General features: G+C 33.0%; 24 protein-coding genes and 5 long non-coding RNA genes across 37 annotated transcripts; 12 read left to right on the top strand and 17 right to left on the bottom strand.

The window, feature by feature from the left end:
- Positions 1-46928: 46928 nt before the first annotated feature.
- On the top strand, positions 46929-86015 carry LOC149902721 (uncharacterized). The gene is made up of 9 exons (XM_090109650.1): positions 46929-47030; positions 57543-57825; positions 66140-66240; positions 73225-73430; positions 76817-76957; positions 78494-78696; positions 80520-80704; positions 84793-84916; positions 85864-86015. The coding sequence occupies exons 2-9, from the start codon at positions 57628-57630 to the stop codon at positions 85966-85968; spliced, it is 1263 nt and encodes a 420-aa protein (XP_089965776.1). The 5' UTR covers positions 46929-47030; positions 57543-57627; the 3' UTR covers positions 85969-86015.
- A 20910-nt stretch (positions 86016-106925) lies between these two features.
- Positions 106926-107775, bottom strand: LOC149902720 (uncharacterized). Its single transcript, XR_016457465.1, has 2 exons — positions 107644-107775; positions 106926-107063 (listed from the first exon to the last, which is right to left on the bottom strand). It is a non-coding gene; the product is annotated as an uncharacterized LOC149902720 (long non-coding RNA).
- An 88689-nt stretch (positions 107776-196464) lies between these two features.
- LOC149902719 (uncharacterized) lies at positions 196465-197696 on the top strand. Its single transcript, XR_016457456.1, has 2 exons — positions 196465-196741; positions 197344-197696. It is a non-coding gene; the product is annotated as an uncharacterized LOC149902719 (long non-coding RNA).
- A 90853-nt stretch (positions 197697-288549) lies between these two features.
- On the top strand, positions 288550-410829 carry rols (zinc-RING finger and ankyrin repeat domain-containing protein rolling pebbles). The gene is made up of 16 exons (XM_090109193.1): positions 288550-288758; positions 390228-390626; positions 391310-391423; positions 397476-397651; positions 398274-398418; positions 398767-398895; positions 399142-399273; positions 400967-401172; positions 401704-403150; positions 403674-403921; positions 404488-404773; positions 405699-405809; positions 407622-407779; positions 408128-408207; positions 408628-408859; positions 409267-410829. Exons 1-16 carry the CDS (start codon positions 288689-288691, stop codon positions 409549-409551), a joined length of 4218 nt encoding a protein of 1405 aa, XP_089965319.1. The 5' UTR covers positions 288550-288688; the 3' UTR covers positions 409552-410829.
- LOC149902718 (uncharacterized) lies at positions 342644-382996 on the bottom strand. The gene is made up of 4 exons (XM_090109394.1): positions 382993-382996; positions 343573-343795; positions 343385-343446; positions 342644-343310 (listed from the first exon to the last, which is right to left on the bottom strand). Exons 1-4 carry the CDS (start codon positions 382994-382996, stop codon positions 343270-343272), a joined length of 330 nt encoding a protein of 109 aa, XP_089965520.1. The 3' UTR covers positions 342644-343269.
- A 4112-nt stretch (positions 410830-414941) lies between the features above and the next one.
- LOC149902716 (uncharacterized) lies at positions 414942-422490 on the bottom strand. Its single transcript, XM_090109563.1, has 15 exons — positions 422406-422490; positions 421987-422019; positions 421755-421805; positions 421066-421284; positions 420342-420427; positions 419999-420062; positions 419672-419812; positions 419321-419362; positions 418781-418972; positions 417910-418140; positions 417325-417359; positions 416886-416943; positions 416375-416518; positions 415693-415914; positions 414942-415336 (listed from the first exon to the last, which is right to left on the bottom strand). The coding sequence occupies exons 1-15, from the start codon at positions 422451-422453 to the stop codon at positions 414971-414973; spliced, it is 1932 nt and encodes a 643-aa protein (XP_089965689.1). The 5' UTR covers positions 422454-422490; the 3' UTR covers positions 414942-414970.
- Positions 422491-423489: 999 nt separating this feature from the next.
- On the bottom strand, positions 423490-428190 carry LOC149902715 (activator of 90 kDa heat shock protein ATPase homolog 1). Its single transcript, XM_090109191.1, has 4 exons — positions 427574-428190; positions 426253-426789; positions 425357-425516; positions 423490-423915 (listed from the first exon to the last, which is right to left on the bottom strand). Exons 1-3 carry the CDS (start codon positions 427928-427930, stop codon positions 425385-425387), a joined length of 1026 nt encoding a protein of 341 aa, XP_089965317.1. The 5' UTR covers positions 427931-428190; the 3' UTR covers positions 423490-423915; positions 425357-425384.
- A 3401-nt stretch (positions 428191-431591) lies between these two features.
- Positions 431592-444497, top strand: LOC149902714 (short/branched chain specific acyl-CoA dehydrogenase, mitochondrial). The gene is made up of 9 exons (XM_090109376.1): positions 431592-431722; positions 431850-431967; positions 437460-437560; positions 437840-438046; positions 438728-438898; positions 442046-442209; positions 442926-443070; positions 443465-443600; positions 444239-444497. The coding sequence occupies exons 1-9, from the start codon at positions 431693-431695 to the stop codon at positions 444415-444417; spliced, it is 1251 nt and encodes a 416-aa protein (XP_089965502.1). The 5' UTR covers positions 431592-431692; the 3' UTR covers positions 444418-444497.
- A 138-nt stretch (positions 444498-444635) lies between these two features.
- On the bottom strand, positions 444636-445013 carry LOC149902713 (protein FMC1 homolog). The gene has a single exon (XM_090109374.1). The coding sequence runs from the start codon at positions 445011-445013 to the stop codon at positions 444690-444692; it is 324 nt and encodes a 107-aa protein (XP_089965500.1). The 3' UTR covers positions 444636-444689.
- Positions 445014-445015: 2 nt separating this feature from the next.
- LOC149902712 (SRR1-like protein) lies at positions 445016-445957 on the bottom strand. Its single transcript, XM_090109375.1, has 2 exons — positions 445784-445957; positions 445016-445712 (listed from the first exon to the last, which is right to left on the bottom strand). The coding sequence occupies exons 1-2, from the start codon at positions 445924-445926 to the stop codon at positions 445025-445027; spliced, it is 831 nt and encodes a 276-aa protein (XP_089965501.1). The 5' UTR covers positions 445927-445957; the 3' UTR covers positions 445016-445024.
- Positions 445958-448149: 2192 nt separating this feature from the next.
- LOC149902711 (uncharacterized) lies at positions 448150-525066 on the top strand. Of its 5 annotated transcripts, none has more exons than XM_090109564.1 (6): positions 448150-448359; positions 518000-520454; positions 521395-522008; positions 522398-522704; positions 523412-523736; positions 524080-525066. In XM_090109564.1, exons 1-6 carry the CDS (start codon positions 448222-448224, stop codon positions 524480-524482), a joined length of 4242 nt encoding a protein of 1413 aa, XP_089965690.1. In that variant the 5' UTR covers positions 448150-448221; the 3' UTR covers positions 524483-525066. The 5 variants fall into 5 exon arrangements, with proteins under 5 accessions (XP_089965690.1, XP_089965691.1, XP_089965695.1 ...); XM_090109565.1 differs by lacking the exon at positions 448150-448359 and adding an exon at positions 451641-452003; XM_090109569.1 differs by lacking the exon at positions 448150-448359 and adding an exon at positions 466687-466784.
- Positions 525067-528378: 3312 nt separating this feature from the next.
- Sfxn2 (sideroflexin 2) lies at positions 528379-536678 on the bottom strand. The gene is made up of 9 exons (XM_090109503.1): positions 536503-536678; positions 534740-534900; positions 533515-533685; positions 532233-532434; positions 531726-531804; positions 531229-531316; positions 530380-530505; positions 529630-529677; positions 528379-528606 (listed from the first exon to the last, which is right to left on the bottom strand). The coding sequence occupies exons 2-9, from the start codon at positions 534895-534897 to the stop codon at positions 528495-528497; spliced, it is 984 nt and encodes a 327-aa protein (XP_089965629.1). The 5' UTR covers positions 534898-534900; positions 536503-536678; the 3' UTR covers positions 528379-528494.
- A 1494-nt stretch (positions 536679-538172) lies between these two features.
- Positions 538173-540959, top strand: LOC149902709 (uncharacterized). 2 transcript variants are annotated; one of them, XM_090109537.1, is made up of 3 exons: positions 538173-538324; positions 538413-539536; positions 540610-540959. In XM_090109537.1, exons 1-3 carry the CDS (start codon positions 538173-538175, stop codon positions 540675-540677), a joined length of 1344 nt encoding a protein of 447 aa, XP_089965663.1. In that variant the 3' UTR covers positions 540678-540959. The 2 variants fall into 2 exon arrangements, with proteins under 2 accessions (XP_089965663.1, XP_089965662.1); XM_090109536.1 differs by having other exon boundaries at positions 538413-539727.
- Positions 540960-544493: 3534 nt separating this feature from the next.
- Haspin (haspin) lies at positions 544494-564007 on the top strand. Its single transcript, XM_090109261.1, has 12 exons — positions 544494-544879; positions 545135-545211; positions 545359-547053; positions 547259-547335; positions 547414-547471; positions 548445-548640; positions 550011-550187; positions 550631-550748; positions 559092-559304; positions 562056-562151; positions 562811-563016; positions 563454-564007. The coding sequence occupies exons 1-12, from the start codon at positions 544509-544511 to the stop codon at positions 563653-563655; spliced, it is 3486 nt and encodes a 1161-aa protein (XP_089965387.1). The 5' UTR covers positions 544494-544508; the 3' UTR covers positions 563656-564007.
- A 1656-nt stretch (positions 564008-565663) lies between these two features.
- Positions 565664-566733, bottom strand: LOC149902707 (uncharacterized). The gene is made up of 2 exons (XR_016457477.1): positions 566407-566733; positions 565664-565773 (listed from the first exon to the last, which is right to left on the bottom strand). It is a non-coding gene; the product is annotated as an uncharacterized LOC149902707 (long non-coding RNA).
- Positions 566734-566793: 60 nt separating this feature from the next.
- On the top strand, positions 566794-572860 carry LOC149902706 (uncharacterized). 2 transcript variants are annotated; one of them, XM_090109579.1, is made up of 6 exons: positions 566794-567282; positions 567357-567434; positions 567977-568085; positions 568565-568656; positions 571413-571560; positions 571912-572860. In XM_090109579.1, exons 1-6 carry the CDS (start codon positions 567178-567180, stop codon positions 572064-572066), a joined length of 687 nt encoding a protein of 228 aa, XP_089965705.1. In that variant the 5' UTR covers positions 566794-567177; the 3' UTR covers positions 572067-572860. The 2 variants fall into 2 exon arrangements, with proteins under 2 accessions (XP_089965705.1, XP_089965704.1); XM_090109578.1 differs by having other exon boundaries at positions 566795-567282; positions 567354-567434.
- Positions 572861-576568: 3708 nt separating this feature from the next.
- Positions 576569-841185, bottom strand: LOC149902704 (max dimerization protein 4-like). Of its 2 annotated transcripts, none has more exons than XM_090109614.1 (7): positions 840985-841185; positions 840764-840854; positions 840634-840663; positions 624761-624875; positions 602854-603085; positions 580198-580373; positions 576569-579877 (listed from the first exon to the last, which is right to left on the bottom strand). In XM_090109614.1, the coding sequence occupies exons 1-6, from the start codon at positions 841037-841039 to the stop codon at positions 580198-580200; spliced, it is 699 nt and encodes a 232-aa protein (XP_089965740.1). In that variant the 5' UTR covers positions 841040-841185; the 3' UTR covers positions 576569-579877. The 2 variants fall into 2 exon arrangements, with proteins under 2 accessions (XP_089965740.1, XP_089965739.1); XM_090109613.1 differs by having other exon boundaries at positions 840764-840869; positions 840985-841184.
- Positions 674727-675646, bottom strand: LOC149902705 (uncharacterized). Its single transcript, XR_016457471.1, has 2 exons — positions 675374-675646; positions 674727-674917 (listed from the first exon to the last, which is right to left on the bottom strand). It is a non-coding gene; the product is annotated as an uncharacterized LOC149902705 (long non-coding RNA).
- A 382-nt stretch (positions 841186-841567) lies between the features above and the next one.
- On the bottom strand, positions 841568-846742 carry LOC149902703 (DALR anticodon-binding domain-containing protein 3). The gene is given in 5 exon segments (XM_090109645.1): positions 841568-841705; positions 842044-842214; positions 842828-842961; positions 843273-843457; positions 845985-846742. Coding segments are annotated over 5 exon segments (1269 nt in total). The 5' UTR covers positions 846626-846742.
- A 6841-nt stretch (positions 846743-853583) lies between these two features.
- Positions 853584-854452, bottom strand: LOC149902702 (uncharacterized). The gene is made up of 2 exons (XR_016457462.1): positions 854078-854452; positions 853584-853824 (listed from the first exon to the last, which is right to left on the bottom strand). It is a non-coding gene; the product is annotated as an uncharacterized LOC149902702 (long non-coding RNA).
- A 3044-nt stretch (positions 854453-857496) lies between these two features.
- LOC149902701 (dnaJ homolog subfamily C member 25 homolog) lies at positions 857497-859525 on the top strand. Its single transcript, XM_090109658.1, has one exon. It carries the CDS (start codon positions 857611-857613, stop codon positions 858625-858627), a length of 1017 nt encoding a protein of 338 aa, XP_089965784.1. The 5' UTR covers positions 857497-857610; the 3' UTR covers positions 858628-859525.
- A 24-nt stretch (positions 859526-859549) lies between these two features.
- On the bottom strand, positions 859550-904803 carry bves (popeye domain cAMP effector bves). 2 transcript variants are annotated; one of them, XR_016457490.1, is made up of 7 exons: positions 903936-904802; positions 883118-883275; positions 867786-867888; positions 866200-866340; positions 864969-865104; positions 862837-864103; positions 859550-862468 (listed from the first exon to the last, which is right to left on the bottom strand). XR_016457490.1 is itself a non-coding variant. In XM_090109656.1 (6 exons), exons 1-6 carry the CDS (start codon positions 904416-904418, stop codon positions 862404-862406), a joined length of 1086 nt encoding a protein of 361 aa, XP_089965782.1. In that variant the 5' UTR covers positions 904419-904803; the 3' UTR covers positions 859550-862403. The 2 variants fall into 2 exon arrangements, 1 of the variants encoding a protein (XP_089965782.1); XM_090109656.1 differs by lacking the exon at positions 862837-864103 and having other exon boundaries at positions 903936-904803.
- Positions 904804-905110: 307 nt separating this feature from the next.
- Positions 905111-906871, top strand: LOC149902699 (tRNA-splicing ligase complex subunit ASW-like). Its single transcript, XM_090109581.1, has 3 exons — positions 905111-905272; positions 905350-905703; positions 906643-906871. Exons 1-3 carry the CDS (start codon positions 905198-905200, stop codon positions 906703-906705), a joined length of 492 nt encoding a protein of 163 aa, XP_089965707.1. The 5' UTR covers positions 905111-905197; the 3' UTR covers positions 906706-906871.
- Positions 906872-907484: 613 nt separating this feature from the next.
- On the top strand, positions 907485-919979 carry LOC149902698 (cAMP and cAMP-inhibited cGMP 3',5'-cyclic phosphodiesterase 10A-like). Its single transcript, XM_090109484.1, has 14 exons — positions 907485-907800; positions 908547-908749; positions 909171-909344; positions 909636-909784; positions 910242-910411; positions 911138-911271; positions 911743-911861; positions 912337-912574; positions 915254-915409; positions 915919-916020; positions 916276-916353; positions 917475-917573; positions 918266-918435; positions 919808-919979. The coding sequence occupies exons 1-14, from the start codon at positions 907485-907487 to the stop codon at positions 919932-919934; spliced, it is 2235 nt and encodes a 744-aa protein (XP_089965610.1). The 3' UTR covers positions 919935-919979.
- Positions 919980-924948: 4969 nt separating this feature from the next.
- Snx3 (sorting nexin 3) lies at positions 924949-929576 on the bottom strand. The gene is made up of 4 exons (XM_090109488.1): positions 929301-929576; positions 929044-929139; positions 928512-928614; positions 924949-926170 (listed from the first exon to the last, which is right to left on the bottom strand). The coding sequence occupies exons 1-4, from the start codon at positions 929469-929471 to the stop codon at positions 926043-926045; spliced, it is 498 nt and encodes a 165-aa protein (XP_089965614.1). The 5' UTR covers positions 929472-929576; the 3' UTR covers positions 924949-926042.
- A 3047-nt stretch (positions 929577-932623) lies between these two features.
- Slu7 (Pre-mRNA-splicing factor Slu7) lies at positions 932624-940523 on the bottom strand. Its single transcript, XM_090109494.1, has 12 exons — positions 940224-940523; positions 938663-938817; positions 937861-937953; positions 937303-937492; positions 936972-937054; positions 936347-936492; positions 935491-935674; positions 934842-934987; positions 934013-934118; positions 933715-933796; positions 933324-933493; positions 932624-932823 (listed from the first exon to the last, which is right to left on the bottom strand). Exons 1-12 carry the CDS (start codon positions 940390-940392, stop codon positions 932650-932652), a joined length of 1698 nt encoding a protein of 565 aa, XP_089965620.1. The 5' UTR covers positions 940393-940523; the 3' UTR covers positions 932624-932649.
- A 2346-nt stretch (positions 940524-942869) lies between these two features.
- Positions 942870-961041, bottom strand: LOC149902695 (uncharacterized). The gene is made up of 14 exons (XM_090109612.1): positions 960503-961041; positions 960145-960399; positions 957312-957440; positions 956892-957008; positions 951629-951779; positions 951063-951249; positions 948587-948735; positions 947973-948102; positions 947322-947466; positions 946623-946709; positions 946338-946373; positions 946175-946259; positions 943690-945760; positions 942870-943302 (listed from the first exon to the last, which is right to left on the bottom strand). Exons 1-14 carry the CDS (start codon positions 960854-960856, stop codon positions 943164-943166), a joined length of 4035 nt encoding a protein of 1344 aa, XP_089965738.1. The 5' UTR covers positions 960857-961041; the 3' UTR covers positions 942870-943163.
- Positions 961042-962446: 1405 nt separating this feature from the next.
- Positions 962447-976100, top strand: Remo (Remoulade). The gene is made up of 9 exons (XM_090109259.1): positions 962447-962676; positions 962791-962856; positions 963096-963311; positions 963569-964449; positions 965299-965447; positions 965781-965975; positions 971278-971506; positions 972458-972586; positions 973086-976100. The coding sequence occupies exons 1-9, from the start codon at positions 962468-962470 to the stop codon at positions 975890-975892; spliced, it is 4881 nt and encodes a 1626-aa protein (XP_089965385.1). The 5' UTR covers positions 962447-962467; the 3' UTR covers positions 975893-976100.
- Positions 976101-979725: 3625 nt separating this feature from the next.
- LOC149902693 (epoxide hydrolase 4-like) lies at positions 979726-989892 on the bottom strand. Its single transcript, XM_090109444.1, has 6 exons — positions 989596-989892; positions 988906-989216; positions 981469-981592; positions 981100-981205; positions 980662-980850; positions 979726-980370 (listed from the first exon to the last, which is right to left on the bottom strand). Exons 1-6 carry the CDS (start codon positions 989809-989811, stop codon positions 980255-980257), a joined length of 1062 nt encoding a protein of 353 aa, XP_089965570.1. The 5' UTR covers positions 989812-989892; the 3' UTR covers positions 979726-980254.
- Positions 989893-1136325: the final 146433 nt, after the last annotated feature.

Genomic DNA, 1136325 nt, shown 5'->3' with positions numbered 1-1136325 from the left:
ATTGAAGTATGTAATTTTTATACTATTCACTGTAAAGCCGATTCATTTGAGCACAATGGCTGCTGACGAAGCATTATCATATCGGAACTGTATTTCCTTTTAAACTCTTTCTTATTCAGTAAGTAGATTACAGTTCAAATATCTTTCGTTATAAATCATTTGTGATTGTTTATTCGTTTATATTGTTTTTGTTGAAGTAAGACTGTCATTGTAAAGTATATAGCTTTTATATACTCTAACTTCTAAGTTTATAGCTAACACTTTTTTCCCCTGATAAGAGCTAAAGTTTGAAAATCGTTTTTTTAAGTAGGGTTTTTAATACAAGAGGAGGCAACAGAAAAAAAACACTTCACCTAGGTATTTGTCTAAACAAATATGAGCTGAAACAAACACACTAGCCATTACAATAACTACAGAGACAGTTTTCCGGGCTGTCTATCGAGCACCTGATCGTATGCCAACTGTAGGCCATTGTTTGCGAGGGAAATCATCCAAGTTAGTATGATTGGTCCTATCAATATTCACGATGTACATCGAGGGATTAAAGGGTAGATTCGTTGTACAAGCCGATACACATGTAAGGATTTTACGAGCAATTTTATCATCCCGATGCTCTGTGAACGCGGAGTCTAATAAAATCAACAATAAACATCGGATAACAGCCGCCTACAAATTATGACAATTGGATTGGATTATGACAGGGACATTATTTCTTTTTATGTGTACGAAACGAGATGGCTTTGCAGAATTATTGAATGGGGCTTGCGATATGGAGATCGTTTGTAACCGTTTGTAATTTGGTGTTCATTGTTTTTGAATGTTTTACGAACCTGTCCTAAACATAGAGGTACTGTCAAATTTCGAGCGTGACGTTTGGAATTTGTTTTGAATAGTAATTTTTAACATTAATTTATAGCTTCATTGTACTTAATTATAATATTGATTATAATAAGATTAGTATGCATCATGTTGCGGCTTTTAAAACATAGCCAGAAAGGAAAGACTTCAGAACGCGATACTTTAAACCCATGCTTTAAACGCAAAAGGTTTATAGACACAGGATTGGAGGATTGGAGGTACTAAAAAACAACAGTGATAATTTTGAAAAAAATGACATTCAAGAAATTTTCAAAACAATATTAAATATTATCTCAGTACGATGCAACTTCATCAATAATAGGAAATAATCAAATAGCAGTGATTTATTAAAATCAACAAATCGTTTTATAACAAGGCGCTGGAATAAAGAAAAAGGGAATTAGCAGGAAGGTAAGTCCCTTTTTGATCTTTTCTGTGTAAACAGTGAATCTGTCATGGCGGACAGGCCTCTCTTTGCATTATAATTAAGCTCTCAAACGTCTATTGCAAATACAGCATTTTATTATTTTAAGGGCAGATGTTTATTTTACAAGAATATGGATGCGGATACTTTTTTTAAGTAAAAGAAAGAAGCATATTGTTGGAATGGTTAAAATATAATTTGTGTATATAAACATTATATAATGTACCTATACTAATTCTATAAATATTGAAATTCAAGATTTGAGAGAGCTACAATAAATATAAAGTATGCTTTGTCTACAATAAATAAAAAAAATGTGATGCCATAATTCATGTTTTTCTCTGCATTGTGTATGTGATGAAAAATCATAGACTAGAGAAAATATTTTAATTCGTTGAAATTAATTCATTACAGGTTATACATTAAGTATGTTGTTTCTTATAACTATTAATCTATGTAAGCATTAAAACATTTTCTTGATGTTCCCTTTTATGAGTTCCCTTTGTAAATGTCGACCCCATATTCAAAGTACACAATACTACATTCAATACAATTTAAAATTTCTAAGAACACCCGAGGCTTTTCACATGGCTGTATTAACAAGGAGGCGTGAAAATTAAACGATTTCACCATACGCTCGACTTAATTCTTTTAGGAATTTCCTAATTTGTTTGAACATCAGCTACTGGTATATTTAATTTAAGTGTTGTATCGCGTAAGGGACTTTTAATTGCGATGAGCTTTGCTTTGTTTATTTTTATTATAAAAGGAATAAAGAAAATACGATGTTTTACAGTTTTTTACATTATTAAGAATACATCCAGTAATTTATTTCGTGTATAACCATCTTTCGAAATGTATCAAGGCTAGTATGTTATCATCACCTCTTGGAAAATTAAACTAAGTACACTGTGTTTATAATAATGTTTATTTTGCTACCTGTATTATTTTTACGCACAGGAAAAAGTAAATCCTGAGACTTTGTAACAAATATTGATGAAAATAAAACATAATTTACACGTAAGATGTTATAATTAGTAATCAATTGTTAAAAAAAATAATTGAAATTCAATTCGAATTGGCTATTTATTAATTTACCAAGTATTCGAAAAACACACTACCATATCCATAATCATTCTATACTATCATTAATTAACTTCATATCAGAACTAACCAGCTCGGTGGAGGTGTTTGAACAAACTTGTAAACAAACTAACAAACTAACTCTGGACGGATGCTTGCCGCATTGTTATACTTTAATTTTTAAACTACTAATGAGCGATACGCTCAAAGGGTTCTTCATTACGTTATAAGTACGGGGAAATAATGAATGCTTTGCAAAGTTTAAAAAAATATATACCTACTATTAAAATTTACCTAATAGTGGAACTCGCTTATGTCGTTGCAAACAAATAATTTAAAACTAAAAAAATAGTATCGAATTGAATATTCCATATTCGACATTTGCATTACGATAACATTATTAAATTGTTAAATTTTATGTACCTGAAATCGATGGTACTCATTTCTTCATCAAAAACTGTCAAAAGAGCTAGTGATGTGCAAGTGCAATTCAAAGATAAATTCATATGATGATAAAATTATGGGTGGCCTTGATTAAGAATAATCTAATTCAGAAATTGAAATAAACTCTGTTATAAATGAAAAAAAGTTGATCGGCGTGATTTTTATTGATATATTTTCTGTTATCACGACACCTTTTAACCATTTAACATTCACCCTGATATGTATGTTTTTCTTTATTTGTTTTGTAATGGTGTTTTTAAAAACTTGAGACATAAACAAGGTGAATCACGTCTGATATAATGAATTTTATTATCATGCATTGATAACAATAATATTTCCTATGCTTGAACTTTTTAAATTAGGTTATTTGATATCAGGTTAAATCATTTTAATACAGACTAGATTTCCGCCCGCGGCTTCGCCCGCGTTTCAAAGAAAACCCCGTATAGTTCCCGTTCCCATAAGATTACCGGAATACAACCTATCCTATATGTTAATCCAAGTTACCCTCTATATGTATGCTAAATTTCATTGTAATCGGTTCAGTAGTATTTGCGTGAAAGAGTAACAAACACACACACATCATCACTTTCGCATTTATAATATTAGTAGGATACCTAAATAAAATATTCCACTGTGATAACGATAATTTATTGTTTTTGTTTCTTCAAACATATTCTCATTTAAAATATATAATAGAAAACAAATACAAGGTTTTGTTTACAACAATTTACTGCAAAAATAACCATTATCATAAAATATTTATATGCTTTTATATCTCAATGACCGCCTCCTCGGTACAGTGGTTGACGCGTGAGCGTAGAACCGAGGGGTCCTGGGTTCGATTCCCGGTGGAGACGGAAAAAAAATGTCTCGGTCTGGCAGGACACAGAAGGCTGATCACCTACTTGTCCCTAAAGAAAAATCGATCAGTGAAACAGATGTATGAATAATGCATCTGCCCCCTACCCCACTACGGGGACACGGGACTTCACTTTTTTTTTTATATCTCAATAAAACTAGGAATACCGGAGGATTTTCCAACCTTCCCAGTATTTTAGCATTACCCTTTTTTCTTTTTGCATCTAGTTTTTATGTTGGCATTATAGTGAGTTATTTTATACACCCTAACAATATCTATACTAATATTATAAAGCTGAAGAGTTTGTTTGTTTATTTGAACGCGCAAATCTCAGGAACTACTGGTCCGATTTGAAAAATTATTTCGGTGTTAGATAGCCCATTTATCAAGGAAGGCTATAGAGTATAGGCTATGTATCATTACGCTAAGACCAACAGGAGCGGAGGAATGCGGGTGAAACCTAGGAGCACTGCTAGTAAGCAATTATAGTTAAGAATTTTCATCTTTTATTTATAGTTTGAAAAGTAACTTTTCCTTTTTAAAGGAAAGCAAAATTAAGGATATTTGCAGTTTAACATTTTTAAGTCATGCTTTTTTTTCTCATCACATTGCAACTCTATATCTAATAATCAGTGATGTTTTTTTTCTAAAAAATCCAGTTATTTACGATGGCTTTATCGTGATATAAAACAACTATGATTGAAACGAGTGAAATCCCAACTTCAAATAATATGCTAACTGCTAGTTAAAAGTTTTGGATATGTTAATTTTAGTAGAGTAGGAAACTCTACCACTCACTCTCAACTTTTATTATTTTATATGTCTAGCTCTAAAGCCAAATTCTACCTAATGTTATAATATATGTTTGTTTGTACTTCTACTTCACAGCGGAGTGATTGTATTGTACCTATTATGGTTTACCATCTGGAGATAAAAAGATAAGGAGCTATATAGGCTACGTTTTACGGCCGCGGTGTATCTCATTTCCATGGGTATTCCTTAGACCACGTCAGCGAAGCACCGGGTAACATAGCTAGCTAAACATAATTAAAAATACTACCCAATATTATAGATAAAAATTCTAAATAATTTCAAGTACGTATTCCGTAACAGTCTCAGTGAGGCAATAAATCTCGTAGCATTGGCTTTATTTGACACGGGAGATATTTATAGGGTGCTAAATGTTGGGACCGTCCGGCATAAATTATTATTTGCGAAACAAGATACTTGGAATCATGTTCAAGCGATAACGATTTTACATAAATTGACGCCATTTGGAGTAGCTGATTGAGATTCGAATAAATTGTTTGTTTTGCCAAAATATTGACTCGTAATTTATGTATTGGTTAGTCTGCGTTGTGTTATCATTGTTTAAATTGTGAATGATATTATTTTAATATTATTGTATGAATGTTATTACGCTACTGCCAGTTATTACTTTAATTATTATCTACTTAATATATAAGTAATACATGTGAAGCTTTTTCCAGTATTTTTGTATTGCAGGGTGTCCATCTTTAAAATTTGAAAGGAATAATTATTTAATAGTACAATACATAATATCTACATGTATTTAAACCAATATTATAAGAAAACGCGTGAAAATAAACCTCTCTGCAACTGCAACGGCTTCACGCCTGAAGTCCTGAATGCATGGTTTTGACTTATACTTCACATTATTAAGTTTTGATAATTTCTTAGATATGAATAACTAACTCTTATTACCCTACAGTTCAATTATAATTTCAAATCAATACTACATAATATTATAGTACACCCGGTGATAACTATTATATTTGATTATTATGTGAGAAATGATTTAAACTGCTCATGAGTCACGACTTGGTGCCATTATACATTTCAATTAAAATGAAATAGTAGTAGTGCGAATCTTATTACGATCTTAAGGATCATGCAAACTTAAAATTACATTTAAGCTTTCATAAATTCAATGATAATGTTTCAAATATTATGTGGTTTTCAGGATTTCAAAAATTATAATGCGATGCTTTTCGATTCTGGACAGCATCATGACCTACTAGCTTCAGCTGACTTTCCCACACCTTTTTGTTCAGAGTATTTAATATATCATTAATATATGATATGCAAAACATCTCCTTACTTCAAACAATAACTTTAGATCCAAATAATAAATCATGTTTGTGTTCAAAGTAGGACATTACAATCACTAACATCAAACACACAAACGCTCTGATTGGATGGAACACGACAAGACTGTTATGTAAATTAGCTTTCTGTGGCCTGCGGTTTTCATCTCTTGTGGGTACAGTTTTGAAATACGAGGTGCATTAAAATTTGGAGCGTATTACATTGCGGCGAATTCGCTTTATTTCAGCTGAATGCGTTCGCATTGAGGAATTATAATGGCACTTATTGTTCAGAATATGTTCTGTGAAAGTTATCCACTTTATGCAATATTTATTTTTTATTTTTAGAGCATGGAAAACAACCCAAGGAATGTTTCACTGATAAGTATGTTCGAGAAAGTTTGAACTCATGTTAGCTAGAGCTACGTAGCTAGTTAGTTCTGGGTTTTATCAGCCGCCTATCACCTTTTTTACTCATATAAAAGAAAATCGATCAATGAACAATTAACGGAATTATTTCTCTCTTGAACAATGTACATCGTACTGTATACAATAAAATAAAGAGAGGACTATGTACTTATGTAGAGTACAATAGGTACTAATTTAGAAAATGATTGAATCTTTAACAAAGCAAATTCTTTTATACCATGTGGTTACCAATATATTCCAATACAAATTGATGAAACAGGACAGACTGTTTTATGAAATATCACATTGCCTATACATTTATGAAGTATGCTTAACCCGATCCTTATTGGATTCTTCGAGAAATTCCTAGTCTGCAATAAAGACATTCTTTGGCGCACACCATTCCGAAGTATCTGTACTGGTATTGAGAATTTGCTTTTTATTTTCTGAAAAACTGTGGAACATTCTCGAATAGTAGGTACTAAGTTTACAGTGGAGGATTAAAAGAAATTCGATTTTCATGTCGAGTGAAACGTGTTCGAGGTTTTATTGGTATTAATAATTGTTTCTCTTTGAATATATCAGATGGTGTAAGTTTGCAGTAAAGCTATAGCCTGTTATATTATGGTTCATATCGGCTACAGAACATTAGTTTATAAAATGAGATTCAAATATTAACTTATTAGAAAATAATGGGTAGGCATTATTTATGATTTTATGATTTTCGCATCTAATATGTTACGAAACGCGAATAGTTAGGGAAGTAAAGAGTGATATAAGCTTTTATAGCCATGAAATATGTCATCTCATGCTAATTTTCCTGGAGCGTAGGCGAAGCCGTGGGTGGAAAGCTAGTCTCTTCATAATTTTAGTTAATTATCCCCGCCATAGAACTTAATAGACGATGCTTAACGCCTGTTAAAACTTAATTAGCACGGCCATCAGTTTTCCAATCAATCTACGTTTAGGGCTGTAGTTAATTAAACCTTTGTGATACTCTGTAGTTGTACACTGTGTACTTGCAAGATAAACTTCCGCAACAAGAGATACATTTTGTAATGTTCTTCTGTTGTGTTTTTCGTCATTAGTACATTATTAACAATAACTCTACAATTATTGATAATAATATAAAAAACATTATTAAAGTAGGTATTTAACGTTAGATATTCCTTAATTCATTTATTAAAAACTCATTAAAAAAGGTCATGAGCATCAACGTTTTTTTTTTATTAATACAAATATAAAATCTTATTATTAGTTAGATAAATAATCGATTAATTTCGTATGAAAGACTGTTTGATGTCTGACAGATTTGGAGCACTATCACTATCACTGGTGTTTTTGTGTTGGAAAATAATTGATCACGATGTATAAGAAGATAGTCTCTAACTAGACGATGCTTAGCAAGAGACTCCTAGTAGTCATTAGTGAGTTCCTCAAGTTCTGTAATGAACTTGCTATGAAGGCGATTAAATAACTTTTATAAACTCTTTATTGTTTTCATGCTGAAGTTTTAAATTGCTAAAGTTTAACAAGTCTTAGTGACAGGCAACCGGGAAGTTTACGTAATTCCAATGCTGTTAGTGTTTACGCACCATCGATTTTAGGCGATTATAATGATTGTTTCCTTATAGAAGACGTATTTACAAGGATAGATTATATTATATTACTAGATTTCCGCCCGCGGCTTCGCACGCGTTTGCAAAGGAAAACCCGCTATGTGTTAATCCAAGTTACCCTCTATATGTGTGCTAAATTTCATTGTAATCGGTTCAGTAGTTTTTACGTGAAAGAGTAACAAACATCCATACATCCATACATCCATACAAACTTTCGCCTTTATAATAGTATTATATTATATTAGATGTACTCTAATGTCTTCCAATAAAATTGGATTTGAAAATATCTCATTCGTACTACATATTATCCTGAAATATCCTTCAATAGTTCTTTTGTTATACTTTTCCAGAACAGAAATGGAACGTATGAGAATTTTTAATCATACGATATGAAGATTTTTTGATTGTGTTCAAATACAGGAATGTAGATCGAATTGAGAATCTGGTATTTCCTAGAATTTTAATATAGATGATTCAAGGATTCAGCTATAGAGGTTTCTTAGTACTCATTTATAATTTAATAGCCTACATATCTCTAAACATTTATAATTGTATCAGAATTAGATAATGTGGATTTGTAATTTGAATTAGTAATGTGGATTTATCTGTTGTACAGTGCAGCACTTTCAACTTATATAATAGTAATAAATACTTACATTCAGACGGTAAATAAGCAAGATTTTATTACTCTGGCCAAGTGCGGGTCGGTTGATGTCGTAGAACTTTAAGTTCTAGGTTTCTCGTAACGCTAGTCTCAACCTACTGACTTTCCTGTCAATTGTCACCACTGAGCCAACACTGCTCTAGAGAAAGACATATTATAAATTGTAAATTCATTTTTGATATTTTTTAGAAGTACTAAAAGTAGCTTAACATTAATAGTTGTTGTTGTTAATTAAGATGCGGTCATTTCATTATTATTAGTAACTCGAGAGACTTCAAAGATGTTTCTCGAACTTAATTTGTAACTGTCGAAGTTCGATACTTGATAACAAGGAAACTTAAAGGTCAACAGTTTATTAAAAGACTTTGTAAATTTCTCCCTTTAACAAAGCTATAGACAACTCGCTGTTTGGATTGAATTGGGATGAAAAGGAATATAGCCTTTGGCTTTACTATCCATGAAGAAGGTAAAATAATTTAGCAAATTAATTTTCAAAATCAGGCCTGTATTTTTGAAGTTTATTTATTGCAATTTTGCAAAGAACCAAAAAAAATCAATTTGATTAATCAAAACAATGTATGTAATTTAATTTATTTTAACGCTTTGATTTAGTATTTGGAAAATGTGAGGGTGAGGGAAAAGGCGTAATTATAGACAAAACAGTTCATTAATTATGAAGTGAAGTTAACTACTGAACAATTTATCTGTGTAACATTCCTTAAGGTAGTGGATTAAGAGAATGAGTTAAGTGAACAATATAATTTTCTGAGTGCCACAGCCTGTTTTAGGATGATTATAGGTAGTTGTAGTTTTCTTATGCAATATTTCATTGGTATATAATTGATTAGGTACATTCGGAATATATAAATTCGTAAGAAAGGTTAGTTTATTCCCAATTTTTGTATAAAAGTATTTTTACTATAAAACATCCCCTTAGGATTTCAATTTCCACGGCAACTCACAATTTACGATGAAATACAAAATATTTTAATTTCCTAAAACATACAATCTCACTCGAATAAACAAAACGGAACGTGTGTTCAACTTTAAAATTTATACTCCACCTGTGTTCAAAGGAAACATGAGGAGGAAACATAAAGTTTATTACAACATCAAGATAAAAACCTTTTCATTTGTCTTCGTTAAAAACTTTGTGCGGAACTTCGAAAATCTACGTTACGAACTGCGTCAAATATAAACGCCTTTAATTTTCCTGTCTCGTTAGTGGCAGTGAGTTATTATTGTTATTTTCGTAGGTAGGTATTATAATAATATTTAATTGCAATATTTAATTAACTTCATACTTAGGATATTCTAGGTAGCAACTAATCATAAAATATATTGTATCTATATATGGTTCATGATTTGAAAAATACACTAAAATAGTATTAAATAAAAATAACTACGTTAAAAAACGGGCACCGACTTCAAACTTTTGTAGTAAATAGCACATCTATGTAATATGTAGTAATTAATACATAATATCTAATCTTTTTTATTGTTTACTTTTCCGTTATTGAAGTCGGGTTTTTTAACGTAGTTATTTTTATTATTAGCGATTTAACGCTATTAATTTCTCGATTACTAGTTAGTGTTAATTTCTTTTGAGCAAGCCATAATATGATATAATAATGTTTTTGCAGTGAAATAGAAGAAATTATGTATAAACTATATAGATCTTAATAATATGTTTTATGTAATAATTATTTCTAGAATATTCCAGGTTAAAAATAAACCAAATTAATTCATTACAACGTTTTTATTATATGATTTTACAATATCAAACGCTTAAAGTTTACACAACAAACCCCAAGCAAACACCAAACACCAAACAACAAACAACAACCAACGAACAACGAACAACGAACAACGAACAACGAACAACGAACAACGAACAACGAACAACGAACAACGAACAACGAACAACGAACAACGAACAACGAACAACGAACAACGAACAACGAACAACGAACAACGAACAACGAACAACGAACAACGAACAACGAACAACGAACAACGAACAACGAACAACGAACATCGAACATCGAACATCGAACATCGAACATCGAACATCGAACATCGAACATCGAACATCGAACAAATTGGAACAACGAACAACGAACAACGAACAACGAACAACGAACAACGAACAACGAACAACGAACAACGAACAACGAACAACGAACAACGAACAACGAACAACGAACAACGAACAACGAACAACGAACAACGAACAACGAACAACGAACAACGAACAACGAACAACGAACAACGAACAACAAACAACGAACACGAACACGAACAACGAACAACGAACAACGAACAACGAACAACGAACAACGAACAACGAACAACGAACAACGAACAACGAATAACGAACAACGAACAACGAACAACGAACAACGAACACGAACAACGAATAACGAACAACGAACAACGAACAACGAACAACGATTACGAACAACGAACAACGATCAACGAACAACGAACAACGAACAACGAACAACGAACAACGAACATCGAACATCGAACATCGAACATCGAACATCGAACATCGAACATCGAACATCGAACAAATTGGAACAACGAACAACGAAAAACGAACAACGAACAACGAACAACGAACAATGAACAACGAACACGAACACGAACAACGAACAACAAACACATGTATGTAATTTAATTTATTTTAACGCTTTGATTTAGTATTTGGAAAATGTGAGGGTGAGGGAAAAGGCGTAATTATAGACAAAACAGTTCATTAATTATGAAGTGAAGTTAACTACTGAACAATTTATCTGTGTAACATACCTTAAGGTAGTGGATTAAGAGAATGAGTTAAGTGAACAATATAATTTTCTGAGTGCCACAGCCTGTTTTAGGATGATTATAGGTAGTTGTAGTTTTCTTATGCAATATTTCATTGGTATATAATTGATTAGGTACATTTGGAATATATAAATTCGTAAGAAAGGTTAGTTTATTCCCAATTTTTGTATAAAAGTATTTATACTATAAAACATCCCCTTAGGATTTCAATTTCCACGGCAACTCACAATTTACGATGAAATACAAAATATTCTAATTTCCTTAAACATACAATCTCACTCGAATAAACAAAACGGAACGTGTGTTCAACTTTAAAATTTATACTCCACCTGTGTTCAAAGGAAACATGAGGAGGAAACATAAAGTTTATTACAACATCAAGATAAAAACCTTTTCATTTGTCTTCGTTAAATAAAAACTTTGTGCGGAACTTCGAAAATCTACGTTACGAACTGCGTCAAATATAAACGCCTTTAATTTTCCTGTCTCGTTAGTGGCAGTGAGTTATTATTGTTATTTTCGTAGGTAGGTATTATAATAATATTTAATTGCAATATTTAATTAACTTCATACTTAGGATATTCTAAACGTAGGTAGCAACTAATCATAAAATATATTGTATCTATATATGGTTCATGATTTGAAAAATACACTAAAATAGTATTAAATAAAAATAACTACGTTAAAAAACGGGCACCGACTTCAAACTTTTGTAGTAAATAGCACATCTAAGTAATATGTAGTAATTAATACATAATATCTAATCTTTTTTATTGTTTACTTTTCCGTTATTGAAGTCGGGTTTTTTAACGTAGTTATTTTTATTATTAGCGATTTAACGCTATTAATTTCTCGATTACTAGTTAGTGTTAATTTCTTTTGAGCAAGCCATAATATGATATAATAATGTTTTTGCAGTGAAATAGAAGAAATTATGTATAAACTATATAGATCTTAATAATATGTTTTATGTAATAATTATTTCTAGAATATTCCAGGTTAAAAATAAACCAAATTAATTCATTACAACGTTTTTATTATATGATTTTACAATATCAAACGCTTAAAGTTTACACAACAAACCCCAAGCAAACACCAAACACCAAACAACAAACAACAACCAACGAACAACGAACAACGAACAACGAACAACGAACAACGAACAACGAACAACGAACAACGAACAACGAACAACGAACAACGAACAACGAACAACGAACAACGAACAACGAACAACGAACAACGAACAACGAACAACGAACAACGAACAACGAACAACGAACAACGAACAACGAACAACGAACAACGAACAACGAACAACGAACAACGAACAACGAACAACGAACAACGAACAACGAACAACGAACAACGAACAACGAACAACGAACAACGAACAACGAACAACGAACAACGAACAACGAACAACGAACAACGAACAACGAACAACGAACAACGAACAACGAACAACGAACAACAAACATCGAACATCGAACATCGAACATCGAACATCGAACATCGAACATCGAACATCGAACATCGAACATCGAACAAATTGGAACAACGAACAACGAACAACGAACAACGAACAACGAACAACGAACAACGAACAACGAACAACGAACAACGAACAACGAACAACAAACAACGAACACGAACACGAACAACGAACAACGAACAACGAACAACGAACAACGAACAACGAACAACGAACAACGAACAACGAACAACGAACAACGAACAACGAACAACGAACAACGAACAACGAACAACGAACAACGAACAACGAATAACGAACAACGAACAACGAACAACGAACACGAACAACGAACAACGATCAACGAACAACGAACAACGAACAACGAACAACGAACAACGAACATCGAACATCGAACATCGAACATCGAACATCGAACATCGAACATCGAACATCGAATATCGAACATCGAACAAATTGGAACAACGAACAACGAACAACGAACAACGAACAACGAACAACGAACAATGAACAACGAACACGAACACGAACAACGAACAACAAACACATGTATGTAATTTAATTTATTTTAACGCTTTGATTTAGTATTTGGAAAATGTGAGGGTGAGGGAAAAGGCGTAATTATAGACAAAACAGTTCATTAATTATGAAGTGAAGTTAACTACTGAACAATTTATCTGTGTAACATACCTTAAGGTAGTGGATTAAGAGAATGAGTTAAGTGAACAATATAATTTTCTGAGTGCCACAGCCTGTTTTAGGATGATTATAGGTAGTTGTAGTTTTCTTATGCAATATTTCATTGGTATATAATTGATTAGGTACATTCGGAATATATAAATTCGTAAGAAAGGTTAGTTTATTCCCAATTTTTGTATAAAAGTATTTATACTATAAAACATCCCCTTAGGATTTCAATTTCCACGGCAACTCACAATTTACGATGAAATACAAAATATTCTAATTTCCTAACACATACAATCTCACTCGAATAAACAAAACGGAACGTGTGTTCAACTTTAAAATTTATACTCCACCTGTGTTCAAAGGAAACATGAGGAGGAAACATAAAGTTTATTACAACATCAAGATAAAAACCTTTTCATTTGTCTTCGTTAAAAACTTTGTGCGGAACTTCGAAAATCTACGTTACGAACTGCGTCAAATATAAACGCCTTTAATTTTCCTGTCTCGTTAGTGGCAGTGAGTTATTATTGTTTTCGTAGGTAGGTATTATAATAATACTAGCTATAAAACCCGGCTTCGCCCGGGAGTTGATATGAGATGACGTGGTAGAGTCGAAATAAAAAAATAAACTATGACGTAAAAAGTAAAAAAAAGTTTATTGAAAACGTTTTCTCATTATTTACAATACTTGTTTATAAACAACATTTTTCATTTTATTGTCCGGAGTATATATACATAAATTTTTCGGATTTCCTACTCTTGAGCAAGCTACATATAGCTGACCGTGAGAGAAGCAGGATTCTTTGAGGTTAATGCCACAATATTTTAAAGTTTGTCCTTGCGCTTTGTTAATTGTAAAACTAAAGGCTAATTTTATTGGAAACTGCAGTCTTTTAAATTGAAATGGCAATTCCGAAGAGATCAGAGGTATTCTAGGTATAAATACTGTCTGTCCTTTGGTCTTTCCAGAAATAAGTTCAGCTTCAATGATATTATTCGATAGCTGTTTTACGATCATTCTAGTTCCATTACATAATTTTGGGGAGTTGAGATTTCTGAGTAGTATGATTGGAGTTCCAATTTTCAGACGAAGGCAGTGTAATGGCATTCCTGGTACTTGTAAAGAGTTTAGAAATTCAGTGGGGAAGTTGACACTTTCTTCAATAGATACCATGGTGTCGATCGATTTATATATTTTCTCTTCACCAGGTATTTTCTTTAGAATATTAAAATTGATATCGTCAACAATATTATTTTTAGTGGCCAAAATTGCTCTTTGAAATAACCACTCCGCATTAGTATAGTTCTGAATAATATTTGGATAAATTTTGTCGATTAGTTCGTCTTCAGTAGTGGCTATATTACAGAAATCACTATTAAGTTCAATGAGGCCGGTCGTTTGGTCAGTAGGATATGTACCTTCGCCGATTTGTAAAAGTATTTTAGCAAATTGTGCTGTTGTTTCATCTCTTGATAATTCAACTCTCATGTTTTTTGTTAATTGCAGTATTTGTACTTGTGGCCAGAGATGTGATTTTTTCAAGCATGCATTGATCTCGTCTGCTGATGTTGACTTGGGAATAACTGGAAGTGTTTGTCGAAAATCTCCTGAGAGTATGAGTAGAGCTCCTCCCATTATTTCAGAGTTTTTTCGCAATTCTTGTAATGTTCTGTCCATGGCTTCTATAAATTTTTTATGGGCCATGGTGCATTCATCCCAGATGATAATTTTAGCTTGTTTTAGAATTTGACCACGTCCAGATTTTCCTGAAATTTTACATACCGGGAATTGTTGTTCGACTTTATTCAATGGTAGTTGTAAGGCAGAATGGGCAGTTCGTCCTCCTTCCATAAGTGTGGCTGCTATGCCAGATGATGCTAGTGCCAGTGCGATGAGTTTTTTAGCACGTATTTCCGCCAGTATTAGATTTATGAGAAACGTTTTACCAGTGCCTCCTGGTGCGTCCAAGTAAATAATTCCACCAATATTGTTATTTATCCGGCTCATTATAACGTCGTAAACTTTTTTTTGATTGTCATTGAGAAGTGGTTTGTTGTGAGCAATGTATTCAAGTAGTTCATTGATGTTGTAACTTTTTTCTTTCATAATTTCGTAGTTTAGCACACTAAAAGCATTTCTTTGTGGTGCTGGCATTCCAAGTTCTACTAAGGCCTGATTATTTATTGCTAAACATTTATCTTCTAAGCGAATGAGTGTTTCATTGAAGATTTCGTCATTGAATTCTATAGTCAGTTCAGGATTAGCTTGTCGGACTTGGTACAATATATCATCACTCATACTCCTTTTGAAAGAGTCCCATAGCTGTTTTGGGTTTGATGGGTTACATGTTGTTAATATTATAGCGAATAACTCTCGAATTTGTTCAGCTGAAGCTGTGAGTGTGGCTTCTTGTAGTGTTAATTCCCAGTGTTTGTCGTTTTCCAATAATCCTAAGCATTGACATGCTTCTCTGTAAGTCTGGCATAGGTAGCCATTAACGGTCCTGAGATCTGTAAAACTTGTTGGTCCCCGTATTTCGTGTAACAACATCCGGAGATAAAAACATTCGGCATTGTTTGGATGTACAGTGAATACTCGACCTATTGCGTTAGTTTTTATGATTTCTGGATGACCCTCCTCTGGCATTCCTTGTTTCCGACGTTGAAAAATTTTCCTTGTTTTGTCCCACGTATAATAAATAGGGACGTCGACATACAATAACTTTCTGGCGAATGGATCTGTTTGACACAGTTGGAAGAAAGCTGTTAATGTTGTGTTCTGAGGTGGTTCGCTTGCAATTTTTCTAGCCGAGTCTTTTGTGAAGTAAACTCTCTGTCCATTCTCCAAATGTACTGCTAGATGTTGCACAGCTGGTTCGCGTTCATGTATGGGAAAACTAAAAATCCTCCACGCTGCTTCGTTACTGTTGATGTATCTTCCCATTTGGTACATGAGGATCTCATCATTTCTGTTATTTTGTTCGCTATTTTGGACTATTTGAAATACTGCCATATCACTACCTTTGTTTACGTACTTACATATATATTTAATAGATTTCACTGAATTGCAGTATTCAACGTTTATATGTGCTTGGAACATTTTGGAAAGTAGTGGATTAAGTATACGGTACTACCCATTGATTATCTATTTCCAGTTCGTCTCTGCCTTGTATTCGTATTTTTGCTGTGAAGCCACTGTTTTTCGGTGATCGTCTTCTATATTTGGGATAGCCGTCATCTTCAGTTTTGGTATCGTCCAAGTACGGTTTTGGATATTTTTTCGTACATTTTCCATCACTCATGCATGGCGCATTGAAATTTAATGATCCACATGGTCCGTGAATCATGTTTTTCACTACTATGTTGTAAAGCTCCGGATCTTTTTGTGGATCAGGAAATTCAGCTCGGATGATTTTGTCGATATCCGTGGGATAAATTTTATCGTGTAGCCATATGAGATTGTGTGAGTGAGGTAATCCTCGTTTTTGCCACTCAATTGTATACATCCAGGAAATGACAGTTCCAAAGATGTGATATTTTGTGATGACTTCAATAAATCGTATTTGTTTTTGTCGAAAAACTCGGGCTATTATATCGTGTCGATCTATGGAGGTTTGTCCGTATTTTAGTTGTTCTTTGATCTCTGGCCATGATGAATTGCATGTAAATGTTATAAAGAGATCAGGTCGTCCATATTTTCTTACGTAGGTCATGGCATCTTGTGTATATTCGTGCATATGTCTTGGACTTCCTATGTATGATGAGGGTAAGATTACCATTGTTCCAATATCGTCAATATTGCCGTCATTCATGATCGCGTCTCGAAGGTGGATGTATTCTTCTGTGCGTAGTTTTTTCTGATTCAATCTTATGTAAAGCATCCGTTCTGCTTCTATTTTTGCGTACATATCTACCAAAAATTGTTGGAATAAACGGCGAGTGTTGAGTATGTGATTATATGTTTCATTGTCTCTGATCATTAAGCGGTAAGCATAGAACTCCTTAGAAGTGACTTTTTTGTTTGTTTCTATGCCTGTTTCAGGATGAATTTGTTTTATATTGAAATGGTATCCGTCCTCTCCGTGCAGAAATATTAACGGATATTGAAGAGCATCATATGAACGGTGTGTCTCTGCAATGCGTTGTAGTCCTTTTCTTCTTCGATGTACAATTATGTCACGGCTTGTATTTTCATTGTCCACAACTACAATGGCGACTTCATCTACCTGAGGTGCATTAAATCTGCGTTCGTGTTCTCCATGTGGTCTTTTATCGGCTCGAATTACAATTTTATAGTCATCAGAAATCATGCGGTCTAATGTTGTTTTAAATATATAAATCAGTTGATTATACTTGTGTAAGATCCTCTGTACATCTTGGATTATTTCGCGTCTCAGTCCATTAAAATTTGTGCATCGTTGATCAATTTCTTGTTCTTCATTTCCGATGAAATATACTTGTAGAAATTTATGGTCTTCGTTACGCATTGGCAGTAACGATCCTATTTTGTGATAAATTTGCCCTTGAATTGAAAATACATATTCAAATTCATTTCTATTAGTGTTAGTCGAAGTAGCACCGAAAGAAGTCATTTGAAAGCAGGAGTTATATGATCTTATATTTTGAAGAAAGTGTTTTGATTCTAGTGTTTCCCCGAGCATGTAATGCAGAAATTCCTGCGGAGGTGCTTCAATTGGTGGTAATCGAATTTTTCCATTCATGCAACAGAGACCTGGTGTTTCTTTACTGAATTTTTTTGCGTGGCAAAACTGGCAAACGTTATTCATTTTTCCAATAACAACGTATTTATGATTGTAATATTTTTTCGTCGGTTCGTAGTGGAATGCTTCCTTTGTTAGATTATCTTTTAAAATTATCGACTCTTCAGTACTTTTATTTGCTGTTCTTTCTTCGCTTCTTCTGCTTCTCAGGTTACTCATTCTGGTCCGTTGATTCTGTAAACGTGCTTCGTGCTCTTCTTCCGTTTCATTTCTTCGAGATTCTTTTTGTTTCCGCCGTTTCGCTGCAGCACTGGCCAAATCTCCTCCTCTCTTACGTCTGGGCATTGTATTCTATAAAATATAAATTAAATAAACATTTTATAGATAATTATTTTGTAACGGAAACGTGGGGTACGTTGAGACAAAAAAAATATATATTTAAACTTCAAGCGGTCGAGCGATATTTTGTTTACGGCCAAAAGTATATAGAAGGCATCAATTCGACGCCGCGCGACTTTTTGAAGGTTAAGAAAATTACAATTTAAAGAAAAAAACCATTAGAATTAATTAAACACTATTAAAAATACTCACATTTGAAATTTCACGATAAAAACCCACAAATAACTTTTTTTCTATTTCGTTTCAAATTCGAGAGTTAATTAAACACACTATTAAAAATACTCACACGTGATACTTCTAAATAAAGGCTCACAGATAACTTCTCTTCTTTTCGTTTTGAAATCGCTCGTTTCGCTGTTCAAATTAAACTAACTCTGGTGAGCGACACCGGGCTCTTATATATTCAGAGAGCTAGGCTCTAGAATATTCGAGAAAATTTGAAAATATTTTCTCTCTCACACACCTTCTAGAGTATTCTAATCGTTGTCCTGAATGAAGTTCAAATATTCGATAACAGATGGCGCCACTATACTTAAAGAAACACGCCCTTTAGATTAAAACGGGAACTTTCTAGCTTCTGTAGCGGTAGCGTATGTAGTAAAGGCGCGAAATTTATTTTGAGAACTAATTTGGACAACTAAAATTATGTCGCTTTAACTCCAAAATATACGTTAAATAATGACGTATAAATGCAAAAAAAATAAATTTAAGATTTTATTGAAATTGGAATTTTAAATTTCGCGCCACTATGTACTACACATGCTGTAATAGCTCACAACTATGGAGACTATACACTATGTCTTGAACGAAGTTCAAATATTCGATAACAGATGGCGCAACTGCACTATATTCAGAGAGCTAGGCTCTAGAATATTCGAGAAAATTTTAAAATATTTTCTCTCTCACACACCTTCTAGAGTATTCTAATCGTTGTCCTGAATGAAGTTCAAATATTCGATAACAGATGGCGCCACTATACTTAAAGAAACACGCCCTTTAGATTAAAACGGGAACTTTCTAGCTTCTGTAGCGGTAGCGTGTGTAGTAAAGGCGCGAAATTTATTTTGAGAACTAATTTGGATAACTAAAATTATGTCGCTTTAACTCCAAAATATACGTTAAAGCAAAAAAATTAAATTTTAGATTTTATTGAAATTGGAATTTTAAATTTCGCGCCACTATGTACTACACATGCTGCAATGGCTCTCAACTATGGAGACTATACACTATGTCTTGAACGAAGTTCAAATATTCGATAACAGATGGCGCCACTGCACTTAATTTCCAAGTTGAAGGGTCGGAAAGTCCCTTATATCTTTAAAAACATGGCCTTTAGATTAAAACGGGAACTTTCTTGTTCGAGGGGGGATAAAGGGCTATCACACCACATAAGTCCCTTTATCGTGTCGGGACTCCTTTTTAAGTTTTATCGGCACGCACATTTTATTGACTTAGTTTTATTATATATATAGATTTAATTGCAATATTTAATTAACTTCATACTTAGGATATTCTAAACGTAGGTAGCAACTAATCATAAAATATATTGTATCTATATGGTTCATGATTTGAAAAATACACTAAAATAGTATAAAAAAAAAATAACTACGTTAAAAAACGGGCACCGACTTCAAACTTTTTTAGTAAATAGCACATCTAAGTAATATGTAGTAATTAATACATAATATCAAATCTTTTTTATTGTTTACTTTTCCGTTATTGAAGTCGGGTTTTTTAACGTAGTTATTTTTATTATTAGTGATTTAACGCTATTAAATTCTCGATTACTAGTTAGTGTTAATTTCTTTTGAGCAAGCCATAATATGATATAATAATGTTTTTGCAGTGAAATAGAAGAAATTATGTATAAACTATATAGATCTTAATAATATGAATTATGTAATAATTATTTATAGAATATTCCAGGTTAAAAATAAACAAAATTAATTCATTACAACGTTTTTATTATATTATTTTACAATATCAAACGCTTAAAGTTTACACAACAAACCCCAAGCAAACACCAAACACCAAACAACAAACAACAACCAACGAACAACGAACAACGAACAACGAACAACGAACAACGAACAACGAACAACGAACAACGAACAACGAACAACGAACAACGAACAACGAACAACGAACAACGAACAACGAACAACGAACAACGAACAACGAACAACGAACAACGAACAACGAACAACGAACAACGAACAACGAACAACGAACAACGAACAACGAACAACGAACAACGAACAACGAACAACGAACAACGAACAACGAACAACGAACAACGAACAACGAACAACGAACAACGAACAACGAACAACGAACAACGAACAACGAACAACGAACAACAAACATCGAACATCGAACATCGAACATCGAACATCGAACATCGAACATCGAACATCGAACATCGAACATCGAACATCGAACAAATTGGAACAACGAACAACGAACAACGAACAACGAACAACGAACAACGAACAACGAACAACGAACAACGAACAACGAACAACGAACAACGAACAACGAACAACGAACAACGAACAACGAACAACGAACAACGAACAACGAACAACGAACAACGAACAACGAACAACGAACAACGAACAACGAACAACGAACAACGAACAACGAACAACGAACAGCGAACAGCGAACAGCGAACAGCGAACAGCGAACAGCGAACAGCGAACAGCGAACAGCGAACAGCGAACAGCGAACAGCGAACAGCGAACAGCGAACAGCGAACAGCGAACAGCGAACAGCGAACAGCGAACAGCGAACAGCGAACAGCGAACAGCGAACAGCGAACAGCGAACAGCGAACAGCGAACAGCGAACAGCGAACAGCGAACAGCGAACAGCGAACAGCGAACAGCGAACAGCGAACAGCGAACAGCGAACAGCGAACAGCGAACAGCGAACAGCGAACAGCGAACAGCGAACAGCGAACAGCGAACAGCGAACAGCGAACAGCGAACAGCGAACAGCGAACAGCGAACAGCGAACAGCGAACAGCGAACAGCGAACAGCGAACAGCGAACAACGAACATCGAACATCGAACAACGAACAACGAACAACGAACAACGAACAACGAACAACGAACAACGAACAACGAACAACGAACAACGAACAACGAACAACGAACATCGAACATCGAACATCGAACATCGAACATCGAACATCGAACATCGAACATCGAACATCGAACATCGAACAAATTGGAACAACGAACAACGAACAACGAACAACGAACAACGAACAACGAACAACGAACAACGAACAACGAACAACGAACAACGAACAACGAACAACGAACAACGAACAACGAACAACGAACAACGAACAACGAACAACGAACAGCGAACAGCGAACAGCGAACAGCGAACAGCGAACAGCGAACAGCGAACAGCGAACAGCGAACAGCGAACAGCGAACAGCGAACAGCGAACAGCGAACAGCGAACAGCGAACAGCGAACAGCGAACAGCGAACAGCGAACAGCGAACAGCGAACAGCGAACAGCGAACAGCGAACAGCGAACAGCGAACAGCGAACAGCGAACAGCGAACAGCGAACAGCGAACAGCGAACAGCGAACAGCGAACAGCGAACAGCGAACAGCGAACAGCGAACAGCGAACAGCGAACAGCGAACAGCGAACAGCGAACAGCGAACAGCGAACAGCGAACAGCGAACAGCGAACAGCGAACAGCGAACAGCGAACAGCGAACAGCGAACAGCGAACAGCGAACAGCGAACAGCGAACAGCGAACAGCGAACAGCGAACAGCGAACAGCGAACAGCGAACAGCGAACAGCGAACAGCGAACAGCGAACAGCGAACAGCGAACAGCGAACAGCGAACAGCGAACAACGAACATCGAACATCGAACAACGAACAACGAACAACGAACAACGAACAACGAACAACGAACAACGAACAACGAACAACGAACAACGAACAACGAACAACGAACATCGAACATCGAACATCGAACATCGAACATCGAACATCGAACATCGAACATCGAACATCGAACATCGAACAAATTGGAACAACGAACAACGAACAACGAACAACGAACAACGAACAACGAACAACGAACAACGAACAACGAACAACGAACAACGAACAACGAACAACGAACAACGAACAACGAACAACGAACAACGAACAACGAACAACGAACAACGAACAGCGAACAGCGAACAGCGAACAGCGAACAGCGAACAGCGAACAGCGAACAGCGAACAGCGAACAGCGAACAGCGAACAGCGAACAGCGAACAGCGAACAGCGAACAGCGAACAGCGAACAGCGAACAGCGAACAGCGAACAGCGAACAGCGAACAGCGAACAGCGAACAGCGAACAGCGAACAGCGAACAGCGAACAGCGAACAGCGAACAGCGAACAGCGAACAGCGAACAGCGAACAGCGAACAGCGAACAGCGAACAGCGAACAGCGAACAGCGAACAGCGAACAGCGAACAGCGAACAGCGAACAGCGAACAGCGAACAGCGAACAGCGAACAGCGAACAGCGAACAGCGAACAGCGAACAGCGAACAGCGAACAGCGAACAGCGAACAGCGAACAGCGAACAGCGAACAGCGAACAGCGAACAGCGAACAGCGAACAGCGAACAGCGAACAGCGAACAGCGAACAGCGAACAGCGAACAGCGAACAGCGAACAGCGAACATCGAACATCGAACATCGAACAGCGAACAGCGAACAGCGAACAGCGAACAGCGAACAGCGAACAGCGAACAGCGAACAGCGAACAGCGAACAGCGAACAGCGAACAGCGAACAGCGAACAGCGAACAGCGAACAGCGAACAGCGAACAGCGAACAGCGAACAGCGAACAGCGAACAGCGAACAGCGAACAGCGAACAGCGAACAGCGAACAGCGAACAGCGAACAGCGAACAGCGAACAGCGAACAGCGAACAGCGAACAGCGAACAGCGAACAGCGAACAGCGAACAGCGAACAGCGAACAGCGAACAGCGAACATCGAACATTGAACAAATTGGAACAACGAACAACGAACAACGAACAACGAACAAAGAACAACGAACAACGAACAACGAACAACGAACAACGAACAACGAACAACGAACAACGAACAACGAACAACGAACAACGAACCAACGAACAACGAACATCGAACAACGAACAACGAACAACGAACAACGAACAACAAACAACAAACAAAAACAATTGATAGATTTTATGGTTAAAGTTCGTACTTACCATCACGATTTTTAATATAGTATTTTGTTTTATTTGTTTTATTATTCAATTCTGGCATTCTTCATGAAAACCTATAAAAATAACATTTTATACAACAACACAGAACTAGTATCTACGTCCTACATATAATAGTTTTCAGTATAAATATACCTAGGTTGGCGAGACATGTTTCTCTCTTTTTAACCGACTTCAAAAAAAAGGAGGAGTTTATAAATTCAGCCCGTATATAATATACTAGCTTTCCACCCGCGGCTTCGCCCGCACAGTCAAAAAAAAACCCGCATAGTTCCCGTTCCCGAGGGATTTCCGGGATAAAACCTATCCTATGTCCCGGGGTAAAAAGTAGCCTATGTCCTATTTATTATATGTCCCATATAATTTCATGCAAATTGGTTCAGTAGTTAAGGCGTGATTGAGTAACAGACAGACAGACAGAGTTACTTTCGCATATGAACGGTTGGTCCCATAAAAATTTGATTCGGATAGGCCCAGTATATTTTATGAGCATAATTATGTCTGTTCTGGATGAATTAATTGAAATCTAGCAAGTAACTTTGATTCAATTCCCGGTTACCGATTGAGCTGAAATTTTGAAAATTGGATACCAATGAAAAAATTATCATGACATAGAGCTGATAATATTTTGATGATGACGTTACTGTACAAAACATTTTCTTATAACTTCCCTAGCATATTTCCCGTCTATTTCCCGTTATTCACGCGACGGTAATAAATTTGCTCCATCTCGCACCTCCGTCACGACATAGCACTCTTTCACATAATACCAGCCATTTTTGTTAAATCACAGATTATCTAAAGCTGAGATTATCGTCTTATAGGGTGAAGAATCATGTTCTAAGACGACCTTTTTACGTAGCTTTTTAAGAAGGCATTGTACGACGTATGTACCTATATATGTAAGAATCGTAGTAAACATTATCTTTTATAGGGTAATTGTTGAATTGCATTGTTTATTTTTTACATAATTTTAATAATATCTTTTATGGAGGAGTATGGTAGGAAAAGTTGGACAAAGATCTGGATCTAGTTTCAAACTACTCATATTTTAGTAAAGAATAGAGAATTTATGCCACATACTACAAATGTATCCATATAACTACATAGTCCAGTCCAGATCTCTATATACTCTCCACTCATACACAAATAAATTTAATCACACCACTATCACAATCATAAACAAAAGACGGCATAATTCACAGAGAATGGCCGATGAAACCGCACAGCACGTAGCAATGCAATTATCACAAGTCAAGACTTACTTGCGACATGCGTTATAGCAAAACCATTCACAATTTAGTGTCAAGACGCTCCGTAATTTGCTTCTGGCCAGTGACCGCAGCTGACGGGGACATCAATCATTTAGATTAAACACATCAGTGTTCTGTATAGGTATTCTGATACGATTTATAATGGGGGTGTTGAGATGGTTTAGGAATATTTGGTTGTGCATGATACGTTACGTGCTGACTTAGGTCGGCCAGAATGCCGATCTGAATTAAGAAAGCATATCTGAAATAAAGAAAGCATATCTTTCCATACGTTTCTATAGAGTGAAGACAAAAACCGTATTTTGTGAAAGTTACAAAATTGATTGATTTATTTAATGAGATTTTTTAAAATTCATGTTTCTCTATCTGATTTTGAAAGTTTAAGATATTATGTGTGAGGTGTCGGTAATCCGATTTTTAATTAACATTTGATTACCAACGGCAAAGTGGTATTTTATTTAAATTGAAAACAAGTAATGATTAGAGCAGTTATTTTTCTGAATTTTACCAATTTGCACAATTTTCTTTTATTTTAGAACCTTCTCGAAGTTTAGAAATAAATTTCGATAACACCATTGTCAAGATATTATGGCGTGACAGAAGCAAACAGGGATCATTTTAATACGTATAGATTAGCCGTGAGCCGAATAAATCACATCAGGAATAATACCAGCATCTGAATACACTTTAAGAATCTCGTTATATTTGATAATACAAAAAGTTGCGAATTCAAAATATATTAACCGCACGTATCCAAGTTTGAAACTGGTAACAATGTTTTGTAAATTGCGCACTCGAAGGCAACTCGCTGTGATTCCGAATCACAATCAGATATTAACATAATCCAGAATTTTGTTGGAATTATTCATACTGTTCCGTTGTTCGAAGCTTTATTTGGTGAATACAGACGAATGGACTGTTATGGAGACCGGCTTTACGAAGTTCATGTGCAAAAAATATATTAGGCAAAGATACAAATTAAAGAAAGGTTATGAAGTGATATTTAACATGAATATTTACTTCGGTAGGTACAATTTTCAATGTGTAAAAGCATGTAATATAATGTAAAATATAGTTTCAAGTGAGTAAAAAAATAACGACTTTGCCGATGATGATCACAAAGATAATAATCTTCAAGATTATTAAGTTTCTCACATAAGTACCCAATAATGTAATGTTTCGTTCTCGTGAAGTTTTCTTTAATAAATTTTAATAAAATAATAACATTCACAGTCATTTCATTTCTCACGTTTGACCATCAATTAAATCTATATGGTTAAGTAGATCTGCATCCATCCTTTTTTAAGATATTAATTCTAAATGAAACACAAAATCTCTCAATTTAAGCACTTACCAAATAAACTTTATAATGATACTAACTATCTATCAATAAACACTCATCAAATGCAAATCTCTCCTAACGTAAAATTTAAATTTCCACGTGTTTCATTGCTGCTGCATAAACATCTGCTATGCTAAACAAACAGAATAAGCTATGACATGCGGTTATTATGACGGTCTGTGGACAATGTTGCTAGTTTTAATATTACCACAGATTTTATAATACTATACTAATATTGCCCAGAATTGAGTAGTTTTTTTGCCGTAGAGGTATGCATAACAACAAAATAATATCATATAAAATCTGAATGTAAACTAATTTTGGAGTTAAGCTGCTCCGAGGCAAGCTACGAGGATAGGTATTGCCACCAACGATCACGTTTTAAAATACTATTTGTTTACAATGTTTACAATTCTAAATAACCGTTCTCTAAAACGACAGAGGTTCTCAATTAGTAGCGTACAATACTTTTTCCTACCCAAAGAAACAAAGCTAATTAAAAGAACATCTTTTTAACATTCTAACTCTACACGTTTGTACAATGCTTCAACACAATTTGAGGCTTTGCATTGCATCTAATTCTCGCCATTCTGCGAGGTGTTCACGCAATTAAAGTCATTTGTGCAACCATCGTTAACAAAACAAGAAACATCTTTAATCAGGACCTTACGAGTCTTCGCGGCAATGGCTGATTACGTATGAAATTTATTGCAATAGCGACTGACAACGGATTATAGCTAAATAGAAATTTATCAAGTGAAATTGTCGTGTTTAAAAACCAATCATGTGTTGTTATTATTTCATTTAAATGTAAATACATTTTGAAATTTTATCATATTCGATTTCTTAGATATCAATGCAGTATGGAACACATAGAAAATGAAAATAAGAAAGTCTAATTTGGAACTATTTTACACTAACAAACATTATAATAAGCTTAATAGAAATACATAATATTAGACGTATAATATTTTTTATTTAAATATTTCAATAAATTTGAGAAGTAAATAATTGCTTATACGTAAATGTAAGCTTTTTGTAGTCCATTGCTATGACACGTAATACAAGCCCGTAGTAGTGATTGTGACATTAAATTACTTGCTAACAGCGCACCACTAATTGGTACACTACAGAAGTGTGCAGATTATACTAGCGAAATCACATTTCTTTAGTTTCCTTGTATTTTTATACAAGAAATGACAATGATTAACGTTTGTATGCATTTTGTACGTGGTAAAGTTCTTGATTATACCTTAGCACGGGTAATAATATATTGTGTGTATGATAGAAAAACAGATTTATTGGTTTTTCATGTGTTTGCATTATGTTGTGTATATTATTATCTAAAGTTCTTTAACCGATGGTTTCTATAACAGTATCTATGTCGTGGCCATATCGTAGATTTGCTCATTTCATGAAATGGCCAATTTAGTTTGGCCAGATCGTTAAATCGTCAACGTTTCACGATTTGGTCATCCACATTTGGCCAGATCGTATAAAATATCTTAGAGAGTTTCATTTCACGAAATGCGACCATTTTTGTTTCTTTTTTAAAAAGCGATTCGCTTCTATCACTCGCCGGCCGCTGCCGCGGCACGCTCGCTCGGCTCGTGCGTTGTTTATTAAAGTCTAACCTAACCTAACCTAACTGTTTTCTATTGAAAAAACTATTCGCTTCTGGTATTCGCCGGCGCTACCGCGGCACTAACTTAAATGACAATAAACAAGTTCTTAAAATATTCTGAATTTTTTAATGTTTTATGGACTCTCTAAGATATTTTATACGATCTGGCCAAATGTCGATGACCAAATCGTGAAACGTTGACGATTTAACGATCTGATCAAACTATGTTGGCCATTTCATGAAATGAGCAAATCTACGATATGGCCACGACATCTATATGTATTGAAAATATAACTAAGATACTTGCAACTGATTTCTGATACACTTGTCAAAGTAGACAGATTATTAATAAACCACAAACAAACTTATTTTGATCAAATATTTTAATTAAAAAACTTTTATATTTAAACTATTCGTAATATTGTACGAAACAAATATATGTCTATTACTATTTACATTATCCAACATTTAATTAATATACACTAGATTTCCGCCCGCGGCTTCGCCCGCGTTTGCAAAGGAAAACCCGCATAGTTCCCGTTCCCGTAGGATTTCCGGGATAAAAACTATTCTATGTGTTAATCCAAGTTACCCTCTATATGTGTGCTAAATTTCATTGTAATCGGTTCAGTAGTTTTTGCGTGAAAGAGTAACAAACATCCATACATCCATACATCCTTACAAACTTTCGCCTTTATAATATATATTAGATATTAGATGTACATGAGCTGGATAATTAAATAGGCAAATTTTATTTATGAATAGTATGCACCAAACAAAACTGAAAATCAGCGTTGCAGACACTTCCTATGCGGCACATGCTGATGTGGACATAATTTTGTTTTTGTTTACTTTCCTTAAGTATTAATATTTTGCCTGTATCTTTTTTTTAAATAAAAGTATGCCTTATTTAAATGTTTTATTAAATATCTAACACTGCTAAAAGCGTCCCTATAGGAATATGAAAGAATGAACAGAATTAATTTAATATAAAACGACGAAATTGCTTCCAAGCTTCATGCCATTTATTTTTAGATTGAGGTCACTAATACATATGTTAATTGAATTTATCCTGCTAATATCAGTTCAATCTAGCTTAAAATTGGCACGAAAATTTAATTAAATTTCCAGCTACATTATGTGTATTGAACCAAGAATAAAAAGACAATTCGAAATAATTGCATTTATAAAAAAGAGCTTTTTAAAGTCCATATATTTTGTACTCCATTATTTTTTATTTATTGTTCTTTTTGTATTATCTTCTAATATTACTGAACTTTATTTTAAAAGTCATGTCTCACAACTTTTTCCCATTTAGTAAGAACGTCTTAATAAAAACAATTGCTTCTAATTTTGTAAGTTTACGTGATTAAGAAAGTAAATGTTGGCACAATTAGGCACGTTCGGATATTTGTCGGAGACAGTTTTAGGGCTCGGTGCTTCATATAGCGGAAAAATGCATGTATTTTTTTTCATACATAGCCTATCATGATACAAAGACTTGTACAAAAATAATTTTTAAGGAGTTATTAATTCGATAGAAATCTAATGTAATAAGTTAAAGCGCCTTGATGCTTTATCTTAAACCACTTGTGGTTTTGGTTATGACTAATTTTCTGCATTGTTTGTTTTGTTTTCACTTCTTACATTTTTTTAAATTTTAAATTTGTCTGTTAAAAATCTATCCTTTACGAGAGTAGGTGGGTCCACACAGAGCGAGCAGCCTTGCGAGACAATTGCTGCGCGAAGCAGCTTGGTCAGTGTGGACGTAGCTCGGCCGCGCATGTTGCCATTAACAAATATTTATTTATTTATTTATTTATTTATTCAAAAAACACACACTAACATTACAGTTTCCCAATACGATAGTGGTTTTACATTTAATTGGTTAGATTGAAATTATAAATATTTAAAATACAAATAAAGACATTATCACTTTTTATAGCATATTACAAATAAAGCTACTCGCGTGAATTCATCCCAAGTGCAACAAAATATATCCGTTTTGATTGCTATTTCATTGAGTGAACGAAGTGCACGCGTCATAGGTGCCTGACCTAGCAAGTTGGTGCGAGCGGACGGCACCAGCAGCAGCGGAGGCCGGCGCCGGCGCCCCACATATCCATCTGGTACATACAAATACATTTAACCCAGAATATCCGCGTATATTATTGTAAAAATTAAGGTGCCATTAATATTTCAGTATAAGTCATTTAGTCTTTATCTCCGCTTGCATTACCACCACCGCCGCCTTAATGGCTGTTTACATAGCACTGTACTATTCGATAAAGTGGATTATGTGTCTTACGTCCATAGTCTGTACGTTATCCTTGTTCCTTTTATTCTGTCTCTTTTCACACCGTTTTCCGAAAGGGAAGTAAATTCACTAGATTAATTTGTACTTAGACTACACTATAGAAGTGAACTAAAAATTACAATAGGTATATTTGAGTAGCTTTTTGACCGCGAATTTGCATGAAATATGAAAATTAAAAAATGCAGTTGCATTGGGACACAAATACAATACAATACAAATGCCGTTTCAAAACTGTAGAATTTCATGCGTAGATAAATAATGTAGATTTTAGAGCCATTATTGTCGCATATTGATCACTATTATAAATCGAAATCTATCTTTCATGCTTGTTCATGCGTATGCTTTCTCATATTATGATGACTTCAGATACCTGCAGGGGTTTCATAATAAATTATTATCTGATTGTCCTACTATCTACAAACCATAATTTTAATACCAAACAATGTTACCATATAGCTTTTAATTAATTAAAGATTGTACACTGACTTCATTAAATAATCTTTATAAATTTTAATTACATATTATACTATATGTTTATAATGAATGACCGCCTCCTCGGTATAGTGGTTAACGCGTGAGCGTAGCACCGAGGGGTCCTGGGTTCGATTCCCGGTGGAGACGAAGAAAAAAAAGTCTCGGTCGGGCAGGACCCTATGTCCCTAAAGAAAATCGATCAGTGAAACAGATGTATAATGCATCTGCCCCTTACTCCACTAGGGGACATGAGACTTCACTTTTTTATAATGAACTAGCGGTCCGCCCCGGCTTCGCCCGTGGTACATGTTTACGTTTTCTCTACATAAAAACCATCCTCGTACTTCAAGGAATATAATAAAAAAAGAATTATCGAAATCGGTTCAGCCGTTCTCGAGTTATGCGCTTACCAACACATTTTGCGATTCATTTTTATATATAAGAAGAAGATATTAATATCCTACGTAATCTTTATAGTAAATAATTAATAATATATCCACACCTTCTAACTAATCTAGGTAAGACAAGCAGCTGTTAAGCTAAGACACAATTACCTTGAACATAATATATACAGGTACATACCATTTATTATAATACCTTTTTGAGTTTAATGTATGAACCACTCACTAGAGAGCTTAGCTAAGACTACTAGAATATCTTAGCATAGTAATATCCGGTACGAAATGAGTTAGTATTCCCTAGGTTTACTGATTCCAGGTTACGAATATTTATTTGCGTAATATCTACATGGAATATTTTAACGGACTTTGAAGATTTTCGCAGAATGTGTGTAATGTTTGTATAGATCGTTCATCTTTTATATCTTGGAATGATACGTACTAAGAATTCGATTTTCCTAAGATTATAAATGAAAGGTGGATTGAATTATATTCTGTTTAAAAAGCAAAGTTACTTTTGATAAAAGAAAGTTACTAACACGATCTTTATCCCACCAACTTTTCCTTACATCTTTGTCATAAAAGATCACAAATTGCTAATCCAAAGCTTGTCTTCATGTTCTCTTTATTAGCATATCTGTTAGCGTAATTAAAATATCGCATTAATTCTATACAGGTTTGTGTTTAGCTCCACATGAACTTTAAAACTAACTCCACAGCATAAATCCATTCGAAGTTTGCGAACTAAACCTGCTAAGAAGTCGTGTCGTTCTTTTGTTCGAATTAAATTTCGAGCCAAACCCGTGCTCCAGCTTTTGATTAAAAAGGAGTCTTTGTTTGGCCCTAGGTTGTGACGAGAGATTTTTAATCTAGGACCTGAAGTACGCAGCACAAAGGGTCTAGGAGCCCTGGGGTTTATTTACCATGAACATACAGAACTATAGCTTTTGACTCGTCTGCTTTGACACTTTTCGTTTGTCACCGTGATTCTATTTTTGGGGTGTTAACTGCAATGCATGTAACATGAATGAAATATGAATAAAATTCAAACTAAATTGTATACTTAAACATTAAATTCCAACAGATTATAAAGAGTGTGTGTCTGTTTATAGTAACGAAAAACATCCAATACAATTTCTTGTCTGTAAATTTATTTTACTTGAAACAATAATTTTATAGTAGTGATGTCATAATACTGTGAAATCGTGTCTTTCCTCATTTGGCTCTCCTTTTTCTTATCTGGCAATGTATTTTGTAGTAATTAGTTGTCCTTAATTACTCTCTAACTAAGCGAAAACATGAGAAGTAGATCAGGTCAAATAAGATTATTATAGAATGGTAAAAAGTTGGGTTAATTATTATAAAAATTACAATTACAAATGTTATTTTTGATATAAAATCTAAGTTAGAAATAACATTATTTATATTATTATGTATATTATATTTACATACTTAATATCTATTATTTTCTATAGGAATTACTTTTAGTATTTATCAATAAAAATGTATTAACAAAAACAGAATGTAAAATTCAACCAAATGAAAATCTCGCCTTCATTATAGACCGGTCGAAATTATTTCCAAGACGAACAATTAAAATTCATCGTTAGATGTTTTAACATTCCATTAAAAATATCGTACTGCGATCTGTAACCGCCGTAAAAGAAATATAAAAATAAAGGAATCTAAGAGCCGTGACGAAATTCAACCCATAAAGTGAATAGACTTTTGACTTTACTGTCTCGTAAAGTGTCGGAGTTTGAAAGAGCCAAAGAGGCCAGTATTTTGTATGTTCACGGTTTGCATAATACGCTCCAAATAAAATTATTTGCACAGTATTTTAAGGAGTTGGAGTGAACGTATAAATGAATGTATTTTCAGATGAATTACGGATAGAAGTCTGGCCTGACAGAGGGTAGGCATTTGAAGAGGGAAAACGTATCGTTGGTCTGTTTACTGTTTAATATAACAGAAGCGTTTTATTATAATGGAATTAAATATATTATCTAAATGTATTTTATTAGTACTGTATTTTTATCGTAAATTTCGTATTCGTTGGAATTACGATAAATGTATAAGAACGTAATTCATTCATTGATATTTCTAACGAAATCAGTCTGATAAAGCACGTTCTAATATTAGCATTTGGTTTCCAATCTCTCAGTTTTGTCTGAAAATTTGCTCTACTTAGAGCTCAACAAGGTTAATGAAGGTTGAGTTAATAAATATACAAGTAATTTATGTTTTTGATTAAAATTAATATAAAACATAGTAATTTATGAACCGAAAGCAGTTTCTTAATTTTAATTCAGTTAGAGTATTACCCAAAACACTAAAATTAATAAAATTATAATGTGTAACCTTAAGTGAAAAATATGAAGGTTTTTTCATCTGAATTATAAACATTTAAGTATAGGTTTACTAGCTTTCCGCCCGCGGCTTCGCCCGCTTTGTCTAAAACCTAATAATTTATATACTGAAACCTTCCTCATGAATCACTCTATCTATTACAAAAAACCGCATCAAAATCCGTTGCGTAGTTCTAAAGATTTAAGCATACATAAGGATATAGGGACAAAAAAAGCGACTATGTAGTGATTTTCATTTTAAAATTCTTATTCCTACTATTACCAAACAAATCATAGATTCGTTTACAAACATAATGTCACAGATTCTACAGAATATAATCTGTAACATCACAAGTCAATTCAGCACGCGTCTTACCGCACCAAGCTTGCTTTAAAGCCATCGACTAAAAAGTAGACAGCGACCAAATCCTCTAAAGTTATTCAAATGAGCGGAGCCACAATACCGAATAAATGCATATTGAATTTGTTTACGTTTGCTGAAGTCGGAATAGAGATAGGCCAGTATATTCTCTATTTAAATCCGAATCTCCATATTATTGCCTTCGATTCTTGTTTGTTTAAGCGTCTGTATGAACTGCTTGTTTTATATTAAATCTTATTTGGAAAGATTGAAGGTTGCTAATATTATGTGAATTGTCTTTGTCAATCGTCGATGAGTTTAGGATTGGTATGGATTTTGGCGACGACTGACAATATTAAAGTTTTCCTATAAAATTGGATTTTCTCTAGGAAGTTATGTTATTACTATAAAATAGTCGATTGAAATAAAGTTTTGACTGGATTATTGCTTTAATCAGAATGTTTCTTATAATATTCTTCAAACATAAAAATAATATTACTATTATAACAAAGCTTATAGAATCTTATTATCTATCTAGGTACAAGTATACCTATAATATTTAAACCTTTACAATATTAATAACAATACATTAAATATAAATGCTTGAATAAACAGTGGCAACTATCTGTATCAATACAATATATTTGGTGCTCGAGGATACAATAAAATTATGATGTCTTGTTTTATGAGCTCCACAAAACTATCTGATAGTAGTAACTAGTCTGTTATCTCTATGGAAACTTTATTGCTGTTTTATGATATAGCCATTTTAAGGCGGAATATAAACCTACCTATTTTTCAGAATTTTCTTGAAAATGGTAGTCATAAGAAAGGAGATGTTTCTCACTTCTGTGAGCTGTTTGTGTAAATATTAAAAACGAACTTTAACTTGACTGACACAGAAAAAAAAATATTTTTAACAGAAATATAAAACTTGCTAAATATCGCTCTGGATTATAAGTATGAAATACTAAGTAAGGCAGTAAATTATAGTAATTCTATTACACCCACTGAAAAGTAAACCATTTATAAAATATAAAACGTCATCTTAGATGAATGAGATCTCGGGACCAGCATCTTGATAGGAGCGTAATGGCGTCTGAATCGATTCCATAAGTCTGCAGACATCAACTGCGATCCAATCATTTAATAGTTCCCTTTCATTAGCGAGGAAAAGTTTAAATTCAGTGGAACTGTGGAAATGCAGTGTTTAGTGAGTAATCATTCGTTTAAACTTTATTAAGGGCCGATTTTTCAATGCTTGGATAAAACTTATCCGTCCAATAAAGTATTACACGATAATATTAAAATTTCACGTAAACTGTCAAATACGGGCAATTAGAATACGTTTTTAAAATGGTAGTTTTATACATTATTCGATGAATAAGTTTTATCCAAGCATTGAAAAATCGGCCCTAAAGAGTATATACCATTTTTGTTTAAACAATATGTTTAGTGCTATAGTTGTGGGTTATATGTATGTTAGTTTGTAAGGTAGGTATATATTCTATGGGTTTGTAAAATTTATTGTGACTGATAAATAAAAAAGACGTGTGGCACTCGGGGACTGCCGCGGCAAAGCTATTGCATGCTATGCTTTCAAGCCACACAAGTTTTTTCGTTACGGAATTTCTGGATTCGGTCCCCGCGCTCAAGGCCCGCGATAGAAGCTATGCAATAGCTTAAAAATAATAATTTGACAACTTACTATTTTAATTTTGCGGAATGCTCATAAATAGATATAGAAAACCATTTTAGTTTGTTTGTCTGTTTGCATTTGATGAATTACCTTTAGTTTTCTAATACCCATCTGCGAAATTATTAGCTTTTTATTCGTTTACAGATATTATATGTATAATCATGAATTTTATGGACTTCTGAAAACAGGTCACTTTTATCATTTTATTTTTAGCAGTCTTGTTGTGAAAATGTTTCATTTATCGCGTAAATTGGTATTTACTGATTACTAAGTAAATCTTAATAACATTAGTATTTCAAAGAATAATAAGGATAACGAGAAATGCTTTTAAAATATTTGCTCAAAGGTCAAACACCTCAACGACCCGTGTAACAATGTCTTATTTAAGTACCAATTATTTTGCTTATTCAGCCTAATTAAGTAGACAAACAAATTGATTAGTGGAAATTCCTAACGATTCATTAAGTTCTAGGAATAAGAAGTTCATATTTTATTAATTAAGAAAATCGTTTTCTCTGTCTGCTATATTTTTACTTTAAAATTAGAATTTTTAATATTGATATTTGATACAGTGATAATCAGTAACTTGTGTAGGTTAATCTTTAATATCTTAATCATAGAGAGTGAAAAATTGCAGAAGGTAAATGTCATTTCGTGGCTTCCCATTTCTTTTTGTTTTTATTATGCCCATATCTCACAGCAATGCAAGTAACTGTTATTGTGTTATTTTATACTAGACGCCTGAAGATACATTTATTTCGAATACGGATTATAATCTTCTCAATATCTACGCTTACCGGCTTATCACTTTGAATTTCGCTTCGTTTACTATAATTAGCCTAATCTGTCTTAAGCTTTAACATGTATCCTCGAGATCAGCTATCACCCATTCCTAAAGAAGTAAGAGACCAGTCCAATATAAAATGAACTTTATTAGCGAATCTTTAAAATTCTATCTCATAGTTAATTCTAAAGTCGCTAACCGTAGTATCAACGGACATCATGCCCCAAGCTGCTCTATATGCATTGTTCCGTCAGCAGGGATAACATACGGCCGGTACCCACTACCTGTAGTAATGGCTTTTTCGATGGAAACGAGTTTTGCGATTTCGTTACAAATTTTAATAGTGTGTCGCGGCTTTATCTTGTTGTTCCTTTGTTTTATTTGGGGTTATAAGTTTAGGTATTCTATTCGACTGTATCTATCGATACTAATAATATTATTAAACAGAAAAAGTTTGTTTGTTTGAACGCGATAATCTGAGGAACGATTGGAAAATTTTTGTCAGTGTTAGATAGCCCATTTATCGAGGAAGGCTATGGGCTTATATGGATATATCATCACGCTAAGACCAACAGAAGCGGAGCAATACGAGTAAAACCGCGGGACACAGCTAATCACAAGATATTTTTTGTTGTATTCTTCAGAGTTACAAACGATAATAAATTTTAATATCTGTTTAATTAATGCAAATAAAAAGTTCAATCAATGAAAACTTCTTTTCATTTTCATTAATTTTAAGGATTAAGTTCAAGAGATATTAACTCAAATCAAAATTTTATACACCCGGGAAATCAAGAGCAACAATTTATTGACCCGGAATTTCTAGATTTCCCCTGCGAAGTACTATTTACAAGAGTAAACAGTCGTGAAAGGTTACAATATGGATCAAACTTATTGAAAATTTCTATTTGTGGAACATTTTTTTTTGCATTTGCTTCACATTTTATAGAATGCATACAACGTTGCATTAAATATTATGGTATATTAATATACTGTGACCTGTTTTTATTTGTATCAGTCTAAAACGTAATCAGTAAATGAAGTGGGAATAAACACACATGTGTGATATTTGACGTACGTAACAAAAGGCGATGAGGATTACCACGCCATGACTGTGCCATTTCCTTGCATGTCAAAGCAGAAAAGGTAAGTATACAAAACAATAAGGTGGCTATCTCATTGTTAAATTTATATATTTTTATAAGCCCATACGGGTCATTTAACTAAATAGAGTACATTAAAAGAAAAAAATATTTTAAAAAATCCAATAAAATTTATTTCCTAACCTTACCCGGTAATATTAACTGGTTCTTCTCGATCTCTAGTCAAAATGTAATAATAACATTTCCATACGAAATATCAAGGTCGCTTACAGATTCCATAATGTGTGCCAAGCAACTCTAAGCTTTTGTTTACGTCGTAGCCCGTAGACCATCAGAAATTGAACCTAAGACATACACTACACAGTACATAGAATGCAGTAGCAAAACCTACCACGAGGAAAACTATTGTTAAACACATCTGAGTTATTTTAAAGTACAATATTTCGGGAACCATATCACATAATTATTTCCTTGAAACGTTCCCGAAATAATTCTCGTATAACTCAACTCCAAACAGAACGAAATAAGCAGTACGTAAAGCTTTTTCAAACGAAATTGTTCACAATAAAACGACCCTTTCATGTAACACATTTAATAAATTGTCGGCAAAAATGTCATCTACATCTTCGAACAGAGCCGCTATTAAAAAGGTCTAATCTCGTGGAGGCTGCAAAAACCGGTCCCTTTTGTTTTTATAAGTGATTGATTGGTCTCACTCAGCCGACACAATTAAGATGACCCATTGGATTGGGCGATCTATCTCACATGTGACATGGATTTTACGAACACTAGGATTGGGATCAACTGCTCTTCATTTTAGGGCTTTGTGTTTATTAGCGCTGAAAGCCCTTTTCAGTGTTAGTGTAAGTTGAGTGTATTATTATTTTCTCTTCGTTTAAAGGCTATTAAATTGAATCAATGCCTTATATTGTTCAAATTCAAATTCAAATCGTTTATTTGCAATTAAACATGGTATACATAGGTGTTAAGATAATATTATGTTGTCGACTCGTGAACGTAACACACACCGCGAAGTATGAGATATTTGTAATGATATCTGATATTTGTAATCAATACTAACATTATAAAGAGGAAAGGTTTGTAATTATGTAATTATGTATGTATGTATGGTTTTCACGCATAAACTACTGGACCGATTTCAAAAATTCTTTCACCTTTCTTTCATTTTTCACTGTCATGATATTGCTATCTATGCGGGTGAAACCGCATGGCATTGCTAGTACGTACATTAATATATTTGATTTATCGTACCGACTCGCCATAAAATAATACTATATCGTACATACACTTAATAACAGTTAATTAGTTCATCTTTCTGTATCATTACTTAGGTCGAATTTCCTTAATAAAGATAAACTGGACCCTATACGAAAAATGGACACGTTTATGTGAACATAACACTGATTTATCTGTTTCACCTTCACCTATATATTACTCGCACTCTTGTTTCATAAATAATCGAAATAAAAATGTTCGTATTTCGAGTTAGGGAACGTCATGATAACTGATTTCATGTCGAGTTTTATTATCAGAGCTACATCCTAGTGTGGAGCGCGGAAAGAAGAGAACATTCTTAACTTAATAACGTGTTTTTTATCAGATTAAAATAAATAAATCATTTATTGAGTACCAATACAGTGACATAAAATAATACAAACTCGACGATCGCCTCAACTAGGTATAAACCTGTGCTAGAGACGACCGACGCCTTCCACATTAGACTTAGCCATAGCCAGTATTGTACTATAGTCTATACAAATTTAAATTTCACTACACTATAAATAAATAAAAAAATGCACAAAAACAAAAAATAATAAAGTACAAAGACCGGAATTAAAAACATTCAAATTTCAGGCATGCAATGTGTGTGTATGAGTATTTGAGTGTGAGTGCGAGTGCGAGTGTGTGCGTGTGTGTTTGTGTGTGTCTGTGTGTGTGTGTGTGTGTGTCTGTGTATGTGTGATTAATAAAATTATGATATGTGGTTCTTTTAAAGTGTTATACTTGCGCTTTCAGAAAATCTTCAGTTTCCCCGTAAGAGAGGGTAAGTAATAAGTTTGTTAGTTTGTTTTTCAGTTCAGTTAATGTCAAATTGCGAATGTTTAAGATTTTATTGATTTTGTTGTAAAGAAGTGGACCTAAGAAACCGTGGAAACGTTTAGCAGCTGCGGTGTGTACAAACCGCAAGTTAATAATTCTGTCCTTACGCCTCCTTACAATGCTTAATTCCTTCCAGTTCGTCTGCGTGTGAGTGGCAACAATACAGTTTAAGATGAAAAGCTTCCTAATGGAAAGAACTTTGCACTCGTTATAAAGAGTTGTAGTGGGATAATAGATAGGTTTTGACATCATTACTTTCAATACTGCTCTCTGTGCTCTTTCGACTTTCAGCATTTGTGTTTTAGATGCCCCACCCCACGATTGAATGCAATAAGAAAGTACCGATTGGCATATCGCAAAGTAATATATAAAATAATATTAATGTTCCAACTATCCTTCTTTAAAGACATATGAGCTTTTATTGTCTTAATGTCTTAAACTTGGATGCAATGAGAGGAATCGAGACAGGAAAACAATAGATAACGAGGTAGTATTTTAAAGAAAATTCTTGTTCAAGCTTTACATTATTTTCCTATAGCAGTCTGTATTTGTTAACCTTATATTTATGTTAAACTTACGATAAATACTTTACTTTTATTTATTGCCAATGAATCCAATACTGCTGAAGCGGTCTTGATGATATAGTATTGTGTGCAATTATAGTGATTGTAGAAAATGTTCTGTCTAATGTCAAGACGTAGCGTTTATCTTGATTCTCATGAAATGAAAAATATAAATATTTACGAAATTTGGCGTAAGCTATGAAACTTGACGCTATCAAGAGAGATGAATTAATTCGTTAATTTCTCATTTATTCGCATGCCTTTTTGTTATTTCGACCGCTTGTTTCGTGGCCCTTAGATTACGGATAGGATATCATTCAGAGCTACTTTGGATTTATACTTTTGATCATTTTCGTACTCGGTTATGACTAGGCACTAAAAATCCAATAAGAAAATTGCCTGAACATCAGGGGTTAAATAATGGAAATCCCGCAAGAGCTTTCGCTTAGAATAGAAACGCATTTTGTAATATTAGTCTATATTTTAAAACTATTTTTTGTAGGTTATTAAAAGTATATTTTTAAATATTTACTAGGTAAGACATTGTATTACTTTCTTAACTATGTACCTCATTATTATAACGCACTTATAGCGCAAAAAGAATTGTTCACCAATTAAGAATTTTTAACAAAAATTACAATATGCAAAAATAACCTACTTTGAAGTTAAACAACTTTTTAACTAAACCGCTAGGTAAAAACAAATAAAAATACATTTTTTGAAGCACCCGACCGTGCAACGTAAGCAAAGGCTAGGTGTTTGCTTTAAAATTCCATCAAAACGAAAATTGTTCTAGATGAGCTTTTTAATTATAACCTAAAAATACAACGCGAAATAGCGCCAACTTTGCTTGCTAAGTCACGCACACATAGACATGAGCGCACACATGCAATGCATGCAGAAAAGTAATTTGTGAGAATTTTGTTTGAAGAGGTCTTATTTGGTCTTATTGCACGCCTCTTAAGCGAAGCGTTGAGGTGGGTACTACTGTCACTTCGCGCAAAACATCTGATTTTTCAAACTTAAAATGTCTTTATGTATCATACATTGCACTTGTAAGATAATACATACACACACATATTAAGAAAAAACACTATTTTTAACGTTCATGATATTTTTGATGTCATTTTTGTTATTTAAACTAGTTAAAAAACAGTTTAAAAAAGTTCTGTCTTGGACGTCCGTGTGTCTGTATGTGCGGATCCTTTTTCTTGTTAACACGATAGCGACCGAAATACTTTACTAATCGAGTCTTTTTTTTTCTCTTACGCTTGAGTATGCTCAGGAATAGAACCCTTTCATTTTTCAGGGTCTGATTCGATGTGGTTTAATTGTTATTAAATAAACAAAAATAATAATTAATTAATATTTATTAAAAAAAAATTATGAGGCGTGCACTTTTGGATTTTCCAAATTATTTGAAAAATTCTTTCGATTTAAGATAGCCCATTTATCGAGAAAGGCTATGGGCTATATATCATCACCCTAAGACCAACAGGAGCGGGTAAAACCGCGGGGCACAGCTAGTATAATATGAAGTACCTAGGATTTCTTATAATGGAGAAGTTATTAGATTTCCATCTCTAAATTAATATATTTTGAATAGAAATCGATGAATCTATCTATTTATACATAACCGTAATATTATTAAAGTTACTGGTCAATTTTGCAGGTGTACTGTTCGCATAATATAACTATTTAATACAGGTATTAGTGTAACGTATACAGTTTCATAGTTTCTCGTTAGTAATGAATAACTTATGCAGAACTAACTTGTATAGTTGATCCACAAGATCTGTTTATATTTTAGTTCAAAATGTTACGTTTTTCTACATTAAATTGTATAATTACTTCTACATGAAGATATTATTTATATTCTGTCTTTATTCCTTGTATTCATTTATTTAATGAAACGTAGACTTTCTGTGTACCTATCCTATTCTATTCAAATAAGTAAAGTTCTTAAAGTGTGAAGAATTAAAACCAACAAAAAAGCATACACAAACTTTTTGACACGTTCACAAATAGTTTCTATAAGCTTACAAATAACCTGCTCAGAACATACTAATAAATTTAATAGATACTAATGTAAACGAATAAATATAGAATATAGAAATAGATGAGAATTTATAAGCCGCTATGTAAAGTGACATAAGCTTACCAACTAATAAACATGTTATTTGTAGAATGTTGTGTATAACAACCGTCTAGCATAGTTGTGTGCGTAGTAAAATTACAATCTAAATCCTAGCACACTGCTCTAACTTTATCATCCATCATATATATTGCCAGTTGAGATAAAAAAAAGGCTTTATCTGGCAGAGGACATAAGGCTGATCGGTCTGACCCGTAGAGCGAATCAATCAATATGAAAACATTTCTCCTACCCAATTAGGGGTACAACTTCAACGTAAGTACATTCATCATAATGAGAGTAAGCTTTAATAAAACCTCCTTTTACGGCTTATAATAAACTAGCTTTCCGCCCGCTTTGTATAACCTAATAAATTATATACTAAAACCTTCCTCGAGAATCACTCTATCTATTAAAAAACCGCATAAAAATCAGTTGCGTAGTTTAAAAGATTTAAGCATACATAGGGATATAGGGACAGGAAAAGCGACTTTTTATACTATGTAATGATTAAAAAGATTGTCGGCTTAAACAGCAATCGGCTTGCAACAAATAAGGCTTAATTGGCGCGAAAGTAATCTGATAAATTAACAAACGACTCCATTACTATTCAGCTCATTGAACGTTTAAACTCATCAAAGATAGTGACCCCAGGGAATTGATACGGTCTGACGTTTATCGGGAATTGTTTCATAATTAATGATGGTAATGTATTATTTATTTTGCTCGAAATCGGTTTTTGTCTTTGTATGGAAATCTTTTCTGTAAAGTGTGTGTATTACCGGTTAATTTGGGAGAAGTGATCGATTCAGCTTGATTGGGCAAAGCCATTTTTTATATGAGTAAAGTAAACTTGGTTTTTGTTTCGATTAAGAATCGATAATTGCTATAAAGCTACTATTTTCTACTAACTACTTTTAGGTATCGAATAATGAAATATAACTTTTCTAATTAGTAATATTTGATTACATAATACGCAGTTAATTCCTACAAGAAAAGAAATAAAAATAATTTCATTTAATGAATGAAAACATACTAGAATTATTCCTATTATTATCAGATTAGGCATAATATGGAACAAAGGGCGATATTAAAATACTTCGAGGGCCCGCTATGAAAGGGCGGAGCATTTTTCTCGTCGCAAGTAATATAATTTCCAAAAAACCCGATTTAATTTGATTTTTGCCAACAAACAATCCTGTAAACGATATTGAAATGCTTTATGGAGTTCCCTTTGTACGTTTCAGGACATTGAAATTAGGTAAATCTGAAAATGTTTATTAAAGATACCGGCCATTTAATTAAAAATATTCATTACGTGGCTTAGTATTAGATAGGAATATTTGGTATATAACTAATTAAACGTAAAAATTTTTGTAGCTAAAATTAAGTATATTCTACGTTTATTTTTATTCCTATTTTGACAAGACGCAATCGTGGCATCTTTTTAAATAGATTTGATTAGATCTCAGAATCGGCCAATATCTATTTTTCAATCCTCGTGATAAGAGTAAGCTAGAATAACGTTTGCCGGGACAGCTAGTTCTTATATAATTTTACCTATTGAAGTGTGATTTTTGAAAATACTTTTAAAACAAAGACAATATTCTGTAAGTGCCTAGTCTAAAAAGATTATTGCTTATTTAAATCGTGATGTCTAACTGAGATAGCCATCATATTAAAAGGAAATAAAAACTAAGATTAAGGGAAAATCTTCGTAAGAAATCCTTTTTGCGCTCGGATCGCTAAGAATTAGGTATTCAGAATGAGATAAACCGCTTGAATTAAATGTTAATTATAGAAGCGTACATTCAAAAGCGCATACAATAAAAGGAAGATAAAATTAAATAGCTTTTAGAAACGAAAACTTTACAATGGATTTAAAGCGCGATTTATTCATAATATTATTTTAACCGACGTTTAAAACATTTTATAGGCCTGTGGATCGAGATGTTTGACAGACGGCACAATAGTTTAAATATTTTAAAGTAACACACACTACCTTAATATAATGTGAAATAATGAGTAAACGTGAATGATTGTAAGATTGTAACATATAAGTTCGTAGCCCTCACGATAAGTGAACTTAACTCTCGAAAAATATTTGTAGGTAATATTTACCTAACTACTTGGTATTTCCCTATCGCTACTAGTACCTAAATATTATCTTTTTTTTTCTGACTGTTTTGTGTATGCATCTATCACGGTACCGATTGTAAAGTTATCTTTGTATATCAAATCATGTTGTTGTTATACAAAAACAAAATTAAAAGCTACATGTATTACCCATACATGTAGCGCGAGCGCAGCCGCAGGCAAGGCTATTGTACATTGTACATTAAAATAAATTGCTTGCCCAGAAAATATAAAGAAACACATAAATGCTATTTAATAAAAAGAAAACATACACCGCATGGCATGCAAAAAAGCTGAACACGTTTCCCGCCCAACCCTTCTATATTCCATAAAATCAACAAATTAAGGAGGGTGGAATAATAATTTATCATAACATACTCATAGGTATATTAAAGCTAATATATAAAATAACATCGACACCGTCTTATCGGAAAACATAACTAAACATCCAAATACTATTTTAAAAAACATATTAATTCATTTGGTGATGCTGAAAAACGGTTTTCGCCAAACCCTTCACATTCCATAGAATCGAAACATGAAGAATATACTAGAACAGACGTGAACATTCTAGAAGAGGCAAATAGACCTAATTAAACGCAACGAGCCACCAATTAAACGGGTATTAGCTTAAACGTGCAAGTGGTTCGCAGAAATAATTTCGCATTTCCATTTGTTGCAACGGAGAAGAGGAAAATTGAATTTTAATCGTTGTTCATAAATAAATTAAATTTATCTTCCTGATTGTTATTGCGTTTTAAAATATTCACATATTGTGAAATGGGCTGAATTTTTCGGTTGCGTCATTTTGTACTTATATTAATGTAAATAATATTAAAGACATTTATATACATTATACAATAATTATTTTGTACATGTAAAAAGGGAATCGAATCGGTATCAAAATGTGTAATTTTATTACAAGGATTGTTGAAAAAAAACCTATAACGATAGACATAAAATTGCTACCACTAATATGTAAATATAATAAAATTGCTTGAGAACTCTATAAATATTTAATGCTTAACGCTAATATTTATTTCATAACTAGATTTTCGCCCGCGGCTTCGCCCGCGTTTGCAAAGGAAAACCCGCATAGTTCCCGTTCCTGTGGGATTTCCGGGATAAAACCTATCCTATGTGTTAATCCAAGTTACCCTCTATATGTGTGCTAAATTTCATTGTAATCGCTTCAGTAGTTTTTACGTGAAAGAGTAACAAACATCCATACATCCATATATCCATACATCCATACATCCAAACAAACTTTCGCCTTTATAATAGTATTAAGATTAAGATTAAGATTCTAACATAGCATTACCTGTTTAAAATATCATTAAGCGCTCTATGTTTAGACTGTAGAGCGAAGATCAAACTTTTCACGTGTTTTCTCTACATAATATATTATATTATAGTAGCCCACAAGTACATAGAGTGTAATATTAAGTTTCTATATTAAGCAGCTCAGTTTACGAAATACAAGTTATTTGATAAACAAGTTATTTTTCAGAAATTATTTACATTTTTTTCACTAAAAATTCACCTTAAGTTCATCATTGAATAAAATAAAAAGTATTTGAAATTGACACGTGGGTGTTCTACTCTTGCATTTGAAATGCATCCCTTGATCGTTAAATATAAAAAACAGCATAGGGATTTTTTTATATAACGAAACATAGTGCGTGGATACAAACGTCGTCAAAACACTGCTAAAAGTTTTTATGAGTTGATTTTTAACAGAAATAAACTTTATGGACATTCATCTTTTTTCATTTCAAATTTAATTCCAATCAGTAATGTGTTTACGTTGTGAAGCGCATCAGACAGACATTCTTTTGCATTTACAGTATTAGAATAAAATATAGGCAATCTTTTATAAACTATTAAAAACTAACTTTAATTAATTACCTACCGCCACTACCGCTAAAGTAGAGACAATATAAAACAACAAATTTTAATTTTTCAAGCACTTTATTGAAAAGGCTATTGGATTATTAATTTAAGCCTTCATTAATAGACAGAAACGAAGATTTATTGAATATATTTTCCATTAACCTGCTTTTAATTATTAAGGCTCCAGTTTATTATAACTTCGCTTATATAATTACAATTTCGAACCTACATACTAATAAAGCAAATATACCGCAAAATAAACAAAAAGTTTATCAAACAATTATTTCAGTCCAGGAGGTATCACGGCTTCGTAGCACGTGTGAAACAGAGATAAACCTCTCATTAGCGCCGCGTTTTCTAAACCTTGTCATCAGTACATTAATTAGCACTTTATATTGTGCACATAAATTCAACCCTTAAAATATATACTGCTCCTGCTCCCGTACAATTTGGTTCAGTCTCTTTCCAAACGCTGTAGAGGGCGGACGTCTGTGTAGTAGATCGTAGCCAGGACATTTCTAACGTAGTGATTGTGTAGTGTGTGCGTAACTTCGGATTATATACTTTTATTTCTTGTAAGTATCATTACTGAACGAAATTAAAGTTAATTATATGGTAGTAATTTAATTTCTTGTTAGTTGTTGAAAGTTCGAGGTAATTAATGATAAAGTTTTTCAAATGTTATTAAACTATAATTTTTGTTGTGATTTAATTAGTTTTATTAGTAGCAGTTATAATTATTTGGGTTGTTTAAGTTAGTTGGTTGTACCTAGATAACTAATGAGATTTTATAATTATTTAAGTTTTATAATTTATATCTGTTACGCGTAAATTAAGGAGGTGCATCAATAAAATTATTGGTATAGCTTTACATTTAAATATATCAGCGAATATTTTATTCAAATCTGAAATTAGTAAGCTTCAACCACTACTAGTATAGTTAATATTAAATAAATACAGATACATTTACCGTACTGTAAACTTGTATTTAGGAATGTTTATGATTTATTGAACCGTGTAAATTATCGTAGGTTTATATTCACAGAGTAAATACGTTTTTATTATATTAGAGAACTCTATATTTATGTGAGCTCTATATTATGTAATAAATCAATATTCTTAACAAATTATTTCTACAGAATCTGAAATATTTTCTTCTTATAATATTAATAATAATAAGTTGCAAAGAGATAATATCCTTTCCTACTAATATTATAAATGCGAAAGTTTGTGAGGATGGATGTATGTGTATGTGCATGTATGTATGGTTGTTACTCTTTCACGCAAATACTACAGAACCGATTACAATGAAATTAAGCACACATATAGGTTTTATCCCGGAAATCTCATGGGAACGGGAACTATGCGGGTTTTTCTTTGAAAACGCGGGCAAAGCCGCGGGTCAAAAGCTAGTTATTACATATTAAATTGAAAAAATATTTTTCAATTATTTTCAAGGAAGAGGTGTACCATTGTGTATTTTTTTGCGATACGCCATGACTTTTAAAATGTAAACTTATTGTATTAGTTTTCATGTGCGACTTTGTAATATGTATTTGATATTCTTGTTTACATCGACTAGCTGCTTGTCCCGTTTTCACTCGCGATGATCTGGGAAAACAAAAACAAATCCTTATAGGTACTCTGTAAGGATGTTATTTTTGGTAACTTTTTTAAATAGGTGTTGTAGTTTTTCAGTTTAAAACCGTAACAAGGTAACAAAGAATACAATTTCCTCTTTGATTCTTGTGATTTCGAACATGACGATTGATTTAATAATCAATCGTCATGTAAAGAAACATGACAACTTACCTCTAATTAAGGATTTGTAATGGTAGTAGGTAGTATAGTATTACAGTACTACATCATCTAATACAGAATACCGTCAAGTTAGCTAACATTATAATGAAAATTAAATATAGCCTACTTATGCCTCGGGAATAATGTACCTACATTTTTTGGTGAAAGAAATTTTGGCAACTAGGCGGAAGAGGCTTTTGATTTTAAAATTAATATTTAAACTAAAGATGACATCTGAGGCTTAATAATATCATTTTCCTGATTATTTCTTAATACAGTGAAACTTGGTTAAGTGGGACCTAGATAAGTGAGAAACCTCCATAACTGGAACTCATGCTGAGGTCCCAACACTTTGGCACTGAATTACCTCTGTTAGTGGGACGAGGTAAACCTCTATATCTGGGATTGGTTCTTTCGATTTATCATCATAGTTACCTCTATAACTGAGACAGCAAGTAAATTTTATATGCATAAACCTCTGTAACTGAGATAACATTGTTTGTTTACTCATTCTTATTCAACCCACAAATTCCACACATAATTCCAAGTACGTAAGTACAAATTTTGAGCTTCAATTACCTTCAGTTTTAGTTTCGCTTTACTATCATACAGATGTTTATTTGAAAAATGAATGGAACCCTCTGTAAATGAGACATATATTTATTTATACCTGTATATCTGAGACACTGGGTAAGTGGAATACCTCTATAAGTGAAACGACATTGCAGGTCCCTTGATGTCTCACTTAACCAGGTTTCACTGTAATATAATAGAATGAGACTGAAATATAAAACATTTACTATCTTCTTATAGATTTATACCTACTTCACTTTTTTTTCACTTTTTTCTTTTAATCAATAACATATCCAAACTTACGGAAACAGACTTACAATAACAGAATACCTATAAAATAATCAACTGTATTTTTATTCAGTAGTAATTTAATATTTAGTAAACAGAATATTGTATTTCATGATGAATATATAAATTCGCAAAGTTTTCAGCACGTTTTAAGGTTTCCTGTTACGTTTGATGTTTGTATTTTATTTTTTATTTCGTATTATCCTGAATAAATATCAAAAGTTGTCTAGACAGTAATATTGACCTTAGCTAAGAAGGCCAGAGCTTTAAGGCTTAAAAACTTAATAAGTTTTAATTAATATTATTATGAAATGAATTAGCATTTAAAATATATATATGAAAATCCATATTCACAGTTTTTAAGTTATTATTTTTGAACTCATTAAAAATAATTAATCTTACAAATTTCGTTAAATATGCGTTCATTTCAAATATTTTTTTTAAGTTAAGTAATTATTTTGCAATAAATGATCCATGGTTTGTCCTTTTCAGAAAAATAAATTTTGTCTTTCTTTTGTGACCATTCACATTTAACTACCTGCCCAAATAACCACAACCCAAACTTGATAGTCGCTGGTCGTTCTTATCTGTATAGGAGACATATACAGAGAAACTTTCAACTTTTATAAAATAACGAAGGTCTGGCCGTCGTGGGCTCTTGCTCTAAAATGATGACAACGAACGAAATTTGACCTTTGACACCCAAATGCAAAATAGCTTTTACTTCCTTAAAGTCCTTCATATAAAATGAAAATGTTTATTTAAAGGAAAATTCCCAAAGTAGAGTCATTCCATGTACCCGGACAAAGCGGTTCGGATCGTCATTCTTTATTCGAACCGCTAGGGACTGGAACATGCTTCCTGAATCTGTGTTCCCCGATGAGTACAATATGGAGGTCTTCAAGAGGAGAGTGAACAGGTACATTCTAGGCAGCGCGCTCCATCTTAGGCCACATCTCAGCTTACCATCAGGCGAGATCGTGGCCAAGCGCTCCCCTATTGTACTGTAAAAAAAAAAATGTTTTAAGTCTTATTCTGATCTATGAGTATACCTCTAAGAGACTTTAAACATAAATTGAAATTGAAAAAAATGTTAAGAATTTAGTATTCACGGAAAACAATATTATGTTCCATAGAATTCATATAATATGTATATGAGAATAAAACATAGTTATAGCACTCATATTTTATATGTACGTCTTTCTTATACATTAGATTCCAAGAAAATTGATCAGGGCTGTCCCAAGCGTGAAAAAAGTTTATAAGAACGAATGTGATTCGGAAAATAGTGTGGAAATCCATTTTGTACGTCCCTTGAGGATATTTCACGTGCTGTTGGTTTCTTTTTATATCAAAACTTGTATATATCTGTCAAGTAATATCATTCAAATTCAGAATATAGGTATCGTATTGTATTAGCCTTTCGTGTACCAATGCTGAACAAAGGCCCTTTCAAGTCACTTCCATGAATCGCGGTCTTGGCCTAATGAAAACCAGTCACTTTTAAATGGGTCAAGTTAATCTCGCCATCTCTTCTTCGGCCTGCCGCGACGTCTTCTATCAGTTCCTGGGCTCCACAAAGTTGTTATCTTGGCCCACAGTTCGTCCGGCATGCGACTTATATGACTAATGTGCCCTGTAAAATACAATTATTATTTTCCTAAATGCATACAAGGCCTCGCTCATAAAAGGATTTAATACCAACTGTCTCTACGTCTATTAGTTTGATCTTGTATTTTAAACTTGTTGCTAATTGTTGCTACTCCTGGAATATATACGTTGACACAACGAATGACTGGATTGTGAGCTATCCTAATATATATAAATCTCGTGTCACAATGTTTGTCCTCAATGGACTCCTAAACCACATAACCGATTATAATAAAATTCGCACTCCATGTGCAGTTCGATCCAACTTGAGAGATATGATAGTTTAAACATGTAGGTACCACGGGCAAAGCCGGGGCGGACCGCTAGTTTAATATAAGAATAAGATAAAAATCATTTTATTAGGTTCACCACATAAAAAAGATTAATCAATACCTACAGAAGATAAACGACATAATAGACAGTCTCTACTCGATTTCGCTTTTATTTCTAAAATTAAAACAATTTAGTTTTGAACAACGCACTTGAAGACAATACCCATTTTACTTATTTTATTTCAAGAGCTCGGAAACCGGCTGTGAGAGATAGCTAGGTAAACAGAATTTTCGCAACTCTGAGCTCAGGACAAAGGATGTTGAATTTGCACTTTTTTATGTACAACAAATCCCTATTTTTTTCACTGTTTAAAAAAATATAAATATTTTTTGAATTCTAAAGCATACTTTAGGAATCGTTTAATATAAAGATTTTTTGTACCTGTGTTTGAAATTTAATTCAATGGAAATTAACACTATGTACTAAAATTGTGAGTGTTTAAAATGTCTGCATATCGCGCATGAAAAGATATCCGATGGACAGGTAGACAGCAAAGCCTTAGAAAAGGATTCCTTTGATCTTAACACAAACTTCGTCTGACTATTGATTTCAGGGTTTTAGAGATCTGAAATGTACCTAAGTATTTATTTTATGAACTATTACGCCTACTTGCTTGACTATAGATAAAAAACTAGATTTAATATAAACAACATCCAATTAAAATATGTATCTAAATAGAGGATAACGGAAATCTTGGCGCAGTTTTAGTTTTGTAATAATATTGTATTCTAACTAGAATGTATAAAAGATAATATATTGAGAAAGAAAGAAAACTTTTATTAAATGGTACATGGTACATACTAAATTTAAACCTATTGTTGAAAGTTAAACTTAATCCCATGTTAAAGTGTGGCGTTATCGTTAAAGAATAACACAGAAGTTGTAAATCAACTTCTGTGTTATTCTTTTTAGCATATTTTGTCGGTTAATACGAGAAATAATGAATGAAAAATGTGTCAAATACGCTAACAGGGAGATTATCAGCATATGGGAAAACTCTCCCTTATTGTTCTACAAAATAAATAAAATAATTAATTAATTCTACGAAATGCTAGCAAAGCCTTACTGAAAGGTTTCGCTAATACGCACGTTATTCGAATGAACCTTTGTTCCGAACCAAGCTCCGAATTACATTGAAATTAAACCGCGCTTCCAAATTTGCATTTTTATAATTAAATGCTAATTTTCTAGACATTTTGTACCTACTAAGTTTTGTCGGATATTCTTAAGTGAAGTTCAAATCGTGCATTTACACGCCTCATAACGTAAAGCTTTTATCGTGTAGGTATAGTAAAATTTCTGACCTTAATATCTATACTAATATTATAAAGCTGAAGAGTTTGTTCGTTTGTTTGAACGCGCTTATCTCAGGAACTACTGGTCCGATCCGATTTGAAAAATTATTTCAGTATTAGATAGCCCATTTATCGAAGAAGGCTTTAAGGCTTTTCTTGTCTTTTGACGATTTTTTCATTTATTCACTGTATAATGTTTTGTTGCCTACAGTTTGCATCACAAATTCAAATAAATAGGTAAGTAAATACAATATAATAGGCTCGTTTTCGAAGCGATTAGTAATTGCATATTGTCTAATCGATATCCAAACCTACTACTAGTCCTAGTTTATAGTCATGACCAGCTATAATTTATGCCTACCTCAGTAATTATTAACGTAGAATAATGATATATCTATATTGCTTTTAAACTTACATTTACTCTTCTTTTACTGACACTTTTCAATAGCGTGCGTTCAAAAATCCAAAAGTGAATTTCGAAGTAACAAATTTAGCGCGAACCTGAACGCCAATACACAATAATTCTAAACGGAAACGTGTAATCGTCAAAAACTCCACATTTCCAGCGAAAATTGGATTTCATTTAGCGCAGTCTTTTCGTAACGAATGTGCAATATTTTGGTTATGAAATGTTTTGGAAAATTCTGAAATGGCGGCTATAAAAGTTCACGAGTCATGCAGTGTTGGTAGTTTACTAGTTGTTACTAGTTCTGTATTATGTTTTGCAGCTTTGTTTTATGTTAAAAACGTTTATTTTATTGCGGTTGACTTTTAATTTTTTCCATTTTAATATTTTTAAATGAGCTTATATTATGACTCCGGCTACGCTTCTACCGCAGATTTATTATTTCAATTAATTGTGGTATTGTGGAAGTAATACCAACATATTTTGAGGCATAATGCAATTACTATATTAAATTTATTTCACACATAATTATATTTTGTGTTAACATTATTTATGAATGAAAATAACAACCATTAATCATTATTTTTTTTTGTTAAGCTGATAAATTAGGTTCTATCACTTTAGTAATTATCTTCTATACTTATTAAACTAACCAAACATTAATACACGTAGGTATCACATGCGCAAAATATACACACACGAGTCACGACTCATGACGCAGCGCGAACCAGAAATCCCTTCGCACTCCACAAACTCCTATTCGTGTGTCGAAAACAATAACTTACTGAAAACGTGGCCCGAAATTTGTATAACCGGTCCGTCTTCAATGTCGACTGGAGGCTGGAAACAATTGAACATCGCCGGCTTACGAACAATAATTATTCTGAGAAATGTTTGAAACGATTCCGAAAACAAAAGGGCTTCTTTCGACTGGAATTATAATTTTCATTGGCGATGTTAACAGGCTATTGTTGTGAATGATTTATGAATAGTTGAGGGGATGTTAGTTATCTACGCGTTTCTATGAGTATAGAATAATTGTAGTGTAGGCGTGTAGCTATGTTTCAGTAATCTGTAAATGTTAGCGTTCAGTTTATAGTGGAAATGTAATTTGTGAATGTGATAAAAAATAGTGTTTTAATTTACGTAAATACTTATATGGCTACATAACGATGAATAAAGCTAAATCTATAAGTGTGGTAATGTAGTTAAACGGCTTTTTAGAATACTGTGGAAAATATAATCAACATCCCATTGGCAGTTTTTTAATGTGTCATATTCAGACAAAAAGACAATTAAATAATATCTTATACTCTACCTAACGTAATTTCACCGAAATAATCCCAGAAAATTCTATGTTCCATTCTCGATCTTAAAATTTAGTTTCACCTCAAATTATTATTAATCATCATCATTTTAATGTGCTTTTCAGTGAGGATAATAATTATGAGAAAGTGCGCAATTTATAAGAATCATTAGAGCAGAATTGTAAGCGACTTTGCGGATTTCATCTATTACGGACGATTAAGGCCATTTATTTTATTGCAATACTAAATGTTTATTTATTTAAGAGAGACTCATAACGAGCATTTATTTCTCTCTAACGAATTAGAAGTGTCATTGGTTACAGAATTTAAACTTATCAGTATTTTTATTTTTATTGTGTAAAGTTACCTTGTTGTATAATGATTTTAATTTTACAAATTATAAGAAAAAAATACATATCACAAAAGCAGGAGAATTCAAATGTCGGTTACGCATATTTAAATTCAAACAAACTATCAATACGATCTAACCAAACCAATACAATCGGCCAATAAAGTTGTGTATAAATTAAAACCGCATTAACCGCTACCATAGCCACAGATAATTACCAAAATAATAACAAACTGATTGTGTTTACAATACAATATGATGGTTGTTTTAATCTGTCTAGTGCCTAAAAAAAATATTAAATTGATTACATAAAAAAAATTAAGTAAGAAAAAAAGCAAATTTCCTAAGTTTTGTTACTGGCCATTTAAATTAGCTCTAATAGAAAAAAAAATATTTTTTCAATCAATTGTGTTCCATTTTTAAATCCGCGGCGCGGCGGCGGGAAATGTATTTTTTATTACTTATCTCTTTCGTGTTGCTCTTTTTATGTGTCGTAAATTGTTTGTAAATATTAGTTTAATGTTTATAATTTGTTCAAAACTTTATCTTCTGCTTATTATTGTGTTGTGAGCATAGTTATTTATTGGAAATAAATAATTGCCTTGGAGATGTTCAATTGTTAAACCATTTATGTAGGTACGTAAGTAACTCGTTAATAATTATTCCAAGTAGGTAAATCATTCAAAGAATGCTTTCTTTAAAATTAAAAGAAAGCTTTTAAAAATGCAAAACCGAATAAGTACACGTCCCTTCAATTATTTTATTGTCCTAATATTATTTAGTTCCCATGATTTTATTTTTTTAATGAAATTGGGTTCAATTTTTAAATTTTGCATGCACTACAGATTAATTCCATATTAAATACAATATGGATATATTCCTGTTAGGCAATAGTATATCTTATATTTTCTTTTATACATAATATTCTGACGCGTTGAGAACAATGTTAGTCAGTAAAAGGCCAACAATTCCTTCCCATCCAATTAGTTTTAACACAATATACTGATAAAACTGGGCCTGTTTTTGACAATGTTATTTCTGTGAGACTATTCAGTATTTTATCAAAGTATTATATTATAGTATCTTATTTATCAGATTATTCTAACATTTTGTATAGAGCAATGTAATGACGTAACACGATTAAACTAAAAGTATTTTCTTGTAATGTAGGTAGACAATGTTTAGGTCCTAAAATAAGTACAAAATATTATAATAGTATTTTTATCTATACACATTCGTTAATTGTGGAACAGAAAATAATGATTTGCGTATATTTATCAAAATGTTTATTAAATAATGCGAAATAAATCGAATTCAATCAAAATTTTCAGGGTCAATCTAATTATATTTTTCCGTAAGACGGATCAGTATTTATTAAGTAATTCAATATAATCCCTTTCTTCACGGTAATATAAAGCTAGCGAGCGAAAATCGACGTTATTCATCAAACATCGTCCTTAATCCATCAACTTGAGCCTACTTAGCCCGTCTCGTGTTAGGTGAGCCCTTAAAGCCTTAAGTGTGTCTGCGAAGATACGGAGTTTATATACTTTTAAGATTGTCTTAGAAATGTTCTCGATTTTTCCTCGAGATAGTAAATTTTGTGTAAAGCGACTGGGGAAGGAAAACGTTAAAGTTACCTTTACGCGATGAAGATTTTTTTTGAGCGTGCTCTTTTTTGTAGTGACGAAAGTTTAATGTGCTTTTCGTTGTATTTTGTTTTAAAACATTGAAAATATTATTATAAATGTAATACGGAACCCAGTATATGAAAGTCATCTGTTATTTATTATTTAGATGGTTTATTATAATTTAATGGTCTGAAACATTATATTATTTTTGTTATACAAGAATTGTATAGAATGTGGGTCCATATTCACGCAGGAACGGATCGACATAAATTTTATCGAGATAGTTTATGAGCCGGGAGTGAAATGGGCTATTTTTATAGCAGCAAATTCCGTGATTCTAGTGGTATGGGTATAAAATAAATACAAATAATAATAAAATTGTTCTACCCATACTTTTTATAAGAGATGTTCTATTCACAAAGTATCTTGCTCTACCAATTTAGAAAAAATCTCTTCTATATATTATAGAAATTATAAAAGTGAAAGTAATTATCTTCGTCACGCCTAAACCGTTAGACAGGTTCGCATAAAATTTTAGACATAGGATAGGTTTTGTCCCGGAAATCTCACGGGAAGTAGACCAATTGGTTTGCTTTTAACTGCGTAACTGATTTAAAAACGATTTAGGTAAATATATTAGAGGATAATTAGCAGCCAATTCATTAAATAACACATCTCAAAAGATCGTATAAAACCTTTATTAAGCTACATAATATTTTGATCATTACGCATTCCAATTAGAACGCAATAATAATGGATTTCAGGATAGTTTACTTATGGGGTTAAACAAGCCGCGAGGGATTTGATTCGAGTGTCTGATCATACCAACATTGTAGTTTGCGTTAAATTGGGTATACCCGACTCGATAGAAATTGTTCAATAAGATTTAAACCATATGCTTGTTAGAATAATTACCTAAGTGCTGATTAGGTTTGTGTGTGAAACTAGAACCAATATTGTTTGAAGAAATAAAGTTTTAAAGTTGTGTCTTTCGTTAAGAGTATTTTAACTGGTATATTCATTTATATTTTAATCTTATTTGAGAAATTTCTTATTTTCTTCTTTCTTATTACACAATTAAGTTTATATGCCAAATGTCCTTTAATTTAAGAGACAAGGTTAAAAATTTAGTCACGTATTTACTCCTTAATTAGTTTACTAAGTAAAATAAGATTTCTAAGTATTCGTTAGCAAATAAATGGCTACTTTTTCAGATTTCCATTTAAATGCTGAAATTAGAGTTACCTAATAACTAGTCGTTCTGCCCTATTATAACCGACAACAACACAACATAATAGAGAAGAATTTTTAATAATGAAGAAATTTCTTAATTTATCAAGAATAAACAAATAATTTTTAACTTTCCTATTGACAGTTTTTCAAAAATCATCAATTTTGATTTATTTATTGCGTCTTGTAACAATAGACTTCTTATACTCATCTTTTTTGTTACAGATAATGCAAAGCAAGAAGCGCCAACGAAAACGTCGAACGAAACGCAGCGCAATAAAATGAACATTGGCAATGTAACATAACCGACATGAAGGCGAAAATGGAATCGCTCATACGCCCCCCGGGCAAAGTTTCCAATAGAGATTTGCTAGTTGTGCTTCTGTTCTTGTGCCAGACGATAGTTTGTGACAGCCAGTGTCCGAAGTTCGCTGAGAAGCCCCTGGAGACGAGGGTGCAAGACGCCTCCATCGTCTTTAGGGCGGTGGTGGTGGAAACGCACTATCAGGTATGGATTATTGGTAACTAATTCTATCATGTAAGGCTTAGATGGTAATTTAGATCAATTAGAAAAAGAGGTGGTTATGAAATTTGATAGAATTTAAATGTTTATAAGTGCAAGAAAACTGACTAAAACCTAACTAATACATCAATGCACTGTGCACATGCCAATTTATTAAGGTTAGAACCCTTTTTGTATGAAATTTATATTTTGTATTGAAAAGTGAGTTAACACGAATGAAGTCACGTGCAAAAAGCTAGCTATGTAATATGAGGTATGCGTAAAACAATATACAGAAAATTACAAGTCATATTGTCGGTTGAGCTCCGGCTCACCTTGACAAAAGCAATAAAGAATTTTCCTTGAGTTTCACTCTTACTTATTTGTTAAAGATTGTCGCAGTTGGAGTTGGAACAAAGCAGGGATTTTTCGAATATCCACTTTCGTAGCTTTATTATCTCGAGAATAAAACAATTTTGCCTTTTCACTTCTAAGCCGCTCGTTTTGCATTGATAGGTTTTCGCGTCCGTGACGAGTCATTTTTCAAAAGCAATTAACTGTAATCCGACTCTTTCCAATTAAAATAAACGATTGTTTATATAAACAACGAGGAAAATCTCTGAAACTGTCAATAAAGCTATTATTTTACATTAATCTCGTGGGCAATTCGATGCAAATGCAATCAGGCTGCGTTCAAATCTGCATAAAATTATTTGCATTATGTGGCTTATTGTTGAGAGCGGCACGGGGCACATAAACACGATAATATTCAGTGTTATTTCGCTAAATAAATTGTTTACTGAAATAAATTCAAATTGCGGCCGTTCTTGGAATTATTTGATGTGAATGTAATTTAATAGCATTGCAGCATTCATAAAACTCTTTTAGAGCGAAATCTTTGAACATTTACAAAGAGTGCTTATGAATGATCAATTTTTACTGGGTTTTTGCTTTTCGATTTAATGTTCTTTAAGAACCTTTACTTGTTATACTTTAAAAATAAAATGGTTCATTGCATTATTTGTATTGTTATTTGCTTACGTTGTTTACTTACGTTTAGTATAATATACAATATTGTAGATCTGCGTACGTATCTTTTGGAGAATACATAAAGAATATATACTCTTTTTCTATATTTCGTATCAAACTAATAAATATCGCACGCAATAAGAGCAGCATAAATAAATCATTCCGAACATTCACGTAGTCAAGTATTATTAACGTCGTATAAAATAAAAATGAAACGTGTTTGAAATTTATAACGCATTTTATTTCAAAATACACTAAAGTCCTTGTCTTGTTTCAGTTTGAATTCAGTGAAGAATAATATAATATTTAAAGGTCTATGAATGTCAAATCCATAACGATAACACGTTACAAAGCGTCCAACTTAATTTGAAAGTAAAGTGATAAATGGACAATCACTTTTTGCATTTCATTTCACCGGAGCATATCGGGGTAATTTATAGGAGGGTTCAACTTTAACTTGAGAGTTTGGTGACGTCATACATTTTTATTTGATAGTAGTCACTTGACTTTGCCCGTATTGAACAATCTCCTTTATTTGCTCTATCTCTCTTTAAACTTTGCTATTCCTGTTGCATAAAAACGTATTCGTGCGTGAATGGGGATTATATAATTGTTAATTTGATCAAATAATTACTGATGCTTATGCGTAATGTGTTAAATAATTTATTTTACATCGTGTCTACTGTCTAGTCGTAACCCATTTTGTAATAAAATACAAATAATAATAAGAAAGTAAAGCATTGATAACTCAGAGGTTTGTTTGCACATTTGATAAATAAAAGCCAGAGCAAAATAAAATCACAAATAGTCTCTATAAGCTCTCATACTTTGACTCAATAAATAAAATAGCACTATGAACTCGACCCGAGCGTAAGTTCGAAAAATCTGAAATTTCAGTCGCCCAGAGAGGCTTAGGCGTATTTTATATGACATCCATTTTACACCCTTCAGATTTCAAGAAATGTTCATTTATTTTTGCTTTATGTCCGACTTTTACCGAGAATTATATTTTGTGCTTTTACTTAGAGTCATATTTGTACGAATAAATATTAAGTTCGAAGAGAGTATTGAATATTACGATATGTTAAAAATTTGTTTGAGATTATTATTTGGCTGGCTTGTTGCTAGTTAAACTTCTTTTTACTACTATAAAATCGTGTCTAATATATACATAATGTGCAAAGATACGCAAAATTAAACGTACGTAAAATTCTGTATTTATTCAGTAATAAGGTATATAAGTTATTTAAATTTGTAATGTTAAATGGTGTGGTACAATAAATCGTTAAATAAATCTTATATATAAAAATGAATCGCAAAATGTGTTGGTAAGCGCATAACTCGAGAACGGCTGAACCGATTTCGATAATTCTTTTTTTATTATATTCCTTGAAGTACGAGGATGGTTTTTATGTAGAGAAAACGTAAATATGTACCACGGGCGAAGCCGGGGCGGACCGCTAATCTTATATATAAAAAATGAATCGCAAAATGTGTTGGTAAGCGCATAGCTCGAGAACGGCTGAACCGATTTCGATAATTCTTTTTTTATCATATTCCTTGAAGTACGAGGATGGTTCTTATGTAGAGAAAACGTAAACATGTACCACGGGCGAAGCCGGGGCGGACCGCTAATAAATAATAAATAAGATTTATTATACAGCCACGATACTACCATTCGCAGATTTACATAAAAAGGATTTCCGAAAAAGCTCAAGTATCTAACCAAACAAATTACCACGCATAGCTGTCCTAACCAAACAATCAGCACCTACATGTCTATTTCTATAAAATACTGTTTATATTATACCGTAATATATAACTAAAGTCGAGTAGTATGAAAGGTTCTGATCCCTTCTCATTTTTTATGCGAATTGTTTTGTATGTGTTCCTTACTTTCGTTTTGAAATATGGTTACTATTTGAAAAGGATTTCATTCTTGATAATTAATTAGGGATACGGAAACGGGTTGTAAAATTTGCGTTAGTTCTGAAAGTTTATCTGCCTATTTTTAGGAAGTTATACATTGGCTTTTTATCCTTTTAAACGCATTGTTTATAAAATAATTTTTAACCGTCTTCAAACAAACATTTGTCAAAATAGCTGCGTTATTCTTGAGCTACAAATATGATATTTTTAATTAGTTCTTTGCCTTGATTATCCCGGATTAACTAGAAGCAATAAATGAATATTGAATAATAATAACTCGTCTCTATGATAGAGAAAGAGAGCTTTAAATTTAAATCAAAAATGAAAGCTTTGTAATGCCCTGCACGTGCACCATTTCCATTTTGTATCCTAGTTGTACTTTTTTGTCCGATTGACGTAATTTTTCTGTGAAAAATTCTTGCATGACGTTTGCCATTTGGTTTGCAGTTAGCATAAATGTGTAGAAACGTACACAAACGTGTCTGTAAGGATATTATAAATCATGTTAGTTTATTATAGAGTATATTATTACACGAATATACTCGAAATATTTCTCATCAAATTCAATATTACGTAGCATGAACGTAGCAAAGCATCGCAGAGACCATTGATGTTTGAAAGGTAACTTCTGTTAGTTAAATTCACAGTTATATTATTCTCGACTTCCATCCCAGGTAACATAATACGTATAAAGTAATATTATAATATTATCACTGATATAATAAGACACTTTGTTAATGAAAACTTGTTGCGTCATTAAAAACGTTCATTATTAAGATTTCTCAGTAACATGTAAAATTGATGTATGTATATAATGTACGACATTATACACTTGCTGAAAGTTTAATATTACTAAAACGTGAAATTGAAAGCGATGAGTACGCACTTACATCACACTTTCAGATAAAATAATGAAAGGTAGCGAGTAACATTACTGTTCCTTTCCTGCTGGAAACTGTAGTTAGCAAAATTTATAATATAAAGCAAATAGCTGGTTCTTGCCAAGAACGCTCCTAATTTGTGGAATTGGCTGAACTGACAGTTGCTATCTAGGATAAGAGGTTAATTGTGTTAAGCCTTGAATAACCCGGGGCATAACGGGCTAAACGATCTTCGGCCATCGATGTTCGGCGTATTTTAAGTGAAGTGATTAAATCGTACGGTTATGTGAGAAACTGTGTGATGAAATATAAGCGCGCCGTGTGTTACATAATTGATACTCTGCAGTGTACAATGTGGGGAATAACTAGTTCACTTTCATGGCTCATTTCGTTCGTTAGCGTTTGACGTGTCTACGAGTATTGTTATTTGTTATATCGAGTGAGTAAATTTTTACGATTGCAATTTTAACTACTAGCATTTTCAATTTAACTAGATTAAACAAGATGTTACTATTTACTTGCGACTCGGTAAATAAAATTTTTCACGTTTCAATTTATTACTTTAGTAAAATAGCACTAGTACAAATATGTATTAAGATTTATAATACAAACGATAAGTATATTATACTTCCATTTAGTTACATTGTAACAATACATAATATCGATGTTGATATTGAAAATGTTCCTGCAAAATATAAAGACGTCAAGTGTCAAGTGTCGATGTCAAGTGTCAACACATTGTTTATTTAACACACACACCATGATTTTACTATTTCATTCGCATATGTCAGAATAATTAGGTATTCTTAATGAAGGTGTGGAATTGTGAACTTAATAGTAATTAATTAAGAGCTGATTTTTCAATCCTTGGTTAAAACTTATTCGTCGAATCCATAAATCCATATTAATATTATAAATGCGAAAGTAACTCTGTCTGTCTGTCTGTTACTCAATCACGCCTAAATATATGTTAATAATCACGCCTGTTGGCGAATCATATGCTACTCGTATTTTAAATAACTTACAAATAACTCAAGATACATTAGCGTCAAGTATTAAATCGAACAATATCCCAGATAAATCATTCTTTTTGAGTCCAACAGACACATTTGAAGTTGAAAACCTTATTTTACAATTACGCAATGAAAAATCACCTGGCATTGATGGCCTTAATAATTCAATAATTAAGCAGATTCGGGAAGAAATCTTATGTCCTTTAACGTCAATTTATAATCGAAGTCTATCACTCGGTATTTTCCCTAATAGCTGGAAGGTTGCTGCAGTTTGCCCAATTTATAAATCAGGAACTCGTGACAATCCCAATAACTATAGGCCGATATCACTGTTAGGCGTTTTTTCTAAAATTCTTGAGAAAATTGTTAACTCTCGACTTACCAAGTTTCTAGAGTCCAATAATCTTCTATCATCGCGTCAGTTCGGTTTCAGATGTCAAAAAAGTACGTCAGATGCTGTAAGCCTATTAACATCAATAGTATCTTCACATTTGGACAACAAAAACGCATGTCTCAGTGTTTTTCTAGACCTTGCGAAGGCCTTCGACACTATTTCTATCCCACTGCTGCTTAGAAAACTTCATGATAAGGGTGTTAGGGGTCATGCATTGCTATGGTTTGAAACTTATCTCAGAGGGAGACTTCAATGTGTAAAGATTGGAGAGAGTGTTAGTGCCACGAAAGAAGTTAATTACGGTGTTCCACAGGGCAGCATCCTGGGTCCGACTCTCTTCATTCTTTACATGGATGATATTCACAACCTCCCCCTTAGCGGTGCTGATATTCTTTGTTATGCGGATGATACTGCTATCACTCTTCACGGTGGCAGTTGGGATGAGGCAGTGTTAGCTGCAAGGCAGGGAATGATACAGGTAAATTCTTGGCTCGAACGTAACTTATTGACCCTGAATCTAGACAAGACGAATTTTATCTGCTTTCATAAGACTGCTGCGTCCGCCCCTTGCCTAATAGAATTAATTAATATATCTCCTGACGGCTGTGCACCTCAATATATTAAAAGAGTTGAAGTTACCAAGTATTTAGGAGTTTTGGTAGATCAAAATCTGAGTTTTAAGAATCACATAAATCTTCTGTCTGATCGCGTGCGTAAAATCATTTTTATTATGAAGCAACTCCGCCGATCTGCCGACGTCAAATTACTTAAAACTATATATTTCGCGCTATGTCAATCTCTAATTACTTACTGCATTGGTTCGTGGGGAGGTGCCGTTAAGTCAAACCTAATTCGTATTGAAAGGGCTCAACGAGCGGTACTTAAAACTATGCTGCAAAAACCTTTTAGATACCCTACCTTTAACCTTTATAAAGACGCTAGTGTTCTTACAGTCCGCCAACTTTTCATCCTTGATAAAATTATATCTACGCACAAATGGGTGATTACCTCTCCCAATTACAAGGATTATGTAAGAAAGCGTATTTACAGAATACCAAATGTTCGTGTTAATACTTCTTTTGCTAAGCGTTTCAATCCTTTTGCTGGTATATTTATTTATAATAAAATTTGCTCCAATTGTAACATTAAAAACTGTTCTCCGAAAAAAGCAAAGATCATCGTAACTAACTTCCTTAATTCTCTGAACTACGTATCAACAGAAAATCTTCTTGCATCTTTATTTTAATTCGTGTATAATCGGCACTTATATCATTTCATAATTATTATATTTATTGTTATATGTATATATATTTATTATGTATTATATTTATTTATTTATTATGTATATATATTTTATTTATTTCATAATATATTATATTAATTTTATTTTTTAGAAACTACCTTTAGTTTTTATTATCCTGTAGCATTAAAGTCATGGAATGCTTTTGTACGTGTTGTTATAGTTGATTATACCGAGGACACCTAATTTTTTGTATAATCGTCTCAGTGCCCACGATACAGGCTTGCCTAGTGTGGGTACTATTGGTAAACCTTTATTATAAACCTAGATAAAGCCAAATGTATGTAAAACGTGCAACATAAATACAATTGTAACTGTGTAAAACATATGTATGGTTTTTAAATAAATATATTTTTCATTTTTTTTTTTTTTTTTTTTTTTCACTACTGAACCAATTTTCATGAAATTTGGTATGGAGATATTTTGATACCCGAGAAAGGACATAGGCTACTTTTTATCCCGGGTAAATGACGCAATCCCGGAAATCCCACGGGAACGGGAACTATGCGGGTTTTTCTTTGACTGCGCGGGCGACGCCGCGGGCGGAAACCTAGTAATGTATAAAACTACCATTTTAAAAACGTATTTTAATTGCCCGTATTTGGCAGTTTACGTGACATTTTAATATTATCGTGTAACACTTTATAGGACGGATAAGTTTTATCCAAGCATTGAAAAATCGGCACGAAATGTAGTAAAAAAACAAATTTTCTGATAAAAACAGTGTTGAAGCAAACACTTATATCATATAGTATGCCCTAGTCAGACTTAATATAACAGAACTTATTTTGGGAATGAAATAAAGTTATTTTTATGAATGTCCTACAAAGTACGTAATAAACAACTTTCGCTATTTGCTAACAAATATACACAAAAAGTTTTCTTACACCCACAGTTAAATTACATATTTCTGACAAGACATATTCGATTCCATCAAGATATTGCATTGTCGTTTCCTTTCAATATTCTATATAAATAGTTAACGCTAAGAAAATTATATCCTCAAGGTTCAATATAAGAACTTGGGTTGCCGGAGGCAGCTTAATATTAAATGTGAGATGAGACCTTATATAAATATAACAACAGAACTGTCGCAACAAAACCTTACAACGCTATATAAAACTTATGGCGAGGATAAAAGGGCTATATTCCTGTGCACCTATATTACTTATTAATATTTTTTCCGCTTCTCTATTATATGAAGCATATGTATAGCCAGACTCTTAATAGAATAAAAGTTACTAAATGAACTTTGAATTAGCCGTACGTGAATGTCTTTGAGGCGAGATAGCGGAAAAAATTGTGATAAGTAAGTAAGATTAGTTTCTACTTCTCTTAGCTTGTACATTTTCGTTAGAGAAAATATCTGCTTCATTTGTAGCGGCGCAAATCTTATTATTTTCATTACCGATCTGGCCATTAAGATTGTGCTTTATATTCGTATTCTATCAAAAGAAAATAAACTTGCAATACCAATATTTTACGAATTAGGTACGACATTTTATACCATTATACGTTTTACAATAATTATGATTTTTACATTCTTAATGGGATAATAAATGGTAAAACCATACTTCAATAAAGGAAAGCATTTGATCTGACCTGTTTTCCTTTAAAATGATGACTTGAATTAATTTTGATTAAGGTTCATATCATGCAATACAGCTATCATAATTTTTAGGTGGTTTCACAATTTTTTACAATTATATTAAATAAACATATAATAATATAGCGTGAAATGAACAGAGTGTAACATAAATGTTGCTTGTTTCAGACTAAAACACTAGACTTAGCGCTGGTGTCAATTTATCGGGGCGGAATGGAGTTGGCGTCAGTCAGCCAATATTTTGGGTCCCCGTATAACACGACGGATAGGTAAGTACTACTACATAAACTAAATATAAATCTACGCAAAATTTTACAGATAATACGTTTTAGATAGGTAAATAGTCATATAAAACTTATAGAATTTTCTGAATGTTTCTATCATTAAGAGTACTTAAATGAATATTTTTACAAGATTTCTACCGATAAATTAGTATTTCTCGAAATATCTCGCCAATCTACCTATAAGGGAACCACATTTGAGCAAATAAATATATTTTTATTTATTTATTTACACTAGGAAACGCACCTAGCTACTAAAACAAGAGCGCAATATCCATCATTAACAAAATGTAATAAAAAGTTCAGTGTCAAACCACAAACGTAAAGTGTTCTTCACATGTTCTTCATATAACAGAGAATAAAAACTAAAACATTACATAGAGAACTTGGCTATCGCTTACCAACAAAACGCTTACAAGATGTAATAGCCACCTCAGAAGTTTTCAAAGTGAAGTTTGAGAGTAGTGTTAGGATCGCACGAACTTTGTTGCGTATAAGTGATGTGTGATAGCGGTTTAAATTATATTTGGATAATAATCCACATTCAATTTTGAGATAAATGATAAGGCATTTGTAGATTGACTGATTTTAACAGTTCGATTCAAACTTAATGGCGGTTCTGAAGTAAGCTGCGAATGCATGTGCACGCAGATTCGTACCTTAACGTCCTCCCCGCTGATATCTAATTTTTTTTCTGCGCATCAGATCGTTCGATGTTCCGAGCCGCCATTAAATTTGAATCGTACTGTATTGAATTAAAATAAACTACGAAGCAACAAAATGAGCTGTTCCTATAACGACACTATGGTAATTAACAGCAAAATATCTATGCATATAGTAGGTACTATCTGCATGATAAAGTAAAAAAATACACACACACAGACACATTATAATACATCCAAAGAATGCCGCCGAAGGGAACTCCACACAATCCCATTCTACCCCAAGTAAAGGTTAACAGCACGTTAACAGCATAAGCTTAGGAACTGTACTGACATACTACGACTCTATATAGCGATATTGTTTTATCAATAAGTGTTTTTCTTTTAAATTATCTTCTATAGAATAATGATAACAAATAAAATCTTTATACTATGCTAATGCCATAATATAGTGACATAAACACACGCAAGCTGTTATCTATTGCACGCCTCATAAGCGAAGCGTTGAGGTGGGTACTACTGTCACTTCGCGCAAAACATCTGATTTTTCAAACTTAAAATGTCTTTATGTATCATACATTGCACTTGTAAGATAATACATACACACACATATTAAGAAAAAACACTATTTTTAACGTTCATGATATTTTTGATGTCATTTTTGTTATTTAAACTAGTTAAAAAACAGTTTAAAAAAGTTCTGTCTTGGACGTCCGTGTGTCTGTATGTGCGGATCCTTTTTCTTGTTAACACGATAGCGACCGAAATACTTTACTAATCGAGTCTTTTTTTTTCTCTTACGCTTGAGTATGCTCAGGAATAGAACCCTTTCATTTTTCAGGGTCTGATTCGATGTGGTTTAATTGTTATTAAATAAACAAAAATAATAATTAATAAATATTTATTTAAAAAAAATTATGAGGCGTGCACTTTTGGATTTTCCAAATTATAATTATTAATAGTTCATGAATATGTCATGTTTATTAATAACTAGCGGTCCGCCCCGGCTTCACCCGTGGTACATATTTCGCAATAAATGGTAGCCTATGTTCTTTCTCAGGGTCTAAAGATTATCTGTGCCAAATTTCATCAAAATTGGTCCAGTAGTTTATGCGTGAAAATCATACATACATACATACAAACCTTTCCTCTTTATAATGTTAAGTATAGATTTAAGTTTATGTTTTTAAACAAATTGTTTCTTTAGCTTAGTCCATCCACCATTACAAATGTTATTTTGAGTGGATGCTCCGTTTTAAGAAATGAAAACTAAAGGATGTTCTTGGAATAAAGGCTTGATACTCTTAACTGAAAGGATAGTAAAGAGAAGTATAACGATGCTACGTGGCTGCTCTTATCTTAAACAATAATTTATATATTATTATTTATATAAAGGATTGAGTATTAGTCTATTTACAATACACAAAAAAATCTCCATACTAATACTATTATAAATGCGAAAGTAACTATGTCTGTCTGTCTGTTACTCAATCACGCCTACTGAACCAATTTGCATGAAATTTGGTATAGAGATATTTTGATACCCGAGAAAGGACATAGGATAGGTTTTATCCCGGAAATCCTACGGGAACGGGTTTTTCTTTGAAAACGCGGGCGAAGCCGCGGGCGGAAAGCTAGTAATTTATATATTTATATAAAGGATTGAGTTTATGAGTCTATTTACAAAACACAAAAAAAATGTCCATACTAATATTATAATTGCGAAAGTAACTCTGTCTGTCTGTCTGTTACTCAATCACGCCTTAACTACTGAACCAATTTGTATGAAATTTGGTATAGAGATATTTTGATACCCGAGAAAGGACATAGGCTACTTTTTACCCCGGGAAATAGGATAGGTTTTATCCCGGAAATCCCACGGGATCGGGAACTATGTGGGTTTTTCTTTGACTGCGCGGGCGAAGCTGCGGGTGGAAAGCTAGTATATTTATATAAACGATTGAGTTCTATGAGTCTATTTACAATACACAAAAAAATGAACGTATATTGTCTGTGTTTTTCGTATTGTGTCCTTGTTTTAGCTCAAATAAATTATTTTCATTCATTCATTCATAAAATAAGTAAATATACTCGTAATATATTACGCGATGTTTCACAGAGTTAGTAAGATAGGTATAATTTCATTCGAACCTCAAACAGAATTTTAAGAGAAAATCGTTTAAAACCACCTTATTCTCTTTGTTACACTTTGACATTTTTAAAAAACCACTTTAACCTAAAAACTCCCGTTGATTGTTTAATGGCAAAGTTCCCTGAAATTTACCCAAAGTAAATTATAGATTTTTTCTACCTCTCGAAGAGTATCAGCGATTCGAATTTCGAACACAGTGTTGCCATTAGCGGTTCCCAACTTCCACACCTATAACTTAGGTATCGTACTTCGCTAAGAGCGAGTTAAAGATTAGTATGGAACTCAATTAAACCAACAAAGTTCGCGGGCTCGCGATCCGTGTAATTAAATTTCTGCTACCTAAGTGCTGCGTGATACGAATCGCAATGGGTACCACGGTAAACAGATACGAACAGTAGGTTAACTCCCTACAAAACGTTCGAAACGGCTTACTCACACAGACATAAGTATCGTCGAGATTTCTAAAGAGTTCTAAATTTAAGTTTATTGTACTATGACCAAGTACAAGTATATCGGACAATGATGATTCGCAATTACATGAAACCAAAGAGTTAAAAGAAATAGACTATTATTAACAATGAGAATTACCATTCACACCGGTGGATTCGTCCATCCTTGTAGCATACTTCTAAGTGGATGCCTAATTAGGAGTCAATTCGAACGATTTGTAGGGATTTTCGCTACTGTTAGTATCTGTTTACTATATAGGTACTCAGATATCTCCAAATATATATTCGTCTTGAACTTTTTGGTTCGCTTGAATAAGTTCTAATGCGTACAAGCCATTGTAAAAGTTGTATTGCTGTTGGTGTTACTGCTTTTATGCGCTCGCTACGGGCTCGTACAAGATAAAATAAAAGTTTATGCTAGTAACAGAATTCTATCTTATCAACGTAGAGTGGAGACCAAACAGTACTTGTGGAACGCCGTTTCTCGTATCTACGAAGCGAAGAATATTGATAAAGGAAATTTATTTAAAAATAGTAAATGCACTCATTTTTGGGAGACTGAAATGGATGCGCAACTAAAATGGATGAATGAATAGAAATATTAAAATTATTAATTAATTTTCAATATTTTGTTAAGTGTCTCTACAAAATTAAAGTCAATAAAACTTTTGTTTTTCCTCTTGGTTGAATTCATGTCTGTTAGGTTTATTTTATCACGTAGGTAAATAATAAAATATAAACACTAATATCCCAGAATTCTCATTGCTTTCAATCTTTTCGCATGTAAATTATAGCAATGCAAAGACACAAAGAGCAGGAGCTAAGCTTTGACTTATGTCAGATACAACGTGCCTTGCGTGTAATCTCTCAAACGAAGTCCCGTATTCGCTCGTGAAAATAGCACACAAACATTCGTACATCTTAGTATTTCTTTGTTTGATTCTACTCGTGTAGAAATGATATTATACAAAAAAAATATGTGGTCACCGGTTTATGTAGATGATTACTAAAACAAAATGAACCATTGTGTCAATGAGTATAATGTTACTCCTATCATTTTTGAAAAGTAATAACTAGAATGTTTAAACCGCGTTTCATTTCTATTCGTATTTCTTTCAAAAGAATGTTCTAGTAAATGTTAATGCCGTCGTTACAAAATTTTATTTTTTAATTAATATTAGATCTTAATACTATTATAAAGGCGAAAGTTTGTATGGATGTATGGATGTATGGATGTATGGATGTATGGATGTATGGATGTTTGTTACTCTTTCACGTAAAAACTACTGAACCGATTACAATGAAATTTAGCACACATATAGAGGGTAACTTGGATTAACACATAGGATAGGTTTTATCCCGGAAATCCGACGGGAACGGGAACTATGCGGGTTTTCCTTTGAAAACGCGGGCGAAGCCGCGGGCGGAAATCTAGTCGATAATAATATATTGTACGCATGTTTTATAGCTTGATCAGTGTATATTATAGTAAGGTTACCTACCTATTTCAGTCGATAGTATCCTGATTGTTACCATAAAACAACAAATATTCATTGTACTAAATGCAAATAATCCAAATAAATAATGCACAAAAGACTTAGCAGGTAATTTATATTTATTATCTTACCATTTCTACTTTACATTCAACAAATTGTGCTAATTATTCTATAATTGCGCAATGAAAAATGATCACGAATACTCTCGCGTTATTTCTGTAGCGAGGTAATTTCAGTATAGACATAAGTTATAACTTTAACTTGAGTGTTTGAGTAATGCATTAGCGATGATACCGTATAACTTGATGTTGTTGGAAAGTTATGAGTTATATTACTGTTTAAATCCAATTACTGTATCCAATTTATGGTTTAATATTTCGTTTTATTCATTAATCTATATCTCAGGTATATACCTGAGATATAGATACATATGTATCATAATATCAGCATTATGCGTACTTGCATTATTTGTAGTGTGTAGCTAGTATCCACAATATAAGCAAATGTTAGAACAAGCTATATTGTGTAGGTAATTTAATTTATAAATCATCTCACTTTGACTACCCACCTACCTCTTAAACCTCTATTTATATTCAGCACGAATTTAATTTAATATTAGTTCTAAGAAACCTAGATTGAATTATTTCTACGCAGATTATTTGATTAAGGGATAAATATTAAAGTCTGGATTTCGCGAATTAAAATGTCAACAGAGTATGTAAATTGTGTGTCATTTGTTTGACCTGCTAGCAGCCCTAGAAAACTGGGTTAGGGAATCGATTGTAGCAAAGAAAGAAAAAGGTTCCCTCACAGTTGGCGGTTTAATTCCCGCCTCGAAGGTAATCCTTTAAGATGAAACTTTGTAAAATAACTTTTCTATGAAACTAGCTAGAACCACGAAATCGTGTTGAATAAAAAACGACTCTACATTTTTTAATGCGTCAATATTCTACCTTATTCGATGTCTAATAACTTTTATATTTGTGTAGTTTTCTTATTGATAGTTTCCTATAATTTCCATACAAAATAAAATTTGTCCCTGTGTAACATGCTTTTTTTAATATTTATTTACATAACGTTGCTGCGTTACTTGTTCAGAGTGAACCATCTATTCTATTTAAGATATTTAAAAAAATTATGGAATTATTTTTTACTTGATTAATAATAATATACTAAGGGCCGATTTTTCAATGCTTGGATAAAACTTATCCGTCCAATAAAGTATTAAAATGTCACGTAAACTGTCAAATACGGACAATTAGAATACGTTTTTAAAATAGTAGTTTTATACATTATTCGACGAATAAGTTTTATCCAAGCATTGAAAAATCGGCCCTTGTCATTTATCATAACACCTTCTTTATCTATCTCTTGGTCTAATAGAGATAGTTTTAAATTTGAATAGAGTGTTCTACAAACCTACTGAAGCAGTTTTGTAACAAAGGACAATCGAAATAAAATCTAAAAGTTTGAATATTCATCACTCGATCACGGTCGGCGAGATAGATTGCGTTAGTTTGGTACTTAAATAAACTTTTTTGAAATCCATTAAACTCATAAATATGGAAGAGCTCTGAAATCTAGAGCACATTTTTAAAATTACAATCGAGTGTGAAATTACATAGCTTTATTTATTTCACCTGGGACCGGTGTAATTGCTTGCCGAATAGTTCGGCTCACTTCAAATAGCAAAGTTTTAATAGATATTCCGCTTTTACGTACACAGCTATAGAATAGAATGAGGCAAGATTTATACCATTATACTGCTTCATTATGTACACTCTAGATTCTATCAAAAGTTTATTGTGTAAATTACTTGATTGATAGTTCATCGAATACATATTTTTTTTGTGTATTAAATCGTTAAATATAACCAGTTTTTAGATTCCTTCCCTATAGTTATAATAAAGAGTATAGATTTGACGATTTCAGTTCTACATAATTTTATTAAGATTCCTTACAAGAGCCTATTGTCCGATTATTCATTAAAGGATATTCATTGTCAAGGTCCATTGTTGTGTGAACAGAATGTTGTTAGTTATGTGTTTATTAATTATTACTTACAAAAAAGAAAGCGCATTTACTTTATAAACTGATAATCTTGTACTATTTAATCTAACAATTATATTATGCATCAGCCGTAAAAAGATATCCATAACAAATCCACAATTTACCTACTATCAAGGAGCATTAAAATCCCACATTCGTTACAGACAGGTGAACCTCAAGATCAGTTCACAACTGTTAACCTGCTTCAACTGGAGCATGTCACCACAGAGTGAGATGGTGGTCTTCGCGCGGGTCAGTGAACCCGCTGTAGACCTGGAGACCACGCCACCTGATGGTCCGTGGTTGGAGGCCACGTCCGCGGCTGTGCCGTGGAGCCTGGGTGTAGATATAGGCATTTGGAATGCTGTAGGTAAGTAGTATTGAAGTTTGAAGTTATAGTTCGTCTGTAGAAGCAATTGTGCTGATAATGATACCGTAAGGTGAATAGATATTGTTTTGTATTTATATTTCTCATAACTTCCATTTAAGTAGCATAATATCTATTTATTTATAATTCATTGATTGTAGGTACATTATATGTTAATTATGATATGCATTGAGCAAATTAATTATTATTTATGGTTTATTCCTCTGTTATGACACGCCACATAATATTATGTAATAATCTATTATAATTTAGAAAGTAAACAAGGAATATTAGTAATACATAATTATAAAAAAAAAAACAGAAGCATAGACTGTACATAACGCTGCTTTTCCAGTTTCTATAGTGATAATGGTTAATTGGGTAAGTACATGATTAACGTATTCTGTGAAATCTATTTGAAAACATAAAATTAAAAGATTTTAAAAAGCTCAAAAATAAGGAAAGTAGAAGACACAGATTGTGCACTACTACGAAATTATGGCCACGTCCAAAGTGATTATAAGTGTAAAAACTTATCTAACACAGATTGAGAATACATAATGTAAAACAGCTCAAAACGTCAAAGCCACATCACGACCACGAACTCGAAATAACTTTTAAACTCCTGCTTCGAAAACTTAATCCTGAATCGCAACTAAGATGAATCTCATAAGAATGCGGCTTCCAACTTTATAACTGATATTTATATTTGCCTTGAAATAACTTTTAGTTACCACAGGGGAATATCAATGTATTAATGCGAAATCAAAGCCTGTTTTAGTTCATTCGTGAATGGTTGTTTATAAATATTTAAGAAGAATTCCTTCCAAATCTCAAACTATACAAGTAGACACTGTTGCTAATCCATAAAGTATTCGAGGATTCTGGCGTTTTTCGGTTCTATATAAAATTGTATACAGATTGATAAATCGATACATGGAAAAACTATTTCTTGAGATCTAATCATAATAAAATAAAAATTACTATCGTATGATCAAATTAACTATAATAATTATCTATTTTTAACTCATCTCATTGCATTATTATAACGTTATTTTCACTACGATCTCAGCGAAGCTTTATTTGATTTAAACTTCATCGTTATAAATCGTCTCAGTTCATTTAGCATTCAAACGAAATTGAAACTATAAATAGCGTTATATCCTCGCTCTACACTAACACAATAACCATAAAGAAACGTTCATTTATCAATACTCGCATATCTTTAAGTGAATAAACCTCGCCACTGTTTTCAATTCAGGGTAGATTTCATTTAAAATATGGAAAGCTGTTCTGGAATCTATAATTAACTTAGTGAGACTAAAACGATTTTCGTGGTAAAATATGTACATATACATATATTATTTTCTTATTATAAGGTAGATTCTACATCGTGGTTATATTTTACTTGAACTTCTTCTATTTCAAACTTAGGTTTCACATCATGCTCAGCTTTCACGAGAATTATGGATATTTTGTCCACTTTAGCTTTAGCGAATAGATCCTATATTTTATACGTAACCAATAAATTAATTCGGATTCTGTATTAATTATTATGTATTTATTATATTATTTCTGACGAAATTCATTCATTTAGAATCGAGTAATGTTATCTCATAATCCAATGGGATAAGTCTTTAAATTATTTTATCCGGGCTCTACTAAAAACTTCTTTTTCGGCATCAGTTTTGTAGAAATTTTTCGATTGCAATCATTTGTATAGATTATACGGATAACTCCGATAAATGTTAAATTACAGTCGGATAAAGACAGTTTTCTACGTAGTATTCAACATAAATTATTTTACATAAACCCCGCCTCAGGCAGCTACAAAGCTTCGTCAAAACGCTCCACTCCCATAGTTTAAACATGAAAGGGAAACAAATTAGCGGAAGGATTTGCGTTATAATTGTATCCATTTTGAATTTGTTACATTCTGAAGTTATAAAGTGAATTATTAAATTTGCAAATACTTGATTTCTTAAATTTCTAGGAAATGAACTGGTACATAGATAAATCCATTGCACAATACATTTTTGATTATGGTTTACAACAACGTTTACTCTTTACACTGAACGACTTCAACGTTAATAAAACAACTTATTTTTTTCTGTCAAAATTGTTAGCCATTTTGGATTAGTCTGTCAGTTAAAATTATAGCAGTGAGTCTGGCAAATTCGCTGTCAGTTTGAGTAGATCGTGCTGCTGTCAAACTACGCCTCTGTTGATTTTATATGAATTCAAGAATGTTAAGTTTAAAACTATAGGTATAAAAAGTCTCATAATAGTAAGGGAGGCCAAGAGGGGATTTTGGGATTTACTCGAGCGCGTCAGATTACTATAAGGGACGGTACCTTAGCTATTCATTAGTACCTCTAGTCAATATGAGCAGTTATGGTTGGTGGGTGCGCTCAGGGGCCCCGCTGGAAAATTTGAATAATCCATAATTCCCTAAGGTTGAGCTCGAATCGTCAGATTAGCGAAATGGGGACTTCTTATATTGTAATTAACCCCCCCATATATTAATCTGACGCGCTCGAATAATATTACTTTAATTTTTTACCCTTTCTTCATAGCGATTAAATCGACACTTAAATCGTCAGATTAACGTATACTTTTTTTCAGTGACGTCCTGGAGCATGCAAAATATCAATATCTAACGCGCTTGAGTATTTCCAAGCCAATTTTTTTCTTTTTTAAATTAAAAAAAATCAAAAAACCCTTCCCCACCGCTAAAAGTGAAAACATTATAGGACCTTTTTTTCTCGCTATGGTCTAATCTACCAATTCTAATAGGTTCCCGTGACGCTCGAGTAAATCCACATTTAGCATCCTGGGCTCCCCTACTATAAATATAAGGGGAATGTTCCATATAGATAAATATCTTTAAAAATTTTAAAGAACCATTTTTATAGATATTTTAAAATTTATTTTACCTGTACTGAAATGAAAATGAATTACTTTCATATTTTGATCGTAAATGTAATCTCATACAAATTACCAACGAAGATAGCTATCTTCTACATCTATTAATTTGAATTCGAATAAAACTCGAATGTTATTAGATGCCTTCTTGGAGGTTATTCCAAGAAGGCATCTAATAACATTCGAGTTTGTATGTTAATACATCACATGAAAAGGATGAAAAACCATTTCACTTCTTTATTAATATTAAACTTATTTGGATTTAGATATATTATTTTAATTAATAGTAGATACTAGCGTACTAATTTAGTAACAATAATTTTAAATTATCTCGTTACATTGTACATATTATACTAAAGTTTACAAATTGAATAACTTTTAAATTACATACAGTCACTCTTTATTTCTATGAAGTAGTAATTAATTATTATTATTACTTTTTATAATTATATAAATGTTTAAAGGTTGGGCCGGGTGGGGAGAATGGGGGCCTTGTAGTAAAACATGCGGGGGAGGGAGACAGACGCGTCGGAGATACTGCTCTAAACCCACGTGTGAGGGATACGGGGAGCAGTGGACATCATGTAACTCCTTCGATTGTGAAGGTGAGTAAAAAGAGTGTTATGCGAAAAAAAAAGAATAAGTACAGTTTTTATAAACAGTTTCTAGAAGGTTTGGAACTATAGAAGCCTGCGAGGCAGTTCTCAAGGCATTAATTAGTTAGATTTCGTGTTGCTATATTTGTTTTTTTTTTATTTACCTTTGGGAAATAAACAAACTGATGTAGAAATAATACTACATACCTACTTACTTCTAGCAATATAGGTAAGCAATGTATTGTGAACATATGAATGAACTAAATAAAACAATACAAATAAGATTGTTTGTTATTGGTTTTTTCTCTTTAATATGACTGCAGTCTGCAACATATTATAACAAAAATCTCTGAAAAGAAAAATATATGTAGGAGTATTACTGGCTGGTAGAAGTATAACTGGCTGAATATGGCCATCCGCCCATATATATGTCCAGAAGTTTTATCGCCCAGTGAACCGTAAAAATGAAACAAGAATATATCAGCTGTAAACACTCGCAAATAATACACTTTGACAGGGCAGACAAAAAGTTTTATATGGGCCATCGAGATCAGACGATCTTTATAACAATTCATAATAGGCGTCGATGTTCCAGAATAAACACATACGAATATACTTATTTTTAGAATTTTTCTTTGAAGTACTCGACTTTGCACAGGGTTCTAAAAATATATTATACCAAACAAGCCAATATAATTTTATTATTTCTATAAACTATAACTAGATATTAACATGCTCACATTATTCTTTTTAAATACAAAGAACCTTAAAAACAATTAGAATTAAACAATTAGTGTCCGCGATAGAGAATACACAATAAACCCGCTCGCGCCAAGCTTGGCATTCGAAATACTAACGATTAATTTTATCTGGTTCTTTCTGTTATATTTATTAATATCTTAGAACTAACTTCTTCTAACTTAGAAATTGGTCTTTAATGTCAAAGACCAATTTCTAAGTTAGATTTATTAGTTTCTTTGCATACGGTCACATTTTTACTAAAAACTTGTTTATAACAAATTATTTGTCAAAAATAAAAGTATCTTTGGTAACTATACATCTCTTTAAAGGTACAATAAAACCGCTCGCGCCAAGCGCACGGCGTAATTTCCAACCCCGCTCAACTCCCGCGTGTCAGACCGTGTCACGCGTTCATTTTACGTTCAATTCTTATCTACACACTCTCTTTCTTTCTGTTACATGGCTACCCTAGTTAACATTATTAGTTACTTTTCTCACATTATTATAGAGAAAAAACACACCTATCGAATTACTAGTTTCTTTAAAATTACATAATCCTTTATACCAACACATCCAAACTTTTGATCAGGTACAATAAATCCGCTCGCGCCAAGCGCGCGGCGTAACTTTCACCCCACTCAAGCGCGCTGGGCCGCGTGTCAGACCGGCCTCACGCGTTAACTTGGCATTCAAAATACCAACCATTTTCTAAGTTGCATTTATTAGTTTCTTTGCATACTATAAACTATGGTTCTTTTCACGTATTTCTATTAGTATATTTGGTATCTATACATCTCTTTAAAGGTACAATAAACCCGCTCGCGCCAAGCGCGCGGCGTAACTTCCACCCCGCTCAAGCGCGCTGGGGCCGCGTGTCAGACCGGCCTCACGCGTTCACGCTACGCCCGAACTCCTACATTTGGATCGCTTCTTCCGAGCTTTTCGCTGCGGGGAAGGCGTTCCCGAGGGAGTTCACTTTGTTCCTGTCCTTGAGGTTGCGGCCTGAGGTAAGTGTTGACTTGTAAGGTTAATAAAGTGATTGTCAAATTAGGTGTTTTATTTATTTTGTTGTTTTTCCGGGCACGTATCCGTGAGCTTTATATAAGCGAACGAATATAGTGCGTTCTTATTATGTGAAACATAATATTATGTGTTACACTGTCCGTAAACTTTATATAAGTTATGATGAATTTAGTGCGTTCTCTTTATGTGCCACAAATTATAGATAACACAATATAAAGATATTGTATTTAAAACCTCTTACAAAACTCGATCGATAACACAGAAGACACTATTTTTTATTCTCAAAGTAAATTTAGCTTAGTGCTAGCTTTCTATGTTCATGTATAGTAGAGCAGCATGTAGAGACAACTAAATTATAGAGGAAAAAACTCTTAAATTTTAACGTAATTAATAATTAAAAATCCGAATTGTATAATACAAGTTCAAAGGAATATTACGAAAGGTTATTAATAGATTAATTAAATCCTGGTTTCATACAAAGCGATTAGAAATTATCTTCCAACAAATAAATTACTATTAAGGCAATATGTACCTTCAGGCAATTTCTAAATATTTGCATAATTTTATGAAATTCAAAAATTTTCTCTTACAATTCAAATTTAAATAAATTAATTATTTATAGTTGTTTTTTTTTTTTCATATTTTTTATCAGAATTTCAATAGCCTTATTAAGATTTCATCCAAGAAAGTTAATTTTGTTTTTAAAATTCCATTTTTAAAGCTTATTAACATTGGCACCAAGTTTCTCATGCCACTGAACTTTTGTCTTTGTCTAAAATAAACTACTAAAGCTGTACAAAGTTTGGTATAAAATATAACTTGAGATCATCAGATAAAGGTAGACGGAATGCTCAATATCTAGGCAGCTAAATTTGTATTAGAGCAAATTTTATAGAAAGCACATTCATAATTGCAGTCCAGAGCAACATGCTGGCGCGAAGATTTGCAAGGTGCACTATTGTCGTTAAAAAATTGCTATTTAAAACATATTCCATGTGCATGTATACGATTTCTTCATCAAGAGTGCAGTATAATAACGTCAACAGACTCTTCATGAAACTGCCCAGGTTCTGTAGTGCATCTGGCATGTTTTAGGAGACGAGGGTCTCGGATTTCAGAACCATAATGCGATCTCGAATCGCAAGTTTTTGGGATAGAAAGAGACGCTCCAGTAATAGTATTCTGGTGGTCTGTAACTCGTTTACTCGTTTACTTCCGTACTGGTGCAATGTTCATGCATCACATTATGTACCTATGAAGTCAAGGGAATATAAAATGATGCTCTAATTGTTTTTAATTTTAATTTTGTACAATTCTACTATACTGTATCTTCCATAATATGGGAACACATGTCCTGAAATAAAACAATTTTATTATTTTTATTTATTTATTTAGAACAAAAAGTACGTATAACGTACGAGTACGTTGTCCCACTAGAGCGGGGGGTACGGACGAGAGGGCGGGCCATCGCGCTCTATATACCTTGCCGTGCTCTTGTACGACTCTATCTAGCACTATATCTATCTTTATACATAATATGTAACGTACTGTATAAGCACACGGGTACATTACTCACTAGAGCGGGGGCTACGGGCAAGGCACGCTGTTCTCGCTGCGCTCGCGGCGGCGCTCCGGCTCGTTCCTGTCACTCGAGCTGGCGGGCGGCGGGCCCTCGCAGTCTATATACCTTGCCGTGCCCTTGTACGACTTTAGGTGGCATCATATCTATCGTTACACATAACATTATGTAACGTATTGTATACGCACATACTCATGTGCTTATAACGTACTCACGTTACCCTACTAGAGCGGGGGCTACGGGCAAGGTACGCTGTTCTCGCTGCGCTCGCGGCGGCGCTCCGGCTCGTTCCTGTCGCTCGAGCTGGCGGGGCGCGGCGCGGCGCGGCTCGTGCACGCGGGCGGCGGGCCCTCGCAGTCTATATACCTAGCTGTACCGTTGTACGACTTTAGGTGGCACCATATTGCTATCAGGTAAGTGATTGAGGCAAATTTGGTGTTTGTGTCTTGTATGTGTGAATTTAGAGTCAAAGGATGTTATAGCCGTATGTTTCTTCCAGTATTTTTGCTTTATAAAATAATTATATGCATGGAAATATTTCATTAGATATTCTCTTTGTACCAAAAAACAAATTTTAATAAAGTGTTTAATCATGCTGTATACGATATACCTATTTGTTTCCATTGAAAATATTATGCAACATAATCAATAAAGTTAGGAATTCAACTCCACTATAATTTTACAAACAATCGATATTCTAATTAAATTCCATTCCGCAATTTCTAGTGCACAATTTATCACAAAATAGCTAATATTAATTCCCACGTAATATGAGCACTTTATAGAACAATGTTTACGTTTAAAATGTTCCAACTTGTATATAAAATACCTCATCTCGATCGAGGGAATATAACCACTTCAGGTGTTTGCTTTAAACTTTTGGAAGTAAACAATTTGTTATTGAACTCTCTAACAAGCATCTTTGTAGTTAAGATAACATTTCTCGACTAAGTTCTATAAACTTTACAATAACTGACAGACAAGTCAATCTGTACTCTGATATGCTGCTAAAAAAATATAAGTATCTTAATTGCATATTTGGTCTGCCTTTGCTTTGCTTAAGTAGTAGGTTATTATATAATTATAATTTATAAGTTTTTGAATTAACAATTAGTAGCTTTATACAATAAAACATATAATATAGACTCTACAGGTATACCTATATTTTTAGTAGATATGTCTTTATGTATTTCTATGCATGCATATGCTATCGTACCACTGATACCTATTTTCCTTCTTGTTTTTTCTATCCGTATCACTGCATAAAGTAAAATTTATTTTTGAACTCATCTTTTTCTTTAACGTTATTCGCGTAGTGAAGTAAACTAAAAGGATTTCTAATTTACTTTTGTAACCATCTTTATTCTTCTGGTTTAATTAAAATATAACTAATGGATACAGCCTCAATTAGTATTTGAATAGCATCGGATTAAAAATATTTCAATCAAACCTTTGATCTCGTAAACGAGGTCGAACTCTTGATGAAAAGTTAAATATTAAATTTGTTTCTGTTCGACCGTTAGTGATCTTAAATTCCTTTAAAATTATACTAAAAATCATTGATCATATTCGATAGTAAACATTAACGTAAAACAGTTTAGAAATATTTTCAAAGCGAACCGAATGAAAAATGTATATTTGCAATCGAGCAGATATCGCATTCTGAAGTGAAACTCGAAACCCCAGGGAAATTTTATTCTGCCCATGATGTGGGTTTCAACCCAACTTTTGCAAGTTAAAAATAGTTAGGAAATGTGCTTCGCGAAAAATTGTTGCGTTATTTTGTTTGCTCAACGGGTTTAAGTATTGCAATGAAATCATTTCACGAGGTCAAAGGCTGTTGAAATTGTAATTTGCGTATCTGAGAGATACTTTAGTGCCTCTTAATCCAAGTATTAAATATTTTTAAATTATTAAATTACGAAAGAGATAACTTTTTTGATCTTCTCGTTAAATTATAAAATATTAAACCAACGAAATGTATCAAGTATTTGATTAAAAACGCGCTTTTATAATACCTATAAAATATTCTTTCATATATTTTATTTAGATTTATCACAAGCAAATATTTTAAATATTATATCTAATTTGCTGTTACTAAATAATTTGTAGTCATGTCGCCTCTTTCATTTTATTGTAAGACGATTTCTCAAGAGAGTAATATATTGAACTGAATTATGAATCCCAAGATATTAGATACAAATCTAAAAAGAGAGCCCGCTTGAAACCTGTAGTTTGATACGCCTTTATAGTAATCACAAATAGACCGGGAGATACTGACACAAAATTTCGAGTCATTTGTAACAGGATGGCGGTTCTACAGGGGTCTAAGTACGCAATGACAAAAAGAAAAACGATGGCGTGAACGCTGGTACCGGCGGCTTAGTCGCGTGGGCGTTAGTCGAACTCGTCGGAAAATAGCGAAAGTCAAACGATTTGTAACAGTATGGCACTTATTTTTCCTGTAAGTTTGAGGATCAACAAATATAAATACAAAATTTCAAAGATCTATGTGTTGGAAATCTTCACTTATATAAATTAATAATAAATTAAGTTTTCAAGTATGACAGCACTTTTTCCCCCTACTAGAAGTATGGCAAATATAATAATGGTCACATTTTATCAAATACTCTCCAAAAATCCAAATGCAATACTGGTACAAAAAGTTTGGCGAAATAAAAATTTTTTGCAGATTTTCGGCGGTATGGCGACCATTTGGAATCATCCGAAAAGTATGGCATGGCGATTTTCGTAAATGGCTGCACGACGATAGTTACCTGTGCAAAAGTTAGCCTGGTACAAATGGTTGAATGATTGTTTTATTTAAATCAACACATTCGCATCGGTATGGCGGGCTGTAAGTCACACCGGAAAAGTATGGCATGACACTACCGCCTACTACTTTTTTATGGGCTATCGGTAAATTCTAAAATTTTTGTGTTACAAATCGTTTGACTTTCGCTATTTTTCCGACGAGTTCGACAAACGCCCACGCGACTAAGCCACCGGTACCAGCGTTCACACCATCATTTTCCTTTTTGTCATTGCGTACTAAGACCCCTGTAGAACCGCCATCCTTGTTACAAATGACTCGAAATTTTGTGTCAGTATCTCCCGGTCTAAAACACGTTGGTATACAGTGCAAAACATTTTGTAGCTAGCCATGAATATTTGAATGCTGAACTGTGCCATAATCTATACTAATATTATAAAGCTGTAGAGTATTGTTGTTTCTTTCAACGCGCTTATCTCAGGAACTACTGGTCCAATTTGAAAAATTATTTCGGTTTAAGATAGTCCAATTAATAAAATAACTAATTAATAAGTGATTTTCTCCATAGTCTCATGTTGTTGAAAAAATGTAAATTATATTTTAATCTAGGTACGTCATTTTGCGACCACCGTTTGCCTCCGTGACGTTTTTACTGTTATGTTCCTCGCAAAATAGCTGTACCTTTGCGCCAATTTTTTCCCCTTTCGCGTAATGAGGTCATATATATTTCCCACCTCTATAATATGTAGCTTAACTACATACGCAATAACTCATGTCAAGCAATTGTAAGCGCAGAAAGGTGGCGTACCCTGGAGTACAATATTTAGCAGTGAATAATGAGGGACATGATAAAAGAAGTAAATGCAATTCACGACAAAGGACGTGAATTGTGTTCGCTTTAAAAGCATTGTGTGGGACACTTAAATCACCTCACATTATACAAAACGCCCGAGTTGTGTTAAGGTTAAATGGCTTTCTTTGAACTTGCAAACTAATTTATCTTACTATACTGTCTACTGATATACTATGACCATTAGGGGAGAAATTGATACCTATTATGATACTGGTAGAGCAAGGCTTACCAAACAATAGAGCTGTATTGTACAATTAATGTTGGATTAGTTTACTCATTATCTAGGCATGCTGAATAATTGGCCCGCAAATTGTATTTGAAATTAGTTTTCGATGTATTTCGTTAGCATATCAATATCGATGTTTTATGTTTATGCTTTCGCAGAAATGTATGTCGCAAACAGACGCGACCCGGTTTAGTTGAAGCTTTTTTGCGTAGTGCTTTTATTATTTTAACGTAAGCATATTTATGGATTAAAATATGAATAAAGGTGAAATAAATAATCAACTGAACATTGAAAAATGCATGGTTGGAGCTTTTCTATAGTAATTTGCATGAACTTTTCAATATTAGACTTTTTATTTAATCTAGAGCACAATACAGAGATTGTTGTTTGACTTATGAATGTTAATTTAATAATTTTTATTGTTTAACATACGGATGCAAGTATAAGCTGGTTATTGTAATCGGTTATTTAAAGTAAATTTAAAGCAATAAAAACAATCAATATTACATGCTATAGAAAGAGATATCTACAACTTTTATGTACTTGTTTTTTTTTTTTTTTTCATTAAACACTCACATAAAACTACCATCAATTAAAAGGAAAATAAGCTTACCTTTTAATATCTTTCATGTAAGTTATTTATTTCTAGCGTACACGACGACAACACGGTAAGGATATACGTGGACTGTCGATGGCTGCGAACGGACGTCCTCGAGAAGGACGCACTGGACACCCCCAGGGATGCAGATCTTATTATCGGCTATCTCTTCTCGGTATGTGCCTTTATTATTATGAGGGATAATTTATGAAGACCTTTTGCGTTGAATTTTTTTTTTTAATCAGTGTTGGGTGGGGAGGTTCATTGCTTATGTTTTGTAGTTTCTAAATTTATGATTCAATTAGTTATGTTTCAGTACATTTTTTTTTTAATTTAATTTAATAATAAATCTCCGTTGAATTTCAAGTTATTGAAGTTAGTAGGAATTAATATTTTATTTTTTTAGAATAAAGAGATATCTTGTCTATTAAGTTTCCTGGAAAATACCTATAAGGAAATCGAAATATTTCCACTCTCCAAATTGGCAAAGTTGCTACATTTTATTAATCTCCCATTTCGCTAAAAGCCCTGTAAGCAGAAACGTAAGAAAATTTACAATAAATCTTGTTTACGACGCGATTTGATGAAAATAAAAACCGGAAAATTAATTTCCCCGGATGACATAATTTTCCTGAATAGTATAATGTATCTTTTTTTCATTATGCTCACTTTTCGTAATGAAACCGTTAATCATTTTTATTGTCAAGTTATTTTCGTGCCTTATCGTAATTGTGTTTTGTTTTTTGTTAACTCGATGGACTTTATTATGATTTTTTGTTTCAATTACAGTTCATTTATATTATGTTATAATATTTAGATAGTGTTGTTTGTACGATGATTTGAATCTTAGTATTTATGATGTACTTTTCAGTTTTTATTAGCGCTCTTCTTAATGTTTCTTACGATGCATGGGGAAAATTTTCTATAAGTCATGATTGTTATATAATAAACTAGTTAATTTTCCATTTGAAAGAGTGTCATTTTCTATAAAGGATGTACTATATTTAATCATTAAATAATTGGCTTAATTTTTTTTATTCATAGTTTACAAATACATTTAAAACGATACACAAGCTACAGATAAAATTGGCAGTAACCAAACTAATACGGTTATACATACAGGGTGATTTGGAGCAATTAGTGCTGGTGCCAAAAGCGGGCCAGGCTCATAAGCAGTGTTCCAGCCAAGCCAGCGATATGCCTCCATATGTTACACTAAACACGTAACTGAGATACTTTTATATACATTGTGATAACGAATACTCAAACAATTTTAATGTGCATGATTGGGGTTAACAATAGTTTGATGTGTGAGATTGAAAGATATTATTATTCGACTTTAAACAACATAGTCGATGACTATGGGCTTATGTTTTGCCATATCAATGGTCATACAAACTGTATTTTTTATTAATTGTCGTTAAATAGCGTAAAATCAACATTAAAACTGAAATCTTTGATGGACCGAATTTACATACGTAAATAGATAACACAGCAACACTTTTATAATTCAAAACGTACTTCATAATATTTTAGCATTCCAAATACGTAATATATCTCTAATGCTAACACGTTCACCAAAATATGTATTTACTTAATTTTTGGCTACCATAAGGGTGCTTTTCCACTAATAATGTGCGAGTGTAGTGTTTGTAAATAACCAATAGTATAGCTTCAAACGCTAAACGCTTAAAACTTTAAACTGAATGAAGTGATATGATTGGTTCTTTACAAACATTCCTCGCTACACATCCTCGCACATTATTAATGGGAAAGCACCCTTATATGTGTATAACACAAATGTGGTTCCTTACACCTGAATGTAAAAATAATTGTTTGAGTATTCGAGCGGTCGATAAAGAATACATGTGACAATTAAATGTAAAACTGACTGAAGTAGAAACATTCACTGTGAATTTAACGTTTGAAAATGCATTTGCGACTGGTACAAAGAGACATTACCCCTTTGAGAATGTTCCACGAATAGTAATTTTTAATATGAGGTATCTCTATTTAAAATTACTTTTCATGATACATGACCTTAATTAAATTTTAAATTGTATGGATAAATTTATGATTATATGGGTTAAATTGGATTCGAGACTTGCGCATTTCGTAATATTTTTACAGTTTTTTGTTTCAAAATATTCATGGTGAGTTTTTTTACTTATTCCACTACTTAACTAGGTTAATTTTGTTTTCTTTATTATTGGATTAATGTATGTAATTATTAATTGTTACTATAGGTACTTATCTGTTGTATTATATGATTATAATTGTGTATAAATAAAATCTTTTCATACTTGTATTTTGTATTAAGCGCTGAAATTTGTTTTGCAAATATTGTGTTAAATATAAAGTCAAATAAACAACACCTCTTGTTTATTTCAATTTTTACGTGTAAATAATTCGATGCCCTAGAATTTACCAACACAAAACGAAGCAATTAAAATGTGTTTTCATAAAACGTAAAACAGATATATTGTGAGATACATACGAACAAAATATTAATTGAGATGAAATAGTAATATATTCATCAATTTTTCGTCGACCACCATCGACAAAATTATTTTCAATTGATTCTTAAATTGATGTGTAATTGTTAACATTTAATTGTAATCAAGTAAATGTTGCCCCTGTTAATCAATACATGAATGAATTATTCATTCACAAGGATCTTTACTCATACAGACAGACAGATTGACATTTGTATTAAGTATTATGACTATAAATTAATTAAACTAAAGTCAATCTGTCTGATTAAACATTTAAAATACCGAAACATACAACAAGTCTGAAGAGCGAAAGTCGAAGAAGCGGTGGTTACAATGGAAAATGCAAGTCAACCCGGACGTAAAGCTAGTTAAGAATAAGTCTTAATATGTATAATTCTTGCATCGTAACTAAGAACTGAACTAGTGACTCGTAATGTATAAAGTATTTTAACTTCCATAAGAAGTAGAGCATGACATAAGTGTGCATAGTGTTTTATAAAGTTTACTCTAATCGTGTTAACTAAACTATTAATGTAATTAGAACTTATTTAGTATTTGTGATATTGATAGGATAATTCATGCTAATGTTATTGTTTAGCTATTTTTTTTTTGTGTTAAACCTTTATTGTACAGCGTGGAAGTTTCTGGTAGGTACACCAAAGCTCAATCAGACAGAATTGTAGATCAATATGAAAAATATAATATTTACCTTTTTCCTCCTTATTTTTTAAAAGTAAGTCTACTTTTCTAATATTACCAAAAAAATTTACTTCATTTTGTTTCATAATTAGTTTTGAAAATTTGTCTAGAATTCTTTAGCAAATGAAAATTTTTCTTAAATTAATATACATAATACTAAAAATCTGATGCTCTAAAAGTCTACATGTATATAGTTAAGCTGCTCCACAAATTTTGACTCTGTATAAAATATTTTAAAGATTGTATAATGCGGGCTACTCACATACCAACATTAGAGGCAATATTGGAATTGCACCCTTAATTGGCTTCTTAATTGTGATGTGTATAGGCAAGCAGGGGCAATTTAGAGAACAACTGAAATCACTCTGACCGCCGAGAACCGAAATTGTTCCAATATTGCCCCTACGGCAGGTACGTGGTAGCCGGCTTAATTGTCATAGACTTCATAATACAACAAAAAAATGTGGCTACAACATTAGTCATTTAATATTTTTGTAGACATCAATTTAAATTGCGCTAACAATGTTCAAAATAAGCCTCAACATAAATAAGAAAAGATTATTTCGCATTATGTATGCCTTAAATGTTATTACGTTTATTATTTTTGTGTAAAATTAAAACTCGGTCTGTATTTTGTAATTATATTTAAGACTTGTATATATTTCTCTGGGTAAACAAATAAATGATTCGTATGCTATGACTTTGTTTTATTTTTATCCCACATTTTATTACTATTTGCTTAATTTTTACTAAATATAATATACTTACTTATCCAAAATACTTACACAAATGTTCAAATGCTTTTGAAAAAATCGCTTCAGTAAAAATACAGTGTCCTTTGTTATGCCTTTATATTTAAAGTAATATAAGAAACCGCAACCTGAAATATTTAAGTAGGTAGTAGAAGTAATTTTAATTTTTCATTAATGTTTAAAGACGAATTTAAGTCAAAAGTTGATTGAATTAAGATTGAAAATGAATGTTGCTTAATTCTGTTATCATCAAACGATTGTATTCTTAAGTAAAATATTTTTGGGACCTTTTTTAGAAAATTAAAATATTTTTTTGTTTCTTAAATAGCTTTTAATATTTCGTTTATTTGTAAGAGTCATTGACGTAACTATTGAATCGTTTAATTTTCTATGAATAATTACCTCTAGTATTCTCAATTTCTATTAAGTATATTATCTGAATGTTACTTCATTCATAATATTTTTTTAAATGTAAGATTGGAAAAACGGTAAATTACTACACTGACGAAATCCTTTAATACACCTACTTAATTGCACAGATAATAGACGGTGGTAAATTTATAATAAAACCACACTAAGTTTTGACGATTTAAAAGTTCCTCTACAAAATCCAACTGAATAAATATATCTTTGAGTTTGAGTTAGATCATATTTTAATAATTTATAGAAACTCTTGTAGAACTACTTTCGATATAAATGTCATAAAAATTGTTTTCAAGGGGAAAGTAGACAATTCGATTACCAGAGTGTTCTATAATAAAATGTACTGAAACTCTTAAAAGTAAATCTGAGTCACAAGCCATTTACACTTGTGGTTTCCTTTAACCGTCGAGGGTTGAGAGAAGGAAAAATGATATGGAAATCATTTTTCCTTCTCTCAACCCTCGACGGTTAAAGGAAACCACAAGTGTAAATAATAAATATCCGACTTATTTCCTCAAATTTTTGTTAAGCGTTCTTTTATGTAAGCCCATATTTTCCTGTTATGGAAAAATACGTCTATTGTTCACTTCCCATATTCAAAAACAGTATTTAGAGTGAAAACAAACACATAGCAGCCGCTCATACGAACTCATTATGAAGAACTTAAAATTCCAACAAGATACTTGACTTAGAATATTTGAAGTTATAATTGTTCAGACCCTTGAATATTCATTAGAATTTCTTCACCATCGCCAGTAGATAGCAAAAGTTTATACTCTATAAAACATTATGCATTATGAAGTTTGCGGCCTAAATTCCTGCAAGATTCATCTTGTGAATTTCAGAATTAAGTTTTCGTAGCGCGAGTTAAAAAGTTGCTTATTGTAGTTTGCGGGTTACGTACTACCAACTTGAGGATATTTTTATTTCAGTTCTATTTGATGTATTAGATCGTGTTTTTTTGAGCAAGCTTAGACTTCAAATGTATTATAATAGCAGTACAGAGAATTAATGCAAATGCAAATAATCAGTGTTTTGCATAATATAATATTATTTCTCAATTACTATAAATATAATTTGAAAGGGAAATACATAAATACATGACCTCTTTTGAATAACATTTCCCTGTTATAAACCATAATTCAACAATCACCACGACACACAAAACCTCAACCCCTCTTTCATCTTAATAGGTCACCAGCGAAATCGTACTCATTATTTTTAAATGGAAATTTCGCGATTTATTTGATGTCAATCTGCCTTTATAAGATCATTCCGTTTCATAGAGAATTCCAATTATACGAGGCACGTGACTCGACTGTGTGATGTCGGTCTTGTAAAGGAACAAATTCTGTAGAAATAGCTGGAAACATTATCATGCTTGGTTAAATTATTGAGTCCCGTTGTATTGTAGGAATTACAGCCCGGTCTGATTATGAAGTTTTCTATACCTCCTTATAAACTTTTGATGTAAGCTTTCTTTGTGTAATATATTATGAAATTTACCTCACATTGTTTACGCGTATTTTGTACAAGACAAAAGACCACAAAGATTAGGTTAAATCCTACATGTGTTAGGGATTATGAGCGCTCTGTATTGTATGAAGGAAATGTCTAGACAAAGTTTTCATTAGGCCTAATTGAAATTTATATTATACTATCTAAAATAAAGCGAACCTACAACATTATAACATACCGTACAGTACAAAATCTTGTGAAAATTCCATGAGATAATAGATAGAAACAAATGAATGAATTTTCTTTATTGTATCCATAGAAATTGGAACAGTACAAACAAACAAAAAAATACTTGTACTTTTCTCTGTGGTGCACACCACAGAGAAAAGTACAAGTAAGGACACAATACATTAGTTAATAAAAGAGCACAACTAATAACAGAGCACACAGTAATTAGATAATATTAAACCTTATACTATCTATCACAAGAGAAATGTACAAGGAAAGAATATTCAGTATTCACACACCATGGAGTGCTGCTATCCTTGATAAAACTGCCATATGATAAAAAAGTGGGTCATACACTAATCCAAAAAAAAGAATTAAGCGAACAATATTACACTCAGATCACATCTGTTTTCATCACTAGCGTGGCCTGCGATATTTATGATTGGATGTCTACAAATTCAACAGAGGCTCACTAAATCTGCTCTTTATTTATGTGCCGTGCGTGCCGATAGACGGCCGCGGCGAAGCGTGAATCGTAAGTGCATGCTCGTAAAATTTTTAGGACATATTGAGGGAATTGTTTAGGAATAAAATACACGGATTATATCTAGGACATTTTGTCGCATGTAAAGCTTGTAGGGAAAGAAATTTGTAATATTTTTATCTTATAAACACCTAAATCTATACTAATATTACCCATAAAGCTGAAGAGTTTGTTTGTTTGTTTGAACGTGCTAATCTCAAGAACTACTAGTCCGATTTGAAAAATTCTTTCGATGTTAGATAGCCCATTTATCGAGGAAGGCTATATTATATCATCACGCTAAGACAAACAGAAGTGGAGTCACGCGGGTGAAACCGCAGAGCACAGCTAGTAATAAAAAATATACTTACCTATGAGAATTTTTAAAAAATATACCTACTTATTTCTGAAAAATCTACCTTATAAGTAAAACCTTTTATCAAAGACAGACAGAAGAGCTGGCGTAAGCTGATACGTCAAATAAGTCTTGAGAAGTTCACAGGCGAAGTCTTTAGTAATTACAGCAATTATTTCACAGAAAGTGTTTTCTATTCCAGTCTACAAATCGTTACATCGGATTTAACATGAGGTCTTGGATTAATATTATGTAAGTATAATCTACCTTCGTTTAAGAGCCAAGAAGTTGAAACGTTTAGCATAATCGCACAATTTCAAATTCTGGAAACTAATCAGAAATTCCCTTGAGATCGAACCCAGAACTTCAGACTATTCACTACTTCAGGTATTCTAGATCTGTAAACAATAGCGGAACCAATAGCCACGATAATGTACTACTAACTTTTACCCAATAACCTGCCATAAGACTTTAATTTCCACCTCAAAAGACGTTCATTTCGACCTGAAAATGGTAAAATTTTCGAAGAAGCTAATTAATCTTCAGCGAAGATCGTCAAAATGAGAACAAATTTTTATCAGCAAAGTAATGAGTGCAACATTGATGGAAGTTATTTTAAAATAGAAACATTTTCCACTTGAAATAGTTTCGTTTTAAATGAAGCTGTAAGGTTGAGAATAAAGCCATTCATTAAAGTTTTTAAAACGATATTATACTGTACATGTTCTGCTCGTGTAGTTAAACTGTTTTAATTTAGATTTTGACTTTTACTAGAGAAATGATGAAAGAAAAATAACAGAGCTGCTCAACCGATTTTGAAAATTCTTTCTTCAACAAACGTTATCCCTGCGTCATATTTAGTTATTTTGTTTGAATAAAACGTTAAAATTTAGGCCGGGTCAAGGACCTAAAAACGAGCTAAAATTAATCTTCAACTTATCCTACCTATATGTATTATCAACATGAGTCAATATTTAAGATCCAATTAAAAAGATGCAATGCTTTCCTGAAAATGATAACTGTCAATGCGTACAGAAAATAAAGTAATACTAAAATCTTATTAAAAATATAGAAATGCAGAGCCTTTTTACTTAGGTATATGAAAGTTTTCTGATTTTTTTATTATTAAGGCTATTCGCGCAAGTACGCAAATCTTAACTACATTTAATATCGTATTTTTCGTTTAATAATTGTTCCTTCATTTCTCTATTAAATACTCAACTCTTTTTATCAAAACTACCTCTAAACTTTAATACAAAAATAAAAAATAACCGATGCAATCCCCTCTAACACACACAAAACCACCCTCTTTGGCATTGTTCTGAATGTGCCTTTTATTCGGCGTTTTCTATTACCGTTTTGAAAGCCTCAAATTTACTGAAACAGTCTAAGAGGAACAAAGTTGAGATATGTTCACAATAAGCTTTTGCCAATTCAGGAGTAAGACTGTATTGGATGTATGCCAGAATTATATGCCAAGTTATGTGGGATGCAAGACTCAATATATTATAATTTCGTGAATGGAAATTCTAAACTAAATTATTTATGCAGTGCTGGCCAAGTTTTTGTAGTAGTAAATCAGTTTATTGGTTTGCAGCTTGAGGTGAAATTATGGAATTTCCATATCTTTTAACAATAAATTATGATCAAATTTATATTTGAAGGCGTAAAAAAGCAAAAAAAAAATTTAGAGGCGGATTATTTAATTAATTATACATATTTATATATTTCAAACAACATTTCACCCAATTCTGCTGTATACAAAAATAACATCGAAAAGAACAAAATATAAATAAGTTGCTCTATCTCTAGCATATTATTACGAGAAAATTAATGCTATTTTATATCCCATTTATTGATACAATCGTACCAATATCAACATAACATATATTGTAATTTACATAGCATAATTAATAGCATTTTGATAGAAATAAATTCAACTCAGCATTTATATTACTTATTTGCTCTACATCAATGTTTGCTTGATAATAAGACTAATATTATAAAGTAAATTTGCTTATATTATAAACTAGCGGTCCGCCCCGGCTTCGCCCGTGGTATATAATATTTTCGTTTTCTCTACATAAGAACTATCCTCGTACTTCAAGGAATATAATAAAAAAAGAATTATCGAAATCGGTTCAGCCGTTCTCGAGTTATGCGCTTACCAACACATTTTACGATTCATTTTTATATATAAGATGGATGTTTTTACTCTTTCACAAAAATATATACGGATTTGGATGAAACTTAACAGTCAAACAGGTACATCTAAATTCTAAGAGAATAACAAATGATAAATTGTACTTGATTTTGTCTACAGGTAAAACCGTGCGACACAGCTAGTCGTCTAATATATATTATAAATCTCGTGTCACAATGTTTGTCCTCAATGGTCTCCTAAACAACTTAACCGATTATAATAAAATTCGCACACCATGTGCAGTTCGATCCAACTTGAGAGATAGGATAGTTTAAACATATAGGTACCATGGGCGAAGCCGGGGCGGACCGCTAGTAGACTATAAAATGTAATAAAATGTAATATATGCTTAGCAATAATCAGAATGTATTGCTAAGCATACACTAAAATTATAGTCGTTCAACAACTACATCAAACACCATGTAAAATACAATATTTCCTCCCTCCCGTTAACTTCGTTGCTTTACAATTTAGGTTATGCCAAGATAGATGGAAGCTTCGATGTTCACGTCAAAAAACGGCAACATGCAAACACTACGAAAAATGATTGACCCACGAAATATCGGGTAAATATTGAGCCATCGCGATACTAAATTGATGTTACGTAACTATTGAACATATATATGTTCGTCGTATGTCGCATACATAAATAAAAATTACGATATGCTGTATCGAATTGCTCGCAAACATTGTTATCAAATCGAATTGTTGCCAAACTCTGGTTGTATAAATTGTAAAACTATGTTCTTCTAACGCCATAACTGTATACACTTGAATTAATGTGTTGTTACGATTTAGTAGTTTCATTTTTAAAGTTAAATGCATAAGAAATAGTATTCATATTAAGATGGCAATAAGCAAACATTTTTATGCTCTGTTTTCATTCTACAATTTATTAAAATACGTGCTTGTTTAGCCACAAAACACAAATTTTCGTATTTATAACATTATATACTAGCGGTCCGGCCCGGCTTCGCCCGTGGTACACATTTCGCAATAAAAGGTAGCCTATGTTCTTTCTCAGGGTACCTTTTATTGCGAAAGGACAATTTAAAGGTTGTCTGTGCCAAATTTCATCAAAATCGGTTGAGAGGTTTAAGCGGGAAAGCGTAACAGACAGACAGACAGACAGAAAGAGTTACTTTCGCATTTATAATATTAGTAGGGAAGTAGGGATTATGGATACTTACATCAACAATATGATCACACCATTGCTTATAAGAAAAATGGTTTTGAGATTTAATCGCATTTTATTTTGTGTCAGGTTTGTAGAATAAAGGCGTCCGTCCGTCTTTCATTATTCTGAGAGTTATCGCACATGAAAATGTTAAGGAAAATATTATGTTGATACCTACACTGATTTATTTTTAAGTAATGACCTTTGATTTATATATCGCCTGACCTTGTACCATCTATCATTAGTACCTCGTATCTTCGACACATATTGAAATATGTACATTAAAACATATTTACGCGATTTAAGGCCGAAATGAAAGAAATACATATAAAATAAAAAAACACAGCGGATTAGTGATAATTATTGCAGCGTCATTTTGTTTGAAGTGTCTTAAAAAACGTTTCGAAAATTTAATACTGTTTTCTTGATTTATACTCAACATGATTTATATTTAATTATTTTTACATATCGTATAATTAAACAATTTAATTCATTTATTATTTGTCACTATTGATTTTAGACATATCAAGATAGTAAAACGAAGAGACAATTTAAATATGTATTTATAGCCAATTTACCGCAATACTACTGTTAATAAAAACTCTTTACATTTATACAATATTTGAAGTTTTTAGTAGGTTTGTTGCATAAAAAACTTTCTTTCAGATTTACAATGCTCAAATAAAATGGGTTGCATATTACTATATTATTTATATTATGGAATAGAATACACAGAAATACAGACTGTATTTTTTTGGATGGTCCATTTATCGAAAAAGTTATATCACATTACGACCACGGAGCGAAGGAGCAATAAAAAAAGTATTTTTGCAACTTTTTTAACTACATCCTTCAAAAGCAATGAAATTGTGTGGAACGATTAGTAGTTATACAAACAAAACACCAACCCACAACAATCTTTACTAAGACTTCACTGTGCCAAAGTCCGCAATCAATACCACATACAACCCTATATTATAGCATCGTGACCACGTAAACATAGTGATGTCCTTCTGTTATCGTTTCACACAGTTGCTCTAAGGTTATATTACCGCTGGCATCCCGCCAGTCATGTTTGTACCGGCTGACTAACGATTGCACTGTTATATCTTGCAACTGCAGTGACTTATTATAATGTCACTGCGGTAATGATGGTATTTCTGCTTTTGTGATTATATGAAGTTGTACTTTGATTGGGATTGCTGATACGTAAACTGTTTTCTTTGTATTGTTGTTCTTATGATTGTAAGGGGTCATTGTTTTTTATTTTCATTGAAAGAATGGTGGGGTATTCATTACGATTTTTTCTCTGTTACACATAGAAGGAGAGAATACACATTTCTTTTTTTTATATAACAGTTCCATATTGCATTTTTGTACGTAGCATACGTACAAAAATGCAACATATAACTATACAGTTACATTATGTAACAGTTCGTTGAGGTATGAGTCTATTATATAATGCTATTATTCTAAAACAACGGATTAAAAAGCTTTCCTCCACAAAGACTTGAAAGAACGACAATCTGTTTAAAAAGATAACTCCATTATTTCACAAGACGGAAACCTCAATAGTCAACATAGCGCAACAATCTTTTAAAGTTATGAAAACTACACTAAAGTGTAAAATAAACAGACTACAATCTCCGAGAGCTTATAAAAACACGATTGCTTTTACAGTGTCGAGCACGAGCAAGATTGTTGAATTTAAATTATATTTGAAGCATGCTTATACATAGTGTTACGGTTTTTATATAACCCGATTCATAAAGTAAACGAAACCAGACATAATGTAAAGAAATTATCTTGAGTTAATCGTTATATGAGTTTATGACCTCTTTTAATGAAATTGATGTGGTTTTGACATTTTCGTGTTCTAGCATAATTCATTTTCAATTACATATTTTTGGTACTTTTAAATAAAAATTCTAAATATGTTTACAAAGGCACGTGTAAAACAATTCTCATGACACAAACTTTACAAAAACGATTGCGTGAGATTTGCAGGACCATCAACTTTTGACGTATTTTCGCAGGCATTAAATTGTAGCGATATTAAAACAGCATTTTGCATACTACCGTATCATTTTTTAGAATTAATCACAACGTTTTATTTGTACTAAAAGGAAAGAAAACAATACAATAAGAAGGCGTGACGTGACAAAAAGCAATAACCAAATTAATTAAAAGTTAAACTTTTAATGTTACTATTATAATAGTAGTGTTTTATTAACTCAAAAGGTTGAAGAATTAAATAAAACAGAACAGAGCTCAGAAAGTATATAAAATAAAGGACTCAGTGAACCATACCGCCTGCGTCGCGTTTATATTATAAACCACTAGTGCTTCACGTTAACAAAAACGTACAATACAAAATACATAGTAATATGCAAAAAAATTACATAGAACTTCTCGTTCTTGACTGCGATTAGGGTAAGAGCGGAAAGCGATAGATTTATTGCAAATAGTTAGTTGAAAAACGTTGTTTAGATTAACTTTTCGGCGCGACTTCGCTCGCCTGCGTCGTCAAAGGAATTTATATAATATATAATAACATGTTTCTCCGCGGTAAATAGCCAATGCCTATTATAAAAATGATATATAGGTTTGTTTTCAATGACCAGCCAAAATTTAAAATTAAGATCTCTAGATATTAAACCAAAGGTACATTTGAAATATAATTGTCAAATAAAAAAAAAATAATAGCATTCATTTGAAAATGTCTTAAAAATTTCCTAAATCGTAAACACGCGATAATCAATGCATGCACCTGTGTGCGTTTGCGCAGCGCCAAATTTATGTGTGTGCTAACTTCTACCTATCTAAGTTGTTGAACTGAATTGTGCTTTTGTAATGTCCACACGTTCGCTTTTTAGTGGTGGACAGGAATCTATTTAAAAAAAAAACGTTTTTTGAAAATGTTATCGATTCTGAACCATTTCTGAAAATTTGGCCGGTCATTGAAAACTAACCCTGTATAGTATGACAATGATCTAATAGCCGATACCTATATGCGGTAAAATTCCCTAGAGCCAACGCACGCTTTCGCTTGAAGATTTCTACGATCATATGCTACGAAGCTACGATACGTAGAGCACGGAACGTAGAGCGAGTATTGAAGAGATTTGATTTGATATAATATCATTCAAATGCAAATAAATATTATTTAGGACGATACGTTCAATTTTTAAGATAATAAATGGTAAGCTGAAAAATCGGAACGATAAAAAAGTTTCACTTTATCAAATTCTCAGCCAATTACGCCTTTTGTAGCGCTATTAAAATGATCCATTATTATTTGTGAATACTTTTTCAATCACAATTTTAAAGAATATATCATTTTTATTGTGGATTATTGCACGCCTCATAAGCGAAGCGTTGAGGTGGGTACTACTGTCACTTCGCGCAAAACATCTGATTTTTCAAACTTAAAATGTCTTTATGTATCATACATTGCACTTGTAAGATAATACATACACACACATATTAAGAAAAAACACTATTTTTAACGTTCATGATATTTTTGATGTCATTTTTGTTATTTAAACTAGTTAAAAAACAGTTTAAAAAAGTTCTGTCTTGGACGTCCGTGTGTCTGTATGTGCGGATCCTTTTTCTTGTTAACACGATAGCGACCGAAATACTTTACTAATCGAGTCTTTTTTTTTCTCTTACGCTTGAGTATGCTCAGGAATAGAACCCTTTCATTTTTCAGGGTCTGATTCGATGTGGTTTAATTGTTATTAAATAAACAAAAATAATAATTAATAAATATTTATTAAAAAAAAATTATGAGGCGTGCACTTTTGGATTTTCCAAATTATTTTGTATTGCAACCAATTAAAAGTATGCATACAATTTCAAAGACTTAAACAAGTATTTTTTTAATTTTAATTAAAAACTCTGTTGGTGTGAACACACCCTTAAGATCACTGAACTAAAGCTCGACATGTGGCAATTAGACCGGACTCTCAGTGGAGTTTCGTTTGCAAAAATCGCGGCCCTAAATCTGACTTCTGATATATATTGTATAGATCCCAGACATCCTATAGACAGATGTTGCCAACCAGTTTTGTGGTCCCCCTGCCCGCACCCCGGTAATTAAATATGGCATACAAAGAAAAAAATAAAAATTTCCAAAACATGCCTTGTGGGGTATCAAATGAAAGAGCTTATTGAGTAGATCACGAATATATAGCATACTATATACATTTCTTACACTTTCTCTAAGATTTTTTAGAAAATTTACGAAAATGGTCCATTTTTGAGTTAACTTTAAACCACTATAGATTGAAAACTCATGAATATATTTTTTTAATTATTATTTTAAATAATTAACAATAGTCCATTGTTTACGATTCAATATTTCGTACAGTGAAATAGTTGCATGGGGGAGTGGTGGGAGCATTCAAAGATGGCGAGTATATTTTCAAGTTCATATAGTATATAGTTATTTTCATCAAATCCACCACATAGCTCACTTATATTATATTACGAACTATTGAATCATAAACAATGGACTATTGTTAATTATTTAAAATAATAATTTAAAAAATATATTCATGAGTTTTCAATCTATAGTGGTTTAAAGTCAACTCAAAAATGGACCATTTTCGTAAATTTTCTAAAAAATCTTAGAGAAAGTGTAAGAAATGTATATAGTATGCTATATATTCGTGATCTACTCAATAAGCTCTTTCATTTGATACCCCACACGGCATGTTTTGGAAATTTTTATTTTTTTCTTTGTATGCCATATTTAATTACCGGGGTGCGGGCAGGGGGACCACAAAACTGGTTGGCAACATCTGTCTATAGGATGTCTGGGATCTATACAATATATATCAGAAGTCAGATTTAGGTCCGCGATTTTTGCAAACGAACATCTCCTTGGAGCCTGCTCTAAATCGTACGAAGGCTTTTTATTTACGTTAAGATCGACCTGCGTAGTGCGTATATTTGAATTAGGAATGATTTTGCGGCGAGGCTTTTATAATATCTTAAATGTTTGTTTTAAGGGCCGATGTATTGTGAAAGTATTTACCACAATATTAACTTAAACAGTTATAAATATGGTTTTGTCTTAGAGTTGCAGAATTGTTAATCAATTAGAAGTTTTTTATTTGTACCTTTTGTACTATTTAAATATTGAAAAATTAAAAAAGCACATTCTTTTATTACAATACAAATGAATACGCTAATAAATTGATAAAATATGTGTGTTTTAAACTTTTAAAATAAACTAAACTAGAACTAAATAATTAAATCAAGAGCACTACATAAAATGTTCAATAAATAAAATAACATTTTTCTACCACTTTACGGGTGAGCGGATAAAAATTTCATAGGTATCGAATAACGAAATTATATGTGCCGACTCGGTTTTAAAATCTAAACTATATTTTTGGTACATTTAATGTAATTATGGCTCGATCGGCAAAATTTTCACGTTCAATCGGCCAGAGCCATCGCTGGAGCTTCGAAGCGGTGAACATGGTGGCTTAATGACGTCATATTTCACGATATCATTGCTATACTATTGTAGCTTTAGTGTAATAATCGGTCGATTTATCGAGTGCAATGATATGTTCTTCAGTTTGTATACAATGTATATTGTACACCAAATTCCGAAGGATATACTAATATTAATCTCAAGATGATTAACACAAAGTTTATAGATGAGACAAGACTGAAAACTGTATCTATGGTGAACAACAATGTTGTTATTAAATAGCCACAAGCAGAACAAATAATGAATGAAACATAATACAATTTCAACCGAATATTCTTTCATACTCTCTAACCTCATTTCTAACGACCCAGAAAGCCTATGCTAACACAAATCACAACAAAACAGATCTCAACAAACAGAAAGATAAACGTTATAATAAACAAGTTCCGAAAATCCATCTCGCAAAAGTCGTTATAAAAATAATTTTCTTAACATCACAAAACAGAATTATCCATCACGCTAATGTTATCCCGGGGCGTATGCCTAAGATTTACGAATCTAATGCTTACAAAAATGGTCCAGATCATATTTTGCGAAATACTTCCGGTTTGGAGGCTCGGGAAATATAATGGAATTCCATATCTGTATATCAATGTCAATTAGGTGAAAAATGAAAAGTTCCACAGGTAAATCTGGAAAGTATAAACTCTAGAATATGTTTATAATTAAATTGATAATAAACAGCCATGATGAATGTCGGAATTTTATATCAATTTAATATAACAATAGACAATTATTGCAGGCATCTATCACACCCAACTTATTCCAATTTACTAATAATTTTCACAAGCATCATACGCTTTCGCTTTTTCGTATGGTATTACACTGCTCCTTATGATTAATATACACAACGTAATGTCGCTCAGCACAAAATCCCAGAAAAAAAAAGTATTGGTCATTGAAACAGGAAAAAATTAAAAAGATTTCAGGGCGAACATCACACTTTAATATTATATAAAGGAAAAATGTAACACTAATAATTAAATTTGAGTTATAACTGCGTCATTTCAACCCTTCATTTAATATTTTAACGTCTACATTATATTTAAATTTCCATAGACGAAAAATATCCATTCATAGAGCAAACGAAAATTCCCAAATATGTAGATTTAAAAGAAAAACTCGCATGAAAACGGGTCTTAAATGTGCTCGTAGCTCAGAGCAGTCACTTGAAGTAAATGTTCAGACATATATCCTTGAAATTGTTTTGCATTTTTACTGAACTACTCTATTTCGAGGCAATCTTCGTATGTCTATAATGATGATAGATTTTATAGATTGATTGATACACATATTCGATGTTTAAGGTAAGGCTTTGGCTTTGGTTAGATGCATTAGAAGATTGCAATTGAAGCGATTTGACAGTTTCCTCAGTATTGAAGATCCTGTGATCAGTGATAGGGATGTAATAAGTTCTAGTTATATGTACTTTGATGAGGAATTGAAAGTTTAAATTATACATCGATGTTTATATAGCTTTTTTTAATGATAACTAGCTGTGCTCCGTGGTTTTACCCGCATTGCTCCGCACCTTTTGGTTTTAGCGTGATGATATATAGCCTATAGCCTGCCTCGATAAATGGGTTATCTGACACCGAAATAATTTTTCAAATCGGACCCGTAGTTTCTGAGATTAGCGCAAACAAACAAACAAACTCTTCGGCGTTATAATATAAGTATAGAGATAGCTTTCGGGGACATAGGATACAGTGCTAAGACAATCTTTTTAAATTTAAAAATCTTTCAAGTTTTTTCTTCTTTTTCCATTTTTTTGCCTTTTCAGTTTTACATACAGTGAAAAACATTGTGTTAATAAACATGTAGATAATATTACTGAATAGCTCAAAGAAAATGATTGATTAAATAATCCATATAACATTGTAAGTCTCAGATACAAGTGACTATCAGTACGAACTTATCAGCTTAACAGACAGCACTTCAATAAGAATATATAATGATTAAGAGGCTGAGAAGATGTATTCCCATTGAATAGGCTTGAGTTAGGCTTCTAATTACATTATTAAGTACGTATTAATGAGATCGTCGGATTTGAAACGGATCTTGTAAGATAAGTACGTGTAATCTTTCCTAAAATCAATAATTATGACTACAGACTCTATGTTTATTTTGATAAACTGAGCTAGTATGCGTCGTTGTTATATAAATTATGATAAATAAAAAAGACGTGTGGCACTCGGGGACTGCCGCGGCAAAGCTATTGCATGCTATGCCTTCAAGCCACACTTCCGCGACCGTCGGAGTGAGGAGCGTGAGGTTTTTCGTTACGCAATTTCTGGATTCGGTCCCTGCGCTCAAGGTCCGCGATAGAAGCTATGCAATAGCTTAATACTTTTCCTAATAATTATAATACAGCTTAGATTCTGGAAACAGTTCTAATGAGACTAAATAAGTCGAATAACTAAGACGACACGACGCTTCTATTTAACAGGAATAGCTTAAAATTATTTTGATTGAATTAAAAAAAGTAAATAAGTAATTCATTTGAATTAATATTTTACTACATATTTATTTTATAATGGTTGAGTTGAAATGATTGATAAATAAACCTACAACTTCAGATTTATAAGGCGGAGATGCTTAATTGGTTTAAAAATGTTCTATCCACTACAGAAAGTTTTTTTATTCCATGTTTTGAAAATATTTTGTTGAAAATGTAAGACCTGTATTTGTGTAATAATAAGGGCTTGAAAACCTAACTGTAGCAATTAAAAAATAGCTATAACTTATCCACAATCTATGATTAGCATATCAGAATTTTCTTTCACACTCATAATATTATAATGTTATCTAATCATCATTAATCATTTGAATTAAGTATTGTATTCTGTGTCAATTGTGTTTGTTATTAATTATTATTGTGGAGTCAAATAAATGATCTTTCTTTCTTTCTTTCTTTCTTTCTTTCTTTCTAATCATAATTCACAACCACACGTAGCATAACTATCATTTCAAGGTATTTACGAGATTTGGCGCGAATATCTCACACTTACGTGATACTGAAAGATGCTGGACCGCAGCTTCCAATGATTTATTCGAGAGGGTGGAAATAAATCTAACGGTATTAATACCTATCTTTACAGGTAAGCGTTTGATAGTTCTATATTTTCTAGCGTTTATTTTGCTATTTCTTCAAGGGATATAATTTATGTGATTAATGTTTACATTTTACAAGATGTTTTTGTGTGTTGTGGTAAATATGCTTTGTATTTGAGTGAAATGAAAACTAGGAATACAAATGAAATTATTCTCTATTGCTAAAAAATCGTAAAGAATCATAAAATGTTGTGAGCTTGTATTTATCTATACTTATATTATAAAGCTGAAGAGTTTGTTGGTTTGAACGCGCTAATCTCAAGAACTACTGGTCCGATTTGAAAAATTCTTTCGGTGTTCGATAGCCCATTCATCGAGGAAGACTATAGGCTATATCATCACGCTAAGACCAATAAGCGGAGCCACGGGGGTGAAACCGCGGAGCGCAGCTAGTATGTAATATGTTCACATATAAAATATTATTATTTTTCATAGAAATTACAACAAATACAATATAGACGTAATTTCTACGATCGAACCCATATTGTGTCTAAGTTATTCGCCTTCCGTTTTACTCTCAAGGGAATATTGGTAAAATAACAAGGAAAAGAGAAGACAGTGGATTAATTTACATACACTTTTCCTTTGAGAAATAAAAAATCCGTATTTTGCGTTATTTCTACCAATTTCATATGGAATTTTATATTTGACCATATTTTGTTGAAAATGTAAGGCTTGTATCTGTATAACTACTGGTTAATACTGGGAACTACTGGTCCGATTTGAAAAATTCTTTCAGTGTTAGATAGCCCATTTATCGAGGAAGGCTGTAAGGCTATATATCATCAGGATAAGATCAACAGAAGCGGAGCCATGTGTGTGAAATCGCGGAGCGCAGCTAGTACAAAATAATCCCCCTAACACATTATCAACCAAACAAGAAACTCATACAACAACCAATCCACCAGAAAATAATCCAAAACTCAGAAAATACACACAATATAGGTAATATAATACCTACTTGAAAGCAGTATAACCAAGTAAATGCTCAACGTATAATTGGCTGTATTATTGAAACCGCGAATTTATCGTCCAAGCTAAATCCTATCGGAATAATTTCCATTCGCATCACGTCGAAACAAAAAGGTCCCAAGGCCTTTAGAATCAGAAGAATTATTTAATTTACTATTTATCTAACTAAATTCGGCATGATTTTGAGATGAACTACGTACTATCCAAATTATTTTGAATTCATTTTATCTTTGCTCATAAATAATTGATAATTCAAGGGCCAAGGATATTTTTTCTACAGTATATAACGTATTTATCTTATATATAATATGATAAATACTAACGAACCAACCTTTATTTTATATGTAAAAAAGTTTAAAATACATAAAAAAAATTAAAATACAACGACGGAATTGTACAAAACTAGAGACAGAAATTTACTTTTCTAGTTATCAATATAACGGTATTATCATTGGTAATTAGACATTAACCTCCGTGTGAATTTCCAGACATTTATTCATGCGATATACCAACTTACATAACAAACTTCTAGCCTGCAAATGTCCATAGTTAGGAGCACTCCACTGAAGCTTTCATATTCAATTACCGATCTTATGTATTAATTCTCTATTAAATATATCCACATCACTGAATCGGTTGTTACAAATTGACCCTTATTGTGTGGGAATAAGGTCGAGGTTTATTTGAGATGGAGGTCAAGATATAATGGTTTCGTTCTTGAGGCTCCTGTGTCCGTACTAACTCCTTAATTGGGTCAATGTAAGAGGATCACTCAGATTTCGAAGGAAGTATTATATTTGCTTATTAGTCATTACGCTTGCTGGCTATTTGCGGCAATAGAAATATTCCTTTATCACAACAAAGCTCGTATTCTTTAGAAATAGGTTTTCTCTATGTTTGAGAGGTCTACTCTGGTCTGAAAAAATGCAGCTGCCTGTGTAAGTATATATTTGAAGAGGACGTGCGGGTATCGTTTTTGTCTTTGCAAAACGATACCTTCATTCCTTCAGGTCCAAAATACAAATACATGTAATAAACAATAATTAAGTAGTTGTTATATTTTTATATTTCTCATTTAAATTCGATTCATTTAAATAAACGAATCAACCCCAATCAATAATTACATACAATTAAAATCGATAAAAACATGTTAAAAATTATGCCTTTTATATTTATTTCCATTAGCAGCACCGCAACGTCAATTAACAAGAATTATTGCCTCTACAGTTTCAATCCTATCATTTTCCCGCTAATTTAGGAGCGGAGATCAAATAAAATAAATAAAATGAACATTATTTTAACTCTTGCTTTAGTTTGCTTTGTCTTTTCTTGTCGTTATAACAATGGTCGTTATTGCAATAACATCGAGATTGCATTGAATATTTTAAAGTGCACGATCGTATGGAAATATGTTTCTTTTAACGATTTAGGTACTTAAGAAGCAAATGCTAGCACATATACATTCAGCGCACGGCTAGGACCTATTAGGATATGACAATACTATATGAACCGTAAGAAGTATTATTACAAATGTCTTCATGGTTATAGTAATACTGATCAAACAACACAATTTTGTTTGCTTTTTATAGCGTTATCGTGTAAATAAAAAGTGAGTTTCCCAATAATTGGGAATACATATAATTAAAATGAATTATAATGCCCTTTTTTGTACAAGGAAGGAAGGTATATTGTTTAATTACTGTAATCGTCAAATTTTTTTAACACACTTATATTTAAAAAATAAATATAGTTTGAAAAACTAAAAAACACGCTTTCAAGATAGATACCACTAAAAAAAATGTGAGCCGTCATGGGACGCCTGGCAGATGTGAAACATCGTTCGGTTTACAAGTGAGCCTATAGATGTGTATAGCGTGGCGACCCGTCGCCATGGCAAGCGTCGCCACGTCAACAATTCGGTTTACAAGTGAGCCGATAGATGTTTCACATCAAAAGTAAAAAATAATTATTACTCTAGGAAATAATAACCAATAAATAGTATAATTCTGAAAACAGCGTGGGGCGCTTTACAAGAGCTGATTATACCTGGCATATTTATTTAGCAAGCTAGTAATATTATAAACATGAAAGTTTGTAAGAATATAATATAATGTTTGTTACTCTTTCACGAAAAACAGCTGATCGGATCTTTATAAAATTTGGAACAGGGAGAGAGAATTGTCTGGAATAGCACATGGGCTACTTTTTGTCCAGTACCACGCGAGTGAACCCGCAAGCTAAAGCTAGTTACTTATAAATTGAATAAAAACCAATAATTCTTTAATATATTTATTATTCTTCAAAGGAATAGGTACAATGTACTTTTGCTATCAAAAGTTGGGTCTATTTTAACTCAACTCTTCTGTTCTTGTTGGCAGCCTTTTCCAGCTTTTCGGAAAGTCTTCATGTATCTGAAAAGAAAACCAATGCTTTAAAATCATTCATAAAACTGTATTAGATATTATTACGAGCTGTGCCTCGCGGTTTTACCCGCAGTGCTCCTGTTGGTCTTAGCGTGATGATATACGTGATGATATACATCACGATCACGACGACCTTCCTCGATAAATGGGCTACCTAACACCGATAGAATGTTTCAAATTGGACCAGTAGTTCCCGAGTTCAGCGCGTTCAAAAAAACAAAACTCTGCTTGTGTATACGCCATTGTAATAGTGTAATATTACTTAAAATGTAAACAAATGTCACATTTTTCATTCGCTCGTAATACCTTAGTTATGGTCGTCTATATGCGGTTTTAGACTTACCTTTTATACCCACCTACATTACCTTCTAGCTCACTAGCTGTGCCCCGCAGTTTTATCCGCATTTTTCCGCTCCTGTTGGTCTTAGCGTGATGATATTATATAGCCTATAGCCTTTTTTTGTTCCAAATCGGACCAGTAGTTCCTGAGGTTAGCGCGTTCAAAAAACAAACAAACTCTTTAGCTTTATAATATTAGTAGGTATAGATAAAGAAAGATAAAACTTACCCTTCACAAGTGATGCAATGTCCCCACGGAGCTTTAACTTTCCCGGGTGGACATGATGGCGTGAAAAACTGCGAAAATTTTGGACTTTTTACACTTTTTCCTTTAAAAGTCATAAACTATGCGTTTCCAACAAGTAACATTCACCACATTAATAAAGCTAATTAAATTTGAAACAATTTAAGCCTAACCGCATCTCTCTAAACCTTATAACAACTAATCTGTGGCCCTTCAAAGATGGTTCGTTTTTCCCGAAAATTTGAAATTTTTAGTTTTGCTCGTGTTTGAAGCAAAATATTGGCAAAACCGCTCGTTCTATGAGAAGGTCTTAAAAGTTTATCACGTGATGCGCAGCGAGAACAACATTTCGAAGTTGCAAATTGGGATTTACATCACTCTAGCTGATCCAAACAACATACCAGACACCCTTTCCAGGTTCCTTGTAATCCCATATTATATTCTTCATATGCTTAGGATATGACAATACTATATGAACCATAAGAAGCATTATTACTAGACATCGGATTATATGCACTAACAAAATGCCAAAATATGCATGCAAATATGCACTAAAAAAGGCCGAAATATGCACTAAAAACGACTGATATGCCTAAAATATGCACAATACAAAATCAAAAAACCTTTATTATTTTTATATATTTAAATCAAAGATTGTACAAAAACAGTGAAATTTTCTTGAAATTAAGTATAGTTTTTGTGCCAATATACAATTAATAATTTTTACCAAATTTTCGAGCGCAAATTTGTGACGTTTATCACCCGCGAGCCCAGTGCTGCCACTTTAGACTTTTCCGGGCTAAATCTAGCAATTGTTTGGAATTCCACCCGTGTTTTAAGTTTTTAGCCCCAAAAGGGTAATCTAGCCCTATTTTGAATGGCTCATAATTTACTTAAAACGGAGCCCATTTTGTAATTTTTTGCCATTTTACCATGCCAAAATAGGGTTTTTTTACTCGCTGAGCGTTCTGATTGGCTAATAAAGGTTAGTCGACCAATCAAAACTCCCGCTACTTAACGAAATATGCACGATTGGGGAAAAAGGCTAAAATATGCACTAACGCCGTAATTGGAGAGTTTTATGCATTTGCATATGCAAATATGCAAATGCATATAATCCGATGTCTAATTATTACTAATCGCTTCATGGTTACAGTACGACTGACCAAACAACACCATTTTGTTATATTTTATTTGCCTTATAGAGCGTTATCGTGTTTATATTTGGGCTATAAATAAACCAGCGGCTCTAATAATTAATATGTTATTTATTCGCAAATTATATTCCTGTATAGTAATGGCCCTCTTTTTGTACAAGGAAGGAAGAAATATTCTTTAATTACACTGTCATCGTTAAAACATTTTAACACACTTATATTTAAAAAATAAATGAGATTAATTAATGCATAAAAACTGTTACTATGTTGTTCAATGTCGTGTTGTATATTATACAAAAAAAAAATTAATGTTAATGCCATATAATACTACGGTGCATATCTTTCATTTGGGTTTAAAAATGCTATAGTCGAGCCAATTTAATAGGCAACATTTGACGTCCATATCAATTTTATCTTCGAAGAGAGGTAACCTGCTTAAAAACATCGATTAAAGTAAATTAATCGATACGGACTTGAAACATTTGTCCATCGAACTTGAAACACATGTCAATTTAATGCCTTAATTGAGCTTACTGTGGGACTAGGTCGATTTGTGTAATAATGTCCTATAATTATATTATATTACTATAATTATATTAATTTTAAAATTCATCAGGCGAATCCCTGTCCCAGTAATATACTTTCTTTCGTAAATTTAGGGAGCAAAATAAGACAAGTATGATACATTATTAAAAACACAACGCATTTATTAAGTTATGGTGATTTTTATTCACAAGTAATCAATGCATTCAATTCTAGATGTCAGATTTCGATTTTTAGTATTTAAAAAGAAAAAAGGTTTATTGACACAAAATTGTAGCGACGTCAGTTCTTTAAAACAGAAATTGTTTATTATGTTGAGAATGGTTTATCAGTAAAATCAAATCTTAAAATTACTTGTATTTCAAACTCAAACTCAAACATTCATTTATTCAATTAGACTACTATTTAGTAGCACTTTCGAATCGTCATTACATAGTATTTTTAACATTTACCACCGATTCGGAAAGCAGTATCTATGGAGAAGAATCGGCAAGAAACTCCATAGTTGCTCTTTTAAATAATGTCAATAAATTTACATAATATGTAACTTATATCTACCTAACAACATAATATGCCAAAGAACTGTCCTGTGGTTTTTACGCGACAACCCTCCATGGGTCTTTATCGTCCATATATTCCTGAATACTGTAGTACGCTCTCTGAACTAGTACATTTTTTATGTAAGTTTTAAATTTAGAACTACTAAACTCTTTAATATCGGTCATTATTATTATAAATATGTAATCGTAATTGAAAAAAGTTAAGCTAATGTGCAGTTCTAACAAAACGAAATATCATGTTATTCTATGTCGTCGTTACTAGGTTACGTTGTTGAATTTTGTTGAACTGTCAAATGTTGCAATAAAATGGCTCTACCAAGGCTCTACTATAGATAAGTATTTTTTTATTCCAGAAAATATTTGTATGTGTTCGTAATTTGTCAATATATTATACAAAGAACGTAAACAATTATGACTTTATGTAATCGTCAAGTGAAAAAATTAAATGATAGGTATATATTACAACTGATAAAGGTGATAATATAGGAAAAGCCGTTTCTCATTTAATAAAACGAAACGTTATAACGTTACGTTACGTTAAAAATTGGATTTATTTCTACAATATGATTTCACGCGAATTTTGATTATATGAAGGTAATCGGGATGTAACCAATATCCTTCGGAAATATTAAATTGGCGTACGCAGAAAAAATGTTATTTTTATGTCTAAAATATTATATAAAACGATGGGAACAAATGCAAGTTGGAAATTCTGTACGAGAAATATTCTGCATTTTTTTTTGTTTATTCGTTTTGTTAGTAGGTATTTAACATAGTCAATATGATGTTTCCACTAAAAGACGATTATAAAATAAGGCTTTTACTATAAACTTGCTAGAGTAATATAAAAATATTATTTCACCTATTCTCGAAAAATGCTCTTAGGTATCCAGCCTCTGACGTGATCGAATAAACACTACAGCAATGTGTCTCGTTCCCACTCAAAATATTATATATTTTTGTCCTACTCATCAAAACTGCGTGGCCAGTAAAAAAATATTATATTTAGAGCCTTTTGGCTGTTGTTTAGATTCTCTCTGACAGCTGACTTGAAGCGTAAGTGACGGAGGGAAACAAAAATCCAGAATTTTCCTTTTAAAATACAAGACGATGTACATGTTAAGATAAACAGCTTGTAAGCTTTAATTTATGTTAGGGCTGTAATTAAAGACTTGCAGGGTTATTAGATAAAATAAATAGACTTCCTTAATCTCTCTCTTTAAAAAAGGGGCTAACAATATTGTTATGTATGCAATGTCATAAAATATCATGTATGTGTAGGTAGGCAGAAATCTTTATTAAAAAATAGTTTGCATTGATCTAGCGTGTTTCATTGACGTCCCTTTCATATTTAACATTGGCGACGAGGAATTTTTACCATCACGCGTTTAAACTATTCAGTAACAAAAATGCCTATCGGTCATATAGAACCCTATAATATTAACAGTAACAATTGGGACGCTTATGTTCGTCGTGTGAACCAATTTATAAGTTTAAATAGTATCGACGATTCTTTGAGAGTAGCCATGTTGGTTACCGTGGTCGGCGCCGAGTGTTACGAACTGATGTGTGATTTGTGTTCACCCGATACTCCCGAGTCGAAAGGTTACGACGATTTAATCAAGTTGGTGAAAGATCATCTCGAACCAGGGGCCTTAGACAAAGTAACAATTACAAAACGATAACGAAGTTAGAAATCGCAAAAATGTATGGGATTGACATTAGATAGACCACGTGATCTAACGCGGCGTATGTCAATCCCATACATTTTTGCGATTTCTAACTTCGTTATCGTTTTGTAGTTGTTACTTTGTCTACAGGCCCTGATCGCTCAGAAATAGCAGAAAGACACGTGTTCCGACAAAGAATTCAGCGTCAAGGGGAGAGTGTGCGAGAATATTTGCAAGCACTAAAACATCTTGCTAAAACGTGCAACTTTGGTTTATGTTTGGAGAATAATTTACGCGATCAGTTCGTTTCGGGTCTGTGCAATGAAGACATGAGATCAAGAATATTTGCGGAAAAGAGTATTAACTACAAGAGAGCGGTGGAGTTGGCTTTGGCTTTGGAGGCGGCGGAACGGCATGCGGCGACGGCGTGCGCTCCGGGCGCGCTGGCGGGCCGCTCCGCGCCGCTCGCGGACGACGGCTTGCATCGCATCGCAGGCGCGGGGCCGCGCGGCGCCGGCGCTGGGCCGAGCGGGGCCGCGCGCGCGCTCACCGGGCAGCGGATATGTGCGCGCTGTGGTAAATCGGGTCATGCAGAGGGCAAGTGTCGGTTTAAAAATTATAATTGTGACGTGTGCGGTCAAAGAGGTCATTTAAAAGCAGTGTGTAAAAAAAGTGAATCGATTTTAAACGGTAAGAGTAAATCTCAGTACTTTCTAAATGATTCTTCTTCGGACGAATGTAGTAATTTCTATAATATAGTAGTAAACTGTGACGGCGACGGGCCGTATTATGTTAATTTAAGGGTTAATAATGTTTCATGTAAGTTTGAAATCGATACTGGAAGTAAAATTTCTGTAATTTCAAAAATGTATTATGATGATAATTTTAGTCATATTCCGATTCAAAATAACTCGCTAATTTTAAAGTCGTATACTGGTGGTATTATTAAGACGATCGGTTATATTGTAGTAAATGTTTTTTGTGGAAAAATGATGGCCGAAAATGTTAAATTATATATAATCGAAAATGGTGGCCCCCCATTGATGGGCAGAATGTGGATAAAACATTTAAAATTAGGAATTAGCGAGTTATATAACATGTGTGATAGCGAATCCGTTGCAGTTTCTTTACGTAATGAATTTCCTGAAGTATTTGCAGACGGGTTAGGAACATTTAAATCAAAATTTAAATTGTATTTAAATGACAATACGCCTATATTTGTTAAATCGCGTCCATTACCTCTTGCGCTTCGTAAACCTGTCGAGCAAGAACTAGAAAAACTGCAACGGATGGGTGTCATTTATAAAGTTGAGAGATCAGACTATGGCACACCGATTGTACCTGTTGTTAAGCCGAACGGTACGATAAGATTGTGTGGTGATTATAAGGTAACTATAAATCCATTGTTAAAGGATTTTCATTACCCACTCCCTCGTATCGAAGATTTGTTTGCTGTATTGGGGGGAGGTGAACAATATACTAAATTAGATTTATCAAATGCATTTCAACAATGTATTTTACATGAGGATTCACAACCGATGACGGCAATCACGACTCACATTGGTACTTTTGTTTATAAGCGTGTTCCATTCGGTATAAAATGTATACCTGAAAATTTTCAAAAAATTATGGAAGAAACATTAAGTGGGTTGCCTTCTACGGCTGTGTTTGCAGATGACATTTGTGTCACTGGTAAGGACAAATTAACACATTTAAAAAATTTAAGGGCGGTCCTACAAAGATTGCAAGAAAACGGGTTAAGAATAAATTTTTCTAAATGTCGATTTTTTCAAGACAGTGTAACTTATTTAGGATATAAAATAAATAAATTCGGTCTACATACGGATAAGACGAAAATAGATGCAATTGTGGGAGCGCCCCGTCCTACTAATATAACGCAACTTAAAAGTTTTATGGGTCTAGTTAACTTTTATTCTAAATTTTGTATAAACATGAGCGATATACTTAAGCCACTGTATGATTTATTAAAAAAAAATGTTACATGGGAATGGACGGATATGTGTGATAGGGCATTTGCAAAAATTAAAAAGGTGCTGAGTAGTTCTCCTGTGCTCGCGCATTACGATCCTAAGCGTGCGTTGATCCTTTCAGTGGATAGCAGCGCGTACGGGGTGGGCGCGGTGTTGACGCAGCGCGACGCGGCCGGCGCGGAGCGGCTGCTGTGCGCGGCGAGTCGTACGTTAAATTCGGCAGAGGCTAATTATTCACAATTAGATAAAGAAGCTTTGGCGATCGTTTTTGGGGTCACGAAGCATCACCAATATTTATACGGGAGGAAATTCACTCTGCGAAGCGATCACCGTCCCTTAAGCTATATTTTTGGAAAGAATAAAGGAATTCCGATGACCGCGGCTAGTCGTTTGCAACGTTACGCCGTAAAGCTGGCAGCCTATGATTTCGATATAGAATTTGTGTCATCAAAAAATAATTGTTTTGCTGATACTCTTTCGCGTCTTCCTCTTAAATTTATAGATTGCAATTTAAGAAGTGAAGAATGTAGTTATCTTAATTTTGCACAAGATAATTTTCCGATTAATTTTAAAGATATTAAAATTGAGACGGCTAAAGATTCTTTGCTAAGCAAGATTTATGGGTTTATACTATACGGTTGGCCACCTAAAAGCGAATTAAATAAAATAGAATTATGTTATTCTAATCGTAAAGAAAGTCTGCATATAGACCAAGGCTGCATCGTTTGGGGTTATAGAATTATCGTTCCTAGGTCTTTAAGGGAAATCGTTTTAAAAGAAATTCATGAAGGACATCCGGGTATAATAAAAATGAAACAGATTGCTCGTAATTATGTGTGGTGGGATAACATAGATAGTGATATAGAATGCATAGCCCGTGAGTGTGCCGCGTGCCGCGAGACGCGGGCGGCGCCGCGTGCTGCGCCCGTGCACTCGTGGCCCTGGCCGAGCGAACCATGGTCGCGAGTACATATTGATTTTTTGGGTCCCTTTAATCATGATTACTATTTAATTTTGATTGACGCTCATTCAAAGTGGATAGAGGTAGAAAAGGTAAGCTCGACGTCCGCACGTTTAGTGATTAATTGTTTAAGACAATGGTTTGCACGTTTCGGGTTACCTAAAAGATTAATAAGTGATAACGGGCCTCCATTTTCGTCATCGGAATTTGCAAACTATTTACAACGAAATGGAATTAAACATACGTTAATCGCACCTTATCATCCCTCTAGTAACGGAGCCGCTGAAAATGCGGTGCGTTCTATAAAATCAGTACTTAAAAAAGCACAGGTAGATAGAACTGATGCTAGCGTTGCGCTTACTCGGTTTTTATTTTCGTACAGAAATACGGAACAATGCACGACAGGAGTCGAACCTGCAGTGTCTTTGTTAGGGAGACGTTTGCGTGGGCGTCTTGATTTGATGCGACCCGATACGGCTGAAAGAGTGCGCGCCGCTCAGATAGTGGAAGAGCAACGTCGACCAACGCCTTTGCGAATTGCTAAAGAAGGTGATCGAATATTCATGCGAGATTATTCAAAGAATAATAGTAAGTGGGTCGACGGGATTATCACTGATAGCCTTAGTCCCGTATCATATAAAGTTCAAACGAGCGACGGGCGGAAGCACAAGCGGCATATCGATCAATTACTTACTAGAAAATCGCGTTTTTCGTTAAGTCAGGCCGTGTCGTCACCATCGGATAGTGAGAGTTATGAGAGGAAAGAGGGAGGAGGTAATAGTGTTGAGGATGAAGCGTGTAGTTTGGGCTCGCAAGGGCAGGAAGGTGTGGATGATGTGGAGAGTGACGGGGAGCGGCGGGACCTGGCCGCTTCACCTAAATCACCAGTGCATGAGCGTATACGTAGGAAAGCTGCATTGCGCTGTATACGAAAACTTAAACGGATGTAAACTATATGTAATATTATATTGTCAGTTACGTGTAATTGTACTATTTTTAGTGTGGGGTGAATGTTTTTATACGTCATTACTATAAACAATATGACTAATAGAAAACTTTTTATGTTATAACAGTATAAAATGTTGTTTTGCTAACTTTAAGTGTGAATCAGACTTATTGAATATATAGTGTTTAATTAAGAAGGGAAAAGTGTTATGTATGCAATGTCATAAAATATCATGTATGTGTAGGTAGGCAGAAATCTTTATTAAAAAACAGTTTGCATTGATCTAGCGTGTTTCATTGACGTCCCTTTCATATTTAACAAATATAAGGTTAGGTGCAATAGGGTAACTCCAAATGACGGGGTAAATGCAATAATGTTAAATTAATACGATTGATTAAACAAAATAAATATAAATATAAATAAATACTAAATATTATTATAGGACATTATTACACAAATCGACCTAGTCCCACAGTAAGCTCAATTAAGGCTTGTGTTGTGGGTACTAGGCGACGATAAATATAATATTTAATAAATACATATATAGATAATAAATAACACCCAGACCCAAGAACAAATAATTGAGTTCATCACACAAATATTTGCCCTGACCGGGGATCGAACCCGGGACCGTCGGCTCAGTAGGCAGTTATTTTACCACTGCGCCAACCGCGTCGTCTATATGATTGAACCCATAGAAATCTAAATAACAATGATTGAACCCGTTTATTTTCATACCTTCACGATAGATACTTACAATATAACGATGCTCTAAAGAGGTATTCACATTTTTCTGAATTAGGTACCCCACATCAGGACTTCCCCGAATGCACTATATGCTGATTTAGGAAAAGTAACTTGTATTGGTTATTCTCAAGGTTATTCTATTATGCGTCCACAAAATGATGATATTAGTCAACTGTAATGCTGCCTCGCTAGATATTAGTAAAGTACCTAATGTAATAGCAAATTGTAACCACATATCTATAATTCTAGTACCGTATATTATGCAGGCTATAATGTTTTTCGCAAGAATAAGTTTTATTGCGCCATTACGGGTGTACGAATAACAACAAATCAACAACTTTTCTAACCCTCAAAACAAGTTGTTTCATATAATATCTACAAGGGCATTACTTGCGTGGTAGGTCGAAGAAAACGGAGTTTATAATAATATAATATCTTTTTAGGCCAAAATGTTTCGTATTTAAAATATTAAACGAATCAAATCATCTATACTATAGAAATTATGAGAATAGCAGGATTGTTTTCAATTTAATAACTTTGTTCTGTGGAAAAGTACCCATAGGTATACTACATAGTACATAGTAGGTATACTACATAGTATAAAACAAAGTCGCTTTCTCTGTCCCTATGACCCTTTGTATGCTCCGCAACGGATTTTTATGCGTTTTTTAATAGATAGTGATTCTCGACGAAGGTTTTAGTATGTAATTTATTAGATTTAAGACAAAGCGGACAAAGCCGTGGGCGGGCGGAAAGCTAGTAATTAATATATAAATAACAAATACTAGAAAATTGAAAATTACAAGTTATAATTCATAATAGATTTATGAATTATAACTTGTAATTTTGTTGTTTTTTTCGTTTGTGGTCAACCTGATTTTTTCTGGGCTTTTGCTTGATTAGACATAGTATTAATATTCATTATGTTTGAAATGTAAAGTTATAGAAAATACTTAATTTAATGTGTTTAAATAGGTAATTAATAATTTATAATTATTACTCCTTCATACCAATTATAACTTTAATACAAACCTATATAATATAATAAAGAGTACAAGCAAAGCTCATCGATAGAAGTATAAAAATTGTGGACACTTTCAGCTTCGCCAGCAAAAGTAAAGCTCTCAATTGGAAGCCGTTGCTGTACCGTCTATAGAGTGTAATTGAGGATTTTCACCAAAATCTGGATTATTTTCCACGAGTCAGCTACCGGCTTTAAAACGTTTAAACACTTATTAAAAAATGGATTGGATTTTGCTGACGCATGATTTTTTTAGGATTTTGGAAGTGAATATGAATTTTTTGGTGTTTATGTCGTGAATATTTGGAATAATCCGCGTAGTTTTATATTAACTAACTATTCGGCAAACAGTCCTCTTTCATACATTTCATTTTATTTCATGAAACCTATTCTTTTTTACTCTACTCCTATTTTAATACTACTTGAAACGGTTAACTGTCGAATTTTATCAAAATAATTGCAACAATTCAGTAGGTAAATGAAAGACTATGCTACAAGTTCGTCCCCACAACATAAAGACGTCCTATCCTATCCTATCCTACTAATATTATAAATGCGAAAGTTTGTGAGGATGGATGTGTATATTTGTGTTTGTTACTCTTTCACGCAAATACTACTGAACCGATTACAATGAATCTTAGCACAATAATTGTAGAGTGTAGCTTGGATAGGGCAGGTTTTATCCCGAAAATCCCACGGGAACGTGAACTATTCGGGTTTTTCTTTGAAATCGCGGGCGAAGCCGAATAGTCTGATAATTTTTGTGAATAATATTTTTTCACCTTGAATTACTTACAAAGAAATTAAATGAAATACATATAAATATTGACTCTATCTTTTCTCTTATTACGAATTCATAGGAATAATATATTACTTTAAATATATTTATATTAAATTGCATTCTAGGAATAATAAATCGCAATATTACTATCACTTTTACATTATTCAACTCAACATAAAACATTAAGCTGCCTTCACGTGAAAACCATTTTAAATATATTTTATTTAAATACTCGCTGCTCATGCTCCACTGCCATAACAATTAAAAAAGAGCCTACTGTTTATTGACTAGAAAAATCATTTTCATAATCGGTTGAGTAGATTCGGACTTTATTTTCAAAAAACAAACAATTTTTTTTCTTCTTCTAAATAACCAGATAGGATAATAATAATTTTATACTCTATTTATATATTTTTACTACAATACACATAGCACATGAAAATAAGTAAATTACAATCTAATAATAATTATCATAGATACATCGGTTTTCATGAAAATAATATAGTAACTACATATGCAGTAAGATTCGTAGGCAGATCGACATAGCCAGGTTTCATTTAAAAAATACGTGTCCTGTAGTTACTTGCAAACCTATACTATTGTATGTTTCAAATATTTTTTTGTTTAAATAATATTGCTTATAATTATTATCAGCATGGAGTAAAATATCATTTCACAAGTCGAAGGTTAACAGTGTGCATATCGCTTACGAATATATTTCTTTCTAATATAATATTTTAATACATTTTTAAGCAGTACACGTATATTTTTATTAATATCACATTACAGATTGTTAATATTTATAAACAAAGCTGATAAGTTCTCAAATTAAAAAGGTGATAAGTTACAGATTGACGTTTAAATTAAAATAAAACTAATTCAAGACCTTCACAAAATATAATTTGGAATGCCTCATAAATATTAAATACAAAATACTTTATGAAGCGATTCGAAATTATATTAGCTACATTATTACTTTATATATTTACAGGACCTTGATATCCGAGTAATATAACAATATCATATTTTAATATTTTGTTAGATATTATAATACCTAATTAATAAAGTAATAAATAAAACTAAAAACCACGCTAATACCAATTAAATTATTGTATTGTCACCGATCCTTGATAAGTGCATAAAGTTTGAATTTAATCTGTCCGTTTGAAATTGGTCAAAATCTAGAGTCAAAGGAGTCGGTAACATACAAACATTACGATCAATAATAACTAACGAAGGAAATCACGACCAATATTACTTCACATAGTTACGAAAAAATGTAAAAATTTCGAAATATTAGCCCGAATACGAAAATATAATTCCGGTTTCATCTGAATTTTGTTTCATACCGTTTAATTGTGTCCACTTGAACATGCTGCGTACTCAGCAAATATTATCTGACATACGGATATTGAAACTTGCCAACCGATTATTATTTTTACTTAAAGAAGGTATGAGTTATTAGGGGTAATTTTGGAATGACGAAGTTATAATTGTATCTTACGAAGTTGAATTTGAAACCAAAGTAAGCTTAGAAAACAATTTGTTACGGAAAATAAAAATGCAGAAGTATAATCTTTTTCATTTATGACCACTATAGCTTCAATAAAGCTTTCACAGAATCGACCTTAAAACTATCGGAAGTACCTATTTTGAAAAAGAAGAAGTATACCCACTACACAACCTAAAATATGAAATGAACCTAACCTGAAAAAGCAACATACCCCTCAAAGATGTAATTATAACTGGACCTAAATAAATTGAACTCAAATTCCTGAATTGATTCACAAAAACATCCGGAGCCCATAAATACTGGTCGATACCGCTTTAATGGGTAAACGCATTAGCACGGCAAATATTCCCATTGTAATTGGACCTTGCCCAAATGAGTACGATTCCGAGAGGGTCCAAATGAATAATTTTTGAGTATCATTAACGTTAGATGTAACTCGATAATAGCCGAATCATTTTGCGTGTAATTTGCGAGGCTTCGGTTGTTTTTGTTTTTGTGGGATAGTATTTTTTTTTGTATGAGGATTGAATACGGAATGGGATGTGATTAAGTTACGCTTATTGTTGTGTTCTTTTAAATATTTCATGATAGAATAAATCCGGAATTAAATTATTATCTTTTTATATTGTGTTGAAATTGAATGTCGAATTTCATTCAATTACAAACGAGGAAACTGTGATTTGCTTTTTTTTTAAATGCAAGTTAAGCGAATAAAAATCTGGAGAAAAATGATGATTTAAAAAAGAGTCATAATAAGTAACCACTACATTTTTCAACAACAGTTTTCCTATAAAATTTTTATTACTGTCTCGAGCGTTACTAAATTTTATTCAAATAAAATCTCTATGTATGTAGAAGACGACAATCCAAATATCAAAATAACTGTCACATAAATGGCATGCAAGTGGAGTACTTTAAGGCCGTGTACGCGGTCCGTGCGCTGTTTGGCTCAAATATGTGATTTTTCAAACCAGATTGTCCATCAACCACTTACCTTACAAACATATGAATTACTAATAATTTTAGGAAATTTTATTGTCTATGTAGTTAGTTAAGAGTTTTTTTCAATTAATACAGTATTTCTGAATACCATCAAGATAACTGAGCCGATGATTACTTGATTTCACTTTTAGTGTCAATTTCGAAGCTAAAAATATCTGAAATTGCTGACAGATCTAACACACAATTATTTTTAAGTAACTGCAAAAATCCTTATTAAAATAGTTAGTTAAAAGATTTTTTTATTTTGGACTCCTAACTTACGAAATTAAAATCCGAACAATGTGATTTTTTTTAGAAATTATAGTCGACAAAATGATTATTTTCACCAAGATATTTGACTTTATTGAATATAATTTATACATATTGCAATAAAAGAATGTCTTACTTATAAGATAAAATTTAAAAAATCAACTAAGGTACCTCTATTATTTTTCTACAATTTTTTTTAAAGTACTATAAAACACTGCGCGCGACCCGATTAAAATCAGTCGGCAGCGAGCCTTTCCAGAGAGAGGACATGTTGCTCGGCGCTCTCCTGTGGACCTATGCTCTTCACAGTAAAAGGATAGCGCAAGCCGCGATCTATCGTAATAGATCGCGGAGTTTTTGACTTGCGTTAAATAGAATATGCGCTCTTAAGCTAGCACAGATAAAATAAAACAAAAGAATATCTCACAGCGCGAGCGGAATTAAAGTTCTGTTTCAAAATTCATTTATTACAGAAAACTTTAGCGAATGTTCGCAGACTGCTATAACCGTGTGTCATATGCTAACAGCACAATGCATGCATATGCTCTGAATTGGCGACGTTTTTCTCAAGTGGCGATAAAAACCAATGGCTGTATTACTGCTGTACCACTTTAGACTATATGTTTAACGAAATATTGTGGGAAAATGGTAATGTAGTTAGATGAACAATCATAAACATGGAGTTTTGTAGTACAGTATTAGCATGTCGTATTAGTGGTTTGCAGCAAAGTAACAGAACAATTTAAATACCGTGGATTTGATATAAAATGGTGCCACTTTTTGTGCACTTCTGTTGCATGGTGCTCTATGAGTATTTAAGAAGTTTTTACAAAGCTTAGAAAGGCAATTTTGAAAAAGTTAGTTAAATTTTACGTGATTAACTGCTTCTTTATCTTGCGTAACTAAAGGAGAAGGAAAAGAGCTAGTTCAAAATTACTGATCTACGCTTTTCAGTAATGAATCGTAGTTGGTATATTCTTGTAATTATAAAATAAATTTGTATCATGCTAGATTATACTTTAACAAAAATATGCCCCAAGGTATAATAAGTCAAAAAAGTCGTTAAACCAAGTCCCTTTTATGGTTTCACAGAAAATTCACCGCCCGAGGGATTCTGGCAGATTTATGAAAAAAATACGCAAGAAGCCTGAACTTATTGAAAGTACTTGAGTTTAATTATTCATTGCTTATTTGTTGTTTAGGAATAATCTTCTTCGTATCTCGATACTCGGAGTATAACTTACTTCAAGTTAAAAGAAAATACGCTACGTGGAATCAATGTTATTTTATAAAATGTTTTTCATAATAAATTTAATGCATTGGACGTTTGATTTGTTAATTAATTAATATTAATTTGAAGGAATATAATATTGTCGTACAGTTTTTAGGAAATATACCTTGTAAAATAAACACATTATTAATTTACAATTTTCTTTATTTGGTCATCTGTCTCTAGATTAATTTTATTGATTAACGAATTTAACGGAACACAAATAGATTTAAGAATTTTAATTAGAATTTAAAGTACTTTATAAACAAATTGTATTTATTTATTTTCCAGCAAAAAATATCGTTCAAAGTGAATACATTCGCGTGTCTAAATAAAACATTTTATCAAAGCCACAGCTTAGTCTTTTAAAATGTTTTATTTTAAAACCGCAGTTTATTATTTACAGTAGTTTTAGGATTCCGTATCTATGATGAAGATAAAACGGGATCCTATTACTTAGACTTCGCTGTCTGTTTGTCTGTTCGTACGTCTGTTATTAGACTATATCTCATAAGCCGTGATAGTAAGATAGTAGAAATTTCCAGAGAATAATTGCTGTTGCCACTATAGCAAAACTAATAAAATAAAAAATTGAGGTAAAGCAACGATTGGTGTGGTCATACTGCATACATTGGATAGGTGACCATTTTTCATGTTGTTGCTCCTTCGCTTGAATGTACGGAACCCTTAGTATCGCGAGTCCGACTCGCACTTAACTCATTTTTTGTACAACTACGTCATATCGAAATGTCGATAGGAAATATATTGTATTTTCGCGACCGTACACTTTCGGACTACGATTGTCCATTGAGTCGATTGCTTGGAAAACTGGAAAATCCTTTTCGAAAACGTCAATCGGATTTTGTACGATATTTATTTTTATCCAACATATTTTGAAGTTATTTATGTTGCCTGTATTGTGTTAAAATATATAATGCTAGGTATACGAAGCTGTTCTTCAGAGCACTAGGCATAATTCTTATTGCCTGAATTGTATTAGGGCAATAGTAAAATAACGTATTCTTAGTTGATTAAGTTGTAACTAGACTAGTTTCGTTGATGGAAATTTGAAAAAACATTTTTTCATTATAACAAGTGACAAGTTTCATTATAACAAATGACTCTTGTAACTCCTTCTACAATAAAATGATTAGGTTCAGAACACGTATTATCTACCTATTAAATACATTTTCTATTTTGTTATAATATGTCCTCATTGTGGTTAAACATACTCATTTTTACTATACATCCTTTCGCCATTCACTGCCGGCGTTAGGGGGGGGGGGGGGGGGGGCGAGAGGGGGCGATGGCCCAGGGTGACAAATTCTGGTGGGCGCCAAGGTCTGAAGTTGGAGTCTCTTGCCTCTCCTGGTGCAAACCTTCAGAACACCTCAAGTGGGCGCCACAATATTTTCGCCCGGGGTATCAGTGGCCCTTACACCGGCACTGTCGCCATTAACAGTACCTTCAATACATCCTCATTATTCAAGAGCCGTAATGCCAATTGTACAATAAAACGTTTTTTCTAACTTTTTGTCATTGTTAAAAACACAAATAACCTTTTCGTGAGCGTCATATATCATCCCATGAGTGTCATTACATTAGCGACGCGATTGTTTGAATCTCATATAAGCGGGTTTTTTTCACATTGTTCGTGAAAATACGTGGAAATTATAAAAGGTTTTGAATTGTTATTTTAATGGTTTACTGGATATTTTTAGGAATGTAGATGTCGAATGGTTGTATAGAAAAAAATGGAAAATATCCCATAATAAAATATTATTTTAGTTTATTAAAACGCAATACTTATATTGTATTATTTAACTATTGACTGAATAATAGAGTAACATGTATAGAAAGATCAAATTGCTGGTAGCTCTTAGATGTCTATTATTCCCTTTTAATTTAGAATTGGTTATCGATATTAGTACCTACTATTTAGATATTTTTATTTGAGTACCTATCATACATTTTAATATAATCTTACTAGCGGCCCGCCCCGGCTTCGCCCGTGGTACATATGAAAAATAGATGTTGGCCGTTTCTCAGACTTACCCGATATGCACAGAAAATTTCATGAGAATCGGTCCACCCGTTTCGGAGGAGTATGCAGACTAACATTGTGACACGAGAATTTTATATATAAGATATATCACTACTCGATCATATAAAGTTCAGGCTATGCCATTATTGTACAATTTTTATGTTCATTTAGTTATTACAATATATTCCTCTTTATAGGCTCCATACAAACAAAAATGTACATAGAGTGACTACAAACACGCACTCTGTAACTAGAGTGGTTAATAAATTTGCACTGAAACTCGATACACGGTTTTAAAGGTTTTTAAAAATTGTATAAGCAATTTTTACTAGCTGGTTAGCGGGAAATCCATTATTCTCATGTCACATAGGTCTACGTGGAACCATATAAAAGATATTATTTATGAATAAATTCAGCACATACACAGCACACTACACAAAACACACAAATGTGAATGAATTTACAAGCACATTTTATAGTGTTTTGTTATAGATACGGACTAAATATAGTCATAAGTTATAAATTTTTGAAGTGTAACTTCTTTAGGCGCGTTGAAATTAGATATAATTTCAAGGTCGTGTCATAGCAATACCGTCACGTCATGGAGTAAGGCGACGATATTGGCTTTTTATAACTACCGAGTGATTTTATTAATTGAATTTCAAACAAATTAATATTTTCTTCAATTTAAACACAACATCATCAAAATATAGAAAACGTCCATAAAAAATGGACATAAAGCAAACGCAATCCAATCATTTCATTGATTCCATACTATATAATATCTCGAAGAACTTCAATCCCGTAAATCCAGATACTATTATAAATCAAAACCATCCCTTTGCAAGGATCTACGAGGAAAAAGATGAAATTATTCTCTTAAGGTTGAAGCTCCCTTATTCAATTACATTTATGGGTATATGTACAACACGTTTAAGTATATTTCTGGATAATGGAAAACTGATTTTAATGCTTTGGGTCTTTTGTGTTGATAACATTATGAATCAATACAACGGCTTGATTGAGATTTGATGACCATCCAAGTATGTAAAAAATCTGTCTTGAAATTTTTTCAGATATATAATTTTTGGAGGATTCTACAAAGAAGGAAGAATTAGAAGGAAAAATTACACCTCAACCTACCGAAGGATTTTAAAATCGTTTTAGTCAGGTGACATGTTCAGAAACTTGTGTCACACCAAAACCTCACGAGCGCGATCGCAGGTATAACGAGAGAGAGACGGACCGATCTCCCGTCTCATCTCGAGCGCAGCCACCAATAAGACGTTATCACGTAAACATCTCGATCGTAAACCTACTTTACAAACAACAATTTTTTTTCTCTAAAGGAAGTCAACGGTGCACGATATTTTGTAAAACCTGATGTTAGCCTTTATCATGGATTACATCGGAAATCAAGTATTTTCCCAGAAACTGATCAAATACCAGAAAAACGTGTTTCGCAGAAATGGCATCTTCACAACAACGGGATCTCGAGATATAGTTAAATAAATTTTCAAAGAAATAATGTGGAATATTTTTCGAAATTTATTTTTCAAAGCGTCGCTTTGGTTTGACATAAGGTTGTTTACTAAACTAGTTAGTCTAAAACCGCTATAGTCTTTGTTATAGTCTTTTAATGTAATAATGGGAATAATTTCGTTATGTTGATTGAAATTTTAACTGTATAAATTCATGTTAAGATAATTTTATTGTCAGTTAACATCGGTTGTTTTTAAAAATAATATTATATTTCAACTCTTAGTCTTTCCAATACAAAAATTACAACTATATCTACAGGGTGTTACATCTATTTTAATACTTTAAGATTCAAAGAACATAATATTATAGTCTTTCGGTCAGATAAATTACCCATACAAATTCATATTTATAAGGAAAGACATGAAAATAAAATGCACAACAGTTACCTGTAAAAATAATTAAATATGTAAATCCATTGTACGTTTCATATCCCCAGACACGATTCCTTAACCAAAATATTCGAAAAGCTTAAATAAATCGCTTCGGCAAACGCTTCCTAGAATTCGCGTCTCAGCATTATTTTACTGAATTTTATTTAGATACGTATTTACGGTACCAATACTTTCCCGGTAAAATCCTTAAGTGCTTCGGAAAAAATTTCTTGAGGAAATGATCATTTGAAATTCGCTCCGCATGTTGCTCTTGTGTCTTGAATCATTCTTTTATTCGGTTAACTTGAATGAATGAATGAAAGCTTTTATTGCAAGAAAATTTACAAGTAACAATAATTTTAGCTTAACTAGGTTTCTTCTGGGTATCTTGCTTGCCTTTCGACAAAAGCCTCCTCCAAACTCTTCCACGATTGCCTTTGAAGTGCTATTCTTCTCCAGGTCACTCCTCCTACGATATCCTTTAAATCATCCTCCCATCTCTTATCCCATCTAATTTTTAGTCTCCCTCTATTCCCTCTATTTGGTTAACTAAAATTGAATAAATAATCACACACATTATTTCAAAATATATACAGGAATAGAAAAATGGCGCTTATAAATTCAGTTAACTTTTTAAGTTTTGCTTTGAAGTATAATATAGAGACAATGTTAAATTAGTGAATCAAAATGTGAATGAATAATTAATTAATTCACTATTTAACGAAACATTATTTTTTAGTTACTTATGATTATTGAAATATATCATTGTACGAGCAAGCACGTACACAGTGCAATAAGTCGCTTTGCTTGCATATTGCGTAACCCAAATTGTACCTATCCAATATTTCACACTTTATATTATATTAAAATCGGTCATTAATAATATATTCCGTTAATTACAAGTTTCAATAGTTTAAATAATTCTTTTATTTCTTATTATATTCATTAATTATCCACACGTACTTACGGGATAACCCGTTCAATCATAATATAATAAGTAATAACCAAACAACATAAACAGGTGTTTACAATCCAAGCTTCACCTGAAAGAACCTTTTCACAAAATCATATTTAAAAAGCATCTTAAACCACAAAATTCCATTGGCCTTCATCAACTTTCATCCAGTTTTCGAAAAACGGAGTGTTATAAATTTACATAAAAAGGCCAAGTCAAGGTTTTCATAATGGAAACTGTGAAATATAAGATTTTCAAGTGCCAACGATGTTTTACGGATTTATTCCCAAGAAAATCCTATTTGAAAGCGGAAGACATGCCAAATGGCTTATGAAAGCCGAACGCTTAAGTGGAATAAGTGAGAATTATTACATCTCCGACATGATTTTATTATTAACTTTTGACCACTTTTGTATTTATTTCTAGGAGAAAATATTAGAAGGAAAGCTTGGTGAAATAAATGTTGAACTAGGATCTTAATAGGTTCAGATTAAATTGTCCCAAGCTCGGAATATTGGAAGTACATGAATCTTTATTCTTTAGTTGACTAGATTTATTTCAAAAGTGATATATAAACATCGTAATCTCTTTCTCTTCATCCTTCTGTTCGTCATAAACTCAATCACATGACCGATGTTTTAAAACAGACGTAAGTGGTTCAAAATAACGCGCCATTTTTGCTCTCAAAAAGTCGTAAGATCGAATTCGCAGCCAGAAAAAATAGGAAAACAATGTACACTAATATTGTGCTAATATTATACAGTCGGAAGATTTGACTGCATGTTTGTTTGATATAAATAAGGTCCTAAATAACTTATTTGAAAAATTCTTTCACCATCAGAAAGCTACATTATTCCTAAGTGACATAGGATATATTTTCTACCCGAGCGGAGACGGGTCGAGCGGCTAGTATTAGACATAACACACGATACAGTACAATGCGTGAAGTAGGGTTATGTTATTGACAGCTCTATAACGAAGGTATTATTGTTTCTGACACTTTGACTTACGAAACGGGTATTTTTTTCATAAATTATTATTGTTTAGGTGGAATATTTATTGCTCAAAATTGTTCACTCTTTATTTTTTGTTGCTTTAAAAGTAATCATAAGATCTTCATACGATATTCTTTTTTGAGAACAAAACTGGATGAAAAAGTAGATTAAAACTTAAAAATGTAGTTCTATTCATATTAAATTTTAAAATCTTATAAACTCATTAACTATGAAACTTTATTCAGTGCAAAAAAGTTTGTATCATAAAAAAGTAAATCGCCTTGCTTCAAACTACTTTAAATATTTTTTATACATTTATTCAAGATGGTGAAAATAAATATAGATTGCTTTTTCTTAAACAACTATCAAAATTTCCATTTCAAACTTACTGAAAAAAATTAATTCTCTACTATTGAAAATACAAAAAAACACTACAGATATTGAATTGTGAAACATTTTTGATCTCATGAATGATTCATGAATTTATTAAAGAACAAAAACAAAACTTAATTGGTTAACAATTAAAGAAATCACAAAGAAGTTACAAAAAATATATAAAGAGGATTTGAATGCAAAGATCTGTATGCAAAACTTTTATATACATATATTTCACTACAAGTGTTCACACCTTCAGTGGACAATACCTTGATTGATTGCTCTGATGGAATTTTAAGATAGATCGAAGGAGCCTATCGTCATGACCATGTCATGACATACAATAGCATTGAAATATGCTTCACGTCTCAAGGTAAATTACTGTTTGATCCCATTTCTAACAAAGCACGCTCGACTTTGAGTGTGTTGATAGAAGAGATGGCGTCTTGTATGACATGACATTTTTATTTTCTTAATGCATGTGCACTTACAATGTGATAGAGTCTTCTCTTCAAGAAGTCTCGGATTGGGGCGAACTTAATCTTGTCGAGTTCAATCCCCAAAAGACACAGGTTTGCGCGTTCACCGCTAAAAAGACCCCATTTGTCGTAGAACCTCGGTTTAAGAGTACTCCCCTTAGTATATCGCCGAAAATCGAAATCCTCGGAGTTGAAATCTCGAGTGACGTTCAATTCCGCAGTCATTTGGAAGCGAAGGCTAAATTAGCCTCGAAAAAGCTTGGTGTGCTCAGTAGATCGAGACAGTACTTCAAGCCGGCCCACCGACTTCAGCTGTACAAGGCTCAGGTGCGACCGCATATGGAGTACTGTTCTCATCTCTGGGCCGGAGCTCCACAGTACCAACTCCTTCCTCTTGACCGCATCCAACGTCGAGCAGCTCGAATTGTCGATGACCGTAGGCTTTCCGATAGGCTCGATCCTCTGTCAGTGCGAAGAGACGTTGCGTCTCTCTGTATACTGTACAGAATCTACTATGGGGAGTGCTCTGAGGAATTGTTCCCATCTACTACCAGCCGCACAGTTCCACCACCGGACCACACGCCGTAAAAATCTGTTCCATCCGCACCATCTGGATGGTTGGCGCTCCACCACTGTCCGCTTCACCCGCAACTTCCTTCCGCGTACGGTGAAACTGTGGAACAATTTGCCACCTGCGGTGTTTCCGAACAACTACGACATTGGGGCCTTCAAGAAAAGAGCTTATTTGTCCTTAAAAGGCCGGCAAAGCACCTGCAACACTTAGTGTTGCAAGTGTTTATGGGCGGTGGTGACCACTTACCATCAGGTGGCCCACCTGCCCCTTTGCTTGCTCTGACATAAAAAAAAAAAAAAAAAAAAACTTACATAGACTTAGTAATTTCTCGTAATGATGATAGAGCTACACAAACAGACGGAATATGTGTTGTTTATCAAAATAAATCTTTGTAAAAAGCGAAAATGTTATCGATTGCTGAAAATAAATATTTGAGTATTTAATGTTTTTTTGCCTAGTATCTTACCGCCCGCGGCTTCGCCCGCTTTGTCTAAAACCTAATAAATTATATACTAAAACCTTCCTATTGAATCATTTTATCTATTAACAAAAACCGCATCAAAATCCGTTGCGTAGTTTTAAAGATTTAAGCATACACAGGGACATAGGAACATAGGGACAGAGAAAGCGACTTTGTTTTATACTATGTAGTGATTTATGAGTGTTATAAAGGATTTCCTTGAAAAAAATTCGTCCTTTAGTCTAAAATTAAATACCAAACTATAGATTAGATCTAAGTGGCTTAACGAAAATGTATATCTCTTCAAAAATGTATAATAAACAGGTGCGAAATATAATGTATAATGGGACGCAGCTTCATTCCATAATAACTTATCACATCAATAATAGTTCTATGAATATATTTTCATCATATTAGAGCGTATAATATCCACACACACCTAATACCTACCCTCGATCCAATTAATCTGGCTATACCTCAATGAATTAAATCAATTGGAAAATAAATTGAATGCTAATACCTACCACTGGGCTAATAATTGTGCACCTGCCTTTCATAGCTCTATTATTGCATTAAAATACTTTTTATTAACCGTTTGCAAGTCTTATTGTAGTCACAAAACGTCGCATTTATATACTTACAAACACACAAAAATTGATGGTCTACTGTATTATTCAACCGACTTTAAAAAAAGAAGACGGTCTCAATTCGACGGGTTTGTTACCTCAGAACTTTTGACTGAAAGCTAGCCTTCCAGTTGGGCGGTTTAGTTTTTTGTTGAAAACAATTAAACTACGGAATATATTGTGTTATATTTTGGCAGCGGAAATACATGTACAGCTGTAAAAATAACACAAATATGCAAAGATATCATACTATTACATAATCATATAATGGTTTGTATTTATAATTCAATGGTGTGGTTTATATATTTTTAAGTTTTAACAATAAAACATACGTGCATGTTTGTTGAAAATTCCCAAAATATCTTAAATTCGGCAATTATTTCGCTCATTAAGTTTCGAATGATGTGTATGTACCTTTACAATTTGTATTATGTAGATTGTAGAGCACAAAACCTAGATATCTAGGGAAATAAAAATATAAATGAAAATCTGAAAAATACGAGAACACAAGTCTACTCAACTTAATTATTATCATAACGAGATTGAATGTAGGATTATAAAAACGGCACACATTTTAATCTCTGTGATGTGGCTTTGAAAGTGTTTTTATTTTTTATTAAATTGAAAGGTCAAAAAAAATAACGTGTCGCTTGATAGAAGCAATGTAATATGTTATGTGGGAGTAAACAATTGATTTCATGTATAGATGTTAATATTTAATCTGTGGCACACCCCGGACACTCCATACAAAATGATCGTTTTGACAGTCACACTGTAGAGACTGCAAATGTGTGTGTTAACGCTTTATGGTTGGCACATTTTTGAATAGCGTAAAAAAAATTCGCGTTTTTTCTGATGAAATACATCCGTAAACAGCACAATATCTAACCATTTTCTACGAAAAACGATAATCACAAATCCAAAATAATAAAATTACTTTAAGTCAATTTGATTAATGTTGTCAATCTTCGTTGCGTATCGTCCTTGCAGAAAAATATGGCCCATTTTATGTCTGAACGCGCGGGGGTGAGGTAAATTTAATTTTGGCGGGAGGCGGAGAGTGTCCGTTCTGTAGCGTTTAGCTACTATTATGTATTCTGTGTCTGTGGCCAACGTATTGTACTGTGTAAGTACATAATATTATAATTTTACGATTTGTCATTTCTTGCTATGACTTCATTTTTAATATTAATAAGCAAAATCGTTTAAAATCAAATAGTAATATAAATATGTCGTGCTTGTTATTAAAATTTTGTAAATAAAATTCGATTAAGTATATAAAATAAATAGTTTTAAATTACCTGTGTAAAAATGAAAATCTCCAACAATTATTCATGTCTTTAACATGATATTAATATAAAGCAGTATTTAAAAATAAAATAAAAGTTCTTTAGACACAGCCCTATTTAAAACTGCCAGAGTGTCAACCCTATTCAGTTGTAATTACTCCGCGTCACGCTCCAGGGAAATGTTTGATAAAGGGTGCATTACGAAGATTTGCTTTTCATGCCTGTGTAGTTTTTCACATTGAAGGTGACATAGTATGACGTTGTGAAAAGATATGTGACTTTATCACTTTTAAGATTTTCAAATTCTAATATACGTCTGCTCGTAATAAAGAAAATGTAGGTACTCTTATAAAATTATTGAAGTCACTTCTGTTGAAAAAAAGAATAAAACGACGATCTTTCGACCTATGAAAACTTCATGACGACGACTTGTAAAGCTTGCATCTTTGCTTGCACATTGGGTGGTTGTTATAGAAGTGAAATAATATTATAAGGTTATTTATAAAGATAATTTGAATGGAATGCTACTTATACATAAAATTACAAAACAATAATAGGTACATAAAAATAAAATTTATAGTGTTCGAATTTTCTGAGAAAAGAAAACACTACAGTATCTTGACAATACAATACATAAATAAAACGCTGCTTTCTATCGATTAATTACGAATTTGTACCGAATTCAATGCAACTTTAGAACAAGTTCAAAATTCGTTTCTTTTAAACTTTCAGCAATCGAATCGATACAATCCTTTCTCCTTCAAGTGGCTTATATTATAGGATAATAAGAGATAAGCCAGGTCGTCAAGTGCGATCGCTTCGTATTCGTAGGCGGGTCACGTGCCGATAACCGGTTACGACCGGACTGAACGTGACAACCCTGACTGCGATCTATGTCTATTGTGACAGCCCTGAATTTTTAAATCGTTACATTTTTCAACTGTTGTTATCACATAGGGTCACAACCCTATTTTCTATGTTTGTTTTACGTTATTTGATGGTGACGGCATACCTACTTGATTATTTATTAATAAATAGTATCAGGGTTGTCAGCTACGTGATATTGTAAGAGAATATATAATAGCTAAGCCATAAGCTTAATTAAACCGGTGGATACATGAAAACCATACGTAAATAATATATTATGTTATTAAATTTCACTATTATAATTGTGCACGAATAGGAAGATTATTGTGAGATGGTATCTATGATATAGATCTCGTCACCACTTTCCATCAGGTGGGACTGGGGTTAAACGTCCACCTATCTAAGTATAAAAAAAAAATCAAGAGATTATAATAAAATATAGATTCACAACAAAATATAGTCGATTATTTATAATTAAAAACAATGTCTGCTGGTGTCTGTGGTCTGCAAAGCTGGTAAAGTAAGATAAGAACACAATAAACTACTAAATTCACAGCTATTTCTCATCAAAATCCACTTGAAATTAAAGCTAAATACTCCTTAAATTTCAACGTTCAACGAATATTCTCTTTCTTTCAGCACAAGTCAGATTATATGGCTTTGCGAATTAACGCATGTGAGCTAAGCTCCAAATAGCTCTTTAGAAAAGCTTTTTAAAAGATCCCTTTCAATTTGTATTGAGGGGAAAATGCCCATTCAATGAGTCGTTAATTGGAAAACTCGTGATGACTATGAAATGATTTTTTTTTTAACTTTTTATTAACATGATAAGTTTTATTATTCTGGTATATTAAGGTGGTTAAACAGTCTTTACGCAAACGGCTAAATAAGCCGTATTGGTAGTAACCAATAACTTTTATTATTAACATTAAAATTACTGAACCAATTTTGAAAATTTTTCCACTAGAAGAAGGTACGCGTCAGGAGTCAGGGCCATTACCTAGCTGGGTATACAGTGTGGGAATTTTCGATGGGCCCTGGAGGGAAAGTACTTGAAATACTGAAGATGGCGAATTTCGCTGAAACGAAACATTCCTTTATTTTTAAAAAGGAAAAGAACAGCATTCAAAGATTTTCGAAAATTCACTTGCTTCGATCGGGAATCGCACTAACTAAAAATTACTTTACTTTCAGCAAAATTTACTACCTTCATTATTTCAAAGACTTTCCCTCCAGGGCCCATCGAAAATTTCCACACTGTATATTGACTCCAAAGCACCGTTACTTCAAGACAAAATTCAGCAGAGTACCTATAGAAGCGACGCAGTAGTTGAGAAAAATAGAATTAACAGAGTCACTATCGAGATTTACATCATAATACTGACTGTTACACCGTTATCGCCCAAAAGTTAATTTATGGGCAGTGTTACGAATTTTACACGCTTTATATTAGCTTCACCTGTATGTTTGTAACCGACCTGTATGTTTGTAACCGACTTGATTTTGACCCACTTTAAACGGCCAGATTTCGTTCAAACTTTGTAGATTTATTGAGAACCGGTGACAATACACTAATTTGATAAAATTTTCTATTTTTTAGTTCGGTTTTCTATAAAAAGCGTGTTTTTTAGTTTTTTAAACTATTATTATTTATTAATCACATGAATCACAACTGTATTGGCTACATAATACGCTACTTAATAGCCAAACTGATAAAAAAAATGTTCAAAATATTACCTTATTGAGTTGTATACCAATATACCTATCACGACATCAAAATTATATGAACATTGGAAATCAGTGGAAATCTAATTATGTTCAATATGTTCCCCAGCTTTTCGTTATGACGTTATTTTCAGTAATGTAGATTCAAAAATATTAAATAATTAGCTCTACGAGAGCGATTAAAAAGTACCTATATTTTGTTAGATTGATAATTTTTAACACCAAGAAGTCATACCCTTGTCTTGATCAACATCAATCATTATTAATATCTTTATAAATTCATCATTCAAGACAAATCCTCCATGCCATATTAATGCCATACTATGTATAATAACATACCATACTATACATTATAAGTTATAACAATAAACACCATGAACAAACAATCCCACGCCCAAAACCATCGGTGTAACAGCGACCCCACTAAATGCAACGGACAAAGTTGAATCCATTTTAAAGTTAGTTCAAGCAAAGCTTTTAGCGCAATAAATGCCTTCCTTCCTTTCTTAAAAGTTTCCTTTAAAACAAAAAGATTTGTTTCTTATCCGAACAAACGACTATCTCGTGTCTCTACTGTCCAGCTTTAGTGCCTAACTTTAGATATTAAATCAGCTGAAGCCGTAAGGAAATGTTCGAGATTTTATAGTTTTCTAAAACGTGCAACGAGTAAGTTTGCTTTTATTGTTTTTTTTTTTTTTGTTATAGAAAAGACACTTCGTACGATCTGTTAGAGCTATCCACTGAAATTTTTTAACGGATATTGCCATTTTTTTATCTATGCATTTTTTATAATATTTTAAAAATATTACTCACTAGATTTCTGCCCGCGGCTTCGCCCGCGTTTTCAAAGGAAAACCCGCATAGTTCCCGTTCCCGTGGGATTTCCGGGATAAAACCTATCCTATGTGTTAATCCAAGTTACCCTCTATATGTGTGCTAAATTTCATTGTAATCGGTTCAGTAGTTTTTACGTGAAAGAGTAACAAACATCCATACATCCATACATCCATACAAACTTTCGCCTTTATAATAGTATTAAGATTAAGATTAAGATTCCAGTATTTTACTCATTTTTTCAAGTTGAATTGAACGATGGGATTAGAGAGCAATGCATGTTTCATCAAAATTGGTTCTCTAGTTTCATAGATACATATGTATCATAAAAATTCTAATTATTTTGGCACAAGCATTGTCAAACTTCTTGGTTCGTTTGAGTAAAATGATCGGTAAAAGCAAAGTTAAATAAAACGTTCGTCAAAATACTGAGAAAAATAATATTCCAGCTATTTTTAGTATTCCGCTAAACTTTTCCAATTTCTCTTTTCCTAAAATGTTTTTTCAGACAAATATTTATTAAATAGCATAATATGAAAGTCCTCTTGTGTCATAGTTCAATGACCTTTGCACATAAATAAAGGATTTTTTTGTATCTTCATCATCACTACATAGTACTTATAAAACGAAGTCGCCTTCTCCGTCCCTATGTCCCTATGTATGCTTAAATCTTTAAAACTACCTACGCAACGCATTTTGATGGGCGTGTGTTTTTTTTAATAGATAGAGTCAAAGAACGATTCAAGAGGAAGATTTAATTATAATAGTTTTAAACAAAGCGGACGAAGCTGCGGGCGGAAAGATATTTTAAAATTTCAATGATTGAACAAATATTATGTTATTAATCTTTATTTTTGTTTAAAAGGTAAGTATTATGAAGGGTATGCAAAGTTAAACTAGTTATTTTCAAAAAGCATCCTCATACCTCACGGTACAACAAAACGACTGCAAACATTTATACTCTCTTATAAATTTCTCAAGACCAATTGATTAATGCCGTCCCCAAACTTATGAAACTTTCCACTTAGTTAGAGATCTCGTCTCAAGTAATTATCGACAGACATTATCTATATCAAATTAATGGATTTCAAGATTGTCGAGATTCGATTTATCTACGATAAATTTTAGACTCAAATATTATCGTGATAAAATTTCGCACGAACGTTCACTGCGATATTCATTTATCGAACGCTTGTAGAATATTGATTGTAATACCATTCTACTTCTTAATAAATGTATGCTGTGATTAAATTTAGAGATGTGCTTGATATCGTCTTCGACTCTATATTAGTTTTAAAATATATTTAAACGGAAAACGTATATAATATTTTGTTGATTTTACATACTGCATTAGATTTTATTGCTTTTGCTGAAATTGAAACAAAAATAAACAGAATTTTGTTTCCTCTATAAAAATTGTCTCGCCAATAGCGGTATTAATACCTACTGTTAGTTAGAGGTTTTCTTTTTACGAAAACGTCTTTTAAATATAAAATATTATTCGAAGAATTTAATCAGCGTGCGTTTTATACAATTTTAATTTATAAAGCCCTGTTATAAGTAATTAATTAGTTTAATTAAAATGTGTTTACGCTTTATTAAAACACGCTGAAGCGAATTTACTTATTACATATACCCCGTGACTCCGTAGTATAATTATAATTGGCAACATACAATTTAGAATCGCTCCCACACAAAGTAGATATAAAAATCTTGCATAAAAATCTTGCATAAAAATCTTGCATAAAAATCTTGCGTAAAAATCTTTAGTAAAAATTAAAATTTTTCCTTACAACCTTCGTTACAAATTTGCACTCCCTCTATCAATAGGTAAACCATAGTTTATAGTTTCTCGATCGAGCCATATATTTACAATTCCTAATATTTTCCTATCATCCCTATAATTCCTGAATTTGCGTGGATTTCCATAAATGTAAGCAGTATAATTTCGTTAGTTTCACTATACATATTTCAAAGATCGACTACATTATTTTAAGTTTGTATGATTTCCTTATTTGTAAGCTTCGATTGATATTACTAGTTCGTAAGAGCAAGTATTATAAACTTAATAAATTTGAATTTTTAGAAAAAAAAACCTAATAAGCTTCTATTCATTATGTAATATTAAGTACTAGCTGCGCTCCGCGGTTCCACCCGCGTAGCTCAGCTTCTGTTTGTCTTAGCGTGATAATATATAGCCTATAGCCTTCCTCGATAAATGGGCTCTCTAACACCGAAAGAATTTTTCAAATCGGACCAGTAGTTCTTGTGATTGGCGCGTTCAAACAAACAAACCCTTCAGCTTTATAATATTAAGTATAGAGACGTGATTAGCTGTATCGATGAAATAATTGAACGATAACCGAATATCCCTTTTAAATAATACATATACATCCGGTTATTAAAAATTCGAAGCAAATATTTGTAATGCTTTCAATCAAATATGTAAATATTGGGGCCAACACTTTAACGTATTTAATCAGACGTAATTATTGATTGTGCAGTTGCATAATTCATTGCGCTGTTTGCGAGCGCAAAAATGTTATTTTGATGTATGATATGGTACTGAATGGTAATTATTATAATTTGATGTATTATCGCAGGTGTATTATATACTAACTGATTAAATTTTTGTAAGGTATTTGTCTTAAGTAGAATGTTTGAAAGAAGAATCAAAACAGTGAAGGTAAATATCGTGAGGAAGCCGGCATGTCGAAGAATAAAAAGATCGATGATTAGCTGATAATCTATAATATTACCTACCTCTAACATTTTGCTAAATTTAAACACACACACACACACACACACACACACACACACACACACGACCTTCATGCACCGCATATGCATGCATATACATTACTTACAGTCATACGTAGTTGTTATATGTATATGTATATCCTACAACCATATAAAGACCAACAGATATCATATACATATATTCAAAAAACTAAAATTACCTATCAACTAAAAAAAACATAACAACTTTTTTGAAATATTGCTAGCAATCAAACATGCAGATTTTGTTGCCCCTCGCAGTTTATTTTCACAGCAAAAGATGAAAAACAGAGGATAAACAAACTACATTTATGTAGAATTTGGATTTTTGGATATTGCATACTAGCTGTGCCACGTGGTTTTACCCGCAGTGCTCCACTCCTTTTGGTCTTAGCGTGATGATATTATATAGCCTTCCTCGATAAATGGGCTATCTAACACCGAAAAAAATTTCAAATCGGACCAGTAGTTCCTGAGATTCCCAAACAAGCAAACTCTTCAGCGTTATAATATTAGTTTATATACGTCATAGATATACACGTAAATTGCAAAATTGATCAATCAATCATTCCATCAATTTTTCTTTAATCAGAAAATCGACGTCTCTAGTCACAAACAAATGAAAAAACTAGATTATCCAAGAACAAGGTAGGTATGTTTGATAACATACAACTTCTACTAACCCTCACTTGGCGGCATGCCAAATACATTTAATTAGTTATTAATCATAAAACCTATCTTTGAATGCAGCGCTTGTAAATTATAATGTTATCACTTTCAGCCCAATAGTTGATCTGCAACTTCATCATTCACAATTTTTCATTTGCACCTAGTTCCTAAAATAAATGAACAGATAAAGTAAATTTCGCATATTCTTTGCTACTTCAAATAGAATGCATTAGCATATCAAGTATTTTCAACAAACATGAAGCATAAGTGCGAAAATTCATAAATTATTTTCCAGAAGCTACACATAATGACGTCACATGTGATTCTATTAAGAGCGCGAAATGACGTCGTAAAGGTTTTATAGCGAAAATACACCGTAGCATGTCATTCAAATGTAATGTAAGCCGTAAAGTATACAAGAAGATAACGACACTTTAATGTGATTAAATTATTTGCATAAAGAAAGATGTTTACGTCATTAAGGTATTATACATAATTAATGATATCTCGCACTAATTAGCTTAAAGTAGGCGTGTTTGTATATTGTTTTAAAGCGCAATGGAATATTGGTGAAAGTATATTATGAGAAGGTTATCTCTCGAAAACTGAGAAGTTTCACTAATGAGATAGTACGATTTAACTATCGTTAGTGAAAAAGAGACAACTGAAGTAAAATGTTGCTAAATAGCCACATTTTGACGTGACACTCATGGAGCGCTAATAACCTTTACTATTTATAATATATACTAATATATATTATAAATCTCGTGTCACAATGTTTGTCCTCAGTGGACTCCTAAACCACTTAACCGATTATAATAAAATTCGCACACCATGTGCAGTTCCATCCAACTTGAGAGATATTTACTATTAAATACAAAAAAAACAAATTGTGTAGAATTTATCCTCCCAAATGTAAAAAAGGTGAAAAGGAATATTATTTTAAACGGGGAGGTATTATACCCTGTGGAATCGACTGTTTTTCTTGGTTTGACATTAGATGAGAAGCTTCAATGGGGGGCCCATGTTACCACCACCGCTGCTAAGCTCAGCTCAGCTGCATATGCAGTTAGAAGAATAAGGCATCTCACCGATGAAGAAACGGCTAGATTGGTTTACTTTAGCTACTTTCATAGCATAATGTCCTATGGAATCCTGCTATGGGGCAGGGCTGCAGATATAGAAACTATATTTATATTACAGAAAAGAGCCATACGCTCTGTATATAATTTGCGTGCTCGAGACTCACTAAGAGATCTCTTTAAGAATACTGGTATCCTTACTGTACCGTCGCAGTATATATTTAATAATATTTTATATGTACATAATAACGCTTACTTACACACAAAAGTAGGAGATAGACATTGTTATGACACAAGAAACAGAAATAAAATTGAAATGCCATTATTCCGGCTACCTAAAGTTAAAAATTCATTTATGGGCCAAGGTATACGCTTTTACAACAGAATTCCTCATAATATTAAAGAGTTTAGTAGTTCTACATTTAAATCTTATATAAAAAATGTACTTGTCAAGAGAGCCTATTACAGTATTAAGGAATACATGGAAGATAAAAACCCATGGAGGGTTGTCGCGTAAAAACCACAGGACAGTTCTTTGGTATATTATGATAATATATTATGATATTACATATTATGTAATTTGTAAAATTGTAAATCTGACATGATTAAAAAGAGCAACTATGGAGTTTCTTGCCGATTCTTCTCCGTAGATACTGCTTTCCGAATCGGTGGTAATGTTAAAAACATGTACTTAATGACGTTTCAAAAGTGCTTCTAGAAGAAGTCTAATTGAATAAATAAATGTTTGAGTTTGAGTTTGAGTTTGAGTTTGATAGGATAGGATTTATCCCGGAAATCCCACGGGAAAGGGAACTATGCGGGGTTTTCTCTGATAATGCGGGCGAAGCCGCGGGCGAAAAGCTAGTATACTAATAATTATTTGTATTTATAATCTATAGGTACTATTTTACTTATAATATTATCATTGAGGACACCGCGACCGGCATAACATAGAATATTTTTTTTCACATATTGGCACGCGTAGATCTGATATACTCTTAGCTTGTGTTTATCCAGGTATATCGCGTACGAGGTAGCAGGCTGAAGCTGGTCCTTACTTATAACTACATGTAGCTATAACAATATGTATTATAGGTACTTTCTATACTAATATTAGGTATAAAGCTGAAGAGTTTGTTTGTTTGAACGCGCTAATCTCAGGAACTACGGTCCGATTTGAAAAAATATTTCGGTATTACATACTATTAATGCAATTGAGTGTTTTTGTTTCTTTCAGATCGCAACGGAGCATTTTATTACGGTGTCCGAAGACGAGTATAAGAGGAGAGTATAAGTAGTAGAAGTATAAGAGAGGAGTATAAGTAGTACAAGTTTAAGAGAAGAGTATAAGTAGTTCCTTATACTGTGACAGGATGTTAGACAGTGATAGAGGCTACTTTTAACCGCTGTGAAACATTTCTATGAGAATATTCTATAACCACGGGCTATGCCGCGAAAACAACTAGGTAGTATAACATTATAATTGTGTACTAAACTTAGACATACAACTATGTACTAAGGTATTACTCATGAATACAGGAGTAAACACTGAATCGTGACCGTTGCTGCATTTAACAGCTATACTAAGCAATCAATGTTAAGAAATAAGTATTTGATGTTGTATATTATAAACTAACGATCCTCTTTTATTTTCCAGTCTTTCAATGTTTCAGTTAAGTCAGCACATCTATACTTCTCTCACTATCTAAATAGATTTTTTATTAATATGAATGCTTTAAAACGTAATATAAAATTCTCTATCTAATTGTAAAAAACTTAGACGATCGTGACTTCATGAATCATGAATATTATGTTGTTATTGACGTCATAATAATTATAATCATTAGTATAATTTTTGTATTGTATAGAAATGGATTATTTGTGACCTTTAAAAATTTATTGTAATTGTATACCTAAATAGTTGTGGATAAGATAAATTATAAATTATTGAACCTATGTTACATGTAGCAAATAAATCAAATTATTGTGAAATATAAATAAAATGTCAAGAGGCAATTCCGGTGGCAGTGCCGCTGGCAATTGCATCGCATTTGAATGGCATTTGCATGGCTGCTACATGGCATTTGAATGGCATCTGCATGGCATTTGAATGGCATTTGCATGGCATCTGCATGGAATTTGCATGGCATTTGCATGGCAAGTGCATGGCATTTGAATAGCATTTGCATAGCATTTCCATGGCATTTGCATGGCATCTGCATGGCATCTGCATGGCATCTGCATGGCATCTGAATGGCATCTGCATGGCATCTGAATGGCATCTGCATGGCCTTTGCAAGGCATTTGCATGACATTTTTTTTCTCGGAGCTCCTGTTGCACAACCACGCGCACCCAACTCTGCGCGCTGCACTGAGCGCATGCGGTAACTATTGAACTTAGAGTACATGAAGGATGAAATAACTGGAGCTATTAGATTTTTAGAAATTTGCAATTTTGTATCACGTGTACATGTAGACCACGCGACTACTGTAGGGTTAATAGTTTAAGACAACAGACTCATTATTTATAAAATCAATTCTATGAAAGGTCATTAACCCATTGACCACCGTAAGGCCCGATCGGGGCGCGACACAATAGATTTTCTATTGTGTCTGTGATTCCGAGGACTGATGGATTAAACAGTAAGCAGGATTAAGAATCTTCTTACAGAAAATGTAATACCTAACCTAATATTCAGCCCTTTCATTCATAGAATACGTAAATTTGACAGCTATCATGCTTTCAGATTTTATAGATCTCAGAATTATAATACCTATTACTAAAAACTTTGATACAGGTATTTAATAGAAAAGACTAACAAAAATGTTAATACTAGGTATTGTCACTCGAACTCAAAGATTTTTTACCGTAATTCCTTCATTTTCGCTCTAAAATAATATCGAGATTATACAAACATTCTCAGCATTTACATTTTCTAAAATTATATCGAGATAAAATATGTTTAACAGCATTTACATGACATGACATAAATGGAAAACGCAAAAAGTGCAGTTCAAAATTATGAAAGCTAATAGCTCTAAATTCGCTTCCGCGAGCGCATCAGGAAAAATGAATACTTAACTAGGTTATAAAAGTTGCTTAATAATACGCCATGTAGTTACGTGTTACATTTTAAAAGTGCCATCTGCGGCGGTTTTACTAATGGAATTTTAAAGCAGGCTACCAGCATAGTATAAAGAGAACAAGTAGGCTGTGTTCCGGCGTTTAGGAGCGTTCGGTAGGTACTTAAACTCGCTAGGCGGAGGGTTGTCACTTGTCACGTTGAGACCGTTCTCGTGAGCGGCCGCGGCGCGCCATTGCTGTGAGCGGTCGGTGTTTGCTAAGAAATAATTGTATTAGCAAACACCGACCGCTCACAGCAATGGCGCGCCGCTCACGAGAACGGTCCATGAGAAGGCACCGAGCGGCGTTGTGTGCGTGCATCAAGCTTGCGTAAGTACATGAACGGGCGGGCTCCGCGTACATACAAACGATGCGATGTACCTTTGTTCGAAGATAACTTACTCGTTCTCTTTATACTATGGTACCAGGCTTTTTAGTACTTTTTACTTAAAAACTAATCCGCCCCTTCACGGGCCATCGCTTTGATAGTGTGAAGATAAGTGAACTTTAAATGAAATTCAAATTCGATAAAGCTTTTAGCGTCCATGGAATAACTTCTTAGCGGTTATTTTCGATTCATTCCCGGAGAGTACAAAACGTCTGGGCGCTGATAGAGATTTGCTTGAAAAGAAAATAGATGAGTGGACAGACGTAAATGCAACTTTCCAACTTTCAAATAAGATAAGAAATTTCATGCTTTATTGGAAATAATAAACAAATAACAATGTTAATCTCACAGACAGTCTATTAAAACTCACTCGAATAAGTAGATTTCTAAAAATATCCTAGAATCCTTCTTAAAGCATAATAATGAAACTGTCGTGATTGATAGTTATATTAATTCAATAACTAAGGAAATTATAATGAATATAAATGTACAAAAGCGTAAGAAGTGATTACTACTAATTTATTCATAAAATATTTTAATAATGATCAATAATAACACAACAAATTGTTTCTAAATCCGTATAATCTAAAAGAGGAAATATTCTATATTTCCGTAAATAAATCAGGTGAATATCTCAAATGGGTCAAAGATTAACCGTAATCACGTCTCTAACTCAGATTCCACTAATGTTCAGCTGACCCGACCTTTGTAATCTGTCAGAGCGGAAGGAGCTAAATAAATTCCGTTAATACTGTAATCCGAAAATCAAACATTATTGTAATTAGGGTGCGACCACATTAGGGTATAATGTGATCACTAAAAGTAGGAGAGATAATTATTCTTAATATATAAATCCGCGCTTCGCATTTTACTTTTGATTTTATAACAACACAGGAAGAGTATAATCTATGTATATTGGAATTGCATTTGAAGGAAAGAAACTTCTAGATTTTATCATGATACTCTGTTTCAAATGTCCTCCATAAATAGAAAGACTGTCTCTTTTGGAGCGATGAAACAACACACACTAAAGCATTTGAAATCATTTCTCTCGGCTCTATTATATTCTTAAATATTTACCTAGTTCATGCTCGTAATAATACATTTTAAAAGCTCTGCACTATGTAACATATTATGTAAGTTGAACTCTTGTACTAACGACCAATTGAGTGAAGTTATAATATGAGATTCCCTACAGGAAATAAGTATACGTTATAACATTCTGTCCTTTCATCTCTATGTTCATTTTAATAAAAATTACAAAAAAGTAGTTTAAATTTCCCCCTTAGTAACTTGTACTTCCATTAGAAGATGACCTGAATTATATCTTCTGTATATAAACAATTCTCGTCTGTTAGTTACCATACTCCTCCAAAACGGCTGGACCGATTTTATAAAATTTTGTATACCTACCTGTTTGGTAGTTCTGACAATCGGCCAATACACATCTATTTTTCATACCCCATTTAAGTAATAAGAGTAAGCCAGAACGACGTTTTCGGGGACAGACAGTAGGTAAACAATTAAAAAAAATTATAATAAAAAACATTTATTGACCATAAACAAAAACACACTCATACATTCCACGTAATATATCGAACTTTTCATCTAGTTTAACTAACATAAGTCTCAAACAGCTAATTAACAAACTAATGCTCAAGTACCTACGATCACACCTTTAAAATTCTCTAGTATGGTATTATATTATCTGTACTACTTACACTTCTCAAAAGAAATATTTGCTTAGAACCAATAAAGTTTAAAAGTACTGATCTTGTTTTCTTGGTATTTTATAATTGATAAGAAAAACGGAGTTCATAGTATTTTCAAAGCATTTATTTTTTATAGAATGGGTAAATTTCCAAGATAACTTCTTACTGAGAATAACTATCGTATTCAATGTTTAAATATTTATTTAAAGTTAATTAATTGATTGTCCCCCATTGCCCTATTACCCTTGAAATTAATCTTCATTAATACCGTCGATACTGCAACCTTTTTGAAAGATTGATTAATTTTGGCCCGATTGATAGACTCATTCACCTCAATTTATGGTTTAAAATAAAAACAAATCGTAATAATATTTATTGATTAATTGAATATTTATTTATTTATTAATAATAAATAATAATAATTCATTTATTTATTCAAGTAACCAGGACTCATTTTGTTAGTAACAATTAATAACAATAGTACAATATTACTAGCTTTCGACCCACGGCTTCGCCCGCGTTTACAAGGATAAAACCCGCATATACATAGTTCCCGTTCCCGTGGAATTTTCGGGATAAAACCTATCCTAATGTGTTAATCCACATTAACCTGTATATGTCTATGCATATACTTACCTACATCCATCATCACAAACTTTCGCATTTATATTAGTAGAATATGATTGTGTAATTTAATGTTATTTATAATCTAATAATATTACTAACTGTAAATAATCTTTTAATATTTTAGCATAATTAAATGATATTGCATCCTGTATTGTGAAATAAATCAACGATAGTTTCACTTAGTTTATGATAATTTGTGAATAAATAATAATACAAAGCCTATAAACACTAAATTAAAACTAGAATCTAAAAATAATAAATAGAACTGTCTCTATACTTCTAATATAATAATCCTCAGTTCTTAGACAATTTAATACAACTTAGATTGTTTTCCGAAATAGGTTTATATTATTTTAGTTGTCGCAAAATATACTTGTCCAATAATAACTAGTTTCTAGTAAATGTATTTAGATAGGTCGATAGGTACTAGATTAATTGTATAGGGTAGGTACCTATTTGTATTATTTCATGGTGTGTATAAATAAAACTACGCATGTTTATGAATGTTACTGAATATTTTTGAGCTATTGCATAGCTTTTATCTCAGACTTTGAGCGAATGTAAAAATTCCGTAACGAACAAACCTAACACCCCTCACTCCAACCGGCACAGCGATGCGATTCTATGCAATACTTAGCTTTACCGTGGCAGTCCTCGAGTGCCACGCGTATTTTTTATTAAGTAATAGTAAACAATATTACGTTATTTTATCTTTTTATCTATTATTAAGGGGTGGCCCTTTGTATGTTTGCTCATAATATTATGGTATTCCATATATATAAGAACTATGTTAGAACGATAGCCAATCATCACTAAAAGTTAAAAAAATTATATCAATACCTCTCAAATTAATTCGTTAGTTTTAGCCAAAGAAAAACAAGGTTTTCCTTTATACCCTACATTTTATCACGAAAAATCTTTTCTCCGAACGCACTTACCAACATGCCAATTAGTTCAACTTTAACATATCTTTTTTCATGTCAAAAGTAAAAAAAATCAATATTTCCATATATTGAAAATCATTTAGCATACCGAACTTCAAACCTATCAAACTATTGATCAATACAGAATATCATAACAACAATTCAAAATGGTCAAATCGAGTATTAATTCTAAACGTGCAAGAGAATATCATTTCATGACCCACGTAACTCCGCGGTTGCAGCTGTCGGGAACGTAAATATGTCAACGGGTCATTTACAGTGTGTTTTATAGGTAATGATTAATTGGTTTCATTTATACCACTCGTGGTGAAATTATTCAGTTAGAAGAGGTAGATTTGGATGTATGTTAAAGCAGTAGTGATGATTAGAAATAAAACGAGTGACGATTTCAAATAAAAGGTTCATCCATCAGCAATGAGGTGAATAATGATGATGAATAGATGCTAGGGTTGTAAAAAGTAAGGCTTTCGTGGGTACACGAGTGCACAAAAGTTACATAGATATATTTTTCAATGATTACTGCGCATTTTACACATAACTCCTGCCTAGTGAAGAACCCATGAGTTTTCGTTCATGTACTGTACGTCGAAGATCAGAAACCGATCGTGGAAAAAGTGCTGGATGTCATTGAATATCTGTGTCCTTTCATAATATATCAAAATCCTCAACAAATACAGCAAAAACCACTGACTTCTTACACCGCTATTTATAAAATTACTGCCATCTAGTATTCCACCTACGCAAAACCTACACGCTTATTTAGGGCTCATTGTTGTCCATTTTTAGTTACACTGTCGACCATAGTAATGGCGCTTGAATAAATTATAATAATGAAAGCCTATCCTTGGAGAGTCGTACGCAATATTTGCCCGCTCATAATTCAACGTTAATAAGCTGTTACCCGGGACGTGTAATTTGAGCTCATCTTTGCTACCTATTTTTACCAAGAGATACAATTATATGAACTTGGGGTTCTTCAAGGTACGAAATAATTGTAATTTGTAAGCCAATCTTTACGTTCGCAGTGAATAAAAGTGACTTAATTCCAATTTATGTGAGAAATAATTTGATACTATTTATAAGCACAGATAATAATATACTTGTAGTATAAGATAACATTTATGACGTCAGTTATAAAAGAAAAGTCCTAACTTTTTCTCTGAAATATATAACAAAAAACCACCAAGCTAACAATGTAAATGAGATGAATGTGGTTTCGCAAAAACAAAGGAAATTTACATTAGAAGAAAATATAACACATATTAGGCGTAATATGCCCTACGCAATATTTTTTTAGGATCGTTTTTGTCTTTATAGATCCCACACAAACAAATATCTCTTCATAATTTGTGATAATATTGTCAGAAAAGATTAACATTTAACCCGACATTTTGACAGTTTAAAGGGTTCGTCTCGTGACTTATCAAGATTGCAAATTATGATGATTCAAATGTCTTGAATTTATTCAGAAAAGTTGATCTGCCGTGAGAAAATGACTAATTGCCTACCTACTGTTGAATTTAAGATAGATATTTTGTATTAAGTTCCGTATTAAAATTAAAATATTGAATTATTCTTGCTTTTTCGCCTTTTCTAAGTTATGAGAACTTAATGAAAATTAATATTGAAATACACATTTAATAGTTTAACGAAAGATGTGCAGAAATTTATGATTCACCATTAATTAATAACGAAGAATAAAAAGGTAAATGTGCTTTAGAACAACAATGAGACAATGAAAGACATGAAAATAAGTAGGGTCCAGAATACTTTATTCAATCTTGACTTATAAATTTTAAACGTAGAAATAGCTAGGTTTAGAGCTGAAACGACATCCATACAATAGAGGCTAAATAATAATAATTTTTAGTAATATACAATTGTGACAACTCAAAAAAAACAACATTCCCCGATTATCCTTTCCATACAAAACGAAACAATTGATTTTGTATCTTCACGGATAATATCACGAATTTCCTAAACATTTCACAGCCTACAATCTACCACTCAACCTAGTTTTACAAGTTTCACTCCTATATCCTGGTATTAAGGATCATAATGCTCTAACAAACGTTGTATATAGCTAACAAAATAGTGATTTAGGGAGGGCCCTTTGTTGAAACTGCGTTCCTCTAAAGGGGTAAAGGTACTTGCCTTTATGGAAGGTAAAAGTGACCGCAATTAGTAACTCGAATTTAAAGACGAAGGTACTATAGAAGTTTATGTTACAAATGGGCTTTCACCCTTATGCTTAATTAGTAGGAAGTAATGTGATAGTTTGATGAGCAAATTTCGGTATGGCTTCATTATCAGTGTAAATATCCTGTTTAATTAGCTATGGTGAAATTATGGTTTTAATGTTGTCATAAAATCTAAACAACGCTAGTAAGACAGTGTTGCTATTTATTTCAGTTATTTGTGCCTTCTGTTTTTATTACTATGTAAGAAAATACACGAAATTCGTCGAGAACGATAAATGTACAAGTCATGTTTCCTAACAGTATATAATACAATAAATATAAATACAATAAATCAACTTCCTTCTAGAAACGAAATAAATGATTCGAGAGCTCTTATGTCATAGTAGAAATTCAGACATTATGTTCATACTCAAATTTTATTTTGGTATCAGACAAAAATCATGGGTACCTAGTACCTACCTACCTCTTTGTTCTGAAATCTCACCAAGCATCATCTAATTAAAAAACGTTTCATCCCATTAATTAACGACACCTTAAAATGCCTTCAAAAATCTCTTTGAATCTTTCCACATTAAAGGAAGTAAAGATGGAGTAAGTATGAAAAAACTCGAGCCAAAAATTTTAATTGCTCTTTTGTTAAAGCCGTTTTAATTGGTCGAGCTATAAATCGTTTCATCAATTATTAAAACTACGTAGGTACTTTGTAAGAAATAAAGGTCTTCCTTGTTAATTAACTTCTTTTTGTTATGTTTATTTAAGTACAAAATGCCAGAACTTATATTATCTTCTTTTGTTCGTTGTTCCTTATTTTAATTAATTGATACAGTCGGAAATACCGTAGAACATAATATATAGCATATGTCTATATTATGCTATATATTTTTTATTTATATTTTATTTATTATATTTTATATTATTTTTTATATTTTAGCCTGGCTACGTTGCCACGGCATGTGTCGCCACGGCAGAAATTGATTGTGCGCCTATAAATGTCACATAAAAACCTAGCAATACTGCAATTTAAAGAATAATCACACAAAACTACGTCGACATGAGATTCGTTCTCAATTACAGCCCTATGGAGGCCACAAACGCAAACAACAGTCAAAAACAAAACTCCTCCTATAAGCGGTCATTTGTACTAGCAATTTATCTTTGTAAAGTATGGATGTGTAACTTCTGGATGTGAAAAGCGATGAATTACTTCTGATATATTCTGGACTAACATAACTCAAATCAACAATTATTTTTAACAAAAAAATATTTTTGGCGAACTAGGCGAACTTTTAATTGGTCTGGAATACGGGAGGCACCTTCTTTCATATAAAATTAAGAATAATCAAAATCGTTTGATCCAGTCAAAAGACACGAATAACGAGTCATAATAATATTATGTTGTTAAGGCTATCAAATAAAAATCGAATATAAAGCATTATAAGGCAGCGTATGTGTAACAATCAATATTTTGTAGTACCTACATAATATTTAAAAATGCTTATTAGCTTCAAAAACATGACTTTATCATTAACTTCACATTGATGATTTATCATATTTCCTTCTACTAGTTAGAGAGATAATCTGATCAAAGGGGTTTCAAGCTGTACGCAGGCAACCGGAGAATATTCGTAGAGGAAATCTTTGATATAATCCTTTGCTACCAAACGGACGTCTCAACGCTGAAGCAACGATTTCTGATAAACAATTGAATAAGGATTAAAGCTAATAGTGAATTAAATACTTAAAAACGGAGCTGGCGACCCTAACTAACATGCTCGATAAACAACCTTTTGTAGCGAGTTTTGCTTTCTTGTAAGATATTATAAAATAATTTTATTAATTTACTTATAAAGCGCTAAATAAAACAGGTATTTAGGAGAGTCCCCACAGAGCTAGAGCTTCGCGAATCAATTGCTACGTGAAGCAGCTCGGTCAGCAATTGCTTTTGTGAGGACCCGCCTATTGAGTTAGTTTGATATTTGATGTGAATAGCAGGAAAAACATTAAGCGATTATCTATACTAATATTATAAAGAGGAAAAGTTTGTAAGTATGTATGTAAGTATGTATGTATGTATGGTTTTCACGCAAAAACTACTGGACCGATTTCAAAAATTCTTTCACCATTAGAAAGCTGCATCTTTACTGAGCAACATAGGCTATATTGCATTTTCAAAAAAATTAGAGATCCTTACCAAAAATGCAATAATGTAACCCAAGGTGTAAAAAAATCCTCAATAAAACTTCTGTCATCGCGTGCGCTGCGGAATCTATTGAAGATAGAACAAAAAAATGTTCTACAGTATTATAAAATGGATCAATATCTACAAGAAAGTCCGCGATACCATATGTCCATCTTCAGTAGTTATGTTACTACAACAACTTTTTTACGTTTTCAAAGTAAATAGAAGTGCCGACAGTAATCAAACCATGTTATCCATACACATATATTAATCCTTATCCCATTAAATGATGTTTTATTATAGACTGTTTCAATACCAGCAAAATACTTTTTAAATGAAAAGAATTGGATATTCCATTCAAAAGATATAACGAATTTAAAAGTGTCAATCTACAGAAAATAGTAGGTATACTGTTCGAGCAGGCCGTAGTGCGGGGGTCACGGAGGAATTCTACCAATATGCGTCTTGACGGAACACAGTGGGGTTTTGGTCGGTAGGAATCCGATATAACCCACGGCCCCTCCCCTGGAGGCCGTGGGTATCTATGAAAGATTTCCCCACTAAAACAAAAAAAAAAAAAGGCCGTAGTGCGGGACGGGGTAAAGGTGATTTTCATGTCCGACCTATAGTAGACTTTTCACTGTAAAGATATCGCTATCTATGCGGGTGAAACCGCAGGGCATTGCTAGTTTATTTATATAGGGAGGGCATTGTTTTCTGACATAGGTTCAGAAGACAGAGAAAAATTATGACCTGAATATTATGTGTTTGCCATTAAAATATTAAAATATCAAATGGAATATCCAGTAGCACATATCTCTGTTGGCAAAGTTTCCATCTCGGCCTCGGTCACGTTATGCAATGGGTGACTTGTCATTGCATGTCACATTCTGTGGTCATTTGTCATTACTGTGTGCTGGATATTTTGTATTTTTGCGAGCGATGTTATTTGCAATGATGAATTTGTATGATTTGTTACATGAAACGATACGGCCTATTCAAGCAAACTTATAGGTTTCATGACCTTCGGGACCTTTATTCGTTGTTATTTCGACTTTATGTCCTAGATTTCGGGACATATACAGACTTTTTATTCGTATTATTTTGACTGTTGAGCTATCTCTACTGTCTGAAGTTGATAGCCAAGTATTCTATATAGATGATTTTGGGACACATAAAGACTTTTCATTCGTCGTATTTTGACTGTTGAGCTATCTTTATTATCTGAAGTTGATAGATGATGTAGAAATCTGAAATAAATATACGCACAACACGATTAAATAATTTGAAATTCATATAAAATTAGGTAACAATTAGTTATAGGTACTTAATATTGATTAATATACGAAGCTAGACATTCTCAGTATCCATCTTTGAAATAGATTAGGAGAAATGAAAAAATATTCAAAGAATTAGAAATGTAAATATTTCGTTCGTTCGTTTAGAAATCATTTCTCCTATATTTCAAACTTAACTTTCAAGAAGTATTATATTCATCGTGAATTTTCCGAAAACAAAAAAAAAACATATTCATAATTCTATTTACGAATTTTACAGTACCTTTACTTACGTATTTACTATTTAATAATCTGTACCTTTATTAAAATCTGAACGCATTACCTCAAACTAATGTTGGATCTACACGGAATAAAGCCTACCTGAGAAGCCTTGTTAATAGTGTTTGAATGTTAAATGATCGCTGCACCAATTTGCTAATACCACCTGATGCCCGTAGGCTTGTGCTGACCCGCAGCGCTCCAAATCCTCTCATTAGAACCGTGTGGACGGAGCATTAGGTTCTCTGAGGCTAAATTATTTTAGATGTTTTAAACACGCATTTGTCATTCGATGTGGTTAATAGTCTACGTCTGGCAAAAATGAGAGAAAATAATTTTATAGGTATTTTAAATATTGCTCAAAAGGAAACTACATAAGGGCGAGTTTTGTTTTTTTTTTTCAATTTCATCAATTTACACAAAACTCCTTCGTTACTGACTGACTGACGGACAACGCACAACCGAATTTCGGCTCAAAATTAACTATCGACCCAGTATTTATAGGTACAATAATTTGATACCATTGTACCAAGCAAATGTAATTTTTAATACACGTAAAAGGCATACACGGAAACAATGGCGAAATCACAGGAACATTAACGAACATCCCAATTTATTTCGCGGAATATTATATTCATTTCAAGTAATGTACATGAAGGATACATCATAGGTGAAACAATACGTCGGTTTTAATGAAACTGGTTATATTACGCGGTTTCCACGAAAAACCTCGCGATTTCATATCCTTCACGTATTAATATTTCCTTGAAAATGTTTGATGAAGAAGTAGATAAGATTGAAATATGTGTTTAAAATGATAGAGTAGGTAGCAGATATTTTGCTTAATAACTTTTGTAAAATATTATTAACATTTTTCTCTGTTGTCGTGTTTTTCTGGATTTAAATATCACCAATCATTTACAAAGCAATACAAATACAATTACAGTTATTAAAACACCCTACGATTTTCGTAATCTTTCTTCTTTTATATAAAATTCTCGTGTCACAATGTTAGTCTGCATACTCCTCCGAAACGGGTGGACCGATTCTCATGAAATTTTCTGTGCATATCGGGTAAGTCTGAGAATCGGCCAACATCTATTTTTCATATGTACCACGGGCGAAGCCGGGGCGGGCCGCTAGTTTTAATATACTTCTCACAATCCCATTCTATTTTTAAGCGAGGTTAATAATTAGAACGAATTTTATATCGATTCTCCATTTATGTCGCGTTTTCTAAGTTCTTCTTCTACTTCTTTTATGATTTAAGCTATTCTGTATTCTATATATTTATCTACCCTTCTTTTATAAAATTGTGGTCGAGTGGGACTCAAATTGAATACAGATTCTCGTTTATTTCTTCCCACACACATTTTAATAATAAAAATAACATTTTATTTCGTTATTTAAGCCTACGTTATAAAGGCGAAAGTTTGTAAGGATGTATGGATGTATGGATGTTTGTTACTCTTTCACGTAAAAACTACTGAACCGATTACAATGAAATTTAGCACACATATAGAGGGTAACTTGGATTAACACATAAGATAGGTTTTATCCCGGAAATCCCACGGGAACGGGAACTATGCGGGTTTTCCTTTGAAAACGCGGGCGAAGCCGCGGGCGGAAATCTAGTTTTAATAATAAAAATAACATTTTATTTCGTTATTTAAGCCTACGTTACCAAAGATTAATAATAATTAACGATGGAACTCTCTGAAAATTGTTAGCAGGAATTCTAAAAAATGTATCAGACTAATTGGCAGAGATTCTTTGAGATTGAGGACTTTTGCTCAACTAAAATATAGAACTTTCTCGTTATTTACATTATTATTAATTAAGATAAAAGGTCAAAATATAAACATATCCGAATAATTATGCAAACCAAAACAAATAATTATACACAGAGAAAACACACATTGCAGTTATGTGTAATTCAATGAGTAATGCTTAATTGCAGTTTCCATACGAATACAATCATTTGCTATCTGTATCAATTAAAGTTATTATCTGTGTTTTATTTATGCCCTTCCCTAAGCCTCAATAAATAATTTCTTTCTAAACAAATAGTTATCCGAAAGAACAGTGCCGGCGTTAGGAGGGGGGGGGGGGCGATGGCCCATGGCGACAAATTCTGGGGGGCGCCAAGGTCTGAAGTTGGATTCTCTTGCCTCTCCTTGTGCAAACCCTCAGAACTGTGTACGCTCTGTGCATATGTATATTTTTTATTGAGATTTTTTTAAGATGGATTTTTTGAGGGTTTGTGGTCTAGGAGCGACTCTAACGATATTGTAAGAGTCGCTCTTATATTAATATATAATTTTACTTGGGATCGGCAAAAAACTAACACTTGATATTGCTTCCCTCAAGTGGGCGCCACAATATTTTCGCCCGGAGTGTCAGTAGCCCTTACGCCGGCACTGCGAAAGAAATCACTTTACTTCACAGAATATTTCATTTATATTTTCAGTTAATAAGAAGGCATAAAGAAAACTTAACCTAAGTTATAAATAACTAGATTTCCGCCCGCGGCTTCGCCCGCGTTTGCAAAGGAAAACCCGCATAGTTTCCCGTTCCCGTGGGATTTCCGGGATAAAAACTATCCTATGTGTTAATCCAAGTTACCCTCTATATGTGTGCTAAATTTCATTGTAATCGGTTCAGTAGTTTTTACGTGAAAGAGTAACAAACATCCATACATCCTTACATCCATACATCCATACATCCTTACAAACTTTCGCCTTTATAATAGTATTAAGATTAAGATTAAGATAAGATTAAGATAATAAACGAATAATAAGTTAACAAAATATTTAAGTTACATTTTCATCATAATATAATAAGAAAGAAAATCAAATAATGTGTCGTGGATTAACCTCATCTTTCTATATTTCATTTCATAGGTTAATGGATTATCTCTGAAATTTTAATTTAATTTTGTCGCAAGTCAAACTTTTATTAGATTTCTGCTTTAACGTATATTGCACGCCTCATAAGCGAAGCGTTGAGGTGGGTACTACTGTCACTTCGCGCAAAACATCTGATTTTCAAACTTAAAATGTCTTTATGTATCATACATTGCACTTGTAAGATAATACATACACACACATATTAAGAAAAAACACTATTTTTAACATTCATGATATTTTTGATGTCATTTTTGTTATTTAAACTAGTTAAAAAACAGTTTAAAAAAGTTCTGTCTTGGACGTCCGTGTGTCTGTATGTGCGGAGGATTTTCTTGTTAACACGATAGCGACCGAAATACTTAATAATCGAGTCTTTTTTTTTCTCTTACGCTTGAGTATGCTCAGGAATAGAACCCTTTCATTTTTCAGGGTCTGATTCGATGTGGTTTAATTGTTATTAAATAAACAAAAATAATAATTAATAAATAATTATTGTTAAAAAAAATTATGAGGCGTGCACTTTTGGATTTTCCAAATTATTTTTAGATTAGTATTTCTTACTTTTAATATAAGATATATTTATTTAATCAGTATCAGTATGGCTTAATGTGATTTTAAAGTATACCTATTATATCTCCATTTTATTAATATCATCATCACATAAAAAACTTACTAAATATAATTATGTAAAAACTTTAATATTGTAAAACTTTAAATCTTTGCAGTAGTGAACACGAAACTATTACAATTAAGACCAACTAAAAAGATTTGGTCTTTGGTCTAACAAATTGAAACTTCAAAAGCTTATTTCTTTAATTATTTCAATACATCTTACTACAAATTATAACATAATAAACATTAAACCTCGTTTCTAACGTAGGTAACTCAACTTCCACACAAACTCTAACTCAGAACTCAGAAGTGAGATAAATACATTTAGGAAAGTTCAGTGAAACAATACTTCGGCTGACCGGCAACGAGCCATCTACATGCAATACTCGATGGGCCAAATACCGTTTACAACTGTACCGGGTACCCATATTATATTATCCTTGCTAGTGATGTGAAACACATCGACAACTCACTTTTGAGTTTATATGCTTATGAGTTAGTTTCATTACAATTGGCTGAGTCATATCGAAGAATTAAGATTTGAAAATGTACAGAGTACACGCTCTTAAGTAGAGTTATAGTTTTCTATATGAATTGAATGTGTATGTGTAATGTATGAAAAATATGTCAAAAAATTTTAATAGGTAGGTAGGTAATATAAAAAGTAACTATTTACTAATCTGTAGTAATATCATTAATATTTGGAATCGACGTGCTTATTTCTTTTAATTTCAAATTTCATGGAACATTTTACCATTAACAATTCATAAGAAATGTATACAGTATACTTGAATATAAAATAAATGTAATATGATTTCTATGTAAATGCTAATAACTCTCATATTCCGTAAAAATAACCTACAAAAATATGAAACGAAAGTAACGGCTCAGATATCTGTTCTCGTTTTAATAATTCATAATAATATGAATATCGTCTGTATCAAAATACAATTACTCATTCAACATTGAACATTTATGTCTAACAACACCAAATTCAAATTTAAATTAGAATCAATATCCTGTTTAACTATTATCAGCAAGTCTTCATAGTATCTACTAAATCCTGTGCAAGCGAAAACACTCCATAAAACAAATAGCACAGTACACATTATCGTGCCCAAGCAAAGGCGATCACATCACTAGCTAAGGAAACTATTCAACTATTTCAGCTGTCAAGTCGCGGTTCTCTCTTGACGTAACCATACATCTACTGAATATCCACTTCAATCTTATAACGTGTTTTGTTTCACTCACTTGAACGAGTTGAAAAGAGACCGATATAAAAGTTGGCGAGTTGACAGCTCGAAGTTGATTCTTTTCTATTCTTTTGCGTTGTATTTGGCGACAATGTGAACTACGGTTTTAAGGAAAATACGGTTATTTATCACGTTATGTAAATAAAAGGTGGGAGGTTTAAACTCTACAAAGGATGGATGCGAAAGTTTAGATGTTTGTTGTTCAATCATGCTGTAACTCCTGGATATATCTGGATGAAAACTGTCATGGAGATAAAGATTGATGTAAATTTATAATTAAATTAAATAAAAGAAGTCAAGCTAATGAACTTTAAAATATATAAATGTAGCTACTGCTATTCGAATTTTAATGCATCATAATATATTGAAATATCATATGGTACCTATTTAAAGAGGTCTGAAAAAGATGCATAAAAGAGGAAGCAATTTGAAGCAACCATTCCATTAAAAAACTAAACAAACAACACACGTATATATTTTCCCTCTTACTATCAATTCTCTTGTTTGCTTACAATTACTGTAGCAATTTACCAATCAAGCTGTCGCTCTAAAGAGTATTTGTCTATCCTTCGCTCACAGAAACCTTTCCGAGGAAACCTCCGTGCGTCATATTTCGAGGAACACGTTGTAACAACCATCTCCTATTGCTTTGTTTAAATGTTACTCAGATTCACGTCTTTATAACGCATCATGTATGTTACTAGCTATTCGCCCCGGCTCCACCTGGAATACAAAGAAATATTATAAAGCTCAGAAAAATGTAGGTTTCTAATGGGAAATAATTTTTAGTTTGGGACATACCTATTTGGTAAAAACATATAGATAAAAATCTTAATGCTATATTTTTATTAAATGTTTAAATTAAAAGTGATTATAATATATAGGACTTAACATTTCATATGTTAGTGAACTTAGCAGATCATTTTTAGCAGATCAAAAAAAAAAATGTGAGTTCTTATCGCGTGCAGTTGAGTTCTACAGTTCCTGATACTTTTTAGAAATAGTTCTGGCGTTTTTACCTTAAAAAACGACATTTGAAAAAATGATCTGCCAACTTCCCGTAGCAGATCATTTTTAGCAGATCAAAAAAAAACTTGAGTTCTTATCGCGTGCAGTTGAGTTCTACAGTTCCTGACACTTTTTAGAAATAGTTCTGGCGTTTTTACCTTAACAAACGACATTTGAAAAAACCCGACCTGGACCCGGCTTAACGTGATGCTAAGACGTAATGCTACGACGTGATGCTAAGACGTAATGCTACGACGTGATGCTACGATGTGATGCTACGACGTGATGCTACGGCGTGATGCTACGCTGTGATGCTACGGCGTGATGCTACGGCGTAATGCTACGGCATGTGTTACGGCGTGATGCTACGGCGTGATGCTACGGTGTGATGCTACGGCGTGATGCTACGGCATGATGCTACGGCATGATGCTACGGCGTGATGCTACGGCGTGATGCTACGGCGTGATGCTACGGCGTGATGCTACGGCGTAATGCTACGGCATGATGCTACGGCATGGTGCTACGGCGTGATGAAATATGACATAAATAAATTTTCTAGTGTTTCATTTTACGCGAGTATTTCTAAAAAGTATCAGGAACTGTAGAACTCAACTGCACGCGATAAGAACTCACATTTTTTTTTGATCTGCTAAAAATGATCTGCTAAGTTCACTAACATACACTTCATTACGCTTTTGAAAGTATTGACACGTGTCGAACTGATTACTTTTATAAAACGTAACGCCTCCTCACATTTCCTTCCCAATAAACCCCCTCAAATTATTCCTTCCAAAATAAGCTTAAATAATGATCAAGTAATTACATCGTCTCTCATATTAGGTTTATAAATTTAATCAGAAACTCCGGCAACCTCGAGGCAGATAATTCTTAACGTAGCGTATCTATAAAATTCAATTCCGCTGAAGAATAAGTACCAGAGATTACGGTGGATTCTGATTTAAAAATTTCTGTTAAAATTTTCCTCAGACATCGTATGCTCTGTGACAGCCGACATGCTTCGACTTACGTGGAGGCGTTCAAATATTTATGCTAGCTTCGAGTGTAATACGGCAGAATTAGATGGTGAACCAAATCTTATACGACTATAGAAAGTTTAAAATATACTTTTTAATGTCAGGTGGATTAACAAACAGGTAGGTAGGGTAAGTAGGAAAAGTATTTAATTCTTTTATTTATACTTGATATGGATGTGATATTGGATGCACATGCAGAGTTGTTGAGCTCAAATCATTACAGAACTTTATTTTACTGGAGCTAAATCCAAAAAAGTAAAATCTTTGAAATCTATTCAGGCGTAGTTATAAGCCTAACCAGCAAATCTTTCTTTTAAATATAGATAGAAGATTGCAGATCTCCAAAGCAGTGTGTCTCACGGTCACAGACACATTAGAAAGCCGCAATCTGCCACCGCGAAGGAGACGATCGTTCCCCAATACCTCGATATATCGAGACCGGATTAGTTATTTGAGATTTTCATTTTACCCCTCGATAATTTGATTGGCGCTTACTCATTGGTCGGATCGATTCTTTCACTGTTTAAACACAAAAATACGGTTGACGTGATGTTGAATTTTATGTTTACAGATCAATGGGTTTGTAAGCCTCATTAGTTCTTAATCGCTATGTTTGATTTTTGTTACGCTTTTCGAATATGGGGTTGTTTGTGAACTGATTATTACGTTATTAATGACATGGAAGTTCGCTTACGCTTGAAATTATAATTTTTTTAAGGTATAAAGGTATTTTTTATATTATACTCATATAAATGTCTCGTCACTTTACATTTTAACGCAGCTGAAATTCTTAAGAATAGGAAGGGCTGAAAATTTTGCCAGATTATTGTTATACACGTTTACATGTGCACTTACAAACTAATGATGGGTTCAGACGATTGCGTTGAAAGTGACATTCAACGAGCACAAGCACGGGCACAAGCATGTTGTTTGTGCGTGTTTATTTCTTTGTACCGTTAGCGCGCGGACTGCTTGCCGGGCTACTTACCGGGCTGCTTGCCAGGCTACTTGCCACGCGTCTAAACGTACCATTACAAGTCACGGGATTAAATCTAAGATGGTGAACATGTTGTTATTTACTGCAAACTATCCTACACACGTATTTATTATAACACAACCTGTAGTCCATCTTCCAAGGTAGTTAGGAATATCTTCCTACATTTAGGACATTTTTACTGCTGTATTTCAAGTTAAATTGTTCCCTTACACTGTCAAGTATGACATTACCCCTTCTATATAAAAAGTTCTCAATGACTAAATTTAAAGGAACATAAAGTTTACGATCCAAAGCAATAGTTTGAAGCCTGATTACGTGACGAAATCGTCGGCTATCAGCCAATCGGATCCCAATCTTGGAGTGAGAAGTTCAAATTAACTGCTTGAATGGTTTAACGAGCTTAAGTTAATTTTGCTTTTTATGAGTTTACGAACTAACTTTTTATGGTGCAACAACTGGGCTTTTTGTTCTTATTTTTGCGATTTTATATAGATCGCAACATTAGCTATAATAATTTTGTAGATAAACAATAATAACCCAGCTTACAGACGATTCAAAGCCATTAACATTTGCCGTAAATTTACATTCAAAGATAATTCAAATTTATGCAATGGGCGATTATTGTGTCGTATAATATTATTATTAAGCCGTAACGTCGAATATCTGCTGCGAAAACAATTTCGCTAAATCTTCAGCAGTTTTTGCGATCCGACATTAAGATAAAATGCTAATTTATTCATTGGCAAGAAAAAGACGCGAGAAGCCTACTAGGAATTCAATTTAATCCTACTTCGTAATTTACTTTTGATGCCTTTTGTCTGTAGGCTGATGAACGTAAGTTTTTGTGTTGTGATACTTTTGTTATCTTGAATCTTAGTTTTCTTTTTAATCCTTTTAATCCTGTCATTATAAGTTTGGTAAAGTTAGAACTGTTCTTTACTACTTTTATTTATTACTAGCGGTGCGCCCCGGCTTCGCCCATGGTACGTGTTTACGTTTTCTCTCCATGAGAACCATCCTCGTACTTCAAGGAATATAATAAAAAAGAATTATCGAAATCGGTTCAGCCGTTCTCGAGTTATGCGCTTACCAACACATTTTGCGATTCATTTTTATATATTGTATAGATTATACAAATGGCAGATAATATTATGTCGCAGCGAATTAGGAAAATTAGCTATTCAAAAGCCTATATTAAATCTTTATTAAATCGCAGTTCAAATGGCCTATGAAGTTTACTCAAAATGCAAAGCTAATTCTTCGCTGTAAACTTTCAAAGAAATAAGCATGTGTTTTTGCAAATTAAAATACTTCAATGAAACCTACTATTCGCTAACATAGACATAGTTACTAAGTCACGTACTAAATACTACCGCATTTAGGCAACATTCAAGCTTCACTCCACGAAAGATCGAAAGAAATAATATAAAAGGAAATCTTGAAATAAATATGGCGACAGAGGCGATGGATTCATAAAAATGGTAATACATTCAGCGATGCAAGACGGAGGCAATGGGCTGGGAATTGAATTTAAAACATATTTTAAATTTTAGATTCATTGATTATACGATTCTTCGGATAAATAAGTGAGTGCATTTAAGGACAATGAAAACTAATCAGTAAGGATTATTGTATTATCTTTTATTTATATTATGAATTTTTTTAGAAAGAAGAAAACTTACTAAAACTGTAAAATTTTTCAGTCTAAAAAGTCACTTTTTCGGTGAATCAAGTAGAGTTCAGACTTCAGCTGTTAATCTCCGAAAGGCCTGCGCCAATTTTGACGAGACTAACGATTATAATAAGAATTTACTTTTAATTCATTTTAGAATCAATATATTGCCTACCCTACACAAGACCATGTAACGAAGACAGTCACGGCCATATTATGCTAGTTCTACATATTACATATATACCTACCATTTAACAGTTAATATTTACTTTAGAAACTAAAGGTCATTAACACCACTTGGTACATAAAGCACGTTTTCATATTACTTCGGTCACTTTACTTGATTAAACTATTTATATTCACATTTCTATTTTCTTATCTCTTTCACGTCTCTGTAAAAATATGAATATATTTACAAAGTAAGTTTTACTTTCAAACGTATAATTGAATAAATTTACTTGTAGTTTTAATTTATCATTAACGTCTCTTACATTTTATCTTTGGGTAATAATATCATAAATATAATAATTACTAGCGATCCGCCCCGGCTTCGCCCGTGGTACATATGAAAAATAGATGTTGGCCGATTCTCAGACTTACCTGATATGCACAGAAAATTTCATGAGAATCGGTCCACCCGTTTCGGAGGAGTATGCAGACTAACATTGTGACACGAGAATTTTATATATAAGATGGTCTTATTCAAAACCTGACAAACTAAAACTTGACCTAACTAAACAACTTACCTTTGGAATAACTGTGCTCGGCCGAGTATTTCATTATTTATTTTCCTACTTATTAGCTTTAAGTTTTTAAATGAAAATAAATGATTATTTAAACCTAACCTGTATCAAAATCTCTGTCTGTTTTTCTGTCTATCACACTTTTACATCGTTTTTGAAGATCCTGTGTCAAATACAGGCTTTTAAATCAACCAATTACGGTTTGAAATCGGATTGAAAATACTGCCTGATTTTTTGACTGTGCATGAATCAGCCAGACAAAGCTAGTAATAAACAAATGGTAAATTTAGTACTCAATCAACAACAGAACAATTTCCTATAAGAATTGTATCCACATTAAGTTAAATTACTAACCAATACCGTTCTCGCAATGCAAGTAACGCTAAAATATTTCATTCATTCGGTAAATCCAACCTGAATGTTTGCTCCTGGAATGTTCTAAATTAGTTTCTTAGTTTTAATTATCCGCACTCACCTGAACCCGGGCTCTATTCATCTGGCTTATTTTAATGGCGTTAGTGCAGCCAACTTGCTGAATGGCGGATTGTAGGCAAGGAGATGTGCATTTTTATAGTTATGATTTTCTTTTAATAGTATTGATTATGGCTGGAAATAATATTATGTACAAAAACAAGACATCCAATTACTAAGATATGAGCGATTTCAGTTACATGGCAATTGAAGATATAAATTAGACAATGTGAAAATATTTTGAAAATCCTTTTCATGTGCAAAAAATAAACACGATAGATAATTTCGAAATCTGAAAATGTTAAAAGGAGTCACAATTAACTAGTTGTATCGGAAAAAGGAGTTATAATTGTAATGCACTTTTTATTAATATCAAAAAACGTAAACATTCAACTAAATATTCTTATCTCGAACAGTATATAAGTACTCTGCGACCTTTAATATGAGTTAGGGAACAGTTTGACTGTGCAAGCGTGCGCTTCAAGTAAACTGACAAACAACTCATGACAAAGTTTCTATATTTTGTGAGTTATCTATATATTTTAAGATACCTATAGTATCTTATTAACCCTATTCTGTAATTAAACAATAAATCTTATATTTGTAAGCAGAAATATTAAGTTTTGGTTAATTGATAAGTAAACGCAAAATATTTATATTTTACTAGGTTTCCGCCCGCGGCTTCGCCCGCGCAGTCAAAGAAAAACCCGCATAGTTCCCGTTCCCGTGGGATTTCCGGGATTGCGTCATTTTCCCGGGATAAAAAGTAGCCTATGTCCTTTCTCGGGTTTCAAAATATCTCCATACCAAATTTCATGAAAATTGGTTCAGTAGTTTAGGCGTGATTGAGTAACAGTCAGACAGACAGAGTTACTTTCGCATTTATAATATTAGTATGGATTATATTTTTTAAGTCAATGTTAATTTTAAAAGCAAACAGGATAGACACACACATTTTTCCGTATCTTTCACGTGAACTTAACAAATTATAAAACAAATCACCATAACCATAGCGTGGTTATCGTGAAATGACCATTGGTGAAAACAGAACTAAAATCAGTGCAGTAGTTTTTGGATTTATCGCGCTCAGACAGAAAGACACGCATTGGAAAAATTAATGTTATGCTATAATGTTAATAAAAATTACCAACTCTCAAACTACAAACAGTTATCCACAACTCCCTTAGTATTTCATTATCTTCATTGACGCTTCTTTTTAATACAGTAATTCATTGCGTAAAGTGTTGGAAGAATACTTTAGCGCATTTTCTTAAATGCATCTTTTATTTACAGTTTACTTCCATGCATTTTTCACTAGTGATACAAAAAAGCTATAGTATTGCTTATATAACACAAACTTTATTTAGCAAGTAAAAGTTATAGGAATCGATATTAATCACATTTTTACGAAAATTTTGTCCCAATTTAATAAACAAATGTTGATCCAAATTAAATACGTTTGGTTTCGAATTTTCATTAATAATCTTATTAAATTAAGAAGTAATTGTTATAAATATTATACTTGTAAAATCTATATTATAATATAAGTGTGTAGCTGATAAATTATAATAACAGACCTTATTAGTAAATACAATAGTTTTTAAGACCTTTCATGAAATTGTTGAACGTAATATTATGAATATAAGATATTAAATAAATGTATTTATATTACCGTTTTACATTATAAATTGATTAAACAAATTATTATTTATTTATATACAAGTTTAATGAACCTCTTTTTAAAGTCGATTAAAACCAACCAATGCTCTTAATGTATTAAAACGAACTTAATTATTTTTTAAACGACATGATATGCACGTAATTTTCATTTTATTGATGGCTAGCATTTATATTTTTATATAAACTTAAAAATAACGGAAGAAAATATAAAATGTATTTTAGAACATTCATGTTTCATTCACCGTAGCTACGTCGTAGGCAAACTAAATTACCTACGAACTTACGTAGTACGTATTTTTCACAACAAACCTATAACTTTCAAATTACATCAGTCCATATATTAATCCAGTATAGGCAGTATTTCCAAATAGGCCTAATGGGGCAAACCAATCAGGAATGTGAATAAAAAGGCCGAAGCACTTTGATGTATTTTGATCTTGATTCGATTGTTTGGCTCGCTGGAGCGGAGTATAGCGGATAAATAGATCATTTGATTTTTCGTTTGCGTTCTTATTGAAATGAGTTCTAGTTAAGGTTATAATGGTCTTTAGCTTTCTGTAACGAGCGGATATCTTTGATTTTTATTGTTGAAAATTGAAATTCAGATGTTATTGGCATTGTTAAATTTTGTAACACTTATTTTTTCATTATCACAACATATTTTATCATAGGTTTTTAGTAATTTGATGAAATATTAAATATCCCTAGACTTTGTTGATGTGTTTAAAGCATTGAAACAGTTTTCTAAATCTATTGTTTATACTCTACCAATTCTACCATAGTACAAAAAGTACCTACCTATCGACAATTCCTACAACCTATTCTGTTTGTAAGTTATGAAGCCCCTGAGATGTTCTTGTTATTTTTTACTCCTAAAACATACAATCAAAAACGTCGGCCCATTAATTATATTCCCGAAATGTTCAAAAGGCACCTAAAATACGGAATTTAGTAAACAAAGAGCTAAGCCGAATTCTCGTTAGGAACTTTATAAACCTTGGAACTTTGGAGGGTCAACAAGAAACGATAGAACGTGACTTGGGCTGTGTTTAGTTGTTAGATTGCTTGTGGATGAGGTAATACTATTAATTTTATTCTGTAGAATATATACATGTATTATTATGATTTATGTGTGTATTTATGATACTAAGATTACTCTTTTGTTAGGATTTGTTATCAAGAAGATAAAGGGAAATTATTATGTAGAAGTTAGTGTTTATTTTAAAGAAAAGTGAAGATTTTTTAACGCTGGTAGCCTAAAGCCATTAATAATATGATACAAGACCTTGTGAAATGATTTATCGTCTCCATCTTCGGTGTATCTTAGCGTTTACGGTGAGAAAACCTTCAAAAAGATATAAAAAAAGGTCTAAATTTAGATAATAAGGCTGAAAATAAGCAAACAAAACTCGAAATTTTTTTCCTCTCCAATTGTGTGCCTCCATACACGTAGAAATATAAATGAAAATATCAAATACAAAAATATACCGGCTGCATTGAGAACCTCCTCCTTTTTTTGAAGTCGATTAAAAAAGAATACGTAATTAATCAATAGTCTACCACAGTTCTATCTATAACTACTTGGAATGTCCCTTGCACCTTATAGTCTAATGAAATTCCTTCGATTTGATCTGCATTGGATGCGCTCAATTCTAATCGAGTCATTATACATTCCGAACTGCATTCGCCATACATTTTATTGTATTGCTGAGAAATTTTCAATTAACTCTGAATTATAGGAATACGTGTCTTGTGGTCATGTTGGAATTAGAGGCTTTTGTGTAGGTTAATTTAATTATTTATATCAGGTGAACTATTATAGAAAAATTTATTATAATTATGTTCATATTACGCAATTTGTGTACGCAATAGACTTGCAATAGACACAAAAGGACATAAAGTACAATATACATATAGAAAACAAAATATTTGATTCTTGGTCAATTGTGACAATGTCGTTAAAATGAAACTACAGCAAATGAATGAAGAAAGTTCATAAAAACTTTGTAGAGACTATTTTATTCTTGTATAAATTAAATTTGTACTTGACTCACATTTTAGTTTCCTGAAAACAATGTAAAACCTGCAATTTAAATATAAAAACTGGACAAAGCAATTTGAATATATTTTCTGTTGAAATTAGTCAGATAGGAAATGCAGTGAGCTATTAGGGTTTTATCAGGCTTCTATTTCAGACTAATATTTACTAAGATATGGTAATTTAGTTAAATATGCTTATCGTCAGAGAATTTTAGCAGTAAATCCACAAAATATTCAGTATGTTAAATCAGTATTGTTTGATACTATTCAAATAATATATATTCAAAGCTAAAACTATATTCATCCTATAGGTATAAATATATATATCTCCTCTCTCCTCTCTCTCTATACTAATAATACCTATTTCTAAAATTGGAGAATAGATACCTCACTTGGATATTGCTGATCCTAATTTTAGAAGACTAAAAGGCAAGTCATCGTTTTGTACCTACCTTACATTCCATGTAGATTCTTTCTTTCTTTCTTTCTTTATTAGATTACTTACGTCATTTATCTGGTTGATATATTTTCTAAAATAATTACTTGTTTATCTCTAAATATTTGTCTATAATACATAATATGACGTGTCCCAAATAAGGGTCGGAAATATTCCCACCCACGGGATTGAAGCTTATATTTAAGCCCATATTTATTCAAGACAAAAATAAATTCGGAGGAAAATGAAGAAACATTTTGTGTTAAGGCTTAAAATTTATAAAACACCAATTAAATATGCAGTGTAGGTACTAAAGTAAATACGTAAAATAAAACAGTCCTCTGAACACTTGGTGGACGGTTGACGACAAAGGCTCCACGTTTAGGCTCTGGTTGCAAACAAAATATTTACTCGGGAGTTAATCTTTTGTGACGGGACAATGACGTAGTGTGTTTATTTACTGGGATTTGTGGATTTTAAAAGTTCCAGTACTCAGTTACGGTTTTATATTCCTGTTTTCGTTTGGTTCACGATTGTTTTTTGTCGCTTTCAACGACGTATTTTTTGGCGAGTCTCAATTTATTGACATACATTTTTAGATGCAGTAAAAGAAATACAACCGCAGATTTTTTACTCTTTCTAAAACTAAGAAGAATATTGTAGAAAATAATGACAAAGATACTTATATCATAATGTATGCGATATACATAATGACTTACCTAATTTCTTAACCAAGATGACTAGAAATTCTTTTTAACACAATAGTTTAAAATTACAAATTATTTTAATTCACCGAGAACATCTAACAATTACACATATCGTTATATTTCATTGTTCACTGCAATATCTAGAACCATTTCAGTCCACATATGAAGTTAAGTCTTAAAATTCTACGATTTGTAAATCTCTAGAGTCATTCCAGAATTTCATTTGAGCTGACTGCATCGGTCAGGTAGATAAAGTGCGCAGTTTATATCTCCCGAATGAACTGTTACTTTTAGATACATTTTGGCCTTAAAAATATCTACATACATATGTGTAATGTGTATTATTAGGTTTTAGATGTTATGCAAGATTTTCCTACTAAAAAAAGGTTATAGTTGTTTCAAATTGTAATTAAAATACACCACTTCATAGTTCCGCTCACAGGTTCCGCTGATTTTATTTAAGCGTATTTTTAAATCTAGAATTAATCTATCGCTATCAATTCAAAAAGAATGATAGCTAATTAAAAATTGTCATGTGTCAATATGTTTATACATAAGAGAGCAAAAAGAAAAATAGCAAGCTAACAACCCGTGGCACTTAGAAAACTTTAGTTATAAAAGCCGTCTCGTTCATAAATGTTTTCATACATCACCCACTCGCCTGACTTTCCAAAGCCAGTATTAACTTAATAAAACCATTCGACCCTCAAAAGAACGTGAAACTCGTAACAAAACAATAAAACTTAGTATGGGCCCTTTTAACAATGGGCAGCGTTGGGCGAATAGAGGCAATCACGTAGTGTAGAGGGCTTAGGCCCTTTAGATGTCTATCATAGTAATCACATTTAGATGTCTATGACCAGCCATCATTGTAGATAATTCATCATCATCATCAGCCCATATACGTTCCCACTGCTGGGACACGGGTCTCCTATTAGGGTACAGGCCATAATCCACCACGCTGGCCAAGTGCGGGTTGGCGGATGACACATGCCGTCGAACTTTCGATTCTTCGACATGTCGGTTTCCTCACCATGTTTTCCTTCACCGTTCGAGCAGTGGCGATGTTTCATGCGCAGATAAATTGAAAAATCCTTAAATGAAACCTCGGACTTATCGATTCGAAGTCCGAGGCTTCACCACTGAGCCACCACGAGTAGGCATAGTCGATGTAATGGCGGCAAACATCGACGATCATTTGTTGGGCCAACGCTGCCCATTGTGAAGAGTGCCTATTAAAAGGACGTGAAACTCGACACAAAACAATAAAACTTAAACCTCTGTCGACCTGTCACTCCCGAGAGGCCAGTGAAAGCTGACAATTGGAAGTTTCGAGGAGTATTGACAACTGGCTGATTTTTTCTTTGGACTTCTAGTTTTTGGGTCGAATAACTTGGTTTGGAAAAAATTAGTTAATAGAAAGGTCGAGATTAGCTTCTTAATTCGTGTTCATTATACTTGCTGCCCGCGATAGTATTACTGACTAGGGTGGTCATTGCACCGAACAATTATTATGTTAATAATTGTTAATAATATATTAAGTTAGATAATATATTCTTCTTTATTAATATAACAATAATAACTCATAAAATTCAGGAATAGATTTTACCTTTGGATTTGAAATAATTTAAAATTTAATTCATAGTTGATGAATTATGGCTTATTAATTTAGTATGTTGCAATTTTGTAGACACATAAATATCTAAAAATTTTGAGTAAACCCATAAATTGTAAACATATTTAACGTGGTATTAACATTGTACTAAATTTAGTGTTAATAATACATCTGGAAAATAATAAAGACATTATTATTATTAACGATACAAATAGTTGGATCGTTAATCCATTACTTATGGTATAAATAACAAATAGTGCAAGAAGTACATTATTGGTTATTGCTAGCTTTTAATTGATATTTCTGTTGTTTATTTTAGTTACCTATTTATATGTGTGATTGAGAATAAGTTGCCATACAAGAAGACAGATTAAACAAATGTTAATATTTACCAAATACACGCACTTATTGATACAGTAAAAATCGGTTCAGTAGCTTTTTTGGTTTATATAGGAAGACAGAAGCTCCGTCATAAAATTATAAATAAATCTATCTGAAAATTATATTACTCCTTCATGACGCAGAGTTAGGCTGTGTCCGCACAGCGGTTTTGTACCGCGCGGATTTTTTTCCGCAATTCACAATGGACAAACGGAATGGAATGGAAACATGTAATCTTATGGAGATGTCTGTACTGAGGGTAAAAATATCGAGCGGCAAATAATTATGTGATTTAATGCAAAATAAAGTCTGCGTGGTGAAAGCCACTGTGCGGACACAGCCTAAATAATTCTCGGTAACATGATCAGTCTCATCACGCAGTTACTCTGAGAAGTTCGCGTTTAAAACTATTGTGATGAAAAAATTCATCTTTAGCCACTCATCTTATAATGTTTCATTTCATTACAGGAACATCCTTCAAGCGTCTTTGGTTATACCACGATGGATTGGATCTAGAAAAGAAGAAAGGAAATTTGTAGGAAAGGAAGTCTTATAATAAACCAAATATTTTTCAGCTAACAGCAATTTTAATTTTAATTATTTTTATTAAAGTATTTGTTAATGTATATAAAATACTTTTATTGTGATCAATTATTTGTACCATAAAAAATATTGGAAAATAAACTATGTACCTACAATAATTATGTGCATATTATTTTATATGAAACTAGCGGTCCGCCCCGGCTTCGCCCGTGGTACATATTTACGTTTTCTCTACATAAAAACCATCCTCGTACTTCAAGGAATATAATAAAAAAGAATTATTGAAATCGGTTCAGCCGTTCTCGAGTTATGCGCTTACCAACACATTTTGCGATTCATTTTTATATTATGATGAAATATGAAATATCTCTAACATGTCCTACATAGCAACCACGACATCGACATTATTGGAGTAGCTTAAAAGCTTCTAAGTTGTACCAAAGTAGGTTATAATAAACATTAAACATCGTAGGTTTTATTGAAAATAACTCAAGGAGACATGATGTTTTTTATTCATAATTGAGAGGAGTGAAATAACGACTGAACTCATTAGTTAGAAAATAAAATAAACATCTAAATATGTCTAAAAATAACTATAATTTCCATAAAATTCTTAAACTCCCGAAAATATTTTTAAGCTTCCACACATTTTAATGTCTTTATAGCTCCTAAATTAGCTTTCTACCATATAACGCAAATGTAATTAATACGATATACCGTTGGTATTTTGGTCGAATAAATTGAAATATTTCTGCCGTTAACTCTCACCCATGAAGCCTGTTACGACACGACCAGCCAGGCGGAAACATTGGAGGTTTCCCGTTTCAATATGAAATTCGGATACCGATATTTTCGTTACTCTGTATTTCGGTTTCGGTATCGTTATTTTATTGTAGCGTTTTGACAGCATAGCTAGAAATACCTTGTGATTGCTTGTGATAGTACCAACTAGTTTTTTGTTTATTTATTTCATTAGTTTTTTGTGTAATTGATGAGAAAAGAATAATATAAGACAACTCGTCACTTATTTATTGTAAATATCTGCACAGCTTTCCACCCACAGCTTCGCTCTACGAAATTCTGTGAATTTTGAAAAGACAGTATGACATTTTCTATGACTTAAGAGTTAAGATGCGTTTATTTCATCAACTTTTTTGTTTTACAGACAACTAGATAGAACGTTCACTATCTTCATGTTGTGGTTTGAAATGCTTGAAATACATGCGAATTGTGGTGCCTTCCAGGCACTCGAGCATAAGCTCATAACTGCCAAAGGTGTCAAGATTGGGTACTCTCTAGAGAATAGACTTGCAAACACTGATTAGGTTAGGTAATGGTGACCTGAATTTATAGTACAATTGATTTACTTGAATTTTTACTTGTATAATGTGTAAATAATTAAATAACATTTTCTTTTTCTTAACTAGACGTAATAAATGAATGTTCAAGTTCTGTTATTTGAACGCCTCCTTGGTACAGTGGTAAAGGCCTGAGCATATAACCGACGGGTTCGATTCCCGGTGGAGATGAAGAAACAAAATATCTCGGTCTGTTAGGAAACAGAGGACTGGTCACCTACTTGTAAAAGAAAATCGATCAGTGAAAAAATGTAAATAGAAAATTTATTATATAGGTATATTATAATATAGATATACTTAAACAATAACGATTACCAGTACATAATACCAGTTAAAACTGTATTCTAAATGAAATTTTATTAAGAAGAATACTATTCAACCAAACACCATAACCATTTGGACATTCCACATTCAATTCTATTTAAAATGAATTATCACCAGGCCGGGAAGAATGGAGTCACTTACCTGGCTAAATGTTGACGGAGCAAATTCAAAAATTTAAACACACGGTTCTTATCTGTGTGAAGCATTATCACAGATTAGAGAATAGTTACTTCGTAACAGATACATCACTCCCATACAAAAGCTAAAATACCTACGCTATATTTACCTACAAAATGCGCCGCAACTCGGCTGCAGTAAGAAATGTACTCTACGAACACGCACCGAGGAGCGAGTTTCCCGCGCACGCCGCGTGATTGCGTCATCAAACGAAAACTTTAGGGTTGTACCGAGCGCGTAAATTAAACACAGAGTTGCTGAAACACTTATTTTTTATTGTTAATTATATTTGTTACATTATACAATAAAAAAAAAGAAATCTTATTGATAGTAGTTGTTTCCTTCGGTTTCACCCGCGTGGACCCGCTATATGTGTCTCCTGGATAAAAAGTAGCCTGTTCCAGTTTAGGCAATTGAAAAAAAGACAATTCCTTGTTATTCACTCTTGAACTCCGACACCCGTCCACATCGCAATAACCGGGCATTTTGGGAGCGAGCGCGGGAAACGTGACGCGGGTGCGCAGTCTCGCGTGTGCCAACCAACTGCCGCTTGGGTCGGTACCGACCTACTGTGCGGTAGGCACTTATAGCGCGACCTTGAGCGAGTGACGGAGGCCTGGCATTATCCTGTGCTTTTAAGAAAGTTTTTTTATGTGGTTAAAAAAGTAGATTATTGGAAAATATTTTGATAAAATGCTCAATTGATTTATGTACTTACAGTCATTAACTCAATTTATTCAAACTCAAACTCAAACTCAAACATTTATTCAATTAGACTACTATTTAGTAGCACTTTCGAATCGTCATTACATAAGTATTTTTAACATTTACCACCGATTCGGAAAGCAGTATCTATGGAGAAGAATCGGCAAGAAACTCCATAGTTGCTCTTTAAAATCATGTCAATATTACATAATATGTAACTTATATCTAACTACATAATATATCATAATATTATGCCAAAGAACTGTCCTGTAGTTTTTACGCGACAACCCTCCATGGGTTTTTATCGTCCATATATTCCTGAATACTGTAGTACGCTCTCTGAACTAGTACATTTTTTATATAAGTTTTAAATATAGAACTACTAAACTCTTTAATATTGTGAGGAATTCTATTGTAAAAGCGTATACCTTGACTCAATAATGAATTTTTAACTTTAGCTAATCGGAAAAATGGCATTTCAATTCTATTTATGTATTGTATGTGATGGCGATTAAAAATTAAATGGCATACAAGTGCATATACATATACCTATTACAGTTTATCACAACAAATCAAAGAATGTATTTCAATAAGAACAATGACCACTAGATATAAATTGTATTATTTTTTTGTATTTATCCAAAGAATCTTTATTACTATACCCTACAATCAATAGGAAGAAAGTTACAGTTTCATGTTTTTGCCTTTTAAAAAAGATCCTATAAATAAAACAAATGTGTGTTTGTCTCAACCCAACTTTATGGTATGATTTTTGTAATCCTACTAATATTATAAATGCGAAAGTTTGTATGGATGTTTGTTACTCTTTCACGTAAAAACTACTGAACCGATTACAATGAAATTTAGCACACATATAGAGGGTAACTTGGAATAACACATAGGGTAGGTTTTATCCCGGAAATCCCACGGGAACGGGAACTGTGCGAGTTTTTCTTTGAAAACGCGGGCGAAGCCGCGGGCGGAAATCTAGTTTGAAATAGATAGGCGACTAGACAGTAACATAGGCTACTTTACGCGGTCATCCTATTCCCATAACAACTTCCTTCGACCATGCGAATCTACCTAGCAATAAATAATGCAAAAGCTCAATAAAATACTTCACCGTATATTCAACACCCACTTAAGGGCGCGTATAAAGTCAAATCACCAATCAACTTTTAGTTGATACGTGTAATATTCAAGACCAAATATAAAAAATAAAATATATGTAAAACTTGATGATATTTTCGATTATATTGTCAGATCAAAAACATAAAATATTGAAATTGACTCGATAGAAAAAATTCACGAAGTTACCTCTAAATTTCACACTTTTACGTTTTTTACTGGACATGGTAATACTTATTATGATTTTTTTTTCATAAACAATTATATTAAAACATTTGCAATATATTTGTCAGAGCATTTTGTGTAATTACTTTTAGTTTTGGTTTAATCACGATAAAACACTTTTGGCGCTTACTATATTTTTAATTACGCAAGAAATCATCTTCCATCGCACGTTCCGGGAGCTAAAAACATAATTCTATTTCATACATCAGACGCTATCGCTCCGTTGAGACGAGTAGACCACGCTAAAATTGCTGCGCCGTGTTTTATAATTACGCCGAATATTGATTTGTTGAAAATGGTAAACAACAAAATGAAAAGACTTAAGAAACGAGAACTAAAGAAGATTCAAATTGAAAAGATAACTAAATGTCGAAGGTAATAATGTATATAATGTATAATATAATAGTATTGTTATAATATTAATAAATAATAATTATAATATAAAAAGATAAGTCTTGATTTACCTATTTGAGAAAGTTTAGTTAGGTAAATAAAATTCATAGTGGTACCTAATTCTTACAGTCGCGGTGCAATCAATCAAGTCAAGAAAGATTTATATTATTATTATTACTATAGGCAGATCCTATGTTCGCTCCAGTAAATAATAATATCAATAATATGTAAACCGGTTGTGAATAGTACATATATATTATATTTACAATCTGTATTAGATAATCATACATAACATCTATACATAGGTATAACAAATTCGTACGAAAGTCAAAATTGTACTTAGGTACATTGAATAGGTATTTTTTTTATAATATACATATGTATATGTATATATATAATATATTCATAATCTGTATTACATAGTAATATGTAGTACATATCTATACATAAATATAGTTTTTAGAATTTTTGTATGTGTGTCTGTATGTAGGTATGTCTGGGCTCTAATTTTGGTGCAGATATAGCTTGAGACCTGAGAAAGGTCATAGGATGAGTTTTATCCCGTAAATAAAAAAAACTGTCTGTGTTTGTCTGTTTGTTTGTACACGCTAATCTCCGGAACTACTGGACGGATTTGAATGAAAGTTATTTTGTTGTGTAGGTACTATTATATTATCCGGGAAATATAAAATAATAATTTATTTTGAAAACTGAAACACCTGATGCAGAACCGCAACAGACCACCTAAACTATAGATTCATTTGAGAAAGTTTATCCAGGCGAGTTTGGATATTATTATTTGTGTAAATTCTGTAAATTCGTTTCCGCGAGTTGAGTATTCATGCGACGATATTTATAGATACCTACATTCATAGTGCAACACACTGCCTTGCCTACAATTTACAAAGACACTTTTTATACTTAGTTATGTAGGTACCTAATTCCTACGGTCGCCTTGCAAATGCAATCAATCAAATTGACCCTGTTTGAAAGTAATTTACTAATTTCACAGAACAATTTTAAATTTGGAAAATGTGGACCCTCACTCTCAACCTGTGTCTACTGACTATTGCCACGCAGAAAAAAATACTCCAGAAAGGTACCTGCTAAAGTTACCAGCTGTCGATAAAATAATACGTAAATTTCGAAGAACTTTGTAATATTTTATAAAGGATAATTTTTATTTTTATTTTTAGAATAATTGCTGAGTCGAAAAATGTCGTACAATCTAATAGTCCATTGAATAAAAAGTTCTAGAGTGCGTGAGTTAGTAACGTAAGATGTTTCTTCGGAAACATGTCAAGAGTCCCTAGGTAATAAACATACTAAAACCCCGGGCCACTAGGAGGAGCCCCGGAGTGGGGGGAGGGGGAAAATGGGTCCATTTTTTCATTTTTCGCTTAAATCTCAAAAACGGTACATGTTAGAGAAAAACTTTCAAGGAAAAGTTGAAAGGCCATAAAATTATCTACAAGTTGTACCTGAATCATTTTTTCCTATATCCTACCGTTTCTGAGTTATACGCAGTAAAACATGATTTTGGCTCAAACAATTTCCACATCAATCGATCAAAAAATATTTCTTTCTTCCAAAAAACTCAAAAGTGCTACTTGTGACCGGTACTGATAGATTGCTCTTAATTAGGTCTATAATTGGTAAAATAAACACATTCCTCCATGGAAGCCTTTAGGAGGAATCGATTGTCAAAATATTATATTATGGTAGTTTGAGTTACTGAACTTGATCTTTTTATTTTTTTCTTCCAAAAAACTCATAAGTGCAACTTGTGACCGGTACAGATAGATTGCTCATAATTGGGTCTATCATTGATAAAAATACCAGATTCCACCATGGAGGCCTTTAGGAGGTATTGAATTTTATTAGGGTAGTTACGATACATGAACTTTTTAACTAACTACCCTAATAAAATTCAATTCCCCGTAAACGCCTCCATGGTGGAATCTGGTATTTTTATCAATGATAGACCTAATTATGAGCAATCTATCTGTACCGGTCACAAGTTGCACTTTTGAGCTTTTTGGAAGAAAAAAAATAAAAAGTTCATGTATCGTAACTACCCTGATAAAATTCAATTCCCCGTAAACGCCTCCGTGGTGGAATCTGGTATTTTTAGCAATGATAGACCTAATTATGAGCAATCTATCTGTACCGGTCACAAGTTGCACTTTTGAGTTTTTTGGAAGAAAAAAATAAAAAGATCAAGTTCAGTAACTCAAACTGCCCTAATATAATATTTTGACAATCGATTCCTCCTAAAGGCTTCCATGGAGGAATGTGTTTATTTTACCAATTATAGACCTAATTAAGAGCAATCTATCAGTACTGGTCACAAGTTGCACATTTGAGTTTTTTGGAAGAAAGAAATATTTTTTGATCGATTGATGTTGAAATTGTTTGAGCCAAAATCATGTTTTACTGCGTATAACTCAGAAACGGTAGGATATAGGAAAAAATGATTCAGGTACAACTTGTAGATAATTTTATGGCCTTTCAATTTTTCCTTGAAAGTTTTTCTCTAACATGTACCGTTTTTGAGATTTAAGCGAAAAATGAAAAAAATGGACCCATTTCCCCCCTCCCCCCACTCCGGGGCTCCTCCTAGTGGCCCGGGGTTTTAGTATGTTTATTACCTAGGGACTCTTGACATGTTTCCGAAGAAACATCTTACGTTACTAACTCACGCACTCTAGACCCCCCTTGGAGGGACTCATTCAATGGACTATAACCAAATTAATCAAAATAAAGTTCTGGAGGAATGTGTGTCGTCGACTGCGTATGTTTATTTAAAAATAGTATCTATACTCGCTATTTCGACAGACTTTTTTTACGGATTCGTGCTCTATACTGTTTCCCTAATATTGTTTTTTTTTTATATATTACATACAGACAGTTTTTACTTTTTTTATTGTTTTATAATATGTATAGATTATCATTAATAATTATAAACAAATAATAATAAAAAGACATATTACATAATTTGTGATGATTTCAACTTCACTGTTTTATACAATTATTTTAGACAACATACCTACTAACTACCGAAAATACGCGTTGAACGAGCGAAGAATATTGTGTATAATTTAGCGTGCGATGAACTTTACGTACGTTGGATGAGCCGGGTGTATGAGGGTATTGTGAGGGCGCGCGGCATGGCGCGTAATGTGCGGGGCTTAATCGTAGAATTATCTGGCTTTATACGCCTTCTTAAAGCATAGCTGAGTCAGCAGTCAGATATCACGTGATCTATCAATGGAGAAGCCTCTTTGAGATCGCAGGTCGTAAAGTTACCTTCATTCACACCTGATAGTGAAGGGTCATTTTTCATCAACTGACGCTTTCTAAATTCCCGTTTAAAAGGTATATGCCTGTTCAAAAGGGCAATCGGAAATTATAAGTATGTGTTTTTTGTAAATAAAAATTATGTCTTACGAAAGGAAAATTTCCTTTAATTTTTTTATGTTAAGTATCCTTCTTTCAGCCAGTACATAAGGACTTGAATTATTTAATAGGCTTGAACAGTATGCTGAACTTGACAACGTAATATAGTAGGTAATCTAAAAAGTTAAACTATGGTATGGTAATTTTAATATATAAATGTATACAACATACATTAAATACCTAATTCTATACGACTATGACAGTACAGTTTATTAAATCAGATAATTCTTAACAAGTAACTAAGTAATTCCATAGTTTCCAATCAAAAAATTAAACAAGACAAGAAATACTTAACAAAGCATCTTAAAGATTATCCCATAATTCTCTATTTTCTCAAACCTTATCCCATATAGAATGAACGTGAAAGATAATAAATTGTATCGTGAAAAATAATACGCAATAATGTCCAAAAGTATTCCTGAATATAAGGGGAAAGCCGATACTTTAATATAATATCTCAAACGCTATTAATCAGGCTTTGTCGTCGGCCACACGATATCTTCAACTATTTATAACAACCCTGAGAGGCTACCTTGCTATAAATAATGGTAGAGAAGACTAATTATTTATTATGCCGAATATTTCATAACATTACGCACGATATTATGGTATTTTGGTGTCTTTTGGAAGAATGTTATTTGGGTAATAAATGTTGTATCGAAATGTCTAAGAAAAGAGGTCACATATTTAGATATTACATTAATGGATTTTATATTTAATTCTAGTACTTTCTCAATTTTTTCCTTGTTCAAAATTTGTTTAATTTTTTTTACACAAAAAAATATTTTCTAATAATAAAAATTTGCACATTGACTCTTGGAATTATCTAGTTTAAGAAATGTATTGTGTTGTTTCAAAAAAATTGTATTAAAAAATGTAAAATGTACATTGGTATTGATGAGACCCATGTCTTGCAAATTCCCATGGAAGCTAATTTACTTAAAAACGACAAAAGGGCAAGCAATTTAGAAGGGCAAGACGGGGAAGATAACAGGAAGACAGGAAAACTGAGATAGAAACTAAAGAATCCAGGTCATCGATGCCATACATCGTATAATAAAAACAACATATAAAGTAATCAAATTATCGCCGACCCTGCGTAGAAGATCTATTCCCCGATGCACATTTGGCCCAATTTAAGAACTATTTCTTCCAAATAATCTCTTATTTCCCGTCCTTTTGTTGTAACAATTCCCATCTATTTCATTAGTAATGAGCTAAATATAGCTGTAGAACCGATTCATCGCAACACAACACCTAAAAGACACCTAATTAATGTAAAGACGTTATAATTAGCAGTAAGCTGTAAATAATTTCCTTTGGATGTTGTCTTTTGATTCTGGAGTCATTTAACTTGATTAGAGCTTGAATAGCGAGTACTAGAGGTCCAGTGGTTTTGGTTTCAGTAATTGTAAATCTATACTAATATTATAATGCTGAAGAGTTTGTTTGTTTGAACGCGCTGATCTCAGGAACTACTGGTCCGATTTGAAAAATCCTTTCGGTGTTAGATTTCGAGATCATTTATCGAGGAAGGCTATGTATCATCACGCTAAGACCAACAGGAGCGGAGCACTGCGGGTGAAACCGCGGAGCACAGCTAGTTGTAAAATAAATTCCTGGATTTGAAAATAAGCAGTAGATTGTTGTGTGCATCATTATTTCCTAATTATTTACATCCAATTAAAGCAGTAGACCATGCCCAATATATATGGATAATGATTATAATAATCGAGGTCTACGAATAAAGTTCAATAGAATAGATTATGAATGTATGAGATTGACGTAAGCAATCGTCGTCGCCGTCGTAATCAAACGTCAATCTCATACATTCATAATCTATTCTATTGAACTTTACGCTAATAGAAAGCCACTTGTCTAGGGGGGCAGGAGGTAGTAATAGTTATAATTTCCGACATTGTAGGTAGGTATATAAACTTTTATGTTTATGTTATTTATAAAACTACGATGTATCTAAATACCAAGACTTAATTTAAATTTATTGAACCGGAAAACCTCCACTCACCAAGAAAATTTCACAATGATAGCGAAGTTGTTTATGCGAAGGGAAAAGCAATGAAAACAAATTGGTAGAAATGTAGTCTTTTAAAGAAACCGCTTAGAAGTTTAAACAAAAACGCACTTGAAGTCTTGGCAACAGCTGCTTTTATATAATATTACTGCCTTGTTGCGTCAATTTTTCCATCGCGCTCGTCGACAGAAATCAAAGAAATTTCTTAACCGCTAAAACTTTTATTCCTTTTTATTTACGACAAAATGTATAAATACTTACTTCCAATATTTTCTTAGCTGAAATGCAACTGAATATTTCAATTTTCAATCATTCAACCATCAGTTTAGGTTTTATATAGCAAGTAGAGAACTTGCTATAGCGAACTATATTATAAAATACCTATGTAGTAAGGAAACCGACATGTCGAAGATGATAATATGTCATGATATCGCACGCTGAGAACGAAAGTGACCTAACTCAAAATTTTGCAAAAATGAGTTATACTCATAAAACGACTCAGAATAAGGTATTCTATCATTTAATAAATCAAAAACTATCCTATGTCACCTAGAAACCGAAAAACACGTATGTTGCGTCTCTTTATAATTTGCGTATTTTAAACGTCCCTCCGCTAAAATAGTGACCGTTTTAGTATTATGTCGGCACGGTGATTACATTTCTTAGTTTTAAAGTGATTTAATCCTGATTGTGGCGTTTATTTACCGAAAGGTAAGTAAATATTTTGTCAATGTTCTAATCCAACAAGACCGTTATTCGTATTAGGTCACTTTTGTACTAAAATGCAGTTTTTGAATTGTGACTTAAATCATATTAAGTCATTTTTGTATTATCAACTATTCTAAAGGTAACGACATATTTCTCGTTATGCCTGTACTTTATTAAATGCTTTCTTGATTTAAGTGTATTATGTATAAATAGGCCGTTTTAATAATATTTTGATAAGTTAATTTTATGGCGTATTAAAGCTTATGTCGTTGTTTCAATAATAATTTGTTTAAATATTTATGTTTAGGTCATTATATGAAGAGATTAAAGATGATTTTATATTACAAATGGTTCAAGAAAATGAAAAAGAAAACGAAAAATTCATACCCAAAAAGTTATCATGAAATACAAGAGTTTCCTCGCTGAGTGATCATCATCATCTGAGGCTCTACAGCTGCTAGTGAGCCTTGGCCTGGTCCAGTATTTTCTTCCAGATCTCTCGGTCCTTTGTCTGAGTTTTCCAGATTTTCACAGCAATCATTAGATGCCATCCAACCATCTGGTTTTCCATAGAGAAGACGCAGAGGTACCTTCTTGTCGTCCATATGTGCCTCGTATCCGGCCCAGCGTAAACGGCCTAGTTTTATGGTCTATAAGACATTCGGCTCCTCGTACATTTCATAAAGCTCATGGTTATACCACGTTCTCCAATGTCTATTTTCCAGCACAGCACCGAAAATCCGTCTAAGGATTTTTCGCTCGAACACCAGCAGGCAATCCTCATTTTTTTGCTCAGGACCCAACTTTCGGACCCGTATGTTAGTACTGGTCTTAGTAGGGTCTTTTATAGCAGTACCTTTATGTTTCGGGATAGCAGTTTCGATCCAAAATATCTTAGAAGGCCGAATCAGCCATAATTCGTTTACATATTTCTGCAGATATTTCGTTCTGGTTTGTTATTAATTATGCCAGGTACACAAAATCACGACTCACGTACAGCCACGAACTTGACTTGTAGACCGAGCTTTTGGGCAGTTTGGTCTATAGCAAGATATGCGTTAACAGCAGTAGAGGATCACTGCTGGTAGCGTCCTCCCGATCCAGGTCTATATCATCCGCGTATCTCAGTATTTGTATCTATTCGAAAAATAAAGTGCCCGATGCCTCAATTTCTGGAATCTCGGATGCATTTTTCTAAGGCTATGTTAATCAGAAGGCTGGAGAGCGCATCACCCTGCCTAAGGCCTTCCATTGCCCTAAAAGGTTGCAAGATACTGAATGGATTCGAACGACGCTTTTTTATTTTTTTAACGTCAATGCTGTAAGTGACACCAATTGTGGTGGAATGCCGATCTCAGTCAACGCTTGGTACAGGAAATTTCGGTGAACATTGTCGTATGCAGCCTTAAAATTCACGAAAATAATATGGTGTGTTATGACATTGAACTCAAGTGTTTCAAAATCTGATCAGTAGTCGAACGGTTAGGGCCCCAAGCGTACTGGTAGTCGCCTAGTTTGTCTTCTGTGTATGGAGATATTCTATTGAAAAGGACATAGGCGAAGATTTTATATGCCGTGTTTAAAAGAGATATACCGTGATAATTCTGGCAATCAAATATGTCACCTTTCTTGTGCTGTACACACCGCTGTAATATATACCCTATGTTACTGCGATGTTCCACTCATCGGGCGTATTAGATTATATTAGAAAAACTTAACTATAATTTTTCATATGTCATTGTTGTGGCAACCCTGTACTTAGTCTGTGGTTCATGTACCTATGCAATGTGTAAGGCAATGTGCTTTTAGAAAGAATAAAGAAAAGTTAATAGGGCGTCGTTTCAGACTACCACACCTGGACTATCAGCCCATAAAATTTCTCCTTAAAACTAGTTTCAGCATATTTAAGCAATTCCACAGAGATGTAATCAGTTCCTGGTGGCTTATGATTTTTGAGTTTCCTAATGGCCAATCTAACTTCGTCTATTTGTAGGCAGCGAGATATCTGGGATGTTAGTATAATTTTGTATGGCAGAAGGTGTTTCAGCAGTTTCTGTGCTATTTAGCAGTTCTTGGAAGTACTAATTCCATCTTTTAATAATATCGTTCTTACTATTTAGTAGCTCACTATCTTTACTTTTACAAGCTGAGGTTCTAGGTTTGAAATCTTTCCTACCTCTACTCTATTAGTTTGGCTGTAAAAGTTTCACGAGTCCTTCGTTGAGAAACTTTTAGCAATCTCTTCAAGTTAGTTGACATCAATACATTTCTTCTTCTTTTTCTTGTGTAGTTATTTTTTTCCTTCGTCGTGCTTTATGCTCTCTCTCGTCTGCAAGTGTAGGTCTGCTGTAACGATAGGTATGCTTCATTCTTTTCGTTAGTAACCTTTTGGCATTCGGCCACTTGTTTCTGCATCGTATCTCATTACCTAGATTTTCACTCGCAGCTGTTAGTAGAATTTTACTTAGTACTTCCCAGGATCTTACTTGCGTTTTGTTCGCTATTTATTTATCTGCTCTGAGCCAAAATTTTTAGATAAACTTTCACTTTAAGAGGTGCGAAATAAATCTATACTACATAGTATAAAACAAAGTCGCTTTTTCTGTTCCTATGTCCCTTTGTATGCTTAAATCTTTAAAACTACGGAACGGATTTTGATGCGGTTTTTTTTAATACATAGAGTGATTAAATAGGAAGGTTTTAGTGTATAATTTATTAGGTTTGAAACAAAGTAGGCGAAGCCGCGGGCGGTAAGCTAGTAATATTATAAAGAGGAAAGGTTTGTATGTATGTATGGTTTTCACGCATAAACTACTGAACCGATTTTGATGAAATTTGGCACAGATAATCTTTAGACATTGAGAAAGAACATAGATTACCTTTTATTGCGAAATATGTACTACGGGCGGAGCCGGGGCGGACCGCTAGTTCCTAACTAAAACTGCACTTTTGTATTACTTTTTTTAATTAATTATACTGAAGTATAATTTTTTGTTGATTAATAATACCAATATTAGAGTTGATTGCCCATAGGTATTAAGTAAATAATAAAAATGAGTCTTGAAACAAACAATAAATATAATTTCTTAGTTAACATTTGGTTTCATTAGACTACTTCCCATTAATATTTTAATACTAAGTTGACATAATTCAGGTTACGTCCAAATGCATGCATAGAACAAAAATACTAAAGTGACTCATTCCCAAACTAGTCAAAGATGATTTACAAGTTTTCAGTACTAAAGTGACGCAATATCTAATGGTAATTTTTAAAAAAAGATAAAAAATATTTAAATTTAATTTAATTTATTTTTTATGGATTGTATGGGTGGACAATATCCTCTAAAATGATATCAGACTTTAATATCTTATATAACTTTGCATGCGAACAAATTATGACATGATTTGTAAATAGTTCTGTAAATTACGAACACTTTTTTGATGATTCCCAAAAAACACGAATTTCGTATTAGGTCACTTTCGTTCTCAGCGTGCGATATGTCACATCTGCCAACCCGCACTTGGCCAGCGTGGTGGATTATGGCCTATACCCTCATAGGAGTTCCGTGTCGTAATGATGATGATGATATAAATAAAATAAACAACGAATGCATTAAGAAACACCCAACATAAATTCTTATATAAATATCCTTGCGAAACGCGCCGTTAAATGGGAATTTTCAATCCAATATCGATTCCATGAAATTGACACATTCATCGCGAAAATTGGAGCCCGTTGCATGAGTGTAAACGGACACAAATTGGTACATGTGTATGTTGTCCCTGCATCATATATGTAGCTTTGGAGTGACGTCACGTAGTCATGTTGGAGAAATTATTCAACAAAAATATACTTATAACCGTAACATATAAATGCGAAAGTTTATGTATTTTGTGGAACTGATTTTTGATATGGATATAATTTGTAGATTAGATAATAGTTGAAATACTTCCTATTTTCCTTGAGTATAATTTTTTTAAAGAATAGAAAAAAAAATGATTACGAGGCGGGATTCGAACTTCTTTCTTTTCACTTGTTTAAGTTTTCATCTTTAATTATGATATACGATTGCAACCGACTTTCTGTTATATTCTAATCCTGTCGCTACACGATTTTGAAATAACTAAGGTATAAATAAAAAAAAACTTTATAGTGTATAACTAGATTCCCGTTTCTAACGAACACTTGTGAAAAACGTGCAGAAGATCGATTCTACCAGAGCCAGACATATTGGCAGTAAACTGCTTTCGCATTCATAATATTTGTATGTATAAAGCAGTACGTGGCAGTATATTTTGCTCTCATATATCTGAAATATAAATCCTGAAGCAAAGGCGCCACACGTACGAACCTTGCACACATCACTTTACAGACTTAAAAATTGTTCGAGGCGAAATAGAAAACGTGATCTGAGTTCCGAAATGATTTCATTATCTTCCGCTGGTTTATCTTTGTTTTTGATTAACTTCATCAACATGATAGATCGAGCTTTGAGTTCAAGCTTAATGTGTCTAATTGAAAATTCTCTGCTCGTTATACGATTTTGTGTCAGGGTAATGTAATTTTAATCCTTTATTGCGTAAATTAAAATATAGCGTTGTATGTTATTGTATTGTAATATTTTAAAGTTTTCTTATTTATAAAATTGTAATTCTGTTTTCGTATAGTCTTCAAATGATCAAATCAAAAGATAACACCAATTACGTACCTACGCATTTGTAGAATGAAGTTACATAACTTTAAGTCAAATGTAATATGATTGGTCTGGAATTTCAGGATCTGAAAGGTGAAAATCCAATTAATCCTTAATTTAAATACTCCAAAATTACAAGTATAAACTTACCTGCAATCTGAATAAACCCTTCATTGATCATAGCATTATATCCGTCCTTGATATAACGAAGCTAGAACTCAATACAGCTAACAATTCAACAACAATTAGAAACTGGAGTACTATAATTATCACGAAATACATTAAACGCGACCCTATTCACAGTTCATCTAACTTAAAGGCCTGTCAAAATTTAAACCTATTAATATTCGGGAAACGAAGCAATCGTCTGAGCCGTTTAATTGTGGTAAACTCGATTATTCGAGGCCAACGTTAGTTCGTATTGAGATCCCGTCTTTGTCTGGCTATTGGCTGAACATTTGGTCGGACGTCTTAATCGGACCGTTAAATATGATTCGATTGTGGGCAAATGTCAATGTTGTCCTTGAATTGCCCTTGGTCAATAGCTTTCATCGGTTTATGTAGAACTAGCTGACCCGCGCAATACTGTATGCTTCCAAATTAGATATGTTCGTATATTTGTAATGTTTGTTTGTTTATCTATTGACAGTTAACTGTTATATGTCCTTAGATTCTCAAACCACTGAGTGGATATTATCCATTTTGTGCCGTTGTTACTAGTTATAAGTTAATTTTATTTATTTTGTATGTATTAATGTGCATCGGTACAAATAAATGTATTTTCTTTCTTTCTTTTTCTTTCTTTCTTGTTGAGGTTGAACCATAAAATGCATTACATGCTAAACACCAGTAAGTAGAAAATCGCTAATTCTAAAAAAAGATTGAATGACTAACGTAATTAACGGAAGATTTAACACTTAATTCAATGAATAAATAATATGGGTGTTATAAGATCCTTTTTGAGATTTCCATCGTGTAAAATGTTCATATTTAGTTCACCTGGTTCACTCGCCATATTATATAACATACTAGTTAATTCAATCTGAGCATTTCAGTTACGTAAATGCATAAACTTTTAAGCCAAAGCATATGCTAGACTACGTTTGAATATTCCTTTAGAAGACTATCATATTTCAAACACATTATACTATCATATTTATAATTAATTCGATCACGAGGCGGGACTCGAACCCGCATCCTTTCGCGCCATTCCGGGGCGGATGCCTGACCAATTCAGCCACTCGTGATTACTACTTACTGATAAACTTTGGACTGGAACTTCGGATTTTGATGATTCTTCTTTTATTTCAAAGCTTTTTACTTGGTAGTTGGTACCATTTCCTAAAACCTCTGACCTTCTGACCTTTTAAAAGCGGTTGAGTTTATTCTTAAAAAAGAATTATTACCAAAAATATATGACCAACGAAATCCGTCTTCGCTACTCATAAATTATTTCTAGAGCACGTAAGAAAATTCAAGCGCAGCCGTATATTATTCATAACTAGCCGGAGAATGAAAAAGGTTTGGACTTTCATATCTTGACATTTAATTTACGCGGTTTCGTCGAAATAATTTATTATTTAAGGCGCCGTGTCTTAATCTTCTATGAGCTTGGAATTGATTGTTGTTTATTTGAATTCTTTATTTTCTGGTTTGTTTATGTTAAAAAGTTTTAAATTTGTAACACAAGTAAACTAAGTTACTGTTAAAACGTTATTCGGTTTTTGAAGAACATTTTTAAAACATAGAACAATATTACAATTAAAATATAATTATTATCTCGCGTGCTTATAGAAATTAACGACGATAGAAGATAAAAACCTATTCATATAAAAATTATACAAAAAGATATTCGATTTAAACAGCATTAATTTTTTCAAAAGCATTTCCAAATAATTGTACCCAACACAAAACAAAGGAATACGTAATAAAGGAAAACAAATCGACTCATAATGGATTCAGTTATTTCAATAGCATTGATAATAGCATTTAATAGCCCTTTGGTTAATTATCATCAGTTTCAAGAGTATAACCCCATGATATAGATACGATATTAGTCCATAGTGGGTCCCCAAGGAGCAGTGGTAATAATAATATCCATTAGTTCCTAATAATAAGTGGAGCTATGAACCAAGCGGGGTCATTTATAAACATTTCCTAATCTGGTATACCAATATACTAATTTTATTTTTATTTTATTTGCAACACAAACACATATACCAATAATACACATACATGCATGGGTATAATACTTATTAAAAACCTTAGTGACTTATTATTGTTATTGCAATAACATGTAATAATATATACCTAGTTACCCCATTATTTTATGAGACTTACATACACTCTTTGGCAAATCTTAAAAGATCATACAAGAAGTGCGAATCTTATATTCCTATCATTTTACAAATACCATGCTCCTCTTGGAATAAATAAAAAAAATAACACTATCGTGAGTTGGAAAGCGCGTCTGCTTCTTTACCCTAATTATGCTTCACACCGCTAGCTGCCCACGAACTCACCGATTAAGGAATTTATTCTACTCTTTCCGTTTCAAATTTTAATCAGAATGCCACTCGTGTAAAACTTGTATAAACATAAATTAGTGTTAGACTTTTTTTACATTGGAAAGATATAAAAACTTTAAATGTTTATTTAATAGCATTAAAATGCTTAACAAAAGAGAGATGTGATTGCTGACGTGGAATCATACCACGGTTACGTGAAAGACGTAGGCTAGAATCCCACCTCATTTTTTTCTTGTATATATTTTAAAAGTTCCAATTTTCAGAAGCATTTAATAAAAGCTCTTTCCAATGTACACTATGAATCAATGGCCTAAAACCTTTCATGACTCCCATATAACGGTCCAATCTACATTACACACACTGCAGATCAGCCGACACAGAACGCGCCTTTGATATTCCCTGAACAGCTTAATTGCCTCCGTGTTAATACTCCGTTAAATATATTATGTTGAATGCAAGATTGATCTTCCGATTAATAGAGGTGCTGGCTGCCTGTGGCTGCTAACAAGAGTTTAGTGCAGGCTAGTGTGATAATTATTGTTTTACTAGCTTTCCGTCCGCGGCTTCGCCCGCGTTTTCAAAGAAAACCCCGCATAGTTCCCGTTCCCGTGGGATTTCCGGGATAAAACCTATCCTATGTGTTAATCCAAGTTACCCTATATATGTGTGCTTAATTTCATTGTAATCGGTAAAGAGTAACAAACACACACATACACATCCTCACAAACTTTCGCATTTATAATATTATGTACTAGATTTCCGCCCGCAGCTTCGCCCGCGTTTTAAAAATTCGAGACTAGCCATTAGAGCTAAAATGTCAGGAGAAATTTATAGGTTTAGCTTGCCCATAATCGACTTTCGAACGTAATTTATAAGGCTTTTAAATCTTAAATCAAACCTTCGTACTTTTATGTAAGTCGGTACAAACGTGCCTTTTTTAAGTATAAACCTGAACACTTTTTTTCCATACCAAAAAGCATTGATAAAACTCCGTGTTCATTTGATATTATTAAAAAAAAGTTGCCACTGCAAAAAAAAGCAAGACTAAATGACCAAAGCCTCAAAGTTTAGTGTTAACAAGAAAATCATTTTAAGATTAGTTTCCAACAACAACTGCTATATTTCTTGATTATTACCGAAGTCTGCTTATAAATTAGGCTCTTAGGTATCGTTTGTGAAGACGGAAGACATTGCACCAATTAATATGCAAAGTTTGCTAATTGAAGTTGATAGCATGCACTTGTACGAACGCGAATATATAGTACTAGCTTTTAGCCTGTCTTCGCGTTTAGCTTCAAAACTGACGGAGTTTCATGGAATTTTAATTTTCCTTACTGCTTTACCATCATTATTTACGCATGCATTTAAGTGACAAAGTCATAACTTAATAATATTACAAAATTTATATATGCAAACATCAAGTTATTAAATAAACTTTACTGAATCACAAAATTCAGTACATCATCAATCACAAAATCTAATACATATTATAAAGGCGAAAGTTAGTAAGGATGTATGGATGTATGGATGTTTGTTACTCTTTCACGTAAAAACTACTGAACCGATTACAATGAAATTTAGCACACATATATGGGGTAACTTGGATTAACACATAGGATAGTTTTTATCCCGGAAATCCCACGGGAACGGGAACTATGCGGGTTTTCCTTTGCAAACGCGGGTGAAGCCGCGGGCGGAAATCTAGTTCAATATATCCTGAAACATCTAAATAGTTATTATTTCGACCGACATCAAAATTCTAAACAACCTGTTTAGTCAATGGTCATTATTGATCTAAAATACTTCTAATAGACTACAGGCCCGTGTTGAAAAAATTATGGGTCATTTGACCCACCAGGTGACCTATCTAGAACGATATAAGAGCATAAAATAATAAGATTCAGCACTATGACGTCACTTGTAAGCTGTCCACCTGAGTGCAGATGAGAATTCGAAGGTTCAGGTAGAGATTTTCTCCCCTTGTCTCCATGATTTTTGTACGGCGTTGCGGAATAATTGATTAAAAGTAGTATAGAAATAGTATGACACAGATGCCGTACAAAATCAAATGACCAAATTTACCCCGGCAACTGTCGAAAAATAAAAATAAATTCCGACTTTGTGGACCACCATTTTTGTACGGCATCTGTGTCATACTATTTCTATACTGCTTTTAAGCCATTATTCCGCAACGCCGTACAAAAATCATGGAGACAAGGGGAGAAAATCTCTACCTGAACTTTCGAATTCTCATCTGCACTCAGGTGGACGGCTTACGAGTGACGTCATAGTGCTGAATCTTATTATTTTATGCTCTTATATCATTCTAGATAGGTCAGGTGGTGGGTCAAATGACCCATAATTTTTTCAACATGGGCCTGTAGTCTATAACAAGGAGCTATAACAAGCTAATTATACATAAAATCATAAAATCACGTTCACAATACAATTAACAAACATGATTAACCTCGATTACCGCTCAAATACATCAGAACTCGGAATCAGATTTCATGCGCTTTGATTGGTCACCTGAAAACTTTAATCGTACCGCAAATTATTCCATTTCAGTTATTTCTCTGCCATTTGTAGTGTATCGGAAAAAGCTTTGTGCTTATAGTAGAAATTTGTAGACTATAATTAATGAACAAGTTCTAACTGTGCTTTTGAAACCGATGTATTCATACATTTTTTACTGTATGTAATTATACTTTTTTATATAAGCGCTAAATTAGATGAAATTGTTGATGTTCGTTCACGTGGAAAGTACTGAAGCTGTTAGTAAGCAGATAGATTATAATGAACTAGCTGTGCTCCGCGGTTTTACCCGCAGTGCTCCGCTCCGGTTGGTCTTAGCGAGATGATATATTATAGCCTATAGCCTTCCGCGATAAATGGATTATTATCTAACACCGAAATAATTTTTCAAATCGCACCAGTAGTTCCCGAGATTAGCGTATTCAAACAAACTCTTCAGCTTTATAATATTAGTATAGATAACCTGGTTATAACATATACCTTTAGATGTTTTTCTTTTATCTAGGAACCAGATTAGCATAGCAACTTCGACTGAGTTCTTCGTAAATTACTTCTAAAAGTAACATAAATATTTTCAGAAGCAAATATCTTTATGTTTGAGTTAGAACTGAGCAAAAGTGTCATTTCAAATTACGAAACACATATTTATAAACAGACAAACAAACTTTGAAGGTGCTACGAACATCAAAGGGTTGTTTATCTTAAATTAATTGGCAAGCGGATAAGCCTACAGAACTTTTGACTTAATAATACTCCTGTTTAAAACCAATTAGATTCCTTATCCTACACGCTTTTCCAGTAGGTACCTACCTTACAAAATTTTAATAAAGCACTATTTTAGAAATAAAAAAAATGTTGTGTGGTTTTATGAAACCATGGTAAAAGTGAAACTGTTCGAACGGTTCCGAACACTGCTTTGTGTAACGCATGTCGACAGACCAAAAAGTTTGAGACGATGTAATAAAAGTTTCACTTTAAAAGAAATATAAATTTAACATCGAAGAATATAAATGCTTTCAAAGATAATATGTATTCATTAATATGTATTTATTTATAATATGTATTTATTTAAGGCATATAAGTATTATTTCATATGAATGTATATAATTATATATTTAAACATTTAAGGCAAAAAAATTCAAGAAATTTCATGTTAAATGGTCTCCACATTTTACGCTAAAAATAGATTAACTTTACTCGCCACTTCAGTGTGGAAAGTCAACATTTTTTACTGAAAGGTTTTGTGTACATTTGACGAGAAGGGATCAAGCCGCAGGCCCTAACATTATTAGCAAAATAAACATAAGAATCTGTTATAAATTATAAAATGACTGGAGATTTATATTAAAAGGAAATTGAGCACCATCAAAACGACTAAGGAAATTGTTTTTTCACTTCAATGAAAATTTTAATTAAGTCCTCGCAAATATTGGCTTTCCGAATAAATATTAAGCGGTACAATTTTGTTTCAATTTCGCTAAACAAATAGACGCAATTCCTTGTTATGATATTGCATTTAACTATGCTTTGTCTCGCTGTTGATTCTACATTTTCTTTTATCAAAACGTTACAATATTGTTTCCACAATAGTCATTGCCATTTTGCCATGAGACATCTTAGTAACATTTGTTTTAAGATGTCTTCCGTTTTCTTAATTTTAATTTGCATGTGGTAATAGCACTTAAATTTACCAATTAATTAAAACTTTGAGTATTTTGCCATATACTCGATACTTTATTTAACAATATTTTTATTTCTTCTCATCTGACAATGTAGAGTGAAGATTAATTTATTAGAAAATTATAAATAATAATTTAATTAAAAAGGTTTCAGTTTTATTAAACTTCGGAAAACCTTTTTTACGTAATAGTGTACTTAAATGATACAATCGTTCAGAAGATACGCGCATACATACATTCAAGCTATTCAATTTCATTTATAATAGATATTAAATTTCAAGCAAAAATACGAAATTTTAATCAGCCACGAGTCACGCTTGAAATCTTTTTATTTCAATTATATACAAAACCGCAATGAAAAAAGATATAACGCTGTGATATTCCGCATTAAAATCGCTTTGAAGAATTAATATAATATTTAACTGAATTAATAAAACAAATATATACTTCATCTTATATATAAAAATGAATCGCAAAATGTGTTGGTAAGCGCATAACTCGAGAATGGCTGAACCGATTTCGATAATTCTTTTTTTATTATATTCCTTGAAGTACGAGGATGGTTTTTATGTAGAGAAAACGTAAATATGTACCACGGGCGAAGCCGGGGCGGACCGCTAGTATATTATAATACTTGAAGCATGATAGAGGGGACATATTGACGTAAACGTTTGGATTTAAATTTTTAAATAAATATATATCGTTTATGCACGGATACATTTTTGACGTTCAACAAGGCTTGAAAATTAAATGTAGATATATGACGGCGCCACCGTCGAAGCTTTAAAAAATAACGAACGACGAACCGATATAAAGCAGCGCGCGCGCACGACTCGGGTCATTCGTTCGCCGACCGTTGCCGAGTGCACATCTATTACGAGCTTACTATAGCTTATTTGTGATATTTATTTTATTAGTGGTCATAATTGTAATACCAAGTGATTGTATTAAGAAACGACTGTATTGTAAAACTGACATGATTTAAAAGAGCAACTATGGAGTTTCTTGCCGGTTCTTCTCTGTAGATACTGCTTTCCGAATCGGTGGTAAATAAAGAAATGTTTGAGTTAGAGGTGTTTCTTTGCTCGATTACCCAACGCAACGCCCACATTCTACACCTTTCGCCGATATCAGAATTGGGATCAAATCGAGCAAATGAGAAAGCATGTGGCGATAGCCTGGATATAATTAATACGTGCGCTGATTAAAAGACAAAATGCCGCAACCACGTGGCACTTCGATCCAGTTTCAACGGGAAGAGGCATCCTACAGATCTACGAGCATACGTGTCACTGAGCAGCCGGTGACAAAGGGAGAGCTCGTTATGTGCGGGCAGGGTGGCAACTTCGCCTCGCGCTGCGCGGATGCCACTGCCGCTCGCACCACCGCGTCGGACCCCGTATGATCGAGAGCAGCGCTTCATCATGACTTCACAAGTCTGGCATCGCAGCGTTATCGCAGTAGCAGTGGCGCGGGCGGTGCGCCTACAAGCCGTGTGGTTCATGGCAGAGGAGGGTTATTGTGTAACGAAACGACGCGTTGGCAGCTGCCACTCGGCACATGTATGAGGCTAAGTGCTGGTGAATCTGGTCAGTCGTACTATTTTTATTACTATGTTTCTGATGTTCTCTTGTAAGAAATCGGTCAGTAGATAACATTTCACTTTGAGTGTGCAATTAGATAAAGAAAGTAAGGTTTTTAAAATGTAGTAACTTATTTGAAAGAAAAAGAAATTTATTGCCAAAAACAAAATTTATCTTAAAATTAATTGAGGAAAATCGTCACAGCCTCAGCTAAATGCTGCATAAAAACAGCGCTGATTTACAGGCCGTACAGATTTTGTTAAAAGTTGTAACCTACAAGACCAGTGTATAGTTAAATCTTTTTGCATTTAACTCTACTTATTCACGCAGTGATGTTATTATTAGGTCGTGCGATATTGCTTTACGGTTTTGTAGTTAGTTAAATCTTATTCCATTACATTTAGCCCATCTTAGTTACGCAGTGATAAATTATTATCAGTACCTAGGTCGTGTGACTTGTATTTCACTTATTCAGGGACACGTTTACTTGAGTAGGTAATTCACGTTATTTAAAAAAAAACACTTCGCGGCGTAAGCACTGACTTCAAGATGAATTAAGTAACGACTTGCTTTAATGTTGGTTAGTTTGTGAGCTAACACTAAAGAAAGAAAGCGCAATAATTTGTACACTGCATCCAGATACTTCAATCGAACGTAAACAATAAACATTCACTTGTCAGTGTATCGGAACAAAAAACAGTATGCGAATTACTTTTAAATTAGTTTCTTAGCTACCCGCGTTAGTTTCTTGACTACCCGCATTCATTTCTTGAACTACCTGCGTTAGTTTTTATTTAGACTATACCCTTGACAAATAGCAATTAATTGCTACACAAAGACAGCCTTATTGCCATTCGATTAAAAAACGAAAAGCAATGCGTTAACTAGTGCTTAGAGGTTTAATAAACTTTTCGTAGGTTTTATTTAGGGTGATATTATTGAGGTCATTTCTTTATAAAAAAAAAATATTAAGTCGTGAACAATTCACAGTATACAGTTTTTACAATATGCAGTTTTATGAAATGTGGCAGATTTAGTTTGAACGGTAAATCGAGGCATTTAGTTTTGAATTTTTACTTAGATAATTTATTAAGTCCCTATTTAGGCAGTTCATAATACAATGTCACAGATAATTAGCGTGTGTTCAAATAAACATCTGGCGTAAGATTTTATGATTGGAGTACGGGTCTAGATTTGGTTTTAGTATGTAATTTGATTGCTTTAAAATAAAAAAAGAGAAAAAAAAACTCTTAACTATCCCATCAACGTAAGGGTCCGTTAAATATTACGATAGTTTAAAAAAAAGATAATAACCGAAAATAATCTCAAGGTTAATAGCGCATTTACAGTTTACATACTGTCGTCAGAATATAATGTCTGTTTAATTGAATAGAGAAAAGTAAAAAAATCCATCCAGGTTTTCTGAAGGTTATTTTGTAGCTTCAAAATATAAGAACGCAAATCCTAAACGTGGAGTATTCGATAGTATAATCGATTTACATTGTGTGCATTTAATGTAATTCCTTGATAATAGTTTTTGTGACTAGCTGCAGTTTGACATCAACTGAATACATCAATTAGGTAGTTGTACAGTAGTTGTTGAGCAGTACATTCTTATTTACGTTGAAACTAAAATTTAGCTCAGCCCTTTTACTGTTCGATATGAGATTCACAGATGAGTTTAAGCCTACACTTATCAATTGTTTTAAGTTGAGTTTTCAAAAGTTAACATACCGTTAAGGAATTTTAACCACATTTGAGAACAAGCTTTTGCCACTTTTTGAGTTAGTCGAAATTTTGTGTTTTTTTGCGGTTAAGTTACGAATTATTCGTTTTAAACTTTTTAGATATTGTAATTTTTGCGCTATAGTCAATGATCATAATTAACGACAGGTAATGTCAGATTGATTTTAATTAGCTAAATTACAGAGAGCGTTTTACGACACAGCGTTTAGAAGCGAGGCAGTTAACAGTACGGCGCAGCGGTTGCGTAGCATATGGAGCAACGTAGCATCATCAGCGGCCAATGGTACGGCTCGATGACGCGATGCCAGGATGACGCAGCACAAACGTTGAGGATACGGTCGCGTACCGTTTTACTGATTTGCTGCGGCAACACTCTGTTTTCAGTTTTCATAGTTGACCAGTAGCATACTGACATCTGTTTACTCGTACGCTGTACGAAGTAAATGGGTGTTGTGTCCACACAACACACATTTACGTAATATTCCAATATTACTACGGTAATGTCGTTTATTAGAAGAAAGTGATATGCTATCTGGCATGAGGTCCAGGATAGTACATGTGTGTTCTGACCGGTCAGTAGGATCGGGGCAGTGTGGAAACCCTGTAAGGTCAGTGTAGGCTGAGGCATGATGGATGTTATTTTGACAAAAAAAAATGAAAATGAATTATCGTAGTAATGTAGTGTGAGATATTATGGCGTACGAGGACGCAAGTATGACTGTATCGGAGATAACTTGTGTAAAGTAAAAGTTTGTAACGTGGATTATTGTAACGGTAATGATTTCATTGCAGGAATTGTGCGTGCTATCTGGTTTGCAGTCCACGGTAGTTGAGCCTTCATTTGTGGTGAGCGAGCGTCGTGTCTATGTTATGTGGATGTTGTTGGTGTTCTGTAAGGTCAGTATGGCCGAGCGGTGTAGTAGTCTAATCCCGGGATGAAATACCGTAGTGCTGTAAAACAAGAAGGGACGTACGAGGACGTACGATTGTCAGTATGGCCGAGGAGTGGAGAGAGTGGAGAGAGTCGTGAGTTTGGATTTAATATTGTTGTGTAAAAAAAAAAGAAAAGAAGGAAAAAAAATAATCCTTAAAAAAAATTATGCAAAAAAATTATGCAAAAAAAAATTATTATGATGCAAAAAGAATGATGCAAAAAGAATGATGCAAAAAAAATTATGCAAAAAAAATGATGCAAAAAGAATGATGCAAAAAAAAAGGAGAGCAAAAAGAATGGTGCAAAAAAAAGAGAGAGCGAGTTATTGAAGGGAGTCCGGTCCAATAACTCGGCTATAGGGATTGCAGATCCGGTCTAGCACGCTATAGGGAAATCTGGTCTAGCGCAGTAAGCTAAAGAGATTTCCGGACTGGCACGCTAGAGGGAAATCTGGAGAGATTTCCGGACTGGCACGCTAGAGGGAAATCTGGAGAGATTTCCGGACTAGCACGGTTGCTGAAGGGCTTGCCGGACCAGCACATTGTTTTAATTGTCTTGTTCCCAGGTGTTCAGAAGTCGCTCGAGGACGAGCGTATGTCAGAATGGCCGTGACGGCGCCACCGTCGAAGCTTTAAAAAATAACGAACGACGAACCGATATAAAGCAGCGCGCGCGCACGACTCGGGTCATTCGTTCGCCGACCGTTGCCGAGTGCACATCTATTACGAGCTTACTATAGCTTATTTGTGATATTTATTTTATTAGTGGTCATAATTGTAATACCAAGTGATTGTATTAAGAAACGACTGTATTGTAAAACTGACATGATTTAAAAGAGCAACTATGGAGTTTCTTGCCGGTTCTTCTCTGTAGATACTGCTTTCCGAATCGGTGGTAAATAAAGAAATGTTTGAGTTAGAGGTGTTTCTTTGCTCGATTACCCAACGCAACGCCCACATTCTACACCTTTCGCCGATATATACATTTTTAGAATTATTTGAAAATGTTTGCTTGGAAATTAAAACCATTTAATAACTTAGTTAAAAATACACAATTTGCTACTGTGAGTTCTTTCTATAAAAATATAGAAAGAACTCACAGTAGTAGTTCTATAATAAACTAACCTGTAAGAAAAGCAAATTCTATCCATTAAAATTAAACTCTGTTACATTTTTTAATCAATATTTTGATCTGATCGTTGTTTATTTCGATTTGATACAAATTATAATTAATAGCGATTTTAATCCATTATAATTTGTTATATCAATATTAATATTCTAACAAACATTGTATGAACTCCAACGCACAATTGCTATGAAGGTTCATATAAATAAACAATAAATAAATATCAGTGGGTGGCTAATCTTTGTTTGTATATATAATATCATTGGCTAATCTTCAATTAACTAAAGATGAAAGTTTTTATTGTCAGTTTACTACACACATACACAATATACTACATACATAATCAATTTTGCATTCTTTCCATAAAAGGTTTTTTTAGAGTTTCCAACCAAATCTAGACTACTCGTCGAAAAGCCTAAAACTGTTTCGAAAATAATAAGATATACCTTCCTCCATAAAACTGGATTAACGTACTCCAAAAACTACACGGAAGTACATCTTTAACATCAATGGACAGATGTCACTCAATGCAGCTCGTTTGTAAATAAAATCAATCAGCCACACTTGGTGACGTCACACAACAATCCATCTTGAGCTATCGGTGGAAACAAATTAAATACTTTAATACATCGGGCGTGACTAAAAAGATGGGTCGGAGTGGTCGTGTGGAAGTGTGCTTGGGAGTTAGGTGACTAGATGCGACATGTTTTTTTCCTATTGCAATAAAAATTATATGGCTGAGATGACAGTCGCATTTTACCATGAATTATAAACCTATATTTTGTACAGGATTTTATTTTAATGAAAACCTCGAATTTCAGCAAATTCCGTTCCGTTTCGTTACGTAAGACCGTAATCTCCAACTTACTCCGCCAGGTCTTCAAAATTTTACTCTTTAAATACTTTATATTAAAAGCAACAAAATTAAAATAAATTATTGCAAATAAAAACCAAAGGAGACTTTTGCTCGTATAGAGTGATTTGAATTTGAATACATTAGATTATTTATAAGAGTAACTAGATTTTCGGCGGACTATAAGAATCCAGCCACATACTGAAACAATGCATACAATTTCATATGAAATTTAGTTTTCACTCTATAGCACTAACTACCTGTAAGAAGACTAACTAACACCACAAATGTGGTATTTAACATAGTAAACAGTTATTTCGTTAAATACCACAAAATGAATATGTTGTCTATTCCAGCTCTCTACATCCACGTAGAGAAGTTGTAAAAAATGTCACTCCCTCTGAATATCCGTTTTTAAAAGCATAGCAACAGACACATTTATATCTCTCTATTTTTTCTCGTTTAAGAGGAATTGAGAAAGCAATATTTTTTCTATGTAACTGCTAGCTTCAAGTTTATTAAATTATAGTCTTCAATTAAGATTAATAAAATTATTATTATATTGATATAATTATTATCCTCATAAAAACTTTTATTTTGATTGTTCAAATGTTTTCATACTTATCTTTCATATTTTTATATCCGATTAAAATTAACGCTAGGCTAGCTTATAATTGCCAGTGTAAAAAATAAACGCCTATATTAATATAACGAATCTATAATCAAATAGTTGATGAATTCAATGTTTTTTTTAAAATGTGAATGTATTGAAAAATTTAAAATAATTTTTACAAAACTGGATAATCCTAGTACCAATAGGTAACAATAATTCATGATCCACGTATGAAATTATTATTTTTATCATAACTTTATGATATATTAATTTTATTCTCAATTAGGCAATTGAATTAATATAAATAAATATATTTGACCTATTTTTGGATGAATAATAATCCGTCTAAATAAAAAAGCGATCGCTTTAAAAATATAATATGTATCGGTGCATCTAAATCAAACGAACATAGAGCTAGAGCAATCTTTCGTGATCTTTTAGTGTAAACGAAAACTCGTATTCAGTGTTGTTCAGTATTAGTACATTGCATATTATAATCTTTTCGAACGCACTAAGAACAACGAAAAAATGCTTTACGCCTGTTTACATTAAAATAATTTGACATAGTGGGGTTAGAATGAGCTCGTTTGATGTAAATGCACCGTTTGAAAATATTTAATTTATAAAATACATACTAGCCGCTTGTCCCGGCTTTGTCAGACTAAAAAAAAATAATTGTGAAAATCATATTTTTTTTTACTATAGATAGGGAAGCGCTTGACCACAATCTCGCCTGATGGAAAGCTAAGATGCGGTCTGATGGTACGCGCTTCCCTAGTAGGTACCGGTTCACTCTTCGCTTGAAGACCCCCATATTGTACTCGTCGGGGAACATATTATGTAACAGTGGCTAGTTCTTAATAAATAAACATTCAAACCGCAGAATCTCTATTATGTATAGAGAACTAACGTAATCTAACAGCTTAAATATGAGCCATGTAGGTCCAAAGATAGCTAGTCTTAAATAGCTCTTTCAGTCTAGACACATCAGCTGGTTATGTGTGGAATGTCCTGTTCAATGTGTTTGGAATAACAGAATGTGTAAATGTGTGCTAAAAATGTATCTGAAACCACATGAAACTTAGTTCATAAAGCAGTATATGAATAATTTATGATTAAGAAAAGAAGCGTGATCTGGCTTAGATTGTATAATTAAACTATTTTAAGCAGGTAGTGGGTAATTTGTGTTTTTTTAGTTATGTTTTATGAATAGAAATACTATTAAAAAACTCTCCTTATATCATTACAAGTATTATATCTACATTCTTAACACATATTCCTTTAATTTCGTCTATATGTACGAATCCCTTGAGTTAAAATGTATTCAAATAATTTTCATAATAATAATAAAAACCTAACACATGAAATTATATTTAATGCTCTCGCATATTTGTATTCATAAATGTTTTAATTTAGTTTCAGTCTAAGCGACCTACTTTTTCTCGTCATAATAATTGCGACATATTTAACCAAACACGTTTAATTTCACGAAATCGGTCAAAAAAACAAATGAATCTTTTATCCTCGAATAATTCAGGATAATGTAAGGTCGTACAAATAAACGGTCCAAACAAAAAGTTCCCACCACTTCACATAACTAACTTTTTTAATTATCCCTGTTTGACAGACAACTCAAACATTTTACGCAAAAAATTTTACGATGTCCGCAGTTTTTGTAACACCGCCCTAAAACCGTCACGAAGCACCAAACAATTGCTCTATATTTCAGTAATACTGCAATGGATATTGATCCGTATCGCAATGGAAATAAGATCTAGATTACTTTCATATTGTATTTATTCCTCATAAATGCCGCTCGTGAGCGCCGGAAATTGAAATTCGCATTCTAGAGCAGGCTCCAAGGAGATGTTCGTTTACAAAAATAGCGGACCTAAATCTGACTTCTGATATATATTGTATAGGTCCCAGACATCCTATAGACAGATGTTGCCAACCAGTTTTGTGGTCCCCCTGCCCGCACCCCGGTAATTAAATATGGCATACAAAGAAAAAAATAAAAATTTCCAAAACATGCCGTGTGGGATATCAAACGAAAGAGCTTATTGAGTAGATCACGAATATATAGCATACTATATATATTTCTTACACTTTCTCTAAGATTTTTTAGAAAATTTACGAAAATGGTCCATTTTTGAGTTATATTTAAACCACTATAGATTGAAAACTCATGAATATATTTTTTTAATTATTATTTTAAATAATTAACAATAGTCCATTGTTTATGATTCAATAGTTCGTAATATAATATAAGTGAGCTATGTGGTGGATTTGATGAAAATAACTATATACTATATGAACTTGAAAATATACTTGCCATCTTTGAATGCTCCCCCCACTCCCCCATGCAACTATTTCACTGTACGAAATATTGAATCGTAAACAATGGACTATTGTTAATTATTTAAAATAATTATTAAAAAAATATATTCATGAGTTTTCAATCTATAGTGGTTTAAAGTTAACTCAAAAATGGACCATTTTCGTAAATTTTCTAAAAAATCTTAGAGAAAGTGTAAGAAATGTATATAGTATGCTATATATTCGTGATCTACTCAATAAGCTCTTTCATTTGATACCCCACACGGCATGTTTTGGAAATTTTTATTTTTTTCTTTGTATGCCATATTTAATTACCGGGGTGCGGGCAGGGGGACCACAAAACTGGTTGGCAACATCTGTCTATAGGATGTCTGGGATCTATACAATATATATCAGAAGTCAGATTTAGGTCCGCGATTTTTGCAAACGAAACTCCACTGAGAGTCCGGTCTATTCGCACAATATGAGTAATGTAAGGACCTTTGGTGTATTACGAATATTTGTATATTAATAATGTTCTTATATTTCAATATCGACTGTCATTATTTTTTCCAAATATAATAAGTTATAACGATGTTTATTTTGATGTATATTAATATTCGTCTCTCTTTAATGCTTTAAATATAAATAATTTATAGTGTATTTGAACAGTCTTTCGCATCGCTTGCAAATATTTTATGCTGTAAAAAGTATTTAATATTGAAATAAAATTTCGAGAACATTTAATCCTTAAATTAATATATTATTTAATGTTAACAATGCGTTTCAGTATTTTAGACACTTATTCTCACGTTTTTACAATATATTTATACGTAGGGCGGGGACTTCAAACACTGCCTCTTGAACAAGAGCTTTGTAGCACCGCCACTAAAGTTGTATTGAATCTTGAAAGAAATCGGAAACACGAATCGTTAATGAGAATAGGAACTAATGCCCATAAAAACGCACCGGACATCTATTTAAAGAATCCAAACTATGACTGAAATTGTATGACTTTCCTGAGTGAAGAATATATTTTTAGAAACGGGAGGGCGCCGAGCGGTAGATTCTTTTGTTTCTTATTTTAGTGGGAAATAGATGGAAGGGTGGCTGAGTCAGTGTGTGCCGGCGCGTGCGCAGACTCGCATGAAATTCAGTGTTGTGATCAATGTGATGTGTAGTGGTTTTTGTGTTTCGTTGTATTTATGGTAAGGGTTTTTTATGTAACTTATAAAGGTTGTATATTGATGTGGGTGTACCAATTTTGTCCATTTGTTAATGAATTCAATTGCGTCCGATTTTTCTATATACTTAGCAGAAAAGCTGTTAATTAGAAACTTATTAAATTTTAATACAATACACATTTATTACGTAAGGATTTTTTGTAATACATTTTCAGACGTTTAATTAATAATTTAATTGTATGAATAACTAAAAGTTCAAACACGTAGTAACAGGATTCATGGAAATCTATTCCTGTAACATTATTTGATTTATACTTTAAAATAATTATTATATAGAGCAAGACACAATTTTCATATAGAGCATAGCAAGAAATTTCTAAAAGTTATATATAAGTATTTATATAGCATATAAACTGTATTTAATAAACGACCGACGATGCGCGGTTAAAGACCCCGTCTACGTATTTAAAATAACACAGAGTAATAGGGAGATAGAGACTTTATTTTAATTTTAAAATATGTATCATAAATTTTCTTCAAAAATGGTTAAACGGTTTGCTCAATACATTATTTTAATGATTTTAATGTTTGTAATAAATTGTACTTATATACCTTATTTAAGAATAGTATAAAGTTTATACTTTCTTTAGGCAGGCGCTATAGTGTATTTAGAATAGATGTAGCAGGAATTTTGACTTGCATGAGGTTGCATAATTTGGCACGTGGTTCATGTCCGCGTGTTTGTGTCGTTGGCTTTTATGTCAGTTGGCTACTAATCACTCATTAAATTAACAATCAAGAATGGTCCAGAATTATGAAGAAGTGTGGTTATTTTAAAAAATATGCAGTTTATAGAAGAAACCATCTTTAGCGTGTCAATTTGTAATTTCCTTTTTATACACAAATGTACCTAATAGATATTTTAGGTCAAGTGTATTACGGCAATTATCAGAAAGATTTCAATTACTTAATTGTATTTTTGTCCGTCCATCATTCTACATTTCGACAGATCTTTTACATGAACCCTTGCAATTATCATTCTTTTAAAACTTTCGTATAAATGAAATACTTTATTACCATACATTTTGTTAACTTTTAATTGCAAAGCTAGGTCATGCATGAACATGACTAGATCGTAAATAACGCGAAATAGCCGTCAGGAACTATTTGGGCACCGTTGACCGGAATTATTAAACCCGGCCCAGTTTGATAATTCGGTATAGGAATACCGGTTAATTTTAGGGGTTCGCTTTGTGCTTTTAACTCGGTGATAAGGAGTGTTGAAAAAAGAATCGCAGATTTAGTTTTGTGTGAGTTTCATCGCCCCGGTTTAAATGTGTATGTGTGCGTTATGGATTGCATGTGTGTGTGCCGTATGTAGGCGTATTATGTACGTGTGTACGTATAAAGAAAATGGGAAATATTATTTAATCTTTTGTTTACAGATTATTTATTGAAATAGGAATACATTACCTACTGTGTTTCTGTTTATGGCTGAGTAGTAATAAAAATTGTCATATATTTTTGTCTTCCACACATTGCGTATGTATCAACTATTTACTGTGTATAGTTAGAAATATATATACAAAATAAAAATAGCCGATAACAATTAAAGACACATCTATCATCAGTCATGTTATATATAAAACATAACAGAAAACCTTCATTAGCCCAAATGGACTTTCAATGTAACCTATAAATAATGAAATCCGCAAATTGTCTCAAATATATACAATATCCAAAGAAAAGCGGTTGGATACAGCTTGACGGGGATACAGACCGACAAACTATATTTAAACGGTACACTTAAGACAGATTAGTCTTAACTAGTTCGCGCTGATAGAAATTACGTTGTAAAATATTTTTTTAAGTAAAACAATCGTCATGAAATGTAATAGGACATTATATAAATGTTAGGGGTCTTATATAAACATATATACATTTCAAGAGTCTAAAGCATGCCTAATTATTGTAAAATCGACTAGAATCGTTGATTAAGACTCTAAAATTACATTACCATGCATCAAAATAGGTATTTATTTATTTAATTTAAGGTACATATCAATTGCTTCTCTATTTGACGCTAAAGAGAAAACAGTATTTATTATTTAGTATTACTTTTCAATTTACATTATAAGATGTAGTTATGTTTTTTCCATAAAAACCCACCTCTACCTGTGCCTCTCCTCATCATAATTCATTAGGATTATGGAAAAAAGTTACATAGAGACATTGCACGAGTATAATCTATAGTCTATACTAATATTAGAAAGCTGAAGAGTTTGTTTGTTTGTTTGAACGCGCTAATCTCAGGAACTACTGGTCTGATTTGAAAAATTATGTCGGTGCTAAGCCCAATCTTGGAGGAAGGCTATAGGCTATAATATATTATCATCACGCTAAGACCAACAAGAGCGGAGCCACGTGGGTAAAACCGCGGAGCACAGCTAGTATTAGAATACAATATCTGTATTCTATACAAACCTGTTTATCATCTACAGTTTTCCCCAATGCCATTATAGCAGAATACAACTATGAGCAATTTTGCTGGAAATTTAGCTAAAACTCCATCGAGATACGTGTCAATATTTGCCTTAAAGTTTGCTTGGTCACATAGGCTGAGCGCATAATGACTGAAGTACGTAAAGATGTACTTATCCATTAAATATGATATAGCATAGTATAAGAACATAGGTACACTGAGTCATAGGTATTGACATAGATACCTACTATATTATTGGTTTTAAATATAATAAATTAATGCATATTTAGGGCCGATTTTTCAATGCTTGGATAAAACTTATCCGTCCAATAAGTAAAGTTTTACACGATAATATTAAAATGTCACGTAAACTTTCGAATACTTACGGACAATTAAAATACGTTTTTAAAGTGGTAGTTTTATACATTATTCGACGAATAAGTTTTAACCAAGGATTGAAAAATCATAATGTAATTTTTGGAAACTGACATATATGAACAATAACAAAATATAATTATATTATGTAATTAGATAAAGGCAGATATGCTTTTACGATATTACATATTATATAGATATCAAAATTTTATTGTAGGTTTTATATTCAATACTTATGTAACAAATTAAAATATTTGTAAAAGTGCATGTTGCAAGAAAAAATGTGTATTCTTAATTTTTGCCCTTAATTTGCCATTTCCCCAACATAATAACGGAATTTACGCAAGTTACACGAATTAAACAGTACAATAAACATACAAATGAATTAAAATTCGAGATAAAATGAAAATAATCGCCATTTTAAATACACTTAAAATAAAAATAAAATACATAACGTAGAAATGAAAACCGGGAGCTGTTGACAGCGACGCATAATCATGGGGAAGGTTCGAGAATTTATCCCGAAAACTGCCATTTCATACCCAACCTTGGGTTCTTCAAATAGAGTTCCAAATCGCTTGTGAAGTTGTCGAAAGCAATAATACGGAACGTAACTATTCGTTGGTATTTTGTATCGCATGTGTGACAATGTTATTGCATTATTAAAAGTTTAGGCTGTCGCGAAATTCAGGCTAATCGAAATGAATCTACATGATTAGACTATGTATGAGAATACTAAAGAGAATAATATCAAAATAATATTATTTGAATATGAAATTTCATTGGATATACTAACGGTTAAAGTCCATTCATATTTCATTCTTGAATATTTTCTCTGACAATTGTCTGAGTGAAGTCTAATTGCATATGATTACAAAATAACTTGTAAACAAAGGAAGAAGAAATTAACTTACAGTGAACATAGTCTATTTCTTTCAAAACTACCTCCCAAAAGCTTGAAAGTTTTTGTCATCAAGGCTGACTGCCATTAATGTTTTTGATTTTCAATATTTTCAGTTGAATACACGAAAATGTATTCCAATCCCATCAACTTCCGGTGCAATAATTTTTTACCGGAAATGACGTAATATTTCCTGCAATTGGAAAAGCTTGTTTCACTGCAATATTTCAACGTTCAAACCATAATGTGACTACGGCTTTAAATGTTGACAATTTTCAACTTTTTGCATTCATATTTATTACAGTGGAAGAGTTTTTATTTGCTGTCATTATTCGGACAAATCTCTGTCACATAGTGTCCAATGATTCCATAATTATTTGACCCAAAATACTAATTATAAAGCAATTTAGGAAAAGTGGATATCGTTTATCTTTAATTATTCGTCTTAGTTATCGGGCTTTGTGCCTTTTCAGGCCCATTATTTGTATACCACTTTAGAACTACTTAATACTTAGGCTAAGGGTGAAAGTATTAGGTACCTACCTTTAATTATAGATTTGTAAGTTATGTTGTCTCTTTGCTCTACTCTTTTGCTCTATAATAATTAGATAGCAAAAACTCTAGATAAATCTGGATAAATAAATTTATTTCATTTCATTTCATATATATTTAGATTACTTCTATATTTCTATTGACATAACTTTCTCCTAACCAAACATTAAAACAACAAACAAAAAACACTGCAAAACAATACTAATTTCCATATACGAAACTTGCAGTTAAATTTATCACTCATTGGCCTGTCCAATTACATTCGGAAGTAATTTTTCAACGGACGAACGAATTATTCGGTTAACATGTTGTTACATGACACATGTTCACGACCTCGACAATATTCAAACTATTGTAAAAACAAAGGGAATAGGCAAATTTTGAAAATGTTTTTTATTGAATTTGGTGTGGAATTCAATTTGTTGCATGTTGTTTCTGAAATGCATGTATTTTTATGTTACATTTTTAAGTTTAGAACTAAAAAGAATATGGAATGGAAAGAAATGACGGTTGAAAATCTTTTATTCTGCGATTCAAGAGTTGTGTCTGGCAATGAACTGGCACTGAACGGTTTATAGTTAAATTATTCACATATTTATCGACAATGATAATGGTTTAGAGTATTAAGATGGAATAATTTTTGTTTAGAGTCGAAAGTGAAATCTGCGTTTTAGACAGTTTTTTATCACGATGCTAAAAATAACGTATTAGAATGGCATAGATATTTTCTACCCATAACGTTCCTATGGATTTAATTATAGAATCAATACTTCCAAATCGATAAAACATCGATAAACAATGGCCTATATTTTATTAATAAATATATCTATTCTAAACTGAAATAGATTTGAATTAATTGAATACTAAATACCTATTAGATATGATTGATACAAAAGTGATGTTTACGAAAATAATGAACAAAGGTTCTATAAATACAGTAATTTTAACTGAAATTACATTAATAATTAATATGATATATGCACATAAATAATGTTAAAACAATGTGCAGTATGAATGAATACTTATTTAAAAAAAAAGTGTGGCACTCGGGGACTGCCGCGGTAAAGCTATTGCATAGCATGCCTTCAAGCCACACCTCCGAGTCCGTCGGAGCGTATTTACAAACTATACATAGCCAGAACGCAACCATAGGAAACTGCTCGTGTATACTTTGTAATGCTGTTTTTAAGTTTGTTATTACAAAATATACACGAAGTTTGCGTACTGATCGTGTATACCTTGTAACACGGATGCTTGCTTCTTCGTTCCAAACTATACACGATCAGTACGCAAAATATAACTAAATATACCTACTACACTACTTACGCTTGAGCGAAATAATAAATAGTCGTAGGCAATCAAAGACTTGTAAAGCTATATCTATCTACTTTTATTCTTCTTGATTGATTCAGTAAAATATAGAATAAAAATATTATTAGGTGAGCTTAGAAAAATAAATAGGTAACAGATAGGTATATAAGGGTTACCTATGGGTTAGGTTAGGTTCGTGTTTTTTTTAACTACACAAAAATTGCCGTCGCCTCGCAACCGTCTTCTTCTGGACTTATTAGATTCTTACATTTTAGCACTATTGTCAATTGTAAGTCGTGCAGTATAGTCGGGAACGAAGACACAAGCATCCTCGATACAAAAGAAAAATACGATCAGTACGCAACATTACATACACAATACACATGCATTTTAATAATAGATTTCAAAACAGCAATACAATAATATAAGCGCGAGCAATGGAAAGACGCCGCGCTTACTCCGAAACATACACGATTAGTCCGCATGCGTACTGGCGCTGTATATTTTGGAGCGCTATTCTTACTAACCTTACTACAAAGTATACGCGAGTACTTGCGTACTGCTGTTGTATAGATTGGAAGAACTTTGTGAAAAAGTTATTTCCAAACTATACGTGATTAGTTTCACACCGTTGCGTACTGGCCTTGTATAGTTTGGAAAGACGCTCCGTCGGAGTGGGGAGCGTGAGGTTTTCGTTACAGAATTTCTCGATTCGGTCCCCGTGCTTAGGCCCGCGATAGAAGCTATGCAATAGCTTAATTAAAGTTATTTCTAGTTTCTCAACTTCTGGATGTATTTGCTTATTTATATATTTATTATCAGTATGATGATATTTATCAATAAAATATCAAATAATGAGTGAAAATATAGTCAAAATGTTTCAATATGCTATCATGTACTCTGTATAAGCAAATGTATAAGCAAGTCGTGCTTTAATGTATGTTTTTAATAACATAATCTATTCAGTAGAGATTCAAAATTACTCTTTATCGTAGAAATCAATACATATAATAAAATTCTAGAAAAGTGGTGTCTGTACAATGAAAATATGTAAAAAAAAATTAGCAGGGGTTATTACTAAATCGATCCCAAACCCAAAACTGTCGTTAAAATTTTTTTTGTCTGTTTGTCTGTTTGTCCGTTTGTCCGTTTGTCCGTTTGTCTGTTTGTCTGTATGTTTGAACACGCTAATCTCAGAAACGGCTTATCCGATTTAAATGCGGTTTTCACTAATATATTGTGGTAATCTTCATTTAACATTTAGTGTTTATTTCATGTCAATCGGTTTATAAATAAAAAAATTATGACCATTTAAGTATTCACGGAGATCATTTGCTAAGGCATTCTATGGTACACTATTATACAGTGTACGATAAAACGTAAGTTATCTGTTATACGCTACAGTTATTTCTATAAAATGTCCAGGTGATCATATCGAAAGTCCCCAAGGGTGGGGTGGGGGTGGGGGGGTAAGCTGAGGTAGTAGGGGGGGAGGGGTCAAATTAAAATTATGCTTATTTTTAGGTAAATTTTATACATAAAATGTCCTTTAAATTATGTCGTATTATTTTTAAGCCCCGACGCAAAAAGATGAGTGATAAGTGTTTGACCGCTATGTGTGTAGGTATCTGTTTGTTCCACCGTAGCTCGCTAACAGGTAATCCGAATTAGATGCGGTTTTTTGTTAGGCAGCATATTTTCCGACGCTGGTTCTTAGATAAAGTGTATCAAAATCGGTTCATCCATTTATTTACTATACCTATATATAGTAAATGGATGGAAAAGGGGGAATGAAAAAAACGAATGTTGTCAAATATACTTAAGAGACTTATCTATATCAAATGAAAGTGCATAACGGGTGAAGTACAGTTAGATATATTTTTATCCATTTGTTAGACTACAGAGGTAAAAGTGGAAATGAACAATAATCGAATGTGGTCAAATAATATACTCAAGCGGCATATCAAAATATGAAAGGGCAACGTGTGAATTACAATTAGTTAGTAATGTTTTATAGAAATCGGTTCATCCGTTTATTACATATAGGGCACTTTAGGGTAGGACTGTTGATAAAATATCTATATATCGAAATATCGATATTATTATTTCGAAATATCGATATTTATTACTAATATTTTTTGGACGATATATCGATAGTTCGGTATTGAAATATCGATATCGATGGTCGATATTTTTTTTAATAATTTTTTTTCCGTAATTTATTTAATCTAAAAAATCATCGTAAACTTAATGTTGGCAGTCGCTTGACAATTTTTATCATCTGAACGAGTTGCTTCTTCAATCAATCTTTCAGTGCCTAACAATCTTAGTAGCCAAACAGCTGAACATATTTAAAACAAAGAGTATTTTTAAAAACACACATACAAGAAAAGAAGGTAAATAAATTTGCTCCCCTCGACCCTGGTGCCTAAAAAAATAATATGACATAATTTAAAAGAAATTTTACGTAAAAAATTAATTAGGCATTTCTTTTTTATTTTTTAGCTCAGTTTAGTCATAAGTTTTACTAACAGTTCTTTTAATTATTTATGGTAGTACGTGTTTACTCAATAAAAGTTAAGTAGTAACTACTATACAGTCACTATTCCACGCGGACGAAGTCGCGGGCACAGCTAGTACTTTAATAAAATTAAACATTATTTTTATTCAAGTTTGTAAATCTTCAATATTTTACTAAATAATTCCCAACACACTTGAAAAGGACTCGTCATTAATTTTACGACTTGTCCTTAATTATAAAAGCTACATAACATTATATCAAAGATTCAAAGCCGTCTAAATAATTACCGACCCTCGAAAGGGCTAAATCGTCGTTAGATCTTACGCGCCAGGAATTACAAAATTCTTAATACTTTAAGGGCAGATTTTTCAATCCTTGGTTAAAACTTATTCGTCGAATAATGTATAAAACTACCATTTTAAAAACGCATTCTAATTGCCCGTATTTGATAGTTTACGTGACATTTTAATATTATCGTGTAATACTTTATTGGACGGATAAGTTTTATCCAAGCATTGAAAAATTGGCCCTTAGATACATAGGTACTTATTTGGTACTGAAAAACTAAAGATGTTGACAAATTATGTAAAAATATTGTATCGTTTGTACTTTTCTATTTTGATTTTAAACTTACACGTGTATTTGTAATGTAGAAAGATTTTTTAAAATCTCTTTTTATCGTTAGCTCGTTTTATACTCTATCTTGTGTCTAATTTGAATTTACACTAATATGTATATTTGTTATGTATTATTGAAGCCTATATATTTATATTTAATTAAACTAATTGGAAAAAATATAATAAAATGTGTTTGAATCTAATAAAATTTTCGTGTGGTGTTTGAAGTAAAACTTCTTCGAAACCGCTTGACCGATTCTCATGAAATTTTTCATCCCCTAATTTTTTTTTATTGGTAATAGGGAAGCGCTTGACCACAATCTCGCCTGATGTTAAGCTGAGATGTGGTCTAAGATGGTTCCCTAGAACGCTTCCCTAGAAGGTATCTGTTCTCTCTGATGATAAGAGGGCAGACGACAGCTAGTAGTCTATAAATATACTTTTTACATAACATCCGCGCAAAGGGGTCTTTGTAATACTGTCATGAATACCATTAGGTCAAGTCATTCACCGCCATACTAAAAAATGCTCTTGCAACCTTATCTACGCTAGAAAATGACATGGGCAAGTTAACCTTAAGCTTTAAAAAAAGGTTTAATGAGAAAAAAATGTTTTTTACGTTGCTGCGTATCTTATTTGTAGTTATAAAAATAGAGCTTAATAAAAAAACGTTATTTTGTAAGGGTTCGAGCAGAATACAAATATTAATTAGGTAGAATGTAGATAAGTAAATATGTTAATAAAATACTTATACTTATACATATACTAAATGAAATAACTTTAATTTCTGTACTAAATATTATATCTGAAATTGATGTTTCAGATAAAGTTCAAAATTTGTTTATTGAAAAATAAGAAAACCCACTTTTGTGCAATTTATTACGATACTACCACATCAAGTGCACTAAAAACCATCGAAACGTATAAAATATCATAGATGCGGCATGCAATTAAATGCAGATGCGTCACAGCCAATTAATCATTGTTACAACGTATTCTGCCTACGTCAAAAGTCCTCCCAGACTAGAACTGTCTAGTAATTGGGTATTCGACCTTATACATTATTCATAGGAATTACGTTCGGGCACTGTGACGTTTCTACATCAGATTATTTGCTCTTTGACTTTCGAGCATCGTAATTTGTTTTGGAATGTGTCATCGTTTAAATTAAATCCATATACAAATAATAACATGTGTGTTTAGTGTAGAGATTTGCTGCTTTGCTTAAAACATGTAATTACATTGTTTCCAAAATACTATAGAGGGTACTCACCTTCTAGTATTTTGGAAACTCTTTTGTCTGGAGATAACTTCAGTAGAGAGAATTATCGGCCATGTTTTCATACCTAAAGATATTATTAAATACACACTACATGTAGCTATTCCTCTAGTAAAAGCAAGTGCAGATACACCAGACTACAACCTAGACTAGTACAGTAACTAGTTAAAAGTATAAAATGGAAGCACTTAAAGTAAACACCGATATAATAGCATGGAAATGAAGGCACAATAAACGCGTTCTGCCTTTGTTCTTGGATCGAGTTAACCGATAAGGGGATTCTGGGGCCCATACGGGACGATATATTAACGTACCTTTAAATTGATTCTGAATGTTAATAGTTTTTGTGTTTTGCTAGAAAGTTGAAAGCACTTTAGCCGCAATACTTTTACTACTGGTAGGTACTATAATATTATGACGAATATCAACCAACCCGCACTTGGCCAGCGTGGTGGATATAGCCTGTGCCCTCATAGGCGGCATGTGTCCCTGCAGTGGGATCGTATATGAGCTGCTAATGATCCGAAATACTTTCACTAGGTACTACATGACGCATATCAACCAACCCGCACTTATCTAGCGTGGTGGAACATGGCCTGTACCCTCATAGAAGACCTGTGTCCCTGCAGTGGCAACGTATATGAGCTGATGATGATGATGATGATGATGACGACAGCAGGAGTTTGGTTATTTGTTAATCATCAAAAGGGAATGAAAAATATTTTAAACAAGAAACTTAGCAGTTTTAAATTGTCAGAAGTAGACAAAAAATGGGACCAACAGTTTGCAAAAATAAAAGCTAAAAAATCAATATAATCAAAATATAAAGCGATCTTTGTTTATGATCCTTGAAAACATAACAACTAACTTCAACCTAGGAAACACGAAGTATTTTTTTACAAATATACACAGAATTCTGAAAACGGATAATAAGTTCATATTACGTTTAAACAGAACCGTAGAAAACGAATCACTATTTATTAACCTTTCAATACAATATTTGCAATATCGATTCAAAACAAATAATTATTACCGAGAAACAATATATACTACTCTGTAATCGTTAATAGAAATTGTATTTACATAGAACTGAACTGAACAATATTTGCAATACTTTTATAACTGCGCACTAACTGCATAGAATTTTCCATTTTTGTCTTTTGAATTATTTATTAAATGCATTTCACCCATTAAATTCTACAGAAAAAGCACTTCTTATGAAAACGTAAACGAACCACTTCAAATATTTTTTGTATTAGTGAAGTTTTATTAATATATTCCTAGAAAAATATAATCGATAATTATGTAGAGTCAGTTGTTGTTTTTAATTAATTTTAAATTTATTATTTCTAAATGAATTATTTCTCTGATTTAAATATCGGAAATAAACATTCCCATAGCAAGTATAAAGTAGGTATAAAACTATATCTCTTGAATATATTATTTACTAGCTGCGCTTCGCGATTTCACCCGCGTGGCTCCGCTCCTCTTAGCGAAATAATATATAGCCTATAGCCTTCCTCGATAAATGGGCTATCTAACACCGAAAGAATTTTTCCAATCGGACCAGTAGTTCCCGAGATTAGCGCGTTCAAACAAACAAACTCTTCAGCTTTATAATATTAGTATATTTATCAGACATACATATTATATCAATAATTCGCCAAAACTCCGCAAAAAGCCACCACTCAGTCTCTCTATATAAAACCTCATCAAACATAATATCACATAACGTATTATGTAGGTATAACCCAACCAATTCACGAAGTATATTAACATTTTCAATTGCGAGAAATGAATCGATGCAATTCTCTCTTGTCCGAGTTATAAATGACATTTTCCAACTGACGCGCTCCCGATAAGAGGAAATGACGTCGCAGTCGATACGTAAATTATTGCTCACATAATAATAGTTACATATCATATTATTACTGGCGAGTATTATAGTAGAGTTATATTATAGTTTAAACATATCTACCTACTAACTATTATTCAAGTTTTTATCCATTAATTTTCAACTAATTAGAGATTTTTTAGCTAGGTGAGAAAGATGAGATTTAACTTTTCTAAGCTTTTTTTTTATTTTACTGGTTTTTTTTTACTCTTTTGCACGAAGCAGTCTGCTGAGACATTTACAGTTTTATAAAGTACATAAAAAGTACCTCTAAAACCTTTATAAAACATTCTCTACATTACATGTCAAAAAAATATTACCCATATTTTATTATAAAATATATCAAAATATTTCTTATTCCAGATACGAATCCTCAGCAATGCCGTAGTCAGCCACTGTAAGTAATTCCAAGAGCGATATTTACGAACATTTTAGTATGAAATTAATTAATTTTTAAGCCATTCTCTGTGAGGTAGAAACAATTTTAGCAGTAAGTATTATCTGCGTTGCATATTGCAAAATATTCAAGTCATTGTGCATTTTTATGCATTCCATTTTAATTAAGGATTATATCAATATAAATACATTTCATCGTATTCAGTATTTTCTAACTTTACGTACGGCTTTTTAAAAGGTTTCAAGGCGATTTTTTACAGCGAGCTTAGCTACAGGGGGACTCCAATCAGCGTTCGTTTTTAAGTCTAAGGATAAAAAAGTATGTCCTATCCACATAAATTATAGAAATTTTATGCCTATTTTTGAAGTGAAACTTATTTATCGGGCGTGGACAAAAATTTAGTGTAACATTTTTGTGTTACGCCGTACGCGTGACATTTTCTCGTTACGCCGTACGCGTGACATTTTTGCGTTACGCCATACTCGTGACATTTTTAAGGTCATAAAGAAGTTTCACTTCTTATGTGTGTACTCTAGTACACGCATACATTACATGCATACATTACAATTCAGTCGGTATATTTTTTTACTGTTACTCAATAATTATCTATTATCATATATAAACTAATTGAATGCACTGAAAACAACTGAACACCCCTTCAAAAAACGTAAAGCTTTTTCTATCACGTTTGTCAATTGTTTGTACATTAACTTTTAATAACCCAGGCCCCGGAATCACAGACACAATAGAAAATCTATTGTGTCGTGGACCGATCGGGCCGTTCGGGGCTCAATGGGTTAAACCGCATATTAATAGCCACGGAAGCAATTCAATTAAGTCAACGACCTCTAAAATCAGCCAATTATTTAGGAGTATAGATTCAAAGTCCACTGGGAGGGACAAATTTACGTTATTGCTTCGACAGCGCCGCGAGAGACACATTTAGTTGTAGGATTAGCGCCGCCATGCTTAAATTAGCTGTGACGTCACAATTGTCTCCAGAGTGTTCGAGTTTGTATGTATCAGCGGAAAGAGTATGAAAGGGAATGCACATCAGTTAAGAAAAATATACTTTTAAAACGTTAAGTTATCCTTCTTTATAGATTTTTTTACGTCATAATAATTGTAACTATTAAAAAGAATAACATGTGTATGGCGACAACACTAAGAGACCATAATAACGCATGTACATTGTACAGTACTCCAAAAGTAATAATGCGCATTATAGAAATCTTCGTCACTGTTCGGCAACTGTCATATTCCCGGAGCTTCCGAAGACGATATGTATATAGAGTGGTTAAATGCATTTTCTTCATGCATAATTTAGTAAAATTATGTGTTTTGTGCTAAAAGAGATTAATATTGAACAATTTAATATTGACTTACAAAAGTAACGATTTTGTTTCGATAATATCTTGTATGTAAATAGCGAGGATAAACCTACGATTGCGAATATATCTTTGTTGGATTGATTTAATTGAAAAATTTTGTAGTACTTTTAAAGTGTCTTACTGAAGCTGGTGTAATGGAAGAAAATACGATTAAAATAACACAAGGTTTATATTGTATAAAATATGGTTTTCAAACACAGGTTTATATTTAAATCGTAGAAATCTAATCATTAAAATCAGTTTAAAAGTAATTACAGTACTGATCATTCCACAATATTATTACAATTACAAAAAAATAAAAATAAAACAAACAGAATAAGGGATTATATTTATTTCTGACATTGTAGATACATCGGAACTTTCATTATGCTCTTCTTCATTTTCCCTGCTGCTATCACCTGTGTAAATAACCATTTCATCGAAAAATTCACCTTTAAAAACAAAACCAAGAAGGGTATGTAATAGCTCTATATAATTCAACACAGAGAGAACACGTGCAGTCACCACCAATATGTATAAAGACGACTGACGGAATTTTGACTGACAGGCTACCGTCACCTACCGCCCGAATTGTTTTCGATTGTGTATGACCGTGAATTGACTTCTATTTCTTTTGAACAAGGTGTAAACTGCAAGTGCATTGTTTAGGGCTCTTACAATTCAATAATTCGGGTGTATACCTACGGAAATACAACAATTAGCGAAGATCTGCATGCGCATTATTAATTTTGGAGTACTGTATTATGATATAATTTTGATTTACTCCACAAATTTAGTAACTAATTAAACTCTACATCAAAACTATGATAGTAATAAAGCCAAAAAAATGCTTGTAAACAATGCATTTACATCAAACGAACGAACATTGCATAGAATATTTTCGAACGCACTAAGAACAACGAAAGAATGCTCTACGTCTGTTTACACTAAAAGAATTTGACATATTAGGGTTAGAATGAGCATTCGCTCGTTTGATGTAAATGCAGCGTAAGCCATACGATAAGATACTTTCATAATTTATAGAAAAATCATAAATATATCCAATTTTCTCCCATCTATTCGCATCTAATCTATATAAGTAGAAGCTACGGCACAGATGTCCCGATTGCTTCCCGATGAAGCCGCGACTTTATTAAATATTGAGTTCACGGGGAATAAAATTACCGCAATCTGCTGCTTGCTTTAACACTGAATCAAGGAATATCATATTTTTCCTATTATGAAAATTCCAGAGCAAATCTCATTAAACTTTTATTAGGAAAGAAAATATAATTAGAGGAAAATGCGACATATCAATTAATTACGTATTTGACACCATTTTTACTAGCTATAATATAAAATGATACTAGACACAAAGTCACTATTTCCTACCACCTCATCTACAAAGCGTTTTCCATCCTAACGCCTACATAATAAAGTCTATAATGCCATGAGTATTCTATAAGTTGCATCACTCGTAAAGATTTCCCGTCTCGATATTTACAACCTTTCTCCACTTCCAAACAATTCTTCCACAAAACACTGCAGTGTTTACGATATTTATAGATGGCGCCATTAAAACGTGGGTAGTTTGAAAACAAAGTGCTCGATACGATTTATCGTGAGGTGTTTTGGCAACTTGAGGTGTTTATCGTATCGTAAACTGTAAACAAGGAGAAATGTTATGGCATATCTAGGATAGTTTAATCCTGTTATAGTAACAATTTGTCAACGTGTAAAAAGTTAGTGATTGTGTGTTAACTGGTATCGATGTGGTTTTTTTGGATTTTTATTTACATTTTTGACGTGACAACGTCTTATAATTCGATAGAGCCGGCTGCACGCACGAAAAAACATGACTCATGCGGCGTTACCTCACTCTGAGGTGTTCCATGTTCCATGTAAGGCTTGAAGTGCAAGCGTGAGCGCAAAACGAGCGACAAAGAAGCACAATCGGACGTTGTCACGTTCAACTATCGTCAGTAAACCGACTTACAGACAACCAATTTTTTTTAACACTGCAATAATTTTCTTGTATAATTTATAGAGCTTACACCAAATGCATAAAGCTTATACATTTTTAACGAACGTAAACACATTTACGGGTTTTATTTTTAATGATTATTTTTAATTTTAAAATGTATCCATCAATAAAGCTCACATGTCTTTAAATACTTGCATACAAATGCGCTATATCTAACCTATGTTAATCTAAGTTTATACATACACATATAATATGTGTCTACTTCTGAAGTGACATTTACAAGGAAAAAAGACGTCATCAACAATCTTAATTGAAATTTGTAAGTGATTGCCAGAACCGATTCAAATAATTAATTACTTCAAATAAAACTTCGCCTTTTCTTTGTTTTTTGATCTTTCATTTTAACAGCCACTGAAATTAATGGACGCGAAGCGTTTTGTTTCTAACTTCCTAAATGCTTTAATAAAAGCTGTCATTCAAAGAATCTGACGTCGTTCGGTGACATCTCTATAATTTAACTTGCTAACCTTTTCCATCAGATTCTGTAATAAATTCAAAAAGACGAGTAAATAATAAATAAGAGAATAGTATAAATAATAAATAAATAAATATTTCAGGAGAGTTTTCACACACGGCACGATCTGATCCCATACTAAGCTTTCGCTTGTGTTATGGAAACCAGATGGATGATAAACATAAATCCATACTAATATTATAAATGCGAAAGTAACTCTGTCTGTCTGTCTGTTACTCAATCACGCCTAAACTTCTGAACCAATTTGCCTGAAATTTGGTATGTAGATATTTTGATACCTGAGAAAGGACATAGGCTACTTTTTATTGCGAAATATGTACCACGGGCGAAGCCGGGGCGGACCACTAGTAATATATAATTTGAAATAAATACTTATATAGATAATTTACACCCAGACACAGAACAAACATATATATATACATTTATGTATTTATCAGTTGTTTTAATTTAATAAAACGTACCTACGCACGCGAACATTAAAAAATAATTGAAATAATTAAAATTTAATCTGTGGTTCTGCTGGCCTGAAACAGTTTGTGTTAATAAAATTAAGAGAATATGGAATTTCGTATACATAAGTTATTGATATTTTAAACTCGAATAATTAATCGCATTATATCGCAGAGTAGAATATTTATAATTCATATATGTATATTTTTTTTTAATTGGGAATAGGGAAGCGCTTGACCACATTCTCGCCTGATGTTAAGCTGAGATGTGGTCTAAGTTGGAACGTGCTTCCCTAGAAGGTACCTGTTCACTCTACACTTGAAGACCCCCATATTGTATGTACTTATATTTAACGTACCAATATTTTATCACATAAAGCTAATAGAGAAGTTTTGATATTTTTCAATTAACACTTCTGAAGATCATAATAATCTAATTGATTATGCGAAAAAACCTATATAATTAATTAATTATTGCTTGCTTTTTGTCAAGACTTCGCCTGGGTTGACCTTAAATACAAAAATTAAAATATGGCATATTTATAACAAGCCGTTTGTCTCGTCCTACCCAGGGCAAAGGGGTTTTGACCAGGAATAAAAAATAGCCTATAAAGCTGTAGAGTCATGTAGCTTATTCGGTAGAATGTAGCGTTTTAATCGTAGTAGCAAAAAACAGTTACAAAACTGTTATATTGAGTGAAGATCTAACAAAGAAACACACCAAATAAAAAATCTTACTTGTTTATGAAATTGAAATAACTACATACAAATAACTACATCGAATGCCAAATACCATGTATACAAAATGTCATAAATAAATAAATTTATAATTTAGAATACTGTAGGATGTCTGTTTTTAATATGATCGTTTATTAAGTAAAATAATAATATATTAATTACAGTAATCACGAGCTACGCATTTAATTCACATCAAACACTATCTCAATAGTCTTAGTCTAGCACATTGTACTATTTCTTCTTACATTCAACCTTCACACGGATTGCGAAAAGTAGCACAGAACAATCTCACCTAATATTCTGGCCTACTTATGGTCCATGTTGGAGGCTGATTCATCTATTATTTTATAGATAAAATCTAGAACAAACTTCAAGAACGAACTGAAGTTCGTACAGTTGCAATTAGTAGAGATCACTTGTAAGTTATAGTTTTTTTTTGTATATTGGGGTTTTATTCTAAAAATATTACGTGATATTATGTGAAAATATCCAAACTATTTATTAAGAAATAATCATTTGACTGAAAAACGATTCATCTGATTTTAAACACTATTTTTACTTGCTTTATTTTCAAGAATATAGAGAATTTATAGTTTACATTTTTATTCTGAAACTTAGCTGTCTGCGACGTCTTTGAACATTTAAAAAAGATATTTTCCTTTTCAAGATAGGCATATTATAGGAAATTTAAAAAAAAATTCGAATATCGTATCATGCTTAAATATCAATATGACTATCGTTAATACTTCTTAATAGATAAAGATAATTTTACAGAGAAGCTGAACCGTATCAGATATTTTCCTATTTATATCATTCGAAGAGTAGGTATTTCATAAATAGGTACCAAATCAAACACAGTCACGTGGTCAGCAAATACAAAACGAAATAACAAAACTTTTCTAATTTATAGTTATCAAAATTAAGGATCCATTGCGCAAAACACGAAACATTGTGAACAGACCACAGCTCCGAAACATAATTAAACTTATCCTATTTAAAACGAGATCTCATTATATTCTCAATTTTCGTAATAGACACGAAGTAAAGTAAATACTAATTTTAATACGACGAGGTTATTGTTTATTAATTTTAATATGACGAGGTTCCTTCATAAAGTGAAAATATTTGAACCCCCACGTGTTTTATATCTCTTGGAAGATATATTTTTGAAAATGCGATAAAAACGGAGGTGGGATTCAAACCCACGCGATATTACCATAGCAATCGAATTTATTGTACTCTTTTTGCATTAGAATATCAGCTGTATATAGGATCATTACTCTCTCAATTTTATCATTCTTTCACTTAGAAATGTGCTTTAAAAATAAAACAATTAGAAGGTAACTGATTTGAATACAGTTATAGCACATAATCTAGAGTAAAGGCCTTTTCAATTTAACAGTAATAAGTAACTACGAAGTCACTCCAGTCTGTTATCACTTATCAGCCAAGATTGATTATCATAGCTCTAACTAAGCTAGAGTACGTGGCTGTACTCGTGTAGGTAAAATATAATGTATTAATGCAGGCCAGAAACTGTCTATGTACCAAATTTCATTGATATAGGTATATCTGATCGAATGTTTTTCATGAAAAAGGACTAACATTCGTCATCACAGGTGAACATACATACATACTAGCATACATCTTCACAGGCTAGCACCGTTATTACTAGCTGGAATCCGCGACTTCTTTCATTTGGTCACGTATAAAAAGTAAGGTACCGAAGTGCCAACACAATCTACTGTTTTTAGTGAAAGAATAAGACATACATTCATCCTCACATCTACATAATTACACGTTTATAATGTTCGTATTAAGTAGTATTATAAAGCAATATAAAACAATACTTAGTGAAGCTAAGCTGTTATAAATTATCCTAAAATATGTAATGCAATAAACGTTTCCAATGACATCTGGGATTTCATGTTTATTTATCTCTAAAATACGTGACATAAGGTGGATTATAATATGCAATAACAATCCCAATAGAGCTGCGATATTAAACGGCCCGTCTAATGCACATCATCAATAAAAGCTAATATCGATATATTAAATTAAATAAATTTAGCAAAGTATTAACTTACCGAGTTTTTGTACACTCAAGATTCAAAAGGATTAACGAAATAACTATTAGGGACATCATTTTAATCTGTTCTAATATATTGTCAGCTTTGCACCCATATTTCATGTAATCACACAACATTTTTGCAATAAAATAGATTTCTTTAATTCCACTCTATCGCCTATTTGTACACAAAATTTCCTCAAAATCGTTTTAGAGTTTTAGCCTTCAACACACAAGAGAGTTACTAAAGCATATTTTATGTTCATTCATGATTCAGCTTCTAACATAGTGCATACTAAAAACTTAAGTCCTAAGAAATTCTACAAGGGTTATCCCGCAGTACCTAGGAGCGTGCCTGACTAGCTGAATAGTCGGATTAATGTATATTATCCTAGAATACAGGGATAATGGCTTGTTACCTGCACGAAATGGGATAGTATTTCTTAATTCTGTCTGCGTTTTTAAAGGAATTGTTTAGCTTTTAGAGCTATTATCTAAGTACGCTGAAATTCTTTAGAAGATACGGTATTAAAGCTTATTTTTAAATTTAAATTAACTATATATCAAGCGTTATATAAACATATAATAAAATTGTAGAACTTATTTCCCGAATAATTCTTAAAATAAACATATTATTTATATGTACTTGAACAACGTCTACATTATTCATATCAATATTTTTAATATTATTCTAACAATTAAGTTAATTTCACTTCACATTATACATCCATTTTACCGCCCAAAAGCTCTATGTTTGGGACAAAACCTTACCCGCTCTTTCACAGCCGGTTAAAAAAAAGAAATGACGCGATCATATATGATATAATTATCGACCCGTGTCCTCTCACCTAGGACAAGTACCATACAAATAACAAGTCAATACAAGTTTGATTTTGTTCACGCTCTCTTGAATTATTATCTTCAGTTATAATATTATATACGTTTATAGTATACAGTGCTTTTCATTATTTATCCATTTGACATAAATGAAATATGTTGTACAAGCTTCTTGAACTGTAACATCGTTTGATTTAGTTTGGAGTTTTAGTAAGATTAATAATTTTCTATAATATTATATTAAATGTATTGTAATTTGTAATTAACTTTTGAACCGTATATTTTTATATTAAGAAATGAATAAATGTTAACTTACTTTACCTATTTATTTATAGTACTTTCTTTTAGATATTTACGAAATTATATTTAAAAAAAATATTTTACATATTATTCGCTAAAATACACGACTTCATCATCACGCTTCCACGAAAACTGAAACTAATTTCGAATTCCAATAATCTGTCATATATCGTATCTGTATCATATTCATCTCAATTCCAATAATTTGAAAGCGTAATTTACTTCTACAAAAAATTGAAGTGCAAAAAAAATCAAAACATTCGCAAATATAGTCCAGACGTAATTTCGGTGTTGGCAACAGATTACGTTTTTTTCTTACCAATTGACACACTTTTATGTAGATCACCAGACCACGTGGGTGTACCACAACAAACTGTTTATAACTAGCGGCTAGTATAGATGACCTCGAATAACATTAGGCTAGAATACACTTCTTGACTGTGTGTGGATTGCAGATTTTTGATTCAATAATTGAATGTGTTATGAAGCTTTACAATATATTATACAGGTGCATTTTTTAAATATGGGTACGTATTTGTGGTGTGTGTATGATTCAGAAATGAGACTATAAATAATATTAAAATTATTTTAACGAGAAACAATACTCCGGTAATGAAATAAAAACTCTAAAAATTTAATTTTATCAACTGCTTTAAAATAATAAGAATTGTGGGTCTATCTTATGACAGAACATGTTACTAATACCACAATTCTTACATAATCCAATATCTATTTATTTTATACTCCCGTCGCGTTACAATATCCAAGCGTTTCATCAAATAATAAAAACCCAAACTAAACTTCATTGAAGGCTGGTCGAAACTAGTTTTTTAAAAGAATTTTAAAAGTTCTTAGGATAAATTACGGATTAGTAAAAGTTGAAACTTATTCCTTGAGGGTACACTCAAGGAATATTTTACTTTTTCGGTTAATTTTTCCCGACGAAAAACACATTTTAAAACGCCTTTAACAACATTGATAATATAGTTTCGATAAAATAATATAGTTTCTCACTTGTAACTCTTTGACATAGCCTAAAAACGTACTTCTATTATAAACAAAAAGTTCGTGACGAAGGAGTGGATGTATGTTTCAAAAGCACACAAAAATGGCTGGTCAGATATTAATGAAATTTGGCATAGATAAAGATAATGTTATATCGTCTTATTATATATAGTGCAAACTATAGAAACCACGGGATAAGATCAGTTAAACCACGTTTAAACGTTATTAAATCAATCATGTGTACATTAAGGCGAAGCGCTTTCAACCACTTAACAATAACGGTCTAATGTATTCATAATCATAATCCAACTGATCATTTAAGGCCCATATCCACGGATGCATAAAATTAGTTTCCAAAAACTTATTTCCGTACCTTTTTCCACGCATTAGGGAACAAGAGCTGAATACATTATGAAAGTATCACAAGATGTACGATAAAGAAGCTGGAAGATTCTCGGTGACGTCACTTTAGTGTTTGATGGGACTGTACCACATTATTTTTTTGCAACGTACAACTATTATGAATAACTCGAGGTATATGAAAATAAATCGAGCAACCATTGTATCTTATTCTTTTTAGCTGAAAAATAAATAACATTAATTACAACCCACTAAAATTAATAAAGTAGAGCAATATTTGTTTAAGATAACAAGCATATAGGTACTAAATCTAAAAAAAAAATAATCATTGATTTTGTTAAAAATATATTCTGTGATCGAAATTTTATAACTTGGGCTGGCCATATATTTAAGGCTTCTTCTTTACAGAATAAGACGAGAAATATTAAGTTAACTCCATAGGTAAATGTTTTCCAGGTTTTATCTGAAATCTGAAGCTCCCGATGTATTGCCTCCTTTCTATCTTTCATCATTCTTTATTTTCATAATTTTGGCGCAATAAATTCAACCGAAGTTAAGAAGACAACTTCAATTAATAACAAATTTTATCCCACTTTTGCTTATAGTTTGGTGACCATCTAACTTCTACATCTAGGTTACAAATAGGGTCCAACGATTTCCCCTTGAATATAAACTGCTGGATTTCAGGGTAATGGGCTGGCAATCGAATGTGAATCTTTTTCTGTACTACATTAGGCTGGTTTGCGCTCTATTAAATTTTATATGCCATAACAAAAAGTTAGAATAACAACGCATATTTCAAAGGGCATCCATGTTGGCTTTTTTCATGGTAGTCCAGTTTTTATGACTTTTTAGATTATAAAAATAATATCATCATTTTTAGCCTTTAAGTATTATGTAGGTAATATCGCTGATTTCTAGAAAGTCGTGATAATTAAAGACTCTATCAATATTTGTTTTTAATTTTAATTGAGTTATCATAATTTCTCAGTAAGTATTAACAGTATGATTCAGAGAAACAATTTTCTTCTTCCAATAATTATTATGTTTGCACGGGTAAATCTAGTATATAATTTTCATGAAACAATTTTGTTAACATTAAATTTTATTACTTTTATTGGAAACGCTTATTCCTAATTATAAAATGTTGTAAAATAGATGTTTTATTATGACTACAATCTATTTTATGTAAATGTATTGTAATAAAAATGTATTCAATATAATAGAATAATTATTATTTTTATATGTACCTAGGCGAATGAGGATCGTTTTTATTTTATAAAAATTATATTAAATTATATAGAAACATACTTCGTCTTTTTTTCATTGTATTACTATTCTAAATATAACGATGAATATCATATATTTTAGTAAATTTTAATATAGTAATTAGAAAATGCAATTGAAAATAAAGTAAATAGAAAATTACACATTAGTGGATGTAATACGTGTGTATTTGATATTGTTACCAATTCTAAATAGCCACCTTAATAATAAATCAATAAATCTAACGAGGTTTTATATACAGGGTGTAATCGTTAAGTGTGCACAGGCGATTTTTCCGTAAGTATTACAGATAACAAAAAACTTTAAACTGATATCGAAAGTACTTAACCTAATGAGTAAAATGGCCGTAATAAATTTTTAAAAATAAATCGAGAAATATCAAAAAAATTATCTTTAAACCCTCCCATACATTAAGTATGAAATATGAATATCCCGTATACATTTAATATGAAAGATTTTAGCTTTTTCTTTTTTGGTTTTCTGCTTTAATTACTTCGCAAATTTGAAGTGGCATTTTCCACGCTTTTTCCGGACATTTTCACGCATTTTCCGGATATTTTCACGCATTTTCCGGATATTTTCCTGGCATTTTCCAGGGATTTTCCACGGGTTTTCCGGAAATTTCCACGCATTTTCCGAGCATTTCCCAGGCATTTTCCAGTTATTTTCCGGGAATTTCCCAGACATTTTCCGGGGAATTTCCAAGCATTTCCCGGGGATTTTCCAGACATTTACAGGCTATGTCAGGGAAATGTCCGTAAAATGCCTGGAAAATTCCCGGAAAATATCCGGAAAATGCCTGGAAAATCCCCGGAAAATGCCTGAGAAATGTCCGGAAAATGCCTGGGAAATGCGTGGAAAATTCCCGGAAAATGCCAGGGAAATGTCCGGAAAATGTCTGGGAAACATCCGGAAAATCCCCGGGAAATGCTCGCAAAATCCCCGGAAAATGCCTGGGAAATTCCCGGAAAATGTCTGGAAAATCCCGGAAAATGCCAGGGAAATGTCTGTAAAATATCCGGAAAATGCGTGGAAATGTCCGGAAAAAGCGTGGAAAATGCCTGGAAAATGCCCGGAAAATGCTCGGAAAATCCCCGGAAAATATCCCGAAAATGCGTGAAAATGTCCGGAAAAAGCGTGGAAAATGCCACTTCAAATTTGCGAAGTAATTAAAGCAGAAAACCAAAAAAGAGAAAGAAAGCTAAAATCTTTCATATTAAATGTATACGGGATATTAATATTTCATACTTAATGTATGGGAGGGTTTAAAGATAATTTTTTTGATATTTCTCGATTTATTTATAAAAATTTATTACGGCCATTTTACTCATTAGGTTAAGTACTTCGATATCAGTTTAAAGTTTTTTGTTATCTGTAATACTTACGGAAAAATCGCCTGTGCACACTTAACGATTACACCCTGTATAGTAATTCCAAAGTCAAGAAGTCAAATATCCCACGTATGTGGAAAACTTTGAGCGAGTTAAAAAGTTGCTCGTTTCAATATGTTGGTTTCCTTCACGGTGAAGTTATTTCAGTCATAAAATGTGACCGAATTTAACGTTCAACGGTTTCCAATTATATTTGATTTATATTTATAAACTAGCTTCCACCCGCGACTCCGTCCGCGCGGAAAAATTTAGATTTATTTATTTTCTACGTATTTTTCCAGGATAAAAAGTATCCTATTTTATCCCAGGATATTAAGGTATAATTATACCAAGTTTCATCGAAATCGAACTGTTAGTTTTTACGTGATGCCTGAACATACAGACAGACAGACAAAAAATTTTTTAATCACATATTTGGGTTTGGTATCGATCCAGTAACACCCCCTGCTATTTATTTTTTCAATATTTTCAATGTACAGAATTGACCCTTCTACAGATTTATTATATGTATAGATGCTGTAAAACTTGGATATTGATTATATTTAATTAGCATTTCCAACGGATTGTTCGTCAACTTTTTGATAAAAACTGAACATATTGTGTAATCTATACTAATAATATTATAAAACTGAAGTGTTTGTTTGTTTGAACGTGCTAATCTCAGGAACTACTCGTCCGATTTGAAAAGTTCTTTTGGTGTTAGATAGCCCATTTATCGAGGAAGGCTATATTATCATCTCGCTAAGACCAACAGGAGCGGAGCAATGCGGGTGAAACTGCGGGTCGCAGCTAGCTTATAGATGAAGCTTATTAATAATATTAAAATACCAGATTCATTTACTTTTAAACACGCATTATTTTATTTAACTATATTTATTTTATCTAATGCAAAACATAGTCCAAAGATATTTGCTTCAAAATTGTCATCATGTCTATGATGTAAAGTAAATTAATAATGTCTCAGTAGTACGAAAGATACATTTAAAACAAGAATTAAAAAAGAGATCAAAGTTTAAAGGTGTGTTTTAATCCATATAACGTACTCACTTGAGAATAATCTCATCAATTAGCCAGGCTCTGAGTGTATTCATATTTAATTCATATCAGGTAACCGACTTTGGACGCATATTGTTTTAATTTAAGAAAGTAATGTTTTCTGTGATTAAAAGATATTATTGTATCCTTGCTCTGTGGACAAAAACCTTTTATATAATTTATAGACGATCTAGGGATGCGCTTTATAAAATACCAACGAACTAAATCTACTTTTTTGTATTTTGTTAGTGAAACCATCAGATTACTTCCTTGAAATCGCCCAAAATAATACAAAGGTAGTTAAAATTTTGCTAAAATACAAAGCCTCTTAAAAGATTTCAAACGAAAAATCCTTAAAAGCTCAGTCACAAACATTTTATGCATTGTCAAAAACATTTTGCATTAACAAAACTAAAATGTTCATATTCCACATACAAATAACTGCAAAATAATAGACAAAGTCAATCTCGCATCCATTTTGTCGTTGCACACTTAATGAAGGAGTTAAAAGCAAATGGCGTTTACGTCACAGGTCTTAAATGTGATCTCTACACAGCTTGCATTGTTACAAAAAGTTACTTTGTATCGTAGGTATGTAAGGAAAATGTTCTGATCAAATGATTCCAAGTGGGTATAAATTTGACTGTATGTTCATTTGTATGTTTTGTAAATTATTTTGTTATGTTGAGGGATTTTATGGAAATACCTAATACCTTAGGATCAGGATTCAACGATATCATCAAACAAAATACTAAATAAATAAATAAATAAATATTACAGGACAATTTTCACACACGGCACGATCTGATCCCATACTAAGCTTTCGCTTGTGTTATGGAAACCAGATGGCTGATAAACATACATATATAATTTTAAATAAATACTTATACATATATAGATAATTAACACCCAGACACAGAGTTTGCTCTGCATCTATGTTCATCATACAAATATTTTCCCCGGGTGGGGATCGAACCCACGACCTCTGTCTTGGAAGGCAGGGCCACTACCAACCAAGCCAACCGGCCAGTCGAAATACTATCCGTGATTTGATCGTTATTTTATTTAAAAAAATTCTTAGCCAAAACATTTTGTTCATATACTACAAAGAGCAATTTAAAATTTGATCTCCGTCTAGTAAAGATTTAAGTGAAAATTTAAAAGCTCAAGAGACTTACATTTTTAGATTTTTATGATGGCATCTAAGCACCCCTTCAGCATATTGTACGCAAAATGACGCTATCAAGGAAAATAGAGTTTCTATGATATTAGGAATTATTGTGAGAGTAAATAATAATATCATAGCTATATAGTCCGGGATACATCGCCCATTTTTGCAAGTGATTACTATCAAGCTAATTTTTCGTGAGTAGCTTTATTTTGATGAGATGCCAAATAATTTCATGTACGAAACTCTCGATTGTGGTAGCTACCAGAGGAAACAAGGATAAAATATTTTGATTTGCTAGTTCTCAAATATTAATAGCTACTCACGAAAAATTAGCTTGATAGTAATCACTTGCAAAAATGGGCGATGTATCCCGGACTAATACCACTTCTACAATATTATATTGTATAGTTTCATATAAAAATATAAATACCTATACTAAATATATACAATGAATTGCCTGAAAGATTAATTCTGACTCTTAGGTCCTTACAGACAAAGTATTAAAACCATTGAAATATTAACAATTAAAGGTTCACAATTTAATCATTCGTACAAAAAATGAGCGCCCATTTATATCCTAAATTTACAAGATCAAAGGAAAATTACAATTTAGGAATGCCTGCTTTTGGAACGTCAAAACCACAGTAATCCTTTATATTGATTACGTCGTAATTACAGTATCTGGTTTATATGAACTTTAATACTTAATTGCTTACTTATATGAACTTTAATACTTAATTGCTTACTTACTTATGAACTCTAATACACGTTTAATTACATACGTAAAATACCTTGCTATACAGGGTGCTGTTTATTTCGAATTTTCATATATACCTTCGCTAATTGAAGTATACCTAGGCGAGTGGCCGTGGACCGTGAACGTGTAGGTATGTAAAAAATAAACGCCTCCTTGGTACAGTGGTTGACACGTGAGCGTAGAACCGAGAGGTCCTGGGTTCGATTCCCGGTGGAGACGAAAAAAAAATGTCTCGGTCTTGCAAGACACAGAAGGTTGATCACCTACTTGTCGCTTAAGAAAATCGATCAGTGAAACAGATGTATAATGCATCTGGCCTTTACCCCACTAGGGGACATGGGACTTCACTTTTCGCTAATTGAAGTGTAAGACGAGTGGCACTTGATATGACTCTTAACGTAGATTATAGAGTATAGGGTACTTAATAAGATTGAAGTATGAACTGTATGAAAAGGTTTCTTGTATTTTCTGATATTTACTAAGAAATATATTGAATAGCTCACAAAGTTCATACCAATTTAAGACACATTCCAATAGTACGAATCGATTGAAAATTACATTATGACCTTTTCAAAACCAATCTACAAATAATTAAAAAAAACACTAGTACATTTGAAATAGAACAGCCTGTATAAAGGATTACAAAACACAGCCATCGTATTACAATAGAGAATCAAAGAGGTAATTAATATTGAATAACAATGCTTAGGATCATACGTGTAAATCTATATCAAAGATAAGTACTTATTGTATAAACAATTACCATATCAATGATGTTACAATAAAAATGAATACCAGTAATATAAAAAACTAGCTGCTCGCCCCGGATCCGCCCACCTTGTCGTTCTTTGTAGTGTTACAAAAAATTATCTATCATGTACAAAAATAAAATGAATACTACAATATGACAAAGTGGTATAATTTTTATTTTCTCATGCTTTTCGTAGGAAGGGCCTTCGCCTATCAGACGATAGCGATTCTCTATAAAACGTATATATTTAAAAATTAATAAAAGCTATTATTATTGACTGACCGATTTCCTTGCTTTCCAAGCCAGAGGTCGTGAGTTCGATTCCCACCCGGGGCAAATATTTGTGTGATGAACATAGATGTTTGCTCTGTGTCTAGGTGTTGAATATCTATATAAGTATTTATTTAAAATTATATATGTATGTTTATCAGCCATCTGGTTTCCATAACACAAGCGAAAGCTTAGTATGCCGTAGTAGATCGTGCCGTGTGTGAAAATTTGTCCTGAAAAATATTTATATTTATTACATACATTGCAATAGCCATTAATTTACTGTACTTACGCGTCACTAAATCAAGGAATGTTTACACAAAGTAATGTTCAGTTAACAGTCAACCCACGTGCTTGTTACGTGGGAGTTAACATGTGGTAAAGTTCTTAATTAAGCTAGTATTAAATTGCTATATTTATTTGGAGCTAGATTAGAACCGATTTAGGATAGAGTTTAATCGTTATCTGATATTAATATATTATAAGTTAGATAGATATTTGAAGTTTAAATTAATCTCGATTCGTGAAATAGTTTTGTACTCTAAAAATAAACATTACAATATTTTATTAGTAAAAATTAACTAACCAACATTAAACAGGTTTTCTTATCTGACATAAAAAATCACAAAACAATCTTTAAATAACTGTAAGCAGGATACTTAAGAAAATACTTCCTTCGACGCTTTTTAAAGCATTCTATAGATTTAGAAATTAAAGATTTTAAGGGATCTTAAACGCGATATATTCATTATATTATTTTCCCGACGATTCGCACAATTGTGCATTTACGCGAGTAGCGTAAAATCAAACACTAGAAAATACCATTCTATACATAACAAATAAAAACTTCTATCATAGAATAAAAATCACAACCAAACTACCGCAAAATACCTAAACGTCAAACACAAATTATAACAACGTACAAACTGCTAATTAAAAATCCGCTAACTTTAACAAACTTTACGCGCCAACTTCACAAGGAAATAGCATACAGACATGAACTCTATAGGTATAATTTGGCCCCAAAACAATTGCGAACGGAATAAACAACACCACAGGTGTAGGAAATTAAATAACTGGTCCGTTGTATAATATCCAGTTAATTTAGAAGGTTTGTAAATTGTACGCATTTGTTATTGATAAGGGTTTACGTTTTTTACATGTTAAAATATAGCAGACATTTTGTGTGGTCTTTGGCAGAATCAGAAAATTGGTAGACTAAAATAGAAATGCTTTATATGATATATTATTTTGGAGTAAATTGTAATTAATTTTGTTTGGTTAACATTCATATTATAATAAGTATAAGTAATTTAATAATTATTGTTTTGTTTTTAAATATAATTACAGCAAATACCTTTGAGAAATAATCAATAAATAAAAAAAATAATGTAATAATAAAAAAAAAATATATATTTAATTCCCAACGTTCGACAACGACTATGTTTGTTTTTGTAGCTTTAATTTCACTGCTAACCTAAGTCTTCTCTTCCCTCTATACCTTTCCATACATATTTCACAACATACCAGCACTAACAAAACCAAAGCAAACTTTTCAAACTCACAAATCCGCACAAAGGCGAGAATATTTCGAAATTTAAATAACAAACGTAGGTAATTCGTATTTACCGCCTTTTTATACCGTTCACAATACAATGGCAGCAAACAGCGCTTCGTCGCCCTCAAACAATTAATTTACACGACTACTAGATACACACACATAGATGTAATGTATGATAAAGGCTTTGCATGTAGTGTGGCAAATAGGAATCCGTAAAAGACTTAGAAGAAGAAGCAAGAATAGGTCAGGAAAACAACATCTTACGGTGTTACATCTTACGGTGTACGTACATCAGACGAACATAGAGCTAGAGCTAGAGCAAGAGCATTATTTCGTGATCTTTTAGTGTAAACGAAAACTCGTATTCAGTATTGTTCAGTATTAGAACATTACGCATTATTTTCGAACGCACTAACAATGAAAGAATGCTCTACGCTTGTTTAAACTAAAAGAATTTGACATAGTATATATAATCATTACTGAATTGTGATTTCAAAGCTCCCGTAAAAGCTTCATTCAATATCAACTTAGCTTAATAAATTATAATGAAATTAGAATTAAACCAGCTTTAAGATTTCACATACCACATGATGCAAAAAGTTTAGCTTTTTGACGTGACAACGTCTTATAATTCGATAGAGCCGGCTGCACGCACGAAAAAACATGACTCATGCGGCGTTACCTCGCTCTGAGGCGTTCCATGTAAGGTTTGAAGTGCAAGCGAGAGCGCGGAACGAGCGACAAAGAAGCACAATCGGACGTTGTCACGTTCAACTATCGTCAGTACAGACCGACTTTACAGACAACCAATTTTTTGATAGTCGAATATTATGTAGATTTAATGCCATATTTTTATTGAAAATAATTAATAATTCAATTTAAATCAAAAGCTGTAATAATATTTCTCATGCAGCTAATTTTTCCGTTTTCCTCTCCTTTTTTATAACAAACAAGGCACATTTTCAATAGATTTTCAATCTTAACCTCATTGATCATTCCCATAAAAAGACCAGCACACGTCTGTCGCACACCTTTCTCATACTGAAGTTGTATTTAATAATGATTGAACGAGCACGTGCGATCCAAAAATAGTCACCCTAACTGAGAATTTAGTAAATTGTTTTAAGAGTACATTTTGCCGTTAAAAGCTGAATTAGGGAGGCATCCAATGGTTTGTTTTGTCAATGAACTTTCAATGGGAATTGTTAGTCGGTTATACACTTTTGTGTATAATTTTGTATACTTTTTAACTCAATGGATAGCAAAATATATAGGTTGGAGTAAATTGGTATTTGGTTATTTCTGTACCCAGTAAGTTCTGATGTAGGAATGGAATAAAGTATATAAGTACGTTTTCTTTCCTGTGATGAATCTAAAGCTTTTATTAATCGTAACGTAGGTTCGACGCATTTCAGAAATAATTGTCATGGATGTAAGTTTATGTACATAAAAGATTCATTATCAATTTATAATACAAATAGTAAAAATCTTCATTCGATTACTTACTTAAAATAAAGTTTCATTTATCAACTGAATGACCTGATGATAACTTGTAATATTAATACTAAAAATCTTAGCAGTATTCATATCACATTCATGATATTCCTTTTATATATTTACTATTTAGGTAGTAATAGTGATTAGCCTAACCAAACTCACAAATCCCTTTAGCCATATCCATAGCCTTAGGATTAAAAAAATACAAGCTGGTGATATTTCTATGGAGATATATTATGTACATAAACATGGACATGTATAAGCCGCTTTTAGCTATTTGTTATACTAAAAAAAACAAATGACGTGACAGCTTAAAAGAGCTAAAATATAACCTAAACCGTTTGTTTGTATTTGTCGACTGTTTATATTTTCTAGAAGATTTCTAAAATAATTTCATCAAAAATTATTTCGTTTCCAAAACTACAAATATAAAAAAAATCTTATCCTCTAAATTGGGTTTTCTTTCAATTATTTAACGCTTCGTTTTTATAAAGATTACATACCTGATACCTTACAGTAAATGGATCAAGAATCCTATATCTTATTATAACAGTTACAGAATATTTCATATCTCCAGCTACTTAAGAAACATTTCAATATTAAAATGATAACAAATTTGTTCAACTATTTTAATCGTAACCAAACAAACGGCTGTCTCTAGAAGCGTAAAGAATTCACAGAGTTTCGTAATACGCTTAGAAACTTTTCAGTTTGGAGTGCTTCTCTTTAAGTTTATTTACGTTTTTTATACAAGGAGATTGAATTTCTCGTAACAAGTAAGAATTTTTAAACAGCTCGCAGTCACGTCTGCTTCGCGTTTTTTGCTTATTATTACAACATATTTTTTTACATTTTCAGCGCTTTTAAAGGTAAAATCTTGCTATTTTGCTCTTTATTTAAGTACAAATTGTGTAATCTTTAAGTAAACTTTTTTGGGCTTGATACGGCCTACAATGGCATACAATGGTTCTAGAGTGATCGTAGAACCGAAGGTTTCTGGATTCGATTCTTGATGACGAATATGAAGAAAGATTATACAAAATCCAATAATTATTTTTATAAAATTTAATAATATAAGTACCGTATTTTTTCTAATTTATTCCAAACATAACTATTCTGTTATTAATAAAAGCTCACTAACAACATCATTTATAGATAAACCAAGAGCGACTTTTTTCTGTCTCGACCAAAAAAATCTAGAGCATGTGCATGATAATAATTAAAATGGCGTCATCTACGGAAAGCGCGAACTAAATTCATTATTGCGGGTTCCTCAATAAGTACCGGCAATATGCCCTAAGTCAATTAAACTTAGAGAGGTTCTATAGTAAGAACTTATAAGTTATAATATTTAAAATTTTACAGCCTTAGCTTACACGATCTTCTTGATATATATAAAAAAGATACTTATGTGAATATACCTGTACTTAGTTTTTCTAATTAGTATTTATTTTAAAACGTAACTCAACAGAATGTGTGAATGGGATTGACCATGGGATTAGAATGAAATTAGGTGGAAAATCTATGGGATAAAGGATTTGAAATGGGATTGATTAAACTGTAAAATGACATAGTAGCATGTTATAATTCCGACATTCTATCCTATGATTTATTTTCCTTAAAAAATAAGCACAAATATAAAAATATCAATTGGTTTCAAAGTTCAAACATTTCATAATTTTCTGGAAACCTAACACATTAATATGAAACGGATAGTCAAGACTAGCTGCGCCCGGCGGTTTCACTCGCGTGGCTCCGCTCCTTTTACTCTTAGCGTGATGATATATAGCTTATAGCCTTCCTCGATAAAGGGGCTACCTAACATCGAAAGAATTTTTCAAATCGGACTCGTAGTTCCTGAGATTAGCGCGTTCAAACAAACAAAGAAACAAACACTTTTCAGCTTTATGATGTTAGTATAAATTATATGACATACTTTGATATGCAGACAATTGACACATTTCATAACATATAATTAATGTAAATAGATATTACATACCAAGGTATTGTATAAATTGACATTCAATTCGATATTAATCAAGCAATGGATCAGCTCCACAGCAGTTTAATTGAAGAGTAATTAATAACATATAAGGTGCTATTACCGTGTACATATTAATTCGATACTAATAGCAGAATAATAAACGCATGAATATTAGAACTAGGAACTTAGTATTTGAAGTAGTTAGTTAGTAGTTTAGTGTAAAAGAAAATGTGTCTTTAATGTAATTCCGACATTCTATCCTATGATTTATTTTCCTTAAAAAATAAGCACAAATATAAAAATATCAATTGGTTTCAAAGTTCAAACATTTCATAATTTTCTGGAAACCTAACACATTAATATGAAACGGATAGTCAAGACTAGCTGCGCCCGGCGGTTTCACTCGCGTGGCTCCGCTCCTTTTACTCTTAGCGTGATGATATATAGCTTATAGCCTTCCTCGATAAAGGGGCTACCTAACATCGAAAGAATTTTTCAAATCGGACTCGTAGTTCCTGAGATTAGCGCGTTCAAACAAACAAAGAAACAAACACTTTTCAGCTTTATGATGTTAGTATAAATTATATGACATACTTTGATATGCAGACAATTGACACATTTCATAACATATAATTAATGTAAATAGATATTACATACCAAGGTGTTGTATAAATTGACATTCAATTCGATATTAATCAAGCAATGGATCAGCTCCACAGCAGTTTAATTGAAGAGTAATTAATAACATATAAGGTGCTATTACCGTGTACATATTAATTCGATACTAATAGCAGAATAATAAACGCATGAATATTAGAACTAGGAACTTAGTATTTGAAGTAGTTAGTTAGTAGTTTAGTGTAAAAGAAAATGTGTCTTTAATGTATAAAATAGCTATAACTGTAGTTTTTACTTTTTATATTATTCTTTAGACGTTGGGTTTAGCTCGTTAAGCATAAGGCTGGGTGAAATGTAATATTAAGAAAAAAGTTGAATTTTCCTTAATATCCATACCTTTTTTTTATAGTGGGGAAATCTTCCAAAGATACCCACTGCCCCCGGGGAAGGAGCCGTGGGTTATGTCGGATTCTTACCGACTAAAACCCCACTGTGTTCCGTCGAGCCGCTTTATTGGTCGCGGGTATTGGTTGGAATTCTTCCGCGACCTTTATATCCATACCTACATAATACGTATCAGTGTACACGCCATGTTTATCTTTTTAATATTACTGGTAATATGACGCTTGAGATTAATTTTATTAACGAAAGACAGACGCAGATAAAATAATTTGACGCAAAACTCTTAATTCAACTCAATAATGATTTCCAATAAAACAGACCAATAAAATTTATAAAATAAAATCCAAAGAATTCAGGAAGGGCTTAAAAGACAAAGGTTGTATTTATTCAGTTCTTAGGCCACAGAAAAAGAATAAATTCATGTAACTTAGGCACGTACCGAATTTACACTCGGAATGTTAATGAGATAAGGGAAGATTCTTGGATCATTCCACTGTTCGCTTTTCGTGAAAATATTTTCGAGGAAAAACGCAAATGTTGCATCTGTTTAGCAATTTTATTTATTTGCATATGATTGTATCATTTATCTTGACACATAGAACTTGATATAAAGTCTAGTAACTAGAGTTTAAATTCACTTTAAATTTTATTTCAATTCCTTCTGTTCGTGATTTTGAATAATAACCACACCACATATATGTACCACATATTTTCTTTATACAATATATACTAAATTGTACAATAAATTGTACAGCCGGTTTATAAAATGGTTTTAACCATACATCGCGTGTGCTTTGCTCGCAAAAGATAAAGAAATATGAAAAAGCACTGAAAATGTCACTAAATCCATTCACATCCAGAAAAACTATTACAAAAGCATGCAAATTTCAAACATTAAGTAGACAAACGCTATTTTACATGCACATTATTTTTACATGAGTACATTTAATAAAAGTCACAGCACAAAGCTGGGGCCATGTTTTTGCCATTACCCTGCGTCTAACGACCTAGGTCATATCAAAATGCAAACTAACTTCAACTAACTATAAAACGATATGGGGACTTTCAGAGCTTTAACTTTTATTTGATTCTAGGAACTAGTTTTAGTAGTAGATCAAGTATGAAATAATTAGGGAAGTAATTAATTATGTTTGTTATAGGATTGTTATTAGGGCATGCACCCGGGTTTACCCGGTTCCGAAAAACCCGGGTAAACCCGGGTTTTTTCATGATCTTGAGAACCGGGTCTGAATAGTATGAAACCCGGTTCTCCCGGTTCCGACCAAAATATTAAAATATAAAGTTTTATTTATATTTTGCTGCATTATTTTAACAAATTTATTCTATCTGGCAACGTCAGACTCACGTGCATCGCGAATTTTCGTGCCACGCCTCAAGCGTGGCTCTGATTGGTTGTCTTACCTTAGATGCTATAAGTTTCCTACGGTTGTATTACCAAAAAAAAATAATTAGGCTTCGAAAATGACAAAAATTAGGCTACTGAAATATTTTTATTAGATTTGTCGTGAATTTGAAAAGCTGTTGGCTGTTGATTTTACTGTTTCATATAATGATCCAGTCATGTTTTTGTTTTCGGTATCAAGCTGAAATTTATATCGAATACTCAAGTCTTCGGTCCCTTGATGCTGTAAAAAAGTCAAACTCACAAGCCAACGCATCAAAAGATACAGCCGTAAATGCTGAAAATTTTCGCAAATTTCGACATTCGCATGGGACTCAAAACCTACAGGAACACAGAGCCTTTAAATTTGGTAACAGTAACGTCTTATAACACAGATAAAGGAAAAATTGTTTGAAACATAAATTTTAAAGTTACAACATTATAAAAAATAGGTTTGTTCGGAGCCCTTGGAGCGCGAGTCCGACTCGCACTTGGCTGGTTTTTTGCTTTACAGTTTGCAGTTAAACCTTATTAGGTTTAAGTTTATATGTGATATTATGATAACAAGGTACTTTGTTAAATGAAGAAAAGTATTGAAATTTTGTTTCTTTGTTAATTTAATAAAATAAGACACAAGCCGCGTAAAATAAAAGGCCCATCAGGTACTTTAACAGTTACTTTTGTTTAATTTCGAATTTTTTCAGAGGTATTATAAAAGAACCGGGTAACCCGGTTCTACCCGGTTCTGAGGTCGATTTGGAACCGGGTTTCAGAAACTTGGAACCGGACTCGGTTCTGCATGCCCTAATTGTTATAGAGGAATAAAGTGAAATAAAACTATTTGTTTATTCAACAATAATTTATTCAATTTCCAATGCAAATTACAATTGCTTATTTTTTATGATTCTTTGTCAAGACTCAAAGATACCAAAATCGTCGCCTTTCCATGACGTGTCATGCGCGTCATGAAACTTGAAATTTTACTCTCAACGCGCCTAAAGAAGGTTCACTTCCAAAGTTACATGGTCGATTACGTTCTCTATCATTAAATAACCAATTAAAAACAGCTTAACTTACTATAATAAATAATAAAAAAAAGAACGTGTGTGCGGACTGCGGAGCACACGTATCAGAAGTGAAACTTCCTGACAAGATTCAAAAATACCAAATTGTCGCTTCTCCATGACAATATGACGGTATTGCAGTGACGCGTCCTTGAAATTTTACTCTCAACGTGCCTAAAGAAGTTTCACTTCAAAAAAAGAGTGTGAACATAATAAAAAAATAATCAAAAACCCATAGGACCAACCAGTAAACCAACCAGTAAACGCAACCGGAAGAGCTGCGCCTTGTAAGTCGGGCGGGCGGAAGCGGCGCCGCCATGCTTCCTTGCTTCATTTGCTCCCGCGCAAACTCAATCACTGTATTGGAATTGAAAACGAATTCAATATTACGATTGCGTTCGCAGCTATTTTAATGTTGAGATTTTGTAGCGATTTATAGGGCTTATAAGGTAGAGAAAGTATAATACTTTCGTCATTAGAGGTGTGTATTTAGACACATATTTGATATTATGTTTGTCTAAATGTGTCTGCACTGTGCAGCATGATATAATTTTTAACTTATTGAACTTAACTTGATTTCATAATTTCTGGCTATTATTAAACGTGTATTTTCCTTTTAACATGTTTTTATTAGGTAGAACTATACCTAACTTAATAATAAATCACATTATAAAATTATAGACGCTCAATTTAATCTATTATTATTTTATTGAATCACTAACATATTCCGTTATCACACTTCCGTTCCATCATTACATCAACGATTCATCACCATTCATCTATTAAAAACGGAAAAGTGCATAATTGTCAAATAGTTAAACGACCTTAGCGCAAGCGCAACGACCTCAGACCCCCAGCGGATGGCGCGCGTTTCCGTTACAAAAATAACTTCACAGAAATAGTGCAACCAAGGGTGATTAGATAACTGACTCATAGGGCGCTCGTTAATAAATCAACATAAATATTTGTATGAAAAATATACGAAAGGGAACGCTTATAAACATGATATCCATATGCTCATGTTTAAATATAGATATGTGACATTATGATTGATTTAAATCGGGATTTATTGCTTAATCCAATGTTTCAATTTCTCTGGAATAAATAATATTTTCCTTATTGCGCGTTCGTGTGAAGTTGATTTGATTTTGTAATGAATATATTTGTATATGTTTAATGTTTATGCTGATTACATTGTATATTTTATGGACTAAATTATTATATTTAGATACTTAATTAACCTAATTCAATTTTTTATGTACATCGCCTTAATCAATTTGATGAATATAAAACAGAAAGTGCCCAAAAAGACTAGTCTTAGATTAGCTTTTAATAACAAACTTACAAACTATTAAACTATTCTAATTTTCTCATCCAATACGAAAACAATGTACTCGTTACACTGACAATAGAACTCTTCATTCATTCATTCAAATGAAGAAGCAACCTCGATTTGATTTTAAAACGAAGAATTCACGAAAACAAGTCTCTTACGGCTTCTAGTGACATTTTCAGGGTAAGTCTCTGCTATTGGAAGTCATTACGTAACGTCATAGCGATAGAGTCTGCTTTTAATTATCTAGGTTAATTGCTATTTCTTATATATAAAAACCGGCCAAGTGCGAGTCGGGCTCGCGCACAAAGGGTTCCGTAGCAGCAAATATAATAAATTACAGTTAAATCAACCTATCTCAAAAACTATAAGAGATACTTTGATCAAACCAAAAATCGTTGAAAGAGTTAATTAGCATGCATCACCTCTATTTTTTTTAGAATTTTATACCCCGTAGTTATAAAAATAGAGGGGGGGGGACATACTTTTTACGACTTTGAGAGCTGATATCTCAAAAACCGTTCACTTTAAGAAAAATGTTTTTTAGAAAACTTTATATCATTTTAAAAGACCTTTCCATTGATACCCCACACGGGTATGTACATCGAAAAAAAAAATTTCATCCCTCAGTTACATGTATGGGGGGCCCCACCCCCAATTCTTTTTTTTACTATTTAGTGTCATATTTTTGTAGCGGTTCATACAACACATATTCCCATCAAATTTCATCACTGTAGTACTTATAGTTTCCGAGTAAATCGGCTGTGACAGACGGACAGACGGACAGACGGACAGACGGACATGACGAAACTATAAGGGTTCCGTTTTTGCCATTTTGGCTACGGAACCCTAAAAATGAATCGCAAAATGTGTTGGTAAGCGCATAACTCGAGAACGGCTGAACCGATTTCGATAATTCTTTTTTTATTATATTCCTTGAAGTACGAGGATGGTTCTTATGTAGAGAAAACGTTAATATGTACCACGGGCGAAGCCGGGGCGGACCGCTAGTTAGTTATAGTTTTATCCCTTAACTAGCTTTTCTTTTTAATAATTATGTGTTGGTAAGCGCATAACTCGAGAACGGCTGAACCGATTTCGATAATTCTTTTTTTATTATATTCCTTGAAGTACGAGGATGGTTCTTATGTAGAGAAAACGTTAATATGTACCATGGGCGAAGCCGGGGCGGACCGCTAGTTAGTTATAGTTTTATCCCTTAACTAGCTTTTCTTTTTATCGTATTCTTTTGCCTTCTCAATAATAATCTATATGTTTCGATGCTCTTTTTCAGTTATTTCAAGTATTATTTTCGTAAAAAATGTCAAATATTAAATGTCTCTACAACTATTATTCGTTCGTTTTTGCGAAACCACAAAATAGACTTTCGCATTTATAATGTAATTACTAATTTTACACATTACCTATCTGTTATATGTTTTTTTTAATGACTGGGGTTGCGGACCATTGTGATTTGCAGTATATAAAAAAAACATTATTAAACAGAAGGTTTTAAATACCTATAAAAGTATGATTATTAGCATAAAATTGTATGAAATATAGTTAATAGATTCAAGTTAAATATGCCTTAAACAATAATATAGAAGTAATCATAATACAACCTTTATAAATTATGACACGAACAAGTAAAGACTTTTAAAAGATTGAATATTGAAGAATTTTGATGTCGCTATGGCATCTTATTTTACTTAATACTGTAAGTGCCAAGAGATTATGCTGAAAGGTTTCCTTAATATTACATAAGACCTTCAGTATATTGAACCTTTTAATATATTTGAATATTATATTTTTAATGTAATCAAAAGAGTCATAAACTTGAAATAAATATTCAATGTTGGAAAAATGTAATTCAAGGATTGTACTTATGAAAATGTCTCGAACGACCCTACTTATAATATACGATGCATGTACAAAAATGAAGTTGGTAATTTATTATAATCAACATTTCTCTTATTTTGTGAATACAATAGTTTTTCTCTTAGCAATTAAAACATTATTATAACAAACATCTAAATCAATCAGATCATACATCAAAACCTTACAAATAATAGAATCGATATTAAATCGATTTAAAAAACACACAACCTATATCACATACTATATGCACGTACATACGTTATAACAGCATTTCCTTCAAAACTCAATAATCCTTTTAATACATGACAAATGGGAAGTGTTTATCTTAAAACCCTCATCTGAACCGTTGGATGCTGCTAGATATGACATCTGAGTACTTCGCGAACTCAAGTGACAACCTCACACTCTTATAAAAACACTTTGGCAGATCCTTATTTCGTTTAAAATGTTTTATGAGAAAATACTCGGAGTTTCATTTCGCTCCTTGGTTCTTTTGTTGGAGAAAATTTGGGAGGAATTGCAGTGAAATTCCGATTTATATTGCTATTAATTTAAAATTATTGTTAAATTTTAACTGAATACGTTTTACTTATGACTTTTTGTCCTTTGATTTGTGGAAGTCTTTGTTTTGAATGTGTTAAGAATTTTTAGTACTGCGCACGGGTACAACATACAATAAACAGCGTACTGTACTTTAAGCGTACTGTAATTTAAGCGTACTGTACTTTAAGCTCTCTGGATGAAATTGCAAAATTTGACTAACCTATTATGTATTTGATGACGACCTACGCATTTGAAAAAGCTTACAAAAATTCCTCCCTTAGTTATTCGACTAAGACCTTTGTTAGTATTTGAGAAAGCTTACAAATATTCCTTACCAAATAACAATTCTCAAACTGAAATCGTTACACAATCAACATGTATTTTTTCTGCTCGAGCTAAAGTTGATTTTTAATGTTATTTATTCGCGGTACAGCCGAGGAAATTATGCGAGGGAAGCGGTGGTCGTGACTGAGAGACTGTCAGAGGCATTACAACGACGAATCAATTTCAAAACCACTACCATTTGTTATAGGGTTCATTTTTGATTATAACTAATTACTTGGAGGTTTAAAAGAAATCTCGGGAACCCTTTTTGTCTGAAGAATTGGACCTCTTGTTTTTACTGTGGCTATTTTATTTTAAAATACATGATTTCGATTCAATCGTTAAAATAACAGTTGGTAATTATTAATTAAATTCATAATAGGTATTGTATTTTCATTGATGTTTTGGTCTAACCTAAAAGTTATCCTGTTAGAATATTTTCTATATATTGCGTAGTTCTTAATTGATATTTAGGATTCTTCGCGCTAATAATTTTATTAATCAGTTAAAAATTAACGTGTTGAATGCTATCTCGCATCGAGTTACACTAGTACTATCCCCATCGTCTTCGTCTCTGCGACGGGTTTTATCAGCACAAATAATTTCCCATTACAGCCACACACTAAGCTGCCTTTCCAATTTTCTAAAATAAACATCCCTTCAAGTGGAATCCGTACTGTAAGTGACGCTGATGTATTTGCAGTTTCCTTAACGTTTCTTTGAGAAATAGTGCGATTTACTTTGTAACATCTAGTTTGGAATCATCTTTAATTTATCAACATAAATTTCAAGCGTTCTTTCGACTTGCTCTTTAACTGAACTTAAAAGAGTTGCAAATCCATTTTACTGGCCATTGCCCGCGAATTTACACTAGAATATCCACTCTCTTAAAGTTTTATTTGTCACTTTCAACTCCAGTTTCTTTTTTGCTATAATATAATAATATATTTTCAGTCTATTAATATAAATGTCAAGTCTTGTTTCGCCTAAATGCCCAAAAAAACCGTTACGAAATAAAAATAGAGCCGTTTGCAAAAATTCTAAATTCAAACGTTCATGTAACCGAGGCGCAGTTAATAGAACGGTTAAAAATCAACCAATCAGATCATGACATTCGAATGGACTCGAAAGCAATGTATCCCATTGGTTTATTTTTAAACATCAAAGCTCTCATTCGAACAGCGGGCTTGAATTCATTATTTTGAAACGTATTTTGAAATACAATGCGGATTCAAATGGCTCTAAAAAGAAATTTAAAATTTTAATTACAAAATATGTGTCTCTATTATCGCTCCTGTAATATTGTAGTATATGAAGGTATTATCAAATTAAAAATCGACTGAAATACATAACTAAACTTGAATACTTACATTTTTTTTGTCAACTTCAGTCAACAACTGTGCAAGTTTCACCAAACCAACTTCTGTTATCTATATTCTATACTAATATTATAAAGCTGAGGAGATTGTTTGTTTGTTTGGACGCGCTAATCTCAGAAACTACTGGTCCAATTTGTGTTAGATAGCCCATTTATCGAGGAAGGCTATAGGCTATAATATCATCACGCTAAAACTAGCAGGAGCGGAGCAATGCGGGTGATACCGTGGGGCACAGCTAGTAGAGACGATATATGTACATAGCCTAATTCAATTTTAATAATAATTTTAAAGAGCCCTTCACTCTGTGTATCTATAATGGATTGGAATGACCCTGTTAACTCAATTAGCAAATTAAACACGATTGACCAAAACCTCTCTGTGGCATTTCCAAATGATTGATTAATTAACCTTGGACTTATACATAATATATGTAGATCATTCACAAGTATTATACATTTAGAAATTAAACATTTTAACGGTTTTTAAACGCGATTTATTCACAGTGTTCCCGTGATCTCGCTGTGTGCGAAACGTCGGGATAATAAAATCGCGTTTAAAATCCGTTAAAATCTTTAATTTCTATCATTCCCTAGTTTTCCGCCCCGTCGTTGCTGTCATAATTGTAATATTATCTTCATGTATTGTAATTTGTCCTTCCAATAACCTGTATAAATAAAATTCACATTAAGTATTTTTTAATTGTGACAAAATAAAGCGTGCAATTTGATTTTGCAAACAATTATTATATTTAAAATATGTACATGAATCATCATAAAGCCTCTCGTATCTATCTCTAAGACAAAAAGATACCAAAAAGAAGTTATGAATTATTCCAACAACACAGCATAGAAATTGCCTATCCCTTAACCGCTAAATTAACCGTGATTAACCCATATTTCCGATATACCCCATACCATTATCTGAAAACCATTCAACTCACAGTTTCATTCAAATTAAAGCTATTGTTACGTATACATTACCGAGGCAGTAGGTCGGAGGGAGTTTTTTATCCTGTATAAAAACGCGAACGACGAGAATAATTTGCGAATTATAAAGGCTCGTCTTTAATGGTGGATAAAGTTTGCGACTGTCTTTTGTTGTGCTTAGGTATTAGTTGATTGCATGATTTAAAGGAATTCTATATGAATATATAGACTAAAAAAGTTCTCAAATTAAATATTTTTTACTAAAACAAAACGTTTTTTGCGAAGGAAATAAAATTAATATCTGACATATTTTTAAACATCTTCGTCTTAATGATGTCTTCACGCGAATGAAGACATCATTAAGACGAAGATGTTTCGTAAATTTAAACTTAAATCAGAATCGAAAAATTATCTAAATACTACAATTTAAGCACTAAGGGCTAATTACTATTAGCTTTTAATTTTAGATTTACATGAAAAAAAGCCTTTATAATTTATAAAGATGTTTCAGCTTTCAGCTTTCTAACGCCAAAATTATTTTTAAAATCACTTAAGTAGTTGTCGATTTAAATCGCACTAAACAAGCTTTCCTCTATACAATACTAGTTTACATTTTCACACGATTTCAAACCCTATCACCCTCGATCTATGATACATCTTACGTCGCAAAATCGCACACAACTACACCAATATGGAAACGTCTTAACGGAAACAACTGACAGTGCTTGAATTATACGAATTTCATCCTCTTCCGTAACAATCCCATTCGAGATTGTTCCGTACTGAATAGACAATTTACTACACAATTACCGTGAACTATGATGAATGGTGATATTTTATACTGGCTCTTTAAAAATAACGTTTTAGAATTACGAAAAAATATATAATGGTGAACATGTCAGCGCAATATTAGAAAATGATAATTGTAATTATAATTGATTTATCGATGATGAAAATAATGATTATATTTTCAAAAATTAGGTAATTGATAAAGTTGTCTCTATGTATGCATAGATCTAGATATTCTCGGCGAAGGTCCAATTACAAACCTAATTTATAAGTTTTAAATAAAATACTAATTCTTATCTCTTTTTTAGAGTACTGTTCGAATACAGAAAATGTAATTCTGTGTTTAATAAAAAAAATAATGATTTTGATCGATAAAATATTTATCATAACATATACTTAAAAAACAAACCAATTTTCAGTCAAGATTCAGTTTACGGTTTACTTCCATCAATCTCACAAAATTATAGTAAGGAAAAGATATACCAGGAACTCCTATTTATACTTTTCTCCCGTTAAGTAAAGTGCTTGACCCAACACTTATAATATAAAAGATTTTATCCCCATTATGATTGCAAGCATAAAAATCAATTTTCGGAAATGAAATTCGACGAGTAAACTGAAATATTTTCTTTATAAATACATGACTTGATATAAAATGAATATTTACCTACTACTTAGTCTTAAATGCAGTCATCATTACCAATTAAACATGAAACAATATGGCTTTTATGAATCGATTTTCCGTCATTTTAAAAGTTACATATATATTTAAATTATCTTAATACATATTAATTAAATATATTCATCATCTTGTAAATTATTATATTATGCCTCATTCTTATCAATTAATTTTCATCCCATTGAGCCCCGAACGGCCCGATCGGTCCACGACACAATAGATTTTCTATTGTGTCTGTGATTCCGGGGCCTGAGATATTAAATATCATATTTACATTTCTTCATTCAAATTATCTTTTATTATAATGTACATTTGAAAATTGCGGTAATTTCATTTCATATAGCGATTATATTCTTTTGTAACGCATTACGCAATACAAAATAAAACCAAGAATACATTTTGTTGATAAATAACATAATTTTTCTCAAATTTAATATTGATATTGTTGTCCAAACTATTCCATATTAAATTCGTATACAAAAAAGAATATACATTTCTCATCTTCTTAATAATTGTACTTCTTGTTATTATGTCTTTCTTGATATTGGTTATAATTTATTCAAGTAAAGTAGGTACCTAAGTATTTGATAAAATTGTTTTGTTACCGAGGCATACGTGTACAAGGGAAGAAAGGAAAATCCATTCGTACAAAGTAATATACAAAGTAATAAGCCTGAAATAATTAATCAATTAAATAATGTTATACAAATACACTCGAGATGAATACTGGTATTGGTATATAATATTGGTCCATGGTACAAGTGACTCAAATGACTAGCAAGTTCGGACACAAATATTTTTGAAGTGAAAACTTCTTTAGCGGCGTTGGATATAAAATCTTAAACTCGCGTCAGGACACGTGACCTGCCCCCCTAGACAAGTGGCTTTCTATAGCGTAAAGTTCAATAGAATAGATTATGAATGTATGAGATTGACGTTTGATTACGACGACGACGACGATTGATTACGTCAATCTCATACATTCATAATCTATTCTATTGAACTTTACGCTAATAGAAAGCCACTTGTCTAGGGGGGCTGATCGAAAAAGCGTAAGACGGATGGATATCAAACATGCTCAACGTTAATAATCAAGTTTTCACTTCTGCCGGCACTCCCGGAGTGCAACCCGTCTTTTTTTGTCTTTAGATTCACTTCAAGGAGAAATCACTGCAGCAATCGTCTAAATCTATTCTACTTTTTGGCGGGAAATTTAAGATGACACATATATTTTTCAATCGTGACTCAGACAAAAATGTAAATTAGTCACGCAAAAATATTCCAATAGAGATTCCAGAGCATCGCATAGTTGCAAGCCCATTAACGGATTCACATTTTCACACTGAAGAAATCTAAATTGTAAACAAGCACGCATTCCGAGAGTTAAAGGGATCGAATAGGCTTAAGGAATTTGGTAGAAAATCTTGTGTTTACATAGGAATGTTCCTTACAGAGATAGTAGCACGTCGGCACTCCGACCACAGGGAAATATTTGCGTGCCGACATTGTTGAAAAGCTTAGGTTTTGGCTTTGCGAATGAGAGTAGCGTTTAATTAGGTAGGTACTAAACACTTGTACATTTTCTATAGGTATTATTTACGTGTATACTAGAACAACGCATAGGTGTATATTTAAATTATGTATGATTTAATATTATGTGTGTGAATTAATGTAATAATATATTTTCAAGTGATGATACAATCATATTTAAACATAGTTAAGTAAAAAAAATGTTTGAAAATCAATCGAATAATTATACTAAATTAAAAGCTTCAAATTTCAAATTCTTCTTTATCTAAAATACCCGAAGTGTGGTTTTATGATATGATAAAAGACTAAAAGATGCAATTTCATGCAAAAACAATAGAGAGCTAATTATCCATAGAATCCATCTTCGTATCTACTTTATACATACGAAAGAAAGTGTATTCATCTTCGTATGTAAAGACAAATTTATCGAAGAACACTAATTAGTCTATTTTAGAAAACATTAAATACGATATAAGGAGAAAGGTAATAAATAAGAAGATCGCTTACGCTTCTGCCGCAAGCTACCTTATATCAACTTGAAGTTGAAGCAATAAGCGCCTGTACTACAACCTTTGTCACGGCGCGGCCTAAAATTTCCTTCATCTTACACTAAGGTCTAAATTAATGTAGAATCCTCACGAAATTATTTTACCCTTACCTGAATTCACTTAGCAATTAAGGTGAGCGTTTTATGTTGATACTTATATAAATCGTGACTAACTTTGGGTCCAATGTTTGCTTGCTTTTAATGAAATATTTGTGTCTAGCGTCTACATGTGGTATTCAACGATTTTATGTATGTCCTTTCCTATCCTACTAATATTATAAAGGCAGAAGTTTGTGAGGATGGATTTGTTATAGGTGTTTATGTTTGTTACTCTTTCACGCAAATACTACTGAACCGATTACAGTGAAATTTAGCACACATATAGAGGGTAACTTGCATTAACACATAATATGCAGAGAACTATACGGGTTTTTCTTTGAAAACGCGGGCGAACACGCGGCCGGAAAGACTTACAAGTCTAGCCTACAGGCCTACAGGCTTATATAAAAAAATAGTCAAAATCAGGGAATATTCACATGTATATTTTTAAATTTAGGAAGATAACATCAATACAAAAAATAATAATTAATGTAATAAAAATGTGATATATTTACTGCGTATCCTGAATATAGGTACTCTATATTCATTAGGTAGTAATGTAATAATGCTTGTATTACAAAATGCATTAGATTTAACTGCTGTGTTCCTTAAAATTTCTCATATACCAGACTTATCATAAATCCAATTTTTATTAAGAAAAATACTCTGTGGGTTTTACTGGAACTGTATTTTAACTAAATCTTGATTTATTTCACTGAGCTAAAAGCTTGCGGTTACGAATAAATAATAAAACCTGTGACACACTTAGTATTCTTTGATCTCCACCTAGTATAAACGGGGGAGAAAAGAAAGAAAAATGGATTGTGTTACATATAATAGAGATCAACTACATTACAATATAAAAATTCACTCCTTTTTAATTTTTAATAGTTACGTCAGTGAACTGAAAAATGGTTTACGACAGATACATTTCACAAGCTCAAGCACAATACATTCATCACTGACATTTTCATTTCAACAAAAAATTGCACTTTGAATACGTATTTTTATAACATGTATTTCATCATATCACTAAATGATTCATTGTTATTATCACACAATTACAACCTGCATTAACAAACACTTAACCCGTTCACGCCGTGAAACCGTAACATGCTAATTATGCAAAATTATTGTACCCAGTGTGCCCCAAGCACTAATAAATCTTAATAAGAAGCAGCCTTGTTCGCACTATTAAGGGATTTTGGTTACCTTCATTGAATTAGGCAAATTCGATACTTACATACTCTATGTAAATTTACTTATACCTGGTGCGAATTTCTAATTTAGTTGTGTGGTTTATAATTTTGAACTCTGATACGTTTTTCAGTAAATTAAATGTTTCTTTGACTGACTGACTGTTTCTTTGGTTGGCTTGGTGGGTTAGTGGACCTGCCTTCGAAGCCAGAGGTCATGGGTTCGATTCCCACAAGGGGCAAATATTTGTGTGATAAACATAATAATTTGCTCTGTGTCTGGGTGTTAATTATCTATATAAGTATTTATTTAAAATTATATATGTATGTTTATCAGCCTTCTGGTTTCCATAACACAAGCGAAAGCTTAGTATGGGATCAGATCGTGCGGTGTGTGAAAATTTTCCTGAAATATTATTTAAATATGAAATAGGTGCCGTATTCAATATTATTAGTCTAAATTAAACACCATTTAACACTAGTACTTCATGACATAACCATTAGTAATTTCTATTCACACAATCGATTGTTCTAGAATGTTCTGGAATGTTCTAGCAAATATATCATTCGGCCGCAGTCGTTAGTTACGTCATATTTGTTAGTGAAGGCTGCAATTTGGCGACACATGCAATGATGATACATTTTGATATTTGCGGTTTGATGAAGCATTGTATTAAATAACTACATATAATATTTCCTTACTTTAATAACAAATTGAACTGTGATTGAATGTAATAGACTACAAGCCCGCATAGGACAAAAATATGGGTCAAATGAACCACCAGGGGACATATCTAGAACGATAGCAGAGCAAAAAATAATAAGATTCATCACTATGCCGTCACTTGTAAGCTGTCCAACTGAGTGCAGATGAGAATTGAAAAGTACAGGTAGACTCGGTAAATTTTGGTCATATATTTTTGTACGGCATTCTTAACCATCGATAGATCCATTAAAAATAATAAGAAACCGCTCAGTGCCGTACAAAAATGTGGGTCCACCAAGTCGGAATTTTTATTTAATTTCCGAGAGTTACCGGGGGTAAATTTGGTCATTTGACCATGTACGGCATCTGTGTCATACTATTGCTATACTGCTTTTAATCCATTATTCCGCAACGCCGTACAAAAATCATGGGGACAAGGGGAAAAAATCGAGAGATGCAATCCCCTCTCTTTCCCCACTCCAGGGGGTCATTTGACTAAGTACGGCTTCGGTTCCAAAACATTATCTAGCACTCAAAAGTACTATTAAAAGCAATGCCGTCAAAAAATAATTGTTCTTTTAAATGTATACCAATAATCATCTTAATTTCATCGAATTCTTGATATAAAGAGCTGTAAGGTCATTTGACCCTGTACGGGAACTTTTTTTTTAACATGATATTGTAAAATTCAATTGTTGTATAGTATTGCCGTTCAAAAGAAACCGTTCTAAAAAAAGTTATAGAGAAATGCAAAACCAGAAATTTTGTTAAAGTTTAAACATCGTAGATTAATGAAATATAATAGTTTTCTACACTTTATCCGTTGTTTTAAATAGTATTAACATAGATAAATTAGGAAAAAACGATGCCGTACATTTTTGTGCAGACCACATCTTTTAGGCTGATGAAAGCGACGAAAGCTACAATTTTAAGGGTGCTTTATGGCCATTTGATACAGTACGGCATTAACATATTTTTACCCAACTACGGCAAAGCAAAAGGAGGGTTATGGTTGTTTACAGGTCATGTATGTATGTTCATCTATTCCCTCGTAACTTCTAAACTACTTATCAGAATTCGACAAATGACATATCATTAGAGGCGTCTGAATTGTTCACTGGATAACCAACGACCAGCTAGCTAAAGGCTATATGGGGTTTCACAAAATCTAATGTGGCGCCCTCTAGCGGACAAAACATACAGAGTAAAAAAATAAAGTTAAGATAAATATGCAGTGTTTGGTATCATTTGAAAGCACTTTACTTGTACATTTTGAATATGTATATATTACTAGCATTTGCTTGTGACTTTACCTGTATTCATGGACTGATTGCATATAATTCACATCTTTTCGTTCATAGCTTTTTTATTAGTTCATCAATTTAACGGAGTCCATTCCACCTGACTCCGACTTTCCAAGGTGATAATTAACCACCTCGAGCTTCTTAATATTAATGTATATTTATATTTTATTATAAAAATATAAAGCAAATATTTCGTTATATGGATTTTTTTCTTTTTCAGATTTTTCCCCTTTGAACCAACGAAAATGTACGGCACATGAAAAAATATTATCTATGCATAAAATACTTTAAAAATAAATTTATTTCGTGTTGTGTCAAATGACCCCCTGGAGTGGGGAAAGAGAGGGGATTACAACTCTCGATTTTTTCCCCTTGTCCCCATGATTTTTGTACGGCGTTGCGGAATAATGGATTAAAAGCAGTATAGCAATAGTATGACACAGATGCCGTACATGGTCAAATGACCAAATTTACCCCCGGTAACTCTCGGAAATTAAATAAAAATTCCGACTTGGTGGACCCACATTTTTGTACGGCACTGAGCGGTTTCTTATTATTTTTAATGGATCTATCGATGGTTAAGAATGCCGTACAAAAATATATGACCAAAATTTACCGAGTCTACCTGTACTTTTCAATTCTCATCTGCACTCAGTTGGACAGCTTACAAGTGACGGCATAGTGATGAATCTTATTATTTTTTGCTCTGCTATCGTTCTAGATATGTCCCATGGTGGTTCATTTGACCCATATTTTTGTCCTATGCGGGCTTGTAGTCTATAAGGGCTGTTTTGTATAGACAGTTCTGTATAGATATGTAAGTGTATGTTTTATTACATTGGTCAGTATAAATTATTTGTGCCAAATTTAGCTCTACCATTAGATATATTATAGGAACGTCAAATTTTTCTACATGCATACATGCATTAGTTATTAGTATTATTATTTAATCAAATGCCTAATATTATGCATAAAAAAGTGTAAAATTCTTTCATATTTATTCAAATGAATTTAAAAACTAAACATATATAGATAATTTTAAGGTATTCAGCTGTAACAATTTCCTACCCTAATAGAATTTCTCAAACCAAAAAACTATCAGATGTAACGCGGGAGACCCATCAATATATTAAAAAGTTTATCCCAACCTATCGACCGAAAAGTCTAACATATATTTGTTTGACTAACTTCACTAGTGCTTATAGGAATTAGGGCTGTCCACACAGAGCGAGCTGCCTCGCGAAGCAATTACCACGCGAACAGCTCGGTCAGTGTGGTGGATCACCCTAGGAAAATTTATTTATTTCAGATTATATTGTTGTTAGTACTGACCTTAAAACTATGTTAGTATCAATAATTATACAATTAATAAACATTACAAAATCAATTCAATTACAAGTTTAATTTACAATATCGATTATTTTTATTTACAATCAGCTTGAGACATGGATTTTAACTCAATGTCTCGAGACATTGCTATCCTATTTGTCCACGAAGACAGCTAGGAATGCTAGGATGCTTCTACTGGGAGAAAACGACGTCACACACGCGTGTTGTCTGAGTCACGACCACACGGTCCCAGCTGCTTCGCGCAGCAATTGTTTCGCGAGGCTGCTCCGCGCAGCAATAGCTTCGCGAGGCTGCTCGCTCTGTGTGGACCCGCCGATAGGATATAATCTGCATTGATTGCTATACTCTGGAGGATCGACACGTGATGAATCAGCTTGTAGTACCCATTAATAAGTTTTAGTATAGCATAGTTGAATATAGTACGCCTAGATTATTTTGTGTAAGATATGCCTATTATAAGAGTGACCCGCCGTTTGTTGGAAAGATGGGCTCTGAAATATGTTTAATAATAATCTATATACTAAATATGATACTTTTATAGCTTTGATAATCATAATTTTAATACATTCTATCGTTGTAGAATAGTAGTGAGAATTGTATTCAGCCTCACGATAAATTTTCGCATTTTACTAAAAACTAAATAATTCAGTACTATATTTTAACACTAATGATATAAGTACATATACATAATACACCTATAATAACGTCCAACGGAATTAACAACAACATTCGCGAATTAAACAACCCAAAAAAACCATACCCTATACACCATCCATGCCACCATCATTACTTTATTTAATCAAACCTCAATCTCTCCGCAAAATTTCCTCGCCCTCAAAAATGGCGGCTCATTTTTTACAAATGTATACAATAACGAAAATGAATTCAATATTTAAGTACAGACGATGAATAATGAAGAAGCACTTAGCGCCAAGAAATGTGTCTCGTGAAAATTTTAATCAAATGTTTCTTTCGTATTGGGTAAATCTATACAGGTTGGGTTCATCTCTGGTTTGCGTGATCTTCGAATAAATAATAAATAATAAATAAATAATAAATATTATAGGACATTATTACACAAATCGACCTAGTCCCACAGTAAGCTCAATTAAGGCTTGTGTTGTGGGTACTAGGCGACGATAAATATAATATTTAATAAATACATGTATAGATAATAACACCCAGACCCAAGAACAAATAATTGAGCTCATCACACAAATATTTGCCCTGACCGGGGATCGAACCCGGGACCGTCGGCTCAGTAGGCAGTTACTTTACCACTGCGCCAACCGCGTCGTCATAATAAAAATAATGTATTGAAAATAAAATATTATCTTATAGTTTAAGTGATCACATAAAACATTTTATGTTGATATTATCTCTATAAATATAAATGACAAGAATTAATATCCTTTTAACAAATATGTGCTAATTTCATTTTGCCATACGATTATTTTCATTGAAATATTAGGTTGATATTTTATCGATTATTATTAGTATTATTACTAGGGATGTAACGATACCGATACCGATACCGATATATCGGCCGATATATCGGCAAGCCGATATATCGGTATCGCCGATAATAAATCAACCGATACCGATATTTTTTTATTAAATTCTTTCTTTTCTTTTATGTTTTTGCATTGTATTCATTCATTTTATTTTATTTCTGTTTCTGTAATAGTGTTAAGGAAGAGCGGAACCTCCTGACACAAGCATTTTATTTGCTTACTAGGAGTGTTCCAATCACAAATTTGTTTATGGAAAGGAAAGAAATAAATAATTTTGAATTTTTTTAATTTTTAACGTGATAACGTTTTTAAAATCGTTTTAGTCGGGTGACATGTTCATAAACTTGTGTCACACCAAAACCTCACGAGCGCGATCGCAGGTATAACGAGAGAGAGACGGACCGATCTCCCGTTTCATCTCGAGCGCTGCCACTGCATTATGTTATCACGTAAACATCTCGATCGTAAACCTACTTTACAAACAACCAATTTTTTTGATATCAAATAATTCAAAAACCCGCGCCCAATGAACGATGCGGGAGGCCGCCCGCGCGTGCGCACTTTGTTTTCTGAAAAAACTCTACCAATAGTAAACTTTTATTAGGTACTGATTAAATAAATAAATAAATAAATAACTTTATTGACATTAAAAAAATAGGTACAGCTTATACAGTGTGTCCGGACATGACATACCGATATTTGAAGGGGCTATTCTCCAGGTATTTTTATCGACAATTCAACCCCTCTACAGTCCCCTACCTGACCCCCCTCAAAATGGTTTTCGAATTTTTTAAAGTATGTTTCATCACTCTTATCAATTAAATTTGTTTAGTGGTCCCTAGAATAACTTGTTATTGTTCAAATAAAACCAAATTTAGTATTTTGCGACACTCACTTTCGAAGTTATTACAATTTTCATAAATTCACTATCCGAATTGATAGGTTTGCCATTTTGAGGGGGGTGAGGTAGGGGACTGTAGAGGGGTTGAATTGTCGATAAAAATACCTGGAGAATAGCCCCTTCAAATATCGGTATGTCATGTCCGGACACACTGTATATGAATCCATAGGCTCCTGAATTAGATTAGATTGTATGTGTATTACTTAAAGTTTAACTGACTTCGTAAAATAATAATACTAAAATAAATGGTTTTGTTGTTTTTTGATTTGGCATTTTTATTTAAAAGAATACGATTAACAGTTGTCTCTGTTAAATGTTGGTAACTTTTTATGCATAATTCACTATTTATTTTTCTACCAAGCCATCGATATCGGTATCGGTATCGGTATCGCCGATACATTACTACAAATATCGGTATCGGTATCGTATCGGCAAAATCATGTATCGTTACATCCCTAATTATTACAATTAAATTCATTCTATTCTCATGAAATAAATAGTTAACTACTTTACATATCCACATTATTCACAAAACAAATCCATACAATAATTTTGCTTTCAATGTCAGCGAAGCGAAGCGAAGGCGGGTCGAGTGAGACAAATAATGTTTCAGCTAAACAATAATAGAGACAACTATAAATTTGTCAAAACCAGGCGTATTTACATAATTTTCACATACACACAAAACATAAGTATGTAACAGAAGTTTGGTAAAAGCTTCTATACATAAATTATTATGTACTTACCTATATCTTATATATAAAATTCTCGTGTCACAATGTTAGTCTGCATACTCCTCCGAAACGGGTGGACCGATTCTCATGAAATTTTCTGTGCATATCGGGTAAGTCTGAGAATCGGCCAACATCTATTTTTCATATGTACCACGGGCGAAGCCGGGGCGGACCGCTAGTATTAATATATATTTTACTAAGTTAAAAAAGGGTATAAACAATAAACTGTATCTGTAATATGTGAGAACGATATATTATCATTAAGTAAAATAATGTATTTGTAATCTGAATAATAAAACTTATAAAGATGTCAAGTTTTTTTTAATAATAATAATCTTTGTATATCTACGCATTTTTCTAAACCACGTAATTGTAACTTTTAAATCAACAATAGTTTACCAACATTTGGTAAAAAATATGTAAAAAAAGACGTGTGGCACTCGGGGACTGCCGCGGTAAAGCTATTGCATAACATGCCTTCAAGCCACACCTCCGAGCCCGTCGGAGTGGGGAGCGTGAGGTTTTTTCGTTACGGAATTTCTCGATTCGGTCCCCGCGCTCAAGGCCAGCGATAGAAGCAATGCAATAGCTTAAAAATTATGTTATACCCTATATGTACTAAAGATCTTCCAGAAAGTTTTATCTGAAAGAAATAATTCCAACAAAATATATCCAAACAATTGTAAACACAAATAAGGAACACGGAGTTGGAAATCCGGCTTAAGGCTTACAATATGTAGCTTTCTATTGGTTCTGCTTATTTCCTATATTGCCTTGGGATACCTTTTTCTTGGATGTATTTTATATATTCAAATTATCAATTCTTTATTTCGGAGAAGTCTTTAACATTCATTTATGATTAGTATTGTTCAAAAAAAAAATCTTACCTGTTCATACAGTATACATTTCAACAGAACTTTATCAAAAAGATAGCTTATTAAATATTTGATAGCAAAACGTTAATACATAAGACAAAGAAAATCGTAAACTAGTTTAAATCCTACTAATAAAAAAAGTTTGTGCGGTTGAATGGATGGATGTTTGTTATTCTTTCACGTAAAAACTACTGAACCGATTACAATGAAATTTGGTATATAGGTAGATGAAGACCCAGAATAAGACACAGGCTACTTTTTATCCCGGAAATGTCACAGGAACGTGAACCATGCGGGTTTTTCTTTTAATCCATCAGGCCCCGGAATCACAGACACAATAGGAAATCTATTGTGTCGCGGTCGGATCTGGCCGTTCGGGGCTCAATGGGTTACAACTTACAGCGCGAGCGAAGCCGCGGGCGGGTAGTGTCTGATAAAATCCTACATACCTTCTAAACTATACACACGATTTAAAAATTGGACAGATTGCCCTAGTAATAGAGGAATGTATTTCTCAAATTCTACAAAATATAACACTCAAAAAGCCAGGCTGGCTCCAATTTGTCACCAGCTGCCGAAAGCTCACTATTTTCTTACCAAATCCCTCTTTGACTAAGCTTTATTTTGCGAATTCTCTCACATTTTAAGGTAAAACCTATAAATCTTTTCGACTGCGTTTTTACGAAAAATCAAAAAACATTCTATGCAATTCTTTGTTGGATATAAATCTGGCCAAGTGGCAGTTGGATGAGGTGATGACGTCATCCGCACCATATTTAACAACTCTTTTTTTTTATTTTACTAACTTATAAAACATTATAAATAATTACTTTATAGTAGAGATTACAAGATTAAAATATAATTATTTAAATTACTTTTGTCATGCTGTTACTTAGCATATTTAAAGTATTAGAAACAAAAACTAAATATACATGAGATAAAATAAATAAATAAATAAATATTTCAGGACAATTTTTCACACACGGCACGATCTGTTTCCATAACACAAGCGAAAGCTTGTGTTATGGAAACAGATGGCTGATAGACATACAATAAATACTTATATAGATAATTAACACCCAGACACAGAGCAAATAAATATGTTCATCACACAAATATTTGCCCCGGGTGGGAATCGAACCCACGAGATATTTTATTACGACAGATGTATCGAAATAAGCTGATCAAATCTGTATGAAATTTGGTATTGAGGTTGTTAAATAGATAGACACTTTGTCAATACAGAGACACATACTTTAATGTACGAATGAAGTCGCGGGCTCTAGTAATCTATATTAAAATTGTGCCTCTCTAGTGAAGTAAAGAGACCACAAAATCAACGGAAAGGTATACAAACATAGCCTAAATAAAGTCTAACGGATTGAAGAGTATCGAAAGGGCTCAATTACTTTTAGAACCGAAAATGGGTGAGGTTAGTAACATTACAGTCATTGAAACTTTAAAAATATTTGATATATTATTTGCCTTATTTGAATTTGCTTATAATAGTGTACACTGTATATTATTCAAGTAAACATTAAAATTCAATAACAAAATGGAATAATTTATTGAATAAACATTAACATAAAATTGAATATACAGTTTAAATATTTGCTGCATTTTTGAAACAACTTTAATATTTATTTTTCGTCTAGTTAATGCTAATAGACTTCAATAGAATTCCATCAAAAATTATATTATTATGCTCTATGTTATATTAATGTATAAAACTTACAAAAAATATATTATTGTAACGTTGTTTTATTATATAAATATACACGTCTCTATATTATGTTAGGGCTCTTACAAAAAATAAGGTTTTCTACATGGATAATCAAAATATCTTTGTAACGTATATTTTTAGTGTCCCTGTGCAAAGTGTGCGAAACGTCGGGATATTAATATAATGAATAAATCGCGTTTAAAATCCGTTAAAATCTCGTATATTTTATCTAATGAATTTCACTAAAAAATAGGTATTAATTCCACGATTTCAAACACAAATATAGATGGTTACAAACAAGTCAGATAACCGCAAGATTTATTGACAAAACTTGACGCAATTTATATTCTACAATAAGTCAGAGCCGGAAAGTTTTTGGTTCAACTTCATTATTTGGTTTGTTAAATTATTGGACTTTCAGTTCCACGCCTACCTTAAAGGGTTGATTTATAAGAAAATTCAGTTATTTTCGTACCTTCTATTGTTGTTCGGCAAAGGTCGCTAATGTCCTGATTCCCTTTGTTTATCGACTTTTTCAATTGTTTTTAGTAAACCGCTTACATAAAACATAATATTTTATACTAGTTTTATTCGAATGGACTTTGTCAGCCTGAAACCTTTAGGTAACTAGTAGGTTGTACTTTTTTGGAATTATTTACTGCTATTAGCTTTAGTATGTCTTTCGAGCAAAATATATACATAAATGCTATGTCTGTATTTTAGTAATTATGCCGAGATTAAGCCTTAGTCGAAATTAGATTAGGATCACTTTTACCCAATTTAACAGACAAACCAATACATATTATTTCCGCATTTAATGAGAAAATTGCTTATTTATTTACTCGTCAAACATGTAGCTTTCCAGTGATGAACAAATTTCTAAAAACGATCAAGGAGTTTTTTATTGAATTCTTTAAGCAAGAAAAACAACAAATTTTTCCTCTTTCTAATAATGGTATAGAAAAAGAGACACAAAGTGACAGAAAACGTAAGCTGCAATTACCAAAGGAGATTATTGCCATAATTAGCTTCGTTAACAAATAAAAAGTCACATTGAACCTTTTTGAGTTTTCCAAGTAATTAGGTTGCAATTGGACCCTAATTAATTCTAATTGTTGTGAGCTTAACGGACATATTGCGCCCTTTGTCATTATTGCCTAGCACTATCCGTCGGGGGCTTTGGAAATTCGCACATTGTTTTTTATTTGCAACATATTATATGAAAATGGACTTTTTGATATATTATGATCATTTTTGGGCAAATTTATTGATTTTTTTACTTATTTTTCAAATTCTTAGGTTCGGTAGAGCCTAGAGCGATCATATTTTCTGCGTTTTATTTGATTATTATTTCAAGTATACAACCTTCCATTTCTGTAAAACATACGAAAATTATCTATAGAATCATAATCATACCTAAATTAATCTACTGTATGACAATCATTCTCAAATCCTTATATGTACCTACATATTATTATTTTTGTTTACATTTATAAATTACGAAGAAACCCCCAATTGCAAGTCATAAGTATACATACAAGACTTACAATCTACAGAAATACATATTAGATACTAGGTTTCCGCCCGCGGCCCGCGCAGTCAAAGAAAAACCCGCATAGTTTCCGTTCCCGTGGGATTTCCGGGATTGCGTCATTTTCCCGGGATAAAAAGTAGCCTATGTCCTTTCTCGGGTATCAAAATATCTCCATACCAAATTTCATAAAAATTGGTTCAGTAGTTTAGGCGTGATTGAGTAACAGACAGACAGACAGAGTTACTTTCGCATTTATAATATTAGCGTATATATACGTAGTATATTATTATTAGTCTATGATATTAGTATGCATTCATCCCACTCTTAAATGCTGACTTCTCAACGTTTATCATTTACATTTCCCACATTCAAGATGTATTCATATTAATCTTAGATATTAATACATATTGTTTGCATAGCACTTGCACCGTTTGACCCATTGCTCTTTGACAAAGCTTCATAGATAATATAACACTATACAATGCTTCACGAACAGCTTGACATGGATTGACACAAGCTACGTATTGCTTGCTAATTGACGTTTACAATAGGTATTGTACGGGCAACTGGCCATTCTACAGTTGTAGTGTATTGGGGCTATTCAATTTTTGGGAATTTATGTGAAGTTAAAACTGAAATCGGTACTATTTTACATGCTTTTTTTATAAATCCTATCTTTCTATCTGTCTGTCTTTTACAATTTCGCAGCTGAATCACTACACCAGTTTTGGATGAAATTTGGAAATAAGTTGATGAAACCCAGAGTCAAACAGCCTTACTACATCGAAGTTCAGATATTTTTTATTAATTAAGTTTAGTTTTATCGAAAGATTTAAGAGAGTAGGTAGGTACCTAGATAGCTCAATTTATAACAATCGTTTTGTTATAAACTCAGTTTTAATCCTTCATGGATTAAAGTAAAGGCTACTCATTCTCACTTCTATATACTAAAAAGTTTATACCTAATACCTATCGATATAATAATCCAGAACGGTTATTACTCCGCTGCGAGCATGACCTAATTCCTCGCGAGGTATGTCGCTAATTAAGTCGATTTTAATGAACATAAACATACTATACGATAAAATAACTCTCGATTCGCAATGGAACCATCACAAAGGCAAAGTTAAATAGAACATAATCCTAAAGGACCACTGCTATTGCTTGCATCATTGCAACGAAGTTTGGTACCGTTCCCGCGGCACTCGTCGACAATTTTAACTTCGTACAAATTATGAGTTTTATTTAGATTGCGATTCGCAATTTAACATATGAGTGGAATCAGAAATTATTTTAAATTATTTTTTTTTTCACTAATATTTTACTGACTCTACAATGGTTAATTTCCAATTTTGACGTGTTTCGAACATAAACCTTAGGTTCGACTTTTCAAATTTTAATTTGTATAGGGCTTAACGATTTGATAGTTGTTGAATGTAGAATAAAAAAAACGTTATTAGCTGAACATAAATTATTATAAATGGAAAAGCATTGCTATGTAGGTAGGTACCTACCTATACATTAAATTAAAATTAACAAACATTTGTTTTACTTATATCTTAATAACGTATTCTTCTATACCTATTATTTTTCATATTCCCCATAAAAAACGCAAGTAAATATTAAATTCATTACTTTGTAAGGCCGTGTTCTAGACAACCATCTTGATGCCGTATTGCCAACGTTAAGCGCTATAAAATTTACAACAAAGTGTCATCTCGACAAAGTTATGAGTTAATAGTTCTTGTATTACAGCTGTAATTAAAGGACTTAGTGCTTTAATAGCCGCTCTTGCAGCATTAAATTGTGAATTGCCTCATCACGGCGAACATGAGAAGATTGTGACGTCATTGTTTTATGTATGGCATGCATTTGTCTGTTTCACGAGTTTAGATTTTTAAATAAGTTAGAGGAAATGTTAATAAATGTATTTAAAGGGTGTTTTTGTTTTAAATTAACACTAATTCAACGAAAATCCAACGAAATCTGTAAGCTTTCATCACATATTTACGCATATCATAAGTATACCTATGCTTGTATTATAATTTAGAAAAGACAAACATTTATCTCATACTTAATTCATTATACTCAGTATCTCAATGCTTTCTTCAATTACAATTTTAATATGAATAAAAGAAGTGAACTCAACACTTCTTGTACACACAAGTGCAACGTTTTCGTAGTTTCTGTCAAATAAAGGAAAATCGTGTTTCCAAACGAATACATAATAATCATTAATAACTACGTTAATATAGCTATACTAATCATCGATACCAAATCGAGTAACAACAATAGAAATGCAATAAGATGTATTAAAACTAAGTGGCCTGTGGCGATTTCATTTCCTACGTACCTATTTACCAACGTCGCAGACAATCTCTCTATAACCTTAATATTTTGTGCTCCTTTTATTGTCATTCTATTTATTTGTTTTGTTCGTAACTACATAGACGTGATTGGAGGTTTGATTGCTATCTAACCTAATAGACTAGCGGATTATTAAGTAGAATTGGAGAGGATCTGTATCGGTAGTTTTACCCTCGCTTTAATAATGGATGAGGTTAACTTCCTCAATGATTGAACACAAAATTGTGACAGAAAATAAGGTCACATTGTATACAAAATCAGAAAAATTCGTCGTAATCTATACGTTATAATAAAAAGCTAGTTAATAGTATGTATTACTATACTTAGACTAAACAACACGATTCGTTAATAGCTGTTTTACAATTATTTTTACAATCTTTAAAATAGTATTGTATTTTTATAAAATAGCGCCATCTCTTATCAATGAAGCGAAATTGGTAGTTTCGTAAGAATTGTCATGTCGAACTTTTTCTTTTCGTTTCGCTCACATGATAGCATTGCACTAGTTTGCATAGTTAAACATAGATGGCGCTATAACAAATTGTGTATATTTTATTTTTGTTTAATTTATTTTTATTTTTTCGATAACTATTTATAAAATATATTGCCTAGTTTAATTAATACTAGCCGTTTGCAAGTTGACCCATAAAATAAATTGACAATGTTTATATTAAAAATGTAAATCTCTTAAATGGAAAAAGGTTTTAAAATCGATCGAGAAGTTTTTGAGTAAAATCATAACAAACAAAATAATATTGCCTATTTATGTAATATCACAGTAACTAGATTGAATAAAATAGCAATTTATATAACATTTGTTTTTTCTTGTTTCAGATACCTCACCGTGGAAGCAACCGAACGAATAATTCCAAATGCCCAGTCATATTATAGTTCCTACTAGATAGCTTAATAAAATGTACAATTCAAACGAATTCCTGCACAGTGCTGGAGTAAGCCGGCACATGCAGGCCACAGGCGAGGCGCCGTCTCAAAAAACCAGCATGAAACGTCGCTCTTGTGAAGTACCTTTAGGGGATATATCGTCAAATAACTTTAAAGTCTCTCTAGGGGATATAACAAATGATGGTCCTAATTATGACTGCCGATCGCTCCGATCAATAAAGTCTGAGGATACACGATCTCTGCGATATTACAGGCCTATAGATAGTAGGAGCGTAAAGAATTTTCGCTCGTCTTTAGCTGATATTTCTACGCAGTCGCTTTCAAGGCCTCCTAGTTATGACCAGCTGTCTAGGCGATCTATATTGGATCCTACAGATGGTCAGGCGTTTACATCTAGCATAGAGGGAGTGCTGTGGTCTGATGAAGAGGAAACAGAATACTTCTACCACGAGAACATCACATCTGCTTGGAATCAAGGTATGTTGGAGGTCATTTGATTTAATTATTTGGAAATAATTTGAGGATATGTATATTGTACTATGTTCTTGCTAGAATATAATGTCACGTTATTAACAAGTTGGTAACAAACCTTACCTTATTTCGGTTATGCAGATTGCAGGCTATTCTCGACGCGACGGACAGGTCAACTATGTATTCACAAAACAAGCCTATTAGGATAAACATTAATGCAATCATAGCGAATTCCATCACACACATAATCATAAAATTATCATTAAACGATTTTACTGATCCCAATTCTGACTCGAAACTAAAACTTCTAATAGTTAAACCATAACTGTACTATCGGAAAGCCATAAATATTGTATTAAACATTTCAAATTCACATACTAGTTGTGAAAAGGATGTTTTAAATCCACTCCAAGATGTTTATCTACATCAAGTAGGTATCAGTTTCGCAAATTATATTTGCAAAATCGAAAATATACAATAAAAATAAAACCAAAAACAATATTATACTGTTGGAGATATGAGCTGTCGAGCTTATCTTTATAAAACTGAATTTTAAATGAGATATCCACGGTCGTTATCTTTAATCATCTGAAGAGTCACCACGCCTACTTGTGTCTTATTTAAACGCCAAACTAAGCGAAGTTTGAGGCTCCTTTTGAATGTATGGCCTTAAATCAAAGGTCTTGCAGTTTAAGGTGTAAATATAATCTTAAAAATTATTTTTCCATTTACGTTTTCTTGTCATACTGTTTAAATTCCTTACTAAAATGTTATGTCCAGATAATAGATACATACCTACCTATTTTTAGGTCTAGGTACCTATTTTTTTTTTAATTCCTATTAAATTATCTAATGGTTTATAAATTTTACTTGTTACATGCAGTGTCATGAATATTATTTGTAATTGAATACGAAAATTTTCTCACCCATATCACAGCTCATATGGCCAAATTTTCACCTGTATAGCCCCAGTAGGTTTGGTGCCCCAAAATCATTTTATACAAGTACTCTCCATTAAAATTAAATAGCATCAATAATATACGATTTTACTGATTAAGCCAAATGAATAATATCTCTCAGTACCGTTATAAGATTCGTCGATTACGCCTTTTAATACAAAACAAATATAATACTTTCGTTATTTTTCGCAAACCAAGGTCTTCATTAACATAAAATTAAAAACATAGATTTGGAACGGATACTTGTAGGTATACTAAAGTACCTATTTATTCTACGATTAGAATTTATACATAACTAGCGGTCCGCCCCGGCTTCGCCCGTGGTACATATTTACGTTTTCTCTACATAAAAACCATCCTCGTACTTCAAGGAATATAATAAAAAAAGAATTATCGAAATCGGTTCAGCTGTTCTCGAGTTATGGCGCTTACCATTTACCAACACATTTTGCGATTCATTTTTATATATAAGATGATGGATAGTGTGTCATAAGTTATGTTATAATAACTGCAATAAGGCATGCTTTTAAACCAATTTAGAAATTAAGACCGTTCATACAAATTCGATTGACCAAAAGTCCTTGCCCGGGTATATTGGAATTAACACTTAAATAGTCAATTACATAGATATTGCCACCATAAGTCAGGCCAATTATAACATGTCTATTAAACTGTACCAAGTTGATCGGGTGGTCCACTTGTGATTGCAGTAAGAAGCTGAATTATAAGTAATCAAAGGTAAAAAATCGTAGCGATTAAGTGTCACGATATACGAGATTTTAATGCTTTCAACGATCGCGAGTAGAAACAGTAATGAGGTCGTGGTGTTACTATTTGTTATGGGGTTTGATTCGAGTTGGAATCGAGTTTAAATCGAAAGGAAAGAGAATTATGCTGTATAATTCCTTTAATGAAATGGGATGGGAAAGTGTACATAAAGAACAAACGATGAAGAAGCTTATATAAAAAGTAATAGTCAATAAAATAATAAATGTTTGAGTCTGTTCTTTGTACAAACTTACAACACAAAAATATAAATCAATGCCTGTGGATAAGAATTGACTCGCCAGGTAAAATTCTAAGATTCGAGGACTACTTCTAAGCTATGCAAAATATTTTCAAATTAGTTATTAGATAATGAAAACTGCTTTAAAGCGGATAAGATTTCATTCGTTCATAGCACACAGTGAGAAACACAGCACAGAGCACTATTAAATGAACAGCGAGAACCGATAGTACTACTTTAAGCTAGAAATCTAATTGGCACAGGCAGTGGTGTTTCTTCTCACTTGACAGATAAATCAGCGCTAAGCATCGTTTAGATAATTGATAGGACACAAAGCGGACAAGGTCTACAATGTTATCATTTATCGTGATAACACGTACCAGAGGAAATGATGTAATGGCTAAAACACGATCATGGCTAGCCACCCTCTCTAGTGACTTTTTGTGACTAGAAGCTTCTAGAACATTCGAGATTGTTGACTTGAGAATTGTGATAGTAGCAATTAATTGGGGCTTTTCTTAATAGTGAGATATTTATTTAGATTCATAACTCACATGAAAGAAACATAATAGGACTGACAAACTGTTATAAAGTTTATTTATTACAAGACATTTACATTTTGTGCTTCAGTCGTAGTTTATTATAAGTTAGGTATCATGTACAATGTACATACCTTCTATGAGAGTATACTTAGAAACAATAGTTTTACACATCAAAGAGGTGTAATTGTTGCCTTGTTCCTATTCGACGGCTTTATTCATATATATACCTATCACTACCTACTGTTAATAGCTGTGAATGTTTTGTCATCTGTCGTAAACACTCCAGTGTTACTACTCTTTGGTACCTACATGCTACATGCGTGTAGGTACTGCAGCTTTAACAAAATCGGTCATCACTTTAGCGATCTGCGCGTCACTCCTTACCTCTCCTCCTTACTTTTAACTACATGTTTTTGTCTATATCTATAATTACCGGATTAATACCTATTATAAACGGAAACGAAATACATATCTTGTACCTTATTAAAAAAGGCTCTTTTGTAAGTCACAGATTGCAGACAATAATTTCAAAGAGTCCAAAAGCATTATAACCTCCGCCCGCGTACCATGGTGTTTAAAGCAGTATAAATTCCAATATGGATTTTTCCATATTGGAATTTATACTTTTGCCTAACTTTATAGTTCGACAAGAACTTTTCCACACTGAAATTAAAACTGCTTATAAACATCATGATAACCCTGACGGCGCAATAATTAAAAAGTCTACAATGCAATGACCACGTTATAAAGCTTTCTTGCGGCAGTATTGCCAGAAATTTCTTCATGTTTCTCTTTTAGTAGATATTAATCACAAAAGCTCCATATCGATTTCCGCAATATTTAAAGCCAATTCGTTAATTTAAAAGTGCTCTTATCTAAAGTGGATAATTACTTACCGATGATAACCTGGCTTGATTGATTTTTATTAAGTACCAGATTCGATGTCAAAAAAAGGAATTTGTTATCTGTGGTTGTAATCCAGACTAATAGCGTGTATGTGTGTGTAGTGCACACACGTATATTGGTAAAACACATTTAATAATAGCGGAAGCAAACGTGTTTAGATACATCTATTGAAAACATCGAAGAATTTATTGACTACAGAAAGATAACATTTTTTAATGTATTAGATCTAGATTCCAAACGGATACACTCACACAAAAACAATACCTATATAGGTAATAAATCCTAAAAATGTATGCTTGCGTTGCCACCATTCACATCTACATTTTTTATAATTTAGTTCCTACAATAACACCAATTTGTTTGCTATTAAACTTTCTCCATAAGTTCCAGTACCACCGAAGTTCACACCATCTAAAAATAAATTATTACTTAAGAATAAATATTTTTCTTATTTCATCAACCCTTTGCAGGTTCTAATGTTCTTACTTCTATGCAACTAATAAGCCATCAATTCTGTTTATGACTATGAATAATTTGCAAAGCGTAGTCGGGAGTAGATCGGTGATATGTCAAGAAGTAGGGCACTGTAGGTAGCGTGACGTCATCGGCGTCTAGACATCCACTTATTGAGAAACTCTGAAGGCTGGATTGAAGGTGGATATTTAATACTAGCTGTGCTCCGCGGTTTTACCCGCAATGCTCCGCTCCTGTTGGTCTTAGCGTATATATAGCCTTTAGTCTTCCTCGATAAATGGGCCATCTAACACTGAACGAATTTTTCAAATCGGACCAGTAGTTACCGAGATTAGCGCGCTCGAAGAAACCTTATCCTTTAAACCTTAGAATCATCAAAATTGGTTCAACCAGTCGTAAGTTCTGAAGTACAGTCAAATTGAGAACCTCCTCTTTTTTGAAGTGGGTTTTAAAATGTGCCTTGATTATACAGGGTGTCCCGCAATCGGTATACTAAGCGCGAAGGGGCTTGTAGTTTTGCATACACTGATCACGTAAAAAATACTTAAACAACAAAATCACGTCAAAAATTTTTTGCTAAATTTTTTCTTAAAATCCATGATTTCTTCTCTAGCATCGCGCAGTCGGCATATACCGCTTCGCTTATGTGAGCATTTTGTCTATAAAAACATAATCTTAAACGATAGGTCACGTGCTGGTATCAAAGTTGGGCGGGTTGCTTGTTAAGGGTGTACACATAGAGTTTTAAGAATTCATCTATTTGAAAAAAAACTGCGTCTGGAATTTTATAACTATTTTTTACGTACTCAGCGTATGCAAAACTATAACCTCCTTTGAGCTTAGTATACCAACAGTGGGACACCCTGTATAAGCTTTTATTGTTAAGATAATATGATATCCTAAACATACATAGTGAGGTAAATCATGAGGAAAGCAGCGTGTCCAAGAATTTAAACGTGCATGTAAATTTCAAAATTTCCTTTTCGCTGTGGTCGTAAATAGGTCTTCTGCTGATGGTGTATGTTTGAATATGCAATTTATCAGTATCACTATAACACTATATTATCATAAATAAAAATATACACTCCATTAGTTGATAAATAGCTATGTACCTAAGCTATGTACCATAATATAATAGTGAAAATAAGTCATATGTCCTGCATAGAATTTATCACTGTACAGACATGCATTGCAACACAAAATAAACACCCATAAATGTACTCTATGCACATATACCGAAGCGACAAGCTATTTTAAAGCATAATATAATAAATAATCTTTAGACAGAAACTTATATTAACCTATTCTAACCTCAAACTTGTACTTACAATAAAATAAACCCTTTCCGCACTTTATAATGCTATTAACTCGCATGTTTCAATATGTTATGTTTGCAGTGTCATAGTTACTTTCATCGGCCAGTCGGATCGTAATGTGTGATCAATTTGTTACAATGTTTACAAATCGCTTTGCCGCCATTTGCATAAAATTCCTGAAATCGGAATTCGGATACTCGTATTAGGTGTTTGCAATTATCGTGTGATAAGTGATTTTGATACAGAGAAATTGTTTTTTTTTTAAATTTGACAACGACTGCATATTATTAATTGGATAATTATTACTTATTTTTCATATTGTAATCTCAAGTCTGCATAATATATATTTGTACAGATCTATTGATCAAAGTTAGACTAAAGCCGTTAAATCTAACAGTAACTTTAGTATCCAAATTGCTATGTACACTATAATTATTATAGTTAAACCAGAGACGATTCTTTCATGTTTTGTGCAATCAAATGACTAGCCATAAATAATCGTACAAATTTCAGTAACGAGACTCCTCATAATTCATTGTAATTGACGGTAGTCACGAATCTTACATAAGAAGGGCCTGCAATGTATCATTTTCTGACATTCTGACCATTTATGAGCTGTTAAATATAATTTAAACAAGTTTCAGGCAATAAAGCAGCCTTACACTTACTGCGTGAAGGTCATTTGATATTGTTTTTACATTTTAATTTTAATAAATAAATATACGGTGTCACATCTGAGCAACGTCAAGTTTCACTTGATTGTTTTAAAAATGTTTTAGTGTTTTTTGTTGCCTAATTTATGCAATGTACGACCCATAATATGTAGTGTCGATTTGATCGATCGATGGTCGATTTTATCTTGAAGAATAATGGAATAACGAATCTAATAAATGCTTAGAAAAACAACCAAAATACACTACACTACAGTATGTTTATATTCTCTTTTTGACCAAATGCTTTGCTAAATATGATTTCTTTAATTCTAATTCAAGAAAACAAACAAATTAATTTGAACTAATAGCAAAAAATTACGGTATTTATAAAACTAGGCCTATTGAGCGACATTGACAGTTAACAGTCATTACAAGTATCCGATTGCCACTTAAGATGGCGTCAGGAGCTTTTCCAACCACTTTCCAACACTGCTATAAATAATAACGTTCGCACGGTGTACATGCATTAGAATAAATCTGTATCAACTTTCCAGTACATCGCAGGAATTATAGAAGACCCAAGAATGCCCTTGGTTCACTCTCTAGTGATTGCAGAGAAAATGTTGATAATTAGAGATGTAATTAAAGATTTAAAATTAGAAATAACATGTTTTTTGCAAGTTGATGTTCTAAGGAATTTAATCGAATATGAGAACAATGTATTGGAACAATTAAAAAGAAAACAATTTTTACCCTTTAATTTTAATAAAAAATACCTACATAAAATAGTAACAAAAATTAGCGTCATCGTGTAAGAGTGAAATGATAAAACTATACAATAAAAATAAAACAATACACATAACAACAGATTATTATAGTACGAAAACTTTGCCAGTAATTATTTGGAGGAAAAATCTTGGCACTTTCCCTGCATTTAATTGATAGAAAATGTAGCGTAGTGGCGCCCGCGCTTATTATAAGCATCGGGGTTAACGCCTTGTCGCCAGGGCAGGGCTTTGAAACCTAAGAAGTTTTATTACATTTAATATTATTGTATTAAAGTGATGCAGGTTAATATGTTTTATAAGTATGTAAATGTATAAATATACGAGTTTATATAATACTAGCTATCCGCCCGCGGCTTCACCCGCGTTTTTAAAGAAAAACCCGCATAGTTTCCGTTCTCGTGGGATTTCCGGGATAAAACCTATCCTATGTCCTTTCTCGGGTATCAAAATATCTCTATACCAAATTTCATGCAAATCGGTTCAGTAGTTAAGGCGTGATTGAGTAACAGACAGACAGACAGAGTTACTTTCGCATTTATAATATTAGTATGGATTTCTAGCATTCTTTAATAATTTCTATTGTTCTTGTTTTTAGAACGATATAATATTATAGTAGTGAGTACATAGATAATAATTATTTAAAAGCTGCATAGAAACCAAGGGTTTCATCCGATGATTTTATTTCAATGACTACCTACCACTTCGGCTCTACCCTTTGTAGGTACAGTGTATACCGTAATTTTGTTAATATTGATTTTGTTGATTTAATCATATAAGACATGAATTTTAATACCGGGTATTAAAGTTGCCACTCTTGTTCCTCAATTAGCCTACTAATACCTACGTTGAATTAGACAATCGGCAATAAAAACTTAGACAAATCTAAGACGTGAGAAAAAAAATATCACTTAATTAGCGAAATAAAAGTAAACCATTCAATTGCTTTATCACGCTTTACTTTCACAGTTCAATAGTCGATCAGTCTATCATCAAAATTGATTCAAACAAAACTAACCTTTCTCTTACACAGTACAAAGACGAAAGTCCCATGCTTGTTTATTGAATTATTGTGTTTGTGGATGTATGTATGTTAACTTTGATGACTTAATAATATTTTGAGTGCTTTATTATTTTAAGCGAAGTAGCGAAAGTATTTAATAGATTGTAATTTGGCCTCGATTTTTGACGGCTTTTAGATTCGGATAGCGCGAATAAGTTTTTGGAACGAATCATAGTTTGATTAGTTTAATTGTCTTAAAAAACGGTAAAAAATTAGCTGAATAGGAAACCGCAGATTGGCATGCCCGAGTTTTGTTTCTGCTATAAAAAGTATCGTTATTAGTCCTTCTTATTTCATGTTTAAAAATATGAGTAAATGTTACTTAGAAAATAAATTTTTTAGGCAATAAAAGCTCTTCAACGTACTTTTTTTAATTAATATAAGATAATATTTTAGGTGAAAGATTATAACAATTTCATCGGTAATTATATTAAGTAATCCGCTAAAACGACCACAGTATACAAGTACCAGTATAGAGATAATTTGTTTAAAGATTCATCTATTTGATATTATAAACATTAGGATATCAAAGGATCAAAAAGGATTCTTTTTAATGGTAAAAGTTATAAAATGCACCAGATGCGGGCAGAGGAAGGTATATTGTAAATATTTATTAGTTTTTACTGGCCTTCCGCGATTCCGGGACTGAAATAGGGATTCATTGAATTTGAAAGTTTTAAAGCCATATTCGTTTTATGGGAATAAATACTGTGTTTAGTAAATTATTAGGTGTGTATTTTCATTTAAAAAAACTTGAGGTTTTTGATTACGTTTTTAAGAATTTCAAATAGATACTTAAAACGTTTAATATCCTTACTTTAAAATTATAGGTAACTACCTAAATGCGATTTTTTTGTTGTTTATTTGGGCTTCTTTCTCATCGCAGCGAAGCGATTATAAGGTATGTACCTATGTTTTTTTAGGAGTCTAGAGCGTGACATAGGCTACCGCGGTGAAATATCTCATTCCCATGGGAATATTCTTTGAATACGCAGTAAAACCGCGAGCTAAAAGCTCCTATAATATGTATTATTTTCTTTAGTAAAATTTCTGATACTTTCGGCACATTACTTGTGGCGAAATGTTTTTGCTTCATATTTTATTCTGGCTTCTACACTAGCGAAAACATATACGCCACACTAGTGACACAAATAAGTTTGCAAAAATCATTCCCGACTCAAAGCGACTCCTGTTCCCGGGAACAATGGAACAGGTTGCGCCATTTATAGCTTACAATTTACTTATTAGATCTTGAGAAAAAACGTAAGAAGCGATAAAATGCTGCTTGTCTGTTGTCGTGGAACGCGTTTTTGTTGAAGATTACAAAGCCAATATGGTTAGGGAGCCAGGTGCAAATTTGGTTAACTATTTCCTCTCAAGAGATAATTCGTCAGACGCATGAGAGTATAGTATTATAAAGCCTCGTGAACGTCAGCTGGCGCTCGGTTGGGGGGGTGAGCGGTTGTAGTCTCCCACGCACATAGGAAAAAAAATACATTCATTCATTCATTTCCTCTCAGCTAAAAATTTGTCAAATTGTAGCTAACCCAATATCTCAACGAAAAAAAATAGTCAGCTGGTTACAACATGGTGTATTATACGTCAGCTGGTGTCTCGAACATGAAAGTTAAATTTAAAGAAAAATTTATTTTCCGTTATTTCCTCTCAAACAAAAATTTACCTGATGATAGCTTATATGTAACTGTGGATAAATATATATGTCAGCTGGCTGTATCTTGGTGGAAAAACCGTCAGCTGATACGGGAGGCTACAACCGCTCTTCCCCCCAACCGAGCTCCAGCTGACGTTCACGAGGCTTCATAATACTATACTTTGATGCATTTTACTAATTACCGCTTGAGAGGAACTTGGTCATAAAATCTGCTGCTGGCTCCCGGACCAATATTATCATAGTAGAGGATCCTGCTAAACTTTGCTGTATAATATATGTATTTACCGGAAGAAATTATATTTTATAAAAAAAAATATGTTTTTGACAATTGTATTAATGGGGATGATTCGCATTTTATTTAAGTCATGACAGTTTTAATGTTTTATATACAAATACATATCAAGTAAATACATTATTTCAAACTAACACATGTACAAACCTTTTTTAAATCACCAACATAATATCGAATTAAGTGACTTATCGCAAAATATGCACTTTACCAATAAACGTATTTTATTTTATTCAAAGAAAGCTCAGCGGCATTTTATCGCCGCTGTGTGAGTCATCGAGTCAACGATCTTGCACCTTTGACTGACTGCGACTTTTTGTCTACCTGCTATTATGGTTTATTTATACTCTGCCACGTTATAGTTCTGTAATTCCAGTTTCCATAAAAAATACCTTCGAAATAGTTTTTTCTTTATTGAAAACTAGAAAGATTATTTTATTATTCGGTAAATATTAGATGATTTCCGAATAGTGTGATTATCGTTTATAAATAAGCGTAAGTATTATTCATTATAAACAATTCTAACTGTATCATTTCACGACATTTAAAATACTAATTATTCGTTTCAATTTTTTCACCTACATTTATTAAAAAATCTTTAACTCTGTCTTTATTATATTTATTAATATTTACTAGTTTCTGAATACAGTTAATATGAATACAAGACAATTGTACACACAACTGTTGAAAATAAGTAAAAAGTTCTGAATTACGTAACAAGAAGCAATATGAAAGGCTTCGATGTAGGTCACTCGTAAACACCTGAGCTGAAATTAATGCGATTATCGTTTACTCCTTAATATTACTTATAATTACTTCTTGTGTAAGGCTTGAGCTTGCGTTTTTATGTTTGTTGTATTGTACATAATGTATTGTGTACAAATATAAATTATTGAGAAATTTCTGAATATTATGTGATATGTATAAGAACTATATTTATTATTAGCGGTCCGCCCCGGCTTCGCCCGTGGTACATATTTCGCAATAAAAAGTAGCCTATGTCCTTTCTCAGGTATCAAAATATATCCATACCAAATTTCATGTAAATTGGTTCAGTAGTTTAGGCGTGATTGAGTAACAGACAGACAGACAGAGTTACTTTCGCATTTATAATATTAGTATGGATGTAACTACCTATTCTTTAACTAAAAATGTTAAGCACACACATGACGCTAAAATTGTTAAACTAGCCTACGGCTGTGTTCACTACATATAAAGTTATCTCAAAAATTATGCTTATATTTTGCTAAGTATCTGTACACATACCAAAATAAAACATTGAATACCAACATCTTCACAAACAAGGTAATTTAATATTAGCTGTGCTTTTGATATCAGTTCTCAAACTGCAACTAGATAAGCACACAATATTGCTCAACTAGATTTCCGCCGCGGCTTCGCCCTCGTTTTCAGCGAAAAACCCGCATAGTTCCCGTTCCCGTTCGGGATAAAACCTATCCTATGTGTTAATCCAAGTTACCCTCTATATTTATGCTAAAAATTGTAATCGGTTCTGTAGTATTTTCGTGAAAGAGTAACAAACACATACATACACATCCTCACAAACTTTCGCATTTATAATATTAGTAGAATAACTATCCTACTAATATTATGAATGCGAAAGAAGCAAACGTAACTAAAAGTACCTAACAACGTCCTCTACGTTGTTACTTACCACGATACCAAGGACATAACATGAAATAACGAAATGTCCATCAAACAAAAAGTAATTTAATATTCAAATCACACAACAAGGTGTTAGTTTGATAGTATCTCCCAAGGAATCTCGTGGTGGTCACATGAGATGACATAAGATCCCTATCATTCACAGGAATTGATATTTTCTGTCCTTTCCTGCAGGATTTTATGACAATTACTCTAGATGAACACTGTGTTAAAATAAAGGTTTATATCACAGAGTTTTCGAATATTTTTTTTTTTTGTTTTTATTATATTATTTACGAAGTTATACCTTGTAAGTTGTAACTATAGACCGTAGTTATTTGATCAATCGATGTTGAGCTTAAACTTTCAAAAAAATAGATTAATTTTTTCATTATCACATAGGTTTTCTTTTCGAAGAATAATTATTAGAGCTATTTCGCTCTACTTATGTTGACTTAAAATGTATTTTCTAGTTCTATTCTAACGAAATTTTTCAAAATAAGTATAATATAATAAAATTAATTATAACACGCGTATCAATCTTAAATCAGTCTAATTTAAAAAATGATAATAATCTTACAACTGACTAAATAAACAATCGTATAAATAACAAATTCTAATCTAAACGCATATTTATTACGCATTTGTCACATAAATCCCTCGAAAAAATTTATGGCCTTTTTTTTTAAAACATTATGGGAAAAGTCCGATTTTGACCGTCAAAATATGTTCGGAGCGTAGGCCCGTACGCTGTAGGAATTTTAAAAAGGCTACCTAATAAGGTTGGATGAAGGTTGGATGGATGTTTTGTAAAAAGCGGTCGGGATACACATAGTTTCATGTTTGTCTGTGAATGTACACCAAAAAGCTGTATTGACATTGATCGGAATTTGCGGCATGAAAGGTCATGATTTGATCTTATCGCATAATGGACGCATTCTGCTTTTTAATCTTTCTCAATTTTTATGTATGTAGCGTTATAGGGTATACCTACTTACATATACATTTTTATTGCATTCCTAGATTCCAAGGGTGCATATGAAGAAGTAAAATAATTTGTTTGTTTATAATTTAGAGATATTTCAGCCTCCAATAATCGCAATGAGTAAGAAGTGATACTAAAAAATACGCATGGGCAATATTTTATTTGAGTGTTTATAATAAATGATAATTATTTATTAGAATGCAAAGCAGGTAACATTTAAACAATTACGTTTATATGCAAACATTTTGCGCAATGCATTCATAAATTAACAGAAATATAAAAATCAACCTAAAAACTAAAACACTTAATCACACATTTAACGATCGCAACTGTATCAAATACGATCCGCTCGTTTCGGGGCGATAAAAATATCATTGAAAATGGTACATGGGTTTTTATGTAATCACAAATTATTATTTTAGTGCATTATAAAATAATCAGAATGAATTAAAGCTTTTGAGCGAATTTTGTTCGACATTGTTTGATAAAATTTATATTTCCAATAAATTGACTGGTTTTTATCGAGTGTTTTTGTTTTAAATAATATATTTAATGGATACTCAAAATTTATAATAATAACTATAAAATACAGGGTTTGTTCCTTTTATCTCGGAAAAGAACAGGATTTTATAAAAGTCGTTTGAAAATGAGATTTTTAGGGCGCAAGATAGATAAAAGAAAAGGGTGTATTTCTAGGTTATTCATTCTGATTCAATAAAAAACACTTGAATACAGTTTTATTTATTTTATAGTAGTGAATTATCGCCGAAGCAATATAATGAATACCTACTTATGTTTTATATGTTACATTAGTAACTACTAGATTTCCGCCCGCGGCTTCGCCCGCGTTTGCAAAGGAAAACCCGCATAGTTCCCGTTCCCGTGGGATTTCCGGGATAAAAACTATCCTATGTGTTAATCCAAGTTACCCTCTATATGTGTGCTAAATTTCATTGTAATCGGTTCAGTAGTTTTTACGTGAAAGAGTAACAAACATCCATACATCCATACATCCATACATCCATACATCCTTACAAACTTTCGCCTTTATAATATTTATTAGATTATTAGATGTAGTATAGAAATGTTATTCGGGTAATGATAATGCTAGGTACTTCATGAAATACAAAATATGTATTCTTAAACGAAGAATACATAGCTAATAAAGTACTAACTATACAGCACTATGCAATTTGGCCTTTCATCAATACACGTGATTCGGTTTCAAAAAGCCCTTCGAATCAATGTCCCATGAATTCACTTTTAAAAACTGAAAATGAAAGAAAAAATGTACAAAAACGACAGTCACCGTATATTTATAAATTGTTCAAACTGAAATCACGCAATAAAACTTTCACTCAATAGGTCAGTTTAAATTGACTTTAAATTGATTTATAGTGCTCGTATGCTTTGTAATTATTGAGACCGCGAGTGGGTTTCCGTAATAAATATTTTTTCAAGTAAAATTCTGTTCCGAACCACTGTTTCTCAAAGTTTAATTTTCCATACTCATAAAATATTCGTTCGTATTCGTAAATATAGTTTAATCTGCTTTTTAAATTCTAAATATTCAGTTTATGATATAAATGCAATACATTTAAAATAATAGAACTTATAGCCCCAAAAAAAATCTGAATGTACCAAATCATTGCTGAAATATTCTAAAATGGTAATAGTTGTATTAGCTATTTACTATATTTTACTGATAATTAGACACTTGATTGTATTAATTAAGAAAATATCTCTTAGTCTAATCTACATTTTACTTAACTTTTTAAAACAACTTTTAATTATTTTTTAAAGTATATAGTATATAGTCCCTATAGCATTCAACAGGCGCTCACTGCGATGTTCCTATACACAAGATACATTTTATAATATTATCTGTGCTATACCCTCGAGCACTCAAACACTGCACTTTAAGAAGCACTGCTTCAAAAGAATGGCTCATTATGCAAATGACGCACCGCTGTACGTTTATGACCCGGAATCGAGATCTAGTTCTCAAAAATCGTAAATCTGATGTACCGTTGGGTAATGTCATGAGGATGGAAATTGTACCTATTTATTAAGCACATTATTGAACAAATTCACATGATGTGGTGATTAGACTTTATTCTACTAGCCCGCCTTGAAGTCCAAAAAAATATAAAATTAATTAATTTTGTTAAAAATGTCAAGCTCTCCAATTGTATCATAATTTTATAAATAATCGAATGGTATACCTACGCGAATCTTAAGATCATATAAGAAATTTAAAATGCTTTCCTTATAATATTAGCTACGATAAATATGAAACGGAATCAAGTGAAATGTTTCATACGTACAATGTCATTATATTATGTACCAACATGACAGACAACCATTATAAAAAGTAAAAACTAAAAACAGAAAAAATATATCCCTAATCCTTTTCGACGGTCGCATGTTTTTCATCACATGGAATTAACTAATTAGTCCACTCATGAACTCACTCATACATAGGCGTAGCTAGCCATGGGCACAGGGTGGGGCAAAAAAAAACCGGCCAAGTGCGAGTCGGAGCCGCGCACCGAGGGCTCCGAAAAAACCTACTTTTTATTATGTTGTAACTCTAAAATGTATGTTTTAGCAATTTTTCCTTTATCTGTGCTATAAGACATTGCTTTTAACCAAATTTCAAGACTCTGTGTTCACGGGAAGTACAATGTTGGTTTTGATTCCCTTGCGAATGTCGAAATTTGCGATAATTTGCAGCATAAAATGGCTGTATCTTTTGATTGCGTTGGCTTATAAGTTTGATTTTTTCACAGCTTTAAGAGACTGTAGACTTGAGTCTTCGATATAAATTTCAGCTTAATAACTTTACGCGTTCCTGAGAAAAAGTGTGTTGACAGACAAACCGACAGGCAGACTTTGTTGTGCGTCTGTCTGTCTAAAAATACCTTTTTTTCAAGAACACGTGGCGGTATCAAGCTGAAATAATAATGAATAAATCAAAACAAACAAAAGATACCTACAGCCATTTATGTTGCAAATTTCATCCCTATATTATATAGTTTATCCGTCTAATAGTTACAATAATATGATTCCTTTTTACCATAAAATATGTAAATAAAAAAATAAACCATTTTAAATAACTTAGTAAATAAAGCAAAACCTTGCACTTCCGATTTCATGTTTTTTTTAGGTTAATGGTCACTTATTGACCATGAAAACACAAAATGCAGACAGATCCAGGTGGAGCTTTGCTCGCAATGTTATAGTTTTTGACCGATAACTCGAAAACTATCCACTTTAGGGCAAAAGTTGCTTGGACTTTTTTTGCAGAAATTAAAATTTCGCATATTTTATATCATGTAAATTTTTTTGTAAAACTTACTATTTACGGTTTATGGCCTATTTGATGAACCGGTTGATCGTTAAAATATTGGATTAATGAATAAAATGCATGTATGTACATAGTTTTTAGGTCACTTTATTCTCTACAAGTTTTGTTTGAATTTTTTTTCTAGTGCCCATATTTTTTGAGTTTTTCCACATATAATGTAGAAATGCCGCCGCTCGGCGGCCGGCGGGTGACGTAGCAGGCAGAAATTTCAAATGCAAGTGGATTTTCACCGTTTCCGAAACGGCAAAATTTTGGATTTTTTTTTCTTATAGAAAATTTTTAATACACTTTTTTAAATAAATTCCTTTATTTTATTCTTGCATCCGAATATAAAATAACTACTCAATATTATTTAGTTGTACGAAATGTATGTACATATACGACACATACATAGGTACCTTGAAATTTACTATTTATCGCGAAACGTAAATAACTCAAAAAGCATTAGAAAAAAAAGTTTCAAATAAAGTAATCTTAATAAATGGATAATGCATATGTATAATATATTTTGTATTAATACCTATGCATTTCATTGATTAATCCAATATTTAAAGAGTTACTTGCCAAAGATGATTAACCGGCTCATTAAATAGGCCATAAATCGTAAACGGAAAGTTTCACAAAAAGTTTACAAGGTATAAAAGATGTAAAATTTTACTACCTACCAAAAATTCCCAATATTTTTTGCCTTAAAATGGATAGTATCCGAGATATCGGTCAAAAACTTTTAGGTAAGATTGCGAGCGTAGCTCCACCTGGATCTGTCAGCATTTTGTGCATTTATGGTCAGTAACTTACCCTAAAACAAAAGTGAAATTGGGTGGGAAATTTAGTGTGAATTGGGCTAAATAAAAACAGCTTTGAATGGGGTAGTACATACTACACTACTTTTTCTGGCACCAAAAGTGGTTTAAATCATGTAACATAGAAGCGCAAGCTTTTTGTTTAGATCGCATTTTTTTGTGTCGACTGACAACTTTCGAGTGAGAATTTTTTAACGGATATTAAGTTTTGTAGTCACTACCTAGATAATTACGTTTTTTAGATTTGGTTAGGTACCTTCCAGGTCAGAGCCAGGGTGGGGCAAGTGCCCCACCCTGCCCCACCGTGGCTACGCCCATGCACTCATAATAAAATTAACACCACTTAATTTAACATTCACCATTTGTCGTTTTTTTGAAATAAATAAAAAAAATCCTTGACTTGTTGAAGGAAATTTTATGCCCCTAGATTAGAGCATACATACCTTAATATATTTATGGTGTAGTACATATTTCTCTGTATCTAAATTTAACATTTATTCAAAGAAAAAAAAAAGATAAGATTTCAAAAAATAATCTGTTGAAAAGACTATTGATTCAGTTTTGTTTAAAATAAATACACTTGCTTTTCCATACAATATGATAAATATACTAACAAATAAAAAACATATAAATAAGCATTATATTATAAACTTGCAGAAATCGACAAATTAACATTTTCCCGAACCCATAACCGCGTAAAGCCCAATCATTATAGTAGTTAGGGAGCCAGCAGCAGATTTTATGACCAAGTTCCTCTCAAGCGGTAATTTGTAAAATGCATCAAAGTATAGTATTATGAAGCCTCGTGAACGTCAGCTGGAGCTCGGTTGGGGGGATGAGCGGCTGTAGCCTCCCACGCACGTAGGAAAAAAAAATATATTCAGTCATTTCCTCTCAGCTAAAAATTTGTCAAATTGTAGCTAACCCAATATCTCAACGAAAAAAAATAATCAGCTGGTTACAACGTGGTGTATTAAACGTCAGCTGGTGTCTCGAACATGAAAAAAGAACAATTATTTTCCGTGATTTCCTCTCAAACAAAAATTTACCTGATGATAGCTTATATGTAACTGTGGATAAATATATAAGTCAGCTGGCTGTATCTTGGTGGAAAAACCGTCAGCTGATACTTTGAAAGTTATTACATAGGAGTTAGACAGAAGCATCTATTGCCAATTTATATGCATCAGCTGACTAGGTTTTCCTCAACTTATTGCTAGCTGATTTTTTTTATTTATCGCATCAGTATATTAACAATCAGCTCACAAATTTTCATCTGAGAGGAAATGACGTATCTTTAATTATTCGACATTGCGCTTCAATATAAGAGTTAAGTTGAAATAAACATTCAGTATCAATATTTTTGAAACGAATAAGTATGAAATCAAATAATTTTATATATTTAAATAATTAAATAATCAATTAGCAATAAATGAACTAGTTACTCGATAAATAATATTTATTATATAAACTTGATAAAACATGATAATGAGAACAATATGATTTATTCGTTTTCGCTCTGGCTTGAGTCACTTTCCTCTCTTTCCGATTCATTATCAGAGTCGTTATATACCAGCGATGTAAGTTTTGCAGGACGTCAACATAAAGTCAGATTGAAATAATTTCTCGTAAATGTTAATAAATGTTAAATGAAGAGTTTGTTTGCCATATGTACGGATTTAATCGTCTAAAAAAGATCAATGATTAACGTAGTTATTTTTATTTAATACTTTTTAGTGTATTTTTCAACACGAATCCAACGAGCCCAAACTCGATACCTAAAGTTGAGTCAATATATTACCGAGTTCCTATGGCCACCTTCCGATTTTATCATCAAATCAGCTCTATATCATGATAATGTTTCATCGCTATCCAATTTACATACGTATACAAAATTTCAGCTCAATCGGTTACCAGGAAGTGAATCAACTTTACTTGCTTCATTTCAATTAAGTCATCGAGATTAGACAAAAATGTTCATAAAATAAAAACTACTGGGCCTATCCGAATAAATCCGAATCCGAATTTTTATGGGACCAATTCGACACCATTCCGCATCAAACAAAAAAAAAGAATCACGTCAATCGTTTCAGAAACCTCGGAGTAATCGGTGAACGGTTTGGACGAGAAACTACAGTGGGGAGCCCATGTCAACACCGCTGCAGGTAAGCTCAGTTCTGCTGCATATGCAGTCCGAAAAATAAGGCATCTCACCGATGAAGATACGGCTAGATTGGTTTATTTCAGCTACTTTCATAGCATTATGTCCTATGGAATTCTACTGTGGGGCAGGGCTGCAGATATAGAAACTATTTTTATCTTACAGAAAAGAGCCATTCGCTATAATTTACGTGCTCGGGACTCACTAAGAGATCATTTTAAGAATACTGGTATCCTTACTGTACCATCACAGTATATATTTAATAATATCTTGCATGTACACAAAAGCTCTGACTTAGACACGATTATGGCACAAGGAACAAGAATAGAATTGAAATGCCATTTTTCCGATTAGCTAAAGTTAAAAATTCATTTATGGGTCAAGGTATACGCTTATACAATAGAATTCCTCACAATATTAAAGTTCTAAATTTAAAACTTACATAAAAAATGTACTAGTTCAGAGAGCGTACTACAGTATTCAGGAATATATGGACGATAAAGACCCATGGAGGGTTGTCGCGTAAAAACCACAGGACAGTTCTTTGGCATATTATGTAGTTAGGTAGATATAAGTTACATATTATGTAAATTTATTGACATTATTTAAAAGAGCAACTATGGAGTTTCTTGCCGATTCTTCTCCATAGATACTGCTTTCCGAATCGGTGGTAAATGTTAAAAATACTATGTAATGACGATTCGAAAGTGCTACTAAATAGTAGTCTAATTGAATAAATGAATGTTTGAGTTTGAGTTTGTTTGTTTGAACATACATAAAAAAAACATACCGGCCGAATTGATAACCTCCTCCTTTTTTTTGAAGTCGGTTAAAAAATCAGCTAGCAATAAGTTGAGGAAAACCTAGTCAGCTGATGCATATAAATTGGCAATAGATGCTTCTGTCTAACTCCTATGTAATAACTTTCAAAGTATCAGCTGACGGTTTTTCCACCAAGATACAGCCAGCTGACTTATATATTTATCCACAGTTACATATAAGCTATCATCAGGTAAATTTTTGTTTGAGAGGAAATCACGGAAAATAATTGTTCTTTTTTCATGTTCGAGACACCAGCTGACGTTTAATACACCACGTTGTAACCAGCTGATTATTTTTTTTCGTTGAGATATTGGGTTAGCTACAATTTGACAAATTTTTAGCTGAGAGGAAATGAATGAATGTATTTTTTTTCCTACGTGCGTGGGAGGCTACAACCGCTCACCCCCCCAACCGAGCGCCAGCTGACGTTCACGAGGCTTTATAATACTATACTCTGATGCTTCTGACGAATTATCTCTTGAGAGGAAATAATGAACCCAATTTGCACCTGGCTCCCTAACCATAGCCAATTGAACTCACAAATATATTATTAATAGTACCTTTAACATATTGTTAACAATATCACGTAATAAACATCTCGATGTGACTTGCCTCGTAAAACCGAATATCGAAAGTATTTACATGTAATCTGATTGCCCATAAACATTTCATAAACCAAAGACTTTAATAATATTTATCGTTATTTTTTAATCACCTCTGCTGGTGCTTAATCGATTTTTCTCCATGAAAAATATCTTGATAGGCATGTTTAATTTCGACAGGAAAGACTGAAAACGTTTTGGTTTTGTTAATTTCAGAATCTTTAGCGACTTATAATAACACTAGCTGTGCCTCGCGGTTTTACCCGCGTGGCTCCGCTCCTGTTTGTCTTAGCATGATGATTTATAGCCTATAGCCTTCCTCGATAAATGGGCTATCTAACACCGAAATAATTTTTCAAATCGGACCAGTCATTCCTGAGATAAGCGCGTTTAAACAAACAAACTCTTCAGCTTTATAATATAAGTATAGATGAAATGAATAGGTTATAGGTACCTTAATATCTTTTATTATAACATAATTTACAAGTCTATATAAGTAAAAAAGGAAACGCAGGACCTATGCCAGTAGGTACTACTTAAAAATTCATGTCATAAAAATATACTCCAAACAAAAGCAAAGGTAAATTCCACGTTACAATCATTTTTATCAACCGAAATCACTAACACCGTCAGTCGAAACCTTTTCGTTCATAATGACCCCCAAATTATATAGACGCATGACGAAATTTTTCGTAGGGCAACCCGAAAGGTTCTGTGGGAACAATGTTTACTTTTTACTCCTTTTGCCTCTCGTATCATGTTAGGAAGCCCGCTTGACCGATCAAATTTTATGGCAACTCATAAAATATTTAACGTGATATCTTTCAAGTTCCAATTAATTATTTATATCAATTTTGAGGACCGCTTGCCGCGAGGTCGATTAATTTAAAATTAATATTTTTCATTTATCGTTATTTTATCAGTTTATGTTACTTGTATTAATAATATTTAAAATTACACCTTATAATTATTATAAGGTGTAATTTTATTGGATTAAACTAACCGTTAATTTAATGAGGATGTTGCTATTAATTTAATTTAAATTTCCTATAACTATCACACGCAACTTAGTAGCACTGTGATTATATACTAATTTACAATGTTATCAATTATCCATATTCTCTTTATGGCGAGATAGGTACCTAAATGGCGCTACGCATTGAAGTATGTAGGTTTATTTCATTGGTTTTATTAGTTTTATAACGGTCTTGGTAATTAAATTAATTAAACCGTAAACAAATAGCTTTTCATTAGACAAAGAATAATTTCCGCTTATAAAGACATGGCAATAAATAAATAAATAATAAATAAATAAAATCTTTATTTGAATTCATACATAAGTTTGACATATTGGATTGGGGTTCAGGCCCCCTTACTTCATGTTTTTCTAAATAAATAATCAAATACCTATCTAATCTAACATAAGTGGCATAATATTATAAAGTCCGTGAATAATAATTAACTCATTTACCTTTCTTATCTAGAACATTCCACTAAAATACACATCACTATTATAGTGAAACAACGTCAATAAACATATTTTGATTTTTGACATAAATGTATTGCCATCATTTCTTTTATAAGATATAGCTTTATAGCTATTATTCAAACTTTCAAAGAACATAAACTTCAATACTTACTACTAACTTTTTAATTTTATTATCTGTGACTTATTTATTCAGTTGCTAACAACTTTCACTGGGATCTAGACAGTTAAATAGCTAAACTATCCCCGTCTAGACTACACTGATTCAACTACATTAATACCGAGTTATATTTCCTGATAAATATAATTTAATGAACAGCCATGATTGAATTATATAAACTTATGATTACCGGCGTACTTAGCTAGATTCATTTTATCCAATGATAATTGTAGAGTTTATTTTATTATCTTTAAATTATATATTAAATTCAATTCAATTCCCGTTATATTAAAATATATATTCGTTTGAAAACTTTCACTTATATAATTTCTTGTTTTATAATATTTAAGTACCGGTACTCGGTAGGTATTAAATTTTCATCGATATGGTAGGTAGTTTAAATATTAAAAAAAAACTTACTTGAAAGAATAAATTGGTAATTGAACTTTGTAAATTAATACGTGTTCATAATCAATTGCCATTTAAAAAATAATAATTTCTGAATTAAAAAACCATTGACACCAAATATTCAAATTTAGAACGCAATATGTATTTTATCTGTGAAATTCATTGCGTGTGAAAGGCGGTAAAGTCTAAATTAAACGTAGACAGAGAAACCAAATTAAACATTATTCGAATTTCGAAGGGATGGTGCGCATGCCCAAACAATAGGGCTCCTTCGACCCTTTCCACTAATTTGCTCATTGTGTACTCGATCTGATATTTGCGTGAACGCAGAATGATGTACGATGTGGGAACTGGGAAGTGAAATACGAATAACAGTTTTTTTGTTTCTTTAAGCTTTTGATGTCAGTGTTCAGTATTTATTTTGAGCTTATTGAGACGTAAATGTATTTAGTTACTGGAGTGTTTTATAAAGAATCATTATTTATTCGAATAATAACAACAGTCAACAACAATTATTTTATTTATCAATAATAGTTACTTACGTTTAACTATGTTTTGACTTATCTTCTCACAGTTTCGAGTTTCACTGTGGTGTAGAACCCATAAACTGCAATTATTACGATGCAATCGGAACCGTGTGGATGCAATATTATTTCATTCACAGAATAGGAAATAGAACAATAGCAAAAGGGCAATAATAATAATCAGATTAGCCGTGCTGTGCATGTGTGCGTGGCGTCATCGGCGTCACTGATCACTCACTCATTGAGAATCATTCGCGTCGGTGATACGGCTCGCGTTGGTTGTGTAGCGCGGGCGCCGCCATTTTAACGTTACAAATTCAAATAAAAACAGTGCTGTGCAATAACTTGAATAACTGTGTATGTGTATGTGAAATGTGTGCATAAGTGGATTGAATATGAATTCTAAAAAGTTGGAGTACCTAAATGATGATGATTCTGAGGAGAAAATTAATCTCAGCTGTCTAGGTATGTTTTTTACTAAATCTCATTAGTGCATGATGGTGGTGATATTTCACTGTGCGTAATGCAAAATATGGAGTTTATTTATAAACGGTTGTAAAACTTGGAACTTGGACTACGCTAAAGATAAGGCCCGTATAAGGAAGAGCAATGAGACATGTTTTATCCAATATTAACTATTAATTGCCTGATAATTTTCTCTATGTTTACGTCTTTGTCGATAGCTCACAGATGCATGCATCAAATTGAACCATAATTGAAAATATTATTTTGTTTCATGTTGGCTGCTCGTTCATACGTTCTTGCATTTTTCTGTCTGACAAAAACTATGAAGGCTAGGCTCGTAATAATAATATGGTCGACGGACAGAATTCAAAACAAAGACCTTTTTTACCCACAAGTCATAAATGTTAGAAAATACCTTGTAATTTAAAGGTTATTGATTTTTTATTATAGCATTTTATAACCTAGGTGTAAAAATGTAAATGGCTAATTATTGAGAACAGTGACCGATAAAGACTACTAGGTAGGTATCTAGAATCTAGATAGATGTATCTAAATTCGTTAGCGATTTTATTGCTATGTATTGGCTTTAAATTTTCATAAAAAATACACTTCGCATTTTGTTGTTAATATGCATCCTATAACGGCTATATAACAGAACTTGTTTTATGTATTTTTATAAATTAGGTAGGTACCTACCTGTTAATAGATTAAAAAGTTAATTTAGCAAAATTTCCCCAAAATTTCACATAATTTGTTACAATCGCGTAAAGGGAATGATTACTCAGCTGTGATGAAACAAATTCTATATGCAGGTGACTCAGATGACTTCCTACATTCTAAAGATTAACCTCTTTCTTTAAACTTTCTGATAAACTTATCTCATATCTGTGATATTATTCCCATAAAACTGTTCAAATTTATTAATTAATAATAATTTAATAATGTAAAGGTCTACTTAAGTAACTTGTTACATTTGACACATTAATATAAACAAAATTAGTACGTGCATACATTACAGTATATTATCATATTATTTTATATTTATATCAAATCTCGAACACTTATTAGCATGTTCAAGTTTGAATTTAGTTTCAAAAGTTGAACAATTTAGTCGAACCTTATCCAGATTCCAGACCGCCTTTGCAATGTTATCTCTCCCGTTCTTTTTAAGGGCGTAGAGCGAGACGGCTATTGTAATTACCGTGTTTATGTGTGGGTGTGCCTCGAGGAATCACGGGACTATGGGATGGTAGAAAATGTGAGCAGGCGCATATTTTGCGGTTACCTTTAGACCTTACTTTTAACGCATTTTAAATGATAATGATGTTAGGACGCAAGATCTTTGTCACTTGCACTACCATCTCTGTAGATAGGTACCTTTCAATAATGTACAGAACATAACCTATGTTCTTATTTCTAGATAGGTACTTCACAGTTCATTAAAAATTAAAAAATGTAATGTAGCCTACATTACCTACCCATATCGACTTTAATAAAGCCTTTGATGTCTTCTGCCTTTTCATTAATTCATGATCTTCTATAATTATAATGTTTTATTAGGTAGGTACTCTATTACTATTAAATGAATACGCTCCATTATTCGATAGACAACAAAAACTATCCACACGCTGACTATTACGATCTTATTTCTTATCTCCTCACGAAACTAGTTCACCCATAAAAAGTGCGTAAGTAAAAACAAATCATTACGCTTCCATTACTATACAAATAACCTCGCAGAAACACAATAGATTTTAAAACAAACACTTCCGTAGATTGATGTTGGGTGTGTTAAGTTCGAGTCACGATAAGGCTTAGTTTAAATGCCTTGTTGTGGCCGTGACCTAAGAATTTATAAGCGCTAAATGTTAGGGTACTGTTTCTTTCTACCTTATGTTCTTTTGTTCTACAAACCATGCAAGGAATTTCTGCAGACTCCAAGTAAAATGTGGGGTTATGACATTGTGAAGTCCCGCCTACTTCTCCGATCCATTTTTGTGAGCCTATCGTTGTTTATTCTTACACCTCCACCTAGGCTTAAACAAACAATTTAAACAATTTATCTTACCACCAAAGAACCTTTTTATACGATTAACCTACAACAATAATATCATATTATCAGATTGATACTCATTCATGATCTGCTTAAAAGAACTGTTTTTCTTTGTAGGCACTAAGAATAAGAAAATACGCAAAGATAGTATTGAAATGCATGTACTGTGCATAAGTCAACGATGACTCCAAGAATATAGGCATAAGAGGGTAACAATTGGCTATTGTGCTCTCGTCTGAGGAAGCTGCCTTCGCAGGAATAGTGTTAAGTAGCATAATTGTACTATACATACACTATGTCCTATATGTAGACTGCAGAGTGTGAATGATCTATTTATCATTATGTTTATAGTTCTACCTCACTGAGAACTCTGGTAATATTCGATATTCTATAGCCATCGCGCCTGCGCATTGAAGATTCGCTAAATGATATTTAAAATAAATTTAATTCAAGAAACTTTTAGAAAATTTAGTGCTACAAATACAATAAATAATGTTTAATCTCAAATCTCAATAATCTATGAGATCGACGACCTAGACAAGGCCATTACTGGTTATAATATCCATTGATTTCAGTTCGATTGCCATACATAATTAATAATAATAAATAAGTTTATAATTCATTAGATACCGTTCTCGTCGGAGTTAATAAAAATTAATTAGATTCCTCATTAATTACATGAGATTTTATTAATGTTATTGTAAAGGTTTATGATAATCGCTAGATGTTTCGCATTAATTATTTTAATGAGATAGGTATTTAAACATTTTAATTGTACCAATAATAAAAATGTGAATGTACTATTGAGCCGACTTCTTGAGGGAACGATCTATTCGGGTAGTCATCGACGGCTGCTCGTCTAATCAATTGGCAATCAACGCCGGCGTACCTCAGGGGTCTGTTCTCTCCGCAACTCTCTTTCTGATACATATAAATGACCTTCTCCAATCAAACATCTTTGGTTATGCAGACGATTGTACGGTTGTGGAGAGATACCTGTCAAATGCTCGTGCAACTGCTGTTACCATCCAGAACGAGAGAGAAGCCATGGTGCAGCGAATAAACCAGACTCTACAAAAAGTATCTCAATGGGGAGATGCCAACTTAGTGAAGTTTAATGCTGCCAAAACACAGGCGTGTCTTTTTTCTGCCAAGAGGAGTCCCCTCACCTTAACTCCCTCTTTCCGTGGTGTGTCGATAGAACTAGCCGACAACTTAGAAATGCTTGGAGTTTCACTATCGCCAACCCTCAACTTTGGCCAGTTTATTACGTCCAAAGCTCAACTCGCAGCCAAAAAACTTGGCATACTAGCTAAGGTGCGGCAGTATTTCACATCTGAACAGCTTTTAACTCTTTATCAAGCTCAAGTTCGATCTTGTGTGGAATACTGCTGCCACCTCTGGGCAGGTACTGCCAAATGTCACCTCGATGTTCTGGAAGCTATGGAACGTCGCGCCAAGCGAATTATTGGAAACGACCAGCTATTCGAAAACCGGCTTCTGAGCCTTGGTCATCGCCGCAAAATCGCCAGTCTCTCAGTTTTCTATCGACTTCATTTCGGGGAATGTGCAACTGAATTACATGGCCTTATCCCAGCTTCCCCTTTTTTCCAAAGAACGTCCAGGCGCACGGCGGGATACCACCCTTATCTGGTAGAAATGCCGACTGCACGCACAGCACGCTTTGCGTCCTCCTTCTTAATGCGAGCTGCCAAAGAGTGGAATTCTCTGCCGGCGTCCGTCTTTCCAGAGAAGTACAACATGGGAATTTTCAAGAGACGAATTAACAGGCACTTTCTAGGCGGGCGTGACTTACCACCTTAGATCTCGTCACCACTTTCCATCAGGTGGGACTGGGGTCAAACGTCCACCTATCTACGTATAAAAAAAAAAAAAAAAAAACTATGTAATTTGACAGGGAAATAAATCCCGATATCGATTTTTAATACCTACTATCCAATGGATACTGACTTGTATGTTAATTTTGTATGAAATTGTATTCACGAAGTATCCGGCAACGAATACAGAATCTGATAAAATTGAAAAAATACCTCGTCCTCAATAACTGTTCGAATAGATGCATTTTAATGAATACCGTGGGCGTAAGTTATACCATAACCTCAAAAGTTACGTAAAATCGAATATTTAACGAGACACAATTTAATACCTTCATAAAAGCAATGTAAATATCGAATTATGTTCGATCAATTGCCAATGAATGAGCTTGAACTATACGAGGAATCTATTATTGAGCAATATGTTCAGATAATCTGTTTATAATACCATTGTTTGGACTTTCTGTCGTAAAATTGAGCTTACTGGCTTCCCAATATCAATTTCAAAGGAATTTTTATTCAGTTTTGAATGCGTGACGTTATTGGGGTATTAAATTTTCTCCGAAAGTAGATGATTAAGGCCATTTCACATAATTTTGGCCTTTTTAAAATTTGTTTCAATTTTGGTAGATATTTACTGACGATATTTATATATTTAATAGAATAACCAAAAATTTTACGATATCTTATTGTAATGGCAACATCAGACAGCGCGTTCGTAGCTAGCTTCACATTCGCACCTTTTACGTACGCCCTCTTGTCTTCGATGTTAGCATTGAATTTGATAAAACTGGTCCAGAACTGCATATTTTTGTTCCACGCTTGCAAATAAATTTCAACTTACACACTGTTGTTTTAAAACTGATTTTTAATGAATAGCGTTGAATGTGTGGAAGGCGGTCCTCCTTCAATCTTTGAATGCATGCCATTGGCAATTTTTATCTCTTTGGTCGATTTAAAAGAATACAGCAAACGCTTGTTTCGGACTTTTATATTAAATTTTATTCGTTTTCAAAATTAGGAGTACCAATATGTACATGCAAGATCATAAAACAAATGTACCATAGATTGTAAAACATATAGACTCTCAAATCAATTAATTTAAATAAATCAAAATGACCACAATCATAATACATCTTAGAGACATACGACGAACGCATTATATACAATACATTGCATTCGTATTTGAAGTCGGTTAAAATTAAAGTATGACCGTGACCAAGTTTATAGTGCATCTAATTACCATATGGTGTAAACCTTCTATTTCCTTCATATGTTCTTTAATTGCAACTGTAATCCCATTATTTTAGAGCACACATTTGATTAAAGATAATTTCGGTTTAAATCCTTGGGAAGTAACCAAATATCAAACAATTTTTCTTGTACAAACTTGTTAAAACTTGCTTACTATTTGCGGTAGTCCATTGAATGGACGCCCTTTATTACCTTAAAGCGTATATTTTAATATTTTATTTAATCCTTTTGTTACTTGTTATTCCATTGTTTCTACAAACTTAATCACAGCTGAGCTCACCATCTACCATATTACCCTACATACCTATTATTATTTAAGCTGAGTATTGATTTATGTTACAAGTGAATGGCATTCCCATTGGCAATCCTAAAAAGTTATTGATACCTAGAAATTATTATGAAATTAGCTACAACCTCCTTACATCGCGTACAAACCACCCCATTACAGACAAAAATGGGAAAAGTATTAAAAAGCTAACATGGCTTATCGCTGGATTAAATTGTGTATACTCTGCACATCAAATAATCTCTTTACATGAAGATTAACTCTTGTATCGTGTGTGGTCTATGGTTTCTCTAAGTACTAATAATGAAGGTCTTGGAATTGGTTGTAGAAAATGTATACTTGTTCTTCTCATGTTCTTGTTCTTTGAAGTGGGAGTCAAACATGCGACAAATTGTGAACCTGCTCCATGGAAGTTGCTATATATACAGTGATGACATGTTAACATGTTATTGTACCTACTATTCATATCATAGGAAAAGAGTTTATATGAGAGAGTTATGTAAGTAGGTATCCCCGCTGCGACTTTCCAAACTATACAAGGCCAGTACGCAACGGTGTGAAACTAATCACGTATAGTTTGGAAATAACTTTTTTACAAAGTTCTTCCAATCTATACAACAGCAGTACGCAAATACTCGCGTATACTTTGTAGTGAAATAAGTAAGAATAGCGCTCCAAAATATACAGCGCCAGTACGCATGCGGACTAATCTTGTATGTTTCGGAGTAATTGCGGCGTCTTTCCATTGCTCGCGTTTATATTATTTTATTGCTGTTTTGAAATCTATTATTAAAATGCATGTGTATTGTGTATATAATGTTGCGTACTGATCGTATATTTTGTATCGAGGATGCTTGTGTCTTCGTTCCCGACTATACTGCACGACTTACAATTGACAATAGTGCTAAAATGTAAGAATAGTAAGAATAATAAGTCCAGAAAAAGACGGTTGCGAGGCGACGGAGCCCCGCTTCGCGGGGCTCCTATTTTTGTGTAGTTAAAAAAAAACACGAACCTAACCTGGGTTAGGTTACCCTTATCTGTTACCTATTTATTTTTCTAAGCTTACCTAATAATATTTTTATTCGATATTTTACTGAAGATAGATATAGTTAGCTGTACAAGTACAAGTCTTTGATTGCCTATATATTTATTATTTCGCTCAAGCGTAAGTGGTGTAGTAGCTATATTTAGTTATACATATTTTGCGTACTGATCGTGTATAGTTTGGAACGAAGAAGCAAGCATCCGCGTTACAAATTATACACGATCAGTACGCAAAATCCGTGTATATATTGAAATAAGAAACTTAAAAACAGCATTACAAAGTATACACGAGCAGTTTCCTATGGTTGCGTTCTGGCTATGTATAGTTTGGAAATACGCATCCCCGCTCAGTCCGGGCGAATTTTCTATGCCTGTTTTATCTGGAATTACCAAGTTCCTGATATAAACAAATTAAATTTCGATGTTTCACCGATAGAGATACGTATACCAATAAAGATATCGTCATTATAATTTATAACCCCCATGTAGTTTTGCTTAGAAAGTTCACTCTAATCAAATTAATTTCACAGTAAATAAATAGCGGCCTGATGAAAGGGATACAATCAGATGGCCTCAATCGATAATCCGATCTTATCAATACTTAACTGAATAAAGATTTCAGATATCGAGATAAGAATGTCACTTTTATTGCTTTAGATGAACTTTGAAAAGACTGCGTCAGGTTGTAGCATGTGAAATGTATGTAAAAAGGGAAAAAACAATGCATACCCATTCTTGAAAGTTGGTCTTAATAGCTAACAATAGCTTCGAACAACAAGTCAACAACAGTGTCAAATTTTAATAGTAGGAACTATTTTATGACGAATGTGCACATAAATAATTCGTGTTGATAGATATTAGGATTATCGTATACAATATAAGTCATATTCCAAATCGGATAATGAATAATTCAAAGCAATGAAACAATAAACACCAATAAAATTTAGTGTGACTATTAATAGCCCTTGGAATACTTCATTTTATGACAGAAATAGATAAGCACTAAAGGATAGTATAACTTTCTATTTGTGAAAGTTTCTTCTGTATTGGATCAGTACTTAGAAATAACCTTACCTTCTTAATATATAAAACTTATTGATTCCTTGTATGTATGTTTTTCTACTTATTAATTATCAAGTACCTATCTTCCTAAGTTATTTAAAAATACTAAAATGAAATAACAAACTTCGAAACATATGCATATCTATGTATCTATCTAATCTTATATAAAAAAATCAAATAACACGTTTCCTTAAATGACATGACTTAAAATTACGTTATAGAAATTGATCCTCTACTCTAGAGAGGCGAATTGAAAATTGGTGGACCGTTACCAACGAGCGTTGGTATCAAATAGCTCTAACACCATTTATAACTTGGAAGTTCCATTGCACAAATATAAACAGAAGAGACAAAACATCTTAAACAATACAGCCTAAGTAAACTCAAACAGAAACCATTGAAAATGGGCCAGCTCCTCTAATTTGTAACCGTAATATTGACACAGCTTTCTGAACAAAAAGCCTTTTAAAACCTATGAAAGGTCAACAGGTTTGACAGGAAATAATATTTAGACGTGTTGGCAAGAATGTCAAGCGTATTTGAGGAGTACTTGGACATTTATTTTGGAATGAATGACCCAGAAGGATGGGAGATAGGAAAAGGTAAAAGGTAAATTGCTTTCCTTAAGAAATGTCTGGAATTATGGCAATAGCTCACCTGCTATTGATAACACAATACAAATATTTCAAATGCTTTGTGTATTATAATATGTGGATTTATATTGGATATATATTTATATTATATCCATACTAATATTATAAATGCGAAAGTAACTCTGTCTGTCTGTCTGTCTGTTACTCAATCACGCCTTAACTAATGAACCAATTTGCATGAAATTTGGTATAGAGATGTTTTGATACCCGAGAAAGGACATAGGATAGGTTTTATCCCGGAAATCCTATGGGAACAGGTTTTTCTTTGAAAACGCGGGCGAAGCCGCGGGCGGAAAGCTAGTCTGTTCTGTCGATGTCGTGGATAAGTTTCCTATAACGCCTTCTTTATAAAATGCGCATTAATTTTAAACTTGGATATGGTTCAATATAAATGTCACACCTGTCCTAGGCCTGCTGAAATAACATAGTTTCTTGAAGATTATTTCAAGTAATAATTATTTTATCCAAACTACTGTTTACGCTAAAGTGGTGACACAAGTTTGCAAATTCGCATTTAACCATTAGACTCGTTAAATTCTTTGCGTTAAAATATACGTAGAAATAATTAAGCGTGAAAATAATTACACCCACCTGTGATCATGGGCTTGCCAGTCAAATTAGCGGAAAGTTCAATGAACTATGAACTGCGGATTAGATAGAGGAAAAACTTAAACATTGTATGGAAAACATATGCCATATGAGTCAATATTGCTCATTCGAGAATTACATTTTTGCCATTGAACCGTTGTTTATTGGTGCTATGTCTGGAAAAAGTTTTATTTGCATAGTACTAATGCCGTGCGTGTCTAAGTCAAATAAAACTATCAATTTTCGATACCAAATGATATTTAAGTACTTTAACGTTTTTGCAGAATAGAAGACAACATGGCGTCCGATTACTGATATGCGTGTAAAAAATTTAGACAGATGTCGCAGCAAACATTGCTAACAAATGGTACAAATTACATTTACGGACCTTTACCGATAATTTATAAGTAGATTATACAAATATCAGGGTGGTATTTTCTCCAGTTATTCTATTTTGGCATTTGTACCTATTTAATAAAGTACAAATTAATTGCAATTATTACCGAATGATAAAGTTTTGCCCGCTAAGAGTTTTCAAAAATAAACGGAATGTGGTATATGGAAACACCTGTAGGCACGTTATTATTATCTTGTTTGAGATGTACATATTTTACAACAATTGCAATCCGTCACCTGTCGTACCTAAGCAAGTTTTTACGATAAACATTCGAGTAATATGAGATAAAATGCCGCTGACAATGGCTCAAGATCTCGACCAGTTGTTACATGAATCTTGAAAATAGTACTTCATTCTTTGTGTTTTTTTACTAGGTAATGTATTTATTTACATAATAACGACTTTCATAATAGGATCACATTGCGACATTGACTTACAATACAACACATAATTCTAATAACTGGTACTAATGCTGTAGATTAGATGTTTGAAGAATAAGCAGAATTTCTTATTAAAAGATGTAAATAATATACGATAGGTAAAAGCCAATTACATATCTTAGGATTCCTCTTGGTAGTTTATTTTAAACATCTGACTGGCTTCCTGGCTCCTAGGTCACACTCATAGGTCATAAGTTCGATCTTTGCTAGAGGCTAGAAACAAAATTGTATCTATCGACCTAGATAATGTTTAGATTATGCGGTAAATCTTATCATTTTTAGGGTTCCGTACCTCAAAAGGAAAAAACGGAACCCTTATAGGATCACTTTGTTGTCCGTCTGTCCGTCCGTCTGTCAAGACCCTTTTTCTCAGGAACGCGTGGAGGTATGAAGCTGAAATTTATATCAATTACTCAGGTATACTGTCCCTTGAAGCTGTGAAAAAATCAAACTTCTAAGCCAACGCAATCAAAAGATACAGCCGTTTATGCCGCAAATTTTCGACACTTGCAAGGGAATCAAAACCTACAGGGTGCTTTCCGTGAACTCAGAATCTTGAAATTTGGTACGAAGCAACGTCTTATAGCATAGATAAAGGAAAAATTACGAAAACCATAAATTTTTAGTTACATCACATAATATATTTTTTTTAATAATTTTAAACTTACTACCCATTTCCTCATAAACGTGTAGAGGTATTAAATTGAAATTCATACCAAATACTCAGGTCTATAATACCTTTAAGCTGTAACAAAATCAAACATCTATGTCAACGCAATCAAAAGAAACAAGGTTTGTACGGAACCCTCGGTGCGCGAGTCCGACTCGCACTTGGCCGGTTTTTTTTTAGTTACTCCACTAAGGTATGAAGTGTCTTTAACAAACTGAACATTTAAAAACTGCACATTTTTTTTAATTACCTGTAGCTTTATTTTGTAAAACATTCAATTACGTACCAAGTTTCTTTAACAAAACTGGCACAAAATGAACGTTTAAAAACTCCACAAAAATTGTTTTGAAATTACCTAAACTTATTTTCCTCGCAACCCGTATGTTCGGGACAGGTGCTCGCTACTCGTTTGGCTTCGTTTTTTGTGTATTTGTAAAAAAAAAAATGATAATTTCGTCCTTTTCGAGGGCCGGTTTTGTTGAAAGGGTCTCGGATATCGATAAAACGATATTCAATGTCCTTTTTAATTTGGTTCAGAATTCATTTTACGCTCGATTGATATTTTTATCGATTTTTCAATGAAAAAATAATGAGATTGGTTATGTGTAGAAATTAAAAACTTTTAAACTGATTCTTATAATGTAAAAAATTAAAGAAATCTCGTTAATGTTGGTATGCCTACTGCGATATGCATACGAAAGGATGTAAAACATCTTTTATTGTACATTGCAGTTTACGTTAATGGCAATCTACGCTCGCTTCAAATGAAACAAGCAATGTATAAATAGCACAGTTTTATACTGTTAGTTAACTGTAGCTTGCAATAAAAAGGATGCAGGGCACGTTCCCCTTGCATAGTATGCAGTATGCACCTGTCTTTACTCATGACTCACTTCTAACAAGGGGGACTTTGCATATAATTTATTTTTAATTTTATCGATGAAAAGAGCTTTATTTGAAAAGAATTATGTTGTAACAAAGTTAAATTATGTTTAAATAACAAAATTAAAGAGGTTATTTTGATGCTGTGGAAATTCTTTAAAAGTTAATACTTAACCTCAAAATTTCTTTTTTATTTTACTAGAATGTTCTTATTTTAACTGTACGAAATAACGAATTAAAAATGCAGTGCGAATAAAAAGTATTAAAATGCATGACCCACTTTCAACTGTAATTGAACGTTAAGCAGCCAACAGCGCGGTCAGTTTATGATGGGTCAACGCTCCATGTAACTACGATGTAGTTCACAGATGACAGAGCATATAACATGAACAATCTAAATTCTGACACATGTCGTTAAAATATTTCACAACCTAAGGGTGCTTATCCACCAAAAACGTGCGTGTATGTGTAGGGAGGAATGTGTTTGCAAATAACCAAATATCGCTTCAAACGCTAAACGGTTCAAAGTTCAAACTAAATGAAGTGATTTATGTGGTTCTTTAAAAACCTATCCCTCGCTAGTCGCTACGCATCCTCGCATCTCTGTTTCGGTTTTCAACCGATTAAAATTATTTCGAGATTCTTAACTAAAAATGTTTTTGTGCATGTATAATCAATTATGTTTAAGAAACAGATTGACACCTACTATTAAAAAACCCTATCCGTAAAAGAAATTATTTTAATCACGAGGCCATACAAAATTTTATAAATAATTTTCTACGTAAAAGGTGTTGTTGGTTTTCATAAATGCAAATTGGCAAGTAATTTATCATGCTAGGTGTTAAGAAATTTCCGATGTAAAAATTCTGTTTTTATTAATCCTGAAAGTTTTTATTTCATCTTTTTATCAGAGCAAGGTAAATTATTCGGAATTTTAATGAGCAAAATTGTTTGCGCTTCATAAAAGTTTGCACTCAAAATATTTGGATATTTCAAGGTATTTTTATAGGAGCATTTCAAAAATATTACCCAGCTTATTTTTTTAACTTTTTTTTAAATGTTGTCATATCTATCTTTCAAATTCATTATACCACTATTTAAATTTGTTTGAAAATTATAGTTTTTATTCATTTCAAGAAATGTGTCTCTATTTTAATTGAAATGAGTTCATTATACATCAGCGGGAGGTAATGGATTCCTGTAGGCGTCGGGAATTAATTCTTTCTCTTTCTCCACTATACTGTTAGAGCGGGACGTGGGATAAATCTGTCAATTATCGAAAATAGTAGGCGATAGTTATTTCTTTGTAATGAGCTTCTCAAAGTTTTGTTATTGTGTCGTCGACAAATTGTTACTTTTGTAGTTAAAAGACATGTGTGGGTTTTACAAATCAGTAATCAATTAATACGAACAGTTCTGTGTAGAAATTACGAAGTAGTATGAGGAAATTAAAGATTTTTTAACGGATTTTAAATGCGAAATCAAACACAAGAAAATACAAAGTTAACATTTTTCATAGGTAATTAATAAAAAATTTCGGTCTCTATTACAAAAATCGGAAGCAATATTTAAAATCATATGATTGATTATTATCTTAATAACATTTTTTGACGTAACAACGTCTTATAATTCGATACAGCTGCCTGCACGCACGAAAAAACATGACTCATGCGGCGTTACCTCGCTCTGAGGCGTTCCATGTACCTTGAAGTGCAAGCGAGAGCGCGGTACGAGCGACAAAGAAGCACAAAAGGAAGTTGTCACGTTCAACTATCGTCATTCGTCAGTAAACCGACTTTATTTCGATATTTTACAACTGCAACTATAGAGAAGCTCAAGATCAAATCTTACCAAGCTACTCTTAACAAATAAAAGTACTATCTTCGCCTTATCCATTAAGAATAGTTTAGAGTCGTCAGTTAGTTCAAAGTAAACTTCCACCGTACTTTTACTACCTGATAGATATAAAAAACGACCCTTTGTGTCCATCCAAAATATAGTTCAATTATATACAAATATAGTGCTTATAATTATAATAATAGAGTCCAAATTCGTGTATTGTTAACTTGTAAACTATATCTTACAGTTGTATTCATTAGACGCTAATTGAAACGGATTCTGTATCAGCGTCATTGGTTTTTAATTCGAAAGTGAATAGTGACTTGTAATCTGAACTGACTCTTATTCAATTATTTATTCGAATATTATTTTATACTAGATTTAAGAGCTTTGATTTGTTTGTACTTACTTCATATTTTAAGGGCTTTTTCATGATTAAACCTAGATTTGATATAAAGTGTTAATGTGTTGTGTTAAGTTGTTAATGTGTTTCCCTATAATCTCATCTATCATCCAGTATAACTCCTAATCAAATAGGTTAAGCCGTTTTCAAGAAGACCAGGCAGACAAAGGTTGTTTTGGCATTGCAATTGCTGTCATAAAAAAAACGACGTGTGGCACTCGGGGACTGCCGCGGTAAAGCTATTGCATGCTATGCCTTCAAGCCACACCTCCGCCCGTCGGAGTGGGGAGCGTGAGGTTTTTCGTTACGGAATTTCTCGATTCGGTCCCCGCGCTCAAGGCCCGCGATAGAAGCTATGCAATAGCTTAATAAACCCTTCTCTCAATTAATGCCTCCATCCAATAAGTAGGGATTCCGCAAATGCCCAGTAAAAAGCATTGTTTCAGCTCCACAATCGCCGATCCACAAGTCTAGAACAAAGTATCATAAGATATCATCGCAGTAATAAAATAACTCAATGCGATTCAACTCTTCCCAACGTTACATTACGTGAAAGCGGTGATTTATTTTCAAGATATACAATTTAATTTCTAATATAGGATTAAATTTCGTTTATAACCTAAGCTGTAATCTTAAAACCATCCGTTACGGGATATTCATGCTTATTACCTGTATTCAAGGGCTATTATTGTGTGGGGGTAAAATAATTCGTCCCGCCATAAAATTCTGTGGCTCAAAGATTTATGGATAAGACAATTAAGCATTGATTGGTGGTCGAAGCTCCGTTTTGCTGAGCCCAATGAAAGCTAATTTTCTTCTGTCTGATAGCTTTATTAATATACTAGATTTTGCTCGCGGCGTCTTCCGGACCCTTCGAAATTACGTCTTAACCTTATAGAGGTCAGTGAGATAATAATTAATGGTTCTTATTGTTATTGAAATAAAGTACCAATAGATAATGACAACTTACTGTGAGTTGTCATTTAAAACTAAATAATTTAAGTTTTACAAATTTTTATATTTTTTATAATTACTCCACCCTTATTAAATTCTTTACACTACAAATTACTTAATCACACACAATAATTATAAAGTATTTTTCATAAAAATAATCGCACTTAATTAAGACACCTTGCATAAAAGTTTTGTAACAAAAACAGTTTTCAAAGCGAAATGCTAAAGGTTGTTTTTGGACATGTTATGCAATTTGCCAACATTACGAGGTGAGAAAACTAAAAACACGTCTTGTTTTAATGGTTTTTACGACTTTAAGAACTTATCTTAAATCTGTAGTTAACGTCGCCTTAAACGGTGTCATTCGCCTTAACAATGTTGATAAGTTTCGTACAAATGTATGGGATTATATGGGATTACCTTGTTGGTTAACGCTATAACAATAAGGGCTTACAAGGTTTGATCTTTGCTGCAAATAAAAGGGTTCATACAGTGAGAACAGTGCACCTTATTTAGATGAGTCATGTGCAAAGTATTGACTAGTGAAATTAGAAAATATGTTAGTAATATCATATTTACAACATTCCTCAAAATCTTTACATGGCTTTTTATTTCTAATCTCTTAAATCAATGAACATCACAGGACACACGTGTGTCTATAGTACAACAAAAGGCTGACGAAAAAAATATCTGCAGAATAAATTTTATTGTAACCTATAATTTAGTAACAAGATCCTTTACTCCTCTAAATGCATATAATTTATTAATACCTCAATTGATTCATATACCCAATAAACTCTATTACAGTTACATCAAAGAAAGCATGCTCAAGATAATTATTATTATAAGCGATATTCCTTATCAAGTATATTGGATGCAATGTAACGCCGCCCACGCAAGATGGTACACGAAGGTCAATCGATGTATTTTCTTACACGGTTCGGAACAAAGTCAATTAATTAAAGTAATACATAATATAATGTACAGTTCTTATCTAAAAGCAGCTATAGTACCTACATTCTTTGTTTTTATGGGTTTCGAAATTAGCTTTGGTTTTCGCTTCGCTACGTTTTTCCTATTTGATCATATAATTTGGTAAATCTATTTGTTTCGTAGTATTTATGCATTAAAAAAGTGAATCTCAGTTATCATAAAGTTTCCTAGGTTTAAAATAATCATGAAGATTTTCCACATAGGTTTTCTCAAGTTCAACTCTCTAATAACTTTAGATATGTATTAGGAAAAGCAATAGAATTATCGAAAACATAGTGCTCAATTACCTTAAAGAATTCGTCAATAGCGAAGTCGGTTATTGCATTTATCTTCTGAAGACACAAAAATAGCCGTCCCATCTAACAATATACAGAACTATTGGTCACGCTTTCATCCTACCAAACAGTGTTTATAAATTTTACAAACACTTCAGAGTTTATTGGCCGTGGACCTCTTGACCTCACCATGTGTTAGGGACAAGTGTTTATGCCAATTTCGTTTGAGATGGCCAAAACTGACTGAATAATTTGTTTTGGTATATTTATTGTGACGCGTTTGACAATGATGTTTTCTGAATCGGTGGTAAATGGTTAAACTATGTCATGACGGTTCAAAAGTGCTTCTAGAAGAAATCTAATTTATACTAGGTTTATAATTTATAAAATGTATTAATATTGAAAAGCTGAAGAGTTTGTTTGTTTGAACGCGCTCATCTGAGGACCTTATACGAGTTCGATTTGAAACTCTTCTTCTTTCGGTGTAAGATAGCCCATTTATCGAGGAAGGCTATAAAGCTATAATATATCATTACGCTAATACCAACAGGAGCAGAGCAATGTGGGTAAAACCGCGAGGCAGAGCTAGTTGAATAAATCGATGTTTGAGTTTGAAAATGATTCGTATGCTATAGACGTTTCTCTATGTATGTTGTAATTGTTATGTAATCTTTTGAATGGTCTTCCTAAAGGGTTAACAAAAATCTTGATATACAGTAGAAAGCCATTAAGAGTAAGATTAAAATCCCACCCACACGTTTTAGATTCTTTTAACGTGACCGCCTTCTTTGTACTTAGTGTTTCGTGTTTTACAACCCGATAGGTACAGAGTTTGATCCGCGGTCCAGATGAGGAATAAAAATCTTAAAAAAAGTTGAAAAGATCACCTGAAATAAAGCAGATTACAAAGATATATTAGTGAAACAGGTTTAATAATAAAAAAAAAATAGGACAAAAACGATCCATATCTAAGGCTGCACTATTTTCAACAAATTTTCATAACATAGACATTTGTTATTCTTCTTTCATTCTTTAACCAATATTATTTTCTCCTGTACCATACACCTATAATTTAACCAACCTGAAGCACATAAAATAATACACCTATTTGCTAGTAAATACTTAGTTCCTCAGGTACAAGATATTAATTTGTACGGAATAACATATGAAAATGCATTCACTTAGCTCACGGCACTATCAAAGCCATTGTTGTACAATTTACACGTTGAGATAGCGTAGTAATAAATTGACTGCCAACATACCGTTAGTGCGTTTCAAATGGATTCAATCATGTTTTAGTTGAATAACTTTTAAGAAATGAAAATTAGGTATTTAAGACATCAATAATTTTCTAAACTTATATGATTGTTACTGTAAAAGTATTTAAAAATATCAAGCAATTTGTAAATTAATATTATTTCTAAACTTATATGTAAGGAATATTTTATGTTACATAATCATTTACCGCTATTGACATCCCTCGTTCATATGAGATGCTTTTTTACAAAGATAAGGGTTGTCACATCACAAACCCTACCATTCTAGATATGAAAGCTTTAGTTCTTTATTTATATATAGAATAGATATCCAGTTTTTTTCTAAAAGAATCATTTTTTTCTTATTATAATTGAACAAAAGATACATCCCACTTTTGAAGTACTAGCTATATAAACGAAGATTGGTATCCAGGACCCAGTTTGCCCATAACGATGAATTTCCACATAACTCAGAGCTTATAATAAGAAAAGCATCAAGCATTCCCTTTTCACTCGGCTTTCACTAAGTTATTGCATAAAGCGCTATCTTAACTGCTATCTAGGGTCGTAAAAACATAGAGCTCATTCTATTAATATTGTAGCCGGTCTATTTAGTTTATTATCTTGGGAAATAGCTTTAATTGCGGTTTTAGCGAACGTTTCTTTAAATTGAGGACCTTATTAATTTATGGAATGGAAATGCAGTGTCAATAGTAAACCTTCGTAATCGAGATGGTATCAAGTATCTAACTATATATTTACTATTTATTTAACTAATTATTGTACACACACTATTTAACATTACAGTACATAAACAATATTGTTTTACAGATGTGATGTAAAGTACAAAAGGTGACCTAATCGTTTATAAGCATTTCTTCCAGGCCACCTATTAAGTTTAGCCTCATTCAAAAGAAGAAAACAGGAAAAGGTAGGTATAAGTTTATTCCAATAGAACCTTACAGACACTTATATGCTAGATATCATGTTGTCCGTCTGTCTGCTTAAAAATACAGTTTAACCAATTGAAATAACGGACATGGACTTCCTATATTTTTTCAAGAATCGCGCAGTAGGTACATAGAAAACGGCGGCATAAAAATAAAACCTTTACAGATGATACTTTGTTAACAAAATTCAAATGTTTTATTCATATTGCATTTTAAGTTGTTTTGAATGGACGCCAAATACGAAAGTTCTTTTGTTTGTGGATTTTACCAAGTTGTGAAACGTGACCTTAGGCTGTGCAAATATTACCATGTTTTGTTTAAATACTTCAACACTTACTTGCTTTATGAGAAATTTTAGTGCTAGACGATGACATTTTCTAAAAAAAACAGACTTTTTTTTTCGTATAGTCGAGTATACAAAAAGTTGAATACTTTATTTTTATAAGGAACTAGCGGTCCGCCCCGGCTTCGCCCGTGGTACATATTTACGTTTTCTCTACGTAAGAACCATCCTCGTACTTCAAGGAATATAATAAAAAAAGAATTATCGGAATCGGTTCAGCCGTTCTCGAGTTATGCGCTTACCAACACATTTTGCGATTCATTTTTATATATAAGATAAGTAGGTATACCTATAATAGAAAGATATATAGGTCATAATATAAAAAAAAGCTAATACCTAGTCAAAGCCCTCTTTCCTATGAGACGCTCCTGGCCTTCGTGTCTAGAGTACCTAATTAAATTACTTTTTCATTTAAATAATTAATGCAACTTATTATAAAGTTTTCATTTATTTTTCGTTAGTCGTAAAGAATCTGTTTTGAAAGTTGTGATTAAAACATCACAACGATGTTATCAGTCTAAGATAAAGCGTTCCTATGAAATTAATTTATGCAGTTAAAAAAATAATCAAGTGATATAAATACACTGTGATGACAGTATGTATAAATATGAGTGTTTTGATAAAAGAACTACTTTTTTTAAATTAATTATCTGTACCTAACTATCTCAAAGTTTACTTTCACTGCATTTATTACTATCTTACGCCAATCTCTTACAGAATCTGTTTGATGCGTTATAATTTTTCAAACAGGCATCCCTAAATAGCTTGCATTAGAGCAGGTAATCTAATCTTTGATGTTTTATTTCCTGCCCCTAAATAGGGCGTTCAACGAACCTCGTTATGATCGAATGTGATGCAATGTGTTATCTGTATTTTGATACAGATAAACGTAAGTTCGTTTGAGGTAAATAAGCTTCAGTCAGATGTAAATAAATGATAGAATAAAGTACAAAGTTAGGATGTATTTTTTTTTCTTTTGCGCAAAATTTAATATGCACATATGAACTGATAATAAACTGTAATTTCAACAATAATGTGAAGGACAAGTTTATATTCTACTTCAAAATAACAAACAATTTTATTATGATTTTTAACTGCGTTACTCAACTAAAACAGAACATAACTAAGTTCTCATAAAATTGTTAAACATATTATAAATACAAATATTCCAAACGAACAGTACCTACACAATGAAACCAGTAGCATAAAGTATTACTTATAGCCCAGTCTTTCTTACTTACCTTTAGCGGCTAGCCGTAAATATTTCTTTTTATTACAGCCATAATTTCCAACTACCTTCAGTTAGTAATTAACATGCCATTTGCATTAAATTTAATACTGTAATCCTATTATCAATGTTATAACTAATAAGGTTGTGTCATACATTATTACATATTTTATATGTTTTCATTACTTATTATGCTACCTTCCTACTTTGTTAAAAGGGATAATGAATTGCGTCTAGTAAATTGTGGTTGTGTTTTTACTTGTTGTAATAACATTGAAGATATATGGATTCATTAAAATATCGCATCTCTTAAAACCACATAACATTATCTCAGCTGTCTATTCAATAACTAGTAAATATGTATCTAGTTAAATAATTAATTTCTAAAAACATATGGGTAACTCATTCCGCAGTATTATATAGGTTTTGATTCATTTATATCACTCCTAACATCTCTTAATTATGAACATTATTTTCCAATGTCTTTATTTACGTACCTTCACCAGTGGACTTTCCTCCAAAGCTACTTCAAAACCAGACACCATTATATGAAATCTTGGCAATTATATAGTGACTAGTTAGCCACAAAGCTTGTCGCTAATGGCTTTCGCCCCATGTTAGTTACTAATTAAATAATTGATACCTCAACCGCGGATTGGGGCTGTCACGAAAGATCATTAAACTGGCCATCAATTAGCGCATCTAACTTTCTATTTTCTAAATACCAGCCCTTTGGAACGGTATAAGCTATAAACTTTTCATTTTCTAGCAAGAGGTACTTTTGAATACTTTAAATTTTGACTCATAAGATGTGTTTTTGAAAGCAAAGGATACCTTGGCAATAATAGACTAATTCTAAAAGAAGTAATGTAGGGCTTAAATTCACAACCTACATGCTTTAGAATGGCGAAGAAGTCTTTTTTTTTATGTTATGGGAAGGCAAACGAGCGGACGCACTGCCTGGTGGTAAGCAGGTTGCGTCGCCCATAAACCATAACAGAGGTTATGGTCTGTCTACCAGGATTAAGGGATTTGGAAGGAATTATGGAGAAAGGGGCGAGGATGGGAGGGATTAAGGATAGGGGAGGAGAGGATGTGTAGGGGATAGGAAGGGATGTGGGCCTCCGGACCCCTCACTCACCGTACGGAACGCGACAGTAAACTGTCACTATGGCGAATTATGTGTTTCCTAAAGATTCCCACTACACTACGCTAAATCACAAAACATCAGTATGAACAGTGTAATATACATCAAAATTCTTTAAAACCTATAATGTACTTTTCCAGTAAAACCTCATTTGCCTAAAAGGTAACAGCAAGAACCGCGGTCATAAGCAATTACATGCTTTCTTTTCTAATACTCGTATTCCACTTTACTACTTAATGATCCTACGTGTCAAGAGCGGCAAATTATAGTTAGAAACTGTTGGAAACAAAAACATAATTACTTTGTAGACTTGCCTTTTGAGGACGAGATAAAAAATTATAAATGCACCAGTATTTTGCATCCGTATTCCAATTTTGTACTGATTGGATGGATTAACATTAATGGTGTATATGTTAACCGTTTACGTGTTTGCAAATATGTAGAAATGGTATCGATGTCAAGTTCTTTTTAATTGTTTATGTATGCTGCTTTTATATGCTTATAGGCTGGAAACTGGAAAGTTACTTAATGTTGATGGTCTTGAGCTATGCGAAGTATTCTATATTGTTATGTAGCATTACTAGTCAAACAAATGAGGAAGTCCAAATTGTATCCATCGAATCTGATAAAAAATATTTCAATTTTTCTTTTATTCAATCTTTATTGATCATGCGGTGATCTCGTTCCATTCAATGAATCTATTTCAAGGGGTTGTTTGGTATCATTATTGTTGCTTTTCGAGGGGCCAAAGTAACTAGCTAGTTAGGTAATAGTCCTACTTTATCGGTTACTTTTCGTTTCTTATCCGCAATCCCTCTCTTATCACACTATCAAAAGGACCCGTTTATAAATAGCCGTGGAATCAGAGGAGCTAAAGAAATTTCTGGATAATTCATGAGCCATTCAATTCCGAATATGGATGCTTGAAAGTGATTTCGAAAAAGCGGTGCGTGGTTCTCCCCAAAATGGTAGTGGGTTTAATCCAGTTCTAATAATGGTATTCATTTTGGAGATTATTTTGATAAGTAAAGTAAAAATTGGCTAAATGATTTTATCAGGTTAATTGCGACGAGTTTTCATGTTCTCAGAATGTTATTTCATCGTTGATTTTATCTGTTGCCTACAGTATAGTTTTTTACTAATGTTTCCAAGAATTATATTCAACGTTTTAACGTTTTCATTCACCAAGTTTCACTGTCAGTTATCAATTACTTACATAAAATCTAAAGACACCGCGACCGTTCAAACTACAATTCGGGTAACAGCTTACAGTAATTTTTACAATAAGAATTACTCAAACATTTTCTTCGATCAGATTAAATTCCTCGGTTTTATCATTTGCAGGAATAGATTAAATGCACTCAACATTTTATCTATTTTTAGAAAACGGAATTTTAGTCAGTTTTCGAATTGCGAAAGCTTTTTAGTTTTCCTGTTACATATTCCAACCCATTACACTTGATTATATTTAATTCTATTTTCCAGAAAAATGTTAATAAGCCACTTACTATAGAAAATTATTCTTAAGGCTTTTCATAATTAGCATTCGCAGTGTAAAAAGAATTATATAAAGCATTTGAATAATTCTTCCAACAATAACAAATGTCCGTGACGTTAATTCTAATCCAATTCAGTGACTTCTCTAATGGGATTAAAAATAAATCTTATGGTACGTAATCCAAAACACCACTATATAGAACTGAGAATTAAATAACGTTTAACTTAAAACTAATAGTTATCTATAATACAATTAGTATTCTAGACGACTTTATTTAAGTGGTCCATTTTAATTGACTTTCATTTATAAATGCAAATGGAAAATTAAATTTCATTAATATTCCAATTCCTGATAAAATCAACCATTTTCTCTCTCTGCATCCATTTAATTTGTTATTAAAAAGCTTGGTACATAAGGCATCCTATTATTTGTACGTTAACTTCTAAACCATAATGATTTTTCTACCTCTATCCAAAACTTCTAAGTTTTTACATTCTTATGAACTTATTGAAGTAGACACTATAGTATCTACTTCAATAAGTTCTCAAAATTGACGTTATAATATGCAGAAATAATTATACCACCAATTGTCCTAAAAGGAAGTCCCAATTTAGACCAAATCTTGCTCTAATTCCCAGCGCATCAAATCCTTAACAACACCGTCAACCCTATTTTCTGGTACCTATACAAGAGTAGTCGGAAGCAATTACCCGGTGGGGTTATCGAACATCGACACGAACTATTTTTGCTCAGACACTTAAGATACCATTGTATTGTCTTACTATTGCCACTCTCATTGCTCGCTTAATGATTTCTAATATCAGCTTATCGTGGTGATAAAACTTTGGAATGTTTTAGGATTCCTTTATTGTTATTCCGCTCGCCACTTTATGTGGGTAGACTTTGTTATTTTGCTTTGACAGATAATTTCCCGCGGATTCACTCGTCTAGCAACTGTCAATGATAATATAGGTATATTTCATTGAAAATTTTATACAGATCCTTTGTGATGTTTTTGCGTGCACGAATAAGAAACATCTTTCCATTTTCACAAACTTTCACGTTTAAAATAGTCGTAGGACTTCACTATAAATCGATTATTTTTAATAGAGCTACAGGCACAATTATTTATCTTAAGATATATCATCAATGCGAACAAGCCAGTTGAAATAAATTGTAAATTCAATCATGCTTTGTGAAGTATAAAAGCTAATACCAGTATATCTTAGTTAGCATTTATAAAATCTATTTGAGTTAAATGTCAATGGTATACGAGTACGACCTTTGTGATATGGTATGACATTTTTAGATATACTTAGGGTGGAACAAATGTTTTATAAGAAGCAAGGCAGCTCTCGGATTAATAAATATTATTGATAAGGACATTTCTATGGACTTAGACTAACTTTGTGCCTACATTTTTACTTTATGGTTTTACAAAGTATTGAAAACGTAATAATTTGCGGACAGTGTTCTCAAAATTAGTAGGTACAATATATGTAACTTGAGTTTAATAGTATCTATTGTTAACTTTTTAATTAATATGTACTAGGCAGCAGGCGCCTTATTGCCCATTTGTTCTAAATTTGATCACAGATAAAAAATTGAAGTCCAAAAAACTTAAAGACAGAACTAGTTAAACTTTGTAGTATGCATATTGCAGTTATTCGTGTATAACATGTTATTAATATCAATAAATTACAATTGTATTATCTATCCGTGGCTACAATAAATTTGCTCAATTATCACGAACGCCTAGATTTATGTGTTCCAATAATTCCAATTTGTTACTAGTAATTATGTGAAATGCCAGGAATGCCATACAAGGCATCGGTTGAGTTACAAATTTGTGACTGATTAAATTGTTTATTTTGACCATTTTTGGCTCAGTATTGTGATATGTTTTATTTCACGTACTATGTAAAACAGTAACAGTAAAGGTATATATGTATATATTATTCTCTATTATAAAAGTTTTTTTTTTTAATTATTGGAAACAGTATCTACCTACCTAATATGTGATATATGTATAAGGAAACGGTTTATATTATTAATATTTCATTTTGGGTATGCCAATAAAATCGTATTAGCTTAATCAAAAAAATCAATAATGTTTTCGATTTGTTGAATAATACAGGGTACATTTAAAACCGCCCCGAGCGTTTTTGCATTGAGTAAGACTTCAAATACACATATATTGGATAAAAGTTATGAATGAAATACATCAATGTGGGTCAGGGATTTAATACTAGAATAGTGATAACCTTTGGTTTTATTTAACACTATTTTTATAAGATATCTGTTTATGATTAGAGGTCGGCACGATCGTTACAATATTGGCTTAAATCTAATGTTATAATTTAATATTTTCTCATGACTCACAGGTGAATGATTATAGTATTATATTTAACAAGCTTTATGTTTTAATTCACGTTTTCGTGTTATAACCATTTGTTATACAAATCGCCATACCCTTCAAGTTTTGTTATTATGTAAATAGTCTGCTTATACCCGCCAATGTCTTTTTCTATATGTTTGAATCATCAAAATTTGTTCAACACTTTGAATTGGGGAACTGAAATGGTATTTCTTCTTTTCTAATAAAGTTCTTTACCACCAGGGCATGTGACCAGGGTCAACCTTTTTGTTGTACTTATTGTTTCATGCGATACGTGCAGAGACTTTCTGTTGATTTCTACTCAATCTCACTCACGAGAGCAATATTGAAATCTCTTGTGTACTTACTTCTCTCAACGTGACATATACCTACGGCCTATATCGTTTAACCACCATACGAATAACCAATCATATGTTTTATCTAAAGTCTAATAAGATACATACTCTTACCGCAATCAACTATCTACAACAACCTCCAAACGTTCGTGTTATTTTAATTACTACAAAGAACAGCATGTAGAATACATACCATACCAATGTATAGGTACATATATTATATACCAGTAACATTGATAGTCGAATGAGATTTAAACTATTTAGGGCATTAAGTACTTCCAACAATGGTGAATCTAACGGTTGAGAGACAGGCGTTTCGAATCGGCACTCAGACGAGCTATTTATATTATTCTTTATTAAGATAGATTATCGAGTGATGGCCAGAAAATATAGTTAATAGCATAAGTATGGGTATGATGTGTAGTGAGGTAATTTTGTACGTGTAGGTTGCAAGACTGTCTATATTGATTAAGGTATTAAGATGATTTACTGCAAGATCTGATTTCTTTGCAGAGGAAAGATTATATAAAATATTTGTGATCGAAAGTGTATTAACGTTTCCATTTTCCATCAATAAATTTCTTCTTTCTTTGCGTTATTTTACTAGAAAAGTTGCAGCTTGCAAAAGCTTATCTATAAGATATTTAAAGGTGATCAACCGATAGTGAGGTTTCATTCCTTATAAGATTTAATTTACTTTATATAACTTCACTGTAGTAGTGTTGCATTTTTCTAGAATTTGTAAATACGATTAACGTGTGATGTGCCTTTATAATTGGTTGTTTTCTTAACTCAAATACACATATTCTGTGTGTGTATATAAAAGGCCAGATATACATAAAATACAGTGTTTCCAAGTCAAAGTCGAATCAAAACATAGTTAAAGCTAACCTAGAACCGCCATAAACGTGTTACAAGTATGAGAGTACTGTTATACCTGAGCCGGCTTATAAAATTAACACCTTAGTTCATTATTTTGATGTTAACATACGCAAGGTAAAGAGAAGCTTTTCATACAGAACAAGTATACAAAAATGAAAAGACATCAAGAAACGAGTCGGGAAACGTTATATAAATAATAAATCTTAAGTATGGTATATTTTATAAAGCTACAATATCTTAGAGAATTGCTTTTATCTGAGTATGAAACAAAACAAACCCGCTGAATCGAAAAAGAACCTCATTATAATCGGCTCATCTGTTTTGGATACTACGTATAGACAGACAGAAATATTTAACCTAACACTACCAATTTTCAATTCTGATTTTTATTTGACCTTTATCTTAGCATATTATCTGTATTTGTTGACATTTTTGTTTAACATGATTAATTTCTGTTACAGGTAATTCAAAGCACATCTTAGTCGAATATGGCAATTTGGTAATCTATCTGGTAATGTATAAATAAAATCTAATATTTACACCCAAACTACTTATAGATAATATTATCTACACAAAAAAAAATTAAAGAACTCTGAAAATAAAACAACATTCTTAATGATATTATTATTATTCTTATTGTTCTTCCAATTTTATTGGATATGGCTTATTATATTGGTAGCAAAACAACTGAGGTATTTGAATATAAACTTAGTTATATGTTTGCATATGTATGAGATCAGATAGGGATCGGAGAGCTGTTTCAGATATTATATTTCTGTATCAAATTTCATCCAGAACTGATTGGCCGTTCTTGCATGATGGAGTAACAAACATTCATTTAACTTTGAGTGTGATTATTTAAAGATACTAATCATCAATTAAATTACCTATGACATAGTATAATTAAAACTTGTAAAAACGTTTATTTGCACGAATTAAATTTAAAAAATGTATTCTAACAACGACGAAAACATAATCGTCTTATTAAAATGTTAAAAAACTTTCGATAACATTATTTCACGTTGACATAGCTATTCATAATAACAATGATACAAGATAAACGAATAAACAGTAGTTGAGAAAGTGATGATCAACCAAACGTTTTGCACCCACGCATCTATAAGGCAATGTCGAATATTTATTTTTGCATTCATAAACTATTAAGTTATTTGTTTAAATACTTGTAATACGATATTATAAATATGAGCCATATTTGTGAACATAACAAGTCTATTTATGTAATATCATATTTTGGATTTTTTATATTAAGGAAACCGTTAGGATTGTCTTTGTTGGAGGATGACTCATAAATAAGCTATTCTTTAAAAGTCAATAATACATCTATATTTGGAGAATTTTATCATAATCCTTGACCCAAAAAAGATGTCGATATTTATATCTTAAATCACCAATATCTCCTTTTGGAAGATTCTTATGGTACTTTAGCTAGCGGAAACAAATCAACACATAAAATGGTTGTATCTATACTGTTGGTATATCACTACTTGCCCGAAGAGGATTTCCAACAAAACTCGTACACACACACACATAGACCTATGCAAGTAGCAGATAAGGAATCGTCCATTAACCCTATCACAATGTAAAGAGGTAGCAAGATCCTCTTTTCCACAAGAAATATTTCCGAAATATCATGTGTAAAAACTAACAACCAAACCAATGCAATATGTCAATTCGACTATAGTTAACCTATTAAAGTAGTAAATAAGGGATCATCCATGTGACAATGAAAGAAGGTAGGAAGCTCATCTTTTCCTTATAAACAGTGGCAAAATGTAGCTTGTCTTGTAATCAATGACCGCCAAATACAATATGACAATTCAACCATATTTAACCTGCTACACACACAAACACGTGTTCTAGAAAGGCCGTAGACAGGCGTGGGTGGACCGGCCAGTCCATTCATGAATTGGCCAACGTTGGGCAATTGACACCCACGGTCTAACGGACTTGTAGTAAATTCGTTAATTACTCGACAGGAAGTCTGTTTTGGTGAACTATGTAATGGCAATCGATTTGATCGTTGTTTTGCGTTTTAATATTGGTGGTTATTCCGATTACGTATTTAATATTAACTGTATTTGTTCCCTGTTTTGGTTTCATAAAGCTCGTTCTTCTCTTGAGCAATAGCAACAACAACTGGAATCTAGAAATCAAACGGTGAATTTTGACTCTTGCTTTCGGTAGTTTAAACAGACGGATAACCTTCGAATTAGTAATATACGTACATTGCAAATTATGTTAGATTTATTTCCTATAGTCCCGATTTATTTAGTTCCTATTTCCCAAATATATACATTTTGATTTAAACTATTTCGATCATCTCTTATATTATCTGAAGTCTATAAAGATTAAAATGTCGCAAGACAACCGCCTACTTAATCATTTTAATTGATTAGGCTATGATTCAGAAAAATGACACGTAACATATAAATAAAGTGACAGTTAACCATCACACTTCGAAACGATTCACGCGCGACGAGCTTGTCATGCAAGCTTGAGCAAGCAAAACTGATGACATATGAAAGTTGTTATAAATTATAGATATATATTGATTATTTAATTTTAAATATTAAGTTGCATAATAAATGTGTTATCCATTCATACTTATAACAATAAATTTCGTAAAATATCTATTAATACTCAGACATAATTTCTTAAATATTTACCTTAATAAATAAACAATGTCGCACGTCGCATTTATAGTTGATAATATTTGCAAATCTGATTTGAAAATCATCCTTTATTTGGACTATAAATATCAAATATGTATAAAAATGAAAATATAATATAATAAACTAGCTTTCCGCCCGCGGCTTCGCCCGCGTTTTCAAAGAAAAACCCGTTCCCGTAGGATTTCCGGGATAAAACCTATCCTATGTCCTTTCTCGGGTATCAAAATATCTCTATACCAAATTTCATGCAAATTGGTTCAGTAGTTAAGGCGTGATTGAGTAACAGACAGACAGACAGAGTTACTTTCGCATTTATAATATTAGTATGGATATATCAAATACGTGTAAATAGTTGACAAACATTCAAACAAAAACTGTATGTACAAAACATAACTTATGGTGAACAAAACTGGTTTACGATTAAATTTATTGTAATGTTATTAATTGCTCACTTGTTTTTTCATCATTGACTGATTTTAATTGATGTTTCATTGATTTAAAAACGAGTCGTATATTTTGTCAGTCTGTCCGGTAAAATGTAATTGATTTTAATGTGTTCGGATAGCACTATCCAATTAAATATAATGTACGAGTTTGTGTTAGTACAAATATGAAGACATTATTTATTAGTTTTATTTACGTGTGTTGTATGTGGATAAATATTCAGATTAAATAATTAGTAATCTTATCGAGTAATATATTAATATTCAGTAGGTATATTGACGAATTGTTGGCACAGCTTGTTTTTAAAAAAGGTAACTAGTTCTATAATTACATATTTCTTATTTTTAACGGTTATAATTAATGTTAAATTAGGAACAAATAAACTTATAAGTTAATATCAGAGGCGTCCAATTAATATGCATAAGCTATGCCTATTTGCCTAGTAACGATCGTCTGGTATATCTAGTTAGATACTTAGACGCTTTTTTTATCTGAGGACATCCGTATACAGGCATGATAACTATTTCCTTGTTTTCACTTTCATCTTTTAAACTTTGACAAGCACTCTGCTTCGTCGTTTTTTCTTTGATACATTCACCAAGTCTTGCCTTTTGCAATGTTCGCAAATATAATAATTGTTTTAAATCAATATTCGCGCTTCGGTATAAATTTTCAAAACAAACGTAAGTTAATTTGTGATTCTATATTATTATTTTCAAATAAATGTACAAATTGTTATTTCAGTTTTAGTGGCATGTTCTACATTAATGAATGGAATTAAATAATAAGGTTACTTACTACATTTTCTAATTCCCATCTATTTACCATTACTGAGGTCTTAACCAATTCAATATGAAGTCTACTTATGTTTTAGAAAACGCGTCAAAGCCCAACACTAGTAGTTACATTTTCTTTCACTTATTCCAAGAAGTTTCAGTTGACATTTAAACGAGTTTCGTAACAGCTTTCTTAACTCAGTTTTACGTAAAGCTTACAATCCTATCAATTAGTGATTAATCGTTTTCGATGTTGAGATAACAATTATGTCGTACTTTAATCAAGTGATTTTTAATTAGTACGCGATTGGTGACTGTCATGTTTCGAGTGTAAATTGTTGTTTTTTTTTTATAGGTATGACGTTGTATTTTTGTGAAATACTTTTTCGTAGTGTCGAAATTTTTTATACTACCTATGTAAGTTCTTACTAGGTAGGTAATGGATGGAAAGTGTTTTAGTTTTTAATGAACTTACAAGTTAGATTAGAGTAGGTATGATATATGATAGTTCTGCTGAAGGATTCATTGTCTACATCGATCAATTAGGAATTTCCTTAGACATTGAATCAAATAGTAATTGAAAGGAAATAAATAATTTTTATCACTTACGGTTACAAAAATTAAACGAAATTCAACAAAGCAAATACAATGAAACAAAACAATACTTGTACCGTTTTTCATTAACTCCATGAGAACATCTAGAACTTTCGACGTTTACGAGCTATAAATTACGAATAACCGCCAAAAGAATCGGTTCGTTTGACAGAAAACTGTGCAGCCGTGATTTATTGATGTTGTCCGTCAAAAGAATTAATATTTATCGCTATTAAAAGTAACATTTTAATCAAATTTTAATCAAAACAAAAACTAATAAACATCACAACATCACTACGCATTAGAACCAATTCTGACGTTCCATTTTCAAATCTATTCTTTTTAATATTTTGTATACAAGCCAGTTTTTTTAATAATTACATGTGTCACCATTATAATTATTTCTTCTCAATAAATATCATCTAGACATATACTGCGTTTTATTTCTTTTGATAAAAAATGTCTAGAAGCATGATGTCATTTTATTAAGTCTCACGAACAATCAGCATAATAATTAGAATATATTATTTACGGTAAAAGATAAGAATGTTGATGAAATATATTTAAATTGATTATAGTTAGTAATAGTCATAACATATTTATTTTGCAAGGCCACACGTGATATGTATTATGTACACAGGTACTTCAATATGATAAATACTTTTTCTGAATTTACTTACAAATTCACTGTTTAACTGGTATTATGTTATTGGTATTGTTATTTATTATCAAGTCTCTTATTTATTTTTATTATTTAATAACGCAAAATATTCTATAAATTAATTTATTACTATCTACTTAGGTACTGCTATATCTTTTCTAAAATATAAAAATACTTGCTTACTCAGTTAAATATTATACCAGCGAGACTTATAATTTAGAAGTGTTTTCCGCCAGGCAACAATATATAGTGATTATTTCCCATTTCACTTCAGTGGGTGCGTTTATTACTCAGATTTTATGAGCTATATTTTAAGAATAAAGAAGCGCTTGAACATTTATGACCGAGTCGTAAAACAATACATATTTGGCCACAAGTTAGCAAAATTCATTCATTTTACCATATTCATTCAATAACTAAGTTTTTGTTGTCTTTAGTTGTCTTTAGTTTTTTGTTTTTAATTTGAACTAGCTGTGCCACGCGGTTTCACCCGCATTGCTCCGCTCTTTTTGGTCTTTGTGTGATGATATACAGCCTATACCTCTACCTTTAGCCTTCCTTGATAAATGGACTATCTAACAGTGAAATAATTTTTCAAATTGGACCCGTAGTTCCTGAGATTAGCGCGTTCAAGCAAACAAATTTACTCTTCAGCTTTATAATATTAGTCTAGCTGATATCTTCTAAACTTTGTAAGTACTTAAGTAGGCATGTACCTACTCCATTCAAGCATCTTCAATATTAAAAATCTGTTTTCTATTTAAAAACATAACATCAAATTTTAAGTAAGAACATGTGCAAATGTCCGTTAATTTTAATATAAACACAAGCATTTGGTCCAACATCATCGGTCATCGACTCCAATGATTTGATATAAAGTTTGAAATTATTGACACACTTTATAATATTCGGTCGAATATAGTAAGTTAGATATATATATATTTTATTTTAAGAAAATAAAGAGCATGACATACGGCATTTTCAATGTTTTTCGTACTTTTTCAATAAATATTTACGACTTTGTTGTAATTTGATTTGACAATAAGTAGTCTAAACATTAATTTGCGAGTATATCGAGTTTTAAATCAGATGTAAATTATAAAACATGAAGACATTTCTAGTTTAATAGATTCATTCATTATAAAAAATAACACGATTCTTACTTGTTTTAATACTAAATATTAAAAAACTAGTTGTTATGTTTCACGGCGCCAACATTGACATTCTGTTCTAATGATCCATTGAAATTTTACATTTTTTAGGCCTGACCTTGAGTTTTTTAGAGGACGCAATTTTATTTTTTTGATGTGTAGGGGGGTCAGTGTGAAGCTAAAACCAAGTTTGTGGGGTCGCCACCCTTGTCCCATGGCCGCCATCTTGAAAATAGCGGTTGAAATGGTTTTAACGATATATCTCTTAAACTATTTATCTGATAATAAAACAATGTTGACATTATTTGTTGCAAATTAAATTCTCTACAACTTTGATTCAGTACTTCAGTACTTTTTGTCGTAGAACTATAAATAAAAAAGTTATAGTTAAGCGAAAATGTTCAGAAATTAGAGCTATTTATATTTTTCAATAAAACTTTTTTTTATCATTTTACGAAGAAATCATATAAGACTATTTTTATAGATTATTTTTCGAGGAACAACTTTTATATACAACATTTTTTCATTACGTCAATAGCTAAGGTTTTACAGCGCTCAGAAGTGAGTACTATTTTTCAGTAGTAACTATATATAATAAATTGGCTATTGGCTCTTTTCCCAGACTCCACAACAATGGAAGCACACTGCAGAACATTTCAGCCCTGCTTTTCGACGTAAAAAAAAACGCACTTCCAGACTTTCTACTCCTGGGTTGTGGGGAAAAGATTCAATAATTAATTATTAATAATATTGTAAAATTAATTATTAAAAATATTATTATAACAAAAATAAAATAATTACTGGTGACAAATTATTATTAGTACACACATAATATATCGTATTCTGTATAGAAAATATGTAAAGAGTACTTAAAATAGTACTCACTTCGGATGGCTGTAAAACCTTAGCTATTTACTTAATGAAAAAATGTTGTAAATAAAAGTTGTTCTACGAAAAACAATCTACAAAAATGGTCTGATATAATTTCTTCGTAAACTTATAAAAAAAAGTTTTATTGAAAAATATAAACATCTCTAATTTCTGAACATTTTCGCTTATAACTTTTTTGTTTATAGTTCTACGACAAAAAGTTACTGGACCTAAGTTGTAGAGAATTTAATTTGCAACGAATAATGTTAACATTGTTTTATTATCAGATAAATAGTTTAATAGATATATCGTAAAAACCATTTCAACCGCTATTTTCAAGATGGCGGCCGTGGGACAAGGGTGGCGACCCCACAAACTTGGTGATAGCTTCACACTGACCCCCCCTACACATCAAAAAATAAAATTGCGTCCTCTAAAAAATGCGACCCCAAATGTAACTTTTCAATGGACCATAAATCTAGAACATAGATAGGAAGATAGTCTGACTTTGATAATATTATTCATACTAAGATTCATACATTAAGCTTAGTAGTTATACGTAAATAAATCTTATTCATTTATATAAATTGTTATTAAATATAATTAAGTTGCTGATTAATTTATACTTTTATTTAGGTAGGTACCTAGCATTAGTTATAATTTATGCGAAAGTAACTCTGTCTGTCTGTCTGTTACTCAATCACGCCTGAACTACTAAACCAATTTGCATGAAATTTGGTAAAGATATATTTTGATACCCGAGAAAGGACATAGGATAGGTTTTATCCCGGAAATCCTACGGGAACGGGTTTTTTTCTGAAAACGCGGGCGAAGCCGCGGGTGGAAAGCTAGTTATTAATAATTAATAAATCGCTACAAATTATTAATGGATTAAAATTCATAAAATACTAAATATACCTACTAAAAAACCATCATAATTAGAAAAAAACAACGAATGCCAAAACATGTCCCCAAAATACAATAATATCTAGCACAGTTCCAAAAAATTAACAGTACTCCACAGGAAGCACATCCTCTGAGAAATTCGCAAAAACCATTATTTCCTACAAAGATAACCTAAAAAATAACACACGTGGTGGGAAGGAAATGGCCACTTATGACAATACTTTCGCCCGTTAGAAAGCGCGCATGTATATTCTTTAAACTTGAAGTTTTATCACGCTTAACCTATATTATAAAACTAGCTGAGCCCCGCGGTTTCACCCGCATTGCTACGCTCCTGTGGGTCTTATAGCGTGATGATATATAGCCTTATAGCCTTCCTCGATAAATGGGCTATCTGACACCGAAAGAATTCGGATCAGTAGTTCAAATCGCACCAGTAATTCCTGAGATTAGCGCGTTCAAACAAACAAACTATTCAGATTTATAATATTAGTAAAGATATTAAATAGTATGTTATTAAAAATATTCATAAGTTGATAGATATTATAAATAAGATGCAGAATTAACAGGTCTATTTTGTATTTATCTGCCATGAGTAGTTCATTCTATTATCTATATGTATATACATGGGCTTAAAATAACTTCTTCATATAATTTAACATTAAACGTTATTTCTGCAATATACATATCTTCTGATGTATGTACATATTATGATCATAAATTTTTAATTTATACTATATTTTAGCCCTATACATACTATATGTATGAACAATTTATTGTCCACGCATGTTCCTCGTTAGCTTGTTATCACTTCCCTGCATTAACCTTTATTTAGGTTCCATACGTGAGGTTCAGACGATAACAGGCAACTCAGCGTAACTAACTCTTGTAATAGGTTCTGCTAAACGAATGGTCAGATATATTGACTTGGTACTAACGTATACACGATTCCTTTAAATGTGTTATTATGTTTAGTAAAATAAATTATTATTTGAAGACTCAAGTAAAAACTGTAATACGAGTACATTAAGTATACGCTCAACGTTTCCTTTGAATGTTATAATGTATGGTAAACGAAAGGATTCGATTCGAAGCTTCGAGGCTGAAGTAAAAACTGTAGAGGTTCAAAGGTTTGTGTAGCTTTGATGCGTAAACAAGAGGAATATTTTACAAGAGGAAATTTTGTAAGTGTTGTAGTAACGAACTAAGCAGAGCTAGTACGGTTATCTATCTGATGCACTTTAGCTGCCTTGAACGAAATACTTTCCATAAAATTTTAACAGTTTTTAATCGTAAATCAATCTAAGATAAAGATTTACTCACGCAGATACGAATTAAGACCACTCCATCGCCAAATTACAATACAATGTACACACCTTTAGACAGATTCCAATAAATATATTATGTACTGAATAACCCCATGATCTCTGATGCTATCTGAACAGCTTAGCCCACTGTGGAAGCAAATGACCTTTGCCCGTGTATAGATGTTAGTAGATTAAATTAAGAGCCTGTCTGAGTGATAATTTTGTTACCTTTCGTACTTTGGCGCAACTTTCTAATGTGTTACGGAGATATATGGCGATGTCTTCTGGCTCCGTGCTTCATAAGGGTTATATAATGCAATGGGTACTCCTCGTCCTCATAATTAATTATAAATATATTGCTTTTATATTGCAATGTCTAATCTATTATATGAATCTTTCACAGTAAACACTGTCATTAAACATTAACAATGACTAACGCTTTGAAAGTATCGCCTCAAGAAATTTTGGTAAAAATCAATAAAATATACTCCTTAAAGCATTACTCATAATTCTTATTTGGTAATATTTGTCTTAAAAACATGCACTGACGCAAAACGATTAATTTTATCTGTCCCTTTACATTTTTGTATGTAAATCCAAAGCGTTGGCGGATACTGAAAAATTATTTCAATTACGTACTTTTTTCGATTTTAGGACAAGCAAGATAATTGAACAGTATTGAAAAAGGTACACGATTAAATACCTCGAAACATGTTATATAATGATCTATAGTATTTCTTTAAGTAAATTGTGTTTAATGTAAGCTTAATAATTTAAACAATATATTTAAGGAACTAGTACGTTTTCCATTCAACGATGTTTTCGTTATCAGTCAGAGGTCAGTAATTACAGACGTCATTATTAGACAAGCAATTGATAACTGTACGACGATATTCTAATTGAGAAATATCACTTTTCAATATCACATAAAAATTGAAATTTTGTTTCCGGAAATATTCAAGCACAAATTCAAGTTTCATATATGATCATCATCTCAGTCATATGAGAAAAATTGTTATAGTAGAACAAAATCTCCAACATTCCTTACACATTTCTTCTATAATATTTCCCGTGGTATAAATAAAAGTGCATTCTACACCTTTTTCAGTCCGGAAGAAGCAGCATTTTACAATACCCAGACTGTGAATCATCGAGCGACATTTTTGGGCATAATGGTGTATTTAATTTGGCCTTGTTTAACACAGGATGCTCTGAGTGGCAACTACCTCGTTATGCAGTAATTTTTGCATTGTTCCCTCGCAAATCTATTGAAAATTACCAGTGTGTAACCGTAGTCTAGACTGTCATGTAGATTAAATGTATTTTATTCGTTTAAGTACGCGTAAAGTTTGCGCTGAATGATACTGGTCAATGCACTTATTACAAATGGGTTAAGGTCTAATCAATAGTCATTTTTTCCAAGCCGTTATCAATAGAAAAATGCTTTCTAAACTTTTTCGTTAATATAGCTTATTCCTTATCCAATTGACGATGAATTCTGCCATTATCACATTGAGCTGGGTTACCTGAAAACAATGAAACACACAAGAGGATATGTATCACGATAAAAGTACATATATAAAGATAGTCAAAGTAGAGCATAGATTTTTACTACCATTATCCAACAATGACCTCTAAACAGAGGTATTGCATAATAAGCTGGATATATCCATTAGTATGCCCAGGATATCGATTCATGTCTTTAGCATTCGGATGGGGTTAGCTGGTAAATCAATTGCACGATATTGGCAAACCTTGTTAAGTAGACAGTATGAAGGTAATTGGCCGTATAATAAGGGCTACTTCTTTCTTTAATATCTTAACGTTTTGGGAAGCAAGGCTTCTCAACAAACTGCTCTGCATGTCAGTTCTAAGTCTGAGTTAAGGTTTTTCTCTTTTCTTGTTTCTGCATTGTTTAATTGCCATATTTTTAAGGCTATCTTAAAGTTTACTTAAAAGTATGTTATCATTAAATACACGATGATTTGTAGTATTTTTTCGATTTAGGATAATTAGAAGGCAAAGCATTCTTCTGACTGCTCTTTAAGCAATGACATCAAAGCGACCTTAGACCGCCAACCGCTCTACAACCTGGGGGGTTACCACGACAGCAGTATCGTTTCCAGTGTGTAAAAGAGACAGAGCTATACAGGTCGTATAGCGCCATCACTTTCCCACACTGGAAATAATACTGCTTTAAGTCTGATGTCATACAAACAATGGGCCTTAAGCTGATGACAACAGAACCATTGAATTAACATTCATAACTCGTTGTTATCGGATGCATCTCGCTTTAAATGCTTAACATGGCACATCTGTCACTATCGATAGTTTCTCTTTCGGTATTAATGGCGTAATAGTTCGATTATATTTCGGACTCCTGGAGGCTTTTAATAGGTGTTAAATGTTTGATGAATTTCGCTTTACTTCTTATGGTATGGGTTTGGGCATGTTTTCATGTCTTGGATTCGATAGAATATATATCACAGTTGCTAGTTATATTATCATCTTGTTCTGAATCAGATTTAATAGTATTTTGAAATGTAAATTTGCCAGTTATTTAATTCAATAGTTTTCAGTACAATATTTTCTTAAAAATGGACTTTAGCCACCCTTATATTGTCAATTATATATATCTTTTTAGATTTTTCTTCCAAGGATTCAAGTTAATTTGTATACCATAATATTAACAAACAAATGACGTCTATTTCAGTAATAATTAAATACCAACTTCATATATCATTGCTTCAACTAACATTCCCATAATATAATGTTAATATGTACTATCTAGAAATTTCTTCATCAATCCCTCATGTGTCTTATCTTACATCATTCCTATATTTTATTCCTTGTTTCTATCTATCGCCGCGGGACCTTTTTGATATAATCAGACACGCTATAGCCGTTTTTGCACTTCCGATGAAATCATGTTTACTTCATGTTGAAGATGTATGGGTAAATATATATTTTTAGAGTACCTTAAAGATACTTTTTAAGGATATAAATGGTAGGTAAATGTATACATTTAAAGCTTTTGGTAATTGTTTAATTTACGCGCTAAACAAAAAGCATTTTTATTGATTCTGTTTCGAACACGAGTTTTACTAATGCATATCTACTTACTATTCAAATAAGACTAGTTTTTCATTTCTTTGCCAGTCTTATTTTTTATTTCTTGACGCCTTCGTGACGTGTTTCTATATTTATTGTTTAGCAATCCTCCATTTGTTTTAACCAAGGGATCCTGCTATAAAAACATAGCGAATTATGAGCGTGCTAATCTCACCGTATCTCAGATTAAAGTACATTGCAGCATTTGAAACGGCCGTTAATATCCTGTTCGAAGATAAACGATAGTGGACACGAATTACGCGATATCATCGTACATACATATTGTTTATGTACAGGGAACAAGATGGGAAGATAGTTACTATGTTGCTGCGTCTTTCTGATTGTGTGAAGCGGATTTTTATCTTAGTTATTGCTAATGTGTAAGGAATATATGGTGATAGTTTATGACGAACTGTGTACTTAGGACTCCCACCTAGGTCTGATTTTTAATAATTGTTTAAAACTTGTCCGCTCAATAAATGGCACAATCATATTTAAACATAAAAAAACACGGCTAATTTCGAATCGATGTTCGTGTTTTACCTTGGGTAGGTATTGAAAAATCAGCCCTTAGTTGGTTGCTAAAATTTTAGCGCTAAAAGTTATAAATTGTGTGTCCTTTTCCTTCTTGTACCTCCCTATACAAATTCTATAATTGTACAGATATCAATTATCATATGCAAAATCTAATTAAATTATTTTAAAATTAATGGACATTGCTTGCAAAGTAAATTAATATAAAATGCTGATAACGAGTCTTTGAAGACGTGTGTTCAATCAGACGCAATTTATAACTGAAGAATAAGCTTACATCTGGACTGTGTTCGCGATTTTAAATAAAAATTAATCTGTTTGTAAGCGCAACACTTGAAAACAGCTAGACGGGTTTGGGTAATTTATGAAGTTCGTAATAGTAGAGACTGAAGTTAAGGTCAGTAAAATTAAGGTACCTCCTGCCTGTAATTAAAAGTTTTTAATTTAAAACCTAAATTTTAAAATTCAATTAATATTACAATTATAGATACGTTTATACATTGAAAACAACACACCATTTCTGGTAATACTAATAATATATTAGAAGTAAAAAAAAATAAAAATTTACGTAACTGTATAAATCCTCTTCTCTTTGCTAATGGCTCAAGAGTAAGAATCTTTACATAATGCAATTGTCACCTGACACGTATAACCTAATAGGTTTTAAAATACCCAGAACTAGGCTTATCAATCGAGGCCACGGCTATCAGTACAATATCTACAATATTATCAGCCGATTTGTAACTGTTAAGGTGCGTATAAATTAAGCGCGGCAGCCGCGCGAGCCAATGTTCGACCAGAGTTGACGTTCATTTGCTGCGCGAGCCAATATGTAGATATATTTTAAGTTGAACGTAGTTGCCGCGCGCGGCAGGCGATCCATCACGAACATCTCTTCTGTAGGACGCCAAAAGTGTAGTCATTTTCTTTTTCAAGTCAGGAATAGGTATATCCATTTTCTTACTGATTTCTACCCACACATCATACCTCAGCGATTTATTGTGGTATTGGGAGGATTTGCTGTTCCACAAAAATTCATTAGCGCCATAAATTGTATTAGTAAACGGCACTTTTCGTTGTCCATTTTTACGTAGACGCCGCGCGAGCCGAATCACCAAAACTACAAACCGTCCACACGGCGCGCGAGCGAACGCCTGAAGCTCCTTTGATGCGGTCTCAAAAACCGACAGTGAGCGGATCGCCCCGCGGCACGTTCGAGCGCGGCAATGTTCGCGTCGCCGCGCGCGGCGATCCCGTCTACATAGTGCGCGGCCGCCGCGCGCGCCTATGTTCGATGGTTTGCCGCGCTTAGTTTATACGCGGCTTTATGGTCTGGGGCAGATTACGAAATATAACTTCAAATTTTGCCGTGGTAAGTCTTCCTTAACTCACTTTTTAGGTAATTTGTTAGTATATGATGTCGTAAATGAATTAAAACAAAAATGCAACATATAAGAAATAACCTAATAGTTAGAATCATCATTCGGACCAGAAAAACTAAGAAATTAAGCCTAAAACCTCACAAATAAATGTATTTCTTTTTTAAAAACAATGGCATCTATTTTTAATGAAAAATATAAACACTTCTCAACACTATTAAAAAAGAGCAACACATGCGAAATGAAAACATAATTATTCTACGAAATATTCACCGTTGATTGTAAACAAATTGCACAGGAAACTGCGTTTGTGTGTGTGCGTGTTAATGATCATTGTAAAGACGTCTTCCCTTTATACTTGCACAGTTAAGTTACATTATACATAGCAATTAACATCAGATTGGATGCCACTTTTACTGTGTTTGTGATGAAACATTTGCAAGTGTGAATTGCTTACAAATACTATTTATTTTACACTATCTGACGACTGTAGTTTTTCTTTCTTCGTACCATTATAAGTAGCCTATACGTTACGATGGTTTATAATCTATCTGCTTATAAAAAAAACTTCAGCCAAATCGATTCAATATTTTTCGTGTGAGAGCGGAAAACTTTCATTTTTATTATGTTTACACTACAGCCACTACAGCTAAGGTATAGTAAACGTTATCTTCTGTGCTCTACATGTCTCTTTCTTGTGTGTTAAAGATCATGAGACGGCATTATATTTATCTTTTGGCCATTGAAAAATTCGTCAAATCTTCCTACCTCATATGCAATACCCATATGATATTGAATGCTCGACACTTATACATATTGTTGTAGGTATAATACAAGGTTTATATTGGTTATTTTGCACTTAATATTTCTACAAGTACATAATAAGAATGGCAACAAGTTCTTTTGAGACATATCAAACTTTCGTCATGCAACACTAAAAATTGTGAAACATCCGAAACCTGAAGACTCATAAACGGGCATTATCGTGTTATTGATAACAATAATATTAAACGATAACAATATCTTTATCAACACAATTGGCGGTCAACCGACTGTGTGGCGCCAGCGATTCCGTCTACTATATGTTTGTATCTTATCGAATCTTTATTTTAACATTTCAATGGTACATATTGATAAAATACTGACGAATTGAGACATTTGGCTCTTATGTCATTGTTTTAACGTTCTCGAATTTAAAACAAATCGAGTTTATTGCTTGTAATTGTAAACGTTTATATTATAACATGGTAGTGGTAATTTAGAATGAAGATTGATGTGTACACCTTTCGTCGCCTGCACTTAAATACTCAAAGTGACTGTATCTTAAAGTGTTGCTTTTTCAAAATCTTATACATACTAATTAATAACAATGTTCTCCAAAGCATTTAGGTTTATCTATACTAGCGTTATTGTAGACCCAGTACTTAAGATTCGCATTAAAAATTCCAATTGTAAAACAAAAAAAACCATTACGACTTCGGTATGAGGAATCACTATGTGCCAAGCTATCCAAATATGGACCTTAGTGAATCCGTGTAAAGTTCACATTCAATAGTTGATTAGCGGATATTCGTAATGTATGTTTTGTTAGTACATTCCTTGCCGTAAATAGTATGAGTGTAACGTATCGATGGCGCTTAACTACATAATGCATTCAGTGTTGCTAAATAATTATTTAAAAATACTTGACACTAACGTGAATGCTTCCTAGTTATGGACCAATATGTTATGTGCATTACAGGAAATGAGTTTAGAAAATCTAGTTACTTGTGTGTAATTATCATTTTCTTAAGTTGAAATGAGATGCTTACTTCCCGTCTACTAAATTACGTCGATTGGTGAACATCACTTTTGCATTTATGATATGAATTACAAGTACTTACATTTTGAATAATGATCACTGATTCTTTTGTTTTTAATACTAATCATTTAAACAGACAAATTCATCATTTGCATAGGTCTAGGCATATGGAATGAACTGTCAAATTGACATTGACACATGACATTTCACGCATAACGGCCATGTTTTTATTCTCTTTGTTCCCCATACAATTTACGCATATTTTATGAAGTATATTAGAGATAAATAAATTTTAGCAACAAAACGTAATGTGACCTTAATTCATATTCCTTATGAGAGAATGCTTGAAATATTTAAAAATTTAACGGTATCCTTTAGATAAGCAAATAATTTAAATACGAATCATGCATCGCTGAAATTATGTTATTTTAACGTAACTCGGTACCGTTATTGGCTTAGCCACCGTTTCGTTGTAACTGTTATTTCGTTATAACTACAGTTGTAAATATAATCTGTGCTCGGATAATTGTGGGATGTTTACGAGTCTGTGGTCCATTAGGCTTATCTTACGATTTTTACACTTTATATTTTAAACCAAAGATATGTAGTTTACGTGCGATCTATGCTCTTTGATTTTGTGTTGTTTATTTACCATTTAGTACCCATAAAGATGCTATATTTAGAAATTATTTGCATCCATTTTGCAAATAAAACTGTAGGTTATACCCGAGATATATGGAAAGAATGTCTTCTCATAAGTCATGTTGTCTGGGAATGCGTGATTGCATCCAATTTAAAACGCTCAGCCATTTTAACATGATTGATACACAATTTCTTTCATAGAAATACAATATTTTCATTTATAAAATACCTACCTGTAAATTTATAGAACTTTTAGTTGAATGAAATTTACCAAATACATGAAAATATATCACAGATAAATAAAAAGTGTATATCACTCTGCACTCACATGCCCAAATTACCTACATTACTTGCAAAAACAATTTCCGTTCAATTTTTTATAATTTATAAACAATGGCGTAGATAATGTATAAGTGACGTAAGGGTCTATGGTTCTAGCGCACAAACAAAAACAAATTTAAATAAAGCCTATGAACATTTGATCACAAAAAAGGTTCACATTTTTGTCACTTTGCTATCTGGGAGCTACCATATTTTATAAGCAGATTCTTTTTTGTTTAATTAATAAGTAGGTATTGACATAATATTTAATTCTCACCTTAAATTTCTTATTTTTCAGGTAAGCTTTCTAAAAGTTTAAACATGTAATTTTCAAGAACTCATATAATTGTGGTAAGTCGTTATAAACATTAACATGTAACATTTTTGAATATTATCTATATTTACAGACAACAAAGAGGTATCTACATTATCATTGCTTATCACAATGATTAAAAAAAAATCGTCACTTCAAGTACTTCCAAATTGTACCTTAAGTTCGGCTAGATAGAGCTTAAAATGCAATGTGTTCATGGAAAAAAATGAATTAAAAGTCATTAAAAGGGTCGTTAGGCCTGTGTTGATATCTTAATTTTGTTTATGAGTTCACGCCTTAGGGCTTAGAAGATTGTGGTTTGAACTCAGTTCAAGGTTTCGACACCTTAATGGGCTTGGAAGTGCTTTTGGAATAAATGTGTTATTTATTTGTGGAAACAGTGATGTTATTTTATTTGTATGGTCATATATAACTGACTTTATGGCTTAACCGCTGGAATATAATGAGCACTCAAGGTGCTTATTAAACTATCGAATTGGCAAAAAAAGTATTTTTGCACAATAACTTTTTGTACACTTTTAAGCTTAAATGTAGGTATGTTGTAAATATTTGAATGGATCTTTTATAGATAATGCATAGCTTTTGATTTTCATTTATCGATGTTTTCGTTCGTCATAGATCGCCAATATTATATTATTTTAAATACTTTTAATCACATAATTTAATTTATTTATAAAAATAAATAGTTAAATATAAGTTATGACTTTCATTTTCATCCTTTAAAACAATTAAAGCTTTTACCAATATTAAAGCGTCCATTAGTATGAAATAGTTTGTGAAAGTATCGAATCGTGATGTATCGATATTCATAATCGACTCAGACGCAATCCGAGTAGGTACTTACTTTCTTTTCGCGCGTTAATTATCACTGATTTGTATCGGATATTGTAATAAATGGTCCATGTACTGTGTATTCGATACATGCTATTATTTGTGTATCTGTGATCTTAACTCTACTATGGTACCATTAAACTTACTTGTGTGAGTGTGTATGTGTTCTTTGGTAGTAAAGCACTTCTTTCTTTAAATACTTTGTTTTGCTAAAAGCTTTTTGTTTTTGGGCTTTTTTTGGAGTAACGCTGTTGAAGTTTAAATTCTGTCATATATTAGTATTTCGAAATAACAAAATATTTCTTCATTAGTTTCATCAATTATGATTTAACTCGATAATTATCAGCTATTACCTCATATGCCTATATCATTTTAGACTATTACACATTATAAAAAAACGTCTTAATATAGAGTATAGACTATCAGCTTCGCTATCAGACTTAGCATCTATTTTGACAATATAGCGGACGATAAATCTCAATGGAGCGCTTTCTTTCAAGAACATTAATCAATTGAATGAAATTGAAAGCGACGACAGGCCATTATTTATTCAATATTGACCACGTGTTGTTTCTGCGGAGTTGACTTGATGTTAATGGACTGTTGACCGAATCATATGGGTCTATGATTTAGAGCAGATAGAACATCGATGTATCAGGTTACTCGAAGTATGAGATTGTATAATAGAGAAGTATTCGATTAGTCAATCGTAATCCACGCTTAATAAACAATTCTATTAACAAATATTGGAAGCAAATTTTAACATCTTATACGCAAATTATGCAGATTAATCAATTTTTTTAACATGCATTTTTATGTTTGTTTATAGCTTCAGATTAACTTGAACACTGCTTCTTCAGATTAACTTGAATAACAATCTGATAGCAAACACTAAAAGTGGTAATTACTAAGCATCTTAAGCAAGCACTTATCTTTTATTTTGACATTTAATTGTGAAGCTGAGCCTGGAATATGCCATCGGAATCTGATAGATAAATTGAAGTCTGGTGACGTTAAAATTCAAAACGATACCAGCACTATTTAAAGATGCAAAAAACTACCAGAATATAGCAAGTATCACCACATACCCCACAAAAAGATTCTAATACCAGGGGAGTATTCGAATGGGAAACGTGACCAATCCATTGCTTGTGAGATATCTCACTTGCATTGTAATCATCTTGTACATTTAACGATTTCACTAGACACGCCTCCGATTACTGATGACGTACCGATTTATAGAATAACCTGGTTTTGTTTACAGACCAGCTCTCTAGTAAATAGACTAATAAATAAAATGTTTGAGATATGATAGAGGAGACGGTTGAGTGATGATAGAAAATTGAATCATATATTTTCTTTGATGGAACTTATAATCGTAAGGGTAATGTTACAAGTGATGAAACAAGGTATATCTGACCGACTTTCAGGTCTGGATGGATCTGTGGTTGATGTTCTTCCACTACAATTAGAGATATGAACGATTAACGATAACCATAATACGGCTAGTATTGACTATTGACACGGGACAGGGGATTTTATTAATTTTGTTACAGATAATAAATTCTATGAGTAAAAAGGATCAAGCCGAATCCTTGTGAAATAAGCTTTTTGACTACCTAGATAAAATACAGGTATCTTGCTATCCCTAGAACTTTCTAGACCAAAGTATCAGATCGCAACGCAGATTGACAAGCAGACAGAAAAACATCGAGATGCCGTGTCGATCGCGATACAGTGAAAGTAAAGGCATACATAATAGAATTCCTGACATATTTCGGTTTGATAAGATTTATGTATGCTATTGTCTACGGAGAAAACGGTAACTGTGGTACCTACGGCGTTTCTCTTTGATTAGAATGTAAATTCATTAAGAGCTTTCATGTGAACTTGGGGCAGGAAGCAAATGTAGGTATACGCGCGAGTTGTTAACAAAATTTCATACTATGGGAAATTGAAAGTGTTAGCTAAAGATATGTAATATGCTGGCTGTAAATAAATTATCTAATATTGATTACAGATTTTCTGCAAAGATTCAGAAAGCAAGGGTCACGTAACACATAACAAAGATACTACAATTAAAAAAAGATACACAGAACTATCATTAGATCTCGACACAATTCAAAACTTAGATCAACCGACATCATTAGGTACACAATCGCCTATTCACGAACAGTAAAAACAACCCATTTAGTACCAATTATTAGCAGCTCCAAAACCTTGGTAAATAGATAGGCATTGTACTAGGTTCAACCATCACCTGTTATCTGTAGTCTAGACTAGTCTAGTCTAGTCTCTTTGTATCGGCTACTGTTTTAAAAGATCTAGGACAATGTATAGATAGCATCGTAATAGAACTTGTACTCGTAGGTACATGTCACTATAAAGAGCTTTTATGAGCGTTTTGGGCCCGCGGCTTCGCTTGCATCTCGGTAGTGATAAAACTACAAATCAAGCAGGCAAATAATAAATAAAAAAATAAATAAAAATATCTTTATTCCACAACCACAATTACAAAATATACAAAAACGTAAAATTTATCTAGAGTTTCCATTTAACAAGATACATTTTTATGACGGTAGGTGCTTGTTAAAAGGATACATCTAATGATACATTGATGTCTTTGGACAATTTAATATGCTACTGGAATATATATTTTAACTGTAAATAAGGAATGGTTCAATTCCTTTGAAACCAGGAACTTTCCTATTATCTAAATTTTCAGTACGTTTGCTGGTCTGTGATATTAAATTAGTATAAATAAAACTGTATTTAAATTGTTACTTATATAAATTTAAGCATAATAGTGCTTCAAAGGGGTCATCAATGTACTTGGCTAATTAATGTTCTGAAATGAAATGTTACGGCGCCCATTCTCATTATTTCTTATTTTTATATATTTCACTTACCTACTTACTTACTTACTTACTTTAACTAACTGTATAATATTTTATATGTTTTAGCATTAATTAACTTTTTAATTAAATTACGCTGTTAGACTTTTTCCCTGATAAGAAATAATTTTTTTAGAGACTATATTTAGTTTATGTTTTTACCTGCAGATGAAAAACAATTAAAAAATTAAATGGTATCACCTAAACTTAAGGAATTATCAATTAACCATTCGAATACAACTTGTAAATATCCTTTAAAAGGAAATAAACGAGCTGTTAGCAAGATTATTTTGATTTATATAATTGCATGATTCGCAGAGTTAAACTTATAATTACAGTAATTATTATGAATTTAACGACTTGCAAGGTTAGGAGCATAATTATGCAATGAGTTTTTTTGCATATAAATGTTTTAATTGAGTGCCCTCGAATTATGTATTTAAATAAAAACTTCATGTGAAAAGACATCAACTATCAACTTATTTCTTCGTCACATATAAATTTATAAAACTTTTCTGATTATTTGAAAGTTCTTAAAAAAGCGTTCTTAAAAAAGTTTCCCGCGCTATTTTGACATGCAATTTTTTTTCTATGACATAAAGTTGTCTATTCACAACCCGACTGTAATCTGTATGATCACTTTCATTTGCGTCTAGTAGATACAGTCACGACGTGGAAAAGTTGTTTCGGGGATTTATGGCGGACCGTGAGTGACAGTCGTGGCGTTGGTGGTCGAGATAAATATTTATTTTTATGACATAAGATATATGGTAACGTAATATATTATATTATAATGTATTGCCCTTAATGTGCTAAGTATCTACAGGTATAGAGTTGGTTATCATTTATCAATATTATTTGCGGAAAATTTGTTTTAGATTTTTAACCGATATAATACAGGAAGAATATTTATGAATAAAGAGGCCTTAACCTCCTGTTGTTGTTTGCTTCAATAATAAAAATCCAACAAAAAAAACGCAACATCTCTATATTCCAAACAATATACTTACGTGAGACTTTTTTTTATATTTTTTTATTTTGTGCCAGCTCTATTTCCGCGGCAGCCCTACAAAACAAGGAGCTACATCCCTTTCTGGAATGTTCTACATTCAGGAGTAACATTCCGTGTCCTAACGCTACTTAATGACGCAAAAACTAGACAGCTATATGTTACGCAAATGTACCGCTTTTAGAGGCTGAGCTTAAAATAGTAAGCATATTTGTAATGCAATTATAGTTATAAGTATACTTGCATTTAAAATGATGTGTGTCATGTGTTAAAAGATGTGATTTGAGTAAATAAAGTTCAAGCTGCTGCATTCTTACTGCAATTTGTATATTTATTTGTAAGAAATAAATATACAAATTGCAGTAAGAATAAGAGTTAAAAATCTAAAACAAATTTTCCGCAAATAATATTGATAAATGATAACCAACTCTATACCTGTAGATACTTAGCACATTAAGGGCAATAAATTATAATATAATATATTACGTTACCATATATCTTATGCCATAAAAATAAATATTTATCTCGACCACCAACGCCACGACTGTCATTTTTAACGAACCCTAAACTAAAATATTTTTGAAAAATTCTCTCTGCTGCAAATGCCTTCAAAACTAATCAAATCGCGTCTACATTCCTTGAAAATAGATAGATTTATTTTCCTGTAGGTACATGCCCATAGTACCTTCATAGGAAAATAAAACAGTTACTTACTCTAATTAGAACTAACCGTTGAATCCCAATAAGGCTCTTGTTCTTGCCATGGTAGCTTTTAACGACCATCCGTCATTATGTTTTAAGAAGTGAAAATAACAAACACTGTTTAAACAAACAATAAATTAATTAATTTCAATACACACATAGGTAAGTAACGACTAACGAATACTTAAAAATAGGCCATCATAATCATAACAACATAATACAATAAGGATATAATCCGAGAACTTCGAACATTTCCAATACAGAACTCATATATAACTAAAAATAATTTGTAATAAAAAATAAACGTGTACCTATCTATAAAACATTTGAAAACTATTATTTAATTTGTAACAACTATATCTAAATAGAGTAAACGCTAATTGTATGATTTATTTCATACCCAATTATAGTAGTTAGTAGTTACCTTAGTTACTAATTAATTTTTATATATAAAGACCGAGGACAAATTTTTTTCATTAACCTTGCTTTTTACGAAATAAAATGTTTAATTAACACTTTATATACAACTAGCTTTCCGCCTGCGGCTTCGCCCGCGTTTTCAAAGAAAAACCCGCATAGTTCCCGTTCCCGTGGGATTTCCGGGATAAAACCTAGTCCTAGCCTATGTTACTCGTGGATAATATTGTAGCTTTCGAATGGTGAAAGAATTTTTAAAATCGGTCCAGTAGTTTATGAGCCTATTCATTACAATCAAACAAACAAATAAAGTTTTCCTCTTTATAATATTAGTGTAGATGTATATATACCTTACGCAATTATTTTGCCTGTACATCGTTTAAATGTGTTTCTATATAGCCCAAGAAAACGTATTTTAGTCATAAGCAGTTCCTCTTGATGAACAGATTTAAATAAATTCGAAAATTTACATTTATAATAAGTAGAAACTTCAAGTAAAGTACTAACAACCTACATTGTACAAATATGTTAGGGATGTTTGCGTTTTCAACTTAACTCTGTTACCTTACAGCTTCCATTATACATACAAACAGTACTCCCACAAATATTCTAAACAGTCAATCAATAGAAAACCGATTTCCCAGCAATGTATTCCTCCACGATCTATTACTCGCTCCGACCGCTAGCAAAAATAATGGGTATTACATCCAATCACTTCCTGCGAAATAAATTAAAACATTGTACGTGTAATAAGTTACTCCAATGGTGCTGTTAATGTCTGCTCCATTATTTATTTACGATTTCCATTATATATAGATACAATGTATGAACGTACACCTGAAAAACAGCTGACGCTATCTATGTTCGTGGCTTGAACTGAATTTAACGTTGTAAAAATTTCCAGAAGATTCTCAAATCGTGGCATATGTTTTTTATAGTTTACTCAATTATAGATGTACCATTAAAATAAACAATAGTTAAATATCTAATAAGCGATATAATATACAAACGTTCTTTAACTTTAAAAAGTTCGAAACTATATTAGGTAATGCAATTTTTCTTAGCGAAATAAATGCAATCCGAAAAGTTTGCAGTTCTATTATATGGTATATAATTGAAAAGAATTGTAAACTTCACAAAGTTATATTTATATGAATTGTAACCTTAAGTTATTTAAAAGTAATTCTTTATCTATAATAATCGGAAGCGTATAATCCTAGTAATAAATTTTATCGACGGAGAGTAAAGGCGCCGCTTTTTGATAACAAAAGTAAACATTGTGAGGTTTAGTATCAGTATTCAAATATGGTTTTATTATTTCCGATATTCATATAAAATACTTCACAATGTATCATTTTATAATATCAGACGAAGTCAAACCATATCAATATACATTCCCTTTTAAAATAACTAAATTACAAAACTTTTTCACGCCTATATCGATGGAGTGATTTGAGAAAATTTCACACATAGTTTTCTTTATAACCGAGCCAACTTTTCATCACACGAGCAAAATTAGAAAATGTGAATTTTCGCGCGATAATACCAAGTAAAATGAAGTTCGTGTTAAAAATTAAATAGGAATTAGATTAGCTTTCTTTCACTTATTTCCTCTATAAATTTTTAGCTTATGAATCAATTATAATAGCATTTTTAAAGCTTAGGAGATTATTTCTAAGGTTCAAGATCATAAATTAAGGTGTTAACAAGTTATTCAGTTATCTTCTGATTTATAGAGAAAACTTCCTAACGCTGATCCGTGATATTGGAATTTATTGCTTTAATAAAGCAATTATTGGAATCATTATTATTTATAGGTAACTGTTGTACACTATTATATTCTTGAATTATTGTTGAAACTCGTAAAATCTGTTCTTAGGTTTTACAAATAAGTGGGAACAGAATAGTGCTCATAACTCGTGTTTACATCATTTATTCCATTTCCTAACTATAATAGAAAAAAACACAGGCAACTAGCAAACGCCATCAGCACATAGGTAAAATATTTTTACGAAAAATAAGTAGGAATTTAAGATTTTTTTTTATATGACTTATTAACAATCGTATTTTGTCGAAAAACTAATCAATCGTTTGCCATCTGTTTTGCCTGGTGCTGCCACATTTGAACAACAACTGACTTACACTGAATGCATAATTATATAAACTTATTATACACAAATTAACGTTTAAAATATAGCTGTTTTACTCAATTTTTAGCCGTCAAAACGCCAATTTAAAGCGGTCGATAATTAACTATGAAATTAATCTCACTGAGCTATCAATATTCGAAATTAACTTTTATTTCATATGTTACTGCTATGAAGTGCGAAGGATGTGCTTTATAAATGAAATATACATTAAAATTATAATATTAACGAGTTTTTTTTATTAATAGTTACTCAGACATTGAGGAATTTAATTTAAGACAAATTGGGAGGATTTGATTTATATTTTTCAAGTATGTTTATTACATTAGCCGGCGGCAATATCTTCATCCGCGTCAAAGATAATTTATTTATTACAACTATGTTTATCGAAGATTATCTGAAACATAAAAAAATATATTTATAGATAGGAAAAATAAATGTGTAATTGAAAAAAAATCATGTACATAGTAGGTAATTAGTATTAGGCCGGAATTTCCCAAATGCAAACTTTAATAGCGACAATTCTGATAATTAAATTTTTCTTACATATTTAAACAGATTTCCTAAAGAATCGACTACTAGTTCCAACTAACGGTTCAAAAGCGTCTGAGGTCTAGTGCAACAAATAACCAATGATTTTGTTAGAGATTTGTTTGATATGTATGATCTTTTAAATATACTATTCGTTGCTCAAATATCATCGCGTATAACAATCCAGTTGTACAAATTGCTTATGTAACCAATAAAATGAAATCATTGCATGTAAATAGGCCGCGAATCTATTGCAATCCATTTTGATCAACATAGTTATAGGCAGCAATTTGCGACGTCACATGCAAATCGCTATATTGTTTTGACCTTCCCGTGTGTAATTTATGAATATAATGATGGGTTATTTTTTATATTAAAGCGATCTTGTATCGTTGTTTGTGTGTCGTGATTTTCCACGATATATTTACTAGCCAACTTAGTCCATTTAAATTTGAATTATTTACTTATTTAACAGCTCCGTCCGTTACGAAATAAGAAAATTATAAGTAACCTTTTACTCCGGGTTGCACGTTAAATGTGGCTAATTAGCTTCATTTTACTCTAGTTGTCTCTTTTTCGATCACAGCAGTTGAATCATGTCATCTTACTTTGACTAATCGTGTGCGTTAGTGTGCCGTTTTTGAAGATCAAATTTGTTTCGTTTCCTTGACATCCAAATACGCAAATCGAAATCTGTAAAAAAAAGTATTTTTCCATTAAATACCTCACATAATATGATAAATAGAGTTATAAATCAGACAAATAAATCATTTGTAAAACAGCCTGCAGCGTAATTGGCAAGAATTGGTGCCATCATGGTCAATAAAACAACATTTCCAATCATTTTATATTCGTTGTATCTACTAGATCTTTATCTATATACCTCATACAATACCTACCACCTACGTATGGTAAAAACTTAAGCTTGGAACTGAAGAGTCTTGAATAAATTAGGCTTATTATTTAGGCTCAATTCACTAACTGCTTAAAATGATTGCAGACAGATTCGATTGTGCGTACTTGCACCATTGTGAGCAAGTACACACATCTTATATTAATAAAAATAAAATGACTAATTTATAAATGGTAAAATATTCAATAATGATAATATTTAAATTAATGTAAATGTAAACTGTATAAAAACAATGTAAACTAACATAGTAATTAAGAAATAATACTTACAAGTGGACCTCTGATGTTCTATTATTAAATAAATTACTATGCTCGTTTCATTCGCATATAACCCAGTAAACTAAAAAGTGGTCCTTTACCAAACAGGTTTCACAAATGCTTTCAAATTGTAAAAAAAATCCTTAATACTTGTGTAATCGTAGTAATTATTTTGACACTTTACGATGCGCGTGGGCAGAAATGTTCGAATTAAGACGATACACAAAAAAAAATCCACTGCTTGGCGGGCGGAGTCTAATAGCTCGCTATCGCGAACGCGGGTGTGCGCGAAGTCATTCTTGCACACTCGCCGCGCTGCCGCTGGCCGACTCGGGACAAACATGTATGGAGTCGTCATACAGTTATAATATTGTTATACATTTATTTAATTGTTGATTTATTGGTTTTATTTTCTTGCTTATAAACAAATAATCTTCTTTCCAACAACTACTTAGACATTATTAATAATTATTATTATTTCGTAATGTTTACTTTATTACAAAACAGGTTGTAAATAATCTTTAAAATAACAAAAAATATTGTTACTCTGAAAAAATGAAATGGTACTCAATAACGCGGACTACTGAATTGATTTAGATAGAATTTGATGCTGACGTAGATATTACATCATGCCCAGAAATGAAAGGTACTATTTCTGAAAGAAGTTATAAACCCTAATTCTTCTCAGTCAAAGTCAAGAGTGGAAGATATCACTAATACAGTAAAACTGATGCGAAACTTTGGATGTTAATTTGTATATTTTTTTGTTAGTTGTTACTTAATCACGTCAAGACTACATTACCAATTTTGATAAAATATAGCTAATTGCCTGGATTTACACATAGGATACTTTTTATCCGAACTGAACACTTCTGTGGGATAAAACAGGATTCAGGATATAACCTCATTCCACGCGGGCAAAGCCGCGGTCGGAATGATATTTTTTTAAATAAAAAAATTGTTTTAAAAAAAACACAAAATATATGGACGCATGTATTTATTTTTTGCACTCTATTATAATTGTAATTATTCATTACAAATAATCAAAATAAAATAGCCAGAACAAAGTTAGGCCCTGGTAGGGTAGGTAGGCAGGTACAGCAATGTGAGACGAACACTGGCTTATTTATACCAATAATAATGTATTATAAACATTAAATTAAGTTTACAACAAAAATACATAATATTAGCTAATGTGAAAACGAATCAACCAATCATCCCACAACAATGAAATGTGCACACAAATATTCATCCAAATCGGTTCATGTGATTAGGAGGAGTGCCTGCAGCGCCATCTTCCGGTCCCAATTGTGTTTCCAGATCACCCAGGAACTCAATTTAATATATGTACTTACACAAAATTTTTCGAAATGAAAACTCACATTACTATGTATATATGAATATAAACCTGTTTTATTACTAAGCAATTTCCCGCACAGGTGTAGTAAGTATAAATGAAATAAATATCAACATCAAATTCTTTATACAACATACTTATCTACCACCTACTAAGAAATGTAATTCTTGAAATTATTTCGTATTTTTTTTAAATATAATACTACTCCAATGAGCTCCTGTTCCATATTACCATATTACGTCCACCATACTTCCACTAAGTTCACCATGATTTTTTATTTCTTTGCACTTTGTTGCTTTTTGCTAAAAATGGAATCATGCGATAAAACCAGTAGAGCGTTGATAACATACATTTTTGACTGAATAAAGGTACTTACGAAGGAGTGGGTTCACATTGTGAACAATCAGTGGGTTTATTTTTCTTCTGGATTCCGGATTTCTGAAAAGATTATTTATGCTATAAATGAAAAAATCTTACACATTCGTTATGTACTTAAAACAGGGGTACATATCAAACATCGTCTATAATACAATTATCATCAAATTTAAAATAAAACCAACTTACTTCATTAATTTGTTCCAATTGTAAGCATTCTTTTTCCTCCAACCTTTATGTTTCTTCTTCTTATTTTCTTTATTGTCCCCATTTGTCTCATTTTGTATTATCGTGTTGTCACCCTTTTTTACGATTACGCAAGCGACACAAGTTCCCCGTGTGACGGCCGTAGCGGGAATGACTCGTGCAGCGATCGGGGTGAGAAGGTACAGGGCGGCTCTCGCTATATTGGCTGGTCGCGCGCTAATTTCAAGTATTTCTTGTTTATTTCAAAACCATCGCATATTTCAAAATTCTAACACGGTAGACGTATAGGTTGTATATTTTATAGTTAATATCCAAAAAGTCGTAACTTTACGTTTGTTATTTTGAAGATGCCAGAGATTAAAAAAAAATAACAATGAAAACTTTGTATTTTTTTTCTATCGAGAAAATATCATGGAATCATGTTTCTAAAACGGTAGACGTATTGTGTTACTATTGAACTTTCTTGTCAAGAATTTTCATCACGACAACTTTATTAATATAAAAATTACGAAGGTTTGAAAAGGGCCGTAAATGTTAGAAAAATTAATTCATCACCTTAAGGATGCTTTGAACGGGATATGTGACATGGAATTTGAAGCACTCTATTTGATGCTATTTACGATAAAGTGTAGATAATATGGGCCTTTATTCGAATTGACACAATTTTGTTAATTCTGTCAATTCATCTAGCGGTCCATTTACTTCAATCGAGCGAATGCTCATTCTAAACCGACATGTCAAATCATTATTTTGTAAACAGGCGTAAATCATTCTTTCGTTGTTGCGTTCGAGTTTTCGTTTAGCTACACTAAAAGATAACGAAAGAATGCTCTTGCTCTAGCTCTTATGTTCGTTTGATGTACCTGCACCTGAAATGCACCGTAATACATTGTTCTGGATTTATATGTATGTATCTTATTGAAACCATAGTCGCGGATAAAATTAATATCATAGACTTAGAATGGTATTTACTTTGACGTTATGTACATCGAGACAGTTCGAGGCTTATAAAGTGACAGTGTCAAGCCAAGCTGCAGCTTAAGTAAGCAAATAGATCAAAGTCAGACAACCAACAAATCCTGTATTGGAATGAGATCTAGATATTTGTATATAACTAAATGAAAGGTAAAGAAAAAGCATATTAAATGATGAATATTACTTAGTTATACTTCATCTTGCTACAATGTATGTTATATCTACATACTTAAATACAGAATACATAGTCAAATATGAGCGTACTATTCATGCCACTATCCATCGCCACATATTATAAAAAAAGTCTTCAGCTGTGTCTGTCTGTTCACTCTCAACTCACAATCTAGAGCACCGATTTTAATTCAGTTTTTTGTTCACTTATAAATAATATCTCTAATAAGATTTTAACATACAATTTGTAAAATTTAAGGCAGCGCGAGCGAAGCAGCGGGCAGACAGCTAATTTAATAATAATCTTCCACTAGTACCAAAATCTTGACTGTACTACAAATAACTACCTCAAACAAGCGAATTAAAATTACTTCATAGTATTGTTAAAAACAGTAAAAATGTCCATTCATCGTATATATTCCTTGAATTGCGAGTGTATCACCGTTCTATTGTTTGATATCGCAAATCTTGATATGGTACTCGGAACTCACACAATGTAAGTACGTGATTACTGGGAATTCTATTTAAACTGTATTATTGATTTTTGTTTGTTGTTTTTATGTTGGTTTATTGAATACTAGCTATCTAGTTTAAAACTTAATTGTAAAACGGGCCTAAAACCTTCCTGAAGAATCACACTAATAATATAAAAACCGCATCAAAATCCGTACCGTGATTTTAAAGAACTTCCCCACTGGGGAAGTGACTGACTATAATATTTAGTGATAATATGTTCCTCCTCAAAACTGCAAAAAAAAATGTTGTTATGTATGTGCTATGAAATATACTGTATCTTGCAGAAAATATGTGGCAATAACATGCCATCATAACATCAATTCAAATTGTTAATAAACAAAATTAAATCAACTCAATTATTTTCGCAAACGTCAAAATAATTAAGAAATGTCAAAGTACAGTTCCGCCATTTTGAATATGAGATTCATAGACTTCAAAATACAGTTAATCTTTATTTCAATTTAAATACAAATAAACCTAATCATGGCATCGAATTAGAGAAAGTGGGTTTTTTATAATGGCAACCTAATGAAATGGCAAAAGAATTGAGCGTGTATCGTATTTTCTGCATTCGTTTTTTGTTACGTTTTTTCGCCAATAAATTGACTATGATAGCGTTTTTTGCAATGGTCGCGTAAATTATATTTGATGTGGGATATAATGATTTTTTTTGGTTATTATTAAGTTATTGATGGACAGCTTTTAAATGGGATTCGACTGAAGTATAAGCTCTAGCTTCAAACCGGTGCAAGCGAATAATGTACATATTAAACAGTCAAATGCTTAGCCTGTACAACCTGCAAGGAAAAAAAATAAAAACATTTATTTGTCTCTGTACAACCTAGGAGAATGGTGCATTAAACATACATTTAGTTTTTTTATAATATTGAATTTATACGTAAAACTAATAATTACCAAAAACGTGGTGTTATGTATCTGTCGCCTTATAATCCTGTTTTTCAGCCACTAAAAAAAATATACTGTAGATAACATACTATACATTATAATATGTATCAAGTTAACCAATACAGTGTAACGTATCAGATTGAAAATCATTGAACCAAATAGAAAAAAGGAACACCTAAATCTGTCCATAATTTAGTGAGCCATTTAAGAATAAATTTCTTCTTGTTTTGAATATCTTAACGAAGGGTTCCGATATTAGTTTTGGTCATTAAACAATGATTTATGACTAGTGGTGTTCTACCAACAAATTACTCTGTAGAGTAATTTATTAGACGAATTCCTTGATAGCATGTTAATGTTTATGTTTCTTCCTAAATTACTGATACAATTTAAGAGCATGAATGTTGATGTATTGAGTTGTTAATGTCTTTTTTAGAGCTTTATGCATCTCCATAGGATGTTATGATGCTTAAGTATCTTTATAAATAAATTGAAGACATAAGCAATCACCATTAAATATTAGAATTAAGTTATTAATATCAAGTTTTAAAGTGTCATGATTAAGAAATCATTGACAAAGATCATTACGCTCATATTCATTAAATGATCATTATAATAGATTAAAAACGCTTTGAATTAAGCCTTCCGTACATTTTGGAATCTTCGGTTAAAGATGTAATGTAGGTAATGTATCTTGTTTATACTGAAATTATTTCCCATTTAATTTAAGAATCATATCGCAGTATTGCCTCAATCGTTCTTGCATAATTTGCATATCTATGGATTGTAATTTCATTCGACATCAATAACTGGATCGTATAGTACATCGGATTTCATTGAAGAATGCCAACACATCACAATATTGGCGCCTGTGATTCATATAGCCTTTATTAGCTTATATACAATGGACATTGCCCCATGACCGTGTGACGTAATGCTATATCCATCATATACGTTTATGGAATTTTCACCAAAATACATGGTAATAATTCACGATCATAGAGTATCAAACGTCCACGCAAAATATAATACACATGGTAATATTGCATGATCATAATGTGATACATCCACGTAAATTTATAGAATTCAGTGGCCTATGACCGCCTTCGCAATGACTTCAAAGTTGTTATAAAAAAAATGTGTGAAGATATGGTCCTTCATATTAAGGGTAGGTATACAACGGTAACAAAGACGAGGAATAGACTTATAGAGGGGGGAAAATAGCAGTTTTGGAGCTAACAATACTTTCTAGGCAATGGTGTGATATCATTTCTATATTATTGCAATAAAAACCACAATACTGTGCTGAATAAAAGCTCATGCTGCTTTTTTATTTACGTGTCGATTATTGCTAATGAAGTGCAACATAAAATGTTTATTTTATTACCCTTTTACTGGGATGTGAATTAAAAGCACTATAATTTTTACACAATATTGCATTGGGTGGTTTCTTTTCGCGTAATAACAAAAAAACTTTGGGTTTAATAGTGGTTACTATGTAAGTCTTTTATAAAAGTTTACTGTAAAGAAATAGCAAATCGTAAGTATATCTCATATTTCATATATCTGATCATTTTAAAAGATCTTGTTTTTATCGAATTTATATAAATGCATTGACTTACTTGACTCAGTGTCCTATGTCCCCTATGTGGGGCAGAGGGCGTCTACAGTGCGCCGCCATCGCGTTCTAATCTTAAATATAAATGCATTGATTTGTTTTAATATCTGTAGATAATGTACCTATCCTGTACACCAATAACTTTAATAAAAATTTAAAACATTACGTCTATTTCATATTCTTACATTCGCTTATTTATAATCCATACATTACTGTAACAAAACCTTTAGGCAAAATCGTATTAAAAAAATAAGGAAACAACACAATTGCCTAGCAATTTGTGTCCACCTTTGACAGTACAGATACAATTGAAAGAAAATGGTCTAGAATTAGACAAAACTAAAAAACAGGGTCAACAGACAGTAGTTAAGCCCCCGGGTGTGTTCCACTTGACGTACTGATTACATACCAGAACTTGTAAGTATGTATTGCCAAACGAATTGAATAGTCGGTTCCTGTGATTATATTGTGATAGAGAAAATAGTTAAAGTTTATGTAACTTCTCTAAAAGTGATATTTTTCCCATTTTTGCAATATTTTTCATTGATGGTCTATTCTAAATGGTCGTGGAGTGGTGTATAAGCTTTCCCCGGTAAATAGCATGACTAAAAAATCCTTCAGAATTAGGAGAAGTAACTGATAGTGGAATATATTCTGCATTTTTTTACATTAACTACTCGTAAGTGTGAGTAACAAGAATTACTGTTATTTTGCCTTAATTTTACTGGCATATAAAACAATAAATAGTTTTCTAAAGCCTTTAAAGACATAAATAAAGCCATAAAGCTTCAAGAACATTCCAGAATCATCGAGAATTTAAATTACTAAATTACACAAGTTATTCATTTAGTATTCTCTCATATGTTTGACCAGGTGAGGCGCTTACACCCTCCCTAATGCATTATCCTTGTAAAGGAAACTCGTATCACTAGCCTGAGTGATTAGGATTACAATCCTTTGTATAGTTTTTGTTTTGTATGTTATTTAGACAACAGGTTAACGGGAGACGAGACATGATCGCTTATCGAGTTTTGTTATTCATACTTTAGTCTGCTTTTACGTATATTTCTGTATGTTTTTGTTTTATTTGAATGTAACTGTTGTCTGAGATTTTAGCGTCTAAGTTTACATCTAAAAAAGAAAGTTGCAGTGTCGTGAATTACTTTCAAACTAGACAAAGTGTTAAAATGCCTTCATAATTAAAGAAATATTAATAAAGTTTACTTAATCGAGTGTAAGTAAGTAAATATTAATAGCCAAAACCATTTCTAAATTATTATACTAATATTATAAATGTGAAAGTAACTCTGTCTGTCTGTTACTCGATCACGCCTAAACTACTGAACCAATTTGCATGAAATTTGGTACGTAGATATTTTGATACCTGAGAAAGGACATAGGCTACCTTTTATTGCGAAATATGTACCACGGGCGAAGCCGGGGCGGACCACTAGTATTATTATATATTCTATATTATTATTAGTAGCTTCGTCGCTTAGCAACCACATGGCCCTATAAAAACAATACAAACTCTTGTACTATTTATACATTAAAACTAAAAATAACATACGAATAGTTCACCATATTTAGAGTAACGATTGAAGACAGGAATTTTGAACACCAGAAATAACTTCAAAGATCATAATTAAGTATGATTAATATCTCAGCATTAACAGTTATGCGTCGGTGATATTTCTTTAAGAAAATAAAAATTAGTTTGACAAAACGATCTCTAAATCACGATGTACAGTCGTTTACAAAAGTGTATTAAAAAAAATGTTGTGTGGTTTTATGAAACCACGGTAAAAGTGAAACTATTCGAATGGTTCCGAACACTGCTTTGTGTAGCGCATGTCGCGTGACGGTCGGCTGCCGAAATTAAGCCATTGCTCCAGTTACCATAATAATATGTGTATAATATAATAGATACAATCCGATAAATACCGTGCCTTATTATTTTACAAACTAACATTTCGTATGAATATTTCAGTATTGCATATTTAAAATGTGTTTTTTTTAGTCTTTTGTTTAATATTTTTTGGCATTTTACATGAAAAATTTAAAACCACACTATTAAAGACACTTCAAATATAATAAAATAACGTCAAAGTTCACAAACTGCACATACAAATCAGCTGTTTGTTGCACACGCCTGTACCTACTGTAACAGGTTCAAGTTATATATAGCCAGGTTTTGTACTTTTTACACCGTCTGCGGCTCACTTATTTCAGTCTGCAGATGCACTAGGTTATCATTTACATTCCACGTACTTTGAATATGCAAATTGAATAAATTAATTGATAGAAACGTTTGTGGATTTTTTATCGATACATACTTGAAATGTTTGATTAAAACAAATCTTGATATTTCATTTGTGTAATTATAATTAGTGAACTTGCGCGTTCAGTTTCTATTTAGTAATAGGATAAAATCATTATAGTATAGCCTCTAGTATGTATAACTTGTATCAAATGTTAATTAATTATTATTTATTTTGTTTCAGGTAACATACATTTGAAATATTCCTAAAGGCTTACCTTAAAAGAAAGACCAAACAGGTGAGACCGACAAGCATGTAACTAGTCGGTAAGCTTGTAAGCATGTTAGAGCAGTAACTCTGCCTTATGTGCATGCGTGTTTATTCCAAAATTTAGAACAAGGTGACAAAAATATACTCAAAAGAAATTGTATGAAATAAACATTAATTTTATAGGATTTTAAGCAGTTATCACATACGTATTATTCACTAAAGGCCTTTAATATATTATTGTAAAATCCATTACTTCTCGTATACCGAAGCTCATTGATTTTAATGGGAGTTTGACAGTCTCATCGACTCGAAAGCGGAATAAAATCTTAAATTGAATCTCCATAATTGCACGTGTCAGCGATTTTTTACACATTATACTGTTTTTTGGTGGAAAAAATAAATATTGTACATTATAATCGACGCGACACCTATATGGTAATTTGATAGTTTGTAAGCCTTTTATGCATTGTGCATATTTTTAAAATTTCACTCCTGTATGCTTAAGGTGGCATGTGCAGTATTTATTGCGATAAATATATGCTTCTTAAAGAAACCCAAAATATATACTTACTTGGATAGTTTTTGTATTATGTTCATTATCTTATATATAAAAATGAATCGCAAAATGTGTTGGTAAGCGCATAACTCGAGAACGGCTGAACCGATTTCGATAATTCTTTTTTTATTATATTCCTTGAAGTACGAGGATGGTTTTTATGTAGAGAAAATACCACGGGCGAAGCCGGGGCGGACCGCTAGTTTTATATAGAAATAACATACCTGCTAAAAATTGTCTAATGACGTTTTGTCTTTTACGATTTTTTATCTCTGACAATGCTATCTACTTATAATAAGAGAGCCTTACAAACCATGAAAAAGTGATCTAATAAACTAAATACAGAGCCTTACAAACCATAAATTTAACAACAAATCCTCATTCACAATATCCATATTTCATACCATTAGACGGATAAGTCAAGCAAAATATTACCAAAGCATTAACCAAAGATAACAAGTTGCAAGTATTTAGTTCAAGATATAATATTCTGCATATCTAATCTATATTCTATAGCTTCTGATAATATACCTAAGTTTCCTTCACCACCTGTGAATATCTATACTAATATTATAAGGCTGAAGCGTTTATTTGTTTGAACGCGCTAATCTCAGGAAATACTGGTCCGATTGCAAAAAATCTTTCAGTGTTAGATAGCCCATTTATCGAGGAAGATTATAGGCTATATTTCATCACGCTAAGACCAACAGGAGCAAGGAAAACCGGGTAAAACCGCGGGGCACAGTTATTTAATAATAATATTGTAAAAGCTTTGAATACAATGTAATATGCAAAATATAATTATTCTGTTTCCGATCCTACATCTGATTTTCCGTTCTATTTCGTAATAGAATTTATTATCTTAAAGGTTAGTTCTATAAAATACTAGTTGTTCTTCGTGGGTGTGCCTGTTAATTGTGAATCCAAACATTTATATAAATCTGTTAGTTCAAGTGACAAAAATATCAAAATAATATTAGGATATTTATTCGTATATATGTACATAAAATTTGGCTATTATATGCGTTAATCATCGTACAAATTTCCTCCCAACCTTTTCTTCAAGCATATATTTTAAGTATCAAGTAGATAATTATAGGAATTTACAATCTACATTCAGCTCTATATTCAACCATAAAATACGTTAATTAGTTTATTTACACGGATTTACGTTAAATTAACCAGACGATTTATAACATCCGATTTAAAGTAAGTGCAAAAACTTAAAATTGAGTGCAAACCGTTGCCATTCCAAGCTCTTAATTGCGTCTCATTATTGAGTTAATAATTACTAAAAACTGAACCAATTTATCCCGCAATTAAATATATATTTACACGTCATTAACATTGAATCACGTGGCAAAAAGATTAATTAGCAAGTATGTTTGGCTTTATTATCGCAGAAATGGAGTTTCTTGCCTCCATAGATACTGCTTTCCGAATCGGTGTAAATAGTAAAAGTATGTTATGACGATTCAAAAGTGCTTCTAGAAGAAGTCTTATTGGATAAATAAATTTTAAAAACAAGCAAATGATTATCCGTCACTTGATGATAAATGGTCTGGCAATTAACAGACAACGTAGTCTTAACACTAGTGTTGAAGATTCCACTACGTAATTAACAGTTATGTAGTATATGCGTGATGATAGCAGTTAACAGTCAAAATTTTAAAAGTCATAATTATTGTATTTGCACTATTTAACGAATAAATCTTATCTCAAATATCTACGAGGTGTTAAATATAAAGCAATATCGGAAAGGATTTTTTTATTTTGGATGCATGTAGAACTTATAATCCTTTTAAGCCATTTTTTCATTATGTTTATTTCTTTATTCATTTGTTATTCATAATTTTATATATTTTTTTTTAACCACAAAATCCTTAGGTAACGTATCTTACATAAGCTATAAGTACATTATTCCTGCTATAATTTCATTTCAAACCGCAGACAGACATTCAAAATGTCGGTTCGTAATCGCCGTGATATCGTACAAGATGACGACAAAATTATTGGTCTGTACTTTATGTAATATTTGTATACAATCTCTTGAGTTTATGTTGTCCTGGTACTTTATGAAACGGCATGGTTGTATAGAATTTTTAATTGGGGACTTTTCTTGTATCAAGAATTAACGAATGATGTTGGAAATATTTTCTGTTGTTCTGTGTTAACACTCAGTTGTTTTCTTGTCAAGGAAAATAATAAAATAACTTTTATAGTTTGTATTACGTATTTCGGTTTAAAAACAAGCCAAATTAATAGACACATATTAAGATAGTTTGATTAGCCTCTAAATCTAATATTGGACTAGTAGTCGAGATTTGAAAACTGATTCAATGGTACAATCGGCTTGATACTGCATTATATTGTACTAGCGACCCGCCCCGGCTTCGCACGGGTGCAATGCTGATACAAAATACACTACAGAAAAACTGTGAACGTTGTAAAATTAAAAAAAAAACATAGCGGCCCGCTCGACTCGCCCGATAGCCGGGCGGCCGGCCGGTACCGCCGCAAACGTCCCGCTATTTTTGAATCTGTAATATCTTCGAAAATATTCACTTAAATCATACGGTGTAAAGGGCCATATAAATCTATATTAAATGAACAATGTATTCAAGGTATTTAATTGGTTAAGGATTAATGCTGTATTGGTAAAAATCGCATCGAAAATTAGCCATTATTTGTCGTAAAAAGAAATGACAAAAAAAAGTTATTGTGGGTTATCCAAGAGATAGACATATACCATCGCGGACTTTTCTGTAGACCTTTTCAATGTGAAAATTCAACATCACATCAGAAACCTCAAAAATAACAGTACTTCTCCACTATTTAATGGATGTTATCTATACTTATAATAAATCTGTAGAGAGGCCAATTCTGTACATGAAATATATTTAAAAAAAACTATGAAGGGGTGATAAGGGATCGCTACTGATGCCAAAAATGCAATCAGTAAAATTTTTGTCTGTCTGTCTGTCTGTCTGTCTGTCTGTATATTCGTTATAGAAACAAAAACTACACGACGGATTTTAACGAAATTTGGCACAATTATTCTTCATACTCCTGGGCAGGTTATAGTAAAAGAATCATGTAAATCGGTGTAGAAACACCAAAGTTATACATGAAATACGCTATAAGTCATCGCGCGTGAATTACAGAATCATGCAGCCATAAGGATTATTTTTGTGTATCAGTTGCCGCGTTCGACGCGCTTCGCGCCGGGAGCTTTATAAAGGCGGCGGGTCCGCACCCCTTTCGCGTTGTCACGGCATCACGTGTGAACGGCTGAACCGATTTCGACAATTCTTTTCTATTATATTCCTTGAAGTACGAGGATGGTTCTTATGTAGAGAAAACGTAAATATGTAACACGGGCGAAGCCGGGGCGGACCGCTAGTTATACATATAAACCTTCCTCTTGAATCACTCTATCTATTAAAAAAAACCGCATCAAAATTCGTTGTGTAGTTTCAAAGATTTAAGCGTACAAAGGGACATAGGGACATAGGGACAGGGAAATCGACTTTGTTTTATACTATGTAGTGATACCTTATTAATATTTAAACTTTAAAGTTTAAACGTACTAGGATGAAATACTAGGTAATTACAAAGAATTTTAAATAATGTAGGCACTAGGCAATAAACCATTCATACATGATCATCACTCAAGGTTCTATTTCATTATCTTTTGATACGCAGTCATAACATTTTTTCAAACATTCATTCCTACGAGCCAATGAATTCCAATTCATTTAGACAAATGGTCACTTCAAAAGCTTTATTAAAATGCCATTCGTGACTATTATTTTCTTTTGCATTCCATCTATAGACCGGGAGATACTGACACAAAATTTCGAGTCATTTGTAACAGGATGGCGGTTCTACAGGGGTCTTAGTACGCAATGACAAAAAGAAAAACGATGGCGTGAACGCTGGTACCGGCGGCTTAGTCGCGTGGGCGTTAGTCGAACTCGTCGGAAAATAGCGAAAGTCAAACGATTTGTAACAGTATGGCACTTATTTTTCCTGTAAGTTTGAGGATCAACAAATATAAATACAAAATTTCAAAGATCTATGTGTTGGAAATCTTCACTTATATAAATTAATAATAAATTAAGTTTTCAAGTATGACAGCACTTTTTCCCCCTACTAGAAGTATGGCAAATATAATAATGGTCACATTTTATCAAATACTCTCCAAAAATCCAAATGCAATACTGGTACAAAAAGTTTGGCTAAATAAAAATTTTTTGCAGATTTTCGGCGGTATGGCGACCATTTGGAATCGTCCGAAAAGTATGGCATGGCGATTTTCGTAAATGGCTGCACGACGATAGTTACCTGTGCAAAAGTTAGCCTGGTACAAATGGTTGAATGATTGTTTTATTTAAATCAACACATTCGCGTCGGTATGGCGGGCTGTAAGTCACACCGGAAAAGTATGGCATGACACTACCGCCTACTACTTTTTTATGGGCTATCGGTAAATTCAAAAATTTTTGTGTTACAAATCGTTTGACTTTCGCTATTTTTCCGACGAGTTCGACAAACGCCCACGCGACTAAGCCACCGGTACCAGCGTTCACACCATCATTTTTCTTTTTGTCATTGCGTACTAAGACCCCTGTAGAACCGCCATCCTTGTTACAAATGACTCGAAATTTTGTGTCAGTATCTCCCGGTCTACTAGGATTGAGTATATTATTAGTCTAACTAATTATAAATAATGTTTCTTATTTGTATATTTTACGCATTTTAATTTATATTTTTATTAATCAACAAAAGAAAAGTTAAATTAAATCAGTTACTTAAACCATCCTCGTACTTCAAGGAATATTATAAAAAAATAATTGGCCAAATTAATCCAGGCGTTGTTAAGTTACGCGCTTGCCAACACATTCTGCGATTCATTTTGATATATAATAGATAATTGGCCTTTCTGTATTTACTCGAATTTTAGTTATAAAAGCACACCCAAATAAATTAGATTTACATATTTGAATTATGCAAATCAAAGCTGCCTAACCCCTTGTACTTATATACCTAATCGCAAACTCTGCAAAAGTTTTTTTGTAGGTACGTTGATAAAATTTAAAAGCGGTGACATTGGCTCGTTTGCACAGGCTTATAAATCGCTAAGCAACAAATATGTCCTTAAGCTTTTAATTAATTGCACCTTGAAATTGGTCTCGTTTAATTTTTTTCCGAACCTTTCCGATGACAGGTTATGCAAAGAGAGAAAAGAATTAGTTTATCTGTGATGTGGGTTCCGTCATCCGTGACAAAATCCTACTAAAATTATAAAAGTTTGTGTGAAGATGTTTGTTACTCGTTCACCCAAAAAGTAATGAATGCATTTTGATGATATTGGGTAGTGCTGTAGCTAATGTGACAGAATAACACATACGCTATAGAAATACTTGCTTTGCTCGCGGTTTCGTCCGCAGGAGAACGCACGGCTCCGCTGCTTTCACTTTTGTTGTATTTTATTAATTTGTGTTATTTAATCTTGCCTCATCAGCGAAAGAGTGTGTTAGTAGTTTTATGGTTATCGTGAGATAAACATGCACAGTGCACACATCTATGAGCTAGTGTCAGTTTCGCTCATCTATGATACAAAGTACGATATTTTTACACTGACAATTAGGGTGGTTGGTTCTTTACAATCACATTCCTCGCTAGGCATCCTTGCACATCTCTGGTGGAAAAGCACCCTTTAATATTACATCCTTATTTTTATTTTATTTAAATAAAATGTATAGACTAAACTACAATCAAGCGACACGCCACTGTTAAATACGGAATCCTAAAGTGTGATTGAAAAACTCTAATTTACCACACAGAGCGGCAAATATTTTCGCATAACAAATATTTTATCTGTCCGCATAAATCTCAAAAACCAGCTCCAATGTGTATTTAATTTATTTTTTCATTCTGAATATTTATGGTGTAAATGCACTTGTAAAATAACGTCATACTTTTATAACCTTTATAAGCTAGTGATTGTGTGTATAAATTGCATTTTTCAAAGATATCTGCACATTGTATGAGTGAATCCGCGAGTTGAAACTTGTAATGAAATAAGTTTTAACAGAAATTATATTCATATTCGTTCTCATTTAAATGTATTAATAAAATTTGATTACCCTCGTATATCTGAACACTTGTTAAAACCTCACTTCCTCTATACCTTGGTATAGAAAGAGGAAAATAAAAACCAGGATATTATTATCAGCACAGATAATTAATTAATTTGACGTTTGATTACTTTTTGTCTCGCCAATTAAGCGTGTCCGATAAGAATTAGAATAAATCTGATTTATTCTTATTTTGTATCGAACTCGATTTTGTTTAATTAATAATTTAACATTGCTGTTTACTACTAGAAAGAAGAAGAAAGAAAGAATAATATAATAGATTTATAAAAACAGACTATTTCTAGTCAGATTTTCAAGCTTTCTTTACACAAGATCTATATAACAAGTTTTATCTAAAAGCTGTATCAAAAGTCAAGTGTACAGTAATTTGCATGTCCTTTATTTTACCATATATGGGCATTACTAACAGTGAATCAAGTGTACAGGGGCTATAAAGAGCGCACAAAAACACTCGTTAGCGACTCACATTCTAAATACACACGGGGATAGTGTTTGATGAATATTAAAAGAAAAAAAGTTCAACGATGATTGTATTGTTTATTACGGAAAAGGGATAGGCTTCATTGTTAAAAATTACCTATATACCAAAGGGAAAAACACGGGCAATAAATTTCACTTTTCTTAGTTCAAAATATTGCAATTTTTAACAAGTTTATTTTTTTTAAATAAATTGTAAATCATTAATTATGAGTGGTCAAAGTTTATTTTCATTATTCGAATGTCATTTAGGTACGTTCCACTGCAAGTATAGGCTAAACTTCATTGCTCTACGAAAATTTGCTCTTTACTGCTATACTAAAACGCAATAATGATTACGATTTTAATAGATAAACACTCATTTCTAATCCCACAATGAATGAACCAACTACCTATAGAAACATTAAATCATTACTCTCATTCTTTTGTTTCGAAAAACATGAGACATTTTTTGCTCAATAACCTACTAGTTACAAAGTTCCTATATCGCTTCAAATTAAATTTCAAATTGTGACACACGGACTGAATAAAACACGCTCTGCCCAGCGTATAAGTGTTCCAAACATGATGTCCGTGTGTCGTGTATGTAGTTATGTTTTTATATAATGGCCGTTTTTCCTGTATCACATTACAGTTTCTATGTTATATGGGTAAATGTAGATTAAATTAATAACGAGATTTGCTGAAACAATGTTATGTTTGTGTGATTAAGAGGATTTTTGTGAAGATGAAAATATGATATAGATATGTCTGTATTGACTATTCATCCAAGTCCTTTCAGTTAATAAGGTGGTATGTACCTATTAATTTATTATTTACAAAAACATAAACAAAACCTTCAATGGATAGTTCTATTGAAAAAGCGTTGCATTCTTTAATAATTTCATTTAAACGTACAAATGAAGCGAAAAAACCTGCTAATTTATTAATCCTAACATTCTTAACTTTTTCAACGGAATAATTTACAATTAAAACTATCGACAATGCCACACGAAGTCACTAATTGACTCGCTTTAACAGAAAAAGTGCATTACACAGATGCGCAGTAACTATGATTATATTAATATTGTTCACACAAGCCGGAAACGTCGATCAAATAAAAAAAGAATTAATAGGAAAAGTTCTCATTACGAGTTACAAGTAACTGAAAGTCTACGCGATCGTCGTGGAGCGAATCGAGAGCAGGAAGACCTAATAATACCTGTCTGGCCGCTAGTGATGTGATACTTGAACGATAAATTCATATTTTTATTTTAAATACGATGAATGATTTCTTGTGGAGGAAAAAATAATGGGTTTGCGTTAACTTATGCTCGACATGTTTGTGATGTGTGTTTTATATAATTCCAATCAATTTTCTTAGACGTATTTGTGACTGAGATGCATCTTAATTTAGATTGGCTAACTCAAAACATTTAAAAACTGACCAAAATGCAATTAACTATAAAACAATCTATTGTTTTACAATATTATTGTACTGAATTAGGTCTATAAAATATATTAAGTTACAATATTATCTAAAAATAAAGTATCAAACCATCGATAACAGCACATCACTAAGTATCGTTAGGACCGGTAGAATCAGTGCCTTGTAAAGGCTTCTCAGATATATAGGGCGTATACACGTTAGCGTTTATGAGGATGACCAGAATCACTGTCTGTATTAGATTTACTCAAAGGAAAAAACATATTTTAAAGATATCCAGTCCATATAATATCATAAGATGTGTGTAAAACTCTCGTGTGTTTTACATACAATTTTCATCGAAGATTTTATTCGTATTTGTAACTTTTCGTTTAAATTGGAACCACTTGCATATATTTTCAATAAATAGTAAATGTGACCAACAATTCCAATAATAACCTGTATTTTCGTTTATACAACAATAATAATAACGCAACAAAGCGGTAATTTTGTAAAGAACACACTTTCACACACATTCGGTTTAAATTGGTTATTCAAAAGTCAGTCAATTTCAAATAAATAAGCCATCGAAATTGCGCAGATAAATCTCATTTCGCGCCAAAATTTGCCGTCAGCGAGGCGCCATGTTGCAAAACGCATGACATTTTTTAAACATTTACAAAGCCTTGGTTGTAAAATTTTATTAAATTGCTCTAGACTAAGTTTATTCTTTATAGTACTGTTATATCCTTGAGTTTATGTTTTATTACATTTTGGGTAATGTGCAATTTTAAACATAGATTTTTGTATTTATATTCAAATAGTGGGATTACCTATAGTTTGTTTCTATATTGGAATGAAAATAACAGATCAACCAATTTTGACTTCAGTGTGGAACCAATGTGACGTATGCATTCATTTCATTAATGTTGTTTTCCTCCACTGATTGATATGTAAAAATAACAGTATCATTATTGCTTCATTTTAAATTAAAATCAGAGGTCTTATCGGTATCTTAAAATTAAAATTGAATACTAATCCATAGTAGGTGACCTATTTTAGATATCTTATTTCTATTGTAAACTAATAAAATATATTAATGGCATCTGTAATCTCGAATTCGGGCACCGTAGTTTTCGTTTCTTATCACAAATTGTCGTACCCAAATAAACCTTTATTTTAAAACTTAAAAGTAATGGTAGATAATTACTAACGGATGATAAATGTCTCGCAGAAAATAATTTAAATATCCATGTCTTATCAAGCCAATAAATCTTTGATGTTATCAACAGATTTCATCTCGACGCTTTTACAAAATTGATATAGATAAACCCTCAAGCAAAAGTTTAATAGGTAACGTAAAAACTGTAATTTGCTCAGCAAATATTTCAATAAGAAATTATTTAATTAACCTCCTTTTAAATTGTTAAATATGCTAGCGGTATTAAAATTAATGCACCCGGTTTTTGGATACTTTTTGGTGATAAAAATATTTTGTTTAATAGACAGTATTTTTGTACTTTATAAACACGTATCTACTACTTGTGTTTATGTTTTCATAATTCGTATCGTATTTGGACATAATTAATCTTGAAAAAGGAGATAGCTTCACAGTATATAAGCAAAGTCTTTCGCTCTGTCCGTCCCTAAGTATGCTTAAATCTGTAAAACTACGCAACGGATTTTGATAAGATTTCTAATAGATAGAGCGGTTCTTGAGGGAGGGGTTTTGGTATACATATAATTTGTTAAGTTATAAAGTGGACGGAACCGTGCGAGGGAATCTACTACTTTATATTATAAAATCATGAAAGCTAAAAAGTGATCGAAATTACATGTGAAAGTACTATCAAATAAAGCCGCGGGCGAAAGCTATAGTTTATAGTTTCGTTTGAATTGCTATTGCAACATACATTACACAACAAATCACAAGAGAATACAAAAATAAATTAGTTTATTCAACAATTAAGATGGATGCCCTTCAAGGCTTTCAAAATACCCATAATGTATAGAAGACCATATTTCATTCACCTGTCAGTGATCTTATAGAATTTGATACGTAGACAGTAATCGTTACTGCCTTTTGTACGTTCGAACCTTGGTATTAACCATAAATATATAATAATAATCGGAATTATGGCTTCATATAATGGAAGTTCGGAAAAATTTGTTATTTTAATACTATGATAAACTATAATTCGAAGGATGTTTGTAACTCAATCATATCAAAATTGCTATTTGCATGAAATTTGGCTCAGAGATAAGTTAAATTCTGAAATTCAGCTGATTTTTCTTAATCGTGATGGTATTTTCAAAAAACCAAAATCAATTATGAAACATTTTTAATTTAAACAAAACAAATTACAAAGCCTGCTCTTAAAATGAATTCCTGCGTGACATTTATCCCAAAAAACAGACAGAGTCGGGCCAACAAACAAGTCCAAAACATAAACAATATCATGGCATAATTCAGTCATAACAAATTTGTACATTCCGACCATTACATAGTAGGTATTTTACATAAAGCTAATAGCTAAAAGCCAGTAGCAAAACTTGTTTGTTCGTATACGTTGACCTCCTAAACGGCGGTCATCTTGCTCTATAAAACGCACTACCTGGAATATTGCTGAGATAAGAACGTGTTGTTCTAGATAAGTTCAATTTCAAGTTGAGATAAGTTACATGTTATGCTTTGTCTGGTTGCTATAGTGATGTAACTTAGTGGTAAGTACAGGTTGAAATTTCGTCAGAGGTTTTGGGTTCGATAAAATTTTGTATTTTTAGTTTCTAGAAGATTGTATGGTATGGAACGAAATAAATACCTAATTGCGTATATCAATCGTATATTTTTCACAGTAGGTTCGCTTTTTTATTTGGTATCCAAAAATGTTGCCATCTACACAAAAAAAAATGAAAGTAGAACTTCTTATTTAGTTCAATATGTATATTCATTATCCAAGTCTCCTTTCTTTCCTTTAACACACATATTTGTTTATTATGTCAAAGTTTTAATTTTTTTTATTATAGTCAACTACCGTCAACTCTATAAATAATTTATCAAGCACTTAGCTGAAACTACACACGGTTCAAATAAAACCGTATCTCTACAGATATTTATTGACCATACATGTTTATTGGTCCATTAGACCGTTAATTTGTAATTTATGCTGTACTTTAGGGTAATTAAAATGTAAAATTGTATATGTACTGTTTGTTTCTAAGAATTTGTGTTTACAATTTTACTATCAAAACTGTCTTAAATATAAGGGAAGTTATACATTGTTTTTTTTTATATCGAAAACCACAGATATATGTAAACGAATTAAGTGTAGAGCCTCGAATATTTTACTTGTCTAATTGGTAATGTTTAAAACATTATCAGTTTAATTATGTACCTATTTTATAATTGAATGATTTAAATTAATAACCCTTTGTTTAACAAACTTTAAAGAATAGTTAAACGAGCCTAATTTTTTTTTTATTAAATTTAAGTTGATATTCTCTTCTATATCTTATCTTTTATAACATCGACATTAAAAAATTTAATAACAAAATACATTAGTAAGTAGGTACAGACAGCCAAACAGTTAAACAATCTAAACATCCAATACATGTCCATACAGCGCATGCGGCATGACATTTCTGAACACAAAACAGGGATCGCATTTTAATGAAGATAATTATTTTAACGATTTCAATCCGATACCTCTACAGGAATGCCTGTTCATAGTGTTTATATTTGGACAATGATATTTTGTTTTTGTGTTTGTACCTACTTTTGATTCTGTAAACTAAACATAGCTGACTCGGCAATCGGCATACCTACTGCATACTGCAGAGCCACAGCAGAGCTCTGTTTATTTTTTATTATTGCAATGTTTTAAAAATTGCACACAACTATGCAGTAAAAACTGCATTGTTGTGTGCAACCTTTGGTGTTTTAATAAGTTATAATTAGACTTTACTATTGCTATAGTTAATGCTTTTTATTAGTACTAGCTTTCCGCCCGCGGCTTCGCCCGCGTTTTCAAAGAAAAACCCACATTTTCTATTCTTTATAAATTTATATTTATAAATTTATATAAAACCCACATAGTTCCCGTTCCCGTGGGATTTCCGGGATAAAACCTATCCTATGTGTTAATATAAGTTACCTTCTATATGTGTGCTTAATTTCATTGTAACAAACAAACACACACACACATCCTCACAAACTTTCGCATTTATAATATTACTAGGATTATGTATGTTGTATTCGTCTAATCCTATACTTTTCTATGACTTAAACACATCTTATCTTATTTAATCTAGGAACTCAAACATCTTGCACCTACTACAACTAAAATCTAGCTCAGCCCAGGCGTTAGCCTTGTAAATATATTTTAATTTATCTCCACATATGGTGTAAATATCAGTTCTAGTATGTAAATGATTAAAGTGTATAATTTTTAACGTTTACACGATGCGTAGTTATATGTAAATAAGCTTTAAACATAAATGCTTGGAATTATCTAGTTTTATAAGTATGTTTGATGACAGCTTTAAAACTGCAAGACCCATTTTGATTACTTTAATAACTGTGTCTGTTCTCTTATAAAGGTTTGTACGATACTTTAGTACATTCTTATTAATCAGTTTGTTGTCTGTGTTTGAAAAACGTGTTATATTTCAGCATGTGTAAAATTCAGTGCCTGAATACTACCAACTACACCAGAACCAGGATTTGATCCCAAATTACTTTACTTATTTTAATAATTTTATTGTAAAAATAAAAAAAAACTAATTTAATTCTAAAAATTCATGATCCATGTAATAACTCATAATTAATTAAATATGACACATTCGTCAAACTATCTGCTGGTATACAAAATGCATACTTATACAAAGGTTACAATACTGCGCAGTAATTTATAACAACTCGTTTGCCTTGTAAAAGTATTCTTAATACCTAAATACTATAACTATGCAGCTTTTATATTTTGACAAAGACTTTAGCTAGCCGTATAACGCTGCTTCGTCCGTGTTTTCGCTGATAAACATTGGTTTTAGTTTCAGCTTTAAGTTTAGACGATTAGGACATAATAAAAAGAAAAATTAAAATCACATCTTAATCATTCGAGCAATCAAACAGACAGCCCGATTATTTTTTTATATTTTTTTGCTGCCATAAAAGTCATTAATATACGTTTATAATTTATATCATAAAGCAATTACAAACAAACACAAATTAATTTATTTCCCTATTTAATTATCAAATGATGTCACAAAGCACTAACTTGTGAGGTCCGATATTGAACTTGACGAATGCACAACATAAATCACTTTATATTGAAACACGAATAAATTAACATTTCTATATTATTATTCAAAGACACTCCCTCTTTCAACAACTACTGTCAAGTCACTTAAGGACTTTAAGCTTTACCGACTTAACAAAAGATGGTGCTGCTTTTATAAATTATATTTTGTAACGTATAAAACTTATTTTAATATAGACAAAGCAACGGTAATGCTGGCCTTGACCACGCTCTATTTAAGGCCAAAACATTACCTACAATAACATAATTTATGCATTTTAATTATTAACGTTAGTTCTTTTTTTTTAATTTTATTTCAGGTTTTAATATATTTAAACGTACCACCGTCGTTATATTTTCATAAACACATTGGCAAATTGAACAAGCAGCCCCTAAAAATGCTATTTATTACCTAATATTTTACATTTATAGAACTCAAAAAATACTAAATCCTCTCAATAACAACGTCAAAACGTGGCATAGACTATAAAACGGGGATCACAAATGACAAATGAGTAGACGACGTGACAATGAAAATTATAATTTCAATGCACCCCTACGCGATACGATGTTTACTAGTTTTTGACTAGTAAGATACTTGGATAATTTGTGTGTGTTTGTTTGTAGGCACTTCTGGAATTATTAAACAGGTTTTAAATCAATTAAGTGATTACTACATTATTCTAGAGTATGGCTGTGAGATTTTTAAGGGATAATACAAAATAAATAAATGCATAGAATATGGTAGTAATAAAAGATTCAGTTGTCTCTTCATAAACTCATATTACGAACACAATTATTACAGAAAAATTATAAACAACGATTTTCAACAGTTTATACATAAAAGCAACAAACCCAAGCCATTCTCATATTATGAAAGACAAGACGATTGTAAATAATTTTTATCTTATCAACCAAGCCTCTGTTTTTGTTTTTAACGATTCAACACGACATTAATGATTATGCAAGAGAAATAATGGCCCGATGATAAAAAATAATGATCGGAGTCGATATTAAAAATGCATTGGTTTCTTTTAAACTGAAATTAATGTGAAACAAAATCAAGTCCAGTTTTTTAGAGTATTTTTCATCGTTTCATTGTTATCCAGAAAATTCATAGACTAAAGAACCTTGGGTAGGTAGTGTGAGGTGATAATACCTAATCAACATTTAATAAAAAAATCAATACATGATCCTTTATGAACTCTTTCGATTCATGACAAATGCCTTTTTTTCTGCGTAAAATTACAAGATTTCTCTATTTACTTGCAAACATCTAGGTTTAATTTACTAAATTCGCAAAACAATCTTAGGGTCAAAATTCAACTAATGGATTACTAAATCCTAGATTATATCTAGATTTCGAGATACCTAAGTTATCGACTTAAATTGAATTGACCCGATAAGTATTGTCCAATATTTCAAGGAATTAAATGGAGTAATATTAATTGTACTTAAACATTAAGTGACATTTTAAGTGATACTTAAACTTAAACTGCTCTCGAACATTACAAAATTTCAACCTTTAACTTAAATCTAAATCTATAATATAAAAATGAATCCCAAAATGTGTTGGTAAGCGCATAACTTGAGAACGGCTGAACCGATTTCGTTAATTCTTTTTTTATTATATTCCTTGAAGTACGAGGATGGTTCTTACGTAGAGAAAACGTAAATATGTACCACGGGCGAAGCCGGGGCGGACCGCTAGTTTATGATAATTTTAAATAAACAGTAAAGTAAACAAGTGAATTTGAAAACTGAAAGTTCGATTCCCAGTGAAGACTAGTTAAAATCTTCAGACTGATTTGTTGAAAAATACTGCTTTATTCAAATAAAGGTTAATTAAATATTTAAAATATTGCTTTTTCGCTTTAAAACTACAAAATAAAAATTGATTCCGAATTGGTTATTTGTTCCCTGCATGGCTTACTTAGCTGCAGTAGTTGTTTTTTATATTAATAAATAAATAAAAAATCCACTGAGCCACTGCTTTCGAATAAAATCCATAAGATAGTATCTCCTTAAGTAATCATTAAACCAAATAATTGCGATATATTTCTTGCAACTTCGTTCAAACATTATGTAAATTTTTATACTTTAAGGTCATTATTGGTACAAGAATGCTCGTGAATACGCGAATTACATTCCCCGAAAGATATAAACAAAATATTGTTCCATATGGGATTGTTTCTAAAACCTTTTATTATATTTAACGGTATTGCTACAATTTAAAACAGTCAATGCGCTGTATGCTACTACAGCTAGAATGTATGACAAAAATATAATGTATTGTGACTTTAAGAACGCCGCGTTTATTAAAAATTATGTACTTAGGACCTTTGCAGGATATATTTTAAATAACGTATTAGACTCTTATGACTTAGACTTAGACTTAATATGTTTATGATGTGTTTTTTATTCATTTTGCTCATATTTCTGTGTTCACGTTAGTAATTTGAACAACGATACTTTTTAACAGGAGTTAGTTTGTCCGAATGAGATTTTCGAAATTACAGCTTAAATATACAAAAGCTTATATAGTAGCCAAAGCACTATTTACATGTAATGATTATTTAAGCTGGTATTAGCCAAGTTACAATTTTAATTAATATAATACTGAATGAATATAAGATAGGAATCGACACGCCGCCTACGCTCCGCTATTGACATGAACAGAACCGAGTTGTTCTGGACTATATAACTGGGCTTATATTTTATAACTATAATTATTAGTTAATGTTTGCGGATTAAATCAAGTTTTTTTTTTTTTTTTTTTATAGTGGGGAAATCTTCGAAAGATACCCACGGCCCCCGGGGATGGAGCCAAGGGTTATGTCGGATTCTTACCGACTAAAACCCCACTGTGTTCCGTCGAGCCGCGCAGTTAGCCGGGGCCGCGGGTACTCTTAGAAATCGTCCACGACCCTGGCAGCGGACGCCCGGTTACGGGCCCACCTCCGTTACCACCTACGGCTGCGCGCGTGCGCGCCTCCTCCTTCCTCTGCGAGGCGGCATGAGCGGAACACGTCTCATGTCACCTCACTGCCCCGGACGATGGAGCATGTCCCCGGTCCATCGTCCAGAGCCCTTCGCTAAGGAGGCAGGTCGCGATCGCTAGCGACCGCGACTCGGCGTCGGCGCCTAAAGGGTCGCCGGCGCCGCATCGGGTCCGCGAGAGGGTTCCCCTCACGAATTGCGGATTAAATCAAGTGGATTATCTCTAAAGAATTCATATAATAGCTTAAAAAAGCTTTTTAAACACTATGGACATTGACAATGACTCTAGGAATTAAATGTTGTTGCCTAAGAGATAATCTTATAGCGAGAGTGCGAAATTATTAATAAATATAGATTAAAAAATTTATGTTCAATGTTTTTTGCTCACAAATTCGATATAGTACCTACAAATTTCGTGTTATAGTATTTTATTATGTTACGTCACAAAGCTTTTGATCCCCCCCTGCCCCTTGTCACATTATGTCATATGTACGTGTATGTACTAAGATGATACCCTCCCCCCATTAACGTGTGACGTAATTTATGGATGGCCCCCAAGCTAAACAAGCGTTTAGGAACGATTGCCTTCTATACTTTCTCAAACGTACCTGATTATACTCCGTTAAAATCACTAAACAAACCAAGATGTTTAATACATATTGTATATTTTAAAACAAACATTGGAACCATAAAAATACATTCCCATATATGTATGTTCTTCGTAAATACATCTCCTTATATTCATATATTACGTACACGAGCGAAATTCTCCGAAAAACAATAAACTTTTATTAAACAAGATCACAGCTTTTCGACAATCATTGCTCACTTCATTGCATTTATAACGTTATTTCTTCATTAATTAACTTCATTATCAACTTTCCGATGAAAGCTATTTATCATTTAAATATGGTGAGATTTAATGAACACTGATTCCACGATTTGATATCAAATTTGCCATATGGAGTTTATGTTGATAGTTTCTTTGATTATAATGTGTATTTACTAATGAAAGAGAAAATAATATTCTCTGGATAGATAAATGATTTGTCTGTAATCCATACTAATATTATAAATGCGAAAGTAACTCTGTCTGTCTGTCTGTTACTCAATCACGCCTAAACTACTGAACCAATTTGCATGAAATTTGGCATAGAGATATTTTGATACCCGAGGAAGGACATAGGCTACCTTTTATTGCGAAATATGTACCACGGGCGAAGCCGGGGCGGACCTCTAGTTTAAATATAAAGACATGGTACGTAAAAACATTGTCATGAAAGTGATAAGCACGATGTCAATACATTTGTATTAATAATATGATAACTTTTATAAACCAAATGAGATTCACAAAAATAACCAATTTTAAAGTTTTTTCAATTATATATTCAGATTAAATCAATAAAAACATCCAGAAAGTGTTAAAACAATAATAATCCGAAACAACTGAATCGAAATAAACCGCGAAATGTTTCAATCGTGATTCACAAACAATAACAATAAATGTATTACGAAAAACCTTGCTCCTTGCCTTCTAAAATTACAAAATACGAGACTGTGGTTAAGCAAGTGTTGCCTTATAGGGTGTTTTTAGTATCGCATATTATTTTCAACAATTGGAATAAAAACACAATGAATATTGACGAGACAAACCGAATTTCCGAGAAATGTGCATAATATGTTACTGAAAATACTTCCTGTTTGCAGTTTATTTTGATGTACAAGTTTAAAGTATGCTGACTAGTGGTTCTTGTAATATCAATCGCAAAAGTTAAATTAATTATAAAAATCATTATTTTGTTATGCATCAACAAAATGATTATTCTGAAAATATATTCGACAACTGCGTAACACATCTTTTAATTTATTTTATTTTAATTAAATGTTATAAAATTAAATTAATAACACAAAATCATAATACTATTCCCTCTTCTAATTCACGTATCAAACTTATTATAATCAACTTATTATAATCATCTTTTTCATGTACATGCAGTACCCATCCATACATTGCTAATAATTCTACATAGGATGACTAACACTTCCTAACTTTCTAAATAAACCCTCAGACCTAGTTGCCTGATTTCACACCTAAGCGATTTCGTATTAAATGCACATTTACTAGTCGCATATATCTACAAATTACGGTTTGCTTTAAATTTATTGTACCATTCGTTCGCATTGTAACTGCCGATTCTAAGAAACTTTCTTATCGTATTTCATCTTTATATATGAATGCTATGGAAATAAGCTTCTTAGTGGTTAGTTTAAGAATTTACCAGATTGTTTGGCTAGTTATGTTTACCTCCTCTAAGAGAAAGCTAAGAATATATCAAAGATATGATAAATGATACCAAATATATAGATGGTGTTGAAATATCCTTTCCTCAAAAGAAGAGTGTTATTGGTCCTGCATCTAATCTATGGATAATTTTGATCTTCCGCCTCTAAAGACACTCGTAATTAAAAGCTCCTGTATCAAAATGCTAACTTTTAAGCTTACTGAAACTACTCCTCATTTTAAAATGCTCTTTTATATCAAACTATTTTCATTATTTATATCTTTCTTCACAATAATCGTTATTACATAATAAACGTCAAAAATAATCACGTATTACGACGCAGACTTCAAAAGTATTAATCATGCTCAGTGTCACATTAATTACGTTAATTTCTCGTAATTATTAACTCGTTTGATATTCACTCAATCCCTCGTCATGTTCTTTAATTTTTCTTTATAATAGAGCTGTTCAAATTAGCTTTCGTATAAAGAAAATGTTGTGTCATATTATGGTTATAAATTATAATGTTTTGAAAATATAATTACAAGTTGCTGTAGCAACTGTAGATTTATTTGTAAACAAACGCGACTACGTAACTACTAATGTTTTTTTCAATTTTGGAGGGTTGTATAGGTATCTAATAAGTAATATCTCATTCCTACAAACAGTTTTGAATTAAACAAATCATAAGCCACTGAATCAAGTTAATTTTATTTCAGAAAAACTATCAACCCAGAAAAACTATTAACCTATATTTCGCATTTTCCACAAAATAAAAGCTTTTTCGCATCGATACATAACTGTATTTCATTTCACCAATTCACGGAAACTACGCACCTATATAACAATGATCAGTTGTTATCAAAAACCTTAAAACTTAACACATTTAAAACATAAATTATACCATGAAATTGTCTGCATGCAAGCAGCGTGGCTACTGCATCATTAAGTGGCTATCAATTGGAGATCTATTGAAATTAGTCGGCGAACGTTCTCAATATATTATTGTAGAGGCGATACATCAAAAGCTTTCACGCCGAGGCGATGGTAAATGGGTAATTTTAATTATAGTTATGGTTAACAAAAATGTGCTTTGTAATAAATAAAAAATATCTTATCTTGCACTATTTTAGCATATTTGTATTATTTGCAATCGTCCTTTTGAAACAAGTATTATATAAACATTTCTATAAGAATAGGTTTGTGAGCTGATTGCAAGTTATTGAATACGAATTTATACTAATAAGATTTTTCCATTGTTTACAGGTAAATATCCATTGCCGATTGGTAATGATAAAATTGGAAGAATAACACCATCCTGACAAGTAATGTATGACGAACTAAGTATTCCTGTTCCTTGTGCTTATAGGAAATAGATACATGCCTATATTATCGTATAGCACTGGAGCAGAATGCCTTTCACATCTGTTACACGGAAAGATTTTCTTAACAAGCAAGTTAAAGCTTCTGAATCTTCCGAAGCCTATAATTAGCTTCATTGGTTTTGAACTAGAACATTTCTAGTTTACTAGGGGGACTTAAGTCCCCATTAAAAAAACTAGAATAGTATAATAATAAAAGAATAGACAGTAAAATAATAGAATTATTTCTACATTTTCTCTTATAATAATGACGTAATCTCCTGAATACTGAAACATGATCGATAAGGATCAGATCTTACTAGTTGTTTCTAAGTAACTTCCTTTTCATTGTATTTGCCTTAATTTATTAAAATAACCCGTAATATATTGAAACTAATTGCTACTGTTAATTAAATACTCTCTTCAATGAAAAGCCTTTCCCTTTGTCTGTAAAATGTAGATATTTAGTACGGTATATTTCGAAATCTATGTATTAAAACGTAATTTATATATTGTGTTTTTAATGTCTTTTTAGTTGGAATGTCATAGTTTCGGATTGCAGTTTCTTGTTTACATTAATATTTTATAGTTAAATACCGATTTCAATCGATTTTATCGCTAAGATTTATGTGTATTATAAAAGTCAATTGTTTTCAGAATATTTCGTATGCTAACTCTACCTGTAAAGCATAAAATTTATTATTTACACAACCTTTTTTTCCATATCTAAATTGTGTATTAACTTTTAGCCGTCTGAATCTCATGGGTTCATTCAGATAATAATTTTTAAATGCAACAAATATACAATCATGTTGAAGAAAGACGTCGCAAAAGCAGTACTATAATGAGCAGAAATATCTATACATAACAATACACAAAAAATATACAGAATATATATTCTGTGGCAAAAGTTTAACCTAAGTGGAGTGAAGTATTAGGTGCAATTTGTATGACACAATGTAATAACCTGAAAATAATTGCAAGTAGAGCGAAGCTAGTATACAAATATAATATCAACACACCATAAAATTCCATAACGCGTGGCATCCGCCATTAATCCCATCAAACAGCTATCATTGATTGATCCATGGGATTGATCTATAAACCGGTAATGTGTCAAAGTATTCCGCCATTTTCATTAAATCGATTTACGTAACTGGATCAGATTACGCGCTAAATATTTATGAAGGCTCTATCGATACAGCTTTGATTTACAGCCGACGTGAGCGCACCTGCCTGCTAGTGTTGGTTTACTTTTCATTCATTGCAAATATATAGAATTTTCATGTAAAAAGATATGTTTTTTTTTTCTGGTATTTTTTTATGAAATTTAAGGGGCTTGCTAGTCAGGTTTTGTTCATATTTGTACAAATTGTTGTAACACTTTACCTACCATAGATAATTAAATAGGTGTAATGTTAACATTACGAACATTTTAATAACATAAAAAATTCTAAATCTGAAAGATTTTTATTTTATTTTTATTTCCACCTTGTAATAAAATTTCATACACCTAGCAATTCAAAGGATAAAGTTAGCTTATGTTCATTTATGTTATTTTGTAACATACAAACTACAAAGATATCCTAACAATCGAATTCAAATTTATATTATTTCCTTTCGTTCTATCTAAATTTCTCAACAACATTAAACTATTTCCCAGCAATATCTATAAAAGCACGTTCATTTAACACGTCCGATCCCACAATCGTATCGTAACCGAAACTGTCGTTGCGATAAAATCGTCACGATGTGTCACCGTGAAGGGGTTTCACAACAGATCGTGCGGGTTCGCGGATCGTCGTCACGATCACGTCACGATATCAATCTGGTGACGGAGCTCTTCATTTTACCGTTTTGACAGTGTACTGTGTTATTCCAAAAATGTATAGATTTGCTACTGATATACCGAATAATTTATAACGTAGTTAGAGACTTTCAATTCCAATTTAATGCAATGGTGAGCGCGTGAGGGAGAGAGGAAAGAAGCTTGTTTCCTGTCTTTAGTTGAAAGAAATATAAAGAAAAAAGGTTTGATTTGAAAACATTTCTTAGTTATAAAAACCGAAACATTATGAAAACATGGTAAATTTCACAAAACTGTATTCAGAAACAATAAGCTTCAGTTTTTTATGATAAACATAAAATAAAAGTGTATTATTTCGTGTCTATCTATACCTTATTAACAGGGGCGTGCACAGAGTTTTTGGACAGGGTAGGCAGAAATATTGCAATGATAATAAGTCATAAAAACTAATATTTCATATTGCAGTACTTGATTATTATATTACAGTATTTGATTGGAGATACATAGTATTTCCGCAAAATAATGGAAAACATATCACGAACATAGGTCATATTATCTATAAAATAATTGTCAAAGTAGGTATGATATCCTAACTAGTATTCTATATTATGTAATTAATGATTAACTTTACCTTTGTGTATTACAAATTCCGGTATAGATCCATTTATAGATCGGCCTTTTTCCTATCACTCTCTGTTTGATAAAAGTTTATTCATAAAACAAAAATAAGAATTTTTCGTTAAATTAGGTATGCCTTATTATCTTACAAAATACACTGATGATATACATAATCTATTTAGTTACTCTCAAAACACTTCACTTGCAAATTGTCGTAGTAAACATTATTAATTTTCTGAAAAAACAAATTTAACCTCAAAGTAAACGTTTGTTATTTCCAAAACAAAACAAACGAATAATGATACTATTTGCAGAATATGGTCTTTACCGCTACAAAATTGTATACATTATCACACTACTTAAATTGGTCGCATATTCAACTTCAGTTTCGACTTTCGATGTAGTTCCGAATTCGGTTCGTACCTAATTCGTATATCTTCGTAAAAAGACACTGCCTACCTTGTGTGTTTGTGTGCGTGGTTTTAATACATCAGTGTGCCGTGTTTATAGGCACGCACACATATAAAATATGCGTAGACACGCAGAGCACACATATAAAAACTTAGACACGGATAGTTTGTGTCTTTGCCGTCCCGTGACGTACTGGGTCCTGTGGCGGCGCTAGTGCAGCGCATGAATAGTGACTTGAGCCGAGCCGGTGTTATAGAAATTAGATAATAATGCTACCAAAATACCGATAGATGGATCTAAAATATATTTGAAATATATTTTTATTTCATAACTACATTGCGCAATTAATAAAATTTAATGACGCTGTGAATTTCATTTATGCATTTTAAATATTGATCAGAGTTTGGTAAATGGTAGGGTAGGCAGTGTTTTTATGTCTTTATGGAATGCACGCCACTGCTTATTAAAGCATTCTCACCATAGAATATATACTTACAATATTGTGGCTCGTCTTCGTACATACATTGTGGCGTAACATAAACCGTTGATTTGTATTACAAAGCCAAATTGTCGATGTAAGTTTCATATAATACGTGCCGTGCAAGTGTATCAGTATAATGAGTCTAATTTCACCTTATTGCATTCACAGTTCATACTACTTAGAAGAAATAGGTCGTGTTTTTTCAGTATTGTCTAAAATTTCCTATTTCACAAAATATTTAAACTAATGGAACATCCTGACACAAGCATTTGCTTACTAGGAGTGTTCCAATCACAAATTAGTTTAAGAGTTAAGACCTAATACAGTAGCACCTCGTTAAGTCGAACCTCGATAAGTCAAAAACCTCCAAATCTCGAAAAAATGTCTTGTTCCCTTCCCTTCAAACCCGAAAACCTCTATTACTTGAAATTTTGTCCCTCTGTTAGTCGAAATAATCACCGAGTCCCTCCAAGCCATTTTGGTACATATTTTCACTCTATAACTCGAAAAATCAAATTTGACCTCTGTATCTCGAACATAGCAACGTTTTATTTTACAACCAGTACACTATTGTTTCTTAGAAAACATTTTAGGAGTACTTATACGATAATTAATTTATGACTCACGAAACACGTGTTTGCGTTAAGTATCTGATGACGAAATTATCGATTCAGTAGCTCAGAAAACCGATACTAATGATTAAGATGACATAGAAGACGTGAATAGTACATGCGCTCCATGGGTTTCCATCAAAGAGGCAAGAACCGTATTGAATACCTACCTTACGAAATTTTATAAAGCAAACCAGTATCTTTGAAAAAGAAGAATTTTCTGCTCTTTATAGATTATAAAATGCTAGAGAACAACCAAATTATCTAAAGCAAAAAAAAATACTGACTTTTTTAATGCCATATTTTTTATTTTAAAATGATTTGAAATAATGTTGATTTATAATAAATAAAAACATGTTTGTGACCTCTGCAAGTTGAATTTTAATTTATTTTACCTCTGTAACTCAAAATTGATAAGAATAAACCTCAAACTCTTTATGTCGAATCAAAATCCGCCTAAGTCGAAATCCTCCATAAGTTGAAAACTCTATAACTCGAATTTTTTGGCGTCTCCCTTGATATTCGACTTATAGAGGTGCTACTGTATAAAAGAAATAAATAAATAGTTTGGATTTGAATTTAAATTACCACTTTAATTTACCATGATGTCTTATAGCATTTTTATTTCCAGTGTAAGAAAGAGGTGGCGCTATACAATCTATTTTTCCAGACTGGTTATAATACTGCTTTAAAACATCGTGGTAGGGTATGTACGAGGGTATGTTCAGTACAATAGCTTAAAAGTGAAAAGCTTACCTATGCATTTATTTTCATAATACAATCGACATCAAACACCAACAATTGCAGCAAGAATAATTGGTTAAATACAATGTAAAAGTTATTACATGAATCCAAAGGTAGCCGTGCTCGGGTTGTAATAAATATAACAAAAGCAAAAGTCAATTTCTCGCCACGGGATCGTTAAAACGTGGTCACGACCAAAATCTTGAAGTCGGATTTACGATTGCTGCACCTACAGTTATTAGCAGCTATGTTTTATGCTTTAGAATTACGTTTGCTGTGGGAAAAATTTATTATTATAATTGACTAGCTGCGCTTCGCAGTTTCGTCCGCATTGCTTCGCTCCTGTTGGTCTTAGCGCTATAGGATATATATCATCAGATATATAGCCTATAGCCTTCCTCAATAAATGGGCTATCTAACACCGAAAGAATTTTTCAAATCGGATCCTTAGATTAGCGAGTTCAAACAAACAAACTTTAACTTTATAACATTATAGTATAGATGATCTAACTGGTGTAAAAACAGAGTCAAAACTTGATGATTGTTTAAATGCAGAGTTCCAATTACTGATGTGATATCACTTCGCCCTAGAGAGGTCTTGATAAATTGCTATCTTCTTATTATAACACTTGTATCAATTGAGGGACACATTCTCACACAGTAAACGATACTCATAGCGTTCATTCACAACTATTAAAATGAAAATCTTGACTTTATGTACTCACTACTCATCGCTCTCCGAACAAAAAAAAAATACAAATTAATTAACAACGAATAATCTTGAATTAGACCAAACATCCACTCTAAATTTCATTAACTAAATTATATCCCTCACAAGTACATTGCATATTCCTTACCGTACTATGTAAACACGAATAACCTTTATTATTAACTAGCGACCCGCCCCGGCTTCGCACGGGTGCAATGCTGATACTAAATACACTACAGAAAAACTGTGAACGTTGTATATAAAAACATAGCGACCCGCTCCGGCTTCGCACGGGTATAAAATAGATAGCCGGGCGGCCGGCCGGTACCGCCGCAAACGCTACGTCCCGCAATTTTTAAATCTGTAATATCTTCGAAAATATTCACTTAAATCATACGGTTTAAAGGGCCATATAGATCTATATTAAATGAACAATGTATTCAAGGTATTTAATTTGTTAAGGATTTAATTCTGTATTGGTTAAAATCGCATCGAAAATTTGCCATTATTTGTCGTAAAAAGTAAATGACAAAAAAAAGTTATTGTGGGTTATCCATAAGAGATAGACATATACCACCGCGGACTTTTCTGTAGATCTTTTCAATGTGTATAATAATTAGTACATTATTTTTATAAAACTCGTAGGGTTTAGCCTGCGTTTGCAATGTAAGCGGAGAAAATGTAATTTTTTACGACATCACTTTAGAAATCTCAAAAATAACAGTACTTCTCCACTATTTAATGGATGTTATTATACATATAAACCTTCCTCTTGAATCACTCTATCTATTAAAAAAAACCGCATCAAAATCCGTTGCGTAGTTTCAAAGATTTAAGCGTACAAAGGGACATAGGGACATAGGGACAGGGAAAGCGACTTTGTTTTATAGGTACTATGTAGTGATTCTGTAAATTAGCTTGCGAAACAAAGATAATAAGTATCTGTGGCGTTTATCTGGATCGTAGTAGAGTCTGGTGACAGAATACAAATGTCGCTTCATAATTCTAACAAATATCACGTAGCAAGTGAGGTAAACAATACAATTGTTTTATTCAATTACATGCTGTTTTATTATATCTAGCCTTCCGTATTTAAGCGAGTAATATTGCAATCATAATGGTTTAAAAACGTTATTTTTTTGCGAAAAGTTTTGGCACGGAATTGAATCCGTGCAGAAATTTTATGAAATTGAAAGATATTAGTATTCACGGTTACGAAAGATTAAAAAAAAGTATGATTTAGGTATCTGAACAAATTAATCGCCAATATTTTATAGATTTTAGGTAGATATATTAAGATAGAGAGAAGAGAAGTTCATTGTAATTTAAATTTCTATTGATAGTGGCTCAATGTAGTCTTTCGTTAAAATCCTAGTACTTACAAAATCGCTGGTAAATCTGCCACAATTAGAATATAATACGAAGACACAATGGCAATAGAATATAGATTGCCGTAAATAGCACTTGACACGGATCTGGCTTCGAAATCTCACGTAAGATCTGATAAGTTGGCCCTTTACTTGCTGACGTGATGTGCATTGTTATATACATACTGCAGTTAATCAGGCATGGGATAATGAATAAGATAGTTGAGTATTTTCTTGAAATATCAAATAATATGTGTTGTTATTAATAAGGTTTTAATAGAGTCCTTGAAGTTAGTAAAGGTTGCGTTAACAAGAGATAAGAAAAAAAGATTTTATAAGCGCCCTTCGTTTATAATCATTACTAATAATATTACATTTATTTGAACAGTAAGCAAGAATAGACTACGACGAACTACGAAGACAACTTTTTATTTACTTCATGGGGTACCTACTTTATGTAAGTAGTATCCAACACAAATTCATAGGCAATGTAGTATATAAAGCAGCAAAGGCCCTTTCATTGTAACCTTACTTCATAGAAAGTTGTAAAGAAAACCATATTATTTACGATGTTTTTTCCGTAGGTACCACTTTGTAGAAGACATGGAATATTCAAGGAATATTTTGTGAGTGATCGCTTAAATGAGAAAACAACACTAATCAAATTAATACTCTGGATCTGGAAGCTAATATAATTCATTTTACTAAACATAAAAACCAAAACGATAATTATTTAAAAACACACATGCTGACAATGCTGCTGCCGCTTTCAAGTAACTACTGACAACATAAACCAAACATTAAAAAAAATCTCAAAATTTTAAAAGATTGAGAATTGATTAGTATCTGAATATTTATCGATACTTCTCCGCTTGAATCCGACAAATTAAAGTTGCATTTAAACCCGAATAAAATTTAGCATTCTCCATCAAAAAACATAATTTAGCATACTATTTATAAACACAATTCCAATAGAATCAAAACATCTACAAAACAAAAAAGTCGCGAAAAAACATCGACAGAACGACAAAAAGCTACCGAAAACATACCAGTCCCAGCAAGCACATAAATTGTATATTAACCAAAAATATATACAGAATTATGACTTGAAGTTATATTAATTATTTAAATCGTCACTATCCAAATATAAGTACTTTATAAAGGCATTTGCTTCATCAAATAATGCTAACTGTTATATTATGGTTACCAAAAAATTGTTACAATGTCAAAAATCTTAAATAAACGTAGGATAATTCTAAATTACAGCTTCTAAAACAGCTTTCAAACTTATAGTAATACTATTATCTTATATTGGTAATTTTAATAACGTTACGCTCTAAATAAGCATAAATTAATTATTTTATAGTGCCTTTGAACGTATGTTGGTTTTTTTAAAGAATAAAAGCTTTATAATAGTCCATTATTGTGTTAATTTAATACTAATCCTATATTAACATTGAATTTATAACAATTAATGCTTTTGCTCCGTTTTCTTTCAAATCTATTCATCTCTACAGTATATAGCTATATATTGATCGAAATAAAAGTATTGTTAGAACTATGAGTAATAATAACATCGTAATTTGAATTTGGTTAATGGATAAAAAGACTTTCAATAAAACTATAAAACAGGCGGATTCAAATGAAAACTTAAAAAGGAGTATACTGATTTTATTAATAATTGTAGTAAACAAAAAAAGATTCTTCATCGGCATCTTCATATTATGTTGGGAAACGCTTTACTTTGCAGGGCATGTTGGTTCTGAAAAGAACAAGCAAGTTTGTTTTTTAAATGGCTTAATTAAAAATCTTGGCTTATTTATTTTATACCAAGTACCTAACTAATTACGGTTCCCTGATAAGCTCGATAAAAATCAGTCACTAATACGTATAATGAGTTTAAGCATCATAACATATTTCCGAAGTGCTGTTATATGGCTGAACATAATAAGTAGGGATGTAACGATACCGATACCGATACCGATATATCGGCCGATATATCGGCAAGCCGATATATCGGTATCGCCGATAATAAATCAACCGATACCGATATTTTTTTATTAAATTATTTCTTTTCTTTTATGTTTTTGCATTGTACCTATTCATTCATATTGTTTTATTTCTGTTTCTGTAATAGTGTTAAAGAAGAGCGGAACCTCCTGACACAAGCATTTTATTTGCTTACTAGGAGTGTTCCAATCACAAATAAATAATTTTGAATTTTTTTAATTTTTAACGTGATAACGTTTTTAAAATCGTTTTAGTCGGGTGACATGTTGATAAACTTGTGTCACACCAAAACCTCACGAGCGCGATCGCAGGTATAACGAGAGAGAGACGGACCGATCTCCCGTTTCATCTCGAGCGCTGCCACTGCATTATGTTATCACGTAAACATCTCGATCGTAAACCTACTTTACAAACAACCAATTTTTTTGATATCAAATAATTCAAAAATCCGCGCCCAATGAACGATGCGGGAGGCCGCCCGCGCGTGCGCACTTTGTTTTCTGAAAAAACTCTACCAATACTGCCGTCCTTTAACTAAAAAGCCGTTAACCCTCAAATGGTCAATTTTCAGTTTTAAATGTAGGGTGATAGAGTTCAGAATTCTCTATCTTTCTGTCTAAGAATCATTTCTCTAGCATTAATAGTTATAAATATATGAAAATATTTTAAGCCGTTAAGTAACACAATTTTCAGCGATTCCATAACTTGAAAGCGTCTAACCAACACTACTTCGCTAAATTTCCTTTAAAGTACCTTAACCGCCAGATTTAATAATTATTTTTTAGCTTTTTACTTGACTAAAAGTACGTTATCAGATTATACTTGACTATAGGGACGCAAAAGGACTAAAACTGCTTTATGATATGCTTTCATATAACGATTCCAATGGAAATCCTTACCTTATTTGCAGTTACTCGCCCTTAACGCTTTTTTAGTTAAGAAATTTTATTTAGGAAAAATTCTAATAACACTTTTTTGCTTAGCTACAAAGCAGCTAACCCTCATTTTTTAGCTAAAAGGCAGTTATCCGATTCTGGTGATGCATCAGTTTTGGGGATGAGAGTGATGATGAAATAATGTCGCTCCCAAGCAGAGTACCGATTGTTTTTGATTTTCTTTTACAAGACGTATTGTTTTTGATCAGGTTTACTAAGTTTTAAACAATCTAGCAGCTAAATTACGGAAAATATAACAAGTCAAAGTTACGAAAATTTGGTAGGTAATGGTTACGACACTGCAAACTTTCAATCGTACTTCTCTGTTTAGACTCTGATTTGTCTCTGCAACCGAGAAAGAGAAGAAAGACAGTCTGTACTATTTAATTTTTAAAACTATTTATTAATTATGTAATTTACCCCTTGGGTGGAATTAGTAATCGACTGTCAAGCAATGTACTAGAGATGGTATACAAAAATTGTTAGGAGTACACTACCTTTGACCCGCTGACGGGGAGTCCATTTTGCAACTATTGCTATTTTTTCTTATCTTTATATGTATTAGATTATTAAGATTTGTATTTTTTACATTGTAGCAAATAAAAAGTTTTCTACCTCCTGCTATTTTCCACATATTCTGGTATATTATATTTTCTGAATGTGGATGAAAGAGTCTTCTAATCATTTGATAAGCGGTTCTACATTATTTATTAAGAGCATCCCACATGTAAGAGCTTGAAGCCCTATTGAAACCAGGGTGTATTTTTTCAAAAACCTTGTGCACAAGGTCTTAATTTTTTTTTCAGGAAACGATTTATGTTTACATTGTTTGTGGTTCTATATGTACTCACATATCCGTGACTCGTATGATGGCTTCGCAGAAGAATATTTATAAAATAAAGTTAAAATTGCAATTCTAAATGAATATACGGTTCCAAAAAAGAAAAGCGAGAAGATTTATCTCAATCTTAACCCCTTAATGAGCCACTGTAATGAAATAAACGTGAACATGACGAGAAATAAAGGTTAATTTTATCGAAAACTTAAAAGAGTCATTTAGTAAAAGAGTTTAAAATACTTGTTACTCACAATAAGACGCTAAAACCATTAATTTAGATAGTGTTTAAATCCTTAATACTTAAACCTAAAAGCTTTTGATCCTTTTCCTCTCCATTGGTTGAACTAGAGGATGTTATTCCCGAGAGCAAAGCCTCAGACAGCAGCAAATTTTTAACATTAGTAAGATTAAAATTTAGTACAACTATATAGAATCATAGTACAAAAGCATCCAAAAACCCGCAAAGTTTTTGAAATTTAAATTAAAACGAAAGTCATAGCTTAAAAGTAGTTATATGTAGTAGCTTAACGACGTTTTAGGTAAGCATTTTATTACTAAATAAAAAAAAATCACAAAATGAAAATAAAAATAAATTACTTAGCTAAAAAGTCGCTATGGTATGTGAACGGCCGTCTTGTCCAGTAAATAGTTAAAATTTTCAGATTATATGCTGAACTAAACGAGAAAAAGTGAATTTAAAAATAAACTATAACAGTTTCTGGGTAAAAACTAATATTTATATATAATTAAATGTCGATCGATGTATCTCACAATAATTATTGTAAGTGTCATAATTTTTAAGAAATAACGATTTCCGTGTTTTTTGCCATTTACTCGAATCTCACTTCGTGGGCTTAACGGCTTTCTAGTTAAAGGACGGCAGAATAGTAAACTTTTATTAGGTACTAATTGTATGTGTAGCTATTACATAAAGTTTAACTGACTTCGTAAAATAATAATACTAAAATAAATGGTTTTGTTGTTTTTTGATTTGGCATTTTTATTTAAAAGAATACGATTAACAGTTGTCTCTGTTAAATGTTGGTAACTTTTTATGCATAATTCACTATTTATTTTTCTACCAAGCCATCGATATCGGTATCGGTATCGGTATCGCCGATACATTACTACAAATATCGGTATCGGTATCGTATCGGCAAAATCATGTATCGTTACATCCCTAATAATAAGTGTCTTGTATTACACTATATACGAGCTCTAATTTTTGTGACAAACCATATTAAAATTAACAGCACTATTATGCTATCGTGAAATGCCTAAAGCTTTAATTTCATTTGTCGCCATTTGCTTTCCTTTTCCTATCTTACAAAAATAATACAAGTTACTAAGATCTGACTAGAAAGGGAATGAAATCATTTGTATTTTGTACCAATATCTTTATAAGGTACTTTAATTGTTAAAACTATTACTATAATCTAAATTTTGTGATATTTGTTAAAAATAGGTTATGTTTTATAAAAAAAAAAATACTAATAAAGTATATTAGCGAGGGCGCGTGTATTCTTTCTCAATAACATGTATATTTCACCCGACAAACTGATGCGCGCAGCTAATTTCACTCAAAACATTCAGAAATACAGGCGGTACTTACCCATCATTCAATATTAATTTTCACATTTAAATATTTCAAGTCCACGTTGCACGATCAAAAACAGATCAATATATTTTTAAAATCAATAAGATTTTCTTTTTTACAAAGGAATTACAACAGTTAGCATTGTTATGAAATTTTAATAACAGATTGTAATTTTAAAAGCTATATAATGACTGTAATGAAGTCGGAAAAAATGTCATTTGTTTATTCATGTGCTCATAACTGACTTAATTAATGATTTAATACGATAATTATAATGCTATTAAATTGCCTTTATATAGCTCAACGCTGTCTAAAGGGGGGGCCCAAATTTTACTTATAAGAGTCGTATAAAAGAAATACAGCCGATATACGATTTGGTTATAATGCTTTGTACATGAACTCGTGCTATCATAAGTTTGTTATAATGGTGTTTTGTGCTTGCTGGGGTGTTATGACGTAATAATTAGGCCAAAAAAATTCTCAGGCCAATAGGCGGGTTCACACAGAGCGAGCAGCCTCGCGAAGCAATTGCTGCGCGAAGCAGCTTGTATTTTTCACACACGATACGACCTTATTATATTATTATCATTTTTAATGTATATACTTATATGTATAGATAATTAACACCCAGACACAGAGCAAAAATCGATATTCAACACACAAATTTATAATAGGTGGGAATCGAACCTACAACCTTTGGCTTCGAAGGCAGTGTCGCTACCAACTAAGTAACCGGTCAGTCAAATGTGACGTTATTTTCCTCGGCCGAGCCACGTCCACACTGACCGAGGCAATTGCTTCGCGAGGCTGCTCGCTCTGTGTGGACCAGCCTTATGACTAATATTGTAGCAAATTGTATACGCTAATTGACTAATTAAGTTCACACTCAACTATTAACAAGTTGGTACAAAGCTTATGTTATAAGCCAGTTAAATTTACAGCTATTTTTTGCATTAATTATTTTAATTGGCCGCTATGCTTTTGTTACTTTTGATGGCTTTCTGAAAATATTTATATTAAGATGTATAAATAAATAATTTCCAAATTGGTTTGAAAAATATGCGAATAAAACCGTTATTTGCCGGGTTTTTATAATGGTGAGAAAAAAGTATCTAATTGTATGATAAAACAGCATGTCTGATAAAAACTCCTCATCTAATGTTGTTGATAAAATTCTTATTTTATAATCTACTAGCTTTCCGCCCGCGGCTTCGCCCGCTTTGTCTAAAACATAATAAATTATATACTAAAAACTTCCTCTTGAATCACTCTATCAAAAAAAAACCGCATCAAAATCCGTTGCGTAGTTTTAAAGATTTAAGCATACATAGGGACATAAGGACAGAGAAAGCGACTTTGTTTTATACTATGTAGTGATGATATTCTTTTTATACTATTCTTTCTAAATCTCTGTTTAAACCGGAAAAGTGGTAGGTACAGCAAAAATATCGATAAATCATGAAAAGCTCCAAAAGCACATGCATTGTTTAAAATGAAGTTCGTAAGAGGTCCTCTATTACCTCTATTATATGAAACGATTAATAAATTATATTACTAGTGTAGTTTTAATTTTGGTTGAAAAAAATAATCGAAGTCAGATCTACGGTTACTAGGTGACCGTAACCATGGCCGTGACTCAGCGTCTGTCTCAGACATTTGGCTAACGGCAAACAATCACGCACTAGTTTTTATTTATTTACAAAAAAATATAATAACATACTAGAATAATTAAAATGTTGATACACCTGTTTTATTTGTTGTATTTTTATTCGATATATTTAACTTATATAAATCTTAATCAAAAAACTCGGTATATTATTTGTGTTTTCTACAAAATTTTCATAATTTTTATTAGTACAAATAAATCTATTAAAATTAAAAAGTAATATGTAACTATTATAATTCAAAGTTTCTTAAAAGTTGGTATATAAGTACCTAGCTATTTATTCAATAAATATTTTAATACATACATATTCACAAAAAGCACACTATTATAAGCTTAAATTACAATACAATAAAGATATAAACATGCTACATACAGAGTCCATTCCTTAAAAGTTCTGCCCCGTATCGATTTATAAACGACGTCATTTACGTATTATGTCTTCATTTATGCGAATGAATGCCCAAAATACCAAATTAACCTCCAATAAATACTAATGACCTGTAATAAAACGCCTTGAAACAAAATTGCTAAAGGGCTTCAATTACGAAAACTACTGAACCGATATTGATTAAACGCTTCGTGTTCACAGCTATCAAAGTATGGCGTTAACACCTCAAGATTTAAAGATATCTTAAAAAATGTGCCTTTTGACTTCTTTCAAATTGTTGCCTAAGTAATAGAGTACTAATAGACCGGGAGATACTGACACAAAATTTCGAGTCATTTGTAACAGGATGGCGGTTCTACAGGGTTCTTAGTACGGAATGACAAAAAGAAAAATGATGGTGTGAACGCTGGTACCGGCGGCTTAGTCGCGTGGGCGTTAGTCGAACTCGTCGGAAAATAGCGAAAGTCAAACGATTTGTAACAGTATGGCACTTATTTTTCCTGTAAGTTTGAGGATCAACGAATATAAATACAAAATTTCAAAGATCTAGGTGTTGGAAATCTTCACTTATATAAATTAATAATAAATTTATTTTTCAAGTATGACAGCACTTTTTCCCCCTACTAGAAGTATGGCAAATATAATAATGGTCACATTTTATCAAATACTCTCCAAAAAGCCAAATGCAATACTGGTACAAAAAGATAGGCGAAATAAAAAAATTTTGCAGATTTTCGGCGGTATGGCGACCATTTGGAATCGTCCGAAAAGTATGGCATGGCGATTTTCGTAAATGGCTGCACGACGACGGTTACCTGTGCAAAAGTTAGCTTGGTACAAATGGTTGAATAATTGTTTTTTTTAAATCAACACATTCGCGTCGGTATGGCGGGCTGTAAGTCATACCGGAAAAGTATTGCATGACACTACCGCCTACTTCTTTTTTATGGGCTATCGGTAAATTCTAAAATTTTTGTGTTACAAATCGTTTGACTTTCGCTATTTTTCCGACTAGTTCGACTAACGCCCACGCGACTAACCCACCGGTACCAGCGTTCATACCATCATTTTTCTTTTTGTCATTGCGTACTAAGACCCCTGTAGAACCGCCATCCTGTTACAAATGACTCGAAATTTTGTGTCAGTATCTCCCGGTCTATAAGGGGATGCTTCAAAGTATTTCATTAAGTATATTCAGTTTTGAAGTATCTTCTGAAGAAAAGTTTATCAAAATCGTTTTCACATCAGCTATAATAATTAATATAAGTATGTATGAATATAAAAAAATTACAGCCCATACTACTTTACGTAAATCACACATTTACATAATATCCATTCATCGTTTATAAAAACCGAACAATTTCACGAATCGAACTCAAATTAGCGGTTTATATAAAATATTAAAAGGTCACGAATGGAAAGCTTGACGTTATGTAAAACTTTGTTTACAAGTACACTGTAATGGTAATGATGGTAATAAATCATGCGACTGATTGAATATCTAGGTATAGGAATTAAAATATTTGTTCGTACACGGTTTTGCAACGGCTAGATCGATTTGGGTATTGTTTTTAAAGTTTATGACATTATTCATGAGGTTTTAGTAGTTTTTTTTTAACTGCTCCTTTCTTTGTGAAAAAGACCCACGTATTTCTTTTTTACTTGCAAACCTTACTCTATTAGAAATAATAATACAAAATAATCAATGAATTGAATGAATGTACACGAGGAAAATCGATCATATAAGATGGATGGCCTACAATCTAGAATTCAACTATGTGAAAAAACTAGCAGTTACCCTTGACTTGGACTTGGTTGAGAAATGGACTGACTATGGGACTGACCAATGTAACTAGGCGAAGTTTTATATGAATGCCTTTGTGACAATTTTTATGTATGTATAGGATTTATGAAAACTATCTGTAATATTCTGACAGCTTAAAAAGCAATAAAGAACTATTTTAATTAAAGAAAGTAGATTATGACGAGATATTCTAAGACTCCCAAAATGAAATCAATTGAGTTGTCGATGTAAAAAGCATTCAACGACATATTAAACAGAACATCATCAGTGTACCAAAAAACGTCTAAATTAATTTCCTTAAGAATTCCCATTCGTCTTCAGCCAGTAACTTTCCTTTACAAAAAGCTCAAGGCACAAACGTGTCGGCCAATTTCAAGTGTCTTTTATGAATCATGTACAATGAAAGACCATGTCCCAGCTCACGCAAATTCGTGTTTAATTACAGACACTTGATTTATGGCTCTTTTAATTTGAGACAGTTGATTTAAGATCCTCAAATACCTTTCAAGCTGGAAATTGTTTGTGAAAGGAGTTATGCTTATTAGCTGTAATGACAGCAAGAAATTTGACAGCTCTAAAACCAGATGACTTATTTAGTAAGAAGTTAATAAATGTTGAAGCTGAAATGTAACTATGTCAGATCCAATTTACCAGTGTAAAATTCTTGCATTTTGATTGCACTGCCTTCACTTGTAAATAATTAACTTCACAAATTTCAACGAGCACGAATACAATTAATACTTTTTCCGATTGTATAGGTTATCTCAAATTGATGTGGACCTACTACAGCACTTGTTTTAGCCTACTTAAAAAAAAAAAACCGGCCAAGTGCGAGTCGGGCTCGCGCACAAAGGGTTCCGTAGCAGCAAATATAATAAATTACAGTTAAATCAACCTATCTCAAAAACTATAAGAGATACTTTGATCAAACCAAAAATCGTTGAAAGAGTTAATTAGCATGCATCACCTCTATTTTTTTTAGAATTTTATACCCCGTAGTTATAAAAATAGAGGGGGGGGGACATACTTTTTACGACTTTGAGAGCTGATATCTCAAAAACCGTTCACTTTAAGAAAAATGTTTTTTAGAAAACTTTATATCATTTTAAAAGACCTTTCCATTGATACCCCACACGGGTATGTACATCGAAAAAAAAAATTTCATCCCTCAGTTACATGTATGGGGGGCCCCACCCCCAATTCTTTTTTTTACTATTTAGTGTCATATTTTTGTAGCGGTTCATACAACACATATTCCCATCAAATTTCATCACTGTAGTACTTATAGTTTCCGAGTAAATCGGCTGTGACAGACGGACAGACGGACAGACGGACAGACGGACATGACGAAACTATAAGGGTTCCGTTTTTGCCATTTTGGCTACGGAACCCTAAAAAATGTGTGCGTGTACTAGAGTACACACGTAAGAAGTGAAACTTCTTTATGTCCTTATTTTTCAAAAAATAATTTACTATATACAATATTAAAGAAATACGTTAGTCACACGATCGTCGCTACCTACTTAAATATTTACACCGGCCGCTGCTGCAACTCGCTCGCTTCGCTCGCTCGGCTCGTGCGGTAGTTCAAAAGTTAACCTAAGATGCTCGTCGCTTCGCTCCTCGCTACCTATTTGAATATTTACGCCGGCCACTGCCGCGACTCGCTCGCTTCGCTCGCTTGGCTCGTGCGGTAGTTCAAAAGTTAACCTAAGATGCTCGTCGCTTCGCTCCTCGCTACCTATTTAAATATTTACACCGGCCGCTGCTGCAACTCGCTCGCTTCGCTCGCTCGGCTCGTGCGGTAGTTCAAAAGTTAACCTAAGATGCTCGTCGCTTCGCTCCTCGCTACCTATTTGAATATTTACGCCGGCCACTGCCGTTTTCAGCTTATAAAGATTTCGACTTAGGCGGATTTTGATTGGACAGAGAGTTTGAGGTTTATTCTTATAAATTTTGAATTCATAAAATTATAATTGAACACCTGACACCAATCAAGCAAACACGTGTTTACGTGAGTCATAGATTTATTATAGTATACTCCTAAAATGTTTTCTAAGAAACAATTGTGTACTTACATTGTCGGCACGTTCTTAAAGTCGGTAACTTATTTTTGTTCGAACAATAGAGGTAATAAATTCCTAATGATCGAGTTGTAAAGGTTGTAAAATAAAAAATATTCTATATTAAAACGTATATAATATAATATGTGCGTCATTAATTTCTGACTGTTTCGAAATTTGGTGCAAAATAAAATAGTGTGTAAATAAAATTTGTAAAAAATCAATAAAATAAAACAATTGAGTAAAGATCTATAGGCATATTATGTATGTATTTATACAAGATATGTATATATATTTATACAGGGAACTTCTCAACGTGTTATCTATGAAATTATACTTTTACTCAATTGTTTAATTTTATTTACACACTGTTTTATTTTGCATAAAATCTCGAAACAGTCAGAAATTAATGACGCACATAGTACATAATATATACATATTAAGACAGAGGTTAAGCTTAAATAACTTGAAAAATAAATAACATGATCACGCCCACGTGTTGGTGTTTTAAAAAATTCAATCATAAACTGAGAATAACTGTAAATATTTTAGAATTAGAAAAATAAATATGTACCACAATAACATTCAAGTATTAGAAAAAATTTATACATAATTCCACCCACGTGCTAGTGTATCTATACATATTATCTATACATATTATAATAAAATTGAAAAAATTGAAAAATACAATCAAAAAGTGAGGTTAATTTTAAATAACTTAGAAAAATAAATACCATAATTACACCTAAGTATTAGAAAAAGATATGTAATTACTTACTTTTTTTTTAAATTCACTGGAATTAGAATAATTAAAATAAACACTTTGATTGTGCTGATCACTTTAATATAATATTATCACGTCACCATAGAGCGTTGGAAATAAATACGAGTGCAATAGAAAAACGGTCAAGTAAAGTGGTAGGACGTACCTACGTTAAAACGATACGATATCCCTACTCCGCTGGAGAAAGTATACGTCGAATCACGCGTGGTAGGGATAAGAAAAAAAATGTCACGAGTACGGCGTAACGCAAAAATGTAACGCGCGCGGCGTAACGCAAAAAATGTAACGCGCGCGGCGTAACGCAAAAAATGTCTCACAAAATTTTTGTCCACCCCCGATAAAGAAGTTTCACTTCAATTATATGCGTAAAGTTTTATGTTTGTGATATAAAGTACGACCTAACCAGTGTGGCCTCTTGTTTATTCATTAAAGTACACCACTACAAATTACGCAAATTAATCAGTATACATCGATACGGCTGCAAATTGTGTAACAATTGACAACTTGATTTTACCCATAATAAAATCGACATTTTATCCTTTCAGATCTCGCGGCGTTACGGCAACTGCTGGAGAGCGAAACCGGAGGCACTACTTGTCCGAGCTGTAACATGCCCTTTGATAAGGGCAAAAAGAGAAAGTTGATTGACACTTGCGGACATGAGCGGTGCTACGCTTGCATGTTTAGGAACGAATCTTGTCCTATATGCGCGAGGAAGAGTCAGCGGAAAGTGATGGAGAGATACACGCCGTCGCCGCAGAGGCTGGTAGAGCCGGAGTGGCAGTCGCCGCTGCGCCTCCCCAAGCCTCCTAAGCAGAGCCTGGCCCAGAGCTGCCCCACACCACCGCACACTAGAAGAAGATTCTTCCTAAGTCCAAAGTCCTTGCGCAGCCCATTCGGGCAACGCACGAGGCATTCACACGAAAATCACGTGCCTTTATCAGGTAAATATTGTCTTATATGAAAAGCTCTAACAGAGAATGGAATAGTTATAGATAAATAAATTGACCTATTTCTTAAGCTGAACAATCCGGTACAAAGCTTTCATCTCTCCGCCCATACTTATATCCGGTTAGGAAATGATATGTCCATTCTCTGTAAGGCACAATCGTTTAGATGTTCAAGTTTGTGCGTCAAGGATTCCACCGCATTGTAAATAATGGTGAGTGACAGCGCGACGCCCACGCGACGCCGCCGGATGTACGTAGGTTCGTAAAGGACCGGTTGCTAGTATTTATTAACAGGTCGAACTTTTGCAACACTGCCCGCGCAGACTGCTAGCCGACGAATAATCTCGGCATCTGTTACATTTTCTAATTCCATTAATTACATCATGAGCGAAATATATAGCGGCCAGATCGCAGCTGCGGGGCCTATTTGTTAGCGACACTTCGTTTGTATTTAATCAGCCGTTTACATTTCTATCTGTAAATGTTAGTAATGTCCCGTGAGATTTGCAGTTTTGAGTGATTGCAGTCATTTTCTATTGACACGGGCTCAAACGCTCTCGATAAGTCAAAAGATAATTTACGGTTGTGAAACCCTGGCGCGACAGCTGTTAACTATCTCGTTGCAATATATTTCGCACTGGAAGAATTGGGCACTGAGGAGTTTAACGTTTTAACAGGGCTGCCAGAGGAAGGTCCGAGGAGCGCGGCGTGGCCGAGCCTCGTGTTCAATAAAATAAGATCTCTGTGGTCCGCACACTCGTCCGTGCCGCAGGGACTGAATCAATTGACAGGCACGAAACGATTATTACGTCCGAAGAATGTCGATCGAATTGATAAACATGATTCATATCACCATAAAATAAAATTTGACCCGAATCTTTCAAAACTTATATTTTAACATCAATAACAGTTTTATTAACTCGTGATTCGGTCGGTTCGTTCTGTAGACGACTCGATTAAATGTTAAAATGGATTGGTTTCGTAAAATCGATTCTTTAAAGTTTCTGATAAACAAATAAGTGATTCGATCCACATTCCTAAGCCGAAGCGGCACAATTTTTGCACACCTTATTGCCTGTTCGGAGTCGCTCCATTTTATTTGATGCACAGCTTTTTATAGACCGGTTTATATTTCGGTTATTTTTGTTTTTGTGTTCCGCAGCTTGAGTTGATTCATTCGTCATTTGTTTGTAACAATAACATCACTGTATATATAATGGTAACTGTCATTTACATATCGAGCGAGAAATTAAGCAAATACTCGATATTCGACTAAGATCTTATCGTCTATCAAATATTTTTACGTGGGAGACTTCGATCTTAAGATAATTGAGTTTCAGATAAGGATCAATTAAGTTATTGCTTTGGTTGAAAACAAACTAGATATCTTAACTACTAAATCGAACTTATCTTTTAATTTTAATATCGTTTACAATTTTCAAGATCCGTTTTACGACTGTTAAATAAATTATTAAGACTTGAACTAAGAGATATTTTACTGAACGTTCCATAAAATTAGTTGAATAGAAAACGATTTTCTCTAAAGTTCTCTCTAATAAACAGGAACAGTACAGGAAAGGATGAACAAGATTTAGAATCAGTGTGTCGCTATTTAATTTTATATTATGACTTTGTATATTATATCTTAATATGTACAACTTTTGAACATATTAAGTCTATCATTTAAAATCCATATGTGTTGCATATAAATGGCATATTGATATTCAGAACCACGCATCTCTTTATATGCGCTGTTAGCGTGGAGGCGCTATGTTCCTATTATAACAAAGTATTTTGCATTATATGGAAATAGTGCTATAACTGTCACTAACATAAACATATATTAACCTGAACAAAGAGAATATAAGGAACCTTCTTAAAAGAACATTTAAATGTATAAAGGTTTGAAAAAGTTTTGTCAAAATTAGTTCAGTATTTTAGCCAAATAGTATTCTATAGATAATATAGAGATAGCAACATACACGTGTTAACAAAAAAAGCTAAGGTCAGACAGTTAAGCAGCTAATATTATCTTCCGGTTGTGACCTCATTCATACATAATAATTAGGAAGCGGGTTTTGTAACAAAACATCGTATAAAACATTTTATATCTATACATTTTAAAGTTTAATCTTGCAACGGTAAACATGTAGATATAAGCAGTTCTTTAACAATATTTGCTTCAAAAGGACTTTCACTTTAAAAACTTTTTAAGCTTATTATGATAAGCCCAACGGCCCTTTTGCTTTATACAAACAAATAAGGATTTAAAATTAAGAAATAAAGAGTACATATTGATTCGAAATCGTGTAATAACTACCTACAATATTTATTTAAAATGTTTATTATACTTCAAAAATTTACTGATTCCAAATACTCTATACTCAGCTTAAAATAATAATTATTATTAACAATTATCTGAACATAAGCGCCTACCAAAAAGTCATGAGTCAAGTTCAACATAGATTCAACATTAGTTAAGTTAAGTTAAGGATGTTCAGTTTCCTTTACTACTTACTTCTAATTATTGCGGAAGCTTATTACCTACGTATCCTGTCTTTCCTGTGCCATAATATATCGATAAAATAATAACAATGAAGGCCGCAATCTACATATTTATTGCGAATATAGTGGCCTGTAGGTGGACGCTTATTCACGGATTATGTCATCAAATATAGACCAAGGTTGACGCCCGCGCTGAAAGCCTTACGAAATTTCTCTTCCATTATCACCTGATTCATATAAACCTACACTTATATGGAATACAATAGGATGAATGGTGTTTGTGATAAATCTATACTAATATTATAAAGCTCAAGAGTTTGTTTGTTTGAACGCGCTAATCTCAGGAACTACTGGTCCGATTTGAAAAATTCTTTCGGTGTTAGATAGCCCATTTATCGAGGAAGGCTATGGGCTATATATCATCACGCTAAGACCAACATCAGTGGAGCACTGCGGGTGAAACCGCAGGGCACAGCTAGCTCTTAATAACTGTTCAAGTTTAAACCCGATTTTGAGTTGTAGTACATTTAACCATATTAAATAAATTATATTGATCTTTAGTTTATTAGTCGTTTATTGTTTATATATCTTACTAATACCGTGAAATGTAAGGTCTGTCCAGGTTATGCAATATTTCTTGTTGAGTAGATAACCATGGTCTTTAACTAGCATTAATATCGTCTGCTTCCTTTATTTCATAAGTTTCCTTTTTACATTTACAACATAATACTAATTATTTAGATTTTACTTTTAGTACTAGTAGAATGCATTAAAATAAACAATCATTTATATAATTATTCTAATAAATAATAATATCCTCTTTAAATAATAAAGTATCTTGAAATTTTATAACTTTTGAGTCCCTTTTTTTAACAATCAATCATCGACCGCCTCCTCGGTACAGTGGTTGACGCGTGAGCGTAACACCGAGGGGTTCTGGGTTCGATTCCCGGTGGAGACGAAGAAAAAAAAATGTCTCGGTCTGGTAGGACACAGAAGGCTGATCACCTACTTGTCCCTAAAGAAAATCGATCAGTGAAACAGATGTATAATGCATCTGCCCCTTACCCCACTTGGGGACATGGGACTTCACTTCAATCATGATCCCTTTAAAGTTTAAACTTACACAACCTACAATGCCTACTCATGCTTTGTCAGTAACTAGAGGTCCAAAAACTATTCAACCACGCCCCTAAGGTCAACGTGAGACCTTTGACACTTCCACGATTATAACTTCTATTTGACAAGAGACATGACACCGTTAGCACAGAATACATAATAGTAGCTAAACGCTACAGAACGGACACTCTCCGCCTCCCGCCAAAATTAAACTTACCTCACCCCCGCGCGATCAGACATAAAATGGGCCATATTTTTCTCCAAGGACGATACGCAACGAAGATTGACAACATTAATCAAATTGACTAAGTCAGACCTTTGACACTTCCACGATTATAACTTCTATTTGACAAGAGACATGACACCGTTAGCACAGAATACATAATAGTAGCTAAACGCTACAGAACGGACACTCTCCGCCTCCCGCCAAAATTAAACTTACCTCACCCCCGCGCGATCAGACATAAAATGGGCCATATTTTTCTCCAAGGACGATACGCAACGAAGATTGACAACATTAATCAAATTGACTTAAAGTCATTTTATTATTTTGGATTTGTGATTATCGTTTTTTGTAGAAAATGGTTAGATATTGTGCTGTTTACGGATGTATTTCATCAGAAAAACGCGAATTTTTTTTTACGCTAGTCACAAATGTGCCAACCATAAAGCCTTAGCATAAAGCGTTAACACACACATTTGCAGTCTCTACAGTGTGACTGTCAAAACGATCATTTTGTATGGAGTGTCCGGGGTGTGCCGTTAGCTTATAAAGATTATTTATACGTGTGTTTTATCTTCTATGTTCATCTTTATGTGTAACTGATGTTAAAGATTATAGGTCCATCTCTTACGCTAAATTTGCAAGATGAAAGATTCTAATTTATGGAAAATAGTGTGAATAATTCCAGAAAAATGCGTAAAGCCTATTATGCAGCTTGGTCAGCTATTAAATTGCAGAGAAAGCATAATTTTGCTCTATATTTACTTACGTATTCATATTATTGCAAAGAGCTAGTGCATTATACTCATTAATTTTTATAGACACTTGTCTCTTAAAGTGCTAAACCGATTTTTTAAATTCCTTTAAAAGCTAAGTTATGTCTGCGTATACACTATACAGCCTATATTGTTTACAAAATATTATGCAGAGTCCCTAAACATCTTGCTGATTTATCCCATGTCCCTCGTCTTATATTGTATTAATTTTCAAGGCACATGTATCCACGCATTATTCTACACTCGCATATACATGGGTTTATTCGTGAAACACTCAGATAAAAGTGCTTTCTTTGGTTGACAACTGACGGCGCAGTTCAATTGACAGAAATGACAATTCGCGATAAGAGGCGCACGAGTTTATGTTATTGCATTCGAAGTGTTTATAAAAAATTTAAAAAATGCGGTCAATGCATATTTGTATGTTTGTGCACATTTTTGGTTTGCAAAATTTGAAGGCAGTTGTAGAAATTTAAAAATAAATATTTTGTATGGACTTAAACAAAATAATAGAAATATATCACGTAGGTATATAATATCAAGATCACAAAAGGTCACCGATTTTTAGAAAGAATAAACTCAAAAATTCTACATTTTAAAAGATTTTCTAGAAAGGCACTTGCTTATTCAGAAAAGTAGTTGTCGCCTTTGGCTGTATTTTTAGTTTAATTTTAGCCCGACCGGGGTTATGCGGTTACGAGTTAATAAGTTTTAATCTTTTTTTATAATAAAAGGGACTTAGCAACAACCACATCGTACCATAACAAGAAAAAGACAAACATAAATGTATAATATAAAGAACAGTTTCTCATCAAACGCCGCGTAAACAATGTAACATGACATGTAGTCACTACAGACTGTGTATGGGATGTTATCAACTTATCACACTCCCACGTATTCAAGCCTTTATATATTCAATGTTAAACTTGAATATTATGTATTGAAAACTATATGAACACAATATTATAGGTAAAAATAAGGAAATACGGATGAGAATAAAAATTAGTTATAATTAGCGAAAAAACTGTCCAATTTTCTGATCTATATCTTTTATTTTATATTTTCTTGCTATAATGACGTGATATAATCTCTGTCTATTTGTCTGTTTGTGACGCTTTTTTAAACTGCTGAAATAATGAATATTTACGAAACATACGAATACTATATGCATAATTCATCTCCCTACAACATTAAGAAAGCAAACTCGCAAACACAGTTATATACTATTCACATAATACCAAAATCTCTACCCAAAGACGTACCTACATATATACCAATCCCATTGCGTCGATCCCATATATTTAAGTATCATGTCCGCCAAGCGATTCCCACGCAATGCGCAGGTGTCGGTGACGTCACAGACGACCAGCGTTTCCTTTTCAATCCTACTTTTTACTTCAATTTGCCTTTCGACTGCTTAAAAAGTAATTGGCAAGAACTTTGGACTCGGAAATGAGGTACATTTCGGTTTTTGGTAAATTTATGCAAAGTGAATTTAAATTATTCATGTTTTCGTTTTATATTATCTACATAGGGACTGAATATTTTTGGTAAATTTATAATTTGTATATTTTTTGTAATATTTGTACTAATAAAAATCACTTTAAACTTTCCTTGGGTTAGTTAGTTCGTATAACAACGTTTGTTATGACATTAGATTAAAACATTAATCGGTTGGATATAATTATTTTTTTTATACAGGAACTCCAATGAAAATGACCCCGATAAAAAGAGTTAATAACAAAAATACACATTAACAATTAATTAACCATCTCTCTGCGAAATATAAAACTTTTGCTTCCCATAATTATTAAACAAATACAGAAATTCCCTCACTTATTTACCAAGGAAAAAGCTTTTCTAAGCTTCACTTCCTGTTTATAATCCCACAGCTTAGCTGATTTAAAAATCAAATATGAGAAAGTATAAACCTTTAGAACATCAATCATTCCATATTTACGGCCGTTACGGTGGCTACACACGTAATTGGAAGCTTGACAAGCCTGGATGCACAAGCATGCTTGACATGCATCGCCTAACACGGGGCGTTCACGCTTACTTTTACGTGTTAAACTCATTCATTAGGTTTTTGTTTGCATGAATTTGACGGCATGATGTGTGGTGTGAGACGGATTATTTTGTACATATTTGCGTTGAAAGCATGATGTGTGATGCACGACACACTTGTTACATATAATTACAATATATATTTTGTTCTAGATGACGAAGGCGGTCACATAAAGCAAGGCTATGAGTCCAGACGACAGAATGACTTGTACATGCGGCTTGGCTTGTTGCTCGGCGAGCGAAGGGGGTCCAGGAACAAATCTAGGGACAGTTGTACGTCTCTTGCGTCCCTGGATGCTCATACCCTTGCCTCGCATAATACTAGTCCGGTTTGTATTCATGTTTATTATTTTGTAAAAAAAGTTCAGCCAAAAGAACAGCCTGCCTTCGGCGATATTCCCGAACGCCTATGACATCGAGGCATTTAAAAAGAGAATATACCTCCACCTTAAAAAGTCGGCAACACATCTTCGGACACGTCTGTAGATGCCTATGGGCTGTGGAATTGCTTACCATCAGGCGATCCACATGCTCGTTTGCCTTCTTTCATATTAAAAAAAAAAAAAAAAGTTAACATTCAGACAATAAGAAACACAAAGTTTTACAGCAAATTACTAATTAGTAGATTCGTCGTATTTTTAAGTATTTAATGCAAAATAGTGATCACTTATTATTTATACATATATAAAATTTGTGCTCTGCTGTACTCATATTCATGTAATACAATTAATGTGATTATACAAGAGAAGTCAGCATTTTCTTCAGATTTACTCAATATGAAACCTACAATCTTTTTCACTGTTTATCATAATGATTTACTCGACAACACAAATCCTTAGAACCATCAATACGGAACAAAACGTAAAAGAAACCTATAATTTTTTATTGTGGATACTTTCAAGTTTAACTTACCTAGTTTTTCCATTAATTTATAATGAACTTAACTTTCAGGTGTCAACCCTAACGGGGTCCTCAGAAGTGGACGCAGCCACCCCCCTCGGCAGGGACTCGCTAGGGTCTCTCGCATCTATGTCCCTATCAGCTGCCAGCAATTGCTCTTCCTCTAGTCCAGGCAGTAGACGACATTCCGTCACAAGTTAGTACCAAAATATTATATACATACTTACCTAGGATTGAATTTCTTAAAGAAAACTTTTAAGATGAAAATCACAGACAAAAAGAATCACAGAAGAAAGAAGTTTGCACAAAAGTTGTTTAAATGCAAATTTATCTACATCATAACTGAAAAATATTGCTTATTGATACCATTTTACATCCAAAAAGCTTTTGAGTGAGCCAAATCGAAATATAAGTAAAACAAAACAATTTAATTAAATTGTAGGCATATTTTCAAATTTATTGAAATGGTGACCTATTCAATAAATATTATCAATATCATAGTTATATTGTAAATTAATCGTGTATTATTGTTTATTTATTACAGCACTACAAAATGGTCGAGAGGAGCTAACCCGCATGTCGTCTGGTTTCTTTAAAACCAGGAAGACTGCAGCACGGCGCTCTGCCAGAGTTAGTAGTAAAGCATCTTCTTCCTCTTCTGAACTTAAAAAAGGTAAACTAGATCATGAAAAATATATTTTATAGGCCAGTTTTGAAAGAAATTAATCAAACTCTTTTTATAATGATAGTTCTATATTTCGATTGAATAATATTAAGCTCGATCCTTGAAGACGACAAAAAAGAAGTAACCAGATACGACATTAATAACTATAGGTAAACTGAACTAAGTAAAAATTATATTTCACCTATTTTAAATACTTTTTAGTATTCTTAATGTCATCAATTTGTTACCTTCCAGTTCACCCAACCCCACAGCTAACATTACGACCGTTGTTCTTCGAAGTGCCGTCTACAGATGACACGACAGCATTCTCTGGGAGACAGTGGCTCATGAGAGATATGGAGAAAGCCCTAGAATCCAGCGCTTCAGGTAATGGAGAATGTTCACTAATTTTGATTATTAGCAATCCATATTCTCTGTCAAAAATAAATAATACTAGTGAAAAAATTACTTCGATACGTCAATTAGTTTCCGATTTAGAAGTAAAACAAGTTGTAAACGCCCGGTGATGGTGTGACGTCACACCACAACACGCTCAATCTGGCTCACTCAGTCCGCTAGCGATCGCGCGCCCGTGCCGTCGAATTATACTTTTAAAAATGTCCAATCTAAATACCAGAAAATCATGTGTTGTTCCTAAATGTAAAAATACAACTACCAATTCGCCGGATAAGTTGTTTTTTATAGTTGCAAAGGACGTAAACACAAAATGGTCAGAGTGCTACATATTATAATATTTTGAGAACATTGCAGCTGTTTTGCGTTATCCTTTGTTTTCTATACAAGTTTTAATCTATACTAGATTGTGCTTCTGCTCTGCTCGTATGGGCTAGGTATAGGTAGATGGCTAGTAAGATTTTTTCTTGTTTTAAGTTGAGAATGATATGGAGAACTATACTAAAATATAAGTTGGTCGGGGGAAGAATTAAACAAAAACAGGGTTATAGTTCCACACAAATTCAAATGTCAACAGGAAAATGAAGATAAACCTGAGAGATCAGCAGTGCAAAAACGCAATCGTATAGAATATTTTGAGAAACTATTAAATAAAGATGAAACTTTGGCATGACTGTTATTTTATTAAACGAATAATAATTAGTAATTACTATTATTGGACTATTAACGAAATTCGCGGATGAAAACCTATCAAAATACTGCGCAAGCTATAACACCTACTACAGCGCTGCCGACTTGATACTAAGCGCGGGGGCGCGGCCGCGCGGCGCGTTGTGACGTGACGTCACAAGCGGTCACGTGATTATTAGCGGGACTCGATATTTTTCGAAACTTTGAATGTGTATAAAATCAAAACTACTTGGTATTTTTGACTACGACAAAAACTAGTGTATTTGTATACATACAGGCTTTACTGAGACACAATTTCAAGGGATTTGGCATACCTAGTAACATTCTTCATTATAATGTTCTTATTTTAATATTTATTACTTTTTATTACTATTTTAATAAAGTAAACAATGGTCAAATGTAAACCAAAGTCATTGACCAGTTCAGAGAATCCTCTGAAATATTTAATAGGAAATTAACAATGACATTGGTGTTCACAATTTTTTCTATCGTTAAAAAAGATTCCTTTATTAATTGTTGCGAATTATAATTTATACTTACATGGAATGGGGTGAAATCCTACCTGTAGTGTTAAGAAGAAATCTCCACAAAACGGGGTCACAGCGACTTTATAACTCAGAAAGCGTAACCAATCAAAAGACATACCTCTGAAATAAATACGGAAAAACATTAACAAGGATGATTTATTAATTTAGCAATTGATTATACAGTACCTTACGCCTTGTAATAAAAACTGCAATAACATTCGCAAATCGCTGGTTATAAGAATCATCAATTTAAATATTGTATTGCAAAAATCATAATTTTAAGAATGGAAATTAGATTAATTATTAATTATAATAATTGTCTCATAGAAACTATCACAATAATTAAATTTATAAACACCCTTCTGTTTATATGTATATCATCATAACCTCCTCCTTTTTTAAGTCGGTTAAAAACAAACTAACTCTATACATGGTATACTCTTTTCTAGGTATACTGATCTCAGGATGTCCAGGGACCGGTAAAACAGCATTAATACTACAACTAGTTGAATACTCCTGCTTTGGACGCAAGAGGAATTTCGAATACGAAGAATTAAGAGAACAGTCTGATATTAGAGAAATGCTGCCAGAAGAAATAGCCGCAGGGATGGTCACACAGCTAGCGTCGCAAGTTGTGGCTTATCATTTCTGTCAGGTGAGCTATTATGAATCTTATTTCAATATTAGGAAGGTGTATTATTTAAAATGAGTTTTGTAAATAACACTGAGATAATATTTCTGATAAAATAATACATATCTATACTAATACTAGCCGCTCCGCGCGGTTTCACCCCCGTGGCTCCTCTCCTGTTGCTCGTAGCGTGATGATATATAGCCTATAGCCTTCCTCGATAAATGAGCTATCTAACACCGAAAGAATTTTTCAAATCGGACCAGTAGTTCCCGAGATTAGCGCGTTCAAACAAACAAACAAACAAACAAACAAACAAACTCTTCAGCTTTATAATATTAGTATAGATTATAAAGCTGAAGAGTTTATTTGTTGCGCTAATCTCAGGAACTACTGGTCCTTCGGTGTTAGATAGCCCATTTATCGAGGAAGGCTATAGGATATATATCATCACGCTAAGACCAACAGGAGTAGAGCAATGCGGGTGAAACCGCGGAGCACAGCTAGTATGTATATTCTGAATAGATTTTCTTATGATAATTTTATTTGTTTCAGGCTGACAACAATAGTACATGTTTAGTAGGTGAATTTGTACATTCCTTAGCGGCTCAACTTTGTCAAGCGCCGAGACTACAAGCTTATAGAGAACACTTACTTAGTGAAGCGCATCTTTTGGCCTGTCTCTCGTTAAAAGAATGTATCGCAGATCCAGACTTAGCTTTTGTAAGAGGAATCATTGAACCTCTAACTTCTCTACGAAGAAATGGAAGCATAGATTCCACAAATAGCATCATCCTTGTCGATGGTTTATGTGAAGCAGAATACCATAGACCAGACCACGGCTACACGATTGCTTCTTTCCTATCTCGACACGTCCCTGAAATGCCTTCATGGCTCAAAATTGTGGCAACTATACGAACACAGTTTTTAGAGCTCACAAAACAATTACCGTATACCAGAATAAGTTTAGACGAATCGGATAACGTTAATAAGGATTTGCTTGAATATTTCAACGCAAGGGTTCAAGCTGCGCCAATTATAGAAACAAATGTGAAAAGCTCGACAGGAAAATCGGAAGGAGTTCATAACCCAGTAATGAAATTCGCTCAATACGTACTCCATTTGAGTCAAGGCTCCTTCTTATTCCTTAAACTCGTCCTAGATCTTTTAGAACAAAGCCATATTGTCATTAAATCGACAAATTATAAGGTCGTTCCAATATCGCTTGCGCAAATATTCCTATTGCAGTTCAATCTGCGATTCCCCACCGTCCAGTCATTTGAAAAAGTGACCCACATTTTAAGCGTTTGCCTCGCTGCATTATATCCCTTAACATTAGTAGAAATATACTATTCCGTAAATTCCTTGTTAGTCGACACGTTTTTACCCTGGGAAGAATTCTGCCACAGATTCGAAAGTCTATCAGATTTTCTTGTAAAACGCATCGACAATACCTACATGTTCTTTCATCCTTCCTTCAGGGAATGGCTTATCCGTCGAGATGATAATGAGAGCTCTAAATTCCTCTGCGACTTAAGAGCAGGACATTGCGGCATCGCTTTCCGCTTATCGCGAGTTCAAGCACCATTAGATCCAGAAAAATCTATGGAACTCGGTCACCATATATTGAAAGCTCATATGTACAGAAACCTTGGCCCAGCGCAGTTAGGATTATGTCCTAGAGATTTGCAAGCCACGATGGTTGCATCAAGCGCTGCTAATGTTGGTGAAGCGATAGCCAATTTGAGGAACATTTATACTCCGAATGTAAAAGTTTCTAGACTGATGCTATTGGCTGGGGGTTCGCCCAATCAAATAACAGCATGTTTAGGAAATGCTCCATTGTTGTGTATGTATGCGTATCAAGGGATAATAGCAATGGTAGGATTGCTGATTGAGTTCGGAGCAGATTTGGAAATGACTAACTCTCAAGGATGCACCGCGCTGTCTTTGGCGTGTCAACGAGGACACACTGATGTTGCAAGGATGCTTATTGCTTCAGGTAAATACACTTAGAAACTATACTAACTTATTAGACACATTTCTTGCCACATACTATAGAAGTTTGTCTTTCATTCTTTGTAAATTTAATGTTATTAATTTAATTTTCGATATGATATTGTTAGACTAACTTTTGATTTAATATTTTTGTGGATGAATAGTTGTCACTATTTCCTGTCAAAGCATAATTAGCGTACGAATCATGCCTGGGGGCTTGGAAGTTGTTTATACGACGTTCGACCCAACAACCCTTACTTTGCTAATAGTGCTGCGATTTGTTATCAACTACCTACATCAATTATGTAGCTGTTTAGAATCGCAGTACATTCTTATTACAATATTCAAACTAATATTTAACCCGGCCTCGCGTGTAATTTCTAATATGTAGTATATCAACCTTAGTATCTAGCAGTTAATCCCTAGTTAAATATCATTGTCTCAACTGATGTTAATCTAATAGTATTCTAAGCTAAAGACGTTATTTATTATCTCTTTCCCTCTATTTAAAACCTTTTATATTCCAGGTGCCTCCCTAAGCCATACAGATACAGCAGAACAAACACCCCTAGTGCATGCAGCGAAAAACGGTCATAGAGACACAGTGATCTATCTCCTGGGTTGCCAGACCGGCAAGGACGATAGGAATTCCATAGAAATAGATGATAGCAACATTGAACAATTAGTACCTGGTGCGAGGCACGCCTTAATAGCTGCCGCGCAAAACGGGCATTTGGATATCGTGGAGTATTTACTGGACACTGCTGAGTTGATTGTAAGTATTTGTAAATGAATTAAGAATACCGGAACGAAGCTATCAAATATTAATAAGGGATAACAAATGATCTTGTGTTGCGATCACAAAAATGACAAAAAAATAAAAATGTTGCATCGACCTTTTAGTGATACGTATATAAAAAAAGTACAATTTAATAACTCATTCTCAACTCAACTTAAAACTTTAAAAGTGTGTAAGCAAATTGTTTATAGAGTGAAGTTAAATATTATGAATGAAATGATAGCTTCATCCTTGCAAAGTACAGTAGGCTATATTTTTGACGTGACAACGTCTTATAATTCGATAAAGTCGGCTGCACGCACGAAAAAACATGACTCATGCGGCGTTACCTCGCTCTGAGGCGTTCCATGTAAGGCTTGAAGTGCGAGCGAGAGCGCGGAACGAGCGACAAAGAAGCACAATCGGACGTTGTCACGTTCAACTATCGTCAGTAAACCGACTTTACAGACAACCAATTTTTTTTTCTATGCATACTAAATCGGGATCGCTAACTTGATAAATAATATTGTATTTTTATAATACTTAATGAATGTTTCTTCCAGCCGGACGGTATCTGTCCAGTCACCGGTGAAACAGCTCTAACAGCGGCTTGTTCAACCGGCCATGCTGCTATCGCCGATGCTTTACTTATCCGAGGAGCTACACCATATTCTCTAAACGCTCGCCAGATGTCACCACTAGCGTTAGCGAGTAAAAACGGGAGGACAGCACTAGTGTTGAGATTATTGGACTCTGGGGCTGATGTATCGGGGTCAGGGGGGAAGAACCCGTTGATTTTGGCTGCTGCGGAGGGACATGCTGATGTTTTGGAAATGCTTTTGGCGCATTGTGAGTATTGAGTTTTAATACTGACTTTTGCGAAATAAGGTTTAGTAAAGGTCTTTTCAATTCTGTGCGTTCTGCATATATGTAATCGATTGCAATTATTAATTATATTAAGAAGATTGCTATGTTGGAGGAAATCTTATAATTGCTGCGAAATTAAAGTTACTCCTTATTTGTAAGAAATATTTTTTTTTTATTGTTGATAGGGAAGCGCTTGACCACAATCTCGCCTGATGTTAAGCTGAGATGTGGTCTAATATATTATCTATTACTTGCTTAAAATTATTTTTTCTCATTATTTTAATATTAATTAAACAATATGAAGATGGTAGCGACAATTCTTAATAGCATGCTTTTTGACCCATTGAGCCCCGAACGGCCCGATCGGTCCACGACACAATAGATTTTCTATTGTGTCTGTGATTCCGGGGTCTGAGTTATTAATCAAAATGTTTACTTATTGCTTGATAATTTTATTATGTTCGTGATGACAATTGTGTTGTAAGGCTTAAACTGGGCGATGGTAAATTTCGCAAGCTCTGCGAAGCCCCTCTTGGGAATTTTAATAAATTTAGTATTTAATAAGTTATAAAAAATTAATTGTCTTTAAAGTTGGTTTATTGACGATAGTTGAACGTGAGAACGTCTTAAGGCCGATTGTGCTTCTTTGTCGCTCGTTCCACGCTCTCGCTTGCACTTCAAGCCTTACATGGGACGCCTCAGATGAGTTAGAGCGAGATAGCGCCGCATAAGTCATGTTTTTTCGTGCGTGCAGCCGGTTTTATCGAATTATAAGACGTTGTCACGTCAAAAACTGCATCAAAATCCGTTGCGTAGTTTGAAAGATTGAAGCATACAAAGGGACATCGGTACAGAGAAAGCGACTTTGTTTTATACTATGTAGTGATAACTAATAATATTGTCCCAGGTGCTGACCCCGCGGCGTGCGATGCGGACGGCGTGTGCGCGCTGGGCTGGGCCGCACTGCGCGCGCGGCACGCCGCCGTCACCGTGCTGCTCGATAAGGGCGCTGCTGTCGGTCAGTATACTTACACTAAGCTTTTTAACGTGATAACGTTTTTAAAATCGTTTTACTCGGGTGACATATTCAGAAACTTGTGTCACACCAAAACCTCACGAGCGCGATCGCAGGTATAACGAGAGAGAGACGGACCAATCTCCCGTCTCATCTCGACCGCTGCCACCAATAACACGTTATCACGTAAACATCTCGATCGTAAACCTACTTTACAAACAACCAATTTTTTTTTGTTTAGCCATTTAAGTCAAAGTGCATCGTTAAAATTATACTCGAAAAACCTCGAGTTATTCGTTATAACAAATACATTCAACTACTATTACAAGCCCTTTTGAATCGTCAAAATACAAAATCTGTAAATCATAGCACAAAGAAATTTGCTACCAGCTACCACCGGTTTTTAAACCAGTTGTGATAAAGATTAAAAAATCTTTATGGATTTAGTTATTTTTTTCCACTCCTCCAGTTATCAGTGGCTCCTAAAAAAACTTACTAGACTATTATAATTACCGTACTGGTAGCTAAATACATACAATGTCAATAATCCAATAATAATAATGTAATCAAAATATGTTAGTAGTATTCGATACGTCTTTAGTATTCAGCAATATTTTACTTTCAAGTTTTTTTTTTGAAAATTTTCCAACCTTCTCACTTAACAACAAACACTCGTTAGTTGTTTAGATCTAATTGTTATAATTTTTAAGTGTACTCTGTTGGTATGTCTAAATAAATAAATAAACACTTCATATATCATATTTGACAGCGTCCAGAATGCCTGTGCACGATATTGCTGGAACGTTCCACCTAGAAGCCACATCAGTCCCTATCTTAAAGACGCCAATATTTTAAATATGGATGGACGTAGGAAATTGCATTTTGCTACTTTGGTATTTGGTTTAATGAACAAAAAAATACCATTATATCTATATAAAAAATTAGCCTGGTTAGGTCAACGAAGCGACCTAAAATACAAAACTAGATTTGCCAGCATAAAGCTATCAATACCCATGCACTACACTGCATCATTTAGAGGCGGTTTCACATACAGCGCCACTAAGTGCTGGAACAACCTTCCACCACCCCTGTCTGAAGTAAAAAGTATTACAAACTTCCGATTTAAATATAAAAAACATTTATTAAATACGCTGTACCAGCCTTAGTGCCGTTGGTGTGTCCCGCTGTATGTGTATGGGTATCTCTATTCTCTTCGTATATAATATCATACTTCTTAATGTAGTTATTTATTATTCTTAATTTATTATTTTTTTCTATACATATATTTTTATTACACATATATTTCTTATATTATATAAGTAGTAAGTACAAATATTTTATAAATATAATATATCACACTTATCACTATTTCATCATATATAGTTATATATTATCTATTAATATTATCTATTAAAAAAAAAAGCTGTAACTCCAACCGTCGCAACCGATAGGGGCTCCTGAAAATCAGTGCTGTTAGTGTTCCTATGGGGGCACTACAGCTTATAGCTGAGTAGTCCCTTTTGATGATGGACATTACCACACAGTTCTTTGTTGTTGTTTTTAGTTATATATTTTTTTAAGTTTAGTTATAAGGTTTTTTATATTATTTTATTTTATTTGTTATGTCTGTAAGTTTTATTAGTTGTAGTTTGTAGCTGTTTTAAGTCTGTAAGTTTTATTAGTTTTTAAGTTTTATTGGTTTTTTGCTTTCTTTTTTAAATATGTTTGTTTTTTGTATCTGTGTGGTGTGTTTTGTTGTCAATAAATGTTTTTATTATTATTATTATTATTATTTACTCCTTACTCCTATTTCAGACCAACCCGACGGTAATGGTCGTACCCCGCTCGGTCTAGCGTGCGGAGGACCGGCGGACCTGGTCGAAATGTTGTTAGAACGAGGTGCTTCGCTAGAGAAGGTTGACCATAGCGGTCTTAGGCCGTTGGACCGAGCGATCGGACAGAGGAATGTTGCTGTAAGTATATGGAAAAGTAACAAAAAAAGTATTTTAAAATCCAATAAAATTAATAAATAATAAGAAATATCGATCTTAATTATTTCATTGCTTCATAAAGTATTGTCTACATCCGATGTATAAAATGATATATTCTTTCCTAATAATATTAATATGATTTTCCAGAAGTTTTACAATTTATTTGAAGAAATTATTTATTTCTTTATTTATTTATTCTTCATTGTGTACACAGTAAGGAAATACAAAAATGAAAACAAAATAAAAGATATACAATGGGAAACTATTATTTTTATTCGTAGCCAAAAAATGTGAATATTAGTTAAATTAATTGTTGTTTGTTGATTGCAGGTGGTAAATTGTTTTTTGAGGAAAGGAGCGAAACTCGGACCCACGACATGGGTAATGGCGTCAGGCAAACCAGAATTTATGTAAGTATTTTAATACAAAACAACACAGCTACAAATTATTTAATGTCAAATATTATAAAAATCAAAACGAACACATAACCAAGACACATATATTTAAAGATACTACATATTCACTATTCATCTTATACAGAACTAAATAAACACAAAAAATTTACAGAAAATTATGATATTACTAGCGGTCCGCCCCGGCTTCGCCCGTGGCACATGTTTACGTTTTCTCTACATAAGAACCATCCTCGTACTTCAAGGAATATAATGAAAAAAGAATTATCGAAATCGGTTCAGCCGTTCTCGAGTTATGCGCTTACCAACACATTTTGTGATTCATTTTTATATATAAGAAGATAGATTATCTATCATTTCACTACTTTTTACTGTTTCTATCAATCTTACCTGAACACATTAACTTATAATCCACAGGCTAATCCTCCTAAACAAACTCCTAGAAGACGGCAATCTCCTCTACCGCAAAAATAGACCTTCTGAAGCTGCACATAGGTACCAATATGCGTTGAAAAAAATCAACCCTTTGATAAGTGACGAAGGACTTACAACCCCGGGCACTACCGTACCAAGTGAACACTTGGCTGCGTTTGTGCAACTTAAAACTAACTTGCTGCTTAACTTGTCGAGGTGTAAGCGGAAACTTAATGTAAGTATAATAATATTTTGATAAGATTTTTGTGTTTATTTGTAACGTTTAAACGTTAAAATTCTATGTAAAATTAGATTTTTTATGTTTGTTTGTTATGTTTAAACTCAATAACTGGGTATATCTATGAGGTGGATAAATGCTTATCCGCTTTGCACGCAAAAACTACTGAAACCATTGGTTGAAACATGTTACATATAGATTATATGCAAATCCAATTACCATGCTGTTAGCTCTATTATATCTTAAAAAATGTTTAATCAATAAAATTCTATTGAAATGTTAAATTGGTGTATATCTTTATTGAATTAAAAAGTAAAATAAACTACAATTTACTTGATACTTACACTTAACTACATAAAAACTCAATAGAATCTAACACAATAACCTATTCCTTTATTCCACAGGAACCCTCTGAAGCGTTAGACCTAGCAGCCCGGGCCTCAGTACTCCGCCCAAACGCGTTCGAATGCGCATACGCAATGTCTCGCGCCATACTTGCCCTTAACAAACCCGCAGACGCTTTACCACACGCCCGTAGAGCTCTCTTATTAGCCCCACCCACTGACCACTCTGCTGCTAGAACATTAAAAGCACTACAACAAGAAATACTGTCCAGAATGAACACGACTCATAACTTGGAAACGCGATCCATGAGAAACTATGATAGCATCAGTTTGAACATGCCTTAATACGTGTAATTCGGCCTTTACATTGCAGTTTAGTATAAAGAGATAGTCGGTTTGATTGGGCTTTAATCAGTTTGTAGTTGCCTTAATAAAGTTTGTATCGGTGTGAAGTGGCTTTAATGTTTTAAATTCGAATTTGAAATACTATTTTAATAAAATGTGTGGTTGATATTATGATAGTACAAAATGGCAGCTATATGAACAGAATATTTATAACTTTGAGCATCTGAATTATGCTGTGTCTATATCTATAGAAGATTTTAAAATCGAAACGAACGAAATGAAATAAATATAACGTATGCCAGGCATACGATTATTTAATGTAAAAAATCTTTTCATTATTCTGATTCACGCAAATTGTAATTTGCATTATTTTCTTAAGTATTACTTAAAATAGATGTAATAAAATAAACTTAAATATACTGTAATTTTAGCATTTGTACAATTTCAGTTATGTTTGTGGTAATCTTATTATCTTTAGTTTGTTGTCTATGTCCAATTTAATGTAATCCATATATTTAATCAAAAAATATAATTGGCAAATCATTTTACGAAATCAGTTTTCGTCTATATATTATAAAAATTGCGAATTGGTTTGAGTCATCGTATGTAATATTTTATAATTATTTTTTGGTTCTTAAGCCATTATATTTAGAGTACATTTTTGTATAAATGTATGTCTTATATTTATATTTTACAGAGTGCTGGCTCATACTTAGCATAGTTTGATAGTTTTTGTGTTTTGAATATTATTACTTAATCTTTTTAGTTTAGACTTGTATGTGATCAAATGACATTTATGTAAATAAGTATTTTTCCTATTAAAATTGTATTACATATAATGTACAGTTAAAAAATTTAGTTAATAAGTACTCGAATATATTTTCGCTTGCCATTTATTATTCGATGCTTTAAAATTTGATGCAATAAACAATTTTAGGTTTGGAAAATGACGGTATATTCAAATTTACTTATTTTTAAATGAATTGTTATTATTTAAATATACATTTGAGTAAAACTCGCGTGCCTATTGTCTTGCTATATTCTTTATTTATTTAAAAATACAGTTCATACCAAATTTTATGGACACTGACAGAAATCTTATTATTATGAAATTTAAATAAATGATTGGTAAAATTCTGAAAAAAACAGCGTTCATAAAGTTTGAAGACGAACAATTACTACTTAAGTTTGTAATAAATTGTACGCATGATGACAATTTTTGTAGTATTGTAACATATTTTGTTTGTAAAATGTTTGATATTTATATTCTAATGAATACATAAGAGAAGGCTATTTATCCTCTATATATTATTGAATGTCAAAATTAACTTCTCTTCATAATAAAATTCAAATTGGAAAATGTTTAAAAGACTGACAAATTTTGATGTAGAACCCATAATGAATTGTATTAAAACTTGTAAGATTGTAAGATTTTGTTAAGTACAATAGTTTCTGTTTTACAGAAATAATTATTATGAATATATTTTACACATTGCTTCGATTTTTGTTTTTTATTTTCCTCGTACCTATACCCTATTAGACTAGAGTAGATAATTTTTGAAACAAAAAAAAATCGCAGTCGGATGAAACCCATTAGAAAAGGAGGGGAATATGATAAAAATGTAAGGAAAAATAAATTACGGTCAATCCGAGTTCGGGAAGCGGGAGGGGGGAGCTTTCAAGAGAAAAAAATGGTTTCTCTCGATTTCCGACAAAACTACAAGTCCTATAGAAAAAAGTTCAATGGCAAAGTTGTAGGTAATTAAAAGTTCTACAACTTTTGTATTCACAATTTTTTCACATAACCTAAAAATTTAGGTGAAAAATTCAAAAAACCAAGTTTTTGGTCTTTTATTTCTATCTACTTCAAAATTTATTTTTTTTCTACGAAATTTGGTGGAAACTTACTTTATTATGTCCCAAATACACTGTAATTTATTTGATTGAAAATATTTATTTTTTCGCCTTATTTTGAATTAATACCAAAAAAACAACCTAATTTTCAATCGAAAAGTCACCCGTCAAAATATCATCTTTTTTCAAAAACTTGGGGTGCCTTTTATTCATTGAAATCTCTACTTTCATATGGTGTAAAAAAAATAAACACCACCATAGTAAATGTTCTCAGGAAATGCATACAAACAGTCTGAAAATTAGCTTTTACTAAATCAGGCACACTTCTCGAACTACCTGAAATGTTTTTATCGACATCATTTTGCTTTTGAATATGCTGTAAAATATTAAACTTAGAACAGATAATTATTTTTCTTTTGAAATATTACCGAAAAGCCGATACAAGAGAAGATATAGAGTTCGAGAAGTGTGCCTGATTTAGTAAAAGCTCATTATCACACTGTTTGTATGCATTTCCTGAGAACATTTACTATGGTGGTGTTTATTTTTTTTTACACCATATGAAAGTAGAGATTTCAATGAATAAAAGACACCCCAAGTTTTTGAAAAAAGCTGATATTTTGACGGGTGACTTTTCGATTGAAAATTAGGTTGTTTTTTTGGTATTAATTCAAAATAAGGCGAAAAAATAAATATTTTCAATCAAATAAATTACAGTGTATTTGGGACATAATAAAGTAAGTTTCCACCAAATTTCGTAGAAAAAAAATAAATTTTGAAGTAGATAGAAATAAAAGACCAAAAACTTGGTTTTTTGAATTTTTCACCTAAATTTTTAGGTTATGTGAAAAAATTGTGAATACAAAAGTTGTAAAACTTTTAATTACCTACAACTTTGCCATTGAACTTTTTTCTATAGGACTTGTAGTTTTGTCGGAAATCGAGAGAAACCATTTTTTTCTCTTAAAAGCTCCCCCCTCCCGCTTCCCGAACTCGGATTGACCGTAATTTATTTTTCCTTACATTTTTATCATATTCCCCTCCTTTTCTAATGGGTTTCATCCGACTGCGATTTTTTTTATCTTTTCATTATTTTCAAAGGCTTCTACCCCAGTCTATATACCCTAAATAATAAATAATAATAGTTAAAAAAAACTAAAAAACACGCTTTTTATAGAAAACCGAAATTGAAAAATGGAATAATTTTATCAAATTAGTGTATTGTCATCGATCCTCAATAAATCTACAAAGTTTGAACGAAATCTGGCCGTTTAAAGTGGGTCAAAATTGCGCCCAAAGAAGTCGGTTACAAACAAACATACAGGTAAATTAGCTTGGAGAAATTTTTGCATATGTAGTGGTGTGTATATTACTCAGATCTTAGAGCGCGTTTCCACTATATCGTTCTGGCCTATACAAAAATGTTTCGATATCCTAACATTACTATTTAATTTTATACTTATTCCTAGCAACACTTTTGTTTTCAATAAAAACAAGTTTTTATTTGAAAGAAAATGGTTTTGACTTTATAAAAAAAAAATATATCATTCAATTTTACGTCCTTGAGCAAACGACAAGGCGACTACCGTGAAACAATAAAATATCGTGTCCATAATAATTTGTTTCATAATTAATATTTGACCATAATAATTACGAAACAAAACAAATAAATAAATCGTCACTTGATAGTGGAAAGTGGAAACACGCACAAAACCAGAATAAACCAGTTTACGCTGCCCGCAGGTGCCACGTGCAGTCGTTTGGTACCGTTAGAACATAAAGCACATTTCATTCAAAAATTATAATTATTATGTACGTAGTTTAATTGATAAATTTTGTATTTGTTGATTGTTGTTATTATTTGTTATTATTGTTATAATATTTGTTGAAGTGAATTACATGTCCCGCAGCCGGAGGCCCCAAATGAAAACTCAGATCACAGATGTACTTAAAAACTACATTTAATAGCTAAAATGAGACTTTTACACCCATGTCTGCACGATGCAGACCGGAGTTAAAGAATGAATTTATACAGTTTAATAATTATAAAGACGTAAGCTTGGATGCTAACTAAGGGAAATCGCATCCACATTCTATTCCCGTGCGAACGGCGTATTCAGCAGTTTTGTATGAAGGCAGGGCCATAACTAGTGTTTAATTTGTGTGTAAGTGTTGTAACTTTATATTGTTAATTCAATATGGCTACAGTGTTAAAACATGGTCGAGGCAAGCCTTTGACTTCTCAAACTAAAGAATTAAACTTTAAATGTCGTTTCTTTTTCAGGTTAGTAAATTTTTCATTTTAGTAACATTGTTAATGTAAAAGTTATATGTATGTTAAATGTGCAAATATTAAAATAAAGTCTCATCTTTTTCAGAGGAGAAACACATATAGTTTAATTTAAAATCCCTTATATATACAGGGTTACTTGTAAAACACCGGCAACCTCGCAGGACAAGATAGCTAACATCATAAGTAACAACATTTCTACTTTTGATAATTTGTTAGATTTTATTTTCATACAAAAATAAATATTCATTTAATTTTCCGTCTGAATATTATAAACTCTACGCCTCCCAAAAATTACGTAAACAAAAAGCGAACGAGAGGGGGAAGGGGGCGTCGCGTCGTCCATCCGATAATTAATAGAACATAGACTTACAAATGTAAGGAGAGTACAATAAAAGTTTAAAAAATCATTTAAAAATAATTTATTGCGTTATGCCAAAAGTCGTAGAACAAATGTTGTTACTTATGATGTTAGCTATCTTGTCCTGCGAGGTTGCTGGTGTTTTACAAGTAACCCTGTATAAAATAAAAACTAAAAATAAAATGTTGTTTTATTTTATTTGCTGACCATACACTACTACAAACGCAAAAATTTCTCCAAGCTAATTTACCTGTACAGGTGAAGCTAATATAAAGCGTGTAAAAATAACATAAGATATACCTGAAATAATAGGTAATGGATTCAATTCAGAAAGAGATTTATTAACTGCCTCCTTGGTACAGTGATTAAAGTCTGAGACTAAAACCGAAAGGTCCCGGTTACGATTCCCGGTAAAGACCAACAAAAAATAACTCGGTGTGATGCGAACTAGTACATATTATAAGACATGACTTATTTGACTGTAAATCAGATCGATCAATGAAAAAGACTGAAATATAATGCCTCATTATACTATACCACATTTAATGGATTTTTCATTTTACTATAGTCAATTTACTCAGAAACGTGTTTAAGTGTAGGTAGTTGTGTAGTGTCGTGTAGTCACTAATAAGTTAATAACATATACTTTAAGAATAATGGGCATATTTCGAAACTTTTCCTCTAGAGAACTAAAATCGTCATCTTTATAAAAAAAATATTTGTTGGTACATATTATGTTAATGTGGAAATGAGGCCGAATGTGGCTGAGATTATTTCACTTTGAATTTACTAGCAAACAGATTTTACTTATTCACTGCCATCATATACCTAGGCTTTACCAAGAGTTAAAAAGAAAAGCAATCGATGTAAATAAAACATCAGTGTACTTAAAATATTTATTTCATAAACATAAATTAAGACCTATAAATGCCATCTTTTTGCAAAGAATTAATCGGAAATCCCGTAGTTGTGTTGGGCATACGTTGATACACTGGGAGGACAACCAAAGTCTTTGGTTTTGGCTTAACATCAATAACATTTACTGGAGGCGCATCTTTTGCACCGAAAATACCGAAATCGAATAGTTTATTAGTTTTATAATACGCCTTATTTTTCTGTACTTTAGGACTAGTGGGTTTTGTTGATATGGAATTATGGATGCTTCTAAATATCTGTGTAAGTTGATCCCTTGTCATTTCTTGGGGCACTGACGTGTTTAGTTCGTGGAACATTTTCCTGCATTTTGGTATGTTTTCTTTGCGCTTTGATGCTGGGCAGGTCTGGAAAACAGTTTTAGAGTTTAGAAAAAGATTCATATTACATAATATATTATTGAAGTTTGTGATTCTATAATAATAAAGAGATATCTGCTAATACAAAGTTCAAGAGTTTGTTTACTTAAACGCACTATTCTCAGGAACTACTAGTCCAATTTAAAAAAAAATAGTGTCTTACAGAGATAGATAGATATTTAAAGCTACAGGCTACCTATTATCATCACGCAAAAATCAATACGAGCGGAGTGAAGCGGGTAAAACCGTCTTTATACAGATAAGTACTATATTATAAATAATAACCACATAAATTGAGAATTTGGATAATTTATAAAGTTATATTAATCATTCAAAAAACTTACCATAAGCATAAAATCGATCAAATTCAACAATTTCTTCGGAGAACTACAGTATTCCTTATACATTGGAGTTGTTAGAAATACGCTAAAATACAACTCATACAATGGGGATGTACTATAGGAATGTATTAGATTCTTCATGCTGAAATAATCTACGAAACCGTATTTACTGAGAACTCCCATTTTGTTGAGGAGACAACTTGTAGGTGGAGTTAGTTCTTTACACTGAAAAAAAATTATTCATTAAATACATAAAAATACATAAAATACATTAATTACATAAAAGCATAAACACATATTGTGTCTTATGCTTTTATGTATTATCCGTTACCAAAACACTCTGTGGCGCATAAGCTCATTTTAAATTAAAGGTAAACTACGTTTACTGTTTGTAGTAAATTAATTTTAAATTTAATTGAGGTTTGACATTTGTACAACTCACGCATTTATGAAGTGAAACTTCTTTAGGCGCGGTGAGAATAAAATTTCAAGGTCGCGTCATAGCAATACCGTCACGTCATGATGCAAGGCGACGATTTTGGTATCTTTCAATCTTTCCAAAGAAGTTTCACTTCTGACACGTGTGCGTTCTTTTTTTTGTATGGAGATGCCCCGTTTACCATTACTATAGTGTATTATTTAGCTTAGGTTACAAAAAGCATAACTAAGCAAGCATTTCACTTACATGAACCTTATTTTCCCACCGATAAGGTTTAATTTTGTCATACTGCGGCACATATTGTAAAGTGGACAATGACGTCACACCGCACTCGGAAAGAATGTGTGGTGGCACCAAGTTGGGGATACCACAGAATTGACGACGGTACTTCTGGAATTTTAAATAAATAAATAAATAAAAATTCTTTATTGACAAAATATTTTACATTTTGAAATATTGAAGTCTCTGACTCGCAAACTAGGTCAAAACCTGTATTTCAGGAGTCAGCGCCCTCTTCCAAAGATTATTCAAGAAATGCCAATAAGAAGAAAAACTTCTGGAATATTCCAATTTCATTATTTAAATAATGAATATTTTCGTGGCTTAGGTACCTACTGATAAAATTACAGATACTTAGCTTTAGAATTTTAGACTTATATTTTCATAAATTCTAACTTAAATTAACTGACTGATTATTAATTTCGCCGCTACGTATCTACTATCTACATATTATGCTTATTAAAAAAAACATTCATACCGGTGTATATTTCCCTCCGCTTATCTGGCAGATATCCTTAGTGTTTGAGTTTTTCTGTCTGGAAAATAATTATTCGATGATAATATTTAATTTAATGTATTCATAATAACATATGTCGCCAGTAACAGATTGCCTGCACCTCTATTTTATTTATCTAATTAAGCTTACCGCCCGCGGCTTCGCCCGCTTTGATTAAAACCTAATAAATTATATACTAAAACCTTCCTCTTGAATCACTCTATGTATTAAAAAAACCGCATCAAAATCCGTTGCGTAGTTTGAAAGATTTAAGCATACAAAGGGATATGTCCCTGGGACTGAGAAAGTGACTTTGTTTTATACTATGTAGTCATAATAGTCCCGCTAATTTGCCAGTGAAAGTCAAGCAGATGTACATTTATATGTATAAAATGCTTTTAATTAGATAATATATACTTACTTGCACGGATCATCTTTTCGAGCTTGAGGACAGTTCTGCAATAGATAGTTAAAAATTATTAATGTTAGTATGTATGACAATAAATATTATACGGCTCAAAAAGAAAAGCGAACTGTGAAGTTCCTTGAAAACTCCATAAGATGGCGCTCTTTTTAATTCCATATTAGAACGACTGATAGATTTTGATCCTTTAAAAAATCAATAGTATTTGGCAATGATAAATAATTGCTAAAATCTTCACAATTAGAAACATTAATTTTATTTATATTTTTTTAGTCGCAACATACCGTTAACTATGTGTCTAGAGATAGCTTAAAGGCTACGTCTTATTCTGCGGTTGCTACCAATAGCTTATCTTAATCTTAATATATATAAATCTCGTGTCACAATGTTTGTCCTCAATGGACTCCTAAACCACTTAACCAATTATAATAAAATTCGCACACCATGTGCAGTTCGATCCAACTTGAGGGATAGAATAGTTTAAACATGTAGGTACCAGGGGCGAAGCCGAGGCGGACCGCTAGTTTATTATAATATTTTCAAGTAACTTATACTTAATAATTAATAAATAATTTTCCTTACCTCAGACAGCACATCAAATACACACTGAAGAACTTCATTCAAACTGCATTCAGCGTCATACATCCGATGCAGTTTATTCAAACACTGCGTCATCACCCTTGCTTTTGGTTTAGTCCATTCTGGATATGTATTTGTCATATTATCTAGGAGTTTTGTAAATGCCACTGTATCTAATATACCGGATTCATTAATGACGTTTAACTTTTTGAAAATGCAGGTTTCTTTTTCACACTGAAATGAAAATTTAGTCGTTAGGAAGATTGTAAAAAGAAATATGAAAAATATATGAATGTGTGGCAATGGCTAGAATACAGAAAAACTATTCGATCGATTTAAATAAAACTGATACAGATGTTGGCCAGAAAAATAAGTTTTTTTCTAATAATATAATAGGTAATCATTATCAATAAAAAACATATAAACAAAAAACAACTCGTTCGCGTAATTCGGGCAGGGGAGAATTTAACAGTGTTTGTGTATGTATTTTACTTATAAACAAAAATAAACGTATTATTTTTGTTTATGTATGTTTTCATTTTATAGTATTTAGTTTATTTATAATCTTTATTTAAAAATATATTTGTTATTTTTGTATGACATTATTATTTATTTATCTTTGCGTATACTTTCGACCTACCTACTATTTCTAGTTTATTATTTATCTTTCTATCAGTTGGTTGCCTGGAAGATATCACTCTTAAGTGCCGCCATCTGTGCTGTTTTTCTTTTAGAATAAGTTTTGTTTGTATTTTTGGTAGCACAATAAATAGTTTAAATGAATAAATACAAGCCATTACAACTTACAGACAATTTTACAATCAGGCAGTTAATATTTAAAGGCTTATGAGTAAATAACACATTTTTATCTTACCGAAAGCGGTACAACTTTAACATCATTAACTTTAGGGACTCTTTCTGTCGTAGTGGTGGAAGGTTCGTGTGAACTGACATCAATGAACCCGAGACGTTTGTTCATATCCCACGACATTTCGAAGTGACACTCACTGCGCCAAGAGTCTTCGATAAATCCACTTAGATTGCAACATTCGAGGGGATCCATTTCCTATGTTTAAAAATGTAAATAATATTTATTCTTTATTGTACAGTGAAATAAAAGTAGACAATAATTTGATACAATAACACACGGCACATACGTAATAAAAATTCTTAAATATGAAAAATAAAAGACTTGAGTTTATATGTATAATGAAAAATCGCCAATGCAGTTTACATTATATTCTATTGAAGCTATCGTATCACATCAATATTTATATACTGTTATTTACCTACTCATATTTAACTTAGTGTAGATAATAATGAATTAATTCAGCTGCTTCTATAAAAAATACTATTCTCTTAATCTTAAATTATTTATATGCAACAAAAACCTAAGAAACCTCATCTTACTTACCTCTGAAGAATCTTCAGTTACAATCTCCGTAGTTGTAGGAGCCTAAAAAAAATTATAACGTCACTAAATAAATTCGTAGTCACATTATTACATAATAACATTTTTGATTTAAGTAGATATGTATAACAACTAGTTTACCACCCGCGGCTTCGCCCGCTTTGTCTAAAACCCAATAAATTATGTACTAAAACCTTCCACTTGGATCACTCTATCTATTTAAAAAAACGCATCAAAATCCGTTGTGTAGTTATAAAGATTGAAGCATACATAGAGACATAGGGACAGAGAAAGCGACTTTGTTTTATACTATGTAGTGAGTATAGTGAATAACAAAACAATTGTTTGACTTACCAGATTTAGCAAGGAATATCTGAAAGGCCTGTCTGTTTGTGCAGTATGAATGTGGTATTCCATGAATTTCTTAAATCCACATTCTTTAACCATATCTTCTCCAAATAACGGTGGCAAATCGCAGCATTTTGTGTTGAAGTACTGTAATTTATAAAAAAAACTATTACTAGATGTTGTTTGAATTTAATATTGACGCAATCGACTCAAGTAGAGACACAATAAATGATATCCTAAAATCGTAGGAGTAGATACATACATTTTTATTAAACTCCTAAAGCTACATTGAGATTTCTCCAATTTTTATACATATTCCTAGAAAGACCTTACCTTTTGTAAAAACCAAGAAGGTCGTCGCTCATTTGGCAGATTATTTTCGAGGTTGTTATATCGACTGCAAAGAAAAAGCAAAGAATAATGAAACAATTAAAAATTCCTTCAGTATAAAAAATATTTTTTTTAAGTGAAACTTCTTTAGGCGCGTTGAGAGTAAAATTTCAAGGTCTCGTCCTGGCTATACCGTCGCATCATGGAGTAATGCGACGATTTAGGTATCTTTGAATCTAGTCAAAGAAGTTTCACTTCTGACACGCGTGCTCGGCACACACGCTCTTTTTTTTTAATTCTACTCTATTCTTCTCGTCTTATTGTCTCATACGTTTTTAGGATTTACCTTTGTGAGAACATGTAGTTGTAAGCAGCCAAAGATGAAACAGACGCACATCCATCTTCCTGTTTCCACCGCCCTGCAGGACAGTTCTTAAAAACGACATTAAAAATAAATAATTTGGAAAATCCAAAAGTGCACGCCTCATAATTTTTTTTTAATAAATATTTATTAATTATTATTTTTGTTTATTTAATAACAATTAAACCACATCGAATCAGACCCTGAAAAATGAAAGGGTTCTATTCCTGAGCATACTCAAGCGTAAGAGAAAAAAAAAAGACTCGATTAGTAAAGTATTTCGGTCGCTATCGTGTTAACAAGAAAAAGGATCCGCACATACAGACACACGGACGTCCAAGACAGAACTTTTTTAAACTGTTTTTTAACTAGTTTAAATAACAAAAATGACATCAAAAATATCATGAACGTTAAAAATAGTGTTTTTTCTTAATATGTGTGTGTATGTATTATCTTACAAGTGCAATGTATGATACATAAATGCATTTTAAGTTTGAAAAATCAGATGTTTTGCGCGAAGTGACAGTAGTACCCACCTCAACGCTTCGCTTATGAGGCGTGCAATAAATTGATTCATAATGAACACATCTTTTCTCATCGATTTTATATTGTTTTTAATCTAGATATTATAGAACTAGATGGCGTTGGCATCGACTGTTTTCAGTTCGTCTTAATGATCAAATACGTTGCAACATTTTTAACAACTTACATCAATCATTTGATCAACAACGCAATGCATTAAAGCTTGTCCGGGACAAGTGTTGGTATATTTTTTATTTCTCTCCCCATAGCACGCGTTCACAGCATTCTGCCCTATTGCCTGCCACTCTGGCTCCAAAAAATTTGACAAAATATTCCAGTATTTATCCTTTGGCGGTAATGCATCTGTCAGATTTAATTTTGTGTTTATGCAGTTCCATTGATGACACTGAAACAATTGATTTCGATTAATGAATTTATTAAGAACAATAGTATTATTGTCTCTTTGTCTCGGGCTAGTCATCGCTAAGGGGCAACAAACATGTTAAAAGTACCTACTCCTATAATAATAATCAATATCGTATTTTCTTTTATGCGATGGACTTCTTAATATTTTTTATGAACTGTTTCTATAATATAATATGTGTATTAGAATACTTACGCCATCTATTGAAAAATAAGTGTCAAAAAAGTTTTCGTTCTAATTCGAAAAGCCGGGGCTTCTAATTACAGTATTTGACAAACCTTAATGGTTTTGTGGTTTTGAATAAGAATAGAAACCAGAAAATTATTATTTACTTTAACTTCATACTTCATTAAGTATAACATTATGAGTATTTTGTTACAACTAGACTAATTTACAGTTTACTAACTAACTAAAATATAGAATTAAAACAATAATATTAAGAAGACACTTACCAAGCGTGAGTTTCCTAAATAAGAATGACCAAAACCAGGTTGTGCTTGTATCTATAAAAAACAGATAAAAGGTCATAACAAAAATAATGTTTATCTTAAATATAATGAATTCAAATAGCAACACACTAAAGAAACACGTAAGCATCTCAAATATTTTGAACTAAGTATATAAAATATAATTTTGAAACAATTTAAAAATAGAATTGCGTATAATTTTTTAAAATATACATACATTAAATAACGCTACAATGGCTTGAATAGACACCTATGTAAACAAAGAAATAATATTTAATTAGAATATAATATGTAATAAATTTTTAAAAATAATAAAGTTTTGGTAACCAACTACTAACTACCAATTTTCAATAAATAAATAATAATTTACTATTTATTTTTAATAATGAAATAGACTTATAGGTACTTATATAATATTATTGAACGGAATTATATAGGCAATGTATTTCAAGGATGACTATATATACTTATCAGACAATTTGAATGTTGAATTTGAAAAAATAATGAAACCAGTTCAATAGTTGAACGATGTCTATAATAATCGAACTTCACAATATGTTCATATATTACATTTCAAGACCTACCATTTAATACAGTGATAACTACAAAATTACAAAACATAAAAAAAACACTAACCACATGAAAAAGCAAAAATACTCCCACGAACCACATTCTCATGTACATTGCGGAATAACAACTGAACTGATAATGCGAATAGAACAAGGGGTCAAGTTTTCGATAACATACAACTTCTGGATAAAACCTACTAGTACATACGTGATGTAAACAAAACTTTGCTCTCTTACCTAACCCTACTTTTGTTTATTGCGAAGTTTCTGTACAAAATAAAAAATTAAATATTATTAATTGCAGTAAAATTGAATTGAAATCTTCAAATCAAATCTTTGAACTAACACAATTTAATTCTATATTATATTTAAGTAAGAGTTTGTACTTTGTATGTACCACACATATAAATCGTATAATATTAAAAAGCTTAAAAAAAATATCAAGATTAGCCCCGCGCAATATACCAACATTCATAAATCACAGATAATAATATAATAAATACTATACTATTTTAACGTAAGGTGGCGCTAATTAGTAAATTATAGCTAGAATACAAAAATAAAAAAGGTGGACACATTCACAGGTAGGTTTAGTAGTTCTACGAATATTTCTTTATACCTAATAAAATGCCAAATTCGATTTTTTCCGTCGTTTGGTAGAAATTGGTAGTTTATTAATTAGTGCCACAGGTAAAGGTAATATCGGTAACAGACGACGCTTGGGGGAAATAACTATCAAATAAAACAACCATAATACCTCACATAGTTTATTGAATAAACCATAAATTAGATTGTTAACATAATTCATAAGCTTATGAAAATAAGCAATACATTCGGTCTATCTTAATTGCAAGCTGAATCAACGGCAACAATGCACAATTTTGTTAACAAACTTCATATTTTAACCTACCAAAATACCTTTTATATTTTTTATTATATAAAAAACATTACTAAGATCACTTGTAACTCATGAACACGCAATTTTATAAAGATTATCAAACAAACGATTTTTTTTATAAATAACTTGGTATATATGTAATATGCAAAATTTGGATTTAGTGTCAAATTTTATCCATTATCTACTACGTCAGATTTATACGAAGGGTCTTATTAGTAATTCATAGCAATAAGAATAAGCCACAGTGATGTGGTTGCATTTTAAATTTATTTCTTATTCTACAATGGATAAAAATAAAATTCCAAAACCATTAGGGTTCTTGAATTTGGAACACAAATAATTCCACACTAAAAAGGCCACACTTAATATTGCTTAAATAATGTTACTGGCTGGTTATAGTTCAGTCTGTTTTTTTGAAAATTTACAACACAGAAAATCCTAATTTTGAAATCTAAGCCAAATAGAAGATTTTGAACAACAATTTTTTTATTATAAAACCCATGCGTGTGTAATGAAACTTTATACTTTTATTATTTAATTATTTATCTGTATTTAGAGGTACATTATTAAAAAGTTGCCGTTGACAAAAATGACAGTGACCAATCACAGTTGTAGAAATGATTCGCCAGATCATTCCGCCGGAGGACCGCTCTTTTAGAAGCCCTTTGTAAAATTGAACCTGTAAATAAAATATATTTTATTACTTTATATGGAAGATTTTCTAAGTGGAGCAACGTCTTTAAAATAATTATTCGAAAATATTTTATGCAAGTTAATTTGAAATTGGTAGTCAAAAACAGCTCAATAATTTCTACTACAAAAGCCGTGGGCTCGAAATTACACACGCGAGTGCAAAATGATTTAAAGTTTCGAATGAAGTTAATTCACCAAAATAGTTAATATTTACGCAGTTCTTATGTATGTAAAATTTTAAAGATAACACTCATTAAATCAGGTCGCCTAGTTATTTTTTACGACCCCTTTGACCTTTAAAAAAAATATATATTTAGTTCACTGGCCGTTCGACAAGTGAACGAAATAGGAAAACACAAAGGAATAAAAATTGTTATCAAACCTTGTTTTAAGTATGTATGGTATAATTTTTTTTAATAGTTTCATAGGGACAGACAGCGGCAAAATGAGAAACGAATTTGTTCAATTTGTACTTATATTATTTATCCTGCCGTTTCGAAAACGAATACACACTATGGAAACTGAGATAGCAGACTGTCTGAATATAATAAGTAAATGTTATAATTATAACAAAAAAATTACCTATGTGTGGAATTTTCAATTTCATTACAATAAAACTTCTTGAAACAAACACATATCCAGAGATTGCCATGTATTCATTACACTGTTTAATCAATAATTCATATTCACATTTCAGTTTTTAAGCTATTGCATAGCTTCTATCGCGGGCCTTGAGCGCGGGGATCGAATCCAGAAATTCCGTAACGAAAAAACCTCACGCTCCCCACTCCGACGGGCGCGGAGGTGTGGCTTGAAGGCATAGCATGCAATAGTTTTACCGCGGCAGTCCCCGAGTGACACACGTCTTTTTTTTATTTCTATAGATACAGTAATGATATAAACCTGAATATTTTGTTTATTTCAACACACCAACCTCAAGAACGAAGCCGAAGGCAAACTAGTGTCTATTTTTCTCGTGTACTTCACGCGAATATAATTCGCGTGAAGTACACGAGAAAAATCATAAATCATGACTTACACATACATAGATATGCATATAATATAAATATTAATAATTAATAACGTGTCGCTGAAAATAAGCTCTGCAGTGAAAGTCTATGCTTTCACTGTAAAATGCTGAGCCGCATTCCTTTTAGTAAGTAGGTTTTAAAATAAAATAAAAAAAATAAAATAAAATTTATTAGCAACTTCAAATATAACATTAAAATATTGCTCTGCCTTCTGAACTAGGTAATTACCTGTATCTCAGAAGGCAAGTTAGTAAGTAGTTTAGTAATTAAGTAGTTTGCAAGGACATAGGTTGTTATAAATATTTTCATAATTAGATAAATAATATAAGATTTTATTATTACTAAATATATGCATAAAGATTTTATTATTACTATTTTTTTTTATTCAATTCATACCTAACATTAGCTAAGCATAACTCCGAGATCACAGGAAGGCTCCAAAGCCGAACGCTCGCTTGATACTGTCGAAGTAGTAACGCTTCCAGTTGTCACATGTTTGTTCAACCTCTGAGGTTGGCACCAACTCTTGTTTCAACGAGACTAGCGTGTGGTCGTCCTGGAAACATGAATTTTTAACTGACATTTAAACCTTTCATTAATATTTTTAGAGTTCTGTACCCTAGGGTAAAACGGGACCCTATTACTGAGACTTCGTTGTGTGTCTGTCTGTCTCCAGGCTTTATCTCATAAGCCGTGATAGCCAGAAAGCTAAAATTTTCACAAATGATGTATTTCCGTTGCCTAAAAATTAATAAAAATAAAATATTAATTGGGGTCCCCACAGTACGGAACCATTCGTGCACGAGTCCGACTCGCACTTGGCAGGTTTTTTTCATTTATCCCTGATATTAAAAAAAAAAACAAAGTAATCATCAATTTCATTATCTTAACTATTTGATTAACTTGTTTAGCTAGTAAAGCCTTTCATTTATCTATGTGATTGAATTAGAACAATGCAATAATTATTTAGGCATTTTAAATTGAAGTAGAATAAAATCCTCATATTTATACACCGAGAAGTGGCTAAATAGCCAATTCATTCATCAAAATATAGGGTTGGCCATAATCCTAAAGCAATAGCATCTTATAGATAACCTTATATAGTTATAGTTAACCGGTCATTTTTTAATAAAAAAAAAAAAGTAAATAAGAGTGGAACAAGAGAATTGTGTTTCTTTAAACTATAACTATAAAATGTAGTTCCAATCAAGAGATAACAATACAAAGTATAAATTCTCTTACAATTCCAGTTATTTAAATTAAAAAATAATAGATAAATAATTCCAGTTTACCTTCTCATCAATAGTGAAAGTGACTTCTGAGAAATGGTTATCCGGCCACTGCTTATACCGCCAATATTGCACAATCTTCTTGCCAGGCACCAGCTCCCTAAACTCCCCTGACACATTACCACCAAACAGGGCGAATTTTCCCCCCTTTTCTGCCTCCATTTTAACATGTCCTTGCGTGAACGCAGTCACCATTTCTATTCTAGTCATCGCGTCGTAAAACTCTTGCGCGCGACATTGAAACGTCTCGGATAACTCAATTGTTTTTGTATCAAGCTTGCAACCAACTTGCTTGGTTTGTTTAGAGACCACTGGTTCCATATTCACTTTTTTGTTGAAGCCACTTGTTATCGTAGATATATTATCTGGTTTTACAGGCGCCTCTCCCTTCTTGGGTAGAATTAAGCCTTTGGAAAATTCTTCCTTCAAGCTTCTAATGTACTCTTTGAGTTGTTTGCGAATTTCATCCCTTCCAACATTGTGCATGAAGGCTTTTACACGCTGCGCTTCATCACCGCTACCTTTGATTGTCACTGTTATCTGTAAATGAAAAAATTATATAGATTAAAATTTTTGAATGTACAAAAATATGATAATTATCTGTGAACAGAGTTTTAAATTATTTTTCAAGTACTGGAAGTACAATTTTAGTTAATACTAGCTGTGCCCCGTGGTTTTTCCCACATTGCTCCGCTGTTGGTCTTAGCGTGATAATATATAACCTATAGCCTTCCTCAATAAATGAGCTATGTAATACCGAAGGAATTTTTCAAATCGTACCAGTAGTCCCTGAGATTAGCGCGTTCGAACAAACAAACAAACTCTTCAATTTTATAATATTAGTATAGATAAGATTTCATATTTTGTGGTTGAACCACACATTTATGAAATGAAATAAAAATACTATATTGATAAGTAACCACATTAACTGTTAAATGAACTTATACATTGGAAATAACTCTGTGTTGTTATAACTCCACTAAATATAACTGTGATTTTATATAGTAGCATGCGCTGATGAATTATGAACTCTAAACAGTTTGGCATATATCAGCTTAATTAAATTTATATTTAAAAAAATATATAAGTACCATTTTCTTTACAACTATTTATCATACATCCAAATTAGAGTTGACATTGTTCCAAAATTAATGGGAAAGAATGCTTCTAAAATCTTGAAGAATATGTAAACTTTTCATAACAGAAACAAATTCCATTTTAAAAGCCATACAGTACACTATTATAAAAAATGCAGACATTGTGCAAAGGTTAAATTACTGACAAGTATATAATATTGAAAATACATTATAATATTGTTACTTACATCAACTTCACTGACATCATTCTCTTCAGATAAATTAGGGATATGCATTTCACCTTTCACCTTGTCTTTGGCACCAGCCAGAAGACCCTCCCACTTCAACTTGATGTCCCATTCATAGAAAAATATTAACTTCCCTTTCCTATTATTTGCAGTGGCCTCACCATCGATCTTTTCCACTTCAGTTATCTTACAGTCTATGCCGTTTTGCGCGATTTTTAAGTTATTCAATAACTCCTTCAGTCGGTCTTTCGACCACGGACCAGCGTTTTTCTCTGTCCAATGCCAGTTATTAACATTTGTTGCGTCTGGTCGCTCCTCCACGATCCACCGAGGGTCTCCTTCACCCCACTTTGCCATTTTTAGGCCCTAAATAGTAACACGAGGTCCGCAATGATACGCGATTTTCAAATACCACTAATAGATATTCTTCAAGGCTGTGTAACTGCACGTCAATTTGTACTACTTTTATGTATAACAGGCACTTTTCACACTAATCAATTCAATATCTTTCAGTCAGTATAACAAAACGATCGTAAAAACTCTTGTATTAGATATTCCACTTGGATCAACCGCAGATTTGCACTTTTCGAGAAACGTCGTGCAAAGTCAAATTTTAATATGCATTATGCACGCACGAGAAGTCAGTTTACATGACAGAATACAGACGAATGTTACCATAATTATAATTGCAAATTGCCATTTCAACTTTAATGAGCCTTGGAATTACATATGTATTTCAGTTATTCTGAATATCGCTAAATTTTGAGAAAAAAATATTGTAATTCATTAATGCTTGTCAGCATTAAAAAAAAGGAAAATTAAGATATAAAAATGAACATATTATAAGTATTCTTGTAATGCCCATAATAAAAATGCACTTTGCGACAGATGATTTCTTTTCTATTAACCAATAAATAATAATTTTCTTGTAACATTAGGTATAATTTTTAATCTTTAGAATATATTTTTTTTATTTTGTAAGTATAATTTTTCTGAGTTTTATACTTTCCGTTAGCTTCATTAATTTGTTTCGAACAATATTCATTTAAGAATAATTATTAAGTACTCTAAAGATAAATATAAAATTAAAGCTTTCTCAAAGTGTTTCAAAAACAAAAAGGCACAGTTAAGAAAAATGTTCCCAATAAATAGGTAAGAGACTCAAGCATAGCAATATTATAACATTCTGTAAGTTTCTAGAAAATGTCATAGTTGTGCCAACCTTAAAACATTGTGTGTATCCGGTCAGAGTTCCATTTTACGGTGTGAATGTCGCGACACATGTTACATATTTTTAGAATTAAAATTTTTTAGATTAACGATTAATTCAGAAAATGCATTCTTGAAATATCTCATAAATCACATGTAAATATTCGTATTAAATAGCCATAAGAATAATGAGGCGAATGGCAAGTAAAATTATAAATAAACGCGGTAAAATAATATGCACATGTTCATTGTTCATTATTCGGCTAATAATTATGAGATGTGATTTTTTTTATGGAAAAAATGATACGTACGTAAAAAATTAAATTGATCCCTTTCTTAAATTGATTCAGCCGACAAATAAACATACTTTTTTACTCGAAGTGCTAAGTACATTCATGAATACATTCATGAAGATTCCTTCGACAGTTCGACACATTTATAATTTTATATTTAATATTTAATACAATCTCGAATACAAAGATTTATTGTGTAATAAAATGTGAATTAGATAGAATTTTAATTGCGGCATCTTATTTATTACATAGGTACTCGTCTTTTCCCATTCTTTCTTTAGTTTCTTCAAAATAAAAATTGGGAGCTTTTTTTTCTACACGCTAAACTAAAATCAGACTAGGTACGCACGTGATTATTAGTACGTACAGATTCAGTATTTATAATATGTTTATAATTGTAATTTTTATGCTGCTATAATAAGCTGAATACAAGGAAAGGATAGGTAATATTAACAATAAATAATAATAATAAAAAGGTTATAAACGCCATCAGAATTCATATGAAATTAAAATTAAAACTATTTTTTTTTTTATCTTACATCGTAGATAGGTATACTAATAAATATTTTAATATCAAGATTAGATTTTATGAGGAAAATGAAAGCTGGTTTATTACATCAAACACAGATCTCTGTGACATCAAAGAATATTTTCATGTCACTCAAACATACAAAAATAAGTCTGACTCGGTTTCGCGACATTATGGGGTTCTGTACAAATTAGCTAACTAGCGAACAAAGATTACAAAAAATCACGTTCTATACATATCGTTAATTTTTGTTGTAAATGGGTATGACCGATGACGTATCTAAAGATTATGTGAATATTAAAAAATAATTTGGAAAATCCAAAAGTGCACGCCTCATAATTTTTTTTTAATAATTATTTATTAATTATTATTTTTGTTTATTTAATAACAATTAAACCACATTGAATCAGACCCTGAAAAATGAAAGGGTTCTATTCCTGAGCATACTCAAGCGTAAGAGAAAAAAAAAGACTCGATTAGTAAAGTATTTCGGTCGCTATCGTGTTAACAAGAAAATCCTCCGCACATACAGACACACGGACGTCCAAGACAGAACTTTTTTAAACTGTTTTTTAACTAGTTTAAATAACAAAAATGACATCAAAAATATCATGAATGTTAAAAATAGTGTTTTTTCTTAATATGTGTGTGTATGTATTATCTTACAAGTGCAATGTATGATACATAAAGACATTTTAAGTTTGAAAAATCAGATGTTTTGCGCGAAGTGACAGTAGTACCCACCTCAACGCTTCGCTTATGAGGCCTGGCCAGAGAATTGGCCCCTTAAATATTTTTCTATTCCGTTTTTGTGTAGGTAAATATAATATTATGTTGCTATAGCGGCAAGGGAAATAAATACTTCATCTCGGAAATTTTCAAATATTTTACCAGCACCACATTTTTTTTTTCAGGTTAACAATTATCATGGTTCATGAGATACAGTCTGACAGACGAATGAACAGACACACAGACAGACAATCGGAGGGGCAGCAATTTAGTAATAACATGGACGAATATAATTTTATTTGTCTATGGTTTTATCCTTTCGTTACGGAACTCTAAATAAATGTATTGAATTTTGTTCCTAATAATGAGAAGAAGAAGAAACGCATTAGACTTGGATTTAATGTATTTATTTAAAATTTTAAATGGTCATATTAACTGTTCGGCGTTGCTATCTAAATTCAAAATTTAAGTTCCTTTTAAATATCCCCGTAATCCCGTTAACCTTCTATCTCCCCCATTACGTAGGACTGTCCAGTCCAGTCCTTGGTTCCAGTTCTCCGATTCCTAGACAGTAGACTCTGTAGAATTTACAATGAATTTGCTAAAGATCTAGATATGGTTAAATAAATTTAAGTACCTTGTCCATCACTTAGTTTAAGATTTTAGATGTAGGTATTTTTTGTTTCCTGTATAGGCTGTATAAAACCTTTTAAAATTTAGGTAAATGTATGCATGTGGTGTTTACCTACTTTAAATAATTGTACACTTAGTTTTAAGATTAATTTTATTTATACTTGTTTATTTTGTGTAACAATTACTGGTAAACCTTATAAATAAATAAATAAATAAATAATCCTAATCCTATCCTTATCCTATGAAATATGCAGCTGTTCCAGAGATTAGCCGGAGCAGGCACACAGACAGGCAGATAAAAATTGTAAAAATTACTGTGTACCTATATTTTACATATCCGTATTACAAACAGACACTCCAATTTTATTTTTGGTAGGTTTATATATATTTTATAGTTTTAAGTACATATTTCGAGTACCTAATGCAAAAATAATAAGAACACTAGCGCAAGCGTTCGTTCGCATATTATCCGCCAACACATCCAAATTCCAATATACATATTTACATTGTACATACGTCGTATCCACTAGGCACTATCCAACGATGTATATTTATTTAATTACGATTGCTCTCAGCCAATAAATGTTGAACACAAAGCACGCGTTCTCGACGGCTCGGTCGCAGCTCTCAACTCTCAAGGCATTCCGTTTCGAGTTTCAGTGGCGCAGGAGCGTGCGCACTCGCAAATAAAATAAAATAAAAAATAAATAAATAAAAAACATCAAAATGTTCCCATTACGTCGTGTCGGCAATAAGGTGTGTGATATGTGGTTATAAATAAATAAAAAAATACGAAAAAGTTCGCATGTGCTCGAAAAACGAATGGCCATTGATATAATAAAAAAAAAAATTTTTTGAATTCCGAACGTCTCGTCTGTTGCAGATTTTAGAACAATGGCGGGCTCCTATTGTGGTGGCGGCAAAATCGCAGAAATATAGCACGGACACTCCTCGTCCTTTAACAATGCTGACAGACGATGAATTAGCAATGAAAGAAACAAGTAAGCATTTCTTAAATTAAACATACATGTCGACTAATTTATTTACATTTAAAAATATTTCAACCTTACTAAAACCAGACACAATATCAGAATTAGATATAACAATATAATCAACGATTTGACTCCAGATAAGTGAGATAAATAAAATTTTTGTTAACTTATCTTGTATACCTATTTTAATAACAAATATAAGAAAAAAAAAACAATCAACTTATAACAGAATGATTTTTGTGTTTAAATGTAGGTATATATGTTCCTAACTACTTTTAAGTTAAAAGTAGAAGCAATTTAAATAGCAGGTTATTTGTTACACATAATATTATGTAACGTAATAAGCATACAAGATATCAAACCCATCCATATTGAAGTAACTATATAATTTTGTTTTTTTTTTTCTGGTAAAATAAATTCGTATCACTATTTTTTTATATAAGTATAGAGCTTATCAAATCTAGACAGTTCAAGACACCTTTAAACATACTTTTTACTAGCTGTCATAAAATATTACGTTTTTAATAAATGTAGGTAATTAAAAAATATTATTGTAATGACAAAAAAATCGCTAATCGTGCATAATTATTAGATAAATGAAATACACGTGCATAGGGAAAATGTAAAAATATATCAGCTTTAAAAGACAATCGATTTTAAAGCCAGTTAAAGTTGTTATACCTTCTAGCACAGACTAATAATAATATACTACGTATACAATTCTAGGTACCTACTTAGAGCTAATAAAATGTTGTTAAATTGTAAATAATCGATAAGAGTTTAATTTTAAATAAGTTTATCTTTAAAATGATACATATTGTAGGTACTTACCGATATTTAATCTGCTGAATATTGGGTAAATGCACATGTTTTTCATAAGATATTATTAAATCGCAGTCTTGAATAGAAAATTGAAAAATTTCTAACTATAGTTTTCTCTAGACTTGTATGTAAAAACATGTTCTTTATAATACCTATAATAATATAGAAGTATAGTAGTTTCACAAAAAGGCTGTAAGGACCGGTTTTCAAGGCGTCATGTCAGTTCTTACTGTAAACATGAGCTTATATGCCAAAGAATCATTTTTTTAACAATACGTACCTTGTTTACACTTACATTTAAGTATACGTAGTGATAAATGGGTTTTTTTTTTAAATTCCGAGCACATGTTTATCGACTCTATTGCGATTCGTCCACATAGCAGTAAAACACTTTCAAAAAGTAGAAATTTTCATATTACTACCGACGCATACCTCAATAATAAAATGTATATTAAAAATAACAAAATATTATTTAATACCTAGCTAAACTTATTTTTAACGTTGTACAAATATTATAAAAGAAATCAATCAAGTACCTATACAATTGTTTTTTAAAGGTACATACCTAGTACCTATAGGGTTGCCAACACTTCATCATCAAAATATAGTATTTTCCAAAATAAGGTGTAAAAAATATAGTACATTTAAAAAAAATATAGCATTTTATGGGAAAAACAAAAAAAATAGACAATTATATATTTGTTTTATAAAAACTATATTTTTTTGCACTTCTTGCACTGTGTAACAGCTTTTTGTTTAAAATAAAAGTGTCAAGCTTTGTCACATTCAATTTTTTAATTAATATAAATCAAAAGCTCATTTTTTTATTAATGACTAGCAATGCCCTGCGGTTTCACCCGCATAGATAGCTATATCGTGACAGTGAAAAGTCTACTATAGGTCGGACTATAGGTTTAATTTTTAATCACATGAAAATCACCTTCACCCCGTCCCGCACTACGCCTGCTCATTGTATTAAAAAGTATACCTACTAATTTCTGTAGATTGACACTTTTAAAAATTCGTTATATCTTTTGAATGGAATATCCAATTTTTTTTAATTTAAAAAGTATTTTGCTGGTATTGAAACAGTCTATAATAAAACATCATTTAATGGGATAAGGATTAATATATGTGTATGGATAACATGGTTTGATTACTGTCGGCACTTCTATTTACTTTGAAAACGTAAAAAAGTTGTAGTAACATAACTACTGAAGATGGACATATGGTATCGCGGACTTTCTTGTAAATATTGATCCATTCTATAATACCGTAGAACATTGTTTTGTTCTATCTTCAATAGATTCCGCAGCGCATGCGATGACAGAATTTTTATTAAGGAATTTTTTACACCTTGGGTTACATTATTGCATTTTTGGTAAGGATCTCTAATTTTTTTTTAAATGCAATATAGCCTATGTTGCTCAGTGAAGATGCAGCTTTCTAATGGTGAAAGAATTTTTGAAATCGGTCCAGTAGTTTATGCGTGAAAACCATACATACATACATACTTACATAATTACAAACCTTTCCTCTTTATAATATTATACTAGTATAGATATAGATAGTATAGATTAGTATAAATAGATACACTACTTCTGTTTCTTTCTTCTCCCCACTGGTATATGCGCAATAGGTTATATGACTTAGCCATCTTAACAATAATTAAAAGGCGCGTTCTTATTTTTTTTTAATGAAGGATTTGTTTGTAACATTTGTCGGTGTTGAAAATATAGTATTTTTGCGTACTATATATGTTTTCAACAGTATATAGTACGCAGACCCGAAATATAGTACAATACTATATATTATAGTACGGTTGGCAACCCTAAGTACCTACCTACTAGGTGCCAACTGCCAACCATACGACGTGATCTACATCGCAAAAACGTGTTTATATCCTGTCCCAGCTTCTAGATAGCAAATCCGTGACTAAACTTATAGTTTATACATCATATTATAATTAGCCTATATCCTATGTACGAATTACCTGGATAATACCTGGTACACAATAAACTGATTTTTGCCTACAGGCAATGTGAAAATATTGTTTGAGCAATAAATTAGTTATATTTTGGTCATATTATATTATCGTTTTTTAACAGACGTTTCCATAACATGATTATTCAATTATTTTATGCCAAAAATAATTATTGAACTAACTTATTACAACTGCAACATATTTGCTCTATTTTTTTACTACTACAATCCATATTTGCTCTATTTTTTATTTATTTAAATTTTAAACTGTTACCGAATTAAGTTTCGTTCATATAAAGATTTTAAATAAATGACGCAAGACACACCCATTCGAGTTATCACAAGGTCAATGTAATAAACATAATATGTGTGTGTTCTTGTTTATAGGTAGGTATAGACCGTATGTGTGTGTGCTGATTAAAATATTATTATGTATATAGTATATAGTTTATGAACACTGATGGAAATATAATATGTAAAATAATCATAAATAATGATATATAAGATTTCCGTTATTAAATAAGAAAATACATATTTATATACCTAGGTAATTTCGCGTGCAGTAGGTAAGTAGTAGGTAATAGCCGCGTGTAATTTGGTGACATTGACGTTGCAATGCATGCAAAATAGAGCACTTATAGGTAATTTATTAGATACCATTCAACGGTCATAATCCATACTAATATTATACCTACATGCGAAAGTAACTCTGTCTATCTGTCTGTTACTCAATCACGCCTTAACTACTGAACCAATTTACATGAAATTTGGTATAGAGATATTTTGATACCCGAGAAAGGACATAGGATAGATTTTATCCCGGAAATCCTACGGGAACGGGTTTTTCTTTGAAAACGCGGGCGAAGCCGCGGGCGGAAAGCTAGTAACACTATAATTACTTTTAACCGACAATCGACATAATAAAGGAGATTTACTTATCATGAACGCATTATTGTTATCACATATTAAAATTTACCGAAACTTTATCCGCCGGACTGAAAAGGTCATGTCTGAGTCTGGTTGATTAATATAATCTGATAATAAAAAATATTAGTAAGTAACTATATGTATAGGTAGTTCTCTAAATATTGTCCGTTTGGTTAAAGATCGCTAGCTCCTAAACTACACTGCGGATTTCAAACGGTTTTCAATTTTCATCATTTAATAAAGGTTTTCGATATGTACATCTTAATAAATAACCTGTTAACAAATCTGATAATTCAGAATAATTTAGCCAACAACTTATAAAAGTATTTTCAAAATATAACAAAATAATTTGTAAAAAATAAAAATATTATTGTTATCCGAGTTAAACTAAATACACGTCTATTTTCAGGTATTTTAGAAGTGATGAAGATTGAATATCTTAGTTTCCAATTTCTAAACCGCATGCCTACGTATTAAATTCCTTTAATTTATAAAGATACCTCTCCACAGATCTCTACTAGGCATTGTATTTCGCTTCTAGAACAATAATTATCCTTTATTAAATGAAATAAACGAATTTTGTATGGACAACGATAATACAGAATGAAGTATTATCATTTGAAAACAAATGCTTATCAGCACTATTTATGTTACTAAGTGTTCCTGATAAAAATTTAAAGATAAAATTCATAACTATAGGTACCACAATGGGTACCACTGTACAATCAGTCAAAACGTCAGTTAATTTATATTTATTTATTTAAACGTTCATTTTTAATTTTTATGAAAATACTTTTGTTGATAAAAACTTGGTAAATATGCTTGTGTGTACTGTTACATATTAATTTGATATGAATCAATCAAATTAAAAAAATATACTTAGCAATGCCTCAATTCTCAAATTACAAATAGGTAGTTAGAACAAAAGATCTTATCTTACATTAGTGTACTTCAAATAATAATTTCGTATGTACTTAAGATAACTATATCTCCCGTGTCGTTTTGAATTTGAGATACGCAATGTCACGAAAAAGATGTAATTTTATTTCAGGAAAAGATAGATCAATGTGTTAGGTATATGTAACTACTACTAAGGCTAGTATTATAGTATACCTAACCACAGACTAATAATAATCTACTGGTATACCTAACATAAAGATTGCTAATTATCACTAAAAGAGTTGTTTATATAGTTAATATTATATGTAGTTTGTTAAGTGTTAAATATTTATATACAAGGTACGATGGGATTGTCATCGTCCTTTAGGACAATAATTAAAAATCCCTTAATAAAAAAAGATTAAAAAAAAGAGTTGTTTGTCCATAAAACTACTAGAGTCAGCGCTGACTAGTCAGTATGTACCACAGGTTAAATTTCTATTCAATATACACAGTAGGGAGACAGTATCACGCTAAATAAGTATATAAATTACTACTTTGGTCTTGCGGATTCATAAACAGCAATTTGCATAAATCAAACATATATACAAACAGATAGGTAAATAAAGTCTCTATGACAACAAAAATTACGATTCTAATATAAAAATAATTATTAGTTACCTACTATGAATACTTCTTTAGCATTCTGAGCATTAATGCTCTAAGTATTCATAGTAAGTAGGTTCCTAGACTACGAAAAAATTATCGATATTATTCAGTAATTAGTAAGTATTACCTGAAACCAATATATTTTTAAGTTAAGGAATGTCCTGTAATAACTATAGCTATAAATAACATAATTTTATAGAAAATACAATAATTAATTTCAGTTCGAAAACTCGCAACGGAACAAATCGCACCTCTAGTCAAGAAAATGGAAGATGAACACAAAATCGACGAAGGCATTAGGCAAATGCTGTTTGACAATGGCGTAAGTAATAAATTATTAAAAAAAATATTACCAATTATTGTCCATTACCTGTAACCATTAAATAACATTGAGAGTTGTAACATTTTCAACAAAGAATAGTTAGGTACCTACTTTCATCTTTTGAAACATTTTGATAAAACTCACATTTTTCGTAAAATAATTTCTGGCGTCATTGGTAACGTTTTTAGAAAATAGTTTTAGCATTTGTCTCTGTTTTTTATCACATTACAATTCGATAAATCCAATTTAAGTAATTCCAATGTAAGTTTTTTTCTCCAGTTAATGGGAATTGAAACGCCAGCGGAATACAGCGGTTCAGGCTGTGGTTTCCTCACAATGATGTTAGTTGTTGAAGAGTTGTCTAGAGTAGACCCGGCAGTTGCCGCTTATGTAGACATTCATAATACCTTAGTTAACTCGCTATTCATGAAAATCGGTACTGAAGAACAGAAGAAGAAGTATTTGACCAAATTGTGTACGGAATATGTAAGTATAATAAACTGTAGACTAGTTTTAGTAGATCTATTTAAGTATAGGAGGTAGTAGTTTTAGTAGCTTTTTAGATATTTGTGGTACACAGCGTACACTTCCAAAAGACAATCAAACAATACATAATCAACACAAAACAAATACAAAACTATTATCTATTCGCGTATACAGTTGATAAGAAGTGTGTGGTAATGTTTATCAGTCATAGAGTTTAATTACTGTTAACATTAATTAAAGTAATACCACAGACTAATAATAATATAGGTACTACGGTAATACCCATATAGTTGGCTCTAACATCGAATAAATGCCCAAAAAGGCTGCGAATGTGCCAGTTTTTAAAATGTGCTGACATTTTTTTAGGATTACACTTATCAAAGCTTTGATAGGTTATAACGTGATATCGATATCTCAAGTGATGACCGCCAAATGTAATTCACGGTCACCATAACAGCTGATCAACATGTTGCGGAGTTGCTGTCAACATGTTGTTGAGTAATCAACACTGTAGAAAAATGGTAGAAAATTACCTTGCCTATTGCATCTATTGCTGAACAAAGGTTTACCATGAATATAAAACTTTGAAAAGTTCCCGACAACTTTTAAACAAAGTATCTAGCAACATTGTTGCTCAACAAATATTTACGATAATTATATTAAATTAAGAATTATTTTTAGGCGGGTAGTTTCTGCCTAACAGAACCGACGTCTGGTTCAGACGCCTTTTCCTTAAAGACTGTGGCCAAAAAAGATGGCAAAGATTACGTCATCAATGGCTCTAAGATGTGGATCTCTAATTCCGATGTGGCTGGAGTGTTCCTTGTTATGGCTAATGCTGATCCTTCGAAGGTGAGTAAAAAGTAATTATCTAATCTTTATTAACTTAAAATTAAACCGCTTTTAAATGGTCAGACAGGACAAAATTTAAAGGGGACCAATTGGAAGGAAATGAAAACTTCCTCCTTTTTTTAAATAAATGAACTAAGAAAAGATCTTTCTTTGGTGTCATTGATTGGCCTAAAGTAACGCAATAAATAATCAATTGTTCACCAATTGATAAATATTTAGAGTATATTTCAATTGATTGACTTGCTTTGGTTAATATAACGCTTAAATTAGCTCTGGGTCACCTTATAAATGAAAAATATACGGATTCGATTCCTGGCAGAGGAGAAAAGTAAAAGGCAGGACAATAATTGAGCATTCCATATTTAAAAAATGTAGAGATGTAATTTATAATTAAAAAAGTATTTACTGTGCGTAGGTCAATCACTACAAAACGACTAAACAAAAATAGATGCAATTTAAATCATTTCGTTACGCGTGAAACTTATCTCAGTATGATAAATGTTGTTGAAGGTCCTAATGATAGTGATTATCAAACAGAAATTATCACAAAATAAACTTTCAGTCATTAAGACATAAACATGTTTTTGTCTTCTCTACGTAAATGAAAACTTAAATAATATATCTATGTATAAATACCATAATATGTTTTCACTTTTCTAGTGGCTTTACCTCCATTCTATCTATGCATAACAATGTGTAAAATAATTTAAAACTATTGTAATATGTATTACATTTATAATAATTGGGCCATAAAAAACAAGAAAAATACCGGTATGTAAATAGCATGCTTACGTATTTTTCCTCTTTTAATTATGATTTGTTAAGACTTAAACTCTAATAAAAATAAGTTACATACTTTTATTCTAAGGTTACATAGTTACTAATTACTTTGAAAATACAGACGCAGAAATATTAATGAGAAGAGTAACTAAACCACGTGGCATAATATACAGTGGTGGACGTTTAATTAGAAACACGTAAATCGATGAAGTAGTCATACAATTTATTTACATTTGTGTATTAACATATTAGAGATTAAGCATTATTTCATATGTAATAGAACACCCGTTTATCTAGTTTTATAAGAAATTGCTTAATTTTAATCAAACGTTAGCTTAAATTAATAAAATTAAACAACTTTAAGTGAAGTCTGATTTCCGAGTATTTTCAGTCTGGACAACAAATTAGAAACAGCATGGTTCGAGTGTTCCAAAGTCAAAACCTGTTGAAATGCCGCCAATATTTTTTTCTTCTACAAATATTTGCACCTTTTTTTAAACATTCCATCTGAAAGTTTCTGAAAATTAATTTTATGGATATTTCTGCGTCTGTATTTTCAAAGTAATTAGTAACTATGTAACCTTAGAATAAAAGTATGTAACTTATTTTTATTAGAGTTTAAGTCTTAACAAATCATAATTAAAAGAGGAAAAATACGTAAGCATGCTATTTACATACCGGTATTTTTCTTGTTTTTTATGGCCCAATTATTATAAATGTAATACATATTACAATATGGATCCATCTTTGCGAAAAGAATTATTGGCCTATACTCGCGAGCAGTGGTTTACCATGGTCGAGCTTTTTTAGGCACTTAATCAGAAGTACCATGCTCTTTTAAATAAACTGTAGCATTGAATATCTTTTTATCTAACTCTCTAAATGATTTGCAAGTTTCATGTAACTCCAGTTTTTGTCAAACTGTAAATTTAAAGTTATTTTTCTTGTTGATGGGTCACAAATCTTACTTTTACCCATTTATACTGCAAAGCAAATTAATTTTCAGAAACTTTCAGATGGAATGTTTAAAAAAAGGTGCAAATATTTGTAGAAGAAAAAAATATTGGCGGCATTTCAACAGGTTTTGACTTTGGAACACTCGAACCATGCTGTTTCTAATTTGTTGTCCAGACTGAAAATACTCGGAAATCAGACTTCACTTAAAGTTGTTTAATTTTATTAATTTAAGCTAACGTTTGATTAAAATTAAGCAATTTCTTATAAAACTAGATAAACGGGTGTTCTATTACATATGAAATAATGCTTAATCTCTAATACGTTATTACACAAAAGTAAATAAATTTGATGACTACTTCATCGTGTTACGAGTTTCTAATTAAACGTCCACCACTGTACATTATTATATCTTCAAAGCTTATTTCGAATCCAAAAATAAAGTTTAAATGGACCGAAATTATTTCATAGATTTGTTCCTACATACATACCTATAGAGATACAAACATTATAAACATACCAAACAATTTTATTTATTATAAAATACATAGTTACCTAACTATGTACTGTGTATATTTTGTATTAAATCGACTGTTATCTTTCTAGTTCACCCGGTCATTGAATTGTGATGCAATTGTCGTCATAGGTATTTATAACCATAATTACATCAAGTACTCTGAGCAAAATAAATATATAACTATTGTAAGAATTAAGCGAACAAATAAATGTGTAATTAAAAATTAAAAAAGATCGTGTGTGCCCAACACACGTGTCAGAAGTGGAAGTTCTTTGACAAGGTTCAAAGGTACCAAAATCGTCGCCTCGCTATGACGCGACCTTAAATATTACTCTCAACGCGCCTTATAGAAGTTTCCTTTCAAAACTTACATATAAATACTTAATCGAATTGTATTTTTCTTAAAAATGATAAGAGAGTTAATTTATATATAAATATTAAATGCCTACAAACTGCTTAAACAAATAGATAACAGAATATGTTTAAATAAAGATAAAGATAAGAACATATCTAACCATACTTTTCCCTTTTATTCTTTGTAAAATATTACTACGAAAATAAAACTAAACCGAATTTCAATTGTCGGAACTAAACTAAATATAAATGAGTATTATCATGGTATTATCGCATCCCACGTGAACAAAGTTGCTTGTTCAATTAGTGCAAAAATTCGCACATAAAATCCCAAAAAATAAAAAATAAAAAAAAAGACGGGTTGCACTCCGGTAGTGCCGGCAGAAGTGAAAACTTGATTATTAACGTTGAGCATGTTTGATATTTTGGAATGGTATCCGTCTTACGCTTTTTCGATCAGGCCACGTGTCCTGACGCGAGTTTAAGATTTTATATCCAACGCCGCTAAAGAAGTTTTCACTTCAAAAAAACATTTTTTCCAGGGTTACAAAGGAATCACATGTTTCATAGTAGAGCGCGATACACCCGGCCTTAGTGTCGCCAAACCAGAGAATAAGCTCGGTATCAGAGCTTCTGGCACTTGTATGGTGCACTTCGATAATGTGAGGGTACCTGAAGAAAACATCCTTGGCGAGTATGGAAAAGGGTAAGAATTTAATTTTATTTTTACCGATAAATTAAGAGCGCTATATTTTTACCATACAATTTTTTTTTTCATTTATATTCTCAATTGTGTATGAATAAACATTATTATAAACGCCTCAGTCCTCAGACCACTTTATAGTAGTCCAGTTTTTTGTTTCCACAGTATGTTTATACATACTGTGGAAACAAAAAACTGGATTCATTGTTATTGACCTTGCGTGTTCTAGTGTTCAAATGTCGCGGTTGTAAAGGTAGATATATGTAGGTATAATATTATCTGCAGCTCAACATTTAAGAAGTTATGACTTGAAGATAATATGGAAAACATTGTTCCTTTTTCCTACAAATCAAAGTTTGATTCAAATGATCGGCTTTCTGTTTACATTTGAGCACTAGTAAACTTATTTATTCCTGCTCCATATGTTAAGATTCAAGCCAGAGTAAAAGTAGAAAATTAAAATACATACCTACATTCTTTTCACTGCTAATTTTTATACTTTTTGTTTTTGCCATAGGTACGATTTTTAAACCATGTATATTACTCGTGTTTTGTGGTAACCACTTAGCTTCTAATCAGGTAGCCCACCTACCCTTTTGCTTGCTTTGGATAAAAAAATAGTGACATCTATTTAAATTACATACCTATAAATAATTCCCTAAAAGCATATTTTTAGTATGAAACAATAATGTTTTAAGTACTTTATTATTTAATTCCAGCTACAAATACGCAGCCGGTTTCCTCAACGAGGGCAGGATAGGTATCGCAGCACAAATGATCGGTTTGTGCCAGGGCTGTATGGACGCCACTATTCCTTACACATTGGAAAGGAAACAGTTCGGAAACCCTATTTATAAATACCAGGTAATAATCTCATAAATATTCAAAGTCTGACAAAAGATTGTGTCGTCATAACATAGATTTACCAAGGATAGGACAAAAAACAAAAAAAATCATATGAAAATGTTTTTTGTTTATTGTTTTGGACCGAAGTTCCTTATTTAATCCTACTTACACAAACAATGTAGGTAGGTGTATTTTAGAATATCATATTATAGACGATGTTTTATTTACCTTTCTATCACTACCATTACCTATCATTTAATTACTCCAAAAAAAAGGTTCTATGCTCCACTTCCCTGTGTATTTTCGAATGTTTACGATCGATTTCTATACGATTAAAGTAACATTTTACAAACTTAACCCCTTAAACAAACAAAAAATAAAAAAAAAATCCAATAACACAAACAATTTCCAGGGCATTAGCTACCAAATCGCGCATCTCCAAACTGAATTAGAAGCCGCTCGCTTGCTCACTTACAACGCGGCGAGGCTCAAGGAGCACGGCATGGAGTTCGTTAAAGAGGCCGCTATGGCCAAATATTATGCTTCTGGTAAGTTAAAACATTTCTAACACGAGTTAGTCAATCGTCTCAAGTAATTTTTTTTTTGTTACATTGATTGGTTTTAATTGATAATTTTATTCTTTTTTTTTTACTTAGATAAACAATATTTATTTGTTATATTGATTGGTTTTAATTTATAAGTAATAAAAGGCAGAATATCTACAAAGTGTCTACTCACTAGCCGGCCGGCGCCGCGGCGCGCCGCCGCGCTTGTTACACAGATTTTGTTCGTGGTGTCCTCTCTATACATATATACCTCAATGTTAAATATAAAGTTAAGGCCATTTACCCTACCCATTTTTTTTTAATAGTTCACACATAGTAAAACTGGGAATTTCTTCTTGGCTATTTTTTCCATAATTAAATTTAATTTTATACCACAAGGACGTTGGCTATGGCACCTTTATCGTTTAAGGGCAATAAAGTTTCAATATTTAGTTTCATAGCATTCCAATTCTTTTTTATAAATGAGAATTTTTGGAGAATACAAAAAAAATGTCAGTCATAAAGTTTATGATCTATTTTCAGGCCTAACAATACAAAAAAATCCTATAACAACGAAATGAAAAACACCAGAACTTTAAATATTATGTAGTTATCAAAAATCTTATGATATCTCTTTCCAGAAATTGCTCAAACCCTAACATCAAAATGCATAGACTTCATGGGAGGCGTTGGCTTCACCCGAGATTTCCCACAAGAGAAATTCTTCAGGGACGCTAAAATCGGCACCATTTATGAAGGAACAAGCAACATGCAACTACAAACCATCGCTAAATTAATTGAAAAGGAATACAAACAATAATTATCTTGATGAAATAGACTATTTTTATATTGAAATTGTTTAAATGCATTTATAAATAAATATACTGATATATTTTAAAATGTGTTTTATTTACATCTAATAATCTATTCACAATGCATGATTATCTTTTTCAAATGTCAAACAAAATACAGATGGACATTGAACACCAGTAGTTATATTTTGATTTACTTTAAAATATTTGTTACTGAGTTCCTAGATATTGATAAAAAAAATTGTACTGCACTATTAAACTAATAATAATATATCATATTTTACTTGGGATCATGAGGCAGCTTAAACCCAGCCATCTTAGCTGTTTCCTCAACCGACCTCTCTCCCTTGCCTTTAAATTCCTCATTGATTTCCTTATATATCCGAGAATTTTGTAGATATTCACAATAGCTCTTAGCTTTGAAGTGCATTTCATCCATTGCCTTGCAAAGTTGCTGGTCTGTTGTTTGATATTTGCGGTATTCACTCAAGACATACCTTGCCATTTGATTCTCAGCTAATTTTGGTGACGAACTTTGCTTCCGTAACTCTGATAGCAATTGTCTCAATGTTGACAACGCTGGTTTTGATGTGATCGATGCCATAATTCAGACCTTCAAACAATATTTAATTTCTCAATCATAAGAGAAGTTATAAATTCCTCAGTTTCTTTGTACTCTGGTTTGTCTGTCTTTAACCAGAAATCTGATGGAACAGTTTGCAATTTTTCTTTTGAAAAACAATGAATGGATGTATCGTTAAAAATGTCTTTGTAAACAAAATTGTTCTCTAACAATACTTCAGTTGTGTATGGAAATATTTTATGTATGTATGGAACAGTCTCTGATAGCACTTTGCTTAACTGATTTTCAGTGAGCGCAGTAAAGCTATTACATACAAGAATGCAATTTTCCAAATTTATACCCCAGTTACTCCAGAGAAAATTGTTTGTCAACTGTTTAGGACAATGTGGTAAATAAACTAAAGTAATGCCTTCTTTTGATATTATATAACTTCCCTCATTGTTTTTTTCTATAATATTAAGGTTATTGCGTTTTAATAGTTCACACTCTTGGCTAGTGAATATAGGATCATGTACTAGAACTTTCGTTGGCTCTAAAGCTCGTGTAATACATAGTAACAACGCTAATTGATATTTGGAAATATTGCACTCTCCTATGTGACCGAGACCAAAACAAACTATTTCTGTGACCTTTCTATTCTCTATAATGTTACTCACACTCTTTATAACGTCTTTTAAATATTTTGATTCCTGTAAAACTCCAATAGCTGAATCTATTTGCCTGAAAATGTACAATACTTTTAGAAATAATATAACCTCAAAAATTATATTAACACACAATTTTCTATTTACCTTTGAGCTTTCACCAAATCTATATCAATATTTTGTATGGAAAAATCAGACGATTTTCGGGGCACTTTTGTCGATTTATTTTTAAAAGATTTTTTCGAAGAAACTATTTGAAACCCATCATTGTCAAATTTAGGTTGTGACATTTTGACATTTTTGTGTACATTTGTGAAGATACCAGCTTTTTGGACGTTTGTTATAATCTGTATTATTGTTGTAAACTTACATTATTATTAAATAATACGTTGATTACTAAGTTGATTACATACACAATATAGTATATTTACTTACAGGAATGAGGAAATTATTATTATACCAGAATCTTCCGAATTTATATGAGATATATTACCTATGTCAATGTTGTTAACTTGTTAAAACTGCGATTAAAACTAATCGTCATATTACAACAATGGAAATATAGATGTATATTAAAATATAAATATATTTTGGTACAAACTATGGTTGTAATATATTGTATTCTACTTCACAAATGTAAAAAAAAATTACGCCTACTATTTAAAGACGAGCCAAAGTATTTTAAAGAAAAAAAACATTTTTATTATTACCAAGCAGTATAGTAGGAAAATAAGATTTTATGGATCTGCGGAAATAACATAGTTTCATAACCCGCATGTTTTAGGATTCTTTTGATTTTATGCGCATTTGTAAGGTGTCCTTCCAGCATTCCACACACACAATGATCCTACATACAAAACTATAGCTACGTACAAATCATGTAGGTACTAGACTAGAAATGACTATCGCTTTTTTGGCGCTAACTATCTATTGTAAGAATCTGCATAAGATTATTTTCGATCGAGAACAACTAACAGTAAACGAAACATTTATTGCTCTCCTGCAAAGTTTTGATAGTAATGTTCAAAATACTGTATTTAGATTCAAACTCAAACATTTATACACAGTACAAATAGACTTATACAGTTTAATACAATAAGACTTTGTTTAGAAGCGCTTTTGAACCGTCAAAATACAGAAAAATAATTTACCACCGGTTCGGAAAGTACCGGTTACTACTATAGTTAGAGCTAACTTACTTTGTGCCCGCGACTTTGCTTGCGTGTATTCCATAATATTCTATTACGTCATGTCAGCCGCACATTTTCCATCCCATAATTTACTCACATCAAATGTTGTTTTCTGGAAAAGTAATCTTTTGTAATTTCAAATGTAAAATTGTTTTCGTAAGAATGTTTTTGTTTACCTACTCTGCTCATTTAATATAGATTTTTATAACGGAAATATATTTACTAATTCAATAAAAGAGCGTAATAAGGTATTTATCATTAAAAAGCCTGCAAAACACGTGTAACACTACTAGTAGTGTTACAAGTATTTATGGCCTGTGGTGACCATTTTAGGTGGCCCACCTGCCACTTTGCTTGCTCTAGCATAGCAAAAAAAATATAATGTCTTCTTCATGATATATTATTTTAGTTACCTAAAACACTTTATTTTAAATAATAAAATTTTATGGCAAAATTTAATATGATAAATTTATGGATCAACATTAAATTTTTTTTCATAGCAACCTATCATTTATTTACTAGTTATATATTTACTATCAACATAAAAAACTATTTAACTAGGTAGGTACTAAATAACTCAGGTTTTCAATCGCTTAGGTACAATGTATTCCGAAAGCAATTATTGTACATAGCGCATAGGGTAACTATATGGAAAATAACCGGTAAGTATTTACTTGATTGTTTTGTTTTCCGATGTACTTTTGTATTTCTTATAATATTAAAACATTTAAAAAATAGGTAGGTACATAATCGCTTATTTGGTTTTTTTACTTAATGATCTAAGGTTTTTATACGTTTTCAAATAAAAATACAAAAAAGTAGGGCAAATATTTAGTTGTGCCCTTTCAAAAATTTCTCACAGGTGACTAATATGTGGAACTGTAACAAATTCTATTATGACTCCTACAGCGTCCTTGGCGGAGTATGTAGGTTTGAAAATTACCTACTTACATGGAGGACGAATTGATGCGCCGCATAGCGAGTGATCTATTGTCCGATATAGCAGGTGCCGCATACGAAGATACCTCATTCGGGTCACGTGTCCGTATTCGTTCCAACATACCGTAACACAAATAAGGTAACAATAAGTGTAATGTATATTATTGACCGTGTAAACTTTGTCAAAGGACGACGTCTGGATAGCCCGCCAAAAGGCAAATGTCAAATTTGAAAAAAGAATTCGCCCCGACCATAGAGCTCACTTTCTAAACATCGCGGTCGCGTTATATTATTATTTATTAATGCATATTCGTAATTAGTGGGTTAATTTATATAACATAATATCGCGTTGAAGATTTTTTTATGAGTTAGTTTTAGCACGTCCGTTGGTCGCACCCATCGTTTCGTTTGTTTTGTGTTGGACGGTGTTCATTGAACGGTTGGTAAGCAAGGACAATGGATCGGTATGTTGTGAATCGTCACTCGAAAAGGAGGAGAAGCAACGATGGCTTGCTAGCTAAATGGAGGAGGAAGTATGTCACAGGTCTACTCTTGGGCAGGAGATCTTGGATCGCCAGTGGATTTGATTTAAACGTAAGTAGCAAAAAAGTACCTACTTACCATTTTGGGTCGTATCAGTGGCCGATTTCTATTATAGTATAGTCTAATTATTGTTTAAACTTTAAGTAGATCACAGGTAATGTTTGATGAAAAACAGAAACTTTCAAATCTACCGCACTATGGAAATTGAGGGTATCTAACTGTTTATAAAGTTTTACCTAAATCACGTGTAGGGTTGACCGCTAGGTACGTTACTAAAATAACGACAATAGACTACAAAAAACAAACACATAAGTATTTAAATATGAATCTCTCATTGACCTATTTTATATTAATTTCATAAAACCTACCTAATAAATTAAAACCTTCGTCGAGAATCAATCTATCTATTAAAATAAACCGCATCAAAATCTGTTGCGTAGTTTTAAAGATTTAAGCATACAAAGGGACATAGGGACAGAGAAAGCGACTTTGTTTTAAACTATGTAGTGATTATATACGATATACAACTATAGAATATTATAATATTTATTATCTAAACTTTCATCAAACTGAAACTCGTATCAATATACTATTACCAACTACTATTACGTTACATGGAAGTGAATAATTACCCGTCACAATGTTTTATTAATCAACAATCGCGCAAATAAAGTCATGTTAAAAATATATTTAGCAATTAGAAATTATATTATCTAACGTGGAAACGTGATGTGCAAGCACGACACGTTTTTCAGTGTTGCTATCAATCTTAATAAGTATCGTTCGAAAAATTAAATTGGCAAAAAACAAATGTGGAATTAACTGACATAATAATCTTATATATAAAAATGAATCGCAAAATGTGTTGGTAAGCGCATAACTCGAGAACGACTGAACCGATTTCGATAATTCTTTTTTTGTTATATTCCTTGAAGTACGAGGATGGTTTTTATGTAGAGAAAACGTAAACATGTACCACGGGCGAAGCCGGGGCGGACCGCTAGTTATGTAATAAAAACATGTGCTTTGTGACGATTGTAGTGGTCCGATTACAGTATATATATATTTTTAAGTGTATCGATAAAAATTTTGTTTTTTGTATATTTTAAGAGTGACAAATGAGTAGGTAGGTAGTCTAAAAAAGAGGGATGAGGAATGAAGGTGTGTAGGTACAATGGAGGTATTTGAATACCATAAAATAATTTAAATTTGCGCAAATCAGAAGCTGGTAAGTATAAAATATTTAGTTTAAAAAAATATCTAGTATACGAATATTAAATTTGAAAGTCCTCTCTATCTGTCCCTTTTAAGTACTAAAACTTGATATTTAATTTAAAGATTTGTATGCGAAGCGACTCTTACGCGATACGAACGAAGCCGCGGGTAGTATGCTAGTGTTCTGTAACCTCAAACATTATTATACAATGTTATACATATTTATTAATACATGTTCCGATTTACGTAACACAATATTAATCTTTCGATCGTCTCAATTAGTATGTAATATATTTAAGTTGTCATATTGTTTTTATTATTTTTACCGTTAGAGCAACAATTAATTAAAAATTTAATGCAATGTTTATGGCAAAGCCTGGTCATTAACTAACTACCTACATAATTATTAAAATATTAAATGTAAATATCCCAGTTTTGTAGACGCATTATAGTTATTGGTTAACTTGCAAGATGTCTTCATACTTATATTGCGTACCTAGTCCGAACTATAAAATTATTAGTAATACCATGTAATACGCATTTCATACTTTAGAGATTCTGAGACGATAATTTTTTATTATTATACCATTTCCTTCAATAAAAACAAGTACAAAATATTGGGATCACTTTACTTATATTTGGTTAGGTTAGTATGATTTGTTGACGAAATCGGTTTTTGCCATTGCAATATAAATTTAAAGAAAATCCAATTAAACAGGCTTATATTATTAATTGAGTGCGCAATAAATATTTCATTTCACATTACTACAATATTGCTAAAGTAAACGCGCAGGCGTAAACCGTAAAAATTACAGATTTCAAACTTCATTAACAACTAATAATAAGTAGTTAAAACTGCAATTTGCAAGTATTAATAGGCAATTAATAGGAAATAAATTTATATCGTAATTAAAGGGGTCAGATAGCTACCCCCATTTTTTTACCCCCGTCTCTGAACCTCATGGGTATATTAAGCTTGATTTTTTTAAATCCAAATGATAAACATAGTCAATTTGTAGCATATTTTATACATTTCTTCTCTGATGCAGAACTACTATACTATAGTAATTTAATTATTAAACTGCAGACTCACAATTAACACACGAAAGAATATTTTTTACAACAAACTGAAATAGAATCTTCAATATAAATATTTAAAAACAGACAAATATGCAAATTAGTCAGGAAGTTACACGTATCGTTACCATTTTAATATGCTAACTGCTTCTAAAATCGGATAAACTATACATGCTCAGAGAAAGTGGAATTTTCTTCTGAATTGCAACGAGTTTATATAGTAAAAAGGTTTTATGTATCGATAAAAAATAAGTGAAAAGATCTGTAGGGTTCCGTAACAACGTTGAAATATCCGCATGTGTGTATTTAGTGATACGCAGTACCTATTTCGGTAAATCTATACTAATATTATAAAGCTGAAGAGTTTGTTTGTTTGTTTGAACGCGCTAATCTCATAGTGTCATACTACATATTTACTATCCGGTATCCGTTCAACTATTCAAAAGACTGACAGTTGTGACCAGTGACAGTGGTTGTGACCTAATTAAAGTTCAGAGATGTATACAAGCTTTTTAATTTGAAACATTTTGAATTTTGAACTCTTTCATACATACTAGAGCGTATAATTTTTTGACATGAAATAATAGAAAAAGAGACACACATTCTCGACTCTCGATGATGATATGTATTATAGAGTTCACACCTGTGGTTCACACTGTCTGCAAAAGAAAGGAATGCCTCGATCGTAGAGTGTTTATTGAAATATTATCTAGTAATGAAACGTAAGTAAGTATATTCTAGAAATATTGCAAATATTGCAATTTACTTATATGCATAGTTGAGTAATATTACACGTTCGACATAAGTAACAAATTCTGAATATAGTAAATCAATCGGGATTGATCTCATATAGTCAAGGTATCGCAATAGTCAGGCCAAACGGTTATCGACACGAATTTTGCAAGCTATTTCGAATAAATTTATACCTTACTATCAACAAAATAGAGACCAAATCTGTGATAGAAAATATACATATTGCAACAGTGCCAACTGCCAACCCAAGTCGGCATTTCGTACTTGTAAACATTATACTTGTTTGTGGTTAGTCCAATGCACAACGTTAGAAGGCAACGTTCCGTGTCAAATTTTTATATAACAGCTGTTTAGCATACAAAATTCAAGAAATATTCATTTAATTTAATCTAAATTGGATAGTGCACGGTGGAAGGTGAAAAATTAAAAAAAAATTAAAAAATCATAAAATTCGCGCCAATAAATGACATTAAAAAATGACAGTGACTTTTGCATATACAGCCAAAATTAATGCGGACAAAAAAGTTTTAAAGTGATTTTGAAACTATTGTTATTTAATTAAATATAATTGTGGTGGAATTAAAGGTGACGATATGCCCCAGATTTTCTTCAAAAAAGTAATGGTGGTGCGGGATCGTAACGACTTCGAGGTAATATCACTTTCACTTTCCGTGTTGACTAGGGCTTTTATAATCTATGCCCTATGCCAATGGACTCCATGACCTTATAGAACTAACCTTTTATCGTATTCGAATTATCCCAATAAGTTATAATACTCCATGATAAAGTCATTGTTTTGCGGTTCTTATTTTAACTTTATGGTGTCAGTTTTTTCTGTCGTTTGCATTTTTTATAAATGGCCGACACCAAATACTCGATGATATAATCCAAGAAAGCTAGCTGTTGACTATAGATAATTAATAAAATTTCGCTGCCAACATTCAACTTCTATTGCATAATTCTATACAAGTATGTTTAGGTCGTTGATTAACAAACTATTTTGTATTTTATTTATTTTATTGCTAAGTAACTAACTACGACACGCACTTTCAGACTGAAATATTTACATAGAGATAATTTTCTAATACATATTATAACATAGATATTAGGTAGATATTTATTTTGCCTGCGGGTATATTAATAAAAATTTGAAATTTGCAATAATTCAAACTCAAACGTTTATCATCCATACATTGTGCTGTTATGTATATTTGAAAATGACTAATGTCCATATTTTTTCTAATTTTCGAAATCAAAGCTAATTATAAATCGTAATAATATTTACGATCGACAAAGAGAATGTTTAGATAACAAGTACGAATCTAAGACATAGCAAGGTCGCCATGTTGTAATACAAAAATGCTATCGATGGCATTGCGTGTGAAAATTTATATGATACAATTAATAATATAGGATTTTAAAGGGAGGTTCCGTTTCTAGTTACCTACAACTTACTGAAGTCAAGGCATTCAGATATCTGGGACGTAGGGACTTGTCCCTAAAGAAAATCGATCAGTGAAACAGATACATATATGCATAATGCATTTGCCCCTTACCCCACAAGGCGACATGGGACTTCACTATGGTATGACTATTCAAAAGTTCTTCTAGAAGTCTTTGAATAAATATAATGCTTGGGTAAGAGTTTGTTTTATGTTGTAAATAATGTAAATAATTGCATTTAAATTTCAAACAACAAATTTTTTATTATTTATTAACATTAGATTTGGTCTTTTAATAAATTCCGGTGAAGTATTAGAGAGAAGTGCTTGATCAGATTTTACCTGATAAATAAATGTCAAGTTCTTCTGAGTTCTGATCAAAAGCACAAAAAGCTCAAAGTAACAATAACTTACGAACAGAAACAAGTAACCGGTAGTATTCCTAATTTTATAAATTTTCCTTTATTTTGCAACGATACAAAGCTTGATATATCCAATTTAGTAATTTTAGGTCGAGATAATTGTTGTTATTCGGCTCCTTTTATGGCTTAGGTTTTAGTAACTTGACGACCTTGCTAGTCTCTTGGTAAATTCAAAATAGATAAATGTAGAGTTGTTAATATTAATTATTTTCATCAATTAATTATAATAATTTTAAAAGTAACCTATATTTAAAGCATAAATCACAAAACTATACACAATTCCATAGATATACAACTACTTACGATAGATAAAATATTATTTAATTTCACATTTCAAATAGGTATTTAATTTCTGATGTTAAGTGTGTATGGGTGTAAGAAACAAATGTCACAGGACAATACCTTATTTGCACTTTGGTAAAAAGAATTTAAATACCTTCCTGTAACTACCACCATGAAAATCCGTTTAGAAGTTCTATTCACAAACATACCTATAAAATAATCGTTGATTTTATGTCAGAGAGCTACAACTTTCGTGTATCCAGGCTATACATATTTAATTTGCCTCTATCCCATTTCCAGACAGGACTACATCTATATAAAAGTTACAAAAATATCGTCGTTTATCATGTCTATAATCATGATTAAGTATGCACATCGCGTTTCGTACACGGCCTCCACTTGCGAAACTACAACGCTCCTGTCATGAACATATTGCCAGCAAATTGCACTTACTTGCCATAAATGTAGCAATATATTACGCATATATTAACGTGCTAAAATATGGGGAAAGTTATATTTAAATTAGCGTAATTAATTTATATTTTGAAGGTTACTATTTGTTTATGAAACTAGTGTAACAACAATCGGAACTATGGAGTAATGCTGCGGAACCATACCCAGCCTATATTTACATACTAGGCCCTTGAACTGGTTTTTCTCGCGTTGAAAGTAATTTTTAAAATCGGTCGGGTAGTTTCAGATTTAAGGATCGAAACAAACAAAAAATCTAATCATTTATAATATGTATTAGCATGTATTAGTTCACTCGAAATTGAGACAAAAACACGTTTGTAAACTTTAGTTTTGTAACATGAGTAAGTATATTTATTCAGACGTAGGTACATGGGCAGATATAAATTGCAATACAACCTTAACATAAAAACATCAAGGATTAGATTTATGTGTTTGTTTATTTACCTTTATTTTGTACCTGGCAAATCATTTATCTTTGTCGATGTTGCTAAAAACGACGTAAGAATCGTAGGTATGCGATGTTCCCCGACGAGTACAATATGGGGGTCTTCTAGCGTAGAGTAAACGTACATACCTTCTAGCCTCTAGGGAAGCGCGTTCCATCTTAGACCACATCTCAGCCGAGATTGTGGTCAAGCGCTTCCCTATTCCCAATTAAAAAAAAGGGTCACTTCCCTTTTTTTTGCTCTAAAATTAGTATTATCTAATAAAATATCTGCAAGTATTTAAAAATAACCTCTTCTTTATAAATTTAACTCTTATAACATCACTCTTTCATTACCATACAACACTCGCGTCCCGTTTTTATGAGGAACACAATACTCTTGATTCAACCGCATCCGGGAGCTCTGGTGACATCAGGTTTTTGTTTTTTATAAAGTTTAAAGAGATGTACTTTTTATGTGCAAGAAACGTTAACTGTAGTTTTTTAACACATAAGAACCCAAAGTATACCTTTTTTTACATCTTGATTGTTTATGAAAACTTTTCTTCAAAATGTAGAGATTTTTGTCCGATCTCGAGCCTTATCGGTACTTTCTTACTCAGTGATTTATACTTCATTCAATGTATTATCATAGAAATTACTAAATATAGTTACCACGTAAGTATTATGACGATTAAAGGCGCTTTAATAAGAAGGCATGACTTACCTAAGTATTAAAATTTTGAGTTTGAGTAAAACGCTATTATAAATTCCTACCCACCTAATTGATTTAGATGTCGAGGTCAGTTTATCAATTTATTCAAATCTTTCCTAAAAACATTTGGAATTTAATATAAGCATCAAAAACTTATTTATTGTTCACATTAAAAAAAAATATATAATATATTAGCTTATGCCTTGAAATTAAAAATAGTGTGAGTAATATAGGTATCTATAATTATTAATTTCATTGCTGTTGCCATATTAAAGTCCTAATTATATATTTTGCCTGTAAACTAAAAAATATGTAACTACTTTTTAGTCTTTCACATATTTAAAAATGCACTTAAAAGCTATCATAAATACCCTTTTTAAATGGATGTTGCTCCATTTAACTTGTTATTATAAATAGCATGCATTATATTAATACCCGCATAATTTGCATGCTGGCAATACTTCCGCGATACGAAAGGCCGTTCCACTTTAAAACATCGATGAATATTACCTAGTACATATTATATTATCTGTGCCTTTATTGTTCTAGTTAATTATGAAACGTTATAGTGTTGCTATAATAAATAATTGTTTACGTTACCTCCTCTATTTTCTATTGTATAACTTTGATTTAATACAAGGAAATTATGAAGGTACCTTGATTTATTTGTTGGAATTTTTAATTTGAATTAACAAGTGAACCAGTTATTCAATTATTGCATATATTTACGACGTTCATCATCAATTTTCATATGCTATATGAAAATAATGTAAAAGTGATGAATAATGAAAAAGTGCTAATATCCTGTTTTCGACACAAATGCTTTGTAGGAGCTAACCTAGTTGTAGGGTCATTCTGTCTAAAATTCACGGTACTTAATATCATTACTTCAGTGTAGTTAGGCTATCATAACCCTGCACTTGGCCATTGCAGTATATATCCTCACGGGAGAACTAATTCCCTGTTGAATGTCGTTGACCTAATGGGTTAAATGCATTCATAGATCGGAAATTATACTGTACATCTTTTTAATGTCCTTTCATTGTTTTAACATATTTTCGAAACACTAAAACGAGCTTTTTCGATATATTCTCATCGAATGTGTCCTTATGTAAAGAAACTCCTTATAAAAGAAATTAATAATATCAACATAAGCAAACATATATCTCTTTTATAGGTTGGTAGATTTAATCAAACGGGTCACAAGTCACAACTTCTACTTTCTATCATTTTTACCCAATTTCAATCCCATTTACACCATCCTATCCGCTCCACTTCTGTTTGATCAAAGTCTATTCCACTTAGTACCACAATTATCAGCTCCAAAGAGCAAAATAATGAGGAATTCCGCAAACTATAATGCAAATACTAAGCCCATTACCCAGAGAGAATCGGAGCGTATAGCAACCCGTTGCGTAACTGTGGCAAACGGATTATGATTTGCGGTGAAGCCTAGCCTGTTAGAAATGTTTTTGTGGGAATTAGATTTTCATGTAAATAATGTATGGTCAGGTTGTTTATAGTGTAAAGCAAAATGTTGCTAATTGTGCCAGATGACACAAATGCAATGGTAAATAAAAAGCTACGGATTAGTAATTTATATCAAACAATTGAAAAAAAGTTTGATCTTAGGGTCGTTAATTAAACATTTTCTATCTCAAGTTTTGTACAAGATTGTTTTAAGAGTAATAATATATTGACCTATAGTACTTTCTCCATGATGATAATTTCAGGTATTTTATTGACTTTAATTTTCATAACTCTTATTTTTGATCCTTCTCTCCCGAGTGCCTATGGGGTAAAGAGATAGGTAATGCATTATCTCATAGCAGAATTATTTTAATCATAGGTCTGTATTACGATCCAAAATATTCTTAAAATATCATCAGACTTTCATGCCGTAAAAATCATTTTCATTTATCTTATTTTAATCTTCAGTACATAATTTTAATACTATTATAATCATTTTTACGTGAAAGTGTCTCGTCATTGAATAGGATCAGAATTCAGAAGGTCTGTCTATTAACCGTTAATAGCCGTCTAAAATATCATTAGCCACAACAATGTTTTGCTAACTGATAATCAAGCTTATATTACTACCGATAGGATTTATAATGGAATGATATTGAATAGGTTGAAAGGTTGTGAGAAAGGTGTTGGTTTACGCAATACTTTGTTTTGGTACAAGTAAAAGACTTATGACATTTTTATTAACGACTTATAAAATGATAACCCGTTTCCCCTTGGACTATGGGGCAGATGAATATGATCAGTTTGAGAGTACGGGAACGATCACCCTTCTGTGTCCTGCCTGGCCGAGACATTATTTTTCTATATGTACTAGGAATCAAATCTAGAGCCTAGAGCCCGTCGGTTTTACGCCTACAAATCTAAATAACAGTTTGTTATTCGGATTTCTATGGTTTTACGCTATAAGTATATTGAATTATATCTATCTTGGAGAAAATTAGAATGCAATCATTGGTAAATTTAAAATAAATTGAAAATAAGGCTGAATTCATTAATTATAAATTAGGTAACACTACGACATAGATTTCGCTAACGCTCGTGACAAACAGAATAAATGAACAGTTGTAATATCAATCTTATAAAATGTTAAAATTTCACTTTTATCAGCCATCATATTACAAAGTACAATACTGCAAGAATCATTACATTGAGATAGATATTTAGACGAGCAATTCGTCTTATTAAATTATAAAAAAATAACTATTTCAGATAATTTAAAGAATTTAATAAAACCCTGTTACGACGATGTCTTGACGATGTATTTAAAACAGTAGATACAATAAAATATGTACTTCAGAATAAAATGTCATTACTTATTCAGTGACAAACAAAGTCGCGAAAAATAGCTTGTTGATAATAATAAATAGATAAATGTTATTGCAAAATAAATCAGTCGAAGAAATGTGTGTTATTTAGGTACGCTTTCCGTACAACTCATATGCATATAAATTGTAATATAATTCCTTCCGTTATTCATAAATCGCATATATAACGATTTATAAGTTTTATATTATTTTCAATATATTTTATTTCGTAACATCTTGTAGCCCGCGGCTTCGTTCAATAACAATCCAACTATTAACTTTTTTTATTCCATCGCGTCTCTTGATTTCAGAACAAAAAGCCTATTTCCTTTTACATTGCTCAAGTTAATCACATTAATTTATTCAGCTTCCCCCGGCCCCATGCAGAAAAAAACATAGGTTACCTATGGGTTTTCTCGTATCTGGAAATTGAAAAGGCTAGCCTACCTGAATTGATTTTCTACTTACCCGTAAACTCAAACATTTATTTGTTCAATTAGACTTCTTCTAGAAGCACTTTTGAATCGTTTTACCATTTACCAGAAAGAAACTTAACTCGATGTGATTCAACAAGGGGACACGGAACTTCGCTTTCAATATTTTATAGCTATATCAAAAGGCTCTACACGAAAAATGCATACAATATCACATTCAACAAATACAAAAATTAATTCACGTATTAAAATACGTCGCGCATAATTTCTAAAAATAAATTTCACAACTTTCACCACCATTGTTTTGACGCATTTGACCGATTCGACCCATTTGATTTATGTGCCCGTTGACTCAATACGATTTTCTTGACAATCTAACATTAGGGGGCATAATTATTATTAATTATCTTCTTTTGTTTTATTGCTTCACTAGCTGTTCCCCGCGGTTTCACCCGCATTGCTCCGCTCCTGTTGGTCTTAGCGTGATGATATATAGCCTATAGCCTTCCTCGTTAAATGGGCTATCTAACACCGAAAGAATTTTTCAAATCGGACGAGTAGTTCCCGAGATTAGCGCGTTCAAACAAACAAACAAACTCTTCAGCTTTGTAATATTAGTATAGATTATTTGCCCGTTTTGTGTCAGTTTTTTGAACAATAAAAACAGCAATTATCGTGTGCATTATGTTAGCCTACTTTCCTACTAAAATATAATTATGAAAGTTTATAAGAACGTGAAGATGTTTATGACTATTCCGCGAAAACAAAATGGATTTATTATATGCGGGTGTTGGTTAGATTATCTAATTAATCTAATCGATAATTAAGAATCGACTAATCAGCTTTCTATTCCACCTAGAAGATAAATTTTTATTACTTTCAGACGATATTTAATATTATTAATCTTAAATCGAAACTTGTCATACCAAGTAATAAAATTGGCGCATATTACTTATCTTACAAAACATTAAAAACGAAAGTTATCCAATATTTACAATTTGAATGACGTTATTTACGTTCCCTTTTAATAACTTTGAACTTTCTACTGATTGTAAATGAATTCATAAGTTGCGTAACTCCAAAATTTCAAAATGACACAATACTGACATATATTCTCGAATGATGTCCAATTTCTTCGATTAATGACTATGATATGCTAAAATACCAGTTACAGGTGTAAAAGTAATGATTTATTAATAAGTGTGATGATCTTCATTTGTTTATGTAATTTAAGACCCAGTTGTTTATGCATTTCATTCTTAAATAATTTTAGTGGAACATAAGTTGCTGAAAATATTTTTTAAATTTTATAATTATGTAGCTTATTATAATTTATAACGCTTGATGCAGAAATAGTATTCGATTTAAACTTGCATTTATCCAATTTGTTTAAACAAATAAAAATTTAGTTTTAACATTTACACGAATATCTATTTGCATAATAAATAGGTAATCAAAATATCATATTGTTTTATAAACACTGTATCATAGAAAACATCTTAAACAAAAACTCACGCCTGCAAAATTACATTAGCAATCGTGTAGTTATGTATATGTGCATTGCTTGTACATAATACCTCAGAATGTAATACATACATACTTACTTTTGCATTCCTAATTTCATGTTGACATTGGGTTTTTTGGACATCAGTCGTAATTTTGCGTAGTAGGTCAGGAACAGTACGCACAATCTTACACAATATAAAGATAATAATTATATAGTATAAAATAGAACCTCCTTTTTGAAGGCGATTTTAAATATAACAAGTGAATAAACCGGCCAAGTGCGAGTCGGGCTCGCGCACAAAGGGTTCCGTAGCAGCAAATATAATAAATTACAGTTAAATCAACCTATCTCAAAAACTATAAGAGATACTTTGATCAAACCAAAAATCGTTGAAAGAGTTAATTAGCATGCATCACCTCTATTTTTTTTAGAATTTTATACCCCGTAGTTATAAAAATAGAGGGGGGGGGACATACTTTTTACGACTTTGAGAGCTGATATCTCAAAAACCGTTCACTTTAAGAAAAATGTTTTTTAGAAAACTTTATATCATTTTAAAAGACCTTTCCATTGATACCCCACACGGGTATGTACATCGAAAAAAAAAATTTCATCCCTCAGTTACATGTATGGGGGGCCCCACCCCCAATTCTTTTTTTTACTATTTAGTGTCATATTTTTGTAGCGGTTCATACAACACATATTCCCATCAAATTTCATCACTGTAGTACTTATAGTTTCCGAGTAAATCGGCTGTGACAGACGGACAGACGGACAGACGGACAGACGGACATGACGAAACTATAAGGGTTCCGTTTTTGCCATTTTGGCTACGGAACCCTAAAAAAGAAGCGTCATTTTACATGTATTTTTCAAAATTTTCACTTTCTAGAAAATAAAAAATACAATATATAATTAATCAAAGAGATCATATTCGACTCGCACTTGGCTGATTTTACGTATAAAAAGCGACAGCTGTCAACATCCATTTATCGAACAATGCCTTTATTTTCTAAAAAAAAACAAATGTCATTAATTAACGCCCACTAAACAAGACTATTGTTTTGTATATGTAGTTAATTACTTAGTTCACCTGCGTTGTTTTTTTTATAGGAGTTCAGTTTCATTTCACCGTAATGTTTAAATATGTATATAAAACGTATCTATTTTTAGAAACAAAACAAATGTAATACAATTTTTGTCTCGTGCATGCAAGTATTATTATTACATACCTATAAATAATATTGTAATACTGTGCCTATATCATATATGTATTATTATTCTGCAATATTTTTGTCACAGATAATATACCAAAATGTAAGGAGCGTCAACAACCTTGTTGCAATTCACCTTCGTTCTTCCAAATGGATGTAAAGATTTTATCATAAAGAATTATTTTATATAGATACCTAATATTGTGTTATTGTTCCAAAAAGGTAGCACCAAAATATGCAGGTTGGGTATAAGCATAAACAATTATTGTGTAAACGCAAACTTATTTTCAAACCTTTTTGAAATTCCATTTTATGTAGGATTTACTTATCGATTTTGACTTTTAAAATTTTAGGTTTGCTCGGTACTTAAAATTCCTTTCTATAATTATTAAGATGGTAGTTGCTACATGGAACAAATAACAAATAATAATTAATCTTTATCGAGAAAAGATGGACGCAAATGTCAAAGTTGAATAAATCGATTTATTCCATTCTAATACCAAAAACTAATACCACTGGTATTTGTTTCAACTCATATTTTTTTTCTATTCCGAACCGATACCATTGTTTAAACTAATACCAAAACAAGTTCAAAGATATAAGGTACAGTCAGTAAAAATGATTTGTATGTAAATATAAGACCTTTAATTGAAAAAAAAAATAGATAACTCCAAAAAAATCAAATTTTGTTAGCAAACGTCTTGTTCAATGATAAAATATCACTTAAATAATCAACTTTAATATAATTTTAGTTCCTCTCTATACCTGTATAATATTTTTTTTGCAAAAACATCAAACAGGAAGAATTTACTTACAATCTAAAAATTACAAAATATCTCAAAAAATTAACTCTTAATTTATATTGAAATTTATCTGACATAGTTATTATTAGACAGGTACGTAATTATTCACGTCTACCTATCTCATAACAACTATGTCAGGTAAATTTTTAACAAATAAATTTTATAAAATATCACAGAAAATCAACTTTTTGTATAATCTAATCAGTCATTCATCACCTACATAGCAATGAATCAGCATTTTTTTTTTGCAATAATATCTAATATGAAAAATTCACTTTAAATCTAACAATTATAAAATATCACAGAAAATCAACTTTTTGTATAATCAAATCAGTCATTCATCACTTACATAGCAATGAATCAGCAATTTTTTTTGCAATGAATTCTAACCTTACCTAACAATTTTAAAATTTCACAGAAAATCAACTTTTTGTTTAATCAAATCAGTCATTCTTCACCTATATAGCAATGAATCAGCATTTTTTTTTTGCAAAAACGTCATATATGGATAATTCACTTATAATCTAAGAATTATAAAATATCACAGAAAATCAACTATTAGTATAATCAGCTAAATGACGTGTAAATAATTTCTTATATTTCAACAATTAGTAGCTAAACCCTTAATTTTTCTAAGCAGTGACCTACGGAGATTTTGTTTTTGAGGAGTTGGTCAGTTACGTATGTGATCCACGAATTTTTCATAATAGTTGTCTGTGCACATCGTTTTGCGGGGGGTGCGTTTGATTTATATTGAGTAACAACCACTGTTTGTAAATCTGCGTCCTCTTTCAGCACGTTCAGAAGCTGAAAATAAAATTTCTCTCCGAGTCAAAGCACAACATTCCAGTCACACTTGACTCTGATTGGTTGTTTCGAATTTTGGAACAATAGAGCAAACTCACCCTTTCTCGCAGGTAAAAAAAATAGCAAGATGATTCACTAAAACTACTCTTACCTAACCTTTGTAAAAATATTGGAGTGAAGTGAATTTGGAAAGTTTTAAGCATTATATTACGATTACATAAAAATATTGAAAAACAAATTTACTTTGATTAGGTTTGACTGCGCTGACTGTACCAAATTCAAGTTGTTGGTATTCGTTCGTACATTAAATTAAATTATTTAAAAAGTGGTATCCGTTCGGAATAGAAAAAAATATGAGTTGAAACAAATACCAGTGGTATTAGTTTTTTGGTATTAGAATGGAATAAATCAATAAATCTAGGGTAACATTTTCAGGCGTATAAGTTAGATCAGAAATAATACATACAATATACAGTGCATTATGATGTGCCATAATTATCTGATTAAACTTGAATATTTCTTATTAAAGAAAACAGAAATGTTTCAACTTCAATATGATGATTGTATTTATTGCTGTATATTATGTCAATTTTTAAAACAGCTGCTTAAGCACCTCTACATATAAGTACACCATAAAGTTTTACAACGCTATAACATGATTAACCTAAATAATAAATTAAGCAGGGTATATAACAAACACTTCTAACGGTTAGTTAATTATGAAAGTGCATTAAATTTAATACCCATTCATTATGCTCATTTTTTATTTCTTTCTCTCTTGTTTAAATGCATACGCTTGTCTCTATCTAATTGCGAAACATTGCGAATTCCTAACTTTTTGCGTCATTATGGTTTTGTATCATAATACTTTACTTTTTATAACAGTTGACGTACATTGCTTTTCTAACGGGCGTCTATAAATGTTTTATCATACTGAATCAGCAATGAATGTCAATTTGTTTTTATTATCGTTCTATGTTTAAGTTTGAAAGTATAACCGTTTAAAGCGGTCGTGCTTTAATCTTCATGTTAAAAAACTGTAGCTTTTTGTACAATGTTTGAATTTACTGCATGGTTCATAGTTTTGTAAGTGATACGATAAAAATATGAGAAAAGAAAAAAACAAATAACTGGTATCAATTAAAGCAGTGCAAGTCATAAATCGGTCATCTACCCATACCCGTATATGTACATAATGGTTCATATTTTTTATCTAAATCAGTAGAAGATCGATAGATACTTCTGGTAATTTCTTAAATAATATATTGGTTTGGTTTATCCTGTTGTTTTGCTTTCATATAGGAAGGATTTGGTGTCTAGGTAGTCTATAATTATAATTTATTTGCAATTTCAATTTATTCTCATATATTAGAGAAAGAAGACGCACAGGGAACTTCGCTGATGAAGGTTTAAATCTATTTTTTTAGTCTTAGTCCGTATTCTATAAAATATAAATATTTCCCGAACAGATTTCAAAATTTTTGTACCATTTTTAAACCCACATCTTTCATAAATTACGTACCTGAATTCATTGAATGCACTGCGAATTGCACTATAAACTTTTCATCAATGATTTAACAATCCTTGAAGTAACAACTTTTCATAGCCCTAAAAAGTATAACGTAAATAGTCAATAATGAATGAATGAATGAAATGAATGAAAAATACTTTATTGCACACTTAATACAGGATTATAATTTAAGAAGCATGATAATGATAAGAGCAATAATGTTTGGATGTAAAAAATTCCATGGGTACAAAAGAAACCATAACCTTGACAACCGCATAAGTAACTATAGCAACAGATATAAAGAATAGTATTTTTTTACATAATACAATTTAATCCAACACTGTCACGCTTCGCACGGTATGCGCCTGCGCAGGTCGCTAGGAGACCTTGAGAACTATTTCCTATATCCCATTGCTTATGTAATATTGTATTTTACAAGGAATTATGCAGAACATTTAACGTTTTTCCACTTAGACATAAATTGTACTTGTTGACCTAGGTTTAGAATGTTGTCTTGGATCCGGATTTCCATCCCTTCTAATTAATTATTGATTTAGATGTGGGTTTATAATCAGTTCTACGAGATAAGGTGTCACGTTCGTCTTATGTTTTAAATTTCAGATTTTGACCAAAAGTTAAGAAAAATATTGTTTATATTAATTATATTTCCCAAGATCCCGTAGTTATATTCTATATTGTGCTTTCTAAATATGTATGCACTTTGCAAATTGCCATTCCTCGAAAACTATCCAAAAAAATGATTTTTAATTTCGAATCAGTAGTTCTTAAGATTAGGCTGCAAAACAAACGTAACTTAAAAACATATTAGTAAACTACGGTCTAAAACTTCATCGCAGCATCCCGGAAGTAGGAAAGTCACAAAGTCACAAACCCATAATGATGATGAGCATCTCTTTCCCATTTTATTATCGTTGAGGCTCAAATGACATCACGATCCTATAATACATATAGATGCAGTAATCTAAACTGCATTGGAGACAAAAAGCGAATGCATAACCTTCACAAATGAGGCAAACCACTGGGCCATTACTTGTTAACTAGATCATGGCACTGGATAAACTGAGACGCATTAGAATGGCTCGATCGAGATATTTGGCCGAATTGTGGTTTGGCATAATTGTAGGTACTTGTAGTAAAAATAAATTGATGTGTCTGGTTGCAATGTCCTTAATTCAGTGTGAAGAGTTTGTTTGTTTGTTTGAACGCGCTAATCTCAGGAACTACTGGTCCGATTTGAAAAATTCTTTCAGTGTTAGATAGCCCATTTATCGAGGAAGGCTATAGTATAACCGCGCTCAGACCAACAAGAGCGGAGCCACGCGGGTGAAACCGCGAAGTGCAGCTCGAAGTGTTCAAAAACAAAACATTGTTTAAAGTGTTGTTCCGTTTCTTAGTTCCTACTCATATCTGTAGCAGGACGGATTTGACGACAGTTCTTAGTAGAGTAAACTGTAAACATAGTGAGCGTGCGGGCCACCTGTTATGTGGTCACGCCTAACACACCTGTAAAGCGGCGCGGTGCACGGTGGTGTTGTGCATTGCCGGCCTTTTATAATAATATGATAAATGATAATATGGTCTAAGACACCGAGACGACCGGACCTTCGTCAAATAATAAAAGCTAATTGTATCTCTGTATATGATCGAAATCACTGAAACTCTGGGCGCTGTGGCATTCATAAGGGTTTATAGAATAGAAGTCTTCAGAGTTGTAATGCATAGGAACTAATTTTATCATTTTATGGCGATTTGTGTAATCCTTTATGGTACATATTAAATAGTTATACACAAACCTTCATCGGACTGAATTTAAATACATCCAGTTATAATGACAGACTAGCTATAGCTCGCTATCTTTTAATTATAATATGTTTTTACAAGGATAAGGGGAGTGGGGACATATTAATTATTACCTATTCATTTAAAAGTTAATACGTTTTAAGTATGCATGTGCAGGCTTCTCAACTGTTCCAAAACAGTTACCATTTATCATGATAACTTTAATTATGGGTCCGTAAGCAGCTGGATTTCATGAGTCAAACTGGAACTAATTAAAGCTGGTGGTCTCGTTGTATATCTATAGTGCTTCTGGTTAATTAATTCATCAGTCAAACCTTTTTAGTTATGCACGATTATTTAAAAATCATAGACGATAGAGTTATCTTAAAAGTTATGGTATAGTCACCGTGGTGGTCAGAATCACCATAGATGCAGGTCATCGACCGTGTTCCCTGCAAAAATATCTTGCATTTCCTACAGCATGCAGGTAATGTAATCTTCGCGAATATTGCCTTGACACCGCAGTATTTCTTTGCGCGCCACCGGAGCGCGACGTCTTGCTTGCTTGGCGGCCATGTTTTAACCCATAAAGTATAAACTATAAACATTCACGTTCCAATTTCAAATTTGTTGCGTTCAAAAAGTTTTGAATCCGCTCACCTGAGCGCTCACCAGTTCGAAGTGCATGAGTTTGTTGTTTTCTTTTTTAATCTGTGTTTGGTGTTTTGACATTTAAGGATTAGCGGTATACGCAATCAAACAGGTATTGAATTTAAGATTTGTACCTAGATGATAAGCACAGGAATCTATTGGGCATGTAAACTGGTTTTCAAACATCCTTTGAAAAACTATTAATGTTTGTTTCCGTAAAAAAGTTTGTGAAATGTTCAAAATTGTATTACTTGGGGATTAGTTGATTATAACTTATGTATATTTCTTATTTCTGGACTTAATAAGAAAATTAAGGATTTGGTAGATATTTATATTTACAGTCTTTTTCAATTACCAAATCAATTAAAATATGTCCAAGTATATCTAGAGATCCCCATTTAATAGTTATTTTTGAATCGTCACAATCAATTAACCCAATTTCAACAAATTCAATGTTTACACGTAACCAACATATTGGAATTATTTCACAAACTTTTCCATAAAAAATTACGTACATCTGCATCAGCACAAAATATGCAGTCCCTATTTTTGTCTATTTGCTAAACTGACATTTAATCAACGCGCCATTTTTATAACCTCTCATTATGCATTTCCGTTATTCTTATTACACATTAAAAACCCACGGTCACGTTACAACACTTGTTAAAATATATATGACCTTCTATTTACCCATATTACGATGTTAAAACATTAAATACCGCTTAATTATACAGCCAAATAATGTGTTACTTATGTGTAAAAATAAACTTCAAATGCATTGAAAGAAAAATATATTATACTAGCGGCCCGCCCCGGCTTCGCCCGTGGTACATATGAAAAATAGATGTTGGCCGATTCTCAGACTTACCCGATATACACAGAAAATTTCATGAGAATCGGTCCACCCGTTTCGGAGGAGTATGCAGACTAACATTGTGACACGAGAATTTTATATATAAGAGATATTTTGGTGTATTTAAATGTCAAAATCGTGGTATTTGAAATCTTATCTTAACTAATTAGAAAACTTCCCACAAATGTCGATAGGTAATATAACAGAACTTCCAAAAATGTGAATAAGGCTAATTTAGTTAGTACATAATACATATACAAATTACAATAGGTACCTCCAGTCAAATATACACAGATTACACACACATAATATATCATTCACAAACACACACACGTAAAAGTTTGCAGAATTGTTACGTAGCTTTAAAATGTTATACATATGTAAATATTTTGCAATCCTATTAATTTACATATTTTTTACGTGCCGAATTGGAAACTCTATTTTGTATCCGGTTTAATATGTTTTTATCTAAAATTGAGAACAGTTAAACTAATCTACAAATGACTAGCCAACAACCTTATTTTACCAACAACTTTAATATTATGTATTATAATAATATTATATATTGTATTACATTCAGATCGATGAATCGGAAGATCTGGACCCGAAAGAATTCTAAAAAAGTCTCATAAAAAGTAACCTACTTCTTGCTTCGATACAATTAGCTAAATTACACTAATAAAAGCACTCATAATATGTAGCAAAATTGTTTTTCTTTATTAAATACGTTATTTCATTATGGTCTAGTTGGTCATTATGGTCTAGTAATTAGAAAAACGATGAAAGAGCATGAAATGGACAATTATCTTTATCCATTATGATTAATAACGGTTAACGGAATTCTTTACAGATTAAATTGGTACCTAGATAACTCACGCATGTGTAGTCTTCACCGTTGTTCTACATATTGTATGAAAAGTTGATTTATTCTCAATTCTTTATGGATGAAGATGATTTTTTAGGGTTCCGTACCTCAAAAGGAAAAAACGGAACCCTTATAGGATCACTTTGTTGTCCGTCTGTCCGTCCGTCCGTCCGTCCGTCTGTCAAGACCCTTTTTCTCAGGAACGCGTGGAGGTATGAAGCTGAAATTTATATCAATAACTTAGGTCTACTGTCCCTTGAAGCTGTGAAAAAATCAAACTTCTAAGCCAACGCAATCAAAAGATACAGCCGTTTATGCCGCAAATTTTCGACACTTGCAAGGGAATCAAAACCTACAGGGTACTTCCCGTGAACTCAGAATCTTGAAATTTGGTACGAAGCAACGTCTTATAGCATAGATAAAGGAAAAATTACGAAAACCATACATTTTTAGTTACATCACATAATATAATTTTTTTTAATAATTTTAAACTTACTACCACGGAACCCTCGGTGCGCGAGTCCGACTCGCACTTGGCCGGTTTTTTTATAAGCTACTGACCGATATGATAAAATTGGGTAGGTACTAAAACAAAAAAATTACCTATGTCAGAAACAAACTGCACACTTTTATCGATATATGTATAATTTTAAAAGACATATTTTTGCAAATTAACAAATAAAATATAATAAAACTAAAATCCATTCACTCCACATTCTCACAAATTCACATTAATCACAAATTCATAAATTACAGAAATATCGAATCACAGATCATAAAACTTTGGCTGTCAGTTTGACATTTAGATATTATAATCTGTATTTTAGCGCGGGTCGTTACCCGCGTTGAAATATAGATAATAGTTACTTCAAATGGTGAAAATTAATTAGATTCGCTCATGATAAAAAGCAATAAGTGAATTCGTTTAAGCATCTAATTAAAGAAACTAATTTATACAACGTAATCACAAAACGGAAAATATAATTGTTATTCCTCACTTACTGCGATGCATGCGTATTAAATATTTAAGTTTTTATAGACTCATATATCTTGTTACTTATATATTTTTTATAGGGGCTTAGCTGAGGCTAACTTTCAATTTTTTTGTATCAAAGACAACTTACAACCTTTTTATTTAAACTATTGTTTTTTTTTTAAGTTTAACTTGAGTTTATTTTTTAAAAAGGACTACATACATAGCAACTTCATTTTATTTAAAAGTTTACATTTACCTTTAAGCGAAGATTTATTCATATTAAGATTTTGCTTTACGTCTTTGGAACGGAATAACTTTGAATTTAAAATTGAATTAACAACAAAAACTAATGTTATCTAGACTAAAGGTGCGTATAAATTAAGCGCGGCAGCCGCGCGAGCCAATGTTCGACCAGAGTTGACGTTCATTTGCTGCGCGAGCCAATATGTAGATATATTTTAAGTTGAAAGTAGTTGCCGCGCGCGGCAGGCGCTCCATCACGAACATCTCTTCTGTAGGACGCCAAAAGTGTAGTCATTTTCTTTTTCAAGTCAGGAATAGGTATATCCATTTTCTTACTGATTTCTACCCACGCATCATACCTCAGCGATTTATTGTGGTATTGGGAGGATTTGCTGTTCCACAAAAATTCATTAGCGCCATACAATTGTATTAGTAAACGGCACTTTTCGTTGTCCATTTTTACTTATACGCCGCGCGAGCCGAATCACCAAAACTACAAACCGTCCACACGGCGCGCGAGCGAACGCCTGAAGCTCCTTTGATGCGGTCTCAAAAACCGACAGTGAGCGGATCGCCCCGCGGCACGTTCGAGCGCGGCAATGTTCGCGTCGCCGCGCGCGGCGATCCCGTCTACATAGTGCGCGGCCGCCGCGCGCGCCTATGTTCGATGGTTTGCCGCGCTTAGTTTATGCGCGGCTTTACGATCGTCGTATCTAGGCCATCGGCCATCGCTCTTCATCTAACGTGGATGTAGAACGGTACAATTTATTATATTCATTAGTGATCGATATTTGCTTATTTTTATTTAGGTAGGTATAACATTTAGCATAGTTTGAAATTTCATACACCAAAAAACTTAAAGAAGTTTCTTATAGAATTTGAGAATGATTAGATATACATATTTCCATGTTTTACAAAAATCCATACTAATATTATAAATGCGAAAGTAACTCTGTCTGTCTGTCTGTTACTCAATCACGCCTAAACTACTGAACCAATTTGCATGAAATTTGGTATGGAGATATTTTGATACCCGAGAAAGGACATAGGCTACTTTTTATCCCGGGAAAATGACGCAATCCCGGAACTATGCGGGTTTTTCTTTGACTGCGCGGGCAAAGCCGCGGGCGGAAACCTAGTGATACAATAAATTAAACTTGCACCATGATGAATAGATATTACTAATATTGAACATAAAACCATATAAGCAGTTTATCGATAAAAATTTGAAAAATAAAATCTTCTATGGCCAAATACTAATAATAGTAGGTAATTAAATGATTTTGATTTAACATCACTACATAGTATAAAACAAAGTCGCTTTCCCTGTCCCTATGTCCCTATGTCCCTTTGTACGCTTAAATCTTTGAAACTACGCAACGGATTTTGATGCGGTTTTTTTTAATAGATAGAGTGATTCAGGAGGAAGGTTTATATGTATAATAAGATCCATTAAGTAGTGGAGAAGTACTGTTATTTTTGAGGTTTCTAATGTGATGTCGTAAAAAATTACATTTATTCCGCTTACATTGCAAACGCAGGCTGAACCCTACGAGTTTTATCAAAATAATGTACTAAGTATTATACACATTGAAAAGGTCTACAGAAAAGTCCGCGATGGTATATGTCTATCTCTTATGGATAACCCACAATAACTTTTTTTTGTCATTTACTTTTTACGACAAATAATGGCTACTTTTCGAAGCGATTTTAACCAATACAGCATTAATCCTTAACCAATTAAATACCATGGATACATTGTTCATTTAATATAGATCTATATGGCCCTTTACACCGTATGATTTAAGTGAATATTTTCGAAGATATTACAGATTTAAAAATTGCGGGACGTAGCGTTTGCGGCCGCCCGGCTATGTATTTTATACCCGTGCGATGCCGGACTCACCGGAGCGGGCCGCTATATTTTTATACCTATACAACGTTCACAATTTTTCTGTAGTGTATTTAGTATCAGCATTGCACCCGTGCGAAGCCGGGGCGGGTCGCTAGTTATCATTAATTTAACTTCATACAATATTCTCACGGAACTCGAAGTACATTCTTATCAACTGATAGTTTACTTTCCCAATTTCCCAAGAACTATCGATATTACTTAACCATTACGTACTACCTTATCTGCCAGTTAGTTATCTGTTACCAGCTATTTTTTTGATAAGATCGGTAATATGTCATGATTGAGTTTATTACATATACACGCTAAATAATGATTTATGTATGTAGCTAATAACTACACATCTGTAGAAACATGTATAATGTAGGCATGTCGTATGTGAACTTTCTTTCATATGCCTAATTAGAATTTTATATGTTTACTAGCTTTCCGCCCGCGACTTCGTCCGCGTTTTCAAAGAAAAACCCGCATAGTTCCCGTTCCCGTGGGATTTCCGGGATAAAACCTATCCTATGTGTTAATCCAAGTTACCTACTCTAAGTGTGCTAATTTTCATTGTAATCGGTTCAGTAGTATTTGCGTGAAAGAGTAACAAGCACACACACACATCCTCAGAAACTTTCGCATTTATAATGTTAGTAGGATTATGACATGCTCCCAGGCTTAAATCGGTAGTTAGATACAACGTGATTTTAATTTGGAAATAAATAGATTTATCTCAAGATCTTTTTTTTAAGTTTTTCTTAGCAACGTTTCATATAGGAACACTACACGAAAACTATCTACATTTACCCTAGAAATATTAACTTATACCTTATAAATGTAACCACAGTTTCATCTTGGTATCTACGCGTCTATTCATTCATTCATTTCAATATCAAAATGAATAGATCAATGAATAACTGCAAACACAATTTATCTCACTTTGTTAAGCAATCAAGGTTTTGAAAAATCATTTATAATCGTTAATATCACCCACGGAAGGTGTGAAGGTAAGTCTTTGTTCATCTCAAAAATTGCGTGGGATTTTTCTAAATGTTTAGTTTAAAGTTTAAAAAACAAAATTGTTATTATCCCCATAATATACTATACCTTATGATTCGTTTTGGTTATCATTGCATTTAAACGTGGGTTTTATATTATAAATTATTATATTTTTAAATTGCATTTCATTTATTATGAACGTATATGGCCTAAGATTCAAATAAATCACAGGTCTTAGATTCTACTAGTAATTGATTATAATTTATAAGTATGATAAATATCATACCATATCTATATTATTATAGTTATGTGCTATAAAACCAGCCAGTCCCTTCGTAAGACACTTAATAAAAAAAATGTGTGCGTGTACTATAGTCCTTTCCACCTAAGATGATTTCTGTGACACATGGATTTTTGACACGTGTAGAGATGTCTTTACTGAAATCATATCAATTGTTTTTGATAATCGGTAATATTTTATATGGAAATTAAATCGATTTGATTAAAGTACCAAAATTAGTTTTTTCGGCATTTCGCCAACAATTAACTAAGGAAACTTAGCAAACAACAGCAACAAAAAGTTAACAATAACAATTAGTAACAATAACAGAATACCACGTAAAGTATCATTATAAAAATGCAACTTATATACAAGGCTGAGGCACTCGTACAGACGATTGTCTCGATTGACAAACGATCACAAGATGTGCGCCGATTATATGATTTTCCAACTCTATGATTTTTCAACGATCCATTTCATGTACACAAATTGCGTAGGTATTATATTTTTGTGTTATTTTATTTTATTTTTCATTATATTAAACTAAACAATACTGTTTTCGATTTATAAGTTTAAGATGTTTTATTTTTATATTTTTGGCAATAATTCCGCCATAAAATAAAAATATTATGCACTTAAATTATTTTGGCGTTTTAAACATAAAATACGTAATTCGGAACACGATGAAGTGTCACAGGAATCATCATAGGTGAAAAGGACTATAGTGTACACACGTAAGAAGTGAAACTTATTTTTCAAAAAATAATTTATTATATATGCAACTTTACAGAAATACGTCGAATCACGCGTGGTAGGGATAAGAGAAAGATGGCGCGTAACGGAAAAATGTCACGCGTAACGAAAAAATGTTACACTAAATTTTTTTTCCAACCCCGATAAAGAAGTTTCACTTCAATAATAATAGATAAAACAATCTATTTTATTTATAATCCAAACAAAGACGGAGTGCTACGTCCGAGCAATAATTCTTTTGAAAGCGAAAGCAGTCGTAACTCTTAATTAAGTATTCTTAAATGTTCCCTTACGAATCTAACTTTAGATATATACACCCATACCACAATATATTCACGCCTTTCTAACCCTTAAATTCACAGGAATAAGTCAAAATATCCTGTAAAGGTAATGTTCCTTCTCCTTGGAAGTTGGATATTGCTGCCAGTGATGAATATATTATGTTCAGGCCTTTATAACCCTTAAGTTTAAAGGAATAAGTCAAAATATCCTGTAAAGGTATTGTTCCGTGGATGTTGGATACTGCTGCCAGTGATGGATGAATGAAATGCATAAGACGAAGTTAATTTCGATCTTGACGCCTGAATGTTTATATTTTGTCTGTTTTACAGTTATTTTTAGTTAAATGCCTTTCAAGTGCAAGTTTAAACATAGTTTTAATCATGACTGATGAGAATAAGCTGTATAGATTAATTTATTGATCATTGGAAACATAAATATTTTGTTCTAATCGTATTATAAGGAAACTTTTAAGAAAGTTGATTTTGTTTGAAATCGCTCTTTAAAATTGAATGAAGGAAATAATCCTAGGTGGAAATGTATTCTGAATAAATATGGAACAAAACAAGACCAAATCTAGATAACCTATATAAAAAGCCTGAAAAAACATTTTACCTTATAACCAAAATACTTACATCCATGTATTTAGGTATTTAAATACGTTCGGGTCAAAGTAGTTTTTAGGTTAATTGTAACTATACAGGGAGCGTTTGAAAGAAAACAGACAGACAAAAGGAAATAACTAATTAGAGAAGATCAATGAATGTGGAATGTCGGTTGTTTATACGAGCACTTCACTTTATTAACGTTGTTTTTTTAGTGTCTTAAAACGATTAGTTTATTTCAGATTTTGTGTATTTGGTGTTTTTTTATATTATTTTCATATCGTTTTTATGAACTTAAAAACACAAGTAACAGAACCAAGTTTTTTGACACAGCTATATCAAAATACTTATTGTTTTAGTCCGTAGTCCGTACATGGTGGTTTGTACATAGTTTATACTTTATAACATCAAAGAACGTGTAAAAATTCATTTTCAACACAACACAAAATTGTAAGAACTACAAAAAATGCTACTGAAACCAGCATATAATCGAAACGTGTCATTACAATGACTTTTTGACGCAAAAAACTCCTTCGAGTCGAAAAAGTTTTAATTTTTTGTGTTCGTGATTGCGTATTACATCCGTTGCAACTTGCAACCCAGACAATGTCGCTCACACAAGTTTTTATACAGAATTCTCGGCTTATAACTCCAAGCTAATTCGTCCCGGTAGTTAAATGGCTTCAGCTTGGGTTACAGCTTCGAGGAATCGAGATCAAATGAGTGCTTATTTCTCTATATGTATTTGGAGGAGCTTTGAACTTGCCACTTCGATAAATGAAGAGTTACTTAGCGTATTAAAGAAATAAATCTACGTTGATAATATTATAATTTGATAAACTTCCCTTTTTTCGGAAATTTAAAAAAAAATTCTTCTTATTTAGAAATGTAGGTATGTTAAATGAAAAAAATTCTGTATAATTCTTAACTAGGTAGAGTTATTCTCTACCTATAAACAACGACGTTCCTGCTTCGGAAGTAGAATAAATAGACACAAAATAGATGGAAAATAAATGTAAAGTGTAGCTATGCATGACAAATTCCTTGGTTCCTCAAGGAGCGGCGACCAGCCAGCCATAACGCTACTATCGCTCCCACGGGACAAAGTTTGAAGTTCTTTATCGTCTATTGATTATGGTCCTAATTTTTTAATGTTTTATAACTGGCCAGTCGGCTATCAACTTTTTCGAAAGTCTCTATCGTCTATTGACGATGGTCCTCAGTTTTTATTTTTTACAACTGGCCTGCCAGGATGTCAATTATAGCATAACACAGATAAAAAAATATTATATTATTGAAACGAACTATATTTTTTTTATTCAAATTTTTGTGAAGGAATATCTTCATGCAAAATCAAACATTTAACAAGACGTGATCATTTTAAGATAATTTATGCATAAGTTTCGTAAATTTTTGAGAAAGTAGTACTTAATAGTAGTATTATATATGTAGGTTCTTAAGTTTTCTGTGGCTTCACGTCTAAATAGGAAGAGTTTTTAAGATAAAGGTAAATCGTGACATAAATTTTTCATACACTTTTTCGAAGCATTTACCAAACCATACTTAAAATCATACTTAAAACCATACTTAAAATAACATAGTTCAAATCAAAAAGTAGGTATTTTTGTGTGTTTTAAATTTGTCTATTACATTTTCAAACATAGCTCATTCCACCATATTACATGTTAAGCAAGATTATAATGAATAGTTTGACCACTAGTATGGAATTAGAGAGAGATGGAGCAAGTTAAATGACCTTTAGTGGGACCCGCTGGGCCAGATCTGACTTCAATAGACCATAAAATGTACGAAAGCTTTCGTAATATCTGATATGTACTAGATTTTCTGGCTAATTAAAATGCTGAAGCGGTTAAAGGTATTTACTTCGGTCTGGTTACGAAGGAACTTAATAATTAAACCATTTTTTTAAATACATGAGGAAATTTTTGAAGTTCCTGTTACAAGTGACCACTGTCAAAGTGTACCAATAATAACACTACAAATAGTTTGACCATACATAATTACAAATGGACAAACAATAAAATTTTCCTCTCTATGATATTTCAGTCAACCAATTATAGGTTATCTACTACCTCAGACCAATAAAAAAGTATAGACGGAACATTGCGCTCCTACAAGTGAGGCACGTAATATGAAGACGATTCGGAAATATGAAGACGGCTGTGCGGTAGTCTGCAGCGAGTAAGCGAGCGCGCATGACGTAGTAAACAATACCTAATAATTGCGAAATTATGCCGTCCTGTGTTGTAAAGTGTTGCAAAAACAATTCCTGTTTTAAAAATAAAGCTTCTGGGATAACTTTTCACAAATAAGTAACCTATTTGCTGTATATTTTAAACAAAATCGTAAAAATACTAGACATACTTTCTCGGAACACGCCATTGTGTCAGTGTTGCAAGTTAAAAACATTATTTTTTTCCCAAAAGTAAGGGAAATCGTAATTTTTTACGAATACTAAGTACTTTACAAAGTAAGCAAAATTACTACATTACAAAAAACTGTCACAACATAAAGGGCATTAAATTATCATTAATATATTTTTGTTTTTTATAGGCATTTGGATTTTTTTTATGAGAAGTGTGTATAAAAGCGAAATATCATGTCTTTCTGAAGACAGAAGCTAGAGCATACATGGTTCGCATTATTGTCATTCATTTATCCATTCACGTATAAAATGTTGTGTGTTTTCTTAAATTAGATTTTTTTTTCATAATTGTATTTAAAATGAAAATAAATACCTAACTGTCATTAAAAGAAATTATCTTTCATTTCATACACCCAAGACAAATACATAATAAATTAATAATACACAACAATACTACATACTAATAACACTTTTCACTAAAGTATATCTCTCGCACTTGGGAGTCGCATCGCAACGCTTGCAACATTTTTCTCTAGCACACATGCGCAAATCTACGATGTCTTACACCAAGTTACGCACACAAAGCCGAGACTAGTCCTCACTTATTTCGCCCCGATTGTTTGCGACAGCTCCGTCTATACTTTTTTATTGGTCTGAGTCTACTACTTGTTATTTTTAAAAAGTAAAGCAGGATAAATTCTCATTCGCTTCATACTTAGACCAAAGGGGGACCTTTACAGTTGCAATGCACAGAGCAAAAGACAGATAATTCAGGTTGTGTTGGTCAATCTACTGTAACCTTTAAACTAGGCATTTAATCAATGTTAAATATTTATGGACACTTGATTTTAAGTACTACCAATTAATATTTAGTAAATAGCATAAACATTAAAATAACTATTTTATAAATGTCAATGTTTTGACCCAAATAATTTTGAATATTTCGTACATATTAACATCTTCGTGTCAAATTATAATTTGATTTTATATCCATTAGGATAAGATCCCTATCAAAAATAGAAATAATAACTTCAATCGACTGAGTAACCACAGCATAAAAAAAGACTGAGTTTCTAAAATCCTTCCGAATTGAGAACTGCTTTTTTTGGGAATTTGCAATAAAAAGTGTCCAAGCTCCACACCTTTTTAAAAGCACTGGGTTACGGCTCAAGCAAACCACAACGGAAACACGATGCTCCATTATTTAATTTCTCACGTAATATACATACTAATTTCACATCTCTTCCCACGGTAAAATTTTAATTGCCCGCGTTCTCGACACAAGCCACTTATATTTTTATTGATATTGACTAGGTTTGGCACGCGGCATCACTTTTCAAATTACACTTGATTTTGAAAATTGTTTGAAAAAAAAAGGGCCCAAATAGTTACACGGAATTTGGTCCAAACATTTTATAACTCTGGTCTACTTTATAGTAAAATAGAACCTAGCTTCTGGATATACCTATATTTTTAATTTCTGTATTGCATAAAAAAAGTAGAGTCCTGACCTACCCACAGATCCTATTAATATTTTTTTTAATATGGCAATTTCCTGAGCTTTATTATGAAAGTCGCTATAATGTCATTGTTTTTGTTACAGGTAAGAAACGTTCCAGCGGTAATTACTAATTATGTTACGTGGTATTGTCTCAGTGTGCTGTGTACTGAACTCATTTCTTTGCGTCACGTAATGTGTCTTTGTATTGTATTAGAAAGAAAGAAAGAAAGAAAGAATTAATACTTATTATAACCATAGATAATATCTCTTATATATAAAATTCTCGTGTCACAATGTTAGTCTGCATACTCCTCCGAAACGGGTGGACCGATTCTCATGAAATTTTCTGTGCATATCGGGTAAGTCTGAGAATCGGCCAACATCTATTTTTCATATATACCACGGGCGAAGCCGGGGCGGACCGCTAGTAAATATATAATAGTATAATTATTAGAAATGGGCCGATAATATATGGGTTGGTAATATATGGCATAATATATGGGTTTCACCGAATTCGAACATTCGGCCGAATATTCGGTAAAACTTTTACCGAACCGAATATTCGAAACAGCTAGCTTATACCTATATTTTGCATTAAGTTATTATCTTTTACCAACCTACTTTAAAATATAGCACATACCTACAAGCATCCTCTCTAAAATACTTATCTCATTACACTGTACTCAAATCATGATAATACACTGGTTCTAACAGTAAAAACTAGGTACCAAACATTAGGTGATTCAGCCGAATATGAATATTCGGTAATGCTGCCGAATATGCCGAATACCGAATATAAAACGAATATTCGGATTTCGGCCCATCTCTAATAATTATATAACCTTAAATGTTTTGACTGTTCACAAAGACCATCGAACTAAGATTATTGGTGCATTACAAGTTATTTATTCATTACACATCAAACACAAAATTAAGAATTTTTGTTACGCATAGAATAAAATCGATTATGAGACGAGTTTGAACCCGCGTCTTTTACAGTATCGTGGCCGCGCCGTGTAAATGCTAAAATAACTAAAAATTTAATAAAAACACATCTTTTTTTCTCATATAAAGTTGAATGCATACGAGATTTTTGTTATTCAACAGATTTATCGATTACACAGACAAAGGCAAATTAATTTTAATAACAAACACGGAAAATATAATAACAAACGCATGAAATCGTGAGGAGCAGCATTAACCTTATGATTATAATCTATAGTCAATGATTTCTATTTACATTTTTATATCTCTCTAATTAATTTAGTTTTCAAATTAATTATATAAATCTATATAAATACACACAATAGGATCCACCTTTTTTCGACATCAAAAACAGGTTCTCAATTTATCTATTTTTTGGGGAAGCAGAACTTTCATCTGCATGGGTAAACTGATTTTGATAATTCGTTTTTATTTGAAAGTCTTCACATAAAAATGTTGTCTAGTTCCCGATTTACTTATTTTTATCATGCGAGCAATCTTATTAGTTTATCAAAATTCCATAATAGTGGGGTACCATCATAAGGAATGTACCCGGTCCTTTGGAAGGCTTACGTGGGGACACGGATTCAACACGCAGCTAGCCCCTTGAGAACTTTAATGTGTTGTGGGACACCTATATTATTATTATTAATTTTAAAAGCTTATATCATCTCTATTTTTAATAAAAAGCCAATAAAACAATATGATATAATCGTTGTCTCACATTAGCCATGCGGAACTCGATTCGCGCATATTTGCATATGCTTTATATAACACCTACTGTTTTCTCGTGTTTGTATTCATATGAGTATTGAGTACATGAAAATAAGGTCAATTTCCTTATAAAACTTCGAGTTTTTAGTTCACGTTATGTGTTTTTTAAGGCGGTAACATTTTGTTCAGCTTTATTAAAAGTTCCATCAATTCTATAGATCCCAAAAATATTGTCTATTTGAAAGATTAAAGGAATAAAAATAAAGGCAATTTTACATTGACAATTTTAATCCATACTAATATTATAAATGCGAAAGTAACTCTGTCTGTCTGTCTGTTACTCAATCACGCCTTAACTACTTAACAAATTTGCATGAAATTTGGTATAGAGATATTTTGATACCCGAGAAAGGATATAGGCTACTTTTTATCCCGGGAAATAGGATAGGTTTTATTCCGGAAATCCCACGGGAACGGGAACTATACGGGTTTTTCTTTGACTGCGCGGGCGAAGCTGCGGGTGGAAAGCTAGTTACTTATAATTTAGCCCTTCTTCATTAACCTTCATTTCCAAAAATAACTGAGTTTCATGTACTTATGTTATATGAATCAAATTAAAACATGGTAGTCACTAATTTATTCCCTGAAATAATTGCTAATGAGCAAATGGGTTTAATGATAAAATACAATAATTACTTAATTCAGTTAATCATTAGCAGTCCCATCGCTACAAATTATTGTGTTCACTAGAAACAATTTAGCAGTACCTTGTGGTTCATTTAGATTAAACGAGCGAATGCTCATTTTAACCTCATTTTGTCAAATTATTTTAGTGTAAACAGGCGTAGAGCATTCTTTCATTGTTCTTAGTGCGTTCGAAAAGATTCTATGCAATGTTCTAATCTTATATATAAAAATGAATCGCAAAATGTGTTGGTAAGCGCATAACTCGAGAACGGCTGAACCGATTATTCTTTTTTTTTTATTATATTCCTTGAAGTACGAGGATGGTTTTTATGTAGAGAAAACGTAAACATATACCACGGGCGAAGCCGGGGCGGACCGCTAGTACTGAATAATACTGAATACGAGTTTTCGTTTACACTAAAAGATCACGAAAGAATGCTCTTGCTCTAGCTCTAGCTCTATGTTCGTTTGATGTAAATGCACCGTTAGAAGTACATATATCAAAGTATTGAAAACTAGCGGTCCGCCCCAGCTTCGCCCGTGGTACATATTTACATTTTCTAATAGAACCATTCTCGTACTTCAAGGAATATAATTAAAAAAAATATCGAAATCGATCATGCGTGATGCCGTGACCAAGGAAAACGGGTTTCATTTTATTTATTTATTTATTTATTCATTTATTAGGTTTACCAGTAATTGTTACACAAAATAAACAAGTATATATATATATACAATTTAAGGGTGCTATAACAGATTTTTAACAAAAACCGCTATTTTACGGTACAATTTTAACTCAAAGCACTTACACGTGAGAACAAAGTAATATCTTAATTTAAAGATAATATATTCAGTTCTACGATCATCTTATAAAAATTGTACGACGTCATACAAAATTGTCACTGAAATACGATTTTCCCAGCACAATGATCGCATAAAATGCAAAAAAATGGGGTCTAAAACGGTACACTTTTAAGAAAATTAAAAGCCTAATCTATCTTCTTACCTATAAATTATTGAGGGATATATAGTCCTTTATAGATTGTGATAATTTTTTTGTATCTAAATCAAAATTTTATTTCAATTATAAGCTAAATTAAAAATACTTGTCGATTTCTTCATACATTTTGCTCTCGCGGGTCGTCAGACCGCGCTCAGAAGCGCTCTTGGAAGGACGGGTGTATCGCTCCTCGTCCCAAAAATAAAAACGAATTAGAAAAATATTATTGTGCGTATACTGTCGTTTTCGTGATTTGAAATATTTGATACTTTATAAGAGTAAACTGTATAAGTTTCATATTCCAGTTATTTGTAATTTAAAATTATGTTTTAAAAATTATGTTGACTGAGATTCTCTTTTTTTATGGGTTGTTGAACGGATTGGTGGGGTAAAGCAATTTGACAAAACTTAAATCCAAAATGGCGCCGACGAAAATTTGCCATCTTTTCGTCATGGGTGTCATTTTCATGGTTTTTGGGGTAGCTATTAACCAATATGAGGTCAAAAATAAAATCCAAGATGGCGCCGACGAAAATTTTACATCTTTTCATCATGGGTGTCATTTTCATGGTTTTTGGGGTAGCTATTAACTAATATGAGGTCAAAACTAAAATCCAAGATGGCGCCGACGAAAATTTTACATCTTTTCGTCATGGGTGTCATTTTCATGGTTTTTAGGGTAGCTATTAACCAATATGAGGTCAAAAATAAAATCCAAGATGGCGCCGACGAAAATTTTACATCTTTCCGTGATGGGTGTCATTTTCATGATTTTTCGGGTGGATATTACGCAATATGAGGTCAGAACTAAAATCCAAGATGGCGCCGGTGAAAATTTGACATCTTTTCGTCATGGGTGTCATTTTCATGGTTTTTGGGGTAGCTATTAACCAATATGAGGTCAAAAATAAAATCCAAGATGGCGCCGACGAAAATTTTACATCTTTTCGTCATGGGTGTCATTTTCATGGTTTTTGGGGTAGCTATTAACCAATATGAGGTCAAAAATAAAATCCAAGATGGCGCCGACGAAAATCTTTGTTATTTTATTTTAGTTTACTTCTTTATTATTAAGAAAATTACACCTATGACGAAAAGATGTCAAATTTTCGTCGGCGCCATCTTGGATTTTGGTTTTAACCTCATATTCGTTAATAGCTACCCCAAAAACCATAAAAATGACACCCATCACGAAAAAAGTCAAATTTTCGTCGGCGCCATCTTGGATTTTGGTTTTAACCTCATATTCGTTAATAGCTACCCCAAAAACCATGAAAATGACACCCATCACGAAAAAAGTCAAATTTTCGTCGGCGCCATCTTGGATTTTAGTTTTGACCTCATATTTGTTAAGAGCTACTCCAAAACCTTGAAAATGACACCCATGACGAAAAGATGTAAAATTTTCGTCGGCGCCATCTTGGATTTTAGTTTTGACCTCATATTGGTTAATAGCTACCCCAAAAACTACCCACACTTGCAAATGTGTTTGCTACGTAGGAAAAGTTCAGATTTAAGAGTATCCTAGGTAATGTGTTATGTGACGAATACCTATAATTTATTTCATTCCGACTATTTTTAAGAATAACATACATTTACTAAGAATTGTATACAATGCCGGATTTAATACAGTGCCGGTAACATCATATGTATGATAATAATTCTACATTTCTTAAAAAGCTTTGATAATATTGTATAGAATTCATAGATTATTATTCAATGAAATAATGATGTAAATTAGTCACACTTTTTTAAGTTGTTTGAATATACTAACATACTTATTAGGATCGTACCTACTAATAAAAGTAACAAAATGAATTTTTAAAGTTCCTAGTAATCTTCTGGAATCAATTTCAATAAAAATACATAATATCAAAAATTAAAAATAATATCAAGTATGAAGAAGGTCTATAAAATGGAATGCGCTATGTTTACGTGAGCGTGATATTGCCGCGAACAAAGTTACGTCGTTAGATACCTAAATTTGAGTAACGCAGATTTGTGACAGCGTCCTTAAGGTAGGTAAACACCACATGCATACATTTAAATTTTAAAAGGTTTTATACAGGAAACAAAAAAATAATCTAAAATCTTAATACATATAATCTCTTTTTATATATATATATGTACTTCCTTGAAGCCATCCTTTCTAGACGTCCAGATTCCTCTCTTGTATTCAACATAAAAGAGCACCTAAAAACAATTACATAATAAATTATTCAATTAAAATTCAGTACACCAATGACCAAGTTGTTACTTGCATTGAGAATAGATTCATTAGAAAGTTGCTACAATAAATGTAATTCATGATGATGTTTTGAATACAAATGAAACACAGAAAAGTGCTTAGAAATAGTATTCTAGGTGTGTAGTGTTTTGGTTACCTATCAAAAGTTACTGGAGTGTAGATTGAAAATATTCTGTCTTATATGTATAATTCGCAGATTGAATAATTTTAAAGGTGCATACAATCTTATGTACAATTTAATGTTTCTATATATACCTATACATTTTGGTGTTGTTCGTTCTTTACTATAAATATCTGATCTTATTGAATAATATTTTATACGACTTTACCATACTATATTACTAAGATTTTAATCAGAAAAAAAGTGAAATCCTAAAGCATAAAACTTGTCCATGAATGCCTTAAAATAAATATCATACAAATAGAATTAACACCATCGCGTTACAAAAATCTATTACACATATAAGAAAATAATAAATTAATTATAATAAAGCCGGTTAATTACGCTACTGACACGCATCACATCTGATATAAGACGTTTTTATGCAACTTTCTACGAACTGCATTGTTCAAGCAATGTTTAATGTGAACTGTTCTAGGAATGCCTATATTGATGTGTATATACGCAATGGCTCTATCGATTTTCATGAAATTGGGTAAAAGCTTCGGTGTTTGACTAAGTTATGTGGTCACTTAGAAAATAACGGATGAAAATGTCTACATACATAAGCAAATGGTTTTTTTTCAAAAACAGGTCAGTACTTTTAAAGTAAAAGAGCAACATTCTCCTGCATAATAACAAAGACAATTTATTAGGTTCAAAAATACACACATACATAAAATACATTTTTAAAAAGGAAATGGAGGAATTCTGATTCAAAATAAAAAATCTAATCTATCACCCATCGATTCAAGTACTATAAAATGCTCACCATAGATGTGTAATAAACATTTCCTAAACATTTGTGTCATTCAGTGAATCAGTATTTGAACCCGTGCCAATTTTCTGTTATACACAATCTTACTCATTCAACGCGGTGCACAGTGGATTTTTTTACTCATTTCAGCCATAGCCCAAATGAAATGAGGGCGGATCTTATCGTTAAAACAACACGATCTCTGTCCGTCTGTAAAAGTTTATAAAATCTCTATGTTTATCTTTAATACAACTTTCATTGAAAATCAGTGGTTCCAAGTGGATATTAAAATTAGAGCACACCGAAATAAGCTATTATTATAAAAAAACACCCTAAGTGCAAAATGACAAAAATTTATTGAAACAAAAGTATATTTTCAATGATCAATTTAACTAATAAAAAGTATGTTCTTAACTGTATAAAGATATTGTCTTGCTTATATCACAGTAATAACAGACTAGTTTCCCGTTTAGATAGCATACAAGAAACACGAATAAGTGTAACCTGTCGCGCCTTGTGATAGTTCAATGATCTTAATAAACCGCTTAGCTATTGCACAATAGGGTGAATAATCGCCTAATATATTATAATGTTATAAATATGATAATTCAGGCGTATTCTCGTGATATTATTTGTGGTTTTTATCCTGATAAAAATGATGATTGATGGTAATCTTGCAGTTTATACGTTAAATATTGCAAAAAAGTTATGTGATCTTTATTTAACTCGTAATTTATACATAAATAACAGGAGAGTTTTCCAAGAATTTTCCACAAAAACGATTCAACTGTATAACCAACTTTAAAAAATATTCAATTTTAAAACAGTTTTGGATTTCATGAATCTATATTTATTCTTTATTTGATTCCATTTATGTGGCCATATTTACATTAATATTAGCTAAGTCATATTGGATACTTACAGGTATTGAAATTTTCCATTTACAATTATTGAGCTTGCGGTGCCAGAACAAAGTTAAAATTTGTTACAAACTTATTAAATAAAAATAAAAACAATATGGCCAATTTGCTTACAGTACGCACACTGTGTGCATCCGGGTTTCCCGTTAACCAGACGCCAAACACAAATATATCGCGGTTTTTGAACTCTTGGCCGATATCTTACGACTCACGAAAGGTGATTCGAATTTCTTTATTTAACTAGAAGGTTCTAACACAATAATTTTAAGTGACGTGAAAATTAAAAAAAAATGTTTGTTTAATATCAAGTGAGAATAAATTTGAAAGATTATCTTGAGAAGATACGAAATTACAGATGATTAATTATTTTCCTATTAACTTATTTTAAAATCAATTCGAATCATAATCAAAATATCACATTAATAGTAGGTATATTTATTTTTGAAAATAATACTTATTAAATATTTTAAAATAAATTAATAACTCGATTGAGAAACGCCTGGCTATTAAATTGCGTAATAAAACAGCTATTGTAAGTAATAAAAATATTACATAACTATAATTGGGTAAGTGAAGCAGTTTGATTAATAAAATTTTATTTTATTCGAATTTCATTTGAAATTCAAAACTACTATTTTGTCATTTCATTTCATATTTTCATTTTCATTTCAATGCTATTGGAGAGCGGTGATAGTAAAGTTTTTAAAAGAAATTATCGCAGTTTTCGAGTTTATGCTGTGTTTATGGCGGCCCGTTCAGCGTTTTAATTTTTGATCAATTTTATCATTGCTATTTTCGTTTTAACTTAGATGTTTAGATAGCCAAGGAACTTTTATGTGAACTACTTTAGCACCAAAATTATTTAATTAGATATAGACTATAGTCTACATTTAATTAACTTAACTCAAATTACCCGCCTCAATAGAATTTGTCAACCTTGTATCCACGGTCAAGGCATAAAAACTATCGACTATACAATACCGAACACCTATTATCCACTTAACCTTCTTTCGGTCTGACAAACTTCCTTATTTAATAGCCTAATTTAATTGTGAATAGCTTTGCCAACTCGATCGTAAATGATCGTTTTCATTCTCAACACTAGCACACTGTAAATTATGTGATCTATGTAGTATGTACCTAATAAAATCGTAGGGAAAATCAAAACTATTCATTGTATTTTTTTTAAAGAATATACTTTAAGAAAGAGCGTGAACTACAATCGATATCGAAGCCAAAAATATTGTTTTTAAATTTTTCTCTGGTATGTCCGGGCTAAACTCAAAAAGTACTGCATGAATTTACTTCAAATTTTGCATGAATATTACTAACAGGTCGGATCAACATATAGGCTATATATCAACACGCTAGTACCAATAGGAGCGGAGCAAAGTGGATAAAACCACGGGGTACAGCTAGTAGATCTTATAAAATGTTAATTGTCTTCTTAGTACTGCTAAATGTGGTCACGCGATGTCAGTGAAAACAACAGACAGATAAACTTTCGCATTTACTATAGTAGGTATACTGTTATGATTGAGATCACTTTACGTGTTTTATATAGTTTGAAACATACTGAACACAGCAATTCTATTATTCAAACAATATATATATTATACATTATACATAGTAACATTGAATATCTGAGATTTTACCAATGAAGATAAAACAGAATTTAGTTTACAACAGTGTTTACTTTGCAATATTGTACAAAAGATTAAACTGAGACCGTAAATGACTACCTACTTAAATAGTATTCTTAGATCTTTAAAACGTTTTTAATAGATAGAGCTGCTCCGAGGATGTTACAAAGCGAGCGACGCCACGAGCGGAAAGCTAGTGTCATATAAGTGAATCAACCACCAGGCTTAACGAGACACAAGATTAATTCACACAGCGCAATACCAAAAAGAAAGTACACTCATTAATTCAACCGAGAGTTCAAATAATTAACCGCGACATGACGTCATTTTAAAGTAAAAAACGCAAATGAAAGCGAGACCACATTAGCGGTAACGGTAACTTTACCTGACCCACTGTGCGATTGTCGTGTACAGACAATCTGTAGGCGCTAACTAGAGATTTGGGTGACAGAAGGTCACTTTTTAGACCGTGACAATCACAATGCTAGCTGTCATCACTTCAATCATTTCGGAGTATGCAAAGCGACCGTCACGTTGGACTGAATTGAAATCAAGTTGAATCTAATCCAATTGTAAAAGTAGGTACCTTCTAAATGCTTCTAAGCTTATAATTTTTATCTTCTTCTATATTCTCATATTGGGGGATTATTGTAGTAGCTATTGCCAGTATAAAGGTAGGTCGAAATAGTAACATCATTTAATCGAAGAGCGACAAGGCGGATTTCGGAATCTTTTCGGATCAATTCCAGGTATAAGGTCAGCTAGTTTTAATCAGAATCAGCTTAAATGCCAGTTACCAAAAACTCTACCTGAATAAAAGAATTGACCTTTTATTTTCCTAAGATTCGTGTCGTTATGTAATATGTATCTATAAAAAAAATCCTGTTAAACAAAACTTATATATATTTAGATTTTCATACATTACCGTCATCTGGCACTGTTGACCATAGTTATTGAGTAATAAAAATGAATATGAATGAAGATTAACAGTTTTACAATGCAGCTATGGGGTTATTGATAGTATCGCGACCGGGGTCATTGAATTATCAATTGTTTAATTTATTGTTATGTCCGAAGGGCCCGTCCGACAAATTAGTTGACTCCAGACGCCATTATAATTGAACATTATGACGTCAAAATAGCGTCACCCTATTTGTTGGACGCTTTTGATGTAATACAACTTTAAACGTTATGGTCTGGACAAGCTTTTATTTATTTTAGATTACTAAGATCCACCACTGTACCATTTTCGACTGAAATGAAGAATTTGTTCAGGTAAAGTGAAGAAGCAGGAATATGTTTGGCTCTTTATCGTGCAAATACTACCTACTGAACCAATTCGTGTTTAGTCTAAAATCAAAAATATTAAAAAAAAACAAAGCAAGGTGCGTTATATTCTATTAATTTAATTTACACGCGATACTTATTTTCAATTCTAGGGCAACCCAACATTTAACAGTGCTAATAATAAAGACATGTGTAAAAGATAAGTTTCAATACAAATACAGTTATGTTTTGTACAAAAAATCACAGCTGTACGAGGCATGTCTCGTGTTTCCGATATTTTAACAGCTTGGTACAATGTCAGATGAATTTGACACCGTCACTATTACAATGTTAAAATAACACTGCTAACAAAATATCATTAGAAGCAATGTTGAAAAGAATAATGAAATGTGAAGGATATTAACTTAGCAGACTTTGATTGGTTTGACGAGCTATAAATTGAAAAAAAAAACATTAATTTTAAGTTTACTTGCTTTAATTCAACCTTATAAGATTGTTATATTTATTATTTACGTAGATACATCTATTTTTACAGACTAAAAAATCATATCGGGATATAACTATTACCAAAGATTAGCTATTCCTATACCATAGTCGAGCTTTCTTCACGAAAACTCTTCTCTACTCTACTTTTGCCTATGACCTATCTATAACCAAATGGTATCCTACTATGTGAACTAACAATACATTGGTTAACATACTATATGTATAGATAGAAATTCTCTGAACATACAGTATGGTTGCAACATGTGCTACTTGTGCTAGTATGCAATTATCTTATTTTGTTCCACATCTGTGGGAACAATATCTACGTATGACGTCTGCGCCATATTCATCAATCACAATTACTGCTTTATATATTTCTTTGTGGAATTGTAAAAGCTTTGCCTATTTATGGTTAGGTTAATAAGGTTAACATTGTTCCTATACTTTTATAGGAAACCTGAAAGTTATTTGAAAATGTCTTTCGCGCGAAAGCATACTAATTGAACTCGTTTAAGCGATTTTCATATACCTAACATTTCCAAAACACATTGTATCCCAACCTTTTACTTAAACACAGGTTTAATCCTAAAACCAAAATATCTTTTTTTTTGATAGTGATGAAAAAACAAGTGATCTTCACATTACTTCAACGTATCAAAATCCTGTCTCAAGTACCTGATTATTGTTTCCAATTCCTGAACAGCTATTCGATGACCATCAAAGGCTAGTCTAGATTTTCATATAAAATATGAAATTTTAGTTTTAACATTCCATTCTCAACACTATCTGCGAAGATATCGAGTTCTCAGCTAACGCTTATCACTAACGGTGAACAAAACGTGACTTTGTGGGAAGATGCAATCATCGCTCTTAATAAAAACAAAGATGTCTCTTAAATACGTCATTGCTTCCTTTATTATAATGCGTCTCTGCGAGTTAGGTGTCACGCGTGGTTTTACTCGTGACTGCTGAGTTAGAGATAAATTACCTTCTTAACATGGTGCATCTGGTCTATTTGGACTTTAAGAATATCATCTGTAACTTTTATTTCTACGAAGCTCTGTACAATTGTTAGATCGAGGTTTTTTCAATTCTTATTCGTACAACAGATAATACCTACCTAATTCAGAATCAGAATTTATTACCCAGCAAGCTTCATTTGTTGCTCTATCTTTATTAACATTCGATTTGAAAAATTTCACACCGCACTGTGTCAACTTACTGTTTGATTGGAATTGGTTTCTAGAACAAATACTAAGCTTATCACCTTGAAACACAAAATACAGAGCCGCAGGAGCGTAGAACGGCAAAAAGACCTATTGGGCACAACTGCATAACAACCATTCATAAATGCGCGCGAACGAGACAAGGAGAAAACGCATATACGTCCGAGAGAGTGAGCAGATTGCATTCCAAAAGGTAACAGTACGCTGCGCCGGCGCAGGCCCGACCTGAGACCTCACTTGCTTAAACGCAGCCGACCAAGACGGACGTGCGCCCGTAGCCGCGCTCCAAACAAAACGTGACCATCAAATTGTTTTTTAATCACATAACAATAATTGTAAACGAAAAGTGACGTTAAAACTGTGTTATCGTGTGGTGTTAATGGTGTGCTGTGTTTTTGTGTACAAGAAACCGAGGGTGCTTTCACTGGACTGAAAGTTTTTAAATATTCATTCGGAGAGCTTCTTGTTTACAAGAACGGATTGCGAACAATGATCAGGTGAAGTTTACCATTTATAATGCGGAATATATGGCCAATTTATATTAAAGTAATAACTAAATAATAATAATAAAATTCAAGTAAATTATTAAGCTATATTTAAAGAACTATCTGACACAAAATTAGTAGTGGAAAAAAAAACAATAGCTTATAAGTCAAAATATTACCTTCTAATGTTAACATGCTTATTGCTAATACATGCATAATTGCATAGTCTGTGAGATGGTTTCGTAATTGCGTGCAAAAAAAACTAATTAATAAAGAATACATGGAACATCACGTGAATGTTTTTATGCTAAATTTTCAGTTACGCGATTTGTTATCGTAAAAGGCATGATATCGAGATCTGTTTGCTCTCATACTTTCAGCGATAAATGACATGGGATAGTTTAGTTATCAACGTTTGTGTGAAAACATAATATAAAGATTATGTTAGATAAATAATTTCTATATTATATTTATCAGCAGTGAAAGTAATTTCATAATTTGTGATATGATGAAAATTTAAAAAGTTTTAAACGGATGAAATTTTGTACCTAAAAAGAGAAAGCCAAGATGGAACAAATTAAATATAAAGTCAGAACAAATATAAATTCATAGACCAATTTCAAGGATTCAAAAGCACCTGATTATCAGATTAGAGCACTACGACTTAGTGCAAAACATTCAGGATCTCTACACCTCGCTAGTCGCTACTGAAATAGATACTAAATAAGCCAACTAAAAGTGCAACATTAATTAAATACATACATTACATACTGGAATTTCTCCTAAAAACTATACAAGTGCAGTACCAAAAGAAGGATAAAATAGTGATCAGGCAAGGATCAGGCTAATTACTAGGATTCATTGTGAAGGCAAACATGGATATGTGCCAAAAACTGAAAAGCAAAACTCAGAATAAAAACAGACAGGTTTTTTGAGACTCAAATTAAAATCTCCTAATGACGAACCTTAAATATGATTTACATATTTAAATCTAAATCTATCTTATATCATTAAGTGGCACAGACAAGACAAATCTTAACTGCTACTTCCGTATTCTGAATATACCACGACGTGTTACGTCTCCGAGATATTAATTCTACATTAGCTTTTAGACAGACTAAAGATACATCACAATGGTTATTATTTAATCTTTCGTCTGCTCTAAGGATAAGGATATTCAAACAGAACATATTATAATATAATACTATATTAGGATAAAGTCAGCTTAACTAGGTTTGAAGTTATTACAGCTGCACTGCTTTGGAAATATCAGCGATATCTTCATCATTATAAAATTGCAAATCTGATAATTTATAACCAATTTTCGTCTGAAATCAAAAATTCTGTTCTGGGAGAGGATCTTCACACAATCTCACCCATGAAAGCTTGCGGGCTTATTTTGATTTATTTAATTGCATAGAACGTATAAATTTCAACTTCAACAACTTCAGCGACTCTGCATTTACTTGGCATTTACACAATATCTGATAATAATTGTCAGTCCATCATACATAATCAAGTCAATCCTACAAGAACCTTTTTTTTTTATATACGTTGGGAAATGCCTTTACGCATCCCCCTCGCCAGTTTAACTGTCCAAGGGGGTATGTGGGACTCGCACGAAAACCCAACGGTTGCCGTCTATCATCTTGAACGGCGGGGGTTAACAGCCAGGAAATCCTACAAGAACCTACTTTATCCTTATTTAAATGCTAGATTCAACATATCCTTGAATCTCTAACTGTAACCATACAGTTACTAAAGTAGGTTTACCAGGCGCGGTGCACTATGCAATGAAATCATCACAACAAACCATTGATTGTGACTCATGTGCATCTGATTGTTACCTTTTTAACCTAGATTGTTGTTAATTTCCTGATGAATCATAATAACATTGAGTTCAAAGTTTACTATTTCTTATGTTTTTTTTAAAATAGATGAACCAATAGATACTCTTTTATACGAACATCACTTTTGGTCTTTCCAGAATTCCTCACTACATAATCTGATCTTTGCCTATGAAATATCCAATCGAAGGATATTTCAATATGCGTTTGAGTATTTCATAAATTTTATTTATGTAAGTTTTACTATGTAGGTACCTACAGAATGACACAAAGACGCAATACTGCTAAATACGGCATTTATAAGGAAAATTGTTACCAGAATTAAATATAACAGGAATTTAAATATGATTATAACAAGGTTTAGTATTTTGCTAATAGCCGGATGTGTAACTTTAATTTCTGATATTATTTTCAAACAATCAAAAATGATGCTTGCATTCGTAAAAACTTCTACCATAAGTGCCAAGGAACTCCATCCATCAAGACTAGTTAAAAACTATTTAAAGGGAGTGTTAAGTAGTTACTCAAGAACGAACCCATATGCTGAGAATATGTGTCAAAATGATGACAGACATGGATTCAATGGTTTAAACTTCCTTCCCCTTTTCGATGACGAAAATATCAACGGATGGTGGTAATTAACTTAAGTATATTTTAAAACAGCGGATAGTATTGCCACAGATAATAAAATACTAGGTACATTGTATATTATGTACTAGAAGTATTGCTTAAAATTATTTTATTTGTAAGTGTTATCATTAAATATTCGTTTTGCAATTCATTTTTTATTATATTTAGATTTCTGTATTTGTTTGATAATAGAAAAAGTAAGGACGCAGAGTGAATTTAATTACCGCAAGAAGATATCGCGAAATGCGAGTTCTGGCCAATATAAGTTCTGAATATTTAACAAAAAGAAATGAACTTGAAATATAAACTAATTGGAATGTTAATCGAAAAGAATTATCAAATAATTAAGTAGTTTTTTCGAAAAAGTAATTATGTATCAACTGCCAGAATAGCAAAGTATGAAACGAAAATACACAGACTAATATAAATATGGATGTAGATAAAAAAATAAAACAGATAATAAATTATGTATGCATGCCACAGACCTATATATCATCTATATAATCATCGTATTTGAGTAGGTACCATGAACAATGATAATTTAAAACCACTGTTGTATTGACATTTGATTGACTCCCATTGTTTTTAATAGACAATATTGATCCTAATCATATGGATATGTAATTTTTAATTAACATTGTTTTTAAAATAGCTTAAGGTACATCATAAATATAGTTTGAAAAACTAAAAAACACGCTTTCAACTCAAAAGTAAAAAATTAAAATCGAGTCGAAAGGTTACATACAAACATACAGGTGAAGCTAATAAAAGCGTGTTCTGTAGGGTTGAAAATGTTCTTCTACTTTATCTTCGGTTTCAAGCATTTTAGGGCCGATTTTTCAATGCTTGGATAAAACTTATCCGGCCAATAAATGTCACGTAAACTGTCAAATACGGGCAATTAGTGGTAGTTTCATACATTATTCGACGAATAAGTTTTATCCAAGCATTGAAAAATCGGCCCTTAGTCAAATAGCATTTCAAGTGAGCGTAAAGTATGTACAATAAGTATTATCTTTCAAAATGACTCTGGTAACTACGATACTAACTACCCGTCCGATTAGGGCCCTTCTGGCCTCCTCCACTCAAGCGACAGCTCAAGCCGAGGTTCGTGGTCCCCGTCAAGGGGGGACGCCCTTGTGCATGTCGCTACCAGGGTGAACCTTCAGTTCACCCCCGGGTCCGCGTTAAAATGTAGAAGCCCTTCTGGCTAACATTGAGAGACACCACACAAAAAAAAAAGATACTAACTACATAAGTACTAAATAAACTAACTTAGCTATCATAAAAATAGAAAATGGGAAGCAGGATATAATGAAAGGCACAACATTTAATTTGTACTAACATGGAAAAGTATGTTGTATAACTACAAAAACTATCGTTCCTTAAAAGAATTTTGCGTAAAAAATAAATAACTTTCGATAGAATTTAACATCCATTTCAACGGAAATTATGATCTACCTGATCTAATTGGTCGGTTTTACTTGAAATCAATTTGTAAATGTATAAAATATTATGTCCTAATAGGTTATTACCTGTTTGATGATATCTACTAGCATAGTAGAATAGGACATATTTTGGGACAGTTTACAAGTTTGATTTTTCTATCACACGACTTATTTTAATATAATATTTATTATCTAACGTCTGTTATTTAATCGTTCCATTCACAGCCTTTGCCGACTGTATCAATACAATAGCAAAAAAACCTCCATAAAATATTTTCCTATACATATCGTATTTTCCCAGAAACCAGAAGTCTATTTCAATAAAATTTCACATTTTGTGATATTATTGTATGTTGTATGTTGAAATATTCAAGATACTCTACATGTTTTCGAAAAATTCATTATTTAAAAAATATTTCAAATCATCTCAATAATATCATTTAATATAGAATTTTTCTTACGCAACATTACCCGATATACCTACATTGTCTATGAAGGCTCTTCACGGTTGACTAGGCTCGACCCGAGTTCAAGATTACTCGACTAGCGCATGACGAATCAGTGATCTTGTTTTGCTTTCCACTTTCGATTTTATTAGAATACAATTATACCTAGGTAATTATATTATTACCTATCACTACATAGTAATAGTAATAAAATAAATAAAACAAAGTCGCTTTCTCTGTCCCTATGTCCCTTTGTATGCTTAAATCTTTAAAACTACGCAACGGATTTTGATGTGGTTTTTTTTAATAGATAGTGATTCAAGAGCAAGGTTTTAGTATATGTATAATTTATTAGGTTTTAGACAAAGCGGGCGAAGCCGCGGGTGGTAAGCTAGTTAATAATAATATTATGTTTAGGGCTTGGGGTAATCTATACCTAAATATGTATATACGTTTAAGTTAGGTCAAATCAAGCCAAGGCGACTGCATACCAAACTCATTTTTTTTTTAATTTTTTTGCGTGTTTGTATGCTGGTTATATCCGAAACGGCTCTACCGCTTTAGATGCTGCATATTTTTTTATTTAATTATTTTTATTCTGATTAACCTATGCTTACACAACTATCTAATTACTAACAGTACGAATATATCAATACGGGGAGAGAAAATAATTCCTGTAAATACATTAACATTTTATCTTTACATTCGTCCATGACAATGAAATTTCTCATTACCTCATAATTACAGTTCTATAATATACATTAAACAGTTGATAAAGTTACGTATTTAGAAAGCTCGTAAAATACAGGAAGCGATCGCTTGTATCTTGGGTCAGTAACATTAAATATACGTTATTTATAAACAGAGTAGGGTCGGCAAACTGTATCATTCTACGCTTATTTTAGAATATATTTTTGGCATTTTGAAACTGAAATGTAAAGCCCTAACAGAGATTAACCTAATATATTAGCTACCGTATTTAACTTTTAAGGGAGAAGAATCTGGAACAATTTCTTACATTTTGTTTACTAAACATCAGAATGCAAATACAGCATTAAATCTTTATCTTTGGCCAGTTCATAAAGTATTTCACATAATAGTCCAAACTCTTATCAAATTTGTTTATTTGATAAAATCTATATATTCATACGCAGTGCGTAATCTTGTTATTTTTGTTTTACACCTTTGATTTATCATAACGTATATATGTATGTTTCATCGATTTCATCGAAAAAAAAACTAAAAGCAACTACCTAGTTAAAAATATATAAACAAATAATAGAATTGGTGTAGTATGAGACTAAAATAATCAAATTTAACTTTTAAGGTATGTGAAAACTGCAGCAGGGATACATGAAAAGGGGACACCAGTCGACGATTTACATGTATTATCTATTCTATAGATAAGCAATAACTATAATAATTGCTAATAACTATCATAAGGTTACTCAACTTATTTCTGTGGGGGGAAGTAGTTATGTCATGTACAGATTGACAAATAGATATGGCAATACAGATAATTTCTGTTTAGTTAGCAAATGCTATCGTCGAATAGATTATCTGTTTACTGCGAATAACGAAACCAATCAGTTCAATCTATTTCACAAGTCATTTGCTTTGTGACGGATTTAAAGCTTGATTTATTAAAGATATAAAACCGCTTTTTTAAAGGAAAGAAGTGAACTTTACCGCTCTTTCTAGTTAAAACTATTGAACGGATTTTGTTTAGATTTAGTATCGTAATAGCTCTAGATTCTAGAACAACATCTATAAAAATTTACGACGCGGTTGGCGCAGTGGTAAAGCAACTGCCTACTGAGCCGACGGTCCCGGGTTCGATCCCCGGTCAGGGCAAATATTTGTGTGATGAACTCAATTATTTGTTCTTGGGTCTGGGTGTTATTATCTATAGGTATATATGTATTTATAATATTATATTTATCGTCGCCTAGTACCCACAACACAAGCCTTTGAGCTTACTGTGGGACTAGGTCGATTTGTGTAATAATGTCCTATAATATTTATTTATTATTTATTAAAAAAAAAAAAAAAAAAAATGTCAGCTTTAATATTATTACCTACTTACAAGTTAAGCTGAGAGCTACACTCGTTTACTAAGTACTTATAGTATAAATGGGTTAAACAGTGAACTCCCCATCCAACTAGAGAACTTATTACCAAATATCTTCACATAGAACTTCATTCCAACAGGGAAGTCAATCGAAATTGCATACATCACGATACATCGACGTAAAAACGTGATAATTCCATACAAACGTAATCTCTGATTACATGAGTCAGTGCTGTAATAGCAATGATCGATACGTCAGTCTGAATTACTACTTCTACGGGTATTGTAGTGCTGATGTCTTTTAAAAGTATCAAACAGTATTTTGAACATGTAAGTCCTTTGTCAATACTCTAATACGTAATTGAAACCGTGTTTGTGGTTACTTAACTCCGAAATTGCTTGATCGATTGTTTATGCCGCAGGTAATATTATGTCGTAAAGTTTATTCCATAGTATAAAATATTAATTAATAAATTCAACATAATAATCATGAGATTAAATAACAAAACAATACCGGCATGTCGCATTTGCATGTGTGAGTATGTTGTATTTATGAATTGTCTGTGATGTCTGTGTTTATAATTTATATCGACTTTCTTTTTGGACTTTTTATAGAAACTAGTCAACATATTGATCTTATAATATGTAAAATATAATTAATTATTAATGCAAGATGCATTACTTCTCAAAACATTTTAAATATAATAAAACAATAACAATAACAAATATTCATCAAAGGGTGTTTGTATATTCGCATGTATATAACAAAAAATCATTTCTTTTTTTCCAAATGACAACTTACCACTATAGGTAATACCACAGACTAATAATAATATACTACGTAATACTGAACTTTTTTGCCTTAGCCCTCATAGAAACCATTTGCATGTTATCTTCATATCAAACTCAACATTCAAAGACACAAAGCACCGTAACCATCAATTAATATTACGGTAACACATCGGTTATTTCTCACGAACTCAAATGGGTCGCTGCTAACTAGTTTGAGTTCCGTTCACTGATGGATTTAGCATCCTACAGATTGAATCTTCAAGACTTGTTATTACGGCCGCGGCGTATCTATGCTAATTTATTAAAAAAATATTTTGAATCTACGATTAAAGTTATAAAAAATGATTTGAAGTGGCATTGAAACTGAGAATATAATATGGAGGATAATATAGAAAAACTTCCGGAAATTTGATTATAAACAGCTGCCATTAATGACCTAATTAAAAAGTTATAAGAATGTTGTTTCTTGTTATCTTATAAAAAGTAAACCTTTAATTAATTTAGGTCAATAAATTCAATACGGCAGGTGTATCATATTCAATACATCATCATCATCATTCATCATATGCTCTAATAATATACAAAAACGCATACAAGCAGCTGTCAAAACTTATACAAGGTCATAAAGTAAGAGAAAGTATAACTACGGTAGCATCCATAAACATATACTTTTACTTTTTATTATATTTGGGTTGCCATAATAATGTTAAACATCTATTGTGTGTGGTTTAACAATGTAGGTACGTAGGCGCGCCAAACGGAATTGGTTGACGGTATGTGACCGTATTTTTGTATGGGAACGTGAAGGGAATTGGAAAAATATGAGCTGATTTATCTATTGGTGATTGAATGTCTTTCTTTTGTGTATAATAATCATTGAGCTATTATTACTACGTATAGAGTAGTCAGAGTAGTCATAAAGTTAGTACTATGTCCTTCCTACTAATATTATAAATGCGAAAGTTTGTGAGGATGTGTGTGTGTTTGTGTTCCTCTTTCACGCAAATACTACTGAACCGATCACAATGAAATTAAGCACACATATAGAGGCCAGAGGGTAACTTGGATTAACACATAGGATAGGTTTTATCACGGAAATCCCACGGGAACGCGGGCGAAGCCGCGGGCGGAAAGCTAGTAGTTCTATAAATCTCTAACAAACTTTTGACTCATTCTCATTAGTTGTAAGTATATTTTACTATTAACAATAAAAAATACCATAAACGAGTTGACTCAGCTATTATAATAATATGTAACAGAATGAGCTGCATTAAAAATAGCATTATTATAGCAATAACAGTAAATGCTTTTTTGTACAAAAAATAAGAATAAAAAACGGGTCATATTGCAAGGTTAACTGTATAAAAAGTTTAATTTGGTCAAGTTTCTGCAATGTTATTTAAACAATTTCTTATGAAATAAATTCGAATAGGAATGTGGTTTAAAAATACATTTTAGCGTTAATTAGTTTATATTTCTTTGCAGTAAATAAATATAAACTAAATTTTAAGACATTTTTAAAGGCTTATAGAACATAATATTATGGTCCTAAAAATTATTAAAAAGAAAATCTATCATAATAGTATGATAGATTTTGACGACCAAAACAAAAACATACATTTTGGCTTTAGTAATTATTAAAATTTATATAAAACTAAATTATTTTAGTGTTTTAAAACGAACATAAAGAATCGGAGTTATTAAAACATCTGTTTTAAGTATAACCTTTTGGTAATTTTTTGTTCAAAATTAGTTCGGATTGCAAATTATAAACGAACGTGTCCTAAAAGAAGCGGGCTTAATGTCAGCTTACATGTTAGTTTATAAAAAATGGCAGATGTAGGTACATATTTACAAAAATAATTAGATGATGTTGGAAATGCTACAGAATTATACACCTTATCGGTTATCCAATTGAAATAAGCTTTTAATAGTTCAAATCGTACTTTTTAAGGTTTATAATCGATTAATCGACATTCGAAAAACGCCGACAAGTTCATAATTCATAGTTTATTGATGGAAAGAATATTATAATCTAAAAAATTTAATATGTTTCTTCCATTTCTCCGACATTAACGACCTTATTCCTCATAATTAAAGGAAGTTCAAACAGAATCTAAGTAAATAGAGTCGTTTCCATAATTATAGAGGTTTTAATTCAACGTAAACAAATAAAAAGCCTGTATTTTATCGAATACTTAATCTCAAAATTTATAATGCAGCCCTTGAACACACGTAACAACCTTGTTAAAAAGATAAAACGATTTTTTGCAACTTTGTCAAAAAACTAATTTCGTTCTGCACGTTTATGATTACGTTTTTATGCTAAATATTTATAAAAAAGTGGGAGAAATTTTAAATTAAAATCATTGTCTATGATTAAAATGCATATCAATTTACATTCAGCCTTTTGGTATTTATTTAAGAATATGATGTAGTACTTCTTAAATCTAAATGTTTAATAAATCTTCAATTAAATATTCACTATTAAATACATTTTATTATTTTGGTCGACTTTCTCTTTAAATTCAAGATTTGATCTGATTATTTTGATGGTGATAACTAAACATTTTCTGCTTAGATATCGAAAATATATGATAAGACTCTATTAAATTTCTAGGTGATGTTCTTCACAAATATTAAGAAACTTGGTTTTCGTGTTATAAGACGATGTTTAGTGTGTTTAGTGCTTTTTGCCTATAATTATATTGTGTAATTATACACAAACACCAATAATATTGTTACTTAATTATAAAAATACACAAATAACAATAATCTCGTTTTAATCAAATTATTAGAATAGGATTACCATTTACTATACAATTAATTGATATCGTATCTCTAAAGACTACATCGTATTTATTCAATTAAACCAATTGAGATAAATTCATTGATTTATATTTAAAAATATGCTGAATTTCTATGTCCCCTTGTGATTGGGAATTTAACTCATCGATTTTATTTAAGTATGCCTTTTGCACCTTGCCATGTCTGGACTAGTTCTCGTCTCCATCAAAACTCAAACCCAAATTACTTAAATATCAAACAGGCAAAAATCATTATACCAAATGAAAAAAAAAAAAATTAAACCAGTTTTAGTTACTTATTATTCGTACAATTCGGCTGTCTAATACCATATGTGTAAGTGATTTATAACCGGTTTTAAATCGTCACAATGAGCAGGTGAAGCCTTATTATGTAACGAGTTAGTCATATCTGAATCACCAAACATCTATACGTGGGTTTATATACTTACATCGCTTATTTGGTAACTTAAGCTTATTAGTTATTTTGTATTTTAAGAATATAACTAATTTATTATATCTCCTTATCCATACTAATATTATAAATGCGAAAGTAACTCTGTCTGTCTGTCTGTTACTCAATCACGCCTTAACTACTGAACCAATTTGCATGAAATTTGGTATAGAGATATTTTGATATCCGAGAAAGGACATAGGCTACCTACTTGTTACCCCGGGAAAAAGGATAGGTTTTATCCCGGAAATCCCACGGGAACGGGTACTATGCGGGTGGAAAGCTAGTAGGTAATATGTAATAAACGTAGTAAATATTTTGTAATTTGTGGTAATAATATTATTTCAAAAAATGTTTGCTAAATTCGATCAGAAACTGTATCTGTGGCGAATCCAAGCAAAAGTCTTTCTGTAGTATTATTTTTTATAAGTACTATTATTATTTGTATTATTTATTTGTTATTCAATTGATTAAATAAGTAAAAATGTAAAAAAAACAACAAATTAATTAAATACAGAAGACTTCTAACAAATTTCTATAATTAATCATATTACTAACTTTCGCATAAGATCGAATGCTACAAATAGTATTGTTTACATAACCTGTAGTTAACATGGCCCTTGTGAAAGCAAGGGAAAACCTGATCTGGCTAGACTAAAGTTTTCTGCCCATAACTGTATCGCTTTCCTAGTAGCAATCTTGTTTTTTTTCCGTTAGTTCTTTTTCACAATCAACATTTTATTTATTAACTAGCGGTCCGCCCCGGCTTCGCCCGTGGTACATATTTATGTTTTCTCTACATAAAAACCATCCTGGTACTTCAAGGAATATAATAAAAAAAGAATTATCGAAATCGGTCCACCCGTTCTCGAGTTATGTGCTTACCAACACATTTTGCGATTCATTTTTATATTATAAGATATTTCAACTTATAACTGCAAACAGCTTCACCCGCGTGGTATCTTATTAAAAAGCTTTTCTAATATGCTAATCTTTCTGTGTGACAAATTTCATCCATATCCAATCAGCCATTTAGCGTTGCATTGAAAAAAGTCATGATAATTACCTATAAGTAAAGGGCTCAAGTTTATTTCACAAAATTGTAACACTACGTCAAGAAACATAATTTCTACGAACACGATTACCCAACCTAACATTAAAATTCCATTGAAATTTGTATGAAGTCTTCAATACAATTTAATATTTCGTGGGAAAGCACTTGATAATTTCTTTCGTTCCCACAAACTAATAGAGGTGTAATGAAATGTTTTGGGACTTAATTGTAACCACAATACTTATTACATAATTATGATAAAAATAAATGGCGCTTTCTCGTTATTTAATAGATTGATATACTTTTCAGAGAGTTTTTCCCATACCAAAACAATTGGTACAATTTATTTAAGAACTAGATTTCCGCCCGCGGCTTCAAAGGAAAACCCGCATAATCCCAATCCCGTGGGATTTCCGTGATAAAACCTATCCTATGTGTTAATCCAAGTTACCCTCTATAGATATGTGTGCTAAATTTCATTGTTATCGGTTCAGTAGTATTTGCGTGAAAGAGTAACAAACACACACACACATCCTCACAAACTTTCGCATTTATAATACATATTAGTAAGATAAGTAAATACCTTTTTTAATAAATCGTAAATTTAACTTCTAACTTGATGTTTTTAGAGAAAAAAGAGTACTTTCAAGTTACATAGGTAATAACGTCGACTAAAAGTAAGAACTTAGAAAGGCTTATAAAAATAAATAAAAGTTATGACTGTAGTCTGAATGCAGAATAAACACAGTTAAATTGTGGTTAAATCGTCTTCTATTTGACTTTGCTTAAGTTTGGGTTTACTAAAATCCTTGACATTTACATCTGCCTTAAGGCTGCAGTCTAGCAAAATTGCGTTTTACACATTTATTTGACAATTTTTTCCCGGCTAATGAAATGATAAACTGAATTTTTTTTTTCATGTTTATCAATTAGTGTTATATACGCAATGCGCGTGAATTTTTTCACATTTATAAAGTTACTTTATGTTACCTTAATCAGGCCTTCAAGATAAGTCTATTTCCCCCAAAGACATTTCGAGCTAAGTTTGTGCACTCACTACGTTGCAACCGATTACAATTTACACAATCTGATCAGCGCATTATTATCCTTATATAGTCGTTATTAAAAACTGCTGAACACAATTGCCGAAAAACTTATGATTTTCTTAATTAGAACGTTATAAATTCATTAAATTTCCCATTTTTTGACTTACAAAATCTATTGATAAATACTGCTAAAAGTTATTTTTTCCATTAATTTATTCGAGTTGGTTGAAGACCAATGAGTATTAATCCTTTAAAAAAATTTTTTTTGAATTTTGATAATTCCTTAAATATTAAAAAAATATTTAAAATAATTAGGAAAAATCCTAGCGAATTTCTTTAGTCGCGCTCCTTGGGCCGGAGCGTTCTGACGTGTGCTCTACGCTCGATTTTCCTTCATACCGAAGTGAAAGTTGCTCTACTTCATTAAATTTAATATTTTTGTTAATTGATTATTTTTATCTTAGTTTTGTGCAAATATTCGTATTTTTAAACATTTGATTTCGATATGGAAAATAAACGAAAAAAATACGCGTGTAACTATGTACTAGAAAAAAAATTATCTTCGAACATAAAGTTAATGAAACCAAATAGATTGCAAAGGTGATTGGCAACAATTTCTTTATTTTACGGGGTGTCAGTAAAGGGATATATTTCTTTAAAACTAAAGTAAGCTCATAAATTTTCTTATAATATAATTTTTTTGAAGTTCCAAAAATGTTTATTTTTCGTTTGAGAAATACGAAATATAATATAAACTTGTATTGAGAACTTGAACTTCCCAAGTTCATCCGGGGAAATCCCCATACGGGGAAAATGATTTGTTTACTCCAAAATTGATGCGAGGTGTTTTAATTTTTTCTTCTAGTCATTTTCAACGTAGCGGCATGTTGTTTGATTATTAATTTTGTAACTTAAATAAAGGATGTTGGTTTTATATTCTGATCTTACAGACGCGCTGACAAATTTAGTCCGCCATTTCTAGTTTAGTCTACCAACTCTAAGTACCAATATTAAAACGAATGGATTATCATCATATCATCAAAACTCAGATGTAATGGAAGATCACAATAACATAGAAAATTCAGTGGGTGTTGAGAACTAAACAAACAGAAGTAACAGAGACGCGAAGAATAAAAAAAGAGGACGAAAACGATAATTCGTTGATGCTTTCCCTTTTTGACGTATTGTTAGGGTACATCACCAATCTGAAAAACAAAACTGATGATTCCCAATTGCTGATTAAAAATGAAAAACAAATAATCGACAACAGTGGTGAAAATTTGCTGATCACAATGAAACATCCTTCAGTGGTAGCAGATTTACTCATTTCAAATGTATCGGTGAACAGCGTAAAGGAGAGGAGGACAGGAAAACATTATGAATGTGGATGGTGGATTGTATACAGGTTGTAATCGATAAGTATGTGCAGGCGATTATGACGTTATTATTGCAGGTATCAAAAAACTTAAAACTGATATCGAAATTACTTTACCTAATGAGCAAAATGACAATAATAACTTTTTAAAAGTATAACGAGAAATATCTAAAAAATTTACTTTATACACTCCCATATCAAAAAGGGAAAATGGGACTAGTAGAAGTTAAATGTCTAATTCCGGCAAAAGACATGAATGCGGAAGATGCGGTTAAAAAAAATTAAATATTTGAAATACAATGCAAAAAATAACACTTTTGTCATAGATAAGAATCATGACTATTTTTTCTAAATTCAGGGACAACTAAACGTTGCAGAAGCAGAAGTCTGCTTATTTGCTGTTTGGACTGGAGTGAATCATTCGTTAAAAATAGAATATATAAAAAAGTATGTAACGTTTAGGCAAAATAAAATGATGGACCATTATCAAGATTTTACATAAATTGCCTACTGTCAGAATTGATTGATTCGAGACTTCAGCATTCGATGCCCATCAAGGACCCATCCTATATCATTCAAGCGATTGAAAAAAAAGAGATAAATCCAGTGCAACCGATAAAGCATCAGAATGCTAGCAAAAGATTTATTAGGTTTATCAATATAAATCTATATATTACACATAATATAATAAATCTGTAGAAGACGCGAAGACTGACATCCGCGCGGACGGAGTCGCGGGCGGAAGCTAGTCAGAAATAAATATCTTTTGTTTTCATTTAACACAAACATTACATTTTTTTTATTATATACAAAATTTGTTTATCCGTTTTATTAGTTAAACTGAACAACTTTCACTAAGAAACTTAGGTCGAAAAAAATGTATAGAGTTCTGCATTTTGTATGGAAAGCTTATTTTTTTTTATATTTCGTCCAAATTTCTTTGTAAAAGTTGATCAGTTATATAAACATGAAGTTGAAGATATCAATAGAAATTATTCGCAAATTTTGTGTACTGATAAAAAAAAATCACCCGGTGTAACTTTCACGAAAATTGTTTCAAATTGTCATTTTTGGTACTTATTACGAATATTAAATTATGCATACGAATGATTTAATTTTTAAAAATTAAGTGGAGCAACTTTCCCTTAGTACATTTGTATTATTTACATATAGGATGACAGGATGCATTTGTTTGCACTACTAGACCAAGCCCTTAATTATATAGAAGATAATATAATAAATGAGAATTGATGACGACCTATTACAATTTACAACTCTAAAGTTTAGATAAAAAGAATGTGTTTTATACAGATATCCATTTGATCAATAAAACAATAATGATAGCAACCTTAGCGAATAGCAGCTTATATCCATTTTACAGCATAGCAGTAATAAATCTGTCATAGGCCATAATTCGAAATACATAACAATTAGTTCAGGATCCATATAGGTTGATGGTTCTCAAATATTTATTACGCAATTTGTAGGACAATATGTCTGTTGAATTATATAACTAAGTGAAAACAAAAAAATCAGCTGGTTAGTAATCATTTATGATGAACTCGTATCGATACACATTGGACCCAACCAACAAATCGTTGCTCTATAGAAGGGATAAGAACGTTTCAGAGGTGCTAACTGGTAGTTCTATAAGGGTGATAAGAACGTTGTATAAACCCCAAAGTGGCGCATTTATAAAGCCATTTGATGGTATTGTGTTGCTGTAGCAGCAACTCAGATGCCAATTGGACCTATAGAAGAGTACACTTATAGAATCGCGATGCTGTTATAGAGCGAAGTAGTGATATAAAAGGAACCGCGATGCTGTTACAGCGCGAAGTTGTGTTTTAAGAGTAACCGCAAATCTTCTGTAGCACGAAGTTGCGATGTACAAGTCACTGCGACGCTATAATTATAATACAAAATGGTAAATCGTGTACCAATTGATAATACGAGTAAATGACTATAGGAACCATCATCGTGGTGTCGAGTATTAATTTTTGTTACACTGTTAATTATGTTAGATACATAAACTGACTTGTGAATGAAATTTTACCGATAGATTATATGCATAATTACGCTGTTTTTTTCATGCCCCCCTCGAATTATTGAGTTTTAAGTAATTAAAAAACTAATTTTACACCAAATTGCTGTATAGGATGCCAAATAGCAACTCCGTGGCTATTATACGTCCGCAAACGAACGTAGTTTTGACAACTGTTATGCCATATACCTACTGGATTAAATTAGTAGGGTTCCCTGATGTAAATAGAAAACCCATAACATGTTTTATTTTTGTTTATTTTGTATTTTCTAGTGTAAATTCCGATTTTTAGATTCCGATCCCGAAGTGTCAAGCAAAACACTAGTGTCTGAATGGTCTGCTTCTGAATTATCACAAACCACATGATGGCTGTTAACTTGGTTTTGTTCATAGGATGTAACAGATTGTACGGAATCATTGTCCGTATTCGAAGCCTCACCTTGAATTTGTTTGGTGTCAATCGTTACTGAAGCTGCGATTTTTTTAAATTCATTCAATCCATGATTATTAAATAGAACCCTTCATTTATTTACGAGACGGTGCTGACAATATGGCAGGTTTTTGTTGTTTTAAAGTGAAAGAAACTCTCTTATAGGCCGTATATCTCTCGTAAGTGTCGCATTTTACTACATTAGTACGCCGTTTTTAGGGTTCCGTAGCCAAAATGGCAAAAACGGAACCCTTATAGTTTCGTCATGTCCGTCTGTCCGTCTGTCCGTCTGTCCGTCTGTCACAGCCGATTTACTCGGAAACTATAAGTACTACAGTGATGAAATTTGATGGGAATATGTGTTGTATGAACCGCTACAAAAATATGACACTAAATAGTAAAAAAAAGAATTGGGGGTGGGGCCCCCCATACATGTAACTGAGGGATGAAATTTTTTTTTTCGATGTACATACCCGTGTGGGGTATCAATGGAAAGGTCTTTTAAAATGATATAAAGTTTTCTAAAAAACATTTTTCTTAAAGTGAACGGTTTTTGAGATATCAGCTCTCAAAGTCGTAAAAAGTATGTCCCCCCCCCTCTATTTTTATAACTACGGGGTATAAAATTCTAAAAAAAATAGAGGTGATGCATGCTAATTAACTCTTTCAACGATTTTTGGTTTGATCAAAGTATCTCTTATAGTTTTTGAGATAGGTTGATTTAACTGTAATTTATTATATTTGCTGCTACGGAACCCTTTGTGCGCGAGCCCGACTCGCACTTGGCCGGTTTTTGTTACATAACAGAGTTATTAACTCTTTTATACAGTAAATCAGTCCTATAACTCTGACCACTCAGCTATTAAACCACTGCGTTATAATGGGCAGAAAACCACTAATATAATTCAATTAGGTTACAAAGAAGTGATATAAAACTCGGATATATCACCTAATTGCTCTATTATGGAGTTTCAGCAACCATGAAGATTCACAGTGCTATAATAGTAATAAGGAAAACCATTACAACACTAAATTGTCCTAATGTAGATTTTTTTACGCCTCTATAGGCATGGGACTATAAAGGTTACCCTAGAATCGTTTATTGCACTAATTTGCTGTAAAAAAGAGACCACCAGCGCTGTTATGTGATAATATCGTCCTGTTATTGCTGTACCAAAATCTGGATAAGAGCTGCTCTATAAACGCCGTATAAAATAGTGATATAAACGTTTACATCACCTTGTTATGGGAAAAATTTGCTGTGTATGATTATAGAGCAAAATCATCTCATTAAACGCTATTATACAACAAGCTTGTCACCGCGACACTGTTATACGTCATTTAAAAAGCTTTTTAGTGATGTAAGTTATTGTTATAGGACATCTTTGCTGGTTGGGGAAAGAGGGGACTCTTTGATCAAACCATCGATTTTGTAGGACAAATATTTTTTCGAATAATTTAGATAATTATCTTGAGATTGAACAAAAAAAAAGAATTCAATTATTAATAAATATTTGAGAACCATCAAATTAAAAATTGTATCCTTGCTACCTTTGTTAGTGGTTTATTGTGGACTGTGGTAGACAATCGAGAGTTTCGTATAGGAAATTATTGGGCGTCTCATCAAAATAAAGCTACTCACGGAAAATTAGCTTGATAGTAATCACTTGCAAAAATGGGCGATGGATCTTGTACTTAATAATTTTAGTGACAATAAAGATTTCGTTCTATCTAGTTGAAAAAATAAATGTTAGAATACCTTGAACACAAACATCTCATACGATGGATTGCACGTTATTTTACATAACAATCTTATCTCAAAGTTTATCCAACTAAGCAAATTTACCATCGAGTGCAATATTTACATTATGACTCAGTTTATGTCTAATTAGAATTGTGATCCGTTAATGAGATCTGCCATCATACAATGGGCGCAGGTTTTTGGGCCGCGATGTGCGTACTTAATTGCTTTAATTAATAACACGTGAACTAAACATATGAAGAACTAATGTGTAGGAAATATTTTAACATCACTACTCTCTAATATTACTTGATTTATAAAAGTGTAACGTGCGAGATATAAACATAATATACAGACAAATGTATTTCGGTTTGAAAGCTAGCCGCTGCTTATCTTCCTCCATTCGATTAAATATTCTGTAACAAAACACAAAGAAATTAAAGCCATTTCAAAGAATCTTACGATATTATTACAACTTTTGAAGAAGCTTTCATCTAAAGAGCAAACCCAACATCTAAATCAACACAAAATCTGCAAATACAATAAAGTTAATACTGAACGTTTTTATTGATATTATACCTAAAAAAGAAATTCGAAAGATCAATACAGTGAATTTAAATTAAATATTCAATTCGCATGGCCATGAACCGTCGGCATATGCACAATGATGTCATGCTGACCGGCTCATAAGCATTTTAATGTTTTTTGCTTTTTTCCAGAATCATTTCAAAACATTTGCATATCTTGAGGTCAATGTATGAAAAAAGCTACTATTTTTATATTTGTTTGTTTCTTATTTGTATACCGTCAACCGTGGTAGGTATAGCTTTGATCGCGTGGGACCGTATAAGAAGTTATTTTGCATAACTTGTATTAACCAAATCTATTCGTTTCGTGTGCAAAAATTCACAGGTATGGATGTGAAAATTATACCTATACCTAACAATCAGCTATTAATATACCTACCTATGTATAATAATGATACGAAAATTATTTTGATATAGTAGGTATATATAATACATATCTATACTAATATTATAAAGAGGAAAAGTTTGTAATTGGGTTGTTGAGGAAGTCATTATGAGGAAGAGGAGGAGGAAGAGGAATTTTCACTCACAAATTTAGAGGATGCGGATGAGGAAGAGGATATTTTTTTGAGGAAGAGGATGCGGATGAGGAAGCGGAAGAGGAAGCGGATGAGGATGATAGGAAATTATAATCAAAATTAAAAAACAAAAACTTTTAAAATTAAAAATTAAAACAAAAGCCATTTTCCTGTCTCTACATATTGATGTTTAAGGTTAGGGGAGGTTAGCTCGCCCGATCGCGAATTTACAAAGCCTGTAAGTACTATACTATTTGAGTCACGAGCCGGACTCAGATGAGCTTTTGTTTTTGCATATTACTCGAAAAAACCCACAGAAAAAACCTAATCTATATCAGTTCCAGAAGCGACATTAGGTGATTTCAACAAAAAAAAAACTAACTGGTAGATATTATTATGTAAGCTTTAATTTAACAACTTGTTTTTTAATTTAAAATCACTTTTGACAAACATTATTTGGTAAAATATGTTTCTTCTGAGTATGAGAGAAAATGTTATATTATTATGTTTAGAGATAAGTGTTAGGCGCAGATATAAATATGGCGGTAAGACTCTACTCTTGTTCGTTAGTAGAGTCCGACTCGTAACTCAAATATGTATTTGAGTTACGAGTTAGCTATTTAAACTATGTAGGTAGTTTAAATAGGCTTTGTAAATTCGCCGCCCGATTCGATCCGATCGGATCAGCATCCTCATAAATTTCCTCTAAATTTTGAGGAAGCGATAGCGGAAGAGGATTTTTTTATTTTCATTTTTGAGGATGCGGTAACGGTAGAGGAACCCAAAATATTGCGGAACTTCCTCATTATGAGGAAGCGGAAGAGGAATCCTCAACAACCCTAGTTTGTAAGTATGTATGTATGTATGGTTTTCACGCAAAAACTACTGGACCGATTTCAAAAATTCTTTCACCATTAGAAAGCTGCATCTTTACTGAGCAACATAGGCTATATTGCATTTTCAAAAAAATTAGAGATCCTTACCAAAAATGCAATAATGTAACCCAAGGTGTAAAAAAATCCTCAATAAAATTTCTGTCAGCGCGTGCGCTGCAGAATCTATTGAAGATAGAACAAAAAAATGTTCTACGGTATTATAGAATGGATCAATATCTACAAGAAAGTCCGCGATACCATATGTCCATCTTCAGTAGTTATGTTACTACAACAACTTTTTTACGTTTTCAAAGTAAATAGAAGTGCCGACAGTAATCAAACCATGTTATCCATACACATATATTAATCCTTATCCCATTAAATGATGTTTTACTATAGACTGTTTCAATACCAGCAAAATACTTTTTAAATGAAAAGAATTGGATATTCCATTCAAAAGATATAACGAATTTTTAAAAGTGTCAATCTACAGAAAATAGTAGGTATACTGTTCGAGCAGGCCGTAGTGCGGGGGTCACGGAGGAATTCTACCAATATGCGTCTTGACGGAACACAGTGGGGTTTTGGTCGGTAGGAATCCGTCATAACCCACGGCCCCTCCCCCGGAGGCCGTGGGTATCTATGAAAGATTTCCCCATTAAAACAAAAAAAAGGCCGTAGTGCGGGACGGGGTAAAGGTGATTTTCATGTGATTAAAAATTAAACCTATAGTCCGACCTATAGTAGACTTTTCACTGTAACGATATCGCTATCTATGCGAGTGAAGCCGCAGGGCATTGCTAGTCTTATATATGTATATAAAATTCTCGTGTCACAATGGTCTGCATACTCCTCCGAAACGGGTGGACCGATTCTCATGAAATTTTCTGTGCATATCGGGTAAGTCTGAGAATCGGCCAACATCTATTTTTCATATGTACCACGGGCGAAGCCGGGGCGGGCCGCTAGTAATTTATATAAATGGTATTTTTCAAAAAGAAGTTTAAAAATTCAAATGTTTTGAATAAAGTTCCATTCACCTCTCCATAATACACGGGTACCACCAGAAGGAAGATACCCGGTCCTTTGGGAGGCTTACGTGGGGACACAGGTCCAACACGCAGAGGCCCTTTGGAGAATTTTAATGTATTATTATGAAACTTTTATTATAAGCAACATCATGAAAACGTTTATTTCATTCGTTTAACAACTTTAATTACAATTATTATAATTTTTATAGTTTATCTAGATTTCAAAATATTCGTCCGATTTTAAAATGTTAATTATTACAACGAAATACGTACTTGACCCAGTATATAACAATTAAGTATTTGCACAAAACATATGTGTCCCAAATGCTTTGACAGCCCCCATAGGGGTCTTACACAATACAATGTACTAAATCTATTCAATATTTTAACTTAAATCGTTATACAAAATTTAAATTGGGACGAGGTTTTTGAATATTTAAACACATAGGTAAATAAATACTGAATTGTTTTTGTGTGTATCTACTGTTTAGACGTAAAGTAGTAACGTATCTAGTAACTATTTAGTAATCTGTGGCGTAACTAAAAAAAATACAATGAAGAACACATGTTATCATAATTAACGATTTAGTTACATTACTAGTAGCTTGTTATATTTTTAACGTTTTACAAAATATATTTCAATTATGTTATAAAACTTTTACAGCTGTTCATTTATAATTTATTATTATAAACACCAAAATAATATTTTATTCGTCTCTATTCTCAGTATTTTTCCGATCTTGCAGATTCAAAAATCACAATCACATTAAAATATTCCATTTAATTTACAAAGAGATGAAAACATAAATAAACTCAATGCATTTCTAGTGTCACGTATGAAAATTGATGCATTATATAAAACTTTTTTCATATGTGTGATACATATTATACATTGACTATTTATTTTATTTAAAAAATATTTATGTTATACTTACATACTAAATTGACTTGATTTTTAAAAGCATAAAGAGAGTTTCTTGCCGGCTCTTTATTGTAGAGCCTGCTTTCCGAACCGGTAGTGAATGATTAGTAATGTATTACGACGACGCAAAACCGCTTCTTGAAAAAATTTGTAGTTGCGAAATATATTTTCTAGTTTGAATTTTTAAACATAGTCACATTAGACCTATGTTTTTCTACAAAGACTTACAAATATCTAGAGACTTTACATTGCGATTTAAATGAGAATCGGATCGTCCAATGACCTTTGTGTCAAATGTCGTTTGAAAAATACGGTTTGCATAGAAAATTATATCGACTTATTTTACACTCACTTATAAAATGTAAATACAAACATTATTTTTTATCCTAAATTATTAAAACAATTGTTTTAATTTGACAGCTATGACGTCACAACATGGCGCCCAATCGATCCTATTCTTATTTGTACCACTTTTTTAACTACAGTACACATCATACTATATTCGGGTCTCAAGTACCAACAAAATACCATACATACAAACTCGTTTGATTCGTGTGTCGCCTCAATTTCACCGACAGTGCCCTGAATACCACATTTCTATAGTTATTATTATCTAGTTGACCGGCGTCCGACATCTTGGTACTCTTGCATTAAAATGGACAAATGAATATACCTACATAAATAAATAGCTCTAAATATACGAGCATTAAACGGTAATTACGGTAAATATGCCCATATGTATTTAGTAATCTGTATAGGGATAGAAAAGGTCATAATATATTATTATTATAGATGACTGGGTAATACCATTATATTATGGTGAGACGAGTTTCTTGACAATTTTCTTGAAAGTTCATTTCATAGTTGTAATAACTAATAAGTAATTAAATGAAAGAACTGTTGACAGAAGCACTTTACAATATGTTATTAATAAATATTAGATACACATAAGCTACACATAGGTATGTACTAACGTATAAAAAAAGCTATTGTATTTCACATGAGAACACTCAACACAGTTGGCCTGATCCCATTGCAGTATTACGAAACATTGAGACATCTTGAATAATCTTCCTTGTATCACTCGAGGAATGCATAAATAAAAAGCCTATTTACACTTTCAATTGATGTCACTTTACGAAATACATTACTTCGTCTATACGGAAAAGTTGACATGTACTCTTTCTTAATTTCAACCTGATGCAGCTTTGTAATACAATTAACTAAATAGTAGCCACACACCTATTATAACCTTTAAGAATTCTTACCAAAACTACAGGACAATCCTATCTATCGTTAATCATTAATATCCTACACAATACATTGCCCAATTAACAAGCGCATCAAAACAGGTACCTCAGCATTTCAATACAACTTACGCAATGTACAGCAATCTAGTTTATCCGATCGCATCTCAGTTCGTTCACCTCGCGAGATGGTACAATGGATCTATCATAATAGGATGGCCTTGTTGTATCCGTGTATTGTACCTCTATAATTGGCAGAACTATAATTAAGTGCCTATAAGTTTGAATGCAAATGAACAAGCCCTTTAATGCATCGATTTGTATAAATTATTGTATGCCGTCTCTGTTTATAATGCTTAAAATAACAACCATTACCATCGTATTAGCTATAGTATTATATTATCCATGGTATTAGCAAAATCAAAATTAATGTTTAAGGCGTTACCCGGCAATTTCGACTATGTTCAACCTCTATAAAGTCTGGTACAACATAAAGCACAATACCGAAAAAAATATATAAAATAGGATGGTCTTTGATCTTTAATTGCTCGCGAGGACTTTTTTCCAAAGTTAATAGATTTATAGAAAAAAAATGTGCCGTGGTCATCGATTTATCCGCAAATACTCTATAAACTTCGTAACCTGCTGACTTAGAGCTCTGAAAATTTTATGTTTAATAAATTATCAGTTACACAACAGTCCCTGACGAGGATTTTTTGTTTCACTGATTGGTATCTTTTTAAATACAAAATGCGAGGAAAAAAGAAGGTGCAGCGGGAGAGGTTTGAGATCCGTCAAGTATGGTCAAGGTTATTAGCGCATGTATAAGCCTTAAACATAGGTTTACTAAAGTTTGCCGGTCGTCTATTTTTTTATTATTATTACACGCTTTATATTAGCTTCACCTGTATGTTTGTAACCGACTTCTTTGGGCGCGATTTTGACTCACTTTAAACGGCCAGATTTCGTTCAAACTTTGTAGATTTATTGAGGACCGATGACAACACACTAATTTGATAAAATTTTCTATTTTTTAGTTCGGTTTTCTATAATTACACGCTTTATATTAGCTTCACCTGTATGTTTGTAACCGACTTCTTTGGGCGCGATTTTGACCCACTTTAAACGGCCAGATTTCGTTCAAACTTTGTAGATTTATTGAGGACCGATGACAATACACTAATTTGATAAAATTTTCTATTTTTTAGTTCGGTTTTCTATAAAAAGCGTGTTTTTTTAGTTTTTTTTAAACTATTATTTATTATTTTGAAATCCATTAAAGCTATAAAAACCGGATATCTCTTTTAACATTACAACACTATTGTATAATAACTCAAATATGTATTTGATTTGTATGTAAAATTGTCAACAATGGCTTACCAAGTGAAAGTGCATCCTGTAATATTTACTCATTGAAAATACTAGTTGTGCCCAGCGATGATACTTACGTTACGTAAGGTTACTATTATTCCATAGAATTAAAATAAATTAATGGGACAGAGCTATCTATCAAAACATTATTTTGTTTGTAGAATATAAATGCTAAAAGATTCTTATTGCATTCATTAGCTTTTAAAAGTTAAATACTTTAAAGTTTAAAGGTTTTGTAACGTAATTTATTCCACTAAATTTTATTAATTTTATTGGCAATCTTCTAAACAATAATGACCGGTTTCACAACTTCTGGACTCTGGATACTCAACTCAAACTGTAACATTTATTTATTCAATTAGACTTCTTTTAGAAGCACTTTCGAATCGTCATTACTCATTACATATTTTTAACCTTCTGGATACTATTTCGCTTATCTGTCAATTAAAATTACAAACAATGACATGAAAATATGTACCTATATGTCGTTTTATGTGACTTTATCAGCAAGTGGTGAAATAAAGATTTACATTTCTAAACAAAGTCGTCTAAAATCAACATCATAAACATAAGAAGAATAAAAAATACTAAAATTCACATCTTTCAGCTTGTTAGATAATATTTATCTAAGAAAAAAACTTGAATTCTATATTAAATTTGTTACATAACGTATTGGTGCTTGTAAATATTTTAATGCTATCTTGTATAGCCTTTCATAAAAGTCGGTTCGGTAGTTGAATCGTGAAAGCGGAACAAAACCGCTTTCGTATATTTATATTAATCTTTAGGATAATGTTTCAAACTCCATGTGCTAATATGTTTTTGGTTAACACTGAAACTCTGTATAAATTTTTATATAAATATTATGCGAAAGTCCGTCGCCTGTCTGTTACGCTTTCACGGTTGAAGCATCGATTTGGATGAGTTTTGGAATTAAAACGTTTTTTTTTCTAAATTCCCTAAGTATTTATAGGGAATTTAAAGCTTTTTCGCTTGCTTTTGGTCTAATTTTATATTTATTTTTTTCTCTACATTTCCTTTTACCCAGTAAAATGATCACTATATATTTTTGCTCCTCAATAAAAATGTATGTGGCCAGTCAAGGAATGCGGACTTTCTTTTTTCCTTTGTGGTGTTAAGTTGCAAAAAGAATATGAACGTACACGTTCCTTATTCAAAAGATACCATTACTCAACAAAAGAGGTCGATATTGTATTGAAGAATGTTGCTGGCCAGTGAGATATTTAATGGCGCGGTTTTTTAAAACGCCATTAAAAAAAATGTTAACACACTTTTTTTTAATGTTACGGTATTTCGGACTAAAGCTTTTATTTTCCTTATAATATGTACATCGAAATATTGTATAACTTATGTATTTTTAAACAGGCATTATCTAATACTTACATAATATAATAAAAAGTATAAAGATCGTCACCCATAATAACCGGTCAAACAGCTACTTGAGTCTTGAATACAAAGAAAGTAAAATAAACGAACCTCTATTTGCTTAAGAAATGCCTTGTCCACATGTGATTTCTAAATCTCATGAGCATCCTGATTAGAGGCACTCTCGAATAAGTTAGTCATTATATAATTTAATTGTTTAATTCAGATTAACTTCAATTAATAAGCGATACAAGTATATTTTAATTAAAAAGGTTCTCAAAACATAGATCCAATTGTATTATATATTTATATAACCTCACATTACATAAAAAGAGCGAAATTTGATTCTGAAAATATACTTCAGACTACAGTGTCCCAAGGTATGATAATAGTCATAACGCATGCAAATAATGTTGTGAAAAATCGTTCTCAATCAATGATTATTTTAATGACTGCTTAGCAAACATCTGTTTGATAACGCAATGAAAAACTCAAAGTACAAGCTGTGGTACAACTACAAGTAACAACATAACAAATGATTGTGTTTAATGATAGGGAACATAGCTTTCCTTTATTACACAATTAATATTGGTATATTATAGTTATTATACGCACATGATCGGTTTTATAACTGGCAGTAAAAAGTGAACTCAATCTTGATTGGCAGCGTAATACATTGTATTAAAGTATTAAACGATTCATCTATCTAATACTTGCACGCAAGCGTAACTCGTCTTGGAATATATAATTAATAAACACCTAATTTATACTTTTATCTAAGATTTATATCTTTATATAATCGCTAAATATATTCAATAAGATGTAGTCAAGCGATCATAACTTTTAAGGCATTAATATTCAAATATGCATAATCAATTACTTAACGATGCGTACTCCTATTGCATCCTAATCGACCGATGCAAATCACAGTGAAAGTTAACAATGACTGATTTGTTCTTATTTTTTCTTTTCAGAATGCCAGTTATGTGATCAACAGACGCTATTCGCGGAGCAAAATGTCACCCGTCTGCCACAACTTCGTACAGAATGCGTGGAAAAAAGATTTTTGCTCTAACTGCTTCAAATCACGCGAAGAACACGTCAAGCAAGACAAGACATCGGATGGTAGTAAATATTTAGCGACTCCATTCCAAAACAGAAGCACATTCTTTAAGAAGACCCCACCGAGTATTCTTAAAGTTCACTCGAAGAAAAAGAGCAAACGTAACGTACGATTTCCAGAAGAAGTATGCAGTGTAATAGGATATGGAGGTGACGACTGGTCTGACGGAGAAGAATTCGAGGTCTCCGAAGACAACGACGTAGATGATACATTCCCAGACACTGAAGAAGAAAGAGAGCTACACAGAATAACAAAATCTAACACTGATTTTAACACAGTTAAGGCTAACCTGCTTGGCGATTCAGTTGCTAAGTCTTATACTTCGTTAATGCTAGGTAAAGTACAAACAGACTCTGACGGAAAGAAGAAAACTTTAATGGTGTCAGTTACCCCGTTCGGACAAGATAACAAGAACTCCCCAATCAAAACACACATTCGAAAACCCGCTGTCATTAACGTTAGTGACCCTCCCACCGAAGAGACATCAAGTAATTATAAAACGAATATCATTCTCTCTACTTACATTAAGGAATCTGAAACAATTATAACAACAGAAGGTGTTAAATCATCTGATGCAATTTTATGTACAGAAAAGTCACTACTGGAAGAAATATCTGAAACTTTACAACAGAATAGGCTGGGGGGTGGTACTGACATAAACTTATCACAAAATAATAACAAACCAACTGTTGTCGAAGAAAAAATTAAGGAAAGCATGCAAGATGACTTTGAGAGAAAAGAGATGTCTGAAACAAAGAAAAATGGTATTGTAAGAAAATCCCCGTTACCTAAGACTCAAGAGAGACCAAAAGTTAATCTTAGTAGATCAGAATTTAAGTTTTGTAAGATAAACATTGAAAGTAGCAGTGTTGATTCGGCTGTAAGTACATCGAATTCAACCGCTAATAACTCATTCACTTCTGACGACGAAAGCTTTAGTGGACGAACTGACTCTGACAACGACGACAGTGGCCATTTCTCCGAGTCACACAAATGTGAAGAAACTGTAAAAATCAAGGTATTTAACGAAAGCGATAAAAACATTAAAATGTCACCTATAGGACAGGTGAGAAAGGTAGATGGGCAAGCCCATAGTGGATATTCAACATTCCAAAGTCCTATTATAGATATGCCACCTATCATTCCACAACAAGAAGCGATTTTCTCTGCGGAAGCAAGTCGAGAACTGGCTGGGGAACCCGATGGAAGAGCGGACCCCGATGAATCTAGTGAAGCCCCGGCCTTACCTAAAAGCCCAGTACCTACTATGGATCCCCGTCCATCATTCCTACATGGTATGATCACTGATATAATGCCGTCGAAACCGGTCGTACCAGAAAAGCCCAAGCTTCCTGTAAAACCAGCCATAAAACAAACGACCAAGAAAAGTAATACCGCAATGCAAAATATTATGCAAACAACAAAAAAAGACGAGGAGAAAGTTCCGCGACATGTAAATGAGGATAGGAATGATGAATTGTGCGAGGACAGATCGGATGCTTTATATTACGCAAAGCCAGTATTGACCAAACAAGATAGTGACACTTCACTTAGCAGTATGTGCAAACGGAAAGCACCGACCCCACCTTTATCCCCAACGGAGGAGTTTTCTAATAATATTTACCAAAGAAACGCAAACGGTTTCATGAAGTCTGACTCACCAGTCGTTCGCGAAATGGAAAAACGCGAAAGGGCCATTATGTCATCTTCCCCAAAACAAAAACATTCAAACGAGCCGGATCTCTGCAAGAGTGACATTCCAGAACCGGCACCTAGAAGAAATATTTCCCTATCTCATGACAATTTACTTTTAGACGAAAAGCGGAAAGGAAAGCTTAAGTTCTCGATCAAAAAATTATTGCGCATCGGGTCTTCTAAAGACCTGGATAAAAAAGAGCTCAGTGTGCCAACCGTCACAAAAATGATGACTAAAACTGAAGATATTTACGATTTGACACCAAAACCGAAGCCGCGGTTAGTGATCATACATCCTCTGGATATCAACGGATCGAGTGTTGAAGTTGTGAAATCGAATGGCGAGGCGTCAGAGAACCTGAGGCGGCTGAGTCACGACGATGTGTCGTCGATATACAGCGTCTGTAGTTCCGCGACAGACGACATTCCCAAGGTCGTGAACAAGCCGCCTCCGCCGCCGAGGTTATCGAGTGAAGACTACAAAAACACTTCCAACGTTCCCAAACCAGCGAGACCGCCCCCTCCGAAATCTATCGCTCTACAAAAGAAACAAAAACAACAGACTTGGGCAGCCACACCTACCAACGCTGACAACGTTTATGCTAATTTAGGTAAGTCACGATTACATAGCTTATAAATTAATGCGAAGGAAATATTTTAACGACGACCATAAATCCAATTTGTAAACATTTATCTGTAGTTTATATAATTTCCAGCGAACTTAACGCATTCATAATTATTGAACCAACACTTGCAAAGAGCATTCTTTTATGTTTTCATAATTAATGAACGGTATCATTGTCATTCGTGCAATGAGTAATATTCGTTGAAAACAGTAATTATTACCTAATTAGCAACAGTCGATCATGTAAATACGACGACGTGTGATCACATTCTTAGAAATAGATTTGCATTATAATTTTCAAATATCTTGTTTTTTTTTTTTTTTTTTTGTGTGGTGTCTCTCAATGTTAGCCAGAAGGGCTTCTACATTTTAACGCGGACGCGGGGGTGAACTGAAGGTTCACCCTGGTAGCGACATGCACAAGGGCGTCCCCCCTTGACGGGGACCACGAACCTCGGCTTGAGCTGTCGCTTGAGTGGAGGAGGCCAGAAGGGCCCTAATCGGACGGGAAATATCTTGTATAGCATTAATTTTGCTTGCTAAAGAGGTTTTGCTAAAAAAAAACTATCAACACTTGAAGCTGCGATATTAAAATGATGTCATTACAGTGACCTCGACTGTAAATGATTTTATGCGCCTTACATTGAATTTATGATTAAGTGAGCGGTTTTTGTCCCACATTAAAATTATAAAACTGTCAATCTTACAAAATAATATCCAACTTGCAATAAAATATGATTTAACAGAGATTTACATACATCTTCATCACGTCTAATAAACATATTTATGTCAGCATTTCATGATTTTTTCGATTTATTTTAATTATTTCCCTCGATTTATTTTAGTATCAAGAAGCATACATACTAATAAAACCATATCGACTCATCCACTAAACGTAAAAATAATGGTATGAATAATAATTCCAGGAGAAATACGATCAGCGCTGGCGCCAAGAAAACCAGAAAGGACAGCGAGCATGCGCGAACGGGAAACCCAATTAGAATTGCTCAAACGTAGATCACCCATAGATGATGACAAAGACGACATAGATGATGGACCACAAGAACTAGTGCAAGCCACAAACGAGCCAGTTATCAACAGCTACGACGACGTATACAACACCGGTAAATACGACGAGGAAAACTGCGACTCAGCTAAAAATAGTGACAGCGATTACGAATACGTGAACCACGCACGCTCTAGTTCACCCGAATGCGACTCCGCCATAAAGCCCAGAGAAGAACGCGCAGAACGCAAGACTGAAACCGCCGAGTTCCCGAAATACAACTTCCGCTCATCCCTGCCGTACTGTGGAAGCGAAACGGAATCAGAAATATACTCCCCATACAGCTTCTATAGCTCGAACGATAATATGGACAATTCTAACAACGAAGATTACCAGTCGGACATGACGCCAAAGACCACGACGAACAAATTGCGTGTCAGGAAGGGAAGGAGCGTGGTCCACAAGAACTTGGAGGATAATTACGGGGCCGTGGTCATCGCGAATCACGAAGCGCTAGCGCAGGTCTTGGAACAGGTAATTTTCGTGTAATTCCTATAATTTTCTCATAAACTCTCGTTTGATGCAATACTTGCGGTGTAAGTGAATAGAAATTGGATCGCCTTTAGATAGATAACTTACGTAAATGTGGTTTAATTTTGAGATCAATTTACTGTGAAAGTTTGTTAGTTCTTCCCTTTTCGTTATTAAATATAATAAATGGAAGTGGGATATATTTTATCTTTATTCTTTTGATACGTAAAACGAACTTAAAAAGTGTCGTTAATTTGATGACTGCTACTTCTTCTGAATGACAATTAACTTTATAGATTAAAATAACAATCCTAAATACTATCATTTCATCTTTAATTTAACCTAAAATCTTATAAAATTTTCCCCTATAACCAATGTAAATTAAATTCCAGGTCCAACAAAGTGCAGCCATGCAACCTTCACTCCGCGGCTTGAAAGCCTGCACCAATTTACGCTGGAACGACTTTACAATTCAGCAGAAGCACACGAAAGCCGGCAAGCGGTTCTTTTACCCAGCAGTCTGGAACTCTAACCAGGGGCCTGTGAATGTAACGCTTATGGTGCACAAGGAACACATGGGTTCCCAAATGGTCTGCCAGTCGGTTCAACCGCAGACGTTGAGTTTGAACGCCATTACGGAATTCTGCGACTTGGTACCGTTGCAGCAGTTTGAAGAGGATGGAGAGGATCTGGTTCAAGGTATGTTTGATGGAAGAATGAATCTTTTGTTTAGATTTTAAAGTTGTGTATACTTATAAGCTTTCTTTTGAAATAATTAAATGAATCTATTTTTTGGGAACTTGAATTATAGTTTTCTTATATTATCTCAACACAGTAAATAATTGCATTGCATTGTATTTTTCTCTTATAAATACATATATTAAAACTTTATTTCTTTACTGTTATTGTGGAAATATCTAGCTGAATAAATCAATCGGTATTTATTGAGCGTGAGTTAAATCAGCATAATATGCGCTGCATACTAAAAATAGAAGCTAGGGTGCATCCCTTCTGTGACATATAAAGGTATATTTATACCGAGATACGTATATTTATAGGCTTAAAGGTTTATTAAAAATAGCTGCAGCGGCAAATATCTTTTACTCTAATAACTCATGTGTTTATTTTTCCTTCATCCACTATGCATCCTGCAATTTTAAAGATATGTATGTTATTCATTTTTATATTATGAAAAAAACGTTTTTTTTATATGCTTTATATATAATTTAAACAAAAACTACTCTATCGATTTTATAAATTTAGTAATCTCCGCCTACCTACCAAAACCTTCCTCAAAAACCACTCTTATTCGGTCTCTAACTCTCCAATGTAGATTAATGCATAGTAAAATAATTCGTTTGATGTTAATACAGCCGTTTAATTAATTATTCATATTTTCCTTTCAGCTACCATAGTAGTACTCGCGCACGCACACGCAGACACCATCCACACCTACGGCGAACACCTTCACACAGCCAACCTCATTACTAAAGAACACCAATTAGTTCAAACCGAACAAATCCACGAAGCAATCTTCATGATGCTCCAGATTATTATAGGACTAAAGTGTCTCCAAGCTAGAGGCGTGGAAGAAGTACCAGAAACGTTAACATCGTTTATAATTTTCAAAGAAAATATGGGCAGTGCTAACACGTCGGCGTCTGAAGACAGACTGAACTCTCTGTCCGCTCCCAAGACTAATTGTTACGGCAGATTGTGTATTTTACAAGGGTAGGCGTATTTTTTACAATTTTTTACTATCAAATGTATGTAATAAGTAATAACTAAATGTTCTGCTAAGTACACAATTCTTGATGTTAAAATCTAACACTTAGTCTAAAGTATTTTTGCGTTGCCAATAAAATTCTAATTGAAAAGCAATAAAAAAATATATATTTTCGCCGTATAATGTAGAATACCATCTCTAGGCAATTAGATTTTATTACATATTATGGACCTCTGCAATCATAATAATTAGCTGTACTTTATAAATACCACTTCGACTATAAAAGGACAATAAGTAGTCTTAAAAAAATTATGATGTTGAGAAATAATACCTATTATTATCTTTCAGGCTAAGCGAGGACTGCAGCAAACAGGACGACGAAAACCTCTCTTCACTATGCAAATGTGCAATAAAAGCCCTAGAAATCCTACTCCCTGGAGAGAAGTTATCACCGCTCCTAAAAGAAGTATTACAAGAAGAACGCGCGATATCATTGAACCAAGCTAAATCGGTTCTAGAGTTTATGCTTTGGGGCCCGCTAGATGTCGTACAAGGAGTACCTGTAGATGAAAGAGAACTATCGCTACAAAGGTGGCTCGATCTCGAAAGAGCCACAGTTTTACACGGTTTAGTGCGAACAAGAATACAACTGAATGTCTTCGAACAATTACATTTAATGTTCTTGGTCCGGTCCACCGCTAAGGCGATGTGTGACGCGTCTGTGTTGCTAGAAAAAGCGACTGTGTATTAATAGCTTTACTTTAAAAAGAGAAACGCATTAGTTTTTAAAAATGGCAACCCATTTTTTAATACAAATGTGAACCTCGTTAATTGTTAGTGTAAGATTATATTTAGTTATTGGGCACTCGATAAATATTTTAGCAGTCCTTTTTATTTATTGGCAATCTTGTTTTTAAGTTAAGAAATGTTGACGATCGCTACGCGTACTTAAAACTAACCTCTCATATCCATATTAAAAGACTATAAGATAAAATTAACATAGCTTTATATTGTTTAAAAACTGTGTAGCATTCGACGTCGAAAAAAACGAAAATTTTATATTGACGAATACAGACTATAAACAGTTGCATAGATAAAAAATAAGTTCATGAAATGACAAAATTGTCTTGCCAAATCAGGATTAGCTATACCCAAGTGCCAACGAATCTTGTGTACTGATACTCAAACAATCGGTGCCTTGTATCATAATACACTAACATAATTGTAAATGCATGTATTTATATTACTTATATCTAGCGTACAAGCGACTCTATAGTTCAAATAATTTTCATACTTGTATTAATTTTTATCGAATAAAGATATACGTATAACTTATTTTTGGTTTTATTTGTAAAGCATATCCCTTTAAAATATACCCCGACAACTCGATTTTAACAAGAAAGAATATGGTATGATAGACGAAACAAGATGATCGAGCTTTTCTCGGTAGGTTCTATACTTTATCTGAATTCATGCTAGAGCCTAGATCGATTTATCGCCAAATAATTCGCCCAGAAAACTGTCTACTACACGAAAGTGATTGGAGCTGTTTTAGAAATTCATATACCTGTAATTACAATAAAAAAATAGCTAGCTATCCTTTAGATAAAATATTAAAAGTTAGCGGATATTCAATCATTTTAACATATTTAAAAAAAACTACAGAATCGATTATAATTATACAAGCATTAGAAAGAAAGAAGAGAAAATATTCAATATCAAATATTCAAATTATTCTGTTTAGTTAGCATAATTTTATGTCATTGTCGTTCAACTTCAAAAGAGATTCAAGAGACGTAAAAATCAATCACTTATTAGTTCACTACAAGAATCGCGTACACAAATATGCACTAAAAATAATTTAGTCTACAATAAGTTATAAAAAGTTACAAAAGAGGGGTCGAGTTAACCACAAGAAGGGTTGTAGAGTGCCCGACTTCGAGGTGACGCAATTACTTGCAGAACTCGCCTCAATGGGCGGGGATATCAGTCTGTGAATAAATCACTTGGAATATTTAGACTTTCGTCTCATCTGAACGCAAGCCACAGCAGACCAGCGTGGCGACTGGCTTCCCTCGAAGCTGCTGACCCCGATGTACTAGCTTTTACGATAATTATTATATGAATTTGCAGAAAAAATTTCAATATCGCGATTTAGCAAAATAATATGAGGGTAGATGAATACTGTATGTAGGTATTATTATTTATTATCTGTGGTATTACGTACTTGCAGACTTTTTTAGTAATAATAATATTGAATGCTTATTAAATATCTCCGTTTATTTTCATGTAAATATTTTAATATATAATTTTTTATTTTTATAAAAGTAATATTAATTATGTCAATATTTTTTGTTGACTTTGAAATAGTTCTATCTACAAACCGTAAGATGGCGCTGAAATAAAACGTTTTATTAATTTGGTTGCTATTCTTGGGCACCATCGAACAACAATATTGAAGAACTATATTTTCATGGGTTACGAACATTTCTATACACTACACTACTTGCTTATTAGTTATTATTTTTCTATCCATACAAAATGTTAATTATAATTTTTATTTTGAATTTAAGCTTTACCTGGCTGTACTAATAAATAAACTGAGTAACCATTGATATAATTTTGTATTGCAGCTTCTTATATTTTGGAATTTATAATATTTTTATGAAATTTTAGTATTTTTTAGTATTAGTTGTATACGTAGTATATTATTATTAGTCTGTGGTATTAGTATTTTACGTTTTAAGTTTTTTTTAGTTTTAGTATATTTTAGTATTTAGTATGAGTGTGAGACCGTGTCTCAGCAGTGGAATAAGTAATAATAATTATTACATGGGCTGATGATGATGAAGATATTTCGATGTCTGAAAAAAATAAAACAATAAAACATAATTTCACAACAAATTTATTGTCTCAATCTTAAAGCGTGATACATAACAAGCGATAACAAATCAACACAATATTATAACTTTTTATCGACTATTATAATACTATTGTCAAAATCACAAAATTTATATTCTTACAAGTATTTACAAAATGGCTGACGTTTTCGATTTTTCCGATATTTATTTGTATTGTTTTATTGTATAATTCATAGTGCATTATCAGTCGCCATTATTTTTAAGGAACAAAACCATGGCACTGTTGGAATAAAAGTCCGTACTTAAATAATATCCGAAAAACTTAATATCGACGCACCTAACTTAAAATATAAACAGAAAGACAGATAGATGGAATGTTATACATAAATATATCTTGTATATTAAAAATAATCCACGGAATTTTAAGAACGTTGAAAATGTAAAGAAAATATAGCACATTTATTGTAGCATTAAGTCATAAAAAGTAAGCAAAATAATATTTAAAAGAAAATAATATCAATATTAAAAAACTAAAACTACAAAGGCTACGCCAAATAATACATATTTAAAATAATCAGATCAAAACAACCAAAAAAATGTACAAAAAATGATTTTAATAACAAAATGCGATAAAATGCAGATGAATTAAACATAGATAAAAAATGCTTTAAAACAAAAAAAAATATTTGCGCAAAAAACATTAAAGCTCCTACACATCTACATAATATAATTGCTTTTAAAAACAAATCTTTAATACAGTACAATAATTAAAACTAGCACATCAAATACTATCTAAAGAGCTTGAAAAAAACAGCTTTTTTCACTTTTACTTATGACATATTATAACCGATTTTTCAATAACAAATAAAAATATGTTGTGCATAAGTCGTAGCCATATCGTAGATTTGCTCATTTCATGAAATGTTCGATAATTTCATAAAATGGTCGCATTTAGTTGCCCATATCGAGAAACGATTTCTTATCATTGATCTGCTCAAACCTAAAACAATTCATGAAATGCGACCATTTCATTAAATTATCGAACATTTCATGAAGTCAGGAAATCTAGGATATGGCCACGACACATACATAATCATTATAAAGAGTCAGAAAAAGTGCTAAATTCAATTTAAATTCTGAACATTAAACTATTTAAAACATACTATTTATTTATATGAGCTCTGGCTAGAATAGTTAACTAATTTCAAACGGCAGTGTCATGAATCATACTAAATACTAAAATAAATGAAAATAATGTCTTTTAATATATTGCAAGCATTTCTCAATTATATGAGCAACTTAATTCTATTTCTAAGCTTAACTAAGTAATACCTTCTTACTCTAACACATTATATATTCCCATATGAAGTGAGATAGACTTAATGTATTCTATATTCTTGTAATTAAATAAAAATTGTCTGAATATAACATATTTGTGAATAAGTAAGCAGAAAAGTTTTTTAGTCATCGTGTCAATTCCGTCAATTTTATTAAATATTTAAGTACATAACAAATATTATAATAATATCATAATTGACGTCGATATAAAGCTGCGTAAAAAGAAAAAGTCTATCACTATCCTTTCTTATTTATCTGGATAGTAGAATATAATTTCTATTGTAATATGGTAAATGTCATTAATATTATATTTTGAATTTCTTTTTTGCGTTTTTCCTGCATTGTTTAAAAAAAATGTTTTTTTTTTTTGCAACAACTTAAAACCGTTACGAACATAATCCAATTTTGTTGAAAAAACAATTTTTTATATTAATCAAAAACCAATCGATTTATTGCGTACTGATACTTAAAAATATATTTTTAATATCAATCAATCCCACACAATATCTACCACTACCAGAGTTTCAAACCCATTTTTCTTCTTTTTCAATTTTTTTAAATAAATTACAGTCCCTTATTGAAATAAACATATTTAGGCGGTTTTCCATCTGTGTTCTTCAATATTTCTTCGTATCTGTCTTGTTCAAACCTCTTAATTGTGTCAATGGATAATTTGCTGTAAAATAAAAGAATAGACTTTATTTTCGCTTGCAAGGTAATGAATAAGTATAATCCATACTAATATTATAAATGCGAAAGTAACTCTGTCTGTCTGTCTGTTACTCAATCACGCCTTAACTACTGAACCAATTTGCATGAAATTTGGTATAGAGATATTTTGATACCCGAGAAAGGACATAGGATAGGTTTTATCCCGGAAATCCTACGGGAACGAGTTTTTCTTTGAAAACGCGGGCGAAGCCGCGGGCGGAAAGCTAGTAAATTATAAATAAATAAATATTTCACGACAATTTTTCCCACACGGCTCGATCTGATCCCATACTAACACCTTGGCCACGGACACCGGCGGCGCGACCGACGGCGCGACGAAGTCGCGCGGCGCGGTAAGCACGCCACGGGCAGTTGCGTTCGCCGCCGCGACCAGTGTAGACGAGGAGACGAGATGGCTTTATCAAAGTTAGCTCGACGTAGTTTGGAGAGTAGCAGCTTTTTTGCTCAAGATTTAATGTTTGGAAGATATAGTGGAGTACACGAATTAAATAGAAATCGTGTTACAGACGGAGAATTCCACCAAAAATTCATATTTTTGGTGGAATTCTCCGTATAATATATCCGTATATATATTTTTCATAAAATATAGGCATGATGAAAAATTATGTTGCGGGTGGCTAGACTTCCAAATAGCTGGTCTAGCTAGAATTTCTGCAATAAAAGCTTCCGACTCCATTTTCGCGAAAAAAAAACAAACTATTTTAAATTAAGTTCGCTCCGGCAGTAGTCGCCGCGTCTGCCGCTGGACTCCGTGGCCTGCGCCGTAATAACTCATACATTTGTTTCGATCGCTAGTCGTGCCGCGCGATTCGCTCGGGGAAATTCGCCGGTCGTCTCGCTGGTCGCCGCTGCGCGTGGCATGCCCAGTACATTTACATACATTTGATTCATTCGCAAGACCGGTCAAAATATAATAATTAAATGCATACTTATAAGAATTAATAAAAAACAGAATAAGTATACATACCATCTCTGAGGGAATATAGCACACGCGGTAGGCACCATGAATGTTAAGCTGAAAAAAATAATGTGTCACGATTTTATTTCGTATAAGTATATGTTTTTGTATAAGCTCAATCTATATAATTATTATATGTATATAAAAGAAAGTCGTGTTAGTTACTCCACTTATAACTCAAAAACGGCTGAACCGATTTAGCTGAAAATTGGCTGGGAGGTAGTTTAGAGCGAGGAGAAGGACATAGGATACTAAATATGTACCACGGGCGAAGCCGGGGCGAACCACTAGTTTTTAATATTTTCACAGTAAGTGACAATTGAGTGTGTAATCTACCTTTTTTTTAAGTGGAATCTACCTGTGATTTATCTACCTACATTTTTTTTATACCATTTCAAGCTAGTATAGTTATTGTAAGTCAGTCTGACTTACTACTAAAAATGTATAATATGTATTGGCTGTCCCGACAAAGGTGTTCTGCCTTACTCAATTACCACTTAGCGGTATGAAAAATAGTTTTTGGCTTTCAGGTCCACCCAATAGGCACACAAAATATCATGAGAATTGTTCCAGTTGTTTCGGAAGAATATGGTAACTAATATTGAGATATAAATTTATTAATTTAGCATTTGAATGCCATAAAACAAAAAATATCAATTTCAAAATATCAATTTTAATATTGAGACACCAGAATTTTATATAAATTTAGATTTTGATTAAATAATAAATGATTTTATTTAAATAATAATTGTTACTTACAAAAGTCCAACAATGCCGGTCTGTATCCCAATATGAGCCCATCTAATTTTCTGCATCCACGCTTTAGGCTCTAATCTCTCCATTATAACAGGTAAGAGTAACATACCGGGAGCGCACATTATTATCCTGCAATTTATTTCATTTATTAGTATTATTTTTTGAAGTACATATATATTTTTGAAGTGAAACTTCTTTATCGGGGTTGGAAAAAGTTTAGTGTAACATTTTTTCGTTACGCGTGACATTTTTCCGTTACGCGCCATCTTTTTCTTATTCTGTAAAGTTGCATATTATAGTAAATTATTTTTTGAAAAATAAGGTCATAAAGAAGTTTCACTTCTTACGTGTGTACACTAATACACGCACACATTTTTTTATTACTATTGTGTTTATTTATATAAATTATCAATGCCAATATGCTATGCTTCGTGTAAACATTTCATATTTGAGATAAATGTTTGAAAAAATCTACAGTCACTAAAATGCTAACGGTCTTACTAATAAAATGTTACCCATTCGCTATTCAATGGATTAGTTATTGCAATAACCTGTCTTGTTTTTATGATTGACATTTCATGTGAGCAAGAGCAGGACACAGCTATGGTAGAAAATGGTTGAAATTTATCCATTGTTTAACTTTTTATTAGTAAGTCCGTTAAAGTTTACTGCCATTTAAACTACCTATAAACATAATTTTCTATAAATTAAATTTAAATAAGAAAGCATAGTACAATTTAAACACATATCTAAACCTACACGTTGCAGCAGCAGTATTTCAATGTCGCGATGTAGTAAACCAAAACTATTAAAAAGATTAATAAGAAAAAAAAATTAATTAAATATTTATACCTAGAAGTAACAACTTGTGAAATTCCTTTAACTGGGGCCAATTGTGATTTGCCAATAATCTTTCCATTTTCATCAGTTACATCAAGACCTGGAATAAAAAATCATACATCTATATAACCCGTTTTGCGTTGTCACGGCATCACGTGTGAACGGCTGAACCAATTTCGATAATTATTTTTTTATTATATTCCTTGAAGTACGATGATGGTTCTTATGTAGAGAAAACGTAAATATGAACCACCGGCGAAGCCGGGGCGGACCGCTAGTCATATATAAACATTAAACATATAACATTTTAGAATATTTTTTTACCACTTAGACTTGACGATTTCTATCACTTTATATTAGTAAATCAAATCATAAAATATAATATGACATCTTGACATATTCATAACTTGCTGACAAAATTGAATTTGTCTCTATTACATTCCAAAATACAAGACGAAAGCGTCATAGCCGTTTCGGATATTAGACAGACAAACAAAAATATTACATACCTAATAATATTTCATTCTGCCTCATCAATGGAATGTTGACCCAGTTTGCCGACGCTACCGCTACAAAAGGAACAAATCTCTGAAAAAAAATACATTTATTTGTTCATTTAATCTGTATCAAAAATAAAAATACCATCAGACTAAAATCGGATTACGACGAATATATCGCCAATAAAAATCTTATCACTGTAGGTATATTTTTAATATGTATATCGTACTTTTTTTCAATGATTTGCCAAAAATAGAGATTACTTCATAAAATAAACTCACACATCAACAAAATCAAAATTAGATACATGTCGTTCAAGAATAATGTAGCTTTCTGCTAGTGAAATAATTTTTAAAATAATCCTTGGAAACAGACACATACTTTTCATCAAGATAATTTCCCTTGATGTGAATGAAACAAAGAAAACGAATCAATTCAATAATAAAATTTCAAAAATATTCTAATTTTGTAAAAAATTGTCTATGCTTTTTTTTTCAAATCAACTGTCAAAAACTTACCGCCAAAATGGGATTCGTAGCTCGTTTCTGTATAACAAATTTGAACGTTAGTGCCGTCGCCATGGCCGCGGAAGTCGCTGACACATACGCCACGCCCATTTGTTTAGTTGTTAATGGCGAATTAGCGTTACGGTTCGTGTAATTAACCAGAGCATTGAATGATTGGTTGACCCACTGCCAGAATACTACCGCTGTGGCTGTTCTGAAATTATTTTGAGATTTTTTTTAAGTGCTCACTAGGTAGAAATAAATATAAGGTATTTTTTTTTATTAAACACAGTACAGTACCACCTAATTGTAGGTCGAAGGTTAGGATAAGTATGTATATGGTTGAATAAACGAATTTGAATTTAAATTGAATTTTATTTCACAAAAATAATTAAAATTTACCTATTTACTACATACTCGTGTGGAAAAAAGGCTTTATCTGCAAGGTCACAAAAGGTACCTTCACCTACTTGTACTTAATTAATTAAAAATAGATATGTCACACAGACCGGAACCTTTTCAAATAGAAAGCTTGTTTAATTTATTTTTAGATGTTGTTCTGTGCTATTGCCCGTTTTTCGTATTTTCTCCACAAGTCTTTGTCCCTGAACAAAGCCGTTAAAAAATTACTGAATTGGTCATTGAGTTACATGTACTACGTACTAGAGAGGACATCGCTACTAACACTATTTGTAACACGAGTTAGAGTCAATCGTCTCAAACTCAATTTTTTTTTTGTTACATTGATTGGTTTTAATTGATAAGTTTATTCATATTTTTTTAATAAGATAAACAATATTTATTTGTTACATTGATTGGTTTTTTATAAGAAATAAGAGGCAGAATATCTACAAAGTCGCAAAGATTGTTTGTGGTGCCCTCTCTAGTAATAATACCTCAATGGAATTAGTCGAGCCATTCTCGAGTTTTACGCTTATCAACACACGGCGATTCATTTTAACACGCTTCTATCAAATTCACCTGTATGTCTGTATATAACCAACATGTATTCTACAAACACACTTGATTTTGACCCACTTTAAATGGACAGATTTGATTCAAACGATGTGGCAACATAAAAATGTTTAATGCTCTTTTAACTATAATTGTTATCTAATATATATAAATCTCGTGTCACAATGTTTGTCCTCAATGGACTCCTAAACCACTTAACCGATTATAATAAAATTCGCACACCATGTGCAGTTCGATCCAACTTGAGAAATAGGATAGTTTAAACATGTAGGTACCACGGGCGAAGCTGGGGCGGACCACTAGTTATTATATAGATTACCTGTACCACTGCAACATGGCGCCTGTAACGAGACATCCTCCAGGCATTTGGAATGACATTCGACCGAAGACATTCTGTAGTTCACCGCTGTCTGGATGAAATGCCGATTCGTATAACTGTTTAGCTCTCACCACTTGGTCTATTGTTGTTCCGGAGGGCTCTTTTCCTTCCCTGAAATTTTTATTTTATTAAATTTATATAGTAAATGACAAATTCGTGTGTTAGTTAGTTGGTCAATCTTACTATTCTATTCTATATATCACTCAACTAGCGTTGTCCCGCGGTTTTACCCGCATTGCTCCGCTCCTGTTGGTCTTAGCGTGATAATATATAGGCTATAGCCTTCCTCAATAAATGGGCTATCTAACACCGAATGAATTTTTCAAATCAGACCAGTAGTTTCTGAGATTAGCGCGATCAAACAAACAAACTCTTCAGCTTTATAATATTAAAAAGTATAGATATTTCTGTATTTATGAGCTTTGAACTATGGCCTGAGTTGTTTATTGAGAATATGAATATTAATGAACAATCAATCATATCTACTGTAAAAATTTCCAGCAATTACTATCAATAAATGCACAGTCTCAATCTGTTTATACTAGAATTTTTAAGAACATCCTACAAATATTATAAATGCGAAAGTTTGTGAGGATGGATGTTTGTTAGGAACTTTTTTACGCAAACACTGCTGAACCGATTACAATGAAATTTAGTATGTAGGTAGCTGAAGATCCATAATAGGACATAGGCTGCCCCGAAATCCCACAGAAACGGGAACTATACGGGTTTTTCTTTGAATACGCGGACACTAATTACCGGTAATTTAGTTATTTTAACTACCACAATGGAAAGGCTAAAAAATAATTAAACTAAATAAGGGTATTTTACTTATATAAAACCTCTGGTAAAGTTGTATAGTACCATCACTAGCAATATTAGGTCTACATACTACTAATATTGACCGCCTCCTTGGTACAGTTGTTGACGCGTGAGCGTAGCACCGTGGGGTCCTGGGTTCGATTCCCGGTGGAGACGAAGAAAAAAAAATGTCTTGGTCTGGTAGGACACAGAAGGCTGATCACCTACTTGTCCCTAAAGAAAATCGATCAGTGAAACAGATGTTTAATGCATCTACCCCTTACGGCTTACTCCACATGGGGACATGGGACTTCACTTATCCTACTAATATTATATTAATTATATTGTTTTTAAAACTACTTACTTATAATTAACATAGAGCTCTTTAGCCTGGTACAATTCCTTCTCCGGAACTAGAGAGAGGAGGGGATTCGAGATGAAGGCAAAATGCCGAAATCTGCCCACAAATGTGCTTTGGTCCCATAGAGGTTGGGTGATGTCAATTCTTTTTTCTGCAGCCATTTTCTGAAATATAAATAAAGATATATAACTTACAAAACACAGATGGATATTAGATAATACTAGCTTACCGCCCGCGGCTTCGCCCACTTTGTCTAAAACCTATTAAATTATATACTAAAACATTCCTCTTGCATCACTCTATCTATTAAAAAAAACTGCATCAAAATCCGTTGCATAGTTTAAAAGATCTAAACATACATAGGACACACAAACAGCAATATCTCTGTTTTATACTAGCTATCCGGCCGCGGCTTTGCCAGCGTTTTGAAAGAAAACCTATCCTATGTGTTAATCCAAGTTACCCTCTATATGTGTGCTAAATTTCATTGTAAGCGGTTCAGTAGTATTTGCGTGAAAGACTAACAAACACACACACACACTCACATCCTCACAAACTTTCGCATTTATAGTATTAGTAGGATAGTGTTTATTCATTATTGGTTTATGTACATGATAAACGTGCACATACTCTTATCATGTTGTGTTGATCATAATCTTATTCTTATCTGATTATAGAATGCAATATGATTTTATTGACATTTCCTAGTATATTATTGCAATAAATTATATAATCTTGTTATTATGTAATTAATGAAACCATTGTATAGGAGAAACTATCTAATGTCTATATTTGTTCAGAAAATACATTAATTGTGAGGAAAATTATAGGAAAAATTGCATTTTACTATATTTAACTAACTGTGCCCTGCGTTTTCAACCGCATTGCTCTTGTTGCTCTTAGCGTGATGATATATGGGCTATCTATCACCGAAAGAATTTTTCAAATCGGACCAGTTGTTCCTGAGATAAGTGCGTTCAAACAAACAAACTCTTCCGCTTTATAATATTACTGTAGATTACAGAATAACTTTTAAACTTTCCAGTGTCACACAAATTGCTATTTAAAATTTATTTATAACTAGAAAAAATTTATGAATTGTAGCATAATTATAATCAATTATTGTTCGTTCATTGCACTACTACAATTGTTTAAATGATGCGCAGATATATATCAGATAGATTTAAATTATGTTTCTTGTTGCTACTGCATATCAATTTACAGTAATATAGAACTAATGGGCAAGTGCATAAAAAAAATAGCACAACAATATTTTTTTTTTAATAACTCAGGCCCCGGAATCACAGACACAATAGAAAACCTATTGTGTCGTGGACCGATCGGGCCGTTCGGGGCTCAATGGGTTAAATAGTAAATACTTAATATTATTCAACTACCCACTGTTTTAATAATCACCTAAGTGAGAGTAAGACAATATTCCAAATAATAATCTTGCAGTTTAATAAGAGGCACATAAATTCATTTTAGTAATTAAATGTTATTACGTTGTACAAACTGTACGTTTAATATCTGCGAAATAAGCGTAACTTTAGTTATGACATTGAAAAATTATTTTTTAACAACACCGTAGTATCTATTATTATATTTGTCTCGTGCTACTACCTGAATGCTCGACCTTGGATTTGTTTTAACATCCATTTAAATTAATACCGCAAAACTTGAGCGAAACCAGCTTGAAAATTATATAAGCAGTTCTGAATGGTTCGTTTGAAAATTGTTTTTAAGAGTATAAATTATGTACTCACTAGAAATGTTCGATGTAATTTAATCCCACGAAAAGCACAACAAAGTTAAATTTATGTATATTATTCTTAATTTAAATTTTATAACACTTTAGGCCAATTGTCGACTGCGGACTGCCAAATGCGCCGACCGCGACAGGCGACAGTTATTGCGATTTGTGAATAATTGTGAATTTGCAAGTGCGATTCAGTGTTAGCAACCTGAAGTGAGCTGATTATCGTACCAGGGGCGTAAAATTATCGTACATTAGGCGTTTTTGGTTCGAAATTATCGTACTTTTTAGAATAAAGTCAATTATAAATAAATAAATCATATAAATTGTAATATTGATAAGTATGCAAGTTCTCTATAGTTAATCTTTGTTTAACTACCGCTGTCAAATCAACGGGACACTGTAACCCAAACGTTTACGTGCCTTAATATTCATTATACTCTTTGGTTTTACGCGTGGTACAGACTACCTGAACCGATTCCATTTCCACTTTATGTTCAATAAACGCGCCAAGTTTAAAATTCAATCTGACAAAATTTCACTGTTCCCATGAAAGTTCGATATGAAACACGTCAAATTTCATATTTGTATGGGTGAAATAATATAAATTCTCGAATTTTGCCTGATAGAAATTATCGTAAAATCAGCGTACGATAATAACATGCTATCGTACATCGTACGTAGGCACCAAATTATCGTGTTTGTACGATAATTATCGTACGGTTGGGAACGCTGGTGCGATTGCAGATTGACGACTATTGACAGATGACAATGACATTTCAGTTTACGCATTTAAAACCATTAAAACGATGATTCTCTGACCAATGCAAACTTATCACCCCATCAATGGAATTTTGGGTCGAAAATAACCTTGATCGATAGGTCTCCGTTAGGTCCTTTACTATACGGACCTAACGGTAAAGAATACGATTTTGATAAAATTCGCCAATTTTGCTATGGATGAGGTGCTAAAGAGTAATTTTTTTATAACCAAAAAAAAAAAAAAATTATTTATAAAAAAAACTAAAGGGGACCTAACGAAAAAACTGTGGGACCTTAAAGGACCTAATGGAGACCTATCGATTAAGGTCATTTTTGACCCAAAATTCTATGGATGGGGTGCTAAACTATATTTTTTTTATAAGCATAATTTAAAAAAATAATAAAAAAAAATGTTGTGTGGTTTTATGAAACCACGGTAAAAGTGAAACTGTTCGAACGGTTCCGAACACTGCTTTGTGTAGCGCATGTCGCGTGACGGTCGGCTGCCGAGTAGATACCTACTCGGCAGCCGCAATACGTACGCGACATGCGTTACACAGACCAAAAAGTTTGAGACGATGTAATAAAAGTTCCACTTTAAAAAAACTAAAGGGGACCTAACGAAAAAATTGTGGGACCTTAAAGGACCTAACGGAGACCTATCGATCAAGGTCATTTTCGACCCAAATTCCAAAATTCCATTGATGGGGTGCTAAGTTTGCATTGGTGATTCTCTGCTACATTATTCTAATGAAATTCATAGTTATTATAATGATAATATTTATAAATGATATTTAATATATAGTTGAATCTAGTTGGATGGATAGATGAATGGAATGGAATGGAACAGTCGTATACAGATAAAAGTAGAAATTTATTCGTACAGATTCAATAAATAGTCTGTAAAATTAAAATAATATGGCGGCTGTTCTAGCAACAGCCGATATGACGATTCAAAAGAATTCACAAATTTTAGTTTATGTTGAAGAAGCGTTAGAAGATTTACTGGTTGTTTCTTATTCAACTGAGACTAAAAAATTCCAAGGTGTACTTTTAGATTCTAATAAGGGGTATGTATTAGTGTAATAACTCAACTTTAAGTTTATCGATTGTAGTATAATTTTCTCTAAATTAATCAAAATATTTAATTCCTTGCAGTAATTTACCATTCGGTGTGTATAGCCTTCATCCAGCTTTCACAAAATCATCAGAGAAAAATGCCGCTAAAGACGAGAAATTACATTCCGCCAGTCAAAGATTTACATACCAAGAGCCTCAATATGCCAATGAGGATCAAAAATCTAAAAAGCAAGGTCCCAAGACAAAACCACAACCACGCCAAAAGATGACGGTGCGGCTGCGACCTCGAAAAGTGCTATGTTCTAATTGCCAAGGCATTTGCAATGAAAACAATGAAAACGTGGACGTGTCCAAAAAACGTAAATTAGATTCCGACGATGAAACGTCTAAGCAAGGGTCTGACTCATCAAAAATAGAAAAAGAGATGACGAAGGGCATGTTGATACCTAAGCTATCTAGACTGCAACCTAGCGAAATAACGAGTGCAATGAAGTCAACAAAAACTTATCAGAAGGGTAGTGAAAAAATTAAAAGTGTAAAAAGTGAAAAGTGTGATGATAGTGAAAAAGTGACTCAGGAGCTAGCTTTCGTTAGTGTTTCTGATAATGGTGATAATACATGTGATATTGGTGATAACAAAGATAGTGATGCAGCATTTAGCAATCTTTTCTCTAGTGCAAGAACTCTCAAAATATGTTTCGGTGAGGGTGAGGGGACCGTCGTTAAAATACCACCTCTAAACGGCGACTTCAATGAGGATTCCGGTGTATCATGTGATATGTCTAAGCCTATAAAAATAGGTTCGAAAGCAGTTAAGAAAGCTTTGAAAAAAGCTAAAAAACAAGCTAAGAAAACTGCTGTAAAACCTGTAACATGGAGTAATCATTCACCGAAACATATTGGTGCACTATCACCAAGAAATAATGTCGCTAAAAGCCCCCCATCTGACCCTCTAGAAAAGAAACACAAACATAAGGTCAAACACAAAAAGAAGCACAGAGTTCCTAGAAAACGTGATGAAAACTCGAGTAAAAGTGACGGTGATTCAAATGATTATTTTAACAATATAAAAGACAGTTGTTTAAAGCAAAAACTTTCAATAAGTTTGCGCCGACTGAGCAGTAATTCTTATGAATGTCGTGAGGATATGTCTGATGATTGTGAGAGTGAGACGGTTCCTGACTTCCCAGCTGATTCGGAAGGTATCGGTGGGCAGTTGCTTAGAGTCTCGCCTGGTGATATAGTTTGGGGCAAGGTTGTCGGCTTCCCCTGGTGGCCTGGCCGGGTTTTAAGTGTTACACCTACATCTCGAGCTCATGTTGCATGGTTTGCTTCTACAACATCATCCCTCATGCCATGTGATAGTTTATGCCCATTCTTAGAAGACTATAAGGTATTTCGTTTGCTTAAAGCTATCTGCATTTATTTTTTCACATAACTTGTTTTCCTATTCTCTTTTTCAAATTTTGGATACATTTAACTTATTAACCCATTGACCACCGAGCGGCCCGATCGGGCCGCGACACAATAGATTTTCTATTGTGTCTGTGATCCGGGGACTGAGGGATTAAATCATAACATAAATATATAATCTTCCCTTTATAGTACTGCTATTTGTAAGATTTATTCTATGTGTATTCAACCAATAATAACAGTGACTATCATATGCCAAGGCTTATGACTTTAAGGTTCATATTTTATTTTATGTTTTGCCCATCAACACTGCATTAATATCCTGGCCACTATTACTATTCCTTACTAAAATACCTTCATGCATTTGTATTACATGTGTCATAGTATATTACTGAAATTCATGAAAATCCATTCAACAGAATGGGTGCAATAACATAAGAGTTAAGCAGAAAGGACTAGGAACTCGCCATGCAAAAGAAAACATTTCAATGGCTTATGTGTTACTAATAGTACATATTCTACATCACTTTTCACTGCCTCACCAAAATCTTTTCAGTGGTTTTTGTATGAATAAATAACAAACATGCATCGTCATAATCTTTCGTGGCTATTTACTAGAATTTAAAGCTGATTGTTTTTAAAGCTCACATTCTACATTTGATTATCAGCCCATATATGTTGCCACTGCAGAGACACAGGCCTCCATCAGGCTTAAGGTCATAATCCATACTTATACATGCCGTAACTAACTCAAACTCAAACATTATTAATTCAATTAGACTTCTTCTAAAAGCACTTTTGAATCGTCATAGCATAATTACAATTAGCACCGTTTTTCTTCAATTCGAACTTAACATTTCAGGTACGTTTCAACAAAAAAAAAAGGGGGCCGTACAAAGAGGCTGTAAAGCAAGCAACGATAGAGGCTAAACGGAACGAATCTCACGCAGATCCGTTAGCCAGCCCTACGCACTTGACCGTCTCGCCGCGCCCCATCGATGTGTTCTCGTAAATGTGATTTAGACGTACTGCCGAATTGAAAATTAATGTGATATTTCAAATATTTTTATCTGCACAAACCATTGACCATTAGACGTAAGCGTAATTAGTTAGTAAGAGATGTGAGTTATTGTATTTAAATAGGTTCTTATTTCGTGTAAATAGGAAACCTTGAATGCTATGCAAGTTTTAACACTATGATCAAACTTACAGATTTTTCTTAATAACTGCTGCAAAACTAATAATATTGGACTATAAAACTAACTGAAAGAAATAGAATACTTTATTTATCAGTCCTCATAATTGATTGAAATGTTGTATTTTTAATTGATAGATAGATTTGAATAGACCTGTGTGTGCACATAATATGGCGAATGGATCTGCACAAATATTGTTCCAGCCTCTAATAAATGACAGTCACTTAAAAACTACTAGATATTTATATTATGATTTTAATTTTGAATTGTAATTTGTAGAATTTGCATAGTAATCAAGAGATAGTGCACATATATGGGGAATATCCTTATAACATAACCCATTTGTGTACACCTGTGTTATTAAAAAAAACTACTTACAATAATTTTAATTACCAAATTGCATCTTAGTTGCAATCATTATTCCTGATTGTATATATGCTTATACATATAAATAGTTAAAAATAAAACTTGATATGAATGAGTGTAATGGTTTAAAAATTCCAATAATTGACCGTTATCGAAATGGTCTCTATAAACTCCTTTTATGTAGAGATAGATAGGTTGATGTAATACTGCCATAAAAAATATTTTGCTCTATAAAAAGTAAAATATGTTCCATGAGCTTATTTGTTGCAGTGATTAAATACTTATGCTGTTTGATTACTTATGTAACGGACCATTAGCCTAACAGATGTTATAATTTATGTTTAAAGGTAATACATATGCAAACTTATGTGAATTTATAGTTATCTCTTTTGGCTTGGCACAAAGTTAAGAACAAAGTTATGTGTCTATGGGTACAATTGTTTTCTGGATAAAAGTATTTACAATTTTCATTAAGTACTATCAAAAAATATGTGCAATACGAATACAATACAAATAATAGCTAATTCCAAAACAATTACATAAAGACGTATAGCTAGGAAATTGTTCTAATTCTTACATTCATAATCAATGTTTGTTATTTCTTTATTTTCAATTTATTTTGTTATAAAACTTATTTTAAAATGTATCTTTCCTTAGGTTATTAGGTACTTATACATTCTTAAGAGTGGTTGCCATTTCTATGACATTTGGTATATTTATCAGAAACCATAGAAAAAGAAGCAATATTTTCTTATATTATTTTTGTTTACTTGGTTTTATATAACTGAGAGAAGTTGTAAAAACTGTTATTTAATTTTATAAGTATTTTATTTAGAATATGTTGAGGGATTTATTTGTGAATTCGTTTAGTTCTCCTTATTATGTGTTCTGTGATGATATAATGAATTCTCTATACTTAGTTTTAAATTTATATGTTAAAACATTTATTATTTAAATATAGGGGGTTATAATTTGTAAGAATTTTCTTAGTAGTTTCAACATCAAATTGAATGTATACTTGTAAAATGCGAAATCCATTGCATATTGGTTAAAAGACGTAATGTTTTTGTATATTGTTCCTAAATAGGCCTGTATGTGGTGGTTCCTCTTTTTGTCTTACTTCTTACTATCTTACTATCTTACTAATATTATAAAGAGGAAAGGTTTGATTTTTTGTTTGTTTGTTTGTATGAATTGAATAGGCTCCGAAACTACTTGGCAGATTTGAAAAATTCTTTCACTGTTGGAAAGCTACATCATTTCTGAGTGACATAGGCTAGGTTTTATCCCGGAAATCCCACGGGAACGGGAACTATGCGGGTTTTTTTTTGAAAACGCGGGCGAAGCCGCAGGCGGAAAGCTAGTGTCTTATATTGCAAGTTGAATTCTGCATTTGTTAAAATAATAAATTAGTTCTGGCCAACATCTATACACATAAATTTTTGATTACTAGATATTTCTGGGTCATGTGTGAAAATTGAGTTAAAGTTATAAAAAAAAGTAATGCTTGTATATTAAGGTGTTCATATGTCAGGTATTTTGTCAAAATACCGGTATTTTGTATTTCATCATAGTATTCCGTGCCGTATTTTGCAAGTCGGCAAGCACCACAAGCACCCTCTGATATATCAATAGAATGTTTGAAATTTAAATTAACTGTACTTATCTACAGTGTTACAATGTGCTATCTAATGTTTTGCAATTTTTATTGTCAATTTTCGTAGATGTTCATAACTAAATGTAGGAAATTGTAAACGATTCAGTGTCTTTTTGGGGTATAGTGAGTGGACCACTGCCTAAAGACGCTTAGCATACCTAATGCAAAAGATGCATTTTCTTCATTGAGGTTCTTATTGCTAAATATCATAACAGTCATGTGATATAAATCACATAACTAGAAATAAATGTATAAAATATTATTTCTAATATGAAAATGATAATATGAATGCCTCATTCAATAGGCGCCTTTAGAACTTTCAATTCTACCTTCAATGTGAAAAAAATCTACTCAAAGTTAAATGCTACTCTAGCTACTCTGATTTTGAAAAATATTTGATTAAACATTATATATACTTATGCTTCTTAGCGCCAAAAATATATTCTTCATTATATAATTGCTTGTAATGTAATTGGCGGTGTATATTACTTAAATGGTCCTAATAATATTATGTGGAAGATAAATCACAATGTGTGAAAGAAATTTTGCCAAAGGTTCATGATCTTTGTCTTGTAGTTATAAAATTATTATTTTTTTATTGGATTGCGTTCTGTTACTTATGTGTCATTTGTAAATTACTTACTACAGGAATTGTATTTCAATAAATATAGAATCATAAGTGTACAAATTGAAAGTAATTTTATTTATATTACTAACGATCCCACCTCTTGAATCAGTCTTGGTATTAAAATATTCGCATTTAAATCCTTTGCGTTGGTAGTGCTAAGATATAAGTACTTTATTATTAATAGTTTAAAGCTGAAGAGTTTGTTTGTTTGAATGAGCTAATCTCAAGAACTACTGGTCCGATTTTGAAACTATTTCCTAGTTAGATAGACTATTTATCGAGGAAGGCCATTATATGTATATATATATAGCCTTAGGAGCACAGCAATGCGGGTGAAACCGCGGGGCACAGTTAGTAATATCCGTATACATACAGTGAACCACAGCGAACCGGGAACAAAAGCTAGAACTTAAATCTAAGTGTAAAGATGGTGTAAATTATACAATAATAATTATAAATAAAAAATGTCGATTTGTAAGCGCAAATTAATCGAGTATTATCCTGAGATTATTGTGCATTATGTCGTAATTGAGAGCATTAGTGATTAAAATAGAACCAGCATGTTTTAAAGTGCGTGTCTGTTTCACTGTTATTTGATCTATCTTCTTCATTTGTGTAAAGCGGCGTAGGGCGATGATTTTGTTATCTTTGAATCATGCCAAAGAAGTTTCACTTCTGACACGTGTGCTCGGCACACAAACTTTTTTACACTTTACTTGAGATTTAAATATTTTTGATGGTGGTAATAAAATTGAAATGTCTGTCGTCCTCATAGAAACTCATGTCAAACATAATTCGTAAGTGTCAAAGTCAAACGTATTTTTGAATTTGAAAAAGATGAATCTTGAAAACATTAAACATTTGTAAATATTTTAAAAAGCTGGACTAAGACTGTTTGAGCACATAAAACGAAAATGAGGCGAACCTATAAATCTAAAAAGGAAACTGGGCTGGATCCTAGAGATGTGAAGCAAATTGTTGATGCGAAAAGCTCTGTTTTCGATGCGTTTTATATAGAAAACATTAAACAGGCTAAACGCGAACTTTCTTGTTTAGGAGTATCTAATCAATTTGCAGCATCAAATAGAGTACGCAAGAAAAAATATGTGAAACGACTTAAAGAACCAGAGATTATTAGAGAGTCTACGTCTAGGTCCACATACTTGACTCCGGATAAATCTTTACGAGTAAATAAACCCGAAGATTTGTTCGATCAGCTACTTCGTTCATCCCCACCGAAAAATTCACCAATATTTAAATATGATCTGAAAGACAACAAACAAAAGTAAGTGATAAATAGAAAATAATAATTTATAAAGTTTGTGGAGTTTTTAGTCTTTCTGTAAACTTTGTACTTACTTACCTTATAAATTAAAAGATCTAAAAATTGAAAAGGCACATTTATGTTGTTAAAATATTAAAACATAAATTATAATTTTGTTTTTGTAAGGTTGAATTGTTTTTTGGTGGATTTGATGTGTTGGAAAATTTTTGTTATTTGTAGTGTGTGTTTAATGTTATCATTATTTTTAATTTAAAGGAAAAACAAGAAATATTGTAGAAAAAGAAAACAAAAAAACATTAGGAAAGTGAATTATTCCAGCTCTGATACTTTAGGTAAGTAATACATTTATTTTTTTCTTATATCAAGACCTGATATCTCATGATTAATTAAATTTACAATTTATTCGAATTTATTAATTTAATTAATTAATAAATAAATAAATTAATTAATTTAATTTAATTTTTTTTTTAATTTTTTAGATTCAAGCAAAGAAAATATTGACTTCGATCAGTCTGATATTAAATCATATAAACTACACATAGAGAGAGAGTTGAATAGCTCAAAAAGTTGCAATGACTCTATTGAAAACATTGATGAAAATCTATCATTGTTTAATAACCCTGACTTTGAAAGGGACAAACTCTTATCATTCACACCCAATAGAAAAATTAGCCAAATAAGAAGCTCAGAAGTGGGCACATCACCATTTTGTAGCACACCATTCCATGAAAAATATAGAGGGAAATCTATTTACAAATATTCACCTATCACTATTAATTCAAATCACAATTTAACAAACATAATAGAAAACAGATTTAGTGATGTTTATGAAAATATTGAGCAAAATAACAGATCTACTCCAGTAAGACATGTTAGTAAAGAAATAAATGCAGAAGGAGATGGTTTAAAACATTTAAAATCAGATGATCCTTGTATTGCTGTAATAGATTTTTCCAAAAATGATAGCAATGTTACTAAATCTAAAGACGGTGAGATTATTGCAACAAACTCGTTAGAAATATCACAACCGCAAGATGCTAGTGTCCTACAAATCTCAGAAAATGACAAATTTCTTGGTTTCTCAAATGTGAATAAGTCTGCTGAAATGGAAGTTTTAAATAAATACAAGGAAATTGATGATCAACTTACTATGAACTGTTCTATGACTTATACTGATGATGAATTACCTAGTGAACCTTTCTTGGGCTTCTCAAATGATAAACAAAATATTGAGAATGAAATGGAATCCAGTACATCCAACAGTGATTTAGATAATACACAAAAAGCGGAATCTGGATCTTTTTATGATACATGTAGTGAAAATGAGTCAATAGAGAATAATTCTGTAACAAACAAAGAACCAATTGTTAAGATTCAAAGACTGAACCAATCTATTCTAGAGAAGTACTTAAATAAAAACCAAAATTCTGATGTAGAATCAGATTTTAATGACAGCATTTCTACTGATAATTATGCCAGCTTTGCTTCAGATACAACTAATAAATCATCTGAAATTAATGAAGATATAGACTCTTTATCAGAAAACTGTACAGTTTCTGAAAATGGAGATTCAGAAACATCTACAGATTCAGACGATACAAAAGATGTCACTGTGAATTTCGTAACAACAAGACGAAGAAACGAAATGACTAATGATTCATTTTTCTTTACTCTAGATAATTCTATAAGCAGTATTAATAATTTAGGTGTAGATGATGAGGCTACAATAGCAGATAAAAAGGAGCAGGACACTGGTAATGTAATTAGTACAATAAGTGAAAAGGACAATACAATTACTGAAACATTGAGTTCCAATGATGATGAACCTGGTGCAAGTAATACAGTATCAAGAAGAACTAAAATCCCACAATCACCAAGATCATCTATTACTGTAAGAAAGAGTCACAGACCAGACACTAGTTGTAGACCTTCAATAACAACAAGACAAAGTGTAAGACTGACTAGCAATACATCCCTTAATACTAGTGAAATAAAACATCCTATAGTGCTGCAGCCAGGGAAAAAATGGCAAAGGTCCTTAAGTATTTATAGAAGAATGACGACAATGGTAGACGGTACAGATTATTCAATGCTTGATATTGAACCATTGGAGAATAAGGGAAGGAAATATAGGCAAAGTGTAATAGCCACAATTGAGTTGCAAGATTTAAATGGTAAGATATTTATAAAATACATTTTCAAAGATATATAAACTGCATGCAGTCTTTGAATTTAAAAAGTAATGAAAGAAACATCAATTTCACATCAACAGCAAAAGTTGCAGTGTAATTTCAGGTCTAGAATTATTTATAATACACGAAATTTAATGAAATTTATTGATTTGTATACAGAAAATATTTATTATTGTTTATTTTACAGCTTCACTTCACAATGAATCAATTAAAAGTCGCAGAAGTACTTTTGTTTCAAAGCCCATCAGGTCAACAATTAAATTAGTAAGTTGTTTTTAATTATTTTGTTGTTAAATTTACGAATCAAATAAAAATTATTGTAAATTATATTCCATCTTCTAGGATTCTAATGAATCAAGATCCAGCATTTGTTCTTCGGCTGCCTTTGACGATTCGAAAGGTAAATATTTTCCAATACAAATAATTTCGGTTATTTAATTTTAAAGATAATACATCTAGTATTAATTGTATTTTATAGCTAGTAACACTGTACAGCTCATAATTTTTAATCTGTAGTGAAACCGGATGCCTAATATTGCCATCTTATTCTGTTTACATAAAAATGGGGAAAATTATATAAATCTCAGAAGTATTAATTTTATACGAAATGTAAAAATAAAATGTAAAGAATAATCTTTTCGAATGAATTGTATATTTTTGTAAATTAAATATAATATTATCGAACACTTAATAATGTAAAAGTAGTTAGTATGTACCGATGTAAGTTCTTTTTGTGATTCCGTAATAAGTGTAACTTCCTATGATTATCTGACTTGAACTTAAAATTGAATAATTGAAATTGGTACGATGTAAAGATTTGAATGAAAACTTTGTTTTACAAATTATCAAATTGCAAATTCGTTGCCAATTTGAGGAAATATCAATAAGGGTTGTGGCAACACTAACGTGAGCTCATCTCCTCAATCTTCTCGTCACGTTTACGTATTTCATACGTTAACGTAACAATTAATTAAAAATCGCGGAAGCAGACGCAAGCTTCTTGTGTTGTTAAATTTTTATTTTTATTGTTTTAAAAGAACGTACTACATTGTTAGTGAATATTTGCGATTGTATTATTATATAATACTAGGACAAAATACTTTGTGCTAAGTTACCTATTTTGACTGTGGACTATTTGACTGCCATTCATTATCCCTAACGGGATAATAGCTTGGTTCTACGCCTTTGTTCAACAAAAAGTGTCCAAAGCCAAGTGCATGCATCTTTCCCTGCAATACTCAGGTGAGTTCGTAGAAATATATAATTGGGGCATCTTTGTGTTGTTTTCTACGTAATTATTAGTCACGGGGAAAGTTGTCATTCACTTCCTTGTATGTGTCACGACGCGATCTCGAAATGTCTCGTGTTTTCAGGATATTTGTCCGAGGATTGTGATGATACGGTTGTCGACTTATCAAAGCTTTCGCTCGGTGACTCGGAGGACGAAGTCACTGTTGTAGACAATTTTCATGAAACGACAAGCCGTCCGAGTACTGCAGCGCGTGATTACGTCCTACGACGCTGCAACCAGACAGATGCGCTATTGTTTGATGAATGCTATCCAGATACGTGAGTACATTCATCGTGCTATTTGCTATAAATTGCGTCCAATTAACGCACAACACATGTTCATACAAACAAACATTTTGTAGGTCATGTAAATAACAAAATGGAGGCAATCGAAACTATTGTTTGGTAATAAATGCCATGTGCTTGAACTATTTTTTTATTGCCGCCTACCTACATTTTATGTTATATATTTTTTTAATTTTTCATGTATAGGTTATAGATTTTTTTCATAACCTCTTAACGAAAATGCTCATCAAAACTACTTACTTTAACCCATTGACCACCGAGCGGCCCGATCGGGCCGAGACACAATAGATTTTCTTTTGTGTCTGTGATCCGAGGACTGACGGATTAATTTTTAATGGAACTAATTACTAGTTAATTACAAAGTGACATTATAAATAGACACAATTAGGTAATGTTTGTATGGTGTATTTTCTGAATATATCTTTTTTCGTGGAATCATTAAAACTAGGTTAAAATTGTGTTGAAATCCATGTTAAAAATGAAAGTAATTTGTGTTCACTTAGCTTTCATAATTTAATGAATACCCATGAGATATCTGTAACATACAAAAATAAATTCACATGTGTAATATGTAACTTTTTCTTATGTAAATTATTGGCTATATGTATATTGTATACAGATGCATGCATTTATTTGTTATTCAACTAAATATAATTTTTAGAATAACCATGTACCTCATCTTCATTTAATGTTATATGCACATTGCTTTGCTTGTGGGCCATAATCATGACTAATGCTTGAGTGATTAAACAAAGGGGATCTTAAAATCCAAGGCTTACAGAGCTGTTTGCTATCAATTGTAAGAGAACAGACAGAGAGTATCACTTTTCTAACATTTACTCGCCTGACATGACTACAGCCATTGTTTTAACCCGTTGACCACCGAGCGCCCCGATCGGGGCGCGACACAATAGATTATCTATTGTGTCTGTGATTCCGGGGACTGATGGATTAATAAATAAATAAGCCAATGTATAAAACATAATAATTTGGGTAAATATATTCTAAAGATATACAAAATTGTATACTGTATAGCCAGTTGTTTAATATCCTCAATTAGTAGTCCTAAACTATGTACTGAGCTTTCAGAACCATAGACGGGAGAAAAGATGTCACTGCTTGCAAAGTTCTTAATAGCTTAAATAACAAGCATTGCTAAATAACTTTTTTAACTTGTATCACAAAGGACTAATTGAACTTATACATTGCTATAGTATTAGTATTAGCACGCGCAACCCGAGCAAGCTCAGGCGTCTCCACTTGAGCGGCTCGGCCAAATGAGCCGCTCATTCACCTGAGCATGCTCATGTGGATACAAGGCTTAATGTTTGTTTCCCTTGTAGAGCTCTAAAGAACTGCCGCAAGATCGGCGAGGGCGTGTACGGCGAGGTGTTCCTGTGGCGCGCGGGCGACGGGCGGGCGCGCGTGCTCAAGGTGATACCAGTGGACGGGGACACTGTGGTCAACGGGGAGAAACAGAAGGACTATGGCCAGATTGTGTCCGAGATTGTGATTGCTATGTGAGTATGTGCGATGTGAGGTGTTTTGTGTAATTCAATGACGAGCGCGCGTGCTCAAGGTGATACCAGTTGACGTAGATATTGATATTGTGCTGTTTACGGATGTATTTCATCAGAAAAACGCGAATTTCTTAACGCTAGTCACAAATGTGCCAACCCTAAAGCGTTAACACACATTTGCACTCTACAGTGTGACTGTCAAAACGATAATTTTATATGGAGTGTCCGGGGTGTGGTATAGGAACAAATATGATTTGTACTGGAATCAGTAGTAAGTGTGCGACAAATACTGCATATATGGAGTAATGTTTGATGTGGGGAATTATAATGAACATGGGCAGATTGCTTTAATATGTAATTTTTTTTTATATTAATACCTGCGTAGGAATATTTTGTTTACATACATATTTTTTTTTTCTAAACTCCAATTTTTGTCGTTTTAGGGAATTGAGCGCTCTTGGCGCTCCGATACCAGATATAGAGAGTCACTTAAATGAAGGGAAGAACGTTGAAACTTTGGATTTACATTCTGTAGAGAATGCAACTGATGTCTTCAATAAGGTACGTGTTTTATTTGTATATTAATAAGGTTATTGAATAAAACTATTTAGGGCTGATTTTTTCAATCCTTGGTTAAAACTTATTCGTTGAATAATGTATAAAACTGCCATTTTAAAAACGAATTCTAATTGCCCGTATTTGACAGTTTACGTGACATTTTAATATTATCGTGTAATACTTTATTGGACGGATAAGTTTTAACCAAGCATTGAAAAATCTGCACTTATTGATGGTCTTAATTAATTGATTCTCAGAATAATTCATATACTAAGGATATAAATGATTTCGTATACTTTGCTCTCGGTATTGTTCGCAAGAATTCATTATATTGCGCAATAATCTTCTGTATATGCCATTGTTTATTGAAAAGTTAATTTTAAAGCAGATCGGAAAGGAAAGTTTCAAAGTTGTTAATATTTATATACCTAATTTTAATTTTATTAATTTGTTATCTAACTCACTTATAATTTATACTTTTAACCCTAGTCTAAAATTTACAAGGTTATCAATTGAAAATATGTTTTCACCACATCTTAAACTTTCCTACGGAAAGTAGTTTGTTTTCTATTAAAGCCTAAGTAAACAACTATCAAATTTAGATGAATTCAAGTTTAATAACGAACTGTGTAAGAAAAAGAAGCAGGTTCTTAATTCGACTGTTTTTGTTTTGGGTTTCTTCAGAACTTGAAACACTATCGAGAAAAACTAAAGCAAATTTCATACTTACCCAACGATTTTGCATTTTCACACTAATCGCTAATATAAATAAAGATCCGCCAACAATACTATCGCAGTTAGATAATAATCAGCGCAAACGTTATTGTATTTAAATACGACTAATTGAATACCTACCAGGAAATAATTACTAACAGTAAATGATAATGTTTAATTTGCAATATTACATCACGGCTTTATCAGAAACAATGGATTAGTCATTTTATTCAGGTCATGTAAATTATATAAATACAAACTTAATACCCACGGCTTTGTTCGTATATCCATAGTCCATACTAATATTATAAATGCGAAAGTAACTCTGTCTGTCTGTCTGTTACTCAATCACGCCTTAACTACTGAACCAATTTGCTTGAAATTTGGTATAGAGATATTTTGATACCCGAGAAAGGACATAGGATAGGTTTAATCCCGGAAATCCTACGGGAACGGGTTTTTATTTGAAAACGCGGGCGAAGCCGCGGGCGGAAAGCTAGTGAGTTTATAAGCGGTCAAATTAGGTTTTGCAAAAAATTCCCAGTGAAAAGTATATGTTGGCTTAAAACGTCTTATTTTCAAATTAATGACACATTAAATTTTTCAATAAATTATACAATAAACTAACCCTGTCGAACAAAGAGACAGACAGACAATATTTTAATATAGTAATCATATGATAAAACAGTTTTAAATTACATGCAACTACTTTTAGTTTTATCTAAATATACAGAAGATAATAGATTAATATGCCAAGTCTAGGCACTTTTAATTATTCATCTATATAAGGAGCAATCCATATCTGTAATAGAGGTGAAAGTATTGACAATATAATACATATATGCAATATATGTATAGGGTAGGTTAGGTAATGTATGTACTATGTACAAAGATTAATCAGGGTATTTTTTAGTTTCATATAATTATATGAAAATTACTGATTCCGTATATATTTGAATTTTGAAGATTACGTCTTATAAGTACATATTAATTTAGTTATTTTGTAGTAAAATACAATAATGCTTAATAATTCTAATTCAATTCTTAGTAAGTTCATGTATTTTTAGTCAGCTAGCATGTAAATTAGTTTAAAAATTGCATTTAATATGTTATGTCTATGTAAATTGTATTCACAAGCAATTATAAAATAGAAAAATGTGTGCAGCGTAACATTAACTTGTTAAATGTTGAGATAATATTATAATCCTTCATATGCATTTATATTTAAAAAATGTTGAATGCTAATCTTTAAAATATGTTTAGTGTTTGTTTTCCGCAATAATCAAATCTTTATACCTAATATAAAAAAAGTAACTGCTCCAAAATTGGCTTGAAAAAAGAAAAGTTGTGTGAAAGTATATAGTAAAGTAGATCTCATGTCGTTAACTATTTTTATATAACCTAAGGCCCCTAAGGCTTTAAAGACTATCTCATAAGAGTAATATTCGTCGTGTCAGCTAGTAAATCCTTCTAAAATAATATAGATATATTGATGTCTATAAAACTTCGATGTTCTCGAACACTATTCCTACCGTTATTTCATGCAAGCTCATATTAATATTAATTTATCGTGTATATTTTTCCAATACATCGGCCGATAGATAGTGTATATGAAGATAATTATATGCACACGTGATTATATCCCGATACTGCTATCTGAATACTTTAAAACGTGTTCATTTGTAATAAATTATGAACATAAATTTTTCTACGAAATCTAAATATAAAATATGAGTAACTATTCATAAGAAAGTCACATTTACTGCTAAGAAAGCATTAATGTTCAAGCTATTTAGCATTAAAATCGCAATTACAATAAACAGAATCAATCTTGATAACAGTACTTTAAGGGTGCTATAACAGATTTTGAACAAAAACCGCTATTTTACGGTACAATTTTAACTCAAAGCACTTACACGTGAGAACAAAGTAATATCTTAATTTAAAGATAATATATTCAGTTCTACGATCATCTTATAAAAATTGTACGACGTCATACAAAATTGTCACTGAAATACGATTTTCCCAGCACAATGATCGCATAAAATGCAAAAAAATGGGGTCTAAAACGGTACAATTTTAAGAAAATTAAAAGCCTAATCTATCTTCTTACCTATAAATTATTGAGGGATATATAGTCCTTTATAGATTGTGATAATTTTTTTGTATCTAAATCAAAATTTTATTTCAATTATAAGCTAAATTAAAAATACTTGTCGATTTCTTCATACATTTTGCTCTCGCGGGTCGTCAGACCGCGCTCAGAAGCGCTCTTGGAAGGACGGGTGTATCGCTCCTCGTCCCAAAAATAAAAACGAATTAGAAAAAGATTATTGTGCGTATACTGTCGTTTTCGTGATTTGAAATATTTGATACTTTATAAGAGTAAACTGTATAAGTTTCATATTCCAATTATTTGTAATTTAAAATTATGTTTTAAAAATTATGTTGACTGAGATCCTCTTTTTTTATGGGTTGTTGAACGGATTGGTGGGGTAAAGCAATTTGACAAAACTTAAATCCAAAATGGCGCCGACGAAAATTTGCCATCTTTTCGTCATGGGTGTCATTTTCATGGTTTTTGGGGTAGCTATTAACCAATATGAGGTCAAAAATAAAATCCAAGATGGCGCCGACGAAAATTTTACATTTTTTCATCATGGGTGTCATTTTCATGGTTTTTGGGGTAGCTATTAACTAATATGAGGTCAAAACTAAAATCCAAGATGGCGCCGACGAAAATTTTACATCTTTTCGTCATGGGTGTCATTTTCATGGTTTTTGGGGTAGCTATTAACCAATATGAGGTCAAAAATAAAATCCAAGATGGCGCCGACGAAAATTTGCCATCTTTTCGTCATGGGTGTCATTTTCATGGTTTTTGGGGTAGCTACTAACCAATATGAGGTCAAAAATAAAATCCAAGATGGCGCCGACGAAAATTTTACATCTTTTCATCATGGGTGTCATTTTCATGGTTTTTGGGGTAGCTATTAACTAATATGAGGTCAAAACTAAAATCCAAGATGGCGCCGACGAAAATTTGACATATTTTCGTCATGGGTGTCATTTTCATGGTTTTTGGGGTAGCTATTAACCAATATGAGGTCAAAAATAAAATCCAAGATGGCGCCGACGAAAATCTTTGTTATTTTATTTTAGTTTACTTCTTTATTATTAAGAAAATTACTCCTATGACGAAAAGATGTCAAATTTTCGTCGGCGCCATCTTGGATTTTGGTTTTAACCTCATATTCGTTAATAGCTACCCCACAAACCATGAAAATGACACCCATCACGAAAAAAGTCAAATTTTCGTCGGCGCCATCTTGGATTTTGATTTTAACCTCATATTCATTAATAGCTACCCCAAAAACCATGAAAATGACACCCATCACGAAAAAAGTCAAATTTTCGTCGGCGCCATCTTGGATTTTAGTTTTGACCTCATATTTGTTAAGAGCTACTCCAAAACCTTGAAAATGACACCCATGACGAAAAGATGTAAAATTTTCGTCGGCGCCATCTTGGATTTTAGTTTTGACCTCATATTGGTTAATAGCTACCCCAAAAACTACCCACACTTGCAAATGTGTTTGCTACGTAGGAAAAGTTCAGATTTAAGAGTATCCTAGGTAATGTGTTATGTGACGAATACCTATAATTTATTTCATTCCAACTATTTTTCGGAATAACATACATTTACTAAGAATTGTATACAATGCCGGATTTAATACAGTGCCGGTAACATCATATGTATGATAATAATTCTACATTTCTTAAAAAGCTTTGATATTGTATATGTTACGGCTAAAGGTAGGTGAGAACATAAACTTAAGATTAGCCGGCTAAACTTAGGTTTATTTTCGACGAGGTGTTAATGTTAGTTTGTTCTATCTTTAGCCGGCTAAACTTAAGTGTAACCGCAGGCCCGTGGCTAAAAATGTCGGGGTGGGTAGATTTGGTTACTATAATACATGTAAGGAACAGGGCGAGTGTTTTCTGGCACTTCGCCGGCTGCTGCCGCAGCACGCTCGCTGCGCTCGCTCGGCTCGTGCGGGTCTTAAGAGTTCTTACCTAACCTAACCTAGCCACCAGCTTTCTGCCCTGAGTCGGGGTGGGTAGATTTGGTTACTATAATACATGTAAGGAACAGGGCGAGTGTTTTCTGGCACTGTGCGGGCCCCTCAAGCCCTCCACCGGCCCGGCGCTAACCAAATCTACCCACCCCGACATTTTTAGCCACGGGCCTGCGGTTACACTTAAGTTTAGCCGGCTAAAGATAGAACAAACTAACATTAACACCTCGTCGAAAATAAACCTAAGTTTAGCCGGCTAATCTTAAGTTTATGTTCTCACCTACCTTTAGCCGTGACATATACAATTCATAGATTATTATTCAATGAAATAATGATGTAAAATAGTCACACTTTTTTAAGTTGTTTGAATATACTAACATACTTATTAGGATCGTACCTAATAATAAAAGTAACAAAATGAATTTTTAAAGTTCCTAGTAATCTTCTGGAATCAATTTCAATAAAAATACATAATATCAAAAATTAAAAATAATATCAAGTATGAAGATGGTCTATAAAATGGAATGCGCTATGTTTACGTGAGCGTGATATTGCCGCGAACAAAGTTACGTCGTTAGATACCTAAATTTGAGTAACGCAGATTTGTGACAGCGTCCTTAAACTGTGAGTCATGACCTCGACAATAAATCACGTATGAATTTATCTACTATATTTTTATATTTTATTGTGAGTATATAAAATTTTATTTTGCATTGATTAACCTTGGGAAAATGATAACTGTATATTTACCGGTGGTGTGGGAATTGTAAATGCATAAAGTATTTGTTTCAAAGCAATTAAGCGATGCACATCCTTTTGTTAGAAAAATATATGCCTTTTTATTAATAGTTAATAATGTGTTTTCAATGTTTTCTTTTCTATTATAAACATTATTGTTTAGTAGGGATATTTAATAACTAGCCGGTCTTGGCTCCGCCCTGTTTGCCCCGGGATAAAAACAAAGTAAAATAAACCTTATGACACTCATAGATAACGTGACTTTCTATGGGGAAAATATTTTAAAATCGGTTCAGTGGATCGGGAGATTACCCCTACATCGTCACAAATTCACAAACTTTACCTCTATAAGATATTAAGTATTGGTATAAATAGCCGCAAAAAACAATCGAGTCTATATAAGAACTATTATATAGGAAATCGATACCATCTCAATGAATTCATTCACAATAACGTCTTGTATGCCTTGAACAATGATAAGGGAAATGGGCCAGACTGATTAGCGAGCAATCTATGTATACTGCACTGTTGTGTACTCTGTTGTGTTGATAAGTGATAACGTATTTGCGTTTGTTTGTAACGATTTGCGTGTTTGATTGGAGTTAGAAAAGGCATTTTTGACATTGATTTCTTGTTGCTGTAGAATGTAGATGATAGAGGTGGCCTTCAGGTTGTATAGAAGATAGATATTGCTCTTGAATTATGTTACTGGGATATTATGGCGTTTTCGAAGGCCGTGATTTATAATGAATACGTGAGAACATAATGAAAAGGAATTCGTTTAGATGTTGAGTGTTGAAAAATCGATGAGCAAAAAACTACAAATTCGTTGAACTAAAATTCTTCTCACTAAGTTTTTATACGACGTTATAAATAAACGATAACACACACAATTAAATGGCTTTCACTAAATTAATGCATGTCCATCTCGTAAATTATTAGATGACCCTGTCTTCAGTAATTAGCAAAGATAACATTTAACATTAAAACATTTGACCCAATTCCTGAATTTATCGACAAGTGGACCAATCATTTTCTAAATACAAGCTGTGTCTATAATATTCGACCTCACAACGTACCAAGGCGTTTTTTTAATAGGGTTCCCAGTTATAGCGTTAACGTATTATACTGTTTTTCACTAAATTATACTTTTTACAGTTGTTCAACAAAAATAAGTACATATTCAATAAGCTGCTTTCAGTATCAAAATGCCTACTACAATACAAATATGTATGCATTCAAATTATTTTTAACCTTTATCTTTCTCAGAACTTGCATTATATTTGTTTTAAAATAATTACTGTTAAAATTGGTAACCCTATAACATGAAACTTTAATGACACATTAGCGCGATCGAATTTCCCACCACACGCAGTTATATAATCCGTGACTCAGTGGTGAATCAGGATTCTAAACAGCTGTGTTCCATGGTTTGTTCTGGTGACGTAATGAATCTGTGTCAATCGTGGTGATTTGGCGCGTATTAGTGTATTTTTTTTTTTAATTTTGTAACGTTTAGTAATTAGTTAATAAGGTATTTACATACATACATGATTATGTGAGGGTGACTGTTAATGATGACATTGAAAGTGTTATTTATTTGGTAGTTTAATTATTTTCATTGCCTTTGGCACACATGCGAATTCCGGCATTTCTTTGGTTCGTCTAATTAAAACTTCATAGAAAATAAAAACGTATAAGTACACATAATATTATCTTTTATTACAAACACATCGTTCTCCTAACGTGAGAAACTATTGTGTGTAATATATTCATTGATTCAGGATATTACAATCCTTCCAATTAGTTTTCTCTAGTTCCAAAAGTGAATAAAATTAATTGAATGATGAAGTCTGAAAAGATTATGAATCCAACATTATATTAGTTTTCTCTTATTGGCTTGTAACATGGTATCAAAATGTCACAATACTTCATGTATGAACATTTATGTAATATGCAAATTGTATATTACAAGAAGTACTAGGTTTTCTGTACTAGACGTAAGCTATCACGTGTTAAATAGATTGCACGTGTAACAACTTCTCATTGTGTTAGGGGAACCGTTTACACTGCGCTGCGGTAAACATGTGCTAAATTATATAATTCAATGACGCGCTTGCACTGACCACGGGAGGCTAGCCATGCGTGTAGTATAGAGCAGTTACCAATGTATGTGCATAATACCTAAGATAAGGATTTAAATAAATAAATAAAAAACACTTTATTGCACATTGCATAGATACAATTTACACACACAAAGAAAATTTGCTCCTAGTGTATCTCTAAAAGAATACGCTTAATTTAATGAATTATTGCGTGGATAAGTAAGGAATGTTAATTTTATCTCCAAACATTGGCATTTAGTTCGGTAAAATTTTATTATGGTTGCTTCTAAATGATAATTTGTCGTATATCAACAACTGTCTAATGAATACATAACAAAAAATGTCGTAATAATGTTAAATCTCATTAAAAACTCTGCCTAAGAGATGCTTAGGCACAGTTTATCCCTGGACAAATTCTAAGCGTGATTGATTATTGAAGTGAAACTTCTTTATCGGGGTTAGAAAAAAATTTAGTGTAACATTTTCTCGTTACGCGTGACATTTTTCCGTTACGCGCCATCTTTTTCTTATTTGGTAGGGCCACGCGTGAATCGACGTATTTCTGTAAAGTTGCATATTGTAAATTATTTTTTGAAAAATAAGGTCATAAAGAAGTTTCACTTCTTACGTGTGTACACTAGTACACGCACACATTTTTTATTTATAGTATGTCAATGAAAATTAAATATCTATAAACTATTGTTCGGCAGGTTCTAGCCGCGCGTCTAGTATACGGCCCGTACCCAGCCCGCCTGCTCGACCTGTGGGAGCTGTACGACGAGTGCACCGGCTCGGAGAACGACAGCCCCGCTGCATTGCCCCCAAACCAACACTATCTAGTGTTAGAGTTAGCTAACGCGGGACAAGATCTAGAGGGATACCAGTTTAACAACGCGGAACAAGCGTACGCGCTTTATAAGCAGGTTTGTGGCGGATTTTTTGTGATTTTTTTAGGATTTTTTGTTATTTTTTACTTTCAACCTACTTTCAACCAACCCAATCTGGACCTGGACATGGATGAAAAATACTTTCAACATCGGAGGAGTTGGTACTGGCTGGTATAATTATGGTTTTTATGTTTGATGTTTTAGCTGTTATTACTTATTTTGTAGCCTAGCCATCCATACCTATGGTTGATCTTTTTATCTAGTAGAAATTTGTAATATTTACCTAAATGATGAGAATGGCCACCCTAATTTAAAGTGATAAATATTAAACCGTTACGGAATCAAGAATGTTTGTTTCTGATTCGATGAACTTAGTTTGAACGCATGTTTTTTTTGTTTTAAGTATTGTGTGTATTTATTATTTAGCGAATTCCCAAACTAAAATTAAATACGGTCAAATTTAAGGAAAATGGCATGCTGACTATGTAGGTTGAGACGGTTAGTGCTGATTAGCAACTGAATTCGTAGAATGATTGCATGAGAAATTATACAAAATAACTATTGTGCAATCCATTTTCCATGAATTTGGTCGTATCTGAAACGATCATCATTCAATAATGAAATTTATATGAATCATCAATCAATAACTTTGATGACATTTGTATAAATGATCTCTTTATATGATATTATTCATAATGACAGAAGTATTGTATGGTATTTGGAAATTGCATTTAAATCTAGCAAACATACAGTCAGAAAAACTTTTCACATAGGAGTAATATAAATCGTTTATGACCTCAGGCGATTATTTTTAGATGAATCTTATGGGCCCTCTACACTATCATATCGTGCCTCTACTCGCACAACGCTGCCCATTGTGAAGAAGGCCCATTATTGATCATCTATATATCTTACAATTGACGCAAAACACGAGTGTATAGTAACTTCTAGGCGATTCGAACGTCAAACATTGATTTGCCTATTGCACGCCTCATAAGCGAAGCGTTGAGGTGTTGCACGCCTCATAAGCGAAGCGTTGAGGTGGGTACTACTGTCACTTCGCGCAAAACATCTGATTTTTCAAACTTAAAATGTCTTTATGTATCATACATTGCACTTGTAAGATAATACATACACACACATATTAAGAAAAAACACTATTTTTAACGTTCATGATATTTATAGAACCCTTTCATTTTTCAGGGTCTTATTCGATGTGGTTTAATTGTTATTAAATAAACAAAAATAATAATTAATAAATATTTTTTAAAAAAAAATTATGAGGCGTGCACTTTTGGATTTTCCAAATTATTTATCTATTATAGACTGTGTACAAACTAAATTTGCCATGAACAATAAACACAAGTTACTGACGTATTTAAACATTGGTGTGGTAAAACCATCTCACGATGATTTGACGACTTTAATATTATTGCATTATTCTACTAATCAATATTGCGCATAATTTACCCACAAACTACGTCAGCGTGACGTTGTTTATTGTAAATTGTTTAACTGTGATTTTATATTGCTAGTTGTAATATTGATGTTGACTGTTTATGCTAATTTTTGAAGTGAGAACTTGTTTGATGATATTTTCGTCACCAAACATGATCTTGTGACGTATTTTGTTGGTTGGTTACATTTGTAAAAAAAAATCAATAGCATGCATTAATTCATTTAAAGTGAGATTCTGATTTACCTATAATTATTTTTGCGAAGAAAGACGATTATTTCTAGTCTGCCGTTTACACTTCAAAATTCAAGCAGTATTTTAAGATGTTTTGTTTTAATTTTTTTAGCCTAGTTTTTTTTTGTTTGTTTTGTTTTTTTTCAGCACTTTACCCGCATGCCCCGTAAAATGACACTGGTGGATGGTGAGTGAATTTCTAGTTCAAGTATTTATTTTGCATCTTGACTAGATTTTCACTTATCCTTCAAACGTGTCGCCGCTTCTTTTTGATGTTACAAGAGTGTGGTGTGATTTTTTTGTTTTTTTTTTATCGAAGTGAAACTTCTTTAGTCTTGTTGAGAGTAAAATTTCAAGGTCCTGGAGTAAGGCGGCGATTTTGGTATCTTTGAATCTTGCCAAGGAAGTTTCACTTTGGAAACGTGTGCTAGTACATGCGCTGTTTTTTATTTTTATTTTTTAACTTGCATGTGTTTTTTTTTGTAAAATTTGTTTTTGTTTGTGTTTTTTCGACTTATCTCGATAGATATTTCTTGTTTGATTATAATGTGTTTAACACGTCTCGACTAAGTGTATCGACCTTAACAAACAAATTTGTTTGGCGTGTAAACAAAACAATGTGTGAGTCAGTTTGATAAATAAAAACAAGTTGAATGGACGTGTCATAGACACTGATTTTATTTTTGGCTTTGATAATGTGTTTTTTTCTTTGAAATATGCAATTAGTGAATTTTGTATTTATTTTGGTAGTTTTCATATGCATTTTCAAGTACAAATGTTTTCTGTTTGGAAAAACCATGTTATTTGAAGGAATAGAATAGACACAGACTTGTGGTATATGTTATCTGGTAATGTTGGTGTATATGATTTTTTTTTCAGGCGCATGTATGTTTTGTTATTGTTAAATAATATACACAGGACACATAAAAAGATTTACTATTTTATGTGTCCTGGTCCATTTATTTTATTTTCAATAGATGTTAAGCAACTGTATTTAATATTTATTATGTCTGATTTACCATACAATGGGTGCAAACCATTTCTTTTTATTTTCAATCGTAAAAGGAATCATATTATTTCGTTATTTTTTACAACAGATTGCGTTTGCGTTGGCCGTAGCGGAGGAGGGTCTGGAGTTTGAGCATCGCGACCTGCACTGGGGCAACGTGCTCATTGCGCCCACCGATCAGAAGGTATGCGCATTCGATTATTGTGATCATTTATATATGGTACACTTATTTCATTTAAAAAAAGTCAGTTTACATAGCAAGAGATTACTTCAATTTTGTTTGTTCTAAAATGGTAAGATTGTAAGGTTTTCGTCTATTTAAGCATTATGCTCTATTGGTCAATAAAGAAACGAACAAAGGTTTTATATGATTGTTTTGACTGATTGTAGTGTTGATAATACATTTTTGTAATTCTCGCTAACGTTCGTTATGAGTTAATTTCGTTTATGAGACGCTTTTTCGCTGTCCCTGATTGTCTTATAATATCCGTCATACATGCTTACTAGTCTAAAATGTAAAATTCTCGTATCATGGTGTTTGAAGTTGAATAAGGCAACATTTATTTTTCATCCCCCTAAATAATAAGACTAAGGCAGGACAATGTTTGCCGGGACAGCTATTACTACTGAAAAAGGGGCGCTTCTCTGCTAATACGGAGAGGCAAATGCCGAGTGGTTCACCTAATCACGAATACTGAATACCGACTAAATATTGACTAATATACTTAATGTATTTTAAGGCTTAAAATTTTTTTAAATGTATTAGTTATAGGTTAAAATTGGTAGTTGCATTTGTGATTAAACGTGTTTTGTATTAATAAATATGTTTTTCTCGTATTCCAGTACGTGACGTTCGTGCTCCGCGGCCGTGCACACCGCGTGCTCTCTTGCGGCGTGCGCGCCACGATCATTGACTACTCGTTGTCCCGCGCGCGCATGCGCAGTACCGCCGCGCCGCTGTACTGCGAGCTCGCGGACGACGAGGCGCTGTTCGACGCGCTCGGCGACTATCAGTTTGAGGTGTACCGACTCATGCGGGAGAGGCTCGGGTGAGTTGCGTGGGGAAAATGCAAAAAAATGACAAAAAATGCAAAAAAATTCTACAAAAAATGTCAAAAAAACCCCAAAAATGTCATTTGGCTAGGTTAGCTAGAAAAATATCCGGGTTTATCTAGGCTAGAGTATGTTACGTTCGATCATTGACTACTTGATGTCCCGAACGCGCGAAATCCAGAACAACGCCCCCTAAATACCATAGGTTAGGTTAACATCGCTATAAAAATGATGAGGTTAGGTTAGGTAGGAAAATATCCAGGTTTAGCTAGGTTAGAGTATGTTAGGTTCGTTATTATCGACTTCTCGCTATCCCGTGCGCTAATGGCAGAAAACCCAATTGATAAAATGGATGTAAAAACATTTTCTCACAAGACAGTGTAGAAAGTATGTCATACAGAATTGTACTTATTAATTTTTTTTTTAATTCCAGTAACGATTGGAAGAACTACGACCCGTTCACAAACATTCTGTGGCTGCATTACACTGCTGATAAGATGATAACAGCCCTCCGCTACACACGCACTAACACCAAAATACACAAACACTATATTGCCAAGCTGAAGGACGTCAAAAACAGAATACTGGACTACGGGTCCGCCGCCGAATTCGTCATCACAGACAACGAAATATAATTATCTATAATAAATAATAATTAATGCTCTACGCAACATACTCAACGATACCAAACGCAAAAAAGTATGATCATTTCAAACTATTTGAATTTGTATTTGTATTCGTCGTACCCATAATAAATAACTCGTATATTTTTTATACTTCAATATGGATATCCTTTGCGATTGTTATAAATTTGAATCTGAACAATTTAATTATAATGTAAATAATAGTGGTTTTGATAAATTCGTGAATGTAGTGGACGCTAAAAGAATTATTTACAATGTTGTTTCATTAGTACAATTTCAGCTGAAGGGTGCCTTTGGTGGCAAAGTGCCTTCCCAATTGAATAAATTCATATATAACATTCTATGCGGTTGTTTTATTTAGTAGCTCAGAAAACCCCCAAAAATGTTGGTGACTGTTTTAAAATAATACATTGACTTGTACCCAAGAAGCTTATGTTATGTTTTTTATCCCTTTCACACCCACTTGCCAAGTTAGGTGTGAAAGGGATAAAAAACCTTACAGGCGTCATTCAAAGTCATATTTTCTTGTTACAAGTTAATGTTCATACTGAAATCTCCAGTGTATTAGATATAAGCTTCTTGCTTGTACCAAATGAACAAAATTAAAAAAAAAGTAACTTAAAAGGTACACAACACAGATTGGTAACATTTTTTTTGGCCATAATATAACAAAGTGGCAGCAGCTGACAATAAGGTACATAATAAAAAAAAAACCCAAAGGTTTTTAATTTAAAATTTACCTACTGTTCTTATTTACAAATGGCTTCTTTCGAAAAAACTTTTTATTTTAAAAATTTTCAATTATTGCTTCAAAAATAAGTCGAGTTGAAGACTTACGATATCATCATCATCTGGACATGTCAAGGAATAACAAGCGATTTTCAAAACTACACGATTTATTTCCGCTAATGGCCCATTTTCTCTATTTCGGGATACAGACTGCACAGGGTTTTTATTGAGGACATAATAGTATTCAATTTTATCAATGGCAATATTGTTATCTAAAACAAATTGTAATCTAGCAACTTTGTACATGCATGGCTTAGATTATACACCTATAGGGAGTATTCAGAGAGAAAGCTTGAAACTTATAAGCGCTTATCGGCGCTTGTCATGTTCATATATTTTCCTGCGCGGGTTGACAGCACTGACAGGAAAATATATGAACATGACAAGCGCCGATAAGCGCTTATAAGTTTCAAGCTTTCTTTCTGAATACGCCCATAGATGTAACCATGGCGTGGCCGCACTTGAAACAGAAATAGAATTTTGTGGTGTTGCCTAATAAGTTGGCAGTTCCCACATATTAGGTAAAAAATATTATGAATCTTACTTGATCGCGAACAGACTTTATAAATACCTGTAAGTACTTCGCAAACTAAAAATTCTGAATTTGCATATTTTAAATGCTAGCTTCAATAATGTAACTCTTATGTCGTAGTCGTACGAAATACTTTAATAAAACCTCCGTAAGGTAGGTAAGGAGAATTGTATGGACATCATTGACGTACTACGTACTACGTACTAGAGAGGGCATCGCTTTTAAACTACATATTTGTAACACGAGTAAGAGTCAATCGTCTCGGACCAGTTTTTTTTTGTTACATTGATTGGTTTTAATTGATAATTTTATTCATATTTTTTTAATAAGTATTAAGAGACAGAATATCTACAAAGTGTATGACTCACTAGCCGGCCCGCTTCGCCGCGCTTGTTGCACAGATTTTGTTCGTGGTGTCCTCTCTTTAATAATACTTCAATGATAGACATCTATCGACCGACACGACATAAAACACACACGACACGTTCAATGATGAAATAAAACCAGTCTATAACATAAACATGTTTATTATTTATATATATATATATATATATATATATACATAATGAAATAAGTACAGCTTGGCAAAAAAGAGTAGAAAACCGGAAATCACTACTGTCCTCTCGTTACCAATACTTTGAATGATTTATTTTTAATTTATTTTATTTTTATACAGTAATGAATCATCATCAAAATGAATGGAACAAATTTTTGAATATTTTGTTGGCAGCCAATTTTCTCGTCCAGTGGCATCCAGCCATTTCTTTTTATCAATATTGGATGGAAACCTGAAAAAAGAAGATTTTATTCGCATGTTACGAAAGTTTATCTTTATTGAGTAATAAGTTAAATAAACTACAATAAAGACCTTAAATAAATGTAACTAAAATTAAAGTTTACGTACAGAAGAATTAATTTCCTCTCAATAAAAATATTATACTATTATACTACTAGCTTTTACCCGCGACTTCATCCGCGTGTTAATCCAGGTAATAAACTACTCATGTGCAAAATATCATTGAAATCCATCCAGACGTTATTGCGTGATTGAGTAACAAACAAACATCCAAACCCTCGAATTTATAATATAAGTAGGATGAGTACCTACCATGATAAGCAAACCCAACAATCATAATCTTTAATTATAATCATAATCTTTATTTTCTCTTCACAAAACAAGACCTCGAATCGTATGTATGTACTGACAATAAAGAAATATGATTTATTTGGGTAAATTAAAGTAGCCACTATGGCAACCCTGAACCGTTCATCGTTAATTGTTATTTTATTTTAAGATAGTGAAAACACGTATCACAACTCAATATTCTTGGCATCACATCACTGAATTCATCACAAAACATCATAATCGGTGATCATCTGGCGTTGTAATAACGAAAGAAATGATAATTTCGCCTACTTACGTGTGAAATGTTATTCCTTCAATTTTTCGCTCACTCCGGCTTTTACAACCCAAAACACTGCAACCCACCATCGCTCGTACACTAAATATTCTGTATTATCCAATTTTTATACGCAATAAACACTGTAAATTCACACAATCACAGAAAAATCCAAAAGACGCCAAGTTTGTTTGTCACAATCTGTTCTTGCCAAACAATAAAACCGGCCATGTCGACAAAGACAAAAACTATATATTCTGTCCTGTTTCTTTGCATGGGTTTGACAATTAACGATCTCGCTCTTTCAAGGAAGGTCATTTTAGTGGTTACATCTATAGGTGTTTAATCTAAGATGCATGGCAACTGTGATGGCAACACAAAAACTTAACTGTCAACTGTCAAGATAGAAGATAATGAATTGTCACTGTCAAGTTACAAAAGACTTGGTGGTGATCGCTATTGCTTATTTTAGAATTATTTTCAATATAGCATTGTGAGCTTTACAAACTCTTGTAATTCAATTAAATTATAGCATTACAGGTTGTAATTTATCGAAATAACATCAGCAAACTGCATAAGAAAAGACGGAATCGTTTACCATAACAGTTGTACACCCTATGCGCATTACATGTTTCTTTTTCAGAATTAAACAGAGTTTAAAAATATAAGGATCATTCTTACAAAATGCAAAGCAGTAACGACTCTCTGTCTGGTAAGTACTGTCTATAAAATACTATAAGATTTGAATGAATCAATAATAAACATTGTCTCGTATTAGTATTAGGTCCTACGATGAGTGGATCCCCTGCAGTTTTATTAACACCAGGAAGGACGAGAAACATAGCTCAAGACATGGAAGCGCTCAGGTTATCGCGCCAAGACAATCCTTATTTACAGGTGTGTAATATTTCTGTTTATATAATGCACACGCAATGCTTGTTATGAATAAATTATTTGTTACGTTACAGCAGGTAATGGCGAGTAGAGAGAGTTTGATTGAAAGCCACAGGGAGGAATGTGTTTCGGATGATACGATTTTAATGTCACAGGTAAGACCCATTCATTTGTATAAAAATACAATCCATACTAATATTATAAATGCGAAAGTAACTCTGTCTGTCTGTCTGTTACTCAATCACGCCTAAACTACTGAACCAATTTTCATGAAATTTGGTATGGAGATATTTTGATACCCGAGAAAGGACATACTAGGCTACTTTTTATCCCGGGAAAATGACGCAATCCCGGAAATCCCACGGGAACGGGAAATATGCGGGTTTTTCTTTGACTGCGTAGGCGAAGCCGCGGGTGGAACCTAGTTACCTATAAAGGTATTTTTCAATTAAAAATACCCTTAAATTTCATTTTTCGTTTTTTTTTTTGTAAATAATTCCAATAGCTGCTTGTCAAAGAATGCACTATGTCTATGTCATTAAGCAATAGATATATTGAGAGCTACTGACCGATAACTCCTTTTTGTACAAAAACATTTTTTATATTTAAGTTACAGACAGTTCATACATATGCAGGACAAATTAAGTCAACTAGTGCAATAGGTACAAATTTACACATTCCATTTAAAATATTCCAGGAATTTGGTAGCGCAGCCCTAGATTTTGTTGAAGACGATCCTCTTACACTTAAAGAGGTACATGAGCATATGATACGGTCACCACCCCCCACTAGCTGTTGGCCACATGGTATGTTATTTATGTAAAATTCACCTTGTGATTTTATTAACAATATTTCTGCAATTAACAGAAATCTACTAAATTATTAATTAACAATATGCATGTTTCTTATAAAATTCTGAAATATAAATTATTATAGGGAACCTTTGCATATTTAAGTTTGATGAATATTCAGCATCATATATGACAAGTAAATTATTAATTCAGAAACATGCTAATTGCTAAGTATAAAAATCTCAGTTTTAAACTGTTCAGATGTTAGTCTCAACAAATACTTCTTAAACCTACTTTTAGTTATTTACAGATTGCTTATTATAAAAATATCTGTATATATTTTTCTATAACTTTGAATAAAAAGACCCAACTTGAACAGAATTGTCCATAAATTTTATAGCATTTTACATCAGAACCATTTTAACTTACTTCCTACTAACTTAAACAAGCTTAACTTAACTAATAATTAACATATTTGCCTGCCGCTTGGATAGATACGATATCGTACCGCGCGTCGAGCGCGTTCGACTTTGGAGCGGAGAGTCCGGTCTCATATAGCGCTTATTCCGTCAATTCACAGGAGAAGGTTACTAATGTTGTATTTATGTGTTTGTAGCGGGTTATGGTTATTATTACTTATTTGTTTATTTATAAATTAATGTGGAGCACTTAGAATCTATACACAATTGAAATTCAGAAAAATATATGTGAATTCATAAAAAAAGTCACAAAACACTGTAAACTAATTTATCATATGTTTGTATGTATTGCAATTGGCAATCTATTTGTCCAGACCTTGTTTGTTTTGTGATAAAGATATTAAGCAACATTCCACAGCATTTCGTAAAGTTATAATTGTTGTTAATATCCAAATTATTTATTTAAATGTATCAACATGGTTTCTAAAACAAAACTATTATATGCATATTGCATATAGTGCCACAGATTATGTCTCTCTCCATAATACACGGGTATCGCCATAAGGAAGGTACCCGGTCCTTTGGAAGGCTTATGTGGGGACACAGGTCCAACACGCAGAGGCCCTTTAGAGAATTTTAATGTGTTGTGGGACACATACACCGCCCATAATCTTAATATATATAAACCTCGTGTCACAATGTTTGTCCTCAATGGACTCCTAAACCACTTAACCGATTATAATAAAATTCGCACACCATGTGCAGTTCAATCCAACTTGAGAGATAGGATAGTTTAAACATGTAGTTACCACGGGCGAAGCCGGGGCGGACCGCTAGTTGCACTATAGAGATACAGACCTGGGCAGTCCGCGGCCGATGTAGGACTATTGCAAAAACAATGGTCATGACCACAGATTATTATTATTGTTGTTGATAGAAATTTAATCTTCTGAAATCTTCGTTATCTTTAAATTATCTAATCAACAAAGTGGGTATCGCTTTTTTAATTCAGATCATCTTTAAGTAAAAAACTAACATCTTTATTGTGTAAATAATTCGATTTATTCATTATTAAAGTTTGTATATAATTCATGATATGTATTTTAACATTAAAACTCAATTTGCACATTCTCAAACATAGCAACATTTTTTCGTTCATTCACAACATCATTCTTTATAAATAATTGGATAATCACGTAAACTTTTACTTTGTTTGTACTTGGAATGTTTGTTTAACTTCTTTTTGCACGAATAATTAGCATGTAATTGTTATTCAGCTTGAAAATACTGTGTCATTGAACTTACTGATATATGCATTTATGCATAAATTTATAATATTTTCATAGCTTACATTGTATTCAGGTTTCAGACACGCTTTTTAGTTTAGCTATGCTTCTATTACTAAAATATAAATAAAAAACTTTTTTTGTTTGTCGAAAACCTTAGAGTATAGATAGTATCTATAGAGTGCGAACAACCAAGTGGGAACAGTAGGCACAGGTGGGAACAACACGACGTTCCCGCCGCGCGCGCTTGTAGTCGTGGTTGAGTGCTGACGAAGTGCGTTGCTCTGGATTTTTATTCATATCTAGGAATAAACATGGTGAAATGTGCAGTTATATCTTGCAAAAACGATACTAGAAAATACACAAAATTTAAATCCAGTATCACATTTCATCAGTAAGTCGATTGTTATACTTATTTTTATGAAAATAAATCTAGCATCGCGGGGGTGAAGGGGAGGTGGGAGGCGGACACGCGCAGGCTCGCTCGCGCGCCTCACTGCCGCCACGTGATCGTAGTGATGTGACCTGACCAACGCTGTACTCGATATAAAGTTTACTAGAAGAACTATATTTTAACAAATTATTTATTTAACTTTAAAATTAAAACTCTTTTAAAAATGTATTATAAATAAATTTGTGGTGTGTTTTGTATGATACACTTTCTCATATTATGAATGCAAATGTATTATAGTGTAAATGTAAAGTACCTATGTAATGTTACGATATATTTTCTGAACCGCTAAATTGATTTTGAACATTTTATAGTAGAATGGATAAAATTAAATAAAAAAATTATTAATATGATTTATTATATTATCATTTTAAATTACTAATTATTTCTTATTTTTATTTAACATTTTTAAAACATTATTATTATTGTTTCATTTATTATTAAAGAAATAGCACCAAACCCGAATTTTTACTTTATTAACTTTAATATCGAACTCGTTTTTCTGATATTAATAAACATATTTTTTTAAGTACTTAAAATTAATACAAGAAATATTCAAATGGAATAAACACTTTATTCTCTTGGCAAACAAATTTAAAATGACATATTTATACTTTATTGATTATTCATACATTTCTCCTTTAATAACATATTGAACATAAAATTTACATATGATACATATTTATTTACATAACTTATCGATAGCTCATCACGCAATTGATATCTATCCATCCCTATTTGTCACACACACATCTATATAGTATCTATAGCTCATCTGCCTACGATGTGCACAAAGCAATTTGTGCAATACACGCGCTCTATACTATATCTATACTCTAAGTCGAAAACGTTAACTGCAATTCTTTGGTCTAAAACATAAATGCAGTCCAACTAAGAATAGCAAAATCTTGATATTTCCTCTGTGACTGACCTGTAATCTGTATGTCTAGAAAAATAAAATTTGATTTAGAAATTCCTATTAGATAGCTTTTAGTTACTTAATTTTCGTGACATACATTTAATTTACTGCTTATATCGTCACAATATGGCGCCGAATCGATCCTATTCTTAATTGGATTCTCGTGACTATGACTTATTGTTTCGTCGTGTCGTGAATAGCTATCATTCAAAATTATATGTACGTAGGTATATTTATATTTCATCATAAAATTTATTACATTGGCAGGAGCTATTAGGTAATAGATCACCACGTCGCGGCACACGGTGCGACGACACGCGGCCACAGAGCGGCAACAGTCGCGCGCGCTCCTCCCGCTCTGTATCGCCGCGGGCACACGACTTGGCACTGTGTGGACGACCGCTTTCTTTACCCGGTGAGTATTAGAGATGTATATTAATGATCGTATTCCATACTGTTTCTTTTCGGTTTTGAAATGTGTTTTATGTCGAATACATATTTATTGTGAAAATATCTTTGTGGTATTTGTTGATGATCACTTTTAGAGCGACCCACTTATGCGCATTTGCGTAAAAAAATAAAGCAACGAATTCATCAGAACTAGAATAACGTTATCCTCTTTTTTTTAACAAACATTTTAACCAATCGCTCTCAAGCTTAGTTGCAGCTATAATCATAAGCTCTCATAAGTGGTTTCAAATTATTGTTAAATATCTGTCAACCTCTATTTGCAGAAAAATAAAATAATGTTCATTTGCTATTTCAGGCGAGAGCCACCTCCGTGCGGCGTTAAATAAGAAGCAGAGCAACCAACAAACAGACAAATTTTCCATACTCCAACATCCCAGGCCGTTACGAAGACCGCACGCGAGCCGGCGCGGCGAAGATAGTGTACAACTAGTACAGGATTGCGATAAGTAAGACAGATTAAAAAGAAAAAAAATGAAATGTCAAATGTTTGGATATCGATAAAAGTCGCGCGGTGTGTACGCGGCATTATTTAAAAATCGGAAATGTCATAAATGTCAAATATGTAATGACAGATGCAAAAAGAATTCGTTTTGAATTTTTTGCGCGGGACAGCGGCGGTTGTTTAGGAAAAGTTGTTTACAAATATTCTCGGTAAGAATGTGAGATTTTTGAGAAATGGTAACATCTTTTTGAGGATAACTATTGATTAATTATGGAATGATTTATCTATTCATTTGTTTTCAAGTAGCGTCTCATTGCACATGCATATTTTCATTGCTTTAAAGTAATTAGCAAAATTAAATGAAAAAAAGTGATAAGATTGGGCAAATTCGTTAGACTATATGAAGCATAATTATTCATAAGTATTAATTTTTATAAGTTCCTCTTTTATTCTTATTACTTTAGCTTTTATAAAATAATTCTTGCTGGACAAGAAAATTGCAAATTAGCTTTTTAGGTTTTAAGATTTGGTCTAAGCTCTAAGGTAAAAACTTAATGATGTGTACAATATTAGGTTACCAAAATAATTATACAATGTTTATTTTCTGTTTAAACCTCTCACTTCAGTTATCCTTAATGCCGAATATTTATTTTGCCCTGAATATGCTGTTAATGTAATATATTTTTACTTAGTTTTTAATCATTGGAATATTTGTTGCGCTAAAAAACGATAGAAGATAGTTTCCTGAAATTAGGTATATGTTATACAAACTGCATAGCAAAATTATATAAAAGAAAAAAGGGAAACGACTATGATTTTTAATTCGTGTTCTATACGACAGTATTACGTAAAAAAACATATTTTAAACGTTGATATTGGAATTTCCTGAAATTATTTTGTTATTTATGGTCTAGGAAACTTTTAAGTACCTATCTTCTGTGACCAAATACAATTAGTAATAATAAATATACATTTGTAAAGAAAGGAAAGAAAGAAAACACCAATCGAATAATTAACATACAGTTTATTTAAATTAAAAAATCTAGGATACGAATATTCGTATAATTGAAATATTGTCCAGTAGGCATAAAATTTTTGACAAACCATTAATGTTACCATATTAAGTAGTTAAAATTCCTGCATACTTCCTAAAATGCTCATAATGCTAAATTAATGAATTAAAATTGTTTTAGAGTTAGTCAAATTGTAGACTAAAGTACTGTATAATACTAGTAGGAATATGAACATTTTCTTCCGCGCTGACTGACTCTTTACTGTTTGATGTTAATTGTTATCTACTCAAACAAGCAAAAAAGACGTGTGGCACTCGGAGACTGCCGCGGTAAAGCTATTGCATGCTATGCCTTCAAGCCACACCTCCACGCCCGTCGGAGTGGGGAGCGTGAGGTTTTTCGTTACGCAATTTCAGGATTCGGTCCCCGCGCTCAAGGCCCGCGATAAAAGCTATGCAATAGCTTAAAAAAGAAAGACGTGTAGCACTTGGGGACTGCCGCGGTAAAGCTATTGCATGCTATGCCTTCAAGCCACACCTCCGCGCCCGTCGGAGTGCGGAGCGTGAGGTTTTTTCGTTACGGAATTTCTGGATTCGGTCCCCACGCTCAAGGCCCGCGATAGAAGCTATGCAATAGCTTAAAATGTCTTATCAGGTCACAGCCGGTTGATTTGTCCGTTATGAGAATCAATCAGTGATATTACTAATAATTTTCAAAACCAAACATTTCCGCTGACAACAATGAATCCTCTCTTAATTCATATCATACCTTTTATCTTGCAATAAAACATGAAAAACAAGTTGTTGAACAAATTAATCAGTCAGCCGTTAGAAGTTTATAATTAATAAGATAAAACCACGTGGCTTAGAAACGCACATGATTAGGAATAACTAGTGTGGGTGATGTAAAAAAATATAATAAAATCAAGATATTCAAATATTAATTATGTAGACATATTTTGTTTATTAAAAATTGAAAACGCGATTTAAGTATACATTAAAATAGTACTTTTTTACAAGAACGCTGAGTTATTTTACAAATGTGTTTAATACTCGATTCAACTTAAAGAAATTATTATAACAGTCAAAGTTAAAAAAAAATGTTGTGTGGTTTTATGAAACCACGGTAAAAGTGAAACTGTTCGAACGGTTCCGAACACTGCTTTGTGTAGCGCATGTCGCGTGACGGTCGGCTGCCGAGTAGGTATACCTACTTACAGTAGCGATACACGCGACATGCGCTACACAGACCAAACAGTTTGAGACGATGTAATAAAGGTTTCACTTTAAAAAATTGGTCTATCATCATCCAAAACCAATAAATTTGTATGCGTTTTATATATGTAGCTCTTTATTGTGTTTATTTTACATCAAATATTTTAATAACAATTACGTAAAAATATGTATATTGATAATATTTAAAGTTTGATAACTTACTAACATGCAATTAATAATTTTACCCCTATTTATGTTAAATAAAAATAAAGAATTGTACTTGAAATCCTCCTTGAGGATATATTTTTATTGAAGTTATAATTATTGTTAACTCCCTGTTTATTTATATTTGTATATTGGTGTTTATCTATAAGAATTTTAATTTTGATGTTGTATCCTAATATTTTATAAGTGGTGTTGAAAACCCATATTTGTTGTGATGTAATGTTACCTTAATCGAATTTGATAATTACATAATTAATATTTTTCTGTCATTTTTTAGTATTGCAATTTGTGTATTACGAAACAGGTTTAATATTATTGACATTTGTGTAAAAGTCTGTTTATAATTAAACATTAAAAATAGAAGTACTCAACAATGTAGTGTTTTAGAAATAATAAATAGTATTAAGACACGGTTATTTAGTACATAATGATCACAGAATAAAAATACGCGCGTAGTTTGTAAATATTGCCAGTGGTAAGATTATTGGTGCCATCATTATAGTAGATTTTAAATTTCGCTTTTTAATTATTATTTTACCATTTTTGTTATTGTTAATTTTTATTGTTGCAATATTATTTGTAATGCGTATTAAATTGTTCAGGTCAATCGCTGGTCGATGTCCATTATTAAGTATTAATAATTAAAAAAAGTTAAAATATAACGCCTTGTTTTATTAAAACCCTTTTGAGTGTAGACTCAAAACCTTCCGTTATTCCCATGATTCTTGTATTCAGTGGTGCAACTATGCAGTGTTGATGAAAAAATATTATTAATTACGGAGAATCTATTGATTATATATATGGCAAACAATTTATTTTAAAACTGCTCATAATGTCTTTCGAGTAAGTATTAAAAGGGAGAAATTAAAAATAAAATAACCACTCATAATTAAAATTTATTTATTTCATGAAAATATTATATAGTTCTACATTTTTCATTTTAACGGCGCGTTGTCTCACGGTGGGTTACAGTGCAGCTTGCAGCGTAAAATTACTGACTTGTTCCACTAACGTTTCGTCGCATCGCGTCTTGATGAGAATTGATCAACGTTAATACAAAACACGAAGCAGACACTTTGTAAGCGCTCTATGAAGGACTCTATTCCGATGAAAAAAGATAGTGATTTAGTTATGACTTACTGTGCTATGAATATATGCGAGAACATTGTAGGCTTGGTTGCACTATATTTTAGTTATAGTTAACGTTAATGTAACAGTAAAGGTGACTTTAACAGTGACAGCGAAATGGGTTGCACGAGCATATTTTTTTAGCATAGTTGAAGTTATCGAAGTCTCAAGTCAACTAACATCTCTTATATTGGACGCTTCTGATAGTTATGAAACGGTACCAAGAGTTTAAACTGTGAAACACAAGTGGTTAGTGTTAAAATTATGATGTACTCTATTAAATTGTCAAAACTCATATTTTCCCTAACTGTTAAGCGCGTCACACACGGTGAAGATACTATAATATTTTATCTTGAGATACTGTAATATAAAATATTACAGTATCTTCATCGTGTGTGACGAGCTTTACTATAACATGTTTGTTATTGCTATAGTAGCACGGTGCAACCCAGCTTATAGCACAATTATAAAAATTCTAGCTATCTCTTTCTGTAGCATGCTATTTCAAATATTTTGTTTTGCGTATAAGTGGAGGAGGAAGTCAATGTGTAGTGTGTACAGAAACTGATTAAAAAGGCATAATGTCACAGGAAATCGAACCCAGACATCGGAATATCGGAATATTGTGCTTTCTATACTAAGTATATTATTTCTATTTAGCATAATTATTCATCAGTTCAGTATTTACCCATTAAAAGACTATTGATGGAATAAAATAATTAAGTGAGAACTGAGAACTGTCATTGGATATTTTTTGTGTTTCTATTTTTTAAAATGTAATAGTTATTGTACCAGCAATTTCTTGTTCATTGGATTCGTTGAGGATTCGTATTTTTTGAGGTTTTAAGCCTTTTTTCGGTCGATTGCTCATGGACGGAGTTTATATAGCTTACCGAGATTATAAGGGAATATGAAATAATACCAAGAAAGTTTTAATTATAATTTTATTAAATTAATTCTATAACTTTTTTACATATTGTAAAATTGTGTGCCACTTTTCGTCAATTATATTGAATAATGCTGCCAAGTCCGTTAGCAGTAGTCACAATAGTACCTAATGTTTGCCTCTACGATCAGACAACGATTGACTGCGAGCGCCGATACTGCTCAAAATGGAGCTTCGCAACTCGCAACACTCGCCTGATGTTACCGCCTTTATTCGTTTGACCATAGAACAACACAGAATGATGCCATCAATAAATATCTCTAACGCCGAAGCGCCAGCGACAGTGCATGCGCTCGCTAAGATTTCGGCTTTGGAACGTCATATTAGTGTTGCTATATGCGTCGGATACAAAAACAATCCCCGTCAAACGCTAAGTCTGGCGACACCGGGCGAGTGCCGCGAGCGAGTCGGCGCCGCGCCGTCGCGTTCCTCGCCGCTCCACCATCAACTTGGTCCAAGAATATATTTATGAAATAATTTGTATAAAAATTTTGGCTCCAAATATTTACACACTGATATTTTTACACGCCGGACTAAATTTTACAATTTACAGCGACTAAGTTGGGTATACAGTCGAGGAGCGGCGAGAGACGTCGGACGAGAATTTATTGCAATTTTTTTCTAATAACACATTTCTTATCTAACGAGCGGCGCGCGCGTACAGTGCGTCGCGCCTCGCTAATACCCTATCGTTACAGTGATACACCCGGGTACCCGGGCACGGGTACCCTGGGTACGGGTACCCCGGGCACGGGTACCCTGGGTACGGGTACCCCGGGCACGGGTACCCTGGGTACGGGTACCCCGGGCACGGGCACCCCGGGCACGGGTACACCCGCACACGCACTACTAGAAGAGAGGACAGTTGGAAGATATCGCAAAACAAATTCACTGTAGCAATAGGATACAGACACAATTTAGTTAAGGAAGAGACAACACCGAAGGCAGATCTGACTGGACGTAGGCTACAACTGTCGCCCGCGCACACGCGCTCGTGCTGCGATACTTCTCCCTGTTTCGTGTTTACAATTAACATTTACAATTAACACTCAAGTAGGGGCTTATACAGAATTTGTACTCTTATAGCGTCCCGTCGCCGTTGACCCGTAACGCTCGATTGCAAATAAATTGAGCGATGTGAGGGATCGTCGCGATCGATCGATGGGGCGTGAAGCGAAACACTGGTACCGGATAAATAATCGAAAAATGATAACGTAAAATAAATAATTTTGTGAAATATATTAAATTAATTTAGGAATATAATATATATATTTTTACAATTGAGACAGGATTCGACAGACAGTGTCGCGCGACTCGTGTCGTTGATACGGCGCTACAGTTCCGTTACTGGCCTCGTATGTATTGCGGTTCAATCACTTCAACACAAGAGTCGACGCTGGCGTGATCGTAGCGTGTGAAAGCTGACACATCGGGCTGGACCGCGCTATGGGGATAGCGCCAAAATTGACACAGTTCTGCTAAAGACTAGATCTTAAGTGTAATTGCGTAATGAGGTAAAGACACACGAAATGAAAAGATTTAATATGTTACAACGTAATAAGAACATTTAAAGTTGATTCAACTTTAATGAATATTTTTTTTACAGTCAACACTGTGGAACAAAATGTCAATGTCAATTTTGGCGGGAATGTAGCGCGGCTGTCAGTGACTCATTAGTCATTAGTCACTGACAGTCACTTATAGTCAGTGCTGAGTTGTGCAATGGCGCCCGACAAACAACGCGGCTCGGCCGCTACTGATATAACCTTAAGAGATCAGGCTGTCATTTCTAAAACAAATATAATTACAAATGATTACAACTATGCTTATCATAACATCCATACCTAAAACAATTTACAATATGAATGAACCGATGTTTGGGAAGGTGACGATGAGATTGAATCGGGCCGTGTTACCGTGACGAAAAATTATATACAATGAAACCATTCGTACATAGTAAAAAGAATTAACAATTTATTAATTATAAGATATAATAGTAATAACAAAAATATATTGTGTACTCTAAATTTCAGCTAGTATTTGTTTGTATCAACAAGATGTATTGTCGAGCTTTCATAAAATATTTCCTTTTTTGGTACAAGTGTCGATATAAATCGAAATCCGCGCTAGTAATTATGTCATTTGTCTATACACATGCTATATAAATAATAATTTAGTAAGTCTGAATTTTGTAAATATAAATTTAGATTAAATAAATACTTAGAGCTTATTTTCCACGTAACATTTCACAAAAACAATGACACATTACCAGTACAGCTTCGTGACAATGAAGTGAGATCATTAATAAATCAATATTAATACTTAAAAATAGGATGTTAGTTTGTTTTTGCTTCAAAACGTGTCCATTTATTGTTTGTGCCATAACAGATGTGCAAAGAATACTCAACAGACATTTGAGATTAGCACAGATAAAAAATTTCCGACACGTTCAATGTTGCGACTTGATTGTCATTATAATCGCAAGTCGTGATGCTTTATTACCGTTCTGTTTAATACAAAAAAAAAAAATATTGTTAGACCTTAATTAACTTTTTTTGGTGGGTCGTCATCAATGTGATCCCCATACGTTACAATTTTGTGGCAGGTCCACTGCCGCACGTTTACAGATCTAATTCTATTTGATTAATTTATACAAGAAAAATAATTATATACAAAAAATATAATATTGATATTTATCTATACAACATTCGCCACTAGAACGAGTGGCGACATCTTATTTATTTAGTAAAATCAGTAACAATAAGTACCGAAAGATTTTACTTCTTACAGTGACTTTAAAATGAGAAAAAGCGTATAACAAAAAGTAATACACTCGATACGGTGATGACGGGCGAGCTCACAGTACCTTGTGATGACGTCGTGAACAAGTAAGCGGATGACGGTAAAACAATTTAAACGAACATTCAATCCAAACGTGTACAAGAGAGATATGACGAAAAAATAAACTTTTTGGCAATTTTGTACTCGGTAATGGTTAGCGGTGTCGTGTGTTGTGTCGCGCGATGTCGCGTGGTGTCGCGTGTCGGCGCGCGGCGTCGCGTGGTGTCGCGTGTCGCGTGTCGCGTGACACGTCACACGAGTCTCGTGCCACGTGTCACGTGTCACGCGTCACGGCGCGGGTCACTTTGGCGAGTCACTCTGTCACGGGACGGGATCCCCACTCAGTCACGAACAACAGTCGTCCCAGTACATGAATCAACAAAATGTCCTACGTTTGTATTGAGTTGCGGAGTCGCGCGCGACAACGGGCCGCCTCGCGCTGCACATACCACCTGAAAACAAACACTGTATTTAATCCTTCTCAGGCAATCGTGGTAAGGAAATTTATGCAGGGAATTAAAGTTTCGGTCTTCATGATATCTTTTTTATAACAAGATGATTAGACACTACATAGCTACTTAATAGTTCCACTAAAAGTATTTTATACATCTGTAAATTTAAAATTAAATTGACTATCTTTAAGTATAACAAAATACAAACGAATATTACAGTATAAACTATAAACTGTAAATTTTATGCAGCATGCACACTCGCACCCAATTATCTCGCAGTACACTAGTAGCACCGGCTTGGGGCAGCGCCACACACTCACCTAGACTCTCGTGTGTCGCGCGGCGCGGTGCTTGGCCGGCTTGGGGCAGCGCCGCGCCGAGCCCCGCGCGCGCCGCACGCTCACGCCCACGCCCACGCCGCTGTCGCCGCTGTGCCCAGACACTAGCGACTCGCTGTCGCTCTGGTTCGAAGTGTAGCCGATCACGTCCACCTCATCTGAAAAACGAACGTTAACACGTGAATAAAACAAGAAAAACATAGACTATGAAATGACATAAAGAAGCTGTCTTGGGGCAAAAATTGTCCTACCGTTCCCAAAATTATAACGGAAAGAAAATATTTATTTGTAAGCATATGACCATAAATATTTTTTTAACAACGCGCATTACAAAACACAATATGTTGTTGATAGTTATCAGCAATGAAAACTTGTTATAAACCTATAATCCTTAATCGATTATTAAATCGGCGACCGTTTAATTACAAATCAGTTATAATCCAATCGATTGCGGTTCAATCTAGATTACTTAGATAAAACTGTTATCGTATACGATGGGATCAATATGCTTTTATGGAATATTTTCTATATTTTATACTAAGTAGTCGAAATAAAAGGGATTTATGAAATTTTCTCAACACATATTTAGAAAAAAGAATTTTAATAGGTTCGGGGGCTTAAAAGTAATATTAAATAAATTTTACATTCTTTGAAAGAATAATTTTTAGATTGTGTTCAAAATACATTTATTTCTTTGAGTAGTAAATATAGATATCTTCTTCGTAATATAATATTATACAATACATAACAAAAGCTACATAAATCGGGTCAGTTCCTAATGTTGAAAAACAGAGCCCTTAGAATAATTTAAGAGGGACCACAAATCTAGCGACTCCGGTTTAGAAGTAAATCTTTATTAAATCGAGCCTCAACGTAATCTCTATACATATACCTACAAGGTGGAAAATTTTGCCGGACCCTGGAGGAAAAGTACTTTAAATACTGGAGATAGGAAATTTACTAGAAGGTGGAAACAAAACAACAATGCCATACATACTTATATAAAACTGAACAGTTTAAAATATTCTAAAAGTTATACAGTTTCGAAATTTCTTAAACATAGCAGCAAAAACGTTCTGAAATTTATATTATCTTCTACAAGTACGCTTTTAATAAATGCAATTATTTCCGGACGTCCGTTACATAAGCCATAACTTGAGAACAGATTAAGTTTAGCAAGTGCTCGAAAGGTCGGGCAAGATGCGACCTACTTACATCCCTTTTAATTATCTTTGTATTTGCGTAGTTCTAGCATCTATGTTTATGTGGTAGCTAAATGGTTAAATCAGCCGTTTTATTAATAACCTAGTCTCTTAATTAATTATAGACCATTATTAAGATATCATTGAAAGTGTTAATTAAATGACACGGTTTACCCAGAGAATAGGTTTTTAGTGAAATGTTAAATTTTACCGGTTAACTGCGACATATGTGTACATTAATTACTTTTCTTTTAGACGCACTTGTGGTTAAGTCACAATCATATAATTATGCAACTCTACACTATGGCATTATTACTTAAGATACCTATAACAATAAAACTACAAGCCTTGTAACAGCCTAAGAAAGAAGATTTAATCTACCCATACCATAATCCCACATCAGAAAGGAGATACGGAAAAACGGATTAAAAAGACGCAACTGAACAGCGTCTGGCTCATAAGCACAAGTGCTTCAAATATAATTTCCTAGGATTTCTTCAATTTCTTCGAGTTTCAACGCTTAGGGCTCAATCAGACGGCGCGGCTTTTTGTCGATAACGTATACGTATAGGATCAGACGCGTATGATTCCAAGACGATAATATCTAGAATTTTCATATTAAATCGATTTAGGATTATTTATCGTGTGAATAGAGACGTTAAAGCTTTATTTTTGGTTTTATCGATAAGTTCTTGTGAGATGTGTATATTAGCATTATTAAGAATAAGGCTTAAGTATAGCATGTGATATGATTTACTAATATTTTATAAAAAAATATGATTTGTGGCACAATTAATTTCTTCATTAAAAAACTACATTTTAAACATTTTAGTTAAACTTACTTTGGTTTAAATGAATACCAAGGCATCTTTTAAAATCGTAGATTCATTCAATAGTTTGTATAGATTTTAACTCAATTTTGTGTTCTAAATTATTTATGTTCTCACTTCAAAAATTCCGCCATCACATCTTAAAACCTTCATCCACCGACCACCACTCATAAGCGATTGTATCAAAAACGCTCCATCCGTTAAAGCCCTTATCGCACAGATAAGCCACACGCTCCGACACGTCGTGATCGTATCTATTATTGGTTCTTTGAACGTCAAAAACTAGTCACGTATGAATAGGGAATTATCTAAAATCTTCAAAGCTCTATGTTGTTGGAATATATGATTTTTTTTAAAGTGGGAAAGAACAGAAGAAATTTAATTAAGAGCACTTTTAAAAATAGCATTACAGCCAAAAAATACTAAATATTTAAAAACAACGTATAATAGATATAAAAATTATAAAATTTTAAATTTTAATAGACAGTTTTTAATATTTCCCTACTTATTTTAAACCGATTAGACCGACCATCTCTGGAAACACAGAGATGGTCGTCTACATGATCATTCACAATGCCAACGTATATTATATTTACTTCTCTACCTAGTGGAGTTTAATTTATACTTTGCTAAAAATACTCCAAGAATTTGCAGGACACATTCGAAATTACACAGAACAAGAACACTTCTGTAACACAGAAAAAACCTCACCTAGTCAGCATATAGCAATCTATCTCGCTAAAAGAATATAAAAAGGTAACAAAATTATATGAGAATATCACATTTTTATTAAAGAGTTCCAGCAACTTCGATTGACCCTTGACTGCGGACCCTTTGGACGTATCACGAAGAAAAAACTTCGCCTTGTTCGAGACTAAGTTTAATATTCGAGTTGAGAATTATGCGTTCTTTCCCACGCCCGGAGAATCTATTTAGAGAGCCTTTTAAATATTTTTTTATTTTCTATTCTAACAAATTATTAAGTAATCTACCTTTTTGGATAGATGGATTGTTCATATTATAGCGATTCGTGAGAGAAAAAGCTACAAATCTGTAAAAGTTCTTTTTCTTTCTTTTCTTTTCTTTCAAGCCTTAATTCACCCATAGTCGGGTATAGGCCTCCTCATGTTTTTTCCATTCTTTTCGGTCTTTGGCCAGACGCATCCAAGATTTACCCGCTGTTTTAGAAATATCGTCGGACCACCGTGCTTTCGGTTTGCCTGGCTTACGTCGACCATTCCATGGTCTCCATTGAAAAGTTCTTTATTAATAATTAAAACATGTAAATAAATAACATCTCATCGTACGTTAATTATATATTAACTTGTTTCTTTATTATTTACGGCTCTATGTAATTCAATTATCATGTTATATACCTAATTAAATTTATATATCAACACATGTATCGAATATCGATAACAAGCACTTAATTGTTAAAATCAACATTCAAGGATTCCAAACAAAACTGGTTACCATGGCACCAATCTTAGAATATGGTTGCCATGGTAACGCCCAATTGGTCCCATATTCGTAACTACCCTCAAGTTTAACAAAACACTAAAATCCAATTGACATTCGCGAATTGCTATTAACGCACAAAGGAAGTTAGAACTTTGAAGTTGTATCGCTTAATTGTGAATTATAATTAATTGAATTAGCAGGTGCCAACTAGTTATAATTAATTTTCAGCAAGTACAATTGCCGGTTTTGTTTACGTATTTAACAGGTTAAAAATAAAAATATGCTTCTGTTAGGGTAGTTGCATACTTTCCTGATATGTCTTTTCTTTCAGATATTTTTTTAAAGTTCGTTAAAAAGCGCCAAAAAAGCTAGCTTTGCACTGTCAATATCAATTTACACATGATCAAGTTATACATAACATCTATTTATCTACATAAAACATATATAAATAATAATAATTGGACCAAATTGAATAACGCAATCATATCTAATGCCCGAATCGGCAGAGGAAATGAAAATTGTCATCCAAGAGCGGATATTGAAATTGTAAAGTTGGCTGTACTTTTTGCTGTCAAAAGATGACTTCTATTCAAAGTGCAGGAAATAAGAAATGAACTTCAAAGCCCGGCCTTTTCAATTTCTGGCGTTTCATTTTATATTTGCGAGCCTCTGAATGGTGGATTTAATTCGTTAATGGGACAATTCTTGATATAATTTACGGGCGGAGTAATGGGATTATAGTGCCGCGTCTTGTTAGAGAGGTGCCTGCTCTATGCTTGTTTGATCGTTGTACCGAATTTGAAATTACCTTTTCATTTGAAGTAATTTCATGTTATGATTTCTTATTGAAATTGCCCCTAAAAAAATGGTAAATAAAAAAGTAGCTCGCACTGAGCGAAATTTCAAAAAAGTGTGTACACACCTAACTTGGCAAGTGAGTGTGAAAGGGATAAAAAAACATACAGGCGTCATTCAAGGCCATATTTTCTTGTTACAAGTTAATGCTCATACTGAAATCTCCAGTGTATTAGATATAAGTTTCTTGATTACAACTCTTACCTGTCTACAAAAACTCATATTGTATAATTCATAAAAACGTTTGAACAGTAAATCATAATAACAATAGACGTGCTTCTTTTCTGGATTATACTAAACCTTACCACGTGCCTACCTTATTTGTTTATTTATCTATATAGGTCTTATAAAAACTCAACAAATGGAATCAAACACCCTACCATCAAACTACCAAACATGGCGTCTACTAAATGCGCCTGATCGTATATTAGAGCTATATACATATTCATTATGTATTCCCTCAGGATAAGATTAGCCCGGTTCCATTTGACAAAGTTCCCGGGCCTTCACGTCGAATATTTGAGAAGGGCGCAGCCACACGATCGGGCTTGTGCAATTTGCATGACGGCGCTTTAACTTGCCTGTCAATAGCTGTTTAAGCTAGTTTCTTATAAGAGAAAGCTATCGTCAAAGTATTCGTATCGTCTTTGATAGTATTTGTATGGGATTTTGAAAAGCGCCCTGCCGTGCGTGAAAGGAACTAATATTGTTTATTATGTAATAATGACGTCACGTTTAGTAGTCTAAACTCTTATATAATTTTAGTGTTTAGCAAATAAGGCATTAAACTATTCGATACTTCCAAACAGATATTTTTAAATAATTTAAATAATTTCTAAATTCTAAATTCTTAATTCTTTAAATAATTTAAGATATGCATTTATTACATCCTTTTTCCCAGGTCTATTGGAATGCTGTCCTTTACGTAGGTCATCTGATGTCTATCCATTATCCACTCAGCCATAGACTACTGTTCAGACAGAGTTCAGAATTGTGTTCAGATTATGGTAATGCACTCGGCTTTTATTCCATCGGGTTTAGACATATCTGGTTCAATGTACTAGGAATATATCTGTGCATGAACTTAACCCTTGTGGGAATACGAGCGAGATGCTAGCGAGCGATCTATATCAATTTATTCGTCAAGATATCATGTTCTAGAAGTAAGAACATTCTAGATATTTGACGAAATACACTTAGTTTGTATTACAATTTTTCCTTGAGACGAACTTATATGCCTTGTCTACATATTACTAATTTGACAACTCAAGTAAATGTGTCATGCAAATAGGACAAGAAGAGTAATCGTGTAGACGCAGCATTATCAAAGGCCAGATTACTTGTATACAGTAATGTGATTTATCTTAATCCCTTAATACTTTGTGAGATACTAGAGCCATGATAATGGCTATTAAGTTTCCTTTCATTCATAAATAAATGCCTGCTCAGTTATGCTCTTTGTAACATTTTGTAATTATTTTAGTACTACTGCTTTCCACCTGCTTTGTTTGCGTAAATATAACAATATTACTTATAAGTATAATATATCATACGATGATTAAATACGAAAAAACGTAACATACTAATGTAATCGAAATTAGAACAATTATTAGTCACAAATGACAGAAAATCTCTCTTAAATTATAAATTTATATTCGATATCGAAAACGAGGCAAAAACGGCAACAAACGAAAGATATAAACAAATTTCATATTATTTTATGAACCAATTTTATCAAACATGTATCCGTTTAGACATCAAAATTTTATTATGTTCTTGACTAAAATATTAAAAATTATGAAACATGATAACATGTTTATTACATACTAAACATGGTTATCGTCTTTAATATTGCAAGTAAACTCTTGGAATGACAGTAAAATGCAGTCGTTTTTGCATCATTACACTTCTATCAGTTGTCATCAACTTTTAAGCGATTCTTGGACAAAGTTGGGACTCAATCGGGTAGGGCTGCCAACGAGTTTAGTAGTGTATGGATACTTTTTTAATTTATTTTAAGACCATGTCTATTGCAGCAGTTTAAGGGAATTGGTAAAAAAGATTGCAATAATACACAGATACTTCAGATAATAATTACTTGTGATTTGTTAACATTGAAGTTTAAGCTAAATAATGTGTATAACACATTCGTTATAAAAATGATATTTTATGTGTGTATAGTGTTTACTATTTATGTCCTAAATTATAGCACAAACGATAGAAAATCCTTACTTTTATATCAATAATATATAAACCCGATTCTAAACAACTCAACCGGTTTTTTAAACTACATCTTATCGAGTAACATAGGCTTTATTTTCCTTACAACCCGAGTCAACTCAGCCTTGTTGTAATAAACAACAAACAAATATTTGCCAGCCCTACAAGATCGAACCTCGCCAGTCCATTTAGCATGTATTGCAGGAAATTGGCGCCAGGGAACGCGTCTGACGTTCCCGTAATAATTAGCAGTAGTTTTGAGTTGCGGGACGCATACCAATACCCGGATATTGAACGTACAAATACGTTCCCGGGAACACTTGTCCTTGGTATTGATATGTGTTTATGTGTGTTTGAGTTGGTTGTGTTTATTGGGTAGTTTTGTGAGGAATAAGTTGTTGTTTTACGTTAATGTGTGACAGATGTTGTTTGTGAGAATATTGAAATTTAGTAATAGATGTACAATTATTACAATGTGTAGGTACACTGCGAATGGTAGATATACAAAAAACTAGCAATCAATTTTTTTAAACGGCAGGTCTCTTCAAACATACCACTAATGATTCTGAATGCAATATTTCTCTAATATAGTTTAGAAATTTTACGTATAAAATTACCTTCCTAAATGATTTATTAGGATTGATAGTGAAAAAATGTTTACATAGGTACGTAATACAAATAAATAATACAATATAACCTAGTTGTGTGGACCAGATATCTTATATCGTGGTTATTAATTCCCTAACCAGACATTATAGTCCGGGATACATCGCCCATTTTTGCAAGTGATTACTATCAAGCTAATTTTTCGTGAGTAGCTTTATTTTGATGAGATGCCCAATAATTTCATGTACGAAACTCTCGATTGTGGTAGCTTACAGAGGTAACAAGGATAAAAATTTTTGATTTGACGGTTCTCAAATATTTATTACGCAATTTGTAGGACAATATGTCTGTTGAATTATTTAAGTATTAAATAAGTGAAAATAAAAAAAAATCAGCTGGTTAGTAATCATTTATGATGACTTCGTTATCGATACACATTGGAAAGGGGAACTCTTTGATCAAACCATAGATTGTGTAGGACAAATATTTTTTCGAATAATTTAGATAATTATCTTGAGATTGAACAAAAAAAAACATTCTGTTAGTAATTAATATTTGAGAACCATCAAATCAAAATATTTTATCCTTGTTTCCTCTGGTAGCTACCACAATCGAGAGTTTCGTACATGAAATTATTGGGCATCTCATCAAAATAAAGCTACTCACGAAAAATTAGCTTGATAGTAATCACTTGCAAAAATGGGCGATGTATCCCGGGCTATTAGGGGTATTAAATTATACACACAACATTAACATTAACGTCTCAACATATCAGTAAATACTCTCTAAGGGTCTTATTATTTCACGTGAATTTCTTTATTACCGTTATCATCATTATTATTTATAAGGCAGTAAGGAAATGTGTTAATTTATTATTAAGGAGTAGATACATGTGCGTCAGTTCTTGATTTCATTGTTATATAAAGTTACCAGTTGTCCGCCCCGGCTTCGCCCGTGGTACCTACATGTTTAAATCACAGACTAATAATAATATACTACGTATACAAGTTTAAATTATCCTATCTCTCAAGTTGGATCGAACTGCACATGGTGTGCGAATCACTACATAGTATAAAACAAAGTCGCTTTCCCTGTCCCTATGTCCCTATGTCCCTATGTCCCTTTGTACGCTTAAATCTTTGAAACTACGCAACGGATTTTGATGCGGTTTTTTTAATAGATAGAGTGATTCAAGAGGAAGGTTTATATGTATAATAAGATCCATTAAGTAGTGGAGAAGTACTGTTATTTTTGAGGTTTCTAATGTGATGTCGTAAAAAATTACATTTATTCCGCTTACATTGCAAACGCAGGCTGAACCCTTCGAGTTTTATCAAAATAATGTACTAAGTATTATACACATTGAAAAGGTCTACAGAAAAGTCCGCGATGGTATATGTCTATCTCTTATGGATAACCCACAATAACTTTTTTTTGTCATTTTTTTTTACGACAAATAATGGCTAATTTTCGAAGCGATTTTAACCAATACAGCATTAATCCTTAACCAATTAAATACCATGGATACATTGTTCATTTAATATAGATCTATATGGCCCTTTACACCGTATGATTTAAGTGAATATTTTCGAAGATATTACAGATTTAAAAATTGCGGGACGTAGCGTTTGCGGCCGCCCGGCTATGTATTTTATACCCGTGTGATGCCGGAGCGGGCCGCTATATTTTTATACCTATACAACGTTCACAATTTTTCTGTAGTGTATTTAATATCAGCATTGCACCCGTGCGAAGCCGGGGCGGGTCGCTAGTTTTATTATAATCGGTTAAGTGGTTTAAGAGTCCATTGAGGACAAACATTGTGACACGAGATTTATATATTTATTAAGGGTGCTATAACAGATTTTTAACAAAAAGCGCTATTTTACGGTACAATTTTAACTCAAAGCAATTACACGCGAGAACAAAGTAATATCTTAATTTAAAGATAATATATTCAGTTCTACGATCATCTTATAAAAATTGTACGACGTCATACAAAATTGTCGCTGAAATACGATTTTCCCAGCACAATGATGGCATAAAATGCAAAAAAATGGGGTCTAAACCGGTACACTTTTAAGAAAATTAAAAGCCTAATCTATCTTCTTACCTATAAATTATTGAGGGATATATAGTCCTTTATAGATTCTGATAATTTTTTTGTATCTAAATCAAAATTTTATTTCAATTATAAGCTAAATTAAAAATACTTGTCGATTTCTTCATACATTTTGCTCTCGCGGGTCGTCAGACCGCGCTCAGAAGCGCTCTTGGAAGGACGGGTGTATCGCTCCTCGTCCCAAAAATAAAACGAATTAGAAAAAGATTATTTTGCGTGCACTGTCGTTTTCGTGATTTGAAATATATTTTGATACTTTATAAGAGTACCTAAACTGTATAATTTTCTTATCCAATTATTTGTAATTTAAAATTATGTTTTAAAAATTACCTTGCCTGAGATGCTCTTTTTTATGGATTGTTGAATAGGTTGGTGGGGTGAAACAATTCAAGATGGCGTCGACGAAAATTTGACTTTTTTTCGTGATGGGTGTCATTTTCATAGTTTTTGGGGTAGCTATTAACGAATATGAGGTCAAAATTAAAATCCAAGATGGCGCCGACGAAAAATTTGACATATTTTCGTCATGGGTGTCATTTTCATGGTTTTTGGGGTAGCTATTAACGAATATGAGGTCAAAACTGAAATCCAAGATGGCGCTGACGAAAATTTGACATTTTTTCGTGATGGGTGTCATTTTCATGGTTTTTGGGGTAGCTATTAACGAATATGAGGTCAAAATTATAATCCAAGATGGCGCCGACGAAAATTTTACATCTTTTCGTCATGGGTGTCATTTTCATGGTTTTTGGGGTAGGTATTAACCAATATGAGGTCAAAACTAAAATCCAATATGGCGCCGACGAAAATTTTACATCATTTCGTTATGGGTGTCATTTTCATGGTTTTTGGGGTAGCTATTAACGAATATGAGGTCAAAACTATAATCCAAGATGGCGCCGACAAAAATTTTACATCTATTCTTCATGGGTGTCATTTTCATGGTTTTTGGGGTATCTATTAACGAATATGAGGTCAAAACTATAATCCAAGATGGCGCCGACAAAAATTTTACATCTATTCTTCATGGGTGTCATTTTCATGGTTTTTGGGGTAGCTATTAACCAATATGAGGTCAAAACTGAAATCCAAGATGGCGCCGACGAAAATTGTACATCTTTTCGTTATGGGTGTCATTTTCATGGTTTTTGGGGTAGCTATTAACGAATATGAGGTCAAAACTATAATCCAAGATGGCGCCGACAAAAATTTTACATCTATTCTTCATGGGTGTCATTTTCATGGTTCTCGGGGTAGCAATTAACGAAAATGAGGTCAAAACTATAATCCAAGATGGCGCTGACGAAAATTTTACATCTTTTGGTCATGGGTGTCAATTTCATGGTTTTTGGGGTAGCTATTAAGTATTAACCAATATGAGGTCAAAACTAAAATCCAAGATGGCGCCACTAACAAATATAACATTAAATCAAAGAAAATATTGGTAAAAATATTGGTGAATAGCTTTCCCAAAAACCATGAAAATGACACCCATGACGAAAACATGTAAAATTTTCGTCGGCGCCATCTTGGATTTTAGTTTTGACCTCATATTGGTTAATAGCTATTAGCTACTCCAAAAACCATGAAAATGACACTCATGACGAAAATATGTAAAATTTTCGTCGGGGCCATCTTGGATTTTAGTTTTGACCTCATATTGGTTAATAGCTACCCCAAAAACCATGAAACAGACACCCATGACGAAAAGATGTAAAATTTTCGTCGGCGCCATCTTGGATTATAATTTTGACCTCATATTCGTTAATAGCTACCCCAAAAACCATGAAAATGACACCCATCACGAAAAAATGTCAAATTTTCGTCAGCGCCATCTTGGATTATAGTTTTGACCTCATATTCGTTAATAGCTACCCCAAAAACCATGAAAATGACACCCATGACGAAAATATATCAAATTTTTCGTCGGCGCCATCTTGGATTTTAGTTTTGACCTCATATTGGTTAATAACTTAATAGCTACCCCAAAAACCATGAAAATGACACCCATGACGAAAAGATGTAAAATTTTCGTCGGCGCCATCTTGGATTTTAGTTTTGACCTCACATTGGTTAATAGCTACCCCAAAAACCATGAAAATGACACCCATGACGAAAAGATGTAAAATTTTCTTCGGCGCCATCTTTGATTTTAGTTTTGATTTAGTTAGATGGGTAATAGCTTCCCCAAAAACCACCCACATATTTGCAAATGTGTTTGCTCTTTAGGAAAGTTCAGACTTCCTAGGTAATGTGACGAATCTAATTTATTTAATTCCGACCGAATCTCGGAATAACATACATATTTTTCTAAGAATTGTATACAATGCCGGATTTAATACATTGCTGGTAACATAATAATATGTATGATAATTCTTAAAAAAGTATTTTAAACATTTCTTAAAAAGCTTAGATATTGCATACAATTCCTAGAGGTTTTGTAAAACACTCACACTTTTTTAAGTTACTAACTAACATACTTATCAGAATAATTATTGTACCTACTAATAAAAGTAAGAAAATGAATTTTTAAAATTCGTTATAAGTTCTGGAATCAATTTCAATAAAATTTAAAAATTAAAAATAATATCAAGTATGAAGATGGTCTATAAAATGGAATGCGCTATGTTTACGTGAGCGTGATGTTCCCGCGGCCCACGTTGCGACGTAAAATACCTAAATTTGAGTAGCGCAGATTTGTGACAGCGTCCATGATTTCACATAGAGCATAATATAATAACACATTAAACGCTAACTGTGCCCTGCGGTTTAACTCGCATTGTTCTACCCTTTCCTATTGGTTTTAGCGTGATGATATATTATATCGCCTTCCGTGATAAATTGACTATCTAACAGTGAAATAATTTTTCAAATCAAACTCGTGGTTCCTTCAGCTTTATAATGTTTTATATAAGGCGTATTAATTTCTTTATCTACCCACAATATTACAGATTATTTCAAAAGCTTACAAAATAATCGAGGTGTAGTGACATAAAGTACTGAACACACATCGTTCGGAAATCCGCGAGCGAGTACCGACACTATTATATTATTTCCGTTGCTTTATACTTATGTAACGATAGTAGTTATAAGTTTATATTATACAACGTAAACTGAGCGGTGGATCGTTAATTGTATTTATTTTTATTATATGTACACAATAACGCTTACTTACACACAAAAGTAGGAGATAGACATTGTTATGACACAAGAAACAGAAATAAAATTGAAATGCCATTTTTCCGGCTAGCTAAAGTTAAAAATTCATTTATGGGCCAAGGTATACGCTTTTACAACAGAATTCCTCATAATATTAAAGAGTTTAGTAGTTCTAAATTTAAAACTTATATAAAAAATGTACTTGTCCAGAGAGCCTATTACAGTATTAAGGAATATGTGGACGATAAAAACCCATGGAGGGTTGTCGCGTAAAAACCACAGGACAGTTCTTTGGCATATTATGTTAATATATTATGATATTATGTTAATATATATGATATGATGTTAACATATGTAATTTGTAAAATTGTAAATCTGACATGATTAAAAAGAGCAACTATGGAGTTTCTTGCCGATTCTTCTCCGTAGATACTGCTTTCCGAATCGGTGGTAAATGTTAAAAATATGTACTTAATGACGTTTCAAAAGTGCTTCTAGAAGAAGTCTAATTGAATAAATAAATGTTTGAGTTTGAGTTTTTGTATCATTGCTTACATTTGTACATTATTTTTGATATATAAGTATTCATAGGCTACTATATAGGTACAGATTCCCATTTTTATAGTTGTTTGACCACCTCATTCCTATGTAATACGTACGCAGAGAACCAAGATATCTCGGATTCGATTCCTAATAGGTACTAAAACCTACTTACTTGTAAAGAAAGCTAATAAGCCAGATATATGTTAATTTACCTCATACTAGAAAATACCTAATTAAGTAAAACCAGTCGCTATCTCATATATTCCTGTAAAGGTTATTGATTTATGTAATAATAAATAAATAAATAAATAAATAAATAAATAAATAAATAAATATTTATAGCATTTAATTTAATTCCTAATTAAAGTGTACGGAAATAACAAAGTGAGTGATTTACAGTTTCCTAAGAATGCAGTTCCGTCGAGTTAAGATAAATAGTATAATTATATTACTGTATATGCTTTAATACTTATCTGTTTAAATCAGAAGTTAGTCATCACTACATAGTATAAAACAAAGTCGCTTTCTCTGTCTCTATATCCTTATTCCCTATGTATGCATATATCTTTAAAACTATAGGCAACGGATTTTGATACCCTTTTTAATAGCTAGAGTGATTCAAGACGAAGATTTTAATTTTTAATATTTTATTATGTTTTAGAAAAAGCAGGCGAAGCCGCGGGTGGAAAGCTATTGTAGTAGTAATAAATCATAAAACGAGTACCTTCAGTCCTTCACTTAAAAAAATCACGTCCCCAAAGCAACCGAGTGCATATTTGCTCAATACTCAGTATCGAGACGGCGCAAAAGTATAATATAAAATAAAAATAAAAATACCGGGAATGTTTGTGTTGCATTTCAATATTTATTATTGTAAGAACTCGGTGGGAAAATTGAATTCGTAGAAGTGTGGATGACGTCAGCGGGGCTGCGCCTCGCTCGCTGCGTCTTGTGAATTTTTTACAAGCGCTTTTGAAAGTTCTCTGTTGGGCGAAATGCATTGACTGCGATGGAGTTTATTCATTTCAGTTTGTAGGTGTTCGTGGTTACAATTATAAATGTATTGATTAAGTATTTAAGTATAGCTCTAAGTTACTATTTAAGTATTAATTTATTGTGTGTATTATAAATCATCTGTGCAATTTACTGGTCTCGTTATACATTTTTCGTTTAACACACAACTCGACCCAAGATTCGAACCCTTAGCAGTCTACATACCACTAAACTACTTTACTTTACACTTTAAAATTTTTCAATATTCAAAACGAAATATTTCCTTTCGCGCACGTAATTTCCGAACGAATTTCGTCGTCCACAAACACTGATGCACATTCTACACCTACATGTACGTATATACGCACGTATCTGAATATGTACCCGTACATGTATATGTACACGTACATGAATACGTACATGTCTGTACATACAGAGGCGCGGAAGCAGATCCGCCGTTCAGGGATAATTAGTTTGCGAGCGGATATCCGAACGCGGCAAGTTATGTGAGATGCGAATTGTAATGCGAATTATAATTACACCCTTTATATTGTTGTAATTAGGTATATTTTTAATATGTTTATAATTTGGTAATTAGATATAATCAATGATCCTTTACTTTGTAAATATTTTTAAATTTAGGTCAATTGACGAGAGAAAACGTAATTAATTAAGATTGTAAAAAAAGTAAAAGTAAAAAGGAATAAAATAATGTTATTTTGTTATTGTTCTAATAAAAGAAAGCAAGATAATAAGATAAGAATGTATTTGTTTTGTAAACGAAATACAGATACTAAAATAAATAAACACTTTGAATACGTTATATTTTAGTTATTAATAGAAGTGGGGATTACCTTCACTGGTAAGGCCTATGACGTCACAACCCACCTTAATCGGAACATGAAACTCGGTAATTTATTTGTTTTCCGTACACAAATTATTATCAGAGCGCGTAAATTCTTTCCGTCCATTAGTATCTATACCATCTAAATAAATTTACTTTTTTCTTTATTAAATAATTTATAAGTAAATTCCTTATCCGTATAAATTTCACAAAATTATACCCTTGGTGCGTTTTTCTTCCAAAATTAATAATTCTCATTGTCATTGAATAAGTTTAAAATAATGGTACATGATAAGTATCATTCTTCTTGTCGTACTTAATAATCTATATTGTATTATATCTTTGTCGCTTTATATATTTATTATCATGTTTTTATGGCTTTAATTATTCCTTCCTATACTTTTGTGAATATATATTATATTCTTACATATTATATTTATGCTCTGCTCTATTCCTCTCCTCTAACTAATTTCCTTCCGTACTCCGGTTGTCTGAAAGAAATCGCTATTTAGCGATAAGACCGCGAGTGAAGCCGTGGGCTACAACTAGGAGTATAAAATTATAAAGAAAGAGAAACAAAATATTTTTCATTTGATTCCTTTTCCTATTATTTCTTACGATGTGACCTATGTTCCTATCTACCCACTATACGTATATCGAAAAGCTGAACAATTTACAATGCAACTTTCCATATTTCGAACACCAAATTTCCGTTCTACTTGGCACTTGACACGAGATTTACGAGGCCGGGTGACCTCGCACAGTCAGTGCTAAGATTTATCGGTCTGAAACAATGCCGATTTAACATTATTGATTGAAATCAGTCTGCCTAGACTTAATCGCAAGAAACTGTTAGTGAACTTATAAGTATTTTTAATATTAAAATTTTAATTAATTTAGAGTTTTAAGTATTTATTTAACTAAACACAACAAGGCTTTTGATATTAGTTTGACTTGTTACATCTCATACGGTAACACGAAGCTTTTTAATCTATCAAAAAACAAATTGTATTTACTCAATCAGATGGCTGTTTAGATTCTGCGTGAAATTTCGTATTGAGATAGAGAGATTCTAGTTCTAAATGATATGGAAAGATTTTCAAGTATAACACGAAACTACGACAATCGACCAAACCACAAGTTATCGAAACAGTAATCATCATCATCATCATCATTCATCATTCCAGCCTTTCAGGACGTCCACTGCAGGACATAGGCCTCCCCCAAAGATTTCCAAAACGACCGATCACCAGCGGCCTGAATCCAGCGGCTCCCCGCCACTTTGATCAGGTCGTCTGTCCATCGCGTTGAAGGCCGTCCCACACTGCGACGTCCTGTACGTGGTCGCCACTCAAGAACCTTTTTGCCCCAACGGCCATCGGTTCTGCGGGCTATATGCCCAGCCCAGCGCCACTTCAACTTACTAATACGGTGGGCTATGTCGGTGACTTTAGTTCTTTTGCGGATCTCCTCATTTCTGATTCGATCACGAAAAGAAACCCCGAGCATAGCCCGTTCCATAGCTCGTTGAGCGACGCGAAGCTTGTAACAGTAATCAACATATCGAAAATCTAACCACCACTCAAAATAAATTTGTATTAACAAAAATTTATGTAATTACAAAAATACACAAAATTGCCATGCATCCACATGCCAGAGGCAATTACCCAACCCCTTTTTAGGGGTTTCGATAACGAGAAATCAATAACAAATCAAGCTATTATTTGGCTAATATTCCAATCTCGACATTAGACGCGTGTAGCGACTCAATTGAGATCCAATTGGGGCGAGTCATATTCTTCGCAGGGGTCTAACGATGGTATATACATTATTATTTTACATATAATATAATATCTATATTCTTATACTAGCTGTGCCGCCCGGTTTCACCCGCGTGGCTCCACTCCTGTTGGTCTTAGCGTGATGATATATAGCCTATAGCCTTCCTCGATAAATGGGCTATCTAACACCGATAGAATTTTTCAAATCGAACCAGTAGTTCCCGAGATTAGCGGATTCAAACAAAAAAACAAACTCTTCACCTTTATAATATTAGTATAGATAAGTCTTCAAGACTTTTGTTAAAAGTTATTATACATTCAATAGCATATAGTTAGACAAAAAACGTCTAAAAATTCGACGTTATATATGCAAGTGTATCCGAAACAAATACAAAACCGAGCACGGAACAAACATCTTCCTTAATGACATGAGATGTTCGGCGCATAACGTAGACAAAGTAAAAAAAAAACATTACAGCATGAATTAATAACAACGTACACGCATATACCCGCATATATAAGGTAGATATAGTCTTCCCAAACGTATATTTTAACGAACTTACAGAGCCGTAGGAAAAAGAAAAAAATCCCGCTCACGGTTACCTTTTTGACAGTGCATAAAAAAAAGAATTTTATAAAGACCTTTATTTAGTTAACTGTAGAGTTGACAAAGCTTAACAAGCCCGCGTTTCGAGCTCAAAGGTTTGTCGCTTGGAGCGTTTTGTGACTATCTGTGAATTTTATTTAGCTTTTTTATACGTTTAAAAATTCACTGTATCTTAGTAACAAACGGCCTTAGGGAGTGACATCTTAGGATCCTCAGCACTCTTTCGCTTATTGCTTTACTTCGGGCCGCTTATTTTGTATTCTTTGTCATAAAAATATGCTATTAGACGGACGGACGGACGTTCCTATTGTGCAGTTAATATCAACGTTTTATTTATTCAAATTGTTTTAAGTGCTTTGTCCGTACAGTACTCATATCATGTATGTATTTTAACCAAGTCATTTTAATGTTGAATGCTATATGATATACTGATTTAATATGTATATTTTTTTAACAAATGTGACTGTGTGTGTGTGGTCTAACGATTAACGATTAACGACACGATTTTACGATATTTCAGTTTGAAAATAAATTATGGATTTACTGGGAATTTTTATATGTAGTATTGAAGAGAACCATCCCCGGATTCAATGTAACGTCTTTCATTCACATTACCTTTTTTATTTAGCTCGAAAGACTAGTTATTGCTAACTCCGGTTACATTATTACACAATATCTTGAAAACGGCGAAAGGAAACGGTTTTAACTTTTAATTAAGAGCATATTGCGACATTCATTTCTTATGTTTAATAAATATTTACAACTAGACACAAACGTGCATGGAAACGTATAAAACTACACGCGACAACCAAAATGAACCCTCTTTCTACGTAACAGAGCCTATATTCGCGTGCGCGCAATAAAAAATTTTAGTGCCCCATAAATTTACACATACATTTGTTTGTAAAAAAGAAACCAGTTTTATTCTTTGTATGATATATTCCATTCATAAAATGGAAAATCCGATTTCGTTTCGGCCATTCATATTTTTGTCTCGTTCCCTCTGATGGGCCGTCGATATGGGCGTCTCTGTTTGGTGAATAGATTAATATTAAGTTGCTTTCGGTGTTCGCAATATATCATACGTCTACGACTTTACATAAATCGCATTAAGAGGTAAAATATATCTATACATTAGGCCGAAAGTTGAAAGGAATATCATCTTATAGATTTCATTCCAAAATATGTTCTGAATTATGATATAGTTCGCAGAAATATTTTTGCGAATATTAAGAGGAAAATACCTATTTATCAGCAGGAATGATTTATTAAAAATAACTATTTCATCTAGCAGAACCAAACATTTCTTTTTACTGAATTATCCTCTATTATTATCGTTTTTATAAAAGCTCTACTAGGTACAATTGCAAATTATTCTGCATTACATCCTGCAAAAAACAAAACCCATCCAAATCCTCGAATGGCCAATTCGTTTACATCCATAAAGAATCTCGTTCCAACCCGTCACATCGCATTACCCTCTTTAACGCAGGTGAGGTCGGGTAAATGGATTATTATCAGGTGCCCGCCACGCTGGCCACATGAGATTAACGTTATTTCATCAACGGTGACAACGTTCGCTCGTCTATAGTGTATACTAGCTGATTGTCCTGGTTTCGTCCGGGTTTTAACGTATAAAAATAGCATCTGTAAAGATAGCATTCTGATGGTAAAAATGTAAAATGCTTAAAATCGATCAAGTAGGTAGTTTTTTGGTTTAATTGTAACAAACAAAAAAATGTTTCCTCATTATAATATTAATATAGATTTATATTTTATACCCGGTATCTCTTCCCGTAGACCGCCTCCTTGGTACAGTGGTTGGCGCTTGAGCGTATAACCGAGGGGTCCTGGGTTCGATTCCCGGTGGAGACGAAGAAAAAAAAATGTCTCGGTCTGGCAGGACACAGAAGGCTGATCACCTACTTGTCCCTAAAGAAAATCGATCAGTGAAACAGATGTATGAATAATGCATCTGCCCCTTACCCCACTACGGGGACACGGGACTTCACAATCTCTTCCCGTACAAATGTCAATATTACCTCAATAAAAAAATATAATCATGCGTTTTTTTTATCTCTTTCACTTTCAAGTAAGTAAATAAAAAATGAAATATTCTTTTACGTGAAACTTTGTAAATATGGTTCTACAAACTACATCATTGGAAGAAATATATCTATACCTTATCTACTAATAATTGGCTAACCCATCTCGCCCAGCATACAATCTCCACGATTTACCCTTTGTGCATTACACACATGTGCTATAAAACTACAAAGCAAGACTCCCTTACAATAAACATTTAATTCATGTGCAAATGCTTATTTTTACGGCCGCGATCAACATTCAACCTACCATTGAATGCGGGCCCTGAAAGCTTTTGCCCTTTGTAGACTTTTACGCCGCTTTCCGTATTAAAAAGCTCTAACGCAGACAAAAATGTCGCTCTTTTTTTATGAAAATGACTATTTTCAGCGGCGACACACTGTGTGCTCGGATCGTCGGTTGTTTTCAACTACATAGATGTGAATGATTTTAATATTTCTGTCAGTTTGTTGAGATCTTTCGACTCTGTATGTATAGATTGTAATTTAGCCTTATAAGAATAATGAAACGTAGCAAAAACACGCATAAAAGATTCAATTACATTCGTAAAATAATCGCACATTCGTTGCCGTCCTAAACTAGGTATACGAAAGAATAGAAAACATAACATAATATCAAATACAAATTCACATCAGCTCATTCGTAGTGCGTAGCATATTCGTAGACACATCGTAGCCCCTTCGTAGCACCGTTTGTATGTTTGTTTACGATCCTCCAGTACCTCTGTAATACGTATTTGATACCGTAATCACCCATTAATTCTTACGAACCGCTCTGCATTTACATACGAATACGAAAAAGGAAATAAAAAACTATGTTTTTATCAACAAAGTTAAGTAATAACAGGGTTGGCCCGTAAAACAATTTTGGTATAGTGAATTTACTGTTTTGTGCGTCGGTTTATCCGAGGCATTTATCAATGTGACAACCCTATTGTGCTTTCTGTTTAATACATTCCATTTAAATTTTGGATACGGGTTACGTTGAATGTTTTATTTACGAGAAATGTATATTATTTAACTATTATGCAATTGTTTCAGATACAAAATTGTAACCAGTAAGTAAATGAGTCATTTTATTTATTGTTCACATTTTTCTTGTATTCGTTAGCGCAATATTTTTACAACTGCAATTTCAAATTTTAAAGGGCCTACCATACTTAATCTTCTTATATATAAAAATTAATCGCAAAATGTGTTGGTAAGCGCATAACTCTAGAACGGCTGAACCGATTTCGATGATTATTTTGTTATTATATTCCTTGAAGTACGAGGATGGTTCTTATGTAGAGAAAACGTAAACATGTACCACGGGCGAAGCCGGGGCGGACCGCTAGTTAGGAATATAAACGTCTGCTACTTTAAATTTCAAAGAGCCTTTATTACACAAATTTTTTGAAGGCGAGTCTAGAAATACCGTCACGTCATAGAATGAGGCGACGATTTTGGTATCTTTGAATCTTGCCAAAGAAGTTTCACTTCTTACACGTGTGCTCGGCACTCACGCAAATTTAACAAAGGAATCGAACCCAGAACCTCTCGATTATAACAAACACTCACTAACTACAAGGTCGAGGCGGTCCCAAATATAACATAGATAACACAAGTACACAACACCCCGATATAATCTCCCAGCAATGTCTTCAAGGAGCTTATATAGATAATACAAGAGTTAAGCCGAAGTATCACATAATGCAGGGGCAGCCTTTTACATGGAAACCTTATAAAATTTAATTTTGTTCGAAGAAATGGACGCATTATGTTAAAGTCGATAAGCGTTTATCGTCATTCAACGTTTACTTTAATAAGATTATTAAGGCGATTTCTTCTTATTTTATTTACTTAAGGCCAAGTTGCTGACTACTATTGAAGTTTTAGAATCGATAAAGAAAATTAGATGGTTGGCTAAACAACTAAGATACTTGAGAGTTCACTAGTTTCAAAAAGAATGACTTTACAGCTCGAGATTCGGAAGAAAGCAACCACGATTAACTCACATTTCAAAATCAATTTCATATTAGATTCAAAACTCAAAACTCAAACATTTATTTATTCAATTAGACTTTTTCTAGAAGTTTCTCATTTTTGAATCCTCATATTTTTAACATTTACCATTCAAGCAATTTGTAGCAATCACTTTTACTTTTATTTTCAATTACATAATATATCAGGAGTATCAATGAAATACTAAACACTGTCGTGTAACTGTAAATGGAAGAAACAGGGCTCCTGAAAAACAGTTCTTACTATCTTAGGAGACTGGGTCGCTCTTATTTGTAAATTTTTTTAAGTGAAATAAATGATTTATTTATTTAACCAAAGACGCCATCGTAACATATCAACACATGAACTGCTCATACAATCTAATCTGCTAATCGCATAAGTCACCTGCCCGCATCTCACAATAGCGCAGACGTACAGACATACAAACATTATCTACAGACCCATTGTGTCTCTGACAATGACAGGTACCTGTCGAAGCGTCTATATGCCAGTATACAATGAGCGACGCATATCAATGTTATTATGTGTGATGGATCTTGTAATAGCTTGTCAAATGCAATGTTTTGTTAAACTAGCCCGGTTTTGCTCGGGTTAACCCGGGATAAATAGCCTATGTTACTAGGTAAAGATGTAGAGTTTTCCTTGTGATAGAATTTTGATAATCAGTCGAGTAGTTTTTACGTTAAATAGGTACAAAAATACAAACAAAACATATCATTTCTTGTATAAAATACCTGCAAGTTTAGATAATAACTAATTATGTGCCGGTAAAGTTCACAAACGTGTAATATAATTTAGGATTCTATTTAAAAAGGAACGCTTGAATTTCTTTGAGAAATTACGCGAGATTTTATTACGTTCTCTCCGGAAAGGTTAAGTGCTGTTTATAAAGAAGTAATTACGATTCAAAAGATTATGCTTTACAAGACGTCTTTAGCTAAATTAATGGCTTAATCTAGTTCTTATAAAAAGCGCCCATATCTTAAACTTACAGTAATAAAGTTTACTATATCACTGGTTTATTATTCCAGCATTCATAATATAAAAACGTCCACACAATTTTAAAAAGCACGTAGGTAATTCAAGATATCATTCAGGGTGTCAATTAATCGGCACCTTTAAATAAACAGACTAGGTTTTTAATTAACTGGCTGATTTAACCATTTAGCTGCGACATAGAAAATATAGTAAAGACCAATTTAACCAATCATCTGCGACAAAGTAATTGAAAGCGTTGATGTAACCAGTTGGCTACGACCTAGATACTTTAACGACTGATTCAACCAATCATCTGCAACACACTCACCACTCTCAGAGACGGATGACGGCGACCGTTCCGCCGTGGACACGCCGGACGACGACTCGAGCGACGACAGCGAGTCCGCCCGCGTCGAGTGCGCGTGCATCGAGCTCTCGGATATCGAGCGCGTGACGTCACGCGACGCGCGCAGTTGCGCGAGCCGCCTTCGCAAGTACCGCTGCTCGCGCGCAAGCTGCTCCTTGTGACTTGTGTGCCGCTTTTCTCTTTCTTCTAGACTCTGCGAATGAGTGGTTGTGTTAAGTGATACTGTATGACACATTATTAATAGGTGTGGAACGTATAAATTAGAGAGCTGCTGTGGTCATTATACAATCTTCTCCTGTGCGAGATATTTTACTTTTTTAGAGGAAAATAATAAGCAAACAACACATGGCTATGCTTCATACTATTTATTGGCGCTAGCCGCACGAGATACATGTACCTACATACAATCATTTATAACATCCTTCAACCACAATTTAACCCATTGACCACCGTAAGGCCCGATCGGGGCGCGACACAATAGATTTTCTATTGTGTCTGTGATTCCGAGGACTGATGGATTAAGCATCTAATAACTGTATTAGATGCTACGAAAATAACGATCGTCGCCTTACGTTACATTATCACATTATTTTACATGTACGAAGAGCTACGAAATGGCTTTAGTAAAATTACATGAGAGCTATTTTTAATAACAGCTTGAATTTCGCTTGGAGAAAGTATACGCTACTTACGGTATTTTTTACCCGCTTTAGAATATGATCATGATATTTTAAAATATAAAAACTATCATCAATTACTTTGAAAACTATTTCTGAAAGAAAAAAGCAAATCAATACACCAAGAAAACAATTCCAATATATATAATAAATATACGATAATAATCCATACAGAACTTTAAAAAATAAACAAAAAGTTCCCTGCATTTCAACTTAGACACGTTACAATAATTTATTCAAGCGTCCACATTGAGAGTATTATGCAAATCTGCGCACTATGTAAATGAGGAAAAACTAGATTATCCGTACGTTATTCAATTACGTGGTCGAATATAATTTATCGAGCGTTAGCAGACGCACTGCGGTGTGCCCGAGGTCTTATGCGCCCTCTTCACAAAGGGCAGCGTTGGGCGAGCAGAGGCAATCACGATAGCGTAGAGAGCCTAAATGTCGACCGACCATCATTGTAGATGTTTATTCATAATCGCCGTAATGGCGGCAAACATCGACGATCATTTGTTGGGCCAACGCTGTCCAACGTGAAGAGGGCCATTATAATCTTAACCAGCCAAACGTGAGTAATCGTACCATTGTCATTTCGGAAACTTCACTGACCCGTCACTAAGAGGTGTTTTAAGAAGCTTAGGTTTTATACGAATTTTCGTATTAGTCGAAGACTTGTGAGCAATTTGAATGCATGAATTGTCATTATTATAATGAACCTTGCTTGAGGATGCTTGAGAATTATTTCACTGGTATACAGCCTTTAACGAGGCATAGAAAATAAAGTAAATAATGGACGTTTTTTCTTCAACTTTGTAACTGAGAATAACATTTGCAATTATAAAAATTCAACATGATTCTATGAAATTTGGCACCCAGAATAATGCTAGTATTAATAGTTAATACCTACATCTATTACATAACGCTTTTATGTACATAAAGTTAAAATCTCTCTCTCTACAATACTCATTTGCATTAACATTTTTTTAACTCGTGCTTATTTCAAAAGCAGCAACAAATTGAATGAATATTTCCCTGCACAATATCTACACTGTGGCTATATTATGTCATCATATGAAAAATAATAAAAAAACTCGGCTGCGGCGGCTCCGTATAAACGCTCGCGACATATTTGTCATAAATAAACTGAGCGAAATACGAGATCTCTGTAAATATATTTTTTAAGCGGCCAACGGGGGTAGCCGTGCCTTGTAAGGGCACGTTTATAATGCTCTTTTGATTTTTTACTATGGGCCAGTTTCACTAATGGCTGATATAACACTGATAGCTTATTGAAAACTTTTTGAGATGTTCATTGTTCATACATTGCCTTTTTAACAGACAGATAAGCTAAACAGAACATGTGATTGTGGCTATAATGAGCACTCGCATAATTTGTAAACTTATTTATTTATATGTAGTAGCAAAAAAATATAGCTTTGACTATGTTATGTATGTTTAAACCTTAGTCCAGAGTTCGCTTTGTTTTTGCTGTAAACAAGCTGTTACATAATTTAATATTTCGGCACTGTTTGTGCAACTAATACTTACCTACTGTTTATGACGTCGTGGCAAATCAAGTTTTACTGGGTTGGTTATTATTTAAAAATATTTGTAAAAACTCATGTTTGAATTTAAAGGGGTATTGTATATTCAAATTTAATTTACACCCAAACTTATTTACCTGTGTTTGTAAAATTGTAACATAAACACTGAATAATCCTCAAAAATAACATATGCCTAACACGGCATTACATCGCAGCCTTACAACCTCCCCTCGGGATGTCACCTCGATCCAACGTCATGAATCTGGCCCCCTCCATACACCCTGTGCTGTCCACTGTACACACTATACATACACACATACAGTTTATAGTAGGACTAGTTATGCCGCATGGTTTCATCTCACAAGCCACTGTATGTTTTTCTAATTCATAATAAGAACAATGTGATTTTTAAATATAAAATAGGTAATATGTAAATAAGTTATTCTAAGCATATGTATCACTACATAGTATAAAACAAAGTCGCTTTCCCTGTCCCTATGTCCCTATGTCCCTTTGTACGCTTAAATCTTTGAAACTATGCAACGGATTTTGATGCGGTTTTTTTTAATAGATAGAGTGATTCAAGAGGAAGGTTTATATGTATAATAACATCCATTAAATAGTGGAGAAGTACTGTTATTTTTGAGGTTTCTAATGTGATGTCGTAAAAATTACATTTTTTCCGCTTACATTGCAAACGCAGGCTGAACCCTACGAGTTTTATCAAAATAATGTACTAAGTATTATATACATTGAAAAGGTCTACAGAAAAGTCCGCGATGGTATATGTCTATCTCTTATGGATAACCCACAATAACTTTTATTTGTCATTTACTTTTTACGACAAATAATGGCTAATTTTCGAAGCGATTTTAACCAATACAGCATTAATCCTTAACCAATTAAATACCTTGAATACATTGTTCATTTAATATAGATCTATATGGCCCTTTACACCGTATGATTTAAGTGAATATTTTCGAAGATATTACAGATTTAAAAATTGCGGGACGTAGCGTTTGCGGCGGTACCGGCCGGCCGCCCGGCTATCTATTTTATACCCGTGCGAAGCCGGAGCGGGCCGCTATGTTTTTATATAAAACGTTCAAAGTTTTTCTGTAGTGTATTTAGTATCAGCATTGCACCCGTGCGAAGCCGGGGCGGGTCGCTAGTATTGTATATGTTTATAATTTTACGCTTTAAAACTCAAATGTAGCCGTAAGAAGTTCCTAACTATACAAGTACTATAAGATGGCTTAGCACATAACTTAAAGTAAAACACAAACACTAAGCCGATAATTCAACAAACGATCAAACTCATTCCATTACAGAGAAAGCTCAAGGAAACGATATAAAGCCCCAAAGCTTATAATAAGTGCTTAAAAGTGCTATATTTTAGGAGGTAGTAAACAAAACTGCTGAGATGCGGATTGCAAATTAGCCCGGGACTCGTAAACTTAAATTTTTATATGATCAATCAACTTCTGCCTTATTAACGTGAGGCTATATAAAATTTACACTGAAAACGGGAAATTTGCGTAGATATTTTCGAGTTTGGAGTGGAAAATACGGGTTTTGTGTTTAAGGTGACTTTTCGTCATTTGCTGCTTCCTTATTGTAAATTTTAGGTACATTATAAAATTAACAGAAGATTCACCGTAAAATTATGATTTAAATTTCATTCTGATTCGCGTATAATCTAAAACACGAAGAATAATTTCTTATTTTACAACAAAAATTTAAATCGCCGTCAATGGTAAGATGAAATTGAAATAGGTCCAACCAGAAATTTAAGCCAAAGGCCGGAGTGTGCGCGTATATTAGAGACAATATCTGTTATCAGCGTCTTCGAAACTTTGAAAATCCAGATTTTTCAGTACTCTGGCTCCTTGTTGACTTCGGTGCAGACCAAATAGTTTACGGAAATATTTATCGCTCCCATACAGGTGATTGGGGTACAACACAATTGTTCCAGTACCTAAGCGAAGCTGCTGATTCCATCCAGCAAATATACCCGTCTTCACAGCTTGTTCTCTTAGGAGATTTTAACGCCTGCCATAAAGATTGGTTATTTCCCTATCTTAAAACTGACCACGCTGGTAAGGAATCATACAGTCTTGCAGTGTCGCTGAATCTCACACAACTTGTGAAACAGGCTACTAGGGTTCCCGACGTTGAAGGTCACACAGCCAACTGTCTTGATCTGTTTCTTACTTCTGACCCAGATAGATATTCTACTACCATTTCGTCACCCTTAGGTTCTTCAGACCATTGTGTAATTAAAACCGTAGCAGCATACTTTCCGCCGGATAGTAATCCTCAAACAACTAGGCGCATCTGGCGATATAAATGGGCTGACTGGGACGAAATGCGGCACTTTTTTTCATCTTACCCCTGGCGTCAAATATGTTTTTCTTCTGACGATCCGACAGCTTGCGCTACCGCCGTCGCAGACGTTATCAGACAGGCAATGGAATATTTTATTCCTTTTTCAGAAACCACTGCTTCATATAAATCCCGTCCTTGGTTTGATGCTGTTTGTAAACGCGCTGAATCCAAAAAACATCTAGCTTACTTGAACTGGGCAAATGCTCGTGCACAAAAGTCTTCTGATGTCCACGCTAAGAAGAAAGCTTTTAATAAAGCGACCAAGATGTACAAAAAAGCATTACGAGAAGCTCGCTTTAAGCGTATACGGCATATTGGGTCCAAGCTGGTCTCATATCCATCAGGCAGTAAAGCTTTCTGGACCTTGGCAAAGGCCGTAGAAAACAGCTTTTGTCGAACTTCGCTACCACCTCTACTCAAACCCAACGGGTCACTAGCTCACTCTGCTAAAGAGAAGGCGGATTTATTTGCCTCTCTTTTTGCAAAAAACTCTCATTTGGATGCTTCGCAACTGTCACCTCCTTCTCTGCCGCACTGTGGGTATCATATGCCCGAAATTCGCATTAAGCAAAAAGAGGTACTTAAACTTTTGCGTAATCTCGACGTTGATAAAGCTAGTGGTCCGGACGGAATTCCCGCCTTGGTACTGAGAAATTGTGCCCCAGAACTATCCCCGATACTAACTCGTCTCTATCGCCTCTCGTACTCTACTGGAGTCGTACCCGAATCTTGGAAGATCGCAAACGTTCAGCCTATTCCCAAAAAAGGTTCTCGTGCCGATCCTACTAACTACAGGCCTATCTCAATAACTTCTATTCTAGGTAAAGTTATGGAACGCCTACTAAATAAAAATCTCATGTTGTATCTTGAAGGTAACGATCTTCTAAGCGACCACCAGTATGGATTCCGTCGAAACAGATCAACCGGAGACCTCTTGGTACACATGACGCACACGATTGGGCAGGCTATTGATGGACAGGGAGAAGCACTAGCCGTCTCTTTGGACATCTCTAAAGCCTTTGATAGAGTATGGCACGAGAGCCTTTTACGTAAACTTCCATCCTTTGGAATCTGCCCGGACTTATGTACTTGGATTAGTAACTTTTTGAGGAACCGCTCTTTTCAGGTCACAGTTGAAGGATGTTCCTCTGACATCCATCTAGTCAATGCAGGTGTCCCTCAGGGGTCAGTCTTATCTGCAACTCTCTTTTTGCTCCATATTAACGACCTCTTCGGACCAGGTATTTATGGGTATGCAGATGACACTACAATTATAGATAGTTACATATCCGACTCACGACAGAATGAGGTGCAGATTCAACAACAACGTGATGCAATGCTTGATCGTTTAAATATAGGTTTGAACAAAATATCTAATTGGGGCATCGGCAATCGTGTGGAATTTAATGCATCGAAAACGCAAACTTGTTTGTTTACAGCGAAACGAAGTCAATTAAAGTCTACACCAACATTTCACGGAGTATCCTTGGAATTATCCGACAGATTGGATCTTCTTGGTCTTACGCTCTCTCCAAATCTAAACTACAAAACTTTTATTGAATCCAAAGCAAGTGTTGCAGCAAAGAAGCTAAGTATACTTGCCAAGGTAAGGCAGTACTTTACACCGGAACAGCTTCTGAATCTCTATAAAGCACAAGTTCGGTCGTGTGTAGAGTACTGCTGTCACCTATGGGCTGGGGCTGCGAATTACCAACTGTCAGCACTTGATTCAATCGAAAAACGAGCGAAAAGGCTTATTAACAATGACGTATTGGCCAATTCTAAATTGACCTGCCTCGAGCATCGTCGTAAGGTTGCCAGTTTGTCGGTATTTTACAGAATATTCTTTGGTGAATGTGCCGAGGAGTTACATAACTTGATACCGGCATCACCTTTTCACCATCGAACAACCAGACGCGGAGCAGATTTCCATCCTTATGTTGTAGACATCCCTAAAATTCGCACAAAGCGATTCACGTCATCATTTCTCTTGCGAACATCTAAGGACTGGAACTCTCTACCGAATACAGTTTTTCCACCTTCTTACAATCTATCCAAATTTAAAGCAAATGTGAATAGGCACCTTCTAGGTAAACATGTTCCAACTTAGGACGCGTTGTCACTTACCATCAGGTGAAACAGCGGCCAAATGTTTACCTATTCGTGAATAAAAAAAAAAAAAAAAAAAAAAAGAAGGCACTACCTTTCGAATGAAAAAACGATCATCAAAATCAGTTCACCCAGTCGTAAGTTCTGAAAAAATCGGTAACAAACCCAAAAACAGTCGAATTCCGAACCTCCTTTTTTGAAGTCGGTTAAAAATATACACGTATATACCCTTAGCAGGCGAGACGGGGCTAACATGATAGTCTGTCACTCGGGCGCATAAGTGCATTTGCCGGGAGCCTAACTCGATAACCAGGATTCGCTCGTCAGCTGGAATGTGGCAAATTGTTTTTTATTCGTACCTGGTATGGTTATTTATACTAATAGACCGGGAGATACTGACACAAAATTTCGAGTCATTTGTAACAGGATGGCGGTTCTACAGGGGTCTTAGTACGCAATGACAAAAAGAAAAACGATGGTGTGAACGCTGGTACCGGCGGCTTAGACGCGTGGGCGTTAGTCGAACTCGTCGGAAAATAGCGAAAGTCAAACGATTTGTAACAGTATGGCACTTATTTTTCCTGTAAGTTTGAGGATCAACAAATATAAATACAAAATTTCAAAGATCTATGTGTTGGAAATCTTCACTTATATAAATTAATAATAAATTAAGTTTTCAAGTATGACAGCACTTTTTCCCCCTACTAGAAGTATGGCAAATATAATAATGGTCACATTTTATCAAATACTCTCCAAAAATCCAAATGCAATACTGGTACAAAAAGTTTGGCGAAATAAAAATTTTTTGCAGATTTTCGGCGGTATGGCGACCATTTGGAATCGTCCGAAAAGTATGGCATGGCGATTTTCGTAAATGGCTGCACGACGATAGTTACCTGTGCAAAAGTTAGCCTGGTACAAATGGTTGAATAATTGTTTTATTTAAATCAACACATTCGCGTCGGTATGGCGGGCTGTAAGTCACACCGGAAAAGTATGGCATGACACTACCGCCTACTTCTTTTTTATGGGCTATCGGTAAATTCTAAAATTTTTGTGTTACAAATCGTTTGACTTTCGCTATTTTTCCGACGAGTTCGACAAACGCCCACGCGACTAAGCCACCGGTACCAGCGTTCACACCATCGTTTTTCTTTTTGTCATTGCGTACTAAGACCCCTGTAGAACCGCCATCCTTGTTACAAATGACTCGAAATTTTGTGTCAGTATCTCCCGGTCTATAATATTATGAAGATGTTTTTCGTTGTTATGGATTAAATTGAAAGTATTTAGCAGATTTTGCAGTATTTTTATCAGAAATCTACATTAACAGGAACACGGGCTACATCTTGTATTTAATTATCATCGAAGTATATTACAACAAAACCGACTTAATGACTGACTGACTGACTGACATAAACGCACAACCCAAACTAACAGGATTATAAATATCGTAAAAAATATATTATTTAACTATTCCAAGCGGAAGAAAAGTAAATGAAAGATCGTATAAATCGAGAAATATTTAGAATTGACCTCACAAAAGGTATTGTTTCCACGAAACTGGGAATCGAATTGAATATGATATTTACTTGGAAATTCGTGTTATGATACTCGGAAATAGTTTATATTCGATGCATTGTTTATGTTTGATCCCAATATCCTATTGTGTAATGGATGAGAACAATAATAATTTCAATATTTATAAACCTAGATGTTTATCCTTTTATCCTACTTAATATAACAAACAAGAATGTAAGAATATATCGATGTATAGGTACATGTTAAAAATATGTAATGACGATTCAAAAGTGCTTCTAGAAGAAGCCTAAGAGCTAGCGCGCACGAGCAACTTTGTCTCCGCAACTATTTTGTCTCCGCAACTATTTTGTCTCTCCACCCATGGGCTAGTATGAAAGTGCGCGCACGTAGCGACGCAACTCCCCATACAATTGACGGGAGAGACAAAATAGTTGCGGAGACAAAGTTGCTCGTGCGCGCTAGCTCTAATTGAATAATTGTTTGAGTGAGTTTGAGTTTGAGTTATGCATTTACGTAAAAAACATTGAACGGATTAAAATGATACTTATCAGTGATGCAAGCTTATGTTACCAGAATAACACATAAGTTTAAGTAATATTTACTTTTGCGGATTTACTTTTTTGTAAAATTAATAACAATTGTTTTTATGAATAATCAAAAAACTACATAATAATATTTTATATGTTCTTGTAAATCGTTTCTATAACCGCTGATTGCCCTAAAATTATATTTACAACTAGCTTTGCTCCGCGGTTTCACCCGCTCCTGTTGGTCTTAGCGTGATTTAGCCTTCCTCGATAAATGGGCTATCTAACACCGAAAGAATTTTTCAAATCGGACCAGTAGTTCGAGAGATTAGCGCATTCAAACAAACAAAAAAACTCTTCAGCTTTATATAATTAGTAAATATAGATTATATAAATATAGATACAATACAAAAAGAAAAACAATTCAACACTCCCTTTATTTATTAATAACTGTAGCCGCGTTTGTACATAATAAGCAACCAATATTAGTACATAACTATGTTATAATTTCGCGTTCGAGCGAGCACTGTTTGTTAAGGTTACATCAACTTCCAAAGCTCACCCCAAACAGCTTTAGATAAGCCCGATAAGGTTGCACCCATTGGAGCTTTTGTGTTAAAGCGGTAGCGATAGTTAACAAAGAGCGTTACTCCGCTCTGTGTTAACTCTCAGATATATCTATGGCTTAGGTAAGCTTAGGACTTAGGAGGCAGATTAGTAATATCGTCAGAAATAAACCGCAATTAAAATGCTATCAATTAGTAATACTATGGATATTCTATCTATCTATACTAATATTATAAAGAGGAAAAGTTTGTAATTATGTATGTATGTATGTATGTATTGTTTTCACGCATAAACCTCTTAACCGATTTTGATGAAATTTGGCACTGACAATCTTTAGACCCTGAGAAAGAACATAGGCTACCTTTTATTGCGAAATATGTACCACGGGCGAAGCCGGGCGGACCGCTAGTACTTAATAATTGTCTTGTTAAGTTGACCGTTGAAGTCATAAAATACACTTTATAAGAACTTTATAAGAAATTTTATGTAAATAAATTATAATTATTAATAACATTTACTAAAATACTTTTGTAAATAAATATCGTCCCGCTTTCGCTTATCGCTCCGCTTATCAATCAGTATCCTTATAACCACAACCTTAGTAGCGGACTGAAATTCATTGCTTACATAGCACTTGGTTCGCAGTTAACTTTTAATAGTTTAACGTTGTTCGCATCCTAAGCTGGGAGTTGTTTTTATTGTACACGAATTACTATTGTGTTAGTTTTTATTTAATCTTGTTGTTGTTGTAAATTGCAAAGATTGTGTTAATCTATAGGGATGAGAGATAATTGAGATTGATGGGAATTAAAACTGAATGTGTTATACATATTTTAATGACTAATTTGATATGTTACTTTGCATATTATGAATGTGCATACGTATAGATAACTAGAGGTCCGCCCCGGCTTCGCCCGTGGTACATATTTCGCAATAAAAGGTAGCCTATGTCCTTTCTCGGGTATCAAAATATTTCCATACCAAATTTCATGCAAATTGGATCAGTAGTTTAGGCGTGATTGAGTAACAGACAGACAGACAGAGTTACTTTCGCATTTATAATATTAGTATGGATAGTATATCATTTAGTCCATATATAACAAGAACAGGTTAGAATATGCAAATAAATGTTAACCTATCGATTTAAAATTTCATTAATGGTATGAATATCGCAAGGAAAAAACAGTAAAATAAACTTGCCTTTCCATTGGGCGTATACGTGAACTCAAAATCACTACACAGTATAAAACAAAGTCGTTTTCTGTTCCTATGTCTTTGTATTCTTTAAAACTACGCAACTGATATTGATGCGGTCTTTTAAATAGATAGAGTGATTCAAGAGGAAGGGTATATAATTTTTTAGGTTTCAGACAAAGTGGGCGAAGCCGCCGGCGGAAAGATAGTATAAAATAATCGAGGGAAGTACTTATTATAATTGAGGTTATTAGACTCACGAACCAATAAAATCGGACCAATCAGTACAGAGTCCCCAGTTAAACAGAAAGACCGAACGCATTTCTATGGAGATTGGAAAACTTTTCCAATTGCCAATTAAACATGAATTAAACAATAACCGATACGTTCCAAAGCTGTTTTATATTCAACGAAGCATTTGCATGTCTGTTAGGTTTAGTCGCAGGACTGAGGTTTGGGAGCTTACTCGACTGCGACGGGGAGGGTAATGGTTTTTTTTTAACAGGATGTCTAGACTGTCTTAAGATTATTCTAATTTGAGAGAGTGGTAGGTCAAAATGATATAAAAAGGCAACACATTATTTAATTTCTTATATACCCTCACAGGAGGCCCGGGTCTCAGCAGTGGGAACGTATATGGGCTGATGATGATACGGTTATGGTTGGAAGCGGGAATAATAAAACATACATACATGAAGAGATAAAACATTACACTTTTCTGGCAGGTTAGTAATCATAAACTTGGTTGGTAGTGGCCCTGCCTTACAAGCCAGAGGTCGTGGGTTCGATTCCCACCCGGGGCAAATATGTGTGTGATGAACATAAATGTTTGCTCTGTGTCTGGGTGTTAATTATCTATATAAGTATTTATTTAAAATTATATATGTATGTTTATCAGCCATCTGGTTTCCATAACACAAGCGAAAGCTTTGTATGGGATCAGATCGTACCGTGTGTGAAAATTGTCCTGAAATATAAAAAAAAAGATTTATATCTCATAAACCAGAAGAAAATGAACAGAAATGCAAACATGTAAATCATCTTAAACTACAATTCTTAAATATTAGAAACTGTCCAAGCACTTCGATTCAATACAAAGCTCTGTCCAATAAAAAGCTCGTAAAAAACATGAACAGCGAACAAAGTTACGCGTAGTTCAAAAGCAAAAGTTAATTTCCACTCATAGCTACGGAATAAACAAATTGAACTACACTCACAATTGTTTTCTTTTCAAGATTCGTTAGTAAGTTTTTAATGCGAAAACTTTTTTTTACGGACGGCGAATGCAAAAATATAAAGCCTCACACTCACTGTATTGTGTAGTTTTATTTCGCTGCGAAATAGGTATCGTGAGTGGCCCGACGAAATATTTTTTTAAAAGAACAAAACTGTACACTGAATAAAAATGTGAGGTTATAAAATATTTGAATTTTGTGCGTGAGATACGTTCGTGTTGTTTGAAATGTGAAAAATTAGGGCTTTTCACCTTTGGAGCTGTTGAAGAGCTTTTAGTGCATTTATGAGAATTTTTTTTTGTTTTTTAACCGACTTCAAAAAAAGGAGGAGGTTATCAATTCGGCCGGTATAATTTTTTTTGTAATGCTATATTCTTAAAACAATTAAAATACAACTAATACATATTAGATATTTCATAGAAATTACTTGAATATAGGGAAAGCTATAAAATGTATTGTTTAAGGTTAAATGTTGAAAAACATAATAATCATTATATACATTCGAACAGATATTACTAATTATATTGAAATTCACTGACCGCTTTCGGCATGTAATCAATATACCCAAATAAAATGAAAATTAATTTCCGTTTACAATTTCGTATTCCTACAGCAGCACTTTAATTAAATATTAAATCTAGTTAACCTTCCTTATGTAATCTAGAATTACATAACTTTCAGGTTTTTCAGTTAAATAAGGAATATCAATTCAAGTGACAGGCCGGTTTGGCTTGGTGGGTAGTGACCCTGTCTTCCAAGCCACTGGCCGTGGGTTCGATTCCCACCCGGGTCAAATATTTGTGTGCGAACATAGATGTTTGCTCTGTGTCTGGGTGTTAATTATCTATATAAGTATTTATTTAAAATTATATATGTATGTTTATCAGCCATCTCGTTTCCATAACACAAGCGAAATCCTTAGCATGGGATCAGATCGTGCCGTGTATGAAATATGTCCCGAAATATTTATTTATTTAATTTTTGTTACTGCAATATCAAACACTCGAGTCTATCCTTTTGTATATTATTTATTTCAACAACTTAACTCTTCTTCCTCAATATTATTAAGTATTATTTATTCAAAATAACCCACCCTTAATTACCCACCCTCTAATTAACCACACGTACCGTATTTAGCCGACATCGACTCGGTTAAACCATAACCAAACTTATTTATAAACTACAACCCAACCTTATAATTCTGTGCCATTTGAAAACACAAATAAATCAGTCAATACAGCTTTGTAACGCGGCAAAATGATATTATTTATCGCTACGTTGATTGGAAAATATTGTCTTCCCGCAATGCTTTTGGATTTTCGTCGTGTTTTTAAATCTACGAGGTATGTTTATAAAGTTAGTTGTTTAGGAAATTGAACTTAATGCTTTTGTTTTTAGTGTCGAATTTACAATGATTTAATGCAGAATTAAAGACGTTTAAGATGATATTAATGGATGTTTAACGCACAACTTTAAGGTTCTCTTATCTGACAAGGTCTTAATGTAGGTACTACGGTTAAAGTCCTAAATTATCATCATTAAGTATAGCCATGTATTAATATGGTATTTGGTAAAGTAAAAACAAAATTGAAATTTACAGTAGCTAGCATAAAAAAACTAATTGTGAAATAATCCCCCTAATGTTATGATAATGATTCCACAATACTTTCATGACATGATTCAAAATCCTCAGAACTTTTTTGTTTACCCAATCAAATTTCTATCTACCAAACCAAACAAAATCAAATCATTTCTTTCAAAACCTTTTACACTACAACATTTTTACTACAACATTCTGCATCTGTCATGTCACCACTCACCACAGACTGCCGCAGATGTTCGATTCATTACGTCACAGTTCCACGGCACAGATAAATAATTTACTAGCGGCTTATTTACACCCTACACCTGACTGTGAGTGCCAATAAATCTGGAGAGACATTTTATCGAGATTGCTAGCACTTGTTATTATTTGGTACTGTGTTTTTTATATATTCTTTTGTATATACCTTGTATTGAAAGACAAAATTGAAGAAAAGAAACGTGTAAAAAAAAGTACGATCGTACTTATTTTTAGGGCCGATTTTTCAATGCTTGGATAAAACTTATTCGTCCAATAAAGTATTACACGATAATATAAAAATGTCACGTAAACTGTCAAATACAGGCAATTAGAATACGTTCGACCAAATAAGTTTGATCCAAAGATTGAAAAATCGGCTCTTAATCAATTTTTTATATGTAGATTCCCTATGAAAGACGACAGAATTTTAATTAACTGTAATACGGGATTAAATATTAATTTATAAATATGGCATACGAATCCTTTAAAATTCTGTGCCACGGTATAAAAAGCCTGACATCAACCACTACCAAAGGCAAAACATAATTACGCTACCAACAAAACGCGAAATTAAAAACTCGTGAAGTAACCTTTGCCGCTGATAACACGGCCTTTTAATTATAGGGGATATGTCACGTAAGGGGGAGGGGGGAGGGATTTCGCCAATAAATCGAGCGATATTACCCTCCTGGGCATTAATGAGGGTTGCCATTTGGTGAATTAATACCTGCGTACAGTTAATGGTGTTCCGACGCTCTGAGGGCTCGGAGGGCTACGAGTTCGATTGTGACTCTAGTGGAGCATAATGGATGCATTTCACACCTGTTTTAATGATTCGTTTCCTTTGAGGACAAAGGATCGCAGTGAGAGACTGTATTTCTGCTGTAATTCAAGAAACAATCGACGCGCTACTGATCGATTGCACAGTCTAAGAGCGTATACGCACTATGCGGGTAGCCGCATTGCGGGTAGCCGTCCGGCTGACCGCAAGCACAATTATGTACGTAACCGCAGACCGCACAGTGCGCATAGAAATGAATATTACGTACATAATTGTGCTTGCGGTCAGCCGGACGGCTACCCGCAATGCGGTTACCCGCATAATGCGTATACGCTCTAAGGATAACTATATTTTAGACATAGACATAGAATATTGCATAGAAAATGTGACTTAATTTATTTTACTATCACTATTAAATATTAGGGTTGTTCTCAAATGTGTCAAATCAAAACACGAATAATTACGGACGTTCAATATTCATCACCCTTGCGAAAATCCAAATCCGAATTACGTCCCGCCCCTCAAGTCTCAAGTACCAAATTACCAATTAAGTCAGCAACAAGATATTTATGCCCAATAACATAATTTAATCAGTATTCGATCGATCTACAGTTTTACGTCCGCGCCCGTAAATTTATGGCGCACCGCGAATCGTCATAAATTTTCATCGACAACCTTACGCACGTCGTAAAAATCGGAACTATTCCGGTTAAACGGCGCGTTATCGAGACGATGTCGCATCGCTATTTTACGGTTTATCATTTTATGGACGGCGATTTTTCGACTAACGCTTCACTTATCTCGAATATTTATTTTGTTGAGAATGTGGAACATGACATTATGGAGGAATACAATTTAATGATGATGAGCATATTATAAGAGCATATCTTGATTTTGATATATGATAAACTGATGTTGATGATGTAATAACCTTATAAGTTATAATTATCAGCTTAAAAATTATATCTAAACACATTTCATATGTTTCTTTTTCTAATAAATTTATATGAATAGCAGTACCTATGTTCTCGTATGACTTATCATTTCAATTGAAAAATGAAAAGCTGTACCAAATAAAGGCAGAAATAAGTATCTAATTCGTTCCTTTACAATAACTAGGATGAACGTCTCAGCAATGAATCAAGAGGTAATTAACCTCGGCCCTCGAGGGTTAGCGCTACCATAAATATAATTGCGAAAGTGTTGAGATTGCTTATTTACGTTCAATTGTTGGAGAAAATACTTATCTAAAATTCTGTGCTAGTTATAGCAGATGGTTTTGCTCACGTAGTAACTAGGAGTAGGCATGTACTAATCCAGATTATAAATTATCTCTAGGTATGCTAAATTTCATCCACCTAATAGATCGAATTTGGATAGTGGTGTTCCGTATAAAAATTAATAAGCATAGTATAGGGTGTTCAGTAGCATATCATACAGTGAAAATATAAAATTAGTTGGTTAATATTTTTATTATTATTATATTTGAACATAACATTCGATTTAAAAGAATATGATAAATAATAACGATAGATATCATATTATATGATTCTGTATCCAGATTTTTGTCAAAATCAAAACCAAAATTAATCAAATAATCTTCCATTACCCTTCAATTACAATCCAACAAAGAACATCCAATAAAACTCCACTGAAAACGTGATGAAAAAATTCCTAACAAAATTCTGGAACTGCATGCACACACCAAACACTGTAGTTTTTTAAACGAAACAATGTACTCATGTAAATAAAGTTTTCCAGCAATTGTTATACACAATACGAGCCCAGTTTCATTAGTGCGTTGTGTACTATTGTCAGTTGAACTGAACCTATATGCAGGTTACGTGTAGGTTTTTTATGGTGTAACAAATTAGTGGGGTAAATATTTTATGAGTGTAAGGCACGTTTATCATTTTACATTCATTAATTGCATTGATAATTTGATTGGTAAGAATAAGATAAAGAACATTTTACATTATTAACTGCGAAGATAAAAAACTATAGATATTATTTACTTTAAATTTGTAAACAATAATTACCTGCATTATTTGACACACGACTTGCTTTTTCACCTTTTTATTCAAATTTCATACAATACACCAACCTATTTCAACACACATACATACACACAACAACGCACAAATCTATTATCTCTACACCAAGCAAACATAAATTCAAGGGACGTCGAATTACGCATTCGTCCAAACCGTGACATATTGAGTTTTGGTTCAAATTCAAACGTGAAGGACCGGCTCATTAGTTTAATGAAGCCGGTAGAGGTAGACTGTATTCTGATGTCTTGTTACCGTACTTCTTATGTTATATGGGGATAATGGTATTAAATATGTTGGTTGGAGTTGATTTGTACATTTCTGGATTGGTGCTGTATTATTTTTTAAGAGTTAAAATTTGAATAGAAGGATTAGAATTGCGTAACTATAAGTTTGTAATATGATGTGCTAGATGAGTATAATATTTTAAAAATTTATATAATACTAGAGGTTCGCCCCGGCTTCGCCCGTGGTACATATTTCGCAATAAAAGGTAGCCTATGTCCTTTCTCGGGTATCAAAATATCTCCATACCAAATTTCATGCAAATTGGTTCAGTAGTTTAGGCGTGATTGAGTAACAGACAGACAGACAGAGTTACTTTCGCATTTATAATATTAGTATGGATATCTAAAGATATATTACACAATGAGCTTCATTATGACTCTGCCCTGAGTTTATTTTTAAATTTGTTATATCATAAAGTTTTTGAAGAATCATTTTGACCTGAGTACAACTTTACATTATACTGTGTGTGATGTGTATTTAAGATATTTTACAAAATATTATATTCCGGGTTCCCTAGAAGATTTTGCGTAAAAAAGTAATTGCTAGTAATCATTTCCTTATCTGTTAAAAGCGGCAACTTTTCAAAGAGCTCACAAATGTTCATGGGCGGTAGTGTTCGCTTACCGTCAGCTAACCTACCAGCTTGTTTGTCCGCGCTAACATAAAAACTCCTAGAACAATCGCTGATCAGGGATGTATCAAACACATAATTCCACCGATAGCGATCACAAGCTTGTTGATACCAAGTAAACACACAAACGAGTAGCAGTCACGAGCCGGCGAGACGTAGGTACAAAGAATAATTATAAATCCGAGCCCTTTAACCGTAATGGGCAATAAATTCCGACGACTCGGAGATATACAACTTCCGTGGTGGCGGGTGGTGTAGGGCTGCGAGATGGGGAAATAAGAAAGGTTTCTTGTGGTGTATTTTACGAGGTTGAATATGAAAGATATACATGGTAACACAGTAAATATAAAGTAAATAGTGTATGCATAATTGAATTGGATTGGATCAAAATATTATTTTACTCCACAATTCAGCGAGGTCGCAGTTAGTAAAGACGCTAAATGAATATCAATTTGTAAGTTTATATCACAACATACTGCTTTTCATTGAGTAGAAACTATATCTTTTATAAACAGAATACATATTATGTTATCAATAAATACATAACGTTAATATTCCTATTGCCCTTTAGCGCGAGAACTGATTAGTGGTAGCCCTACCGTGTAGGCGTTAATCGGAAAACTTAGTGATTCGCAACCACGCTTCATAATATGTAGTTTCGGCCCCGGTATTTCGGTAGATGCTTTTTGTTGATAGCTCGTTAGCAACAGATTGATTACGTGCTATGTACATTGAAACTTCTGAGCATTTCTTATTCGCTTGCTTAATTAAATTATCTAGGTTGCAGGGGAAGATGTTTTGGTGTGTGAAGTAATTTTTATGTGTTATGCTCATATTATATGTTTCTATGAGAATTAATCAATGTGGTAAGTATTTAAAATAGAGATTAGAGAGTCGAAGGTCTTACAAACGCGGTAACAAATTATGTAATTTAAATATGGACATATTATAATCGATTTTGACTTAAGTGGTGAATGCATTTCTAGTCAATAGTTTTGCCTTCAATCTAACATTTGCCAATCAACACTATTTCTTTGACACGACCGTCTTTTCCTGAAAATAAAGAAAAAGCTTTAAATTATTACACACAAAAACAAAATACACCGCTCATTTAAATTCCTCATACATCACGTACTTGTAATTCAAAATCGATTCCCAATATCCGTTCCCAATGTAAATGTCTTAAAATAACACTCACAACTCGGAGCGAAAAAATCTTCAATTCTCCGACGTTCGATATTTGCTAAGTACAATCATGTTCAATTTACCGCTACCGTAGTACTCTCGACGCCTCCGACAATAGCGTAAGAGCCAGTGACTATTAATAGGACTTGAATAATATATGTTTATTGTTTGCCCGGTTCGTATGAGAAGTATCTATATTTTATGAGTTGTATGGACATATTATATTGCTCGATGTTATTCCTACATGCTACGCTAGTATGTGGTTCGCTACGAGCGCTACGCCCATATGATTTAACTCTACATCGATACAAAAAATAATATTGTCAATCGCAACTATTAAGCTGCAGCAACCTATAATACTGTATTAAACATACAAAAATAACAATATGAATAAATGTTTCTCAATGTAGCTTTTTTGTTAAAAAAGACCTACTCTTTAAGTGCAATTTGTCTTTCCCCACATTGTTTTTGACCTTAAAAAAACTAACGCCTACTTTTGTTACCTAGCTCTTAGCCCACAAGTTTCGAGCAGTGACTGGCCGTTTCGGTCAGTTCGCAGTTTCGCTGACTCACGAGCGGTCTCTATGACACGGCAAACACGTTTCGGTAATTATCCGAATACCCTCACTTGTTATATTTCATTTCACGGAGCTTACGTGTATAATGGCCGACGATTTTATATTGAATACGCTTAATTGTTGATTGTTTTCAATTTATTATAGAATTCAGACAAAAAATATGTTCATCTCGTTTAGATAATAATAGATGTTGTTTAGGAATGACTGGGTAAAAAATCGATTCAATATTTATCGTAATTGAATTACGATTTGACGTATGTTCACAATAAAAGTTAATTACAAACGCTATCGATTAAATATAATCAACAAAGTGTCGTACGTAGGTTTGAGGAACAACTATAAAAGTCGTTCATATACATACACATTAAATCAACATAATATTCGATTCGAAATATATACTTGTGTAACAAAGTTTACAGTGCATTGAAAAAAATAACCACCAACACTCAATTTGCATTCACCAAGCCGCAGTTAAAACTAAAAGTCACTACCAATTCTTAACACTTATCGGGTAAAAACTAATTAAATTGTATACACAATGCGTATAATTGGGATCGTGTCGGAGTCGTTGCGTGGTCGTATCGCGTGCGCCTCGGATTAATGACTGCGTTTGATGAATGTCAGCCGTCCCATGCGATCCCTACACGTTATACTAATAATTATTTAAATTTTATTTCTTTTAGCTTTAAACGCCTACGAGCCGCTACGGCGTTGCTACGCCGCTAAATGCTACGTAATTAATGAACTATAAGGATTTATTCAGCTTATGTATTGTTACTTGTATAGGTTGTTTTTAAATTGAATTATAATTAATTTATACTACTTACTTAGTACTGAATAAATTATTATAAATTCGTCTTTATTGTTTCATTTAACTGAATCTGCCTTAAATCAAATAAGGAATTATCGTCTTACATAGTTTACATGAACTTTCAACAGAATTTTAAATGTTTTTTAAACGATCTTTGCATCTGTAAATAAATCTTGATAGCAAAAGGCTATTTTTCATTAACCATTTATTAAATTTTATGATTTTAATTTCTCGCAAGTGCCAACCCTAACATAGGCTACAATGTCTACGAGACAGATAGCCGCGTCCGGAGCCATCATTCACACCTCTGACACACAGCCTAATGTAGCTAACAAATAACATGCCTAATGGTGAATATGCCTTCTAAATGGACTCGCCTACAGCAGTCATATTCCGAGAAATATCGTACGTATTTGTTGATAACTGGACTGTAGTTTCGAATTAGGTCAAAGTAGTTTCCCGTGGTTGAAATGTTACATTTTGTGCTGTTAATGGAACTGAGAGTACATCAAACCTATGAGATACACTAGTATTCGGCTACATTGTTATATTAATACTTCGAATTCTGAATCAGACTATTGCCCCGAATGGCCTTTAGCTGGATGGGAGTGTTCGTTATTGAATTTGATTCTTAAAATTACCTATTTACACTTACTTATCTATTAAATTTAAGTAATTACCTCCAATACTAGCCTGTCTTAAAAAAGTCTTGTCAATTCAACATTCTTACTATGTCACACGAGCGTCATAAATTGCTTCACTAGCATACGAAGGACCCCGGGAACACCTCTGGGTGTTTTCCTGGATCCCTGGCGAAGGGAGGGGGGTGTTCTAAAGAGGGGGGAAGGAGGGGGAGGGGGGCGGATGTGACGGTCCGGAAACGACGGGCGGAATCGCGAACCCTTTGCAGCTAGCTTTGTTTATTTGAGGTCCTCTCGAGTATCGCAGCGGTCTGGCTTCGAGATGGATTATCTTTTTATGTGCGGCCGAAGTTATGGCATGGAGATAGCAGTTTAAAATGTTTATCATGTTTGTGTATATGTAAGGTACGTGTTCGTTTAAACGCTTATGGTTTAAATACACAAGAACACTATACTCATATGTTTATAATGCGATTAATAGATTATATTGTAATTTGATAAAATCACCTTCAATAAACAGTAATGAATTACCTATATCAAAAAGAGCATTCGATATAATTATTTTACTGTATTGTTTTCTTGTGTAAACAAAGTATCACATACCTACACGATACAGTTTTGTCTCTTAAAATCGAACTATTTTTATCACGATACTTTCCGCCAAAATATGTGCATCCACAGTACACAACATAACCGTTCCTATACAGTTATACATCACGTATATATACAGTTACCAAAACACACCACAATCTCACACTTCCCAAGACAGCTTTCAGTACCATAATGAGATTGTGCTGGAGACAATCGCGAGATTACAGCCTGCATCACATGAGCAGTAATTGCATTTCGTAACTGCTTTTATTTCATTATACTGTGCTTTACGAATTGTGTAATTAATCTACGCGACGATGTAAGTAAAATGATTAAAATGTAGGCATTACATTTTTGAGTTTCTGAATAAACTTTTTGTAATGGTGTTAAAGTGATGGTCCGTTTAAATCAAATCCTAAATTTACGTATCTATAATAATATGAGATAGAGAAGTATATTTTTAAACTTGTATGTCTAAATGTGGCACTATTAATAAAGTTTTATATTCTGATAATCTGATGGATGATTTAAGAAACGTTTGTTTTCTTTATAACAAATATTATCATTATGATTATGGTGTTTCACAAAAAGGCTTGTAGACCGGAGACGGATTATCAGCCTACATAATATTATAACATCAAAATTTCAGGTTATCAACATGTAAATAATTTACGTGTACCTTTATAAATCTTTTCGCTTTTGTTAATAATCCTAATGTGGTGTGTCGTGATGCTTCGGGGCCTAGTGGTACCATGTCCTTGAGTTTTTCCAAGCAACTTCTGAGGTGTGCTCTCCTGCAACAAGAAAAAAAAGCAAGTTAATAAAAAGAAGAATTTTCGAACATTTTTTTTTTGGCAATAGGGAAGCGCTTGACCACAATCTCGACTGATGTTAAGCTGAGATGTGGTAAGATGGAACGCGCTTCCCTAGAAGGTACCTGTTCACTCTACGCTTGAAGAGTGCAACATGTTGCGTTGCAAAAATACTCTTTGTTGGCAAAAAAGTTGTTGCATGTAATTTCAGACTAAGTGCTAAACATATTTTTGAATGTAAGTAAAGGCTAGTTTTTAAGCTTTGTTAAAGGAAGACGTGCCTAAAATGTGTAATTTGAATTTAACCTGAAGGATAACAAGTCATTTATAGATTTTTTTTATTAGTTTTCAATAAATTGCAGTTACATTGATTTTTGTATTGTTTCTAAATTACGGGTAATTTTTTATGTACAACCATAGTATATATATTTTGTAAGATTTTCACAAAAGCACGATGTTATTATAGAATAACTACTAAAGAGATCGTTATGCTAGTAGGTAAGTTAGTATTTATAAATCTAAAGGTAAAATACACAAAGTAAATGAGAGGTAACCCGCAGTAAGGCTACCCAAATGGAGCCCAGTTCGGTCGTTTGTTACTCCCTTGCTAACAAAGCTTATTTTTATAATTACTAAGGAATTACGACATGAACTCGAAATAAGTTTATATTCTTACTACATATTATAAAACAAAGTCATTTGCCACGAATGTCTGATACGATAAACTCAAAAATTGCTGCACTTATTTTCATTATCTTCACCCATAGATAGCGTGTTTCTGCAGTTAGGTTTAGTATCATTTATTAAGTTTCAGAGAACGCCTAAAGCCGCAGTCGGAAAACTAGTTAAAAATAAAACATCATATAACTAAAATAACGTATTTATAAAATAAACTTCAAAACCCTTTCATAAAACATCATGAATTCATTGAACCAAACCCATCAGTAAACATAAAAACGTTTACTTCAACACGATTACTTTTCGCCACACTGAACAAACTAACGGCCCTACAATAATCATCCACAATTTCGTATTACAGCGAGAAACATTAACGTTAAAATCTAAATTGTTTCTCGCAATAAAATCGAATGCATTTCACCGCTGGTTTGTCGCCAAAGAGAGCGCCCGGGGCGGACCGGCGGCTCGCCTGATCAGGCGTAACTAACAAAGCTTATTTCGTGCGTTACTAATGCAACTCGATTCCATTTCTCGAAGGAAAATCACTTGAGAAAACGAATTTGCGAATTCTAATGCAATACTCTTGAAAAATTTCGAAAGAGAAACAAGAATAATGCATGTGTTGAATGAAATGAATACGTTTCATAAAGTTTTTGCCTGAAAGAGAACTTTCGGATTTATTTTATAATTTTATTCGTGTAACTATAAATACGGGTTAATATAAAACTAATTAACGTATAATTTGAGTGTAATGTTTATTTTATAAACTGTAAAGTGCAATCGTATTGAATAACTATACTGATTAAAAAAAGCAATTTATTTCATTCAATTAATTTAAAACTGTTAAACTACCAGGCTACCATAATTACGAGAAAGTGCCAATAGTAGTGGCACCTCGGTCGCAAATTATAGCAATGCTCGCGCACCGTTTCCGCTGAAACCCGAGGAGGCCAGCGGTAACGTTATACGATTTTAGTGGTTGCACACACACAGCGACTGTACCACTGCTTTATTTTTACATCCTACACTTTACCGTTCATTCCACAATTACGTGCCCTTTTTCGCCTTCTATGAACGCGACGTTGGCGATAATTTGAAATAATTGGATGTTTACAGTGTCGCTACGTTTCATTGAGGCGATTGTATCTTTAATTGTTTTGAGAAAAGTGCTTATTTATTGGTTCGTTTATCCAGAGTAACGTATTGTATTTATATTTTATTGTTATCTCGTTAGTACGTGAATTCACGGTTTCAATTACTAATGGAATAATAAAATAGTAGAAAGACTTGCCTATATATAAAACCAATAAGAAAACAAATGTAAAATAGACTTCGTGCCACACTCGCAACGAGGGAATTCAATTCTTCTCATGTCAAGGGACATTTTCTTTTGGCTTTTAAGGTAATTTTATTTAAAACTACATTTCAACGTGCATTTGCTTGCACTTCTCTAGCGAGGCATCGCGAGCAGTAACTGATACAAATTGTCAGCTTATTTTTACCATAACTTTTAATTCTTTCAACAATATGCCCTGTAAATATTATAAATGAAAAAAATTGTCAGGATGGATAATGTTTGTTACGCTTTCACGAAAAAACTACGGAACGGATTCTGATGAAGATTCACAGTAATATAGTCTATACAACATAATAATACAATATGGACTATAATATAGAAATACTTGATTTTAAAACCGCGCGGCACACCTAAGATATCTCTATGATACAATAAATCAAAATAAGGCAGCCCTATTATTTGAAAGTCAATAGTACTTTGTATATTATTCGTAAGTCGTAATAAAAAGGTTGTTGTTGCCTAGAAAAGTAAATACATAGAGAGATACGGTAACAAACACAATTAATAAGAATTAACGACGCCTGTGACAACACTAAGGAGCACAACAGGAGTTTTTGTAATTACAGATACATCCTTTTTTTGTTGCTTTCTTATATTGTTCGAAGGGAAGTTACTATGAAGGCGAAAAACATATTATTTTCGTAAGACAGATTCTTGCCAAATTATTATAATTAAATAATAAACATACTTGTAACATATTATTTGGATAAGCTCAAACTCAAACTCAAACTCAAACATTTATTTATTCAATTAGACTTCTTCTAGAAGCACTTTTGAAACGTCATTAAGTACATGTTTTTAACATTTACCACCGATTCGGAAAGCAGTATCTACGGAGAAGAATCGGCAAGAAACTCCATAGTTGCTCTTTTTAATCATGTCAGATTTACAATTTTACAAATTACATATGTAATATCATAATAATATATTATCATAATATACCAAAGAACTGTCCTGTGGTTTTTACGCGACAACCCTCCATGGGTTTTTATCTTCCATATATTCCTTAATACTGTAATAGGCTCTCTTGACAAGTACATTTTTTATATAAGATTTAAATTTAGAACTACTAAACTCTTTAATATTATGAGGAATTCTGTTGTAAAAGCGTATACCTTGGCCCATAAATGAATTTTTAACTTTAGCTAGCCGGAATAATGGCATTTCAATTTTATTTCTGTTTCTTGTGTCATAACAATGTCTATCTCCTACTTTTGTGTGTAAGTAAGCGTTATTATGTACATATAAAATATTATTAAATATATACTGCGACGGTACAGTAAGGATACCAGTATTCTTAAAGAGATCTCTTAGTGAGTCTCGAGCACGCAAATTATATACAGAGCGTATGGCTCTTTTCTGTAATATAAATATAGTTTCTATATCTGCAGCCCTGCCCCATAGCAGAATTCCATAGGACATTATGCTATGAAAGTAGCTAAAGTAAACCAATCTAGCCGTTTCTTCATCGGTGAGATGCCTTATTCTTCTAACTGCATATGCAGCTGAGCTGAGCTTAGCAGCGGTGGTGGTAACATGGGCACCCCATTGAAGCTTCTCATCTAATGTCAAACCAAGAAAAACAGTCGATTCCACAGGGTATAATACCTCCCCGTTTAAAATAATATTCCTTTTCACCTTTTTTACATTTGGGAGGATAAATTCTACACAATTTGTTTTTTTTGTATTTAGTAGTAAATTATTAGCATTAAACCAATTGGATATGCGTAAAAGAGCAGAGTTTACTTCGTCAACATTTGTGTCATGTCTATCCACATTAAAAATTAATGAGGTGTCATCTGCAAACAGTACTATTTCACACATATCCTGCAAATAATAAGGTAGGTCATTAATATACACTAAGAACAAAAACGGTCCTAAGATAGATCCCTGCGGAACACCTATGTTAATCGGCGCACCGCGAGATTTCTCTCCATTAACGACAACGGTTTGTACCCTGTTCTGAAGATATGAAGCTATGAGATCCTGAGCTAAACCTTTGATACCATAAAAATTTAGTTTCCGTAATAGAGTGGAATGTTCTACACAGTCGAAAGCCTTAGAAAGGTCGCAGAATATCCCCAAAGCATTCTTTGAATTTTCCCATGCTTTGTATATATGTGATAAAAGAGCTACTCCGGCATCAGTGGTAGAGCGCCCCTTTGTGAAACCATACTGTTTGGCGTGCAGTAAACCATTTGATGCAAAATGACTATTTAATTGGTTTAAAATTAGTTTCTCGAAGACTTTGCTCAAAGTTGGTAATATGGAAATTGGCCTATAGTTATTACTGTCTTCTTGGTCACCACTTTTAAATAAAGGAATAACTTTGCTAAACTTTAGTAAATCAGGGAATATACCACAGTCGCAACACTGATTAAATATAAACGCTAGTTGATTGGCAATGTTTTCTATGATATTATTTACTAAATTTACAGACATACCCCAGAGATCACATGTTTTTTTTAAATTTAATGTTTTAAAAGTTTTAACAATTTCATCAGCAGTCACGTGTCGCAATTCAAATAATTTGTTACACTCAGCAACGTGATCCCTCAATAAAGACTCTGCAAGCGCTGAAGACGAATTTAAATTCTTAGTTAAACTAAGTAAAGTATTAATTATTCATTGGGAACAATATAATTGCCAATTAACAATCTGTTTAATAACATTCTTCATTTTCCCGCCCTCCACTCAATATCTACAGAAAAAAAAAACTATAAAAAAAGAAGAAACTATAGAAAAACGCGGCAACAGCACTGAAACGCCCCAAATCGAATCACTATCAAACGTCAACGTCACGTAAGAGAGACGACATTAATTCCATCGCACCTCAAGGAGCCCGCCAAATGAAATACACTTGTAATTTCATACGAAATGAATGGAATAAAATTTCATTGTGATCCGTCTGTCAGCCGAGCCGCTGGGGCATTTGATACACTCTTGTCAATGTCACTTTTGACGTGCGCTTCTCAAGATGGCGGCTTTTTACCGCCAAAAATGTTCGTTCGCTCAAATGGCTTTCAAGGGGATTTCTTTTGCTCTCTAATTGTATATTCTCTAATTATATATTGTCGGTGTGAATAGGAAAAGTGTGTTTCTTGTAACGTAATTTATTTAGATTACTTTTCTCACAAAATTATTTAGTTATTAAGAAAATAAGCTTCTTTTTTTCTTAAAATATTTACATAGCCACTATTTATTAAAACATAAAAAGCTCAAAGACGGTCAACAGTCAACACCCGCCACTATCTTCTTCCAGCTAAAATATTTAATGAAAAATATGCAAATGATCAAACTAAAATGCAATATGAGCATTAACATTATGGTGTTTGAGGCTCAATTTATATTAAAACACAAGGATGATGCAATCACTTTTATTTGACACAACAAACTGACATACGATCGGTGACATTATTTGTGTGTACCCTCACTAATATACTACAATCCCTCCACCTTTAGTTACAACTTAATGACTAGGTATTACAAAAATTTACGTTTTTTACGTATACGCAAAGGATATCTACGAGGTGTCAACTGATCGTCACTCCGGGGGTCTATAGGGGCGGAAGGAGAACTCACGCTAGTAGTGACAGAGCTTCCTTCAGAATCTGAGCCAACTGGTACCGACTCACTCCTCTCCTCCTCTACCTGTTCTTGTTGAGGAGCTGGCGATGACAAGACGTTTGAATCATGAGGAACCCCCTGCAATTGCGGTGGATCTTGTTCCGTAACATGTTCCCCAGGAACTGAAGATTCAGTCACCTCATTAGAAGTGTAGTCCCCGAAGCAACTCACATCATCAGAAACATGTTCATTGTATTTTTTAGAACCCTTATAAATCAAAATTTGGTCTATATGTTTGCGAACGTAGACATTTTGTTCTGGTACATAAACCAAATACATCCTTGAGCCAATGTTTTTCTTAATTATACCAAATTTATAAGTATGTTTGGTTCCATTTTTATAATAGTGTTTAAACAAAACTTCATCTCCGGTTTTAAATATAATTTTACGATGACCCCCATAGGCGTTACTTTGTGAAATCTGTTTAGCATGAACATTATCCTTAATGACACTTGACAAAGACTCTGAGGTTGGTGAAGTGCCACCAGCCACCGTACTACGTTCACAAAGTAAATCTAAACGGCAACGTAACTTACGGCCAAACATCAACTCTGCGGGAGAGACACCGGTAGTGCAGTGAGCCGAATTTCTATAATTAAATAAATATTCGTATAATTTATCAACCAACATTTTGGAGCTGCCTTCGTTTAAAATCACCTGAATACTGCGTTTAAATGTTTTCACAGTATTTTCGGCCTGACCGTTAGACGCTGGGTGGTACGGTGCAATGGTTACATGTTTTACTCCATTGCGTTGACAAAAATTTTCAAAATAAGCTGAACAAAAATTAGTTCCATTATCCGTCACTATAACTTTAACTAAACCAAATCTACTAAACATTTCACTGACTCTCAATACCACCGCTTCACTATCTGTCGTTGACATAATAAAACATTCTACCCATTTAGAATATGCATCAACTGCTACTAAAAAATTTTTATTGTTCAACGAAAACATATCTAAATGAATGCGCTCCCAAGGACGCTCGGGGTAGGACCAATGGGCGAGGGGCGCGCGCGGGGGGCTGCTACGAAAAACATTGCAAATACTACATGAACCAATTTTTTGCTCAATATGTTTATCGATGTTAGGCCACCACATACGAGTGCGCGCTTCATTCTTAGTTTTAACGATTCCAAAATGAGAACTATGCAATTCATTCAATAAACGTTCACGTAAAATGGTAGGAATTACAATCTTATGGCCGCGCATAATGCAACCATCTTCATATGAAAGTTCATTTCTACACAATTATTACGCTTAACATTAACGTTACAAACTCGTTGTAAATGCCCTTGTTTACCGCACTTATTACAACTATAACTTTTAAAACGACACTGCTCTTTTGAATGGCCTTTACCACCGCACACTACACATAACACTTTCTCACTGAAGCTGGGGCCCCGGGCCGCCCTCCCGGGGGCGCCGGGACGGACGGCGAACACACCAACCGGACCTCGTTCAACTCCCGGCTGCAAACTCGCCGATGATGCCGAATCAGCACTTTGCAATGCCAAGCGGGCACACTGCACGCTTAATGCCATCTCCAACGCCTTGTTGAAAGACAAATTATCGATATTCTCAGCGAATAACTTTTCTTTTTCTTTGGCATTTACTAGACCCAATACGAATCTATCACGTAGTGCTGTGTCCAATTCGCCCTTGAAGCCACAATGTTGCGCTAAATGTCGTACTCGCGCCGCCCATTCAGTTAAATCTTCCCCCGGTCTTTGTTCAGCCTTATAAAACAAATATCTTTCAGCAAAAGTACTTCTCTTCGAGATAAAATGATCGTTTAACTTCTGTACGAGTGTGGCGTACTCGATGTTTTCTAAATCCGAAGGAAATACCAAATCTTTAGCGACGCGATAAGTTTCTTCTACCAACGCTGTCAACAACAACGCGCGGCGCTTCACCCCGGCTTTGTCTGTATTTTCATCAATGCTGTTAGCCGTGCAATACTGCTTAAAACGACTAATGAATATACTCCATTCTTGCGCGCGGTGGTCGAACGTGAGATTGCTGCCAAATGATGCATTTCCAACAAAAGACATATTTCACTGTATTCTTTGTACTTTTTCACGTGTGAATTACTATTTCCTCGTCGCCAATTATGGTGTTTGAGGCTCAATTTATATTAAAACACAAGGATGATGCAATCACTTTTATTTGACACAACAAACTGACATACGATCGGTGACATTATTTGTGTGTACCCTCACTAATATACTACAAACATATATACGGAAGCTGTATGGAATTTACATGAATATAGTTTGACGAGCGTCTTTCCCCAACTTGCCGGGAATTGGCTCAAGTTTAAACTTTAAACACATGATCACTTAAGCGACCAAGTTCGTGCATTTGAACCAGCGCCTGACGTAATTTAATAAGGCTCGGAGTTTGATGTGTGCAGGCGTCTGAGTATGTGATAAACATGCTATAAATTTTCATTAATATTAATAACTAATTTATAATGCTTTTTTAATAATGTTAAAGGTTTATCATATATGGTGGTTTATATTGATATTAAATTTTAAACTTAAAGAAACGTAACGAAAGAGTCGGAACGGGAACGGACTAAGGAATGTTGCTTTTCCTAAACAACCAGGTTCCTTATCATTAACTAGCTGCGCTCCGCGGTTTCACCCGCGTGGCTCCGCTCCTGTTGGTCTTAGTGTGATGATATATAGCCTATAGCCTTACTTGATGAATGGGCTATCTAACACCGAAAGAATTTTTCAAATCGGACCAGTAGTTCCTGAGATTAGGGCGTTCAAACAAACAACCTCTTCTGTTTTATAATATTAGTATAGATATTCTATGATCTTAATGTTATAAAAATTTTCACGTCATTAAATTAGGAAGATGCATTTAGGCAAGGCTTTCTTATTGAATAATCATTTCATAAATCAAACACACCATTCTATAATTATTATTATTCATTTACTAATAACATCAACACATCCAAGCACCTCAAAGTTACTAACCATAAAATCGTCAAGTCAGGTAGCCTACCAGAGTCGTTTAGCAAAACATTCGGCCATACCTCTAATACACTGCAGTACACTGTTATCGGGCACACTTTACGAGTTTACGACGCCATAAATTACATACGACTGATAAACTCGTAAAAAACTCATCAAGACAAAATTGGGAGCACTCACTATGATAATGCCTACTACAATCGCGGTAATTATGAAGTTTATGGCTCGTCAAATTGTGAACGGATATTATTAATTCTGTTCCACGTTAATTTACCTTGTTTAAGTAAAAATACAAAGAGAGCGTTTATACTTAAAATACCTACGTACAAAAATAGGGACGTTTTGTTATATGTACTTAGCTTTAATAGTAATAAATCTTAAGTATTTCACATCAATATAATTTCTTTGCTAGTTGTTCATGTTACCTCCTAGACAGGTCCAGATTTAATTTTTGACCAAATTCGAAATCAAACCTACCTACCTTGTTACAATGATCTAATCACTCAGACTAACGTTAAACATTAAACACAGCACTAACTTTTCTAACATCAAAGCTACCGTACATACCCACTGCGCAAATAGTTAATAAACGTAAATACAACAAGAACGTCGCATTACGTTTACAGTGTAGTGAGTAATGCTCGATACATTTTAGCGGCAGTAAGCTTGCCGGTAACTACGCCATTCATTTTACTACGGGCATACAAACTTAGTGAAGACGTCGAATATTAAGCCTTTATAGCGTTCGTACAGATAATCAAGTAATAAAAATATTACGGATTACGTATTCATATATTTTATTATATGATACTTAATTTTCTTGCAGTAAATGGATGTCATTGCATGTTATAGTTATATTCTTATATTAATTAATTTAAGTATTTAAGTTTTATCTTGCTTTCAGATTATTATTAGTATGCATAAATATCACGGAATATTGTGGTGTGTTGAACTCTTTATAGCTCTAGCGTGGTTACAGTAAAATCATTATGTTTTCTTTGTGGAAATAGAGTAACTATTTAGAAGGTAATCTGTGAATATAGTATAATTTCATATTTTGTATGAATATGAACATATATTTAACTAATCGTTATGTTTTAACTGAAAAAATCAATAAGCTTTTGCGTTATTATTACATGATTTGTTTTGATGTCATTAAGGGCTGATTTTTCAATCCTTTGATAAAACTTATTCGTCGAATAATGAATAAAACTACCAAAACGTATTCTAATTGCCCGTATTTGACAGTTTACGTAACATTTTAATATTATCGTGGATAAGTTTTATCCAAGCATTGAAAAATCGGAACTAAAAAGTTTCACTTATTCAATGAATATTAAAATGTTCTAAGATTTATTTAGTTACCAAAAATATGATTAAAAATAACGTAAATGGATATCTTTCTCCACACTGCTTCCATAACGGCAAGACATTTCCCCGTTTTATGGGAAATTTACAAAGTCACTTAATAAGAATCAGGTACTGGGTTGTTATCACCCCACACGGGGAGTTCCCTGTCACTTACCATTCATGTGGGGTAATGATGTGGCGATTATGAATATGCATGTAAAACCCTATCGATTTTCCTATATGGATGCCCTTTTTGTTGTTTTTGTATCGTAAGAGTGGGGTGGTGTTGTATAACTTTGGTATTTTAATGTAACGAAACTATATGAAATGTACATTGTTGAATAACAAGATTCTAAAATTCTAGCAAAATAGGGGTGGAAATTTAATATAGGTAACATTATTTAAAAAAAATGACGCCCAAAGAAATGTAAGGTCCTTACATAACTTCAATAAATCCGCTGCGATAGGAAATAAAAGAAATACCTAAGTATATGTATGTGTTTTCTTTAAGTATAACAAATTAATAAAATACAACAAATAAATTGAAGTTTGAAACTCCCTAAAAACAAAAAGCAATCATAATCATTCACAAAGGAAAAGACATCACAAAATCTCCCAAGATTTCATACCAGGACGCCATAACCGATGAGGAAGTAAGCCCGCCGTTCCAATTCTGTAACCCTTCGTAAAAAAAGTCTATCGCGACGAATGCATCACTAACCATAATTGACCCCCCACCGTCGAATCAATGCGCAATCAATACACCCTCCTTTCAATAATCACTTGCTTCAAGGATACACTTTGTTTGGCTTCGCGGGGGGTCGATGTGAGATTGAAAAATGTCGCATTATATATTGATGTTCGATGAAACATTCGAGAAATTTTAGTGTTCCAATATATGAGGAAGAAAATGTGATGTTTTCGTTGGAATATTTTGTTATGTTATTTATTTATATTGTGAAGAAATATGATAGGTTTTGCTAAGAAATTAAATATTGTAGAGTTTGAATATATGCGATGGGATTATAAAAAAGGTCATTAAACACGAGTAAAGTCACGCTTAAGAAGCAAGCATGAAATATACATAAATAGAATCTCGTTAATACCCCACGTAGCGGAGGCTTTTCTTTGAGAGTGTTTTAAGAGATTCCTGTAATAAGATTAAGGGATTTAAACAATTCTTCAAGAAGGCTTCTAATTTTAAATGCTAACTAGAAGTAGATAATCAGATAACGTTTTTATTTGTTTATCGTGTTTCATAATCGAGTGGGTTCAGAAAAATATATGTAAAGAAATTCTTATATATGGTAAAGATTAAGGCATATGCGTTTTAGAGACAAAATATATTATACGATTTTTCAATAAAATAAAAATAAAATATTGGCGTGAAGAGAATTATACCTAAATAACATGATTAAATACCATGAGAACAATAACATCACTACTGTACTATAGTATAAACCAAAGTAACTTTCTTTGTCCCTATGTATACTTAAATCTTTAAAACTACGCAACGAATTTTGATTGAGTTTTTTTAATAGATAGAGTGATTCTCGATGAAAGTTTTAGTAAATAATTCATTAGGTTTTAGACAAAACGGGCGAAGCCGTGGGCTGACCGCTAGTGACTTATATATTATATTCAAACTAATTATGTACTCATTAAAATATAATTTCTCTATATTCTCTATTCATAAATAAATACATTTAGCCATCCAAACAACACCTAAACAGCATAATTTAACAGATTAGGCGAGCATTATGCAATTTGTATGCAATCATAAACATGAAGCTTGGTATTTTTAACTCCACTGAGTCGAAACTGTCGCGGCGGTCACGCGAGCTTAGCATATAGATTGCTGCCCGCCGGGTACCCGCGATACCCAACTAATTACATTTTACTACCAATTTCATGATGTCCTAGTTATTTTATTTATTTATTTATTCTTCACTGTATAGGAAATACAAAATGAAGACGACACAAAATAAAAGATACAATCGGCATACAGTGGGCGGCCTTATGGCTATAAGCCATTTCTTCCAGGCAACCGTCGGGTAGAGGATAAAAATATAATAACTTCGGTAGTGTGAGCCAATAATTAACATGAGTTATAAATATTTAAATAATAAAATATATAGTAACACATATACATAAATATTATATACGTATAGAATATAATAATCACATACATACATACATATACAAATATCATACACATACTTACAGATACAAAGAGCAATACGATAATTACATAAATACTACAATTAGAGGGAAAGGAAATAATCTTTCAGCATTTTCTTGAAAGAGTTTATTGTTTGAGCACAACGAATTCTCTCAGGTAGTTATGTTGGGACTCTGTTTAAAGGAATATCTATCTTTGTTGTAAGAATGACTGTACTGGTTTACATGTAAACTCAAGCTCCAAACAATTCAACGAACGAATTAAAATGTACAGAAATTAAATGTACATAAGTACATAATATACATTATATTCTTTGAAAGCAGATGTTTTACAATATTAGCCGTACATAATCTTATAAACAATATTTTGCTTCAACAGCTTTTAAACGCTTAAAGTTTCATCAATATCGGCCTATATGTTTCACCGTTCCAACCAGAAACACATATGACATAAGTCTATAATAGTTATAATTGCGCATTGCGGCCTTATTTCTACGTCAACACCAAATAACTATGTAAATTAAAACGAGAATAGTTAAAAACACCTATAAAATGTAGGCCGGACTCATTGTGGCAAATGTTTTAACAGAATGCTGTAAAATATCTTGGTATAACACCTCGTAAATTATGTGTTTTCGTGTTTACGACGGATATTAGTCATGGAAAGGCACGAATGTTCAAATGATTTATGTACACAACGTAATTTAGAAATAAATTCTCAGTCAGCTTTATTTCTGTTTAATGAGACGTTAAATTTGAGTAATTCCATTGTTAATTCGCTGTGCCATTGAATATGAATTAGAATATTACAGAATACAGAGAGGTCGGTATTCCAAAATTGTCACAGATTAATAATTGTAACTCGTTATAAAAGTGATCGTACAGATAGAAGAGATAAGAATCACATAATTTGACACACAGGCTACAATATCCATTTTCAAATAATAAAAAAAAAACCTAGCAACCCAAACGCGGATCAAAGTACCAGGCGCGCATACAACACGAGGAGCGTAACGCATCACATCTGTGCAAGGGCGATGGTTGGTTTGCATACAGATCGCCGGCCACCGTGATGTACGTGCGCCGCAAGCTGACTTGTGGACCGCGCTAGGGCTGACAAATTGCTACGACGTTTAGGGCTGACAGGTTCGGGGAATAAGGTGAAACGTATGTACTATGAAATAAGTTCACTTTAACTGCTCGATTATTAAATTAATAAGATATAATAAGAAATATACAGTGTCTGATATAATGATATACGTCAAATTTCCATACTTTTATACCATTACGGCGTAGAGGAAGCGTAGCGCAATGTAAATCGCTACGCGTGTAGCTATTTGCTAGCGCTACGGAGTTTCGTAGCGACTCTACGTGATAACTCATTAAGTTCAAATATTTATGACCTCAACATTGCTATTTACATATACTAAAATATATTATATAGGTGTAAAATGTTTTGTATATGAAAAACAAATCAACGTAAGTTTATAATATGACAAAATTAATTGCTGCAGGTAGAAATATACTTTTATATTATATACATTCATAGCATTACAAAGACTTTTAAGTTATGATTGAAGTTTCGCATTACAAGGAAAAAAATACGTGAAGAAATCCCATCGTGGGAACAAAATGAAATTTTTAGCGCGCCGATCAAATATTACGATCGAGTAACAACTTTGTCCATTATCGAAGTTAGGAGTTCTGCATGAAAAGTTAAATTCGCTATAATTGGAGTGATTTAATTTAGAGCATTAAACGAATCGAGCCTCCAAACTTCCCGCTTCGAGTTTCATAAGAGGCTACTGCGAGGTGTGGCCACTAATCACGCGAGTTGAATAAAACATGTTAATTCTAAATGACGTGATTTTATTTAAACATGTTAATTTTATTTTAATGCTAACTGCAGTAGTTAGTAATGAGCGTAGAATAGAAGTGAGCTGTGTTTAATTTGTTGTCGAGATAAAAAGGCGTTTTCTCGCAGAGTGCAGTAGATTGATGAACCTAATTGCTTTGTTGTTTGTTGAAAAGTCATTACATTAAAGACGTCTGCACCGACTTCTTACCGCTTTATATATATTTCAATTCAGAGATATACGTACATGAGACTAGGTTAAATGAAAAAAAAGTTAGTATTACTTTTTGAGATAAGCGAGTTAAGTCCTACCATTTTCAATTTAGAGATTTGTTTCTAATTTCATACTATAGAATATAGATACTAACGCCTCATACTTACAAAACAAAGATAGGCTTAAAATCGTTCTTTAAAATTACCCCCATATCAATTAAAATATCCTGTCATTCAAATACTAAATATCCAAATAAAATACATAAAATACCACATTAATATACTAAGGTTAACGTTTCTTTAAACGCTGGTTTACTGCCCCCACAGCTCTTATGCCGCCGAAACGCAAAGGCTCTCAGTGCCAAGCGCAGGGTATGCCTGATGAAGAGGATCCTCCAGCGCTGATCCAACCATCTCGCTATCAGTAATGCACTTGTGTGAGAAAGTTTTGAGTACATGTTTGTTGGTCTTTAACGCAAGTAGAGTAATTATATGTTTTTTGTTTGATGCAAAACGATTTGATTATAATTTCGTGTGTGTGTATTTGATTAAAATTACTAGAGACAATCTGTATGCGGGTAGTAGGTGAGTAAAGTTATAGACAGGGGCTAGTTAAAGAAACATCTATTACCACTTAAAAGTTACCATGTATAGAAAGAATTTTACAGTCATAAATATAACAGTTACAACATTTAAAAACCAGAATTTAAGACAAAGTTATTTAATACTAGATTTCCGCCCGCGGCTTCGCCCGCGTTTTTAAAGGAAAACCCGCATAGTTCCCGTTCCCGTGGGATTTCCGGGATAAAACCTATCCTATGTGTTAATCCAAGTTACCCTCTATATGTGTGCTAAATTTCATTGTAATCGGTTCAGAAGTTTTTACGTGAAAGAGTAACAAACATCCATACATCCATACAAACTTTCGCCTTTATAATAGTATTAAGATTCAACATCTACCAACCATAAAAATTCCCATACAAAAACCCGATACATTATTAACTACACAATTTCGATTCCCGCCTTCACTTACTCGAAATCAACCTTCGATATCCGCCAACGAAAATCTATTAAAAACACATCGCGATGGGTCGATCCGTTCCCCAGTCCCCACTAATTTTATTTCGCAACCGGTAATTCGTTTGGCAGTGGCTAACTGGTTTTTGATCGATTTTCGAATGCCTTACGTGATTTGGTTCTATTTTTATACGTATGGCTTATACGAGAGTACAAGTTGTAGGATTTAACATTTAGATACAACAAATTATTCTTAATAGAGGTTGGGAATGTTAAAATAATAAATGAAATTGTTATTTATCTTTGTAAGATGCAATCTTAAACTACATGTATTATCAAAAGTACTATAAATCCACACCATCTACTTACACCAAGACACAATATTCGAGACGTTACAAGAAACACTCCGCCATTCATCCTCACAGAGCGTATGAAATATACAGGCGTACTTCATGTCTGTAAAAAAAGTACCCGCGCTCAGTAATTCATTGCTTTGTTTAATCTCCCAAGTCTCGGGTTTGAAAGGCAACTTTCCGTCAGCAGAACCGCCTCAGACGTATTGAAGTCATAGAAAGAGTTGGTCAATGAGCTGCGCTATGCTCTGAGGTATAGCGGTTTAAATGTCGGGAATAATGAAGTTTTAAAGACGGTACGGACTGCTATGTAGGCTAAAACAAAGCCTACAAGGAAGAAAGGATACGTAAGATTAGCGTTTATGTGTTTTTTGCTTGGTAACGTGGGAAAAAAAAGCATATTAACTATAGTGTATAAGAATTTTAGCCGTTTTTATATTCCATAAAAATTATCTAGATGATAGTCGCAGTACAAAAAAAGCTTATAATTATATAGGATAATTGGCAAAATTGGATAAAAGTGTAAGTGAAAGATTACAAAAGACAATAAATATATTTTTTTAATGTATATAGTCATCTAAAATATCTTTGATTCTCAAAAAGTTAACTATCCATACCATTTTCAACTTTGCATCCACACGAATAAATTGATATTCCTTTGTCTTAGCGCACACCTATTTTCCACCGTCAGTATCAATTTCTCGTCTCACAGCGCAGCACCTCAGCGCACAAGTTTATATTAAATCTAGCCCGTTAGAAAACTCGACAAACACAGTTAGACTACCTCCAACTATACATACTTTACTAGCTATGTCTCGCGGTTTCACCCGCGGGCAAGTATTTCTATAGCTCATGTGTTATTCTTATGTATCATCACTACATACTTACATACATAATATAGGATATATCATACAGGTAGTCCCACTTTGAAAACTTCTAGATTTTTTTCTAATTAGTGAATTATATGGACGATAGCTTTTTTATCAGATTGAGTCAAAACTTCGGCGATTATTACTTATAATGCTAAGGATATCATAAATGTACTGAAACATCTATATTTTAAATGTTTTAACATTTAAATAGCTCAAATAATTTACCGCCAAAATCTGTTTTATTAGTTTAACGGATCAATTACCGAAATTGAACCGACTTATTGACCTTTGGTATTAAATGAAGTCAAGTTGCTACAATCAAATCCTCTTCGATTAAATGTGAATTTGAGATCTTAATTAATTTTGATTATAATTGAAGTATCTTATTTCTAAAACATTATAAAAAAGGAAATCTTTTAATATTAACACGTGTTTGTCTGTGACATTACAGCTTCTAAATAAATGGACCTATTTGCGAAAAGTTTTTGTTTAAGTGTTCGTTATTCTTAAATGTATTTTGTGAAAATAAAAATAATCGTTCTCAAATCGTATTCAGCTCAAATTTAAACTTCTACTAGTTTTATTTCTAACACTATTTTAGCTGAGAATTAAAACTTTTGGTAATAGTTTACTTTCAGTATATCCATCCATACTAATATTATAAATGCGAAAGTAAAAGTCTGTCTGTCTGTTACTCAATCACGCCTAAACTACTGAACCAATTTTCATGAAATTTGGTATGGAAATATTTTTATCCCGGGAAAATGACGCAATCCCGGAAATCCCACGGGAACGGGAACTATGCTGGTTTTTCTTTGACTGCGCGGGCGAAGCCGCGGGCGGAAACCTAGTTCATTATTCAGTTCAATCGCAGATTACTTAAATAGCGCTGTTTTACACATCAAATTGTTTATATAATTTTAGCTATGAACATAGAAATAGACAACATTTATTTGAAGTATTAGTTGGTAAGCCTTTTTTAAATAAATAAATGAGTAATTTTCTTCGTTCCTTCTTCCATCTAGTCATACATTAAATACATTACCAAAATAATACACCACACACGTATTTCAATATTAAACATATATCTACGTTATTTTATTGCAGAAGGCACTACAATAATATTTATCCCGGGACATAACTCGTCGTCTTGGATTTATTGCATTCTTTCTGTATGCCATTGCGATAATGTGATTGTGTTAGAGGATTCTGAGGACCCTTAGCCGAGTATTGTATTATGAAATACTTAGACGTATAATAATCAGTTTTTATTAAATAAATAATACAATAAATGCGTATGTAGTGTGTACATAGATTTACCGTATGCGCATAGTATTACTATTCTAGTAACATAAGATTACATAACATAGAAATGTGTGTATTGATAGCCTTTTTTCACAATCGGTTAATATAAATCTATACTAATATTATAAAGCTGAAGAGTTTGAATTTGTTTGTTTGAACGCGCTAATCTCAGATACTACTGTACCGATTTTAAAAATGCTTTCGGTATTAGATAGCCCATTCATAGCGGAGCACTGCGGGTAAAACCGCGGGGCACAGCTAGTTATCTAATAAAATTTAAACTTATCTATTCGCAATAAAATCTTACACCAAACATTCTACATTTTTATTCATTTCACACGCAAAAAAAGCAAGACCAAAGCGATGGTTAATCTTTTTGGGCATCGTCCAGAGATAAGCGACGTACATGCAGTCATCGTAACTTTTTACTGGACATAAGAGCAGTAAAGATAGCGGCCGCATCTCACACCGTAGCGATAACGCTAATAGAACGGACCGGAAAATCGCACGACTTAAGACCGTGATGTACGCGTCGGTGTGAACGCGGTTATAATTGGATGCTTGTTAATTCCCGGTAATTTGTTGTTTATCGGTTTTAGTTAACATTTCAATATAGTAGGTACGTAAGTCTGAACTCTGAATATGCAATGTAGAAAGTAACGAAAATTCACTTTTTTGTTGTTGTTCAAAATTAAGTAAGTCACATTAAAGTTAATTTTTTATGTTATCTAGTATTGTGCATTTTGAAATTAAAAATACTTTACAACTGATTTTAATCGCAAGTAAGTTTGTAAGTAACATAACAGTTGACCGTGGCCACGCTCGTTGTAGTGTGTTAAAAAATCTTTAACTTCAAAACGTACAGCAAATAGCAATACACAAATACAATCAAACCAGACAAATATAATCATTATCTAGTACAGCTAGTACCTACCAAATCCCACACATTGCACCATTAGCAACGATATTGGGCCGCGACAATTTATCGCCACCGACTTATTAGAAAGAAAAAGTTGTTAGGCAACTATATGATAATTTATATTGCATTACATTTTGCCAAAACAACATATTATAATAACACACTAAAACATCCAAAGTCCAAACCTTACAAACTTTACAATACCTACCTAATCCCACATTGCACCACTTACAACGATATTGGGCGGCGACAATTTATCGTCACAGACTCAGAAATCTCTGCGGAAGCGTCTGCGAGATCCTTAATGCTCCTTTAAACGGTTATATTTATTATAATGTTACTTTCCGTTTGTTCTGTTGATTGTGTTACTTGAGGGGGTGGTAGTTAATTGACGATATTGTAACAACCTTAAAACTAGAAAAGTGATCGAAAGTAATAATTAAACATTGAGGTATTATTACTACGTATAGAGAGGACACCACGAACAAAAACTGTGCGCGGCGCGCGGCGGCGAGGAGGGGGGGAGTGAGTCATACACTTTGTAGATATTCTGCCTCTTATTAAAACCAATCAATGTAACAAAAAAAAAATGGTTTGAGACGATTGGCTCTAACTCGTGTTACAAATAGTGTAGTAGCGATGTCCTCTCTAGTACGTAGTACATGTAACTCAATGTAATTAAGAGAAAAAGTATCATAGATCGATTATTCCTATAAAATATGTATGAAGAAAGCATCACTAGATTTTGTATTATAATGATAAATGTTGTCTAGTCTGAAATAATTCAATATATGTAGGTACCTAGTGGTGTCATTTTATGTGCCATTGCCTACTAAAAAGTAATTTGAGATGGTCGGGCTTCAAAATTATGTCTTATAACATGTAATCTCACATTCACTCTTCAAACTATAAAAATGGACGCTTACGAATACATATTTTATATTCAATCTCCAAAGCATATTTCACCAATACGAACAATAAGACGTTCCATCACCTCTACAAAACAAGTAAAACACATTCAAATAAGCAAAATGCAAACACAAAGAAGCATATTTGCTTTTAACAATCACATACTTCAGCTAGTGCAAATATTGTTGAAATAAAATGCACCTGGCTAAGTGCAAGGCTGCGAGGCTCAGGTCACGTCCGACAAAATAACTGCCAATCGACTTGTATCGAGATCTGAATTGCTTCTGAATCTTGGATGGTGGAATAAGGCGCGGGTCAAACACAAGCGGCGCGGGCGCGGGCGTGCCATAAGCGCACCTCTTGAATCTGTTTTGCACCACGTCCTTCTTATACATTTTGTATGAAAGAATTTTGGAAAGGCGACGAGGCGGCACGCCACGGTTGCGCCGCGGGCGTACCGCAGGCGTACCGCAGGCGCGCTTCCCCCATCGCATCCAAATAGAGGTCAATTCACGGTCATACACAATCAAAAACAAATCGGGTGGTAGTAGACCGGGAGATACTGACACAAAATTTCGAGTCATTTGTCTGTTACAATTTTTACAAAAAAAAAATTTGCAGATTTTCGGCGGTATGGCGACCATTTGGAATCGTCCGAAAAGTATGGCATGGCGATTTTCGTAAATGGCTGCACGACGATGGTTACCTGTGCAAAAGTTAGCCTGGTACAAATGGTTGAATTGTTTTTTTTAAATCAACACATTCGCGTCGGTATGGCGGGCTGTAAGTCACACCGGAAAAGTATGGCATGACACTACCGCCTACTTCTTTTTTATGGGCTATCGGTAAATTCTAAAATTTTTGTGTTACAAATCGTTTGACTTCGCTATTTTTCCGACGAGTTCGACTAACGCCCACGCGACTAAGCCGCCGGTACCAGCGTTCACACCATCGTTTTTCTTTTTGTCATTGCGTACTAAGACCCCTGCAGTAGAACCGCCATCCTGTTACAAATAACTCGAAATTTTGTGTCAGTATCTCCCGGTCTATAGGAGACGGTAGCCTGTCAGTCAAAAATGTGTTCTCTCTGTGTGGAATTATATAGAGCTGCTATTACATACCCTTCTTCGTTTTGTTTTTAAAGGTGAATTGAATTAATCGATGAAATGATTTACACAGGTGATGGCAGTAGGGAAAGTGAAAATGAAGAAGAGCATAATGAAAGTTCCCATGTATTTACAATGTCAGAAATAAAGATAATCCTGATTTTGATTGTGTTTTTTATTTATTTGTAATTGTAATAATATTGTGGAATGATCAGTACTGTAAATACTTTTGAACTGAGATTTTAATGATAAGATTTATATGGTTTAAATGTAAACCTGTGTTTGAAAACCATATTTTATCTATACTAATATTATAAAGAGGAAAGGTTTGTATGTATGTATGTATGTATGTATGTATGGTTTTAGACCCTGAGAAAGAACATAGGCTACCTTTTATTGCGAAATATGTACCACGGGCGAAGCCGGTCGGACCGCTAGTACAATATAAATTTTGTGTTATTTTAACCTTCTTTTCTTCCATCATTACACCAGTACTACTTTAAAATTACTTTAAAAGTACTATAAAATTTTCCAAGTAAATTCCAACATTTTCAACAAAGATATATTTGCAATCGTGGGGTTATCCTCGCTATTTACTTACAAGGAATTATCAAAACAAAATCGTTACTTTCAAATTAATGTTAATCTCTTTTAGCACAAAAAACATAATTTTACTAAATTATGCATGAAGAAAATGCATTTAACCACTCTATATAAATATCATTTTCGGACGCCAACAGCGCGCCCGATGCGCGCCGCGCCGCTTGTATATGTCCCGCGCCTAATGAGAGTGCTATTGACGGTGCCATAAAATAAGGCTTTTGTTGTTAAGGCTATGTTTGGTTATGTGTGGATAAGTTTGCTTATTTACAAGCGTACTTTTAAAATAGAAATGAATAAATACTACTACACTTTTATCTAAGCCAAAAGGCCGAGAAGCGAAATGAATGGCCTAATATTTTTTGTAGGTTTGGTAGTTAATACCATTTTCCAACACTTATTGATTTATTTAAAGTAGGTATTTCTAATAAATAAATATTAGGCTTTGGGTGATTATGAACGCGAAAATTTATATATATGACAGATAAGTCTTATAAATTCATCCTAATAATCTATAAAAACTTACACAGGTACAAAACTTTCAATCAAACACAGCATCCACCTTCAAACAGATCTCAATCGAACCTCCCAGCTAAAACACTGCATCCACAAATACAACACTAACTCAAATAGAAAATACACCACAATTGGTTGAACCACACAAAGGCTAATACTCTTCGACCGTCTTGAAGTGTGCCAGCTATGTTTTATAAAAACCCACCTTTGTGCGGGAGTACCAACAAAGAGAAAATTCCAAATTGCATCTGCCAATTTTACAATGTTGGCAGGCTGGAAACTTTACACGTTCTTTGGTGCCATGTGGAGAAGAGTCATTCAATGCGGATGCATAACGTTTTTACTCTTTACGATGGAAAAAGATTTCAGTTTTAAATTCTATAGTTTCTACTGACAACTTATGGAACTTAAAAATAAGGTTATACAGAGAAAAGTTAGATTGTTATTAACATGAGAAATTATTACATTACAAATAGACGGCGAACTTCTTATTAACCCTCTGCGCAAAACGACGGGTGTAACAACTTGAAGGTGCATATTTTTGTATCAATATAATCGTAGCTCGTAAACATAATATGATCAATGCATGATGATGATAAATTCCACCTCAATATATATATAGGTATTAGGTACCTACCTAATTGTACAGCAAATATCAACTTTTGAATACATTCTCATCAATCCTAAACGTTTGTTTAATACGCTTTAAAGATACAAATTTAGGTGGAGATTACACCTTACTAATAAATTAGTACTTTACCTAAGGTCAGTCCTTACTTAGAAATAATCCCCATTTAAAACGATCAACAATGCGTACACGCTCGTGTAAGGGTCCGTTAAGGTCAGCGCATTTCTGAAATAGCCCCTAAAATGATCAAAGCTGGCCACGGGTCATTGAGTTAACACTACCTTACATTACGTGGTTTTTATATTAGTTTTATGTTATGTAAAGTGTAAAGGTTATGAAGGACGGAGTTTAAAATTTCTTGGGATATAATTCTAGAAATTGTATAATTTACTAGCAGCTCCGCGCGGTTTCACCCCCGTGGCTCCTCTCCTGTTGGTCGTAGCGTGATGGTATATAGCCTATAGCCTTCCTCGATAAATGAGCTAGCTAACACCGAAAGAATTTTTCAAATCGGACCAGTAGTTCCCGAGATTAGCGCGTTCAAACAAACAAACAAACTCTTCAGCTTTATAAGATTAGTAAAGATAAAAAAATCTCCTTAGATGAAAATGTTTGATTCTTATAATGGAATGTTGCAGTTATGATTAGGTAATTTATTGATAAATTATGTATCATTTTTTTAAATTTAATCATTTAATCGTAGTAAAAAAAAATAGCCGTTTAAAGTCTATTTACTAAGATTTCAATTTCAAATCCGAATTCTAATTTGTGTAAGATACTAATAAGTTAATAACATTATATTGGAAAATAAAATCTATTCCTTTATAACATAAAAGCATCAAAAAATAAAATTAAGTAGCGTATATTTCTTCAATAGCCATAATTAATTTTTATTTATAAATGGAAGCCATCTTAATGTTTCAATGGAGGGCTATAAAGAAAATTTTTGTATAAATTAAAAAAAAATACGATTTTCTTTTATAAAAAATATCTAATAGATACAATTGTAAAAGGTCAATGAACATTTAATTACATTTCGAACATGATTACCCATTCGTTTCTATGAAAGTGGGTGTCTATCACACCGAATGTATAGACAAAATATAAGAGAAGCCTTGTTTCAATAAATTATCTTATGATAAAAGCGGCGTGCCTTATAAAGGGCTTTTTGTGTATGTTTATCAAAGAGATATATTAGGCGAGTGCAATAATTTATCGCACATGAAGAACATTGTAATATCTTTGCTAATATTATGAAGAGAAAAGATTTTTTTGGTACAAACCAAATAATTTCATAATCTACTAACTTGATTTCAATTTTTGGTCTGGATTCACTCAAATTAGTTTCATATACTGAACTTGAAAGAACAACAAACATATTTTCATTACCCTCAGATATTAGAAAAATCCCTTCTTAAATATAATTTGCTCTCCTTAGCAAAATAGAATACGAGAAACAAACTACGTTCTACGTAACAAACAAACTCAGGTTACCCGTTTATTAAACCTAGCGTACCGCAACCCAAATTAGTAAATTGAATATATGGTTATTGGAACAATAACAGAGAAATTATATCGAATTGAAAATGAAATCGAAACGCTTCGAAATCCAAAACGAGTTCAATTCCCATACATTTCCATTCTTATTAAGCTATTTTAGTGGCGAATTTATATTCATTCGAATTTAATAAACAAATAAAAGTTTTAGCATCCGTGCCAAGTATTATAAGAATATACTGCCACGGGCGCATCCGTCGGTTGATTTATGCGTTCGCTTCGCCGGAACCGCGGGTTTGCTCGCGAAATTATCCGCAACAAATACCGCGCACATTGTGCCAAGAATTTTAATATTGAAATCAAAACATCCATTTTTCATATCGCACAGGGAATTCTTCAAAACGTGCGACGACAGCGGATTATAAATAAATGTGTGTGGCATGTGACAGCGCGTCGGTTGCTTTCGTTTTCGATCGAGTTACGTGTTTGTCTCTCATGACATTGTTTGACATAATTAAGTGTGGTTTTATTTGAATTGATGGCGATAATCTTATTTCATAGCTTATGATAGCTTTGATATGAATTTCTTTGCATTCCTTAGCATAAGACATCATCATCGTCATCATTGCTGTAAATTAAATTTGAAAGTTTTCATTTATATTGAAGGATATGGGATTATGTTTATGGTATTAAATCTTGCGTTTTATATTTTTGCAGTGTCTGTAATCGGCTCTTCCTCTCAATAATATGACGTTTTAATACATACTACCACACAGTTTATGATTAACTTAATAAAAAATTACAATGACGGTGTAACAGACGGCCGTTCCAATCCCTTACTCAACGTTAATTAAGATAAGTCGGACGAAACTAAATTTGTTTTATAAATTGCCCTGACGGCCTTCAAAAATAAGAGTTTTGAAATATCGTTAATTATCTTCGTAAATAAGTCGACTCGCGGAGAATCTTTTTAAATTATTTCACGAAATAAATATTACTGTGGAATATTGCTTTTCATTAATTTTCTCTCTGTTTTCAGGTGACAGGATGATCAAAGTAGGATAAAAACTTACTGATGTTTTCTAGCGGAAGTAGGTAATTCAATATAGAATTAGAAAAAAAGTAAGAAAATTTATTTTTATAATATGTCCACTAGTTTCGGAGCTTATTCAATACAAATAAACATAAACAATAAAACTATTTATTATATTGCATACTCTGTAACATAGAAATTTAAATTAAAAAAAAATATATCATTACCAAAAGTGCAACACAATGCAAATATAACAAACTAAACCTACAACATCGGGGTGAATAAATCCAAATTCGCGACGTCATAGATTTTTAATTCGAGCGCTTGAGATAAAAGCCGTGCAAGTGTCGTCAGTGTCGAGTACCAATGTTGGCTACTGCATTATTCAATGAGCTCTTACCAAAAAAGACGTAAAGGAAACCAGCGACTTTGTCCGTCGAGTTACTCGTGGTTATAGTTTTTTTGTGCAATATGCAGTAATAATTTGCATAAGAATATGTATAGTTTTTTTTAAACAAAAGTTTATAATGTGAGAAATAAACAAAACAAGAGCCGTTTTTCACTTATAATACCACAAGAGCTTCAAAATAATCGGGAATTTCCGATAGGTTCGTTGCAAACAAATGAAGGAGTCAAGTTTTTAGTCAAGGTTAAAAAATCACGAGCGCGAAGCGCGAGTGATTTTTCCTGAAAAACTTGACGACTTTATTTGTTTGCAGGGAACCTTGAGGGAAATGCCAGATAATTTTGAAGCTCGTGTGGTATTCGGGAGATTATTTTTCCGTCCCAAATGTCGGCCAATTGAATTGAACCTGTCAGTTTGACGTCAACGACCAGAGAAAATTTTCAAAAAATTATCAGTATAATACCATGCAGGTTGTACCACGTGACGTCGAATGGTGCAATTCTATTGGTCGATATTTGGGTCGGAAAAATAATCAACATTAAAACTTATTTAAACTATACGTATGGAAGGTTTTAAAAATTAATTATTGGTAATGACGCTGTAAACTTAAACACTTGCTCTAGTATATATTGTACTAATTTCAAAGAATTATCTTATACATGTAACCTAGAGAATATCATACTCCCATCTCATCAAATAGATGTTTGAAATCAGATCTTTAGTAATATGTTGCGGAAAATTGCATTCGATTTACACAATAGTTTTCGCATGATTCGTGTACATACAGACTGACCGAAAAATAAAGCTATTTTCTTTCGTATTACCTAAACTCAAACATTTATTAATTACTAGCTTTCCACCCGCGGCTTCGCCCGCGTTGTCAAAGAAAAACCCGCATAGTTCCCGTTCAAATTCCCGTAAAAAGTAGCCTATGTCCTTTCTCGGGTATCAAAATATCTCTATACCAAATTTCATGCAAATTGGTTCAGTAGTTAAGGCGTGATTGAGTGACAGACAGACAGAAAGAGTTACTTTCGCATTTATAATAATAGTATGGATTCATTCAACAAGAATTCCTTCAGAAGCGCTTTTTAATCGTCAAAATACATATTTCATATTAACCACCGCATAAGCTTCTTAATTTTTTTCTCTTTGGTAATAAAGAATTAGCCAAGAACAAATACACAAAATGTTCAATTTCCAAGAGTGATCGGAATAACTAGGCACTATTTAATCCGGGACCAAACGAATAAATCAATGCAATTAGATTATGCAAGAGGGTCGAGGGTTCAAATGTTATCGGAATCGTTTCGAACTACCGGTTGCTTTTAATCTCATGGAGAAGGAAATAGCGAGTGCAAAGATAACTATTAAGAATTATATTATAAAAAGTATGCATGGGATATTACATAAAACATAATATAAAATGATTTTGATCGACATTATATAATACAAAGAATCCACTTAAAATTGCAAACAATTTTATTTTTAGCTACAAGATTCAGTATTGCAGTCACTATACAATGGTTTTAGAAGTAACATAAAATACACTGAATAAAATTCTAATAACTACAAACTGGGTTTCCAACAATAAAGCATGTATTTTCCACTCGTCCCTGTACAAAAGCCTTTGTCAATAACCGATATATGAAATATTAATTCCATAATTAGACACTAGGTATTAATCAAGACGCACCACCGTTCATCGCGCTAAATAAAAAGCAATCGACTTTGTAATTTTCCCCGTTAATTGCTCGCTGATCCTAAGCCAGTTCGCTTGTAACCACAGCACAGCAATTATTTAATTTCGTTAATACAAAATTACGGTTTACGCTTAGTTAAACGGAACCCAAAGGAATATTAATCTCGATACGGGAAACGTAAATTGGTTGATAAAATTATTGCGTTCATTTTTTTTACTTTTTTCTGGTGGACAAATTTATTTTGCATTTTTTAACGTGAATCATATTCAAATGTTCAGAAATTATATGCTTAAAACATTTTATTACTAAATTGTAATTATACGACTTTTGTTGGGAATTTCTAATTTTACAAATTCATATAAATTGAATTCCACCAAAACTTCGAAAAAAAAAAACAACCAACGACGGCTTCATTTAATCCTGATGATCAACACTAACCAAGCATAACTCCTGCCACACAACATAACACGAGCCAGCGCGCCAGGTACTTAGACCGTCACCTTATTACCGGGGTCTTTCAGGCCCCCCAACCATTCATTCTCTAGCGAATCTCTAAAAAACGCCGTCTTCATTACAGCTTCACGAGCGATCCGACGCGACGGTCTTAAGTGATTAAAATCGCGAGGCTGCGCCGAAACAAAGGGGACGAAATGTTCAGATGAATTTAAATGGGAGTGGGGACAAAAGGTACCGGGATGCAGCGGTGTAGGGTTGAACGGTAAAGATTCATAATCATAGGGTATAAGGACTCGTTTGAAGTAGGTAAGTTGTTATTATTATATTCAAAAGACATCATAATAATATGTAATTGAGTAATTGAAAGTTATTCATAAAACAATAACGTCTACGTCCTTGATTATCCTGTATTTTCTTGAGAAAATAATCATACGTATCGTTAGAGAAAATTAAATCATTTACAATAAAGACATAATACCTATATAACTTGAACAATAAATCGAAGGAAAAGAAAATAAAACATTCTAATACCATACAAAACACAGCTACATATGAAATTAAATATACGTTACATTGTACTAAATATTAAAACTAGTTAGTGCCAACCCTAACTCATTGCACTGAGCGCGCGACCCCATCAAGGCGATCCCTTAAATGCCCCAGAAAATCTCGCACTACAGCCGAGTTACGAATATAAAATATTTAATCACTTGCTAACAATACATTAATTGGAATAGTGCTAAAATCGAAGGTTTTAACACCCTTTCATTACGGTATTTTGTGCTTTTAACAAAAGGGAAAGTATAGAATCGTAAGGGGTGAGATATGTCGTTAAAAATATTTCATTAATAAATAAAGTATTTAGATTTTTTTTAAAGCATGTGTAATTTTATGAGGAAAGTAAATAGACAGTGGATGATGTTTTTGACGATGATGATTTTGTTCATTGTTTAGTTTACTGATTTTGTTAGCTTGCCACAAATTTTTGATACGCAGTGACAATTTAATATAATAACAATTAATTCACAAGAAACCTTTACCTTAAAACAAATCAATCATGCATAAATTTACTTCTTCTTTAAAAAAAAATAAGTTGACAGCCCTAGCACATAACGAGGCCATATCTTGTAACAAGGGCCGCGCTTACAATCTTTTGCAATGCACCAGGAAATATTTACCACGCAGTGGGAAGCCCTGGGTGTAAGGGCGGGCCTATTACACCTTTTCGCTACAATGTATTAGCGGTTGTTTATATTTTTTATGCGTGTATTTGTATGACTCTATGTAAAGATTGTTTTCATGCACTATGTTTGTATAAAAAAAAACTTAAGAAGATAATTTTTAAATTATAACGCTCAAATTACTAAATGTTTGCTTTGCTTATTTCAATCATGACATCAATAAGAAAATTCAACACTGGCATCATTAATTTTACACAGCAAATTACCATTAAATAAAAATAAAATTTACTTCAAGAAAAATTCGAAATATCACTCGGAATTTTTTATGATTAGCTCTTAAAACTATCGTCAACAGCAGGCTGGCATAAACAGAAGGAATATTGACGAAAAAAAAAGTAATCAGCAAGTGGGCCAATTAAGTCCCACTCTCACCAGCGGTAATGATTTGCACAAAACATTTGAGCGCACTTGGAACTTCAAAGCCCGAGGGACCGGGGTAATTACGGTACATGTGTTTCAAACAACTACCCGCACGAAAATGCCACTATAGATGCATATTGCTGTCTCACTACTGCACGTGAGGCAGACAGAGACGCACGATATAGTAGTGTGCTCGGCGGAAACGTCTTACACTCCATCGCTGAATCTTGCTCGTTTTAATTACGAAAAATAACTTAAATTAATATTTAATACCAATCTAAAATAAATTATTACATCGAAAACGCGACCGAAAATCACAAATTAAAAGCGTAAAGCACTCGTAGTCAACTCAAAAATATCGCCCTCAATTCGTTAATAAAATTACATCGGGCTTCATACGAGAATTTCGCAAAAACGTTCGAAAATAAAAATAAAAAAAATCACCTCGCAAAGGTTTGTACACCGAAACCGCTCGCATCAAAGGGCACAGACGGGACGTAGTTATATAAAAATTCGCTTTACATCGCTTTAAAGCGTTCGCTAAATTTATAATGAATCGTCCATTCAGCTTAAAGTTTTACGCGAGTGCTGTAAACAACGCAATCCTGACATTTACAACGTTAAACGACTTTTTTCTTTCAGCGTGAATGCGCGTGCAGGGAACATAGGACGCTTATTACTACGAGATAATGCAGTGCTTCAGACAATTGTTTTATAAGTACTTGGATGCATTATAGCGACGCGCCTTTATTTACAGCGCTAAAACAATATTACGACGTGAAGAACCCCGGTGGAGGTTTATAAAATGTTTTTGCCGCGATATTGTTAATCTAAAAGATTATGAGACGGAACATTTTTCCATACCTTAGATCTTTTCTCAGAAATAGTTGCTAGGTGAATTTCCTTTGGAAAGCAAATATAATGCTTATATAATACAATTTCTTAGTCCATAAAAAGAACGTAATATTTTCCAGAGATATTCTAACGTTGATAAGAATTTATAACTTAATATTTTTCATGGAACTAAATTTAGAATATTAAGTCTTCACAAGTGCTTTATTAGTAAAATAGCTGACGCCCGCGTCTTCCCCTGCGATAAATGAAAGCGGGAAGCAATAATTATATTTCAAGGAAAAAAAGTAGACTAAATTTGGTACAGTTTATAAAATCATCTGCTAATGAAAGTCCTATCAAAATAGATTTTCAAAGTTAAACGTTTCAAAGTTTATTAAGACACTAGCAGTCCGCCCCGGCTTCGCCCGTGGTACATATTTACGTTTTCTCTACGTAAGAACCATCCTCGTACTTCAAGGAATATAATAAAAAAAGAATTAACGAAATCGGTTCAGCCGTTCTCAAGTTATGCGCTTACCAACACATTTTGGGATTCATTTTTATATTATAGATAAAGGGTTATTTATCATTTTAATCGTGTTATGTATGGGCTATTACAAGGAAACATACAAAATGTACAAATGATGGGGAAGTTTTACAATGATCATTTTCATTGGATACTAGCGGTCCGCCCCGGCTTCGCCCGTGGTACATGTTTACGATTTCTCTACATAAGAACCATCCTCGTACTTCAAGGAATATAATAAAAAAAGAATTATCGAAATCGGTTCAGCCGTTCTCGAGTTATGCGCTTACCAACACATTTTGCGATTCATTTTTATATATAAGATTTTATACTGTAATTTTCATTAAAAACTTTTCAGTAGGAACAGCAGTGGTACCTACAAATTCAATCTTAAATGGGGCAATTTAATCTAATACATATTAAAATTCACCACGTCATCTATTCGATCACAAAATTAGCGCTTGCTAAATATCATATTTAATATTCACACAGTGTATTATAAACTTTGTTACGGCACACGTCACTCATGTTTTTACGTGGATATAGGGTGGAGCGTGCACGAGCGGTTGAAACACCACGTTTTTGGTAACTAATATGCCGCGTTTTTGGTATTCGATTAGTTCAGTGGTCAGTGATTCTTTGAAGGCTGTGGTAGCGTTACTTATATTTATAAATAGTAGAGTTTGTCGTAAATATAATTAACTTATTTACAAAATTAATTAAATACATATACTACGCGAATATAAGTGTCGAGGATTTTACATTTGCATAAGAATCTAATCGACTTTCCATAATTCATCAAATAATTCAATATTTGATTAATCCCACATATGGAAAGAATAACAACAAATCAAAGAAAATGATTCAAAGGACCGAAGTCCAGTCACACTACAATTACTTCACAACTGCTATAACCAAGAAAGCTTCAACCTATCAAACTACACATCAACACATACTATTAACAAACGTTACAGCCTACCAAACAACTATCGTTCCCGTTTACCCACACGCACTCAATATCACCGCCGTGACCTGTTTGCATGTCTGTACCCGAGGCACGTCTGCAAACAGCTTTGTTTGTTTCCATTGCGCCGTGTCTAAGATGCACTGTGTACATGTTTGTGTACGCGTCTGACGTATGGCGAAATGAATGCTAAACTGGACTGTAATTTATGGTCGAGTGGTCGTGTTAAATGGTGTATATTTGTGAAATGCTATAGCAATGATAACTATTAATCGTGTATTATTTATTTACTGTTTATATAAAATCGTAGAGGATATTTCTATACCATTGGTCTGTTCCTTGATATATTTGGACTATTTACTATACAAAGTTAACCTGCTAAGTATATAAAATGTACATATGTATGAGTAGTTTGATTTAATAATAAAGCCTATACAGACTCTTATCTATCTTCTACTTTATCTTAATATATATAAATCTCGTGTCACAATGTTTGTCCTCAATGGACTCCTAAACCACTTAACCGATTATAATAAAATTCGCACACCATGTGCAGTTCGATCCAACTTGAGAGATATGATAGTTTAAACATGTAGGTACCACGGGCGAAGCCGGGGCGGAAAGCTAGTTAATTATATATCTTTACTTTCACAAAAATCGGTTTCAATTGATTTGTTGTGAAAAGGTTTTACACCCCATTTTTTAATTCAACGATTATTAATTCAAAACGCGTCAAAACCGCCACTCGTATAAACAACCTTTATTCATATTTAAGATAATTAAACGTGAACATTTAATCAGTCAGAAGATTATTTAGGATTAACAAGCTATTGTTTGGAACAAAGACATATTTACATAGAGGATCGCTTACATACTAATCATTGGAGTCAATGACCTCTATACGACTTATATAATAGCACATACACGAGTAAAAATATTTAAATACTTACAATAATTTCGAATACTGGTTTCATTATATTACCTGAAAATAATAAAAAGAGGTACATTATCTTTCTGTTAATCAAAATTAATAATAATTTATTTGTCGTTCCTTTCGGCCTGTACAATATTATACAGTAAAGTAGATATGTTTTATTTCACTGAGTTTTTTCAAAGGCACAATGGTTGATACATATAAGTTACAAGATGATGAAAATATATACTTATAACTAGAAAATTAATAGCTTAAGGGTGCTATAACAGTTTTTTAACAAAAACCGCTATTTTACGGTACAATTTTAACTCAAAGCACTTACACGTGAGAACAAAGTAATATCTTAATTTAAAGATAATATATTCAGTTCTACGATCATCTTATAAAAATTGTACGACGTCATACAAAATTGTCACTGAAATACGATTTTCCCAGCACAATGATCGCATAAAATGCAAAAAAATGGGGTCTAAACCGGTACACTTTTAAGAAAATTAAAAGCCTAATCTATCTTCTTACCTATAAATTATTGAGGGATATATAGTCCTTTATAGATTGTGATAATTTTTTTGTATCTAAATCAAAATTTTATTTCAATTATAAGCTAAATTAAAAATACTTGTCGATTTCTTCATACATTTTGCTCTCGCGGGTCGTCAGACCGCGCTCAGAAGCGCTCTTGGAAGGACGGGTGTATCGCTCCTCGTCCCAAAAATAAAAACGAATTAGAAAAAGATTATTGTGCGTATACTGTCGTTTTCGTGATTTGAAATATTTGATACTTTATAAGAGTAAACTGTATAAGTTTCATATTCCAGTTATTTGTAATTTAAAATTATGTTTTAAAAATTATGTTGACTGAGATCCTCTTTTTTTATGGGTTGTTGAACGGATTGATGGGGTAAAGCAATTTGACAAAACTTAAATCCAAAATGGCGCCGACGAAAATTTGCCATCTTTTCGTCATGGGTGTCATTTTCATGGTTTTTGGGGTAGCTATTAACCAATATGAGGTCAAAAATAAAATCCAAGATGGCGCCGACGAAAATTTTACATCTTTTCATCATGGGTGTCATTTTCATGGTTTTTGGGGTAGCTATTAACTAATATGAGGTCAAAACTAAAATCCAAGATGGCGCCGACGAAAATTTTACATCTTTTCGTCATGGGTGTCATTTTCATGGTTTTTGGGGTAGCTATTAACCAATATGAGGTCAAAAATAAAATCCAAGATGGCGCCGACGAAAATTTTACATCTTTCCGTGATGGGTGTCATTTTCATGGTTTTTGGGGTGGATATTACGCAATATGAGGTCAGAACTAAAATCCAAGATGGCGCCGGTGAAAATTTGACATCTTTTCGTCATGGGTGTCATTTTCATGGTTTTTGGGGTAGCTATTAACTAATATGAGGTCAAAACTAAAATCCAAGATGGCGCCGACGAAAATTTTACATCTTTTCGTCATGGGTGTCATTTTCATGGTTTTCGGGGTAGCTATTAACCAATATGAGGTCAAAAATAAAATCCAAGATGGCGCCGACGAAAATTTTACATCTTTTCGTCATGGGTGTCATTTTCATGGTTTTTGGGGTAGCTATTAACCAATATGAGGTCAAAAATAAAATCCAAGATGGCGCCGACGAAAATTTTACATCTTTTCGTCATGGGTGTCATTTTCATGGTTTTTGGGGTAGCTATTAACCAATATGAGGTCAAAAATAAAATCCAAGATGGCGCCGACGAAAATCTGTTATTTTATTTTAGTTTACTTCTTTATTATTAAGAAAATTACACCTATGACGAAAAGATGTCAAATTTTCGTCGGCGCCATCTTGGATTTTGGTTTTAACCTCATATTCGTTAATAGCTACCCCAAAAACCATGAAAATGACACCCATCACGAAAAAAGTCAAATTTTCGTCGGCGCCATCTTGGATTTTGGTTTTAACCTCATATTCGTTAATAGCTACCCCAAAAACCATGAAAATTACACCCATCACGAAAAAAGTCAAATTTTCGTCGGCGCCATCTTGGATTTTAGTTTTGACCTCATATTTGTTAAGAGCTACTCCAAAACCTTGAAAATGACACCCATGACGAAAAGATGTAAAATTTTCTTCGGCGCCATCTTGGATTTTAGTTTTGACCTCATATTGGTTAATAGCTACCCCAAAAACTACCCACACTTGCAAATGTGTTTGCTACGTAGGAAAAGTTCAGATTTAAGAGTATCCTAGGTAATGTGTTATGTGACGAATACCTATAATTTATTTCATTCCGACTATTTTTCGGAATAACATACATTTACTAAGAATTGTATACAATGCCGGATTTAATACAGTGCCGGTAACATCATATGTATGATAATAATTCTACATTTCTTAAAAAGCTTTGATATTGTATACAATTCATAGATTATTATTCAATGAAATAATGATGTAAAATAGTCACACTTTTTTAAGTTGTTTGAATATACTTACATACTTATTAGGATCGTACCTACTAATAAAAGTAACAAAATGAATTTTTAAAGTTCCTAGTAATCTTCTGGAATCAATATCAATAAAAATACATAATATCAAAAATTAAAAATAATATCAAGTATGAAGATGGTCTATAAAATGGAATGCGCTATGTTTACGTGAGCGTGATATTGCCGCGAACAAAGTTACGTCGTTAGATACCTAAATTTGAGTAACGCAGATTTGTGACAGCGTCCTTAATTTTGGGAGCTAAAGCTCAATAGAGAAACTATTGGTCATGTCATGGTAGTAATTCTTTAATTATTACCTTCAAATAAGATATATGATAAAACGAGAAAACCGCGAACAGAGGCTGTAAATAAATATATTTTATTTCGTTAAACGAGTACAGTTACCCCGTAATAAATTAACAAGCTTACGTGGGCACAATATTATTGAGTACGCACTCAAATTGTATTAAAGAGAATACATAAATTCGATACTGAATTATATTTAATTATAGCTTCGGTATCAAGTGGTAATTACAGTGAAACTTGGTTAAGTGGGACCTGGATAAGTGAGAAACCTCCATAACTGGAACTCATGCTGAGGTGCCAACACTTTGGCACTGAATTACCTCTGTTAGTGGGACTCTATCTGGGACTATATCTGGGATTTGTTCTTTCGATTTATCATCATAGTTACCTCTATAACTGAAACAGCGAGTAAATTTTATATGCATAAACCTCTGTAACTGAGATAACATTGTTTTTTTACTCATTCTTATTCAACCCACAAATTCCACACGTAATTCCAAGTACGTAAGTACTGAGCTTCAATTACCTTCAGTTTTAGTTTCGCTTTACTATCATACAGATGTTTATTTGAAAAATGTCAAAACGAAAGCTACAATCGTTATCACCCCTCTGTAAATGAGACAGATATTTATTTATACCTGTATATCTGAGACACTGGGTAAGTGGAATACCTCTATAAGTGAAACGACATTGCAGGTCCCTTGATGTCTCACTTAACCAGGTTTCACTGTATATACAAAATATTGCTAGTGGCATGTCACATAAAATTTTTTGTTAACTAGCAAAATATTTATCAGTGAAATTATGATGTGTATACTGTATACTGTATAGTCAGCATGGGCAATTTAGAGAATTGCTCCGACCGCCGTGCAACCGAGATTGTTCCAATAATGCCCCTGCGGCAGGTCGGTGAGTAGCCGGCTTTATATTATTTGATGGTCGTATTTAATATGCCAATTAGCTGAATAAAATGTAACCTTGAAAATATTTCTTGGTTTGGGAATCAAATTCAACATAGAGAGAAACATTTATTTACCGATTGGTTGGTATTACAAAAACATAAACGAAGTAAGATAGATTAATGCAAATACATTTTTAAATAATGTTAACAAACACAGATATATGAATAATAACAAAATAACATAAGTATTGATTTCCAAACAACTTATATACAATATAAAAGTAGCAGGACAATAACGTTTTATGTACAACCATTATATTATGTACAAGTACCTATATTAAATTCCCTATTACTTATATATATATTATATACAAAATAAATACTGACGTCTGTCGTATTCTAAAACATTACTTTACCTCCCACACTACCTACAATCTACATACACTACCAACTAACTTCACAGCTCGATCGCTCGCTTCAAAGATTGAAATCGCCGTGTTAAATTCAAAAGGCGGATAAAACGAAATTGAAGTATCGGGTAAGCGAAGCCGGGTAATTCACCGGTTACCAATACCGCGGCAGTTGTAATTTCGAGCGAAGAAGCCGCAAGAGCTACGGAAGACGTGCTCGTAGTGTGCGCGGGTTTTTAGAAACATACATTTTTAGAGCAGATTTAAATACTTAAATTTATAATTTGGAGTAAAAAGTGATTGAAATATTGAAATCTATAGATATTAGTGAATTGTTGCTTTGTATCTAGTTACTAAATGTTATGTAGTTTGTTTATTGAACGCGCTAATCTCAGTAACTGATGGGTCTAATAGAAATATTATTTTTCTAGCGGATAGGCTATTTATCGAGGAAAGCTGTATAGACGAGTATTTAGACGTTCTAACGTTACGTTCTCTTTCTGAAATAATGTAAGGAAAACCGCAGAGCTAGTAATAAATCAAATGTGTTTTATGTCATAAAACGAATGGTTTACGTGTGTAAAAATATCAGCATAGTATTTATTAGTAAAATAATAAAGTACCTTTTATAGGCCTTAGGACATTGATTAATTTAGTCTCTTCGCTACGTCAAATACCTAAGAAAGACAGCAACAACTTACTGCCTAGTTACAAGTTATAACATAGACTTTGATAAATGTACTAAGTTGTTGGATGTCCCTTTCACTTCAAGTAATTTGACCTAAGAAACACAGAAACCGTGTCGTGATTTGTTTAAGTATTACTTTATGATGTTCATAATTAGTCAGAGTCTAAATAAAACATTTGTACTTACTTATATCTTACAGTTATATATTTTTAGATTTATGCGAATAAGGGCCGATTTTTCAATGCTTGGATAAAACTTATTCGTCGAATAATGTATAAAACTACCATTTTAAAAACGTATTCTAATTGCCCGTATTTGACAGTTTATGTGACATTTTAATATTATCGTGTAATACTTTATTGGACGGATAAGTTTTATCCAAGCATTGAAAAATCGGCCCTTAAGTATATTAATGATATATTATGAGAATTAATATACTATTTAATAATCACCATAGAGCTGCAATTCAAACATTTTTATGTACCTAGAAAATTAGCATCAGGTAGTTCCGTGTATACCTATATGTATATGGGTAAATAGAAATGCCTTTTAATCATTGAGGCATATAGACTTCTTATTCATATTATATACCATATATTACAGAAATATAACAAATTCGATACAATTTACAAGCACCAAATGTATTTCTTTGATTACATAAATGTTCGCGCCTTGGGAAATCAAACCAACCACGTGTCAACGTGTTTGATTCAATCCCAAAAGTTGAATGCCATTATTTGATATCCTATGTGTGTACGTATAGTTCTTTGAAACAAAATCAATTATTTTCTTTGATGTTGTGTATTAATACAAATAAGATGTCTAGGAAGTAGAATGTGTAAAAAAATGTTGACCTTGTGGTCTGTCGATTGTTCTATATTAAATTTGACGTAACGATTAAACTTTTAACGATAAGGCATTTGTAAAAAGCTCTACCTACCTATTTGAAAAACTTTTAAGGGTTTATATATTTCATTTATTTTAACGATACATTACACAGAAGATTTTACACAGGGAAACATCGGATTCCACATTCGTTATAAAATTAAATTATGTTCTCTAGAGGTCGCAATGTTGAATTTGCTGTGACGTAATCTATAAAGGAGATGAAAAGATGCAATTAAAGTTACAAATCTATCAATTATAGTAACCAGTATTTTAAAAATTATATTTGAACAGTTGTACACTTAAGTTTTTAACTTTAGCCACCTTTCACTTATAGAAAACTAGCTGTGCTCCGCTCCTATTGGTCTTGCGATATAACCTTCCTGGATAAATAGGCTATCTAACACCATATGAAATAATTTATCATTTAAATAATATTTCTATGAAAGAATTTTTCAAATCGGAATAGTTCCAGAGATTAGCGCGTTCAAACAAACAAACAAACTCTTCAGCTTTATAATACATATTATTAGTATTATATTATCCCCGTAAGTCCAAATGAAGTCTAACTTCTAACAAAACGCGTCTCAATACGCTATCTCTCCCACTGTGGATGTACGTCGATCTCAAATTGAAATAGCTAGCGCCCATTATTCCGGTAAGAAAACCCTAGTATATAGAGATTTAGAGCGCGACTGGCAATACGTATCCACCTGTCTGTAACTTTAAATTGAATAATCTTTGAAACTTATATTACCAAGTGTTTGTTTGAATATTATTCAATTTCTATTTGAACATCTTATTACGATTTTGTACCAATAACATGATTTATTTCAAGCTGTATTAACTTTTAATATACAAAGTAGGTAATACAACTATTTAATTCAAACAATGAATATGGAAACCATTCAAATAAACACATCAACGATTCATATTATCTTCATTTTAGGATTCATTCCTACCACAATCTCATTTACAATTTCAATACCAATTATTGTAAATACTAAATACCAAATTTTTTTTCGACTTACTAAATTTGAAACTTGGAACATCATAATAATTAACTAGCGGTCCGCCCCGGCTTCGCCCGTGGTACATATTTCGCAATAAAAGGTAGCCTATGTTCTTTCTCAGGGTCTAAAGATTATCTGTGCCAAATTTCATCAAAATCGGTCCAGTAGTTTATGAGCCTATTCATTACAATCAAACAAAGTTTTCCTCTTTATAATATTAGTGTAGAATGTAGATTAACATCCGCAGCACAGCTAAGTTAAAATTAAAAGGCATGCGTTGAGCCGGTAGGGTAGACTGGGTACGGTTGAAACAATTTCACTTATAACGACCATAACTTTGCTTTTTATAACCCGAGCGATGAAAAATATATGTCAAATAAAAGAGCATGTATCTGGCTACTAATAGGCGCTATGTTTTTAGTTCCATGTGCATTATTTTTAATAGTAGATCAAATTAAAAAAATAAATCCGATTTGTTTCAACCGTCCCCATACCAGGGGCGGTTGAAACAGTGATTGGGGTAAGTTGAAAAATATGCGAATAATACAAAATATAGTATTAAAATATGTTTTATTGATTGTTTATTTTATATCTAACAATAATTAAGTAACTCTTTTACAATAAGGTCTGCTCTCTTAATATGGTGACATACAAACAAGACAGAAGTACCTACTCCTCATCTTCTGATGATATCTCCTCTTGTACATTTTTCTTTTTTGCTTTTATGGTGTTTCTTTTACATTTTCCTCCATCAAATTTCTTCCTTTTTGCTCTATCCAACACTTCTTCACTTGCTTAGCTCTTGTTCGTTTCAATATTAATTCTTACTCTTTTCTTATCTCTTCCTTATCTGGTGTGTTAGTGTAAATAGTAGACTTACTGATTTTTCGTCCTCTATTATTATACCTTCTATTGTTATATCCTCTATTATATCCCATTTTTTTATTTTCTTGCTCGCCAGAGTCATCTCGCATTCGAATTTACCTTAGAAGCGAATAATCGTGCTTCTCTGCCGCTTTTCGCAATGATCTCCGGTTTTCACCTCCACATATGCGTCTTTGTACTTCAATAAGTCTATTTGTCTTCCCGAAATCTCTCTTACACGTACTATCGGCATCTAAAAAAACAAAAAATAGTTAAAACAATGTTTCAACCGTACCCAAAAAAAATGTTTCAACCGTCCCCAACTCCTACTTTAGGTAAAATACAGTTATAGTAATTGTAACAACAATGATACACAAAAACTTGTCACAATGTCATATTCCACAAGATTCACTTCAAACAAAAACGCACACTTAATACTGTCACTTAAATAGAAACGCCAATAATTGGAAAAATCTCCAAGCAAAAATACTTACTTTTGGTCATAAAAACACAATAGGGTCTTATAAAATCAGCTGAAGCGCGCGGAGATCGACGCAACATTGTGGTTCGTGTTTAGAACAGTTGTGCGCTTCATTTTCCCCTTGGACCCCTAACCCCCCCACCAACGGTTTGCGAGATATTCGTGTTGTTTCAACCGTCCTTTGTTTCAATCGTACCCAGTCTACCCTACCACAGAATACATAATAGTAGCTAAACGCTACCGGTACAGCCAGCAAATTAAACTCAAATAAAAAAAAACGTTGCAAAACTTGTACAGAACTCATTCGTTGTTCTTAGTTCTGTTATTTCGAAAGTTCTCGAGAGTTAGCTAGCACTCGAGCGGCGGGTTTGTCTGCGTTGGGAATAATAAAATTGTGTGAACGGTTAACTGATTCGAAACGTGGAGGGCCACTGTTTTACAGTTAGCCGAGTGTTACTCGCTGACTGACTTTCTTTATACACTATCCTACTTGTATTATGAACGCGAAAGTTTATGAAGATGGTTGGTTTCACTTGCAGGTAAAAACGGCTGATGGATTCGGGAGCAAATTTGTTACAGTTTTGCTATGGTTTGTTTTAGCACATGGGCTATTTTATTGAGACAGACATTCATTTACTATGCAAGAGGAATTTGCAACTGTTGTTTTCATCGATCTTTTTATAATACTTTCTTGTAATTTAAGTCTAGTATAAAACCATTATTTTTTTCCTAGCTTCAATAGCAGACAACGAACAAACGTTCTTTGAGTCGAACTCGAATTAAGTACAAAGACGTACTTACAACCGAGTCTATTTATTATTGTTTCGTTTATGCTAAACGTACACGTGTGTCCCATGAATAAAAACCTATCTAACCATCAACAAATACAAAACGACTTAAATCCGCATACATTTACATAACATTCTATTATACCAACATTATTACATAAGCAACAATAGTGTACCAACATTGAACAAAGCTGTAATGGCTCTTAGAAAAATCTACATACACCCTACCTACGTGGTTTTTCATTTTCCAACAATTATTGTGAGCCATTTACATAATTATACACTGCCTTTACAAAGCGCAATTTGCATTGGAGCCTCGCATCGTAGTTAAATATTCCTTATGTTGAGTTAACGTAATTTATAGTTGCCTTGTGTATAAGACTGCATTATCTTGCTAAGTCTCAAAAATGCTTTTTCGGCGTTAATGGATTACAAGGGCTCTGTTAGCTTACCTACTTAGTACAGTGTTACGTGTTTGAAAATTTACAAAAGAATCACCAATTATGTTTAGCTATATGAACCTTTTGATACATCTTGATGAACGTATATTATAATAATATGATAAACAAAATATTTGTTTTGTATTGCTGTCATTTACCGTTTGCTATTAAACAAAGTAAATGTATTTTAAATTTGATTTTTGGCTTTCTGTTCGATATAACTTGAGTTATAATATAACTTCGGGTATTGAAATATGTTTAACGTCCAATACATTATCGTATTTTCTTAGGAGAAAAGGACTAAGATAACAGTTTATAAATCACCATAAAGACTTGTTATATCAAAGTAGCCACTTTGGAACGTAAAAGGAACTTAGAATATATCAAACTTAATACAGAAAATAATAATTTAAATACAAGTTTTAATCTCTCCTACCTATAGGTACATTTAATATTTTATCATGCTTTAAGCGCGTCACACACGGTGAAGATACTATAATATTTTATCTTAAGATACTGTTATATTTTATATTACAGTATCTTAACGCATCCGGTATCAGCGTTCGGACCATCATTTTTCTTTTTGTCATTGCGTAGGGTAGACTGGGTACGATTGAAACAAAGGACGGTTGAAACAACACGAATATCTCGCAAACCGTTGGTGGGGGGGTTAGGGGTCCAAGGGGAAAATGAAGCGCACAACTGTTCTAAACACGAACCACAATGTTGCGTCGATCTCCGCGCGCTTCAGCTGATTTTATAAGACCCTATTGTGTTTTTATGACCAAAAGTAAGTATTTTTGCTTGGAGATTTTTCCAATTATTGGCGTTTCTATTTAAGTGACAGTATTAAGTGTGCGTTTTTGTTTGAAGTGAATCTTGTGGAATATGACATTGTGACAAGTTTTTGTGTATCATTGTTGTTACAATTACTATAACTGTATTTTACCTAAAGTAGGAGTTGGGGACGGTTGAAACATTTTTTTTGGGTACGGTTGAAACATTGTTTTAACTATTTTTTGTTTTTTTAGATGCCGATAGTACGTGTAAGAGAGATTTCGGGAAGACAAATAGACTTATTGAAGTACAAAGACGCATATGTGGAGGTGAAAACCGGAGATCATTGCGAAAAGCGGCAGAGAAGCACGATTATTCGCTTCTAAGGTAAATTCGAATGCGAGATGACTCTGGCGAGCAAGAAAATAAAAAAATGGGATATAATAGAGGATATAACAATAGAAGGTATAATAATAGAGGACGAAAAATCAGTAAGTCTACTATTTACACTAACACACCAGATAAGGAAGAGATAAGAAAAGAGTAAGAATTAATATTGAAACGAACAAGAGCTAAGCAAGTGAAGAAGTGTTGGATAGAGCAAAAAGGAAGAAATTTGATGGAGGAAAATGTAAAAGAAACACCATAAAAGCAAAAAAGAAAAATGTACAAGAGGAGATATCATCAGAAGATGAGGAGTAGGTACTTCTGTCTTGTTTGTATGTCACCATATTAAGAGAGCAGACCTTATTGTAAAAGAGTTACTTAATTATTGTTAGATATAAAATAAACAATCAATAAAACATATTTTAATACTATATTTTGTATTATTCGCATATTTTTCAACTTACCCCAATCACTGTTTCAACCGCCCCTGGTATGGGGACGGTTGAAACAAATCGGATTTATTTTTTTAATTTGATCTACTATTAAAAATAATGCACATGGAACTAAAAACATAGCGCCTATTAGTAGCCAGATACATGCTCTTTTATTTGACATATATTTTTCATCGCTCGGGTTATAAAAAGCAAAGTTATGGTCGTTATAAGTGAAATTGTTTCAACCGTACCCAGTCTACCCTACTAAGACTCCTGTAGAACCGCCATCCTGTTACAAATGACCCACAAAATTTCGCGTCATTTGTAACAGGATGGCGGTTCTACACGGGTCTTAGTACGCAATGACAAAAAGAAAAATGATGGTCCGAACGCTGATACCGGTAACCGGATGCGTTAAGATACTGTAATATAAAATATAACAGTATCTTAAGATAAAATATTATAGTATCTTCACCGTGTGTGACGCGCTTTATTATTAATTTAAAACTGTTTTGCTAACCGTACACATGACGCCCATTATTTCCGCGGGACATATCACCATACGAGCGAGTGATGAAAATCTTTCCAACAACAGTCAAGAGGAAAACAACCGACTTATTTCAAATTCAGTTAGCGTCCAAGAGGCTCTTTGAATCCGACATCCTTTCAACTGGGTCGGTTTATCGCGTTAGACTTACCCGGGCCACTGTCAATATTTAATAATACGGGATAGCATGAGGTCTCGGTTCTAAATGAATTATTTATATAACTATTATGTTGTGTACATTACCATATTTGCCTGGTTTGACACAAAATCAATATAGATTTATCTATAACATTAACTTAAAATTATATAATTTAACAAATCATCATAGTGATGCATTTATATATTTTGACATAAATTCATGTACAAAATCTTTTTGCTTGACAAGGAATACAGTGTATCTGCCATTTAGATATAAGAGAGAACTTGCTATGTTAATAGCATATAAAATTATTAACCAGTCTGGTACATGTTTGGTATCAGACCATCGATCTACTATAATTTTATGTAGTAGTAATTATATACATCAACCGAGGTTAAGTGTTGACGGACAAACTAGCCCTAAGCTAGATTTAAACTAGTATGTAAGACAACAGCTAAGCAGCCTTTTTCCATTGTACATCAAAATATTCAAGGCTTGGCTAGCAAATTATTAGAAATAGAATTATTTTTAAATCATAATAGTATAAAAATATTTTGTGTAACAGAACATTGGCTTAAACAATGTCAGTTGTTATTAAATATTGATAATTATAAATTAAAAAGTATATACTATAGGGCACATGCTATTCATGGAGGTTCTCTTATTTTTGTACACAATAGTGTTAAATGCAAAGAACGAACTGACATTGTAAGTCTTTCTGTAGAACGCACCATTGAACTGTCCTGTGTTGAGCTTGAGCGTTATATTATTGTTTGCGTATACAGACCTCCTTCCAGTGACTATAATATGTTTGAGACAGTCATGGAAGAAACATTAAAGCGTTTAGGCAGGAGTAAAAAGAAGGTAATAGTATGTGGTGATTTTAATATTGATTTACTTTCGAACACACAGACGGCAACACGAATAGTTAATTTGTTTCACTCATTTAATCTGTATAAAGTTTTTGATGAACCCACACGAATTACACCTACTTCTGCAACTTGTATTGATAATATATACTGTGATTGCAACTGTCTAGAAAAAAATATCCTCAATATACTGACTTCAGATCACTGTGGCCAGAAAGTAGTTTTGGAATGGGATTGCATACCTAAGTTTAAAAGAATTAATGTTAGGCCTATAACTAAAAAAGGCATTGATAAATTTAGAGATAATATTAATAATAAACTGCCTAACCTGAATGATCAATCCTTTTATAATAATCCTTGTGAAATGTTTACAAATCTTTTTAATTTAGTTCATAATGAGTTTAAAAAAATATTTAAAGTTAAATCTTTAAGTATCACCAAGGATTTACCATTTAGTCAATGGGCAACACCTAGCATACACAGATGCAGGAACATTCTATATGAGTTATATGGCATGAAGCAATATAACAAAGACTTGTCATTCCATAATTATGTTAGAAATTATTCAAAAACTTTTAAAAAAGTTTGTTTCACTGCCAAGTGTCTATATGTCAGAGATAAAATACGCAACTCTGATAACAAAGTTAAAACTGTTTGGACAATTATTAATGGTGAAATGGGCAAAAGCCGGACAAATAGTACCATAAAACTTGTAAATGCTGGCAGGGTAATTGACAAAAGTGCTGATGTTGCGCTTGCTTTTGAAGATTTCTTTAGTAGTGTCCCTGTTAGTATTACTAAAAAATTAAATTCATCATCAGTGCTTGCGGAGTCCTATTTGAGGGACCATGTTGCGGAGTGTAATGTATTATTTGAATTGCGACATGTGACTGCAGATGAAATTGTTAAAACTTTTAAAACATTAAACTTAAAAAAAACATGTGATCTCTGGGGAATGTCTGTGAATTTAGTAAATAATATTATAGAAAACATTGCCAACCATTTAGCGTTTATATTTAATCAGTGTTGTGACTGTGGTATATTCCCTGATTTATTAAAGTTTAGTAAAGTTATTCCTTTATTCAAAAGCGGTGACCAAGAAGACTGTAATAACTATAGGCCTATTTCTATTTTACCAACTTTGAGCAAAGTCTTCGAGAAATTGATTTTAAACCAATTATGTAGTCATTTTGTTTCAAATGGTTTACTGCACGCCAAACAGTTTGGTTTTACAAGGGGGCGCTCTACCACTGATGCTGGAATAGCTCTTTTGTCACATATATATAAAGCATGGGAAAATTCAAAGAATGCTTTGGGGATATTCTGCGACCTTTCTAAGGCTTTCGACTGTGTAGAACATTCCACTCTATTACGGAAACTAAATTTTTATGGTATCAAAGGTTTATCTCAGGACCTCATAGCTTCATATCTTCAGAACAGGGTACAGACCGTTGTTGTTAATGGAGAGAAATCTTGCGGTGCGCCGATTAACATTGGTGTTCCGCAGGGATCTATCTTAGGACCGTTTTTGTTCTTAGTGTATATTAATGACCTACCTTATTATTTGCAGGATATGTGTGAAATAGTACTGTTTGCAGATGATACCTCATTAATATTTAATGTGGATAGATATGACACAAATGTTGACGAAGTAAACTCTGCTCTTTTACGCATATCTAATTGGTTTAATGCTAATAATTTATTATTGAATGCAAAAAAAACAAATTGTGTAGAGTTTATCCTTCCAAATGTAAAAAAGGTCAAAAGGGATATCATTTTAAACGGGGAGGTATTATACCCTGTCGAGTCTACTGTTTTTCTTGGTTTGACACTAGATGAGAAGCTACAATGGGGGACCCATGTTGCCACCACCGCTGCTAAGCTCAGCTCAGCTGCATATGCAGTTCGAAGAATAAGGCATCTCACCGATGAAGATACGGCTAGATTGGTTTATTTTAGTTACTTTCATAGCATTATGTCCTATGGAATTCTACTATGGGGCAGGGCTGCAGATATAGAAACTATATTTATATTACAGAAAAGAGCCATACGCTCTATATATAATTTACGTGCTCGGGACTCACTAAGAGATCTCTTTAAGAATATTGGTATCCTCACTGTACCATCACAGTATATATTTAATAATATTTTACATGTACACAAAAACGCGGACTTACACACAAAAGTAGGAGATAGACACTGTTATGGCACAAGGAATAGAAATAAAATTGAAATGCCATTTTATAGGTTAGCTAAAGTTAAAAATTCATTTATGGGCCAAGGTATACGTTTTTACAATAGAATTCCTCGTAGTATTAAAGAGTTTAGTAGTGTTAAATTTAAAACTTATTTAAAAAATGTATTAGTTCAGAGAGCCTACTACAGCATTAAGGAATATATGGAAGATGAAAATCCATGGAGGGTTGTCGCGTAAGAATAACAGGACAGTTCTTTGGCATATTATGATAATATATAATATTATGTAGTTAGATGTAAGTAACATGTAATGTAAAATTATATTGTATATGGACATGACTTTAAAAGAGCAACTATGGAGTTTCTTGCCGGTTCTTCTCCATAGATACTGCTTTCCGAATCGGTGGTAAATTTAAAGAATGTAATGACGATTCAAAAGTGCTTCTGGAAGAAGTCTAATTGAATAAATAAATGTTTGAGTTTGAGTTTGAGTTTGAGTTTAACTTTTAAAATTGAGTGTCGGGCTATATATTATCGTTTAAATGTATATGAATACAAGCGATAAGTTGGACATTATGAGTAGATTTTTTAATATGGAAATAAAGTAGATTTATAATAGTTATAATCCATCAACATTTTTTTCTACAACGACATAAATAATACACTTTTAACATACAATAATTAATAATTTTTTTAAAACTTTTCAATTTATGTTCAAAATACTTTGCTTCTTCGAAATTGACTGACCTAAAACTGAATGGTAAATATTAAGGTTGCTAGCTTTTCATAAAAATACGTGCCTCGTGCACTTATGTATTTTTCCCAAATCCACGCAAAAACCCAATAAAATGACAAACGCCAATCACACAAACAAACGGCCAACATCCGACGCGAAAACTTAGCAAATAAGGTATTTCTTTTGTCGAGAAGTGGAAAAAACGCCCCGTGTGATTTATATACGGGCGAGAATGGCTCCAATCATTCAGCTTTGATAAAAGAGACGTCTGTCTGCTAATGGAAAGTCGTTTTTCGTAAATATATCGATAAATTGTTGGGAAAACTTTGTTAAAGATCCCCTGTTCCCGGGCGTGATTGTTATTTTGTTTTTCTAAGGGCCGATTTTTCAATCTTTAGTTAAAACTTATTCATCGAATATCGTATTAAACAACCATTTTAAAAATGTGTCCCTTGCCCACTTTATGACAGTTTTTAGGTGACATCTTTATATTTTTGTGTAATACTTTATTGGACGGATAAGATTTAACCAAGGATTGAAAAATCAGCCCTAAGTGTTTCGGTAGTGGAGTGCGGCGTTTGGAAGTTTCGGGTGAGGTGGAACTATGTGTGAAACTATGTGTGTGTGTGGTGGAAGTATGTAGAAGTTAATGACCACTTTTACGCGATTTATCCATACTTTAATATTATAAATGCGAAAGTAACTCTGTCTGTCTGTCTGTTACTCAATCACGCCTTAACTACTGAACCAATTTGCATGAAATTTGGTATAGAGATATTTTGATACCCGAGAAAGGACATAAGATAGGTTTCATCCCGGAAATCCCACGGGAACAGGAACTATGCGGGTTTTTCTTTGACTGCGCGGGCGATACCGCGGGTGGAAAGCTAGTTCTTTATAATAATTAAGACTACTGTCAAATACTTTACTTTTTAATTTTTGATAGAAATTCAAACAACAGCTATCGGTTGTCCCGTTGCAATGTGAAAAACGGAAAGACATACACTCGAAATGTATTATAGTAGTCCCTAAAGATTTACGTTTTGCGAAAAATTCAAATATATTTTCACATACATGAAAATTATGACAAAATTAAAAACGACAGAATAATCCGCTGTTAACATAAATTTGAATAATAACTTACAACATTACACATATTACACAACCAATCAACACAATATTTCAACACGCCCGACCTAAAAAAACATCATCACAAAAGGTCACAACATTCAAAGGACCAACTAAATACAAGGATTAAGTTCAAATCGGATTAGTGCCTTTGACGAGTCGAACATAGAGCGCGACATTCACGCGTGAACCGTATTAATTACACGCGCTTAGTCACGTTCCTTGAGGGATCGGCCGTGAATGGCCGCCTTTTTATTGACGCTAAATACGGCGTGTTGAGACAAATGAAGTGAACGTGGTTTTGGGAACGATACGCATAAGTTTCATGTACTTATTACAAGATAAAGGAATACATTTCTTAAATATTTGTCTAGGTATACCTACATGTATAAAACTATTATATGTCATCTATGATTTTAAACAGTAAATATTATCAAGCTTCAAGCTTGTCAAAAAGCAGTATGTAATTCATTTCGAAAACAAATCATAGAATATAGGTATTCTTATAAAAATTTAAACAGTATCTTCATTCTTAATCTTCGAGTATTTCCCAAAATAAACATCACGTAGGGTAACGGCACCAGTGGTCAGCCTCATAACAGCTTTTTGAAGTTTTGACAATTGCCATTTCTACAACAATCGTCGAATAAAAAAACGTACAACATGTATGGATTTATTGTTTATTGTAGTTTCGAATCAGCGTTTATCAAAAACAATAATTCTCTTAGTAAAATATATAATTAATTTTAAACAAAAAATGGCCCAGTGTCCCAGTGAACAGCCTCTAAAAACCAATAAACAGCCTTGTTGAACCCAGTGTTCAGCCTTTAGTAAGTATAACTAATTATGAGATCAAAATAAACAATGTTATATCAAAATCAACTATATTAATCACATTTTTATAGCAACGATTCACTTAGCACAAAAAAATGTATAGTCTTCTTATTTTCTAGGTACTTCTTATTATTTATCATAAAAACAGCAATAATTATTTTTAAAGAAATCAGCGATATTAGTTTATAATATTCTTGATGTATCTATAATCCACAATATATATAATTATAATCAACCACAGGAGGATCTCTTTCGGAGGATTTCTCTGGAGGATACTGTTGTCTTGGCGGCATTTTTAGCTAGAAAAAAAGGGAACAATAATAACTTTTGGATATGAATACACATAATACAATTATTTCAGGTAAAACTTAACTAACATGAAGTATTACTTATAGATTTAAACACAAACATTCGAATTTATACTTCAAATATTATTTCAATAACATCGTGGCTGAATACTGGATCATTGAGACCACAGATTGAGACCCAGTGGTCAGCCGCTTGAAAAAAATATTTTGAAATGCGGCTGACCACTGGGTTTTCTAATAATTAGGAATAAACCCAGTAATCAGCCCCAGGGGCTGTCCATTGGATCTTTCATAAAAATCAGTATCCAATGGTCAGCCCCTCAAATTTTTAAGTAAAAAAACAATATTTTTTATCAAATTTCACAAAATTAAATGCTCTAAGTAATCTATAAAGTTATTATCTATAAAACACAATCACATTTCATACTAAAATATGTTATTTCTCACCTTTCAAAAGAGCACCACATGAAACAAAAAATATTGCAGACATGACACTTCTGCTCTTGTCGGCGGACAGCACCTGTACGAACGTGTTTACTTCTCTCCCCTGACCCCCTGCTGCTCCTATCGCGTGATGCATGAACCAATAACGAAACAGAGCTTCTATTAAGGTGCGCGTGATTTGGTTATTTTGATTACAGCGATATTTATGGCCAATAAACAACGCAATAGGCTGATCACTGGTGCCTGGCTGACCACTGGTGCCGTTACCCTACCTAATGTCAAAAACGCAACCGTTACCGTACAAACAGATCTATTCCAAGCCAAAAGTAATTAAGTACCTATACCAATAATAAACGCAACCAATATTAGAAGCCGCTGTTTACCCTTGCCTAAATAAAGCTACACATTTAAGTAATCGCAACCAACGTTAAACCGTGTCAATACATCTGTAAGTCAAATTGAAATCCGCAAAATTAAACCGAACTCAATAACCGATCTATATTGATATTGCAACTTCGCTAATTACAGTATAACTATCTCGCTCTCGCACTGTACGAGTGAGCGGGACGACGATATTACAGCACGACGCGGACGGTCGATGGTATCTGTACGGTCCATTACCACCGCGATTACGCGAATGACATAATCGCGAGAATGCGTGTACATTGCGCGTTGGCGATAAGTGAACACGCAATGCCTCTAATTGGCGCGGATTTGTATGTGCTGCATGTTTATGTACGTTGTAAGGAACGGGGCGGCCGAGTTGATTTGTTCCGATTGTCGAGGGTTGAAGTTTTGTATGGGGACTCCTGTATAGATACTTTTAGACATCTTGAAAATTAGCTGTAGGTTGTGTAATATGATAACATCTGCATCGTTTTAATGAGATTTAAAAAAAATATTTATTACGAGTACAATTGAGTTTCAGACCGACAATGCGAATGTACAGTAGATAGTTATCGTCTTTTTCATAATCACAATAAAAAGATTTCAAAAACTAAGAGCCATTTTAACTGACAGATGAGCTAAACGGAACACAACCCGAAGTTATGATACCTACTGGCTCTTATTATTATTATTGATGAAGTTTAACTTTTTTATGCGGGTTGAGAGTAATACTTCAAGGTCGCGTCATGACAATACCACCAATACCGTCGTCACTCGTCCCTCATGTCATGGAGTAAAGCGACGATTTTGGTACACACGGTCTTTTTTTTCTAGCATTACTATATTTTACATGCAAGGAATTCGAAAAACAACTTTCTACATTCCCTTCCCATGTACTCTAGTATTTAACCCTTACAATGCCTCCCTCACGCGCTGTCGATCTCCACAACAATGTGTGTGCCGTGACATTGCTCAGGCCTCATTATATCGTGCTTTAAAAACATGCATTTCAGAGCTAGACAGCTAACCCGTCATCTAAACAACCCTCCCGTGTTTGCCCGGGTCGCTTGCACCCCGAGGGCTGTAAGTACGATGTAACCCTCTCAACGATGTTTGGTATCATTTTTGAACTCTCCATTTTGTATTGATTTAAGACAAGGGATCGTAGTATAAAAATCTTTTTACAGATAGGTATTTCTGGGTATCAGTAAGTATTTTAATACTTCAGTGATTTTATTGAATCTCTGCAAATATACAAGATGCTTGTATTTTCTATTTTTATAACTTTATACCTAATTCTTTATTTTATTGAACTTTTATTTCACCTATCGAAAATAGAGAGATTTAAGGGCCGATTTTTCAATGCTTGGATAAAACTTATCCGTCCAATAAAGTATTACACGATAATATTAAAATGTTACGTAAACTGTCAAATACGGGCAATTAGAATACGTTTTTGGTAGTTTTATACATTATTCGACGAATAAGTTTTGAAAAATCAGCCCTTAATATACATACTTACTAGATTTCCGCCCGCGGCTCCGCCCGCGTTTTCAAAGAAAAACTCGCATAGTTCCCGTTCCCGTGGGATTTCCGGGATTAAACCTATCCTATGTGTTAATCCAAGTTACCCTCTATATGTGTGCTAAATTTCATTGTAATCGGTTCAGTAGTTTTTACGTGAAAGAGTAACAAACATCCATACAAACTTTCGCATTTATAAAATTAGTAGGATTTGATTAGCAATATGTGTAGATAATAAAATCTCAATTAAGTAGGTATATGATGGAAAACAATATTTTCCATTTATCTACATTAAATTAAAACAACGCGCTACAATATTAATCATTGAACAAAATTTAATGAACGCAAAAGGAATAAATTAATGAAATTAAATTAAATCAAGCTGAGTATTTAATATCAGTATATATCGGATGAGGAATTCGCACAAAATGTATGCTTAATAAATCGTGTGTAATTATAATATAAAAATGTTAATTTCTACAGTCTACTGCCTAAATACCATATGTTATTCGGACCTAATTAGCAACAGTTATGTTTTTGGGTATGGTTTGTATGATAATTTCGTATATTACAATATAATATATTGTAATATACGAAATTATTATATTATAATTAATACTCCCTTATCTATGTTAAAAATAATCCATTTAAATATCAAGTAATTTTGAAAATAGGGTTCCCTGATACAATCTTTCGAACTATTCTAATTTTAGAATCACCACTTTGAACCTTCTTCCTTTCTACAAAAGGTCCTTAATCGAATTCATACCAAGAACAGATTCCGAACCTCGTTATCCCCTACACCCGGGTGTGCTTGCGTGACGTCACGTCGCCAAATATAACATTCAAATATTATGCTGACGAGCAGGTATGTCAGCTTGGAAAAAATAGGCATCCTTAATATCCTGCTAAATTTCTTCAACAAAGCGATTAGATGATATTATGATTCTTGTGTCTAGAGATAATTAGAAAGAACCAAAGAAAAAACGTTTAATACAAATACAGCTACAATTATATATAATATTGTATTGTAATAATATTGTACACTAATAACTGACCGCCCGCGACTTCGCCCGCTTTGTCTAAAACCTAATAAATTATATACTAAAACCTTCCTCTTGAATCACTCTATCTATTAAAAAAACCGCATGAAAATCCGTTTTAAAGATTTAAGCATACAAAGGGACATAGGGAAATAGGGACAGAGAAAGCGACTTTGTTTTATACTATGTAGTGATTACGACCATTAATAACACTAACGACGCGCCCTGGCTGCGTCCGCTAATCCGCAATGATCCATTTATATATGGTGTGTGTGGATATTTTTGCTGTCTTTGTTTCAAGTTTTATTGAAGACTTGCATCCTTGAAAGTCTGTTTGATATGCTGTTTTTGCAAGATAATAGAGGTTTTCTATTGATATTATTCATGAAAAGTTTCCAAAAAAAGGCACAAAGAATTAATAAAAATAAGAGAAGACAGTATGTGAGTCTATAAGTTTTTACAATATAGAAAATTTTAATGTAAAAGTATGGTTATGGTGGATATAAACTTGCATACAAAACACAAACCTGCACAATGTGTATCTTTTATCGGGTAAATTGAACGATGTATTAGGAAAAAGTAGAACTCTACATTGACCAGTATATAAGTATTTAAAAATAATATACCTATGTTATGTTTATCAGCCATTTGGTTTCCATAAGTTCCATAACACAAGCGAAAGCTTAGTATGGGATCAGACCGTGTGTGAAAATTGTCCTGAAATATTTATTTATTATAGAGATTCTTTATAGCTCTTATTCCAAGTAGCCAATAATGTATTACTGTAGTCATAATTACATACAATTTGTACTCAAAATAAGCCCATTTCAAGCACTGTGGTTAAAATCCCTGAAAGTGCACAATACCCGTATTTGCGAGTTATTTTCCGATCAACCCACCAGAGCATTAACAACATTTCACTTGATATTATTTCGATGATAATTATAATTAATTTAATATTTGCTACTGTATTCATAATTAAAGATTTTGTTGATACTTAAAAGTAATAAGTCTGTAATAGCTCGTCTGAATTTTATTTGACATTTGATTTTTCAATAGATAAATTACGTCTTTATTTACTGTAATTTTGTGTTTGAATATGTTTTTTATATGATGAATGATAATATAATACGAACCTATAATATGAAAAAATATTATATCAACGGCATTATCTAAGAAATCTTATTCTAATATACAACCTAACTCCATCACCCTCTATAACGACATCTCTTATACCTATAACCTACCTATTGTACTCTATGCAATAACATATTTTTAACATACCTATTCCCAATCCTTCATACCGGTTTTTTCAGCAATAATCAACCACATTTCACTCAGTACGACCGCAAACGACACATATATCAAAACAGCGAACCCGCCGCGTTTTTGATTTTATTAAATTCCCTATTTGACTAGCGGGTTGCGGGTAGGGCTGGCGCAGTTCAGTTTTACGAGGGTCACTTTTAATGTCAGATGAGATAACCCCGTTAAAAATTTTAATTTATTGTTGTAATTTGTCTAATTTTCACTTTACTGCATTAGAAATAAAATCACAATAAATTAGAAATATATGCCACACAGTTAAAACATAAAATTCATTTGTTGACAAATTTAATGTAAAAAAAATTGGCTTGCTTTTTATATACCTAATTATAATATAATAAGACAAATTTACTTACCACTTTAAAAAATAAAAGTCACAACACAATAAATAATCTAGAAACATGCCTTGTGTTTGATTTTAAGTATACCAATTAAAATTAAGGCCGATAATTGACGTAGGCATTAAAATAATAGACAAAAAGATAGAATTTATATTTTTACAATTTCCTCTTTATGCCAGCCCTAGCGAGTGGGCGGCTCGGGTGCAGGGTGTAACGTGCGACAGTAAAACTACAGTGCGCTGTGAATGGCCCTCACGGCCACTGCCACTATTGATAACGAGAATCCAATGTTTTACATCTACCCGTTCGATATCCATCGCTGGGTATGTACGGGTTGCGATGTTATCGTGTGATAGAGTTGTGTAGATATGGGGCAATGTATTTGGATAATCTTTCTTTGTTAAATCAAGGTTTAGTAGATAGTTTAATATGACAGTTATTATCGTTTTATTCTAGTTATGATTTGCTTTTACGTATTCACTACAAAAGTACTTACTAAAAGATAAATATGTTATGTAAGTAATTTTCTAAATACTGTTATATCTTATTCAGACCCCTTCATACTTTTTGCTTGATTGAGTTACGAACATTTAGACTTAAATAATTTAATTTTATACGAAATTCGAGATTTTCGTTTACACCGACATTTGCATCAAACCGAAACCACATACCTTATTACACTTACACATTATTTAACAAAATCATATCCGACTAAATAACACATAAAATTAATTTCGCTCAAACAGTTACAAAACAATGAACCAAAAGTGAATCTAATTACTGAGCCCGAACGGAGCGCCATTTACCATTATATAATTACCTATGCAGTTCCCTGTATAATTCGCTAATAATCTGTATGTAGGTAACCCGCAATAGTACTTATTATCTAAACTAATAGTATTAAGCTGAAGATTTTGTTTGAACGTGCTAATCTCAGAAAATACGGGTACCATTTGAAAAGTTCTTTCAGTGTTAGATAGGCCATTTATCGGGAAAATCTGTCATAACGCTAAAACCAATAGGAGCGGAGCAATGCAGGTAAAACCGTGGGGCGCAGCTAGTACCTACTAATAAATAGAAATATCAAAAGTTACTTGAATCCTTAGTTTATTTCTTTTAAATTATTACCTGATATTTTAACTTATTCACTAAAAACATTACATCTACACATTGATATCAGCCAACTATTAACCCATTGACCACCGAGCGGCCCGATCGGGCCGAGACACAATAGATTTTCTATTGTGTCTGTGATCCGAGGACTGACGGATAAAGGTAATTATTAAACATCAGTTTCCAAATTAATTTCGAATCACAGTAGCCAAGTCGTAAATCCTTCGTCAAAGTTTGAAATCAAAGCTTAACGTGATAACGTGGTTAGAGCTAGCTTCCTTTGTCTAGACCGACCATTCCGAGCCAGTGTAATCTTAATATTATTGGCTATTTAGTATAATATCTCGTAACATCGGAAATTAAATTCAAATACAAGTACCTATCTGATTTTTTTATATTATTAAAATAGCTGAAAATTGCGTGACAAATTATTTCGAGAGAAGTCAGCCTACATTTTACTGTGTGATTCACATTTTTTGTATAAATTTCACTGAGTGGACAATTTAAAGTTAATGTTGATGATATGAAAATTAAATCATTATGCAAAATTGCTTCATCAAAGACCTTGCAGACTAAAACCGAATACGTACTACAGCTTAGTTATAAAAAATGTATCAAAACTCTCATCGTAAAAAAGGAAAATAGCAAAAAATCAGTATGACAAAGAAATGTCTCCATGAAATTCCTCGGACATCCCCAAGTTTAAAATTGAGTGGCACAGCTGTCGCAAAATTTTAATTACGCCCGCTTTTATACGAAAACATTACATTATTAATTTATTTTAATTTTATTTTGAAATGTTCCGTCGGGATCGCGGCCCGCGTGTTGTTCATATTTCCCTCTAAATTAAAGATTTTTTTAGGTATTAGAATATCCTAGCTAAATGGCATAATTGTATGAAAAATTTGTCTCCAGCAAGCTTTTATTGACACGATTTTTGTAAAAAATAATTCATATTTGAAAATTCAAAGTGAGGAAAAGTTAGGCGCGATATACTAAAATTTGGTAGACAATATTACAATTGGCAAATCATATCCAGAGTAGAATGAATAATTATTAAATTGAACATCAGATTAGATAAATTTTCAGGTGGCTTTAAAACAAGAAAGCTCATTTAACCACAACTAAATATCACAAAACATTATTTTCAAATTTCAATATTATCCAAAAAAACCCTCTACTCATTCACTATTCAGCCCTATACGTATAGGGAAGGCAGGAATAAAACAATTCCCCGTATTAAGACATATTGTCCGCAAATAACTCGATAGGGTTTCGCAATATAGTTTTTCGTGGCGCTGGATTGCTCAGGGCACCGGAATTCCGTGAATTGCCGTGTAAAGAAACGCCAAGGGCTGCCACACGATGGCAATAACGTTTAACTTGTGCAAACATTAATTTGATTATCCTCTGTTTAAGTTAGAGAACGAGGAAGGAACACGTATGAGAAGTAAGAACATCGTCGAATATTGAATAAATAGTCATATTTGTGCACGCATGAGAATGTATGAAAGCCAGCTTTAAATTTTAAACTACGAGCAAAATAACATCAAAGCAAAGAATTAAAAGCGCATTGAATGCAACTCACCAGTTATTATCTTCATACGTAACGCACTAAATCAGTACAACGGAAGATACGGGCGAGGGGGCACCCCTGGCGGCGCGGTAGGGTTGCCGCGCGCCGGTTCCGCTGTCCGACAATTTATTCGCTCGTGAATTTACGCGCGGCGTTTATACGCGCGCAATTTATACGTATAGAATTTATATCAGTTGCCTGTTGAGTGGTTGGCAGGTAGATTTATTAGTCTCGAGTTGGCGCTCGCTTTCCGAATTGTACCAATTTTATCTCGCCTTAACTGCACTTGTAACGTTTAGTTTTACGCTAACGACTCTGTTATATGGTTATTTGTTGGGAAGGCCCGTCTTGTTCTTTCGTTATTTGTGTATTTTTTACTTTGCTGAGTTATTTACAATGGTGGCGTACAAATAGGTCTATTAATTGTTGCTCTAAACACTAGTTTTAGTACAATTTTATTTTGTCCAACTATGTCAAGAAGAAGAGTACAGAGTACTTATATATACATTAATAATTCACGGCAGATTTTAACAAATAAAAATACCTTAATTGAATTTACGTGTCCGACAATTGAACACGATACTTCATTTCAATCAGCATTACATTTACCCTTCCGTAAAAGTACACAAAGTTCCACAAATCCACATTATTATACGACATAAATCAACATAGCCATCGACAAACACGACCCAATTCTACTTGGATCATAGACAAAACATAATTGCCGTGTAAATACGATACCAATAGCAATATGTTTGTCCAAGAATTAAATGCATGTATGCGTTCCCAACTTTGGCAAAGCTGTAAGCGTTTGTGACATTTTAACGTTAATCTATATAATTTCTCCATTGTTGGCAACGACCTGCGAAACTTTGATATTAATACTGCTGCTGATTATATAAATATTTTCTTGGAAACTTGTTAGCGAGAGGATTTTAATACTCACTCAGACTTTTAGACTCGGTAGATTAAAATGTATGCTTTACGGTTTTGATGAGTTGTCAAAAGTTCAAATTGTTACAAGTTACCGTCTTATTTCATGAATTATGTTAACTTAGGTATTTGGGTTTATTATACAGGATCATTAAATTAATACAGTAAACGTTACAAAATTTAAAGTTTTAAAACCATTTTCAAAGACTATCAGCACAATTTACACGATAAACATATTCCGCCTCTAAACCGATTCGACTGAAACCTAAAAATTCACTGAATATTTAATGCCATTATGTAAATATATGTAAAATGGCTAAAGATTTTTATTCTCTCCATAGGAAGAGAGAACAATGCGATGCACGCAGACGTAGCAATTGAAAAATAATACCCTGACAGCCCTAGAGTACAGCCCAACGAATTCCTAATACGGTCGATCACACGCCAAAGCAAAAATGTACGTAATTCGATCGAGCTATTTCGATACCTTGCAGAATGCAACACGGGTCATTCTCGCATAAACAATTCCGAACAGAAACGTAGTGGTATTTGATTCGTTACTGCCTTTGAACAGCATCCTAGTTACAGTCGGGTGAACACGAATGGCCGAGCCGAGTGTCACTGCCGTGTGTATATCATAAGTATATCGTGTGATTCGTATCCATGGTAATATTCAACGTTATGTAACTGGAAATATTCCGTGGCATATCGGCGATATATAGCTGAAATATTGGAGATTGAGTTTTAATGGCATTTCTTGGAAGCATTAATTGCTTTTTCGCAGTAAGGTTAAATTTTTAAGGACTAAAAGGATGATTTTCGATACTCTTTCATGTAATTCTTAGCTTTTGCAAATATTCTAAAGTATTGAAGTATCGCACTTAGCAACACAGTTGCCACGTTGTATACCCACGTGAGGCCTAAATATTTGCTTACCTGTCCCAAAATTCCATACCGTCGTAAATTTTCCACAAAGTTGTAATTTGGGTTACGAGTGACAATTGTTTTAATTGAATTTACTCTTTACCACGTCTATTAGTTTCCAATTTAATCATCCGAATTTTAATCAAGTTATTTCAAGAGACACGTCAATATAGCATCATCATCAAGGCAACTAGATTTAAAATTCCATCTCGCTATAAACCACGGCAAAACGTATAGGATCGTCCGTCAGTCCCCTGCAAAAAATCGAGTATTTCAGCCACACTTGGTGCGGTTTAAACATTTTCGCATAAAGAGAGCGAGCGATAAATTCTTTGCTCCCCACGCCATCTATCCCTCGTAAATTAGGCCGTCCACACCACAGTATTAACATAATAAAAGATCACATTCATAGAGCGGCAGTAAATAAAGTTTTATAGGTGACGCTCTAATGCGCTGTCGTGGGGAAGCCATGGTGGGTCAATAGCCAATATAATTGGTCAGACGATGGTACATTTCACGCGGGTTAGTTTTTGTTTGCTGTGTACTGTATAAAGTGTGCATATTGTAGTATATTTGTTCAGTTTTATGATGGTATATTGCCAGGGGACTTATTATTCTTGCAAACTATAAAAATAAAATATTGCTTGCTTTTAGGCTTAATTTGGTGATAAATTTCTAAAGAGCTTTTTGTGTATTTGACATAAAAACAATAAATAAAAGTAAAATGAAGCCTGAAATAAAAGACAACAACATCTCTTTAACTTTTTCCTTTAATACATAAAGGGATTCTGATTGACAATCACACTCGTCCCGGCTTATGAATTCCGTCCGTTCGTGAATACAAAGACTGACATAAATAAGAGTTACTCTGTGGGGATAAAATGGTTTATACTTTGTATTATATTTAAGTTATTATATTGTATTGTTAATCCTAATATAAATGTATGAGAATATTGCTTAAACGTGTTTCTATTGAATTATTGATATTATTGTATAAGAGAATTATTTAATGTTGCTTTGTAAGCACTAAAATAAGAAACTAAATGCATATAAATGTATCTTGTTGTATTAATAGGTATTAGTCTATAATCTATGTATCTCGATGATATCATATTATGCACATGGTTTCGTATTACTATGCAGATTTGTAAATATATGTTAAATCATAATACGTGTAGTGGAATGAAAATAAATTTGGATAAATCCGATGTTTTAACACCCTGTAACACACTACACGACATAAAAACACATGTAAATAAAATTTATTTACTTTACTTACGAGAGTATCTATTTTTGAACAACTGAACAGGTTTTTATGAAACTGTATTAGATTTATTCATAAGCTATAGAATTGCTAGGATTTATTTGATTATGTAGGTACGCATGGGAAATCGAGAGATCATAAGCAGCAAAAACTTATAATCTACACGGGAAAATAGATGGGTAAGCCTTCGTTTTTTTGTCAACTTTTCATTATTAATTCCCTGAAATTCAAACCACTGTACCAAGGCAGCATGAACATTAACCAACTAACAAATCCACACGAATCCATCACTCGCATACAACGAAGGGCGATATTAAAAAACAATTACCCGATAAATCGTACGGAACGATCCGAGAACCACATTGTCACTGAGCAGTGGAAGTTTTCACGTCAATTTATGCGAGTTTAGAAACTCAGACGCCATAAATTCGAGAGGCATTGGCACGAAAAATCTCAGAACTGGAGTATCGGCTAACGACGTTCAGTGGTTGGCCCCTGGGAGGCGATTTGGCGAATGCATCTCGAAGATTTTGCAAGTTATATTGAGATTGCTTATCTTTGGAAACTTATCTTTACCTTATCTTTTACCTTAGGTATCGAAAGAAAATGGTAGAATTTCTGTTAATAACTATTTTTAAAAGGACTTTGTAAAAATCAAAGAATGAATACGGAATCAGACAGTGTAAATTTTTCACATAGATTAAAATTAATAAAGTACATTCTGTTGTGTATTTAAATTTTATCCTATCATCATTAAGCTGTGCTGCCTAATAGAATATTATACACATCCAACCATCCAAATCTTCACATTTATTCCTATTATTTTTCCAAAATCGCCTCCGCTTCTAACTTGTATCACACACCAACCCGATGGCTTCGGTCATCAGTTGCAGCGATCGTAGTAGTTTGCGCAAACTTTCTCTGGACGATTACAATCAATTATATACAGGCGTCCCTTGCAAGCCATTAGCGACGCTCGCGCAACCGCATAGAGTGTATATTCCTGTTTGCTTAATGTCTTTTGGATAGCTTTTGTTTCGTATAGTTTGTAATTGTTTATGAGTATTTTGTTTGGAAATCATGACTCTTTCTAAGTGCACGGTCATCTACTATCTCTTGATAGTTCGTCGTTAATTTTGTAGCTTAAGAGTTGTCATTAATTTGTGTTATTTATGATTTGGTGAACTATTAATATTCATTATTCTGCTCTTAGATTTTAAAGCCACAGCTTAAAGTTACAATTCAGAGCTAACCCATATTTTGCTTATAATGTTCAGTAAGGGTATGATTAGCTAAACGAATTTCAAGAAAAAATACGTTCAGTTATAAATTATAACCGTCATAATAATTTATAGGAAGCTAAGCATATCGGTTTGATAGACATAATATGCCAATGTTTAAGACGAATTTGTAACGAATTCTATTAAAACCGTCAAAGATAAAGCCAATAAACAATCGCAGAAACGGCAGCGACTTATCGATCTCACCAGAAACAATTACGACTCGAAGCGTCGACTAATTTTTCCCGAATGACTTGCAAAATGTTGATAATTTGTTCCGAAGAATGGGGTATGAAACTATGAACTCCCCCGACAAGCTAAGGTAACTGATAACGGTTAATTACAAGCCCCTTTAGCTTTTTATTTGAAAATTCCGTCTTTTATAGATTAGGCTTTGCGTGTCACTGAGTAATAGGGTCCGTTTTATTTTCTTTTTAGTGGCTATTTCAAACTTTTTAACGTGTATTTATGTATCGTAGGCTGACTTTTATTTCACTATTCTAAATCTACATGACGTCTCGGATATAAATTAGGTAAATTGAGACATTTAATGGATTTTATTTAATATTAAAATACAGCTATTGTTGCAAAAAGCAAACAAGTATACAGATCGTTAATTAATTTTAGAACATCACGTTTTCATTTACAAAAGCATTCCGATGGAAACGTTACAATAATGAATGAATATATAATAAAAAAAACCCATTGTCTTTCACATAACGCGTTCGATAGATTATTCAAAAAGGCAGCCATTGTTTTAATTTATTCATATCCATCATAGACTAAAACAATAACAGATAGCACAAAAAGCATTGTACCTATAACAGGTGTAATAACAGTATGCAAATTTGTGTCGAATATATTTTATTTATACAATTGGACATTTGCAACACATTTATTGAATATTCCGGGATAGCGGCTATTGAAATATTATGCGATGCATTCAATTTCGAAATGTTATTGTCTGATATGAACGTTTAAATTATAGAAATATTGCTTGCTTACTTGTCGAATGAAACCGTACATTTCACGCACTCTTATGTTGGAAATTGAGCTATATTTATATATTATGCTATTATTGGAAAATATTGAGTCATTGAAATATATTGAATGTTGCGCCTTACTCGCAATATTTACTCCAATACGTTTGCATTTGAAGGCAGTCAATTGTTAAAATGTTATGATTAGGTTTGTTTACTCGTAGGAAATATCTAAAATATTTTTATTATCTCAATTTTTACAAAAAAGGAAATTTAAGTTACACTAAAAAGTAAAAAGGAAATGAAGAGTGAAACAAATAGGATCTTGCATTGTTCAATATCTGTAGCCAGTGTAAAAATTGATTTTGCTTTACAATGTCTGTCTACAACTCTACACTAACATTGACATCGTAACGGCATGTTTTTACAATGTCACAAAGTACCAGGCGTGCATAAATTGTAAAGAGGTGTCCATTTGCAAATCGTCAAATGGCCCGTGCAAGGAACATTTCGAGATAAGCTTTTCCGTCGTCGGCAATGATGATAGCCGTACTACGCCATAAAAATACTTCCGTTAGTACAGTAAAAAGAATCGCAACGATTTCATATCGCAAATAAAAGCGAACTTTTAAAAGTCGCGAGGAGGAAATATACAATAATGTCACAAAGTACCAGGCGCGCATAAATTGTAAAGAGGCGTCCGTATACGCGAATCGTCAAATGGCCCGTGCAGATACATTTTGAGATAGCATTTCCGAACTGGGAGGTCGGTAGGCCGCACCGAGACGAGATTTATAGACCGATCGTATATCACCGCTTCACAAATGTACAGCTAACGGCATAGACGCTGATTAAATTCCGAATAATAGTCGACATTTGAGCGCTGTATTTGTTATTGCGGGAGATATTACACTGCTGCTATTACGGTGTATTACTAAAATACGATACTCAAATGTATTGGAATTGTGTACGCAATGATTAGTGTTTTACGGTAAAAGTGTTTTGTGTTTTCACAAGGAGTATAAATCCGTAGTTTAATGAAGTTTTACTTGATTTTTAGCCATTGAAAATTACAAAATGAACCAGTAGCTGTTTCATAGTAAACAGAAAATGATCCCATATAGCCAGACTTTGCTTACCTTATCAAGATTATGATTTACGATGCAAAAACAGCTAAGCTGCGAGATGTTAAGCTGACACAGTGATTGTACTACTTAAGTGATCAACTTGGATGCTTAGCTTGTTTGCTAGGGCTTAGGGTAATCAAAGGGCTTAGACCTAAGTATTAAACAAAGAGTATCTAAATATAGTATAGTCATGTACCTAGATTATTTTTAGTCTTTTGATGTAGCTTTAATAGAAGATATTTATCAATTTTAGACAAGCTTTTAACAACTTAATAATATTTGTTATACGACTACTGAAAATAAAGAAATATTCTAAACTATTTTAACATTTATATATCTATTCATGTGATAGAGAAAAACTCAACGCATAGGTATAGCATAGGTTTAAGCTATACTACGATTTTATGTTTTTTTTTTTTAATAATGGCATTTTTTGTCTCAAAGATAGGGTTCATCAAACAGTTTGAGCCAAGGAATCTGGGCAGATCATAACAAAAAGGCAGCCCTTACAACCAACCTAATAAAGCAAAGAATTTCACCACTTTATTGCGTCACATAAAATGCCACTTTTACTAGTCAAAAAAGATATTGAGGCAAATTTCAAAATTCCTTTGATAGCCATACAAAAGACGTTGACATGTACCAGGGCACAAGACACCTCGGGAGGTGTCGCCACACTCGACTGCACGCCAAAGGATGTGCGGAGTCTTTGACAAATCTTTCGCGTGAGATCGCAATATTGGCAGGTATGTGGGTGTGTCGTATAGGTCGTAATTATGTAGAGAAGAATGTATGAAAAATCGTAAGATTTATGGGATGTTTCCTAACTAATGCATATGATCTGTCCAGCTTATCTGACAGTTTAAACAACCAATAAGTATGAAAATTTTCGTCAAACAGTATTAAACATCGAGCATATTATAATCCAGTGAAACCGTCTGTCAGATACAATAAAAAATGAATCGAGTTCATATTTAACTTGCTTTTATTAGGGCGCGGGCACACGATGCGTTGCGGCGCCGCACCGCAAAGATTTCACCGTGTCAGTGGGCACACGAGCGGTGCGGCGCCGTAACGTTTTTATGTCGCAGCGGCGTCGTAGCAGCGTTGCACAGCGTGTCCTTCCTTGTGATGCAAAACAACTGAGCGGTGCCGCTCCGACGTCGCACCGCATTCACCCCTCCCCGCCTCGTCTTGGTGGTTACAAGTCCGGTGCGGCGCCGGAGCGCATCGTGTGACATGCCACAGATATTTCTATGTAAGACGACGCAGCGACACCGCTCCGGCACCGCACCGCTGCCGCACCGCATCGTGTGCCCCCGCTCTTAGTTGATATGATTCGTCATATTTTTTAGAATTGAAAGAAAAGCAGCAATCGATTGCAACGATAACCTTTCGTAAACCAGATTATTTTATAATAGCTATTAGCTACTAATATAGTACTAGGTATAATTATATTACCTTTGAAAAGATTTAATACTCAAAATATTCAATCCTACATCACAGTTAAATGGAAGAAAACCTCGACCCGTGTAGCCATTCACACGATACATTAACGGAAAATATATCGATGAGCTCACAAAGATTTACGCTAAAACAAAGCATCTATGCAACTAAACCAGCCAGTCAGCCAGTCTGGCGGAACTTGGCAGAGGCCTCAACTTCCGGTCAGCGTAAGGCTGTGTCATACTTGCATTTTGTCCAAATAAAGGCGAATGAAATTGGCCAAAAAGTCTTTAGTAGTTTGTTCCGGGAAGATGTGATGAATACACAGGTTAACGTTGTTTAACTTAGTTTTTGACAAGTTGGCAATTAAAACTGAAGATGATGATTCATAATTGAATAGTATCATAGTCATATATTATTTTGAACAAGAGTATAAACTTGATAAATATGGCCGTTTTAAGACGATTTCGTATTTCTCTTCTGGTGTCAAATAAAGAATTCGTTTGTAGATATTCCAATTAATTGTTTGTACTAAAAAAATACCTCTACAAAATATTTTTCTAAAGTACAAAATATTTATTCTAAAATTTTCACATAACTCCAAACTTACAAAACATTCGAAGTACACGCAAAACTTGATAAATACACGAAGTCCTCTACAAGACGATAAAATTGAATACCCAACTGTACTATAGAAACTTCTGTGTGAATGAGCTCTTACAGAATTGGCCAGATAAACTGATCGGCCTTAAGGAAACTCCGATAACCTCTGAACTTTTATACACACTTGAAAGCTTGCTTGGTGCCAAATACCTAATTACGTCAGTGTCGGTTCACTTGGAATTAGGGTAGTTATGCACGAACCAGAGAGCTATTTAATATCACATTTTTCCTGTATTATTTAAAATGTTTATAAGAAGAAAATAATTTTCGCTATTGTGTACAACTTATTTGTTTTTTATACTAGCGGTCCGCCCCGGCTTCGCCCGTGGTACATGTTTACGTTTTCTCTACATAAGAACCATCCTCGTACTTCAAAGAATATAATAAAAAAAGAATTATCGAAATCGGTTCAGCCGTTCTCGAGTTATGCGCTTACCAACACATTTTGCGATTCATTTTTATATATAAGATTATGATGTTGTCATCATTCTATTAGTAAGTACAATAAACATAAATTATGACGGTTTTAAATAGTGATTATGTTAACATTTTAAATTATTCTGAATTTAACTTAAAGTAAATATTCAGTAAATGTACTCAATTAAACTTAAAAGTAATGAGATTTATCGTTCTTACCACTATTCCTCTAAATTTTTTAACACATACCTGGAACAAATACAATTTTATTAGTTCATTGAAATAAAAACATTATTAATATTCTAACAAATGCGTTAGCAAAATCTCTTTTTATGGCATTATTCTTAACTATACACCACATCCTGAAACCGTTAGTCCTTGAGAAAACGAAGAAAAAGATTAGAAAAAATTGAACATCACCATACCGCAAACATTTCTACAACCCAGTTACATTTCAAGTGATTAGCGCGAATGACATAAAGGCGGGTAGCTGTCAGTTTGACATTGACAGTTGACGGATGACAGCCACGCCCGCGGCGTCCGGGAACTTGAGCATTTATAACCGAGCAATGTATACGTGATCCAAAGGGATTGTATAATATGACGGGCGTTAGATAAGACGTGTTAAACGACTTTTTCGAATAATGCAGAAGTTCATACTTCAATAACATATCAAAATCTAACTTAAAACTGATCATTTATATCAATAGACGAGAATTGAGTGATATATAACAGTGAATTATTAAAAAGCGTACGATAAATTCACGAAATATAAGCTCTTGGCTCACTAATTAATAAAACGCGTATTAATTCCGTTAAAAATCCAATACCAAGAACCAATTTATTCCCCTAACGACGCAGATCGTTACCAGTAGAATATAATATAATATTTGTATATCAGTTACATGTATCAGAACAAATACATGTCAATACATTGGAGCTACGTTATGTAAATCAATTATCGCTGTAATTAGGGTGGGCCAGCTGTGTGCGATCGATGTGACGTCACGGTTCGTTATGTGTACACCAATTATCTGGTAATAACCATTGAATACCTATGAAAAGTTGGGATTTTTAAATGAGTTCACTTGAAGTTATAGGTTGTTAAGGAACTGCTCTAAATGTCTGCTGAAACAATATTTTTACAACATTTTTCATGGATGCTCTTGTTCTATTTGTTGAAGCTTGATGTTGAACATACCATATTAACTTTTGAAATCGAACCAGTTCATGAAATTTCTACCAGTTTAAATAAATAAGTAAGATTTGTATGTTTGTATTTTATTGTAATGATAATTACCTCTATTACTAATCTTTTACGATCTTACTAATAAAATGTTACCCATTCGCTTTGCAATGGATAAGTTATTGCAATAACCTGTCTTGTTTTTATGATTGACGTTTCATGTTAGCAAGAGCAGGACACAGCTATGATAGAAAATGGTAGAAATTTATCCATTGTTTAACTTTTTATAAGTAAGCTGTAAGGCCGTTAGTTTAAAGCTCCATTACAATCATCTCTGCAAGAATCATAATTTTATGATGTTTACTACGCATACACAAAAGCAATTAAGCTGCAAATTGGCACGTGTGTGACACATTCTATCCCGGGAAAACCCAGGAGCTGTTTTTCAATAAATCCCCGCATAATTTATGACAGGCGATATGAGACCAACATACATACATATACCTTCATGTATCTATGAAATATATTTCGGTCGAATCCGATAAAAAAATCGTCGGCACGTTTGCACAAGTAATGCTTGAGTCAACATGCGGGCTTGTGCCGCGTTATCCGGGACACATTTTTTTCCGGGAAATTGTAGTCTAGGAGCTCGTTAATATAAAAAAGGAGGCAGAAGGAAGTATGTAAAATTTCGTTGAGAAATAAATTATAAATAGGTATGATAATTTTTCTAAAATGAAAAATTACTCTTAGCTTACAGCTTCGCTCGCATGTAGTTAAAAACTTCACGCAATGTTTTTGCGCATACAAACTTACATGATTATTACAATTTCAACAATTTCTCACATTAGCAAAAAGTAATAGAGAGACATAGAATTTTTCGAAACAAAATTCTATCTATCTAAATATCAAAATTTATACAAAGTCAGTTCAGTAATTTAGGTCTGTAAACGTAAAAGACTTACAACGTTACCAATATCAACGTATTAAAGTACGTCACGTTCAATGATGTAAACAAAGATTGTTCTCTACATCCAAACATATTAATTCCCCAATATATTAACACAAATATAAAAAAGGGGAAAAATAAAAAAGCACTCAATGGAGGGATTTATTCCGTCACTCCTTATCTCTCAGTGCAGACAAGCAAATATTTGATGGTTGTGTTTTATGATCGTTTTACGAGCTGTCATCTGAAGCCCGCTTGTTGACGACATTCGGGAGTCGAACCCGCGACCGTTGTCCTTTTGATAGTTGTAGTGCTTGAGTGTTGGAAATGTTTTATCGCTTTTTGTTTTGCCAAAAATATTTTGCAGTTGGATATTCTGATCTTGAGGGAAGGTTAGTTTTACAGTTTCAGTTAAGGTCGTAAAATTAATTGATTCTGTAAGAGAATAACGATGAAAATTTATTTTTATATTCCTAATCTAATCGCTGTTATAAATTAATCTTGGTTTTAAATCTACCAATATGAATCTACTTAATTTGATAGCAATTTTTTTGCAAAAGTGAGCAACATCACACGATTTTCATTATTCATTTTGCATCTAGTACTAAATACACTTTTTACAATAACAAAAACAATACACCAAAATATATCACAAAATTATTACCCTAAAATAATATCCAGCAGCTCTTACACTATACCCAGCAAAGAAAAGGTGTCGATAAACAATGTCGGCCGCACGCTCCGACCGGTAATGGCACGTGAAATGGATTTGTGATGTAGCCGAGTGTGCGTATGTTTGTTTGTTCTGCGTTATTATTGATACAGCTCTTTGACTATGTTGTATTGATAATATTTTACTTTGATTTTTATAAAGGAAAGTTGTTATTTGTCCGGTGACATAACATTTTGTAAAAATAAAGTTCCTTCACACAACAGCATCACGTCACTTAAAATATACCAAACTAAGCAATTTAAATAACCTTATGGATTGAAGAATCACTCCCTCGTAGATTAAAGAATTACTCTACGTAGCCAGAAATATACTTAGGTAAAAATGTTTGCCATAATTTTTATTATGACGAATCTAGAATCTAGATATAAGTCCCTCGTTAAAAACTTATCTATCCGTTAAAACTTAAAAGTAAAACCATGAAAACATTTTACATAACCTTATATCACTTCAAAATAAATTCCATTTTCAAATCACATCATGTTCTATAAAAATGGTCGGTTAAAAGAAAAAAAGATTTAATGGTGTCATCCCTCTCTGCCGCTACTATTAAGACAGAGACAAATAGAGCAGGCGAAATTTCGTGCGCTTTTTGTTTTATTCCAAATGGCCCGCCGTCATTTGTTTCGTCGAAAAAGTTTTAAATAAAAATGATTTAAAGCGACACTGACTCTACTTCGTGTCGCTGTTTATGTGAACACGGATTTTCTTCATTTTTTATTATTGTGATATTTTCGTAACTTTTTCGTCTGTTATTAAAACAAAAATTGTAACATGATTTGAATTGGGCTGTTTCAGTAGGTGGAATCAATCTTAATATAAAAAGCATTTCAACCAATCCTGTACAGTGTACAGTCCAATTTCCAAAAGCCAACCGGTCAGTCTGAAAGATAATAGGATTTCGATGAAATATGCATCGACAGTATTCGTGAATTGTCCAAATAATTAATTTAATTATTTTGCTTAGGAAACATAACAGACATACTTCATTGATAGATGTAAGAGTCAATAACTAATAGATAAATTCGCTTTCATAATAAATTATCCCTCCATCCCCATACAAATAAAAAAAATATCACATAATTCGTATTCCATTGAACTAAAACATTTTCATCGAACGATAAAAAGCATTCGGCAATGAATGAAAGACCCATCACTTAGTCTAAAGTGAATGAATCAATCACAATAGGGAGGTCTCAGTCGGCTAAACGGAATAACAATTTGACTTCAAAATAAAAATAACGGAAATGTACTAAGTCGGAATAACGGAAATTTATTTGGAATAACGGAAACGTATTGTTCTAGAACGTTCCTTATAAAACCAGGTTTAGTGTTTAGAAATTAAAATGGAGAATTACGAAAAATAAAACTTTCCAGCGTTGTCTTTGATTTGATTTTGTTCATGTAGGTTTTACAAAAGAAATTTTTTCCATTGCTTGCGTAAATATATAGTGTTACTAGCGGTCCGCCCCGGCTTCGCCCGTGGTACCTGCATGTTTAACCTATCCTATCTCTCAAGTTGGATCGAACTGCACATGGTGTGCGAATTTTATTATAATCGGTTAAGTGGCTTAGGACTCCATTGAGGACAAACATTGTGTGAATGATTCTCATAGATATTGATTAAATTATTAACTTAGATATATTTTTATTAGATAGAACAGAAAAAAATCGCGAACTTCTCCTGAAGATTCCAATTACATATTTACATGAATTATCATTCTTAATTCAGGTGCTAATTTATAATTGTATTAATTGCTTATATAAACAGCTAAAAACATAAAGATTTATACACCAATTTCCATGAATTTTCGAATTGGCTCTTCCATACATAAATCTTACATTAAAAGCATTGAGCATTAGAAATCAGGGTTTTTTATTATTTTACCCTTTAGCGGAGTAAAAACAAAACATCTAAAATAAATCCTTAACGACAGCATAGCAAATATACTTAAAAAATAGCAAAAAAAATCCTTCTGTGTACTTTATACACACACACACACACACACACACATACATAAAAACATCAGCCTGCTATCGCGTTAAAAACGCAGTCAAGTGCGAAACATTGAAAGCGCACCGCACATCGCAATAAATCATTTGTTTTCTTACTACAGCGTAGCTCTTACATAATAATAAAGGATAAAGGCTTTGCCAGACAGAACGTGTACTTAGCGCGCACAAAGCGCTAACTGTGTTGCACTACCACAGAATACATAATAGTAGCTAAACGCTACAGAACGGACACTCTCCGCATCCCGCCAAAATTAAACACTTACCTCACCCCGCACGATCAGTCTAAAAATGGTCCACATTTTTCTACAGGGACGATACGCAACGAAGATTGACAACATTAATCAAATTGACTTAAAGTAATTTTATTATTTTGTATTCGTGATTATCGTTTTTCGTAGAAAATGGTTAGATATTGTGCTGTTTACGGATGTATTTCATCAGAAAAACGCGAATTTTTTTTTACGCAAGTCAAAAATGTGCCAACCATAAAGCGTTAACACACACATTTGCAGACTGTACAGTGTGACTGTCAAAACGATAATTTTGTATGGAGTGTCCGGGGTGTGGCACTACTACTAAGCGTAGCGTAGTACAAATACAACTACGCATCATACCGGTGCAGGTGTCAGTACGATTAGAATGTCACTTAAAATTTGCCAATGGAAAGCTTTCAATGGCTATCGAATGGTCGCATGACCAATCAAAACTAAGCGAGACTATCTTTTGTGCCGTTTGTCTTAATTGACATTCTAACCCTTTCTTTATCACACTTTACTGCACATACATTGTTTAAAAATAAACAATACGGTACCAGAAAGATGTAGCAGGGCTTTATTATTAAGCAGCGAATAGCGATCTTTGCCTGGCAATCACGGGGATTATGGTAAACAAGCGAAATATTTCCTCAGAAACTGTGGTTAGCTCTCTGACGCGCTACGAACGCGCTCTATCTGACAAAACCTTAACATATTACAGGCCTAAGTGTGACCCACGCCTCCGTGCGCAACCAAATAAGGTTTCGATACTAAAGGGTATTAACTTGCACGCACGATGGAGAAATCTTCGCGCTCGTGTTCAAGTCATTTAATGAATAGAAAATAGCTATACATTTTACGAATTTACTGCTTTTAGAATGGTGGTCGAATGTTTGGGATTGTTCATAGTTGTAATCTGCTTGTTTAAAAGTACCTAATACCTTTTAGGTATGGTTATAACACTAGAAATGATAAGATTACTTAATATTTAGTTACAGTAGCATTCAAAATTCAAATGCTTTATAAATGAGATTTTTTAAGAATAAAAAAAGAATCCCGCCTAGTGATTGGTTTTTTTTATTTTCTGCTCCTTTCAAGTATTAATAATGAAACCTTCACAATGCGTATAAGAGCTCATTGAGAATTTAGTATGAAAGAAATAAATATAATAAAGAGATAAATTTATATCATTAGATAAGAAATACAATTGATCTATAATAATATGTACCTACATAATAGCTCATCAGTATTCCTTCCTGGGAAATTATGTCTAACGTATTGAATGTTGATTTTAAAGTATCAGAACTTACAACAAATAATCAAAAGTATCACCAATCTTACCTGAAACAAAAAAAAAATATAATTAGTACACAATATAATTTTTGATCCAATTCTAATCATTAGTTACATTTACATTATAACAGATAGCCGCTCCGCGCGGTTTCACCCCCGTGGCTCCTCTCCTGTTGGTCGTAGCGTGATGATATATAGCCTATAGCCTTCCTCGATAAATGAGCTATCTAACACCGAAAGAAATTTTTAAATCGGACCAGTAGTTCCCGAGATTACAGCTCGTCTAACAGCCTTATAAACCACTTAATTATGACACGTAATTAAATAAGTTTTAACTAATAGGTTGTTTTAATTAAAACGCAACGTATTAACTCTATTACAATAATGAATGTCGGAATAAATAAAACTTATAAATAAATTTAATTTTAAATTTTAGTCTTTAATTTCTACCAGTTACTCCATGCATAATATCATTTACACTATATGTCCACCATAGACTTCATAATTCCCAACTATTAGACCATTGAATTTTCATTATTACACATATCCAAATCACCAATCCGCATTCTACCAAATTGTATGTTTAATGAGCTGTCCCTTGACGAGGGTACATTGACGTCCACGACGTGACTCCATTGTGACCGAGCCGTACATCTTACGATCTGGCGATATTAAAGGGAACGGATTTGATTTTTCCACGAGGCGCTGGTAAATTGTCCGTTTAATACGCATCTAACGGGTACTGACAGTGGACGAAAATACGGTATTTTTGTTGTTATGTTTTCTTGTTTGGTTTGAAGCGAAGCAGTTTGAGAATTTAATGAGAATTTTAATTTTCACTATAGATATGGAACGTCGGGAGAGATAATTTAAAGAAAAAATTGCGGCATATATGCGTTTGAAATTTTTATTTTTATTAAATTATTATTACGAATTGAAACAACATCTTAATTGGTATCCAAATCTGCTTCTTCAAATGCACCAGTACTAGTGTAAGATCTTTGTTTTAATTTCTTTCATTCAATCAATTAATACATACTAACTAAGCAACAAATAAAACTTTTACTGCAAGCTCCAAAGCATAATTCACTAAGAAACCTTCAACCCTATAAACAGACGTATCTACAAGAAACAATAACAAACCGATCCGACTAAGTAAATTAAACACTATCCCTTTAACATTGAATAAATAACAAAGGAACGGAGAACAAAATGAAAACGACAAGAGACAAAAATAAATTTACATCGCACGATAACGTTACGTGCTATCGTAAAAAATTTAATTTAGCAGCGGTACTGCGTCGACTCGAAAATGTTTCGATTGTCGTTGCTTTAATTAAATTTAACTATTCATTAGGCTTTTGTGTCACAATCACTCGAAACGTCGGCTAATTGTTTAGTTTCATCCGAAATGAATTTCGAAGAGACACTTAAATCGAGTTACAAAGTACTATATGATGTAATAAAATACCTATTTATAAGGTATCTTTAAGGTGATGAATTAATTTTTCTAACATTTACGGCCCTTTTCAAACCTTCGTAATTTTTATATTATTAAAGTTGTCGTGATGAAAATTCTTGACAAGAAAGTTCAATAGTAACACAATACGTCTACCGTTTTAGAAACATGATTCCATGATATTTTCTCGATAGAAAAAAAATACAAAGTTATCATTGTTATTTTTTTTTAATCTCTGGCATCTTCAAAATAACAAACGTAAAGTTACGACTTTTTGGATATTAACTATAAAATATACAACCTATACTTCTACCGTGTTAGAATTTTGAAATATGCGATGGTTTTGAAATAAACAAGAAATACTTGAAATTAGCGCGCGACCAGCCAATATAGCGAGAGCCGCCCTGTACCTTCCTACCCCGATCGCTGCACGAGTCATTCCCGCTACGGCCGTCACACGGGGAGCTTGTGTCGCTCGCGCAATCGTAAAAAAGGGTGACAACACGATAAGATAAAATGAGACAAATGGGGACAATAAAGAAAATAAGAAGAAGAAACATAAAGGTTGGAGGAAAAAGAATGCTTACAATTGGAACAAATTAATGAAGTCAGTTGGTTTTATTTTAAATTTGATGATAATTGTATTATAGACGATGTTTGATATGTACCCCTGTTTTAAGTACATAACGAATGTGTAAGATTTTTTCATTTATAGCATAAATAATCTGTTCAGAAATCCGGAATCCAGAAGGAAAATAAACCCACTGATTGTTCACAATGTGAATCCACTCCTTCGTAAGTACCTTTATTCAGTCAAAAATGTATGTTATCAAAGCTCTACTGGTTTTATCGCATGATTCTATTTTTAGCAAAAAGCAACAAAGTTCAAAGAAATAAAAAATCATGGTGAACTTAGTGGAAGTATGGTGGACATAATATGGAACAGGAGCTCATTGGAGTAGTATTATATTTAAAAAAAATACGAAATAATTTCAAGAATTACATTTCTTAGAAGGTGGTAGATAAGTATGTTGTATAAAGAATTTGATGTTGATATTTATTTCATTTATACTTACTACACCTGTGCGGGAAATTGCTTAGTAATAAAACAGGTTTATATTCATATTTACATAGTAATGTGAGTTTTCATTTCGAAAAATTTTGTGTAAGTATATTAAATTGAGTTCCTGGGTGATCTGGAAACACAATTGGGCCCGGAAGATGGCGCTGCAGTCACTCCTCCTAATGACATGAACCGATTTGGATGAATATTTGTGTGCACATTTCATTTTTGTGGGATGTTTGGTTGATTCGCTTTCACATTAGCTAATATTATGTATTTTTGTTGTTAGAAAGTAAACTTAATTTAATGTTTATAATACATTATTATTGGTATAAATAAGCTAGTGTTCGTCTCACATTGCTGTACCTGCCTACCTACCCTACCAGGGCCTAACTTTGTTCTGGCTATTTTATTTTGATTATTTGTAATGAATAATTACAATTATAATAGAGTGCAAAAAATAAATACATGCGTCAATATATTTTGTGTGTTTTTTTAAACAATTTTTTTATTTAAAAAAATATCATTCCGACCGCGGCTTTGCCCGCGTGGAATTATATTATATCGTGAATCCTGTCTTATCCCACAGAAGTGTTCAGTTCGGATAAAAAGTATCCTATGTGTAAATCCAGGCAATTAGCTATATTTTATCAAAATTGGTAATGTAGTCTTGACGTGATTAAGTAACAACTAACAAAAAAATATACAAATTAACATCCAAAGTTTCGCATCAGTTTTACCACAGACTAATAATAATATACTACGTGTTTTACTGTATTAGTGATATCTTCCACTCTTGACTTTGACTGAGAAGAATTAGGGTTTATAACTTCTTTCAGAAATATTACCTTTCATTTCTGGGCATGACGTAATATCTACGTCAGCATCAAATTCTATCTAAATCCATTCAGTAGTCCGCGTTATTGAGTACCATTTCATTTTTTCAGAGTAACAATATTTTTTGTTATTTTAAAGATTATTTATAACCTGTATAATTTTGTAATAATGTAAACATTACGAAATAATAATAATTATTAATAATGTCTAAGTAGTTGTTAAAAAGAAGATTATTTGTTTATAAGCAAGAAAATAAAACCAATAAATCAACAATTAAATATATTGGTTAGGGAGCCAGATGCAAATTTGGTTCATTATTTCCTCTCAAGAGATAATTCGTCAGACGCATGAGAGTATAGTATTATAAAGCCTCGTGAACGTCAGCTGGCGCTCGGTTGGGGGGGTGAGCGGTTGTAGCCTCCCACGCACATAGGAAAAAAAATACATTCATTCATTCATTTCCTCTCAGCTAAAAATTTGTCAAATTGTAGCTAACCCAATATCTCAACGAAAAAAAATAGTCAGCTGGTTACAACATGGTGTATTATACGTCAGCTGGTGTCTCGAACATGAAAGTTAAATTTAAAGAAAATTTTATTTTCCGTTATTTCCTCTCAAACAAAAATTTACCTGATGATAGCTTATATGTAACTGTGGATAAATATATATGTCAGCTGGCTGTATCTTGGTGGAAAAACCGTCAGCTGATACGGGAGGCTACAACCGCTCTTCCCCCCAACCGAGCTCCAGCTGACGTTCACGAGGCTTCATAATACTATACTTTGATGCATTTTACTAATTACCGCTTGAGAGGAACTTGGTCATAAAATCTGCTGCTGGCTCCCGGACCATATGTATAAGAATATTATAACTGTATGACGACTCCATACATGTTTGTCCCGAGTCGGCTAGCGGCAGCGCGAGTTGCGAGTTTGCAAGAATGACTTCGCGCACACCCGCGTTCGCGATAGCGAGCTATTAGACTCCGCCCGCCAAGCAGTGGATTTTTTTTTGTGTATCGTCTTAAGAATATTTTTATTCAGATGTTAATATTTGTCTTACATAGTTCAATATTACTAAAAGTAAAGTGGTAAAAAACATTTCCCAGTAACGTATTCTATGAAGCACCAAAACATCTTTACACTGATTTATACGATAACGCCATAAAAATATCACATTCAAACGTCGGATATGAATAAATCTAATAAGTCTTTATTCATTGAACACCATTTGTTACTTATGTGGAAGAAAAACATCGTCAGCGTCTCGTCATAAATAAGGTTACAAAATAAATCAATCAACAAACGATACTATATACATCGGAATGACGGATTTATCCGTTTGACCGGCTATGTGTGACGGGATCCGGCAAATCGGACCTTTACTATTGCCGACACGATTTTTTTATCGCATATAACGTGTATTATGTAACCCTTGTTACCTGCACGATATAAAATGTATTTCATTAGGTTATAATCGTGAGTAGTCAGATAAGTATATATATATGGATATATCTTTACGCAGGTAATTTATTTAGTGTTATATTTGTTTTATTTCTTTTATAAATATATATATTTTATGCTCTACCCTTCACCTTTCCTCTAATTTAATTTCTCTCCGTACGTCCGGTTGTCTGGAAGAAATCGCTGCATAGCGATAAGACCGCCAATTGTTGTAATGTATCCTTAGATTAAGTATTATTGTAATGATTCTAAGAGCAATAAAGTATTAATAAATAAATAAATAAATAAATAAGTATTTACATTACATAAGTATAATGTATTTTACATTGTAGATTCATACTAGTTTTTAGAATAGCTCTACAAGTCTTGTTTTGAGTCCTATAGAGTTTGGATTTGAATATAGTTAATGAATAAATAGAATAATTAAACCAATCTTACCAACTTAATTATGATAATCTCATATAAGTAACCTAACAATATAAAATTTACTAGCAAAATCTTGACTAACAAATATCGCACACGACAATCGTGTCGTGCGATGTAAATCCGCAACAAATGAGTAATATCATCCCCTTAGCAATTCTAGTTTTCTTAACATAAGTCGTTTACGAGTTCGCCTAATGAAATGTATGGTGACGTGCGTCAGTCATTTTTTTTACGATCCAAACTTGTGATGGATTGGGACTCCCCTAACTCCATATTGCAATTAGTTAAATTGTTTAAGTTTTTCATATGCTTTGACGATTTTCGTTACGTACAAATGTACTTCTGTAACTTTTTATACAGCAATGTAGTTTAAGTATTTTAGTATGATTGAAGGGTGTCAGAAAACGTCTTACGTAAATGTAGTAAGCCTCTACGTTTGCGCTATGACTTCGAATTTTCGTGCTCGCCCTGCAGATCAAGTTATTTATGTTACCGTATGTATTTGTAAAAAATTAAAGATATTATTGAAAATTATATTACTTATTCTCTCTGTTCTTGAATAATATTTCTTTTAACTTTATTATTGAAATATCTTAGACTAGCTTTCCGCCTGCGGCTTCGCCCGCGTTTTAAAAAAAAAACCCGCATAGTTCCCGTTCCCGTGGGATTTCCGGGATAAAACCTAGCCTATGTCACTCAGAAATGATGTAGCTTTCCAACAGTGAAAGAATTTTTCAAATCTGCCAAGTAGTTTCGGAGCCTATTCAATTCATACAAACAAACAAACAAACAAAAAATCAAACCTTTCCTCTTTATAATATTTGTATAGATAGATTAAATTTACTATAAGTACAAAACATCACAACTTCTTATAAATATCAACAATAAAAATCATGTGACAAAAACTCATACACGAATGCTCATCTTGTAAGCCACAGTCCATATAAAGAGTAACCATGGCAATACCTATATTCCCTCAAGCGAACATATTTTTCCATACCCGCAAAAACTACATAAATATCAATATAATGAAGAACGCAGATGCGGTTGGATTAAGCTAGCTCTAGGAAAATTAATTTGGCCATTATAAATTACCCGCTATATAGGAATTATGAAGGTGGCATAAATTATACAGCCTCCCGCCATGCGTATTGTTCAGGCGATTATGAACAATGGCGATTGTGTCGACGGGAATTTATTACGTATTTTGATATTAACGTATTTTACGTTTGTCCCATCTTATTGTGTGACCGCTCGCAATTTCATTCAGCGCAAAGAGGGGTTTAGACGTTCAACACAATATTATTATAGGATCTCGGATGTTATCGTCATAATTAATTATACGTACCTACTGGCTGGAAATGTTTTCGAGATAACTGTGTTTGTTTTATGCAATCTGTGGCAGGCTTTTGTCTTTGGTGTGGTGATTCGATTTTCAAAAAAACGCGCGAAAGTTTTGAAAATGGTAGCAATTATTGATGATTTAATTGATGAAATTTTAAGTCGTTTTAATACGCATATGAATTTAACGATTCAGTATCATCGATTCATGATTACATACAAGTAACAAGTAATATATTAGACAATCTATAGAAGAGTATAAATAAATTAAAAAAAACGCTATAAAAAAATCAAGCAACATTCTTTCGAAACATGTATACAAAACACATAAAACGTATGTCCAAACCGTATAACAAATGGCTGCAAATCTTCACCATCGATCAAACGCAACGCGCATCGAGTTTCACATAAGCGACAATAGATGGCGCTATTGTTAAAACATCGATTTGATTCATTGTAGGGCCACAGCTGCGTGTGAAACAAATCTTATTGCTTTAGACTAGTATACAGGTTGGACTTTTTAACGGAAAACGGTGATCAGTCATACTGCATACATTGTAACTATACAGGTTGGAGTAGGGAGCCGTGGGTATCTTAAACCACCACTTATAAAAAAGGTAACACCTGTAGACACGTACGCAGGCATACTCCTGTATGCCAGCTTCCTAGCTGGTACGGTGTTGTGACTAATCGTAGTTTCTAAACTTATATATAATTGCAAAATAAGTAATATTACGTGTGGATTGATCGGTTTCCTTACAAAGTGTATAGGAAAACTTTTGTCAATTTCTGTCATTTCTAAATTCTAGTACTCAAATCTAAAATGGCCTCATAGCGTTTTTTGATAGCGCAATGAAATAAGATCGACAGCAATTATTTTTTCGGTCGTTTAACATTTTTTACTGACTATTTTTTTCCAAAATCTGTGAATGCAGTTTAGAATATCATAAAAAGTTATGGATGGTCTCCTAGGAACGTTTTTCCGTAGTTCTAACGGTTAAGGTATCAAAAATTCACCCTGTATAGTTACAATGTATGCAGTATGACTGATCGCCGCTTCCCGTAAGGAAACCTAACATGTGTTTTACCGTCTTGTTAACATTGTACTTTATTTTTAAGCTTCTTTAATGTTTCTTAGTTGTGGTGTTTATGAATGTGTTGCGTTAGTTTCAAGGAGTATTTAATAGTATGAATATGTATATTAATGTACTATTCTACTACTATTATAAAGGCGAAAATTTGTAAGTATGGATGTATGGATGTCTGGATGTTTGTTACTCTTTCACGTAAAAACTACTGAACCGATTACAATGAAATTTAGCACACATATAGAGGGTAACTTGGATTAACACATAGGATAGGTTTTATCCCGGAAATCCCACGGGAACGGGAACTATGCGGGTTTTCCTTTGAAAACGCGGGCGAAGCCGCGGGCGGAAATCTAGTGCAGAAATATAAATTGTAGACTTAATAAAATCGTAATTTGTTACTAAATAAATACCTAAACGATTGAATCCGTGTAAACTGTAAGTGTAGTTTCCTGGAGTCCTACCTAACATATTAAAAAAGAGCGTGTGTGCCGAGCATACATACATATCAGAAGTGAAACATCTTTAAGATTCAAAGATACCGTCTTACTCCATGACCTGACGGTATTGCCATGACGCGACCTTAAAATTTAACTCTCAACGCGCCTAAAGAAGTTACACTTCAAAAAAAGAAATCATGGAAAAAATAAAGAAAATTACATGCATTTGAACCAATAAACTGCGTTATAAGATGAAAAATATTCCAATTACGGCAGTCACAACACTCCGTGCCTGTTATCACGTATACAGGCGATGACGCGTAAAAATGCATTTTATTTACACTGCAATTACGTTCGTTTTACAAATGACCTTACACAAGAGAGACGCAATTTTTATAACGTAGGTGTTATAATAGGAAATTATTATAGTGAGTATAATAAACATTAGATATAGGTATTTTGCACGTCTACGTGACCTTTGTCTGATTTTCCACTATGAGAAAAAGAGAGTAAAAAAGGACACTTTTAAATTATAAATCCAAAATAGGGTATGAGATAAATATATATTGTATATTTGTTTCACTAATTCTTATTTTATACACTTCCGGACTGAGAATTAAGCCTTCATCGGTAATCGAATCCTTCACTTTGTATCATTCACTTCATAAAACCACTGTAGCAATGTTGTGATCAAAGTATACGAAGACTAAACAAATATGACATTATGATTGCTATAATGAACTATATTTAATCAACATTTCACTCATAGCAATGTAAATATACCTAGGTATATACATAAACATTAACTTCCTATTCAATCGGATGCACTGTTAACTGTATGACCTTAAAATTCTAAAATAAACATCTGTCTGATAACAAACGCAGAAATAGTAATAAACTACTCAACGTCTAATAACTTTCTTGTATGGAAAATTACTCACGTACCTACTTCATAAATGTTAATCATGTTTATTACACGCTTACAAAAAAACAACATGAAATCTCTTTTATGATTTCAACCAGCATTCGAAAACTGGCAGCTTTCGAAAAAAATGATGTCGCATTCGAATTTCGATAATCGCTTCGAATTCGCGCGTCAAAAGGTCACCCACCAGGTCAATGTCAAAAGGTCGTATCCACCTTAATATATGCTGCAAATAAGACTTATTATATCACTGACGTCCGTGCTAGAATATTATTATGTATACAACAAACGACGCATCTATTTTTAACATCACGGCCGGCCTGCCTCACCATGTTCGCGTTGTCGTAGGTCGTGTTGCAGGCAGACCGTTTTATTAGACAATTTAATAGTATTTGACATAATATAACAGAACTAAGATGTTATTTATAGCGTATTCTTTGAAGAATACGACAGATTTTTATTTTACAAACTAATGTCGCAATTGGCTTCGTTGCTACGAAAGTAAGAAGTGTAAATTGTAATCTATTATTTACAAAGATTTACGAGCTATTTTCCTTGCAATATTTTTACGACTACGTTTAAGATTCTAAATTATATATGAGTATAAAATGATGAACATCCTTATTACAATTTATCAATATTTTAATTGAACTCTCATTATTTTCTCTTGAAACTCGCATAATGCATATTTTACTAAATTGATTGGCTAGAAACTGGAAAAAATATAATCTATGTTACTTCTGCTACTAAAAGCTTTTTCAAAATGTATCTAGTAGCTCTAGAAATAACTTGCTTTGGAAATTTTTATAACATTTAAGATATACAAAACCCTTTTCCCTGCTGGCCTTTAAAACAATAAAACCACAGAATCAGGTCATTTTATTACGAACTAGGTATGTAATCATTTAGTATATGCGACCTTAATAAAGACGTTAGGTCATCTTTAAAGAGTAATGCGTCATTTTACGACGAGTGTACATTCTTAGTTTCTATGATAATTAATATTTTAAACTCATAAGAATTCTAATATTGTACTATTTATACGACATAAAAGTTTGCGAGAAAGTTAATAGATGTATGATTATTATCCTGAATCCTGATAAGCAAAGATATTATAATCAACTAGCTTACCGCCCGCGGCTTCGCCCGCTTGGTCTAAAACCTAATAAATTATATACCTTCCTCTTAAATCACTCTATCTATTAAAAAAAAAACCGCATACAAAGGGACATAGGGAAATAGGGACAGAGAAAGCGACTTTGTTTTATACTGTGTAGTGGTGATAGTGAAGAAACAGTATCTTCATTAGGCTTCGCCCCGGATTCAAACAGTGTACCTATGAAATCAAGGCAAACCAAAAATAATTAAAAATACACTTTTGAGTGACAAGTAGTTTAACTAAGACAAGTTTATTTTATATACATATTACACATTTGATCCATTGAAATGTTACATTTTTTAGGCCTGACCTTGAGTTTTTTAGAGGACGCAATTTTATTTTTTTGATGTGTAGGGGGGGTCAGTGTGAAGCTAAAACCAAGTTTGTGGGGTCGCCACCCTTGTCCCATGGCCGCCATCTTGAAAATAGCGGTTGAAATGGTTTTAACGATATATCTCTTAAACTATTTATCTGATAATAAAACAATGTTAACATTATTTGTTGCAAATTAAATTCTCTACAACTTTGATTCAGTAACTTTTTGTCGTAGAACTATAAATAAAAAAGTTATAAGCGAAAATGTTCAGAAATTAGAGCTATTTATATTTATCAATAAAACTTTTTTTATCATTTTACGAAGAAATGATATAAGACTATTTTTGTAGATTGTTTTTCGAGGAACAACTTTTATATACAACATTTTTTCATTACGTCAATAGCTAAGGTTTTACAGCGCTCAGAAGTGAGTACTATTTTTCAGTAGTAACTATACATAATAAATTGGCTATTGGCTCTTTTCCCAGACTCCACAACAATGGAAGCACACTGCAGAACATTTCAGCCCTGCTTTTCGACGTAAAAAAAACGCACTTCCAGACTCTACCTCCTGGGTTGTGGGGAAAAGATTCAATAATTAATTATTAATAATATTGTAAAATTAATTATTAAAAATATTATTATAACAAAAATAAAATAATTACTGGTGACAAATTATTATTAGTACACACATAATATATCGTATTCTGTATAGTAAAGAGTACTTAAAATAGTACTCACTTCGGATGGCTGTAAAACCTTAGCTATTTACTTAATGAAAAAATGTTGTAAATAAAAGTTGTTCTACGAAAAACAATCTACAAAAATGGTCTGATATAATTTCTTCGTAAACTTATAAAAAAAAAGTTTTATTGAAAAATATAAACATCTCTAATTTTTGAACATTTTCGCTTATAACTTTTTTGTTTATAGTTCTACGACAAAAAGTTACTGAACCTAAGTTGTAGAGAATTTAATTTGCAACGAATAATGTTAACATTGTTTTATTATCAGATAAATAGTTTAAGAGATATATCGTAAAAACCATTTCAACCGCTATTTTCAAGATGGCGGCCGTGGGACAAGGGTGGCGACCCCACAAACTTGGTGATAGCTTCACACTGACCCCCCCTACACATCAAAAAAATAAAATTGCGTCCTCTAAAAAATGCGACCCCAAATGTAACTTTTCAATGGACCAATTATATAAAATACATGTACCTAATTGTGTCTATTCTAAGTTTGCAAGTATGCCCGGTTTTTCTCGATTAAAATCTTGTTTAAATACAGTTTATCGAGACTATACTATTGAGTATACCTCGTCGCATACGAGTTAAACAAATATTTCCAAATCTGTTAAGACGATTGATAAAGCATTTACACAATATTATTCAATACATGCGAGATACTATTTGGAGAATGTTAATGTTCTTATTCTTGGCATCACATCATCACGTAACGACCAATAGGAATAGAGCATCAATGAAAAATATTCAAAAAATTTGCAAATTTTTGAGAGCAGATGTTACGTACCTTATCATACTTGAAAATTTTAGCTACAGTAAAGTGAAGTACGCGGGTTCGAATCCTGTCCGAATTTTTTGATTATTTTTTTTTTATAATTACAAACTGCATCTATAAATGCAATCGATGACGTCACCAGCTATCGGTCGCCAACGGGATACCGTTTATCACTGTTGTCACAGCACTTTATGATAACGGTAAGTGCGTATAAACTGTTTGTTTGATATTGTTTAATGTTTAGAATAAACACTTATTGAGTTATAACTGTGCCAAGTACTGATCTCTTATCTGTAGGATGCATGTTGCTTAGGTTGGTTTTAGAACTTTACATTTTCCGTACTAATGCTGATGATTTTCGTTCGATAATATAAAATTCTCGCGAAAATTAAATTGAAAAGGAGTGAAGGAGACGACGAAAATGTATGTAAAATGTATGTGGCAACTGGATTGATTGGTAATATTGTGTTCCTTCACAATTTAAATAATGATAAAATAATAAAAACCATTAGGAATGTAGAGAATTAAGTTAAATTTAAAAGTAAATTTGCGAAGCCTAATGAATACCTACTTGAAGTATTTTTTTCGTAGTTTCTTACATCCTTTCCAAATGATCTATATAAACAAAATCATTAAAATCCTTCCAGCGGTTTACACCTGGTGGCTGGTAGCATATACAGATTGAGTTTCTTCATGAATTTCATCTTTATAGATGTATCTATGTACTATGCACAAAAAGATAAAAACCTATCAACACAGGCTATTCTACGATAACTCATAAACAACTATCTGCCTCCACTTAAATAATTATAAGGCTTGTTTATCAACATTTATAATCGTAATTACACGGTTAAACTACGGGCTGAGATAAGGGAGAAATGTACTGTGTATAAATACTATAAATATTAAATAGCGAAGCTGATATCATCTGTTAATGTTAAACGATTATGAACCAGTATGTATTTAAATATATTTTGCAAAAAGTCTAGAAACAAAGAAAAATAATTTGGAAAATCCAAAAGTGCACGCCTCATAATTTTTTTTTTAATAAATATTTATTAATTATTATTTTTGTTTATTTAATAACAATTAAACCACATCGAATCAGACCCTGAAAAATGAAAGGGTTCTATTCCTGAGCATACTCAAGCGTAAGAGAAAAAAAAAGACTCGATTAGTAAAGTATTTCGGTCGCTATCGTGTTAACAAGAAAAAGGATCCGCACATACAGACACACGGACGTCCAAGACAGAACTTTTTTAAACTGTTTTTTAACTAGTTTAAATAACAAAAATGACATCAAAAATATCATGAACGTTAAAAATAGTGTTTTTTCTTAATATGTGTGTGTATGTATTATCTTACAAGTGCAATGTATGATACATAAAGACATTTTAAGTTTGAAAAATCAGATGTTTTGCGCGAAGTGACAGTAGTACCCACCTCAACGCTTCGCTTATGAGGCGTGCAATTAAGTGTGCGTCCACACTGAATGCGCGGTGGCGGCGGCCTAGGCGGGCGCGACGAGCGGGCGCTCGCGGTGGCCACACCGACGCGCGAGCTCAAGTAGCGGTTCGACGTTTTTCAGGTGTTGCAAACTTTGAACGATTTGCTATTTTTACTGGACAGTCCGATTTTGAGATGAAATCATTATAGAAGTTGTACACGAAATAAATAAAACAGAGGAATAACGGGTGAATCTTATATGAAGAATTGAGATTATACCCTACAAAATTACTGTGGTGTATATAAGTGTTTTAGATTGAATCGCACTTATAAATAAAGAAGTTTCACTTCAACAATTAAGTATTTACCGCTATTTTACGAAAAACAATAAAGGATATAATATAAGAAGTCGAGCGACAAGACCGAACTGGTTTGATACCCCCGCCGTCCGCGCATTGGGTCGCTTGCTGACTAGGCCCGTAGTGTGGCCAGAACGCGCGGATAGGAGAGTTTGAAAACTACGCGCGCTGGCTCGCTCATTACCGTCGCACTTAGGGAATGCAATCCGGATTACCCGAAATCCGATAAATCCGGATTTTGCTCGAATTTAAATAGGCTTTTAAATCCGGATTTAAAGAATGGAATCCGGATATTTCGAACATATTAGCACAGTATTACAATATTTATAGGTTCTAATGTTTCTTGCGTTAGACGATAGATGGCACTGTAAGTGCATCCCGTTCCCGCGCAAGCAGTCGAATTTGGCGCGAATCGCGACACGTCGCGAAGCGGGCCTAGAAATAATACGTTTGAATTTAGATCTTATCACATTGCATTACTGTTGACTTTTGTTTACAACAATTTATCACCATTCGAAGCGTCGACTGGAACGTATTTCAGCTTACGCAGCTTCGAGTATTCGAGTGAAGACAGGCTAAGTAATGGAGTAGCTTCCATTTATAATGTTTTATTTTAGCTATGATTAATAAGTATTTTTTTTTTAACTTTGTAGAATCTTGTTTATTGAAGTTATACTTTGTGTGTAGTTGTGTTCATGAAAATTTGAATTTTGTTATTACTGATTTTGATAAAAATAAGAACTCTGATGGAAAGACTGTCATCATTACTAATAAAGAATGAAAAAGCAAAATAGGATTTTGCTTACTGATTTAGAAAATTGAAGCTGTTTCGTTTTAATATGTTTGTATATGATGAAAACTCTGTTTGCAATTTATGTTGTTTCTATTATCTAAGAAAATATTAAATGTTTTGTTATAATGTTTATGTCTGATGGATGTGACAAGGAGTCTGCTTTATGTTTTTTCTTTACCAAAGTGTAAAAGTTTTTATTTTATTAGAATTTTAGAGTTTGTCTAGTTAATTTCTAGGTATTGAAAAATATAAATACATTTGATTTAACTAAGATTCATGTTTTTTATTGATTTTACATAATAATAAACGTTTCAAACGGAAAAGTCAAATTTTTCATTCAAAATCCGCTAAATCCGGATTCTCCGGATTATTGTATAAATCCGTTTTTCAAAATCCGGATTTTGTAAAGTAAACGGATTTGCATTCCCTAGTCGCACTAGGCTTCCGCCATAGTCATTTCAATGTGGACGCAAAGGCGCGTTTCATACGTTTGATATTTCGCGCCCGCCGTCGCAACCGCGCTAGGCTCGCAGTGTGGACTTGCACTAACTGTTTTAAAATTCCTTTATTTTTAAACTAGAAACTCTTGTGCAATGATTAAGGCCATTAACTTATATAGACCTAAATTATTACACAATAAAGGTTCAATTAATTACTTTAAAAACAATTTATTCACTAAAAATTCATATTTTCATTTGCTCTACATTTAGTTTTAGTCTACCCCAAATTCAAAAATTCATTTATTTGGACATGTTTAATTGATGTATTAAACAATGTGTGCGTGTACTAGTGTACACACGTAAGAAGTGAAACTTCTTTATGACCTTATTTTTCAAAAATAATTTACTATATGCAACTTTACAGAATCACGCGTGGTATAGGAATAAGAAAAAATGTTGTGTGGTTTTATGAAACCACGGTAAAAGTGAAACTGTTCGAACGGTTCCGAACACTGCTTTGTGTAGCGCATGCGAGTAGGTATACCTACTCGGCAGCCGCGATACACGCGACATGCGCTACACAGACCAAAAAGTTTGAGACGATGTAATAAAAGTTTCACTTTAAAAGATGGCGCGTAACGGAAAAATGTCACGCGTAACGAAAATATGTTACACTAAATTTTTTTCAAACCCCGATAAAGAAGTTTCACTTCAAAAATCTATCATCTTTTCACTCATGCCACTTGCAAATTTCAAGAGCATTCAAAAAACAGTTTCACGTAAACAAAATGGACGCCAACTCTTAAATAACTCCATCAAATCGGCTATCAATGTCACACATGTAAAACTAAAGAGCGGCCTTGCTAATGACATTTATCACTAAAATAAATAGAATCGTCAAATTTTCAATGTCAATGTCAAGACGAGTTTAAAACATCTGTGCAAGTGTTTTATCATTTACATATTATTTTATCTGAGACGTAAATCAAGGCTGCTTATACACGAACGTTGAGACCGCCAGATGATATTATAAATTAATTTAAAGCTAGTTTTATATGAGTATAGTAACTATTTAAAATGCGTATGCGTTATTTTATAAGGATAATGTTTTAAGAATAAAAGATTGAACCTAGATAATAATAAAAAGCATGGTGAAAAATTTCACGCAAAAATGGCTCATCTCGATGACTTTTCCGCATAGGTATAATATAGTCTAGATTAGAACATAGTTTTTTGTGTTAGGAACCAATGGGTCATGGCCCTATTCAATAGCCATGTTGAAATTATTGATTAATATCGGTTAAAAAGTTGAAATCAGTTTGAATTAAAATTAAAAAAAAAGCTTCCTGACAAGTTATTATTGGTTTGTAAATATATTATGAGTCATAGCATATTAATAACTACAAAATAACAATTTTATATTCAAAATTATAAGGATATGAACATTCGACCTTTTAAGCTTATTTCTCGTTTATTTTTCATTGTTTAAAGGTAGACTTGTTGAATAGCATAATCATTTTTTTTTCACAAATAAATATAAAGCAAGTATAAGGAAGTCTGTAAATGTCAGTCTTGTAAACAAGATGATTAGACCGACTCTATGTTACCTACTTGAAAACTACTGAACCGACTATTTGAAATTTGATAAAAAGGTAGTCTAACACTGTGTAACAGTGACAAAAATAAAAAAAATATGCAGTGTGACGTATATGTATGGTACATTTCTCAAACATGCATCGAGACGAATTTCCATAAAATAATTATTCGCAAATAAACTTCTTAGTAGGTATTGAAAACACTCTCCTTTAAATAAAAAAAAATAAATGTCTTTTGAAATTGTATTAAAAATTCGTACTATTACGAAAGTAAAGATAATAAGTAATAACACTCTATATCCGCACATTTTTCGACCAGGCGATACCTAGTTAGTTACCTTACAAATTTTACAAAACCAACGTTTAAAATTACACTGTTCGTTTGTCAAAAAATCGACTCTGTCAAGCGCACGTCCAAAGCCAAATACAGATAATAAAAATTATTTTTTTCCCTTGCCTTCACAGTTCACAGTTCACTACGAACCAAACTTTTCGTTCGCGACTGCTGACAGCGAAACTTTTGTGAAATAAAAGTATACTTTTTCATTTTATAAATCATTTCTGCAATGGAAATGTTATAATTAATTTTAGCTTGCGATATATTAACTGAGTGCTGGCTCAGTGGTTAAGATCTTTGAATTATTATCAGGGTTCGAAATTGGACGTGCACATAAAATTATCACATTTTTTCTACATATATTTGTTCGACATTTCCCCTGCTCTTATTAGTGATAGAGAATATTATGAGCAAATCGGAATGTTCCAGAGCGAAAAACTTCCATGATATGTGACAAAAATTAGTAATGATAATGACTAATGATGGCGACGGTGAGGGTGATGTGAAAATATACTTTTTAAACTAATATTTAATTTGTAAAAACATATTATCATCATAATTAAAAACCCTAACAAATAAAAAATTTACAAAAAATACGTTTTTTTTGTATCACACACAATAATAGAAACATACGCATTACGCATACGCTCTCTCGACAGATAAATTAAAAAACCAACTTCTGACAGAAAATGTTAGCTGTAGAGAGATGGATTGCATTAAAATATCTATAAATAAATCCGCGAGCACAGTGTTTCATCTCAGCGACGTAATGAGATAACAGTTGCCATGCAATGGAGTGTAAGGGTGCGTTTACACTGATTTAATAAAAAAAAAGACGTGTGGCACTCGGGGAGTGCCGCGGTAAAGCTATTGCATGCTATGCCTTCAAGTCACACCTCCGAGCGCGTCGGAGTGGGGAGCGTGAGGTTTTTCGTTACTAAATTTCTGGATTCGGTCCCCGCGCTCAAGGCCCGCGATAGAAGCTATGCAATAGCTTAAAAAACATGTAGCACTTCATGTTTTTAAAATGTGTGTAATAAAAAGAGGTGTGTAGGAAATTGTTAATGCAAAACTCAATGGAAATACTTTTTTTCTACAACAATCAAGCTAACGTTGGTTGTTGGCAAACCTCTTTTCATCTCACGGTACGTGGGTGGAAATTCTAATTTCGATATTTTATAATTTCAATTATTCATGTCCGCTCGGCGCTCATACAAAGAAAAATAATAACCAAAATAATAATACAAAAAAGATAAATTAACTCTCAATCAATTAACGATTAATTTCCAATTCCCATTAGTTAATCTTCACATCAATTAGGACTCCATAATGAATCCACAATTTGTCAGCTATAAAAAAAAAGACGCAAAAATTCTAAATTCAAATACCACGTTGAGCACATCTTTACTAGCGCGTGCACCGATGACGTCACACGTCGGCCTTGCCACCGTCCATTTTTTGCAAAGATTTTGCGATCCATACCAGATGCTGCACTCACCAAACGAAATTAAACCTTACCACGCAAACAATAAACACCAATTTACAACACCCCATAAGTGTGTCAAGTAATTTGTAGTATTCCAATGCCGTGTTAACAAAAAACTGATTTGAATTACACTTTCCTTATTAGATTTATGGGTTTAGTTTTATGTAAAAAATTATATTTATTAACATAATGTTTTTAGTGACATTTGAATTAGCTATGATTAATAGGTTTGTTTATCGCTAAGTCGAATTTCTAAAAAAAGTTCAATTTACGAAACCAAACGGGACGTCTGACTGCATTAGTAGACTATGACGTCACGACATGTTACAGAAAAATACACAACACATGGCCAACACTGTGAGAAAATAATCATTGTAAGATCTCGTTAGTATACGTCATTAAAAATGAAATTAACTATAGGAAGAGTATAGGTTCTACATATTAATACTCTTTAAAAATCGAAACAACTTCACTAAGAAAGTCAAGCAGGTGCCAACAATTTACGCATCACTTGCTGAATCACTATCTAAATAAAAAAAACATATGTATAGTGTTGAACCGTGGACGGTCTTTTGACCGTTCTTAAAGTGTTTATCAAATGAATATAGAAAAGTACTTTTTAGTTTATAAAATACGCACATCCAATATTTTTCATTAAGGCCAAGATTGCATAAAGGAGACTGAAGTTTATTTCTCTTTGCCCAAAGAACATTTAAACAATATCAAAATAAACTTGAAACATTTCTCAAAATAAAAATGCAAACACGAAAAAATTTCATTAAAACTAAATGTAGATTCAACGTTTAATTCGTGAGCATCGAGTGATAATGGCAGTGCTAAAACAACTGTTTTCATATACCAATAATTTTTTATGTCTTGTAATTTTATGCAAAAGGTTTTGGCCGGCCGCCATTGCTTTAAGGCGAGGTAAATACCGATGGCTGTAGTTTTATTAAAGCGTAAACATGCAGATATGGATTTTGAAAACCACTATAATACGTATATAGGTTAACTTTTTAATTGTGGACGAGGCGAAGGTGAGGCGGGCAATCGAATGTAAAACATGACTTTTTGGCAATAAATTTACCTCTATATAGTCATTTCATAAAATTGACAGATTTGATGACGTAATTACAGTAAAATTGTGTGCAATAAAAATTCGAAATATTCAATAATTTTTGCACACGAACAAGAAAGAAACTTGCCAATTAAATGCGTTAAAAAAGCATAATCCCCTTACGCATTTTGTAGTACCCTATTATTAAGAAGGATAGCTTCTTCTAAATAGCATTTTAATTTTTAACAATATCCATGAGTCGTTAAAAGCTTCTCCTTAACTGCATTTCGTATAACAGTGTCCGTCGTTTTAGTGAAATGAGCGGCAGTTTAAAATCGCGATTTAATAAAAACACGCGAAGCCGCGTGATAAAGTTGATGGCTCGTTGCCTTTTGTATTTTCAAATATATTGGAGACAGGCTCGTTAAAGCTGTGAAATTGTTGTTGTTTGCGTTTTTCGCTTGTTTTTTTAATGTGACGTTTTAGCGGTGGATTATTTTTAATTTTGAATTATTTTTATCATATATATTGATATTGTATGTTTGTATGCAGAGAGGTTTATTTTATTTTAGACTCAGTAGCATAAATGTTATAAAAAATTGTTTTTTTTTTTGCACAAAATTATATTCTCGGATACAAATTTTTTTTTTCTGTAAAACCTTTTCTAAACAAAGTGTAGGTACGATATGAAGGTTTTTAAAAGGTGATTACAATGACATATTTAACTCATACAATATTTAAATTATGTACGAGGTCATATTTTTTGTTTAATTTTTTTTTCAATTCTTATTACTTGTGGCTGACATGGGGTTTCAAGTAGGTACCACATCAGGTTAAAATTTCTTCTTATTCGCATCTTTATAATTGTTAATAATTACCTTATATTTATTGAAACTAAGTGTCTAATTTATAGTCCACCTTTACAAAGCCTTCTATTTGTGTAGCAAATTTGTTACCTTTAAAAACGCGTTTAAAATCCGTTTAAACTCTTCCTTAAACTTTCTTTCCACTAACACACACATACATCGTTATCACAACAGCTGAGCGATAAACGAAAAATCAACACGTGTAGTTAGATTACGTAAGGTGAAATGATTTCATATCCATTTTTACAGTACCTATTTATATATAATAATTCAAATTTGAACACTTATATACTTAAATATTGTGAAATTTCCACGAATATATCTATCGCTGAAAATTACATTCAATAATTTTGCGAGGTTTGTGTACAAACACAAAAATAATTGAAAAAATTGTCAAATAGTTTATTTATTTGCTAACAAAATACGATAAATCAGCTTTATAAAACCAAAATAAATGAACTTACAATACTAGCTTACTGCCGGCGGCTTCGCCCACTTTGTCTAAAACCTAATAAATTATATACTAAAACTTTCCTCTTGAATCACTCTATCTATTAACAAAAACCGCATCAAAATCCGTTGCGTAGTTTTAAATATTTAAGCATACAAAGGGACAGAGAAAGCGACTTTGTTTTATACTATGCAGTGATACGATAAACTTAAAACGTACGTACAAAACAAAATACACCACACCGTATCTTCCATTCCACATACACACTAGCCTCCCGTATCCTCTTATCTCCTGTAAACAAAACATAAATAGCTCACAGATAATTGTGGGGCGTATCTGGGCCATTAGCGCGCAATGACCATTTCGCTGGGGCCATAATGACCCAGTGTACGGACTATTTGACTTGGCTTTAGTTTTAGTTCGTATATTATCTTAACTAAAGATGTAATGTGTAAAATAACTATAGTTATTATTAATTGGATATTCTAAAGAGTGAAAGTTTATTGACAATTTAACGCTATAGTTAGGTATATACCTATGAAAGCACCTTTTCATATGAAAAGCCAAATACATAATCTGGAAGATTGTCGTTTTTATACGAGATTTCAGTAAAAAATATTGTTAATTCGCAGCTACACTTGTTATGTAGTGATGAAAACATAAAACACCACGATTTGCAGTGATATGATTTTGAATAATAAATATTTATATAAACAGAACGATGTAACGTACTTCAGAAAAATTCTCATTTCTATATCGATTATTAATTTCCAAGTACGACGAGGACTTATACCTACACGTATTACAACAATATAATTAAACCTAAGCTCTATCAACACACAAATACAATTATCTATACAACAAACTACTCACACATTAAAAATAAATCTAATAAAAGCGTATAAAAATACAAAAACAATACTAAGCTCCAACCCACGTACACCCCCTCCCCTTGAGTTCAGTCAATTATTTTTGCCTACTCAAGTGAAATAATGCTTTATTTTTTCCCCGTCATTAAGGCAACTTCCATTCGAATTGATATGTACCTACGTGCTTTTATTAGAAACGCCTATGGTTGAAATGTATAATTGACATAAACTTATTTCTTAAATGAACAATATAATTATAAAATTAGAGTATACTATATGAAGCTTAATTTCAAATAAAATATTAGGATAATATGTACCCGTATCTAAAATTATAGATTTAAAAAAAAACAGCTTTAGTCCGCTTATTTGCTTGCGTTTAGTACCTAATTCCTTATATAGAGAAATAAACATACAGATCACACCGTTTCGTATATAATATATTGGCGATGCATATCTCTCTATTATTAGGTAGGTACATCGAATTTCAAAAAAAACATTCAACAATTTCTCTCGATATCATCAGTAACTACTAAAATAATTTAAACATAGCGTCAAACCTTCGTTCATTAACAAAAAAGAAATCAATACGCCCAATTATATTACTACCCACAATCCAACATCAGATAATTACAGGCTGGAAAACGCTCAAACGTGGAAAACTTTTATGAAAAATACAAACATTTTGCGGGCATTATTGAATAAACAACATATCATGTTCAGACAGACAGCTATTTAAAGACATGCGATACCGGAATATATTTAATAGCCGGTAATTTGAATAATAGCGATATTTACAATTTATGTAATTATCGTTTTATTTTTATATTGTGGTTGTAGTAAACTCTATCGCGACCATCCGACTATTAAGTTGATCACAGGGACACCTGAGATTTCAGTGATAATTTTATAAATAAAAATAATAGAGTTGACATACATCGCTTACAAAATATAAAACACAAAAAGGTATAAAAGAAGGACGTGTATTATAATTTAACAGTATGCTATGATTTTTGTTATAAAAGTTATTGACTATAATCCTGACAAATTATACTAATATAAATATAGTTCATCAAAGCCACTATAGCTTTAAAATTGACACTTAAAACGCAATCCAAACCATAGTCTCCAACTCGTAAACCAACAAACAGCCCGGGACACCGCTAATGGATTTCCGCAACGAAAAAGCAAAACAAACCGTCCGAGGAATCCACGATTAGCGAGTGCATTTACATGTTTTAAATATTCAAAACGGCACCGCCCAAAAGTGTATGGAATACCGTAAAAATTAAACAAATGCCTTGCATTTCCGCTTTACATCGCGCACCCGCGGTGAAGCCGGGAAGTTAAAGAGCAATGTAATGTTCGCCGGCTAGTTTATTCGTCTTCGCATTACAGAAAGCGGTGTTCACGTTAAGGCTGAAATATGATGCACGAGCGAGCGATCGCATGCAATTCCGTATATTCAGTATTCACGTTTAAATTCGGTTTGCTATTAAGTGTCGATAGGGAGGTGTAAATTGCGAATGTAATTTTACATTTTGGCACGATATATTGAATAGTTTCAGACGTTATTTTATACTAAGCAGTACGTTTAGCTTACTTTTAAAATTTTAACATATATCAACAAACATTAAGACACAATACAATAATCCATCTACACAACAACACACCAGCACATCATAATTGAAAAATAACGCGGCAAACATTAACGCGGGCGAAATGAATTCGCGCCAAAACAGGGGGCTATAAAGGCGTAATCTGACGTCATTCCGTAGTGTACATGCAGGCTTCTGGCTTAATGAGACACATCGTTAGCCGCGATAACGCGACATCGCGCCGCTCTCTGATGCGCTCACACTCCGCTAGAGGGAGCAAATACACCCTATACTAGAATTTACTTGTTCCTATAGACTTTAGAGGTAAACGCCAGGACGAATTTTTTACATGATTATAAAAATAAACGGCAGGTATGCTAAGTATGCATTGATTAGAAGAGGTAGTATAATATCAATAAATAAACTGTGATACTATACAACTTTTTGTAGTAATCATACTTTACAATCGATTTTTAAGACTAGTTAATAGGCTACGTGTTTTTATAAGGTTGTAATTCTAGTCCTAATGAAAAATGAAGCAATAATCATTAAAAACCGTTCAGCCGTTTTTGTGGAACTAGGAGGGTGTCAACTCGACTTCCTCTTAAATAAGAGTTTAATTTATTCAGAAGTTTTATATTGAAATAAATAAATGTATTAAGTATAACTGTAATTCAGTAGTACTGCGTAAAAAGGTTTAATGTAATAAATGTAATGTACTGCGATTCTACATTACCTACCAATTCTAGTACTGAGTGCTCACAAAAGGAGGGTTGATACCCTCAGGCCTTTACCGAAACCCTATTTCTGAGAATTCGCGCCTATACACTGAATATACAAAGACAATTTTTATTAATCTTACAAAAAACGTAACAAGATACATTTGTAGCTGAACGATCTTATGAATTTATTAAAACATTTAATCACAAGAAGAATATCACAATATTATTTCTCGCAAGTCACAACATACATACATACATAATAAAAGGCAGTTTGTTTGATTGTACATTGTACATTGGCTTAATACTAAGTGCTAAGTGCTTAGTGCTTGTCTCCCACTTCAAACCTATTTAATAAGAAAATACTCAACGTTTTTGGGTCGTTTATTCCTATTTAATTGATGTATTTAAAAATTTCTTTAACTTTACAAAACTTGACATTAACTGAGCAAAAGAGACTAAATTTTGTGGATAAGCTCTGACTAATTATTATCTATAGCAGGTATAAAATAACAAAAAACAGAAAGATCGCTTCATGTAGGTAATGACTGAAGAACGTTTAAAAAAATTGCAGCAATTTGCGAGTACAACCACGGGGCGCGGCTACTAAACATCGTTAACGTGTCGATATTAAAAATGATTAATGTCCAACACATACTTCACTAAAATCAAACAATACACTACATTATAATCACTCCACTGTTTACAAACTGCAATTTTTCAAACCATCGGAGATTGTCAAGTGTAATTCGTCTGTTTGTTTAGCAATTAAAATTTAATACATCAGGATGAGTTATTACGCCACGAACCAATGTGGAAGACTAATATTTACTGGATTTATTGACTTTTAGTATGCAGTATGCATCAATTTAAATTTATAAACTAAGTAAGATATGAAGCAGGTTTCCTAGACTTTGGACTAGCTTATAGTGTATTATTTAGAAATTAAAGCATTTTAACGGATTTTTAACGCGATTTATTTATTGTAGTGAATCACAGAATGCTATAGTTAACAGTTAGAACCCTTGCAGTAATTTTTAGTTATTGCAAATGTGGTCAAGTAGTCTTAGGTCCTTATAAAAGAATATAGCAGGACACAGCAAGCAGATTTGATTGTCCGTAAAGAAAATCTAATCAAAACTCACAGGACCTAGAACTCTTGCTCAAAATCAAGTCGGGGAAACTCACAACGATCTCGACTCGATTGCACCTCCATCGATCGCACAGGTAAAAGGGATACCATTTATTATTGACCAGTAATTGCTATCGTCTCCGTGTATCGTCTGCGGAATATTGTTAATTTGTCCCCACCACTTCTTTGTACTATGGTTTGTCGCTCGTTTCTCAATTGTTACCGTATATTGTTTAGTTTTATATTTTATAGCTAAGTTTACACTAAAGTGTAATTAAGTGCAGTTACAGGAATGCGTTTCGTTGAAGGGAATTTAACAGAAGTAGATTTAAGAATGTAGTGCAATATTACGTTTACATGAAGGAAATATTTCAATGTGAAAAGCTTAGTTTTGTACTTTGGATACAATATTAACGTTTAAAAATATTACCTTTTAATTTAAATGTGATGATATGAAACATCAGTGCTTGCGGTTTAGCTCCATTAAGCTACTAAGGGCCGATTTTTCAATGCTTGGATAAAACTTATCCGTCCAATAAAGTATTACACGATAATATTAAAATGTCACGTAAACTGTCAAATAAGGGCAATTAGAATACGTTTTTAAAATGGTAGCTTTATACATTATTCGACGAATAAGTTTTATCCAAGCATTGAAAAATCGGCCCTTATACATATTTCTATTTGCAAAACTTTCAGCCCAATAAACAGAGCATAATACTTAAATTTAAACCAATATCAATCACTGCGAAACGAATTTATGTACTTAATCAAGTATTGTATAATTTACTGATAACGCAACAAACAAAACTTTAATCAAAGCAAATACACATAATTAATAACAATCTTACAGATAATGATCGTCAAAGCATGACAGAGCTGTCCATATGGTCCAACCTCAAACCGCATACAACGTTCATTTGGTAATTAATCCATATTAATAATATTAATCTAAATTTATCTGCCTATTAGTTAGCTCCACCAAATATAGAATATCCGTAATCATATATTGAAAAGCTTAATCATATTACGAACTAATTGGTTAGTGAATTTATTACGCTATATTTACTCGATTATCAATTAGCTGTATCAAAATTTAAATAAACTTTTACATAGGTTTCAGGATATTAGTTATTAGTTATTAGTTATATTAGGATATTAGTTATAGTTATTAGTTATATTATATTAGTTATTATTATTAATAAACTTTTACATAGGTTTCAGGATTTCTGTGATAGCAAAATTTAAAAAATAACACTACCTACACGCAAAGAAACGAAAAAAAATCAAGTATGTACTTAATATGGTTTTGGACTACGGCAGGCATTTTTCAATTCAATAATAAAGTTAGTGTTGCCTATAGCTTTTCTCAATAAATGTTCACAAAAAATATTCACAAAAAATATCGATTCGATCGCGAGATCCATCACAAAACTTTACCTCTTCAGAATATAGATTCTTCTTGAATCATAATATCTCGGTAATTAAGGAACAACCGCCATTATCCCGAGACGACTATAGACGTGATGAAGACACCCTTTGTTCGAGCTATCGGAACACGCTTTCAAAACAAACAAGTGGAAATTTATTTTAAAACTTCAAGATATAAACAAGCTTTTTGTTCCACTAGGAGCTACGGTTGATTGTTTATGGTTAAAATAATTAAACTTCTACGTATAATGTTACGTTTTTAACTTGATTTAAATACTGATTAGTTTTCAATATTCTATAAATAAATTCAACAATTTTCTTCGTAAATATTGCTCTAGTAGTTTTATTTTATATATCTACACTATAAATAGAAAAGATCGTTTATTTTCGAAAGTTTCGTTTTATTGTTTGAAATGGATTCATTCTAAAAAAACCAATCACAAAATTCTTTCACCAGTTTAAACTTTAGCTTCCTTATTCATGAGTGGCATATTTGTCTCTATCCCGGGAACAAAAATAAATAAACTAATTATTTTAATATCCATTTAAATAAGCAAGTAACAAACTATACGCGTTATGTTTGTCTATAGCCCTTCCTCATTTATCTTCAATAATTATCTTTTTAGAATTCAAAAAGTCAGATCTAGCCAAAATTTAAAACGGAAGCAACTGGACGTCGCAAGCTTTCAAATAAAAAAAATAATCAAAATCAGTAGGTACACATCGAAAGTTCCAAGGTAAGAAAACCTAAAAAAATTGCCTGAATTTTTTCCGAACCTCCTTTTTGTGAAGTCGGATAAAACCAACCCACGATTACATCACCGCTTTACAAATCCAATGTCAATGCCAACAATAATGTTCGTTCAAAATAGATCGCGTATTCTAGGCGCGGCCTTGACACTGCCACGGATCGACTCCCGCGCACCGCGGTGATAACGGTAACTTTTTGCTCTTTGCGATGTGAGAAACGCGTTTTTAGTAACATTTTTCTACGTTCTGATAATAGTGTAAAAACATTTTTGCTCTTTGCGTTGTGAGAAAGGTGTTTTAGTCACATTTTTCTGTGTTCGTTCTATTGGGTGGGAATATGAAAAAGATCGTATTGTTTTCTTAATAAAAAATTGCATTGTCAGCGATATAATTCAAGATATTGTTTTGTATTGTTTTTCTTACATAACAGGTTTAACAGTACTTTTATCAAGGTATTCCTCAATCGAAAAGCACATTACGTTCGATATGACATTGAAAAAAAATAAGATCGAAAGATCAGTCGCTTAGACATACCTCTTACATCTTACGTAGTTTTTTCTTAAACCCTCAATAAATCTAACACAAGAGCGGGTAGTTAGAAATAAGTCTCAAAACCGAACGTTAATAAAATAGCGGCTATTAACTCGGGAGTACGCAACAAATCTCCACTTAAAATGGGCATAAAGCTCCCGAAATACAGCCAGGTGCTTTGTACGGACCACAGATAATACATAACTAGATCGCGTAAGCGTCTTGTCTTTGCGTGCCTCGAATAAGCGTAAAGCGCTTAGTTGTTCAGATTATTTTCAGGCAATTAAAGCAGTAAAAAGGATTATCGTGATTATTGTAAGCTATTCAACTCAAAATAGTTCCAGCGATGAATTTCACTCACTACTACTAATAAAAATAGCAACTTTCACATAATTCATGCACGTTCATATCCCAAGCACAATGCTATAAGCTAAACCAGTCTTATAAGATCTTTATCTGTATCATCGGTCTAGAGCCAATAACCCGTTTTGCGTGAAATATATACAGAAGAAATACATAACAAGCATCCATACATGGTCACAACCTTTGCCTTTATAATATTAGTACGTACTTTCCAAAAGCTGCATTTCCACACAAAATTTAACTCCCTTGCACTATCCAGTATTACACGCTCCGTGTAACGAACATTAAAAAACCGCAAGCCTTTGGATATGTTGGAATAACGGAGCAATTTATCGTTTCCCGGACTTACGACTGCCTTTGTTATGGCCATGGGAAGTTTTGAAGACAAAGCTGGTCACACTGTTACAAATTGAATTGAATTTTCGAATCGACAGGGGTTGCCATGTGATTGTGTAGACTACCCATCATTTCGGCACGCGTGTGCTTCCATGGAATGGAAGTAATAGCTTTTGTGTAAATTTATACTAATTTATTGTTAAGAATATACTTCAAAATAAAAATAAATTGTTATCAATGTCTTCTATATTTGTAGTTGATATTATAAATACGATACTGTTACTTCTCGTAATTAAAATAATTTTAACTTGTTCATTCATTTCTAAATTCACAAAGAAACATACCAACAAATCTAGACTATTCGAGTACCATTCAAATCCTACCTAGATAAAAATCCAGGCATTTCATAAAATAACAAAAAAAGGTCCAGCCATTCTATATACCGGGGGATTAATTAATTCCGAACACAAAGAGCACTATATCGCGAAACACCGGAGTCATATAAAAAGACTTAAGAATTTAATCAAGCGGGATCCTCTTCCAGCATTGTGCAATGTAAACGAAATCGAATAAGGTTCATCGATCGCGTCAACCTTTAAACTAGGTATTTCAGATAAGGGCGGGATTACATGCTGATAGGGCCGTTGGTATTAATCTGTCTCTATAAAAAGTAAATTTGTTTCTATAAAACGGAAGCTTTGTAGAGACAGAGATAGAGAGACGGAGAGAACTTTGGGAAAAAGTAGGTACCAAGAACGTTTTACAATTTTGGGATTTGAAGGATTTACAAACAAATTGAGTATAATTGTGCATACGTATAAAAACGCGGCACATATTATGTTCAATAATTAAATAATCAGTTTGCTCTTTATTTATCATTTAATTCAAAACTATCTTTACAAAAATACTATGTATAAAGAGTTATTCCGAAAGTGTTTATTCCACTTTAATAGTTAAGCATCAGAGTGTGTTTAAGACAATCGTATGTCATATGAAAATATAGCTTTCATACTTATTTTGCACAACAATAGTCAGTAACAAATACTTTACAGATACATGCTTAGAGCCGCATGTAAGCTCACCACTACAGGGTGTACGGCACGTCGCAACGCGCCTCCTTCGCTCAAACAGCAGTCGATACGATCGCTTATTTCACGCCGGTTTCTCCCAAACACTTGGAAAAATTGCTATATAACGCATATTTTATATTACCTTCAACACGTGCCACTCTATTTTCAAATAGTTTTTCATAATGGCTGACGGAGGGAACGGAATGATAAGAGTTAAAATTGTAGTCATTTGTTGAATGATTTTTGGTTGCGTTCACATTGTACAAACAAAAAAAAATCGTAGAAAATGTCCTTTACAGACTTCGAATGCTTTTTTTTGTTGCCTTAACATTATACAAAAAAAAGTATTAGTCCATTAAATGTCTTTTACAAAATTCTTTGGATATTTTATTTAATCATTATGTATTGTATAAACTTGTAAAATACTTCATCATGTTTATTTGCATAAGACAAATAGCTATTTGCATTTAAAACATTGCATTCATCTAAACAGAGGCGGCTCGTGACAAAATTTTATGGGTGTTCACTTGAAATAAAACACTGAAAATACATGGTGTAAAGCAGTACATTTATCAAAAAAATTACTTATAAAGGAAATACCTACATACGTCTTTCTTTTTGGTGTGCAAAAATATCTATAACTTAAAGCGACAAGACATTCGTAAATATCTGTTGTTGCTTTCATCACAACCACACAACCACGGTTTTTTTTACATATTGTTCAGATTTAAACACACGCGTATATGTTTTCGTTTTTGTCGTACATTTTTGCGTAAGATCAAGTTCAGGCCGTGGCGGTCCCTTAGCTTTACATTCAAGCCGAATTTGTAACGTTTTATCACACTTTTTAATGAACGCCACATTATAATTATTGTTCATTTTAACACTCACAAGTAATACTGATAAGTACAGGCTATTTCAACACGTATTTTATAATTTTAATTAGAAAATTGCATGAATCGCGCGCGTGCATTGAAGTTGACTCGAGAGTCGAGTGTTTGTTTATATTATAGACGTAGCAACTGGCAACGTCGCAATCGCTGTCCTGCCGGGCGGTAAAAACGAACCGGCAACGTTTGCGGGTGCGGCGCACCGAATTTTGCTACTTTTCCATAGAAAATCTTTTGTTTCACGCGCAGGGCTCTGGCAAAACCCTCTCTTTCACTCCTATTGGATTTCGTATTAGGAAATGTACTAAATCTTTTTTCATTGGAGCGCAATCGTGAGCGCACCGCTTCGCGCGTTACATAATACAGTAGGTATTATACAGGTGTATGGGATGATGGAATGATGGATATATTCATTGGTATTAACAGTAGTTTTAAAGATTACGATTGATTTTAAATAGTAATAATTAATGTTAATAATTAAATTAAGGAGTATGATTTTATTATAATTATTTATGGGAGTTCACTGCACCAGCGCTCCTTAGGGCGAGCCGCCTCTGCATCTAAAATACTGTAAATCATACAAGGTATAGTAAACGTTTGAAATAAAAACAGCAAAGCAAAATACATCTTATTCCAAAATAAAATAAAATTCCTAATAAGTAATATCCGCTTCAATAACAAGCAACGCAATTTATATGAAAGGAATATCCCAAATACACATTGAAAATAATTTAATAAAGCTTACGTTTGTCGTATTATTTTAATATGAGGACAATTTAATCTCGAGCGAAAGGCTTAGTTCAAAAGAATTTTATTTCATCAAAGGGATACAGACAATTATATTTCTTGTGCAAACAAAATACCTTTCGGAGGCATTTGAGGTATTCGCGTCTTCAAATGTACTTAAAAAATACATCGAAATATTGTTTAATAATATTCCTACAAAATACATTTAGAATTTATGATTCAAGTATACGCTTTGGTACTTAAATTATTGAAATTCTATATTAAAACTAACATAGAGTCGAAATTAATTTGGTGAAATGCTTTCATACGTTTTAATTATTCTGTGTTTAAATGTGGTGGTATGTCATTCGTAATTTAATGTATACGTACTCTATTTAATTTGATTTTAATAATATAATTTTGATCATAAATTTTATCATATTCACGTACATATTTTGTATCGCGTATTTATAAAGGTTATTCATAACTAGCTGTTCCCCGCGGTTTCACCCGCATTGCCCGCTCCTGTTGGTCTTAGCGTGATGATATATAGCCTATAGCCCTCCTCGATAAATGGGCTATCCAACATCGAAAGTATTTTTCAAATCGGACCAGTAGTTCCCGAGATTAGCGCATTCAAACAAACAAACAAATTCAGCTTTATAATATTAGTATAGATATTATGTTTCTTCTAACGTTACATTTAATACATCTACCTTACGATTACTTAAATCAAGATTAAATAAGGAATTTATCATCACAATTGGTTAAGCATTCCGCGTTATCTCAAACAAGTGAAGTGCTCGGAAGGAAATCGGATATAAAACATTTTATGGGCTCGTGAAATTTGGCTTTTCGTAAATAACAAGGAGATATTAAATTGGCAGGTCGATTGTTTCCTCAAGATTATTTTTAGCATACAATGCGATATTTGCGAAGTAAATAAGGATTATAGAAGTATATGATAATAATATTCTAGCCTAAATTCCTATGACAAACTATTTCTTATGAAAGAGCAAACAAAGGAGCATTAACCTGATGTTAAGTGCCAAATAAACACCAGGAAAACTATGATAATATACGAGTAGATACATATTGGGTCAAACTATATCATTCCTATCTTTAGACACTATTTGCGGGTAGTTTAACAAAGTTTTAAACCCATACACTTTATTGAATTACACAACAGATCCACCAAACATGGCTCTTCTATCTTACTTTAATTTAATCGTATTAGTAATTGTATCACGTATGTTCAAACTTTCGACACCCCTATACACAGGGCTGCGCTAAACAAAAACGTGATTTAGCCAAACATCTATCTAGCTATAGTCACGTGTGAAAACACCCTTAGATAAACCGAATCTGAGAATCGTAACAATGGGAGCCTCCTTGAGTTGAAACTCAATTTCCTTCGACAAAGCATTGCTGTTTAGAGTTGAGTTTGAAGACACTTAAGGGTCCGTACTCGAAGCGAGTTTTCGGGATATATTTAAGTATAGCTGGCTATTTGTATAGGACTGATAATTTATACTGTTACTTAACGTTTTGGAATAGGGTTCAGATCCCTATTTTACATGTAAATAGAAGACAATCAATGAATGTTCTAATTACTGATACATAGTATAAACTTGATCGACTTGTTGTCGCAATTCGTCATTTTCAGACTCCCAATTGTGCTGGCATGTTTACATTTCGATATATCATTGAACAAATCTGCATCGAAATAGGAAGAAATCATATATCACTACAATACGTGGAATAAAAACTGTACAGTAAAATGTACGAGAATACGACCCTCGATTAATCCATCCAATCCGTCCAACATATAGCGCTATAATAGTAGAAGATAGTCTATAATGATATTAGATACAGAAGTCGCAATGTCTCACCATCAGAACCGGCCCTAAGGCTTCCGTAATTACTCGGCGAAGTGTAAAATTATTGAGTCCGCGTGTCCCGGATTATCCCGCAACAAGATGACGTGTGGCAAATTAGAAACAGCGAGGAAGGAATTTCTTAGGCTTTCCCGGTTCATTTTTACTGCTTTTTCACGAATATATACTTTGACATTTATAAATGTTAGGGTGTAGACGAACTATCGATTTATCGGATTACTGCAGCTTGTTACAAATTTAATAAAAATGTAGCTAATAAGTATCCTGAATATTACACCAATGATTCGATTTCAAACTTTAAAAAGTTCAAAAATATCGCGTGATAAAGAATGTTTTTCTAGTATCTGAACATTTATACTTAATATACATTGTATAGTTACATTAAAACAATGATATATTTAACAAATATAGATAAATATATTCGTTAGTCATTAAGTTTCTACAGTACAGCTAACTCCATCGCGTGTAGATTTTCCAGGAATATCAATTCATTGATACATTTAACCAGTTGCGTCATTCAAGTTATTATCTGACCATTTTCCGAGTAATTTTCACTCAAAGGGAATATTCATATGAATTCAGCTTTCAAATAATATACTGAATTGAAATTCACGTGTCTCGCTCGATAGGGTTGTTAATGCTTAATAATCATTATAATATATTGAAAATGTTATTATAATAAACATAATTTGAGTTCCAAGTTCCTTTTAGCTAAGGATACCGAGACTAGGCTATTATCACCTGGTAAGGCACTTAAAGTAATGGATCAATTTTCAATTTTAACTAAAAGCATAAAAAAACTTGTGTTAATCTATATATTTTAATTGAACTATTGAACAACGAAGACGTATAGGTAGTTTAAAATAAATAAATCTAATTTTATTAGAATCACTATCACTACATAGTATAAAACAAAGTCGCTTTCTCTGTCCCTATGTCCCTTTGTATGCTTAAATCGTTAAAACTACGCAACGGATTTTGATGCGGTTTTTTTTAATAGATAGAGTGATTCAAGAGGAAGATTTTAGTATATTATTTTATTAGGTTTTAGACAAAGCGGGTGAAGCCGCGGGCGTTAAGCTAGTCTGGTATAAAAACAAAAGCCTATGCCACTCAGAAGTAATTGAGCTTCACTCTTTTGCAACTTTTCAGTTACTTACAGTATTGTCTGTTACTATTACAAGCCAAGTAAAACGTCTTCTTTATAATGTCTCTATTACCGCATATAAGTATTTATATTATTATCCCACAGCCCTACAAACAAATCGCCTAGCGTCTCCGCAAGCCGGAGTCATTTGCAAAACTTAACTCGGCTAATGTTCCACCATTTGCCGGCGACGTTTCTGCGTTGACAACTTTCTGTACGATATAACGTTAATTAATTATAATAACGTGGGTATATGCCCTCGAGCCTATATTTGTGATACTTACCGATTTCTTGTTAGACAACCAGTTAGAAGTTATGAAGAGACTGTTGGAGAGAAGCTGTATTTCTGAATCGCGCTAAGTGTTTTCAGCAATGAGAACCAAGTACCCTATAGGCAAACATGTAATGTAATAATAAGTAGAAATAGATATCCAGGAAGTAATAGGGAATGGTTCAGAATTTATATGAAACAAATTGTACTCGATACCGTTAAATACAAGAGAAACTGCAGGCGTTAACTACATAGAATAAGATGTAACCATCACCAGATTTAGAGAAGAATTATTCAAAGAATTGATATTTACATAACAACTATGAGTTTAATTAATGTTTTCATTACTTTGTAAGTTTTGGCGCGAACATTTACATTAATCAAGTAGATTATCTAAACATAAATTAATCACCATCATATCAACTCTAACTTAGTCCGAGAGCGGATTTACAAAGCATCCACAAATTGGTTTAGACTACGGAATCTAAGTAGAAATACAACTTGCAAGCAATCTACTGCCCGCAAACGAATTAAGTTATTTATGTTCACATAAGTTCAAGTACAGTCGGGACGGTGCACGGTATAAATAAATTAAGTTAACGGCGTATTTGATAACGCATTTTAGTCTGCTATACTTGAATGGGAGGGATTCTGTGTGTTTGTTGTGCTGTATCACCTGAACTGGGTAATCGATTGTGATAAATTTTAGAATAAAGGTGTATGTTTAATATACAATATGTTATGTCTCGGAGAATACATGCAAGAATAAAATATTATTGTACCTATATGTACATAAAACATACCTAGTTTATAATGTACGTATAATTGTGATTTGCGTTGGTTACGAATAGCGTTACTTTTCACACATTTGATTATGTAGAATTGATAACCTCCTATTTTTAAGACAGTTAAGAAATCGCGTTTATTCGCTCCATATAAAGAAGCACGTCGTCCTTAAATTGTCCCGTTAACTACCGTAATACATAACAGTAATTTCTGCTAGATACAGGTTTAACGTGAACCTACGCTTTAGGTAAACACCTTGGAACATAAATAATGTCACTTTTGTTTTAACTAGCCGCCTTGTTGAATATATTCAGATATATTTCAGATTATACTTACATGTAAAAAAATTTCATCGAAATCCGTAGAGCCTTTCTTATGTGATTTTGTTACAAAGTTATAAGATACATGTTAGCAATCATATTTCGAAACGTCAGATTTATAGTTTCTTAATTAAAAAGTATCTTCATATATCGTATAATTCTTCTACATTCAATATTTCTATAGACCACTAACCCTATACAAATTATCAAAACAACCAAAGCCGCAGAATCGATCTTAAAACATCTTCAAAAATCATAAATTTCATTATCCAAACGGCACATTTAATTTAATTCATGCATAATTTTTATCATACGGGCCGGTGCCTGACATCCGGGGTCAACGTCCCGCAAACAATGGAATCCATTAATTTATTTAAAACACATCAATTTACAAAATTTCCAGTTGACGCTCGGACTAGAACCAGTCATCGTAAACAACTGTAAGGCGGTTTATCGGCGGGCGATTAATGGCAGAAATTAATTAAGAAAACGTTATTAAATAATTTAATCAAACAAGTTATACGTAAATAACACAAAATTTATTATTAAAATATTAGAAAACTACTTTTTAAGTTTCAATTTTTAAGACCATAAAATATACATTTTTGTTACAATATGCTGTTTGTTAATTACAAATAAGAATTTGGTAAAAATTGTAATAAATCACAACTACTAGGTCATTAACCTAGTGCCAATTTTTATGGAAATAAGAAATACCAGACCCGATAATAAATTTAAATATTTCTCTATAAAACATACAAATCCTTTTTTAATCGTTATAATATTATATAGCAAATACAGTTATTAAAAACGTTCTCGTATACGATCAGCCTAAAAATCTATTTGTTTAGAATATGAGTCTAGACAAATTTAAAAATCCTAATTAATCACATTACCGTTGCATCCTGTATTCGGTTGACAGTCGCTCATTAAAACATTTTTATCTCATAATGTCCAATTAGACGAAATAAAACTCACGACTTCTTCCATTAAGACAAATAATTACCTGAAAAGATAAAGAAATATCATATTAATATAATGTTACAATTTCTTACTAATATAAGAAAATATTATAAAGTTTGGCTGTGTTGATGTTTGTTGCAAAAACTTCTGAACCAATGTTGTATGTAGATCACTACATAGTATAAAACAAAGTCTCTTTCTCTGTCCCTATTTCCCTATGTCCCTTTGTATACTTAAATCTTTAAAACTACGCAACCGATTTTGATGTGGTTTTTTTAATAGATAGAGTGATTCAAGAGGAAGGATTTAGTTGTAATTATTTATGTTTTAGACAAAGCGGGCGAAGCCGCGGGCGGAAAGCAAGTATAATATCTATACTAATATTATAAAGAGGAAAAGTTTGTAATTATGTAAGTATGTATGCATGTATGTATGTATGGTTTTCACGCATAAACTACTGGACCGATTTCAAAAATTCTTTCACCATTAGAAAGCTGCATCTTCACTGAGCAACATAGGCTATATTGCATTTTCAAAAAAATTAGAGATCCTTACCAAAAATGCAATAATGTAACCCAAGGTGTAAAAAATTCCTTAATAAAAATGCTGTCATCGCGTGCGCGGTGCGATGCGGAATCTATTGAAGATAGAACAAAAAAATGTTCTACGGTATTATAGAATGGATCAATATCTACAAGAAAGTCCGCGATACCATATGTCCATCTTCAGTAGTTATGTTACTACAACAACTTTTTTACGTTTTCAAAGTAAATAGAAGTGCCGACAGTAATCAAACCATGTTATCCATACACATATATTAATCCTTATCCCATTAAATGATGTTTTATTATAGACTGTTTCAATACCAGCAAAATACTTTTTATATAAAAAAAATTGGATATTCCATTCAAAAGATATAACGAATTTTTAAAAGTGTCAATCTACAGAAAATAGTAGGTATAATGAGCAGGCGTAGTGCGGGACGGGGTGAAGGTGATTTACATGTGATTAAAAATTAAACCTATAGTCCGACCTATAGTAGACTTTTCACTGTCACGATATCGCTATATATGCGGGTGAAACCGCAAGGCATTGCTAGTAATATGTAAAGGAAAACACATTCCAAATTACTTTTTAGTTTTTATGCAAGTACCGCGCAGCTAAAATTCTGTAACGTTTGTTGCCCACAAATTACCAAGAGCAAATCAAATAAGACAAAAAACAGTATAAATACAAACATTTCCATAAAAATAACACTACATCTATCAATATATATATATATATAAAACTCAAAGGTGACTGATATAGTGATTTATCAACGCACAGCCCAAACTACTGGACGTATCGGGCTGAAATTTGGCATGCAGGTAGATGTTAGGACGTAGGCATCCGCTAAGGAAGGATTTCCCGAAATTCTTGCGGGAACGGGGAAAAACGGGGATGCACGTACAAAGTCGTGGGCGGAAGCTAGTATTATATATATTTAAGTAACATTAGCATACATTGACTTGGTTTAGACTTTACGCGATATAATTACACAGTACATTGGTGTCAAGAAGTAGGGTTTCTTCGTAGAATCCACTCGCCACTAATACAGGAAAATCTGACGTAAACATCCGTGTAAGCTTTACAAATAAATAATAATATGTATTCTTTCGTTTCTAATGACAAACACCATGTTTACTTTATTTAAAACTAGCTTACCGCCCGCAGCTTCGCCCGCTTTGTCTAAAACCTAATAAATTATATACTAAAACCTTCCTCTTGAATCACTCTATCTATTAAAAAAAACGCATCAAAATCCGTTGCGTAGTTTTAAAGATTTAAGCATACAGAGAGACATAGGGAAATAGGGACAGAGAAAGCGACTTTGTTTTATACTATGTAGTGATAGTGATAGGTATAAAATGTATTCTGAAATAGATTACAAGTTTGAGCTGAATCTTGCTTTAATCAATAGAGAAAATATGAGAAAAATACTACTTTCTTCGCAAACTTTTTAACTATCAATATTTTGTTAATGTTACATTTTTACGAACGTTTAAAAATGAGTCTTTTCTTTATCCGTATCCTTTTATTTTCCCGCTGCTCACGGAACTTATACTATAATTTCGACTCCTTGGGGCAATTTATGACAAAGACGGATTAGAAAAAATTAAAAAAAATATATCAAAATTTAAGATCACGCCGCTCCCATGTGTCCCGTCAACACTAGGCTCATAGCCGAGGCATTCGTCTTTATTACGAAGTAAACAAGATTGACAAGGGTCATTAACCTCCTGTTTCGCGAGAGGATACACGAGTTGTGATAAAATTATCTAGTATTTTTTTATAGTATAGCACGGGAGCTGGGTGCGGATTGAGCTATGTAATCAGATACGGGATATTGTAAAATTATATACAATATATTAAAAGAATATAACAATATTTTCTTAATTTTATGTTATCCTACTCTAAATGAAATACGACACTAAACATCATCATTACATTATATTTTTAGCAACGGTCTCATAAAATGATATGGTATGTCAACGTGAAATGTAAGTTTAATAAATAATTATCATCCCACTAAACAACAAGTATGTTTTTCCATAAATTAGTAGCTTCACTAACAAATGATTATCCATAAGTGTCTATTTTTCATCATTAATATGATTAATTATCATATAAAATATAAATGATGAAAAATAGACACTTATTTTTCATCTCTTAACATAAAATTGTTTCCAACCGTCTCTCTGTTTACCCTTATCTGCTAGGCTGTTATTCAACCACTAGTCCACTGAATGAGTCCCTCCAAGGGGGGTCTAGAGTGCGTGAGTTAGTAACGTAAGATGTTTCTTCGGAAACATGTCAAGATTCCCTAGGTAATAAACATACTAAAACCCCGGGCCACTAGGAGGAGCCCCGGAGTGGAGGGAGGGGGGAAATGGGTCCATTTTTTCATTTTTCGCTTAAATCTCAAAAACGGTACATGTTAGAGAAAAACTTTCAAGGAAAAGTTGAAAGGCCATAAAATTATCTACAAGTTGTACCTTAATCATTTTTTCCTATATCCTACCGTTTCTGAGTTATACGCAGTAAAACATGATTTTGGCTCAAATAATTTCCACATCAATCGATCAAAAAATATTTCTTTCTTCCAAAAAACTCAAATGTGCAACTTGTGACCAGTACTGATAGATTGCTCTTAATTAGTTCTATAATTGGTAAAATAAACACATTCCTCCATGGAAGCCTTTAGGAGGAATCGATTGTCAAAATATTATATTAGGGCAGTTTGAGTTACTAAACTTGATCTTTTTATTTTTTTCTTCCAAAAGACTCAAAAGTGCAACTTGTGACCGGTACAGATAGATTACTCATAATTAGGTCTATCATTGCTAAAAATACCAGATTCCACCACGGAGGCACTTACGGGGAATTGAATTTTATCAGGGTAGTTACGATACATGAACTTTTTATTTTTTTTCTTCCAAAAGACTCAAAAGTGCAACTTGTGACCGGTACAAATAGATTGCTCATAATAAGGTCTATCATTGATAAAAATACCAGATTCCACCATGGAGGCGTTTACGGGGAATTGAATTTTATTAGGGTAGTTAGTTAAAAAGTTCATGTATCGCAACTACCCTAATAAAATTCAATACCTCCTAAACGCCTCCATGGTGGAATCTGGTTTTTTTATCAATGATAGACCTAATTATGAGCAATCTATCGGTACCGGTCACAAGTTGCACTTTTGAGTTTTTTGGAAGAAAAAAAATAAAAAGTTCAAGTATCGTATCTACCCTAATAAAATTCAATTCCCCGTAAACACCTCCGTGGTGGAATCTAGTATTTTTATCAATGATAGACCTTATTATGAGCAATCTATCAGTACCGGTCACAAGTTGCACTTTTGAGTCTTTTGGAAGAAAAAAATAAAAAGATCAAGTTCAGTAACTCAAACTGCCCTAATATAATATTTTGACAATCGATTCCTCCTAAAGGCTTCCATGGAGGAATGTGTTTATTTTACCAATTATAGAACTAATTAAGAGCAATCTATCAGTACTGGTCACAAGTTGCACATTTGAGTTTTTTGGAAGAAAAAAATAAAAAGATAAAGTTCAGTAACTCAAACTACCCTAATATAGTATTTTGACAATCGATTCCTCCTAAAGGCTTCCATGGAGGAATGTGTTTATTTTACCAATTATAGACCTAATTAAGAGCAATCTATCAGTATCGGTCACAAGTTGCACTTTTGAGTTTTTTTGGAGAAAAAAAATAAAAAGTTCAAGTATCGTAACTACCCTAATAAAATTCAATTCCCCGTAAACGCCTCCGTGGTGGAATCTAGTATTTTTATCAATGATAGACCCAATTATGAGCAATCTATCTGTATCGGTCACAAGTTGCACTTTTGAGTTTTTTGGAAGAAAAAAATAAAAAGATCAAGTTCAGTAACTCAAACTACCATAATATAATATTTTGACAATCGATTCCTCCTAAAGGCTTCCATGGAGGAATGTGTTTATTTTACCAATTATAGACCTAATTAAGAGCAATCTATCAGTACCGGTCACAAGTTGCACATTTTAGTTTTTTGGAAGAAAGAAATATTTTTTTATCGATTGATGTGGAAATTGTTTGAGCCAAAATCATGTTTTACTGCGTATAACTCAGAAACGGTAGGATATAGGAAAAAATGATTAAGGTACAACTTGTAGATAATTTTATGGCCTTTCAACTTTTCCTTGAAAGTTTTTCTCTAACATGTACCGTTTTTGAGATTTAAGCGAAAAATGAAAAAATGGACCCATTTCCCCCCTCCCCCCACTCCGGGGCTCCTCCTAGTGGCCCGGGGTTTTAGTATGTTTATTACCTAGGGACTCTTGACATGTTTCCGAAGAAACATCTTACGTTACTAACTCACGCACTCTAGGACTTTTTATTCAATGGACTACACGTAAAATAGCAATCAGATGCACGTAGCACTCGCAGCGAAGGTTACATTACCGTGAGAGTGGTGACGCTTACGAAATCCTCAATGGATTTTATGACCAGCCACATTAGGTTTGGGAACGAAAAACGTCGGCGGCCTCTTGAGTATATTCTGTTCCTTTGACGTTGTAATTTAGGTAAACATCTTATAGAAGGAGGACGTCGATGTTAAATCTACGCATAACAGTCGTATTTTTAAATTTAATCTATCGTTATAATCAATGGTTGAGTTGAATTTTGATGTTTGTTTAGCTTTTTAAATGGAAAATAATTTTCAGTATATCAACGTTTCACACGTAATAATCGACGCATTGGGTCCGTATGAAAGTTATTGGCTTTTATATACTTACTCTATATAGAAGAAAGAGAAAAGATTATAAATATATCCAGAGCTATATTTTCTAATATAGCTCAGGATACATCTAATACACTATATAACTTAAGTTTTACAAGTTTTCAATCACAAATCAATAAACCAACTCTCACACTAAAAAAAAATCAATATATTTCGTACCAATATCACGTGTAAAAGCAGCGAAAAACATCGTACATCGAAAGCAATTTCTTCCGTAACTACGTACGTCCAAGGCTTGATAAGGTTTTTATGGCCCAGTTTGTTAGTGCATCGGCCGATTGCAATTTATACGTTTTCATCAAACACTGATAATAATATTGACACGTGATTACATCGGAACGGTATTTTACGGAGCGAAAGATATTTTACAGGGCGAAAGGTATTTTACAGGGCTATTTTTAATAGTCTGTTTGGAAGTGCTATAGACAATAAATAAGATGTAGTTGTGATGAGAAAAGTAACTCTATTCTTATCGTTTAGGATCTTTTAGGATGGTTTAGTTTTCAATCAATTTTGTTACGTGTTATTAGGAATTATTTGTAGATATAATTTTTATTGGTTTTTAGGTCAATTATTTTAAATATCCGATAACATACTCCGAGTAATTATCACATTTTTCTCAACTATACAAATGGGGATACATTATAATTTGTACAACTATTTACATGAAAAATAATTATACAGATTGACGTTACTGCATTCAACAGTATACAGACACTACCAACCATTTCCTTCAAAATCCACACCAACGGAATAAGATTAATACAAGAAACACCAGCTACAACACGTAAAGCCGGCAAAACCGCAAGCGTACACTAGTAGGTATATACATTACGGTGAAATACATCAGACGAGCAAATGCTCATTCTAACCCCACTATGCCAAATTCTTTAAGTGTAAACAGGCGTAGAACATTTTTTCGTTGTTCTTAGTGCGTTCGAAAAGAGTCTACGCAATGTTCAAATACTGAACAACACTGAATACGATTTTTCGTTTACACTAAAAGATCACGAAAAAATTCTCTTGCTCTTGCTCAAGCTCTATGTTCGATTGATATAAATGCACTGTAAGATCACGAAAGAATGCTCTTGCTCTTGCTCTAGCTTCGTTTGATGGAAATGCACCGTTATACACCCCTAAAGTATGTACAAGTAATTATTCCGAAAGGGCCGAACGCTGGCGAAATTAGTTCACCGCCAAATATCCACGGAACTTCACAAGTTTTCTGTATACGCAGTTGGGTTACAAGCATTGATTTAGTTTCTCGTTTCCCAGTGAAAACTTCATCTTTATGCTTTGATACTCCCTACTCTTCCTACTTATAATTTCGAGTTGGATGGATGTATGTTAGTTATTCTTTCACGAAAAAAATACTGGACGGCTTTGGATGAAACTTTACAGTAATATAGTTTATACATCAAAATAACTATGAGCTATATATACCTAATACCTAGTTGATTTTTTCCGCGAATGAAACCTCGCGGCAAAGGCAAGCATAGTTCGTTTTTAGACCCATTGTAATCACTAGTGTAATTTTCTTATATAATTTATTAGACCTTACTTTAGTGCTGAATATTTACTACCAAAATGTTAATTCAATTTCAGTATTAAGTAGGTAGTTAATAGTTTACTTCATATAATATTTACTACATTCGGTTTGTTATTAGCGAACCTTGACGAAGTTAGAAGGTCGATTCACAAACTTTCCGAACAGAAAGGTAATTTTGCTATTAAATTCCTAGAAAAGCAATTAACTAATAGGTAAGCATTTCTTGGATGTGAATATTTCAATCAGGGTTTCAATTTATATCTTACCGTACATAAATTATTATAATCCGCCTTTTTCGATTTTCAAAATCTTTTTTTTTTTTTTCAATACGTATATGTACTATATGTTAGTATTTATGTTGATATTGGTAAATGAAGCCTACATAATATTAATTAGTTATAAAAGTGAAGTCCCATGTCCCCTAGTGGGGTAAGGGGCAGATGCATTATACATCTGTTTCACTGATCGATTTTCTTTAGTAGGTGATCAGCCTTCTGGGTCCTACCAGACCGAGACATTTTTTTTCTTCGTCTCCACCGGGAATCGAACCCTGCAGGACCCCTCGGTGCTACGCTCACGCGTCACACTGTACCAAGGAGGCGGCAATAATTAGTTATAACTCCTAATTAATTTTCAATTGCACAAAAAGCTCTACATTACGCATAAAAATACGCACCAAATCAAAACCTTAATCAAACATAACTACATACAGAATACAATTCCCAGTACATACCATGAAACAAAACGTTCACTTAAAACAAACCTCGATTAAACCAGACACTTCAACGTTATGTAACATTACAGCTTACAAGCAACGCAGTAAACAGTGTAAACTTTTCAAAGTATGTGGGGTGTAATTATTTCAAAACCCCCGAGAGTTGGCGAACTTAACCGAACTTAGCCGAATTAGTTTTGGCGGAATATCTACAGACCATCCGGGGCTAATCGACGCGTCAAAAGTTATTTATACCCTGTAGGCTTTGGAATGGCCGGAGTAATTGGAATGATTTGAAACAGTTCGTTGTGTAAGAAATGATGAAATTTTTATATCTTATTTTATTTTGAATATTATGTAGTTGACCTGGCTAACGTTCTGCCGATATATTGTACACAAAGCATCATAAAAATTTATAAAGTCATTTGAGGGGAATCTGGTTACAAAGTTTGTGACAAGAGGCCATAGAAATCTAAATAACAAGACACATAGAAGTGCTTTATTGTCATAATTCGTATGAAAACCGCTGTCGCCAAAATCAACACATTCAAACCGAAAGCTAAACAGTACACACAAGTAAACTATGCCTTTTATTGGACAGCTCGATTTTAGTGAAAACTAACTTAACTATTAAATTAAGCTTTTGAATATGTATCCTAACGCACGAATTTACGGTTTATTTTAGAATAACATCCCTAAGTATATGAGACTTTTTGCTCCAATACGAACAAACGTGATAATAAGAATGGTAGACGTGTGTCATTCATTGTTATTTCGATTACTATGGTGACACTCGTAATACTTGTAAATATTCTATAATTTTAAGGAAAAACGGCATTATTTCTAAAAAAAAATATTTTCCGATGAAATATTATTCCTTTATAAGTATAATTACAACTTGTGGAAGAATTTCCGCAATGGGAATTGCTGAAACACACCATGTATACACTCATACGTCTCCAGAGCAACTGAACAGTGACGAATGCAACTGGTGATGTGCAAATCACCTGAGTGGCGACAAGGTCACGCACGCTTACGACTTCTAGTGTCTTGTTATTTAGATTTCTATGCAAGAGGCTTTTACATAAATAACTACAGATTACCCTGTTTTATTTTTAAAATCAATGCCGTGATTTAAATGTCATTAAACTGAAATTAACTGTAGTAAAACCATCGCTATTTATAAAATATACCAACACTTTAATAAGAACTTCCTTTATTTGGTTATGATTGCCTATATTTATTTCCTCTTTGTCAACAGAGACAAAACCGCTAAAACCGGTTGTAAAATATTTAAATGGTTTGTAGTAAAATACGACTAAACTAACGATTGAAAATGTGATCATATTTACCTAAAAGTAAATGATGCTAATATCATATAGAATTTAAGCGTTTACAATTTAAATATTAGAATCACTAACAATTTCTTCAATCGATATATAAAATCTCAAAAAGACCTTCCGCAATCTGCACCATATTATCTTGTCAAAACCAACCCTCACGAATCATCTTTTGGTTCATCAAACAAGAATATTCATTGGAATCTCTCTCAATAACACGTCATTCCATCACAGAACTAAGGATTACGTATATTCCCGGTATCAGTATCAAATAATGCGGGTAGCTTATCCATATCTAAAACAGTGACATCATTGACAGCTGTCGGAACAATAATTTGGACTAGTGGCCGGGTTACATTCTGGCGAACGGAGCCTTCCAAACTGTATATATTCCAGTCCTATTGATAAGGTGGTCTATATTAGAATCCAATGCGATAAATTCAGTGCAACTCATTGAAGTACAATAAACAACTAGATATAGCGTAATAGTGAGACGCTCAAAAATTGTCAAAAGCAAAACTCTGCCTACACATGTATTAGGCAGTTTTTTTTATGCAATAGGGGGCAACAGAGCAGGCGCGTCACCTGGTGGTAAGTGGTCCACGTCGCCCATATGTATCTACGCACAGTGCCAGAGACATTGTGAGTATGTTGCCGGCCTTTCAAGTAGGAATATGCTCTTTTCTTGAAGGTCCCAAGTTCATAGCCGTTTGGAAAAGCCGCATGAGGCAGTTCCTAAAGAGAGATACAATAGACTTTGAACATTATTGCTAGGACATAAGGTGTTAATTTCAATTAATGTTTTACACATTGACATTTTTTGAAGACCTTATAATAGGCGATCGCGAACCAATTTGTCTATAGTACCTACGTCAATGGTAGGCGTCATACGATACAGATCCAATCCAGAAATGGTCTGAAATAATATAAACCGGGCATTATAATTTCAATCAAATAACATACCAACAGTTCTACATAATTACAGTTAAATGAAGAAAAGGGTTAGATGTGTGAGGGCGTATGAAATCTAAGATTTGCTTGTAAATGAAAATTTAATGTAGCTACCCTTTATCGAGACACGAGGGTAATAAAGGTATGTTCGGAAGCTGGTGTGGAAGGAAACATTAGGGCATTATGCTTTAATACTGTTTGATTAAAGTTTCAGTACAAATGTTCAGTTCTAATGAAATAGAGGTTGGAGGTAAATATGAACCAAACTTAACGTAATAAAACTTAAGTCGTAACGATTTAAAAATAATGTACCTACACCTTATATGTATTAAAAATACACTTCGTATTTTATTTTAGATAATAATTTCGTAGATAGTAATATACGTACCTACCTCTTTATTTTTATGAATGCACATGACCATACCGTAAAATAACGTAATGCATTTTCTATGGCAAGAATATTTTCCTTAACTTTCTCGTTTTATTTTTAAAAATTTATTATGGCCATTTTACTCATTAGGTTAAGTACTTTCGATATCAGTTTAAAGTTTTTTGTTATCTGTAATAGTTACGGAATAATCGCCTGTGCACACTTAACGATTACACCCTGTATATTATGTATACATTGTTATATATTATGACGATGAAAATCTTTTCTTGTTGAAATATTGAGTTTATAAACAAAAGTTTCTCCTTTTTTTTTAAAGCTATAATTTATTTCGACATTTTCAAGTGTATTATTTATTACAACGACCTTTTTCTTATCGTAAACATTTGGTAAACTAATTATAAGCCCTGTAAGTACCACGTCATTTGAGTAACACAAGTTCACAACTTGTGAAGATTTATATTATAGTTTCTTAGTAGTAAGGAAAAGAAATAGCCAAACACGGTCATAAATAAAAGTGTAATGTTGAGTGTTGAATAGACCCTTTAAATTTAACACAATAAGTTAAATCTTTTAGCTTTAAGCGTTAGTTCATTTTATACCTTCAAAGTGTTAAGACATACCTTCGGTAGGGGAGACCGAGGGGTTTTGAAACAAAGGTGAGTTGAAACAGTCTCGATTTCTCCGAACTTAAAACTGTTAGCGATCTGGCAACGTCTTTTTTAACCAACTCCCGCCACCAGCTATCGCGTCAGTTCATGCCGATGATGTCAGTTGTGCAGTTGTGTAGTTCTGAATGACATGTGCCGAAAATCGTAAAAAGTAAGTATTTCATGATTTTTTACGATGCTCGTACTTTAATATTGGTATTGTTTTTTGGGTTGAGTTATATACGTTTTAAAAACTTATTATCTATTGATTCTTGAAATATACTTGGTAAATTTGATTTCTGTGTATTTACTGCTTGGTCGTGATTTGAATAAAAATTGGGAGGTTTTTTCTCACCGAGGTGATTTGAAACAGACTGTTTCAACTCTCCTTGTTTTCAATTTAATATCTGATTATAGCTAAAAAGTACGAAGATTATCGGATTTTATTGTTGATTTAATGTGTTCATTTGTTTAACCTCCTGGGGCCTGCGGTCATATATATATATTACATAAACAATAAAAAAATATTTCAACGCCATCTTTTGCGTATATGCGGGAATAATACCTCAAATCGATGTAGTGGTATGTCATCCACTATACTAAACGGTTTTTGGTTTTATAAGTGCCATTGATTTGAAGTATTCTCATTTCGAAGTTGACGGTGGCTGTGCGACGGCAAACACGTGGTCAGTAATCTTACATTTCTAGTGGAACCATTCGAATATTGCAGTATATCTTTGTATATCTAATGATAATAGATATTATTTCTGCAACCGCAATAGTTATTTTGTAAGATAAATCTAAAACTTGTGAAAAATATGCATGTTTTCTTTTATGTCATACTGGTAAGACATTTGGTCTTAATTCTTGCCAAATTGGTATTGGTTACTAGGGTCCCATGTATTACCTATATGACATTCTTTAGTTTATGTTACAGATTTTATTATAATTTTCAAGGATTAAAAGATACTGAGATCTACCAACACCTGGATGAGTCAAATATTGACCTATATGATGGACCTATGGAGTTTCTTGCCGGTTCTTCTCCATAGACACTGCTTTCCGAATCGGTGGTAAATGTTAATACTGTTGTGACGATTCAAAATTGCTTTTAGAAGAAGTCTAATTGAATAAATAAATGTTTGAGATGAAGATAATCCCCCAAATGATACCGATGAAGCCGCCAAAATACCAGAAAATGATTCTTCTTCCATTCGTCGAATGAGTAAGAGTCATTTCAGAACAGAATCGTCACTGTGTATGTCATCTTCAGTTGTTGGAAGACCATCTCGGGGACGCACATGACGTGGACCAAGCATTAGAGGAGGCTGACCGAGAGGATGGATTAGAAATAAGACCTAGGGGTGGACGTGACAATATAAATACACCGCCGCGCCTGTGCAAAATACTTGAACTGGTCGTTTCTCACCCTTAAAAATACCCATTTTTGAACCAGGGTACAAAAAATAGACACAGAACAATGGATGGAATAATAAATATTTAGATTCAAGTTTAAAAATATATAATAACTAAAAAAATATGTAGTTTTTCTTCATTTTCATAAATTTATTTCACTTGGAACTGGGACCCCCTGTAATATATACATGACATAAAGAAAATCCAAGTTTTCCACGAAAGATTTTTTTTACCATTTTTTTTAATATCTATAATTGCATTAGAACAGATATAGCTAATTTTTATTAAAAAAGAAAGAAAAAAAAATCCTGGGTCTCAGGAGGTTAAGCATGCCTACTGGATGAACTAAAGCAAGAATAGGTAAGTTTAAAACCAGGCTGTAAAACTAAAAAGGTTAAGGTTGTCAAGAAACGAAGATAGTGATGAAGAAGAAGAGGAATCCTGCTGTATTTGCTGTATGGAATCATATTCAAATAACAGATCCAAAGAAAAGTGGGCTCAATGTCTGAAATGCCAATTGTGGGCTCATGAAACTTGTGCTGGTGGAGAACTTTGTCTTTGACATTTTGTAGATTATTGTTCCTTAAATAGTTTATAGTAGGTACTGATTGTAATACATACTTAAAAAACGACTGATTATTAACTATTTTATGTCAAAGATTTAGTTTTATAAAAATGTAAAACATTTTGTTGATTTGACTGATTATAATTGATGTTACGCATGTTAATTTTTGGTTATTTAGGTGTTTATTATTTGTATTAGACCTACTACTGAAATGTCATTAAAATATTACATATAAAAGTCGTTGATTACTTGAAAATATAAGTTTTCATTAAAACCTTTGAATTAAATCATCATTTTTATTTTGCAGCTCCTATTACTCCCCAAAATCATTATGTTTCAACTCTCCTCGACCTCTGTTTCATCTTACCTCGGTATGAGGGGAATTGAAACAAGTTGACTTGTTACGATTAAGTCAATTTTTAACCACCATCTTTAACGCTTACCGTTTATTTATGCTAACCATTCGGAAGTGTATAGAATAACCTATCGATTGATACCAGTACCATCAGATTTCTGATAATAGTATGAGTTATATCAAACAAAACGTGAAAATTGTTTCAACTCCCCTCGGTCTCCCCTACTCTATTTGAAGTTAAATAAAGTGATAATATTAAAACCACAAAGTTCTTAAATTATTTAGTGAAAATTTATACCCATAATCCCAATAGTTCTACCAAAATCTATAGAAAAAAAATTGCTGGATAATCTATTTCTCGAAGAACCTACCCCAAGGCTACCCGGGTGCAACCGAGCTACACAGCTAGTATAAAACGATACCCTAATCATCGTAGTAAGACGATCAGTCAGCTACTCGGCTAGCAACGTCGCAAATTGAATCCCTCAGTAATATGTAGCGGAGACATTAGGAGCCTGGGGAATAACTTATCAACCTCGTTTGGTATTCAATTTTAGGTGGATACGTCGCTGGCGAACGGATTATTTTATATATTAGTCTTAAATTTCCGTTACCTTTTTGTGTTTTTAAAATGTTTCTATTTTTCTATAGTGGTCTTTCAAAGATATCAATGATGAAATAGAGTTATTTCTTATTGTTACAGTACTTAGTTGTTACAGTTAGGGACGCTAACGGCTTGCCTAACTTTAATGTGATTTTGAACCCCGTAAAACTGATGCAAGTTTTCTATTTCATTTTTATACATATTTTTTACACTATGGATTTATAGTTTAACTTTATAATGCCACAGATAAAGCAGAACCAGTAGCTGGATTACATCCGATTTATAAACCCACATAACCATAAAACCTTCCTTCAGTCAAATTCAATTAAAAACACGATTCATTTCAGAATCAAGAACATAACCATACGTATGAAACCGCGAATCTTCCGAGACCCAAAGTACCGTTACGTAAGAATCATAATTTCCCTACATTACAGACCAGGGATCTAGTCTTGACAACATCTAGCTTATTTCCTTCGCGAGATAAATTTTATAACTCGCCCGGTTTTACCGTTGCGTAGCGTTTATCGCGAATATATCCTTACGTTGGCAATTTTAGATAACTACATGTAAGTATGACGCCTCAAATCATTTTTATAATGTGTTTATGTTGTTGTGGATATTTTTTTTTATATGTGATATGCTTGACTAGATAGGTTTGACCTGATGGAAAGCGGTAACACGGTCTAAGTTGGTAAGTCACGGCTACCTAGGTCCTAGAAGGTGCCTATTAACTCGTCTAGAACCCAAGTTGTAGTTTTCTGTTTTTTATCTATATCTATGAATTTATATCAATATTAAACAAACGCGTGGTTATAATGGCCTATTAGTGTAGTGCCTAGTAATCAGTGTAGCGGAAATAAACTCGATCTATAGTTTGAGAGCCAGTTACAAATCTATTAATATAACTATAACCACTATCATGCAAAAAAATATGTATCCATTTAATATCGTTACTGGAAAATGAACTCAGGACTTCACTTACTAGAACCTCTTTACCAAGAAGACGTACTTTCCTTTAAATAAATAATTCACGTTTCGATTCGTTGTAGAGTAAAACCAAACAAATTAAGTGTACGTATTAATTGAATAATGTAGATAACGTTTGTTGAAGCGTAATCGATATTTAATAAACATGAAATTACACGAAGAAAGTTATTAAAGGGTTAACAATTATTCGATACAAAATAAACTTTATAACAGTAATGAAATACATAGTAAATTGCACAGTCGAATAAACTTCGCAAAAAATTTAGTAATATATTCTTTGGTTAAATTTTTATGGTAACGTTGCTTCGTTTATAAAACAAGATAAACGATGACTTACCTGTGTTGTTCATTCGAATTGTAACGCTAAATATTATAATTTACCTCTATAATCTCATCTCAAACTAGGTTAGTCTATTTCAAATGTATAATACTTTCAAAATTCACTTGATTGGCAGAAATATACAACCATCATACATACGCATCTATAAAACTAAAGAACATACAATGAAGTGAATACACAGTCCACCCATCACACCGTAAACAAGCCGCGAATCGCAGCGTCGAAAGTCACAATGAGCTGAACACAGGTGGATGAGTAATTGCCGCGCGGCGCGATATGACAGACGCTGTGTTAACGCCAAATTGCTTTAGGCAGCTGCGGTGTGAGAGGCGGCCGGCGGTTTGGTTTGAGATATTGAGCGCGTACTTCATAGGTTGTTAGTGCATTTTGTGCGTGACAGTCATTTGAGGTATGTATTTCAAACTGGATAAATCTTTATTCAATTAACAACGCATTTTAAATAGTATTTTCCATCGACATACAGGATTATTCCTGTATATATCTAAATTTAAGTTGCAATATCAGCTTTTTCACGATGAAACTTGTCGTGTATTTGTGTGCGAATAATCAAAGAATCGAAAAATTGTGAGACATTATCTGATTACCTATAGAAAAAAAAGATACAATTTATTTTTTAAACAACCCCATACAAATTTGTAAACCATACTACTCAAATTTACAGAAAATAACTCAAACTCGTACATCGCAGCGAGCCCCTGGACTATAACAGAGACAATAAAACCTCCATAGGCCGGTTAGTGCCTTTGTGGACGCGACGTTAGAGCCAAATGTGGGAAATAAAACTTGAACGCGCACGAAATAATTTAATTCCTACTAGACGCCACGAATTTCAACATTTTGAGTTGCTAATTTTATGAAATAGCCTTATGTATGAGCATACTTAAAAGGAATTGGGTTACGATCGTAGAGGGAACAATGATATAAAGGCAACCGCGTGATAAAGTTTTATCTTTATTTATTTTTTTTTGTTTTAGAGTTGAGTTAGGTACCTTTTTCTCAATTATTATTCAAGATAGATGAAATAGTGAAGATCGTTTCAATATCAATTTGTGAGTTTTATATTTGTTTTTGGTATGGTTACATATTTACATTATTTACACGGTTAACAATTATGAACATTATTAAATTTCATTTTACATTAAAAACATTGTAACTATTAGTACATAGTAAATGCACTTCACTTCTTTACAAACTTCTCAGTAACGAACTAAACAAAAACATAATTAAACACGTAAAAAGCACTCAAATCGATGGAAATCATTTTTATAAAAAAGAACCGCAGAAAAATATACCCGCAAACAATTTAACAAACACCAGCAAAACCATTCCTTCATAACGAAGTGACCTTTCTGCCACGTCGCCATCTTGTTTTTTATTTAATGACACAAAATGGCGCCCAATTTACGGAAATGCAACCGACAGGTACAAGGTAGCCGTGATGTGCTGTGATTGAACGGCCAAAACATTTCCCGGGGAAAACAGGAAAACTTTTCAACTATATTTCATTAAATCTGTACCAAGTAAATGGGGCTAGCTTATTCCGCGTTTTTCATTTTGAAATATGAACTTTGTATCATGTTTTGTGGAAACGTCAAAGTTGTTTTTGTTTTTTTTTAATAAAGTTACATCCAAGAATGAAAAAACTAAAACGCTTTCTCTTAGAATTAACGCTTTCTCTTAGAATTAACTTTAAAAAGCAGTGAACGTGTTTTCCTAAAAAAATGTTGTAGATACTGTATCATATTTATTTAGTAAATAAAACTTCATTTTTCTTATATATCAAGTTGTTTGACGGCAATTTTCTGCCCGAGCGTCCTTCCTTGTAGGTCGACGGTATTCATCGCTCAGTATCGAATGACTTTAATATTTTCATTTTCCAATATCTTGCCAATAAAAATAAATACTGATTTATGGAACTAACTTGTGTTGCTCGAAAATCTAGTTTATTTTTACATTACTTTAAAAGCAAAAGCAGCATTTTTATTTACCATTTAAACCTTTGAAACTTCGACCATAGAGTTTATTTTGCTTATTTCATATGAAATCTTTCCTTGTATATAATTTACCGAAAATTCGTCGAACTTGTTAATATTAATTTGAACATATATTTGCACCAGAACTTAATTACATTACAACATAAATAGAAGGAATATGCAGTGAACGATACATGTAGGTATTATTGGTTTACACCCGCGGCTTCGCTCGTGTGCACTTTACGCGGGTGCCATTCCCCATACTAATTTCCAGCCCTATTAGCGAAATACAACCTATCAACAATCTATCCATAGGTTATCTGAAAGTAATATTTCAGCAACATAAATCTACCTACATTTCTGCTACATTTCATCAATATCGATTTAAATGTTTTATGGAAAAAACGGAACGTATAAAGGAAGCTCGTTTCCGCTTATTCTAACATCAAAAGAAGAAAAATGTGTCTTTACTCTTTTTCTTTGCTTCTTTATAACAATTAACTCAGAAATCTTTTTTTATTTTACAATTAAAAAGCTCAATTTTTACCGACTAATATATCGACAAAATGAATTCATAAACACCATTTAATACCGTAAATTCTGCGAACCACCACGCTTGACGCAGCGATGAACTGGGAAATATAATTTTCCGAGAAATTTGATTGATACGAAAACTCGTTCATGCATACAGTTCCAAAATTACCCCATTAAATAGGTTTATAGCATATTCTGTAAATACATAGTGCTATGATGTTAATCAATGAATAAAATTCCTGTAAAGTCCGCCCTTATTTACTCGCGAAAAATACACAGAAAGACAAACATGCGTCTTAATAATGAATGAATCCTTGTTTATTAAGAACTAAGAAGCAGAATGTAACAACATCTTACAGAATATAAAAATAGGTACGTACTTATGCAGATCTTTATGGCCTTGAACTGTGAAAACGCCAGATAATATCTATCGAAAATATAACAGTGCAAAGACAGTGTATAGACCTTTTACGTGAATAAAACCTACATAAAATAGCTTTAAAAGTGATTCAATGCCGTACTGAATACCATATTCAAATCCTCTAATCCAATCATTAATATTTAGTTTAGTCATTAGTGCATTACCCGATTATACTGCCACATTTAATGCCACAAAATTATTAATACTATTCGATAAAGACAGAATAATAAGCTTTATAAAGATGTACTCTTAAAAATGAACATTTTATGCATCAAATATAAAGATTAGTGCATACGTAGATACGTAACTTTAGCTCGCAGCTTCACTCGTAAGTTATATTAAAGATAGCATTTGTGCTAATTTATACTTAAATCCAGCACTGTACCCTTTATGCTAAGGTGATAAGCCCATTTTGCAGTAAATAAAAACAAACATATTCCTATTCTCATAATCTGGCGCACTTATAACAGTACTAGAACATACAGACTTTGAATCATTATCTAATTCTTAAATATTATCTACATTACACAAAATAAAACTACAAACCAAACAGCTCCACAAAAATCCCCTAAACGGCACTAAAACTGAAATAATTCGCAGCATTTAACGCGTTTATAAGCGAAAAATAATTCCGGCCGCTGAATTTAGTTTCCGTAAGTAATCTACATCAACAGCGTCGCTATTAACTCTTTCAACCCTCCACTGCGGTACGCAAAATATGCGCTCGGAATAAAAAAAATTGTTCCATTTTCGAGGCGAAATAAATGGAGCCGTCATCGTGGCAAGGAAAGATTCCAAGTGGGATAAGTACTAATTTTATTCAGCGTTGCGTTAAAGAGATATTTTTTATTGTGAGGGCGCGGCTCGGGAGGGGATTTGGTTTTGACTGCGAGTACCTACGCTGCCGGAGTGAATTTGTGACGGCACATTTGGATGATTGTTTTTAATGGCACAAGTTTGGTTTGTATTGTGACATATTCAAATAGAGTTTGAAGCATCTTTGTTTTTAACAATCTATTGTTGATTATGTAATGCCTTTGAATATACTTAACTTATGATTTAAATAGACAAATTCATGTAGAAACTTCAGTATAAATAATAACTTCAACCGTTCTTATATAGTGAATTTCGAATTAATGCGTTTCAAAGTCTTCTATCTTAGCTTTTAAACGTCTCAAACCAACCGTGTTTTACACAAAGATGACGTTAAGATCTAACGTTATTCCGGTCACCGTTGTTTTATCTCCCACAATACATAACCTCACTCCATTCACTCGATTAATCGCAGCGAACAAAGCGAGCGACTGGTCCGTCACACTCAGCAATATTGGATATGACAAACTGCACTTCCGAAATGAAATCTTAAAAGCGTTTCCAATTTTCCTATCGCCGGAACGACTCGGAATTATTATGATCGAGCGTGTACAACAAATGCTAAGTAAATATCTCGACGGAGAAAGACGCGAGTGCATACAGTGTAAAATCAGTGTGTACTTTTGGGATATGGCAGATGCATTATACATTGCTTTACAGTTAACTGATCAAACTCAAACTCAAACATTCATTTATTCAAACTACTATTTAGTAGAACTTTCGAATCGTCATTACATAAGTATTTTTAACATTTACCACTCTCGATCGATTTTATTCGCGGACAAAGTGATCAGCTGTATCCTGCCAGACCGAGTTTATTATTTTGTCACTGGGAATGGAACCCAGAAAGTTCTACGCTCACACGTACTATTTCATGAATTCAGTCGAATATAAAAAAAATTAAAAATCGAACCCAGAACACGGTTCTCCGCTTGACCAATGTACCTAGAAGGGCAGTGTCCCTAGTAGGCAGTCGCATAGAAATCGAACCCAGAACATTCTACGCTTAGCCACTGCACCCAGGCGATCACATACACAGTACAGACACGTTCTGTATGTCCGTCCCCCAAATGGAACACTCGGCTTGTACCCACCGCACGCGGCGGGTTTACGAATCGCTTTTTATAATTTCCGTAAAGTGAAGATTGATGGTTCACGGTTTCGAGTGGGTTTGCGCTTTAAATTATTTATAGATATTTGCGATATTATTGTGGAATCGTTTTAATACACGTGGCTGTGGAAAAATATTAACCTGTAAATTAAGTGATTAATTTTTGTATAGTTATTCAAACTCAAACTCAAACATTCATTTATTCAATTAGACTACTATTTAGTAGCACTTTCGAATCGTCATTACATAGTATTTTTAACATTATATATTTTAACCTGTATTCGGAACTCTAAATAGATTTATTTAAACAAAATTTATTATTTTCAATTACGTTAAATGAAATGGCAATTAAATGCAATCTTTTGTATATTATAAAAACTTGCGTAAACCCAGCTAAAATATGCGCCATTTATAAGTGTAATTTTTAAAATATGTTACAATACATATGTAACATATGTAACAAATATGTAAGAATATTATACTTATATAGAAACTGCAATTCTTATACATTTCAATCGGCATAAAATAAATCATTTTAAAACCATTGCTTCTTTTATTTCTTAACACTCATCAAATCAAGCTACAAATCCCGTCAATCTATTTACTACATACCACATTCCTTCCTTGTTCCATAAACCCTTATTCGTACATAAGGAAAGCGAGCTTTGTACCGCATATTTTTACCTGAAACAAAGAAATATATTTCATATGTTACGTGAGAGATTGATTCCCATTACGGGAGGTCACGTAGGTAAATAGAGAGGGAAATATTGATAGCCGTCGACACGTAGCTGGTGACGAAATTGGGATTTTAAATTGCGCTATTATAGTTGAAATTGTTGGTACGAGTGGTAAGATTTTCAGAGGAGTTGTAAATATACGTTTTTTGTACTAAAATTTACGTAAAGTTGGTAAGTTACAGAACAGGTGGCATTGCAATCTTATCTGAAGATGGCATGTAAAAAAATATACATGTATTGATTTCAATTAGATATTTTATAAGTGAAATTTGTCGTTGTTTTATCTCAAATAATAAACAATTATTAAGTTCTGTGTACTCGCTAAATTGACATATTACTTGAAAATAAGCATATCCTGTAAGAGAACTTTTTGTTTTTATCCCACGAGAGTACACTCACTCATAATTTGTATGATTCATTCAACTCAGATATAGCCCAACATATATTCCTTCCTATATAACATCAGTTTATTCTAACGATTGTCTGATTTTAAACAGTCTCAAGTAAGATCAGATACCTATTCAATAATGAGGAAAACACCTGAATTACCCTGAACTCTATCACACACCCACTACCATACAATACAGAGGTCAAACCACTGGTTCTTCCGTATTTGAACAAGTACTCGAAAGCAAGCACATGGTCCCAAATCCTCTCTCGAACATAATTCTCAATTCGGCACATTACCGAATAAAGGGAACTTAAACACGCTAATGGAACAAGAAACTGTTAAATATTTAAGACGGAGGGTTAAAAATGCATTAGAGATGTTTGCAATTTATAGGCGGGCCTATTGCGCCCGTGAGTGCTTTGTGACGGGTTATAGGGCATTTTTATAATATATTTTTTGTTTTGTTTATTACATAGAAAAAGGTACTCTTGGTTATAGTTTATACGTATACTATACATACAAGCAAATGATACGGATCATAATTCAATCTCAAACTCAAACATTTATTTCTGGTCTGGCTGTCTACTTTTAGAAGCACTTTTGAAACGGCATTACATATTTTTTAACATTTACCACTTAATTTTTCGACAATGCAATCTTGCAAGATAGATTATATTCTAACGGATTTTACAATCTTACAGCGGCATACTTAAATATAAAAAGGAGAAATTGATAATGTATGTTAACAGGAAGGTCATATAAAATAAAATACATTTTAACAAATACTTACTACCATTAAGCATAAGCATATATCTTGGATCTGTACAGTGTACATTTGTAATTTTGCTTGTAACAACGCAAAATGCACGACATTACAAAATGCAGAATTAAAAAACAAAACCCATTATGCTCATGGGTTTCTATGGTATGTCAGGACACAAACAGGAAAGTAAAGGGATACGAACCAGCCCTTTTCAAATTCCACTAACGTTGGGAAAGGTTAATACGATAAATGTCAGACCCGTAGTCACCCCGGAGATCGGGTTACAAATCATATTTGTGTCCCTTTACGATTAATTAATAAATTATTCATCAATTAGTATGAAATAGTATCGTTTTACTAAGTGTCCTTGTGAAATAGCATTCATTTCCTTAAGTAATCTATTATTGTTGTTAGGATTACATGATATTATCTAATCTTATCATAGAATAAATAACACATAACTACGAAAAAAATCATTTCTATAAATACATGGATAGTAAATTATAAACGATGTACCAAAAAAACAAAATGACAACTTATAAGGTTAAAATATGAGTACATAACCTTCCCTAAAACTACAAACAAACTAAAAATAGACTCAGTATAACTCCACAAAACTAAAAAGTAATAAAAAAACTATCTAACCCTTAAACCGAACCGCCCTTTTGAATAAGTTACCTAAGCTTTATGGAGCACATGTTAAAACTGAAAGTTGGCAGCCCTAGAAAGTTTCACAAACACCCTTGCACCAGCCCTGCACAGCATTACAAGTATGTAGTGTGGAACAAACCAGGTAACCCCGAGCAATGTTATATAACATGTATTTCCTTACATTAATCCCGTTTTAAACTTGCAGCAGCCCTGTTTGTCTGTGTCAGAGAATAGTTAAGTAATAGACGCAAAATTTACTTGTGATGTTATGTCTTTAAAAATTGTAAACAATATGGAAAGAAAGTACGATTTAAAAGTGCAGGTAATGATTTGAAATTAACAGAAGGGTGAGTTGAAAGTAAACGGAAGTAATATTCCTAAATTACCTACCTGACTTCTCTTTCCTTGTATTTTCTAAATTTCTGATTTTAAAATTTTAAATACATACTATCATTTGCATCGCTTATATTTAGTATATTTTAACACACTACATTAAAAAATTAAAACAAAAAATCCACACATCAACAAACAAGACATCCTCCAACATAAAAAAATTCCAAACATCGAACTTTAAAACTAGGCTACGCAAATAATGCAGCACCCTGTATTATTACGTAAGCCGAAACTGCCCTAAAACGCAGCGCTCCCAGGGCGCAGGGCGCAGGGCGCGGAGCGCGGGGGCGCGGGGCGGAGGGCGCAGGGTGCAGGGCGCAGGGCGCGATCGATACACGTCACGTGGGAGGCACGCTGCGCCCTTTATTAACTACGGCAGACAATTAAATTGTGTCGGCTTACCGGGCTGCATTCAACGCTTAATTCTAATGAATTCTATTCAAGGAACGCTTGTTAATGTTTATAAGCGGTCGGGGTTGTTTTAGACGCTTTGTACGTGTGTATGGGAATGGAGGGAAATTAATAATAGCATACAGGAGTTGTGTGTACGTGCTCCATTGATAGTGGTGTAGCCCTTGTATGTCATTAATACATGATGTATAAATGACATACAAGGGCTATAAACGCTATATACATATTTTAATTAGGCAAAACGACTTCCTGTGATCAGTTATTTTTATCAAATATCCAATAACTATCTACGAAGTAATGCTTGCTTGCTTACGATATTTAATTATGAAGTTCTCATCACACCTAAATATTTTTTTATAAACAAACGTATCTTGCTAATACATTCCCATAAAACCATTAACGAAACACAGGATGTGCCAATACTGATGAGTTCTACTCCGGAGATAGCTACCCGCTGATCGCACTCCCATAAACAATGTTAATAAAGGAAGCGCTCATAATGGTTATTGCTTATTTCAATTTTATGGCTCGCCGAAACCGTTCGTTCACAATAAATAACTACGCTATTATATGTCCAAACTATTTCGTTCAATGATGCATTTCTATTAAACAAAACATTTGCTACACACCCAGTTATTACTAATCTTCTATACATATAATAAAATCGTAGGAAAGTCAAAACTGTACATTGAATATTTTTTTAAAAGAATACATAATCCATGATCTATAATCGATATAGAAGCCAAAAACATAGTTTTTAGAATTTTTGTCTGTTTGTCTGTTTGTCTGTTTGTCTGTTTGTCTGTATGTTTGTCCAGGCTAATCTCGAAAAGTACTGCATAGATTGACTTCAAATTTTGCATGAATATTACTAACAGGTCGGGTGAGGCTTTTTTAAACATATTATCATGCTATCACCTCCGGGGGAGGAGCTGTGAACCTTTTTTTTTCTTACGTATTCCGTGTATTACGACAGCGTACAATCTAAAGACTCATGTTTAAATGTTGGTTTCGGGTAAGCCATGCTATTATCTAGCTTTACACAATAAAAACTATGTCATTTACGTAATTTGGGCAGAGAATCAGTTTAATGAATTTATTAGTATACAAATTTGAAACAGCGCCATCTATGAGATTTCGTAAAAATCAAATCAATTTACATGTTAACACTACTGAACACAATGTTAAAAATTAATAATTTAAATTATGTTATTTATTTATTTAACTCTTTAACCCATATCTTCCCTTCCCTATAAGGTGCGTTTATAATTCGTGTGAATATACTACATTTTTAAAAGTGAGGGTAGATGTTTATTATTTTAAGTCAAACTAGACACCATTACAGTTAATCTAATATTGATTGTGTTCATTGGTTACATTTTTAAAAATCTTCGTGTTTTAAAAGTTCGATAACGAGGCGGGACTCGAACCAGCATTCTTTAGTGGTCGAATTTTTTCTATTCTTTATAAATTTATTGTTTATGAATTTATATTTATAAACAATAATACAAAAAGGTTAGTTCGTTGATAATTATTATTCCTTCATCATTTACATGTTGTAAGTAAAAATATACTTTGACTGTTAATACTTTTGTTCAGTATTTACCTGTATGATTATTGCTTGGTAATTAATATATTTTCATGTCGTATACCTAATTATAAACATAAGTTTGATGTGAAACTAGCTGGATTTATTTTTACACACTCACAGTCTTATATTTTGTGTTAATGTTAAAATAGTATTTATAGTGTAAATCATAATATTTTTTCACAATTAAAAATATTTCCTTTTTTTGATGGTGTTGGCATCGAATTAAACCGCGCTGTCGTTTCGTTCACAAAAAGTGAAGTTATGAGGACCGAATATGTAGCCGCCTCAACTTACGGAAACGAGAGTAACCTGCGTTGTCTGTTAGTTATTGTATAGTCGAATTTAACGTGACATGGAAATTGGCATCTAATTATATGAATAATACTTATATTAAATCTGTAGAGGTCAATTCTGTACATGAAATATATTTCCTAAATAACTATCACGAGGTGATTAGGGATCGACACTGACGCCAAAAATTTTTGTCCGTCTGTCTGTCTGTATAACCGTTATAGAAACAAAAACTACTCGACGGATTTAAACGAAACTTGGTACAATTATTAGTATGAAAGAAATGTTCTCCATATTATATAAAAAATATCTCCCGACATCATAATTAATGTCTATCTTTTATGGTTGAGCTTAGGAGTTCAAAGCTTTCTGATTATATTTGTCTACTAGCTGTGCCCGCGACTTCGTCCGCGTGGAATAGTGACTATGGGACCTATGACCATGGGCTCAGGGTGGGGCAACAATAATTGTTTTTATTTTCATGCTTCCACTCCCACGCCCACTCCCAGGCCCATGCCAACGCCCACGCCCACTCCCCTTCACAATTGGTACCTACCAGATCAAAGCCAGGGTAAGCGCCCCACCCAGCCCCACCGTGGCTACGCCCATGCTGAATTACTGCTTAACATACAATTATTGAGTAAATACGTACTACCATAAATAATTAAAAGAATTGTTATTAAAATTTCTTACTAAACTGAGCTAAAAAACTTACGTACCAACTTATTAAAGAAAATCAAGAAATGAAATGCCTAACCTATACCAAATAATAATAATAATAAAGCTCATTTATTCCGTGAAAAAATCAAAATTTACATTTCAAATGTTTTGTTAGTTGTTAGTTTAACTTAATCTATTTTAGTATCTAATGTTAGTTTTATTTTTCTTATTTCCACGGACCCCTTATTGGGTAAAAGCCTCCTCTCTCCTCTTCCATGTAATCCTATCCTGTGAAATTTTCATCCAGTTTTTGCCCACCGTTTCTATTAAATCATCAGCCCATCGCTTTCTTGGTTTACCTTTTTTCCTTTTTCCTGTTGGTCCTGCCCATTTAGTTGTCAGTAATGTCCATCTGTTATCTGTATATCTCGATATGTGACCCGCCCATTGCCATTTGAGATGTAGAGCTTGGCGGAGAGCATCTGTTAGTTTAGTTTTATTTCTTATGTCTTTGCTTCTAATCTTCTGTATTTTTTTTATTTTTAATATACTTCGTTCCATTGAACGTTGGCATGTGGTAATTTTGTTTTTAATTTTCTTTGTATATGTCCATGTCTGGCTCCCGTATGTCAAACTAGGTAAAATACAGGTATCCATCACTATTCTCTTCAATCCTATGTGGTAGTCTCCTTTTAAAATTTCTTTTTGAGCCCAAAATTTCTTCCACGTCCCATTAATTCTTCTATCAACTTCTTCTTCATTACAGTTTTCGTTAAATGATACTAGCTTTCCTAGATATATGTAGCTGTTAACATATTCGATTTGATTACCGGATATTTGTATTAGTTTAGTTCGAGAATTGGTCATTATTTTAGTTTTTTGGAGGTTCATATGTAGGCCTACTTCCTGGCTGGAGTTCGATAACAGTTGTAACATTTGTTCTAGTTCGTTGGCTGAGTTGGCAAATAGAACTATGTCATCTGCAAATCTTAGATGACTAAGATATCGGCCTGAAATCCACAGCCCTTTGTTTTTCCAGTCAATACTCTGGAAGACATCCTCCAATACTGCGATGAACAGCTTTGGTGATAAGGGGTCGCCTTGTCTAACTCCTCGTCCGATTTGTATCTCTTCTCCTTTGTTTTCTAACCGTATTCTGCTTACACTATGAGAGTAGATGTTCTTTAGAATATTTATATATGTGGTACTTATTTTGCATGATTCGAGCGCTTTCCAAATTGAACAGTGAGTAATGGAGTCGAATGCTTTTGAGTAGTCAACAAAAGCTACATAAAGCGGGTGATTGAATTCTTTATATTTCTCTAGTACTTGGTCTAACGTGTGGATATGATCTATAGTTGAAAAGGCCGAACGAAAGCCTGCTTGTTCAATTGGTTGTTGGGAATCTATTAGTGGTGTTAACCGACTCAAAAGTATGGATGTGAAAAGTTTATAAATACTAGATAGAAGGCTAATAGGTCTATAATTAGCAATATCTAATGGATCTCCTTTTTTATAGAGCAAAACTATCTCTGAGCTGTACCATTGTTTAGGTACATTTTCGGTTTGAAGTACTAAGTTATAAAGTTGTGCAAGATATGGAGTGAGTACTGGTGCACCTATTTTTAAAGCTTCATTGGTAATATTATCTGGGCCCGGACTTTTGTCAGATTTTAGTTTTTTGATATGTTTTAATACTTCGTCCTCACTAACAAATTCTTTTACGATATCTTCCTTATGTTGCGTACTCGAGAACTTTTTCTGTGTAGTTTGTATCATTATTTCTGGTTTCCTATATAATTCTTTATAAAATGAAGTTGCGTAGTTAATAATATCCTGACGTGTTTTAGTTGTCTCTTGCTTTTTGTTTAGTTTAAGTATCCAGTCTTTATGTGTAGTAAGTTCTTTATTAGCTCGTTTGATGCTTCTGTATTTGTCTAAGTTTTTCTCTATAATTTTGCTTCTATGGTTTTTGTAATCTCTTGCTATTTCTTTATTTGATAATTTAAACAATTTTTTAAGTTCCTCTTTAATTTCTTTTGTTTTATTTTTAGTTTTTAATAATTCTGTCCGCCTGTTTAGTAGGTTTATTGTTGATTCGCTTAGGATGTTAGTTTTGTTGTCTCTGCTATTAGTTGTAGGTTTTTTAATAACGCTTGTTGAGATTATGTTTTCTAATTTGTCGTAGAAATATTGTATGTTTTTTGTATCATGATTGAGATTTATTTTATTTTCTAAATTTTGTTTCAGTAGCTTTATGTACAACATTTTTTCTTGGTCAGTTGAAGGTAACTTATGTTGGGATCTGAAAGTTTTCCTGCTCAATTTCGGTATTTTTAGTGAAAGAGATGCTCGTACTAATCTATGGTCTGACGGATAGGACAGGTTATTCAGAACTTCTATATTATTTATTATTTTAGGTTCATTGCACATTATAAAATCAATTTCGTTTCTCGTTCTATGGTCTGGCGACACCCAAGTCCATCTCCTATTGTGCCTCTTTTTAAAATATGTGTTCATTATGAACAGTTTTTGTTCGCAAGCATATTGAATTAATCTTTCACCTCTAGCATTCCGTCTCCCATATCCAAATTTACCCATTACAAAATTTTCATGACTAGATGGTTGTCCTATTTGAGCGTTGAAATCTCCCATAACCAATACGGTTTTGCCTTCAGTTTCCTGGGCCGTCCTAAGATCGTTATAGAATCTATCAAGTTCTTCCTCGCTCGCTTTTTCGGTAGGTGCGTATGCTTGAACAAGTGTAAGAAGTTGTTTGTTTAGATTAAGTTGTAATACCGCTACTCTTTCAGATATTCCACTATAATTTACTATGAAATTTTTATAATGTACCTATACCAAATAGTTACTACATAATATTGTAATTAAAAATTATGATTAGTATATAATATCGAAAATCAAAAAAGAAATGCCTAACTAATTCTACGTAAAATTTCTTTTAAATTATGTCATATTATTTTTTAGGAACCAGGGGGGGAGAGGAGCAAATTCTATTTCCTTCCTTTCTTAAATGGATGTTTTTAATAATGTATGGTGTAGCCACTGATCAGCTTAATCGATACTCAATTTTTATCAAATCCAGCAACAAATCCAAATTAGATGTTTCCTGTCTCACGCACGTAACTAAAGGCTGAAGAGAGAGAGAGGGAGCACGTAACTTAACCGTTTAGACGAAGAAAAGTGTATAGAAAAAGGAATAAATAATTTCATAAACTTCCCAAAGATCTTTAAAAATAAAGTATTATATCATTTTTTTCATTCCCACTTTTACCCCTATGTAGGTATAATAAGTGGATGAACCGATTTCGATACAATTTATCTAAGAACCAGCGTCGGAAAATATGCTGCCTAACAAAAAAAAGCCGCATCTAATTCGGTTTACCTGTTAGCCAGCTACGGTGCCATAGACAGACACACACACACACACACAGAAATACATAGCAGTCAAACACATAACACCCGTCTTTTTGCGTCGGGGGTTAAAAATATAATACGACATAATTTAAAGGACATTTTGTGTGGAAAATTTACCTATTAGAAGTAACCATAATGTTAATTTGACCCCGCCCCCCCTACTACCTCAGCTTACCCCCAAACCCTTGGGGAATTTTGATATGATCATCTGGACATGTAAAGGAATAACTGTAGCGTATAACAGATAAATTACGTTTTATCGTACACTGTACAATGTACAATAGAATGCCTTAGCAAATGTTCGCCGTGATTACTTATAAATTGTCATAACTTTTTTATTTATGAACCGATTGACATGAAATAAACACTAACTGTTAAATGAAGATTACCACAATACATTAGTGAAAACCGCATCTAAATCGGATAAGCCGTTTCTGAGATTAGCGTGCACAAACATACAGACAAACAGACAAAAAAATTTTTAACTACAGTTTTGGGTTCAAGATCGATTTAATAATAACACCTGCTAATTTTTTTCTACATATTTTCATTGTACAGACATCGCTTTTCCACAATTTTATTATATGTATTGATGATGATGATGATTGATGATTATAACACTCTCAGTCCGTTTTAACTTAATTTTTATTTACTCGCATCAGTGCCACCTAAAAAATCTTTATATCGAAATTCGAGCAAAGCTAAGAAAATGAGAAATAAGAGTTCTCAAGGATCGTTAGAGGTAAGAGGCTTACTATTGACCGAAAACAACATATTGTGTTATGCCGAGAACCTGAAACCGCTTCACAACGAGAATTGCGGCTCACAGCTGACCGCGAACGGCATGTACTATCCTGTGAGACCGAAACCTTCACTGAGAGGGTATAACGTCTCACAGCTGATCGCAAATGGCATATTTTATCTCGATAATCTGAAACTTTTATTCAATACTAGCGGTCCGCCCCGGCTTCGCCCGTGGTTCATGTTTACGTTTTCTCTACATAAGAACCATCCTCGTACTTCAAGGAATATAATAAAAAAAGAATTATCGAAATCGGTTCAGCCGTTCTCGAGTTATGCGCTTACCAACACATTTTGCGATTCATTTTTATATATAAGAAGATGAAGACCGATTGACAAATGATAGGGTGCACCATAATATTATTCGATCTCTTGAAGATGAACATGAGCATAAGCAATGACTAGAGTAGGGACGCGAATATTACCATTATTTGAGACAAGATTATTTCAGACAAGTACGATTAATAAGTTTGTTTAATGAAAGATTAAGAATTGAAACTATTTGGTCTCTTGAAACGGACGAATAGCGAGAGGCCCGTCTTACTGTAGACAGATTTCGACAGTCTTAATGACTTAAGAGGTAAACATAGAAGATCAATCTACGAATTCGGTGGTGTGGTCCGACACATCGCTTTTCCACAATTTTATTATATGTATTGATGATGATGATGATTGATGATTATAACACTCTCAGTCCGTTTTAACTTAATTTTTATTTACTCGCATCAGTGCCACCTAAAAAATCTTTATATCGAAATTCGAGCAAAGCTAAGAAAATGAGAAATAAGAGTTCTCAAGGATCGTTAGAGGTAAGAGGCTTACTATTGACCGAAAACAACATATTGTGTTATGCCGAGAACCTGAAACCGCTTCACAACGAGAATTGCGGCTCACAGCTGACCGCGAACGGCATGTACTATCCTGTGAGACCGAAACCTTCACTGAGAGGGTATAACGTCTCACAGCTGATCGCAAATGGCATATTTTATCTCGATAATCTGAAACTTTTATTCAATACTAGCGGTCCGCCCCGGCTTCGCCCGTGGTTCATGTTTACGTTTTCTCTACATAAGAACCATCCTCGTACTTCAAGGAATAGAATAAAAAAAGAATTATCGAAATCGGTTCAGCCGTTCTCGAGTTATGCGCTTACCAACACATTTTGCGATTCATTTTTATATATAAGAAGATGAAGACCGATTGACAAATGATAGGGTGCACCATAATATTATTCGATCTCTTGAAGATGAACATGAGCATAAGCAATGACTAGAGTAGGGACGCGAATATTACCATTATTTGAGACAAGATTATTTCAGACAAGTACGATTAATAAGTTTGTTTAATGAAAGATTAAGAATTGAAACTATTTGGTCTCTTGAAACGGACGAATAGCGAGAGGCCCGTCTTACTGTAGACAGATTTCGACAGTCTTAATGACTTAAGAGGTAAACATAGAAGATCAATCTACGAATTCGGTGGTGTGGTCCGACAAATATAAAAGTGGGTTTGCTTATAACCTCACAATTGATTACAGATCATCTTCTGTATAGGCGATATTAACTTAGTATGTTCTTTTTGTAATGCTTTAAAGAGGAGTAAGGAGTCGGCTTTCGTTTGAAGATACACCAGAACCTTTGAAATCACTACTTTTAGAGGAACATGTGCAATCTAAACAGTTCTTAGACAATATTCGCTCTTATAGTAGTGCGTTTTAAATGATCCTTTGGTGCTCAACAATTATCAGAGGATCCTTTCATGCTTACTTTTAAGATACAAGGTCAAGTTTATCATTTGATAGGATCCCTTTTGCCTGAAGGCCAACCTAAGTTTCTTCAAATATATTTTGTATTCGACTACAACGAATAGTCGAATACAAGAAATCAATATTTCTCGAATTTAAAATATTACAATTTTTCCTACAGTAGGGCGACGAATGTATTTTCGCATAGTAACGGAGGGGAACTCGCGGGGGGTCAAGTGATGCGGGCCACGTACCACAAACATGCTTAGTTTGTTGTACCGAGCGCGAAAGAAAGTCATCGTGTTTTTAGTAAAATTACTATGTAAACTAACGTAATTTAATACTTAGGTACATATTATATAATGATGCGCTCAAACTGTTAATCTACATTTAATTTAGATTATTATTTGAATTACTAAGTAATGTAGAATTTAAATCAAATTCATGTTTTCCTCAGATTTTCGATGTCCTCCGATTTTAAGATTTTCTTATCAGAGTATTCAATTTTAATGTAGTTTATTTTTATAAGAGACAATTAAGAACATTCAAAAATAAAGTGTCACGTATTTTTTTTAAACGACGAATGACGAAAAACGACGTAATCGCGGACGAAGTCGCGGGCAACAGCTAGTAATGTTTATATACAGCGTGTTGTTTTATTGCTGTTTTTTTTTTGTAATTTACATAAGTATTTCAAATAAGTACCGTTTAAAATATGTATTCTGTACTGATTGTTGCAGGTAATCCATATTATTTTCTGTTTATAAAAACAAAGAAACATTCCTCGTTGATGTAAGTGAGGAGTGCCTACTTTGTTCAATTTTAATAATTTACAGATAGAACATAGTCAACTTACACATCAAAAGATAAGTAAATACCGTATAGCGGAAAATACAATTATAATTGTAATTCATTCTATAAGTCAATTTAAAAACAAACAATCATTTTCCAAACCTTATCTTACTACATACTTAAGATCCCTCATAACACATTTCTATGCGTTCCTAAACATATTATTCACTATAGAAGCCTCCAGAAAATTCCTCGGACCTCTAAATATAGCCCATACACTGCGGTCCACTGAATGCCAAGGGCCGCGTACCGCGAATGCCGGCAAACAAAGCCACTACACAAAAAAACTATTTCCCTATTCGCCGTGAGAACATCCTGTATCCCGGCATTTAAAATGTATTGTGGAAATAGAATTATGTCTTGTGTATTTGGTTAAGATGTATTTATTTTACGGAGCCTTTATGAAGTCTAGTTTAATTGATGGTTTTCAGACGGACAAGATTTTAGATATTAATTTGAAATGATAAGGTGGACAGACGACCAGATCAAAGTGGCGGGAAGCCGCTGGAGTCAGGCCGCTGGTGATCGGTCGTTATGGAAATCTTTGGGGGAGGCCCATATCCTGCAGTGGACGTCCTGAAAGGCTGCAATGATGATGATGATGACTAGTGCTGCTCGCACGGCTCCGCCTTGGTAGATTTTTGTTGCAAGTTTTTTAATTTTCTTTTACATTAATTCTAATGCAAACAGAGATAAATCTAACAAAGTAAAAAACATTCGTTACTAACAACTAACAGGACTTTCAACGAACACTCCTTCGAGTTTCTTATTACAATACGTATCTAAAATTTTATGCATACACTTAGCACAAACTACATATTTATTTATTTACTAGCGGTCCGCCCCGGCTTCGCCCGTGGTACATATGAAAAATAGATGTTGGCCGATTCTCAGACTTACCCGATATGCACAGAAAATTTCATGAGAATCGGTCCACCCGTTTCGGAGGAGTATGCAGACTAACATTGTGACACGAGAATTTTATATATAAGATATATAACTATAAAACGAAGTCACTTTCTGCTGTCTGTCTCTATGTAGGTATGCTTAGATCTTTTTCACACAACGGATTCTAACGCGCTTTTTAATAGACAGAATGGTTCTCAGTGCCTACATAAATTGTTAACCTTAAGACAGGCGAAGTCGCGGTCCCACCTAGTATATGCTCATCACCCGATCAATATCGCAACTAATACTAACGAGCGAACTTCCCGTCGCAATGTTTGTCCACATAATTGATCACCTGCGAGTGTCCCTTGTCTAATGGTGTGGAAGCTTTTATCACCTTTCGTAACGTGATGATTAACCGCCTTGTAAATATGAGGTGGTGTATTTGATCACTTACCGATTTACCTATACAAAATAAGGTGGCAAGTATGTTATTGAACTGCAAGTATTCACATATGGCAATCGATTAGGACTTCTATACGTATATATAACTTTATAGGTAGGTACATACATAAGATAATTGATTAGTGATTTAAAACTTTTTTATAAGTTTTATCAATATAAAGTTTATCTTTTGATCAAGATTGATTAAAGTCGATTCAGTAGTTAGTATTCAACGTATTTCTATAAAGCTGTGTATGAATTTCCGCTGGAATATGGTACCTATTTGCTTAACTAAATCATAACATAATCATACATCGAATAACCATACCTATATTTTTATAAATAGTAAAGGTTTTGTGTTTGGAATCAATAAGGAAACACCAAGCTTTAGTTAACGTAAGTTCAATTCAGTTGAACGCTATTTTTCCAACAATTTACCAACGTACATAAAAAATAAATTTCCTTCGAAATACAATTAGTTTAATGTGTCTATTGATTAGTAATTTACATGACCAACTTGCCTTTACTAGACTCAAACCCAGGTGACCTAGAAACACTTTATATTATTAGGTCCGTAATGGAGTCGCTTTGATAGTTTGAACGCGAGTAACTCATAAACGACTACACAATTTTTTGAAGTTTTTTACCTATAAAGACGATATTCACGAGAAAGGCTGTAAAATTAATCCAAGTTCTATATGCATAATTAATTAAAATTTATTGAAAAATTTAGTACACTTTTTTCATTTTAATTAAATGGATTTTTATTTTGTTTTTTTCTCCACCTAGACAAACAAAAAAAACCTCTCCAAAGTATAAAATCAAAAATCTATCCAGGAGAACCCAGGGCGCCAAACTTATAGTCAATAAACCAAAAATCGTCCAATCAGAGCGATCGTAAATCTCCCAGTGGCTGTTGGTTTTATCTTTCCTCGATCAACATTACAAATGGTTCATATAAGTCAACTTTTATATCCTCTTTCAATTACTATAGACTTCTGGATTACCGATATCGATATTAAATAACTTATACAGAAGTTAACTGAAAAAAATGAGATTACAAAGAAACACTATATTGTAATTAGTACTTTTTAATCAATAAATCAATTTAAGGAATAAATCTTGTTCTGAAAGTTACAAAGATAAAGAAAAGAAAGTTCACTAGAAGTTCCAAAGAAGTTTCACTTCGGACACGTGTGTGTGCTCGGCACACCTGTTATTTTTTTAAATATAGAGCTTTTTATTATGCAAAAACAAAAAAAATATCCATACTAATATTATAAATGCGAAAGTAACTCTGTCTGTCTGTCTGTTACTCAATCACGCCTTAACTACTGAACCAATTTGCATGAAATTTGGTATAGAGATATTTTGATACCCGAGAAAGGACATAGGATAGGTTTTATCCCGGAAATCCCACGGGAACGGGATCTATGCGGGTTTTTCTTTGCCTGCGCGGGCGATGCCGCGGGTGGAAAGCTAGTTTACCATAAATACTTAAATCTAACCATTACGATGATTATGAATTTTGGGATGTTAAATAATAGTTTTACATGTTTTTCCTCAATTACTAATAATAATTAATTGACTCTCAACCAAGAGATAATCTATCCCACAGTAGCATTACTTGTAATACAATCTGTGCTAAAGGACGCATTGTAAGCAATTGGGGTCACTTATTTATCGAGTTGGAGCACGTGCTTCGTGCACGCACGTAAACATTTACCGACTGCGCAAAGAGTGCTCATTGATTTAACTTTTATTACCTATAGGTACTTAAGAATAAGGTGTTCTTTTTCTGATCATGGAAAAACGTATGTAATTCACAAATTAACCTTGTGTTTGATTTAATTTTTAGGTGTTTTGAAACGCGATGTACCTAATTATATTTTTGAAGTGAAACTTCTTTATCGGGGTTGGAAAAAAATTTAGTGTAACATTTTTTCGTTACGCGTGACATTTTTCCGTTACGCGCCATCTTTTTCTTATCCCTACCACGCGTGATTCGACGTATTTCTGTAAAGTTGCATATAGTAAATTATTTTTTGAAAAATAAGGTCATAAAGAAGTTTCACTTCTTACGTGTGTACACTAGTACACGCACACATTTTTTTTTAATATTCCGTTAGGTTTTAAATTGTACATGAATACAAGAGTTTTTAGGTGCTTATAACTTGTACCTAATCTTTTCGAAGTACTGTAATTAATGCGAAAATCTTTGTAAATGTGAAGATAATATGACGATTATCATTATAAAAATGTCTGAATCAAATTACGCGTTCAATCCTAAAAACCGATATTTCAAACCGGTAATCTAAATCAAAATCGATATCACTTAAAATGCACAGCGCATCACTATTTAGTATCAAATGCACACAGCCCATCTGTGTTACGTACCACACCTGCCGTTCTCGCAGATATATAGTGATGTGTATATATCATAGTGATGTGCCCCTAATCTATTTTGGTCACACCGGAATCCACGAAATCACTTCCTAACTTAATTAGAAAACCGGTTACCTACTGCATCCAGATTGCTGTTTGTGAAATACGATTATTGTGTGTTTCAAATATGTCGTATCCTTTGAAGATTTTTAGCTTTAGCTTTTGTAACATATTTTCATTAATTTCTTAGACAAATATAAAGAGCTACAATACTAGATTAATTCATTTTGTTAATGCTTTATTACCCAATAGAACAGGATTTATTCAGTTGATTGAATTTATACTTATTGTGAATACATATGTTAGAATTGTATTAGTTATCGAAATGGCATATACTTAAATTGGATTGTCTATTATTGTATTTACAAACTTCTTCTTATACGAAATAGGATAAATTAGGGGTCAAAATTCCTTTAAATTCTATCGATTGTCACCCGTGTACCACTGCACGTATCGCGATGAAACATACATTCGACAAAATATGCACTTTAATGCCCGGTTCCTATATTCAACGGATCGTCATAGTATCAAAGCTACTATCCGTTTTTATAGAACTAACTGCGAGTCGTGAATACCGTTCCACAATTTTATTTCTTGACGTGCCGTCGACGGACATCCGTTGGTCTTAAAAAATACCGAGCCTAAGACAGGTACTATTTGTGCATTATCGTGATACACAAAGGAATACTCCAAAATACGTACAATAAGACAAATGGGTAAATAAGCTTAAACTAAAACTTTAAAACTTATTTTTCTACTATACTTCTTTTTGAAACATAACTCATTATCTTCAAAAGATATACAGAAATAAACAACACTTCCTGTTTAAATAACGTTTAGGAAAGTAGACCTTATTCATTATACCTGTACCAAATAGCTATTTCAGGTTCCTAGTATTTCAGTAGAATTGACGAACAATGTCTCAACATTGTATCTATAATCTGTTTCATACTATTCTGGCATTTAAGATGATATAATTAATTCCCGGCTTTGGCAAGCGCTCGGATAGCCTTATATTTACTGTTTAATTTATTACCGCTTACTATATAGCATTTAATGAATACTAACTTGGAGAAATATTTAGTGTTGTTCTTAATATTCAATTTAGTTCGTGATTTTTCTCTAATCTTCGGACCCTATACTGTGTGCTTATATTTTTTTTTTAAATTGCAGCAACTTTAATTTAAGTCTTTCAAAGTATATGCGAAACTAACTTAAAAATTATTTGAAATTCATAGTAGATACTTATTTATAAAGTAGAGTTGGGAAGAAGTCTGTTCATTAAGATTAAGATTTTGTGATTATTCTGTCGTGTTGATTTTTTTTAAATAGCAATTTATAAATATATAGATTTGTATGTTATCCAACTAAAAATAAAATTTATATTACCATGCTTACCAACACACTCATTTCAAATCAAAATTTCATTTCAATTTCACACAAGTTCAACTAACCTTAAACCAAGAACATTACATTACAGACCAAATTCACCAAGGTTATCCAAAAGATAGTCAAGCATAAACAGCTATATCTCTCACCTTTGCTGTAGGATTCGAAAATAGGTCAATCCCGCACTAGGGATGCCGAAAAGGTTAAAGCTATACGCCACTTGAAATTTTTAAACCCTTGAACGGAATATTCGATAGCTCAATAACTATTGAACTGCATATTGCATATTTCTTAAATTATAGGTATTGCAATATACATATGTAAATAAACCTGTGTTTAATAAAATTTCCTTTGACATGTTTATCGTGAACTATCAACTAACTACGAAACTACTGACCCAAACTTGAAATAAATTCGTCCAAGCAGTATGTATAAGATTGTCTTAATATTCTGGTTGAAAAAAAAAGAAAAGAACATACAAAAAATGAATAGAGCTAGCGGGGAAAGCTTTACGCCACACAACTAGAAAATGTAGTTCCTTAACATGGACGTATAAAAAAAGACGGACGGTATATCGCCTAAACATTGAGTGAAGCCTAGTAATGGCGGCGAATCATCCATGTGTGTGTGCCATGTTGCCATGACAACAGCTGTCCTGATGACAATGGCGGCTGTATTTTTTTCTATAAATTTTGCCGTAATAATTTTGTCATTAAAACATAAAAGAAATAACTTGTTTCCCTGTGGAATGTAATCCCTTGTGTTTTGTTATTTAAAATTGTACTGTTGCAACACCATTTAACCACGCAAGACGGCATTTTAAATATTTTTTGTGAAACAGTGACGCAGTTAATCAGTCGGTAGTTCACGACGTAATGGCGGCCGACTAGCTTACTATGGTGAGAGTGTGTGCGTGTTTATTGTCTTTACACGATCGCTAGCTTACTATGGTGGCTTCACGTTGTTTGTTCGTAATACGGTGTCCGTCTTTTTTTATACGTCCATGTTCCTTAAAATCTAATTTGATAAATTTGAACTCATAAATACTTTATGAGTTAGGTACATAAGGGGTTCTTCAATTATTTACCAATATCAAATACAAAAATAATTTAAAATATACCATAGTTTATACATACTTACGGTTTTTTAAAATCTCTTGACTATCTTCAAATTAAAATATTAAACTACGAATAAACGTCTAAAGTGTGAGTGATTTACGTTTTCCTTTGACACACAAATGCTGCGCTTAATATAACAAAACTATTTCTACGTCTCTAGGTCAACTCTATTTTAGTTATCTGTTAATTATTTAAATGTTTCAGTATCACATACATTTATCATTTAAACTTCAGCAAGTTCCATATTCTAATTGATTTGAATATGGGACACCATCGAGACATAATTTGGCCCAAATAAATTAAAACAATTGCGTAAAACTTGTAATTTCTTAAATTATAGTGTTTATAAATATACATTGATGATATTATTACATAACGAAACCAACATCTCTTAGAAATAGTTCCAAATAACATAGCTCGATTGTAGCTCGGTAATATTTTAAGCCCGCCTGCAACTCCGTACCATCTTCAAGTTTATTAGAGCAGCCGCGTGGAAAACTCGAAATCCAACGATATCTTTTTACGGACCAAAATTCTAGGGCAAGTCCACACAGAGCGAGCAGTCACGCGAAGCAGCTCGGTTAGTGTCGAGGTAAATAGCGGCTCAAGCTATTTTTTTATGTCAGATCAAGGAAAAGGTGGTCCACCTGATATTAAACAGTCATCACCGCCCATAAGCCCTTGTAACACCGGTAGCGTTACAGGTTGGCGTGATTTTCTCGGCCGAGTCACGTCCACACTGACCGAACTGTTTCGCGCAACAATTGCTTCGCGAGGCTGCTCGCTCTGTGTGGACCCGCCTAATAGCAAGTGGTCCGACATCTGACAGAACAGGAAATTGCGTGGAGTCGATGTTTTGTTGAATTATTTATTATTTGCGAAATTATTGCAAGCGACGCCGGATGGGAGAGCGGCAGTCGCAATCTATAATTTTCAAAGGTTTAAATCTTTATTTACATAGCATTTCGATAATATTTGTGTAAGGTTTATGTGTTTATTGAGTGGAATAACTCGTTTGAATAAATATAATTAAGATTAGTAAACCGCCATGTTAAACGCGTGTTGATTTTGCATTCATTTAGATTTTAGTACTAAAATATTTTTCATATAATTTACATTTGAAATCAGTTTGTTGCTAAACTAAATTAATTTAGTTTAGTTGCATTAAACTAAAATATACATTAAACTAAATATAATATTAATACATTTGTAAATTATTCGAATTCAGTTCCAAAAATAGAGAGCGTTTTACCAGAAAATGTGTTATTACGTCATTAACTACGACTATACTAACTGCAGACCATTGCTTCGCTTACCTAGTACAAAAGTTTCCTTAATCTTTAAGACCTTCCAACGACCGGTACCCCAGGTCTATATATAATCTCATTTTGTCTCCCTGTATCACACAGACAATTTTCCAACCCCCCCGCAAAGCATCTGGACCGTATTTCTCATAAATAAGGGAAATGCGGGTACACGTAAATATTCAACGGTGCGGTAACAAGACGGGTAGAGCTTGTTAATAGAATTCGCTTAAGCATTATTGGCTCTGGGACTAGGCATGTTATTAATAAATTATGGTTATAAGGACATGCAGTTGGATGGACAAAGATCTGCTACAAGTTAATTGCTTCTTTTTATTTATTTATTAGTTTAAAAAAATAATTTGGCAAGGTGTGTTTTTCTTTATATAATTTACTAGCTTACCGCTTACCTTTATATATATATTATTTATATTTATATATAGCTTTACCTTCCTCTTGAATCACTCGTTCTATTAAAAAAAACCGCGTCAAAATCCGTTGCGTAGTTTTAAAGATATAAGCATACATAGGGACATACGGACTTAAAGACAGAGAAAGCGACTTTGTTTTATACTATGTAGTGAAGTAACTAATTTTTTAGAATTGAACGTTTATTTTTGACCTCCGGAGAGACAGTTCGAATTCATATTTAATTACTATAAATTATTGAGTCTGAAAGGAAAATCAAAGATTTATATATTTTACGGAGTAAGTAGTTTAACAAATAATTTTACTATTTTTTTTTATTTTTTTTTCTGTCAAGCATGAAAACAATAAATGTCTAAATATGAAATATTTAATCTGTACAGTCCGATCAAAGTTGGCGTAGTTTTAAAAACGAAACTTACGTCGCGCCTCGCGGTCATGGACCTCATCCTTATAAATCATACGAGAAACCACTACGTGCGCAAAAAATGGCGCCAGGCTACAACGGTAAAAAAATTCGCGCCTTTTTTCGCGCGTTAGTGTAATATGATACGTGTAAGCTTTAAGGAAATCGATGTACGGTCGGTCAGCAACATTATTTTGCTGTAAGTGATAAAATTAATTAAATTATTATAGGTGATAAAAGGTAATTTTTGCCACTAAAGATCGATTAAAGATTTGCCAAATTCACGAAAAATATCCGATTACTATTCATTTCTTTAATTAAAATTTAAAATGTAGAGTTGGATTTTATTCCATCGAAAATACTTAAGTATAAGTATGGTATATAAAGACAAAGAAAAAAAGACGAGACTATCATCAATTTTAAAGAACATTACGATTAAAATTTATTTATAAGTTTATGTATTCGTAGTATTGTAATTCAGCGAATAGATTTTATCTTGTATCTTATCTTTATTACACAAGTCCAAAACAACATTAATCTGTCTATCACACCTCGTTTATATTCAAATAACTTTTTTCTTAGTCTCTCTAATCACATCTAAAAATTCGCCGCTTATATTAAAACAAGCATATGTACATATTAAGAATGCCATCAGATCTTAGCATCAGATCAACGAAAGCCATCTCTTATCAGCATACAATCACATAGAAACAAATCCAAAATTCCTCCAACTAATCAAAAATAAAAATAGAATCCCATTCCCAGACCCCAGTCGACCAATAAATAGTCTTTAACCAGCATACAAGCACACAGAATCACGCACAAAATTCAAATATTCAAAAAAAGAATCCCATCTGTCGACCAACAGTCTTTCATCAGTAAACAATCGCATATAATCACACACAAAATTCAAATATTCAAAAAAAGAATCCCGCCGCTCGACCAATAGCGTCGTCTTATCAGCGTTAGGTAAGGGTTCAATGGCCTTACGCAACCGTCCTCGGTCACTTGCTCCCAACAAATTAATACCACTTGAATATACGCAATTTGCCAGGCGAGCCGTGCCTTCATTACGCGTAGGGCTGCCACTTATAAACTATGCGTTAATCAAGATGTGACGTCAATTATGTAATAACATGTTGCACGTGTTGAATCTTGTTTATGGTTGTTTTTTTCTTTATTATAATATTTCTTTTCTACAAGAATTTTCATGTCTATTGAATGATGAATGTCTATGAATGTTTAATGAATCTATTGAATTTTTTCTCGGCATGGTTGTGCATTAGATTTTTTTTTGTATTTTTTTATGTTAATATTGATGTGCAACTGTTAAGAGCCTAAGTAATCAAATACCCGCTATATTGAAGTAAACAAACCATTTTTTTAAATATTCATATTTTATACATATTTATTGTACTCCACATCAATGTTGCTGCTTATCAAATTGTAATGTCGTAAATTTTCCGACATTATATACTGTGTGTAAACAAAATATTAAATAACACACTAATCTTTACCCAAAAAAGTAAAAACTACCATGTACCAGCCCTAATTACGAGCGGCAGTTAAATTGCGCGATGATCGCTAGCACGTACTTGGGGACGGGTCTTAGCTATGAAATAAAACTGTGATGGAAAGCGGCCGATATTACCCGGTACACGTCCACTTGGGTACGGGAAAATTCTAGATAAATTACTCTTCATATAATGCGTGTTTTTGTGTAATCAACTAGGTTAAGTATATTTTGTTTACAAGGATAAACAGAAGCCATTCCTTTGACAAATATGCAATTTCACTCTTGTATAATCTGCAACTTACAGCTAAGTATTTAATAATCATTTCAAATACCTACAGATCAATTATCCGCATCGTCATTGTATTTTACAAAAGACATATTAAAATCTATTATTTAAATAAATTGATTCGTTATAAAATTTAAAATTGTTTCTAAATTACCTTACTTCATCTATAGGTACTAATATTATAAAGAGGAAAGGTTAGTAATTATGTAAGTATGTATGTATGGTTTTCACGCATAAACTACTGGACCGATTTCAAAAATTCTTTCACCATTAGAAAGCTGCGTCTTCACTGAGCAACATAGGCTATAAAACATGTACCACGGGCGAAGCCGGGGCGGACCGCTAGTGTTTCATAAAGAAATATTTCTTAGTTTTAACCGTTAGGTAAGTAACTCACTATATGTTTCTTAAAGAATTGTTTCTTAACCAGTTTTAACCTAGCAGTAATCACTTACGCCTAATACAAAAAAAAATCCCATAAATCTAAACCAACCTATCCACTCACGCACACAAGTCACTCAAGAATGTACAAAATCCTTTGTACGTTTGGCTTAAGTGGTTCAAAACTATATTTTTTTAAATACACTCAAAAACAACATAACCAACCATGTCAACGTGATTGACGACACGTAAACCATTGACAGAACTAAATGTGTGCTGATAACGAAATCCATTTCTGTATGATTCACTGCTAATAATCACTGTGACTTCACCGTGATTTTTGAACACGTGTTCAGAATTTTAAATGACTTAAGTATTGCTTATGAATAATATGAAATAGTAATCATTATTTTACTTAAAATCTGGAGTCATTTTTCATACAGCTTTCGTAAAATTTTTCATTTATTCGTTGTCACTACAAGACAATCACACTTATCGCTCCCATACTTAAAATTCATCAACTCCTTCTCAAAAATTAAGATTTAAAACTATCAAAACACACCATAAATTTAACAGAAATCTCAACAGCTGTCCACAATTAAAAAAACACTACCAAAAAAAAACTACTACGCTCCACCTATTTTTTGTTCTATGTCTTAAAGTGACTCATACACAAGACATTCCAGTAGGTATACACGAACAGATAAACATATCTAGGTTATAACCGGCTTATAGATTGTTCTATAAAAAGGCACAACAAAAAACGTAAACAAACTTTCGCCTGCATGACTAAACAGTACGTATTTTTAGATTAGTATTCATTAAATACACGTTCGAGCAATTAGTTCTTAGTAAGCTTTCGTGTATAGAAAACAAATCTGCGATAGCTAATGACTTTTTTTTATTATTTCTCAATCATTAGTTTCATTTCCATGAAAGACAAAACGTTAAAACATTGTAATAAATAAGAAAATTGTAGTTTATTTCCTAAAAATTTAATCATCTTCTTCAAGAATATTATAGAATTAACTTAAATTATACATAAGTAAAGTAAGATAAGTAGACAAGGAATTCGTAAAATATGATTTTCAGTTCACATTCAAAATTTCGTACTTGAGACAACTAATAATCACTCATAAAAAATAGTACAACAACAATTAACAACATTATTCAACTGCTAAACAATTCAACAACAGATAGTAACTGGATCCTTTAGAAGCTGTAACAAAAAGCAAGAGCCCTTGCAATTTGCAACATCGAACTATTTATGTGAACGAGATTGGCCCTTGTATTCAGCGATGTAAAATACTGCTCCAATAAGCGTCCTTACCCGCTCACTTAGACGCAATCCGGCGAGAAATAAATTAAATTCCTTTACCATTGTTACAAATCTTTATTGAGATTACATTGTTACGTTCAAAAATAATGTTGGGTAACGTTACGTTATATTGATCTCTCGCTTATATTACACGCTTCGAATTGATATTTTTTTTTAGAAAATGCACGCTATATCAATGAGGCACGTTCAATGTAATTTAAATTTTATCGTAAGTTCTTAAAATAATTAAAAATAATACCCACAACAGACTTATAATACAACCTTTTAGAGGGTAATACTAATAAAGAGGGTAAAGGGGTATTTGAATAAAATTATAAAAAAAATGTTGATACACTCGTTCACTGAACAAAAACAATCCTCCACTCATCTTAAAATCAACATAAAAAGATAATGTACACATAACCACACAATAATTTATAACTGTTACCATAACAAAGGGATTAACGTGACTGAAACTTGGCACGTAGGGGCTCTGGTCCCTTGGCCCTTTGGCTTGGGAACAATGCGTGTGCAGTGATGCCTGCAACTGACATTGATCGGCACATACCTACTTCTGGCTGTTTCGGCCAATTGACAGCACCTAGTATAGTGCTGACTACGTTGATTATGCGATACATTGAATAAATATAGTTGCCCTAAAATAATTATGTATTATATCTACATATATCGTGTTTAGAGAAGCAATTTAAATCGTTCGCCAAAAAAATGTTAGTTTCGTACTTCTTGAGACATTCTACAAATTTAAAAAATCGCTGTAATTCGTAAGATATGGTCACCTAATTTAAATCAGCTGCAAACAACAGCAACTCTTTATAAATTGCTAAAAACCTGACTGAACATCATTCCCGTAACTCTTTGACCTCATTAAAAGTAGCCGTCAAAAACATCAATCTCTATTATCTATTGCCAAACTGTAACATTTCACAAAAACCAGTTTTAAACCCGTCAAGTCCGCTGCATCGCGTACGAATGTCGAATCCAACTACTCGCTAACACTAGCCGAGATTAAGATACGCGCGGTCGTCGACCCGTGCGCGCGCGCAAACATGTTTATATATAGCCGGTGACGCTTGTTGATCGCCGTACGCAAGGTTACGCGATACCTGCCCCGCACCCCGCACACCCGCGCACTACTTTCGCGTGCTATATGAGTGGAATAGGGCTGTCAATCGCGAGATTTGAAGAATAGGATTGTCAGTGTCGAGGTTTTCTATTTTTGAATGGGATAGGGATGTCAATGTCGAGATGGTTTCAAGCATGAGTGGAATAGAGTATGTTAATGTTGAGGTTTGTTACAATTAAAAGATTTATCATTTTTTTTCTTCATATGGATTTATTTACTTTGATTGTTAATCTAGGGCTGCTTCAACATGTTTCTGTACCACGACTAAAATAGGGCTGTCACTATAATAAGTTTAATAGTTATCGTAATAATTGAAGAGAGATTTGATTGTTGCGTGGGCGTGTTTACAATAACATTGATAACAGAAAGCGGATATTCTAATCTGTGTAATTTTGTACTAATAAGTAATTAGTTTGTTAAGTAAGGTTTTATTATGTGATTAAGGGCGTGATAAACTATTATGCCATCAATATTATTACGTTTTTGGATTCATTTTAATTTACAGTTAGAAAAGGTTAGGTACATAATGTATGGAAAATGGTAGAACCTAAACAAGGGTTGTCTTTTGTCATTTTAGCGCTACATTGATTTTTGCACTTATTATAGTAAGTAATGTTTTAAAAACCCGAGAACGAATCTAAAACCAACAAAAAAACATCCTGAATTCAATAATAAATTTCACCATAAAATATTCCATCACTGAAAAAACACGCCACGGCCAAAGCTATAAACCTACAAACAAACATTAAAACATTCGACTAATATTATATTACCATTTGCACCGTAATCATCTTTATTACAACACGAACGAGAGAGATTCCATGAAGTTTTAAAGCAGTATTATTTCCAGAGTGGTAAAGTGATGACCTATTTCCCTTTCCCTCTTCCCTTTTCCCTTTTCCCTTTCTCTGTCCTTTTCCCACACTGGAAATAATACTGCTTTAAGACCGTGCTGTGTGTAAGTGCTCTTTTAGCTTTCTTTATACAAATACACTGTAATCCGGATTTCACGGCATTATTTTGAACGCTAATATGGCGAATCACGCGTTTCCTTTTTGTTTATAGAGTTCATTTCTAACACAGCTCTAGAAATATAGATTTGGTTTTTAGTTGCACTGGTAATTCCTGAAACATAAATACAGAACTGCCTAACGTTTTATTTGTAGCCACAAACTTTCATCCCCTATTTCAATCATAAGGGGGTTGATATTTTAAATATAGACTATATCACAGACTATATTCATCCGAAATTTCATCATAATTATTGGTATTTGGTACTATAGTTTAGACAAGGCTGCGGAATAAACGGACGGAGATGTAAGGCATTATGAAAATTACTATGATATAGACTAAAAACAAATATAAAATAAAACCTTAAAATTTATCGCATGTTATAACACATTTTTTTTAATAAAGTAGTTAGCAAACTGCCTACACAGACCTGTAAACTGTAAACAATCTACACGTAATCTAAACTCCATCCAATCCGATCCGCGCAAGCATTATTAAGAAACAAACACACAGATAACCAGATGTAAATATAATAAACATTGCGTCATGTCACAGCTAATTACTAGTGATAAGGTTTATTTTTTACTAGCTTACCGCCCGCGGCTTCACCCGCTTTGTCTAAAACCTAATAAATTATATACTTAAACTATCCTCTTGAATCTCTCTATCTACTAAAAAACTGCATCAAAATCCGTTGCGTAGTTTTAAAGATTTAAACATACTATGGGACTTAGGTACAGAGAATGCGAATTTGTTTTATACTATGTAGTGATAATACCTAAGCATTGTATAATGAATTTACACCCAATATAAATAACGTTCATTATTATAAAAAATAAATTAACAATATACAAATTTCCTTCAATAAATAATATCTCACAAGAAGACTAGTATATTTTATTTATCAAAAACTTTTCCAAAAAAATCTGTTTCTCCCGTAAAAATAATTTCCTATGAAACTTTATTTATCGAAAAAGTTAATGAAAAAAACATCACCTTTCCGTAACATTAACAAATATTCAACGCCAAAAATCAGTGACCGTTCATTGACCCCTTATCATAATACTGACCTTGCGAAACCATCTTATAATTTTAAACGTGCTGAAATTCTTAGGTATGAACACTGAATATATTATGACTAGATTTGTTTGTTTGTGACAAAGTTGTTTTTGGAGTTCTGTGAACATTCAGAATACCTTTGGAAATAATAATTTTATTAAAATTAATGTTACATCCTAATAATAATATTTTAATGAATACTAGGAAATATTAAGAAATACTGTAGTGGTAGTATACAGACAAAGTAAAATAAAATAAAATTCAGTTTTAAAACACTAAGTATAAGTACATATCTGCAATTTTCCGCATGTTTTCAACTAGAACTGCAGTAGCCTAGCTTTCATTCTGAAAAAATCTATCCTTAACTTAGTCCTTTTATCTCTTACATTTTCTAAAGAACCACTTATTGTTTGATTTTACGCGACTATTATGCATTTTTAACGGATTTTAAACGCATTTCTATTACTTACGCCAAGTTTCGAAAGCTTTTAGCAATCGTGGTTTCACCAGTAAACAGCCAATTGAATAAATCGCGTTTAGAATCCGTCAAGTCTTTAATTTCTGAACCCTTTATCTTACTATCTCAAAATATTTACTATAACCAATGCCTTGCAAAGCAAGTGCTACGCTAATCTTTGTTCAGAACATTTTACACCTGACTTGCACTTGATGCATGTACATTTATGTTTTATTTATGAGTCTCCAGGGGGGTTACCTATGCTCTTTGAGCAGTATTACTTCCAGTGTTGGACAGTGACAGCGCCAGACGGATCATCTAGCGCCATCACGTTCCCACACTGGAATAAGTACTGCTATAAGACGTATCGGTGCCCCCCCAGGACTTGGTGCAGTGATGAAAGCGGATAAACATCGTCCACGAAACGTAAACAAAATGGATGAGGGCACACTTTACGTTTTTGGTGATTCCATCTTGTGATAGACAAAGGGAAGCTTGTACTATGGAGATTATAGTGTTGAAAGAATTTAACATGCATATAAGGGGAGGTTATAGTTAAAAAAACCGTAATCCTGAATCCGGAATGATTAAATTTTCAAACCTGAATTCGTAACTAAAATTTGTATTTTAATACACTTACCCTTATCATTTATTTCATTCCTTTTTTGTTCTTAACCACTCTACCATTCTTCCTTTCATTTAAATAAGCGCCATTATAAGATAAGATGGTTAAGAACCAATCCAATATGTGATGCTTACCTGTAAAACAAGAAAACATTTCCATTAAAATACAATTTCTATGATAAAATAAGAATTTATATAAATTTTAATACGGCTCCAACCTTGGCAGATCAAATTACGAAAAATATCATGTCTCATCTATGTCTTTAGGGACGGAGTCGCGGAAAAGCGAGCCCTAAATTATCAAAACAATTTATAGGTATTAGCTACATTTTTCTAGTACATTTAACTAAAAGTCTATAATACTTTTTAGGTATCTAACTTTGACATAACATTTTTTATTCATCACTAGATGTGTTAATTATAAAAAAATTACTTCTCATTTTAATAATAGACCGGGAGATACTGACACAAAATTTCGAGTCATTTGTAACAGGATGGCGGTTCTACAGGGTTCTTAGTACGCAATGACAAAAAGAAAAATGATGGTGTGAACGCTGGTACCGGCGGCTTAGTCGCGTGGGCGTTAGTCGAACTCGTCGGAAAATAGCGAAAGTCAAACGATTTGTAACAGTATGACACTTATTTTTCCTGGAAGTTTGAGGATCAAAGAATATAAATACAAAATTTCAAAGATCTAGGTGTTGGAAATCTTCACTTATATAAATTAATACTAAATTAATTTTTCAAGTATGACAGCACTTTTTCCCCCTACTAGAAGTATGGCAAATATAATAATGGTCACATTTTATCAAATACTTTCCAAAAATCCAAATGCAATACTGGTACAAAAAGTTTGGCGAAATAAATTTTTTTTGCAGATTTTCGGCGGTATGGCGACCATTTGGAATCGTCCGAAAAGTATGGCATGGCGATTTTCGTAAATGGCTGCACGACGATGGTTACCTGTGCAAAAGTTAGCCTGGTACAAATGGTTGAATAATTGTTTTATTTAAATCAACATATTCGCGTCGGTATGGCGGGCTGTAAGTCACACCGGAAAAGTATGGCATGACACTACCGCCTACTTCTTTTTTATGGGCTATCGGTAAATACTAAAATTTTTGTGTTACAAATCGTTTGACTTTCGCTATTTTTCCGACGAGTTCGGCTAACGCCCACGCGACTAAACCACCGATACCAGCGATCACACCATAATTTTTCTTTTTATCATTGCGTACTAAGACCCCTGTAGAACCGCCATCCTGTTACAAATGACTCGAAATTTTGTGTCAGTATCTCCCGGTCTATAAGGTAGTTTGGCAGTTCAGGAAACTTCGCGACCATCTTGAAGTACAGATTTTGCTAGTGTATTACCGATATGTCACATAGAAACACATAAAGCTAATACCTATATGTATGTACATCACGTATGTACGCATTAATGTACAGTTATCGAAAACGTTCCATATACGGTCGTGGATTCGATTCACGTTTGCGTAGTGCTGGTCAGACACAGACTTAGCTTAGTGCTTATCTAAATATAGCGGTTGCTTTTGCTTTAAGAATTTGTGGGTAAAGAAAGAAATTAATTCATTGTCATTTAAATAAAAGATAACCGAATGCATATATAAGTGAGTGATAAAAAAGCATAAAAATCTTAATTATAAACTAAACTATGTTTGCAAATGTTTATCGCGATTTAATAGAAGTGTGAGCTTCGTATTTATTTAAAGTTCTGAGAAATGTTTTTTGTAAGTATTTTTCTATATTATAATACACTTTTATCTTTAGCTATTAATTATCTGGCAATATTATGACATTAATTATAATGTCGGTATACATAATTTTTTTTTATAAAAAAAAGCTCATCTGCCCCTTTGCATGCTCTGTCATAAAAAAATCCGATTCAAGTCCGATGTGCATTAAGCCACCACTGCTCTTTTTAATGGTAATTCTAATCAGTTATTTCAAATGGTGATGTATTTAATTACTTGAACATACATACTCAAAGAACGATACAAAAAACTGGACGCAAATTTATTTTCTTTGAAAGACGGACGGACAACACACGCGATTTAATATATGTAACCTGCATTAATAACGAGTTATTCCTTTATTGCATTAATAAAACTTGCAGTCACACAAATTAACAATGCAGTTGCATCATTTTTTGTTTAATATTTATGTGCTGATCGTGTTACAAATATACATTCTAAACATTCTCACGGTACAGGTTTGCATGGCGCAAACACGCAACACAAAATAGCTTTGTGCACGGTCGGCTAATTTGGAATATTAACTAGTTTACGACGTGTCTTCGTTGGCAAATCTACGAAGAATTCAAGATTTTTTTCCTATTGATATACCTCTTTACCATTATTTTGTATTTTATATGTATAGGGTAAAGAATAATAAATAAATGAATTGGTTTATTAAAACGCTTTTACGCGTTCATGTTCATCGTTCTTTTCTTCAGGCAGGATTCATACCGCTGACGGTACCGAGACATCAGGCACTAAGGCAATTTAGATATTCATAAAATTTTGAGCTACTATTTTTTGAGTACTAAAAGAACACTCCCATTCTGCTCTCACACTCTTCACTCAATCAAACTTGAGATAGGTACTTATTCCTGTTAAAAAAAATGTTAAGAAATTGCATATTTCTATAAACTAAAAAAACTGCTTCATATTCACCTTCTGTACATGAATAAAATCGAAATAACTCACGTTCAACGAAAAAAAGAATAGAAATCGCAAGATAAATAAAATCTCACACAGTATGCAAAACAGGCAAAAACGCACTCACAGCAAACAATACGAGAAATGCACATTGTATGCGAATTTACAATTTTAATTGTATTTAGCTATGATATTTTAAATTTCTTATAACAACTGTGTAGAGTCATGCGATGTAAGGTTGACGATTTATGAAAGTAAACATTCGTAGTATAATATCTAACTCAACTTTTTATATTTATTTTACAAAAACTTTGGGAAATAAAACACATCTTTAAACATTGTTTCTGCAAAACATCCAGGAAGTTAAGTCCTCCAGTATCCATCCAGTAGACAGTTTTTTTTTCTCGTAATAAGAAAAATATCCTGAAAACCGAATGTTTAAATTTTGAAGGTGAATAAATTAAATATTGTTTTCTATACGTTGAGTTCAAATTCATTCTTTTATCAATCCAACGAGAGCGATGTTATAGAGCATAATGAATAAATGCTACATGTTTTTTAATAATATTTTTTTTGTGTTATAAAGACATTTGCATACATAGATAGATGTGCATGATGTACGTCCAACCAAGCATACAATATTGCGTCATTAAATCTACATTCTACACAATACCATTATATGTACATGCAAAAATTTCGTGAAGATTTGTTACTCTTTAACACAAAAAACGAGTAATCGTAACTGCATAAAATTTGGCACAGTGATAGTTTATAGTCCATATTTACGACACTAAGATTTTATTTAAAACACTTATATTAGCTTCAAATGTATGTTTGTATGTAACTGACTCGAAGTCGATTATCACTTTAAAGTTTAAACGAAACTGCACACTTATCAAGGAACGGTGACAATAAAATATGTTTTTACTTTTATAATCTACTAGAGCGGTCCGCCCCGGCTTCGCCCGTGGTACCTACATGTATTATATATAGTATACATTTAAACTATCCTATCTCTTAAGTTGGATCGAACTGCACATGGTGTGCGAATTTTATTATAATCGGTTAAGTGGTTTACGAGTCCATTGAGGACAAACATTGTGACACGAGATTTATATATATTAAGATTTCCATTACGCGATTCCTATACATAAATAAATAGTTTCTATATTAATTATTAAATATCACTATACAAACATGTTCTAGCCAAAAGACAAGCGCCACGTTACGTTTACGCAAGCCGGGCCAGTGCGAACGAGGTCGTCGAACCGCTTGCCTAACCTTACGTAAATTACCTTCTATTCTAGAGTTGATGCCGAATTGTATTCAAATGTGAAATACAATCGGTGATTCGATGCTCAGTTTGAGCAATTTGGCGGATTGTATAAAAACTTTGTAGAGATCAAATAGTGTAACTTTCTAATTATTTAAATATTTTAATAAGAAAAATATGTGCAAAACTATACTAATATTATAAAGCTGAAGAGTTTGTTTGTTTGTTTGAACGCGCTAATCTCCGGAACTACTGGTCCGATTTGAAAAATTCTTTCGGTGATAGATAGCTCATTTATCGAAGAAGGCTATATAATTATCATCACGCTATGACCAACAGGAGTTGAGCCACGGGGGTGAAACTGCGCGGAGCAGCTAGTTTTTTATAATGCTCGGTCCTAATAAATTCGTTTAATAATTAATTTAATTAATCGTTTTCGTTGAATTAATCGTGAATCGTGATACACCGTCAGTATTTATTTTTTGTCTTTTTAGTTAACAATTTGCAGTGGAAGTCAGGCGATGATCCTTTACAATCGTAAGCTTTTATTATGTCTTAGAAGTTACTGTTTATTAGCGTTATGCCCTGGTAAAAGTAGCCTTAGTGATAATCCAGACAGATTCTAAACGGCAACTTTTTTTGCGTAATAAACACAACCACTTGTATGATCAGGTATGGACATTCTTCCTTAAACATTCACACACAATTGTATGTGTTCATAAAGTAATTTTGTGTGTGTATGTATGACCATCCATCCATCCATCCATCCATACAATCACATGCGTCCAGTCACCGTCCACGTGTCGACGTAAACAATCGACGGCATTGTGCGCGGTCGCTGACCCCGTCGCCGAATCACTGATAGCGCTCCCATTCACGCCCGTTTTGAGATTTTGTGTCAAATACATGTTAGTGATGCTTAGTAAATCTTTGATGTCCCGAAACTATGTTTAGTGCTAAATAAAAAAAATCTCGTCTAAATTCCATAAATGCTTCTTAAATATATAGGTACAAGAAAGTAGCCTCGTTTACAGGTTTATTACAATTTACAATACTATAAAAATTGAAACTACCATAAAATACATGCTTTTTGTGCGTTGATAAGTCCTTCTCTTCCTAAAATTATTAAAATCCTGTAATATCGCCAGAGAAGCATATTTTTACTTCGATGTGTTTTTTATCACTTTCATTTGAAAATGCTTACAATTACTTGCACCTAAATCCCATAATAAAATCACCGTAATACCACGTCATACTTCCATATAAAATACTTCATTTTGAGACGAACTTTATTTCGTCATCACTGAATAATCAAAGCCAAGGTTATTAATTCAGCAAATGGCAATGACCCCGTGAAATAAAACAATTTGAACGTAATTAAAACTGAAAATTGTTATCAGAGTATACAATATTAAAAACAATTGATAAATTATGGTCTGAGTAATTTATATATAATCATTAATATAAAACTTTACTAAGATAATGAGATGTTTGTTAAGTATGTAAGTACTCTTTCTTGTAAACAGCTGATCAGAATTTGATAGAGATGTGTTCAAAAAGTAAGGCTAAGATGCCTTTTTTAAAGAAATTTATTGATTCATGTTAATCTTATTAATTGTCCCTTGAATATAATCAAAATTTTCAATAACTTTTTTAATAGTATAAATATCATAGTATAAATAACTACTGTAGAACACCAACTCCGAAATGAAGTTTACGAATTTACTTTTCAGGAAAGAAATGTGATAGAGTAATAATGATCTTCACGAAAAAGTATGTTTCGCAAAATAAATTATATTTAATTTCCTTCTGGAAACTTGTTTAATTTTCTTTCTAATTAAACTTAAATTTTGGGAGTGTAACTTTTTCTTAGTTACACTGTGTACATTTTCCTGTGTATTTTATTTCATTCAATTTTCCGTCTCAATATTAAAGGCAAAATAATAATAAATATATTAGACAAACCGACAAATAATATTAATAAATATTTATTTAGGTATGTATATAAGTATAGCTTTATTAGCTATGTTACAAACATAACCCATTATCTTCTCTTATATATAAAAATGAATCGCAAAATGTGTTGGTAAGCGCATAACTCGAGAACGGCTGAACCGATTTCGATAATTCTTTTTTTATTATATTCCTTGAAGTACGAGGAATGTTTTTATGTAGAGAAAACGTAAATATGTACCACGGGCGAAGCCGGGGCGGACCGCTAGTATAAAATAATAAGTGATTACGTAACTGCATTTATAATTTTATACTATGGCAACTATGACGATGGTGAAAGTACAACAAAAAACATTAAGATTCACCTAACGATGTACCTTTCAAATCTGTCACGCCTCATTAGATAATTACAGCTATTTGTTATATTTCATTAGCTAGCTTCCCGCCCGCGGCTTCGCTTGCGTGTGCTATAAATTATAGGGCATGGCTCTTCATCATTTAAATACCTGTCATGTAAGTATTGTTTTCAAAAATGTAGCTTATATGTTCTACCTTTATCTATCTTCATATTTATAAGATAATATCATCTAAACTAGCTATGCCTGCGGCTTTTCACGCGTGATAAGACGCCTTTTCCTGCACGTAATTTGCAATATATTGTATTGATCGCTTGTGACATGAACATTTAAGCTTCCTACTGGATATCTGTAACATATATTACAGTTAATAAATACCTACACTTATCAATCTATATTCCATATAAAAAGTTGAAAATCCCAAAAATATAAAAAAAAAATTTTTGTTACACATCAGCTACAACTATTTCTTTACCGTTACAAACTACACAATTCCATACTCCGTGTATCCCGGAAATAGAAATAAACTTAACAGTCGACAAACGTGCCACGCTCACGCTTACCCATAAACCCGTTAACGTGACGTCACACATTTGCAATGATCGCACGCACCAATCAGATTACTGTATTCAAACGACGAATACATTTTAAATGCGAGATATTTTTAGAAAAAAAAATTTAAAGAACCAACACACCAAATAATGAATAATATGTTGCTCGCTAATATTTCATACTTAGTTTTATAGAATTCAAATGCTTTATAAGAAATTTTAAAAGAATAGAAAAATTACGTCGTTGGAAAAAATCGATCACGGGATTCGAACCAGACGAGGGTTCGAACTTTTTCCATTCGTTAATAATTTCTCAAACATTGCAGATACCAGGATATTTTGAACCCACGAAGGTGAATGTTTTCAAGTTAAAATAATTATTAATTATGTTAGTATATACAATACTAATGGTCCGCCCCGGCTTCGCCCGTGGTACATATTTTGCAATAAAAGGTAGCCTATGTCCTTTCTCGGGTATCAAAATATCTCCATACCAAATTTCATGCAAATAGGTTCAGTAGTTTAGGCGTGATTGAGTAACAGACAGACAGACAGAGTTACTTATTTATAATATTTATTATAAGATAATTGTCCTAACTGTAACTGTCAAGTAAACAACTATACATATAAAAACAGACGTTTTCTCTCTTATATTCAGACGATATTTTCTCTCATCAATTCGTATGCATCTTTAGGGACTGCACTCTATACAATATGATAAATTCTTTGGCTTTAGCATACGTTTGTTTACAGTTTTGAACTCTTCAGTTTTAAATCTATTGGGACGACAACAACAGTAGTTTCATATACTTTTGACTTTACAAACTCGACCTTATATAAAGTGGCAACATAATATGTGCTTTTCTATCATAGATCGACACCAAAAATTCCTTCACAGAAAGCTATTTTTCTTTCTATTTTCTAATAGTAAATGCTGGCTAAGTCATAAATTTATAACTCATATATCAGTGTGAGTTCAATGACCCGACCAAGGTGATTTTTTTCCGGATAGCTGCTAATGAGAAAATCAATGAACAAATGTGTGGTTAAGTCGAGATAACGGCCATATTTAGTTAAAACGACAAAGAAGTATGCATTTTGTTGGTATGTTTATTTAGTTCGTAAAATCATGTCAACCAATGTAGATAAAAATACATAGAATGTTGCTCTATGGGCTTTTAATTGTTTCTTTTATTTTATAAATAATGAAAACCACAACAACAGTTTAAAAATTATATGTTTTATATTATAAAGGCTCTTCTACAATAATTGAATTGTATAAACATATGTTTATAATGACATAACATAAACTTAACTGTTCACAGTTATAATAAAAACTTTAAACACTTACAGCTCTATATCTTCATCTAAATATATTCCTATAAATAATGACCAAGCAAAGATTCTGCAACGCAATATCACACAGCATACTTCCCAATACCTCATTTCGTTCCTCACACTTCCGATATACATCCACCCATAGACATACGTCTCCAAAACTATCTCTTTACAAAAATTCTGCGAATACGTAAGATAAAAGGTCCCCAGAACATTGCCGCCACGTGAAGGTATAATATAACTGTACTATTACCTACTGCCGTCCCCGCAGTTACGAGTGAACAGGGCTGTAGTGATAGCGGGGCGGTTAGCTGAAGCGATTTGTGAAAAAATATCGAGTTTAAATAATAAGCATATTCATGTTTAACATATTTTGTTGAGCATTATGTTGAATCAACAGCAGTTCCTGAACGTGTTGATTCAATTATTTTGTTGCTAAACTATCCAGCTTCATAAATGTATGATAAGAGACGACAACGACGATAAACATCCTATATCGTCGTTGTGTCAACTTCGATCTGTTTTTTATTACAAAACATGAGTTTTTTGGGCTAACAACTACTTATTCCAAAAAATCATCAAATACTTGCGTTATGTGTGCATTATGTGTATCAAAATTATTAGTTTTTAGCATGACACTGTTTTATTATATAAATTTCGCTTACTATTAAAAAAAACATTCTTCTTAAAGTGCCTTTCTCTTTTTAGCGATCATTAGGGCTATTTCAATTTTGGAAACCACCGTTCTGAACAATGAGAATTTCTTCTTTCTTTCTAATTCCATCCATATAATATCATCCACATCAAAAACCCGCTGTCACTACCACCGCACTCCGCACACAAGTGAGCGATTTCTATTCATGACGCGCGCACGCACCGCCCAGTTGCCTACGTACTTTCTAGCCGATGCTATCGCCGTAATAACTCCGAACCCCAGTGCCCGGAGGATGGACTCTGTGAATATTTACTATTTACCCAGATCTTGCCGGACTTTGCGTTAGTTGTATAGGTAGAGATGTAAGATAGAATGTAGTTTGGATTTTGGATATGATGTTAGTATAACCAAGTAATAAATAAATAAAAAGTGTATTTATGTAATTTGTTTATATTGATTGCGATTTAATATAATGAAATTAGATATACAGGGTGTCCCACTATTGGTATACTAAGCGCAAAGGGACTTGTAGTTAAGCATACACTGATCACGTAAAAAATACTTAAACAAAAAAATTACGCCAAAAATATTTTGCTAAATTTTTCCTGAAAATCAATGTTTTCTTCTCTAGCTTCGGGCAGCCGGCATATTCCGCTTCTCTAATGTGAGTATTTTGTCTATGAAAACATAATCTTAAACGATAGTTCACGTGCTGGTAGCAAAGCTGGGCGGGTTGCTTGTTGGGTGTACATATAGAGTTTTAAGAATTCATCTATTTGAAAAAAAAAAATGCGTCTGGAATTTTATAAGTATTTTTTACTTACTCAGCGTATGCAAAACTATAACCTCCTTCGAGCTTAGTATACCAACAGTGGGACACCCTGTATACCTTATGATCATAACTAAATTCTACATCACTGTACTATCATTCACCTAAAAACAGACACAATATTAGTATTAGAGATGATGAGATACTACTTATTTCTGTATTCATCTATTATGTTCTCACTACAGATAATAAACAAAAAATTGCACCTTACAATCCATATTACACCCAAAAATCTACACCAACTTCCATATAAAAATTGCCATAAACAAACGCAGCAAAAATTCAAAAGTTTACATAACACATGTAAATTATCACCCACACACACGTGATATTGTCAATCGCGAAACGCCTATTTAGGCAGAGTTCAACGACCTATTTATGGCCCAGCCATTCTAATTGCCCCCGTTGTTTTGTAGGCTTTAAATTTATGTTTTTCTAACGGATATAACATCGTGAGTACAATGTACATTGATATGATGTATATCATAACGTGTTAAAATTATTTTTAAATTATGTTACGGTGTGATAAGTACATATTAAAATGCTAATTTTATGGATTACACGAGTAGGAAAGATTTAACAAATGTAAGCTGATATTAGGGAGAAATTAGACTATGAAGCTGTAAAGAAGTGTTGAATTAAAACTTTCGATTGCTAGATACCTACTCAAACAAAATAAACAATCTATACTAATATTATAAAGCTGAAGAGTTTGTTTGTTTGTTTGAACGCGCTAATCTCGGGAACTACTACGGGTCCGATTTGAAAAATTCTTTCGGTGTTAGATAGCCCATTTATCGAGGAAGGTTATAGGCTATATATCATCACGCTACGACCAACAGGGGTGGAGCCACGGGGGTGAAACCGCGCGGAGCAGCTAGTAATTAAAATATTAATCCTGAAAATAGTTTAATATAAATTTTAGTTTTAACAAACACGCGTTACATCTAACCTTATTCGGTATTCCTACATCATTCTTACAGAAACATGTCCATCTTATAGTAATAAATAATAATACAGTCACTACGTAAATATCCTTGTCAAAATATGTTTTTATTTGCGTTTATTTTATTTCCGTTCGTCATTATTACATTTAGGATAACATGAATTTTATTCACAATATTATTTATGTTCCTTTACTGTCGTTTCACATTTACCTTTGTTATCTGTCTATAAAATAATCCGAAAATATAGAGCATAATATATTTCTCATATTTATATTTTTGTAACAAAAAAATGTTGAAATAAAGTTCTAGAAACGTCAAATAAAATAATGAATCATAGAAATCTAAATAACAAGACACATAGAAGTGCTATAATGTCATAATTCGTATGAAAACCGCTGTCGCCAAAAACAACACATTCAAACCGAAAGCTAAACAGAACACACAAGTAAACTATGCCTTTTATTGGACAGCTTGATTTTAGTGAAAACTAACTTAACTATTAAATTAAGCTTTTGAATATGTATCCTAACGCACGAATTTACGGTTTATTTTAGAATAACATCCCTAAGTATATGAGACTTTTTGCTCCAATACGAACAAACGTGATAATAAGAATGGTCGACTGTGTCATTCATTGTTATTTCGATTACTATGGTGACACTCGTAATACTTGTAAAATATATTCTATAATTTTAAGGAAAAACCGCATTATTTCTAAAAAAAAATATTTTCCGATGAAATATTATTCCTTTATAAGTATAATTACAACTTGTGGAAGAATTTCCGCAATGGGAATTGCTGAAACACACCATGTATACACTCATACGTCTCCAGAGCAACTGAACAGTGACGAATGCACTGGTGATGTGAAAATCACCTGAGTGGCGACAAGGTCACGCACGCTTACGACTTCTAGTGTCTTGTTATTTAAATTTCTATGTAATGAATACATCGCGTGTTGAAACCGGTGTGTTATTAAATTTTAAATATTTAAAATCTCTCACGAAATATAGCATGCATATAAATAATTTAACTTATGAACTATCTGTATGCTAAATCCCATATAAATAAATCCATCCATTTTACCGTGAAAACGTAACTAACATAACAGCTACATTTGCATAGAAGTGATTACTACTAACACACCTTTTTGATACAAAATCTTAATATAAATTAACCACTAAATTTTTATCCTATACTGTCGCCAATCATCACAGCAGTAGTATTTACGGCATTATAAAATGTTTAATTAATTCACTTTAGAGTTCACATATTTCGGAGATACCATTTGCACTTGAAAAACACATATTTGTTAACAGTTTAATACGTATACTTTCAAACTTTATCCACTTTTAATATTTTTAATTATTATTTTTAACGGAGCGTAATGTTTACTTTGCGGCAGCGCCACCTAGCTTGGCATATGTTCATCTAGCATATATGGCATCAAACATCAAACATCAATCGATCGATCAATCGATCAGTGGATAACAATCGATAATCAATCGATAATCAATCGATCGATCAATCGATCAGTGGATAATCAATCGATAATCAATCAATCGATAATCAGTCAATCGATAATCAATCAATCAATCGATAATCAATCGATCAATCAATCAATCAATCGATCATTCGATCAATCAATAAATCGATCAATCGATCAATGGATAATCAATCAATCGATAGTCAATCGATCGATAATCAATCAATCGATAATCAATCAATCGATAATCGATCAATCAATCCATCGATCAATCATTTGATCAATCAATCGATCGATCAACCGATCAATACATCATTCGATAATCAATCAATCGATAATCAATCAAATCAATCGATAATCAATCAATCGATAATCAATCAATCAATTAATCAATCAATCGATAATCAATCCATCTATAATCAATCAATCGATAATCAATCAATCAATCGATCAATCAATCAATCGATAATCAATTGATAATCAGTCAATCGATTATCAATCGATCAATCAATCGATAATCAATCAATCGATAATCAATCAATCAATCGATCAATCAATCATCTGATCAATCAATCGATCGATCAATCGATCAATACATCAAATAATCAATCGATAATCAATCAATCGGTAATCAATCAATCGATAATCAATCAATCGATAATCAATCAATCGATAATCAATCAATCGATAATCAATCAATCGATAATCAATCGATAATCAATCAATCAATTTATCAATCAATCGATCAATCAATCAATCAATCGATAATCAATCGATCGATCAATCGATCAGTTGATAATCAATCGATAATCAATCAATCGATAATCAGTCAATCGATAATCAATCAATCAATCGATAATCAATCGATCAATCAATCAATCAATCGATCATTCGATCAATCGATAATCAATCAATCGATAATCAATCAATCGATAATCGATCAATCGATAATCAGTCAATCGATAATCAATCAATCAATCGATAATCAATCAATCGATAATCAATCAATCCATAATCAATCAATCGATAATCAATCAATCGATAATCAATCAATCAATTAAGAAACACCTCTGTATAACACTTCTTATTCTTAATTATCACACTGAGATTTTCCAGTTATTTTTGGGTGTAAGATTCTAGTTATATTGTTTTCATAAACATATCGTCATCAGTCGCCATTTTAAAACAACCTCGTTTCTCTTGTAATATTTATAAGGTAATAAGGGCATTAAGAAGGTCGCTATGACAACAGATTACATAAGCCAAGCGAACCGTGCAAGGTCATTCACCCCGTGCTTTACTCAAGAGCCTTCAACAGCCTTCGTTACATAGATCGCGTGAATCATGAGTTATTTTTAGAAAATTTTATCATAGACTTAATCGAGCTTCTAGCTTCTTTTTGGGAGGTTCAAGCAACGGTGGTTCAGTTAAGCCTACGATTTATGCCTACTAATATTTATAAAGAGCAAAGATTTGTGTTTGTACTTATACGGGTGAATAAACTCAAAAACAACTGGCCTGATTTTAAAATTGTTACAGACTGCAGAAAGAAACATAATTCCTGAGTGAGAAAACCTATATCGTATAAACGTTTTTTGATCCTGGTTCAAGCCAGGTAGAGCCAACACTAATTCCAAATAAAAGTGGAATGTTTAAATCTAAATGAGTGTGCAAACAAATTAATTTCGAATCTCAAGAGCCTTTTAAATTGATCACTACATAAATATGTGTTTTATCATTTTCAAGGGTGGCAAGTTTCTCGCAGATATTTTTATCTCGGAAAAATTCACAATACTCTAGGGATGAACACAAAAACTCCGCTCTTTTCCGCAGAAGCAGGTGCAGACGCGGATAAAAGTTAGCTAAATTATACATTGGAGACTATATAGCAACATAAATGAAATTTAGCTCTTTAAGCGCGAAGTTTAAATAAACCATATACCTAATCATAAGGTGAAATATCTTATTAATATCTATAATTCTCTTAAATAATAATGATTTAACTAAATGCCTATCATATTATAATCTAAAAACAAATGTTATCTACAAGTTACCTACGGCTAATTTACAAATTTATATTTATAGGTTTGTTACAACGCGACTCTAACGATCAATTGATCGAGACTTATTTAGCTCATATGATTAAGAGAATATGCGCTATGTTCTCTTCTAAAGCAACAGCACATGAAAGTCAGACCTTCGTTATTTTATAAAAGCTGAAAGATTCTTGTGCATGTTCCTTGTACAGGTAAGAACGACCAGCGACAATGGAATTTTTGGAGTAGTTCTACAGTAGATAGCAGGTAACAAATAGTACCTAAATATATAAAATAGATACATAAATAAGGTTTATTTTATTTTATTTCGTTCACGATGACTAGTAATCTCGACAAATCGATCGACGAATCGACGATCGATAGTATAAGATAAATATCACTACAATATTAGAATAACTAAAACATTACTACATACCTATTTATTCCATTAAAATAATATTAATACAGTTAAACGCATGTAAATCACATGTACGATCGTGCCATGCAATACGTTATGCAATGCGCGCGCGCACTAGACAGCGGGACGCCATTTTGTAAAGCTAATAATAGTTAACTAATCTATTTCAACGGTCGGTTAGTTAGTCCATTGATGTAGAATCTATCCTACTAATATTATAAATGCGAAAGTTTGTGAGGATGTGTGTGTGTGTGTGTGTTTGTTACTCTTTCACGCAAATACTACTAAACCGATTACAATGAAATTAAGCACACATATAGAGTGTTACTTGGATTAATACATAGGTAAGATTTTATCCCGGAAATCCCACGGGAACGGGAACTATACGGGATTTTCTTTGAAATCGCGGGCGTAGCCACGGGCGGAAAGATAGAGATACCCTAGATCTAAAATATGTACCTAGATGAAATGATTTTACTTTTATCAGTTGTGACTTCATTTTTATTTTAATATCTATAACTAAATAAATGTAATTAATTACCACATAATGTGAATAATGTACGTAATACAGATTACAAACACGTGAAAAATATATTAAGTAGTCACTTTCACTTTAAAATGTTGATAAGAAAATACTTGTATTTGTACTAACGTGTACTAAATATAAAAAGGAGATTACCAAATTTTAACTGGTTCTAACACATTTAATATTCTCTGCTTCTAATATATTTATCATTAAAACAATTTTACTATAACCTCACTAAATTACATAACGTATAGCACGCGTACTTCACGCGCCAAGCCGTATCTAGATAAATGATTTGCAAAAACATCGTAAACAAGTTACGAAATACATGAGTATTTTTAAACGTAGAGCTGGTAGCCCTGAGGCGGTCACACTATCTAATGTTAAATGAGGTATAACTAGTGAGATTTTATTTATATTTAAAAAGCTATTTTGTAATTATTTGAAGCGGATGCAAGGATATACTGACCGCGCCTAAGTTTAAGCAAACTTAGGCGCGGTCAGTATATTGATGGGTTACCACGAGTTTAAACCATAGTTAAAGCTATGTCATTCATAAAGCGTGATCGATTGACAGTTGGCCACTAACCAAGATTTGTTCGTTGTTCGATGGGTCGACTAAAAATGAGATAGAAAATATTATTCATAAAATAAAACAATCTTCATCTAACAGTGCATAAAAATTAAAAATGTACATATAAAAAGATCAATATTTCATTAACATATTCCACACATCCCTTACCAATTATTATCGTGACCAACACAACATAGTTACACACGTGTAACCGTGTGACAATCATAGTAAAACAAACACACACACACACAATATATCGATATAAAATGACTACACATACAATAGACAGCCCGGCGACCGCCAAGGTCAGGCCACATATTGAAACACGGATTCATTAGTAGTGGAAAATATACATTTCCGACGACGCAAGGTAGGGTCAATTTCCATGTTCATTTTTCTATTAGGAAGGCTATACAATATACATAGAGACTGGAGAGTATAATTGCAGCTTGAGCGTTTTGACTGATCGTTTGTGAGATGCGAAATATTTGGGAAGCAAGTATACGTAACATTTTTGTTAAGTAATAAATGCCAATTACTACAATTTATTCTAAAATGTTTGTTGCTATGCATTTTACAAAACTATAACTAAAATGATGTTAAAATTATTCAAAAAAAATGTCTTTCGGATTACTCAAATAACGATAAACAAGCAAATCTTTATTTTCTTTCTTTCTTTCTTACTTTCAAAATACTATTGCAAAATCCTTATTGTGTCAAGAAGATAATATTGAAAATTGTAGACGTCTCAAGGATTCTATTAAAATGATACCCACTTATAGAATTCATAAAACGATAAAAGTCAAACATATCTAATAACGCAATAGAAAACTTAAAAAAAAGAGTATTTCATTACTAAAACTACAAGTTTAAACGAAATTTCAATAAAAAAAAATTTCTATACAAAATTCCATCCAATTTAAATCCCCACTTAGTCACACGTCCTCGACCGTCAAAAATATAAAAAAAATTACAAAACAACAATCAGATAACAAAACTTCTATAACACAACACAAAATGACAAACGTACATTGTTATCACGATAGTGTTATCGGCGCGGGGTCAACGGCCCGTTATCACGTACAATTTAAATGCAGCGATACACTGTAGGTAATGCGTAATGCGTAAATATAGATCACTTATATTCGTATGCGTTTTCATAAAATATTCTAGGTGTGGAACTGTTGAGGTACGCAGGTTCGATTCCTGATGAACGTAATATTTAAATTGAAAACTTTTTAGTACGAAAGAACGTCATTTGATTGGATTGCATCAGAACGCTAATGACATGGCTTTGAATTATTATTTTTTTGATAAATGATAACATGTTTATAGATCTATCAAAAATAATCGTTATCTTACAATAATTATACCAGAACATAATCGTCCTAATTGACTTTCTTTTATATTTAGCTACTATGCACAACCATACCTTGTTACACTACATTTTAAAGTTCCATTCCAAAAAGACAGATCCTATTATTATGCCGTAATGTTAATTTGCGATTCAACGAAACTAAACACATCAACACAAATCTTCAATTATAGAGAGCATTAATATTTAAAACTCCGCACCATATATAATAGCTGATGAAACTGTAAATCAACAACTGAATAGAACCTAATTATACACATCAATCACGAACAAAAACAACGCAAATATAAATAAAGTGAAAGCGATAACATTGGAAGCACAATCACAGCTCGAACGTTATTTATCGCGCGACCATAACAAAAGGCATTAGCAGAAATACTTCATAATTGATCCAACAAAACATTTATTACGCCTATCCGAAACATTAATGCACGTTAATGGATCATCACAAACCCTGGCGCGCCGCCAGTAAAAACACAGCTAGAAAACAATTAATTTGAAAAGCGACAAAATGACCTCTTCCCGAACCATTACGTTATTTAACGATTCGGGGAAATGCAAATGTCCCAACAAAAACAACGCCGGCGTTTGACAAATTTCATTACGTCACTTATACGTCACTTTGGCTAATTGAGAACTTCGCATTGTTACCCTTACATTGATTTATTTCAACGTGAACTCATCCGCGCTCGGCCCCAAATTTAATTCCCTCGATGAAACTTCCTAAATTATTACTTCAAACCGATCAAATAAAAGTTCTATCAACAGAAACGCACGCAATTTTACGAGTGGCCCTACAAAAGTTCAGATGCATGCTTTTAATTCAACCTAGTGATTATAAAATTTCAGTATAAAAGTATCCAAAGCATAACTCTTTTATCCTGCAGCGTTCCTGGCAGATTGAACGAGCAACAAAAATGCCAGGGCGAAAACAACCGCAGTATTAAATACTTCGGCTAAAATAAATCAACGCGGGTTTAATTAAACGCAATCCACGCTCACGCGAATTAAACTAAAAATCATACGAACACGCTGCCGTAATTAAGCGCGAACCCTCACATCATAACGTTTTCATAACTCGAATTACAAACATTCCACAGTTTGCGCGGCTCGGAGTCGCGCGACATTCGCACCTCGCGTCGCGGCGTCACCCTTTCGAGGGATACAGCGTCACGAGTAATTAAGACGCGAGCCGCGCTTTGTTCCATCCCTCGGGGAAGACACCGAAAGCCGCTCCCCGCTTACATAATTTTTCCTAACTGCATAATCGATAACGTGTCGCTGCCTCGTCTAGACATTGACACGGTAATTCATGGCTGTGCGATCCCGTCGTCGACAGCTGCAGCGCCCGACTCCCACGTTTCGAGCTGCTCCGGAGCCGGCGGCCCGTGAATAGATCGCGTACAGATATCTGCAATCGGGAAAGTTCAGCGAGCCGTCATATATTCGGCGACATCGGCGACCGTTTAATTGACAATGAATGACAGCAGGGAGAGAGGGTTGCGAGCGAGCGTCTCTATTAATGGGGTCAACGAAATTGAGAAAAGTGAAATGTTTGAGTGGATCGGGCGGGCATTTATTACCGCCTGGACCGGGGACCCTCGTCCCCGCTATCCGTACACGTCGATACGGCGGAGGAGGCATTAACCGAGGGAAACGTGGGCATTTGACGTCGCCATTCGCTAAAATACGGTCTCCGTTTCCATCAATAGATAAAAACAATGTAAGTAATCCGCTTTATATTTTATTCCGACCGCAAAATCTGAACCGACAGACCGCCGGCGTTTTCATTTATAAGAAATATAAATAATTAATTAGCTTCGCCACCCTCGGGAAGGCCGTTCTACCCGCATCAAGCTTGTGACATTTTAATGGCCATTTGAACATGCAACGTGAACGACTTTTATAAGTAGCTACGGTAAAGAGATGGGTAATTATGCTGATATTACACTGAGTCTTAACATATGCCAGTAAAAAGGCACTTCTCTAATATGATCGTTTACAGTGCTCTCTCGACCATATAAACACGCTTGTTCTGACACATTGTGTTAATTGTATGCTATTTGCTCGTATGTTACACAGTTTTTATACAACATCTATTAGTTTGTCGTTTATTTGAAACTGAAACCCAAATTAAAAAAACTATACGGTAACTGATCTGTTCAATATTTATGAAACTATCATTCGCTTTGGCATTTATGATAAGTGATAACACTAGATAATAAATATGTTATAACATAAAATGATTTGCTACAAAAATAATAATGCATTCAATCACGACTGTTCTTAGCCAAGTAAATCCCCTTTATGTTTATATTCGCTAGCCGCATTTTACGGTACGTAAAGTCGTGTACATCAAAGACTTGCAAATGGCCGGAGGTCGCGTCTACATAAATCGGGCACCCAATCACGGGATGGACTCGGAATTCAGTTTGCCACTATTGAATTATACGAGCTGCAGCCGGGATGTCATACGCCAAAGTTTAATCTCTTGGAGCGACGGGCTTATTATGCAAATAGTCGAGTCTCCTCGGTCATCTCTCGTTCTTTAAACCTATCTCGGCACGTATGTCGGGGCACGTCGCGAGCCGCTACTCTGTGCCGTGTTGACAATCCGCACAAAAACTCCCTCCCTCAGCCCTCTATAACTGAATACGTAAGATGCGTCTTGAATTTTCTGTCCGCTAACGCTAACATTATTTGACGAGCCTGGTCTCACTTTAACAGGACATTCGTAGGGTGTGTGAGTAAGCAATTTCTACGATTATTTCGGGACTGTTTGTTTTTGTAGTGTGCGTAAATATCCCGACCGGTAGCGGGCCATTGTGTATAAGTGTGTAAACGTTATTTCTCACTGTACAGCTCTTGTTTAGACGAGTGAGAGATACTCAGTTTGTTTGCTAGAGACCTATACAAATTTAAACATGTTATTATAATGTGAGACGCGTCAACTCGGAATCGAATTTTCAATTACGCCATAAAACGATCGTGAATGAGTCGTCTCCAGTTAGCTCAAAATGTAAACTCGCTGGAGATAAAATTATTCAACTATCAAAAGGCGGGCTGACGTCAATTTATCGCCTGCAAATAGAACCGAAATCTAAATGAAGAAGTTGTCGCGACGGAAACAGGGGGTAACTCTTTCTTTCTCCCGACCCCGAGCGGTAATTAAGCAAAAATCGAACAAGCTCAACCCCAGAGCTCTATGCAAATTCGACGAAATTGACTTCGTGTTGACAGTTGGATTTTTACAAGCTTATTCGACTCGACATTTCGGTGCTTTCGAGCCCATTTCAAGAGCACATGACAGGGCTCATAAACGCATAGGGTCCGTCAATCATATGCGATCTTTTAAAGCGTATGATGTTAATTTACCGTAACGCATATTTTAAAGGCAAGTACAAATTTACACGCGTAGAAACTAAATTTCAACGTGTCAGACACATTATTACACAGTTATGTTTTAGGGTCATACATTCGAGTAGATATTCGGTAGAAACTTTAGAACAATCTCACTCGTATTACGCTCGTAATATTCACCATAATTACATTAATTTATTCCTGAAGAGCCAGAGGTGAGATACACGTGTTCTGGAAGTTTCTAGCGCTTGAATTGAACAAACAAACATCTTACGACTATGCACACAGCGTACTCAAATACAACTCTGCGTATTCTCAACCGTGAAACGATGTCTTTGTGTTTTATCCGTGGAACATGTGCCATACTTAATGTTACGGAAAATGACATGTTGTAAACTATCCGAAATACCACTAGTGCAATTAGTCAGTTGACGATGGATTTGAAACACGATTTATATAGCTATGGGAGTAAATATGCAGTTTTATTCGGCATTTTTTTGGTCTCGTCTCATAAAAGGTATCTAGTATCTACTGTAAAATTGTATGTATATTGAGTGATATTTCACTACGATTATACGGATTTGACTATAACTTCAGGTATTGCATTACTGTTTAATATGAATTTAGTTAATTTATTCTGTATTATTAGTTTATTCTGTAGTATTAGTTAATTATACGGAATATTTGTTAAATTACCCTGAATCAAACCTGATAGCCTAACCATTACGCCAATCGGGTCATCAAACCCTTCTATTTACCAACAAAATAAAGGATTACAAAAACATTTTGCCTCGCAAGCTCGTATGATATAACAGGGCCAGTTTCCCGGCCGGGGTCGGCAAGTTCATTCTAACGGTATGCATCGGTAGCGCTTGCTTCTATCGGATTATGTTAGCCTGGTACCAGTGTTTGCAATGTTTACTACCGTTCAATATTCCTCGTATATAGCGAATTTCGTGAACGATATTTAAAGTGCATGTGCGCTTCTGCTTGTCTCTGCTCTCCTGGTACTTTATATGTAGAAATTTATTTGCGTTAAAGAGATAGAGAAATAAAGATACAAAAATATGATTATTACTTATTAAAAAGTCATAAAAGGTTAAAAAAAAAACTAGCAGTATGTAATACTTAAACAATGTATTTGTTACCTAATCAATAAAAAAACTAGTTTCTTACAATGTAACTCCACCACAATTTTACACAAACCAATAAACACTTAAACAAACCATTAAAACCACACAACCATAGATCCAAGACAATATTAATTATTTACAATTAATTGCTACCGAATAAGACGCTAAGACGTGGCCCAGTTTGAAATCGCGTGATCATTACGATACGACCACGAAATTCCTTCGTCATAGCACGAACGCAATTTGCGCGACGTTTTACAATTTATTATATTTGATCATTGCATCTGGGGGCACGGCAGTGCCCCCGCCAAGTCGAGCAAAAAAAAGCGGCACGGCCGTACCATCCTTTTCTCGAAGCAATTCGGACCTTTTTCGACCCCCTATAATTCGGTTGTGGATAAAGCAAGAAACCTGAATCTTCAGTAACTAATCCGGCATTGTATAAACACGGAATATTTAAAATTTCAGTCAATTTGAACCAGTAGTTTAAGAATGACAACTTGTTAAAGTTTCTAAATTTTGTCACTCACTGACTCACCGATCATCAAAAGTCCAAGGCACTTCTAGCAGACTTAGAAGCTTCATATTTGGAATACATATAGAGTTTAGTGTCTTAATCATGGGAAAACTTAAATATTTTGTAATTTCGGTCCAGTTTTCCAAATACACCAACTGCATCAATAACTTTGTAATCCCATATAAATATATGGGATTACAAAGTTATTTATGCAGTTGGTGGTTGGTGGTGGTATCAAAAAGAAAGGCTCTACAAAAAGAAGTGAGATCCCATCAAAAACATCCTGTTAAAAACCCAAGTCACATGAGTAGAAAGACGGAACAGAGACTAAGCTTCTTAAGAACGTGCAAAATTGTTACCTATTTTGGTAGGGTTGTCACAATAGGTTAAGACAAATTAAACAAAACTACCTACTACAACCCAACCTGGGTGGGTTGGGTTGTAGTAGGTAGGTATGTACACACTTACAATACATACATACATACTTACAAATGCTAAACTTGTAATAATAATGAAAGGTAAAAACACACCGTGTACAATTCTCTTCTTATTAAAAAAGGACCTAATGAAATAAACGCAAGTAGGTACTTACTTGAAAAAGTAATAATCAAAATATTTACTCACCTATTGTACTCCTTGGGATAAATGAAATATGATATATTTTTAGTTTTTCTAGTATTATTCATACACACAGTACAATAAACAACCATTTTTAACAATACAATATTACGTTTTATATTAAAATATTAAAACTTGCAAGTTGCAACTAATAAAACAAACAACGTGCGTCGTATCAACCCTGAGACTGTCCTCAGCCTGTGCAAGCGCAAACCGGTTTTATCCAGAATCGCTGCGTACGTGACAAGCGGCCTGCGGTCACACACACATGCCCCGCGTACTTGTAGTAGTGCAATCGATTCGCGCGGTTGTTTGAAGCTTAGTCTCTGTTCCGTCTTTCTACTCATGTGCCCAAGTCTCGCAGCTCAGTCTTTCTACCGTCAAAAGTTGTGAGATCCATGTAATACCAAGTCGGTTAATCTATTTAGTGTCTACTTGAAGGACCTTCTGTCTTAAGTTATTACATAAGTTATTATCATGCCAATATTAAAAATATTTAACGTTTTAAACAAATAGATCGACTTGGACATCGCATGAAAACAAAATGAATATTACAATATTATATTAGATTCTTTAGTCTCTCGCGCCTCACGCGATTGAAACTCTCGTTCCTGTTGGTCGCTGGCCCGTCGTGCTGTGTAGTGTGATACATACTAATAATCAAATCAAGCGATGTCCAAGTCGATCTATTTGTTTAAAACGTTAAATATTTTTAATATTGGCATGATAATAACTTATGTAATAACTTAAGACAGAAGGTCCTTCAAGTAGACACTAAATAGATTAACCGACTTGGTATTACATGGATCTCACAACTTTTGACGGTAGAAAGACTGAGCTGCGAGACTTGGGTTTTTAACAGGATGTTTTTGATGGGATTCGTTTTTACAGCATCGGTGTAACTGTATTCCGCATCTGAATACGTATGATGAGTCACAATATTCATTTCCGCAAGAACGAAATAGCTCTATATGATATTATGTGATTAAATATGAGACAGAGGGTATAGCAAGACAAACAAAAAACAATCACAGTTTCCTATTTTGTATAAATAAAATATCTTTAGTATAATGCTGAATTCAATTTACTTTAATTTGATTTAAGCACTTACTAAAATATAGTTATTTCTTTAGAATTCGTCTTTCAAATAATCATATAATATGTACGTAGATTTAGACAGTTAAACTAAATACAAATGGCTATTGGGGAATAGGAAGTGAAAGTTAGTTGAGTGGACGCTGTAGGAAACAGTGGGGAAATTACATTCAAATAACATTTTAACTAATTCTCCTCAAATTCATTGTTAAACCGCTTAAACGTGAGTAAATGCAACTACATACATTACTTTACAATACAGATTATATTTATAGTACCAAAAGCATATTATAATACAGAATACTAAGAGTAAAAAATATATATACACGGTAGAATTGAGAACCTCCTCCTTTTTTTGAACTCGGTTAATAATAAATATGTAACACGCACAACCCTTCCAAATTAATAACACCCATAATTCCACATCAACGAAAGCAATATACAACACAAATTCGGCAATTTTCATTCAAATTCGACACCAACACAATAGCGTTCGAGACATTCATAATCTGTGTCGTTTGTATAATCTGTGGCGGTACCGTTCGCGAACGCGGTAATGGACAAATAATGTGCAGGTCGCCATTATAATGATATTTGGCGGAAAACAATAATTGCTGTGTCGGATTATTTGATATTTCTGAGACCAGTTGGCCGTTGGCAAGCTTATATCATTTCGGACACGGACACGAATAACCTTTTTGCCGATAATGTCCTGTAATTAAATAAAAATATGGTTGTAATTGTCGGAAAATTCGTTTATCATTGCCGTTGTGTGGGTGGCTCGGTGTTGTGACGTCACGTGTTATAAGCTCGTTATCGTAGACGAAGCGATATTATATTCTTTTCCTTTTTACGAAATATATTTTTTCATAACAATAACTATTATCCTACCTTATATGATGAACATGAAACAATATTACAGATAATTTTGTCGAAAAGTCAAGTTTCTACAAAATTACCTTATTCCCCCACCACTCGAAACGTAAAAAGTATACACTTATTTTCACAAATAAAGTCATTTATATCACGTCACAACACAATTACATAACACATGAAATAATACGATATACAGTACAAATTCGCCTGCATACAATGTTAATGGAGCTGGCATGCATCTCCGATATGGAGCCAAGCAATTATTTTAAGAATGATTGCTTGTCGTCAACTCTGACGTGTACAATGAGAGGGTACCGAGGCAAATTGATTCAAGTGCCGTCCCCTTGTGCGTATATCTGTTTGTTTGTCTATCTTTATCGTCGCAACGGAGCTATTTTTTAAGTGAAACTTCATTAAGCACGTTGCGAGTATTTCAAGGCGACGATTTTGTTATCTTTGAGTCTTGCCAAAGAAGTTTCGCATATGACACGTCTGCTCGGCACATGGCATGGCTACGATTTGCAGTGGCGAAACATTTCATACCCAAATTTCCTTTACCCATTGAGCCCCAAGCGGCCCGATCGGTCCCAGACACAATAGATTTTCTATTGTGTCTGTGGTTCCGGGGCCTGAGTTACTACATACGCAAGCAAAGCCGCGGACGGAAGGCTAGTTCACTATACATCTATTTTTCGAATATATAGTTGCAAATAAAAAACAATGCTGTCTGTTAATAGCGTGTTTGCATTTGATAAAGTATTCATTTCTTAATAACGATTAATGATAATTATGCAAAAGGACAATCAATTTGGTCGAATCATTGTATTGTCCTGTCTTTTCATGGAATAATCCTTACTATAATTGAAAAATTGTCTCTTTTTCATTCATATTTCCATTCTTACAGCGTTTAATAAATTTTGACGATCATTGGTAACAAAATAAATGGGACTTTGGAGAGTGACATAGTCTATTTTATAAGCAGGATAATAAATGATTTTTACACGATTTATATTAGCTTCACCTGTATGTTTGTTTGTTTGTAACCGACTTCTTTGGGCGCGATTTTGACCCACTTTAAACGGCCAGATTTTGTTCAAACTTTGTAGATTTATTGAGGACCGATGACAATACACTATTTTGATAAAATTTTCTATTTTTTAGTTCGGTTTCCTATAAAAAGCGTGTTTTTTTAGTTTTTTTAAACTATTATTTATTTATTAATAAAAGCGTTTATAGGTCTACCAGAATCTGATGGCATATTTATATTTAAGAAATAAAAGATTTTCATGTGGCAACTTATTTGACAACTATCAAATTGGTTGTCAAATTACCTACTTGTCTTTTTTGTAGTTGATGAATAATTTTTAGGATTTTGTCTAAAAAATCTTCGAAAATGTCGAAAAAGCCGCTGCGATCACAAGCAAGATGTGTTGTTTATAATGTGTATAGAAAAACATTCGATGAAGAAGGGTCAAACACATCACAATTTTCTATTTTGAAGATTTTATTGGTAAATTGGACTTACCAGTTTTGATACTTTAAATTAAAAAATATTATATGTAGGTAACTATAATATTGTTTGTTGATTAGAATATAATTTTATGAAAACTTATTACAGGAGTTTCCAATACGGCTATTCTTCAAGTCCAAGCTGTCCAAGTTAATTTTATAATGTGTGTATCTGTTAATACATACTTACGAAAATAAACAGTTTTATTTTATTTTAATTTTATTTTATAAAAAATTATAAGCAGTTTTGTTCTACATTATCATTATATGGATATTTTCACATGGCATACTGGTAATGAATATACAAATATAGGTATGTGTAAATAATAATATGTATTACCCACGGACATGTATCAAGATAGACTAAGCGAGTGTATGTACTTCCCGTGTCCAAACTAAGTTTGTGAAACTGAGTTGACGCTGGCCTACACTCAGTCCGCGCTCGCAGTTCGCCAAGGAAAGACGTGAAGCTGAATAAAGTAAAATGCCGAATTGCGCCGTTATAAACTGTAGAAACTCCACAGCTGTGAGTGGCCGAGTTAGCAGAGATGTTTCCTTCCACCGGTAAGTAATTTTCTAATCAGAATATGCACTATTTATTTTAAAATCAAATAAAGAATATCTGTGGAAAACGATCGTGACAAACACGGATACCAAATCATACGAAATGATTCGGAATACATTGCGGCTTTTACTTGGCACGGTAAAGATCGCGTTGTATGATAACAAGCAATGAATAGCGTCTTCTCATTTTTCTGTTCTCATTTTTCTGTCCAATTTTGTGGTTAGTGATGTTCATTTGATGCAACAGTTCTCGATTCTAATCGATTTTATAATCGAACAGAAAAATGATAATTTGAAGGAGCAATTTTTCAGAAAAAAAGGCATAGATTTTTTTTGTCATTTAATACGACTTGACCTAGAACTTTTAAGTATTTTAATACAAAGGTACTAAAAATAAATATTATATGACATGGACGCCATTAGTTAAAGTGTCATCTTGGGAGTTTTTTAAGAAAACTCCTTATTGTTTAGACTATGTTTGTTTTTTCAGTTTTCCAAGTAACCCGAACATAAAAGAAAAATGGATCGATGCAACGGGACATAAAGATTGATTGATTGACAGTTTCATTACTTTCTTTCGATGGCCTCTCTAGTACGTAGTACATGGTAACTCAATGGGCATATGTAAGAAAAAGCTAAAACACATTAGTTTACTTGTTAGAATATTAAAAGGTTTATAACTTTATTTTATCATTCCTCTGTCTATGGTAATTATCATTTTTCTATCTTGAATCGATTTAGTAATCGATTACGATTCATTTATTTGACTACCTCTTAGAAATAGATCTAGTTTGATCTGATTTCTTTCGATTTACTTCGATGGGATAGGACGATACTAGAATCGCCGCGCGAGTGGCGTCCTAATCGATTTAGCGTAAAATGAAATTACCATCACTAAAAAGCGCTCGTGACGTCATAACGCTTCAAGGTCAGTACAAAAAATATGACACGCTTGGTTTTCATACAGATCGCGCTACTTGCGTAGTCTATCTATGTCTGTGGTATTACCTGTATAAAAGTAATATGTATAATTGTACCTATATTATACATGTAAGTATGTACCTACATAATATTAAGTGGATATCTCATTCTTAAGTACAGTATTGTCCACTTATGTAATGTGACTTATGATATTGAGGACAAAATAAAAAATAAGCAGTATCAAGATCGTTCAGTCCATTTTCCCTAGGGTTGCACACCCAAAATTTTGATTTCCCTAATTGCCATCAGATTCTGGTTTACCTATAATCCATACCTAATTACACCTACTAAAATTATACATAACTATTTGACTGTCTCATCACCAGTCACCTAAATACGCTTAACCATAGTATTTTTTCCTTTTAAACGCTTTAAATAATTCAACTGGAATTCTACATTGAACACTACACGCTCGGTAGTACAAAATTAAAAACCACACCCACACAATTATCCAAGAGCCTATTAATTCATTTACGCGTGTTCCTTTGAAACAATTACCTATGTAAATCGACTGATGATTATATAATCGTGTTCAACTAACCATCAATACCCAGGGATGTTAAGTAATGCTCTATTTACAATAAATTAACGCTAACCTTCTATTATGTTGACCGCCTCTTTGGAACAGTGTTTGATGAATGAACGTGGAACGGTGGTGGCCTGGGTTCGATTCCGATGAAGAAAAAAAATGTCTCGATCTGGCAGGACACAGCTGATCACCTACTTGTCCCTAAAGAAAATCGATCAGTGAAACAGATGTATAAATGCATCTGCCCTTTACCCCACTAGGGGACATAGGACTTCACTTCTGATTATGTTACAGTTTCAGTTGTTTTATATATGTTAGAATATAGCAGGAAAATACATACACATATATAAATACAATCTCGACTATAGAGTGCTTATAGCTCTTACCTACGTAATTAACTACAATTGTAACTTTAGAATACTTTTGAATGTTACAAATATGCATTGCTAAGGTATTACAACGTTGTTGTTATACTTTGTATAAACGAATTCATATTATAATATTTCGTATATTATAATACATATTAATTTACGAAGAAGTAAGGTACATATGAGCTGCAGATAAAACCGCGTGCCACAACTAGCATTGAATATTCTATTCAACGTAGAAAGCACGAAAATTAACCTTTAATCAAACGCAATAAGAATCAAACTACAACGCGATGCATTTATTCAATATATTTAATTGTAATTAGGAAAACTATTGAGATAGCAACGTCGGATGTTTGCATTTAGATATTGCAATGTAATAACATTGTAAATTAGTTTTAGATTATTCATACTAATGTAGGTTTTGATATTAATATCTCATGTTAAGCTCTGAAATGTAATACATTATATTATCAAATTGAATTCCGAGTTTGCTTTGTAAGCGTATGCCTGTATAATAAAGGTTATTATGAAAACGGCTCCATCCAAAATGCAATAATAACAAAACGGAGCATAATTTCGTTTATGAGCTTTTTCATGTTAGATAATGACAAATAGAAGACGCTAATATATTTAAATACGAATAAATAATTTAAAAGATCCTAAAAACACTTCGCTTCTGTTTTGTGACTAAATAAAACTGAAGGCCATTAACCAAGAACCATAACCTCATATTACAAAACCAAATTATTAAGTAACAATGAATAATTTTAATAATCTAAAACATTTCGCCTCTGTTTTGTGACTGAATAACACTTAAGGCAATTTACAATAACTCAAATTGCAAAACGCAAAAGTAAACTATACACCTATAATTCCCGCTAGAAGCCTTCTAAACTGTTATTTTAACGAGATACTAAAACATACCACCTTTACACCTTATCGGATGTATCATTAACACAGCTATATTTTCATTTATTGCTTTTCTATGGGTAAGCAACAGTTCAAAGGTTATTAACTAGGTATAAATTTTCTTATGAGCTTGATCATTCCTATTAATAAAACAGCTTCTGTGTCGATAGAAGTAATAGTTAAAACTTGATCACCTGTACTTAAACCATCACCATGTTACATGAGAAAGTATTTATCTTTTACGCTTTCCCTCCTAAAGGGCTGAACGGATTTTATAGTTTTCAATGAAGATATTTGTACATCCAAAGTACATACATAAATAGTAGGCTATTTTTCAGTTTCTTTTAAAAATGAATTAAAGAATCGTTATAATTTTAAAATTCTAATTATTGTGTTATTTACGTTGTATTTTAGAAGTTGTTCTACATAGATATCTACCAAGAAAACAATCGAACAACAACAGTTGTAAGAAACATAGCTCAAACTTTACTGTGACAAGATAGCGAGAAATATCTAGAAATACTCATAACTACGCCGAAATACCTTAACAAATGTCATCGTCAAACTGCCATATCGTACACCGTTAACATCAAAGAACAAAGCCGTATACAAAAGATCCGCGTCTCTGATTGCGGCCGCTACTACATTCGATTATTTATATCCGTCCGAATAACGTAAGACCGGTAATAAAAAGATACCAGTTTAGGAAAGCCGATTACAGCCAAAGATAGGTGGGACAAATCGAACATCTTTTTTCCCCCGGGTTTTATACAATTAAATGTCCCTATTTACTCTATCTTAAGGTCGATATTCGGGTATAGTTTTCTACAATCTCGTGATACTTATTATTTGTTCCAAGAAATGTTTTGTAGAAAGATCGGAGAGGACCAATAAAATGCCAACGCTATCTATGTAAGCGATGCTATCCGTACATTTTAATTTTACAACTATTTTATAGCCTCATGATATTCGCTCTAGAATTTCTATGCTGAATCCGTGGTTATGTGAGTGAATTTTTAATTTTATTGCTTTTTATATAATATTGTATAATTTGTTAAAAATGAGGGTAGATAGAAAATAGCCTACCTGATTAGATTAGAACTATTTAGAAAAGGCAAGACGATTGGTGTTTCATACAATTAAATTCCTTTGTAAATAAAAAGAAAAACAAACAGACTTGCGTTGTGATAAAGATATTTACGTTATTTATAGGTCAATTCTAGGTGACTTCAGACGCTCTACAATATACAATGTAAGGGGATTCCCCAATATTCAACTTCTTTGCAACTAGATGAAATGGATAAAAAAAAGCAATCCTTTTAATTAATTGTATTATACCTAGTGGGCATTTCCCATATTTTCCACATTTTTTCACACGCACGTATTCAACACGATTTCCACAAGCTTTCCATCCAATTTGATCGATATACTCGCACTTGAAATTCAACTCAACCCTTACGAGAGTGCGGGCAAAGCCGGGCGAAGTACATTAGTTAACGTCCGAGCCCATCCTGAGCACACTTCGTATTAATCATACCGCAACCAACAAGTCACTGTTAAGGTTGTTGCACATCTAGCCGTGGCCAACTGAAAACTATACAATATTAATTATAAAATTTAATCAATAATAAAATTTAAGTGTTCGAGACATATGTCAACTTTCAGAAAATTATGGAATTTGTATTTAAAAAATAAATACCTGTCACTAATCGGTATTTATTTTTTAATGGTACTCTACATTTCTGTACCTTCGATTATGAAAATATACTATGTTTTTATGTTATCTATGTAAATGAAAATACAACACATTAGTTTTCCAAGTTATAATTTCAATAGAAGATATAATTGTATAACATTGAAGTCAATTTTCGCAACATCAAGTCTCCCACAACAAAATCATTAATCAATGTGACGTCACACCAGCGCAGTGTGCCCTTACCCTTACCGCGGTTTGTTACGCAATCCTACACCTGGTAGATTAGACCTTGAAACTATCCAATTTCAAAACATGGCGGACGAAAATATTTTTCATTTTTCGTCAAATTGAAATCTTGATAGCACCATTACATAACTCTTGTGATGCTCTTATGTAATAGCGAGCGACAATCTAGAGAGAGAGATAGCTATTATTTCACTGTCTCGTCATCATTCTAATTAATATCTACGTATACTGATATTATAAAGCTGAATAGGTTGTTTGAACGTGCGAATCTCAGGAACTACTGTCCGATTTGAAAAATTATTTCTGTGTTAGATAGCCTATTTATCGAGGAAGGCTATATTAAGGCTATATATCATCACGCTAAGACAAACAGGGGCGGAGAAATGCAGCTGGTGTTCAATTCAAAAAACTATTCGGATGTTTGAATACCATTGAAACATCCGAATAGTTTTTCTATAGTGTTCAAGTGAAATCATCGTTAAAACTCAAACTATTATAAAGGTTTACATTTTGTAGTATGAATTGCACTGAACACATTACGCTACTATTTTTTAAGCTTCTCTCTCCAGCTTATCATATTAACTATACAGAAAGATTATACTTGAAATAACAGTGTGTAAATTTAGTTCGAAAATGAAATTTATTCCCGCAAGAGAACCGATTTAGAAACAACCTTCACCCTGCAATATAGATGAAGGTAGTTAGACAAATAATACAAAATTTATATAGGTCAATTCTACTTCGGGTCTTAGATTAGATCTTAGACTTGGATAATTTCAAAGGGTCGCAGGGTCTATTACCATAACTATAGTAACTGAAAGGATCGATAAAGCAAGGCAAAGATAGAAAGCTAGGTCACGAATGATATAATTGAGTTAAACCATTAGCGCTTACGCTTCTTCTTGATAACGATACTTTGTTCTATTATAAGTATAACCGAAAACTATATCATTAAGGCCTAATGTCCTAGCTAATAACACTAAGCTACTGTTACCAAAATAGTTTTAAATTGCTATTTCTTTTAGCTTTGAAATAAGCTTGTATATTCCAACATTCACCTGAAAGGTAATAGGCTATATGAATATACCACGTCGCCTAAAATAGCCAGATTAGGGATACATTAATAATGAACACAAGAATAATACACAAAACTAAAATAGTATAAACCGTACCTAAAAAGTTTATTGTCAATACATGTTTTGCATAGTTACCTAAAATCCCCTTAATTGAAAAATTTCCCTGCGAAAAATATATTTTTACAAAATCCATTTGTGCGCGAAATAGGGTTGCCAACTCATCTAAAATGGGGTGTGGAGATGTGACGTACCATTTTTCACGATACATAATATTTGGTGAAATATTATTTTGTCATATCTGATAAAAATTTAAGATGCCGATAAGATATTATCTTGAGGAAAACGTTAAGAGAGAATTAACGATTATGCGAGTGTTTTACAGAATTACATAATATTATATAAGTACACTTAAATTTGTTTATCTCCATTTATTATGTAATATTAGTTTGTGTATGTCAGTAAAATTAACTTTCACTATACTGACTACCGAGAGACTGTCAAAAACGCGGTTGTTAAAATAATTGTTTTAATAATTTTTATTTTAAACTTTGATTTCTATGTTATTTAAAACTAGCTTTCCGCCTGCGGCTTCGCCCGCGTTTTCAAAAAAAAAACCCGCATAGTTCCCGTTCCCGTGGGATTTCCGGGATAAAACCTAGCCTATGTCACTCAGAAATGATGTAGCTTTCCAACAGTGAAAGAATTTTTCAAATCTGCCAAGTAGTTTCGGAGCCTATTCAATTCATACAAACAAACAAACAAACAAAAAATCAAACCTTTCCTCTTTATAATATTTGTATAGAAAACTGAATATGACACCTTTCACGTAGGTCTAATCAGTGGTAAGGTTTCTTTATAAATACAAACTCGGTACTGTACTTAAAATTATGGCATAATTCATATTCTACGATTAAAATAGATAATTTTAGAGTATACATGTGGTTTTTAACTAACGCTTTTATTTGAAAATCATTTTTTAAATTTGTACTTGAACTTCGTGTTCTTCTATTGATCAAGCTATTTAGAAAATTAATTATGTAGTATTGTCTAAATATACAAACACCCTACCACCTTACTTATGGGTAAAACTAAATTGGTTGGTAGCCCTAACAAAATGTCATGGTCGGCATTATGTACGAGCACAGGTGCCAGGCACAAGATAGACACAACCCTGCCAGTTTTGGGCGAGATTAAACTAAAATCGTTTATTATTTTAGTACATAAAGTAGAGTTGAACTTGGATTGTCTGTTACTACGTAAATTTTTTGCAATAGCTCAAAACAAAACCGACTTTGAAAATTATTTAATCTAAAGAAAGCGACACTGCTTCGGAGTGACTCAACACAGTCGGAATCGGAGCAATTCATTACTGTAAAATGGATCTTACCATTGATAAGACCGAATTGATAGTAAGTCCACATATTCACATAATATAAAAGTAGTTATACCTACTATCAAAAGCATTCAAATTCAAATGTTAAGAAATCTCATCGAACACGCACACGGTCGACAGCCCTGCAGGCGGGTCGCGGTCGGCGCTATGCAGGAGCGCAGGTGCCAAGCGCGATAGCCACAGGCTGCCATTACCCTGAACTTGGCCCCGAGCGATACTAAATAACGCTTTTCGACTATTTTAACTTCGAACAGCACACTACAAACGAAAGCGTATTCAATTTCTATGGATATAGAGTCGAATTTCCTTTGGCACTGTGTGTAGGCTGCTTGGTAAGCTTTTAAGATGCTTCAGATTTATGAAGGTTAGTTTTATAATCATTTATAATAAACGTACGACAAAAACTACTTTTACGTACGTTTGTTACTGATTATGCTTGTGCAAGTTAAGATATTAAATAAGATATTATACCCTGCGGCTTTGTGTTTCACATGCGTTATAGACTTTAATTGTAGAGCTTCTTACATATTAACATATCTTCTAATTTATCACGAAATAAAAGCAGCATAAGAATATTTTAATCATATCAAAAATAATGCAGTAAAATAGGTTTAGTGCATTTAATCACAGTTTGACATAGAAAAAATTTGACTTTAATTGAATTAAATAAAATAGTAATTAGTAAGCCTTGATTCAACTTTATGCTGTCGAAAACTTAAATATACACTATACAGATATAAAACAACAATTTTTAGTCAAGGCTCTATACACATTTAAACATTATTGTTGCAATAACAATTATGCATTTGTGAAACACTGGCAATTATAATCTAATATTATTTATAATTTCCACAAATCAAAAAACTTTTTGTTCATATTAAAACTATCTTCATTCAGTATAAACTCTACATTTTTACTTCCAAACTTTAATTAAACCTCAACAATCAAACTCAATTCCAGACTACAAATAAAAACATAACAATACATACAAAACAAAAATCTAGAGCACAAAAACAAAATACTTACATATAAATGTAACCAAGCAAGGTACCATCTAAATCGTACCATTAGCGATAGTCCCCGAGGTGACCTCCACGAAATAGTTGACAAACTGACATTATTTGCTTACTATTCTAGCGGTACAAGTAGGTTGGAACTTGGAAGGTACCTAGTTTATGTTACATAATTACTTGTCCCGGTAACAGTATTTCTGCCTTATAATTTAGGCCATGAAAAATAGATGTTAGCCGTTTTTCATATCTACCCAAGAAGTATTCAAAATTTCATGAGAATCGGTCCAGCCCTTATGGAGGAGTACGGTTACTTACATTGTGACACGAAAAACTGATCTTATGTTTAACTATGATACCTTTTACGTTTTCATTTTTTCAATTGACTAGTTATCCCTTTACCGGTTTTCTAAACCTATCACCAATACATAGATATACACAACAACAATCATTCTCAATTTGCTACATCAAAAAGCACTACATCCCTTTAAACCATCCACACACACACACACACACACCGCTATAAAACACAAAACGGTCCAAATATTCCGTCCCCCGTCCCCGTCCCAAGCCCCACTACGGTTTATCGCTCGACCCCGCATTCATAACACCTTCTATAATACGGGAAAACCGTGCAAAATATTTTATTCAGCAACTATCGACACTTTTTGGGGTTCCGTGGGAGGTTATGCACGACTATAAGTTATTGAAAAATTAACTGAAACGTCAAAGCCTAAATAATTCAAATTTTAGTATTACATTTTTTAAGCATTAAATAATTATCCATATTATTTGGTATTAACTAGTTTAAATGTAGACTAGCAGTATATCCCAGTTTCAACATCAGTAACTTCTTCAATATCTGAATAAGTTAACTAGAACGATAATCGGAATTCAGATTCTGAATTAAGCGTCTTAATTCAGAATCATGATTGCATTACGCGGCCCGCCGCCAGTTCCCCTCCGTTTCTCTGTGCAAGTACATTCGTCGCCATACTGTAGGAAATATTGTAATACTGTGCTAATATAGTGTAGACAATAAGTCAGTTGATACTTCCAGCAATAACCCACAAATAAACCCCAAAAACTCTATCTCCTTATACTAACATAGATATAGATTTTCCATCAAATGACCTCACAAAATCGATCGATTGATTGACGTACAAACGTACACGCAAACCGAGACAAAATGGCGGATATAACAAATTGTTTTGACACGCCAACAAAATTAATGAACGCCAGTCTGATAAACCAAACACGGCCGATATAAAGGTATATTTTCAGAGGGTCAGTAGTTTACCAAATTATATTTACCTACCTTCGTATACATTTTCAAAACTACTAGTTTATTAATTCAACTAAAGTTATTGAAATCTTTTGTTTGTTCGTCACTAAAAATATGCGTATATACTACAAGCCCTTTTAACTACGAGAAAATAATTTCCATTATGAAATTTTACAGAAACGGAACAACAAAGGACATAAAAGACTAATATTAAAGAGACAATGTAATAATTTCCAACGATATTAACAAACTTAATTGTTTTCGTTACTAACAGGTAAAATAGAAGGAAAAGCGACCGGTTAACCTTCTTTTATATTCATTTTTAAATATTTATTGCACTTTATATATTTTACATAAAAACTTGGCTTACAATTATAAAAATCAAGCAAGCATTTATTTCAAACGTTGTGTTATCTATGTACATGAATCAACAACCCCTATTTTTTACAAGTCATGGTGACTATCTATTCGTGCTTTATTATATTATCAATCGATTCTAAAAGCCGGTAATAATATGATTATAGCACATTTCTACCAATTTACCGACAATTAGCTTGTTAAAACTCTACTAATTAATACTTACATGTTACCTATAGTAATTCATTTAAAATTGTTTCTTTACCATTGACCAACCGCATAAGTCACAAAGACAACATAACACAAATCAATTACTACAAAATTAGTTTCATACTTTAGGTAGTTACATTCGTTAGAATATCCAGTACCTAGAGCTAGGTAATTAACCAGACAGGCACGTCCAACGTTATTTGCACTATCGAAAATCGTCGTTTCTAATGAACGTTTAAAATTCAGAGCAACTCCCGTAGCTCAGGTAATTGTCACAATTACTCCTAACATTTCACGATTTACCTCTTATTTTTACACGGAACAATTAAACTTTGGTCACGTAGTAACGTTAATTTCGTGGCGTGTACCTTCTGTCTATTTTAAAAGCTTCGTCTTTGGTCTGTTCGTTTTGTATGAATCTGGTATTTAATGTGATGTTTTGACTCTTAACCCATTGAGCCCCGAACGGCCCGATCGGTCCACGACACAATAGATTTTCTATTGTGTCTGTGATTCCGTGCCTGAGTTATTAAATTGTTATGGGGCAGACAATCGTTCGTTATGTAAAATAATTTTACCTCTTAGTACATACTTATTTGATAATTTATTTACAGCTCCGGGATTGTCTTGTTGAAATAGGACATAAAAGAGTATCTTAATTCATATTTACTTTTATTATAACTACCTATTAGCTACATGTAAAATCTGACACGGAAAATCACATAGAAACAAATGTTTAATTATTTATCTAGCAAGTCATTATAACGAGGAAATAATGTAGTTTTCTCAGTATTACAACTATAAGTTGCGAAAAATATCACGTATTCCAACATTGCTGAAGAATCAAACAAATATATGTGAATAAAAGCAACTCCTCAATATATTATGTCTAACGATTCCAATATTCGGCGAGTCTACAAAATAACGAACATTATTATAGCAAACGCTGATAAAACGAATCAACATTTCGCCGAAACAAATGGTCTATATCCCTTTCTAATAACTACGCCGATAATATTTATGTGAAATCATTTCTCTATACGATAAAATAACTATACTTTTCGGTTCAATCATATCTGTTTTTCGTGTGTAACTTGCCTAATAAAACGACCTTTGTTGAAAGAAAATAACTGTTAATAATCATCGTAATAACACGTCAAGCAATTCAAAGCTTTTCCATTTTCTTCCCTAGCTATAATTATGGAATTAAGTGATATAATACTTGGAAACTTGTGGATAATGTATAATCAATATTCAGTAGTATCGACTATCGACTGGCCTGTTTAACTAGTCGGAAGTTGAACACAATTCGATACGGAATAGGCCATGCTCTTACTAGATAAATTACTGAAAGATACGGAACATCGCTCATAAGTGTAGAATTGTAGATATTCCAATATGCAGTAAACAATTTAATAAACAGTAAGTATATATATTTTGATCAAAACAATTAAATAAGTGAGCCACATAGTGATTAGTGACGTTATATTTATTTGAAACTAATTAGGTAGTGTACTAAATAAAATTCTAAATAATAATTACGACATCGCATATGATTTATCGATAACAACCAATCCAAACCTTTTCATCATCAAGACTTTCCCAATCAAAACCAGAACACAATTCATACTATACAACTTACCAATCCCGAAAAAATCTAACCCGAAACAAAACATCACGTCCACAGAGCCGTCGTTCGTGACGAAATTTGTTTATATAAAATAGATAAAGCCCCTCGGGTGATAACACAACAAAGGGACACGATGGGCCGCGATAAGCGAATAGGTATATACGGGGTGGAATTGTGTTATGCCACCTGGAGGGAAACTCTTAATACAGATAGAAAATTGTAGTCAATAATACATTCTAATATTTATGAAAAACTGCATTCAAAGATTTATGAAAATCACCACCTGGAATGGTCACCATAGTTACCGTTCTCGTGGGATTTTCGGGATAAAAACTATCCATGTGTTAATCCAAGTTATCCTTTATGAGTGTGCCAAATTTCATGAAAATCATTTAAGTAAATTTTCTGGATTTAAAAAACTATCCTATGCGTTAATCCAAGTTACCCTCTAGATGTGTATGCCAAATTTCCAGAACATCGGTCTAGCATTTTTTGTATAAAGGAGTAAAAAACAAACACAAAAACTTGAGCATTTATTATATTGGAAGCAGAATTATATCGATCGTTAGGTTCAACTAGGATGAAATCTCTAACAAACTGGATAAATCATCCTCGTACTGCTCCCGGCTACGATCAGTGCCCGCGCGGAGACAACCCAGTTACATTTTTACATATATATTACCTTTGAATTCGACTCTTATTGTATCAGATGAGGTCTGTGACATGGAGATGTTTAGTTAAGCTGTTGTTGTTTCTAGAGATTGAATTCGGAAAGTTCACCTTACTTTGTATATTAGAGTATAGAGATGTAGCATTGTAAAATTATTGGTGCAAAATGACCTCATTTGTGAGGATGTTGCTTTATGTTAAAACTTTTCCTACCGGTCAGTTAAATTTTGAACTTATTTTAAACTTACAGTCTTCATGCGATATGTTGAATAACTATGACTTCTAATAATTACCTACTATCTGTAACTTAACAGTCAATTATACTATCACATTGACAAAGAATTAACGAGCAAAGCTAATGAAGACAAAAACTATTCCATATCAATATGAAATAATAAATCTCCAAGAATATTATTACAAGAATCTCATTAATTAACTGGGCTTTGAACGATTCCAATCGGCAATTTTTACTTATCGATAACCAACTATTCGCGGCCGCCAGAAGCGAAACAAGAAAAAACCAATAGATTAAAACTTGGAAACGTAACGCTCGAATGATTTTTAGATCTTCCATTTATTTGAAGATGGGACAAAGAGAATGGAGACAATGCCGCATTCGGCCCTCCTTTCTGAGGATTCATAAGCTTATAAACAAAATAATAACGTTAATGGTCTTTATTATCTGTGGCGATATAATCTGTGAAGTACGTGTTGGTGCTGAAACAATACTGTCTTCCCCATTTGGTATAACAATTCGATTTGCTTGTGGACTTTGACATTCATAAATTAGAGTTTAGTCGTAATATCGAAATGTAAAGTGCCACAAACTTAACTACGGTGACGGTGTCACTGATGTCGATTTTAGTGCCGCCAAATAGTATTTCCCCGGATGCAAGGGTAAAAATAATGTCATTGCCAATGGTGTAAATTAACATTAATAAGTAACTTTTCATTTAAACATAATATTCCGTATGAAAGATCTGTGAAAATGTGACATTTCAAAATGGCGGCACGTAGTTCCAGTTTTTGCCGCCGGGTCAGTTAAGTTTGTGGCACTGTAAGGGAATAGTTTGAAATATGTTGGTACCTAGCACTAGATCTTTTTCGTTGATTATTTAAGGTTTTATTTATATGTGAATATGACATAACATTTTTACTACTTAGTTGATAGAACATTTTTTGAAAATATGGGTTTTAATCATTGTATATTAATTTTAAAAAGGTCCTATGATCGTTCTTATGCACGTTAATGAATCGTTATCCTACTGACTACAGAGGGCGTGGGTTCGATTCCCACGCAAGCAAATATTTGTGATGCATATGAGTGTTTAACTTGAACCTGTTATAACTTGTCTGTATGTACGTATATACTAAAATGTTTAAGAGATGTTAAATAGATAAGTGGCCAAGTAGCTCTACAAAATTAAACGCAAATCAATAAACAGCAACTAAAAAACCTAAACAGAATATTTTTTATACAGCCACAAGATACCTACATAGTTAGTCTATAACACTTTTAACCGTATTCACAAACGAACCACAGCGAAACTGGTATATTCTCACAATCCATACAATATAAACGACACCAAAACAATACCCACTAAATACGTGCTCAACTGTCACCAGCCCGGGCCATTAAGCCAACCGTTCCAGAATCGAGAAATTGCTTCTAGAACATTCGAGAAGCATTTTTTTCCAGAACATTCGAGAAATAGCAAAAAACGCTCGCCAACAATTTTATCTATTCACAAAATCAAGTGCACCGCTGCATTCCGGTCTCGTTAATTGAAAATAAACAGCGCAGTGGTTACGATAAAACTTGTATATAATTACATTTAACCGTTTTGTTTGAGTGAACAAAATTTGTTGTTGATTTCTTTATATATATGCAAGCGCTTAATAATGCACATAGTACCTGTAATGTACTTTATCGTATTAAAGCCATATGCTTATTTTACTTAAGTAAATAAATGTTTATTAAACTGAATTATTTTTGTCATTTCCTGGTATTGGTGTAAAAATGTACATTCGATATTTTAATTAAAATGTAAATGCAAGTGTAAATGCACTCGCATTGCATTATTTATTAACAACTACGATTAGATTAGAAATAATATGTTCATTGTACAACTAATTATTATAAATCAATGTTTTTCCTGCATTATACAAAATAACAGCCAATCTTATTAAAACATTATATCGCTGCAACGGATAAGACTAACCATATTAAAATATCCAATCAATCCTAATCAATGTGCCAAAGTATGACTAGGACTTCAATTATATGATAAAACCAATAAATATAAAACCTAACGTAGACGACCTTTTATATTCACGAATGTCCCTTCATACGCATAAATAGCATGAAAGCACACATAATTCCATACATCGATCTAAAACACCAACACAACATGAAAGCGGTACCTATAACAATGTTTCATGCCACAGATCCAAAACCCGGTACCGAAATCCAATTTGCAAATCTTCCCGAGGCGTTCAAAGATTCAATTTTCACAATCATCTGAACGAATTACGTCACGCGGTCGAATCGTGAAAAAAAAACAAGGCCGCGCTTGCAGTCCGTTCACTTGCGATTTCGCCGGCGCCATCTTGGTTCTTGGTGGTTTGCGCGCCAAAAGTCAAGGTGATCCGGTGCTTGGGAATAATTGTTTCATACTCGATTGCAATATAAACAAGTGTAATTGAACGATGGGCTGGTGATGGTTGTAATTATTCGCTTGTTTCGTGTTGTCTATTGCTTTTGAAGATTCGTCTGTGAATTATTGCTTTAACATTGATATTGTGTGTGTCAATTAATGCAGTTATATTGATATTCGTAGAAATATTATCATTAAATATTGTAGTAAAAGCTCTGGATGTACATTGATTCTTCACTTAAACATTTTTCCAGTCGTCTTTACATATCTAATAACTTTAAAGCAGGGGCGTGCACAGAGTTTTTGGACAGGGTAGGCAGAAATATTGCAATGATAATAAGTCATAAAAAAACTAATATTTCATATTGCAGTACTGATATTTGATTGGAGATACATAGTATTTCCGCAAAATAATGGAAAACATATCACGAACATAGGTCATATTATCTATAAAATAATTGTCAAAGTAGGTATGATATCCTAACTAGTATTCTATATTATGTAATTAATGATTAACTTTACCTTTGTGTATTACAAATTCCGGTATAGATCCATTTATAGATCGGCCTTTTTCCTATCACTCTCTGTTTGATAAAAGTTTATTCATAAAACAAAAATAAGAATTTTTCGTTAAATTAGGTATGCCTTATTATCTTACAAAATACACTGATGATATACATAATCTATTTAGTTACTCTCAAAACACTTCACTTGCAAATTGTCGTAGTAAACATTATTAATTTTCTCAAAAAACAAATTTAACCTCAAAGTAAACGTTTGTTATTTCCAAAACAAAACAAACGAATAATGATACTATTTGCAGATGGTCTTTACCGCTACAAAATTGTATACATTATCACACTTCTTAAATTGGTCGCATATTCAACTTCAGTTTCGACTTTCGATGTAGTTCCGAATTCGGTTCGTACCTAATTCGTATATCTTCGTAAAAAGACACTGCCTACCTTGTGTGTTTGTGTGCGTGGTTTTATTACATCAGTGTGCCGTGTTTATAGGCACGCACACATATAAAATATGCGTAGACACGCAGAGCACACATATAAAAACTTAGACACGGATAGTTTGTGTCTTTGCCGTCCCGTGACGTACTGGGTCCTGTGGCGGCGCTAGTGCAGCGCATGAATAGTGACTTGAGCCGAGCCGGTGTTATAGAAATTAGATAATAATGCTACCAAAATACCGATAGATGGATCTAATATATATTTGAAATATATTTTTATTTCATAACTACATTGCGCAATTAATAAAATTTAATGACGCTGTGAATTTCATTTATGCATATTAAATATTGATCAGAGTTTGGTAAATGGTAGGGTAGGCAGTGTCTTTATGTCTTTATGGAATGCACGCCACTGCTTTAAAGTCATACCCGCATAATCAAAATCACACTTTCCACCATACTACAAATAATTAAAATTCCCCACCTCACTCTCACTCATCAAAAATTTATATTTACAACACTTACAGATGTTCGAATATTACGAAAAACAAATAATAAAAATAGCATAGTAATCTCTACACACGCCACAAACACACACATATGCCTGGCATTTATAGAACGGCCCGAAATGATTTACTTGTTATGTTATCAACGAAAGCCCGTGCCAAAACATGTCAACAAAGTAATGACTACATATGATCACTGTTTTCACTCTAGTGATCCTAACCGACGCCAAAAAATTGAGGTTCTATTTGTTGTTGTCTTGTGGTTATAAAAGTTTATTATTAAAATACCTGACCATTGACCAGTTAGTAATGACCTAATTTAGTTAGTTATCAAAAAATCTCAATTTAAACACGCATCCACATTCCACGTTCACAGTCACATTACTCCATGCACCATGTGTATTTATGTACATGTTAAAAACAATTCATAAAGATTATATCGTGCAATCGTGCAAAAAATACCATAATAATATAACAGTATCAAAACATCTTACAGTGCCAATCAATACATCGCGGCACAGTCGCTCTTCAATAAATCAAACACACGTGCTGTTTCGCAGACCGGGGTCCACTGCAATGCTAATGTTATACTCGACCATCCAATACTTACAACTACCATCGAAGTTTATTCGTCTGTTTTTTGGTAAAAACTAAAAAGTCCGAAGGAAAAGAAAATTAGAAAAAAAAAATCATGTTTTTTTTACTCACATTATTATTTAATTTCAATTTTGTACAGCGAAAGAGTCGGATACATAAAATTATAACTTAAAAACACAAATCTAAAATTATTGACTGTTTTGTACAATATAGTGTATGCACTGACAATATGACGTATGCGTTTCATTACACGCGATAGTTGCAGTTGCAGTGGCATGAAACTAGATATAATTATAACATAGTCTTTGACGTAACGTCGGCAAACGTAAAACGTAAAATTGACAAACGACTCTACACGCCTGCCAAGAAAGGAGTGGATTGTTTATGAATTACATCGACGAACCACTCATGAGACCTTTGAGATATCGCAGCAATACATTATTCTGTCGAATATGATTGTCACTGATGAAAAATTATATCACTAATAAAAAACAAATTTATTGACAAAATCAATTTTAAAGAAATCTTTTGTCACGTCTACCCATTCACCATCTTTGACATTAAAAAATGAAGGTAAAAAACGAAAAGCATCATAGAATACAAATCGCAGAACCGGACACTAACGATCGCACATATCGCCGACTAAGTTTATTGTAGTGAGAATACTCGGACAGCTGCCTCGTACAAGAATTGTGCAGTCGCCGGCCCAGTTAGTGTCATACTTATTCTTGCGTATTTTGATAACTTAAACTGGATTTAACAGGAAAGTGATACGTCGCTTTGTTAATTCTTCAGCTTTATGCATTTTGCATATTACTCTGAACTTCTGTAATACAGTCAGTGTGAAGATAACATATGGGATTATAAACAGAAGATGACAAGGCATTTTATTTAAATTAAAGGAAAGAATAAGACTTTGCTTTGGATTTAGGGTACATAGTGGCATTGAAATGGATGAAACACTACAATTATTTTATTCCGAATACTTCAAAACCTGTAGGTGTCTCGCAATGCGGACAGCAAAAAACTAACCATTTATTTCATTGGTAAAAATAAAAAATCAATCAGTTATGAATATCTAACTCGCCAAGGTTCCACATGTCAAATTACAATTGGCGTGTTGAAGGCAGTTAACCTTAGCCGAGTCGAAAGGGTGCTGAACTAAGGTCATTATGTAAAATAGACGCGGTTTCATTACACTGTGTGTACCCACAATCATAATTAAAAAATATCTTTATATTTAAGCGCAAGTAAGTTACACCCAAAAAATAACTACGAATTAAAGCCTTATTTTAACACAAAAAGGTCTCCCGTCCTTTATTAAAGCAAGTTTATAGCAACCCAAAACTAATTGTTTAAACAAAAAACAAAAAGGTCACTGAACATCTCGTCAATACTCGACAAAAAGTAGGTATTCATCATGAACGTGCCCAAAAGATAAAATATAACACTAAAGCGAAACACGAAACACTTAAACAACGCAATTGAGGGCGTTTTAGAAACTTCGCTTTTAAAAAAAAGCGGCAACAAAAGAAAGGAATCGCTATGGCAAAAATATGACACCGGCAAGTTTTCAAGTTATAATAAGTTACAACGTCGCGTTGGGAGGGAAGCGCTTTTATTAACTTTTAAAAGATGTGAAGCTAAAAATCTTAACTCGGAGGAACGACTCACTCCGCGCCGAGAAAGTTGCCACAATCGAACACAGAAATGTTTACTCTTGTGACGCTAAAAAACGTGTCGCGAGTCTTTTTGAGAACTTCTCGAATGTAGGAAACGTGAATATCTAACTGCGGATTCCGATATTTTCATATTTCAATGTTTAATCTATAGACTTTTTGCGCGAACGCGGCTTCTTCAATATTGATCCATTTAGTCCATGACTGTCTGTGACTTTGTGCGGCGATAAAGGTAAAATTTAAGAAGCAGTCACGTAATAAATCCATTATTACCTTCAATGCAATTAGAAACATAAAATCGATTCAATGTTTGGACACAATACAAACTGGTTCTTTTTTATGAGTATAAAGGCGATTGCCAACCCGATGCGATTGCGATTGGTACACGAGCACGACAGTCTCTAAAACTTGAAATTCACCAGAAGTTTAGTTCAATAGTGTATCCAGGAGCGATGTCGCGTGGGCGTACAGCACCACCCTTTATTAGTGCCTCCCGTAGTTCCACCAGGCCTCGTTAGCGTGTAGGTGATCTCAAAGGGCTTAATACTATTTTTGTGCGAGCTATAATGAATAACGATTTCTTGTTAATTGGACGTGGGTTTGTCAATAGACACCGTTCTTTGTCCGTTTAATTGGTTGACGCGTTCGTTACTCCTGTATTATTGCCTTTGGACAGCTCCTATACAATATGACTAAATTATTTTCCTTTGTGACGTATAAATTGTATCCGAGCGACAGTTTTATTAGAACTACCATTCGTTAAGGTTTTTTGTGTGAAGGAGGACACATGTCAGGCTTTGGCAAGAATAAAGGGAAAACGATAACTGACAACTGATGTTATATAACCTTAGGCTGCTACGGACGATTATATTTTGATAAATAAGATAGGTCTTGAAATATAGAAGCTAATTTTGTAACGATCTCCTTTCGTAAGGTTTCCTTCATAAATATAACGGGTAAAATAAAATATATCTTTATCTTTAAAATTGTATTCAAAAAATGATTTAATGGAATATAATGAACAATGGAATGGACCATCGACAAATTACCTCCTCATTTTTTGCTTGCTACTGGATTCGAACTGAGAATCTTCACTGTAACCAACAGTTAAGCTTATCATGTCGTTACTCGTAACGTAGGGTTGACAACGTTAATAACATCTATTATTTGTAATCCGTACATTAAAAAGCATTACGCAATATTTAAGACGCACAATTTTATTTCAACAACCACACGTTTTAAAATACACTACAATCGCTTATCCGAAATTTGGCCTTCTCATTTTAAAGACATTCACTTACAACGTCCCACGGCACGTATAGAAACGAAACATACATCGAACAAATCTGCACAATCATACGAATACAACGATCAATATCATTACGATACTTCGAGTACTCTAAAATCCGTGCAAAAAGACGACCCACCATGTACTACATTTCAAACGTTAATAAATACATAGATAACAAAAACACAATGTTGGCAGCCCTATCGCAACGTAACCTAAAAAAATACGCTCAGATAGTACTTGCACACAATTTCCACATAATGATATACGTATGCAAATAATTTGCACACTAGAATACATTTATGCAACGTTATTCAACTTGACGTTAATGTTAACTGAATGCCGGGAATATTTATGGAATTTTTAACCGTGGGACCATTCGGGGACAATGTATGTACCCAGAATATATAGGTACTTTATGCGGTAGTCGAGTTATGAGATATTTAGTCTGAGTACCGCTCCTTGAATTCATTTTGAATCGACAAGATACTGAGAAACTATATTCATATATAGATTTCAATTGGGGGTAAAATTTTGTGTCGAAAATGGATAACAACTCTAAAACTTTGCATCCAACAAGATCATAATAAAATAACAGTAAAATGTCTAACAACGCAAGGAAATTCATAAACCTCAAAAACTGTAAAACTACTATAATCGCTTACGCTTTCGCTCAACTCATCGCTCGTCGCCTATCATCTAACAGACCCTAAAAGACTTACCGCTTATCTATGCAAAGTTACTTTTTAACTTACTTGTACTACAAAGGAAGTATCTCTGTTGTAATGTAACGCTTTTCAACTAGCGAAAAGTACCCAGTTAGTAGATAACCAACTCGAGTTATAAATGAGAAAGTTTTTGTTCCTCACTCAATAAGGGAACTACTGAACCGATATTTTTATCAAAGAGCTTTTGGCCTTCTGTAAGACAGGCGATTCCCGAAAAATGTTAACAATTAGAGGGGATTTATGCGTAATTTATCACGAAAAAGGGACGGAAGCGAAATTTCTGACAGATCGTCCAGACTGAGGAAAAAAATATGTAAATGGTAGATTCTTTATATCTCTCATATTATTATACATCGCAGAAAGAATCACACTAACCATATTCATGTTATTTATGAGTTATATTTCAATTGTGCAAGCTCATTCTTCTGTTTATCTCTACGCTTTAGGCTCCTTAAATTTGGTACGGAGAAAGCTGTAGATCAGAAGTCAAATATTGCCTACTTTTATACCGTACTTTTAAACACGTATCAAGACTTTTCATTGCGCAAAAAACACAACAGACAGACTTTCACATTCATAATATCTATAGAAAATAGTCAAAATCCATTACAATTTAAATTATCGTATTCATAGCAAGTAGCAAGGTACCATTTCCAAAGGCAATAGTAACAATGTTGTTAAATCGTAATACTGTATGTAGGTTAGTTGTCACGCTGAATAGGCTGTAACGTTAATGAGAAAACGCTTTAAAACAAAGCTATTAACAAAGTAGTTTTGTAGATTAACAGATGACACTTGCATATAAAAGTGTCGTAAGAGATCTCGAATAATAAAAGTGAAAGTTATTGTGTTGCTAAACTACACACGTTATGTTTGGCTGAATTTTTGTATGCATAGGTCAGCAAATTTACTTACGATACGTAAGCATTTCTTATATAATATACCTAATCGAACTTCCAGCCACCCTACCAGATTTATGACTAGCTGCGCATCGCGGTTTCACCCACGTGGCTCCGCTCCTGTTGGTCTTAGTTAGTTAGATATATAGCCTATAGCCTTCCTCGATAAATGGGCTATCAAACAACGAAATATTTTTTTTCAAATCGGACCAGTAGTTCCTGAGATTAGCGCGTTCAAACAAACAAACTTTTCAGCTTTAAATTATATTACTCTGTATTCAAATAGTATAGACAGTATAGATTAGTATTAGTATAAATACTGCAAATTACAAATTCCCTCAAATAGGACGATGATTTCATACGTTATCAACACAATGTACAATCTTCAAAAGCCATATAACTGTTACTATGTATGCAACATGAACACACCCATTCGAGAATAATACACGTTATTACATTGCTTTCCAACGAATAAATTATACGGTCTCTGTAGTGTGAAATATTTTATTTAGATAAAAACTTCTCTTACTTTTAGGCAGAACGAATTATTTTAACATCATCAAATGAAATAAGCCACTCACACTGAAGTATTTTATGATATCACATACATGGCAAAACTCGTTTAAAATCTAGCTTTTCTTTTTGAAATATGCCTTATCTTTCTTCTTACTTCTTAATCAGAACTGCATTCAACACAGCAAGTCAAAACACCATCACCGCACATGCCATAACATCCATATTAACAAACAATAACTTCTCTTCCAGATACCAGCCGTCAACGTTAATGAAAATGGAAGAAATATCGCCGTCCAGCAATGTCTACAAACGCGAATAGAACGCTTGAACATGATCTGCGTTGGAGCCGCGCCAACTCCACCTGCATGGTGTATAGAAACTGTGAACCGATATAAACATATTTGCATTCTCTCCACTTTACTCCAGCTGCCAGATCAAGTGGTCCCGGATTGGAGACCAAAATTTACAGTCCTATCCTCTTTTTATTTACCTTTCTATTATTAGCCTTGCATTCTTAATCTAATTAGAAATCAAAGCAATTGGTTCTTTTCGATGTATACCAATTTCATTCAGATAACCAGATGCAAGGAGAGAAATTATTTAAAGGAGAACAGTTCTTCAGTCAGAACGATATAGTAATGAAATTGCTGAGTCTTGCGAATACTTACGCTTAATAGAGTTAAATGAGCTTGTGTACATGTCTTTTTAATTACGCTACCCACACCTAATCTTAATACTTCTTAATACTATTATAAAGGCGAAAGTTTGTAAGTATGGATGTATGGATGTTTGTTACTCTTTCACGTAAAAACTACTGAACCGATTACAATGAAATTTAGCACACATATAGAGGGTAACTTGGATTAACACATAGAATAGGTTTTATCCCGGAAATCCCACGGGAACGGGAACTATGCGGGTTTTCCTTTGAAAACGCGGGCGAAGCCGCGGGCGGAAATCTAGTTTACCATAATCGCACGCAAAGGCAACCATATCCTATCTCCGTCATACGTGTTTTAATAGGATTGTGGTGTATACTATAATCCTGCTAAAATATCTACCTCTCCTACAGTCTAAATTGTCTAAATGTTGCGAATGAGGAGGGACTGTTGTTAAACACGTGACATTTATCTATTTGCCCCCATAGGGAGGAATTAGGCGTCTTCATATACATAAATACCCCTAATTCTGATCTTCTTAGCCCTGTACCTTCATCATAATATTAAAATTATTACAGTTAAACAACCCATGATGAACCTTACACCAGATATTAATAAAACTCATAATCGCATAATTGCAAGTGCACATGATACCGAATACGACACGGCATCGCTCACGCGTATTACGTATTAATTACCTGTAGGCACATTGTAGTCGCATGAAACGCGATATTATTGTGCTGAAGGGAATAGTTTCAATATACAAATGAAACAATATATTATAATTTAATAATAACACGCGTTTTATATTGTTTTCGGTACAAATAGAATCGGAAATTACAAATTTGGCATACATTTATGACGAATACTCTCGAAATTTTGATCAAAATTTTCCTTATTATTCTCCTATTTGGGAGAAAATAAGACTTTATTTTTCAGATATGAGAATGATAGGGCGGGTTTGTTCTAAACATCATAATTAATGTTGTACCTTTTAAGACTCATGGCGTAACATTTGACCTCTGTCTCTACTAAAGTAATTTATAAGTAGTTTATATAAATCAAGTATGATGACGTCACATTCACACATCACGTTGACATGAAGTTACAAATTACTCCATATTCATTCATCTATTTATCTTTAGTCACGTGCGTTAAGAGTATTTGACGTAGGTTGCTTGTTTGAAAGCGGTGTGAGTGTCGAAATACGCTACTCTCGGTGCAATGTAATCATAAACATCCGCTAATTCATGGCGAATTCGCCCTGGATGTTTATAAAGTTTAAACGCTTGCAAATCTTTCGTGATTCATACGTTTGAAGTACACTTTACGGATTTAAAGCGAGATTTATTATGTCTTTACGGCAGTGTAGAGGAAAAAACGAGACTATTTCATCTATACTTCCAATTCTACATGATAATCAAGTAAATCACGGTCGGGTCGACATTTGACTCTGCAGTTTCCAACTCCAAGCTGCATTAGTAATTCTTATTGATGGGCAGTTCAAGCAAAACTTCACTGACAAAAATCCATTATAAGGAAAATTAAATAGAATTTACATCTCATAACAAGAACAAAGGATCTGCTCAAAGCCTCCACCCGCTAAACCCACAAGTGTACCAACTTTTAAGTGACTTTAAAATAGCATAAACATTACTCATTCCGAAACTCAAAAGAAGCAATCAATAACAATCAGCGTCTCGATAGACACTGCCATTAAATATTTAATATTTCGAAATACCCTCGAAACTGAATTAAAAATTCATAAATCACTCTCGACTCGCCATAGCTTTATAAAGTTTATAGTGCAGATATACAAATGTATCTTGTCTATAGTATATTGCGGTATTCACATATTACTAATTACAAATGAGGAATTATTGTAAACTGAATGGCTTATAAGTAGAAAAACGACGAACAAGCTATGCTCTGATGCTCTGACCTCATCTTTTATTGCACACAAGTTGCGATTAAACTAAGGGAAGTCCTCTCATGGTTAATCTTTAAATATAAGTTCAACACAAACATAATATACCAGTTCCCGAAAAAGCCTAATCCAGAACGGGATCGATCCACCCAAAAGTATATCTAAAATGATGCTACGATGTAATTAATATCCAAAGCGTTCTAATTTAACTTCTTAAACGTTACTTTCAATTATTAGTTATGAGAGTTGACGGCTTCTGTCGTAACACAATAATTGGTTACACGTGGAAAGAGAAATAAGGTTATCACATTGTATTGATGTATTCAATACATAGTTTGAATGAAGGTATCGGCAAATTAGATATATTATATAACCATACATAACATACATGTAACTTTATCATATAAGTACATGTTTATGGTTCTACATAATATCATATTATGTATCGTTTTTAGTACAGGGATTGCATCACTCCCTACTTTTTCGGGGTTGCAGTCTTGCAGATTTCCGAACGAATTTTTGCCATTGGAACAATAAGTATCAAATTAATATAGGACATTAGCAAGAACAAAAGCATTAGTCATTACAATAGATCGATATGAATAATCGATTCACAAAGAAAGGCGAAGTAGGCAGACACGTTATTCTAAACCTAATTACACTGGCCGAAGGTCGACTGTCCTTTGTCATGTATGTGAAAAGAAATTATTTGTCATTGTGCTGATTCTCTTTTTGCTACTTAAAATATTACAAATTGGAAGGTCTTGTGTGCGATTATTTGTGACATAAGTAATAGGATTTAGAAGTGACCATCTTGCAAATATGCAAAAAATAAATGCAACAGATGAACTTAAAGGGACACGGGATCTGCACTTTGAACATAGGCTTTTAACATGTTCTCAATAAACAACCATATTTAAAAACAATAAACATGATACTTACAAATTTCTTTTAACATTAGGAACGAACATTCTACCTTATAAGAACATTGTTTGATCTTAGATAAAAAATATCAAACGTCATCCACCACACCATATGGGAATTTATTATTATAGTTCCGAACTGGTTTTTAATACCCTATGAGTTATAAGTGAGTGCCTCCTTCATCCCAAAGCCCTGCCCTGTTCCCAACACAAAAAATACTAAAGGATAGAATAAATATAGCTATAGAAATAAATGTTCTCTGTACCCTATAACATAAATAACCTAATACAGATAAATATAAAACAGCTAAAGAAAATGTTCATTTCACCGTACAACAGAATATCGTAATGATTATTAAAATTAAATATTTACAGACAATTTCAGTTTGTTTTGGAATTTAATATGAATGAATTACGGATAAGCCCGTATAATCTGTTACCTGGAATCAAATCTCACTTTAAAGGCAATATTAAAGATGTTTCTCAGACACAGACAATTGGGTTATTTCATATCATTACGTTGCAATTTATATAATAACTGCTTTGTGTTAATAAATTGTGATCTTTATTATATTACTGTACATAAAATATACGGCGGTATTTTGATTCTGTAATACTTATTACTGCATTTCGATTTCTTATAATATTTTGTGGTTTTCGGTGCTGTCCTCAAAACTTCAAAATCTTCTATCGAGTAAATAATAACATAGAACCTGGATTACCAAATTGGATTAACATTTATCCCGGATTAACATTGGGTAGCTATATTATAGTTTTATCCCAAATTACACGCTATGTTCTTTGTAATAAGGCTTATTCCAGGTAGAGAGCATGTACAAAATGTCTGTTTAAAATAAAGCCGAGTGTTTCAAATGCATATTTTCTTATAAGCGTGCTAAAATAACTTTCGCATACGCTAAATGACCTCCTTATAAAGTCGCAATTCTGTTATTGTATTGTTCGTTGTCTTGTTTCGAGATTATTTTATCTTTAAATATATTTTTTTCTTAACGGGATCTCAAGATTGGCTTTAACGGCAATTCCCGTGCGATTTATACATTGTTACTTGATATGATTCGTTTTTTACGATAAGTATCAAATTTAAATTTAAATAAAAAAATCGTCATGTGGTTTTGTTATTTAATTAAAATTATAGTCTTTAAAATTGATAGCAATAATCGATCTTCACTAGGACATGGGTATGACAAACACTATTCTAAAGGCGAACGATCAGGTAAAAATTTCGGTTCATGTACGACCTTCATATAAACTATCACATCACCTATATATCGTTACTAACGAATAAAAAATCCGTCTAGCCACACCTCGATTATTGTCTAATAATAATAAACTTTACAGCGTCGGTCAAATAGGTGACTTCAGGAAACCTTGAAGGCCGATGCCACGTCACGTTGCAGTCATGCCCTAGGTTTTGTCACTGTGTATCATTATCACTACATAGTATATAGCACAGTCGTTTTCTCTGTCCCTATATCCCTATGTACCTATGCTAACCACAACGATTTTGATACAGTTTTTTTAATAGATAGTGTTTCAAGAGGAAGGTTTTTGTGTATAATTTCTTAGGTTTTAGAACAAAGCGGGTGAAGCCGCGGGCGGAGAGCGTTAGATAAAAATGTATGGTAAAGTTCCATGATCCATCATAGGATTCCGTACCAGTAAACAGTATTCTAATGTTTCTTTATATAATTTGTACCAGTAAAGTTTTACGTACGTTTCCATAACACATATTATCTCATTAGCAACATGCCTTGTTTTTTGTCTCTATATGTAATTTTAATGACGTTTTTTCCTACTGTGATGTAATATGTTTGTGTCAGGTGATTTCATTCATGTTAATGAATTTGTTTTCTTCTTTTCCTTTCGCATTATACGAAAATTAAAGAGTATTTATGTATTTTATAATAAAGGAGAGATAATTTTCTTAAATACAATAAAACTTGAGAAATAATATGAGAGGAAGTTTTCTTATTACATCATTGAATGTTAATAGGAGTTTGTTTTTAGAATTAACTATACCTATAATGAGTCATAGCATAAATGGGGCGTAGATATAAATTATTTTCTTTACTTTTGTGTTACAATAGCCGATGTTCCTTTCAATACTTACACGCTTGGACATTTTATAAAGGGCAATCTTAATGACCTTCGATTGATAATCTTTATTCAAATAATATATTATGTGAGCACTAGTAGTTATTATTAAAAATTACATCATCATAAGCAAGTTTTCACACAAATACACATTTTCTTAATCCATCAATGAAAGGGGGACATCCTTTAATAAGATAACAATACACAAAATGGTGCGCATTTAATTTAAGACGTGGGTTTACCACGCCCCTTTTTTCTCCCATTTCTAGTAAAGTTTATCGGTCTCCTTCAGAAATTAATAAATATCCAGTGAGTGAATATCTTTATAGTTTCAGAATCAAACTTTCAAGGGATGTTTCCACTGTTAAAGATCGTCCTTTATAGGTAGGTACTAAGTATTTATTGTGAAGGATGACTCACGTGTACATCTAATCAGTTCCTATGCCGTAACTATATTTAACAAGAAATTTATTATCTTTAACCGAAGTTTGCCTAGCATAGGACAAGGGTGAAGTAGCCCATAGGTATGTTATTCCATGCCAAAATCTATCAGCATCTATGAAATTTCTAAAAAATTAGTTCAGATGTTTTCTAGTGTCTAAATAGTATCGTAATTTATACAAATACAAACAATCAAAACCCAGAAATAAAACATATGGATTTGTAAATCTTAATTATTCTTTTACGCAAGAACTACAAGAGCGAATTGGTTAAAATTTGGTATTCAGATAGATCAAAGCCTAGAATATATATTATAAGCTTCTTTTTTATCCACAATGGAAGTAAACTCTCAGGACGAAGCTATGTTAATACTATGCTGTATTACATTAATACTTTACGAACCTATTGTCCCTTGTCGTGTTTATACCCGATTATTAATGGAAATAGATACACAACCTACCGGTCAAGTAACTATCTATGATCTGGATATTATAGGGTGTAATAATATGTGACATAAATTATTTTAATGTCGACCATATGGCCCACTAAAGCAGAGGGTCGAGGCGTAAATAATGTTACATTTACGTTATTATATTTTAGTGTTTTTATTACTCTCTCTACTCTTATTCACGTGGTCGACAATTTCTTTTGTGGGTACTGTTAGTACAGGACGTTTGTTTCATCGTTTTTTGTAAATTTTCAGATAATTTGTCTCTCGTAAATCGAGTTACGTGCAAACTAACACAACTGGGGTCATACGTTATGCTTTTTACGTAGCTGTAGGTAGGTATCTCTATTTAAAAAATCCAAATTATAGATACCTACCTACCTAAATGACAGGTTTCTATTACTCTATTAAATTGTACATCATAATTCATAGGTAGGTATTACACAAGTTAATGGGTCGTTAAAAGTAAAACATAGATCGGTAGGTAGGAACTAATTTCTTTTCGTATTCTTCAACTAGGAATATACCTACCAATGCATCTTTATTCGTTATTTAACTATTATCATTTTATTATTTACTCTGTCAATAGTATTCCTTATTGTTAATTAATATTTTATCTATTCCATATCATTTTGGTAAATCATAAATTAACAAATCGTAAATATATTACGAGCTCTCTTTACAAGCGTATCTACCTACTGCCTACATACAACAATACTCTAGAGAAATTTCAACAATAGAATGGGACGTTCGTAGGTCATGAGATATCACAAACGATAAAATATCGCTAAACACACGCGTTCTGTAATTATAATTAGGTATTTTATAGAACGAAAAACAGTATTTTACCTCATTACCAAGTATACTAAATCGCGATTCAACATAAAACTAGAAAGTTTCGCTGCCTCAATAGAAATTACCTACCTACGTGATACCGCTATCGCTATTTTATTTGAACACATTAGGTATATTTCCATTTTTGGGAACATTTAATTGCTCAAAACCATTAGTATTCAGTGAATGTTGTTTTCTAATTACTTGTTCAAAATACAAATTAATGAATGCTGTGTAACGCACGTGAATTCAGTATATCACAACACATTTGGGACAATTAAATAGTTTTCCTGTAGCTGCTGTACAGTAAGGAGCGCGTCACGCTCGCTTTTCCTGCATATTTTCCCCGATATCCAACATTCGTGTTAAGGGCAACAGCTATTTTTCATGACGTAACCTCAAGTGGCCGCCGTGCCAAATGGGTTACAACTAGCAGTGATCTCGGCTGTATCACTACTACACTTCCCTTCACGACTTCTGCCAAGGTCAGAGCCGCCGGCATCTAACTCCCTAAGCGTTTAAAATAATCACCACTAACCTGTTCTTTTCCAACTCGTTATGAGTCGTCCTGGAACAAAAAAACATACATTTGTAACTTGCCACGGCGACACTTCACAACAATATCACTAATTCACTTATTCACTACACTGGCACTGATGTCGCCTCACCTGCTGCCCTGCGATTTCTTCGTTTTCGGCCGCCTTCCTCCCGAACGCTCTTCGCACGCTGGCAAATTTAACGCGTACCCGTGCTCCGACTCTGCAACAAAGAAAACTGCAATTCCGTCAAAATCAGCTGATTATGGCAAAGCAAAAATAGACGGGAGCCATGTTGACGTTTACGAGTAGTGCACTCAATTGACAATTCAAACAAAGAAAACCCAATTCACCTCTATCACGCCTTTCGATGTATTCAGCAGCTTGGATCAGGTCAGCAATACTCATATTTATTGTATCCCGGTTAAACACACGCGTTCACAAACGTAACACGACTTTATTCGATTAAAAACTATAAATAAAAGTATATTTATCCGCTCCGAAGTTCACGACTGCATTAGCCGATGTCAAAAACACACTAGGCGATTCGGGACGCGCGACCGTTTACAGCGCTTCGTGATTTGTCGGTTCCGTTCGGCGAGCGCTCGGCGCACCAATGGGCTGCGAGCTAGGCCCACAATAAAATACCTGGGTCAATCACGTGAACTTTGTGTTTCCAAACAAAACATTTTTTTTTCTATAGCTCATTCGTGAGCGTAGGGTTATAAACTTTATTTGAATTTATTTTATAAAATTATCTTATACTATACTTTGCGTATAAAAAGGTGTTTTATTATTTATCGCCCAATAAATAATTTCAATGTCATATGATGATAGAAATCTTTATCAGCCCTTATCTAAAGGTCATTTCTAAATTCTATCATGTGTAAACAACAACAAATTACATAAGGATTCATAATAATCTTTAGGGATATGTCATAAAAGAAAGTACTAATACATTTGTGAAACACTTTTAATATTTAATAATCTTAAACATGTTTTTAATGTGTCGTTCAATGATTTCAACATATAAATTCGCGCAAACATGACTGGAAGAAGATGCTGTCTCGGCTCCTGAAAAAGAAAGATAAAATTAGCACTTAGTACAACAGTTTTATTAGAATCTTACAAGAATATGCATTGAAATTTTAAAAATCCTGTACAAAATCTAAAAAAACTTTCAGTATTTCGATTCCTGGCTTATATTTTTTTGGGTAAGTATTATCTATATCGAAAATGCTAAATTATGCTAGTTACAATTTTTCTATATTTCAGCTTACTGGTATTAACTTTGAATTACAGTATTGCATTTTCTACATACATCTAATGTGTTTAAAAAGGCCTTTACAAACTGGAATAATATTTAAATATGAATAAACATTTAACAAATACATATAAATAATATTACTCACAGTTAAAATCCTAACTTTTCTATAGTACTGGCTGAAAACCCTGACCATAGAACTAAGAAAACTGCAAACCAAATGCGGCCGAAAATCACATTTATTTTCATTAATTTCCACGCAATTTCTCAATAAAGATGGAAATCCCAATATGTAGTTGAAAATAAGGCACCATTCATCCTGCAATAGAAATCAATAATGTAAAAAATATAATTCATTGTATAAATTACTAGAGAAAACATAAATATTTTTAAGTTATCTCATTCACAAGATTTGAAGATTTGTGATATTACTGATTTTTTTAGGATTACATTTGTAATAAAATTCTTTCTTCAACTATTTCATCTGGCAATTTTTTTTTCATTATTAAGCTATAAGGTTTCATTGTGGCTTTATGTAATATTAGAAGAAATACAGATTTGAACATACAAGTTCAAAATAATCAGTATTTTAAATAAGATATTCTACATTTAGACAAAAACAAGCCATTCAAAATAGATTGATATCAAGGTACATATTTTTATTATTATTTGAATAAATTGTACATGTAAAAATAGTGGGTATCTTTTTACACGCTTTATATTAGCTTCACCTGTATGTTTGTTTGTTTGTAACCCACTTCTTTGGGCGCGATTTTGACCCACTTTAAACGGCCAGATTTCGTTCAAACTTTGTAGACTTATTAAGGACCGATGACAATACACTAATTTGATAAAATTTTCTATTTTTTAGTTCGGTTTTCTATAAAAAGCGTGTTTTTTAGTTTTTTTAAACTATTATTATTTAATTTTACCTCATTGGTAAGTAAAGAAAAATCGACATCTTCAAACTTAGGCAATGGTGGATATCTACCATCATTTGCATGTTCATTAAATGTTTTAATGATTGTCTCCAAACGAGCACAGTTGTATAATATGAATGCTGCACCTGGAATACAGAGGTTTTAATTAAATTATAGTTTAATTATATTTTATTAGTTTTGGATTGACTACAAGAAATATATATAACTAGAAATGTAGCATTTTAAGTGTAGGATGAAAACAATTGATTTTGACTAGAATGCATCCATTTATTAATTTAGAAATGAAAATAAGTCCAATATTTCAATGATATAGTAATTAATTGAGCATCACAGTAACAAACAGATTCTTCCAAATGACTTTTTAAACAATCTTTGCAGCAAAGTACTTCATTTTTCTGATATTGGTAAATTTATTAACACTGTAAAATGTTTATACCTTTACTAGAACCACTAGACGCATCAAACTGTATTTTGACCGGACTGGAAGGCTTTATCTGCAACAGTTCGAAGGCAACAGCTGATTCCCCAAGGTGTGCTATGAATTCCTTCCATTTTGAATCTGTGGACACTCGCACACCATACTTGTGTTGGGCTATTAGGGTTAATTCCTCTTGACGGAGCCTGAAATATTTATTTAAATTTATAAGATGATTTATTGTTAGTCCATTGAATAAAAAGTTCTAGAGTGCGTGAGTTAGTAACGTAAGATGTTTCTTCGGAAACATGTCAAGAGTCCCTAGGTAATAAACATACTAAAACCCCGGGCCACTAGGAGGAGCCCCGGAGTGGGGGGAGGGGGGAAATGGGTCCATTTTTTCATTTTTCGCTTAAATCTCAAAAACGGTACATGTAAGAGAAAAACTTTCAATGAAAAGTTGAAAGGCCATAAAATTATCTACAAGTTGTACCTGAATCATTTTTTCCTATATCCTACCGTTTCTGAGTTATACGCAGTAAAACATGATTTTGGCTCAAACAATTTCCACATCAATCGATCAAAAAATATTTCTTTCTTCCAAAAAACTCAAAAGTGCTACTTGTGACCGGTACTGATAGATTGCTCTTAATTAGGTCTATAATTGGTAAAATAAACACATTCCTCCATGGAAGCCTTTAGGAGGAATCGATTGTCAAAATATTATATTAGGGCAGTTTGAGTTACTGAACTTGATCTTTTTATTTTTTTCTTCCAAAAAACTCAAAAGTGCAACTTGTGACCGGTACAGATAGATTGCTCATAATTAGGTCTATCATTGATAAAAATACCAGATTCCACCACGGAGGCGTTTACGGGGAATTGAATTTTATTAGGGTAGATACGATACTTGAACTTTTTATTTTTTTTCTCCAAAAAAAACTCAAAAGTGCAACTTGTGACTGATACTGATAGATTGCTCTTAATTAGGTCTATAATTGGTAAAATAAACACATTCCTCCATGGAAGCCTTTAGGAGGAATCGATTGTCAAAATACTATATTAGGGTAGTTTGAGTTACTGAACTTGATCTTTTTATTTTTTTCTTCCAAAAAACTCAAAAGTGCAACTTGTGACCGGTACTATTAGATTGCTCTTAATTAGGTCTATAATTGGTAAAATAAACACATTCCTCCATGGAAGCCTTTAGGAGGAATCGATTGTCAAAATACTATATTAGGGTAGTTTGAGTTACTGAACTTGATCTTTTTATTTTTTTCTTCCAAAAAACTCAAAAGTGCAACTTGTGACTGGTACAGATAGATTGCTCATAATAAGGTCTATCATTGATAAAAATACTAGATTCCACCACGGAGGCGTTTACGGGGAATTGAATTTTATTAGGGTAGATACGATACTTGAACTTTTTATTTTTTTTCTTCCAAAAAAACTCAAAAGTGCAACTTGTGACCAGTACCGATAGATTGCTCATAATAAGGTCTATCATAGATAAAAAAACCAGATTCCACCATGGAGGCGTTTAGGAGGTATTGAATTTTATTAGGGTAGTTACGATACATGAACTTTTTAACTAACTACCCTAATAAAATTCAATTCCCCGTAAACGCCTCCATGGTGGAATCTGGTATTTTTATCAATGATAGACCTAATTATGAGGAATCTATCTGTACCGGTCACAAGTTGCACTTTTGAGTTTTTTGGAAGAAAAAAATAAAAAGATCAAGTTCAGTAACTCAAACTGCCCTAATATAATATTTTGACAATCGATTCCTCCTAAAGGCTTCCATGGAGGAATGTGTTTATTTTACCAATTATAGACCTAATTAAGAGCAATCTATCAGTACCGGTCACAAGTTGCACATTTGAGTTTTTTGGAAGAAAGAAATATTTTTTTATCGATTGATGTGGAAATTGTTTGAGCCAAAATCATGTTTTACTGCGTATAACTCAGAAACGGTAGGATATAGGAAAAAATGATTTAGGTACAACTTGTAGATAATTTTATGGCCTTTCAACTTTTCCTTGAAAGTTTTTCTCTAACATGTACCGTTTTTGAGATTTAAGCGAAAAATGAAAAAATGGACCCATTTCCCCCCTCCCCCCACTCCGGGGCTCCTCCTAGTGGCCCGGGGTTTTAGTATGTTTATTACCTAGGGACTCTTGACATGTTTCCGAAGAAACATCTTACGTTACTAACTCACGCACTCTAGACCCCCCTTGGAGGGATTCATTCAATGGACTATGTAATGTATGGATCAAAATAATATGTGTTATTTTCTTATATGTTATAGGAAATTATTTTAATACTGTATTATCCCTAGAATATGTAAAATAATTATACAAAGATATGTGAGTTAATCCATCAGGCACCGGAATCACAGACACAATAGAAAATCTATTGTGTCGCGGTCGGATCTGGCCTCTCGGTGGTTGAGAGGTTAAAAAATTAAATGTACTGAATGATTAGGTACATCTAATATCTAATATATATTATAAAGGCGAAAGTTTGTAAGGATGTATGGATGTATGGATGTTTGTTACTCTTTCACGTAAAAACTACTGAACCGATTACAATGAAATTTAGCACACATATAGAGGGTAACTTGGATTAACACATAGGATAGTTTTTATCTCGGAAATCCCACGGGAACGGGAACTATGCGGGTTTTCCTTTGCAAACGCGGGCGAAGCCGCGGGCGGAAATCTAGTTACCTAATAAAGTCTTCAGCAGTGATTGTTGTCTCTTTAGCACCAGTTTTACAATTGATTACTGTCCCACATAAAACTATTTTACTATCTTCAAGTTTGACACTTGATTTTGATGTTACAAACAGTTTCGGTTTTAATTCTGAGCATTTATTGCTAATTGCACATAAATTATTTATAACCTTCGTCGTGTAATTCACTCGTAAAGAGGTTATGCATTTTGTGTTTTCATTTGAATCAGATTCCACTAAAATATCCCCCTTGTTAACTCCATTATGAATCCTTTCATTATTTGTAAACGAATGCGTAAGACCAACTTCTATTGCTTTTCTTCTCTCCAAAAATATATGAACACGATCTTTTATTTCGATTGCCTTTCGTATTGGTAATGTCCAACTTTGTGAAGCTTGTAATAAACTATCGGAATCTTTATGTAAACGTTTCAACAGACCTTCGTCGTCGTTTTGCAAGTTAATGCCGTCTAAGATTTCGACCCAAGATTTCACAGTATTTGGAAAACTGAAATCGCCTTGTGTCTTCAATTGAACTGAATGTTTTTTAACAAGTAAACCCGAAATTTCTTTTTCTTCGTTAAAAAGAAATGTGTAAATATTTGATATAAATAAATTCAGGTCGTCTTCCAACATTATGTGAAGTTTTAATTTACTTCAATATCTAATTTAATAATACTCAGTAAGGCAATAAATTTATTTAGATCTTGACTCGATTGAAATTTACTCGTTTCCTAAAAATATCTGTCAATAATATTGTCATGTTGACTTGACAGTGACAGTGAGCTCACCAAACTTGGCCCCGCAAAAATTTTTTTTTATTATAGTAGAGCCCTTGGTAGAGCCATTTAATAGCATATACAGACGCTCCGATTTGGTTGGTGCCATATCTTATACTGTTATACACTGGAGATTTCGGTATGAACATTTGACGTGTAAGAAGAAAATATTGCCCAGTTGTTGTGTTTTATCACTTTCACACCTAACTTGGTATTGCCACTGTTAATACGAAGTTTTCCCAAGGCTACTATGTATGCTGTAATATTCTGTGCAAAAGGTTAGTTTTTGTACATGAGTTTGTTGATAAATTGCCAACAACGTCATTCAGAAGCATTGTTGGATGAGACAATTATTATTTATGCTAAATAAAATAAGTATCTGAACCAATTATTAAAAAGCGATACTCCCTGATTATGGGTAGTTACCATAATAAAATTGTAGCAACTCTCACTTTGACAATATGGCATAAGTGTCAAAAAAATTGCGTCGCTTCGAATATTTAAGTTAATATTGTTGCGTATTTAATAAATATTTTCCGAATATTAATAATGTATTGCATTGTGAAAGAAGTTTTTGGACACCAAATTCTGGCCTATAATTTCACAGGCAAGTGTATATTTACGTTATTTACAATATTCCTCAATACTCATGCATTTACCTGTTTAGAATCATTTTAATGGCAAAAATCGTCAAATTTATCATCATTTTACTAAGAAGTTCTTTTCCTAATACTTTCATCATTTTTCAACAAGTTTTCAACAAACAAATTTAACAAGTAAGGTAACCATGATGATGGGTTTTTACGGATAGCGACGATAATATATTGCTAAACAATATTATGATGAACATTTAGAACACCATTTGAAATTTTTTTATACTAGTAATGAAACAACACACGACATCGCTTTATGTATCTATCTATCAAATATCTATCAATTAATCTATCTTAATATTAATGTTAAAAAAAATTATCGCTTTTTTATATTTCAGGTATCGTCTTGGAAGCACATTAAGCAGTTCTTTGAACTCGACAATTGCAACCCACATTTTGTTTTCGCCCCAAAACTCTCACATCGTCACATCCAACCCAACGGAAAGGAGAAAATGAGGGTTAAATTGGCCACTCAGATTTTTAGTCACTCCGTGGCAATGGGAATTTATTCAAAGGCATCTACTAGTAAGTAAACCGAAAATAAAATTCTTACCTAACAAAAAACAAACACTTAAGAAATGTTAAGACCGCCTTCACACTAGTGTTCATCCAGCGTAAGCACATATGTTTAGAAATCCTGTTGCCTAGTTAAAATATATTTTTGCTTAAAACTTGTAATATTTGATTGTTTTAGATGAGCTGCCAGCAGGAGCTGTTGCTACAGCAACTTTTCTTGAGCATTTCAATAATTTATTTGATTTGCTCAATGCAGATGCACCTGACAGGCAGGAAGGAAAGCCTTATAAAACAAATTTGACAGCGAAGAGTCCACATAAAGATTTTTTTAAGAAATCAGTAAAATTTATTAATGATTTAGAATTTATTGGGTGTAGAAGAAAACCACCATCCCAAGGGGGCTGGCTGAAATTATTAAATGGATATGAGCGTCTGTGGGATAACTTATTGAAAAAGCACCAAATAAAAAGCATCGCCACAAGGAGAATCAATCAAGATCCCTTGGAAAATTGCTTTGGCTGCATTAGAGCCAACTGTGGCTCAAATGACAATCCCACAGTTGCTCAGTTCATTGCCGGCTTGAAAACCGGCATTATTACCAATTTAAGAAACATTGTAAAAAACAACAGATGATAATGGCGAATTAGTGGAGAATTTTCAGTATCTGTTCTGTAAGAATAAACTCAATCCAAAAAAAAATGATGATACAATGCCCGAGTCTGGCCCCAATGTCTCTGAGCATGACATAATTTCTGTGTCTGACGATGAAATAGAGAGCTCGGCGGAAACACAAGCATGTGCATATGTCTGTGGTTTTATCTTTAAAAAATATATAAAAGATTGTGATAACTGTAAGAAGGCTATGCTTGCCGAAAATCCCACAGAAGTTCACCTATTTACGCAATTTAAGGAATATGTGGACGGCAAACATAGCCTTCATTATGCTAACTATAATTTCATTGCGTGTGTGGAAAATTCCGCTGAGCTTGTGAAAAAATATTTAAAAGAAAATTCGCACTCAGACCACTTAAAAGAAAATTGTATAAAACTCATTAGAGAGGAAATAAATTTCAATTTTTTAAATGCATGCCCAGAACATAAGTTAGCCAATAAAAATATGATCGAGCAATCAGTGGCTATAATATTAATTCGACGATTTTGTTTATTAGAGAACAGAAAATTCTCCATTGAATCTGCCAAGAAAAAGCTGGCAAAAAAAATAAAAATATTGAAAAATTCTTAATCATTGTTTTATTTTATTGAAGCAGTCTGGCAAAGGTTCATTCATTTTGTTTCGAGCAAGATGGTGCAGTTTGGCCTAAGTAATAACATTTTATTCTTCAAAACTTCGTAATTTAATGCACTTGATGTTGCTCGAAATAAAATGAATGAATGAATAAAATTTGAAAATATTGGAACCCTATGGCCCGTATAGCAGATTTTTAAATTTCCCGCCGAATGGTAGAATTTCTAAATTCCCGCCAAAAATTTACATTGCGACAGTAGCGCAGTCTGTCCCTACTTCGCAGGAACTAAAATTGACAGATAACGTAGGGGTACATTTTTTTGTTCGCAGTGGCGCTTCTTCTCTTTTTTAGAGTATAAGCATAAGTATTCTTTGCCCCGGACACTGCATACAAAATTATCGTTTTGACAGTCACACTGTAGAGACTGCAAATGTGTGTGTTAACGCTTTATGGTTGGCACACTTGTGACTAGCGTAAAAAAAATTCGCGTTTTTCTGATGAAATACATCCGTAAACAGCACAATATCTAACCATTTTCTACGAAAAACGATAATCACAAATCCAAAATAATAAAATTACTAAGTCAATTTGATTAATGTTGTCAATCTTCGTTGCGTATCGTCCTTGCAGAAAAATATGGCCCATTTTAATCACGATCGCGCGGGGTGAAGTAAGTTTAATTTTGGCGGGAGGCGGAGAGTGAGAGCGTTTTCACATTATCCGATCCGATATCGGATATCGGACGCCGATAGCCGATATCCGATATCGGATACAATTTGCCCTTTCACATTGTCCGATAAAATCGTTCCGATATCATCATGAGTGTTGCCAGAAATTTTTAGAGAAAACTAAACTAAATTGCCAGTTGATAAAAAAAGGTGTAATTAAAAAAAATCAAATGTAAATCATAGTTGTACATGTACATTAAAAATAACTACGATAAAGAAAAACAACTTCAAAAAAGAAAAGTAAAATGTTTATTTAGACGTGCTATTTACTAAATAGTTTTGATATCGGTCATTTGTATAACATAATATACTTATGTTAACACAATATAAATTAAATAAATTTATATCAATACCTACTACAACCTAGTATTAGTTAATAGTTTTAGTAATACCATGGACGAATATAATTTATATTTGTCTATGGTAATCTTAGATCATTAAGTAATGGATGGAGCACGCTGGCAAATGTTCTAACTAAACTTTCTGCCGGTTTTGGTGCGGGGAGGGTAACTCACACTTTGAAACACTATCACACATTCACAAAAATAATTTGTGTCTTTACAAACTCAAACTATTACAAAATGGACAGATTAGCATGTTTTTGCACACATACATCGATTACACAGAAAAATCTCTATACATATACGTAATAAAACAATCGCTCTAAAGGGATGTAACCATATCGATATTACAAAAATAATAATTTTGTTGAAATTAGAAATAACATTAATATTATATTCATAAAAAATACTACACAGGTCATTTGTAACGTTTTCATCATTATTATATGCATACGAAAAAACAATAAAACGCCATTTTATTTGTATTTGAATATGTATTTATTCAACACATCACATATTATATTCAATAAAATAAATATCGGTCCAGAAATTTTTATTATTTCTGTACCGAGGTGTCCATTCTGCTCTCCCACAGCATTCAATCCACCTTAGCCTTAAAGCAGGATTTTTTGTAAATCTGAAATATACGCAATATTCGTACATACATATAAATAAAGTAGCTGCTCCGCGCGGTTTCACCCCCGTGGCTCCACTCCTGTTGGTCGTAGCGTGATGTTAAATACCTTCCTCGATAAATGGGCTATCTAACACCGAAAGAATTTTTCAAATCGGACCAGTAGTTCCCGAGAATAGCGCGTTCAAACAAACAAACAAACAAACAAACTCTTCAGCTTTATAATATTAGTATAGATTACATAATAGAATAATTACAAGATTAACATTATAAAAAAAACGGCTAAATGCGAGTCGGACTCGCGCACGAAGGGTTCCGTACCATTAAAATGTTCTGCCAGTTAAAAGTAACCGAGCGTAAATTTTAATAAATATATACAAGACTTACAAAATAAACATTATACTCCTTTTTATGCAGTTGTGTAAAATTTTAATATAATAAAGATTAATTCTCATCTCATTTCAAATTATACTTAGAAAAATATTTTTTTATCGACGTTCAAGTTAAAAGCAGTCCGTCACTAAGAAAGTCGTAAAAATTAACGACCTTTTAAGCGACGAGTTTTTAAATTCAACTCTATCACGAAGTTCATAAAGATTAAATTTGAATTTCTCTTCAAGATAGTCTCGCTACATCACTTTATAGTCTCGTGGGGAGTGCGGTTCAATATCGCGTTCTAAATTCAACTTTATCGCTTAGTTCATAAAGATTAAATTTGTATATTTTCTTTCCATGATAGTCTCGTGAGGCCGCATCAATGATCGAGTACACACATGACTCGATTATTTGTCTTGATCATATCGCTAAACGATACATCGACGATTATTAGAAATTGCATTTAATTAGAAATGTACGTTAAAAAAATAAAAAAATATACACAAATGAAAGGTTATTCCATCTTTTTTAATATTCGACATGTTTGAATTGCTTCTGCAAGACTTGACAGTGCAAAACGGCATTTTTAGCGGAGCACTCGCAGACGTCCTTTCGATGTTTTACGAATACGCAGAGTGTTCGTAATCGATTACGCAAGTAGTTTTTATGAAAGCATAAGATTTTTCGATTCGAATAATCTTATACCTCGGCAAAAGGGGAAACGCCTGCGTGTGTTATCCATTACTTAATGATCTAAGATGGTAATACATACCTTTCAAAATCTATTAAATGTATTTTTAGCAAGACGTACTAGTCATTTAGTCATTTTTTCACTACATACATTTATAAAAGTTCATGTAGTACCTATGATAAATTTATTAAGTGATACAATCTTTGTTCACATTTTCTTTTCTTTTTCTTATTACACTGTAATATCCTAAAATAATATTGTCACTCCTTCAAATATATTTGTAATATGATTGTTGTAATTTCCTGTAAGTAAAGATACATAAATTATTTTATTGTCATAAACAATTATTTTAGAATTAAGAGTTTTCAAACTTTGTATTCTTTGTTGTAAATTCAAAATAAAAATAAAATCAGTGTGAAATCTCCTCCTTTTTTTGAAGTCGGTTAAAAACAAAGCACTCAATGACAACAATACAATAAACAGCACAACCAACATCCGAGTAGGAGGAGGAGCGAGGCAGAATGAGATAAAATAAAGATGATAGACACTAATGTTTTCGAAGATAGATATTTGAATTTAAGAATGCAAAAATACCTGCCGTATAAATAGTATTTAAAATGCCTATAAATACTTAAATGTGTGTTTTCTTAATAAAAAAAGGTTTCTTTTAATAGAAAGGGTTTTAGGTTAAAAGCAAAGAATTTTTTTAAAGATTGAGCGCCCTATAAGACTGAAAATACACAAACTAGTGCTTTTTTGCTGTTGGTATACTGCCTTTTCGAAAATTGAGTTGGCAACACTGAACATTATCGTCCGATAGCCACTGGGAATATCGGTGTCGGCTCCGATATCCGATATCGGACCGGACAATGTGAAAGACAGGCACATATTTCATACATTTTCGTAGACAGATAATCCAATAGACACCGGCAATGCGTGTCGCAGAAAGAGATAAAAAAGAATACGTCACAATATTTAGGGTTACCATGTGAGGGAAAATTTACCCCGCAATTTGTAAGATACAAATCTCTCAATATCATTATTCACATAACATAAGTGGATAATAATGAGATATCCACATTACATACTTACATGTTTATACTAATAGTATAAAGAGAAAATGTTTGTAATTATGTATGTACATATGTATGTATGGTTTTCGGAGCGCAGCTAGTATATAATAAACATATATTACTTTTAGATGGGTAATACATATTATGTATATACACATACCTATATATTATATAATCCATACTATATAATATTATAAATGCGAAAGTGACTCTGTCTGTCTGTCTGTTACTCAATCACGCCTAAACTACTAAAACAATTTGCATGAAATTTGGTATGTAGATATTTTGATACCTGAGAAAGGACATAGGCTACCTTTTATTGCGAAATATGTACCACGGGCGAAGCCGGGGTGGACCACTAGTATGTATAATATATATCATTATCATAATCCCATATAAAAATGTGTATGTAATGATAATGTAGATGAAAACTCGATTGTTCATTATTTTTTATAAAATAAAATAAAAAAAATAAAAGAATGTTTATTTTCGTAAGTATTAACAGATACACACGTTAATTATATTGACCGACCCGCGAACGCGCAAAAAAAACGAAATTTACTTAATAATAATTTATTGTAATAAAAAAATTACATTTAAATTATCTCTAACTTAATTAACTACGTCCCTCCGGTTCAATGTTGGAAGTTGGAACCAAGAGTGTCCATTGTCTTCGGCGGGGCAGCGTCGCGGTGGTGGTGATTGCCGTAATACTTTCTAACCTTCGGTTTTGGTTTCCAATCTGTTCATCCTGTAGCTACAATCCAAATTTGTCGTAAATTATCCGGTTCAGGAAAACTGGAACAAGCCATTGAATATTTCAGATATTTAATTAAATACACACTGCAGAATATATATTATTATTTCCCATAATAGTGGGTAACAATTTGTAGAAAAGTTGGCAGCACAAAATTTTTTAGGTTAAAATTTATAATTGTTATTTTTGTGGTTTTTAAACAATGTATTCAAGTCAACAGCACGTGATACACAATATATTAACACGCTGAAATATCATGAAGGCCTATAAACTGATAAAGAGTTGTATACTTACGAGTGAAAAGACAATCCAGGCATTTTCGTTCCACTATCACTTTAACACCCTTTAACGCTACACCGCACCATGGTATTATTTTATAAGGTATTAACAGTAAGTCTAAATCATTAAAAACCAAACATACCATGAATTACGTAACTTAGAACATGTAAAAACTATATTTTTAGGGAAGACGATAGTTAGCTGTCAAACTTTGTTTAGCAAAGTAGGTTTCTTTTCTTGAAAAAAGTGGCACGCTGGGTGAAACAAAAAATTTTATCGTTCTCTCTCATTTCTTTACACAACACCGGCATAAGTTGCTCTTTTTCTTGTGTGAATGCGACATAAACTATCAATTTGTCTATTGGTTTCTCTGTCTACGTACATTTTACTTCCCTCCGATATCGGATATCGGCTATCGGCTTCCGATATCCGATATCGGATCGGATAATGTGAAAACGCTCTGAGTGTCCGTTCTGTAGCGTTTATTATTCTGTGGTTCAGTGTTGAAAAAAAAAATATTCATAGAGTTAGCAATAACCTCATTAATGCTCGGAGCAATTATCAAGCCTGGAGAAGTAACAATTAATTGAACAATAAAGCACTAGTTTGGCTTTTTTGGCTTATGGCAAAATGTCATGCGAAAAAAGAGAACAGATATATGTCAGTTCGACAGTTTGAAATGACATGGCCCATTTCAATTTGTTTTGATCACCAGTCTGGTGATCATCGCTTGGTTATTTTAATTATTTTGTTTGAAGTGAAAAACTAGTGTTTTAGTTTAATTTGTTATTTTATGAAAAGACAATTAACTAAAGATAACATGGCTTGTGTTGCTTACGGCTGTAAAATCCGTAGTAATGTGAAATCGGACGAAAATAGAAATTTGTCATTTCACAGGTTAGTGATTTTGATCAATTTTTGGCTAATTGTATTATAAATCAGTGAATTTGCGTTATTTTCTAAATCATCTATGTTTTATCTACCCTTGATCATTTAAATGAAATCATAATTAGCTTATTTTTGAGAGAAAATGCAAAATATTACTTCCATAGTGTTGTGCAATTATCGATACTTTAATAGAAACGAAATATTCAAATATACGTACTTTGCTAAGGTACTTTGACAATGACTGCTTTAAATCAAATAGGTTAGGAGAAAAAAGTTATTTAAGTATGGATTTTATTGTTATTTGCAGGTTTCTGGCTTGAGAACAATTAAAAGATGTTTGGGTTAAAGCTATAGCACAGGGAAAATTGGAAGCCTTCAAAACATTCGCGGCCTTGTTCAAATCATTTCTAATCAGACGGGAAGAAAAGTAAAGTGCTTTGTAGAGATGCTGTGCGACAAGTTTAAGGTGGCATCTATTTTAAATAATAAATATTGTAATTTGGTAATTAAGTGTCGAAATAAAATGTTGTTAAAAAAATAAATGTTTATTTGTTTTATTTGAAGCAATTTATTTTTAACTTTTACCAATTTTTTCCTGTGGGAATGAGTTATTTTCCCACGGTAAATTGTAGCCTATATGTTATTCTGATGTTTAAACTATATAATTGTAAAGTTCCATAAAAACTCATTCAGTAGTTTTTACGTGAAAGAGTATCAAATGTCCATCCATACTAATATTATAAATGCGAAAGTAACTCTGTCTGTCTGTCTGTTACTCAATCACGCCTAAACTACTGAACCAATTTGCATGAAATTTGGTATGGAGATATTTTGATACCCGAGAAAGGACATAGGCTACCTTTTATTGCGAAATATGTACCACGGGCGAAGCCGGGGCGGACCTCTAGTTCTTATATATTTTTGCTTTTATAATATTGCACGCCTCTTAAGCGAAGCGTTGAGGTGGGTACTACTGTCACTTCGCGCAAAACATCTGATTTTTCAAACTTAAAATGTCTTTATGTATCATACATTGCACTTGTAAGATAATACATACACACACATATTAAGAAAAAACACTATTTTTAACGTTCATGATATTTTTGATGTCATTTTTGTTATTTAAACTAGTTAAAAAACAGTTTAAAAAAGTTCTGTCTTGGACGTCCGTGTGTCTGTATGTGCGGATCCTTTTTCTTGTTAACACGATAGCGACCGAAATACTTTACTAATCGAGTCTTTTTTTTTCTCTTACGCTTGAGTATGCTCAGGAATAGAACCCTTTCATTTTTCAGGGTCTGATTCGATGTGGTTTAATTGTTATTAAATAAACAAAAATAATAATTAATAAATATTTATTAAAAAAAAATTATGAGGCGTGCACTTTTGGATTTTCCAAATTATTAGTAGGATACGACTATTGATTTGTAAAAAGATCAACCAAGTGGAAGTCAGATTCGCGCACGAAGGGTTCCGTAGGTATAATTCTATGAATGAATCTATGAAAACAGGAAAAAATACGTACCTTTTTACGAAACCATAAAAACAACCTAAACCGAAATACCTAATAATATTTTTTATAAATACCACTACCATACAATGCAAGGCAGTCAATACGCATCGTAAATGAATAATTCCAAATTAAAAGAATCTTAAAATTTGGAATTACCTATCCATAATTCAAAATTAAACGAATCTTAAATTATCTTAAAGCAATTTTATATCTTAATTTTTTTATTTATCGATATTTTAGTATTCGATAAAGTGTCAAGCACTACCTTTTTAGAACAAAAAGTGGCTACATGTGGATTTGAATGCCAAGCAGATAATAGTGTGTTGTCTCTTTCTATCGCATTAATAAGGGTATTGAATAAAAGAGAGCCACTATATAAGAAACGTTCAATTAATTGTTACTTCTCCAGGCTAGTTAATTGCTCCGAGCATTAATGTGTAAATAAAGTGGTATACATAATAATTGGTTGAAAAATATTTACGGTTATTTTAAGTACATAATTTGGACTTTGATTATTTCATTAACATTTTTTTCAAACCTTCATCCATACTTATATATTTTTTTTTAACACAATTTGAATTAACTTTGATTATTTCGAAAAAACTACAATGAAACGAAAGCTTTAAAATTTTTTCCAACAATTAATAATTACTAACGATAAATCGATTGCACGCATCAATTCACGCGCATTACTTTTTATGAGTGCTCGATTGTGCGAAGCGTTGCTGTAGTTGGAACATTCAACGTTAAGCATTATGCCGCATAATGCGCTCTAGTGCTGTAATTGGAAAACACGGATTGTGACTATACGTATAATAATACCTCAATATTGTATTATGAAACCATTCTCAGTTATTTTCACTATATAACATTTTTACGTTTTTTAACGTTTGAAGAAACTTATAACGCAACAGTTTTGCAAGATTCTCGTGGGAGTAGGTACACATTTTAGAACTCAAGAAAAATTAGCTGACGTCGATGTGACGTTGACATTATTTTATCAAAGTTCAAATTGACATGAGCTAGCTGTGCTTGCGGTGCATAGTTTCGAATTTCGATTCGATTTTCGTTTTATTTTTATTAATTTTTAACACATTGACTTAGTTTTTTTATATTTTCAAAGCAAAGTTCATGTAAAAAGATAACAATGTTGTGTTATAATAAACGTTTTATTCTTGTGTTTATAATATGTCACTTAACTGTCTCGTTCGGTCACGATCATCTACTTGAAGGTATTTACTGCGGTAAAGAAAATTGCTACGAAGTTTTAGGCGTAACAAGAGAGGCAACCAAGAATGAAATCGGTAAGAGCTATAGACAATTGGCCCGAAAGGTCCATCCGGACTTGCATCGAGGCGAGGAAGCGAAAAAAGAAGCCGAAGAAAAATTCAAGCAAATCGCGACTGCTTATGAGATCTTACGAGACGATGAAGCTCGATCTGACTACGACTACATGTTGGACAATCCACAAGAATACTATGCTCACTACTACAGATATTACAGGCGGCGGATGGCACCTAAAGTCGACGTAAGAATTGTCCTCGCAGTTACTATCACAATCATATCTGTAATACAGTACTATAGCGCTTGGTCTAAATATGATACAGCCATCAAATACTTCATGACTGTACCTAAGTATAGAAACAGAGCTATGGATATGGCCAAGACAGAAATCAAAGATTCTCAGGGCAAAGGCAGAAATAAGAAAAGTAAAGCAGAACAAAAAGAGGAACAAGACAGGATAGTCAGAAGAGTTATAGAAGAAAATATGGATATTAAAGGTGCATATGCAAAACCAGAGATTAAAGATATATTATGGATACAGTTAATATTATTGCCATATACAGTGTCTTATTATATTTACTGGTATTTAAGATGGTTATGGAATTTCACAATTTTAAAAAAGCCATATGGCGATGAAGAGAAACTATATTTAATTAGAAAAAATATGCAGCTTGGTCAGCTTCAATTTGATGCTTTAGAAGATGATGAAAAACAATCATTCCTTGATGAGGAACTATGGATAAAAGAGAACTTTGTCATTTGGAAAGAAATTAAAGATTTAGAAACTAAGAAAGCATTAGCAGAAAATAATAAATATAAGCAATATAGAAGGTACATAAAGAGTCATGGTGTGGGACGCATGACATTTGACGATTCGTGATAACTTTAATAAGATATATTTTGAATGCATTTATTTATTTTAAAATGAGTTGTGAGGGATATTCGCTTAGTATAATATTTATATTTATAATTTATTACTTATTGGGCTGTTAGTGTCAGAAAATTTAATATATAATTTTACAATTACTGTCAGACTATTTTTATTGTTACATGAGTGATGAGATTATTGTACCCTGTAGCTAAAAACTTACCGTAATACATAACTAAAGTAGTTACCCTACAGGTTAAAGCTATAGCTATTTTTATAAGGAAAACAAATATAAAATGTTTGTTTAAGAACCCAGAAATTAAAATTATTTTTAATCTTGTGTCAAAGATCAGCAATGAAATGTGATGCAACAAGCAATATAAGAAAAATTATTCAGATAAAACCTATGTTATAGACTAGGAAGGCTTTTACTAAGTTAAGGACAAATAAAAATTAATTAAGCATTGATTGGGATTTTTTTTAAAGAGTAGTGCTGTTTTGACTAGTTTCGTATCCTTTGAAAATGCAATTTAAATAAAACATTCATAAAAAAGCCACAATTAAAATTCTTGTTTCATTTTTATTTTAATTGGCATAATTAATTAGCATATTGTTTGATATCTTATCTACTTTTACCACACATACGAGTGATGTATGACAAAGGTATGTTTCTGAAATTCTAAGTATATCAAAATAGTTTTTGAATTTAAGGAAATAACATAGGCATTTAATAATAATTAATTTTTAACTTGTATGGTTATTGTTGTGTTGCAGCCATAGTCGCTCAAGCAAAACCTAATCTAATTGTTGCCATCTGTACAAATAAACTAATGTGTCTAATAATTATTATCAAATCATTTGCAGATCAATTTAATTCTACACATTTGTTATTCCATATTTTTTAAAAGCAAAAATGGGTAAATAAAACAATATGTACACAATTCATAAGGTATTTTATTTTCTATCTCATTAACATGTACTACAATGATTCAAGTGATCACCCACACATAATTTACATATATCACACATGGCATATCATTAAGGCATTCTAAAGGTGTAATATCAAAGTTAAAAGTTTTACTTTGATAACCTTTATTTTGTACAACAGTTATAGTCATGTAAGAAATTTACATTATTTTAATGCACATTTTATTTTTCAAACCAAGAAATAATGTTGTAACAAATATAATTGTCATTTTATTAATCTGTAAATCAGTAGATTTATTTCATGAAAAATAATGCTTTAACTAAGTAAATAATATATAATTATCCTAACAGAAAAATGGTCATTTTGAATTAATAATTAAAAAACACGATAAATGTTAATGCTGAGGACAGAATAAATACAATTAATTATTCTTCATCTCTATGAAGAATAATTAATTGTATTTATTCTGTCCAACAAACAATAAACAACCTTTCCGAGTCTCTGAAGTTAAGAGACATTTTCATTATGCAACGTGATAACTAGAGCAGAAAAATCGTACCTTTTGTTAATGTCAACACTTATTATTGAGCAATTTGGTATGCAATTCAGAAAAAAACATAATATTTTCATTCCTTTTTTGTACAGTCATCCATTATTTGTTGATCTTTGTGCATTAAAATAATTGTAATTTCTTATCGAATCATTACATGTAGGCTAGGTTTGGCTGGATGTTCACCACGATATAACGGGCCTTATTTCAAGCATTTTTATGCGTGTATTCGAAAAAATATAGTATAGAGAACATCAAGCGAAACATAATCTCCAAGTAATCTATCAAATTTCGTCATCCATTGAGATCCAATATTACACACTTCGGCATTTAACAAATCACATACATTAGCAATGGCAGTGCATTTATGATAATCTATATTATTAATAGTAATTACTTAACAGTGAATTGATTTAAAAATGCAATTTTAATACCTCCCAAGTCCCATTGGCATAAAAAACTAAAATAAAAAAATAAGATACGTTCATAGATTATTATGGCAATACTTGTACTTGGAAATTGGAATGAGCGCGCGTAAAAAATGACATTTGATCATACACTAACTTGCGCATGTTTCAATATGTTATTGAACAATACTTTTGGCGCAATATAATAAAGTAAAAATTAACACGTTCACTTCTAAAATAATTTCTAAATCAATTCACGTTTTCATTTGCAATTTCAAGCTATAAAAAAATTTGGAATGTCAAATTATTTATCTAACACAGTCAACATTAGTAGTTATAATATTCACTTATTGCATTCAATGGGCACTTATGTAAGTTCATTTTCGTTAATTGCTATTCGGGAGACCAATTTTCAAAACAATTATTGTTGGTTTACATGAGTTTAGAAGTAATCGAGAAAGATCTTGTGCGTAAGATTTTTGATAATGTTAATTTTTTGTGATAAGAGATGCATAGTGGGCGTCTGACTTGAGTGAAGAATGTAATATTTTAAACTAAAATATTTTTAAAGGAACAATAAACATATAGATGACTGAAACTATGATACACCTCTTATTTTTAAGTGAAGAGTAGGTTATATGAGCAGGAAGTAGATTTAAATAATTATTTTCATAACAAATGACAAAGTTGATACCCACTTCACTTTTGTCAATCCCAGGGTTGCCAAACTTTTTGTAACGTTATAAATATGACGTTTTAGTATTAACCATAGAACACTCATTTGAACAGTAGGTACTAAGAGGTCATATTTGTCATTGATATTGTAAATAATAATAGGCCAGGATGGTTGTTGTCTTTCCACAATTGAACTACATATTAAGTTATGAGTGAATTTCATCTCCGCATTTAATTAAGAATTATCTTTAACAGATTAATGCTATATTATTAAGATGTACACATTAAGAAAATTGGCAACCCTTGTTAACGCATCCATTACCACCCCTTTTTATTCCAAGTCAATTCAATAGTACTTCAATTTTGTTCATTAACTATTTCACTAGCAACGACATTTACGTTATTCGAAACTAATTTTGTACATAGACACTTATTATATACAATATTTAACTCCGCCTTGAAAAAGTACGTCAGTCCAATAACTACGTTTCCTAGTTCTCTCTATCTACATAAATGTGTACACAAAATAATATTTATCGTTTATGTCAATTTATACATAGACTTCTTGTATCGCGAAGCTTATAAATATGTAAAGAAACCCAAAAATATTGCCTCCCACGTACAAAATAAGCTTGTAATCTATCCAATATAATAAAATATCTCCGCGACACGGTCGTATAATATTATTATAAGAAAATAAACGTCCAATACAACTAGAGAGATCCAATCAATCACAAGTTCAACCAAAATCATTCTTCAAATAACAAAAAAACATATACGATAAAGCGAAGCGTCAACGCAACGATATTAAAGCCATTTAAAATCTAATGTACGTCGTCGAAATATTTTATCTTACGCAAAACCATTCAAAACTAGTAACCTTATGCTAGCTGCCAAACAAAAGGCGGTGAAATCGCTTCGAGTCTTTTTTATTTCTTTAACCGGGACAGCCCTTTAAACTTTTTTACACAAATTCTCCCTCGAAGCGAACTCCGCTGCCGAATGTTTATGGTAGTAGACTTTTTCACACACAATGACACAACCAATCCATGTTGTTATCTATGACCACAACGAATCTGTCAGCTGTCATCTGTCACTGTCAACGTAGGAACAAAGCGGCGTCCACAGACGCGATAAAGTCCGTGTATAGTCTGTGGCCGCCATGTGCAGACTTGCCCTAACGGTAATCGCGTCTCCGCGGTCGGACCGCCAGGTGCAATGCGTGGCCTCAGACCGGCGTCTCGTGGTCTGTCTCTTCGATTCTGCCCAGGCGCCATGCGTTCGGATCGGTCGCTGGAAAATTATAAAATACGTTTAAAATTACGATTATTTACAGAATACTTTCTACTTCATATATTTTTGTATTTGTTGTAGTCACGTGTTTTGTTTTAATATTGCAGAACAATTATGTTTTGAGACAATTTTAATGGTACTAATTATCATATTTAAATGGTAATTAAATGAACATTAAACAAATATATGTAAAATATAGAGCGATACATATTATATGAATGACAATGAGTAGCTCTTGATAAAGGGCACATGATTTGATGATTTTCAACTTGCTTTTCGTAATAAATTTCGTACAAAACCTGTTGATTAATTTTGAAGAAAGAAGAAACTTAAATTTGGAAAAAAAATAATAAAATAATAAGCATTACCTGAATAACTCGAGTCTTCCAAACATGCATAGGATTACAACGGAAAGGAGACACGAGGGATAATACAATTGTTATTATATTTAAATATATTCAAGGTAACAGGATCATATTAAAGCATTGTTGTGATAGGTCAAGATACACTCAACTTGACGAGTCATTAAATCACTTTTTTTTTCTTTTATAGTAACACTAATCGCGAAAAGCAAGTTGAAATATGGTAACACATTTTTAATGTTTGATAAAAGCGACATCTGTGCATCACGACATGAACTACGATAGACAACAATGACAGCCAAGCGTGTTATCTCGACCCAAATACATACTATAATAATATATATAGTTTATATTTAGTGTGAACAAATATGAAAATATTGAAGTACCGTAAAGATAACATCAAAAATATCGTAATATTATCGAAGAATTTATGGAATCACCTTCATTCACATTATAAGAAGCATACAGATACAAAAAAATATTTTCATAGCATGCAACACTTAAATATGTTTATGTCAATTGACGAAACTAAATAATACTTTTCTCGTATCAAATTGTTATAATTTGCTGAATATTTAATACTAGATGTAATTTGTTCTTAAATTTCTTATAAAAAATCATTAAGCTTCGTCAATATCACCTACTTATTTACTTATATTAATATCGATAATATTAATGATACTGTGCGTTAATACTCAAACTACTTACGTGTATATTGTACTTCATAAACTTAACCTAAACTAAATATAAAATGTATATGTCATTGTTAATTATATTATAATAATTATAATATAGGTACATAAATGTGCGTTTCGTTATAAAAATAAAAACCAAGTACACATATAAAGCCATATTAATTACACACCAATCACATAATAATTGAGCAATACCAATATAAAAAATAAATTCGTTAATTTGGATATCAAAGGACGGATTGGGAATATTGATATTTTTTTAATATAAAAGCCGGATATAAAATTTTGTTTCAATGTGAATAACTTTATATACTTGTGATTTAGAAGCAATCAAATAGTACAATTGTTTCAACGTTCATAAACATTTTTTGTTACTGGCAATTAATCGCATGTCAAATAATTTGACACTTGTTTTTTTACGTACAGAATGTACATTTGTTTTTTTATTCATAGATAATTTGTTAAAGCAATTGCACTATTTTAAGGATGAAAGGATAAAAGGTAAAAGGACAAAATGGTAGGGTTCGTAGTTCAGCATTCTTGCGTTGGGGGCGCGCAGAGTAATGGCGCGTGTTCGCCTGCACAGTAATATGGACCTTATTTAACTAGCTTAAGGTATACATTGCCATGCGATATCTTATTTAATGAATTTGTACGGTAATGTGTAAGATGCGGAAAATATTTAATTAATATTTAAACACTATTTCAATGTTTTTAAAATTTGGATACTGCAATTAACTTGATGTCATTTCATCAAAATAAAAATGCCTAAATTTAAAAATTAATAACTATTTTATAGTCAGTAATCGCATTATCTTACTACACAATGGATTAAAAAAAAATTACAAGCTCATAATAACTCCACGAGGGTAATGAAATAAAGCTAAATTCATAAACGAAATATGTTGTATAAAATAATGTTTTTCAATGTTCATTTATTTCAAACGAGTATAAATTTAGCTTTAATATCAATCTTCACATACACTACATAGCTTTTACGATCAAATACAACATGAATAGCATTACGAAAGCTCTTTCTAAAAGAAAAATAATATACAGAAAAATAAAACAGTTTGTATGTTTGAAGGTAAGGAGTACAATAACTACAACTGCTGGTATTAATTTCATATATTTCTTTTATTATTACCTCCTTGATACAAAAAGGAGCTAACAAAAACTAAATTTTAAAGGACCAAGAAGGCTAACCACCTACTTTTTAAAGTCGATCAGTGAAACAGATGCGAGTTTTTCTAAATTATATTTAAAATTCAACCACAAAACCATATTCATCGCATTCAGACTCAATTTATATCTTTCTCTATTCTAATTTGTTATTTTTTTTAAAGAATAGTATTCTTAGATCTAATTTCCCATAACTCTCTCCTCTAATTTCTCAAACTTTTTTTTTTTGTAATTTTTTGTGATTTTTTCCTCCCATCTCACCTTGCAACTGTCGATTCAACAATGCCGTGATACCGGGTCCATCGCCGCTCTTCTTAACAATCAACATCGGCTTGTCTTCGCCTTCCTCATAACTGTTTGGTAGGTGACCGTTGCTGACCGCCATCGTTTCGCTCACCTGCGGATTTTTATGATAAAAATATGAATAGAAATGAAAAAAAATATTTAATATTGAGATTTGTCCAGGCTAATCTCTTGAAGGATTGCATCATTTTTAATTGAATTTGCATAGAAGTCAAAGGAAGAAATAGGGTAAGATACTTTTAATCCCGGAAAATTATCGTATGACAGACACGAAGTAGGAAAAACAACAATGTGGAAGATCAAAAAAACATAATGGAAGATTTATAACAATGTATGGCACCCTTATATTGTATTGGATTGTTTGTAAATAACGATCTATTCCAAGTTCTACCGATTAAACACAAAAGAATGAAAAATCGGTAAAAACTTTTCGGTAGAGTTCATTTACAAGCACTGTAACACAAATCTACCAGTTGTATAAGTTACAATATTACACAGATTATAACAAACAAGTACCTATTAAAAATCCTGTATTTCCCTAACAATTACATGATATTATACCTATTCTCTACAATCCGTGACAAGCTATTACCGTTTAACAAAACATCAATAAGCGACCTTAACACAGCCCCGGAGAGAAGTAGGTTACAACTTTGTACTACATTTACTAAATTTATTGCCCACTCATGCGATTTATTTTCTACAAGGTGGATTTTATTTGCACGTCTTTGTTCGTTTTACAGCCAATTTTGGTAATAAAGGCAGTTTTAGAAGTAGCGTAATTTTACCCATAAAATAAATAACTATGTCATAACCGTACAAATTATCTGTAAGGCATTGTAGTCTCTAAACGGATGGACTGACTTTGATCTAATTACATATTGTATTTTGAATAATTGCTTGATTGAATTTTCTTTTGTATCAATAAATACCCACGCTAAACTTTTTTACAATCTACATTAACTATTTTCAAATGAAAGTTCCTGAAAAAGAAGAAAGAAAGTAGATGTGGAATCTTCAACACTTTAAACAGTAATTTATTGTGACACGTACACTGTTACAGTATCTAATATCCACTACAGTATTACTACAATAAAGATTTAAAAAAGCATTACTACAAAAGTTCCACGAAAACGGACCACCCATTTCCAATATCCACTAGGACATACACACAAAAACAATCACAAACCTGCATCAACTTGTGCACAACGTCCCTGCCGAGGATGTGGTCGAACACCGCTTGCAGGAAAGCGTCCGACATGATCGACAGCTTTAACTTGTCGCGGTGCCATACTAGTACTCGCGATTCTTCCATCGCCATTATGGATACCTGTAAATATATTGGGATATACTTTAGTAGTAATAATTTACTTGTTGTGCTCTGCGGTTTTACCCGCAGAGCTGTTGGTTTTAGCGAGATAATATAATATAGACTATAGCCTTCCTCGATAAATGAGCTATCCTAACACCGAAATAATTTTTCAAATCAGACCAATAGTTCCCGAGATTAGCGCGTTCAAACAAACAAACTCTTCAGCTTTATAATATTAGTATAGATAATTTATAGGTTTTATAAGTGGATGGTAGTCATTCTGCCACACAACAGACAGACTTGCAATCTTACGGTGCATTTACATCAAACGAACATAGAGCTAGAGCAATAGCATTTTTCGTGATATTTTAGTGTAAACGTTAACTTGTATTCAGTGTTGATTAGTATTATAACATTGCGTAGATCTTTTCGAACGCACTAAGAACAAGGTAAGAATGCTCTACGCCTGTTTACACTAAAAGAATTTGACAAAGTGGGCTTAGAATGAGCATTCGCTCGTTTGATCTAAGTGCACCGTTAGAATATCTTTTTATAGAACCCTCAAGAAATTAAAGCCAATAATCAAAAATTATTCTTCCAGAAATTCTATAGAATAAACAGTCACTATAATAGCTCCTAAAAGCTCTTTTAACAATCCATTCCATCTACGACCACCTAATGTTTTCCATTAAATCCTATAAGAATAATGAAAACGTATTACTTCATTAAGTAACACGAAACAATAACAGCATTGATAAAGCAAATTAAGCGTATAATTTGCACACAATGGTATCGGTGACACATTTAATGGTCGATCGTCTACTTTCTCTTATGTAAGATATTGGCAAAACATTGTTTCTGAATTGCTTAGCACTTGCATGGTAACACAGACGATAGTGTTATAATATGCTAAACAAATTGGAGAATTTTACACTTTGAACATGATAAAACTACTTATACAATATAAATTTATAAATAATAGAAAAAATCGATCACGAGGCGGGATTCAAACCCGCATCCTTACACGCCAATCCGGGGCGGATTCCTGACCAACTCGGCCACCCATGATCCCGTCAAAGCAATTGAATTTATTCTATTCTTTCAGTTTTATGTGTCTGAGGGACACACCGCGCACCATTCATTGAGATAATAAACAATTATCTCAACCAATACGAAACATTATTTCAATGATATTGTAATCATCATCACTTATACAATCCGAAAGATTCTGAAGTTTGTATTTCACAGCAACTGTTTAACCACATAAGGTAAAATTACGTGAATACAATATATAGGTTATGGTATAGAAGCTGCTCTTTATCCTCTTACTATACCCGTAAGACTGGCTGTAAACACTTCCATAGATTGTTCAGGATTAAAGACTTAGTCCCAGGATAATCCTACAAGAATATACTTCCCCTCAGTTTTCACTTTATAAAATTAAAAAGTTTTGAATAGAATACCTGAAAATATTCATCCGTAGACACGCCAAACCACTCGGGCGAGTCTAGGAAGTGATGTGGGAACACTATGTGGAGTGCTCGCTGATTCTGAGATACTACTAACCTGAAAATGAAACAATATATTAAGTTACAGTTTGAAAGTACAGTAAAAGCTTTAGTAGACGTTATTTTTGTAGATCGAGCCTTTGAGATAGGGTACATGCAAATTAATCGTTTGTTTTATAATAATATGACCTAAAAATAACACTTGAGTAAAATCAGTGTTCGGCCAAAATAATTTCTCTCATTCCTCGAATATACTGTGATCCAATTAAACAATATGAAAAGGTTAATAAATTTTCAAACAAAGACAAATTAATATCAAAGGTTCCCAATTTCCCTAACTATGATATTTATGTAACCTTTCCTATTCGTCCCATAGTTCGAAAGGTCAAAGTTTAATAGATTATATGGAGATTGATGTGAACTAACTAATGTATTAATTATTTAGCAACTTAATTATAGATTTCAGTTGGAGATCTTTATTAAAATCACCGAAACTAGAAAAAGAGCTTTGAAGTTTTAGTTTCCAGGCAGGTATACTTGTCATTATTAATTAATTCCTCCTTTTCTTTTTTTCAGTTTTCATCATTTACTTTTCACTTACTCATTTACACAACGATTAAAAATTGATATCTATTTTTTTTTCTGATAACCTAAGGAAATAAGAGGACGTACTAGAATTTAACACTAAATTTAAATTAAACTTCGTATCTAGTACGCTAGATATCACATGATGTCGTATTTTGACCTTTTTAAAGATCTAGCGAAGCAGGCTAGCGTTTTTCTTTTTAGTTTATTGTGGTTTGGGTGATTTTGCTTTATAAGCAAATATTTAATGAAGAACACGCTGTTCAATATTTTTTTTTTAATTATTACGAGCTTTAAATTGCTACCTACTGGCAATGTTATTTTCAATTATAAACAAAAATAGCTAAAGTAATTATAATCAGATGAAATCCTGCAAAACGCTTTGTAACATTACAAAAGAAAACCTTTTCCTCAATCTTTTCACTATTCCGAGTTCTGAACCTTTCACTTAAGATCAGCCAAAGACATCCTTAGTACAGGTACCATATGTTCCGACAAACAAGTATCAATCCACATCAAAGGGTGACCCTTTTCAATCATAATCCATTAGGTCGGAGGCTCGGAGCTTGTCTGCGACCTCGACGCGATCGAGCCTGTCCGACATTCAGAATTCGTCATGCACCGCGTCGGTTAATTCTTTGCTTTATTAAAAATGTGCCCGTGTTGTTCTGGTTTCTTTTATTTTACATAATTATTTTTTCACAAAAAATGGTTGGATGGAACTGGACAAAATTTTAAGAAAACAAATTGGAAGGCAATAGCTTTAAAACAAAAAAAAATCGTCAAAATCGGTGCATCGAGTCGAAAGTTATGAGGTAACAAAGTCAAAAATAATACAGTCGAATTGAGAACTCCCTTTTTGAAGTCAGTTGAAAACAATCATTTCACACGCTTCTATACTCTCTACTATGGTATATACGAGGGATTTCTGTTATAATATATCGTTGAGTATGAGACATTTCACATCTGTTTCACTAATCGGTTCTTTACAAGTAAATCATTATTCGTTGCTATACGCTCGAGCACTAAGCGGTTTATTATTATGTTGCTAAGTATTACCTCTAGTATTGTTGTCTAGAAGGGCCATATTTTATCAAGGTATTTTCTGCTAAGTCACTTCAGTTTATAATCCAAGTATCTTTTAGTAATTTTCTAATTTCAATGTCGTTGAATGAAAAAAACTGGTAAGCAGATGTAGACATATCTGATATTTGGTCGATCTCTTATTATAGCATAGAATCGAAATGCTGAACAATATTTATTTAGAACAATACTATACTTACATTAAACTTTATAACAATTTCCTCTGACTAAGTATCACAATCTTTAATATCCTAATATAAACAAGACCATATGTTTGCTAGTAGTTTTTATAAAAACTACGATGACCAAAACCAGCTAGGTCTCTGCATACCAAGTTACTGACTAGACCGATCTATAAACGGCGCGTAACACTTTAGCAGTCAATCAATACGTACTATAAAAAAATGTAGAGCGCTGTTTTTTTGTTTGCACTCGTAAAGTTCGAACCTCAGACTTTACTACAGAAATTTACGTACAATTTTTACGATAAAATGCTGTATTCTGCTACAGTTGCTTACCGCATCATCATTATTCAATATAATATAATTAAAATGAATACATTATAGATTTGCTGTTGCTATTAATCTAAATAAAAAGACCCCAAAAAAATACACCGAAAACAATCATGCCAAAGTCTTCATATCGCATAGTAACTTCAGTCGCATAGTAAACTAACACGTATAACCAAAACCAAATGACGCAAAAATGCTATCCATTATCAATTTCCTAAGCCAGGTGTAAGTAAATTCAAACGTGATCGAGTCGTGATTTGTGTGAGGTGCGGCAACCAGTAGGTAACGAACACAGAACGGGTCCGCTCATTCAAGGTACGTAAATAAGGACATACATCATCGCTTGCAAGATATGGTTTTATTGACTTGGTCAGTTGAGGTCTGAGGTCTCTATCTCTCGAAAGCTCGCAAAGGTTTGCATCTCTTCAAAGTTTAGGATAGACATTATTTTTAATGTAAACAATAACAGTCACAATTGATAAACAAAACAAGACATAGGTAAGACCCTTTGCTTTTAGTCGTATTTTTCCTGATATTAATTAATGAACCTAACATGCTTAGAGATCAAAAACCTTACCTATAAGGATAATTTGGAGCATACTACATAATTAAAAAATTGTAACATATTTTATTTTCATTCCATCAAACTCATATATATCAAAAGACAAACATTATATTTTTAAATTTAAACAGCTCATTATAATCGGTTCAACGACTTACGACACTCAACTTATAACTATCAAAACAAATAACACTCAACCAAGTTAAATAGCCAAGTGACAGTTCATTACTACACACTGGCTCTAACGTTATTCATGAAATTGCAATCCCGTGTGCGTATAAAGGTCCATAAATGAATGCCACTGCAGTTTTGCAATAGGTCAATAATTTTCACTTTATAAGTCGTAATGATTGCTATGAATCATGAACCTATAGACGCACTGGCCAACTTTATGGTTCATGTGTAAGGACTTTCTAATGCTATATTTACACTCGAGGCTAATGAAGGACATCCAAAAGATCTTGAATGAAACTAGCTAATGTGTTTGGAAAGCGACTAACGTGCAGAAGTAAACTTAAATCTTCCTGGAAGGCGACCAATGGAATAGTCGAAAAAAATAATAATATAAACGATTTGTGTAGGAGATCACAAAAAGATTCTCTCGAAAATAAATTTAAAATCAGACTTATGATGCGAGCACATTGTATTTGATGCTATAAAAATATATAATCACATCGTCGTAATAAAAAACAATTACTCGCTTTCATAAGATAATAATTCTACCCATACTCAAACCACCTCAATTCAGAAAATTACAATCCACTAAAGTACGTGTAGCAGATCGAATCATCATAATTTATGCACGACGCAAATTATACCACCTTACCAAAAAATAGGAACAGCTTATTACATACGAATTACAAAACCAAATACACAAGATTAAAGGTTGCGTGGGAATAAAGCCTGAAGAGGACTGATTACGTAATATGTACTCCTACGTACTACAACATATGGTTTATGCTTTCGATAAAGACTTTTGATTTCAAAGAAACGTTTCATTCGCAAAACCCACGGTAACTGGTATCTTTATTATTTAGACTGTGCTCCGCGGTTTTACCCGCATTGCTTCTCTCCTGTTAGTCTTAATATAGCCTATAGCCTTCCTCGACAAATGGGCTATCTAACACTGAAAGAATTTTTCAAATCGGACCAGTAGTTCCTGAGATTAGCGCGTTCAAACAAACTCTTCAGCTTTATAATATTAGTATAGATTATTACGTTACCGATAGCTCTTAAACTAATATGACCATTGACCATGAGACCCAATTGCTCAGAGATTGTTCCTATTTACTTTCTTAGTTATCCAAAGCAGTTTAATTTGATATAGAGCATTTCTTTACTCATCTTTAAAACTTCCTCCGTTTACAAAATAAGATAGCTATACCTACTTCAAAATAATGACAATTATTGGAACTTCCAAATCTTTGGAGACAAGATCTCATTAGTCTAATATCATTAATGGAGGTAATTTACTGGATCTCAGGTAATAAGGAAAAAGCGAAAGGAGATCTGTAATAACTTTTTGAAGTTTTGATGAGATTGCAATGAAAAGGAAGAAAAAATATTAACATTTTCTGAACAAATAATTTAAAGTTTTATACGAACTCTCCTGACAATAAAGAACACATATAAATGGTCTTATATGATGCAGACTTTCCAAAACTATAGGTACATACCTAAATTTCAACGATTTATTTTTATTTATATAATATTCCCACCAGAGTCAAAACTGCTAAGTCTGATAAATTCATAAATTACGTAGGCAGATACGTGAGTACATCGCTTAAAGAAGGATTCATCCTTGAAGGTTTTGTTGAAATCTCAGCCATACACCGAAGTCAGTCTACTTAATCATATGCAGAGAATATCCTGAGAAATACTTGTAATTTTATACTAACGTTTATTCTCTTGACACAGCGTCTTAGCACCAAGATTGATTGCACCTTTTACTGCACCATCCCGTTCTAAATTTACACCTAGGACACTTTATAAATCACACTTAAAGAGCACATAATACTATGTGCTTTGTAGTGAGAGAAATGCAGTTTTATTTTTCTGTTAGGATTTTATATCTCAACTCATTTGTTGCCTTTATATTTGCAATTTTTAGGAAAAGATAACATCGTATAATTGTTTACCTAAGCTTGAAACGTATTGTTAGATTAACTTTAAAAATAATTACATCATTTTAGCAATAATTACATCGTACATCTATTAATTTTAATACGTGATTTGAATGAACTTTACGCGATGAAGCTTTCCTGCTTTTTGTTTCGATTCTTATTGGCTTGATAAAATTCCTCATAAAATTACTCGAATACGGAATTTCATCTGTATTATAAGATATAAATTATACATATTTCCCGATACTTTAATGTCGGAGGAAGGAACGAGATTTCTCGGCACAGGAAACAAGCACTGCCGCCCGGTGCGCGAACATTCTCATTTATTTTCTTTTCGATTTTTTTATTGAGTGTAATCTTATATATATAAAAATGAATCGCAAAATGTGTTGGTAAGCGCATAACTCGAGAACGGCTGAACCGATTTCGATAATTCTTTTTTTATTATATTCCTTGAAGTACGAGGATGGTTCTTATGTAGAGAAAACGTAAACATGTACCACGGGCGAAGCCGGGGCGGACCGCTAGTCTTATATATAAAAATGAATCGCAAAATGTGTTGGTAAGCGCATAACTCGAGAACGGCTGAACCGATTTCGATAATTCTTTTTCTCTTATATTCCTTGAAGTACGAGGATGGTTTTTATGTAGAGGAAACGTAAATATGTACCACGGGCGAAGCCGGGGCGGACCGCTAGTGTACGATAAATTAAATACATGCAATAATTATTTATGGCAGTTAGTAGAATACATGGATTGCGTTGGAGCATAAATTGATATGGAAAAGTCTAAGTCATTCCTACGTGTTACGCATTGCTTGTATGATCTATACTTACAAAGCAAATTTCATCAGAAACTGTTCAGCAACTTTTGTGCTCAATAGTTTTTTAAGAGCATAGAAAAATGAATTATTCATTCCAGTTGAACAAACAACAAACAAAAATAAGGAAATTTAAAACAAAAAATAAATAAAACTTGTTTTTAGTATTTACTGTTGTTACAATCAAAGAGGTATATTCAATTAAGTAATCAGCATTTCTAAGGATTCCTCCAGGCCCTTTTCCGCGAACGGTAAGGTATAATGTAACCGGTAAAAAGTAATTCAATCGGTTTATATTTCCAACTAGCTGTGCCCGCGACTTCGTCCGCGTGGAATAGTGACTGCATAGTAGTTACTACTTAACACACAATTATTGAGTAAACACGTCTTGAAACACGTACTATCATATACAACTAAATTATAAGTACTTACACATTATTATAAAGTTAAGAAATAAAATAAATAATAACACAAAAGAACTGTTAGTAAAATTTATTACTAAACTGAGCTAGGTATAAAACTTAGGTACAGAAGAGTTCAAAATTTCCAGGATGTGGTTATTCTCCCGCTCCCATATTCCTTCTACTTTCACAGACGTTCAACTTTTCCCTTTCACCCCTAGTAAATGGCAGAACCGATTTTGATCTAAACCATGTCTAATCATACCTATATATTATGTACATGTCATATCCTTTCGTTTGGTACCTAACTAAATGTAATTCACACGTCATTTGATATGCCGCTTGATTATATTATTTGACCACATTCGATTATTCATTCCCACTTTTACCGCTATAAATCAATAAATGGATGAACCGATTTTGATTAAATATGCCTCATCATACTTCTCACGTCAGGTCATGCCCTTTCATTTGATATGCCACTTGGCCACTTGGGTATATTATTTGACAACTTTTATTCCCACTTTTATACCTATATCCAATAAATGGATGAACCAATTTTGATAAAATATGTCTTATTGTACTTTACACGTCATGTCTTTCATTAGATAAGTCACTTGAGTATATTTGATAAAATTTATTTATTTATTCCCACTTTTACCCCTATATCAAATAAATGGATGAACCGATTTTGATAACATTGGACTACTTAATTGTTTCTGACAGGTCATCTTTTTTCATTTGATATATCACTTGGGTATAACAGACAACATTCGTTTTTTTCATTCCCACTTTTACCCCTCTATATAATAAATGGATGAACCGATTTTGATTAAATACCTATGCCTCATTATACTTCTCACGTCAGGTCATGCCCTTTCATTTGATATGCCACTTAGGTATATTTGACAACTTTTATTGCCACTTTTATCCAATAAATGGATGAACCAATTTTGATAAAATATGTCTTATTGTACTTTACACGTCATGTCTTTCATTAGATACGTCACTTGAGTATATTTGATAAAATTCATTTATTTATTCCCACTTTTACCCCTATTTCAAATAAATGGATGAACCGATTTTGATAAAATTTGACTAATTGTTTCTGACATGTCGTCTATTTGCATTTGATATATCACTTGGGTATAACCTACATTAACAACCTACATTAACAACTAACATTCGTTTTTTTCATTCCCACTTACCCCTATATAATATAATAAACAACTAATGTAACAAAAAAACGCATCTAATTGGTATTACCCGTTAGCGAGCTACGGTGGCACAAACAGACACGCAATACACACATAGCGGACATAACACCCCTCTTTTTGCGTCGGGGGTTAAAAATAATACCTACGACATAATTTCAAAGACCTTTTATATAGAAAATTTACCTAGAAGTAACCATAATGCTACATATTTGTGCAGGTTTTAGACTTATGAGCAAAAATCTAAATAAAGGTCTTTTGACCCCCCCTACTACCCCCTCAGCATAACCACCCCCCCCCCCCCCCACGCTTGGGGACTTTCGATATGATCATCTGGACATGTCAAGGAATAACTTATAATTTACGTAATAAAGTACATAATTCATGTATAGAATGCCTTAGCAAATGTTCGCTGTGATTACTTAAATGGTCATAACTTTTTTATTTATGAACCGATTGACATGAAATAAACACTAAATGTTAAATGAAGCTTACCACAATATATTAGTGAAAACCGCATCTAAATCGGATAAGCCGTTTCTGAGATTAGCGTGTTCAAACATACAGACAAACAGACAAACCGACAAACAGACAAAAATTTTTTTAACAACAGTTTTGGGTTTGGGATCGATTTAGTAATAACCCCTGCTAATTTTTTTTTACATATTTTCATTGTACAGACACAACTTTTCTAGAATTTTATTATATGTATTGATGATTAAACTCCGTCGCAATGGCGTTTTTATTTTATTTGTGTTTTGTCTTTAACCGATTTATAAAAAAAAGAGTTTCTCAATTTGTTAGTTTTTACATTTACTGAACTAAAGACGTAGAATTTCATACAAAAAAATGAAATTGCATTTTGTGCTTTGTACCAGATTGGTACTCCCGCAGTCCCGCTTAGGATTAAAACAGTTCAATTCAGGATCAGGATTATAAAAATGTAACTTTTTCACCTGATATAGAAGTAAAGTTTTGAAATATTTTTGTCCTCATACTCGTATCCAGTATTCAAAGGGATAATGTTCAGAGATTTTTAATGATGATGACACATTCAATCTTATGCGAGGTCTGTTACACCCGATATATGAGGGTCATTTTCACTTTAAAATTATTGTAAATATAAGCTACAAAAGCTGTTTATTAAAACAGAGCTTAATTGTTTTAAAACAATAAATATTGCTTTTGCTTTTTCGTACAAGAAAGTCACTCTGGAATGATAAATCTTTCCTTTGCCTAATAAAAGACGAAAGGCAGTTCCAACTAGTGCATTTCTATGCAAAGAAACCATCTATATTTCCTTATATGTATCATTTATGCAAGTAATGAATATATTTATATTTCCCCCCAAAATTACCCAACAAACTCCTCAAACATCGCGTTCACAAAACATTTAACGTCCCGGCCCAGAGCAATCTCGCACCGCTCGTAAACTGTTAGCACTAACTTTTACGTCGATTACCTACTTTCCACTCCAATTTAGGATTAGCGACATTTCGACCATTAATAACTGTCCAATAACAATAAAAACTAGACAATTTCATAGTATATTGGACCTGTTACACGCTGTTTCTGGTTACATTGCCTTAAAAGTAACTAGAGGGAAAAGTATAACACTTCTTGTTGATAGTAATTTCAAGTTTTGGTATGAATTATTCAGTGAAATCTATAACAAAACGTCTAAATAATTATAGCACCGCTTTTTCATCAAATAAATAAATTATGTCCCTTTCGAGCACAACTTAAATAGGCGCCGGTTTTTACGACACCTTCAAAGGAAAATCTACAATTTATTTTCATTTACAGTAACAATAAAAAAAAACTTCAACAGAACGTTGTTTTGAACTGTAATAAAAAACTTTACCCACCATAGACCTCATCAATACAACGGCAAATAATCAGCCAATTATGCATAATGCAGGTCTCACGGGAAAATCAAATCAATAGTGCACAATGGTTACTGGGAACAGGGGGGCTACAATATCTTATAGCAGTATTATTTCCAGTGTGGGAAAGTGATGACGCTAGACGAGCTATAGAGCTTTTTGTTTCACACTAGAAATAAAACTATAAATACTAATATAATAAAGCTGACGAGTTTGTTTGTTTGAACGCGCTAATCTCAGGAACTACTGGTCCGATTTAAAAAAAATATTACGGTGTTAGATAGTCTATTTATCAAAGAAGGCTATAGGTTATATCATCACGCTAAGACCAATAGGAGCGGGTACCGGGAGTAGCGGGACCACTGCGGGTAAAACCGCGGAGCACAGCTAGTAATACTATAAAACATCATGGTACGAGGTTTGGTCCCATGATAACTCCGTTATCAATCCCACATCAGCAGACACGTCACGTTACGGTACAGTCCTTATACGATTGTGTCACGGTGGATCTTGTATTTTACTCCATTTGTGACGCGCGAGGATGGCTATCTGGGATTTTGTAGTGTATAGAGGTGTATATAATACGACTTCCTCGTGTAATGGAGATATAGTGACGTATTTTTTTATTTTTTTTTTTATTGTGTGATAGGGAAGCGCTTGACCACGATCTCGCCTGATGGTAAGCTGAGATGTGGCCTATGATGGAGCGCGCTTCCCTAGGAGGTACCCGTTCACTCTTTGCTTGAAGACCCCCATATTGTACTCGTCGGGGAACACATACTCAGGAAGTATACTCATACTCATATTGTATTTCAGGATTCTACGTTCGAAAGTAAGTATTAAGTTTTTGTTATAAGACGTAAATATGTATATCAAAACGGCCGTTTTATTTACACTTCTCTCATCATCGACATCTTACTCATAGGAAGAAGTATTTCTGTATCGCTAATTTCATACCTAAGGAATTAATTATAACAAAAACAAGCAGATTGTAGCACATACTTAATTGATCTGAAGGAATTTCTCACATCAAAATATTTTAGAAACACGAAATCGTCCCTAGTACAAAAACAGTACAGGAAGGCATAAGCCTCAATATGCTCAAAAATCACACACTACGACTACGCCAATACACACAACTATAAACAACGTGTGCAAATCAAACATTGAGAAATAAACCGCATAAGGCAGATCTGTCCAATGTTTGCGCTACCCTGACCCGATCCCCTGACGATGCTATCCAAATACCACACTGAAGCAAGTCGTGTTATATTCATCACATATTTATTGGCTACATGGTACAATCTAACTAAAGAATTACTTGCCGGTAGGTAACTAACATATAGGATAGGAAGAAGAGAATCATTTTATATTCTTTGATAGGTATTTCTTAAGAAAAGAATCACTTAATAATTCAAACTGCTGGAAATTTTGTGCTGATGTTTAATCATTCTGTATCCAAAGAAAATGAGACTAAAAGATTAATAAAAAAAGCTAGACAACATTACAATGTAAATCTAGTACTTTTCAATCCAAAACCAATCACAGAGTAATATCAAGTAATCAGCATTTGTGAGGCTTTGAGTCCCTTTTCTACGAATTTTCAATTTCGATTCAAAGTTGACTTATTGGTTAGCGCTATTGTTTCATATTGATATATTGAACCATTATTATTTCAATAACGTTGTTTGTACAACATTATCAATAACTGAAGAATAATAGAAATTAGTTTTGTCAATTGTACAAATCGAGCTTTTATAAGTTGTCATGCAAAATAAATGGTAATCGATTTATTGTGAGCTTAAGATCGTATTTCGCATATAGACCTAACGGTATCAGAGATTAAAGTCATTTGCTTCTTCTTTTTTGATAACATTCACATTTCACAAATTTTATGATTAAAACGAGAGACACCGACTCTGTAGAGGTGGGATATTCAAGGATGTATATTGTCCTAGTTAAAGCTACACGTGTACATGAAATGGAACATCGTATATTCCTATATCGTACATTAGATGTCCTGCGCGGTTTCATTCGCTGGCAAATTCATGTTGGAAAGCCCATGTGTTATTGTAATGTATAACTTATTTGGCGTATTACCCGTGGTCCCCCCGCTATGTCCCACTGGTGGGTCTACGGGTAATACTTTTTCCCCGTGGACCCACTGCTATAGAATGACATGACAGTGGGTCTACGGGCACTTGAATTAAAAGTAATTTTTACCCGTTTTTTCGTTTACTGAAAAGTTTCATTTAAATACCTCAAGGGCTTTTTTAGTCAATTTGCAACAAACATATACCAACCAAACATTACCGATTTTAATTCTCTTCGTACATCAATGTTTCAGTAACAATTCTTAAACCAATCGATTGCGTGGACATTATTTTTTATTCACAAATATATGAAAGGTCACCGATGAGGTAACTTTCGATGCGGCAATTGACGCGGCATCTGTACTGCATAAACTTTTCATAAATTCCTCGTTAACGAGTTGCGATTTTGGCAACTGCCGATCCGAGGAATCTTCGAGATAACGAACTTATGTTGAATCCGTTTAAATGTTATACGTGACGAAATTTATTTTTGTTTTTAAAAATGTACGCCATTATAAGTCCGCAGTTCGGATTAGTTTTTTTTTTTTTTTTTTTTTTTTTTATGGTAGAAGAAGGCAAACGAGCCGACGCCTTGCCTGATGGTAAGCTAAGTGCGCCGCCCATAGACTACCGTAACTGGGTTACGGGTGTTGCCTACTGGTAGAGGGAGAGGGACAGGATATTTAGTAAAACGAAAAATATTGGCCCTTCAGGTAGTCATAAGCTCTCTTTTTGAAGGCCTCCATATTGAAGCTGTTCGGGAATACAGACTTTGGTAGTTTGTTCCAAAGTACAGCAGTACGCGGAAGAAAGTTGCGCATAAAGCGCACAGTTGTGCTTCGCCAACCGTCCAGGTGGTGTGGATGGAAGAGGTTCTTGTGACGGGATGTGCGGTGGTGAAACTGTGCTGCAGGGATGAGGTTAAATAGTTCTTTAGAACACTCCCCATAATAAAATCGGTAGAATATGCAAAGAGACCCTAAGTCCCTTCTTAATGACAGAGGGTCAAGCTTATCAGTAATCCTGGGATCGGCGATAATTCGAGCTGCCCGACGTTGAATGCGGTCAAGTGGAAGAAGGTGGCACTGCGGGGCGCCAGCCCATAGATGAGAACAGTACTCCAAGTGAGGACGTACCTGCGCCTTGTACAATAATAGGAGGTGACTTGGCTCAAAGTACTTTCTCGATCTATTGAGGACGCCCAACTTTATTAGTTAGTTAGTTAGATAGTCCTATTCAGAAACAAAAAATAAATCACTGATAGATTAATGACTTCTTCACTAACATAATTTTAAAGATTAAGTTTTATTTGATGAACGTTTCTACTTTCTAATTAGAAAAGGAAAGATGCAACAGAAATATTTAATTCAAGTTACATTTAGCATTTTAGAAGTAAACAATCAAAAATTTAACTCATTTGGTTGTTAGCCAAGTGCTTTTGAAACTATCCCAGTAAATCGAAAGCCAAAAATCCAAAATACAATTGAAGTACATACACCTAGACTAGATTGAGTTGGTAAATATAATAAATAGAGACAATACAGGATTCTGTATAGCACGGGCACAATTCAATCGTTGAATAGCGACACTGTGAGCTCGCGTTAAATCTAATTACCAAAGTAATTACCAGGCAGTAATTAAATTCACTTTGATAACCGTCGTCAACAGACTTGATAGAGTTGATTGTTCAGTTCTACATTTATTATGCATTTTATTGCTTAACTGAACCCATTGAATCGCTATGGATAGATAAGGGTTTATGTTTCTATATTAATGCTTCCATTACCCGATCTACATAATTGAACACTATGAGATAGTCCGTATCTATTACGTATTAGGGATTTTAGTATTATCCATTTGTTTCTCATTATAATTATTGTTATTATATTATATTATATTGCATTGTATTTACTTGTCCTGTAAATATATTTACACCTAGAATTGTCCAAATTCACGAATGATCATTTACCATCTACCTTCAATAAGCTTAATACTTTCGAACCACAACAAACAAATTTAGAAGCATCAACCATCTCAGGAAGAACTTTCCAGAAGTTTCTCAATAAAGCAGTACTAGTACATAAAACGTAGCTTTTTCTAGCAAACAAGTGATACGCAAAAGCCACTATCTTGCGGTTCATTGTATCACGATACCACGTGTCAGGTAGATAGTGTCAAGTTCAGTGCAGATTACACCAGCGTGTTTGCTTCAAATGCGTTGTTTGTGAAGTCAATGTTTACGGGCTGTGTCGGCTGCTCTTTAATCACATTTAAGATGCCTTTGTGACTTATAGTTATAGTAATGTAGTTGTTCTAAACATGTAGTCCGGGATTTTATGAAAGTTTTAGGTTTCCCATCTTTTCTGTTTGAAGACAATAAAAATGGTTTACATATGATAGTAAGTTCGACAATATAATTGCAAATTATCTACTGAACCTACAATCTTCCATTCATTAAATTCTGTGGGCATTAAACGCATTTTAATCCGATACTAAGATATTTACCTTTCTCAAAATCGGCCTATCAAGTATCAAGTGAGACGTTTTTAATGTAAAGTTTATTGATACTCATTACTCAATCACAAAAAAACAACCAGTTTATTGGCATTTATCAGGAAGATCCGAAATCCGATACAGGACAAACTAGCGGAATAAATACGGTAGAGTATATAGTTACGGAATAAACTGAGCTAATTTAATTCCATCAACTCATTTATAGCAGAGCTAGGATTACAGTTATTTCGAGCCCTGTTTGGAAGTAAAGTATATGACTCACACGTGAGAGATCGCTTCTTAGAAGCACATCTGGAGTGCGAAACATCGCAAATAGGTTTAATAACACCAATGTGAGAGTAATATATTCATGATTGAGAACGGTGATTCATCGTTTAGGAACTTGTTAAGGGTGTACTTACGATAACAAGAAATTGATTGATTTCTTTAGTGTCATCAATTTATATTACGCTTTAAGTGCATTGCAGTCGGTTATAAGTCGTCGGTACGATACGCATTTTTTATAGAAGTGAATAAATTTGTACAAAATCCATCGAAATCTGTGTTTTTCATATTTATGCATTCTTTGTTGTGTATAATTGCGTACTCATTTTCCATTCTTGACTAATTAATATATTTTTTGTATCAGTACGGAACTTAAAAACATTTAAAAAGTAATTTCATTGTTAGGTCACACACGACTCACGCGCAGTGAGATGATGTTAGCCTTAACTCTGCAAATGTGTGCATAATTAGATTTATTGGCCGATTACCGTCACAGCGTCCGACCCAGCCTAACTCCGCTTAATTTATATTTGAATTTTACGCATTCATTCTTTATCATGCTTTGGAACATGATTGATGACTATTTGTACCGCAAATCTTCTAAAAACAGCATTGATGAATTGGAATTTTACAAATTGCTCTCTAATGACCAATTAGCTGACCACATTTCGTCAAAATATTTGCTTATTATTGTGTGCATGCTATTTCAATTCTCGCAATTAGCTCTTAATAATTTCGCAACTTTTCAAACTTCATGCATCTCATCAATCGTTATATTATAAGAACGTGTGTGCTGAATGCACTCCATTATAATAAGACTTTGTAGAGGCAAAAATCTCTTATAACTTTAAAGGAAGTATAGTAGGTAGGTCCAGTGTCAACCTTCTTACCAAGCTATTCTCATCTCTACCCTCTTCTTTATGCCCTCTTCAGTCCTCGTTCCTCACCCACTTCTTTCTTAATGACTACATGACCGAGCCAACGGAGCCGTTGTGCTTTTATTTCTCCAAGTATATTTGGCTCGGCCATTAGTTTTTCTAGTTCGGCATTTGTTCGGACTCTCCAGCTTCCATCCTCTCGTCTGGTGGGACCAAAGATCTTGCGAAGAAGCTTTCCTACCATTTTGCCTTCACACTCTTGGTTCCACCACTTCCTTCGCATTAAACAGAGAGCGAACATTCCATGTAGCTAATCGTAAGTCCTTTAAACCATAACTTCTAGAACACTCACTTGCCAGACAGCACGAGCGACAGGCTGTCCACCTTGGTGACCTTCTCGTGTGCGTACAGCTCGTGGCACTTGAGGTGCCGCACGTTGCGCATGCACATCAGCACGCGTCGGAACTGGCGGCGGGAGACGCGCAGCGGCTTGAACAGTGCTGTGTATACCTGGAAGAAGATATTATTTTTAGTAAGAACAAATTAAATATGCTAAACGTTGTATATGTGGGGATCGGTCGGTGGTCAAGTTTCGGCTCATTATATCATCTAAGTTCCACTTCGTGTTTCGCGATTAAATATTGAATATTCACGCAGCTATTCTACAATTAATTAATTGTGTATCGTAATTCACAAATAATAAATGTACCTATCATCGTGATTTGCATAGGCAACATTCTGATTACGTATGAGAAGACGATCTACTACGTAAAAGTATAAACTGCGTAAAAATACATATAAATTAATAAAGTTGGACGTTTTAAACAACACCTCTTAGTTCCAAACTAAACTTAAATAATTTAAAACGCTTAGAAAACTTAATATAGAGTTCGGTGTAAGATTGCGCTTCTCTTATTTCCATTGATTGCTATTGCGTCGTTTACAAGTTTACAAGACAGAATAAAGAGGCTGTATCGAATCACATCGATCTTGGGTGTCAAAGAAAAAGCTCATTATCATCTAATAGTTAGACGCATCGCGAGACAATCAACTTTTTCCAGCCATCTAGCCTTCTATCCTTGTAAAAGGAACAAATGGATGGCGTCATTAGGCTAGGATCTTACACTACTGCATATAACCATCAGCATTTTAATGCGCAAGCTGAAAATATCAACTATAGTCATTAGGGAAAAATGCAGACGTTCTCTGGTTCCTAGAATGCATTACTTATACGACCAAACAGTTTGTATCATAAAAATATAAGAAATACATACAGTTAGCACTTCATACGAAATATTACCGCTCAAAGATTAGCTTAGCTTCCTCCCATAAAATACCGACAAAGGAAGCGGTTGTGTTATTTGAATGAAGGTGGGGATAACCATAACGAACCATACCTTTATACCGAACCGAAACCAAACCATACATAATAAATGACACAGCCCAGAAGATACATGAAGTTTGCCCCTTAAATTTTAGCACTTATCATTTACTAGATAGTACCTAAAGCGAAATCAGTTTCTACTCAGATAAAAATATCGAAACTATACTTCTTGGTACAATTAACATTCTCTTAGACTTTAGAGCTGCCATATTTTCCTAAGAGAACCGAAAGCTACTCGGCCATAAAAGAGCTTCGATAGAGCACAATAACACCCGCAAAATCTTTAAAGCCACACTGCAATTTCAACTTGAAACAATGCTCAACAAAGAATGCCCTGTATTGTTCTTTTTCTTCATGCGACTTATGTGTTGGTAACAAGAAATATATTCACTTCACCAAATTCTGTTTACCTACATAAATTAAAATCAGGGCGGTAAATTCAGTTCGGTTTTATCTTCGTACTAATCAAAAGGTGTTGGTGTTGAATTTATTTTTAATGAATACTAAAGCAACTTATTAAAAGCATAGTGATGCGAAAGCTATTTAAAATTTGTGGTGTTAATTTGATTTATGGGGCCGTTCATAAAATACGTCACACTAAAATTAACGTTTTATGACCCCCTCCCCCCCGGTTGTCACGCTGTGTCACACTTTCTGTGACCCCCCCTGCAAATATATCGTCACAAAAACTAAGACCCCTCCCCCCTAAACATAATAAATTTTGATTGATAACAAATTTTGATATTAGAAAATGTATTTTTTTATATTTGTGATAAAATTTAAATATTAGCACTCATGTTGAAAAAAATAAATATGTCAAGTTACAATTTATTGTAATAAATATATATACATTTAAATATCTGTATATTTACTAATACGAAATAAATGACTTCTATCATTACAAAATTGAACCCCTGTCCCCCCTTGTCACATCTTGTCACACTCGCGAACAACCCCCCCCCCCCCCCTTGTATGCAAACGTATTTTATGAACGGCCCCTATGTAGTTATATTAAATTACAGAATATTATTATTCTACCCACATCCCCTAACTTTCAAATAGATCATAAGCCTTTAATTCAAATAAATTGAAAAAATGACAGATTCGAATTTCAAAAAATCGAACACCCAACGCTCACTCGCTGCGCACATTTCCACGACACCGGACGTGTCAATCAGCGTTATGAACAATTAATTTAATGTTAGTCCGTAATGAATACCTCACTATTAAATTAATTACAGAGAGAGAGTTCAGCAGCCGTGTGACGCGGTTTAATCAACGTGGATTACAAGCATGCAAGAATGATCAGCATAAAACATTGTTTCACTTTGTAATATTTAAATGAGAGGACACAAAAATTCTGGTTTTAATCTACCTAGCTACGAAAAAATCCAGAAGCACCGAATTCGTGTAGGAGTCGCATATTTCTCATTTTACACAAATAGACGAATCTAAGGTCTGTGTTGGTCTAAAGGCTGTTAATTACAGTGTCAGGTTTGTTGTTAAGGCAAAATATTAGGTGTTAATATTTTGAAGACAAATTGAAAAAGTAATATAAGGAAAGCTAAAATATTATGGTCGTAAAAATAAAACAAGGAAAGATTGAATTGTATAGTCTTGTATATGTACTTTTATTAAAAAAAAATACTATTTACTACAAAAAGTAGGTACACGACGTTACATTTCGTGAATTTCAATTTCGTTAATTCTACACGCGCACGCAATGTGACTCCGATTGAAGTTTATCAAACACCTTAAGAGCTTCATTTACATTTTAAATTCCTGTCGCGTACATTACCGATCGTTATCAAAATTATTGTATTTTCATACCAAGCTAATATCAGGCAAAATGTTTTGTATACATAACACATGATTTAACAGTACTTATACGAGGATATAAGAAGTTAATCATCTAAACTGAATCTTCTATTGGGCATGTGAAAGTTCCAATAGTTGGTATCATATTACTAAATCCCGTCAGAAACATGGATCTTATAAAATTTTAAACCTGGGCATAAATTCATGATGTTTCGGTGAATCTATGCGACGCTGATCACTTATCAGGTGACACGTCTGCTCTGTTGCCTCCACTTTTCATAAAAAAGTTAATTTTTACAATGGAAACTTGCAGCTTTCCTGTGGGAACATTTCGATCACATCAAACACATCAATTTTTCACAGCGATAACATTAGTAGTAAACAGCAGCATATTTATAGCATGTTTTCACACATAATTCTAATACTTAGTCAAGGCATTTTCTCAACCCTTCCTACATCTTACCCATCCTATCCTATCCAATTCTCTAACCCTGGACGAAATAGTCATCTTCATATACGAACTCACTTCAATATAAATTGCGTGTATATCTTTCGTATAAAATCCTCCACCTCCAGCCAAACCTATTTATAGATCATAATTTACCCACTCATAACTATCGAAGCCAAGAAAACATAACATGTTACTTCATTTTATTAGTTAATTACTTGCTAAATACCGTACTCAAAGGTCGCCCATATTAATTAGTCTTTGTCAAATAAAGATTTAGATAAAATGTTTTACAACGGGATGACGTAACTTTGCTTCGACACTGTGATCTTTCGTTTCACTCGATAAAATGCGAATTGTCCATTAAAAAGTGTTCGCCTTGAAACGAAACAAGTAAACAATTATTAAGTCTCCTTGCCTTGAATGTTATTGGATCGTGTAAAATTAACGATAAAATTTAAGGAATTGTCAAAAGTTTTAGTAGATTAATACTAAAAGACAAATTAGATATTCATAACTACAAAGCTTCCAAAGACCTTTAAAGGGCATCTATAGTTCTCAGTTTTATTAGATGAATAGATTGAAATAAAATAAATTTACAGGAACAACTTTCTTGTCCTAAAAAGCCTTTCCAAACATAAGTTACTCACAAAAGTAATTCGTCATATGAAATAGAGTAACATTAAATCACACCAGCATTATGTAACATGCATCATCAGTTAAAAATTTCAATATCACCGGAACAGGTAGAAACTCAAACAAAAAATATGCGCGAGTCTGCCTGCCTTGTGTTTGTGCACACAATATAATACAAGTTTCGTCAATAGAGTTTAAAATGTTTATTGGACGGTCTATTATTACCTGGCAAGAAGCTTATAATCTAAGCTTATAACTGACTTTTTTCATCCGTCTTCAAAGGATAATAAGAAAGGGATACATACTTAGCAAATTTTTTGGAAACCTGACTAAATAGAGGCGTTAAAAGCTTATAATGCCTCTATTTTATTAAGCTTAACATTTAGATAAAATAATTAGGTAGACCAATATATTCACTCCACTAAGAGGTGTCAATACTTTAAAATCCGAGGTACGTTATGTTTGTATATAAAACATCGTCGCTCCGAAATTTCGAGCGACCTTTTAAGGTGACGAGTGACTAGATAGTTCTTAGCCATGTTTGGTGGTAATAAAAGCAGTCGTCTTAGTGCAAGGTCGGAAAATTAAATTAGGACCATTGCAACCAGTAAACAAGATCTCAATTCTTAGTCATTGGTGAGTATATCTACGAAAACTAGATAATAACAGAGATGTTTATATTAATAAAAAACACTGTTTACCAATCACTTGGAACCAAACACGATATTCCCGTGCAAACAAAGTCGCGGCCAACAGCTAGTACACCAATAATAATGGTTTTTATCATCTTTGGTCCTAAAGCCACAACATAAGCCGCTTAAGAAAGGGCCTTTGCAGATAATTAAGCGAACGGCGCAATTTTCAACTTATAAGTTATAACTGAAAAGTAGTGATTACATAAATTAAACTGTATTAAAAATATAGGCTAATACTATAAGACTATTAAGTACTCAAGACTGCAGCGCTCTACAGCCTTCGCAACAACGAGTTGTCGACTTTTTAAAGAATTTTAAATAGATTTACTCTGTGCTAATTCTGGTCAACAGTGTTCCATTCAAGAATGGCAATATTTTATGTTATAAAATTAACATTTTTTTAACCGACTTCAAAAAAAAGGAGGAGGTTATCAATTCGGCCGGTATATTTTTTTTTTATTTTTTTTTTATGTATGTACACCGATTACTCCGAGGTTTCTGAACCGATTTACGTGATTCTTTTTTTGTTCGATGCGGGATGGTGTCGAATTGGTCCCATAAAAATTTTATCCGGATAGGCCTAGTAGTTTTTATTTTATGAGCATGTTTGTCTGTATTTGTAAATGTTGCAAGTGCAAGTTTGAAGTCGGTTGTTTTTAACGCAGTTATCACTTGTTATTGTAGTGTAAAGGCGTCCATATAATATACTGCAAACACATAATGCGTGTGACGGTTAATACAACATCAACGTTTTCTATGAGGCTACTTCACGGGGTCTACTATGGCATAAAAAAGGAATAACATATACCTCGTTATATTGACTTTACAGATGAATTTGTAATTACCTCATCTTGCGCCACCCTAGACAGCATAACTAATCAATTTTACTAACCCTTCTATAAAAAAACCATCATGGCTACTGCATTTCTAAAACGGCTTAACGTGCAAATAAATTCAGTTTACATTGGTCCTTTGAAATTCGGAATTCTTCCTCAAATTGAAATTAAATTTTTAGCTGTATTTCTTCCACAATAGGTCCTTATACCTAGCGTCCTATATATTTCTCATAATCTAAAGAAATCTTTTCCTCTTACCCAAACAAATACTCGGTCAGCAGCCATGTTCGTACAAGCAAACCTCATTTCACATGCATAAATCCATTTGAGTGTAAGCGAATCGATAACAGGAGCTGAGCACAGAATCGCATCGAACCCTCGACTTGATGCAATATTGGAAGCTTTGCATAAATCAATCTGAGCCGTGTAGCGAGCGTTATTTAAGAATCGTGTCCTCTGTTTTCGTGTGCTTTAAGATGAACTGTAAGCAGCTAATAATCTTCAGTAATGGGGTATTAATTTTCTATATCCTGCAGTATCGACTCGGTCCCTGCAGAACCAGAATTAAGACGAAGATACTGTGTCTCTAGAAATGTAATTCACTAGCTTTTTACTGGTGAAATATTTTCAAAATATTATGTTGTTTATCACAGACCACATTAACATAGTCAGTTTACAGTACAGTTAGAACATTAAAAAATTATTGTACACTTTTATACCGAAAAATTGTCTAAACTGGAGCACTTACAACTTTACAAGCTTTGTTTAATTTATAAATTGATAGCGACTTGTAAATCTCAGAATGTTTACTTGTTTATTTGACGCTACCGTGGTTTGTAGTACTAATATTAGAAGACTAGCGAAGATAAATCGAGCATGCCCAAAGCGAAATACGCTCTGATTCCGAGTTAAGGAATATCTTTGGTACCTATTTAGGTGATGTGTGATCTGTCAATTTCTGACTCAAGCGGATAATTTTTCGTAGATTTTTCATATCACACTCTTGAAGATAGGTTTTACAGATTCTGGATGTGTTCTGTTTAGCCTATGTGTAAGTTAACCTTACAAATAAGTATTACACATGAAAATAAACTTCAAAATGTGTTATCTGGGGCTTGATGAACCAGTGTTGAAACTGTCTTTTAATTTCCAAAACATGATCCTCCCAATGGGATGGTAACTAATTAATCAAGACGAAATAATTAACCACTCGCACGTGTTCTTGTACGATGTAGGATGGATCTCATATCATCTGCTACAGCTGGCATATTGTAGATAGTAATTTCACTGCGAGTTATCTTCACGTATATATAATATTAAGTTTATATTTCTTTCAGAATGATGTTCGCATAAAAAAAGACGAATATCAAAACATTTCATTTCATAAAATATATTTTTAAGATATATCTCCTCTGTATTATCGCCATAAAGCTTTTAAAGTTGAATAATTTTCATGCCAAAATATCTGATTCGATTTTAGTGAGGAAATATTAGACCTAGGAGAACAAGCTACTTTTCGCCGCGAAAACGAAGTTTTAATGATGTAAAATAGGGGTTCGAAATTTGCATGCGATAAAACGAAGTGCACGTAAGCATAGCTGCGGGCGGAATGTTGGTAGAAAACAAAATAGACTTTGCAACGAGATTAAAAGATACAATCTAAATTAATTGACGACGTCGTATAATCAATCTCGACACAGCATTATCAACATGAATCGAGTTTTTAATAATTTAGGGACTTTTAGTCTTTACTTTGTGCTCTGACCTAAAATAACTGACGCTATAAATTTAGGGTACGATGGAAAAGTAATGACACAGTTTTTAAACAAATCCAGTATTGAAATACTCCGTAGGCTTTTCAGGTATCAGACACAATAGTACCTCACATAACAGTCTTCTTTTCACAGGAAAACTTATTTCCTACGCGAGGACGTGACGTGTTTGTAAAATCGTACAGAAGGGAAACACGCGTATATCACCACAACCAGGAGTTTATATGGGTACTGTTTTCATACTTTTAACATTAGCCTGTATTAAGGTTTATGTTGTAATAAAATAACATTAATGTTTCTGCAGTCATGTCTGATAATGTTGGGTTGGGTTTGTTACCGACTTATTAAGTTTATTTTGTAGGTCAGTTTGTTTTTGTCAAGACAATAATGAACCTTTAGCTCACATATAGCGTATGTTATAAGAAGGATCTTGGGTATAACATGAACGTAAAATGTATTTCAGAAAAATAATTTATGTTTAAAATAAAATTCATCGAAGAACAGTTCCATCGATACACCGGATACACCTTTGGTTTCAAATTTATATTTTTCAAACGAAAATAAATGCTGACAAAATAAATTCCTGACCCAAAAATATAGGTACAAATCGAACTAAATCTTTGGCTTTCATAATAAAAACTTGAATCTCTGTTACAGATAAAAGTAGGTCAATCTGCCTTTGAGTATTAAGTCATTACTGCAGCTGAATGACCTGGACCATTGGCACTGAACCTAGGTCATAAATAGTGCCCTGGAGTGACATAATAATGTAAGATTACTATAATTTTATCTTGATAGAACAAAGCTTTGCTTGATAAATTAATTTTCTATGGACTTTAACTTCTGCCATAATAATTATTATCTTGTTGTATATTTTTTTGTCGGACTTCCATACTTAGTAATTATTTCACCATATTTTTATACGACAATCCTCATTCTGCGAGGACAATTTTATCACGTAGCCCCCACGTAAAATCCACGTCACCTCTTACCAACATTTTTCATAAAAAGCGGAATAGCACGAGATTATATAGTTACCTACAGTCCATATATATTTTCTATAGAAATCCTCATAATTCTATTCACGAGACAATGTCTTGAATCATGTCGTTACCTTATATACAATCTATTTTGCGATACAATATAATATTATGATTAATAATGAAATGTGTAACTAGTTAATAAGTTTCAATAAATAACCAGCTGCGCCTTCACTCATCTAGGCGTTATTTATTACAAACCCCTCAGGAATCCAAATATACATTAGCCAATTTATTATTCCAATACTCGACGTATCTACATAGTTTAGTCTATTCTATTGATTTTGGCTCAATAGTGTTTACTTGTACCTGGGTAACAACCAGATGTGCACACATACAACTTTCACATTTATTATTTTATTGTTAAACTAGCAGTCCGCCCCGGCTTTGCCCGTGGTACATATTTAAGTTTTCTCTCCATTAGAACCATCCTCGTACTTCAAGGAATATTATAAAAAAGCATTATCAAAATCGGTCCACCCGTTCACGCGTGATGCCGTGACCAAGGAAAACGGGTTTCATTTTTACATGTATAAGATATGCAGGTACATTAAAGCGACAATAATCTCGTTTCATTCCGAGAGTTTAGTACATAGACTAGTGCTTAAATAAAAAAGGATAAGTGTAGTTACTTTCAGCAGACTTATAAGAACAGATGCTATCGCTCTTTCAGAAATTAAAACCTTTTTAACAGTTTACAGTACTGTTTCTGCTCCAGGATAAACTACTCGTATACCAACATAAGACATTTACTTAAATGTTACTAATGACAGGCTTGGTAGTTGGTCGATTAGAACTTAGCGGCACTACCAAATTAAATACGGATAGATTAACTATCCTCACTCCTAATTTATTTTATCTGGAGACGATTCTAAACTGTAGAACAAAACAGTGCAAAAAAATGAAATAGGAAAAGTTATAGGTCATCTGACTAGGTACTTTTATAATAAAGTATGAGTCCATTCTCTGACCCCAAGTCTCATCTTGTTAAAGTTTTATCGACACTTTGACAAGATTCTTATAAATATACCTATAGTTACAAGCTAAGTACTATGATTCCAATTTTTTTAAAAGGCCTATGTCATTACAATGGAAACAAAGTAGACGAAGAAAATGATGATGATGAAGGCGGTAGCGAAGATAGTAGCTCGAATAACATTTCTAAAATATCCGGAATATTTCCACTTACGAAGGTTTTTGAAGGTATGGGACATCAAAGTGATTCGAAATTCTGGAAACGTTCAAACCCTAGCATTCGTTTGACCCCTGCATTCATCAAATCCATTCAATATAAGTTTATTGGGAAAGGTAAGATATTGTCAGAAAAACAAGATTGCTTTTTGTGACACAGATCACATAACTTTATCTAATACTAGCGGTCCGCCCCGGCTTCGCCCGTGGTACCTACATGTTTAAACTATCCTATCTCTCAAGTTGGATCGAACTGCACATGGTGTGCGAATTTTATTATAATCGGTTAAGTGGTTTAGGAGTCCATTGAGGACACACATTGTGACACGAGATTTATATATATTAAGACTAGTTGATTTACACAACATCACCTGCTCCCAAAAGGAATAACTATATTGTGACTTTTACAACTTTTTTCATGGTTGCTCCGCTTCTATTGGTAAAAAGCGATGTTACATATAGCGTATAGCCTTCTGCGATAAAATTGACTTATCCAACATAAAAATAATTTTTCAACTCGAACCACCAGCAAACCCGTCCAACATCCTTTACGATTCTGATTTATCGAAAATCTCCAGAAAAGAAGTTTAGTTTCGAAGTTTGGTTAAACAACAGAACTTTACATTCATAGAATATTGTCTATAAGCATAGACAATAGTTAGTTAATCAAAGACAATGTTTTCACTTGAGAAACAGAGGAATTCCCACCATAAGTAGAGGTTGTTTTTGTTTGATTTATGGAAATTACACAACGTCATGCTTACTATTCACTTTATTTCATAGGATTACAAATATCCACCTGTGATAATGATGCACATGCATTTCCCATCGACTCTAATCTATAGTCAAGTAGGTAATCAGCTTTATGTGCCGCATCTTGACTTATGAATAATTAGTCCACTCAACCTCAAACCTTTAGCCTTGATAAAACGCTTATGATTTCTCTGAAAATGATTTAGATAACTAGACATACACCCTGACTCTAGCCGTATTAAATCGATACTGTCAAAAGCTTAAAGAAAAGAACAAATAAGAAGCTTAAAAAGAACATAGCTTTCTTCTGGTGTAATAATGTACTTGATCCATCGATTGCATTACAAACTTCAAATCCTAACCAAACCAAACTTCTTTAAACTACTGTATTTTAGACGTGTAGATAATTTATACTCCACGTAGACAATAGTTAATCAAAGTCGCACAAAAACTGCGTGCGCTACGAGCCCTCCCATTTGTAGGTCATTCGCACCGCCCTATTTACCCCTTGCCTATTCATACGCTGCGCTTATGGGGTTGAAATATAAAACAGGTCAATTTATTGCCGGTGAACTTTTTAACGTTATCGATCGACGTACTGGTGGTCTTTTGATGGGTTATAAGTAGCTTATTGGGGTTCCATATAAGGGAATAGGTCTAGTGCAGCAGATATTTTTCTATTGCTAACAAATTCAAAATCACAGAAAGAAAGACAAAGGAAACCGAGACTAAATAATAAGAAACAAATACTGTTGGGCAGTTTCAAGATTGACTGTTCTGAATCTTATAAATCTAGAACTGCTATTCACTTAGAAATAGAACAAAATAGCATACACTTTATCCTACCACAAGAGCGTAGCCGCGGGCCAGAACAAGTGAATAATAAATATTTTTCTCCAGTTATTCTTTTCTGAGATTAATTAAAAAGCGTCCAGGTGAACGTGAAATATAAAATAAAAAGAGTAACAAAAAGCCTCTTATTAATGTAGACTGTTTCAAATTTCCGTAGATTTGAGCGTTAAACTTAAATCACTTGAGTTTCACCAATATATTTTAATGGCACGATATGATGCGGTCAGAATTATTAAGCAGGCCTTTGGCGATATTACGTGAATATATTTTTATAAAAGGTATTATTTTAAGCATTCTGTTATTGAACAAACTACAAGATGTGTACAATGAATTTGCCTACCATACTATATTTGTAGAGGTAGGTACCTACATCAAATATTTAAGAATTTAGCAGTTAGGATTTCTCGAGTTAAATTATTAGAGAGCATTGTAAATTTTTAACGCTTAAGAAAGAATCGAAATCGTGATTTATTCATAACATTATTCAGCCCGTATCGGCGTGGAGGCAACTAGCATCTCAACCTGCCAGTTGTAATCAAGGTTTAATATTTGAATTATGTAATATCTGTCTAAACAGAATGGAAACATGGAAAATAAATTAGGTTTTAAACTCGACATAAAATCTTGTATAAATATACTAGGCCAGATTTTTCAATCTTTTGTTAAAACTTTAACTCGTCGAATATCTTATCAAAAATGTTTTTTTCTTTTGACATTTTACAGGTGGCCTTTCTATATTAATTGTCTAATAAGTTTACTTAGGATTGAAATATCCTTTCTGCAACCTCAATAACTTATTTACACAGACAGTAAAATATTTGTCTAGGCTCACAATCTAGGTCCATAACGCCGCAATAGATTTCATCTCACGTACCAATAATACCGAAATGAAATCTATACGGCCATGTGGAGTAATAAACAAGCAATTCTAGAACAATACACGTATTACAAAATCTAGACCACAACATTTGAACTCTGATCATGTATAATCTATTGTTGGGCATTATTGTAATCATTCACTTGTCTTTAATTTCATTATGTTTTTGGCAAAGTACCTAGTCTTCTTTCTTATATATAAAAATGAATCGCAAAATGTGTTGGTAAGCGCATAACTCGAGAACGGCTGTACCGATTTCGATAATTCTTTTTTTATTATATTCCTTGAAGTACGAGGATGGTTCTTACGTAGAGAAAACGTAAATATGTACCACGGGCGAAGCCGGGGCGGACTGCTAGTTTATTATAAACGTCGGATGCAGCAATAGTGCTTTATTCGTTGCTGTTCATTTGTTTATTCTTTTTCTTCCACATACACGTATGTACGTACACACACGCACACCTACACGCACATTCCTATTCAAATTTTACCAATAATTAATTTACAGAAGTATCAATCAGATTTGCATCTGAAATCCGTTTATTTTATACAGATGAGACAGATGGTGTCCAATAATAACTTTTGAAGTGATACTTCTTTAGGCGCGTTGAGAGTAAAATTTCAAGGTCGCGGCATGGCAATACTGTCACGTCATGGAGTAAGGCGACGATTTTGATATTTTTGAATATTGCCAAAGAAGTTTCACTTCTGACACGTAGGCTCGGCACACACTCTTTTTTTCCTTGATTTTGTTCAAAATAACTTTTGTACAAAGCCCCACACATATTCGACACCTACAAGTAGGAATTTGGTTAAATATTCGTAAAGGATACTAAATTTTCAATTTAATATATAAATAAATAATTTCCATAAAAAGACGTCCGAGCACTTTTGAAAATTACCTTGAACATTTCTACAAAACAAATTTCTGGTAGGTTAAATTATGTCAAACATTTCCTTGTAAAGTTTTTATTACGGCTTCAGTTCAATTATTCATTATTAAAAGTCTATTAAATAATAAATGGGAAGCTCTTAAGGGACCATGAATAGATGAAGTAGAGTTCTTTATTGTACAAAACAATCATAAGGAATACTAAATTTAAACCACTTTCACTTCTCTAGTTTCACTTGTTTTTATTATTTAATTGTTAAAAGAAATTATGTACTTACATTAATTTGATAAAATACGAACCGGTTTCCATAATGAGGTAGTTTAATGTTCTTCTCAAGTGTGAATTACGTGATTTTAATAAAGATGCAGTTCCATCAAGAAAATACTTGGTGATAATAGGGAAGATTCCTGAATTACGTCATTGACAAGGTCATCAATGGAATCGTGACGTCACAACGCAAAAATATCAAAGATTGGTTTCTATCAAAGAAACCTCAATTTTTAACAACTAGACTTTCTTATCTCAGCTAATATTAAATATTATATGAAAAAAATAAGAGTCAATAAATGCAATAATTATCCAAAAATATTTTAAACACGATCTTTTGTAATGTCCAGTGTTAAATATAGTTTTAGATAGCCAGCCAGATGACCTTGATCGAAATCCTCTTATCTGCCTATCACTTGTGTACATTTAAACGTAATTGGATAACAAGCGTAATGCCCCATGTCGTATATTTGGTACAAACTGTTCAATCGTATTACATCAATCAAAATCCTTTAAGGAGAATAAGCGTGTACTGACACCGGTATCAATAAATACATGCAAGCAATTTTAGACCTTATAATCGCTAGCGATAGCAAACCAGTAAAGCCTTGATCTAACTTTTTAGACAATGCGTCAATTGAATGACTTTTCGACATGGATTAAGATCAAATTTTGACTTGATAAACTACCCACTACAAATATTGTAATCCATTTTTCTTATTCCCTATTTCTCATTCATTGAACTTTCATGTGCCATAATCAAACGTGGGAAGATACAACACATATTTATAAATGCCTTAAAACGTTAAATTATAAACACGGTCAAATCATGCTCATAGTAATAGAATTACGAAACAGCCAAGATATCAGTTGACTAAAACTATCTCACCCCATTTCCACAACCATTAACGTACTATTTATGTACAATATTTATCAAAGCGGCCATATTTCCAATAAACGCTTTAAATACTACCAAGCTGTAAGCCGCAGTTAAATCTAATATATCGTGCGATAGAGAACACTTAACCTAGTTGTCCAAGTTAAATGACCCCTTCAAACAATCATTTGTTTCGTAACAAGTCGTGCACAAACTCATTTTTAAAAAACATTTCTTCCAATCTGGCTGTTTGGGGGTGTACCGTGACAATGGTGCAATTCAATTGTGGGCATGTATTGGTGGCAAAACGTACATCGCAATCCTGTCTCACTGCATAATCCTGCCTGCCAAAAGCCTCAGGATTTAAAAACATTTCAGTGTTTGCAATAATAGTCAAATTTACTTTTTTCAGAACAAAAATCAACCCTGCCCATACACGTCAACTATTTCTCCATATTTCAAATTTTCCGGTGTTATTTTTGCATTTTCATTTGCAATAGTTTAGACTTTAGATGCATACGTAACTAGAGTTAAACATTGCTCAAACCGCAGCAGAATTTGAACGTGATACTTTTGACGTCTGAAATTTGTTCTCTATAATGCCGGGTCCAGACTGGTGAAACGTAACATGCAATGTAACATTCTGCCTTTCATTGCATGTTCGCTGCAAGCGTGGACGCATAGCGCGCTCTTAACGTGCATTCACTACGAACCTCCCGTATTCGTGTTCCTTGCCCCTTTGTGTTCGTCGAAAAACCGACAAATCACGGATCGCTCCGCGCGCGGCTTGTAATGCTCGTAGCATGCGCGTGTAATGCACAATTCGCGCGCGCAAGACGTCCAAACTATGAGAAATTGTTACAAAGTGTGTTACCTTTCATGATACATTGCAGCAATGTGGACGGTGAATTCTTTCATTGCATGTTACATTTCATGTTACGTTTCACCAGTCTGGACCCAGCATTATAACTTTGACAAAGCCTGGACTGAAACATTAAATGTGTCCAAAAATAATATGCATCGGATGTTTCCAAAAATAAAATAAACAAACATTTTAGACTCAAGTATCACGCAAAAGTTGAATTGATAGGTTTCATGCTTTATATTAAACATTTCTCGATAAAAAGGATAACCATTTGGGCCACTTACGAACCCGATGTTATACAACTGACCCAACTTTCCTTCTTCAGTTTCTTTAAGTTATGCTGATATATCCCAACCTCTCAACCGACCCTTGTATTGAAACATATCAAAGTTATATGAAGTTGGTAAACTTGCCACCAACTCTCATGTATTAAAGCTCCTATTTACATAACTACGTATACAGTTATTAAGAAGCCGCCGGCACCTTTCGCAATTTCCCGTAATAAATATCAGTTCTTCCTGTAGACTGATGACAAAGACAGTGCCTTCCGGAAAATACCGCCCCCTGAACTATCTAGGCATTAATAGTGCACTTATACTGTCTCTGTAAGTGCCTTTTCTTTGACCAAACCATTAATTATATGAGAACGAACTTCCTGTGTTGTAACTTTAATACCCATATAACTTGTAATAACATTTATGTAATGTTTTTGAAGTACTGAGTAAATGAAAAGCATCTTATTTCATCATATTCATTTTCATTAAGCAGTTTACGGGGAATCTTGTGTTTGATTTTTATATTTCTACATTCTTCAATTTGCAACTGTGGCTTACCAAGTGACATTTTTCACGATCTCTTGGATTCTCTACCAGGAACACCAGGGAATTTTGTTTTGAACATTTGATATACCTTATCAAGTATTGTTCAACTTTTTGTGACAATAACAACACCTGCGTGATACTCCCTTTACGTAATACGGCATATTGGATCAAAGGTGAAATTAAATACTGTTTATAAAAACAAGGGACCTCCCTACCTTCAATATAAAATGTTTTTCGTGTTCGATTACATCGGTGGTCCAAGTTAATAATCAATGAATAAGAAATGTGTGTTTAATAAATCGCAAAAGATTGAGCTTAAAACTAAGAAATACCTCACAAAAAATAGTATTATACCGAAGATTCAGCTGATGGCTTTGCTCGCGTGGTTCTAATCCTGCCTATAAAATAAATTTCAACTTGCTTATTTTAGTATGGAAGAACAATCGAAATCTTTAGGTTTACATATTTATCACAACAGTAGCATAATTTACGTGTTCAGAAAACTTCTTATCTAAATTGTAATTATGCAAGGACAATCAACATAGTTATATGTAATTCAACGTAATGTTATCAGCATTTGATAACAATCTACATACCACAATCCACATCATTCGACGGAAATGTTAGCAATCGGAATAATAACTAATTCAAGTACAAGCGTTAGGAAGTTGTACAGTTTCTATGTTATGATGACAGTTTTGTTTGTATACTAGCTTTCTATGTTGTTATTTGGTCTCTGTACACTTAAAATCACACCCCTCAATAGCTCTTTTACGACGTGTAAGAAGGCCAGATAAATAAACGCACTTTCATGTGTTTAATATTAGTTAGTAATTAGTATGAACAAAGACGTAGGATCTGTGTGTAGTGTGTACCCAACATTTTTTAAAACTTTAGCATCAGCGTAACCTAAAATTTAACGTAACATTAGTACAGAAATCAAAAGACATCGGTCATAACATTCAGGCTCCGTTTTAAACTTGATTTTGAAGTATATTTCTTACCCTATGAAATAATGATTTATAATGTACATACTTCGACGATTATTAAGTACCTACCTATACTTCTTATAGCAGTACCTATAATTCTTATAGCAGTACCAACAAATTACATACACGTATCGAATTGCTGACCTATTTCGGTGATCGATGAAAATATCTAACTACCGAACACGTATTTCAATGTTGTGTTACCTTACCGGGCACCGTCATTACAACAAATTGTACAAGCAATTAGTAGAATGGCTGTCACATCCGAAACAGTGGGCACAGTGTTTGTAACTCGATGTTAAGCAACTCTATTGCTAAGGGAAAACAATTTAGACGCGAACAGCGGGTGACCAGCGTAGTATTCTAAGTAATAAGTACAGAATAGGACTGTAGGGGTATAATTTCGGGCATTAATTTTAGTAGTAATTAGTTAGAGACTAGCACTTATTTTTATTTACTAAACCGCATACGGATTTATGCTCTATTTATGTATGGTCCATCTATGTAAGGTCGTATTTTCTTTAGAGTAAACTTTGAGGCATTGAATTCGTCTTAATTGCGAAAGTGATTTAACATAGTCCGGGATACATCGCCCATTTTTGTAAGTGATTACTATCAAGCTAATTTTTCGTGAGTAGCTTTATTTTGATGAGATGCCCAATAATTTCATGTACGAAACTCTCGATTGTGGTAGCTTACAGAGGTAACAAGGATAAAAATTTTTGGTTTGACGGTTCTCAAATATTTATTACGCAATTTGTAGGACAATATGTCTGTTGAATTATATAAGTATTAAATAAGTGAAAATAAAAAAATCAGCTGGTTAGTAATCATTTATGATAACTTCGTTATCGATACACATTGGAAAGGGGGACTCTTTGATCAAACCATAGATTTTGTAGGACAAATATTTTTTCGGATAATTTAGATAATTATCTTGAGATTGAACAAAAAAAAACATTCAGTTAGTAATTAATATTTGAGATCCATCAAATCAAAATATTTTATCCTTGTTTCCTCTGGTAGCTACCACAATCGAGAGTTTCGTACATGAAATTATTGGGCATCTCATCCAAATAAAGCTACTCACGTAAAATTAGCTTGATAGTAATCACTTGCAAAAATGGGCGATGGATCCCGGACTAACATCAAATCCAGGATTGAACCGAGATCAAAATCTTAATGTTATTCAAAGTTATAACTATCCTTCAACTAAACTTTCCCTTTAGTTCGATCCTAGCATAATTAAATAGATTGAAGAGAATATTTGATTGGAATTCCCAGGGAAAACAGTAACGTGGCCGACCAAAGCTGGCTTGGCTTTAGACTGTTATCGCAGAGGCGAAGTCGATTGGAAATTGCTGGATCGAAATCCAACATGTTACCCAAATTGGGATGCATAACACAGTACTGTCGACGCCCTTTGCACTAGCAGCTAGGGGCCTTAATATTATATTACAAGTATTTTTAAATAGGAAGGGAGTAAAACTCGTCAGCTCATAGCTTGATCCTACGATTCCTGTCACTTTCGGCCTATGTATTGACTTTCGAAGCTAACGTGATTCATTGAGACAAATATGGTTGCATGAGCTTTTAGAAAACCTCTTATTGTTTTAAACAACAATATACGTAGTGACATCGCGATTGTTTGAGAAATTTGGGAGTAAAATAACGACAAACATCTCCAAAAACGGGCTTTCTATACAATTAAGGATTTCACTAAAAAGTTTCGCGTCTTTCTAATATGTAATACCAATAAAAATTTACTTTGAGGATATTCAATAGACGATACACAACTTGAATGAGTTGAACGTAAAATTTTACGTGGTAAAAATATCTATATCTATAAGAAAATAGCTTAATAATTATATCTGAATAAGGTTAGCTCGTTATTTCGTTATAATTTTAGCTCCTATATCGATTATTTGATTCTCAGTGTAATAAAATCGAAAGTGGACTGAAAAGTGAAAACAAACTCGCGGTAAATAGCCGCTCATTTATAAAATTGTTCTATTAGTCATTTATAACATTGTTCTATTTGTGTGATTATAAAATCTAAGTGCTGAAATTATTATATTTTAACATAGATTGATTGCCGACGACGAGGTTGTGATTTCCGCGCCCAAAAGTAAATTTCGTAAAAATGGGAAAATCGTAATATCAAATGATTAATTTTCTTCATTAATGTAATATAAATACTAAACATAATTAAAAAGTTAATTTTAACTATTCTCAAAGTTGATACCTATGTTTTGTATATTCTGAGGGAAAAAGTTGTCAATTTATTTTATGTTGAAAGATTGCCACCCCAATAGTACAATAAAAACTAAATCTATGAATATCTGTAACAATAACCAAGTAAACCACTAAGTAAACATAATCATTTAAAAAGCAATATTTGATGAAATTCTTCTATTGGGCATATTTTAAAGTTCTTCATACACCTACCTACTTATTACTGCATATAAAAATTAAGAATACATTAAGTATCCTTGTAATCCAATGGAATGAAAAGAGCTTGTATGATTATTATTAATAAAACCGGCCAAGTGCGAGTCGGGCTCGCGCACAAAGGGTTCCGTAGCAGCAAATATAATAAATTACAGTTAAATCAACCTATCTCAAAAACTATAAGAGATACTTTGATCAAACCAAAAATCGTTGAAAGAGTTAATTAGCATGCATCACCTCTATTTTTTTTAGAATTTTATACCCCGTAGTTATAAAAATAGAGGGGGGGGACATACTTTTTACGACTTTGAGAGCTGATATCTCAAAAACCGTTCACTTTAAGAAAAATGTTTTTTAGAAAACTTTATATCATTTTAAAAGACCTTTCCATTGATACCCCACACGGGTATGTACATCGAAAAAAAAAATTTCATCCCTCAGTTACATGTATGGGGGGCCCCACCCCCAATTCTTTTTTTTAGGGTTCCGTAGCCAAAATGGCAAAAACGGAACCCTTATAGTTTCGTCATGTCCGTCTGTCCGTCTGTCCGTCTGTCCGTCTGTCACAGCCGATTTACTCGGAAACTATAAGTACTACAGTGATGAAATTTGATGGGAATATGTGTTGTATGAACCGCTACAAAAATATGACACTAAATAGTAAAAAAAAGAATTGGGGGTGGGGCCCCCCATACATGTAACTGAGGGATGAAATTTTTTTTTTCGATGTACATACCCGTGTGGGGTATCAATGGAAAGGTCTTTTAAAATGATATAAAGTTTTCTAAAAAACATTTTTCTTAAAGTGAACGGTTTTTGAGATATCAGCTCTCAAAGTCGTAAAAAGTATGTCCCCCCCCCTCTATTTTTATAACTACGGGGTATAAAATTCTAAAAAAAATAGAGGTGATGCATGCTAATTAACTCTTTCAACGATTTTTGGTTTGATCAAAGTATCTCTTATAGTTTTTGAGATAGGTTGATTTAACTGTAATTTATTATATTTGCTGCTACGGAACCCTTTGTGCGCGAGCCCGACTCGCACTTGGCCGGTTTTATTACTATTTAGTGTCATATTTTTGTAGCGGTTCATACAACACATATTCCCATCAAATTTCATCACTGTAGTACTTATAGTTTCCGAGTAAATCGGCTGTGACAGACGGACAGACGGACAGACGGACAGACGGACATGACGAAACTATAAGGGTTCCGTTTTTGCCATTTTGGCTACGGAACCCTAAAAATGATGTATTTATCATTATTTAAAATGCACTCATCAAATATAAATAAAAGACCATTACTGCATGAAAAATTCAATATTTCTTTGAAAGTTATTGAGTTAGAAGCAACTGCAATATTACATCACTCCGATGAACTGGTCTTGTATAACAACAATGGTGTTCCATATTTCATTTATCACATAAAAGTAAATGCATGTAAATTATTATTTATACATTACCAAAATTAATATAATCTGTCACATTTGTATAAAAATCAAATTAATTTAATATAATCAATTTCACACGAGATTTGTTTGATTATGCATGTTTAACCTTGGATTGTTGATAACCTTATGATAATTATTTTTGAATTCTTGAAACAATGGAGTCTCACTTAATTAATTTTAATTAAGCTAATATATAAACATAATAAATAAATATTTATTCTGTCATGTAAAGGGGAATAATAAAAAAACACTCACCTCCTCAATTTCCTTATGAAACTTTATAGGTCTCATCAAATAGAACTGTATTGCAAAATATATGAAGTTTATGATCACAAATGCACTGTTCCAGAGCACAGCATCCAAGTAGCATTCGATGCTCCAAGCCCAGAGGCCAGAGAACGCGCACCCGAGGATCAGCGACACACGCAACCATATCAGTCCCGTCGGAGTGTGGGGCGCGAGAAACGATAACAAAAAAAATACGTTCGAAACTTGAAAAAATATATGATTTATCGGCCTCCACCGCGGGCAGTGGTTCAGGTAAAAATCCCACATCGAGGGCCGCTCCTGTATCGTCACATTCACGAAGTCGCTAGTCTCGGGCGCTTTCGACGTCTCGATCAGCCCCATGTCCGAAACCGTCGTGGAAGCGACGTCACTGTCCGTGCTCGTCAACTCTGTGGTAACATTCTGCAGGCCAGTTATCATTCCAATCGCTAAGGCACTGAGAAATAACATAATCCCACCGAACACAAACCTCCGGGTCCAATCCACACATCGATATTTTCTCGAAGACGTATTGCATTTGCGCGCTATTTTATCTCACTTTTACACTGCTGTTTTAATTTTTTTTAGATTCATGAAGGTATGTAGAAAATGCAAGATTTATTTTTTCATTCAAAATAAATAAACTGCAACTAACACTTTTTTACAGCACTGTACCGATAACGAAAATTATTGTTTTAGTTTAACTCGCACTTATAAAAATATTTCGACTAGTAAATCGTTTGAAATTTAAAATACTTAATTATTTTAAAAATAAATAAGGATCGAAATATCGAGCAGCAAACAATCAAAACCTAAAGAATGACAAATGACAACTGAATAGTGATTATTATGCTGAACTCTGAAGTGTGAAGTGAACAACAGATTACAAGACATCTGACAGCAGAACTTCGTAAGATAATTCGCCAATTATATACATCAATATAGCATTTTATTACGAGATAATAATAACATGCGTTGATTCAAAGATATTTTAATTGCTAGTGAGTTGAGGCTCAAAATCATCAAAAATATTGGTACCAAAGTTCTTCATTTTGTCTGTGGTTGGTTAGTGTCAAGATGACATTTAATTTTCGAATGACATTTGACAAAAAATAGAATTATTGATATTGACATCTTCGACATTCGATTTCAAGCATATTTCAAGTTTCGATAATGGTTGTATTTGGCGGCTATTTTTACAAATTTCTTAAAATAAAAACAAATCATTCATGTGTTAGCAGTTAAACGTTATGACAATGTCTTGCGATATGTTATTGCATCCTGAACTCATGAGCAATGAACAATTAATATATATAATTCAACAGGTATCTATTCGTTCACTGTGTTCTTTCAAAATTATATAAAAGTACAGTGGTTTGTGATTTATTATTTTTGTTTTTAGAGACATTTACGAGTGCCAAATATTCTATCGATGCAGAGGCATGATCTCCTGTCTTTGTTTCATCAATTTTGTGTGCCCTATGGGCAAAGGAAATACAAGGATACTGGGAGAGGCAAAGTTTTAAATAAAAACAGAAATACAAGTCCGGAACCGACCACAAAACTTAATTTGCCAACTAACGCACATGTAAATGTAGAGAGCACACAAATTCATTTAAAATACACAATTCAGAATGACAGATTGAGACCTCCACCGGACTTGCTATCAGGACACATAAATAAGAAAATGAAAGTGGAAATAAAACCAGTAATCAATGAATCTGATAAATTCAAGAGAAAAATTCCTATTGATCCTGTAAGTATTTTTTACATTTTTATTTTATCAAAATATTCTTTTGGTTTTTGCAATCCTTACTTCTTTACCCTTGCTCCTTATGTTTTACAAATGCGAATGTTATTTCATTTTCTTCCTTTCATGTCTCAACAATGCAATTTCATGATATAATGATTTTTGTGTCTCGAAATGGTCTAGAAACTAGAGAATGATTTATGGTTTAGTTTTTTCCAAGGTCAACATCATTTTATATTTCCATGAGAACTTTTAACCACAAGTGCTGGTAACATTATAATAGTTTAAAAGCCTCCATTTGGTTTATAACATAAATTTTGACTTAAAGTTCTGTATTCTACAAGGACAATACTTGCCCTTCAAAGAAAAGTTTATTAAAAAAAAAATTGTGTAGTTCAGTAGAGCTCTGCTGTTCTTAACAATATTTGCCACCAAAAATATGTGAATTTTACTTGAAATTTGGAAAACTAAGACAGTTACTCTTCTGTGGTATATAACACTAACTGTGATAACTGTGAATAAATCCATATTATGTAACTTGTATTATGTATTATTCTGATTCATAAGCTATAAGACTGTTGTGTGTGTTTGAACTGAAACTTCTTCACGTTGAGAGTTAATTTTTTAAGGTTGCCTCATGGCAATACTATCACATCATGGAGAAAGGTGATGATTTTGGTATGTATGAATCTTGCCAAAGAAGTTTCACTTCTGACATGTGTGCTCGGCATACACACACATTTTTTACGTGTGATTGTGTGTGTGTATCCATCCATTTGAAAATTGAAACTATCGCATAATTATATTGGTAAAGGTACATGGAAATTTATTTTTATTAAGATAAACATAGAAATTGTTTTCAAAATTGTTAAAAACTACAAAAATTCGTAAAATAGAAGTGCTTCCAAGTATAAAATTTAATATTTTATTATGTTTTATTTTCAGGCAACACTTGTCACAGATTGTCCACCAATCAAGAGGGAAAGGAAACCAATAACATGGCCGTAGTTTTTATAAATAAGTTTACAATTATTAATGGACTGACATTGCATTTTGAATGTTTATAAATGTGTGTGATAATCTTGGATTTAAGTAATTATTGTGAAACAAACCATGTAAATAGAAAATATTTGTAATGTATTGATGTGAGGGAAAAATAAAATCTTTTCTCAAAGCCTGGTGTACTAAATCAATAAATTAATAAATATAATGGATAAGTAAAGATGAACGTGCAAGAATAGCTAGAGGTATGTAGTTATATAATGTATTATATTTTGTATTGTTACTTCTTGATGGAACTGCATTTTATAGTAAAGAAACACAAAATTCACTAGTTCCACTTTATTTAGATTTTTATTATAATATACTACCCATGTTGTTTGTGAATTGTGTGTTTCTTTACTATACTGTATGTAGTTATATGCATTTTATTAATCTTGTAGTTCCCTGATTTGCTTCACTGTAGCATTATTTATTGTTGCCTGTATGAAAATTTTTAAAACAATTTCAAGCAGATTATATTTTATGTTGGATTTGTATTTTATGTGATTTTATAAATATTGCAATATGCGTATTATTCCTAAAATTTTAATTACTGTTAAATCTATTCATCTCTGCATTTATGTTGGCTATGCTCATCCAAACAAAAACAAAACAAGTGTCAAGGGCTTGTCAATCTTTTCAAAAGCAAGACTCTGCTATTATCTGCTATTTTATCGAAAATAGATCTCTGCTATTTTATCGAAAGTAGATAATTTATAATAGCATTGATTGAAACGGCTTATAATATGGATCCTATGCCGCGTAGTGTGAAATCAGTCAAAAGTCGTCTCGATACAATAAAACAGAGCGAAGAAGCAATAAAGCACAATGTATCAAAGGTCCATTCACATTTTCTGGTGCCGTCTGATAAATTGGACAAAGTGACGCGACGAGTTATAGCACCATACGCTCAAATTGAAAGAAAAGATGTTAAAGAGGAAGTCAAACCAGGAACGTATTTGGATATAAATAGATTCACTGTTTTTTTAGAGGATACGGTCGATTTGGACTCGCTGTTGTATGAAACGGCGAACGTTTTGAAGGCTATTACGAATAGTTCCGGTTAGTCCGTTATTTTTTTTAATTCAATGTAAATTACGTTCCTAAATCCTGCGTAAAGTTAAGAGGCAAATGTTAATATGATTGAAATTTAACATCAATAGCTTGCTAAGATGTTATACACGCTCCAGAATTGCCAATACGATAGTCAATAATACGATAGGTAATTGCCTGATTTGTGTAGGCGAGCGAGCGAGATGTAATCTGTTTTATTTGTGAGAGTGAAAGAGCGCGGGTTATAAACGGCCGTTGCCGTTTTAAAACATTATTGATAGCTTCCCTTTCCTTTGCGATCGATTCATTTTCAAATGCTTTTTTTATAGCGTGTAATTTCACACGGAAAACTATTATAGCATGATATTTCACTTCTAGGTGTGTTTGTGTACGTCGTTGACACGATTAAAAATGAAATAGTCCTCATGACTCAAAACACGAAGAATCCTGAACGACATGAAGTCAATATACCAATTGGTTAGTTCAATAATTTTGCGTAAATGTTTTTTTATATTTTTGCGGGTGCATAGACATTTTGTACACTATTATTTTCTTTATTTCAAACGCTTCTTAAATCGAGTTCCTATTGCCATAAACATACCAAAATACTTTACCTGTCACCTTATTCCGTATACCTACCGTCTTTTTTCCAAATTTCGAACTAACCACACGAGCTTTAATATAGTTATATTTCATATCCAGTAAATACCCTCAAATTTGAACTACATTTTTCTATTATAACGCATCCTTAACAGAGGAGGGTAAAATAGCATCAGCCCACGTGGCCTATACCAAGGAATATCTAGTAATTGACGATGTGCAACGCGACAGGCGCTTCGCTGAAGGTCTCAAGTGGATTGACGCGAAGGTTGCACTGTGCATGCCTGTGATTAAACCAGATGGTGACTGCTATGCGGTACTGGAATTGTATAGGACTACCAGTGAGCCGTATGATCATGTAAGCTTTTAGCTTTACAGAGCTTTCGTAATAAGGAATTCATCTACAGATTCTTCTGTAGTGTTGAATAGATCATTTATATTTTATAGAGCAAGGCTATATGCCCAATACCAACAGAGTAGCAATTAAAAATGTTGTAAATGAGGAAAAATTATTTGTATATTGCAATCCAACTGAGAATACGCCTATAACTTAAAAGACAAATTGCCGCGAATTGATAGCCCACAGCTCAATAACGAACATTGATCATTGCTACAGAACTATTTCTGCGATCTGCCTATCCTTATTTCGATCGTATAGCATAATGAACAGACGAAGTTGTTGGTGTCAGTTAGGAACTAAACAGACATTCCGCTAAAACGTAATTTACACAGTAGTGACCTGTGTCAGTTAGGAACTAAACAGACAATCTGTCCGCCAGAACGTAATTTACACAGTGGTGAGTGTGGCCTGCTGGGCCGGTGCAGCTGTCCACCAGGCGCAGGTTCGGATCACGCTGCAACGGACTGCGCACTTAAATAACGAACTTCGCGCTTTGCTGCAGAACTATTTCTGCGATCTGGCGTCTATTGATACTATGTTGACGGATATGCTTGTAAGAAATGTTGTTCTTATATAATTTTAAATTATTACTTGTTTTTTTCTGGCACTTTTGCCAGCAGGAACTTATATGTTCTTCGATAGTCTTTTTACCTAGTTTTCATAGGTAGTTTTGCAAGTGGTATTTGTATTTTTTGTCGTAGAAGCACTAAAATTTATGGGAAAAATATAAACTGCAGCTCTTTGTGAAAATTTTTCGCTTTACCCAGAAGACATGCTCATTGCTCAGTTGTTTACAGATATTACCATTTACCTTGACGTACCAAAAGCCTCGTTTATTTTACAGGCTGTAATAAAATCATTCCTCGGTGCAATGAGGAGCAGTTTCTACATAATCGACAGAGATCACATCGGTGAACACCTACAAGCTGACATGTGGGATGATGGCTGGAGTTCGGAGAAATCCACTATGCCGAGAAAGAAAGTAAAAGTGAAGTAAGCCAATATCTTCCTAACATTATAAACGCGAAAGTCGGTAAGAATGAATGGATGTTGTCTTTCACGCGAAAACAACTGAACGGATTTTGATGATGCTTAATATGCAACTTGTAGAGACCGAACTGCATAAATATGCGTAAATATTTAACTCTCTTTGAAAAGAAACTTCTTAAGGCGCGTTGATAAGAAAATATCAAGGTCGAGTCATGGCAATACCGCCACGTCATGGAATAAGGCGACGATTTTGGTATTTTTGAATCTTGCCAAAGATGTTTCTCGTCTGACACGTGTGCTCGGCATACACGTTCTTTTTTGTCCTCTTTTTCTCAACTTTAAGAAGATAATATACCTTTTATACTTCCCTAACCTCTTTTATGAACTTATATTTTCATAAATAAAGTAGTACCATATTGAAATAAATCATGAAGGCGTTACAAAACCCATAAAATTCCAGTTTGACACAAGAACAAACGCCAGCCGGTCTAGTAGCGCGTTCGGGCCAATCTCTAAATATCCGCGACGCTTATCGCGACCCGAGATTCCATAAAGAGATCGATCCCACCACGGGCACTGTGGTTAGATCCTGTCTCGTGTCCCCTATCATGGATAAGGACAAGGTTATTGGTGAGGTTTTTGATGATATTGTCATTATTTAAGGTATTACCTTTTTTTGTTATAGTGGGAAATCTTCCAAAGATACCCACGGCCCCCGGGGAAGGAGCCGTGGGTTATGTCGGATTCTTACCGACTAAAACCCCACTGTGTTCCGTCGAGCCGCATTTAATGATGGGGCCGCGGGTATTGGTTAGAATTCTTCCGCGACCATTAAAGGTATTACCTGGTAACCTGTTGCTTCTATCTGGTTAATGTCCTAAAATGATTGAATGTTGGAACGAAGTTCATATCGCGTGGTACGCTAGCTAAGTGGGCTTGGCGAGCGTCACGAAAAATCCTCACAACATTGTATAAGCATTCATTCACTTATTTGATTTATCATTCAACTCCTAAATATTGTTATTTATTTAATTATACATCTTATAATACTTATTTCAAAACGAAAAGAACTTCGTCAATTCGTAGCCAATAGCCATTTTTATATGTAGGTATTTAATTAAAAATATGTAGCGCTGTAGAGCCAGAAACTACAAATTTCCTTTAATTTTTCTAGTTCTTATTATTCACTTTCTTCATCTTCTCGTTTAAAGTCTGAAGTAGGTACTTACAGATAATTTAACCATCTTAATATCATGCTAGTAAAATGGTCTAGCTAATATTCCTTCGCTTGAAAACCAAATCCCAAGTAAAATTAATTGTTTCGTCTAGTCATTACATAAATCCCTTTATCTCCAGGCGTCGTCCAACTGACGAACAAAACAAACGCTCACCCTTTCAACAGTGATGATGAGCAGATATTCAACGTGTTTGTGAACTATTGCTCGCTCATTGTGCACTTTTATAATATACAAATACGGAAAGTTTATCATGTATGTATGTGCATTTTTGTTGCGTATTTTATCGATTGCTTTCCGAAAAAGTATGGAATTTAATTGCCTTAGTTAAAAGTTTCCCATGTGATTTACTTCGCCCCCGTTTTCAAAGGAAAACCCGCATAGTTCCCATTCCCGTGGGATTTCCGGGATAAAGCCTACCCTATGTGTTAATCCAAGTTACCCTCTATATGTGTGCTAAATTTCATTGTAATCGGTTCAGTAATATTTGCGTGAAAAAGTAACAAACACACATACACATCCTCACAAACTTTCGCATTTACAATATTAGTAGGACTTTTTCGTAGATACACTACCAAACTATAATAAGCCAGTAAAACTGACTTTTACTTGTTAAAGTTACTAGTAAAGTACTAAAAGCTTTTTTCACAGAACAGCGATTTCCAAAAAATTAAATGCCCCTAAGAACAAAAATTTACATTTATAAATACATAACTCCTTTTTCAGGAGAATCTTAATGCAGTGTACTCAAATCTAATGAGCATGCATCTATTACCGTGTAGACATGACTTGGAAGAACTAATGGAAACCAATGGAGTTGTCCTTCCTCCTAATAATTTCAGAAGGTATATTTAACATTACTTTTTTGATAATTATCTCTTGTAGTGATCAAAATGTCTTATTTAAATATGTGTTTTGCGCATTTGCATTATACTTGTTTTAACAATGTTTTCATTATATTCATCTCAATCTGATAACATCACACTTTGCGTGTCATATTTCATTTTTGCGTAGTACATATAATATAATGTAGGTACTAAACTAACTTTATAACCATTCTGATGTTTTCGTGCTCCTTGCTTACCACTCGAAAAGTTTAAAACCCTTTCTTACAAGTTACACTACATACTTACTTTTCTGAAGTATAAAAGAAAACAAGACGTTTATAATTCAGATTTTTTTTAAGAATAGAAAATATTCAATCTCAAGGCGGGATTTGAACCCGCGAAATTTGTAATTTCTAATAAAAGAAGTTTGGCTTGTACGTTAATATCTCCCAGTTTTCCTTACACAATCTTTAAAAGCCCCAAATCTTCGCAGCTTCGACTACCACATCAGCGACGGCTCCAAAGAGGACATGGCCGGTCTGGTCTGCTACATGTTTGTGGAAACGTTCGCAGATAGAAACTTCGAGAGACACCAACTCGCTGACTTCGCACTTACCGTACTGCAGTGCTATCGACACAATCCGTACCATAACGCGGAACATGCGTTTTTATTTACGCATACTATGTACTTGATACTCGTTAATAATACGGGTTATTTTGATTTTGTTGAGGTGAGTGTTTGTAAAAAAAAATAAGTAAGAAAATCGTTTATTCTTGTACCACCCTACCTTATAAACGCACCAAACCAACATACGCAATACACTAATTTAAAAACGCACCACACTAACTTATAAATGAAACGCACTAACTTACAATCGCGCTACATTAACTTACAAATACACCAAACTAACACATTTACGCAATACAGTAATTTACAAACACATCACACTAACTTACGTATAGTTTTTAGAAGTTTTGTCTGTTTGTCTGCGTGTAGGGGGGGCCTATGTCTGGGCTAAACTCAAAAAGTACTGCATGGATTTACTTCAAGTTTTGCATGAACATTACTAACAGGTCGGGTCAACATATCCTACTACATATACATAATAATCTTAGATTATGGATTGGTCTCCGCGCGCGCGCTACGACTAGATACCGCCGGCGTACTTGGAAAATGCGGCAACTAATAGTCCGCCGAATTCGGCGTACCCGAACCAGTCGTGTCACATGCATTGTGTGGAGAGGGCGAACTGATAGTTTATAATTAAAAAAGCCTATTTGTGTCATAAAACTATTTAAAAATAATACAACAAAAAACAGGAAAGACACTGGGATCACGTACCATCACTAAGTATCGTATTAATCGAAATTTCTCCTTTACTTCGAAAATATTTTCTACGAAAGTACGACGCCATTCAATGTTGCCAAAAAAATACACGTGGTTGAGGAAATCTTTTAGCAATAATTTGAACTTTTTTTTTTCAATACTATTACTAACACATGTATAAAAAAGTATAATAACAATAATTTATTTCTGTTTAACCATGTTTAACTGACTCATATTTTATGTTTTTTTTATTTCCGCTTTTTAGGGTTCCGTAGCCAAAATGGCAAAAACGGAACCCTTATAGTTTCGTCATGTCCGTCTGTCCGTCTGTCCGTCTGTCCGTCTGTCACAGCCGATTTACTCGGAAACTATAAGTACTACAGTGATGAAATTTGATGGGAATATGTGTTGTATGAACCGCTACAAAAATATGACACTAAATAGTAAAAAAAAGAATTGGGGGTGGGGCCCCCCATACATGTAACTGAGGGATGAAATTTTTTTTTTCGATGTACATACCCGTGTGGGGTATCAATGGAAAGGTCTTTTAAAATGATATAAAGTTTTCTAAAAAACATTTTTCTTAAAGTGAACGGTTTTTGAGATATCAGCTCTCAAAGTCGTAAAAAGTATGTCCCCCCCCCTCTATTTTTATAACTACGGGGTATAAAATTCTAAAAAAAATAGAGGTGATGCATGCTAATTAACTCTTTCAACGATTTTTGGTTTGATCAAAGTATCTCTTATAGTTTTTGAGATAGGTTGATTTAACTGTAATTTATTATATTTGCTGCTACGGAACCCTTTGTGCGCGAGCCCGACTCGCACTTGGCCGGTTTTATTTACTTTTAAACAACCTTTGTGACTATAGTATAGTAGCGTCGCAAGTGGATTTGAGTCGCATGTTCATGGATTCGATTTCCGGCCAGGTCAGGATGAAAAAAATATTTTTCAAACTTCTTTCCAAGATGCCAGATTTCCCATTTATTAGGTAAAATTTATGTAGCTGGCAGCCCAATTCTTCACACACACTAGCGTCTTTACAAATTGCCTAACACACACTACAGAAATGAGTTGCCGCACTCACAGAGCGGGACGGTATCTAGTCGTAGCGCGCGCGCGGAGGTGGCGGAGACCAATCCTTAATCTAAGATAATAATATTATATGCGAAAGTTTGTGAGGACGGATGGATGGATGTTTGTAACTCTTCCACGGATATACTACTGAACCGATTTCAATGAAATTTAGTACGTTGGTAGCTAAAGACCCATAATAAGACATAGGCTACTTTTTATCCTGGAAATCCCATAAGAACGGGAACTTTGTGAGTTTTTCTATGAAAACGAGGGCGGAAATTTAGTTTGCTATATATCATTGCGCTAAGCTGAGCAATGCGGGTAAAACGATGTGATAGATTATAAGTTCATATAGCGGTGATTGAATGCCTGGCCATTGAAATATAATGTTGTAAGTTTAAGTATTAAATATAGATTAAAATGTAGTGTAAATTGTATAAGAAAGATGTATTTATAAAATAATTTGGAAAATCCAAAAGTGCACGCCTCATAATTTTTTTTTAATAAATATTTATTAATTATTATTTTTGTTTATTTAATAACAATTAAACCACATCGAATCAGACCCTGAAAAATGAAAGGGTTCTATTCTTGAGCATACTCAAGCGTAAGAGAAAAAAAAAGACTCGATTAGTAAAGTATTTCGGTCGCTATCGTGTTAACAAGAAAAAGGATCCGCACATACAGACACACGGACGTCCAAGACAGAACTTTTTTAAACTGTTTTTTAACTAGTTTAAATAACAAAAATGACATCAAAAATATCATCAACGTTAAAAATAGTGTTTTTTCTTAATATGTGTGTGTATGTATTATCTTACAAGTGCAATGTATGATACATAAAGACATTTTAAGTTTGAAAAATCAGATGTTTTGCGCGAAGTGACAGTAGTACCCACCTCAACGCTTCGCTTATGAGGCGTGCAAAAGGAAAATCTGGCAACAAATAAAAAAGTGTTTTTTTTTTCTGGAATAAAAAATAAATACGTGACATCGTTTGACGCAGACGGCAGCGCTAATGCTGGCCGGGCTATGCCACGACCTGGACCACCCCGGGCTGAACAACAACTACCTGCAACTATCGAAACATCCCCTCGCACGCATGTACAGAACTTCTACGTTAGAGCACCACCATTTCTTTCTAGCTAAGAAGATTATTGAGGTGAGACTATTTTAATTGTTTTTGGTTATACAGTATTGTGTATAGTACTATATTATACTAGCTGTGCCGCGCCGTTTCACCCGCATTGCTCCGCTCCTGTTGGTCTTAGCGTGATGATATATAGCCTATAGCCTTCCTCGATAAATGGGCTATCTAACACTGCAATAATTTTTCAAATCGGATCAGTAGTTCCCGAGATTAGCGCGTTCAAACAAACAAACAAAAAACTCTTCAGCTTTATAATAGTAGTATAGATGTGGTTATACAAGGTGATCGACGTTATATACGTTATACATTTTTGTGCGAAATTTAAGTACTTAGTAGACAAAATATTCTCTAAAAAATAGTCAAGTAAGTATCTAAACATAACGCACTCGCGGATTTTACCCTGACGCTCATTTTCGTAGTTAATTTCTTTTTGAGAACGAAAATGCATCAAAATTAATCTAACTAATCTATTTTTGCAAATTATTTACTGTTTTATAACTCATTTATTCTGATACCAACAGGATAAAAATCTACTGGCGAAGCTCTCGATTACGGACAGGACGCGGATTATGACTGAATTGAAATACAACATTTTATGCACCGATTTGGCTATTTACTTCCAAGTAGGTATACTATCTGTGTATTATTTATTATACCACATATATTTTCTATATCTTTGAAAAATAATAACTAATTTTTTGCAATTTCGGTAGGTATTTTGACAAATTGTCTTTAAAGTATGTATGTACATATTTAGATTTATGTTTTCTAGTTTGTTAACACAATATATATAATTATAATATTAACGGTTTCATTAATTATTTATTATTGTAAAAAATAAATATAACAAGAAAACTTTGTTTCAAACGAATTTGCAGTTACGCGCGCAACTAACGCCCTTATTAGCTGAGAGAGCTTTCGACTGGACCAATAACTCTCATAGACGAATGTTAAAGGTATTCTATTTATTATTATCTAAACATATTCATGTAAATTTGGCAAATAGAGAAATATTTATTAAGATTTCTATTGTAATTTTTGCAATATTTTCAATAAGTACTGGGAATTGTTTTTTTTAAACTTTTTGAAGTATAAAATATATCACCCAAGAAGAATTTTAATCATGCAATTAAATACAAAAAAAATGTATATATAATACTAGCAATGCCCTGCGGTTTCACCCGCATAGATAGCGATATCGTTACAGTGAAAAGTCTACTATAGGTCGGACTATAGGTTTAATTTTTAATCACATGAAAATCACCTTTACCCCGTCCCGCACTACGGCCTTTTTTTTTTTTTTTTTGTTTTAGTGGGGAAATCTTTCATAGATACCCACGGCCTCCAGGGGAGGGGCCGTGGGTTATGTCGGATTCCTACCGACCAAAACCCCACTGTGTTCCGTCAAGACGCATATTGGTAGAATTCCTCCGTGACCCCCGCACTACGGCCTGCTCGAACAGTATACCTACTATTTTCTGTAGATTGACACTTTTAAAAATTCGTTATATCTTTTGAATGGAATATCCAATTATTTTCATTTAAAAAGTATTTTGCTGGTATTGAAACAGTCTATAATAAAACATCATTTAATCGGATAAGGATTAATATATGTGTATGGATAACATGGTTTGATTACTGTCGGCACTTCTATTTACTTTGAAAACGTAAAAAAGTTGTTGTAGTAACATAACTACTGAAGATGGACATATGGTATCGCGGACTTTCTTGTAGATATTGATCCATTCTATAATACCGTAGAACATTTTTTTGTTCTATCTTCAATAGATTCCGCAGCGCACGCGATGACAGAAGTTTTATTGAGGATTTTTTTACACCTTGGGTTACATTATTGCATTTTTGGTAAGGATCTCTATTTTTTTTGAAAATGCAATATAGCCTATGTTGCTCAGTAAAGATGCAGCTTTCTAATGGTGAAAGAATTTTTGAAATCGGTCCAGTAGTTTATGCGTGAAAACCATACATACATACATACATACATACTTACAAACTTTTCCTCTTTATAATATTATATTAGTATAGATATAGTTACTATAATTTTTTCTTTAATATTCAGGGTATATTAATGACAACAAGCGATCTGTCTGGATCGTGCAAACCCTTTGGTGTAGCGAAGGCAATCGCTGAGGCGGTGTATGCTGAATTTTATGCACAGGTACTTTTGAAGACAATTCTGTTCACTTTGAATAAAACAGACTCAGTCGAAAACCAATTATTAGAGCTAAGTTACGGTAGGTAATTTATTAATTTAGATTTTAGAAGTTATAGGGATTGCAATGAAAACATTTTTCTTCAATACAATTATCGGAAATTACAACAGTAGTTAGTAACACATTAGCCTCAATAAAGACAAAGATAGTTTTCCGCACAACACATATTTAGCACTAGCTGTGCTCCGCGGCTTCACCCGCATTGCTCCGCTCCTGTTGGTCTTAGCGTGATGATATATTTTAGCCTATAACCTTACTCGATAAATGGGCTACCTATCTATTATAACACCGAAAGAATTTTACAAATCGGACCCGGAGACGGAGATTAGCGCGTTCAAACAAACAAACTCTTGAGCTTTATAATATTATAGTATATATATTTAATATGTGGTAAATGGTAATATGATCGAATAGGAGATATAAGTCGCTGCACGTAAGTCTAGCGGTGACCTTCAATGTTTTACGGCAAGTTCGCCTTTATTTCGTTCAAATAGATCCCCTCCACTTCAAGGTCAGCGCTAAACTTACGTGCCGTGAGTTATAGGTATAGGAATTAATTGCATAAAAAACATGTTTTCCTTAAATGTTTATTTACTATCCAAAATTATTAAAAAATATACATAGATTTTCTCTTCAGGGTGACAAAGAGCGGTCCATGGGCTACACCCCCCTCAGCATGATGGACCGGCGTCGCCGCGCCAACCAGCCCGCGGAACAGATCCAGTTCCTCTCCGTGGTGGTCATACCCTGCCTCATGATGCTGCAGAACGTCTTCCCCAACACCAGCGTGCTGTTGGACAACTGCAGGTCAATGTTAAGAGATTGTATGATATTATAACCTGGACTACAAAGAGCGGTCCATGGGCTACAAAAAGCGGTCCATGGGCTACAAAGATGCATGATGGATCGGCGTCGCAGCGCCAACCAGCAAAGAGCGGTCAAAAAAAAATATTTTTTTCAGGACAATTTTCACACAGGGCACAATCTGATCCCATACTAAGCTTTTGCTTGTGGTATGGAAACCAGATGGCTGATAAACGTACATAAGTATATAATTTTAAATAAATACTTATACAGGGTGTCCTACCATTGGTATACTAAGCCCGAAGGGACTTGTAATTTTGCGTACACTGATCACGTAAAAAATACTTAAACAACAAAATTATGTCAAAAATTTTTTGCTAAATTTTTCCTGAAAATCTATGTTTTCTTCTCTAGCTTCGCGCAACCGGCATATACCGCTTCTCTAATGTGAGCATTTTGTCTATGAAAACATAATCTTAAACGATAGCTCACGTGCTGTTGGCAAAGTTGGGCAGGTTGCTTGTTATAGGTGTACTCATAGAGTTTTTAGAATTCATCTATTTGAAAAAAAAATGCGTCTGGAATTTTATAAGTATTTTTTACGTACTCAGCGTATGCAAAACTATAACCTCCTTTGAGCTTAGTATACTAACAGTGGGACACCCTGTATAGATAATTAACACCCAGACACAAAGCAAAGTTCAAACATCTATGTTCATCACACAAATATTTGCCCCGGGTGGGAATCGAACCCACAACCTCTGGCTTGGAAGGCAGGGCCACTACCAACCAAGCCAACCGGTCAGTCGAGTCATTCAAATGAGATGAAAGGTGTAAATTTTGTGTTTAAAAGTTGTCTGGTTTTGTGTGTGAATTTTTTAAATTGTACTATGTGATTGTTGGAAGCAAAAATCTGTTTTCATATTTAATAAAATATTTTTGTTTGTGATTTTTCCCTATTTGCCAGCTTTCAGCTAAAGCCTATATATAAGTGTACTAATGTAACTTTAATTCGCTCGGTAATGATATTTTTAATCTGTCATCAAAACACGCGCCATATTAAATGAGACATAAAAAAGTTACACAAATAAAAATAATTTTTAGAATGTATGAAAGCACTGCTTTAAACTTTTACTAATTAACTTCAATGTATAAAGCGCGTCACACACGGTGAAGATACTATAAAATATCAGCGTTCTGACCATCATTTTTCTCTTTGTCATTGCGTACTAAGACCCCTGTAGAACCGCCATCCTGTTACAAATGACCCACAAAATTTCGGGTCATTAAAATATTATAGTATCTTCAGCGTGTGTGACGCGCTTTAAGCCATGGTATAAAGTATAAAGTATTAAAACAATAATTTATTTTACAGAAAAACCCAAGAGGCGTGGCATGAAGAAATTGAAATTCGCGGCCAAAAACTTTGGCGCCAAGAAGATTCGGTTCCTAAACCCGGTCGAGGACATTTCCAGATCAAGACTGAGAGTAGCAGTAATTAGTTGCTTATTTTTAATATTTGTCATTTTATAAATAAATAAATCACTATTGAGAAACGTTTGTTTTATTTCTCATCTATGAAGAAGCCTAGATATTTTGTTCTGGGTCTTCAGCTACCTTATTACCAAATTTCATTGTAATTGGTTCAGTAGTTTTTACGTGATAGAATAAGTAATAAACATCCATCCATGCATCCATACTTACAAACTTTCGCGTTTATAATTAATATTATACTACTAATGTGGGACTAAAGCTATTATTTACTGCTATAACAATTATTTATAGAAATGCGAAAGGCTGGACTAAATTAAAAAAAAAAACATCCATAATGTTAACTATACATATTGCTTGAAATTTATAAACTCGAATTTTAATGCCTCTAGCCCCCGGGGAGCGAATTTACAAAGCCTATATACATATTATGTAGTACCTATATAGACTACTCGACTAGGTTTTGTTTGTACCTATAGCTATGTAATGTTTGAAAATATCTCGACAAAGGGTACCTAATCCATTTGAGTAATTTTTTTTACTCAGATAGATTAGGATTTGTCGAGTAGGTAATATGCATAAACAAAAGCTCATCTCGTCCGTCTCGTGACTAAAATAACTCGTGAATAAACTTTGGAAATTCGCCCCCGGGAAGGAGCCGTGAGTTACAAATTAAAAATATGGGGCCGCGGGTATTGGTTGGAGTTCATCCGCACTGTCTGTACCTTTCTACTTTCTAGAATATTGCTTTTTTTGGTGAAAATTTTGCATTCTCACAAACGTTACCTGGGTCGATCAACTTTTAATGGTCCGACGGTACACGCATCATGTCCCTGAACGATAATTAATAAACATGAAATCATAAAGAGTTAAATTGGTTTTAATTATATTCTTTTTAATATTTTCTAACATTATTGTAAACAATATTTTACATGTTTTATTAATTTGTGCGTAGTTTCATGGTTGTCCAGAGACTAAATGCAATTTTCCAGTACTATCACATTTGTCCCCAAGCTACAATGCATTAACAAACTTCGCATCACGAACACATACTATCACGACCATAAATACCAAATACACTTCTTGTTTCAGTTAATGATTATTGACATAAAAACATACAAATAATTTTTTTTTTATTGGATATAATACGATTTTCAGGCATTTTACTTATGTCCCCATAAATCATCTACATGGCACAGGTCTCACAGACAACCGTAATTTAGTTATGAAAACAAAACACAGATGGCGCGGTAGATTCCTAAACAACAAGCTAAACACAATAATTAACTGTCGGGCTCAAACGCCATTTTGATTTGTATAAAATCACGGCAACAGTCGTCCGAGCAACGTTGGTGAGTGTGGGGTGGCTTTATTGTCAGTCCGTCAGACAACTGTGATTAAAACATAAGTACTTGATGCATTGTTATCAATTATACTACACGAGATGCGCTTTCGTCTATAATTTAGTGTGAGCTGAGATTAATATATAAAATAACAATAGTATTTGCTTGGCGGGTCAAAATTTTAAAAATGTCCCGCGGACAACCAGTCACTTGGCCAACCAAAGTGGTTGTACCATGGACAATTTGGTTGTCCCTAGGACAATAATTATATAAAACTTATACTTTAACAGTTAAATAGTTCATGTTTTGTTTATTACTCGGCTGTTTCGGGAACACATTTTTATTACGCGATTTTATGTCTAGTTTAATTGTAATTTTAACATTTCAAAAATCAAGACGACTAAGATGTCCCCATATGAAAATCACATTATACTTCATTCATTCAGTTATATCGAGAATCAGTTCATTTTAATTAAGTAAAATCAATAATACGATACGTAACAACCTCGCCATAATAGTTTTTTTGTAAAAAATATCACCATTTCCGCTTTACTGAAACTTTTTTATATATGAAACATCGTTTGGTTGTTCAAAAGACATCATTCGTTTCAATTTTAATAAAAATATTTCGTATTTTGGGTGTAAATAGAACAAATATCAAAATATTATTTATTATTTAATATTAGAAGAATTTATTTTAATTCTGAAGGGAATTTAACATTTAAAAAAGTACTATTGTGTAAGTTGTCCAAAGGACATTATTTCCCGTGAATAGATCGGTTCGTGAAGTTAAATCCACAAATGTATTTAATCAACATCACTGCTGCCTATATAATCTTAATCTACGAAGAATTATCTTCTAAATGAAATAGTAAAATGCTGAAAATTAAGTTAAAAAAAAAATACGTGAAAATTATGATCGGGACCTTTAAAAATTGATTGACCCACCTACCTCTCTACTTGGTACTGCGTAGACTAGTAATTAATTTGGGTTGACTAGTTTTAACCTCCTGTAGTAAATTTTTCAATATACAGGGTGTAATCGTTAAGTGTGCACAAGCGATTATTCCGTAACTATTGCAGATATCAAAAAACTTTAAACTGATATCGAAAGTACTTAACCTAATGAGTAAAATAGCCATAATAAATTTTTAAAAATAAAACGAGAAATAACCAAAAATGTTACATTAAACGCTCCCATACAATTTATTTCCCATACATTTTGTATTCATAGTAGATTTTCGAAGTGACGTCCTTATTGTGCAATACAATGAGGAGGTCTATTTACAGTTTCTAAATGAACTTCCCTCCAAATTTGCGAAGTAATTAAAGCAGAAAACCAAAAAAACAAAAAAAAAAGGTAAAATCTTTCATATTAAATGTATAGGTTGATCCAAAAGTCAAAATGATAATTGGGTATTTCCTGTGCACATAAAAATATAAAATAAATGTTTTATGCTTGCTCATGTAATCACTAAGTTATCACAAAAAAATTATATCTACAGGCCACGTTTCCAAGTATTAACATTAATTTTAATGTGAACAGTGCGAGCCAGAATGTTTCCCGACGAAAAGAAGAAACAACGATTCGACATTTAGAGGGTGAATTTCTAAATTTTTAATGAGATCAGGATAATTTTTTGTCACGATTTGTGACCATGGGCGTTACCTGGGTTCACCATGTTTATGCTGAAACCAAGAAACAATCAATGGCCTGGATGCGAGCTTCCAAAGTGACGGTGAAGATTTTCAAAGTGAAAATTAGTGGGATAGATTAAAGCCGTAGTTTTTTGGGACGCTGAAGAAATGTGGAATATTTTAAGAAGGTAGCCACTACTACACAGGGCTCTTACTACACAGACCAAATTAAAAGATTGCGGGTAGGTTAGTAAGAAAAAGAGACATGGCAAACTTCGGTCTTGAATGTTGGTTCACCAAGACAACGCACCAGATCACAAAGCGTCAGTTGCGATGGCTGCCAATCAAAAATCGGCATTGAAAATGCTTGAACACCCACCCTGTTTGTAAGATCTAGCTCCTAGTTAATTCTATCTCTTACCTTGGCACAGGAAACACCGTCGATACAAGAAATTTTAAGACGACAGCGAAGTGATGGCCGATTTTGAGGGGTTTTTGTAGATGAAGTCAAAGTTTTTTTTTTCTAAGTTAAGGAAAAAAAATATCGAAGTATATTATCTAGTTAGAAGACTATCTAGAGAAATACATAATTATTTTAACTGTTTAATATTGATTATCATTACTTTTGGATCAACCCATGTACATGGGATATTCATATCTCATACTAAATGTATGGGAGGGTTTAAAGTTAATTTTTTAGATATTTCTCGTATTATTTTTTAAAATTTATTATGGCCATTTTACTCATTAGGTTAAGTACTTTCGATATCAGTTTAAAGTTTTTTGATATCTGTAATAGTTACGGAATAATCGCCTGTGCACACTTAACGATTACACCCTGTATATCAACTGTGTGTTTGTATTTGCATAAGAATTTTTCATGATAAAACTAAACTATGCTTTCTGGGCTCAAACTATAGTTTTAAATAAAAGGAGAGCCATATCTGCGTTTTTATTAATATCGGTTCAGTGGTCTTTCCGATGATGGAAGTAGTTTTTAAATCGGTAGTTTTTTAACACGCTTTTATTAGCTTCACCTGTATCATTGTATGTAAGGACAGATTAAATTCAAACTTTTACACTAATCAAGGATCGGTGACAATACAATAATTTAAATAGTGATAGCGTGTTTTTTAGTTTCTAATCTTTATTAATTATTTAGTTAAATATTAGGTAGTTATCAACATAGAAATAATCTTTTTTTTTCTCTTTATTAGATTAATTTATTTTTTGTATAAAGATATAGAATAGGTATTCAGGTATTAAAATAAAAGCACAAATCGACACCATAGCAAATTTATTTAATTATCCTAACCTAACATGATTTACAAAACCAAATTAATGTCGACTGGTGTAAATATACTTTACATATAAGTGTTGCTATAAATACAGATAAATCAGGCTTCATTTAAACGGGCCTTAGGGCTATAACTGTATATTTTTATAATCTGTAATGTTTAACTGTATGTCATTTAAGCGAAATGAGGCGTTAACTAAAAACTAACTCATACAATCTCCGTCTATTCTTAGCGCATTTTTCACTGAATATTTATAATATTTTAGCTTTGTATTTTTTTAATTTTGAAACAATAAGTTTATAGTATAATGCCATGTTTTCATGATACCGATAGGGTAAAAAAATCGAGTAAAATATACAAAAAACAAAATAAAATGCCAAAAATAGACGATCACAATAAATATATGAGAACATGATGACTGGTTCATAAAAACAATGAGATTTATAAACTTAATATTTAGTTCGAACGATTACAAACAACTACATTATATTCGGGCCCCACGTAAAAATAATTCAATCTTTGCTATATCTGAGCCTCATTTTTACAAATTTTCTGCCTAATAATATCAAAGATACAGAATAATATTTTTTCTTCAAACTGCAACTAGCATACATACAAAACATAATTTGATTGTACATTAATTAAATACAATGTATATAAAAACAAACATATTTCATAATTCGAATCAGATCCTCGTATTATTGCAGTAGGTACATAATTAATTTAAATTGAATATAAATTTATTAAAATAAATCAAGGGTGCACGTACATTTGTACATAAAATCTCACCGCGCTAACTTCACAGTGTAAAGCGCGCGAAATTTTTTTCATAAAAAAAATAACGCAGGGCCGATTTATAACCACATTTCTAATAACTTAACGCCAAACGCTCCAATCAATAAACAATATTAACAATACCAATAATATTGCTTAACGACAACTAGGTATCTTAAATATAATTTTATTATTTTTGTTCTAAAATACATTTTTTCCGACAGACCTTACACATCGGTGACATAGACAATTATTAAGAAGTGAAATATTTGCATATAAAACATGTTACAATTATTATGGATCTGTGGAAACAATATGGAAAAATAAAAACTAAACTACTATTTGAAGATTGACCAGCAATCTAATAATAATTCATTTTAAATATAATAGATTTGATAAGCAATACAGTAAATTCTACTAATTTATGTGCAAGTGTATTCAGTTGAGAGTAAAAAAAATCCACAAACAACTAAAAAAACAAATCTTATTTAAATCCTCAAAAAATAATAAACTTTGAGTTGTTATGATTTCATTGAGAATTCAAGTCTCACAGAATATTTATATGCAAAATTTCACTTCTATTTGTGGAATGAAATAAGTGTTCAATATTGCCTAAATCTCATTATCAAATGATATAAGTGAAGGTCCAAGTTTTATCACTGTACGGGACGGCTACTTGTAAAGCAATTCTCCTTTATTTATTTAATGTTATTCTATAGTTATTTATAACTTTAGAAAAGCATTATTAATTAAATAGCAACACTAAATAAATCATGGATACAGACTGGCAAAGAAATATTAAAAAACCCGAAGGATTAATTCTTTGCAAACTAAATATTTAGGTTGGCGACATTTGCCCAATTTTGTGGGAACAAATTTTTTTTTTCTAGACTGCCAAGCCATATAAAAAATACTGTTTTACAGAAAAGCTTAATAACAAACTGATAGCACACAATATTTACCTACATTAATATTTACCTTTAATTCAAATCACGAATTATTTATAAAAATAAATAAAAATATAATGTATGGGAGAATTGCTTTACAGTATGAAGATGTTATAAGGTTATGTGTTTCGGATCTTGCCGGGGACGTAGTTCTTATCGATATTGGGATCTTGCAGGAACATGTGAAGGCATCTCTCGTTCTGGGCCAGCGGGTGACCCGCTATTTTATTTATAAACACTTCTAGACCTGGAAATAAAGATTAAAAGCATAAAATCATAAGCACAACCACAAAATTTAAACATATCTAATTCACGTTTAAAAAAATAAAAAAATTTAAGTCTATATAGGCATATAGGCGATAATAATAATACGGACATCACGTTTCCGCAAATCGACAACTAGACTATTTTGCGTGATAATAGATATATAATGGAATTGAATAAATGTGTATAATTGGGTTTGATTTCAGGACACGTAAAATAATAAAGTAGCAGTAACTAGTATAAAAAATTAGAAATTATTTGAATATAGGGTATCTACGATGAACGAAATTAATAGGTTATACATAGACACAATTATTCAATTCCAATCTGTTAGTCATTCTAATATGCTTTCGAATCGTCGTTATATTATATTACAATTATTCTCATCACTAGTTGAGAAGGAATTTTTGTCAAATAAAAGTGTCTTATGTTGATAGAAATTTGATTGAAATAATTTTACAAGTACAATTTTTTTAAAAGCATGTAAGTATCCTCAAAGTAGTTTAGTAGGTAGTGTTTAGGTAATAAGAATAGGTATCCAAAGTACTACAGGTTATTGTATAAAGATAAGAGGTAAATCGCAATCTAACAATAAACCATCATAGCGTACACCTATTTATTAATAATTCATAAATGCAAATACACAGAGATAATCGCTAAAAACGAATAACAAACAGGCCATCGACTGGCGTTTGATACTAAATATTATTGTTTATATTCCAAGACGCAACTAAGATAACTCAAGGTGAACACTAACGTCGGCAGCTGATTAAGTTAGTGCATTGTTAAGGATTCACTAATTATTTTTAACACTACTTATAATGTATTGCGCTTGTCTTATGATTGTATTATATAAATGTTATGCAAGACTTTACTGGGGATTAAGAAAGTTAATTATATACTATATTTTAATTTTACCCTTAAAAGTATTTTTTATGTTATTCAGGCAAAATTGCCCATATATTATTAGTATGTACTTGAGTGATTAATATTTGTTATTTGTTAAATTTTCATTGATGCAATAAATATATTTTCATGCAAGTGTACATTTTCATATAACAATAATATTATGCATAATGTAAAAACTAAAAACAGAAAATAATATTTTATAATTTGAGGTACATATAGGTATTGTAGAACTATTATAATAAATAAAATTTGTATTTCTTTGTCAGTAAGCTTCAAATAGGAAAAAATCTCATTAAATTCTTCATTTATTTGACATTTCAAGGTTGAAGGTAAATTATATATTATTATGCTTATAAATAATAATAGCTTGATTATTCCAATAATTAACCTTAAATGTTACAAAGCTAGGGATTACATCTTGGGATTCTTGGGTTATTTGCAGTAGTAGTAGTTACTATGTACTACGTACTAGAGAGGACATCGCTACTAAACAATTTGTAACACGAGTTAGAGTCAATCGTCTCAAACCAATTTTTTTTGTTACATTGATTGGTTTTAATTGATAAGTTTATTCATATTTTTAATAAGATAAACAATATTAATTTGTTACCTACATTGATTGGTTTTAATTTATAAGTAATAAGAGGCAGAATATCTACAAAGTCGCCCCGCGCCGCCGCACTTGTTGAACAGGTTTTCTTTGTGGTGTCCTCTCTATACATATACCTCAATGGTTATATGGCGAAAAAATATAGCTGAACTTAGGTTAAAGAATAATATAGTAGATCATTGAAATGATAATAATTTAATCAAATACACATAAAAAATATACTGTAATGCACATAAAATTATATTATGTACATTCTAAAAGTATATGAATCATGTTCTTTGTCCTAATTGTATATTTATTTTTATTGCAAAATCTGAATTCTATTTTCTTTTTTGCTGTGTGCAACAAAATCTATGCATCTGTTTGATACAATGCACTTAAACTAAACCTGAATATTGATTAAATTATTTATTTTAAGTAATTATATTACATTTACTATTTAATTCTTATTAGAAGTATTTCAACTCTAATTATTATTAGAGATTACTAACACTATTCACTTGCAAGATAAATACAATTAATATATTTTACATTGCAATTATATGATCCAAAAGTATGTAGTTAATAGATTCTTCTATACATCATATAGGTATAATAATAGTGTATTTATTCATGAATTGTTAAAGTAATATTATGGTTCATTATTTATGTGCATCTTGCAATATTCTTCAATGTATTGTACTAATAAAAAGAAGGAATTTCATAAAATATTTCTTATCAAGAAAATTTTTATAGAATGTTTATTAAATCATTTTTTTTCGATATGTTAATGGAAAATGTAAAATTAGAAAATGAAAATCCTTACCTTTTCTACGATCTTCTATAAATTCCTCTTCAAAGATACCATCATCACTTCGGAAAGGGAGTTGTCTTTTTAATGCTTTACCAGGTAAAGGTGGAACTACTATCTGTAAGAATACATAAAAGTGATGTCTAAATTTTATAATTTTACTAGCGGTCCGCCCCGGCTTCGCCCGTGGTACATATGAAAAATAGATGTTGGCCGATTCTCAGACTTACCCGATATGCACAGAAAATTTCATGAGAATCGGTCCACCCGTTTCGGAGGAGTATGCAGACTAACATTGTGACACGAGAATTTTATATATAAGATGAAAATCATTTGAAGCATAACACAAATTTAATTATTTGACATTTTCCCTAAGTTTAACAGGTAATTTATAATCTTTTCGATTTTTTTACCTAAAAAATAGTCATTTCTATTGACTCATCATTTATTTTCATCAGAGAAATTAAAACGATACGGAAAATATCAAAGGAAATTAAATACCAAGAGTCAATGACTAATGACTCACTGATAAGAATTAAACACCCACCTTACTATCCCTTTCTAGTTCGTTCCTTAGCCATTCGAAATCACTGTACCGCCGTCTCACGCTCGACTCTTTCACTTTGAACACAGGAAGATTGGTCTGGAACAGGAAATTGATTAAACTACAGCACATCGACCCTACGAACGCACAGTTGATTGCCAGAACGCCCACTTATTGTTGCACTCAATAGCGACGCACTACAAACTTGATATAATTGAATTATCACGAAATCAACTTCTAGAAGAACACCAGCCACTTACCCTCATTCGAACCTCGTAATCTGTGTACCGTTTTTTCCCAACTCCCATCGTAGTAGGGTTCACCACGTCAATTTCTAAGAAATTCGCCGGTGCAGCGTACGCATCGTCTAATGTCTGTTTTTTAACATTTAATCGCCTTGTTGCGTCGGCCGTCGTATCCTCAGCCATCATTACGTTTTATTTATCTAAGCAATCACAAACTTAAAGCCTGCTAATAATCAACAAAAAGAAAATGAGTTTGACATGAATGAAACAAATTTTGACGTTTCTAACAGAATTCGTAAATGGCGTGCGTCATTTTATAATTGCCAGATGGTTTATTGCTCTGAGTGCCATGGTGGCAGTACACATTGGGCCAACGTGTTGGGCCAACGGGTTGGGCCAACGTGTAGAGAGCCACTTGGCGGTATGTTGGCTTCATTAGCATAATTGGCGCCAATATTGGCAGGCCAACCGAATGTTGTCGGTTTTTTGTGCACACATCAAAGGATCTTGGCGCGCTCCACAAACAGCGTTCACACGTTGGTGTCTTGTTCAGTTTGTTGTTACTCGTCAGCGGAGACAGTATCGTTGCGCGTCAATGAAATTTACGTTTAACCATGTTCCGATAGCGATGGCGGCGCCGAGGTTTTACAATTCGTAGAATTGTATCGACATGAAGGAATAATTTGGAATCCACGGCATGAACTACACAAAAATAAAACCATATGACTCAAAAAATTAGATGTTCTATTTTCTATTTATTATATTATTCTAGATGTTTTTCTTATCTCACTTTCATACAATGCGATAAAAAAATGAATATATTTATAAAATGAGTAAAATAGTATTAAAAAGTTACTTGTTCTTAAAAATTAAATAACAATATACAATGAGCATGATTTTGATCAAATTGTGCTTTATTACCTACATAAATAATATTATCATTTAATATAATAATATCTAAAATCTAATCTTTAAAGTTTCGTTTTATAGGTAGTTAAAATTAAATTAAATGTACCTAAAATGTACACATTTTAAACATTTGAAAAAATCTAAACATAATAATGTTTTATTTATACAGATATAAAAAAGGACAATAGAGATTGGAAAATGGTATCATCGCAGACGGCAGAGTAGGTACACTCATTGTTATTGATGCACATGTACGTAATAATTAAACGCACTGTATAAATAAATTGCCGCGGCTGCAAGAACTTCTACGGACTACGTCCATCCTTGAAGCGCCAATGCAGAATGATCAGTACGCCAATGTGTGAACAGGAATCTTGATATCCTTCATTTTTTCCCAACACGTTGGCCCAACGCCTTGGCCCCATGTGTACTGCCGCTACCAGATAGTAACAAAATATCTATGGTATTTAGACAAAGAGCTTGATCGTGTATTTTTTTTTAAAAAGTTGTTGCAAAGTTGCAGGTTCCATACATTGAAAATTATTATGCATCGAAAGCTTTGAAAAATCGTATACATTTTTTTGCTTTGAAAATTGACAATGTGGCTCAACAATCCTACTAATATTCCCCGTTTTCCAATTACAGCACTAGAGCGCATTAAGCGGCATAATGCTTAACGTTGAATGTTCCAACTACAGCAACGCTTCGCACAATCGAGCACTAGAAAAAGTAATGCGCGTGAATTGATGCGTGCAATCGATTTATCGTTAGTAATTATTAATTGTTGGAAAAAATTTTAAAGCTTTCGTTTCATTGTAGTTTTTTCGAAATAATCAAAGTTAATTCAAATTGTGTTAAAAAAATAAATATAAGTATGGATGAAGGTACAAACATTGAAAAAAATGTTAATGAAAAAATCAAAATTCAAATTACTTAAAATAATCGTAAATATTTTTCAACCAATTATTATGTATATAGGTCTACCAGAATCTGATGGCATATTTATATTTAAGAAATAAAAGATTTTCATGTGGCAACTTATTTGACAACTATCAAATTGGTTGTCAAATTATTTGTCTTTTTTGCAGTTGTTATATAATTTTTAGGATTTTGTCTAAAAAATCTTCGAAAATGTCGAAAAAGCCGCTGTGATCACAAGCAAGAGGTGTTGTTTATAATGTGTATAGAAAAATATTTGATGAAGAAGGGTCAAACACATCACAATTTTCAATTTAGAAGATTTTATTGGTAAATTGGACTTACCCGCTTTGATACTTTTAATTAAAAAATATTATATGTAGGTAACTATAATATTGTTTGTTGATTGGAATATAATTTTATGAAAACTTATTACAGGAGTTTCCAATACGGCTATTCGTCAAGTCCAAGCTGTCCAAGTCAATTTTATAATGTGTGTATCTGTTAATACTTACGAAAATAAACATAGTTTTACATATTATTTTACTTTTATTTTATTTTATAAAAAATTATAAGCAGTCTAGTTTTCTATCGATATAACATCGATATTTTCACATGGCATAATGATAATGAACATACAAATATAGGTATGTGTAAATAATAATATGTATTACCTGTGTAAAAGTAATATGTATATTATACATGTAAGTATGTACCTACATAATATTAAGTGGATATCTCATTATTAAGTACAGTATTGTCCACTTATGTAATGTGACTAATGATATTGAGAACAAACTAAAAAATAAGCAGTATCAAGATCGATCAGTCCATTTTCCCTAGGGTTGCACACTCAAAATTTTGATTTCCCTAATTGCCATCAGATTCTGGTTTACCTATACCACTTTATTTACACATTAATGAGGTTATTGCTAACTCTATGAATAATTTTTTTTTTCAACACTGAACATAGCGCAACCTGCTGGTGCGTTTCACGTTCCAATTAAGCATCAGCATAATTCGGCATTGTGCGGCACTGAGTCGCATTATGCTCTGTAATTGGAAAACGGGGATTATAAATGTGAAAGTTTGTCATGATGTTTGTGTGTGTTTGTTACTCTTTCACGCAAATACAACTGAACCGATTACAATGAAATTTAGCACACATATAGAGGGTAACTTGGATTAACACATAGGATAGGTTCTATCCCGGAAATTCCACGAGAACGGGAACTTTGCGGGTTTTCCTTTGAAAACGCGGGCGGAAATCTAGTATCATAATATTTTATGATGTGGGTCAAGAAAGTATTCAAATCATTTGGGTATTTGTATTCGGTAGTTATGCAAAAATTCAGTATCGGCCAATGGAGAGGAGTAATTTTAGAAAAACCATTAACAATGTATGAGAAATTGAATCATTTCTTATTCTTTAGATCTGATTGAAATAAAAAAATATTTTTGATGTCGTCACGTATATTTTTAACATTACTTCAAAATAAAACAAACACATGTCTAATTAATCTTTATTCACATTGAATCACATGAACTGACTCATAGGGTCTTCCTCCCGTCTTCGCTTCATCATATAGGCCTCCATTTCTTCACTAGTCGGTTCTTTGACTTCTACCATACTATTGTATGGCCGTTTCCTTTCATCTTGAGCTAGGAGGTGTTCCGCGCGCTTTTGTTGCCTTTCTTCTTTTTCTAACGCCTGTTCGAAAAAAAACTATTAAAGAATATTGTTCGGACAGCAACGGCATAAGGTTAAATATTACTTGTCCTAAATAAATAAAAATGTCATTTTCATGTAACAAGTAAAAAAAATATGACGCGGTGAAATTATTAAAATTTAGCTCACTTTAAAAGGAGGCAAAGACACATCATTATTTAAAAAAATGTAATTACCTACTACTTTTAAAGAAATAAACTATGTACAACATAATAAGTTCATGCTCCTAAACTCATCTATAGGTCTAAGAACGCTGACGGTTAAGCTGCGCATTGGCAATTTATTGGTCTATTTGGTGTTATGAGGTGGTATAAGAATAACAAATATGTAGTTGCGAAGCCACGACTCGAGAGCCTACTTCAAAAATAAAATAAGCAGCAAATAACTTTCGTGCTAAACTCGATACATGCCAAACCACATCCCATCACTTTCATCCAGCGTTCTTTTTACATGATTCGCGTTATAACTACATGCAAAAATACCTTTTTCAACTTATCCTCTTCCTTCTTCTCTTTCTTACTCTTCTTCTTCTTTGCATTTTTCTTATTCTTTTTCTTCTTGCTTGTCTTCTCTGTTTTCGTCCGCGTGTCCATTTCGGATTCTGACGACGAACTCTCTGACGATTCTGACGATTTCTCCGATTTTGTTGTTACTAGTGTAAAGAAAAATATTTATGCAATACATTTTTTAAAGGAACATAAACACAAAAATTTATTTAATTCTGTAGAAAGTAGAAGCATATACAGCCAGAGAAAAGCGTTTTTTTTTTATTCTCGCATACACCTTCATTTTAAAATATTGTTACTAGCGAAAAAATATAGTATAGATTATACGACATAATAATACAGGTAATATAATTTATTATCACAGTACCTTTCTTTTCTGCTGTACTAGTGGAAGGTTCTGGAACATCCATTACAACAGATTTACCGGCTTCGCCTACGCAGTATGACATCTGTGAACAAGATAATAATATAATTGGCACACCATACAATATTTATATAAATACTTTTATATTCTAGTAAAATTTTCTTCGCGTTAATAATATAATTACAGAAATAGGAGAGCAATACGACAAAAAAAAACATCATCTAAAAATGCTTTCAATACAATATGTACTATTTTAGGCAACACTAAGTTTCAAATAATTTTCGAATATGGCAACACTTACCTTTATAAAGGAATGGCAACACTTGTATCCCCACTGCCCGTCCTTCCAGTACGAGCCCCAGACAGTCGTGTGGTTGTTTATGAGAACATCTTCCTCATATTTACTCCTGAAATAAGAAAGATATATGAAGCTTAAGCTATTGCATAGCTTCTATCGCGGGCCTTGAGCGCGGGGACGGAATCGAGAAATTCCGTAACGAAAAAACCTCACGCTCCCCACGGGGACGGGCGCGGAGGTGTGGCTTGAAGGCATAGCATGCAATAGCTTTACCGCGGCAGTCCCCGAGTGACACACGTGGTTTTTTATATTTAGGGCCGATTTTTCAATCCTTGGTTAAAATTTATTCGTCCAATAAAGAATTACACGAACATTTTAAAATGTCACCTGTAAACTGTCATATACGGACAATTAGAATACATTTTTGAATTGGTAGTTTAATATGTTATTCGATGAATAAGTTTTAACCAATGATTGAAAAGTAAGCCCTTAGTATCTTAATTTAGTTATTGAACTACATATGGTCTATATTACTCACTTAATTGTGAGCGATTTTTGGTATTTCGACTGACCGGTTGGCTTGGTTGGTAGAGGCCCTGCCTTTCAAGCCACAGGTCGTGGGTTCGATTCCCACCCGGGGCAAATATTTGTGTGATGAACATAGATGTTTGCTCTGTGTCTGGGTGTTGATTATCTATATAAGTATTTATTTAAAAATTATATATGTATGTTTATCAGCCTGGTTTCCATAACACAAGTGAAAGCTTAGTATGGGATCAGATTGTGCCGTGTGTGAAAATTGTCCTGAAATATTTATTTATTTATTATTTACTTGAGCCAGGACTTCTCAGCGGCGGCCAACAAAGTGCCGTCCCTATTGTACGTAGTGAAGACTTCGCTCTGCGCCAACAGTAGGGCTCTGTCGGGCGCCGCCAGGTGCTCCGCCCCACCGTACTTGTCTAGTACTGATTGTTTCACCTGCGAGATAAAAAGGTATTTTGTAAGGAGGTTAAATTAATCGACCAGACCGGTAAAGTTATACTTGTACAAAAAAAAATTGTAACTATTATATGTGAAATTATATAATATTTTGAACGGTTTATAGTGAAATTATTAAACCGGATTTATACAATTTCATCTGCACACAAATGTGCTACAATGAAAAACGAATTTTAGTTGAATAATTGTTTTATCGGAATGGTACAGACTACAGAGTAAGCAGTCAGTGCTGGATAGTTGGGTCCAGCACTAACTGCATCATCTGTATACAATAATAAATATGATATTGTATAACAAATTATAGTGAAATGTTTATACCGGTACAGTTTAGATTAAGCAACTAATGCTGAATGGGTGCGTCCAGCACTGATAACTTCACCTGTGAGCGGAAAAGGGTATGTAATGATGAAATTATTTGACAGGACCAGTACAGAATACAGATACACCTGTATCTTGCTGGCACACTCACTCTATACAATTACCTTTGTCTTAAACTGCTGTTTCTTCTCATGATAGTCCTGCTGCAGAAGCTGCAATTTCGTGGGTTCGGCTAACAGATGTACATCCAGTCCTTTGGCTTGTGCCTCCCAAGCGAAGACTTGTGCTTGTGCGTGTGAGGCTGTGTCTCCGGTGAGACGGACGAAGTTCTCGCCTGCGTAGTCGCTTCTGGAAAGTTTTACATTGTTTATATAGTTTTATAGATTTTTTGTGAAATAAAGAGGAAATAAATGCAATAGTGCTATAGTTTTTTATATTATACAAGCTTTCCGCCCGCGGCTTCGCCCGCTTTGTCTAAAACCTAATAAATTATATACTAAAACCTTCCGCTTGAATCACTCTATGTATACAAAAAACCGCATCAAAATCCGTTGCGTAGTTTTAAAGATAGGTACCTATTTCACATTATGTAACTACATATTAATCAAAAATAAATATAGAAATTATTGCATCGTCACTGATCCTTGATAAGTGTACAAATTTTGACCCAGTTACACTCGAGTTTAGGAATCACACAGGTACAAACATACAGGTGAAGCTAATATAAGCATCTTAAGACCTTTAGTTTTCTAATAAAGTCGTATTTTGTAAGAAAATGTTTAAATTCATTGACAAATTACAGAGACATCATGAAAAATGTTATTAATTTATATACATCTTTCCAACCTGAATTTTGTGTCAGTGTTTCGGGTCATTTGTATCAGGATGGCGGTTCTACAGGGGCCTTAGTACGCAATGACAAAAAGAAAAATGATGGTCAGAACGCTGTTACCGGATACCTTAAGGTACTAGATAAAATATTATATTATCTTCACCGTGTGTGACGCGCTTAATACTTACTCTGCAGCCTCAGGGTGTGGATTATCTCTCATGGAACGCGTCTTAGGATCGTAGTATGCGGAATTGAGGTCCAAATTGCGCAAGTACTTCGCTGTGTCTTCACGAATACGAAGATTTCGCACTGTAATACGTTGTTTTGAATCCACCTGTGAATAACAATTTATTGTTTTTTTAAGGGCCAATTTTTCAATGCTTGGATAAAACTTATCCGTCCAATAAAGTATTACACGATAATATTAAAATGTCACGTAAACTGTCAAATATGGGCAATTAGGATACGTTTTTAAAATGGTAGTTTTATACATTATTCGACGAATAAGTTTTAACCAAGGATTGAAAAAAGAGCCCAGTGTTATAATAAATAAATGGAATATTGTGAAAAAAACAAATTTAATTACAATTTTTTTTTGATAGATTCTAAACAAATGTTACACACTTGAATGTTATTTATAGAATATTTTCTGATAGTTTATAAAGATATAATATGGTTAATGAATGTATGATGAGTTCGGTTTTTATTTTTTATATAGAATTTTTTTATTTTTATTTTTGATTTAAAGAAAGCTTAATCAAGTAAGGGGGGCACAAATCACAATATTCATTGAAAAGTATTATAAATACAAACCTTAGTACCAGGCATGTCAACTTCATCCACATATTTGTCTTCGTCTTCACCTTCATTGTCGTCATCTTCCATTGCTGTTGGATCTGAAATTTATAGGTTTTATAACAATTTGATCAAACTCAAAATTATATTGGTAATTTATTAAACTAACTAGCGGTCCGCCCCGGCTTCGCCCGTGGTACCTACATGTTTAAACTATCCTATCTCTCAAGTTGGATCGAACTGCACATGGGGTGCGAATTTTATTATAATCGGTTAAGTGGTTTAGGATTCCATTGAGGACAAACATTGTGACACGAGATTTATATATATTAAGATTAGGATATTCTACCTTCCTCCAACTTCTTGGCTCTCATTTCTCGTTTCGCCTCCTCAACCTTTTGATATTCCTCTATAATAGCTTTATGCTCGGATGGATCGTAGCCATTCCATCTGTCCCTTTTGCCGTCATAACTTAAGTTTAGGTTGGGCTGGTTGAATTCATCTGGCGCGATACCTGCGTTTGTGAATTTTGCTCCAATCTACAGAATAAAATAATGGTTTTATCATACATATTCAATAAAAAATGTGTGCGTGTACTAGTGTACACACGTAAGAAGTGAAACTTCTTTATGACCTTATTTTTCAAAAAATAATTTACTATATGCAACTTTACGCACGGGACGGGACGGGATAAAAACAAGATGGCGCGTAATGGAAAAATGTTACACAAAATTTTTTTCCAACCCCCATAAAGAAGTTTCACTTCAAAAAACAGATATTTAAAACACAAAGTTCATCTTTTCCAAAAAAGATTCTTCAAATTAAGTATTTACGTTATAGCTCTTTATATTAAGAATCAATAACTTATTAACATACTTATAGAAATAAGTTAAAGTTAATGTCTTACCTTTCTGGGCCTTTCAAGACAATCTTTTTTCTTATGTGTCATTGCTCCACAGTTCTCACATGCACCCTTCCTATATTTGGTAGAAACTGAGGTCTGTAAAAAAAATATACTTATTTAATTATAGTTTTGCAAATAAATATAATTCTAATGGTTTCCATTTCTTTAAATACTCTGTGCTGACCCCGGAAATTAAATGTTCCAGTCATAATAATATTAACATTTAATATAATAACAGCATATATAAACATACATACATACATTTTATTCACATCATCACTACATAGTATAAAACAAAGTCGCTTTCTCTGTCCCTTTGTATGCTTAAATCTTTAAAACTACGCAACTGATTTTGATGCGGTTTTTTTTATAGATAGAGTGATTCAAGAGGAAGCTTTTAGTATATAATTTATGTATTAGGTTTTAGACAAAGCGGGCGAAGCCGCGGGCGGTAAGCTAGTTTACAATACAACAAAGTTATAAAAATGTAATCATATTCTCTTACATAAGAAATGGAAATATTGACTCCTTGATACTTTATTTTATCACTTACTAGATTTCCGCCCGCGGCTTCACCCGCGTTTTCAAAGGAAAACCCGCATAGTTCCTGTTCCCGTGGGATTTCCGGGATTAAACCTATCCTATGTGTTAATCCAAGTTACCCTCTATATGTGTGCTAAATTTCATTGTAATTGGTTCAGTAGTTTTTACGTGAAAGAGTAACAAACATCCATACATCCTTACAAACTTTCGCCTTTATAATAGTATTAAGATCACACTGTAATTAACATTTTAAAACACTCACAGTATCAACACCCTTATTATAGAATGTGTCGAGTTTGGTAAACTGTCCTTCCCTGTCTTCCTGTGGACGCTGATGTTTGAGAGTCGGCCCAGACGTCCCATAGTACCATGGGGCAGATGATATGTATTGTGGTATATGCGGATTTATGTCCTTTCCTGGAATATTAAGCGAGATAAAATTTTGTTGAAATGAAAGGAGTTCACATAAAAAAATTGTTGTTCAGGTTTTGGTTTTACAAATTTTAGGCTTTATTATTTTAATTATTGATTTCTTGATTTGATCAATATAATAACCTAATTTGTATAAAAGTAGCTTATTAGTTAATTGCAGGCTGCATTGATCGATGAGTCATTGAATTATGAACTTGTGTTTCAGATGACAGAACATAGTTCTTATTGTGTACAATTAAATAAAACAGTGTTAAATATACTTAAGTTTTGATGAAACAGAGAAACTGAGCTTTAAATGTTAATGCATTGTTAATACATATCGTAGGAAAATATATGTATTTACAATGCAACGGTAGGCTTTTGTATTGACTATGATGTTGTTTACACAAGTAATTTAACTAGGGATGTAACGATACCGATACCGATACCGATATATCGGCCGATATATCGGCAAGCCGATATATCGGTATCGCCGATAATAAATCAACCGATACCGATATTTTTTAATTAAATTCTTTCTTTTCTTTTATGTTTTTGCATTGTATTCATTCATATTGTTTTATTTCTGTTTCTGTAATAATGTTAACCCATTGACCACCGAGCGGCCCGATCGGGCCGAGACACAATATATTTTCTATTGTGTCTGTGATCCGAGGACTGACGGATTAAGGAAGAGCGGAACCTCCTGACACAAGCATTTTATTTGTTTACTAGGAGTGTTCCAATCACAAATTTGTTTATGTAAAGGAAAGAAATAAATAATTTTGAATTTTTTTAATTTTTAACGTGATAACGTTTTTAAAATCGTTTTAGTCGGTTGACATGTTCATAAACTTGTGTCACACCAAAACCTCACGAGCGCGATCGCAGGTATAACGAGAGAGAGACGGACCGATCTCCCGTTTCATCTCGAGCGCTGCCACTGCATTATGTTATCACGTAAACATCTCGATCGTAAACCTACTTTACAAACAACCAATTTTTTTGATATAAAATAATTCAAAAATCCGCGCCCAATGAACGATGCGGGAGGCCGCCCGCGCGTGCGCACTTTGTTTTCTGAAAAAAACTCTACCAATTGTAAACTTTTATTAGGTACTGATTGTATGTGTATTACTTAAAGTTTAACTGACTTCGTAAAATAATAATACTAAAATAAATGGTTTTGTTGTTTTTTGATTTGGCATTTTTATTTAAAAGAATACGATTAACAGTTGTCTCTGTTAAATGTTGGTAACTTTTTATGCATACTTCACTATTTATTTTTCTACCAAGCCATCGATATCGGTATCGGTATCGGTATCGCCGATACATTACTACAAATATCGGTATCGGTATCGTATCGGCAAAATCATGTATCGTTACATCCCTAAATTTAACCTATAAATTACCTGTTTCATCGACAGCAGCAGGTGCTGTACCCGCTTTTCGAGCTTCCTCCAATTCTTTGGCCTTACGCCAATCCTCCCTGGATTTCTTTTTAGGTTCATCATCTTCTTCACCTAATTCATCTTTATTGCGCAGTATCTGAGACACTGCTACTTTTGCAGTGGTTGTCATTGTTGGTTTTTGTTAATTGATTCTTATTATATACAGTTCATATCATAAATAAGACTTAATAATAATTGATTTTAAAAGAAATGTAAATATACTCCGATTCAATCACAATAACAGGCCGTAGACGTCAATCAAATCAATCACTGATCACATCACAACAATATGGCAGCCGACTAGACATGGGTAGGTAATGCGTGTAATAGTACAAAAGTAATATCACTTTGACACGTAATGCAACATCACGCATTACGCATCAGTTACAAACATCACTCGCATCACTCTTTTTTTTATTTTGTTTTACATTTGCTTGCGTTGATTACAATTATTAACAAACAACATAAAGTACGTGGCCAAGTATGAAGGAAAATCAACTACATTTTTTTAATATTTACTTAAATTGTAATTTTACGATATGTAATAACTAATAAGTATTGCAGTTATTATTGCTATTTTTCAATATTATGATCTGTAATACTTCACATATCAGCATTAATATAATATAGACATTATAATATTATTAATGTCATCATTTCATTAAAAATCGATCGGGTAATGTGTGATGTTACGGAGTAATATCACTTCCGTGGAAGAGATGCGTGATGTTGCATTACTATTTGACGTACTGTTTTGCGCATGTCTACAGCCGACATATTATGTCAAATTGACAGTAACCATAGACATTGTAGATACCTAGATGGACAGAGTCGATATACTTTGTTCGAGAAACTTGCCAGATTTAATATTTATAAAAAAAAATATGGGCATAATAATTCGAAAATTCATTAGTTTTCATCTTAGATCATTAAGTAATGGATGGAGCACGCTGGCAAATGTTCTAACTAAACTTTCTGCCGATTTTGGTGCGGGGAGTGTAACTCACACTATGAAACACAATCACACATTCACAAAAATAATTTGTGTCTTTACAAACTCAAACTATTACAAAATTGACACACTAGCATGTTTTTGTACACATACATCGATCACACAGAAAAATCTCTGTACATATACGTAATAATACAATCGCTCTAAAGGGATGTAACCATATCGATATTACAAAAACAATAATTTTGTTGTAATTAGAAATAACATTAATATTATATTCATAAAAAATACTACACAGGTCATTTGTAACGATTTCATCATTATTATATGCATACGAAAAAACAATAAAAAGCCATTTTATTTGTATTTGAATATGTATTTACGCAATATTAATACCTACATATGAACAAATTACATAATAGAAAGGTTGCAAGATTAACATTACAAAAAAACGGCTAAGTGCGAGTCGGACTCGCGCACGAAGGGTTCCGTACCATAAAATGTTCTGCCAGTTAAAAGTAACCGAGCGTAAATTTTAATAAATATATACTTACAAAATGAACATTATACTCCTTTTTGTGCAGTTGTGTAAAATTTTAATATAATAAAGATTATTTCTCATCTCATTTCAAATTATACTTAGAAAAATATTTTTTTATCGACAACGATAGCTAGAAGTATTCCGTCACTAAAAAAAGTCGTAAAAATTTACGACCTTTTAAGCGACGACTTTTTAAATTCAACTCTATCGCTAAGTTCATAAAGATTAAATTTGTATCTCTTTCCAAGATAGTCCCGTGGGGAGTGCGGTTCAATATCGCGTTCTAAATTCAACTTTATTTCTTAGTTCATAAAGATTAAATTTGTATGTCTTTCCAAGATAGTCTCGCGAAATTTGTATTTCATTCCAAAATAGTCTCGTGGGGAGTGCGGTTCAATATCGCGTTCTAAATTCAACTTTATTGCGTAGTTCATAAAGATTAAATTTGTATGTCTTTCCGAGATAGTCTCGCGAAATTTTTATTTCATTCCAAAATAGTCTCGTGGGGAGTGCGGTTCAATATCGCGTTCTAAATTCAACTTTATTGCGTAGTTCATAAAGATTAAATTTGTATTTCTTTCCAAGATAGTCTCGCTACATTTGTAAATCATTCCATGATAGTCTCGTGTCAATAATCGAATAAACATGACTCGATTATTTTGTCTTGATCATATCGCTAAACGATACATCGACGATTATTAGAAAATGCATTTAAATAGATATTTACGTAAAAAAAATAAAAAAATACTTACAAATGAAAGGTCATTCCATCTTTTTTAAAATTTGATGTGTTTGACTTGTTTCTGTAAGACTTGACAGCATGAAACGGCATTTTTAGCGGAGCACTTGCAGACGTCCTTTCGATGTTTTACGAATACGCAGAGTGTTTGTAATCGATTACGCAAGTAGTTTTTATGAAAGCATAAGATTTTTCGATTCGAATAATCTTATACCTCGGCAAAAGGGGAAACGCTGATCTAAGGTTTTCATGTTTTCTAACCTTACTTTTTTTACTAATACATACAATAATATATTTTTTTAGCAATTGGAATCGTTTTATTTGTTGGGGATAAAAGTCAATAAGTAAAAATGCCTTTACATTATGTAATTAGAGTAATTTTATTAATAAACGTTAAAAATTACATGTCAGTTTAATTATATACACAATTTTTAATCAATCAGTCTATCTAAGACATATTTTTAAATTATATCATTTGATTATAAATCCACAATAATCTTGCGCTACCAAAGCCAATTGTAATTAATATGGATAATAAGTCTATTTACACTAATTTCCGGGTTTGATAAATGTAACAGAAAAAATTACGATTATGAAAAAAATTGAACAAAATCCATTCTTCATTTTAAAATATCAATCGAAGCACTTGTCATAGACAATTTATTTTTTCTACAGCTTTCTCCTTGCTCTAGGTCTATGGTAGGACGGTCTCGGCACGCGTATCCTCTCGTTACTATCGCCTGTTTGGGATAGACTTTCATCTAATGGTTCCGCTCTTGGAGTGAACAACTTCCTGCGACTTCTAGTACTGTGAAATAATTTTAATATAATAAAGTTTTATAGAATTGAAATTGGACTTTTGTTAATACCTTTTTTATATTAATTGTCAATGCTTCGTTCTTCGTTTTTGTTTATTATTTTTATGCCTTACTTTTATAATATTTTTTTAATACCTTGTTTTTTTCTTTTATACATTTGATTGAAGATCATTAACGTACTAGCTGTTGCCTACGACGTCGTCCGCTTTGCACCGGAAAAAAGCATCCCATGTTAGTCATATTATAACTTATTTGTTATACTCGAAGCAAATCATGCAATTTTAAGCGTGACACAAACATTCCCATAATTACTATTATGGAAGCATGAGTAGAGGTAAAAATAGCCTTTTTCTTAAGAGATTTAAAAAACAAATTACCTTTTAGCAGGACAGCTCTGTATACCTATCAGAGGCGGTACATTTTCATCCACTTTTTCTGGCGAAGGAATATCATTAACCACTTTATCAGGAGCCGGCACGTTCATTGTCACATCCGAGAATTCACTTTGCAAATTAACTATATCCTTCAATTTGTCGTCTCTATCTTCTTCCGTGTCTTCTAGATAGAAATTCTTAACTCTACGCAATCTCAAGTTACGTTTTGGTCTCTTACTTTCACATTTTGCGTTACTCTCTAACAACATATCCTCGTTTTTGCCTTTATCAGTTTTTATATCGCCTTTCTCTTCAATGGAATTCGCTTTGCGATCTCTTCGTGTTCTTTGCCGTGATTTTTTACGCAAGTTATATTTTAATTCAGTTTCCGTTGATTCTTTTTCATTTTCATTAGTCTGTGAGACGAGTAGATCGAACTCAGTCGCTCGCGGTATTGTTCCCTCCTTGTAGATATTTTCAAAATCTTCTAGTGTATTATTTACCGTTGTATTTGCTATAGTTTGAGATAAATCAGCATTGGGTTCTGTTTTTGGTTTCTTTTCTTGATCAGTATTGTTTTTGCCCTTTTGAATATCGATTTTATTTTGTACAACATCAAGTTCTTTTTGCTTTAGTAATGTTAAAGATTGTTTGAAAATATCTGGTGAAGCTTTTTCGAGTTTTATAATTGTGTTGGCTATTTTACTTTTAAGAGTGCGGCTTTCATTATCTTTAACAATTTTCTTATTAATTTCTTCCAGTTCCTTTGAACTCATTAAGGGCAGTTTAATTTCTTTAGGTGATTGTTTAACTTCTGTAGCTGTATTAACAACTTCAGCAGATTTTTCAACAGTACTAGAACTTTCGGCCAATACAATATTATCTATTGACTTTCGTATTAATTCCACACTTTCTAAGTTCTTCGTTGTCGGATGAGGGGATTCGAATAGGTCAACAGAATCGGTTGAAATACGCAGTGTGTTTTTATTCGCAGATGGCACATCTATATTAGCAAGATTTTTGCCTAATAACTTTTTAATCATACTAGGCTCGTAGTCGCCTGTAACTTCATCTTTCACTATAGACGGAGATCTGTAATCATCGTTCTGTTTTATTTCGTCAATATTTCTATTATCCTTCGAAGATTCCGCAAAATAATCCTTTCTACTTTCTAATTTAGCGGAACACTTGTAATCCGAATGGTTGTCATTGTCAAAATATGTTTTTTTCTCTTTCAATAAATTAATGCGGAAAAATTCCTTAGATTCCTTCTTATTGCCTTCATTACACGATTTCGTTGCTAGTTCAAGTTGTTCAAATTGAGTCAAGGAATTGTTGCTTTTGCTCGAGTTTCTTTGTATTATCTTGTTAACGATTGATTCTGTTTTCATTGTATCTGTATGTTTAGCTATTTTGATCTCGGGAACAATATCTTCTTTTTCATCTATACTCTTATTGGCAGTATCATTATTTTCTTTATATGATCCATGCGCGTCTTCATAATCATCACTCGTATCAGTATTGGAAACACAATAGGTCCCGCGTAATACTTTCTTCTCAATACTAACATTATCTTCTTTTTTAAAGAAGTAACTTTCCTTTTGATTCACTTTTACTTGAACAAGGTCCTGTGTTTGTTCAGCTAATTCTTCGCTTACGTCATTTGTTGTGTCATTATTTAGATGATCAATTGCACAAGCTTCGGGAGATTTAATTTCTTTTTCCTTCGTAATGTCTGGGGACGATTCGCAATTTATTGTTTCTTTAACTATATCAATTGTGTTACGTATACTAGCTTTCTTACATGTAACTAGAACATTATCTGTAAAGGCATGCTCTATGCTATTATCACTATCGTCTTTTAGTGTATCATCAGATTTTTCCAGAACACTATCTTCACTAGAGCTGCTGTTTTCTTGCTTATCGCTTACAATACTATGTTTAATTCTGGATTTTTCTATGTCTTCCTTTTTGAAAGTCGGTTCGAGACTTTCATTGCATGGATCGTCTACGTCCGATTCGCTGTCTGTTTCAGTGACTGACATAACATCTTCACTTGCCAAATCTTCTTTTTCTTGAAACAAAATAAATAATGGAATATTGTAGAGTAACATATTATACAACTTGAAAACAAATAATAAATAAATTTGTATAAAATTGATTTAAAAAAGTTGATGAATTATGTGTATCTGAAGAATTAATTCTTAATTATTTATACAATTACTAGTGGTCCGCCCCGGCTTCGCCCGTGGTACATATTTCGCAATAAAAGGTAGCCTATGTCCTTTCTCGGGTATCAAAATATCTCCATACCAAATTTCATGCAAATTGATTCAGTAGTTTAGGCGTGATTGAGTAACAGACCGACAGACAGAGTTACTTTCGTATTTATAATATTAGTATGGATATACTAACTTAATGAGACTTTATTTACTATTACACTACTAAAAATGCTTAAAAAGGGTTTATTTATGTTTCAAATAATTACCATCTCTTTCTTCAATACAAGCGCGTAAATGTTGCACCTCTTCCTCTGCCCTAACGCGAGCTAATCTTTCAGCCGTTAGTTTTTCCTGAATAAAAAATAATTATAGATATTGTTTGTTTTTTAAACATTAATTATTAGGTACTTATTTTAATTTTATACTCACTTCTAAAATAGCATTTTCCTTCATCAGTTGTGTGATCTGCAAAATAAAAAATATTTGGTGAGATTTACTACACTACATAGTATATAACAAAGTCGCTTTCTCTGTCCCTATGTCCTTTTGTATGCTTGAATCTTTAAAACTACGCAACGGATTTTGATACGGGTTTTTTAATAGACAGAGTGATTCAAGAGGAAGGTTTTAGTATATAATTTATTAGGTTTTAGACAAAGCTAAGCTAAGCTAGTAAAATATATAGAAATATATAGAAAGTTGTATTATATGTACCTTTTTATCACTTGAAGGAGTGCTGTGCACTGACCACTTGCTTAATTCATTCAATTTATTTTCATATTCTTCTGCCATCTCTTCGATCTATAACAAAGTAAAAAAATTGGTTGTCTGTAAAGTCGGTTTACTGACGATAGTTGAACGTGACAACGTCCGATTGTGCTTCTTTGTCGCTCGTTCCGCGCTCTCGCTTGCACTTCAAGCCTTACATGGAACGCCTCAGAGCGAGGTAACGCCGCATGAGTCATGTTTTTTCGTGCGTGCATCCGGCTATCGAATTATAAGACGTTGTCACGTCAATAAAAATTGCAAATGTTTTTATTGAACTCATTAATTTCCAATTTAATTTGTCAATAAGCAACGTTTGTATTTACAACAAAGACAAGTCGTTTTGCGTCACAGAAGAACAAAGACACATTTTAAAATTAAAAAATGTTGTGTGGTTTTATGAAACCACGGTAAAAGTGAAACTTAGGCACAAAATTATCGTATTTGTACCATAATTATCGTACGGTTCGACCGTCATGCGACATGCGCTACACAGACCAAAAAGTTTGAGACGATGTAATAAAAGTTTCACTTTAAAAACAAAAACATTATTTATGTACATCTTCTTAGATTCCATGACGTGACAGGACCTTGAAATAATACTGTCTACGCCCCTAAAGAAGTCTCAAAAACACTAAATATCCTTACCTCAGCTCTTAAAGCCAATAATTGTGCTTCATAATACTGTTTTGTCATTTCTTTAGCTTCCTCGACCAATTCTCGCATTGTATCTGCGCTTGCCGCTTGTCTTTCTTCCATTGCACCCATCAGTTTTTTGTATTGCGATTGTGCTCTGTGGAAAAAATAATATTAAAAATAGTGTAATTGGATGTGGGTAGTTTTGAATTTTGTTTAATATTAGTCGTTTTTTTTCATTATATAAGGATTTGTTATGCATAGTTAAAAAAAAGTTTCAACACAGAAAAAATTGAACACCATAAAAATAAGACACAATATAGATAAAACATTTAATTCAAAAGAACAGAGGAAACATAATCATTAAATGACAATCCTGTCTTGTCCCTTAAAATTCCAACTCTATTCAGCCATTTTGGCGAAATTATTTCATATACCAAACCTAATTAAAATGGATTGTCTATTAAAAAATATAAAAAGACGTGTGGCACTCGGGGACTGCCGCGGTAAAGCTATTGCATAGCATGCCTTCAAGCCACACCTCCGTGCCCGTCGGAGTGGGGAGCGTGAGGTTTTTTCGTTACGGAATTTCTCGATTCGGTCCCCGCGCTCAAGGCCCGCGATAGAAGCTATGCAATAGCTTAAAAAACAAATTACACTTACTGAATCAATTCAAAATGCAGCCTCTCATTATCGGAGCGCAATTTCATGATTTCCGAATTGAAGCTTATCGTCGTGTCTCGTGTGCTGCTCTCCAGTGAGCTCGGGTATTCAGATATAGTATTGTTAATTTCTGAAAATAATAAACAAATATAAATAAATATACACCTAATATTGCCCTTGTATTGTTGCAGTCAACTCGCTTAGTCACATGTGTGTGTCTTTGTGTATGAGATCGTGTGTGTATTATTGTGTGTGCTCGCGAATGTTTGTGTGTGTCCTAGGTATAAGCGTGATTGTATTTTTGTGTCACATCTGCATCTGTATCTTGTTTTACGCATCTATTGCGTGTATTTCTGCGTATTGATGTGTCAGCTATATGTGTACGTGTATATGTACGAACGTGTGCGTGCGTGCGTATGCTTGTATGCGTGTATATTTACGTCTTTGTGTGTGTATGTATACGAACGTTTGCGTGTGTCTACGTATGTATGCGTGTATGTTTACGTCTTTGTGTGTGTGTGTGTGTGTGTGTGTGTATATACGAACGTGTGCGTGTGTATACGTATGTATGCGTGTATGCTTACGTCTTTGTGTGTGTGTGTGTGTATACTCACGTATTTCCTTCGCCACGGCAGCTAGTTGCAGCACGTGTCTTGTCTCATGCGCATCCTCCTGCGTCGGGTTCAGAGTCACCACCATACTGACGGCTTCCCCACGTGCCCCGGATAAACCGGCGCCAAGTAAGCGGGTTAGTTTTGATTCTCTAGAGAATAAATAAATAAATAAATAAATCTTTATTTGCTCAAATGTGGTTCACAAGTTATTATTTTATGGAAAAGTACAGCACATTCGCCAGTTATACTGGCATGCAAACATAATTTCACAGCTCCGCATAATCCAAAAAAAAAAAAACAATTTTATTACATAAACATTTTAAAAAAGAAAACCCTTGTAGAAAGATGATTAATCGTTTTGACTGGATGCAAAATTTTTATGCATTAAACCGTTGACATAAAATACATATAAACAGTAATGAAATGTGTCACTTGTACATGCATGCTATACGTAACGAGCGGTGATGTAATCAATAGGCCTAAGTGTCCGTGTACGTGGGCCGTGGACACAGTCGCGCAGCACAATGCACTATTCGCCTCCTCTCTACAAACCGCTCTGAAACCACCACGCTACATATCAGAGGCGGCTCGTGACAAAATTGTATGGGTGTTCACTTGAAATAAAACAACGAAAATACAATAGCGTTAGCAGGATAATTTATTACAAAAAAAATGAGCACCACATTATAAATCCATACTATATTAATATTTTAAATGCGAAAGTAACTCTGTCTGTCTGTCTGTTACTCAATCACGTCTAATCTACTGAACCAATTTGCATGAAATTTGGTATGGAGATATTTTGATACCCGAGAAAGGACATAGGCTACCTTTTATTGCGAAATATGTACCACGGGCGAAGCCGGGGCGGACCTCTAGTAATATTATAAATGCGAAAGTGTGTTTATTCGTTTTAATGTGACATGGCCATGGGTAACTTTTGACAGCGGTGAAACGACTCAACTAATGCGAATTTAACATCAGGGGAATCCGCGGGCAAAGAAAAATATATGAATATTGTTTTCAATAAAAATGATGATGATGATATTGTTCATGAAATTAAATAATGAAATAATTCCATAATTCCAGGGCCCTGGTGAAAGCGCCCAACGACCGGGCGAGTTTATACGTTCGCTAGCTATGCAGATACTGAGCCATTCTGCGCACGCGCGGCCTGTGGACAGAGAGCATAGCGTACGGGATGTGGGTGGGAATAGGTGGGTGGTTTACTTTAATCAGTCGTAAAAATTTCCAATTTTAGGAAGATAAGAAAAATGATTTAAACAATAGTTAGGGCGATTGACAGAAAAATTACGATAAGTCAGGAAACATTTCTATAAGTCAGGAAAATTTCCATAAGTCGGGAAAATTTCTATAAGCTGAAAAATTTCCATAATAAAGGAAAATTTGTATACGCCAGGAAAGTTTCTATAAACAAGGAAAATTTGTATACGTCAGGAAAATTTCTATCAGTCAGGAAAATTTGTATAAGTCAGGAAAATTTATATAGATAAGGAAAATTTGTATAAGTCAGGAAAATGTTTATAAGCCAGGAAAATTTCTATACGTCAGGCAAAATTCTATAAGCCAGGAAAATTTCTATACGTCGGGAAAATTTCTATAAGCCAGGAAAATTTCTTTACGTCAGGAAAATTTCTATACGTCAGGAAAATTACTATAAGTCAGGAAAATGTTTATAAGCCAGGAAAATTTCTATACGTCGGGAAAATTTCTATAAGCCAGGAAAATTTCTATACGTCCGGAAAATTTCTCTTTGCCGCAAAATTATATAGATAAGGAAAATTTGTATAAGTCAGGAAAATGTTTATAAGCCAGGAAAATTTCCATGAGAAGGGAAAAATTCTATAAGCCAGGAAAATTTCTATACGTGAGGAAAATTTCTCTTTGCCGCAAAATTATATAGATAAGGAAAATTTGTATAAGTCAGGAAAATGTTTATAAGCCAGGAAAATTTCTAGACGCCAGGAAAATTTCTATACGTCGGGAAAATTTCTATACGTCGGGAAAATTTCTATAAGCCAGGAAAATTTCTATACGTCAGGAAAATTTCTATGCGTCGGGAAAATTTCTATAAGCCAGGAAAATTTCTATACGTCAGGAAAATTTCTATAAGCTGGAAAATTTCCATAAGTCAGGAAAATTTCTATAGGTCAGGAAAATGTTTATAAGCCAGGAAAATTTTTATACGCCTGGAAAATTTCCATAAGAATAGAAAATTTAAGACAGGAATACATACCCTTGCTCTATCACCCACCGATCTATATGTTTGCTCTACACTCACCGGTAGGGCACGAGCGCGGGGCCCGCGTGCCGGCGCCGCAGCGTGTGCAGGCAGCGCTCTACACACACGCTCTACACACACACTCACCGGTAGGGCACGAGCGCGGGGCCCGCGTGGCGGCGCCGCAGCGTGTGCAGGCAGCGCTCTACACACACGCTCTACACACACACTCACCGGTAGGGCACGAGCGCGGGGCCCGCGTGGCGGCGCCGCAGCGTGTGCAGGCAGCGCTCGAGCACGTGCAGCGACGAGTTGATGGCGCGCGACTCCTGCATGCGCGCGCCCGTGTTGCGCGTGCGCCGCGCGCGCTCGCAGCCCGCCAGGTCGCACAGGCGCACGCACGACGTGCTGCAGGCGCCATCTTGGAATACAGAATCATACATTCAATACAGTAAAACTTCACGTAAAACGTTTTTTTTTTATTTTTTTAACACAGGCAAGTCAAGGCGAGAGACGCGGATTTATTATTTCTCATTAATAAAGCATTTGTATGCTATAAATAATTAAACTTTAAATGAATTCCTTTTAGTTTGCCGAAATTAAACATTTACAATTTCATACAAAATGATAATTTTTAAACATATTATTCAACAATATGAATTCATGAAAAGCACTCACTTTTTAATAAACAATTTCAAATTTAGCAGTGTTTTATTCACTTTCGAAAATCTAACAAAAAATAACTAACTAAACATTGCTATTTTTTCACACGTTATTCTTCCTTATGCACTCAATTCTACCTTTCTCCGTAACCATAGTGATAGTGAATATGCAGTGTGATCGCGAGGACTGCGCGTGTACACCCGTAGCGGCAACTTGCAGCTGATGTTTACCGGCCACCATGACGTCATACGCTTCTTCCCCTGAACGCACGTATGCTTGCGTCGCTCCCTTTTGGATGGAATTAAAAAATATGGCAAAAAGAAAAATATGTATATGTAACTATGTAAAACTGTTTTTGATGGTAAATATATCTAAACAACATTTTTAAAGTGAAACTTTTATTACATCGTCTCAAACTTTTTGGTCTGTGTAGCGCATGTCGCGTGTATCGCGGCTGCCGAGTAGGTATACCTACTCGGCAGCCGACCGTCACGCGACATGCGCTACACAAAGCAGTGTTCGGAACCGTTCGAACAGTTTCATTTTTACCGTGGTTTCATAAAACCACACAACATTTTTAACCCATTGAGCCCGATCGGCCCGATCGGTCCACGACACAATAGATTTTCTATTGTGTCTGTGATTCCGGGGCCTGAGTTACTGATGTTTACCGGCCACCATGACGTCATACGCTTCTTCCCCTGAACGCACGTATGCTTGTGTCGCTCCCTTTTGGATGGAATTAAAAAATATGGCAAAAAGAAAAATATGTATATGTAACCATGTAAAACTGTTTTTGATGGTAAATATATCTTAACAACATTTTTAAGCCACACAATGATTTTAGACAGGATATTAAATATAATATCCTGTCTAATAAGTAATTAAATATATGACAATAATTAAATATACTAAGTAATTAAAAGTAATTAAATATACAGAGACACAATTTGGTTTTCTTGAAAATCCTCAATAATATATCTTATAATATATAATTACTTGAAAAATAGCAAATTTTAAAATTAATCTGTGCCCACAACTAATTTCTAACTACAGTCAAAACCGTTTATGGCGACATCGTTTAGAACAACATACCGGTTAAATTGACCAAAATCAAAGGTCCTGGCTGAGTGTTATATGACCGCCTTATCGAAAACATTGGTTTTTACGACATTGTTTACTACGACATACCGCATTAAGCGACCACATTTGGTTAATATTTTCGGAGTATTATATCTGTAGAACGACCGGCTCAGCTGTATTGACAACGGACCACTTTGGTCACTGTCGTGACCAAAGTGGTGTTCAAAAAAAGAACTAGTTTTAGTGTGCACTTAAGTACACAAGTATATTACCGAATCTATTAAAAAACAATTTTTTTTTAAATTAATAAAAATTCTTTAAAATTTCGTACTAAAAATAAAAGTAGAGTTTATTGTTCGGTGAACGGTTGTGGTAGTAAATCTCATACGAATTTAGAAGTTAGTTTTCATGCTATACCTAAACCTGGTAGCAGTTTTGTTTATGTTGAAAATTATTTCGGAAAAAAAGAAAAAGTAGATCGATGTAAAGCCTGGCAGCGTGCTTTAAAATTGAAAAATATAAATCCGCATATGAGAGTGTGTTCATTACATTTTCAAAGGAATGATTTTATTGTACCAAGTAAGTTGACAATGTTTAACCTCAAATATAAATGTAAATATAAATCTAAAACTAATTGAAAAATTTGTTTTTCAGGTGTTATTACTAAAAAGATGACTTTAAAAAAAAAACATGTGTTCCATCGTGTAATCTACCAAGCTCTGCTAGAGAATCAAATAAAGCTAAAAAAAATATAGAGGCACGACATCAGCGTCTAGTAAATCGGAGTTTAAAGAAGGATACTGTGAAAAAACATAATGATATTAATGAGGATTCATTAATCCATTCATGATCCAACAAATTGAAAAAAATCATTTATAGAAAACATAAATAATTAAAATTGATGACACTAATTCAATGTAAACTTATTCGTATAGGAGCTACCAACGTTGACAAGAGAGAATTTAAGTATAGTTGGTTCTTTGATATACTGTTCCTCTTGCTATTTCGGTTAGAGTCCGGGCTGTCTGGCTGGTCGCAGTGGTTGCGTTTTTTAGTGCGCATCTTATCTGCACAGGATAATTTCCTTAATTTTAAGTCATTTTTTATCGCGTAATTTTTAATATTTTGCCTTTAGATAGATCCATCAGACATAATTTTTTTATTGCAAGACGTTTTTTTCGTTGTTAAATAGGTGCCAGACACAATTTTTTATTTCGTTTTTATAAAAAATTCAAATTATTTTAGAATGTCTGTAAATTTCATATTATGTTCTTCAAACATAATATAATCTAAAATTAATTAGCCAGACGCTAATTCGATTGTTAAGTATTAAATAATGTGTATAAATAAAAAAAAAGTAATGAAGCATGCAGCTCATCAGCTAGTGTATATTTTTAATTATGCGACAGGAAATAATTGCAAGAATACAATATTATTTACACTTGTTCTTATAAATAAAAGCTAAAATGAAAAAAAAACATAAAAGTGAAAAATAAATTAAAGTTACCATACAGTGAAAAGAATGGAATAAAAACTATATCAATGAAGGTTTAACAATTACATTGTTAAATTTAAAAAGCCATCTTCATAATCATCATCATCATGATCTTCCCTCACACTGTCAGAATTATTTATATTATCGTCTAAGGAATTGTTATTGTTTTCCAATATTCCATCATCTGTAAACAACTAGAAAATTAGTTTCAATATTGATGTACACACATACACACACACAACACACACACACCACACCACACACGACACACACACGTGAACACACACACACTCGCATGTTTAAGTTTGTATTGAATTTAACTAAAGTAGTTAGCATGAATTTATATAGGTATACTATCGGTCCGCCCCAGCTTCGCCCGTGGTACCTACATGTTTAAACTATCCTATCTCTCAAGTTGGAACTGCACATGGTGTGCGAATTTTATTATAATCGGTTAAGTGGTTTAGGAGTCCATTGAGGACAAACATTATGACACGAGATTTATGTATATATATTAAGAATTGAGATTAATGAATTAATATTGTTATCATCATCACTACGTAGTATAAAACAAAGTCGCTTTCTCTGTCCCTATGTCCCTTTAAATCTTTGAAACTACGCAACGGATTTTGATGCGGTTTTTTTTAATAGATAGAGTGATTCAAGTGGGAGGTTTATATGTATAATAACATCCATTAAATAGTGGAGAAGTACCGTTATTTTTGAGGTTTCTAATGTGATGTCGTAAATAATTACATTTTTTCCACTTACAGTGCAAACGCAGGCTGAACCCTACGAGTTTTATCAAAATAATGTACTAACTATAGTACACATTGAAAAGGTCTACAGAAAAGTCCGTGATGGTATATGTCTATCTCTTATGGATAACCCACAATAACTTTTTTTGTCATTTACTTTAAAACTAATTTTCGAAGCGATTTTAACCAATACAGCATTAATCCTTAACCAATTAAAGACCTTGAATACATTGTTCATTTAATATAGATCTATATGGCCCTTTACACCGTATGATTTAAGTCAATATTTTCGAAGATATTACAGATTTAAAAATTGCGGCACGTAGCGTTTGCGGCGGTACCGGCCGGCCGCCCGGCTATATATTTTATACCCGTGCGAAGCCGGAGCGGGCCGCTTTGTTTTTATATTCAACGTTCACAGTTTATTGTAGTGTATTTAGTATCAGCATTGCACCCGTGCGAAGCCAGGGCCGGGCGGGTCGCTAGTTAAGTAATAAAAAAAATTGTTTTGTATAGAAGATTGTTGATGTACCCTAATAGTTTATTTTTTAGCCTAAGGAATAAAATGTACCAATGCAAGGTACTTGTTCCCACAACACAGGGAATCCTAGAGTAGGAACAATTCAATTTCTATGCATCTTATATTTTCGAAAAAAAAAAGTTATTTTTTATTGTTATTTAATTTTCGCGGCCGACCCTTTCTATCTCTCTTGCACTTTAAACTATCTCTCCATATACACAATCATCAATTGTTATACTTACCTACTTTCACTACGTTTTTATTTGTACATACATATTTAATACTTAACAATCGAATTAGCGTCTGGCTAATTAATTTTAGATTATATTATGTTTGAAGAACATAATATGAAATTTACAGACATTCTAAAATAATTTGAATTTTTTATAAAAACGAAATAAAAAATTGCGTCTGGCACCTATTTAACAACGAAAAAAACGTCTTGCAATAAAAAAATTATGTCTGATGGATCTGTCTAAAGGCAAAATATTAAAAATTACGCGTTAAAAAATGACTTCAAATTAAGGAAATTATCCTGTGCAGATAAGATGCGCACTAAAAAACGCAACCACTGCGACCAGCCAGACAGCCCGGACTCTAACCGAAATAGCAAGAGGAACAGTATATCAAAAAACCAACTATGTATACTAAAATGACTTTTTTTTAAACGTTAATAGCTCCCGTACCATATGGTTAATTCTTTTGTTGCACACAATACGTAGCCATGTTTTTTAAGCCCCGCCAACTGGTCCGTTGTCAATTGTAAACAATTTGAATAGGTAACTGTATCCACATCTGGCACGGTATAATAGTCAATGGCTATTATCGTAAAAGTAATCAAAGTTTAGGGTCTTTTGTAATTCTTAGAAACAAAGCACATGCATGCAGTACCTAGCCTGAAGGCCCGCTTCGTCTACGTCTAATAAGTAACAAAGTAACAAACTGACTTAAGAGATATCTTAAGTCAGTTTGTTACTTTGTTACTTATTGTTGAGTTAACTGTGAAAATTGTAACATGTCGCAAAAAAGAAAACAAATCAATATCGAAGAAAAATCGCGTATTATTTCAAAGCTACCTGGCAAAAGAATATAGTGTATCACACTAAGATCACACTCGACAATTTTAACCGTTTGGAAAGAAAGGGAGAAAATTCAAATCCGGTTGTTACAACTATCGGTTTTTACGACTCAATATGAGTAGTCCCTTCGATGTCGTTATAACAGATTTTGACTGTATAAATATTGCTCCTATTTGTATCACTAATGGAATATTAAATTAATTAAGAAGTATCCTAGCTACAGCTAAGCTTAGAGATAAAACAATAAAGAAATATATTAAAGTGAAACTTTTATTACATCGTCTCAAACTTTTTGGTCTGTGTAGCGCATGTCGCGTGACGGTCGAACCGTACGATAATTATCGTACAAATACGATAATTTTGTGCCTAAGTTTCATTTTTACCGTGGTTTCATAAAACCACACAACATTTTTTTTTTATTATTCAAATATGTAATAAAGAACAGAATACTCTAAAATAACATACCTTTACGTACACATTTCCACCGGAATCCTCACGGATAACAAGTTTTGTGGCATTCCCTCTTTCCCTGGCAGCAAGTAAGTCATATATCCCTTCATTGTATATCTCTATGAATGACACCTGCAATAAGCAGCAGTTATGCAACGATGTACATGATATCAAAAAGGAATTAATAGAAATGTAGTGTTACTGTACTAATCTTCTTTTTTTTTACATAGCTTGGCTACGTTCAAATTCAACTTTTTCATTTAACTTTTACAAAAATTCAAGGAACTACCAGAGATACATTTTATACAGATTACACTTACATAGTTGTAAGAGCGAACATTATTTTATTAGAATGAGCACAATAATCAAGTGTTGATTATCCAATTTTTTAATATAGCTGGAGTTTTAATAATTAGGCTATCATTGCTCACTTACCCATACATAATGTCTAGTTTGTGTGGATAAATCTAGCTGACTGACTGTCATATCATAGGATAATTGGGCGCTCATTCTTTTGTACTTTTCTCTTAAAGGAGCAGAGACTTTTCTTAATCTTTTCACCCACTGAAAAAATATTATTATTTACATCACACAGTTTCTATTTATAAAAAAATCGAAATATCAAATAAAAATTGTATATTGTTTTATTTAAATGCTGTAACTTTCTGCAATTTATCAGAACAGTAGAACAATTTATCTGTATTCTTTGTTTGAAGCTATTCAATAAATAAATAAATATTATTCATATAGGGTCATTGCGCCTGTTCGCGTCCACTTAGTGCAGTTGGAAAGTTTGAAGGAGAAAATAAAAATGTTCCAGAACAAATTTCAACGCAAAATTTATGTAACGTGTTCAATACATAGTCTATTGCACGCCTCATAAGCGAAGCGTTGAGGTGGGTACTACTGTCACTTCGCGCAAAACATCTGATTTTTCAAACTTAAAATGTCTTTATGTATCATACATTGAACTTGTAAGATAATACATACACACACATATTAAGAAAAAACACTATTTTTAACGTTCATGATATTTTTGATGTCATTTTTGTTATTTAAACTAGTTAAAAAACAGTTTAAAAAAGTTCTGTCTTGGACGTCCGTGTGTCTGTATGTGCGGATCCTTTTTCTTGTTAACACGATAGCGACCGAAATACTTTACTAATCGAGACTTTTTTTTTCTCTTACGCTTGAGTATGCTCAGGAATAGAACCCTTTCATTTTTCAGGGTCTGATTCGATGTGGTTTAATTGTTATTAAATAAACAAAAATAATAATTAATAAATATTTATTATAAAAAAATTATGAGGCGTGCACTTTTGGATTTTCCAAATTATTTTAAGATTTACTTTCAATTGTGTTGGAAATATCATGTGGTTTTTATTTATCTAGACAAATAGCAGAATTAGGCGTTTTACCCAGTTCGCGTCCAAAAATTCCAGTTTGCGTCCACCCGTGGACCAGTTCGCGTCCACCAGCTTAGAAAAGGAATTAAGTGTATTGGGTGATATTTTATCAGATAAATGCAAATAAAAATTAGATTTTAATAAATTATATATTTACGAATATAGTTATTTAATAAAAACCGGCCAAATGCGAGTGGGACTCGCACACCGAGGGTTCCGTATTAACCTGTTTTTTTTTCATATGTTTTAACTGTAAATGATTATTTTTTCAATGTTTCCCTTATTTGTGCTATAAGACGTTGCTTCGTACCAAACTTCAAGTGTCTGTGTTCACGTAAAGTACCCTGTAGGTTTTGATTCCCTTGCGAAGGTCGAAATTTGCGAAAATTTGCAGCATAAACGGCTGTATCTTTTGATTGCTTTGGCTTATAAGTTTGATTTTTTCACTGCTTCAAGGGACCGTAGACTTGAGTATTCAATATAAATTTCAGCTTTATACCTCCACGCGTTACTGAGAAAAAGGGTCTTGACAGAAAGACAGACCGGCAGACGGACATACAGACGGACGGATATCAAAGTGATCCTTCAAGGATTCCGGTTTTTCCTTTTGAGAGATTTTCTAATGAATTAAATTTCTTTTTTGTTCATATTATTTTCTTAACCACAGACTCTCATTCTCAAAGATACTAGTCTCATTCTTAGAATACCCATTTTAAAATGAAAAAATAGCATAAAAATTTGCTAATATATGTAAATGAAAATTTAAATTATCAACTTGTAGTCTTAGTCAAAAATTTACAATCTATTTTAAATTACATATTTTAACAAACAATTCATTGCTAAGTAATGAAAAACAATGTGGACGCAATATGTTCTATTGTTATGTTTTTACATAGCTAAGAACATGCACATGTTTTTAAAAACATCTGCAGACACATTTTCATAGAGATTTTTTTCAATATCTTTGGTTTAAAACGAGTTAACTTAATTACTTTAATGTTATTATTTTTAGTTTAAAAGCCATTTCTTTGAATTGTTTGCAGGGATATGGATTTTTATTGCTGAGAATTATTGTTTAACTCAACCTTTACATAAAAACTCAAAAAAACCCAGACCAAATAAGTAAAATAAAAAATTTAACGCTAAATGCGAAGATAAAGTGGCATTTTCAAGAAAAAAATTAAAATTGCAATAACTCTTCAACGGCTAACTTTTGGATATGGTATTATAAGATCAAATCAGTTTGTTTTGACCCCTACTACACGCTCTTAACAGGAATAGGTCGACTTAACCTGTAACCCTGTAGGTATAGTTTGCGCCCACCGTGGACGCAAAATGGAAGTTGTACAAATTCGGTGTAGTAATTCGCGTCCACCTTATTTTAGCTATTAATTGTAAAAGAAATAAGCTGATTTATAATCCATACTATTCCATGTTTTGTTAGCAAAGTAAAGAAACAGTTACATATTCAAAAATTCACATTTAACAATAAGATACTTACCGTCAAACGCGACGCTACGCACTATTTTTTTCTTAAAATCCCGCGCGTTTTAGCTCTCTCTTTTAATAGCCAAAATTAAATATATTTTTTTAATAGGATAGGCGGTGCGCAGGCATATTTTGAATATGTGTGCGTGTCTCTTATACATCTTATACATATGAGGTATTATCGGAAATTTTTCTTATTACAATTTTACTCAAAGTATACTTATTTTCGTGAATTTTCTAAAAGATATCCGCAAAATGGACGCGAATAGGCATGTGGACGCGAACAGGCGCAATGACCCTATTTTGTTGTAGAAAATAGTTTTACACCTGCAAATGATACTTGTTACATAAATTAAAAGAAATAATCAACCTACCTGTAACTCATACTCCTGCTCAGCATAATTAAGTCTATCAACGCCACCTTCGGAAGGCTTAAAATCTGGCACTTTAGCAACATCCACAAGCTTGAAGACATATTCTAAAGATCGAGGGACTAAGCCTGGTGACGCTACTGTCCCCATGAGGGTGTAGGTTTTACCAGAACCTGACGCTCCATATGTAAGTAACGTAAAGCTGCGACCTTCAGGCAACTTTTTTAAGTTATCCTTGACGACATGGTCAAATATTTCCTGGAAATTTAAATAAATTTCTTATAAAAGTAACAAGAATTAAGATAAGAATCGAAAGTAGGTGCTATAGTAAGAAGTTTTACGATTTCATAAATAATGTTACCTTTTGTGTAGTGTCTGATCTGAATATGTGCGAAAAAGTGTACATTTTCGACACATTATGCTGCGTTCGTCGGCCATGGCCAGCTGTCGCGGTATCGAGAGATGTTATTAGGCAACGATCAGAACGTACTTCGTATAGATCACTTGGCGCAATGCAAGGTTTCAACCGCAAATACACTTGCACTAATTCAGGCTCGTCACATACTACGGATTCCTCTTCGAAAAGATCCATTAGATTAGTTCCCTTTTGCGGTCGGGGGCGCATGAACGGATTTGATATTAGCGGTGGTCTAGGTTCAATAAAAGATGGCACATCTCGTTTAGATTGATTTATCTCAGAATATCGATCGGACATGATAGTTTACACACTACGACATATGAAATAAAATAAATTTTACAAGTAACTAATATAAATGGCTTAAATACAAACTAAAGTAAAACAACAAGAAATATTCTCCAACGGCACAACTTTCAAAAATTTTTAAACTACCTAAAGCGTCTTATTCACGGTCCATCCCCGACGTACGTCAGCTCAAGGCTGTGCTGGATGTACTATCAGTAGTATCTTGGTAGTATCCTACTGACGATCGTGCGCGCATCAAGCATGGCTAGGGTTGCCAACTTTTATTTGAATAAATAGAGTATATCTGATTTTAAAGGAGGTAAATAAAGAGTAAATAAATATTTTTAAAAATGTATTTTTTTGTACTTTTTGCAGTACCTAACAATTTTTCATTATTTTTAAATGAATTATATGAATCCAAACATTCCAAATCTAAATTTATATATTTCAAGAGCTCATTTTCAATTAATTTTTAATGAAGCTCGGTTTCTCTCTTCCCGCCACTTCACATTCATGACCGAAAAGACTCTTTCAGTAAATGCTGAAGTGGCGGGAACAGAGAGTATATAGCTAATCATTTTTTTAAACAAACAAATTCGGACATTTTTTTAAAATAAATTGCCATTTTTCTGCAGTGGACTTTTGCATAAAATCTGTGTTATTCATCAATTCGCCTTGGAGTTCTTTTAAAATAATAACTTCTGAATATAAATTGTCCATGTGTACTAGGTTGATCCAAAAGTAATAATTAAGATAATTGGGTATTTCCTGTGTACATAAAAATATAAAATAACTGTTTCTTGCTTGCTCATGTAGGTACTCACTAGGTTATCACAAAAAAATCATATCAATAGGCCACGTTTCCAAGTACATATTTACATTAATTTCTGTTGGCAACACTGATCTGCTGTACGTCCGCGCTATTCACTGTCCATCTGCACGACGTTCGCGGTGGTGGGGGTGCTCGCTGGATGAAAAATTGGTCGTGCACATCCAGCAAGATAATAATAATAATTATTGACGTACGTCAACACTATTCACTGTCGTTTTGCGTCGTGCATCGTGTATGACCTTGGCGGGACGTACGTCAAGATGGACCGTGAATACGACGCTTTACTTTTTTAAATGGACTGCCTACATTTGGTTCTTTTTTGCGGATAAGATACTAGCTTTTTGAGAATATCCATAGACTAAAAATCAACCTAATTTATATTTCCTAAAAATTATAAAATGAGATAAAAAATTATTCACAATATTTTAAAGTATTCAGGTTTTACATTAATATTTCATTATTACCATTTCTACATGTTGTGTCAAATATAAATTCAATCAATGTTCAATGACAATCGTCAATCAGTCATTGGTCATTTTTACAAATGTCGGCCAAGTGCTTGTGTGTGGATGGATTGTTGTTTATTTTTCTACTATTACAAAATTAAAACCGATGATAAAAGGGAGTCGGGCCGGATTTAGTTCTATTTATCGCTTTAAATTGTCTAAACACTTGCTCTGTAGTTTTCAAAGTGTGTCGTTGGTGTTGTACGGAATTTATGAGGATTGAAGATGTGATTATTTGTCGTATTTGGCTTTGTGCCATCCTGAGGTTTTAAGTTTAAAAGCAAAATGGTTTGGTTTTCGTGTATTATATGGTTTTTAATCGTGGGAAGGTCCGTTGGATTTTGTCCATCGTTATGTTCGTGCAAAGTAATAAAATCGGGTGACAGTGCGCCCGAGCTGGTCCCGAGCGAGTTGAGATGTGGAGGTAACCCTGGCCAGTTGACGGAGCTCAAAGAAATCGACTTGAGCAAACTTTTTACGATTGTTGTAAGCTTGTAAGTATTACTTGATTTTTTAACATTCACAAAAATGTAAATTATGATTGAAGAAAATAGAAATAATGTAATTATTATAGAAAATATTTATAATATAATTAAATTTGGTTTCAGGAACTTATCTAGAAATGCGATTTCAACTTTGTCAAGGGATCTTCATTTACCAAAATTACAAAAGCTGTAAGTATATTATATCCACACAATTACTAATTTGAAATTGATCTTCCTAGCTACATAATTATAACTATTGGTTCCAAATCAAAAGCCCACAAAGTTTTACTATGTTATTTATTGATCAAAGTATAAATTTATTTATTACTTCTTGTTACATGCAGTTCACTATTTCAATTGCCTTTTTTAATTAGGTATTTCCAAAACTACTAAATAAATAAACTTACTATAAACTTTATATTTTACAGAGATCTAAGCAGAAATCAAATAAACTTAATAGAATCAGATGCCTTCTACAACATGACTTCACTGAAAAGACTGGATTTATCACATAATCAAATAAGTAATGTTTACAAAGAAATGTTTAAAGGACTGGTTAATTTGGAACGGTTGAATTTGTCTCGTAATCACATCTCTGCACTTGGAAGTGGGACGTTTGATTATTTAATTGGTTTGAAACAATTGTAAGTGAACATTCTTGTTGCCTTTTTATTGATGTTTTTTTAAAGCTATTTCTTTCCCACAAAAACACAAAAAATAGCTGTAATATAAAGTTCAGGTAATAGATTATAATTACATTCAATATTATTATATCCAACTGTTACCAATTGACCTTTATTTGATGTCACAACAGTCAGGTTTAATGAAATAAAAGTATTGTTTAGGAAATGTTCATATTATCATTGTTAACTTTATAAAATTACCATCATTTTTGTTACAGAGATATTACAGAAAACCCTCTAATATGCAACTGTGATTTACTCTGGCTAGGCGACTGGTCAAGAAATACAAGCGTCAAGTTATTTGGTGGTCCCAAATGTGCATATCCAGAGAACATGGCCGACAAGCCAGTACGAAAACTGAGGATTTTCCTAGATCTCTCTGCATGTGGTAGCGTTCTGCCCGCAAATAGTTTGATTGTGAAACCATCACATGATCAAGTTGTTTTCGAAGGGGATACATTGAGTTTAACATGTAATGCCCCCTTTGCCTCAGTTGTGGCCAAATATGAGTTAAACTGGGTCCATTCAATGCAAGAATGCTGTGGTGACGTAAATATAACAAGCACCGATATGCAAGAAGAAGGCTTGGCTGAAACAACTGTATACTTTCCCTGTATTTCTACCCACCATGCGGGAAATTGGACGTGTTCATATTGTGACCAGAACCACATTAAACACAATTATACAGTACAAATTATAGTTTTATCGAACTTTACGCAATATTGTCCGACAGATAACACAGTGGGGAATAAGGGGTTGTATTCATGGCCGCAGTTATTATTAAATCATACTGCATTTGTGCCTTGTAGGAGCGGTGAAGGCAAAGCGTACAGGCAATGCTTTGATAACGCTACCTGGGGCCAAGCGAATACGACAGAATGTTCTTATATCAGCAATATAACAAAGTTATTGCAACAGTTTGCGTTACTAAACGTCAGTTTAGTGCAATTTTCGGCTATAAATGCTACGGAGAGATTGGCTATGCTGATTGAAGAGAAGACGTATCCGTTGGCCGAAATATCAGATGCAGACGATGTTATGTTTATCGCGGACGCTGTTAAAAACTATATGCAGTATATTGCTGAAGAGAAAGATTTAGGTATGTTATAAGTAGACATTATATGCACAACGGATTATATGCACTAACAAAATGCCAAAATATGCATGCAAATATGCACTAAAAAAGGCCGAAATATACACTAAAAACGACTGATATGCCTAAAATATGCACAATACAAAATCAAAAAACCTTTATTATTTTTATATATTTTAATCAAAGATTGTACAAAAAAAGCGAAGTTTTCTTAAAATTAAGTATAGTTTTTGTGGCAATATACAATTAAGCTTTTTTAGCAAATTTTCGAGCGCAAATTTGTGACGTTTGTCACCACCGAGCCCAGTGTTGCCACCTTTTCGGGGTAAATCTAGGCCTTTTTTTGGAATTCAACCCGTGTTTTAAGTTTTTAGTCCCAAAAGGGTAATCTAGCCCTATTTTCAATGGCTCAAAATTTACTTAAAATGGAACCCACTGTAATTTTTTGCCATTTTACCATGCCAAAATAGGGTTTGTTTACTCGCTGAACGTTCTGGTTGGCTAATAAAGGTTTGTCAACCAATCAAAACTCCCGCTACTTAACGAAATATGCACGATTGGGGAAAAAGGCTAAAATATGCACTAACGGCGTAATTAGAGAGTTATATGCATTTGCATATGCAAACATGCAAATGCATATAATCCGATGTCTAGTTATAAGATTATAAAATGTCACTAAATGTTTTCAAAAATATAATTTATTGATTCAAATTTGTATTTGCTTTATGAAAATGCCATTTTGGGTGTCAATGAGAACAATATATAGTTGTAAATATATTCATAACTGAATGTTTTATGCAAGCAAAATTGTATTTGAAACCTTTTTCTATTTTGTTTAAAAACCTTTCATTCCAGGCTCAGCATTACTAGAAGTGATAGAAGCGTCAATGAACATATCCACATCAGTGATGACTCGCGCGGAAATAATTCATGGATCGTGTACGAACCTAGTGCGAGCTGCAGAGAAAATATCTGCGCACACAGCTAATGTACAAGGGCATAAGGTGAACATTTTATTTTCTAAAAGAAAAAGAAGAAATTCATAATGAACTTAAAAAAATAAATTATAAATAAATATTAATGACAACACTTTTGTAAATCTAAACTATTTAGTCTGTGTTGATAATCTTAATGTGGTAAAATTGTAGGCTAAATAGAAAATAATAAAAATTGAAATCCCCTAAAGCCGAATCTACTTTAAATACTTTCGGGGGTCGTCTTTCCATGTTTTATTTATTGCAAATAATTACTAATCAAATTTTTATTATTTTTCATTTTACCGTTACATGGAAACTTGTTAAATTAGCCAGTTAATAAAATTATCTCCTTATTTTCAGCAAAAACTAGCGATCGAGCGGTTCCCAGCCCGCGAAGGGTTCAGCGGAGTCACGTGTGTATGGTACAGTGCGGAGCGCGGGGGGCGAAGCCCTAAGCGGAGGGAAAGCGAACGACGGTTACATTGCTCGACCACTAATAGGACTGTGGCACCGTTGTTGACTGTTACAGACGCGTTTATATATGCAAGTGTGCAGGTCAGTTTGTAATTTTTTTTTTCAATAGCCGCGTCCAGACCGACCGAGCGCGGCTCGCGAGTCCCGCTCGCGAGCCAATAGTTCGGCCGGTGTGGACGGCGCTCGGGCTTCCTCGGGCGCACGTTGGCTCGGCCGAGCGCCGCTCAGCCCCGAGCCATGCGTTGTCGGTTTTTGGCGATGCTCAAAGGCGGCTCAGTCTGAGCTGCTCGCCCGGTGTGGACGGACTTAACGACGCTCGCGAGCCAGAATCAAAAATGGATAAAGAAGACAGTATTCGCTTAATACAACTTTACGGAAGCTTCAAAATGTTATGGGATTCGAAAGATCCAGATCATTTAAATAAAAATTTCGGTTTTGTTACAATTTTTTAATCCAGATTTTTTGTTTCTTTTTTCTTTTTTTTATGATATATCCAGACAACACAAGCGCCGCAGCAGCTAATAAAACGTGGTTTTCCATCGTTATACGGAGATAAACTGTGCTCAAACCGGCTCACCTTTGCTCGCGAGCGCGGCTCGGAACTTTTCACAAATAGCTCTGGTGCCACGGCTCGCGAGCAGGAAGTCTGAGCGCGGCTCGCGAGCCGCGCTCAGCCGGTCTGGACGCGGCTAATTTGTACAATGCAAATTTGAATTGAATCATAATATTTTTTTTTTAATATTTTTAATATTTGCATATGAAACAACACGGTATTTCTTTATTAGTAAAATTTGTTATCTTTAGTCAATCAAAAAATGCTATGCAGAATGTAGCATAATTATTATATTATCCCACCAACAATTCATTTGACATTTTAATTTATGACAATACATACTACATTGCCACAACTTTGCCAATGTACTGTAGTTTAGAATGAGTTTGATCATGTCTATCCATCAAACATAATATAAATTTAAACCGTACATAATAATAATTAGCCGCTCCGCGACGTTTCACCCCCGTGGCTCCGCTCCTGTTGGTCGTAGCGTGATGATATATAGCCTATAGCCTTCCTCGATAAATGAGCTATCTAACACCGAAAGAATTTTTCAAATCGGACCAGTAGTTCTCGAGCGCGTTCAAACAAACAAACAAACAAACTCTTTAGCTTTATAATATTAGTATAGAATAAAGAATAAAGAATAAAATAATTTTTATTAGGCACACCAAATTACCACCACCAACACGAACAAAAAAAAAAGAAACAATATGAAAATACACTCTTAAATATAATCTAACATAAAAATTAAAACTAAGAATATGATTTGTGTGGCGACTGGCGACCTAAAGGGTAAGGCCGCTCAGCTTATGCTATGCCGATATGGTCAGCATAGCGCTGGTTTTCAGGGCCCCACCAGACAACAAAATGCTTAAGTCTAAAGTGTCTCTCTCTGCTGTTAGATAATAAAACAATTAATTAAGAAATAAAATAATTATACAGGGTGTCACGGACTTCCTATCGTATGCTTAATGGAGCATATAGTGTTTAACCTTCTGATGCTGTAAAAAATATTTATAAAATCCGGTCGTGCAGGAAAAATTATCTCAAAACTTTTCAATAAACTTCGTGTTCGTAACCCTAACTACGCGGATCATACACGCGAGCGTTATACATAATCGGTCATTGACCTCGAACGCTATGCTTAACCTCGAACCTCGAAAATAAATACCTACTGTTTGGATAATATTTTTTAGAGTATACGAGACAAATACACAAGTACACTATCGTTTATTTATACAAATAAAAAAAAAAACGAAAAATTACTTAGTTCCATCGCCTTCTGACCGCACCCTTTTAATATTGAATCATATTTAATCTTTACTTAATTTTTTTATTGAGATACATGCGTATCAATTATTTTTGTACAATGATATTGAAATAAGGTACATAGTACATACCAACTTGTAGAAATTTCAGCAAACAACATGCAGTAGGTAACTAGGTACCTATCACACACTTCACTTCACAACATACTAAAACATTTATTCTTCTAGAAGCACTTTTGAATTGTCATAACATAGTTTTACCAATTAGGTACCGAGCGTATTTTTGTCCGAACCGAACAAAAATACGCTCGAAAACAATTATATCAAACGATATAATTGTTTTCGAGCGTATTTTTGCTCAAACGATAGCAACTTGACACCGAAAGATGAAACAAGCGACTAACAAAAATTTATTTAAAAATTTAAAATTACTTACAAACTTCAATAATAATACGAAAAAACGTACAGTGTGGTTTAGGGATTCGTAGGGAAATGTTTGTAAAAATAGCTATAATAACAATGATTTAGAATACTTACATAATAATATCTGTTCCTTTCAACTTTTGCTAGATGAAACTCAATAATTAAAATATGGTGCCTAAATCTAGATTAGAGTATAAATAGCAACTTAAGGTACCTAAATACCTATTAAATAATAATATTATTCCCAGCATAAAACTTAAAAATATCATTTCATGATAATTTCATATTAAATTATAATATGATTGTATTGTTTCATTTGTAGTTACAAAAGAAAATTGAAAGTAAATAATAAAAAGATAAGTAAAATAAAATATTAAATAAACAACGGAACCATATTTTTAAAAGGCGGCATTTCACAAACGGAAGGCGGCGTTACCTTTGCTAGGTGCACAAAGATACCGCCGCCGGCACGTGTAAGCGTCCGCGTATTTTAACCCTTAATCGGCCATGACTTCAAACAAGTTTATTTAAATACATCAGTACGGGGTTATATCTAGATTAAACAGTAAAATATTGGGTAGCTTATAGGTTTTTTTGGCGGTGGGATATTATTTCCCTATAACCATTAAAATTTTTGTGGGAAATTATTTCCCATATCCATGAACATACATGTGGGAAATAATCTCCCACTTTTGCCGCTTTTTCCCGCGCCTTTACTCGTCGATTTTAACACAGGAACAAAAAATAAAAATGCATCATTAAATTTATTATTTATTGAATATGTATGAATTACTTTTTACTTTACTCAACTTTTTACTTTTTATACCTACTTGGTATCCTTACAGGATAAAGGGAAATATATTCCCACTTGAAGATTTCATGCACGGCTACAGGGTATTAATTTCCCACCATTTTTTAAATTAGAAAAAATAACCCAAAGTAACAGCTTTCGTACGTTATTTTGTTTATATTTGATAAATAACACGTTCTTCTTTACGAATTATAAACAATTGCATATTTACAGGAATTTTCTGGGCGTAGATCCAAAAACTATCTTGAATTTCGGGAAAAAACGGTCGTTTTAATGAACTTTTTACTTCGATTGTCTACTGACATTCACAGGTGACGTTTAGAAAGAAGTTTTACTATAAAAAAATTAAAAGAACTATCTATCTTAAGGTGCGTTCCTTAAATTTTACCGTATCTTTAAAAATACAAAAAATAATAATTAATTTGTGGGCAATGCCGAGGTGAGAAAATAATATCCCCATGGCTTATTAAGGGTTAATAATTGCACAAATTTTGTTAAATTGTTAGTGCTCCACCAAACGTCTTAGCGTAAGGGGCTGTGGCCTGTGGGCTGTGATAGGTCTGCGCGGGAGATTTGGGATCGTTCGTCGTAATTCGTATTTTGTGTTTATAATAATTAGTTAAAGTTATTAAAGCAGTGATTGTATAAATCCGTAAGATAATGTATTTAAGTAGTTACGAGATTTTCTTATGTTACTTAGTTATTTTAAGAAGTGATTGATATTTGGAGTAGTAGGTATTCAATACATTATGTAATATTTGTTTACCTTCTTCACTCATCATAAGTCATCATTGTGCAATATGTATTACGATCCTGTGATTCCTGTGCATGATAATCGGGTGAGTGTTTGCATTTTGAAACCGTTGATTTCTTCTAGTAAATATGACACCGTGTGCATGTAATTTTTGTTTACGACACATCTAATTAACTACTAAAAATCATAAGTAAAACATACTTTCTATTTCTTAAATCAAAGTATTAGGTATTATTCATTTTCACTAATAATTATTAATTTAATAGCTTTAACCCAAATGGCAAATAGGGTAAGGTCGTATAATTATCAATAATTATTAATTATTAATATTTTAGACTTATTTTATTAAATAAATAAATTTATTATTTAGCCTTCACAACTGAGTAGGTACTATTATTACAATAATTATTTTGTCAGTAATCTTAATTATGTAGGTAGTTGTTATGACTTATGAGTTTGAGGGAGTCGTACTTTATTTTTATCGTTATGAAAACTTTGATACTTAAATATTTTTTTGTTGTTTACAGAACGTGTTGTTATGTGTATTAGCTTAATGAAGTTTTTCGATTCATGAAAAATCTAAAGACTTCCTCGTAAAATTATAAGTATAAGTAAATATGTACCTAGTAAAGCAAAAGAAAAAAACACATTGCATAATGCAGACAAAAAATAAGGATTAAAATATGTAAAAAGTATTAAAAGGGCGCGACCGCGGTCAGTTTCAGTTTTTTTTTTGGTATAAATAAACGATTGTGTACTTGTGTATTTGTCTCGTATACTCTAAAAAATATTATCCAAACAGTAGGTACATATTTATTTTCGAGGTTCGAGGTTAAGCATAGCGTTCGAGGTCAATGATCCGCGTAGTTAGGGTTACGAACACGAAGTTTATTGAAAAGTTTTGAGATAATTTTTCCTGCACGACCGGATTTTATAAATATTTTTTACAGCATCAGAAGGTTAAACACTATATGCTCCATTAAGCATACGATAGGAAGTCCGTGACACCCTGTATATGTTTGCATGTATAGAATATAATATATTGCGGTTATTTTACCCATATTGTGAAATACATATACTTATATACATATATATATATATATATATATATATATATATATTTACATAATAATAAATAACCACAGTTTATAAATACATATAAGGAATTAAAAGAATACAACTATATTGCATACTATATAATACGTATATATTATAATAATAATAATCTGTTATATACAACGCAACTAAGGTTTTCCGACGAATTCGTTAATCAAATGTTTTTTATATTTATTCTTAAAAGAATTTTTAGATATTGACTCACGTATCGGCGGCGGTAGATTATTCCAACACTTAGTTGCGTTGTATACAAAGCTGCCTCTAAAGGCGGTTGTATGGTATCTGGGCATAATCATCATGTATGTTGATGCTCTTGTGAAGTGTGAGCCATCACCTACCCACCTAAGTTTATTAAAAAGGTATTTTGGTATCTGTGACGTCACCACCTCAAAAAGCATCACAGCAAAGTGAAGGCGCCTGCGTCTTTATAGATTATATAACATCCCTTCCAGATCCCTCAATCACTTCTCTATAGCACATCAGACTCCGGTCTCCTCCTACAAAGCAAGCCACAAGAGTTAGTAGTATCGTTCTACGAAGACGCTTCACTGTTCCCCCTTCTACCAGAGGTAGACGAGGGACCAATAAGAGGACATAGATCTAAGGATTATTATGGGAGGAGTACTAAAAGAGAGGATATGAATATGGAGATCACTTCGCCAGTGGTTGGGTTTCAACTTGGTAAGAAAATTTCGCTATTTTAGTAACTAGCTTTCTGCCCGCCCGCGGCTTTGTCTGCTTGGTCTAAAACTTAACAAATTATATTATGCTAAAACTTATCTCGACAATATCGACAACAGATGTTTTTAAAAAAAAATCTTTTGCGTAATTTTAAAGATCTAAGCGTATAGACAAATATAACTTGATAAACTCAATTTCACGTTTTTTTTAATCCATGTATACTTTTTCGAGTTATTTTTTTAATTTTACTATTAAAGCGACTCGATATAGACCCACTTCAAACGGACAGATTTAATTCAAACTTTGTACACTTGCCGGATCAGTGTCAATACAATAATACCACAAATTAGAGAGTTTTTGTTGTACTATATGACTTATTTGTACACAAGGATCAGTGACAATACAAAAAAAATCATAAGTTTAAGCCTGTTTTTTGACGTATCTTATGTTGTATTTTCTAGTGTTTGATTTTACGCGAGTATTATACATTTAGTAATTAAAGACTTTTTAACGGATTTTAAACGCGATTTATTCGATATTTTTATGTAAAAGAATAAAATCGCGTTTAAAATCCGTTAAAAAGTCTTTAATTTCTCAATGTATAATACTCGCGTAAAATCAAACACTAGAAAATACTATGTATCTCCATTGAGATAATATTACTATGTATGGAGGAGACACCACAAACAAAATCTGTGCGCAATTTTTTTGCCCTAACTAAGTTTTAAAAATTATTATCTAGTTAGGTACTTACCGATGAATTAATTGTGCATGTATTATTTGTGCAATATCGTAACATACACGAAGGCATATTTGATTCGTTTCACTTTAAAACAAATAAAAAATAAGCGTGCAGTTAAGCCATATGGCTTATGAGCGGAACATAAGTGATGTAGGCGGTGTCGTCTCCATATGTATATCTCAATGTGTATCTCATGTTTTTTCCCACAGACGACGTATCAATGCACGGCTCGTTGCTGGAGCCGATAATAGTGACGGTGCGTGCGGGGGGCGGGGCGGGGGACGCGCGGGCCGCGCTGTGGGACCGGGGGGGGAGGCGGTGGACTGATAACACGTCGGGTATGTGCACACACACAAACTGTCTGTGACAGACATACAAACATAGAAATATATATAGTGTACACACAAATACACGCACTGGCATACGCACACGCACACACATACATACACGCACTTAAATACATATATTACGATTGAAGCGTAAAAATTGTTCACAATATTGTTCACAATACATCCTGATCACAATTACACACCTACAACATGAAATTCATGTTAAGATATTCATAAAAACGCTCACATCGCATTGTGACAATCATAAAAATAACACATAGCGAAATCATAATCGTGGCCGACATATTAATCGATGACGACGTTTTGTGATAATAATTAAGAAAAACATATGGTAATTAAGAAAAGACATGATTGGTTTACCATAACACGGCAGACTTTTTCTTAGTATCACTTACACAATTCGTCCATTTTTCAATAAATTTATTTAAAAAAAGTGATTATTGAAAAAATAAAATCTCATTAAACGTCAAATTATTTTTCGTTTCAGATTGCCGAGTATCACACGTGGTGTCTGAAATGATTATAATAAGTTGTACGCGCTTAGCCTATGTGGGTCTATTACAAAACGTAGAAACTGGTATATACGGGGCGAGAACAGACGGCGCGCGTTTCAAAGTGTCCCATCCCGCTGTGTATGTCGGGAGCCTTATTCTTATAGGTTGCGTTAGTTGCGCAACTCTCACATACATTATGTGCTATCCCGCGATACAAATGGCGAAGAAAACCAAACACGCCCTAATAAACACATGGATAGCTATCGGATTGCTCTGTTTCTTATATACCTTGGGTATTTACCAAACGGAAGACATCAAACTGTGTCAAATACTCGGTCTTTTGATTCATTATTTGTCGCTATGCTGTTTGCTATGGATGTGTGTGTCAGCCAGTAATATGTATAAATGGGTGACGAAAACTCACAATCCTGTAAGGTCGCCTGAAGATGAAATCCCACCAGATATACCGATTCAGAAACCTATTTTAGGCTTGTATTTAGTAGGATGGGGGATAGCTTTGATTGTATGCGGGATTTCGGGAGCGGTTAACTTAAAAGATTACGCGGGTTATTCTCAGTGCTTTTTGAGCACAGCACCAGCTTTGAGTGCCTTATTCATACCTGGAGCGATTCTGCTTATGTTCTTAACGATTTTGTTCTTGTTAATTCGGTGTACGATACGCAGTATGAACGTACAACTGTCTGAAGGTACTCAAGCAACAGAAAATGTTGATTTGGAGATGTGGGAACCTAATCAGGCCAATGATGCTGAGAGACGCAGTATTAAATCGGCTGCCGATTCAGAAATAGATGACGTTGAACATACACCAATAATACAGTTACGAGCTCAAGTGATTGTGCTATGTTTATACATGTCCGTTTGGACTTGTGGTGCTGTAGCCGTGTATAGACCATTACCAGCGTATTTGCCATACCAAGAAGATATATGTAGCATTGTATATGCTGTCTGTGCCACAGTATTGGGCACTTTCATTTTGTTCTTCTATGGCATAGCGAGAAGTGACGTTAGAGCGCAATGGTCAATGATGCATTGTTACCTACAATCGAGCAAACAGTGCTGTAGGAATCGAAGCGTGTTCGATACAAACCACAGAGCTCTGCCGAATCAAACGTCCACCGCACCCGTTTCGCAGATACCAGGCGATAATAGATCGAGATCCGGTAGTAGGAGCTCCAATAGAACTAACTCGAAAACAAATAATAGTGGTACTTACAAAGCAGGAGCAGAATTAAACGGACAAACATTGCAGAAAGATCTTAAAAATATCAACGGAAAGACCCCCAATATCAATCTAGTTGTGTTGCACAGACAGCAATATAGATCAAATAATTCTATGATGACGTACCCCGATAGTAATAATTTCGTACCAGAGATGTTCTATAATCCAAACCAAATTAACGTAGCCAAGAAATTCTTCAAGAAACAAAGACAGAGTATGAAGAGAAATTGCTTAGAACTACCCTTACGAAGAGATTGTGACGAAGAATCAAATATTTCCCTACCATTGCCTTCAAAAGAGGCATATAATGGTATTGCAAATATGATGAAGTCTGGTACGAAAGTGAACAACACGAATTTGCATGTAGATAAAACAAATAATGGCATAAAGGAGACCCGTAACGCAGTCAATCCAAACTTGTTGGAGGACGAATCTAAAGACTTTAAAAGTTATTCCACAGTTAAGAAATCGTGGAACAGAAATGACGATTCCAAGCCTGGAAGAGATCAAATAATGAACATATATACAAATGTTCCTGAGACGCAAGTGCCACAACATCAAGTGGTCAAAGCTAATGTACAGAAACCATTAAATGGACAAAGGAATAGCGTATCAGAAGAATGTCTGCAAAGTCATGCCAATGACCAGCCCGAAATGCGCACAATATCCCAGCAATGTAGTCTAGAATACAGTTCAGCTTCCGAAATGGCCATGCCGCATACATGCTCCGACCAAACTATCAACACGCATTCAGAAATGACCTCGCTACAAGAAACGCACAGTGCCTTATGTTCTACTAACGAAATCACAGACACGGAAAGTTTCGGCCAATACATTGACTACTTACAGCCAAATAAGAATCAAGAAAATAAAGACGGAGTCGACAAATCTTTGCAAGATATTTCTGAAGAATGTACAATGCACAGCGATGATATAAATCGATCTAGTACGCCCCAGGATGTCGTATGTTTGGGAGAGATGGATAACTTACTACAAAATCAGGAAGATATAGAAGGTTCTAAAGAAAAACTTGACGGTGGTAAAGAGGAGTATTTCATGGCGAAAACGACGTACGATTTTGAGACTTGCAGTACAAATGCGAGCGAACAAGGCTTTGAAAACGAAAGCGACATTTATTGTCCAAACTACCAAGTCTCAGAAGTGAGCATACGAAGTCACGGCTTATACGCCCCTTCGCCATCGTCAATGTGTCCAAATGAAATAAGCTTCAGCAACGAAGACGTATCAACGATAGAGAGTCAATACGTGAACTACGACCCGGGGTGGCGGAAAACAATAAAAAATAATCCAAAATTGGGCAAATACGTTCCAACGCCAGCGTTGAGTTGTCCAGAAGTTAATTGTGAGAGTCCTGTGTCGTTTTCTAGCGATTTAGATGAATTGTACACGCAAATAACAAGTAGAGATAAGGAAAGGATACCTCGTAAGGAACAGTTGGACGTGACGGTTAATAGTGACGTGACGCTCAAACCTGACAGTGACAGTTGTGTGAGCGAAGCCGTGTCTGATGTAGAGAGGAAAGGGGAAACTACTGTGTAGCTAACGTTTGCCAGAAATTCTGGTTTGAAGTCTGCATGCTCTTGCGTAAAGAACTTTTGAAGTACAGCAAATTGTTCTCGATTTTCTTTAGTGTTTCATTAACACAAATAACAAGTGCGACTATTTCTCGGGGTTTTATGTCGAATAAGAACAAAAATGTTTACTACTCAAGTGAAAATTAAAATAGAATGTTACCATTTTCGGACATTTTATTGTATAGTCGTTTATGCATTTTATTCTAAATTTTTATTTGCGGATTGAAATGATCACTGCCAAGTAATAATTACTAACATAGAATTAGGAATTTTGGAATGTTACAATTTGTTTAACGTATTTGACAAATTTTTGTATATTTTTATGTGCCATTTGTTTTAAGTTTGTATAAAGTAATTTTAAGTTGTAATTTATGTACATTTCTTTATTTTTAAGCCTTTTTGCAATTTTAATTTGTTAAAAATTACGATAAATGTGACGCAATCCAAATAATAAACATGGGTTTGAAGAATTTTTAAAGAATATAAAAAATCGAGGTATGAATAAAAGGTACTGGAATTTTCTTTAGAATATTTAATACCAACTCTTGTAACATATTTATTTGGTCATAAAATATTTGAAAAAACATCTTTGTAGCAGCTAATTTTGAAATAGTACACCGATATAGTAGACCTTTTATTGACACTATTGAATTAGCTGCATAGATAATCTAAAGTTAAAGAAATCGAGTAAAAAAACAAAGATATTATGAGTAAAAAGATTTAGATAGGTTGTTAGTGCTCCGGGCGTGGAAATGTGGCTAATTAGCCATGTTATAAGTACCTCAGTTGTCTCTTTTTGTCTCATGATAATTGAAATATGCCATCTAAGTTTTACGTCTAATCGGGCGCCATTTTTGATGATCGAAAGTTGTGTTGGTAACCTGTCTACACATTTTTACTCATAATATCATTGTTCAAATAGATAATTTTGTACAGTAAAAATGTTTGGATTAGATATTATATCGGGTTGTTTCGGCTTATTGTCGCTGTGTAAATTATAATATGTATTAAGCGCGTCACACACGGTGAAGATACTATAATATTTTATCTTAAGATACGGTGATATTTTGATGACCCACAAAATTTCGGGTCAGTTGTAACACGATGGCGGTTCTACAGGGGTCTTAGTACGCAATGACAAAAAGAAAAATGATGGTCAGAACGCTGATACCTGATACCTTAAGATACTGTAATATAAAATATCACCGTATCTTAAGATAAAATATTATAGTATCTTCACCGTGTGTGACGCGCTTTAGTGTTAAGACAGATCGATGTGCCAAATTTATCGGATTGTTGGTGATTTTATGCCTTTTCGGTGTTAGAGATTTGACTGATTTTTATCTTCGCCTTACTTCTAGTCTTTTTGACGGTTTATTTTACGTTTATACAAAATTAACTGAAATAATTTTTCTTTCATCGTGACGTCAGTTGGATTTAGATTTCGTAATAAATTGTATTATACACACTGGTCTTCCAAAGCATAAATTCATACTGAGTTTATTGGGACAGTTTTTTGTGCCTTTCGGCTGTATTGAAGGCTAATAATAAATCTTTTTCTGATCTCATTTCTCATGTTTTTTCGATTGACATCAACCAATTTGTATTTAGATAAATAACGATATAAATATATAATATCAATGTTTTACGTTATCGAAGTAATATGTAGATTGTATAGTGTTTATAAACATGTATGTAGTAGAATTTTAATTATTTCAGGCATTGGCTTTGTGGCGGTTAAATGTTTTATGAAAATGTGTTGCTATAATTGCATTGATGTTGGCTTGTTAAAGGGATATTCTAAATTGTATATCTTGTATTTATGTAAAAAATCGGTAAAATTGTGAAATTGTAAACAAAAAGGTTCAATATTGGCTGCTGGAAGGTAAAATTAGAAATCTTAGTGTATGTCAACATCACCTCTAATCGCAAAAATGACTACAAAAGCTATTACTAATAATGTATGATATTAATTATTGTAATTGATTTTTTTAGTAATTATGTTTCAATCCAACTTCTCGTTATGTTTAACCGTCACAAAATTAACTGTCTGGTTATATAACGTGCAGTTAAATGCACATATACACAATTGTTTTGATAAATATTACCGATTTGTGAATATAATATATGAATAGAAAATTTATAAACGGTTAGCTTTTTGTGGGCATATTGCATAATAAAAAGCATTTGCACTTTATAAGATGTTTTATTTCAAAACCATTTTATTACATTATAATTAGGAACATAAATATTTCTTTGGTTTATTAAAAGAGATGTTTCAAAGGGCTTGTTATACGAAGTAGTAAAAAGTTTATGTAATAATTTATTAAAAAAAAAAGCGATATGTCAAAATTGACATTTCCCGCATATAGATCTTGTTTATGTTATTTTGAACTGATGTGATCTTTTGTTTTAAAAATGATTTACATCATTTCTAATAATAATAATATCGTAAAATAAAAGAATATATAGTTTCATATATATCTAGATATACAAAGTTCAAATCCAAGCCGCACGATTTTGAAACATCTCCCTAATTTAAAACTTAAAATTAATACATTATACATATTGACATGGAAACAAAAGAAATGTAATAATATACTTAACTACAAATTATAAAACCTTATCACTATGTTTACAAAATATTATTATTTATTATACATACATGCATTATATGGAATAACATGCATTTCACTTCATTATCATGTATGCAAAAATACATTTTTTTATCACTTTGAACTCCTATCAGTGAGGTTGAGTATTGAACTATATAACTTGTGATTAAGAAAATTAATAATTAATTTTAATTGCAGTTATGATAGATAAAATGGAATCACATGTATGTGAGAATGTCATGTATTAGAATGCATGATGAAGACATGTTTTGTCCCCATACCATGATTTCGTAAGCAGTATTATATCTAGTGTGGAAAAAGGACAGCGCTATATAGGTCTCCATCTCTTTCCCACGCTGAAAATAATACTGCTATCAGACATCATGGTAACACTTCTTTAAATTTGATACGATTACGATTTGGCGAGAAATTGTAACGATCAAAAAATAAAAGTAAATTTTTTAGGACTTATAAAATATATTTATTTATAACTAGCTGCGCTCCGCGATTTCACGCGCGTGGCTCCGCTCCTGTTGGTCTTAGCGTGATGATATATAGCCTTTAGCCTTCCTCGATGAATGGGCTATCTAACAGCGAAAGAATTTTTCAAATCGGACCAGTAGTTCCTGAGATAAGCGCGTTCAAACAAACGAACAAACTCTTCAGCTTTATAATATTAGTATAGATTTATAATCTGTGGATAATAATCTCAATGTATAAAACTACATAGTTGACCCAATCGTGTCGCACGCATGATACGGAATTATAAAGGTTAATTATTATGATATAATTTGAGTTATTTAAGTACCTAACAAGATTATTTGTACAAAAAAATGCTTAAGCTTATATTTTGATTTAAAAAATGTTTCTTGGATTATAACTTACATTACCTACATTATTATTATAATTTATTTCATTACCTACATTATAATTAATTATACATATTTAATATTCATCCCAGTCAATGTTTAAGACATAGAATGTAAAAACTTAAATGCTAGGTAGGTTCTATACCTACGAGTGTAACCAAATATTTATTTTGACTTGGGAATGTTCCCATTTATTAATTTTTTTCTATTTTTAACTCTTAACGTTTTTCAATGACTTTATATTCTAAAATGTAAATAGAATCATGAAATATAAAAGCATGGTTCGACCAAATATACAATCTATAAAAAATAAATACATACCATAATTGCGAGAACTAAATGGCACTTGTTTTAGATATTATTTATATAAACTAATTAATTTATTATTGATATCAATAATAATCTCCTGAACTGGAGATATTTATATATTGGTGTTACCTTATTTATTATGATTATAGGCCCTTTTAATGATACACTTCCTTTTAATACAAAGAGTGACATATAAATAATAATTGACGCAAAATAAACAACTAGACACAATCACGCTCAAAATATGTCTGAAATAAAACTCTGCCTTCGCGAATTAGGCAGAGTTTTTTCATACGTGTAAAATTCGACTTTGAACATTACTGCCATGGAATAAGGTGTTAATTTGAGCGAATGTTCATACAACATTACTCGGACACTTTTTGACAACGGCTAGGATTATTAGTAGTTGTTTATATGTATTAGTATGTTCAATAGACAAATTGTAGCCCTAAAAATATAAATTGTCTACACTTCGTAACATAACCAATACGAAAAGAGACATAAATAACAGAACACAAACATATTTACTATCTATCACGCATTGGCCGGTAAAGCCAAGCGAGAAGTAATAACCCTGCCCTTATCCGCGACGGCTTCGAACACCCGGCCCATAATGCTACGCTGGATTTCCTCTGTTGGTTTCTTTTTACCTGAAATTTTGTTGTAGGGTTACATACATACTTTTTATTGAATGAAAAAGCTCTAAGATTGATATTGGAAATGACAATAATAAAAGCTACATATGAAAATATCTGATATCACAGTGTAATTAATAATTATTAATCGGTTAGATGCTCATTCAAAAGAACCTAAATATGAAAGCTGCATACCAAACACACAAAAATATGCATACCAAATACACAAAAATATGGTATCGACCAATGGCTAAATACAATATGTTATCTAGGACTATAAACTTAAAACCTCTAAAACCAACTCACCAACAATAAAATCGTGTATCAGCATTTGCAAATGCGAATCCCCCGGTTCAGTCCTATCGACCAGTCTCAGCGCCGCGTTCCCGCAGTATTGCACGCTGGCCACTAACTGCGCGGAGCTGTCTTTGGCGCCGACCAACAAACAACGCGCTTGGACCTTGTGCTCCGGTCGTATTCGATACCAAGCTGCCCCTAGGATGGTTATTTTGGCTCATAATACGGAAAAACAAGGGTAATGGCCAATAGGGATCATATTTAGTGTCCTATAGTACAGTCGTATTTAATAGTCTGAGCGCCGCGTTATTTATTACTGATAAAGTCTAGCAGGAAACAAAGGCAATTTTTAATAGGGGACAAGACAACTGAATTAGGGCTTTTTATTGAAAATCACGTAAAAAATTTCCCATAGTTCAGATCATAGATTTATTCTGAAAACCTTACCTCTGACATAATTTAACGCGCCGGTCCAATCTCTTGCGCGAGAGTTTGCCCATTTATTGTTTTCTGACACTCCTTCTGCAAGCCATCTCTCAGGGAAGTATGGCCACTGTATAAAAAGAGCTTAACTATTAATTAACTTTCTAAATGATAGATTTGACTACATAATACTAATGTTATCTGTAGGTATACTACTAAAGCATGCATAGATAGTTAAAAACTTAAAACATAAGTAGATTTCAAAAAAAATACGGAAAGGGAAATCTTCAAGATACATCTCTCTTCCTTCTATTGCAGTTCTTAAATGATTAATAAATAATAAGTTGTTCTATAATAAACAAGTAATCTACAGCATATTTTTGTCACACAAACCTGTATAAAATGCAGAGATCGTTGACAAAACTTAGCCGGTGGGTGTTGCCAGTAGAGATTCGGATGTGGTGCTCCAACCACTATGAACTTGCTTATCAGGGACCCTTGGCAGTGTACTAGATACCTAAATGATTATTTTATTAGACTAGCTAGAACTACTTAATAGATGCTGTAATATATTAGAAACTAGCGGTCCGCCCCGGCTTCGCCCGTGGTACATGTTTACGTTTTCTCTACATAAGAACCATCCTCGTACTTCAAGAAATATAATAAAAAAAGAATTATCGAAATCGGTTCAGCCGTTCTCGAGTTATGCGCTTACCAACACATTTTGCGATTCATTTTTATTTTTTACTAGCGGTCCGCCCCGGCTTCGCCCGTGGTACATATTTACGTTTTCTCTACATAAAAACCATCCTCGTACTTCAAGGAATATAATAAAAAAAGAATTATCGAAATCGGTCCACCCGTTCTCGAGTTATGCGCTTACCAACACATTTTGCGATTCATTTTTATATATAAGATATATTAGAAATGAATAAGTTCTAATTACAAATATCATACACAAATAAAACAAATAGATTGATCCTTATTATTATTTGCTGATGTCCATGACTTTGTTGTTATTGCGGACACCCTATTATTAATTAAAACAATTATGGCACATCGAGGAACTCAGATAATTCTTGTAATGGAGGCGAAGTTCATAATAATAATTAATAAATAATATGTGAAAACAGGCATACTGACCTACTTTTTTTAATAATTATTGATTTATTATTTCTTAAATAACTATGCATACAATTAAACATTTTCATTTGCCAAATAGACGGTTTAATTAATCTATATATATAAAACTCAAAGGTGACTGATATAGTGATCTATCAACGCACAGCCCAAACCACTGGACATATCGGGCTGAAATTTGGCATGCAGGTAGATGTCATAACGTAGGCGTCCCCTAAGAAAGGATTTTAGAAAATTCATCCCCCAAGGGGATCAAATAGGGGATAAAAGTTTGTACCATGAAAATTTATCTTTTCCACGCAGGCGAAGCTGCGGGCAACAGCTAGTTTTTTATAAAAAGATATACTGAACTATTTTAAAATGTAGTTACGTAAATTAAAAAGTAATTATCTTGAAAGCACCCTCCTCCTACGTGATATTAGTTTGTAAATGTGTACTTACTGAGAATTAGATATAATACGGATTTTAAATAAGCTGATTCATTATCAGAGGTATTACTCTATCTCTCTTATCAAAACAACAAATAACTGTAAATAATTTGAATGGTATGCCCTAAGTTTTAATTTTGAAATTTGTATTATCTTGCTATTATATCAACAAAACGGATTGTTAGAAAGAATATAAAAGAAAGCGTGTTTCAGAATTTCTAACATGGGATCGACTGGACCCATTTTCAGGAAAGTGTCAGCATTAAGGACGCTGTCACAAATCTGCGTTACTCAAATTTAGGTATCTAACGACGTAACTTTGTTCGCGGCAATATCACGCTCACGTAAACATAGCGCATTCCATTTTATAGACCATCTTCATACTTGATATTATTTTTAATTTTTGATATTATGTATTTTTATTGAAATTGATTCCAGAAGATTACTAGGAACTTTAAAAATTCATTTTGTTACTTTTATTAGTAGGTACGATCCTAATAAGTATGTTAGTATATTCAAACAACTTAAAAAAGTGTGACTATTTTACATCATTATTTCATTGAATAATAATCTATGAATTGTATACAATATCAAAGCTTTTTAAGAAATGTAGAATTATTATCATACATATGATGTTACCGGCACTGTATTAAATCCGGCATTGAATACAATTCTTAGTAAATGTATGTTATTCCGAAAAATAGTCGGAATGAAATAAATTATAGGTATTCGTCACATAACACATTACCTAGGATACTCTTAAATCTGAACTTTTCCTACGTAGCAAACACATTTGCAAGTGTGGGTAGTTTTTGGGGTAGCTATTAACCAATATGAGGTCAAAACTAAAATCCAAGATGGCGCCGACGAAAATTTTACATCTTTTCGTCATGGGTGTCATTTTCAAGGTTTTGGAGTAGCTCTTAACAAATATGAGGTCAAAACTAAAATCCAAGATGGCGCCGACGAAAATTTGACTTTTTTCGTGATGGGTGTCATTTTCATGGTTTTTTGGGTAGCTATTAACGAATATGAGGTTAAAACCAAAATCCAAGATGGCGCCGACGAAAATTTGACTTTTTTCGTGATGGGTGTCATTTTCATGGTTTTTGGGGTAGCTATTAACGAATATGAGGTTAAAACCAAAATCCAAGATGGCGCCGACGAAAATTTGACATCTTGTCGTCATAGGTGTAATTTTCTTAATAATAAAGAAGTAAACTAAAATAAAATAACAGATTTTCGTCGGCGTTATCTTGGATTTTATTTTTGACCTCATATTGGTTAATAGCTACCCCAAAAACCATGAAAATGACACCCATGACGAAAAGATGTCAAATTTTCACCGGCGCCATCTTGGATTTTAGTTCTGACCTCATATTGCGTAATATCCACCCCAAAAATCATGAAAATGACACCCATCACGGAAAGATGTAAAATTTTCGTCGGCGCCATCTTGGATTTTATTTTTGACCTCATATTGGTTAATAGCTACCCCAAAAACCATGAAAATGACACACATGACGAAAAGATGTAAAATTTTCGTCGGCGCCATCTTGGATTTTAGTTTTGACCTCATATTGGTTAATAGCTACCCCAAAAACCATGAAAATGACACCCATGACGAAAAGATGTCAAATTTTCACCGGCGCCATCTTGGATTTTAGTTCTGACCTCATATTGCGTAATATCCACCCCAAAAACCATGAAAATGACGCCCATCACGGAAAGATGTAAAATTTTCGTCGGCGCCATCTTGGATTTTATTTTTGACCTCATATTGGCTAATAGCTACCCCAAAAACCCTGAAAATGACACCCATGACGAAAAGATGTAAAATTTTCGTCGGCGCCATCTTGGATTTTATTTTTGACCTCATATTAGTTAATAGCTACCCCAAAAACCATGAAAATGACAGCCATGATGAAAAGATGTAAAATTTTCGTCGGCGCCATCTTGGATTTTATTTTTGACCTCATATTGGTTAATAGCTACCCCAAAAACCATGAAAATGACACCCATGACGAAAAGATGTAAAATTTTCGTCGGCGCCATCTTGGATTTTATTTTTGACCTCATATTGCGTAATATCCACCCCAAAAACCATGAAAATGACACCCATCACGGAAAGATGTAAAATTTTCGTCGGCGCCATCTTGGATTTTAGTTTTGACCTCATATTAGTTAATAGCTACCCCAAAAACCATGAAAATGACACCCATGATGAAAAGATGTAAAATTTTCGTCGGCGCCATCTTGGATTTTATTTTTGACCTCATATTGGTTAATAGCTACCCCAAAAACCATGAAAATGACACCCATGAAGAAAAGATGGCAAATTTTCGTCAGCGCCATTTTGGATTTAAGTTTTGTCAAATTGCTTTACCCCACCAATCCGTTCAACAACCCATAAAAAAAGAGGATCTCAGTCAACATAATTTTTAAAACATAATTTTAAATTACAAATAACTGGAATATGAAACTTATACAGTTTACTCTTATAAAGTATCAAATATTTCAAATCACGAAAACGACAGTATACGCACAATAATCTTTTTCTAATTCGTTTTTATTTTTGGGACGAGGAGCGATACACCCGTCCTTCCAAGAGCGCTTCTGAGCGCGGTCTGACGACCCGCGAGAGCAAAATGTATGAAGAAATCGACAAGTATTTTTAATTTAGCTTATAATTGAAATAAAATTTTGATTTAGATACAAAAAAATTATCACAATCTATAAAGGACTATATATCCCTCAATAATTTATAGGTAAGAAGATAGATTAGGCTTTTAATTTTCTTAAAAGTGTACCGGTTTAGACCCCATTTTTTTGCATTTTATGCGATCATTGTGCTGGGAAAATCGTATTTCAGTGACAATTTTGTATGACGTCGTACAATTTTTATAAGATGATCGTAGAACTGAATATATTATCTTTAAATTAAGATATTACTTTGTTCTCACGTGTAAGTGCTTTGAGTTAAAATTGTACCGTAAAATAGCGGTTTTTGTTAAAAAACTGTTATAGCACCCTTAAACTTATTAATGTTAATTTTTCTTCAGAATTATTGAGAATAAAAAAGAAAAAATTCAGGGAAAACCCTGCTGACTGAGGCGGCTCGGTTTTAATATTTCAAAAATGTAGGCATATCATTTCAAGATAAGTATCAATACATCGTCTCAAATAAATGATTACTACGAAGCAATGCGAGCTGGTTTTGTGTAATTAATCATACAATGACATGTAGATTAAATAGAATTCATTGTTAGTCATTTAATTATTTGAGGAATTTTTATAATTGCTCATCTTTCAAGGATATTTTCTGTGATATTTTCTTATGAAATAGACGGTTGCACGTGGCTACTTAGTTTAGTGGAGTAGGTGCATACGTTAGTTACGTAGCTATGTATTTTTTGGTCTATAGTGATATTATTTATAATGTTTACTTATTTACTGATATTATAGAGCGTTGTTGTGTTTGTTTGTTTAACTAATCTAATCTAGGAACTACTCGATCGAACTTAAAATATGTATTTGTTTTGGATAATGCATTAATCGAAAAGGGTTATCAAAGGCGCATGGGTGAACTGAAATATAATGAGTTGGTTGGGCAAGGCGAAGCACGTTGGTTCGAGTCCCGAATTCGAATATGATTTTAAATGAATAAAAGGGTTTTTTAAATATAAATACAAATTAACTAATCATCGCATCCAGTAAACAAATATTAAATTAAAGATATCATCTGATAATCTCCATATTCCAAGGTATTCTGATTACGACAGACTAGGCCTAAAGGTTATTGAACGATTGACAGATAATAATTTTAGTATTATACACATTTATATTGATATAAAATACATTAAACATTAATATTGCATCATGTAACATTTGTCCTAATGATACTAAAGTTCGGGTTAAAAAATTAGGTATATTCAATACGATTTTAATTTCCTATTATCATAGAAATCCGTATTAAAATAATGTGAGAATTTAAATATCCGTCTGTTACGCTTCCACGGATAATTGCTAAACTTATTTTGATGAAACTTAAAAGTTTCAAGTCTACTATGTTCACGATGTATTTTACGCTCGCAAAGGTACAGTCGCTAAAGCAATATAATTTTTGCACGCCTCATAAGCGATAGACCGGGAGATACTGACACAAAATTTCGAGTCATTTGTAACAGGATGGCGGTTCTACAGGGTTCTTAGTACGCAATGACAAAAAGAAAAACGATGGTGTGAACGCTGGTACCGGCGTCTTAGTCGCGTGGGCGTTAGTCGAACTCGTCGGAAAATAGCGAAAGTCAAACGATTTGTAACAGTATGGCACTTATTTTTCCTGTAAGTTTGAGGATCAACGAATATAAATACAAAATTTCAAAGATCTAGGTGTTGGAAATCTTCACTTATATAAATTAATACTAAATTATTTTTTCAAGTATGACAGCACTTTTTCCCCCTACTAGAAGTATGGCAAATATAATAATGGTCGCATTTTATCAAATACTCTCCAAAAATCCAAATGCAATACTGGTACAAAAAGTTTGGCGAAATAAAAAATTTTTGCAGATTTTCAGCGGTATGGCGACCATTTGGAATCGTGCGAAAAGTATGGCATGGCGACTTTCGTAAATGGCTGCACGACGATGGTTACCTGTGCAAAAGTTAGCCTGATACAAATGGTTGAATAATTGTTTTATTTAAATCAACACATTCGCGTCGGTATGGCGGGCTGTAAGTCACACCGGAATAGTATGGCATGACACTACCGCCTACTTGTTTTTTATGGGCTATCGGTAAATTCTAAAATTTTTGTGTTACAAATCGTTTGACTTTCGCTATTTTTCCGACGAGTTCGACTAACGCCCACGCGACTAAGACGCCGGTACTAGCGTTCACAACATCGTTTTTCTTTTTGTCATTGCGTACTAAGAACCCTGTAGAACCGCCATCCTGTTACAAATGACTCGAAATTTTGTGTCAGTATCTCCCGGTCTACGAAGCGTTGAGGTGGGTACTACTGTCACTTCGCGCAAAACATCTGATTTTTCAAACTTAAAATGTCTTTATGTATCATACATTGCACTTGTAAGATAATACATACACACACATATTAAGAAAAAAGTCACTATATTTAACATTCATGATATTTTTGATGTCATTTTTGTTATTTAAACTAGTTAAAAAACAGTTTAAAAAAGTTCTGTCTTGGACGTCCGTGTGTCTGTATGTGCGGAGGATTTTCTTGTTAACACGATAGCGACCGAAATACTTTACTAATCGAGTCTTTTTTTTTCTCTTACGCTTGAGTATGCTCAGGAATAGAACCCTTTCATTTTCAGGGTCTGATTCGATGTGGTTTAATTGTTATTAAATAAACAAAAATAATAATTAATAAATAATTATTAAAAAAAAATTATGAGGCGTGCACTTTTGGATTTTCCAATTTTTTTTTAATTTAATTAATTAACGATATATGGATATATCGTTAATTAATTAAATTAAAAAAAAAATTACCGCTTACCAAAAATACTAAGCAAACCTTGACTTTGAAAACTAAATAAGGTAATAAAAATACATATTATATCGTAAATTCGTACATTGTAACACTCAAAAACGAATACAATAATGTATGAAGAGAACTCAATGTAAATGCATTAAGTACAAGGTGCAGTGGTCATGGTCACCCTATTGCTTTCGTGTAAAAACTAAATAATAAATCAATGCCATTATGAACAATAGCTATTAACATGTAAAGAGCAGTTACTTAAAACAACTTACAACAACTAATGGTCTAAGATCCGAATATAGGTCGACCTGTACCGGCGTGATAATAGAATGAGACCAATTTTATAATAAATGTCTATTAAAAAATCTATTAAAGATGGGTTGACTGAAAAAATCCTGGACAGGACATTTTAATTAATATATGTTGGTAAGCGCATAACTTGAGAACGGCTGAACCGATTTCATTAATTCTTTTTTTATTATATTCCTTGAAGTACGAGGATGGTTCTTACGTAGAGAAAACGTAAATATGTACCACGGGCGAAGCCGGGGCGGACTGCTAGTTATCTATATAAGTATTTATTTAAAATTAGCCATCTGGTTTCCTAACACAAGCAAAAAGCTTAGTATGGGATCAGATTGTGCCGTGTGTGAAAAGCACATTTTTACAAATATTTATATTTTAAAGGAAGGAAGTGATAAATATATATCTACTTATTAAGGACACAGCTTGAAGTGATATAAAACTCACCAAGTAAGTAAACCTCCAATTCCAAAGCCAATAACAATAGCGGGACAGCCTTCCGACACCCCTAAAGCTTTCAAAAGCCCCGCTAATTCTTCCACAGCCCTTGGCGGAGACAGGTCTCGTCGATCTCCACTCTCACTGCCTCCAGACCCTCGGAGGTCCAACGTAATCACGTGGTAACCATTGTCAGCTAGCCTCCGAACTATAGAGGACCAGGATGGAACCCATAGGTTGCCAGTGTCAGGAGCGTCTCCGAGAATTAATATCACTTGGCCTGTACGAGGCCCTGTTTCTACATAGTGGTATTTGACCCCCTGAAATGTTGTTATGTATTATTTTGTTGTAACAGTGATTTGACGGTGAAAAATATTTTAAACTAAATTGCTCACGCTGGTAAGTTATATTTAAATAGAAACTTATTTGGTAATAAGAAAGTAAATCAGTAAGATCATTTATATATGGAAGGAATGGAATCCTGGCAATATTTCTAATGATTGTTATGAATTTCGGATTTTTACTGTTGAATAATTTTTCCATTATTAAGCCTATTATTCAATATATCCATTATCCTTACTGTTTATATTATTTTTTGCTTTATATTTATATAAAAAATGAAGTCTCAACTTTAAATACTTAAGAAAATCTGTTACTTAGTTCATTTTATATTTCGTAAAATACCCACATTGTACATACCATAATTTTTATATAGCAATGAGTTCCAATTGAGGAGTCCACGGTCAATTCCACCGGTGGCTTGTTATTGGATAATTTTCTACGATGTCCTTTCCATAACCTTCGCGCAGCTAGCTGGAGTAATTGCCACAAACCAATATAAACACACTGAAAAAATAATTCCACCGCCGCCCAACCTGACACCAATTCAAGTACACCGCTTCTTTTAACACCCATGTTTATTTAAACACAGCAACAATATAAACATCACATGTGTAACACGACCGTGCTCAACGCATACTGTAAGTTATCTTAAAACATTTTCTTATCTTCTTTATCAAAGTTTGAACCGAGATTGAACTTTGAATTCGAGCGGCTACCCGCGGATGTGCTCGTCAATGTCATATGTCATTTGTCAAGATTGTTGGCATTGGCATATTATAGCCGTCATCCGTGGCCGTCATTCAAGAAATTTCAAAATATTTCACTTGTGATTTCACTGGTACTTAATATTATTTTTATTCTGTACCTCTTCTAATATTAAACATGAAGAAATAGGAACAACATAAAAGAATTAATTAAATTTATTGATAATATGTGTACGATATGATTCGTGGATATGTAGAATTACGTTACACAAATAATTTCGTTCATATAATAATTCTTGGTAATTCCTGATACCTATTTTTAAATTGGGTAGTTACAAGGTAGAGTGCGCGCAAGAAGTCTGCGCGCTAGGTACTGGTGGCGTGCTTAATGTTGCCAGCCCAACTAATATATTTTTTTCTTTATTTAAAGTAAATTTTGGGATTCTCTATAATATATTGTTATTCTAATTTGTTATTCAAGTTTATTATTTAGGTATGCCAATGCCGCCAATGGCCGCCAATGGGCGGAAAATGTTTAGTTCCAATTTTGGCCGCGCGCAGACTTATCTTGCGCGTACTATAGTTATTGTAGGTAGGTAAATAATCTCTATTCTATACTGTCATAATCTTATAAGCCCCCCTAGTCAAGTGGCTTTCTGTTAGCGTAGCGTTCAATAGAATAGACTACGAATGTATGAGATTGACGTAACCTGTAGATACGTTTATCTACAGCCTACGTCAATCTCATACATTCGTAGTCTATTCTATTGAACGCTACGCTAACAGAAAGCCACTTGACTAGGGGGGCTGGTCACAATATCATAATGTTGGTGTAACACCGACGAACACCGAAAATATCTCGTAAATTCGTAGGTATAACTCTTATTCATAGGTATAAAGTACACCTTTCTTGTATCGTTTGTAAGATTTTTATTGGAAATTACATTCCTATCGTGGCTATCTGTGAAATCTAGAAGGCGTTTTCACATTATCCGATCCGATATCGGATATCGGACGCCGATAGCCGATATCCGATATCGGATACAATTTGCCCTTTCACATTGTCCGATAAAATCGTTCCGATATCATCATGAGTGTTGCCAGAAATTTTTAGAGAAAACTAAACTAAATTGCCAGTTGATAAAAAAAAGGTATAATTAAAAAAAATCAAATGTTATAAATCATAGTTGTACATGTACATTAAAAATAACTACGATAAGGAAAAACAACTTCAAAAAAGAAAAGTAAAATGTAAAAAAAGATTTGATATCACAAATTACCTACTGCATATTATTTAGATGTGCTATTTACTAAATAGTTTTGATATCGGTCATTTGTATAACATAATATTATATGTACTTTAATGTTAACACATTATAAATTAAATAAATTTATATCAATACCTACTACTATTAGTTAATAGTTTTAGCAATACATATTAGTAAATACCTTTCAAAATCTATTAAATGTATTTTTAGCAAGACGTACCTAGTCATTTAGTCATTTTTTCACTACATACATTTATAAAAGTTCATGTAGTACCTATGATAAATTTATTAAGTGATACAATCTTTGTTCACATTTTCTTTTAAAGTGAAACTTTTATTACATCGTCTCAAACTTTTTGGTCTGTGTAGCGCATGTCGTGTGTATCGCGGCTGCCGAGTAGGTATACCTACTTGGCACGCGACATGCGCTACACAAAGCAGTGTTCGGAACCGTTCGAACAGTTTCACTTTTACCGTGGTTTCATAAAACCACACAACATTTTTCTTTTTCTTATTACACTGTAATATCCCAAAAATAATATTATCACTCGTTCAAATATATTTGTAATATGATTGTTGTAATTTCCTGTAAGTAAAGATACATAAATGGACGTTTTAAGTACCCTCAATGGTACACCCCATCATTAATTAATATCATTAAAGAAAAGTCTAAACTTCATAAAAATTGGAAAAAATTTAAAAACCCGAATGATTACGCAGCATTTGCTTTACTAAGAAATAGGATTAAAGTTTTACAAGAAGAATGTTTTAAAAATTATATTAATAGGTGCGAAAAAGAAATAATTCATAATCCTAAAGAGTTTTGGAGTTTTGTAAATAACAAACGCAAAAACAACAGCTTGCCATGTCGTATGGTATATAATGGAGTGACTTATTCTTGTGGTGCAGATATATGTAACGCTTTTAATAGCTTTTTCCAAAGCGTATTCATACAATCTTCTTCCTACGATCCCAAACCATACGCAGAGGAGTCCCATTCTAACGTAATTAATTCAATTAAAATTTCAGATAAACTGATAACAAATGCGGTTAAAAAACTAGATAGTAAAAAGGGCGCAGGCTTAGACGGGATTCCTGCTATATTTGTTAAAAAATGCGTAAACGGGCTTGCTGTTCCCTTAAAATTGATTTTTCAACGATCTTTGGATGAAGGTATCTACCCCAAACAATGGAAAGATGCACGTGTAATCCCCATTTTTAAAAAAGGTTCAAAAAATGAAATTACTAACTACAGGGGTATATCAATTTTAAATATTTTCGGTAAAGTTATGGACAGTAGGTATAGTTAATGATTTTATGTATAGCTATTGTAAGCAATGTCTTCCTTCATCTCAGCATGGATTTTTTAAGTCTCGGAGTGTTAACACAAACCTTTCAGAATTGACTAACTATTTACTAACTAACATAAGTGACGGCGCTCAGATTGACGTCATTTATACCGATCTCGAAAAGGCTTTCGATAGAGTAGACCATAATGTTCTCGCCGGGAAACTAAATGCTGTAGGTATTAAGGGTAATCTTCATAGATGGGTAATATCTTATATTAGAAACCGTCGTCAGGCAGTAGTCATAGGAAGTCATAAATCTAACTTCATAAACGTCACCTCCGGAGTTCCACAAGGATCCCATATATCACCTTTACCTACTCTTTAACATTTTCCTTTTCGATATAACACATTGTATTAAGAACTCAAATTGCTTACTGTATGCCGATGATAACAAAATTTTCCGTAAAGTATCTTGTACCGCCGATTGTAATCTACTCCAATCTGATCTAGATAATCTCGGAGAATATTTTAAAATTAATAACATCGGTGTAAACATTCAAAAATGCCAAACCATAAGCTTTTCTCGTAAACGTAACATTATTTTATTCGAATATAGTATCAATAATCAGTTAATTAATAGAACAACTTCAGTAAAGGATCTCGGCATCCTTCTGGACGATAAATGTTTCTTCGACGCCCATATTGAGTACATGTCCAGTAAAGCATACAAATCCCTTGGTTTCATCCTAAGAACAAGTCAACCTTTTAAAAACCCTCAGTGTTTAAAAATGCTTTATCATAGTTACGTCAGAAGCATATTAGAATATGGAAGTATAATATGGCGACCATTTTTTAAAAAATATATAGACAAAATTGAAAAAATACAAAAGATATTTATGAAGCATCTTAGTTTTAAAGCAAAACATAACTTTAAGGACTACAAAGAATCCTGCATTTTCTTTAAAATGAATACTCTCGAAGACAGACGTACTCTTTCAGATATTATGTTTCTTTATGATCTCCTAAACAACAAACTAGACTGCCCCCAATTAACAGAAAATATATATTTTAACACCCCTCTAACTCGAACACGTAATACTCCTTTATTCTTTATACCACGTTCAAAAAACCAATATATGAAGAACTCACTCTTTAATCGCCTGCCTTCGATATACAATCAAAAATTTTCTACTCTTGACATGTTTAACAGCCCTCGCAATCGTTTTAAAACCAATGTAATTAAAATATTATCTAACGTACCTAACACATTTTAATCATGCACACACACACATATATACACACAAACACACCCAAACGCACGCACGCACTCACCCACACACACTACTCACCACTCTTTAATAAGTTACTGTTTTAAATATTGTAATTGATAATTGTAAAACTCGTAATTGGCGTATTGTATCATAGATATAAGTAGAGTAAGTCAAACTGTAAGCTGTGTAGTTTTCAAAATAAATAAATAAATAAATAAATAAATAAATAAATAAATTAATTATTTTATTCTCATAAACAATTATTTTAGAATTAAAAGTTTTCAAACTTTGTATTCTTTGTTGTAAATTCTAAATAAAAATAAAATCGGTGTGTAATCTCTTCCTTTTTTTGAAGTCGGTTAAAAACAAAGCACTCAATGACAACAATACAATAAACAGCACAACCAACATCCGAGTAGGAGGAGGAGCGAGAATGAAATAAAATAATGATGATAGACACTAATGTTTTCGAAGATAGATATTTGAATTTAAGAACGCAATATATTTTTGTTTACTTCAGTTCAGCCAATTGCCGTATATTTTAATACGGCAAATAAAAATACCTGCCGTATAAATCGTATTTTAAATGCCTATAAATACTTAAATAGGGTTTTAGGTTAAAAGCAAAGAATTTTTTTAAAGATTGAGCGCCCTATAAGACTGAAAATACACAAACTAGTGCTTTTTTGCTGTTGGTATACTATACTGCCTTTTCGAAAATTGAGTTGGCAACACTGAACATTATCGTCCGATAGCGACTGGGAATATCGGTGTCGGCTCCGATATCCGATATCGGACCGGACAATGTGAAAGACAGGCACATTTTTCATACATTTTACTTCCCTCCGATATCGGATATCGGCTATCGGCTTCCGATATCCGATATCGGATCGGATAATGTGAAAACGCTCTAAACATGTTAAACAGTTTGGAAACAAAGTACATAATATTATATAACTAGTACTTTCTATTTTTATTTAATTTGTACTTATTTAATTACTCATAATCATGAAAGTACTTGCAGCTTAGATTTATATGTATATTAGTTTGATGAATATTATGCACTTGTAGTGCTTATTATTCATTGTGACAATAATTATTTATCAAATTAAAGAAAATATATATAATTTCATACATATTTTTTGGCCACTAAAATGTTTACACTGACTCAATGTCTTTCACGAGGATAATGTGAGCGTATTTTGTTTGAACGTCGTCATTCGGTTTTAAAAACAAATTAAGGCTGTGAGACAGCGCACTTAAGATGAGTAACCCGTAATGACAATCGTAGACAGCAAGTCACGGTGGCTAACGATGCCATGAGAGTCACAGTTTAAAGCACCAGGGTCAGACTTGCGACCATTGCCTTCGAATAAAAAAAAAGAAAACGAAAGTTAAAGTTGGTACCTAGGACTCGTGTAATTTTTGCTGAATTTTATGGATGCATGATATGTTTTAAATTGTTTTAATTTGTTAAATGAGAAAAAATAATTCATTGCAAAGCAAAAACGAATTCCTCAAAAGAGATGTTGAGTAATTATTTATTATTTAGACATAACAAACGAGTATTTCGATCATATTATTAATAAACGTGTTTACATGTGTATCACTGATTTTACCAACTATAAGACATTTATAGGGCCTTAAATTATTTAAATCCGCACCATTATCAATGCAAAGAATGTGACGCCTACAGCAATGTGAATGCAATAAAATCATTTCGCCAGTGAAAAATTGCCTTCAGGATGACAAGGGGCTTTATTCATAGTGTATAATCTGTTCGATTCCTTTCTTTGTATGATCGATTATGTCGCGAATGAATATCTTGAAATGTTGTTTGAAAATATTCTTAGTACTGGCGCTTTTGATATTTTTTATGACAGGAGGAGGAGGAGGATATGTTTTGTTCTCATTGCAATCACTTTTAGATACGGGAGTGACGACTTCCCTAAGAAGGGGAGTAAAGTTTTGAGTTATGTATTTCTTTGTTGATTCAGATTTGGACGTTTCGAAATGTATTATATCCGAAGTTATTGAAATGACACAGGCTATGTTTGAATCTTGTTTTGTTTTATGGAATTATTTTTCACACTTGACTTATTATTATAATATTTTATCTATAGTCGTACAGTCCCTTCTCTATCTAAACTAGATTTTTAATTCAAAGCCTGTGACATTTACTCCTAAGTTTAACTTTTTGGTTACCTAATTATTAAATAACTGTTCTATATTTGCCAAGTTAACGTTATTTAATTGTTCAAGCAAATTCACTACATAGTATAAAACAAAGTCGCTTTCTCTGTCCCCATGTCCCTTTGTATGCTTAAATCTTTAAAATTACGCAACGGATTTTGATGCGGTTTTTTTTAATAGATAGAGTGATTCTGGATGTAGGTTTTAGTATATAATTTATTAGGTTTTAGTCAAAGCAGGCGAAGCCGCGGGTGGAAAGCTAATATTGAATAAATTTTGTATGTACCTTTTCACAGTTTTCAGTATAGGTACACTACAGATGAAAATATTAAATAATACCTATTGTCTTTTCGTATCTTTCAGACGCGAATCTTGCTGACATACGTACTTATCACTTTATAGCTGGATTTATCGTTGATATTTCAAGCATCGAAAGTACGTGTCGATGCATTTGCGATATGTATGAAATGCATAAACAGTCTAAACCATATGCTTTATATTATTTACAATGATGATAAACAAATTGTTATCTTTTTTAAAACGAACATTTTTAAATAAATTTGATCAAAAATCCTTAATTTCACAGGTTTTCCTGTTTTAACGCACTCGAAAAAGAAATATATTATAGTCTGCGTTAAAAAATAGGTGCCTTATATATTCTCTAATATAGTTTGTGAGGGTTTCAAATCTTATACAAATTGGTACCTAAATCATAAAATTAACTTCTTTGTCGTAAATTTTTGTAATAATTACGTGATCATTAGCAAAAATATGGGAAATATTTCATCAGGTGCAGGATAAAAAATGTTTTTTTTTTCCGTTTAAAAAAAATCCCAAATATCTTTCTGGTTTCTACCCATACTGGTGCTAATTACACGTCTAAAGTAGAGTGGCACTAGGTGTTTGATTCATTTTCAACACCTATCAAGAATCGTGCAAAAAATCCACTAAAATCGAGACAAAACGTTTCTCAATAGATAAATTCTCATTTTTCCAAATCGGTTAATGCTTCACCAAATCTCTAGCGACATGGCAACCCAGCGGGGGCTTGTCACATTGCTATTAACATACAAGTATCCTAAGTACATAGCTAGGATTATTGTGATGTAAATGCCTCGACGGGGGCGACACGGAGACGACAAGAGGCACGCCCCGTGTCGTGACGTGATTTATAATTAGGGACCCTTCTATGTATTGGATGTCATTGGGATGTAATTATTTTTTAGTAATGGCCTGGGGATTTTTGTATGTATTTCGTTTTGTGTGGATTTTTTAGTTGTTGATTTAATTTTATATTTCAACACAATAGAAAAAAAAACACTGTAAATAGTAGTAATGGACTAAACCCAGTAACCTATGGAGGCTATGGAACATTGGAACTTAGAAGTACATAATATCTACCAGAAATAAAATGTGTGGAAAGGTATAGAAATTAAACACAGACAGACGAACGTTAATAAGGAAAATATATTTTATTTATATTAAAGCATATAGATATAAAAACACCTAAATACAGTAAAACCACAGTAAAACCCTCGTTACAAATTTAAAGTAAAAAAAATATAGGTACCATAAATCCCGCCAAAACACGCCCGCACCATAACCAACTCAATACAGATAAGACTGGATAAGACCCACATATGTATTTCAAAAAGGTTACCACAACTGTCGTGTCACACAAAATAATATTTGAAAGCGCGTATTAATAGCACAAAAGCTTTTTCAAGCCGTAATGGAGATATTTATCAAATTATTCGTTATAATGCGCCAGGTATGCGGTGTCGAGTTGCTATTTTTGTCTTGTAATATGAACCTCGGTGAGCATTGCGCGCAGATTGTAGATATTTATTTGTTATATCGATCTTATTATCCGTCACGCAGCCTTTTTGGGTCGTTTTAAATGTCGGCTTTCAAAAATATTATAAGAATCTAGACATAAAAACAAATGTAGTTAGTTACATACAGACTACAGTAGTCACTAGTCAGTATTTAAACTTTCGATTTTACACTTTCGATGTAATGATATTATATGCCTACTTCATAATATTTTTTATAGTAATTTCATACATTCTATATGTGAAACTAATCCACTGGATATCGTTTAGGATTCTCATTTTTATTGCACTCGTCCCGGTCGATTAACCACCATCCCGCCGCGGCCGACTCTTTCGTTTTTCACAAAAATTGAAATTCATTTGCCGCGCGCGCCATCGCGTAGCTCTGACATTCTTTTTTTTTTAATTTTTTCGCAAGGCATTAGCATGCGCTCCGGCGGCCGGTAACAAAGTTACGTACTCTGTGCATTACGTGTAGGACACAATAGAGGGCACTCGTTATCTACTTGACTGTGTAACTTCGTTTGTGAACGCTCACGTAGGTACCCTCGATACGATTTAACTGTGGAGTGATGAGGACTTTGTTGGGCCTTTTTTATTTGGTGTCGCTAATTCTAATTTATATTCATGATAGTAGGAGTAACTCCTGTTATATTTTATTGAAAATATATTTCATAATTCATTTCGATTTCAAAATAGTTTGAAGAGATTTGTCTAGTAACTTATCTCATAAAAAATTTCTTCCTCCTTCGGCTGTTCGTCTCCGAATTATTCAGGCATTATTTTGATGTCTTTCATTATCATGTTACTTGAAGAAAATACAAGATTACTTGAAGATATTAGTAAACTATGAGATGAATCTACATATAAATGATGGTACTATCTACCAATAGTATAACAATAATATTGCGAATTAAACAAGTCATTTTCTTTATTCGTAAACTTTCGATGACCAGCCACCTCGTGTGTTAAAATACAACATTTTGATTTCAACTTAGAGGGTGCGTCACGCGTAGCGAGAGCTCGCAATACCTATTATGGCACCCCTCTGAAAAGATTCATTTAAAATGTTATTTTACACCCAGCTATGTACATCTTTTGTATCGATGCCTTTCTGTAAAATCACATTGTAATAAATTACAAAAGAGGTTTCGTTCGACTCCGAGCTCTATGCCTTATAGAAAAAAAAAACATTGTCTATAGTAATTATGGCGGTTGACATGTCGCCATGTTGTAACGTTAGGGTGAGCACTGAGCACTGTAACTGTTATTTAAGTTGTGTAACGTATAATTGAATGGACGTATTACTCTCTATTGTAACTGTTCAATGAATTTTGAATTTACGGTATTATATACTAGGAATCAATGATATTTTGTGATGTCAAGTTATTGACTCTAGTTTATTTTAATTAATTGCGATATGTTTTTCATATGCTGGTCCTTTTTACTATGATTATTTAATATATGTATTTTATACACACTTACATTAAATAAATACCAACCTGATACTAGATAATTACATACATTATAGAATAGATATAGAATAAAAATACTGATATAGATTAAAGTATAAAATACCTAACTAGGTATATCTATTTAAAATGGTTTATAAAACACACAGTCAGTTTAGAACTACATATAGGTATCTATTTATAATGTGTTTAGAAACTGTTAACAAATTTTACTCAATTTCTCTGATTTGTGAGCAAAACAAAACTCTGAGAAAGCATTAATTTCCCTTGAACGTCCTAGATGGCGCTAGGTGTACCGTACTGTTTTTGATTGAACATTTTATACCGACGCGACGCGGACAGTATAGAGCGTAGCGACGACATAATATTATGAGATAGGTAGTAGGTACCGATATGAAAATAGTTATAATTTAGTCATAACTCATAAGTAAATAATAGTTTAATATGTCCGTTAACCACTGCTAAAAATGCCCCTTTTTTATGGGGAAATGCATTTCACAACCGTTTTATTAATTTCTTTTGGCGTGATTATATATATGTCGTGGCCATATCGTAAATTTGCTCATTTCATGATATGACTGGCCATTTCACGAAATGGTCGCATTTCGTGAAATGGCCAATTTAGTTTGGCCACATCATGATGTGGCTTGAGCAGATCAATGATAAGAAATCGTTTCACGATATGGCCAACTAAACGCGCGGTTTTTTCATGAAATGATCAAAATTATTTGATCATATCGTAAAATAGTTACATTAATCATTGGTAGAGGCGCTGCAAGCTATGTGTTTATGTGATAAGATGGCGGCCGCTGGCGAAAATTTAATTATTCGCAGTTAAAAACTTCATAATTCGTTTAATAACAATATGAAGAAAGTCATAGCAAAGAATTTACGACGGTTCGAGTACTATGGAAAATGTGGATATCTTATATATATTGAAGAAAAAATGCGTCTTAAATAAAAAAAATTTAAGACGCATTTTTTCTTTTAGGATATATATTTATATATCCTACTATAGTATTATAATTGTTTTTTAAAAAGCGATCCGCTTCTGGCACTCGCCGGCCGCTGCCGCGGCACGCTCGCTTTGCTCGCTCGGCTCGTGCGTTGTTTATCAAAGTCTAACCTAACCTAACCTAACTGTTTTTTATTGCAAAAACGATTCGCTTCTGGCATTCGCCGGCCGCTGCCGCGGCACTAACTTAAATGACATTAAACAAGTTTTTAGAATATTCTGATTTTTTTTTAATATTTTATAGACTCTTTATATATTTTTATACGATCTGGCCAAATGTGGATGGCCAAATCGTAAAACGTTGACGATTTAACGATCTGATCAAACTATGTTGGCCATTTCATGAAATGCGACCATTTCGTGAAATGATCGATCATATCATGAAATGAGCAAATCTACGATATGGCCACGACATATATACTTTTCCGCTCACGTACCTATTTGTTCATGTAATTTCAATTTTAAATTCCCATTTCCAATTCCATATCAATAATTATTACTCTCTAGCCATACACAATAGAAATATAAACAATAAAATATACCTATACTTCATTTAGGATATTAAGGATTTGGGTATGACTAGGTATAATATATTTGATCATTTATAACTTAAATAGTATAACATATACCTAACTCTCGTATATTCGTATGCATAGGTATATGATTATAATTTAGATAAACAGACAGGATATCTATCATTACTGATCCCCATATTGTACCGTCGACATGGGGGACTACAACAGTTTTGTTGTCATTAATTTATGAATGCTGAATGCTAATGATGTACCTACCAACATAGGTAGTAGGTACTATAGGTATCTATTTACTTATATTGATCATTGAATTATTACTTGGCAATCATAGTTCTACTAGGACACCCTTATCACTTAGCGGTATGAAAATATTTTCCTCTTCTTAGACTAAAATATTACCTATTGTGCACAAAAGAAAAATATAAAAATCAGTCAAGCAGTTTCGGAGGAGTGCGGTTAGTGGTTACAACTTACACGAAAATTGGATATGTGTAAGTACCTAAAACTGTTCTACATAGATCAAAAGTCATAGATATTATTCTCAAGATGCCTACAATCTATGTATTTGCATAGTCTAGTTGTTATTACTAGTAAAAGTTTAGTTTGCAGTTATTCAATCAATCGTAAATAAAAAAAAATAAAAAAACATCTTGGCTGTATACTACAAGAGACAGTAGCATCGCCACCACAGATAAAAAATCATATAGACGTTACCATAGAGCATAAACTCGTTGAAGATGACGGGCAGATGCCAGTCTCGTAAGTGGCTTCGTTAGGCAAAGAGCAGACGGGCTTCTTCAACTGCCAACAATTATCACGCTGAAGGGTGCTGGAGTGATTTTTTGTGACTAGCCTAAATCTAGACTTGTTTGAGCTTTATTTATAATGAGGATAAAATGCGACATGGTCAATGAACTTGAAATACACTTCACTCGTATACCTACTCAATTTATTTCATAAATACTAGATATAGGTAGAGAATAGTTATTAGCTATTAGGTATTATATCTAATAGTTATTATACTAGTTATATAGCATAAAACATATAAATAATTAATTTAAAGATACAGATAAGTACGGGTAGTATCTTAACTTCATATCTGAGTTCACAAAAATCGCAATAAATTACAGTAACATTAAACTAGTATAGGTACCTACAACATATCAATAGATGGAGCTAGGTATTAGTAGTTTATTTTAATTACAGATTCATAGGTGCTTCCCTAAATAATACAAATCTTCCATAAACATTAAAGGACCAAGCACCAAAACATAAAATAGTTAATAAAATAAACATAAATAATATCTTTGTAAAGCAACTGGTCGCGCAGATGTTAATTAAAAAGATCGTATCAAAATAAATACGGCATTCAAGTACTTTCTTCAAAGCAGATGCTACTGATACTGAATACAAAAAAATATTCTTTACTCAGTTTGACACTTGAGCATACTTATCTGTGGTCAGTGTCTATGGCCAGTTATTGTCTCTGGTCACGTACGGCGCATAGACAACGGGATGAGAGTGTGGATGCTGTGTTATTTCAACTGGACCGTGCGTGACCGGCAACATGATTATGTTAGAATTGATTAAATTATTTGGGGGTTCCGTGGAGATGAATGCCGCGTCTTGTATAAGTTTTTATATGCCTATAGTTATCTATATAATTTATTACGATGAACAGATTGCTTGCATGAAATTAAGTATTATTAGATAATATAATAATTAGGTACTCTACATCGTCGAGTATCGTCATCGTTGAGTATTATTTTTGTGAATAAACAAACTAATTGTAAAATTATTAGTACCTTACGATATCAAATTAATTTCGAAATATCTATAGGTATTAATTTAATTAAAATTTAAGTGTAGGTAGGTAGGTACTTAGAGTGAGTACCTACCTACTCATATCTACATTTGTTTAGTTTTTGTAGCAGAACATTAGAAATTGTACATAGGAAACAATATCCTAGGGATCTCTAAACACATCAAACTGTTAATTGACGCTCTCAACCTTATTATAATTTTGTTTGTTGATGTTCGGATATTTATTTTTATTACTCATGCGTATTAAATTATTTTTATTGTTGGCCTATTATTGTGTTTAGTATCAATTGAATGACGTTTCATTGTAGTTATTTTAATAATCGTAGGTACAATAAAATGAGTTTCGAAATATTAATATTTTTAAACGAAAATAGTTGAATTGAATTAAATATTTGAATAATTATATTTGAAAAGACGTCCTTTGAACTTGCGTTGCTTATTATTTTCTTCTATAACATTTCTGTATAAGCCATATGATATTTAAAACTAGTTGTTATCTAATATTTAAAAATCCTTAAAAATCTTCTCTTACATTACCTATAGCCGAGTAGTTTTTTTTGTTAAAAACGCATGACGTCATAGCCTGTTCTAAACTATTTGAACACTAATAATTGCAATTGATTATTTTCGTTGCTAATCGATTTTGTCTAGCAATCAATCAAAATGTATTGAAGATGATTTAGAAGTTTGACAGTTGTTTTTAATAATTGACTTAAAAAAATTACGAATTGGGTTTCGTGCTGATTAGGTAGTAGGTATATAGGTAGGTAGTAACGACATTTTAAATACCTAGGTGGTAAGAGGTACCTAGTACCTACCTATTAAAAATTTATTAGGTACGTACCTAATTACAATTTGTTAGTTTAGGTTGTGTACATACATGATAATGATAATTAATAATTATAGTTTAGTAAATGTTTTCAGTTTGAATTTAACTTTAATTATTTTTACGGTCTTACTCAATTTCAATTTAAACAACTTGTACCAGAAATCAATAGAAGGTACATTTATTTAGCTCAAAGCTCCAGGATTGACAAGGAGTGTCTATAGATGCTATACCTAAGTGCTTTTATTATATCTATCTGTCACCAATATCTATGATCATATTGTACTTACTTGGTAGGCGGAGTCAATGTCAGCCAATCCTGTAACTGATACCTTACTTCTTCTAAATCGATTTCACACCAAACCCGCCTATATTCCAGTGGGATAGAGCACAATTTCCCACCCATAGCTTTAGGTACTTTTGTAAGCGATACCCCAGTACTGTTAAAGGTTGGTATTGAAAATTGTACTCTAATGTGTGTTAGTAGAGTTCAGTTTAGTTTGGTTTTGTAGTGTAATTGATATGGTCCCGTTAAATTGATGTTGTTAGAAGCTATTTGGCATTGTATGTTTGGTACATAGGGGACTATAAATTTTGTGGTAAATGTTCTATATACTGTAATGTCAAATCATTTTATGTACCTACCTAGAAGATTAATTAATAATTATCTTATTTCCATAGTTAACTTATTTAAGGACCGATTGATCAACTTATAGAATAAGGAAACCGATTTAAAAAGTGTTTTAAATTTGTAAGTCTCAGCTGTGTCTTCAATTCTATGCTATACGGTCTACTTATAAAAAAATATATAAGTATACATATTTCTATAATATTATGTTGAGGTAATATTTATAACAACGAACGTTACCTAAGTCATAGATGGACAAGTTATTCCAGGTGCCATGCTACAGTTAGATTATACATATTAAAGATAACTTATAATCCATACTAATATTATAAATGCGAAAGTAACTCTGTCTGTCTGTCTGTTACTCAATCACGCCTAAACTACTGAACCAATTTGCATGAAATTTGGTATGGAGATATTTTGATACCCGAGAAAGGACATAGACTACCTTTTATTGCGAAATATGTACCACGGGCGAAGCCGGGGCGGACCACTTGTTATCTATAAATTAAGCTTTTCCCGTAGGTGCAAGATAAAATCTAGATACCTACTGGATGTGTTGGCAATCAAATTGAGTTTTAATTTTAACAACTATGACAGTATTTTTGTAATAAAAAATTAAATAAATTCCTTGTTGGTAAGTATGAAAAGAAATTATGCTAAGTATCTAGAAGTATAAGTTAGTTATCAATGTGTGGTTAGAAAAATCACCTTTTGTGATTGTTTGTAACCTAACATTATTTTCGATTCTACAAAATTTCGTTATCCCAACATTAAACAGTATCGAATTTATCCATCACGACAATCCTAGATCATTTCGTAAATTAAAAACGAACGTTTCATCAGGGTTTATTCGAAAAAATAGGACGGGGAGGTCGCACCTGACGCCGGAGCCCGGAAGTCATTAGTAAATAGATGGACACAACCGACCGATAACGCCCCACTCTACTCAAAATTACTTATCACAACTTCCCATAAACATTCCTTGCTAAAAACACAACCCTTAATGTGCAGGATGCTAGGTCGAAACTACCCCAACGCGTACAAAACGCGCGAAACACATTTTTGTAACGTCGTATTAAAAAAGGTCTGGCGACACCCCATTGAACTGTATCTATTGTTGAGATCTCTAAAAGATGTCTTTTGAGCTTTCAAAATGTCTTCGATTTTTTGCCCTCGTCCAATATTGAGCTTACACTAAGTAATTTCCTGTGAAAGGTACCTATGTATTTTGGTAGCGATTTTGGTTAACGTTGATAAGATAACATTTTCGACAGAGAATTTGGTTTGACATACCTAGATACTTAAATATATTTACTTATTAGGTACATGTTTTCGTAATAAAATGTGTGGAATCACTCATTTTATGACACATCATTTATTCAATCATTAATTAGAAGTCAATTCACATAATTTGCATTTAAAATTAATGAAGTGCCATTTAATAATAATTTATCACAATTTGGATGGCGCCGTTAAGATCCATCTGGTACAAGGATACATTATTAGAGCATTTACAGGTTTTTGCACAAAATATTGGCGCCAGCCCGCCATTACAACTAAAGTAGGTAACCCTCTCGCTGCGCCAAATTGTCATTTGGACCCCAACCCGTTGTCGCTTATTAACTTACCAAAACCAACAATCGTGATTAAATCGCGCGTGAACTAATAAAATAATAAGACTCGCTCGTTCTCTAACGCTTGATGTAAGACTGGGATTACATGACGCAGATATGAGTTGATATTGTATAAAAAAAAAATATATTTTTTTATGCGAAAGGTAGAGAAAGGTTACCTTGCATTGTTAAAAGAAATTTGAATATTTGTTGATAACCGTTATCAATCATCTAGTACCTAGTATAATATACTATAGTAACCGTTCGTATTGGATTACACCTGGTTGGTATTGGGATAAAAAATATACATATTGAGGAAATGTAATGGCAACTAAAATAAATATCTTGCAATTTCGTTCCATCTTTATTTAGAAAATCATTGAATGAAACAATTATAAAAGTTGTACATAAAGATTTTTATCTAAACAAATATTCGTAACACATCGTCGACCACGGAAGTAATTCTTATAAATAACAACAACTGAGTACAAACAAAACAATTATTTATATCAAGTTATGACCGGCTTATGATTTATAGGCTATTTTATGAAATTTTATGATGACAAGTAATAACACATTAAAAATAAAGCGTGATTAATATAATATAATTCATAGTAGGTACATAATAACCACTTGTTAAACATAAAAACAATAACATAATTACACCCGGATATATTTATTTCCTGTCTTTATTTTTGACCCTATTACAGCTCAGATTTACGCTAGGTATTGTTTAAAATTTTACAGCGTTTAAATATAGATATATATTGTTATAATATTTTAAATAAATAATTAGGTATATTGTATTTTTGTGACTATTATTACATTTTATGTGATATTTTGTAATGGATTTTAGCGCATTATTCTTTACTATGCATTCATAAACATATTGGTCGTATAATGAAACGACGTATAATTTATGTTCGGTAATTCACAACTCATTTGTTAAACAAGTTTTAACTGCAGCATGCACCTAATTTAAAAAATTCTTTAAAAACTGAATGCGGAAAATCCTCAAAAATTGTCCTATAGGTACCTGTAAAATCCATTCCAATCTTGTTTGGAGTTGCAATACATAGCAGTGCACTTAAAATATATGTAGATAGGGTAATAAAACCATAAACTTTTCTCACTCTATCAATCAATGGTTTTGAAAAAAAATTGAAAACCATAACCCATCTTCCACAGTCGGTCACAGCGGCATGTAGCCCCAACCACATCAAGAGTAAACGGCGCGGAGGGTGGGGGCATAAATTTCATTACAATTAGCTACTGTGGTACATGAATAATTCAACGGCCATATTCGAAGGGTTGTGCGATGACCGGTTCGCTGTTTGGTGGAATTGCTGAGCATTAATTTGTTTGCCCGTTGATTTCGACCTAGTTTGGATTTGGCATTAGAATTAGCGTGTTTGCTCACGGTAGCGTTGTAATTAGGCTGTACTACCTATATTATGTTAGAAAGACCTGTATGTATAAAATTATCCTGACTGACCCGTCATGCGTCAACTATAGTAATATGTGTTAGTTACATACAAGGTTACGTATATTAGAATTAAATTGTAATATTGACATGATTTTAAAAGAGCAACTATGGAGTTTCTTGCCGGTTCTTCTCCATTGATAGGTAGGACCTACTGCTTTCCGAATCGGTAAATGTTAAAAAAAGTTATGACGATTCAAAAGTACTTTTATAAGAAGTATAATTGAATAAATAAATGTTTGAGTTTGTTATATGTCGATTGTCGACTGTATTAGAGTGTCTGGGCAGAACAACGTTTGATATTATAAATGCGAAAGTAACTCTGTCTGTCTGTCTGTCTGTTACGCTTTCCCGCTTAAACCTCTCAACCGATTTTGATGAAATTTGGCACAGACATAGACCCTGAGAAAGATCATAGGCTACGTTTTATTGCGAAATATGTACCACGGGCGAAGCCGGGGCGGACCGCTAGTCTGATATAAATCCTAGTTCAATACCACTAATGAAAAATTACGAAATTTGACAAAATTTATTTTATTAATTTATCAAAAGCATTTGAATATATTTCGCTTTGTACCATAATTAGGATATCAAGTTAATTTCTGAATAAACAATTTAAAGTCTGAATAAGATGTGTTAAAATTACGATTCTAATAATATTGAGTGTTAGTAACACTATACCTACAGTATGTTTTAACCGTGCGTTGACAGTGTAAGTTCATTTGGTTGTCACGTCGGCGCAGACAGTTCACCTCTAACCTGGCTGATCGGATTTCAGGAGATTTGCGGTACAATTTAATAGTAAATAGCGTTAATTGTTTTATTTTATACTAGCTGCGCTTCGCGGTTTCACTCGCGTGGCTCCGCTCCTGTTGGTCAGCGTTATGATTATAGCCTTCCTCGATAAGTGGGTAGTAGTAGTTCCTGGGATTAGCGCGTTCAAACAAACAAACTTCAGCTTTATAATATTAGTATAGATAAATATTTTTATTATTTTTTTTTCTGATAAAGGAAACTGCTATTATATTATGTGTAACTTGTATATATCATAAATTAGTAACTTGTAAAAGTTAACGTTTTAAGTGGTCACGTACCACGCTAGCGCGAAAGGGGTTGTACCTAAATAGCTTTTTGGTATTGATTTTTCTTTTATAAATTTAGGTCTGCAGTCTGCACGGAAGCTTTGAACTGAAACTCAAACTAGCTACACTACTTTTAAAACGTCCTAATACAATCCGTTAAACCCATTATAATAATTCGTTACCGCCTATGACTTGAGACATAGTATTTCAGTCCTGCATAGACGAGCTCCAACTGTAATGACGGCGCCTGCACATCCGCATCTATTCGTCTTAAAATAGCCTGTATTTTTATAATAGTTTGTACCGATTTAAATACATAAAATAATAACTATTTCTTTTTAGGGAATTGATCAATTGAATACCATGCAATAGTTAAATAAGCAACAGAAATATAAAGTAATTGATTCGTTGTATTTATTTTGTCATTTATCGGTTGTTAAATGTTTGTAAGTTATTGAAAATCGTTTTACAGTATAATTTTAATGCATCGTTATGAAACAAACAATAAACATTTCGGCCAACTAATTGGTCTAAATGATTTAAAATAATAGAAGTGACATTTCGAAATGGCGCCTAAATAGGGTTACCATCACCAATATTTACTGTAAAAACATTTCGAAAATATTTGCGACAAGATGGCTAAATATTATTCTCCATTACATCGAGATGTGCCTAAATAAACACTCAGATACACTTCCGTTATTATATGAAAACTTTTTGCGGTATAAAATATTAGGTTACTGTTGTTTCTGTAAAAGTTTTCGGTTTTGGCGGTTCTCACGCGCCGGCGCCATGTTTTTTTCTAAGTTTCACTGTCAAGGATGACAAACAGATTTTGGTGGGTTTAATAGATATTGTTTTTTGAGTAGGGCAGCATATTAAACAGCTTTGTGGCGACGGTTTTGTCGACTGTTATAATTTTAATAGTCATCTTAATCAGAAGATTGAACCTGTTTTTGTTATAACTTATTTAGTTTCAATAATTATAATCTGTACCTAATAACAAAAGTATTTTATTGGCGGGAATACAAAAAGGTTTTATTTTACGATGTTAGCAAATTAGTGTATAATTTACAGAAGGCTTGTTAAATTAAAGTCAGTTTGACGACGTATTAACCAACATAATGAATTGCTTGACAACACTAAATGGACTATTGTAGTCTGCGCCAATATGTTTGTAATAATAAACAGTTAATTGTCTAAATTATTTATGTTCAACAATTTACTTCAATATTATAAGGTCATTGGTAATATTATACATATTTTACTATTCAAGATAAAAGAGCAGTTAAATCTTATTAATCTTATGAAATATGATGTGTTTTCTGTTTGTTATAAGTACAAAAATATAACAGAAAAATAAACTATCTTTTGGCTCTAACTTTAACTCATAGATAGATTCATTGTGTATTTTCTATTATATACCTACGTTAGTTAAATGTTTCTTTAATTTCACTACACATTTATCAGTGTAATAATTTCCTATCCGTAAAATAAGTCACTCTCATTTGGCGTGCTAAGATGGGTAACTCTGAATGCCTTTGCAGATGAAAATAACGAGTGTCTCGTGGTAACTTGCACACCCTTATTGCCATTAAAATAAAAGCTTAATTACGAACAATACACTCTATTTTTTGTTAATCACTAAAACGCTTTGACAGGTGTCCAAAGTTTGTATCGCGGGCATCTTTTCATTACCAAGCCATTACTGGGCTCACCACCGCCCACCTTGTAATTATATGAGATGACTTCATTTCCTTTTAATTAAATACAGATTAAAGTTTTTTGCATACGCGAACTTTATTTACATGTCATGATTATTGGGAGGGGAATGATGATGGTATTTTTTTTGTGTAACGGCTTTTTTGGCATGTGCCACGTTTTTCGTAGAGATCGGGCGCGTGGCTGCGTCGTTAATCGATTTTCTTGATGTTGGTCAATTTTATTTGGTCATCGATTTCTCGTAGATAGTGTAAGTTCAGGACAACACTCAAGCAAGAATAGCTTTCGCCTAGGTGCCTATTCGGTGATTCAATCCTTTTGAGAGAATACTAGTATTTTTTAATATTTTTTGCCAAAACATCTGTTTTAAATGGAAGGTAATAAGTAAGATAGGTATAAAATTCTCGCGTCGCGGTGTTTGAATTTGTGTGCATATCGGGTAGGTCTGGGAATCGAACAACATATAATTTTCATACCCCTAAGTGATAAGCAGATAAGAGAAAAGCAGAACAACGTTTGCAGGGACAGCTAGTAAACTAAAAAATAAACGCAACCTAAATGCAATCCTAATGTTTCTCTTTCTAAAGAAAAAACTGTACTTTCATGTCTTGTTGTTAAATTACTTGCGATGGGTACAACATAATTAAAACAAGTATTTATTATCTATTTAAAAGGTACAAAGGATTTATTACAACCCCAGCAAATAGACATTCCAATTTGCATTTTCACTTTTAAATTTAATTATAAAACAACATTTCTACTAATTTAACATGCATGTGTTTGGAATATCATTTATTGTACACCTGAACGAAATAAAGTACACGATGTTCAACTAAAGGTGCGCTCATTATGTACATATTATGTAAGTTTCAATTTATTTCATTTGAATGTTTTGTAGTGCGTAAAATAAGACGAGCAAAAAGGTTTGATGGAACTTATAAGAATGTTGTATTGTGATTCCGATATAAAATTAAGTACTTTGTACGAAATGAAATGTACCTATATAAAAGGTTAACAATTAAGGAAATGTAGCTTATAATCATTTTTACAACAAAAAGACACAACACACACTAGGTACCTACTAGTACTTCAGAATTCATTATTTTTCATTTCAGCTGAAGTCTGATATTGATAGATAGGTAGGTACTTGCTATATAATATGTAGGTACTATAATATGTTCATGCATTGTGATTTGTATCTACTAATGAAGCGATACGCGATAAATATAATTCACATTCTAGATGGTTGTAGAGATATTCATTTTCACAGTAACAAATGACATACCTATTAAAATTTATTCATTTGAAATTACTGATAGATATGGTTTGAAGTAGGGCAATACAAAGTCAGTAGGTATTTTATTTTTTATTAACAGAACTTTTATGGTCTATATTCTATAACAAAGGCGCTAGAATGCACATGTTCAGACTTAGTATTTAAACACCTCATTATGTTGAATGTTGCCATATTTGGTAAAGCAGTCGGTTATTCATAAAAATAATGTATCTGTAATACATAGATTAAATATTTAGATGTGGTTTTGGTTCAGGCTTCATTAGTTGAGTTGTGAGGTTTAGTTAAATATATCATCAGATCAATTCAAAATATTAATTTCGTATGATTAAATTCAAATTGTAACACATAAACATACTCTCATAAGATCGTTCTAGAAAAAACCTCTTGAATATTCAGAATCAAATTCAGTAAGTAAAATTTCGGAAATTGATAAACAATTACCAAAAAATGGTCAGCATTCAAATATCAAATAATGTATAATCAAACGAGTTAAAAGTTCGTACAAAATATTTTTACACTCCACTTCATAAAAGATTTGTCGCATCTACATTATACTGATCTATGCCAAACAAAAATTACATTATTAGCTGTTGTCTATTGTTTTACAGTCGGCTATTTATCGTTGGCATTTGATTATAAATGGCTTTACCATAGCCTATTTGCTATTAACTTGCTCCAGTTTTTGACCCACAGGTGTACTTCCTTATAGAGAATTGTAGAAAAGTAATTTGATAAGCTCTGATAGGGATTCATAAAACGGAACACGATACATTATGTACAAGGAAATATATTTTACGTGAACACAGCGTATTTATTGCGTACGCCATTTTAGAATCCAATGTTCTTTTACTCAATTTGCATGGTAATTGTACTTAAATAAACTTCGCTGAGGTGATAAAATAAGTGTTCGGGGTTCATTTTATACTTTTTATCTGCAAATGCCTAATAAATAAGTGGTTGAGTAATTTAATTATGAATATTCATGGAGCTTATAGAAATGTTAACGTTTGTAGGTTTTTGTATATTTGCTGTAAAATTCAAATATTAAAAAATGAGTGAATTATATTTTCAGGAATTAAAAATAAATTTTTAGTACCTACAGGTACCTACCCAATTTCTAATTGGTTTTATATTAGGTAATTATAAGGGTAATTATGAATCAATATATATTTATTGTCAAATGAAAAATTACCATCCTACATATACAGATACAGTGCGAGCAAAGTCACGACTTGTAATTGCTGATTCTTCTTTGATTTATTTCTATCGTTAATTAGTTCTATTGTTTTCTTAATTATAAACAAAATACCCACAAGGTTCAAATACAACATTATTGTTTAACGTGTAACGATAGTTTAATTATCCAACAAATAAATTACGATACATCAAACAGAGATGTGTGTAGGTATGTTTGTCTGCCCTGTTTGCCCGGAGGCGCCGGGCAGAGCTATATTGTTTTAAAATCGATCTCGTAACATGAGATGTTTTATATTTACTCTGTTTTAAAGACACGTCAACGCGGACGTCTCGCGATCTTTTGGTAGGGTTGCCAGTTTGTGGTAATTTTATTAAAGTGAAACTTTTATTACATCGTCCCAAACTTTTTGGTCTGTGTAGCGCATGTCGCGTGTTTCGCGGCTGCCGAGTAGGTATACCTACTCGGCAGCCGACCGTCACGCGACATGCGCTACACAAAGCAGTGTTCGGAACCGTTCGAACAGTTTCACTTTTACCGTGGTTTCATAAAACCACACAACATTTTTTAAATTTTTATTTGTATTTTTTAATTGTAAGTATCTAAATGTAGCGCTATTCTTGGTCGTATAGATGTCTTGTATAATGTTTCATAAAGTTATGTTTATGAAAGATAAGTTTTGAACACTTTTTAAACTGTAAAAAATATAATCATTGGTTAGACCAACAAGATGTTAGATGAGTCTTTACACTATTTTGTCGAGTGTAATTATTATTTATATTATATGAAGAAACGCTTATGCAAGATAGCCAATGAATAAAAAATAATCGATACAAGTACTAAATTGATAATGACCAAAAATCTCGTCTCATTATAAAAGAATAACAGTTCAAAAATTCATAATAAAACAATTTGGTACCAATATAAATAGATTATTCAAACTTAAAAACAAAATTTGTCAACCCTACACTCACTGTAGAAATGCGACACGTTCGTTGAAGTAGTTGGGAGTTGTTTAAAAACATCCAACAGACAAACAGACGGACATGACAGCCTGTTACTTCCCACGTTGCATTCTACACTGTAATGCATGTTTCAGATGAAATTCACGATTTGTGTATTACAATTTATAAATAAGTGTGATATAGGTAGGCCAAAAATAAAAAAGACGTGTGGCACTCGGGGACTGCCGCGGTAAAGCTATTGCATAGCATGCCTTCGGAGTGGGGAGCGTGAGGTTTTTTCGTTACGGAATTTCTCGTTTCGGTACCCGCGCTCAAGGCCCGCGATAGAAGCCATGCAATATCTTAATTAAGGCATGATATTTTTGTCGGTATGGGTGGTAATGGCAAAGCTCAATATCTAGTTTTTAATATGCACTAAACTATTTTCTGGTATAAATCCTTTAGGATAAAAAGATGGATGGATGTTTGTTATTCTTTCACGTAACTAAAAACGAGAATGAAACTTAGGCTACTTTTTATCCCGAAAATCCTACAGGAACGGGAACTATATGGGTTTTTTTGAAAACAAGGGCAAAGCCCCGGGCGGAAATCTAGTAGATTATAATTTTAATGTGATGACGACTGACGTCTGCTTAATTATGAAATATTTTAATTGTGGTGCATGAACAATAGTGGGGTATTACCTGTGGGTATTACATTAGTTTACAACTAAAATAATTGTTACAGAAGAACATTGATAAATTTAAAAATAAATATAAGAACGAATTTAATTGTCATTTATTACCATGTTCCTTATGTTGATTGCAATAAAGATAATCGAATTTAACAATAACAAGCAGTTTAATTTCAAAGTCGGCGATTGTAGTTACACCATCAATATAAAATAACTATTTGTAAGACGAGACATTAAAAATACTTCGCCATAAACAAACTACACCTATTTAAAACTTTACTTATTTTGTTTACGATATCGGATTGTGGGATACATATACAAACAGTCAATTACGCTTGGTTGTTAAAGTAAATATGTGAGGATTTCTCTCATTTCTTATAATGTAATTGCTATTTTGTAAGCCCGTTTGCAACTTGGTTCCATTCCTTCTATAGTTAATCTCGCACATTCCTCTTGGGAACAACAAACAAACAATTATATATTTTTTTGTTTTCAACAGTCCTAGCTGATGGATTGTGGTGACTTGACTCTTGCTTATTATATTCAACTGAAAAGTAAGACCCATGCAGAGAACTAGTAGTAAAACAGAAAACAATATATCTAATACTTTACTGTAATAACTATTCTTTGGCAGTTCGTATAGGGGACGGGAAGCTAGCTGCAATTTCTTATTACGATCATCATTTTCTATGACCATTTCGAAACACATCGCTCATTACTAGATACATCATATTGCAAAAAATCTCACACGTATAATAATCAAGCATTAGCATTAAAAAGCTCAGTTCCATCAGCGTAATAGAATACGTAATATCAGAGTAAGTAACAAACTAGACTTTAATGAAGTGTTGATGTTAAGCCACACTCACAAAACCTCGTATCTATTCTCGTAAATAACCACGATTTGCTATTATCGAACGACAACAAAAACAGAGCACCGTAAAAAACAATCAAAAGGCACCGCGGCTCGGATCAGACGCGCCGACTTCGCGACAATTACGCCCCTGTATAGCCAAGGAAACTCATTTTCCAAAGACTACAAGCCAAGCGCTTATTACACTAATACACACGAGCCTTTCCCATCAAATATACGCACATACAATCTTATTCCGTAAGCATTAGGGACGAAAATTGTAACGACACAACAATATCGTCTTAACAGATGAAATTGTAACATCTCGTAGAAGCGAACTGGCATTGGTACTTGATAAAATCCGATTACCAAATCAAGGAACTTATTTCTATGAGAGTAGGGTTGCAATTCACGTGCAGTATTTTAGCAACAGTGATAAAAAGGGAATGGTAATGTAATATCGGCGCGAATCGCACGTCAATCATTTCACGATCGCGGGCTGACAAAGGAAAAATCCTTTTACGCGAACGCGAAATAAGTTGCAAATGATCAAAGTAACGGGTGACACCTTAAACAAACTCCTGTTGAGTTAATTTCGCTTTATGGAATTAGGATTGGGTTTATCGCTCTATAATATTTTCAATTATGATTTTTTGTTGATCAGAATTGCGTGTTCAAATCTTAACAGTTTATTTTTTATTAATAATATAGCATTTGAATGAGCGATGGTTTTTAAAGTTAGTTTAAAAGAGCAACTATGGAGTTTCTTGCCGGTTCTTCTCCATAGATACTGCTTTCCGAATCGGTGGTAAATGTTAAAAATGTGTAATGACGATTCAAAAGTGCTTCTAGAAGAAGTATAATTGAATAAATAAATGTTTGATTTTGAGTTTCAATGTAAATTTTAAACCCAACCACTTCTAGTCTGCTGATATTTCTTAGTAACTAGGAGGTCTCAGGTTTAAAACGTATTCATGACCAAAAAAGCCTGGTCTGTCGGCCTGTCAGGGTATAAAAGGCTGATCACCAACTTGCCACTAAAGTAAAAACAATCAGTGTGACGGATGTGAAAAGTCCCTAACCAAATAGGGACTTCTGACACTCATGTTCACTTTTTCATCACATACCGTTTGTAATTTTCGAAAGACGTTATGTTTTGTGCGACATTCATTTCACCATCGTTATTGGCAATAGATTGAATAAAACTTAACGATTAGTTTTCCAAAAACATTTATGTTAGTGGAAAATGTCTTTTCCGTATAATTTTCGGCGATAAAATACAAATTAACAGCGCGCAAAACACCATAGGAATCTAAATAAAACGCATTACGCAAATCGCGCCTATATTGTGTTGTGGCTAATTGATGCAGCCGGATACACCGAGTGACACCGAATACTTGTTCAATGCAACCCCAAATGAACATATAATGCGCTCGATGATTGCTCGACAAAATACCGCTGAATAAAAGAACCATTGTGGAAAGGAAACGGAGCAAGGAAGCGGCTTTGTGAATAATCAAAGCGCACCGATTTGTAAGGCCGATTCGCGAAAGATGATCAGTAGGTGAAATTAGTAGGCATATTTCTCGCTTGCTTTATTGGTCCTGTATTGAAATGAATGCAATTGTTTTGGTATGCGAATGATGGAAGTTAATTTGGACGCGTATTGTTAGACGCGTTAATGCTCTTTTGGCGGTTTGTTTTAACCGTGAGAATTTGGGTAAATTAATGTGGAAGTTATATTAATTTGCACTATTGTATTATTATAATTATTAAAGAAATCTTTAATTACATTTATTTCTACTGCACATTTTTTTTTCAACAAGGCATGAAATTTTTTGTTTATAGTTTTTTATTACGGTTAGTCTTGGTTATTATATTCCAAATTCGTAATTAGATAAAGATATTGTTACCATCTTTAGACAATGTTGGTTATTTTTTGCAGCAGTTTTGTAATTGAATAAAATAAAATATAACAGCACGAAAGTAAAAAGGATTTAGAATTGAATTCCGTCTTATTTTCATACCTATACACCGTAAGATCAAAATGTTTTAAGTCTGAACTGAAAATAATTCAAAATTGTTTCTATAATAAGCTTACGACATCAAGTAGGATAATGTACCTATCAAGTATCTATAATTCAAAAGTAGTGTAATTGAGCCGTTTATCAAATTAAGTACGAATGAAGGGTATCCAGTTAAATTTTGATTAGATTCAAAGACACGTGGCCCATCAGGCTCTTTTGTTGAAAAACATGAGCTGGTAGCTTTGATACTTTAATGAATTATTAATTTGAAAGGAATTTAAAGGAAACTCTGAAAATTGTATTTCTGTAAACTTTAGATTTATGTGTGAAAAAATATGTTTTTGATATTTTTTGTATTATTTAGAAAAACATAAATGAAAGCGTTATTTAAAGCGGAAAGTTCATATGCCATAAAGATATGAAAATAATGCTTTGTTTTTTTTTTTACTTTATAGTCATTTCTAATAATGCTTTTTTTTACTTTAGGTTTGGTACCTACATTTTAATATGGAAAATGTCTTAATCCGAGATACCTATACAATTTGTTTTCAAAAAGAATGGAGTACATTTACGCAGTCTATATTTGAACTTTTAAAACTCCATCCACCCTATTATTGAATCTGAAATCGATTGCGCCCGTCTCCCCGTAATTGTCAAATTAGCGACGACATCAAAGGATTCGGTGATTTGCTTTTTGATAACGTGATAAGTTTCGCGCCTGATTACATTGTGGGTCTATGGGGCTCCCGCTTCTGTTGCGAATTGACAGCTGTTTTGGCGCGAAATGTTATACAAGTTTGACGTTTCTTTGAACGTTCGAGAAGATCTTGATGTTTTGGTGGAGCTCTGCGTTTTTAGATTGATTTCAATAATTTTTATTTTTGCTTTGCAATTTGTGGTTTTGAAGCCATTTTCAAATAAGTAATTTTTTTGAAGAGAGTTATAATCTTGCCAATATGTAATTCGCCTTCTTTTAACAGTAGAATTTCTTCTTCTAACTTCTTGCCTTGACACTGTCGGGTAACATTAATGATCCTAATCTTGGAAAAAACCGTTCCTTCAGCCTTTCTTCACGGGCAGTAGTGTAGGTTGCAAGTAATGCGACTATATTTTATTTAAAAGATATGCAGTGTTACCTATTACTATTATATCTTATTTCTATTTCTTCCCATCTATGTACCTACCTATCTTAAACCAATTTATATATCCATGCCCATTGTCCAATCCTCAATAATAATAAAAGTGTAGATACATTGCAACGGACGAATCAATTGCGCTATATACCGTGGTGGCCGTTCGCCATTGGGTCCAGATTGCGGTCTTCCTGCGCTTATGAGGATGTGACAGCGGATGCTCATGTGTCCATCTTCATTTATCCTGTATGTACCTATACTGGGTATATAGGATGTGCTTTTTGCAATACTTGCAGTTTATGCGCATATTATAATTGTGAACCTCTGGCTGTTTAAAACGTTTTCACGGTAAATCGGTTGGAATAGTTAAAAAATCTAGGGTCAAACAAGTGCAGTTTTTTCAAATATCATCTCTTAACGGATTAAAATTATAGGAGACGAAAGTACTTAGTTTGTTTATAACCTTATACTAGCTTTCCGCCCGCGGCATCGCCCGCTTTGTCTAAAACATAATAAATTATATACTAAAACCTTCCTCTTGAATCACTCTATCTATTTAAAAAACCGCGTCAAAATCCGTTGCGTAGTTTTAAAGATTTAAGCATACATAGGGACATAGGGACAGAGAAAGCGACTTTGTTTTATACTATGTAGTGATGATTCATTGGTAACTCTATGACTTAAAAAAATAAAAGAAAATAAATATCGAGAATTTGTAATATCAGAGGAAAGAAAAATACATTCATTTTGTTTCTGTACATAGGTAATTAAATTATACGTATTAAACATAGTTTAACTCGTATATACCTGCATTTAAATAAGCATATAAACGCTTAATTTCTCCATAAACGATAATCCCAAGATCCAACCAATTAGTCAATACAGATAAATAATATCCAACCGTCGGCCATAATTACCACCGTCCAAATAAATGTTTATTTGAATAACACAAAAACGTTCGGTTTCCCATCGTTACTTCTATCCGTCTGTCCGCCTCTTACAATTAGGCGATCCACCAACAATGACTAAATAAACGATGGCATACGGAAGCCTTTAATACTGTTTTTTAAAAACATTTTAAATAGTGTAGGAGATGGTGTATATTTTTGTGTGAAATATTTTTGTAAGTATGAGCTGAAATCAGCGGTTGTTGATTAAAAACTACCGAATATATTTGTAGTAGTTTGAGTAAGATTATTCTAGACTATAATTTAGCTGTATTATCAAAACAACAAATTCAACAAAATCAGTTCAGCGGTTTTTGATTATTAATACGACATACCAATCACATGAATTATGTGGATACTAAGTATATTGTTGAAAAAAAAACTTACGTTTTAAACTTACGGAACATTCTTAAACAAATGATCGTATTAAAGACAGTGATTCATATATATGCATTTTTTTTCGAATAAATATAAAATGTATCTATCCACTTAATAGAAATATGAAAAACTCATACACATTACTAAATACGATATAATAGTTCTGCAAAACCATTAAACCATACGAAAATACTCAACAGCTCTTAAACCCAAGTGTTTTGAGTTGTGACTAGTGACATGAGCACAAAGGAGAGCCTCGCTACCGGCGCGCTTCGATTATTTTATAATAAAACATTTATTTCAACGCCATTGTTGGATACTGTCAGATCGCATGAGTCGCGGGTTTCGTTGTCCAAATGTTGTGTCAACTTGTGATGCAACTCCTTGCCTATTAAGTGTCATTGTTTTGTGAAGTATTTGTGAAATAGTTATGCATATGATGGAAGCCTGAGTCCATGCATTAAAATTAAAAATTTTCTTTCAGTTTCATCTCCGAGTTATGTTACAAAATTTCATTTAGGTACCTATTTATTTATCAATTTCCATATGAATTCATTTATAATCAGATCATTCCTTCGTCAAAATTAAGCTAAATTTAATATGTCAACAAAACCGACAACAACTTAGCTAACATACTATTCGGAAATCTGCATGATAGATAATTAACTGAAAGAATATTTATTTTAATTCAAACAAGCTAAAAGAATATCCACCAACACAATCGTTACTTTAAAAACATTTAATTCCATCCTAGCATTAAAGCAGCAACATTCAAAGGCTTAAAGTATCAAAGAAAATCCACAACCATTAAAGAAAAAAAAACGCATTTCCCGCGCTATTCAAAAATAGAAACGTATTACGTGAAAAGAACTGTCTCAAATTACTATCTTTTTGCTCTGTCTAACGCACAGCTTTGTGTATCTGTGTCTCTCTCTAGCGTTATACAAACTCTGATAAATAAATACAAAGGGCCTAATTGAGTAACTAGTAAAACGAGCATCTCTGCTGCGTCCCTTCGCGATCAATACCACATTATACACACGTTTATAAATGCTTTGCTTCTCCATTTTGAACCTTATAACCATGATTTTAAGGAACTAATTTTGATAAAACGGTTAAAGTAGTAGTAAATGGTAGATGGTGAACAATTTTGAAGTCGTCCTCTCAAGTGGTAAGGGACGATGGGGAACTTAATTTGTCAACAATTTCAGATATTTGAATACGTTTCGCTGTTCAATGAGCTTCTGTCAGCTTAAATTGTTTTTCTTTCTTTTAAATAATTACATTTGTTTCTTAGCTCGTTAGGCTCGAGAGAAAGTAAATAAGTATTGGATATCGAAAAGGACACGTTTGATTGATAATGTTATTGAAAATAGACTCTGCTATCACTGGCTATTTATTTTAATGACTTCATTATCTCGAGAAATATTCCTTAAACTTTTTCCTTCTTTTGCAGAATACTTTCTTCGTTATTTATTTGGAAGAAACAAAATGTAAACAGTCAGGCTATTAATATTCTTAATGTTTCATGAATGAAATGAAAATAATGAACTTATTCCCAAGAAAAGTAACAATACATTGGTATATTTCACATATTACATATAGATCTTTGAAAGAAAGGCCAACAGACTTAGTTCACTCCTAATTTCGCTGGGCGTAGAAACAAGAAGGGCATGCAAGCTTCCATTCCACATACCTTACAGGTTTTGTATGCGACAGGTCTAACGTACAATCTAAAATCAATTAAAAGATAACAAAGTAAGAATATCAATCTCGATACAGTTAATTGACACATCTTCATCTAGGAAGAATTGATAAATAAATTAGGATCATATTCAACTTTCTTATTCGAACGAATCTAATCTAGGATCCTGCAGAGGACAAATATCAAAAATGAAAAACATATTCGACAAATCTGTATTGCACGGAAAACAACTAAACGATAAACAATATTTTATTACGATATCATCGATATACGTGAAGACCACGCTAAAATGTCCAGTTAGAAGACGATCCACACTAGATTAATATATAGTTCATTAAGTCTTTTTGCTAACCAGGCGTTTTATTTTTAGTAAGTCACGTCTATGTCCTCCTATTTGTTATATCTACTCACACCAATACCAACTGTAACATGAAACTAACCATCTACAAGACCAATTTATTGTACTCACCAAGGAAGGAACCATACCCTAATTATAATTTCCAAACTGCATACCAAAGCAAATCTTATTTGCAATATTTGTATTCGTGTCATATTCGTAACGATTGAAAAGTTACTCTCCCCTTAGAGTGAAGTGATTGAGCAAATATAGATGTGACTGTGCGATCGACGCTCGATGGTGCATAAAACATCGCGGGCTCAAACATAAATGGATGGTGTTATGTAATACTGACAAAAAGTGTAATTTCTTATTTGTAGACTGAAATAGTTAAATATCTTCTAATATCACAAATATCTTAACTAATCTTGACGCTAATTTTAATTATATGGTTGATTGAAATTCTGTATCTTTCGAAGTCTTGCTATATTCTCTTGTTAGATAGCTCTTCCAATCCATTATCCATGCTTCCACGTCAAACTTTACCGCTCCCTAATTAAATTGTCGCTTTGTAGAAAACCTAACAAAACTTCCTCTTGAATCAATTTCTCTTAAAAACTACATTTAAAGTTGTTGCGTAGTTATAAAATAATATCTAAGCATGTAGGTAGACACAGACGGCGGAATGCGACTTTGTCAATCACTATGTAGTGATTATAAAGAGATAGTAGATAGATTTTTTTTTTATTGTGTGATAGGGAAGTGCTTGACCACGATCTCGCCTGATGGTAAGCTGAGATGTGGCCTATGATGGAGCGCGCTTCCCTAGAAGGTACCTGTTCACTCTTCGCTTGAAGACCCCCATATTGTACTCGTCGGGGAACACATACTCAGGAAGCATGTTCCAGTCCCTCGCGGTTGGGATGAAGAATGTCGATCCGAACCGCTTTGTCCGGGTACATGGAACGTCCACGATATGGCGATGCCTAGAGTCTGTGCGCCTCGACGCGACGATCGATGGAAAAAAGATCCCTCTTGCATAGCACAGTCCATAACCCGCTACCCTAAACGTTTCACGCGGGGCGCATAATGAACTCTTTTACAGTATGGACGCAGCTTTATATCCAATCCCTTTGTTGACTGAATGTTCAACTTGATTTGTTTTGCAAATCTTGCGTGATTGATAAATGTTACATGTTAGCTCATGGGTTCCTTTTCCGTTTGATGGAGGTTCTTGCTCACTTTGAATATTTTAAATCTATGAAATCAGAGCAGGAATTTCATTTTTATACACATAGATATACATAGTATAACTATATAAAGTATGGTAATAACAGCATTGATTCAGGAGGCATTTATTATGATCGCGAAGATTCTGTAAGAATCTTCAAATCATTTCTGGTCTTGTCGAAATTTGAGAAAGTATACAGAGATAATAATGAGCTGACAGAATCTAGATTAGATATAATCTATTTAATATCAGATTATTGGTAGCATGCTCTGAGAGTTTATGAAAAATAAAATTGAAAGTGATTTTACTTAATTATTCGTAATCATGAAAAAAAGAAAAATGGGACTATTGACTATTGTAAGGCTATTGTTCTACCTCAATACTTCATTCAAATGAACTATTTGTCAAGCAGTGTTTTAGAGTTAGAAGAATACAATTATTACAGTTAGAATTTTCTATTACAAATAATAGTTACAAGTAGCAGCTGTGGTCAATAATAATTTCGCTTCCCCGGACTCCGAAGCGATGTTGTTTTATTCAGTCATTTGGAAAAATTCAAAAGAACAAATTCAGCATTCCCACGTGAAAGTAACTAATAAATAACAGTTAATTTAAAAGCAATAACCCCTAACTGTTTTATAAATACAATATTATTGTTTAAAAGCTATCGAGTCCAGAGTCCTTCACATGTGATTGGGGTTAAATTGTATAAAAGTTATTTTTCAGACTTGACTTTTTCTCGAAGTCGAGTTCTATTAACTTCGATATTTCAAGTGTTTAAATTGTTTTGATTGAGCAATTAAATAACTAAGTTTAAGGAGTTTTGACTTTACATAGTCTTTGTTCTTTAAATTTGACTTACACGTTAAAAGTGTTGGTTCAATGAAGGAATTGCTATTCATGTTTGTTTTGTTTCTTTGAATCTTTTCGGTTTTAACTTTAAAGAAGTTAGTCTGCAGCTGGAAATAGTGTGAGAAATTTTTCGTCGTAATTATACGCATTGTAATGATTGTAGTATGAATTCGGAACGGTTTAATTTTTAGCAGTGAATAAAAGTAATACTAATCTGAAGCATGAGAACTTCATAAAATATACTTTACTTTTAAATTGAATGTAATAAGGTTTACATAAATATGTAAACAGACATGCAACATTAAAAAAATCGGCTAGCAGTAAAACGGGATAACATAAAATATAACAGGAAGCTGTTTAACCGTCCTTATGGAAGCCCATGAGTATGGTTAGAAGCCATACAAATATGATTAATTTTATTCTAGGCAAATTCCCAGGTCAAGTGTAACTAAAATACTAAAATTTGCCGTTTATCCAGAGGTGTTACACAAGAATCTTGACCCGTTTTAACAAATGAACGCTTCAGGTTTTCAGCTGTCATCGTTAAATGTTTCAAGGGTTCGTTAGTTTAACTCGCTCGAGAGGGAAAAAATGTTTTTGGCACAAAATTGTTCGCCAAGTATAAAGGTTGCTATTTTTGTGTCATGGCATTGTACATTTTCAGCTAGGCGGATAAAGAAATGTAATAGGAGTTTACATCGAACCGGAATTGATTATATATACATAAAAATACTCGTGTCTCTGAATACTTCACTTTTATTAGAAAGGTTTAGTCAATGGATATAAATATAACTCTATATAGGAAAAAGAGTAGGAAAAATTAAGAATTTGATTATAATAAACAGTTCTGTTCATTTAAAAGACATTCCTAATTCTTATACCTAACAAAACAAGCTGAGCATTTCAATCAAAGCTCCAACAAATTAAAACGGCAACCAGAACCAAGAAATGAAACAAAAGAAAATATTAAAACGCAGAGCAGTGGGCCGGTAAACGTAGTTACGCGGGTTCCGACAAAAATACGACTAATTTTAATTGTGAATGTTGATGGAGTCCCGTATTATCGCGTTATTCCGCCGCGTGCCCTCACAGCCCTCAGTCTTGTGCTATTGTTTCGTATTTGCATTTTCACTTAAAGAGGGTTTTAAGGCGAGTGACCGTTTGGCGACAGTTTTTTAGACTTTCTTATACTGCTCTATCACATTAAAATTATTCAAAATTGTAGTGACTATATTATTTTATAATGAGCTACTTCTAATAATTTCCTATTCCTGGCGATAACTTAAAATCATATATTATGTAATAGTTAGATCTCCTCCCAAATTCTCTAATTCTAAACCACAATTTTAACAGACAGTATTTTCCTATTAGGTACCTTCATAGCCTTTATTTTATTTAATTTTTGAACACAGTAACTCCTGAATACTCCTGAATAGTACATATATGTATGTAAAGGTATTGCAAAATACCAAAAGAAAAAAATAATTCAAAACCGAATATATTATCTATTGACATCAACATATTGAATGCACCGCGTCGTAATTCGAGAGAGATTGTCTCTGATCCCGGAATGAGACTGAGATTACTCTGATTCGATTTATTTGCGAATGTATTGTGATATTTGGGGTTTGTATCATAGAATATTAACTAAGGAATGATATGGAGATTGTTATTTTAAATTGATATCAGATGTTGTTATGTAGTATGAATCATCTGCCGAGATATACCTTCAAAAAGATAAAAAGATTAGGTACATGATTAGCTTCGAACCTAGGGTTCACAAACACAAATAAACAGGGTAGTTAGCGACAGCTAAAGTAACAGTGTTCCGATTCATAGTAATTTCAAAATAAATTAAAGTCTACGCTTAACAGTATAATCTAAGTGAGAAAGTGAAAGATTAAGCAATAAAAAATATCGTACAGTTGTAGTTTTCTGAAAATTATTAACTTTACGTGAACAGTGAGTGAACGTGTAAACAGCTGATTCACAGCTGATTGTCAGGTACGCACTCTATAAAATACATAATATTTTATGCGTAATAAAAAGTCTATACTCAAAACTTTGGGAATATTTGTGATCCTCCGTAGAACTTACAGTGTAATTTTGTATATGAAAACGATAAATTAATAATTATTTAACTAGACTTGTCGCAGTGTATTTAAGTGACATCTATTATAATCTGCAAGAACTTCTATCACAGATCAATATAAATTACGATGGCAAATAAGTGCTTCTCGTGCGGTAAATTTTACGCGCAAGCAGATGGCGCTAAGTGTTCTAAATGTAATACGTCTTATCATAAGGTATGTTTAAATTATTTGAGCCCTGATACTCGTATCACGAATAAATGGCAATGTAAACAATGCAAAAGCAAACTGGTCAAACCGTCAGATGATTTAATTAATGATGGCGTTGACAGTGTACAGGATACCCAATTACACACACCGAGCCTTACTCATGAAATAAAGCTATTGCGTTCAGAATTATCGAGTTTTCGTATGGAACTGGCACGCCTTTCCACTATAGTTAACGATTTCAACAACAGAATTATTGGTTTGGAAGAGAGGATTTCCAGTTTGGAGCAACAGCCGCCACAAACCGAAAATACTAAATTAGCCGAGACTGTTGAAATGCTGAAAAGGCAACTGAACGACTCTGAGCAAAATGGCCTTATAAACGACGTCGAATTTTCTTGTGTCCCTGAAGTAAATGGAGAGAATCCACAACATCTGGTCATAACTCTGGCGCAAAAACTAGGTGTAAAATTAGAGGATCATCATATTATCAGTGCACACCGGGTGGGCCGGCGTCGGACGCAGACCAATGGATCGCCCAGTTTAAATAACATTGTAGATGACAACCGGCCGCGCGCCCTCGTCGTACGACTTGTGCGCCGCCAGTTGCGAGACGACTTGCTGCGGGCGGCGCGCGTGCGGCGCGGCGCTGACACAGCCGGCACCGGAATAGGAACAGTACCCGTCAAGTTTTATGTAAATGAGCGACTGACCTCTCTTAATCGAAAGCTTTTCTACTTGGCGCGTTCTGAGGGTTCTTCGAGGAATTGGCGATATGTTTGGATTAAGGGAGGGCGTATATACATGCGTCGCGATTCAAATTCCCCTTTCATCATAATTAAATCCGAATCTGACCTACATCAGGTTTTTCCAGTCGATACTGTTTAGTTCGGATGTTCAATGTACTTATTTTAGTTTTCATAACCTTATATTGTATCACTTCAAAATGTACAAAACAAGTAGTTGTTATATTGTTTTATTTGAAAGCTAATATGAATTTCTCATCATTTTGTAATAAATTATGCGTCATTAATACATTATTTTTCCCGATTTTTCGGGGTATACGTTGTAATTTAATAAATATAGTAATTCTTAGTGATATTCAATTGTATAATAAGTTGTCTATAAATTCTATAAAATTAATATGTTGGATTTGTGATGCTAACATAAAATTTAATTTTAGGTCAATATTTATTAAAGTATTATATAAAATTGTATCGTATTTAGCTATTAGTTCTTTTTTAGTGAAGAATTGCATAGATATGGATAATCTAAATAAATATACGTTTCTTGTGTTTTTTGTATTTAAAGTGCAAATAATTAGTTATAAAACAACAAAAATGAAAAATATTAAGATGTACAATTTCATATTTGCATCTGAGCTTTTGTACCATAATATTGTTTATATAAAAAGCTTTGTTATTAATCGCATGCTATATGTTTATTTTATAATTCTTCTGAAAGGGTCTGTGCTGCTGAAAATCTTTTATTTAGTATCTTATCATTACAAACCAATTTTATATTATATTATTATGAAAAACACATGCAATATTATTATTTTTAGTTTAAAACTGATATATTATTATTATTATATGAATAATATGACATCAATAAATTTAATTATATTTTGGTTATTTGATTTTGTTAGCTTTTCCTTTTTCTTTCCAATAATATGATGGTTAAACAAAAGAATCAACTTTTTAAAATAGGCTTTATAAATCCTGGATCACTTGGGTCAAATCACGAGGAATTTTTTGTTGCAATGAATCGACATTCAGTGGACATACTAGCCGTTAATGAAACCTGGCTCCGGGAGGGGGAAGATGGACGCGCTCCTCAAGTATCTGGCTTTCAATTAAAACATATACCCCGTCCACCTAGTATTCGTAGCAGAGGAGGAGGGGTTGGTTTCTATATCAAAAATGGTGTGGGAGCTCAAATTCTTACACACCCAGAATCACACTCTATTGAACAAATGTGGGTAAAAATTTCAAGTCGTGGTATCAATACTGTTATAGGTACAGCATACCGACCACCATGGCTAAATGTTGACCTATTCTTAAATGCACTTGTAGAATCGATTGGAACTTTCATCTGGTGCGATAATTTGATATTGCTGGGAGACTTTAATATAAACTTATTAAATGTTACACATGTAAATACTAAAAAGCTGCTTAATTTCTTGGATAGTATGAATTTGTTACAGCACATTAAAGACCCAACCCACTTCACTGAGGATAGTGAAACTTTACTGGATTTAGTCTGCGCAACCGTCCCGGTGTATGACGTTAATATTGACTATATTAAGTCGCTAAGTAGTCACGCTTTTATCTCGTGTAAAATAGATATTATTAAAGATAAAATAAAATCAAAATTTATAGCATATCGATCTCTAAAAGATATTAATAGTACGGAACTTCAACAGTATTTAGATAATTTGAACACTGATCCTTTCTTTCGCAATGGCAACATACATAACTTAGTCCATGAATTTTCTTCCTCTATATTAAAAATATTTGATTTGCTTGCACCTCTTAAGCTCGTACTGGCACGTGATAAATGTTATCCTTGGATAACCTACAACATAAAACTGTTGATGAAGAAAAGAGATGAAGCTCATGTAAGAGCGAAGCGTACAAAGCTTCCGTCACATAAAAAGTTTTACAATGACCTGAAAAAATATGTTAGTGATGCAATAACTCGTGAAAAGGCTGCATATTTTCATCGATACATAAATCAAAACATAGACAGGCCACAAGCTCTCTGGAAACATATCAGCAAGCACGTTAATTTTAAAGCAAAGTATACCGATACATTACCACTACATATACGAGATCCGGACCAAATTAACAGTCATTTTTTAGACATACCCGGAGCGGATACAGTGCAGGCGGATATCATTAACTTCTATAATGCTAACAGGTTTGGAGGTGTTGAATTTGGTTTTAGTAAAGTATCTAAAGAAACAGTCTTGCAGCTGTTTAAGGGGCTCAAATCCAACGCTGTTGGCATCGATGGTTTATCTTTGGATATGATGCAGATTGTAATGTCAGATTTATTACCCGTTGTTACTCATATTATCAATTTTTCACTAGACTCGTGCACTTTTCCGTCTCTGTGGCAGCGGGCAATTGTGAGACCACTTCAGAAAAACAATAACCCTACTGATTTCAAAGATCTTCGACCTGTTAGTATACTGCCATGTCTCTCAAAGATCTTAGAAAAAGTTGTGTATAGCCAGATGATTAAATATTTGGAAGCAAATAATATTTTGCCAGTATTTCAGTCCGGTTTCCGTAAGCATCGAGGCACAGGAACTGCCTTAATTGATGTACTGGATAATGTACTTTCCGATCAAGACACAGGAATGGTTACTATTTTGGTTCTATTGGATTACTCCCGCGCTTTCGACACAATTAATATACCGTTACTATTAGCAAAGCTGTCCTATTATGGTTTCAATGAGAAAGCTGTGGAATGGTTCAGGAGCTACTTGAGTGATCGCAGCCAACTGGTCGCGGTGGCTCAAGATGATGGAACTACGTCTTATTCTAACGTGAGGTCAGTTGGGAGGGGGGTTCCGCAAGGGTCGATTCTAGGACCGTTACTATTTATTCTATATGCCGGAGATATAGGGGACTGTATAAAAAACTGCAGATACCATATGTATGCGGATGACATACAGCTCTACATATCATTTCCACCCAACGAAATACAGACAGCTTTGAAAAATCTAGGGGCCGATTTGGATAGGATAGTGAAATGGTCTGAAAATAATACACTGATTCTCAATCCAGACAAGACCAAATATCTTATTATGGGAACAGCAAAACAAATTGAGAAGCTTGAAAAACAGCAAAATATAGAAGTGTCAATTAAGGGCACGGTCCTGCAACGTGTTAATGAAGCCCGCAATCTAGGAATTATATTTGACGAAGGTTTGAGGTTTGAAAAACATGTGAACAAAATAATTTCAAATTGTTTTTATCGTCTTAAGGTCTTATATCGTCTGAAGCGTTATATAAATTCTGAAGTAAAGGTTAGATTATGTGATACATTAATTCTCTCAAAATTTGATTATGGAGATACTGTATACGGCCCTCGTTTACTTAAAAGAACTAAAAATGCTATTCAGCGGGTTCAAAATGCATGTGCTCGATTTTGCTGGAACATACCTTCTAGGCATCATATATCACCTTATCTTAATAAAGCCAAAATATTAAATATGGAAAATCGAAGGCACATGCATTTTGCCACCTTACTATTTGGAATAGTAAAGTCTACTAAACCTGAGTATCTCCATAGTAAAATAACTTGGGGGCGTAATATAAACAGCAGGTATAATACTAGGGCAACTCCGTATATAATGTATTTTCAAAAATTTCATACAAACGCATTCAGAGGCAGTTTTAAGTACAATGCAACTAAATGTTGGAATAACCTGCCTCCTCCTTATCGTAACATTCAATCTGTGACTAATTTTAAAAATAAATATAAAAATTATCTAATCATAAGGCAGGTAGGCCAGCTTTAGTTGCATCGTAACTAAATGTTTCACATTGTTTGCTCCCCTTACAACCTAGTCAATATATATGTAGTAAAGTTTCTATAATTCTATAACATATAAATTATAATGTAATTATGTATATTGTATATTTATGTAATATGTTTTTCTTTTTTAATATATTAATTATTTATGTAAGTATACCTATTGCTTTCTCTTAACTATATAAATATATTATTTAAAAATTTACACTGTTCCTTTGACTGTCGAGGAGGGCCCACTGAAAACCGGTGCTGCGATGCCTCTGCATCACAGAATATCACCGAGTGGTTCCCTTTTTTAATGTTTGATGCTGCACAGACCCTATGTGTTAATGTTAAAATCAGTATTGAATGTAATTTTCTGTTTTCTTCGCACTCCAAACTTTATTGTATTTTACTATTCTCTGTTTTTTTCCTGTGTGGCAAGACATTAAAATAAATGTATTTTCTTTCTTTCTTTCTTTCTTTCAAATCAATGCCTCTTTTTAATATGTAATTCCTCAGATTTGCAGCTAACACTGTACCGTACGAATCTGCAGTAACAAGATCCATTTGCAGACAGTTTTCCAAATAATAATACCCATAACTTATTCACTCCGGCAGTAGAGCATGCAATATTGGTTTATTCTCTCATTTATGAGATACCAAACGTAGTAATTGTGTTCGGATTATAGTATCCTGTTACAGGGGCTGCGGGCTACGTCTAAATCTATTACATTATGAATAGATTATCTATTTTGGGATGTCGGTTTAGTATTTCTTTATGGGTGCATTTTTAATTGTGTGTGTGGATAAAATCTTTGTGTGAATAGTTCTATTACATGGACTTTAGATATCTTATATTATATTATGATTGTAGATGTTATAGATAATGATATTAGTGTTTGTGTAGGTAAGCGTCGATATTTCTTTAATACTATTTGAGGTTCCTTCTTTCAATAAATACTACATATATATATATTTTTTTTTATTGTACAATAGGGGAGCGCTTGGCCACAATCTCGCCTGATAGTAAGCTGAGATGTGGCCTAAGATGGAGCGCGCTTCCCTAGAATGTACCTGTTCACTCTCCTCTTGAAGACCTCCAAATTGTACTCATCGGGGAACACAGATTCAGGAAGCATGTTCCAGTCCCTAGCGGTTCGAATAAAGAATGACGATCCGAACCGCTTTGTCCGGGTACATGGAACGTCAACCGTATGGCGAATCCTAGAATCTGTGCGCCTCCACGAACGATGAAAAAATGGGGATGGCGGAATGCCATGGCGGAATATGGATATGCTGTTGGAACAATTACAGGTATAAATGAAGTTTCAATGGAATTTCATACATTTTCCAGCTTTCTTACTGAGATGAGATGAAACTAGATTTAAATATGAAGCTTGCAGTTATCACGATCAATGGCGAATCTGGCTTGATAATTAATGTCATTATGGTACGAAAATCCTAATTTTACGGGTAAATTCATAAACATCAACAGTGTAAAACAAATTACGTGAACTAGCTGTTGTTAATAACTTTCCAACATATAATAAGGTAGCTGTGTTCACCAAAAATCAGATTAGCGAGTCTCGTTGACAGGAAGGAGTCGACACAGAGTCGCTTTGTGTTTCTAATTGCAGCTTCGGGCACTGCTGGCTTGCTTGAGGACATTGCACGTTGGCGACACGATATCGTGGGGTATGTCGTGTCGTAGGGTATAAAATTATTTAACTGTACTATACTAAAGTAGAAACCGTATAAAATATAGCCTGTCTTCCTGTTTGGTAGGGTTAAACTTTGGCAGTGCTGAATTGATTTTAATGATACTTTTACAAAACGATAGATGAAGACAAGGCAAGGTAAAACCTTTATCGTCATGTAGCAAGATTGTTTTTTATTCCGGATTTCCATCATCATAAGGCAAAATCACCATTCATCGAATACGATACGACTTAGATATTTATCGGTATATTTAAACGTCTTTAGCCCACAATTTCAAAGTTAGGTAGAAAATAATTTGCGTTTGATCTCAGGGTGAATTACATTCTAATGGCATCTAGTCTGTACGGAGTCTCACGTAATTAGGGACCTTTGTATGATATTTAGCTGAAATTCAGTTAAACTGGATAGGAAATAGCGCCTCAATTGGTAATTTGGTGGGTTTGTATCATTAAATATGCCTGTTTCTTGGATATTATCTTACTCGTGAGTTAGATGAGCAAAAAGTAATAAGATGACGATTTTGTTGATGATGTTGCTATTCATTTAGAATTCTGCTGGAATTTTTATTTTTAAAGAAGTTCTAGATATTCAGATGAATAATGATCATCGTGTAACTGTGACGGAAAAAGCTTTGGCCTTTGCTTTATAGTTGAATAGTTATTATTTGGGTTACAAAATACAAGAAAACAGTACACAAATACGAAAGTATGTATATGTAGGTATAACGTGGTCTACCGTATAAAAGCCTTACGAATTGCAAATAAGTATATAATGTAACTGACGCATCCAAAATTTTTAAACAAACAAATTATTACTTATTGTATTTACTTAGGTTTTAATGTAAGAGTTCGTATTATATTTTTTGTTTGTATCTATGCACATCCTGACAGATGTAACCAATTGTCGAAAGTGGGCATGATTAAAAGCAATGACCTCATTTGGCGGCAAAATGGCGTCAAGTCATCCAGTAATGAGCATCGATTGTAGTGACAGGACATTGGTTTGTAAAGCCGAGTTTTCATGCAACATTTGAATTATTTTAAAAAGAGAGAAAAATCGAAATAAAAGTGGAACTAGTGAATTGTGCTTTGTGTTTTTCTTTTAATTATTATATCTATTATCTAAGTACTTGTATTTTTACCAGATTTTAAATGTTATTCATTCGATACGGAATCTAATTAAAAGAAAATGTTATTCCATATTTGAGCCGCTGCGATGTGAATTTAAAATATTCATTAAATCCCTAATCAGATTTATAGGAAGGATATGATTTGCAAAGTTATACAGATTGTAACATTGGTAACGATTTGTCAATCTCGTTATAATGTAGAAATAGATTTATACTTTACATCTGGAAAATTTTGTCTCTACGTTGTAAAATGTTGACTAACAATAATACTGTATTTCAAAGAACCAATCACTGATTTAGATATTACGTAGGTAAGGAAAATAGGCATTTAAAATGTGTCTACATATGTATTTTATCTAGATTCAAGATAATATCCTTCCAACGAACCAACCAAACGTCATAAAAATCATTCGAGTCGATAACTCCAATTTGTTTTATATATTAAAAATATTCACCATTATAACCCCTCCCCTAACCGCCATCTGTCATTCGGAGTGAACTGTCAACTCAAACGTCAAAACAAGAGGAATATTAATTGTATCCGCTAAGACGACGCTCTGACCGCGCGAAGGGTTAACTGCATAAATTGACAGATTGCTGTAACGGGTTAATTGGTCAATTTGATCGCGTTTTGTAACTTTCTTTGCAACTTTTTTGTGTAGAAATATGTTTTCGTTTTTGGGCGTGTTAAAAGAATATTTATATTCAGTTTTTAACTGTTAAACGGCAAAAGTGATATTTAAAAAAAGACGTGTGGCACTCGGGGACTGCCGCGGTAAAGCTATTGCAAGCCACACCTCCGTGCCCGTCGGAGTGGGGAGCGTGAGGTTTTTCGTTACTAAATTTCTGGATTCGGTCCCCGCGCTCAAGGCCCGCGATAGAAGCTATGCAATAGCTTAAAAATAATGTATTAAAATGAAGGAAAACATCGAAAAAGAAACAGACATAGGTAGTCTGAATTTGGTGTTGAAAGTTATCCGGGTCATGTATTAGTTTTTAATTCTTCTTACATCTAGGTTGATACACGAATCGTCAATAAATTTAACGTTATATATATTATATATTATTTTCTTTTCAAACTATTTCTTTATTTATTTACCACTTATTCATATTGAAGTAGATATTAATAATTTCTTCATAACACACACGATGCAATAAAGTCGATATATTTATTTTACAATGTTGTGTGCAAATACACCTGTTAGTAATATAACTAATAAATAAATAGTTACATGTAGTTAACAGTACACCATACTACATATTATTATATGTATATGTTTATTGTCTTTGATAATTGCTATAAAGATAGTTATTATTATTATTAGTCACACGACTCAAAAATTGCGTGTTATTTCATGATCTACTATTGTGTGTTAATTTTAACAATTACAAATTTTAATAAGAGTCTTAAGTTATTTAGGTATCTGTCACTATTCAACATTGTTAAATATTTTAACAATAATTTCATGACTTGAGAATGCACTTAGCTAATTGAGCTAATTAACCTAACCAGTAACCACATCTTCCGACCCATCGAACTAAGATTTTCATGGTATTGTAACGGCGTATTTCCATCAAACGAGCGAATGCTCATTCTAACCCCGCTATGGCAAATAATTTCAGTGTAAACAGGCTAGAGCATTATTTCGTTGTCCTTAGTGCGTTCTAAAAGATTCTATGCAATGTTGTAATACGGAACAACACCGAGTTTTCGTTTACACTAAATGAACACGAAAGAATGCCTTGCTCTAGTTCTAGCTCTATGTTCGTCTGATGTAAATGCACCGTAATATTACCTATGGGCGTATTCAGAAAGAAAGCTTGAAACTTATAAGCGCTTATAAGCGCTTATCGGCGCCGACAAGTTTGTTGAAACTTGTTGGAACTTGTCGGCGCCGATCAGCGCTTATAAGCGCATGTTCATATATTTTCCTGCGCGGGTTACCAGCGCTTATAAGCGCCGATAAGCGCTTATAAGCGCTTATAAGTTTCAAGCTTTCTTTCTGAATACGCCTTATGCTTATATTTTGAACTCTAAAGATGCCTACTGAATAGAACAAATATTATTTAAATATGAATTTTCAAATTCTTTTTGATTCATGATGAAAAAAATGTGTTTATTTATCCATACTAATATTATATTAAATGCGAAAGTAACCCTGTCTGTCTGTTACTCAATCACGCCTTAACTGCTGAACCAATTTGCATGAAATTTGGTATAGAGATATTTTGATACCCGAGAAAGGACATAGGCTACTTTTTACCCCGGGACATAAGATAGGTTTTATCCCGGAAATCCCACGGGAACTATGCGGGTTTTTCTTTGACTGCGCGGGCGAAGCCGCGGGTGGAAAGCTAGTAACTTTATATTATGCAACTAAATAAGGGACCTACCTACTTTCCTTCCCGTTTTATAACCTTCTCAATATCAACAAAAACCATCTCGAATGTACCTATAAATTGAACAATAGTCGCGTGCTGGATATAAAACCTTTAATTAGATAATAAGTAACATTTCATTAAAACAAATGGCCACATTACCTAAAATTATTCACCGCATTGCGCTAATTGAATTGTATCTACCATTGTTTTGGGATATAATAATCGATTATCTTTTTGTGTCATCGAATGTAATTATTATATTTAATTAGGAATGTTTAATGTTCCCTTTTTCCAGTAATTTTTAGAACTGTTATAACGAAAAATTGAAAAAAGAAGAATGCATATCTTTTACAAATATTTAAACGAAGGTCGATATAAGGAAGGTACTCTAAAACAGCTGAGCAGATTTTAATTGTTTTGGTTAGTTTTTTGGCAGTATGCATCATGAAAATTATTATACGTGGCATAATCCTTTAGAGAGTAGTACTTTACCAGCATTGCAAATGTAATAAGACCGTAGTATGTTGATGATAAATAAGAATATTACTGATTTTGTAATCAGTAATATTCTTATTTATCATTGTTGAGGTATGTAGTGATGATTCGCAATAAGGTCAATCATACAATCTAGACAACACATACCAATTTGTTTGGCAATATAATATGTTAATCTAGAGGTACCTACTAATTTATATATCAAGACTTCATTATTAGGATACAACAATTTTAAAATATTGATAATTTTTACATCACGCATACAGAATTTCATAAATGTCTTACAATAACATCACAGCTATTAGTTTAAAAATATGGCTAATTATTACGGTTGATGTTGTCATCAACCGTAATAATTAGCTACATTTTTAAACTAATAGCTGTGCCATTAGATATCTCCTGTATTGCAGACTAGTCTCTACATTTAACGAACAGCCGCATTTCAAGATAGCCTATTATCCTTCTACTATCATATGATGATGATTAATAAAAACAACATATTATATCAAAACTATATCATTCAAACCGCATTTTACATATGAAATATTACACCCATAAAAGTATTCCAAATGAGTATTTAGTGTCATTTACCACGTGCGTAAAAGCACATTTATCAAGCAGTTAGGAAACATGCAATTAACAATGATCTATCAATGTTGTATCGAATTTGTACCAGTGATTAAGATAAGGGGGGTGTTATTAAGGAAACTTATGCCAGCCCGAACTGTAATTATTAGGTGTTAATAAAGATGTAGAGCTTTAGTGATGTGCTCATAGTATCGAAGTTTTACGGAGTTTTTAGGTTAGATCTTTTAAGCTATTGCATAGCTTTTATCTCAGACTATGACGCGGCGACCGAATGTAAAAATTCCGTAACGAAAAAACCGAACACCCCCCACTCCAACCGGCACAGCGATGTGATGCTATGCAATATCTTTACCGCGGCAGTCCTCGAGTGCCACACGTATTTTTTTCTTATATTGAAACATGTTACAGGACTACATCATGTTAAGATTTACATGGCATGATGATGTTTCGAAATGAGCATTGAGCGCTCATTTAATTGTGTTGTTTCAGTCTGCAGAGAATACTAATTACATAAAGGATCTAGAAAATATTTTCCGCGTTTAGAATTTAAGTCCAACGTATTCAATTATATTAATGTATCTATTCTATGGGTCTGTACAATTAATTGTCTGTTACCTGATGTAGTAAATAAATAAAATAAAGTAATTACACAGACTTTATTTAAAGGAATTCCTTCAATGAAAAAAAAAATCATACTTTCATGTGCTATAATCTCATTCCTCATCACCAGTTTATTTAATTTGTAAGTACATAGAGTTGCATGAAACGTCTTAGAATATTTATCAGGAAATTCTTTATATAAGGCACATGAAAAAAATAATGTAAAATAATTACAATATTTTTTATCGTAACACTGTACGGGCACATCACTACGTCGCCTGAGGGTTATAAAGGGTTTCGTATCGATATGATTCATTCTGCAGCGAAATACACTTTTATTGCGTAAAATAAGGAGTCGAACAATATTCAATATTAACTGTATTCATACGTATATGTACCTAACTTAATATAGAAGGGAAGGTTTATGTGTCTATTTATTTATTTGTGTTAAATCTTTCAAATTAGTGGTGGGATTTTGTTAACTTTTAAGTTCTGATGTAGAAATAATATTTAAATTTAAAACAAACGGAGCAAAAAGTAATTAATTATTGGATTGCAAAGGAAAACAAATACTTACCATAACACTATTATAACGATATAGTTATATGGGTAATTTAATCGTAATGTATTATGTAGAGCCGCTCTACACACCTGCTATTTAAATCTTTTTACACACCAAATAACTAAATTCGTTCAGGAATGTTTCTGCAACACATACCATTTTTTTAAAATTTATCCACGACTAGGTTTCCGCCCGCGGCTTCGCCCGCGCAGTCAAAGAAAAACCCGCATAGATCCCGTTCCCGTGGGATTTCCGGGATTGCGTCATTTTCCCGGGATAAAAAGTAGCCTATGTCCTTTCTCGGGTATCAAAATATCTCCATACAAAATTTCATGAAAATTGGTTCAGTAGTTTAGGCGTGATTGAGTAACAGACAGACAGACAGAGTTACTTTCGCATTTATAATATTAGTATGGATTAGTTAATAATGTTCGACGCTTATCGTATATTAATTTATTAGGATAGGTACAACAATTTTAAAATATTGATATTTTTACATCATGCATATTGCATACAGAATTTACAATAAATGTCTTACAATTTATAAGTTATAATTACAACACTTAGGTAAGTCTCGTTAAGATTAATTATGAGATCTCATTTGGAATAGACAAATGGCCAAACCATAGATCATAGATCTTTGGTGTAACCCCTTAATCGTCTACAATTATTAGTAGACCATAATTTGTCTCTGGTCATGTGAACTTTATTACAATAATTTTATTCGTATTAATTCTTCATTCTTATATTTCGATAAACGATTTTAGATCAGTATAATATGTATTCTGTATTATAAATAGTTAAATTATAATTTTTCTCGATTTTATTATCATATTATGACATTTAGATGAAAATATCCTGAAAATCACTTCGTAATGTTTAAAGAAAACTGTTTTCAAGACCTTTCACAAGTGAATGTACCCCTGCTTTGCCTATTAAATTGAATTGAAAAAGAACTTTTCCGACATCGAGAATTGAGATTACTACTTGGTATTTTACGTACCTTTATTTTAGATGTCATTAATATTTTTACAACATTTCTAACATGCCCTTGTCACGGTAATACTACCAAATATTACCATGGCCTTTTCAGCATACAAAATAACCGTATACACTCCATTTATTATCTACAAATCACTTGTATTGCTAATGAAGATATCCGAACTATCTCGTGGTCAATAAATCCCGCACCCCGCCCCCGCCGCGGGCGATCGCCTTTTGTTTCGAAACTGATCCAAAACACCCACTCTGACGTTTAATGGGTTGCCAGTGTAAAAATGTATGTTTTATATTTAGGTCAAATATATTGTAGAAGTTCGAGGGAATACATCGTTTATGTCAAGCTAAATGTATGTTTTTGTTGGCAGATATATATAGAAACCACATCTCATGAACTTAAAAAAAATGTATGTGCCAGAGATAGATTTAATACAACACACCCTTTATATAACATAATATGCTTAAATGTCCTCCCATTTCCAAGGTTCGTCATCATCATCATCATCATCATCAGCCCATATATGTTCCCACTGCTGGGACACGGGCCTCCTATGAGGGTACAGGCCATAATCCACCACGCTGGCCAAGTGCGGGTTGGCGGATGACACATATCGTCGAACTTTTGATTCTTCGACATGTCGGTTTCCTCACGATGTTTTCCTTCACCGTTCGAGCAGTGGTGATGTTACAACATGCGCAGATAAATTGAAAAATCAATTTATTTCCTGCGCGCTCGCCTGGTCTCGAACCCCGGACTTATCGATTCGAAGTCCGAGGTCTCACCACTGAGCCACCACTGCTCCAAGGTTCGTAATTTTTCCCAATTCTGCAAAACAATTATAACTTTCACATTATATTCAGGTGAACTAACGCAAATTAAGATGAGCCTTATAAGGGTATTCGCGCATAATTCCTGGCGACAAGCGAACTTCACGGTGCACTAATTGTGACATAATGATCACAATACACCAATTAACAGTGTTCTTAACCTTTTCGACAATTTTTTATCCAAATCCCGGCGCGGTTAGCTTAATTACGACCAATTAAAATGCCCACAACGTCATTAATTACTGTGACAAACTCGAAACACACATTTCGGCGAGTTATAATGTGTAAAAGGGGCTATAAGAATGCGTATCTCACTTGCATTGCTCGTAAGATATGTCATAAACATTGTCACTGAATGCCGGCAAAAAGCTGATTTGGTGGTTATAATGGACTTTCGTCTCTCGTAAGTGCAAGTTGGCCCTTTATGGAAAACTTTTAAGAATAATAAAACAATCGTGTAGGGTGGTGAATTACATTTTATGGAACTTTTCTTTCAGTCATAAAATTTTGGAAAATTTTATTACAATTAAAATATAATATTTTCCTGTAGGTAACTACACTCCTCCATCAATCCCATGCTATCCAATTTATACCTAAGTAAAGTTTTCATTAAGTATAGAAATTCATCAAAGTAATTGTTTTTATTTCATTTTGGAGCTTTATTAAGAACACAAAGAACATCACAAGTTGCGATAGCATATGACATTGATGTCATTTTCTAGATAACATTTAAACCATCACAACGATGGTTGCTGAAGAACATAGACATTTAATCCGCCATTTTTAACTAATTATCCCACGCTTGACTCGCACTTCGTGTAATTATCAATCACTGACAGCGAATCTCGAGTGATTAACACTTCTTTGCTTTTCCCGCCAACCAATCGTAGCGGCCATATTGCTTAATTGCATGAGCAGGTACAAGATGGCGGTTAATTTTTTTTTATTCTCTAAGCACTGGAATAGAAACGTCATTATTTACGTTCTTACATTTTGCTGTAGTTTTCTAACGTAAAATGTGTATTTTAATTAACGATAGCATATTCTGATGAAGGGAAGTTTTTATAAGATAAAAAATTCCATTCTAATTTTCATGCTCGTATTCGAATGCGACTAATTATTTATATTGCGGATAAAGACACAAAAAACGATCACGATTAAAAGGGATTGATGTGCTTTATCTACAAATATCGCTATAATTCCCAAGCTATTTTCATCGTCATTCTCATTACAGTCCATAGACCGTTCTCATAGTCATAGACCGTTTATCTCAAAATAAAATTCGACATGAAGCAATTAATCATCAATTTTTTGTCACGGTAAATATAGAGCTTATAGTCAAGGATAGTAGAGTTTAGTCTCTACCATCCACGACTATCTAAACTCTTTATTTGGCTCTTTATTAGGTTTCCTTACTTTGCTCTAACATTGACAGAACTTATCCTCATTTGCCTTCCTACCCAAGTAGCCATATTACCTTATATCTTCCTATACCCTTACCATAAACAAACATCTCACGTCCAAAAACGTACACTATACGCATCAAAGCGATAAATTGTAACATAGGACGCGTATATTATGTTATTATAGCGGCGTGCGAACAAAAACTGCGCTTATACCAGTATGTGATGATACACAGCAATTAAATGGACTGGATTGGCGCATACCCTGGATGCTCTTCTTGCGGCGAGCCTCGGATTCCTTCCTCAGGGTTCCGTGGGCAAGATACCGTCAGATGTATACACTTTTTGCGTAATGTAGCCCATTGTGAGCTGTGGAAAATTCCTATTCAAGTCAAAAGTGTTGTTGGATGGAAAAAGTTGTTACATTTAGCTTATTTTAAATTGTTTGATCTCGTATGTATATTCATGATTGCAAGAGCAATTTCTTTTCTTCTATGTAGTTTGATCAATGCTGAGGCATTGGTAATAATCTGTAGAAGCAGGATGCTCTACATTACCTACTAATAATGACTGATCTCTTTTATAGATTCCAGTTACCTTTTTATTATACTCGAAGCTCTCAAATCCGCAGATCGTTTACAAACTAATAAGAACTTGACAAAATCTCATCTCGTGTTTCTAGTCAAAATTATTTCATGTTTAGCTTTCATTTTAAACTTTTACTTACATCAGAAATAATTAAAGGTTTTGCTAATCCGATGATTTTTATTGGCATTTAACTGTTGTAGATCTGAGATAGATAATAGCTGGAAGGAATTGGAATATAGGTGTCACTCAGATGATAACAGTGCAATCACTTTAAGGGATTTTTTTTGTCTCTAAAGCTTTTTACATGCTATGCATTCAACAAGTGCATCAAATGGTAAAGCATTCAACCTTTGCTACAATGTAAGCAAACCTTAATATCTATCAGCTTCCTTCTTTCCCAAACTCAAACTCAAACTCAAACATTTATTTATTCAATTAGACTTCTTCTAGAAGCACTTTTGAAACGTCATTACATATTTTTAACATTTACCACCGATTCGGAAAGCATTCTACGGAGAAAAACCGGCAAGAAACTCCATAGTTGCTCTTTTCAAACATCTTTAACCCATTCATTTATAAATAGACATTGCGTATTAAATAAGGCACTTAGTACAAGGAAATAAGTTTTTTAACCATTTCACACAAGATTATCTCGACGTCATCAAAAGTCATAAATTGAAGTAAACAGTACGTACTTGAAATAAATTTCAGTCACGAGTACATATTAAATAGCCATCAATATTGACAGGTCCGTATCTAAATGAAGAATTTCACACTTCAAGTGCAGATTTGCATTTGAAATCAATAAGTTAGTTTTGAGCCTTGCACCACGCAATATTGTTTTGTGGATGGAGTGTAGATAGTTGGCTATGCGATTGCTATAAAAGATAACTAGTAAGGCAATTTAAAAAACAACATTGTAAAAAAAATTGTAAGCATTTCAATAAGTAGCTTCTATGAGTAACAAAATGCTAATATGTAATTTATCAAAATCATCTGTTTTAAGTAAATCACATGTGATATGATTTTTTTTTTTCATTTTATTATACATTAAAAATTTTAGAAAATATTGGGCTCTATATAAAAAAAAATATTTTTGGAAGTTTCTGAAGGTTGTATTCCCTTCCTGTTTCTACCGGTATTCTTGTGACATCGTTGCTGATTGTCAAATGAGAAGAATTTCACCGGCTCTATATTATAGCTCAAAAACGCTTTTATTTATCTTTATATCTAACCAGAGGTTAAACAAAAGCTGATAGCCATAATCCTTAAAAGGCGTTGTTTCAATAAAAATGTGTAGAGGCGCAGCTGAATGCACCATTAAAATTCTGCGTAAAATCGTAAATCAAACACAAATATGTACCGATGTTTTGTTTTGCGAAGAAAGTAGCAATAAAATTGTACAAATGATGTATTATTATTGGCGTATGATTCTTTTCTAGTTTTGTCAATGAATAATTTCATGTGAACGGTTCTTTTGCGTGATCTGCCTGTTTAGATGGTGTAAATTTGAAATTTTTAGCTTTATTTACTTGGTGTTAAAGTATAAAATCGATTGGCAGTGCTTATGCATTTCTTTATAGAATAAGTGTAGAGGAAACTTTGTATATTTATATTTTATATCATTTACTGTAACGTGCTGAAAGCTAATAACTTATCCAATTAAAATTACTATAAAAATTAATCTATGTCGCTTTTTATGGGTGTTTTAGTATCTAAATTCTAAGCCCGATGAATTCTATTGTGATAAAAATTAATTTAGCATATTTGATGATGATTATTTTTAATTTAGGTATCTTGAATTTAGATTACGAAGCAGATTATTCAATTATGGTATTACATATTACACATACACATAGGTATAATATAGTCAACTCATCTAATTCTGTGACAAAACAGAATATGAAAAAAAAAAACAGGTTAAACTTTATAAATTTTATTTTTATTTTTAATAGGAACATTAATCAATCTTCTATTTATCAAATGGAGCAAGTGTAATCTTAACACATATGAATTAACTCAGCGTAAAATGAGCTTAATCAAACCGCGATGACTTGTCTAATTCTGTGACAATCACCATAATTCGGTGATAGTACTTCTCTAATTCTGTTATAACCGAATTAAGTGAGTATTTATTATTTTTTAACACAAAAGTAAAAAAAAATACAATTAATAAAAATATAAACACATTGAAAGTAATAATTATGTATTTATTTATCAATGAGAAATTATCAAAAGAGGGGAACCATAAAAAATTAATATTGGACATTATAATTGTTTGTGTGAACAGTGTACAGACTCATTTTTTACTGCAGAATATTTTGAATTGCGGATGTCAGCGTTGTTTCATTATATTTTCTATTTTTATTTTTGTCTTCCTCCATGCTGTCTAAAATAAAAAAAAATAACTCACTTAAATATGTGATAAAAAAAATAACGGACTTTTTTAAAATGCTTGAAAGCGATCCTACTTTTAAACCTGAGTAAAAATAAATATTTTCTGACTTAAACGACTAACGTATACGTACTAAAAACAATTATTTATACACGAATTGAAAATAATAAAAATTTGCTTGGTTAATTCGGTGACACTGTTTTGAGTTGCAATCTTGAAAATCGTTAACTTTTTGAACCCAGGAAATAAGGTATTATGCAAAAACAAATGAAAAATTACTAAAACCTTTATCGGTATCAACAAGAATATGTTTTTAACAATTAATTGTCAAATTATCATGAACTTACACTCATAGACCGGGAGATACTGACACAAAATTTCGAGTCATTTGTAACAGGATGGCGGTTCTACAGGGGTCTTAGTACGCAATGACAAAAAGAAAAACGATGGCGTGATCGCTGGTACCGGCGGCTTAGTCGCGTGGGCGTTAGTCGAACTCGTCGGAAAATAGCGAAAGTCAAACGATTTGTAACAGTATGGCACTTATTTTTCCTGTAAGTTTGAGGATCAACAAATATAAATACAAAATTTCAAAGATCTATGTGTTGGAAATCTTCACTTATATAAATTAATAATAAATTAAGTTTTCAAGTATGACAGCACTTTTTCCCCCTACTTGAAGTATGGCAAATATAATAATGGTCACATTTTATCAAATACTCTCCAAAAATCCAAATGCAATACTGGTACAAAAAGTTTGGCGAAATAAAATTTTTTTGCAGATTTTCGGCGGTATGGCGACCATTTGGAATCGTCCGAAAAGTATGGCATGGCGATTTTCGTAAATGGCTGCACGACGATAGTTACCTGTGCAAAAGTTAGCCTGGTACAAATGGTTGAATGATTGTTTTATTTAAATCAACACATTCGCATCTGTATGGCGGGCTGTAAGTCACACCGGAAAAGTATGGCATGACACTACCGCCTACTACTTTTTTATGGGCTATCGGTAAATTCTTAAATTTTTGTGTTACAAATCGTTTGACTTTCGCTATTTTTCCGACGAGTTCGACAAACGCCCACGCGACTAAGCCACCGGTACCAGCGTTCACACCATCATTTTTCTTTTTGTCATTGCGTACTAAGACCCCTGTAGAACCGCCATCCTTGTTACAAATGACTCGAAATTTTGTGTCAGTATCTCCCGGTCTATCACCTTTTCTATTTAAAATAAATTAAATAATGACAGCACAGTTGCACGCTACCGGTGAAACGTCAAACATGGCGGGCGCAGTGACAAATCTCGTGATTCTTACTATCTCACCCGCACGATTTTAACAAAAGTTTGTACACGAAAAGAAGCTTTATTACCATACCATAGGGTTAATTTTAATGTATTGGATTTTACTCCTAAAACGCTATAAAAGAGTCCAAACGTTGTATCTCCGAATTAAGTGAGTCACATAATTAGGTGAGTTTACCCTACACATAGATTTTATAGTGTTTACGTTTGTATAAAATTAGAAAACAAATGCTCCAACTAGGTACACTAGGTATAAAAATATCCAAAATAATATAGCAACTAGCAAGCTGTTTCTCAATTTTAAATATTATGTATCTAACTAACTGTTGATTACTTTTAATGGATGGATGTAACTAGTGACAAATTATTTGTCAAGATTAAATTCTTAGTAGATAAAAGATAAATAAACAAAAAATAAAACAGAAAATGTTATTCCTAGAAAAAGCAATTAAAAATATAGTCTATGGTCAGTTATAGGTCAACAAAATGGCGCCATAATGCAGATTGTCAAGTGATTGCTATCTTTTAATTTAATGTTACAGTTTTGTAAATTATCCTTGATTTAGATAATTAATACAAGCAGTTGGATAACGAACTACAAAATGTTTTTACTTCAATATATTATGTATACTAGCTTTCCGCCCGCGTTTTCAAAGAAAAACCTGTTCCCGTAGGATTTCCGGGATAAAACCTATCCTATGTCCTTTCTCGTTTATCAAAATATCTCTATACCAAATTTCATGCAAATTGGTTCAGTAGTTTAGGCGTGATTGAGTAACAGACAGACAGACAGAGTTACTTTCGCATTTATAATAGGTATTAGTATGGATATTTTACATAACTATTTCTTACTGTAAGCTGTAAGTGTTTAGAAGTTTATTTTTTGCCCAAAGACGGACAGAAACAACATATTTTAAATAGAGGTTTTGCATGCACGTTGCAGTAATTTACATTGATATTTTAAGAAATTGATGCCTGTCCTTTCCATCAAACACCCAGAGGTTGACACAACATGAATTAAGTATATGAATTGATAAAAAATTATTGGTTCATTATAATCGTCAAAGTAATAGTTAGTTACCTATACGTGATGTTGTAGCACCACAGGGCACAGATAGTAATTATTAATTATATATACTAGGTAGCACCAAAAAGTTGAACGACATCTTAATCTTAATACTATTATAAAGGCGAAAGTTTGTAAGGATGTATGGATGTATGGATGTATGGATGTATGGATGTTTGTTACTCTTTCACGTAAAAACTACTGAACCGATTACAATGAAATTTAGCACACATATAGAGGGTAACTTGGATTAACACATAGGATAGGTTTTATCCCGGAAATCCCACGGGAACGGGAACTATGCGGGTTTTCCTTTGAAAACGCGGGCGAAGCCGCGGGCGGAAATCTAGTTTACCTATAATTTTCTTTCTTATTACATAAACTCTGTAAGGATTACAGGTCACCTGTGTTCCTAGAATGGAAATGACTTAGTGATATTAAGTAAAAAATTATTTCGGGCTAATTGGCCATATATACACAAAGTTCAGAAGAAAATTAGCATAAGTCATTAGAATATTATACACAAAATAAAATTAATAAAAAAGCGACAAAATCCATGGAACCACTACATTAATAATCTTAACCTAAAACCGATAAACGAGCGAAAAGTATTTGTTACACTGCACAAACCGGTGGCGACAATTACATGCACGTAAGAATGAGACGTCACAGTATACTTAACGAATCATTCCACTTTGTCTTCTAATTAAATGTTAATAAACAAAAACAGGAGCGTGTGGTGCAATGGAAAAGCGCGAGCGGAGTGTAAGGGGGCGAGTAACTTCAATAATTGTTTTAAAAATATACCACTCGAAACATAATATGAATAGGCATGTGTAAGCGTTTAAAATGTTTTGTGCCTGCGTGTACAACGATTTCTTTATCATATTCTAGCACAGTTATTCACTACTAGCTTCCGCCCGCGACTCCGTCCGCGCGGATGTCGGTCTTCGCGTGGATGGTTTATTTCTCCATTTTGAGTAATTCTGACAATGACATCTTATAAATATCTATTGGATCCAAATACGGCTAGGCCTATAATAATACGCAACGTGTGTTCGCGGTTCTACAGAACAACGTCTATGGATATAACTGAAAAATTAAGATTAATTTTTTTTACGTATTTTTCCAGGATAAAAAGTATCCTATTTTACGCCCAGGATAATAAGGTATAATTATACCAAGTTTCATCGAAATCGAACCGTTAGTTTTTACGTGATGCCTGAACATACAGACAGACAGACAGACAGACAGACAGACAGACAGACAGACAGACAGACAGACAAAAATTTTTTTAATCACATATTTGGGTTTGGTATCGATCCAGTAACACCCCCTGCTATTTATTTTTTCAATATTTTCAATGTACAGAATTGACCCTTCTACAGATTTATTATATGTATAGACTAGCTGTGCGTTTCACTTGAGGTGTATAAAATTGACTGAAATATAACGATATTTCAGAAAGAGCTTATGTTTAATTTAAATCATAAATTTAGTAACGCTTCTAATTTCGTACTGCTTTCTTTTTCTAGCTCAGCTTCTTTACTCGTGTGAAAGATATGCTGCCTCTGGATTTGAATCATGATCATACCGCGAACATATTGAGAGAAATATAAAATTCATTTGCCTCTGTATCATATCACAAGTCACAACAGATTGTAGCTTATGGAAAGGCGAAAGTAAATATGAGAGTTGAAAAACGTAGCTCTTCTACTTACTCCAAAAGCTGTCATATTAGCTGAATGCAAATCAAATCAAATCTGTTTATTTGCTCGTATATGGTCATACAAAGGTGTTAATATAATATATTTATATCACATATACTGCCACTGTAAATGGCAGTATTTATATCACATATATACTGCCATTGTAAATGGCGTGCAAAAATTTTTGAAAGTACAAATTAAATTATCCATAATATAGGTACACATTAAATTGTCAAGCTATTATAGCTCTAGCGAGAGCCACATCACGCTATAGCTTCATTACAAATAAAGAACGCTTAAATAAATAAGCCGTTCCCACATAGGTCAAGAAGTTAGCCAAGAACTGGCAGTACTTGTAACTTGTACCACACGTCATCTAAACGACAAAAACTAGCAGGACGGGCCGTAACGGCCGGCGCGGGCGCATCGCCCCGTCACACGGAACTCTATAGATATATTTATATGCAAGCAACACTGAAAACCTTTTTTAACCCATTGTCAGGCTTCTTCATAGTAAGATGAATTATTGTGATAGTTTCTACAATGTTGTAGAACTAAAATTGGTAAGGCCTATTTTTAGGGCATTAAAAAACTGGAAAAGTATAAAAATAGATATGCCTTTAGATGGTAAAAATTGAAATATATGTTAAATATCCTATTAATATTATAAAGGCGAAAGTTTGTATGGATGTATGGATGTTTGTTACTCTTTCACGTAAAAACTACTGAACCGATTACAATGAAATTTAGCACACATATAGAAGGTAACTTGGATTAACACATAGGGTAGGTTTTATCCCGGAAATCCCACGGGAACGGGAACTATGCGGGTTTTCCTTTGAAAACGCGGGTGAAGCCGCGGGCGGAAATCTAGTAAACAATAAACGAGTAGCCCTTGGTTACGGTAATCTATTGCACGCCTCATAAGCGAAGCGTTGAGGTGGGTACTACTGTCACTTCGCGCAAAACATCTGATTTTTCAAACTTAAAATGTCTTTATGTATCATACATTGCACTTGTAAGATAATACATACACACACATATTAAGAAAAAACACTATTTTTAACGTTCATGATATTTTTGATGTCATTTTTGTTATTTAAACTAGTTAAAAAACAGTTTAAAAAAGTTCTGTCTTGGACGTCCGTGTGTCTGTATGTGCGGATCCTTTTTCTTGTTAACACGATAGCGACCGAAATACTTTACTAATCGAGTCTTTTTTTTTCTCTTACGCTTGAGTATGCTCAGGAATAGAACCCTTTCATTTTTCAGGGTCTGATTCGATGTGGTTTAATTGTTATTAAATAAACAAAAATAATAATTAATAAATATTTATTAAAAAAAAAATTATGAGGCGTGCACTTTTGGATTTTCCAAATTATACTTCCTACTACTATTATAAAGGCGAAAGTTTGTAAGTATGGATGTATGGATGTTTGTTACTCTTTCACGTATGAACTACTGAACCGATTACAATGAAATTTAGCACACATATAGATGGTAGCTTAGATTAACACATATGATAGGTTTTATCCCGGAAATCCCACGGGAACGGGAACTATGCGGGTTTTTCTTTGAAAACGCGGGCGAAGCCGCGGGCGGAAAGCTAGTAATATTATAAAGCTGAAGAGTTTGTTTGTTTGAACGCTCTAATCTGAGGAACTAAGTACTGGACCGATTTTAAAAATTCTCTCGGCGTTAGATTAGATAGCCCATTTATCGAGAAGATTATTGGCTATAGGTAGGTATATCATAACGTAACACGTTAGGACCAACTAGAGCGGAGCAATACGGGTGAAACCACGGGGCAAGACCTACCTAGATAATTCAATTTTTTTAATAATTTAAAATTTCAGTCAATTCGGATTAAATGGTCAAATAGATATGTAAGTATAATCTTCATTATAATTGACAAGAAACACCTTTCAGCCCATCTTTTTTGGTACCAAATAAATAAATTCAGCGTAAATAAGCAGATGTTTAACTGTTAACTATAATAATGTTAACAAACTCGATTCGTAAATGAACTGTGAACTCTTAAATTGAATTCGATTACCTTAACAAGCACCGTCTTATTAACAAGAAAGTAATTTGGAATACCGAATACTTGTCTAAACTAATACAGAAAAACTAATGTGTAGGTACTTAGTGATTTCGTATGTAAGTAGGTATGTTTTAATTTTTACACAAAAACTACTGGACCGTTTTTAACAAATCTTCCACTCTATCTTTACCAGTGAATGTGTCATGACAAATTATAATGCAGTTAGTAGTTCAAAGGTACAGTCTCTTAAAAAATCGATTTCGTACAAAGGGCTCATCTTAAAAATTAATTCTAGTTAAATTAAGTTTTTAATAACTATAAACGTCTAAGAATTATTTATAAAAATGTAAAATATTCACCCCAAGTATTACCGCGGGGCACAACTAGTAGCTATACTTATCAATTTACCCGTTTCTGCGGCAAATAAAGCTGATCACTACGCATATGTAAATACTAAGTAAATTGGAAAGAATACATAATTAAGGTAATAACTTCGATAGTAGAAAAAGTTACTCTTTGATCATAAAAAACCTTTTATAACACGCTTCGGCAAACATTGTGTAACATTACGTATATTATAATGAATGAAATAAATAATATCTTAAAAAACTAATATAAATATCAATAGAATATATATTATTGAATACGAATACTCTATAAAAACAATATTCTCTATGATATAGCAGCAATGACGTCATAATATAATTATTATGTTTTTAAGAGATCAATGTAGAGCACTTTTACGTTTTACTTGATTAATTACTTACTAAATTTAAAGAGGATGCTTAAAAGTCGGTTATCTGTATAGTGTGTAGTGAAACTTCTTTGATTCAAAGATACCAAAATCGTCGCCTTACTCCATGACGTAACGGTATTGTCATGACGCGACCTTGAAATTTTACTAACGCGCCTAAAGTAGATTCACTTCTTGCATGCTGACCACACGTGCCAGAAGTGATTCTACTTTAGCACACATGCTCTTCTTTATTTTATTTATTTATTATCTCTATTCTTTCAAAAATTTTCCATTGCCACCGTTAAACAATTATAAAATTACCATCCACTATCATCTCTATATATAATACCAGCTTACAAAATAGTGATTTTTTATTAAAATCATACGCAATTAAGCGAATGCAGTATTAATTACCGCATTGATGAGTTATGATTCTTAATTAGAGATTACACCGCGTTTCGCACGAACACGTGTGCTTTCGTTTTGAAATGTTTTCTTGTCTTGTGTTAGAAAATCTTGACATATAACTAATGTTGGTAAGTGGTTGGTTTTTTGTCCAATATAAAGGAGGAGGAGTGACCTACAAGCAAAACCAGGTAGATAGATTGGAGAATTTCCCTACAGGAAATGGTAAACGTTACAGATTTTAAAATCATATAATCATATAGTGTGCTTATGACATGGGTCAAAGTATATGCATCTTCTTTGTGAACACACGCGCAAAAAATATTGTGATTTGAAATGAAACCGAACTCAAGGTGTTATTATTGATGACTTATAACAACAAAACGGGAAAGGAAATAAACGTAATAGGTACCTACTTACTGTCTATAAATAATTTGGAAGTAATACGGAAGAATACTTACATATTACTTACTTATAGTGAGAACAAGCAAATATCAACACGTGTTCGTGCGACTGACTTGCCAACAACATTTAAATTAATATATGCTTTATTGCTTCCCTTATTAGTAACAAAAGGTATTATTTATGTTTATCGTGGAACCAGTTAGAGAGGCAATGGTGTGGAAAAGATGGGGAGATTTCAAATAAAATTCATCAATATCAAATAAAGGCTATATATTATTATGTAAAAAGATTACAAAAAAAAAAAAAACTATAGACTATATCATTTTCAAAGTCCAAATTTTGTTAAAATGCATAAATAATATACGAGTTTGTGTGTACAAGATAGTTGCTCTCAAGAAATAAATTAATTTTCAAAGTTTATTATTTAACCACACCCCGGACACTCCATACAAAATGATCGTTTTGACAGTCACACTGTAGAGACTGCAAATGTGTGTGTTAAAGCTTTATGGATGGCACATTTGTGACTAGCGTAAAAAAAAATTCGCGTTTTTCTGATGAAATACATCCGCAAACAGCACAATATCTAACCATTTTCTACGAAAAACGATAATCACAAATCCAAAATAATAAAATTACTTTAAGTCAATTTGATTAATGTTGTCAATCTTCGTTGCGTATCGTCCTTGCAGAAAAATATGGCCCATTTTATGTCTGATCGCGCGGGGGTGAGGTAAGTTTAATTTTGGCTGGAGGCGGAGAGTGTCCGTTCTGTAGCGTTTAGCTACTATTATGTATTCTGTGATTTAACTGAACGAATATCTTAGAATAAGAATAAGAATATCTTCTTCTAATTTGATATACATATATATACATTATACATGATGGGAATACAATTGAGGTAAGTAAATCTTTACTAATATTATAAGGCTGAAGAGTTTGTTTGTTTGAACGAGCTCATCTCGGGAACTACTGGTCCGATTTGAAAAATTATTTCGGTGTTAGATAGCTAATTTATCGAGGAAGGATATATATCATCACGCTACGACCAACAGGAGTGGAGCCACGGGGGTGAAACCGCGCGGAGCAACTAGTAAAAGATAATTATATAAATAAAAGCAGGTAAGGATCTCCACAAGAAACATAAATCAATCAAGACATAAATGTAAATGTTTCGGAAATAGATAATGTTTCAGGAAGAAGAAAGAGGAAGGAACCATAGCAACCGATGATTCCAACAAAATATAGTAGCGAAATGCTAATCATACCATTGAGTTACTATGTACTACGTACTAGAGAGGCCATCTCTACTACACAATTTGTAACACTAGTTAGAGTCAATCATCTCAAACTATTTTTTTTGTAACATTGATTGGTTATAATTTTTAAGTAATAAGAGGCAGAATGTCTGCAAAGTATATGACTCACTAGCCACCCCGCGCCGCCGCGCTTGTCACACAGATTTTGTTCGTGGTGTCCTCTCTATAATAATACCTCAATGAATCGTACACGCTTCTTATATAAAGCTGTAATAGCGTATAATTAATGGAGATAGGATCACTAATTACAAGTAACTTCAGCTGCGCATGATTTGAAGGTCTTCAGTGTAGCATGTAAATTTTTTCCAATATTTCCTAATGAAGGAATTCTGTTTGTTAGGAACTTAGGACTGAATTAGATGGATACGATAACAGCTATTTGCAATTCTGAAAATGTAATTTTTCTTGTAAAACATCTAGAAAATGTCAATGAACGTTGATATTTCTAGTGTTAGAATATTGACTGAATCAAAACATCAGTCTGTTTTAGAACTTGTTATAGGTATATAATTGGTTTAATACTGTTAAGAAGTGTGTTAATTAAATTATTTGCGATGTAAATTGTTGCTCTTTATGCTTCCAAACAAATAACTGATTTGATTCTGCTAACATTTATCATGCCTATAAAATGTTTGGGGTTTTCTTCAATCTCTGGAAAACCAGGCCAGCTCTCCGTTATTTTTCTGCCTAGAAATTGGTAGCACAGGAAAAGCCTAATGCTCATATATTTTGCCCGCTATAAAATTATCTTTCTTTGACTAAAGGTGGCGAGTTGCTGATGAAGCGTGAACTACATGCTATGAATACATAATCAAAACATTATCTCTTTTTTATACATTAATAACGATTCCAAATAGGTCTTGATGAATTTATTTCTAGATAATACGTGAATAATTTATGATTGCAATTTACTGTTTTATATTTAATTAGCTGATTGGTCGTGATATTTTTTTCATTATTCTTTAATTGTTTAGTCATTGTTTTCCTAACAATATGTATCATTGTTCTGAGTCAGGTCATCTATAATTCATAATAAACCTATTTTTAAATCATTTCCTATTTACTTATTAGAACCTGATCTCTGCCTACGTCTGATTTTTAACAGTTTTTTCTTAGTCTTTAAATATGCAATTCTATCATCTTTTGCTATGTTAGCACGTAAGTACAACAAGAAACCTTTGGATAACTTGATACTATAACCGTTGTTCCTATAGTTATTAACAACTCTGTTACAAACGTATTATTTAAATAGCAAATCTAAAAACTGAATTGGCACTAATCAAGTCTATAATACTGACGCGTGTGAACATGTCTTAACATAACTTACACTTAAATTTCATTAACAATGCACGTGTGAAATGCTTTTTATGTTAATATCTGTCTTTGTTACTTGTTTTACATGAAGTGTTATTTATCTTTACAAATGTCTAGTTTCTCTAAGCTTATTAGCACTGTTAGCCTTGTAAAGTAAAAAAGCTGATGTCTCATTTGATTTTCAAATTATTCAGTTCAACTTTCTTTGTATTAAAGTCTAACGTATCGTTAGTTGTATCAATAATATGATTTTCTTGATTCTTTCCCCTGCTTCATAAATAGCGCTATCTAGTGCTATTTGGATGATTTTTAGGGTACCGAAACGGTAAAACGGTAAAATTACTAAGACTTCGTTGTCGGTCTCTCTCCAGGCTGTATCTCATAAACCGATAGCTAGAAAGCTGAAATTTTCACAAATGATGTATTTCCGTTGCCACTATGTATAACAACAAATATTAAAAATTAAAAAAAAAATTATAAAGGGGGGGATTTCCATAGTATGGAACCCTTCGTGCGCGAGTCCGACTGGGACCTAGCCGGTTTTATTTTAATTAGACGGTATGGAGAACAAAACAAACAAAAGTGACAAACCCATAATTTTCTCATACCTATGTCCTTCCTATGTTATAAGCTTGAAAGAGTTATAACGTGATAAACTGATAACATAAATGAATTTACATTAATTTATAAAAAAGGGCATAAAATACTCAATGTCTAAGTTGATATTGCGTGGACACTGACTAATTATGTCATAAATCCTCATTCTTCAGACCTTATAGTTTATAGGCTTATTCTGCACATGTACTAGCTTGGTTCATCGTTACAATGTTAAAATAATGTCAATTGACAAGCAATAACAATTAACATTTCATTCCGATTCGTAGTATTTATGACGAACACGGTAAGGGTGGGACCAGGGTACAGAAAACATTGACATTCTTATGAAACATATTTAACTGTTTGAAACGCATGCATGCACACTTTATTAAACCAATATATTTTTATAAAATACTGTTTTAATAACTTGCTATAATAAACTACGTTTTCCATTAGGTATTGTAATTATGCATTATTTTATTGAGTGTAAAAGTGAAAAAGAATAATTTGTCAGAGCATCTGTATGTTTTATGCTAATTTAGAAGGTAGATATTATAATATTTTGCACTCCAGAAACTTCTTAAATAGAAAAAGAAATATTAAACAAGTACTTTAAGACTTTCGTAGTTCCTACTTCTGAACTATGTGTGTTTATTTTGTTATCTTTTAGGTTTATATACTAAAATCCACTTAGCAGAATTTCAGACGGCCAATTTCAACGAAGACTAGGCTAGATTTATGTAACACGTGTGACAAGTATACTATCTGTAATATATTTCTCAAATTATACAAAAAAATAAACAATTTCTTGGAGTTCGTATTGCAGAATACAACCGACAGTATAATTTACACAAATACTTCCATATTCCAAATTGTAACATCATTGTAAACACACAAATTTGAATGCATAAACAAAATTTAAATTAAAAACAACTCATTTCACGGTAGCTATTTGAAAGTGGGAAATGTCCGCAAAAAGTGTGAAGTGTGGTCACCGTGCTAGCGCGCAAATTGGCGTGACCGATGATATTATGTAGACGCTGCAATAAATCTGGTTTGCTTGAAATCCCGAGCTGTCACGCTAGCCGCACTATTTGCATGTCAATATGCAGGCGAATGATGGTACGCGGTGACCATGGTTTGTGATTTTGAGAGACATTAAAAAATAGACAAATAAGTAATAATTATCGTAATTATACTCACATACATAGTGATATTGATCTGCGTGGTGGATTAAATTCTGCACTGGCTGACTCCTGTTACTCCTTACCATATCCCGTACTCTGTAAAACCTGGCAATCTATTAGATACAACCTCTTTATATCTTTGCCAATATTTATATTCTGTGAACAGTGAAGAAATATTATATGGGGAGAAATGTATTATTGTCAAGATTTTTAAAAGAAGGAGGAAGAAAAATTGGAGCTTAAACATCGGGAGACTTACTAGTGCGATAGCACAGTGTAATAAAAAATGGTAAAATGGTTGAAAAAAAATCAGTTGTTTCTATCCTGTATGGATAGATCATAGTTATTTAACAGCAAAAACAATAGTCACTCTAGCAGATATGTAGATAGTGCGCGGGCGCCGGTCCACTAAGTGGCAAGTAATTATTATTGATCGTTGAGCAACTGTATTAGTTTGTATGTATTTGCATACGTCTGGAAACACCGCCTTATCGTGCTGGATAGACTAAGAGTTCAGTGAGTGTAGTTTAGGAGACGATTACAGAATCGTAGCGTGCCTTGGCGGGGCCCCGTATAAAAATTTGTTTGGGGGCCCCCTTGGCGCGTGGGCCGCGTTTAATTGATACGGCAGATACGGCGGTAGCTACGCCCCTGGAGACGAACTTATAATTATTTGTATAATGAAAGTTGTGAATGATGAAAGTGATTGAACATGATTTAGGTAATATTGATCGTTTTCAATAATTCTTTAAGGACGCTGTCACAAATCTGCGTTACTCAAATTTAGGTATCTAACGACGTAACTTTGTTCGCGGCAATATCACGCTCACGTAAACATAGCGCATTCCATTTTATAGACCATCTTCATACTTGATATTATTTTTAATTTTTGATATTATGTATTTTTATTGAAATTGATTCCAGAAGATTACTAGGAACTTTAAAAATTCATTTTGTTACTTTTATTAGTAGGTACGATCCTAATAAGTATGTTAGTATATTCAAACAACTTAAAAAAGTGTGACTATTTTACATCATTATTTCATTGAATAATAATCTATGAATTGTATACAATATCAAAGCTTTTTAAGAAATGTAGAATCATTATCATACATATTATGATGTTACCGGCACTGTATTAAATCCGGCATTGTATACAATTCTTAGTAAATGTATGTTATTCCGAAAAATAGTCGGAATGAAATAAATTATAGGTATTCGTCACATAACACATTACCTAGGATACTCTTTAATCTGAACTTTTCCTACGTAGCAAACACATTTGCAAGTGTGGGTAGTTTTTGGGGTAGCTATTAACCAATATGAGGTCAAAACTAAAATCCAAGATGCCGCCGACGAAAATTTTACATCTTTTCGTCATGGGTGTCATTTTCAAGGTTTTGGAGTAGCTCTTAACAAATATGAGGTCAAAACTAAAATCCAAGATGGCGCCGACGAAAATTTGACTTTTTTCGTGATGGGTGTCATTTTCATGGTTTTTGGGGTAGCTATTAACGAATATGAGGTTAAAACCAAAATCCAAGATGGCGCCGACGAAAATTTGACTTTTTTCGTGATGGGTGTCATTTTCATGGTTTTTGGGGTAGCTATTAACGAATATGAGGTTAAAACCAAAATCCAAGATGGCGCCGACGAAAATTTGACATCTTTTCGTCATAGATGTAATTTTCTTAATAATAAAGAAGTAAACTAAAATAAAATAACAAAGATTTTCGTCGGCGCCATCTTGGATTTTATTTTTGACCTCATATTAGTTAATAGCTACCCCAAAAACCATGAAAATGACACCCATGACGAAAAGATGTCAAATTTTCACCGGCGCCATCTTGGATTTTAGTTCTGACCTCATATTGCGTAATATCCACCCCAAAAACCATGAAAATGACACCCATCACGGAAAGATGTAAAATTTTCGTCGGCGCCATCTTGGATTTTATTTTTGACCTCATATTGGTTAATAGCTACCCCAAAAACCATGAAAATGACACCCATTACGAAAAGATGTAAAATTTTCGTCGGCGCCATCTTGGATTTTAGTTTTGACCTCATATTAGTTAATAGCTACCCCAAAAACCATGAAAATGACACCCATGATGAAAAGATGTAAAATTTTCGTCGGCGCCATCTTGGATTTTATTTTTGACCTCATATTGGTTAATAGCTACCCCAAAAACCATGAAAATGACACCCATGACGAAAAGATGGCAAATTTTCGTCGGCGCCATTTTGGATTTAAGTTTTGTCAAATTGCTTTACCCCACCAATCCGTTCAACAACCCATAAAAAAGAGGATCTCAGTCAACATAATTTTTAAAACATAATTTTAAATTATCTACAAATAACTGGAATATGAAACTTATACAGTTTACTCTTATAAAGTATCAAATATTTCAAATCACGAAAACGACAGTATACGCACAATAATCTTTTTCTAATTCGTTTTTATTTTTGGGACGAGGAGCGATACACCCGTCCTCCCAAGAGCGCTTCTGAGCGCGGTCTGACGACCCGCGAGAGCAAAATGTATGAAGAAATCGACAAGTATTTTTAATTTAGCTTATAATTGAAATAAAATTTTGATTTAGATACAAAAAAATTATCACAATCTATAAAGGACTATATATCCCTCAATAATTTATAGGTAAGAAGATAGATTAGGCTTTTAATTTTCTTAAAAGTGTACCGGTTTAGACCCCATTTTTTTGCATTTTATGCCATCATTGTGCTGGGAAAATCGTATTTCAGTGACAATTTTGTATGACGTCGTACAATTTTTATAAGATGATCGTAGAACTGAATATATTATCTTTAAATTAAGATATTACTTTGTTCTCACGTGTAAGTGCTTTGAGTTAAAATTGTACCGTAAAATAGCGGTTTTTGTTAAAAATCTGTTATAGCACCCTTAAAAATCATAAAATAAATACAAAAATTCAAAAACATAAAGAAAATAGATGAAAGTAAGCGAATGAAAGTATTGATTTATCGACATCTAGTCAGTAAATTGAAACTTAAAAAAAATTGTTTGTCTGTAAAGTCGGTTTACTGACGATAGTTGAACGTGACAACATCCGATTGTGCCTCTTTGTCGCTCGTTCCGCGCTCTCGCTTGCACTTCAAGCCTTACATGGAACGCCTCAGAGCGAGGTAACGCCGCATGAGTCATGTTTTTTCGTGCGTGCAGCCGGCTCTATCGAATTATAAGACGTTGTTACGTCAAAAGCGAAGAAAAATTCAATTCAAGATACCTACTGCTGATTTTTTACATCCAAAAAATAAATTGAAGATCGTACAGATGCAGAATTACTACTAGAACAACAATATAAAGACATCATAATATAATACGATATCATTGTTGTCCAAGCGATTTAAAGCGTTTTATTAATTACTTATTTAGCCCACGTCTTGTGACCTTTTTCCACCTCCACAATGGAGAAATATCTGAGATTCAATCGATAGAAATTTCAAGTGCGCCCGCCAATTCTTCTTTATTTTATGTCTTCATACGCACCGCCGATCGCCCCTAATTACGCCTTGACGCAAAAACACTAATCGCACATTTCACATCCAAAACCAAAACGACCTTTACAACAAACCGTGTAGTGGAATTCAAGCTTTATCCCCTTGTCATAAAGCTCTTTTGTCAAAACTGTCCGTGTCGTTACTACTTTATTGCATGTGGATCTTTGTGAAGTTATGTCCAGAATGGCATATTTGTACAGAAGAAGCGCAAAAGAATTTGGAACGTGTAGCTCTCAATTCTAAATTCAAAATTCAATGTCTCCAAAATTGTGTCACATACGACATTATTCCTGGAACACACTACAATCATAACGTAAGCGAATATGTGTCACATTCTGTCAGAGTAAGGTTGAAGTTCGTTCGCATTTTTTGGGAACGTTACGTCCTTTAAACAGAAACCGAAACGTGAGTTCGAGAAGCGTTAATGAGCGCGCTCTCCGTCGGATTCCCAGCGATGTTACTGTATCGTCTTTTGTCGGCGCGATACGACTTTTTGTGATGGCAAATGATAACAATAAGCCGTGTTAAGAAGTGGGATGCGAAATTCTAAAGAGATAATAAGAAACGTGATAATGTGTTGTTAATTAATTAATGTGCAACGGATTGCGGGTTCCGCTTGAAATACTTTTTCTGATGGCTATCTGATCTAGCCTCTGTTTTGTTAGAAACGCAATAGACATTTGTTCATCAGCGTAATCACGTATTCACTGGTTAATCGGCAAAAAGCTTAGTAAATTATTAATACACAAAGCAAAATCTTCATAATAAGATTCAGTCTAGATAGGTAGAGTAATATAATAGAGCGGACTGATCTTTTCTTGTATTTGCAAGTTGCGGCGATAAAAGAAGATCTTTTCTGTAGTCAGAACTCAGATTATACAGTACCTAAGAAGGAACATAATAAAGTAACTCACGAGTCACAATTCCACTTCGTCTATCATATAGAAGTAAGTGGATAAATAATTAAATATAAAATATTTAAAGAAATACAATCGATCTGTTTATAAATCTTAAAATAATAAGAAATGGATCATCCACACAATTAAATTAATTTTGACGGAAAATTGACTAACATTATATATGGCTAATATTATAATAACGAATAGCAAAATGATATTTTTGACACTACAAATATTATCTGGGGGCACGGTGGTGCCCCCGCCAAGACGAGCCAAGCGAAGCGCACGGGCACTACCTACCTTTTCTCGAAGCGCTTCGACGTTTTTTTGAACCCTCATAACTTGGGTTTGGATTATGCTAGATCAACAAAATTTTCGGGATATATTGTCAATAGCGGACTTATTGAACATATTAAGTTTTAATTACATTAGCTTTTATACTTCAGATTTTATTTATATCTAAAAAACGCTAATTTCGTCACTGACTCACTGATGATCATCAAAATTCTTAAGGTATTTCCTAATGTCCTAGAAAGCTGAAATTTTGTATGTAAGCTAGTATTAGCACACAAACAACAAAAAAAATATAAAAACTTGTAACTTTCATCCCCCAACCCCTTAAACTAGGGGATGGGAGTTTGTATGAGACCTGTAATTTTTGATGACGCTAGAGGTCTAATCTAATAATCTAAAACTTGGTTCCCCTAGATATATATATATGTATAGACCTATACATATATATATCTATCTAAAAAATTTTTTTTTTAACAAGGAGTACCTGTACTCCTTGTTAAAAAAAAAAATTTACTAACAACTTACAAAAAGAAATGAAATCCCACCAAAAACATTTTCATGTAAAATGTTGCCAAGACGAGCCCATATGACTCGCACTGTCAAAAAGTTATCAGATCTCATGTAGAGCCAAGCTTCTAACACTACACGCCCTAACTCTACAAGGCCTAACTTCACAAACTCTACACCTTAGTCAAAATATGTGGCTTGGCCGTTCGTTACTACAAGAACTATTGTATAACACAAAAGTAATGAACAGTGAATTAATTTTTCACCTTACGCCGAATGTAGCGAAATGGCCAAGCCACATATTTTGACTAAGGTGTAGAGTTTGTGAAGTTAGGCCTTGTAGAGTTAGGGCGTGTAGTGTTAGAAGCTTGGCTCTACATGAGATCTGATAACTTTTTGACAGTGCGAGTCATATGGGCTCGTCTTGGCAACATTTTACATGAAAATGTTTTTGGTGGGATTACAGAGAAAGTGAACGCTTGAAAGTGAACACCGCACAAAAAAGATGCAACACTTTCCATACTGATAATTGTCAACGAAATTGGCTGAATAGTGACATTTAATTGCAATATCGAGGCATCGCGATGTCATTGCCCTCGATACAATAATTGTAGTCCCAAATTACCGGTAAATAATTATCAACGTCCAAATCGAACGGCTATCGTGCGAGCCAAATGGAGTTATTTAATATATATAAACTTATTTGGCCATGCGATACGCGGTATTATGACCATTGGTCATGCCTTATGTGGAATGGTTGGCGCGTGAGAATGGAAGTTGAGGTTCAGGGTTCCAATACTGTTGGAGATTATTAAATAAACGATCAGGTTGTTTATATTTTTAAACTAGAGTTACATTGCTTATTTTTGGGAGAAGATAAGGAATAAAAATGTACAACTAGAAATGAAAATCCAGATGTAAAAAATGTGATAAAGGATGTCACAATACGATATCCTGTTTTTTTTTCGGCCCTTGAATCGCATGCTACTGCTTGATGCTTATAATTTATGTTTAAAGGCCCAAACATTTGATATTTTGCGCCAGCTTTAGGTAAGCTAACGCTCCTGTAGTGGCCCCAAAAGGAATCCGCATGGACACGGTAGGGCTTAATTATGGGACATAATTCAAGAGGTGCGTACATGCGTTTGTTTATATGCCAATACAAATTCGTTAAACTATCTGATGGTTACAGCTACGGTTTCTTATTGAAAACAAGTAAGTAATGAGAAAATTGTCGGTTGAGGGAAGAAACGATTTGTAATACGGAATATACAATCATAAAGGAATGTGTTTTTTTTTTTTTTACATTAGGATAGGTAGACATTTGACCACAGTCCCACCTGATGGAAAGCGGTGACGCGGTCTATGGTGGTAAATCAAGTCTACCTAGAAAATGCCTATTTATGCCTCTTGAAGGAACCCATATTGTACTTCTCTGGAAAGACAGACGCTGGCAGGGAGTTCCACTCCTTGGCGGTTCGCATTAAGAATGAAATGTTCAAGGAATGAACGCTTTAATATTTCTATTATAGTATTATAATATGTACCTACTAGATAGTATTTTTTGGTGTGCAATAATATCCCCAATTGTTATTGACTGCGGCAGCTAATGGATTGTGGATTACATTCACTCAATTTTGAAAATTTGATTAATCATCTAAATTCATAAAATAAATCATTCAGTATATTTTTTTACATGATTTAGTTGTATAATTTTACAACTTCGCCTGGGTTTGTAAAAGAAAAAATAACCTAGCATGAGGAAATAATTTAGCCTGGTGAAATGAATATTCAAAATCACTTAAATACTTATAGAGTTAATCATGAAGAATCTTCATTCTTTAATTGTTAAATCAATCCCCTTTTTACCCAAACCTATGGTAAATGTACAAGAGCAGAACTCAGGGGTTCTAGATTCAACTACAGAAGAGTTACCATTACGTATTATAGCAATATTATTTCTGGGACAGTGATAACGCTAGATAATCTGTATAGCTCTGTCCTTTTTCCACACAGGAATTAATACTGCTTTAAGACATAGTGTTAACCCCCAGGTGGATGTTAAAAAGTATTGATCTTACCTACAGAAAAATGACCATGTAATTGTTTGTAAGAAAAATCGATATGTGCAAGTTGCAACCGATATGCATCTGCCCTATACCGCACAAGGTGACTCATGACTCAATTTAAATGCTGTTTTCTGTTTGTACATAGCACTGAATAATTTGAACAACCATATCACCTTCAAACACCACACATTACTTATATTCCTACTTCATAATATGATAGGTTTATGATCGTTCTATCTCTTTTTTCATCAAGAAAAAGACAGAGATAGCCAACTATCACCTTGACACATCATATTATATAATACTAGCTTTCCACCCGCAACTTCGCCCGCGCAGTCAAAGAAAAACCCGCATAGTTCCCGTTCCCGTGGGATTTCCAGGATAAAACCTATCCTATTTCCCGGGGTAAAAAGTAGCCTATGTCCTTTCTCGGGTATCAAAATACCAAATTTCATGCAAATTGCTTCAGTAGTTAAGGCGTGATTGAGTAATAGACAGACAGACAGAGTTACTTTCGCATTTATAATATTAGTATGGATACAACAAATAAACGAATAGTCCACACAATGTAATAAACACTGTGATATATATCCCTGTCTCTTCGCTATCAGCAATTCCAAAAGACAAATTAACGCAGCGTTGCGCACGCGACGCTTTCCGGTTAACAAGATGATGTTTTTAAATGACATTAATAAAAATAATTAAATATGTACTTCATACAAGTGCCGAGTGCTTCGATGTTATTACTGTTAACTTGTTTCGACATAGAAATTACGGCTATTCTAATATAGAATCTTTAGTAGATAGTTTCGTTAGAAATAATTTACATAAAACAATAATACATTTTGTAGGATTTAAAAAGTAATCTATTTCGTCCTATTCATGTTTTTAGGCTGAAATTGCGGCCGACCACGCTTATTGTAAAATATTTGAAACGTCTAGTTAAAATATTTCATGATTAATACATTTTGAATAAGTTTTTATACACTATGGTATTTCAGGCATTTCTTAATATCAACTTATTCAATACCTACATTATTTCAATGCTTATTCTGGCATCATTAAAAAATAGTCGCTGTTATTTCAAATTCTCGTTCGACATTCGTATACTTTACTAGTTAAAATATGGTTAAAATTAATAAAAGTCACAATTACGATGTTTCGATAAATTCACATTAAAAGGTTAAAACATCCGCATTGTTGCGTGAAGCTATAGTTTTCAAATAATTCATAAAATACATTGAAACCGGATAGTTAACGGTCATGTCAAAATTGAAACTTATAATCCCGTGACAGGCGCACGTGATTGTCAAATAAAAAAAGTTGCCACCATTAAAAAATTAAGTGTGAAAAGCAAACAGTGACCTATAAAATGGCGGGCAAAAAATGTTTTGGTATTACACTCAATGTAAATAACGGGTCTCGTGATTAATCGTAGTTAATAAACTTTTAATTAAGGTAACAATTATTGAACATTATATCGAAATTGGTCAGAAAGGTTAGTGTGATATTAACGTTTTTATTTACGTACTTGCATCGCCTGTTGCAATGCATGGAAATATCTTTGATTTAATGTTCTGTGAAAGCGGGCGGTTTCTTTTTTACACACTTTAATTTGATTCAATTGAAAGAAAGTCCGCATTTACTTAAATTACAAGTAAAAACGGCTTTTTTTTTTTTTATAGTGGAGAATGCATTTAGGCATACCCAGGGCACTCGGGGGAAGAGCCCTGGGTTATGTCGGACTCACCCTGCTGAGTGCAGGGTCCTACCGACTAAACTCCACTGTGTTCCGCCGTGCCGCTTTATTGACGGGGCCGCGGGTATTCGGTAGAACCGCGTCCGCAGAAAGTAAAAACGGCTTGTTGTAAATGCCATCAAATCTACCCTTAATCTTCATCTACGTATTTGCATGGTTAGACCTTTTAACGACTTCATTAGTCTTTACGCAGAAATGGTTTAAAATCTTCGATAAGCATGCTTAATATTGTAGTTAACAATTACTTAGATTATCAGCAGTTTAACCCTGTCAAAAATGTAGCAAACTCTTACCTTAGTATTCAATTTGATGCTCGATCACAGAATAATAAATAGTAGGCTCGATATAAGAGGGTACCCAACTTTCCATCCTAATAAAAGATATTTGTCACTTTTTCACGCAAACACTACTGAACTGATTATAATGAAATTTGGTATGAAGCTGAAGACCCAGAATAATACATAAGCTTCTTTTTATTCCGTCAATCGAACAGTAACGGAAATTCTGCGGGATTTTCTTTGAAAACGCGGATGAAACCGCGGGCGGAAATCTATAGTCCTAATATAAAAATACAGTAAAACCAGATAATACTTTCATGGTTCTTCTTAAATTCAATTTATTTGATATAATTTATTAAAATGAATTGTATGAAAAAAAATCTTTACTACTTTCAATATAACGTCTAATCGTCTTGTCTAATTCACCCATCTTCAACTATCTCCATACGAAATTTTATCAAGAATGAGTTCATTATTTTCGCCGTGAAGACGACGGACTCATGTATATGTTTATAATCAAAACACATTCCCACATAATCATTTATCTCAGGCATAAAAATATACATATGAACCGAACAGAGATATCTGGATATCATAATTAAGTCTCATGGCGTGTTCAAATTAAATTATGTCGAAAATGAAACGTTAGTGGGCCATAAATTGCGATGCGCAGGCGCCTCTGTTACGCTCAGCTGATGTATCGGCTACACCTATTGGTTACATATTGTATAAGAACAAGTGTTAAGAGATTAGCGGGACATTAATCAGATGAAAATAATTGAAAGAAGTATTAGATGAGCATTCTGAAAACAATGATTGATACCGGAGTATAAATAATTATAGGCTAGGAGAAATAAAATCAATAAAAAGCTTATAAACTTGGTAAGTAGGTATTGCCAGTTGAAAAAAATAGATATAAGAATAATTGATAGTCAACACATAAAGATTGCTGTATTTATTAAACTGATTTATTTGAAGCCTAATAAAAAACTATTTAGGAAACTAAATAAATATCTACTTATGTTATGGTGTAAGACACACACATACATTTAATGACGCCTTTAAAGATACTTTGAAATATATTTTAAAACCAATATTCTTTCGAAAATCGCGACTCCCATGACTTATACCACACGTCATGAAGTACAATTTAATCTGCACCGTTTCCATTGAACAAGTTTGTTTGTTTGTTTTTGTCTCGAATCGATACGCCTGCACCGGGTTAACTGATCGGAATGCTTTGGTACTACATTATTACTTAAAGTACGGGTTTTTTTTATTATTTAACTTAAAGTATTGTGATTTAAAGGAACGGTTACTCTTTCTTCTATCATTCTTTCAATAATATTTAAAAATTAAATTCGCGTAAATTAGTTTTAAATTCTGATTATTAAAACCAATTTACGCGAGTTAAATCTTTTCGACAAATTGATCACAAGAAAGAACTACAATATCTTTAAAATTATTTGTTAATTTTATTATTATTTAGCAATTGATCTGCATAAATACAATTTAACCCCAATATAAGTTATGTAGGTAGATACTTGTCTCAATTAAAAACGTGTATTACACCACTCTTACTTGTTTACATTTAATATTTAAGTGTCTTACTTTCACTATAATTCTGTAATTATAATTAGCTCTAAATGTCACATTAAGGGTCAACGCTCATTGAGATGCTATGCTATCGCAGAGCGTTTACGTAATAAAACGTAGAGCTAAAAAAATTGTATGAAATAGAATAACCTAAGTAACTTTAATTCGATGATATGTCTGAATTCCTGAAGTGTATCTATGCATTTTGATGAATTTTGATAAAAAGACAGTTATCTTCTAGAAAAGGGACATCATCACTACATAGTACCTATAAAACAAAGTCGCTTTCTCTGTCCCTATAACCCTTTGTAATTTGTATGCTTAAATCTTTGAAACTAGGTACGCAACGGATTTTCATGCGGTTTTTTTAAATAAATAGAGTGATTCAAGAGACAGACAAAGCGGGCGAAGCCGCGGGCGGACCGCTAGTATATGTATAAAACTCTTTACTTAAAATATTCCCCCTTTTCCCTCCAATAAAATCCAAACTTTATCACAAAACGTCAAGCCTATCTGTTTTACACGCCTCAAAAGCCGCCAACAAATTTGCATTCTTAATTCTTCGGATCATCAAACCATACTAACTGCCCATACATACTCTACACAAATAGGCCGCTACATATCGGCAATCTTAATTCCCTACAAATTCATTATTCGCGCCGTGGCTTATCAGTTATCAGTAATAGGGCCTTTGACACTAGGTGTAGCCGCTTGGCCCAATCAGATACGAACCTTCCGCGTAAGCTGAGCGCTTTATGTCCTAGAGCTTTGTGACACACTGCTGGTAAGAATGGAGAGCCAAAGTAACGGATAAAGCAAGTCGTATTAAACTCAAACTCAAACTCAAACATTCATTTATTCAATTAGACTACTATTTAGTAGCACTTTCGAATCGTCATTACATAAGTATTTTAACATTTACCACCGATTCGGAAAGCAGTATCTATGGAGAAGAATCGGCAAGAAACTCCATAGTTGCTCTTTTAAATCATGTCAATATTACATAATATGTAACTTATATCTAACTACATAATAATATATCATAATATGCCAAAGAACTGTCCTGTGGTTTTTACGCGACAACCCTCCATGGGTCTTTATCGTCCATATATTCCTGAATACTGTAGTACGCTCTCTGAACTAGTACATTTTTTATATAAGTTTTAAATTTAGAACTAGTACTAAACTCTTTAATATTGTGAGGAATTTTATTATATAAGCGTATACCTTGACCCATAAATGAATTTTTAACTTTAGCTAATCGGAAAAATGGCATTTCAATTCTATTCCTGTTCCTTGTGCCATAATCGTGTCTATCTCCTACTCTTGTGTGTATGTCGGAGCTTTTGTGTACATGCAAAATATTATTAAATATATACTGTGATGGTACAGTAAGGATACCAGTATTCTTAAAATGATCTCTTAGTGAGTCCCGAGCACGTAAATTATATATAGAGCGAATGGCTCTTTTCTGTAATATAAATATAGATTCTATATCTGCAGCCTTGCCCCACAGTAGAATTCCATAGGACATAATGCTATGAAAGTAGCTGAAATAAACCAATCTAGCTGTATCTTCATCGGTGAGATGCCTTATTTTTCGGACTGCATATGCAGCTGAACTGAGCTTACCTGCAGCGGTGTTGACATGGGCTCCCCACTGTAGTTTCTCGTCCAATGTAAACCCTAGAAATACAGTAGACTCAGCAGGATGCAATACCTCCCCGTTCAAGGTAATATCTCTGTTCAACTTTTTTACATTAGGAAGTAAAAATTCAACACAAGTGGTTTTTTTGGCATTTAATAATAAATTATTGGCAGTAAACCATTTAGATATGTGTAAAAGAGCACTGTTCACTTCGTCAACATTTGGGTTATGCCTATCCACATTAAAAATTAATGAGGTATCATCTGCAAACAGAACTATTTCACACCTATCCTGCAAATAAAAGGGAAGATCATTGATATATACCAAGAACAAGAAGGGACCTAAAATTGACCCCTGTGGAACACCAATGTTAATTGACGCACCGCTAGAACGTTCTCCATTAACAACTACAGTCTGTATCCTATCATGCAGGTATGACGCTATGAGGTTCTGGGCTTTTCCTTTAATTCCATAGTGATTAAGTTTACGTAACAAAGTACAATGTTCAACGCAGTCAAATGCCTTGGAGAGGTCACAAAAAATCCCCAGAGCATTTTTTGAGTTTTCCCATGCTTTATATATATGTGTTAGAAGTGCAACTCCAGCATCTGTGGTTGAGCGCCCCTTTGTGAAACCAAACTGTTTGGTGTGCAGTAAATTATTAGATGCAAAATGACTACTCAATTGGTTTAAAATTAACTTCTCGAATACCTTACTTAATGTTGGTAAAATAGAGATAGGTCTATAATTGTTACAGTCTTCTTGATCGCCCTTCTTAAATAGAGGTATAACTTTACTAAGCTTTAGTAAATTAGGAAATGTACCATAGTCACAACACTTATTAAATATGAAAGCTAAATTTTTCGCAATATTTTCTATTATATTATTAACTAGATTTACGGACATTCCCCAAAGATCACAAGTATTTTTTAGATTAAGCGTCTTAAAGGCAGCAACAATATCACTAGCAGTTACGTGTCGTAATTCAAATAATGTACTACACCCCGCAACATGGTCCCTCAAAAAGGTTTCTGCAAGTGCTGAAGACGAATTTAAACTATTAGTAATAGTAGCAGGGACACTACTGAAGAATTCTTCAAAAGCAAGAGCAACATCAGCACTTTTGTCAATAACCCTGTCATTATTTACAAGTTTTATGGTATTACTTGATTTGCTTTTACCCATTTCACCATTAATAATTGACCAAACTGTTTTAACTTTATTATCAGAGTCGCGTATTTTTTCTTTGATATATAATCGCTTTGCAGTAAAACAAACTTTTTTAAAAATTTTTGAGTAATTTCTAACATAACTAAGAAAAGATGGGTCTTTATTATATTGCTTCATACCATATAATTCATAAAGAATGTTCCTGCACCTATGTATACTAGCTGTCGCCCATTTACTAAATGGTAAATCCTTGGTAATATTTAAAGATTTAACTTTAAATATTTTTTCAAATTCATTATGTACTAAATTAAAAAGATTATTAAACATTTCACAAGGACTATTAGGAAAGGATTGAACATTTAGTACGGGCAGGTTTTTATTAATATTATTCCTAAACTTATTAATGCCTTTTTTAGTTATAGGCCTAACATTAATCCTTTTAAATGTAGGTATGCAATCCCATTCAAAAACTACTTTCTGGCCACAGTGATCCGAAGTCAATGTATTGAGTATATTTTTCTCTAAACAGATGCAGTCACAGTATATATTATCAATACAGGTTGCAGAAGTAGTTGTTATTCGTGTGGGTTCGTTAAAAAGTTTATATAGATTAAATGACTGAAATAAATTAACAATTCGTGTAGCCGTTTGTGTTTGTAAGAGTAAATCAATATTAAAATCACCACATACTATAACTTTTTTTTTACTCCTGCCTAGACGCTTTAATATTTCTTCCATGACTGTCTCAAACATATTATAGTCACTGGAAGGGGGTCTATAAACGCAAACAATAATATAACGCTCCAGCTCCACACAGGACAGTTCAATGGTCCGTTCTACAGAAAGACTAACAATGTCTGTTCGTTCTTTACATTTTACACTATCATGTACAAAAATAACAGAACCTCCGTGAATAGCCTGTGTCCTAAAGTATATACTTTTTAATTTGTAATTTTCAATATTTACTAACGACTGACATTGTTTAAGCCAATGTTCTGTTACACAAAATATTTTAATATTGTTATCATTCAGAAACAATTCTATTTCTAACAATTTGCTAGCCAAGCCTTGAATATTTTGATGCACAATGGAAAAAGACTGCTTAGCTGTTGTCTTATATACTAGTTTAAATCTAGCTTAGGGCTAGATTGTCTGTCTACACTTAATCTAGGTTGATGTATAAAATTACTACTACATAAAATTATAGTAGATTGATGGTCTGATACCGAACATGTACCAGACTGGTTAATATTATATGCTACTAGCGGTCCGCCCCGGCTTCGCCCGTGGTACATGTTTACGTTTTCTCTACATAAAAACCATCCTCGTACTTCAAGGAATATAATAAAAAAAGAATTATCGAAATCGGTTCAGCCGTTCTCGAGTTATGCGCTTACCAACACATTTTGCGATTCATTTTTATATATAAGATATTAACATAGCAAGTTCACGCTTATATCTATATGGCAGATACACTGTATTCTTTGTCAAAGTAAAAGATTTAATACATGAGTTAATGTCAAAGTAAATAAATGCATCAAGATGATGATTTGTTAGGTTATACAATTTTAAATTCATATAATGAATTAATCTATTTTGTTCTTGTGTTAAACCAGGCAGGTATGGCAAGGTACACAACATAAATTTACATTTAGTCTTACTACTAATATCTAACATTTTTTTTAATCCTACATCAATATCCTTATTATTTATATTTAAACTGTCCCCATATAATATAATTACAATATTATTCTTATTAAAGCTGAAATGATCCAGTGATTTTATTATATATTTAAATGAACTGTTAGGCGTACAAACATTAGTAACTTTAAGCCCTAAGTTGTTGAGCATAGCGCCAAATCCCTGACCAATATTATCTGACAACACAATTATTTCCTGCTTTGAAAGGTATTTAGTATTACTGGTTGTAATTGTGGTAGTGGGTTTAACACTATGTATGTCTGTGTAGTCAGGCTTATGGGGCGACGGTTGCTCATTGTCATTGTTTGAACACTGACATACATATTTATTGGTCAGCGACTCAAAACGATCCATATTCTCATTGCTCAACTTATGACGTCATAACTCATATGTAAGTGAAAGGTTGTATATTAATTGAAAATGCATATTTTTTTATAAAAATCTTAAAAATACATGTATTTTTTATCACTTAACAATTAACAATTAATTATCCTATCATTGTTTTTTGTCTGCTCTGACTGTTTAGATTCCCATAAAAATCTAATCGGTGGAGAATGTTCATTGCTATAAGTGAAAGTAGATGTAGGAAAATCGATAATATTCAACTATTAAGCATTTACATTCCCAAACCGTAACCGACCTTTTCAAAAAGGAAAACTTCTAAATTCTAAGCTCTTTTTTACCTTTATTACTACAAAGATATACACAAATTCTATAAAATATTCTAATTTCTATGCAATCATTCTATAGGTACTATTTAACAGATTACTTATTACCCAATTTCCCACATATTACACAAAAAATGCTTCCCATTCGTTTCACCAATGTGTCCCAAACACGTCCACAGTCAAACAATTAACATTCGCCGATCGCAACAAGATGCACTAATATAGCAGAAACACTTCATTAGCGGCGCCTTTACATGTAAGCAATTATACATTACTCCTTTAGTATAATCACTTCTTTTTAACTTGTGTAAGAATAGTAATGCCCGGCTTCGAATGTGAGGTATGGATATTTTGGTTTGGAAATGACTTTGTTAGCAACTTCATAGTTCATACCTTAGTTCATACATACCTATAATATATGCGTATTATGTACCTACCTATATTAAGGCAGACATTACTTTATGCTATTAATATTAATAGTTGTCATAAATTGGATTGTAAATCTTTTGTTTAGCAGTAGGTACCTATACCCTAAAACCCTTTTCATTGTTAAGGGAAAGGCAATTTTAAAAGTGTGGGTTCATGTAGATTACACTTGTCAATATAATGATGTTTTATTACAAATTACATAGGTACCAACTTATAAAGAGAGAAAAAATAATATGTGTAGAATATAAATGCTATAATAAGCTTACAACTGCTTGTATTGTATTCTATATAAAGCAGTATTCTCACACAAGTACCTAACTAGAAAATAAATTTATTATCACAAATACGCAGTTTAATAGCACAGTAAGAACACAGGTAATATAATACTATATTAGTAGTAATAACACGCTTACACCTGTCAAACACAACCATTATTCTACAACAATAGACACTGTCGGAAGCTAGTGATATTTGCGAAGCAATTAGCAACGTTGATTACATAATAAATATTTCTCATCAATCCATAATAATAGATAGCAATAGCCATAGCAATAGCAATTAAACAGAGAGCGATCATTTTTGACGTTAATACCTGTGTGTCTTGTTTTTATTTAATGGGAATCGAACTCGAACATGTACTTAACTAGATTTTCTTAAGCTTTTAGATGCGTTATACAGCATAGCAATTAGGTACCGTTTTGGAAAGCAATCGAGTGTAAAACCCTAAGTATTGTATCGGATCAAATGTTTTAGACTATTGGGATGACTATGGACGACGAACTTTTATCAGCTGTTAAAAAGAAACATAAAATTAAGCCTTTCTCCTTATAATATGTATATCATTGTCATTTTAGTAAGCTTGTTACCTTTTGCCCAGGTTGCCTGGAAGAGATCACTTCTAAGTGATAAGGCCGCCTAATAAACTATACTGTTTTATGTTTTGTATACTTATATTAGCAATATGTTTCCCATATGTATAGTTTTATTATAAAGTAATAAATAAAAAATAAATAAATATAAACCCAGGACTTCTAACTTACACAGTTAAACACATGCTAACCATTACACATGCACAGGTTAAACATACCAAATAATTAGTATTCCAACAAATAGCCAATCCTGCAAAAAACATCTAGATTCTAGACAAAGAAAGCGTAAACATTTCTCAACTTAATTAGAGGCAGGTGCCGAGGCGAGATTGGCATCTGCGCCTAGACGTCGTTAAATATGGTTTGCACAATCACACTAAATTTAAATTATGCGGAATATTTGCTATCTGTGCTATAATCTCTTTGTGGCTGCTTACCGCGCTAAAGCTCAATTGTACGTGAAATATATTTTAAAGGTGCGAAATTCTTAACTGGCTTGAGCCGCGGTTTTGGTTGGATTTATTTTAATCATCGTCTAAGAAAGCTAATTTTAAAAATGTATCCATTATTAGTTCGGCCTGTAATTGAGTAGTTCTATGTAGGTTGAGTAAATTTTGGTTGTGTGTCATTTGTTTTATTATCTGTACTCCTTCTGCAATAACCTAATTTGGAAACTTTTTAACACATTATTAGGTCAATCTGTAACTTAGTAACTAAATATGTCGAGTAAATTGAAGTTGAGAAAGCTTTTTTCTTATTATAGCAGTTTGATCCAGTTTTCGTCAGTTTATTTTACAGGTAAGGTAAAAAAGTGTGCCATAATTACAAAGTTTACAAAGTCCAAACTTAAGAACTTATAAATTTCACCGAATTACTACGGTATTTTATAGAAGTGACTATAGTTATTACTATATATTAATTTAGAAATCAAATTATACACTAACTATTCAATAAAACCTACACGTCTAATCAAACACACGAATCAAGAAAGCTCATAAAAAATGCATCAATAAATTAACCTTCATCTGGTCTGTGTCAGACCCCACGGGGGGCTATCAGACCTCTTTATGATAGCTGTCAATAAATACAAGTTTATTTCTTAGCGATTTATAAAGAAAGTTCGCGAAGTGAAACCGACGGTTGTATGAAACTCACTGAGGTAAGAAACTGACCTAGGAAAGTTTGTACAGCTATATAATTTTTTTGTAAGGAGCTTCTATATGTTTACACGTGGTTTGTTATACATGTATTATGTTTGTCTGTCTGTCTATGGCTACATTAGCTTTTAAACAGATTATCTATGGTTTTTATAGATATGTCGACATGACCGACATGCCGATTCTTCTCCGTAGATACTGCTTTCCGAATCGGTGGTAAATGTTAAAAATATGTACTTAATGACGTTTCAAAAGTGCTTCTAGAAGAAGTCTAATTGAATAAATAAATGTTTGAGTTTGAATTTGATTATTAACTTTTATTAGTTTTTTTGGCAGGAACCAGGATCTCAATAAACAGTATAGAAAATAATAATTTTTTGATATAATATATTAGTAAAATTAGAGTAATGTAAGAGTAATTGTTTAAGCTGGTGTAGTAGTTCAACATTAGTGCGCTGTAAAAGCTTATTTATTCCTTCATTCATGAAATGAATTGTATTGTAATAATTTAAATGTTGAGAAATCATTTTAGAGGCAGTGATAATTGAGTTTGTACTGGTCAAAGATTTAATAGTAAAACTACTTCAAATCTACCCTCTCCTTTATATTTAGATTAAAAAATATTTCCCCAAAAACCTTCATACAATTTTTTCACCGCAGTTTCCTCAAATAAAACTCCAATACAGAACGAAGAATACAGTTTAATGGGAAAATAATTTGGGGGTATATTTAAGTCCACTCCAGTCGCAGGATCGAGTCCTGTCAGTGGTCACCCTTGGCGATAGAAATTTAATTTTCCCCTGTCAAGTGAGGTGATGTATTACGTGTAGGATAACAATTTTATATCTATTTGAGTTGTTTCATTTTACATAAAAATTAACCTATCGGTATGCTATATTAAGATTTAAACGATTACTATCTATGTATATATAATTTTTAACACGCTTAATTTTATTAGCTTCACCTGTAGGTATGTAGTCGACGCCTTTAGACTCGATTTTGACCCACTTTAAACAGATAGATTTAATTCAAACTTCGTATATATCAAGGATCGGTGACAATAATGTAATTTCATGAGTTTAAGCGTGTTTTTAGTTTTTGAAGTGAAAACTTCTTTAGCGGCGTTGAGCACTTTTTCTGTAATGGATATAAAATCTTAAACTCGCGTCAGGACACGTGACCTGATCGAAAAAGCGTAAGACGAATACCATTCCAAAATATCAAACATGCTCAACGTTAATAATCAAGTTTTCACTTCTGCCGGCACTCCAGGAGTGCAACCCGTCTTTTTTTTAACAAGAATATTAATTATTACCTATCAAGACAACAAAAAAATATACACATATATACAAATCAAATTTATTTCTTCTATATAATATATAGTACCTATTGTTATTCTCAACTACGAATAAGCCTTATTCTCAACATCCCAACAATACATCATACCAAAGGACATAGAATCTACAATAAACTCCAAACAAACACGTAATCCCACCGCGACCGGTCCGTCAAGCCAAGCCGAGATTTTGGTAACACCGTTTTGAATATTCAATTTTCTTCACAAAAGACCATAAACCTTCACAATTTTCATCATAGTTTATCTCTTTTCAACCCACTTCAAATGACAGAGACAAAAACTACGGTTTAAGATGATCAAAGAATGGATGAAAATTTAATGTCTTCGGACTTGATATTGTTTGTGATTTTGAATAATAAATAGGCTGCTTAACTAACGTGCTGATTAGTTTTTAAGGTGTTGCATTAATTTTAAAAGACCAGGCATTAGTGATTAGATTCGCCCGCTTCATACCTATTACTATACCTTTGTGGACTTTCAAAGCATCTATATATAGGCCGGGAGATACTGACACAAAATTTCGGGTCATTTGTAACAGGATGGCGGTTCTACAGGGGTCTTAGTTCTTAGTACGCAAGGACAAAAAGAAAAATGATGGTCAGAACGCTGGTACTAATAGGTAGACTCTGGAAATGTATATTTCGAAGTTGACCCAGCAAACGTTGTTTAATTATTTCTCAAAATATATTAACCTATTCTTTTTCCTACTGAAATAAACAAAGAGCAAACTTTGAAAATCGGTCCAGCCCTTTCAGAGGAGTTAAAAACTCTATAATACGAACATTTTAAAGGATCAGCTAAAGTTCTAAGTTAATAAAACATGAATATTATAATATTTACTAGCGGCCCGCCCCGGCTTCGCCCGTACATATGAAAAATAGATGTTGGCCGATTCTCAGACTTACCCGATATGCACAGAAAATTTCATGAGAATCGGTCCACCCGTTTCGGAGGAGTATGCAGACTAACATTGTGACACGAGAATTTTATATATAAGATTCTATCTTTACACTTGTAGGTACCTACTAAACATTTTAAAGCCCCTCCATTTAGTGAACTTGAAAAGGCATCTCCATTATGGCCAAGTGCGTTCAGTTTAAGACAATGGCCCTTCTGGCCCCTTGTTGACACGCTTACAATGATGGAGTCGCTAGAACAATATACACTGTTTATTTGATTAGTGCTAGGGTCTTGTGGCTTTTACGGTTTTTAATTGTTTGGAAAAATAGTATTGTTTTTTTATAAATTTGGTGTAATTTTTATATTGCCTTTTTATGAGGACTTATATCTCATCAAATTTTATACATAAATAAATAATGCAGTTTGTATAAATTTCATTGTAATCGTTTCAGTAGTATTTGCGTGAAAGAGTAACAAACATACACACACATACCAACATACATCCTCACAAACTTTTGCATTTATAGGATAGGTTTTTTATTTTTACTTTTTTGAGTAGATTTCGATAGGAATATAAACAGCTGATATGCGTGTATAGATATATTTAAGAAAGAAAGAAAGAAAAATGTTTATTCATTGGCACATCGCCTCACAATTGGACATTACAATAATAAAAAGTAGAAAAAACTAAAACCCAACTACGACAAAAATGGCGCTGAAAAAGTATAAAACAAGATTTTCAGAATACTGAACTGAACAAAGTTTCTAATGTAGTTGCAAGTAAATTAACACAAACAGGACACAGTAGACTCTACCAAGATGCCTTCGTTGTAAATTGACAATAATGTAATACATTACTATTCGTTACATAGTGTTTCAGATATTCCCGTTTCTCATATCTGGACCCAGAAGCTATTTCATCTTCATTCATACTATTTCCTACACGAATTTCTTCATCTCACCATGTAACCCCACAAGTACATCTCGGATATTAACACATATTGTATTTGCGCTGTCTACTCGCAGTCAATCACTGGAGTACTTCCGTAGTAATCCTTCGAGTGTGGATTCGATCTTCGGCCAAACAGAGGGGGCCGGTACCATGAAAAAGCGAGACTTGACAATCCATAGAGGCTCTTTTTACTGTATGAAAAATAAATATTACTAAGTAATGGCAAAGTCAACTTGTCAAGTATTTCTATAACTTAAGTGTTTAACCTATATTACTGTGAAATTTCATCCAATACTTTCGCATTTATAATATTAGTAGGATAGGTCATAGGATAGGACCTTTCCGTCTACAGCTTCGCCTGTGTTGTCTAAGACTTAACTTATATTACAGCTCTATAATATTAGTATCTAGCTGTCGCTTTCCAGTCGCTATTCTATCGTCGGTAACATGGTAGGGGGGAGGGTGCAACTCGTAATCGATTTGAACACTTGTGGTAAATACGTGATTTTCACGGGTCAATGTCATTGAATGGCCGTCAATATTGTGACAATCAGGCTCTATTGCGGACGATTTACTTTTTGAGCTGTGTTGTTGAGTTGAATTAGGTTTTCATTAAATTTCTTTTATTAAGTGAAACCCTTACTCTGAGATTCTCCCTTAAAATACATAAATAATATGCGATATTTTTAATGAAATAGATGATGTTGAAGGTACGTAGGTACCTGGGTTGCGCTTATTTGTTGCATTACCTATATAGATACTATTTTACTAAACTATAATGTATCAATTTTATTTGATTGTAGATACATTCAATATACCTACTTGCAACGTAAACGAGAATATTTAAATATCAAAACTTACTTTTTACATTTTTGATTGCCAAAATATTTTCTATTTTTATAGGTAAAGTGAATGCTGTCCTGCCAATAAAATATGTATAGATACCATGCAATAAATAATAGTAGGTACTAACATAAGGAAAAACACGCACTTTTTTAACCAGTGTGAGAGGTACAGAAAACATAAACTATGCCTTATATGTATTCTGACCTTTACTAAACGAATATATATCAACAGGTCGTAAATCTTGAAATATATAATAAAGAAGTTATGTTTGTCTGTTTGTCGATTTAATTGCAACTATAGGTTTAAACGGACAGATTCAAACTTTGTACACTTATCAAGGATCAGTGACAATACATTATACAATAATTTTACGAGTTTAAGCGTGTTTCTTACTTTTTTAACTATTTTATTAAAGTGAAACTTTTATTACATCGTCTCAAACTTTTTGGTCTGTGTAGCGCATGTCGCGTGTATCGCGGCTGCCGAGTAGGTATACCTACTCGGCAGCCGACCGTCACGCGACATGCGCTACACAAAGCAGTGTTCGGAACCATTCGGAACCGTTCGAACAGTTTCACTTTTACCGTGGTTTCATAAAACCACACAACATTTTTTTTAAAAAAGCCTGTTTTAAAATATTATAAGAAACTATAGAAGACAACATTGTCGCAAACATTAACTAGTCTGTAACTGTAACTAAAATTACTATATAATTAGCGTTAATGTGTTTGTTTGTCCCTCTACAGAGGAAAGTATTTGATGGGAGTTTTTAACCCCTGATGTAAAAAGGAGGAATGTGAGTGGCTGTGCACACAACCGCTGGCTCGATTTGGTTGCGGTTTTTCTTACAGAGAGATTTTATTTTTGTGCTTGTTATACCTAATAGAGATAGGACCTTGATGAATATTGGAGCTCAGAATTACTAATTTAAACTTTATCTTAATTTCAGTGTAATTTTCTATACCACGGATTTGTTATGGCTGTCATAATATTAAATTTATGTTCTTATTTATATAGAGATAGAGAAAAGAATAAGAAGTTAGGACTGACGTTTCATTAAAAAAAATACACAATATTCAACTAAATGCAAGCAACGCCGGAGCTCACAACTAGTACACAAAGCACAATTAATATATCCATTACTTGCGAATTACGGAAACGTGGTAATAGTATAAAAATATTATGACATCAGAATAAATTCCGATAAGAAAAAAATATTACAACATAATTATATATTATTGTCCTTAAAAGGATGCAATGTTTATCATCTTGCCACCTGCTTGTCATCTCCTGGGTTATTTATCATTTATGAGATAATGGCAGAATACTTAGATATGGTATTTAAGTATTTTATAAGTTAAAAACTTTGCTGTTTTATTGTGACAAATGTCAGGGGAAATTCTAAGGCGCGGGACATATACAAGCGGCGCGGCGCGCATCGGGCGCACCGCGGGCGCACTGCCGGCGCGCCTCGGGCGCGCTGCCGGCGCGCATCGGGTGCGCTGTTGGCGTCCGAAAATAATATTTATATAGTGGTTAAATGCATTTTCTTCATGCATAATTTAGTAAAATTATGTTTTTTGCGCTAAAAGAGATTAACATTAATTTGAAAGTAACGATTTTGTTTTGATAATTCCTTGTAAGTAAATAGCGAGGATAACCCCACGATTGCAAATATATCTTTGTTGGAAATGTTGGAATTTACTTGGAAAATTTTATAGTACTTTTAAAGTAATTTTAAAGTAGTACTGGTGTAATGATGGAAGAAAAGAAGGTTAAAATAACACAAAATTTATATTGTACTAGCGGTCCGCCCCGGCTTCGCCCGTGGTACATATTTCGCAATAAAAGGTAGCCTATGTTCTTTCTCAGGGTCTAAAGATTATCTGTGCCAAATTTCATCAAAATCGGTCCAGTAGTTTATGCGTGAAAACCATACATACATACATACAAACCTTTCCTCTTTATAATATTAGTATAGATAAAATATGGTTTTCAAACACAGGTTTACATTTAAACCATATAAATCTTATCATTAAAATCTCAGTTCAAAAGTATTTACAGTACTGATCATTCCACAATATTATTACAATTACAAATAAATAAAAAACACAATCAAAATCAGGATTATCTTTATTTCTGACATTGTAAATACATGGGAACTTTCATTATGCTCTTCTTCATTTTCACTTTCCCTACTGCCATCACCTGTGTAAATCATTTCATCGATTAATTCAATTCACCTATAAAAACAAAACGAAGAAGGGTATGTAAAAGCAGCTCTATATAATTCCACACAGAGAGAACACATTTTTGACTGACAGGCTACCGTCTCCTACCACCCGATTTGTTTTTGATTGTGTATGACCGTGGATTGACTTCTATTTGGATGCGATGGGGGAAGCGCGCCTGCGGTACGCCTGCGGTACGCCCGAGGCGCAACCGTGGCGTGCCGCCTCGTCGCCTTTCCAAAATTCTTTCATACAAAATGTAGAAGAAGGACGTGGTGCAAAACAGATTGAAGAGGCGCGCTTATGGCACGCCCGCGCCCGCGCCGCTTGTGTTTGACCCGCGCCTTAACGTGGAATCTCTTGTTATTAAAAATGTGATGAAATTTAAAAAATGTTTATGTCAAGATGTCTAGAGTTTATGGATAGTTTTTACTTGTCATGAAATGTTTAATTAAGTTACCAAAAATATGACGGACCCAAGGACGGACCATTTAAATGTGAGCTTCAAAATATGTAAGGTTGCCTGGCAGAGATGGCTTTGAACTATAAGGCCGCCATTGGTACATTTTAAATGGTTTTGTTTTATGTATTTTTTTTAGTATGTTGTACAATAAAAAGTAAATAAATAAATATGTAACTACTTTCTTGATTTATAAATAAGTCAACTAACGCCGATTTGTATTATGTGTATGTACATCAATATTATTTGGTACTTATTTAACATTAAAATAACCAGTTCACAAGGTCATATCGTATTTGGTTACACTTTGTAGAGCAATTATTGATATACTTTAAGGGCCCTTAGTAGGTGAAAACGGCAAAATGGACTGTTATCTATGAGCTATAATTGAAAATATTGAAGCTTTTTCGCACTGAAATTTCTAATATGTATCACAGAACGTATGTGTGATGGGAAAACTGTTTTCAAAACACGATTGGAAAAATTTTACTCGATAAAAAAAATCCTGAAGTTACCTCTTAAAATCACTATCACTACATAGTATAAAACAAAGTCGCTTTCCCTGTCCCTATGTCCCTATGTCCCTATGTCCCTTTGTACGCTTAAATCTTTGAAAATACGCAACGGATTTTGATGCGGTTTTTTTTAATAGATAGAGTGATTCAAGAGGAAGGTTTATATGTATAATAACATCCATTAAATAGTGGAGAAGTACTGTTATTTTTGAGGTTTCTAATGTGATGTCGTAAAAAATTACATTTTTTCCGCTTACATTGCAAACGCAGGCTGAACCCTACGAGTTTTATCAAAATAATGTACTAAGTATTATACACATTGAAAAGGTCTACAGAAAAGTCCGCGATGGTATATGTCTATCTCTTATGGGTAACCCACAATAACTTTTTTTTGTCATTTACTTTTTACGACAAATAATGGCTATTTTTCGATGCGATTTTAACCAATACAGTATTAATCCTTAACCAATTAAATACCTTGAATACATTGTTCATTTAAAATAGATCTATATGGCCCTTTACACCGTATGATTTAAGTGAATATTTTCGAAGATATTACAGATTTAAAAAAATTGCGGGACGTAGCGTTTGCGGCGGCGGTACCGGCCGCCCGGCTATCTATCGGGCCGCTATGTTTTTATATACAACGTTCACAGTTTTTCTGTAGTGTATTTAGTATAAGCATTGCACCCGTGCGAAGCCGGGGCGGGTCGCTAGTATCATATAAAGTCTCATCACAACCGTATTTTACGATAATAATATTTTTCGTATAAAATCACAAATACATAAGTATTTACCTTCTCGATTTCGTGACTGTTTTAGATTTAGAAAATACTCAATATTTTCATTCACTTTTGAAGTAAAACTTCTTTAGGCGCGACTAGGGAGTAACTCAGATTTTTTTTCTGACGGAAGTAACGCTTACTATAGTCTGTGTAGTTTCCGCCATTTAAAAATAATAATTCTGATTGGTTGTAAGTATATGTCATATACTACACGCTTCTTGACTTATACGCCAGCTAGTGGCAAATATCATAATCAATTAGGATTATTTATTTTCAAATTTTCAAACGGATCAATTGTGAATAGCAAAGTGAATGAAAAATTCAACAGTTTTAAAAACATTATTTTAAATTGCAAAATTTTTTGAAAATCTCTAAATATACTTGTTTACTTATTACTTTTAAAATAAGTAAATTAAAAATAAAAATAAACATGTTGCGGATTATAATCAATCTATTTTAAATATTGCTGAAGACAAAGTAGTATCCATAGCAACAGATATGTATATAGGTTGTCATTCAGTTGAACAAGAAGCATATGTACGCCAACAATTTCATAAAATGTCAGTTATTGATACAGGAGGATCGCCTTATGAAATCATATTAGTTCTTAACAAATTTTACATTATTACAACCAATATTGATGTATCTGATGGCTTAGCCAACGGTTGTGTTGGAAAGTTAGTGTATATTGAACGTGATGACAGTGATAACATCATACGCTTATGGCTTGAGTTTCCTGGTAAGATAGGAGAGAAAATTAGGAAAAAAGCTGCCCATCATATTCAAACTCTAAACATTAGTAGAACAGCAGTCCCAATTTTATGAAGATCGTCATCTGTACCAATGAATAGAAATAAGACAATATTTGCAAAGAGAAATCACTTTCCATTATAGACTACAGGCCCGTGTTGAAAAAATTATGGGTCATTTGACCCACCACCTGACCAATCTAGAATGATATAAGAGCATAAAATAATAAGATTCAGCACTATGACGTCACTTGTAAGCTGTCCACCTGAGTGCAGATGAGAATTCGAAGGTTCAGGTAGAGATTTTCTCCCCTTGTCTCCATGATTTTTGTACGGCGTTGCGGAATAATTGATTAAAAGTAGTATAGAAATAGTATGTTCACACACACAGTTGCCGTACAAAATCAAATGACCAAATTTACCCCGGCAACTGTCGAAAAATAAAAATAAATTCCGACTTTGTGGACCACCATTTTTGTACGGCATCTGTGTCATACTATTTCTATACTGCTTTTAAGCCATTATTCCGCAACGCCGTACAAAAATCATGGAGACAAGGGGAGAAAATCTCTACCTGCACTTTCGAATCTTATTATTTTATGCTCTTATATCATTCTAGATAGGTCAGGTGGTGGGTCAAATGACCCATAATTTTTTCAACATGGGCCTGTAGTCTATTAGTATCTGCTTGTGCGCTTACAATACATAAGTCTCAAGGTGGTACTTTTGATCAAATCGTTTATGAATACAATAAAAGTCACAGTCAGCAGCTGTTATATGTAGCATTATCACGAGTAACTGATATAAATGGATTGTTCATTGTCTCAAACACCGATGACAACAAATTTTATCATGGAAGAAAGCGTCCAGGGGGAATAGTTGATTTACAGTGTGAATTTGAAAGACTTTCAAATTCTCGCCTAATAACACAACAGGAAGAATTATATAACCTTGTAAATGAGAGTAACATTACACTATTTTCCTTCAACTGCCAAAGTTTACGTGCTCATGTTTCTGATCTGAATGATAAAGTATTAAAAAGGTCCACATTGCTGTTATTTTCCGAAACTTGGATGAAAAATGACGAACAAATTCTTATTGAAAATTTTTATTGCGTTACCCAATACAAACGACCCAACTCAACTGCTGGTGGAGTAGCTGTATATCATTCATCTACAGATACACTGAACAATGTAACACCAATTCAAAATATTTCACAAACGATATTATCACAAATTTCCGATGAGGTTTCACAAATTGGTGACATCGCCTTGGTTCGATGTGTTAATACGAATGACCAACCTGTGATTATCGTTGTTATTTATATTTCTACAAATAGGTACTAGCCTGACAAATATCATAAAATTTATTCATCAGCAATTACTTCACTTCACAATTGAAGGTTCTCTTTTAAATAGTAATTATCATGAATTACCGATGATTCTAACTGGAGATTTTAATGTTAATTTTCGCTCTCAGGAATCTCAGCCGTTTTATTGATTTTTTAGAAGAAAAATTTGATTTATCTATGAATACTTCTCGACTTCATTCAACAACGCGTTTGGGTACAACGATAGATGCTGTATTTTCAAGAAAAGTAGCAAATTTAGAGAGTAAAATTTATGTTTCACATTATAGTTACCACAAACCTATAATTTCGTACGTAAGAAATTATTATGACATTCAATTACCTGTTTCGAATGAATAATATTAATATAACATTTAAATAATCTTTGTAAAGCACATGAATAATAAATATAATTAAATTATAATATAATATTTATTTATTTAAGTTAATATTTAATCATTTCAGTGATATATGTCGTCAACGCCAAAGAAGTTTTACTTCAATCGCGCGTAAAGGTTACACGCACACACTTTTTTTTGATAAAAATGTGAATGGCGCTTGCGATTTTTAGTTTCGAGCACGTTGATTCCTGTTGATTCCATACTAAACGCGGACCCCTCACCCCTTACCTCAGGCGCGAATAGCTGAATTTTTGCTGACCGCCTAACCCCCCTTAATGTTATTTATGTATTCAAAAAGCTTTAAAATATTGTCGATCACAATATGAAAATAATTATAACTATAAAATATGCTCAATACGAGTCCGGCTCTATCTTACATTTTCAGACAAAACTGCTAAACATATTCTGATGAATATTGACACTTAAATCAATGGAGCCTTGAAGAAGGAAATAGGGTATTTATTTATTGCGAAAACAAACTTGAAGGGCGTAAAATAGGGGATGAAAATTTGTATAGGGATGGCCCTCCCGCAAGTAACAAAAAAATGTATGCGTACGAATTAGATACTAGCACATATAAATAAAATTGAATTGCTTGAGTTTTTCAAGTGTGTGTAGTACCTATAAATAGGATAATATAAAATAAAACTTTTTTCTTCTGTTTGCCTTCGAGCTAGTCTTTGGAACGTCTCAACCGATTTTAATAGGACTTGTCCTGTGAACTTGTGACTTGCCTTGATGAATTTCTAGTTGTATCGTGGATTTATATTGAAACACTCTCTTGAACAAAGTCACGGGCAAAGCTAGTTTTCATAATATAAAAAGGTACTTTCTACCTGAATAGCGAATATATCTTAATTATCTTTAATGCAACTCACAAGGCATATATAAAGGGCACAATTAAATCTATATATAAATACAATCACATGTCCGTCTGTCTGTGATTAATCAACGCTGCGATTCTTGCGAATGACAGTTAATATAGCCCTTTGTGTGGTGTAAAGTAAAAGAGAGTGGCGGGAAAAACAATTTGAATTAGAATTTTTCTTATAAAAGAATTGTTTGTTCTATCACGGGCCTTGAGCGCGGGGACCGAACCCAGAAATTCCGTAACGAAAAACCTCACGCTCCCCACTTCGACAGGCACGGAGGTGTTGGGGAGAAGTTGTGAGATAAAATAATTTTGGAATGGAACGATATTTACAAATTTATGTAAATTATAAACAGGAGATAAGTAATTTTACAGGTTATAATAATTATAACAGTTAATTATTAATTGTTTATAATAAAATGTTGTTTCGATACGAAGTGATATAAAAATTGTGAGCGGCTGATCTAGTTATTTGTACATAATTATTGTCTTCTTGATTATAATACAATTGGTACTTTATTTAATCTCTTTAGGATTATATAGTAACTTTAATGATTTGAGATTTAATCAATCTTTTACTTCTAATGGTAACAAAAACAAATCGTCTAGTAATTTTAATACACATGCCCCCATAAAGCAGTAGTCTGCTTTGCAGATATAGAATTATCAATTATAATACATTTTTGACTCTATGTCTGAGGATGATTATTACATTAATTAGTATTGACTATTGAGAATATCATAGGAAAAATGTTATTTGCATTCATCATTCGACATTTCATTCCTTAACAACACAATATACCCTATACCTCTATCTAAAATTAACAAAGAAAATCGCTGCCTCCCATCACTTGCACATACAATAATTTCCACTTTCAATGCGATGATTTAGTATCGCGGATTGAATACACTGGAACCGAACTTCTCAGGTGGCACGGGACTGACGGGTGACATGTATCACCATGTATACACATAGATACATATATAGTGTAAAGGCTGGCAACTTTTACGGTGTTCACTCGATGTATATATTATGCAAACCATTTGTGTTTAATATGAACTAAAGAAACGGTGTGTGAGAACTGAGAAGATTCATAAATCTAGTAGGTATAGAGGAAAGCTTTAATATTATAATGTTTAATTCAAAATACATATGACTGTTTAAAAAATGTATAATTATTAAAAAATTATCGAGTTTCGGAACATGACGTGTTTATAAAAACGCAATAGGTACTATGCTGAGATCATCAATGATCAATTACAGTACAGTTAGTATCTTCATGTGAAAATATTTCCATACGAAATATTTGTCAATTTATCATTACTTATTAGTAATTGATTATTTGTACTCTACTTTAGTGAGTAGGTACGCGGAAAGTAACTCGATTAAAAAAAGACCAGGTTTATGAAATTACGCATCGTAATATCCTATTTATTCAGTAAGTAGGTACTTATCCGGTGCCTGTTTATAACACCCCTGCTTCCATACCATTAAAGCAGTATTATTGCCAGTATGGAAAAAAACCAGCGCTTTGTAGCTCGTCTAGCGCCATCACTTTCCCACACTTCTATAAGTGGTTTTAATAATTTCACTATGGAACCCCAAAACGAGGTATTATTTAACGTTCAGCCTCTCTAATGTGGCGAGCAAGACCAACGAAGCCTTCACAAAAACATCTGATCCATCAACGTCGGGGAAGAGTTGTGATGTGGACACACTAGCGGAAAAAAATATATTATGTTTCATTGTGTAATATTATTGTTTAGAACCATTTTGGCGATATGAATCAAAGTGTTAACATAGAACTGCTTGTTATAACATAATATTCAATATTTTGCGCTACTTATACCTAAAACCTAATTGAAATGTCTGTTATTAATGGCTAAGTACCTAACAGTTTCTTATAAAATATATTGAAATGTCTGTTATTAATGGCTAAGTACCTTTTTTTTTTTTTTTTTTTTTTATAGTGGGGAAATCTTCCAAAGATACCCACGGCCCCCGGGGAAGGAGCCGTGGGTTATGTCGGATTCTTACCGACTAAAACCCCACTGTGTTCCGTCGAGCCGCTTTAATGATGGGGCCGCGGGTATTTGTTAGAATTCTTCCGCGACCAATGGCTAAGTACCTAACAGTTTCTTATAAAATATATTGAAATGTCTGTTATTAATGGCTAAGTAACAGTTTCTTATAAAATATATACAATTTTATATAGAGTAACTATTCATAAAAATATAATTATTAGTGCTTGTCATGGCGAAATAATCTGCAAAATGTTTAACAAACAAGATTTTCATGAGCGATGATTGCCCATTAATTATTAGGTTACAGGTGGCCTCTAGCTCTTAGCTCTATATCACCGGTACCTGTAGATAATCCTACTACATTATGTACGCTACATAATATTAAGACCTCTATTCTGTCCCCACACTAAAGAGGATAGTTTCCGTCGTATTCAGCAGTGATATTCGATAGTCCCGCCTTGTTAGCGCTAAATACTATTCAAATTTCAATTAACTCGTCACAACAATGTGAGGTTATAAGCCCATTTGTTTGGCTTAACGCTACGAGACAGATTATACGCTTTTATAATTATAGGTACCATTTAGTTTGTGCTACCTGTTTAAATGTTGTTGGCTGTTGCTACCGGATCTGGCCTTAGCTTTATGAAATAACTAGCTTACCGCCCGCGGCTTCGCCCGCTTTGTCTAAAACCTAATAAGTTATATGTACTAAAACCTTCCTCTTGAATCACTCTATCTATTAACCGCATCAAAATCCGTACATAGGTACATAGGGACATAGGGACTGAGAAAGCGACTTTGTTTTATACTATGTAGTGATTATCGATAGGGAGATTTCATTACCTATTAGAGGAAATTTTATATCATATTTAATGTATTGAAAGTGGCTAATATATCAGCCGTGAATATAAACAAGCAGAAATAAATAAATATCAGTTCAATTCATTGACATACAGACAAACGAATTAAATTTCATTCACTCGTTCACATGGATCGGCTTGCAAAATAAAATCACAACGATCTCATTGTAATATCAATTATTGGGTGTAACGCTAAACGATTCAACACGTACTAATTATTTTATTTATCCATCTCCCGCGTTTTTGTCTCACGATAATGGTCATTCATTCAAAGAACGAATGGTTTTGTGAACGATTGAAACACGATACGCGAATAATGCCAGCTAATGTGCGATTCAACGCGAAACCTAAGTCTGAAACCCGATGGTTTTATGTCTTTATCGCTTTGTGGTTTCGCGTCCTCTTGTGAGGTTAGATTTCGCTTTTAAACTTATTATTTCCTTTAAAAAGTAGTTTAAATTAACAAAGGATTTATAAGTGTAGTTATAATTTTATCTGAGATTAGTGCAACACCTTCACTATTATTTTTTTTTTATCCTGAATCCACTGTATTTTTATCTTGAATTTGAATAATTATGAGAGACTTATACTCAGGTATATAAAATTAGTCGCTAGTATACAAAAACGATTCATTGTTGAACAACAGTTACTATAAAATTTTAAAATAAGACATGTATGTATTTCTTGTAGGTTTTAAAATGACTTTCGAGAGAGCCATTAATATTCGTTTAGTCAGAGTAAAACCAAATGTTTGTATCTACTATCTACTCTTAAATTATCTATCTACAAAACAATGGTAATCTACAAAACCGCTCACAGGCCTGAACTAGTGAACGATAAACCAATACCAATCTTGAACATTTACTGTTCCTGTAATTGATTACCTCATTTACCACAATAGAGCACACCGTTCACAAATTGTGCACACAATAACATTTATAACGTTTCATTCATCGGTCAATCATTCAGTCAGCGTCTATCAAACATTGTCATATACACATTTTCTTTCACACAAACCAATTTCTGTAATAAGCTTCCTACTGTTTGATGGCAATGAAGTAACAGCATAGTAACTAAATGTGCTGATGCGATAATGAAATTTATTCTTTAGGTGGTAGAGCAGGGAATCCCGTGATACATTTTCATTGAATGATGGATTTATTTTGTAGGTTATGATGCATTGGACATTGTTTAGAGGATTATCGCCCGCTGTTTTTCTTACTAATTGGACAAGAAATCAAAGCTTTGGAAATGCTGGAGTGTGGTCACAATGCTTTCATTAGGAGTATCGTTCGGATATCGTATTTAATAACCATTTGTATTGACGTTTCTCTCATACCTAGTTGTTACTTGTTAGTTTTTAAGTCGAAACTTAACCGTCCGTAAGGTAAATAATAAAGCAATTTATAAAAATGTATGCGTGTAAGAGTACACACGTAAGAAGTGAAACTTCTTTATGATCTTAAAAATGTCACGAGTATGGCGTAACGCAAAAATGTCACGTGTACGGCGTAACGCAAAAATGTTACACTAAATTTTTGTCCAACCCGATAAAGAAGTTTCACTTTAACACGTTCGCGGACAGTACTGGTTTACAGCAGCAAGCTACTGAGACACTACTTTTTTTCATACATTGCCCAGGGGCGTAGTGTTACAACACATGGTTAAAAAACCATATGATATGACAGAACGGATATAGGCGTAAACGTCGTAAGTACTCAGCGTCAGATTCATAGTCACCATCATCAGCAAATGGGTATGGACTCGATTCAGGGGTAGACGCTGCATCAAACAGGTCTTGAAGACGTTTTTGTTCTTTTTCGAACGAGTCTCGAGACGCCATTTGCAAAAATATTCGTTACAAATTTAGTTCAACAAAATCGTGTTCACAACAAACAATAGCAACATAAATATGTTGTTTACATAAGCAACTAGACTTGAATTAGTACATCCAGTATGAGTAAAACAATTAAATTATGTTGGAAACAAAATACTCAATTTCTAAACAACAATTCACACGCGGCACGCGGGATCACCGCAGCGGCGCAGTACTCGACTAACCGTATGCAAACATGACGCCCACGGGCGTAGTGTGCGCGGGGAGAGGGGTAAAAAAATATGAATGTATGCGTGGAAGTACCTTCCTTTGACGAATTTTTGTAAATAATGCAGTGACAGTACAAAAGTCGTAATTATACCTGTGATGACAGTACAACATGCCGTTCTTTATGATAGTATGAAAAATCGCTCGTCGTTTGGCGTACTGATTTTATGCAAGTAAAAACTGATACGTCGACAGACGTACTGTCGTATCACTTTTAGCTGTCTAGACGCCTATGGTCGTTACTGTCCGCGAACGTGTTAATAATGCTTTTTATGCGCTTTTATCACAGAGCAAGACTTTAGAATTTTACCAGCCACGGATTTGAACTCATAATATTATACGGCAGTCTTGTATTTGATATGAAGAGGTAGAATTTTTAATGTTAAACTTAAAATTTTGGGTGCTTATAATCAGTACCACTATCTACTAAAAATTAGTGTACTTATTAAAGCTCTACTATGTCACAAACACAAACAACCAACATTCCCATAAACTACATTCTACATTTAACCATGATGTTTTTCATATCAAAACATCAAAACACCTCTCAGTGAGTAACAAAGTTTTAAAATTGCTTGTCTTACCATCATCGAAGTTTATGTTGAGTGGGCGTTGTAAAGTATCGCCAACATACAGACAACAAATCGACGGAGCCAATTTGCCACTAGACTTGCACTGGCCCATTGATGAACGTAATTAGTAATTCTGTTTTGTTATACTGTGGTTTTTGTGGGGAGATGTAGCGATTTCTAGTAAAAGCGTTTTATTAAATTGGAGCTAGTTACTAATATTTTGTTACCTGTAGTTTTTATCATGACTATTTAAACTCTTATTATAATCCTACGAATATCTTCTTCTTTCTTATATATAAAAATGAATCGCAAAATATGTTGGTAAGCGCATAACTCGAGAACGGCTGAACCGATTTCGATAATTCCTGTTTTATTATATTCCTTGAAATACGAGGATGGTTTTTATGTAGAGAAAACGTAAATATGTACCACGGGCGAAGCCGGGGCGGACCGTTAGTACCTAATAGATTTGAAAATTTGTTAGGATGGATGACAATGACTCTACTCTACCACGAAAAAGGCGATCTTATCTGTTAGAAAGTTACAGAGAATTTTACAGTTTTTAGCAGTTTTAGAAGATAGTTCGACTATTGGTAGGGATTTATTGACCAATAGGAAAATGGCAATCTTTGCTTGCTATTATTTCTACCGTTAAAGGTTAACTTTACATTCGGGTGTTTATTGGATGCCTAACTGACTGATTTAAAAATGGCATTTTGCCTACTTGCTTGCAATAGGTCACGCTACTATCTAATACTTGAACAATCTGGTTTGGTTGGTGATTCATATTAAAAATGGCAATCCAGACTTCTACTTGCGCCTATACCTACCTACTCCTTCTGTGAATCTACCGCTACATCTCTTTCCTTGTCCCACTCCGCGGTACATCTAAAGATCTCGCAGCAAATGAGCGAGTCCTGTTGACTTACGTACCTCTAATAATCTGCTCAACTCACTGACGCAACATATCTCCAGTTTTAGTGGACCATGAATTTTGTGATTGTAAAACGTGTGCTACTGGTCTTTGATGTAGTATAATTACTTACTCTGTTATATTAATGAAATAGGTTAAAACTTATCATACTTACACCTAGGATTAAAATAAGAACGGAAGATATGTGAATTAAGTAAGTTTGCTGGCATTATTAGCTGGGTAACTCAGCTTATGTAGATGGTAGGTATATGAGCTGGCTGGTTTCTCTTGCCTTACCCTAATTTTATACGAAGGAGTTGAGTGCCTAACTGCCTATTTACTAATAGCACATATTATTAAATACAGTAGTTATCACGTCACTTACGTATGTATTAGCCTAGTACTTCATAATCTAACGAATTCACTATAGCACTTTTACAGAATATAAACTTTTAAAAGTCAAGAATTATTAGATAAGAGTACAGGTTTGTTGCTGTATCTCACCAAAACGGTAAAAGCGTTTTCACGAAATTTTAGCATTTAGTTACATGAGAGTTTTGCGAGGAACAAAAACAACGTATTGAAGAATATAAGATATTCTTTATTAATTCAATGATTTAATAAACTACTCACAACAATGTGTAGCTGAAATCTACTAAGAAGAAAATATGTTCAATGTACGTAGAACATAGTACCTAATACCTATATACTCGTATTTGTCCATAGCAAGATCATAGCATACATAACATTAGCACGACGTCCATTCACACCGCATCATCTAAATTGATATTTCGTTTTCGTTTTCTCTTAGAAAGCATGTTAACGTGTCAATCGGAACCCCTTATTATGCAGACCGCCCGCGACACTAAGTATTATTGATGTCAGACCAACCCCGGGGCAAATTAAAGTTGCTATCACGCAGGTGTCAAAAGCTTTACTGATGTGGAGCAAAAAAGGTCATCAGCGATAAAACGGAGATGCGCGGCAAAGAGTAGGACGCAGATACGACAGATTATATCAATTTCATACAAATAACATTACAATACTTCTATAAAAATAATATAAAGCAGAAAAATTTGTTTGTTTGAACACGCTTATCTCAGAAACTATACTGGACCGATTTCATAAATTATTTCACCGTTGAATACTCGATCAATTAAAATACATATATATAAATGTCAATGTCACTTTAGTACATACGCCGTTTTTGTAATACTTGTACATAAAGCAGTACATTATTATATTAGTAGGCTTACAAATAAAACCACTTAAAACTTTAATTTGAAATTTATTATAAAATCGTTGGACTTTTGACTTAATATAATCTAGCCATCAGTTCTCACTTTTAACTGTCTCAAAATTCAAGATGTTTAAGTGTGAGTTGGTAGAAGTAACATCTCCTCCTCGAACTACCATTGTTTGCGTGTCGCTCAACTCACGGAGCTACGGAAAATCTATGATCTGAAACAGAAACAAAAAGTAAATTAATAAATAAATAAACAATTTCAATAATTACTTACTATGCCTCTTGTGTGTACATTAATATATATTTTGTATCTTCATATTATCTTTGTACCTAATAAAAGAAAATTAAAAATGATCATGAAATTTCTATTTGTTTGTCTTTGCTATTATTATCGTGTATGTTTCTCTAATGTTTATTACTGTTCTTGATAAATAAATGTTTCATTATTTCTTTCTTTCAGATTGAAACCTGCCGCATCTACCTCCTTGTTCTTGGACCGTGCCGCGTTAACGCACGTTTTTATTATTATGACAATATTAAATCAGGGGGCGGACTGCGGCCGCGCATATGATTTATTGGCTCGTTGTAATGTGCACACCGCCCGTTTGACGATGTTAAGCGAGACGAGGTTTAAAACGCTCCTAACTGTTCATCGTGTTGTGGTTAGAAACAGCTGAGTTTTGCTGACTCTACTCTGTAGGAACTGCTTTCTGAAACGTAAATGGTAATTCTATGATAAGAGGAAAGTTCTTCTGGAGGAAGTTAAATTGAAAAATTTTTTGAGTATGAGATTTAACTGAGAGTAGGTTTTATACTGTATAGGAGTTTTGTGAATTTTTGGGTGTTTTTCATGTCAAAACTGTGTCATTTTTTTAATGTAACTAAGAAGACAAGATATGACTTCAATTTGGAAACCTTTGTGAGGAGCAAATAGGCGGCAGCGTCGGTAACTCGTTCCAGCCTTTCAAAGCTCCACTCCTTTGTTTTCAGTAGAGCAATTTCTAACAAAAAAGTGCATATTGTTTCGAGTCTATCAATAATCAATATTAATTTATCATGTAACTACATGTTATACGAAAAGAAGAACCCATATTGCCAAAAGAGCGTTATGTACATATTTTTAAGTGATGTATCAATACGATTCCTTATCATCAAGTTACTCAAAGGCTATCAAGAAAACCACATTGAAACTAAAACCAGACTTGCACAAAATGGCTACGAATAAATTGGCGACAGTTCCCACCTGTCCACACTCCGACATCAATCAGGCCGGGGATATCTATAATAATTATTGTCGGTCGTTTGTCCGTCCGTACGGAATGCAACATGCTTGAATTTGTTTCACGGCCTTGTTATGCCGCTCGTAAGGCTTTTGGTGCAAGTTATGAGCTTTTAAAAGTCCTATAGAAGAAAAAATGGCACGTTTGTATCCCAGTTTAGGTTATATTGTGATCTAGAGGTACTTACTAGTTTTCTTAAGGCTGGAATCTGAGTTAATCTTAAAAAAATAAATTTATATAAAGTAATCTTCTTTTTCTGTAACATAAAAGAAAATAAATTCTCCATGGAGTGGTAAAGAGTTAAAAAGCTCCTACTTAAACAACTCCAGAATAAAGAACTATTTTTAATCTGCCCCAATCGTTGAAGGAAGAAAATATACTTAGTAAGTACCTAGTAAGTACCGGTCCCCATCTCCAAAAAGCAAAGTAAGATGGCATGTAACATCTACTTCTGCATTTGGTCAGCTGAAAATGATGGCCTAAACAGGAATCTCTTAAAATGAACATGTGTGGCTCTAATAGTACTAACTTATTACGTTTGAAAATAATTTATTCATCATTCTTTATTTGCTCGTAAACATGTAATCAAAAGCTCCTACCTCACACCACACACCTAAACTAATGACGACTTTGGGAAAAACATTTACTGGTGGTGGGATTTGTCACGGGCACCGCGAGATGGATCGCTGACAGCACTGATATGATGGGATTCAATTTTTGGTGGAATTCCACTTTTTGTGGCGATAGCATGTCACATAGATATGAATTATCTCTTATACACTTTTTTATGCATTAATGAAGAACTAAACGAGACTTTATGTTTTAGTTTTACAAGCTTAGTATTGTATGGGATTAAGGGATTCCAAGGTTGGTGAGAAAATTCATTTGCCGTCCTAAAAACGCACGTAAAAATGCTTGTAAACAGTATAATTAATTAAACTTGTCATTGATTGAGAAAGTCACTTCTATCGAGAAGAATCAGCAGGAAACCAGCTAATCTTTAATTATGCGTGGGTACCTATATTTTTTATGGTTCTAGACCAAAAAGCCCGTTTTGTTTTTGTTCTTTCTTCGATCTAAATTGATTTCTGCTCTTAAAAAAAAGTTATTGTTCTACTTCTAAATGTATTGTTTGCTTTTCGTGTTTTTTTTAATGCAATAAAGGTTAATTTATTTATTTATTTTTTATTTATTTATTAACATTAACATTATTAACATAAATCAATAACCTTTACAGGATAAACCCAATGCGGTACTGACTAACACTATAATTCTATACAAATACAAACTTACAACATAAACAAACTTACTTACAATCTACGAAATAAGATAAAATTAATACAATACAACAACAGATAAAAATTAAAATGAATAACTAATAATATAAAGAAGAACCTTTGCCAATTCACCCAACGGGCATGTAAATATGTCCACTCTTCCATGTAGGTCATTGAGTCCACGTAGTGCTCGTACGAGCGGAGACTTCGCCAGCAGCATGGTTCGCGCTTTGGGCACGTAAAATAGCGGCGGCCTATGACGTTTCTCGACATATTTGTCCGGCACACATAGAGAGAGGGATTTTAGCACTTCGGGGTTATGCGCGACTCCCCGCAATAACTTTATTAGATACAGTGCAAAGGATAATTCCCGTCGCACTCTCAGTTCATTGTATCCTACCATACCCAAAATGAATAGTGTAGGATACATTAACGGGTAAAAGGGATATACCCCGTATAGTTTCAAATACAGATATTATTATTATTTAAAAGAAAAGATTACATTTCTATCATGTATGGCTCTTCCCGATCTCAGATATTTTGAGGTTAGGTTCTGAAAATATCCAGTTATAATTACAGATCATTACAAACCTTGTACGTGTGTGGCAACCGAAAGTAGTCCAGACAAATGAATGCCTAAAGACCTCTACGTGTGAACAATTTCAGATCAATTAGTGATCGTTGTGGTACATTAGGAACCTTATGTTGCAGATGGTCGTTAGTTCTTGTGGTTAATATATTATTCTTTATGTTATTGGTTCTTAGATGTAGTGGAAATGTTGCAATTGCTGCAGTTCTCAAAGTTTCATTTGACCACAGCTATTTTAGTGCTAAACAAAATTTAAACTTACAATATTGTCTTGCAAAATTAAGAACAATTTGGTGATAAAGAACACACACGCAGCGCTAAAATATAATTTTTAAAATAAAAAACATGTGTGTGTATAAAAGGAAGGACATACAGGTTTTAAAAATTTGTCAATGGCCTATAATTTTCTTAAAAGCTATAATTTTCTAAGACGACTGTGAACTTTGAGAAGTTGCTTCATATGTTTTAGACGAATATCGTTACATAAATGTTAAAACGTTACATATTGATGGCCTTTGCAGAAATTAAAGCATCAGTAGGTACATATAGCAACTGCTAAACTATTTATCAGTTTTTAAATGTCACATATCTATAACTTTATGGTTTTTACAAAATATATTTGTTAACGATTCTTACCTATAGAATAATAGGAACACATTGTGCATTAAAATGCGTGATATGCCAATTAGATAGCAATACTATAAGTTATAGCATGCCAAAGCGAGCATTAAATAAATAAATAAATCTTTATTTTGCTTTAAACATTACGTAATGATTTTAATTATATGTACAATGTCTTAGCTCGTAGGCAAAATATAAGTCATGAACTGTCAAATTGGCCACAGACAAAAAAAGCACAGATCACACAATGTAGCAAGACGTCCGCCAATGTGCCTTTGAGTTACCGCCGGGGTAATGAAGCGATAGCCCGTGGTGTAACACAATACCGGCTTCTGAATTAAACTTATTGACCCATTCGGGGAACTTGACGTGTATTGGGTCATTGTGGGGTACCTACCTACTCTCAATAATGTTGCTATATTTTTAGTGACTATAAGAAAGTTGATTGATAGAATTCGTACCTATAGGTATTTAAATAGGTATAATATTATACAAAATTAGTAACAATTAGCAATTTCTATTAAATAAGTAGGGTAGACTGGGTACGATTGAAACGATTTCACTTAAAACGACCATAACTTTGCTTTTTATAACCCGAGCGATGAAAAAAATATGTTAAATTAAAGAGCATGTATCTGTCTACTAATAGGCACTGTGGTTTTAGTTCCAGATGTATTATTTTAAACAGTAGATCAAATTAAAAAAATAAATCCGATTTGTTTCAACCGTCACTATACCAGGGGCGGTTGAAACAGTGATTAGGGTCAGTTGAAAAATATGCGAATAATACAAAATATAGTATTAAAATATGTTTTATTGATTTTTTATTTTAAATCTAACAATAATTAAGTAACTCTTTTACAATAAGGTCTGCTCTCTCAATATGGTGACATACAAACAAGACAGAAGTACCTACTCCTCATCTTCTGATGATATCTCCTCTGTACATTTTTCTTTTTTGCTTTTATGGTGTTTCTTTTACATTTTCCTCCATAAAATTTCTTCCATTTTCCTCTATCCAATCGCTTCTTCACTTGCTTAGCTCTTATTCGTTTCAATATTAATTCTTGCTCTTTTCTTATCTCTTCCTTATCTGGTGTGTCAGTGTAAATAGTAGACTTTCTGATTTTTCGCCTTCTATTATTATACCTTCTATTGTTATATCCTCTATTATATCCCATTTTTTGATTTTCTTGCTCGCCAGAGTCATCTCGCATTCTAATTTACCTTAGAAGCAAATAATCGTGCTTCTCTGCTACTTATCGCAATCATTTTCCGGTTTTCACCTCCTCATATGCGTCTTGTACTTCGGTAAGTCTATTTGTCTTCCCGAAATCTCTCTTACACGTACTATCGGCATCTAAAAAAACAAAAAATAATTAAAACAATGTTTCAACCGTACCCAAAAAAAATGTTTCAACCGTCCCCAACTCCTACTTTTGGTAAAATACAGTTATAGTAATTGTACCAACAATGATACACAAAAACTATTCACAATGTCATATTCCACAAGATTCACTTCAAACAAAAACGCACACTTAATACTGTCACTTAAATAGAAACGCCAATAATTTTAAAAATCTCCAAGCAAAAATACTTACTTTTGGTCATAAAAACACAATAGGGTCTTATAAAATCAGCTGAAGCTCGCGGAGATCGACGCAACATTGTGGTTCGTGTTTAGAACAGTTGTGTGCTTCATTTTCCCCTTGGACCCCTAACCCCCCCACCAACGGTTTGCGAGATATTCGTGTTGTTTCAACCGTCCTTTGTTTCAATCGTACCCAGTCTACCCTAATAAGCAATAGCTAAGAAAATAGTGCAATTTGTAGAAGAATCGCATAGATGATAGAAGCTCAATAATTTCAAGTCATATTAATATTTATAAGCATTTTTTGTTACATCGATTTGTAACCAATCAAGAAAATAAATACAAAACAGTCGTCAACGTACAAAGTAATAAACAAGTAATTAGTGATCGATCCATTGTTTGTGAAAATAAAACGAATCAATATGTAGGCGAACAAAAGGTTGCGTTTTGCAAAAACAAATTTACATTGGAATTCATTTGATATTATCATTTAACTAACAGAAAACTTGTACTGTAATCTCAATTAGTGTAAAAGCATGTCCAACAATATAATCAAAATAATGTAAAATGCAATGTCACCGCTTACTATCAACTTTTTAACGTAGGGGAGGCCGGGGTTCAAAGTGCCGGGGGTAGGTTGTTCCGATTGAAATAGCTCCGCCAAGAAAAGAGATAGCATTAAGTGTGAAGTGCATCGCGAAATGTCATATCATCGCGCCATTGCGTCAGTCATTTTAGTGACGGTCTGCCCACGTGTTAGCGTGGTAGTCGATTGGTGATACTCAAACATCACGTAAGTAAATTTTTTCGTCATCATACTTTTTGGTCTATTTCAATCAATTTTCTAGCTATTTGTGTGTTACTTGCTATTATCTGTCGAGCAAACTATAGTGATTAACTTTTTAATATCGTTTTTGGCTTTTTCAAACGTATTCTATTATAATTGGATGTTACTTTAGAAAATGGAATTTGGGGTTCTAAGTTCCTCTGGTGGGGGGCTAGTTGTTCCGCGGAACAACCTGCCCCATAAGGAACACGTTAATAATAAAATTAAAACTTTGTTTTAGGATGAGAAACTATAAACGAAAAACCGAACGGGGCAAGGTTTCATTTGATCTTTTGAGCCTGAAGCAATTAAACCTTTACCAAAAGCACCGCCAAGATCGTGTATAACAACTTATCAGCAATACTGACAGATACGCCTGAAAAGAATGCTTTAGCTGAAGAAAAAGCAAGAAAAGTAAAGAGCAATAGTAAAATAAAGACGAAGGAAGTTGAAAAAAGAGTCGGAAAGAATTTAAAGTAACTGGTAAAAAGAAGTGAAATTATAAAGTGGCAAGTAAATCCGCAAATGTTAAAGAAAATGTGAAAAGGAAACTACTGCTATAGATAGTGAAGAAGAGACAAGAGACCATGGAATGGTATTGTCTAATATATTGCAATTTATATTCCAACTAACGACCAGGTGAACAATGGATTGAACGTGTCATGTGTAAGAATTGGGCTCATTCAAAATGCCTGAAATCTGAAGATGTTCATTCTTATGTTTGTCAAAATTGTAATTCTGACGACGACTCTTAATATTTTCTTTAAGTTACTGAAATGGATCTGTTTTTTCAGAGTAGGTTATAAGTTTAGATTATTGATCTCAGGAAAGTCATTGCTATAAGACTGAATTAAGAAACTATAACTCGAAATGTTAAAATTTGTTATGTTTTGTGTTTTCATTAAAATAAATAATTTTGTTTTTTTTTGACAAGCAAACGTTTGTAAAAATTGATTGAGTTATATTAAAAATGTTTATTATTCTTAAATCTATTAATTAGGTTGAACTACACTTGTTATTATTATATGTTTGCAGTTATGTTCATGACATTTTTTAATTTTGTTGAAAAGTTTGTAAATAACATTAAGATTTTGTACTTTTCTAAATAAAACTCTAATAAATATTCAATTATACACCTAATTTATTTTATATAATACCTTTCCAACTAATACTACATTATTAGGGACTGGAGTTGATAAGCGGAACAACTTACCTCAGCTGAAGAACAACCAGCCCCTTTGTGGGGCGAGTTGTTCCTTGTCGACTTTTTGTAGAAAAAATATCCTGAGCAATAATATATGCTTATTTCAAAGAACTTAAGTTTACAAATTGAAAGAAGGATAAATTATGCACCATTTTATATAGGAATCGTTGATTTTAAACATTTCTATTACATTTATATTGCCTCCGACTCCAAAATCGGAACGCCGAACCCCGGCCTCCCCTACCTATCGTGCAACTATTTGCGATACAACTCGAGATATATTAGAAATGGCGTAGCGCAATAAAGCATAGATAAAATTTCGCTTAATGAGCTTGGCGAAATTGATCCATATAAATTATACCAATTAACACATGTTTGAAAGTTTAATTATACATTTTTTATCTGTTACCGTGCTTGTAAATGTAAATGTCTATGCAGTCTGTGTCTTTCCCGCTTAAACAGTTGTCAAGAAGCCGACCATAGACTATACGTGTTGATCTATGATAGAAATAATTGAGTTTTTAATGTCTTGAATACCAGTATTTGTATAATTATAATTAATACCTTTCCACAAGTAATAGCTATTTATGAGTCAATATATGCAGGAATTGCAGTATACTGTACAACCTAGTTGAATACTTAAAAATTAGCTCTTATCTTTTTTATATATAAAAATGAATCGCAAAATGTGTTGGTAAGCGCATAACTCGAGAACGGGTGGACCGATTTCGATAATTCTTTTTTTATTATATTCCTTGAAGTACGAGGATAGTTTTTATGTAGAGAAAACGTAAATATGTACCACGGGCGAAGCCGGGGCGGACCGCTAGTTTACGATAAAAACATTATACTTTTTAACCACCTAGAAAATTATTATTCATTAAGAAAATTCGTTAAGAGAAAATTGCTATATAATCCAAATAGTTACATACCATAATGTCACCTAATTACAATCCAGGCCAATTAAACTGTCAATGTTTTTATGAATTTTACCGCAATATTCACCTGCATTATAAATACTGTTATAATTATCTATATTATCTCTAAGTATTTGCAATTTCTTCGGAATGCAGTTTTGTTTTCGCATAGGAAATGTTAAATTGCTATCTTCAATTATACTTCGATTGTAGTTTAAATTACAGCTAGATGAAGTCATTACGAAGTTATGTAAGAATGTCGGATTATATCATGAGTGTTACTTATAATATCGATTTTATTAGTTTTTTTTCGATGCACTTGATTGCATTCGGATTGGGATTCTTTTTACTTAATTAGAATAGACTTATTTAAAAAGAATGTTGTGGACCAATTAATTTATTTCATGTAGATACTTAACCAATTTTAACGTAAGTAGGTATAACCCAAAATAAATTGCATTGCGGGCTATATTTATAATTTTAAGTAATTCATGATAAATTATATACTGATACAATGTACTTTCCCATAATTAAATTGTATTCACTAATTTAATATGTACTTCAGTTAAATTCATTGCTTGTTGCTTAAAAAAGCAAACAAACAGATTCAAATAATAGGGTATTTCTAACACCGTTTCTTTTTTATCCCCTATAATCTCACAAAATTATAAAGCAGCGTTTCCACTATACCCATAAACACCATAGTCCATATATATATAAAAAAATAAGTCAGTATGTCATGCAGTGCAGGTAACACTATACTTTCCGCCCGACTGGCCATGCGAACGTTTGACCACCTGGGTAAATGTGCACTAAATTCGCTTGTAAATAATATGGTTTATAATTTATAATATTATATTGCGTTTTTTGTGCATCTCTTTGGTTTTGCAATGTGGTTATTGTATTTAGCGGTTAATTGTCTTGTTAAAGATCATATGCCAGTCTACCTATTGAGTTAATACAGCATTTTTGGATACGGATAAGTCAGGTACTTATTATTTTGATGTGAATTTAAATGTTATTCTGTAAGTAATCTACTGATCATGTATGATCTAGGTACTTTAATTAGGAAAAAAGGCAAATTAAACCGAAGAATCTAAGTATAGGTTCTAAGAATCTAACCTAACCTAACTAATAACATTCCGATGTTTTTCATCAAATCACAGTTTATAAAATATTACGTTACACATAATATAATATTAATAGGAATTCAAATCATCATTAAATCACTAAACGCGCTGTCAATAATACCACAGATAAATTATTACCAAAGAAAGTGAGTGTTGTAAAAAAGTTCATTCATAGTGCAGGTTTAATGGAGATCGAGTTACCGACTTGTATAAAAAAGTATTTGAGCAGCGGCGGCCGTTTCGCGGTAAAACATGGTATTTATGTGGTGCAGCCTCCGGTGGGACAAGTTACAAGCTTTTGAGTTATATAACTAGGGCCAAAATTATTTTGATCATTGTGATATGAGCGATTATCTTATAATTGCCGTTACCTTATAATTAAATTGTAAAACTGACATGATTTAAAAGAGCAACTATGGAGTTTCTTGCCGGTTCTTCTCCGTAGATACTGCTTTCCGAATCCGTGGTAAATGCGTTAAAATATGTAGGCAAAGAAGTTTCAAAAGTGCTTCTAGAAGAAGTCTAATTGAATAAATAAATGTTTGACTTTGATTACTCCACCATTGTGTTTTTTAAGTATCTGAACTGTATTTATATTCGTTTATTCGCAATAGCACACTGCACAACAACATACAAGCTATGCGATAATAGTCTAAATACCAAGGAATATACATTAAATGAACACGCACAATTTCGCTAAACCATTTCTATAAAGAAACACAAAGATAACACCAGGAAAATGTACCTTTTAAACTGTAAAATCGGTAATAATAGGAACTCTATATCTCTATATTCTTCTACCTACGAAAAATACCTTAGTCTAGTCAGGATTAGGAATTTGAATACACTCTTCATCTTACCCGCTACATCTTTCATCTTAAGGCAGTAACATGATAGTAGGCGAATTTCCTACACCCTAATTTTGCAGCTCATTAGGCAATCTTACCATACCGATACTGCCATCGTTTTATTGTAATCACCTCTACCGTAAACCGACGTATCGGTTACCATAATTATTATATTAAGCTTTACGCTTCATTACGCGCTGGATGAGATTAAATAAAATATCATGTAACTATTATAGTGCAATGGATATTGAAACTAGTTATTGGTGAAACAAACGCCCATTTTTAGTCAGTTTTTACGGAGCATTACGTTAAATAGACAATAAGTTTCTAAAGAGAACATTTTTTCGAATATTCTGTTATAAATTTATAATATATCTGTTTTATTATTTTATTTACATACTAGCTACATGATCTGCCATCGTTTAGGTTCACCCAGAATAAAGAAATCAAAAGGAATGAAAGATTAAAATATAAGTAACTCAAAAAAATGAAGTTGTTGAAGAATTAGCTATAGGTAGGTTATAGGTACGTAGAAATCGGTCGAGTAGTTTCTGAGTTAAACCGTAACAAACAAACAAAGCAGTTGAGATAATATGCTCGAATGAACAGGTACAAGCTTTATTTAATTCATATTAATGGCCTTATTATTCTCTTCTATGGAAAATGTAGAGACATCACAGAGTTTCAAAACAACAGCTACATATTTCATATGAGGTAAATATAAATACTAGGTACCTACTCACTTTAAATCAATCATAAATAATTGTATATCGTATTTTCGAGTAAAAATCTTACAGTACAATACAGTATGAACGACGCGGACGTTTAAAAATACCACAAAATACTAAAAAAAAACCAAAAAGCTATTGAAAATACAGAAAACGTAGCGGTAGTATACCAAAGCACCAACAACACTCAAAACAACATTACAATGTTGCACTATTGCATTATACAATCAGAAGCATTCCGCAAAACATTGTTATGTTTTAAATTTAATAGAACGAATAATTTCAGCTACAAATATCAATGTATTTGGATCCGTATGCACGCGGCTTCACAAAGTGGCTCGTTAACATTTCTTCGTGCAATTACGTTCACCGACACAAAAAGTGTGACGTTATAGCCAATCGAGATACTGCTAACTTCGATCGCTTGGCAACTTAATTTCAGCTATATCTTTAGAGCGGAATTTTTAGGAGTCTCTACTAAAATTTTTAGGAGTCTTCTAAAATGTCCGAAATGTAGACGAATAGGTATTACAACTTCGACTATAACATAGTTTACTTTAAAGTTAAGGTAACGTCTTAATCAACCAATGAATGAACTAATAACTAATTTATATCATAGATTAGGAACAAAACTGAAGAACCGAATATGTAGTTAGATAGTTTTGGCTAGATTTCTTAGAAATAAACGCCTTCAAACAAATTTTTATTGCGCTCTCACTCATTAATTAATTTAATAACAATAATTAATAGTCAGTTTAAGAGTTTATGTACCGAAATTATAGTAAACTAGCTTTCCACCCGCAGCTTCGCCCGCGCAGTCAAAGAAAAACCCGCATAGTTCCCGTTCCCGTGGGATTTCCGGGATAAAACCTATCCTATGTCCCGGGGTAAAAAGTAGCCTATGTCCTTTCTCGGGTATCAAAATATCTCTATACCAAATTTCATGCAAATTGGTTCAGTAGTTATGGCGTGATTGAGTAACAGACAGACAGACAGAGTTACTTTCGCATGTAAAATATTAGTATGGATTTTTCAGTTCATACAAATATGACAACCCCTAAACTACTACATACCTAATACTATTTCTTCAGAAGTTCTAAAGCATTTTCATTTTTCATGCTTTATTATCTTTTACAAATAATTATCTACAATTATACAATAGACGCACAGTATAGACGTATTTTGACCTCCATTTGTTCCTACCTAACCCTTGCACATTCGCAAAGTATCTTGTTCTTGTTCTACTGCCCAATAGACCTATATCAAAGTAGCCAGCTGGTGGTGCACTGAAGTGTAAACTGAATACGACACGTGATACTTTCACTGTACACTTGGGTGCAAAATTATTGTATCGGTTTTTTGCATGATCCTATACGTGTCTATAGTATGGAAAGGATTTGTTATTTTTTTGTACATTGGCTTTGCTTTGTGAAGCTGTGGTTTATTTTGTTCATGTATTTATTAACGAATTATGGCTTAATCCATACTAATATTATAAATGCGAAAGTAACTCTGTCTGTCTGTCTGTTACTCAATCACGCCTAAACTACTAAACCAATTTGCATGCAATTTGGTATGGAGATATTTTGATACCCGAGAAAGGACATAGGCTACTTTTTATTTCAAAATATGTACCACGGGCGAAGCTGGGGCGGACCGCTAGTAATAACTATAACAATGAAAATATTATGAGCAAGTACATTTATTTAATTTTCTGTCATGTTCGCGTACTTACCAACCAGAAACTGGACATTTTCTGGTTTAATAGCAATATTATGTGGAAGCACAAAAGGTACTTAAGTACTGTTCTTTATTTAACACTTTATATCTAACCCCAACAATCATTCGCATTATATTTTAATGTGAAGAAATTTGTACGCGCACATAAGTTTATGCCATCACGGAATGGCCTATATGTATCCTTATTTAAATGATTACATATTTAGGTACCTCATTACTACATCTACCAAAAGCTCCTTATCGTAATAAACAAAACGCTTAACATTTAATAAGTACACAAAACAGACTACAGACACTATCACGTTATCATCAAGCGATGTTACGATTAAACGTCGCCGTTTCCCGCCTCTTAATTAGTTCAGTAGCTTTCGATGGAATTTCGCACTTATCTCTCACAGAAGCCGACATTCTAACATCTTTGCTCGTTTTTAAATGCTTCATTTACTTACGCGGGATTGCGTTTGACGCGTGTCCTTTTTGTCATGGACAGGGAGAATTTGTTTCAATTAGCAGCGAACTTCAAAGGCAATAAGGCAACTATCTCAGATTTGTAATCTGTAGGTATATTTCGTAGATGGATAATCTTAGATCTCCTTAAAAGAATCACGTATGAAGCATAGTGCCTGATGGTAAGCAACAATGGGATTACTTACTGCAATTCTCAGAGAATATCATGCAAAAGTTCAAAAGCATATAATTATCCAAACTATTTGTAGGTGGGTCTGGTGGACTGACCTGATATTGTTGTTCATCGACTTATAAACATTTCTTACTTTGACACTGCTAGACCGATTCGTAATAGGTATAATTCATCTTTTATCGATAAAAAAACACAATTAAAATTTTCAAAAAATTCCCAAATTACTACCTCCGTAAAATCTTCCAAAACCACCATACTACAAAAAGTGTGCAAAATCCCAAATCCGATATCCCGATCACCGGATCGCATTACAGCCTGCGCCCAACGATCCGTAAACTATACTCGACCACCGGCTTGCCGCGTATCCGATTTGGTCAATTTTAGAGGTAATTAAGGAGAGGATTTTTGGTACTATCTACTTATTAAGAATTCTAAGGACTAATGGATATTGATTTAAATGTTTAAGCCAAAGTTTTTTATTACTGTGTCTGACTGTATGATTGTTTGTTTGCACACAAATCACGCGGTAGCACAGTATTTTTTTTACCCTTCTTTTGCGACAGCCTAATTTTATTGAATGATCGTATGGATATATACATGACAAACTCAAAAGTAAAACTCCCATGAAGCTCACTATCATAGTTTTCGAAAAAATTCAATCTGAATAAAAAGTACCGGTTTTTTATATAATTCAATTTTTATTTTTTATTAATTTTTCTATCATTATAACACATTTTTTTGCATTGCGAGCGTCAAGGCTAGCCATAGGGCCAATTTTCGAACCATTCGGGGAAGAGCTGTGACTTCGCAATTTCGAGATAATCGCATAAATAACAAAATTTCATTTCTTTTTTTGTGACTGAACTCTTAAGAGTAAGCGGATTATTTTTACTTTAAAACATAGTTATATGTATGGACTACTTCCACAAAAAAAACCAATCGCGAAAAGAGCGGGACTCCGGAGATATTAATTTCTGAAAAAATACCGGTACTTTAACGATTTTTTTTTATAAAATCCACAATATAAATTGAACTTACATAAAGAGTTGCGTTTCTCAGATGACGGAATACTATAGAAAATTTGATGAGACATTATTGTTAGTAAATTGAATTGTATAACTTTACCTATATTACTTTTTACCGTAAAATAAAAAATAAAAAGTTATAAACAAAAAGAATAAATAAATAAATAAAAAATAGTAATTGGGGTACCTACTTACCTTTATATGAAAGTATGAAATAAAGATATTGATAAAGTGTGATTTAGGATTTTATACAAAAAAATCGTTAAGGAATCGGTATTTCTTCAGAAATTAATATCTCCGGAGTCCCGCTCTTTTCGCGATCGGTATATTTTGTGGAAGTAGTCCATACATATAACTATGTTTTAAAGTAAAAATAATCCGCTTACTCTTAAGAGTTCAGTCACAAAAAAAGAAATGAAATTTTGTTATTTATGCGATTATCTCGAAATTGCGAAGTTACAGCTCTTCCCCGAATGGTTCGAAAATTGGCCCTATGGCTAGCCTTGACGCTCGCAATGCAAAAAAATGTGTTATAATGATAGAAAAATTAATAAAAAATAAAAATTGAATTATATAAAAAACCGGTACTTTTTATTCAGATTGCATTTTTTCGAAAACTATGATAGTGAGCTTCATGGGAGTTTTACTCTTGAGTTTGTCATGTATATATCCATACGATCATTCAATAAAATTAGGCTGTCGCAAAAGAAGGGTAAAAAAAATACTGTGGGTAGGTACGAACATACAATGAGTTAAAATGAATACAGTTTTGACCAATGTGAAATAAACAGATTGCCTATAGGTTTTTTAAGAAGTAAGACAAATTTAAATACGAAAATACGAAACGTTAGAAATACGTTTAGAAGCTTGTTAAAAATGATATTGTTTCGTTAAAAATGTTATCTGTGTTTCTCATTCTTTCAGGGAAACCTATTCGACCAATATAACTGACTAAAGTAACCCATGTGGATTGTAGACTCTACATATAAAGTATAGACTTAATTCTCTATACTCATCTATACTTTTAATATTATAAAGCTGGAGAGTTTGTTTGTTTGTTTGAACGCGCTAATCTCAGGAACTACTGGTCTAGTTAGAAAAAATCTTTCGGTGTTAGATATCCCATTTATCGAGGAAGGCTATAGATATCATCACGCTAAGACCAATAGGAGCGGAGCACTGCGGGTAAAACCGCGGAGCACAGCTAGTGTGTGTATATAAAAATAGTTCAGAAGTCATTAGGTACATAAAAGATTAAAATCCTAAAAAGTCTAAACCAATACCTACCTTTCAAAGCGCTTACCACAAACTGAACATCAATATAAAAAGAAGAAATCTCACCAACAAGCAAATCACTTTACGAGTGACAACAAGCAATTAAACTCAATACACGCCCTAACATCAAATGCTATTAAAGGACTTAAGTGGTCAAATGTCAATTACCACTGAACGAGCAGAGTAAATATTACTTTTTAAACTCAAGTGGTAGCTACAACTGTATTGATATTATTTTATTATTTACTAGCTGTGTTCCGCGGTTTCACCCGCATTGCTTCGCTCCTTTAGGTCTTACCGAAACGATATATTATAGCCTATAGCCTTCCTCGATAAATGGGCTATCTAGCACCGAAATAATTTTTCGAATCGGACCAGTAGTTCCTGATATTAGTGCGTTCAAACAAACAAACACTCAAGTTATCTATATAATATACTAGCGCTCCGCCCCGGCTTCGCCCGTGGTACATGTTTACGTTTTCTCTACATAAGAACCATCCTCGTACTTCAAGGAATAAAAGAATTATCGAAATCGGTTCAGTCGTTCTCGAGTTATGCGCTTACCAACACATTTTGCGATTCATTTTTATATATAAGATTAGTATAGATTTAACACTTTTTGCACACACATAAGAAATAGACACACACAAAGAACATAAAATAAGGGAAAAATATGTACAAGCGGCAGCTTCTTCACAAGGTAGCGATATCCTCCGTATATAAGTAAGTATCGCAGGTATCTATAATTTCCATGACAGCGATTTAGATAAGTAAGCAAAAAGAGAGACAAATATTCAAAAATATTATAAGTCGGGAATCTGTATTCAGTTAGTTACTAAAAGAAAATGACCTGCCTTCCAAAAAACATTAAGATAATATACTAGTGCTATAACGAACGTTACACATAATCCCACAACAACATATACCTAAGTACCTAAGTACCTTAATAGTATTATAGGAATAAACTAGCTTTCCACCCGCGGCTTCGCCCGCTTTGTCTAAAACATAATAAATTATATACTAAAACCTTCCTCTTGAATCACTCTATCTATTAAAAAAAACGCATCAAAATCTGTTGCGTAGTTTTAAAGATTTAAGCATACATAAGGACATAGGGACATAGGGACATAGGGACAGAGAAAACGACTTTGTTTTATACCTACTCTGTAGTGATACCTACGCGTACGTTAAGTCCTGAAGCATTGATACAAAAAATAGTCATCTCCTATAAGTATACGACAAAATTCCCTCCAATTAAGTTCAGAAGCTCAAACACAAACACGAATGTTTATTTTGACAGATTGATGCGTCCTCCGCCCCACAAATGGAGTTTTAATTTTTTAAACTGACAACACTTAGATGGGGCGCGTCATTTATTTTAATTTGTTCAGCGTCCCTTGGAGATTAGATTGGGCAACACTAATGTCACTGTGATTTTGGGGATCGGTAAAATGTGAAGATAATTTACATTATAGTGTTTTTGAGATTTATAATGATGTGTGAGTGTAAAAATGTGCGTTTAATTGGGACTGAAATGTTCTTTAATCTTTTGTAATTTTAATTGTATTTATTAAGTCTATCCATTGCAGTATATTTATTGTAAATTAACAATTAATTAATTCCCTACTGAATGAATCGATACTTTAGCTCTATCTCTTTGTTAGAACTATTTTTTTTTCAATTAAAGTTGCCCTTACCAAAAATAAAGATCACGTATCTTTCTCTATCTTAATTTTATTAGTTTAATAAATATACCAATCATTTTCTTAACCATTACATAATATATTTTCTTACATAACAACGAAAACAATACATAAATCGGTATTGTAAGGATAAAAACCCCGCGGCCCGCCACGGTTCGGCTGTGATCGGAAACTCGATCGTATTGCGGATTAAAACCGCGTGAAATATTAAGAGCTGATGTTTCAATCCTCGCTGGTGTGGTGCGTTTTGTAGCGGTGAATCTGGGGAATAAGAAAAACATATATTTTATTTATTTACTTCACATCTATATTATTGTTAGCACTGACCTTAAAACTATGTTAGATATCAATAATTATGTGAATAAATATCTTAATAATATATTTGCATTGCAATAAGAAACGTTATAAACAGAAATGGGATGAATATTTACAAAAGTTGGCTTACTCTATCGACACAGCTCGCTCTAGGTAAAAGGATTTTAGCAGACACTATTCTGAAAATAAAAAATGTTTTTTATTATGTCTAGTTATTTAAATTTGTATTAATTGAATCTATACAAATCGTACTGTACGCAAAATTGATCTTTTATGTTTTCTCTTGAATACTTCATTTTAACAAGATCTCAGCAGGTGAATGCCGCCAAAATTGATTATCTAATAATTAAATACGATGAATTCATGAATTACTCTAAAACTACGAATTTCATCATCTTCATCAATAAAAAACACATGCTTAACACTTACCATATGTCCACAATATTTCTTATTGCTTCAATGAAATCTCCCTTACTGCAAAATCGCTTTCACTACCACGCCCCACGAAGTGAGTAGCGATGTATTGACGCGTTTTGTCCGTCTGTGCGGATTACTCCCGCCCGGCTGAGCCCACTTCGGTGGGGTTGAGGCTGTAAATTGAGCAGTTTTAAAATAAACACCAAATATGCCTTGTATGAGGGAAATTTAATGGTATAATGCACCACCTGGATGCGTTTTTGTCGTATTTGAGATTGCTAATTGTTCTGCCTAATGAATGCACTTTTATAGGTTTTTGCTTTGCACAAAGAAAAAACTTGTTTGAATTGGCAGAAAATGGCCGGACCAATTGTTAATTGTTCTATGGATTCTTTTTGTATCGGAAGAAAATGTCTAAATCGATATTAATAATATGAAAATTGTGAAATTAGTGAAAATTGGGCATGTACCAGCTACTATATTTATTTTTAACTCTTTCTTTTGAAACTACATAATTATATTTTATCGTGGGTTAATCACTCTACATTCATCGAACGGAAAGCAAGCTTCATCAAAATTAATTTAGTCGTTCAAGAAATAAGTACAGTCTATAATTAAATATTAAGTGCAGAAATTCCAATAGAGAGCATTGTTAGTTTTTACTTTTAGTATTAATACAAACTACAAGAAATAAAACCAAAGCTTCTATTATATTCGCAACATCTCAAATCGCATTATTACAATCAACCGACCACCTACATCCTCTTACAAGTAGCATGTTTATAAAGCCAACAAACGTTCCCACACGACCGCTCGCTTTGACGTCCACCGAGCGAATGAACAATTATTATCTGCCATCTTTGTGTTTCAAGCACTCTCAAAAGGGTTGAGGGTATAATCGATTTGTGGTTTTGTAAACATTAAACTCTTCAATACTTGTGTCTGTTTGTGTTTTTCCATTCATAAAGTTTATTAAAATAATAAGAAACTGATCAATTGAATTTGCTTTGAAGTCGGTGAATACTTGTTATTATTTCGTTTTTTTTGCGTCTTTGTTGTAAGAAATACACTTGAGAATATATTGGAGTGTAATGACGGTAAAGAATATTGTATAAAAACAATATTTTTTGCAAACTTCTTTCATAAACCGTCTCTATGGCTAAATTAAAAAGTTATTGATAGTGGTTACATTCTGTATAGCGGGCGGGTTAAATACTCATTTTTTAAATATGTACCTATTTATTACCTTTGCCTTATTATATCAACACACAAAGTATTTTATGCAGCACATGTACATAGAATTTAGATTATAAACTCCCTGTGAAACCTTCATTATCATCAGATAATATTAAAGCTTATCTTCTTTGATAATATATACAAAAAATCTATAGATCTGTATATTTATTTATTAGGTACCATTTTCTCAAGCAATATTTACAACCAGTTTTAACTAAGTAATGTGGCAATACATTATCGAAAGATAAGATAAATACCATTTATTCGAGAAGAGAATAGAACATAATTACGTTGAAAGTCACGTGCCACAAGTAGTTCAATTATCCCTAACGGTCACTTTTTTGCAAGGGCGCGTCAGGTGCTTAATAAGTTTTTCGATAAGAGTGCAAAAAGTTACGATTCTCATTAACAGCAAAATCGTAAATAATCGCAAATATACAGATTAAAAATCGATTAAGCGCTCGATCTTAATAAGGGTTGCCAGCTACTGTAATTATATGTTTATGATATGAACCAAGGATTATAGATTATTTGTAATATACGCGTTTACTGGAGAAATAAACTTCACGTCAAGTATGTTATTGTAAAACTAATTGATGGGTAATAATATTAATGTTGTTATTGTTCATTATTGTGACATGGATGCTTTAATTGTAACTGTATAATGTTTCTTCTACTTTTTAGACTCATTATAATTTGTTATATTTGCTGTATTGATTAGACGAACTCAATAATTATACCTATTATATAAAAATCAATCATTAAAATAGTAAAAATCTTTTTCAAATGGAGCCCAGGAATTAAAAAAATGATTACCGTAATATGAACATTTTTAATTTTTATCCTAAATCTAGAAAGTTTTTTAAAACATTCCCTGGGACTCGAACCCAGGAATATTAGTATTACCTAGTGTCGTTAAACCAACGACCTTTAATAATTATGATCTGCCCCATTTGCCCTCTTTATTATATTTATGTGACAACCCTATCAGTACAATTGCTTTTTAACCGGTAGCCTTTGACTTGGTCTACATGAATTATTTAATAAGGAGATTTCATTATACTACTTAGGTACTTACTTCACTTAATGCATAAGGTCACATAAAAGAGCATAGGATATAACAAGAATGCTAAGTTACATATAAATTAACCGACTGACCATAGAGCCTTTAGTTTCTGTGATCTGTGCGACTGACCGATGCGTATAGAAACATATTGATATTTTTCTTAGACTAAAAAATCAACGTACAATTGCATTTTATTTTGCACCAGTGGCCGTATTATGACCTCTTATTCCCAGTCAGTTTACGCCGTGAATTGAACTGACTGGCAAATTCATATAATACCATGATTAACCATGGCTGGTTGTTGCGATCATAATATGAATTTGTTAGTCAGTTCCAATCACGGGGCAAACTGGCTGGAAATAAGAGGTCAAAATACGGTCCCTGTTATTAGTACATTTCTTTTCTATGATATTGGTTTACTTATTAATACTTCAAGTACAACATAATTACAATATCACAAGACACAAGAATTAAAAACACGTCATCCCCAATACAAAGGTTAGTCGTTATTCAGCTAATAAGAACATCATTTGACGTACCGAATACACGGAATATAATCCTACGTCAAATTGACAGCACCATGACTATCTCAACAAAACAATTTGGTGCACAAACAAAAAACAAACAGCTATTATCGATATAGCTCTATATGGAAATCGATATTAAAACATTGACGTGTAAAAGTCCAAATCATGTTCGAAAAAATATATCGATGACGCCGCCAGTCGTTAAGGGGATTTCATAGAATCTATTTTTGTTGTTTATTTGAAATTACGCCTAAGTCGTTTTTAAATGTTGGAATATTGCAAGTAACGACTATATTGATATAGGTCGTAGTAACATATTTTTAATTTGCCAACTTCGCAACTGTAGGTTTTGTTCTATTTCTATAATTTACCTAAGTATTGCGATGGCTGAAAAACTCAAACAATTTAGTATCAATACAATAATAGATTGAATTCAAGGTCTTTCTATATAAACAGTCCTGATTGGCGCTTCAAAGTCGCTCTCAAAAATACTTTTATAACCTTTTTTTTTTTCAATTAGCATAACTCAGAAAAAAATTGGCAAACTTTGTAGAGCTTTTACTAACAAAATAACCAGTTGTAACACAAACGTTAGCGTCGTATCATTAACGTAAACACTAGACTTTTTTACGTAGACTTTTTTATTAAGAAACTAGCTTTCCGCCCGCGGCTTCACCCGCTTTGTCTAAAACAATAAATTATAATATACTAAACCTTCCTCTTGAAACACTCTATCTATTAAAAGAAACCGCATCAAAATCCGTTGCGTAGTTTTAAAGATTTAAGCATACATAGGGACATAGGGACAGAGAAAGCGACTTTGTTTTATACTATGTAGTGAAAACATAATGCAGCCTATGAAACGTCCCTTATAGCCCAGCGTGGTGTAATTACGAGTTAATACTGAGACTGGTCGATTGAATCGTAGCCGTCTTTCGCTGACGTTTCAATCAACATTGCATTGTTTGTATTGTGTTTAATATCCGTAGATTGTGTTACCGATATACGGACAGGGCATGACGGGCGGTTTTATATGTATCGATCTTATGAGCCTTTGGGATGGAGGTAAACTTCTGTGAATTTGAATTCTTGGAAAGTGAGTTGGTATGATGTAAAGATTCAAATACCATGTAGTTATAGGCTTGTATTTAATTATTTAAATAAAGGCAGATTTCAAAATGCCATTCCTAACTCAGATATGAAGACTTAAACCAGAATGCAAAAATAATTCTGGATTTGCTAGTCATATCGTAGGCTCTACCTATCAAGTAGGTATCGACAATGACACAAAAGTATGATTTGTACTTACAGTTTAACGAAAACATACATTGCTATTAAAACAAAACAAAAAACACATAAACATTAAAGACTTACAAAATAACTTGCAGCACATTTAGAGCCATCTCACACCTGCTACAAAAATCGTCGAATTCATTTGGATGAACAACGAAAATGACCCTCTTAGATTACGTCGACCATTTAGCAAATTAAGTGCTGACCATCATCACACTAACATTAAAATTCGGAAGTCTGTCAGTTTAAACCACAGCACCGGTTTAGATGATTTTTTATTAAAATTGTTGAAAAACCTAGGATCCGAAATAAACAGCTTTTTTAATAATCCATATGTTAGGTATATATTTAAAGAATAGAGAAAATTCGATCATGAGGCGGGACTCGAACCCGCATCCTTACACGCTAATCCTATATATAAATAATATGTATAGATTTATATATATACTAGCTGGTGCGTTGTGCGCGGGCTGCAAGCAGCCCGCGAGCCCCTTTTGCCCCTGGGTTGAAGCAATAGGGCAGTCATTTGGAAATGCATTTGAATTTTCTGTCCATTTGCTACATCTGCTAACAGCGAATCTACAGTCAGTCGGTAATGCTTATAATTTCCCCATTCAAGTATTTTCCACTTCGGGAGGCTGCCCACCTTCGAGGGTGCGTTGTGCGCGGGCTGCAAGCAGCCCGCGAAGCATCCCAGGGCAGAAATCTTCAGTCAGTTGAAAATGCATAAAAATTCCCCTTCAATTTGTTAATATCTGCTAACAGCGATTCCACAGTCAATCGCAAGTGCTTATAAATTTCCCATTCAAATATTTTCTATTCCGGGGGGCTGTCTACCTTCGAGGGTGCGTGGTGCGCGAGCTGCAAGCAGCTCGCGGCTCATCCCAGGGCAGAAATCTTCAGTCAGTTGAAAATGCATAAAAATTCCCCTTCAATTTGTTAATATCTGCTAACAGCGATTCCACAGTCAATCGGAAGTGCTTATAAATTTCTCATTCAAATATTTTCTATTCCGGGGGGCTGTCTACCTTCGAGGGTGCGTGGTGCGCGAGCTGCAAGCAGCTCGCGGCTCATCCCAGGGCAGAAATCTTCAGTCATCTGAAAATGCATTTGAATTTCCTGTCCATTTATTACATCTGCTAACAGTCAGTCGAAACTGTTTATAAATTACATATTCAAATATTGGTTAAATTCTTGAAACGTGATCTCCGAATTTCATAATTTTGAGGTGTCTAATCGATAGTGGGCAGTGACTTTTCATAATAAACTGTTCAAGAGTTTACTTAACACGCTCGTCGCTTCGCTCCTCGCTACCTATTTGAATATTTACGCCGGCCGCTGACGTGACTTGCTCGCTTCGCTCGCTTGGCTAGTGCAGTAGTTCAAAAGTTAACCTAACTCGCTCGTCGCTTCGCTCCTCGCTACTTCTTTGAATATTTACGCCGGCCGCTGACGTGACTTGCTCGCTTCGCTCGCTTGGCTAGTGCGGTAGTTCAAAAGTAACCTAACTCGCTCGTCGCTTCGCTCCTCGCTACTTCTTTGAATATTCACGCCGGCCGCTGACGTGACTTGCTCGCTTCGCTCGCTTGGCTAGTGCGGTAGTTCAAAAGTTAACCTAACTCGCTCGTCGCTTCGCGCTACCTATTTGAATATTTACGCCAGCCGCTGCCGTGATTCGCTCGCTTCGCTCGCTTGGCTCGTGCGGTAGTTCAAAAGTTAATAAATATTTTCTACTCCGGGAGGCTGTCGACCTTCGAGGTTGCGCGGTGCGCGGGCAGCAAGCAGCCCGCGGCGCCGTCTTTTGCCGTTGCTATTCAATTACCCTTCCTACTATGGAAATTTCCATACAAAATTTTCGAAAAAAAAAAATTCGCTTTTTACCAAAAATTTTTATGTGCCTGGAAGCGGACCAGGTTTTGAAGCATTTTTTACTTCGGCGACCCCGACCTAAGTGTCACCGGTTCAGAGAGCCGTTGAATTTCGTGATGTATGGAAAATGGAAACCAGGGGTCGGAGAGAGATTCTGAGTATGCAGTTTTGTAAATCTGGCCGATCAGAGCACAAAAGTCAATTTTCAGACCGATCGTAAAGTAACCGGCGCCACCATCTTGCCTCGAAAAATCGGCCATTTTTGAAAAAAAAAACTACGTCCAATTTGAAATTTCTCAATTGCCCTGGTAGCACCCAATCTTCCTGATCATTTTTTAGTTCTACACCCCCCACCTAACTCGCGCCGTTTTGGAGAGCCGTCGAATTTCGCGTTGTATGAAACTCGGAAACCAGCGGTGGAAATTCAATTATGAGTATCCCACTTTAATGTGCGGCTCGATTAAAGCCCCTGTGCCAAGTTTCAGCGCGATCGGACCAGCGATGGCCGTTTTAGCATTTGTATGGCGGCGGCCATTTTTTCCGCCATTTTGAATTTTTTTCACTTTCTGTGGTAATTGCTCGAGGCCTACTACACATTTAGTTTGAGCACCCCAGATGTAGCTGCTACCGTTTGCGCGGGCCGTTGACCGTCTCCGCGGGCTGTGAGAAAGTTCAAAATTTCGGATTTTTCTGGATATCCTGGGAGCTGGGCGAGTATGAATGCATCATTGGTGTGTTTCTCCGTTGCGCCACCTCGTCTAAATTTACGTTTTTATGTTTGCGCCAAAAATGGAAAAATTCCAAAATCGAGCGACCCACTATGCGTCCCTGGTAGCGTCCCAGGGTGGTGATCATTTTTAGTTCCGGGACCCCCCACCCAACTCGCACCGTTTCCGCGGGCCGTTGGGTTTTACGTTGTATGGAAGTTGGAAACGGGGGCCTGGAGCCACTCGAACGGGGCACCGATCGATTCGCCGGCTCGCACAGAGCACGTGTGCCAAATTTGAGACGTAAGGATTCATAAACGGCGATTTTGGCAAAGTACGGCGGCCATCTTGTTTTCGCGAAAATCGCCATTTTTCCACCACCCCTGGTAATCGCCACCAGTTCTGAGCATTTTTTGTTCAGACACCCCCCCTCCAGGTGGCACCGTTTCTGCGCACCACCAGGGGTCCACTCGGTATTCGAAGATGATCGAGATCGCTATATTTTTCCGGTGGTCACTGGGTGCACCTCTACACGATCACGTCGAAATCCCCCCAACTTTCCGCGTAGTTTCCGAGAAACCCGATGTCAGTCAGTCAGTGAGTGGTAGTGTAGCTTTATATATATATGACTAGCTGGTGCGTTGTGCGCGGGCTGCAAGCAGCCCGCGAGCCCCTTTTGCCCCTGGGTTGAAGCAATAGGGCAGTCATTTGAAAATGCATCAAAATCCCCCGTCAATTTGTTATTATTTGCCAACAGCGATTCCACAGTCAATCGGAAGTGCTTATAAAGTCCCAATTCAAATATTTTCTATTTTGAAATCCTGTCGACCTTCGAGGGTGCGTGGTGCGCGGGCTGCAAGCAGCCCGCGAGCCTCTTTTGCCTCTGGGTTGAAGCAATAGGGCAGTCATTTGAAAATGCATTCGAATTTCCTGTCCATTTGTTACATCTGCTAACAGCGATTCTAAAGTCAGTCGGTAATGCTTATAAATTCTCCATTCAAGTATTTTCCACTTCGGGAGGCTGTCCACCTTCGAGGGTGCGTGGTGCGCGGGCTGCAAGCAGCCCGCGAAGCATCCCAGGGAAGAAATCTTTAGTCAGTTGAAAATGCATAAAAATTCCCCGTCAATTTGTTAATATCTGCTAACAGCGATTCCACAGTCAATCGGAAGTGCTTATAAATTTCCCATTCAAATATTTTCTATTCCGGGGGGCTGTATACCTTCGAGGGTGCGTGGTGCGCGAGCTGCAAGCAGCTCGCGGCTCATCCCAGGACAGAAATCTTCAGTCATTTGAAAATGCATTTGAATTTCCTGTCCATTTGTTACATCTGCTAACAGCGATTCTACAGTCAATCGAAACTGTTTATAAATTACTTATTCAAATATTGGTTAAATTCTTGAAACGTGATCCCCGAATTTCATCATTTTGAGGTGTCTAATCGATAGCGGGCAGTGACTTTTCATAATAAACTGTTAAAGAATTTACTTAACACGCTCGTCGCTTCGCTCCTCGCTACCTATTTGAATATTTACGCTGGCCTCTGACGTGACTTGCTCGCTTCGCTCGCTTGGCTAGTGCGGTAGTTCAAAAGTAACCTAACTCGCTCGTCGCTTCGCTCCTCGCTACTTCTTTGAGTATTTACGCCGGCCGCTGACGTGACTTGCTCGCTTCGCTCGCTTGGCTAGTGCGGTAGTTCAAAAGTTAACCTAACTGGCTCGTCGCTTCGCTCCTCGCTACTTCTTTGAATATTTACGGCGGCCGCTGACGTGACTTGCTCGCTTCGCTCGCTTGGCTAGTGTGGTAGTTCAAAAGTAACCTAACTCGCTCGTCGCTTCGCTCCTCGCTACTTCTTTGAATATTTACGCAGGCCGCTGACGTGACTTGCTCGCTTCGCTCGCTTGGCTAGTGCAGTAGTTCAAAAGTTAACCTAACTCGCTCGTCGCTTCGCTCCTCGCTATTTCTTTGAATATTTACGCCGGCTGCTGACGTGACTTGCTCGCTTCGCTCGCTTGGCTAGTGTGGTAGTTCAAAAGTTAACCTAACTCGCTCGTCGCTTCGCTCCTCGCTACCTATTTGAATATTTACGCCAGCCGCTGCCGTGATTCGCTCGCTTCGCTCGCTTGGCTCGTGCGGTAGTTCAAAAGTTAATAAATATTTTCTACTCCGGGTGGCTGTCGACCTTCGAGGTTGCGCGGTGTGCGGGCAGCAAGCAGCCCGCGGCGCCGTCTTTTGCCGTTGCTATTCAATTACCCTTCCTACTATGGAAATTTCCATACAAAATTTTCGAAAAAAAAAATTTCGCTTTTTACCAAAAATTTTTATATGCCTGGAAGCGGACCAGGTTTTGAAGCATTTTTTACTTCGGCGACCCCGACCTACCTGCCACCGGTTCAGAGAGCCGTTGAATTTCGTGATGTATGGAAAATGGAAACTGAGGGTCGGAGAGAAATTCTGAGTATGCAGTTTTGTAAATCTGGCTGATTAAAGCACAGAAATCAATTTTCAGACCGATCGTAAAGTAACCGGCGCCACCATCTTGCTTTGAAAAATTGGCCATTTTTGAAAAAAAAATTGCGTCCAATTAGAAATTTCTCCATTGCCCTGGTAGCGCCCCATCTTCCTGATCATTTTTTAGTTCTACACCCCCCACCTATCTGGCGCCGTTTCGGAGAGCCGTCGAATTTCGCGTTGTATGAAACTCGGAAACCAGCGATGGAAACTCGATGATGAGTATTCCAACGTAATGTGAGGTTCGATTAAAGCCCCTGTGCCAAGTTTCAGCGTGATCGGATCAGCGATGGCCGTTTTAGCATTTGTATGGCGGCGGCCATTTTTTCCGCCATTTTGAATTTTTTTCACTATCTGTGGTAATTGCTCGAGGTCTACTACAAGTTTAGTTTGAGCACCCCAGATGTAGCTGCTATCGTTTGCGCAGGCCGTTGACCGTCTCCGCGGGCTGTGAGAAAGTTCAAAATTTCGGATTTTTCTGGATATCCTGGGAGCTGGGCGAGTATGAATGCATCATTGGTGTGTTTCTCCGTTGCGCCACCTCGTCTAAATTTACGTTTTTATGTTTGCGCCAAAAATGGAAAAATTCCAAAATCGAGCGACCCACTATGGCTCCCTGGTAGCGTCCCAGGGTGGTGATCATTTTTAGTTCCGACACCCCCCACCCAACTCGCACCGTTTGCGCGGGCCGTTGGATTTTACGTTGTATGGAAGTTGGAAACTGGGGCCCGGAGCCACTCGAACGGGGCACCGATCGATTCGCCGGCTCGAACAGAGCACGTGTGCCAAATTTGAGACGTAAGGATTCATAAACGGCGATTTTGGCAAAGTAGGGCGGCCATCTTGTTTTCGCGAAAATTCCCATTTTTCCACCACCCCTGGTAATCGCCACCAGTTCCGAGCATTTTTTGTTCAGACACCCCCCCTCCAGGTGGCACCGTTTCTGCGCACCACCAGGGGTCCACTCGGTATTCGAAGATGATCGAGATCGCTATATTTTTCCGGTGGTCACTGGGAGCACCTCTACACGATCACGTCAAAATCCCCCCAACTTTCCGCGTAGTTTCCGAGAAACCCGATGTCAGTCAGTCAGTGAGTGGTAGTGTAGCTTTATATATATATGATAAAGCATTTGAATGCCATAAAACCAAAAATATCAAATTCAATCTCTATGTTTTTCAATTACCCCTATTTACTCATGGTATTTGGCTAAAAGTGGTGGTATTTTCCGCGGCTACTAATATAAATATTCTCTCCGTAAACGGACCGTTATCCTGCATTATAAACCGGCCATAGCAAAAAGTACCGGAACATCGACATATCTATAGAATCACTCAGGGCTTTTTTAATTGTCGGCGTATATATTATACCTAATGCAGTTATTGGCGATGCGCGGTGCCAATTTTGTATTATTGCACCGTGCTCAACCTTTGTTTATTGAATTATTTTATTTATTTTAAGATTATCTTAAGCTAAATGTATTAAATATTTTAATATTGCACGGGTATTATTGCACGGGCTGTGTTGTTTCTGTCATAAGCTCTTCTTTGTTTTGTCCAGGGTCCACAGTTTTAAATATCGCAACTAGTAGAGTCATTCATTTACGAATTCCCATCTTCTCTTTAGAGATAGGTAGAGTTTTAAAAAACCCATGTTCAACCACACATATTCTCTATCTACAACAAAATTTGTTTTGTAAATTTGACCTCCCTATCGCATTGGGCAAACTGTAATAGTAGGAATGGTTTTATATAATAAATAAATTAATTAATTAATAAAAATTTCATCGAAATCAGTTCATACATTGAAGCATATTTATTTGGCATATTAATTTTCACATTTAAAACATTATTATGTCTCTATAACAAATCTTTCTTCCCCAACCATATTTCTAAATATTGTATTTATTTAAAAGAAAACTGCAGTCGAGTATGGCAGACACCGTTCTCAGGCTGTATTCTGCATATGGCAAGAACTTGTTTTTAAAGCAATGATCCTGTTGAAACGTCGCCGATAAATAACGACGATTGCGTCACCTAACCACATAAACGCGTATTACCGACACACCATTAGATTCAATTTATTCGCCATTTTAGCCTCGTGATTTTAAGAAACTTGACAAAAGAAAGCCGACTTTTGAATCGATGGTGTTTCAAAAATTAAGGATGTTTTATTTTTAATACATTGGAATGACGATTAATAGCCGAAGAAAGTTGAAAACCACTTGAAAACGTAGTATTCACTGTAAAATTAAATACATTTTTGTACCCACTCATTAAAAAAAACAATTTATAAATGGATATTAATTCAAGAAACAAAATTTAGGTAATACAATATAATTGAATCACTGAACTCTACATACAGTAAGAGAGAGTTTCTTTATTATTCAAAATAAATTTAATATATTTATTAGTTATTACACAATAATTTATAGATAGAAATTAAAGAATCCTTCAAATACTGCCGAATCGATTCAATATACCTAAGTAACAGTAAACATATACAGTACCAACTACCCTAGTATAGTTAACTCAAACATTTATTTATTCAATTAGACTTCTTCTAGAAGCACTTTTGAAAAGTCATTAGGGACATATTTTTAACATTCACCACCGATTCGGAAAGCAGTAGTATTAGAATTTTTTATTATTTCTTCTGTACTGTAATAAACAAACCAAAAAAAAAAATATTTTCGTTTGGCGGGAACACAGAGATTCCAACGCGTCGATCCAAATGCCTCTGCGTGCGCGCAGAAAATCATTTAGTTAATTTGCTTACTTGAGGTGTAGATCCAACTTATTTGGCACTAAAATTGTGTGGTGGACTTCGGTACTTTTGAAAGAAAGCAAAATATGCTTTTCTTGTTAGTGTTGTTATGGTGTCTACAAAGGAAGGAGGCTTTAAATTACTTAATTTTACAGATTACATATTTAAAAAAATATAATTTTACTTACATGTAATGCTTTACCTATTTTTTATGGTAGACATGGGAATTTTCAGGATTTCCCACCTCCAAATTGATTTCTCTAAATCTCTAAAATTTTAAAATCTTTTTAAATGGATTTGCTTTTGTCTATAAAATATAAAATTTAACTGAATTGGCCTGAGTCAAGTTTGGTGCAAAGCAAGCAAAGCAAGGTATGATACTTAGTGTATACGAATGTCCCAAATTTCGGCGATACGTGGCGCCGGTCTCAGCACGATATTTAGTAACGTCAGATTGCTTCATACACAAATAATATTCTGATGTACATCCCTGATAACATCTGTATTGAATTAGGGCTACCACCAGCGGTAATTAATTGTTTGAAAATTTTAGGAAATCTCTAATTCTAAGCTCTTAAAAGGTGCGATGAAATACATTGTTAATAGGTAATATATTTAATGTATATGGCCCACTTTAAATTGAATTAAAATATGAAAACATTATAAAGATACTAAGATAATAATACATATTATGTAAGTGATCAATAATATTAACTCCATAGTTTTCCAACAAAAACGTGTTTTGCAAATATTTAGTAATATTGTAGTTTTTCGCTACATCTTTATCATTTTTTTTTACCAAGCACGGACCAAACAATAATAAAGTCATATGTGGCAGCCCTATTCAAGCCAACCCGTCAATCTCTCGCAGCATGCGCCCGCGCCGATACGATTCGTGTCAATTTATTGAACCTTCATCAAATTCTTACAAGTATATTTAAGGTTTGCTTAAGGGTCGTTATGTATTGCTCACTAATATTGATTCGGTAAGTGGAACAGAATTAAATTTATTGAGGTTTTATATTTGGATTTGAATAATTTAGCTGAACAATACATTTTATAGTCTGTAATAGCTCAAACATACCCACACACTCTTATACACACACCAACAAAAAATAGCGTGTGTGCCGAGCACACGTGTCAGTAGTGAAACTTATTTGGCAAGATTTAAAGATCCCAAAATTGTCAACTTACTCCATGACAGGACTGAAATGCCATGAAATTTTACTCTGAACGCGCCTAAAGAACTTTAAAATATATTTGTACATCATATAAGATAATTACTAACTACGTCTTATTTTTTAAGTTAACTTAAAAACATCGTATAATGCCAAACAGCAGTAAAAGTAACATAACTCTACCAATGTTTGCCGTCGAACTACTTCCAGATTTACCAGCATTAGGTATACCACCAAAAAAACTCAAGTGATTTCAACTAAAATGAAGACACAAATAAGCAATTAGCGTTGTCAGAATCGATTCCCATAGATACGTAGGCGCCAGCGAACCTGCACCGTCATGTACCTTTGATATTTCGAACATAATTACGTTTCGTAAAACAATATACTTAGCTTTTTGCTTTCGAAACGTGGGGAAGATAGTCTTGTCACCAGCTCATGAGTATTTTCTTTTATAATATGTACCTACTTCTTTATTTAGTTGCATTTTAAATCATGCCAATGAATAGCAGTGATATTTTTTGTCTATTGTAACTTTTCGTTTTCATTAAGAATTCTTTTGATGTTTAGAGCTGATGCTTCACCTAATCTGTGACGTTATTTTATTGTTTAATACTTTAGACCAATAATTGCAAAAACTTCATTAAAAAATCTGTAATACTGGGTTCTGTGTAATATTATTTCTTCAGTATTATTGTCTATGGCAGCTCAAACTAAACAGCTTTATGTTATCTGTATTGAATGAATTTGCAGTATTCCTTTTAGCGCTTCCCCTAGGACACTATCGATTATCTGGATGAACTAGCATTTCTAGATATGATGTGATAGATTTTGACGAGGCAAGGTTCGAAACACAAGAGGCATGAAATATGTCACTTCTAATATTTTAAGTCATGTATACTATAGAGGGTCTGTTTGATTTTTAAAGAAAGGAAAATCTGGTAAAAACAGATTTTTTTCACATAATAATTATACAAAATGTGTGTTATATTTTAGAAGCAATTGACGATAGTGTCATTAGTGTATTAATTTCATACAGAGCTAAGAAGTGACAATTACTCGCTAAGTAAGTGTTTAGGCCCTGCAGTGTTACCTATTTATATTAGCAACATAGCATACACCAAAATATTAAATGAAATAACACTTAAAATATTTAGCTGCAGTCGGTTAAAATACGTTACACAAAAGCCCAAGGGAGTGATCGCTAGTTTATTATGAAATGACATTGAATTAATCCATAAGGCCACCTTGCGGCTCTCATTAACACAAATGGACTCACGACTCGCTTCACAATAAAAATCGCATTCACACAAAAAATAAACTTGATTAATGATATGGAGGCAGTTTACTACAAGTATCATAGCGACGGTGGGGATAGCGAGCTGCTTAATTATCGAGCATGTTCGATTAAATGTATGTAACCCAGAATTTTCAGTGTAGCCTAAAAAAGAAAGATGATTTGACAAAAAGCTTGTGTCCTAATGAAATCCTGACATACAGGTTTTTACCTAGTTTAGGAGTCAGAGACTTCAGCATTTAAAAATGTTGTATTCTATTGTCAATAAAGAATTTTTATTTATTTATTTATTTAATCACCACGCAATAACCTTAGCAAATTTTCTAAACTTTTGTTAAAAGTTAATGCAAGTTATTAAAATTTTCGTAGAGTAGAATAAAATGCTATTATAGAGATATCAAAAAGTACTAAGGTGACAACAATTTAAACGCTGAAACGCCAAAAAAGGAGATTATTTTTATTTTTTTAAAATATAAATAACGAATCAAAGACAACATGAATAAAACCACATATAATTTCGTACTTTCTGTATTAGGTTTTGAAAACACACAAAGTTTTAAAACACACTAATTTATATTTAAGCTCATAAAGCTTTAAGTGTAAGCACGAGAGCGGTATTTATTAATCATATTTGGGAAATTGAACAGTTGAAATAAAAATTAAATACTATCTTTTAACACGTTCTTGTATACCAGAAACTAGTGTAAATAAATAAATAATCCATATTTGTTCATCAACCTTACCACCCGTGTGTCCCACGAACATACTCAACACGGCTATGAATGTTATATGTTGGATCAATTCTGATACATTTGTGTGCCGATAAACACCAGTTATTTCGTGAAGTGCTGTCTGCATTACCGAAGATACAATCTGTTGAAAGCTGTCGTATAGGATGCGAAAGTTTTGATAATGTTTAATGTTAATGGAGAAATGGCGGATCTGGATGAAATTTTGTAGTAATGGATTAGGAAATAGGCTTTTTAGGTACTTCATAAGTAAAGCTGCGGGTTGATGGTAGCAGGCTCAGTAAATTAAAAATTTGCAGTCGGATTTATCTTGTTCATTTTTCCTATTCAGACAGCGCCATCTAGCCGCAGGACATCAGATTATAAACCTACCAGATTTATATCACATTCAATTACTCTTTACCAAAACTAGCTGCTCCAAAAGTCAAACAGTTTCACATTTCTCACACGAAATATGTTCGGTATTTTAAGTAGTTAAAAAAATATAATAGCGCGATGTAGGCGCCCGTCTCATCTCAACGACATAATGACTGGCTTCGCGAGTGCTTCCGAATAATAGCCGAGCTTTTTGTTCAAATACTGATGATATTTAATTGGAATATTTATTTGGAAATGATAAATCACGTTGGGCAACTGACTGGTTTGAATTCTATGAATTTGGAATGTTTGTTTTTGGAACAGCAGATATTTTAGAAGGTTTTTGGTATTTTTCGGTTCAGAAGAAGAAATATTACGATACTCTGTATAATTAATTTACTAGGTATTTCTGAATAAATAAAAAAATTTAAATATAAATTTCCTACACCTAAAATTTTGGAAAGATGAAAATTGAAAACCTGCGCAGATTGAAAATTGGCAAGAGATGGCGTAGCCGCGTAGGTTACAATCGAAAGAAGGCTCTTATTGTCAGAACATGGTCAGAACCCAAGACACAGTTTGTCATTTCGCCACTCTTGTAAGTACCTAAGTACCTAAACAATTGAAAATTCTACTAAAGAACATCGTAAGTACCTTACAAATGGTTATAATTTAGCTTATCACTTTACGATTAATCACAAAGAACATTACCAAATTAGTATAAAATAGTAGTACAATCACAATGTAAACTATTAGACGTAGTAATTATTAACTATATTTATTCTGTGGTAGTAGCAACAAAACATAAAACACAGGTATTACAAGAGCAACGCAATATATGAATAAATCGTCGACAAAATCCACACAAGTCGATTATTCGAATGAAGTTCGCAAGAAGTTGATAACCAAATAACCATCAATTCGCATCCAATACGGCGAATTGGGTTTACGTCATGAGCAGGAGCGGACGCTGAAGCGGGATATCAAATTTATCAAGTATTAAAAACCTCTTTTTTGTGCATAACTTCTTATATCCGATATTATTAATAACAATTTAACAATAAAGGGTTCCACAAGGGTTGAATAAAAAATACATAGTTACCTAGATGAAAATGAAAAATCTTTATTTAAATAAAAACTAAATTACAGGTATCGTATTACACAGGAAATTGTCGTCACTTATTGCTCACATATTTTGCACGCCTCATAAGCGAAGCATTGAGGTGGGTACTACTGTCACTTCGCGCAAAACATCTGATATTTCAAACTTAAAATGTCTTTATGTATCATACATTGCACTTGTAAGATAATACATACACACACATATTAAGAAAAAAAACCGGCCAAGTGCGAGTCGGACTCGCGCACCGAGGGTTCCGTATGTGATGTAACTAAAAATTTATGGTTTTCGTAATTTTTCCTTTATCTATGCTATAAGACGTTGCTTCGTACCAAATTTCAAGATTCTGAGTTCACGGGAAGCACCCTGTAGGTTTTGATTCCCTTGCAAGTGTCGAAAATTTGCGGCATAAACGGCTGTATCTTTTGATTGCGTTGGCTTAGAAGTTTGATTTTTTCACACCTTCAAGGGACAGTAGACCTGAGTAATTGGTATAAATTTCAGCTTCATACCTCCACGCGTTCCTGAGAAAAAGGGTCTTGACAGACGGACGGACGGACGGACGGACAGACGGACAACAAAGTGATCCTATAAGGGTTCCGTTTTTTCCTTTTGAAGTACGGAACCCTAAAAACACTATTTTTAACATTCATGATATTTTTGATGTCATTTTTGTTATTTAAACTAGTTAAAAAACAGTTTAAAAAAGTTCTGTCTTGGACGTCCGTGTGTCTGTATGTGCGGATCCTTTTTCTTGTTAACACGATAGCGACCGAAATACTTTACTAATCGAGTCTTTTTTTTTCTCTTACGCTTGAGTATGCTCAGGAATAGAACCCTTTCATTTTTCAGGGTCTGATTCGATGTGGTTTAATTGTTATTAAATAAACAAAAATAATTATTAAAAAAAAATTATGAGGCGTGCACTTTTGGATTTTCCAAACTATTTTATTAGTACCCCAGATTTTAGATCAGCAAAATAGGTTGGGAATTTTTTTAATTAAATCATAGTAAATCTTTCTTCTTAATAATTTAAGTACCTAAAGATTAAAAAATGTAAACTAAATGTAGCATCGATCAGTAAGTATCATTCATTATTCTTATATATTACTAGCGACCCGGCACCGCACGGGTGCAATGCTAATACTAAATTTTAAATTATTCTTCCAAGTATATTACCGATATTATAATATTAATTATATTTAATACTCGCTTTCCAAATATAAAGTCTTCCTAGAACCACACTAACCATTGTTGAAAAGTGAAAATAGCTAGCCTAGCTAACTAGGTAAAAATCGTTGCAGCAAACAAAAAAAAAACAGCAGAATACTTATAAAAATTTATTAGAAGACTTTATTTAGTAATATTAAATCCATACTAATACATATTATAAATGCGAAAGTAACTCTGTCTGTCTGTCTGTTACTCAATCACGCCTAAACCACAGATTAGAGAATAGTTACTTCGTAACAGATACATCACTCCCATACAAAAGCTAAAATACCTACACTATATTTACCTACAAAATGCGCCGCAACTCGGCTGCAGTAAGAAATGTACTCTACGAACACGCATCGAGAAGCGAGTTTCCCGCGCACGCCGCGTGATTGCGTCATCAAACGAAAACTTTAGGGTTGTACCGAGCGCGTAAATTAAACACAGAGTTGCTGAAACACTTAATTTTTTATTGTTAATTATATTTGTTACATTATACAATAAAAAAAATGAAATCTTATTGATAGTAGTTGTTTCCTTCGGTTTCACCCGCGTGGACCCGCTATATGTGTCTCCTGGATAAAAAGTAGCCTGGTAGGTTTGTTCCTGTTTAGGCAATTGAAAAAAAGACAATTCCTTGTTTTTCACTCTTGAACTCCGACACCCGTCCACATCGCAAAAACCGGGCATCTTGGTAGCGAGCGCGGGAAACGTGACGCGGGTGCGCAGTCTCGCGTGTGCCAACCAACTGCCGCTTGGGTCGGTACCGACCTACTGTGCGGTAGGCACTTATAGCGCGACCTTGAGCGAGTGACGGAGGCCTGCCTAAACTACTGAACCAATTTGCATGAAATTTGGTATGGAGATATTTTGATACCCGAGAAAGGACATAGGCTACTTTTTATTACGAAATATGTACCACGAGCGAAGCCGGGGCGGACTGCTAGTATTTAGGTATATAAACCCTTCTATTGAATCACTTTGTCTTTTAATTAAGAACACATCAAGATCCGTGACAACTGTATTTAAAGCATGAAATAAATAAATAACTAAATAAATATTTTAACATTTCCCCGCTACAATTTCCCCCTTGTACCACACAGCGCACCGCAATCGAATCAATACACGGCGCATCCCCAAGGATTTCACGTTTCATCCCCTGTTATTGTTTCAATCTCTCCGCGAATCGAAAAACTTGCTTATACACGTTTATTCTTCTTTAAACTTTGTTATTGAACGCGTTGAGAGCTTTCAGAAAGTGTGTTTTATGTGAGAGTCTAATAAATGGGATAGATTGTTGGTCTAAATTGTTGGAGATATCTGTTGTAATGAGGTTATTGGGAAGTTTCTGTTATGTATTATTAATTTATTGCCTACTACCTACATATCAATTTAGAAAGAAAGAAGACACAAGAAAAAAACACAAAATAGAAGAAAAAAGAAAGTACGATACATAATAAAATTAGAGATAAATTAGACGCCATGTTTGTTGAGAATCTGGTACTGTGTGTGCACTGCATATCCAGAAAAGGGTCTTGACTCAGCTTTCTGCCATAATCGCAGCAAGCTGCGACTACAGCGCTGGTATTCTGTCAAGACCGAATGGAGGGTGTGCTTTCGACTTTCCACTGATTTGCTACAGAAAAATAATATAAATAATAAATAGATAACTAATACAAATAACTAATACAAAATTTAAATTAACACTTTTCTGTAGCTTACCACAAGCGTACTCCATCAAAGAAATTATGATGTGTCTAGTGTGTGATAGTAGGTAGGTACCTATTGAAATATTTAATATTTCTCACTATACGAGTTTTTTTAAGCTTTCATAAAATAAGAATTACCTATATTTAACAAGTTTATGAAACCTTGTCTTCAAAATCAAACAAGGTCAAAGCACTTCAAAAGATATAGGTATTGTAATTATGTTACCAGTTTAATATGTCTTAAATAGCGAGGATTTATCATCTATTACATCTATAAGTATTACATATACACTTTATTTCATTGCAAGGCTGCAAGCTTCAATTATATTCATTTTTGTTATTTTATTCCTCATATAGTTAGTTACCCACTTATTTTTAGTTTTAAGTGAACATTATGTTTAAGAGAAGAATATATAGTGATACAAGTAGGTACTTATACTTATAATCCATGAGATTATATGTAAATATTGACTTATCTATACTTTTAAAACTCACAAATTCAAATTCACTCCACTACAGATGCATTTAAAGTCAAAACTCTGCTTTTTGTGTAATTAAAAGTCACTAGATGTTCGCAAAAAACCGATCAAAATGGGCAAGTGTCAATTTTTGTCCAATCTCATGGATTTCCGCTAGCCCGTTGCCCCGGAAACGGGATGAACGGACCCGAGCGCTCATAGTAACACCTCGTACCTACTACAGTTGCTTTATTTTCAACCGACTTTAAAAAAAAGAAAATTCTCAAACCAACTATATTTTTTTTTATCTGGTAAGGTTACTTACCTTAGATGTAAAGTGCACTTAAATCATCATTGCTACTTGGTACTCGAAAGACAAAGTAAAATTTAAATTTAAAGAGAACTCCGAACACAATGAACTCTTCTGAATGTTAGATAATTTTTGGTTATCTGTAATTACGTAGTAACTATGTATTTAGTATTTCGTAATCTCTTCAATAAGGCAGTTTAGTATTTTCGTTTGTACTACTGTGACTGTAGTCACTCGACGTGACAAATAACAAATCGACGCCCCCCGCGAATAATCCGGTAATCGTAAAAGTGTAAATGTTCAGGAAAAATAAAAAACCATTTTTCCTTAATAACTCCATTAAACAACAAGTATCAGAGACTTTTAATATCGCATATGGAAGCTAATTTTTTCAGCTATCTGGTTATTTCAACAAAATTTAAGTAGTCCCAAGGGCTTCGTTATAATTTAGCTGGATTCATTTTACTATACTAGTGTAGGTCAAGCTCTGGTCAGTAATGTCACTTACGATATTGTTCGTGTAAATTTATATTTTCGACGGCAACCGTAAAATCTTGTTGCGCTAATATTCGTGTTATTTGTTTTGTATACTGAACATTTGTAATAATCTATTATTTGGTTATTCGATTGTTTAACAGTAACGGACATTTTATTGTTATAACTATTACTGTTTATTCGAATAGTTTACTTAAGTATTATTTGATGATTATTATAGTACGTTTTATGAAATACAGGACATTTTAGTAAATGAAACAACTTTGGATTGTTTCACAAAACACGATAGTTATTATTATCATAGAAAATAGACACTGCACTGAAAACACGACTATTACACATGATTACACAATCATGAAAATTATACTATGGTCCTATTACAGTTAAAATTTAATCAGAATCCTCATCAGAACCTCACAGAAGGCGAATCCGCCGTGACCGTGAAGTACTTGTGTGGTGTGGTGTGTGATGTCTTTTTCGCGACTACCTTGTATACAGCAGCAGCGCTTGGGAAAAAGGGCTTCGTGACTTCGGCCGTTCCTCCTACATCGTATCTCCTATCCCATTCGCTGATCGTATCCTGTCTCAAAATAAGCTTGACGAATGAAACAGGACACAGATCGTAATCCGGTTTCCGGAAAGGGCGGCTCCGACTCGACGGCCGCAATCTTGCTGCCGTTCCTATAGACCCTGAAGACGTGGCTGTTAACCACGTCGGCATAGGCATCTATCAAGCCAAACCCCAGCTCTACCTGCTCTGCCGTATCGCGGGTGCCATTCGTTTCATCTCCCTGTCCCTCAACACCGCCGAGTGCAACACACCCCTCTTGATCTCATAAAGCCTCGAAGCTTCGAGTATCCTGAGGTCAGAATAAAAGGAGAAAGGAGAATAATAATAATAGGAGAATCCCCAGAGACAGTCCGATATGCTATGCAGATCTTCTGGGCAAAACCCCGTTGAACGGTGTTAAGCCTCTTTTGGACCCCCATCTTAACCCCCTTTGGGTGCCGCTGCTGATGCATACAATATAGTCGGTTATATAACTGCGATATAATATATAGTCTTAACTACTTGGGGGTTAAGCCCCCAACTTACTTTAGCTGCTCTTGCTAATAGCTTATAACGGGCGATTGCCTTTTTGCAAACGCTCCCGACATGGGCGTTGAATGTCAGGCCGCCAAAAATATAGTAAGGCCCAGTATCTTAATACTTTCGAAATATTGGATGTCCACACTCCCCATTACAAGTCGTGGCCTGTCAAATTTTAATTTTCGTGTTGAGAGCAGGGCACATGTCTTGTGTGGCGCGAATTTTAGTTTATTTCTGACACCCCATTCGTCAATTTTCCTCTATGTGCAGTTTGCCTTCGTCTCTACTTCTAAAGCAGTATCTCCATCAAACACTAGCACAATGTCGTCGGCAAAAGCCTGACAAAACACATCCATCTCCTCTAACATCCACAGCAGAGGATCCAGCAAAAGGTCCCACAGGAGCGGCCCACCTATAATGGAACTCTGCACGCACCCCTTGTTGGTCTCTCTACTCACTTCCACACCCGCATACCTAACTTTCACACCTCTTCCACTCAGGTATCTGCTGATCACCCGCCTAACGTTCCCCGGACACCCAACTTCGGCCAACCGCATCTTTATGGCTGGCCACCAGGCGCTGTCGAAGGCTCCCTCTATGTCTAGAGATACCACAACAGAAATCTTTTTCTCCTCTCTCTTATTTCTGATGTGGCTCACTAGTCTATAGAGGGCGTCGTCGGTGCTCCTCTGTGGCATGAAGCCATACTGATGGGGGCTTATTTTGGCCAGCAGGTAGAACCTGAGTCGGACGACCAGCATCTAATGAAGATGAAGATGAAGGTTTCGATGTGGTCTATTCTGATGCCTGCCTCGTTTATCTATCAAACTTTCATCTTTTTTAATTTTTTCTAAGGCTGTGTAAATCATTTGCTCAGTAATAGAAAGAGTGTTTAAAAAAATACCTTGCATACTTGCACTCCATAATGAAAGTAGCGGGAAATCGATTTCTTAATAAAACCCCGAATAAGCCTGTACTAGCACTTAATTAAATAATGTAGAAAACTTTTTACCTGAATAATATCGTAACAACGTTTACTGTCAAATCATATTGATATTATTTTTCGTAAAGATCTAAAACCATATTATTCGTTTCAAATACATTTTAATGTTATTTTATGGAATAAACGCGTAGTTTTTTATATCTTCGTAAATAAAGATAGAAAAATTCTGAAAAAAATTTACATGGTGTATTTTAACTTCTAGTTGCCGAAAAACGCATAACATGAAGAACCCCGTAATAGGTCATTACCGGATTATTCGCGGGGGACGTCGAAATTACACGTACCTATCATCAAAGTATATATATAACTAGCTTCCGCCCGCGACTCCGTCCGCGCGGATGTCGGTCTTCGCGTGGATGGTTTATTTCTCCATTTTGAGTAACTCTGACAATAAAATCTTATAAAATATATCTATTGGACTCAAATACGGCTAGGCCTATAATAATACCCAACGTGTGTTCGCTGTTCTACAGAACAACGTCTATGGATAAAACTGAAAAATTAAGATTATTTTTTTTCTTCGTATTTTTTCAGGATAAAAAGTATCCTATTTTACGCCCAGGATAATAAGGTATAATTATACCAAGTTTCATCGAAATCGAACCGTTAGTTTTCACGTGCTGTCTTCACATACAGACAGACAGACAGACAGACAGACAAAAATTTTTTTAACCACATATTTGGGTTTGGTATCGATCCAGTAACACCTCCTGCTATTTATTTTTTCAATATTTTCAATGTACAGAATTGACTCTTCTACAGATTTATTATATATATATGTATAGATTTAATTTAACTAGCTTTCCACCCGCAGCTTCGCCCGCGCAGTCAAAGAAAAACCCGCATAGTTCCCGTTCCCGTGGGATTTCCGGGATAAAACCTTTCCTATTTCCCGGGGTAAAAAGTAGCCTATGTCCTTTCTCGGGTATCAAAATATCTCTATACCAAATTTCATGCAAATTGGTTCAGTAGTTAAGGCGTGATTGAGTAACAGACAGACAGACAGAGTTACTTTCGCATTTATAATATTAGTATGGATTATACATAAAATATATACAACAACATTCACAAAAACGCTATGTTAAAAATGTTTTAGTTATTAGCCTACTGTTTGTCTAGAATGCATAAATGGAAGAAAAACATTATTGGAATGTCGCTTCTTAACAAATAGAATACAGCTGTTTTGTTTTCAATTATAGGTACAGTTTTGAACTAACACAGGCTTTAATTTCCCCAAATTTTTAACTGTATTATTTTGAAACTTTTTCAATAAAGATTTTTCTATTTCTATTTCTATTTATTACAAATATTATCTCACTTGAAAATATGTA

The sequence above is a fragment of the Colias eurytheme genome, chromosome 14 (assembly GCF_061535395.1).
Source record: "Colias eurytheme isolate Ceu_HAF_F1 chromosome 14, ilColEury1 Martin Lab GWU primary, whole genome shotgun sequence".
Classification (NCBI taxonomy): domain Eukaryota; kingdom Metazoa; phylum Arthropoda; class Insecta; order Lepidoptera; family Pieridae; genus Colias; species Colias eurytheme.
This window is presented reverse-complemented; position numbering and strand designations above follow the sequence as displayed.

What these genes read in the sequence shown, in the direction of transcription:
- LOC149902721 (XM_090109650.1), top strand. Translation starts at nt 57,628, where the DNA reads ATGAAGGCGAAAATGGAATCGCTCATACGCCCCCCGGGCAAAGTTTCC. An exon ending in TGGTGGAAACGCACTATCAG is followed by an intron (nt 57,826 to 66,139) that starts GTATGGATTATT and finishes TGCTTGTTTCAG; the next exon opens with ACTAAAACACTAGACTTAGC. An exon ending in CCTTGAGGTTGCGGCCTGAG is followed by an intron (nt 78,697 to 80,519) that starts GTAAGTGTTGAC and finishes TTACCCTACTAG; the next exon opens with AGCGGGGGCTACGGGCAAGG.
- rols (XM_090109193.1), top strand. Translation starts at nt 288,689, where the DNA reads ATGAATTCTAAAAAGTTGGAGTACCTAAATGATGATGATTCTGAGGAG. An exon ending in CTCTTCTGAACTTAAAAAAG is followed by an intron (nt 398,896 to 399,141) that starts GTAAACTAGATC and finishes GTTACCTTCCAG; the next exon opens with TTCACCCAACCCCACAGCTA. An exon ending in CCTAGAATCCAGCGCTTCAG is followed by an intron (nt 399,274 to 400,966) that starts GTAATGGAGAAT and finishes ACTCTTTTCTAG; the next exon opens with GTATACTGATCTCAGGATGT.
- LOC149902718 (XM_090109394.1), bottom strand. An exon ending in AATTGGAACAAATTAATGAA is followed by an intron (nt 343,447 to 343,572) that starts GTAAGTTGGTTT and finishes TAATCTTTTCAG; the next exon opens with AAATCCGGAATCCAGAAGAA. An exon ending in CAATGTGAACCCACTCCTTC is followed by an intron (nt 343,311 to 343,384) that starts GTAAGTACCTTT and finishes TTCCATTTTTAG; the next exon opens with CAAAAAGCAACAAAGTGCAA.
- LOC149902716 (XM_090109563.1), bottom strand. Translation starts at nt 422,453, where the DNA reads ATGTACATGAGAATGTGGTTCGTGGGAGTATTTTTGCTTTTTCATGTG. An exon ending in CCATTGTAGCGTTATTTAAT is followed by an intron (nt 421,806 to 421,986) that starts GTATGTATATTT and finishes TGTTTTTTATAG; the next exon opens with ATACAAGCACAACCTGGTTT. An exon ending in CTTCTTGGTTTTTACAAAAG is followed by an intron (nt 419,813 to 419,998) that starts GTAAGGTCTTTC and finishes TATAAATTACAG; the next exon opens with TACTTCAACACAAAATGCTG.
- LOC149902715 (XM_090109191.1), bottom strand. Translation starts at nt 427,930, where the DNA reads ATGGCAAAGTGGGGTGAAGGAGACCCTCGGTGGATCGTGGAGGAGCGA. An exon ending in ATGATGTCAGTGAAGTTGAT is followed by an intron (nt 426,790 to 427,573) that starts GTAAGTAACAAT and finishes TTTCATTTACAG; the next exon opens with ATAACAGTGACAATCAAAGG. An exon ending in CTTTCACTATTGATGAGAAG is followed by an intron (nt 425,517 to 426,252) that starts GTAAACTGGAAT and finishes TCATGTTTCCAG; the next exon opens with GACGACCACACGCTAGTCTC.
- LOC149902714 (XM_090109376.1), top strand. Translation starts at nt 431,693, where the DNA reads ATGTTCCCATTACGTCGTGTCGGCAATAAG. An exon ending in AAATGCTGTTTGACAATGGC is followed by an intron (nt 437,561 to 437,839) that starts GTAAGTAATAAA and finishes TTTTTTCTCCAG; the next exon opens with TTAATGGGAATTGAAACGCC. An exon ending in CTAATGCTGATCCTTCGAAG is followed by an intron (nt 438,899 to 442,045) that starts GTGAGTAAAAAG and finishes CATTTTTTCCAG; the next exon opens with GGTTACAAAGGAATCACATG.
- LOC149902713 (XM_090109374.1), bottom strand. Translation starts at nt 445,013, where the DNA reads ATGGCATCGATCACATCAAAACCAGCGTTGTCAACATTGAGACAATTG.
- LOC149902712 (XM_090109375.1), bottom strand. Translation starts at nt 445,926, where the DNA reads ATGTCACAACCTAAATTTGACAATGATGGGTTTCAAATAGTTTCTTCG. An exon ending in GATTTGGTGAAAGCTCAAAG is followed by an intron (nt 445,713 to 445,783) that starts GTAAATAGAAAA and finishes GTACATTTTCAG; the next exon opens with GCAAATAGATTCAGCTATTG.
- LOC149902711 (XM_090109564.1), top strand. Translation starts at nt 448,222, where the DNA reads ATGGATCGGTATGTTGTGAATCGTCACTCGAAAAGGAGGAGAAGCAAC. An exon ending in CAACGTTTATGCTAATTTAG is followed by an intron (nt 520,455 to 521,394) that starts GTAAGTCACGAT and finishes TAATAATTCCAG; the next exon opens with GAGAAATACGATCAGCGCTG. An exon ending in AGATTGTGTATTTTACAAGG is followed by an intron (nt 523,737 to 524,079) that starts GTAGGCGTATTT and finishes ATTATCTTTCAG; the next exon opens with GCTAAGCGAGGACTGCAGCA.
- Sfxn2 (XM_090109503.1), bottom strand. Translation starts at nt 534,897, where the DNA reads ATGGCTGCAGAAAAAAGAATTGACATCACCCAACCTCTATGGGACCAA. An exon ending in GCCATGTTGCAGTGGTACAG is followed by an intron (nt 532,435 to 533,514) that starts GTAATCTATATA and finishes AAATAATTTCAG; the next exon opens with AACAGCCACAGCGGTAGTAT. An exon ending in CTACGAATCCCATTTTGGCG is followed by an intron (nt 531,805 to 532,232) that starts GTAAGTTTTTGA and finishes ATTTTTTTTCAG; the next exon opens with AGATTTGTTCCTTTTGTAGC.
- LOC149902709 (XM_090109536.1), top strand. Translation starts at nt 538,173, where the DNA reads ATGGCGGCTGTTCTAGCAACAGCCGATATGACGATTCAAAAGAATTCA. An exon ending in CTTTTAGATTCTAATAAGGG is followed by an intron (nt 538,325 to 538,412) that starts GTATGTATTAGT and finishes AATTCCTTGCAG; the next exon opens with TAATTTACCATTCGGTGTGT. An exon ending in CATTCTTAGAAGACTATAAG is followed by an intron (nt 539,728 to 540,609) that starts GTATTTCGTTTG and finishes TTAACATTTCAG; the next exon opens with GTACGTTTCAACAAAAAAAA.
- Haspin (XM_090109261.1), top strand. Translation starts at nt 544,509, where the DNA reads ATGAGGCGAACCTATAAATCTAAAAAGGAAACTGGGCTGGATCCTAGA. An exon ending in CAACTGATGTCTTCAATAAG is followed by an intron (nt 550,749 to 559,091) that starts GTACGTGTTTTA and finishes ATTGTTCGGCAG; the next exon opens with GTTCTAGCCGCGCGTCTAGT. An exon ending in CTCATGCGGGAGAGGCTCGG is followed by an intron (nt 563,017 to 563,453) that starts GTGAGTTGCGTG and finishes TTTTAATTCCAG; the next exon opens with TAACGATTGGAAGAACTACG.
- LOC149902706 (XM_090109578.1), top strand. Translation starts at nt 567,178, where the DNA reads ATGAGTGGATCCCCTGCAGTTTTATTAACACCAGGAAGGACGAGAAAC. An exon ending in AAGACAATCCTTATTTACAG is followed by an intron (nt 567,283 to 567,353) that starts GTGTGTAATATT and finishes GTTACGTTACAG; the next exon opens with CAGGTAATGGCGAGTAGAGA. An exon ending in CCGTCAATTCACAGGAGAAG is followed by an intron (nt 568,657 to 571,412) that starts GTTACTAATGTT and finishes TTACATTGGCAG; the next exon opens with GAGCTATTAGGTAATAGATC.
- LOC149902704 (XM_090109613.1), bottom strand. Translation starts at nt 841,039, where the DNA reads ATGAGTATTGCTGACCTGATCCAAGCTGCTGAATACATCGAAAGGCGT. An exon ending in CATCGAAAGGCGTGATAGAG is followed by an intron (nt 840,870 to 840,984) that starts GTGAATTGGGTT and finishes ACGGAATTGCAG; the next exon opens with TTTTCTTTGTTGCAGAGTCG. An exon ending in AACGAGTTGGAAAAGAACAG is followed by an intron (nt 624,876 to 840,633) that starts GTTAGTGGTGAT and finishes TTCTTGTTGCAG; the next exon opens with GAGAGCACACCTCAGAAGTT.
- LOC149902701 (XM_090109658.1), top strand. Translation starts at nt 857,611, where the DNA reads ATGTTGTGTTATAATAAACGTTTTATTCTTGTGTTTATAATATGTCAC.
- bves (XM_090109656.1), bottom strand. Translation starts at nt 904,418, where the DNA reads ATGTTATTTCTCAGTGCCTTAGCGATTGGAATGATAACTGGCCTGCAG. An exon ending in TCGCTCGTGCTGTCTGGCAA is followed by an intron (nt 867,889 to 883,117) that starts GTGAGTGTTCTA and finishes TTTCATTTTCAG; the next exon opens with GTTAGTAGTATCTCAGAATC. An exon ending in TTGTGCACAAGTTGATGCAG is followed by an intron (nt 865,105 to 866,199) that starts GTTTGTGATTGT and finishes AAAAATCCGCAG; the next exon opens with GTGAGCGAAACGATGGCGGT.
- LOC149902699 (XM_090109581.1), top strand. Translation starts at nt 905,198, where the DNA reads ATGACAATGTCTTGCGATATGTTATTGCATCCTGAACTCATGAGCAAT. An exon ending in TAATATATATAATTCAACAG is followed by an intron (nt 905,273 to 905,349) that starts GTATCTATTCGT and finishes TTTTGTTTTTAG; the next exon opens with AGACATTTACGAGTGCCAAA. An exon ending in GAAAAATTCCTATTGATCCT is followed by an intron (nt 905,704 to 906,642) that starts GTAAGTATTTTT and finishes TTTTATTTTCAG; the next exon opens with GCAACACTTGTCACAGATTG.
- LOC149902698 (XM_090109484.1), top strand. Translation starts at nt 907,485, where the DNA reads ATGGATCCTATGCCGCGTAGTGTGAAATCAGTCAAAAGTCGTCTCGAT. An exon ending in CTCATAGACGAATGTTAAAG is followed by an intron (nt 916,354 to 917,474) that starts GTATTCTATTTA and finishes TTTAATATTCAG; the next exon opens with GGTATATTAATGACAACAAG. An exon ending in GTGCTGTTGGACAACTGCAG is followed by an intron (nt 918,436 to 919,807) that starts GTCAATGTTAAG and finishes TTTATTTTACAG; the next exon opens with AAAAACCCAAGAGGCGTGGC.
- Snx3 (XM_090109488.1), bottom strand. Translation starts at nt 929,471, where the DNA reads ATGATGGCTGAGGATACGACGGCCGACGCAACAAGGCGATTAAATGTT. An exon ending in ATTACGAGGTTCGAATGAGG is followed by an intron (nt 929,140 to 929,300) that starts GTAAGTGGCTGG and finishes TTCCTGTTCCAG; the next exon opens with ACCAATCTTCCTGTGTTCAA. An exon ending in AACTAGAAAGGGATAGTAAG is followed by an intron (nt 928,615 to 929,043) that starts GTGGGTGTTTAA and finishes GTATTCTTACAG; the next exon opens with ATAGTAGTTCCACCTTTACC.
- Slu7 (XM_090109494.1), bottom strand. Translation starts at nt 940,392, where the DNA reads ATGACAACCACTGCAAAAGTAGCAGTGTCTCAGATACTGCGCAATAAA. An exon ending in ATAATAAGGGTGTTGATACT is followed by an intron (nt 937,954 to 938,662) that starts GTGAGTGTTTTA and finishes TTTTTTTTACAG; the next exon opens with ACCTCAGTTTCTACCAAATA. An exon ending in CCACACCCTGAGGCTGCAGA is followed by an intron (nt 935,675 to 936,346) that starts GTAAGTATTAAG and finishes AAAACTTTCCAG; the next exon opens with AAGCGACTACGCAGGCGAGA.
- LOC149902695 (XM_090109612.1), bottom strand. Translation starts at nt 960,856, where the DNA reads ATGTCCGATCGATATTCTGAGATAAATCAATCTAAACGAGATGTGCCA. An exon ending in AGCAGGAGTATGAGTTACAG is followed by an intron (nt 957,441 to 960,144) that starts GTAGGTTGATTA and finishes ATATTTTTTCAG; the next exon opens with TGGGTGAAAAGATTAAGAAA. An exon ending in CTGCATTTTGAATTGATTCA is followed by an intron (nt 947,467 to 947,972) that starts GTAAGTGTAATT and finishes TTTTTTCCACAG; the next exon opens with AGCACAATCGCAATACAAAA.
- Remo (XM_090109259.1), top strand. Translation starts at nt 962,468, where the DNA reads ATGGTTTGGTTTTCGTGTATTATATGGTTTTTAATCGTGGGAAGGTCC. An exon ending in TGCTGAAGAGAAAGATTTAG is followed by an intron (nt 964,450 to 965,298) that starts GTATGTTATAAG and finishes CTTTCATTCCAG; the next exon opens with GCTCAGCATTACTAGAAGTG. An exon ending in GTGGACTGATAACACGTCGG is followed by an intron (nt 972,587 to 973,085) that starts GTATGTGCACAC and finishes TTTTCGTTTCAG; the next exon opens with ATTGCCGAGTATCACACGTG.
- LOC149902693 (XM_090109444.1), bottom strand. Translation starts at nt 989,811, where the DNA reads ATGGGTGTTAAAAGAAGCGGTGTACTTGAATTGGTGTCAGGTTGGGCG. An exon ending in ATTGGAGGTTTACTTACTTG is followed by an intron (nt 981,593 to 988,905) that starts GTGAGTTTTATA and finishes ATAATCATTTAG; the next exon opens with GTATCTAGTACACTGCCAAG. An exon ending in CGCGTTAAATTATGTCAGAG is followed by an intron (nt 980,851 to 981,099) that starts GTAAGGTTTTCA and finishes TAACCATCCTAG; the next exon opens with GGGCAGCTTGGTATCGAATA.